General features: G+C 41.6%; 1 protein-coding gene and 1 pseudogene across 11 annotated transcripts; both read right to left on the bottom strand.

The window, feature by feature from the left end:
* Positions 1 to 47,778: 47,778 nt before the first annotated feature.
* LOC137207678 (U4 spliceosomal RNA) lies at positions 47,779 to 47,906 on the bottom strand (annotated as a pseudogene).
* Positions 47,907 to 63,796: 15,890 nt separating this feature from the next.
* On the bottom strand, positions 63,797 to 894,427 carry CELF2 (CUGBP Elav-like family member 2). Of its 11 annotated transcripts, XM_067701074.1 has the most exons (15): positions 894,352 to 894,427; positions 686,050 to 686,087; positions 461,711 to 461,746; positions 230,724 to 230,920; positions 179,860 to 179,942; positions 146,890 to 146,938; positions 138,579 to 138,713; positions 129,895 to 129,974; positions 125,662 to 125,820; positions 121,416 to 121,479; positions 109,763 to 109,897; positions 83,109 to 83,228; positions 77,295 to 77,492; positions 72,313 to 72,456; positions 63,797 to 69,202 (listed from the first exon to the last, which is right to left on the bottom strand). In XM_067701074.1, the coding sequence occupies exons 4-15, from the start codon at positions 230,899 to 230,901 to the stop codon at positions 69,075 to 69,077; spliced, it is 1,473 nt and encodes a 490-aa protein (XP_067557175.1). In that variant the 5' UTR covers positions 230,902 to 230,920; positions 461,711 to 461,746; positions 686,050 to 686,087; positions 894,352 to 894,427; the 3' UTR covers positions 63,797 to 69,074. The 11 variants fall into 11 exon arrangements, with proteins under 11 accessions (XP_067557175.1, XP_067557135.1, XP_067557117.1 ...); XM_067701034.1 differs by lacking the exons at positions 686,050 to 686,087; positions 894,352 to 894,427 and adding an exon at positions 590,482 to 590,688; XM_067701016.1 differs by lacking the exons at positions 461,711 to 461,746; positions 686,050 to 686,087; positions 894,352 to 894,427 and adding an exon at positions 371,957 to 372,379 and having other exon boundaries at positions 63,797 to 67,655; positions 69,031 to 69,202.
* Between the last annotated feature and the right edge of the window lie 132,497 nt (positions 894,428 to 1,026,924).

The raw sequence follows: 1,026,924 nt of genomic DNA, 5'->3' as shown, positions 1-1,026,924 counted from the left end.
AACTAAGGCTACCCTGGTGGCGTAGTGGTTGAGAATCCACCTGCCAATTCAGGGGACACGGGTTCGAGCCCTGGTCCAGGAAGATCCCACATGCTATAGAGCAACTAAGCCCGTGTGCCACAACTACTGAGCCTGCACTCTAGAGCCCGCAAGCCACAACTACTGAGCCCGCGTGCCACAACTACTGAAGCCCGCGTGCCTAGAGCCCACGCTCTGCAACGAGAGAAGCCACCGCAATGAGAAGCCCGCGTTTCACAAGAAAGAGTAGTCCCCGCTCACCGCAACTAGAGAAAGCCCACGCGCAGCAACAGACCCAACGCGGCCAAAAATAAAAAAAATAAATAAATTTATTAAAAAAAAAACACTGTATTCAGTGACTCCTGTTTGTGGTGGTGTTAGGCATTTTTATTCTGGAGCGGTTTTGTGCACGTTGTGGAATAAAGCACAGCAGTTCTTTGGTTGGCATTTTTGAGGACCGGAATATGCGGCATAAAGGAAGAAGTACAGATGTACCATTAATGAGTTAAGTAAAAATCCCATAGTCCTGAATCTGAATTGAAAATTTTAGTATGAACTCATATATCATGAACACGAAATTCAAAGTATTTCATGGTTTTGTCCAATAAAGATGTTTGAAAGCAGTGAACACCCCCAGAACACAAATCAGAGTATCTGAATATCTAAAACCAGTTCCTGCCAAAAGGAACCAGAGCTGATTCCAAGTTTGGGAGGCTTGTTCCAAGATGAGCTCAGACTATCTAATTTACCGGAAAGTAAGGAGGTTATATCAAAGATGCTGACATCATGCCAAAGGAGCTGAAGGCCCCCACTGCTGCAGGTTGGGGATCTGAGGGCTATTTTAGGGAACGAACCATAATAAATTGCCCCAGACTTAGTAAGCTTTCAGTCTATTTGCTTCTGGTTCATTCCATGGACAAAATAATCTACTCAAAAAATCTCTTTGGGATGCAGACCTTAAGCCTGCCCCTAGGTCTTTTTCTGTTTAAGGGTTTACACTGCCAACCTCCTCTTCCTCGTTTTAACAGGGGCTTTCTTGAAGCCACCTGAAATGTTTGAGTGGAAAGCAACATCCCTAATCTGACTGTTGCTTCTAGCCTGGATCCTGTTGTCCGGTTGAAAAGTCTCCACAGGAGGCCTTTGAGAAAGGCTCTGAGCTTGTGCCAGGAGACTCTACTGTTGGTGACAGAAGCAGCTGGCTTTTCCAGCCACTTGGTCAATTTCGATTGCAGGCCACAGGCAGAGTGGCCTTTCTGTCGCAGAGCTGCCTCCCTCCATCTTTGCTTGCAAACACACCTGACTTTATGCCTCTCTTGTGGTCCCTTGTTAAAGGTATCAAGGAACAGCCAGACGATCCATGTTGTGAATGTTCTAAAATTATTTTTGCTAGAGACACAGGCTCTTTATGTACCTGATCTGCTTCCAAGTTACTGAAGGCAACTGATTTGCCAAATATCTTGCCACATAACACGGATCACCTGCTTTCCAGACTGCTGTGTGACTTTCTTACTGTCTGCCACCCCACTGCTAAGACAATGCTGTATAATTTAGTTTTCATTATGGCAGCACCTCCCTTCCAACACCAATTTCAGGACTAATTAGGATACAGGACAGCCACTGTAGCAGAAGATCCCAGAAGACAGGTGCTCAAAGAAGCTGAAATCATATCTCCTTCTCCGTAGAAGCTGGGAAGTGGTCCAGGGATACTGCAGCTCTGCTCTTCAAGGTCACCAGGGATAGCGGGTCCTCACCTGTTTTTGCGCATCTCATCCCTGAGGTTGTTTCCTCTGACTGTGGCGTTGAATTTGAATCATTCCATCGTATCTGCATTTTAGTCCATTCAAGGCAGAATAAGAGGAAATGGAGTGCAAAGAATTTCCTTATAAAAGCAACCTGTAACTTGCACAAATCACTCCTGCCCACAGTTCATTGGCCAAAATTTAGCCATATAGTCACCCCTGAATGCAAAAGAGTCTGGGAAATGTAATTTCTAACTAGGATGCCATGTGCCCGGCTGGAATTCAAGGGGTTCTATGACTACAAGGAAGAAGGGGGAAATAGATACTGGGGTACAATTAACCATCTCTGCCACACCCAGCCTGTCCTTGGGAGTAGAGCTCACCCCAGGGTACTTTTCCTTAAATCTCTGCTGTCTAGGAAATAGCCATTTTCTGTCCCTCAGAATCCCAACACGCAGCTCGTGATTTAGGTCAGACCATTCGTGAGGTGTTGGTTGGAGTGATGACCCTTCTTCTGGGGGGCTGATCTGATGCAGACCCTCAACTGCCCTGACATGAGATAGTAGCAGACAACTACTACTTACTGAACAGCCACTTTGCAATGGTTATTCTTTTAAGTGATTCACATGCATTACCTCATTTCATCTTCACCAAACCCTACGAGACAGGTATTAAAACGCCTGTGTCCTGTGTTAGGAGACTGCGCCCAGGACTGTGATTGCAAGAACTTCTCACCAACCTTCTCACCCCTGCTAGGTGTGCAGCCTGGTCTCCTTCAAGGAGAGGAAGAGCTGGCTGGTCCTGATGCAACAAGGACACCCAGGAGCAGGCTAAGTAACTCTTTATTTTTATTTATATTCATACAAGAATGTTTATTATGGCATTGTTCATAGTGACAAAAAATGAGAAGCAAAGTGAACGTTCATGAATGGTTGTATAAATTACCCCCCCACACACACTACTAAATGTGATATAGCCATTAAATATATAGAACTCATAGAGCAGTATGAATTTGGAGGACTCTTCAAAAGTAGCAAAGGGACTTCCCTAGTAGTCCAGTGGGTAAGATTCCATGCTCCCAACGCAGGGGACCGGGTTTGATCCCTGGTCAGGGAAATAGATCCCGCATGCATGCCGCAACTAAGAGTTTGCATGCCACAACTAAAGATCCCACATGCTGCAACTAAGACCTGGCACAGCCAAAGTAAATAAATAAATAAACAAACAAATATTTTTGTAAAAAGAGTAGCAAAAGCAACATGTAAGAAATATGTAAGAGATGATGTAATCTCATTTTTAAATATGGGAAAATTGGGCTGTTAATGTGGACTGTTGGGATGGGAGGGTCTCATGGGGGAGGAGAAGAAGCAGAAAGCAGAGATCACAGGGGCTTAAGTAACTTTAATTAACTTGGACTTTGCTGTAGGGTCAGCATGTCTTGGAAACTAGAGATCTCCAAAGTGGGGACCATGCATCTCGGGTGGGGTATGGCGTCAGGATGACTCACTGGAATGCAGGAGGACAATTTTAGAACTTTGCTCTGTACTTATTTTTGTCTAATCCCCTAACATTTCTACTGGGTGTATGCTTTATGACGTGCACACTGTGATTGGAACAGTAGTAAATATATTTAATTGATAAATAAATACGCAACATGAAGTGCTTATGAGACATTGGAATATGATGAGGTGCAAAGCTTGGGGACCACTGCTGCTCCCACAGCCCTCACAGCCCGCTACACCCACAGCAGAGGGAGGACTCAAGGGATGTGGACATTCAGTGGAAACAGCACTTTTTTCACAGGAGCAGGGGGAGAGTCTGCCTGACATGCAGCAGTAGCGGGGAGGGCATGCTGCTTGACTCTTCCAGGTGGCCAGGCTGTCTCACAACCAATGATGAACCCACGCAGAGCTCACAGAAGACGGAAACCATTTCTCCGGGCTCTCCTGGGGCCTCCTCTCCTGTGTGCAAAACGTGCCTCCCCAGGATCCTTCTCGATCCTTCCGTCCATCTCCTGGAAGTTCCAGCCCTGGCCTCTTGCTACTTTTGTAGACTAGCCAGTGAGTCCCATGTGCCTGGACCTCGGATTCTCCTGATGAAAACACCAGCAAACTCCTTCGCTGGGCTCATTGTAGTGCCACCCATGGGGCTGTCGTGAAGATTAATGACTTGGTTCTCATGACGGGCTTTTAGTAATGTCACCGTCACTATTCTCTGGCTGCCTGTTCTGGGACCTGGTAGCCCTCTTAGGGCTCCTGGGTAAACGTTTGCCATTTGAGTAAATACATCCTTCACTCCATCCTTTCCTGCTGCCCAACTTCTAATGAAAACACTTCAAAAACAAGGCCTAAAGCACTATCCTCGCCGGATGTTTCCATCTGGGTCTGGTTAGGAGGCAGAAACCACACAATAATTTGAACAAGGGAAGTTAACTCTAAGGGATTATTCCACAGTGATAGGAAAGTGGCTATAAAGATGGAAAGAGAACTCTAAGGGGTGCCCTAGGGCAGGGAGACAGCCAAGAAAGGGCAGACTTGGAAGGGGGTTCACCATGGTCGAAGCAGGTGTGGTTGGGGGTCACTGGCTGGGACAGAAGTCCACTGGTGGCCTTGGCCAGAGCTGGCCCATGTCCCTGGGCAGCAGGAACCTGTGTCTAGAGCACAGGCGAGGGGGGCTTGTAGGTGGGTGCACAGAGGGTTCAAGGCACTGCTGCCCACGTGAGGCTGGGGGAGAACAGCAGTGTCCCCACTGCAGCTGGGTGGTCACCAGCCTGGGCCAAGGCTGCCTGTGTGCTAGGGCAGAGCACCACCGGGCACTCATGCACGTGTGCGTGCATACACACAACTGACAGTGCAATAGAAATGAAAAAGAGCAAACCCCTCACCCTGAAATGTGGGAAGAGAACCTGGCCTTTTCCTGCAATGTCCCTCTCATGCTGTCTTCTGACAAAGTTTTTTTCCTGCAGTGTCTCTCTCATGCTGTCTTCTGACAAAGTTTAGCATTGCTCTTACAGTAAAGTAGAAATGCTGAGAGTACACACAGCCCCTTATCACAGAGCAGGTACTGAAGGGTGAATTTGGATCCAATAGGCAAACAATTGCTATCTGGCACACTGGGTAAAAATCATGGTATTTATCTGCAAGATAGAATTATATGAAGTAATTAAAAATTATGTTTTAGAAGACTATTTAATGCCCTGAGAAAATTCTCATGATATACTAAGTGAAAAAGCAGATTACAAAAGCAATCAATACAGTGTAATCCTAATTTTTAAAAAAAGAGCAAGAAAAAGAGTGAAGATCTTCATTTAAAAAAAGATTCCTGAATGTCTTCTCCTTTTCCCACTGCCTGTCAACCCCCTCCCATCCTTCCCCATGTTTTGGTGAGAGTGAGAAAGTGAGTCAGAGGTCAGGCAGTGTATTAGAGAACCAATGATTTTAATTCCCTTCCGGTCATCTGCCTCACCCCTTGCCCAGGAGGAGCTGGGGAAATGTGCAGGGAAAGTATTATGTTACATAGACTCTCAGCCACTTTCCCTCTTCTTTTTGCTTTCAGAATTCCCCCAGTGATATTGGACTGGCCCCTCCTCAGGTCCAGGAGAACTGGAAAGGATTGGACCCCGGCTTCAGGAAAGGGTGTGAGAAAAGATGGTTCCCTTTATCCCGCAGACCAGCAAGGATCAGTGGTCTCATGAAGAAAGGTGGTCCATGGCTGACGGTGCTGGGTAAACCATGCTTAACGTATTTTGCTACAGGGTTTCTCAGGGTCTGTGTGTGCCCTAGAATCTCTAGCTGGTCAGCAGCAGGTCCCAGCTTTTATTTTAATTCGTGTGTGTGTTTTGTGGAACACAGTTTGGAAAATGCTGCTATAGAAATATATTTAAGATGTCTACAAACATTTTTAAAGCTTTAAATACCAAAATGCCCCTGATCTCACAGCATCTTTTCTTATCCTGGTGATTGATTTTGTTACAAATGAAAGTGTGTCCTCATAAAAATATAACTGCCTACATATACATGCACATATGTACACACATAAATGCACATAATATGTATACATATAATGCACATACGTATATGTACATATACATGCATACAGTATACACTCATATACACACCTACACATACATGTGCACTTACACATAGTATGCACATACACATAATATACACACATAACACATATACATGCACATAATATACATACACATACATATGCATGTACATGTAGACATACACATATAGATACATATATACGCATAATGTGTACACATATATACACATACTATGCATACACATACCCATACATATATGTAGACACATGCATACACATACACAAATAATATACACATATATGTGCATAATATACACACAGTTAACATATATACATGCACACAACACACATTTATAGACACACATACACACGTACATGCATATGCCTACACATATACACTACACACTATATATACATGCATATAATATACACATACATAATGTACGTGCATACATACATATATACACATACATACACATAATGTATGTGCATATACATACACATATACATGCGTACACATGCATACACACACACATATACACATTGACAGAGGTCCAAGGACTCTATGACATAGAGGCAGCAGCTCTCATCTCTTAAGGATGAAATTATGGGCAATTTATTTCATCAGTGTGCTTTTCTGTCATCTCCAAAATTCCTGTGGTTAGTTGTTCCTCTTGTATTAAGGCAGAAACACCCGTGAACAGCCTTCTATTGTGTTTTTACTCTGGTGTTACAACCACTCGGAAGGAGAGCTTGGCACACACCCCATCAAGGTGACTGCACAGAGGGTGTCTCTCCCATCACATTTCCCGATGCAGCAGCGACGTTGCAGATGTCAGTGGGGGCAGGTCCTCTGACCCGCTAATGGGCTGTGTCCGATTCTGCAGGGCTTGCTTGCCTTGCAAGGGTCACTCTGTTGTTTTCTCAGCTGCTGGAGCCTGACCCTCACTGACAATTATTACTTCATGTCAAAAGACTTCCGGGCAAGCTGTCTGGATCTGCCAGGAGAGACGGAGCTGCCCCCATCAAACTCTGGGCTGCGAGGCTCAGGCGGAGGGTGAAAGGTTCTGGAGTTTTCTGTGGAAAGACACCTTGGCCCTGCTCCTGTGCCCCCCCCCACCCCTGCCCTCCCTAGTAACCCCTCACCAGCCTTCAGCTTCCCTCCAAGCTGGAGCAGAGACCTTAGGCAGTGGCACCATCACGAGGCCAGGTCTGTGCTGTGAGAAAGTGACAAGAAAGAAGGCCCTGGGCTGCTGGCTGACCATCTTCAGGATGGATGATCTGAGTCTCCTGGAATTTGTTCCAAGAGAAAGTGGAGAGGGCTTCTCTCTCCCTGTAATAACGACCCACTTCAATCCCCAGGTTTCCTGCAGGCGTAACGCAGGAGGGAGCGAGGCCCGTGTTCACAGCCTCCATCATCTCTCACCGGCTCTTGTTTACAAAGTGCCAACCCAGGCTGCATGCTGCTCTGGGCCTTCCTGGAAGGGGTCATTCATCTGGGAGGAAATTAGGGGTCCCTGAGAATGATGAAGGGCGATGGAGGGCGGCCACCAGGGCCTCCTACCTCTGTGTTTCCCAGAAGAAGGTCACAAGATGGCAGGGACCAGCCTGGGTCCAGGGAGCACCTCCTCAGGCAGAAGCTGGTGGAACTTCGGGTTCTGACTCCCAAGTTCAATGGCACCAGCGACATGTAGCTCTAACTTGTGACTTCTCCTGCCTCTCTCTGTGTGTGCCCATGGGGGTGGCCTGAGGAAATGCCACTGCTTCCTGGCAGTGCTGAGAGCTGCCCTCTGTTTACATGGATGAATCTAGAATGAAGATGGCTAATCACAACAACGGCTAATACTTTTGGAAGGCTTACCGTGTGCCGGAAAGAAGTGCTTGTAATGGATTATTTCACTTAAAGCAGTCTTTCAACATGTATCCTGTGTGCCGGCAAGGTTCTAGGCACTGCAATGCAGCAGTGGATGAAAGAGACAAAATCCCACGGATGAACAACATGTGGTCTGTACACACGACGGGACAGTATTCAGCCTTAGAGGAAGGGAATTCAGCCACGTGCTACAACATAGATGAACCCTGGGACGTTGTGAAGGAAATAAGCCAGATACAAAAGGACAGATACTGCAGGATTCCACTTACATGAGGTACCTGGAGTAGTCAAGTGCATGGGGATAGGAAGCAGAATGGTGGCTGCCAGGGGCTGGTGTGAGTGGGGAGAATGGGGAGTTGTTGTTTAATGGTGTTGACCTGAAACAAATAGACAGCCAGATATTTCTCCAGCAAAGAGGGTTTATTCAGAATCAGCAGAGAACTGCAATTCGGAGTCTGTGACAATGGTGAACACATACAAGTCCCCGCCCGGCAAGGGAAGGAGAACCCTTTTACAGGGGGGATTGCCTGGGGTTTTAAGAATGTGGATGCACAACCCCTCTTCCCTGGGCTTTTAAAAAAAGTTCCTCAGGTAATTGTCTCGGGCAGCTGGGGCTGAGAATCACTAATTCACAGCCTTGAGTGCACATTTAATCAACTGGGAGCTTTAAAAAAATACTGGTGTCTGGGTCCCATCCTGAGGTTCTGATGTCGTTGTTTGAGTGCCTTTGGGCTACAGCGCTTCTGAAAGCTCCCAGGGTGGTCTACTTTACATCCTTGACTGTGAGCCAGACTGGCAGCTCTGAGTCTGGCAACCGTCTGCCATTGCCAAAGCCCCCATGAAGCACTGTGCCTGGGACCCGTGACACTCTCAGGGGCCCGCGACTTTTAGTTTTCATTTCTTTTAAAATCAGAAGCAAAAAGATGAACTTTTAGGTTGAAGAAAATGTTGTCATATATATTATTAATATATTCACCTTTGTACCAACAGAGCCATAAAATGGAATTTTTAAGATTTTTTTGTTGTTGAGGAAGAGCCCACGAGTGTCATGGTGCTGCCCCAATGTCCGCTTTGCTCTTGGCAGCCCCAGGGCCCTGTCCAGAGCTTTGAACCCAGTGGGCGCTGAGTGAATGAGGGAGGAGACTCAAAGGATTAAACAGCTACAAGGAAAATGAAATGCATTACGAGGGGGATGGATGCTCGTGGGACATTCCATGGAACTCATCCCACTAGCAGAGCTTGAAAGATGTGGAGAGATCAGGCTGGAAAAAAAATAAGGAAAGTGAGGTTGAGGAGAAAACTGCCTGAGGATAATGCAAAGGACATCTGGCAGGACCAGGGGCATCTCTCTGTCTCCCTGTCTCTGTAAGTCTCTGTCTATCTCTGTCCCTCCAGTCTCTGTCCCTTTCTTTCTCCACAAGAGCTGCAAGCCTTATTCAATTTGAAGCAGCAGAATTTGAGATGGATGTCTGGGGAGACTTCTAGAACCTACAAATTATCCTACACAAGACAGGATTATTTGCAAGCAGAGCAGCGACCAGGGTGCGGCAGGCTAGGTAGTCACCCAAGCTGCCCACCTGGGGGTTTTGCCCCGTGAGTTGGGCCCCCGGGATGCCTCACTGCCTCATCCCAGTCACTGCGCTTCTTCCAGGGGTCAGTGTGGCCTGTCCTCGTCGGGGGATGTTTGAGGAGGCAGGTGGCTCTTTCTGGGGCTCTCTGAGCCCTCCCCGGGCTGGAAGCAGGGAACGGGTGTGATCATTTGTGAGGTCCATTCCCCAGGATAAGGGCAGCTTTCTCGAGCAGACAGATAAGGGACCTGGCCTTTGGCTCATCTAAAAACAATTGAGGGACTTCCCTGGCGGTCCAGTGGTTAAGACTTTTCCTTCCAGTGCAGGGGGTGCTGGTTCGATCCCTGGTCGGGGAGCTAAGATCCCACATGCCTCGTGGCCAAAAACATAAAACAGAAGCAATGTTGTAACAGATTCAGTAAAAACTTTGAAAATGGTCTTTGGACCAAAAATGGTCCACATCAAAAAAAAAAATCTTAAAAAAAACAATTGAAATAAAAAAGCAAGCTGGCAATAAAGAGTTTCCTGGGACCCCAGCGGGAGTGCCCTGTGCTGACCATTCTGAGCTTGGATTTCCAGCTTCCAGTGGAGAGAGGCGCTCTAAGAATTCTGTGGTCAGAGCCTCCAGGAGGCCTGGCCCGGGGCACCTGCCTCTTGTAGGTAGATCGGGTGCCTGGGTTGAGAAACCCACTTAAGGCAAGCCATGGAAGGAGAGCCTGCACACATGACCTGTTCCAGAAAGATGCACGAGAACACAGTCTATTCATATGTTAGGAATAGAGAGTGGCTCATAGGGTGTTTTGTAAAGGCTCGTGCACCAGTGTCCGTCTCAATCAGGCTGACCCGTGGAGGGTGGGCAGAGGGTGGGCCAGGGCAGACCTCCCTTAATGAATGTCCTGCAGGCCTGGGGCAGAGCCCACGTTGTCACACCCCCAGATGCCGCTTCTGTGGCAGGCCTGCGAAGGAAGTGGGCCTGGAATTTTCAAGCCTCTGCTGGAACACAGCCTGGAGCTTTGTGCAGCGCTATGAAATGTTACTGTGTGATGGCCCTTGGTGGTTACCAAGCTGCTTCACTCTCTGGAAGCCCGCCTTCCTGCTCTCCACGCCCATGAGCACTGGAAGTGGGTTGAGGGCAGGGCAGGGCCACACATCCTCTGGTCCTGAAGAGCCTTTCCCCCAGCGCGGCTGCCTTTAACCAGTGAGCATCTGCAGACCCAGAAGCCTGCCTCTGCTGGGATGTCCCCAAGCGCCCCACCCCTTTCGGGGGAAGTGACACCACACCTTTAACACGCCATTAAACAACCTGAGATTCCATTTTCACTCCCCTGTGGAAAGAGCCCAGCCTCTCCCCGCTCAGTCCAAAGGCCACTTTCCTCTGGAATAATTGGGGATTGTCTCACTTCTGCCCCAGAGATGGCCACATGCCAGCCTGTTTTCTGACAGCCCTGGACACAGAGCTGCCAGCCTGGGGATTCTGCCCACTTCCTTCATCCCCTGGGGAACATCAGCCCAGGCGTCTTCCTGACAGTTCGGGACAGCAGGGGTGGGTTCATGACAGCTGACAGGCGACCACTGAACATGTGGCCCTTTCTGTCCCAAGGGACCCCCCCTCCACAGCCAGGCCTTCCAGGAACCTCCTCACTGGCCACTTTCTTCTTGGGGTGCTGGCCAGCCCCTCCCTTCATCATAGGGCTCCCCCTGCCCCTCCAGCCCTCCAGGGAAATTCTGGTTTTATTGCTTAAATTACTGTTGCTTTTTTATGCTGAGGTTTGAACCCTGCTTTGGCTAAACCCCTTTTATCTGGGCAACACCTTTTGAGGGAAGGGGCAGGCGTTTCTTTTAAACCCAGAAGACCCAGGAAAGCCCATGTAGGGCTTCTGCACCCACCCTGGAGCTCCATTTTGTCTCTCACCTGGAACACGCTTTCTTCTTTCATTCTTCACAGCAGCGACTCCGTCCTAGAACAGACTCTGGGGTCCAGGAAGGGCCTGTAGGTGGATACCGCGTGTCACAGCTACCTCTCCGGGTTTTGTGATGCCTTGGCACGATTGGCCAAGTCGATGGGTGGGGTCATCCTGTCTTGGGGTGAGAGGCCATCTTGCTAAGTGTTCTTACTCGCTGCTTCTCCAGAGGCTGGTTCTTCCACTGAAAAATTCTATGCTGAGTTTATCTTTGGTTTCAGATCTGGCTGCCAGATTTGGACAGGGCAGCTTTCTCTGGTCATTTATGGCTCTTCTCCTTGCTCCGGATGGAGTCATAGCTGGTTTGGAAAAGTGAGACCCCCAAGGAGGCCATTACTGGGTCTCTGTTAAAATCAGGGCCCTCCCATGTTCCAGCTGAAATCTGAGGGCAGACCAGAGCCTCAGGGACTCCCAGTGATTCTGAGTCAGAGAGGACAACAGGGAGCCTGGCTTCCTGCAGGGTGTTGATCACACGCACACGTATACACATGCACACATGTGTGTGCACACATGCACTTACATATGTGCACACACATGAGTGTGCTAACAAATGCATGCAAGCACGCACACGTGCACACCCATGTATTCACGCACAAGCACACCCTTAAATGGTCCTGCACGCTTACGGTCCCACATCTAGTTGGGGTGCCCAGGGACCTGTGTACACACCAGTCCAGCTTCAGAAACAGCTGTTCTTGAAGTGTATTCTGTCCTAACTTGTAGGTGGCAGGTGCAAATGGCTACGGAAGACTGTAGCCTCCCAACTTGCTTTTGTGGGCAGGCAGACAAGCTTTTGTGGGATGAGAAGAGTATGAGGTCTGAAGGGTTTGGGGAAACAGAAGGACCTGAGTTGGGTCTTCACAGACAGGTAGGGTTTGAATAAGCAGAAGCACGTGGGGCATTTAAGACTGGGGAGTCTGTGTAAATAAAGATTGGTGTGGGAGCTAGTAGCTTGGGTGAGAGCACACTGGCGGGACTGGAGTGGAAGTGGGTGGAGAGAACAGGCATCGAGGGTCAGAGGAAAGGGAGCTTGGAAGTCTGCATGATGGAAGGGGCACTAGGAACCACTAACGTTTCTCAAGAAGAACAAGAAGAAAAGGAAGGAATGTTGACCCGTACTTACTCTTCGCAGAATTCTAAACCAGGTGCTTTACACTTATTTAGTCCTTACCATAATCCTGTAAGGTAAGGTATTATTATTCCTATTTTTACAATTGAGGCAGTTGAGGCTCAGAAGATGATGTAACCAACCAGGGCTGCCTATCTTGTAATTGATGTGGCCAACGTTCAAACCCAGTTCTCCCGAATTCCAAAGGTCCTGTTTGTTGCCTGTATCACACTGTCTCCCAAGAAGAGAAACAGGACTAAAATTAATTTGAGGAAAGATTAATCTAGCTGCAGTGAAGACACAGACAGATTGGAGGTGGGGGTCAGGGGACCTGCTATTGAAATAAACAAGAGTGAGATGAATGTACAAGATGAGCCTGGACCATCCTGTCAGCCCGGAAAGCATGGAAACTATCAGAGTGCACGCAGGAGCGAAAGTCCTAGTAGCCAAAGATGAGGCAATTCAGACATCAGTTACAGTGATAACTGCAAGGGATTGATTGCAATGGATTAAAATACATCAGATATGTTGAAATCGAAGCCTTTATAGCAATGCTAAAAATCAAGCGCTCCTTGGTCACTTTTGGAGAAGGTTAGGGAAGCAATTCAATCTTTGGGAAACTGGTATAAGAAGGGAAAAATCAAGCATTCATTTTGTTTTTCCATGAAGTTTCTCCTTTTTCGAAGCATTCTAGCCAATAAATGCAGGAGTTACAGAATTAGAGCATCACCACGTGACCACCTCTAAGTAATGAACGGATCTGGCGTCAGTGTCTGTTAACATCAAGAACGAACTGACCAGATTCTGTGCACCAGCTGATGGAAGGAACACCACTGCCTTTGAAGTTTTTGCCAAAAATAATCACTGAGTCTTTAGGTCTAAATATCCATTTACAGAAAAGTCAAGGGACAGAGGAACATAGCAAATGAAATCTTGGGGATGCAGTCTGAAAAATCCTGACTGTGGGATTGCTGACTGGATATTGGATAATATTCGGAAATTGATATTTTTTAAAGGAACGAGAATGGTCTTGCGGATGTGCTGAGAAAACTCTGATTTTGGGGGGATAATTTCTGTAATAATTACAGATGAAATGGTATGTTGTCTGGGGTGCAGGTTGGGGAAATGGAGCAGGATTATGGATGAAACATGACTGGCCATAAGGTGAAAACTGTTGAATTTAGGTGACAGAGGTGCATTAATTTATCTTCTCTACTTTTATATATGTTTAAAAATGTGCTTCAAGTAGGATGGTAATTTTGGTGCAGTGAGGGTGTAACAGTGGTGCAGGAACAAAGCATTTTTGGAAGGGAAAGATGGGTGAATTGGAGCTGGATTGGGGCAGGAAGGAGTGGGAGGCACGTGTGGAAGCTAAGCCTCTGACACCCCATCAGCGCGCAGCCGGGAACGTGGCCTGGCGTGACCCAGGCTCCCGGGAGCCAGGCCGTGACCGCAGACAAGCTCCTCTGCCTTGGGGAGCTGAGAAGTGTTCCCAGCCCAGCTAGGAGGACTATCTGTCAGTTCTTTTTTTTTTTTGCAGTACGCGGGCCTCTCACTGCTGTGGCCTCTCCCGTTGCAGAGCACAGGCTCCGGACACGCAGGCTCAGCAGCCATGGCTCACGGGCCCAGCCACTCGGCGGCATGTGGGATCTTCCTGGAGCGGGGCACGAACCCGTGTCCCCTGCATCGGCAGGCGGACTCTCAACCACTGCACCACCAGGGAAGTCCTTTTTTTAAACTTTTAATTTTATATTGGAGTACAGTTGATTAACACCATTGTGTTAGTTTCAGGTGTACAGCAAAGTGATTCAGTTATACATAAACATGTATCTATTCTGTTTCAAGTTCTTTTCCCATTTAGGTTGTTACATAATACTGAGCAGAGTTCCCTGTGCTATACAGTAGGTCCTTGTTGGTTATCTGTTTTAAATAGAGCAGTGTATACATGCCAATCCCAAACTCCCTATCCCTCCTCGCTACCCCACCCCCCCCCGTAACCATTAGTTCATTCTCTAAGTCTGTGAGTCTGTTTCTGTTTTGTAAATGAGTTCGTTTGTATCATCTGCCAGTTCTTTTTTTTTTTTTTTTTTTTTTTTTGCGGTACGCGGGCCCCCCACTGCCGCGGCCTCTCCCGTCGCGGAGCACAGGCTCCGGACGCGCAGGCCCAGCGGCCATGGCCCATGGGCCCAGCCGCTCCGCGGCATGTGGGATCCTCCCGGACTGGGGCACGAACCCACGCCCCCCGCACCGGCAGACGGACTCTCAACCACTGCGCCACCAGGGAAGCCCCATCTGCCCGTTCTTAATGAGCTGCTCAGTGTTCCCAGCTCTGAGGTCACCTCCTCTGTGAAGTCTCTGGCATCTTCTGGGGCAGAATCAGTCATGCCCTCCTCGGGTTCCCCTGCTCCTCTACCCTGATGGGCTTCTGCCTTGCATTCCATAGGTTGTGTTCAGTCTGTTGTTCCCAGTGCCCCATGTCCCAGTGGGGCAGAGCCCAGAGCCCTCCCCACAGGAGGCATTCAAAACCTGTGTATTGGTTATGAAACAGACTGCCCCTCGCTCCCTGGCAGGCAAGGACGCAGAAAGTGTGGGAGTGGGTGAGACCAGGGACCAGGAGGAGGAAGGCCTTAGTCGAGTTTTTTCTCAGTGACCATGCCCCCTTTTTCCCTGCCTGGCAAACCTGTAAGAATCTGCTGGGGTTGGCCCAGGAGGAGAGATGGCCGAGTCACAGGGCTCTCCTGGACCCCAGCTGTGGTCCTTCTGGTTGCCATGGTGATGGCTCGCTCTTGCTCCCCCATCGTGTGACGTGCCTGGGCTGGCCAAAGCCATTGGGTTGTGAAACTTTGGTGTCCCCCATCCCTTTCCTCTTCTGCAGTTGTCTGGGACACTCAAAATGGCAGGTTCTTGGGATTCTTGGCAGTCCCTTTGCAGGTTTCATGACGGATGGGAAGCTGAGAGGGGACTCAGGTGGGCCACTGCATTGCTTGGGGTCTTTAACTGGCCCCAAAGCTTCCTCCCAGTTAAGATTGACAGCAAGAAGCACAGATGTGGGACTACAGTGGAATCTGGCTGAGGAATCCCAATTTTCTTTCCTGATGCCATTCGCCTGTGGGAAATGATTCCCAGCCTGGTGGGCTAGGAAGGCCCTGGAGCCGTGATCCCTTTGTTTCCGTTCAGTTTAGCGGGAGTGATTTTAACAGGACCAGGTAGAAACCGTCCGCCTTCCGTGCACCCGGCACTTGACAACACATTTCATTTGTGGTGGTAACCGATCTGCTGTCTTCCTTCAAGGAGCTCTGGTTGGTCCCCACAGAATCAGGGGGCTACTCTTAGCTTTCTTGTGCCTGGAACCCCCAGCTTCAAGTCCTTTTCCTTATTAGGTATCACTTTCTGAAGGTCAGCTGATTTCTAAGCAAGTGAACGTGATTGGAGGCCGGCTGGGGCTCAGGGTCAGACCGCAGGGCGGTAAGGGGCGCTCCCTTTTCTCGTGGCCCCCGGCAGAGGTACCAGTGGAGTCCTGGCCCAGGAAATGCCACACGCTGAATGCTAGGAACATCTTGGTCGATTTCCACTGTATTTCCAGTTGTCCAGTCGCTGTCAAATTCTTCAGTGTCCCTGGAGAGCACGTCCTTGTCCAGACCCTGAGGTTCAAGCGGGACAAGTTAGCGCAAACCAGGCACCTCCTAGAGGTGTCACTTTTCCTGGCATGCGGCCCCTGCAGCTTCTGAAGACCTCTTCTGGCTCCAGGGATCTCTCATGCCTCCTTCCTACCAGTGAGACTAGCCATGGAAACTTCTAGAATGACAAATTCCAGAACGCTGGCCATCGGTCACTAGGATGCACGGATGAATGTCTGTTCTGCTTATAACCACCACAACCTCCCGGTGAATCCATTCTTCATGCTGCAGCTCACTCATGGTAGGAGGTTCTTCCAAAACACTAAGAACTTCGGGGCTACAGTCAATGACCGTTTCCTCCCCATTTCTCTTCAGCGAAGTAGCAGAGGGGCTGGTTTGTCTCCTCCACCTGCTCATGCGCCATTAGCAGGAGGAGCTGTTACATTACCTGAGCTCTGATGAGCCCCGTAACTGGAGAAGATGGGCCTTTGGGGGTGATTCAGTTTGAGATTCAATGGCCTGGTTATTCCAAGGGGCTTTATTCCTGACCTCGGGGCCCGCAGAGCGGGGTGTCCGGTCACAGGCATATCTAGGACCTGCAGGGTTGTGGAGGGGGCCCCAGGCAAGGACGGAGGAGGAAAGACCCAGCTCGCTGGAGGTCTGCCCGTTGTTTTTGCTCAGAACAATGGCCCTTAGAATGATCCGGGCCCAGACGACCGTTCTTGCACACTCTGTGGTTTGCAGCTTTAGGGGATTAATCACACTCTTCCAGCTTTTATAGTTAATTCAAAATATTCTGGAGAAAAAATTTGGCTTGTCTGTGGGTAGCTCGATGGCCTACTTCCAGGGGGTAATGGGATGGTTCCTGTCTGCTAGTCTAGATACCGAACCGCCAAGGGGCACAGGTTGCAATTTGAGGACAAATCTTATTTAAAAAAAGAAAAGAGCAGGCCTGATTCATACAGCTGTCGCCAAATGCGTTGGGTATTCACTCTTCACTCCATTCTTCATTAATGCATCCATTCTGTCTACATGCAGAATCCGCGCAGAGTCCCTCTACTGCGCGTTTCCCCTGCACCCACCTCTTGGCTGGGATGCCATCGCTGTGACTGCAGGCTCTGATTGCTCTTTGTTTCTTGCTCCATTTGCACTGAGGTGGAAGAATCGCCCCTTTTCTTTCCCAGGGCCGGCGTTCCCACCTGCCTCCTCAGGATCTGATGTTCTTCCTCTACTGGCTCTTTTCCAACATCGTTCAAGTGTGTTTCAACCTTTTCCCTCTAAAAATGTTCCTTTGGGATCCCTAACCTCCCGGCTGTGATTTCTTCCCTCTCCTCGCATCCCCAGCCCAAATATTCCAGGGTTGTCCCGCAACCTCCCCTTCCCATGGACCTTTATCAGCCCTCCACACCCCCGAAACTGCCATCACTCGGGGCACCGCTGGCCTCCAGATAAATACATCCAGTGGCCACTCCCCGTCCTCCCTTGTTGGACGGTTCTGCCCTCCGACCCCTCCCTGCTAGGGGCACTCCGGTCCCCGGCTCTGGTGACCACACGTTCTTGTGGTTTCCTGGCACCTTTCTGGTTGCTCTTCACTGCCTTCTCTTCATCCTCAAACATCGGTGCTTCCCGGGGCTCTGTTCAGCATTTGCCTGCATCCCGGCTTATAGTCACATCCCAGCTACTCCCCAGACCTAGGGCTCTCCTCCAGGCCGAGTCCCCTCCACCTGCCACCTGGACTGTTGGCAGCGCCTGTTCTCCGCGTACGCATCTCGTTCCTCCAATTCATGTTCCACAGTGAAACCAGAATGATCTTTCTAACCACATTGTCACGTCCCTCTTCCTTCAAGGATCTCAAGGTCACCTTTAAGATCTAAAGTCGAAAGTATTTAACCTGATTTACTAGACGTTTCATGATCATCCTTGCTCTTCTCCAGCTGTGTTTTCTTTCTAGAAGGCTCTTTCCAAGACTGGGTACCTGGCTAGCAATGATCAGGCAGTTACGGACTGAATTGTGTCCCCCCCGCCCGCCAAACCCCAGGACCTCAGAATGAGACTGCATTTGGCCATAGGATCTTTTTTTAAAAATATTTTAGTTATTTATTTATTTAATTTTGGGCTGCATCGGGTCTTAGCTGCGGTTCACAGGATCTTCATTGTGGCATGTGGGATCTTTCCTGGCCGTGCATGGCCAGGCTCTTCGTTGCAATGCACGGGCTTCTCTCTAGTTGTGGCGTGTGGGTTTTTTTTTTCTCTCTAGTTGTGGCACGTGGGCTCCAGAGCACGTGGGCTCTGTACTTTGTGGCACACAGGCTCTCTAGTTGAGGCACGCATGCTTAGTTGCCCCCGCCCTCCCCAGCATGTGGGATCTTAGCTCCCTGACCAGGGATCGAACCTGTGTCGCCTGCATTGTAAGGCAGATTTTTTTACCACTGGACCACCAGGGAAGTCCTGGCCATAGGATCTTTAAAGAGATAGTTAAGTTAAAATGAGGTGGTTAGGATGGGCCCTAATCCAGTATGACCGTGGCCTTTAAAGAGGAGGTTAGGACACAGGCACAGAAGGAAGACCATGTGGAAGACACAGGGAGAAGATGGGTGCCTGTAAGCCAAAGAGAGAGGCCAATCCCACCAGCACGATAATCTTGAACTTCTGTTCTCCAGAACTGTGAGAAAATAAGTTTTATCGTTTAAGCCACCCATCCTGTGGCACTTTGTTATGGCAGCCTCGGTAAACTAACACATAAGCTGCAAGCCTATATAATTTCACCTAGTCAAGGCGGCGTTCCTTGACTCACCCTCATAAATTCTTCCCATACCCTCGATTTCCCTTTGCAACGCTTCTAATGTGTGGAATTACTCTTCAGTGACTGTGTTCCTGGCAAGTCATTAAGCTTCTATGAGAGCAGAAACTTGTGTTTGTCCTGTATGGCTGTATCCAGTGTTTAGCACATTATCTGGTATCTAGAAGACATACCAGTAAGTATTGGTTGCATGACCAACTGAATAGTGACAAGTGAACAGATTTTAAAGTATTAATAGGATGATCCTCTGAGCTGGAAGACTGCCCACTTCATGGAAGCTACATTGGCCACAGACTTGGAGTGTACCTGTTGGGTGTGAGGAAGGTGATGGGGAATCTTGATTCCTTGGTCTTGTTTACATCCTTTGCATGGCTTCTTGTTTAGGTGTAAAGTGAAATGAAAGCAAATTTTTAAAATATTATTAAATTTTAATTTAAAAATATTATTACAAGAAATGGTGTAGCATTTGGGGAAATAATGAGAGGGCACTAGGGTAAGATGGGAACAGGGAAGATAATTCCGGGAAGGGAGGCAAGGAAGACGGTCTTCACCTTTGACTCATTTTCCACAGGGTCTTCCTGGAATAAGAAGGGATCCAACAGGCTGCTCCTGTTTGGTAGCTATTGAGTGAGGCAAAGACGTAGGGGGAAGGATTCCAGAAGGTTCCATGACACATAACTCAGTGTGCCTGTGTCTAGACTCGGTTTCTTCTTGCCCTGACAACTGAGGAGGGAGGCGTCACGCTTCCTGAGAACAGGAGGATAAACAGGTTTCTCTGTCCCTCCTTTCCCACTTTCTGGAGCCTTCCCTCACCTAACCTTTAGGGTGATCCCTCTATCCTAGGAACCCCCATGCTTCTGCCCCAGGGCTGGGCTCTTGCCCACATTTGCATCATGTGACCCCTCTCTGCAGTATTGAACTGAGGTGGGCCTGTGTGAGCCAATCAAATTCTCACCCCAGGGAGGTTGGACTTGGGATTCAGAGATGGCCAGCTGGCTTCTGCACGCGGCTGGGTGTGGGGGACATACATGTACGATCCTAAGAACTGGCGGGTCTTCGTGTGCAGCTTTGAGGGCTGAGAAGTGGAGGGTGCTGGGCTGGAGAGACGGAATGAGGCAGAGGGAGGAGCAGGGTGGGGAGCTGGAAGAGCCTGGGGGTGACATGGGTGCTTGAAGATTTTCTAGGTCCTTGTTCTAGAACTTTCCCAAGGCCCACTTGAGTGGATTCCCATGAATCACCTCTCTGTCTTTATAGTACATCCCTCTTTTTCTCTTAAGTGGCTTGAGATGGTTTACCTTACTGTGACCAAAGGCACCTTGAAATCGTTCCCTCTGTCTCTTCATCCTTCTTTTCTCTCTCCTGCCCACTTCTCTCTTCCTCTCCTCTTGCTTCTCTCTTTTTTTTCCCTTCCTTTCTAGTCATTGGGGCTAAATGGAGGGGCAGTGTTGGGAGCAGAAGGCTCCAGGCTGCAGCAATCAGGGTCCTTCTCTCGTCTGAGGCTCCGGGGTTCAGTTCCTCCCAGGTTCAGCCATCAGGTGAGAGGCCTCCAGTCTCCTTTTAGTCACATTCCCAAGTCTAGATCTGTTTCTCTGACCTAATAAACGTATTTTTCTCATGTGTTCTCAAGTTAAAACCATACCCTAGTGATGGAAATAAGCACTTTTTTGTATCTTTATATATATAAATATATATGGGGACATTTTCATTTATATTTTTATATGTATGGCTTTTCCCCAACAGATCCTCAAAGAGATATTAGCTCCTACGGAGGGTCCTATTGTCCTCATTTGGTAGAAGTGACACAGCAGGCGTGTGTGTATCTAGTTTATATACAGAATAGAATCACAGTAGTGCAATTTTAATGAACAGGGAGGAAATAAAACCCTTTAAAACACTTTGCTTGATCAAAATTTCAAGGCCCCATACTTCTTATTTGCTAACCCTCCTGGAAGAAAAGTGCTACAGTAATGACCAAAGCGTGCTGAGTTTGGCATCTCTTTATTAAAAATGTTGTTGTCATTTAAAGGAGTTTAATTTGAGCATCTAGCAGCAGCCCGTCTCCCTTTAATTACAGCCTTCCATTTCTGTGGCTAGCTGCACCGCGCTCAGGAGAGCCACAGGGCGATGTGACGGCGGGGCACGAGCAGGGGAAGCCTTTCTGGGAGGGTTTCAATCGCCTTTATCTGGCTTATTTTTGCTTTCTTAGTAAATGTACACTTCGAATACAGGGCGAACAGTTGGATCCCCAGAGCAGTGCTTGGTGTGAAAGCCTATAATTATTTATTTTTCTCCCCTGACAGAACTTCCTTTGAGTCTTTGTCATCTCGGTCTCCTGCCCTCCCCGTGCTCTTGCTTTTTGCCTGCTGAGTTGTGAGAATCAAAGATCATCACACAGATGGAAAAAACAGGGATGCGAGCAGGTGCTGGTGCTGGTGGTTGACCGGTCACAGGGCCAGTGGATTCTATCCCCCGTCCCCTACGGACTCATCCTATCCTCACATCCACCGCCTGCCTCTCTGCAGCCCTGTCTCCTCCTAAAGACTGTCTTCAGGGCACGTCCAGCACAGGTGACTCATGGTCCCTCCACTGGTGCCAGATGTCAGCTGTCCCTCGTCCTCTGGCGCCAGCATTTGTGGGAACAGCCTCTATGTCTATCCTGCATGAACTTGGGAGCAGAACTCAGAAAGCATCCCCTCACGCAAGAGCAGAAGTCTGCGTAGTAGGATTTCCAGAAGCTCTCCCAAGGGAGGCGGTGTGGGCGTTTACATCACAGCAAACTGCTTAAAGATCCATTTCAGGTGTTTCGCTTCTCGAAAAGCTTTTTCTATCTCCCTGTCCCCAGGAAGTGCCCGACCTGGGTGGCAGTCCTCTCCTCTTTCATTACAAGCGGAGCAGCCCTGCCCAGCCTCCACTCTCAAACTTGCAGAAAACTCTGTACAGACCATAGTGAAACAAAGAGTGACGGGGTTAACTAGACCTACTTTCATTTTAAAAGGCCGCTTTATGATCATTTCTGATAATCATGTCATTCACCATAAGTGACTTATCAAAATATTTTTTTCAAAGAGATGTCTCTGCCTAAGAAAAATAATAATTTTTATTTCACTACTGAGTTTTTAATTGGAGGTTGTAAACGTCGTGTCATATTTAACGCTCATTAGACTCCCTCTCTTTGGATTCCAGTAAACATCACACTGTCTGTTAATGTGCTCAGGAGATCCTGTTTGGATGCCAAGCACTGACCTGGAAAGCTGGCTGGGGCAGGAACTGGTATGTAGAGGAAGCGTGGAAGAGGGGCCCTTTGGAGGGAGGAAGAGGTGCTACCAGCACACATCTGGATGCTGATTCCACTTCCCTCCTGCCTCCCTTCAGGGCCTTCCCGTTGCTTCCAAGGAAAAGCCCACACCTCTTAGCTAGGTGTGCAAGGCCCCCGCCCACAGTTGAGCATCAACTGGAATTTCAGACCTCACCTCCTACCATTTCTCTGCACCTTAACCAAGCTGAGTATTCCCGTGTAATGCCATTCATTGGGTGTTCTTAATGTGGTCCCTTACACTACTGAGCGCTCTAGGGTCTTGTAACAACTGAGGGCACGCCCTGCTCCTGCAGCCCCATCCCATCCATGGAGGGCAAACCTTTAAGCTGCGGCAGGCTAGTCTCCTGGGCCTGGATCCCTGAGGCTTCCCCACCAGCACGGTTACCTTGGAAACCGTGCAACCCTGCCCCCCACACCCTCGGAGGTGGGCGTGAGTAGCAGGGTCAGAAGCCATAGTGTCATTGCGTATTGATTCAACCAGGTTGTGGAAATAATGGGTTAACACTGGACTGGATGAGAATTTGTCCCAGTAACCTGGGCCATGTTGCCAGGCCTTTGAGGTGCAGCATGAGTTCTCTTACCCTCAGGCCATCCCCCGAATTCCTGGCCTGTCACCACGTACCTTGCAGTGGTGTCTGTCCTGGACCTGCGTCAGAGGCCGAACTCTGTTGCGTCCTGCAGTGAAGCCTGGGTTAGATGCTGCTGGGGAAGGACCAGAGGAGAATCATCTTGGGACCTAACCTCTGGCACTGCCAGGTATGTCCCCCTCTCTCTGATATGCACCTGTCTCACCTCCAGCCCTGCCAGCCAGGGAGCTGGGAATGGGAGCTGTGGGGAGCTCTAGCCTCCCCGAGGCCTGGTCCAGCTTGTTCTGACCTGTCACTAACATCTCCTCCAACACCAGAGATATTTCAGAGGCTCTAAACAGCTCACCTTTAATACCACCCTATTCATATGGGAACCAGAAGTGGGAGGGTGGAGCCATGAGCGGGGCCTGGCCCCAGGTCCTGGGGGTGGGTTTGGAGCAGCTGCTAACCTCTCTCCCTGTGATGTTTTCTCTTTTAGTCTCTAAGACTTGAGCTGGCAGTGTTATTCTCTTTCTTCAAAATTCCTGTGGCCTCTCCTTCCTCTTCCCCCACCCAGACTAATCATGAAGGTTCTGGAAGGCCCGTGGGCACTTCACGAAGCCTGAGGGTTTTGCTGACACCATGAATCTCTCTAGCAAACGCTTGGCTGAGTCACACAGAGGCTCTGGATGAACGTTCCCAGCTTCTCTGCCCCTTCCACTGCTGTCCATGGAGCTCTGCAAACTCACCTCCCACTTAGGGGTCTTTTCACCCCCTTTCTGCCAGGAGGTAAGAAATTTAGCTTGGATTTTCCCAGAACTCTTTCCTCCAACAGACCTGCCTCCCCTTTCTGGGAAGACATCTTTGCTTGAAAATTTGGGGCCAAGAGAAGAGTGCTCACACCCACCTCCCAAGCTGATTCCAGAACCAAGGTTCCAGCTACCCATTCCAAGTCCCTCTCACTCCGAGAGGCTGTTCCCATTGCCATGACCCCATTGCCACACCCGTGGACACCAGAACAGCTCTGCAGCTTGGCAGCTTCCACCTCTGGCTCTGTGGGACCCTAAATGGGATTGAGGCACAGAGGGACCTTGCAGCAAAGTTTGGAGATCCAAGATGGTAGCCTCTCCCACTTTTCTCCTTATCTTTTCAGCCAGGATATGAAGCAGAGTGGGTAGGAGAGAGCCCAAAGGACCCACCTTGTTATTTTTTCAGCCATTGAAAGTGACTCATGGCCCGTAGTAAAAATGACTCTCTTGCCTGGGTTGACTGCAGCTGGGGGTTGGGACTTACTCTACACCCTTAGCTGTGGCCAACTTGGCCACCATCCCCTTAAAGCGAACACACGTGAGCACAGGAGATACCAAGGATGTTCAGATTCATCTTAAGGTGTTTGTGAGAAATCTAAACTTCAGAGGTGGGACTAGAAGGAAACTCAGGCATCAGATGCTCCCTCCGACCCGCAGTCCTGGGCTAGCAACTGTGCATCCTCGCCTCTACCGGGAGTTGGCGATCTTGGCTCAGACCGTTGGGATGGCGCCAAGTGGACACCCCCTAGGCCAGCGTGCGGCACCCTCTCTGCCTTAGTAGCTACTTCTTGCCTTCCCACACAATTTTTCTGCCCTTTTAACTCCTTCTTTCCTCAAGACCCCTCCCCTTCTTCTCCACCCCCACCCCCAGCCTCCACCAGGATTTGAGAAGTTTCCTCCGGCATCTTGTGAGCTTTCGCTGCCTCTGGATATAGTCGTGAGCCAGCCACACCCGTCCACTCCGCTGCTTGGTGGAATGAAGGGGGGCGGTGGTGATGCTCTGCTCTCGGAGAGACTTGTCTTTTCCTCTTATTTTCTTTAAGTTCCTAAAACCAATCGGAACCATTGCAAATTGCAAGGGGGTGATTTCTCCCCAAAGTCCTCATCAGTATCACATTTGAGATTCAGAGCCCCTGTGCTAGCATAACACTGACCTTATTATGATATAAACAGTTCTCCGTGCCCTCCCCTCCAGCCCCAGAATGCACACACACTTCCTGACTTGCAAAAACCCCTCTCTGGCCACAGGACGGGGGGAGGGTGGGGGCAGGGTGGCACTGCCGCAGTGAAGATTGGAAATGACTTGGAGAGGGTCTTCTCCGAGACCTGTCATTTTACAGACGCGAAGCCTGTGACTCGGAGAGGTTAAGTGATTTGCCAGATCCCACTGTCGACAAATTCGCTGCAGAATTGGGAGTGGAATCCGTCCCTTCTGATCCCTTCCCTGCCCTCCACGGAGTAGACAGGTGCACTCCCTCGGCTGGGGCAGCCCCCGAGACCTCTGGGGCAGGTGGAGTCCAGCCTTGCGACACCCCTGTCTTCGTACCTGGCCTCCTCCCCTCCCCGTCCTCTGGGAACCTGCCTTGTCCAGAGGCAGCCACACACCCTTGTCCCAGGAGATTTGTCTTTCTGTTGCTTCCACCCGGAGGGCCTGGTTCCACCTCTGGGGTCAGTACCGTCATTCTGGTCCTCCTACAGTGACGACAGTCCTCACGGGAACCCAGAGGTCTGTCCTTCTGTTGTCTCTTCTCCAGGTGAAGTAACCCTGCTTCCTGCCTATGATTCTGACACCAATTCCCGTGGGTGTGTTTTTTTTCTCCCACCAAGCAATTTTTTTTTACACCACCAAGCAATTAACTCAGTTCTGACACTACTTGGAGACAGCGTCAGATCCCACAGATGAAGGACTCAGCCCCACAAGACTGCCCCCCCCAACCTTCAGATGCCAATTGCAAGTCCATGTTGTCACCGGTGACCCACCAGCTGTCCAGTGGGCATTCTCACAACCACCTCCTTGGGTTCGATTAATTTGCTAGAGCAGCTCAGAAGTCAGACAAGCATTTTACTTACTAGATCACTGGTTTATTATAAAAGGATTAACTCAGGAGTCAGATGGAAGGGATGCATAGGGCAAGCATGGGGAAAGGGGCACAGAGCTTCCATGCTCTCTCTGGGGGCCGCTCCCCCCATATCTGTATGTGTTCACCAACCCAGAAGCTCCCCAAACCATGTCCTTTGGGGTTTTTCTGGAGGTTTCATTGCGACTGATTAAATCGTTGGCCATTGGTGATTGACTCAAACTCCAGCTCCGCCCCGCTCCCCAGAGGCTGGGGGAGGGACTGGAATTTCCAACCCTCCAGGCACCCTATTCACATAACAGAGACACCTTTATGGCTCTCCTCCAGTAGGTAATCCCAAGGGTTTTGGGAGCTCTGTGCCAGGAGCAGGGACTCAGACCAAATTTATATTTCCTGTTATAAATCACAGCATCACAGTCCTTCATCGTGGGAAGCCTGGCGTCCAGGGGTCCCCTTCCCCGTCCGTGCGGCTGCCCTGTACTTTCCGACCACCCCAGCGCAGCTGAGCAGGAGAGGAGGCCACCGTGCTTGTGGGTCCAGCTCCGGGAGCCGCCACCACCTGCCAGCGCCACTTCCCCAGCTGTTCCTGTGCTCGGCAGTGCGGCCGGAGCCGAGCCAGCCAGGGTGTGAGCCCTGAGCCGGACGGGGATCCAGATCCTGGAAGCAGGAGAGGAGCGGCGGCCAGCGCCTGGCACGGGGGACGGCAACTCCGCCAGCCTGGCTCTGGGAGAAGCGCGAGGACAGCTCTGCTCCTGGAGGTGACAGATAAAGAGGGCGAGCGGGGGCCCCTCTCCTCGGCAATTAACAGGCTGGGGTGGCGAGAGTGGACGCTTCAGTCGTGTGGCCAGGGCACTGGGCCATCCAGGGGGCCAGTGGCACGGTTCCCACAAAAGGTTGAGCAGTTGGCGTTTCTGGTTGAAACGCCAGCTTTGAAGGGTGATTTCTCAGCTTTGCTAATTAACGAGAAGCAGAGATTTCAGTTGCCAAACGGGCTCCCTCTGGCTAGATGCACATTTTTGTGCTCTCTCGCTCCCTTGCTTTTCGTGCCTTTAAGTCTTTGAAAAAGACTGAAAAGAATAATAATAATAAGCCTTTCGGTAGGCCCCAATTTTCAAATTTGATAGGAATGCACAGGGCTGACAAAGAGCTCCGAGAAGCTCCCAGCCCCATCCCTTGCCTTTGGAAAGCGCTGAGCCCACACCCTCTGTCCCCTGGCCTCCCTGATACAGTCAGCCTTCAACAGAGGCTGCATGGTCTCACTGCTCTTAAAAACCCCGAAGAGCCCTGAGTTCCCCTTAGGGTAGACTCCAAATGCCCCAGCCCTGGCATCCAAAGTCCTCCATGGCGGTTCTTCACTCTTCCAGGACAGAGTAAGTCCAGCTTCCAAAGGGACAGACATTTCCCAAGGGGATGTGATGTTCTTGTCCTCAAATCCTTTAGGGGCTGGTGGGGGCACTGGGTGGCAGTCGGATTCCTCATCTATAAAATCAGGAGCCTTTAGAGTAGACGGATGCCCAGGCCCAACCCAGGCCAATCCACTTGCCCCGTTTTCACATTCCTGTGTCTGATTCAAATGTGCACAATGGCTGAGAACCACCGGCCCCATGACCCCCAGGGCCCCATCCAGCTCCAAACGTCTATGTTTTTATAATTTATTGAGTGTCTACTATCATTCCAGGGTCAAGTTAATTTGATATATGATCTGCCCTTGAATTGAATTAAAACCAACACCGAGAGGGGGATCACGGGCGTGGAGGAACCGGCTTGTGGAGGCTGGGGCTTGGGACCAGGGGTTCCTAGTTTTCGTCTTGTCCCGGGGCCTGTCACTCTCTGTAAAAGCAAAGACATCAGTTTCCCTTTCTCAATCCGTTTCCTCATGTGTCAGATAGTGTGTTGCCACCTCAGCAAAATTTTCACGAATGCAAAACCCGGGTAGAACATCCAGCCGTGCATCAGCCTCTGATGAATTCAGCCAGCAGGTTGGGAGCTGTCTCCCTCCACAGAAGTTTCCTGCACTCTCAGTTTCTTTAGCCCCTCATGGTACTGTTATTTGGGGTTGAAATGAATTTAAATGCTGCATGAGATTTTTTAAAAAATCAATTCATGACGCCTCATGAAGAAACTAAAGTCCCTCTGGACTGTCACTAAGCTGGTCCCTTTGTTTCCATCCAAGAAGGCTGGGCCCTTGGTCACATGCCCCCAGTGAGGCCAATATTTCACACGTTGGCAGAAGTGGGACCAGGGCTTTGGGGTCTCACAGACTGCCGCTTCTCAGCCATGTGACTTTGAGGACATTACTTAAACTTTCAAAATCTCCACTTACTCTCTCTAAAATAGGAATAAAATGAAATGGTGGAATTTCCCCGGGTTCTGTGAGAGGATAAAATCATGGAACTCTAGGGACCCCTTTTCCTCCCTCGGAAAATGCAGGAAGTGGTGTCTGGCCACCTCAAGAGATGCTCAGCCCTTTAGAACCATTACTCAAAGAAAGATGCTTCTTGGCAACCGGACCTGGCTTCTGGCGGGGGCTTCCTGCTAGCTGTTCTCCATGCTGCTCAGGCTGCCCTCACACCTTGCAGGCATCCCAGCCACACCCATCCTCACCCATCCTGGAGCTCAGCCATTCACAGAGGTGTTCTCCAGGCTGCAGCACTTTTAATTCTTCCCCCGCAGGAACATCAGACGCAGCCTGCCTGAGTTCCCAAAGTGAACCCCAGGAATGCAGATGAAGAGTAGAATGCTAACATGTGGGCTGATGCCTCCCGCCAGGTACCAGGTTTGTTTTTTTATTCACCAACTCTGCCTATCCCTTTTATCCTTGAGAGCTCATTCATGGGGGAAGGTTTGGGCCCAATTTTATTTTTCTTCTGCATGGTCGCTGTGGGCTGTTCTCCATCCATTTCCTCATTAGCATCCCTGTTCCCCCTTCCCCCATGCCTCTGCGTCGCTGCTTGGAGGGCGGGTCCGTGGCTTCTATAATTCTGTGCTCTCTGCATGGCAACCAGGTGACTGACCCCTCTTTAAAGCTCAAAGGGCCGTTGCTTAAAGCTTTCTCTGAAAAACAGCGCCCTGCCCATAGTCGAGCTCAATGGTTGTTGGAACCAAGGAGAACCTTTGAAGATGCCCTCTCCTCGCCACCGGCCTCTACAAAGAAACAGACCTTTCTGACCACAGCCTCTCCACGGAGTTTGCCCTACTTAGCTAGCCCGAGGACGGCTGACTCTGAGTCAGCTTCTCCACGGTCTCTGCCTCTTGGCTGTCCTGGTTTATATAATATTCTGAGTTTGGGCTGTTAGCTAGCTGTCCCCCTTCAGTCTCAGACCTGGGATTGTGGCCGAGAGAGGTGGGCAGGGCCCAGCCGTTTCCCCAGCTGTGGACACCATCCCAGAGAAGGCCCCCGTTTTAGCTGCAACACAGCAGAGGGGGACAAGCAAGGACACTGGTGGCCACCATTCAATCCATTTCTTCAAGCCTCAGTTTCTTTATTGAATGTGAGGTTGAGAAGCGTGGCCCATGAAGTCGACCGGGTAATGAGGTAAACATCCAGCATGATGTGCGTACGTGGTAGGTGGAATGGGTTGAATAGTGAGCCCCCCAAATTCATGTCCGTCTGGAACCTCAGAATGTGACCTCATTTGGAAATAGGGTCTCTGCAGATGCACTTAAGGTAAGGATGGAGATGAGATCGGCCTGGATTAGGGTGGGTCCTGAGTCCAATGAGAGTGTCCGTATAAGAGACAGAAAAGGACACAGGGACACAGAGAAGGCGGCCGTGTGAGGACTAGAGGCAGAAATGGGAGTGTTGCAGCCACAAGCCAAGGAATGCCAGGAGCTGCCAGAAGGTGAAAGAGGCCACAGAGGGTTCTTCCCTAGAGAGGGTGGCCCTGCTGACACCTTGGCTTTGGGCCTCTGGCCTCCAGACTGTGAGAGAGACATTTCTGTTGTTTTTAAGCCACCAAGTTCGTGGTGACGTGTTACAGCAGCAACAGGAGACTAATACAGGATGTTCTTAAGGGACAGCTATTACCTTCTTTCTTTTTAGGAGAAGACTGGACTGTTTAGAGACTTGCTGGGAAAGGAGGAGGGGAGGGCAGTTGGAGGGAGGATCCAGCTGGGGACAGAGGGGCCCGAGGGGGAAGGCTTTGCAGGGCAGGGCAGGGCAGGGTGTGCGAGGGCGGAGGTGCTGGGAATTAACGCTTTGAGGAGTTGACCTGCCCCTTCCTATGTTTCCTGCTCCCACCCACACCGACACACTCCCCGGGGAGTAGGGGTGGGGACACAGTGCATTCCATAGGTTCAGAAAAGTCAGTGGACACCCCAGAGCCCCTGGCCTCCTGAGCCAAGACTGGACGATGTTCAGAGGTGGCTTAACTGAGTCTGGACCTGCCGTCTCCGCAGGTGAAGGCTGAGCAGCTGGGTGGGGGTGCCCACCTGGCCGTGACCCGCTCGGCTGCCCTGGGGCACAGGTGCCAACGTAGCAGAAGTTGACAGAGGCCCCAGTGCAGTTTGCTAAGTTACAAGGGACCAAACTGCGGGGACCCCTGGTATTTGGGGTGTGTTTAACCTTTGCAAGCTTCTGGCAAGGGACACGCAGCAGCGCTTACCCGGCACGTCTCGGCGGTGCCTGGGAAGCAAAGCCTGCTGTCTCCAGGTTGTTTCACACGGTGTAGCCTGGGCTCCCGAGCTTGACTTGGTTCCATCAGGAGGGGAGGTGTGACCCCCGCTTCCCACACCACGGGGTCAGTTACATGCAGCTCACTTGTGTCGCTTTTACGGGTCTCAGAAGCCAAGGGCAGTCCGTTCTCTCCCTCATCCTTGTTACTGTCTCCATCTTCAAGAGTTTGGTTCTCAAACACTGGACCAGCTTTGAAGAGACGAGGCTGGAAGGACTAAATCTCCAGTGCCGCCAGAGGGCTACGTGCCGCAGCTCCCGCGCCCGCCGGGGAGAGAGACTAGGGTGCAGCCATGAGAGGTTGGACCCGGGCCTTCCCTGTCGGGGGCGGCCTGCTCTGACCTCAGCCTTGCTCCCCGGGAGAGCACCCCCAGCACAGCCTCACACGGGGCTGGAGCCCCGGGGCAGCCAGACCTCCCGGTGGTTCATGCGGGAGCTCTCTCAAAGCCAACGGTGAGGCAGGGAATGCCAGGCAGGAAGGAATGCTATCAGATTCACCTTTTTAAAAAGATCGTCTTGGGACTTCCCTGGTGGTGCAGTGGTTAGGACTCTGCGCTTCCACTGGAGGGGCCCGGGTTCCATCCCTGGTCGGGGAACTAAGATCCTGTAAGCCGAGTGGCATGGCCAAAAAAAAAAAAAAAAAAAGGAACGTCTGTGGGTTTGAGAGAACAGATGAACATGGGGGACAGTGGAGGCAGGGGTGCAGGTGAGGGCGAAGCAGAGAGCAGCCTCGATGAAGACGAAGGTGAGAGCCGGTTCAGAGGTGAACTCGGACCTGAGTCAGCGGACTGCACGTGCGGCAAGGGGGTGAGTTTTCACGCACAGACCCTGCGCGCTCCTGGATAAATCAGACCAAGCACACAGCAGGCATGAGAGAAAAACTTGCTCGGTCCTTCCCCCTAGCGCCCACCCAGAGCCTCACCTGCACCACGTCCTACATTTCCCACCCCTCCCCCTCCACGCCTGGGTCTGCAGCTCCAGTAGCCAGGCTCCCTCCCCGACTTTCTTTTTTTTCCAGTTGAAAATACTGCAGATGTCACCGATGGGCCAACCCAGACTTGTGACTCTCTAACTCTACGGAATGTGTAATTATAGCAACACAAGCGTCAAATTACCAAGGACAAGTAGCTGCAAAGTAATTATATGATTCTTTGTTGCTGGGAGGGTTTGGGGTTTTTTCCCCCTTTTTAAGCTGATTCCTTTTAAAAGCACCCTTTTGGTGGGTGGGCGGGGAAAGCAGGTGGCAGATGGGCCAGAGGGTGAGAGAGAATGGTGAGGGAGTTCTATCCGCTGCTCCCCCAAGGGCCCCTCTCCAATGGCATCACCCCACCCTCCTGGAGAAGGAGAGGGGAGAGCTGAGAGGGGCTGGTGGTGCCAGGGGTAGACAGGTCAGTGAGATGGGGTAGGAGTTGGGGAGGAAGAGGGGGTGGGTGGTTATTCCTGGGGGGCTCTGGAACCATCACGAAGAGGTGCAATGGTCCCCTATGCTTATGTCCTCAACTAGTGCCCCCAGCGCCTCTGTCCCACCCCATAACATGCTCCCCGTGGACCCTTCGGCCTCTGCAAAAGCCAAAGGTTGCCATCAGAGGGGGGACCTTGGTCTTGGTACCAAGCCCCAGCGACAGATGGGAGGATTGCAGTCCTGGCTCTGAGCACCACCCCGGTGGACTGGAAGATGGGGAGGGATGCGTCTGTGTGCAGCCTTCCCCACCCAGCTCACTGTCCGCAGGTGCCCCGTTGTTCGTGCTGTAGTCGTCTCTCCCCTGCTCCCCGGCCCCGGCAGCTGCTTAACCAGTGACAGTCCCACTGTGGCCCCCGCCGGGCTCAGCCCCAAGCTGCCATCTGCATGTGCCCGGCGGATTGGACTGAAGTGGGACTTGGCTCTAGAGGCGGGAACCCTGGTAGGGGAGGACTGTGTGGTCCCCCTTGTTCTCCAGTGAGTGCCAGGCTGCCAGTGGTTACCTGGAGGCAGGCCAGCCTCCGAGGTGCTGTGCAGGGACCCATCCTACGAGTCCTGTGCTTCTCCAGCAGATCCTTGTGCCATTTTTGAGATGACATCGTCTGCCCCCCACCTCTCATCCCCTGTGTGCGCTGTTATTAATTTGCACTCACCTGACCTAATGCCTTGGAACGGTTTGGTCAGCTCCCTGCACGTGTGTGTGCGTGGATCCTTTCTCCCCCACTGGACCCCGCGGTGCTCGCGCCAGCATGGGGCGCCACGTGCCCAGCTGGTGCTCTGTCCACAAGGCGCTGCGTCTTGTGAGCGTCCTCAGACATGCAGCGCAGCCACTGTTGAAAACGCTCTCTCCTTCACACCCATTATGGTTTAGATTACAGAGCAGTTCTCCCGACCAGCAGCTGTGTAATTCACAGGTGGCATCCGTTCACCTTGCTGGTGGCGTTCGGCAGACCCACACTTAGCAGAGCCCAGAAGGCCGAAGTAGGCCAGTGCCCTTGAACCAGGACCCCTGGTGCCATGGGGAAGTGATGGGGTGCTCTTGCTTCAGACCCCAGGTTTATGGAGGGGGGTAGGGCTGGGGTCCCCGGGGAGCATAGGCAGCTGGCTATGTGGGCCAGACCCGCTCAGGCTGTGGAGAGTCCCCCACCTGAAGTGGGCCAAGGGCATTTTGGCAGATTCGGGGTGTCACACAATCGGCTCTTTGGGTGGCCCAGTTGCTTATTTGATTGGGGTACAAGAATTCGATTTCTAGGTCTCCAGGGGGCAGAAGCCCAGCAGTAATGCCACCAACATGGCAGTCCCGGTGGGCCCCCTTCCACACAACCATCTGTCTCTCTCTGTGATGGGAGGTCACACAGGACATTTGGAATTCTAGAGTCAAAGACATCCAGAGGATGGTCTTCCAAGGTGTTTCACTCACCTGTTCATGTTTAGCGAGTCTAGAACTTAATTACCCCAAGGGAAAGGCACAAACTAACACTGTACTTTTCAACTACTTTCCCCACAGTAGCACAGAGTGAAGAGCAAAAGCCCTTTTTCACCCCCGGCCCAACCCTGCTTTCCCACAAGCCCAGGAATAGTCATTGTTAACAGGTGGTGTATGTTCTTCTTTTATCTATACACTTATAGATACATAGGTACATGCACACATATAATTTGTAAAATCACATACATGGGTCAAAACTGCATTTTGTTCTGTTGATTTGTTTGTTTTACTTGGCAATATATTGTAGAGATCTTTCCATGTCTCTCTATATGTGTGTGTTCACGTCATCCTTGTTAACCACTATGTAGTTTTCCATAGTGAGATGGCTCATAATTTATGTCACCGCTCCCACAGCAACGGTTCCCATTTTATGATATTACAAATGATCCTCCAGTGTCTGGGAATGCATTTTCCTGTAAGTTATAGATTATAACTATGAATTAAATATAAATATAATTTTAATAGCTTAAACAAGATTCTTCCCTCCTATCTCACTTCTTCCTTCCTTCCTCTTCTTTTTTTTAAATTAATATTTATTTATTTGGTTGCACTGGGTCTTAGTTGCGGCCGGAGGGCTCCTTAGTTGTGGCATGCATGTGGGATTTAGTTCCCTGACCAGGAGTTGAACCTGGGCCCCCTGCATGGGGCGAGTGGAGTCTTATCCACTGCAGCACCAGGGAAGTCCCCTTCCTTCCTCCTCTTAAATGTAACAGGAAGTCTGGAGGTAGGCATTCCAGGGCTGCTCAAGGATGTTCTTGTCTCTTCCTGTTCTGCCATCCTAGTGTATGGCTTTGGTTCTCCTTGTGAAAAGATGGCTGCTGCAACTCCAGGATCTTCTATATTTCAGCAAGGAAGGAGGAAGAGTGAAGGTGAAGGGCGAAAGCCAAGGGCTTTCTGCTCTTGTGAATTCGAGTGTGTGTGTGTGTGTGTGTGTGTGTGTGTGTGTTGGAGGGGTTATGGAAGGCAACCCTTCTACAGGAACCCATCTCCATGTAAATGGTCAGACTGTGTCACGCAACAGATCCGAGCCTTCAAGGAGGCTGGAAATGGATTTGTTTTATAGGCTCAATTGCAGAGGAAGGCAAAGGAGAAGGTGGTTGGAAAGCATGTGAGCATCCTTGGAGTCCCTCTGCCACACGGTATGTGTGAACAGAGCTGTAGGAGAGGTTCCTAGGATTGGTGTTTTGTTTAGCTTCAAGCTGTTTGACCTGCCACTCAAGGTCTAAGATCTGGAGCCTTGTCTCATTCTTTCCCACACGTCCCTCTGGCTCAGTTTCCCCACTTCTGAGCACTGGGGTACCACATGCTCTGTCACACCCCCGCCTTGGACCCCACCTTCCTGGAAGGCCCTGGGCTGCTGCCTTCCAGATCCCATCCTCTTCTGGGGTTGTTATGTCTGACGTTTCCCCTGAAGTGTTCTCTGGCAGGTGCAGCTGGGCAAAAGCCCCCTTTCCCCCAAATGGAGAGTCTGTTTTTGCTTTCAGTTCCCCTTTCCTCCCGATCTTTCCTAGAATTATTCCCAGGGGTCTTTTGCCCCAGGAACTAAGGAGGAAAAAAATCAGCAAAGAGAGGGCCGTGATCCCAGGCTAGATTCAGAGACGAGGCCTGCCACGGGGACACACGTGGGATCTATATTCAAATAAGGCCGCATGGATTTGGGCCGAAATCCCGAGAATGGGGGCTGCCAGTAGAAAGTGAGGAAGTGATTTCGCCGAGTCTGGGTGGCCGCTGGGGACAAGGTGGGCGCTGCGGCTGGTGAGAGATGGGTTCCAGGAGGAGTCTGTGCTGGAGGACCTGGGAGCTGCGGGCGGGAGAGAAGCAGCACCGAATATCGCCTGCCACAGTCCCTCAGCGCCCGGCACCCGTGGAGTGACAAGTGGGAGTTTGTGAGCAGCAGTGACCTTGACACAAGCGTCGCAACCTTTGGCGGCAGCTGGCGCTGGAGCAGGAGAGGTGGAAAATGGCCGCGGTGGCTGGAAGATGGCGTGTATGAACGCCCAAGAAGGGTCCTGGGGGGCGGTGAGGTGGGGGGTGATTGGGCTTGTGAAGGCCTTAGGGTAGCGGGTGGGGCGGGGCAGAGACGTGGCGCTTTATAACTGGTGGGTTGATGCCTTCCTTCAAGTGCGAAGCCTTGGACGGCACATGCAGAGGTTGTCTTCAGGTCTGGATGGCAAGTCCCACAAGGTCAGGCTCTCTGTCCTGCGCCTGCTCATACCAGCTGCCTGCTCATGCAGTGAGTCGCGTTCTTTCCTGCAGCTACATTTTGCTGCGAGGTGATTTTGGAGAGAACACCAGAAAGCAGCATCGCACAAAGCCAGCCAGTCTGTGGGTGCTGGGTTTTCATAGTATAGAAGCAACTTTTTTTTTTTTTTTTTTTTTTTTTGCGGTACGCGGGCCTCTCACTGTTGTGGCCTCTCCCATTGCGGAGCACAGGCTCCGGACGCGCAGGCTCCACGGCATGTGGGATCTTCCCGGACCGGGGCACGAACCCGCGTCCCCTGCATCGGCAGGCGGACCCTCAACCACTGCGCCACCAGGGAAGCCCCTAGAAGCAACTTTTGAGCAGAGGTGCCTCCAAGTTTCTCCAGGCTAACATTGCTGTATTCCTGCTCTCTCCAGTGGAAGTTTAATGTTTCCGTGTTGTATCAGATTCCATATTATCTTCTCAGGAGAGGGGACCTTTCGTCTTAATTTTTCTTCCTGTTAATTTTTCTTCCTTTCTGCCTTCGGCTGAGCTGTCTTCCCTCCACAGGTATTTATTGAGCTCACAGTCATTGAGGGGGAGGGTCTCAGACTGGAATGAAATCCTGGCTTCACCATTTACTAGGCGGCAACGTTGGATGAATTACTTGCCTTTGCCGTCCCTGGTTGGCTCACCTGTTAAGTGGGAGATAACAGTCGTGTCTATCTTGTTCGGCGTTGGCAGGATTAAGTGGCTTCCTACAGGTGAAGGGCTTAGAATTGGTGACTGGCACGTGGTAGGAGGTAGACAACAGCAAAGTAGCTATTATTACTGAGCCTGGCAGGTGTGGCGGCCAGCGCTAAGTGGACATAATGGGCGCGGTTCCTGTCTTCATGGAGCTCATAGCCTGGTGCCACAAGGCAGGTGCTCAGCCCAGGACCACGGCTGATTGCGATAACACAAAACTCCTGCTTCACCGGGCGCATCAAATAGGTGACTCCTCAGAAAGGTAATGTGATCTGACCATCGCTTAACACATTTCACCTGCGGCTGATTTTAAAATCAACTTTTATTTTCTCTGATGCACATAGTCAAACAAGCTAATGGTGCTAAAGAGTTAAATCCAGCATCCTCTGGTCCCTGCTTCCATCCTGTCCTCTTCCTGAAAGCATACTTTTCATTCTTTTTACTGTTGTTTCTTAGCATTTAATGCCCCGTTCCTAAGTCACATAAGCATCCTGTATCGTGATTCGTCAGCTCTGTGGAAGGTGAGGAATTTACTTTAACACCTGTCTTCTCCTTTCCTCTCTATGGTTAAATTACATTTTTTGTTGTCCTTGTTCTTCCATATTTTGTATTGTGACCCCGAGAGTGTTGTTCAGTGCCGTGTCAACTAACGTACCAGGAGAGTATTTCATTTCTTGTTCAACTTTTATTTTTCCTGGAGTTAAAGACTGCATTATTTTGTCATCTGTTTAGATTTTTCCTTATCCAGCTGAGAATATTATTTATAGGCAGCTTTTTTTCCTTTCTATTGCTTGAAATTGTTTTCTCCAACTTTCGTTTTTCTGTTTGTTTTGGTGTCCCCCCTTCACGTGGAAGACATTCCTCCCAGGCCTGGTGGTCCTTGAAAATTCATTCACGTTAAGAGGTGGATACAAGAAATGGATTGGAGCCCTTTGTGCACAGGTGGGGCCTGTTAATTGTTTTGGGAACTGTACTGGAAGAGGAAGGGGTGGTCCGCAGGCTTTTTCCTATCTTTGGGTCTTACTGTTCTTGGGGGTGTTTCCATTTCTTTAGCGAAGACTCCTCCAGTTTCCTGACCGGAAGTGTAACCCTGTTTGCTGGCGTTCTGGGACTGGGAAGGAGCAGGGAGCTAATTGTCTCAGCGGTCTGTGTGCAAACCTTAAATGAATTCCCCTAAGTCTGGTCGCGGGACCACCCATGGCCACCCTCCTCATGCCTGGCACCTGTGAATTTGTTCAAGCTCTTAGCACTGCTGGGGGATGGGTGAATTGGTTGTGGGACTAGGTGGGGTCAGGAGCCGGGAATCTAAGCTCTCCTCCTCCTGACTTTCAAACGACCTTCCTGCTTCCACTTCTTCCCTTTCCCTGAAACCACGCCCCCTCCACCACCTGTGCCTCCAGATCCAGAGGCTTCCTGGGCTTCACGGCCAATCTGCTTTCTCTGGACCCAACTCACCTCTGTAGGCTCTTAGGTATGACATTCCTGCTCCCAGCTTGGTCATTTCCATCTGCTTTTTGCCTTCACTTTGTTCTAAGTTACAAAGATTCTTTAGTTTTATCAAAAATGCATCCATATTTCTGACTTTTTTCCTTTTACTATTTGGGATGAATTTAAGAAGGAAAAATTGACAGGAATGTCTTTATCTGATATCTAGAAACTCGTTGGAAACAGTATTAAGTGAAGATCACTGGAAGACATGTAGTCCTTCCATACATCTAGATCATCTAAAAAAATTCTTTGAATTTAGCCTGAGCCACAGAGAGCTGTATACCTGAAGGCTGTTGCATTGGCTTCCTGAGTTACTGAGTTGCACATTAATGTGATGCCACCAGCTTGTAAGTCCCAAGGAGCTCATTGCTGTGTGTCCAGTAAGGAAGCTTTGAAGGACATTGATCATTGAAATAAACATTGTTCTCTCAAAAGGATCCTCAAGAGAATTTACTTGTCTTATCTTTGTATACTGTCCAGTTTTTTATTATTATTATTATTTTTAGTTGAGTGATTGGTTTGCTTTTACTCTTTGGTGTGTATGTTTCCCTTTTCCCATTGGCTTCTAGGCAGCTCAGAGCACAATTTTGGGCTTGCTTTTAGCAAGGATATAGAACTTAGTTTTGTGTTCTAGTCTCATTTTTGTTAGCATTTTATCTCCTCCTCTTGTTTACCATTGCCTTTGTTTTTTCTTCCCCCTCACCCACTCCTAATTCTTGTCGTGTTGCTCTGTTTTATATGTGGGTTGCCAATAGCTTTAAATCTTTTTTGTACCATAGAGTTATTGAAATAAGTAAGTAGAAAATTGATAATAGAAATGAATGAATGCAGAAATATTCACAATTTTGTATTGTTTGATGTATGCCCTCTTTAGTTACAGATTTGGTCATTTCTTACTATAGGTCTAATTTAATCTTTTCCTTTTATAGATGAGGCAAGTGTGGTCTAGATAAATTGATGTAGTCAACATCAGGTACCTTCAAATTGTTGTGATACCGTCACAACCCTCCATCCATAGAATTCTTCGCATTTTGCAAAAGCGAAACTCTGTACCTATTAAACAATAACTCTTCATTCCCCACTCTCATGGTAACCACCATTGTACTTTCTGTCTCTATGAACTTGAGTGCTCTAGATACCCCCACATAAGTGGAGTCTACAGTATTTGTCTTTTTTTGTGTCTGGCTTATTTTACTTAGTGTAACGTCTTCATGCTACTTGTAGTAGCGTGTTTCAGAATTTCCTCCCTTCTCAAAGCTAAATAATATTCCATTGTATGCATATACACATTTTATTTCTCCATTCCTCTATCGATGGACTCGGGTGGCTTCCGTTTTTTGCCTGTTGTGAGTAATGCTGCTGTGAACATGTGTGTACAGATACTCTTCCTGTGTTGCCCCTTTAAGCCACACCCACCTCCCTCCCCCACCCCCTCATTAACCACTGGCAACCCCTAATCTGTTATCATTTCAACAGTGTTGTAGAAATGCAGTCATACAATGTATAACGTTTTGGGATTGGCTTTTTCACTTTGAAGAATTCCCTGGAGATTCATCCAATGCTTGTGAGTACTGACTGTTTGTTTTTATTGCTGAGTGAGAGTCATATTTTTCAAGTATACGCACTGGATCACATTGTTCCATGGTTTACATCTCTGCAGTAGCATATGCAGCAACATCTAAGCTTCCTGCCATATCCTCTAAGGCCTGTTGGGATTTGATCTCCAACCTCAGAGCCGTCCACCATCCACCTTCCCTTGCTCACTTTGCTCTGTTCACATGAGTTTCTTGCTCTTATATGAATACTCAACGCTTTTCTGCCCATCCTTTCTCCCCCTCCCCCTGCCTTTGAATTTACTGTTTCTTCTACCTGGAAAAGAAGTAGTTGCACCCCGTCATATAGCTGTTAGCATGTGCCAGGCATTGTTCTGACTTTACACATCAACATATTTAATTCTCACCTCAGCCCTATGGGGTAAGTACTATTATTATTACAGTTTTACATATGAGGAAACTGAGGCACAGAGAGATTATATGACTTGCCCAGGGTCACACAGTGATTAACTGGCAGGCAAAGCAGGATTTGATTCCAGGAAGCCTCTTACACCCCAGGCTATGTAGAACCCTGGGCTCCCACCCCTATCTCAGCACTGGACCCTTTCCTGTCACTCAAGCATATTTCCTCAGAAAACCTTCTCCAACTGTCAAATCTAAATCAGCATGATCTCTCATGTTGCCGTATTTCTTTTTTTACATCACATATTTGTAGATCCATATACTTTCTATGGTATTTTTTTTTACAAGTTTTTAAGCTTTGTGTAAATGATATCATACATACACATTGAAGATATGGTTGTAGGTCATTAGTTTGAAATAACTGAAGAGTTATCCATTTTATGACTACATACCCATAATTTACCTACTCTCTTGTTGGTGGACATTTCAGTTGTTTCTAATTTTTTTCTGCTATAGACAATACTGGAATGACCAGTCTTGGGCATGTGTCCTTGGAGACATGGGCAAAAGCATCTAATATCGAAAGTTCTATACTCAAGAAGGGGCATAGGTCATGAGAATATTCAACTTTACTAGATATTGCCAAGGTTCTATCCAAGGAAGATGCTACCAGTTTATACTCCCACCAGCAATTTATGAGACTTCCTTTTTCTCCACATCAAAGAATCCGATTTTTGTTCTGAGAAGATCACTCTGGCTGCAAAGTTAAAAGTGAGCTGGGTGGGGGTAGGGAGGTGTGCAAGGGGGGTCCCGGCACGTGGAGAGCTAAGAGGCAGGCCAGCCAAGCTTCCTCAGCTCCAGACTGGTGGTGGAGGACTTCCTGAATGACCCTCTGCTGCCTGTTCCCATTTTCCCTTTTATCATCAGGCTGGCAAGAACAGAACTATCTGCTTCTCAATCAAATAGCAAATTATGTGGGCAACCGAACTGCTGTTCTTTGTAGAAAATTATTATTTATTTTTTATTTAACAAAAGTCACGGCTGAGAGGGTGCTCCACGGTGCCCTTCTGTGGTTTTAGTGTTTCCTCTGCTTTGGCTCAGCCCCGGCTTGTTTATCATGCATGTGTTGTATTGCAAATGTGGAACAAATGAAGCTGAGATATCAAATTAATACTGTGATCTGTTTTTCTGTCTTGTTGCCATAACAATCTGTGGCTCTTGAAGCAAAGAGAAAATTAGAATTGTATTAAAGGTGTTTACACCATGTACGCTCCATACTGCATTATTATTTATTGCTATAATAAGTGTATTTAACATTTGCTTAAGGAAGGTTGACTGCTACTGCTTTTTGTCTTGTGGTTTTTCTGCTCATCCTTCCAACCTGGCTTTGCTTTTTTTTTTTTAAAAAAAATAAATTTATTTATTTATTTTTGGCTGTGTTGGGTCTTCGTTTCTGTGCGAGGGCTTTCTCCAGTTGTGGAGAGCAGGGGCCACTCTTCATCGCGGTGTGTGGACTTCTCACTGTCACGGCCTCTCCCGTTGCGGAACACAGGCTCCAGACGCGCAGGCTCAGTAGTTGTGGCGCACGGGCTTAGTTGCTCCGCGGCATGTGGGATCTTCCCGGATCAGGGCTCGAACCCGTGTCCCCTGCATTGGCAGGCGGATTCTCAACCACTGCGCCACCAGGGATGGCTTTGCTTTTGACCTTGACGTTTCCTATAGTTCTGAGCAAGAAGGATGCTCCACCACCTTGGGACTCCTTCTATTCATTCCTCCCCTTCACCGCCCCCCACCCCAATACTTGGGGCTCTTTCAAGTCAAGAGTCCTGTTAGAAACAAAACAAGACTTGAAATAAGTTTTCCTCCTTTGTTTGCCCCATTCCTGCCTTCTAAACCTGAACTGGAAGTTCAGCATCCTCTGGGAGAAATGAAGAGAAGCTCAGGGGTGGAAGAAAGGAGAATTAGAGCAATTTATGCCTCAGAAGAAGTGCAGTGGAAATCAATATGGCACGTGGAGGCTCATGGTGCGGGTCCCCTAAGATCTCCCTCCATTCCACTCTATTCCCAAGGTCAAGTGCTCCACTGCCCAGAGCCCTCTTTGACTGATGACCTTACTGCCCCAGCCATCACAAGCTGCAATCTGCTGGGACACAAGGTGGCTGAAAAGGTGGGGCTGGGGTGGTGGAAGCCCTTCCCCCCACTAACTAGATCAATTTCCGCACGTGGATGCCTGTGTGGGACCGTCCAGTGTTGTAAGCTCCTTGAAGGCAGGCGCTATTCCTGCTACATGTATCAGCCTACAGTTCCTAGAATAAGGCTGGGCACACACGAGAAACTCAAGAAGAGCTTCATTCACGGATTGTTTGGGTCATCGTGGTAACACCACTAAAGAATATTCTGGTAATGAGGGAAGATGTGTAAAGATGTTCATTAGTTATGCCCATTTTAGAGCATCTTTTGCTCCAGAGACAATGGAATGAAAAGGGATATTTCTGACCCTGAAGAGTCCTCCAGGTGACCTGTGTCTATTTTCTTCTTCTGTGGGGAAGAACGTGGGCAGAGGGGGGACATGGGGCACCTTCACCCGGTGACTCTCTATGCCCAAAGAGCCAAAGAGGCCCTAGGTGATGACAGAGTTTTAAAATATACTGTTGTTGTCCTTTACTGCCCAGGGGACCTTAAGTCAGGTCTAAAGCCCAGGGTGGGATGTGAAGGCCATTTCTTGTGCCAGTCTCTTCTGGAGCACGATAGACTCAAACCTAGGATGGTCCCTGGTTACGTCAGCAATACAGGCAAAGAAAGCCCAAGAAAAATCAACCTTTGTCTCAAGGTCAAAGTTTTTTTCTTCCTCAAATTCTTGCACAGGGACTTCCCTGGTGGCACAGTGGTTAAGAATCCACCTGCGAATGCAGGGGACACAGGTTTGATCCCTGGTCCAGGAAGATCCCACATGCCATGGAGCAACTAAGCCCGTGAGCCATAACTACTGAGCCCACGTGCCACAACTACTGAAGCCCACGTGCCTAGAGCCCACGCTCCACAACAAGAGAAGCCACTGCAATGAGAAGCTCACACACCGCAACAAAGAGTAGCCCCCGCTCGACGCAACTAGAGAAAGCCTGTGTGCAGCAACGAAGACCCAACACAGCCAAAAATAAATATATTTTTTAAAAAATTCTTGCACATGGGCGTACACGCGAGTATACACACACACATACACACACACACTTAAAAAGAAAGGAGAAAGAGGGTGAAGATGGCTTTGGAGTCCAGGTTAGCCTGTGAGCCGTCACAGTGTTATCACACAGGAGATAGCTGCTTGTGACTATGGCAACTTGGACCCCGAGGGAGGAGTGTGAAATGGAAGGAATATTAATCACGCTGGTGGGGGGAAGATGCAGGAGTGACAGGAGGGTCTGAGATGGTTGGGTAAGGTTGGCTCTGGGTGCGTCTTTGGAAAAAGCACATCATGTCTTTTAGGTTTCCTGTCTCTTCCTTCAGAGCCCCTCTTTTCTTCCTGGATGCCCATCCTAAGTCCTAGGGCAGAAGCTCCTCTAGAACTAGGGGTGTGGTGGGCAAAAGACAGGAGGCTGAGCCCAGTCATCCTCAAACACCAACTCTTTGTGTTTATGAATGACCTGTTAGAAATGTCCCAACTTAGTCACCTTCTCTCACTCAGACATTTCTGAGAAGGGTGAGTAAGCACAGTAAATTCTTCTCTCAGTGGATTTAAATTGCTTATAAAGTGTCACATCCACTACTTCAGTTCAGTCAGCAATTCTGACCATAAGGGTTAATATTGTAGTGTGTTTATTTTCATGCCACGCCCTTGACTCAGGTGTAGGGAGAAGTAGCTTGTCCAGGTTCACACAAAGAGGAAACACCTGACTTCAGAGCACTGCGATTCTGCTTGCTTCAACAAGCACAGTGTGTATGTGTGTGACCAGGGAGCATTGGAGCTTTGCTGACTTTTATTTGGTTGAATTCCCTTGTGTCTGCATGGTCTGAATGTCAGTGACTGAAACGCATTTACAAGAGAGCAGGTTGCAGTAACTGTACTTGCACTTCCTTACTTATATAGGACATGACGGTTTTGTTTGTTCCAAATAAACTCTTCACAGTATCCTGCAGATAAAACGCGTCCCTATTGTGTGCATTTCTATTTGTGTGGGAAGATGATATTGTGAAATATTAACATAATCTTGCTCCTCACAAAGACACACGTGCACCTGGTACCCCATGGCACTACCCTGATGGAGGGTAACAGAAAACAGGCCTTTCCCAAAATAGGGTTGCCAGACTTAGCAAGTAAATATACAGGATACCCAGTTCAATCTGAATCAGATAAATGACAAATACTTTTTAGTAAAAGTATATTCTATGCAATATTTGGGATATACTTGCACTAAAAATTTATTTGACATTTATCTGAAATTCAGATGTAATAGGTGTTTTGTATTTTCTCTGGCAACCCTATCCCAAATGAGAGTGAAATCAAAGAATGAAAGTAACATGCTTGGCTTTTAAGTTTAAAAACTGTGGTTTAGTATAAAACAGAAACACCAGGAAGATGAAAACTCTGTCCTGGGGAAAGGACAGAGGGCTGGAGCCAGGGAGGAAGGAGACAATAGTGCCTGTAGCTGTTTCCTGCGCCTCCCTGCGTTCCACACAGAGCTACAGCGCCTTCAGATACCCTGGGGTACCCAGGAGGAGCCAGGGCTTGGAAACCGGCACAAAGGCACGGCCTGTGGCGGCCCCGCCCACTCACGCACCCCGCCCCCGTCCCCTCCCAGAGTGCCATGCGCCAGAGACGCGATATCCCAGGGTTCCTCGCGGCCCTGCGGGTCAGCCGGCCTGGTAGGAGGTGAGTGCTGTCTCCAGGGCTGGCCCCAGCCGCGGTGGGACCTACACTACCCGAGCCGGGGTGAAGGTTGAAGGGCTAGGTCAAGGACCGGCTCCTGCGGACACGGGAAGAGGCAGCCTGCGCGGAGTTCACTCCTGGCCTACCACAAGGTAAGCCGACCCGGCCTGTAGAGCCTGAGCAAAGCGGGGCAAACACAACCTAATATACGCGTTTACCTAGAAAACCTGAAACTGATGAGATTCAAGGTGAAAACAAGGGCCAAATGAGAGGTTGGGAGGGGGAAGACCAATAACGGGTATTGCGCAACCGAATTCATGGTCCGGGACGTTTGCCCTGCCTGTTTGGGGTTGCTGTGGGAACCATGCTGGCCTGCGGAGGCCGGGACGCCGGGAGGGTGTCTCCGTCTCCACGTTGTCGCGTGTGGTGTTCGGGGCTGCGGTCTAGTGACCCTTAGGCCTGGGCTGGCAGATACACGAGCGGGCGGGAGCATCTCCTCCCGCCCCCTGCATATAGCAGAGCACTCGACAGTGGCCTGTGCCCCTGTAGCCACCAGGGGATGAAGCGTACTCGCCCTCCTGATCTGTGCTTCTATCACCTGTGCGCCAAGATGGTCATCAGGGAAACCACGGAACCGAACTATTGCGCCGTTTGCTGGCTGTTTGGCCTTAAACGAACACATAACACCTGAAACTGTTTTCTTCCCTCTAAAATGGAAACAGTAATGCCCCCGTCGTTGGGTCGCTCTGAGGATGAGATGAGGTAATGTGTATAGAACCAATATAGTGCAATGCCTGGCACATAGCTGAGGCGCCCAAGGTCCCATTTTGGGCAGAAGCGATTTGTCTTCGGCGCCCCCCGGCCACATCCTCGCTCCTCCTGCGCTCGGGCTCTCCATCCTATTCGATGACATCACCTCACAGAAGGGCCATTCACACTTCCAGGTGGAACCGTGCGTTGTTGTGTAACCGCTTCCAGGATCGTTGCCTTTTCACCTTGTATCGAATTGTGGAATGCAAGGCTTCAGGTTCTAAGTGGAGCTTGTTAGGGAGCAGGTTTTTGGAGCAGGGAGCCCTTCCCCGCCGGGGGGGATCAGAGCAGATGGTAGGTGCAGCCCGAGAGGAGTGTGGTGGCGCTGCGCTGGACGCTGGTCTGGGCCCTGCTCCTGGTACAGGGTGATGCTCTAGTGTCTCCAGCAGTTGGCAGGGAGATGTCTGGGTTCTAGGAGCCTGCGGGCAAAACGACAAGACGTGATCCTGTGGACTTTCAGGGTCACGCTGCCGCAGATGTCTGTTCTTGGCTGGGGTGATTAGCCTCAAAGTGGAAAGTCAGCAGGAAGAGAATGGGTCCTTCACACAGTGAGGGAAGTGATTGATGTGCATTTGGTATAGTTTTCAGCTGCCAGAGAGGGAAGGCAGCTAGTCAGATGAGCTCATCCTACTAGAGATCTCGGCTGGACCAGGTGTGGGTAGAATCATAGCTCCAGGTAGGACATTTTCTTGTGCTGGTTTTGAGGCAGCCATTTTGACATAGGCATGGCAAAAAGGAAAAAATGAAGTTTTTTTCTTTTTTTTTTTATTACCAGGTAATGTGCATATCAGACACTGCTGACCCTTAACCCATCCTGAACTTCTTCCTTACCCCCAAGTGAAGCTCGGGTGTACACTTAAGCCAAGCATGGGATAAGGGTGTTGAAGGGTGTCAGGGGTAAGGTGAGGGTTTTGAGCATGATAGCTGGTAATGAAATAAATGTTGAAAATGTCTAGGCCTATACATTTAGCTATGTCACTATTTTCCTGTGTCAGGTAGCCATTTCAAGCGTAGAGTTCAATGGTTGAGTGTGGAGCTCGACGGTCCCCTGGCCCGCGTGGAACAGGGAGGAGGGAACTGGCTCCACTTGTTAGAAATCCCAGGCTTCTGTCGTCAATTGGGGATTGTTAGAAATCCCAGGCTTCTGTCATCAATTGGGGAGAGGAGGAAGGCGGCCGAGGCAAATGGGCTTTGAATGGAATATAGCCTCAAGACGTTACATCCCAGCTTTCCTGGAGTCCCCACGGTGATCTCCTCTTGGGGACAGGAGAAATAAAACCCCTGCATCTTATTCAGGTGTCAATGAAAAAATGTTGCCTGCTATATTAGTAAACAAAGGATGCTACAGCCATCAAGCCATCACACTGCAGCCACCCGCAGCTGTGCACCCTGAGGAGACTCAGGATGAGAAAGCACAGGACACTGGCCCCGGATAGCTGAGGTGCCTATCAAAGGAATGATTTCAGTGAGCCCAGACTCTTGCGTCTTCCCATACACAGAAAAGCGCTAACTTCCTTAACTTGAGATATCTGGTTTTCTTTAATTAACAGTAATCTTTTGATGTTCCTACACCTGGTCTTTGTTGTGAAAATTCCTGTATACCCTGGGTCCTCCTTTACCTCTTTGGAGCAGTCCCTCAGCTATCTGAGAGGTTGTGTCCCGGGCTTAAGTCCTCAGTTTTGTCTGCCGAATAAAACATAACTCTCAACTTTTAGGTTGTGTATTATTTTTCAGTTGACACAGGACAGGACCCTTTCCCTCCTTTTGATGCTCTTGTAGGGTGAGCCCAACCATCCCCTTAACTAATGACCACCCAGATTCATGTCTCCCACATCTGTCTCTGGCCCTGCCTCCTGAGATCAAGACCAGGAGCGATTTGAGCATGACATGAACCTACTTGATAACCCACAACCCCTCCCAGGGTATGCTTCTACTCCTCCTGTATCCATCTCAGGGATATTGCCACCACCTTTGGCCTTTTCATCCCTCACACCTAATTATTTTCTTTCTTTCTTCTTCTTTTTTTTTTTTTTTTGCCATGTCTAAACTTTCTCTAAATGTCACACCCAGTATTTTGCTATGTTTGAAGTACCTTTAAACCTGTTTTCCTGTCCTCTAGTCTGACTGCTCTTTTCTTCTCTGCATACCTGAACTATTATCTATCCTTGCGCCTAGTCTTTTCCTCTTCAGCTCACTTCCCACACTGATCCTCTGATCCTTCCCTGGTTGATTGGTTGTTTTTAACATTTGTGCTCCTTAATTCCTGTGGAAGAAACCTCAAGGTCCTTAGTTTGGGATACAGGACCATTAACAATCTAATGGCAACCTCATTTCCAGTGCATTCCCCGTCTTCCAACTTAGATTGCACTCTAGTCAAATCAGGCTACTAACTGTTTCCCAACCAGGCCGGGTCTTGGCTGCCATCATTCCCCACGTCTCTGCTTGGTGAAATCCTACACGCATTTTAGGATTTCTGTCCATTTGGCTGTGGATTCTCTCCTGAAACATCCCTCACCATTAGAAATGTTATTCCGTCCCTACTCTCGGTTCCAGAGTCCTCACTTGCTCCTTGTTCAGTACTTAACATACTGTGTCATAATTATATACCCCTGTCTCCAACGACTTGGTAATCTTCCCATGGAGAGACCCGAGCCCCAGAATTCTAAAGGGCTCGATTCTCAATTAGCAATAATTGTGCCTCAGATAAACCTCATTGGCTACGATACTGCCACTGCTCAAAGCTAGGGCTCGATTCTCTACCAGTGTTTCTCAAAGTGTGTCTTAGAACACTCATTCTGCTGGATGTTAATCAACATTATATAGTGCTTATAGTGTTGTCAGTGCTGCTATAAATACTTTGCATGTAGGTAGGTATTATTATTATCCATTTTATAGATGAAGAAACTAATAGCTAGTAAGTGGGAGCGCTAGCTAGGATTCAAATGCAGGCAGTATTGTTCCAAAGGCCATGCGCTTAACCTGACATGATTTGAACCTATGACATCACACTATATTGTCCCTCAGTTTAATAGGTATTATATGATACAGGGGTTTGCTTTGTTTTTTTTTCCGTACACGGATTTCTCACTTTAGTGGCCTCTCCCGTTGCAGAGCACAGGCTCCGGACGCGCAGGCTCAGCGGCCATGGCTCACGGGACCAGCCGCTCCACGTCATGTGGAATCTACCCGGACCGGGGCACGAACCCGAGTCCCCTGCATTGGCAGGTGGACTCTCAACCACTGCGCCACCAGGGAAGCCCCAAGAGTTTTAAGAATGAATGCCCTATTTAATAAACACTGGGTTAAGCAAGTTTAAATAGGTGGATCTTTGCTTCTTGGAGCTTTTCATATGTTAATACACATTGTGAATTTCCAAGAGGAGGCTGTAGTTAACAGCATTTCTCACACCATCTCAGCTACCAAACCCTATTGTTTCCCATAGATTACTTATCTTGCAGGTTAATGTCTGTGCAGTATAATTTGGAAAATATTGCTTTAGATCAGTTTTTCCAAATTCATACCACATTGTAACTTAATAAATTATCCAAATTTTAAACTGAACTATTGTAATAATATATGTGAATATTATATATTTATCACATTCTTTTTTTACCCTCAGTTTTACTGAGATATAATTGATATACATCACTGTATAAGTTTAAGGTGTATAGCATAATTGTTCAACTTCTATACATTGTGAATTGATTACTATAGTAAGATTAGTTAGCATCCATCATGTCATATAGGTACAATAAAAAGAGGCAGCAAAAAAACCCTTTTTTTCTCGTTATTATGGGAACTGTTAGGATTTATTCTCAAGAAATTTATTCCATACAGCTGTGTTAACTATGATGGTCATCATGTGTATGTTACATCCCTCATACTTATTTTTCTTATAACTGGAAGTTTATACCTTTTGACTATCATCTCCCCCTCCCTGCTCCCGCCTCTGGTAACCACAAATCTGATCTCTTTTATGAATGTTGTTTTTTTTTTTTATTCCAAAAGTGAGATCATACAGTATTTGTCTTTCTCTGTCTGACTTATTTCACTTAGCATAATGCCCTCAGGGTCCATCCATGTTATTGTAAATGGGAGGATTTTTTCATTTTTTTATAGCTGAATAATATTCCATGGTATGTGTGTGTGTGTGTGTGTGTGTGTGTGTGTGTGTGTGTGTGTGTGTGTGTATGTATGTATGTGTATGTATATCACAACTTCTTTACCCATTCAGCCATTGATGTTTCCATGTCTTGTTATTGTAAATAATGCTGCTATGAGCATAGGGGTGCAGATATCATTTTTTAAATAAATAAATTTATTTATTTATTTATTTTTGACTGCATTGGGTCTTCGTTGCTGTGCGCAGGCTTTCTCTAGTTGCGGCAAGCAGGGGCTACTCTTCGTTGCGGTGTGCAGGCCTCTCACTGCGTTGGCTTCTCTTGTTGCAGAGCACAGGCCCCAGGTGCACAGGCTTCAGTAGTTGTGGCATGTGGGCTCAGCAGTTGTGGCTTGTGGGCTCTAGAGCGCAGGCTCAGCAGCTGTGGGGCACGGGCTTAGTTGCTCCACGGCATGTGGGATCTTCCCGGACCAGGGCTCGAACCTGTGTCCCCTGCATTGGCAGGCGGATTGTTAACCACTGTGCCACCAGGGAAGTCCCCAGATATCATTTTGAGTTAGTGTTTTCATTTCTTTTGGATATATTCCTTGAAGTGAAATTGCTGCATCATATGGTAGTTCTATTTTTGAGGATCCTCCATACTGTTTTCCACATGTACCAGTTTATAGTGCACAGGGTTTCCCTTTTCTCCACATCCTCATCAAGCATTTATTATTTCTTATCTTTTTATAATTGCCATTCGAACAGGCAGGAGTTGATATTGTGGTTTTGATTTGTGTTTCCCTAATGACTAATGATGTTTTTTCATGTACCTGTTAGCCATTCATATACTGTATTTGGAAAAATGTCTGTTCAGGCCTCTTGCTCATTTTAAAAATTGGATTATTGGTTTTTGTGCATTGAGTTGTATAAGTTGGTTATATATTTTGGATATTAACCCCTTATCAGATGTATGGTTCACAAATGTTTTTCCTCATTCTGTAGATTGTCTTTTAATTTTGTGGATGATTTCTTTCACTGTGCAGAAGCTTTTCAGTTTGATGTAATCCCACTTACTTAGTTTTGATTTTGTTCCTTTTGCTTTATGTGTCATATCTAAAAAATCATGATCCTTGGATCCATGATCCATGTCAAGGAGCTTTTTCTCTGTTTTCTTCTAGGCGTTTCGTCGTTTCACGTCTTACATTTAAGTCTTTAATCCATTTTGAGTTAATTTTGGTGTATGGTATAAGATAGGAGTCTTGTTTCACACTTTTACATGTGACTGTCCAATTTTCCCAGCACCATTTATTGACAAGACTGTGTTTTCTCCATTGAGTATTCTTGGCTCCCTTGTCAAATATTAGTTGACTGTATATGCTTGGGTTTATTTCTGGGCTCTTGATTCTGTTCCATTTATCTATTTGTTTATATGCCAGTACCATACTGCTTTGATTACTGTAGCTTTATAGGATAGCTTGGAATCAGAAAGTGTGATGCCTCCTGTATTGTTTTTCTTTCTTAGGATGGCTTTGGCCATTCAGGGTCTTTTTAGTTCCATATAAATTTTAGGATTGTTTTTTCTACTTCTCTAAAAAATGCCATTGGAACATTGATAGGGATTGCATTGACTCTGTTGATGGCTCTTGGTGGTATTGACACTTTAACAATATTAATTTTTCCAGTCCGTGAACATGGGATCTATATCCATTTATTTGTGTTATCTTTGATGTCTTTCATCAGTGTCTTGTAGTTTTTGGATTTTAGATCTTTCACCTCCTTGGTTAAATTTATTCCTAAGTATTTTGTTGTCTCCAATGCTATTGTAAATGGAATTGTTTTATTTCTTTTTCAGATAATTTGATGTTATAGAAATGCTACATGACTTTTGCATGCTGATTTTGTATCCTGCAACTTTACCACATTTGTTGATTAGATATAACAGGTTTTCTTGGTGGAGTCTTTAGGATTTTCTAGATATAAAATCATGTTGTCTGAAAATAGACACAGTTTTACTTCTTCCTTTCCAATTTTGATGCCTCATATTTCTTTTTCTTGCCTGATTACTCTGGCAAGAACTTCTAGTACTATGTTGAGTAGGAGTGGTGAGAGTGGGAATCCTTGTCTTGTTTCTGTTCTTAGAGGTAAAACTTTCAATCTTTCACCATTGAATATGATTTAGCTGTGGGATTATCATATATGGCCTTTATTATGTTGAGGTACATTCCTTCTATTCCTAATTTGTTAAGAATTTTTATCATTAATGGATGTTGAATTTTGTCAAATGCTTTTTCTACATTTATTGAGATGATCATATGATTTTTTTCTTTCATTCTAGTAATGTGGTATCACATTGATTTATGTGTGTTGAACCATCCTTTCATCTCAGGTATAAAACCCTCTTGATCATGATGAATGATCCTTTTTATGTGCTTTTTGATTTGATATTATTTTATTGAGAAATTTTGCATCTATATTTATGAAGGATATTGGTGTGTTGTTTTCTGGTAGTGTCCTTTCTAGCTTTGGTATGAGGGTAATGCTGCCCTTGTAAAATGAGTTTGGGAGTGTTCCCTCCTCTTTGGTTTTTTGGAAGAGTTTGAGAAGGATTGGCTGAAGCCTTCTTTAAATGTCTGGTAAAATTCACCAGTGAAGCCATCTGGTTCTGGACTTTCTTCACTGGGGTATTTTTGATTACTGATTCAATCTCCTTATTAGCAGTTGGTCTATTCAGACTTTCTATTTCTTCCTGAATCAAACTCATAGTTTGTATGTTTCTAAGAATTTTTCTATTTCTTCTAGGTTGGCCAGTTTGCTAGCATATAGTTGTTCATAGTAACCTCTTATGATCCTTTGTATTTTTGTGGCATCAGTTGTAATGTCTCCTTTTTCATTTCCTTTTTTTTAAAAAAAAATTTATTTTTGTCTGTGTCAGGTCTTAGTTGCGGCATGTGGGATCTTTCGTTGTGGCGCACGGGCTGTTTGTTGCAGCACGCGGGCTTCTCTCGTTGCAGCGTGTGGGCTCTCTAGTTGTGGCAGGTGGGCTCCAGAGTGCATGGGTTCTGTAGTTGTGGCACGTGGGCTTAGTTGCCCCCACAGCATGTGGGATCTTAGTTACCCAACCAGGGATCGAACCCCCATCCCTTGCATTGGAAGGTGGATTTTTAACTGCTGGACCACCAGGGAAGTCTTGTCCTTTCTCATTTCTAATTTTCTTGCGTGGGTCCTCTCTTTTTTCCTTGATTAGTCTAGTTAAAAGTTTGTCAACTTTGTTTATCTTTTCAAAGAACCAATTCTTAGTTTGGTTAATCTTTTTGATTGTTTTCCTGTTATTTCATTTATTTCTGCTCTAGTCTTGAGTATTTCCTTCCTTTTGCTAACTTTTGGCTCAGTTTGTTCTTCTAGTTCCTTAAGGCGTAGAGTTAGGTTGTGTATTTGGGATCCTTCTTGCTTCTTAATATAGACATTTATTGCTATGAAATTCCGTTTTAGAACTGCTTTTGCTGTATCCCATAAGTTTTGATACGTTGTGTCTCCGTTTTTGTTTACCTTGATACTTTTTAATTTCACCTTTAATTTCTTCTTTGATCTATTGGTTGTTTAGAAGAGTGTTATTTAATTTCCACGTTTTTATGAAATTTTCAGTTTTCCTCTTGTTATTGATTTCTAGTTTCATACCATTGTGGTCAGAGAAGATACTTGGTATGATTTCAGTGTTCTTCGATTTGCTAAGGCTTGTTTTGTGGCCTAACATGTAGTTTATCCTAGAATATGTTCCATGTGCACTTGAGAAGAATGTGTATTCTGCTTTGTAGGATGGAATGTTCTATATATGTCTGTTAGGTCCATTTGGTCTATAGTGTTCAAATTCACTGGTTCCTTATTGATTCTCTGTTTGGATAATCTATTCATTTTTAAGAGTAGGGTATTTAAAGTCCCCAACTATTATTGTATTGCCATACATTTTCTTTTAGCTCTTCTACAATTTTTGCTTTATATATTTAAGTGCTCTGGTGTTGGGTGCATAAATATTTAGTTGTTATATCTTCTTGATGTATTGACCCCTTTATCATTATATAATGGCCTTCTTTGTCTCTTTTTACCATTTTCAGTTTAAAGTCTAGTTTGTCTGATATAACTGTAGTTACCCTTTTTTGGTTTGGTTTGGTTATGCTTTGCTTGAAATATCTTTTTCTATCCAATCACTCTCAGTCTCTGTGTGTCTTTAAGGCTAAAGTGAGTCTCTTGTGGCAGCATATCATTGGATCTTGTTTTTTTTAAATCCATTCAGCCATCCTTTGTCTTTTGAGTGGAGAATTTAATCCATTTACATTTAAAATAATTATTGATAAGTAAGGACTCACTATTGCCATTTTATTAATTGTTTTCTGGTTGTTTTGTAAGTCCATTGTTCCTTGTTTCTTATCCTGCTGTCTTTTTTTGCGTTTTGATGTCTTGTGGTATCACTATGCTTTGACTTCTTTGTCACGTTCTTTTGTGTAATTACTACAGGTTTTTTCGCTTATGGTTACCATGATGCTTACATAAAATATCCTAAAATTATAACACCCAAATTTAAACGAGTAACGTAGCTTCAATAGAATTCCTGTGCTTTACACTTTTATTTCTCCCCCTCACATATTAGGTTATTGATGTTACAGTTTACATATATTTTATATTGTGTAACTAAGAACAGATCATTGTAGTTTTGGTTATTTTTACTATTTTTTTTAACTTTTAGAGTTTTAAGTGAATTATGTACCACTATTGCCTTATTACAAAATCTAACTTTGACTATATATTTACTATTACCAGTGAGTTTTACACTGCCTTATGTCTTTATGATGTTAACTAGTGTTCTTTTATTTCCACTCAAATAATTCCATTAGCATTTCTTGTAAGGCAGTTCTAGTGGTGATGAATTCCCTCAGCTTTTGTTTGTTTGGGAAAGTCTTTATCTATCCTTCATTTATGAAGGACAGTATTCTTGGTTGACAGTTTTTTTCTTTCAAAATTTTGAATATGTCATCCCATTCTCTTCTGGCCTGAAAAGTTTCTGCTAAGATAATCTGTTGGTAGTCCTATGGGGTTCTCTTGTATGTAACTTCTTTCTTTTTTCTTACTGCTTTAAAAAATCTTTTTTGTCTTTGACTTTTGACAATTTAATCATAATGTGTATTGGTGTAGCTTTCTTTGGGTTCACCCTGTTTGGGATCATTTGGGCCTGTTGTATCTGGATGTTTAGTTTGGAAGTTTTTAGCCATTATTGCTTTAAATATACTTTCTGTCTCTTTCTCTTCTGGAATTCCCATGATGTGAATATTTTCTTTTCATTGTGTCCCATAAGTCTGTAGGCTTTGTTCACTAGTTTTCATTCTTTTTTCTTTTTGCTCTGACTGGATAATTTAAATGTCTTATCTTCCAGGTCATTGATTCTTTCTTCTGCATGGTTGAGTCTGCTTTTGAAGCTCTCTATTGAATTCCTCAGACACTTTTTGTATTTTTCAGCTCAAGAATTTCTATTTGTTTGTTCTTTTTTGATGGTTTCTCTTTCTTTGTTGAACTTCTCATTTTGTTAACTTCTTGTTTTGTTAATACATTGTTTTCCTAATTTCATTCAGTTGTTTTTATTTTCTTGTATTTCACTAAACTTCTTTAGGGGGATTATTCTGAATTCTTTGTCTGACAGTTCATAGGTCTTTATTTCTTTAAGGTCAGTTATTTGAGCTTTATTAATTTCTTTTGGTGGTGTCATATTTTCCTGATTTTTTAATAATCCTTGATTCCTTACGTTGGTGTCTCCTTTTCCAGACTTTGCAGGTTTGCTTTGGTAGAGATAGTTTTTATCATTAGCTCAGTTTGGGTTTTTACACATGTCTGCTGGTAATGTCCTTGGACAGGTGGGGCCTGCTGTAAGGTCTGATTTTGGTGAGGCAACTGTTTGAACTGTGAGGTTGGGGTGAGGGGTGTGTGCCACTGGCTGAGAACAGCTGGATAGAACTGCTAGCTTGTTCCCTGTCCAAGTGAGGCTGTAGGATGGGCTTTGTGGTTGCCTGGATTCTCTGGTCAGGCTTACTAGATGGCCAGGACTGGGTACTATGCTCAGCAGTAGGTGGGGCTAAGAGTTAGCTTCCCTGCAGTTTGAGGACCTGAATCAGGCAAGAGTGTACACTGAATATTTCTGGTCAGGTGATGCCAAGGCTTTGCTCTGCATAGAGGGAAAGCCATGGGCTGTGCTCTTTGTTCAGGTGTCGCTGTAAGAAGGGCTGTTGGGTGGGCTATGCAGCTTGCTGCGTACTCTGGTAAGACTCTCTGGTCTGGCAGGCTGAAGGCTGTATCCAGTAATGAGTGGGGTTATGAATTCGTTTCTCTGTCTGGGCACAACAGAAGCAGCTCCAAGGCTGCTAAGGTTCTCTGTGGTCTTGGTGCAAGCTAACCCATGCCCCAGGTGGTCCCCTGGCTGAACAGGGCCACTGGTTTTGTTTTTTTGTTTTGTTTTTTAAATTTATTTATTTTTGGCTGCGTTGGGTCTTCGTTGCTGTGCGTGGGCTTTCTCTAGTGGTGAGCAGGGTCTACTCTTTGTTGCGGTGCGTGTGCTTCTCATTACGGTGGCTTCTCTTGTTGCGGAGCAAGGGCTCTAGGTATGCGGGCTTCAGTAGTTGCAGCATGTGGGCTCAGTAGTTGTGGTGCACAGGCTTAGTTGTGCCTTGGCATGTGGGATCTTCCCGCACCAGGCCTTGAACTCGTGTTCCCTGTAATGGCAGGCAGATTCTTAACCACTGTGACACTAGGGAAGTCCCGGGCCACTAGCTTTGCTTTGGGGGTGATCAGCTCTGCCTACCTGCTTCTTGGCTCAAGCATTGCTGGGTTATGCAGCAGGTTCCAGGTGTTCTTGCAGCTCTTTCTTTCACATGGAGCTGGGGGCCGTACTCTGCAGCATGTGAGTTATGACTCAGCTCTTCTGCCTGGGTGGGACTGGGTGGGCCCACTTCAGGCAATTCCCAAATTTTCCCAAACAAGCTTTCCGGTGAGGGGATGCAGGGGGCAGGAGCCATCCTCCACAGCAGGTGGGGCTGACTCAGCTCTTCTGCCTGGGTGTGAGCAGACCAGCCTCCAGGGCCAGCAAAGCTCACATGAGGACCTGAATCAGGCAGACCTGCACCTTGCTGAGTTCTCTGGTCACGCTGCACCACCACCTTGGTTTTGCAGGTGAGCAAAGCCACAGGTAGGGACTACTACTTAGGTTCTGCAGGTAGGAACTTGGTCTGCCAAGGTCCAAGGGTTGGTTGCTGGAACCCCCTCCCCACTTCTTCATCATGATCAGACTCCCCATGATTGAGCCTCACGGATTCCCGTGATTCCTATGGGGTGAAGCTAGAGTTGGGGCTCCCACAAAGTGACCTATTGTGCTAGGGAGGCTGGATGTCACCCCTGGGCTCTTTTTTCTCACTGGACGAACCGGAGGCTCTGGGAAGAGCTCGTGGCATGGTGCTGTGCTGCTCTGGTCTGGGGGAGGGGCATGTGGTCCACATGTGGCTGCTTCTCCTACTCTTCTGTTGCAGTTTGTCTTATCTCTGTGGTGGTGGAGAGTGGGGTGCTGCAGCCTCACTTTGTTCCCAGGATTCTCTCAGTGGTGTCTTGCCCATGATAGTTGTTAGCTGTTCTTCTTGTAAAGGGGAGTGAAGTCAGGAATGACCTATGTCACCTTCTTGGTCACGTCACTCCTATCATATTCTTTAGTGACAGAGTCCTCAGTGTTTCCTTTTTGGTTTGTTCTAGCCAATACATGACTGGGCTGAAGGGGGTACTAGGAGTAGGGGTATGTCTAGCCCTGTAGGGGAAGATGAACCTGGAATGTGGAATACACACTCACAGTGGGATGGGAAGGTGGGAGCTGGGTGAAGAGCAAGCTTCTGGGCTTGGGACCCTGGAGCTCCAGGTGGATGGTGACTGCACCATCAGCTCTGCAGGACATTTTCTCATGCCATAGCCCCATCCTTCATTCCCGCCGAGACACTGTCTCCCCTTACCAGTCCCCTCCCTGCCGCATTGCACTCCTTGATGGGAAGGCTCCCATTTGTTTCAGGTCATAGTTTTTTAAGTGGTGAAGTTATTGGATGGAACACATTCTGTAGACTGCTAAGAATGTGCCATAGACGGTCAGTTGGGAAACACGACTCTTGAGCACATAGGGCACTTTGCTCAGCTCTGCCCTGGGTAGAGACGTTGGTGTTGAGAAGACTTTCCCAGCTCTTCCACCCCCATCACCCAGTGTATTTCATTCTTCTCTAGGACAGACCTTTAAGCTTTAGCCAGGGAGACATTGTGTCTGAGTAGCACTGAGCTCCGTGAAGGACTAGAAAGTCTGAAACAGCTGCCATCTGTTTGTGGCTCTTCAGTACATAATCCTGTGTGGGTGCTGTGGTGATATAGTGTCCACTGTGGGGAGAGAGTGTTTTGTTTGGACCATCTGCTCTTGCTGGTTTGAAGGGTTTCTCCTTACTTGGCAGATATGCTAATCAAGGCAAAGTCCTGGAGGCAGGGCCATGTATTACTTTTCTTTGCACTGCCAGCCCCTACCCGCGTGCCTCGCGTGGAGTGGCTGCTTAGTACATGACTTTTGAACAAATGAATGATTAGTGGATTATGCATTATCCTTGTGGTAGCTGTTGACAAGTTGGGACACATTACTTGTATTCAAGTGCATTTCCTAGATGCCTGGAGCTACATGGCATCCTGGCAGCAGCATGGACGCTTTTGCCTTCAAGGCTGTTCTGATGACTTAGTTGTACTGTATTGCTTGTGGGCTGGCCCGGCTCCCATCCTGCTCCAGGCACTAACTTGGCAGGCTCAACAGTAGCTGCAGCTGAGAGGACGTGAATTGACCTGCTTCTCAGGAGTGCCTTAGCATCCAGTGCCTCTAGTCATAGTTTTCTATTGATTTGTACTCAGGTCAGTGGTCTGGTCTCTTAGATACGAAGAATATATCTAGGGACAGTCCCTAGGTATAAAATACTCCTGAGAGGGTACAAAATTTAGCTTAAGACAAGATGACAGTAGACCTCAAGGTAGTTTGACCTAATTGCAGGAATGTTTTTCCACTCAGGACCCAGTAGCTGATTAGCTCTGTGGCAACAAAGCAGAGCCTTCATATTTGGGGTGCACGAGCAGTTGAGTGTTCTTCCTCACCCCCATCTGTGCCCCAGGCCTCCCATAGTGGCTCCTGACTTCTGCCACCAGTTTCCACCATCCTCATCCCATCCCATAGTCAGACTTCTCTCCACAAATATTTCCTGAGTTGTCCATTTCATAAGGAATGCTTTTCCCTCCCTAGCAAGGTCACCTGCCTCATCCATCCACCCACCCATCCGTCCATCCAACAGTTCTGAACACTGACTATATGGCAGGCACTGTGTTGAGGCACTGGGGATACAGCAATGAATGAGACACAGTCACTTCCTTCAAAGAGCTCACAGTCTAGCTTGGGAGACAGACGTAAGCAACGTGTAAACACACAGCAAATAGTGAATGTCATGATGCGTCGCAGACGGTGAACTACGGGAACACAGAAGTGGTAGAGAGATGAGGAAAGGAGAAGGAAGGAGAGAATGATTCCAAAGACAATAAATGTATGTCACGGGGCTTAGGTAATGGTGGCCCTGTCTGATTTCCCTTCTTCTAAAGCAGTGGTTTTTAACCTTTTGTGCTTTTAGTAACAAAATTGTATTTCTAAATAAAATTCTGCATGGACCACCAATAAATAAAACAAGCTAAAGCAGAGCACCTTCGGTTAAACTGGGCGTGTGGTGACGTGGTCTAGCGAGCTCTCTGCTTGGCTCTGCCTAGGCTTCTGAGCTCTGACCCCTGCTCTTCCCAAGGTGGTCAAAGACCTATAGGTTCTGGTTGCTACTGAGGACACAGCTTTGCCTTGGAAGGGCATAGAACCTACAGGCTTGTTACAGGCGAACCTCCAGGTGATTTTGTCATTCCCACATAGGACCTAAACTGGATGGCTGGGCTTTTCTTTTGGGTAAGAGATACCTAAATATAATACTTAAAGGTAGGGAGGGGTGGATTCGAGTGAGGAATCAGTTTCCTTTTCTGAGGATGGAGTTAGTTGTTCCCCAAGGCTTAGGGCAGCCTAAGGGTGGGTATGCCTCTAGTGTACAGTTTCTCACGAGGGGAAAAGCCTGTCCTGGAGCTTGTTGGTGCAGAGATGTCTGCTGGAGGACCTGCGGTTTCTGGTCAGACCTTGTCCATAGTTGTCCAAGGAACCCAGGGAGAACTGTGGGGCTCTCTGGGGATGGCTGAGTGCATACCTAGCAGGAAAAAGTAATAGACCAGGCCAGTGGAGGGGAGCTTAGCCCACCATGTCGGTAGATACGAACACCGCTACTAACTGGTTGACCTTACTGAATACTTACAATGTGATGGATCCTCATCTCGGCGTTTTTTAAGTATTGGCTTAGTTAATCCTCATAACAACCCCTTGCAGTAGGTATTATTCTTATGCCCGTTTTGCCAACGAGGAAATTAAGGCACTGAGAGGTTACACGGGTGATGAGTGCTAGAGCTGGCATTCCAACTGAGGCGGCGTGGCTCCAGAGAGTATGCCTAAGTATTGAATACTTTCCCTACCTTTAACACCAGCTTCGCGCTTGAGGGGTCATCTAGCGTCTCAAAGCTGGGGACTTGTATTTGGGGCTTTGATCAGTTGCAGAACACATACTATGTCTTCTATATTTTTGTATGCAATATACATATTTATATATTTTTTATTTTTAAAAATATCCTTCAGATGTGGGCAGGCAGAAGTTGGTGCCAGGCAGCTTCACTGCCAGTAGCGAAAGGTTCAAAGAAACGGTGCATTCCCCCTAAAGCAGCTCCCGCCTGACAGACCCTCAGACCCTCAAGCTGTGGCTCTGAGCTGGTCTCCCAGCACGCAGCCCCCGGCTGGTGAGTTCCGGAGTGGGGGACGATGGAATCGGGGCTGCAGACCTGAGAGCGGAGTATGTCAGTGTTCATCCTTTCTTCCCTGAGGCTCAGAGCTCTTCTTCCCATTATTGCCTCAAATGTGTCCTTTTTCATAGAGGATTCTTTCTAGCAATGTGACTGATGCTCAAGGTAAGCCCACCAGCTCTTCAACACCCGAGCCCAGTTCATGTAGACCAGTGGTTTTAACCTTTTTTAAAACAGAACCTCTACTCCAACCTCAAACTGCATGGGCTCCAGTAAGCACGTCTATCTCGACCCTTTCATTTTGCTACCCTTGGCTATTTCTCTGATCTCTCACTAGAAGTTTTTGGTTTGATGACAAATATATGAGTAGGAGGTTTGGGGTGGGAGGAGGCAGAGACTGGACCAAGAATTTTGGATTATCTGGGGATTTTCATTAACTGTATCTCCCTGTCCCTCGCTATCAGGGATGACTAAGATTTGTTTTATAAAGGATTAGGATGCCTGTGCCGTTTTGCAAGTAGAAGTTTACGACTTTTTCTTCAAATCAAACATCAAGCAAGAAAAACTAATCTAACATAAAACCTCAAAGCAAAAAAAATCTAACAGGAAATGCCATTCTGTTCAGACTTATGGCCTGTAGGAAAAATTTCAAAAATATTCCTTCAAAGGACCAAGCAGCAGGCCTCCCATATAAGCTTTGCAGCTGTTATAGGATGTCTCTCACATATAGCTTTGAAATTTTACCCTTCTCATCCTGAGTGATCAAACCCCTTCTCTTGCTTTCGCTCGTTTTGCAGTCCTGAATAGACCCGCCATCGCTCTCCAGCAGGGTATGGTTCTAGTGTCATCTCATTTTGGAAAAACTTTGGTGCAGACCAGCATTATTCTTCGATCTGCCTTTCTTTTTCGTCCCCTTTCTTCTGAGCCTAAAGAGATCGATCGCATTTAGAAAGGCAGTTGGGTTTTCTAGGTTAGGGCAGATTCTGGACGCTTTCCAGGTGTCTTTTGGTGGCGAAGGGACTGCTCTCTTCTGCTGCCCTCAGCGCCTGGGTAGAGATTTGCCAGGGCCACCAGTAAGGGCATGATTTTCCAGATGACTCTCGCTAAAATGCACCAGGAAGAACTTCCCCCCACTCCATTTTGTTTCCAAAGTCAATTTATTGAATATTAAGTCATAAAGCCAGTGATTATAATTTTAATGAAAAATAACCTGTATCACTCAAGACAGAAAAGAACAAAAATGCCCCTTAGAAACACTGCTTTGAAAAATAATCACATTAACTTTACACACAAGAATCCTTTCTTAAGCTTTATTTAAGAAATCGAGTACTATATAGTTCAATATATATAAGACACATCCAGTATTGTGTTCCTGATAGCAAGTGCATAGATTTTGTTAAGATATCATTTTCACTTGATATAAACGTTTCATGGTCACATGAAGATAATATTCCCAGTGATTTTGCCCAAGCATGAGAGGAGAAAACAGAACACAGCAGAAATAGTGAACTACAACAGAGATGAAAAACAAAAACAGCGAATTAGCAGAACAGTCGATTCCTGATAAGTGAATAAGCTGATTGTTTGGTCACAATGTTTTTATTCACTTATCAGGAACGATTCACAGTACATTAATGTTCACTGTGTTTCCTAGCCTGCCAGCTAAGAGTGCCAGCCCGAAATTGCTCGTAACTGCTGTGGGCTGTGCAGATATGTGGCTCCCATCAGCAAGGTAAACGTTGACAGGTCTGTCATTTCCCAAGGTGGTCCATGTATGGCAAGCAGATACACCTTGCTGACACTGCAGTGGTGTTTTAAAGAATCAAAAGGGTAAGTGTGAATTTAGGCAGGGACAAACTTGACAGTCTTAAGTGCTTAAGGGAACTAGCATTTTTGTCCCCTTCTTTGGAGAATTGTTGTTTTTGCAAAACAACAAAAAAATCTGGCTTTGTCTTTCCCTTCTTTTACTCATGCTGAGTATTTTGCCTTGTGCCAAATGGTAGACCTATATACTTATATGACTTAAATATTTAAAAAGTAAACACTTGCATCTTGGAAAGAATCGATCACCCTCTTTACCCCCCTTCTCCCCTCCCTCACACCCTCCACCCCCCCCCCCCCAATAATAACATACAAGAAAGAAAAATCACGCCCATAGCCGTCTTTTCCCACTAATGTAAGCAGTGGGTTTTCAGAGGCAAACTGATGAAGGCTCTGATGAGATTTAAAGCAGAAGTATTGGCAGGAAGTCAGCTCTCATCTGTGCAGGTTTAGAGCTGGTGGAAGTTACTTCACTGAGGTGTTCGGCCTATGGGGGAAAGAGCCTCCTTCCCTCCGCCTCACCCGGCCCCTCTGTTGTTGAGCCGACTGGAAAAGACAGTCTAGGGGTCAGAGGGGCTGCCGAAACCGGAGGGTGGGGAGCCTGAGCACCTGCAGGGAAAATCTCCTTGGCGGCCAGAGGAAGGCTGCCGGTGCTGGGTGGCCTGAGTTGGACAGAGCTTGTGCGTCTGAAGAGTTGGAGGGAGAGATCAGAGCAGACGTCAATAGAATCTTGTAAGAGCACTTGGAGAGCAGTCAGATTCCTGAGCAGAAGAGATGGGCAGAAGAGGGAAGGAGGGCCTGTGGCTTCAGCTTTCGAGGGCATACAAGGAATGGTTTTCTTCTCTAGTTCTCTTTTTGCTAGCTGGGGTTGGGGCGATCGTGGGGGACAAGACTTTTTACAAAATATACACTCATTCCAGAAGGAGTGTGTGGATGCATATGGCCTTCTTGGCTTTCATTTGGAAACGGATGATATAGTATGAAGACTTGGGCATGAGAAACTTTACCTCTTCCCCCTCCCATCCCACCAGACTGAGTAGAGCTTCCATTTGAGCCCTTGCAAGTATTTCTTTTCTCTTCCACTAGTTTTAATAATTAAAGCTGCTCCTGGATTCAGTTAGCTCTAAAAATAAATAATTTAAATTACTTTTCTATACATATCTATTGATTGATGGCAACGCATAGATTTAAATTTAACACCTTTCACATCTATTCACCAGGTAAGTTAAGTTTATTTTTTCTTCCCTTGAGAGCTCACCTCTTTCTTTTAAAAAATGTGACTGGTTTCTGAGAAGAGTTTGATGGTAATGATATGCCTTTGGACTCAGGGGTAGGCAGAAGAAACCCCAGCTCTGCTGCTTCCCTTCTGAAGGTTATGCAGCAAAGCAGAGCCATTTTTAATGAGTGTTAAGAACTGCATACATATACCCAAGGGAAGGGGAGAGAGAAAGTGAAATATACCAGTGTGGTGAGAAGACCAGATAAGGTCTTGGCAAATCCAACTCTGTAGGTGGACCATAGAAATAAGTATAAATCTTGGAAGCAGCGGTTAAAATAGGCTGTTGTACATAAATTAGAGGTGGCTGGTGTGTAGTTTCCCCCTTCCCCAAATCAGATATTCACTTAGGTGGAATCGACTGTATCTTATTACACAACATATAGAAAAAAAAACATACGTGGAACAGTGAGGTGTGTAGATGTATCACCAACATATAATGACTACCAACAATACAACACTCAGAGAGAGAAACAAGTATTAGGAAAATGGTTTAATATTGGAGACAGAAGCAAAAAACTGCATCACACAATAACATACGTTACAAAAATAAGTTTGACTGTTTCAACTACACGGTTATGTTCACAATGAGGACAGAAGAATCAGAAAAAACTTTGATCTAAACAGCAAAAAAGCAAACCCCTAAAGTTTTAACTAATACATTTATCCACTTAAAGTGACTGAGTACTTCTAAATCTAATTACCTTATTGTGTAACTGCACAATACAGAATAAAAAGTGAAACTTACCGCTGTATTTTAAGACAAAATTCTAATGCTAGATATAAGCAAAGGGAAAAAAGAAATCAAGCCAAAGTTTTTAATTCTCAAAAGAAAAGCAACTTTCTTTCTATCAACCAGAAATCAAACTTGAAATCAGTCATTGTCAGGGGGCCCACTAGAGTAAGCCACAAAAATTTCCATTTTTTTTTTAATCTCCAGTATAAAAAGTTCCACTGGTACAAAATGCATAAGTACAATCAGTTGTAGAAATAGGAAAGCCTGCGTATTTTTTTTTGGCTCAAATTCCATCAAACAACAAAATCCAAATGCATCAATAAAACAGAAACAATACTCAAATGGTCTTACAGTTTTCCACTAGGTTGCATTAACTTTGGCTTTTCTCAGACAATATTTAAAAACTATTTTGTAATTCTAAACAAAATGATATTATTAATCTACAAACAACAATTCTCACAGCACAAAAAAACACAAATACATTTTTTTGTATGACATTATTCAAAAAGGTAATGAAACTACAGGTTTTTTTAAAATTTTATTTCTTCTTGTTAATTAGCACTTAAGATAATAAAAACAGAAACAGTAAAATGAGTCCAGAGTAGCACAAGCCAAAGAACTATAACCCCTATGGTGAAAGAAAGATGAACTTGTTACGCCTTTGAGGACTGCCATTTGATCGCAATTCTCTAATTTAGTTTAAAAATGACTATTGTCTACACTTGATTTTTAAAAAAGCAGTTTCCCTGTGTGTTTGTTTTATCTTCTGGCACAGGCCCTTCGCACCCTTGCAGCTTTTTCCTTTTGATATTAAGAGAGAAAGTGAAGAAAAGGACAACTTGTCTTTGAGGAGGGTTATCTTTTTAGCAATGAAACATGCCCCCCCCCCTCCAAAAAAAAGACTCTCCCTGTAACAGACAGTCTGTCTTGGTTGCCTGCAGAATAAACACTCAGCTCTAAGTGCCCACCCTGAGCTTCTTGTCAGTGCACTCAGCTCCCCTGGGGGAGATGCAGGCAGTGGGAGGAGGGCACTGGAGCGCTTCTGGCTTCAGTGAAGAAATGGGAAAAAATGGTTTAAGATTTCTGTATACTTGCTAAGAGGTTCTAAATGAGACAGTCTAGGAAATTCAAATGGTGTTGTCTTGTGTTCTTATGGATGTATCTGTGTACCACCATATTATCATCTACACGAGAGAGACAAGTGCGATAACCTCTGTTATTCAGCTGTTTGCTGCAGGAAGTACAAAATAGCCCTCGAAGGATGAAGGAAGGCCCCAGCAGTAGTAAACACGTGTGAGGATAATACAGATCATTTCATTGTAAGTGCATGTGCTATAAGAAGGAAACTTTTTTTTTTTTTTTTTTTTGCATCATTATTAGAGGCTAGTCCTTTCCATCCCAGGGCTATCACATCCACACACATATTAAACCAAACAGGGTGGTGAGCGGGAAAAGGAGGAAGGAAATGGAGCCAGCAGTTTCTGAACTCCATTAGAGAGACAAAGAAGCTTCCAGAAAGGCAGGAGTGTGTTTTGGGACTGTGGGGATGACTTTGGGGTTTGTCAGGACAGCAAGAGACCTGCTCACATGAAGTGAAAGTCAAAGAAATATGGCGCTTTAGAAAGTGGCAGCAGGAACGGGTGCTAGGTATTTGGTCAGTAACTGTGATGAACTGAGTTTGCCTTTGATGGTCAGTCCCCTTTAGATGCATTCAATTCAAAAGAAACAAAAAGGCAGGGAAAAGGATTGTCAACTTCTAACTCCAGACACCTGGCTTATTCAGAGGTATCCACTGCACAATGGCTGATAAGAAACATTAATTTGGGAATATGTAAGAAAACCAAAAATCCCTCAAAAGACTACCCCATCATCACAAAGCCATTTAACTGGAAGGTATATGAAATTATTCTAAACTGGAACATACCACTAACCTGATCTCAAAAGCATATTGAATTTAAGGTTTATTTAGGTGCTTGACTAGCTACTGTTCCCCTCAGAAGGTTTATCCAGTAACTCTTTTTAAAGTGTTATTTTTTTCCTTTCTTTTGGCTCTCAACCAAAGGATAAAGTAGTAGTAAAGACAGAAACAACTCAAAGATATATGCAGGAAAAAAATCCAAATTAGAAACACCCCAAAACAAATGAAAATGATGACAGCATAAAAAGTTAACATTCCAGATAGCGCTGGGTAGAAAGGGTTAAAAGTTCAAAACTTTCTCACCTTAGAGGTTTCCATATATCATGAAGAAAATACATTGTGAGGTTTCCGTCACAGCATTGATGTTCAGAGTGGTTAAAAAAGTGAGACATGGGCACTTATACAATGTCTTACAAAAAACATCATAGAGAAATAACAAACAATAACAATTTCAGGCAACAAGACCACAGGATAGCAAGTTAACAAACTTTTTAACCTCTTTTTTTTTGTTGTTTTTTGTTTTTTAAATATTAGGGATTTATACAAAACACATAATAAAATACCCATGTTATCAAATTACTTCTCACAAGAAACACACTGAAGCTCTAGGAAGGAAGTACCTTTGGAATTTGGCACTATATATTTTCACTTTTTTTCTTTAAAAGAAAAAAAAAATCACATTTTGCTGAACACAAACACATCTAAATAGTCCACAAAAAAAAAAAAAATGACATCAATGCTTTACAAGCCAACACAAAACTTACTCTGGAATAGGTTTTCTTTTTTCCCTCACATGAAATTTTTTGTAAGCAAACAACTTTTTTTTGAAATTCTTTTTTGTTTTAAGTAAACCAATTCTAAACTTGTCTTATCAACAAAGAACATTAAGACCATAAGACTTATGATGAAACCACAACTTAATTCACAGAAGCACCAACGTTAACACAGTTTACAGTAACCTTTCTCCTGTACATTGAAACAGTATAAAATATAGGTAATTTCATGTGCATTAAACCATGGATTGTCTAACTGTGAGTCAGTTCAGCAAAAGGTGACACAAATAGGTAGCATTTGCCCCAAAACAGGGTAAATATTTTTCTTATACTAATCTACAAAAAGTGGTTCTATATATATATCTTAATGAGAAAGTGAGCCACCTAAAATGGCCTTATCAAAAAACTTTACACTGCCTGAAAAATGTAAAAACTATTACAGACCTCTAGAGACTTAAAATCAGACAGTTTTTTTCTCAAACTGTTTTTGGAAGTAGTCTGTTAGAAACCAACATTCTGTGTCCCTGGACACATATTGCTATTGTTACCAGTGACCGGGAAGAATGCCAATCCCTGTATAATACTTTCAAGTCTGTTTTATGAAAAGAAAAGAAAAAAAAAGAAACATTTTTGCCACAGGTTTTTTCCTATTATTAATTTGTGTAATAATAATAAATTTCAGTCTTGCATGAATGCAGCAATGTTTTTCACATTGACTTCCCAGAATTCATAGCTAGATGAGGTCACATGCAAATTTCAAAGGTCAAACTAGATCAAAGGTCAGTAGGAGAACCAAATATGATGTGAGGTCAGAAAGACATCAGAAACAATGACGGGACGATGAAACTTTTTTTTTGAGACGCCACAGGGACATGCTAGGCAAACGGTGAACTAACGGGCATGAAGATGTCTAGGGAGAAAACAGGGAGAGTAAAAAGTTACACAGAATCTACGCAGCAGCAACAAAATCACTCTTCAGGGTGCAGGAGAAAAACTAATGCAAATTTTAGGTCATTAGGGAGTCTACGAGCCATCCACGTAATTTGCATTTCTTACACTCTTTATCCACAGCACAAAGGAACCCAAGAGAATCCATCCGGAGAGGGAGAGGGGATGGATTCTGGGCGTTTTGGGGTGAGGGGCTGGCAAAGGATGGGGAGAGGGTCCAGTTTCAACGAATGTAACAGATGGGGAAAGTCAGACGACTGAACTGTAAACTAGATAATGGCAGTTACGAACAAAATCATCAGACAGATACAGACACCGAGAGGATAAAGCATGGACTTGAGGCCTAGGGTTCAACGGTGAAAAAAAGCCCATTCCTAGAACGATTCCTCTAGAGACTACTTCAGAAGGATCTGGCTAGCACAGAGAGCTGCTCTTTAGGTACCCAATAAGTTAACAATAGGCAATAAATAACTTCCATTATTTCTGAGGCAGTAAAAATTTTGTACAAAAATAGAAATGCTTTTTTTACAAATAAAATTTACAGGCCTGTGGCTTTCTTTTTATGTAGTATTTATGTATTACTTATTTATTATTAAATTTATCTTTCAAGAAACATCAAGTATTTTCACTCATTTTTAATTTTTAAACCCTGTAGCTTTAAGAAACAGATCTCTAAATCTTTTTTTACATTAATCCTTTCTAAAAACTAAAATAAAACAATAACAAAATAGACAACCAGTGTAATAATCTGACCAATAAATGTCATGTTTCTTTGAACACTAAAATAAAATCCTACTTATTAAAACAAACCAAATGTAGTGGAAAGACATTTTGTATTGTTTTTAAGTGCTTCTCCTGGCTTTTCTCTCGCGCTAGGCCACCGCCTTACCCTCTATGAACAGCTGGCGCCCCTCTGCGGGGTGGGCGCGGGCAGGAGGGGCGAATTCTCCAGGCAGTGCTCTGGGGCACAGGGTGGGGGAGGGGGAGGGGGGTGGGTCTCAGAGTTAGAATTGCACGTTAGCCTTTGTTTGCCTTTTAAGTTGTTAAGATGTCATTTATTGTGTATGTGTTTTTCTTTAAAAAAAGCAAAAAACAAAAAACAAAAAAGGTAAAAGGAGATTCAAATCGCAAAACAAAGGAGAATACAGTGGTACAAGTGGAGGAGGAGTTTACTCGATAGAAACAAGGTAGCCAGAGTTTATGGCGAACTGGATAGGGGGCCCGGGAGGGGGTAATGGAGGCCTTATTGTAAAAATAACCGTCTCTCTTGGTAAAAGTTGGCAATGTGGTCCTCCTCTGCCTTTCCTGTTGAGCCCAGGCTGGCTCGTGGGACTTACCCTAAGAAAGCTAAAATAAGAGCAGGGAGCCTCTGGGGTTAGGATCAGTAAGGTTTGCTGTCGTTTTTGGAGCGCTTCAGCTGGACCTTCAAGCGTTTCATGCCAATCTGAAAGCCATTCATAGCCTGGATAGCAGCTTGCGCAGACACGGGATTGTCGTAGCTAACAAAACCTGGAAGACACAAGCGGAGGGAGGGCGGGAATCAAGATGGAGAGGCAGGGGAGCAAAGGAGGGTGGCTGCAGGTGCTAAGTGACACGTGCCCAGCCTGCGGTCTCGGGTCAGCTCTACTCAATTCACGGACTACAGGTCATGTTTTAGGGGCAACACTGGAAACATCCACTAAGAAGCAGTGGAGAAGCTGGCTGGACCGCTAACTTGCTATCATGAGAACAAAACCCCTCTGCAGAAGGCTAAAATCTCAAACATTGAGTCAATTTAGTCTGTTTACTGATTTCAGTCAAACCTGTTTGGGTTTAAAGTCCCTCAGAATCCCGAACCAGCCTCCAATACATCAGTAAGTGCTGCTCCTAGAAGCAGTGGTACAAATATTCTAGGTCTCCAAGGGCCCCCAGAGGCTCACATGCCCCAACCAGGTGAGGTTTAAAAGCAGGATAATTGAGGGAAGGGCTGCATAACCGGTATGCCGCCCAAGACCCTGACTGTTTCCATTCCAATTCTCCATGTATACAGGACGGGGTCAGTTGGTGAATTAACTTTAGCATAATTTGTACTTCATTTTTACCACTTGGAGCTGTTACTGAGAGGAACCTAGGGGCCCAGGGGAAATGCTGTGCCCGTTCTCCTTATCTCAACCTCCATTTTCAAAGCTCCGGTGAATTCAGCAGAATGGAAATTGCTACCTTGTATCCCCAGCTGTCCTGGAGAATAAACAGTCTAAACAGCTCAGGGCTTCACAGCCATCCTGACATACTTCCCACCACCTTTCTCTGTACCAACACTCAGACGCTTCTGACGACCACCCAGGCTCTGCCAAAACCCAGAAACAGAATTCTGATCACATAGTTTTGTTTCAGCACTGGGGGGCGGGGTTACATGCAAAAGTTTCTTAAGTGTTGTCCCTACTTACTTTTGTTGTTGAAAGGAAGTTACACTGATTGGATTTCAGCTCTGACCATCCACTGTTCAGAAGGTTTTATACCAAGTTCTCCATCTATCTATCTACTATTAAAGTATAAAGCTAAGGAGAACATTCCTTTACAAATTAGAGGAGGAAGAAAGGGACATAAATATACCTTTAGCAGAGTTCTCAGCTGATAAAAATAGGCATACAGTATAAGCAGAATAGCTTCTCATAGGCTGCCTGTATGCAAAATGGTGGTTTAAATTTTTATTAAATTTAAATTCCCAATAAATGTGATCTCGAATCTAAGATTTTTGCTGATTTTCTCCTTTCCTCCTACGTCTTATCCAGAGGTAGCAAGATGATTGAAGAATGGAAATGGGTCAAGGGCAAAGTGGATAACAAAACCTGGCCAAGAGCTTAGGATGAAGAATGGGGTACCACGTTATAACCAGCAAACCTGGGACCCCAAGAAGTTAGGCTGTCTCACCGAGACACCTACATATGGGATGTTACAGCTTTTTAATAAAAACTGAAAACATAGTGCATAACACTAAATACAGCTGTCTGATGCATTATTATGAACACAGTGGTTAAGTAGTTTGGGGGCTGATATAATCTCTTTTCAAGACGGTAAATATTTTCTCAAAATCAAACCATGAACTACAATCCTTTTTCTAATCTCCAAATAAGCTCAGGACATTGTTTAGCGATGAAGACTATAAACGTCTGGCTCGCAAGCCTTGTTCAGGGAAGCTCCCAATGGGGAGCCCTTACTGAGACATGCACACAGCCTATGTAACAACTTACTTTCCATTTCACTCTCTCGTGAACCATTACAAGGGCGTTTATATACCTGTAATGGGTTCAGGCTAACAGCCTTTCCACTTGGATAGAAACAGTGACTTGAAATGGCTGACACGCTAATTCCCCCAACAACAGAGGCTTCAGGCTTTCCTGGGTGACAGCACAGAAATCAGAAGGACGTTACGCGAATGGAGTTTCAGAAGCCAGAGCACTCTCTTCAGACTGGCCGCCCGTCGCCAGTGAGCCGGGCGCCAAGTCTGAGTTTGTGCCTCTGCAGGAGCCGTCCCCACCTTTCCTTTTCACCGTGCCCACTTCTATTCTCCTCTGCCCACATCTGTTCTACTTTATTTTGTTTTGTGCTACTGTTAGCACCTATGACCAATGTGAGTCGTTAAATCGGAGGAGTGATTAAAGCAAATGTTACATCTCAAACTGGGCCAGAACTTGCCAAGTTAGAAGTATATGCTCTGAACATTCTAGCCTCTAAACTACTTTGGGGAACACAAGGGTTCAAAAAATAAAACAAGAACTAGATTTAATGAATGTTCTCCTCCTCTGTAAAACATTAGGGCATGCAGTGAGCCTGCCATACTCTCTCAGGGAGCGAAAACGCCCCAGGGAGCCAGAGTCCAGGCTGCTTGAGGAAGGAGACCGTGACAGCTCGGGCCACCGAGGAGCTGGGATGTCCAGTGTTCTGAGAACACCTGCATCTCCTGCGCTCTCCACCCACTCAGGCAGCCACTGCAGATCCCAGCATCCCAGCACACCGCAGCACTTCATGTCACCATGAGCTAAACCAGCCACCGTCCCTGGGCTCCCGGAACTGCTATGTTGGGCGTGGCCTGAGCACACCCCTACTGTGAAGGTGTGTGCATCAATGAGTGTGTTTTTATGTACATCCAGATGCTGAACAATAAGCCCCCAGTACAATGTGCTGCCTACACCCACAGGGTCTGAGTCCTGGTGGACCTGGAAGGGTTTGTGGCAAAGTGTCTGCAGTGCCATTCTGTATCAGGAGTCTCAACTACACTACAGTCAGTAAACTCCTTCCATCCGGTGAAGCCTGTGGTTCAAACTGGGGGCCCAAAGAGACTGTTGCTGGTCAACTATGGAAGGTGATTAGTTATAGGCAGTAAGGCCCTTGAGTACAGCATAGAGCACTACCTACTATACGGGCATTTAATTTCCCAGATCTTTCCTTTCTCCCAGGTCTTTTCTGCCTTTTTGATGAGATGACTTGACCCAGTCTGCTTACATGGATCCAGACAACCTGGAACCACCACACACACGGAAGGCCCTGTCCCGGCATCTAAATGCTGACCATTACATTTGCCTTCCCATGACCCCTTGCTGGCCGCGCACTGTGCATTCTAGCTGGCTTCTCTCGCATACCAAAGCACTTGCTCAGATTGGTCTGTTTGTCAATGAAGACTTTAGCAGAGATAACATTTCCAAAAGGCATGAACATCTGCAGGATGTCCTGGTCTCCAAACTCCTGTGGAAGGTGGTAAATAAAGAGGTTTGCACCCTCTGGACCTAAAGAGGGGGAAAAAAAAAAACATCAGTGTAAGGTATTCTGCACTTCTCAGTTCCCAAAGCCCCTTCTCAGGAATGCTTTAACAACAGATGGGCTAAGCACGTGGCTTTCCCTCATACAGAGATGGATACAAGTCCAGTGCTGGTATGTCTTTTAGGACAGGAGTCGTCCTGCACATTTTCCTGACTTCCAAAGAGACACCGGTTAAGAATGGCTTCCTTTTCATCTATAAGCTGTGGGTCACATTTGCTTACTGCGCGTGAGCACGTATTTTCAGTCTTCCTGGGCGTGAAGGTGGCAGACGAGGGGTAGAGTCGGGGAGGAGAATAAAGGCGTGGGTTTTTCCCACGTGGCCTTGTTTTATAGTACGTAGTATATATTCTCTCTTGGATACAGTGTCCTGTGTACTCTAAGCAAATTGCAGCAATTTAGAAGTAATGAATATAGCAGTAATGCTGCTTGGATTTCTCAATCATTTACCTAATTATCCATCCAGTTCTGATTTGGCAGATCTCTTAACACACAGTCTAATAATCATCTTTCTTAGAAATGACTGGCAATGAGTCAAGGCAGGAAAAAGTAGGTGCTAGAGTTTCACAACTGTGATCGGAATGACACCACTGGGAATTAGCCTTGCAAACTGAGCACATGAGGTGCACAAGCTGGTCAGAGACTAAGCGAAGCCTGGTTCTTGGCTCTCCACCATAACTTCCAGAAATACAAGGAACGAGGACAGAGTAGGGGCGATCTTAGCTACACCAGACAGGACAGCACTCTTAAGTTCCTTTCCATTTCATTCTCCCATCTCTCTAGCCACCTGCAGAAGAACTAGCTGCAGCTTAAAGGAAGCAGAAAGGAGGGAATCCCAATGATTACAGCAGGTCATCACCTTCTAATATGTCACAGGCGAGAATGCTTTCCAGGTCAGAGGGTGCTTGGGGGAGTTGTAGGTCCTTCCCCAGATGGTTCTGGGGAGGCCCCAGGGCTGGATTCCTCTAGGATGTTCTGGGCATGGTGTCTGGGAGGGAAGGGAGCTCATAAAACTGGTGAAGTAGCCAAGCACCTGGTTCACGGGGCCTTGACTGACTCTCGCAGGAGAGGAACCAGGACTGCCTGCTCCACTGGGAAGCCCCAGGGGCTGGGGGGTGAGTGTCTGTCTGTATGGGCCGAAGAGAAGGAGAACTGGGGTAGAGAGAACTGGGGTATTTGTAAAAATAAAAGGGATAAACATCTTTGCAAAGAAAAGTCAAACCAAGTTTCTTTCCACACACACAAACACACAATCATAAAAGAAAAAAGTATTCTAATGAATGGGACTTTTCACAAGGAAATCTTCTTGAGGCAAATTTCTGAAGCCACAGAGATGAAGCATTTCTTTCTTATTTAAGTGTTAACGTGGCCACTTTAATTTTCCGTATTGCTCACAATTTCCAGGGGCATAGCCATGTTCCAGTGCAAGAGACACAGTTTGTATTTAAAGGGGCACAATTACAGGGTTAGGTCCCCAGATGTTTCTTTGTTTAAAAAAAAAAAAAAGACAACTCTTAAACAGTCAAAGCTTAATATGAATAGATGCAAAACCAAAACGCTGGAGGTGGGTGTTCTGAGGGCCACTATGCGTGTGCGTCCCCTGCAGTTTGTCTATCAGGCAGAGCTGGTACTGCCCATACTGGATATGCCTTCTGAATAGAAGGTCCAAATGCACAAGTGAGGATTAATGGGGCCCAATGGGAATTGTGAAGTCAGCTCACCTCCTGAAGCCTGGGGAGAAAATGCAATTTTAATGCACTGTGACAGATTACTGGCCATGCCTGGGTAGTCCTGGCCTTCTCGAATGCAGTGCATTCTGAACGTACCCAGGCCAGACAGGGGACTAAGAAAACAGGAAGAAGGTAAACCCAAGGAGGCTGTCTTTTTCCTCATCACCAAGAAATACTTGGATTTTGCAAACTGCCGAAGTCATTAACACTAAAATGAGAAAAAGGTGACTTGGTATGGAAAACCTCAATATTCAGTGAAGGAGGCTACTGCCATAGACAACACCAAGGGTAAAGAAACAGTTTTTTGGGGGTTCAACCTAGGTATCTTCCTTTTGTCTCCCTTCAGTAAAAACCTGCTGACTAACCACACATTCCTCAGGCCTCTAGTATACGCGACTAACTTGCTAGAGCTCGTTCAGTTGTATCATTGGTCCCAGCTGGCTGGGTGTTCACGTTCATATTTCTCATGGGGCACCTGATGTAGCAGAAAGCACTGGGGGTGTCTGTATCAGACCGCCAGTTGGGATCTGGAGGCTCTACCTAATGCTGTGTGTGTGACATGCCTCTTGCAAACACAGGGAGATGGGAAGGGTGTGAAAGAGCTCAGAGGATATTTAGGAATGGCAGGAAACGTGGTGAGCTTGCCTGAATTTAGATCTGTAGGGATGCCATAACCCTTCAGATTAGCTGAGGAGAATATTAAAACCATTTCTTTACAAGGCCAGACTGGTTCACTTTCCAGTCGGAAAATATATACCAGGGTACACGACTAAATACATCAAATTAACTCAACTTTCTTGATTAAAGAACAGAACTAAGGAGTAGAAAATCTAAAACTCTGTTTAGTAGTGGAATACATCATGGGGTCGTTCCTTTGCTTCTCAGTATGACCTGCCTTTTAAATTATGTTTTAGTTAAGCTAATGTTAAGATGGTTTAAATTTCTTAGCACAGGTTAACAGGGTGAGAAGAAGGTGATCAGAAGAGACATACGAGAAGATGGAAGATGATTTAAAAAGACCTGAACAACCTAAAACACCATCAAGCACTAACCCATGCTGCTGGTAGCTCACACACCTAAACGTACATGATCTGGAACGGGCAGTATTTATCTTGAACTATTTTACATTAATCCCAGAGGATTAATTATTGCACAAGCAGCGCCTAAAACTTAAAGGATAGAAATTTAGGGCAGTGAGCTGGTGTGAAGCAACTTCCGGGCCCGGACTTTCTCCTTAAGCTACTGACTTTCGAGTCTGCTGGTGACAGATGTTTTCTCAGTGACCCGGGTTATATGGTTTGCTGTGAGGCCCTGCTGGGTGAGGGAGAAGTGACCAACACTCTCTAAGACGCACGTGGGGGAACTGGCTTTTACGGTCTCTCCTGAGGATACGGTTATCTGACAGGATCCCTCCTACCACCCTCATTTGTCACCACGGTAGTCAGACCTCAGACACAGGGACCTCAATACAGGCTTTCCTTTGGGAAGCCGAGGTGCTTATGACATGGGATCTCCACACGCCTGGGGAAAACGCAGTTGTCTGAACAGTTGTGCAAGTTTTAAAAAAATCAACAATAACAGTCACAGCTGAGAGGAAAGAGAAAGTTGAAAGAATGAAACTCAGATTTTCAACTATCTTCCTTTTTTTGTTTTGTGGTACGCGGGCCTCTCACTGTTGTGGCCTCTCCCGTTGCAGAGCACAGGCTCTGGACGCGCAGGCTCAGCGGCCATGGCTCACGGGCCCAGCCGCTCTGTGGCATGTGGGATCCTCCCAGACCGGGGCACGAACCCACGTCCCCTGCATCGGCAGGCGGACTTTCAACCACTACGCCACCAGGGAAGCCCATGTTTTTGTTTTTTTAAAGAAAGATATTTTTCTGTTTATATGTAACAGCATTAAAAATGGAAGATAGGGCTTCCCTGGTGGCACAGTGGTTGGGAGTCCGCCTGCCGATGCAGGGGACACGGGCTCCGGGAAGATCCCACATGCTGCAGAGCGGCTGGGCCCGTGAGCCATGGCCGCTGAGCCTGCGCGTCCGGAGCCTGTGCTCCACAGCGGGAGAGGCCACAACAGTGAGAGGCCCGAGTACCGCAAAACAAAAAAAACCCAAAAAAACCCCAAAACACATGAGTATCTTTAAAGCTGTGTCCCTTTTACTATTTTCCCAACTTAAAAAGAAAAACCCTTCTATTTCTTATAGGACACCATGTTTAAAGTCAAAATATTCAGACAAAAACCAGTCTGGAACTATGGGGTGAGGATATAGGAGAAGGGAAAGAAATTTTAAAAACATCTTCAGCAAGTACTTCCCTTTTCTAACTTCTTTTCTTGTGTTCAAAACAAGTCAGAAAGAGAATAAATATCACAGTGCAGATTCTGCTTTAAAAGCAATTTCAATCAAGGAGGAAGGAGCAAAAAGGAGGAAAGAAAGAGACAAGCCCTCCCTACTGGGGCCAGCTCATTAACTGCTTTATAATTAGCCTTCATTTATTCTTAGCATTCACTTCCTGATGTTTATTTTGCCTTACCGGCAGAGAAGCAAGGCAATCAATCACTTATTTGCTTCTCCAGAAGACCCCTGATTAAACCGAGACTGAGTCAAACCTAAGAGTGGATTTTTTCATTAACCTGGAAACCATCGCGGACTAAGAGGTGAGCTCCACCATCACGGGGGACATGGACTGCGGGAAAGCTGGGCCGAGCCCACAGGGGGCTGCATCGACCCACCCCTTCCTCTAACGAGGAGTTTGTATGGAAGGGGAGAAATGAGAGGTGGCCCTGCTGATTCGGGAGAGGGTGCTCCCCGCAATTTTTTAATGGCAGCAATCACTAGGTAATTGCGTATGGCGCACAGAGGGTGAGGACTCCACCTGAACAGGGAGAGGAACAGTAAAGCTAAGTATGACAGGAAAGAAGACTGAAAGGGCCTGTCAGATTTCTTTACGAAAAACTAAACGAACATGAGTAGGAGAAATAAAACAACTGCTTTCTCTCAGGACAGTGGCTCGGTGGAAGTTCCTTGGAGCTCTGCTCTGGGGGCGAACGCTGCCCTCCGGCCCGGGCCCCAGGCACGTACCTTCCTTCTGGCTGCCGGCCGCGCTCTGCTGCTGCAGCAGGCTCTGGCTGTACAGCGTGGGCAGCGCCGCGGCCGCGTACTGCTGGATCCCTGAGTAGGCCTGGGTGAGGGCGTCCATGGTGCCCGCCGTGCCATTCGTCAAGCCCGTGGCGCCAAGTCCTCCATTCAGAGCCGCCATACCTGAGAGCATTTGAGCAACTTTACAAAAAACCCAACAATAGAGAAGAGAAACAGCACTTTTCATTAGTGCTTTCCAAAGGAAGTTAGAGAATCATTTGACACAAGTACGACAGCAAGTGCATGCAGCGAGCACACCAATTACACCAACAAGAACTTACAGACAAAACTATGAAGTGACAAATTGTAATAACGGCAGACACACAGACGACCACCGCAAGCCCCTGAGCAACGGTTAGCCTCACTCCCTAGGCCAGTGACGGAATTCACCAAGGCACTACAGAGAGCCAGTGCATCTGAGCTCCAGCAGTGCGCTGCTGGCAAGGGCTGGGGTTCTCTTTCTGAAGTAGAAGGCTTCTGCCGCTTAGAGCTTGAGAGCATGTAAAAAACCACTAGTGGCAGAGGCCTGCGACATCTGTACACTTAAGCCACTTACTGGGCTCTCTGAGGAGCCGTGGGATGGCCCCAGGGTTCGAGGGGGAAGGACAGGATTGAAACTGCTCTCCCTTAAGCTATCTGATGAGGAAATGGCAGAGAGCACGAGCTCTGTACTCAATAAACCAGTGAATCACCAGTTCCGCTGACCGGCTTCCTCAACAGCTGAAGGATGCTGTCAGGGACGAGGACCTTAGGGAGAGCCTCTCTGACGATGAAGAATTAAAGGCGCAGGAAAAATGTGGCTCCCTCCCCTCGGTGTAGCTAACTGAAGCTGCTTGTTCAGTATGAAAGGCTAGAAACAGGATGGGGCTGTTCTCAGCAGCAAACAGACGCACACACAGACACACACGCCTGAATATTAATCAGTGCCAGTGGAACTGGGGTTTCTGCCAATGAGAGCACCCCATGCCATGTTTTTCAGTCAACTGAAGTGACCCCATGTCTGAAAAGCTGGATCTTGGCTATTAACCCATGTGAACTGGATGACGGCCAGCACACTTTTTTGACTTTTTTCCTTGTCTCCTGGCTGCCCTTTTGCTCTATTATGATTGTTGACTGTGTCACTTTTTCCCTGAATATGAGTCAAAACAAGTAATACTTTATAGAGTGTGAACTTTTCTATAAACTCAGGAAATGGAAGAGGTGACATCATAATTGCCTTGAGTTCCCTTTATGATGAAGACTTTTTTTTTTAAAGATATGTTTATGGGAAGAACTTAGTGAAAACATTAATGAAAATCTTGAAAGAATTAGGGCTATTGATTAAGGATGTTAAAATAGCAAAGGTGGTTAATTGAAAAAAATTGTAAGTCTAATGAGAATAGAGGACAACTAAGAGAAGGGTGCTTAGAAATTATACAGAGGAATCAAATACCAGAATCACCTCAACACTCCCATCCATGTTTTTGCTTGCCTTCCGCAGGACAGAGGGGAGGGGGCAGTGAGCTACTTACTCCATCATGCTTCTGTTCTTCTGACACCTTCATCTCTTAGATTAAAAGGACTACACGTAACAAGATAGGATAGAGGGATCTCATGGAGCCTCAGGTCTGGTGTTCTCCCTGGGGGGCTTGAGGGGACAGAAATGGGCCTTGGGTGACGTTTGGGGGTGGGGCTGGAGTGTCAAGGAAAACCTGGGGGCCATGAACGTGGAAAAGCCAGCTTCCTGAAAAGGAAAGTGATTTCAAGCAGTTCTAGCCGATACCAACTAAGCTCAAAAGGTGGTGGCCAGCAGAGGTCCTGCTGACGTTGCTTGAAGTTTCTTATTATGAAGGAGTCTATTCTAATTTTTTCTGAGGTGTGTGTTTACCACGGCCAAGGTAGAACAGGTGATTGATTACCAGGTAGAATCTTAAAAACCATCAAAGGAAGTCTTCAACTTTTGAGAGTTATTCTTATCAATGATCTAATGTCATTCTGTATTAAATAGTCATTATACTGAAGATAACATTTGTCAATTCAGCTGCTGGTACTTGATTCCATCTAAACACTTTGGACAGTCGAAACAGAGGTTTGAAGAAGGTTAGTTGAATAAAATGCTTCCCCTTAAAAGAACAGGGCTTTCTTTGAAAAGGCCAAATGGATTGGCAGACCTCAACGAGGGAGGAAAGGTCTTTGCAAATAGTCTAGCAGTGAAGTTAGTGCGCAGCCAGACTACCGCGTGCTTTAACTGAACCGCTCTCCCAGGTCCTCCCTGATGGAGTCCCGGGGAGCTGTGAGACTATCGAGTAAACCTGTGAAAATGACCTAGAAGGACCCACCCGTAAAGATGAGCATGTACATCCGGCGTGGCCAGCATGAAGATGATGCTGAAAAAAAGAGTGGGAGGCGGAGTGCCACGAGCCAACTACAGTTATCTGCACACCCCTCGGCCAGGCTTTATACCCAATAAAGGGCAAAAGTGAGGAATGTATTAATATATTCTCATAGATTTGTATGTATTTGCTGGGATAAATTTTCTTTGGTATAAATGGGATATATTCTTCTAAGCTGCAAGCTGATAATGAGGACTTAGGTCTAAGAAATGTATAAAATCAGGGTAGATGAATATGAATATATACAATTAGTGGCACTTGTGCTCATGCCTGTGTTAATAATATGGTCACAAGTGTATGTGATGTTGTATGTGCTTGTGTATGTACCTAGCTACATGTATCTTTATATATTCCAGTACTACAGATTAAAACTAATTTCACAAGGCATACCAAGGGTGACAAGCCACCGCAACACTATGCCCAAAGCATCGCATCTTTTCTCTCCTTTACATAAAGTATTTCCGTAAACATTACTCACCAGGCATTTGTGGCTGGTGATATGCAGATAATCATAACTTTAAACACTATATGGTAAACCATTTGGAAGAATTAGCTCATTTAAAAAAGGAAAAATAAGGATGTCACTTGACATACATTTAAGCACAAAATCAGATACAGATTCCTGGGTGGATATAACTGCAAAAAATATTTTCTTCGTCTTCGTTCAGCTATTAGTGTATGAAACCTGCCTGGAGAACCCTCAACTAATCCAGAAGGGAAAGCTCTGTTAGTGAATTGCCCACATTCCTTCCTTCTGATCTTGCTGTTTTCCGCTTTTAAGCTTTAGAGCGCTGTCCTTTTTTTAGTCCCTCCTTCTATGAGCGTATAAGGAAGAACAAGGGTATGAAGCTCAAACAGTCTGGTTCAGCTACTTGTCTACCATCCGAAGCTTTACCTTGTGGGGAGCTGAGAGGCCCTCTGGCAGGGAAGGCAGTCAGATTCTCCCAGGATGAGTTTGGGAATTAACTAGATTCCATCTACCTACTTTTCTCCATGGATCCTTCGTCCATGGAAAAGAGGTGGCTTTACTCAGAAAACCAGAAAACTCTCCTTACGGTAGCAAGTAATGGCTCCTGGGTGGAGTGGGGGAGGAAACAGTGATGATATGGAAGCTGTGGCCAACTATTTGTCAAGCTGCCTCTGTCCAGGTAACCGTTTGTTGACTACCTTCTTATCCAGTAGGACAGGTAGCATCATCACGTCTGTTAAGGAAGAACGGTTTGAAAGAGGACACTCTATATTAGAAGGTTTTCTCTTGGTATTTGAGAAAGCAAATCTTAGCTCCAAGCCGGTGCCGATTGTTAAATAGCTCTGATAGTAATTTACCCAATCAGAAGGAATGTATTTTACTTTGTGCATGACTTTTGGTTTGATTAAACATTTTTCTGGTTCATACTGTCTAGTAGGGGTTATTTGAAACTAGAAACAGTCTTAATTTCCCATGACCTATATGTACTTACATTAACCCAATGGCAAAGAATTTAAAAAACAAAACAATTTAAGGCTGTTTTTCTTGCCAGGAGCAAAACTGGAATAACACAGGTCCCACACAGGAACTACTCATGGTCTCTCTGCCATTCAACACAGTCCCTCTCCAGTCGCTCATGATAACGATGGGAAAATCCCCGCAAAGGACAACAGAACAGGATGGAGAGAGGCGGGACCACACAGACAACACACAGCAGTCATGAGCACGTGCTGAGGAGGACAGCCATTCCCACTGGCCTGTTACTGTGCAGACCAAGGACAGGCAGACGATCAAATCAAATTCCTTGTTTTAGGGGAACTAGGTCCTGGGGCAAGAGAAGCAGCATGAAGGGATGTGTGCAAACACACGTCTGCAACCGAGGGGAAGGACAAGTGAGTTGGAGCGTCTGCAGAACAAGGTCAGAAACAGGAGGCAGGGCCATGAGGGCTGCTGGCAGGAGGGCAGCTGGAGGCAGCTTCACTGGAGTAAAACATTCTGCTGTCACGCGGCCACCACTTCATTCAACACGTGCTTGCTAATCAACAGCTATCTGGTCGGGAAGGAAAGAAATCTTTTTCTTGTCTGCTCTTTTTGGCCTTTGGTCAGATAAAACTCAGTCCAAGGTTATGACTGCTTTCCCCAAAACGTAGGAATAAAAGGATTTAATAAAACCTCAACACATTTCCTACCTCTAAATGTACGACTTATCCTCTTATCTGGATTATAAAAGTTAGTCTTCATTTGGATGAGTTCTAGGTGCTTCTTTACCAAACAAATTGCAAGGTATTCTTTTGGGATTTGAAGATATAGAATTATTGGGGTGTTGTTTTTTTGCTTTTAAAAACACTACTGCTTGATCACCCTTTAAAAACTGTACACTTAGTCAATCATGGTTTAAAATAAGGCAACTTGTCAAGGACCCTTTTCTTAATGCTTAAAATGGGCAGAGGCTGGGTTGCCCAGTAGGTAATTAGGTCCCTGAGTCAGGCTGCCATGGTCCTTCTGGACGTGGCTATTCTCAGGCACGGGGTAGGGGTGCGGGCCCAAGCTGAGGGAAAGGCAACTGAGGTGTCCCTTCTGTGGACCGAGGACCTTCCCCAATTGGAGGGGCCAAGGCTAAGCTCGAGCCTCAGATATGACTCGGCCTCTGGCCGGGCACTCTTCTCCCCATAGATCTAGAATGCCGGAAACGGGCAGGCTGTGTAAACGACTTAGAGTGCTTTGGTGGGTCTGTATGTTTCAGAGCTAAGTAATTCTGTAAGCAATTTGCCTCATTCTGCTTCAACCTGCGTTAGCTGGAACGGGGCCCTTAGGAGATGCACTGCTGTAGGGTGACCCCTGACTCCGGGGGCGGCTCCTCGCCACTCAGCCTTGTTCTGCTTCCCAAGGCCTCATTTCTCCTCCTGTATAATCGCCATGAACCTTTGGGTTTTAGAGCTGGAGGGGACCCTTAAGATCATCTGATCCAGAACTTTCAATTTTCAGATGGGACCCTGAAGTCCAGTTGTGGGCAGTGATTGGCCTCAGATTCCTGCAGGTGACTGGGAGCTGGCCCCATGCATCCTGATTTCTAGCCCATTGATTTTTCTTTTATAACACACTTCCTCCCCTCAGATGAAGGGAACCAACCTAGAATCAAACCAAAGCCCTCGAAACCTGCAGATACCTGTCAACCACAGAGACCTATGGCTAAATACACAGTCTACACATTACAAAAGACTTCGGGTGGGGTATTTCTGGAGACAAAACAGGGGTAGGCAGCGTTCGCCTGTCAAAACACGTGCTTCTGCTCCTCCATCCCAAGCTTTAGCTCTCCCCGTGACGTAACCTTTTAGGTCGTCTCTGGCTGAGCACTGTCTGTGGGGAATCTGGGGGGAGGCTGTCCACCAGAGCAGCAGATGCTCACTGCGATGGTACCTGCTAGTGCATTAATGTTGTTCAGTCCGACAGTGGCCCCTGCCAGTCCTTGCAGAGTCCCGAGAGAGGTCAGAGAATTCATGGCCGCCCCAGCAGTGGAGTTGGGGGTTGAAGCAGCCACTGCAAAACAAAAGACAGACAGGGAACCCGGGAGAGAAAGCACAGGATGAGTGAAAGCCAGATGGCCCAGGAAGTAGTCTGTCCCCATCACAGCAGACACAGCCGGGGAGCCTTCAACCACGGGCAGTCTGGGAGTTGCGCTTAGGTTTTGGTGTGAAAGACATGGGGTTGTCCTTGTGGCAACTGTGACAATGAGATCTGGTGAAAAAAAAGCATCACAGATCTGTTGTGCCAGCCAGCGAACATGTGCATTGCTGGTTAGTAGGGGACAGTCCACGATAGGAAGCCCGTCCTCCTGGGTGGTGGGTCTTTCACCAGCTGCACCTTGGAAGCCTCTGAACAAATGACCCGCACAAAAAAAGGGGGAGGGAAGGAGGAGTAAAATGGCGGTTCTTGGCTTTCATATTGCTTATGCTTCAGACTTGGCATTTTCTCAATGAAGCTCAAAAAAAAAAAAAAATTCCTGGGTTTGACAGACGACTTCAGGACCCAGGTAGTGGTGCTTATAGTAGCGGAGAGTGATAGGAGATAAAACCATTTTGGCCCGAACTCTCCTTCCCCTCCCCCCTCCCCCTTTAAATAACCGCTTTATTGGGATATAATTCATGTTATAAAATTGACTCCTTGAAAGTATACAATCTACTGATTTCAGTATAGTCACAGAATTGTACAACCAGCACCACTAAGGTTATAACATTTTTATGACCCTCTAAAGAAACCCATACTCCTTAGCACTCATTCTACCTTCTCTCCTCTCCCTCGACACTGCCAACCACTGACCTACTTTCCGTCTCTGTGGATTTGCTTAGTCTGGATATGTCATATAAATGGAATCATAAAATATGTCATCTTTTGCACCTGGCTTCTTTCACTCAGCAAAATGTGTTCAAGGTTCATCCACGCTGTAGCACGTGTCAGTACTTTATCCCTTCTTATTGCTGAATAATATTCCATTCTGTGGAAACACTCCACTTTGTTTATTCATTCATCAGTTGTGGACATTTTGATTGTTTCCACTTTGGGGCTATTATGGATAATGCTGCTGTGAACATCTGTACACAAGTTTCTGGGCAGACATATGTCTTCAGTTCTCTTGAGGACATACTTAGGAGTGGGACTGCTGGGTCATATGACAAATCTATGTTTACCATTTTGAGGAAATACTAAAATGTTCTCCAAAGTTGCCGTCCTCCCTAATCCCTTTTACACTTACAATGTAAATAACATTTCAGGTTATCTTACATTTGTATAGCTTGATAGTCTGCTGACTTTTTTCACATGTATTATCTCACTTTATCCCAGTGATAGACGTAAAAGCTAAGCGAAACTCTGACCACTGATAAAAGTGGCGCTTGAGCCACTTCTAGCTGTGGAATCATTGTGAGCATGTGAACTTTCTTCCTTCTAGGATGGCCGGGAACTTCAGTCCATCCTGCTGGAATGTTCCTGCCCAGATGGAGCTCATTCCTGCTGTGCCTTCAGAAACCACACAGTATTGCCTGCAATGCACCTTGCTTGGGATTCCTTCTGGGTGAGCCTATAGATCAAATGCCTGAAAAATGAATTCCCCACCTTGCCACATTTCTGCCCATGTATATGGCATTAGCTTCTGACTCCTCATGATGTGTACGTATTTTCTTTCTCTTTTAAAAGTAAAATTATACATAATCAAGTCAATGTTTCTATAGTCCTTTTGTGTTATGAAACTTTTCAAGTACACACAAAAGGAGACGATAGTGACAAATTCCTTCAAACTCATATCCAGATTCTAGAATATTTGAGAACCACTCTACTTCCTACTTCCATCTTATCCCTACATACTTCAGTATGTAACTCTGAAAATTGAGGACATTTTCTTTTAAAACCCCAAACCACTTTTCTCTTTCCTCTTGAATCAGTTTTATTAAGGTTATAGCTTTCTAGGAATTTGTATGTTTCACTGAAGTTTTTGAATTTATATTGGTATAAAATTACTCATAATTTCTTCTTAATAAATTTTAAAAATCAGGAGCATTTACATTTAAGTCCCATTTCTTTGTCTGCTTGATCTGTCCGTTACTGAGGGAAGCACGTGAAAATCCTCCACTATGGTGATGCCAGTTACTCCACGCAAATATGTCAATTTGGGGGAATACCTCTTGAAGCTACTTTACAACTTCCACAGATGTTTGTAGATCATTGTATCTTCTGTTGAAATAAACTTTTTGTGGTGACCTCTTCATTTCTAGTTTTACCTTGACGTCTGTTTTATATGATGTTAAAAAAAAGCACCAGCCCTTCTTTTGTTATTTGCATGGTATATCTTCTGCCATCTTTTTATTTTTGTCTGTTTATATTTTAGCTCTATTTCTTATAATCAGTATATAAACGTTTTCAAAAACAGAATACAGCCTAATAATTTGATAGTCTTTCAGCGGAACTATTTAAATTTTGTGGTATACGTCCTGCCTATATTACATTTTTTCTCTTCTTTCTTGCCTACCTTTTAGGATTACTTGTTGGTTTTTTCCACATTCCATTTTCCCCCTCTACTACTGGAGGTAATATTTAATATTTGGAGGTAATATCTTTTTTTGGAGGTAATATTTAATATTTCTATTCTTTTATGTATTACCATAAAAATTTTAAGTCACACATAACTTAAAAGAATCAAAGTTAACATTATCTTTATTCTTTGCCAGAACATTTTCTAGAATGTTTCTCCATTTGTGTATATGCTTAGGACAATTTCTAGAGACTTTAAGTGGTTGATTTTTTAAATAATTTTCACCAGTTATGGGTCTTTCACTGGCAAAAAGTCCACAGATATTCTCATACTACCATTCTAGAAGTTCTTCCCTGGTGTCACCTAAAATTGTGTGAAAACTCTTCAGGCCTTTATTACTGGCTTAGAATCAGAACATGCCTTAGGGATAGTTTTTACCCCTTATCACATGTAGACTGACGTCAAACAGAAGTGTATTTTTCTGTGGGAAAGCGGGGTGGGGGGACTTCAATTTCTGGCAGTTAGGTGGTCTAGGTTACTAGAGAGACTCTCCCACTGAAAAAAAACTAAAATGCTTAATAAGATGTTTTTAAAAATATTTTTAAATTGCATCAATAACTGACCATTTAGAAAGAAATACTCAGCAATCAATGATGTGAGTGAAAGATGGCACCCAGAGAAGTAAGTGGAGCATTGAAGGTAGCTTTCCCCTTAAGGTGGACCAGATAAATTTGAGCTTCAGTTCTCAAAGCTTCTCAGTACGTAAGAAATATAAGAAAGCCTAGGGCCCGCCTGAGGTAAAGCATCTAAGAAGAGACTTCCCCACCAATAAGTCTGGAACACTATAAAAGGCTAAACAGTCAGTGAACAAGATATACTCTCACTTCAGAAACGGTAAGGAAAACTGCCTGTCTCAAAACTTAGTGTGGAGTATGGCAAGGGGAATTTCCCTCTGATAGTATATAACCAATCAGCCCTCACATCAGTTTTCAAACCAACTTTATCTGACTGGTCAAAACTGCTCAAGCCAGCAATTTAAAGTGGTCCCTAGCTTGTACTGTCTTCCAGCACCCTGCAGAATCAACTATAAGTCAACCTTGAAAAGGCCCATTTTCAGCAAAGAATTCTCAGAAATAAGGTTCCAAGATAGTTAAGCTCACAAGACAAAAAAATCACAAGTACCAAGAGTAAGAAGCAGCAGAGACAGAGTTAGACACCATATTTAGATCCACCAAAACTTCAGATATTGGAATTATTAGCACACAATAGAATGGAGGTACATTTAACATGTCTGCACAATTTAAAAAGGGTGGGGGGCTTCCCTGGTGGCTCAGTGGTTGAAAGTCCACCTGCCGATGCAGGGGACACGGGTTTGTGCCCTGGTCCGGGAAGATCCCACATGCCGCGGAGTGGGTAGGCCCGTGAGCCATGGCCACTGAGCCTGCGCGTCCGGAGCCTGTGCTCCGCAATGGGAGAGGCCACAACAGTGAGAGGCCCGCGTACCGCAAAAAAAAAAAAAGGGTGGAAAATGAAAAAAAAAAAGATTATAAGAAATGACCAAGTATACTGATAAAATTATTAAATAATAAAGTCTTAGAAGTGAAAAAACATAATCAAAATATAAAATTCAATGGATATACAGGTTTAACAGGATATTAGATACGGTCACAGAAAGAATTTGGTGAGCTGGAAGACAGACCTGAGGAGATTATACATAACTGAGAAAGAAATGATAACAGATTAAGGGACATGGACTAGTCTAACATACGTCTAGCTGAAGTTCCTGAAGGAAAAGGGAGAACAGGGAAAAGGCAATATGTAAAGAGTTAATGACTGAGAATTTTCCAGAACTGATACAAGATCCTCTCCCACATCCACATGTTCAAAGGTCCCAGTGAATTTCAATCAGGAAAAATGAAAATAAATATAAATTAGATGCACCACAGCAAAAAATGCAGAACACCAAATAAGATTTAAAAAACAACCAGAGAAGAAAAAAAAAAAACTCAAAAGACCACAATTAGACATCTCAGTACCTGATATCTAAACAGTAATAATGTAAGCAAGTTAGTAAAAGGTGCTGAGATAAACTAACCGTCAAGCTAGAATATCCAGCAAAAATGTATTTCATAAACTAGGACAAAATAAAGAAGTACTTTTCACACAAAAGCTAAGAGACTTTTTCACCATTAGACCCTCACTAACTGAACTGCTACTGGATACTTCAAACTAAAGGAGAAATGATCCCAGATGAAAAGAGGAGGAATAATAAGGATGTGATAAATATATGGGCATACCTAAATAAATGCTATAGAAAATAGCAATGGACAGAAATTCAAACCAAACCAAACCAACTTAGAGCTAAAACACATGACAACATGAATACACCACCCATGGGCTGCAGGGGGGAGCTTTTTTGAGTTAAAGTATCATAAGATCCTTGAAAGAAAAAGAAATTTCTTGCTTTTTATTTGGCTGCGTCAGGTCTTAGTTGCGGCACATGGGATCTTTCACTGCGGCGTGGGCTTCTCTCTCGTTGTGGTGCACGGGCTCCGTAGTTGCCGTGTACGGGCTTAGCTGCCCCGCGCCTGTGGGACCTTAATTCCCCGACCAGGGCTCGAACCCGCATCCCCTGCATTGGAAGGTGGGTTCTTAACCACCGGACCACCAGGGAAGTCCCAAGAAATTTCTTTCTCAAGAAAACTGACTAAATCTCAGTAGGAAGAGCAGGAGTTTGTGACATTTGAGCCACAACCAGCAGGTTGTGCTATCCCCTGTCCTCCTCTCCCCCAAGCTCAGCGTAATGGAAGCTCTACCCCAGGAGGTTGTGGTCAGGAAGATGGGGGCTCTTTTCAGCTCCCAAACTATAGCGATGGTTTCTCCTAGGGAGGGGTAGACCACTGGCCTTTCTAACCATCCTTCTTCCCTGGCCCAGTTTTGCAGAAACTCTACTGCAGGTCAAGAAGTGTTGAGTCCTTTCCTCGAACCAGCCTGTACTCAGAGGGTGGAAGCTCAACCCCAGGCACAGCACTCGGAGAACACTGGGCCCAATTACCCTCATCCCATCTTGCTTCTGGGCGGAGGTTCTATGCCCAGAGAAGCCAGCTGAGACGAGCAGGTGCTACTGCCCTGCTGCATCACCCCTCTTGTAGGCCAGGGGTTGCTTGAAGCAAAGCAGGTTGCTGTCCCTGCCCTTAGCTCCAGGGCAGTGGCAAAGAGGGTCTGCCCACAGAGAGAGAGAGAGAGAGAGAGAGAGAGAGAGAGAGAGAGAGAGAGAGAGAGAGAGAGAGAGAGAGAGAGGTCACAAGAACAGAGAGCTCCATAACTTTCCCTAAGAGGAATGCATTTATTTGGAACACAGTGCGGGGAAGTTCAAGCCTAAGGCACCATGGAAAACAATAGATATTTTGGTGGTGGGCCATTAAGAGGAACAGAATGGTAGGCCATCCAGAAGTTTAACAGAGAAAACCAGAGAAACAGAGAGATAGGAAGAGTGTTCCCGGGGTCACAGCAAGCTTCAAGGAATGGCCTTGAAGACTTTCCCTATGGAGGGGCCTGACTTTTAACAGAATCAGACTGTGGTGGCCGTTCATGCCCAGGGTCAAAAACAACAGATTAAACAACTAGAAATTAATGGAGGCTGGGTGGGATAGCAATAGAAACAGACCAGCCAGAAACTGAACAGGCAATCCGGCAGAAAGGCATTCAAAGAGAGCTATTTGGAAGAATTATGCCATTTAAAAAAGGAAATATAAGAATGTCACTCACAGCCCGAGGCTGTGTTCTCTAAGGAGTGCCATCAGAAGCATCCTGTAGGGAATAAACTCCACTTGCTAAGTCACTAAGCAGATGAGCAAACAAGCAGCAGCTGGGTTTGGTGGGGGAGAGTAGGGAGGATCAGTGTCCAGAATAAAATGTCTAGTTGTTCACAAATTATGAGATGTGCAAAGAAATGAGAAAGTGTGATCCACACAGGGAAGAAAGCAGGCAACAGAAACAGTTTGAGACGGCCCAGACACTGTTCTCAGCAGACAAAGACATCAAAGCAGCCATTATAAATATGTTCAGAGAATGAAAGGAAACCAGATCTGTCTACACTGTCTACAGGAGACACGTTTGAGATTCAAAGCCACAAACAGGTTGAAAGTAAAAGGGTGGAAAAGTATATACCAGGCAAACAGCAACCGTAGAGCTGGACTGGCTAGACTAGAATGAGACAGCAGAGACTTGACAATCATTTTAGAGAGAAAGAAAACTGGGTCAACTGCTTGCACTGCAAAGGACCTTAATACACTTTCATAAAAATCTGTGTCTTTGGTAGCTCATGAAAGAATTCCAGGGCCAGCGTGCGGTGACCGGCAGAAAACCCTTATTTTATTCAGGGCCCTCAGACTCTTCATTCAGATCAAAGAAAAGGGAAAGGAACGGAAAGGACCAGGATGAGGAGATGACATATTCCTCCAACAGCAAGGAAATGAACGTGAAGCAACCTGGGAGGAGGCATGGAGGGGAGTAAACTGAGTACCTGCGTCAGGATGCTCTCTGGCACTCATCTGAGAAACACATACAAGCTACTGTTATCATCAGAAAGGCCCCCAGACCCGGGTGCCATTCGCAGCAACGATGGAGAAGGGTGGGTACCCGCGCCCTCAGGTCGCTAATCTGGAGAAGGTCGCTTATCAGTAGGGACGCCACCACGTCCCTAGAAGCCTCACGTGACCTGTCACCATGCTGATGCGGGGTATTCCTCATAGCTGCTGGAGACCCGACACCTACGACGGGGCCTTATCGCCTCAGTCTCTGTAACGTGAAATTTCAGGCTCGTTTACCGCACAGACCTCATGAGCCTCTAATCCTCTGCACCACCCCTTGGCGGGGGTCGCCCTGTACCTAAATGGAGGTGGCAGGAGAGGGATCACGAAGGTTAGCATGGGCATCCTGAGGAAGAGCAGATAAAGTGTATTAGCTTGGCCCGGCAGGTGCTGAAAAATGAGGCTACGGCTGGAAACAACACACTGTCACAATTTCATTGTTCTCTTTTCAAAACAGAAAACTGGAGGCAAAGTGGGGCTACAGTTAAGACTGAGTGCTTTGCAGCACTGTTTACAACAGCCAAGACATGAAAGCAACCTAAATGTCCATCGACAGATGAACAGGTAAAGAAGAGGCGGTATATAGATGTAACGGAATATTACTCAGCCATAAAAAAGAACAAAATGATGCCATTTGCAGCAACATGGGTGGACCTAGAGATTATCCTACTAAGTGAAGTAAGTTACACAGAGAAAGACAAATATATGATATCACTTATATGTGGAATCTAAAAAAATGATACAAATGAACTTATTTACAAAACAGAAACAGACTCACAGACATAGAAAACAAACTTATGGTTACCAAAGGGGATAGTGAGGCAGGGGAGATAAATTAGGAGTTTGGGATTAACATATACACACTACTATACATAAAATAGATAATCGATAAGGACCTACTACGTAGCACAGGCAACTTTACTCGATATTCTGTAGTAACCTATATGAGAAAAGAATCTGAAAAAGAATGGATATATGTATATGTATAACTGAATCACTTTGCTGTACACCTGAAACTAACAACACTGTAAATCAACTATACTCCCAAAAAAAAAAAAAGAAAAAAGAAACAATATGCAAGTGAGAGATCTCTTTATATCTTGCTTTTCTATTTATTTAAAACCCAGGAAGAGTGGCTAGAGTGCACTGTAGTTTTCTGACCTCTTGTTGTGCTGTTCTTGGATGGTCCCAGTAGACTGATGGGGAGAGGGTGAAAAATAGGAGGGAGAGGAATCGAACATGAGATTAACTGAACTAAGTAACTTGCCTTAAAATGAGAAGACTCCACGTGCTCCAGTGCTTTGGACAATACAAGGAAAATTCAGCCCGGTTTGAGTCTAAATTGGAAAAGATATCTCGACTGTGTATCTAGCTGCCTTTAAGAACCTTCTGAGTTCTAGCAAACAATCTGTTTAAAGCAAAAGGAAAACTCAGATTTGTCATGCAGCCAATCTCAATCAAATGCCTCAAAACCAAATATTCAAGAGACACACGATAGAGAAAAGCCCCTAGACACAAAAGACAGAGACACATTAAATACCAGCAACACGCATATCTTCCTATTTCTGTGCTGGCAGACGGCAGGACGCTGCCTTGGGTAACTGCATTCTGCCCACCCAAAATTCGCTTCCGTCTCCACTGAGAACTGTATCCTTCGCTTTCTCAGTTAAACTGTTTACAAGACGCCAAAGGAACACTGGTAAATAAATGTTGGCTCAGCTTTGCCCACAGCACCTCCTTCAGTCGGAGGCTGCCCCACGCAAAGGAGAAGCCGCACAACAAAGCCGAGAGGAAGGCGGGTGGGGAGCAGAGCCACCTCAGCTCCCGGGCAGCGAGGACAGACGCTGTCACACGCCACGTTTCACGCCTGCTGTACCACCAGCTCAAGACCACCGAGCAGCCCAAAGAGGTTCTGAGCAGCTAGCCAGCCAGGAAGTGAAATGGCCAAGCAACACACCAGAGCCATGTGTCTATGACCTCACATGGAAATGCAGTTCTGTGCCTTTGGATGAAAAAACTGCAGGAGGAGGGGCTTCCCTGGTGGTGCAGTGGTTAAGAATCCGCCTGCCAGTGCAGGGGACACGGGTTCGAGCCCTGGTCCAGGAAGATCCCACATGCTGCGGAGCAACTAAGCCTGCGAGCTACAACTACTGAAGCCCGTGCGCCTAGAGCCCGTGCTCTGCAGCAGGAGAAGCCACTGCACTGAGAAGCCCGCACACCACAATGAAGAGAAGCCCCCGCTCGCCGCAACTAGAGAAAGCCCGTGCACAGCAACAAAGACCCAATGCAGTCATAAACAAACAAACAAACAAACAAACTGCAGGATGGGGAGACTGGGGTGCTGGAGAGGGAGGGGGGCCGGGGCAGGGGGAGACTGGCAGTGAGGAAGTACATCTCTGCCTGTTACGGAATCACTCTGTTCATGTGACCAGGTCAGTTCATTGACGGAAAGACTCCAAGCTCAGGGATCCCCAAATACCCATCCTAATCTAAGTGATAAGATGGGTGCTTTCTTCTCAGAGCCAGGGGGTGCCTTGCTGAATGATGTGTCTAGAAGAGCTGCTTGACTCAGGTCAAAACTGCAGGTCACAGATGGAGGGCCCAGGTCATCTGGTCCCTTGCTATGCTGGGAGATAGAGGGGGCAGAGGGGGAGAGGGGGAGAGAGGGGGAGGGGGGAGGGAGAGGGAGGGGAGGGGGGGAGAGGGAGGGGAGGGGAGAGGGAGAGGAGGGGAGAGGGAGAGGGGGGGAGAGGGAGGAGGGGGAGAGAGAAGGCAGGAAGGAAGGAAGAAGGAAGGAAGGACGGGAAGGAGGAAACAGTGCTAGAAGAGCCCCCAGAAGAACTTCTGTTCAGCACAGAGCTGAGAACTAGACTCACTCATACCCTCAGCCCAAGGATTTGTTTCTCTTACATCAGTAAGTCCTTCACACATACTCTCTCATTTCCGGTTGGTCCGCCCAGGAAACGCACGCACTGGCTGGGGAAGAGGAGGAGGCAGCAGAGGGGTGTGCGTGGTGCACACGGTACGGAGGTACAGGACGGGACCCTCTCCAGCTGTGTGGCCAATCGGGGGGCCAAACAGCAAGACACACACAGCTGTGCGAGAAGGGCTGTTTGGAAAACTTTCTTAAACCAGTATAACAAGCAAGCCTAATCGTACCTGAATTAAAAAAAGACGTTCCATTTGTTTTCTTTTTACGTTTATTTGTGCCAGAGATAAAAGCTTATTCTCAGCTTTGCAGAGAGAAAGGACCTTTGCTTCACTTCCCAGGAAACAGTCCCCTGGTCTCTGCTTCTCGCAGCCCCCAGCGGCCTTGATTTCCCTTCTGGGGACAAGGGTGACTCATCTGCCCGCACAGACTCAGGAGGCCCTGATGTCCTCCGGGCCAGAGTCGGGGCCCCTGAATTGAAATACGAGACACCAACGGGTGCCTGAGAAAGGCCTTCCCGCTCTCTCTTCTCTTTTTGTGCTAACTTCTGCATGACTGGGTAGGTAAACTAAGTTTGTTTAGGTCTCCAGGGCAGTGTTTAGAGCGGGAGGTAAGAATCACTACTCTTGTTCTCTAAGGTAGGCAGAATTTACTGTCGCCCTAAAGAGGTCCATGTCCTAATTTCAGGAACCTGTGAACATGTCAGGTTACATGACCCAGAGGAATTAAAAGTTGTGATTCGGCTGACCTTGAGATGGGGAGATGTTCCTGGATTATCTGCATGGGCCCCATGTAAACACAAGGGTTCTTATCGGGGGCTGGAAGGAGAATCAGAGAGACAGCAGCACAAAGACATAGCAGCTCTGAAGATGGAAGGGGCCGGGAGCCAAGGGGAGTCAGTGGCCTCTAGGAGGATTTTGTTCTCACAAGGAGGGATTACATTCTTTTCACATCAATTTGCAACACCTGAAGATTCAACATCTTCTCCCCTGGGGAGGCGACTGCACAGCTAATGACCGGTTCTCCAGCCTTTATCATCAGGCTGGTCCTCAGGAGACTCCATCTGGGGGTACAGCTTTGAGAGGGTCCAGAAGAGGGTGAGCTGGCCTGAAAGCCAAGCTGAGAGACAAACAGGTGACAGAAAGGTAAAACTTAGCCTAGAGAGGAGAAGGCTAAGGGAAGAAACAGTGTGAGGTCTTGATACAGAGAGGCGTTGTAGCTCCAGAGACCCAAGTGGGGGCCAGTCGGTGGCGGCCAAGAGGGGCAGAGTCAGGGTGGGGAAGAACTGGCCTGCACAGCGGGCCCAGCTTCCCCGTTTGTGGGAACAGGAAAGCAGAGTCTCCGCGTGGTCGCGTATCGGGGGTTTCGGCAGAGCCCGCGGCTAGGCTTGGGGGCCTCCGAGTCCAATAAACCAACGTCTGAAAAGCTCTTACTTTCCCCCTAGGACTGAACACACACCGCAGCATCTCCCGGCGGGGCAAACGAGGACTCCGAGAAGGCAGGACTCGACCCTCAGTGAAGGGGACCAGCCCCTTTTCCCACAGCATCACTGAAGGGCCTGAGACCCCAGGTCTGTTTGGAGGCTGCAGACCAAAGGCACCCACACAAACAGCCCCATCGAGCTGCAGACATCACAGGCTTCTACCTTCTCTTCTGAGCAGAGAGGCAGCAACTCAAATCCCAAATGGCCGGATCGTGGCGGAAACGATCACCAGGGGAAAGGCCAGCCTTGCGTGGTCGATACTCCCTCTGACCTGCGGCCCAGGGCTGCTGGGCTGCTCCGCGGGCCACTGCGTCAGAACCATCCTGTCTCTGGAGGCAGGGACCACGATGCCCTTAGACGGCGCAGGAAGCACACACACCGGATGGGAAGAAGGTATAGCCAAGGGTCTCCTGCATCGCGGTCACCTGGACGTTCCCTGAGACCTGCCGGTTGTGCGGCTCCCGACTGTGAATTAACACACCCTCTTGGTGCGTCTTCTGCTCGGTAAAGACTGGGACCCACTGATCTCAGGGGTGTCTGTGCGTAGCATCACCAGATTCCCTCCAGGCTGGGTGCAGAATTTAGTTTGGGGTGTGAGAAGGTGAGAGGCTAAGAGGAGGTGAGGTTGGGTTTGTGATAAGACAGGGGAACAGATGCTGGGAGGTAGGAACAGGGGTAAAAAACTATGGAAGAGTAAAAAGTTCTGGTTCTATCTTGCATACAAAGAAGGCCCCCTGGTTACAGGGCAGGAGTTCACTGGTCTTATTTCCTAGAACCTACGAGAGGGACTGACACATCGTAGGCGCCACACAGGGACTTGCTGAGTGAAGGAAGGGGTGGAAAGTCCACCGCGGCCGCGGCAGGTGCACCGGACTCCGTGTCTGGCCGCTCCCAGGATGAGGCCCCGCACAGGCCTCCATGAGCTGGAGGGAGGGCATCCACCCGCCGATGCTGTGGCCGCCCAGAGGGCCCCCCACGGCCAGGTGAGCCCGGAGTGGGGTGAAGGGCTCTCATTAACTGTTTCTTTAACACTGGAGGAAGGGTGGGGATGCCATTACAAACAGAAGTGGCCAAGCCAGCTGCTGCCTTGTCACCGGCACAGGAACAGAGATGCCCTTCGTTCCCCTTGCGTGGCTGTCACAGAAGGAACCAGAGGCCCCTCTGAGGTCCGCGAGGCTCCACGCTGGCCTGGCCCCTGGAGAGGCAGAGACCTCATCCTCCCTCTCCTCGAACTGTGATCAGGGACATGGAGGAAATACCGGCTTCCTTCTCATTCTTTGCACGAGGTGGGATGGCCAGCAGTTTGCGGGGAGGCTGACTGCTGAATGTAGGGAACATGGCTCTTCCCCCTTTGTTGTGTAGCCGTGTGCCTTGCGGGATCTTAGCTCTCCGACCAGGGATTGAACCCGCGCCCCCTGCAGGGAGGCGCGGAGTCCTAACTGCTGGACCGCCAGGGAAGTCCTGGCTCTTCCTCTTTTTCCAGATTCCAGATCCACCGAGCAAAGTAGAAAGGTGGTCGTTGGGGACGATCAACCTCTGACACGGACCACGCCTCTGTCATCCTCCCTACGCGAAGGTGATCTTTCCCTCCGTTCTTTTATCGGTGCACTGGCAGGTCCTGTCTCGGATATGTCTGCCCCTGAAAGGACCACGCTTTCTAGGAACCCAGTGCCTCAATTTCCTCCTATTAACCCCCTCCCCACTTTTCCTGGACTGCAAGATTTTTAAAAAGCTACAACGAGACAACATTAATAGAGGACGCCAAGAATCTACCTTTAGTGCATCCACAGAACACTCTCCACAGACCAATGAGACGGTGTAAGCACAGTGGCTTTGTAGTTTAGGAAATAAATACAATACCTGCAAACAGAGAAAACTGCCTGCCTCGACCAGACACATTCAGGACGGCGGAGCCTGCGTCACCGCCCTGCGTCACACAAGCTTGGATGCTTAGAAGGGGGCAGAGTCATGAAGCGGTGACACAGGCACCCGTGGGGATTCGCCAAACAGTGTCTCCTCTTCTAAGGGCTCTAATTATCCCACAATAACCACACCTCTTATTTTAAATTTATTCCCTAAAAGGTTTTCTTTGGGGGGCGAAGAGGGGTGAGGAGAGGAGGGATGACAGGGCGGGAGGTGGCTGTTTGGGTTAGAAAATGGCGTTGAAAGCTTCCAAGGTGTTCTGATCTCACTACCCGACGATCTGTAACGGGCACGTCCCTGACCCCATAAACACCTGCCTCACTTTCTTCCTTCACTAACCTACTTCCAACTCACCAGGAGACCAGTCAGCAATTTGGTGTGCGTGACGCTGGGCCAGACAAATCATTACTGGTTTTCTAGATGGGCCAGAGGAACACTCTGAGTCTGAAGGACCAGAGGAAGAAAGTCCCTTGTTGGGCTCTGAGTCCTTTTTGAGCATTATTCTATGACAGTAAATGTTTTTGGAGGTGAGAAAGTGGTATGGAAACGGATGTGGGCAGCATCAACCTCTTAACATCTACTGCAGTCTCACTGTTTTCTTCACTTCAATTGTCACTTAACAAGTGCTCGTTGGAGCCGTCACTGGGTGATGTTTCTGAGAAAGAATCTACTTCATTAGTTGTCAACAACCTAGGTACCTCCTCACCTGGCCTATTTTCAGTTCCTCCCCAGTCCCATGAAGAGGGACACAAGAATGAAGGTGTAATTTGGGGGCATGAGCTTGAAACAGTCGGTTTATATTGATATCAACTCGGCCTGTATGGATCAAACAGGAATGGAGCAAAGGAAAGGGAAACTTGGTTCTAATGATATTTTGCTTACGAATTACCAAAATAAAAGTACACGCCTCCCCATAGCTGGGCCCTGATATTTGCTTTTTTTTTAAAATAGATGGTCATGGACACAAATTGAAAAATCGTGGTGATTTCCTTATAAGGAGGAAGAAACTAAGAAATACAATTCCAGGTCCTCAGGAGCTCCTGCTTTTGAATATTTCCTGGGGTGGCAGAAGTGGTGGCCCGCTCAGCTGCGGCTAACAACCTGTGGCCCCTTGGGCGCATCACTTAACCCTGCAGGCTTCTGTTTCCTCATCTGGATCATGAGTGAGGCACCTGGATAGATGATCTTGAAGATTCCTTGTGATTACGAAATGGGATGATTTGACCAAGCTCTGGACTCTGGAGAGAAAAAGTGAGGACCACGGATTTCTGTGGAAAGCAAGCACCATGTCACTGGGAGGTTAATGAAGACCTGCTGGATCCTGGTCTGTCCCAGAGAGGGGGCAGATCTTCCTTTCGATAACAGGACCCCAAGGTTGGCAAGAGGTCACCTGGCAGAGTTCAAGGTCTGAGATGCTAATGAGCTGCCCTTCAGCTACTTGGGTGGTTTCCTTTGCAAATGACTGACTGCAGAGGAGCACACACTAAGTATACTGCCTGAAATAAAAACAAACCAGTGGTGACAGCTACAAGGAAACGGGTCCGACCATGGTTATCGTGCTTTATTTAACCCAATAGAGCATTTTGTCTTTGATAAGCAGGTGTGTTGGTTCTATAACATCAAGTCAAATTTGAAGTTCACTGCCATCTTCTGTAGCTAAGCCCCAAAGCAGAAAGAAGTAAGGAAAGGGTCTACTCCCTGCATTTATATTCTAATATTTTTAGGAAGGGTGGGGAGATATTTATTTTCTGAAGGCAAAGGTTCAGAGAAAAAATATCACTGGATCTTATTCTAGTTTAAACCTAGTTTCTTATTGTCCAGAGGAGCAGAATTTAGTGTCACTCCCAAATAATCATCTTTCCCAGATGATACTTTAATGTCTTAAAAAAAAAAAAAAAAAAACCAATAGGGCTTCCCTGGTGGCGCAGTGGTTAAGAATCCGCCTGCCAATGCAGGGGACACGGGTTCAAGCCCTGGTCCTGGGAAGATCCCACATGCCACGGAGCAACTAAGCCCGTGAGGCACAACTACTGAGCCTGTGCTCTAGGGCCCGCGAGCCACAACTACTGAGCCCGTGTGCCACAACTACTGAAGCCCTCACGCCTAGAGCCTGTGCTGTGCAACAAGAGAAGCCACCGCAATGAGAAGCCTGTGCACTGCAACAAAGAGTAGCCCCTGCGTGCTGCAACTAGAGAAAAGCCCGCATACAGCAACGAAGACCCAACACAGCCAAAAATAAAATAAATAAATTTATATATATAAAAGCAATAGCATGCATTATATATACATATTCCCTCAATAGTTCAATAAAGGTAAAAGTGGATAATTCCATTTCACAATGGAGAAAACTAAACAAAGAAAGATGAAATGACTTGCTCTAGATCACAGTCCTTCAGCTCTTGGTCAAGATGTCCACACACTTTAGAAAGAAAATGAAACTGTAATTCCTCTATCACATTCTTTAGATTAACTGGTTTTTAAACCTCTGCCCAGGGCATGAACCTTTTTCGGTTTCTAGCCCTAGACACTTAAATTCTTGACTTATGCATGATGTGAATACCTTTCTGTCTCAAATCCTGTACAGCCTCCCCAGTCCTGACCTCCTCCTGTTCATGTCTCAGCAGCAAAGGCATTCCCTCTTTTAAGGCTACACCATCCACTTACTGAACATTTTTACGGCTTTGTGCCCTGTCCCGTACATTAGTGCATAACCTAATCCTGGGACAGCTGGGAAGGCAGGCATGGGGGCTGCTGCCCTGGGGCTGGGGACACGCAGGACAGATCCTCACACATGCTACTCCAGGCGCCAGATAAGAGGCTTAGAGGAGGGTTTGATTCCATCCGCAACCTCCATCCCCTTCAGTCCATCAGTTTTCACCTCTCGCTGGCCTCTTCCTTTCCTGCCCTGTTCCGCCACCTCCTGAATCTAGAAGTATGTTTACGTTTCTCCATCTTAAAAGTTTTCCTCCTATTGACCCTGCTAGACTTTGTAAAAGAAACCACTACATTTTATGGAAGTGTCATATGTCGATACATAATTCCCGCCTCCAGGCTCACATCCGCCCTCCTCTCACGGCCTCCGGAACCATGACATCCCCGCCACCGCTGCAGTGATTGGCCACTTGGGGGTGAACCGCCTGCCCAGTGGTGAAACTCAAATGCCTCTTCTCTGCACTCACCTTCATCTCCTTCCTGCTTGGTTCCCCGGATACCAGGCTTCCCCGGAGCTCCCTTCCCACCACCTGGCTCCTCCCGACTGTCCCCAAACACGGTCCTCAGCCAAGGCTTCACCCCCCAGGCCCCTGCTCTGCGGTGTTTGCTGATTCTAGCTCAGTGATCCCACCCAGGCCCCACCTGGCTGACATCTGCCCACCTCCCCACCTCTGCAGCTGACCCAGGGCAAGGTCGAGGGTCAGGGAACCCATCTGCTTTGGGGATGTATTTAAATGAAAGGCCAGTTCGCATGTGCCTCAGCTCAACGTGTATAAAACCAAACCACCTTCCACTATAAACTTTTCCTGCTCCCGGCTGCCCTCTCTCTACTAATGAAAGCGCTGTCCTACTGGTCCCCAGGCTCAATACACTTCCGTCTTCAACTCCTTCTCTTTGTCTCGCTCACATCCAATTGGTACCCAAGTGCCACCACTGACACTCTTGCGCTCAAAGTCCTTACATGGCTCTTCACTGCCTGCAAGAGGAAGTTCTAGCTCCTCAGCCACGGCTTTCAGGGCCCTCCCTCCCTGGTTCCTATTTCCCATCCATCTTCTGCTGGTGAAAAGTGAAATGCATTTCCATTTGCGGACTGAATGCTTTTTCTGTGTTTTCTCACGCTTGACACATCTGATAAATCTCCCATTTCTACCTCCCAAAATCCTATCCGTCTTATAATTTTGGCTCCAACGCCAACTCTCCTGTTAAAAGTTACCCTCACTTCCTCAAGACAGAATCTCTGCTGTCACTGACACCTTGTGCCTTATCTGATTCCTGCTCTTCAACCAGAAGAGTCCAGGTTGGGGCATTTTGCTTATTTTTTCTTTTTGCATGTGACCACTGCATGCAGTTTAAGGGATTAAGCCACATACAAATGAAGCATTTATATTTTGCTGCTTTTAAGTCTTAAAGCTTGGACCTTAGATTATAAGCCTCTGGGAAGTTATGACTAGAGTCAAGTTTTGTTGCTTTTTCCATCTAATATAAAACACAATTAAGCACTCCATACATGCTTTTACTAGTGCCAGCAATGATAACATGGTTATATCAGACAGCAACATAGATAATTTGGGAGGTGGGGGAGTCTCACTGAGTGGCTGTGTTGTAGAGAAGACACGCCTCTGAGCTCACACACACTTCACAAGGGGCCATGACGTGGACCTGCACACGATGCAGGAGACTGTGCAGGGCAATGTTTACACTGAATCACGGACACAGCACAGCCTCCAGAGCCACTGAAGCAAACACGTGGAGAACGAGAGCCCCTATCTAAAAATATTGAAAAAGTGCACCCCGAACAAAGCAGGACCAAAGTCCTGAGTGACTGACAGTCCTACGAATGAAGGATGGGATGTGTCCACCCCCGGGGCCAAGCTTGCAGAAATCCAAGCTCTGCGGCAAAGGGGAGGACCATACGTTATCGTCACCCACTTGGTGGGGCAGCTTTAGTTAAGCTTTAAATTAGCTCAGGACTATTAAGAGACTGCGCCAGGGCAGGGGCATCTCATCGACTGCACAGGGCAGCCCGGCCACCATGCGAAGCTGTTCTGATGGCAGGCGCTGAGATGACTCTGGCAGCTCAGGAAACGAATGAATGAGACAATGAGCTGCGGTTCTGCTATCTGGACCAAGAGACTTCTCATTTCCTTGACGGTAAGGGAAATTTAAAGGTAATTCCACATCAAAATGCCCAGCACATGCAGGGGCCGTCAAAACTCCAGCTGGGAGGTTTTGCATGCTTTTTCTTTTTTAAACTCTAGAAGCAGAATGATCAATGCCAAATAAAGAGGCATTTACTGGAAAGATGGACCACTCCCAGTGATTGTTTGCTTTTTTTTTTTTCAGTGATTATGTTTTAAATGCCTAAGGACTTTTTAAATATTTGCTTTTCATGAAATGCCTCTGTTGAGAAGCCAGGGAGCAGAAGTGCCAAGGACACATTCCTCTTTTTTCTGGTTTTGCCACTGACCAAATCTAATCTAATGGTGAATACTATTCTCAGAGCTCTTTGTTGCATTAAGTGTATAGAAAAATGGTACAGGTTACAGAAGAGGGAGAAAGTAGAGAAAGATCTCTCCTTTCCCCACCTTGGTCCAATTCACAAAATTTTAGCATAAGGTATACAAAAAAGTTGGTCATGAAAAGTTTTTTTTTTAAAGGGTGTAGAAGCTATAGTTTGTGGGAATTTAGTCAATATGTCTTTTAAAAAGCTAATGCTAAAATATAAACGACATGAGGGCAGGGGTTTGGTCAGCTTTGTCCACTGGTGTTTCAAATGCCTGCAATCGTCCCAGGTACATAGTAGATGCTCAATACATATTTCTTGACTGAATGAAAAGAATATATCAGGAAATTATAGTCACTCTAGTGACATTTTATTTATGGAACATTTTACATGATGTTCAATCCCATTAGCAATGCTGAAAATAAAGCGAGCCCCATAATGTCGAGAACAAGTTAACATGTGGAAACCTTCTAGAAAAAAAAAAGTACAAAAGGGTGAAACCTACAAAAAACAAGCAAAACCTGGAATGTCCATTCTCTTTCTGTAGCAATGAGGATGTAAGGCTGTTTGACGGATTCAACCCCACAAGTAAAGAGCTGATTTTAAAAACCAACTTGCTTCTGCTTGATGACGACACTTTAACGTGTAGCGAACGAAGGGGGAAACTCGACTGCCTGAGATTCACTTGCTTGATAATAAGCAATGAGGAAAGACAGGCCTAAGGGGAAATGTGGGCAGGTAAGAGACCCAGGTAATTTCCGAATGAAGAATGGATCCCTGAATTAATAACACGCTGAAGAGCAGCATAGGAAAAAAATACCCCCAAAGTTAAATGGGACCCTGCTTCATGGACCCTGTGGAGGCCAACCTGAGGGCGGTTGGCGAAGCACACGGAATTAAGAGCGCGTTTGAGGTTGGTCTTTCAAAAGCCCACATCAGAGGAGATGGTTCTTTTCAAGTGAAATCCCTTTATCTGACCTGAGACTCTTACTTATTCTATATCACGACATCAGAATGTTTTGAAAGCCAATCTTCGTAAAATTATTGGAATAAAACCCCTGCTTTCTATGACCTTGTTCTAATGTGCACTGGTATTGATTCATTCTTCAGAAACCTGTCAGACCTGAACATCCACCTGGAAGGGGCGCGGACCCTGCCACACGTCACCACAACAGACTCAGGGTCCTTAGGGACGCGTGCGCTGAGCTAGACGGAACACGTGGCTTTCAAACCTTTCTCTTTGAGCATTTCTACTTGCTGTTCAGCTGAAGTAACACTTGAAGTATGCGTGACACTGTGCATGACACACTGTTCCAAATGCAAGAGGGGTTACGAGTAAAGAAACTGTTCCTACTTTACAGGACTTACTATCTAGAAGGTAGAGAGACAAGCGCCCCAACAACCAGCCTGCGAAGGAAATAAGTGTTTTAGAAGAAGGAACGTACTTTGACGGTACAGGAGGGCAGACTTGAGGCATTGATGGACCATTGCCTCCCGGCTCAACGGTTCCTCTTTCCCTCCAATCCGCCCTCAGGGAGCTTCTAATACAGCTCCTTACCAAGGAGCCTGCGTGTGACCCAGGTTTAGAATGAGGTACGTATTTATATTAGAAATACATTGTGGAAGCAATTAATTCTTTCCGGAAGGCTTCATGGTGGAGATGACATTTGCACTGATTCTTAAGAGATAAGTATGAGACTACTAAAACCAATTTTTATTAATTACTAGAAACCTTTTTTTTTTTTTTTTACTGCTGCTTAATCTATGGAAAGCAGTATAAACTATACTTTTTATAATGTGCGTTAAAAACACCGATTTTAGACCTACTCATGAATCTTCCCAACCATTGACACTGTAATAAAGGAGTGATGTAGGAGGTTTTCACAGGAGGAAATTGGAGAGAAGATATTCAAGGCAGAGCAGCCAGTAGGTTTAACAAAGGCAAGAAGGCCGACAGTGTGTTTCGGGGAGGAAGAATCCCGATGTTGCTGGAGGGTAGGCTGCTGGGGGCTGGGGGGCCGCGGCAGTTCTGGGGAGAAAGGATGGAGGCAGGTCAGGGAGCTCCCTGAAGGCCATGCTAAGGAGTTTGTCCTGCTCTAGCTGAGACCACAGTGAACCGTGTGAAAGTGTCTGAACCGAGCTGTTGGCTTTGTTAACAGTGTGCAAGATGGAGCTGGTGGCGGCACTAATGGGACAAAAGGAGCTTCACCCGGGGGGGTGTCAATGGGAGAGGATAAAAGATGTTTCAGAGAGAGAACCGACTGGACACGGTGACTGATGGGATGACAGTGAACCAGAGGCTGGCTGCAAAGGTCACTTCACCGGCTTGCGCCTGGGTCAGTGAGAGGCGGAGGGTGTCTCAACGGGGATGAGAGGCGGTGGGAACAACAGGCTTCTGGAAGAAGGTTGGCTTCAGACTCCCCGAGGTCGTGGCATCACTCGGCAGCCTGGGGAGATGGCCTCCCCCAGCGCCCTCTGTCTGTGCCTCTCTCCTGGCCCCATCAGACTCCACCGTGATACTACTGCCCCCGCATGTGACGGCTTGGACAGGGCAGTGCAGGCCCAACTCATTTTCATGGACTTGCCCTGCCTAGCAGAAGGCTCCAGAATGTGGGCTAGGTCTGCCTGTGAATCCATCTCTTCCCACGATGCGAGTTCTAGGGTGACACACGTGCAGAGACACTTAGTGGGGGGACAAAAGCCTCTCGTAACACTGAAGGGCTCTGGGATGACTCGGAGGATAACTTCCGGGTCCCCAAAGCTCAGCCAGCCTGGTGATAGCGGTGGGTGACACTGGAGGGGCCCACTTGCTGGCCCTCCTTCTGTGAGGAGCCCGGGAAAGGTCTGAATCCCACGGAAACACCCCCGGTCTCTGTTCCCCTCAAAGAGTCCACAGGAAGCTTCACAGCCTGCAAGGAGGCGGGCCGTGTCTTGAAGATGGGAAAAAATACTGCCTAGACTTCAGAGTGAAAACTATGTGAAAAGCCAATGGTAGGAAGGGAAAAATGCTCCCTAGCATTTTAAAATGCCTTCCACTGTCGACAGAAATTATCTATTATCCTGAAGTGTTCACTTGACTGAGTGCACTTACAGAAGCATTTGGAGAATTTTAAAACATCCTTTTATAAAAAAAAAAAGAAAAAAGAAAATAGAAGAAGGTCAGTGGAATAATGTGGTACATGAATGCAACATTATGTTTCAGACAGGAAATGCCAGAGAAATGTTCGCGTGTGGTAATGATAACCCTCTTGCGCAAGTTCTCAAAATTACCAGGCAAAGGCAACAAATCTACAAGCTGGGTAGAAGACAGATATTATCTTTCTTTAAGACCTAGCCACATGCCTTACAGACAATTTGCCTCTTTATACCAATATCGAGACTCATGCCTCAAAAACAGGTTGAAAATCGGGTAAGAAGAAATGACCCAAGAATTAATTAACTAAATAGGAGACTGAAGTAAACAAAGGAAAAATTATCATATCAAAATGAAAGACAAGAAACACGATTAAATTAGGCTTCAAAAGACCTCAGAGAAACTCATTAAAGGCATAATATGCCTTTACCTGGTTTTTTTTTTCATGATTTAATTTCTAACTTTATTCCCTACCATCTGATAATTGGAAGAAACACTTATTCTAATCATGGGCAACTGAGATGATTTTTCTTTTTTTATGTTTTAATTTTAACTCTGCTTTCTTTGAGAAATGTTCTCAAAGGTTGAATCATTTCATCACCAAAATAACCGAGATGATTTTAATGTTTATTTCAAGGCCAGGAGACAAAGAAACCTATTTATTGCTGAAGGGGATTTTTTTTTTTAATTAATGCTTAATTTTTTATGTCTTAAAGCACAGACCGTTTAAAATCATTTATAATGATGCTGTAGGGAGCTTGTTCCTGGGTATGCAAAACAGAAATGATAAATTTACAATTATTAAAAAAATTAATAGTTTTGAGGACTGAGTTGTCCCTTTACTTTCTAGATGGATTTGTCTGAAGCATAAGAGACATCTATCTTTAAAAACAGGGTAAAAACAAGGCCTGTGCAGGAGGGTGGGCTGAAGCTTTGATTAACATTACAGTTTGAATGGACTGGTTCACGGTTCAACTGGAAGCCCTGTTTTTCATTATTTAGAAAATAAAAAATCATATTGGCCTTGGGACCAGCTTTCTTTCCCTTTTATTTCCTGGGAAATTGCTCTGATGAAGTGGAGAGTCATGAATTCTTACTAACCACCTTTCCTGTGACTTTGAAAGTCCCTGGTGGAAATTAGACAAATAATTTACTTGCACTTAAACGCCAGATTTTTTTTAGTTACACTTAAGAAAAATAATTGAAACGTAGATTTAAATCGTTTCTGCTGCTACACTTCAGCATTCTAATCAAATACTCTCAGCTCTTATGCAAAGCATTCCTCAACAGAGAAGAGAAAAACCACTCTCCCTGACACCTCCGTTGGCAGAATTTCCAGAAGGGCTGGACACCATGTTAAGGGCAGAGGGAAGGACGCTTGGCCGAGGTGGGAAGAAAGAAAATGCATCTCGGGACACATTTTCCCTTTCATTCAGGTCTCAGGAAGAAGCTGAAAATGGTCAGACATGTTTCAAGTTCCTTAAATATTCTGGCTCTCTTCTTAGGCTTCTGAGCGCCCTGCACTTTAAGAAGGTCACTATGTATTTGTGCTCCTGACCATACTGGATGGAAGGGATCCATGTACATGGACCTTCTCTCTCACCCCTCACCCTTCACCTCTCACCTCTCCCTCCGCCCCCGCTCAGCACCACGCCTTCCACGTGAGGCTGTGATCGTGCCAGGCCTCCTCCTGCCTCACAGCCCGTGCTTGCTCTGTCCTCTGCCTGGACACCCTTTCTCTGGATTATCTACGTGCTTCCTTCACTTTCCTCAGGTTTCTGCTCAAACGCCACCTTTCCAGAGGGGGCAAGGCTTCTTCAACCCTTTGCACTCCCTCCATCTTATTCTGCCCGGTCTCTCTGCTCACAGCGCTTGCCTGGCACACACGACTGTGCATTGTCCGAGTCCCCCTAACAGACGGGGAGACTCCCGGGGGTGGGGAGTGTACATATCCTTTCACTGCTGGGTCCCCAGCACCCAGGCCAGCACCTAAGGCTATCCAGACGCTCAAAGCACTAACTGTCAATTATAATATCGACACTTATCAGCTGGCAGACACTTTTGCACTTGGCTTCTTAAACCCACGTGCCTTCTTAAAGGAGAACAAGACGTTCGAGTTATCAATTCTGATTCTCCGGAATGTCCTGGGCACATATATATGCCCAGATATCACAAAGGAAGAATGTATTTTCGTAAAGTCGAATGAACCTTGCCAAGCAAACAACAGGCCACATACCCTTAACCCAAATGTCCATCACGAGAATGGTCACTTCTGGAACAGCAGAATAATTTCAGTGTTAACTACAATAGTAATCTCTTTAAGGGCTGATGGGCCAAACGGTGGACTCTGGCTCCTCGCCATATAAGGAAAAGTCTTCACAGAAAAAAGAGTTTTCTTTTTTCTCCACCTTGTTACCAACCATGTGGTGAGTTTCTGCTGATTACTCTAAATGCAAGGGAGTCAAGGCTGAAAGCCAAGGTTGGAAACATTACAGTCATTGACTTTTGCCAAAATAAAGTCAATATTGCTTTCTCTTTAAAAAAAAGAAAAAAGCCAACCTTCTTCCTTTTCATATGAACAATTAAGAAAGCATTCAGATTTTGAGGGATGTTTAGTTGTTTCACTCCAAACAAAATATAGTTAAAAATACCAGCTGCTGACTGAAGATCCATGTATAAATGTATAAAATGCATGTACAATGCTCTGTGCTGTTTTTAAATTTTTATTGGAGTAGAGTTGATTTACAATGTTGTGTTAGTTTCAGGTGTACGGAGTCTGTGCTGGTTTAATGTCATCTTTTCACAGTCCTCACAGCGAGAGGATAATTCTCATTTAAAAAACTTTTCAAGCTGATTTCTAAAACAGATACATTAGCGAGATCAAATATTTAATTTGTTTTTAAGAAAAAAAATCACTATTATTTTCATAAGCGGGAATATACCATGTCAAAAATGTGTATGTCTTAAAAAGGATTTAAATAACCAGTTTATGTTTTGCATTAGAGTTATAACTTAATCTCTTGAAAAAAACGACGAAGCTGATGTCTCAGGAATATTATCTGTTGCATGAAATGAGGCCCACATGTAGTCACGGTACGTTTTTGAAGACATTTCAAGAATGAAGGCAACGTCCCATGTGCTGTTGCTTTGAGATGAGGTGGAGGATACAACTTCCAGCCTCTCCTAAACATCTCTTAGGTTCCTCCCTCAAAACTGTACTCAGAAGGAAACGTGTTAGAAACACAGTGTTTTGTAAACACATCAAGGGCTGTGGCAGCTTCACTGCTCCCTGAACTTGGAAGCCAGGTGCTGTAGCCTTCCTTCTCCATTTTTCGGAAAGAAATCTCCACACTATGACATAAGAGCGTGCTGGACAGTCACTATGACATAAGAGCGTGCTGGACAGTTAGCTCATCTCTTGGGAGCAGCCGATAGAGGGCCCTGGGGATTCCAGTTAGGCGGGGGCTTGTACGTTGTTCAGGCCAGCTCCTCCACGTACCAGAGGAGAAGGTGAGATCTCCACCAAGGCCCAGAAAACACAGAGAGGAAGGCAAGCCAGCAAAACGCTTCTCAAAAAACAAATCCCGGTGCCTAAGCAACCACATTAGGTCTGGCTCCTATGAAAAAGAAAACGGCATCTGCCTTTGAATAAGGCAACAGAATTTCTAAGGTGGGGGGGGGAGAAAAAAAACACTTTAAATGACACGGCCCAGAATGGGACCACAAAGGAACAACAAAGATGGTCCCCTCTAGGCCACGGTGTTGAAAATCAAATGTAAAGGATGGAGCTGGTGTGAAATATCATGACGAAGATGATTCGGGATTTTGAGATTTAACAGAGAATTCTTAAATTGCTAAACCAAAACCAAAAACACAACAACAAAAAAAAACAGGAGAAAAGAGCATTCCTGAGAGACTTCCTCATCTTGGGGAAACCTCATGAGGACTGAAGCGACAGCACATTTTTCAAACAAAATGAACGTGCGAGAATCAATACCAGGGTAGACTCCCTCGCAAAACCTTTTTTCTCATTTTATCCTTGGAGGATAAAAACACACAAGCTCAAACTTTGTTTCTTTAAAAGATACATGCACCCCTATGTTCACAGCAGCACTATTTACAATAGCCAAGACATGGAAACAACCTAAATGTCCATCAACAGAGGAATGGATAAAGAAGAGGTGGTGAACACTACTCAGCCATAAAAAAGAACGAAATAATGCCATTTGCAGCAACATGGATGGACCTAGACATTATCTATCATACTAAGTGAAGTAAGTCAGAAAGAGACAAATATGCATGATATCACCTATATGTAGAATCTAAAATATGACACAAATGAACCTATCTATGAAACAGACTCACAGATATAGAGAACAGACTTGTGGTTGCCAATGGAGGAGCTGGGGAGGAATGGACTGGGAGTTTGGGATTAGCAAATGCAAACTATTATATACAGAATGGATAAGCAACAAGGTCCTCCTACTGGACAGCACAGGCAACTACATTCAATAGCCTGGGATAAACCATAATGGCAAAGAATATAAAAAAGAATGTATATATGTGTATAACTGAGTCACTTTGCTGTACAGCAGACATTAACACTGTAAATTAACTATACTTCAACAACAAAAAAATAAATTAAGAACAGGCAAACAAAAAAGGAAATTAAAGAGGTAATTAAGTCTGGTGTCCGGCTCGGTCTGAACGCGTCCACCCTGCACTTGGCACTGACCCCTGTGTCCTGTCTCCCAGAGGCAGGATGACCCCTTACCGGGACTGGTGAGGGCTCCTAGGGCGCTGCTCGTGGTGGAAAGAGGATTTGCATTGGTGGTAGTGGCTGAGGTCTGGGCTGCGGCGGCAGCCGCCGCCAGCGTTGCCAGGTTCTGTAACTGTAAAGCATTCATGCCTGCGGGGTGGGGGAAGAGAGAGGCAAGGTCAGCAATAGGCCCACTTCACCCGTTTCCAAAAAGAGAAGGCAGGGGACATGGGCAGAGAGCTCCGGGATGGCACACTCGCCCCAGCTGCCCTGGGGACTCGTGTGTCACAACGCAGCCTGTGCCAACCCAGCACCCTCTTCCTAACGCCTCCTTCCAGGCTGCACAGGTCATCCTACAAGATAAGCAACAGGTTTCTGCGTGGACCATGGACAGCAGGGCCTTCCACCTCGTGGCTGTCAAGAAACTGTGAGATCCGGGCTTGGACAGCTGGAGTTTCAGGGGAAACTCTCCATCCCTAAACTCGACAGGTACACGTATGAGTTATTACAGAAGAAATGATGTTTTATTGCTCTGAAGCTGCACTGATTCAGTTTCCTGGCTCTATTAGCTGTGTGACTCTGCACAAAGTTCTTAACCTCTCTGTTTCCTGAGTCAGTGGTGACAGTTACTGTACCTTCCCTCACGCGGTGGTTGTGCAGGTTAAATAACTCGATGAATGAAAATTACCCAGCATAATAACTGGCATGATGTAAGCCCCCAATAAATGTTAGCAACTATTGTTGCTGTTACTATTATTATCGACCCTGAACTTCTCTCTCCAGGTTTATTTTGAATGTGAACTTGAAATCGCGTCCATGGCAGGAACTCAAATAATATTTGCTGAATCAAAGAATGAAAAAAGGTGGCGGTGCCGTGATATCTTTATTTGTAAAATGTTTGTGTCTGCATCTTAAACGTGTTTGTATCTGAAAGAGAGCTACTTTTTAGCTAGAATGAATCGAGGGCTAACGAAAATTAAGAAGTGAATGGCAGAGAGAAAGGAAACTCAGCTGAGAGGTCTGGGGCTGATCCGTCATGGGGGTGCTGGCAGGCCCTGGGGGGCTCGGGCCTGGAGCCTGTGCCGTGTACACTTTTAGTACCTTTTCTCCCCCTCCTTCTGTTTCTCAATACACAGGTTCTCTGCACAAAGTCTTCTTCCGTGATTCCCTTTACCCCCACGTACATTCGAGAAGCAGGAAACCATGGTCCTCTCCTCATCCAGAGGAATTTTACACAGAAAGATACGGGAGTGAAGTCATCGGCTTAATTTTACCTTCTTCTTATGTCTCAAATCCGGGTACTCCACGCACGGCTGCTGAGCAAATATAACCTCTATAACCGGAGACAGTGGTCTGACAACAGTGCTGGGTGGGGACGGCGGGGGGGATGGAGGGGCAAGAGAATGTTCTAGCAACACAGCTGCAAAGCCCCCGGCCACCATGTGGAGCCCTGTCTCAGCTTGGCTCAGAGCCCGGCTGCCAGGCTCACTTACCCTGCTCCTCCGTCCTGGCTGCTTCAGTCAGGACTTATTTCTACTCAGAAAAGAGTTCCCCAAGTCCATGCTGCAAAACGGGTCCTCATTTTGCTCAAAATGATACTCTGCCTTCTTGCAGGAGGTACCCAGTCCTGTGGCTTACGGTAAAAGCCAGCATCTGTTTCTCAAACCCACATAGTTCCTGGGGATGCTTGAGAAGCAGGACAAAGCACTGGGGGCATCCTGTGAACGTGACCCCGCTCTATCGAGCAGGGGACGCTGGGAACAAACCTCTCTCCTCCCCTCAGATCAGGGGTCAGACACGGTGGTTCTGATGAGACCTTGGGAGTGGAAAAAGCCCAGGGCCTATTTTTCAGGTTTGCTTGAGGAAAACAGAGCTGGGGGAACAGGGCTTGAGTGCAGACCCCATCAGACACTCCCTCTCCCGCCCCTACCCTGGGGGCGGCCCCTGAAAGCAGCTGAACACACTCATGCTGGCAAGACCAGGGGCCGTGCTTGGGGTGATGCTGCTGGGCGGGGGTGTGGGGGGGCGAGTGTGTGTGTGTGTGTGTGTGTGTGTGTGCGCGCGTGTGTGTGTGTGTGTGCGCGCGTGCGCGCGGTGCACCAGCACGGACCGGCCTGGCTGCCACGGCCCCTCTAATGTGCTAAGGACGTAACGCAGTCGACCAGACACCGTCACCAACAGACGGCTGTGCAGACGAGAGGAGGGTTTAGCACCGACATTGAAGTCTGCACATCTGGCAATGGGTAGATCAGCCGAGCACCCTCCTCGGCCTGGGCCGGAGGGTCCCCCAGGGCACCTGCTCTGGCCTGCCTGGCAGAGCCACGGCCCGATTCTGGGGCTGGAAGGAGCTCAGCCCGCTCATCTGGGTCAGAGCCTCACGGACCCTCCAGAGGCTGAGGCACGTTCCCGCGGAGGGGGACTGAGTGTCTAACGCGCACTTTCTGCATGTTACCTGTAAACTCCCCCATCGCTGTTCCGAACTCCTGCTGCGTTCACCACCTCCTCCTTTCACATCGTTTGTACGTATTGCTGACCTTCACCACTAGATACTAAGTTCCCTGAGGACAAAGATGCCTTATTCGCTTTCAAGTCCACACACACACACACACACACACACACACACACACACACACACACACACACACGGCTACCTTCACTCATAGTAGGTGATGGGTGGATCCATGGAAGATGAATGAACAGGGCAACACACAGCATGAAATGTTCCCACGGTGCTGTAAAGAGCACTGTTGGGGCTTCCCTGGTGGCGCAGTGGTTAAGAATCCGCCTGCCAATGCAGGGGACGTGGGTTTGAGCCCTGGTCTGGGAAGATTCCACATGCTGTGGAGCGACAAAGCCCGTGTGCCACAACTACTGAAGCCTGCATGCCTAGAGCCCGTGCTCCACAACAAGAGAAGCCACCGCACTAAGAAGCCCATGCACCGCAATGAAGAGTAGCCCCTACTACCAGCAACTAGAGAAAGCCTGCACGCAGCAATGAAGACCCAACACAGCCAAAAATAAAATAAATAAATTTATAAAAAAAAAAGAAAAAAAAAAGAGCGCTGTCTACAGACCCAAACAAGGTTTTTCTCTGTTCTTAGTTCTTTAGTATCTACAACAGCTTCAAATATTGACTGTTTCCCTCAACCGTTAATTAATCCCTTCTACAAATACTTATTAGGACCGTGTGTTTTCCTCATCTCACCCACGACACTCAGTGCTGTCCCGGAGTCCCGCCGACCACACTCGGGCTCTCTGTCCCGCCGTCCTCTCCCTGTGTGCCCGCTTCCACCCCTCACCCCTGAGGGGCTGCCCCGCTCAGCCCCTCCCCGCCTCCACTGCCAAGGCCGGGCTCTGGGGTGCCACACCGGGCGGGGCCAACTCTGTCCAACCACCGCACTGCACTGAGGGGGAGAAAACAGACCAAAGGAAGCAGAGATGAAGCTGGGAAGGAGAGGCCGTGGTGACCCCAGCATCTGAAGGAATGGGGGGCACGGGAGGGAGGGGGAGCGTTAGATGGAGAGAAGCAGCAGGAGGACCCACAGGTGCCGCCCGGCCAGCCAACCGTTACCACATGGCCGCGACAGGCCAGAGCCGGGGCCCGCACCCAGAATTAAGTGGGGAAAACAAGACATTCCCCGCCCCAGGAGGCTGCTGGAGATCAGAATGGAGGGGAATCAGGGACTGGGGACAATCCAGTCCGTTTCTGGAAACAGGCCTGGATCCAGAAGCTCATTCTCATGCGTCTTTGGTGTTTGTTTTTTATTTTTAACATCTTATTGGGGTATAATCGCTTTACAATGGTGTGTTAGTTTCTGCCTTATAAGCAAGTGAGTCAGCTGTACATATACATATATCCCCATATCCCCTCCCTCTTGTGTCTCTGGTCTGACAGGGATGAGAAGAGGACAGGGGAGCGCCGGGCGGCTGCAGAGCTGAAGAGGCCGGGCCATCCTCCTAGTCTGTCCCTTCGTGGCCCTCCATGCGGGCTCCGGGAGGCCCCCCTCCTCTCCTCCTCACTTTTCTGGGTGCAGTCCTGTTCCCAGCCCCGACCCTGACATTCCTCCCTTTGACCTGTCCTGTGTTCCTCGGGCCTGGAAGGCACAGCTCCCCCTGCTGGTGACAACAGTGACAAGGACCCCGTTTACTGGAGGCAGCACGGGCTCCGCCTCCAGGACATCTGAGCTCCAGTCGGGCTCGGCCTCCCCTCTGCCAGCCTCCCTGGCCTCGAGCCCATTAACTGTCTGCCTCTTGGATTTCTTGGCTGTGAAGTAGGTGTAAAACCGAACAGACCTCGAGGGTAAAGAGAGTAAATGCTTCGTACACTTGAAGCTAAAGAACAACTCCCAGGGCAGAGCAGACTCTTATCAGCTGGATAATAATCACGACAGTATCACCCCCCAGTAATGAGGATAATGGCACCAAAGACAAAGCACGTGCCAGACACACTAACCGCCCTTAGTTAGCATTTGTAACAACTCTCGCAGTCCCACGTGCCACAGAGAACATGGGAGGTCAGAGCCCTGGGGACAGGAGGCTGGTTCTCGGTCCCGCCCTGCCCCCCGAGCCTCCCCACGCCTGTGCCTCTGTCCCTCTTGGTTCCCACCTGGGAAGTGTGGGGGGGCATGGGGAGGCAGCGAGAGGAGGGAAGGGGTGACACACACAGGGCTTCACAGGAAAGGGGCCGGGACATCAGATGTAAACGTCCACCAGCTCCTGACACCTGCCCATCATGGCCTTGCTCCTTCTGATGAAATCTCAGCAGAGAACGGCTGTGGGTGAGGGATGCTGCCTGGCATGAGCACGCGTGGGTCCTGGTTAGCAGGAGCCCAGGGTGCAAGGATGCGTGTACAATGGTGCCCCTGCTTGGCTTCCGGGCACCTGAGCCGCAGAGGGCCCGGAACTGAACCTGTGATCTGCGTCAGCAGCTAAGAACCCAGCTAACCAGGCACTAGATCTTGTCTTGAACTCAATCAACCCTTCAGTTTCTTACCCTCATTTCCTCTCCCCTCCATGCTCAGAATCGAGACATTACAGACCCCAGCCCACACATCCTCGGGGAATGGTGGGCCGCACCCTCTTCTGAACACTGAGCGGGTCACGTGGCAGCTTCCCTCCTGCTTGTCACGTAGCTCAGGGGCTCTTCCCTGATGAGATATGGGTGTGTGTGTGTGTGTGTGTGTGTGTGTGTGTGTGTGTGTGTGTGTGTGTGTGTGTGTGTGTGTGTGTGTGTGTGTGTGTGTGTGTGTGTGTGTGTGTGTGTGTGTGTGTGTGTGTGTGTGTGTGTGTGTGTGTGTGTGTGTGTGTGTGTGTGTGTGTGTGTGTGTGTGTGTGTGTGTGTGTGTGTGTGTGTGTGTGTGTGTGTGTGTGTGTGTGTGTGTCTCTCTCTCTCTCTCTGAGCTCCCTGAAGTTTTATGAAAAAGCATGTGTATGATGCATGCACTTTTCTGGCAGCAGATCCTAAGAAGCTGGAGGACTTCCAACGCCTCTAGATAGCCTAAAAGTGATGCGTGTGAGTCCTGGTAGAAAACCATCGAACAAAGAGGCCTGGGGTTGGTGGTGGCGACAAGAGGAATGGAGAAGAGATCAGAGCTCGGGAGTGATGGCGCAGAGAATGCAGAAAAAGGATGAAAGAAGATGGCTCTTTCTCCCCCTCAGAACCAAGATGTATACACAGTCAAGCCAACGAAAGAAAACAAAACCAACTAGAGATTCTCCAAGAACATGTCAGCTGGTGGCTGACACCAGGGCAGGACCCATGCCAAGGCTGGAGCTAGGAAACTGGGGGGCAGCACGCACGCGGGGACTCGACAGGTGCGCCTGCCCACCTCCTGTGGGTCTTGCTGCGCCTGGACGTGGGCCATGGGGCCACAGAGGCACCTGTTCCCTGCACGGTGTCCTTCTGTCCGGCCAGGTGGAGGCCCGAAGCCCATTCTCTAGTCCATCCCCCCAGAAAGAAACCGTCCCAGGGAGGACACCCCTGCACCACTCCCGGGCCTTCTAAGCACTGCTAACATCGGCACATCACAGGGGTGCATCTGGGGTTCCGTGAGAGCCTGGGCAATTTTCGTGGAGCTGGACTCTTCACCGACAGCAGCGCACGTCCTCCGTGACGGATGCTTTGTCTCTTCCCACCCCGGATGTTCCCAGAGCCAGAGGCTCCTCACCTGTAGCGTGGACATCTCCCCTCCCCTCCCCTCCCCTCTCATTTAGGGAAGGGGCTTGGGGGCCACGCTGCTGCTGGGAAAGGCGTCTGTCCCACGCTGGGAAAGCAGCTCGGAAGCTTCGTGGGGACACACCCCAAGCTTCATCCGCTACCTCCTCAACTGTACCAGGCTCTCCGGGTACCCACAACACCCTCTCTCCAGACCTCCAGCTGCTGCAGACTCAGCCCCTGGACGGCCAGAGTTACCCACCAGGGCCCGGCCAGTCCTGGGCCCCCCAGGCTGTCTGAAAGGGGGTGTCTGCCTCTGCTGACTTTGAATTCACATTTCTGGTTGTTTCTCCGTCTGTTTCTGTTGTGAGCACACCCTGTCCTGTCATCCTCCTCTGTTCCTTCCACAGCGCCTCTGCTTTTCCAGTGGCCACCAGCCCATCTCATCACGGCTCCTCCCACGCGAGGATCCTGAAAGGGCACCGGACGGGAGGCGTGGGGTGTGTGTGGGTGTGTGATGCTGATTCTGGTTTGGCAAATAGCTCTTCTCTGAGAAGAAAACCACCCCCATTTAACCTCACAAAGCACGCTGCTCGGATGGGCACCCGTCAAACCAGGGGCAACAATCTGGGTGACGAGAAATGCAAAACACTTAAACGAGTTTTAGGAAATCCAACAGTGTGCCGAGATCGAGAGGGCTAAAAAAAAAAAAAAAAAAAAAATTGGGGGAATACAGGGCTTCAACTTTTCACTCATTACTCGGGAAAAGAAAACCCTTCTCCAAACGAAGAAATTATGTACCAAACAGATGCACATTATGCCTACTTGAAACTTAAGATTAAAAAAAAATTATTTATAAGGAGAAGAGCATGAAAATTTAATTTAATGTTCACCTTAGGTAATTCTGTCTTATTGTTCGGAGCAATTACCATAAATCTGCATTTCAATGAGCGAGAACAGATGTCAGTTGTTACAAGCGCTTGCCAATCAGGTCTGTTAAAAAGTGACAGATGGGGGTGGTAATGGCACATTCTCAGAAGGCCTGTTAGCACTTTTCGCAGGAAGTGTGGGTTGAGGAGGCTGCTTGGCTGTGGGAAGAACTCGGGGTCTTCGTGGGTCCAGTTTGCACACCTCCCAAGTGTGTCCCTGACGTGAGGTTCTCAGCCTCCGATGCACAGTTTTTGCTGAAGTCTTCTTCCCTCTTCGCTCGTCACAGACATTCCAAGCCCGCCTTTGCTGGGAGGGGATCTCCAACAGGTAAAGTAGTTGCGATGTTGTTGTTCTGGGAAAATATTTGCCCTCTATGATTTCACTGTGACTTTGGAAACTTAGGCCAGATATTCTGGAAGCGAATTACTACCAGCTTTCCTGAATATCAGAAGTCTAAGGGAAGCAGTTTTCCCTTGTTTATCACAAGATGCTCTTCTTTGGCCATCGCTTCTTAATCTCTGTAATCTCTTACTAACAACCCTCACCCTTGAAAAATACTTCCCCTGACAAAAAACAACCCCCTTAATAAATTTGGAATGTTGTCCAGAGCGAAGGGAGGAGGTGTTCCTGGGGCTGACCCACAACTGCTGCTTTTTGAGCAGTTTGGGGCTTCTCCTGCATTGTTTATCGATGGCTCAGAGTCGTTTGTTATTTGGCCTCTTCAACCCTTTGTGCAGACCAGTCACCCAGGCTCATGCTGACAGAACATACCTGGATCTGTGGAGACGCGGAGCGCTGTGTGACCATCTCGGGGGCCAAAGGGAGCTCGGGGTTTGGATCGGTTTGTAACGTGGATCTGCCATTGATTAGCTTAGTGACTCTGGGCAAGTTTGTTAATTAACTTCTCTCTGCCTCAGTTGTCCCACCTGTAAAACGGGATGCTAACGGTCCCTATCTCATAAAGCGTGATGATATTTGGGAATTCTGTATCCTAACCCATAGAATACCATTTCCTGGTCCTTGGGCTCACAGAACTTATTCGAACTTTTTGTACTTCAGTTTTCCCAACTGTTACGTAGTAACAAGTAGTGGTTTTGTCCTTGGCTGTGCTGTGAGGATAAACCCCATGATTATTTCAAGAAGCTCTGTGAAAAACAAACTTGTGCAATACTGCCCTTGTTTTGCTAACACGATGCTTTTTTGAGATGACAGTTGTCATAAATAAGTGGAAAACCGGAAAGCCACTTTCCCCTTAATTCCTTCTTCTTCAGGAAAAATCCAGACCCTTGGCCTGAACACAGACCCCACGTTTTTGAGATTTCAGAAATTCATGGAATACCACAGTTGAGTGAGAAATGGACACATTTTTATCAGAAGTTATGAGAGGGAAAGTGAAATCAATCGACTTGAAGAATGCACATAAATGCGGTCAGCTTATAAAAATTTTATCCTTACTAATCTATTTTCTGCTTTTTAAATTTCAGATATAGTAAAGGTTCCCTTTTATAAAATCATAAAACATGCCTGAAGTTATTTTCAGTTTGAAAGGAAAATGGTGTTGTTTTTTTTTGAAAAAAGAAGTATAGTTGATGTCTCATTCAATTTTATTGACGTAAGTACTTAGGAACTTGTCTCCTCCTAATTTTTTTTTCTGTTTTTTTCCAGCTTTCTTTTATTTTCTCCTCAAACGGAAAATGTTTACTCATTCAAATGAGACATTTTAGACTCTAGTGAGACACCTCAATTTCCTGAAGGACAGACCATTCTGTTCTGAGAGCTGTTCACAGCACAGTGCTCGTTTTCCGAAATGATATTTCACTCTTTGGTGATGGTGCTCTCAGCTGCAGTACTCGAATTTTCCACATGGAGTTTATTCTCTGGCCCTGGAGGACATGAACGTGGCATCTGCATTGTGGAGGTGCCCGCTCTCTCTGCCACAATCTCACTCAATTTACCAGCATCGTAAACCCAGGGGTGCTTTGGGATGAGCCACCTCTCGGGCTCCTTCATGTTGCTTCCACCGTGTATGTCAATACCACGGGCTGTGTGACACGTATGACGCTGTACCAACTCGCTGATCCCAAGTCGCTGACAACTCGTTCATGAAGATACAGTCGTTAGGTTGTGTAATGGTCTGTGGCTTAGACATCAGGCTAAAGTCAAATTTCTTAATTAAAAAACCAGGTATTTCACTTAAGCTTCATTGGGACTGTATCCAACACTTATAAATTTACTTACTCATCCACGCAAAACAGTCACAAGTGCCACTTAGAGGAGTGAGGGCTGAGGCCACGCCCTCTCGGAGCATCGGTGATTCAGAGGTGAGGGAGGGGGGAAGGAAGAGAGGCTTTTTAGGGGAATGCGGAAGAGGGGCCCTCTGTCCCACAAGTCGGTGCTCTGGGGAAACGTCCTCCAAGAAGGGGCCTCTATGATCCACCCACTTTCTGAGACTGGCTTAGGTGACTAGCGCTGACAAAAGTTAAGCCCTACTCTTGGGAGAAGAGAAAGAGCAGGGGGCCAAGAGCACTTGGTTGAAAAAAATAGCCCAAACCACGATGCTTCCAACACTTGGGAAGATGAGACCTGATTCTCCACAGGAATGAAGGATACTTGTTATAGAAATGGCCAGGCAGACAGAACCCTGACATCCATGTCCTTGGTCCTCACTACTCGAGGTGACAGTGGAAAATGGGCCACTCGGCCTTCGAATGCACAGCTTGGGCAGCCTCGGTGCTGAATTTAATGCCAAAGGTTCGAGAAAGGGGTATTTTGGAGAGCCAAGCGCATTCACAGACCACCTTTAAATTAGCCATCTGCCCCATGCACCTTCGCAGGTGATTCCCAGATACCCTCCATTTTTAAATGAGCACACGGCGTGCAGATGCTACCCTCCTGACCTGACCTGGCGAGCCATGGGCGCCTGTGGCCTAATGAAGAGTGACGAGGCGCACCGTCCACCCGAGAAAACATGCCTGGCAATAGCCTCAGGACCCAGTGACCTTCTTTGCATAATTCAACTGTGGGAACGGGAGAGCCTGAGGCTTCCTCTAAGGAAAGACTCTAATTCTGGATCTGGGTGGGTCCCTTCGATTAGAAGAAAACCAGATCTTGCACTGGCGGAAAATGCAACACATCTCAGCATTTCTTTCAGAGCTTGCAATCTGGAAGGTTTTCTCTTTTTAAAACGTAGAAAACTCTCTGAATATTTTAGTGCTGTCTCTCCAATCCCCTTCACAGAACTAAAAATAAATCAACTGTTCAAGGCAATGCTCAGCTCCAAGGCCAGCTTCCCCAAATGTATTCGTCAACATTCTGCTGAATGGTTTCACTACTTATTATTTTAACATGTATTTTTTTCCCACAATAATCTAAAAGTGTTATTACAATAGAACAAGCTGGGGGTACCAGATTTAAAGCCCCACGGGTAACTGAGCATTGTTTTTGCTGTAGGCGAGTATGTCCCATCAGACAAGTTATATTAACCCTGGAGGCCGCCACAAAAGGCTGGGCTGACAACAACTGGACATACAGGAACAGAAATCTGCGTGTGCTCGTTCCAGTGTCTCCAGATCCATTCAAAATGAAACAAGGAAAAAAAAAAACCCCACAAGGATATGCATGTGGGAGGGGAAAAAAAAAAAGAAAAAAGGAGTTTTCATAGTGACAAATAAGGAAATCAGCCTTTTATTCTGTACATCCTGGGTTCATTTCATTGACTCAGGGTGTCCTTGGTGAAAACAAACTGTGCTCGATTCTAATGCGCCCAAAATCTGTTCTCCTTGCCTGCGCTCCCCTATCTTTTCGGAATCAAGCAAGGAAGAAGCTTCCTCACTGCTCCTCGCGGCAGGTTCCTGGCACCTGTGCCCTGATTCATCGTGCGGGCTGCCTTCCCTGGCCCCGTGGTGTGGGTTAGGACGTGAGCCTGGAAGGTGACACAGCAGGACTGACCTTTCACTAATCACTGCCCCTCAGTTACTACTGACACAGCTCATAATAAAAAGAAATCCTTCATGAGCTGGCTTTCAAATCCAGTCCCACTTTGACTTTGCTCAAGAACGAAGATTCTACTTTCCCATAAAAGATTCTGATGCGCAATTCTGTCAACTGGGGTTCTGAAGTTAAAAAAAAAAAAAAAGGCACCCTGTTAATTGTCTGTGGTTATCAAGGGACTGCAAACGGTATCAGAGATAGGCCTGCAAGCCTGACTTTCATTACGAAGGTCAAAACATTCTTATTGACTGCCTATTATTAAAATTCTAGAGGGATGTCAATCATGGCAGCTGCCCTGGATATAGGAATCTTGTTGGAAATCCCCCAGCCGGCAAACCCATTAAAAAAAAATAATAAACACAACTGTGGAGGGTACTGTGCAGGAATTCTCAGCCCCCCAAATTTTCTCATAACTGTTGGAGATGCCAGAGTTAGAAGATCAACTTCTGAGCAGCTGACTCTAATTTTAACACCTAAGCCAGAAAGCAACTAGGACCGGTAGTTACCCTTTGATCGTCTTTTCCCCAGCTTCTGAACCCATCCCCAATTCAGACAACAGCACAGTCAAAAGGCAAGGCTCGCTTCATGACCTACCAGCCATTTGCTGAATGCCACTGAATGCACCCAGGTTGCTGGAGGAGGTGGCCTGCTGCAGAAGCTGCAAAAGAAGAGAGAAAGGTACTGTCAAAATGAAGTGGAGCTTGGAAATGTACTGTCAAGGGAACTTCCCAAGTCCACTGAGGGCACGCCCCGTTCCCTTTACATTTACATAGTTGGTTGCTGCTGCCTGTTAATGGGCTGAAGGTTCCGAGAGTTGGGGCTATAAATCCATGTCAGTGTCTAATCTTTATTAAAAAACACAGACACTGGGGAAACGCAATAACGTAGCTGCCTTAAAACAATTCATCAATTTACTTTTTAACAACCAGGTGTTAAATCTGTGGGAACCAACATGGCGTGACTAATGCTCTCTCTCTGGAGCCTAGTAGTTCCCGTAACTCATCTCTGTCAATCGCGGTCCATCCCTAGGTCTCTTCCGCTTTCCTTCACAGCTCAGTGTCCTACAACCTTCATTAGAGAGGTATAGATTCACTGACTCTTGGGCTAACAGAGAAGTCACTGTAATACCTACAGACGTAAGTGTACGTATCTGCAGCCAGAGTCACTGTCATGACTTCATGACCAAGACAACGGTCACCCATCTTAAGATGGTCTTCGTTGGCAGAGAGCAACATACTACTTGTCAGAACTCACAAGTATCTGGTGCTATGTATGTTGATGCTATGCATTATAAATACATCAGCATCTTTTAAAAAAGAAATGAAGACAGCTGTGAAAAGGTCTCTGTATTTTGTTGCTAGAGCTTCCAAAAATACATTTAATCCCCCATATAGAAACGGTGGGTACCACAAGGTAAAGGCATGTGGTTACTGTTCGAAAGCACTCCTTTATTCGTCCACATCAATTGAATTATAGGTTAACTTAGGTGCTATACTGTTTGACTGGGCTTATTGATATTCTCCTTTTGGTTGATCAATACAGCCACAGTTTGTACCTGGGGGCAAGTGTGGAGTTATCTCCTATACTCAAAAGTCCATGGATGCTAAAAGCATAGATTCACCAAATTTATTATTAAAAAACTGCTATGGTACTATGAGCTTAGGAGGAACCAGATGAATTCACTATTTAAAAAATAAGCTCTCAGAATTTGTTTGGAGTGCTGCGAAACCTAACGGAGAGCACTGCCACTCCTCCAGGTAATGGTAGGTCTCCTCAGCTTAAGAGGAAGGAAACTCTACAACTGGATGTGACTCAGAAATGGGCATCTAGCAATTGACTTAAAAGCACCAAGGAGAGTGGAATAGCGGTGGCTGATTCAACGTGTCTTAGTTACGATGATTAACGTAATCCCTATGGGGATTAACATGAACAGCTGTGGGCCTTCCCTGGTGGCACAATAGTTAAGAACCCACCTGCCAATGCAGTGGGCACAGGTTTGATCCCTGGTCCAGGAAGATCCCACATGCTGCAGAGCAACTAAGCCCGTGGCCACAACTACTGAGCCCATGTGCCACAACTGCTGAAGGCCATGTGCTGCAACTACTGAAACCCACACGCCTCGAGCCTGTGCTCCACAACAAGCCACCGCAAATGAGAAGCCCGCTCACTGCGACTAGAGAAAACCCGCACGCAGCAACGAGGACCCAATGCAACCAAAAAATAAATAAAATAAAAAAAAAAGACAAAAACAAACATGAACAGTTCCCAGACATACGTCTGCAACTTTCATTCATCCTTCTCGACTCAGGGTAGTATACTACCTAGACATTACACACAGACACACACAGACACACAGAATGAGAAAGAGGAAGAAGCTAGGAATTATCTGTTTTGACAGAGAGAAATCCCTTATCTTGGTTTGATTTCTTGGGTTTCCCATTCTCTTGTGGTTGCAAGCCCTTACTCTCTCCTATATTAGATATTAAAAAAAATTAAAGTTTAGTCAAGGTCAATGAGCTTTGAAGATACTCTGAGGAATTAATAATCTTTACTGATTAGTAAGTGGCAATACCTGGAGTGTCATTAAACTACTTCCGTGGATTCTTCCCACTGACAACCACTCTTTGGTGAGCCACAGTCAGAATCTACCCTCAACACAGAGGCAGGAGATGCCTTAAAGGCCAAGGGTCTTTTCAGAGAAATGGGCTTCCGATCGAAAGGGGTAGAGCAAACTTGGCAGAGAAAGAATGGAAGCCCTCGGTAGGGGAAAACGTAGTTCAGAGCGTGTAAGAACACGTTCTTATCAATGAGGTGGGGATGAATTCTCTTTCAGGATTCAGAAAGAATTTTCAGATGTGATCAAAGAAACATGTGCCAGAGATTTCTGTGAGCCCTGGGGCATGGGAGATGGTCGAGAAGACCAGGGCTAGGCACGTGTGTCTTGGTTTTCAGACATGGTGGAGCAGGAAGCTGGATTCTTAGAAACTACGAAAAGGTGAGCCTGACGTCAATCTCTGATAGAAATTCTTGTACTTAAGGCGATGATCTGTGAACAACTGAGAAACACACGTTTGTGAAAAACAAATGATTGTTCAGCTAGACTCATTTTTTTTTCTCATGAAGTTTCTAGACCGATAGACCAAGAAAAAGATATGGCAAGCACATATAGATTTCAGCAAGACATGTGATGAAATCTCTCATCTCTTATCTCTTTGTGGATAAGATGGAGAAATGGCTAGAAGGTGGCAGCAAACTTGGTCACTGCTTGTATTAATAACTCAGGGGAAGACAGGAGAGGCACGCTTCTCCAGCAAGACATCCAGACATGTCTTGAGTAGCAATTACATGGCAGACACCAACAGGCAGTGGGGTGGGGTGGATAAAAGAGGAATGTGAGTCACATCTGTCCTTGGAGAAGCAGCCCCGCCAGATGGAGAGAACCCATGGAGGGCTGAAATCCTGCTTGACCACCAGTGTCATGACCTTGGGTAAAGTTACATAACCTTTTTAAAATTTTTATTGGAGTACAGTTGATTGACAACGTTGTGTTGGTTTCAGGTGTAAAGTGATTAAGTTATACATATACATATATCCACTCTTTTTTAGATATTTTCCCCATATAGGCCAATACAGTGAGTGTATCGAGTAGAGTTCCCTGTGCTATACAGTAGGTCCTTATTAATTATCTGTTTTATATATAGTAGTGTGTGTACGTCAATCCCAGTCTCCCAGTTTATCCCCTGCCCCTTTCTCCCTTAAGCCTCTCCCTTTCCTCACTTGCAGAAGCACGGTGATCTTACCTTTCAAGGTCACAGGAAGGACTCTTTTACAGAACAGTATTGGTTCTGCTACAAAGTACGGAATGGGTCATACAATCCTGAGAGGGACAGTTCAAATGTCAGGAGAGAATTAGGACGGACGGACGGACGGACAGACACACACACACACACACACACACACACACACACACACACAGGCTAGAATAAAAGGTCCAAAGGCACACTATGAAATTATATTAATAATGTGTAGTCCAGCATTTAGGTTCCAAAGCAGAAAAGGGGGGTAGAGTAGCACGCTTTAGCAGTAGTTCAAGTAAAAATAAATAAAACCTTAGAGGAGTACGAGCTGCCTTCCATTGCTCTCAGCTACATTAAGATATTTTAAAGTCCACAACAGGGGTCACTGCTCATGCTGTGTGGATCTTCCTGGGAGGAACTGTCTCGCATTCTGATTATGGCATTTTAATAAAGACACGGGCAAAGTAAAACAGGCAGCACAACAGAAAAAAACGAGGAGGTGGAAAGTTTAGAAACAATGAAATGTAAGGGCTAAAGAATTGGATCTATTTGGCCTGAAACAGGATCTGAGTTTTGGGTTTCAAATAGATGAAGAAACATCTGAATTTAGTTGACATCGCTCCACGGGGAGGACCCAGTGAAGGAAAGTTCCATCTGAGGTCCTGATGTGGAATGGACCGAGCAGGGAGGTGGTGAGAGAGCCAACCACGGCTGCCTCAGCGCCGTTAAGTCATCACCTATCACGCATGCCGCACCCCTGCCAAGGCTGGAGTTTGTGCGGAAACGCTGGTTAGACACTCAGCCCTGTGGGACCCCGCTCAGCCTCCATGCGGCTAGAAAGAAGAGTCCTGTTCCTATGCTCATCGGCTTCACCTGGAAAAATATTCTTCATCGATGCTGATTTCAGGAATTTCCCGGCATTCATAATGTCGCAGACGAGCTTTTGGTGCACTTAGGGGACAAGGAGCCTGTAAGAGCCCCACTGGGTGTGCTCCTCTCTCCTGGGGACCACATGCTCCCCCCACGCCCCCCCAAGAACTTACCGCCAGGTACTGCGGGGTGAGGCCGCCCAGACCCGTCAGGTTCCCCCAGGTGGCAGTGTTGAGCTGCTGCATCTGCTGCGCCAGCTGCTGCTGGAGACGCCTTTGCTCCTTGTCCTTCTGAGTGTCAGCGAACTTCACCACAATCGGTGAAGAGCAGCCCTGTGGTCAGACACAGCGGAAAGTGGAGAGGGGGTTACAGCCTGGCCCACTCCGCTCAGGACACTCAGTCAGCTCGGGGCCTAGCTTTCTGAACTATTCTGCAGCACAGGGGATGGTCTGGCCTCGTTTTTAAATGGTTTGATGGTCCTTCTTCTTCTCTGAATAGTACCATCAACAGAAAATTCCAGATCCTGTCACTGGTGTCTTTGGGGCTCTGGTGGTCGATGAAGCCATCTGTGCTCGTGCTCTGATTATTACACTGCCTCTCCTTCTCTCTTCATGGGTCTTCCTTCCACCATCCCAGGGCCTCCTCAGAGACAAGAGACCTTATCATTGTCCTTTAATTAAGCTTCACGGTTCGCTTGTCTGAAAGATGGACTTGTCCTGGTGTGTCTGCCTGTTTCCGCGCGTGAGCAGGGGACAAAGGAGGGGAACGAAACGTTGTAATGGGAATGAACATGCCTGTCGCTCATGTCTTTTTTTCCCACTCTTTCCAATGTTAAGTATTTTTGAACTTTGGAACTGTAGGAATCATATCGACCCAGTAATATAATCGGGAGAAGTGGGTTTCATTTTAGGAACATGGATGAAGGAAGGAGATTTTCAGAGGACACGGGCATGGACCAGTGTCACTGTCCCCATGTTTTCAGAAGGGGTTCTCCTCCTTCGGTACCACATCTACTCTAGCTGAATCCCAGGAGCTACAACAAATCAAAAAGAAAATATCAGAAGCAGTCTAGTCCAAGGAGACGCATCTCAAATGGCAGGAGGCGATGTCTACTTAGCTTCTTTTCCTAATCAGTCTCGCTGTTCTAGGAGCTTCTGTGTTCGTTTCCTTTAAAAGGCAGGAGCAGAGGTAGTGAGTGAGAAATGGCCAAGGGTTATATAGAACAGGACCAGTTCATGTCTGATACGGAGAAAATCGTTAGGGAAAGTAAGGGCCTGACACCTCAGGCAGGAGGACTTCCTTTCGAAAGCAGCTTTTCGACATTCGCCACTTGGCAAAGACTCAGCAGAAACCAACTCTCTTCCCTCTCTGTTTAGCTTGCTAAACATCCCATCACAATTAAAGCTGTGAAATTTTGCTGAGATAAAAAGAAGTTAATTCTACCCAAGCGGTTAAAAAAAACCCCACTTTTTATTGAAACTCAGCATGATAACAGACCTCTCTCTTCTCCTCCCAGAAATTTAATATTCCTATTTAAATGAGCTTTTCCCTTCCCTTTGGGTTATTTTTCTTTCTCCTAGAAAACAGAGTTGCATTTTTTTCTTATCACGTTGGGTAGCTACTGGGGATGGAACTATGCATACGTGAAGCTATCATGCCTGCTGTTACCCCCCAACATGTGAGAAAAGTGAGGTGACTGGGTGTTGAACCTCCAGCAGACTGGTCTTCAGCTCTGGGAGTCACAGTCATGGCACAGATGTTAAGAGTATCAGTAAACTGCATAAAAGTAATGTTTCCACCGTTTAAAAAATCTATACTTCATTGTTCTTCATCTGCTCCGTGTTTCAGCGTTTCATCACTTTAAAGACAGCAAAACCACTCTGAAGATGGAAATTACAGACAGCAAGGGTTTTGCCTGGAAAGGGTTGTTATTGTATCAAATTTGTCCCATAACAAATTATAGCATCTCTTCCTAACAGTTCATTTACGGTTGGCTTTTTTCTTCCTTAAATACCAAAAAATGATATAAAAGCAGAAAATCAGGCCAATGATTATAGTTCAAAAATGACTTGTATAAACCATGAAAGGGGAAAACAGGGTGGGGAGAGATTGGAGGAAAGTGGGAAAATCAAGGTACCATATAAAGATTAATGATTTTTAAAATAACATGTTCTTTTAAACTTTAACAGTGACATCGTTTTGAATTCACATCTCTTGGATCATACATCTTGGTGGAAGATGTAAGCCAGAGTCCTGAAAATAATGTAATTAATTCAAAAAAAGAAAACAAACTGCAGTGGTACAAGTGTAATGAGACTGCATAATATGTAATCTTCTGTTTAAATGTCAATATTTTTGAATTAAACAAGAAATTTAAGTGTCTGAGGGCTCCTCTGATTAAGCATGGATGTCCAGATTTAAAAACAAGTGCATCAGATCTGATTTCTGATAATAGCAGTATTAACAAAGGATCAAGGATTTCTGAAGAATAAATATGCCCCATTCTCTACAGCAAATTCTTTTCACTCTGAGAGCCTGTTATTTTCTTGGTTCGGGTTCATACCCAGTTCTGCTGTATTTTCTCGTGCTCTCCTTCCGTAGGGACCCAGGAGAACACAGACCTCCCACTCGGGCGGGGGGCCCTGGGTGAAGGAACTGGGGTGGCAATGTTTCCAACAGAGCTGAAAGAATTGAGGTTACAAAATCATCTAAGGGGAGACCAATTTAGGTACAAATCACTCAATTACAGGAAATTAAAATCTTTAAGAATGAAACACATATATATGGAAGATAATAAATACAGGTCAAGACTTCCTTTTTCTTAACAGTACTTTCATTTCATCTCCAGACTGATATGAAGCTGGAAACCAGGCTGATCCCCGATAAAGGAGCTCCCCAAGGTAAGGGAAAGGGTAGGGGGAGGGGACAAAAACATGATCACGTGTGTGACTGCATGTTGTTCAAGATTGGATTCCTAGACATTTCAAATCCTGCTAATTCTCTCTTATTGTGGCCGATTTTCACCTGAGCTTGCCTTCACGTAGGGGGGTGTGAGTGTCTTAAAAATGCATTGCACTGAAAGGAAAACACAGTGATTATATAAGATATGTTAGGAATATTGAAGTCAAAAGAAAGTTCGAAAAAGACAATAGGCTTTGCAATGCTGATATCAAAACTCAGAAAAGTACAGTAAACACTTAATGACAATGCCATGCACACTCTTTACCCCCCGCTTCCACCCACCCTTTGGCTCCCTAGAGAAAGGTTGCCCACAAAACAAGACCCGTAAAGATCACTAAGCTCCCGGCATGCTTCGGGAGATGCAGCATTGCAAAAAACAAACAAATGAACAAAAAAAAAAATTAAAACCCCCCCAAGAGTGGAGGCAAAAAAGAAGCTCAAACGATCAATAAAGAACTTTTTGGCACATTAAATAAAACTGAAAACAATTTTTTTTTCAAAAGATGAAAAACGTTAACTTCAGGTAACACTACAAAGCCACCTCCAGAAAAGATCACCCATACACAAAGATACAGTTTACATAATACAGCAGAACATGCACTCCCAAAGGATTCTATCAGACAATACAGAATAAGTAACAGCATATCACTCTTGGAGTGTTTTTGTGCAAAATTCTGAAAGGCCATGACCCGAATCACAGACTCAAAGTACAGAGCCATTGTCTACATTTGTGGACCCACGCCAGCCTATTTCTCTTCCCCGAAAGCCACTAACTCTCATTAGGAGATCACATTTGAGCCTTTGAGTTTCTTGGTTATTGTTCATTTTTTAGTAAGGGTGAAAATCTAATTTCTCGGGGGACTCTCATACATGAACATTTGCACTGGTTCAATGAGGTGGGAGAAGTCTTAACTTTCTCCAACATTCTTGATGCAAAAACAATTTGTTTGTCTCGATTAAAGATAACTTGACCCCGCATTAAAAAGAAAATAAAAAAGAAATGAAAGAACCCTGTGATTTTGCACAGGGCCAGCTGCAATTTGGAATGGGGTCTGTTAATGTTCTACCCATCCCACCCCTGGGGCTGGGGAACGTACTCGATTCTTGGGGTATAGAAGGATGCTCGGTTTAAATTGCATCATGAACTTTACACAGCAGGACCTGGGCCACTGCAATAAAAGGCTCAAAAAGGAACGCAGAGCAAGTGGAAGGTTTTACACTAAGTGCATTTCCAGTCATCAGGGGAAAAATTCAGAGAGAGAGGGAGAGAGAGAGAGGGAGGAGGAGAGAGATTAAGGAAGAAGGAATATGAATGAATGGAGAGAGAGAGATGGTGAAAGTTTACATCTGTGATTGTCATGTGAACAATCCACACAGGAGAGAATTGCTTTCCATTCCCCACCATTTGCACAAAGAAAACAAAGAAAGGGCAGATGATACAGTACCTCCATGGTCTGAGACTGATGCATGGCTTTGATTGCATTCTGTGCCATTGCCCTTGTAGAAAATGTGACAAACGCACAGCCTGTGGGAAACAAGGGGACAGGGAGCAGGAAAGACAAAAAACAACAAGACAAAAGGTTTGGACGCTTGTTAAACCAACACAGTCTACGAGAACTGCCACAGGACGACACTGTTCTCAGTAGTACATGAAATCAACAACTTCTCTCTTTGGTTTTTATCTCGTGTTGCTTTTTACTTACAGTGCTGACCTGCTAATCTGACCACAGCAGAAAGATTTACTGATGGATTAGTTTATTTATTTTTAAAATGGAGTCCAGGGGAAGGAGGCTGGGTACTTTCTTTTTTTAAGCCACGGGTGGGGGGGGGGGGGTTTGAAATGCGCAAGACCTAGTTTGCATTTTCTAAAATAAAAAGTTGCGATTTTACATTTTCTCCTTGTCTGTCTTGACTTAGGGCATCTACCCATTCCAGCTCTGTATTTCAAACATGAGCCTTGCTTTCTAAGCAGCAAACAGTAAAATCCTCACACCCAGGGCAAATTAGCAACTAGATTCCAACAGCTCGAAATGTCAGCAAATAAATATACCTCATCTCTTCTGGGTAGTTAAAAAATAGATGTATGTATAAATATACACTCAGGCTATTCAAATGCAAACACATATACCCAAATCCTGTACAAACTACTTAGTAACTGTTAATGATGAACGAAAACAAATGCTCTGTTACTCTGGGAATATTCAACTGTGTGTATGAAGTAAAATTTAAACACTTGCATTGGATTTCTTATTTGTATCAAACCTTGGAGACTTTAAGTTGTGACTTGTGGATTCTTATCAGAGATTCCACCTCAAGTGTAACATACAGAAGACAATGTATATTTCTGTGAATGTCTCCCCTGAGACCCACAGAACTCTCTCCATGGCTATTTTTCTCCCCAGCTGTAAAATAACTAGAAGCTACAGTGCTTGTTCCTGCTTCTTGTAGCAGTGCTGGCTACCATGCAGGTCACTGCTCCAGCTACACGGCTCACTGCCCTTTCCACTAATAAAAGCACTGCCTTCTGAAATTTACATTTTATTCATCATGCACCCTTGGGCTTCTCAGAGAAAAAGACTGTGAAATTAATGCAGATTCAGGCTGATTTTATAATAATACCACCGCACACTAAAAGCTTAGCTAAAGCAACGCTGACTATTTCACTTATGATCTCTAATGACTTTAAAAGTGCATTGATTTTCAGCTTCTTTAGCCTTGCACAGTTTGAACTTAGGTATCAGAGAATAATTTAGTGTTCTACTCAATTGCCTGAAAACATTATTATTATTACTACTTAAAAGATTTCCCAATGAAGCAGATCTAAACACCGAGGGGCCGAAGCTTGTCATCCCAGAGCGAGTGCACAGAAGTGGAATTCTGGCACCAATCACGTGAGATGGTTGCCTCTGTGGCCGGGAAGCCAAACAGAACATTCTACATCCAAACAACCAGCGGGTGGCTTGGTGTATGGGAGTCACTGTGGGAGCCATTAAACACATTTTCTTTGTTTGCTCTGCATGGGTACCTGGTGAGATTATCAAGTCAATACTGTATTAGCACCTTTCAATCAAACAGCAGTAAGAGAAAGCAATGCCTGCCCACTACCCCCAAAGCACAACAACCACCAGTCATGAAAATAAGTCAATGCATTTTTTTTTTTTGGCATCACGCTGTAATTTTTAATACACAAAAACTCTCTGTACACGGGAGGTTCCTCTCATTCATCTCCGTTAAGCTGTCCTCACTGAAGCCCGACGTCTAGCTCACGAAGAATGCCAAGCTATCTCCTATGGTTTTTCTGACGTTACAGCAGCTGGTGAAGCTGACTGTTTCAACATGCTGCCTGTACCTACAGTGGCTGTGGCTTCTGTCATCAACAGAAGCAGCTGGGCAGCCTTCTCTAAGGCATCTAGATGATGTGTGTGAGATCTACAACAGGACCTCTGCTGGCTCCATACTGAAATAGACTCAGCTCTAAAATGACAGAGTCCCCAGTTTACCATCTGATTCAAAGTAGTATCTCTTGAAGATTGTGATGATCAGCGGTACTATTAACAGAGGAAATAACGCTAAGAGATTTTTCTTTTTTTTATTTTAAAAATTAAAAAAAAAAATTGGTGCTGCGTGGCTTGCGGGATCTTGGTTCCCAGACCAGGGATCAATCCTCTGCCCCTGGCAGTGAAAGTGCAGACTCCTAACCACTGGACCGCCGGGGAAGTCCCTTCATTTCCTGTCTGGAGGCTACAGTAGAGGCACAAGCAAATCATCTAATGGAGGCATATTTGAGGCCATAGGAAGCCCAGACTAACTCTGCCTTTTTTTTTTTTTTTTTTGCGGTACACAGGCCCCTCACCACCGCGGCCCCTCCTGCCGCGGAGCACAGGCTCCGGACGCGCAGGCCCAGCGGCCACAGCCTCAGCCGCTCCGCGGCATGTGGGATCCTCCTGGACCAGGGCACAAACCCGCGTCCCCTCCATCGGCAGGCGGACCCTCAACCACTGCGCCACCAGGGAAGCCCCACTAACTCTGCTTTTAGGAGTCAAGAAGCCTGTTTCATTCACTTTGCTTGCTCTTATTATCTGGGAGCATGTGCCAAACCAACACAGCTTCTAAACGGAGGTTAAGAATGCATAAAAAAATGTAAAATGTCAACAAAAATCAATAAGGCAGAGTTTATGCATCTACCACGATTTCAGAGCAGGCAGAGCTTTTGTAAGTAACTTCGGGAGAAAGATCAAGCAATTAACAGGTCTCCAAAGCAAAGTCTTAGCAAGAGAACAATGAAATGATCTCTCTATAAACTCGAACCATTGCCCCTTCCCCTCTGTGAAACCTGCAATTAAAAGGTTGACTGATGCTTCTAATTATACAATCCTCATCCCATCCAAAAAATGATCTGGCAAATCTGATGACTCCTTTAACTTTCTTATTCTACCGGCAGTGGTGCAGTAAGAGAGAACTGGCCTCCTAGGGGCTCTGTCAAGTTCCCTACTGGGTGCTGTGTTCAATTACTTAAGGGAGAAAATGACTGTCATTTATTAAATGGGAGCACGTGCTGAAAGATTCACTCTCTCTGCCGCTCTGGATGAAGCTAAGCAACTTCAGAACCGAATGTTCCATGGGTTGGTAGCCAGTTAACCTTCGTAACATCTCTCAAACAGGAGGTCCTCGCTAGATTTTCATTTTCTTTTCAGCACCACTGAAAACACTGGCTTTGGGGTGGGCCCTCAAATCTGCACTTTTCACTAACGTAGGGTCACACAAGCTCCTACAGTCAAAATGGGCTGCTGGCTTCTTCTACAAACCAGCCAGATGACTTCCCGCTGGACAGAAATGACTTAGGTCAGTTGTCCTCTTCTGTAAGATGAGCTTCTGGGTACAGCAGAGTCTACTGGGTCTTGACGGACAACTGCTCCGACCTTACAGGGTCAGCCCTCAACTGTTCTAGACTGTTGCGCGTGCTGGTGACTGACCAAAATGCTGGAGAACTTAGATTGGGAGGAAAAAAATACAGGTACCAAGACAATAAAGCTATTTTTTGGGGGTGGGGTAAGATAGCCCATATATTACTGTCTCAAAGCTTCCAAATACATAATAGCAAAAAAAAAAAAAAAAGGCAAAAATTCCCTCCGTAAATGTGTCCAACCTGTAATTTAGCCTGCCACTATTTATTGTCTCCACTTTCAGAGTGTCAGAGATTGCTCAGAGAAATGAAAGGAGCTGAACTCCTCCTATTTCAGTGAGGTTGTCTTCTTGCTGCTAAAATAGATAAATGATTGACTGGGGAAAGGTTTCTCAAAGTCATTTCCTCCTACAGACGGGATCTAAGGAAAGCACAGAGCAGATGTTGGAACCCAGCTATTACACCTGTCATTTCAGTTGAAAGGATATCTTAAACTCAGGTGTTCTACCTTTTCTCTAGGCTACATGAGAATTTTGAGAGAACTAGATGAATTCTTGCTCTGCATCAAAAAGAAGGGGAGAGAGAAAGAGAGAGAGAGAGAAAGTAATGAAAAAAGTAGAGGCACTTTTAAAAGCACATACACTGATGCCAGGGTCTCTTGCTTTTCTGCTGCTTCTTTGAAAGAGGAGCAACAGCTGCTATATTTTAACTGAAGGAAGCATAATTTAAAATAACTTGTGTGGCTGAGAAGATTTCAGCCTATGGAAACTTGTTTATAAATTCCTCTTCAGCTGTAGAAAGATCTTAATGCAGCCAATTTTTCCTCTCAGTATCTTCTGAGCAATGGCAGGGTTTAAACATATGCTATGAGTATAACATTGGAGCATCAAAAATAATACTCTAATGTGCGATCCCCAACGCTGGGTTAGTTTATTTAAAATTGGCATGGAGAGATCTTTCATTCACGGCACCTGAGGCTGAGTGCGGACTAGGACTTAATAGTTGGCAAAAATCTCATCCCTGAGATGAGGCTGGAAGATTGTACCCAGAGCAGCGTGACAAGATGCATTTAATAACCCAGGGGGCATCTGATAAAGGTTTCCACATATCTGAACATTTGGGTACCACGTGGGCAAGACTAAAATGTCACGATCAGAACTGAGTCCTCTCCATGTACGTTTTAAAAGTCAAAAGCCCTCTCCCAATATCCTGATCAGATATAACGAAAATAATTGAGGATTTAATGGCTAAATCCAGTCTGTGGTCGCTAACATCCCTGAAGATACCGCCAATTCATTTGTCAAAGGTTTTGGCAGGAGAATGCTGGAACACCATAAACACAGCTGGAATATTCTTAAACCAGCAGAAGGTTACCTTAAATGGCAGTGAAGATCTGACTGCAGTTTATGGGAAAGAAAAATGAAATCAACCCCTTCACTGTCTCTGAGTTACAGATATTTTGTTGCTATGGTGCAGCAAACCTGGCAGACTGTAACCAAATAGTCCAATCGGACTGTGGGACTGTGGATAAGTGAGAACATGTGTATTTTAGGAAATCAACATGCTAAGGTGACACTGTCCAGTAAATATGTTGGCTCAGAAGCCTCAAGCTTAGATTCTGAGAGCAAACATCTCATGTCACTGGCCATGTGTGGGCTTGTGCTACCCTGGCTTGCTTTCTCAATGAAGGCTCACACAGCGGGCCTGAGAGGTAGATCTGCCACTGCAGAAGGATCTGAGTATCATAAGGGGCGTGAAGGCATCTCAAACCAGGTTTTCCAAATCAGAAAAAGACGGCAGAATGGGTTACTGCCCCCAAAGGGGAAAAAATGCACGTTCAGATGTGGGCATACAGCGTAAAGCGAGGCAGAGTCCTAACGTTCGTTGAGTGGTTTCAACAGGCTTGGCAGGTGCTGTCCACGTACAGGCATGACAATTTCCCAGCGGGATGGGGCAGAGAGGTCCCATCTTAAAACATGATACAGATCTGGGTGATGGTGAATAACTACGGGACTTTTAAAAGTCTTTCCTGCCAATGTGTAGATCATGATTTTTTTTTTTTTTTTAAAGACAGTGATTCTAACTGAAAGTATAGCAAGGCTAAATAGGTACAAAGATGTGGGTCCTGGCAGCCCACTACTCTGATCTGGGGCAGGGGTACTGAATCAACAGCCTGGAGGAACCTCAGGTTAACACCTGCCAGGTAGGAATGTCAACTACTGATGTGGCGGAGAATGAACGACACGTGACGCCTGTTGGGGACCCAGGGCTACTAACTGCCTCCTCTGTCTTCCTTCTTGTAGCTGAACTGGGCAAAAGCAAAAACAAGAAACGTGAACCACTCAAGAGCACCTCTCCCTCATTATAATCAAATGGTTCGATTTAAATCCTTTCCTACTGACTAATTTACACCCTGGTTTAGTATTACAAAGTACTTTTCAGAGCAGCCAAGCTTTCATTTCACTTCATTTTTACTTATTTTGTAAACAGCTGAGCCAGCAACAGGCATGGAGACCAGAAATGCTGAGCGCCCCTGATCTGCAGCGCCGCACTTATTAATATTTGATTGAAAACGCCAATTCTTTAATGAAAGCAAAAGGGTAGCATGAAAGAGAACTGTTCTTTCAACAAATCACTGATTTAGGAGCAGTCCCCAGTACCCAGGAGTCCCTGGGTCCTGCTAATTGAAAAATGCAACACTGTCTGTCCTTATATCTCAGAACAAATGAGAATAAATGAGTATTTTCTTTTTTTGCCACAGGGAATTCTCATCCGTCTGCCAGAAAATCAGAAATTAGTTTTCTGTTAAAAAAAAAAAAAGCCGGGGGGCAGGGAGGAGGATTCTACTCTTTACGTTGAACCAGCAGTTCAGAAATAGGCTGCTTCTGGTGTCAAGGGCTGGTTCATCAACCAAATGGCAGATGGAATTGGTCAGGTTCTCCCATCAAGTACAGTGTCTTGACACCCTTTCCTGTGAAAGTTTTGACCATTTAAAAAAAATCTCATCTGCAAAAATAGCTAACATATGCTCAAGGATCTCTAGGCACCAATGCTCTTCATCACTGTCCCCACTGGACAGATGGAGAAATTGAGGCAGAGAGTCAGTTTGTAAATCAGCAGAGGGAAAACAGGAGTCCAGCATTCCTACTTCACAGTCAAGGTCTCTATGAAACACTATGGATGGCCTGGCTCTACAAAAAACCTACCATGGCAGTAGCTAATCACGCCCTATCAGACAAGCAGGGCAGATATCTAGACTGCTGCCATTTTCGAGTGTGGAAACTGAGGACAGAGACAGGAAAATGAATGGACCACGCCCACGATTCATGTCAGGAGAAGTTCTGGGATGGGCCCCAGGGTCACTGACCTCTAAGGCACTATACATTTCCCTATGCCTATCGCTTCTTTCTCCATGCCATACACCTTGGCAAATGCAAAAGTGCAATGATAACACGCAAGTTGTGACTGAGAATAGTCACAGGGAGACAACAGTGGTTCTTATTACTAAACTGGCAGCAGAAGAGGGATCGCAAACATATTCTTTTGTCTTTCTTGCCTACTTAATTCTTCCTCAGCCCCACTGCCTTTTCCCGTGGTATTCACTCTCCTGGTCTGTCTGCCTATCTACCTCTCCTGGATCAGATGTGATGATAAGCTCTCCTGGTGCGTATCTCCAGGATGGCACAGAGGGACCCAGGATCGAAATCCTGGTATCCTTCTGCCTGCGAGGCTGGATGGGAACCAGAGGCGATGCGGGTGCCCAGGACAAGGAACTATTTTGGGTGACACTGGTAAAGGCACACGTGGTTAAGTGACAGATTAGCTTGAGGCACTGGGCCTGCTGTTTAGGGGCCCCACTCAACATCGTGTCTTGCTCAGCTTTTAGACTCCCATCTTTCAGCGAGTGTTAAGTGTCATTTCCAGGCCTCCTCCTCCTTTTTTTTTTTTTAAAACCACCTTCAGAAGAAAATACAGGGATCACAGGCTTGGAGTCATTCCTCCCCCTCCTAGTTTTCCCCGAGATCACCTCTGTTTCAGGGCTTTGGAGGTGGAGGTAGGTGGAAAACTTTTGTTCCCTGTGCCTTCGATTCTAGCAGTTGGCATCACGAAGCTTTATGTCTAAAAGTCAAAAGAACAAATGTTCTTCCTCCCAGGGCGCTGAGTTTACGTAAGACCAGGGAGATGAAAGAAAACTAGTCCCTGGATATTTGAGGCTTAACCTTTTCTTTCAACATGGGGCGCGGGCAGTGCAGTCCCAGAACCAGAGATGGGGAATGTAGAGACATTTCTAATTAGCCCTGTGGAAGTTGCCCTGGAAACCCCATTAATTGAATGAAATCCTCTCTGCGTTGCAAAAAGACGGATTTCTTACGAGAACGGAGAAATGTGTTTTCCGTGTGCGTCTTCCCCTGGGCCTCCTGGGCTGACTCAGGAAACTAGTCAGATGGCTGGGAACACGGTGACAAGCCTTATAAGCGGTTTAAGGAGGGAGGCGTGCGGGTCCGTCAAAGGGGGAGGTAAACGTGGACAGAAGAGAGTCATCTCCAGCTACCTGTGTGGCTGCTCGCGGAAACACTGGTTTTCGTCCGCACTCGGAGCCCCAGCCTTTGCCTCTATCACAGTGACAGAGAAGAACCTACAATCTTCTCCTGGACGCAGTCACTTGTCTGTCACTTAATGGGTCCCTGTGTTTAGGACTCCAGGAGCTCTGCTCTTTGCCATAAAACCCTAACGCCCTGAGACAGGCCTGGTTACCCTGAGTCTGTATCTGCACTATGCGGGGACAGGGGCCTTTTTTTCTTGGTTTATTTCTCAGTCAAGAGGCCCACACGCTCAGCATTCTCCCAGGCACAGGCAGAAAGCCAGACAGAAGGCTAAGATGCGAGCAGCAAACATTCTCTCTCGCTCTCCGCATCTCTCCCTCATACCTCCCAAAGCTCCTTCAATCTGAGATTGAAGAGGGATGTGTAACGGCAGGGCAGCCTGTGGGCCTCCCGTCTGACAGTGATAACCTGGGCTAATATGCTGCCACTAGGACCTTCTCGACTTGAGAAATAAAAGGTGATCATTCCAGCTATGGTGAAAAGTTTGGGTTGGATAACTTCGTCCCGCAGGACGTATCTCAGGGTGACCTCTTGCTGCGTGTGGGAGCTATGTCTACCTTGACTGGGACACAGAGCTCCAATTAGCACTCAAGGGCAGAGACTCTGCAGAGAGCACACTCACCTCGACTCAGCCCGTCAGGTCCCCGGAGGATCCGGCATTCTTCTATCTGGCCAAATGGAGAGAACATCACCCGGATATCGTTCTCATTACATTTCTTCGAAACCATTCCTATGAACAATTTTCTGTCTTCCACGGCTAGGAGAGAGAAATAATGAATGAGCCAAGGCCACTTCACCTTCTTCCTCGTCATCAACGCGTCATCACCACCTCCGACTGGGTCCCGAGGCTAACTCTTCAGACACCCAGGCCACCTTCCTCCCCCACACGTGCCGTCTCTGCTCTCCCCACCCTTGCTCGGCATCTCGGCTCCTATTCCAACACTGGGAGCTCGTTTATTAATAAAACATCTTCAAAGGACACGAAACACTGTTTTTAAGTCCTTTCCCCCCATTTGGAAGCAGTAATATGTTTACTAAAATGTTAAAGTTCTAAGTAACTGCTAAATGCTGCTGTCCCATAGAGATATTCTGGGATACAGACTTTAATGTTTTTTTTTTTTTTTTGGGTAGATGTTCTTTTAACTTGAGTGACAGCGAAAGAGAAAGATCGCGAGAGGAAAAATAACAGAAGCAGATATAGTGGAAAATTGATAAACAAAACTTTTAACAAAGGATTCAGTGGAAGAAAACATTCTCCTTCCCTGATTTCAAATAGCTTTGTCCCCACTGGTCCAGATGAGAACAGGAGACAGGAGAGATGTGAATTTCTCCAGAGAGCTGGTTAAGGGGCCTTCTGTCCATAGCACTGGCTACGCAGCCCTACCCAGGTCAGCACATGTGGTCTGCACCTTACAACTGAAGCTGAAGGCAACTGTGGCCAAGTGAGTGGGGCTGCGGTTATTTGAGAATCACGTCAGGGTGGCCCCAATCTCGGGGTGAAACCTGTCACCAAAAAAAGAACAAGGAAGGAATAATGCTATTCTGCCCACTTGGAGGTAGGATTCTTGATGAACAGAAATGCCTTTTGGGCGTCAGGGCAACAACGTGCAAATTCTAACCTTGGAAGCTGTCAGTGGGTAGAGACTAGGGAAGGTTTACCTCTGATGACCGGGGAGATTTGTTTCCCTAAACTGACGTGCTTGTGCTCAGGATAACTGGCCTACACTCAGCCTCAAAGGCACGATTATTATGGATTTCAAGACAGTGTTTGGAGCTGTTTGTAGGAGACAGAGCAAAAGATCGTCCTAGAAGCCCTCAGGGAGAAGTCTTGCTTATTTCCCATGTTTCCTTTCAATCCATTTCTTAGAATTAAAATTAAAAAAAAAAGAAAGAAAGAAAGATAGCTGGCTACACCAGCACTTCAGAAAGTCCTAGCTTACGGGATCATTTTATATCTGTATTATAATCTTGTCATTGCTATTTAATTGGCTTTTATTTCTGTTTTTCTTACTCTTTTTTCTGGACAGTAAGTGTCTCATTATCATTTAACTGGCAAGAGTGTATTCTACACTTGCCAGGGCCAGTTGCTTCGGGTACGTAAGTCAGAATCTCTGGTCTGTGTCTTCCAGGAGCCGGGACGGAAGATCTATAATGGAACAGAGACTCACTTACTCTGAAGCAGCTCCGTCCAGTAGAACTCGGGGAGAAGGGGAAAGTTTGGTCTGTGACGTCCACCCCAGTAGTGAAAACCATGTGTGGCCACTGGGCACTTGAAAGGTGGCTAGTGTGATCGAGAAAGTGAATTTTTCATGGGATGTAATTTTAACTCATTTAAAATTTAAAAGCTGCACGTGACTACTATATTGGACAAGGGTGGCGCTGAGGGGCTAAGAGCGCCTAGTTGTAGGCTCCCAGGCCGGAAGTAACAGACGTGGAAGACGTTTTGTCTGACTCTAAAGATACGCCAAGGCCCAGCGGGGGAAGGATCTGGCCAAGGATCATTCTACAAGGAGGTGGCCCAACCTGCACCAGGATCTGGTACCTTCTTCAGCCCAGGGTTCTGCTCACTCTTCTGTGTTTCTCACAAGTCCAGAGGAGGCAGATGAGGCTGGGAGGGTAGGGCAGTGCTGTGACTGGGAGACCCTGGTCCTCGTTCCAGTGCTGCCATGAAGGTGATGGGTGACCTTGGAGGACGAGCTGACCTCTGTGGACCTGAGTCTTGTCATCCATAGAATGAAGGTTTCAACTTGATTCTTTTCCCTCTTCTCTTTCCTTTCTCTCTCTCTCAAGTGGTGGAGAGAAGGCAGCCTGGTTACACGCTTTGGCTGAATGAAGCCCTTGAACATGGACTTCAGCATCGCTTTCTACCCAGCCTCTCTCTCCACACTGGTGGCGGCTCCCAAGACAACGCAGAGAAACGAGGGCTCCAAAGAACACAGCTTGAAAACCACAATTACACAATCCTTGTGAACTACGAATCGGGTACCAGAGTTTGAGAAAGGCTTGATGTTAGATGTGGAATTGAAACCAGGCTTTAAGAAGCACGGGCAGGGTCTGGATGGACTGGCAGTGTGCTGGGCGCATCACGTACTAACCGAACAAGGCGCAGAGTCAGGAATGAATAAGGACTGTCTTTGTGGTGGACGGAGGAAGGCAGCCTGACTGAAGCACAATATGGACCATTTTCTATTTCATCTGCAGAGAGGGGCTGGATGCAGAAGGAAGGTCACAGGTGGTCCAGGGCCACCGCCTGTGTTGAGCTTCCTCAGAGAGAAAGGGGGTGTCACTGGCTCTGATTCCTCAGCAGAGGCTGCTGAGTACTCCACTTGCTTTATGTAGATGAAGAGTTTTAAATTTAAGAAGTCCTTCTTTCTCCTGTCAGAGTAAGTGGACTACCAATGATCTACTAGGAACTGGTGAAAGCATAGTAAGTTGAGGGCTGTGTTGGCACTGGGGTCTAAGAATTAGAAGCATCAGATGCCCCAGAAGAGGTGCTTTCTTTCCAACGGGAGCCTTTGACCTCCAGTGCGATGCCAGACTCCTCAGCATGCGAGGACTCCAGTGGCCCTGAGGGCACGTGGCATTCCCCTGAAGCAGAAGGGGAACGGATGGGACTGGCGGAAATGGGGCTGGGGAGGGAGGGAAAACTTGCAGCTGTAGTTCTTGCCCCCCGCCCTGATCCCTTCCTGCCCTCATCTCTGGGACTCCTACCCCGAGGAAGCTATGGCTGATACCTCGACGAGTAGAAAAAAATTTCTGTTGTATTTCTTCTTATCCTGAAGAATCAGGTTTTCAAACAAAAGCAAAGGATAAAGTCCCAGTTGGTCCTTGGTTTCCCTGATAAACCTATAATGACGGTATTTAGCGAAGACCATTTTCAGGGTCTGAGCTTCAGGGTGCGGGATGCTATAGTCAGCTAAACGCGCAGCTCCCGAGAAGCTCAAGTATGACTTTTTTCCTAAGATGGATTTACAAAAAATGGAAACCATTTACGAAGAAATCCTGACTTCCTAGGCACGATGAAGCGGTAAACTCAGGCAGGGAAATGAAAGATAACTGTCACTTTTTTCAGTAACAAGTATTAGCTAAAAAGAAAAGGAAATCTGCACCCTCCATATGCTATTGAAAGCGCTAACTTCCTTTCCTGTGTGTGTGTGTCGGCAGGTGTGTGCATGTATAAAGGAACCTGGATGTTGGCAACCTTCTGCAAGCCGAAGTAGCTCTGTGGTTTTCACAGTTGGGCCTTGTTTGCTTTAATGGCAAAATGGGAATAGCTACAAAGATCTAGCTTTCCTCTCAGTGAGTTTTCCCGCTCTTCCAGTGAAAATTTTTATTCCTAGGATCCCCATTTTAAGATCGCTAAACAGCTTTGTCAACATTTTAAACAAACTTAATTATCTTGAAATCACTGAACTTTTTCATCAATGTTTGATGAATTTCCTGGTGGGCTTTTCCGAAGTATTCATGGGCAGTTAAGTATCTCGCCAGTTTTTTCAATCCACAAGAATGCCAACTGCTTAGATAAACCTACCATGTTCACAGTATTCTGCTAAATGCTTTAGGGGAACTAAAAAAAAAAAAAAAAAAAAGAAAAGAAAAGATAAGGTGTTTGCCCCCTAAAGAAAAAGTATGTTTTCCTTTAGGATAACCAATGAATGAATGAGGGGAAATACTTCATCTACCACGTGCTGCACAGGTGGGGTTGCTGCCGTCAATAACAGTAGCAGAACTGAAAGTGGATTCATACCAGTGACCACTGCCAGCTCCCCTTCCGTGGTATAAATGAGAAGGGGTTAATATTAAATACAAGTGGGGACTTTTTTAGGTTCAGGGACTAGAAACTTCATTTTTTAAAACCCCCCCCAATTGTAAGTCTGTGCTAACACACCGGTGTACAATCTGTCAAAGTCACACCTGGAGTCGGGGCGGCCTGAATTAATTAACAACTTTTCAATGTGTTAGTGCTAACATATGGCATTTAATTACGGCCTCCGAATCCATGGGTCTCTCTACTTTGAATTTCAAAATGGTTTCTTCATCTTCTAGTACATCAGCAAGTGACTGCACAGGAACACCCTGGATTCCTATCTCCACAGGCCTCGCCCTCCCCAGGGTGACAACATCGGGTCATCCTGACTCTTGTGAGCTCGGAACTTGAAGCACAGCCACGGGGGGTTTCAGAGGCCTCGAGGAAAGAGATTGGCGGTGTGTGTGGGGGCGTTTAAATGGCATTTCTGGATTCGAGGCTCTAAGGACCCTGACAAGCTGTGAGGTTGGAGGTTAAAGCTCTGATACTCTGCTTACAGAGTCAAAAATAATCCTTCACGTCAGAAGTGCGACCTCACAGTGAACACTGGCTCCAGCTCCCGAGACTCCAAAAACAGAACCAAAGGCAACCGCCACGACTTCCTTGTCACCCACTGCTGGACCGACTTCAGATCCAGCAACTGCGTTTCACTTTCGATCTCGCACGGCTGGTTGCCTTTTCTGCATAGTGATGGAAGGTTAAAAGCAGGAAAACAGGCCCTCCAATGGGAGAGAGAATGATAAAGAGTGACTACGTGTGTGTGAGTGTGGCTGGTCCCTGAAGTAATCCAGGCCTCCTCCAATGCCCTTCCTGTACCATCCACTCAACTAGGTGTAAGGGAAAAATCACCAAAAAAGGTGGGTGCTGTTGAAATCTGGGTATATACTCAGTGTGTTCTTCTCAAAGTCCCTGACGTCGTATTGCCAATCCAGAGGAGGATCCGTTGTTTGGATACCTGGCGCAGTAGAAGCATAAGAAATGGAAGATGCTAGGAGTTTACATAAATGTGCTGGAGACTGCAGCTGAAATCAGAGCCATTGGAAGGGCAGGTTCTAGGAAGCTGTGGAGATTCCAGAAGCCCGTTCGGTTAAGAGAGTAAAGTGCAGGGCAGATACAGCAGACTAACATTTCTGGGCTTTGTCAGAATCCCTGCATGGACAAAAGCTTAAAAGAGTGATTGCTTTTCCGGAATTCGTTTGTCCATCACTAATGAATCTGTGATGAGCCTTGCTCAGCAAATACGAAGTTCGGGAAATCTGAACACAATGATAATGAAGAGAGTAACTGTTTCACTGTGATGAGCCCTTTGTGTCATCCATAAATGTCAGCAAACTCAAAAAAAAGTGCAATTAGAGCTCGTTATACTTCTTTCACAACCACAGGAGCTATTTCGAGCATCTGAGCCAAAGAAATCTTGGTGCTCTCTGAGCTGCAGAAACTATGCTTACCTGTTAAAAATGTCATGTGAAATCAGAAAAGGCTTGCAGCTTTTATCCCTGGCTTTGGGAAATGATACCTTTCTCCTGATTCTTCCAAGGACAACCCTGAAGTCTGCTCATGGCTATGCAAGGTGGGGGTCCCTCTGAGCCTCTGTGAAGAAGAGCTCTTTCAAAGCAGCTTTTGGTCCATTTACACTATTTGACTTTTTCTTTTTACTGGAAATTCAGAACATGAAGGTAGATCTGCAAGCAAAGGGACAACTGGCCCAGCAAGAAGGTTTGGGGGTTTTCCTTCAGGTGCACAGATCTAAGCTTTGGCAGGAAGAGCCCAAGGCTGGAAGGGCTGGCCTCTGCTCTCAGGATACACCAAAACAACTACCTCAACTGGCTGGAGCTAGGCCACCGATGTAGCAGACTGCACGCGCGCTACGTGCCGGGTGTTACGCCAAGCTCTGTGGGTGTCAACTGCATGATGACTCTGTAAGGCGGGCCTTACAGGAAGAGCACAGACTAGGCTTCCGGAGCCCCTCTTACAGCGGGAGAGATGGAGGCTGGGTGAGGTTAGTAGAGAACTTGCTCAAGGTCACAGCCAATAAGTGCAGGGTCCGGGTCAAGTCCGGGCTCCTCAAAATAGATTTCACCTGCTACCCTGGGGCGCTTCCTGAAAAATGGCATTTTTAGGATTTGCTCATCTTAGTAAAACAGAGCCCAATCCTGCTTGGCTTTTGAGATCGTGCAACATGGGGTGTGCCCACGGCAGTTTGATTCTGTTGCTGTGGTTTTAGATCCAAAGCAAACACTACCCTCAGTGCCCACAGGAGACAGAGGACAGCAAGGGCAGCCACCCTGTGGACAGTCAGGGCTCGCGCCTGCACAGGAGAAAATGCAGAAGAAGAAGCCCTTTCTCGGTTCAACTCTTTGGGTATTTTAAGTCAGACATTTCCAACTCGGTTCTCTCTTCTGTCACGTTCTTATCACTATGGCCTAAGGTTGAGACGAACCCCCTCCAGCAGACTTTGATCCCATGGCCCGTGTCCTGACACGGTTTGGACAATTATGGGGCCAAAGGACAGAGAGCATCTCCTGGTGGCTGGATGTGGCAGGATGACCTTCACTGATGGAATTCATCCCACAAATACTAGATCCATCCCGCCTCTCTCCCAGGAGGAAGAGAACAGATCGTAACACACACTCCTGGAACAAATCGGCACGAGGAGATGGCCTTCCGCCTGGGCAGACACACTCGGCGAAGGCCCCTAAAGGCCAGGGAACACTGACCAACATCTTACAGATGTCACAAACATCTTCTATGAGTCTTAAAAAAAAGCTCATCTATGAGAGGCAATTAGCATTAATCCCATTTTATGAATGAGGAGATTAAAGTCTGGTCTTCAAGTGATTATTAGATACTGAAACCAGTGACAACGAATGTGAGTTCCAGCAGGTAAGGGACAGTGTCTTTTGTGTCCTTTTCTTCTTTTAAAAATTCACCGCTGCAGTCCCAGCCTCTGGCAACATGCCTGGTACATAGTAAGTAATCGATGGATAACTGTCAAGTCAAGGAGTGAGGTGACTGGACCAAGATCCCACAACAAAGCAGGGGTGGATTTTAGACCCTCTGACATTCAACGCCACGCCTGCGATAAAGTACTGGAGGAAAAAGGGAGTTAGACTTGCAGAGAAGTGTGTGGCTGGTGAGGAGACGGTGGGGAAAGCACCAACATCTATTCTCCGACAGACACCACCGTACGATGTGGAATTTCTTTCGAAACTATCTAGTGTATGGGGCCGGAAAATGGGATGCACTACAATTAGCAAAAGAAAATACCTCGTGGAGAGATGCAGAGCCCCGTCATAATTTACATTGGCAGACAATGCAGATCTCTAAGTGTACGGCTTCTGCTCCATGACTAATTAATGAGGTGCAGAGCTGCCCGGAGGAAGGCGGCCATGCTGACCATGTCAGTCTTGTGGGGCAGGAGAGGGCTGAGGTCTAGGAAGGTAGACGATTCCTTTAACATACAATGCAGCCAGTCCAAAGAACAAAACAGGGACAGAAGGTTTGCAGAGGTGGGAGCAAAAACTTCAGAGAGAAATGGGGTTAGCAACCCTTTGGTGTCTTGGAGAGGCAAGTCCCAATTATTTCACCGACCTCATCAAATGCATATTTTTGTTTTGTTTTGTTTTTGCACTGACTGTATGTTTATTTAATCAGCCGACGGAATTCTCAATGAATGTGGATGCAAATGCATGGATACAACCTAGAGAAAAGTGCAGTGAGACAGTCGCAAAGCCAGAGGACCAAAGGGAGGGGGGAAAAAAGACAGCCTCATTCTTGGTGGGCGATGCCCTTCTCACTCACCTTCTCTGCATAGTATAAGGTCACCCCTCCCCATCGGGTGCCCAAGCTGCTGTCAGAGGAGGTAAACAACAGCCACAGGGTGGCCACACAGAGCAAGCCCCAAACAGGGACACAGAAAGTCGTTCCTTGTAGCATCTTCACAGGTCTTTACCCCAGAGACACAGGAGGCAGGAGGGCGAGGTACCCACCGTGATGGAGGTTTCCGGGAGCACATCTCTCTGCCTTCCCCAGAGAAACAGCAACGGGGCCAGCTCTTCCCGCCCCCCACCTCACGTCTTCACTTAAAGGAACAGACATTAAAGGAAGACAGTCAGTCACCACCTACCGTTTGATTTTTCACTATCTGCAGGTTTCATCTGAATGGGATGATGCATCTAAAAATAGAAAAGTGAGAAAGTAAGGCAGATTGAACAAACAGTCTCAGAAATCCCACGCTATTCAACACGACTACTGACATTGTTATAAGGGCACGTAAATAATAACGAGACCTCTCACAGTTAAAACGAGCTACCTTAAAATGCAACCATGTGTTTGATGTTCAGCAACAGGGTACTTTTAAGTCCCGGGGCGCTGTGACATGGTATCTTAACACGTGGGCTTTGCAGTCAGACTCAAGTTCAAAACCTGGTCCTGCCAGTCAATATGGTTTCTGCCTGGATCTTACAGGTAATTCTGGTTCTGCCATTCATTACAACTACGTGACCTCCGGCAAGCGTCTTAACTCCTCTGAGTTTCAGTCTCCTCATCTGCGAGCTGGAGGTGACCCCTGCATAGCAGGGCCGTGAGAATTACCTGAGAAAATGCATGTGACGTGCTTAATGAATGGGGCATAGAAAAAAAAAAAGTTACTGTTATCTTGTATTATTACAAATTTAAACACAGATGATCTGTTTTTCTTCTGGCCGTTCTATGTCTGCTGCATGGCTGTTTTTTGAGTTCTGAGTAATCTGAAGGGCGACCAGTTGATTGATTTGAGGTGCCATTATCCCATTTTTATTAAACACGAAGTGTGAAACAGGAAATGCAGAGGCACCGAAAGAATGGAAGGAAGGAGAAAGGGGGGGAGGAGGAAAAGCGGGAGTGAGGGGCTTATGATCACATTCAGTACATACGTAGGAGGAGGAAGCGCCTGAGACAAAGGGGAACCAAGATCCTGCATCGTGGCAGAACAAGATGCTCTACGGTTCTTTAAACGATGCCAATCACATCACTGTGCGTGATCTGAAGATCTGCAGAGCACAGAAAGCTGCCACCATTTCCAATTAAAATAAATTCCTCAAATGACTTTCATGGGTTCTCTTGCTTCATATTTCATCCTACCCCAAGGAACGTCGCAGCCACAGGGTAGATGGAATCAGTGGCTGTGCAAATGCTTTTATTATAATGGGCCCTATTCTCTCTGAACCTTTAATTTCCCCAGTGGACTTCCCTTACTTGCCAGCCACAGCTCTGGGCTTTATCTAATTGAAATGAAAGGGGACTGGTACTGGGCTCTGGCACTGAAATGATGGGAAATGATTATCAGGCGGTCGAGACCACGTGCACCTAATGGCTGCCAGGGTCTTCAAAACACAAGAGGAAGAGGTAAGAGGGAGCGGTATCAGGGGACAAGAGGCTAAATAATTCAGAGCTGCTTCGTTTATTCTCAACGGCAAGATGCTCTTATGCACAGAACACAGGCCTGGAGTTGTGGGGTCTACTTGTATTCTCACTCCACTCATTAACATGCTCAATTTGTAGAGAAGAGACTAGCATGAGAATGGAATGCTTAGGAGTCAGTAAGTCGACCTGCCTTTTAAGAAAAGGTGCTGTGGGAGCCCAGGGGAGCAGATACCTCATTCTGCCTGGTGAGGGAGGTGGGGGGGATTTTGGCAAAGGGCCTATCTGCTTCGAGTCCTAAAGGCTGGTTGGACTTGCCAGCAGAGGAAGGGGGTGGCCCTTGAAACGAATGGACAACCCCACACAAGGACACCGTGGTGAGAAAGCCCTCAGTCCTCCTGGAGGGAGTCCACAGTGTGAGGGCGGAAGGCACGAGAAGGGGCTGCCAGGGCGGCCAGCATCCAGGCCTTAGAGGATCCCACGTGCTAAGGAGCTGAAATTTCCTCTAAAAGTCAACGATCAGGCATAGAATATTTAAGGAGCAAGGCAACGAGATCCCATCTGCGTCCTTGAAGAGTTATTTTTGGCTGCAGTGTGGAGGATGGATGGTAGAAGAGAGACACAGGAGGCAGGGAGAACAGTTAAGAGGCTACTGCAACAGCCCACGTACAGCAGGGAAGGTCTAAACCTCAGAGGTTACTGGCTGGTTGTAGGGATGAGGGGGCAGCGGGACCCCAGGCCTGGACAACTGAATGTGTAGTGGGATCACTGCCTATTCATTTCACTTTTGTGTCCTATATATAACGTTGTGTCCTGTATATAACTGCCTAAATCGGGAAAACACGAGAGAGCAGTTCGGGGAGGGGGTGTAGAGACTGATGGGCACAGGTCAGGACACGCTGCATTTGGGGTGAAGTTGGAAATGTGGGTTTTGAGCTGTTGCGACAGCTCTGGGAGGTGGCGGAAGCCCCAGGCGTGGCTGAAACTGTCCAGAGAGGGAAATGCAGAGTGAAGAGAGACAAGAGCCAGGGGCAGAACCGTGGAGAACAGCCAGGAAGGGGAGTCTAAGGGGGACAGAGCAAAGGGCCATCCAGAGAGGCAGGAGCAGAAGAGCTGGCCCCACTGGAGCCATGCAGGGAGTTCCAAGAACAAGGCGATGGTCAGAGCAAGTGCTCTTAGACGCTACGATGAAAACGCCCCAGTATCCTTCCGGGTTTGGCAATACAAATTTTTTTTTTTTTTTTTAAGGGAATTTATCAACACAGTTTCTGTTGGCTGGTAGGGGCCAAAATGCCAGCTTGTAGGCAGCGGGAGAGTAACAGGAAAGGGAACAGCTGATATGAGAAATGCAGACAACTATTTCAAGAAGATTAGCTCTAAGTGGGGAAGACAGGAGGCTCGGTGGAGGATGGGGGAGGAGGATGGGGCCGGGGTCTCTCCTTTCCAGATAGGAAAGACCTGTAACAGGTCAATGAGCTGAAAAGACTCCAATGAGATTCACAGGTTCAAGGGATAGGAGACAAGAGATAAGTGTACCAACGTTATGTATAGGACACAAAAATGAAGTGAAGGACTCTTGCCCTTGGGAAGATGCCGACCCAACATGGTCGTTGATAGGCACGTATGTAAAGGGGAAAAGATGGTGACCAGCATCAGAAAAGCAGCACAGAGAGAGTGCCGTGAGCATTCAGATCCATCTGTGACGCGCACGGAGGACTGGAGGAGGAAATCTGGGAGCAGTAAGGACAGAATCATTCGACTCTAAAGCTGCAAAGGGCCCTGGGAATCATTCCATCCAACGCTCTCAATGTACAGGTCTGAAGGGAATAAGTGACTTCACTAAGGACACACAGATGGTTAATGACAGAGTTGGGATCAGAAATCTAAGCTCCCTACTCTTAATCCAGTGCCGATTCCCCCAAACCACACTGCTTCCCCCCAAAATGCCCAACACGGGATTTGGACTTATGAGCCTATGATGAAGAACTGCAGGCTTCACTCACTGCAGGCACCAGACAGACACTCAGTTGAAGGCGCCAGCAGTATCCCCTTGGGTGAAAGTAATCTTCCTCTGCCCTCGCATCACGCTTTATCTCTGGAGCTTTAAGACGGGTATTAAACGGAGGCTTGACTCTGGGTTTTCCTGCTGCTGCTGAGAGAAATAGCTTTGATTCTGACCTAAGACTATCCAGGCTCAGGAATGTAGCAGTGGTAGCTACAGCCACTGCAGACTTGAACTTGGTTTCGGTCTTTCTGGGGCTCTGAAGGGAAAAAAAGTCAACCTCACAGAGATCTGGATTGTCAGACCAAGGTGAATTCTGAATGGTGGTCACCCTACTCCAGCGATGTTCTGAAGACAATTTAGATAACATATGTAAAGCGCCGTGACCTTCTTGGAGAGAGGTATTCAATCAGGACTGTATTAAGAATGGCTCATTACCACGAACAGTTCATCTGAGTTACAAATTCCTGATCAGACACAGGACGTAAATGTCAAGGAAGACAAAAAAAACCCACATGGTTTGGAGGAGTCGTTCTCATAACGTGTGTCACTTCTTCAAAGTCTCATGATTCCAAGAACTCTGGGAGATTTGTTGAGCGGAGTAGGGAAGTTATTGTAAAGGAAGGGGTATTCTAGTTTAAATGTTCAAATTATAATACAGGGATTCTTTCCCTGTAACAGGAAATGATGTCAAAGATTTGACCCAGTAGGATGCTAAGACCACTCCCACATTCGCTTATTTCTGCTTTGACCAGATGATCTGTTACATGGTGGGAATGATGGGCGAAAAAGAGTTCTGGTCATGGTGGAGTATGTAACGCAAGGATGAGACAGACAGACCAGCCGTTTCTCACATGCAGTGTGGGAACTCAGAAGAGACACACCCCACACAGTCAAAGGAACGGCAAGAAGGCATCTCAGCTGAAACCACGGTCAAGTTAGATCTTGAAGGGCGCTAACCAGGACTTGAGTGAAGGGCACTTCAGGGAAGGAACAACAAATTTGAAGGAACAGAGTAAGAGAAACTAAGTCATGTTGTTCCTGAAGAATGATGATGGGACATTCTAACCAACAGAGGAAGCGATCGATGTCGCCAGAGATCACTCACCAAACACAACGTAAATGAAGCGTGACAAGACCAACAGTGAGGGATACATTCCTGGATCGGAGAAGTTCAAGTACAGGAAAATCAATGCACATCTCAGCCCTGAATCAGAACTGCCCTGGATTGGCAGCCAGAGGCTCATGGCCTTCCTCAAGGACTGAAGGTGACCCCCATGGTGTCAAGCATTGAAGCCTGACAACAGTGCTTCTGTCATGACAGGGAACTGGCGCCTCCAATCCCAGAGCTGGAGGGGCCGGAGGTCAGAGGTCTGCACCGTGCTCTGCACTGGAATGGGGGGGGGGCGATGGCAGCAACAGGAGGAAGGGCCCGAGAACTTGGCCATCACCCTTCCAATCTCCTAACGTCCCACCAGATGCAAGGGACCCTCAGAGTTGAGGGTTGGGGCTGGATCCCTCCTCCTTCTGTCTATGGCGAGTGAGCACATCCTCTTCAAGAATTCTCCCAAGGAGTCTCCTAAGAGGCATGTTGTTTTTTAAATTAATTTTTATTGGAGTATAGCTGATTTACAATGTTGTGTTAGTTTCAGGTGTACAGCAAAGTGAATCAGTTATACATATACGTATATCCACTCTTTTTCAGATTATTTTCCCATATAGGTCATTACAGAGTACTGAGTAGAGTTCCCTATACAGTAGGTCCTTATTAGTGATCTATTTTATATATAGTAAGTGTATATATGTCAATCCCAATCTCCCAATTTATCCCTCCACCCGCTTTCCCCCTTGGTAACCGTAAGTTTGTTTTCTACATCTATAACTGTTTTGTAGGTAAGTTAATTTGTACTTTTTTTTTTTAGATTCCACATATAAGTGATATCACATGATATTTGTCTTTCTCTGACTTACTTCACTCAGTATGACAATCTCTAGGCCCATCCATGTCACTGCAAATGGCAGTATTTCATTCTTTTTTATGGCTGAGTAATATTCCGTTGTTTATATGTTAAGAGGCATGTTAATTATACTGAGGCTGCACTATTAATGCAGTTAATTATAATGATGCTGTTCAACTCCAGCCATCACCAATGGATGAGTTAACCACCTTTCACGTGAGACTCCATCATCACACTGGATCAGCTGTGTCTGAAAAAACCTTCACTGGTCTGTATTGTCATGATTTGTCTACTTGGTCAGAGGAGTCTAGGCATTTTATAACCTCTGGCCTGTGACACTGACAGGGTAGCTTCCCTGAGGGCTGGAGAAACAGCAGCAGTGAGTCTAAGACTTGAGTTCAACTCAGCTGCCCTTGGAGCGAACTTTGACCACAACAGGGCTCTGGTTGTCTCACACCAGGCTCCCCTGTGGCAGGGCCTGTCCCAGGGAGGCAAAATCCAGTGTTTTGGAAACAGATCCTGGTTCCTGGCAGTACCTTTGACTTAACAGAGTTCATCAAGTTTACGTTGCAATGAAGAAAGCCTTCCAAACCCATTTCCTTGAAGATTTCTTTGTACGTGAATTTCTTTTGCATTTTATTACAGAACAATGACATCTTGCCTCATGTTCAACAGTAGGGTACTGGGTAACTTGTTGGTTTCTATTTAGCCCTACTTATTTAAAGGCAAGTGAAATCTATAAAATAGATAAACAACAAGGATTTACTGTATAGCACAGGGAACTACATTCAATATTTTGCAATAAATTATAATGGAAAAGAAAAAAGGAATATAAATACATACATATATATGTATAACCAAATCACTTTGCTATACACCTGAAACTAACGTAATATTGTAAATCAACTACACTTCAGTTAAACAAACAAAAAGCAAAGGAAATCTAATGAAAGGGGGGAATTGCAAGAGCTCCCTCCCTCCCTCTGGGGCGGGTACTGGAGTCAAGTAGCTTCCAGAGAAATCGCTGGTTTACTTCCCCTTACAACTGTATTCAGTTTCGATCACATGCTTAGGGCACTGTGACTACAGTCCCCTGAGCTGCTGTTTCTCGGGGGTCTGATTAGGGTCTCACCACATGCAGGCCACTCCTCTCTGGCTTGGGCTGGTTTTCATCCCACACCTCCTCTCTCGTGGGAAGCTGTGAGTGTCAGCCTCCAGCACCAAGCCTCACCCTTTATCCTGCCTCCTAATGATGAGTGAGTGGCCTCTGGTCCTCTTTCTGCTTCTCCGCCACATACACATGGGGTCCCAGAATTGAGTTCCCTTACTGTTGATAGGACCTGCTGCTTCTCACTCCTGAACGCGTTTACCTCGGATGCGTGACCCGGGGGCCCAGCTGTGGCTCAAGGAAATGAAGGTGAGGACACGGCTGTGGGGCAAAGGCATCCCCCAAAGCCTGTGGGGGCGACAGCACGTGGAGGGAGCTGCAGAGGCCCCGTTACGGGTCCCATCACATCCCAGAGACAGAGACGCTGCTGGGCCACAAGCACCAGCATTCACGAATCAAGTTCTCTGGAGTCGCACCGTCTACCAAGTCAGCGAGATTTCTCCAGATCTCTCTGCCTTAATCCTGTGATGGCTACGGGGGCAATTCTGAGTTGAAATAGCCAGTGTTAAGTTAAGCCAGGTGGAGGCCGGAAGATAGAAGACCCGGGTGAAGGTGAGTTGGCCGGTTCCTCACACACAGGAGAACGCATGTTGAAACTTGTTTAACTCCAGCCATCACTGATGGATGAGTTAACCACCTTTAACATGAGAGTCAATAAAACAAGCCATGTTTAACCTGAAATGGGTTTTACAGCGTCACTGTTACGCACATCATTACTAAACCCATCCTGACACCTAGAACGAGCAGCCGTGACAGCACATGCTCTAGGCTTACTGCCCATAAAATATTTCAAGGGAGAAACAGAGGGGGAGGGAAGAAGTGGATGCACGGAAGAGCCACCCGCCAACCAAATGAGAAAATGAACGGACTCAGCCAGGAGAGACGAACTGGGATTTTCCTTTTGCTCCCTGACAATGCAGATGTGACCCATGCAGAAGATACTTGGTATCTTGTTGGAGAGTGGACTGTGAGATACCAAAGGCACCCATGCTTCCTGAATTTTTCTCAAAAAAGTTTTGTAAATGGGCAAAAATAAGTTTCAGAAGAACTGTCACCAACTGGATGCATGCCATCCCCCCAAAGGAAAGTGTGTGTCTTGTCAAGGGGTCTTCTATGACCATAAGGTACTCCCAGAGCTACAGAGGCTCCCCTACCTCTCTAGGTAGGAAATTCTGCCGTTTCCGTCACTGTCTCTTATGCTCTGCGTAAAGGAGACTGGGAAGAAACAAAGGGAGTTTTAGGAATGTTGACTTATCATATTGAATAAGGACTTTTGAATTTCTCTGATTGTTGAAAATGGTGACATCGCTAAACTTGCAAAAGCATCTTTAACAGAGTGACGCCTCTGAACGAATAGAGATGACAAAAGTCATGTGTTGGTTGGGTCTAAACCAGCTTTTATCATCAGGACGAAGCTGGTTTTGGAGCTCACTGCCACACTTGTTAAGTGAAGTGGACAATTTAGGCAATTTTGGTGAAAACTGAGGAAATCTTCCCTGTGCTCTCAATTTTTCTGTGCTAATAGCTAGAGCACTGCTGTAGGCTCTTTATGTATGCTAACTCATTTAATTCTCACAACAGCCCTGACATAGATGTGAATGAGGAACTTAAGTGGTGGGGGAAGGTGGGGGGAGAGGGAAAGAAGGAGGGACACAGAGAGAGATTAAAGAACCTGGCTAAGGCATACAGGAAGTCAGCAGTGGAGCTGGGATTCGTGGGACTGTCTCGGGCTGGAGCATAAACCCCCAGCCACTCCTCCACACCGACCCTATCCCGAGCACATCCTAGCTGTGCTGTGAAATGGTGGTTTCTAAGAACCGAGAGCATTACCAAAATTCCTTTTCCATACTAGGCCATCTCAATCTCTAGGGTACTTTCCAATTAGAAACTTATATATGAATGTGTGTAGCATACATGTGTATGCTATATATATATATATATATATATATATGTTTTTATGTATTTCACTTGCACATATGAAATACATATTTTAAAAGCTTATTTAAATGAAAAAAACAATAAAAAAAACCCAGTTCACCTATTTTTCCCGCCCCTCACCCCCTGCCTCTGGAAACCACCTATCTATTCTCTGTATCTATGACTTTTTTTTTTTTAATCTTTAGATTTCACATATAAGGGAGATCATACAGTATTTGTCTGATTTATTTCACTTAGCATAATATCTTCAGGGTCCATCATGTTGCCCCAAGGCAAGATTTCATTTTTTTAATGGCTGAATAATATTTCATTATATGGTATATATGTGTGTGTGTGTATATATATATATGTGTGTGTGTGTATATATATATACACACACACATATATATATACACATATATATACATACATATTTATATATGAAACAACTTCTTTATCCATTCATTCACCCAACCCTCAGGTTGCTTCCATATCTTGGCTACTGTAACTAATGCTGCAGTGAACATGGGGGTGCAGGTATCTTTTTCGAGTTAATGTTTTTGTTTCTTTCAGATAAATACCTAGAAGTAGAATTGATGTATCATATGGTAGTTCTATTTTTAATTCTTTGAGGAACCTCCACATTATTTTTCACAGTGGCTGCACACAGTGGCTGCATCAATTCACATTCCCACCAACAGTGGACAAAGGTTCCCTTTTTTCCACATCCTCACCAACACTTGTTATTTCTTGTTTTTTTGGTAAGAGCCATTCTAACAGGTGAGGTGATAGCTCACTGTGGTTTTGATTTGCAGTTCCCTGAAGAATAGTGATCCTGGGTATCTTTTCATGTGCCTGTTGGCCATCTGTATGTCTTCTTAGGAAAAATATCTATTCAGATCTTCTGCCCATTTTTTAATCAGACTTTTTTTTTTTGCTACTGAGTTTATGAGTTCTCTGTATATTCTGGATATTAATCCCTGGGATATATGATTTGCAACTATTTTCTCCCATTCAGCAGGTTGCCTTTTTGTTTTGTTGACAGTTTCTTTTGCTGTGCAGGAGCTGATATTCAGCGTGACGTAGGCTCACTCATTTATTTCTGCTTTTCTTGCCTTTGCTTTTGGTGTCAGTATCCAAAAAATCATCATCAAGAGCTATGTCAAGGAGCTTGCTACCTATGTTTTCTTCTAGGAGTTTTATAGTTTCAGGCCTTATGTTAAAATCTTTCATCCATTTTGTTAATCTCTGTGTACGGTGTAAGACGGTGGTCTAGTTTCAGTTTTGGCATGTGGCTGTCCAGTTTTCCCAATACCATTTATTGAAGAGATAGTCCTTTCCCCATTCTACATTCTTGGCTCCTCTGCTGTAAATTAACTGACCATATATGTGTGGGTTTATTTCTGGAGTCTCTATTCTGTTCCACTGATCTATGTGTCTGTCTTTATGCCAATCCCATACTCCTTTGATTACCTTAGCTTTGTTATAGACTTTGAAATAAGGGGCATGTTGCCTCCAGCTTTGTTCTTTCTCAAGATTGCTTTGCCTGTTTGGGGTCTTTTGTGGTTCCATACAGATTTTAAGACTGTTTGTTCTGTTTCTGTGAAAATTATCATTGGAATTTTGATAGGGATTGTACTGAATCTGTACATTGCCTTGGGTAGTATGGACATTTTAACAATATTAATTCTTCCAATCCATGAGCACAGAGTACCTTTCCAATTATTTGTGTCTTCTTCCATTTCTTTAATTGATGTCCTGTAGTTTTCTATATACAGGTCTTTCACCTCCTTGGTTAAATTTATTACTAGGTATTTTATTATTTTTGATGGGACTGTTTTCTTAATTTCTCTTTCTGATATTTCATTACTAGTGAAGAGAAACACCACAGATTATTGTGTATTCATTTTAAATCTTGCAACTTTACTGATTTTGCTCATTAGACCTAACAGTTTTTTGATGGAATCCAGGGTTTTCTCTATATAATATCATACCATCTGCAAATAGTAAGAGTTTTTATGAAAAAAATGAAGATAACTTAAGGGACTTACAGGATAACAAAAGGACTAACATTCACATTCTAGGTGATCCCAGAAGGAGAACAGAGAGACAAAGGGGCAGAATTATTATTTAAAGAAATAATGGCTAAAAGCTTCCCTAACCTGGGGATGGAAATAGACATCCAGATCCAGGAAGCCCGGAGAGTTGCAAATGAGCTTAACTCAAAGAGAGCCACACAAAGGCACACTGTAATTAAAATGTCAAAAGTTAAAGACAAGGAGAGGCTATTAAAAGCAGCAAGAGAAGAACAACTTGCTATGTACAAGGGAGCCCCCGTAAGACTATCAGCAGATTGTTCAGCAGAAACATTGCAGGCCATAAGTGAGTGGCACAATATATTCAAAGTGATGACAGGAAAAACAAAAACAAAAAAACTTCCAACCAAGACTAGTCAACCCAGCAAAGTTATCATTCAGAATTGAAACAGAGATAAAGAATTTTCCAGACAAGCAGAAACCAACTGAATTCAACAATACATTAAAAAGGTCATACACCATGATCAAATGGGATTTATTCCAGGGATGCAAGGATGGTTCGACATCTGCAAATCAGTCAATGTGATACACCGTATTAACAAAATGAAGGGTAGAAATCGTATGATCACCTCAGTAGATGCAGAAAAAGTATCTGACAAAATTCAACATCCACTTATGATTAAAAAACTCTCAATAAAGTGGGTACAGAGGGAAAGCACCTCAATATAATAAAGGACATACATGACAAGCCCACAGGTAACATCATACTGAACAGCGAAAAACAGAAAGCCTTTCCTCTAAGGTCAGGAACAAGACAAGGATGCTCACTCCTGCCACTTCCATTCAACACAGTACTGGAAGTCCTGGCAAGAAAAATGAGGCAGGAAAAAGAAATAAATGACATCCAGATTGGAAAAGAGGAAGTAAAATATTTTAAATTAGCCTCAGAACAAAAAAGATTGTCTAGATTTTCTCTATGAAAAAGGAAGGAAAGAAAACTTACAAGCCTGCCACGATTCAAAGAAAAAAACAGCCGTATAGCTGTATTAGGAAAGTATAGCTCCAATCTATGTGCCATTTGACCACAAGGGAACTATATGAGCTAATCCAGAGAGATTAAATGCTAGTTTTTCTACAATCCCTTTAGGCCACTTAAAATAGACGTGCAAAATGGAATTAGACTCTGAGGTTCGTTTCATGGGCCAAGTTATCCAAAATGTTCTATACCTATGTTGATGAGAAACAAATTGATAACAAGCAAAATTAGCTGTCAGTTATTCTACGAGAGGAGAAGAAGAGTTTTGAATCACTGACATTAACTGATCCTACATTTTGTGGTTTCTTCACAAAAAAAGTGTTAGTGCAAAAAAGTACACTGGAATCTATAAAATCAATCAAAGTGTAGACCACTTATTGGATAAGTCAGCATTTACAACAATAGGCATCGGTATTTGGCTTTATGCTAACTGGATTGTACAATGCCTGTTTATCTGAATACTGCTTTGGAAATTCTGGATGACGCTGAGTACAGTCGCCTTCTGAAGATGCAGATTCCTTGGTGGAAGCAGTGTATGGGATTCCTCTATGCCTTGAGTCACGGTACTATTCCAAATTGCTCCTCTGTGCATCTCTATTAATTAAGTTAACAGAGTACATGCACAGAAAACTTTCAACCAATATTTGCTGACGTATATTTTTATAAAAGTGACCAAAGCAAAGAATAAAAGGGGATTTGAATGTGACAATAACAAAGAAACGTAAGTGATCCTTTATCTTCCCATGGCAAATCACAACCAGGGGGAAAAAGCCTAGAGTGGAAATAAATGACTATTTCTTCCTAATAGCCATTGATACATGTGACGTGCTCAAAGCACTGCCTGCATAGTATGTGCCCAGTGAAGTTATCATTATCATTGTCATTATTATTTTACAAAGCAAAAGGATTTCCCCGAGGGAAAAAGGAAAAGGTCCCATTCAAAAGCTGAGAGAACATACTAGAAGGAACAGCCTTTCTTGGTCACATGGGAAGTATACAGATAATACTGCTGCCGGCTTTCTCCATATATACTAACAACCCAGCGAGGGAAAACAACCTACAGAACCCAGAATTATATGTCTGCTTTGGCTTCTCAGGCTCGAAGGCAGCCTTTTTTTTTTTTTTTTTTTTTGCTGTAATGACACTAGCTATTTACATTTCTGTTACAATCGGGTGGTACACTAGAGGGGAGAAGTCAAGCAGTGAAACCATTTAGTCCTGGCAAAAAAAAAAAAAATAAATAAATAAAATAAAATACTGCAGGAAAATTAGATTACTCTGGGTGGAATTCTATGAGGGGAGTTGGAGTCTGTTATGGTGATTAAGTCATCATTTCTGACAGATTACTCTAATCGGCTGTCAAATAGCATTCCCCAACCCCATCTGTAACTTGGCGTCCTCGCTACTCAGCCTATGTTACCTTCTGTATATAGAACACATACAAACAAGAGGAGGTAGGGCCCGGCATTTACCACGCTCATTAGCTATAATTCGGTTCTGTGTTTTCATACTAAATAATAACACGAGCTTCCATTTTGCTTTATTTATTCTTAAAATGAGAAGAAAAATGAATAGGCTCAAAATAGGAGGCATGGAACGTGCATGAAAAATCGCTGTCATAACAAAAAGCAAGCGGAAGGCTTTTCGAAGCATTGCTGTTTAAGAAGAATGTTAATGCTGTATTAGTTTAATTTTTCTTGGAACTATTCTATTACTCAGAGAGGTAAATCTACGACACTTTTTAAACCTCTTGTCAGAGTTGGTGCCTCATTAGCTGTGATTTCAGTAGAAGGTATTATTACTGTGTTTAGCAGTATTATTGTAAACAGAAAGCAATTTCTTTGATAAGATTTTGGTTCTTCCCTCTGTCACTGCATCTTTGGGATAGAATAAACAAATGATCCAATTAGTTGAGCTCCCAAATAGATATGGTGAAAAGCAAAGCGAAACTAGTTAAAACTGAACGACAGTATTTAGCTTTTCTGGAATCCTCTGTTTAGATCTACCTGTTTTAACGACAGAAGACGGGAGGATCTAGAACTACTTTGAAAATGGAGATAAGTGGAAAGACTTAATGTAAGAAGAGGTGTGTAGGATTACAGCGCTGCTCAGGCAATGCTATGACAATCACGAGCGCAGCAAAGACCACACAAGGATTTTGGGTGACGCTTAGAGTATAACCACTCCCGATTAATAAGCCAAAATTTACAACATACAGATATCCTTTCTAACCGTGATTTCATTCTGATTGTGGAACTGTCTTCCAAAATCAACGATGGATGCTCCAAGTTATTCTTCCAGATGTTACCCAGATGTTACATTAGACACGCTCTCTAATTGAGTCAGGAAAATACACGCTGAAATAACAGTGCCTGACATGGCCACGGAGGAGTGATTTAATGATCTGGTATTTCCCTTACATTTCCCATACAATGGTTCTTCAGGCCACAAACTTAGTACAACCTCGTATTTTAAGACAAATGAGTCTGGTTTAAACATAAACGGTCCTTTTGACAATAGCCTCGACCCATCATGACCACCTTTGGGCTCAGCTCGCACACGGCCTTGGCCTAAACCAGAGCCCAGCCCGCTAGGCTCGTGGTGCCTCCCCCTCCCCAACCCTGGCTGTTTCCAGATGGTCACCATTACCCAGTTCTCAACACCCTGTGAACTGGGGGGAAGCAAGGCCTGCAGACTGGAGAGCGGACGGCATCGCCCCTCCCTCGCTGACCTGCACTCTGGGTGCAGATGCCCGTTTTGTTTAACCGGCCCTTCTGCCTGGGCCCACAGGGCCTGCAGACTCCTAATACCCGGTTCGGAATCTTAGCCAAACTGTTTTAGCCAATCTTAGCCAAGCTGTTTCCTCCCCCGATCTCTCCACCCCCTTCCCAGGACTCAACTCAGTTCCTGACAATTCCTGGTACTGCTTCCTAGGATTATCTCTGCTCAATTCCAGCCACACACACCCCTGCCTCATCCCCATAGGAAATATCCTTTGGACAGTGAAAACTGCCCACATTGCACTTGGGTTTCGGTCATTCACTGGAAACATCGGTGCTGGGCTGAACTTGGTGCTGAAGAAGCATCATCTCAGGGATGGGAGCAGCCTCCGGGTCTGCGTTTCCAGACCCCTCATGGAACCAATACCCTGGCTAAACTGGCTTACTTTTCTGCCTCTTGGAATTCTCACTTTAGATCTGTCTCCACCAAATTTCTTTTTCACTCTGGCTCACTCAGATTCCTGCAGTGGTCTCCATGCACTATGGTCCTTGTCTCCCAGACGATCATACACACTGCTGCCTTATTTATTAATCTGACAAAAAAGCAGGTGTAATCATGTCTCTGTCCTGTTCAAAAACTTTCAATTATCTGCCAAATTAAATTCCAGCTCCTTGGCCTGTCTTTCAAGGAAGTCCATGCTTTGCCCCCAAATTACCTTTTCAGGCTTACTTCTCATCATTGCTCTACATATTTCCCTTCTCTTCCAGTCAAACTGGAGAACTCCCTCTTCCTGGTACTTCTGCCATAGGCTCACCCACAAAAAGGCATCATGACCCTTCCCCTGCATCTACACAGAGTATTTTCCTTGACAATATAACCGCTTTATATCTGTTACACAGAAACACCGATATGTCAAGTTATTAGGTTGATCATGTGAAACTGCCGTTTTTGTAGACTGACAATGGTTGAATGGTGACAGTTTCATACAGCGCAACCTCCTATATTGCATAGCAAGGAACTGTATTATCTTCATTTCAGATGTCTCATAAGAAGCCCTACACATTCAGTTTATGTGGGCTACCTCCTTTGTCAGGCCTGGAGAGCTTTCCAGTAATTCATCTGCAATATTTACCAACTGTATGAGTTCAACTAAACATCAACTTGATGATGTAAAATAACACTACCCTCTAAACCAACCGTGGAGTTGATGGGCAGTTCGTGTGCAACCCAAGACACCGTTTATCTACTCTTAGTAGCTTGTTAAGATCAGCGATGCTTTATCCAGTAATCTCCAGTTTCCTTTCAATTCTAAGGCAAACCAAAACCACCACCACAACGCCCCTCTAACAAGCAAATCTTTAAAACCTCTGGTTCAAAATTAACTCAGAATATTTAAGCCAACTGTATTTTATCTTGAACCTTCTGACAGGGTAGAGGCGTTTCATCCAATCAACAGAAAAGCACCACTGAACTCTGTATTCTAACGCTGCCGCTGCAGCTTAGTTTCCGAGTTCTGAGTTGTCTGGGTTGCTTTACCAGCCACGTTTATTAATTAGTGTCTAACATCTCCATCTCCTGCAAGTTGCAACCTCTCATAAAAAATGCATGATTTGGTTGGCTTAGGAATGACAACTTCATTTACAACAGACAAATGCCATACCTCACTCAGCAGCCTCTTCCCATTTATTTATTTAACTACCTCCATGGCCTTTGGGATTTGTACTAAGTGAAGGAAAGGAGATAACTAGTGTAATTTTCCTTTCTTAATGATGTTTAAGCAAAAATGATTAAATCTCTCTCTCTTTTTTTAAACAAACGAGAACTGGCTAAAAAAAAAATTCCCTACTAAAAATAGATGGCAAGTTTGAAAAAAAACGCCTTAAGGGCTATTTCATATTACCCATGTTTAAAATGCAAATCCATTAAACCTCCGAGCAAGACATTTGCTATTGTTTTCAGCAGCTATATTTATTCATCTCATCTTCTGCCGTGGTAACTAAACTTTGGTTGATATTTTGCCAAATGAAGATCTATCCTCCAGCGCTGCTAATTCTTTATGAGTTTGAGCTTAATATCACTGTCTCGTTTTGCTTTCCATCTTCTATTCTAATGTGCGAGGTCATTTACCAACTTTGGAAGTTACTTGTTGGCAGAGCTTAGGGAAATTATGACAGTTCGATTGTTCTATAAATACCTTATCCTGAAGCTCAGTCTCTAGAGATCAAATTCAAGGCTTGGGCCTTTCAATATACGGCATGTGACCAAAGTTTAAATGGCAAAGGTAAACTTAGAAAGGGGATCCATGAGACAAGAATATGGGAGAAATTTATCCTAAGAGAATAAAATAAGAACCCTTCACTGTCACTCGATCTGAAATGGCAAATCTACTTTGATGGTTTCTTACTTCTCCGGACGTGCTGTACTGAATGAGGGTCTGGGAAACCCAGGCTGCTTTCTGTTTGTTTTCTAGTGGAAAGAACACCTCAGAATCATAAGGTCTGGGTTTGAACCTTGGCTTTGCCAATGCTAAGTACCTACAGTCAAACCGCTTGGCTTCTTCAAGCCCCAGGGAACTCATATTCGAAGCAAGGATCGTATCAGAAAACTCTGCGTGGTTGAGTCCATGTCTCACCCTGTGCTTCTAGTTTGCAGGGCAGGGGTCTACGTGACCCAAAGGATTGCGACAGACAACCAAAGAGCTGAGACTACGTACCCCTGTCCTACTTGCACGCCACTAGTCTTTAAAGAACCCTTGAGATTGTTTGATATTGTGAGTGTCTACGAATAAAAGCTACCTCCTTGGGAATTCATTTATCCAACAAACATTTGTGGAGCTGGCGCCCATGGCACGAGGCATCACAGCGGCCTCTGAGAACATTCCTTCTCCAGGAATCTGGAGCTGTGTGTAGGACAGACTGATACGGAAGCCGTCAGGGGAACAGAATACAGCAGGTGGGAGGGTGAATTTCAGCACAGACCACAGTGGATCACAAGGCAGGAGTATTTACTTCTACCTTCCGGGAAGCCTGAGACTGTGTTCTTACAGTGGGAACACAGTGTGTAAACAGAAGCCCAAGACAGAGGAAGGGACACGGTTCGGAGTTCCCATCTCACCCTCAAGACTCAGCAGTTGTGTGTGTCCATTTTTTTTCTGCCAGAAGACACAACACAACGATGTTCACACACTCCCAGAGCGGCTGAGGGAAACCTGTAGCCCCCAGCGTCCTGAAGGTAATTCCACCCATCCGCTCGCCCTCAGGAAAGCACTTGGAAGACTAACGAGTGTAGTTCTTAGAGGGATAACTTCAAAAATTCCCCTAAGCTCTTCTGTGCTTTTATTAGCTGTGATGACAACGGATAAGGCCCAGTTGATGAAGAGAGCAAAAGTCCAGAGCTGCTTCTCAGGTAGAACATGGATTTCCTCACTAATTAGAAATGGGGTCCAGGGAAGGGGAGGGACAGGAAGGAGAGAACTTGAGAATGACTTCAGCGACTTGTCTTGGTTGGACCGCCCATCCATGCAGGTGACACACGAAGAGGGCCTGGCTTGTGGAGGGGAGAGGATTTCGGTTTCGGAATTTCCCGTGGGTCAGTTGGATGGAACTTTCCAATTACAGACATCGAATGTCCAGGTTTGGGGCCAGGCAGAAAAGTCTTATGTCAAGGTCAAGATTTGGGATCCAGTAGCCTACAGGAGGTAGAGGAAAGCCATGAGAACGTGTGACAGTGGGAGGAAACGACCCTAGGGTGTGGTGATGTCTAAGGCGTACTCCCTTGCTTTCATAAGTGTGTTGTTAATAATTTCTCTTCATTGTGTGATGAGGAACTGGGAAGGCACGCGGCTTGAGATGCCTTTCCATTCTCGCTTACACTCAGCTCTGCTCCGATCCAGCTTCTTCAATGTTCCAAGCTTTAGGCCAGATGCAGCCTCTCCTTTCAGAAATCAGTATTGGGCCTAGCCAGCTGGTGTATTTTTTTTCTTTCATTACTCAGAATTTTGTTAAAGTCGCAGCTCAATCTCCTCGTTCCCAGTAAAGCTTTTAAAAGTTACCTAACTGGAAATACTGAATATCTGCATTTCCATAAAACTCAAAGAGCCTATCATGTTTAGAGGAGAGAGTCAAGATAGAGTCAAGATAAAATGCTGGCGAGTGCGCCCCAAGAATCCAAACTGTAACATCTGTCCCACCAAACGCTGCCAAAGAGACTGAAGGTCACCGTTCATACGAGACCTTGGGATGCTATTCTGGGAGCCGGGCACCTGGCACAGTCGCCTTTGAAAGACCTGCGTCCTACTGGAGCCCTGACTTGCATGCAGTGTGTTCTCTGTTTTCCTTTTCCCATCCGTGACTGTGAGTGGCTTTCACCTGTGATGCAAACGATGAAGAATACAAGGGTGTGTCTTTAAAACCAACACAGAGAACTTCTCCTTGACCTACCTCATGGGGGCACCTCTCAGGAGGTGTGACCAGATTGTCTCAAAGATTGAAACCTCCTCAGCATTGTTTTCCTCTCCTTCCCAAAGGGTAAGAGAAGTTCACGGTTAGTCAACTGGGTTACTGGCTTCTTTCCAAGACCAAGGGTGAGGGGGCTCAACTCATGGGACTCAGGGAGCAGTGAGCACCGGTGAGAAAACAGTAAGGGTTATGAACCTCCAAACTGCCTAACGAAGAGGCAGAAGCTGGGTTTTTTGTTTTTGTTTTTTTTTAGCTCAAATCTATTAATCCAGCTCTAATCAGACTGAAATATAAAGTTGGATAGAGGAAGGTGAGCACGAAAGAGCATGTATCAACAGTATACAAACCCAGCTGATGGGAGTTCTTCTTCAAGAGCTAGTCAGTTGCCTGTGCTAAACACAAACAGCACAAGGTGTGTGTGGCAGGCCCAGAGGAAGCCTGGTAGTTTTCCTCTCGCATCGCATGTTCTCCTTCTGGGTCGCCTTTTCTGTTCGGGTCTAATACACCGTCAGCTGGTGTTGCACCAAACTCTTCTTCCTCTGGGCACCTCCCGTCCTGTCCCACCTGCTTCCCTTCCTGCCTGGCTCCTCTCTCCACTCTCGACTGCTTCTTTGGCCAACTTCGGGAAAGGCTGGCCGTGGGTTTCATTTTATGTGGCCACAAGCGACCCTGTGCGTACAGACTGCTACCTAGGATGTTTGAAGATTAGGAATAAGCCCAAATGTGAAAGATGTCTCCAGATTTGTAAGAAGTATGGGTGGAAAACAAGAACTCACTCAAGAGGAAATCTCACAATGACTCTGTAGGGCAGATGACCTTCCTTTTAAGCCTCCCAGACTGCAGAAACGTACAGGTACACCAAGGTACACACAGCACCTCTTATTAGGAGACAGTCTGCTCTACCCTAGCGTTTGGGCGGTGGTTACACTCTGTCTCTCAGGCTTATCAAGAGAAACAGCAGAGCAAGCACTCTGCTTTCCTGGGAAGGCATTTCAAGTCCACGAATGATGAAGCAGTAGGGATTCTACGAGACTATGGCTCCTGTGAGGTGGGGCCGGGCTGCCGCGTATTACAGATTAACTCTTTGTGGCAGAAATCGCTCCTCTTGCTTCAGAATAGAACTAGGCTTAAGACAGCACCCACTCCGCTCGTCCCCTTCCAGTCTGGGATGCATGAATTCTGTGTAAGTCTCATTCATGGGAGATTTTCCGGCAGGTCTTCGAGTGTTGACGGGATAGAAAAATACAGGTGCCTGGAAACATGGATGCTGGAGAACAAAGGATCCCCTCCTCTGGCCAGTGACCTCTCTATCTCCTTCTTCACCTGTCCTGGACAGTCACGTCATCCTGATGTACCCAGGACTCAGGTGAGCAAACAGATCAATTCAGCACAGACCAGAGGTGTGTGTGCACACACATCCAGAGCATCTTAAAGGGAACTGCGATAGATTCCCAGAGCAGCACGGGTGAGGCTTGCTCCTACCAGTGAGTAAGCATCAAACTTTACATACTATGCAAATGCATCATCCGGGGATCTAGTTTAGATGCAGTTCTGGGGCGGGGCTGGAGCGCATTTCTGACACGTTCCCAGATGATGGCCATGCCACTGGTTGATGGACCACACTTGGAGTAGCAAGGCTACGCTGTACTTGTGGGAGGATAACCAGCCCGTAAGGGTGATCCCAGGCATCCGGATGGACAGTGGAAGGAGGAAACAGTTAATCGCCACCACCCGTCCCTGGGGGCTGAAGATGATTCATTCTCCCAGCTTCGGTTCTCAAATCTGCCCGTCGCTGGGAGAACTTGAAAAACACTGATGCTGGGCTCCCCGCTTTGAGAGATTCTCACTCAATTTGCCTGAGGTGTGGCCTGGGCACGTGTAGTTTCGAAAGCTCCCCGGGAGGATGTGCTGTGCGGCCAGGGCTACAAATCACTGCCCCGGCTGTAGGTGCAAATGGACTTAAACGCTAAGGACTTTCCTTTTTCTTCTTCCATTCTTTATAAGTTCATCTCATTCATCTATCATTTTAGGTAAATGGCCAGGAAGAGTATTATCTAATCTGTCTGGGTCTTTCTCAGAGAATGGAAAGGAGAAAAGGAATTGCCTGTGCAGTCACCTCACATCACAGACTGTAATCCACGGACAGACTGGTAATCTGGGTTCTGAATTTCTGACTCTTTAAAATGTTTTTAGCATCATCTTGGAGAGGAGTTCTGGGGACACGAGGTGCTGAAAAGAACAACGGGGGCAGAGCTGGGAGACATGAGTTGTCCCACGTCCACCGCCAAGCGTCTGTGTGACCTTCCTAACCTCTCTGGGCTTCAGTTTCCTCGACCATAAAGTGAGGGGGTTGGACGGTGTTGTTTCTAAAAACACTTATGATCAGATCTGGTCTATTTTCCTCCACATGCCCTGTGTTCCTCTGCTGACCCAGAGAACAACAGTCAAATAAACAGAAACTGACTGAAATTCGCCATGGATTTCCTAGGTTTGTGGCTCTTACTTTTGTTTTCCTTACTAATGATGGTTTTTGTCAATGACCTCCAGGGGTTTTATGTGGCAACTCTGACTCAGGAGAGATTTAAGTAACTTGGTGATCGAGATTCTCTGCTAAATGACTCAACAGTATCTGTGAGATATTTTTAGGGGCTGTGATTATAGTTAATGCCTCCATGAGCAGAAGAAATGTAAGCTAGAACTCACCGAAATCTGGGCTAACATTCCTCTTCCTCTTTAAATGATAGCTTATAAATATTAGTAAACCATAAACCAGGTATTAGCAATGGATGAAGATGACAAGGAGAAGCTCACCTGAGATTAGCTGCGAGCTGTCTTTCCCACCTAACCTGCTCTAGCTCAGGTGGAAGAGGGAAACTATTAGCCATAAGAGATATTCACTGATTTGTCACAGAGATTTTCTCGAATAGCCACAGCTACTTAAACTTCCTTGGGTTGAGAGTGACGGACTTCGAGTTGAAAAGGCAACCAGAGTGAGAAAACAAAACTCACTGTCTAATTATTTACCTAGTATTGTATCATTAACACGATATCATTAACATGATATCATTAACATATCATTAACATTAGCTCAGCCATATATAAAAGCCCTTGGCACTGTACCCAGGACGGAGTGGTCAATAAATGTTCACTATTACTATGCTTTTTATTAATTGAACATTGATTATTTGGTTAAAATTATCTAAATTCTGAAAGCCAATGAAAAATATCAGGCACATAGACAAAAGGTTTACTCAACCAAAATTTGCTAGAAACCTACTCCTCCTGGGGTTCTAACAACTACGGGTCTGACTTTACACCTAAGATGTAGGATATAGGCAAGGACACCAATGAATTTTCTCTTTCCTAATCCACACAACTTGTTGACCGTTCATCAAATGTACCCTGGACCCCATACGCCGCTTAATGTGAAACATCTGGCAGTTTCCTGGCATGTATTTAAATATCAACATATGCTCTTCTGAAGAAATGACGATACCGTCTATGTATGGGCAAGTGCATAACACGTGGAATTGGACAGCCTGAAACATACCCCATGGACCTTCCAGGGATGGAGGTGAGTTTCCAGGGAACCTGTTCTCTTTGCTCTTACATGGTCCTTCCTGTCCCTGATGGAGGACAGTAACGTAGAAATATCGGTGGCCTAGAGAGCATAGAACTCCTGGTCTCAGAACACCACGTGTCCAGGGTCACAGGCTCCCATGACCAAGACAGCAGCAGAGGTGACAAAAGTCTAAGCCTGTACAGTCATCCACTTAGCCACACTCTTACCAACACAGAAATCACAGCGTGATGACTGGACAGAATTAACCACATCAACTGCCCTAATATCTTCAACGATCCTTCAGCCTTTGATCCTAACTTGCCTCTTGACAAAGGATGAGCACAGAGCAGATGACTGGATGGGGACGGAGAGGGAAGGACATCTGAGCCCCCCGGACCCATGGCAAAGCACCCGCTGACCTAGTCTCCCTGCCCTCAACTTGCCGTGGCCAAGAAGACAGCAGTGATTGTTCGGTGAGGCTGCTCAGGGAGGATGTACAACCCCATCCGCGGCGTTTGCTGCATATTTAAGCGCCCTTGTGTGTGTGTGGGGGAGTCTGGTCCCTCGTTTTCAGAAGCAGAGGATTCAGATGCCTGGACGGTTTTGCAGACTTCACCCTCCACCCCAGACCCTGGCTCCTCATGCATAAAGTAAGAGGGTAAGTCTGATTACTCCATAAAGGCCCCCAGGTCTCCTCGGGGCCGCAGGGTGGGGGGAGGGAGGCTGGGCTGGAACCCCTCCGAGTTGCTTCCCACGGCTACAGCCTGCTGCCTCATGCTTTGGGCGGCACGTAATAGGGTTTATGCTTAATCTTCGGAGATGAGCCCAGGCCCCCACCTTCTCTCCCCGCTTGGACGTGGAGCCCGGAGATGGGGGAGGGCGGAGAGGCCAGCTGGATGGAGACAGGACATTAGAATGCAGATTACGGATTGGGACCAAGAGCCTGGGGATGCAGATAAAGAAGAGAACCCTAATAACCTGAATGTTAATGAGCTGATGTTGGTAAAGCTACACTCCTCTGAAGAAAAGTGTTGCATTTATAATCATTTTGCAAAGTGGTTGCTCTTACCATAACGACTGCCTCTGATCTGCGGCTCCCTCTTAGAGGGCCTGGTGCCAGTCACCTGGTACCCGGGTTACCAGCAAACCCTGCCTCGCCTGCCCACTGTTTCAGGGGACCTTGGAGCCCCAACTCGCGGCAACAGGACCGACTTGCAGATGGGGCGCCCGGCCGGCTGCTGGGGAGGGAAAGCCCGGGCCCAGGCACTCTGGCCCTTATGTGAGATCGCCGTGCGGCACGGCTAGCAGGACAGCTGAGGCTTCAGATCTGTTTCCAGGACGGTGGCACGGGGAGCCACGGTGGTCATCCGGAGCTTATCAGTGAAGCCATGGACGGGAACACACTTCCTGCTGGAGGTCCCCTGAAACGGGGCTTAGGACCTGTACGCCTCTGCCCCGACCAGTGGGGGGCAAAGTCTACAGGTGCCAGAGATGTTGGTCTGAATCTGACTGTCAGCTCCCGGTTACCAGCTGTACAACCCTGGACAAGTCACTCCCTTTCTCTGAGTTTCAGCTTCCTCACCAGCAAAGGGGCTGGATGACACACGCCTCGTGGAGCGGCGGTGACAATGCAAAGTATACATCCCGAGAGTCTCCCTCGGGGGCCTGAGACCTGGGCCGCTGACAAAGAGTCGTCACCTTGTGCTGATTTTCCCTGTTACGCTGTGTTGGCCCCTTGAGTCGCGCACCCTGCTCCCTCCGAGGCGCGGAGCATCAGGCCAAAATCCCCTGTCAGGAGGCCGAGCTTTTGGGGAGGCTGACCGACTGTGACCTCTCATTCTAGTTTTGTCACTGCTGTGCCAGGGGAGGGCAGAGAAGTTAATTTAATCCTCTGGAGCCTCTGTGTCCTCCGTATAACAAGGTGAATGCTATCGATACATCACCCAAAATGCTTTTAGGAGGGAAAACAAATAAACAACAGAAAGCCATCTACAAACACAGGCTCACTTATCCATGTGGACGGGCGACAGTGGCCAAACAGATAAAGGAAATCCACCGGCAATCCTGGAGCCTCGTTAGGCTGAACAACCTTGTGAAACCGAGGCCGGAAGCAAGGAATCAGACCGACTTGATGGCATTCACTGCCTCCCCTTTCCTTTCTCTGTTCCCTGGCGGAAGAATCATGACTGCTGAGCTCCCTGCTGGTTCTCAACCAGAGGGCAGAGGGAAGCAGACGTGCCGAGAATCTCAAAGGGCAGCGTCACACCTTGGACGGTCCAGATGTGTCTGTACCAAGTCCTCTACAGTCACTAAGCCGCACCTGAAGCGAGTCAAGTCAGAGACCTCTATCTACCTCCCGCCTATCTATTTACTTACCTATCCATCTAGATAGGTTTTCTTCAATTCAATAGGCCACCAATGTAGCCAATGCACAGAAGGCCAAGAACGCTTTCTCCAAACTGGAAAGGACTCTAAGAATCATTCCAGTCCAACCACTTCCTTTCTTTGAAGGAAGAAAGGACGGACTCTTGAGTGTTCTCAAGTGCTGGGGGAGGAAGGGGTGGCAGCGCGAATATGCGTTCTGAGTACTGATGGGAGGTATCGCCGGCCAGGAACGATAAAGAGGACAACAGAGAACAGCGGTCACGGTGCCCCTTTCTGCAGCCTCCCACAGGTGCTGACTCTTCACCCTTTCATCTCGGTGACTTGTGGGTAGTGAGAGCAGGAATGATATGGTCCTGAAAGACTGCTTTACTATCAGAACAACTTTAATAGCTTATGTCTGAATCCTAATGATGCTTCCCGAGCACCTGTGTACTGTGACGGTCCACGGCTACAACAAGCAGAGGACACATGAAGCTTCTGGCCCTGCCCCCCTCCCTCCCAGTGGCTGGTCTGCTTCCCTTGCGCCCAACCAGACCGGATCCGGCCCAGCAGTGGAGCTCCAAGGCTCCCTCTTATGCCGGCCTCCCTGGCTCCAGCTCAGCCACTCTCTATTTCTTGGTGGCTGGGGAAGGACCTTGGGGCTCCTGGCCGAACTCTCTGCACACCTCCCCGCGTCATACACTTTTTGGTGGCCCAGAGTTGGAGGCTCTGAACTGGCCAGCCCACTTCCACTGGACAGTCTCCTGAGCTGGGCTCAGCTCACACGTGACAGAGTCAACCTCTGTCTGCACGCTAGTCATATTTTGGGTGATGCATTCTCACGGAGACTGCATACTCTAAAGACAGAATTTGGACCCTTTTCCAACTTTATTTTTAAAAAATTCCCCCTTTCATCTGACTGACATAATCCTTTCCTCTGCGATTCCATCCAGACCTTTAGTCAAATTCATGGCTTTTCCCCACATTCTTCTCTTGAATGAAACCTTATCAACCTGGTGGGAAATGAGATCTGTGTAAGTGAACCAAATACTCCCAACTGAATCTTGACATATCACAGAGGGATGGTAAACTCTGAACTCTAACTATGACTTAATTTTGCCGTTGTGCCATCCATCCCCTCGTGCCTTCACTTGTGACTGTGAGAGACCAACATTCCTTAAGCCATGACACAGGTGACAAGGCACATCTGGCCAGGCGCCCGTGCTAGGTCACACGCGGGCTGGCTCTGATAAGCCCTCAGAACCGTCCTATTAATTAGGTTGGTATTTGAGACTATGTTGCTTGCAAAACAAAACTGGAAGCCCTTCCACTGAGTTCTGTTACCAGAAAGGGGTGCAGCTGCTCCTAGTTTAACCCTGGGCTGCCCTCCTCAGCCATTTTCAACTCACCACCACTAGGGACCCCGCATGAGTCTTCTCCCTTAGGCTTCCTTGTCTTGAGAGGGCCATATTTTAAAAGTAACTGGGTTTTCATTTTATACCTCAAACTGGTTTTTCATTGTATACCTTTTATATCAAAGCCATACATCAGTAAGTGCCAATCAAAGTTACTGAACTGTCTGCCAGTCCAAAGCAGAGGTGCCCACTATTCGGGTGGCATCGTAAAACTTCACGGTGGGTGAAATGGACAGTTTCCAACTGCCTTTTTAAAAAAAAAAATTTTATTGGAGTAAAGTTGATTTACAGTGTTGTGTTAGTTTCTGCGGTACAGCAAAGTGAATCAGTTATACATATACATATATCCACTCTTTGTAAAATTCTTTTCCCATACAGGTCATCCCAGAGTACTGGTTAGAGTTTCCTGTGCTCTACAGTAGGTCCTTATTAGTGATCTATTTTATATATGCCAACGGCCTCTTATGAAGTACTAAAATACACTTTTTCAGATGCCCTGGGATTGGCCAGCAGACTGGGAAGCACCAGGCCACGGATTTCTTCCTCCCTCCAACTTTCTCGGGTCTAAACCAACGAGCTGACCAGCAATCCTGCCACACCTGGCTGAGACCTATTTGGGGCCGGTTCTACACCCTAAGCCCTTCTTCACACTGGCCTGGCTCCGCAGGTGGGTAGGGGCTTCTGCGCCCACCCCTCCCAGGAGCTCCTCCACGGCCGCACGGTGGCGCTCTCCACCACAGGCCTTTAAAAAGTCATCTGAACAGCAAAGTAAGTTTATGTTTGTTTAGCTTGTATTTCTGCAGGACTGAGTATTAGGGTAAAAGAACACAGGCACAGCAGGGAAATAGCTGCTTCGGGGCAGTCCTATGAGGCCAAATATTTCAGCCGTGGCCAAGTTCTGCAAAGGTAAATCTGAAGAATGTACACCCAAATCAAGGTGTCCTGATTTCTCCCCCAGCAAATACACTTTATCTGTTGGGCTGCTACCCAAGAAGACTTCATGCCTACAGAAACTGTCAAGTGGAAACAACGTCTTACAAGCCCATTTTTTTCAGGGGCTCAGAAAGCTTTACATACATTATCTCATTCAGCACCTACTCGTCTCTTAAGGTGGAAAGGCAGGGATTACCACCATTAAATGACAGTTGTCAGGTGTCCTCACACATGCGCCATGAATCAGCCATGATCCTGAATCGAAGCAAAAACCAACCAACCTGCCAACGTGAAGAATATATAGTTCATGAAGTCAAAGGTCAGAAAGGTGACTACACTGCAATGAAGAGTATGTGTGCAGGCCAAAGACAAAATGAGATTTTCTGCTATGTCTTCCTGTATTTATTTGACTGAATTGATATCCACATGTGGACGTGTGTGAATGTTTACCTATCCTGTAGGTATACAGAGATATACGTAATATATAGATCTCTATACGTGAAACAAATGATCATTATATACACATGGAATCACAAATCTACATGTATCTTACATTTTGGAGTGTTCGGGCAAAATGATCATTTTTGGAATAAAACTTGACTCCTCTACAAGTATTTTATTCAACTAACTCACTCAGGCATTAAATAACCAAGAGTTATTTATTAAACATCAAACATCCATAAGCACACTGGCTGGCTTTGTTTTTTGAAGATTTAGTTATAAACATCACGGTAGCTACTGTAGTCCCCAGTACGTAGGATGGTGCCTGGCAAAGCACCAAAATGCAGTAAATATTTGCCTAATGAAAGTATGAATATCTGTATGTCCTACACGGCACGTGAGTTTGAGGACTCAAATCTGTTCGGAATGATGTTTTGACTTTTATTTTTCCTAACGATCTTTAAAAATTTTTTAATGATTTAAAAAAAAAAATTTCGTTTGATTAAAAAAAATTGAAGTATAGTTGATTTACAATGTTAAGGGAGGGAAGGACTGGGAGTTTGGGATTAGCAGAGGTAAACTATTATATACAGGATGGATAAACAACAAGGTCCTACTGTATAGCACAGGGAACTACATTCAATATCCTATGATAAACCATAATGGAAAAGAATATAAAAAGAAGAATGCCGGGCTTCCCTGGTGGCGCAGTGGTTGAGAGTCCGCCTGCCGATGCAGGGGACGTGGGTTCGTGCCCCGGTGTGGGAGGATCCCACATGCCGCAGAGCGGCTGGGCTCGTGAGCCATGGCCGCTGAGCCTGCGCGTCCAGAGCCTGTGCTCTGCGACGGGAAAGGCCACAACAGTGAGAGGCCCGCGTACCGCAAAAAAAAAAAAAATGAAGAATGTCTATATGGGTATAACTGAGTCACTCTGCTGTACAGTAGAGATGGGCACAACACTGTAAATCAACTAACAATTTTAAATAAAAGGAGCCTGAGGAAAAACACTTCTTTTTGATTCAAATGGGATGGTTCGGGGGAAATTTCCATGACATGAAGAGATGGGGTTTGAGAGATTTTTATGACAGAAATAATAATGATGATGATAATGATAAAATAATCATCATGGCTCTGAGAACAAAGGCATTAAATACATATTAATAATCAGAAGAGGTGGTTCAGAGTAAGTGAGTACCTCAAAAAGCATTACAATGGGCAAACTGAATTTGGTCCCAGTGAGAGCCTTTGCTGTTCTGCTGAAAGAAATTAAGCCCTAGCATTCCTCTCTTAGAGGACACAGGGGAACCATTCCATGGAGAGTTGTGTTAAAGGCTGCCGGGGAGGACTGCCGACCCACACAGGGCCAGCCAGGAAGGGGGTCATTCACGTCATGTGGGTGAACACACGTGGCCCAAGAGGCCATTTTATTTACAGCTTCTTCCTGCTGGATCAGGCCCATTTGTCTTTATCTCTCAAGTCTATGTGTCGTTCCCATCTGCCACTGCTAACACGGAGCGCTCTAAACAAATGTGCTCTTAGGGCTGTAACTCCTTAATATAAAGTGCATTTAATAAAACTGGTAGTGACTCTAAAAAGAAAGGAGGAAGGCAGACTCGGAGAAAATGGCTGGAAGAAATTTGCAGTTAATATTTTACAAGACATTTGGATTCTGATTCCTCCTTGCTGTTAAAATTTAAGAGCTTTTTCAAACCTGTATTCCTCTCTCTTACTACATCCTTAATTAAATTAATTTATACGGTGAATGCGCTAACGATACTGCTGGAGATTTTCAATCAAAAAGCCTTATTGCTAGAGACAATGTGTGTGAAGACCTTGAAAAAAAGAATGGCATAAGGCCTAGTGCTGTCACTGGCACAGGGCTATTTGGCCCTGACATCTGATTACTGAGGAGATCGTGGTAGTTTTCCCGTGCCTCTGCTGAGGTCGTTATTTTATTTTTTAATTAAGCTAAATTAGGTCAGTGAGAACAAAATGAATCTTGCAAGTTGCCTTCACAAGGGTTTTCTCTCTCGGAAACACAGTGGCAGACGATGATGTTTCTACTGAATAATTCTACCAGTGAGGTTGTGCCTGCCTGAAACCCTAAACAAAGGAAGCTATCTCTTAGCCTGATTGGCTACGTCGTCAAAGGACGGGCAATCAAGATTTGTCCAAGAACGCAAATGGCTCAGCTGTGGAGCAAGTCTACCCAGTTGGTAGCAAGGCCAATGGTTCATCAGGCTCTGCTTTCTGTGCAGACACGGTCACAGACTCACTAGGGATCTCAAGGGCGCGTGTGTGACCGTATAGCTTTGCCGCCTGGCACACAGCAGGCACCGATTATCATGAGTGATTTGTTAACCTAATGAAATGTCAGTAATAAATTAGGCACCGTGCCTAAGATTTGATCTGTTGCATATGTGTCAAACCACTATCTGTAGAGCAGAGCATGATCAAACCAGGGGAAGGACCTCGCTACCCTCCAAAGCTCATTTCTTGCTCCCTGCGTTGAGCTCCTGAATTTTCTCCCTTAATTTCTAATAGTGTATTTCTAGGATCTATGTTGAGCACTTCAGAGGATGTAAGACCCAGCGTCTTTCTCAGTCACGTGGTAAGAGACAGGCTTGAGAAATGTGTCCTTAATGCCTTTGCACTGCTAAGTAAGGCCCAGATGCTTTGCCCTATACCTCACCACAGAAAGGGTCTCTATAATCCATACATGACATGGGAGGAAGGGTGCCTTTATACAAAAATCTGAGAGCAGAAACATCCAACTGCATAAATGAACATCCCATCAGGTGTTCTTCCTCTCCCATACTAACCAAGTTCTTTGTTTCTCTCAAGAACGATAGTCTCTCAACCTTCACCAAGTTTGGTTGCGGGATGAAAAGTTCCATTATGACAAAACATATCAACTGCGAAAGAAAATTAAATAGGGAAAAAAACCTCCAACCAAACACCCAGCACTATTTGATCTTGTTTTAAACAGAAAGTTGTGGACACTTTAGAAAGAAAGGCAGCAAGTGCATTTTTAATGGATTTTATCCACAGGAGAAATGATTACAACCAGAAAAGCTTTAAAGTGTCAGCTGGTGATGCATTTTTCTTTATCCCTTTTATTTTTATTCAGAAAGAAATTGAAGGCATATGGCAAAGTGCATCATTAATTTCTTATTAATTTCATAATATGAAGGCAACCAGTTAAAATAGTAGTGTTACAACTTTAAATTACTGAACTCACTTGGTATTTAATGAGAGATTTAGCACAGCAGGGATTCTGTTAAATTAAGTTGTTCCTTCACATCACAGTGGGAAAACAGGTGTATATTGGTTTAGAATTACGGAAATGTTGACTAATTCCAAGACTTGTAATCAAACAGAAAGGCACCCTGTAATATTTTTTTCCCCAAGAATATGCATTAATCTTTTATCTGGTCCCTTTTCTTCCTGCCCACCAAAGCTCCCAGCTGATAGGAAACCACTTTCATGTTCTTCCTGGAGCTGTTAAGGGTGATGCTGATCAGATAAAGCAATACGTAAATGCAAGATGTGGAACTCTGTTCCCATGCGCCTAATTTGAAATGGCAGATGTAGCAATACTGTGCGCACTGCGAAGGCTAGGAGCTTACAAATCAGACCTGACTTCTCAAAATTTTCATTTAACCCACCTCAAGTAATTGGGCATAGGAAATTGAACTGGATAAAAAGAAAGCCGAAAACAATCCACAAACCATCTTTTCCAACCCCAGGTTTCTTGTCCTTAATAATGGGTTTCCAAAATCACCAGCCCTGACTTCTGCATGCAGAATTTTTAAGGCGAAAAAGAGACATGGGCAACATTTTTTTTTTTTTTTTAATACAGAAGATGCTATTTGTTTGCCGAGAAAAGGGTCAGAGTAAGATGTCCCAAACGGGAGCAAACTCATCAGTCATTTGTAGGTTTTTCAACACGGCCCATTCATCAGATTACTTCTGGGTTTCTAGCGAGCATCTTCACGTATGAAAATTGCATGTTAAGAGCTATGTCCCTCTCCTAGTGGAGGTGATGAACTCAAATTAACCAAGCTCTGCATTAATTTAAAAATAGGATGTGATGTGCCTCTATACACCCTAAATACTAAGTAACAATTTATCATCAAGTAATATTTGTAAACATACCTAGAAGGGATTTTGTGCACTAATTACTGTAAAGTATTTCTTTCTAAAAGAAGGAATACCAAGTGGGTTTTGGGGTGGATTTGGAGCCTGGGAAATAAAAAAAAATTTTTTCTACCATTGCCAGTAAATATTTAACTTGGTTGCTTCGTTCAATAATGTAACCTAACGCTGCAACCTCCTAGAATTTACGTTGGAAAAGTTCCATTTATACAGAGAATGAAGCTGAAATGATACTTAAAAAATCATTAGGCAAAGCACTTAGACCAGTAAGATCTCCGTTACTAAAAATCACCTTAGAAGTTTCAGGGAGAAGTAGTTAAATTGAATTGGGAGGGAGAATTCTGGAATCACACTTGCTTTTCTGAACCACTGTCTCTCTGATTTGCTCGCACAAAAAGGGGAAAACCAAAGTGGTGTGATTTGAGACCAAGGTTCATAACTTATTACTTTTTGGTTATTACGAAGCTAATGTTTTGAAAACCTTCTACTGACTGCCTTGTCACTAAAACATTATACAATTTTCAATTGCGCTAAGGTGGTGAATTAAACAAATGCTATCTTTTCTGGGGGTGACAGGGTATCAAATGACTTGTGTACATAGGTTAGCACGACAGATGAATGATAAAAAGTTAGAATTATACGCTGAAAACATTAGGGACATCAAGTTATCTTTCTTTTACTATTATCAAACCAGGTTTCAATAAAATCATTAACATAGCACTGATTACCAGAGGTTCTTCACTATCACCTACACAAATCATTACGCTATTAAACTAACTCATCCCTGACATTTGAGTCAACAGGGAAGATATCCCGACAGCACAGAGAAATTTATACCAGCATACACTAGATAAAACTGTCCCAGCCCCCCAGAAATCATGTATTCTGATGAAGTAGCTATAGCCCACATCAGTTCACTTCTAGTGAATGGTACCAAGCATCCAAAAGTACTGGGAAGGAAATGGAAAAAAATTGTAAGCTTTGTATTTTCTATTCTCTATCGACATGAAGCCGCAAATCGGGCATTAAAACATTGACTTTGTTAACCACCATTGACTGTTTAGAAACCATTAGGAGGTTGAATATTACGGCTGTGCAGGGTACATTTTTGTCCTTTCAAAAGAAAAATCTAAGGACTAAATTTGAAAAGAGGCTCCTGGTGAGTAAAAGCTTTTCCTTTTCCATTTGCTCCTCTCGTGCGTGTGTGTGTGTGGAGTTTCCCCCCGTTTTGAAATTGCAGCCCACCCAGTCCTCTTTTCAGCCACTGCGAGCCAGTGGGGTCACTCTGATTTTCTAACCAGGGGACATACGCTCTGAGAGGTCTTTCTGTCAGCGGTAATGCCAGCGTTTCTTGAGGGGCTGGCCAGCTGCTCTGGCTGCTGCAGGGGGGACGTGAGGTGGGGTCAGCACACCCTCCTCAAAAGCCCAAAGTCATTTTTGGCACTAAAAGCCCATCACTAGAACCTTCAGTTGAAAGGACCATTTTCAAGCAATAAAGTGATTTTGGTACAAAAGTAAACCGACTCACCCCAGGTAAAGTTTTAATATTGTGCAGTGCATTCTGGGCCTCAAGTGCAGCTTTTCTTGTATAAAATGTTACGAAACAACAACCTACAGAGAGAAATGAAAAGGTTTTAGAAATTTCTGTGAATGCTTTGCTTCGATATAATGGAGACTGGGGCGAACGAGTCATCTACTTAAAAGGATGCACAATTTAAAAATAAAGTGCACGGGAACAGTAATAACAGCTCAAGCGTTTACACAGCGCCTTTCATCCTAAATCATATTTATTAGCTTCTCCCCACTTTGGGGAGTCAATTCCGAACTGTGCACCAGCTACGGGGAATCCAGCTGCTCAGGAACGAGGGCGGGAGGTGGCGGGTGGGTTGATAGTGGGACTGGCAGTGCACCCACGGCACCCAGCGAAGTGCTTAATCACAAGCACAAGGGCAAAAACTTACATCGACTATCATTTTCTTAAAGAATATCTCTAGAACGTCACCCTTTGAAAACACTTTCTCAACTCCGAGGTTTAGACAGCTGGATGATAAGCTCCCCAGGAGCTGGGATTGTGCTTTATTCTTTTTAACTTCCACCACAGTACATAATGCAAAATTCCATACATGAAACACGCAGTGTTTGTTCGCTGAAATGAAAGACTCTATTTTAACCAGTTGAGAAAGTACGCTATGATGCAGTGGGCATATGCTGAAACACGTTTGCAGACTCTGTCCCGTATACTAAATACGGCTGTGGTATGTCAACTGGTAACCTCTTGACTCCTCGTTTCTCAGAGCTGATGGGAGTCCAGGCTGAAGGCCCCTCCAAGAGAGACCGGCATGTACCCTCTTCCCACCCAACTCCCTCCACCAAAGAAAATGGTCTTGAAAACTGTTTACATTCCTTCTGCATTCTAAAGGATGGCTGACCCCTTCTTCAACCTGTACCTAAATACACTGGTTAACATACGTGGTTAGAGCAGAGGAAGATACCGGTTAATTATCTATTAATTAGCGTATAGTTTCTTAGCACAATCAGGCTTAGAAAAAAGGGGAAAAAACTTTGGAAATTAAAAAAAAATAAAAAAAGATGCTGCCTCTGACCTGGGCTGCCTTGGATGAGTTGGGTTGAAAAAAAAAAGCAGAGAGAGGCAGTCACCCAGATTGTACATATTTCACCCTGGTCCTTATCCTAATGCTTGGAGAGGTGGAGAGAGCCTTGAGAGGTCCTCAAACGCCAAGTACAGCAAGTGGCGTGAGAGAAATTCACAGCACTAAGGCGTCAACATTGGCTCTATTCAGGGGAATGACGTAAGTGAGGCCAAGAACAGAAGAAACGTGGCACAGCTGGAGAGCAGGAAGTTGGCACCACAAACCGTCAAAGGTTCAAAATCATACACGGGCATCTACTTTTGAAAACGAAACTCATTCAAAGGAAGAAAATAAAGTACAATACCATCCATACAACATTCCAAAATGCATACGCTTCCTCCTTATCTGGAAAAAGGAAACTTGGACCCTTGTTGTCAAATACTCGGTTTCACTGGAGTCTACTGAGATTAAATATGTAAGACCTCCACGTCCTGGACAAAGGAGAGTATGATCATAGCTCCTCGGCATTTAAAAAACTCCATGCCTCCAAGGATCAGAAACTCTTCAAGTCTATCATTTGCATGATGGAGGGATACGAAAATTATGAAGTGTCTTTAAGGAATCACAGATAGACAGAGTGTTCCTTTTTATGTGAGCTTCCCACTTCAGCTATTTGAGTTCTTTGACCAGAGTTCATTTGGCCATACTGCCAGGTGGTAGATTTTTTTCCTGAACTGATCAAACTAATGTGTGATTTCCAGCTTCAATGGCATAACCTAGGCCCAGAAAAGCTATAGGAATTGCTTCAAATCAAGGAATGATTTTAAACAGCAGAGTCAAGTCCCAGCTTCCAGTATCCATCGTAATCACTTTAAGGGGAAGAAAAATTATATTCCCCTAGGCTTGATACAGAAAGAACAGGGAAAGAAAACCATGACGCAAAAGAAAATTTAAAAAGAGAATGTCTAACTGAATCACTGCTGTACAGCAGAAATTAATACAACATTGTAAATCAACTCTACTTCAGTAAACTTAAAAAGAAAAGAAAAGAGAAACAGGGAAAGACATCATCTCTGTCTTCCAAAAGCTTCTAACAACCAGACTTTGAGTAAGTTCTCCTTTCTCTCTCCTGGGCTTATGGGGTTGGCTTCTGGGTAAGAAAGCAATGAGGACGCTCCGAACTTCCACTTCAATATCGAAGCTACAAAATCTGATGCTTTCAAGCAGGTAGATTTTGAGGGTGTGATACTTAAAAAATAGAAGATTTCGGATGCAGTAGAAGTCACAAGGCAGTTTGCATGCCTGGAAAGAAGGCAATTAAGGAAGAATGATCTCAGCAGAAGGAAAACAAATGCCAGTCTGGCCACGCTCAGAGCTAAGAAGGAAAAGTTGAGGTCGGCCTAAAAGAACAGTGTAATGACAAGGGGAACGGAAACTGTGAATGACACATGATAAGATAAAAGCAACGAAGAATAAAGATGATGTAAACTGAAGGAATCTTGTTGTTGGGCCACTGTGGACCCAACACATAGCGGTCTCAGGAATAAAGAATCCCTTCCTGCCTTAAACACCCAAACAAAATCCCTACCACTTCCCACGGCCTGAAATTCCACTGGGAAGGTGCAGTTCATTTGCTATTTAAGTATTAAAATGCTACCCTTGAGGAAGGTAATAGGTAACTGTTCCTAGCTATTTACACCTTGAATTTGGCAACTTCAAGTGTTTCCCTCTTGAACAAGGTTCCTAGTGAACAGAAGGTGGTTTCTGTGCTTGTTTTGTTTTGCTTTGAGAAAGGGCAAGTTTGAAGCTGATGTCTGAGCAGCGTGGGATGGGGGTGAAGAGGAGCAAGAATGCAGCGAGGAGTCTTAATGGACAGAAGGGAGATGGAAAGATATTCCAAATCTCCAACTCTTTCCAATTTCATCCAGGGTCCACTCTGCCTATGTAACCGACGAGGTGAAATCAGGGATTTGTCACTACAGATCCTCTTTGAACTGTGCATAGCTTTGAACTCTTTTACTCTAGTCCCATCTAAACAAAGACCTTGGAAGAACATGTCCCTCGAAGCTCCAGTTCTAGTTGTAATACACAGAAGAGCATCCTGGACACCACTGGTGATACGCCTAAGCCCTCACTGCTCACCGACCCCCAACCCAAAAGCTCAGCTCCATGCTTGGCGAGCGAACTTGGGACCTTTGAAGGAGGTATCCCACCTCCAGGTGGGCAGAGACCCAAGGCTCAGTGAGTAGAGCTCGGGCTGAATTTCGGCCCCGACTTGTAGCCTCAGCTGGGCACCCTCATGCAATGAACCACTCGCACCAACATGGGGGATCTGGGGGAATCTCACCCCAAGACTTCTTTTGGTTTCACACATTCGGTTCCTGAATGACTCAGTGGAAACTACCTTACTTCCTCTAGACCTGAGTTACTTTAGCTGCATCACCACTAAAGCAGTGAATAAAAACCAGGTCTGGGGACTTCCCTGGTGGCGCACTGGTTAAGAATCCGCCTGCCAATGCAGGGGACACGGGTTGGAGCCCTGGTCCAGGAAGATCCCACATGCCGTGGAGCAACTAAGCCCATGTGCCACCACTACTGAGCCTGCTCTCTAGAGCCCACGAGCCACAACTACTGAGCCCTCGTGCCACAACTACTGAAGCCCGCGTGCCTAGAGCCCGTGCTCTGCAACAAGAGAAGCCACCACAATGAGAAGCACACGCACTGCAATGAAGAGCAGCCCCCGCTCCTACTTGCCTCAACTAGAGAAAGCCTGTGTGCAGCAACAAAGACGCAATGCAGCCAAAAATAAATAAATAAAATAAATTTATTTAAAAAAACACACACAAAAAATCCCCCAGGTCTGCCTACCACTCCCTCCCCCGGAAAAAAAAAAAAAAACCTACATGGATATATAACCAAAGGGTTTCATTCAAAATAAATTTTTTTTTTAAACAGTCAAAATTATTCCTGGGCTTCCCTGGTGGCACAGTGGTTGAGAGTCCACCTGCCGATGCAGGGGACACGGGTTCATGCCCCGGTCTGGGAAGATCCCACATGCCGCGGAGCATCTGGGCCCATGAGCCATGGCCGCTGGGCCTGTGCATCTGGAGCCTGTGCTCCGCAACGGGCGAGGCCACAACAGTGAGAGGACCGCGTACCACAAAAAAAAAAAAAAAAAAATTCCTTCCCTTTCTTGGCTAAAAATGTCTTGCACTTCATTCAGCATGCATACTAATTGACTTAATAAAAGTAATGTTTCATTAAGTTATCAGAAAATCTGCGGTAGAAATACTCCCAATTTCAACATTCATCTTAGAGTCAGCCATTTGTGTTTTTCCCCCGATGGGACATGAGTCTGGACACTTCCAGAGTAAGAATGTGTTTCACAGACCCTTGCTTCTATGAGTACTCTCCCAGCTAAACAACCACAGGCTTTTTTAGTAGTCAATCACTTGATATACTCACTTAAAATCTTAGACCTCACACCAGAGGGCCCACATCACAAAGGGGATGGGAACCAGGCAGGAGTGAAAAAAAATAAAAATAAAAAATAAATAAAATAAAATCTTAGACTCATTGACTTGCGGAGATCATTTCAACACAGGAAGGGAGAAATATCACTAACGTTTGCCCTGAGATGGTGCTCATCATGGCAAAAGGCCAGGGAGCGACTCTGGATCCTAGAAAACCCGTGGAGGTGCAACAGGAATTTTCTTTCCTGCCTACCCTAACTGGATGGACAGCTGTTAAGGGAACCACCTGGCTTTTAGATTTCCCTGCACCAGCTGTAACTCAGGTCTGAAATTTACCAGATTCGTTTTGCAGGTCAGCTGCAACACCAGATGGCCCAGCAGTCTGATTCGGGGGACAGACCTCCCTCCTCCAACCAGGCTCTGCTTCCAACATCATGGTAAGGTGGGTGGTTAAACGCCGACAACAGCCCCGGGCACTCTTCAATGGTCAGCGGCTGCGCCGTGCACCCGAGGTGACCACCCCTCTGGTGTCAGCATCGCTCCCAGAATCCGCTTTCCCTGCTGCCTGTGGAGTGCAGAGCAAGGCCTGACGCACGTCACAGACGGGAAGCCACCTGCCGGGGGACTCCGGGGATGCGCAGAGCCGAATGCTTCAGCCAGGCTCAGCCCTCCTGCTTTCTGCTCTGTGCGGCTCCACATTTTTCTGCGCTACCCGTCTGACGGAGTCTCATAAGCACTCGCACCTTATAATTCTTGCCACCTTTATCCCCTGGCTCTGGAGTTTCTGCCAACGGCAGCAGCCAGCTTAGGAAAGATAAACATGATGGCCCACGCCCAGGTGACTTCGTGGCATCTCACTTTCCAAGAGTTTCAACAATTCACTGTGTTAATAAGAGCTCTGGATTTCAGAGCCAAAAATAAAAAAATCCATGTGTTGCATGTCTATTTATCAGGCCCATCCCCTTACTCCCCACCACGGCTCTCTAAATTCACAGGCAGAACAGGTTAGGGGGTAGAACTAGAGAGGTGATTCCAGAACCAAGTATCAGTGTTTCGGGCCCATACGGAGCCTAACATGCCCACTAGTGATGACTCCTGTACTGAACCCCAAGAGATGCTGCAGGGGGTATCACGTGAAAGCCACGGGCCATTACCATCTCCCTGTGAATTCACTTTGCGGCTGACCCCTGGGAAGGCCACTTAAGACAGATCTGTTTGGATGGGAAAGAAGGTCTAGGGAGAAAGGTCCTGGGGTGCGGAGTGCCCACTGTGAAGGCCACCGGTGTGAGGCCTCACTATGGGCATCTCTGGATGGTCAGGAGGCACCCAGGGGACGCTGGGCCCCAAGGGAACGAGTCAGGGGGCCTGGCAGCTTTTGACGGCCCCGATTCCCACAAGCTGGCAAGTTCAGCAATCTGGTTGCCCATGTTCAGCTTGTAAAGCAATGTGTCATCAGGATCATGATCATGTGATATGATTAGACCATCTTGTACCGTAAGTTGAGAATGGTAATTCTCAGAGACGCCAAGAGCTACCTACTCCAAACAGGGTAGTTGGTGTCTGACTGTATTTCCTCACAAATATGTTCTGCGGCCATAAAAAGTTCCCTCAGGTATTCTGCTGGCTTCACTGCTGAATCATCTGAAACACTGGGATGAGGCTTCTGCTGTTTCCAAAGATAAAGCCTCAAAGAAGACAGGCCAATGGTCTCTACACACACACACACACACACACACACACACACACACACACACACACACACACACACACACACACACACACACACACACACACACACACACACACGTAGGGTATTTAAAGCCATCAAGAAGACACTCAACTTTACTGAAAGACTTTAATTTTAAATGATCAAGTAGACTTATCCTAAAAGAAACCATCTGGATTATCACCAATCTTTTCAAACCACAGCTGTTTCTCTTGGAAAAGTCTAACTTGGAAACTCTTGGTAATAATACTCACAGGGGAAAAAAATGCACTACTTATGCAGAGACAACCAGTTTATATCATGGCCTGTCCTGAGTCAAACAGCACTTAATTTGCATTCTTCCGTGTGGAGGGTGGTGTAGACACAGCCCGAGAGAATGGTACCGAGATCAGATTTTAAAATTAGTTCTTCCCTGAAGAAAACTGATACCATACTTGTTCAAGAAACTTCTCTGAGGTTACCAAATTGGGGAGGAAGGAAACTAAGGTTTGATGCTCTGAAGACACCATTTTATAAAAAGACACTTTTAAGTCTTTGGCTCTAAAATATGGACAGCATGGTAGTTTTTTACTCTATCTGTGTGTTTGTTTTAAAGAATCCAGGTATGAAGATGGTAGGTCAGTGACTTGAAAGGTTTGCAATTATTGAAATAGTCACTTGTCCGCTGTGGGGTAGAAATTTCAGATCACATGCCAACAATTACACTCTCAATGGCACAGGAAGCCAGGCCTATGTATGGCTGGTCTAGTGGAACATTCCTCACTATTCTCCTGGAGCCACCAGCTCCCTCTCCTTGAAAGGTTGCTCTCATAAATGGGAGAAAGGGCCTTTTGGGGAATGTTCTCGTCCTGACTGTTAATACTTTTTCTGATGAAACTCTTCAGTAATATCTTAATATGGGAAATTGTGGAACGTTTTCTGAAATACAAACAACTAGACAACTTGAGGATAGAGAAGGTGAAAAAATGATTTCCCACAATGCTGTGGCCAAGCTGGTAAAATAAACAGTACTTCAGGTTCGGCGCTTCTGGTGTTGTGTACGTGGACACCTGTCTCCCCAGGTCAACTCTGTCCCTGGGGTATAAAGAGGGGTCCATCCACGTCCTCAAGGTCACTCAACATCTTGTACAAGAAATCTGCATCACTGTCAAAACCGACACAAATAAACATTTGACAACCATCACAGAAAAATCATGTGCTGGTCGAACCCTGTACGTACTTCTTTAAAAAAAAAATAGCCCCGGCAGAGAGATTCAGTTCAAGCTGTATTTGAATTCAAGACAGCAACAGGGTCACCATGGTGTAAACTGAAAATTCCTTTAAAGGCTGCCTTTGAATTCCAAGGGGCCGTCAGATCAAGAGACCGAGGCCCTGCGAGGCTAAATGACTGAACCTGCTACGGTTTTTTCTTCCTGTGAATGAAGCTCTCTTTTGTCTACACATTTGCAAGCAAAGCAAGTGCCCCTTTACACAAGTCCACCTGCAGCTGGGATCTTGGCTTCGTGTCGAGTCGGTGGCACAGTTTAAGTCAAAAGAGGACGGACTTCTCACCGTTGCTTCCCCTTATCATCTGTTTTCTCCCCCAAACTCAGCCACTATGTAGAGAATTTCATGCTTCTTTGAAGGTTGTTGATCTCAGTGGTGCACTCTGTGCTCAAGTGAATCTCCCACATGCTAAGTAAGGTTCTGACTATCAACCACGGGCTCACCCACTGCCAAGACCCTTGACTTTCAGTTTCTACGAGGCAGTTCAAGGTTCAAAAACCCCATGCCAAAATCCCCTGAATTAAATTGTTAAAGTAAACTTAGCACTGACCTTAAAAAAAAAAAAGAAGTAGCCTTCCAGGGGTCTAGAAGATGACCCTCTAGAGTCTTGAGGAAAAGGACAATGGCAAAATGCCATCCAGGAGGCAAACTGGTCCCCTGGAGAAGCACGGATGGATCCCCTTCCTCAGCCTAAAGTCCACCCCCCCCCAAAAGAACTGGTACTGTCGGTTAAAAACCACATCCAATGCACGGTTATTAACTTGGGGCCCCCATAGTCCTAGGTCATTCTTTATTCTTTCTACTTTGTCCTCAAAACATGGCTTGCTTTAGAGGAATGTAAGATGGGACTTAACACGTGATGCTACTGATGTCACAAGCTGCATTTAAAATTCAGTCCCCTGGAACCCTCCTACACTGTTGGTGGGAATGTAGATCGGTGCAGCCACTATGGAAAACAGTGTGGAGGTTCCTTAGAAAACTGAGGTTAGAGCTACCATGTGATCCTGGGCATACATCTGGAAAAGATGGAATCTCTAATTTGAAAAGATACACGCACCCCAATGTTCACAGCAGCACTGGTTACAATAGCCAAGACATGGAAGCAACCTAAGTGCCCATCAAAGATGAAAGGATAAAGAAGATGTGGTACATATATACGCAATGGAATACTATTCAGCCATAAGAAAGAATGAAATTTTGCCATTTGAAGCAACATGGATGGACCTAGAGGTTACCATACTGGGTGAAGTCAGACAGAGAAAGACAAATACTACATGATACCATTTATATGTGAAATCTACAAAATAACAGAAGTGAATTTATTTACAAAACAGACACAGATTCACAGACATAGAAAACAAACTGATGGTTACCAGAGGAGAAAGGTGTGGGGAGATATAAATTAGGAGTATGGGACTAACATATACACACTACTATATATAACACAGATAAACAACAAGGACCTACTGTATAGCACAGGGGACTCTATTCAGTATCTTGTAATAACCCGTAAGGGAAAAGAATCTGAAAAAGAATCAATCTATCTATCTGCCTATGAACTCTGTCTATCTATCCATCCCATCCGTCCATCACTATCTATCTACCTATCTATCTGAATCACTTTGCTGTATACCTGAAACTAATACAATACTGTAAATCAACTATACTTCAATAAAGAAAATAGTAACATTCAGTCCCCTGGCTGCTAAACACATGTATGTGTTCCCTAGTGTGATTTCCTTATCGTGGCCCCTCTGAACCTGGATGCTGCCCCAAGGGGGTTGTAATGATATCAACTGAGATATCAAGGAAAAGAATTTTAAAAGGCAGCGAAGCAGAAATTCCTTAAATGGTAAGAACCTGCAAGAAGATGAAAGGGTTTTGTTTTGCATCCTTTTTTTTTTTTGCTTTAAACTCAAAAGTAAGAAAAATAAAATTAGAGGAAGTTAACGTGTCATCTTTCTCTTGGCTTCTATGCCTATTCCATAGAATCAAAGAATTTTACAATTAATTAACTCGAGTCATCCAACTCTCCATCCCCCTCTCATAGCACGTTAGCCAAAAGCCCACAATCACACAAGTAGCTCAGAGCAAAGGCAAAACCATCCACGTCACTAATGGCTCACAGCCACCTTCAAAGTTATGCCTATCATAAGAGAGTTTGCCATGAACCACCCCTGATAGCTTCTGCTTTCCTCTGAAGGATCCTCAAGAATGCTTCAACCTCCTCTCATGTCACTGAAAATGTCTTTCTACACCCCAAACCTCTCCTGTTTTAAACTTCTACCAGTCTTCTCTAAGACAAAGCACTTTTTCCCCTCTCTATGTAAAAGTGGGACTTCCAGAGCAAGAATAACAGCTACCCAATACAAATGCCACATCCTGTAGAAATCAACTTTTAATGAAACCGTATCCAATTAGCTTATTTTTATAGAGTTTCATATAATGGGCACCCTGATGTAAAAAGTAATACCATCTGGCCATTACCTAGGAAGCAGACGGAGCCGTCGTTCTGCTTTCAGTACCTGAATTATGTGGACACCACTGCTTGGCCCACCAACTGCAATCCCAAGGGAATCCCCAGGGACTTTCACTGACAAAGCAGGAGCTGTGCTTATGACTTCTGGTTGCCTGGGGCGCAGATCCTACGCTCCTCCAAGAACCCCGACTCATGTCCCCAGCAGGAGGACCCCTAGGCAGTAAATCAGTGCCAACTTTTCAACCAGGGAGACAGCGCTGATCTCACGGGGCTCCGTGCAACCCCGCACCGTTTCCTGAGACTCCGCACCTGACATGCTGGGACCACAGTCGGTTAATTGGCCACAAGATCAGTCTGCCCTGGTGACTTTTCTTGAAGGAACCATCTCCTGATACTCCCATGGCCCCGTGAAGTGAGGCACGCTCTCCAAATTCTCTGCCAGGCAAACGGAGTTTCTTTCTTTTTTTGACCTAGATTAAATCTACCGCATTTTTAAGCCTTTCGGGAAAGCAACCAGGAGGGATGTGCACGGATCTGTGTGTACTGCAGTACTTCCTCACCAATTATTATGTAAATCCCAGCAACTGCAGGACACAGATCGAAAAGATATCAAGGGCAAAATTGCTGGGATCTGCTTTTTCCCTTTTCCCTGGGCCTCTGAAATAAGCCACTTAGGTTAAACCATTTCAGTGTAATAGCTGTAAAAGTATCTGAAGAATTTTAAAGTCACCCCTTTCCCCTGATGAGACAATCACTGCACTTGGCTGTTTCTTAAAGGCTCCCACTCTGCTCTAAGCATTGGAAGGTGAGTTTACGGTGCCGTGCGTGTTTGCCAAGGAGTCATGGGGACAGAATGTAGAGGGCAAGCAGTCTCCTTTGTTAAGAAATGCAAGGGAATAAGCAAACTGTGGATTTGATTAATTTGTATTTTTAAAATATTAATTCTAGAGTAGGAGGGAGGGCTATATTTTTTCTTTCAAGGTAAGAAGAAAATAGGTTGAACATGACAAGCCAACAAGAAGGCCATACTGGGTGGTCTCCCTCAAGTCAGTGTGTCTGGCCCCAATTCCTGGGCTGGTCAGTCCCCCCCGAGTCTTGGTGGCAGAGAGGGTTCTAGGGGGCATGGCAGCAAAGGCTTCTTCTCCAAGGGTCCAGAGGATTGAGCAAGGCCTCAGGCTGAGTTAATCAAGATACCTTGACATAGATTAAGGAAGGTGTCCCAGGGTTAAATGTGGTAGAAGACAGTTCCAATTAAAAAGGATTTAGTTTCAAAAGCACCGAGGGACCTTATTAAAAAGAAGTTTCTAATATAAGGTTATTGTGTAGTATGCGTTCTCTTGGGGACAGGATGGCGTTATAATTAGGAGCCTGGTGGCAATGAGAGTCATTTTCCCGTGATTCTCAATTCAGCACACTGGGCCATGAGATGCTTCCTGGCCAGACCACTCTCTGAAGTCTCAACTTCCCTGTCCTGCTTTGATGGTCGGGCAACTTGTATTTGCCAAGTCCACACGTTCAGACCCCTTATGTCGGCTTGAATAAAATACAGCTCAGCACTTTACCACCTACCAGTGGTCTCACTGGTATTCCAACTTCTTATGGGCCCGTTCTAGGTGGGGCTGGACTCTTTTATAAGAGGCTTTCAATCCAGACTAGAGCCAAGGTATTTTTCCTGTTATGGGGCTGAGCAAAGTCATATCTACTTCCTCATTCTGATCTTTACGGGTCAAAATGAAATGGAGGCAAACTCACTGGCTATAGAAACTGTATGTTGGCTCAAGTAAAGATCTGCCCTTATTTTAGACTTTTCCTGTAGCAGATGGCTCCAGAGAGCTGATATTTATGGGCGTTATAACTGCCTCGTCCACTCCCATGAAAACTAAGGCGTCTTTCATGTGCATGTAGATCGGGGACGGAGATATTTTTACAAATTGCCTGGAACAGCAGAAATCTATCAGAAATGCACTTTTGTAGCCAAGTATAAATTGATGTTCTAGTGATAAAAGGCAAGCATCCTTGGTCCCAGAGTTCTCAGGGCAGAGACTATGACAGGTTTCAAAGTGGCCCTGGATACTTCCTCCCTGCTCTGTTCATAGAGCTCTGCTGAGTAAAGCAGTCGTCCTTTACTAGCACTTCAGACGGACTGGGTGTTGGACACATTTCTGAAACTCTCTGAGCTGCTTTTCCTTACTTTTAAAATGGGGTAACAGCAGCTCTATCCCAGGGTTATTAAACAAGGTAATTTATGAAAATGTATATAGACCACAGATCCTGGTGTATACACTGACGCGCTTAATAAATGTTAGAGGTTACTGCCCACCGTAAATCGGTTACGTTCCTCCATAAAGCCCCTGGCCCACACAGACCCTGTGCAGGTTCCCTACAAGGCAGGCGAGAGACAGTCAGCACTATTCTGATGATTTGACACAAAAAAAGCCCCCGAGGTACAGAAAGGCAGCATTCACATGCCAGCCACAACTTCACGCTGCTCCCTGCTGGCCTCTGGATGGAAGGGAGGCAAGCGAGCCTCTTTTGTAAGTGATGACCATACAGCCGGTAACAGGGTTTGGAATTGATTTTGTTGTCTTGCTTTCTGAAGTAATTACTTGGAACTGGCCAAGTCCGCCCATTTGCATGGCCCTTGAGGACCCTGGACATCCATTTACGTGGCCTCTGAACAGTCAATCCATTTTAATGGAATCGTTTTGAGGACTTTCCTTTTCAGAGTACAACAGAATTACCCCCAACTGTACACTTGATGGTACTCCCCCAAGAGGCCAAAATTCCCTAAAACAGTGAGTTATTTGAAATAAACCCTGTGGCTGTCTAATGAGCATACCTGGGTTTCATTACTATAAAACTTTAACCACGGACCTGTCGTTTTCCTGTATTTCACAGCAACCGGGGAGGGGGAAAAGAAAAAAGAGCAGTGATCCTGGGCTCTGCATGAAGAGGTGGGGTTCTAAACGTCAGGATCAGGAGAGGAGAGGAAGGGACATGTGGGGAGGAAGGCTGTGGACAGATTCAGGCAGCCCCTGAAAAAAGGGGTTCCCAGCAGCTGGATTTCATTTTGAGAGTTGCCATCACACAATGACAAGACACAAGAAAAAAAAAAAAATCACTGCCTGATGATGAACTGCTGTCCCCTACAGTGAACCTGCTATAGCGGTTCAGTTGTTACTTCGTTATCATGCCACCTAAGGACCAGCTGTGAAGGCGGGGAGCCGCTTCTGAAGGTTCCTCGGTCCCCTTCACAAGGCACAACATGAAGCAGGGCTTGTAGGTGCTTTTGAAATACTTATGGATTGACTGTCCTCAGGGCCTTTTCCCATCTGCTCGCCTCACAGCAATACGGTTTTCTTCTAGACTTCATGTGTCATGAGTCTTTCTGATTTGGGCTACTAGTGATGAAGACGGTCCGTGCAATACTCTTGAATCCATTTTCTGAGAAATGATCCTGGTAGAGCCAGTCAACTTCTGACCTGAGGTAGCTGTGGTTTGATGGTTAGGTGAAATAGATTTTGATCCATCCATTTAGTAAGTTAATGTATACACAGTACCAAGCTCAGAATTGGGCACACGGAAAACACGAAGGAACGGTCAGCTTGTTTTCTTCCTTCTCTTGTCTGATATCGTTTTGGGGGTACTGTAAAGGTTTCTTCTATATCTAGAGTGATCCAGAATTTGGAGAGTGGGAGGGGGAATATTAGTCATTATTCTGGGACAACAGATGAAAACCGGGCTGTCGCAGGTAAACCCTACGTGCCTCTTCTCCACCGAGATCTCTCCAAGTCCTGACTCTCCTCCTTTGGGCTGCATCCTTATGGCTTGAAGGTCAGATTTATATTAAAACAAAAATTCCTTGGAAAAAACAACACTGTGATCTATTTTCCAGTGATTTATACTAGAGTATAAATCAATCTCTGACTACAGGCTTTGATAAGAGTATACACAGTGTGAATGTCAGGGTTGGGGCATGAGGTAGTGCCATGGAAAATCTCTGGTGGCTGGGGAAAAAGAAACTTCACTCATGGGCTTCCCTGGTGGCGCAGTGGTTAGGAATCCACCTGCCGATACAGAGGACACGAGTTCAAGCACTGGTCCGGGAAGATCCCACATGCCGCGGAGCAACTAAGTCCGTGCGCCACAGCTACTGAGCCTGTGCTCTAGAGCCCCCGAGCCACAACTACTGAGCCCATGTGTCACAACTACTGAAGCCTGCATGCCTAGAGCCCGTGCTCCACAACAAGAGAAGCCACCGCAATGAGAAGCCCTCGCACTGCAAAGACCCAACACAGACAAAAATAAATAAATAAATAAAAAACCAAAAACAAACCAAAAAAAACTTCACTTGCACTGTAATTTCGACAAGGGCTGGTCCAGATCTGACTGTGATCCAATTTAAATCTTGGACTGGAGAGCGGAACGGAAAGGGGCCTTAGTAATCATCTAGTTTAAGTCCCTAGTTCCAGCAAAAGAAACTAAGGCACAGAGAGGAAGTATTTGGATTTGCAAAGCCTGAACCCCAATCTCACTCTTGACAAAGACCTAGAGATGATCATACCAAGTGAAGTAAGACAGACAGAGAAAGACAAATGTCATATATCACTTACACGTGGAATCTAACATATGATACAAATGAACTTATTTACAAAATGGAAACAGGCTCCCAGGCATAGACTCACAAACTTATAGTTACCAAAGGGGAAAGGGGGGGGGGGAGGAGGGATAAATTAGGAGTTTGGGATTAACAGATACACACTACTGCATATATAATAAACAGCAAGTAGCTACTGTATGGCACAGGGAACTATATTCAATATCTTGTAGTAACCTATAATGGAAAAGAATCTGAAAGAGTGTGTGTGTGTGTGTGTGTGTGTGTGTGTGTATAACTGCATCACCTTGCTGTACACCTGAAAATAACACAACAGTGTAAATCAACTATACTTTAAAAAAAAAGGTGTTTTTTTTTTTAAAAAAAGAACACCGTGCTTCCTCATTGCTCTAAATGTCAACCCAGATAAACAGCAAGGGTGGCTTTCCATTTCTCAGGAAATTAAGTAAGTATTAACTGATGACGGATACAAGAAAAATATAACACACGGTCCCTGCACTTGATGTATTTGATATTTAGCAGCAGAGTTAACTGCTCATTCGTTAGCAGGTAGAGAGAAGACTCATCTTCTTCGCCAGACACTCTCTCCCTCGAAAACTTCACAGGGAAAAGGTGAAGTATCTCCTTGCTTTCAAGATTATGGAAAACTCTACACACTGGCTGACCAGCAGCCACTGGGCTTCGCTCAAGAATAACACGCCGTCTACCAGCCTTCCTCACCCTGCACAGACGCTGAAGTAGTATTTGATCTACGAGCTTTCGTTTTCCTCAGTCTCTGCCAGTGACGCTTACTCTTCTGTTAAACCTTTTAGAAGAAAGGAGAAAGGAAATAATACCCCGCAGCTTCCCATTCCATCCTCTGATGACTGGATGAAGATGGATTTCCAAGTCTTTAGCCCCTTTTGAAGGGCTACTGCTCGTCTGGATTTCAGACAAACACACACGATGATTAAGGTAGGGGCAGGAAGAGAGGCATGTTGTAAAACACTCCGCAAGGAGCTAAAAGGCTCTAGGCAACAAAGATCATCGGTATGGGTGAAGCCTCTGCTGTACTCTATCGCTCCCTAATTGTGCAGATAACAAATGATAATAATACTGCTTTGTAGTTACAAGAGATGTTCTCCCACCACTAAGGGTCTCGTAGTTAGTTCTCAATTTTATTCTATCATGAGCAGATCAGTAATTCAAGCAATTAAAATAGTGGCCACTGCAAATATCTTTTCATTGACTGTACTGTCCTGGAATACTTTTTACGTTAGTGAGAGGAAGAGCTCCCTTCCTGGATATAACTGTGTTCGACTAATCCTAAAGTCGGCTTCAATTCCCCGAGCACGTCCACTTTGTTGAAAGGGATGTGGTCCACATCACTGCTGGGTAGCGTGGAGAAGGCAGTGTAGGATTCAAATGCACCCTGGAAAGCACCGATGGAATTCCCCACATCTCGTGTCACCCTTCTGGAACATTTGGAAGGCTGGGTGCAGCAGCCTTCCGGCCTTCATTTTTGGACCTAGGTCACTGATAAATAATTCAACCACTATTCGCCAAATATATTTATGCTTTTAATTTCCATGATGGTAGGTTTCTACAGGATTCAACATTGTGACAGGAGGGGGAAAAAACTCCGATGAGTTCTTTCCTTGTCAGTCTTAGACAGTGAACTATATGCTAAAGAGCTGTCGTAAATGGATATATTCCAATAGCTGATATAAACCATAAAAATAGCCGTGTGTCAAAATGACTGGTGAACGTGATCAACTAAGTGACGCAATCGGCTAATTCGAAGAAACATTCAGGTTTGGACAGGTGTGTAAGTATTACACGCGAGCGTCACTGTACAACCTTGTCTATACAGCGAGGCCTGTAGCTAACTCCAAAGACTAGAGGGTGTCAGGAGTTGGGTCTCCTTACAACAGGGCATTCTCAGCCTAAGACTGCAACACATGCACAAAATACCTTTCCACATCCAATTACATCTTAAAACAGTGTTTCTCAGACTTGCCTGAAGACCATCGTTGCTTGTTTATAAATTCCTTGGAACCCACCCAGGGGCCTCCCATGGGATCAGGATTTTCAGGGCCAAGGCCTGGTCATTTGTACAAGTGTCCCCCACGATTCTTATCCTCTGGGGAGCCTGGGAAATACCACCTGTGGCAAAGCCCACCAGCTGCCCACCCAAATCCATTCCTCCCACGGGGCCAGGAACGCAGCAGAGGGCAGGGTGAGGCCACGTGGGCTGGCTTCTTGCCACGTGACCACATACAGTCTAAGGGGACGTGAGTGGAGTGACACTTGCTGCTTCAGGGCCAGGCCTTTTAACAGAGCAGATCTAAGTCTCCCACATTTTCCTTCCTTTCCTTCCGGATGGATGCACATGGCAAACGACCACAGCAGCGGCAGCAACCAACCCAGGGGAAGGCCGAGCCACAAGGTGAAGAAGGCTGGTTCCCTGTGTTGCAACGTGGAGGAAAGCGGCCACCAACCCAGAACACCCAGGAGGGATTCTTGACATGAGCAAGGAGGAAACTTCTGTGTTGGAGTCCTAACACATTTTTAGGCCTATCTGTTATAGGAGTTGGGCCTCTCCTGATTACTACAACGTCAAACGGTAAAAAAAAAAAATATATATATATATATATATATATAAAAAAATATAGTTGAAACAAGGACAATGTTATGAGTGCTCTTCGACCCACACCTTCAGCACATTGTTGGCGTCCTGCCCAAAGTAGCTGTGCTAAAAACACACCAGAAGGATCGAAGTGAGTGTGCTTTAGAATTTGGTTCCAGAAAATCAGAAGTTGGTGGACAGCTATAGAAAAATCAGGTGGATAAAGTGAGTGGTGCGTTTAAACTGTATTTAATGGTTTTGTGGTGAGAATACTTTTTTTTTTTTTAAACAAACCACTCGGTAAAATTGACTAGGTTCACAGGAGGACGTAATCTTGATAGGAGAGTCTAACGCATTTCAATCCACATCGCTAAATGATTCCTAATTTCATCTGCTTGTTGGTGAGATTTAGTCCACGAACACAAGTTAATTTTTTGTCTCCTCTTTCAATCTTTTCTCTCTTCTTTTTGTTACCACTTCTCAAAGCGCTGATTCAGCAATTCCCCCCCACCCCTTCCCTCTACCGCTTCTCCAACCTATTAGCATCTCAAGTGGGTCTGGGGACCAGGCAGGGCCTGCTGTGCAGGTGGGTACAGAAATCTGACCTGGAGAGGTCTCAAGGGGTTTGGACCAAGTTGGCAGAGGAAGGAGGCCATCTCCTGCACCATTTTCCTGGGTTGAGTTATGGGTGTCTCCAAGTCCTTTTGGTGCCTAGGTAGATCTGCAATTGTTTTAAATCCCTCCAAAAAAATTCACAAAAATAAGCACATGCCCACATGAAACCGAATATATGCGATATCAACGTGTAGCCTACGAAAATCTAGGGAACAGGTATTTTAAAAATTTAATAAATTCACCTCTTTTCTTTATCCCTGCTGGTTGAGAGTTCATGTGAATCTAAAGAAGTATACAGAATACTAAGCATCTTTGCGCTAAGAAGATGCTTTGAGTTTTTTAGCATTGTGATAGAGGGACAAAGAAAAATTAGTACTTCGAACGGAGGTGAAGGTGAGGTTGGACATGAGAGATACCTACACGGAAACACGGTTCCTGAACAGTTTGTAGGCAGCATGGAAATCATATAGGCTAACGGGTTCTTGCAAACTACTTCTAAAGCTTCTAGCGTGGCCCCAAAGAATTCATTTACTCCACCCACCCCCCAAACCTCTCACAGGACCGCCAAGGCAATAGCTGGAAAGTCTGGGTGCGTTTGAACATCATTCACTGTCTCCAACCACAACTAGAAATCTGGAAGGTCCCTCAAAAGCTGTCCCTGGAAGATCTGCCCTAAAATATATTCTCTGGAATGCACCTTCCGTGACCCAGTTTCGCGACATGGATGTCAGGGTGTCTCTGGGCGCTGACTGTGCTGGAAAGCTCCCAGGTGGGAAATGCAGGCCATCCAATCAGGGCACATCTAGGTTATGTGGAGCCTGAAGACTCTGACTGGTTTCATTTCATCAGACTTCATCATACCCCTTGCTCTATGTTAAGCCTTCCTCAGTACTGCTTTAGGGAAGCTATGCAGAGATGGTAGGGAGAGTTAAAAAAAAAAAATTCTAAATTTCCAGCCGTCAAGCCTAACTTCTTGCCTGTCAGCAGCTTTTGAAATATTGATGGCGTTTTTCCCCTCCTAACAGACAAGCTGAGTGGAGTCTGGAGAGCCTGCACTTAACTGTGACTAGAAATAGACTCTGCGTAATTAAATATATTTTTCAAAAGAAGGCGTACTCACACCGGAGGGGAGCCACACCCATCGATCCACCTCTCCAGGCCCGATCTGTCTAGTGCAGACTCTGGACAGTGCAGTAATACACGGGCTTGTGCTACGTGCAAGCCTGACGTCTACTTCTGACGCATCTAGCCGGGTAGCAATACAATGTGGGGCCCATGTTCAAGTAACAACAGAAGAGTGTTTGTCTGGAGGGACAGGAGTCTGTTTGGGAGTGATTTAACTATATATTCAAGAGGGAAAGAAGAAGCCAAGAGGTGATGAGCAACTGAATCAGGAAGAGTAAATCGTCACAGAAGCAAACAGGAAGCATCTTGCACTGTCTTCTTAACCAAATGGCTTCTCACTGTCCCCAGTTCAAGAGGTTGGAGCCAGAGAGACAATATTCTCGGGTTCTAAGAAAACTAACATTTCTTCCTTGATAATCTCTCACCTTTAAAAAAAAACAACAACCATACGACCATACATGATACCTCACCCACCTCTACAAATCCCTATCCATGAGGCACCCCTCCTTACCCAACAGAGAAACTGTTCTTGGGTCACGAGATGAGAAGCGCCCCAAATACAATTAATTCATTGTATTCTTTTTTCTCATGAACTGAAAAACTTACATTCTACTTTCAGTTCAAAGACAGGTTGTGTAATCTCATCGGCAGACAGTTACATAAAAGATTTTATTCCGAGTTTTGAGTCTTCCTCGAAACATCAATAAGTTGTCCATGGATTTTTGCAAACGTCTTTGTAAACAGAGTTATTATCCCTACAGACTACATAGCTTATGAAAAAAAAAATCTATGATGCTTTTCCTTCAGGTGAGCTTTGCAGAAAATGCTAGGTCTGAAGCTGACCAAATAACCTTTCCCTTTCAGGTCTTCTTCAATACATGGTGATGAAAGGAGAATGCTAAAAAGGGGACACCGGTCTGGAATTTTTTTTTTTTTTTTTCAAATCCTCCTGACTTTAGATATCTTTTGACTGCTTTTAGGACAAAAGAAAACTCTAAGAATCAGTATCCTTATTTCCAAGGAGCCTACCTACATCCAGATGAGTGAATGAAAGTCTAGTCTAATCAAGTTTATCTGAAAACAAAAGGTCAAAGGTAGAAAAAGCCACTGACAATAGATTAAGTGTTCTGTCTCCCAGGCCTTGCCCTAAGCTTTCAAGCTCCCAGGAGGTCTGACCATCACAACCCATGTTTTCCCTCTAAGAAGATAACAAAATAGAACCATCCAATTTGGAAAAGGACTTGGTGAATGCAGTTTTTATCAGTGGCTGCATTCGGCTCCCATGTTTTAACTACAGCAGAATAATTATTTTGGAGATTGTACACTGCTGAGCGGAATAAGCTGTAACACTGAGAGATAACTGACTGATTACACAACCATCTTTTAAATGTCTCATCAGTCTTAGAACAGCAGATAAAACTATTTCATGTGTACCAGCGGGCTCCAGATTAACCCTGCAGAGTTCAAAACTGTGGAATCAAATAACAGCTGACTCCAATTTAAAGCGCTAAATCACTGGCGAGTGGTGACATAGTTCTATGGGGTCTGGTTACCAGGTGACAGTTACTGTACATTTTAATCCAGCTTGTGTATAAAAAAAAAAAAAAGGAGTGTTTTGCAACCGCCTCAAAGCTGCCACAACAATACATTTTTAATGGAGTAATAACAACAAAACCTAAAGAAATAGCCTTAATAAAACTGTCAGCATCAAAAAGATACAGAAGATTCCTCGTAAAGGCATGAATTAAAATCCGCAGTAAAATATCTACCCGTAAAGCAGGCAGGAACAGATTTTGTGCACATGCACCTAAGTATCAGACTCCCACTTGGGAATAAAGCTTTAAGAGTTGCCCCTCGCCACCGTGCCACTGACCATGTCAGTCAAACAGAAGCAAGATTCTATTCCGCACATTGAGCATGACAGTCCAAAGGCCAGTCTGTGTTCCTTCCACCTTGCATTGTTTAAAAGAAAAGTGGCTCTTTGAGAGACGGCCGATCAATGCTACTACTGCCTTCCTTGGAGGTATCATGCAACCTGGACGCCAAGCTGGATTCTGGAGAATACAGAGAGTGATTTTTGTTTTCTCTTTTCCCTGTTGACACCTGATAAGGGCCGCTTTGCTACCCCAGTATCTGTTCATTTCATGGGAACCAGGACTTGAGATGACAATGGATGCCTCCGAAACCACAAAGCCTTTTTGACGCAGGAGAAAAGAGGTGTCCCACGTGGCGATGGGAGGCCCCTGGATGAAGCCGTCTGCCTGGTCGAACAGCAGGACCACTGGCCTGAGTCCAAGGCGGTGGCCTTCGTCCCCCGTCTCCCAGCTGGGCAAGTCCCTGACCACCTCCAACCACAGATTCCCGTTTGGTGTACCATCAAGACGCCAGCCCCACCGTGTGTACTCTCAGGGCCGTGATGGGGGGACAAATGCGACGATGATGTGGAAACGGGGCCTCTGCAGATGGAAGTTATTATCAAACAGGGTGTCTAAACTTGCTTGTTTATAAACCTGGATTGGCGGCTGCAGAAGCTGAGCAGCTCTTGGGAAATCGCCCTCCATCCCTTCTTGTCCTCGACAAGGAGGCCAACCACACTCGCGGGCTCTGTAGGGTCGCCATGGGATGACGGGTCCAAATGACACCTTTATGGGTGTATATGATCACACACTGCTAACCAAGAGAAACAGCCCACTTATGGATTCGAACCATATGGAAACGGAAAGGATAAAGCCATTTTCGAGGGGCTAATGCTTTTCCCCAAGGTGCGGGTGCCCCACAGACGTGGACAGAGCAGGTTTACACGAAAACTCTAAACTGTCGCATTGAAGGAAGGGCATTAATAGCCGTGGACAACGTCTGCGAATGAAGACATTCGAGAAGCCATCATGTTTTCAACGCAGGTTAACAATAAGGCTATTTTTCCACCCACTCTTTGGCACAGCTGTACTGTTCTTGGCCTCAAGTCGGAGGCGATGTGAAACACGGATTCAGAAGATAAGTGATATACGGTTACCAGTGCCAGTTCATGTAAAATACCACTGGATTGGAAACATGCTGTTTATCGCCTTAGCACCCCAACTCTGCATTTGCTAAAAAGCGGAGAAAAAAGGAGCCGCGATTGTTAAGGCCTGCCAGCTGAGCTTGGTTTGGAGTACCTAGGTAATGGTGAGTTAACTTGTGTCCTAATTCCAAGCTGACGCCAGCCAAAACTTTAAACAGGCTTCAGCTCCCATCCTGTTTTCCCCGATGACACTGCTTTCCCTGTGCTTTGCTATTGGCCTGGATGGGTGTGGCAGAAGCAGAACCAAGTCTGATGATCACGAAAAAGGAAGGGATAAAAAGAAATGACACTTAAGCATGGCTATCAAGCCTTGTGACCCGATGCAGAAAAAGCACAGAAGCGGGGGTCAGGCAATGCCGGAATTTCACTGGTCGCTGTGCAGAATTGCCTATTTACTGCACACGAAATCTCTCGGTGCCCAGTGTGTTTCTGCTCTCCCCGGTGCAGAAAAAAGGAGGCAAATAGCAGTTAACACTCTTAGCGAGCACTATGGGGATATTCTAGGAAAAGGACAGTCAAAGTGCCAAGTGTGACATTACTCGGTTGTAATAGAGAGAGAGATATTATTACACCTAGAGGTGTGATAGGAGGTGACTTTAAGTTCAGACTGGAACACTGACAATAAATATCATAGATTTCTATGGCTTCCAAAAGGGCACTTCAAAAGCTCCTTCTGAACTGTGCAGGGAAAGGCACTATTGTCCCCCTTATATCCAGATGAGACACATGGCACAGCACGCCTAAAGGTGACCCACTGAAAATGATAACTCAGGGCAGAGGCCACTGAGATCAAAGCTCCCCTCCATTCCTTCTTGAGATTATGACTCATCCAGCAAAGAGCCATCCGTATTTTTGTAACCCGTACGGCACCATAAGAAATGATGGTGTATTGTTTGCTGTGAAACAGACAGCAAATAAAAACTGAGTTGAACTCCTCCATGGTAAATAATACCTATGGGTGTCTGCAACCAATGTCACTTTCTTCGGGGTTCAGAAACTGCTGTCTGACTCAGTGAGTTATCTATTAAGATTCAACAATATATCCCTAGTAAAACAGCATAATATATTACGGTGTCGTTGATCTTTGCTAATAATTACAAAAGGCGGGGGGGGGGGGGGCGGTTAGGAAGAGTTTAATTTCAAGGATCCAGGCAGTTTCTCTGAACACAGCTTGCTTTACTTTCCTTCCTACCTGTCCACGATCAGTTTTTTAGATCCTGAATGTCTCAGGATGCCCTTTGCAGGAAAAGACCTTGACGATTCTCAAGAGCTAGATGAATGCAAAGGTGGAGACGTATTTGGGTTACTGGGCAAAGGAAGGCTGATTTTCTTATTTCAAAATTTTCAATTTTGAGATGCAAGAGGAAAGAGATATGGGAACATATGTATAACTGATTCACTCTGTTATAAAGCAGAAACTAACACACCATTGTAAAGCAATTATACTCCAATAAAGATGCTAAAAAATTTTTTTCAATTTTCTCATGCTTTCACTTCAAAATGAAAACTCCATTTAAAAATCCTTACTTTTTAAAGCTCAGAGTAAAACCACGTGAAAATTTCTAAGACAGGAAAAGCACCAAAATGAGAGTCTTAAGATGAGTCCAGTCCCCGAAGGTCCACATTTCTAGCTATGTGACCGTTATTTCAACAGTAAATCTCAGTTTTCTCATCTGCAAAATGAGGATGACTAGATACCTCACAGCCTCCTTCCCAGGATCATACTGGGAATTAATACTTTATAAATCTGTAACGGTAAAGCCCCACAGAAGCACATGCGTTACAGCATTTTTTTGGAAAAGTGATTCCCTCAACGAAGTAATACAAACACACGTGAAATCAAACAGTGCCTCAAAAGATCATATTCTTTCTGTTAAACCTGCATTTTTTTTCTCACGGCACAAACCGTATTAGACCCTCAGAAGGTGTTATCTTTTCTGCTAAAAATTCACCATTAGGGGGGTTTGATCCACACGCCCACCCCGGTCCTGGAGTGGAACAAACAGGAATGCTTTGCTGAAGGGGGCACCAGGCCCAAGCAGAACCAGTGAGGCACTAGCCCGAACACAGACCCTAACGTTAATTCAATTATACCCCAGTGTCGAAAACCTTCTTTAGTTAATGCAGTTTGTGGTGAAATTTTCTTCTGCACTCATTTAAATATAATTACGGCACTTATCTTGCCACTGTGAAACCTTCCAGTTGTTCTTTTCACATTCACAGAAACCTGTGACTTCCTGCAGACCCTTCCTTGAAAGATTTCGAGGCTGAAGTTAACTGCCATGTCCATCAAAACCATTTTTTCCCTTATCCTTATGTTTGACACCAGTCTCCCTGAAGGAGCCTCAGGGGGTTCCAACTGGGAAGCACGAGTGCTTCCTGGAATCCCAAGCGTGGAGACGCCTTTCCCAGTCCACTGTAAGACCACGGTCTCCCAGGGAAGGGCTATTATGATATTCCACAGAAAAGTCACTGCAAGCGCGGTGAGAGGCTCAAAATTTGGGGGTGTTTGTGTTTAGGGCAGTGAAACACCTAATTCTCACTCAAAAATGGTCTGCACTGGGTGCTGGAAGCAAGGTTAAGAAACACAAAACCAAAGCAGGTCACGAATGATCACAGTATCTTTACATCGGTTGGGTCAAAATTCTTAGTCACCTTTCCAAAATAACAGGGCTCACCTGTCAGGGTATAGAAGACTGTCATGGGGGTGTTTTGACGGGGGTAGAGACGTTCAAGAGCAGAGTGGTTGGTTTCCATGGAATCCCGGCTCCCCCAACATCTAGTCTGTGGGCATCAGCAGGTGACACAGCCGCCCCTCCAACGGTCAGCCCGCCGCAGAAGGTGGCAGGGCCGGGCAGGACCGCGGGGATGGGGACGACACCTTCCGCCCCTGGGCTCCTCAGCGTGGGAGAAGTGGCTCACTGGGAAGCGACACCAGCTGGGGCCCTACATCACTGCTAGAATAACCCAGCCGTGTGGCTGGTCTTCCTAACTACCTGCATCTCACCTCCAAGCCTGCCGGGACTAAGGGGTCCTCATTCGGGGGTGGTTCTTCCTCAGTGCCTGGAGCTGGGCATTTGGGGGTTGTGCTGGAGCCCCACGTAAACCATGATCAACGCCCTACTCAGTGTGAGTGAGTTTCTGACAAGATCACAGCCCAAGGGGGCACAGCTGTACACTCGGGACAGCCGGTCCTTACAGGCGACGGACGAGCTTACACGAAGGCACGTGGGGCCGGAGAGGAGCCGACGACAATCCCTCACTACTAACTGGCTCTTCTGGGCAAACAGTACAACCCGTCAAGTGACGATGACTCTGCTCCCCCCCAGGAAAATTCCCCGGATTGTCGCTTTTGCGAGAGATTGAAGAGACACAGAGCCAGGACATCTGCATGTGAGGGGAGGGCGGGAGAATAACATAAACCAGAGAAATAGAAAGAGAGCCCCCTTCCTCTTTTACTGGAGATTTATTTCTCTATATTCAGACTTTGGATAATTGCTTTGATCAGACGTCTAAACACTAACGAAACATCAGATAACTATTTTTTATTTACAAAAGAAGCCAAGTCTGATGATTTGGGAACGATCTAAGCTTTGAAAATGAGGGTGCTTGGGGGTATATACCCAGGGGAGTCCACACTGAAATGAAAAACAAGGGGAGGCAGAGTGTTACCCCGAGCTCTTACTTCCTCCAGACGTTTGGTGACTTGAGATTGTGAGGTGCTGTCCCTGTTCTGTGCCCCCTGACGGGTCAGACACCGCCAGCTGGGAGCTGTTCCCATGGAGAGTCCTGGTCCAGAGGACTTTGCCTTTTCCAAAGCCACTACCCTTGCCCCCTTCACTCTCCAAGCCTGTACCAGGGCAGGAATTTCAAAGTAAGAAGACATTCATTAGAATGCTGAAAAGGGAAGAACAAGACAAACATTTGTGAGTGCCCATTATGTTACAGGCTGGGCCAGGCACTTTCTAAATACTTTAGGCCCCATTCATAGATAAGAAAACAGGTTCAGAGAGGGCAAGCCGCTTACCTAACCTCACACAGCTAGTAAGTATTCGAACTGGAATTTAAACCCAGATTTACCTATGATCCTTCCATAAACACGACCAGGACCTCCAATGGATATTTTTTTTCTTTTAGATTGTGGCAAAATATATGTAACTGAAACTTTACCATTTTAACCATTTTTAAGTATATGGTTGTGGCATTAAGTACATTCACAATGCTGCGTAAACATCACCACCATCCACCTCCAGAACTTTTCCATCCTTCCAAAATGAGACTCTGCACCCACAAAACAACTCCCCATTCTCCCTTCCCCCAGCTTTTGGCAACTTCCACCCCACTTTCTGTCTCTATGAATCTGACTACTCTTAAGTGCCTCGTAAAAGTAAAATCATTTCAGTGGATTTTTATAAAAAGAGAAAACCCAGGGCGTCAGAATTTAATTTTGTGCTTTCTCTTTCCTTGAATGCTTACAGTATTTCAGACAGATTCTGGAAGACAAAAGCTCTCTGTACCACAGCCAGGGTCCAGTCTACTTTGTGGAATTTTTTTTTAAAAGACTAATTCTCTGGGGAGGACCTCCCATTGGGAGTTACTGCTGTGATTAAACAGCTATTTCTTGAACCAGGTACAGTACTGGCTTGTGGGAAGACAAAGATAGTGATATAAAAATCCCTGGCTTCAGAGTCCTTCTTTCAAAGGGACAAGGGCACCTCTTGTTTGTAGGCCGACACACAGAGAAGGAAGAGGTTATATCAGCTAAGCTAAGAGTGGATTGAAGCATTCGGTAGACATTCAATCTCCCCAGTTATTTTTACCTAAGATATTCTTTATCATTGGGTTAAAATTTCATCAACCTCTGTTCAGTGTTCATTCCCAAGATTCCCCATAAACGTGTGTTTAACGGACATTTACAGATCGCTTTAAAATGCACACATTGTATTATTTCTAAGAGCATCTGTAGGAGACAGGAATCTTTTCCTCAAGGGACTTATAGACAGAGGAGATAAGACATGTATGTAAATGAGCTACTACGTATTAGAAGGTGATAGGTTGAATAAAAGAGGCACAAATAAGTCTTTATAGGAGTCTGGAGAAAGAAGAGATTATTTTCAACCTGGAAATCTGATAAAACTTTGTAGGAAATGGCAGGTCTGGAAGGCAGGTGGGCTGTTGTGAGAAAGACAGGGAGTACAGGGATTCCACCCTATAAAGAACAGATCTGTAGGAATGGAAATTATGAAAGGAAATAGAAAAAACACAGAATGGTTTACATAAGACATGAAAAATATGGCCAAGGAATCTGGGCTTTATTTACTAGGCTACATGGTGCTATTAAATGTTCATGTACCATAATCAGTATCGGGACTTCTCTGGATACAAAGGAAGGCATTTTGAGAAAAGAATCAGGGATAAAAAATATAATCCAGAGGAGGAGACCTCTGCTTCTGGTCTAGATGGTGACTTTCCAGGCTGAAAAGAGCTAACGTCCCTAAAGGGTTTCCAGGCTATGTTACAGGGAGAGGAAAGCCAGGTAGAACGTGGTAGACATCCTGAACTGATTTAAGCTGAGAGTCCGGGGGAGGCAAGTCAGTTAGAACTCACAGGAAGTGTAATGGAGAGGAAGGAGCTACACAGAGAGAACCCCCAATATCTGCAGAGGGTCCCTGGAGTATTCAGTATAGCACTGATCAGTCTACGTGGGAAAAGAAACCAGCAAAGACCAGAAATGGAAAAACCATCCAAAATGATTAAAAGCTAAGAACAGTGCTGTTCCCAACAGCCAGACTAGAAAAACTCCTAATTCATGGCACACTGGGTAGAGAAATCAGGAAAGCCTTACCTTCGAAGTAGGAAATAATTAGCTCTAGGCTGGGTATTGTTTCAGACCTGCCTAATACATCAAAAGAGCAAAACTCAAAAGGATCACATTGCTTTCAACTAACTTAACTGCACTGCAGAACAAAGCTCAAAGATGTTAAAGGAATGCGAAAATATCTAGCATCCAACAAGATGAATTTCATAACGTTTGAGTATCTTGGTACTTAAAGATTTCCAGGCATGCAAAGAATAAGGAAAACACAGTCTGTAGTGAGAAAAATCAACTAATTTAAACCAACCTAGGGACTTCTCTGGTGGTACAGTGGATAAGACTCCATGCTCCCAACGCAGGGAGCCAGGGTTCAATCCCTGGTCAGGGAACTAGATCCCACATGCATGCTGCAACTAAGAGTTCGCATGTTACAACTAAGGGGCCCGCCTGCCACAACTAAGACCCGGTACAACCAAATAAATAAATAAATATATAAAAAAATAATAAGCCAGCCTAGAACTACTACAGATGTTAGGTTTAGCAGACAAGGTCAATAAAAAAGACATGAAAAATAGTTATTATCCCTGTATTTGGTATGTTCCAAAAGGTAAGTAAAGATTTGAAAGGTATAAAGAAGACCCAAAATGGACTTACAGAGATTAAAAAACTATAATGTCCGAGATGAGAGAGACTGGATGGGATTAATGGCTGATTAAACACTGTAGAAGAAAAGATTAGTGAGTGAACTGTGTTTCAAAGTGAAACATGGCAAGAAGCAAGAATTTTAAAAGAAGAAGAAAGGCACATTAGTGTGCTACTGGACAACTTCACGTGGCCGAATACGTGAGTAACTGAAGTCCCCAAAGGAGAGGAGAGAAAAAGGGGACAGAGAAATATCTGAACAAAGGAAGAGCTGGAAAAGTTCCAATTTCAATGAAAACTTATAGTTCACAAATCCAAGAAGCTCAATGAAGCCCAAGTGCAAGACATATGAAGAAAACGAAATCAAGACACTTTATGATCAAGTTGCTCAAAACCAGTAACAAAGAGACGACCTTAAAAGCAGACTGAGGGAAAAAGACTCACATATGGAGAAACAAAGGTAGTAAAGATGATGTCAAATTTCTTATCAGGAAAAATACAAGTTGAGAAGACAGTGGATCTTTAAAATAATGAAAGAAATGAACTCATAGCTACAGAGAACAGATTGGTGGTTGATAGAGACGGGGGCTGGAGGGTGGGTGAAACTGGTGAAGGGGGTCAAAGGTAAACTTCCAGTCATAAGTTCTGGGGACGTAATGTAGAGCATGGTGGCTATACTTAGTCAATACTGTATTGCATACTTGAAAGTTTCTAAAAGTAAATCTTAAAAGCTCTCATTACAAGAAAAAAAACTATAATAACTATACAAAATGATGTGTGTTAATTAAACTTATTGTGGTAATCATTTTGTAATGTATACATATTTCAAATCACCATGTACTACACCTAAAACTAATACAACGTTATATGTCAATTAAATCTCAATAGAGCTGGAAAACATAATTAAAAAAAATACTGAAAGACAAAAAAATCTGTCTACATGGAATTCTATATCCCATGATAATATATTTCAAGAACAAGGGCAAAATAAATGCTTTCAGACATATAACAGATGACCTACCTTGTAAGAAATGTTAATGAAGTCTTTCATCAGAAGGAAAATGTTACCAGAAGAAAACAGGGGTCTACACAAAGGAATGGAAAACACCAGAAACAGTAACTACATGGGTAAATATGTATGATTTTTTTTTATTATTACTTAAATCTCTTTAAAAGAAATTGGACCACCCAAACAAAAATTATAACTATGTATTGTGGGCTTTACCACATATGTAAAACCAAAATTATGACAATGATAGCATAAAGTGTGGGAGGGGAAAAAAATGGATGTATACTACCGTAAGATTCTCAAATTATATGTGAAGTTTTACACTATCATTTGAAGGTAAATTGTAATAAGGTAAAGATATATACTATAAACCCTAAGACAACCCCTAAAATACCAAAACAGGATTTGATAGTTAATAAGCCAATAAAAGAGATAAAACAGAATAATCTTAAGAGGCAGAAAAAGAGAAAAAAGAACAGATGAGAGAAATAAAAAGTAAACAGTGAAATGACAGATTTACACTCAACTTTATCAACAATCATATTAAATATTAATTATGTAAACACTTCTATTAAAAGGTAGAACTTGTCACAGTAATTAAAAGAGAAGTAAGACCCAACTGTCTGCTATCTATAAGAAATGCACTTTAGATTATACAAACACAGATAGGTTAAAAGTGAAAGAATGGAAAAAGATACACTTTATAACACTAGTTAAAAGAAAACTTGACTGGCTTTATTAACATCAGTCAAAATAGATTCAGAGCAAAGGATAATACCAGAAATAAAGATCATTTCAAAATAATAAGTCAATTCATCCAGAGGACATAAAAATTCAAAACATTTATGCACCAAATAACAGAATTGCAAAATTCATGAAGCAAAAACTGACAGAATTGCAAGGAGAAGTAGAAAACTCCACCATAATATTTGGAGATTTCAATAGCCTGACTGACAGTATACACAGAAAATCAGTAAGGGTACTTCTGCACAACACCATCAACCAAACTGACATTTGTAGAACACTCGGTCCAAGAACAACGTTAGACATATTCTTTTCAAGTGCACATGGAATATTCACCAAGATAGGCCATATTATGGGGCAAACAAGTCTCAATAAATTTGTAAGTCTGCAAGCCATTCAAGGTATGTTATGTTCCTTAACCAAAATAAAATTAAATTAGAAATCAATAATAGAATAATCTCTGTAAAATTCTCGGATATTTAGAAACCATATAACACACTTTGAATAACCACGGGTCAAAGAAGAAATCTAAAGAAATCAGAAAGTATTTTGAATGGAATGAAAATGAAACCACAGCATATCAACACTTGTGGGATGTAGGTAAGGCAGTGCTTAGGTTAACTGTACACCAGTAAATATGCTCATTAGAAAAGAAAGATTTCAAATCAATGACCTCAGCTTCCACCTTTAAAAACTAGAAAAATGAGAGCAAATTAAACCCAAAGAAGGTAATAGAAGAAAATAGAAATCAGTGAAAATCAATAAGATAGAGAAAACAAAAGCAACGAAGAAAATCAATAAAACCAAAGCTACTTCTTGGAGCAGACAAATAAAACTGAGACACTTTCAAGGCATATGAAGAAAAAAGAGAGATAAAGCACAAATTATTAATATCAGAAATGAGAGCGATGACATCACTATAGTCTACAGACAGTAAAAGGATAAAGTAATATTATACACAGCTTTGTGCAAATAAATTTGACAACTTAGATGAAACAGACATTCTCTAAAGGAGAGAAACTCAAGAATACACAACCTAAATAGACCTGTAGATACATTTATATGTAATATATATATATATATATTTAGTACATACAGGTTTATACATACTAAGGAAAATGAATTTGTGCTTAAAAACCTTCTTTTTCTCACCAAAAAAACTTGAGCTCCAGATGACTTAGGTGATGGATTCTACCAAACACTTAAGAAAATAATAACACAACTTAACAAACATTTCCAGGAAATTGAAGAGGGGGGAATACTTTCTAACTCACTCATGAGGTCAGGATTACATTAAACCAAAATCAGCTAAAGAAATTAAAAGAAAACTACGAAACAATCTTCCTTCTGAATACAGTTGTACACATTCTGAATAAAATTTGAGCAAACAGAATCCAGTGAACACAAGGATTGTACCTTATGATAAAGTTGAGTTTATCTCCTAGCAATGCAAGGCTGGTTTAACACTGAAAATCAACCAATGTGATTCACAATACTTACAAACTAAAAAAGAAAATCATATGATCACCTCAACAGATGTGGAAAAAGCAACTGACAAAGCCCAACATCCATTCTCCATAATCATTTTCAGCAAAACAGGAAGAGAAGGGAATGTTCTCAACTTGATAAAGGGCATCTATGAAAAACCTACAGCTTACACCATACTTAACGGTAAAAGATAGAATGATTTTCTTCTAAGATCAACAGCACGATGGTGATGTCCACTCTCACTACTTCTATTCAACTCTGACCTGGAGATTTTAGCCAGAGCAAGCAGGCAAGAAAAAAAAAAAGTGCCTACATTAGAAAGGAAGTAAACTATCGCTTTTTTTGTGACTGTGAGTTAGGTTTTCCTTGATACAAAACCAAGAGCACAATCAGTAAAAGAACAAATTAATAACACTTCACCAAAATGAAAAACTTTGGCTCTTAAAAAGATACTACTAAGAGAATGAAAAGACATGACACAGACTGGCAGCAAATATGCACAAAACATTGATCTGATAAAAGGACTTGTAGTCTCAAAACTCAACAGTAAGGAAACAGCCCAATTCAAGATTGGGAAAAGATTCAAACAGTTCAAAGAAGATATACAGGTGTCAAATAAGCTCATAAAAATATGCTTAGCATCTTTAGTTATATGAAAATTAAAACCACAATGACATACATCATTACACCTATTAGAATGGTTAAAATTAGATACAGTGATTATACCAAGTGTTGGCGAGGATGTGGAGGAACTGAAACTCCTACACTGCCGGTGGGATTGTAAAATGGTACAACTGCTGTAGAAAACACTTCGGCAGTTTCTTAAAAAGTTAAATATACTCCTACCATTAGCTTCAGCCACTCCACTCCTAGATGTTTAGCCAGGAGAAACAAAAGCATACAAACACTTGTAACATGCATGTTCGTAACAGCTTCATTTGTTAATCATCAAAAACTGGAAACCACCCAAACGCCCATGAACAGGAGAACTGAAACACTGCAGTATATTCGTTCAAAGGAATGCTACTTAGCAATTAACAGGAGTGCATTACTGATGTAAGTGAACTGCTGATATTAAATCTTGATATCATTATGCAGAGTGAAAGAAGCCAGTCCCGCCCCCCCCCCCAAAAAAAAGGCACACGCTGTATGACTGCAATTACATAAGACTGTAGGAAATGGAAAGTTACAGTGACAGAAGGCAGATCAGTGGTGGAGGGCAGGGCAGGGAGGATGGGATTTCTAAGGAAGATGCGTACATTTTTGGGGTGATGGATATGTTTGTTATTTTGATTGTGGTGATGGTTTCACAGGTGTACACCTACCTTAAAACTGATCAAATGTTACACTTCCGGTATGTGAAATTTATTGTATGTTAATTGTGCCTCAACAAAGCTGTTAAGAAGAAAAGACCATGGAGAGGTTACTTGCGATATCCCAAGAAAGCAGTACAAGTAGCAGTGGTAGTAGGAATGGAGAGGATAGCTCTGCGAACACAAAAGTCTCAAATTCACAAGATTTGGGTGTGAAGGTGAAGATTTGGAGGCCGGTTGAGAGGAAGGAAGATGGCACCATTCATAGGCATCGGATTACCAAAGAAGAGTGGGTGAATTCACATTCTGCACATGCCGTGTGCTGCCAGGTCATCTCATTCCAAGGGGCAGTTTAAAACCCGGGAGTAGAGATGAGGCAAGAGACACAGCCTTTGGACTCTCCACCCTTTCTTCCACTTCGTACTCCTCCCTCATTCCCCCTGGGTGGATACATTTTCTTCTGTGTCATAATCTTGAAGGAAGAAAACCCAAGTCTGGAAGAGTTCCATTCACCTATGCGTGACCTTTGGGGAATTTCTAGGATCACAACCAGAGGTAAAACTTATCAGAGTTCCAAACATGTGCTCAGCTAAGGAGCTTTCATAGCCTCATAAAAAGGTTGTGTGTGTGTTGGCACTAAGTGAATAAAGTGAGGTATGAACACTCAAAGGGAAATGGCAATGCACACCACACGATCTAAGAGACTCAGAACGGAGGAGACCTATGAAGTCATTCCTCTGCTTGCGGCCCCACTCCCTGTTACATCCATCCCTGCCAGAATGGAACCGTTCCTGAGAACTGTGCTGTGGCTCGTCACACCAGAGCCAAAGGAAACATCTGTAAGTCTGGCGGGGTTTCAGGTGAGCACGCTGCCGTGCCTGGAGAGCGTGCCCGAGTCTTTGCTGGCAAGAGACCCCAACTACACAGTGAACTGTTTTTCTCCTTCCTTGTTTTATTTCAAATGGCAAAGCCTTTCACACTACAGTGACACCCTAAAATGATTCTCTTCCTTCCTTTGCTCCAGTTGAAACAATATTTTTTCATGCTCCAAAGAGTGCCCACCAGCTGATTCAAAACTGGGAATGTGATGGGGCACTCTATTTCAATGTGCCATGAAAAGAGAAAGAAGCAAAAAAGGTAGAATCACCTGGTGGGGAAAATATCCCTTTCTCTTGAACGTTTTGCACTCACTCACTCACTCAACCAGGGTTCATTACGGTTTTAAGGCACCGTATTAAGTTCTATGAGGTTCTATGAGGTATACCAGTTGACTTGAATAACTCCCGACTTCCAGAAGCTTCAAGTTCTGTTAAGACCAGTGCAAACCCTACTGCAGCATGACACAGAAAGCAATGCACATGGGGAGAGGGGGCCACAATGCCATACGAATTTCAGTGGAGTGGACATTACTCTTTGATGGGGTGTCCAGAAGGAGCCTTTATGGATGGAATGGTATTTGCACTAGACTTTGAAAGGCCAGAATAGGAACAATCGGAATTGGGAAAAGAAAAAATAATACTTCTAGTTAGAGGAAATGGGAAGGACTCAAGGCATGGGAGCCGATATCCAAGGAGTGTTCAGGAAGTAATTCAATACCATTCAACAAACATTATTAAGCACCCACTGGATACGACACACTTTGCCAAATGGTAGGCATGCAGAGCTGTCAGTCAACTCACACTCCAGAGGGGCACACATTTTGGGGGAAAAAACACAATTTCAATTACAATTTATAATTAGTAATTGTAAGTACCAAGAATAGACGCACATCCAGAGTGCTGGAGGAACCCAGGAAGCGGGGCAGTGTAATGGTTAGGAGCATGGACTCTACAGACAAACTACTTAGGTTTCAATTCCCTGTCTGCCACTTATTTATATGTGTGTGTTTTGTAAGTTTAGGTTTCTTTGCTATAAAATGGGCTCGATAAATAGTACTTGCCTCAAGAGACTGTTGGGGGAAATATATGTTAAAACAAGATACTGTATATTAAGCCCTTAGTGTAGGAGCTGGTACATATCAAGTACTCTGCATAAATACTAGTTGTTGTTGCTATTATGGTCAATACTACTGAGAACTGATCCTGCTTTTACTGAAAGGCCAGTTTGTTTTGAATGTGGGCTGCATGCACAGGTGCTGCTGGGAGACCATGTTGAACTGTGACGCTCACCTAACCTCTCTGTGCTTCAGTTTTCTCATCCAGAGCAGACTGGGAAGAACAACAGCTTACTACGTGCTGGATGTTGTTCTTAGTGTTCTATCTGTATGATCTCATTGCATCTGCCTAACAGCCCTATTCATCTCGCAGACAAGGAAACTGAGGCATGGAGGCATCAGGTGACACAAAGAAAAAAGGTGTGTGGGGGGGTCAGAATGTAGGCACTTAATGGCCAAGGCCTGTTCTTCACCCCTGCACCTCGCTGTCTTTTTGTTCTACCACCATCCAATTCCACAGCGTTTGACTGCAAGGTGGCATTTTATTTTGCAGGCAAAGAGTACACAACAGCTAAACACTCCATGGCGATCAGCCTAAACCAGGAAAAGCACACCTAATACACACACCTAAGCATCACACCTCACGTTCGTGTGGAGTTGGACAATTTATAAAACGCTCTCACTTACTCGATCTACTTTTCTTTCCTTCTGGCCCCAAACGACTGAGGACCATAAATGGACTAATAAACATAGCCTCATCTAAGAAACACCCAAGCCCTGTGAACTTGGGGGTGTGGACAGAGATGACCTGGGGATGAGTGGGGACAGAGTGGATGCTTCTTGTTCTGGAACAGTGCTGAGAGCTGATGGTGGGCACAGCTCTTCCCAACACCTGACAGGCCTTCCTAGCCGAAGGCTTGGTCTTGAGCGCGTACCTGGCAGGATGCCATACGAGTCGGACAACTCAGAAGTCCCTCCCCCTATTTGTACACTGCTGTCAGTCTTAACTTTAATTGGTCAGAGAGCTTTCAGGGGAAAAAAGGAAGAATATTATAGACTCTCTCCCCACTACACACATACACACACAGCCCTTGTGCACCCACCCCACCCCTCTGTAGACTCTGAGTACCCCATGGACATGGGCCATGCCTTTTGTGTTTGTATCCCTGGTACACTGCACACTGCCTAGCACATAAGGCTCTCAAAACATGTTCTAGGGATGGATGAAGAAGACCTCTCTCTGCTTTTCAGCAGTAACTCTGTAAAAATGGGTAAGTCAGCGTGGGGCCCCAAGGAGGTAATACTTCACTTACCCAATCCACAGCTAATTTTGATCGCCTAGTCCATGCCAGGCACTGAGCTAGGCACGGGAATTGCAGAGATACAAAAGATATAGTCTGCTAACAAGCAGTTTCAGCGAGTTGCATGAAAGACACTTATGAAAATAAAGTGTTAGAAATTCTAAAAGGCTTTCAAAGTGTGCCTGGAGCTTTGATTTTTACAAGACAGTATTATGTGCCTATTATTATTTGAATAAATGCCACGAAAGAAAATGGGAGACCGAGTTGTCTTTTGAACTCCACATGCAATATTAAGGCTTAGATTCAAGGTCATATGGAACCCACATGGCGTAGGTAAAAGGAGTAAGAAGCCTTAGAAAAACAACCCCAAAGCGTGTGTTAGATTTTTAAGACGAGATCAGCAGTTTTCCCTGGCATCATCAGCTTTGCTCAAAGTAGCACTTAATCTCTGTCTCTGGCTCCTCTTCTAGAAAATGGGGGTGATTTTCCTGGGGGGTGCAGAGGAAGCGGCCGGAGGGCAAGGGGAGGATGTGATAGGGCTTTAACGGTTTCCTCACTTTGAAGTGTTCTAAAAATATAGCGTTTTCATCGCAAACACGTGATGGGCTATGTGTCGACACAGAATTTTGTGTTGCTAGGGCCGTCTGACCAGTACTTGTACAGGTCCTCGTGCGGCTCTTCAGCTGATGCAGCAGGTGAAGAGAAGGCCACAGAGAGGCGGGTCCCCCTCCTAGCTGCTGAGCCGTCCCGGCAGGGCATCCTGAAGCTACATGCAGGCCCCCCGACTACTCCCGAGTCCAGGTCGGATAATCAAACTCTGCCAGTGGCCAGAGACTCTTCCCTGCCTCTCAAGCTGTCACAATTTTATTTGCCTGGGAGTTTGAATCTGTGGCGTAAAAGCCTGACATGTCCCACTTCAACACCGTGCTCCTAAGTACAGATCAGAGAACAATTAGGAAGAGAGGAAAACCCAGCAAGCTGATTAAAAAAATGTGTCTTTATTCATTACATCTCCTTAAGTCTTTTTCTACCTTCAAGGAGATGAGAGCAAAGCCTTGGCTCTTGGAAGCCTGGCCTTTTGCAAGCACGTGGCCTGGGTGGAGGGAACCATCCGTTGTCTACCTCCAGAGGGGAACGTGACCCACATTGGACTTGCAAAACAGCTAAGGACTGTCACCATCTGGCAGCTGTGTGGCGGCCTCTGTCAAATGAACTGGTGGTCACAATCCAGTTCCCATTAGACAGGTGGTCCCTCCACAAAGAGAGCATCGCACTCAGCAGCCTCTCGGCCAAGAGGAGAGTGGACGGGGCATGGGAATTGCATCTTCCTGTTCTGCTGAACCAGGTTGCTTCCTGGGTGGCACAGGGGACAGGGAGGATGGCAGCGGCTCTGAGAGGTGTATTCGTGTTTATGGCTCCGTCGAGCCCCTCACAACACACCTCGACCCATGCCTCAGATGCCGTCTCATTTACCCTACTGGGAAGCAACGTTTTTCCAAACTGGGTTTTGTCTTATGCAGCCACATGGTGGCTGTCTTCTAAGACCAGCCCCAGGACATGCTGACTTCAGTCAGGGGCTGGCAGAGATGACAGTCCCCGCCATACTCTCTCCTCAGCTTTGGTTACAGTGTGAATTAGGGACTATGTCTGGGGCAGAGGATGCTGAGAACGGTCCTCCTCAACCTTCCTGGGGCTGACTAGCATTCTCGCCCCAAACGAACAAGTTGTGGCTGATGCTAAAAGAAAGGGCGAGATCAATGGTCCTTTACCCTCCAAAGGTCCCGTCTACCTGGACAACGCATGGACGTGTCAGAGGATTAAGGCAACAAAAGCCCTACTTGCAGTTCTGCCGCTCAGGGACTTGATTCTGTCTCAAGAGCGAAACGAAGTTGGTCTGTTTCCTCCCAGCCTAAGGAAAGTGCTTCCCCGGCACAGCAGCAGAGTGAATAAATTAAGCAATGCTTTTTCATAACTCATGCGAACAGTTCTGCTCTCATCCTCTCTTTAATAACCTGGAATTCTTTTCAAAAAATTCATACACACAAACATCAACCGGCAAAAACCAAACACGCAACTAAACAAACATCAACCGACCTGATGTAGAGAACCTTGAAGCAGCAACACAGAAAGTGAAAAATAAGAGCCTAACATCTTGGATTAGGTTGCACGAACTATATAACATGCTAGGAAAACCTGTTCAGCATTGGTACCCATTACTACAATACTTCTCTACTCAACAGAATGTAGGTCCCACATAAGGGATGCCTTAGGAATATAATTTTTTTTTTTCTTTGCCGTACGTGGGCCTCTCACTGTTGTGGCCTCTCCCATTGTGGAGCACAGGCTCCGGACGCGCAGGCTCAGCGGCCATGGCTCACAGGCCTAGCCTCTCCGCGGCATGTGGGATCTTCCTGGACCGGAGCACGAACCCGTGTCTCCTGCATCGGCAGGTGGACTCTAACCACTGCGCAACCAGGGAAGCCCCAGAAACATAATTTTTTTAGGGAGAGGTGTTAATGTGCATGAAAGCTCACATTAGCTAATACACCTATTTCCTTCTCGAAGTGGTGACTCTTCTAATAATCACCTTAATGGTAATTAAGGATCATGTGCAAATGAGCTACCCTATACAGGCTTCCGAAACAAGTGGTGATTCTGGGTAGTGGGTGGGGGTGGGTTAAGAACTAGCCTCTGTGTGAAAATGACCTCCTGGAGGATGGTTAGTCCAGGATGCCTAGAGAGTCCTGCCGTGAAAATCAGGCAACTTTATTCCACTTTTGGTCACAAAATGCCCCTCTACTGCCAATCAACCATCTTCAAAACTGAGTGCAGCTGGAAACAAGACAGGCTGCGTAAAAAAGAGTGAAGGCACTGGGATAAATGTTTGAAAATAACTCAAAAGTAACATCCTATTGATGGTAGTTTAGATGCAACGTCAAATTTGAACCAATCATACGGAAAGGTCTGAGTGCCAAAGCCAAAACCGAACCAAACCTGAAAACCCCCAAACAGAAAGCCTAGTACAATATTAAACACAGTCCAATGTACTGAGCAGTTATGACGTGAGGCCTGCAGTTACTACAGAACGTCTGTGGGAATCGGGGCCAAAGCAAGATAATCACACATGGAATTATTCTGAAAGAGTCTGCTGTCCTCAAGACCGGGCATGTTAGGATCCGGAATTCTGAATAACTACATAGGTTTAGAATCGATAGGAGACCCTCTAAAATCGGATTGAGTTGCAAATATTTGTTTTACAGAATTTTACCCTCTTTTGTCAGAGATCACTGGTTTTTACTGACTACCCATCCCCTGTCTCATGCTGTCATGTCCTTCTTTTCCCCCACATAATGCAGGTGTAAATTGTGTATAATATTTTCTAGCTAACTCACTGAGAAAGAAGCATCAGAAGGTTTAAAACAGCCCTTCCTATTAGACACAGGTTTTACAAAATCAAGAGCCCATTACTGTGCTCTTTTCTCTTCTTCATCTTCTCCCACACCTACTATACCCTACCTACATGCTTCACTCAGTCCCCACCCCACACCAGGCACTGTACAAGGCGATTTACAGCCAATATTTTATAAATAATTTATTCCTCAGAAGTCTACCTCACAGGCAATAACACGTACAGTTGAAGAAATGGTGTTCAAAGAAATAAACAAACTTTGAGTTACCACAAAGTTCAAAATGTACGTGTGTGTGTGTTGTACACAGGACACATGTACACACACACCTCCCATGAGGGGTCAGGCTATCAGTTGCTCATTCGTGTCAACTAGATGGATTGAACAGTTCCACCAGGTAGGGGCCGGCTGTGTCTTCAGGACCTGGCAGCAAACAGTGTGACACTGAGGGGGACAGTAAGGACCAGCGGCTGCATGGCCACTGCCTCAGTTATGCCAACAGGAAGCTGCAAACTGCGTGCCCTTGGATTTAACAGAGAACCCTCAGAAAAGCTGACCGAGTAAAACTTAGGCTAATCTCGCCCTCAACTCCCTATAGGGAGAAAAAGGAAGGAAGACTAAAACTGAAGAGAAAGGGGAAAGGGCCTATTGGGGACGTGCACTGCTGAAAGGAAAACCCTCAGACTCCCACCATCGCATGACCGTGGGGTGCCCCAAAACTCTCACTTCACTTTTTTTTTTTTTTTTTTTTTGCGGTACGCAGGCCTCTCACTGCTGTGGCCTCTCCCTTTGCGGAGCACAGGCTCCGGATGCACAGGCTCAGCGGCCATGGCTCACGGGCCCAGCCGCTCCGCGGCATGTGGGATCCTCCCGGACCGGGGCACGAACCCGCGTCCCCTGCATCGGCAGGCGGACTCCCAACCACTGCGCCACCAGGGAAGCTCTCACTTCATTTTTGTTATACGAACGGCACAGGATCCTCCGCTCACGAGGCCTCCTGGGCGTCTGCTCCGAAAGAGACACCGCGCACGCACACCACGTGGACACCGACGACTCCAGGCCGGCTGGACGTTTCTAAACGACTTGGGCAGTCCTCCCTTTAACGACATTCAATGCTTTCTCTCCTTGTGGTGCCCAGAACATGGCCTGTTCATCTCTATGTTCTCAGCACTAAACACAAGGCCTTGCACACAGTAGGCGCCGATGAACATTTACTGCCATGTAACAGGTCCTTTGGTAAACACGTGAGTAGTTTTCTGGGCCACGTCTTTCATCTTTTCTATTCGAGGTTAAATTCCACTTTAAATGGAACCTGGGGCTTTCAAGGTGACCCTAAGGTCCAAATATCCCCGTTACAAAAGAGGGAGGCATGAAGCCCCAGGGGAGCGCCAGCCTGAGGGCCACTCCTGGGGGGGGGAGTGCTGTACGCAGCTGCCCCCCACCCTCTCCATAACTTCCATCCTTTTCTCTAAGTTCACCACCTCTTCTGTGTAAAAGTTTGGCTCCGACTCTGCACTTGGCCTGCCGTGCCAACATTTTAAGTCTAAGCCCCAGAATCCTGGGGTTTAGCATTAATTGAAAGAGCTTATCTATATATAGCCTCACTCTGCACTTCAGCATCTTCCAAGCTTCAATCATATTCTCTTCGAACTTTTTTTCTTTTGGAGAGCACAATCTCTCTTTTTATGTTTGGCTCCAGCCTTTCTCTCTTTCCATTCTTGTGACTCCGCGCTCTCAGGTCTTTCAAGTTAACCTCCAGGACCTTTCCAGATGGGCGCCCCTTCCAGGACCTTTGTGATTCGTGCTGCTCTGCCTCTGGAAGGCGTCCATCTTCTCGATGGAACTTCAATAACATTTCCTCACATGAGGCACTGTGGCCTACATAGGAGCGAAAAAGTTCTCTGTGAAAAGTGGTGAATTACCTGTTCCTTAACACTTGGTATCTGGCACCTGCGTTTGGAATGTTTAGCATTTGGGGGCCATTTTTTGACCATTACCTTGTCGGAAGCCTTGCTTCTTACACCCCTCCCTCTCCCCACGATCAGGTCTCTCTCTACATCTGTGATGTGGTTTCCATTAAACTAAAGGGAGTTTGGGGGGCATTTTTTTTTTCACCTAAAACTGAAAAGAAGGCAACAAGACCTGGCTGGCAAGAGACCATGAAACAGCACAGAGGATGCTGAAGACGATTTTGAAGACAGGTCTCCATCCACATGTAGGTTGTGAACTTGTCCTACAAACGTCTAACACACCCCACAACGTTTTATAACGATCAGATTCTGGGTCACTTCAAGAGGGTGATGGGTGGCTATTCTTTCACTCTCTTCGATTCCCTTCTCTAATTCCAATTTATGATCCTCTAATAGAAAGGGGGAAATTATATTCCTTTATTCTTCCAACTGATCACTGCCCGAAGTCTATTTCTCCAGTTGGGTTTCTCTAATCTGAATTAACGGCAGGACGTGGACACCATATCGGGGACATCGTTCTCAGTCATTCACACACAGAGTGAAAAAATATTGATCCTAATATCAATTTCTGTGGCTTTTAAATTGCCGTGCCGATTCTCCTGGACCCGTTAGTTTTTACCATTATAACCTGCCCCTGTCCAGCCAAGTAACTCCTTTTTCCATTAACAGCAAACCTGCTTTTTTGCTTGCTACCTATGTGTTTGTCTGTGTGACTCAGTGAAGAGGGAGTTTGTGAAATCCACACGATCGTAATCCATCATTCCACACAGGCCTTTTTTCCCCCGTGTTCCTTTTTCCATCACACGCACTGAGGTCCAAAGGGAGGGAGAGCTGTTCCAATAAGAGGTTTGCGCTAGCCAATATCAGACAGGAAAACATGAGCATGGACTGTTTCAGGACCAGTGAAACTGGACAAGGAATAAAAATCTCATGCCTAAATCTTGGTAGCATTTGGCGCCATAGGTCCAAGGTGAAAATTCAGTCTTTTAAGAATCTACGAACACAAGATTAAAAAAAAGGGAGCTAACTGAGCTAACCGCATGGCACGTTTTACCATGGTTGGAATTATTAAAGATAATGGATCATCTATGAAGCTAATGGCTCATAAGGTATGTCATGATTTTATTTATATTTTTAATGTTAGCGCTTCTGAACACTTCTAAAATATAACATAACTATAGTTCATTGTAAATTTTAATTAGAAGGCAAGGTTGAAGAAGGAAGAAAGTCACCCTTTCAACCTGATGGCCCGACTATCTGGTGTCCTTGGAGCGAAAGTGAGAAGAGAGTCGTGCTAAGGCCACTCCCAGGCAATGCATACGTACTGCAGAGTAAGTAGCAGCATTACCCCAGAGGGAGCACTTCCCTTTCTGGTTAGGAAACGGGACTTCTCATTTCCAAAGACATTTCATAATGACCCACAGTATGGTGACGCAGAACGGTACAACCGCGTAACAGATGGTGGAGCATCTCTAATGTGGAGAAATCTCATTGGGTGCAAATAAAAAGGCACGTAAGACCTCCAGGCAGGCAAACTATCAATGCGTCCGTGGGAAATGTGAGTTGTGTTATCACCTAGACTTGGCTTTTTCAGTCAACCTCTAATATGTGTTGGAGGGATTCAAACAGACAGAAGGCATGAAATCCTGGATTTACTGTTCATGGCAAGTTTCTACCCCAAAAGCCCATTCTCCTTTTGTCCAGACCCTGTTTTTTTCTTTATTCTTTTGCCACTTTAATTCCAGAAATGCAAATCTACTGGGGACAAGAGGATTGGGGACCAGCTGACGTCCCAGACAGAGGAGAAGAAAACAAAATGGCTAGAAGCAACCTTAGGTTAATTTCATTTCTTCTTTGATACCGGCTTGCTCTGTGTCCTCTGGATCACTCTCCTGCCCTTTCTTCTTCTTTTTTCCCTCCAGAGATGTAAGGACCAGAATGTACCCAGGACAGATACCACCTGCTAGGGTAGATGCCGCCCTTTAACAGAAATTCAGGCTGAGCCAGACAAGCACAGCCCGATCTCTCAGCACAGAGTATGGGGTGTTTAAAGGGATTCCTTCTCACTATAACTTAATCAAGGCTCACTTGACATTTCTCTCTCATTCATCTCAATCAGTTCCATGGGTGTGGCCTGCGTAAGCCAAAATAATTTAAAACTCCATTTCAAAAACTTGAATTGTTAATTTTAAAAAATATAGCCCTATGCCATAACTGACGAACCCACCTCTCCCAAGGATGTGACAAGGATCCCTGCTTGCATGAGCATAAAGCCTCTGACGGCATTTTAGGTTTATCCTGCGAGATCTCGGTCAGCCAACAATGAAAGGAGAAAAGGATGTCACAGTACGTTACACAGCGGTTTCTGTTAACATAAAATTAATTCAGGGGCTTCCCCGGTGGTGCAGTGGTTGGGAGTCCGCCTGCCGGTGCGGAGGACACGGGTTTGAGCCCTGGTCTGGGAAGAACCCACATGCCATGGAGCAACTAAGGCTGTGTGCCACCAACTGCTGAGCCTGTGCTCTGGAGCCCGCGAGCCACAACTTCTGAAGCCCACACGCCTGGAGCCCGTGTTCCGCAACAAGAGAAGCCACCGCGACGAGAAGCCCTCGCCACGCACTGAAGAGTGGCCCCCACTCGCCGCAACTAGAGAAAGCCCGCATGCAGCAATGAAGACCCAATGCAGCCAAAAATAAACAAATAAAATAAATAAAAATTAAAAAAAATTAATTCAGGGTGAAAGCATCCTTCCTGTGGGCCCCTGAGGCAGCACGAACATAACTCGGGCTGTCCCAGACAATCTAGGGCAGTCACCCTAGTTTGCAAGAAATTTAGGGCAGAAATCCTATCCCCGACTTGTGTGCGTTAAAAATGTAAAATTGGTTCATCTTCCTGCGTTCTGAACTCTTTCTCAATTACTGATTTCAAGAGGACAGCGCTGAAATAAACTGGCTCCAAGTACATTTCTGCTACTCAAGGGAAGAAAGCAAAGGCAGGAAACACAAAAATGAGATTCTCTCCACACCCACCCCAGCCCCACACCCGCCCCCGATATCCTTCCTTGAATAAAAAGGGTCGAAGGTGCTCTTACAAGCCTTTCACATTATGAAGAATCATCAAGGTTGTAAGATTATCAGCTCTCCTTGGACTCTACCAGCAGCATCCAGCTTTGTCCTTTCACTGAACATGTACAACAGTTCGGAGGTAGGTATTATCGATACTGCAAAGACACAGAGATCGAGGCTGGTTCTCCAGACTCATCTGTGATAATAAACACCAGCTATCGGTCCCCTGACTCCAGGGCCTGCTCTCAGGCTGCCAGAGCCCAGAGGGCTGTCCTGTCAGATTCTGAAATAAGGACAATTAGCTTTGGTGCTTTTTGCCCTTCGTTTCCTCCTCTTTGCCTCCCCTGTTCGTCCCCTGGCCGTCGCATCTCATCCTCCAGGACAACTTTGCCATCGTGCTGAACTGGGAATAGAGGAGGTTGAGCTCAGCTTTCTGTGAATGAATTCCTAAAGACTGAAGTGAGGGCACCGAGAAGGAAAGAAGCGACTCACATTCTGTCATCACCTAAGATCGGTGGAGGGAGGAGGGAAGGATGAAATCACCTGAAGGCAAACCGCTGTCTAGGGCTGTCCCTGGCGTTACCCCACCGGGAGCTGAAAGGGCAAAAGCTGCTCTTTTGAAACTTAAAGGTAATCACCCTTCCCCGAGGAGCTGTGAATGTGATTTTTGTTCCACCCACTCTGGACTCGAGGTGCTGGAAGGGCTGCAGCTGCACGGCAGTTAGGCCACAGCCCCCAAGCACATTTCAAGAAAAAAGGAAGTTCTGTTCTTCAGGCCTGTGGCGCGGAGCGCTGGTCGACGCAAGCCACTTCCCCTTCCTAGTTCTCTTTTGACTGAGAAGTCACCCAAGGGAGACAGTAAAAATGGGGTGGGCAAGGCACTGGTTAGGGTCGAGGGTCTGCTTCTACCTCCCATCTCAAATGTCAAATGACTATGCTGGTCACTCAGCACAGGCTCCGCAGAGTTCCTTCCGGGAAAATCAGAATAATAATACCTGAGTGTTCAAACTCAGAAAAGCATAACTAGCATTCATGAAAGGGTAGGTTTCTTCAGGGTGCTGGGATCCTGAGGTATAATTCTGATTAAAATGGAAACCTCAAGAGTGATGATCCAAGGTACACAATTTATCTACTGCCTAGAGGTTCTGAGTTTGGTGTCACTGGACCCCATCCCCGTCCCCGCCACCCCTTCCACTGTACCTCGTTCACCACCTCCAGCCCCCCAACCCTTCCTTCTCCAGAAGACCCGAGCTACCCTCCGTCTTTACCAGCGTCAGTGAACATTCTGACACACTGAATACCCTTCCTGATCTTCAGCCACATTTCTCTTGCGCATCTCCAGCCCGACATTCCCTGCTCACTCGCTGACGGACAGAGAACCACAACCGCCAGGGCCCGCTGAAAATCGACACAACCTGGGGGTACCTGCAGCCTCCTGTTCAATAATCCCCTTGTTCTCCCCCTACTGGATTTTCCAAAACAGCCATTTTACACCGTTTTTCTTATGTCTTTGATTTCACCCACACTTCTCAGAAACACACTGCCTCCTGAGAAGTCCAAGGGCACCTGTGACCGAGTGTCTACCTCCCTCATTAGACCGAGACTCACTCTGGTGTTACTTCCTGCTAAAGGCCCCACTGTCTCGAATGAAGAATCTTTCCATCCGTTGACATGTGCTCCTCAGCCACCCCTTTCGTCCCTTCAAGGATCCTGAGCTTCACCTTCCTTGCACTTGCACTATCTTTTTTTGCTCCATCTTCTTACCTTTGTCTCAAAAAAAAAGCGCTGCATCTAAGATCTCTTTCCTTTCATGCTGTGACTTCCCAGAAAGGGCAGTATGCACGCATAGCCCCACACAGAAACCTACGCGATCCCTCTCCCGACCTTCCCCATCCTTCTGAAATGCTCCCAGGTCCTCCAGTCATCAAATCTGATGGCTTTTCTTGGCCTGCAGCCCGCTTGACTCTTCTGAGGCACCTCAGACTCAGAGCGATCAAAACTGAACTGACCACCCCTCTCCCTGTCCACTCCCACCTGCTAACTGCTTCCCCAGTCCTCCCGGTTAGGCCCAAAGCTCCCAGTTGTCACTGCCCCAATGGAGTTATTAAGTCCCCTTCCTCTCACCATGGTCATGTCTGTGTCACCTGGTTCCTCCCTCTCCGTTGCCATGACAGCGTCCTGTCCAGGCTCCACAGATTCCCTGACATGTGACACTAGGCTCCTGGCCACCTTCCCTGTTGCTGAAATACCTTCACAGACCCTCTGCTGTCTAAGAAATAAAATTCGAATATTTTAGCCTGAGAAGTAAGTCTTCTAGGAACCGGCCCCAGTCTTCACTTCTAAGCCTCCTAATCTTCCCCACTTCCTTCATTTCCTGTATTTCACATTTCCTCTGAACTCTGGGAGAACTCAGAGCTCCCAGGACCCGCCCTGCATGTTCTCACCTCCACGCCAGAAAACAGGCCAGTGTGTCTACTTGTCTTTACTTACTGAAATCGTATCATTTTTTTTGTTCAAGACTTGGAAAAGATGCCATTTTTTTCCTATCTGCAGAGTTGCAAGTTATTCATTCCTCCCCTGAACCTCCAGAGTTCAAATATGCTCATCTCTTTCTTGCTTACTCTTATCTCATGTTCTTTTATATTACAGTTACCTGTGTATATATTCACCTCATTATCCCTATTAGATTTCAAGTTCCTGGGAGCAGTGATAAAATAACTGTAATAACCACCACCACCATAGCGAGCTCCTACCACAGTCCAGTTCTGTGCAAAGCACATGTTCTCACGATCTCAGCAACCCTATGAGGACTGTCTCCATTTTCAGGGGAGATTAAGTAATGTGCCCAAGGCCAACATGTAGCAAGTGGTACAGCTAGAAATTGAATCAAGGCTTGCTGACTTCAAAAGCCATGCTCTTAACTAGTATATATTCCTATCTAGACTTGACCAATAACCACTAACTAAAACACGCTTTCCCTAGGTCCTCGGAGGTGGGATGGTTTACTGAGCCAGGTTCCCCAGAGCTGCTGAGGCTGCTTGATCAACACATATATTTATGTGAGAGAAGAAACAGATAGCTTAGACTCTAACTCTTAAAGGATACTTTCAAAAACAGAACAAAGTTTTTATGCCTCAAGGTTAAACAGAACATCAAATGCAAAGTGACAGGAAAAACCTAATTCACCTGGATTAGGTAACAGCCTGATTTTGTCTCTTTCCTTGGAACTGCTGATGTCAGTAAGGCAACGAGTCAAGGCCATCCTAAAAGCCTTAGATAATTTAAACCATGTTTAGAGAGAGTCTCCAAATTTCTAATTTCTGAGGCTCTGACATCAGCCCTGGGAAAACAGGATCATTTTACTCTGTTGATAGTCAGAACCAATGTAAACGTGGGGTCGTATCTTATCTATGAACAGGCGAATAACGTATGGTACACATAGGTCTCGGTGTAAAGAAAAGTGGTGGTGTTTGATCTCTACACGTAAGCATCTAAGGGCTGTAATCCTCCGAGAGGAATGTCATTATACAGCTCAAATCCCATGACAACAAACACCGTTACAACAGAGATGTCTGTATAACAAAAACCCTTTCAAGCTTTGGCTGACAGCCCATGTACTTCAAGCAATATTTGATGTGAGACTTGGAGTTCACAGTAATGGGAATTGACCTATATTTCCAAAGGTAAGATTTGAATGATTTCATCTGTAACTTCCATCCCATGATACCATGCGTTGGAGTGATGTACAATCTTGAGCCAGGGGTATAAAAACTAAGGACAAAGACAGAAGCAAAATCAACCCTGTTCTTGAAGGGTGAATTTCCTTCCTTTCACTTGGGGAACCCTTAGGGACAGGAGAAGGCTTCTGACCCAACCCTGAAATAAAGCAGACCAAGGCAGGTTTTGGCCTCATCTCCCTGAGAGGCGAGATGGAGTAGCCCATGAAGACAGATGAACTGGGCTCAAATTTCTACTCTGCTGCTTACTAGCTGGGTGAACTGAGCTATCTGTCTTAACTTTCTGTGATCCTCAGTTTTCTCATCTGCAAAACGATACTAATACCATCTACTTTTAGAATTCCAGCAAGAATTAAATGAGATAACTATGCAATGCTCCTAACATAGAGCCTGGTACACAGCATGGGCTCCAAAAAAGTAAATTCCCTCCCAAGGCCTCCCTTTCCCTCCAAGACTCTGAGCTGATGCAGACTGTTTAAATGAAGTTAGATATAAGACCTAGTGAACGGAGTTAAAATACAGAGTCACAAATACGGCCTGGTAAAGATACTGATCAGAGGGAACACCGGGGGAAAGAGAGCAAATGGTAGAAGAACTAGGCCAGGCATAAGCATTTACTTGACTTAGAGAGAGGTCTTTTTGGCTAAAGTAGGACACGTGTGACCAAAAGCTAAAATGCACGTAACAAGGCATCGGAACAATAAATGAGCTTTGATCATTATGTCGGAAGTCATTTTGAAAAATGCTGAATAAACTGAAATCTGCAGGCACGTTTTCCTAGTCAAGGATGAACTGTGGTTACTGCTCTCAAGCACTGGTTTACTGCCTCCGGCCTAGTGTTCTGCGGGTGCCATTCTAGATGGTGGGAAGGCCCTTCTTTGCTAAGTCCTGAGCTGCAGCCCATTCATTACCCTGCCTTTGGATACGGTGAAAGTATTAAAGCCAATTCTAGTCTTCTCCATCTGGGAAGCACGTAGGTAAAGAGTTAAGGAATAGGATCAATAAAGAGTCCCAGCATTGCCCTAATTTGTGATGTTTTTAATCCTCTTGATTTTTAAATATCTAATTTTCCATTTTTCAAACTATGGGACCATCAAGTATGTGATGACAAAATTCTTAAATATATTCTTTTGAAAACACTCTTGGTGTTACATGATAGGTTTTGAGATAGAAAAGGAGAGTCCTATAAACACAGGCATGTCTGTTCACCTTTACAAAATAGATATGATCTAGGGGTTTTAAAATGTCTTAAAAGGTTCCAAAAAGTCCTATCAGACCTCAGTAACTACAGGGAACAAGAAATGGACCAACGTTTCTCAGAGTCAGAGAACATCAGAGTTTTAACAATGACCTAGTCCTAGCCCTTCACCTTGACAGTAAAGAAGAGGCTCAGAGAGTAGTACGCGCTGACGTTCATATGCTCAACTGAAGTGTGTGTGCAAGCCGAACAATGAGCTTGCAGGAGCTCCTGTGAGAGGCAACAAATAAAATAACAGGCCAGACAGAAATACCAAGGGGCAGAGAAACAGCAACTGTGAGACCCACAAAGAGATGGAGGAGCCCTGGGTATGAAATCCAAGAGATCAAGACCAGAGAAAGAACAAAATTACTAAAGCGAGGTTAAAACATGGACAGAGACCAAATGGTAGCAGCAGAGGAGATATCTTAACTGAAGTCTACAAAGGGCTTACAAAGGGTGACTCCAATACCCAGAAGCTTCAACCTGGACAGAGGTTTCCGGCCTCTATTTTAATAACTGTACCCACCCCTGCAGAATCACTCTCCTCTTAAAATGGAGGCAGTCACAGCCACCAGATTGTACACGTGAATCTCACCACTGCTAAGGGCGTAAACCAGAGGCATTTTTGAAGGTGTGCTAACTATTTCAGGCCACTAGGGTGCTACTTCCCGCCCCCAAAGGCACACTTCACTTAATGATCTCCATTTAGACCCCAAGAATTAATGTCCCTCCTAAAAGTGTACCCTTTATTCCTTACACCAGTGATTATCACTGTTTATAAGGTACTTCAAGACCCCCACAGCCTATGGAAAAGTGAAATGCAGCTGTAATTACATGGGCAGTAACAGAAAGGTAGGGGTAGAAAGAGCTCGGTTCCTCAGAGAGGCAAGCCACTGCCTAGAAAGTGACCTCAGGGAGGAATCACGCGCCCGGACGGAGGCACGGCCGCGCCGCCCCCGCTCCGCTTCTACCTCCCCGCATCCCAGGCCATCTGGTCCACCTGTCCGGGAAGCAGGCGGGCGGGGGGTCGCGGGGAGGGGGCCGGCTGGCCGCGGGGCACAGGGGTAGCGGGCGGCTCTCCCTCGCCCTCCTCCCTCCCGCGATTCCCGGGACGCCCAGGCGCCCTGCGCGCCCCTGACCGCGCGCGCGCGCCCCACTATCTGTACCTTTACTCTGGGGAGGGTTCTGACTCCGGTCCCGGAGGACGTTGATCTGGTAGACAGCTCCGTAAGGCTCAAAAAGTTCTTTCAGCTCCTTTTCCGACCAGGACCGGGGGATCTGTCCGACAAACATCTTAATGGCATCTGGGTCTGGTTGGTCTGAGTGATCCAAAGCGCCGTTCATCTTGTTGGCTGTGCCGTTACTGTCAAAAAGGGAAGCGGGAGCCAGAGTTAGGGCTGCAGGGTGAGGGACAGGAAGACAGAAAATCGGGGGTGGGGGCGGGGAGGCGGAAGAGGAGCACGGGGCAAAGTGCCTAATGAGTCGTGGAAACGTGATGAACTAAAACAAAGCACAGGCACCATTAGGTTGCTCCTCAGCGGCAGCGGCGAGAGCTCTCACTGCAGGCTGCTGTTCAGTATCGCCGCCCGACCCCGGGCGGCGCCCTGCCGGCTGTCACCCGGGGCGTGGACATCTTGAAACCCGGCTCGGGAGGCAGCTGCAAGTTAAGAGCAGGTCTCGCTTGGCTAGGCTGCCATCAAAGCATCCACAGCGTTATCAGCCCCCACACTGGCTCTCGCGTGGAAAGAAAGGCGGGGCTGGATTTCTGCTGGCTTTCCCACCCTTCCACCCCTTTGGGGAGGTTTTTGGAAGAGAGGAGAGAGGTGGTAATAATAAAGTCACATGAAAAGAAAATGAAACACTCGGCAGTCCGTCAGATGACTAATGCAAGATGCTGGTGATGAATTTGCAGAGCGCGCGAGGCATCCATGTGTGCATCAAATTAGTATGTTGTTGCTGCTCGGAAGGGAAAGTGCTCCAGCAATGCGGCTGGGTGCAGCCGATTGGCTGCCCACGCTGGAGAAAAGGGCCCGGGCGGGGAGGGGGGCTCCCATTTAAAAAGCACGTTGTTTATGGGACCCGGGCACAAAGGGTTTAATTCAGAGAGGCAAAGGCGATCTCAGAATTGCCTGCTTTGTGCCGGGAGGAAAAAAGAAAAAAAGCAGTCCCAGAAAGTTGAGTTCCCGCTAAAGGACACTGAATATTTCAAATCTTTCACACTCCGTAAATTGCTCTCTGTATATCTGACATCCAGATGTTGCACTTGAGCTCTAAACAACCATACGTTCGGGAGAGAAAAGAGGAAAGTCTGCCTTTTCTTCTCCTAGCTTCAGTAAATATTTGGGGCCGATACAAAGGGCAAGACCATAAGCTTTTACATATCAATCCTCCTTAATGCTGTTTCCCAAAACCCTTCTTTGAAAGAGACAATGCTTGTTTAGAAGGTGCAATTCCAGTCACCACCATGTAAAAGGATGATGAAAGTGTTTATGTTTTACTTGGATTCCGCCCCCACCCCATTTGAGCTGCAGTATATAGTAAAGCAAAACCACATACCCTCTGTCTCCCCCGCATACCCCCCCCCATGCACCCTAAACCCACCTACTCTGCCCAGCGAAAGGCTGAATGCCCTAAGCAGCATTCGTCTGCAGTACTGTGCTCTTGACTCCCAGCCTGTGAAAATACGGTAAAATGCACTTAAACTCGGCAGACGTAGAACCTACAGAGCCTTGTCCACGACTGTCCCTCAACCCCCAGCCTCCAGCCCAGAAGGCAGAAAGAAAGGGCCACATGGACTAAAACTTCACTGCAAATGGTCACTTCACTGTAGCCTCAGGGTAACAGTAAGAAGGTTTTCAAAGATCTTAAGTAGGCTTCCTTATTTCAATCAAAACCCATCAGAGCACCTTAAATTTGCTGTGAAACTAGGCTAGTCCTGAGCCCTTGGTGGTGGTGGTGGGGGCGGGGGGAAGACACTGATGGCTAACAAACAAACAAACAATAAAACCTATGGAAAGGAGAAATCCTGAATTCAATTTAATCCCGAGGGGAAAATGATGCCAAATACTCTTCACTAGGTCCTGGCTTCAATTCCTACTTCTTATCCCCCAATTTACCACTCTGTTTTTTAATCCTTGAGATAAACAATCAGACTAACTTGAAGCACTTTCAGAGCTTTCTCTAATCAACCTTATTGTCATAAAGGACATTCTGCCGAATACAGTGTTGAGCACAAAATCTTCCTTCAGCAACTCAGGTGTAATGCAATGTCTGCTTAGATTAGAGTGCGGAGCATTTAATCTCGTTCCTGTGCACCTCTACTGCTTTTCAAATCGCCCTCTGGGAATTCAACAAACGCTTTAACCCGTGGAGCCCGGCTCGGGCAGGGCGGAGGTGGCAAAGGCCCACGCAGAACAGAATGTGGCATTCACAGCTCGCTGACACTGTGGCAAGACTTATTTCTGGGACAGGAAAGGCTTGTGGTTACCGCTGTTGACAAGCAGCTAGAACGAAAAGAGGAAGGCGTTGCCACAGGTCCCAGCTAACAGAGAACGGGAGTTCAAGAAATGGGGCTCCTGCATCTCGCCTGCACAAAGCGCGGTTAAGACAACTGAGGGGTCAGGCAGCAGCACACTGGTCCGGATATCTAGAGCAAGCATTCATGGGTCTCCAAATGAGGGGCCGTTTTTACTTTCTCAAAAAATACACACTCACTGAGGTGCATAAAGGAAGGGACGCTGCAAAGAGGGTTTACGCCCTTTGGTCTTTATGTTGGTATGTGTTTATAATCCCTGTCCCCCCCCCGCCAGCCATCCTTCACAGGTGCCTTTAGATCTCTTGTACCCTGAGGCAGAGGAGTGTTGGGGCTCAGGGTCTGAATCCTGGCACTACCACTTCCTAACTGTGCTGCCCTGGGCCTCAGACTCCTCATCTGTAAAATGGTAACAAACTCCACCTCATATAGTCATGTGCTTAGTACAGGACGTGGCCCCGGGTAAGTGTCAAATAAGTGTTAGCTATTTCCGCTGTTCATCTTTTCTGTGCACTTGTGATGCACTAGAAATGAATGAACATCACAAGTCTACTTTTCAATCCAATTTTTTTCATAATATGGACTCAAACACAATTCATATCCTAAGTAATAATAATAATAACAGGCATCTTTCAGCGAGCACTTATATGCCAGGTACCATGCTAGGTGCTTTAAATACATTATCTCTAATCCTTATAACGTCTCTATGAGAAAGTATTATTTTCCAGATGCAGACGTCTAAGAAATAAATTCCTTTTCTAAGATTACCGGCTTATGCATTGTAGAAGTAGAATTCGAACCTGGGCCCAATGGGCTCCAGAGCACGGAACATTTCTAAACCATCATGTGGCCACGTATTGTATCAGGTCTGCTTTGGGCTGAGAGTGAACAGCTTATGGTAAATCTATGAGAAGTCAAGGCCAAGAGCAAGACCTACTGGTTCCCTGGAATCACACTGCCAAGTAACAGGCGGCACTATTAGGAACACATATACGCATCTTTCCTCTTTCTGTGTTGGAATTAGGGTGCAAAGTACTGAACTTAAGAGCCCATGAAGGCTACCTTACAACCCACGTTTTCTCCATAATCGTATAACGTGTCTCCATCTCCACTGACTGCCTCCCTCTCTATTCCCACCGGATCACATCGATGAGCACCTCTCACCCATATCTGCATCCTTTCCCAACTACCTGCCCATTTTGCAAACAAATGTTCCAAAGGTTTGCGTCAAATGCTAAGAGCATGCAGTCCCTTCCCTTAAGTAAATCCAACTATGTCTAGCTGTTACACAAATTCAAAATAACACATCTGGGACTTCCCTGGTGGTCCAATGGTTAAGATTCCATGCTCCCAATGCAGGGGGCCCGGGTTTCATCCCTGGTCAGGGAACTAGATCATCCCACATGCTGCAACTAAAAGAGCCTGCATGGCACAACAGAGAGCCGGTGCAGCCAAATCAACAACAGCAGCAGCACATCTTCCCGATCAAAGCATCAGTGGTCCTACCCCACTGACGACCCCTGTGCTGCTGAATCCCGTGCCCTGGATGCTGACGGTATTGCAGCAGCCTGGGTAACTCTGTTCTCATGTGTGAGAGCTCCTCCTTCTTTGGACGCCCAACTTCCTTCCCAGCTGATACTCATTTCTACCAGAGACTTACTGACTTCTTTTGTCCTCATGGGGCTGCAAGTGCTGACACTTCTAAGGAAGCCAGAAATCATGTGTCTAACAGTTAAACCTTTTGGAGGTGCTTGCCAGAGGCCACAGCAAACCAATTCGATCTACACAGAGGCGTAATTATGGGAACTGATACCCTAACTCTCAGTAAAACTCTCAGTAAGATCTTCTATTTACTGGAATCTGATCTCGGGCTTAGAAAATTAGACTAGCTCCCTTCCCCACACTCCCTAGCCATCCTCAGCCTCCAGGACAGTGCAGGAATTAGGTTCAAATTCAAATATTTATTGAGAGCCTACTCTTTGCCAGAAAACTTTGCCAGATACAGGACACACAGCATCACAACAGCTCCAAGAAGATGGAATTATTATCCCTGTTCTGGAAATGAAGCAATCGAGAGTCACAGAGGTAAAGTGCCTTTTTCAATGTCACACCCCTAAGAAGAGGCGTCTGCAGAATCCGGACACAGTATGAAATAACGGCCAATGGTTACTGCTTAATATCCCATGAACTGGGTTTCTCTAGGGTGATGTTTCCCTTGGACTCAGTGGCCATTGGCAGGCCCGAGACACAAGCCATACCTCTCTGCTGGCGCCCCACCTACAAACTACAATACCATCCTGGACGCCAATTCCGCTTTTGCTCTCGGCCAAGTGCCAGCTATCAGGCTCCTCCAGGACAGATGCCATATGGAATTGGACCACGAGTTAGAGAGCACTAAGCCAGCGGGCACTGGTGGTATTAGTCTCAGAGCCAAGACGAAAATATAATGATGTTGGGGGAGAAAAATGATGGTGCTTACTCTTTGCTTTCAGCACTGGCACTGACCTACTTCCCTACTCTATTTTCGAGTAAAGAGAACTAGACCAACAGAGGATATGCAAAATCTTCTGAGGTTCCTCTAAGCAGCAAAATATTACAGAAATTACAATAATTGATTCAATGTATTCTTATTATTGTTATTATTTCCAGGACACAAGCTTTTATGAGGTCCAGTGAATGCAGGTTTCTTTTTGGAGAATGCAAACAAAAGAAGTGATATTTCTATTCTTTTATCTTGCTCTCATTGGACAGCAACCTTCCACATTACATCTCCATCTCCCTTATCTATACAAAAGGAAGAAAAACAAACTTACAAAATGGGTATGAGAAATGCCAAGTGGCTATAAGTAATTTTATAAAAGTTGAAAAAAAGGACATAAAATGCCACCTTCAGAAGGTATACAAACCTGAAAACATCACAAAAAGATGCCTTGTCTTGGAAAAATTTTTCATAAAAGATAGCTAATCTCCTTGGTAGTTACAAATAATCTTATTACTCCTATAGTTTTTAATCCATCTTACTTTGGTCCTTGGAATATCCTGCATCAGTACTGCCACCTGTGTGCAATGATGGGACTGTTCTATAACCTGCACAATCCAACAAGGGAGCCACAAGTTATATGTGGCTACTACACACTCGAAATGAAGTTAGGGCAACTGAGAAACGGAATTTTAAGTTTTATTTTACTTGAATTAATTTAAACTTAAATAGCTCTAAATGCAAATATAAGTAGTTTTTTTGTTTGTTTGCTTGTTTTAAAGACAAATAGGAGTTGAGATTCACCAAAACATTTCATCAGATAGTTGTGTTGGGAAAATAGAAATGAAGGGCCAGGAAAATGACACCAATGCTTGAGTCACCCGAGAGCTAGTCAGTGGGCAGTGGGCTGGCTGGCCTGGGCTCTCGTCTTGGCTCAGCATTAAATTAACTGTGGGATCCCAGGCTAATCATGTAATCACGCTGTACCTCAGTTTCCTCACTTGTAAAACAGAGACACAACAGTTCCCATCTGGTTGTTAGTTTCTCTAATTCTGCGAGTGGCTGGTCGCTCAGGGCTTCTGCCAGAGAGAATCCTCTCTCTCAGTTTGCGCCAATTCTTCCCAGTTTCTCAACTGCAGTCAGCAGACAGGCCACTCTTTCAAAGGGCTCGGGGACCATTTTTTAATATCCCTTGTACTTAAGTAATAGCCCATGAAGAAACAGGTTTTGTGTGGCGATCGCAGGAAACTCTCCAAGGCTGAGCTGCGTGAGGCACAAGCAGGAAGAACCTGGCGATGGGCCTGGTGGCGGGCAGCGGGATGGTGTGAAATTCAGTAACGTTAACAGCCTTCTACACCGTCCCTGTTGCTTACTATTTAAGAACAGAATTCTCTCCTCGATGGATTGGCAACGTGGTGCGAGGGGTACAGCATCAGCTCTCTGTCACTCCACTACTCGCTGGGGATCAGAGAGGGGCCCTGCTCCAGAGTTGCAACCCTCTACTCTAAACCTAACCCTCTCCATTTAAGAAGAGGCATTGGCTGTCATCCAACCTCGAGCTCTGGGAACTGCAGCTCCCTTTGAAAACACACCACTTCGGGGTCACCGTGAAGAACACCTCTATCTCCTGCGCCTGCCTTTCAACACGGCACCTCTGCACTGCACCGATACAGGTGCATCTCCATCGGCGGGATCCTGGTGTTAGATTCTGGGAGACCTAACGAAACTCTCCGGATATCAGTTTACTCAGCGATCAGATGATGAAACCAAGGCCATTCCTGTATTTACCTGGAAGGTATGGATATAGTTTCTCACATGCAGCCAAAGTTTTGTGAGTCATGTCTCCACCAGTTATAGAATGGTAACAGGACGGGGCCCTCAAACTTGGAGGTGAGACTTCTGCAGATCAGCTGGTGAATTCACAGAAGATTAAATAGATCAAATAATACCCTAAGTCGCTGAAGGAGGCAAAGCCTTTCTCCAAATGGTCAAATTGTAAATAAATTAGTTTGTGCTCCTCTGAAGAAAAGTTCAAGTTTCCTGTAAGTACGCCCACATGTAACATCTTCATCCCTGGGCTTTGACAAAACTTGAAATGAAATAAAATTTATTAAGAATGGACAGCACATCGACTTCATTCGCAGATGACTAGGAAAGCGCGCACTTGTGATGGGCCTTCCACTGGGCGGCTGGAGTTAACGCAGGACTGCATTTGGATGCAGGCCTAAAAGTTATTCATTCGATTACCGGCGTAAATGTAACCCCGATTCGTAGGAAATCATTCCTTCAGAAAAGGCCTCGCAACACGGGTGTCTGGACTCACCAAGGGGAAACATTAGCTTATCTCAACCTGACTGCGAGTAAAGAGCAAAAAGCTAGAAAACCCCCCCAAAGTAGTAAATGTGGAGGCATCCAGGGGGTACCTGAAGGCTGAACACACACAGCCCTGGCTGGGAAGGCAGCGAAGCATCAGCTCCGGACAGCCCCCGCCCAGGGAACTCATTCCCTTCTGTGATTTATCAGAAATAGTTCCGTGGACTGCAGAGCAGAAGGTATTTGTATGGGAGAGCTCTTTAGATGAACTTTTAGAAATGGCAACAGGGAAATAATCATCACGCAGAAGATTTATATCAGGCTTCACCTTTTCCAAGTGCTGCTGGAGCACACGTTAATTAATCCTCCCACTCCAAGGGCCGAGGTCAGCGCTTCTGCCCCCACTGCACAGATGAGCCAGCGGTGGCCGGGGTGGGGGGTGCACTCGCTCGGGGCGCACACCCCTTCTAGGAGCCCCCAGGCTTTTCACCTGCCCACTGCTAAATGCTGCAGAACTCACCTGTTTGCTTGGGCAAGCACTTGCAACTGGCCCTTCTGGATGATGGAGAAGACACTGGCTTGGCCTCCGTTAAGTAACTGAACCCGTGAATCATTATGAAATGAAGACGGGTGTGAGGGACAACTCAATACTGGCCCAAACTTCCCAAACCGAACACTAATTTTTACCTAAACTGTCTCTCCCCTATTCACGTTCCGGCAGCGAGTGATGAAAACGAGGGATGCATATTGAGAGTGACAACACAGCTGCTGGCACCCTGCACCTGGGCTTTAGCAACTGTGCTTTTCAAGGCAGATGACTCCTGCTTCTACCGCTGGCTACAATATTTTGCCTCGAGTTACTTATGCAAGAAAAAGAAAGCAATCAGGGCGGATTCACAACACTCTCCATCCACTGAAGAAATACTGGTAGTGAAAGTGGGTGGTTCACCTTTGTGGGATTTCAACCCTTACTCCTGCCCCCGTCCCGCCCCCAAAGGTTATTTGCACACAAAGCCCTTTTCTTACTCAGGTATTGAGGACCTGTCTTTTGTCAGGCACGGTGCTTTTTTTTTTTTTTAAACATTTTAAAATTTAATTTATTATTATTATTTTTTTGGGGGGGGAGCTGCGTTGTGTCTTCGTTGCTACGCGCGGCTTTCTCTAGCTGCGGCGAGCAGGGGCTACTCTTCATTGCGGTGCGCGGGCTTCTCATCGTGGTGGCTTCTCTTGTTGCGGAGCACGGGCTCTAGGCACGTGGGTTTCAGTAGTTGCAGCACGTGGGCTCAGTAGTTGTGGCTCATGGGCTCTAGAGCGCAGGCTCGGTAGTTGTGACACACGGGCTTAGTTGCTCCGGGGCATGTGGGATCTTCCCGGACCAGGGTTCGAACCCGTGTCCCCTGAATTGGCAGGTGGATTCTTAACCACTGTGCCACCAGGGAAGTCCCATGGTTTTGGGTTTGAAGGAGAGAGAGTTGAAACATATGTAATTTATGCCCTTAAGCCACTAGTAGCCACTGATCAGAGTCAGCCGTATGTACAATATAGAATCAAACCACAGAACGCTAAGGCCCAGAAGAGAGCAGTATACACGGGCCTGCCGTCAGCCAGCCAGAAGGGATACATCTGGCCATGGGGACTGGCATTCAGCATCGTGAACCACGCTACATCCTCGTGGTCCAATTTGCCAATGGAATCTGCAATCATCAGAGCCACAGGATGATAAGCTATCCCTGAGTTGGCAGTGAGACTGAATGAAAACCACTGCAGCAAGGGAGCTGGGCCTGGAGAGAAAGCGGCCACAGGTGTCTCCCATCCCGTGGAGCATACATTCGAGACAGGGGACCTGAGCCACCTGGAGAAGAGTGCCACGCGGACCCATGGCTGGACGGCCGTCACCCGCACTGCTGACCCTTGAGCTCGGGGGACAGCCCAGGGTCCCACCTCTGCTCCCAAGGCCATCAACTGGAAGCCCATTCCGTCCATGAAGCCCTTCCAGGTCCGCTTTTCACCCTGGCCTCTGGACTATCTCCTCTGCTGTCACCCCCCTCCAGCATTCCTGTCACTCACTATTACTCTCCTTGGTCTGGTCTGATCAACCCTCCCACCTGACCCTCTCCAGCGACAGCTGGCAGAAGGCTCTGGCGTCACCTGGATCTCAGCACCTTTACAAATAACCTCTTCCCGTCTCCCTTTCCTCCAGCTGGGTTTCACGTTCAACTTCCCTGTTTTTCTTACTGCCTCAAACTGCCCCCTGCTCCACCCCGGATCCAAGACCAGGAATAATGTCTTACACAGAACACGCACATGACAGAGTGATTGCTGGCCTGCACCCCACCCCTTCTCTGACTGTTGAACCTACGGAAACTGTCATTAACTGAGCCCCCACTTCGGCACATGGTGAGACTGTGAAATTCCTGAGGACAGGGATGTCTTAATCATTCCCTCAATGCGCATTTCGGAGGTGACCCACCATTCAGGCATTATTCAAGGTGCTGGGGATAAAACACTGAATCAAATCAGGTAAAACTGCCTTTACGGAGCTGCTATTCTAGAGCAAGGCATAAAACGAGCAAACTAAGGAAATCTTCTAAGAGACTGGAAAGAGATCATTTCAATGGAGAAAAAATAAAGCAGGAAAGGGAGATGGGAAGGGTTGGATGCCAGGGCACAATTCTAAATAAGGCATTCAGAGAAGGCCAGCACGGTGCCTTGAATTCAGTCTCAGTATAACCTCAATGCATATTTTCTGAAAGAAGAGATTTAATACAGCGAGAAGTCTTAAAAGTTGTCAACATTCAATCACACACTACACAATCCGTCACTACGATCATAAAGAACCACGTTATCCCACCTGGAACTGTTGTATTGAATCTGGGGGTCAATACACCTATAACCAACGAGTTACTGAGTCAGGCCTGTTTTCCCTGAAATGCCCACTGGGTCCACTTGTCCTGGTGCAGGCACTGTCCTAACTCTGACTACTCTGATGATAACATCGTTGCAAAACCGTTCAGGGGGCTCTCCTACTTTGGACCAAAGGACCAAGATTTCACTGACCTTTGTGCTGCCCTCAGATTCACAACTCTATCTATCCTTCCGTTAAATATTGATCATCTGTCCATTCATTATTCATTTCATCATTTATCAATGGCAAAATTTAATCTCAGGCTGCTCTTTCCTCAACCTGCCTCTGGCCTACCTTCCTCAGTCATAAATGATGTGTAATCAAGGAATACAACTTAAACTGAATGCCAGCCTCAGGGATGCAGCCAGCAGTAGAAGGGTGGAAGATAAGTGCAGAGGAGATCAGTAATGCTGCTGTTTCCTTCCACTCACCTGGAAAATCAAAAGCTGACAGTTAATAAGAACTAACTATGTCATATTAATGACCATAGTTTAGATCAGAAAACAGAATCCATTTGTGAACAAAGATGTGTATTTCTGTACACTTGCCATTTATGAGGTTCAGATGTACTTCTTTTTTTCTGATAATGCCTTCAACTCATGATTGTGAAATGCCAAAAACAGAATACCAAAAAAAAGGACATTAGGACTTCCCTGGTGGCCCAGTGGTTAAGACTCCGTGCTTGCAATGCATGGGGCGTGGGTCTAAGATCCTGCATGCTGCACGGTGTGGCCACAAAGAAAAAAAATAATAATAAAAGTGTTTTGTTTTGTTTTGTTTTAAAAAAGGACACCAGAGCAGTCAAAACGTATTTCACAAAGTTTCTGGCCTGATGTTTATGCCCCTTAAGCCCTTTGGGGGAGCTTCCCAATCCTTTGCTCAAAGATTTCTTGTTTTATGTTGGTAGGTAGCTGGGGCTGACTTACATTCTCCAGGAGTTCGCAAGGACAGCCGCCCAGCAGAATAATTAATCTGTGTAACGACTACCAAGTCTCATCTACAGGGTCACATTATGCTCAACAAATTCTGTTTAAGAACGCAAGGAAGTATATCATGTATCGTTAGGAAGAATTCCTTCCAAATAAGAACAAAGGGAATCACTGCCCTTCAGGATAAGCTTTCAACTCTACTACAAACTCAGCTAATCAGACTGACTCCCCTACCTGGGGGGCTCCAGGTAGCTGAGATTTTACTTTCTCATTCTAACACGGCTGTGAGCATCAAAACTCAAAATCTGTGGACCATCTAATTTGCTGTCGTCACATGCAGCAACCGATTTTGCTGAGATGCTTCGACTTTGGTGGGGGGGTATTAATTTTTATTAAGTATTCTGCTCGATTTTTTTTTTTTTTTTTTTTTTTGCGGTTCGCGGGCCTCTCACTGTTGTGGCCTCTCCCGTTGCGGAGCACAGGCTCCGGACGCGCAGGCTCAGCGGCCATGGCTCACGGGCCCAGCCGCTCCACGGCATGTGGGATCTTCCCGGACCGGGGCACGAACCCGTGTCCCCTGCATCGGCAGGCGGACTCTCAACCACTGCGCCACCAGGGAAGCCCTCTGCTCGATTTTTATCTGCCTGTTTTTTGGCTGGGAGAAGTGAGAGAGGTGGGTGAGGACTGGGGCAGAGATGAGTCGTTTCTCTTGTGGGAGTTGGTTTTTCCAAAGTAACTTATGTTTGTTCCCTGATCAAGCAGCCAACTTTAATTCTTTCTCTTCAAGACATCACAAAACATGACGCTTGAGGTTTGAAAATGAGAAATAAAGGGCCCATATAATAGATGATTGTGTTATCATTCACGGGACTAACCATGAATTTTTTAGATCTTTCTGTCCCAACATAAGAAAAGGTGCTGACAGGTTTTAGAGGGATTGCACTAAATTCCTAGATAGCAGTCCAAAACATGTGCCTCTCTGATAGTCTGCTTAAAGCAATGGAAAAAGAACTTTGCCAAGTTTGTGTAATTACTTGAAGATGACCTCCAGAATTGTATGCATGTCAGCTCTTTGTGTGTTTCCCTATGAGCAAACATGCTGGCTTGTCATGCTACAAAACTCCATTTCAAAAGACAAAGTCCAAATGACATTCCACTTTGCTAGTTTTTAAATCTCCAAATCACTTCTTAAGATGAAATCAATACCAAAGATCACATTCTGATTCGGAAATCTATAGGCCTTCTCTCTCTCTCTCTCAGCATGTCATAAATTCCATTTAGCATCTTAAATCACCAATTAAAATAGGCTTTGACATTTAATTTGCTTACTCCCTAAAAAAACACACCATCAGCTCTAACCCCCTAAACAAGTAAGAATAGAAATAGGATTATGTGCAAAATTATAAAGGCTGTTATTCCACAAGGCTGAATATCATCATATCAAAATTCCCCATAGCTGATTTTTTTTAAAAGCCATTTCTGCATTTTTTGACACTACATCTGGCACAATGAATACAGATGATCATTTGTTTATATATCTGTCTAACTGCCTCTCCCAAACACAGCCAGATGGAGTCTTTCAGAATCAAATTAATTTCAGATTAATTCACTCTGGACCCACTCCAGTTCCATGACTCCTTGCTTTGAAGCACCAACCAAACTGATGGGAAGTCATGAACTGAAAAGAGCACAGGTTCCTCGATATCAAGGGGGAAAACATGACACAAAGCTGGCGTTGCCTCCGTGTCCAGAAAGTGATCCATTCGGGCACCACAAGATGCCAGCCTAAGGCCTGGTCAACACTGCACAGTGTCAAAAGCGTCAAGCAAGAATTTCCTCCTGGATCCAAAGAGGATCACGGTTAATACTACATCTAATATTCATAACGCCTTGAGAGGATGACAGTCAAAACGAGCGACCTAATTACTAACACGAGAACCAGGGAGGTCACGGTAAACTTGCCCGTCTCCGCGGAGCCAGGTGGGCCACTGGACTCGGGAGAGTGAATTCTCAACGCCCCAAGTGCAGAATCTCTATCTCGAGCTGTAGCTACTGAAGGAACCATCACAAAACGTAACCAGGCTCTGCTTGCTGTCAATCTCGGCGGATGCCTTTATTATCATACTTGTTTCAATTGCAATTTGGGTTTCCATGGAGACACAACAGTCAGCTCTAGAAAATTATAAATGTCAGGCAGTGATAACAGTGTTAATGAAGCTTCGGTGACAAGCAGCTCCGCGCTTCAAATAATAAGCTTATTTCTATTAGCATATGCATAACCTGTCAAAAAACCTGGGAGAGAATATTAAAAATTAAATATCAATCTATCTACATTTAAGAGAGAGCGGGGAGAGACCCCTCTGGAGTGCCTTAAGTTTGGTGGGTCAACTTGAACAAGAAAAAAGAAAGTAACCACTGCTTTCTTGGGAAAATGAGGCACCAGTCATGGCTCTCAATGATGCTTTAGCTGACGTCCAGAAATGCCTTACTTCATCCAGCAGTGGAGAGAATTTTTTCTTAAAATGTGGTTAAAGTAATCCCTTTTGTTTCTGGAAGCTAAGAGCTCAACTCACTAAGTCTGACGGTGACAGACTGAGCTTCAGAGACATATGCTACAACCAACCTTATGGTAACTGGATGGATGCATTCCCCTCTCCTGCTCCCCTCCCTAGGTTGCTGGATAACTATAATTGGATTGCTAGAATTCAGAATCCAGAACTATCCTTGACTAGTCTACAGCCAAACATGTGCCACTGAAACTTTACCAAGAAGTATCTGTCAGATCACAAAAAAAAAAAAAGGACAACTATGGATTTATGTAAGTTGGATGCATTCTGAGTACACAGATTAATACAGTGAGACGGTGAACAACAGCACAGTTCAAGGTAAGATTCCATAAAAAGAAATGGAAGGAAAAATAAGTTTCCTTTTATTTGGAAAAGATGATTTAAGAATGGAACAAAAGTTGTATGTTTTCTTCATGAACATCCTCAAGGACCTTGAAAAGTTAAAAGGGTAACAATTCTGCAAATCAAAGTCTTTCCAGGAAGACACGAGAAAGACCTGTACATATAAACTTCTCCTTCACAGTTCATGCTCTCTCTGAACAATCCCTGCCATAGTGCCCATTATTATTTGATTCATTCCACCATAGTTTTGTTCATTTATTTAACCGCTGTTCATCGAGTGCCAGGCACTGTGCTCAGAACACAATGATGAGTAAGACACTGTCCCTGCCCTCACATTTCTCATTGTTTAGTAGCTCGTACAACTGAATATCCAAGATCTTGAATAAGGTGTCACAATGTTCTCTTCTGTCCAAAGTTTGGTCCTTATGGAAGTGACTACACAACTATGCTTTTCTGGGGTAAGGCAACACTTTTTGCTACACCTCTGCATTGGGAACAGCTGGCTGCTGAAATCCTGTCTTTTGTCTGGATCACTATAACAAAAATACAACATAGTGGGTGGTTTATAAACACCAGACATTTATTTTTCACGGTTCTGGAGGCTGGTAGTCCAAGATAAAAGTACTGGCAGATTCGGAGTGTGATGAGAGCCTGCTTCCTAGTTCCTAGATGGCCGCTTCTCCCTCTGGCCTCACACAGTGGAAGGGGTGAGGGAGCTCTCTGGGGTCTCTTCTATAAGGGCACTAATTTCATCATGGGGGATCCACCCTCATAACCTCATCACCTCCCAAAGACCCCATCTACTTAATACCACCACCTTGGGCGATAGGTTTCAACGTATGAATTTTGGGGGAGAAACATTCACTCCATATCACGCTCCTTAACCACTCGTAACTCCTCCCTTCTCCCAGCTCCTCTCTTCAGGAGGAAAATTAATGGCGTCAAACCCAAGGTCTAGGATATAACTGGACCATGGTGCTAGGGTAGGAACTTTTGGTGCAGCTTTTGAAGAAGCTACAGGTGCTTGTTTCCCCAGAGAGGGTTGCTTTTTCTCTTTGGAATGCTCCCTTAACTCCACATGGCTGGTGCCGAAGGCCCTAGGGCTGCCCCCCACTCCCAGCTTTGCAAGATCTAGCATGGCAGATCCAGGAATCGCTTAAGCTAGATGCTCTGGTTTTGAGAAGAAAGGCAATCCTGAGTTTCCTAAGAGCTTCCCTACATTCTTTCCTCCCTAACTGAATTCACCATGAAGATGTGAAGACCCAGGGAGTCAAGTCAGGGTTTGGTCCAGAAGAAACAGCCTCCGGCGTCCTTCTAGGTTAAGGCTTAGCTCACAAGGTACTGAGATCTTTCAGCTCTCTTGTGGCCAAGCTGGTTCTCTGAGCATCAGGGGTCCCATACACAGTGTCCCCCGGGCATCCGTCATGGTACATCTGCAGGAGTGATAAAGCTGATAAAGGATTCCAGAGCTCAGAAGCCTCTCTACCTCACTCCACTGCAAGGAATTAATGTGTCCTTACCTCAAGGCAAAATAATGCAAAACAAGCCAAAAACTATCAACCACCACAACAAACCTCTATAATACTGGGACGTACTCTCATACTCCCTGGTTTCTCTTCCTGTTATCCCACCCATGATATGAAAAGATATGAAAGGAGAAACAATTCAAGAGCACACAAAACCCAAAACACTAGCAATATAATTCTTTAATAGGGCCAAAGTGGTCCTCTGAATCCAGGGGATATACAGGAAAAGTCATGAGGTTTAAATTTTATAACTCAACTTGGGACTGTGGGACTTGAGATCGAAAACTTTTCAGTTGTAAATCAAATCCTAATACTATGTTACTAAAAACCGGGTGAGGAAACATCCATGGTCATGGAGACAGAGATTATAAACAGCATGCCTTTGTCTCATTAGTTAAATATCCTTACCCTGTCAGGGTTCATGATTAGGACTCCTCATTTACTTTTCCCCCTGGAAAAACTTTTCACAACTTCACATCACTCTTGTAAGGTCTTGGGGAGTCAAAGAGAGCAGCTGAAAAGTCACCTACAATGATTACTGTGGGTATTTTTAAATTGTTGAAATAATCACTCTTATCTTTAATAACAACGACACAAAGCATATTACAATAGTTCTTCTATTTTAAAATGACAGCTCTAAACTGGGGCAACCAAAACTACAATCATAATTTTCCAGAATTGACAATATTTGCTAACTAGACTCCTTGAGGAGAAGGACGTTATATACGTGGGAAATAAATAGGAGATGATAATTCGAGTGTGGCACGGCTTCAAAAGGGAGTTCAGAACTGAAAGCCGAAAACAAATTGCTACCTAGGTTTTTCTTGTTGTTGTTGAATGTTGCAAGATTTGACTACATACAGGCAGCTCAGCTCTGGCTGATCTGCAAGGCAACCATGATTTGAAAAGTATTAAAAAGTATTAAAAGTATTAAAAGGCAATCAAATCCAATTAAATTGAAGAGGAATTCCTGTATCAATGGAGTCATTAAAATGACCGTGAAAGAAGCCTTTCCAACAATGCAGAATGGACAGTAAGTTCCTCTAGGACCTGGAATGACACGGTTCGTGTTCATATGAAAATGGACACACTTTATTATGCTGGAAACATGCACGGAGTTAGTAACTGTGCCCAACAATAAAGATGGCAACCATGGAAGGTGTGATACCTGGGATCTTGCTTTTAGCTCCATGCTTGCTTTGAAAATCACGATCTGTTGGTTGGTTTGTTTCTATAAGGCAGAATGAGGGAAAGCAAGACTACTTGGAACGATTTATGTCTTATCTTACTGAAACTGACAACAAAATGGAAACACTACCTATACTGAAACCCAAAAATGCATCAAGGGCAGGAAGATACAAAAATATTAAAAACCACCACCCAAATGGCCCTGAAAACAATTTTAGCTCCCCTCCCTGGGTCACATGATACCAATTCTGGAAATCACATTTCTCCTGGGAAACAGAACTGTGTGAGGTTTCGTGTGTGCACAGTATTGTGAATACGCTGAACAGGAGAAAGGCAATTGTTTGGAAATCCGCTGACTAGACAGTATACACCTGAGTGAACGGACACCTTAGGACGGAGGCTATTCACATGGCGGTGGGGGGGGGCAAGATGATGAGGAAACTTCCTAATTACGTACCTACGACCCCACACATGCTGTGACAGCAGCTTGTTTTCGAGGCTTCCACACAGAGGTTTCATTAGCAACCCAAAGCATCGTGACGTCAGTGGACAGCTTGGCAACGTTCCACCCCCTCACATAGGGACTGTGAGTGCAGAGCATGGAAAGATCCAGAAATAATAGGAACGCCAGAGGTGTCCTGAAGCCACACTGAGAAAGTTCAAACCCTTGGTGTTCATTTCAGACACTGCATCTGGAAATCCCACCTCGTCTGGCCACGGGGCTCATCTTCATGTGTACTGTATTTAGAAAGAATTTGTTCTTGGGGTATTTTCATCTAGGTGCCCTTAAAACCTCAAGATCTGTGGGTTCAGCTGTGTGGGAAAGTCAAGCTGCACCGGCTGATGAAGACACAGGCAATCTCCTTAATATGCAGGTTAATAATTTAGCTGTGGGTGGGAGGGACTGGAAATCAGCAGAAGGTTCCCTCTGGTCAATGGGTCACTCGTGATAAATGGGTTCTAGCTAGGAGTCAGTTCACCTGTGAACCTGGAATGGTAAGATTTACTAAGCCAGTTTTTGACTTACTAACTGGTCATTATTGACAGGTTACTAGGGCAGTTTTGAGGGTTGTTTTTAGGACAACAATCGCTAACAGCAAGGGCAACTGGCTTCACTGACTGGAGGGAGATATTGCCTTTTTTTCCCTTTTCTTAATTAACGCCAACATTCAAAACCCTGACAGAGAATAAGGGTGAAATAAATTATGGAATCACTTATGTGTGAAACCATACGTTATTAAAACTACGCTAAATGGGTCCTTAATCTAAATAAAGATGGCCATTTTAGGAAGCCAAGCATCTCAGGAATCAGAAAGGACACAATGTTATTCTGACCCAAGACATCAACAGTGTACCATTTTGCCACCCAGCCAAAGTATCAATTGTCCTAGACTCTTATTAAAATTCATGTATGTCTCTTCTGCTAGATGAGTCTCAGCTTCAATTATTTACAGCCCTATATTTCTGTTGGTTAAAGACAGGAGAAAGAAGCAGATTGGGCAAAATTCTCTTCTAATATTTGTACGTTGCCTATTCTAACCAGTCAGCAAAAGCAACTCCATCTGTTCTATGCTGTGTAAATGAGTTCCAGGACCACCTTTGGCAAAATCTGAATGCAGCACAACGCATCACGGTATAGGGTTCTCTTTGATGCTAAAAATATCGACTTGGGGATGGTGGGAATACCTTTCCCTCTATTAGTTTTAATACAAGGGATCTCAGTGAACATTTAGGAAAAGCACTGGAGTCTCTCAATAAACCAAGTCCTTGCCATACCAGGTCCAGTCTCACTGCTGCTTAACTTATGCAAATAAACAAGAACAGGTGTTTTTTGGCAGCTCCCACGGTGCTAAGCTCTAGTCCTCCTTTAATGTAAAATTTATTTGAACCTAACACCTGTACACTATTTCTGACACTGTCAGGCCAATTGTCCTTCTGATGTGTGGCTCTCGACAGGAAAAGAAGGCACTAGGTTGCCACCGTGACCACTCTCCGGCTGGGAGGAAGGACATCTCCCCACGTGTGACACCGGGCAGGACTCTACATGGCAGTTGTACACACTGTGGTCAGGTGTTCATAAAAATAAATTTTCAAGTGACGCAGTCACTTGAACTCTCCAGCTATGCCATGGAGATAAGGACAATCAGAGCAATTTCCTCCTAATAAAATCAGCAAACAGTGATTATATATGTTTCTGTAACTTAAGAGTCACATTCCACGCAAGAGAAATGCACTTCCTCACGTTTCCTGCCATGTGATTACGAAGCACCGAGCTCGATCGTTCTAACAGGCTTACCCTACTTAATTAACAGGCATCCTGATTTGTATGCACAGGGGCCACGCTCAAAAAAGGCTTATGGGGACAAGCTTTGCATGAGCCTTTTATTTTTTAATGACTACAGAAGCTCTTGGGGCCCATCATATTAAAAGAAACAAAAAAGGAGGGAAGTAGCATTGGTTTTTCATTACTTCTGCCTCTGAAGCTAACAATCTCAAAACGAGAGCTCTTTAAACATTCAGCAGTCAACTAAACTGTGACCTTTCTGACTTGGCCAGCCAACAGTTTTCTGTCGGTACCACTACTGCTGGCATCGTGATGATTCCTCACCAAGAGCAAATGAAAAGTTGCAATTCCTCTCCCCAAGGTATCATTCCTTCACAAAAGCAAAAACCTGAAAGTCTCAAGTACTAGTTTCACTTGAATCCATCACCTCCTGTTCATTCCTATGGTCATCACCCTAGAGCATCTCTGTGATTAAGCAATGAGCCTGGCGCATACAAGGAATCGGCAGTGGATGCATGGATGGAGGGATGGATGGAGGGATGGATGGAGGGATGGATGGAGGGATGGATGGATGGGATGGATGGAAGGATGGATGGAGGGATGGATGGAGGGATGGATGGATGGGATAAACAACTAGAATACAGTAATCTGTCTCTTAGTTCAGGTACTGACCTTAAACTCTAATGACTTCTAGTAACATTTATTAAGGCATTAATAAATCTGAAATACCATTTTGTAAAACTGAATACTAATTGTAAAGCTACATTTACCATTGTGGGTCCACCTTTTTCTTTTAAATAAACACATCCAGTCTAGGTCTGACTTCATTGCCATGGCCCTGGGCTGGCTGTTAACTGCTTTACTTTTTTCACCTAAGCGATGTCAGGGAGATCAGGAAAAGATAATACTATACGGATCAACACACTCTGGGTTGCGGCTGTGGACTGTGAAAGGGAGATGAGTTATCTATTGACATGGAGAATCAGGTGCCTCTGACCTCAGAAGGAAAAGAATCCTAAAAAGACCTAGTCAATGATAGAAAAGATTCCCTCCTTCAGGAACGTGAAGAGCAACCACCCAGAGACAGAGCACATGAATACTTGGCCGGCGAGGACTGACGGAATGTGGTGCACAGAGCCAGACACTCTTCTCCCATCCACTCTGTGTGTCATTTCCCTCGGCCAGCTAAGGATGCATTCGTGGCCTGACGGATGCACAGGCCACACAGGGATAATAATAAATTGGAAAGGGAAAACAAACCAAGTTCCGTGTTTAGATTGTAACAAAAATGTTTCCTCCCTATGAATGCATGTAAAACACTACTTTCTAAGGTACCATTATCTGAATGATTCATTCATTCATAATTGATTGTTTTCCTGAGTGCCTACAAAATACTACAAAACATTTCTAGGAAGTGTAATCAATGGAAAAGAGGGAGGGTTTGATGATAGCCAGACTCAAGTTCAAATCCCAGCTCTGCAGCCTTCTAGCTGGGCAAGTTACCCAAGTCCTTCAGCTAGAGAATGAATGCAACGAGGCCCATGTGCTGTTGTGAGCTGTTTTAAATGTTAAACCACGCGTGGAAAGAGTGTAGGTGCCTTCTCATTGTTCTTTGATTTTTTAAAGTAATATCTGGAAAATGTAAAAATGCATAAATAAAGAATAAGTGTTTCTCATACAAGGTAAATAGCAGTATGTAAGAACCATGACACCGCAAGCACCCAGAACGCTAAGTATAACTTAACTAATATCGACAAAGATGCTAAAGAAAGAAAAATAACAACTTCTTTTTACTATATAGAGGCCTGCCTGGACTTTCTACTTGGCGTAGCTGTGGCTGTTCCACTTTTAGGTTAAAGGGAGATCGCTGTTTACTACCCTCTCTCTGCAGTCACCATGCATCTCTCCATAGCTCACTTCCTCTCTCTACTTCCTGCCTCAGCATCCCCACCCTTCCTCAGTAACCGATTTGAGAATACAGATTTCCCCAAGCAATTCAAGCCTTTAATATCTCCACCCCACCAATTGGTTCTGGGTGAACAATTCTACCTGATTCTCATATTAAATGTAATCACTCACTAGGCAACAGCGTTTGCAAACACGGGAGTCCTACGTACAACTTGCCACTCTTTGCTTGGTCAGCACAAAGTGTGTTGCAGAGCCGCTTATGCATCCTGATGCCCTCGCAAACCTATCTGAAGCACAGCCAGCTCTTTCAATGACACATAAAAGTATCTCTGCCACACAGATGCCGGAGACTCATTTATGGACCAATTACAGGACTGGAGTGGCAACAATGTTTTACATTTGTTCTGTTTCGTATTTTTAGCCTGGGCTTTTTTCCTTTCGTGGATTATGGTAAATACAACATTTGCTTCCAGAATGTGGGACTTGCTGGGATCATAAAGGAAAGTGCCTGACAAGCAGATTACCTTGGGCTACTGCACTGTGGGGATGGGGATGCAGACAGTTACGCTAAGTGGCTGGATTTAGTCAAATTCAAGTTCTATCAAGCTGCCTTGGCTTCAACACAGAAATCAACAAGGGAGCCTTGGTGTGTAGTGTATTTTCAACTCCCCGGCCCGCAATCAGCACATCCCTATGAAGGCCTCACAGTTAGAGAGGGTTGAGAAGATGCTCTAAGAAAAAAAAAAAAGAAAATCAATCAAGGTTTCTGTCAATTTGTTCCTCAAGTTTCTTTCCTTTGTAAATTGCTTGCTCAAGATGAAACTAACAAAGGAGTCTGGAGAACAAAGTAAAACAAGCAGGATGATTCTACCGGAAACTACATACTGCCCATCTGTGGAGCCAGAGAGTAAACACTGCACGCAGCACTCTGCTCTGTCCTGAGCAGATGACATCCCACAGCTAAATCTATTAAAGCAACAACAAACTATAAGTTGGACATTTTGCCTCCTTGCCCAAATACACAAATCACTATGAGCCTGGGGGACAGATGTTTTTTCTTCTTCTCTTACATGCCTGCAGCCTTTCCGACCTTGCCACAGACAAGCAAGGTACTGAGCTGTAAACGCAGAGCTGAGACTGTCTTTTAGAGGCAATTACACTGAAACTTTGTTCCAATGTCAGGAAATGTGGCATTTTCACGAGATAATGCCCATATGAAGCACACCAACCAGACGCCTAGAGAGTGAACCTGAAAATGAAAATGTTACACGTAGCTGGGCATTAACACTGGAAATGCTGTAAGTAGCTCTCCTGGTCCCTACAGGGATGCCACTGGCATATGGCGGTGCCGTGACTATACTGTAGTATTCAAAGAGCTGACTCCTGCATGTCTGTGCATTTTGTTGAATAGTTTCCCTTTTTTGAGGAATAATGTAAAGACTTTCCACCCCCACTCTGATTTTGTTTTTAAGCCAGAGGTAGCCTTCAAAGAGAAATACAGTTGAATAAAAGATGACCATAGAGCCTCCCTGGTGGCGCAGTGGTTGAGAGTCCGCCTGCCGATGCAGGGGACACGGGTTCGTGCCCTGGTCCGGGAAGATCCCACATGCCGCGGAGCGGCTGGGCCCGTGAGCCATGGCCGCTGAGCCTGCGCGTCCGGAGCCTGTGCTCCGCAATGGGAGAGGCCACAACAGTGAGAGGCCCGTGTACCGCAAAAAAAAAAAAAAAAAAAGATGACCACATATGCAAAGCTATTTCTAGAGATTTCCAAATATAAAGAGATGTTCGGCAAAGCACTGAAAAGGTTAAGGGAAGACCTAGACTGGTGTCTTAGATGAGGGTTTTGAACTCGGGAATAAACAGCATGAAATACTGCCGGGTATTCACGGGGCTAAGGTAACCAATGTGAGGGATGCAACGGATGAGAAATAAGGGAAGAAGAGAAAAAAAAGCGGCATGCGTATTAGAAAACTTCCAACTGATTCATCTGGGGTGAAAATCATTCCAAACGCAGATATCCTACATGCTGATGGAGGTAGCAACACAGTAAGGGCAAGAATTACCTGGCTGGAGGGGTAAGTCAGCCAGGCCAACAGGTAACGTGAAGAGAAAGGAAAAAGAATTGAGACCTCAAGCTGCAGTGGTAGGGTCCCCAGGACCTGGAGAGATGTGAATGTGTTTCTTTCCAAGAACCTAGCATTTCAAGGGTTTGAAAATTTCAGGACACAGGCTCACCTCAGAGATAACTGCAGTTGGGTTCCAGACCCCTGCAATAAAGTGAATATTGCAGTAAAGCGAGTGGCACAAATTTTTTGGTTTCCCAGTGCATATAAAAGTTACGTTCACAATACATCTGTTAGTCTATTGAGTGTGCAATTATGTCCTAAAAAACAATGTTCAGGGCTTCCCTGGTGGCGCAGTGGTTAAGAATCTGCCTGCCAATGCAGGAGACACGTGTTCGAGCCCTGGTCCAGGAAGATCCCACATGACGCGGAGCAACTAAGCCCGTGTACCACAACTACTGAGCCTGCACTCTAGAGCCCGCAAGCCACAACTACCGAGCCCAAGTGCCACAAATACTGAAGCCTGCGTGCCTAGAGCCTGTGCTCTGCAACAAGAGAAGCCACGACAATGAGAAGCCCGCACACAGCAGCGAAGAGTTGCCCCCACTCACCGCAACTAGAGAAGGACCGTGCACAGCAACGAAGACCTAACACAGCCATAAATAAATAAATAAATTTATTAAAAAAAACAATGTTCATACCTTAATTAAAAATAATGTACTGCTAAAAAAATGCTAACTGTCGTCTGACAACACAGGGTTGCCACAAATCTTCAATTTCTAAAAAAGAATGCATTATCTGCAAAGTGCAATAAAGTGAAATGCAATAAAATGTAACCCTATACTGGAATCATAATTACTAAAAAGCATCAAAATAGTTTATTGAACTCGATGTTAGGATTACAAAAAAGTGACAGACAGAACCACCTTAGGAATCGGCAGGCTAAGGGAAATATCTTTATCAACTTAAATACGGAAGAAACGTGGAATGCATGTGTGACAATTAGAGGCACATGAGACAGAATAGAAGAAACACGAGACAGAACAGAAGAAATAAAGAAGCAGGTGGAAGGAAGTTCTCCCAGGGGAGGGAGGACATGCCTTGGCTTTACTGTAATGTCTTCCTAAACGACCTGACCTTCCATCTCACCTGCCCATTCATTCCACGCACCACTGCCAAGGTCTTTTTTCCTACTTATGTGTTTATAAGCCCCTGAGGTCACCACTCTCTCAGGGAGAGCCCATATACTTTTAATCTTGACATTCAAATTCTTCACCATTGGATCCAACTGAAAATTCCAGTTCTTTCCCTATTTTCCCTACAAGAACCCTCAGGCACAAACTTTTCTATCCCATCGTCTGCCTCTGCTCCTTTCATCATTCACTTCTGTAGCCCAGAATTAGCTTCCTACTCCATCAAGAAGCAAATTACCATTCAAGACACACAATAGGGCTTCCCTGCTGGCGCAGTGGTTGAGAGTCCGCCTGCCGATGCAGGGGACGTGGGTTCGTGCCCCGATCCGGGAGGATCCCACATGCCGCGGAGCGGCTGGGCCCCTGAGCCATGGCCGCTGAGCCTACACGTCCGGAGCCTGTGCTCCGCAACGAGAGAGGCCACAACAGTGAGAGAACCGCGTACCACAAAAAAAAAAAAAAAAAAAGACACACAATAATTAATTCTTTTCCAAACTCACCACATAGTTTTTGTCTATGTAAGCCATCTGATGAATAATCACAATTTATGTATCCCATATATTTTCATCTTATATAGTTACCTAATTATTGGATATTTATTATTTATACAGTCCAGTATAGTGGCAAGACCACAAGCTATGGGGCCAAAGGTACTGGTTGGAGTTGGAGCTCCACTGCTTCTAAGTAGGCCCACAAGACATGGATGAATCTAGGGTACAGTCTTTCACTAATGAAATGTCTGTAAGCATGTGACAGATCACAGTCGTTTCAAGTCTCAAAAGACATACTGAATGGGACAGTCCTCTGCAAACGATTAAAACACTCTATACCATACATTATGTGATCATCTTTCTGATTTGACTCTAAGTGTCTTGAGGGCAGGATCCAGGTCCAAGAGATCTTTGGATTCTCAACTTCATCTATGGAGGCACATTGGGATCTAAATAAATATGCAATTATTAACTATTTTGCACTTCAAAGGCAACAGCAAAGGGCCTGAGGAACCAAGGCCCATTGCTCTGTACGCCCTCCCACTCCAGGGCTGTCTAGTCTGGACACAGTCATTCATTCACCACTTGGTTCCCAAAGGGATCTTTGAAGGATGTGAATCTGCCTCTGTTGCTCCAGGTCTTTTAGATAATCTCCAAACTTCTGGGGAAGATCAAGGCTTTTCAGGAGCTAGTCTGTGGCTAATTCCAGAGCCTTTCTTTCACCACTCTGCCCCTCAAAGTCTGCTCCAGACGTGCTGGTCCCATACAGACCAAACTCACTCTTCCACTGTCCTCCAGCTCCATTCATTCGGCCAAATCCTATTTGCCTTTGACACACTCCTCAGAGAACACCTCTCTCCTACTCCAGTCCCTAGCTCCTGAACAGGTTAGGAAGCAGTGTTGCAGTGACACACACCACATACATGGCCCCGAGGGTAGGTAGCTGCCTGACAAAGGGATCAGGCCCTCAGATTTGCATTCCCAGAGCTCAGCACAGTGCCTGGCACAGGGCGAGGGCGGACGGTTTTGTACTGAATGAATGACTGTGGATGAATTTAAAAAACATAAAGTTAGTAACTCTGTTTTTAATGGAAATAAGCGATGGGTATTATTCCAGAAAATTATTATAGTTTAACACATGCAAAGACATTAGCTGTCAAAGAGCTACATCTACGTGACAGAAGAACTGAGTATTTTGTATGTTTTTGCAACATGTCAAAATATTGCTTAAGATTAAAAATATGGGACTTCCTTGGTAGTACAGTGGTTGAGAATCTGCCCACCAATGCAGGGGACACGGGTTCAATCCCTGGTCCGGGAAGATCCCACATGCCGCGGAGCAACTAAGCCTGTGTGCCACAACTACCGAGCCTGCGCTCTAGAGCCCGCAAGCCACAGCTACTGAGCCCACGTGCCACAGCTACTGAGCCCACATGCCTAGAGCCCGTGCTCTGCAACAAGAGAAGCCACCGCAATGAGAAGCCCGCACACCGCAACAAAGAGTAACCCCCGCTCACCGCAACTGGAGAAAGCCCACACGCAGCAACGAAGACCCAATGAAGCCAAAAATAATAATAAAAAAGGATTAAAAATATGTTCTCATACAATGAAATGCATCTCGTCAAAGTGAATATAACCACTGAAGAGACCTGTCTGAGGCTAAACGGTAGACAGGGGTAGAAGGGAAGACTATTCCACGTCTGCAGTATTTCATGGAGACGCGTACTTGGTAGCAGAAAGCGGACCCTCATCAGAAGAAGAACTCTAAAACATAAGAATGTGATTCCTGACCTTTCGGGTTCCTACAACTGGGGAAGAGTGAAAACCTACCGACTAGATTTCTTTTAAGCCAAGTTTAGTTACTGTTCAGCATTTTTGATTAATTAAGCTGTGAGGCTGTTTTCCAAAATATCAATATGTTAGGCTCACCGCCCTATAAAAACTGGAAATGTCTGTTTTTATTTCTACTTGAAGTAAAATCCCAAGAAGCCATGTCTGACTTTAACCTCCTAAAAAAGAACACTGATGAGAAATTGAAGGTGGTGAGGAAGCGATGTAATTAGGCAGAATGGAAGGATTCATTGAGTGACTGGTGTGTATGACTTGAAAGGGGGTTTGTTGAATAAAACATAATTGAACCATGAGGCCTAATTTGGGGGGCTGGGGATGGAAAAGGGAGATAAAGGATAGGCACTTGAATGAAATTTCCAGGATAAGGAACTAGATACGGGGGGTGGGAGGAAAGAGAAGAGGAAAGAGGAAAAAGGTAAAGATCTGATAGGTTATATAACCTAGAAGACTCAGGATTCCTCTGAGCTCTCCCATGGAGTCACTGCACCCTAAAGAAGCTACCAGAATAATAACGGGAAAACATACATATGAACTGCAATGAAACAACTTACAAACTTTGGTGATCGGAAGTTCTTCCCTGTAGGCTTCCTTTTTACATAAAAATCACATAATCTGCATGAAAGTTTCACCCTTAAAAAGTAACTGAAATATTTATAAGGAAACATTAATATGGCCCCTTTTAGAACATAATGCCATTAATATTAATGAAAGGTTTTTTAGTCATTTAAAAATATTTCTCAGAAAGTAGATTAACGGTTCAAAAATAATCCTGGATTTCTTGTCTCATGGTTTTAAAACTATTTTAAATTACATTTTGCCAAGACAAGCTTTCTGGAAATGTAATTTCTATAATTTAAAAATTTATAGTTAAAACTAAAAGGTGAAGATTCACAAAACATCTAAAAGGATTTAAAGGTAACAGCAAACTACAAAATTCTGATAATTTTTTTCATTGTTTAAAACTGTGCTGATTTCAGAGTAAACTCAGCATTTATTCATTTCAGTTTCTTTACATGTAATATTCTCAGAAGCATTACTGTTTCTGTAGATACTCTATACGGGGTGGTTGAAAAATTCTCGATGTGATGACGGTAATTCATTTTCATGACTTAAGTAATTGAGCCTATCTTTAGAGTTATTAATTATAATTACATTATACTGTATTTCCAAAGGAAAATAGAATAAATAGACCATAATCACTATAACCATACTGTAAAAAACAGTAATTACACATTAATTCCCATCAGTTCAGTCACATACCATTGCACTTAATGCCTTCAACACGTTCCAGGCTCGAGTTACACGGTAAGCACTACCTTTCACTTAGACTTGATAATTTATGGCCTTTCTTGACCACAGCACCCAAGGTTCCGTCTTAAATCATTATAGACTGTTTAGGAGGGAGAACACAGCTCTGTTTCTCAAGAGATGGTCTGAACACATTTTAGTATCTTGATGCCCCAAAGAAAAACGACAAGGTTTCGATACACATTCACAGGCAGTTGACGACACCTGCCCACACCTTTTTAAAACAGAAATCCGGGAGCATGTCTTCAGGCTACTGCTTTCTGTTAGATTATAAATTCTCTGAGGGTCAGGCTCGTTTTGGTAACCACCACGCACCTGGCACAATCCTGAACATTCTACGCTTTCGGAACATGTGTCTGTGGAGTGAATAAAGTCTCTCTAGGAAGAAACACAGGACAAGCATGTGAGAGTCACGTGGCTTTTAACCGCCCGACTTCTCAGAAGTTCCCTGTGCTTCAGCTCAAAGTTGGGCCTGGTTCGTTGACAGCTCCAGGTGGTCCACCTGGGAAATGTCATCCAGAATGGCCAGGTCCCCTCTGGGTCCTAGGCCTGAGCCTCAGGACAAAGGTGATTCCATCCTGTGTCTCAGTTTATCTTTTAGCAATGTTCTAATATTGCACATGTAAACAGCTCCAAGAAACCCCAGCTGCTGGGAAGTGAAAATCCCAACATCGTTACTGTCGATAATGCCAGGCCTCTTTCATGGGAATTCTTACATTCTGCTTCAGGACAGCTTCACACTCTGCTAACTTTGTTCCAGTTATTTTTATCATCCTAAATTGAGGACGGTTACTGGTGGGTATACGCACTATGCGTTACTAAATAACGCCATTTGGCAAGCCATACCCTCCTTCGGGTACAGATCACAAGGAAACACATTTGAAGCTTGCCTCCACGATTCCAAGATTCTGGATAACTGAAAGAACATGGATAATTTTATTTTAAAAAGTTTTCCCACCTGCTGAAATACATGTAGAACTGGTTGTTGAAAAAGGCCAGTGTGTTATTTTGTAGAACCTAATTTGTCTTACTTTTTTAGAGAAAGGCAAATAAATAAATATACAGTGGATCCTTCTATCAAACAATAAACGATGATGACAATAATCAGAGCTCATATTTCTTGAGAGCTTAATTTTTTGCCAGACCTCTGGGTGAGGGCGTAACGTCTATTAACTTGTTTAATATTTTCTATATCCCTCTTAGATAAGTATAGACGAGAAAACTGAGTCTAAGAATTAAGTCCCATGGCCACCCAGAAAAGGGAGAGAGCCCGGCAAGAACCATCTTGACTCTAAAAGTATTAAACCACTGCATTGATACAGCCTCTGCTCTCTGGGGTTTATAAGCATCCAACTCCCCCAGATGTGCCTTAAATTCAGGGTACTTAAATCACAGCAAGGCCATCCCAGGAGAGCTAATTGGAGAGTAGTACACAGAACATTTCTAACTCACTCTAATCTACTGGCCTTTTCAAAATTCTCAAGAGAGGATATTCCAGTTTCCTCTGCAAAGCCAACCCGTAGCAATCTCTAATATCTCAAATGATCAAAAAGTTCCTATATCATAACTTTCAGTTGAGTTAATGTATTCTGGAATCACACGTTTTCCAAGCCTGTCTTCCGTCTCCTTGGATTTTTCGTATGTGTTTATGTGTAATATATACATAAGTAAATATATACATACTCGTACAAATAGGCCATGCCTATGTATATACACATATATACACATATTCAAACTAGGTAGCATTTTGAGAATCACAAAGTGTCTGTTTTATCTGAGTATACCTCTACATAATTAGGTAATTAACCTCTGCTTTACAGCTGGATAAATCTTAAATCAGCAGGATGATCTGAGCAGAGGTAGTCTGTTTCAAAAATCCCAAACATTCTACAGTGCAGTATGAAATGTTTTTTAGTGACTAATTATACATTAAATTTTTCTAAAAGGAATTCTAGATGTAGGATGGACTCACGATGGAGAAAAATCCAGATGGAAGGAAACTTGGAGGAAAGAAAGAGTGACACTTAAGACATTAATAGTTATTGTCAGTATCACTCACTTAGAGATTAATCACGCATTAGATGATGGTTTCCTTGTAGTAGTGAATTAATCGACTCCTCTCCTATTATTTAACTTTTCAGATGCTATTCTCCCAACCAGACTGGAAGCTCCTGGAAGCCTGGAAACCATGTGACACTCTCCATCACCTGAAGTGCTTAGCACTTCCCTTAGGAACTGGATAAATACTGGCTAATTGGCTGATTGACTGAACATGTCAGCTCCAGGTTTTCAGGCATCTTTCTGAACCTCACCATCCAAGGCCACGTCACATTTCTAAACAAGTATAAAGCAGCACGTTCAGGCTCCGCATCTGTTTTTGAGCGTCTTTCTATTCCCAGGATCTAAGGAGGTGCCTGGTACGTTACAGACCATAATGAATGTTTGCTGAATGGATCTAGTTGTTGTCAAAGGGCTAAGAATCACCCGAGAGCTTGGTAAAACTGCAAAATACCAGGCTCCATGCCCAGAGAGTCTGATTCCACAGACTTGGAGAGAGATCCCGGAATCTACATACCCCCGCCCCAAGGGATGCTGGTACTTAGAAACCTGAGACCAAATTTAGACAAGCACCAACATTATCCAGCTTCTGCCAGGACTTCTGCACAAGGTCTTTGGTCAGGGGAACCCATGCTATTTTACCAAAATTCAGGGGAGCAGTATAATGATGAAGTTTACAAAGGAAAGATAAACGAGAACATTTAGAAGTACACAGCAGCTTAGAGCACCCCTTGCTCTGTGACCTAAGGTTCTATTTTCCCTTGAGATGGAGGAGAAAATGACTGGATGTTTTAACACTTCTTGGAAAGGCCAGGGTTTTTCTTGGGCACTGATAAAATTAATTCTCATTTTAGAAAATCTGTTTGCTAAGTTGTGAGCTATTGTGGAGTCAAATTAGAAGAAATGCCTTTTTACAACATGAGTCCTTGTTTTTTTTTCTTTTTGACAAACCGAAAGAAACATAACGTACAAGCCGTGCACTTGGTCCCAGCTCCTGACCCAAACTACCTCATGTCATGTACCCAAAAAAGACATGTCAGGGAAGGGAGAAATTGCTTTTAAAAAAAAGGTGTACAGGTTAATATAGAAGCTGTATAGAAATTATTTTGAAACAAGCACAGAGACAGCAAGGGCACTGTGGGAAAAAAAATTAGGCAGTATTTCAAGTTAAGAGAATGTTTAAAATAATATTACAGCACATTATACCACAACTGGTTGGTGTAGGAAAGTGCATGGGAGTCAGGACCAGGGATTCCAGTCTTCCCATGGTGTCACCCACCCCTCAGAGCATCAGTCTATATAAACGCCTAACCTATTAGAAGTCTGTGAAGCTGCAAGAATTGGCATTTGAGAATCACGTGAAAATGTGAGATTTCCAACAGCACTGACGCTAGACACTGTGATTTGGGTTCTATCCTCTGGAGTCACTGGCCAAAGTTATTTCAATTATTTAAAGGAAGCGGCCAGATCTCCCCACCTCCTCCCACCAGGGGGACCCTCTCTGCGTGGGTGGAGGCACCGAGGAAGGACACGTTAGCCATGTGTTCCTGATTCTCTCCTCCTGCTCTACTTTTCAGATCCCACTGCCAACAGAAGCACAGAAACTTAGAAACAAGTGTTCACTTGGTCAATCCTCAGCAGGTATCTAGAAAGTCTAAACAAAGCAGACATACAGCCCCTAGCATGGAGGACCGGCTCACCCGTGGGTGACTCTGCGAATGAGAGATGCTGAAAGGGAACTTGGGAGACCCACACTGATGCCCAATCAAACCAATGCCCCACACCTTCGGTCAGGTAAGAACCAGTTCTACTGAAAGCCTTCCCTGTGGTGATCTCCAGTTCCCAAGGGGACACATTTTTTTGAGGCAACACTTGACTACCTGCTCCTTTGGCACTGGTGCTTCCAGAGCGCCCAAGAGCAAACCCACCACACCGTTTTACTATGAATAAGCAGATCTGTGGGGTGTACACACAGCTCTCTGAACAGTACGCGTACACTCACTGGGAAAGGGCAGAGGCAAAGCCCTCCGGCAGGGCAGCACCTTTTCATTTGGTTTCAACGCTGGGCTTGACTGCAACATGCCCTTCATTCAGGCAGGAGAGAGGGGAGGACAGTGGCATTCAGCTCTCTTTAGACGGCTAACTGACATCCTTAGCCAAACATATGCAAGTGTTGCTATGCTAGTAATTCTGTGCACTTCGGAAAATATCCAATAACATACAGCTGTAACCAGAAAATACACAGAGAAACTAATTGTGACAGGCAACTGTGAAAATACAAGATTTGTTGTGCAAATACTGAATTTTTCAGCCTCTGTTCAACACTTGCTAACCTGGGGAGGGGGCGTTCTTTAAAGATTTCAAAGTTCTTTGCAGGTTCAGCCCTAAGGAATTACTCCTCTTCTGTAAGGAGGCTGTGTCTTTTACTGGACCCTTGGGGAAAAGACACTGGGCGTGTGAAGACAAAAGCGAAGTGAGGGGCAGATGTTACACGTGGGGCAGGTGCTACAGGTGAGGAGGTGCTACAGGGTGGGAAATAATCAGCACAGAAGTTGCCTGGCCCTTTTGAGATTCAGATTTCCTCTACAAAGCAGGGCTAATGATACTGGATGGTAGTGATATAAATGTCTCTTAGGGTAGCCTAACACACTCATTTCCCTTTTGTTTTTTAAGGAATATGACGTTTGCTCTTTTGTTCAGACATTTATTACATATTCTATATCTTGTACATATATGAACAAGACTTCCCTTTCACAGTGATCAGTACTGTCACCTTTGATTACAGCATCATTGGACAGGCCTCTAAATTGTGAAACGCGAAGAACCTTGTATTTTTATTGTTCTTCTTAGTCCCAAAGTAGAAGCTGCTGGATCAAAGAATCAGTATTTCAATGATGAGAAAGGTCAACATTTGAATCGTGGGTCAGTATTTGAATGAGGGGATCAATATTTGAATGAAGGGCACTTGATGGCTCTAGCTTTTCAGATTCTGATAGTTAAAAAAAAAAAATCTAAATTCTTGACCTCTGTCAATTCAAGGCTCCAAAAACCTGTTATTTTATCCGGCTGCCCTCTTCTTCCGCGGTTCCTTGTGCACTCAAGGATCTCTTTAGGGGAAATGAGATGTGCTCGCCTTCTTCCTTAGACTTCTACAGTTCCTTCTTTCCTACTTGACGATGAAAAGCTCACTGGAATTCTAGGAGAGAGCACACATGTAGCCCAGCTGTCTTCTTTAAGCTTCTTCCAGTTTTAGACTTTCAAACATAACAGCATTTCTTAATTAACGGTATTTTCATCACTCACATTGAGCCCAACATTTCTGCCACCACCTTCGTTATACTGAGCGTTTGATACAAGGAATCACCAGTACCACCTCTGAGACTATTCAGAATCCTCATCTGTCTTGCTGTGAGGCTGAGAAAGTCTGCTGGTGCCTCAACAAAGCACATGTCACTGTAGAGATGACCAATATTTTGGATGCGTGACTCACAAAGACCTAAAGGTCCCCTTGGTGGCCCTGTTCTCCTGTGTTCTATGACACCCCCTGGACACGGGACTAGCTGAGACCGTGTCACGTTTCCTCCGAGGCACGCAGTTAGCACCGCTTCCTATTTCAGTCTTTTGCCGGTGGAGTGACTTTGCTGCTGTCAGCCTGGATTATGGATATTAGATCTTGAATGAGCTGTAACTTCCTGCAACTGAAAATTTATAACACAAAGCAATTTCATTGGGCCCCATCCCTGTTTTAATACCCACTCCCGGGAGTCTTCCGGATCAGGTGGGTTTCTAAGATACCACCTGGATGGCCCACATTTGCTGAATTATGAAGGTGGTTTGTTTTCCTTCCTTGGCCATGCTCTTGAGCCAATTCAGCCTCACTGCAATGCAAGTATGTCCGGATTTCCTTCTCTTGATAGTCTACCCTCTTGCATAACTCCTTTGCACTCTTAAAAGCTTAACCTGCTTATAAAAACTGGTACAAATAGAGAAGATAACCATAATTAAACTCTACCTAGGAGCTTATTTTAAATATTAGATCTTCAGAAACAATTACCTCTTTTGCAAGAAGTAACGTAGATCATCTTTCCTTTTTCTTCCTTGTTCTTGACTACACAATGATGGACATATTTAACTGGCAGTAAATTCTTTTTTTTTTTTTTTTTTTTGTGGTACGCGGGCCTCTCATTGTTGTGGCCTCTCCCGTTGCGGAGCATAGGCTCCTGACGCGCAGGCTCAGCGGCCATGGCTCACGGGCCCAGCCGCTCCACGGCATGTGGGATCTTTCCGGACCGGGGCACGAACCCGTGTCCCCTGCCATCGGCAGGCGGACTCTCAACCATTGTGCCACCAGGGAAGCCCAACTGGCAGTGAATTCTTAAAAACAAAGCAGGAAGGAGAGAGGCAAGGGACCTGGATAAAACAGGATAACCTGAGGATAACTAAACTGGACACAGATCTGCACATGGACATAAACCGTACCCTCTGTTAAAAAAAAAAGTGTGAAAAACCACAGGTTGTCTACTTTTTTAAAAAATTAGTTTTTTCCACGAATACAAGACATAAAATTCAATATCCATCCAAAATATTACTCAAAATCTGTTCCAAGTTTTATCTATGAATTAACATCAGGCCAGTGCTTTGAGAGTGCCAGCTTTTTCGACTAACCAGCTACAAAACTAGATTGTTGGACCAATCCTTTAAATCATCTTCTTGCTTTCAGCCTGGAGACTCCTTTTTCCCTGAAAGAAAATCACCAAGGCCAACTGACTACTGAGCTACAACTAGCTGCAAAGTGTAGCCCATCTATAACATTTTATGCAACCTCAACATAGCTGAGTATCTCATCCTATGTCCTGAGTCCATATTAACCCAGGACGAAGATGACGCAGGGGAGGGGGCCTGAGCCTCAAGAATGGCGAAAGATTCTTGATCCACAAAATTTGTGCTGGTTGTTATTTGATATTTTTGGACTTTACAAACCAGTTATGAAGACTGGGCATCAAAGTCAGCTTTCAGAACAGGTCTGTTAGGTGCATGATAACCCCTGGCAGCTAAGAGGAACCTCTTTTCAGCTGGGATGATGAATCTGAGAACTTAAAATTGGGCAGAAGTTCCACAAAAATGTCACGACACTCTTTCTTCAGTGACCAAGTATACAATGTCCATAATGAGCCCCAGGGGTTCCCATGCTTCTCGGTACAGCGTATCCTCCATGAAACTCAACAAATGAGAGCTGGCTTCCTTCAGAACATGCTTAAAGGGCACCATGATCTTCAAAATTGTCTTCTTTTCCTTGGGCTTCTAAGGTATCATGTCAACATTATACCCAACTTGATTACTCAGTGACTGTCCCGCCAAGTTTTCAAAGAAGTCAAATATCCAAACTTTCAAGCTGTTTTATTGTTTTCAGTGGAACTGCAATCTGATTGCAAGTTATTTTCATTTATTTTACATTATTTTTTGGTTTAATACCACAACACACAGGTAACGATGGCCGAGTTCATCTTGGGTGTTTGTTGACTATCGCTCTGTTAATAAGCCAATGTGCTAAAATGCAGTTTTATGGGTTTGTCACATTTCTAACATTGGATGGATCACCTTGCTCTGAGTTTCAAGTTCTAGTTTGTGTAAACCAGTAGCGAAAGGGTAGAGCAGAAAAAAAGGAACTCTGACATTTAGTGGATTAAAAACAGACTAGGTTGCAGTAATACTCATTCACCCAGCAACTGTTTGTTCAGCATTTACAAATACAAATGCCCATATGCAAGTACATACACATACACAAATACACATATACAAATGCATACATGTATACAAACACATAGGCAGTGCATATATATATAAACATATAAGATTATTCTAGTAATGCTGTGGGGAATAAAGAATAAAAAATACACTGCACTCTCAAAGTATGTAATCTAGTTAGAAATATGAAAATTATTTACACTTCAGAACTCAAGGCCATTCATACAAATACATATGTTACATATCTTCATATATATATATATATGAAGATATATATGTATATATTGAATACACTTCAGACTCTCAACTTTTAATACAAAGTAGAGATCAGTGCCTTAGAAGAATAAAGTGCAGAGGGGCAGCAGTGTAAGAAAACACACCTTCCAGGTGAGTGAGGAGGGAAGAGGGATGTGACGGTTCCGGGTCCTATCTCGTCCTTACCTCACGAGACGGTTTTGTTCCCCTAATGGTTTAAGCATTAGGAAAACTCTGAGATGTAGCAACGCTGGCATAAAGTATGTGTTTGTGGAAAGATGGCTGAAAGTATGAATGAGCACTGATACTGAAGAGAACGTTCCCTGGGGTATGAAATAAATGGCGGAGGCAAACGCTCAGATGGTTAGAAGGCCGTGGGAAATGCAACATGCTAACTGCCAACAATGGGCACATCACGAAATTCGTCAAACCTCAAAGACACTCTGCGTGCCGAGACAGGACCATTTTCTTCCATTCTCTTACTAACACATTCCATTTTGTGTATCAACATCACCGATTTCCACACAACTCTGTACAAAGAATATGAATTAGCTGGAGCCAAAATTAACCAAGGGAAAGACAATTTTTTAATACACATCCCCAGCGTTTCCTTTTCTTTTCAGAAAACAGATGAAAAGATGATCCCTGTATATAACTACAAATACATATACACGTTTGCATATCTACTTGTGTGTATCAAGTTATCCTGGAAATTTCTGGAGATATGCCAAACTCCTCTTGGACTCCTAGTTTGCTTACTATTATAACCCACTCTGCAAGGGCTGACGATATTTTTCTAAATATACTATTGGTCAACTGCTGAAATCTTGAAACATAAGAGGAGTCATGTGAGAGAGAAAAAGCAGGTGCTTCACAGATGTGAGGAGGCACGGAGCTCTGGAAAGAGTCCTTGGTTATGAGAGAAAAAGCTGTGAAGGATGATGGATATAAACAAAGAATGGAGAACTGGAAATTTAGGTGCAGGTATTCCTTTCTTCTGAGATATGGGTCTCCATCACTGAGTGGACCTTCCGTCCACTGTTTTCTCGACAGAACATTCTGTTTACTCAGAGGCGGTGTAAACTGGCACAAGCCACCAGAGCCCTAGGAGTTCCCATATTCTGTCCAATGGACAGAAAGATCTTATTCTGAGAGATGGAAAGAAAATTTGGGGAAATATAATGAAAATTGTAAGTGGGTGTTGATGGAGGAATGAGATGAACGGTCTGCATTGGTAGAAGCTGCAGGAACCCAGCAAAGGCTGCGATTTTAAAAACGGGAAATTAGAGGTGGCGCCGAGTACGACTCCGTTTGAAAAAGAGCAGACATATAAATTAAGTTGCCAAGGAAGACATCAGAAACAAACCGTACAGATAAGTTTTAGGAAACAAGTCAGCACTTGAATGGGGGCGGCAGGGATTTAAGGCTATAGTGACGAAGTGAGGAGGTGGTGCAGCAAAACCGAGAGGTGACAGGCAGGGTGACAATACGCTGCCGTCGCTATCCGAACAGCATCCACTCTGGACCACTGTGCCATTTTAGAGCAACCCGAAACAAAGGTAGCACATTATTCAATAATAGATTATCGGTTTATTAAAAAAAGGGAGAGTGGGCTTCCCTGGTGGCGCAGTGGTTAAGAATCCGCCTGCCAATGCAGGGGACACGGGTTCGAGCCCTGGTCCGGGAAGATGCCACATGCCGCAGAGCCACTAAGCCCGTGCGCCACAACTACTAAGCCTGCGCTCTAGAGCCCGTGAGCCACAACTACTGAGTCCACGTGCCACAACTACTGAAGCCCGTGTGCCTAGAGCCCGTGCTCTGCAACAAGAGAAGCCACCGCAATGAGAAGCCTGCACACCACAGTGAAGAGGAGCCCCCTATTCCCACAGCTAGAGAAGGCCTGTGCACAGCAACGAAGACCCAGTGCAGCCAAAAATTAATAAATAAATATTTTTAAAAAAAAGGGAGTGAACGGAAGAACTCACTCCCTCACCGGAAGAGTCTTCAAAATTGAGTTGTGAATGCTGAGTTATCCTCTCAGCCATTCGGTTCCTCATGTGAAACTCTCATTTTCTTCACCAAATTATCCATCCTAAACCTGCCTCTCTGTATCCATGTCTCCTACTCAGGGGCTTCCCCCTACGGCCACATTATAAATAACAAAGGTCATTAAATCATCCCAATACCTGGCTTACAGAAGTCCAGATGTATGTCGGAGCAAATTAACTTTACAGCCAACAAGAGACAGGACTCTCCTTCCCCTCCCCAAGCCTCTCTGCTCAGTGGTCGGTTTGCGCAGAACCTGCAGTTTCATGGTCTGCACTCGGCTGGGGCCCGGAGGTCCTCACCCCACGTTTGTGTACGTTCTTGGTCATTTCCACCACTGATCAGGTCAATTTCAAGAGCCAGCCTGTGGAACCTGAAACCATCATCCTTAATGGTCCAGCTAAGTGGTTCCTATTAGAAAGGAAGCCATTTAGATGGAAGTAACTTGTAAAACAATCTCATGCAACACGTGGGGAAATTCCACCCCATGCTTCTCTGGCATCTACCTGTTTTCCCAAGAATGAGAAGTTCCGTCAGCATTTTCCTCCTCCATCCTAGTCTATAAGAAACCACCGCATGCTTTTCCTTAAAATGCACATATGTGAATCCGAAGGAAACATGATGTTGTCCAAAGCTAGAGAAAGCAACTAGAAGAGGAATTTACGAAGATGTATCAAAGGGATTTTCAAGCTGTTGAATATCTTTTGAAACTTCATATACGATGACAGGCTGTAAGCGCCTTGAGAGCAGGGACCGAGAGTATCATAGGAACCTTGATATACACAGAACCTACCACAGTGTCTGGCCCAGAGCAGGCATCCACAAACCTGTGTTGAATAAATGAATGAATAAAGGAGTGACAATACTTTATCACATTTCCTATCCGCCTGACATAAATGATCACTAAATTTTGGAAAACTTTAAACACTGCCTTTTAATGTCACATTTTAAAATGCTGAATCAGTTTCTGTTCTAGATATGAAATACCTGAAGTGAATTACATGCGTATTTGTACTGCAATTTCTTTTCAACGGAGCAACTTTCATTCCAACCCATTTCCACCTTTATTAGGAATAAAGAAGCTAAGTGATACTATCCTTTTCTTAAACAGGCATGAAAACAGTTGGAACCAATCGCATTTCACAGGAAAGTCATCAAGAATAACAAGCATGACCACATGAGGTGTGTGTATACACAGAAATCTTTAATCTTTCAGCATCTGGAGAGAGAGAGGGGGAGGGAAGGAGGGCGGGAAGGGAGAGAAGACACATCTTCAGGTTTCTGTATATATTAGCTTCCAAATTTTTTCCATGTCTTTCAGCTTCATTAGAAGTGCCTCACCAGGTCTGGCAGAAGTACACCCAGATTGAGATCTATCACTGTCCACAGCCTTCTCACTAGAGAAGGGGGGCCGCTGTCTCACACGACAGAAGTAGCTGGTTCTTCTCCACAAAGAGCAAGCACCCCCCACAACATTAAGGAATCGCCCCAATACGGTTTTCAGCACCAGCGACATCACCGAGTGTCAGTGCCGAAGTCTTATCCTTCACCACCAGTCAAAAGCCAGCCTCCCGGGCTGGGCTCCCCAACCTGCCAGGTCTGCCTTGGAGTCACAGCTCTGTTTCCTCTGGACTATTACTCTCAACTCCATGTTTACATCTGATGGAGTATGGATTTTATAGTCGCTGCATGAGGGGAACAGAAACAGTGTCTGGAACGATAACCGTGAAGGGCTGATCGAAAATGCTTGAAGATGGAAAGCACGGTCTACAAAGCTTTGGCAACGTGTATGGAGGTGTGTGGCCTTGAAACTACTCATTTCATGTACCTGAAGGTGGCCTTGTAGAATGTCCTTATGGACAAGGACACTGTGGGGACCGAGGATCTTCCTGGTTGTGGAAGATGCCTCCACCCTTAACATCTGTGACTTTCACTCCACCATCTGGAACCGGACACTCAGGGAGCAGGGGAAAATGGGAAACTCCAGACATCAAATTGATCTGCCCTTGTTTTTCTTCTTTTTCTTGGCCACTCAAGGGATACTGACATTCAAAGTTGTACCTTTCAGCCCCAGAACTTAACAGTAGCACCTAATGCTACTAGGTCTTAGGACAGATGCTCCAATGCCCACCTTCTACTGGCTGAGGAGCACTGCTCCCAGCGCCCATAGATCAGTTATTAACTTCCACGCCAGCAATTTCTGACTCTAAAATATCTTCTTGTATTTGTGTCCAAGACTAAGTTTCCTGGGGACAGAAAATTACATTTTGCGAGCTACTGAGTTTGGCCATCCTCCCTACTTGATATATACAAATAAAGCTTTAACACATCTGCATGAGACAATTTATTCCCCACAACTGCTTGATTTCAACCACTTGAAACCATTCCTCATGGTTTCAAAGGAGCAAATCTAAGAGGAGGGAAAAAGAGGGCTCTGACTTCTCCCACAAGTTGTCAAGTTAGGAAGGTTCTGGAACAGTACTATTTTCTTTTTTTTTTTTTTGCGGTACACGGGCCTCTCACTGTTGTGGCCTCTCCTGTTGCGGAGCACAGGCTCCGGACGTGCAGGCTCAGCGGCCATGGCTCACGGGCGCAGCCACTCAGCGGCATGTGGGATCCTCCTGGACCGGGACACGAACCCGTGTCCCCTGCATCGGCAGGTGGACTCTCAACCACTGTGCCACCAGGGAAGCCCTGGAACAGTACTACTTTCTGAAGACGTCTGGCAACACCACATCTCGGTGGCGTTCGGCAGTCACTGTTTGGAGGGGACCGCTGGTTGCAAACTGGCACAGAGTCAACTGATTCTACCGCTTGGTTTTTTGACTTTGTCTAAGAGGCAATTTCTGAACATCATAAAAGCCTTCTTTATTTGGTTCTGTATTGTGTAAAGCAAGCTGTCCTTGTTTACTAAACTGATTAGTAAGTGGTTTATATTATTCTAATGGTTGCCATCGTTATTGCAAGGAAAAAAAAAAAAAAGATAGTTGAGTGAGTAAAGCTGCAAAACAAGACTGTTACGCCCAGTACTGGGATGACAGGCTGTCGCATTCAGAAAGGAGCCAGGTCTACAAGCCCAGGCCTTGCTGCAGAGATCCATCTTCCAAAGACCCTGCACCAAATGCTGAACAATGCTATGCTTTAAAAAAAAAAAGAACATTCCATTCAGTGGCTTTCTTAAAAAAGATGGTGGAAGGCAGAGTGGAAACCAAAAGCAGTTCCCAGAGATGCTGTAATTGCCTGGACTATCTCGCCTGGATGTGAAATGCACCAGACCTTTTAAACTGGGCCCACATTCTGCCATCATGCTCGGCCATATGGTGATCTGGCAAATTTGGACAAAACACCGCTCACCCCCACCCCCACCCCAATCAGTCTGCACGAGCCCTTCCTTGAGAAGTCAATTTCCTCAGTAAAAGGCATAATAATTGCCATGAAAGGCATGCATCCCTGTCATGAAAGCATTTTTCTTTGCCTGCTGGATTCTACGTACTCAGCCTAAGACCTCCCAAAAGATGGTGTTAGAAAAGTCCTTCCTTCAGAAACAAACAGCACAAGCATTTTTCCCCCAAGTGAAAAGTCAAAGGCAGCAAGGAAAGGTGAACCTCTCAGCGCTGGGCACGTTTTCTTCATCGTGCTCACTGGAATTTGTAATCTATGTGGATTTTTGTGGTTATTTGACTAATGGCTGCCTCAATCTGACCATCAGCTCCTTGAGAGCACAAGCCAGCTTTGTTTTCTTTGATTCTTGCATCCCTGGCAAAATATGGAGTCTGGCACTTAGTAGGGCCTCAAATATTTGTCGAGGGAGGAAGGGAAGAAGGAATAGGAGGGGGAGGCGGAGGAAGGAATGATGGGGGCCCCAAGGGACAAAATGCTGCTTCATGGCTTGCGTTCTACTAGAATTTGCCTGATTCCTTTCACACGAACGGCCCAGACCTACAAATACGCAAACATCTGACATGTGTATATATTCACAAGCCCGCAGAGAGAGGCCAGCATCAGAAAACGCTAAGATAGGTCTTAAAATTTTATTTCAACCATGTAATTGGACCCATCAAGGGAGAAATTGGTTTTCTATGCCTGGGAATTGGTGGGAATTTTATTATTTCTGAATTTGCAAAAACAGCATTGAGTTGAAAAGTCCAACTGTGCCGACTTCACAACTTCTCGTACCAGATCTGGGTCACGTCGGCGATTTCTGTCCCCGACAGCAACACGCCTTGGCAGCTAAGTCACAAGAGCTGTATAGACTCTGAGCTCATTTACAGGCGGCACAGCTACCTGCAAGCTCTTGGTGCCTCTGCAGATGGACATGCTTAAAAGCTGTTGATTCGAGAGGCACTGGTCGGCCAATCTGTGCACCGTTTGAACCACACCTGCCGTAATTTTGCACTTCGAGGACTGCAGGCTTCAGACCGGAGCGCCAGTGAAGGATCTGTAAGAGCCTCGGCGCTCTCTCTAGTGCTGCTGCAGGGCTGGCTATGGCCCTCTTCCTTTCCCAGATAGTCATCCAGAAAATCAAGAGCCCACCCACCAGAGTGGATGGAGGCGTTGGACGGGGTGGGGAGGCTGGAGGATGAATCAAGAGGCTCCAGATGCAGGAAGGGTGAAAGCACAGCCTCTTCCACTCTCCTGGCGGAATGGAGCGTTTCCATTTGCCTTCTGCTTTTCCAAGAGTGGAATCTGGTACTCGGAGGTGGGTCTTTGGAGATGCTTGATATTTACAGGAATGTCAATTTCAAAAACGTGGCAGTGAGAGTGTCTTTAAACCGGATGAAGGACATTTGAAGTCTGATTTTCTCTTGGTAAATTTCCTCTTATTCAAAATGATGAAATCGCGGAAATGAAATCCCGCTAGAGTATGGAGAACCTAGAGCAAAACCCAGCAAAGTTTTTCTTCTTGAAGGGAGAAGCACAGGGAGTGTGGAAAGTCTGGCCCCTTGAGAAATCTTGCTCCCGGGCACTAGTAAGCAGATATCCTTTCCTTCATCAAGGTGTAAATTAACGACTGAATACACACAAGTTCTTTCTGCAATGGCTTACACTTACAGGTACAGAAACTCCATGAACTCAGTATCCCTTGCACCCGGCAAAAGTGCCTGACACACAAGGGCTCAAAGGATGTTTGCTGACCTGAACGAACCTCTCCCTTGGCCTGTAGAATCAGCAGCGTACCTGGCTCCAACCAAATTCTGCATGGTCGGGAAAATTAGCTGCTGGTGAACTGCAGCATAAAAAAGGAATAGAATGGATTGGGGCAGTGTTACATGACTGTATACAATGATCACAATTCATTAAACCGAACTGCATGTAAATAATACCTTAATAAACAAAAAAGAGGAGGAAGAAAAATCCAACAGTCAAGTAAGTAGCTTGGTCAGGATGTGAACCCAGATATACCCATCCTGTTTGATCTTTACGGATGCTGAAGGCAGCTTCATGCATCTATTAGCCATTGGCATTTCTTCTTCTGTGAAAGGCCTATTTGTATCCCTTGCCCATTTCTTTATTGGGGTTTTGGATTTTTAAAATATAATTTATGGAGAAAAATTTTAAATATTAAAATATTTTAACTTTGTCAATAAAAAGAAACTAAAGATTTATAGTGCAAACATGACATTTCTGAACACGACATTTCTCCTAAAATGGGTAAGTTATTAATGGTTAGATTATGTGAGAGGGAACCATACATCTGATTGGTGTTTGAATAGAATTTTTTTTCTCTTAAACAATTTTTTTAAAGTGCTATGAAAGGGTCCATGAAGAAAGTGCTTGGTAGCTGGTTGACAGCAACTGTCCCTCAAGGAAGACAGGTGGAGGTAAAGGAAAACCTGACTTTCAGGAAGCAGGTCCACTGAATTTCCCCAGCTTGATTTATTGCCCTATTTTATCAGACCCTCCTAAATTTACCTGTTCAAGTTTACTCGAGATATCGCAAGTTTCAGGGGAAAAAAACCACACCTCTGGACCATCACACCTTCATTAACTCAGGGAGACGGAAGGTGTCAAGGTTACGACCCTGCTGTTCTGGCACATCTTCTTATTGAAAAATCATGGGTTCCCATCTAGGTTCAGCCTCGTTTATGTATCTGGTCAACCGGAGGGCACCCCAGGCAAGTGCCTTGAGCAGCCTGTTCTGAGCATCTCCACTCACCTTTCCTGATAAAGTCACCCTCGGAGACAGGTAGGGGACCAGAGCTCCTCCATCCTCATTTCACAGAGAGTGACAGAGCAGTTAAGTGACTTGCAAAAGGTCAAACAACCAGGTGCTGGTCAGGACAAAAATAGAATCGGGGTTTGCTGACCTCCTTGTCTCCTGCTCAAGTGATTCAAGGACAAGAGCAGTTGATTCCTGAGCCGTAAAATAACATGACAAGCTTTTGATCTTCTCATCCTCGGACAGGATGAGCTAAGGCATGGAGCTGGTTTAACGTTGCTCTTGGACATACAAATGAGAGGCTGCTGAATTGGTGGGGAAAATCCAAGGCCAAGAATCCAAAAGTGAGTAACTTCAGCTTTCTCACTGGCTAGCTCTAATGTTATGTAAAAATCAGGGGCTACTGTGCCTCAGTTTTTCTCTCTGTGAAATGGGGACACTGCAAACTATTTCTTGAATATACTAATCTTCTAACAGAAGTACCTTATCTTAGGAGTGCTGTGACTCAAAGCTTCGGGAATGGAAGAGATGAATATGGTTTGGGGGGGGGCATGACCCTTGCAGTGAAAACAAGAAAGAAGAGAAGGCAACATTGTGAAAACACTACACTGCACCTTGGATTAAGACTGAGAACAGGAATAAGGAAGAAGCACACATTTAAATGGGGCTCACTTATCATGCAACTGGGCCACAAGCCCTGGGTTTGGACGTTGCTAAAATACATCCCCTTTGCTGGGCACATCGGGCTTGACACAAGACCTTGTTTCATTCACAGACATGCTTATACTTCTGTAAAACTGCAAAAAAAAAATAGCTTTTAATTACTATTTGTAGAGCATCGAAGACAATTAAATGCTTGTGATTACCCTTTTGTTTTTTAAAAACACAGAACCAGAGAATAAACATTTCTGTACAGCCATCAGAGCAAAATGCCTTTTGAGGCAGAATGCTCTGAATACATTCTGCCTTATAAAAAATGTATAAAAGGATAGCACAGAAAAGGGCTGTGAGGCATGACACGGCCCCATCATGCTCTGCATGCCTGAGTTAGCCGGTACAAGATCAGAACCAGAAGCAGAGATGAACGCCACTCAACCAGAGCCCGAGGCTGGGAGGTCCAGCATGGCATCGCCTGGGGTCAGTGGCGGGGCCGCTCCAAGGCACGCTCTCTGGAGAGTCATCCAGTTTAAAAATATTTGGGCCAACGTGTTATCACCTGGAATGGAGACTCTGTCCCCCATTTTAATGTGAACAGGGATCATGTTCATTTCATGATACTATCACATCCGCAGTCATTGTTGTGATCACGACTATCAAAAAGAGTTAAACAGAAACCCCCAATAGGTTGTACAGCATGACCTCAAATGACACCCAGGTCTCCAGGTGGCCTCCAGAGAACTGGCAGGGAGTAACAGGAAAGCTGGAAATCCAGGGAAAGAACGAGACCCCCTTGAGCGCTGCCGTCATCGGAGAACCGCGTGTCTTTGGGAATGACGCCTGGTCCATTTCTACAAGGCTTTGCATGCACAGAACATTTTGACTTTTGTGACATCACTGTACCCATTTGGCAAATGAGAGTCACTCAGGTGACTCTTCCCAAGCCATACGGTTACTAGATGTCAGCATTCAAAGACAGGTCTTCGAAACCAGCACGCTTGGTGTTCAGCAAAATCTCTTAATGGTCTTAAGATGTGAGTAGAGAGAGATGATATAAAGGAGTAAAATATGTTGGGTTAGAGGGACTCTATGGCTGGCTGTCAATGTGATTCACAAGTCGCGCCTCGTATGTCTTGGAGGAAGCATAGCTTAGTGGGTTGAGCCTGGAGTCTTGAGCCAGACCACCCAGATTCAAGCCCAAGTTCTGCCATTACCAGCTGTGTGATGCTGCAGTAGTATTTAATGCTCTGCCCCCCCCCCCCAGCTTCCTTATCTTTAAAATGAAGGTGATAACAGAACCTACCTCACGTAATTATTATGCAGATCAAGTAAGTTAATTTTTGTAAAGCATTCAGAATAACATCTACCATATAATTAATGCTGTATATGTGTCGGTTAAATCAATCAATTATTCTACCAGGATGTTGCAGGTTCTTCTCCAACAGGCATAAAGAACTTTCTGATGCATTTTTAATACAGAGACATCGCCTCCCTATTACCTTGTTAAAAGTTTCCTTGGACTCATCCCGATACCCTTCTTGACCACATGACTGACAGGACACAGAACCTCTCTCCACATCGATTTTCAAAAGCAAAGCCATTACGACTCAGCATCCAATGTGTTCCCCAGACTCACCAGGATCACTCTTCTCCCCACAAAGCTTGGAAAACCACTGACAAATTTTATCAAATAATTACGTGGATTGATCCAAGAAAGACACTTGTTCCGCCAAAGTGGGCACCCCACCACCTGCTGTGCTAGTGCATCTGGCTTGAAACCTGCAACCCTGCTGGTCAGTCTTTGGTTATAGACCCCCAAGCCTTGGAGGCCTTATATATATGGTATGTAGGTGAACAAACATAGACATTGACAAGCCTAACAGACTCATCAGAGGAACTGTTGCATCTTAAAAATCATCAAGCTTCAAAGAGTAATTCAAAGAACAGAGTGCTGAAAAGGATCTGCTTTGGAGGAGACCTGGCCGTTTACTGCCAGTTAATTTGCATACGGCCTGGTCCTTTGATCTTCTGAAGGATGATCTATAAATTTCTGTGGTCTCCAGTTCTTGCAGAGAAGCAATTCAAACACATTACTGTAGAGCCTTCATTAAAAGGATTTTATCTGAGAAATGACTAATGCCATCCCATAGGATTATGGCCATTTAAAAAATTACTTGCTTTTCAATCTTGAGAAAGAAAAACGGAGCTGGAGGAATCAGGCTCCCTGACTTCAGACTATACTATAAAGCTGCAGTAATCAAGACAGTATGGTACTGGCACAAAAACAGAAATATAGATCAATGGAACAGGATAGAAAGCCCAGAGATAAACCCACGCACATATGGTCACCTTATTTTTGATAAAGGAGGCAAGAATATACAATGGAGAAAAGACAGCCTCTTCATTAAGTGGTGCTGGGAAAACTGGACAGCTACATGTAAAAGAATGAAATTAGAACACTCCCTAACACCATACACAAAAATAAACTCAAAATGGATTAAAGACCTAAATGTAAGGCCAGACACTCTAAAACTCTTAGAGGAAAACATAGGCAGAACACCCTATGACATAAATCGCAGCAAGATCCTTTCTGACCCACCTCCTAGAGAGAGACACGGGAATAAAAACAAAAATGAACAAATGGGACCTCATGAAACTGCAAAGCTTTTGCACAGCAAAGGAAACCATAAACAAGACCAAAAGACAACCCTCAGAATGGGAGAAAATATTTGCAAATGAAACAAATGACAAAGGATTAATCTCCAAACTTTACAAGCAGCTCGCTCAGCTCAATATCAAAAAAACAAACAACCTAATCCAAAAATGGGCAGAAGACCTAAATAGACATTTCTCCAAAGAAGATATACAGATTGCCAACAAACACATGAAAGGATGCTCAACATCACTAATCATTAGAGAAATGGAAATCAAAACACAATGAGATATCATCTCACACTGGTCAGAATGGCCATCATCAAAAAATCTACAAACAATAAATGCTGGAGAGGGTGTGGAGAAAAGGGAACCCTCTTGCACTGTTGGTGGGAATGTAATTGATACAGCCACTATGGAGAACAGTATGGAGGTTCCTTAAAAAACTAAAAATAGAACTACTATACGACCCAGCAATCCCACTACTGGGCATATACCCTGAGAAAACCGTAATTCAAAAAGAGTCATGTACCACAATGTTCACTGCAGCACTATTTACAATCGCCAGGACATGGAAGCAAGCTAAGTGTCCATCAACAGATGAATGGATAAAGGAGATGTGGCACATATATAAATGGAATATTAGCCATAAAAAGAAACAAAATTGAGCTATTTGTAGTGAGGTGGATGGACCTAGAATCTGTCATACAGAGTGAAGTTAAGTCAGAAAGAGAAAAGCAAATACCGTATGCTAACACATATATATATGGAATGTAAAAGAAAAAAAAAAGGTTCTGAAGAACCTAGGGGCAGGACAGGAATAAAGACGCAGACATGGAGAATGGACTTGAGGACACGGGTAGGGGGAAAGGTAAGCTGGGATGAAGTGAGAGAGTGGAATGGGCACACATACACTACCAAATGTAAAATAGATAGCTAGTGGGAAGCAGCTGCATAGCACAGGGAGATCAGCTTGGTGCTTTGTGACCACCTGGAGGGGTGGGATAGGGAAGGCGGGAGGGAGACGCAAGAGGGAGGAGATATGGGGATATGTGTATATGTATAGCTGATTCACTTTGTTATAAAGCAGAAACTAACACACCATTGTAAAGCAATTATACTCCAATAAAGATGTTTTTAAAAATTACTTGCTTTTTTCTGTGTTTATCTTTTGGAGACTAGGATATACTAGCACAGCACCGGCTGCTATAGGGGAAAAAGGTCCTTCCTGCTTTGTCTCCACACACTAACTCTCAGAGCACAAATGTCAGGTATATTTCAAAGGAGGGTGGTGTAAGATGTGGAAAATCAACCTGTTTTTCACTCCACGATACGGTGACGAGACACATAACATCACTTCCTATGAAAATTCTATTTTTAATCCCACTGACAGCACCAAACTGGATTAACAGTGGTGAGGAGTTAACTCAAATCTACCTATATTTTCATCACGTATTTTGGGGTTTTGTTTCTTAAGTCGATTGTTTTTCCTCTGGAGCTCAGTTGAGTGTCAGCTCTGACTTTTTGAGTAGCTTTGAGTAATGGGATCAGCTAATGTTCTGTACATGAAGCAATTCCATACCATTTCGCTTCTCTAAAAATACTGCTGCCTGCCACTGGAGCCAATCAACAGTGATGAACAGCTACAGGGACAAGTAGGTCTCTGAATGTACTTCGGATCTGACAGCCCTTCAGCAGATACAGAGAATGGGTCCCTGCGACTCACAAACCCAGCTCCCTCCTAGGGCAAGCAAGTCCTTTCTCTTCCATGTGAGAAAGGGCAAGGATCCTTAATGATCCAATACGGTCCTCCCCCTCCCCCTTTTCAACAACCCAACAAATATCTGTTCAACGCCTGCAGTGTCTGGTTCTCCGCAGCTGCTGGGCTGGATACAAAAAGCTGAGTAAGACACACGTCCTTTTAACCCATTAAAAATCCGTTAGTATGAGGCTTCTGACTTTGTCTGAATTAATGTTACTCATCAAAACAAAGCTGAAAAAACTGCGTTTGTATGCACTAGATACATCTTTCTGCTCCAGTTCACTGACCTCCAGAAAGTCACGTGGTTCATCTGCATATTAGGTAATTGGCAACACGCAGGTCTCCACCCGTTGACGTAGGGCCACTTTTACTCTCTAGGTGTGTAACTGGATTCAACCACTCGAAAATGTTTCTTAAGTCTCTACTACGTGCCAGAAGCTACAGGCTACCTGTTGGGAACCCACTGGTGATACAAAATGGAGAGCAACATATAAAGTCATTTACCCATTGAATTGATGACCTTAAAGAAAAAGCAGATATAATTTTGATGCGTTAGTTATATGTTTTGGCTAATCAGAGCTTAAAAGTATATGCCTTCTGCCAAGATTACGGCATTTTCTGCTGTGGGTGTTCAGACTGGGAAATGGTATTTTGAGAGTATAAACATCTTTGTGAGGTCTAAGACCTTAGGATGCATTTAAATTTCTCAAGCCAAAAGAAGGAAAGGGCCGTTGCCCACCCATGATAACTAGACAGTCACTTATTAAGAACCTCTGCTTTTTCAAAACCCACTGCCACCATCCACTAGCTCAGCTCCACACACAGAGCAGGGCTTGGCTGCAATGACATTCCATCCATGTGTCTTAACTGCAAGTTCTCCTCTGATTATGAGTCAATGAGGGTGTAAGCTAAGTAAGAGTGTCAGCTAGTTTCCAATAGCCACGAAGTGACTTGTGACGAATCCGAATCTGGTATTATCAAAAGATTTGGTACAACATCAGGAACCGTCAAAGTGCCTTCAGCATGCTACAGACTTACTGATGCTGCTGGTTTTTCTCATGAACTTCCCTTCCCATCTGTTTTATCCTGGTATTTTACATAAATATCATTGGCCTACGATTCTTGTGGACACTAAGAGACTAGGATTTTCGTATACATATTTCTTAAAGGTCATTTTGATCATTATTCACTCTCTTTTGATTTATTGTTTTTACTCTCAATATTTTCTGTGCACTGGGCCCCTCACTAAGCGCTAGGACTAGAAAGACAAATGAGAAATGAATGGGGAATCCTTAATTGAGCTCTTACATCACATTTTTAAAAATGAAGCGGGAGAAACAGGGAGGAATGTGATAATCAGAGCATAGATGTGCTTCCCAGAATTGGATTATGCTATGAGCTGTTTTTGCCCAATTACTATTGTAACTGAGCCATCTATAATTCCTTCCACTTCTATTTTTAGTCTAGAGGAAGTCAGACACAAGATGTTACACACAGAGCCTGAAGCCAGCGCGTTTTCTGACAGCAGAGATTCCCTAATGTCCATCCAGATCACTATAAGAAAGAAGAAATCAAGAAGTGATGCTCCTGGAAAACGACGCCTGTCAAATCCATAACCTTAATTTCATTTCTAATGTTCCTGGGATGGCTGCATGGAGGGGACAAACCAGGACCCCGAATTGGGCACAAAGGGACCTGGCTGGGGACCCAGGTCAAGACAGACCATCACGTTTAAAAAGTGATTCTTAAGAATCCAGCTCCACCCTTTCTGTCTCTGGTTTAAAGAATTCGTGCTTCTAACAGTTATATATATAAGATGAATAAACAAGGTCCTATTGTATAGCACATGGAACTATATTCAATATCCTGTGACAAACCACAATGGAAAAGAATATGAAAAAGAAAACATATATGTGTATATATACGTATAACTGACTCACTTTGCTGTACAGGAAAAAAAATCAACATAATAACATTGTAAATCAACTACTTCAATAAAATAAAATTAAAAAATCCCTGCTTCTGGTACAGGACATTTATACCATGTAAACATCACTTCCCTGCTTCAGTATTCCACATCTATTTACAGGCCCGCATATGGAAGGCCATGTCTCCTGCCATGGTTACCTCCACCCCTCTATACCCAGCATAAATTTAATTAATGAGAAAAGTCCATTGGACGTTACCATCCCCTTTCCTCCACTGTCTGATACGTTTCTATATTCCCTTAACAGCCAATTAGTGACAGCATCCAGGAGAACGGATCCCGTCGTGGTCCATGCCCCCAATTCCCCACACACCACCTAGTGGTGATAATTATATTAAAAGTCATGATGATGCCGATGACGCTATTCTCACTGAATTTAAAACACCTGAAAAGGCCATTGTAACACTGAGTGTAACAGAATCTTAGTTTTCCTTTTGGAAACACTTCCCAAGACACATAAAGTGCTCCTATTACCTTGACAAGACTCATCAGGGCCTAAATTTAGGTTAGAATGCAAGTTAAAACCACCTATACTTTGAAATAGGACGGCACTGATTTACTGAGCAACTGAAAATTGCATTTCCCTGTTCACTGGCTTTCCAAATAAGGGGGGTAAGAAAATAAAGTATTTCCGCAGTTGCAGCAGAGGCTTCAGATATGGGCCACACGTGTGGAAATGCAATGCTTTTACTTATTGTGACTCCGTTTCAAAACTACCTTCCATCATGATTTCATTTTCACTAGCCTTATTTTTTGTCTATAAATCACTTCTGTTGCCCAAACTTTGCTTGCCTCCCAGATGCTGACAGAAGAACTGGATATTACTATTGCTTTCCCCCCAATAAATACTGCTGTCTGTAGTTTACTGCCACTTGAATTCCTTCTCCTTAAATGAACAGAAAGGCATCTCTCTGGCTATCCACCACATCTACTTCTTCCTTCGCTTCTTAAAAAATAATAAACTAACAAAAAGCAGTAAATATAGCCCATTTCGAAACCTTCACTTCCATTAACAGTTGGAAAACTGATGAACCAACAGTCGATTCAACTAACAGCTCTAGTCCTTCTAATTCAAATGTGTATGTGGATAAAGTCAGAGTTAGGGATACACACACAATACTTCAAAAGGGATATCATCAATTTGTATTCATCTTTCTTCAACTCCTGTAGTCTCTGATTCTCTTTCTTGTATCAAATAACCCATCAGCTCAACCCATAACCCATTCTGTATGCATCCCTGGTTCATGATTGGACGCTTTCCACTTCCTGCTATACATCTTAAAGAAACGAAAAAGCTTACTATCCCCATGGGTGAGATGAAGAAGAATACGGAAGAGCCTACAAAGTGAGGTTTTCTTGAAAGGACATTAGCATCTAATAAAAATGTGGTTTGGAGAAGAGGGTCAGCTCAGAATCTGCATGGATACGGGACATTTCTAAAATTTTGCCACGGTGTTTCATGTATATTTCAAGGTACAAACATGGAGGAGGCCCCTTTGAAAACCAAAAATGGACACAAGAAATCAACAGGTAAGTAGACTTCTAACAAAGCTACTCTGGGGTATCCCCCCAGTTCTTAGCGTGTTCGCTTTACAAAAGCCAAGCTTACCACACAGGTTGCACTGACTCTTCTTGTCAGAGAACAGGTCTCTCCTACCCCAAATGTTTGATTACTGTAAGTCCACCAAATTCATAAGATGCAAACTCTACTGCTTTATATGAGAGGTGGCTTTCTAAAATGTATTACCGTCTGAGGTATTGACTTGTTCTCAAATTGCCTAAGGAAACACTCTGAATTCCAATGTCTCCACCATAAACTCAGGGCATTTTGACTGTATTACAGACACAGCCCTAAGATTCATTCCTATGATGCTGATCCTTGTTCATCTATAACTTCTATGACATAAGTTCAGTGAAAGAGAGGATGCTTTCACATCAGACAGACGAGCATTTAGAATCCTCTTCAAGCCATAAACCAGGAACAGTTTCCCATTTAAAGAAAAATAAATCGTCTTTATAACTGAAAATGGCTTTCCTTTACAACTCTGTTTGGCTTTGCTGGGAAGAAAAGAAATGTCTTAGTTTATGAGGCAGCTTTCATTGAATGTGGAGCAAAGGAAAACTAAGCGGCTGCTTCTTAGGAATCAGCCTTAACTACACTGATGAACGTTCATCATTTACAAAAGCATCAGAAGAGTCTGTGGCTACTATCTTTTTAGCTATCGCAAGACAACCTAGCTAGCAGATAGGTAAGTTGTGCAACAGTTCTGTTAGGTCATTTTGCCCATCTTTAACACGGACATTTAGGAAGTCAATAAAACACCCAGCAGAAAGATGGAGATTACCCTTAGGAGGCCCAGAAGATTTCTGAGGGGAAAAAATCATTCTGTTAATAAATGCTACATATTATTATTTCATCAAAGGATTGCAAATCACTTCCAGATGACAGCTCTAGGTTCAGAAGCAGACAATATCATGGAAATGATTAGGAGACTGGGGAGAGGCTGGGCACGTTATCTTCCAATCTGCCAGCCCAGCTCCCAACACACCTGGCTGCGCATCCACGGGGCTGTGCTGCATTTCCAAGGGCCTCTCTGCCTTGTTCGCAGGGGTCAAGGTGTCCAAGTGCTCAGGGGTTACATGATCAGGCTTACGGATCCTGGACATGAGTAGAAAGAGCACTCGATGGCGCTCTCCCTTTGGCACATTTGCCTCTGGTATTCTGCAAGACGTGGCCCTTCGTTGGTGCACTGCTGAGAATGGCTGTGACCTCAGAGATCATGGTCAAGATCATACTGGCTGCCTTCCTGCCTCACCCAAGCCTCTCCCCCACCCCCCCGATTCTCTGCCTCAGGATGTTACCTCCCCTTCAAGTGCTTCTGTTTCCATTTCACGAAGTAACATTTTTATACCCCTCCCCCCGTTGAGAGGAGAAACAGGATAACGCAGGAGCCTGAGCAGGGTTTGCCCCAGACTTAGGGAGATGATGGGGAAACACGCAAGAGGCTGAATGGCTTCTGACAATTCTTTCTGTTCCATAGCATTTTTTTTCTGTTCCACTCAATGAGAGAGAGAGAAAGAAAAAGAGTGATTTTCACAGAGAAGCTTATCTTTGTAATGCATCTAAAGACATAGTGCATCTCGGAAGGAATGACGGTCAGATTAATTTTTCTGAGACACATGTTAAAATTGCAAAGCACCAAAATGCCACTCCTGTCATCTTTGCTCTCCAGCCTGCCTTGCCTCCTAGACTGGGAAGGAAGGGAGGAGGGAAGGAAGGGAGGAAGGAAGGGAGGGAGGGAGGGAGGGAGGGAGAAAACAAGAGAAAAATATAAAGTATCTGCACCCAGTAGTTAAGGGCAATAACCAGCCTACATAGCAAAACTGTTGGTCACCTAATGAGGTCACTCGAAACCCACGAAACTGTGACAGGGAGGAGTAGAAAGTGAGGCCGAAAACCAACGTGCTTTGCCCCTGGAGAGGCAGGAGGCAGCCTGGGCTAATTCAGAGAACACTGGGGCAGCGATGGAGGACACCTGGTCACAGCCCCCCGTCTGCCGAAATTTCAGACTCTTCATGTGAAAATGAGAGCATGCAGTAGATTACATGTAAAGGCCCTTTCAGCTTTGTAATTCTAGATGGAAACTCCAAGTCCAACCCCCAGGTGCATGGGGCACTGGGGTTCCTGGTACATAAAGATACCCAAGTCTGTTTGCTGTTCTAGAAACAGAATCAGGGTCCTCAAACAGTTCCCGTGTATATGTGGTAGCTTGTTACATGATACAGGAAGCAACACAAATTAGGGGGAAATAGATGGATTCTTTAGGGGATGGTATTATAGAAACTAATTCACCACAGGGAGAAACTGTTGGATCAATACCTCGTCACCATAAAAACAAAACAAATCCCCCAAACCTCCCCTCCAAATGCTGTCAAGGTCTAGATATAAAGTGCAGCCACGAAGCAAACCGAAATAGCTACTAGAAAATATTCGTGATCGCTCGAGACGAGGAAAGATTTCTTAAATATGATTTTTTAAAAACTCATAAAGGGAAAGGATGGATCTGCCTACTACAAAGGATACCACAGACAAATTGACAGGAGATATCTTCCATCTCTAAAGGTGAACAGAAGATTAATATCCAGACCACACAAGCGATCAACAAGAAAAAATAATAAGAAATACAATAGAAAAATGTGTGTAAAATATGAACAGGAAATTCATAGAAGGAAAAATCCAAACGGCTCAGAGGTACATAAAGAGACGCTTGATCTCACCAGTAATCAGAGAAATGCAAGTTAAAAGGACAATGATACAGCTACCAGATTAGAGCCAGAAAGCAATACAGTGCCACATGGAGATGCAGGGTGACGGCAAGCCTTGTTCACAGCTTTGGGAGAAGCAACTGGATCCGTCCTTCTGGCGAACAATCTCCTGCCTGTGGAGAAATGAAGTGGGCTCCTGCCCCGCAATCCTGAGAAAAATAACCCGCCAGCCACGTGCCCACAAAGCACCATACGAGGACATGTATGTTCATCGGAGCAGGATTTGGAATGTCTGGGAATTGGAGGCAGCTACGGGTGACTAGTACTAGGAGAATGAATAAATAAAACCATGGAAAGTTTACAGGATGGTATATACCACGTGGCAGCCAGAAGCGAGGAATACGATGCATACCCACAACCTAAGCAGCTCTAAAAGCAGCACTGACTGAAAGGAAAAGAGGAACCGCAATCTATACTCCCATGGATGTATGTATTATGAGTCATTCATGCAGGTAAATATTTTTCAAGGACACACATACATCTAAAGAAATGTTGAATGCATTACAGTGGTAACCTCTGAAGGGGATGGGGACGGGGGCGAAGGGGGCAAACAGAATGAAATAAAAGGGTTCTTGAGTGGCCTGATATGACGGTGATGCGCCATGAACGTGGGGAATGACGCTATGAACCACCTCTGGGCACCTGAATGGGAAGGACGGGGCGGGGGGCGGCGGGGGGCAGGAAGCCAGCTGAGGCGGGGAGGGGTCTCTTGCTTCTTGTGAAAAGTGCAAGGTGGACATGATCAAGGGCGAAAAAGCCAAAACACCAGGCTAAAAGACTTTCCAAAGAGGACACATGAAAGGAGTGAGATATCGTAACTTCTAGAAACATGTGTCTGCTTAAAATAGAGTGTGACATTCAATCAGTAAGTATTTAGGAAATGCTTGAGATTGTAGGAAGTTGCAGAAATCAGCTCTTCTCTGGATATGCTGAGGTTCCTACAGCCTCTGACAGGCTGTCTGCCTAGACTCACAAGCTCACACTCAGAACAGTGAGGTGGCTATCGGTGGGTGGGAGAGATGCCTAGAAGCTCAGGGGAGAGAGGGAGAGAGAGACAGAGAGACAGAGAGACAGAGAGACAGAGAGAGAGAGAGAGAGAGAGAGAGAGAGAGAGAGAGTGTGTGTGTGTGTGTGTGTGTGTGTGTCTTTGTTTTTCTTGTCTGGGAGTAGCTTGATGACCTGGAATACTTACCCTGGGAGTAAACCATGGATAAATTGAAAAGTCTGTTTTCGAGAACGAAGGTCACAAGCTGGTGGACCACAAGTCAAATCCAGCGTACACAACGTTACTGAATTAGCTGCCAATGTTTAGGTTTTGCATCCAGTCTGGATTCCTGGTTCTCCTGGGAAACTGGAAAAATATGAGACAGAGGCCCCACACACCACTTTTGCCTGAACCGCCTGGGCCGCCTTCCCACAGCAGCAGCTGCGAGCCCTCAGCTTTGCCGCAGGCCTCACCCAACCCTGCTGTGCACCCAGACTGCTGCTGCTGGTCACTCGCTTCCAGGCAGGATGGTCTGCTGTGCAGCCACATGGGAAACTGGTTATCACAGGACTCATGAAAACAGTGTCAGTCTGAGCTTAAAACAAGCATGAGCCCACTTCAAGGGGCACTTCTGGAGGAGCTGTGTGCCCCATGGAATGGACCAGAACCAGCAGAGGCAATGGGGCAGGGGCAGGGACAGGAAAGGCGCCCAGTCCTTCTGTGTTTGGGAGACATTCAAGCTGATGAGGTTCCAGAACCACGTTTCGGAGAGTCAGCCTGAGTTGAGGAGAAGCCTGCATGCTGGATGGTCACGGTCCCCAAGGGCCAGTGCCCCCTTCAAAGTAGATACAACTGTCCGTGCCAATCCTAGTTCCCTCCCAGGTATCATCTTCTCCCATCGAGGAACCATTTTGCTCCACCTAGCATCCCTTCATTGTGTCGTTTATTCATTTTCTCATCTTTGCTTAAAAGCTTAACTTCAAGTGCTCTGAGGATGCTGGGTTCTTGTCCCCTTCCCACAGTTCCACAGAAATGAAGGTAGTGCTTATGTTTTAGGACTAATATTAAAAGTGCCAGGATGACTAAGCTCTGAGTTTAAACCTTCTTTCTCACTTAACGTCCGTCTACAAAGTGGCCTTCTCAAAATTATCAGGACACATCTGCTAACGTACACATGTGGGACTGACTAGGACCTATGTCAATTCTTTGAAATAGAAAGCCCTGGTACCCAGTAACAATGTTCTATTCAAAGAATTCAGACACTACTTAGATATGCTTTGTTTCGATATATTTTTTTCCCATCAAAAAGGATCTGTACACGAACAACATACTATCAGTCAGGCAATGGTAAGGAAGAAGTCCATAAAAGGGTAGCGGCTAGAGTGTGACTCAGATGTAACAGTGTAAAGAGGAGTCAATAAAGACCTAAACTTGGAGAGGAAATCCAAATCAAGTGAGGGAGCCCCCAGGCGAGATGGTGTCTGGGGAAGAACGCTGCAGGCCAAGGGAAGAGCCTGTGCAAAGGCCCTGGGGCAGAGACATGCTTTTAGGTGTCTGCAGAACAGCAAGGCGGCTAGTGTGCCAGAGCAGGAAGAGCTGAGAGTGACTTACTGATAAAGTCCTATGGGAAGAAGAGAGCATTTAGAGTGGGGAGTGAGAAAATGAATTAGGTTATGGACACACACAGGTAGGCAGAGCCCAAAAGCAAATGAAGAGTCGACCTTCAGCGGGCAGTTGAAAAATACAACTGGATGTCCGAAAAGGCAGGGGCTGAAGATGTCATCAGAGGTCACTGGCGTTTAGAAGTAAACGAAATCCGGGCTGACTCATCCTGAAAGGCAACAGCAACGGCAGCTCCCACTTCTTCCTCTGTGCCAGGAAATGCGCTAGTTTTACAAACACATGATGTCTCTTAATCTCCACAATGGCTCTTTGAGATGGGCACTTAATTATTCCGTTTTACTGATGAAGACACCAAGCCCCAAGCAGTGAGCTAATTCAAGCTCACCAATAAAGGAAGCTGCAAAGCCCGATTCAAACCCAGATGGCACAGCTCCAGATTCTGTGTCCTTAGTCATCACTGTTGACGGTAAAAAGGACTATTTTTATTTTCCACCCACTGGAAATTAGGAGATAACTTGATTCGTCTGGACTTAAAGTTTTTACTCCTCATCACATAACCCATCCGGATGTGGATTTGCATCACTGTTTTAATTTTGCTCATCATGAAATCCTAGGGTTGGAAAGAAAAGGCTTGGTTGGCCCCAACTACATTTCAGCTGAACCTGGGTTTTCATTCTTTGATTGTGGACCCTCAGAGAAGGAGATTACAAAACTGTCACCAGGAATCTGTTGTAGCGTCTCAGGGTCCACAGTCCTAAGTTACCTGTGTCTGCCACACGCCACACAGGCAGTCTAGACACAAAGACGCACACTGATGCTAAGGTTCTGAACATCCTATCGTTTCCCCATGAGACTCGCATACTTATCGATCCCAAAGAGCACTACTGGAAAATGCACTGTCACTTGCGTTTAATGATTTTCTTCCCTTAGTACATTTGGTGAATTTTTGTCTTAGCTCAAGGTAATTTCTTATCGCTCATATTCCTGGTAAATATGTTAAGTTCATGAGGTCAACCTCATCAAAATATGTTGTATGAAGCTTCCTAGAAGCTGAAACGCAGATTTTTAAAAATTTATCCGAAGATTCTAAAATTTCATCATTCAAAGGATTATAGTAGTTTACAGCACGTGGCAAAAGATGAGCAAATAAGCTAGAAATACTAGAATAAACCCTTTAAAAATTTACTTTTCTCCAACTTGACATAATTTATGGAACGTTAAACACGTTATGATGCGAACAGTAGTCAAGATCAGTAATAATTGGACCAATGCTGCAGGCCAGATGCTAAGAGGGAAAGGGTGATATTGTCCATATTTCTCTATCTAAATATTTCTCACGCTTTGCTGAGTAAAAGCATGCTGAACAACTATGAACAGCACAACCCAAATTTCTCACATTTCAGGAGAGGATAAATTCAGGGGTTATTAAATTTCCCTTATCCAAATTTTAAAATACTTGATAATGTGTTAGCCTTCTAATCCCATATCACGTCCTAGAAGAGGTGGTTGTTTTTTTTTAATCTTTGGGACAACCAAACTACACTCATATGTGAATCTACCACTTGTTTTCTATTCACTGACTATTCGTTGGACTTCTGCTAAGGACCAGTTACTGGAGCCCACGATCTGGAAGCACCACCCACCACCACAACACATAAACATATACCAGGGGCAGTTTTTAACGTGCTGAGCGTTTTACATCATTTATCTCGGGTAATTATGATGACTCTTTGAGAAAAGTACCGCTATGATTCCCATTTTACAGATGAGCCAAGTGAAGTTCACAGAGGTCACATAACTCGAGCATCATACTTAGTTCAAGGTGAAATGAGGTTTCAAGCTCAGGTTTATCTGATCCAAAAACCTGTGCTTTTTAAAAAAAAATTTTTTTTTTAACAATCTGAATTATTATTTTCAAACTTTTAAAAAAGTTTTTGAGGCTGGAAAATTTCAAACAGATATGACAAGAAACACACCACTGTTATAAACCTTCATGTACAGTTCCCCAGGTTCAACACTTTCGATTCACCTGCCATGGCAGTATTCTGAAGGACCTCTTAACCATCAATATGTCTTTTATCAATACGTGAGCCTGGATCTCTAAAAAATAAGGGCTTATCATTAAATACATACCCACAGTGTCATTATCTCACCTAAAAATTAATAGTAACTTCTTATCATCATGAAATATTCAGTCACTGTTCAAATTCCCCCAATTGGCTTATAAAAGATTTTAACCGTTTGTTTGAATAAGGTCCAAATAATAAAGTCCATAAACTGCAATTGGTTGATATGTCTCAGAAGTGTGTTTTACTTTCTTTTTTTTTTAACATCTTTATTGGAGTATAATTGCTTTACAATGGTGGGTTAGTTTCTGCTTTATAACAAAGTGAATCAGCTATACATATACATATATCTCCATATCTCTTCACTCTTGCATCTCCCTCCCTCCCACCCTCCCCTATCCCACCCCTCTAGGTGGTCACAAAGCACCAAGCTGATCTCCCTTGTGCTATGCGGCTCCTTCCCACTATCTATCGGTTTTACATTTGGTAGTGTATATATGTCCATGCCACTCTCTCACTTCGTCCTAGCTTACCCTTCCCCCTCCCGTGTCCTCAAGTCCATTCTCTAGGAGGTCTGCGTCTTTATTCCCGTCCTGCCCCTAGGTTCTTCATGACCTTTTTTTTTTTTTAGATTCCATATATATGTGTTAGCATACGGTATTTTTCTCTTTCTGACTCACTTCACTCTGTATGACAGACTCTAGGTCCATCCACCTCACTACAAGCTTGTGCTTTTAAAAAGCACTAGGCTCTAAAGCCTCTTGTAAAGTTTTAATAAAAATAGACCAAAAAAATGTATTCAGTAGAAGCTTATACAATGTCACGGGAACAGAAAAAAGGAAAAATTTAGCTCTGGAAGTACAGGAAGCCATCAGGGGAACATTATATCTGAATTGAATCTTGAATGACAAGCAGAAGCTCAAAGACGGAAGCATGATGTGGGGTTGGCTGCGACAAGATGTGGAGTTTTTCAAATTCTGATAAACGGTTTTGTGTAGCCAGGTGAAGAGTGTATGCAAGTTGCCAACTAAGCCGTTGGAAAAAGGTAGGTTGGAGCTTCATTGTGAAGTGCCCTTCGGACATGCTAAGAAGGTGAAACTTCATCCAGTCGGCAAAGGGAAGGCAATGGAGAATTTTGAGTAGGGAGTGACATGCTGGCGCCGGGTTTTAGTTTAGAGGCAGGGAGGGTGGTTGAAGAGATTTCTGCAGTCGTGCAAGGGAGAGTTGGCCCGTCCACGCATGATAGAGAAGAGGGGACTGACTTTTTAACATGTGTTTATTAGGAAGAAAAAATTGATAGAACTGAGGGTTTTATGAGCTGTGGGGAGTGAGGGAGAAAAAGGTGTTAAGCATGATTCTGATGCATTGCTTGGGTGATTTTCATAAGACCTCTGGGGAGAAATAAATTCAGAGGGGAGTTCTACTTTACGTGGGATTTGGCTGTCTGTGGAACAAATAGGTAGAGATTTCCCATAGAAAATTACTGAAATTCAAGAAAGAAGTGGGGCTTGTGAAAAAGATTGGGCAATACCCACAGTATGGACGATGTCTAAAGCCACAAGCGTGGCTGAAGTCGGGACTGGACGGGGAAGCGGGCCCAGAGTTTCAGAGACAAGTAGCAAACATCCCCCACAGAACTTAAGGGCAACTGCTTCTGATGCTAGAAGGAAAATCTATATATTTCAAAATCTTAAGACTCTTTAGTTAAAAACAAGGCACACGGAAGGAGTAACAAAGTTTAACTTGCCAAAAAAATCAATAGCACGTGCCTCTGTTTTATCTTCCGTGACAGCAAAACTTGTTTATACAGGGAAAGTAAAGTTACTTCAGGAACTGAGGTTTGCTGAGATATTTAAAAATTCTTACTTACCTCATACCCCCCAAAAGAACCAGTTAATGCCTTTTTCTTCCAATCAATGATTTTAAAACTGGCATATTGGGGGAAATATCTTGAAATCTACGAGGGTCTATTTTTGTCATGGACTGGAAAAGCTTTAGTAAACAACCATGGCTATTTTTATGAATTTATTTCTGCTTCTGCAGTGGAGTCACTGGATTATAGTCTGATCTAAGAGCGAGCGTCAAACCTTCAAAGTCAGAAACTTCAGTGCGGTAAATAAAATCGAAGGAGGGCCGGTTCTTTCTACTCCGCCACTCAAAACCAGAGTAGCGCTATCAATAGTCCTACCATTATAATTAGTTCAATGAAGGGCCCCGCTGCTTCTATGTGGAAGCAAGAACACTTTTTCAAAAATACGCTTATTAAATCTGGACTATCACTTTATTAGGAGCGTTTGATGCTTTCTCCCAAGAAAAAGGAGATACATACATACATATATATATATATATGTATGTATATATATGCTATAAAATCAGGACAGCTCAGCAATCATGATTATTTTCCTGTCATTACCCAAATTGTCAACGAAAGGAAAGATCATTATGACCCCATATAAGACAGAAAGAATGGAGCAATAAACTAGATCCATTTCCCACAGGATGATATTAAAGCAAAATTATTCCAGGCCGGGGAGACATGATGCTTGGTACGCAGAGGCTGGAAGTTTTTCTCGTGTGTCACAGTGGTAAAAATGTAACAGTCAGCCAGCCGGAAAGGGTGAATCCTTGCCGTGTAGACAGCACAGCTGATTTTCTACAAAGCAGTTTACGTTAGGATGTTGCCAACATCTGACTAGGCCTGAATTAGCGGAGAAAGCCGCGCATTTCACTCCCGAGGCTGTCACTTTCTCTGACCTGGAAATGCTCTCCTGTTTTGGGGTCTGTGACACACGCTGTCCTGGAACCCCACCCCTTCCCCCGACCTCCTGGGCTCCTCCTTCTCTGTCTCCCGTGCAGGCTCATCTTCCTCTCACCAGTCCTCGGGCAACCTCATCACACGCACGTCTGAAATGATTCCTGTGCACACACAGCCACAATCTGCATCTTCACCCAGGCCTGTCCTGTGACATTCAGGTCTGGACATCCAGTCTTTGATGCGCCATCTCCACTTGGATGTCTCCAAGTACTGCTACTTTCTCCGTGAACCTAAAACCTAACCCTCCTGATCTTTCCCCCGAAGCGACTAGCTCTCCAACCGGCTACCACCATCTTTCATTCAAGTACACAAGACACCCCGGGGCCAACATCATGCCTCCCTCTCTCACCCTCCACCCACAATCCAGCACAGTGCTGTATCGATTTCCCCTTCTAAATATCTCTCAAGTGTCGAATTAAAAGAAATGCAAGATTCAGAAATAAAATAGTGTAGAAACAGTAACAGTCTCACAATCAAACTAGACAGCACCAAAGGTATTCAGTGGCGCAAGCGCCTTCTCTGCCAGGTTTTCCAACGCTTCGCCATCTACGTCCTAATGTGGATTTTGTTCCACGGAACGAAACCTCCCGTTTCCCAGAAGGAAGAGAAGAAAACCAGACAGCTGGTATCTGACGCCTCCCATTTCAACCAACACAGAAAGAAAGTTGGCTTTTTCTGGCCCCTCGAGGGTGCTGGTCACCGGGTCTGAATGGCTCTGCACGCTGCCAACTCTTCTCTGCTCCAAAAGGGTCTCCTGCTCCAAAATGCTACGGAACCTCTTTCTGGGCAGGAAAACCCTGTACATGGTTCCATTTGTGGATGTAGAGTCAATGTTTAACTGATGGTGGCGTGTGAAGAATGGAAGGTAGGGTTGAGTGTCATCTTTCCTTGCCAGTATAAGGATGAATTTCACAGACTTTGGAAAGTCCCCTTCTTCTAGGCAGTATAATCCACCTTGATTTACTAGCAACTCCTATCTAGCCCCGCACAAAGAAAGCCCCACGTCACTTAGGAATAACGTGTCGACGCCCTACGAATGGAGAAGAAGAGAGAAGAATTACTACAATTAGCATCACCCTCATATGCGAGTCCCTAGCACCAACTTTTTGACCCTGGGCCATTTTGCGTTGTAAATATACACTGTGTACTGAAAAAAGTAGGAACACACAGTTCGCAGAACAGGCTGTGTAATATATAATAAACTCAGAATTCTACCACTGAAAATGGTGTCAACCTACCATTTATAAGAAAGACTGTCAGTGAAGAGAAATAAGATATTCCACGAAGAAAAGCCAAATATATAGGGATACTAACACAGGACTGTGTTGAGAAATAATTTTCCCTAATCATGAGTAACAACGACTACAAAATTTCAGTAAAATTTAATTGAATACATGGGTGTTAACTCTCTCACTACTACCCAAAAGCAGAAAGAGAAGGAAATCTGGAATCCCACGCCCATAAGCTAGTCCGCTTTTTAAAATTTGTCTCCAAAATGTATTTGTCTTCGGCAGAAACCTAGTAAAGAGCCAACGAAGAGAAGAAAAAAAAAATTGACCCTAAGATAATTTTAAATGAGTAATAAAATCTGGAGGAAAGGCATGGCAGAATTTATTGAAAAGCAGATTTTTCTCCTTCAAAAATATTATTAAAAATATGAATGTTTTGGGGACTTACTGCCAAGTATGCTGTGTAAGCTCTCTGCTCCTCAGATATACCACACTGTCCAGTGTGATGCATGGGGGCTCTTCATCGTTTCCAATGAACAGCAGAGCTGCCTGGGCTCCATCCTGCTGTTTGGAAAGGTGAGGTATTCATTTCCTCATCAGGGCACACCTCGCATAGCCCTCGGTTTTTCGCACAGTTCCTTCCGACTAACACACACCTGCAGGTCCTATGAGATGGGATGGCTGGCGGTAAAGAGCTGTCACATTGTCGGCAGGAGGACGGTCCGAATTCTCTAGCCAAACTTTCACCTGAAGTCATCCTGGCGTTTCACCTAGCACAACCCTATTTACAATTCTGTCCGTTATCTGCATTTTAAACAGAAACCAACCTCACGTATTCCCTTCCTGGACTGTTCTCTAACCAGGGGGATGAAAACAGGTGTGGGCAACCTGTCTGCTCTCACCCCTGGCCAGGCAGAGTCCAGCCTCAGACAAATGAGCTGCCCATCAGTTCAAAGGAATTAACCACTGATGAGTAGACAGAGGCCCCCAACCACAGAAGAGAAAGATCCAACAGACAGTTCTAAGCAGGGCCTTTCCTATTTTCAGAGAAAACAATATACTCATTATACATATTTGTACCTATAATGAATTGTCTTAAACAGAAAAAAAATGGATGAGAGAGAGCCATTATAACAGTCTCCTTTCTAAAGGGCTAGAGGGGGCTTTCAGTGTTTGTCATCTCCTTATTCACTCTCTTCCTTATCTGTTTTTTTCTCTCTTCTCTCCTGAGTCCACCTCCCACCCTTCCTCTGTAATTCTTTTTTTCAAGGCTTGCTTCTTCATTTCTCTCCAGGACACTGGGGCCTGAGCTTAAGTCCAACTCCTGCTGACCCCGGGGGTGAAGGGGGCAGAGCAGAAGGAATCATCAGACACGTCCCTCTACTTGCTAAGTGGAGCCAGAGGCAAGAGCACCCTGGATCCTGACGCTTCACATTCAGAAAAGGCAATGCTTCCAAGGGCCTGTCTCCGTCCACAGCAAAGGCCGCTTTACTCACCAGCTTCTTTATCACAGTCCTACCTGGTGGTCCATGCAACCTAAAATCTACGCATGTAAAATACTCTTCGCCCTTCCAGAAGACAAAACTCGAAAGCTCCACGTTCACTGTCAAGACCTCATCACCTCTGGAGAGTGTTCATTTGAACAGCTGAAGCCCAATCACTGAAGGACAACACCCAGCTTTACGTGACTTGGTGTGTTCGAATCTCATGGTTGCTGGCAGGAGGGTGATACCCCAGAAGGCCAGAGGCTGGAAGAGAGACCCACTTGTGGTCAATTTGGGAAGGCCCATCACAGGTGATTACGGTAGCAGAGTTTATCAGTTGATCAGAGAGCGACCACGGTGAGGGGGTGGCCCTAGCAGGGGAACATAATATCAGAAACCCCCAAGAAACCCAGGTACCCAGCAGGATCCTCAAAGCAGGAATGGAAGAACAGGACACGCTTCACGTGGGCACCTGGTCACAAAAAAGAGAGGTAGGGACAGATTTCAGAACTGAGGCTGAATGTCCAGACGGTCAGTCAGATGACTTGAGACCTAGCCACTGAATCGGAACGCTGGGCTCTTTCCAACCTCCTGGTCCCAGGGTTCAGAGTTCAGTGGAACTTGTTACAGTGGGAGTCAAGAGTTTCCAGGTAAAGGACAAGAATGAAGTAGGTTGTTCTGTTGGGTATTTTCATTTTCCCAGATTTCCATCTCCTACCTACCACTCTTCTCCTAAACCTTCCCAACTAGAAATTAAAACCTTCTGGCCTTTCTTCATCTCTATCAAGATTAGACAAAGCACTTGAAAAGCAAAAGGAACTTCTTTATGGATATCCAGTCAAAAAGATGACATATAAACATTTTTAAAGGCAAGTTTCCTATGTTAACAGTTCAGTGAAGTAATTCTCTTTATGCTTCTGATTTTTATACAATACCCATAGGCACATCATGAAAATGCATGGAAATACCAGCCCTGCTTTTGTTGGGATATTTATAGGAGATATTCTAAATCACTAAATTGCACTGGATAGAGAAGTACGGAAATTGCCAAGTTCAAACTGGATCAGGAGAACTGTGGGTGGAACAACAAATACTCCTCAGACCACGTGTTCTGGAACCAGTGATTAAAAACTTCATGTCACTGTTGGCTTTAAACTCCAGTAGACTGGCATGCATCTGAAGACACAAGCTACTAGGACTAAAGAAATTCAAGCAGGAGAGGAAGGATTTGGTTAGTAATAAGCTTATTTCAGACCTCTTCAGATTAAGGTCAAGTATAAAATTCTCATTAGTTTCCAGTTTATGTAGAATAGGGCTGCAGTGATTTGAAAGTCACCTCCATCATCCTGGGCTAAGAAGGAAAAGAGGGTGAGTAGGTCCTACAGGACCCAAGGGAAAGGGCTACCTGTGGCTCCCTCATTTCTGACAGATCCTTGGTTAGAATTGCTTGGATCTGAAGTTGCTTCTGAATCATTTTGGCCTAATTCTTTGCAAAGGGGTTCCACGGAGCCTTCAATTAGCCCAGGAACCCTCTTTGATTGTTAACTGCTTTTATTTTCCATTTTATTTAAGATGCTTAATTTGTTTTTAGTGATTTATTCCTCGCTGTAATTAGATGTAGCGATTAAGGAGCATCTTTTCCTTGGCAAGGTAGTGTTCCTTGAACAGAAATGGGCTTAAGTCAACGGCACAGGGGCGGCTCCTAAACACGAGGATTTGCGACAGGGAAAACCACCCACCAGATTCCCTCTCTGGCACTTCAGGGATGCAAATGAGAGGGAGGACAAAGGAAGATGTAATTAGGAGGAGGGAGGCAACAAAATGGATATTTTAAATGCAGCGCCCATTCATAACACAGCGCTTCTCAAGAAAGCTGTTCTATTAAATCACCTTGCTGGAATGCATCATTTAAGCCTTGGCTGTTGAGAGCTAGGAGGAAATGCATCTCCTCCGCATCTGGTGCATTAATGCCTTTCGCATAAATGCAGGTCACCACGAGGCTACTTATGTGTCTGTAAAATCAGATCTGATATCAGCACAAAGGCAAGAGGAGATAAAAGGGGCTGGTAATATCCAAGAGTGTGAGGGAGATGCCCAGACATACTTTCACGACAGTACAGACTAAATATGGCAAACCGTGAAAGCACACTGGGGCTACCGAGGACATTTTTTTTTTTTAAATAGTTTTACTCCGCAGATCAGTTAAAAGGTATGCATCCTTTTTCACCAGGGAATTTCACAAGGGGTTTCGTCACTTTCCTCCGGATTCTAAGTGTTGGTCTCCTGTTTTGTACGAATTTCATTTCAAAGTGTCTCCTGTCGTGATGAGTGATGATGAACGCTGACAGCCCCGCTTCTCCTGCTGGGGAGGATCACGTGTCTGCCTCTCACTCTCCTTTTCTGGTCTCCAAACAAAAATTCCAGCACTACCTCTTTCAAGTTGAAAGGCAGTGAGGCCCTTCCCCCGGCAGGGAGGCTGTTTCCAAGTGACAATGCCTTGTCACAGTTAAAATGTGAGCAAAGGACCGGAGGCTTACGTGCCTCTGGTAAACCCCAGTGGCCCTGACCCTCTCTGCAAGGCATGGATTAAAACGTCCCTAGGCTGCATCCTGGCTGCAGGTAAACCATCACAAGCGAATGGAGAAAACAAGTGGACACTGGGGAGCTGAAATGTGGGCAAGAGCCATCACAGATGGCAACTCTGACGGTGCTGGGAGACCTCAGTCCACATGACATATTCTGGAATCATGCTGCAGACAACCAGACAGTCTGCTGCTTCCCCACCGCCGCCCCCCGCCCCGCCAAAAGCAAGGATTCTCATTTGAATTAAGTCACAAACTCTGGTCAGTAAGTCTGCATGGGTGAGTGTCCCTGTGTGCATGCGTGAGCTTCTCTTAGGGTTGAGATTCTCAAAGCTTCTGGCCCACTGGCACAGGGAGAAACTCCATTTTGCAAATGCCCTGTACCAAGAATGACAGGGCAACGTGTCGGGACCAGTGCCGATCTCGGTGCAGCATTAAGAAGAGAAACAGAAAATGAACGTGAGTACTATTAACAAGGCTAAATGCTTGATAGGAATAAATTACTGCCAAGATCAACAGCAAATCGAATCCAGTGATGACTCTACCCCAAAATATCAAAATGTAATTATACTGTTTTCACACATCATTATTTGCCATTTGGGGAAATGAGAATGGACACATTAATGTCCAAAATGATATTCAATTAAAACAAGTGCAGTGTATCCTTCAAGGTCTGGCACTAGGATGCTTGCCAGTGTCCCTACTCTAGGAGTTTAGACCAGCAAGTCTCACATATGTTTATCTGATGGTTAAGTTTTATCTGCCAGGGACAGAGGCTGCCTAGTGAAGATTCAGAAACCAAATGACCGACACCCTGGCATGAACACACGGTAGGCAGCCCTATCTCACAGTGCTTGAGACGCTCCCTTTTTTACCTTAAAGAATCAATCAGCAGAATGTATTTAATACAAAGACGTGGCTCTTGCTTTCCTGGTGCTTTTTCCCCTTCCAGAGAACATGTTTTCAGGAAAAGCCTGGTTGCTATGGAAGCTTTATTGTCTCCCACTTCAGTATTTAGAAGGTTGGAAAACATTCAGTCACCTGATCTGCTAAACATCCCCAAGTTCATTATAATAAGAATCAGGAGGAGACAGACAAGGTGGTTTCAAAAAACAATGTGGCTCTTTGCCCACAAACGGGCAGCTTAGTAACCAGACTCTCCGTAACCACGCTGACCCTGACACACTTTTCTTCCTAAGCTACTCTTAGAAACGACGGCATTTTAGAAGAATAACACAGAACCGTAGATTTCTAGGATAACAGGCGGTTGTCATTGTTTTGTACTTAGCATAAAGTGAATGCTCTGGAATGCGATTCAGTCCGGCTGCTGGGTCTCCAGCAAGTTAATCTGCCATAAAGACACGTTTGCATAAACAGGAGTACAAATAAAGCACTGGAATGCGCAGAGAGTTCTCCAAACTGACCTGAAAAAAAAGAAATGGCCTCCAATCTACCATTTGGACGTCCAGCCTGAGAACCGTCGGACTAGCGTGTGGTCAGCAGGCTCTCATCCTAATACCATTAGCAGAAATGAACTGTAACCAATTGTAAGTGGCTACTAATTGCCCATGACAGTGATGGAAAATACGGACTCGACCTCAGAAGAGTTCATTTAGTCTGAGCGGTAGAGATGGAGTCTGAGCCTACCACGATTCTATCACAGGATGACCTTATTAATATGCCGTTCTGGGGTTCTAGCTGTAAAACAGCAATCAAGAAATGAGTGGTAAGCTGTGACCACACTGACAGTTTGGGCCAAGCGAACTGAACTGACTGGCTGATTCAGTTGGGGGAAGAAAAAGGGCCCGGATAATGTAAGTAAAAAAGTTGTTCCCTAGTAAATTCAAAACTGCTCAATCGTTTTGTATATGGAGATTATTATTAGCATTAGGTTTGTTTAAAAGTTTGCCTGACACATTAGAACAGTCTCACTGTGATACCCCAATTTGATGACATGAAGGTAGCGATCCGTTAAAATTATAAAGCTGGGATGTGCATTATGGCTGTTGGTTTGATGTTGTAACATCTCTGCTACTGTTCTTCCTCCTCCTCCCCCCACCCCCTCCTTCCTCCACATGCCTGGTTTGTGCAGCATGTGTTTATTTAAATATTGAAATAAGTTACAATCGATTCCCGTGTGAATTTCGCAGTACCTTTTTTGAGGACAGAGGAACCCGGAGGTTCAAACAAATGTTGGTTGTCAGGACTTTTAAGACTAAGCTCCAATCCCGGGAACAGTCCCTTGGAATCTGCACATTGACTAATTCCCAAACACCGAACTCTTGTCATCTGAGAAGCACCCTCTGAAGACGGAACAGGCCAAGTGTCCCACGAAATGACTGACAGCAGCATTAACTCCTCCTTCTGTCAAGGAAATGAACCAACGGACGCAAAAAGAAAAAAAAAAAAAGCTAGGAGACAATTACAAGCGACCGCATCATTTTGCATCCGTTGGCATGCTAATTCCATGACAGAACAGAAAAGTAAGACTGATGCCAATCCGGAAGCATGGCCTCCTGTCACACACACTGAAAGACACACAATCACGCTGGGCAACATCCAAAATGCCAGGAAATGCATCTCCTTTTTTAACGGAGAAGTGCAAAGTGAGGTCGCAAGTTCAGTGATGGTTGCAAAATAAGATCTGTGGGTCCCACACGCATGCGCGTGCATGCGGAGGGACATTCATTCAGCTGTGAGGCTGAAGTATTTATTTATCAATCCAAGACGACATGGCCTGAAATTAGGGTGCAAAAGGCTGAAGCAGTATCCACAAGACCCCCTGGCAAGAGCCTGACTCTGTTTTGGTCATCATGACCACTCTGATGAAGGGAGCTGAAAGCTGTGTTAATTTTTTTTAACTTTTTGAAAAAAGTTGAGGGGAAAAACTTGAAAACTGTATGGTTAAGAAAAATGACCTAAAACTTACAAAGAAGATAAGGTGGGAGGGAGTACAGCATGTCCTTAAATTGTCACAGTGGGGCACTGTTTAACAGGCCAAGGATTAGTCAATTCTCTAGAAAATATGTGTGCCTTTTTTTTTCTATTTAGTATTTGACTGGAAGTTACAGGTTAATTCCTAGATTTACCTCCAGTTGAAAGGAGTAGCCCAAAGCTTGTGGTTGTACTGTTGTCTAGGAAATTAATCAGTTCAATATATAATCAAGACATTTTAATCTAATATTCTTTTCTAAATGCCTTATAAACACAAAGTTCCTCAAATGCTCTTTAAACCTCCATGACCACCTTACAAGTATCCTCACTGATGAGATCAATCTTTGACCCGCATTCATTCGTTGCCTGATGGAGAATTTCATTGAGAAAGTCCTGACAGTGGTAAGCTCACTTTTGGTCATTCAGGAGAATTCTACTGCTTACCCTTACCCTTCTCCATTTTTCTATGAGTTTTTCCTACAGGTTAAATTTTACAAAATGAGTTCAGAAGCTACTAGGCCAGTGCAGTGGGGACAAAACCTTTAGCGGGGGGGGGGGGGGGGGGGGCGGGGGCGGGGGCGGGGAGAGGGGTGTTGCCTCCATGTTTGGTTTAGCCTTTCCTCGAATTGCCCCCAAATCAGCAGAGAATGCGCTCATCTGACTGCAGAGAGCTGCATTTTAACATTTCCCAGCAAGTACGGTTTGCATATTTAAAAAAAAAAAAGCTGGGTGAGGCATTAAGAGGAAAGGCAGCGCACATTCATTTTCTTGGAGGGGCGGTCTCACATGTCGGTGGCCTCGTTTTTTCTAGGCGCTGGGCCTGTGGGTCAGTGTTCTCTCAAGGCCGAAAGGGGATGATGAACTTCTGTAAAGGAGGCCGAGTGTCTCACCAAAGTCTTCATTCCTTTGCGGAAGAGCTCCCCAGGGACAGCGGCCTTACCCACCGTCTCCCAAGAGACAAGTGATTTCACTCAACGCCCTCAGTGCCCTGACCATACAGCACCTTGTTCAAAGCACAACCTGAATTTGAGGTTGTCCTAGAGTCATGTTACTTGGGGAAGCCAGTGGGACAAAATGTAGCACCAAACGCTCATGCTGTGGGCTTACGGCTTGATACCTTTTTCCTTGAAATCATCCTCTTTGAAAGGTTTCAGAAGGTAAGGGAGATCCCTGATACTTACAAGACTACACGTGACCTTGCACACATGCCCTAAGGACTAAAAATGGAAGGATGATGAAGGTGACAATCACATCTTTTTAAAAAACATGATCGAATCATAGGAAATTCAGGGAACAGAAGAAAACATAGGACCTCATTCTAACAAAACAACCACTGGTGTTTTGATCTATTTCCAGCTTGTATTATTTTTTAAGTTTTTTTACATACGCTTGCACATGCATCTGCGTTTTTCACTCAGACTATATCAATTTCTCATCTATAAGTAGATGAATCGGCGAATAAGGCCTAAGGCTCATAAGCTCTGTTGTGAAATCGTACTTGATCACTTACGTCCTCTCCAAGTTCTGGCAAATAGAAAACAGTCAATGAATATGAGCCATTCTCCTGATTATATTCTCACTTTAGATGGCTAGAAAACATTCGATTAAGTCGAGACGCCATAATCCCTTCAGCTATTCTATCACTGCTGGATATCTAGGTGGCTCCTAATTTTTCACTATCATAGAATGTGATCACTTCATTACCTACATGTCTACATTACAAATCCATCTTTTCGGTGTTCTCTCTGATGACCGTCAAAATACCCGAATATGTAACCTACGTATCTCTTCTTTAACTATTAAATACTAGAAGAAACACAGAAATTCTTCTGATTTTTTTAACTGGGAGGAGGAAGACAAATTAAAAAAGAGGAATACTGAGGGTCAGACGTGATCTACTCTGTATTCTCCAAAAGTCACGAATGATAATTTTCTTAATCTGGAAAGAAAACACGATTTATTCTTTCAAATATGTGTGTGTATATATAAATGTTCTCTTTATCTTGCTAAGTCTCTGAACTAAGCGCTCTGCCCCTTTTCTCCCTCCAGCAGAGCTTAATGCTCCACAGGCTACTTCTCCTGCTTCTACCTTCTCACCATCCACTTACAACCCAAGCTTTGGCCACCTGGCTTCTATCTCCACCAGTCACTGAAACTACTCTTTGCAAGATCACAAATTACCGCTTCTTGTTACAACTCTTCATTCAGCTTCCAGAACTATATTCTCCTGAGTCTATGGCGCCCCTGCGTGGCTTCCTTCTCAACTCGGGGTGCCCGATCTTCTCCACACAGACCCTCTTCCTTGACATTTTTCACCTTCTCCAGTCTGGAGTATCATTCCTATACTTTCAATCATTCTGTCCTTTTCTCCTCCAAAGTCCGATGGGCACTTCCCACCCATCAAGTGCAAAACGGACTTAAGTCTCCTTTGCTGCTGTCAACTGCCACCCTCCGCTGCCGCAGACTGCATTTCCCAAAGGTGACTGCAGTCAGCATCCCCGCCCCAGCTGCTCTTCTGAAGTGTGACCTCGCCACCTCCATCCACCGAGACTGGGAGCCCAGTTCTCTCCCCTTGAATCAGGATTCGCCTTAATGACCTTCTTGCAGCCAAGGGAATGTTTGACTTTCGAGGTGAGGCTGGAGAAGACTGTGCAGCTCTGGCCTGGCTGTACTGGAACATTCCCTTTGACAGGAGCTCTCCTTCCCTCTCTGAACACCTGGCAGCCACGTCAACATGCGTGGAGAGGCCAGGTATGTGCTTCGTCTCCAGCTCAGCCTGGTTTCTGAGTAACCGAATCCTACGCGTCAGATGACAAAGAATCTCTCCTTGCCCATACTCGGGCCAGGCTCCTCTGAGCCCTTCCCTCGACTAGGCCTTACCCTGGCCGATAAAGGCTTGAACAAACTCTGTGGAGTGTTTCTAACAGCTCAAGACTGTGTTCCTAGGATGACCCTCCCCTCCCCCTACCACTTAAAGTGCCCATCAGAGAAAGGTCAGCGCGGCCAAAAGAATTTGCTGTTTGTTCCAGCCAGCCAACACCTGAAGATAGGGTCTCTGTGGACACCCAGCCTCTGTGGGAGGGTAGCAGCCTAACTTCCTTAGTGCCACTTAGCAAACCCACATGCGTTTCACATGGACCAAAACCCCCCTTCCTGCTCTCTGTAACTTTCATATCCCTAACTCTCCCGACGCCCCTACCCACCCCCTCTCCATTCCCACACTCTCCGTCACTAACACTCAATGAGCTCTGTACAAATCCAAGTGAAGTTCCGTCCATGCTGAACTCTTTCCTATTGCAACAGTGTAACACTAATTAAATGCTGTACTGACCACTGTAACCAGTGTCCAGAGTTATCTTGACACAGTCACGTGACTGAAGAAACTGGGAATGATTTCCATCCTCGGCCCAGGGTATCACTGCCAGCCATTTGAATCTTTCCAGCTGAGGCCCCAGACACCATGGAACAGAAACAAGCCATCATCACTATACCCTGTCCGAATTCCCACCCCACAGATTCCAGCGTGATGTGGTTGTTTGACGCCACGCAGTTTGGGATGACTTGTTATGCAGCAATAGGTGACTGATATACCCAACAAAACCACCAGTTCTGCCTGGCTCCCCCTGCTGCCCAGGGCGTTTGTCTTCTCAGCTTATCCATCCACACAGCTGAGACACATGATCATTTTGAGTTGAGCTGAGCAGCAATACACACAAGGGCTCCACTCCTATGCTCTTCCTTCTCTAATTGATTCTACTGCTGAATTAATACCAATCTTTTTAACCGCAGGTTTAACCATGTCATTACCCTGCTGCTACACACCCTTTAATAGAGCTCCAACGTGTACGGAGAAAAAGCCAAACTCTTCAGCCCTGCGTTCAAAGTCCTCTCTAATTTGGCCTCAATTGACACCCTGTGGTACCTCCCATTTTTCACTGCCTTCACAGGGAGATGCCCACCACTCTCCCCTGGCTTTGCCCTGCTCATGCGGCTCACTCTGCCTCCGTGTCTCTTCCTCTCATAGGCGTGGGTGTAAGTTGATGCCTCCTTTAAGGCACAGCTCTGCCTCCCTGAATGTCCTCAGCACCTAGTTACCACCTTCACCCTGGCACACCTTTTGTCTTGTACAAATGTCTGTTTTCACATCCTGTCTCCTCTATGGGACCACCTCATTCATCAAGAGCAGAGATCACGTCTGGGACATCTCTCTGTCCCAGTGCCTAACACTTGGCCTTGCACATAAAGGGCATTCAGTTTCTCTGTCATTTCTGTGGCTGTATCAGAAAGACAGACTTTGCTGGCAGGAAAACGTTGAACCACTGGGTCTGGAAATTCTTCTTCCTTAGCATTTAATAAATAAGAATAAAGTACAAGGCCATGGGAATGACCACCTCCAGATCCTCCTTGGCAAGTTCTGGGACAGCAGAACAACTTCCCTTCAGGTAAAAAGAGATGCTGAGAGTGAGAGTGAAATGTTAAGTTTAGGTACCTGGAGAAGAACAGACTTTAGCCAGTGCTATCCAGCATCTGGTTGGGTTAAAAGGCTATAAGGCCCTGTTTCTGTGGGCATGTGTTGTTGTGATAGGTCAATTATTCCTAGTGACCAAATAATGTGGAGTCAAATTCCATCATAAACGTGATGAGTCTCGTTCCGGGCCCTGCTGAAATGCACCTGCACTTTGATAACAAAATGATGGACAGGTGCAGCTTGTCATTACAGGCTAATAAAGTCATTTCCCATGTCAACAGAAACGCATCATTTATGAGGGGGAGCTGGTTGCTAATGTCCTTCACCTGGGTGACTTTAGTGAGCCCTCTTTCCAGCACAATTAGATACATGTTTTTGTCCCTTGCCAAAGACCCGGGAGTTTTTAGGTTTAAGATAACCTAGGGTCACGTGTTCAAAACACTTTACCATCTGTACACTCTCCCAACATGTAGGAAACCCATCTCTCATCACACATACACCCTTCTATTATACTATTCATTCTGCTTGGTAGCTGGCATCTGAGGAGCGTTCCTGTGGTGATAAACGCAGTCTGGGAATGTAAAGCAATTCACCCAACTCAGCAAAAATCCTGAAATCCCAATGTGAACTTCACAGATACAAGATATCATCCCCGTGCTTTCTATTTTTTCCTGGGTATTCTCCTCCAGCTCCTTCTAGAGGCTGGAACTGCACAACTCTCTCTTCTCCTGTGGCCCAATGTCTCTCAAACCCACCTCCCAGTGATACAGTGACACACAAGCCAGCCAGCGTCTCCAAGAAAATCAAACACACCTAATTCTTTTTAAAAATCCAGCCCGCGACAGTTTCTCTTTCAGTGGCTGCTCCCCCATCTCCTGCTGCCCCTTTAAGAAGGCGGAAAACACCTTCCCCTGGAATGTGCAGAAACACATTTGTAGATGAAATTCTATTTTGGTCTCGCCATGCAGGAAGCTATTACCCGTCAGTTGTTATCTTTACGTGCATGATTAGGAATAATAGCTGATTTGTGAAGTTATCTATTATGGGAAATAATCAAGATTAATGAGCCCTGTGGCACCTGCTGAATGCCTAGAAAGATTTATTGCTCAAACTGGGCGATTCTCCTGTTGTGCTGTTGGTGCTGTCAGGAGTTCTTCTCACACGTGCAAAGGGAGACATGGATTAATTGTGGAAGAGGAGAAAAGCTCTTTCAATGTTACCAAATACTGTGGACAGCTCAGCCCCGCCTCTTCCAATGATCCCCTTTTGTTATACATAATGATGCTGCAGTCTAGTTCCCATCCTGCTTTAGACCCAAGTAGGGAGTGTTTAGCTCATACCCTCCAGGGTGCATGGACTGTCCACTAAGAGTCCTGTCCCAAAGTCAAGATTTAGCCTAGGTGGAGGGAAAGATACGGGTGCTACGGCTGCAAATGCTCAGGGAGTTTCAATCACTTGCTCAAGAGGAGAGATGCTATTTCAATACTTTCTCCTCCGTGGACCTGCCCTACAAGCTACGGGGCTGCTGCAGATGGCAAAACCATGGCTGTGGTGTTCTGAATGTCTGGACTGATGCAGGGCAGTTCTGGGCCCTATGCCTCTCTGGAAATGGAACAGTGATCCGGGATCCAAATGAAACTCCGGCGGTATAGCTTCTGTATGGTCCCAACTTCATAGTTAATAAGAAATTACGAAGACTACTTCCTGACACAAAGCAGATGGGAGGCAGGGACAAAAGGCTCCCAATGACCAGATCCCATTTAGGGGCAGCAGACTGACCTGCTAAGGGCAAAGGAGCCTTTGCCTGCCAGCATCAGACTCCTTCTCTGCGATGCGCACCCCTGCCCACATGTATACTCTCTGTGCCTCAACGGCCCATCTGTAAACTGGGGAAAATAACAGTCCCAATATCACGGAGCGGTTTTGATGGATTAAATGAATTAATACACATACCAGTGCTTAGGAGAACTTCATAAATGTTAGCTGTTGTTACTATTTTTAAATAACAATTTGTCAGTCGAAATGTACTTGAGATCTCCTGGGCTAGAGATTCATGGCGTTCTGATACACTGCTTCAAAACTGTACATTCCCAGATTTTTTTCCAACGGGCAGAATGAGGGTGTAAGGGGTGAGCCCCAATTCAGGAGTTAAAAAGCCTAGCTTCCAGACCTAGGTCAGTCACTAACCAACAGTATGATATTGGTCTGGGCACTTTATATCTTTGGGTCTAGTTTTCCTATCGATAAAATATAGAATTGGAAAATGACCTCAAATGTCTTCAGTGATGGTATCACATAAGCCTTTAGGTCCCACACTTGGTCTTTTTGTTACTCAGGGGGAGAAACACCCCCAGGAGTAAATGTAAAATTCAATGCAATATACCTGAAATTTTATACGAATAGAAGGAAACCCTAACAAAGGTACCTTTGAATATTTCCACAGGGTATATATTTGTAGAAATTTTAAGAAGTCAAAGCCTCTAAAAACACACTTTGCAAAATACAGGAATAGCAAAGCATCCCAATAGAATACTTTTAATGTGCTGGAGCTTGCATTTCCATAATGATATTAAGAGGATCATTGGGTTTATTTAAAAGCATATGTACTGATGACCTTCGCAGGCAGACGATAATGACCGTTCGTTGAAGGGGTTTACACTCTCTAGACCGTAATTTCCATATTCTCTTGGCAGAACTTAGAAAATATTTTTTTTCCTTATATCCTTTTCCTGGAGACCTGTTAATTGATTATCAGGTAGGGTCAGAGATTTCTACACCAACAGAGAATTGGCTAGTTTTTTAAGCAATATATTGACTTTCAGTTTAAAAGCCGAAATTACTGCTTGTGAACTGTACCACTTATAAATTCAAGAGGATGATTTCTTCATTTCTCTCTCCCAACCCTACCCTTGATTCTGCCCTACAATAAGCATCTTAGAGTCAGTAGGTTTACTGTATCATGGGTGAGACATCCAAGTCTCAAACCATGGAACTTTTCATAGGCCGCCACGTGCTTCAGGCCAAGAGTGGAAAGAATTTCGTTTTCAGCTTAAACTTGGAAATGTGAATAACTGGCTTGAGAGACTTGTAATCAGAAAATCATAGCAGTTCTAGAACTGAAAGGGATTTCAGAGCTCACTGAAGTAACCCCTTCATTTTACAGATGACAGGAGAGACAGCCAGGCAGGAAGGGTGATTTACACAGTTACTCAGCCACTCATAGCAAAGAGAAACCTGGAACTCACGTTTTGTGACTCCTAGGCTGCCACGTTTTCTACTCTGCAGGGAAACCTAGCACATCGCCTTACCCACAGCAGCCAGCAATACCCTCTGTAGTTGAATAAACAGCTGAATGACCTGGAAATCTAGAAAAACTGGAGGGAAGAGAGTTTGGAGAGGAATGTCACCATCTGGGCCAGGTCATGAGTTCATCTCTCCCTTTATTTCAACAAAAGATAGGCCATAGGCCCACTGGTTGCAACAGGACAGCTTTTCTTTAGGGTCCTCTGTTGGGAGGAGCTAAAGGCTGGATATCATTTTGGGGTGTGCCTTTTGGGGAGTAATTAGAGTTCTGAACTCTGAGAAAGCAATGGGCGTTAAGTGAGGGAAGGGTGGGTAAAGGGGTGGACAGGACTGGAGTCTGAAATTTGTGTTCCCCTCCTTATTCCTTTCCTCCACAGAACCCCGGCTCCAACCAGAAACAAGGAATCCAGAGTCCCAGGCCCCAGTTCACTGGAATATTGACCATTCTGTGATAAACTGGCCGAAGTTACAGGCAAATTTGAAAGTCCCTCAGGGAAGGAAAAGTAGGGCAGGGTGGTATGCTACTGGCCCCAGAATAAAGCTTGTTTTTTCTTTTCCATGAGTTAAAAATGTACGGAAGAAAGCACGAATATTATGGGGAAATTAGAATCTAGAGAAAATATGTCAGTAAATGACCAACGTGCCCTGAAAGCCTTTCTTTCCTAAGAGATGCACACGGGAAACCCTTTAGCAATACAGTGATCAGGCTGGGCAACATAGTCCGTCAAGCACTTTAGAGAGAGAGAAAAAATCAATCAATCAAAATACCCTTGTTCAAATTTTCATCTATTTCTAAATGAATCCTCCATGAGTACCTTTTTAGAGGTTCCAACGTGTCAGTTTAATGAATTCTCTTATTTATTTTTTTCTACCTCAGCCTTTCCAGGTTCTGGCTAGTATTTGAACCAGTGGTGCCAAAATAGTGAAGTGGGGTCCTGATGTAGAATTTCCATCGTTCCTGGGAACAAATTCTATTGGGAATGGAAATGCTCTTATCCTAACATTTTTTTAGCCAGGTGTTTAAACTCGAATTGTCCCAGGTGTGACCTAGACTGATATAAATCCAGACAGTGAAACTGGATGCTAGTTCAACTTGAGTTTTCAAGTGGTACTCTTTCAATTATGATACTGAGATTGAGATATCTTGACCAGCAAGCTTTCTTCTCCCTTTCCCCCTTGGGTCTTTCTGCCAACCTAGCAAATCACTCAGTAAAAGTTATCTTCTTCAAAGCATCTTACTGTCTAGCTGATGCTGTTAACATGAGACCAGGCCCCTCTATATGGAAACTCACATCTATAAGAACAAGAAGTAAATTAGTAATTCTTCACTGTGCTAAAGAACTTATTACAAGATTGGGCTTGCCCCTCCTCTAAAATCAGCCCCCTTAAATTTAAAGAATAATTTTCTTTTTTAAAAGTTTGATTCCTATGAAATGGATTCTCAAGCAACATGTGAGAAGTTCAACAAACACACACCTATCTTTTTTTTTTCAAATAAATACCACACTAACTCATCTAACAAAGCCAACTTAGAAACTGAAAACAGGAGAATGCCGAAATAGACAGCTATAGCCGCCTGCCTCCAGAACTGACAGCTGGCTAGACTTAATTCTAATGACAACAGATATGGATCAAATCACAGTGCAAACAATCTTCTTTTCATAAGTGAATATTAGGACTCTGATTCCAATGAAAGGCTATCCCAGCAAAGGCTGGTCACCATTCTCCTCCACCTCTGGAGCACTGCCTTCTCCTTATCGCGTGATTTAAATTAAGCACATAGATGAGGTTCCCTCTGTAAGACACAATGAAGAGGTCCTCCGATATCAGACTCAGTGCCATGCACAAATTATATTTTCACAAAATGAGTGTTTGATGGAGAAGAAGGTAATGGTTAATACATACAGGAACGTTCAAGTCTAATACTGGCTTTGCCTGAAATTTACAAGGGCTGTACATTTCTAGATGCCCGTGTAGGCAGTGAATCCATTTTCTGGGTAATCTTGGGGAAACTGCAAATTCCATGTTTCTTGTCTAATAGAGGAAGTAATAATGGCCACACCTCACTAAATATATACATCATCATCCACTCACTTGTTCCATGAACATTTACTGAGCAATCATTATGGGTCAGAAACTGGGCACTGATTAGGAAATAATCCATTAATGATGTTAGTAGAAAGACTTGTAAATATACAGATTTATTTAAACAAAGACAGAAAAAGCAAAGGGAACTAACATGAATTGGGTCCCTACTGGGACCGTTTATACATTACCCCACTTAATTCTCATAATGAGCCTATGTTATTTCTATTTGTTTAGATGGTTAAATAACTTCAGTGGTTAAAGAACTTGTTAAGATGACGCTTAGTAGCAAAGCCAGCATCTGAAGTCGTGTCTGACAAGTGCAAACCCTTTTCATTCTACCTTACCAGCTCTCACAAATACAGCCAAGACATTTACAAACTGGGAGCAATTAACAGTGGTTTATACTCTTGATTATTCAGCCAGATTCATTTTTCTTCATGTTATAAGGTGTACAAATGATGAGCAACTAATTGATCCCACAGTGATCTAGTTTTTCTTACTAAATGCTGTTGCTGTTTGTACTGTATCATGATAATTCTGACCACACACAATGACGCAGCCAGGTGACAGCAAAAGCTGACCACTTCTCATTCTATTTTGAATAGCTGAACTCCATGGATCTGCAGTCTCCCCACATTTTTGAGGGGATAGCTATATACATCAACCCTCAAAGCGGGGAATATGCTAAAATCAAAGTCTGCAGACAGAATATAAAGAAATTATGGAATAAGAGATCACTTAGGTGATAGGACTTTAAGATGACCCTAAAACATTAATAAAATTTACATCTTTTTTCCAGATGCCTCCTTCTCCACCCATTCTGAACAAGTTTAGGAATGTTTTTGTTTTTACTTCTAGGCCAATAAGTACAAAGAGTATCCTGAAAACCACAGAGAGGGCAGGAAGGTAAAATACGGGAGGAAGAGTAGTTTTATACATTCAGTTCATGAAGGACTGCAAGGCTCTTGCATCTCAGCTGTACACACGGTATGCAAATTAACAGCCGAAAGGGGGTGGCGATCTGCTCAAGTGAATTAATCAATTGTAAAACAACTCTCTTCTGGTCCAAAAGTGTTTGCTTATTTAATTCTTTAATCACATCACATTTACACCAAAGATGGGAGGAGTATGATTCTGAAAGACGTGGACATGCCCAAGAGCACCATCACCCCCAGATCCTATCTACTGAGCATCCCACGGTCTACAGTCTTTCCCACGGAGGTCAAGAACACATAATACAGAAGAGAACACAGAATGGTCTGCGTTATTTTTGTAGGCAGTGCATGAAGAGACAGGACCACCCAACTTTGGTGATCTGGTATCATTATGCGTTCAGCAAGCTTCTGATGGGTACATAACACTGTCCTGTTACATTTCTACAGAGCCTTTCTGAGGAGTAGATGTGTAGGGGGTATGGATTGACTTTGGAAGATGGAGATTTCAGGGAGGAAGAAGGTTCCAGATCAAATGAAGCTGGCAGCTCTAGAAATAGGGCCAAGCACTCAAGTGAGGCCAGCGAAAAAATATATCCAGGCAACCTCTGTCATCCAGGACTCAGGCTCAAGCTGGTCTCTATGGGTACCTTTATTATGGGTAGAACTTGTTCAGCCCTGGCAAAGCAGTAATAAAGTCATTCTCTTTGTAGTCATTCTCTCTGAGCAAAGCATAAGGTTATGAAAGGTGAAATTTGTAGCACCCGAGACGAAAACGCTGAACTCTTGTTTCCCACTGCACGCACTCCCCGCAAACTCCTTTTAGGATAATACAAGAAAGAGCGATTACAGAGACACTGGAAGAGGAAATTCAAAGAAAATTTAGGCAGACTGTCTTAGAGAAGCTTTCAAATACCTCGAGCTATTAGACTGTGGAAGTGCCCTCCAAGGGAAAGCGTTCAAAACTCACACGGATGAGACATCAAGGCCTGTAAGAGGGAATGACCTTGAACTAGCAGAAAACGGCCTGCTCTAGTCAACCTAAGCAGGTCATTTCCCAAACCAACTTGTATTTTCCATTCCCTTTGGTACATTATTCTCAAGGACTATTTTGGGCTTTGGTTGCAAAACTCCTCACATGCTTTTATAAGTATGATTTATGTCTCAATCCTGATGTAGCAGTTTGCAAATCAGACTACTGCCTTCCAAATTTTTCTTCTACTCACACAGTAACTTCTAGAGCTATGGGACTGGAGTCCATAAAAGTGAAATCAGTTTTACGTTTGTGTACTGGATGGTAAAGATTATGGGGGAATAGTTCATAATTCATCTGTCCAGAGGCCCACCTGGTCTTTCAATTCTGAGAGCATCAGAATGTTTAACACACTCAGCAATAAATAGCTCACTTTGAAACTAACGATTTTCCAGTTTCCACTTTAAATTTTGCTAATAGAATAATACATATTTTTATAGGGCAGAGAGGACTTGCATCATTTTCCAGGAGGCAGAAGAACACACACTAACGACTGCATATTTGGAAGACAGAAGCTTCTAATGCTGACAGGTTGACCTAATTACTTTTGATATTTTGTTCTCATTTATGGTGTCAAGTCTCTAGTTATAAAAGCCTTAAAGAACACCTTAAAAACTGGACTAATCAGAACTGACCCACTTGGGATGATTTAGGATTTTTTTTCCCAGTGTAGTATTTGTTCACTTAACCTGAATTTGGCTTTCAAAAGAAAGGAGAAAATACTAACAATCGTCATCATGATTAAAAACTTCGATTAAAACAAAACTAGCCAAGGAGAAGCCTTTTGCTGTTCTATGTTCACATATCACGCCCATCTTTTCACGGACTGTTTCTACAACCAATCTGGTATTTCTAATGCTAACCCTAGCCATTTTGTCTGAACCGCCTTCACCCAGGAGACATTAACTTGTCTCAGAGTTAATGGTTTTTTAAAACTGCAAAGGACTTGGGAAATTACCATTTTATAGGTGAGAAAACTGAGGCCCAGAAAAAATACAGCCACTCACGTAAGGTCACAGAGCCACGAATGACAGAGCAAGAACTCCAAGGCGGGTCTGATCTCCAAGCCCAAGACCTCTTGCCCAGACTCTCTCGTTTACTACAACCTGCTTTCTGGAAAGCTCCATGCTACCGATAACCAAGTCAGATTTGCAAGACAAGCTCTCCTCCGGTCAATCCCCTGGAAGCCTGACATTCTACTACTGACACCCAATGCCCTGATTTGTGGGGCTCAAACCAGGTAATTAAAAATGTCCTCAGGCTTAAGGAAGCTGAAAACAGATAATGCCTACATCCAAGCAATGCTTCCTGTCTCATCTGCTCTTACTTAATGAATCCACGTCATTTTAGCAAACACTGAGAGAGAGGCTGAAACACAGTTTCAGCTAGAGCAGGGTTCCCTTGAGAGAGAATGCTAGGTGCTACGTGTTACATCGTTAACTCAAGCTTTCCGGGTTATCAATCACTACTTAATGCTGGGTTGTAAAACATTGTTATAAGGCTCTCACCTGAGAAAACACCCAAGCACTGAAAAGTAGCCGGGGATCCAGATGTGTCCGCAGATATGAAACCAGCACAACACACTTATAACCCCCAGGCCACATTTATCCAGCTCCAGCTGTATATCAAGGCTACCTCCCTGCAGGGCAAATGGACTCTCACAGCATCTGCCTTTTCTCTTTACCGTCCCAACATAAAATTCCGGCCCTTTCTGCTTGTTGCTACATCTGCACTCTTTGACTATTCTCTTCAGATTCTACGATAAAGGCCCCATACGGCATTCTCTGTATGCTCGAATATTCTACCTCAAGCAGGAGTCAGCCTGCTTTAGTTCAGCTCAGCCCATACTGTTAACAAGCTTGCTCCATCTATGACAATAAATATTCCATCTACTCAAGAAAATAAACTTGTTTTTTTTATGTCTATCAGCAATCTAACTAGCCTTTTTTTAAAAAAAAAAAACAAGGGATCATGACTTTTCTTACTGAATAACTCAAGAGTTTTTTAAAAAACCTATGTTCTGAAATAATCAGGGTTGCCCCACACTAAAAAAATATGCTGGTGCATCATTTTAAAGAAAGCTTTTAACAAAAATAGGGAGAAAAAAGAAAAGATTTTTTTGCTTTGCTCCTTCTGAGATGTTAATGTTAGCAGTAAATTAAAGATTTCGGTCAATTGAGATTTTGCTCTCATGCTAGTACTTTTTTCTTGCCTAGAAAGTTTCTAGCCATCATTTCGTAGTATCTGCTTGCCTGGTTTCTTTATCAATATCACTCTTTACTCCTAAGAATTCTTACGGCTTCTTACTCCATTTCATCCTTGCCGTTGGTGTCACCTGCTTTGCTGCAAATATTTTATCCCCCAAAGACAGGTCTCTTAAATGTAAACCAAACGGAAACAAAGGAGAGAATATATTCACTTTTTAGAGTCTGGACATTTGAATCAATACCTAGACTCACAGCAATAACCCCCTTTATTTACACAACAGCCTTCTTCTGAGCTTCTTAAAGGTCTTGACACATAGAATTAAACATTCCAACAGACTGCTCCTGAGGCTCAAATTACCATCTCCCTCCAACTTTCCTGACCACGTATTTCTTATACACGGGGACTCCACACCTAGTCAATGGTTACTCCTTAATGAGGTGCTGTATCATAGAGCATAATCTTGGGAGAGAGGGAGAGAGGGAGAGAGGGAGAGAGGGAGAGAGGGAGGGAGGGAGGGAGGGAGGGAGGGAGGGAGGGAGGGAGGGAGATGAGCTGAACGCTGAAGGAATACGGTGGAGTGGCATTATGCTTTCTTTCACTATTCCGTACAGGAATAAAAGCATGTCTTCAGATGACTTATGAGCACCCCTTACAAACGCAGTACACCTTGGGGGCTCCCCCAACACCTCTGCCACTCCGATGTACTTGCCAAAGAAGGAGGGGACAACCACGTGGCAAGGGGAAAGGTGGTTCACTTCTCAGGCCAAGGGATCAGGACAGAGGAACATCTTCCCACAGTAACAGCAGCAAACTAGAATATTATCAAAAACAGCTTTCAGTTGGTTCCCTTCTGAGTCCAAGAGGGTTTTTTTTTTTTTTTTTGTAGCCCAATGGGGACCCTACTTGTAAACCATTTTCTAGGAGAAAATAAGCTCCAAAATTCAAATATGGGACTTAAAATGAACTACTTGGCTAATGCCACTTAGAGACCATCAGATTGCTTTGCTTTAGATATGTGAACATAAGGATGACCCGCAGTACCTATGGCTGGGCAAGGTCACCAGTGAGTCTTTACTAAAGAAATGGGTGTCTTCCTACACAGAGGTTCAAACAAAGCGGTGATCACCCTGATTTGTGATGCATGATTCATGCCTTCTGGGGGCACAGAACGGCCACTTCTCTCTCAGTTGCATTGGATATATTTTGGTACTGCATGCTTTGTCTCTTACACTCGTGTTGCCATAACATCCGGTCACAGAGTGACTGCAGAAAATGGAGGGCATCTTTTCGCCTGTTTCAAAGAATAGCAAGTCATATTTCCACGCCAAATATTAGTTACGGAAATTAAACAACACCAACCAGAATTCGGCTGGAAATCTTTCCCTTTAATTCCATGTTGCTCCTAAGGCAGTGCCAATATATTTTGAGAATGGAGGTGTTCCTTTCAATGATGACATTTGACTTCAGAATGGAGCTGACATACTTTCCAAGAACGGAGAACCAGGCTAGCAGCCAAAGTCACTAAGTAATTTCCGATCTTTGGCTGTTTTTTTCATACTCCCTTGCACAGTACTTCCTACCCTTTTTGAACATATTTTAAAAAGTTTTTTGCTCCCTCATGTGATAATAGTTGAATCTTTTGGTACCTGATGACTGAGAATATACAGAAGGATGTATTTTCAATTTAGTAATATGTTTCAAAATTATTTTACTGCTCAAAGTAGCAACAAAATGGATCGGACAAATGTTATAACACACACATACATATACCTCTATAGATAATGCTCGGTGTGCTCAAGGATTTTAGGACTTCTGCTAATTACTCTGCAGTGCCCTCAGGGGCTTGGGGCACAGAGGCTGGAAATTATTCCTCTAAAACAGTCTTTCAAATTACAAGCTTCCAAGTTCTATGACTCAAATATATAAAAATATTCTCACTTTGTCTACATTTGTTTTGTACAAGCCCCCCGCTGGGACATGCACTGATTCTTGTCATCAAGCTGTGAAGGGCATGATGTTTTGTTGGACCAGGGGCCCAACATGCTCTACCTCAATTTTATTCCTCAACACAGCCCTATGAGGTTGGTCTATTCCCTCCATGTTACAGATGACAAAACTGAGGTTCAGAGAAGGCCACGGTCAAATATCTGGGAAGAGGAAGAGCGGGATTCAAACCTTCCAGCCCAGCTGCCTCACACTTCACATTCCCTGATTTGCCTTCTATGCTGAGTATCATCTCAGTTAAAATAATCTGCCTTTCCATCTGGCTCAGTCCCAGTGTGCCACTGATGGGTCTGATTAGTATGAGTATTTAATCAATGTCTGCTCGCCCACAAAACTGTGAAGATTAGGAGGGCAGAGCCTATGTCTGATTTCGATCTCCAGCACCTGGAATCAAGCAGGGCACACAGTAGGTTCTCAAGAGGGATATTAGGGAAATAGATCCCAACTCAGTTCTGTTTTTCTCCCCACACTCTGTGAAATAACTGTAATTGCCCATAATTTCTGAACTGCTTCATAATTTTTCCCTTTAAGATTATTATGTATTTTCATTCTCCCCTTCGCCCCACACCCCTGACTGCATGATCCTTGACAACAGTGAAGGGCAAGATTTACTAAGTACCTACTGGGGGCAGGTGGTTTACATGTATTGCTCTGTTGGTTTTGAAATTCTCAACATCTTGCAAAGTGAGTATGAGTGTTCTCATTTTATAGACAGGAAACTGGGATTCAGAAGGTGAACTAGCTTGCCCAAGATCACAGAACCAATAAACAGGAAAAAAGAGATTCAAATTCATGCCTGATCTGACTCTAAACCCGTGATCTATTTTACCCCCTGAAACATACACTAGGGAACCATGTTCTCTTTCCTTTACAACCACAGAGAACATCAAGTTTCTTGCCTTAGAAACAATACTTACTAGGTGGTATAGTCCGAAGAGCAATGACTCAATTTAAATCAATAGATTAAAAAAAATTTTTTTCTGTAAAGCTGGTACTCTCCCTACCTTGTGTGTAGAATCTTATTTAAAAATGGAATATATGCCACATATGACTAAGCAGCACTTTCGTTTTTGTTAAAAAACAAAAAGTCAGCTCCAATATATTAACACCAGCAATGGGCTATGGATTTCACACATCTCACATCCCCAGAAAATTCAGAAAGCTAGCTCCCCAATGAGAGATTTGCCTTTTACCAGCACCTGGAAAGTATATTTCCACTGGCTATCATAAATGCTTGTTCCCATAAAATCTAATGGCTTCAAGTAGGTCCCGTGTTTTTAAATCTGTCAAGTGTGCACACATGTACGTGCTCTTGAAAAGAGGTTACAATGGCTTCCTCCTTAGAACTTTCTTGGTCTCATACATTTCTATTAGATGCTTGGGCTCTGCCTTGCAAAATGCAAAACAGAATTCATGAGACGACATCGTTAACAGCCATAAAAAGGTCAGCATGACATTAAGTGACTAACAGCAGGATGTAGGAGGGAAATAGGAGTGAACGTCACAAATTCAACTCCCGAGTTGTAATTTCCACCTATTGGCAAAAGTAGCTATCAAGAGCGTCACCGTAATTGTGCTTACAGCTCAGCAACATCTACACCAGTGGTCTCGTGTGTGTGTGTGTGTGTGTGTGTGTGTGTGTGTGTTTTATGGGTCCCATGTCCACTATACACAGACGGGTCTCTGTCCCCCCCCCCCCACCTCCCACCACCTGGCACATGGGAAACGATACTATATTGGGAGATTGTAATTTGATGACTCTGACAAAAGCAACTGTGTCTCCTCTCACAACCTCCAGCAGAGACACATGTAGTGCTACCCAGGTGTGTACCAAGGGTGCCTTGGATGGTCCCTCAGCCAACCAGGTCTGGGGAGCAGAAGGGTGAGGGGGCCTGAGGGTGATGACTAGGTGGGCTGTGGAACAGCTGGTCTGGGCATGAGGTAGGAAGCGGGGGGCATGGGTGTTCACCACTGTGGTTAAGAGCCAGGAGAAAACTACCCAGGCTTGAATACTGACTCTGTCACTTGTGTGTCCCAGGGTCCTTGGGCAAGTCCCTTATGCTCTGAGTCTCAGTTCCCTTACCTAGAAAAGGGAGATGAAACCATCTACTGTTTCATCTTGTGAGGGTCACAGGGATTAATCCACATACAGTCACTGGCAGCTTAGCCAACACGGTAAATGGTAGCTGTCGTCATTATAATTTTCAGAAATGAAGGAAGGAACTTGTGGTTCCAGAAAAGATATGAAATTTGAGGGAAAAAAGAAGTCATTGCCAAACCTCAGATGGGTGCTAACACATATAGTGAAGCTGGACCAATCACTCCTCAGCTCAAACACCTCCAAAGGCTTTCCATGGAACTCAAATCAACCCTGGTCCGTACAGACCCGCCAGGCCCTATGTGGTCTAGACCTGCGACCACCCTTACCCCCTCGGCTCCAGCCATACCAGCCTGTGGGTCTTCCTCTAACCCACCAGGCACACTCCTGTCACTTCCTTTGGATGTACCTTCTGTCCAGATGGTTCACCGCATGTGACCACCTGGGTGAACCCCTCATACCTCCCTCCTATTTTCGTTCCAGTTAACTCCACCTTGATGAAACCCACTCTGACATCTGATTTAAAACTACGAGCCCTGGGCTTCCCTCGTAGCACAGTGGTTAGGAATCCACCTGCCGGTGCAGGAAACACGGGTACGAGCCCTGGTCCGGGAAGATCCTATATGCCGCGGAGCAACTAAGCCTGTGTGTCACAACTACTGAGCCTGTGCTCTAGAGCCCGCGAGCCACAACTACTGAAGCCCGCGTGCCACAACTGCTGAAGCCTGCACACCTAGAGCCCGTGATTCGCAACAAGAGAAGCTACCGCAATGAGAAGCCCGCACACGGCAACGAAGAGTAGCCCCTGCTCGCCGCAACTAGAGAAAGCCCAGGCGTAGCAACGAAGACCCAACTCGGCCAAAAACAAACAAATAAATAAATTTAAAACTAGGAGCCTTCCCCCACCCGATCTGTCGCTCCCAAGTCTCCCTGCTCTGCTTTATTTTCCCTCCATGGCACTTAAGACCTTCTCATGTAAGTTACTTGTTACATTTAGCATCTATTTTCTCTTTCTGTCACTGGACTGTATGCTCTGACAGGGTGGGGAGATTTGTCTGTCCTGTTCACTGCTGCTCCATAAACATTTACTGAGTGAATAAGTCCTGACCTTAATATTTTAGATTTCCTCTAAGTCTTTCCCTAAGGTTTGAAGAGGAAAAGCTCATCCTTGCCCTTCTTCCACTGTGACATGAATTTATCAAAAACAACTACCGAAGAAGTCCCTTATAAATCAAATGATCCCAGAAACCATCACGACTTGTTTACCAGGTAGTAAACTAACCGGTATACTGAATTTATTTCTTCCCATCTCTTTCCAAAAAGCATCGGAAATAGCTTCAGTGGTAAGGAATGCCACTTCAGCAATGTAGGAACTTACTGTCAAATCTACTAGAAGAAAGCTGAAGGGAAAAAAAAGATAATCTCACGTTTTTACAAAAGGAATCACTGTGATTAAGAAATGTACCCTTGGATACACCATGCAGAGTATTACTTTCCAGGAGAGGCATAGATGTGCTGGAGACGGCAATGGCTTGTCCCACGTGTGACTACCCCAAAATCCCAGCATGCATCGACTGTCTCCAAAGGGGAAACCTTCTTCTTTTTTTAAATAGATTTAATTAATTAATTAATTGGCTGTGTTGGGTCTTTGTTGCTGTGCGTGGGCCTTCTCTAGTTGCGGAGGGTGGGTGCTACTCTTCGTTGCGATGCACAGGTTTCTCATTGTGGTGGCTTCTCTTGTTGTGGAGCAGGGCTCTAGGTGCGCGGGCTTCAGTAGTTGTGGTACGTGGGCTTCAGCAGCTGTGGCTCACAGGCTCTAGAGCGCAGGCTCAGTAGTTGTGGCGCACGGGTTTAGTTGCTCTGCAGCATGTGGGGTCTTCCCGGACCAGGGCTTGAACTTGTGTCTCCTGCATCGGCAGGCGGATTCTTAACCACTGCGCCACCAGGGAAGCCCCGGGAAACCTTCTTTAACGGAAACTGTGATTCCCAAATTGTGAACAGAAACCAACCTTAAAATATGTAAATCGCTTAAATGCTCAAGTCCTTTGATACCAAGGCACTTCACGCTAATAAATGCTGAGCTTTGGGCTTCCATGGTGGCGCAGTGGTTGAGAGTCCGCCTGCCGATGCAGGGGACACGGGTTCGTGCCCCGGTCCGGGAAGATCCCACATGCCGTGGGGCGGCTGGGCCCGTGAGCCATGGCCGCTGAGCCTGCGCGTCCAGAGCCTGCGCTCCGCGATGGGGGAGGCCGTGACAGTGAGAGACCCGCATACCGCAAAAAAAAAAAAAAAAAAAAAAGAAGAGCTTTAAAGCATTACCAGGAATGGCCCAGGCGACAAATGATACACACGCCTCGAGAAAGGAATACTCCTGGACTTGAGACCAGTTCTGCATAGCTTTTGCCATATTTTTCTGCCTGGGCTAATTTCTGTTGATTCTCTGATCACTGGAGAGTCTGTACTATGCCAGGCTTACCCTGGCTAAAGCAACACACTTCCATCTCCATGGCTGCAGGTCACATTACCTCATGAATGAACTGCTATTTGGGTCAGTTAGGAGTCTCTGCCTAATTGAATGTGCATTTTATCTCTGGTGCTCATGCTCTATATATCAAGATTTTAGATAGTTATTGGGGGGTGGGGAAGAGATAAAATATTGGTATCAGGATACACAAGGGACTGTGTTCATTATACTCGGTTTGAAGCAGAACAATTCAAAATCCTGAATAATTCAAACTCTTTCACTCTTGAATGATGGGTTTACTTTTAAACTGAATCATTATCATTTAATTGATATCACTTGCTTACCTACTACTTCTTCCACAGTATTAAACGCTTATTTATTTTTTAACCAAAAAATGTTGTTTGATTTTAACGTTAAAGCTTAGGGTTCTTGAAAAATAAAAGCAATGTACTCTTTGTCTTTTTATACCAGGCAAGCAAATGCCATTCCTTGGTTACATGGCCAGTCCTGAGGGGAGTGCAGGTAGAGAGTAACTTGCTGAAAATGGTGAATTAATCCAAAATACTGCATATGGGGGAGAAGAAACAAAATCCACAAGTCAGAAAAAGAGTCAAGCCCTATGAACTGCTTCTGACCACCCAGCCCAGACCCAAGAATTCGGTTAAACTGATCAATGACATCAAAGGACCCTGTTAGTGGTATGTTCAGACAGTGACAAGACTGAATAAATCACCTTTGGCAAGAACCAAGAAATATAAACTCCAGGAGGAAGGGAGTAAGACCCTCTCCAGCAGGTGCTGGAATAGAGCCTGGTACAGAGGAGACCCTCAAAGGATGTGCTGAACACACTCAGTGGATGGTTCCCTGTACTTCAACTCAGTGAATACAACTCCATGGGATGGACACCTCCTTGGGAGCTGTAGTAGATTACCTACACAGAATGCAAAAGTCACAAATCCCACCCCCCCAACGTGCACGCGCGCGCGCGCGCACACACACACACACACACACACACACACTTAAAAAAACCCAAATATTCAGGCTCTTCCTTTCAGAAAGGATGACTTAACTGGTCGGAGTGGGACCCTAGTATCAGTGTTTTTTACTTTGTTAATTGGGGTATAGTTGTTTTACAATGTTGTGTTAGTTTCCACTGTGCAGCAAAGTGGAGTTCCCTGTGCTGTACAGCAGGTTCTCATTAGTTATCTATTTTATACATACTAGTGTATATATGTCAACCCCAATCTCCCAGTTCATCCCACCCCACCTTTCCCCCCTTCATGTCCATACCACTATAAAACTCTTAGAGGAAAACATAGGCAGAACACTCTTTGACATAAATCACAGCAAGATCTTTTTTGACCCACCTCCTAGAGTAACGGAAATAAAAACAAAAATCAACAAATGGGACCTAATGAAACTTAAAAGCTTTTGCACAGCAAAGGAAACAAGAAACAAGATGAACAGACCACCCTCAGAATGGGAGAAAATATTTGCAGACGAATCAACGGACAAAGGATTAATCTCCAAAATATACAAACAGCTCGCACTGCTCAGTATCAGAAAAACAAACAACCCAATCAAAAAATGGGCGGAAGACCTAAATAGACATCTCTCCAAAGAAGACATACAGATGGTCTAGTATCACTGTTTTTAAAGCATGACCCAGGTGATTCTAATGTGTAGCCAAAAATGAAAACCACTTACCTACACAACACTGAATTCTTAAATCTAAACCTTTTTATATAATAATGTTTTATCTATATTGACAAGCAAAAAAGAAAAAAGTAGTGGCCCTTTTAAAGGACATCTGCCATACTTGTGTAACACACCAAAAGAACTGGAATATTCAAATTTAAAATCGCTAAGTATATTCTAAAACATTTTATTTACTATCAAGTCAAAAAGTAAACCTTAGGGCTTCCCTGGTGGCACAGTAGTTAGGAATCCGCCTGCCAATGCAGGGGACACGGGTTTGAGCCCTGGTCCGGGAAGATCCCACATGTCACGGAGCAACTAAGCCCGTGCGCCACAACTACTGAGCCTGCGCTCTAGAGCCCGAGAGCCACAACTACTGAGCCCGCGTACCACAACTACTGAAGCCCGCGCACCTAGAGCCCGTGCTCCACAACGAGAAGCCACTGCAATGAGAAGCACCGCAATGAAGAGTAGCCCCTGCTCGCCACAACTAGAGAAAGCCCGTGCGCAGCAAAGACCCAATGCAGCCAAAGGAAAAAGAAAAAAAGTAAACCTTAGGTCTATGAGGCTTTAACTTAAAGTGTGATCCCAAGTGACTTCCAAATAGAAATGTTCAGCACAGTGCCTGGCACACAGTGATGCTTTCAAATGAAAACTCATAAATAAAAACGGATAAATAAAATCCTACAGTTTAAATATTGAGGTTTACATGTTTCTGTGCCTAGATTTTATAGATAAGCCACAAGTGTTATGGTGGCTGCCAGGCCATCTCAAATCAGCATTTCTCACTGAACGATTTCCAATCACTTCACAGATATCAAACGGGAGTAAACATGGAAAAGGCAGCGCCTCCCGCCGCCCCTTACATGGAGCACGTCCCTAATTATTCTATGTCCAGGTACATCCAAGAAGGACACTCCAACTCCAGGCAAAGGAGAGAGTTCAAAGCAGCAGATCCGAGGCTATGAAACCAGAGAACATTAGGATGTGAAGAAACCCCACCGTATAAAATACATCCAAATTATGCTTTTCCTGAAATGATCCAATTGTAATGACCACATCTGGCACTGGGGCGGTGGTGCAAAACGCCCTTTCGATCACGAAGGCATCACTTGTCCACGGGTCCCTGGGTCCGGTGGGCCGTCTATCCTGGGGGCCTTGTGAGGGAGGTTCCCTCTGGACCCGGGGGGGGGGGGCGGAATTCAGTTACCAGGTGGATTCCATCTTACCTAAAGTATCAGAAGAAAGGAAAACCACCACGATTGTTGTTCAGAGACTTAAGACAAAGTGAAACGTGAGTCTTCCAATTCCTGCGCTCGTCCCCTTCACAGGGAGTCAACAGCCCTCTCCTGAAATGGTCTAGATCTCTCTTCTCTTCCTCTTCCATTTTGAGCACAAACATCTCATGTCAAAGGCGAGCATTTCAGATAAGCTGTTAAAGGAAGAGAATCTGAGAGAGAGACCCACGGCCATGTCCACTGGTTTTGAGTACCTGTACCGAGCCTCTGAAGGCTGAAACTTGCACTTGATCAGATAAACGCAAATGGTTTATTTGCAGGTAACGCAAAGGTTCTCTGCCCTGCTTTAGGCAAGCTGTCAGGAGACAGAAAGGTCGCACGTTGGAGGGACATCACACATTCAATAAAATGGGCTGGGGAGGCCTTGAGGAGTTCAGCTTCCTTAAGTGCAAGTACCACTCGGAGGCTCTTGCGGTGCCCGGGGCCATGCTTCCCTGGGCCGGTGGAATTCACTGAGCTTCCCTTCCTCTGTCCCGACAGCTTACCTATAAGGCCATGTGCTTACTGCCGTGGCTCAGATCTTTTCTCTGGGCTTCTTGTCTTTTTTTCAAGGTTGCAAATCCTTGATGCAGAGAAATGAAAGCGGTCACCTGGGATGTTCTCACCCTCTCACCCCAGCTCTCCCTCCAACAGGCTCAGCCACAGAAGCAAAACACTTGCCCTCGTGGTGGGGAAAGGCCCCACTTTCCCGAGCACCAGCTTAGTGTGGGCTCTTAACAATTTGCTTTCACTTTAGTAAAATGGGTCCAAACCCGCCCCATCCTTAGGAGGCAGGCCCCATTATTAAGCCCACTGGAAAGACTAAGAAATTCAAGCACAGGATGGCCATCCTGAAATAGACATTAGATTCAAATCAAATCATCACGGATTAAGGATCAGAATACATAATTATTTTAGCTGATTCATTAAAACAGCATTATTGTGTGGCAAAGCCCTGTAATAGAAAGGAAAAAGCAGTGGATGAGGGTCAGAACACCTAGACAGGCGGACCTGACCTTACTGTGCTTCGCAGATACTGTGTTTTGGTTTTTAACACATTGAAGGTTTATGGCAACCCTGCATCGAGGAAGTCTTTCGCTGCCATTTTTCCAAGAGCATTTGCTCACGTCATGTCTCCGTGTCACATTTTTCTAATTTTGCAATATTTCAAACTTTTTCATTATTATTCTATCTGTTCTGGTGATCTGTGATCAGTGATTTTTGATGTCACCATTGCAAAAAGATCGACTCGCTGAAGGCTGAGAAGACGGTCAGCATTTTTTTAGCAAGAAAGTATTTTTAAATTAAGGTATGTACATTGCTTTTTTAGACCTATTGCACACTTATCAGACTTTTATATACACTGGGAAACCAAAAAGTCACGTGACTTGCTTTATTGCGGGGGTCTGGAACTGAACCTGCGATATCTCTGAGGTGTGCCTGTATTCTAGGGGCCGTTCTATTCCTTGGTGTCGGGCTCTGAGGCATCATTTCACCTGCCCGTAGCTTTATTTTCTCACATGTGAAATACAGGAAGCAATGCCTCACCCACTGGCTTACATGGATGGTTGAAAAATAATGCTCTATCCTTTAATACAACGCATTAAAACAGAGCTCTTAAAACCAACAGGAGTACGATGGGAAGCAAACATGATGTAACTCACTGCAATGAGGCCTTTAAAACTTTCCATCAAACAAACACACAGGAGATCTGGGTAGATTCCACCTGTAGGACAATTTGCAGACAGTACTTAAAATGCTGCTGAACGGCTGAGCTCAGGCTAACCTGGTCTTGTGTTTTATTTATGCTCTTTTGCACGGCGCTGAAATACTAAGATCTAACCAGGGCATGCTGAATTCTCCGGGGGTTCCAGGTTGAGAGGGTTTTAACATTAGATCTATATATTTTTTTTTCCTTCAAATAATATATTCCCATTTGGTTGAGAATAAAGGATTTTCCTTTTGTGCAGTCTCCTTTTGATTCCCAGGCAATCTAAGACCAACACCCAAGAAAGAGAGAAGGAAAGAAAAATTCCATTTAATTTAACTTGCCTCTTGCTAACAGTCAAAAGCAGAATTAGTCTTGCTAAATGTAATTGTTTCTTGTGATGGAGTGCTAGCAAATGACAGGATCTCACTGGATGCCGTATTTTAAAATGCATCTTTTTGATAACAGGGGTTAGAGGAATGAGGCTGGGCCTTGGAGAAATAGGCAAGAATACAGGTTCCTGTAACAGTATGGAGGTTCCTTAAAAAACTAAAAACAGAGCTACCATATGACCCAGCAATCCCACTCCTGGGCATATATCTGGAGAATAAACATGGTTCGAAAGGATACCTGCACCCCAATGTTCACTGCAGCACCGTTTACAATAGCCAAGACATGGAAGCAACCTAAATGTCCATCGACAGATGAATGGATAAAGAAGATGTGGTACATATATACAATGGAATACTACTCAGCCATAAAAAAGAATGAAATAATGCCATTTGCAGCAACATGGATGGACTTAGAGATTATCATACTAAGTGAAGTAAGTCAGGGAAAGACAAATATCATATGATATCACTTATATGTGGAATCTAAAAAAATGATACAAATGAACTCATTTATAAAACAAAAACAAACTCACAGACTTAGAGAATGAACTTATGGTTACCAGGGGGAAAGGATCAGGGGGAGGGATAGTTAGGGAGTTTGGGATTGACATGTACACACTGCTATATTTAAAATGGATAACCAACAAGGACCTACTGAATAGCACAGAGAGCTCTGCTCAATATTCTGTAATAACCTAAATGGGAAAAGAATTTGAAAAAGAATAGATACATGTATATGTATAACTGAATCGCTTTGCTGTACACCTGAAATAACACAACATTGTTAGTCAACTGTACTCCAATATTAAAAAAAAAAGAATACAGGCTCCTGTGTCCCCAAGTAACACCCTGACAATCATCATCCTAGTTAGGGCCTCACGCTTGTAAGCAAGCTTCAAGAACTTTATTAGGGAAAAAAAAAAAAAAGGAATAATATTTCAATGGCTTTGAGCACAAAACTAGCGTTTGTATCCATAAAGGCCAAGCGCTGGCCTTTAATGATTAACACATTTCAATGAAATCCTCCCCCACAAGGCCCTGCCCAGGGAATTCCTTCTAGGAGTGGCCATGGTGAGTAGTTGTTTATCATGCCATGAACTTGTTTCTCCTTTTTCTCCTGTTCTCTCTAGATTAACATGCAGCAAAGTGAAAATTTCCTCCAGGAGATACCTGGCTGTATTTTAAGGCATTCACAGAAACCACTGCTCCCCCTGGCGCAGAATTCCACTCCCAGAGCACCAGAACTGGGGCAGTGGGGAGAGCTCACCCTGCATCCCCTTCCTGGGCAGGCAGCCCGCTCCCGGCGCCTCTCAGAGCCCAGCCTCACTGGCCCTGCTGGCATCTCCCTGAAAGTCAGTTCTGGGACCTCTTGTTCTTTCCAGGGCTGGATCTGCTGCCTCTGCAGATCAATGTTTCACCAGGGCAGCCCGCTTCCCTGTTACACAGCTGGCACCAGGATCTGCTGGTGCGGCTGCGTGCTAACCGTCCTAGTATGGCCTACCCACGGCCCACCTTTGGGATTCAGCTGACAGCAGGAGACTGATACCTCGCCCAGCTGGTGAGGACCCCCTCTCCTCCTCCCAGGGGAGGCCCCCTCCAGAAGGGTGTGGTTAGGAGCCGGATTTACTCCGAAGGGCCCCCACCCTTCCATGTATGTAAAATTCCCCTAGTCTTAGGACTTCTGGGTTTCTTCTTTGTTTCGGCCTACAATCATTTGTCATGTCTGTGGCCTTTCAGACCCCTCATCCTCCTTCTTTGATTGGAGTGTCCTGCTCGCATGATTTTCTTCTAGTACTGGCTCTTAGAGTCTTCATCACCTCTTCGGAGATTAGTGGTCTACGATGTTAATGAAACTGAATCCTCCAACCCCGGTTCCTCTTAGACATTTTGTGATGCCTCTATCAAGAAATCAATCAGCACACTTGGCAAACATTTCATTCTTACTCATACCACGTATAACCCTTGACTCCCCTCCTGTACGATTCAAATACCTTCCCTCCCTGCATGAAGGTGCCTCAGAGATCCAACTGCATCCCCTCTCTCCCCTTCTCGCTCTCATTTTGCATCATGAGTTCATTTTATGGAATTTTTGCTTTAATCTCACCTTACACTTCTCTTTTTCTCGTACAGGGACTGTCACAGTATTGAGAAGTCTGAACAAGTGTAATAAAGCATTATAACCTGATGGATTACAAACTACAGAGCATGATACTAGCCACCCATCCCCAGCTCTGCATTTTAGAAAAGGAAGAAGATCTAACCATTAATTCTAACCATTCATATCCTATAGGAACAAGAAGGCCCCATTTATAGAATAACCATAAAATAATATGGAGTGTGAAAGGACATACTCTATATGCACAATAATTTGTTCCTGTGATTATAAAATATGTTTTAAATAGTTTTATAGAACTGTGGAATATCAAGTACTATGGTGCACATATATTTCTACCTATAACAAAAATCTCCAGTTTCCTACAGAGATTTTTTTAAATCTATACAGGAGTTCAGCATTCTCCATTTTCATTGGACAAACAAAACCAATTCTGCCTAAAACAAACAAAAACTCCTTCTAAACGCATTTCTTGGATTTAGGCCATTGTCACAAAAATCACTACCCTTTCGTGTGACTCCCCTGGCTGCCTTTAAAGCTTCGCTTTCAAATACAGAAGCAGATTTCAGCCTTGCTTGTAGTGAGTGCGGAAGATGGGATTTAAATAATACAGCAGTTGGGACTGAAAAAGAACCTTTAGAAGTGGCTGGACAGGCGATACACCAGATGCGGAAAAGGAACAAAAGCAAAAATTCACAGGCCAGAGCTTTCAAGAGGGCAGCTGGCATCTGCCTGGATTTGTGGAGTCTGCCATGCTTTCTAGTGCTATCGAGAGTTTGGGGAAGCAACCGGGATCAAAACTAGGTCAGGTTTATCAAAAACGCTTTGTTTTTCCTCTCCAGAACCCATTACACAGAGTGTCAGGGTTAGGCCAAATCTTAACGACCTTCTAAGACCAGTACATCTATCCCGCTCGCCTACTCAGGGCTCACGGAGGACAAGGAACAGTTTGAAAGGACAAACGCACTGGAGCGAACTGGCCGTATCTGCATCTCTGCTAAAACTATGCTGTATAAAATGATTATGTTTTGTTAGCCAAGTCACTCCCTTTATTGTTCTTTCTTTCAGTTATTCCAATTCAGAAACTTGGTAGAAACAGGAATTTGTCCTATTTATAACGTGCTCTGATTATGATGAAATTGTAGTACTAAGTACAGGATAATAACAGACCAACTTGGACTTTTAAAGGCATTCTACACATGTAGAGTCGACCTACTTCTTTTGTGTGAATGTGTATCTTTCAGCTATATTCACTCTGTGCTAATACAGTATCCAGGGAGAAAAGGCAGATGAAACAAGACTTAACACCTTTCCTATCAATACTTTTTTCAGTTAACCTGGGCAACTGGAAATTTGCATAAATGATATATGAACACATGGAATACAGGTTATGACCATTACGGTAATAGCAACAATTCAATCAATTTTACTATCTACTACAGCTAGACCATGGATTTAGATCTCATAGATTACACTAGAAAAGGGAGCTTACAATCCTCCCTTAACAGCATCTTTACTCTCTTATCCTGACCTTCATTTGACTTTCATGGTTCACCCAGGCAGTGTTAGCTCACAGAATTCCCTCCAGTCCACGGTGAAATGAGAGCAATTAGGACACTGTACAGATTTTTCATAAATTGAAAATACTTTAAAAGCTAGTCTTATTAATACCCACTGAGACTGTCTACTTCTTTTAAAAATTATGATGAAAGGCAACGATATTTTTTAAATAAAATCTTAGCAACCTTATGCGTGTCCCTCCCCGTCTAAGAACCACAGCCCTAAGTATCAACCTCTTCCTCACGATATCTCAGTAACTATGGGACGGCAAAATAAGAAAAGGAAAGACAAAACATCAAAGCTTTGGTGAAGAAAGGCATAATGGAAGGAAAGGCATGGCTGTGCGCCCTGGGACCACAGCTGTATAAACATGAACCAGCTTTACAAGAATCACCCTAAGAAGCATCTTTTGTACAAGGTCTGTGTACCAGGCTCTGCATTAACAGTTGTACGTACATTATCTCATCACGCCTCACAAGTGGAGGAGTCAAGTCCAAGAATTTGCTGCTTTCTAAAGATATCAGCATCAAAATTGGCATTATGCATCAAAATTCATAGCGGCTATGTTTAGGCTATATCAAAATGGGTGTTTGCTTGTCTTTATTTTCCAAATTATCCAATAGTTCCATTATTTATAATACTATCACTATCAAAAACTATAAACACAATTGCCAAAAGTAAATTCAAGATGAGCTGATAGAGCAGAGTCTGGATGTGCAAAGAAACTGGTTCAGTCTTTTACAAACATGTGTTTCTTGGAACAAAAATGATGGAAATTTGTTGATGCCAAAGAAAAACAATTATGTTAGCCTAGGGACAAGAAAAAGATAACACCATGAGATACTTCCTCCTAATCCAGCCACCACACGTAGTTGAGATGGATTTTGAATGTGTTTAAATGTATGTTATCTCCTTGGATGTGTCTCAGGTGAAAGAAAAGACCAGCAGTGATTGTAGGGAAAGGATCTGAACAAGACCAGAGAAGCCATCTACGTAACTGAAGAGATGGTCTAGCGAGGAAAAACTAATTGACAGGTGATCCAAGGAACAAAAGAATTGCTCTTGTGTGACATTTTGTTGGGAAAGTGACTGTAATAGTAATAATAATACAAATTTCCAGAGAATGTGTCACATAATTACAGGGTTTGTGGCTGATAATTTAAAGGCACAGATGAAGTGGACTCTTCTGAAGGACTCCTCCAACCTGTGAGAATACAACTTACTGTGCTATGTGACCTTGGTTTTCCATAAAATAAAAATCTCTGAAGCAATAAACCCAATACTACAAGATTATATTGAAGAAGGAGGAAACATTTTTCTTGGCCACACCACGCGGCATGCAGGATCTTAGTTCCTTGACCAGGGACCGAACCCACGCTCCCCCTGCAGTGGGAGCACAGAGTCTTAACCACTGGACCACCAGGGAAGTCCCAAAGAAGAAAATATTTTAAAAAATAATAATAATAACTCAGGCTCCAGTCAGGAGAGAAGTGAAATAAGATCATGTGGGATTTCACTCTAAGGACAGTAACCAGCTCTAAAGAGTTAGTATGGAGTGGCTGTGTGTCCCCATGCGGAAAATACTAGATTTTGACATTAGAAGACTTCAGCTCTGTGACTTTACTAGCCGGACCACCTGGATCCACTTACTGCATCTTCCTGGGCTACAAGTTCTCCCTGTAACTCTCACTATATTAACAGGACTATCTAATGCATGGAGGTGTTGCTTGGATCAAGCAAGATACTGGTTGTGAAAGAGCTTTCTTTTTAAAAGACCCTACGAGGTTAACCGCCAGAGACACTTACAAGGATCCACAGAAACACCAACCATCAACAAGACCAGTCAGTTACGGTAAGTGAATTATACTCTATCTGCTGTTAGCTTTTCACTTTTTATTATGGCACTACTTGGTCCTGGACAGGGTAAAAGTCCCATTCAATAAAGCCACGGGGCAGAACCCAAGACCCCTGCAACAACGATCAGCTCCTGAGGAAGGTGCCTCAGTACTTGGCAATCTGGCGATTTCTCAGGTCAAACAACGTAGAGTTTGCTAACAGTATAAAGAAAAGTCTCTCTTAGGTGTCTGGATCAAGAAAGGTGGGATCACAGTAACTAAAAACTAGATTATCTGAACTAGTTTTGCAATGCCTTTGAAAAAAGGTAATGATCTCTTGGGCTTCCCTGGTGGCACAGTGGTTGAGAGTCTGCCTGCCGATGCAGGGGACACGGGTTTGTGCCCTGGTCCGGGAAGATCCCACATGCCGTGGGGCGGCTGGGCCCGTGAGCCGTGGCCGCTGAGCCTGCGCGTCCGGAGCCTGTGCTCCGCAACGGGAGAGGCCGCAACAGTGAGAGGCCCGCGTACCGCAAAAAAAAAAAAAAAAAAAAAAGGTAATGATCTCTACTGCTACATCTTCTCCGACTTCCCCTAAATGGTCTACAGGCCCAATCTGGCAAAGCAAAAAGTATTGACAGCAACAACAAATACATAGACGCAACACACGAGAAAAGAAATCTTCAAAGTCTAGGAAGCAATTAAGGTCATGAAACCGTAGGGTAATCCTGTACAGAAGACAACATGAAGATCTTTTATCTGAAGCTTAAACATTTCATCCAAGTGAAACCTGGACCAGCTCCACCCACAATTCAGCTGGGTCCCTTGTCTGTCCACCTTAAACTAGCTTGGAATTATATATTTGTGTAATTATTTGATTAATATCTGCCTTCCTCTCAAGTGTAAGCTCCAGAAAAGCAGTCACCATAGCTATCCTGAACCCCTAGCCCACAGGGTGGTGCCTGTCACTTAGCAGGTACTTAATATACACTAAATAAATAATTCAAATGCAGTATCTGATTGGGAAGGCACCATCTGATTTTTTTTTAAGTTTATTTATTATCTTCAGATAAATTCCAAGAAATAGAACTGCTGGGTCCAGAGGCACGTATATTCTTTTTTTTTTTAATTAATTAACTAATTTTATTTTTGGCTGCATCGGGTCTTCATTGCTGCGTGTAGGCTTTCTCTAGTTGTGACGAGCGGGGGCTACTCTTTGTTGCGGTGCGTGGGCTTCTCATTGCAGTGGCTTCTCTTGTTGCAGAGCACGGGCTCTAGGTGCACAGGCTTCAGTAGTTGTGGCACGCGGGCTCTAGAGCGCAGGCTCAGTAGTTGTGACACACGGGCTTAGTTGCTCCGGGGCATGTGGGATCTTCCCGGACCAGGGCTCGAACCCGTGTCCCCTGCATTGGCAGGCAGATTCTTAACTACTGCGCCACCAGGGAAGTCCCGACTGACTTTCATAAACATGTACTGCTAAGGTTATTATTATGTTTTATCTCAGCCAGATGAATTGAAGAGGCAACCCGAAAAGAATACAAGCTAGGACCCTGCTGGATTTAAGTATTTTCCATAAATAATATATAAATGGATAATTGAAAGAACTGAATACGTATCAGTTGTTTGCAATGTTCAAAATGTACGTAGTCATTTTGTGTGAAATGAAGCAGAAAGGATGTTTTCAAGACAGCATCCCCATCATCACGTGGCCCCTATGCCACCCATCACAAGTTTTCTTTTCAGAAGGCTCTAAAAGGCTAACCTTTTCAAGAGCAGTTCCTTTTTATAGTTTTTTTTTTTTTTTTAATAAATTTATTTATTTATTTTTGGCTGTGTTGGGTCTTCGTTTCTGTGCGAGGGCTTCCTCTAGTTGTAGCAAGCAGGGGCCACTCTTCATCGTGGTGCACGGGCCTCTCACTGTCGCGGCCTCTCGTTGCAGAGCACAGGCTCCAAACGCGCAGGCTCAGTAGTTGTGGCTCACGGGCCTAGCTGCTCCGCGGCATGTGGGATCTTCCCAGATCAGGGCTCGAACCTGTGTCCCCTGCCTCGGCAGGTGGATTCTAAACCACTACGCCACCAGGGAAGCCCTCAAGAGCAGTTCACTTAAGAAAAACCAGAAACCAAAGCCTATGGACATTTTAGCTCTGATTCCTTACCACTCCCAGACACCCCATCTCTTGCATTTAAGAGGGTCCCTGTGCTTTAAAGAAGGGGACAGCGGATCACAGCGTATTTATCCTGCTTTCACGTGTCCAGGTCTCGCTCCTGAAAGCAGACACAGTCCTGGGAAGTAGGTGAGGCTCTGTGAGTGTGTGAGTGTGTGTGTGTGTGGGGGGGGGGGCAGTTTGTTGGGCTGTCCTGCCCACGCTATTAGGAGCTTTCCGCAGAAGGAGTCAGGACAGGGCAGGGAGGCTGGCAAGTGGTTTAGTGGGTGCAGAGGGGTGATGGATAAGAGAAAGACAGCAGTCTGCAGAGCTGAGCGCCGCGGGAGAGCTGAGGGCAAGCACGGGGGTGCTGGGAAGAAGCAGACGGCCTTAAGATGACTGATCTGGCCACGCTGGGAGGAAAGCACCCTGCAAAAGGGTCCAGGGACAGAGAGATGAGGACTGATGGGACATGCGCTCTAAAGAACAACATGCTCAACCCAATACGAAAGAGAAAACCAACAGTGGACTACGATGTAGACGAAGCATCTGCAAACAGCTGTGAGGCAGTGAGAGCGCCCCCAGCAGCCGATCCAGCCCAGCAGAACCAAACTAGACCCAGCATCCTGGGCTCCAGAAAGGCCAGGTTCTGATAACACAAAAAGTCTCCTACTCGCCAGTTTCTTCCTCTTTGTCCTGTCAACCATCTCGTGTATGTCCCAGAAGTGCCTGAACCCCAAGACCCACGTGATATCCAAACAATGGATCATGGTGGTCTCTAAATGTTGCATTTTAGGGAACCCTCCTACACTGTTGGTGGGAATGTAAATTGGTGCAACCGCTACGGAGAACAGTATGGCGGTTTCTCAAAAAACTAAAAATAGAGTTGCCATGTGATCCTGCAATCCCACTCCTGGGCATATACCCAGACAAAACTCTAATTCACAAAGATATATGCACCCTGCTGTTCACTGCTGCACTATTCACAATAACCAAGACATGGGAGCAACCTAAGTGGTCCACTGACAGATGAATGGACAAGATGTGGCACCCATATACAATGGAATACTACTCAGCTATAAAAAAGAATGAAATAATGCCATTTGCAGCTACATGGATGGACCTAGGGATGATCCTACTAAGTCAGACAGAGAAAGACAAACATATATCACTTATATGTGGAACCTATAATAGGATATAAATGAATTTATCTACAAAACAGAAACAAACTCACATAGAGAACAGACCTGTGGTTGTCAAGGGCGGGGGGGCGGGATGTGGGGAACAGGGGAGGGATGGACTGGGAGGTTGGGGCTAGCAGGTGTAAGCTATTATCTACAGAATGGGGAACAACAAGGTCCTACTGTACAGCAGAGGGAACTATAGTCAGTATCCTATGATAAACCAGAATGAAAAAGAAAAAAATAAAACGTTGTGTTTTCTTTCACCATTCCGATGAGATCAACGCAGGCAGGATGTTTTTAAGCCCATTCCACTGGATTTCTCTCTGAAAACTGCAGGGACAAGGAGTTCGAGACACAGACAACATTCTGTTCTCAGAGAAATACATCATCTGTGGCTCATGAACTTCTCCCATTCGGCTCCCTGCCCTTAGCAGGAGGCCCATTAGTCGGGAATCCCGGGGGAGCCGCAGGTGCAGAAGCCTGGCTGAGCCCCAGGTCCTGAGGCCGCCGCTGAAGTACCAGCTGCCTCTGTAGGCCCTCCGGGCTCCTGAGCCACTGGCGGCAGGGGGTCCGGCCAAGGTCATCACACCTCTGTGGGGAGGCAGGGCTGCAGACATCCGAGAGGGCATCTCACATCCTTCCCAAGTTCCATTTACCATATCCTCTTCTCCTCCAAACTGCGGGGAGACAGTCTGTGAAGGCTGTCACATTGATCACCTCCCTCCCCCCGACACCCAAGTGCACACAAAAAACAAAGCAAAACAAACAAACAAAAACCCACCACCTGAAGGAGGCAGGCAAGACCTCATAATGAACCAGTTCCCTAAGGACCTTTTTCTATGCTAAATTCTGAGTCCAAGGATGTACTGGAAGCATGGCATGGTACGAGGAAAGGAGAGATGCAGAAACAAGATGATCCAGCAAGTTTTATTGTTTTGGAAACGAAAAAGGAGGAGATGGGAACGAAAGCAAAGGACAGCAGAGACCCGAAAAATATCCAGTTGGAAGAGAAAAAGGAAAGGAAATAATGAGAAGCACCAAATAAAGGCGGATTATTGAGTGACCCAGGCTGGGGAAAACCAGAGGTCCAGGCTCATAGCTGCGTCCTTAACCTCTCCCCATCCTGTTTGCCATAAAATGATTAGATACAAGCAAGGCATGCAGCCGAGCACAACCCCGTTGACATCAGAACTTGGTAGTGAAGAGGTGATGGGATCCAGCACACTGGAGCACACTGTCATCTTCCAAAGAATTAAAACACCGCTGAAAGTCAAGCTGCTGGCACTTGCCGGCCAGGCTCACATCTGCAACCCAACATTTGGGAAGCTGGGGGCTGGGGGAGGGAGCACGCACAGATGCAGTCTCAAAAACAATTAAAAAGGCACACAAACAAGTACAGCTCTCAAAAATAAGGCTGAAGTTTGATTTTTTTTTCCTAACAAGGGAAAAGTAAAGACTTTTTAACAGAACAGTGTGTTCAAGGTTACATAAGCACACGCAGAAAACAAGAAGTGATTTCCTCCCTGCCAATTTTTCATGGTAATAGGTTACACCCAAGATCCCACTCAATCCTGTCCATATTTTGTAGCTCCTCTGGCTTCCAATACAGGAACAGCAGCAGAGACAAAAGAAAGGGCTGTAAAATAGCTAATTTCTGGTTTCCTGACAATTCCACAACGTTGTGCTCCCTGTCATTCATTTAAATTAGGCATCCTGTACTTAGAACATTTACATCAACACGTTTATGTGCGTTTGGGGGTTTTTAACCAACAAATTCATAACACCTACACTCGTAATTACACTCGGTGAATAAGAACCAGATTGGCCGCAACAGAAAATGCCAGAGCTCTGTGGTAGATCACGTTAAAAAGTTTGGGTGGCCCCTGCAGAAGAGAGGAAGAAGACAACGTTTTAAAATTCTACCTTCCATGTTTTACGCATGTGTTTTCACAGCTCGGTGGATGTTAACAAGCATAATATTGCCGTCAAATGGGAGTGATCTAACTCTTCCCAGATGCCAATATCCCTCACATGTGTGGGTTGTCGGAGGCGGGGATAAGACAGCAACTAGGATGGGTGGCACTAGAACACTCACTCACCAGCGGCCACCCTGAAATGAAAAGCTGAATGGCACAAAATAACTGAGACTGCCCTACCTTCAGAAAGCCAGCCATCTCTTTATCAAGTCTATGTGTGGTTTCATCTCTCACCACTTGTCTATATGGGATCTTGCAACAACTAAAAATGCACATCCTGTTCATTGCCAATTTTTAAACAGTGGCAACAGCCCAAATGCAAAGGAAACAAAAAGGCAACTTTTCTCTTGTGGGTCCTCCAGCTATAAAACTTCCCTTTGACGGTGTCTCAGAGATTAATAGCCTCTGAAGCGCAAAATATACTTCCTTGGCATTTCCTAGTGACTGAGAAAATGGGGTGACACACAGCATATTGCTAACTGCAATACAGCCTTGGGGGTGTTGGGGGGAGGGATACAGGGAGAACAATTAACTTGGAAGTGTATAAACCAGCAAGAAACAATTCTTACACATGAACTTACGGCTTTGTGGGCTTGTTTAAATTATGAATGACTGAGTTTCAAATGACTATTAACTTGATTTTTCCATGATTTTGAAAGCTGACATCTGGGAGGGGAGGAAAAAACCATGACCTTTCTGCATGATTTCACCCTAGCATTACACTTAGCAATAGAATGCCGGATGTACTGGGCAGTGGGATTTTGTCTAAATATCAACAATGTGAAATGAAAATTTCTACATTCTAGGAAAATTTAACCAGAAATCAGCATTCAGTGTAGCCACTGTGGCAGTCAGTAGTGACAGAATTACTGACAAACAGGATCTCTAGTACTGTACATTTTCTAAAAAAGAATTAAATTTTTTTTCTGCTTCCAAAAGGAACCAAAATTGTGTCACTGGTATCTGCACAGAAGACCAGCTTTCTATATCTTATACCTCTGAGGCTTCTTTAGGAATCCAAGATGATGATAGTACACAGAATGTTCACACAGTACTCCCCAAAGTCTGTTGTGAATAACACTAATACCATAAGACGCTCTACCAGAAGACTCCCATGTCGAAGAGTCTAGAAACACCCCTCTCCCATATCTACAAGGCCTAAAACCCATATTAAAGATTAGTCTTGAATAAAGAATTAAAGATACTTGTTTACCTTTATTTAAACCTGTGATCGCTAAGCTTTACTTCTGCCACTGAACACTTTTCATCCATATAACATCCTTCTAGTGTTCCACGGAACCTACTTTGCAAAACACTAATCTAAAACCCGAACTCATGTGTTGGCTGAAAGCAAAGAATGAAAATTATACTCAGAAACTCAGTGGAAAAGATATTCAAAGGTCTTTAATATCTTTGCGTAGGACACTCCCTTGTAAGTGGTAATGGGTCTGTGGAAACTGAAACAGATTTTTTTTTCTATTTTATCGAAGGAAAACATCACTTTCCTCTAAAATTTGTTGATGTTCAAATAGAACTTTAAAGGATGTGAAAAACCACCCCCTAAAATTCTTTTCTGGTGAAGGAATACCCAAGTGCTCGCACTCAGAAAAATGAGATAGAAATAAACAATGAATTTGGCAATATAATTCCAAACTATCCTTCTTCTACAAGTCCAGTTGGTTTTACACCACTTCCCTATAAATCATTTTCCTCTCCCCAGGGACTCCAACAAATGTTAGCTTAGTGAAGGCACTTTCAATCAAATTTAAAATCTTAGAAAATGAAGTTACAAGCCCAGGGCTCTGGCTTTCGATTAAGGGGGTGGAGGGACCAGTGAAATGAGATGGATGACAAGGGACTTAGAGAAGCTCTCTGGGAGGTAAAAGAATTCTCATGCACGTACTGGTTCTGAGGATTCCTTCCGATGTCTATGATTACTGTTCTGTCTAGAGAGACTCGAGAAAGGAAATGAGGAGAAGCTTGGACTAGTTGAAAATAACAGCACATCAGGGATCCAGAAGCCATGAAAATGAGCACTGAGCCCACACGCCCAGGACATAAAAGAAATCAGGACAGTCTTAATGAGAATCAGGCAGGGCACCTAATGAGAACCTTAATATACTTTATCTTCCTTTTATATTTCACCTCAGTGGCCTCAGACGAAGCAAACCAACAAGTATATTTACTGAGTTTATACCCTGTACCCAGCTCCAGGCCGGCAGCCTGGGGAGATCTCCAACTGCCTGCAGCAGGGCTTCACATCTGACCTCCTGACCAGAAGCAACAGCAACACCTGGGAGCTCGTTAGAAATGCAAATTCTCAGCCCCACCCTGGACCACTGAATCAGAAAGTCTGGGGCTGGGCTGGGCTTTCGGGGGTTTCCATCAAGCCCTGCGGCGCTGCTGGGGCACGGTTCTGTCTGAGAACCTCGGCAGACAGTCTAGCTGAGGAGGCATGAAATCATTAAGCAGCAGCTGTACATCAGAACCGAGTGGAAAGTCTGGAAAGCTCGGGCAGGCTCCCTGCACGTGCAGACTCTTCGTGACCAGGTCGTTGCCTTTAAAAACAAACCCGGGGCATTTTCAATTCTGGGTTTGCTCTCTCACTGCCACCCCCAGAGGCTTGGATTAAGAAGAGGGAGAAAATGTGAACTCCCATTATAACAGCTAAATGAGCACAGAAGCTAATGGTTATTCTGAGTGTCCTGGCCAGAGTCGCTGCTACAGAAAGATCCATTTTTGTTTCCTAAATAGGCTATAAGCATATATGTTACCTTAAGGGGGTCTCTTTCTGTATTATTTTGTTACATTGTGTTCAGCAGCAGCCCAGCTCTCTTTTTCCAGGAGCTGAATGAGATACAGTTGGTGCGGGGGAGGGGGGAAGCAAAGGGAATATATCTGCATTTTATTGCCCTATTTAAAGCCCTTTTTACTACTCTACCTGATATCCTTCAGCAAAGCGATGCTAGAATGACTATTTCTTCAGCCAGAGTGCGCAAATGTTTTAAGATAGTAATAGTACTAATAAGTGCAGTTAACATTTATTGCCCATCTTATTACCAGCCGGGTACTTGAAATGAATCATCTCTCTTAACCCTCACACAACCTCAGCAAGTGGCTACTGCTACTCATTCCATTCCTACAGATGAGGAAATGGCAGATTAGAAAGAGACGGTCTCATCAGTACATAGTGCGTTCAGGACTAAAGTCGAGACTCAAACTTAGGTAAACCTGACTGTAAAAGCAAGTTCTTCCCCGCTGCATCATATTCTCTTGAATTATTTAGTCTACTGGAAGGCACTGGAACATTATCTTCACCAAAGTTAATATCAGCCTCACTTATTCTTGGCAATTACATGACATGGAATAAACAGACGAAAGGAAGGTTGGAAGGCACCTGAACAATGTGGAATTTTAAGGAATGATGTGCAACACAGCAAGATGAATGAATTAAACTCTGCATGTTCAGCTTACATACATGGATATATTTTGTCGATATCCTGTTTGGTATCTTATGTTTTACACAAGATTCTCAACAGCAGATTCTCACCCCTGGATGTTTATTAAAAAACTACTAGAACTCGGGCTTCCCTGGTGGCGCAGTGGTTGAGAGTCCGCCTGCCGATGCAGGGGACACGGGTTCGTGCCCCGGTCTGGGAAGATCCCACATGCCGCGGAGCGGCTAGGCCCGTGAGCCATGGCCGCTGAGCCTGCGCGTCCGGAGCCTGTGCTCCGCAACGGGAGAGGCCACAACAGTGAGAGGCCCGCGTACAGCAAAAAAAAAAAAAAAAAAAAAAAAAAACTACTAGAACTCTATGCGTATATTAGTGAGATCTTTATCGGCAGGAGCACTGTAATAAGATATTATTACATTACAATATTATATCCTAGGGTATTATAATGCAAGGAGATTATCACATACTTGGCTAATAGGGTCCATACTGTTTATTAAAACCAGCCTGACTAATAAAAATGACAACATAATCTTTGGTACTTGGGGCGGAAAACATTTTTCAGATAAGGTCTCAAAGCACCTGCCTAGCATGCTTGCAAATTTATATACGAAGGAACTGTGCTATGGAAAGGCTTGCACAAATTTATACACGACTATAGGGAAGTCTTTTTGCAAAATGTAGGAAAGATTAAAAGCTCACCCAATAGAGGCTGACAGCAAAACGATTCTGAATGATGCCAGGAAGAATAAAATAACCTGCTCATTCAGAAGTGATTTATTGAGTTCCCAGCACGTGCTAAGTCCGATCTCAGGCTATGAGGGTAGAGCAGTAAACAAACCCAAGATACGAAGTGTCTGCTATCTCAGAGCTTACATCCCAATAGGTAGACAGAAAATAAACAAATAAGCAAATAAACATATATTGGCATCTTCGGAGGACAGCTAAGAGCTAGAAGCTGGATGGCTAGAGTAGACCAAGGAGAAAACAGCAGGAACTGAGAGGTGTGGGGCAGTCAAGGGCTACAGGACAGCGTAAGGATGTTCGATTTCTTTCTAGGTTGGAAAAGAAGCCATGGGTGGGGGGGGGGGGTTGACCAGGGGATCTGCAAGATCTTTAGTCCAGTGAGAGAGGGTGTCTGGGTGAGATGACAGTGGTTTGGTCAAGGGAGTGACAACGAAGGGGCCTGAACAGAAGTGACGATGGGATGAACCGGCAGGATTTGGTGATGGGCTGGACGTGGAGGATGAGAGGATGAGAAGTTCAGAAGCATTTCAGGGTTTGGCCCTGAGCAGCTGGGTACCATTCAGTGAGATGGGGAACGGAATGGGGAGGGGAGCAAGAGTTTGGTTTGGGCCGAGTTTGAGATGCCAAGTACACACCCAGGTGGAGACAGGCAAGGAAGCAACTGGCTATTCAAGGTTAGTGTTCAGAGAAAAGGTCGAGGTTGGAGACACACGACTGGATAATGAAGAAACAAAACGCTCTGTTCCTGTGGTGGGGATATAAAAATAGATTGATCCCAGAATCATTATTTTTCCACATCTGGTTTTCCTAAAACACGGTGTGGTAGAAAAATAGTGACTATGATCAGGAAACACAAATCCCATCCCTGGCCCTACCTATGACCCTCTGAGGGTTTGACTCTTACCTTCTATATCCTACACTTCTCATCTACAAAATAAACATAACTAAGAACAATACTGCAATAGACAGTAACAAAAGTCGGTGAGAATGTAGAGAAATTAGAACCTCATACGCTACTGGTGGCAAGGCAAAATGGTGCATTCACTCCGGAAAACTGTCTGGCAATTCCTCAAAAAGTTAAACACAGAATTACCCTATGACCCAGCAATTCCACTCCTATTCGTATCTCCAAGAGAACTAAAAATATATGTTCACACAAACACCTGTACAGAATGTTCATAGCAGCCTTATTCATACCAACCAAAACAACTTAAATGTCCATCAACTGATGAACAAATAAACTGTGGTCTATCCATACAATGGAATACTACCCAGCCATAAAAGGAATAAAATACCGATAAAGGCTATAACATGGTGAACCCTGAAAACATTATGCTAAGAAGCCAGACACAGGAGTCCACATATTGCATGACTGCATTTATGTGAAATGTACAGAACAGGCAAAGCCACAGACACAGAAAGCAGATGAACGGTTGCACAGGCTCACAGACTGGGAGCGGGTGCTGGAAGGTGATCACGACGGGTAAGGTAGGGTTTCTTTTTGGAGGTGATGAAAATTCTGAAAATAGACAGTGATGATGGTTGCACAACTTTGTGAACATACTAAGAACCACTGAATTACACACTTCAGAAGGGTGACTATCTCAGTAAAACCAAACCAAACAAACGATACTGAGGGATGCCAGGTGGGGCGGGGGTGACAGCCAATCACAGTTTCTCATATAAAAAGAAAACCAGGTTGAAATCTATTGTTAGGAGAAACTCAGTGTGACTCTTTGAAGTCCAAGGGGACTGTCAGATCATTTGTACACTGGGATGGCCACGATGCCTGCCAACTGTGTCCTCATTTCCACCTTGACTATGACCCTGGCTTCCAAAGAACCTGGACCTTTGATTTCCCAGTTAAAAGTTATTCAACTTACAGCAATGTTTTCATGCTCTCAAAAGCTCTGAATTAAATATAGTGTCTGTGGAATAATAACAGAAATATGAAAGGTCAGGTCATAAATATAAAATTTCCCTTTTTCCCCCAACAGAAAACCAACCTCTTGGTAATTTCCTGAAATATCAACCCCACGCTAAGCCCCCAGCTTTCCTTTTCATTTCATTTTACTAATGAGATTCTGATCATACTTCTGATGAAAACAGTTCACCACAAACGTTCTAGTCTATGCTGCTAACCATGTACCCATAACTGTGTCCCCAAGGAGATCATAACATAATTTTAGTGAAAACCAGATAGAGGATAATGGAACTAATCTCAGAAAGGTATAGCTAGGTATGCACCAAATATATGAAAGTCCAAAAAACCCTGACAGAATTCTTTTTATATATAGTAATAGGGCTGTGAACATCCAAATATATCAGCTTACATACTGCAAAATCTCTGGGATGCATTCACTTTTAAAGGGATTACTGTTATGTCCTGGATTACAGAGATCACACTCGGTAAACATCATGGAAAAGGGTCCAGAGAGATCTCTTTACATAAGATAATTTTGTCAAGAAAATGATCTGGAAAACTGGATGAGAAAAGTTCCTGTAACTTGACTGAACAGAAATTAAACACGTGTTAAGAAAACTAAGAAGTACGAGTCATATTTTTAACACGAGGCCTTACAATTTCAGTACCATCGACACCTGCAATGTTCATGTTATTTTCTCAGCCTTGTGAAACAAGAGGGTTTAGGAACTTCCTCTGATATGGCTTTCCAAGTGCTCTGGCTCCAAGTGTGAAAGGGAAATCCCCAAAAATGTGTGCTAATAGTGAACCACTATTCATAGCTAATGAGCCTTGGTATTATACTATCACCTTCCTAACTCTATCCCACTTATTAGCAGTATAGACTGTGGTCGCTCCACCTCTTTTCAGGTCTGCTTCTATGTCTTGGTAGTATCACTATCTGTTATGGATGGAATGTTTGTATCCCCCACCAAATACATATGTTGAAGGCCTAACACCCAAAGTATTTGGAGGTGGAGCTTTAGGGGGCTAATTAAGTTTAGATAAGATTAGAGGATGGGTCCCCATGATAGAATTAGTGCCCTTACAAGAAGAGGAAGAGACATCAGAACTTCTCTCTGCCATGTAAGGATGCAGCAAAAAGGCAGTTATGTGCAAACCAGGAAGAGAGCCCTCATCAAGAACCAAATCTTGCCAGTGCCTTGATCTTGGACTTCCCAGTTCCCAGAATTGTGGGAAATAATGTCTGTTGTTTACACACCCAGTATGCGGTATTTTGCTATAGCAGCCAGAACGAAGACACTACTAAGGGCAGGAGGCTAGAAGAGCAACTAAAATAACCTATCGCAGAGATGGAGGTAAACAGCAGGTGCAACACAGCTGGATCATGGAAAACTCTACACAGTAGAAGGTGAAATGGATGGAAGAAGGGAACTCACAAAATAGGAGGCAAGTAAAAAAGCATTGTTTCTATGAATGAGGCTACAACTTGAGGATGCAGGGTTCTCCCAGCACCTAAAGCGGTCACTGGCACATAGCAAATATTTATTAAATGCCTGCCTGAGCCAAGAAACAACAATTAAAATCATCGTATAGGGAAAAGGGAGTGACCAACCAGACCAGAACGACAAAAAGCTGCAACACAATAAGCTACTACACGGGAAATACAGCATAAAATAGGTTTTTCCTGGTGGCTCACTGTTCTGTTGCTCCGTAATTAAAATTCCATACAAATTATACCTTAAAGTTCCTATAAACTACTGTTACTTCGATTATATGATGCGATTTATCAGATGTGAAAATGTTATTATAGCAGATTAAGATCTTATCGAGCACTAACCATCAGTTGGTGTGTTTATAGAACAGAACCTATTTTATTTCTTCTCCAAAACACTGTGTCTGAGTCTTGTGAATGCTTGTTTCGAATTATCTCCATATTGTTGGAGACAATTTGCACAGAGAACATCATGAAGATGCGGTTAAACACAGGAATGCCACTCTTTCCTTCTGCTTTGCACTGGCACAGGATTTCTTTCACTTCCTCCTGCCCATTTCCCTTAGAATCACCTGGTCCCCTTGCCAATGACATTGAAATGATACATTTTTTCAAAATTTACATTTTCCTAAGAGACACTGAACTCCCAGAAAATGGGAAATCTTCAATTAAAAACTGGTTTCTAATAGCCCAGATCAACACATTTTGTTCTTCTCGATCCCTAGAATGTCTTTGAGATTCCTCTTCTGTAGAGGTGACATCATAATATTAGCTTCATAAAATCATAATAGAGAAAAAAATACCACTGTCTTCCCTGCCCCAGCCCCTCAATGTATATTACGTTCTGAAGTCATAAGCGATTTAAAAAATTCTCTATCTGCATATTTGAATTGCTTGGGCCTGTGGTCTCCTCCAGGGCACTGGCATAAAAGTATAAAACGTAGGAAATATATAAAAGTGTAAAACGTAGGAAATATATAAAAGTGTAAAATGTAGGAAATATATAATTATCCCTTATTCTGTAATGAAACTAGCCTGAAAAACTGGTATGCAAGTTCCTACTTCAATGACCAGAGTTATGAAGGACACTTAACACCTGTTTTCCACTGAGTGGCTTTCAATAAAGCTTTAAAAACAAACTTGTGATTCTTAATTTTTTTTCTTCAATAACGTGCATTTAGACGTTCATAACACTTACGTAAGGACTCAAACGTACACCTGGACAAATACGGCAAAGTGGTGCCTCTAGAGGCCAATGACTAAGTCCACAGCCAATGAGCCCTGAAGTCCAGTTTTAGGGCACTCAGCTTGGTGCCCTAAGAGTCTGAACTCAAGGATTTCAGGAAGTGCCTATGTCAGCTCCGATGACATGCTTTTGCCTGTGTGTCCCACACCCTGGCCTCTGGCAGGAGCTCCAGGAGAATTTGCTCAGTTCATTTCAATCCTAGCAATGTTAGTTCTCGACTCTTCTTCCTTTTTCACGTAATGTGATGCGCCCTCACCTCTGAGGTGTATGAAGTTCTAGGTGCTGGGGGCATCAGCTCACTGAGTCTTGGTTTCTGATTTCAGGGTACCATAGTCTAATGGGAGAGATGGGACAGGACTCAGGATGCTGCTGCGGGCACACAGGTACAGAAGGCCAAGGGAGTATGGGGTGCTCGGCTGTGGGGGGCAGCGGTGGGGGGGGGGATGGAACGAGAGGACAAGGCAGTCGGCTTCCCACCGAAGGTGCTACCCCCCCCTCCATTTCCAAGATTCTGTAAAGCTTCCCAGTTTTAATTCCAAAATCACGTTTAATAATGGAGTTTCATCCCTGCCAGAAATGCTTTAATAAAAATGAACCCAACCTGTATAATTTAGCCTAATTATCTGATTTCAAGCCCATACCTGGGGGTTCCAAATATTAAAAGAGTTTTATGTGGGACATTTATACAAAAGGTTATATAGCACATTTTAAAACCATAATCCTTGGGAGTCTGGGATGAGCAGATGCAAACTATTATATATAAAATGGATAAACAGCAAGGTCCTACTGTATAGCACAGGGAACTATATTCAATATCCTGTGATAAACCATAATGGAAAAGAATATGAAAAAGAATATATATACGTATAACTGAATTACTTTGCTGTACAGCAGAAATTAACACATTATAAATAAACTCCACTTCAATTTAAAAAAAATCCTTAAGAAAGAGCATTGAACCCCACCTCCATTTGTAATTTATGTCTGATCTCTACATGGATGGGTATATTACGTACGAAATCAGTGCTGCAATGGATATTCTAAGTTTCACTCCAGAATTCATTTTGATGGCTGTGTACCGCATAATATTGAATTGATCCCATAAATTGTCAGGATCCCTTCTGTCCCAGCACCATAACTCTTTTAATGCATTTCCGGTAGGAGAGTAATCACTTTCTAATAGGATTATCTTCACACCTTGCCTAAGTCGACAACCCTCCTGTATCAATAACTTAATAAGCCCCACAGTTTCACACACCACATACCTCCACCAGCACAACCTGGCAACTAACACAGTGCAAATCACCTTCCACACATTCTTTCTAAGAATTAGAAGCTTTTTTTTTTTTCCCTTAAGAATATAGGCCAGATGCAAGAGGATGTCAAAAACAGAAGCCGGAATGCAGGTGGGGTAGAGGGAAGTCATTTCTCCAATGAGGCTGAACTGGGTCGTTCCCCGCCCATGCCCCAATCTGAGCCGGGCTCCTCCTTGCCCAGTGTGGCTTGGTCCCTCCAGAGGCAGCCACCTCTAGCAGCTGAGGGACAGACAGCACTGCGCATGCCTGCCTTTGGCATCTCTTGCGATCAGAGATGGTAGATTTCTAACTTTGCACGGCTATCTACTGGAGGTCTAGGCACTGTCAAGCATTTTTTTTTTTAAACATCTTTATTGGGGTATAATTGCTTTACAATGGAACGGTGTGTTAGTTTCTGCTTTATAACAAAGTGAATCAGTTATAGATATACATGTATCTCCGTATCTCCTCCCTCTTGCATCTCCCTCCTACCCTCCCTATCCCACCCCACTAGGTGGTCACAAAGCACTGAGCTGAACTCCCTGTGCTATGTGGCTGCTTCCCACTAGCTATTTTATATTTGGTAGTGTATATATCACCATGCCCCTCTCTCACTTCGTCCCAGTTTACCCTTCGCCCTCCCCACTGTCAAGCATTTTGACAAAATCCACTAAAAACCATGAACTAACATCACTTTGGTTTTCCTATAAACCTAAACTCAGTAACGAAGGATTTAATGCTTTTCACTTTGCCCTGTTCATTAATTCAACCTATAGCTTGGTTCTTTCTTGCTTCTACCTTTATGATTTTTAAAAAAACTTTTGGGGCTATGGAACAGAAGCACATCATGACACGAAAACCAACTATTACGGGAGATCCATTTCAAAGAGGAGATGGAAATGTCAGCAAAAAATGAAACAGCCCAGCCTGGGCTGGGAGGTAACCTCATCTTGTGAAATATCATGTCTAATAAATAAATGAACAAACAACTCTCACTGTTTTTTCAGTAAATTACCAAACCCTTCCTGAGATTCATAATGCTCTTAATAAATTCTTGAAATGGAACTACGGCCAACTCAAGGGTTCTCACTCAGGAAGTAGTCAACACCGAGCAGACGGACTCCATCCACCAGCTCCCACGATTGACTCGAAGCCCAGCCACTGAGGCAGAAACACAGCTCACCAAAGGACACCCAGATAGAAACCCAGATCAAACGCTGAGATAGTTTCCCCCCACCCCAGTCAGGCTGGACAGGTCAGTTGAGGATATAAGCCGTCTAGAAAAGGAAGGTTGAGAACGACAAGCTGAGAATCAAAGACTGAGTAATGCAAGATGCCTAATATCTAGAAGACATGCAATGCGTACTTAATGACACAAAAGACACTGAACCATACTGATGCTTCCCTCGGCCACCAGTGGGGAATGAGGCTAATTTTAAATCCCCAGAGAGGCTGTGGGGTAAAACTAAGAAAGGAACAGACCCTGGGGTACCATCTTCTCATCAGAAACTGGTCTAAGAAGGCTAAAAAAGATCAAGACACCACCAGGTGGCAACACAGAGCCAAGTATGATTCCCATGTATTTCTCTGGGATACACAGCAACACTGGATCATAGGAATGGCCGATATATCACTGGAATGTCTACTTTTATGTTTAATAAAAGATAAGATTAGAGAAATAAAAATCGGTCCCCAGAGAAACATAAATATTGAGGCTGAAGAAGTCGCTTCTCACTGTACAGAACAGACCCTCAATTAGTAACTGCACCTTTGCTGTGTAAATGCCAGGGGAATGTAATTAACAATTAATAGAAGCTGCCCTCAATTTAAAGCCTCCGAGGGAAGTAATTAAATTTGGTAGAAGCTGTAGCCTCTAAACAAAGATACATCATACAAATACAAAAGGAAACACAGATTTGAATAAATGCAAATTAGAAACAAGGTCTGACTACAGACGGCAGAGAAATGATCCTAAAATGATTTTTCCTAAGAAATGTTCTCTTCAAGAGACTAGTTTGTGAACCTATTTTAATCTGGGCCAAGGTTTGATATGAATCCTGGCTGATGTTTCTTGAGAGCAACCTTACTTGCAGAGTATTTATGCATGCAGATCAGACAGCTTCCTGCCGCCTGAATTAGCGGTACAAGTACCTTTCGTATCAGTGTGGATGTACTTGATATATACAGTGTCAACATTACTACCAGGGGTGGAGCTTGCAAACACTGCTCTGCTTGTTGGTCGTGATATACAATTGCCAGGCAGAATGTGTGTAGCTCCAGAGGGTAAATTAATGCCGGCAACCTGGTTATCAGCAGTCTTTAGCCTGCCTCTCTAAGCTTCTAATGGAAACATTTAGGGAGCAGAAGCATTACATCTGACTACAGCTGCACATTACATGGTCCATTGAGACTCGGATGCTGATGGCTGCACTGAATAACAAACAGCTGGGTATAAATGTTAAAAATCAGGAAATCGATTTTAAACACAGATTGCACAAATCCTCTGAAGTTCCAGCACCAAAGGAGAAAGACCAATTAGTGTGGAAGAGGACAAAAAAGCATACCAGAGATTAAAACTCAAAAATATAGGTGGGCACCCTGGGGTCATCATTAATACCTTGGCTGGGCTCCGGCTGCTACTGTCTCACCACGGGCAGTGTGAGGACAAACAAAGCCTGCGCCATCAGATCATTTTCTGGCCCTCGTCACGCTCTAGCTGAATCTTAACAGAACTGAGCCACCTAGTTGAGCTTTACAGAATGGGGCAAAGTTATTTCATGAATTTAACGGAACTGAAGGGAAACGCAGCTTTGTAAATCTGGTCTCAGGGTCCTCAAACACTGAACCCATGTGCTGGGGGAAGGGTGATCGGACAATGCCGTCCACGGGAATTTCCCAGGACAAGAGATTCTGGTTAGAAAGAAACATAAGTTAATGAGCTAGCCTGTCCCAAAGGTGCCCAGCAGGGTACTAACACATTAAAAATAGCGAGGAAACTTCTGTTCAATTTTGAATAACTTTAGGTAAGGGAATGGGTCAGAGAAAGAGAGGCTAGAAATTGCTTTTTCTGAACGTTTCAAAGCATGGATAATCCTTTTTGTGCAAAGGTTGGGGTTAGTCCTATGTATAGACTTTTAAAAGCTGGCAAACATGTTTATATTTAAGAAAGCTAGTGATACAGGATCAGACATGAGAAGGGGGGCCACGTAATTTATCATCCAAACTGGGACACTTTTTAGAGTGAAAGGCGGATGCTATTAGTGATGACGCCAGGATGATAGGTACAAACTGGGAGTATCCCAGCAAACCAGGACACATACGCACTGTGTTTTGAGTTCCAACCTGGGGCTCATAACTGGAGCACCAGTTAAGTGGCTGCTACGCCATCAGCTTATTTTCACTCTCCACGCCTACTTGCTCTCGAGATTCTAGATCTAGAGTAAAATCAAGAGTTTGTCTAAAGGAAGTTGAGGGAGCAAAAGGTTCGACAGGATAAAAAGCCAGATTTCTTTGCTTGCACAGTTATTTCTGTGGATCATACCTGATCCAGTCAGACCTAATGGAGTAGGTAAGGCACTATCAGTCTTGCAGCTTTTTTAGATGAGAAAGAACTGCAATATTACAGATTTTGGTTAATGTTGTTTTCCCCCATCTCTCAGGCTGCCTGGATTCTACAATCCAAATGGCCAAGATCATAAAGGTACATGCACATCACCACCAAGAGACCGTGTTTCTTCCACTTAGTGTTCTTAGTAATATTTGTAAGGTTTCTAGGAAGGATCTAGGTATAGCAAAAAAAAAAAAAAAAAAAAAAACTGATGAGGCAATATCATATTTCCCTCATCTGATCTACAGGATGCTGAACGAAGGTCTTTTTTGTTTTTCCCACATCTTTATTGGAGTAGAAATGCTTCACAGTGTTAGTTTCTGCTGTACAATAAAGTGAATCAGCTACGTGTATACATATATCCCCATATCCCCTACCTCTTGAGCCTCTCTCCCTCCCTCCCTCCCTATCCCACCCCTCTAGGTCATCACAAAGCATCGAGTTGATCTCCTTGTGCTAGGCAGCAGCTTCCCACTCACCATGAAACTTAAAAGCTTTTGCACAGCAAAGGAAACCATAAGCAAGATGAAAAGACAACCCTCAGAATGGAAGAAAATATTTGCAAATGAAACAACGGACAAAGGATTAATCTCCAAAATATACAAAGGTCTTCAGAAAGATGTAACAGTTAAATTTTTATTTCCCAACAAGAAAATCCTTTACTAATTTAACAGAACCCAAAGCAAATAGTGCAAAGCCTTCTTCATCTTAAACCAGTATATCCCAGAAAAAGAAACAGTGATAGACAAAAGCTCAGAGTAACCAAATGTTTAACTTAAAATATGAACCGCTGTTAACACTCTAGAAGATTTTTGTAACACCAAGAACAGGCAGTAACCATTCAGTACATTATGAGACTTCAAATGTTTGTGTTGAGGTTGACAATACACGCTGCGACTCTTGTTCACTAGCAGGAATTTCAGAGTTATAAAAAGAAAAAAAAGAAACAGATTTCAGTACAGAAAATGTTTAGGTGGTTTCCACAGAACAACAGATCGATTCAGCCAAATAATAGGTCAGCTGTGACTCATAAATCCTCAACTCCTCAGCTGTCCAACTTGATTTTAACTATTCAAACTGCAGGACAAACTGTAACAGGACTACACACTTCCTGGCTCCCGCTCTATCTACTACACCACAGTGGAATCAATTTGCTATTGTAGCAGCAAACAAGAAACCCCGAGAAGCAGACAACTTTAAAAGCTAATTAACTTTGGTTCTAGGCTAATTACATTTCTTAAAGTAAGTTGTGCTGATTGGTTAAGAACCCAAGCTATTGGAAGCCCAGGCACTTACAGACATAAACACATAACCTGTCAAAAAAAAGTGTGCTGCTGAACATGAAGGGGTGCTTGTAATCCACAGAGAGAACTGATGAAATACACAAATTAAGCTGCCCTCATTTGTACCTCACAATCGGGCAATTATATTATGGAGACTGGCTAGGTCTCACAGTTTCCGCTGCAAAAGTAGGGTCAACAGCTAAAACAATCCCTTTACATTTTTAAAAATGAAACATACACACACAACCCTTGTTGATGCATTGTATTACATAGAAAGCCCTTTACTTGGACCTCCAAATTATCTCATTTCAGCTCCATGAATGTTAAAAATACTGAACGTAACTTTATTATTACAGTATAAAGTGGTCTGTCCAAAATCCAACTGTACACGTTTAAGTGTATAATTTATGTTAGAAAAGGTAACATACATATATATGTGTGTATATGTACACACACACACACACACACACACACACACACACACACACGGGAGCATCCAATTCACCAGGTATACACCAGAACTAAATGGATTTCAACTGTCCACACTTTAATTATGACCTGATAAACATTTCTTTGATGACATGGGGGTCCCACCTGAAAGGGCAGCACTCGACAGAATCAGGAAAGGCTGGTGGGTTTTCTGAGCGGCCTGACTGTGCTCCTTTTCTGGATTAAAGCATCACAATGATTTTTTTCTTTAGTTTTGCTAAGAGTTTGAACTCTACTAGGGCCTAGAGAGTGAGTTGTGATTTTATGAACCATCATGAAAATGACAAGTTTAATATCTTATAAACAAATTAACAGTAACAACGTCACCGTAATTTCTTCCTCCCTTTTGCTTTCCACCCCAAAACCAGGGAACGTTTTCTATTTCATGGGTTCCCTGGATTTTCAGATGCTAATCAACGATGAGCAAAATACTAAGGTCAGACACGTCAGATTCTCCTTTTTTAAATTCCACGTGGCTTAAGCTCTCACTGAAATTAGACATGGGGTCTTATCCTGTGTCTAGAAGAGCAAGGTTGGCCAGAATGTTTTCTTCATCCCATGGCCAGGCTCTAAGACCAAGGTAAGAGTTTACCTTGCAGTAGGTCCCCATGGAGACAATCTTTTTTTTTTTTTTTCTTTAATTGCACCCTAGGTGGGAGGTGAGGCTGCTTGAAGACAATACAATGTTGTACAGATATAACAGTATCTGTCCCAGGAAGGCAACAACGTCTTCACCTCAACCAACTCCCTCAACTTGGCCCACCATGCCTGGATCTAAATCAAATCGTGGTTTCTGGTTTTATATCCTGGAAAGAGAGGATTTGGGAGAGGCGCTGTCACTGTGACAGCGTTGACAATGGAGCCAGCAAAGTACTAAAAGAGTAACAACATTTTCCTCCAATTTTATGATCATCATTGGGAACCCAGAATTTTGACGAAGTGTTCAAACATCAGAGAATGGAGTTGGTATCATGTTGTTGAGAGCCACGGCATTGGGCCTTATAGTTTGATTTCTGAACGCCTTATAATGAGGGTGGAGTGGATATACATTCCATTCTTTGGCTGTATTTTTGTTCAACAAAGCCTGCAATTTTCAGTCACTTGAAAATGTAATTACAGATAATGTTTGCATCAGTAGCAAGAATACAATAAGCACATGGGGCACGAAAACTCCACTCCAATCACATCCTCTTAGGTTACAACGCACGGCGCCTGCTAAGAGTAAAGGCATTTCGACAGGCTAATATCGGTATGAAATGGTGGTGTGGGTTAGACCAACCCAGGCATGAATTCTACGCTAACTTTTCTATATTGTCCATTCCTTTACTCTGGATAGCTACGCAGGAAACACACATCTCTGATTTGCTGAAAACCCAGAGTCCCATCAAATGTTTATGCACTTGAGCAAAATGCTATGGAAAGGTCAAAGGTGTACTGACACTTGAAAGGGACCAGGGGCCACAGCTGAGTTGGTCACCACTGTCAATCATCTAAAATCCATGTGTTATCATGTTCAGAGACACTTATTCTACTGCCGACCCCTCTGGCTCATTTATGAAGGAGGACGTAAAACTCCAAGTAACTGCAGAAAGGACACAGCAGCAAGTCACCACATGAGGGGGACAATGGGGACCGAATGCCACCCAAGAGCTTTATTCTAATTCACAAGAAGGCACACTATGGGCTGGAGGCACCCTGAGAAAGGTGTTCCTCTAAATCAATGCAAAAATCAGGAAGTTGGAAGTAAATGCAGGGTGGGATGCCAGGTGTCTAATGAAATCCCCCAAAGAAACTTCTTCCTGGAAGAGGCAGTTCATTCTCTCTTTTTAAAGTTTATTTATTTATTTTTAACATCTTTATTGGAGTATAATTGCTCTACAATGGTGTGTTAGTTACTGCTGTATATCGAAGTGAATCAGCTATACGTATACATATGTCCCCACATCTCCTCGCTCTTGCATCTCCCTCCCACCCTCCCTAACCCACCCCTCTGGGTGGTCACAAAGCACAAAGCTGATCTCCCTGTGCTATGTGGCTGCTTCCCACTAGCTATCTATATTACATTAGATACTGTATATATGTCCATGCCACTCTCTCACTTCGTCCCAACTTACCCTTCTCCCTCCCCATGCCCTCAAGTCCATCCTCTACATCTGTGTCTTTACTCCTGTCCTGCCCCTAGGTTCTTCAGAACCTTTTTTTTTAGATTCCATATACACATGTTAGCATAGATATTTGTTTTTCTCTTTCAGGCAGTGATCTTTTTAAATGAAGAATAAGGAGCCACCTTAACATTCAATGTTAATTGCTTCCTTATCTCAGCTGTAAGACCCTGCCTCTAGCATTAAGATATCTTGGCTTTGCTACGGTGCCCCTTTCTTCTGACAACTTTTACAACACTCTTGTCTTCTAAACTCAGAAACTGGTCTGGCTATGAAACAAAACCAAGAAATTCATGTGAAAGAGCATATAAAAAGCAGGTTATTATTATTAGGTCATAGCTAAGAAACTATTTCATACTCAGGATCCACAAACTCAGCTGCAAATTCGCCAACACATCTAGAAGTTCAACCTGTTTATGGTCATACAAGGTTCTAAGGATCCCTCGAAAGACAAAGCAACCTTCTGGGCCAGAATGGAAGGTGGCGCAGTTGAAAGAGCTCAGGCTTTGGAAATGGATACAGATACGTGCCTTTACCTTCTAGAACCTCCCTTTTCTCATTTGCAAAATTGGAACAATACAACTTGTCTTACAAAAGTTTTCTGAAGATTACTGATAATTTATACAAATCTCTTAGCTTAATGGCTAACCCACAGTATATCCTAAATCAAGAACAGCAAATGTCATAAAACATTTCAGAAAGCGTACCCACAGGAAGGCAACATCCTTTAAAGCGTTAGGAATCAGAATTAGGAGAAACATACTAAAAGGAAGTATTTCACTGTCAAAGAATTACAGTTTTGTTGACACCAGAAAACATATTTTGGCTTCTAGGTAGACATCATTATTTTATTGAACAGACAACTCAATCAATTTGGATCAGAAGTATCACATTCTGAGTAGACCTGAAAAAAACAACAGTCAGAGGCGAGATCAAGGCCATCCCGTGGCTTCTGAGGCTGACAAGAGTCTAATATTGGTCACTTTTTATGATAGCTGGGCACAAAATCTTGGCCCAATTCAAAGGCTGCCTATAAAGTCAATTAGACGTCCTTGACGCTAAGATAAAATGTGCCAATTACAAAGAACTCATCAATTTGTAGAGAAACATTGTAGTATCTGCAAGGCAGACCCTTCTTGAAAGATTCTACCACATTTCATCCACAGACCTCATGTTCCTCTCCCAACAATGTCAGAAACAGCCGTCATCTGGGATAGTGCCCGAGTTCAGCCTAGCGCAAAGTGGTTTGCTACGGGGACAAGGGATTCTTGGTTCGGGAGGTCACGTTCATGGCCTGGGGGGGCGGGGCGGGGCGGGGGCGGTGTCTCACAGGCAACATCACTCTCTTGGCCAGAGTGGGTGCTGCGTGGCCTCTGGCCCACCATGGAGGACATTCCTCAGCTAAATGGACTCAGAGGAGGCTCTGAGCTTCCCAACTGAATCTGATCATGTCTGATCTTAATCAAGTGACTTAAAATGTTAGGAGCAAACCTTCACACTAGCTGTAGCAGCTCTGGCTTCTCAGGACTTCAAGGACCTTACCGGCTATGTCAGGAGAAGGGCCTGCATAGTACAGCAGGAAAACAATAACTATGATGAATCCTGTGGCGGGATGCACACCTCCACCCATCGTGCCAACTCCTAAAATCACCGATTCCTTTTCCAAGTCCTTTCCTCCTTCAGAGACTCTCCTAGCATGTTGTGGCCTGAGCACCGAATGAGGCCAGCAGGTGGCAGGGTCTACAATACTCGCCACCACGTTCACATCATTGAAATTGTTTTCTTAAGAGTTGGGTTTCTGCGGGGGTTAGGAGTCCCGTCACGTGAGAAGCAGCCTTCCTACGGTGCAGCTGAGACTCCTCCCATAAGAAAATCAAGATCTATTTCAGCTGATGTAGAGATGGGCTTTTCCAAATGCATTTACGGAGATACCGGGATGGGGATATTGCTTTTTGCTTCACCCCATCCCAGAATGCAAGGTCTGACCACGAGTTCACAGTTGGAACACAAACTGTATTTTATTTCTCAATCATCAAGCAGAAAGAGGAGAGAGAGGAAAAAAAAAAAAAATCAGTCTTCTTAATGTGGTCCTGGGGACGGAGCATTTTCTGCACGTCTCTATGGAAGCCATACTGCTTTATGGGTCTTTGGCCGAGACTTTAAAGCATGAATGTTCTGAGGGAGAAAACATTAACTGGTCAGCTGTAATGAAGTTTCCCTGAGTTTCTTTCTCCCAGGAAAGGCAGGTGAACTTGCAGTCGATCTTAAGTATATTATTAAGTATATTATTATTATTATAACTCCTCTCCCGACATCAGCTTCACAATAATTCTGGGGCACAGGTAAGAAGCGTATCTTATTATCCTTATTTTCTAGATGAGGAATCTTGACAAGTCACCTGAGACTTGAAAGGGGCATGGAACAAGTCAGAAGACAAGCCAGGAGAAGGCAGGAGACTCCTGTTGAGTAAAGGACCCTTAGCCTTCAAGGATGACCTTCTAACGCATTGCTGGAGAGACCATAAAGCCATGTCGCTGGTGATGCCATTCTGCTACACACAGCAGATCTCGACGCAGGGCAAGCGTCCCCCGACAAGCAGAAATGACCCACGAGGAAATTCTAACTCAAGGTTAAAACTCACGCATAGCCAACAGAATTTAAATGGTTTCTATACAAAGAAAAATCTTTCCTAAAATCTTCCTGAGAGAAAAGAAGATTCTGTGGCAGGGGCTCAACTAACAGGAAAAAAAAAAAAAAAAAGCTCCGTCTTTAAGTCTCTTCTTCAACACGGTGCTCTGTGAGGGACCTGGAAACACCGGAAGTAAGTAGAAACCTGCTCGGAAGTGCTCTAGTAATACAGAAACGGAAGAAATATTATTGCCCGTCAGGAGATGCTGGCGGCAACTTTTTGCCGTCGAAGAGGAAGACAGAAGTAGGAAAAAAGAGGAAAATATGGGCTTTTTGTGCAAAGAAAGAAGTACCTGACACGTCGCATTAGAATGTAAAATGTAGGTGACTTAATATTATTGTCTCGAGATGGAGCTGCCAGTCGTGTTAACCAGCCATCAGGGCTTGCGTGTTGCCTTTGAATCCTGATGCCCAGGCAAGATGGCGGGGTGGACCACGGGAGTCACAAGGAAGGATGCTACAAGCACGAACTGAAGGGAATAATTGCAGTTGGAGGCCTCCTGGTGACAATTTTGAGAAGGCAAACACAGCTGCAGCACAGCCAAATATAGCGGGCCAAGACAATGACATCCATAAAGTTAATCATTCGAAATATGCTGCCCTTCTGCCCAACCAGAAAACTCAACACCCCTTCTATAGCCTAGGAAGTCAAAATGTAGTTCTATGCACAGAAACACACAGCTGTGCCAGTGGAATTTACTGCAAGTGATGACCGAGGTGTTTGGACGCTGTCTTCCCTCTCAAGGCTGTGGTTCTGAGAGCTGTGCTGTAGACGGATGTGGCCCCTTCTCTTGAAATTTAGGAAACTGCTCAGAAGAGGGATAATTAATGGGGCTTAGAGAAGCCCACTGAATCTTAGAGAAGATTCAAATAAAAGAACAGAAAAGATATACATCAGGAAAACCTAGGAAAGGCAGAAAGAAAACTTCAGGAAGAGCTGTTCTGTTGATGACCTAAAGAAGCCTGAGTTAGGGTACAAAGAATCAGGAGCGCTGAGTCAAAGCATAACAAAATGAATACCGTTAGTCCGCTACCAAAAGCTTTCCTTCCTTACGCTTTTTCCTATTATCTTTCACTTTTGTTATTCCCCAAAGATTTTTTTTCCAAGGAGAAAATGAAATGTCAGATTTCAGCCTGCATTTGCTTCACCTGTGTGACACCCAAGGTCTACTCTGGAGATGCACAGAGAAAACAACTGGGTGAGAGGTGTGCATGCACGTTGAAGAAGGTTTACACCAATTTACCTCCTTACAGCTGCACAGATCTCCCATAGCTTTAGCCTTTTTAAGATGTTCAGTTGATGTGTTGGAGTCCCACTAGACACAATCAAAATTTTGAGTTCTCCTTTCAACAGCGATAGGAAGCTATGGGATAATGGCATGGACCATGCAAGATGGCGGCAGCAGGCAAGAAGCACACGGTGAGGAATTGGGTCTGGTGGGCACCAGCGTGTCTACACGAAAAAATATCGGTGGAGGGTCTACCGTCAGGCTTCTGTGAAGTCTTTCTTTCTTCCTACTTGAAGCCTATAAGGTCTTGACAGTAGCAACAACTCAGCTGCAACTGAGAAACGCCCCCAAGTCTGGGGACTTTGTGGCAAGGAGAGAAAAGCCACTCAACTGGGTGGGAAGAGTCTCAGCTTTTCACCCAGAAATTATGACAGGACCATCACAGTGACCCTCTTTTCTGTCCTTTAACAAAAGCTACTCTGAGGTTCTGGGCCAAAGAGTCAAAACAAAGACCTAAGAACTACTTCTAGCAGTGTCACTAATATGAGGTATATCTTTGGTCAAGATGTTAAACCTTCTTGACTCTTAAACGTTTCAGTTATGAACGTAAGAATCCATTAAACACATGTTACGTTGTACACGTATTTCCTAACTTTTAGAGCCAAAGGCCATTAAATGGAAGATATTTTAAGAAAGTGAGGAATTGTGCCCAAGCTAGTTTTCCATATATATATTTCACCTATATTTACATACATATGTATATATACATGTGTGTGCACACAGTTCATATACACGTTTACAGCCAGGTGAATAACAAATTATTCTCTTTTAGCCTAAAGGACCAACTGATTTTGTGTCACATAAATGTGATACAACTTTCCTGTTATTGGGGGAGACCAGGAGATAGGAAGACATCATTCAAGGAAAAGGATCTAAAACACCACCGTAAAATTTAATGAGCCCGGGACTTCCCTGGTGGCGCATTGGTTAAGAATCCGTCTGCCAATGCAGGGGTCACGGGTTCGAGCCCGGGTCCAGGAAGATCCCACATGCACGGAGCAACTAAGCCCGTGTGCCACAACTACTGAGCCCATGTGCCACAACTACTGAAGCCCGCGCGCCTAGAGCCCATGCTCCGCAACAAGAGAAGCCACCGCAATGAGAAGCCCACGTACCACAACGAAGAGTAGCCCTCCCTCGCCGCAACTAGAGAAAGCCCGCACGCAGCGATGAAGACCCAATGCAGCCAAAAATAAACAAATTTAAATTAAAAAAAAATTTAATGAGCCCAAGTCCAGCTATGAACTCCCTTCTGAAAAGACATGAAAATTACGCCTTCCGGCATAAAAACATAGAATTTTCGATCCTAGTATGGAAGCTGAAGAACTATTCACTCCCATGACACTCAAGAAAAAAAATTTTTAAAGCTGTGCAAAAATGATGTCAAATGTCAAAGAAATCAGCTGAAATTAATTGCCTTCTCTCTGAGGAGTGAGTCAGCACCATCATCTGTGAACCTCGGAAATCTTCAGTCCTGTTTGAGCCTATAAATGTCAGACAAAGCAGCTGCTGGGTTGGGGGAACTTGATTTCCATGGTCATGACAGAGCCATAAACAATCTCCCCGAGAAAGCAAACCTCTGACTTTTCATTATTAAGGCTTAAAATCCAAACACTTCACGTACCCCATTTTTGAAGCACTATCCCTATTAAAGGAATCCTGTATCTATCCATCTGTCTCTTACCCTTCTGCTGCTGGAAAGGGAGCACAGATCATTTAAACTGAGGTCTCTTTCAAACAGGTTTCTTTATTTAAAATCTGACCTTAAGTAAATGGCCATACAAGTCCGGCAGAAAAGCTGAGAATAATAAACCAAAATGGTATTTTAGTCTAAATGCAGCCTAAACTTAATTTACATACATATTTAGGAGGGAAAACTGGAAAAAAAAAAATGGGTCTAGTAATTTGCCAGCAAGTTGGCTCTGAGGCATTCATTCAAATGGAGTAATTAAAATTTAACCAAAAACCGAATTTGTACTCATCTGTCATTTTGAGAGCCATGTGATTACATATTTATTAGCATTCCATTTTAAATCATCAGCTGATTTTAAAGCGTCACTCTCAGTATCTGAACATAATACACAATCTGCAGTTCATAAAACCGACTGTTCATAAAACTCCGGGGGTAGCACTGTGAAAGCGTAAATCTCAAACATGCTCACAAGGCATTTCAACCACATAAGTGGAATTGTATTTCTATAAAACCAGTTGGAGTAATCACTTTCTGTCGTGATTTAGAACAAATGGGCAGAGTGAAACTGCTGAAAATCCCCTGTATGTTTCCCCCTTTCTTTTTCAAGTCCTTCCGGAAGAGTCTGAAGCTCACAGTAAATGAAAAAGACAGTCCCAGGAGGAGATTGGGGGGGGGGGGTCCATCCCTTCACATCTAGATTCAGAGCATGAGAATACTGGATGGCACAATTAAACAGTGATGATGCTAAAGGGGGATAATTATTTTACAATTACCTGCGAGCATCACATTTACTGCGCTAAAGAGTTTTTGTTTCCCACCAAGGTTTTTCCAGGAATGTGCAGCTCCGTTTCCCTTGAAGGTCAGCAAGAGCTTTTTCTTAAGGAAAAATAAAAATGCATTTTCTGCACTGCTACACAAGTGGCACAGCACCGTCGCTGGCTTCCTCATACTCCCCACCAGCTCCCTGATAGTGGAAACACACACAAGGGCACGAGAACGGGGAGGTGCTGAAGAACAGGAAATCATTCGTACTTTCCAAAGCCTCCCCCTTCTGCAGTTTTGTAGAACAAATATGACACTGAGAAATAGCTAACTCTTCGTGATGGCCTAATCCACCAACACAAAGCGAAAATCCAAGCTTCCCCTGAATAAATAAAACCCTCCAGTACTAACACTCTAAATTGGAAATAAAGACTTTTTAAGTTTGGGTGAGGTTCAGCATAGGAAGTGAAAGACATCAATGACTTTACTGATTTATCATTGGGCTCCTTGTAATGTGTTGAAAATACCCAGGTTTTCCACCGAAATGCAAATAAGAGATACTGGTAGTATAAACAGCTGTGGGGTTGGTTGCTACAGTGACATCAGACCCCCCCCCCCCAATCATCCACGTCTACATATAAGCTTCAACCATGATCACGTTTATCAGATTATTACCAGTCTTTTCATGAGAAGGGAATGAGTGTTGAACCTGTAAGAAAACCACAAGGTAAGAGTAAGGAGAAATGAAAAGTCTGGGGATATAAGTAAAAAAAGGAAGGAAACTGCAGCCTTTTATCAGAGGCCAAATATACTATTATTATAGTGGTGAGAGCAGGGGTGGGGCGAGTACGTAACCGCTCGGAGATGGAAAACGTTCTTAATGATCCCATGAACCACTAGGTTCATACCTGAAAATTTTATCTTCTTTTCATCTCGTCTCGCAAGGTTCTTATTCCTCCCAGCTCACCGCATCTCATCAAAAGATGCCAGAGTCATCTCAATCCAGCAAATTACAATTAAATAGCAATACTCAACAATTACAATAATATCTCTAACCCAGATCAAAGATAACATCAGTGTTCTAAAATGCCACTGTGGGAGGAGTTTTCGGTTTCAGGAAGCAGCTGATACTGAAATAGGCACTGAGAAATCCCACCTGAAAATACTTCTTTAAAAATTTCCTTAAAGAACCATACACACAGCTCTTCTTTTAGAGTCTTTGCATTTTAATTTCCTCTCATGTCTATCAAGGAATCGGGTGACGAATCTCAGTGCTCTATTTTATTATTGGTAATGGCATTTCCTAAATATACTTTAAATGCCATATGGAAAAAAAAGGGAACTCAATGTCTTTGACCTTCATCTTGCTGGTACTCAGTAAACAAAAAAAAGTTTTTAATTAAAGTATATTCTCTTTAGCTCATTAGCATATGGAATAAGTGTGAATTTGAATCAAACAAGAGAGTGATCAATTCACTAATTTGAATCAAATTAGAGAGTCAATCCTGAATCGGTGATATGTATTTCCTATAATGCTCCATCATTCTCAAGTGACAATTATGGTTTCCCAACAAAAACAGTCCTCTCTTCTCTCGTCAACACATAAACATGCATTTATGTAACACACGTGCGCGCACACACACAAGCAAACCACAGCTTTGCCATTTACTGCCTACGTGGCATGTGCAAGAATGTAATCTCAAGTATCACCTGTAAAATGGGTGCAATACCCAGCTTGCATATCTACTATGACAGCGTATGTAAAGTGTCCTGGTACATAGCAGGCATTCAATGAATGACTCATGTTCTTCTCATTTTAGTGAGGAGAGGGAAACAGTAATTACACTGCCTTCTTGGACTGGTCCCATTGCCCCTCTACTAGCTTCTTCATCCATAAAACAAGGAGGTCTGGTGAGATGGTCTCCAAAGCCTCTTCCAACGTTAACAATTATGTCCCTAGAACTGCCGTCCAGTTTAATTAGCCCCTGATAGACATCTTTCCGGTTATCCCAACTTGGGAGGACTCAACAAAAAGGTTAATGCACCAAGTTGACTCAGGATAACTTTTTCTCCTTGTCAGTAAGGTTACTCACCGAATGTGAAAAAAAATAAGATTTCGTATTAATTTACTGGTAGCTTCTCCTCAGCATCTCATTCTAACATCACAAATCTAAACTAACATGTTTAAAGGTGCATTCATAGATTTTTCCACCTGTAATTTCTCAATTCCAAGATAGCATGTCTTAGATTTTGTTTAAAATTTCTGTAAAAATTCAAAAACATGAAAAAAAAAGGAAGCCCAATGCATACATACGATCATTCAAAAGGTGAAACAAAGAAAGACACTCATCCCCGACTCCGATACAAAACCAAGTGCCCCAGTTTAGAACAGAATTTTTTAAATATCAGTTGTTTTTATTTTCATTATGCTTTTTTGCAAATGACATTCTATTTCATTACGTTTTGCAAATGACATTCTAAACACAAAGACAACAAAACTCTGATAGTTAAGATTATTTAAAAGGTCCATTTCCATGTACAGTTTTGATGTTGAACATTTAAAACCCCAAGACTTTGAAGTCTATGTCATAACAATTCTATACCCACTACAGAGCCTTAAACGATCTGGGCTCTTTAAACACTTGATGGCTCATGGGGCCATGAAGCGTAATCATTTATCTCAAAAGCTATTTGTTCATCTGCCTTGAGGACTCAAACATATTACATCTTGCAAACTTATCTAATATATTCTTGGGGGAAAACGTCATTGAAAATATGTTCTACTGCTTTAGAAAATCAACACCAGAAAAGCCCTGTGCTTTATATAAGTTCCTTTTAGGAACAGGCCAACAATCTAGCTGACGGCAATTTAGTCCGAATGGCAATATACCATAAACAACCACCGGTCCAGAAAACAAACCCACAAAGCTATCTTGGTGATAAGATATACTTGGAGTGGGTTTCAAGCATTTTCAACTTATCACATTCCTTCTCACGCACCCCCATTCCCCAAAGACAGTCTCTAACGTGAGTTAATTACAAACTCTTTTGGAAAACACGCTACAGTATTCTCAGGGCTAAGGAAACATAAAATCATTATCTTGGAAACAAATAATAAAGTTATCATTTACAAATCCTGTTTTTCTTTTTTTCTAGGTTCAATTAAGCAAGAGCTGACAAACACTGAAAACAATTTGAGTTTGATTCCAAAATAACTAGCACATGGAAGAGAAGTAGGTAGAAGTTATATTAGGATTTGTCTAGCCGACTCCATCACTAAGACAAAAAGGCTCTATTCAGAGCAAACAGTTTGAATGAGCCACATTCATCCACCAAATGAAAAGGACAAATTAAACTTCCATAATTAATAATTTAACTGACAAGAGATAGCATCTTTCAGAGGCCATTAACACTTTACATTCAGAGAGTATTCTTAGCAGGTGACCATCATTTAAAACCACGATCAAGCCAATTCTTTGGTTCGGCCCCAACTCTCTTACAGAGGAGAAAACACAGAACTTTCAAACCAGCTAATGTGCAAACATGTAATAAACGCCTATACAGATAGCCCTTTTAAGAGGGGGAAGAGGACAGAGATCTCTCAAAACAAATATCATGGGAACAGTACTAATCAAGATTACTTTCACAGAGAAAACTGCCAAAGGGAAATTCAATATTTTAATTTACATTATCTGATTATCTTAGTTGGGACAATGAACCTGATCATGTGTAAAAGCAAGTTAACATTCTTAATATCGACTAGAAGGACAATTCGCATTTAACAGACTTTCATCCCTCTCCCCAGCTTTTTTTTTTTCTCTCCCAAATCCTAGGAGCTCAAATAATTGGCCACTGCGGAGTTTCTCAAGAATCTCTCAGCTCGTAACATTTAACATCCTAGAAAAAGAATCTTGCACCGTAGGGGAAAGTTAGTTGCCAGGGAAATGGATCATAAAGCTCAGAATGGCCTGAAAATTGCACAGGATAGAGCGAAGTGCAAGAATATGCATGTTTCTCTCAGGGTGTGTACAATAGGAAACATTTTATACCTACTCTTACCAAGGATAGCGGTCCCTTTTTCACTCGATTTATTGTAGCCTAGATTCACTATCACATTTCTTGCCTGACAAGAAACAACTGTATATAGTCCAAGTCTGAAATTGACACAGACCTTTCAGACCCACTCCTGACAACCTTCTAGGTCGTCTTTTCAAACACTCCTGAAATACAAGCAGATCCCATTGCCTTCAGAGTGACCCAGCTGATAAGAGAAACTTTCCTATCAAGACTAACGAGCCCAAGAAAAATTAGGCATATTTTCCCTTCCTCAGGAATCCCAGCTCTTGACTTCTCCCAATAAACTCTCTACTCTAGTTTGCCGACGTGTAAAACAACCAGAATCACATTAATTATTAAATTATAGACTGCATATCAGACAAATCACCGTGATTACCTAAAAATTACCTCTAATTTCTGCAACAGAGTACACCTGGCTATTTTCATGCTTTATAATTATCTCCCCCCACCCTTTTTTTTTTTCCTCCCCTCCTTCTACTCTCCCATCCTAAAAAAGCAATTTTTGCAAAGGGTAAGTCAGAAAAGCGAGCAATTTGGTAAGAAGGGATATTTAAATGGGCCACGAGAGCTCCAGCAGCCCCGAATTTCAAATGACACGAGCGTGCACGCGCGCACCCCACCCTGGGACGCCGCGCCACGCTCTCCTGTCCTCGCGGGCCGGACCCCAAGCCCAGACCCCGGGAACCCGCGTCCGGCTCGCCGGTCCACGCTCTCCACCCCACCCCGGGCACCGCGCCCCGCTCGCTGGTCCCCGCCGCTCCTCCAGACACGCTCCCACCACCCCGCGTCCAGCGCCGGCTCCGAACCACAGGGCGCGGCCGAACCGGAGCCACCCCCCGCGTCCCCGGGGCGCAGAAGCGCCACAGCCCGCCCTCTCCCTCCGCGGGGCTCCGGGCCGGTGACCCGGAGGCGGCCGGGCGGCCAAACTCACATTCGGTCGGGAACTAGCAGGCGGCCCTCAACCATCATGTCCGGGAGGAAATCCAGCTTGAAGGCAGAAGTCATGTTCGCGGCGCGCGCTCTGCGCTCGGGTGCGGGGGGCGGCGGTGCGCGCGGCCGAGTGGCGGCGGGCGGCGCAGACGGGCAGGGACAGGTGCGCGCGGCCTCCCCGCGGCGGCCGCCCGAGCCGGCACTTGTCACATTCTCTCTCCGCGGCTCTCCGCCAATCCCCGCCGACAGCCAGCGCCCGGGCCGCAGGCTGCCCAGCGCCAGGTGCGGCGACCGGGGGCGGAGCTCCGTGCCCGCCGCGCCGCCGCTTAACCCCTGCGGGCCCGCACGCCCGGCCCCCGGGGGGAGGAGGAGGCGGAGGGACCGCCCCCTGGACAAATCGCCCCCCCGCCCCCGCCCCCGGCCTAGGTTCCCCGGCAGCCAGACACGCACACTCGTCCCCAGCGGTGACTCTGTCCGGTCCCCTATTTCCAGGAGCCTGGCATGAGGCCCGACTCACCCACCGCTTGTCCTGGGTTTAGTACCACCGTATTGCCCAAGGCCGGTGCACTCCACGAGCGCACCCAAACTCCCCAACTGAAGCCACGAGAGACAATCATCACGGGGGTTTGTTTAAATGCTCCTCGGTGGGCTGTGCTCGCCAGTGTATGAACTCAACTGAAATAGCATTCGTGGTTGAGCCAAAGTAAATATCAGATAAACGGCCCAAGTGACATTTGCGGACTTTTCCGTGCTTTACAAGGAGAAAGATTCATCAGTCTCTGCACGATTATATTTCCTTTTGTATCATCTTGAAAACATTAAGAAGTACACGGGACTAAAATGGTGATAAATCACGTTTTCTTTTAAAACAATACATCACAAGTTGGTCATCTCGAAGTATTTAAATACAATGATTAAAAACCAACAGTGTGGCTTCATGAAAAGAGTGTTAGGTCTGTAATGGCCATGAAGCTTAAATACTCATTTAAGATCTGTGACCGATTTACTAATAGGAATTGAGAAATAGGGCAGAATTCTCACAAAGAAGGGAGTTTAATTTTCCCAAGTGACTTGTGAAAATTCTTAAAAGTATTTTTATGTGGTGATGTTCTAATCTGGCGCTCTCATCATTGTTTTGTTGCTCAGTTATTTAGATGAAACTGAAATTTTCACAATGTCACCAGTCTGTAAAACTTCTCTGTGGCCTATTTCACATTCTAAAGAAACCTCATAAATTGCAAACCAGAAGTCTTACAGTTTGCCTCTTTTATTAACCATCACTTTAAATTTTATTTTGAAATGACATCACACTTGGGGGTGTATTCACAGTAGTCAGAGGGTTAAACAACTAAGTCACGTGGAGTTAACTGTATCACGTGGTGTTAAATGTATCAGACAACATGGAGAAAAAATTGTTTTCATCTTTTCTCACCAGTTTCTTGTGTTATAATGAGAACGGATCATCTTTAGAGATTATGAAGAAAAACGGATATTTATATACCAATATTAAATCCACGTATCAACCGTAGATCTAGACTTGCTGCATTGAGCAATTTGGAATAACAGGCCTGGTGTATTCAATTAAGTCCATACTTAATTGACTTGATTTCCTTCTTCAGCTGAACAACATATCTGGCTTTTGACCAAGATGGTTCTAATTCCAAGACATAGGGCTAGGACTAACCTTCAGTTGAAAATCTTGCCTTTCTGAGGAATCAGGGCTAGGTTCATAAAGAACTGAAAAACAGATGGGGTAAAATCAATTCTTATACCCCAAATGCCCCAACTCTTCCTAATAATACTAAGCTACATTTTTTCCCGACCCTAGCTTCTGCAGGCTGCCTTTGAAATTATAAGAATTTTGTTGGTCTTTCAATAACCTTAATAAAGTAATTAGCCAGATAAATGAGACAAACCTTGACAGTTCCTGATTTTCTAGACATTATTTACATAACTCCCAAATGTATATAAGCAGCTGACTCTATAATAAAACTATTTGAAGAACGAACTAACAGAACCGGCCTCCAGAACAGAAGCAAAACACAACTGCGTTAATCAGAAAGGAAAATATTTTCAAATCCGCTATGGACTGAAGCTCCATGTACATCTACCTTCTATAAGGTAGAAAAAGCATCATTAACACATAGACTTCGGAAATATTTATTCTCTCTTTAATTGCATGTGAATTATTTGGGAGACACTGTAGGGAAGGCCTCTTACTGACTTAAGCCTTCTCAGCAGTTTGTTAAATTCTAGGCTCAAATCCCTTGAGGCAATAGTGGATTCAAAGCAGCTTTTAATCATACTATAAGGAGGGTGAAGAAGTATGTAAGTAGGTCATAGAGAAAGAATTACTAGTGCATGGGTTACTGCCTTATTTAACAACTACAGTGAGTCCCAGAGTTTTCAAAGCACATTTGCTTTTGCCATTTAAAGTTAGAAGCAAAACCAGGGTCAAATATAAAAGAAAACTCTAACATGAAATACAGTGACGAGGGGAACCAAGGAAAGCTTCTGGATGTAGCTGAGCTGAAATAGTTTGGCTGCCAAATACATAAATAATAGAGTGATTGCATAGGCACTTAATTTAGGTGCCAGAGAGAAACAAAATATACAAACACACACACACACTCTATAGGGTTTTGTTTCCATGATCGCAGCACCTACACAAGAGCTGTTTTTAAAAATACAAATTTTAAAAGCTCTTGAGCTTAAAAACAAAAACACCCAACCAAATACCACCTGATGAAAAGCTTCAATTTCTCATCTGACTGCTTTGCCAGAAGGAAAAAAAAAATCTCAAACAACTCCACAGGGCCCCCTTTTTTAATTTTCACGCCGTAACGAGCCATCAGGTATCATGTTTTGGCAGTTGGAATTATTTTGCAGACAGCTCGTCTGGGCCGCTGCTAAACACGTGGGGTTCAGTGAGGCTATTTTATAGCCAAGGATCTTATCAACAGCAGTGAAAGGGGGTGAGGCCATGAGCGAGCCCCCCTCCTAGACCTGACTTGGTAGGTGACACCTCTGTGTGCTGACATCCCTAGGGACGGGGCTGTTGGGAACAATGCAGTTTCCTCACCATTTTAGCTTCACTGTAGAAAAACCTTAAGCTCTTCCCGAAGCCCATCCCCCTACCATCCCTAATTGTCTATTTTTTTTTCTTTTTAATCAACTTGCTATTCATTTCCCAAACAAAAGGCAATTCAAGAATTGGAAGCACTTCAAGGGAAACTTTCTGAATGACCTCATTTTATATGAGGCCTTCCAAGGCAATTGGGTGCACTGTGCTGTTTCAGCACACCGCCCCCTCCCCATGCCTCATCTCAAACTGAGGTTTCTCCAGTGGTCATTGTTTGAGCACTGAATTATCACTGGCATTTAAAAAAGAAAAAAACCAAAAACCTCTCCATAGAAACAGAATGCTAATAAATGTGTTTGTAAATGGAGTCACACTGCTCGAATGGAAGGTATCCGACTCCTATCACCCATCTTCATCAGTGAACCAGGATAGAGCCCCCTGACTACAGATCTTTCAACATTTTTGCACAAAGTTTATACCATAACTTAGAGACTGGAGTCTGATAGATAGTGATGCACGTTTATAACCCAACAGTTAATTTTCTTCTCCTGCAGACAGCCCTGTATATTTTGTGACAAATTTCCATTTTTTAATTATTCCTATGCATAACGTCACGGGTTGCAATCTCTTTAAAAGCAGTAGACAGTCGGCCATGCAACTACAGATGTACCAATACTGTTCCATCTCCTCAAACAGCCACCTTCACAAAAGGGTTTTTCTCCCCTCACTCCTGGCTCTCTATTAAAAACTAGAATCCAAAACATCTTTCCCCATCACATTTTTAAATTCAAATTTTATTAAATAGCTGTTCCATTTTTTTTTTTTTTTTAAGCCAAGTGTACTGAGAGCTGTTTGGAGCAAGAAAGACAGGCCCTAGAAGGGCGGGGGGGGGGGGTTCCCATCACTGGGCGTTTTCCAGCCAATAAGTTTGAAATCCACATGAATTTGAAGTACCTGGGAAAGTATCTGACTTTGCGGTCATGTGTTTGTTCTTGGCTTACCCCAGTTTCATCAGCAACTTGTAAAAATAAACAAGTGTCTTTATGCGCTTAAAAAATCCCCAAATAGATCCCTAAGTGATACATTATAAATCTATATTTTCTTAGCTCCATAAAGGTATCCCTTAAAAAATACTTGTATCACCAATCAAGTTTAAAATGATCTTATTACCCCCCCATTTTGAAAGCTTCTGGAATGGCGACTTTATCACATTCCCAAAACGACTTCAGTAAAATCACACGCCAATAAAGATGACATCGTTATTAAACTCTGATTTTACATTTGTACGGGAATTTTAAGCCGTCGCTCTCCCTTGAGAACAGCTGCTACTGGCTTTTTGCAATCTTGTGTTTTTCTGAATCTGTTTTCAATAGAGCCAAAAGACATAATGGTGAATCTCTCTCCCTTCTGAAGAGACCCTCCAACGGAAGATGGGTTCTTTGTATACATACCTTCGCGCTCGGAAATGAGATGCCCCTTTAGGGTTTCCAGAAGTTTCCATTCCAAGGGGATGAAAAGCTAATACTGTGGACCTGTCAGACCCTGAGCCCAACCAGCCTATCACTTCCCTCTCGGACTTGCCTTTCCCTTTTCCTCCTTTCTCCATTATTCCCCCTGCTGCCTTATTTCCCTCCCCCTTCAGCTTTCTCTTTCTTTCTCCCTCTTTCTCTCTCAAACGGAAGCCAGACAATGCCAGACGGTCTCCTCCACAGCTGTGGGTCTGAGGAGGCAGGTGACCACAAAAGTGAAAAGTCTTGGTGGCTCATCTGTCAGGGAAATCAAGTTTGCCTCGACCAAGGCTGAGTTCTCAACTCGGAACAGCTGTCTCTGGGGTGCTTCCTTTCCAGACATCATCACAGGGTGGAGGGGGAGGATGGAAGATCACGTCCCATGAAGTGAGTAAATATATGAAAATTGGGAAAGAGAAGACTGGAGAAAGGGCGGGGAGGAGAAAAAGGCTGGCCTGGTGATATGTACACAAAGGCACTCAGAAAAAACAACCTCTGAAGGAATGTCCCAGCAGCCGCTTGAAGATGCTGAGATTTTTCAAACTGTATCAGGTAGCTTTATCTGGTGCCAGCCTGGCGGTGGGAACAAAATTTATACCTATCAGAGTGGGGTTTTGAGTTCCCTGGCAATCTGCCCTTGAACACCCACCACCCCCAAGAAATGTTTTCCCCAAATGGTCAGAAGTTCTCATCTTACTGTCACATGCTGTAAATTTCAAAAAGAGAAACTACTGTTTGATGAAACACAGCAGCTGAGTGGGGACAGCTGGGTGGATAAAGCAGTAGGCATAACATTAGGTCTAGAGAGAAAGCAGCAACAGGTGGGGGCGGAAAGGAAGTTTTAAGACTTAGTGGGTGGGGGGAGGGTGTTTTCTGAGACTGATCTTGGCGAGAAGCAATATCAGGACTTGAGAGGGACTCTCCAGAGGCATGAAAGCCCCACTGGCCTCAATGTCCCTCCTTCTTCTAAACAAATACATCTTGAAGAAGAGGAAGGATTAAAGAGACCAAATGCTTGGATTGTGTGTAAAAGAGAACACACGAATCTGCTTTACCCACAATGATGATGGATCCCCATCAAAGAGCTTTTCCTTCCAAGGATCGGAAGTCATCTGACACAGTGGATGCAGATCAGACGCTTTAAGACAAATGCTACTTGCGGAGTGAAAAAGATGATAAGATTTAAGGATCAAACCTGTTCGATTCTGCACCTGATTCTGTCAGAGTGGACTGACACTGGGAACACGTCATTTAATTTTCTGATTCATCATCTAGACCTTTGCATGTGCGTGGCCATCATTTCCTTGTAGGGATGGATGGCTGAAAAATCAAAATCTACCACGATCCTCTGATGAGAGGTACGAGGTGTTAACCTAATTATTACTACAGCAATTACATAACCAAGCTATTAAAGTGACATGTAGGTTGAAAATACATTAAGGTTTTGAGCACAGGAAATTTTTTTTCCCTATAATATGGTTCAAATCTCTAACTATTTTTAGCTTATGATAGAGGTTTTTGAGAATCCCAAATGACTTTTTCTTTAAATTTGCTTTTGATGCTCATTCCCATAAAGTCCGTTAGGGGAAAAAAATTCTTTTTTTCTTTCTCTTAAAAGAACTACCCAAAAATCTTCATGGAAAAGTGATGTAGCAATCTACCCAAGCTAAGTGGAAATGTGTTATCTTATCTTATCACTATGGTTGAGTGTAAGCCTTTATGCTGCCCAATCTCTTAGTCTCTCATACTCTCTGGTGGCGGCTAACAGCTACATTTGTACTATTTCATAGGAATATGGCAATGTGAGAGAGGAGGAGAGATGTGAATGACTTTGAGGTCTGAGGAAGAAAGGTGATGAAATTAAGGATTTTATTTGGCTTTGTTTTAATAACAAAGACGAATCTGGGGTGTTCTAAGGATAACTTCCCTTTCCTGCTCCCTCTTCCATCCTTCAAGACCCCCTCCCCTCATTGTACACCACTTGATACCTTCTTACCCACTGTTCCCTCTCTGTTTCATGACTGTCTTGAGCTTCTTAATGAGAAAAGATCACGTCACATAGTATATCTGCTGCTTGGTTGGTCCTGATTACAATATGATACGTTTTGGCCCCTTATGCAGATTAGAAGTCACATTTCAATTTCATCATGCTTCAGATTTCTCTATTATTCCCTCCAACATGTGTTCCCATTATACAGATTAAAGCCTGAGAAAAGTGAGCCACGGGTGCTTTAATTCAAAGACCTCGTGAGCTATCAGGGGAACCAGTGAGCATACGCAGGGGAGCCGTAAAAACTCAGAAGCAAAAACGACTGTGATTTTCCCTTTCTTACTGTACAGCTTACTCCGTACAAAACTAGACGGCAGGCATAAATCAGTGCACCGTGGAAATGTGGCACTGGAGGAAAATATGACTTTCAAATATCCAATATTTGTACTCTTAAGTTGGCCAGGGAAGGAGTTGGCCTGAGTCGTGACTTGGAATCCCTTCCACCATGAGCTGTGTGTCCAGTTTCCCTCTTTTGGTCTGTTTTTCTCATCTTTGAAATGGGAATAACATAACTACCACTAACTCTAGGGTATCTGTGAGGATTAAATTATACAAGATGAAAAGAGATCACCTAGTGCCCGGTAGAGAGTAGACTGTCAATAAATTTTGGATTTATTCCTTACTTTAATCATAATACTCCCACTCCCTGATCTTTGTTTAAATCTGGAACTGGCAGATGGGAAGGAAAAGAGGAAGCCAGTCCTAATCCTATTGTTCTTGTAGCATTAAAGTTTTCACTGATTCTAAGGCCAGCAGCCTAACCCACAGGGGAGAGGAAGGGTACAGTTTATGCAAGGCAGGCACTGAGCGTCCTGGGGCTGCGGGTGAGGGCTCCATCCCTTTTGATCAAGTCAGTTTCCAAAGCGAAAGTCAAAATGAACCCTAACTGCCACCACCAGGAACTCACGCCACCCATCACCAACTCAGTGCATTTTCATTCACAGAGACGCTTCCTAAATCATTTCTGAATGAACGGGGAAGCCATCTCACAGAACCCAAAAGACAGCTGGGGTCCCAAACCAAGATGTTCAAAAAGCAAGGCATGACAAAGACGACAACACCACAGGAGGACCTGCAGCCCCTGAATCACTGAGATGGGCAGCTTTACAGGAGCCATGACGAGAGTCTGATTCATTCCTGCACCAGGTACCACAGTGCCCCTTCGCGCCAGTTCACACACCAGCTGGAAGCCAGCAATGCCATCCTTAAGTTTCAACACAGAATTTTTACCGATTGCAGCTGCAACCTTTCTCAACCCAGGGATTCAAAAAGCCATGGATACTGAAGGGGTATCAACCTGATAACTTCAAACCTCACGCTCTTCTTGTCCATGACAACAAAGTTTGTTGAACTGAATGATTATGCAGGAAAATTCTGGTTTTTGTTTTTCTCCTAGGGCGCGCTGGCACGTCCTGCTTCCTGAACTGCAGTGATTCATCACAACCCTAGGCAGCCAATCACAGGCGGGTCAACGTGGAAAGAGGTGAGGGAACAGCTGAGCTGCCCTGGGAACACATGTCACCCTCTCCCCACAGATGCCATTCCCCGTTAACTGTGACGGTCTTGACATAAAAGAGAATGTGCTGGGATCTGTCAGTCAGAAGAAAGCTATGGATCAGATAAACATACCTGCACGGAACAACCCCTAATGATATCACATGAAGCAGAAGGCTGCGTCTGGGAACAAAGGGTGCCTCATCCCAGATCAGGGTTAACCAGCACATTTCTGAGTTGAGTAGAGGTTCTCTCTCTCTCTCTCTTACATGTACATCTAGCTTCCATCTCAGTCCGACCTCTGGAGATGGATACCATGGGATCAGAAAGGTGCTTCAGCTCTAGGACACTTCATTTCAATTCTTAATGGGCTACAACATTGAAACCTCACATAAAGCTTTCCTTCCTCTGACACCCTCTTCCCCATGTCAGTTAAGTGAAATGCCACAGATCTTAATCTTCTCCCAAAAACACTACCTCTTCTTTCCTACAGAATGAAAGTCACTGCGAGTTCAGAAAAATTCCCAAAGCCAGTAATAACCAAGAGAGAAGCAATAGTAGTTTGATGAAAGGAGAACCCGCCCCCCCCCATCCCCGCCAACAAATTCCCCAGGAATTACTGAATGTAGAAAGAAATTCAAGGAAGGCTAATCAAGATGATCTAAGGCGTTATTGCAACTGGGTGAAATATACTTGTTACCGCTGGAGGAAGGGCAGATAAAGGCTGTGGAGCCACAGGAGATGCTTCTTAACAAACTGCATTCTGTTAATGACTTTTACTGAAATCTCTACACCAGAAACTAAGTTGGATATTTCTAGTTTCCTCACTGCCACAATTATACCAAATCAAGCTATGTTTTTCATCGACAGATTCTGACCCCTTAAATACAGAACGATCATTCCCACCTAACACTCTTGCTTTTGTATATTACCTTCTTGTCATCAACCTAGGTGTTTCCAGGGCTGCGAGCAATGAAATTTCCATCAGCCACATTTTCACCTAATTAACCGCCCTGATTACAATAATTAGTATTGATTCACTCTTCGAATGACTTCCTGGGTGTCCCAGCACACTCTGCACTTGCTCTAAAGTTCTAGATATGAATATTAATCAAACGCCTTTCTTTGTTTTTCAGCCCCAAAGGGATATTTTGCAACTGTACACACTCATATTTTGAAAAAGAAAAACTGTGAGGTTTCATTTTCACAAATAAAGGACTATTGATATGTCGAGGTTACAGCCTGTGGTCTCAGCCTGTGGTCTGCTGAACACAGCTATGTATTCCTGAGTCTCCTGTGTGAAGGGACTCCTCGGGGTGCAACGGCAACTCTACTGAAAGAAGCCATTTTCCCAGTTTGACTCTTTTGCTATTCCTTTTCTGCAAGTCTAGGCTTAGAATTAAAATTCACTTTGACATTTGTTTAGGTCACCCTGGAAGGGAATCATCCCACATAGAGGCTGATGGCAGGATACAGATTACATATCTTGTTACTGTTGTGGAAATAGATGTAGACAAGTTTGCCAACTTCGGCCATCTCCTACTTCCCCATCAGGCTAAAGGAAAAGATAGCTGCGTGTCAGACACTTGAACGGGGGTCTTGGAATTCTGGAAGCTGGTAATGGGTTAAAGCACAAGTAGGAAGGGAGTTCCCTTGTTCTTGGACCTAATATGATCACCCAGGAATTAAAGTGAATAGATCACAGGTAAATGATTATAATTTAGTCAAAAATTTAACGTGTAGGTTTCCAAGATATTTCTTTATTTCAGCGTGCTTCTGACAGGCAGCTGGGGAACACAGGACACTGCTTTTTTCCCCAAACCACAAAAAAATTGCTTTGTGACCTTTGTTTTGGAATAAAAATTTCCCATGAATGCAGAATCTAGGTGTGCTGGTAACAGTGGGCCAGTTTCAGATATAAAGCTTCACCAATTACCTTCTATGAGCTCATCCTAAAAGCAATTACTGGCATACCCAATGGAATGAGCAGTTCAGATCCCTTTGGAAGCAGGAGAACATAATCATAAAATCCACTTTACTCACAATGGATGACTTTAAAAATATTATTATCCTACTGATATGTTTTGGGTCCAGCCAGACTCTGAAAATATTGTCAATAGAAAATCTATGTTCCAGAAGGCAAATTACTGAGCTTTTGCAACATTAATTTTCATAATTCTGAATTAAATACAACATTTCAACTTAAGTTTAAAAAATTGAAATGCATGTCCAAACTCTAAAAAATAGTTAATGTTTCATAACTGTTTTTATAAGGAATACATTTTGTTCCTTGTTTACTGAGAACATCACTAATTTGAACACGATATACTCCAAGAAGAAATATTTGTAACTAAATACGTCTATTTTTTAAAATTTACCCTTTAAAATGATTTCCCTTCTGTTTTTAAAAATTAGGTCCTTAATCTCTATAAATTTACTAATATTTTTCAATGTACTGCTCTGGCACAAACAGCTAAAGCAAAACACTGATATGTTAGAAAAGGTATATTCTTTATGGAAACGAACCTTAGTGACATGATTTTCATGTAGATCAATTACCATTTAATATTCTAGGATCAGTTCTCTTATATCTAATGTGAGAATAAAAATGTTTTTAATATTTGAGAAGTTTGCAACAGATTTTTCCATTTTCTCTTCTTGAAGTCTCACTGTTTTCACATGAGAAACCAATGCTTATGTTATAAAAGGAAGGATTCTTGAAGATGTGAGAAATGTTTACCTTGCATAGAAATGCATTTTATGAGCACATAATCATATATCAAAAATTGATACATTCCATAGACACCTTTAACTTAACAATTTAACAGGCTAGATAATGACAGTTTGTGACCAAAATTAGAAGGGCGGCAGTTCTCACTTGTCCTTGAATTTCTAAACTGTTTATCTACCTTGGGGCCAAAAGAGGAGGCAGACACTGGAAATTATAATTTACTTAAACATTAGAAATATACCTCTTAACTTCTCTTGTGTGCTATGTTCCGTAAGTCCACTAAATAGGCAAATTTTAAATCCCCAAGCATTAAATACTGTAGAGGCATGTCTGATAACAAGGTATCTGCCAGAATGATAATAGTGTTACAAGCAGTCTCAATCAGTGAGTTTCTTTCTGTAGTTAACAGAGAGGTAAGCAATAAATCTCTAACTTAATCCAACCAACATAGCTGCAAAAAGCCCTATGAACGGCAGATATTAAATCTTTTAAAAGCACAAAACCACAAACAAGCAGTCCTAAAAGCTCTTCAATCTGTATAGTCTATACAAACAAGATTAAAGCAGATAAAAGGGTGTTGAGAAAGAAAAAAAAAAAAGAGCCCCAGACATGCATTAAGCTAGTTTGACAGCTCCATTGTTCAATGGGTCCCATTGTCAGACCCATAGATGTATTCAGTGCTACAATGTCTGCTAGGAAATAAACAAAAGACTACATTTTTCAAAGCAGGATGCCAATTGTATCATAATTCCTTCTCTGCTTCCCAAAAGGTGGCTCATTCTTGGTAAGCGGTAGGACCCTAACACAGATGCAGGAAACAAATATTTGCTTTCAATACAGAGGGACCCAGGACGCCATGCATGAATAGAAGTCTTTAAACAGGTACACATTTTGGCAAACAGGATAAAGTGATCCAAACCTGGTAATACAGAAGGACTATTTAGGTAGGCTAAGTCCAGATTAGAGCGGTATCTGGAACGCAAGTCTAATATGGAGTCTCCTTAGCTCCTTTCTCGCTGAGTATTCCATGCAGAGTGCATAATAATGAAAGAGGCTTAGACATTGCAAAGGAAAAGACAAACCCAGAGCTAGATTCGGAGCCTTTAAAATTATCCACTGGCCGTGCACAAATAGCAGAGAGCAAATACATGATATGCTTGCAAAAGGCAACTCCTGCAAATATAACTCGTCCACAGGAGTCCTTTTCCTTTCTCTTGCTTGCTCTCTCTTTCTCCCAATCTCTTGGTCTCGATATCGTTTCCCTCTCCTCTCTCTCTCTCTCTCTCTAGCTTCTTTTTTTCTTTCCTTCTAAGACAAGGAAGCTACTTGATTCAGGGCATGGTGGTTGTCTCAGTCACCTCTGGAAACTAGCACGGCATACGTTAAAACAAAGAACACAGTAACATACCTTAAAAGCAGCTCTTCATTTCTCATAGTAACAGCGGATTTGGGACAGCGCATGCTTTCTGCACAGATACACTGATAGTCTCAACAAAAGCCAGTTCAGAAGTGCGCTCCAACATCAATGCCACAGTAGCTGTTCACTAATGTGCGCTCCCCGTCTCTCTCCCTCCCTCTCTCTCCCTTTCCTTCTCTCCCCACTCTCTTCTCTAGTCAAATTCTGAATGGGAGAGCAAAGGGGCTCCTGCAGATCCACTAAGTAGAAATAATCCTCTCTGACAAGTTATGTTGTCTAAGCATATTTTTACATTAATACACTGCACTGCCTATAGGGGTCTTGCTTCCATTCACTTGAGCCTGGCTGGTGTGAGTTCTCCTAATTACCATCTTTAGAAATTGGAAAGAAAAATAAGTAACTCATTTCCCTCTTTGTCTTACACATTTCCTAGCAAAACCAAGTTCACGTTTTCTCTTTGCCATCCACTGTCAGCAAGCAACGCAGATGACTCACAGAAGATGTGGGTATGTCAGGGTGCTAAAAAGGATTTCTGCTTCTCTTTTCTGGGACACTGAATTCACAGTTGGATTCATCTCTTCCTCTCCCCTTGTCCTCAGGCAGAGTGACAAGGTCAAGACCCTTAGCCCCACTGAGGGGGTTAAGGATGCAGAGGATAGAGAATGGGGGACTTGGAAAGATTTTAACTCTGTGAGCCCCAGAGTTCTTGGAGGTTCAGGGCATAATCCACCTGAAGCAGGACTTCTAAAGGAGGTGGGCGATGCAAAGGTTGTTTGGTCATATTGAAATCGTAATGAACACTGGAGCATCAGCCTCAAAAGACCAATTAGATGCTCTTTTCCAAAATAAGAAAAAAATCTGCTTCCCTAACTTCATTATTCACACCGGGCATAGCATATATAGTTAGCCAAGGAAATACATACTGTCCTTCTGCTTATTGGAATTAGAAGAATTCCATGCAGATTAGCCAAGTAAAAGAGCAAGTTAAACACACAAAGATGAGATGCTATGGACGGAATAGTCAGTTGTCCAAAACTGCAAATTAAGGCATTGCTCCTGGAGGTGTGTGCTGACCGGAAAGCCAAGAGTGCGCTCAGCTTGGATGGGAACAATGCAGAACACAGCCCGAAACAGATCTGGATCACTGAACACTGGTTTTCTCACTCCCAGGTTCAAAACATTTCACCTGGGGGCTTCCCTGGTGGCGCAGTGGTTGAGAGTCCGCCTGCCGATGCAGGGGACACGGGTTCGTGCCCCGGTCCGGGAGGATCCCACATGCCGCGGAGCGGCTGTGCCCGAGAGCTATGGCCGCTGAGCCTGCGTGTCCGGAGCCTGTGCTCCGCAACGGGAGAGGCCACAACAGTGAGAGGCCCGTGTACCGCAAAAAAAAAAAAAAAAAAAAAAAAAAAAACACACACAAAAAAACACTTCACCTGTCCTCATCAGCACTACCGTGCAACTCAGTAATAATCTGGAGTTAAAATACTTGTGGGAATAATAGTGGGGCAGGGAAGATAATGGCATGCCCCATTACCCTCCCATTTGGAGATCTTGAATATACCCCAATATCTTGCTAGATCTCTGACCTATGACCTCTGAACTTAGCCTTGGCCCACAGCTAAGGAAATGGAGATGTTCTGGAGGGCGAAGAAGGTGCTTTCAAGGTTACTGCACAGTAATCACACTTAGTTTATGACAACAACCAAAGGTGACTGAAAGCAGTCCCCATCCCCATTTCTAGATGGAAAGAAGACCACATGATGAATAACTTGACTGGGGTACAATAATGAAGCAAGAGCTCTGTCCTTAAAACAAGCACATTCTTACATTGCCTTCCTTCATGATAGCAACTAAAAGAGAGTGAATATATAAAAATGAATGACCTTGCCAGGGAAAGATACTATATACAATCTAAGGTGTTCTTTTATTTTTTAAAAGTATCCGTTTATTTCTCTTTTCATCTTGTTTTTGGCCACGAGGCCTGTGGGATCTTAGTTTCCTGACCAGGGATCGAACCCACATCCCCTGCACTGGAAGCGCAGGGTCTTAACCACTGGACCATCAGGGAAGTCCCTAAGGTGTTCTTGTAAATGAGTTTGGAACCCCAGACACTGCAGAGAGAGAAAGAGTTGGAGCCATTTCCCTAGCGACTTGTGCTGAGGCAGGAGTCACCTTACCTCTCAGGAGCTCTCTTTGCCAAGTAGTTACATGGGGGCGACAAATGCTCATATATTTTAAAGCACCAGAAGCACGTGTGATGAAACTGTGTGTGTTCCACCAGTGCAAATATTAATAAAAAGTGGAATGAGTGGCCTGACACAGGCCACGGTTTTGTCCATCAGAGAAAAGTAAAAATACACTGTTCCAACACAAAGCCCTTTTTTAATACTTCCATCCAATTTCTAACAGGGCTAAACTATGAGGCAAGTACTAACACGTAGCTCTAATGCATTTGCTAATCCATAAATAGATTCTTAACCCTGGAAGCCAGGGCTGCAGTATATGGGGCTGTTCCTCTAGTGAAATGAATTATGGATCCCTAGCAGTAAGGACCGGGATGGAATCAAACCATTAAATATTTTATATTCCTTCTACTTCCTTTTGAGTCTAGGGACCTAAGTAATGAGAAAGCTGTTGAGGTTAAGAGTTCAGTACTTGTCCAAACGCCAGTAGGATGACAGAACGGGGGTCTTACATCCACCAGTTGCCTGTGCTGAATGTGGGGATAGAAAGATGAGCTAATATAAGGCAGGCGTGTCACACTGTATAGGAATTCTCTGACTCCAAATCCACATTGGATCAATCTTTCTTTTTTTTTTTTTGCGGTACGCGGGCCTCTCACTGTTGTGGCCTCTCCCGTTGTGGAGCACAGGCTCCGGACACGCAGGCCCAGCGGCCATGGCTCACGGGCCCAGCCGCTCCGCAGCATGTGGGATCTTCCCGGACTGGGGCACGAACCCGTGTCCCCTGCATCGGCAGGCGGACTCTCAACCACTGCGCCACCAAGGAAGCCCCAATCTTTGTATTCTTAATCCACTCAATCGAATAACCTTCCCTTAGCTGATCCTTAATAACTATTTGTTAAATAGAGGAATGAATTTGTTTTTAACTCTTGGGACTTTGGGGAGAGGACTTTTATTTTCAATATTCCTTTATGTAGCTTCCTTAACAAATATCGGGGGTGGGGAACACTTCTTACTCTAATTCAGGCATTCCACTGGCACAGCTCACAACACTGGGAAGTCCTTCCCTGCCATAGTGTTTCACATTTCAAGACCTTTTCACGTTTTCGCTGATGAATCCCTACAACACTCTGGGGTGGGCACAGCTGGTTCTGTTACCTGCTCACCTTTAAAAGTTCAAGTGCAGAAACATTGAGCAACTTGTCCACAGAAGGTAGATAATGACAGAGCTTGGGAACTCAGTCTACCAACCCTGGGCCCATGTTCTTTCCACTGCATGGTGATGCAACCCAGCGACCCCACTGTGCCTAGGGGTGACACACACACACCGGGGAAGGCATGGCTTTGAAGTAGTGTTTATCGTACACCTTCCTAAAGTGATGTTAATTACCTTAGAGGATAGATAGTAAATGATTAAAAAATTGATGGAAAGGTTATGTCTGGGCTACTAGCATTTATCAATTCCTTTCAAAACTTTATTTCAAATACAGTTTGAGTTGAAACTAGACAGGCTAAGCATTTTTGGAGACCAATTTCTTTTTGAGGTCATCTAGAGTAGGAATTAATTTTTAATAATCCTGATTATTATTAAATTTGTTTTGTAGGGGAAAGTTTTTTAAGAGGATGAGGATTATAGTAGTAATTAGCAAAGAAGAACGATGAAAACTTAGTTTATTTCAATGCCCTCTATATCCAAAGAGATTTTTTTTAACTGTAGAAATTAAATGTTTAGCTAATAATGCAAATTTGGTGAGGGAAAAAGTGGAGAGGTACAGCAATGTGGAAGTATGGGGGTGAGCTGAAAATCAGCAGATCTCATGACCTTCCTAGATATGAGATTCCTAAAAAAATTTTTAAAGGTATATGATATGTGCATTTCTTTATGTTGTAGATAATTTCTCGAATAAAAAGCTAAATTTCCAAATGCAACCATAACTGCTCCAACTTTTTTCTGCCTTCGATGCCTGGTCTTTGCCTTGGGATATTTACATTGCAAAAGTAGTGGAAAATGCCATTTCAGTGGAAGTGTATGATATGAAGGATGTTAGAGATTAGGGCCTGGCAGTACAGAATCCTTTGATAAAAAGGATGGGGCACTCAAAAAATCTAGTCTGCCTTTCAGATTCCCATCGTAAAAGAACCACCTTGAAACGTGGAGGCACCGAGGATATTAAATTTCTTTAATTGCTGGTTTCACATACTGCCTGAGTGCACTCAGGGTGCTAAAGCAAAATACCACAGAGGTGGGGGCCTTATAAGCAACAAACATTTATTTCTCACAGTTCTGCAGGCTGGGAAGTCCTAGATCAAGGCACCAGCCCAGTCAAGTTCTGGGGAGGGCCCTCATCCTGGTCCATAGCTGGCACCTTGCTGTGTTCTCACATGGTAGAAGGGACAAGGCATCTCTGGGAGTCTTTTTTTTTTTTTTTTTCCGGTACGCGGACCTCTCACTGCTGTGGCCTCTCCCGTTGCGGAGCACAGGCTCCGGACGCGCAGGCTCAGCGGCCATGGCTCACGGGCTCAGCCTCTCCGTAGCATGGGGGATCCTCCCGGACCGGGGCACGAACCCGTGTCCCCTGCATTGGCAGGCGGACTCTCAACCACTGCGCCACCAGGGAAGCCCCTGGGAGTCTCTTTTTTAAGACCACTAATCCCATGCATGACACCCACATGACCTAATCCAGAGACCCCACCGCCTACTACCATAGCATTGGTCATTAGGATTTCAACATATGAATTTGGTTGGGGGGTCACAAACATTCAGACCATAGCAGATACCAAGAGTTGCCAGGTTTAACTAAGAAACATACCACATTGTTATGAAAGGTGGAAAGAACACACAGAGTCTGTGAAGTGAATATGAAGAAATGACCAAGGTCTACAAGAAATGGGTTTGCAGCAAACTCAGCACATGACATGCAGGAGGTGCACAGTAAAGTGGTAAGTCTGTGTGTGAGGGGGTGGATTTCCATCCAGGGCTGATGTCAAGCAGAAGACACAAAGTTCCGCTGACCAGCTTTGTCAGCCTTGGAGGACGGGTCTCTACAGGCAGAATTAGGCAAAGCAGTGAAATCTGCACACAGGAGCCAGAATGAATAGAACATGGAACAATCCTGTGCTTCCAGACCCTGTGCTCCCTCCTACCTTGAGGGGAAAGACCTCCAAAGCCCCAAGGATATAAGTATCACAAATCACTACCTGAAACATAAAACTGACGGTTGGTTTAACGTAAAACCGTAGCAGCCTTAGCAAAGAAAGGATGTGATGGTAATCTGAGGGTCTATGTAACTGGAGTTCCTCTCACTTGAGGGCTCACAAAGTTACCACCAAGTCAAGCAGAAGGCAGCTATCCCTGTAACCAACCCAAGGGTCCCACGTTCCACATGGACATTCCTTCTCCAAGCCATGGAATGATGCACTTGTTTGCAAAATGGAGATGTTTTTCTAGAACTGGGGCATGGGGATGAGTAATCAGCAAGAGTAATTGTAAAGCCCCTTAAAATGATCAAGCAACATATTTACCAATAAGTAGGTGTAAATAATAAACCATAAAGTACTTAGAGCTCCAAGAAGCCACTTGAAAATAGGCCCTAGATAAATCTAAGAGGTTTTACTATTATAAAGAGTAATAATAACTTGCCTACTATAGACACGAGGGGCTATGAAAACAGACACCACAAAGTGGGTTTGGAGATCTACTTCCGTGTAGGTAGGCTTGAAAGGTCTGTTGAAGACAAAGAGAAGAAAGTCAAGGATCTCCCATGAAAATGGACTACTATAAGTAGTCCCGTTGATAAAATAACTAACTTTGGCTTGTGAACTCATATGACTTCATAAACAACATGTACACAACAGAGTGGTCATTTTTGGCCTAATGTTTTGCCGAGGGCCACCCCTGGGCATATGGGAAATCTTGAGAAGGCTACAGGTGAATACATGTAAGTTAGGCGTTAACATTTGTATGGGAAATGGGCCACATTTATTATTTCTATTTTTAAAGACAGACACGTGCACGCAACTGCCTGTCTGCTCAGGCTGCCACATCCCAAAGATTCTGTAACTTGACTATTATCCATGAGTCTTCTCGATGGCCTTGTAGAATTTGGTGCACTTGGGGATCCGTCTTTCTTAGTGGTTTTGATCCTAGGGAATCATAAGGAGTGAACAGCACAAGCGTAATGAAGACCGGGGTAGAGCAGGCAGCCTTCCTGATGGGAGGGTGAGACCAAGATGAAGTGAAACAGAAATGAAACAGAAACCCAGATGGTCTGGGAAAGATGGTTTTGAAACTACCACGACAGCTCTCATACAATATGCAGATGCTTTAAATGTTACATTTCTTTATATATCACTCTCTGAAATGAAATTATCTACTTATTTACCTGTTTATTATCTCTTTCCTCCATCTGAACCCAAGTTGCATTAAAGCAAGAACTCCATTTTTATCACCACTTTAGGCCAATGTGTGGCATATGGCAGACACTTTATAAACTTTTGTTCAACAGCTGAATTTCTTTGTGAAGCATTCTTCTTATTGAGTGACCCAATCTCAGTGTCACTACATGACATGACTTATGAAATACTGATACCACAGTCAACCGTGACAGTCACTGGGCTAGACCCTGAGAGGGACAGAAAGATGCAGAAGGCTGTGTTTCTGACTTTAAGAAGTTGATAGATTCGTTGAGATGGAATGATCAGCTTGTTGTCTTAATATTTTTTTAACCTTTAAGGCATCATTTATATGGGTACACAGAAAATAAAATTAAAAGTGATACATTTCGCTCATTACTTTCATCAACGCTGAAGTTTGGGAGTTGACAAATTGCAGGCAGGTAGGACCAGGCACTGAGGAACAGATGAGTAGACAAAACTTTCAGAATTAAGAGCAGTGGGAGCTGGAGGGTGATTTGCGGGGTATCTTGGAAAATACAAGTGTCTTTATGGGCAGGAAGCAAGCATCAGAAATCAGTCTAATTTTTGCTTCATTCATTTTCAGTCGACCTATTTGCTGTATTTAACTCTTTATATATGTTGGTAAGTTATCCCCTTTGCCCAGTGTAGTCCTGCCCTACTTCCTTCTCAGCTAATTGAGATTCCCCAGGGATTTACAGCAAGTGATCCCCTTGTTAAGTTTCCTCCTCCGCCTGCTATTAAAAACAAAACAGTAAATGCTATTAAAGGCCACCCACACATTCTCAAGGCAGTTCATAATGAGACGCCTCCTCAATTTCAAAAATGTATTAATTCGATTTTGTTTTACATTGCAGAGATCGACACGAAACGCGACGTTGACCTCTCTATTCCTGTTACGTCAGTTAAATATCGTTATGGTGGGTATCAGAAATGCACGAAGAACATGACTAAGTCACGATCGTCAAGGGAAAGTTCCTAGAGGCCAAAGAGGACTGGGGATGAGGCACAGAGTGGCCCCAAGCTGAGGGAGGAAGGACACTGCATCCCAGACTAAAACCTGGCCGTCGAAAGCTATGAAAGATTTTAAACGGCTCTGGATCTAGAAAGATGACTCTGGTTTCAGTGTGGAGCGTGACCCGAAAACAAAGAAGAGCATGGAGTCAGGGGGACAGCAGGAGAGCTGCTGTGCAGCTAAGGGGCCATGTGGCCTGTGAGACGGGTCTTCTATTCGTGACCACTGCCTATTAGTTGGGCTTGAGATCCTCCACATAAGATGAAATCACTCAATTACCAGAGCAATTCAGTAAATTGCTATTATCATCCACATCACGCAAATGAGGACACTGGGGCCTGGGAGGTCAAGAGAGGCCCAAGCCAACAAGGGCAGTGATACTGGCAGAGATGGGGGCAAGCTCAGCTCTTTTCGCTGTCCTACGTGGTCCAGGCAGTACGTATCTAGAGAGAAGGGGTAAAAAGATATTTTAGTGGTAGAATCACTATAGGGACAACTGAATGGGTGGAATGGAGAAAACAGCCGAGTTAAAGATAATTCTGATGTTCTCTAACCTGGACATTTCGGCAAATGATGACATTGCTAAGCGAATGGAAACCCAAAAAAGCAAACAGGGTAGATGGGGAAGATAACCGATTCCACTGGGGATAATCTGAGCTGGAGACACCTGCAGGCAGGTCTTCCCAGCAGAGGAGTTAGAACCACTGCAGTGGATGAGGTTGGCCGGGAGGAGTATTGAGGGCTTCTGACCAAGACCAGAACCCCTGGCAAACCAAAATTTGAGGAGGAGGCAAAGAAAGATGCTCCAGTGAAAGAGAGGACTGAACACATCACCAAGGAGCTTAAACCCAGCTGGAGAGAGAAAACATATGCATTTGAGGATTTAAGTTACCTTGCCATATATGAGATCATGAATTACTTGTTTAGATTCCAAATGAAAAAGCAGGGCGGTGCAAATCAGAGGCAGGAACATTCAAAAAGTTTCAGGAATCAGTTGGGAACTGGGGCAATAACGTTAAAAGGCAGCCTGATTTTAAATTAAGGAAGCAGGCTACTTCCACACCTGCATACTCGCTAGGGCGGAATGGGGAGGGGGAGATCCAAGAGGTCCTGGAGCAAATTCTGCTTGCTCCAGGCTGACTCGAGCTGAACATTCATCTACTTGCCCTGACTTTGAGATGGCCGTGAAAAGTGTCCTGCTGTTCGTCACCATCTCCTCGAAGGCATAACTAAAAAAACAGGAAGGGAGGGGAGGGGGTAGAGGGGCTGCATCCAGCTTGCAGAATAGGAAAGCAACCATGCAGAACAAACTTGTATGCTTCCACAGGCTGGCTGGATCCACCAGCTCAAAAAGGCAACAGCAGAAGTCGTTTATGAACTGTGCATTTGGCCAGATTAGGATTCCAAAAGTTATAAGGAACTATAAGCTCTAGACCTGGAGAGCATATTCCGGGGTCAATGGTTTTAAACTTTTGAGTGAAGTATCACACACTTAGAGGAGAGGACCCACAAGTGCTCCCTGAATATTCACAGAGCGAACAGATCCAATGCAATTAAACCCAGTTTCAACTAAACCTTGTGTCCGTTTTTAATTGCATAACCAAAGCATGACTGGATGAATATAAATATACAGGAATTAGAGTGCTTGTGAGTAAAAGTTGCCAGGGAGACAGTGAGTCAATTGAACAAGACTTTCTCTAGAACCCACCTACTTGTCACCACGTATGCTCTAATTCAGGCTCTCCCAGTTCTTAAGGAATCTCTGACCCACGCTATACATTTCAGCAGTCTCTGATACCAAAAGATGCTCCTTAGTTGCCCCCAGCTTAGAACCCATCAGAGCTTTCCCCCTGCCCCATGATGAAGTCGAAGTCGCATAATACGGTTCACAAGGCACCTGCACATCTCCAACTTCCTCTCGCGGGTTGTCTCAGCCAACACACAACATTCTTCGCACCATTAACTTTTTTCAAGTCCTCATATATATGATTTCTCCTGCCTCTGTGCTATTTTTCATGCTGTTTCCTACATGTGCAAAACTCTCCCGGTTTATCCATCCTCTCACCAGGTTTATTTCTGCATCTCCTTCAGGACTCGGCTTTATGAAGTGCTCAGCAGAAAAACAGGGACTCAAAAAATACGTGTTGCCTGCTTGGTTGAACCCACGAATAAGGAAAGAACATCATCTCAGCAGCAAAGGAGATACCCAGATGTCATAATATGGTCCCAGTTATTTTTAAAATTTTTTTAGGGACTGACATGTTAGCTATCTAAAGCTGAATTCGAAAGGGGTACCAGTCATGGCCCCTGTACTCAGCGAATGTATAATCATGTTAGAAGGCAGAACTTACATGATACAGAGAACAATATCAGGTCTAGTGCTGTGATGTTCCGTGAGCCATAAGAGTTCCAAGGAAGGGAGGTAAGAGTTGGCTGGAGTGATATGAGAGGAATAAGACCTGAGGGCATCTTGAAGAATACGCTTGCATTTGGGGAGGACGTGGAGACAAAGGGTGATGATGCTCGCCCCAAGCAGAGGGAATCAGCATGAGAAGAGATTACGTAGGAGACAGTGGAGAGAAAGTCTGACTATAAGTGCATGAATATTGACAAATGTGGGGAAATAAAAGAAACAAGGAAGAGGGAGGCCAGCCTGTGAATCTTGTCAATGGAGCAAAAGAATCTGGATTCCACATCCTAAGAAATGAAGATTCAATGTAACTTCTGGGTCAGTAAATGAGCGTCCTTTTTCGAATATGCCAATGAGAAAGTCAAAAACAACTCCGGCAGCTGGTAGCTGACAGGTATGCCATGATGCTTCCAAATAAACATAAACAACTCTTACAGAATATAAAAATAATCAAACTTTGAGATCATGGTGGAACAAGAGAAAGACAAAGACATTGCAGGTACAAAACTAACAAAATATCCCCATCTTCCGACTGCTTACGTACCAGTGACGACTGAGCTCTGCTTTAATCCTCCTGCTCTCTAGATGAGATGCCAAGATGCCTGTATCAGTCTGCTTGGGCTGCCACAACAATACCACAGACTGGGGGGCTTAAATAACAGAAATCAATTTTCTCACAGTCCTGGAGGCTGGCTATCCAAGATCAAAGTGTGAGCAGGTTTGGCCTCTCCTGAGGGCTCTTTGCTTGGCTTGCAGACAGCCGCCTTCTCACTGTGTCCTCACACAGCCTTTCCTCTGTGCACCCCTGGTGTCTCCTCCTCTTCTTATAAAGACACCAGTGCTATTGGATCCGACCCTTAAGACCTCATGAATGGGGGTTAAGACTTCAATACATGAATGTGGCGGGGGGGGGGGGCACACAAGTCAGTCCATAACAATACCCAATAACTCCTGAAAACACCCAATCCGGAACTGGCTTCCACTGCCTTTATACCTCCTCAGTATGTGCATAAGCCCTATTTCTATAATAAACCCCTTCCGACCTCCTCTTCCTAAGATGCTCCATCATACCCTTGGTGTGTGTTCTCCTTTGTTGTTGCAAGTTAAATAAACCCAATCTGGACTGTGGGTGTGTTCCTGGTGGCTCTGGCTTCCACACCAGGACCTTCCATATTCTGGAGTGTTACCTCTCTCATACTTTGTGTCTGCCTCAATTGCCGTTCCTCCTTCCTGGGTAACTCCTGTTCATCCTTTAAGATTGAGTTCAAACATCACCTACCCTGAAAGCATTTCCTAATTCACTGTGTCCAGCAGTGGAATTAGATTTCCCTTGTGATGGCTCTACAATGTGTTGACTCGGCTAAGCTGAACTACATTTCCCAGAATTCACTTCTTTCTTTTTTTAATAAAATGTTTCTAGTTGGAGTGAGCCACAAGGAAGCGTCTTGGGAGATGTGAAGGCCAGAAGGGAAGCGGCAGTCATTTTGTGGCTTGCACACACGGCTGCTGATGTACTGACTCGCCTCCTTGGTGAGAAGCAGCAGCTCTGCCTTCCCGATCCTCCTGAGTGTCCCTGACCTCTGCGCCAGGTGTGTGTGTTTACCTCTGTCCCCAAGGTCCCCAAGGCAGAGGCAACAAGAACTGATGTGTTTTAGTCCATCCTTGAATACAAACATGTACTATGTAGTGTTTGTGCATTCTAGCCTGCCCTTGGTCGCTCCAACTTTACACCCATTTTTCCTTCTTGACTCTTTGGCTGTGGATGTCAAGTTCCAGCACCCGATGCAGAAAAGCCTTATAGAGACTGCTTACCCTACTGCCACAACTACTAAAGTCAAATCTCTGTAACAACTATGTATCTATCTGCCGTCTATGTATCGTCTATTTATGTACTTATCGATCAATCTATCCATCTTTCTTTTTCCTTTCTTTCCTTTTCTTGCTTCCCTTCCTTCCATCCACCCATCCATCCATCCTTCCATCATTTATCATCTATCTATCCATCCATTTATTATCCACCTTCTATCTATCATGTGTCTTCTATCATCTAAACTCTATCTATAGTCTATTTATCTATCTCCTATCTAACTATCTATCTTTCCACCCATCACCTATCTATCCATCCATCTTTCCATCCATCCATCCATCATCCACCTACCTGTCTGTCTATCTATCTATCTTCTAACTATCCATCCGTCTTTCCATCCATCCATCCATCATCCACCTACCTGTCTGTCTATCTATCTATCTTCTAACTATCCATCCGTCTTTCCATCCATCCATCCATCATCCACCTACCTGTCTGTCTATCTATCTATCTTCTAACTATCCATCCTACTGGCTCTCCTTCTCTGGTTGAACCCTGACTGACGTGCTCCTCCTCTGAGATACTTCTCTGTACTTCCTCTACACCTTGTACTATTTAAGACATTACTTTAATGTCACAGTCTGTGCGGTAGATAAGATTATCTTGCAAATTCTTCACGCCCTCCCTCTATCATGTGACCTTGTAGTGCACTACAGTGGGTAAAATATATTTCCCTACTCCACTGACATTCGGCTTGACAATGTGACTTGCCTCAGCTATTGGAACGTTAGCCAGCATTATATTAAATGTGCTTGTGTGGTGTAGTTTGGGTGTTGACGCTCTGTGGCCTGCCATGAGAAAAGCATGCCCCAGGGAATCTGCTGCCCTTTCCATCTGGGCCTCAGAACGAATATACATGGAGAAGATCTGAACCAAACCCACAGTCTGGAGCCAAGCACAGCTGAATCACAGCCTGAAAGAGAGCCACCCAACCGACATCTGCCAAGCTCCAGTTGACCTGCAGACTCATAGTGTGAGAGTAAATGTGGATTGTTGCAAACCACTGTACTGCAGAATCATCTGTATGCAGCCTTATTGCAGCAACAGACTAGTAAATTACTTTTAATTGGTTCCTTGAGACTAGGGACCATTATGATAATTTCCATTTCTCCGGTGCCGACTAAGACGCCTGATAGATAGTAGGTGTTCAATAAATGTTCTTTGCATCCTAGAATAAATAAATGACCAAATGATCAAAGAACCAGAATGGGGAGACGCATGGCACAAGGGGTGTGCCGTGGAAGGAGAAACTAACAGAGGTGGACAGGATGGAAAGGAGGGAGTAAGTGTGGAAGCAAGTGTCAGCCTAATGTGGTCCATGCACAATCATGCGATACAAAGTTAGCTGCCTTTAATTTTCAGATGATCAAAGGTTCCATGTGACTCCAGTATCTTTAAGGAGCATCTTTTCCTACTCTGAACTCTCATGACTCTCTGGGGGCAGCTGGCAATAAAAGCCACAGTGTCTGTCTGTAGCCATGTATAGTAGGGAAATTGACAAACGATGAAAGCCTGAACCACCTCCAAAAAAAAAAAAAAAAAATCAAGAAAACAAAATTACTGGGAAGTAAAACTTTCTTATTCTTCCTTCAGGTAAACTTGTCTCTGTGTAATCATGTAACCTGATGCGGTCAGTTTACAGACCCCTGGCCCATTGATCAGTTTTGGTTTTTGTTATTGTTGAAAGGCTGGTGTGATACCATATCTGAAGCTCTCAGGCTGGTCACCAGAGGTCTATGCAGCCTGGGCCAGCACACCTGGGAGATGTAAGCAGGTCTGCACAGCAGCAGTCCTCCCAACAGAGACCACTGTCACATTCCCTTGGCGTGTGTGGCATGGGCCTGCCATCAGAATTGCTCCTTGCAAGACACAGTCTGAAGGATGCCAAATGCATTAGTCTGCAGTTGCACTTTTCAAATCTTTTTCTTCCTTTGAACAAACCACACCCACAGATGTGCACACACATATACACATGTGCATGTGTGCACACGTGTGCACTCATGCACATCCAACACAGACACACATGCATACATTCCACTGTGTTTTGGAGAACAAAGAGCTAGTCTGCATTTTGTTTGGTGTCAATCAGAACGTGAGATTAAAGCTGCTATTTTATGCATTCGAAAGTTACACCTGCTAAACTCATGCTTCTCTGCCTAAGCTCTGAACTTCAAAAGGAATATTTCATAGGAAAACATGCACACACACCAAAATAACATACACGCACAACCAGACAACACATATGAACCTCAAAAAGATGCCGTAAGCACCTGAATGCACTTCACCCCCGTTTCTATAAATGAAGGCTCAATGCCAGAACATCTGCAAGCCCATTAGGGTTGTACAAAGCCACTGGTAACACAAGCTGCCCCAAATAATACCCAAACCACGTTGACATACAGAGAAAAGCCTGTCAGTCGTGTCATTTGTGAGCAACTTATTGAATCCTACTTCCAGGCTATTTCAGGCTGAAACCAAACTTGTTTTATAACAATTATTTATCTAACTATCTCTGGGAAATAATTGCCTTTTTTTGAGCCTATATTTAGCAAGTTGCTACAAATGATACTTATCAACATACTGAATTCCCACTGAGCGTGTAACATTATACCATTAAAACTGTACTATTAAAATGTTCTTAATTTAGATGCCATTAACTCAGATTTAGGGATAACTTGGACATCGAACGTGATTCTTCTAAAAATAATGTTTATTATTTTTAATGATTATAAAAGCAATTCATGTTCACAATATTGCCCAGAAATATAGAAAAGTATAAAGAAGAAAAATTGTCACCTAAATCTTACTAGAAAAAATAATTGTTTAACTTTTGGTACATTTCCTTTTAGTTATTTTCAATACATATACCTCATCTCTTTATGTACAAATGGGGGTGTATTGATCATATAATTTTTTTTTTTTTTTTTTTGCGGTACGCGGGCCTCTCACTGTTGTGGCCTCTCCCGTTGCGGAGCACAGGCTCCGGACGCGCAGGCCCAGCAGCCATGGCTCACGGGCCCAGCCGCTCCGCGGCATGTGGGATCCTCCCGGACCGGGTCACGAACCCGTGTCCCCCACATCGGCAGGCGGACTCTCAACCACTGCGCCACCAGGGAAGCCCTGATCATAAAATTTTTAATCCTTTTTTAAAACATGAGCTATTTTCTCCCATAAGTAATTTTTTTTTTTTTTTTTTTTTTTGGTACGCCATGTGGCCTGTGGGATCCTAGTTCCCCGACCAGCGATCGAACCTGGGTCCCTGGCAGTGAGAGCACTGAGTCCTAACCACTGGACTGCCAGGGAATTCCCCAACAATATCTGAAAAAATGTTTTCCAAGGATTGCATGTTATTTCATTTTACTGATGTCTCACAACTTATTTAACCACTTCCGTAAGATTAGATATTAGCAGTGTTTCTAAGTTTTCACTTTTATACATAACATTGAGATGAAAATTCTGAAACATGAAATGTTTGTGGGCACTTCTGATCTTCTTCCGAGAGACGAAAACTAAGTTAAGTCTTAACACAAATTACCAAATTGTTTTGCAGAAGATTTGCAACAGTTGATACTTGCCCACAAGACCAGAGTTCTTGGTTTGCCAATCTCAAACACACTGACTCTCATTTAAGTCGGTAAACATGATGAGTGAAGCAGATTATGTCACTGTTTGTGTTTCTTTCTAATGAAGATAAATATTTTCCCCAAAGTTTATTGTCATTTGTCTTCTTTTCTAAAAGATCAGTTTCTGTGCCTCAGTCATAAACTGGTGATTTCTGAACAGAGCTGTAGCACTTCTCTCTCTTTTTCTCTATTTTAATTCTTTTAAAAAAGGATTTATAAAATTTGTCCCAGATCATCATTTACCTTGCTTTCAATTAAAAAAAATTGGGGGTACTGAATTAAAATATTTTACATAATTATTTCAATAATTTCCCTTACACTTTTACTTTTTACATAAAAAAAGTCTTCCTTGCCCTGAAAGTAGGTTAAGCTTTTTACCTTTGTATTCTGTTGGTTTTAATTTTTACTCTTTTATTCATCCAGAATTATTTTGAAGAATAAACTTCAACCTGAGTTTTCCCTCTTTTACAAATAGGCAGTTTTACCTCTATCATTTATTATGTGATTCATTTTTTTCCTAGTGGTTTTTGGGGTATAATGCATGTGTTGATGTATTAGATTAAGTGCTACTGAATCTCTCATTTCTTACATTGGTACCTCATTGTTTTAAGTTGGAACACTCGGTAGATGTGTTTTATAACAGCCGGAATGCCAATTACCCTAATTAGTACTCTTTTCTTGCAAAGGGAAATTCAAGTTGAACTTTAGAATAATCTTGTCCATTCAAAAAATTTTTTTACTGAGATTTTGATGGGTATGTCAATTGAAACCTTAGATTTCTTGGGAAAACTGAACATCTTTACAGAACTTGCTCCTTCCACTTGGAAACACGGGTAAACTCTAAATTTACTAAAATCTTAATTTCTTTGTCTCTCAGGGAGAATTAATGTTTTCTTCAAATAGTTTCCACATGTGTTACTACTGAATTTTGATAAAGTTATTGAGTTAAAACATTTGTTACTACGTTCCCTTAAATTCTCAGAGATTTTTAGTTGATTATCTTGTTGTTTCATGATCAGAGTCGTAAACATGCATTTCATGAGCAAATGACATATTTTTTATCTTTGTGTTCCTAACTGGAATTGGCATATCAGTATTTCAGTTCCATGTCTTATTGCTATGATCCAACCTTCCAAAACATTATTTAAAGAGTGATGATACTTTGCCCCCTTGCTCATCTCTCATTCAAGGGCTGCTTTAAGATAGTTGTCTTTTATTAAGTTTTAAAAGTTCCTCTGCGTTCCTGGTTTTCTCAGACTACCCCCCCACCCCACCCCCACCCCCACCTCAGGAATAAAGGTTTAATTTTACTGACTATCTTCTGAGGTCATTTTTTTCTTACTGACCTACTGAGATCTTGCATTATATTAACAGATTTTTCTCAAATGAAAACATCTTTTTATTCTTGGCATAAAACCATAATTGCTTGTGGAGGATGAATTTTTGTTTTTCGTGTACTCTATCTTTGAATTACGTCAAGGGCCGTTAAGTCAAAACGCCATCTTAACTAGAAATCCCAAAGAATACGTAATTCTTTTGTATACCATTTAAAAAAGTAAATGACGTAACTTGATATTTTAAAGTTTAGAAGATACATGTACTCTAGCCCTGTTGTGACATTATTTGTTTTCTTTTAACATACTTAATTCAACTAAGTAGTATATGTATGCCTTAGTTTAAGTATAATATTTACAAATATAGTTTATTTGGGAAATCCTCCAATTTTAGGAAAGACTGTTTTGAATTAGTGAGGTTTCAGCACACTACCAGAAATGGAAAAAAGTATCTCTGAAGATCGGTTACGTTTTCACTACTGACTGACCACACATGTTAAAGTTATCAGCCATTTTGCTGCCTGCTTTCTGCAATCAGGAGTCTATGGCTTTGCCAATCTTAATTCTTTCATTAATACCTTGAAACATGTTTCAAATAGCAGAATCAAATTGAGGTGGCGGGACCTGAAAATTAAAGATCACCGCTGCCAAGAAGGCTGTCCATGGCTGACCTTCAGAAAATCTCTCCGTGACTTTTAGCTTCTTCCCGTAACATAAACAATTTATACACTTCTACAGCATTCTCTTAACATCTTCATCAATTACACTTTGGGTTTGTGCCTTCCTACTACTGCGGAGAGTCCGCAGGGAAGGGGGCCTTGTCTGAGTGCAATGTTCCCTCTTCAATACACTCATATAGACCCATTATATTTGGCAATAGGAGAGCACAACCATTGTGATTCTGATGCTGACACTTCCCACATTCCTCGCAGAGAGTCTGCAGGGAAGTTGGAGAGATTGGTTGACTTACAGTTGTGCCATGGTCACTTCAGCTGTGGTTTGAACTCCTCTAATTCATTAATTCAATTTAATTTTTAAAAAACACTGAGTATCTGTTGTGTGCATGGAGCTATTCTATAGTGTAAAGATACTCAATCTGATTATACAAGACAGTTTTCTCCTTCCTAGTTAAATTAAAATTTTAATTTCTACCATTTGGGTACCAATATCTAACTAATTTCAATAATTTTAAAATTACTTTAAAAGCACCCATCGTTCTCTTTCACTTCTAATGTGATGCACTTATCTCACATGAAATCCTACAGTATTTATGAATTAATAGTAGGAAGCAGATAAATCTTTATGAGATTAATCAGACTCACATAAAACTTGACTACATCCATATTATAAGATACCTTTCTTAGACATTACAGGGAAAAAACCCTATTGGTATTTTTTTTCATCTTTATTGGAGTATAATTGCTTTACAATGGTGTGTTAGTTTCTGCTTTATAACAAAGTGAATCAGTTATACATATACATATGTTCCCATATCTCTTCCCTCCTGCGTCTCCCTCCCTCCCTCCCTCCCTATCCCAACCCTCCAGGCGGTCACAAAGCACCGAGCTGATCTCCCTGTGCTATGCAGCTGCTTCCCACTAGCTATCTACCTTACGTTTGGTAGTGTATATATGTCCATGCCTCTCTCTCGCTTTGTCACAGCTTACCCTTCCTCCTCCCCATATCCTCAAGTCCATTCTCTAGTAGGTCTGTGTCTTTATTCCTGTCTTACCCCTAGGTTTTTCATGACATTTTTTTTTTCTTCCTATTGGTATTTTGACCTATCTCAGAATCTAGCAAATTATATAGAGAGGAATCTTTTGATTGTTTACTTCTCTCATAGTTTAAAATATAGAGAACGCGCTCTGTTTTTTAAGGTTTACACTAAATGGATAAATTTCATTGTTATTGTATGGTATAAGGCAATAAAGAAAAGCGGGAATTAATCAATTATCTATGAAATTTTTATAAGTTCCATCTGAGGAAAAAAAATCAATTATTAGAATTCCCTCTCAAATGTAGTTATGTTTCTGTATTTTAATCTAAACATAGAAACTCGTTTAACTGGAATTTCTGGATGGTCCACAAATTTCCTAGGAATAAGTCCACAAATTTCCTGGGGGGGGGGGAAGGGGAGAAGAGTCCAAATTCTACACACAAACATAGCCCACATGCTTCCTCTATGGTTTGACAGGATAAGGTCAATGCCCATTGGCTGCCCAGGAACGGGGGTCCCCCCCAACATTTTGTGGCCATCGTCATGGTAACATTGAGATCCAGCCTCATGAGACATTCATTCATCTGTCTTTCGGGAGATGAAGGAAAAGGAGAAGGAAAGAGAAAATGAGGAATTTGGACTTTCCAAGTGGAAAGCTCTAACTCTTTTATCTTACTTACTATGACAATGGCAAAGAGAAAGGTTTAAAGGTCACTGCTAATTCCAAATTTCACCAAGGACAATGCCTCTAGCATGAACCAAACTCCCACACACAGCCTCCAAATCCTCACAAAAAGATGATTACCAAGCACATATATGGAGACAATGTGTTCTTTGTGATCAATTAAAACGCAAGAATAGTCTGTAATGGGATGTCTTACAAAGGAGCCCTTTCTTCTTAGTACATTAAAAAAGGCAGATCTATCAAACTTATGATAATGCATTGCCATGCTGATTTAATTGTCAATTACAAATTACTTGTACTTTAATGATCTATATAAAGCCTTATTTTTTTATCTCTAATAGCTATTAATGGTTGTTAAAGAAAATGAAACCACTTTACTGAAATGCAATGTGAGGGTCTATTAAGAATAAGTTTTCAAAATGATAAAATATTATCACGAAAGTGTGAACCTCTGTACATTTTAATGTTCCTGAGTAGGTCAGTCTTCTTGCCACTGAAAGAATATTTCTTTCTAATTGCACACAATTGCAGTTTAAACATCTTCACTTATATGGAGAATAAATTTTACCTAATTCCCAGTCAAAATGCTTCTTCAGAAGTTGGGAAAGGAGTGGGGGCAACATATTATCATATTTCCTCCAGAAGTGATAGAAGATTTGAAACATCAACCATTAGGATAAACCTCGGTGAACTTACACCCGTATTTTTCTTCATCTCTGTACTGTTCCCTACTTGCCTTTTTTTTTTTTAAGCTATTAATTTATTTATTTAGGCTGCGTTGGGTTTTCGTTGCTGCGCGCGGGCTTTCTCTAGTTGCGGCGAGCAGGGTCTACTCTTCCTTGCAGTGAGTGGGCTTCTCACTGCGGGGGCGTCTCTTGCTGCGGAGCATGGGCTCTAAGGCACGTGGGCTTCAGTAGCTGCAGTGCGTGGGCTCAGTAGTTGTGGCTCGCGGGCTCTAGAGCGCAGGCTCAGTAGTTATGGGCTTAGTTGCGCCACAGTATGGGGGATCCTCCTGGACCAGGGATCGAACCCGTGTCCCCTGCATTGGCAGGCGGATTCTTAACCATTGCGCCACCAGGGGAGTCCCCCATTTGCTTTTAAAATTATTAAAAGGATACACAAGATCACATAAGAGAAGTGTCTTGTGCTTTATGGAAGGATAAACATTCGATCAATTCAAGATACAGATGTGCCTCCCTTAGGAGAAAAGATACATTTCCAAAAAGAAGTGCAATTCACACTCATATATTAAAGTAATATTTTTTAGATTTTTAAAAATTGAAGTATAGTTGATTTACAATGTTGTGTTAGTTTCTGCTTGTACAGCAAAGTGATTCAGTTTTATATTTATATATATACACACATATACACATACATTCTTTTTTGTATTCTTTTCCATTACTGTTTATCACAGGATATTGAATATAGTTCCCTGTGCTATACAGTAGCACCTTTTTGTTTATAATATTTTAAATATACTTACTAATTAGATGAAATTTATGGTTAATATCTTTGAGAAGAGTTGTTTTATAAGCAAATAATTACTTCCCAGTGTACTTGTTCGTAAGCCTGACTTTTCTGAACAAAATTTCTTTAAAGGGTGACACACCTGTCCTGCTCTAAGGACTACTAAATACACACAACCTAAGACATCCTCAAAATGTACTTTTCCCTCTCCTCCAGGATACCCATCAGACAGGAGCTATCAGAGATATGAAATTAAATATAATTAGAGTCAGAATAAAACTATGTCAGGCTTATGTCCAAATAACCTAAAGTAAGTTAGAGATTTTACAATGATCCACTTAACTTGTAACTGTAGACAATTAAAGAAGCCAAATAGTCAATGCAAAATAGCTATTTTAGACTCTTAATTATTCTATTTGGCTGCCTGCATTGATCATATTAAAAAGCTATCAAAACTTTATCTAATTTGATATTTTATGATTGGATACGAAATGTACCAGTAAGAAGACAGGTTTTATTTTATTTTTTATAATTAATTATTAAATTTTTGGCTGCGTTGGGTCTTCATTGCTGCATGCGGGCTTTCTGTAGTTGCGCAACTGGGGGCTACTCTTCGTTGCGGTGCGTGGGCTTCTCTGCAGTGGCTTCTCTTGTTGCCGAGCACGGGCTTTAGGTGTGCAGGCTTCAGTAGTTGTGGCGTGCAGGCTCAGTAGTTGTGGCATGTGGGCTCAGTGGTTGTAGCTTGTGGGCTCTAGAGTGCAGGCTCAGTAGTTGTGGCACACGGGCTTAGTTGCTCCGCGCCATGTGGGATCTTCCCGGACCTGGGCTCGAACCTGTGTCCCCTGCACTGGCAGGCGGATTCTTAACCACTGCGCCACCAGGGAAGCCCTGAAGACAGGTTTTAGAGTAAGACACCGCTTGGAGTCAAATTCTTTCTCAATGACCATCTGTTTCCTTGAACAAATTTCTTATCTGAACCTATTTCCTCATCTGTAAATTGGGGATAAAGAACGTTTGCAAAGATAAAATAATTGTTCTTAACAATTACGTTAAGAACCTATCACATAATATACTCTGTAAGTGTTATTGTTCCTTATCATGATCTCTTCCACCCTGAGGTCTCAAAAAAGAATCAAACTCCCATAAGCGAGTATTCCATTTTCCGCCTGAGTTCAGTAATTGAGCTCAGCGGTTACATGCAAACTGAAATGCTGGTTTTTAAATCATTGAGGGCAAGATTCAAAACCTGCATTAAAACATGTGTGTCTTCAATAATACCTACCACAGCACAAGGCTTCCACAGAAACTCAGCAAAAATTGGAGACCGAATTGTTGAGTCCAGTAGAAGAACCATGTGTTTGTCCTTTGGTTCTCAAGGCTAACTTCATTTTTTCATAGTCCCTAATCAAGTCAACCACGTAAACCATTAGGTTAGGGAGGGTGTGTCAACTTAGGTACAGGTTAAGTACCTACTGAATACCACACCCATAGTTTATTAATAAACCACACCATAGTTTATTTTGCTATGATGTGTATACATAATGCTATGTGGGAATGCATGATAGTTAAGTAAAAAGAACATTATTCAAAGGTATCACTAATTTTATTTAATAAATTCATCTTGTACAAGCCGCCCATGTGTCTGAATATGCCTTCTGAAAAACCGGAAAAAAGTAATTTAAAAAAGGGCTTAACTCACTTCAAAAATTAATCCCTGAGCTAACCTGCAGGGTTATGATGCAGCCCTCAAGTCAGTAAAGGGTTAATAACCCCATCAATACAGCCAAACTGCTGGGGTAAGGGACTTCTTCAGCATATGACAACATACTTTTCTGACAGTTTAAATGAATAAATCTAGAAGCACAGTATTCCCATAAATTTCAAATATGAAAAAAATTGAGGAAAGCTCTAGTGGACCAAGAGAAATGAAAGTCACTTCAAAACCAAAAGCATTTTAGAAATTGAAGCTTTGGGGTAGTTCCCAACAAGAATGGGAAAAGTGGCAAGGGCTTGATGAATTAATTAGCTTTCAAATAGCTGTGGGAAAATGTAATCCTCAAGTTGCCTGGACAAATATGCCTGAAGTCATAAAATGAATCTGGTCGGGACACAAAACTGACTTCTTCCCTTCCGATCAAAGCTGAAAGCACAGGGCAGTAAAAAAAGTGTTAGATAAGCTTTACTTATCTGCTGATTTGATGAGAAGCTCTTGCCTGGCCTTCATTCCTTCTTGCTCTGGCCTCACCCCCCTCCTCTTGGGCCTCTAACCTGGCAGGGTTGGGTTCTGTCTGCCCACCTCTTCTCCAGGGGACCCACATGTGCCTGATTAACCTCAGCTGTGCCCCCAAGATGGCCAGGTTCATACATTTCTGTAGCAGCTAATGACTCATTTCCCAAGTGAGCTTGGACGCTGGTTTTCCTTTGTCAGTCTAGAAATGTAACATCGGCACATGCATGAGAAGGGGGGGATTTGGGTCACTGTAAGACCTCCTACACCTTTACCTATGATTTCTATGTGACCCCAGGTGCCAGAGAATTTTGGGTGGCCAGGGTACCAGGAAGTAGAGGAGGTCACCTATAAAGCAGTTAGGAGCAGAGGCTTGGAGGTGTGACAGACCACAGTTTAAATCCTGAGTGGTCCCTCTAGATCTCAGTTTTCTCATTTCTAAAATGAGAAGAATATCATTTTACCTGCCTAACAGAGAGCGTTAAATGAGGAAATTCATGCAAAAGGCCTTGGCACTGCCTGGCGCAGAGAACATGCACAAAAACGTCAGCTATTCTTATTATTTCTATAATATCTCAGTGGGAAAGGGTTAGTGTAAAATCTAATAAAATCAGCGATGACTTAGAAAGGGGAGCAGCTATGGCCAGCACTGTTCAAAATACCTACTTTTTCTAAAAGTCTCTGTGACAATAATGCAGGCATGAACAATCGACCACTATGCATATATCTTTGTTATTTATAAAATAGGTAGAGAAACTTGGTATTTAAAAAATACAGATGCCAACCTCTGAAGTACTCATGAACTTGTGCAAATTACTGTAGGTGCCAATTCTCCAACCCCGAATATATTAGACTATATGCATCCTACTTCCTCCAGCTATTACTTTTCAGTGCTCTCAAAATGCAGCATCAATAGAGGATTGCTAAGGGTCTGGTAAAAGCCAGTAAATATTTTGACGGGTGAAGTTTAGGGAGCTCATTCTCTGTTCAGCCTTCCAACATACTCCACTGTTCCAACAGCTACACCGACTACAGAGGAAAGACCATTGATGAGAGGTATTTTATAGAAGTCTATATCATAAAGTTGGAAACCCCATGAGAAGAAGGAAATAAAACACGTGGGAAGCATTCATTCGTTCAACAATACTTACTGGACACCTGATATATATCAGCTCTGGGAATTCCGTTGACGTGTCATGAGGGCCCTGGTGTGCCACTAACCCACAGTCCCCATGCACTAGTAAGTAGTTCAGGGTTTTGTGACCATCTTTGTTGTAAAAACAGAGGGAGGGAGAGAGAGAATATGAGCCATTAGAAGAGCAAATGCAGGTTCCTGAGTCTAGTTGGTGGCTTTTGAGAACCATCCAGATGGCCAGTGCAGCTGAGCAGAGGAAGCTAAGTAATAAGTAAGAGGGTGAGGCCACAGAGAACGTGGACTTCATAGGACAGAGTCCACATAGAGGCACGCCAGAGTCAAAGATCCAAGAAGGTCTTTGAAGATAACATTCCTTGTAAAACAAGATGGATACTGTCTTGGGAGCAAAAGAAAAAAAAAAAACACAGCTTCTTTTAAATAAACAGGCACACTTGTAAAGATAAAACTCAATGATTTGGGAAGAGAAACTGGAAAGTGCAACACAATAGGGCCACCAGCAGAGACACTGGAAAAAGTAGAAAATAAAATGGAAACCAGGCTTGATGTAGTCCCCTGTGTCTATTTTTGCTTTCGTTGCCTGTGCTTTTGCCTGTGTCATGTCCATGAAATCATCGCCAAGACCAATGTCATGAAGTGTTTCCCCTATGTTTACTTCCAGGAGTTTTACAATTTCAGGCCCCATGTTTAAGTCTGCAAGCCATTCTGAGTTGGCTTTTGTGTGTGGTGTAAGATAAAAGCCCCCGAGCTTCTGCACGGCCAAGGACACAGTCAACAGAATGAAAAAGCAACCTACACAATGGGAGAAAATATTTGCAAACCATATATCTGATAAGGAGTTAGTTTCCAAAATACAGAAGGAAGTCCTATAACTCAATAGCAAACCAAAAACGAATAACTGGATTAAAACATGGGCTAAAGAGCTGAATAGCCGTTTCTCCAAAGAAGACATAGAACAAATGGTCAACAGGCACATAAAAAGTGCTCAGCGTCAGGGCTTCCCTGGTGGCGCAGTGGTTGGGAGTCCGCCTGCCGAGGCGGTGGACACAGGTTCGTGCCCCGGTCCGGGAAGATCCCGCATGCTGCGGAGCGGCTGGGCCCGTGAGCCATGGCTGCTGGGCCTGCGTGTCCGGAGCCTGTGCTCCACGGTGGGAGGGGCCGCAGCGGTGAGAGGCCCGCGTACCGGGGGCGGGGTGGGGGGGGGAGCGGGAAGCGCTCAGCGTCACTAATCATCAGGACAATGCAAATCAAAAAATGAGGTATCACCTCACACCTTTTAGGAGGCTATTATCAAGAAACAAAAGACAGGGAATGGTAAGGATGTGGAGAAACTGGGATCCTTGTACACTAGAGCTGGGAATGGAAAAAGGCACAGCAGCTATGAAAAACAGGAGTTCCTAAAGAAATTAGAAATAGAACTACTATATGATCCAACAAGCCCACTTCCGGGTATGTATCCAAAAGAACTGAAATCAGGACTTCAATGAAATACCTACACTCCCAGGTTCACTGCAGCGTTATTCACAACAGCCAAGATGCGGAAACACCCTAAATGTCCATGGATAGATGAATGGGTAAAGAAAATGTGTGAGTATACACACACACACAATTCAGCCTAAAAAGAATCCTGCAATATGTGACAACACAGATGAATCTTGAGGACATTACACTAAGTGAAAGAAGTCAGTCACAGAAGGGCAAATACTGTGTGATTCCACTCACAGGCAGAGGTGGCTAAGATTCAAACTCATGGAAGGAGACAGCAGAATGGTGGTTGCCAGGGACTCAGGGGAGGAGGGTTGCCCAAAGGATGTAGTTTCAGTCGTGCAAGATGAATAACTTCTAAAACTCTGCTGTCCATCATGTTGCCTGGAGTTATCAATACTGTATGCACACCTAAAAATCTGTGAAGTGCAATCTGGATTGCTCCACTACTTTACTGTTCTTTGACATTTGAAGCTATAACAATTTCCCTCTCTCTCTCTCTCTCTCTCTCTCTCCTTGTAGTCTTCTGTCTTTCCTCTGTTTTTAGCAACTTATCAGAAAAAAAAGTCAGATGGCTTTTTGGTGAATTATGGAACCAGGGTCCTGGTTTGCCAAGTGCTTCCTTATTTATCACCTTTTGCTTTGCCTCTACAAATGCTTTCAATGTTCTCCCTAAAGACAATGCTCTTTCACTTTCTTAAAACAACCATGCCACCAAAAAATAATCTCTTTTTATCAAAAAGGGATCAAAACATAGTTACTAAAATCTTTGCATTTGCACACTTTTCCTCTTTCTGTTTATTATTATCAATCCTCCATTTTGCCCCATTTCAGCGGCTTTACCAAATACATTCTGATGTACTTGTGCATTTCCAGGCATCACAACGTTTCACTTGCTCTTTAGCTGACAACTTGGCAAACTGTAAAGTTACAATCCAACATGACTTTTATGATCATTGTTATTATCATCAACGATTAGTTAAGCAATTCCAATGGTTCTCCCCTAAAGTGCCTTCTTGGATTTACAATTTGCAGTTTGCTGATCAGTGACTCTCTGGGCCTCATCTTATCTGGACAGTTGGAAGGTGCCTGCCTGGAGCCAAGAGAAGAGAAACGATCACTGTAGCAAAACATGGGTGTGGAAGCGGGACCCCAAATATGCTCCATCCCGGTCTCTCCTTGCTCTCAGGCTGCTGTGTTTCAGCCACTTTTTCTCCTGGAAAATGGTGGCCAAACCTGGGGCCAGAAAGTGAACAGAAAAGCTTCAAAGGCAGAGAACTGGCTACAACTTGCACAATGAAGGACAGTTTCCAGGTTTGGAAAACAAGAAGCCTGGACTCCTGGATGCAGGCTACACGGTTATCAGGAACTGCATCCTGCCAAGGAGCCGGAACTGTTTGGTTCCTGACTTCTCGAAAGGCATGAAATATGCTTACATGAGGCTCTCTTTGCTCATGAATATCTTTGTCAATTTTCCTCGTATGCATCAGCAAGAATGACACTGTTTGGACACTGGGCTTTTCAAACAGTCCCTTTCTCTTTTCATTGCTCTTTTTCTCCTCTCTTCATATTCAGCTTCCAGGCTTAGGGTAACAGTCTCCAACATCACTGGCAGCTGTTGAGTCTTGCCAATTTCTTCCTGTCCCCCTCTTCTTAGACAATTGCTAGATATGCCTCTGGTATTCCATTCACAAGCTGCTATAATAGTCCCAATTGTTTTGACTGCATTCTGGGCATGCAGGGTACAACTTTTGAGCTCGAATTCAGTCATTCATTCTGGACGCTGATTAACTTGTAGTTGCCAATCACCTATCACCTTTATGTCTTGAAAATACACAAACTATCTCAGAGACCTATGAGAAAAGCTACCAAGAATGCTTCAGTGCTTGCCTTCCTAATTTGCCACTAATCGAGGTCATCAAAAAAAAGCATACATATAAACAAAAAAATCCTGAGCTAGTCTACTTTTTAAACACAGCTTTTTGAAAAGAAGCAAATCATGTCTGATTAGCATTTGACCATTTCCCCCCCCCAAGACTTACATTATCAGAACTGCAAGAAGGAGGTGAAATGGTTACAGTATGACACAGATGGATTTTTGCAAAGCATTAGGTTCCAACTGGATATTCGTTTTCTGAATAACTGAACAGTGGTGTAAAACCGGTATCTTAGGAAGCTTGGAAATATTTCGAGAGCTGTTCTTCTGTTTTGATTTTTGAGTCACATAATTTCAATAGGAGTCAAGTACGGTGATTTCATAGAAACATTTTTGTAAATCTACTATCAACTTCAGAAAAGACTCATTTGATGTTAACCACCTTTCTCTGGAAAAAACCCCCCACAAAAAACACTTATACCTTCTTTTGGTACATCTACTTCCATGTAATAACAAAATAGCAGAGAACATTTATCAAGCATTTACTGCACAGGCACTGGTTTTAACTCTTTATAGGCAAGACATTTATTCCTACAAAAATCCTAGCAGATGAGGAACTACTGATACCTCCATTTTACAGAGGAGGACTGTGAGCCCTGAGAAGTCAGATACCATGTTCAAGGTCATACAGCTATGAAGCAGAGGGGACAGAATTTGAACCCAATCTAATTCCAGGGCGCATGACAATGAACTGTCAAGTAGGCAACGAGGTACTCAAATAAGCTCAGCAAAGAGAGTGGACAAAATTCTTACATTTCCTTGAAAAAAAATTGCAAAGTTTCCCCCCAGTAATTTCGGAAGGGGATGACATTCAGTATAAGGCGTTCTTTCCATTTTGGGGCTTCAGAATATCCAAATCGACTCCTAATCTTTAAAATTTGTACATTTTCACACTAGGAAAGATAGTTAGAGAAGGAAACATTCTTTTCCCAAGTGACATTCAGGGTTTAAATATCCTTTGCAACAGTTTTGTTTTGAAAGATTTCAGTGGTTACATATGAACCAGCCAGATGTCAGCGATGAGTCTACCACATACAATATTCCCTGGAGACTAAAAGTAGTCCTTGCTGATAGAGCATTTGGAAATACCACACAAACACCATCGGACCTGTCGCATCCCTAAGTATCTGTGTCAATGCATCTGAAACAACAGATGTCCTAGGCTCTTGCTGTCCCTGTTGAATAACAAAATCACTTGTGGGGAGCTGCGGTTCCCCTCACTTTTTCACAACAGTTTCCGGAAGGATCGATGAGTTTTCCTCCTTACTTCAACTTCCAAAAGGAGCATTAGACACTGTGAGGGTTCTGGAATCCATCTCTGGCTCCCGGCAGGTTTCCGCAGGTGTTTGCCCTCGGAAGCTGTCAAGAGTTGGTCCAAATCAGGGCAATGCTCAGACAGAAGGCAATTAACTGGCATACCTTTCTGGGACACAGATATGTAGGTGGGATCTGCACTCAAAAATCACTCAATGATGGGGACCGCAGAAAAGACTATGTCTGAGCAGAGCAGGCAGAAGAACAGTTTTCTAGAAAATGCACAGCAAATGATAAGAATTGACACATACACGATGGGGGTCCAGAGAGAGACCCAGGGTTGCATTTTGAATTCCCTCAAGGGAAGAGAGGAGACATTTCCAGAAGCCAGATCCTACAAGGCAAGGGAAAATGACATTCCATATAAATGAACATGGAACTGTGGCTTGAATTGCAAGCTTAGTCATCGTGCTAATGACATTCAATACCTTATGTCTACAAGCGCTTTGCAATTTCCACAGCTTCACTAAAGGCATTATGTCATGTGACCGATTAGGAACTTGGGACTAGAAAGTGGAACCAGGTCTTGAACCCAGAAAAGAGAAAAGAAGGAAAAGGGAACAAAATGAAAGGTGATTTCAAGTCCTCCTCCCTGAAACTAAAGGCGTGGGAAAGGAGAAGGGTAAAACAGCTTAAAGTAAAAAGAACCCCCAAGCCTGACGTGAGATAAGACACCATGAAGACAAATGCAGACACAAACTCCATCTTCCACAACACCTTGCAATGTTCAGAAGAAGCATTAGACGGTAGGCAGAAGACCCACATTCTAGACTTGGCTCAATCAGTAGGCAACTGGGTACCTTTGGGCATGTCATTTACCACCAGGAGCCCATGTTTCCTTATCTGCAAAACAGAGTATATGGGATCTGCCTTCTGCCATATACTCAAATGCATGTATGGTATTGCTTGGCATTTAGGAAGCATGCAAAAATGTTAGCTTAAAATGACATCAGATTCCTCTTAGTCAATCACCTATGAATGTTTCTCCTCACAACACATTCATGTCTAAGACCTCCAGGAGTTAGATACTTGTTCCCACTCTACAGGTAAGGAAAACTAAAACTGATTGCTCAGTTTGTGGACCTGCCATTAGAGAATAGGTCTTTGAACTTCTGATCCCTGAATCTTTTCCTTGGGGAAAATAAAAAACAATGTGTCCCACGTCACACAGCTAGAAAGGAGGTGAGAGACACCATCGTGCTTTCAGCACCCATTTAAACTAAACACGGCTGGCTTTCTTCTTCACCCTCTATCCACTGTTGATGACAAGTGACTATTATTCATTTTCAAATAAATATCTAAACAGAGTTCTGCCAATAGGGGAAGATACATTTTTCAGTCAGAGCACTGTAAAATCACTACCCACTCTGCCTTTCGGGTAAAAACAGAAGTTCGATTACACTGTGATCTGGAAATCCATTTCAGTCTCGGTTCATGAGCATTTGACTAGGCAGGGCCCACTGTTCCTTTAAGACGGTATAACTAACTCAACTTAGTGACCATAGTTGAGAGGTGGGACCAGGGAAAACAGCAATTCAGAAAGCATTTCTTCTCCTTTCACTGATAGAAAATTGCTACATATAATCACATAGCCAGAGGGCAGAGCTTAGTAAACTAAGCCTCAGGTTTGCTACGCCTAGGCTACTTGAAGCATGAGGTTCAAATCCCAGGGGAGTCTATATGACTCTTCATCTCCTTGAGTTTGATCAATTACATTTCATAGATTTTTATTATCTGAGAGACTCCAATAAGGCTTTATAACCCGAATCTGGCTTATCTTAGGGAGACTCTAAATACCTTGTACTTTTTATTTATCTAAGTATTGAATTTCAGGCTTACTCTCTCTTAACACCTTCCCAGCACTTAGGAAATTATGTGAAAACTTTTAATGAAGATGAGAAATATTTTAGTGGAGTCATGAGCTATGTTATTTATATAAGTGATCTGCCAATACTGGTGAAGGAATGCATGCAGAAGAAATCCAGTCGGAAAAACAAAGGCAAATTCAACCTATGAAGTGAGAGTGACCACCATTTAGTGAATGACCGCCATGTGATTGGCACTTAACGTGAATTATCTCATTCAGTCCTCATGGCTCCCCTACAAGGTAGGTTATTTTATTTTATTTTTTTTTAAGGTAGGTTATTTTGATACACAGTTGACAGAGAATTCTCAGTGCCCTATCCAAAGTCTCATGAGCTGAAATAGGAGAGCTGGGATTTAAACACAGGTGTGTCTGATCCCAAGTCCGTGAAGTTGCATTTATCTAGCCTGCCCTATAATCCCTGTATGCCGCATTAGAAAATAAGAATGACATGTGTGGAAGGCACTAAAAATGGAGTTGAAAAGTGAAAGCCCACATCGGGAAGGCAGCAGGACCCAGGGGCTCAAGAAGAAAACTTGGGTCAAATTGTCCTAATTTTATATCAAGATTGTCCTTAAAGAGCTGGCGATGGATCTTCCCACTCATGCTGGGCCTCTTCCACATGGTGAGTAGGCAGGCTTATAGGCACGGTCTCCAGAAGAGCCCAGCGTGAGTGGGTGCCAGGATTTAATACCCTTTAAAAATGTCACAGGCAAAGTTCTTCCACTTCGTGGAAGGACACCATGCTGAGATGCATGGCCTGGGGTGCTGGGACCCAGAAGTCATATCCCCATCTGCTGGTTGGCAGAAGTCTGTTGTCTTCTTCTTTGTCCAACCACCTCCCTAGGTTCCTATATTCTTTGCCATTAAAGGAACTCTCCATCCTCTGTTCACAGCTTTCCATCACATGATCATCCTGCTGGGATGTAGCGCAGACTGAATTGGGAGAAAGCCACAGACCAAATCAGCTCTGCTCCCATGTTTTCCAGTGAGGGGGACTCTACTGGTGCCATTCACTGATACCATATATTTGGGGACAGAAACAGGTCAAAAATCAGGAGTAGGAGTGGGAATAATCATATCAGTTGGAGACATGTTGAGTTTGAATTGCCTGAGTAGCATGAAGGTGAAGGAAGTATCTAGGAACACCCAGCAGGAAATGCAGGGATATGTGGGTCTGAAGTACATGGGAAGTTCAGAACTGGAGGCCTAGACCAGGACTCCTCCATATGTAGGAGATACTTAAAACCACAGAGAGGACGAGCTCACCAAGGAGAGAACATTTAGAAAGAAGAGGAGAGGGTCCAAGTAGAATGCTAGGAAATGCAAAAAAGAGAGAGAGACAGAGAGAGAGAGAACTAAGAGGATAGTCCTAGAGACTCAGATAACCAGGAAAGAACAGTAATGGGGGGAGTCAAGGTTGAGGGGCAGCATTTCCCAAAGGGTATTCCTGGTATTATACCAAGATGAGTTTTTCAGATTAACACTGGCTTGCTAATTTTCAGTGGGAGTCTTTAAAGAAGATAATAGTATGTAGAGCTTCCTAAAATTATTTGACCATGGAACTCTTCATTTTACATAAAACCTATTCATATTCCCCAAAACTAATGTTCCTTGGGGCATACTTTGAGGAAACCTGGAGTAAGTTTCCCCAAACAAGAAATTGCCTGTGATATCAGTACCACAGAGAGATCCAATATATGAGGACTCAATAAAGGCTACATTTTAGCAAGTAGCAAGTCACTGATTACCTTTATCAGAGCAATTTTAGTGGAGCAGTAAGGACAGGGGCAGGGCAAGGATTAACTAATAAATAAGATGTGAGGATGTAAAAACAGTGCATGTTGATGACTCTTTCAAGAGACTTGGGTTTGAAAGGAAAGACACATAGAATAGCAATGTAGCATCAATAGGACATTTCAGGATGAGAGAGCTTTGTACAAATTTATAGGCTGAAAGGAAACAAAACCAGAGAGAAAGAGAAGCCAAAAATACATGGGATGTGAGAATGAGGTAAAAGGGATGAGCTGGAGCATGGGACTGAAGATCTGGAAAGGAACCAGACGTAAGATGGAATATGGGAAGGGTTCACATAAAGTAACCATCTCAGGGAAGACTGAGGAGGAAGGGCTCAGTACTAACTGGGAGAGCAAAGATTGGGCAAGACTCCTTACAAGAGGTAGCCTTTGACTTGGGGCTGGAAGGAGCAGGCGAGGAGCAGAGAAGAGAGGCAGCAGGAAATGAAAGCCATTCCAAGGAGCCAGAATAAAAGGTGTGGAGGTGCTAAAGGACAGAGTGTGCCCAAGGAAGGTCATTTGGGATTGGAATTCTAGCACTCCTCGTTTTCAGCTAATTCTCTTCTCATTGGATGTCAGTGGTTCCATGTAATGGGATGTCTAATTGACTACAGGATCCTTAATGACTACCTGCTCCGTCCATCTGTTCACCTGTAATTTGGGGCCCATTTTATTATTTGATTCCAGAGCTCTAAAGTCACATACCTCAAATGTTCTATTAAAAAGAAAAGGAGAGTGAAGAAACACACAGTTGACTTTCGGTGGACTGAAGAGTGTAAGTAGACAAAACCAACCAAAATCTCGTGAGTGGAAAAACTGCATGTGGTTCATTTTGCTAATCTGGAACTAAGAGTTGAGTCAAATGACTGATGCAAAAACAGAATCTGGGGGACTTCCCTGGTGGCACAGTGGTTAAGAATCTGCCTGCCAATGCGGGGGATGCGGGTTCTAGCCCTGGTCTGGAAAGATCCCACCTGCCGCGGAGCAACTAAGCCCGTGCGCCACAACTACTGAGCCTGCGCTCTGGAGCCTGCGAACCACAACTACTGAGCACATGTGCCACAACTACTGAAGCCTGCACTCCTAGAGCCCGTGCTCCACAAAAAGAGAAGCTACCACAATGAGAAGCCCCCACACCACAACGAAGAGTAGCCCCCACTTGTCGCAACTAGAGAAAGCCCGCACATAGCAATGAAGATGCAACGCAGCCATAAATAAATAAATTTATTGGGGAAAAAAAAACAGAATCTGGAATGAGAAGTGTGTCATAGACCTGAACAAGATTATAGTTTCCATCTTCTTGGAATGACATCTTTTTCTAGATAAGAAAGTGGGCGTGTTCTTGGTGATTACTCTCTACCATGTAAAAGTATGAAATAATCAGCATTTGGGGTCATAGTCTGAAAAACAATTACGTATTTTAAGAGGTTTTCTTTTCTGTGCAGTTCGAACCAAGAACTCGCTAGCTATCTCCTGTTTTTAGAGAAGGCATGGATACCAGGGTTTGGATGTATTCAGAAGACATTTCAGCAAAACATTTTTGTTCTAAGCAGATGGCATAAACAGAAACTTCTCAGCTCTTTTCCTCTAAACATTACATTTCAATTCTTTAGCTAAAGTCATATTAAAAATAATAACAGAAATAGAAATTATTCTGTTCTAGAGATGTTGCTTTAATCAGAAGGTTGCCCCACTCAGTTGCCTGATGAAATCTCATTGTTAGTCTGTGTCAGCAGCTGAGGAAAGTTGTTCCCGGCCCCAAACATGTATTTAAATATCTAGCTATTTATTTATTTATTTTTGGCTGCATTGGGTCTTAGTTGCAGCACACGGGATCTTTCATTGCGGCGCGTGGGCTCTTTGTTGCAGTGTGTGGGCTCCTCTCTAGTTGTGGCGCACAGGCTCATCAGTTGCAGCACAAGGGCTCTCTATTGTGGTGTGGACTTAGTTGCCCCGCAGCACGTGGGATCTTAGTTCCCAGATGGAGTATCGAACCTGCGTCCCCTGCATTGCAAGATGGATTCTTAACCACTGGACCACCAGGGAAGTCCCCAAACAAGTATTTAAATGACAATTATTAGGCGACAAATTGGTAACCCATGACACGAACATTAGCCAACACCCTATTGAAAACAGGACCATTAAATGTATATATCTTTCATTGCCACAATTAAGCTCATCTAAGGATAAATGTCTCCATTTATGTGGGAAAAGCTTATATAAACAGACCTCAAGTAACTACACATTACTTCAGATGTATAACTGTAGGAAATGCATCTCTGTTTGATATGTATTCTGAAGCACAGAACTAGAGCCCATTCCTTCCTTTTTGTACAAAGTGAAGGAAAGAACGTGCCTATAAGCATGTGTGTGCACTTGTGTATACGTGTGTGAGAGAGACAGACACAGCATGAAATACTGCATGTGTTTTTGTGTGTGTAGCAAAATAGGAATGTTTGTAGTTTGTTCATTATTATTACGTAAACCAAGAGTATAGACTGGTTGATCTACAGGCCATCATTTGCTCATCTTAACGGCTAAATCTCCATTTCACATAAAATAATGCACCTTCCTGAAATACCGGAAGCCCCTCCGAGTCACAGTTCTTAGAAACACCTCACTGCTTCTGTTCCCTTGAATGCCCACCCCTAGCCTACAACTTACTGGAATTCACTTCATGCCTTTTGGGGTTCACCCGAGTCCCACATTTTGAAGCTGTCCCTGAATCCATCTGTCATCATAATCATAATCTTAGCTGTTCTTCCTCTCAGAGAAACCAAGCTTTTTGTCCATCTCCTTTGCGTATTACTAGAGCTGGCTAATGTGTTTTCACTCTGAACAAGGAAAAAAAAGGTCTTTTACTCTTAGAATCATTATCTTGCTATTAATTCGAACTCCAGTCATTAGAACTGTATCTCCTTAACCATACAATTAGCAACTTCATCAGTAACCACAAGGGTCTGACTTTTAGTCTATGTATTCTTTACCAAGAAAAGTAATATTGAACAGTAAGCAACTGCCCCACCCTGATGCCGGAATGGTTTTTAATCACTTTTTAAGCAAAATCCATGGATAGGTTGTCATTTTGTGACACATTATTTTCAGCCTAAAAGAACAGGGAGCGAAGTGCGCTACAGTTAGAATACAATGCGGCTGCACCACCACGGGAAGCTTTGCCTTAGTTAAGCTTTGCAAAAGTCATCTAAAAAGAAATCATGCTCTCTCTGCACCCACACCTCTCACAAACAGCATCAAAAATACAATACCCATGGGGATATACGTATGCATATAGCTGACTCACTTTGTTATACGGCAGAAACTAACACAACATTGTAAAGCAGTTATACTTCAATAAAGATGTTTTAAAAATAAATAAATAATAAATAAAAGACAAAAAAAATACGATACCCGTCGGGTTTTAAAAATAGTGGCTCCTTATTTCTCCAATTCGACATCAGAGGACACAGAAAGCAAACTATTTACATAATTTTAAATACAGCATGATACGTGTATATTTAACGTTGGGAACATTGCTAGGTGGCAGCTGGTATTCTAAACATCATCATGCATTCCACCCAGTGGAATGGAACACAGATTATTTATAAAATGAAAAATTAGGTGCTCCAAATTTAAAGGCCAAGATTTTTTTTCTAGGTCAAAAGAATGAAAATTTTAGCAATCAAAAAAAGAATGCATTGCAATTCTTAACTATGAAGCAGCAATTATTCAGTTGGTGCTTTTTCCAGCCCTCCCCGCCCCACCCCCCGCCGCCACCCCTCCAGCTGCCAGCTCTATGGCATTTTGTTGCCCTTTCATTAAGCACTGAGAGAAAAATGAGGCCAAGGAAGATCATTTTGCTCCTGTTACCAGCTCTTAAGACCAGTCCAGAGGGACAGACAGGCTGAAGCTGTAGGCTTCAAGTAAAAGTTTCAGACCATGGCAGATTTTAATGGTCTCTACTCTCTACTTTCGAAGTACTGAAGATAATGAAGCATTTTTCTTTTCTTTCCTTTCCTTTTTTTTTGGGAGGGGGGCTTAAATAACCAATATAACACCATTTCCATCGCAAAGCACCATTTTCATTGACCCTGGACGCTCTATTGGTTTATGTGGAGGAAACCCACCTGGCAGAACGCCCAGGACAGGGGCCACACGTGACCATGGGTCTCCAGCCGCCAGGCTCTGAAATCCATCAGCACGTGTGCTCCAGATCACGTGTCCCACTGACTGCTCCCAGCCACGGACTGAGCACAGGAGGGATGTTAAGGCAGGTCTGTTCCTGGGAGACACGGGACGGCTCTGGAGGTCAGGTTCACTTAAGGACTCCCCAGCGTTTCCACTTAGGTCTGGGACGCTTCCACCAACCTTGCCTCCCCTCCGGGTCAGACATGCATTGCAGTTTAGCCACTCTCTCAGCCTTTTCTGGCTCCGTCCCATTTTCTCCTAGTGAAATCCTGGCACGTTTATTTCCCTCTTGGTGCCTCCTTCTCAAAGTAGCCCGACTCTCCTACAGTCTATACTTCTATGCAAAATCAGGTGTAAGAAAGTATGAATTGGTCATCAATGAAATCCATTCAGACATTACACTGTGTGTGTGTGTGTGTGTGTGTGTGTTTACTCGGGAATTCCCTGGTTCACAAATGGCCAATTGGAATATCTGTTCCGCTTCACCCCAAACAATGCCAGTCAGGTGGCTAGAGGAAATACGCTTTCTTTCTGATTTGCCAGTAATGATGACTTTCTTCTGCTCCTTTCCATTACCTCCCAGATAACAGAGAACCCGCTGTCCCCTGGGGTCCCACGCAGGTTTTGAGGCGATTCACGCAGTGATACGGGGCTACATGACTGATGGTAACTCACGGACGCACTATCTGGGCCTCTGGTTACCTGGTCCTGTCTTCTGCCCACTTCCTCAATTCCCTAATCCCAGACTTTTTGCTTTCTTTACGTAGAACACCTGCCCAGTTCCAGGTGATGTGGGTTTTCCCCTGCAATGTCCGTGAATAGGTGTCCCCCCAAACATCTTTATCAGCTGTACATCCTTTGTAAATCTGAATAAGAAAAGGGAAAGGGAAGCATTGGGGGTAGAGCAGGAAGCCTACAGGAGAAGGGGAGAGAGGGGGCAGAGCTATAGAGGAAGGTGCTGAAATATCTAAGCAGACCTGTCCACTGCTGAACCTCCAGAAGCAAAGATAGGGATTATGAAAAAAAGGCCGGGAAGTATCCTCAGTGGTTTATACCACAGATGGACGTGGAGCTCTCCCTGGACTCTTCAGCCCCACTGTGCTGTGCTCATTGACCCAGCTGGGGAAGAAAGGCACCATCAGTCCCCCGTGTTCCTGCAACAATCACTGTCTGGCTGACAAAAGGAGGAGGGCAAATGGAATCTGTGAGTGCCTGCAGTAGAGGTGGGGATATACCCATAATGCTGTGCATAGTGGCCATCACCTGGATGGGCCAAAGAAAACTCAACATGTCCAACATGGAATGTCCACCTCCTTCCTCGCTCTTCTATCCGGGTACCCTATTCAGTTGGTGGCAATAGAAAGCTGTACATCCTAAACTTGTCCCTTTAGAAACCCAGGATTAGGACCCGTGGTACTCTTACAACTATCTTTGGGTGAATTATGAGTTAGACGTTTGTTACCATTGCTTCTCACAATTCTTCTATGGCAGAACACATCCTGAGTTCCAAACAACAGACTCCAAATAAACTGTGGAATATGATCCACTCATAAGTTGGGTAATAGCTGTGCTAATGATGTGGGATAATCCTCATTTAGAAAATTATCATTATCATTAATCAGTTAGAGTTATTCATTCATAGCCTGATATATTGGGAGCTCAGCTTGATTTCTTTTAGGTCTTTTAACTTATGGGTTTAGCAGTGAGTTCCTTGACTACATTTGTTTCTATGAATAATGTTGCTCTGTGCTCTTAAATCCCAATTAGACATTGGTAGAGATCTTAAATATCATCAAATACAATTTGGAGGAGACTAAACATGAATCTAGTGCAACGATCCTCAAAGTGTGGTCTCAGGACCTGTAGCATCAGCATCATCTAGGAATGATTAGAAATGCAAATTATCAGCCTGACTCCATGCCTCCTAAATCAGAATCTCCGGGAGGGGGCCCAGAATTGTGTTTTAACAAGCCCTCCAGGTGATTCTGATCCATGTTCAAGTTTGGAAACCACTGATCTTCTCTATCTACTATCTTTAGGCTGGGATTATATCAATCATGGGTCAATTATACAGTTTTAAGTGTCCTGTAGGTAACAATCCCCGTGGAGAGTACAAAAATAGCTCCAAGAATGAGTCTTGTCTTTTAAGAGTTTTCAGTCAGGTAGGGGAAATTTACAAACATGAAATTAACAGAAAACTAATAGTACAATAAATAATTAAATGTGTGCAAATCAAATGGTACAAAAGGCTATCAAGACAGGGGGACCGGAAATTAACACAACATTGTAAATAAACTATACTTCAATAAAATAAATTAAAAAACAAACAGACTTGTGGTTGCCAAGGGGGAGGTGGGGTGGGAGAGGGACTGACTGGGAGTTTGGGATTAGCAGATGCAAACTAGTGTATACAGAATGGATAAACAACGAGGTCCTACTGTATATAGCACAGGGAACTATATTCAATATCCTGTAATAAACCGTAATGGAAAAGAATATGAAAAAGAGTGTGTATATATTATACGTATAACTGAATCACTGCTGTACAGCAGAAATTAACACAACATTGTAAATCAACTATACTTCAATAAAATAAATCTAAACAAAGAGAGGGGGACCATATTTATTGTACTTTATTTTGGATATGATTCAATATTTGCCTTATGAATATATAATTAATATTGATGGAAAGGTGGACTGTTCTTTGAGTAAAGAGAAAAAAGCAGTGAACGCCTTTTTTCCTCGACCCCAAGAATTGGGTTAGAGGCAAATTTAATCATGTCTCTAAACGTGCTTTGCTTTCATCATCAGAGATAATGATGACTCCACAGCCTTTCTCAGTAAACCATGCCAGCATCCTACCTCTGTGAAAGCTGAGAGTTTTTTCGTGCCCAGCTAAAAATCTTTCCTTATTGACCAGAAAGATAAAAAAGCTCTTCATAGCTAATTCACAATTGACACCGCGAGATAGTGGGATGGCAAAGTATTCTGTAAAGTCTGAAATGTTATACGAAAGGCAGACATCTGTTATTATTGTAATTATTGTTATTGTTTGATGTAAAGAGCTGCATCAGCTTCTGCATGAGAGGCTTAATGGTTTTGTTGATTCTCAAATGACAATATGAGAAGGGAAGGTTCACATTCAGTTTAAAATTTAAAAAAATCTATTTTCTTATTCCTTCTGTAGACGTGTCTGAAAATGTACAACAGACAAATCAAAAGCCCCAGGCTTTCTTTTGCTCTTCAGATATTTTTTTTAAGTCACTGAAATGACATAAAATCAAATCCCTTTGAAAGGTGGATGGCCTCACATATAATGCTAGAGACCTGATCCTAAAACTGAAAAAGGAATAATTTTCTCACTTTTGTTGATCATTAATTCTTGTAAGTTACAAAAGTACCATTTAGTAAATTACCTTTTCCAGGGCACCAAATGACATCATAAAGGTCTGAAATGTTAAATCACCTTCAAAAAGTGGTCACTTTGCCCCCAATCACTGATAACATCAGTCCAAATAGCTTCAATTTCTTTAGTGCTAGAGTCTGATAAACATAAATTACTTTTACAGACATTATTAAATTCACCCTTATATCCATAGTTAGGGTGGGGGAAGAGAAGCCCCAAAGAAAGATTTTAGAATTTCCCTAGTAAGGTAAAGGAATGTTCCAGTTTTCAAACTTTTTAATTATATACTTGTCCAATAACTGCCAAGTCATATTATCCAAATGTTGCTATTTCTTTTTTATTGACTGCGCTTTAGGACGCTAAGGAAGATGTCTAGTCTAATATCCCCTTGATTCTAATTTATGCTTTCAGGCTGAGTGGGAGCATATGGTATTAGAGTTTAGATTTTGGTCTAGGAGAGAATCTTGCTGAATTTTTTTTGACAACTGTCAACATGGTGGGAAGTCAACAGCCTTGTTCATGAGGAGTCTGCAGGGGGTGGGTGTGCGTACTAGAACGGGAAAGGTTGAGAATTCGCTGCTGCATTGAGGTTGCGCTCACCGTGGTCAGGGTGACAACATCAGGAGGATAAACCCCTTTCTTCACCTTCAATGGGCACCTTTACCTCTTCATGCAAACTTCACTCTGACTTCAATTTAGCACTCTTACCCAAAAGTCATAACTTAAGCCCAGGTCACGAGCTACCTTATCATTTTGCAAAAAAACAGTGACTAAACGCTTTCCCAAGAGTAATTAATTCATCACTAAAAACACACATAGGACATAATGGACTTGTAATTAGGGATCCATACCTAGAGGAAACTATGCGGAGACCTCACTCACACTGTCAGGCAAAAGCTCGCCAGGGTGGGCCCTTCTCCAATCCTTCACATCAGTTTCTCCAGTTTTCAGCTTCGTGGACTGCTTGTACGTACACGTCTGACAAATTTCAAGGAAAAGCTTTAACCCTCAATGGCAAGAAAATGTTAAAGACCCCATAAAGGGGACAGAGTAAAAGATGACAACTTCAAGTGTGGAAAAGAAAGGACACTGTTTTTCAGTGCAGACTAAAACAGAATTTACCTATTGGGAAGTTTCATCCACTTGACTGACAAAGATGGTGTTTCACGTTTGATTTAGACGTGACACTTGGAACGCAGGGATCAGAAGGCCAGGCAACAGCGTGGAGCTGCCCTTGGCACGAGCCCAGGCTTTGCATGACCTCTGGAGGGCTTGGAAGAAGTAGTAAATGTTGTCTCCTCCTCTTCCCCTATCATCTCCCTCCTCCCTCCACCTCCTCATTTTCTAGTTGTTGAAAAAGAGACTTCCTGTCAAGGTATATTTTCTCTGCTACTTCAAGCACGGCAGCCTCTTTGGGCAGAATGATGGGCCTATCCTACAGCAATCAGTGGTTCTGAGAGCTCTTCAAAGCCTTGTGTGTGACAATAGAAAGAAGAGGCAGAGCGGGCCGGTGGGAGTGGTACCCAGCACCCCATCTTGTTTCTTCTGAAACCTCCATCATGTGGTTCCATGGGGCTTGTGGGTTAAGAATGGGGGAGAAGAAAGAGCCTTTTCTAATTTTAGATTAAATTTTTGTTTTTCATCCATATCTGTTTGAAAAACAAACGATCTGAGGGAGAAAAAAGAGAAAAAAGTATACGCAGGAAGGCAGTGAAACATTAACTTAAAAGACCTAAGTTGAATAATGTGGAAAAAACTTCAAACATCTTTAAAAAAAACAAACAAAACCCCAAACTAAAACTAAATCTTTGGTGTTACTGGCACCATTGTTTAATTAGCCACATGAAGAAACTTACCTGGATGGGAATGTCACACATTCCTTCTTCAATACAGTAACATCCCCCAATATATTTTTAGTTTTTCTCTTCGAGAAGTCAATATCACAAACTATAAATATACAGTGTAATCTTCTGCCAATAAAATGAGGTCAGCTTTCCTTTGGGTCTCCTTTAAACCTGGAGATCATTATCTCCCTACTCCAAATCCCCTCACCTACTTAAAGAACTTACCTCTTCTCTCTCTCTCTCTCTTTTTTTTTAGGGAAAAGAACAGAGCCCTTTCAATTCCAAATTAACTCTCTGGCCTTCCTCAGGCCTTAAAAAATTGCTTGTAAGAAGGATCATTTTGGAATTCAAATTCCATTGAGCAGCTGCTCAAGAAATAGGTCGAGATGTTAGAGCAATGAGAGATTCCTTTAATCCCATTAGCCAAAGAGGATGCCAAACTTTCAGAAATTAGGAGCAGCTAGTTGTCTGGCCGAGGGCACAACTAGTTACAATACCTCCCTCTAAAACGTGCCTACTGTGCTTAAATCTATAAAGCTAATGCCCAATTAAAAAGAAAAAGGAGGCAGCTTCTAACTCATGCCTATTAGGTTCCCTATAAAAAATAACAATCACCTAACTCTGCCTTGAGCAAAACAACCAGCCACATGTAACAAGAAGTCTCTGCTAGGAAATGGGATTGTGTCAAGCACTCAGTTTAATAGAGTATTACCAAAAATACTAGGTATGCATTACCAATTTGCAAGATACAGAACACAATAAAATACACTTAACACTAAAACAACACTGTTCAAGGTGTTTCAGAATATTTCATTGCCTCTAGGTCACCATTCTGAACCTCAATTTCCACTATGCCCAGTGAAGCATGGTTATATCAATTAATAGAGGTTTCCACCTGACAGGATGTTCTAACAACTAGCTTTAACAATACAGGCATATCTCGGAGATATTGAGGGTTCGGTTCCAGACCACTGCAATAAAGCAAATACTGCAATAATGCGAGTCCCACGAATTTTTTGGTTTCCCAGGGCATGTAAAAGTTATGTTTACACTACAGTGGTCTATTAAGTGTATAATGGCATTATGTCTAAAAAAATGCACATACCTTAATTTTAAAATACTTTATTGCTAAAAAACACTAACCATCACCTGACAAGTTGCCACAAACCTTCGTTCTATAAAAGACTGCAGAATAAAGCGACGTGCAAAAAACAAGGTCTGACTATATATTGTTTCTACTGGGTAGGTACTAAGCAAAACATGAATTCCAATCAGCTGGATTTTTTGCATTGCATGGTGGTCCATTGGTTCAATGCCTCAAGAGGTACTGGCTTCCACTGGTTTGAATGATAAAGGTTTGGGGAAAGAAGACTCAGACGTTACACATGGGGAGAAATGGAGAGAGAAGGACAAGTTCGTTCTTCCACCACTGTTCTTGCAGCCCTCTTACCAGAAAGCTTTCCAGTTGTAAAATTCTCATGTTTCCAGAGCCCCAGGATCCTCAAGGAGGAGCACGCCACCAGCTGAAAAGTCTGCTAAGAAGTTCAGTATCTGGCTATGAAATCCAACTGCAGTTTAAAGCCATCCTGAGTGGCTGGAGAGTTTTGGAGCCTGTAGCCGGAATCCTGACCAGCTTCATGAGCACACTGATGACCACTGCGTTGGAATAAAAGTGTGTTGATGCTAATCCTTTTTCAGTTTGGGTCACACAAGGTGACAGCTCCTGGTGCTAACTGAAAAGGAAAACGGTAATTCAGCGCTACAACAGTTTGCCCCTACCTCATGCTTTTTCATCCAGGAAACATTTTTTTACAGAGGAAAATAATCTAAGGTAACTTCCCCTGGGGTTTGGGGTCCTTCTATGTCTCTGAAAAGGCCAGACAATACCTATGTGATGACAGCACTTTCTGCAGATGGACCAGAAATACCCAAGGAGGAAAAATGTAATATTCGATCTTAGGAAGATGGTAGAACTGCCCTGAAATAACACATGCTGGAAATTCAAGGAGATTCCTATAATCCCAGCTTGGTTCTCCATGTTGGACAAACTACCTGCTTGGGCCTCATCTGTCTCCCTTTGTAAAATGCATGTAATAATTTTTTTTTTAACATCTGTTTTCTTCTGAGCAGAATTCAAAGTATTTTAAATGCCTGGTAAATATTTTTGGAAGGTGAACACAGACTCCCAACTCCGATGAAAAGTACCATGTCGTATAGAAACTAGTGGGCCATGATGAAATGGATGACTTGGATGACTGATATACAAAAGGTCATAGTTGTGAAGTCCATCTGTCTTAGGCAGCTTGGGCTGCTATTACAAAGATACCATAGACTGAGTGGCTTAAGCAAGCATTTATTTCTCACAGTTCTGGAGGCTGGGAGTCTGAGATCAGGGTGCCCATGGGGCCCGGTTCATGGTGAGGGCCCTCTTCCTGGTTTGCAGAGGGCTGTCTTCCTACAGTGTCCTCACACGGCTGAGAGGGATCCTCTCTCTCCGGTCTCTTCTTATAAGGGCACTAATCTCATTCATGAGGGCTCCACCCTCATGACTTAATCTCTTCCCAAAGGCCCTACCTCCATGTACTATCACATTGGGGGTTAGGGCTTCAACATACAAATTTTGGAGGGGAACACAAGCATTCAGTCCAGGGCAATATTAAACTGGACTTGGGACTTCTTGGTACTGGAAAGATGTGTTGGCTTAGTCTTTGGTAGGCCAACCAAGCACAGTACATACATACACAGTGGTGATACCGTGGCCCTCTTCTTTGTTTGTCTTCTAACAGATTTGAAAGGCAGCGCAGTGAAATGACTCTTCAAAATGGCGGGCAGGGCAGTTCCGAAACAGAGGCTCTCTCACCCAGTTTTGCCAGGATGGTCCACGTTCCACGTGCTTGCTCCAGAGAGCCTCGGGTTAGGGTGTAAAATATCTCAGGCAGATGGCGGGGTTTCTCACTTCTGTCACCCTGCCTCCACTGTCTGTTCTATTTTCCCCCTTTAAAATGTGGTTCCTTCTAGAAGCAGATGAACTGGTACGCACGGCACTTCTGAGGATAAATCCCTGAGAATTCAGCTGCAAAGCCCAAGAGAAGCACTATCTCTGGGAAGAAGCCAAGCACAGATTTCAGTGAAACATTTCCCTCATGCTTGAACAAGTTTTCCTTTCTTGCTGAACTGGTTCAATTCCCTCTATACACCCTCTTCTCTAGACAGATGGACAAAGAGACAGACACATGCTTCTTTTGGTCTATACATTTCTTTGATGAAGGAGAGCTTTCAGCCAGGCTCAATTACTGACTCCTAAAGAATCATTCACATTTCATCTGTCTACTTCATTCCAGCCTACCGAACACTTCATAAACATTCCTGAAGTCCTAACACTCCTCTGAAACAGAAAACCAAAACAGCAACACTAACAATACAGTGGGCCCTCCAACTGTATCCTCTGTATTCTCAGGTTCCTCATCGGCAGATCTGACCAAACATGGATGGAAAATACTAGGAAAAAGAAATTTCCAGAACATTCCATAAAATAAAACTTGAATTTGTCACACGCTAGCAATTATTTACATAGCATTTACATTGTATTAGGTATTATACGCAACCTAGAGATGATCTAAAGTATACAGGAGGGTTGCACAGGTTATACGCAAATACGTTTTCTATAAGGAACTTGAGCATCTGTGGATTTTGGTACCCGCAAGGGGTGGGCGGCAGTCCTGGAACCAGTCCCCCAAGGACACTGAGGGAGGACTGTGATGAAATGATTTTCTTCTGAACAATCTGAAGTGATTCTAGTGTTTATTAGCTTCATGTAACATCACCCCAGCGTGGTGTGACGAACATGATTCCATTGAGAAACATGTGGAAGGCTAAAGGATAATGCAGTCCATTTGTGAGTAAAGGGCTTATTTTTGTCTGCTCTGGACCTCCAAACCAGTTTCTATTCACCAGCTCTTTTGCTGAATCATATTTAGAATAGTGAAAAGCTGGACAACTCAGGCAATCATCAGTCATTCTACTGAGGCAGGGAGAGCAGAAATCATCACGTAAAGTATTCCTCAGGTAAGAGGTCACTCACTGACTTTGACCTGTGATCTGTCTCGTTCCTTTCTGGTAAGAGACACACACAACAAGGACTATTCTACAATCCACTAGTCCTGAGCAGTTGTTGAAAGCACGACCTGGTTAATTCCAGTGGGTTTCTTCTGGCTTTAGCTCACATCGCTGCACAGGTGAAGAATCCATCCTTTTACATTCAAACAAAAGGCATTCTGGGATATTTCAGTGAGTGAGTGAGTCCCTGAGGATACATACACGCAAAAAGAATGCTAATTCTATCCCAGCGCTAATGTACCATCACTAGTAGTACCCTTCTTTCAATAAATTAACCAGGACCTTAGATCATAGCAAATACATAATAAACCAGTTTGAGTGAATGGGTGGAAAAATTGGTTAAATGATAAAGAGACCAAGAATTATCATATGGGGAGAAGTCAAAACTCCAGAGTACTGAAGCAAGAGGAGGATTCGGGGGGGAAGGTAGCTGCTTTTAAATGTTTTGGGAGCTGCCCTGTGGAGGGCTCTGCACTTGATGCTGAGTACTCAGAGAACAGAGCTGGGGCTGGTCGTCGAGATATAAGGAAGCAGTTTGTCTCATTATAAGAGGATCTGAGGTGTAAGAGGCATCTAGTACGTGTGGGCCACTCTGGTGAGCGCGTTCACAATGGTGGTTCACTGAACCACCTGCCTCGCAGTCCTGTCCAGTAGGTATTATTTATCACTGTGGTACAGAAGTTTAACAACCAAGGTTCAGAGAGATTAAGACACTGGCTTCCAGTCACACTGCGTAGAAGAGGCAGAAGTAGGATATGATCCAAGTGTGGGCTACTCCCAAGGTTGTGTCCATTTGACGGCCACCATCCGGGGTTGGGGGGGAACTGCTAAAAAGGGAGAGAAATACAAGTAAAAAGAGCACCGGAACCATTTTCTGCTCATGACAGGAAACCATTTTCTCCAGAAAGAATTTTAAACCCTAAAACTTTGATGGCAGGCTTCTCTTGAAGAAATAGAGTGGAAAGACCATAAGCTTTCATTCTTCTTTCTTTCACTTTTTATTAAGGGCAGTTTTGTGGCAGCAATAAAGTAAAATAACTCAGTATTGATGTTTGGTAAGCTCCCCATCAAACACAGAGGGGAAAAAAAAAAGAAGAAGGATGTTGCTATAAAAATATCTGTAAACTGATTCATCCACAGAAGACAACTTTAAAAGCCAGGGCAAACGGATTATCAGTTGCCCTTTCTTCCCCATCTCTTTCTAACAAGTGTAATCTTTCCTAACTTAGGTCTGGGCAATTCCAAATGATGACGTGATTTGCTGTGATGGACACAGAAGGAAGCAAGGACTTTTGTTGAGCCTTTAAACTATCATGATTCTTTGCCTCTCTGACTTCCGGTTTCCTGAGGAGTAACAGGAAGGAAGCCCCGTGGCCCGGTTCACCTCAGCCCACACATACACCAGCACGGCCCATAACAATATCCCAATGTCTTGTCTTATGATGGCAATTACCGGATACGAGCACGGTGTGTGGCTGAGAATGGAGTGTAATGAATCAGAGTCCAGGAGCCAGACTTGTTGGCCTTAAATCTCAGCCCCCACCCCATCACTAGCCCTGTGACCAGGGCAGGTTATTTAACCTCTTGCTCTAAGCCTGAGCTTCCGTATCTGTGAAATGGGGAAACTGACAGTACCTACTTCCTACGGTCATCTGGGGATGAAATGAGTGAATGTGGGCAGTGGTTCTGAAGCTCCGTGTTATCAGGCTCATCCGAGGAGCTGTGAAAAGCCCACGTATAAAGGCTCCATTCCAGAGGGTTGGATCAATAGATTTAGGATGGGGCCTAGGAAGCTGCAGAGTCCGTGGGGGACCCTCACACACAGCCAGAATTCCATCATTTCACGTGAAATGCAAAAGGCAAGGCATGCTTGCTCAGCCGGGCTGAGCGAGAAGCACACAAGCTGTAGGCCCAGACAGACTTAGGTTCAAACCCTGGCTCTGCAATTTCCTAGCCACGTGACCTTGAGCGAGTTACTGACCTTTACTGAGTCTCAGTTTTCTCATCTGTAAAATAGAGACAATACCATCTTTCTGAAACTGTTGCTCTGAGGTTTAAAGAGAATCTATGGAAGCTCCAGCAGATGATTGATAAATGATGCTTTAAAAAATGTAGACTTACCCTTACGGAGACTGCTCAAACCAGAAGGAAATATAATAGAAATGGGAGAAGGGGGAGAAGAATATTTGGAGCCTTTGGAACAGCAGTTAATCTTCTAAGAACTGAGAATGATGATTTATCTTTTTAAAACAATGAATACATCTGTTTTTTTCCCTTTTGAACAAAACATATTTATGTATTTTTGCTACATATTACTGCTTTTTTTTTTTAAAAAAAAAAAACAACTTAACAATATAACTTGGGGATTTTTCCAAATCAGCACATAAAGAATATCCTCATTTGTATTCTACAGAAACACAGTGTTCCACTGGATTGATGTCTCATAATTCAACCTGTTCCCCACTGAGGGGCGTTTAGGTTGTTTTCTTGCATTTTCTTTTACAAACAATGCAGGAATGAGTAACTTAAATAAATCTCCTCACGCAAATGTAGCTGTAGGATAAATTCCTAGCAGTGGAACTGCTGGATCAGAAGGTTTGTACATTTGTCATTTTGTTAGAAATTGCCAGTACCAATTTATACTCTCACTGGCAATGGGAGAGAGCCTGTTTCTCATGCCCTCATCAACAAAACCTCCTGTCAAAACTTTCTGATCTTGCCAACCTGATAATCAAAAAGTATTATCTCATTGTAGTTTAACTGGCATTTACCTTATGAGTAGAGTTGGACGTATTTTCATACATTTTAGGAAAATGTGAATACCCTTTTCTGGGAAATGATTATTCATATCCTTGCCTATTTCTCCATTGGTTTGTTGGACTTTGTCATTTTGATTTATAGCAGCTCTTTACATATTTGAGATAGCAGGCCTTGGTCTGTGATATGAATTGCAAATTTTTATTTTTCTAGTTTGTCATTTATTTTTTGACTTTGCTTATTGCTGCTTTGGTCTGTTTTTGTCAGTTTGCCATGCAGAATTTTTTTTTTCAGAGTTGAATTTATCTAACATTTCTTTGATAGTTTCTGGGTTTTGTATCATGGTTTTAAAAAGGCTTCCCCACACTGATGTTATCAAAGAATTCCCCCATGATTTCTTATGATATATTTATTATTTTATATTTTGCATTTAAATCTTGGATCCCTTTGAAATGTATCCCGGTATAAGGTATGGATCTAACTCTTTTTTTTTTTTTTTTTGGCGGTACACAGGCCTCTCACTGTTGTGGCCTCTCCCGCTGCGGAGCACAGGCTCCGGACGCGCAGGCTCAGTGGCCATGGCTCACGGGCCCAGCCACTCCGCGGCATGTGGGATCTTCCCGGACCGGGGCACAAACCCGCGTCCCCTGCATCGGCAGGCGGACCGGCAACCACTGCGCCAACAGGGAAGCCCCTAACTCTTTTTTTAATTGGCTGAATTCTATTTCTAACATTGAGAGAACAATTTATAAGACATGATATGTAGGGTAAGAAAAAAACAGCCTTGAAGATTTCAAGCAAAGAGAAAATGAACAATTATTCTTGTTCGATAACTTCAACAGCTGACTTTCTTCCAGTTTTCCTGGTGTGAAAGTTCAATATTCTTCTCCTTCTTTCCAACAGTTGTCACTCACTCACTAAAAATATTAATCTTCACAGTGAATTGAGTTAAAAATTATGGATGGTAACAGTGGGTGAAAATCTCTGAAGATGCACGAGCCATGGGGTCATATTTTCCCCTCCTTTCAGAGGATTCTTCTTTTGGGGCATCACATCTCCTTTATCGCCAATGCTTTAAATGCCTCCATGCAATAACAGTATAATCATACAGGCTAATTAGTAAAGATTTTGTGTCTTGTTAATGATGTGTAATTGATTATGGCTGGAGGACAGAATGAGGCTAACCACTCATCTGTGATGAGCATTGCGTTTATCTTCCCACAATATGTAGGTGATGGCATTTTTATTACTGTTTTTCTATTACGCAGACAATCTAAACCCACTCGCCCAGCTGTTTTTCTCCAGCATCTTTTTTTACGACCACCAAACCTGAGCCCTTTAAAAATCTAAAGATCATTCTGATGCCTGATTACAGGAAGAATGAGCAAACTTAATTACACGTGGACCAAATGGGGAACAAGCATCAGAGCATCCCTTCTCCACTCTATCTTGGCTTAATTTTTTAAACTATACTTTTCTCCCATAAAGCCATGGGCCATAATTACGTTATATAATTGTCTGATTAAAACTAACTTTAAAGTAGCCACTTAAATAACTGTACTCCTTTTTTTTCTGGACCACCTCATACTCATTAATTCTTTATAAACAGAGGTAGCTAGATATAGATATATAGATAAGTGTTCAAATATTTATGTAGAAAAAGGAACAGTATGCAGAGACTCCGGGACTCCTCTGTGAAGGCCTCTTCCCAGGGGCTCATGCCCTGCCACCTTTATCCCCCTGAGTCCAACTCCTATCTTTTCCTTCCCTCTGTCTTCTTTCTCTGTTAATGATTTCCTTCTCCACAAAGCTGTGTGCGATGGTAGCTCCTTCTTGGAGAGTGTACGGAAGCAAAATATGCCACACCTAAATGTCTCTTTGGCGTGTGGATTATTTCAAGCTGAAAACAGTCAAGGCTCAAAAGACTCAGGAAGAGCCTTCAACCTCCCCTCTAACCACCTAAAACCATGTAGACAGAGGACCTGGTCCAGGCATGGAGCATCACCATAGATCACTATAGTATGAACCAGGTGTGCAGACAGGGAAGGATCTAGCAAAGTCCGCTAAAATTCCACTCTGTGTCCCATGGTCTCTGCAGGGCCCAGCAAACATTTGTTTACCAAGCATTTGCTTTTCCATCTCTGTGTGATTTGCCTTCCTCCTGTTTGAAGTCCCAAGCCCCTACCCCCAACATCCTCTTTTGTCTTTAGCTGAAGATGATATTTAAGGTGAGGGTTTCAGCCATTTTGGTGACTCACTCAGTTTCCCTGGGTCTCTCCCATGTATACATGTTATTAAACTTTTGTTTGACTTTCTCCTGTTAATTTGTCTCATGTCAGTTTAATTTTCAGACCAGCCGGAAGAACCTAGAAGGGCAGAGGAAAATTTTTTCCTTCCCAACAGGGGTATTGGTCCAACACCTAATTTTTCAAAGGGACGGGAGTTTGACTCTTTTCCAAGTTGGTCCCGCGCACACAACTGTGATGGGAAAAGTACCTAATAGCTGCAGAACTTCAACGGGTGAGGATTAAAAGTTTGTTACGACACGGCTCTTCCCTCAGAACGTACAACCAAGACAGTAATTCTGGCATGGTAATTCCCTGTTGCTATCTCCTGACATTTGAATAGGTCCGCAGACATTCTCCTTAGATGCCCGCAGAGCAGCTCTGGGGCCTCCACTCCCATGGCTGAGGGCAGCCACACTCCCTGCGTGACCACGATACCGCTCTGGCTTGGGGCCACCTGGCTCTATTTGCCCTCCGCTTTTGCTCCTTTCCTTGGACGGTAGGGCTGAAGGTCTCCTGTGGCCGGTGGGACAACTCCAGAAGCCCAAAGCGCGGAACAGCAAGGGGAAGACTGTCACTGGAAGAAGCCCGCGGCATTTTGGAGATTGGCCCTAGATACCTCTTCATGCAGAATACCCTTCCTCTCTGGTGCTAGTCTGCTGGCTTGGCCATAGCTTTATCACATCTGGGCTGCGGGGAAAAGGTACGGGATTTTGGGGGGGGGGTGATAGAATGGGAGATGATCTCTTCATCCACCCCCCCCTTCTCTTTAGGTGACTGGAGTGTGATTGAAATGGAAACGCGGGAGCTGCCTTCATTCCTCTTTGTCCAGGAGGTAAAATGATAGGGCTGGTGTTGAGCAGGGGACATTAGCTGAGCTAGAAACACTGAACAGAAGGCATGGGACTGGAGAGGGCTGTGGTCTTCAGCCCTCAAAGCTAGTGTCCTCGGAGGAATAAAATAGCGTGGAGCTGTGCTCACCCACCCAATCACCCTTCTCTTTAGCGGATGGCTATTCACTGAACAGAAACTTATTAACGTCAGGCTTGACTATTTCGAACTATGAGACAGGAGGCTGGTACTGAAGATGAGTTCCAGCCGGCTTGTGCTGATGGCTTGGGTAACTGGCTTTTATAGACACCAAGTATCTCACTAAACGGTAGATCAGGAAACAGAGGGTTGCCAATGGGACAAGACCTATGTTCACGAGTTACCATGATACTACTGCAAAAGTAACCACTGCAACGTACACACCCCACCAAGCTAAAACCTAACTACTCTCAAATTGGACTCACAAGGTGTTTTTCAAGGAAAGTCTGCTTTTGTTTGGGACAGGCCTGGATGGTAGGACGCCACGTGTGACCTACCATCATACGACACATTCAACAGTAGATATTTTAATACGTGCTGATAGCTGCTGCTGTTCTGTCTTACGGACTTTAACAGAACTTTTATGTTTTGTACTTGTGCCCTGAGGCAATGTAATCACAAGAATTACGATTTTATACGCAACAACGATAAATAAATAAATGGTCTCCGATTTCCAAAAGAGGGGGGCAGCAGTAGAAAAATCACAGAAATAGTCACTCTTCATATCTCCCTGTGAGACCCCTGTAATTCTTCCATTCTTCCCCGAGCAGGGCAGCCCCTGGTAGCATCCTATTATTAAAGGAATCATACATCTACCCCTCCCCGCCCCCATAAAATGAAGAGAATATTAAAGACCATCCCCATCTCCTCTTGCAGCCGCTGCTGTTAAAGGGAACATCGCACGGTTCCTTTGGCCCTTTGTCCAGGCCGCTATCTGAAACCCTGACTAGTTTAAGGCACTCACCCCACTGGCTCAGATCCAGTGTTTACTGGGACCCCAGACAGAACAGCCGGTCCTAAAGGGCTAAAGTCACCATTCTCCCACTCGTGACCTGTTCCCGCCTAGTAACATGCAAATCATGGCCCTTCCCAGCTCAAGCTTCCCTCCCTGCTCAAGAACACAAAAGCCAGGCAGAGGCACACAGCCTGCAAACCAATTAAGTGGCACAAGTGTGGCCAGAGACCCAACCCCCTCCTACAGCCGTGGGATGAACTCAGGGGTGAGGGCAGGGAGGCAATCAGAGAAGACCCTCAAGCAAGCCAGGGTCAGAAAGGGGACAAATGCTCTTTGGGCATTAAAAATAACTCAAAGATCTGTCAACCTAAAGAATGTGTTTCTCTTCTACAGACTAGGCAAGGGTTTTCAGCTAGAAACGGATCCTTGTAGCATGAACTGAGTCTGAATTTCTATATGGGACTTAAACACACACACACACACACACACACACACACACACACACAACTGTCTGCAACTCTGAGGGAGGGCCCTCCTGCCATCCCCCCAATCACACTGTCCTGTCCTCCACTTTGCCCCCCAGCATCCCGCCTCTGTCCACACGGTGAAACAAGGCTTGGGAGAGACCCTGTGGAGTCGCAGCCTGCTTGGGAAGCTGTGTAGTCAACGTGACACAGGCAGGGTTTGGGGACTGGTAGACTGTTGAAGAAAATGCAGGGGCTTTGGGAGTGGGACAGAGCTTAACGGAGAGGGAGCGAAAACATGGGAGGAGGTGAAGCTGGAGAAGGCTGGACAGGGCAGGCTTCTAGAAGGAGGGGACACCCTGGGAGGACCCTCAAGTTCTGGGGGGGAGCTTCTCATGCTGTCTTAGTCTGCTTGGGCTGTTGTAACCAAAAGCCACAGACGGGGTGGCTCACAAGCAATAGGAACTTGTATCTCACAGTTCCGGAGGCTGTAAGTCCAAGATCACGTTCTCATGAAGGGCCTCTCCCTGGCTCATAGCTGGCACCTTGTCCCTCTGTCCTCACGTGTTGGAGGGGGCCGGGTGCTCTCTGGAGCCTCTTTTATAAGAGCACTAACTAATCCTTCACGACTCAAGCAGCTCCCAAAGGCCCCACCTCCAAATACCGTCACCTTTGGGGGTTATGATTTCAATATATAAAATTTGGGGGGGCTTCCCTGGTGGCACAGTGGTTGAGAGTCCGCCTGCCGATGCAGGGGACACGGGTTCATGCCCCGGTCCGGGAAGATCCCACATGCCGTGGAGCGGCTGGGCCCGTGGGCCATGGCCGCTGAGCCTGCGCGTCCGGAGCCTGTGCTCCGCAACGGGAGAGGCCACAACAGTGAGAGGCCCGCGTACTGAAAAAAAAAAAAAAAAAAAAAAAAAAAAAAAAAATTGGGGGGACACAGGCATTCAGACCATACAGCACATGCCAAATACTTTTCAGCCTGGATTTCCTTCTCCTCCCCCAAGATTGCCCCCCCTCCCCCTCATTCTCTGAATAAATACCAGCTCCACCTACTACGTGTGCGCGTGTTCATTCTGGGGCACTCAGGTCAATGTAGTACCTGGGACACACAAAGGACGTGCTCCTTCTTTGCTCCCTCCATAAGCAGGCCCTGCATCTTTAAGATGAGTATAGAGGCAACTAAGGATATTTGCTGGAAGCCAGAGCCAGCCAGTGCCGGAGGCGGAAGTGAGTTTGAACAGGGACTTGACCTCAGTAAGAAGGACCACGGAGAGTTTGCAAGAGTCCATGATTTAGAAGGGAAAACACGGATGGCCTCTGTGCAAGGGAGTTTGCTTGTCTTAGGGATGGTTGCAGGAAGAGATTGAAGGGCAGAAAGGAAGCTGTGGAGTCTGGTACAGAGAATGAGGTTCTCCCACTGAAGACTTAGTAGCCGCACTTAGCCTTGGTTTCCCGAACATCCTCAAGGTCCTCTGAAAACAGCTATTTCAGTGGGAGGAAGAAAAGATCGGAGCCCACAATGTATAAGAAATTTGATAAAACAGAACATCAAGTTCTGTGCCAGCACAAGACAGCGTGAGGTCCTGGCAGCAGCCCCAAAGTCTAGGGACCTTCAAACCTTCCCTTCAAGGGCAAGGAGCTCCGGGCCCACTTCACAGAGCATCCTCCCTGAGGCTACTCCATTTCCTGCTTCTGCTCTGGACACATTTAAGGGCCAGATGTAAACGCCCAGAAGCTCACTTCCTGGTGGTGGAGAAGCTGAGAGCACACAGCCTTAGCTGGGGGGAAGGTCTGTTGCAGGCCTGCTCTAGAGCGTGGAATTATAGGACCAGGGGACCAAAGAGGGCACAGACAGACTATGCTCTGGAACTGGTTCCCAAAAGTGCTTCTGTGTGTGTTAACTGGCCCATTTTCTCTTTACACGGTCTGATGGGTCTAGGTTTCTGGTAAAAAGCAGAGATCCAACCCCAGGTAGACTTGAGAGAAGTGGGCACTGCAGCAGCCAGAATCCTGGCTCCATACTGACTCTCGTCCCTCCTGAGCATCAGCCTGGTGCGAGCAGAATCAAGTCAGAGTCACGCATCTGGCTAATTTCCACTGCGTATCCCATGCGCCTTCACCTACAGCCCGGCGGAGGCCGGCCACAACGGGCCTCGTGCACCAGGCACTTAAGACTGTGCAGTCAGTGGTCTTCTGTGCTGTGTTAAGGGGTGGGGAGGGCAGAGAAGAATAAGGAAAAGAGATGAGCTCTCTTCATGTGAAGTTTCTCCAGTTGGAGAGGAGGACTCCATGGACCCCATGTCCCATCACACATCAGCATCTAACGAAGAAGGCAGTCGGGAAAATGAACTATTGGGAGGCACCAGCGTCTCTGGCAAAGCGTTGTGTTTAGAAGGATTTTAGCGGAGCGTGAACCATTATCATCAGTTCCTTAACCAGGTACTGAACTGCCCCCTCGGGGGTATGTTTGATGCTGCCTTTTGATGCGTGTCACTTTTGTGGCCCTTAGTGAATGACGCAGGACACAGTGTATACTCACGAAGGGAATCATGGATCCAAAATCTACTTCTGCCCTGAATACGGGCCCATCCCACTGACCCTGGGGAACTGACCGAGCTCTGAGGGCTCCGTGGGTGTTGTCCAAGACGATCCCTAAGCACTCAGCAGCCTGTGCGGCCCCAGGAATGGACAAGTGAACGGACAGGTCCACTGCTTCCCTGAGCCACTGGGAAGCACTGGGAACGGAGACATGGCGTTTGGGAAATTCATGAACCAGAAAGTCAAAGGGCCAGAACTTAAGCCAAAGGGCCTTTTGCATCACACACAGAATCCTGTTCTGAGAAATGGGAGGCGGTCCAGTGACTAGAAGACCCCAGAGACGGAGCTGCATTGAGGCAGAGCTTCCTGGCAGAGGGCTGGAGATGCTCAGAAGGGCTGTGGCTTTTAGTCTGGCGAGTCTGAGGGGTGGAGTGGCATGATATGCATTTTATATTTAAAACGTCATTCTTGTTGCTGTGTTGGAAAGAGGCTAAGGAGTTCTGGGCTGGAAGCAGGGAAACCAGCTAGAGGATCGTTAAATTCCAACAACTCCAAAACTGACTCTACTGGTACTGAGCAGTGGGGGTCGGCAGGCGTCACTGTCCCACCAGAAGTCATTCTGAAGCCTGCCTGGACATGGCCCCCGGGCTGCAGGGGCTGGAGAGGGTGGGGATCAATCCTGGTCACCAATGAGGAAATACGAGTTTCCGTTCTTGGCCATCTTGTGCTCACAAAACATTAATGACTGACGCTCTTGCTGACCTGACTGTGTCCAAGCCATCCCCGAATACCTCATCTCACTCACTTTCCCTCAGGGTTCTGTTTCATTGTCGTTTCTTCCACCGTCACTTCCATGGAGGCGACCCTGAGCTCGGTCCCTCCCGCCCACACCTCCCCAACTCCCAAGCGTGCAACTTACAATCCCCCATGTCCTATCCCAGAAGACTCAACTGGGCAGCTCCCCTCCCACACCCACTCTTCCTCCTGATCCCCAGTTCTCCTGGTTCAGATTTTTAGTTGTAACTCAGTCTTCCTTTGTTTTTTGCTCTCCTCCACATAATTCTGATTCCTCTAAATTACGCCCCTGAGACATCTTTTCTTTGTAGTCCCACTGCCGCCACCTTTGTTCAGCTCCCTTCCTCTGGACAATTCTGGACAACAGCTCACTCTGTTCCCAGGTTCGCCCCTCGCTACGGACTCTTAGAGCTCAACCCTGCCAAAGGCAAGGTGTGAGCTCTGCTTCAAAATCTTCAACCGTCCCTCACTGCCTGGTGTACCGGACACAAACGCTGCAGCTTGGCAGTCACACGCCCCACTGCATGTCATACCTATCTTAGCTTTATTAAGCTAAGGTGTATACAGGTGTATAACCTGTATACACCTGTATAACCTGTATACACCTAACGCTCGAAGGCAGGGGACTTGTGAGCTTTCTACCAGATCCTGCTCACCCCTGCCTCCTGCCCTTAGAGCCCCACCAAGCCCCTCCCAGCTTTCTCCAATACCCTCTTCACAAAGATGTTCTTATTCCCCCAATCATTTTCCCTCTCCTCTAAATGCCATATTTCTCTTATGCATCTGTGCTACAGATGCGTATATTTGTCCCATTTTATTACTTATGACCTTGAAAGCAGAAAGTTGAAGACGTTCTTGAATGGCTTCAGGTATCTAAAGGGAGTATTCTAAGTGCTAAGTGTTAGGTACCTAGGTGCTAACTGCTCATTCATTCATTACTTTCTTTATTCCTTAAGCACTGAAAGCCAGGCACTGTTCTAAGAAAGGCACCAAGGACACAAAGGCAATAAGATACCTAACAATATGCTTGTTAGGTATGCCACGCAACATGAAATAACTTACAAATTACAGGTGTGGTAATCTGCCTATCCTCACTTAACAATTATGTTTCCCGCTTCCTTCTACTCCTGCCCTCATAAATCAAGGTAATTGCCTGGCAATCTGGCTAAGCCTTGTAAGGCAAAAGAGCTGTTCATGTCTTGTGTCAAACGGTGGACAGGGAGGGGGGAGGAAAAGGGTGAATTACCCTGCCTCCCATCTGTGCCCAATCAGCTCTAAATCTCCAGGAAGGATGTGCCTCAGGATCTCCAAAGAAAGATCCTTCCAACTGTGCCTCCGAAAGTAGGGTTTTAAGCCGTACATAAGGGGCTGGCTATGATAAGTGTGGATGCATATCTGAAACCCTGTGCTGATCTTTTGTTTTTGAGAAAGAGCTTTTGCACTTCTCGTGGATTTCAATGGGTACCTTACCTGTCCTGACTGGACACAGCTAGCAGAGCAGGGCTCTGACGGTCTGCCTGGGACACGTACTGCACAATTTAAAGATGCCTCGTGAAATGGAAAACACCACTGTCTGCTCAAGTTCGAGTGCCATTCTGATATCTTTCCCACCGTCAATGTAGCTATGTTAGACCATCAATGTCTAACACACTGAGATTCTAAAATGTATTCTTACCCAGAAAGATGGGACACACGAGTAGTTTAAATGCCCCTTGAAACTGAAAATGAACAAAAAATGTGTGAAGGGTAGTCAGGTACAGCAGTGGTCAGGAGCCTTTGGAGCAAGTCTGCTCGGGCAGGAACCCCAACTCCACCACTTGCTAATTGTGTGACCTTGGATGAGTCACTTAGCCTCCTCATGCTTCACCTCTCAATGGAGATAATAACACTCCTTAAAAGTGTTACTATGAATATTAAAGGAGTGAATATTTATAAGATGCTTAGGACAGTACCAGGCAATAATCAGCACCATGTAAGTGTTTATTACATTAAAACAATTTTTTAGACTTCATCATTTAAAAAAAAAAACAAACTTCATCTTTTTAAGAAGAAAATAGGACTCGTGGGTCCATCAGTAACCTCACACAGCACCCCTGTATGGCCTCATCATTACTCTGGATTTCCCACTGTCTACCGGGCAGCCAACGTTATTTGTCAGAAAAGGAAAGGGGTACATTTTGTCGTATACAGTACATTTTTATACTCACTACTCTCTTAAATGAAGAAAAACATCCAAAGAGAAAAAAAAAAATCTTTCCCAAATGAAACTTGAATAAGCCCAAAGAAATGAAAGCGCTGTAGGTAATACAACCCTCTGGATAGAGCGACAGAAATGCTACACCATTAATGAGAATCACGTGCTGTCTTGTGGGGTGAGAAATTCCCCCAGTCGGCCCTCTTTTTGCCCTTTCCCTCCTTTATGTGCAATTTCATCTTTCTGGGGCCGGTATAAATCTTTCTCCCCCTGTATTATCTTCCCACTAGGAGCATGAGGCCATAATGACAGCCACCTGTTCTGATGACACCCAGGATGCCATCATTTTCAGCCCAGTGTTGTTAATCTGAGTCACCTTCCCCTCCAGGAAGGCCGTGCCCACCCTCATGCAGTTAGGAGCCATTTCCAGAGCACCTGTTCCCCCTCTAGTTTTAAAAGGTAAATTCCTCCCAAGGGGGGCTCCCTGCTCACGCCCCAACCCCCTGCTATGCTCTCTGGATAAATCTTGTACTTTCTGTTGCTATGATTTTTCTCAATCAAACCAGCAGGGGGAAAAAGTGGTGCTGGAAATACATTGTTGGAGAAGCACATTAACATACTGTAACAGCCCCGTCAGAAATGTGTCGGCAGAGCTAACTGCCACCTTCCTGGGCTCGCATCCTGGAGCAGCTGCTGAGGCTGCTGACAGGTCCTTGCGTCGCCTCCTCGCGGATGTCAGGTGTGTGGTGCCCACGGCCCTGTGGGGTTGAGTGCCAGTGACCACCACCAACACTGTTTGCCACTCAGATGCACAGATCAGCAGCTTCCCAGGCTCACCAGCGGTGCTTTGTCACCCGGGCTGGGATTTCTCCAGCGTCAGAGCTGCTCTGGCCAGCCCGGCCACGCTCTCTCCTTGCCCACACAACCCTTGGGACGCAGCGTGTGGTATAAACCAGAGACACACATCCTCAAGTCAGGGCCTGGCTGCTCCTCCAGCCCGAAGACCTCGGGAAAGTCCTGGCACTTCTCTGACAGAAGGTTGCGGGAACACAGGTGACAGGTGACAGCATCAGACAGGGAGCAGGTTCTCAGCACACGTGGCTACCTGCCTTCCTCCCTCCCCTGAACACCCGAGTCCTGACCATCCTCCAAGGGGCAGGCTCCGAGTCCCACCTCCTCCAGGAAGCCCTCCCTGACTTGCCCGCCTGCACTGCTCCCTTCCTGGCCACCCGAGGAACTCCTTCCCCTCGTCCCCTCCCTCTTCTCTTGTCTGTACGGCCACACACAACTCCTCCTCCCTCTGCCGAAGTACAGGTGGCAGGGCGGGTGGAGGGAAATGCCGTCAGCTGTCTCCGTCCACCACCCTCCAACCTTATTCTTCCTGCTCCTTGGCAGGCTCATTAACAGCATCGCCTGCTCCTGGGCCACTGGCCATGTCCCTACTGCTCCTGTCTGCTCTTGGGTTGAATGTCTAGGAGACCCAGTGATGCCACCAGTCCCACAGGTTGATCTGAATCCACACACACATTTTCTTCCTTCCATCCTGTTTAAATGGAGGCGTTGGCTGTCTTCTCTTAGGCTAACCCTCCACCTGTGCTTTGGGTCCCATGCCCTCTTACTTCCCCAGGGACTGCACCCCTTTCCCCCACCCTCTCTACTGACGCCTTCTATGCGTTTAAACATGTGTAAGTCTCTTCTACCTTTAAGAAACATCCTACCTCAAGTTCATTATTTCCCACCAGCTACCACCACCTCTCTCTGGTCCCCTCTGAAGCTGAGCTTCTTGAATGAATCTTCTGGACTTGTCATTTGCAACTCACTGCTAAATCCACTCCAATCTGGCCACCTTCTTACCTCTTAGGTCAGTACTTCTGCTGGATACACCTTCTTCACCTGTTCGCTGGTGCATGTAATTACTGAGGTGCTAATGCAGCCCTCCACTCTCTGCTTGCAACACGCCTCCCCATGCTTCAAAGATAAACTGTTTGGTAATGACTTCCGAAATTATATCTACACCGAGGGAAGGAGTTTTTCAAGAAGAAGGAAGTGGTCAGTGGTATCAAATACTGCGGAGAGACTAAGCGCTGCGTGCATGGGAGTGTCTTCACGTGGAACTGGATTGAGCTACTCATGGGTCTCTGGCAGCCCACTTAAGGTCCGGTAGGTCAGGGCGGGGTGGGGGAGGGCAAATCTCTACCTGATTCTGCAGATCAGCTTCCCAAACCCAAAGAGGCAAAGTGACTAAAGACACCCAAAATCACACGCCTAGATGGATCCAGTAACACCTGGACCGACCCAGGAACACCCAGACAGATCCACTAACACCTACACGATCCATTAACACCTAGACAGATCCAGTAACACCGATATAGATCCAATACTAGAGCAGGGACACCTGACATCCAGTTCCATGTGTGCCCAAGACATGCTGATGTGTTATTCTATGGTGAGTAGAGACCAAGCTCCCCTTCTTCTGTGTGGACAGAACGCTACCCTTCAGGCCACGGCCAACTCACCCTCAGGTGGTCGGGCTGCAGAGTCAACCCATTCAGGAGCCATCCTGGGTAGGTGACAGACTAGTGTTTTGAGAACTGTTTTTCCAGGTCTCTAAAGTCCTTCCAGAGCACCCCAATCTTTCCACATCCAGTCCTAAATGAGTGACACTGTCTCCCTATCACAATCTGCTTATTCCAGTAGGAAGTCACATTTAGGGTTCTGCTCCCACCATCTCTCTAGGTCTCAGATCCAAGGGCCCTTCTCCTATCAGAGCTCAAACAACTTCTCCTTCAGCCCATGTGGGAGTTCTGCCCTCACAGGTAGTCATTCGACAGTGATACCTGTCTCAAAATGCACTAGAGCAGACATAGGGTCCTACCCTGAGTTCACCCTGGGCTTGAACTCTGGTTCCTTCTTAGCCATAGTGGGACAATTTTCAGTTACCAAAGAAATAACTATCACATTTTTCTTAGCCCTATGATTTCTTTCTTCTTTACCCTGAAGGCATCAATCCACACCACCACAAATAACTGAGTCTGTCAACAGCATGTAACTGCAGCAAACGTAACTCCCCATCAAACGTAACTCTCCATCAAACTGCAATTTGGACTCATATCTGTGTAAGCAGCTTCTATCACGGCCCCCGATGATCCCCACCTCTTGCTATTTCTGCCCCTGTAAAATCCCTCTTTTGAGCACAGGCTGGGTCTTACGGCTCATTTACAATGAAGAGAACACAGTAACAGTGATAGGAGGTCACTTATGATACTAGGTTATAAAAAGACTGCAACTTCCATCTTGCTGGCCGTATCTTACTCTCGCTCTTGTTCACTGCCATGGAAGTCAGCTCCCCTACGAAGAGACCCACATGGCAAGAAAGCAGGGGGAGGCCCTGTCAACAGCAAACCAGGCACTAAGCCCTCAGTCCAAAGGGCTGGAAGAACTGAATCCTTCCAACAACCACGTAAGAAAGCTAGAAAGTGGGTCCTTCCCCAGTTGGGTTTTTGTATGAGATTGCAGCCCCAGTCAAAACCTTGATTACAGCTTTGTGAAAAAATCTTGAAATGTGAGCCCTCGGCTAAGCCAGGCCCAGATTCCCGCCCCGAGAAATTGACATAATAAATGTCTGTTGCTTTAAGCTGCTAAATTGTAGGGAAATTTGTTACATCAAAACAGGCTCGGGCTTCCCTGGTGGCGCAGTGGTTGAGAGTCCGCCTGCCGATGCAGGGGACACGGGTTCGTGCCCCGGTTCGGGAAGATCCCACATGCCGAGGAGCGGCTGGGCCCGTGAGCCATGGCCGCTGAGCCTGCGCGTCCGGATCCTGTGCTCCGCAACGGGAGAGGCCACAAGAGTGAGAAGCCTGCGTACTGCAAAAAAACCCAAAAAACCAAAAAACAGGCTCAAGAGTAGGAAAGAAACACATCCAAGACAATTTCTTTTTCTGATTCCTAAATCAAAATGAAGATAGAGAAATACATTGCTGAAATTCAAACACAATGACACATGTCGTGTTAGTGATGGTCACTTGACTTTTGACTTCTGAGGTTAACTGTAAGAGGAAAACAACCTTCAGTATCCTTCAGTTCCCACCATCCCAGCAGAATAATTGGAGGAGATAATTAGTTGTCATTTGCTTGGTGTCACTTCCTTGTTTTATTTGGCTGTTTTGGGCAGATGGAAAGTGAATGTAGCATCCAAGTGCAGTGTTAGCATTAATGAATTCCCAAAATACCCTTTTATTCTGGGGTGAATTTACTTTGTAACTACCACCATTGCCAACCAAAAATTAAATCAATTAATCAGTAGGAGGAAAATTGTCAGGAGGAGCGAGGCGTCCTGCTAGAAGAAAGCGAGTGTTTATGGGTTGAATTCCCGCACCACTCGGTAACTGGCCTGCCACCCAGTTCCAGGGCCATGGGAGGCCCGGAGAGAGAGGCAGCATCGAGCTCCCGGGGGCAGGAAAACGCTTCAGTACTCTGGGTCCACGCTGGCCCCAGTGTCTCTGTAGCCCGTTTTTCCATGACTCCAGGAAAAAAAGAAAGGAATCATTGCCAAGCGCTTTCTGCTCATGTTTCTGGCAAGGAATTAAGTATTTCTAACTTATTAACCCTTTGCTGCCAGTGAAGCTCTGCATGCTTGATGCCACTCCCCCATGGGTCCCTTTTTCCTCTAACGTGATTTATCTAGAACAACATCACCCAGGGCCCAGAAAAAGGGACGAAAGAGCACTCTGACTCTAAGTTATCAAGTTCACACACTTGTCATAGTTAGAGAGGGCTGTTTGGTAGAGAATATGGCCTTTCGAGGTTTTTACACTCACCGAATCAAGGAACAATCCTGAGTGTTACAAAAGTTACAGATGATCCAAACCACCAAATAAGCTAAAACAAACAAACAAACAAAAAAAAAAACAAACAAGAAAACCCCCAAAACCGCTCCACTTATTTTTGGGAGGAGTCCCTCCCTCTAACTTTCCTCCCAACGTGTACACACTACATTCACATATAAACACATTCAGGTCCATGCTTAGCTCAAGAGAAACACTCTCAGGTGATAACTATCTATTTGCATAATGAAAATGATTAGAATAATACATGCAAGTAATCACATGCTATTTCTAGATATTCCTGTGCTCAGTGCCATGTATTTGAAATATCTGTGTGATTGACTGAATGCTGTACTCTTCGTTCAAATATGTTAGCAGAATGTAAACAAAGCCACTGGCTATCTGCAAACATCCAGGTGACTGAGTTAAGTTTTCCATTTTTGTTTGGATGTTGGGCATATGCTGTCCTACCTCAAAACTGGGGTCCCCCGGTCACCCCACAACCAAGAAGTAAGTCATTTCCCCTGTTTATTCATCTAGGACGTAGCCCTTATAATCCACGCAGCTCTTCAATGATTCACCCATAACTAGGAATGCATATATACCGAACAATCAAAGATAAACACACTGTTAATCTTTTAAAAAGTTAAGTGGATATAACATAACCATTGATGTCAAAAGTCGAAGTCCCCAAGTGCCAGCCTTTGGAATTGAGGTAGTTGATACACAGAGCTGTCTGCTCTCTCATGCTTACCTTTTCTTATCCCACCTCCTCGTGCACGATAAATCTGGCAAGGATAAAGTTTCCTTGGGGACCTAAGTCAGAAGGGAGATACTTCCCATTCTATCTGAGTCAAGCATTTTCCTCCCTATCTTCCTTCCTTCCTTCATTGAATAAATATTTAGTAAGCATCTGCTAGGTACCTCACACTGGAAAAGGTGCTGGGAATACAACAGCGACCACACTGATAAGATAGATACTGTCAATGCCCTGCTTTTAATTTGCCCTGAGGGTCACCTGCAGATCCTGTGTAGAAGCCTATGGGTTCCTCCTATTTCTGCCTTTCAGAGTGTGTCTTCTCTGGCCTTAGGAGTGCTTGGCCTGAGAGGGGGGAAGAGAGAAGTGCCCACGAATAAATTCTCCCTGAGGGGCATCAACCATTGAAGGACAAGCAATGAAGGACAAGGCATTATGGAACATACAGCAGGCTGCTTGCCCCTCAGTGGGATACTGCTCCACAGGGCCCCAGTGGGCCTGAGTCCCCGCTGCCCAGGCAGCAACACACGCCTGAACATATGTCCACTGGCTGTCCTCCCCTCCTGTCTCCCCTCCCTCCTCCCCTCCTTACTCCCTCTTGTCCTTGGACTCCAATCCATGTCTCAAGGGTCTGCTTTGTACAAACTCATAGGGGAGACACAGAAAGGTAACTCCAAATTGTCACGACACTCCTATCTTTTTCCAAATAGGAAAACAGCAGCATGCTATAATAATTCAAATCGAGAATTATCTAAGCCTAAGTTGCCTGGTACGTTTGCAGTAGTATTTTAACATGTCCCCAAGCGTCACAGAAATCCATAAAGCATTCATTCAAATGAAATTTGAAGGACATAGAAAACATAGGCATATTCTCTGAATGAATTACCGTGTGCTGCCGTACATATAACGCACTAGCATTTTTCATTCTCTAAAGATAATCCTTTGGTATTTGGGTCTTTTGGACTGGCTGGACTGTTCAGCTTTTTGCTCAACCTAAATAACATTTCCTATTCTGCAAAATCATATAATACCCTGCCTGAATCAAACCAATCCTACTTGGTAAACTTTACGTGAATGCATCAACATCACATGCGTATTAGGAAAGAAAGAACAGCTGGCTTTTCACTAAAGGGATTATTTTTCATTATTGAATTCTGAATATTCAATGTTACCTATCTCTCTCTCTGTATCTCTCTTGAGTCATCCCACATTAGATTGCTATATCCAGACACCTCAGTTTACTTTAGTAAAGGGGATAGGATGAATGGGGATAGAGGGGAAAGAAGAGAAGTAATATTGCTTCTAGAATACTTCACAGTTTCACGTGGAATAAATAAAACAAAGACAATTTTAACACTGGCACAGTCAATAAATGTCAGTTTCCAGGAATAAGCTTGATAACCTGTGAATTGACTGTAGTTCTGAGGCTGACGCCTGAATATGAATATGTATATATTCATTCTCTCATATTACCTAGGCTGACACTCTGTACAGTCACTAATACGGAATGAGAACATCTGGGAACTCAATTACTTGACATAAATAAGATTTCATGTTTGTAAAATAAAAACTTTCTAATAGTCAAACTTCTGGTTTCTCCTTCAACGAGAGCTGCTTGTCGTAAACCCAGAACTGAAAGTCAAATCTTGATTGATATTGTATCCTAAACTCACGTGGGCTCGATAACATAAGATTACCTTTATATAGTTCAATCCACAGGCTTCTACAGTGGTTTTATAGTATCTCAGAGTTTGAAAAGAAATTACTCCTGCAGTGGCAGTTTGCAAAATGCTCTGCGGCATCTTCTCAAAAAGGAAACAAACCAACCAGAGATAAGGGAGAATAATATAAATAAAAGCATCATATTCCTAAAGATACGGATGTAGAACTTGAAAAGTGACCCGAGTACCATCTTTCAAACAAGATGTGGCCAGTGGGTCTGTAGTCCCTTGCTACTCACAGGGTGGTCTGAAGACCAGAATTAGCAGATCTCCTATGAGAGCTTATTTGAAATGCAGAATTTCAGGTCTTATCTCAGGCTAACTAAATCAGAATATGCATTTAAATAAAAATCCCCTGGGCTTCCCTGGTGGCGCAGTGGTTGAGAGTCCGCCTGCCGATGCAGGGGACACGGGTTCGTGCCCCGGTCCGGGAAGATCCCACATGCCGCGGAGCGGCTGGGCCCGTGAGCCATGGCCGCTGAGCCTGCGCGTCCGGATCCTGTGCTCCGCAACGTGAGAGGCCACAACAGTGAGAGGCCCGCGTACCAAAAAAAAAAAAAAAAAAATCCCCTGGTAATTTACATGCACATTAAAATCTGAGAAGCACTATTGTTCACCCTATATAACCAGCATCAACCAGGACTCAGCACTTGGCTTTCACTTAGTTAGAACTATGATGAAGATACTGGAAATGAAGATTTTGTCCCCAGGGGCAGACAGTGGAGGCAGAGAGTACTTACTAGAGAAGTGAGAGGAAAAAGGTCTCAGAAAGTAGTTAGAGGGGTTCCAGGTCTATGGTCCCAAGAACAGACCCTGAAATGAACATGGACTCTGTCCATACCAAGCGAATATCGACTTGTCCAGCAAGCCCAGACAGCGTGGTCATGGGAGCTAGCTTCCAACTTTCTGATGCTCAAGTCTATTCATCTGTAAAGCCAGGAGGTGACACAAGATAAGTTCCATCTACTCAAAAGTCCTCCCGTTGGATGTACGAAAACTAACAGGGGGCTCCCCTGGTGGCGCAGTGGTTGAGAGTCCGCCTGCCGATGCAGGGGACACGGGTTCGTGCCCCGGTCCGGGAAGATCCCACATGCTGCGGAGCGGCTGGGCCCGTGAGCCACGGCCGCTGAGCCTGCGCGTCCGGAGCCTGTGCTCCGCAACGGGAGAGGCCACAACAGTGAGAGGCCCGCGTACCACAAAAACAAAAACAAAAACTAACAGGGCTGGTGGGGGGGGGGAGAACATTCACATAGGAGTATCTGCACAATTCTTATGCAGATATTACTTTGGGACCTTGGACAATTTTTATGTTAAAATGTGATTATTGCTCCACTGAGAGTAATTTCTTCTTCTTCTTCTTTTTTAGGAAAGACATTTATTTATTTTAAAAAGGTTTTTGGAAAACTAATTGTTTTTGCTTGAGTGAGAGCAATGATTTCTTTACCTTTGTTCCTTCTAAAGGTCTTATTGCTGCCTTCTACTTCACCAAAGTCAACTACAATGCACACATACGTCAGAGAAGGGAAAGGATCCACTGAGAGCTTGGAAGAGGAAGAGAGAAGCATAAAATACATAAATCTTTGCAGTCACTGGGTTGAAAATTCACAACAACTACTCTGACTTTATCTTGCTCTCCCATCCTTAGTTCCTTTCAGGGTTTCACTTCCCAATTTTCTAAAGTACTACTGTCCTTTACTCTAGTTCGAAACAGAAACAACTTTTTCACCTTCACAAGCTTCTCTGTAGGATGCTTGAATGGCCACACACATTCACAGAAAAAATTTAAAATCTACAAGATTCAACAACCCCTGGGCTGATCTGCTGTACCAGCTCCCAGGTTGCCTTTATGACCTATTTTCCCTTAACAGTTTTCCCTAAAGTTGTCCCAAAGCATCCCTAAACGAATCCCCCGTCACGGAAGTTGAACTTGGATAGGACTTTCTCAACTGAACACGGTCAACTGCCAGGGCTTCAGGCAAGACCCCAGAGAAGATCAAACTCCAGACACCATGGAATTAGTCCAGAAACACCAGGCCAAGATGAGAAAGGCCAAATGGGAGCGGGCAGCATATAGGATTCTGCCGCCAACACAACCCCTCCAGGAGTGCCAGGTACCAAATTTTCATAGTGAGTGTCAGGACCAAGATGGCAATTGAGGTAGGCATTTAAAGGGAAAGCAAGTCTATATGTAAGTCACCCCCCCCCAGAGAAATTCCTTTTTTCATTCTCTTGAGAAATTTCCAGAATGAATTAGAAACAATTTGAGTATTACACTCATCTCTGCTTCAACATCATTTGCCCTCAAGGACTCCGAATCACATTTGCATCTTGCCTAATATGGCAAAGGATGTCACTGTGACAGACAACCACAAAACCCGTGTGTGCACAAAATGACTTCAACTAAACTTCTATGCAAGCAACTCCCTAGACGCTTTATTACTCAATGCTCCAACCTGCAGTTCCACATCCACAAGTGTCCCTCACCCTCTACCAGAAATGCTCATCTAAATATGTGGCTTTTATCTCAAACTCAATGGTGAGGCAACCCTTTTTCTAGCCCTGCATTTCCCAACAAGCCTTCTCCAGACCTCTCTCGCTGGGTTTGATGGGTGACACCAATGACATTCCCAAACCGGAAGCAAGACAAACCGGAAACTTCTCCTTCACTGCCTGAGTTTCAGCAAGTAATACTGATTTGTTTTTCCCAATATTTTCTGTAATCAATCACTGCTTTTTTTCTTTCTACAAAGACCAATCTAGTTCATGTATTTATTGTCCTCATTTGAACTACCTGGAAAAATCCTCATCTCCCATTTACCATTAATTCGTTTGGCAGATATCTGAGCACCTGTAGGCACTGTTCTAGGTGCTGAGGATAAAAGAGAGGAACAAAATGGACTTGGTCCTAGTCGTCACGGAGTTTATGTGTTGGTGTTGCTCTTTCCAGAATAATACATTTTGCAGGACACCATCAGAGTCACCTCGCTCACATACTCTTCGAATCATATATTCATGCTCAAACATCTGCTCATTCCTGCTCAAACACCTCCAATGGCTCACTGAAAACAAAACAAAGCAAAAGGAAAACTCTTCTATCCCTTTAAAGTGTGCAAGCTGGCTTCTACCTACTTGTCTCACATTTCATTACTCTCTCAACAAACCACCCAGGTGAAACCAGCTGGCTGAATCCCTATTTCAAAACTCCATATTCCTCGCTCTTCGCTTTGTTACTGCTGTGTCTTTACTCAGATCTTCCTCCTTCATGGTGAGATTTTTCTAATTGCCTTACCAAAAAACGTTCTCGCTCTCCTCCAAACTTAAATATTTGGTCAATTGATATGACACTTAATGCATTCAATAGAAACTTTTTCATCTTATCACGTGACAGACTTTGTCCTAGGCATGCAGAGCTAGTGAAGAACATACTTGCTCCTACTATAAATCAAATTTCCACTTTTAGAATTTTTTGGTTCTTAAAAGCAGGGGTCATTGTACGACCCCTTAAAAGCAGGATGCGTCGTACCTTGCATCCTCCATCGGACTCCGTTCCTTGTTCATATGGGCGCTCGGTGATGCAACTAGTAATAACGATATTGTTAAATATCGGCAGATTTTAAAGTTTCCTAATTTATTATGTCCATAAGCATCTTCATTGTTCATTACATATATTTTTAAAATTGTGAACTATTCACAGAAACCTATTTCACTGAAAGCCTATTTTGGGAATGATTTCCCTCTGCTTTGGAAAGGGAACTTGATGCATTATAGTGAGTTACAGGCCACCAGGTGTTACTCCTGGAGATGCTCACCTGATTTTCATAGGTCTGAACCTGACTGAGAGAGGGTCTCAAATGTTGTACTGTGTTGGTAAAGCAGAATTTCCACTTATTCACTGGATAATCATGCTCCTGATAAGGATTTCTCTTTAGCATCCTCTATGTAGCTCAGCGTTATTCCTTGACGTTCCATCCTTCCTCCCCCACCAAAAGCATGAGAAGCAGAGGGTTAAGGATGGCTTGTGTCACTGCCTCAGTTTGGTTTTATATAGCGGTATGTGAGTTTAATGTTGCTTATTTGAAAAATGAAACCAACATCAGATGCTTGAGTAGTTTGGGCCCAAAAGGAAATCTGTATATTTGTCAGAAAGAAGGCAAAGGGAAATACATAATAGAAACATTTACAAAACCTAATCTGAAAAGAAAGGTTTACAAGGTTTAAAGATATGTATGTATAGGGGCTTCCCTGGTGGCGCAGTGGTTGAGAGTCCGCCTGCCGATGCAGGGGACACGGGTTCGTGCCCCGGTCCGGGAAGATCCCACATACCACGGAGCGGCTGGGCCCGTGAGCCATGGCCACTGAGCCTGCGCGTCCGGAGCCTGTGCTCCACAACGGGAGAGGCCACAACAGTGAGAGGCCCACGTACAGAAAAAGAAAAAAAAAAATGTATGTATAAATGAGAATAAATTTTATTAATTTACGTGACCTTAGGAGCTTGAACATTCCAAACACTGATGGAGGCAAATGTTTAAGAAGGTATAATAAAAACCTTATACCTTCTTCAGGTGGGAAGAGAAAAGCTCGCACCTGGTGTTTGGTCAAAGCTCAGTGGACAGCAAAATCTGAAATCCTTTAGGGAAGACAGAGAAGCATTTCTCCTAACATGCTGTATACGACAAAGCAGTATTAAGTAAATATGAGAAAAATTTATTTAACATATAATTTTATCTTGGCAGCATCCCTTCTAATACAAAAGAAAATGAACGATGGAAGGTTATGAAACAAAATTCTTTACCCAAGAGGCTCCAATAGCTCTTAGGATGCTCAACCCAGGAATTCTCCTTTACTCCACATTAGCCCTTCTTCCAACAGGCTGTGTGTGTGTGTGTGTGTGTGTGTGTGTGTGTGTGTGTGTGTGTGTGTGTGTGTGTGTGTGTGTGTGTGTGTGTGTGTGTGTGTGTGTGTGTGTGTGTTCCCTTCAACCCTCTCAAGAAGTGCAACTTCTACATAGCAAATAAGGAGTTCTAATTGCAAAATTATATCTTCCACAGAATCCATTTTGTACCCCTTTGCTCTGGAAGCTCTGAAGATGTGAATGCTTCCACAAACAGTATGAATAAAGCCCCAATTCTCTATGGTGACACATTCGGGAAATGGCAGGTTTTATCTTCAAGGAGTTCAATGGCTACACAAAAGCTCTCATGCACAAATAATGGAATTCTCAAATTGGGATAAATGTGCTTTAAAGAATTTTTATTTTCATCATTTATTCCAGGTAACACTTGTGGATAATATAACACAGCTTTGGATTCCTGAGCAGATCAAGAAAATCTAAAAGGGAAAAAAATTAGGGCAGGCCTTTATTAAATTTTAAAGTATGCCTTTGCTATACTCTTATAAAGAGCCAAATAGGGTATCGAAGTCTCTGGAGATCACCAGTATAACTTCTTTATCATGTTCCATTTAAAATTTAATTATGCAGTCTACAACAAGAAGAATCTGAGCCATTTAAATAGGTCATGCAGTGAGTAACTTCACAATATTCTAAAGTTTTCCTTGTAAAGATCGTTCCTCCGATAGTCTGTTACACGTCAGAACACTGTATTATAAAACAAGTGTAATTTAATTCACTCACTACAGACCCTTATTTACATCCATAAAGAAGGAACTGTTTTGATTTAGGTTATTTGGAGAATTAATGGAAACCATGTTCCTGATAGAGCCGCCCAAGACACATGGACAATATCTGCATATATACTTCGTTGGGTAAGTGTTATTTTCATACATTATAGCAAGGTCAAGGGAACTTTATATTTAATTTAATTAATTTATATTTAATACTTGGGACATTTTGCTTTAAATCAATAATCATCCACAGCATAGCAAAAATCTAGCCACTGAATAATTAATATCTGAATTAGAGGTTTCTATGGCCTACGGCTTAATATTCCTTCATATTCCCCATCACAGATTTCGACTAGCATGCCACTCTAATTTCCTTACAATAAAATAAAATAAGCATTGTTTTGAGCACTTTACACCTATCACTTCAGTTCCTTCTCAGAACAGCTGGTCCTATTATGACTCCCAATTTACAGATAAAGAAAATGAGGCACAGAGAGGTGCAGAAATTTACCCAAGATCGCAGACCTAGTAAGGAGCTGAACAGAGACTTGAATACGCTCTGGAGTTTGTCTCCAGAGCACACGTGCTGAACCACTTCACTAGGCCGATTCTTATAGTGCAAGAAGGCATCTTGTCTTGACAGGGGCACTACCCAAATACCGGGCACAAAGCTACCTTTGAACACACCACTCTAAGAGCTACCATGTATTGATGACTCCCTGGGTGTCAGGCTAAATACTTTATATAGATTATCTTTTCACAGTGACACTATGATGGGTATCGTAATTTTTCCAAATTTTCAAGTGAAAAACTGAGACAGAGATATTAATTCACTCACTCAAGGTCACACGATTAAGAAATGGCAGACAGGGCTTCCCTGGTGGCGCAGTGGTTGAGAGTCTGCCTGCCGATGCAGGGGACACGGGTTCATGCCCCGGTCCGGGAAGATCCCACATGCCGCGGAGCGGCTGGGCCCGTGAACCATGGCCGCTGAGCCTGCGCGTCCAGAGCCTGCGCTCCGCAACGGGAGAGGTCACAACAGTGAGAGGCCCGCGTACCGCAAAAACAAACAAACAAACAAACAAAAAGAAATGGCAGACAAAAGATGGAAGGATGTCTGAGCCCAAAGCCCCATCTCTTAACCTTTGTGCTAACAGAGACTCAACAGCAACAGCTCTGAACAGCTTGGTAACAGTCAAACTTAGGTTAATAACTTTCCAGCCAGTAAGATGCATTTTTCTGAGTGCCAAGCGTATAATGCAGTGAGCAGAGTGAGAAGGGTGATGGAAAGCCGAAATCATATATCTGGTATAAGACTGTTACTTTGGGAGGTTTCTTCAATGCTTCCTTCCTTCCTTTCCTCTTAGGGACTGAATGTGTCCCCCCAAAATTCATATGTTGAAGCCCTAATGCCCAGTGTGATGGAATCAGGAGGTGAAGCCTTTAGGAGGTGATTAGGTTTGGATGAGGTCATTAGGGTCCTTGTGATGGGGACCCCTTATGAGTCCATACAAGAAGAGACCAGCGAGCTGGCTCTCTCTCCCCTTCTCCCCTCCTCCCACCCCCAACCCGGTGAAGATACAGAAGGAAGGCAGCAGACAGTAAAGCAGGAAGCTGGACCTCACCCAGACACTGAATCTGCCAGCACCTTAATCTTGGACATCCCAGTTTTCAAAACTGTGAGAAATAAATGTTTAAGTCACCCAGTCTACGGTATTTTGTTATAGCAGCCCCAGCAGACTAGGGCACTTCCCAATTCAAACGTTTATTCACGCATCCAAACATCCATTCACTCAAAGACTTACGTAAATATTTACTAAGGGCTTACTATGTTCCAGGCACTGCTAGACATTGAGGGAAAACTGTGAATACTGGTAAGATCTCAATGCATGTCCTACTTAGTGGAGAAGGTCTAAAAGTCCTCCACTGAACTCTGTTATCAACGATACAGATACTAGGATAGGAGTTAGCACTGGAGACTTTGGACACTAATAGAAGAGTCATGAAGCCCTTCAGGACAGAGAAGCCTTCAGAGGAGAAATGGCATCTAAGATGTGTCCAGATAGTAAATAATGAATAGTTTTGGCTTGCCGGGTCATACAGTCTTTGCCATAACTACTCAACTCTGCCTTTGTAGCACAAAACCAGACACTGGCAATGTGTAAATAGAGGGGTTTGGCTGTGTTCCAATAAAAACATTTATAAGAACAGGTCACAGGCTGGATGTGGTCTGTGGGCTATAATTTGCCAACCCTGGTCTAGAAGAATGAGTGAGAGATAGTTTGGGGAGGGAGAAAAGGAACTGGGAGATGACAAGAGACTTCCAAGTAGACAGAGGAAGAAATCAAAGACTGAGAGACTGGTCCTCAAGTTTCTTCTAAAATGGGGGCTCACACAGTCATTCAAACATCTATTGGCTGCCAGCTCTGTTGGGAGTCCTGTGAATGGAGGAATAAACAAGAAAGCCAAAGGAGACTCTGTTCTGGGGATGAAGGGAGGGGAACAGAAAACAGATAAATGGACAAATAAATGAACACACAACGACAAGTGCTGTGTGAACAATACAATATGGTGATGTGACCGTGAGTAACTGTGCTGTGGAGAGGACTACATAGAACAGGGTGGTCAGAGGCGGGAGCTCTGAGCAAGTAAGAGGAAAGAAAGGCCAGTATGTCAAGAACAAAGTAAAGGAGAGGGTGGGCAGGAGGCAATGAGGTTGCAGAGGTAGACAGAGGCAGCCTGCGGAGGCCCCTGGAAGCCGAAGTATGCTGTTTTGACTTTATTCCCAGCAAGAGGAAACTACTACCCAGTTTGAAGCCAAAAACAATGTGGTTTGATTGATTTTTCAAAGATCTCTTGGGCTACCATGTGGAGCATGGTTTGCGAAAGAGGAAGGGGGAGACCAGTCAGGGGCCATTTTAATAGTGCAGGTGGGTGTCTATGATGGCTTAGGAAGAGATGGAGAAAGTGGCCAAATTAAAGATGAATTTCGGAGGTTGAGCCAATAGGCTTTACTGATGGATGGTCTGCTAGGTATGCGAAAAAGAGGCAATATAAATGACTGAGGAGTTCTTGTCTGGACAGTTGGGTGCATGGTGGTAAGGTGGGTGGGGGTAGGATTCAAGAGTTCTCTTTGGTCACATCAAATTGAAGATTATATATCCAAGAAGAGATATTGAACTGACAGCTGGGTATTCAGATTTGAAGCTCAAGGGAGCAGCTAAGGCTGGAGAGGTGAAAATGGGAACTATCCTCATAAAGATGAACTTGATGACATCTCTCTCCACACCCTCTCTACAAGTGAAGAGAGAAATGGCCAAAGGAAGCCCTGGGAAGCTCAGCACGTGGAGTCCAGCAGAGGAGGAAGAACAGGCAGGCAGACTGGGAAAGGCTGGCCAGTGGGAGAGGGAGAAAACTGGAAGAATTTGGCGTCAGAGACTAGGAAGGTGTTTCATGGAGAAGGAAGAAGTCCCTACTTTGAGTGCAGCTGAGAGACCAAATAAGAAAACAGACAACCGGCCAATGGATTTTGTTAGGTGGAGGTTGCTGTTGACCTTGACCAGGACTGTATGAAAGGGTCAGAAGCCCAGCTGGAATAGGCTGAGGGTTAAGTGAGAGAAGAGTTCTTGTGGCAGATACCACTCCTTACATACATAAAGCCATCTTCCCCCTACCCTGACTCCTTCCTTTCTTCTTGATGGCAGAACACGACTCCCATTATAAAGGCTGCCAACACCAGAAACCCAATTTCCCCTCCATACGAGCTTAGGCATAGGCAAGAAATTCTTTCCTAAAATAGAAATACATGATAAAAAAACATGCCCTTCTTCACTAGATGTGGTCATGTCTCCATGTGATGGCTGGAGCTGTGTCTCCATGTGATGGCTGGAGCTGTGGCAGTCATATTGTGAGCGTGAGGCACATCATACCCAAGATGCTGAGGATGGCAGAGGAGGAAGAGAATACACCAGGGCACCACATTAACCTTGGGTCTTCTCAGACCTCTTGAACTATAGCTACAAACTCAATATGCAGTTTCCACCCTGATACTGCTACAGTGCCTTTTATGAAATGGATTCAACCTGGGAAAAATAATAAAGACACTGTAAGAGAAAGATTCATGCAGGAAAGAATTTAGTCATAGACTATGAGTGGGGGATACACTGTAAAAGATTAGGAGGTGCGGGTTGGAGCAGGGAAGAATACTTCTTACCAACTGCAAGTGTGGCCTCAGAGTCGCCGTGCAGTATGATGGTGGGTGCTGGAAGCAGGAAACTGGACAGTGTAAGGTTTGGAAAACAATCACTTAAACCAGAAGGCTTGTCTTCTACTGTTAGCCAAATAGTGAATCTGAGACAGGGGAGCTCTAGGAATGATAAGGTCTGGGAGTACCATGGGGTCCCATGTGGAGGATGTCAACTGTTTTTTCTTTCCCCAAATCCATTCCATCAATTTGCCCAGATGACTCTTTGTAAGCAACAGCTTAGAACACTCCCTGGATGAACAGTATCAAAGAGAATAACAGCTCCTCAAACTGGTGTCCAAACCCTTCACATCAACTAGTGATCCTCCAAGCAGCTCTTCATGCCTCTGCATTCCATCCAACAAGATGGTACCACTTCCTGTTCCCTGCGCACAGTCCCTGCACACCTCCCCTGGGTGATGATGTTCTCTCTGTGTGGAGCGCACAGTCCCCTCCACTGCCACGTGCTCAAACCTGACCTGCCTGTCCAAGTCCTGCTCAGGAGGTTGACTCACGATGCTGTCCTCGCTTCCTCCGATCAGCGGTATCCCATCTTGCTGCTGAAATCCCTTGGCGCCTTTTGTTTATTTATATGACTTTCAACCTCTCTTATGGCATTAAACACTGTTCACCTAGCACTGTGAGTATCTGTACCTGCTACACTAGACTACACTACTTAAGAGATGATGCTCAGTTTGTTTTCCACCACAGAGCCTATAACCATTTTTGGCAGACAGCTAGCGTTCGATGCACCTTTGTTGAATTAATGAATAAATGACAGATGTTGTAAATATCAAACTGCACCAGACCTGGGTCCCGGGAATTTGAGAAAATTGTTCTTTCTTAGGGATTATAAAGAAGATAGGAAATGCTCATCAGTTCTAGATTACTTAGTAAAAGGTTGGCCTGGATATACCAACATTCTTTTTTCCTATTTCCTCCAGCCCCAGGCCCTGGCAACCACTTTTCCACTCTCTACTTCTATGAGTCTGACTTTTTTTTAGATTCTGCACATAAGTGATACCATGCGGTATTTGTCTTTCTCTGTCTGACTTATTTCAGTTAGCACAATGCCCTCAAGCTCTCTCCATGGTGTCACAAATGGCAGAATTCCTTCTTTCCCACGGTCGAATAATATTCCAGTGTACGTATACACCACAACTTCTTTATCCATTCATCCACTGACAGACACTTAGGTTGTTTCCATGTCTTGACTATTGTGAATACTGTTTCAATGAACACGGGAGTGCAGACATTTTTTGAGATCCTGTTTTCACTTCCTTTGGATACTCAGAAGTGGTAACACTGGATTATATGGTAGTTCTATTTTTAATTTTTTGAGGAACCTCCATCCTGTTCTCCATAGTGGCTGCACCAATTCACATTCCCACCAACAGGGCATGAGGATTCCCCTTCTCCACACCCTCATCAACACTCGTTATCTCTTGTCTTTCTGATGAGAGCCATTCTAAGAGATATGAGGTGATAGCTCATTGTGGTCTTGGTTTACATTTCCCCAGTGATTTGTGAAGCTGAGCATCTTTTCATGTACCTGTTGGCCATCTGTATGTCTTCTTTAGAAAAATGTCTATTCAGGTCCTCTGTCCATTTAAAAAATCACATTGTTGGATTTTTTTGCTATTGAGTTGTGTGAGTTCTTTACATATTTTTGGATATTAGGCCCTTATTAGACATATAATTTGCAAATATTTTCTCCCATTCCATAGGTTGCCTTTTCATTTTGTTGATGGTTTCCTTTGCTGTGCAGAAGCTCTTTAGTTTGATGTAGTCCCACTTGTTCATTTTTGCTTTTGTTGCCTTTGCTTTTGGTGTCACCAACATTCTCATCTTCTAATTTTTCAAGTTCTTTCAGAAGATAGCACCTTAATTGAGGACAATGAGAAATACGAGATTCTGTCACCTACGAAAGCCCCCCACAGCGGAGTGAACACCTAACTGAGCCCACAGAGCACAAGTGGAAAGCTGAGCTGGCCGATTGCTTTGACTCTCTTCGTCTCCACGTTTGCCCCTTGCTGCTACCTGACCAGTGATAACCATGACTGAGAAATCTGGTCAATCAGAGAGTTCAGTCTTGCCCTCCCACTGCATGGACTCTGTGGAGTTCAAATTTCAGATAACAAAGACCCATAACTGAAGACCAAAACTCCATAAGTGAAACTGCCACGTCATGACTTTTCTGAGAGTCACACCAACCAAGTAGCTCTAACTTCTTGGTAGAGAAGCGCAAATAATAATCTGATGGTGTACAGTGATTTCTAGTCGTTGGGTATTCCACTGCTTCCAATGAGTACTTGTTTCCTAACCCCCTCTGAGGAGGCATAGAAAAAAGATCAAGTTATTGGATTAAAATAGAAGAAAAAGGGTTAAGTGTTTCTTTTATAACGTTAATCTCTGGCCCCTGCCTCCACTGGTTTCTGCTAAAATCCAGTAAAAAATCACATCTTATTTACATATTTAATTATTGTAAGCTTCATTTACCAATACTTAATGTTTTTCAAAGAGCATCCAGACTTCTGGGTGTTGAGCTTTAAAAACTGCTCATGGGGCTTCCTTGGTGGCACAGTGGTTGAGAGTCCCCCTGCCGATGCAGGGGACGCGGGTTCGTGCCCCGGTCCGGGAGGATCCCACATGCCGCGGAGCGGCTGGGCCCGTGAGCCACGGCCGGACGCCTGCGCGTCCGGAGCCTGTGCTCCGCAAAAGGAGAGGCCACAACAGTGAGAGGCCCACGTACCGTGGGAAAAAAATAAATAAAATAAAAACTGCTCATGAATCTCCACTGTAGTCTGTAAGATGCTCCTATAGTTTCTGTTAAATAACTGTATTTTCTATATTGTTTCGTTTATGCTGAGAAACAGGAGACTATGTTTAAGGAATTAAAATGCTCTTTTTCAAAAACAGCCACTCATATTGCAGGATAACAGTAAAACCTCTGTTAATATACACCTTGTTTACACCTTTACTCTGCTATCCAAAATAAAGTTCTCCTCTGTACAGTCATCCTTTATATTAAAACCCCAGCTTATCATAACTATTTTAGCGCCTCCATTCCATTTGAACAACTGGGATTTTACCATGATTTAATTAAAACACATCTACCTAAACTAAAAACTTTGCACCATTGAAAAAGGTCTTGAGAGGCATGCTTGCAATGGAGAAAAACAATTGTCCTTTGCTACAGCAAAATAAAGCACGGAGTCATGTGTAAGATTAAAAATGATCCTCGTCACAGCTCAAGAAAATGGACCCATACATCCCTTTGCCAGAACACTTCAAGATTAAGAGGACAGCATGAGCGGAACATGTAGTCAGCTTAAATATTTGTTTTAATCCCGACAAGATCATCGGTTTTAATATTTATAATATAATTACAATGCTTTACACATTGCTCATCTAATCTAATTTTTTTCTGGTGACATATTATTACCAGACTTTAATTTCAGCAATGGCAAGAATTCATAGACACATTTAGGTTACCAGTCGTAATGAAAGACAAACCAGGTGCCTGTTCAGGTACCTTGTACACATATCTCATCTCAACCTCGATGCATTTTTAACAACCAATACATAATCCACTGCTGTATGATTTGTACATATTCACAGAATAGTATCAACCGGTGGCCAGTTATGGAAAGCAACTAAAGTTGAAATACCCCGTCTTGTGCAATATTTATAAATGGCCTTTCAGAAAATTTCAAGCCAGTCAAAGCCAAGGAAAACCAAAGCATAAACTTGCTATAAAACACCACTGTCTTCCTTTGCAGCCACATATCACAAGTCGGCAGTTGCCTGAATTGCAATTTTCCACTTTTCCTAGATGTCACCGCGTAAGCACACTTTTATGACTAAAAGGATAAAAACCCCAACGTGTCACGTTCCACTAATCATTAGCCAACAAACAAACTGAGTTAACGACAGGTGCCTTGTTCTAAACGCACCAAGGTTTTCCAGGGTTCATTTACACTTTCCCAGTGACAGGCTGAAGAAATGAGGAAAAAAAAAAAAAAAGGCTGAAAGTTGAACAACTGATTGAATTCTACAAGACTGTAAAACAAACAAACGCTAACAGAAGAAACAGTCTGGACGGCAAGAGAAGTTTTCATCATCAGATAATCACATTCATGGTAATGTGAAGAAGGGAAAGAACTGTCATGGATAATGTCCCAAACTGCCCCCAGAGAAAGTCAAAAGAATACCTGAAGCTACATTAGAAGAATAATTGAGAAGTAACTGACATATTCACACCCTTACCACCATATATTTCAATGAATGCACACCGAAGTTAGAATGGGATTGGTGTCGTGTTTATTCTCAACACAATGCGATATTAGAGTAACAAAAATTCATGGAAAAAAACAGTAAGTAAGCTCATTACTAAAATACCTCCCACAAAACTCAAGAAGAGAGCAGACTCCTTCCAGTAATAAACCAGCTACAACAGATCATTCGAGGCGAATGTGGGAATTGCCACTTGGTATTCACAACAGAACAGTACTTAATAGAATGCAGGGTGCACACCAGATTTCCCAGACATCTCAGTAATTCTTAATCTGCATGATTACAGCTCCGTGTGGGTCTCATCTGACAACACGCGGGTGGCCCACTCCTTAGCCGTTCTAGAAAAGTTTAAAAGTCATCCTTCATTCCATTATTTGGGGATTAACTTCTTCACCACCAACATGGGCAGATACACAACTCTCTCTCTTCCAGAAAATGACAAGGTGCCTCGGTCTTCACACTGGACTCTCTCCAGAGTGAAAGCACCACGACAAACAAACTCAGCTGGGACACCAGAACACAGGCACACTTTTAACCCTGTAAACTAGCACGCGGTTGAAATGCTTCTTTGGGATGTTATCCAAAGAATTAAGACATACAGTAATTTAAACATTTGGGTCACAGTAAACAGTTTTTTAGCCATGTTAATCATGATCCTATAAGCAAAGATTTTCTTTACATTAAAAAAAAAAAAAAGCAACCAAATGTGCTTATCTCCTGGAACAGATGGTGACAATATGTACCCTCTCCCGATTCCCTAGTGCTGTTCATCATCACATTCTGTAAACTCTTCTTTTCCTGGTTCTTGAGATTCTCTTGACTTCTGTTTCCAACACTTCCCAGGCAAAACCCTATGCCCTATTAATTCATTCACAGACAGTTACCAAGCACCTTCAAGGACTCAGGCGCAATACTAGGTGCCGTATGTGATGCCCAGGAAAATATCTCTTAAAACATTTCCACTCCCTTTCTTACTTTTTTTCCTTTCTTCTAATAAATAGTGGTAATCATTTCTGATGGCTAGTTGTCTATAATTGGCATCCTGCAATCATCTCTTATTTCATATAGTGACATAAGATATCCAAAATATGTTAAAGACATCGATCAATTTATATATTGATTTCTTTCCCTGGTGAGACAGTAACTAGGTATTTAAATGATGATATGAATTACAAATGCATTTATATATCATCAAAACTATGATGTAAGTTCTCTAGAGGAAGCTCAAAATTTTCACAAATCTATAAACACTTGAACGCAATACTACTAATGAATATACTGAAGAAAAAAACAATGCGCCTTTAGATTACCAATAACCATGAATATAATAAAGGAAGTGGCATGTTTATGAGCTCTGCGGAGAAAATAGCTCCAATATACTTATGGGTACATGTGATATAGCTTCCAAGGGATGAGAATGATTTCTAAGTCATATATGGACATCACCCTCATGACCTCTTGGTTACATCACTTATATGCGACTCATACACCGTTTCTGGCATTTACATGGTGAAGCATGAGGTCTTAAAATCTAACATGAGGAAGAGAAAGTGAAGAAGACCTCTCCGAGGCGACACAGGTCTTCTGTCAGGGGGTGCATCAGAGCTCACGCACAGAATAAGCAAAGTGTGCTGCTTACCTTGGTAGACTTCCAGCTAATTCTGTGGTTGTCTCTCTGGAAGAAAAAGAAGATAAGCATGATTAGCTTATTTTGGTAAATTATAAAAATGTGTTTAATAAAACCATAATCCAATGCGCCAGGGCATTCTGGAAGCATACGGGTGCAGAGGATACTGCATATGCAGCTGTTTAGAAATCTAAAATCGACTCATCACATTTCTGATTAATTCCCATAAATGTTTCAATGGTTACTTCCCAAGGACATTTCATACACATGCAAAATATCTGCCTCTGCTTTCTGGTGGTAGAGCTCAACTGAGTTTAAAACATTCAAATTTTAAAATGTATGACATACAGAAGGAAAATAGGAGGGAAGAGAGTCCCAAACTGCATCTGGATGTTTTCCACTGAAACAAAGCACACTGCACTCTCTTTCCAAGAATCACTTAGGAACAAATTCATTGGAGGGTGTGTCTTCGTGTTGATCTCTGTCACCTGAGGTTTATGAAGGAACACGTACAACACAAAATCCAATTATTTTTGTAGCAAATTGCTGTTTTTCATTTCTTTGTTGTAATGTCAGACCAGTTGGGATGGTTGAAGGCAGATGCTATGACAATTCAAACGGCACAAATGATATGTCACTGAGGGAAGCTCTGCAGCACGTGAGTAAGAGCGACCAGAGATACACTGCAGAGCTTACTTTTTCCTAATTGCAGTATCTTATCTTTCGATTACAGATGTGTTCTTGGAAGGAATGGGAAGCAAGGAGGAGGAGATGCAGCCTTACTGCTGAGATATCCTAAAAGTGGAGGAGGGCTTAACTTGAGACTGAGGGACGCAAGGTATAATTCTTAGGAACAGTGGTGCATAATATTCTTCATGTCATGTAATCGCTTTAAGAATCTCATAAGAAGAGGTGATATATACATATACAAAGGAATACTACTCAGCTGTAAAAAAGAATGAAATAATGCCATTTGCAGCAACATGGATGGACCTAGAGATTGTCATACTGAGTAAGTCAGACAAAGACAAATACCATATGATATCACTTATATGTGGAATCTAAAATATGACACAAATGAACTTATTTACAAAACAGAAACAGACTCACAGACATAGAAAACAAACTTATGATTACCAAAGGGGAAAGGGGTGGGGAGAGATAAATTAGGAGCTTGGGATTAGCAGATACACACTACTATATATAAAATAGATATACAACAAGGTCCCACGTATAGCACAGGGAGCTATATTCAAAATCTTGTAATAAACTATAATAGAAAAGAAAAACAAGAATCTCATAAAATACAAACATCTTACATAGAAAAAAATGATACACACATACAATATACACAAAATGTGGTGTACAATTATAATCGTCGTGGACCTCTGAAAGCTCATATGTCAACCCTGGGTTAAGAATCTCACCTTGAAACTCACGTTGTCTTTACATACTCATCTTGTCGATCCAAATAGAGGACTTCCTCCCGGTTTCTAGAACTCCCCCCCTCACCTATTGTCTGTGACAGCACCTGGGCACTTTAGGGACATGCTGGTTCCCCTGGAGCCATGCTGTCTTAAAAATATGAGTGATTGGGCTTCCCTGGTGGCGCAGTGGTTGAGAGTCCGCCTGCCGCTGCAGGGGACACGGGTTCGTGCCCCGGTCTGGGAAGATCCCACATGCCGCGGAGCGGCTGGGCCCGTGAGCCATGGCCGCTGAGCCTGCGCGTCTGGAGCCTGTGCTCCGCAACGGGAGAGGCCACAACAGTGACAGGCCCGCGTACCGCAAAAAAAAAAAAAAAAAAAAAAAAATATGAGTGATTATAATTTCAGCTCCCATAGAAATGTTCTTTCCTAAATAACCACATGGTATTAAACCTTCAGCCTTCATTGCTATTGACTTTCGAGAGAATGTTTCCATGCCTTCAACAAAACCGTAGTTGAAAGCACTGTCCACTACACAGCTGAAGGCCCCACATGTATTCAACTCTTCTAAGAATTTAGTACCTGCCTAAGAAATTTCTCTTTAAAACAGAATATGGAATTGTGGGTACCCCCCAGATAAGAAGCACCCCTCCCTCTAGTCTTCCTTTATAACATGGATCACAACAGAAATACCTTTTGAATTCTATATTATTATTTATCACTCCATCACTTGAGACCAACACACATGAGGACTCAATCAGTATTTGTTCAGTTTGTAAGGAATGAATTAATGAACTTTTCTGACCTTCTCGTTGACCTTGAGGGTTAGATCTATATTTAGAGCTTGATCACAGTAACAGGAGCATCCCAGAGTTAAAGCACAATGACCTTTTCTTCTTTCTAATCTTCTAACTCTTGATTTTTGTCCCCAGACTGTACATATTTAAATATTATGGGTCCCCCGGTATCTTTTAAAACTACGTTGGACTTATAAATAAATCCAATGAAACCACAGTAGGGCAGTACTTCTCAATCTGGGCACTATCACGACATTTTAGGCCAAATAATCCTTTCTAGTGAGGAACTGTCCTGCGCTTTGCAGATGTTTAGCAGCATCCCTGGCCTCTACCCACTAGATGCCAGTGGTATCCCCCCTCCCAGACTGTGACAATCAAAATATCTCCAGACATTGCCAAATGTCCTCTGGGGGCTAACCTGCCCTCGGTGGGGAACCACTGCACCAGAGCAACAGAGTCCAAGGGTCTGCAACTGACCTCCGTTTTAAAACCTTCCTGGATTAACCAACAATCTCCATTCTCTTGGAAAAACACAGTGGCTGAGCCCCCTCCAGAGCGCCTGTTTCACTTTGCTCCCATCACCTAAGTTTGCACACTCACCAGGAGTATGTTGTGTTTGTTCCCCCACCCGTTTACGTTAGGACTCATTCAAAGTTCTTGTTTCTATGAAAACTAAGTTGGGTTCTTTGGAAAAACTAAAAAGGACAAGTAGCTTATCAATGAAAAAATGTTGCCTGCCTTATCAGTGAACAAAGGATGTTGCAGCCACCAAGCCATCACGTTACAGCCGCCCTCACGGAACTCAGGATAGAAACAGAATGTCCACCATCCAGCAGTCAGCCAGCTGCAGCCACCCCTGGTGATATACCCAGAGGAGACTCAGGATGAGAAAGCACAGGACACTGGCCCCGGATAGCTGAGGTGCCTATCAAAGGAATTCAGTGAGTCCAGACTCTTGCGTCTTCCCACACATAGTAAAACGCTAAATTTCTTAACTTGAGATATCTGGTTTTCTTTAATTAACAGGAATCTTTCGATGTTCCGACACCTGGTCTTTGTTGTAAAAACTCCTATATACCCTGGCTCCTCCTTTACCCCTCTTTGGAGCAGTCCCTCAGAGCTATTTGAGAGGTTGTGTCCCGGGCTTAAGTCCTCAGTTTTGTCCACCAAATAAAACATAATTCTCAACTTTTAGGTTGTGCTTTTTTTTTTCAGTCGACAAGCTTAAGAAAAACTGATGGTAGATTAGGTCTAGGGACAAGACAACTATAAATATTGGGGAGAAAAAGGACGTGGTTGTTACAAGTTTCTCCAAGTTCTTGTTCCTCTTAAAAAGTAAACTAGAGGGACTTCCCTGGTGGCACAGTGATTAAGAATCCACCTGCCAATGCAGGGGACACAGGTTTGATCCCTGGTCCGGGAAGATCCCACATGCCGTGGAGCTTAACTAAGCCCGTGCGCCACAACTACTGAAGCCCGCGCACCTAGAGCCCATGCTCCACAACAAGAGAAGCCACCGCAATGAGAAGCCCGCGCACCGCAATAAAGAGTAGCCCCTGCTCGCTGCAACTGGAGAAAGCCCGCGTGCAGTAACGAAGATCCAATGCAGCCAAAAATAAATAAGTTTATTCAAAAAAAAAGTAAACTAGAAATTACTAGATGGTGAATTACAGGTGTGATTTATACACAAAAGACAATGCAGAATTCCTCTCATCCATAGACTCAAGGCATCAATCAGCCTTGCCTTTACGGTAAAAGACAAATGCTAGAAAAAAAGTTATGCTCTCCACATATTTAGTACCAGCAAGGGAAAATTTATATTTTATACAACCAGGTTCTGAAAAATTTACATTATAATGACAGATATTACTTCATAGGAAAAGTAATTTTTGGTGAACGTGAATAATGAGTGAATACAGTTTAAATTACAAGATGTTACCAAAAAACCCTGATGATTCCATTAGAACACGTAGCTGCACGATTTAAAAAAAATACAAAGAGAGAACCACTGTATTCGGCAGCAGCAATGTGGCAAGGACTCACCAACCAATTGCCATTTGTGAGATCATCAGAACACAGAGCTTTTAAAATAATAACTTGATCACTTTTACCTCTTTATTACTGCTAACAAATCATCTGAATTATTCACATCTTCATGAATTTATACCTTTTGTAAAGAAACCCTTGAGGCAAATAAACATAGCATAATATGCTATGCTTCATCCAGATAATGTTCCTTCATAACCCCATTGAGAGGACTTAAAGATACCGTACGAAAAACTTTTAGGGCAGTAAAACTACTCCTATGATACCATACTGGTAGACACACGTTATTAAACATTTATCCAAGCCCAAAGAATGTACAGCACCAACAGGGAACCCTAATGTAAACTATGGACTCTGGGTGATGAGAACATGTCAGTGTAGGTTCATCAGTCGTAACAAATGCACCATCTGGTGGGCGTGTTGATAATGTAGGGGGCCATGCGTGGGGTGGGGGGCAGGGGGCATATGGGAAATTGCTCTACCTTCCCCTCAATTTTGCTACAAACCTAAAACTGCTCTAAAAAATAAAGTGCACTGAAAAAAAGATGCTATGAAGACCATGTTTTTTCCAATGAACTTATATAGATTGCAATGTCCATTAATAACATTACTTTCTAAGCATAAATCATCTGCATCACTAATATTTATTTATCCAACATATTCACTGAACACTTACAATACATTCAACACGCACTGTGCCGGGTTCTTTCAGAGGCACCAAGAAAAATTAAATCCTGATCCTTCTTTCCAAGCGTTTACACCTCAATAAATGATATCATGTAAAGTATAAAGTGCTGAATACTTTCGAATTTTCCACTGGTGAAAGCTCCTCTAAGTCAAAGGTCACGTCTTACTAAAAATTTTGAATACTCAGTGCCTGGCACATACGAGACGCTCAATAAATACAAGTGCAACAGAACCATAAAACATTGTCTCATGGAAGCAACCTAAGTGTCCATTGCCAGATGAATGGATAAAGAAGATGTGGCACAAAGATATACACAATGGAATATTACTCAGCCATAAAAAGAAATGAAATTGAGTTATTTGTAGTGAGGTGGATGGACCTAGCAAATACTGTATGCTAACACATATATATGGAATCTAAAAAAAAAAAAAAAAAGGTTCTGAAGAACCTAGAGGCAGGACAGGAATAAAGACACAGACATAGAGAATGGACTTGAGGACACAGGGAGGGGGAAGGGTAAGCTGGGATGAAGTGAGCGAGTGGCATGGACATATATACACTACCAAACGTAAAATAGATAGCTAGTGGGAAGCAGCCACATAGCACAGGGAGATCAGCTCCGTGCTTTGTGACCACCTAGAGGGGTGGGATAGGGAGGGTGGGAAGGAGACGCAAGAGGGAGGAGATATGGGAACATATGTATATGTATAGCTGATTCACTTTGCTATAAAGCAGAAACTAACACACCACTGTAAAGCAATTATACTCCAATAAAGATGTTTAAAAATAAATAAATAAATAGAAAGTGAAAAAACCCAAAACATTGTCTACTGGCAGGTAATTCCAGTCTCTTAATTTTCTAAAATGCCTGTTTTCTTATAGCAATATTTGGAGTTTAATTGCACTAATTTTCTTTCCTTAGTTGTCATTACCAAGATAATCTGATTTCAAGAAGAGAGCGGAATGCTAAAAACTGAATGAAAACAATGATGAAAAAGATGACAAAGCAAAGTCATATGTTTCGAGAAACAGAATTGACCTAGGGGCTAAGAAATAGACCAAAATGATGGAGGGCGTGAGTTTCTGATAGGTTGCATATCCTTGGGCAATTCCTTCTGCCTCCTGGGGTCTCTAAGTCCCAGAATGGAATAATAATGCTTCCCTTTGACCTAGAGTTGCTGGATCAATCATCGATGTGAACAAACAGGAAAGCTTTCTGCAAAATTGAAGCTGGGCTATACAGACCATTTTATCAAAGGAAGAAACAAACACCAGAAGAGACAAGTACTTTTCAAAAGCAGACAAGTGTCCCGCGTGTATTACACAGTTTTCCTAGATTATTTAGCATTCCTTAAAAAGTTTAATTTTGAATGTGTAGAACATTTGCCAGGGCACACAGAATGATGCCAACTTTTCTTAGCTGTCTGAAAGCGCTCTTCCTCATGCTCTCCTATCCCATCCCACTCCTGAGCTATGCAAATAGTTCTTTTTTTAGGATGTGTTGAAGCAAGAGCTATCTATTTCTGTGCAGCTTGCCAGTTTCCAAAATTAGCTGACAACTATAAAACAGGACATGAGAGCCCCCCTGTTAATTGTGTGTCAGCATGATAAATATTTTTAAGACCTGGAATGTCTGTCTCCAATGGTACCTCCAATTCTTCTAAAAGTATAGACTTTTAAAAAAAATGTTAAAATACCTTTTTTTTTATTGCCTGTCCTACAAATAAATGATTTAATGTTCTGACTGTAGGAGGAGTGAGGTTTTCTTTACTTCAATTAAGGGTGAAAGTATCACAATCAAGCAAGTTTTGTTCTTTTTCTTCTCTTTTCATTTTTTTCTTTTTTCTTTTTTTTTTTTTTTTTTTTGGTCACCCGGTGCTTGGGCCAAATTGTGGGTCTTTAAAGTTGCATCTATTTCCAAATAATACATAGATAAAAAGATTAGCTTCAAGACATCATTAAATATTCATATATCATTTTAGAACAGTTAACTTTTTTCCTATATGGTAAACCTTAGGTCTGGGAAATTTAAAACACCTTAGAGATTAACGTTACTTCTCTCGTTTCTTTGGGTAAAGAAAGTCCAAAGACACTGCTCCTTCCCCCTGCCCCAGCTTCTTTCTTTCCAATCCTTTCTCTGAATTTCTCTTTTGTTTGGTCCTTCGTTTCTTCTCTTCCATTTTTATCCTTCCTCAATTTTCACTCCCATGATTAAAAATCTCTGTGTGTGTGTGTGTGTGTGTGTGTAAACCCAAGCAATTACTCTCACATGGTGAAATCTACACACACACACACACACACACACACACACACCCCACAGCTCACATTAATTGGTCACTTATTTAATACCAGCCCCTATTCTAGGCCATTTACATGCATTCACTCACTTAACCCTTCTAAAAGCCTAATGAAGTCATTACTATGATTCAACTACAACAGAGATGAGGAAAATGAGACAGAAAAATGTTAAACAGCTTCCCAAGGCCACACAGCTAGTGACAGACAGAGCCAGGATTTGAACCAGGCATTCTGGCCCCAAAGCCCATGCTTGTGGTCCCTACGCTACACGGCTGCTCAGTATCTGCCAGATCTGATATATCTATATTCTGCATCCATTCATTTGTTCTGGATTCTGCACTGGAACAGAGAACAGCCACAGAAAATGGCCCCACTGTTGGAAACTTTACAATCTGGAAGGGGGAGACAGACAAAAAACAAATGAGCAAATGAATATTTATCACTGTCTTACATAGCATATGTCACGAAGAAGAATGAGTCAAGGTAGGAGGTGGTACCTAATGAGTCAAGGTAGGAGGTGGTACCTAACAAGGTAGGAGTTGTAGGGGGGCTATTATTTCTATAGTGGGGGCTATTTCTATAGAGAGGGCTCTCTGAGGAATATGTGAAGGCATGAAACACAACCACTTCTATCCCCGCCTTCCCTTCTTAAGTCCCTTTCCTTCCTTTGCACTACTGCATTTCATTCTTCTTTTCGACGAATATTCACTGGTACCCAGTGCATGGAGCAGGCAATACAAGATGATGCTGTGTTTTTTTTTTTTGTTTTTTTGATTGTTTTTTGCGGTACGCGGGCCTCTCACTGTTGTGGCCTCTCCCGGCTCAGCGGCCATGGCTCAAGGGTCCAGCTGCTCCGCAGCATGTGGGATCTTCCCGGACCAGGGCACAAACCCGTGTCCCCTGCATCGGCAGGCGGACTCTCAACCACTGCGCCACCAGGGAAGCCCGATGCTGTGGTTTTAAAAAAATGATAGACAGTATGGACCTGTACATTCCAAATACTGAGAAACTAAAAGGGGAGACGAGACCCTTACGGAAACTCAGCCAGTCACTTAGAAAACTGCAGGTTTCGACAAGAGACACTTCACATCACTAGAGAGGCCGGCCAGCCTCTCAAATCCACTCCGGCGTGGAAATGAATGAAATGTCAGCCGGCAGCATCCACAGAAGTGGTCCCGCCTGCAGACCGACTTCATGAGAGGTACCACTCCAAGCTCCTTCTGCCGAGCCTGCGCTCCCAGGGGTTAAACCTCCCATGCCTGAGTTTTAAAAAATTAAGTCCACCAAGTAGAGTTTCTCTTTATATCACTTTGGTATTTAGCTCGGGCTGAGGGCAGGCACTATGGGGAGATGGGACTTCTGTCCACCGAATCCTTAGGAAACAGGGTCATACGGGGGGGGGGGGGGTTATGGGGAACTAGCACCTGGCAGCAGGCACGCATGCCATGTGGGTTGTCAGAAGACTTGCCGCACGAAGATTGACTTCATCTAATCACCGATACATCCAGCCTCTTTCTGAATAGGCCAGTCCTATGCAGAGTCCTTGCTAAGATTGGATTTGGCTCCAGATTTCCTCAGATTATCTTAGTACTCTTCATATAAAACAGCCACAAATGTGTGCCTCTGGCTGTGTTCTTGTGCTCACGGGGCCTAGAGAACGCAATCACCCAATGTTTCTCTTAATCAAATCTGCCACAGATACTGTGGCGCTCCAACTGTCACCCGTGAGTCGGGCCACTGTTCAAACAGCACCGCCACCCCTTCTGTCATTGGGAGATGGTGTAAAGCGCTTTTGTCTTCTCTTCTTTCAAAAATGTCATCTTGACACTTAGCTCGGGAATGCACCTGAGAAGAAGAGGCCTGTCCTGGACTTTGCTGGTGGAATTAGGAAAAGGAGAATTATGTCTCCACACTCACAGGTTTACCTCTTAATCATCAGACTCTTTCTGCTCTGTGAATCCACCACGGTTAAATGTTATGATCCAGTGAGAACCTGAATCAGCCATACTTCAAACATTCAGCTTCTACCAGGGGAAGAGGGTGTCAGGTTACCACAAGACCTCTGCATTTAATATTGCTTCATCATTGGGCCCGAAGCTGTACTGGAGTTCGTAAGTGAGCTTCTTAAGGGAAAATATGCCCCCCACATTATTAATTGAAAATAAGTTTTTTCCTTTGATAAATCAGTTTAAGAGGAGGCCCATTGTGCACAAAATGCCTAATTTTTCTCTCTTAGCTCCCAGAGACATAATATCACCAATAAGTCCTATTAATGAGAGAAAATCATCCCCACTCCTGATAATTTCTGGATCAAAGAGGGATTTGCAAATACCAGCCTGCACTGTAATGTTTGACTAATGGCCTAATCCATCCATTGACATGCATGGGCATTGAGTTCATTAGCATTTATCATTAGCATTTATTTATTAATTTGTTCAACAAATACTTCCACAGTTCCTACTATGTGCCAGTTTCTATGTGCTGGGGATGAAGTGTGAAATGAATAAACATGGACCCCTCCCTCACAAGGCTGACCATCCAGTGAGGAAGCTATCGCAACGAACTCTCACAAACAGGTGTGCCTACGTGTCAAGAGCAGGATGAGATTGTATCCGCCCCTATTCCACGATGATTCCCTTCTGTGGAGGTTTTTGGGAAAACGAATCCAGAGCGACTTCATCGGTATAATGACACCAAAGTCCTGCCTGATGAAACAGACCTTAGCAAGAGGAAGGATATTTTGTCTCACAGATGCTGTCCTTTCCAAGAATCTAAAATACAAAAGCCACTGCCCAGTCAGAGGCAGATGTGAGAGATTGCAGGAGGATACTGTGGGCTTGCCCGGAATGGGTTCTGGGCTGGGGGAGGGCAGCAGAGGACCAAAGACACAGGAAGGATGGGGGGAGGGAGGGAGGGAGAAGGAGGAGAAGGAAGGCGCCATAGTCAAACTCCATGGCGGATGGAGCAACGTACTGAAAACAGGTGGAGAGATGGGTTACACCAGCTCTTGGACCCCTGGCTGGACACTGGCGAGGAGTCCAATTACTTCCTCCTCCCCCTTACAGACAGGCCCCGCAAGCCCTGCCAGGCACTGGGGGCTATCGGGCTTTGAGGAACACAGGCTGGAGCTCAGGCCTCTTGGCCTTGTTTGTTTCCACCCAACAGCCCGAGTAAGGACCAGATAGATACGCTTCTGTTTGGGGTTCAGAGTGTCCAAAAGGCCAGCACCTCAGAGGGTGCTTCTATGTGGACCTGGCCTCCAACCTGCTGTCAGGAATGGGTCTAAGGCCAAGGCATTAAAAAAATTTTTTAATTAGTAATTTTAAAGTTTTTAATTAAATTAGAATAAGTAATTTTTTCATTAAAAAAATATACCAGAAATTCTGTCAGAGCTTACTCTGGTTATAGGGTGGAAAGCTCGCAGCAGCCATCCATGGACACTGAAAAGTACTAAGGGTTGTTTTGATGTGATTTGGGGGAATCTTGGCTTTTCGTTGGTTTTCTATTTTTTTACTTTTCAGAACAGTGGCCATAGTAAGTACATAATAAAATGCCTCTCTCTCCTGAAGCTAAAGAACTCACTTTTCTCTCCAGTAGTGTCCAAGGGTGTATTCATTTTGTTTTTCAACCTGCCCTGATACAGTCTTGGATGAGGAACAGGTTGGTGCTACTACTCCTCATTTTGCAGACAAGTAAAGTGAGGCTCTAAGAGGTTCAAGAGTTTGTGATCAAACAGTCAACTCAGGGACTCCTGCCCGGCCCTTCTGACTATAAAGGCAAGCAGGGAGGTCTGGGCAGAATCACAGAACTCCATCTGAGTTCTGAGCACAAAGGGAGGAGTGAGAGGAAAATTCTCCCATTCACAGGACGTGTTCACCCTTCTTAAATGTACCCGTTTGAAATAACACGACTCTGAGAGCTATCCACAGAGGGGTGTAGTTAAGGCTGTTTCAGATCCCTCACATCTTCCAGGTCGCTTCGAGGACCCTGCTGGGTCAATTAAATGTGGTATTCATCACTACCTCTGGAAATTCAAATCTGTGTATTCAATCATGGTGGGTCATGTCCAAATCTCTCCTTTAACAATTGCCAATATGCTTTTTGTGGCGATGGGGATTTTGAAATCTCCAACCTTCAACACATTCACAGATGACAATTATATCTCTACAATCACTAATAAAATAAAATAAAACCAACAGAAAAGGAATCAACAGTAAAAGAGCTAAATTATAGATAAGAGAATATTCATAAATCTATACCTCATCTCATGAATGTGGGTGCACTGTCTGTATGCCAGGATTTCTTTAGCCATTGGTGATATTCAGCATATTGCAATCGAGTGCAATTACAGTTAGCTATAATTAAGAACAATTACAGCTTTTATTTCTCTACTTGTTCTTTAAAAGTACATGTGTAATAAAACTTTTTTTTACAAGGTGAAGAATATAATTATACATCCTTATAACGTCTCAAATAATTAGTCTGACTAAAGTTTCTTCTGGAACAATTTTCATTTTAACTGTCAGAGCTGCCATTTATAGTCAATGGAACATACTTTTTAAAAAATTCCATCATTAACCTTTTTCACCCCATATAGCTGTATATGTATTATTGGTATAAATGGAAGGTTTTAGGATTTAAAGCTCTAGGGCCTGCTCCAAGCTAGAAAACAATTTTCCCTTCTAGTTGTGTGTGTGTGTGTGTGTGTGTCCTTTAATTAAAAAAAAAAAAAAAAGAAATGCTAGCTTAGTAGAGTCTGTTTTCTTGCTCAGGATTTTTGGAAAAAAAAAGTTGCTTATGTTAGAAAGATACGTTCACTAGTTCTATATGACAGAACACTGTCTCTTTATTTATGGCATATTTACACAGTGCCTCAACTATGCAGTGCCAAAACTAAGAAGTCCCTGGATTGTGACAAATGTGTCTCTTGGTTTAGTAAATCATGAGGCACAAGGTCAATATTAGCCAAACAGAATCAGTGACTAATTACTATCAGTGAAATGCTACCTTTTCATAAATCTAGACTCCAACTCAAACACACTTTATCACTGCCTCCCCCGCTAGACTGTCAAGTCTGACAGGCTCCTGTCCATCTCTATCACTAGCACCCAGAATGGAGAGCAGCTCTTATAAAGTGCTCAATAAACTGAATACGTTGAATCAATGAGGATGCAGTTCCTTCCCATTTATGTAGGGAATAATGGAAAATTAATCACCTGAATGACTTTGACGCTAGAAGAAAATCAGGTAATACCATGCTGGAAATTAAGGATATTTTCACCACTTATCTGGTTGAATTAGCTGTCCTGGGAAATAAACTGTTAGACAAAGTCTGTGTCCCTGGGAATCAGGAGCGGAGAGTTGGAACAGATCTTTTAAGGTCCTTTACAACCTTGAGATTATCTTAACAGCTTACCAAACTTAGACCAACTTAAAGGCAATTAACATAAGCCTAAATAGGGCATGTGTAGTTGTGTGGAGGTAAATAGATAGCAATCACATCCCTGAGACACACTATTAGTATCAAAGATGCTAATACACTGAGACATGGCTCTTGTTAAAAATCCCCTCAGTATTCAAAATACTGAGATAGATTTAGATGCAACTAACACTTCAGAGTTTATCATTTATTCCACAACAGCCAGCAATGACCGCGTTTTTACTATAGTTTGAACACTTAGCACTTTACATAAATTCCCCCTTCTATTCTCCACAACTGTTAGTTATCATTATATCCATTTTTCAGAAGGAAACTGAGGCTCAGAGAAGTCAAGTAAATTTGAACCCAGGCCTGTCCAACCCTATAATAAATGACTTAAGACAAGAACACAAAACAACACATGGCTAATCATGGTCAAAAGACACCAAAAATAGGATGATAATCTGGGTGGATCTCTATAGGAATCTAATGGCCAAAGTGAGAGAAACGGGGATCTAGGAAAAAAAGTTTCACTCCCCAACTTTACTAATAGATCAACTTTTATCTTACTGGTTCTAGACACAGATACTTTCTGTGGAAAAGATCTGAATGCACTGGAGGTTTCGAGAGTAAATAAGAGGGTCAAGCGGTACTTCTCAGGGTCAGGTCTAGGGCTGAAGGTTAAACTACTTCTGGGCATCCACCGCCCCCCGCCCAATGCACAATAAGGCCTTGGAAATTCATCATAGCGCTGTGTGCTACCCAAATAATGCAAACGTCCACAAATAAGGCAATGGAATAACTGCTATATCCACACTGTGGACCGACTATGGAGCCTTTAGAAAGAACCAGGAAGCCGTGTAAGTTCTAAAATGCACAGAATTCCAATGTATATTGAAGGATAAAAAGAATAAGCTGCAGAAAAATACGTTGGGTTTTAACGCTGCTGATTTTAAAAACAAACAGAACAAGATGTTCCATGGGTCCGTTTGAGAACGGAAAGGCCTAGAAATAGGCCTGGGAGGACGCACAGGAGGCGGAAAAGTGGCGACCTATGCAGAAAAAGGAGAGGTGGGCATAGAACTTCTACACACAGAACTTTTTTCTTTTTTCTTTTTAAGGGCCGTGCAGCCAACCCGAGGGTCTCGAGGGTGGAGGGTCCTTTCCTGGGCAGCAGCTCTCGTGCGAGCGAGGGTGCAGGGTGGGTCTGAGATGGGAGAGCGGGCGCGCACCAGGCTCTGCACGTGATCCCACTCGCGACGCCCGCCCGCCGGGCCAACAGGGAACACTTACCCGCTTGCCTCTGGGCCAGGTCCTGCCTCAGCGCCAGCGGGTCGCTCATGGCGTCGGGCGTGCACGGGCCTGGCGATCTACCCGCCCGGAGAAGGGAGACAAGGAGCCCAGGTCGCCTACCAACTGCGGGACTCCGGTCCGCTAGGGGCACCAGGAAGGTCCCCAAGGGCCCCATGCGCGCGGCTCGGCAGCACGCAGGCGCGATTCGGCGCCTCGGGTCCAGGTCGCCCTCATCACCGGCCGCCAGGGGGTGCCTGGGGTGATGCGGTGGGGACACGTAGGACCAGAGGGGCACATCCACAGAAAAGGCTGCTTATGCAAAAACTACTTTCACTCGGTCAGGCTGGCTTAAGAGCATGTAGAGAGATTTGTGAAATGCACGCAAAGCCAATTTTGCATGTATTAAATCAATTTTATAAGTCCTCCGAAAGCTTTCCAATTTAAAGGAGCCCTTTGGGGACGCTGGGTAAAGAATATGATCCGTCTCTCGCTTGCCTTATAACTTGGCATCTTCCTAAATCGGGCTTGCTTATTGGAAAGTTCTGTAATGAACAGAATGCTCTGCGGTAAGGGTTAAGTAGAAAGTCAGGAGATATTTCTGTTAATAGAAAAAATAAGTCCGAGATGACAGCTGTGGCCTGGGTTCTACGTGGAGTCCTTCACTTTTTCATCTAACATCTGGGAGAAGAAAATTTTTAGCTATTTCTAAGAGGCTGGACAGGTGCGACCCTGATGTTCCACAGATATCACAGACAAGTTGCAGAAAGTAAATGTTATTGGAACCATCTGAACAAACATCCCAGTGGAACATGTCTGGTAGCTCATGTGCCAAATCAGGGCCAGTCTTACTCAGACTGGGAAACACTGGGGAGCTTCAAGGAAATTCTTTCCTCTCAGTAACCTGGCCTCCCAGACTGCTTCCCTGAGAGCTGAAATTTCCCTCCTTCCCTCTCTCCTTCCTTCCTTCCTTCCTCCCTCCCTCCCCACCTTCCTTCCCTTTCCTTTCCTTTCTTTAGGAAGAGTTCATCTCTGCTTTACTAACGTATAATTATGCACAATAAATTGAGTATACTTAAAGTGTGGGATTTGGTTAACAGTAGACATAGGTACATACCCATGAAACTGTTCCCACAATCAAGACAGTGAGCATACCCATCCACCCCAGGAGTTTCCTTCTGCCCCACTGTAATTCCTTCCTCCTGTCCCTCCCTCCATCTCCAAGTAAACGCTGATCTGCTCTCTATCACTCCACATTAGTTTGCATTTCCTAGAAGTTTCTATAAATAGAATCATACAGTATTACTTTTTTTAGTCTGGCTTCTTTTACTCAGCGTGATCATTTTGCGATTCAGACGTGTTGTAGCCTGTATCAATAACTCCTTCTTTATTGCTGAGCACAATACCCTGAATGTGCCACGGTTTGTTTATCCATTCTTTTCTTGATGGACACGTGGGTTGTTTCCATCTTTTGACTATCACAGATAAAGCTGCTAAAAACATTCATGTACACATCTTAATATGGACATTGTATGATTTCCTTTCTCCGGGTAAACATCTAGCAGTGGAATGGCTGTATCATATGGTAGGTGTATATCTAATTTTTTTAGGAAACTGACATACGGTCTTCTAGGGTGACTTGTCTCATTTTAAATACCCAACCAGGAGCATAGGAGAGTATATGACAGTCCCAGAAGTTCCCTCTACCATGATTTGGTATGATTAGTCTTTTTAATTTTAGCCTAGAAATTCTAATAGGTGTATAGTGGTAGTTCATTGTAGGTTTAATCTGGCTTTCCCTAAAAACTAATGCTGCTGATCATCTTTTCTTGTACTTATTTGACATCTTTGTACCTTCTTGGGAGAAGTACCTGTTCAAAGCTTCTGTCCAATTTTTTTTAAATGTAGTTATTTGTTTTCCTGTTGCATTTTCAGGGTGCTTTATCAGATCCATAATTTACAAATGTCTTTTCCTAGTCTGTGACTTATCTTTTCTTTCTCTTCATGGTTTCTCTCAAAGAGAAGGATTTTTTTAAAGTCCAATCACTAAATTTTTTTTAACATCTTTATTGGACTTTTACAATGGTGTGTTAGTTTCTGCTTTATAGCAAAGTGAATCAGCTATACATATACATATATCCCCATATCTCTTCCCTCTTGCATCTCCCTCCCACCCTCCCTATCCCACCCCTCTAGGTGGTCACAAAGCACCGAGCTGATCTCCCTGTGCTATGCAGCTGCTTCCCACTAGCTAGCTATTTTACGTTTGGTAGTGTATATATGTCCATGCCACTCTCTCACTTCGTCCCAGCTTCCCCTTCCCCTTCCCCGTGTCCTCAAGTCCATTCTCTATGTCTGTGTTTTTATTCCTGTCCTGCCCCTAGGTTCATAGAACATTTTTTTTTTTTTTGATTCCATGTATATGTGTTAGCACACGGTACTTGTTTTTCTCTTTCTGACTTACTTCACTCTGTATGACAGTCTCTAGGTCCATCCACCTCACTACAAACAACTCAATTTCATTTCTTTTTATGGATGAGTAATATTCCATTGTATATATGCAATCACTAACTTTTAGATCACTCTTTTTAGAGTGGTATTTAAGAAATCTTTGCCTATCCAAAGTCACAAAGATTTTTCTCTAATGTTTTCTTCTAGAAGACTTATAGTTTTAAATTTTGTATTTAGTCCTATGATAATTTTGAGTTAATTCTTTTTGTGCGACGCAAGGATTACAGTTTATTTATTAATGTTTTGCATGTGGGTATCTAATTGATCCAGTATCATGTATTGAGAAACCTATCATTTTCTTACTGAATTGTCTTTGCATCTTTGTTGAAAACCAGTTGTCCATATATGTATAGATCTCCTTCTGGGCTGTGTATTTTGTTGCCTTTATCTGTCTATCTTTTTGTCAACATCACACTGTTTTGATTACTGCAGCTTGATAATAAGTCTTGAAACCATGCAGTATTAGCCTTCCAACTTTGTTCTTTATTTTTTCAGTTATTTTGGTTATTGTAGGCCCTTCACATTTCCACATGAATTTTAGTCAATTTCTATTTTTAAAAGCCTGCTGGCATTTTGACTGGTATTGCATTAAAACCATAGATCCATTTGGAGAGAACTGACATCTTAACAATATTGAGTCTTCTGACACATGAATTGGTATTACTTCTCTCCACTTACTTAGGTTTTCTCCAATTTCTCTCTGCATGTCTGGTGGTTTTCACTGTATAGATTTTCACCTCTTCTGTCAGATTTACTCCAAAGCACTTGATATTTTTGATGGTATCATAAATGGTAGTATATACAAACAGCTCATGAAACTCAATCAAAAAATGTGCAGAAGACCTAAGTAGACATTTCTCTAAAGGCATACAGATGGCCAACAGGCACATGAAAAAAATGCTCAATGTCACCAATTATTAGAGAAATGCAAATCAAAACTACAATGAGGTATCACCTCACACCAGTCAGAATGGCCATCATTAAAAAGTCTACAGGGCTTCCCTGGTGGCACAGTGGTTGAGAGTCTGCCTGCCGATACAGAGGACACGGGTTCATGCCCCGGTCCAGGAGGATCCCACATACCGTGGAGTGGCCGGGCCCGTGAGCCATGGCCGCTGAGCCTGCGCGTCCAGAGCCTGTGCTCCACAGGCTCCGTGGAGAGGCCACAACAGTAAGAGGCCCGCGTACCGCAAAAAAAAAAAAAAAAAAAAAAAGTCTACAAATAACAAATGCTGGAGAGGGTGTGGAGAAAAGGGAACCCTCCTACAGTGTTGGTGGGAATGTAAATTGGTGCAGCCACTATGGAAAACAGTATGGAGGTTCTTTACAAAACTAAAAATAGAGTTACCATATGATCCAGCAATCCCACTCCTGGGAACATATCCAGAAAAGACAAAAACTCTAATTTGAAAAGATATATGCACTCCAACGTTCATAACAGCACTATTTACAGTAGCCAAGACATGGAAGCAACATAAGTGTCCATCAAAGATGAATGAATACAGAAGATGTGGTATACATACACAATAGAATATTACTCAGCCATTAAAAAGAATGAAATATTGCTATTTGCAGCAATAGGATGGATCTAGAGAATATCATACTAAGTGAAGAAAGTCCAACAGAAAAAGACAAATATTATATGACATTACTTATATGTGGAATCTGAAAAATAATACAAATGGATCTATTTATAAAACAGAAATAGATTCACAGACATAGAAAACAAACTGATGGTTACCAAGGGAGACAGCAGTGGAGGGGGGGATAAATTAGAAGTATGGGATTAACAATACACACTACTATATATAAAACAGATAAGCAACAAAGATTTACTATATAACACAGGGAACAATACTCAATATCTTATAATAACCTATAATGGAAAATAATCTGGAAAAAATACATATATATATATAACTGAATCACTTTGCTGTACATCTGAAACACAGTATTGTAAATCAACTATACTTCAATAAAAAATAAATGGTAGTATACAGAAATATGACTTACTTTCATATACAGATCTTATTTTTTATTTATTTATTTGGCTGCCTCGGGTCTTAGTTGAGGCATGCGGGCTCAGTAGTTGCAGCACGGGGACTTAGTTGCGCTGCAGCATGTAGGATCTTAGTTCCCCAACCAGGGATTGAACCCATGTCCCCTGCATTGGAAGGCAGACTCTTAACCACTGGGCCACCAAGGAAGTCCCATATACAGATCTTATATCCTGTCAATTTGCTAAGCTTATTCATTAGTTCTAATAGGTTTATGTAAATGCCATAGAATTTTCTACATAGACAACCATATCATTTCTAAATAGACAGCTTTACTTCTTCCTTTTCAATACAGATGTCCTTTATATTGCACTTTTATATCAGTTTTGATGGCACTGGCTAGAATCTCCAGTATAATGTTGAATAAAAGTGGAGAGGCAGACATCATTGTCTTGATCCTGAGCTTAGACGAAAATCATTAAGTCTTTCCCCATGAAGTATGATAATAGCAGTTAATTTTTCATATCAGATTAAGGCAGTTCCTGTGTAGTCCTAGTTTGCTGAGACGTTTTTACCCAGGAATAGATGTTGAATTCTGTCAAATCCTTTTATGCATTAGATGGTTTCAGTTTAATACAGAAAATTACATCAATTGATTTTCAAATGATGCAACAAGTTTGCATTCCCGACATAAAAGCCACGTGGTTATCATGAATTTTCCTTTTTATACATGGTTGGATTCAATATGCTACTAGTTTGTTTAGAATGTATACATCTATGTTCACAATGGGTACTGATCTGTAATTTTCTTGTAGTGTCTTTGTCTGTTTTTGGCAATAGGGTGATGCTAGTCTGTAGAATGTGTTGGGAAGTATTCCCTCCTTTATAATTTTCTAGGAGAGTTTGGGTAGGATTTTACTATTTCTTCCTTAAATATTTGGTAGAATTTACCAGTAAGCCCTTCTGGATTTGGAGTTTTCTTTGTGAGAAAGTTTTTAACTACAAATTCAATTTCTTATTAGATACAGGGCTATTCGGGCTATAGTCGTCCCTCGGTATCCATGAGGCATTGGTTCCAGGACCCCCCACTTCAGATGCCAAAATGTGTGGGTGCTCAAGTTCCTTATATAAAATGGCACAGAACAGCTGGCTCTCCATATCCACAGGTTCCACATCTCTGGAGATGGGGGGCCCACTGTATTTATTTCTCCTCGAGTAAGATTTAATAATTTGTGTGTTTCAAGGAATATGTCTATTTCACCTAAGTCAGCAGTTGGCCCATAGCCTGCAAGCTAATTTTTTTTTTCACATTTTTAAAGATTGAAAAAAATGTAACCGAGACCATATGAGGTCCTCAAAGCCTAAAGTTTTTACTCATTGGCACTTTCCAGAGAAAGTTTGTAGATCCCTAATCTAAGTTTTGAATTTATTGGCATCATTTTGCGCATAGTATTCATTATTCTTCCTTTAAATATTTGTAGAATCTCAAATCATGTCACATCTTTCATTTTTGGTATTAGTAAATTGTTTCCTTTTTTCCCCTAATCCATCTGTCTAAAGGCTTAGCAATTTTATTAACTTCTGAAAGAACCAGCATTTGGTTTCATTAATTTTTTCTGTTGTTTTTCTATTTTCTATTCCATTCTCATCTTTATTATTTCTTTTATCCTACATAGTTTGTGCTTAATTAGCTCTTCTTTTTGTAGTTTCTTAATGTGGAAATTGAATTCATGGATTTGAGGCTTTGTTTCTAATATAAGAATTTAGTGCTGAAAAGTCTTCATAATACCACTTTAATGGCATTCCACAAATATTGATAGGCTGTGTTTCTATTTTTATCCAGTTCAAAATACTTTCTGATTTTCCATTTGATTTACTTGACCAATGGATTATTTATAAGTATGTTATTTTCATTTCAAATATTTAGAGATTTTCTGTTATTGATTTCTAATTCAATTCTATTTTGTCAAAGTGTGTACTTTGTACCACTTGAATGCTTTTAAACTCATTGAGACTTGTTTTCTGGCCCAGAGTGTGGTCTATTTTATAAATGTTCCATATGCACTTGAAAAGAATATGAATGTTGTTGTTGGGTGTAATGTTCTATAAATGTCAATTAAGCCAAGTTGGTTCAAGTGTTGTTCAAATCTTTTAAACTCTTGCTGATTTCTTGTTTACTTGTTTTTATCATTTCTTAAGAGAGGATTGCTGAAATCTCTGACTATTGTGGACTTGTCTATTTCTTCTATGTTTTTGCTTCATGTATTTTGAATCTCTGTTATTAGATGCATAAAAGTTTAGGATTTCTATATCCTCTTGAAAAACTGATAATTGACCCCTTTATCATCAAATGACCCTATTTTTCTCTGGTAATATCCTCATTATTAATAGAGCCACTCCAACTTTCTTTTGATTAGTGTTACCATGGTGTATTCGTTTCTTAGGGGTGTTGTAACAAAATACCAGAAAATGGGGGGCTTAAAAAACCAGAAATTTATTCTCTCACAATTCTGGAAGCTGGAAGTCCACAATAAAGATGTCAGCAGGGCCATGCAGTCTCTGAACTCTCTAGCAAAGAACCCTCCTTGCCTCTTCCTAGCTTCTAGTAGTTGCCAACAATCCTTGGTGACCCTGGCTTATAGCTGCATCCCTCCAGTCTCTGCCTCTACTGTCACATGTCCATCTTTCCCATTTGTGTCTGTGTCTGTGTCTCCTCTCTTCTTACAAGGACACCAGTCATATTGGATTTAGGGTCTACCTTAATCCAGTATGCTCTCAGCTCAACTACTTACACCTGCAAAGAGCCTATTTCCAAATAAGTCACATTCTGAGGTTCTGGGTAGACATGCTTTCGGCGGGGGGACACTATTCAACCCATCACAGTTTGCTCTCTGGACCCCCCCAATTCACATCCATACACTTCCATGAATGCAAAATACGTTCGTCTCATCTCAACATACCCCAAATTCTTAACCCATGCCAACATTAACTTTAAATCCAAAATCCCATCTAAATATCATCGTTTCAAAAAAGTTCCAAATATCATATAAATCATCTAAATTAGGTATGGGTGAGATTCTGTGCGTGATCCATCCTGGGAAAATTCCTATCTATGTGTAGGCCTATGATACTAGAAAATAAGTTATCTGCTTTCAAAGTACAATTGTGGGTCAGGCGTAAGATAGACATTTCCATTTAAAAAAACAAAAAGGAATAAAGGGTCATTATTGGTCTAAACAAGTTTGGATTCCAGCAGGGCAAGTTCCATTAGGTTTCAGGGCCTGAAAATAATCTACCTTCTGGGCCCATGAAGACTGAGCCAGCTCCTGCCTCTGAGCTGGCAGAGGTCTCATCAACCACTGTCTCTGAGCCCATGGAGGCCCCACTGGCCCCTCCTCTGGGTCTGCCTCTCTGACCTCTGTGTCTGCAGTTCCATCCTCGGAGTCTGAGGAATTCGTCCATACTTTTGAGGAGCAGAGCACGTTTCTAGTTGAGTAGCTCTATCAGCCTGTTTTCTATTATAGAATCCAAGACATCTGACAGCCTTCTTCCATTTCATTCTGTCTTTGTTCCTTTCAGTCCAAGCTGTCAGTGTTTCTGCTAATATAACATTCTTTAAAACCTTGTTGGTCTCCTAAGTATGCCATGGGGATCTAAACCATTACACAAGAGGATTCTCTACAGGTCCTTCCTAGATAACCCCATCTCTATTCCTGGCTTCTGCTGGGATGGTTGGTTGGATCCATGAGTCACACACTTAGCATAGTCAGTGAAGGTGCGTCCAACCACAGCCTTAGCCTTGTTTCCAGAGCACACTCTAGACAAGCTGAGAACTTTCTAATCATCAAATGCTGGTTCTTTTTTGCTTAACAGTTCCTTCTTCAATGTATCTTTTTCCTCTCTCATTTTACCATAAGCAACAGAAGAAATCAGGCCGCACTTTCCACACTTTGGTTGGAAGTCTCTTCAGCTAAATGACCAACTTCATTGCTTACAAATTCCACTTTCTACCAAACACTAGAGTACAATTCAGCTAAGTTTTCTGCCACTTCATAACAAGGACTGTCTCTCGTCCAGTGTCCAATAACATGTTTATTCTGAGACTTCACCAGAAGCACCTGAGTTTTTGTATTTCTACCCATATCTGTTCATGATGATATATGGATTATCTAAGATGACAGAAGCTTTCTCTACATGCCTTCACTTCCTTCTGAGCCTTTACCAAAATCACCTTTAATGTCCATATTCCTACTAACAATCTCTTCAAGACAGTCTAGGCCTTTTCTGTCATGCACCTCAAAATTCTTCCACCCTCTACTCATGACCCAGTTCCAAAGCTACTTCCAGATTATTAGGTATTTGTTACAATAATACCCCATTTTCCCAGTACCCAAATCTGTACTCATTTCCTAGGGCTTCCATAACTAATTACCAGAAACTAGATGACTTAAAACAATAGAATTTTATCCTCTCACAGTTCTGGAGGCCAGAAGTCTGAGATCAAGGGGTTGGCAGGACTGTGTTCTCTCTGCAGTCTCTAGGGAAGAACCTCTTGCCTCTTCCCAGCTTCTGGTGGCTGTGGACAATGTTTGGTACTCTGCGGCTTGCACCGACATCATCCCAGTCTCTGTCTCTGCTGTCACATGTCCTTCTTCCCTGTGTGTGTGTCTGTGTTTCTGTGTCTCCTTCCCTCTTCTTATTAGGCCCACCCTAATCCAGGATGCTCTCATCTTACTAATTTTATCTGCAAAGATCCTCTTTCCAAGTAAGATCGCATTGTGAGATTCTGGGTGGATATGAATTTGGGGAGGGAAGGACACTATTCAACCCAGTACACATAGTGTACCTTTTTTCACCCTTTCACTTTTAACCTATTTATATCTTTATAGAGGCAGTGCATGTCTTGCAGGCAGCATATAGTTGGGTCTTGCTCAATCTACAGTTTATTTTTTATTTTATTTTTTCTTGAAGCATAGTTTATTTAAAATATTAATTAATGTCAGGTGTACAACATAGTGATTCCATATTTTTATAGATTATGTTCCATTTAATGTTATTGTAGAATATTGGCCATATTCCCTGTGCTTACAGCTTATTTTTCCCATTAAGACCTTTTTAGGTACTGTACCCATTGCCCTGTGAATCTTGAGGGTTTCTGCCTGGCTGATGGGAAAAGGCACTATTTTCAGCCAAGAGTGAATGCCAGGCACTATTATTTCTAAACCACTTAGGTGGTTCTTTCCCCAGCCTCCAGTAGTTTTCTCATATACATAAGCTGATCAGTACTCAGCTGATACTCAAGAGCGACCTTCTGGTGATGTCTGTACTTTTTTCTCTACATGGCTCTCTGCTTTCCAGTACTCATGTGAATTCTAGCCACCTGGGTTTGCCTAGGCTCTCAGCTTTGTCTCCTCAACACAGAGAGTCCACCAGGCTCCTCCTAGCCCCATACCCTGAGCCATGGCTTGAAAAATCTCTCCACATAGTAAGCCAGGACAATTCAGAGTTTACCTTATTTGCTTCCCATTTCTTAAGGATCACTGTCTTTCATTGTCTGGTGTCCAGTGCTTTGCAGACAGATGTTTTCCCCCCAAATACAATTAATTTTTTACTCTGTTTATAAAAATGTTTTGCCTTTTAAAAAATAGTTTCATCAGAGAGGAAGGTAAACCCACCCTATTACTCCATCTTAGTCAGAAGCTGAAATCCTCCAGCTGACTTTTCTTGAATTGGAAACTAAACTTTCAATTTCACAATTACAGTTAAGACTAAAATCTGTAGGGTGGGTAATATTGTCAAATTCACAGCGAAATGACTAGTATCTCTTTCTTAAGAAAACAGCTTTACAGAGGAAGTCTATGAAAGATGTTAGGAGGCAGCACAAGAATGTGGGTCAACACGTAACTCAATAACAACAAAAAAAACAACCCAATCAAAAAATGCGCAGAAGATCTAAGTAGACATTTCTCTAAAGGCATACAGATGGCCAACAGGCACATGAAAAAAATGCTCAATGTCACCAATTATTAGAGAAATGCAAATCAACGAGGTATCACCTCACACGAGTCAGAATGGCCATCATTAAAAAGTCTACAAGGCTTCCCTGGTGGCGCAGTGGTTGAGAGTCCACCTGCCAATGCAGAGGACACGGGTTCGTGCCCCGGTCCCAGAGGATCCCACATGCCGCAGAGTGGCTGGGCCCGTGAGCCATGGCCGCTGAGCCTGCGCGTCCAGAGCCTGTGCTCCACAACGGGAGAGGCCACAACAGCGAGAGGCCTGCGTACCGCCAAAAAAAAAAAAAAAAAAAAAGTCTACAAATAACAAATGCTGGAGAGGGTGTGGAGGAAAGGGAACCCTCTACACTGTTGGTGGGAATGTAAATTGGTGCAGCCACTATGGAAAACAGTATGAAGGTTCCTTAAAAAACTAAAAATAGAGTTGCCTGCAATCCCACTCCTGGGAATATATCCGGACAAAGCTATAATTTGAAAAGATAAATGCACCCCAATGTTCACTGCAGCACTATTTACAACATCCAAGACACGGAAACAACCTAAATGTCCACAGATGAATGGATAAAGAAAATATGGTTCATATATACAATGGAATTCTACTCAGCCATAAAAAAAGAATGAAGGGCTTCCCTGGTGGCGCAGTGGTTGAGAGTCCACCTGCCGATGCAGGGGACACGGGTTCGTGTCCCGGTCTGGGAAGATCCCACATGCCGCGGAGCGGCTGGGCCCGTGAGCCATGGCCGCTGAGCCTGCGCGTCCGGAGCCTGTGCTCCGCAGCGGGAGAGGCCACAACAGTGAGAGGCCCGCGTACCGCAAAAAATAAAAAAAACAAAAGAATGCAATAATGCCAATTGCAGCAACATGGATGGACCTAGAGATTATCATACTAAGTGAAGTAAGTCAGAAAGAGGAAGACAAATATTATACGGTATCATTTATATGTGGAATCTAAAATATGACACAAATGAAGTTATCTACAAAACAGAAACAGACTCACAGACATAGAGAACAGACTTGCAGTTGCCAAAGTGGGGGGTGGCAGAGGGATGGATTGGGAGTTTGGGGTTAGTAGATGCCAACTATTACATATAGGGACTTCCCTGGTGGCGCAGTGGTTAAGAATCCGCCTGTCAATGCAGGGGACACGGGTTCGTGCCCCAGTCTGGGAGGATCCCACATGCCACAGAGCAACTAAGCCCGTGCACCACGACTACTGAGCCTGTGCTCTAGAGCTGGCGAGCCACAACTACTGAAGCCTGCGTACCTAAAGCCCGTGCTCCGCAACAAGAGAAGCCACCGCAACGAGAAGCCCGCGCACTGAAACGAAGAGTAGCCCCCACTGACCGCAACTAGAGAAAGCCCACGTGCAGCAACGAAGACCCAATGCAGCCAAAAGTAAAAATAATTCATTAATAAAACCCTATTATATATAAAATGGATAAACAACAAGGTCCTACTGTATAGCACAGGGAACTATATTCAATATCCTGTGATAAACCATAATGGAAAAGAATATGAAAAGAATGTATATATATGTATAACTAAATCACTTCGCTGTACAGTAGAAATGGACACAACATTGTAAATCAACTATACTTCAATAAATAAATTTTAAAAAAAGAATGTGGGTCAAAAGTTAGACCACCTGGGTTCAAATCTTGGTTCTGTCCCCATCCGCATGTGACCTTGGCAAGTTACCTCACCTTGTCACCTCAGTGTCCTCATCTGAAACATGTAGATAAACCTGGACTCTTGTGAGGATTCAATTCGGTATCAGATGTCAGTACATTCAGCACAGTGCCAGGCACACAGCAACTAGCATTCACTTCTCAATAAATGTTAGCTAGTGTTTTTACTTCTATTTCACGATATTGCCTGGGGACTATAAGGGTGAGCAATGTAGGAGACATTCTTTAAAAATGGAGCTTTGTGTTTCTCAATGGACAGACATTTTCCAGCTTCTAACTTGAGAGAGTATGAAATCATAGTCTATTTCCAGTGGATTCATCCTCCGAGTGGATTCACCACATGGTAGGATAAGGGGACTCACTGTAGGGTAGCATGTAGAATAAGTTTGGGAATTGACTTAGTGTCATTTAAAAACATTAAGCCTGACAGACTGCCTGCTTTTAACACAGATTTTTTTTTTTCAGGTGGTGCATTTTATAGGTGATCACAGTAGATTACGCTTTCTAGTTAATCATCTGTTGCTTAAGTTCAGACAAGCTTTTATAACCAACTGCTTATAACCAGACCTATTGGAATGATTGAAAGTTGATGATATAAAGCAGTAACTGCAAAGCGGAATTTTCACATCATCTTTGAAACTGCCCCATGTATCTGTGACTTTGATAAAGAGGATCCACTTTAGAACGATAGCAGCAAAACCAAGTTACTCTTAGCATCTCACTACGTGGTCGGGCTACTTACAATATCAAAGCTTAGCAATTTTAGACGTTACATTAAAACCGTCCTGTTGGTGCTATTGAACTGGGCAGATGACTCATCTCAGGAAATCCAGTAACATGTTATCAACTCTTCTACTCAGACCCCAATTGTATTCTATTTGGCTCTTTATAATCCATTTTAAAGCTCACATTATACCTCTTCTTTGAGCTCTTTGGCCTCCGGGCCCAAAGAGGTATACTTCTGAGATTGCCTCCAATTCTTCCTGGCCCCAAATGAAAAATCTATCACTTGGACTTTCTCTGCCCTGTGTGAATCAGGTTAAAAACATTTTTTTGTTCGAATTATCTTGAAGGTTCTGACCCACATTCATGACTGTTACAGTTAACACAGCCATTCTGGTCCAAGAACTTTGGTTCTAGAAATCATGAAGCACGTCTGGTGCTTACCTTCGCAGACTCGGTTTGCTCTGGGAACCCTGCGTAGTAGACCCAGGCCACCATTTTAGAACCTGCAGCCGTTTACAGGAAGGTAGACACGGCTCTGCACTCATAAATCTTACATTCTGCTCCTGCCTAACTCCAGGCTTTAAGCTGGTTGCTACCCACCTCATGGCAACCCGTCGGACTGCAGAGGAACTGCTGGATGCCTCAGATATCATGACACTTCTATCATCTTAGGTCTCCAATAATTAAGATTTTTCTCTGTGTGTAACTGCTTCCAAGCCACTCAGTAACTTGCTGTGTGGCCTTGACCAAGTAATTTACCCTCTCTTGTGTCTCTGTGTGAAATGCCCCACATCTGGGAAGTAAGAAGAATTTGACTGACCCCTCTCATCGGGATTTGGGCTGGATTAATTTGTTGCTGTATTTAAAGGGCAGTTCATTCTAATCCTCGCTTCAAAGGAGGACTTTAGAATGTTCTGTTCTCGTGTATCCACGATGCCCCCAAAGGAGCCACTGCTAGAAAGGAAACAATCAAGAGGAAACAATCCTAAGAAAAGAAAGACCACGAAAAGTGATATCTCCATCTTACTTCCTGGCACGCCCTCTGTTCCCCTTCCAAGTACGATTACCTCCTCCTGAGAATAAGGAACTAGGTTAGGATCAGTCCTAACCCTCCACAAACACAACATTCTCCTGTGTTTGCCTTCGACGGTAACTATAAAAGTCCCCTTTCTGTGCTTTCGATCTTCCATGTTGCTGCACAACGGCTCCCTCCCTGGCGGGCAGACAAAACTTAGCAGTGAGATTGGCAGTTTTCGGGCGGATTGGGGCAATCTGCAGAGCCTGAAGGTGGCTCAAGGGAATGGCTAATTCAAGTTCACTATGTGTCCTAGATGGTTCAGGTCTCCCTGTGAACTTACGTTGCCGTTACGCGAGAAGGCAAATAACAACAGTTAAAAAAAAGAAAGAAAGAAAGAAAGAAAAACCCATGAATGAGGTTGTTTGGGGAACATTTTGAAACAACCTGAAATTTCTATTTCCAGCCTTTGTGGCTGGAAGCCTTTTATTTATTTAATTTATTTTTTAAATTAATTAATTAATTGATTGATTTTTAGCTGTGTTGGGTCTCTGTTGCTGTGCGGGCCTTTCTCCAGCTGCAGCGAGCGGGGGCTACTCTTCGTTGCGGTGCACGGGCTTCTCATTGCGGTGGCTTCTCTTGTTGTGGAGCACCGGCTCTAGGCACGTGGGCTTCAGTAGTTGTGGCACGTGGGCTCTGTAGTTGTGGCTTGTGGGCTCTAGAGTGCAGGCTCAGTACTTGTGGCACACAGGCTTAGTGGCTCCACGGCACATGAGATCCTCCCAGACCAGGGCTCGAACCCATGTCTCCTGCACTGGCAGGCGGACTCTCAACCACTGTGCCACCAGGGAAGTCCAATGGCTGGAAGTCTTTTAAAAATGAATCCATTTACTGTAAGTAAACACCATCCAGAGGAACAAAGAAGTGAGCCTTTCCGTGTGGATGGAGGTGTGAAGAGCTCTTACTCTGAAAGCCAGCGTGCACTCAACATGACATCAAGGAGATGATAAGGTCTACACAGAAACATGGGGGGACGCGACAGAAAGGGCTGAGCTCCAGGAACCTGGGTTCAAGGCTTCTCATAGGGGAAGCGACCTGACGTCTGTGGTCCCCAGGGAGACTTTCTGCTCTAACAGCCTCTGATTGCCACCCTAGAAATACCTTAGAAGCTGTTTGGATTTTTAGCAAATCCCAGCTATTCACTTACTTTCTCACTGATGTGTCTTGCTCTCACAAGTGGAGTTCAAGAAAACAGTAAAAAGCAATGTAGATCACAGAGTTTATAAGTACTTGGGCTCTAATTAAATAAAGCTTTTATTGCCTGTCATGGCTTGGACCACTTGATAAATGTCCATGTCTTCGAATAATATAAAACCTTCAACAAAAACACATCTTTAAGAACAAGCCTTGCAAACGATAGCACTCAACAGTCAAGAGCCGTAAGAAGCCCAGATATCTGTGTGGCACTCAGAATGCATGATGTCATTTGGTCTCCCCAACGATCCTATGAGGATTGAAGGCCCAATATTAACAATACTTTACAGATGAAACAACAGGCTTAGTATGATTAACAGACTCTTCTACGAGCTCTGGAGTAATAAGTGACGGAGTTGAGACATGAAGCCAGAGGTTATTTGACCTTGAGGCCTGGAGCTCTGTAAATCCATCCATCCGGCTCATCTAGCTAATAAATAGCGAAGCAGCACACAGAGGAGTGGAGGGAACTAAGGCCTGAAGTCGGCTCTGGGTTGGAGTCCCAGCTCTGTCTCTTAAAAGCTGTCCAAGTTATGTCAACGATCTGAGCTGATGCTGATTCATTTGAAAAATGGGAAGTATGATAGATACCTTTCAGGGTTGTTGTAAGAGTGAAATTACATGAGCTGATACACGTGAGTACCTAGTACTGCACCTGGCATGTAGAAGAAATTCAAAAAAAGTTGCCTATTATTATTATGACTGATGATGAATTTTTGGATTTCCAGTTTTCAATTTCCAACACTACCAGCTACTCTTTTCTTTTTCTTTCTTCTTTTTTTGCAACCAAAACAGATTTATTAAGAACAAAAGTTTAACTCTACTTTAAACTCATCACTATCAGCTATTCTTGCAATCCTCTTTTAGAGGAAGGAATAGAAATTCTTCCATGGAGTCTGACACTCAGGGTTAGTTAAGGGCTGTTGGCTTCTCACCCCAGTGACCTGCTTTGGCCAAGGATTTATATCAGAAGAGGGCTAAGAACAAAATTAACTCCCAGCTGTTCACACTAATGTGTAGGAAAAGCAGTATGAATAATTCCAAACAGATCATCCCCCAATTATTTACATTTCTTCGGACTTAAAGCATGTAGGTCTAATCTTCTGGAAATAACTTTAAACAAAAGAGAAAATCACTCTGAGCCTTGAGCTTCCCCACAACGCTCTTTCCTTGTGTCGCTTTCCTCTCTCATTTCCATTGTGGAAACAGAACATACCACCTTGCACACTGACAGGCAAAGCAACCAAAACCAAAGTGCACTGATCTCCGTAAACATCCTACCTTCCCAGGCAGAGAGGTACTTAGGGCTTCAGAAGGCATTTTCTTTCCACCAACGGACAGAGAGTAAACAAAATAGCATCTGTGGGAATCAGCGTGGGTGGAAACGTCCATAAATTATAAAGCAACATTTTCAAGGATTAGTTGTGATAACGAGCAACTGAATGTCATACTATTGTGTTCAGTTTTCAAAGCACTTTCTCCGTGCCATGCCACGGAGCTCCACCAGTCTTGTGAGTTGACCTCGTAGAACGCGGCTGATGAGCGGCAGAGGGGTGGGCAGTTCCATGGCCTCAGACTCTGAATCTGTAATCCTTCCTCCCTACCTCACACTCTGTGATGGGGACAATGCATCCTTCAGCACTCCAGACCTAGCAATAAAGCTCCCGGAAATACCACTGATTTCCAGAAATTTGGACAATAGTGGATTGGATCCTCTTCCATCTTGGTATGTCATTCTCATTCTCTTTGGCTATTAATTTTACTCTCATCTTGAAACAGGAGAAAAAAAAGTCATGCGAATTAAGCACATCCGTAAGTCACTAAAATTCTCTAAGCTGAGATTTAGAAAAAAAATAAACCCTCCTTTTCATTACTTTGACCCTATTCTTCACATCTCACTAATCTGCATACTTTTGAGTTCAGGCTAGAAGATGAAGTTCAAGGTTGATCAACATTTATGTAGGACTCTCCTAGCTGTCACTGTCCCAAATTTATCACACACAAGAAAGACTCTAGTCTCTTCAAGCCATTATTGAGGATGGGCTATTTCTCTCAGAATCAGAACCAGTCGCTTTGGAAATCTGTTATTCTATTGCGCTGCAAATCCAGGGGGTGCTTTATGCTTTCTTGCCCAGCAGTTAGATGGTTGCAGGTGGCAAAACTGAGTTCCTAATATCAGGGCTCAAGTGCAGACTAGATCTGGACATCTGCCCATTACTTTTATTAGAAAGCCGAGGTCAGATGGACACGGGCCAGAGACCACTGGAGGTCTTTTGAAATAAAACTTATCACCTGGATCTTGCATGTGTCTGGTTTCCAGAGATTCTCCAGTTATGTCAGAGTATGTTCTAAACCTGATTTTAATGAAGAAACCACTCACAACAACGCACCCTTGCTTTGGGGATGGCCAGAAAGTAAAGAAAAAGAAGGAAGGAAGGAAGGGAGTGAGAGAGGGAGGGAGGGAAAAGTAAGGAAAGGAAAAAAGAAAGAATTACCTACAGTGATAAGCATTAACTTATTTATCACTGTTTTGTACCATGCTGCCTAGAAAAGGAAGACCCCAGGGCCCTGTAAGGAGAGTATAGTATATGATTTCTCTGAGACTTCATTACGTGTAGATTAACCCTTGCAAAGCGCCGCCATCACATGGAATTACTGGGGAGAGGCGAGAACAACAAAAAAGCAAATCCATGGATTTCACAGTGAAAATCCCCTAGGTTTAGTTTCTTCTCTGTTGGATCTTCCCACAGGAACATTTTATATTAGAGGATTTTAAGTTCCACAACCTTCTTCTGCTTTCTTCATCAGAGAGACTTTACTTCAAGAGTTTTACATTCTTGGAGTAGATAAGAAGTAGAGGAGGGTGATGGGTTGTCCCCTTGCCTAGCTAGTGTTTCTTCCCTGGGCACAAATACATTCAATCACAGAATCAGCACTCACTGAGAGGCTCTGATCTGCTTGGACAGGGCAGGAATACAAAGGTCAATGTCACATGGTCACAGTTCACAATCTGTGGGGGTGCTGGGAGACCGACCATGTGGTAGATAAATAACAATGAATTGGTTATAAAAGAAGTATGTGCAACGTGCTCGTGGACTTCAGAAAAGAGGTACCAATTTTGACGGGAGGTGGTGATGACTCTTTGTTCTAGGTCTTAACGTTTAGGTAAGAGAGTATTTCAGGTCCCAGCTCAAGCAAAGACATGGAAGCATGAAAAAGGTCAAGTGTGAGGGTTGTAGGCTTTGCAGTGTGGTTTAAGTCACGCATTCAAGGAACACAGATAAAAGCTGCTGAAGGAGGGCGGTCAAGGTGAGCTTTGTTTCCCTCTTTACCTGGAAAAAAATTTTCTTTAAAATAAAAGGCTCTGCTCTTCACTTGTTACCCTCATAAACATCAGAATTCATTTATCTAACTGGTCCTTAAGATTGCATGCTGCTCTATAAACAAAAGATAATTTTTAGCTTTGCTGGAAGTTATGCTTTGAATTGAAACTGCTCCCCCTCAATTTTTCCCCAACAGACTTCAATTCAAAGGAAAGCCTTCTCCATGCCCCTTAATACCCTGTGTGCACAATTAAATTTCCTTTGGAATGTTTCCAGTAAGCAACTCATGCCTTGAAGGAATGTTGTTTAGGCTCCCATCAGACCCAAGGTGTTTTTTCGTTTTTTACCACTTAACTCTCTTGCCATTTAGAAATTGAGTAACCCAAATTATTTGCCATTTCATCCATAAGTCTCACGCACATATACAACTTGACAACAGTCTCCCATGTACATACTGGGGCATCACAAGTTGCAACAGAAGTACTGCACTTTTGTCTTTGCTCCAAGACTGTTCCTAGACAATTTTTAATTTTTCAACTTCACGTTCCACCAGAAACTTAGATGTATTAATTTCTAAGAAAAAAAAATAAGTCACCTAGAAAAACCTTTTCAAAGTGCGTATAATACTCTGGAAGTTGCTCCAAATATATATGAGCAGCCAAACAGTTTAATCTCTATCGTGTGCACATGGCTTTCAGTCCCATAAGTATTTGTTTTGCTCACTCTACAGAAGCCTAGCAAAATCAATGGGACAAGAGGCCTCATCAATTCAATTAAACTTTGCAAACTACCAGGCCATCATAATAATATGCAGTGAACTGCCTGCCTTACATAACACAGCTCTTATCACATGAGGTTTATCAGCAGCCACAATTTTCCTGGAGCCCAGGGAAGTCAACGGTGAGAGAGCCCTATTAATCACAGCTGAACCTAGCGTGCTATCTGCGATACCTTGTAAAAAGGAGGGTGATAAAAAAGATGCGGTAACACTGGCTGTCAGAAATGCTTACAGGATGATGTGCTCATATCAGATGGCTTTGCAAGTTGGATTGGCATTAAACATTCCACAAGTGGAGTTTAGAAAAAATAACAATGCTACAAATCTGGAAAGGAATAGCTCTAGGCTTCTGCCAGTCCCTGGTTATTTTAGACCTGGCGAGAGGGAGCTTGAAGGCTTAAGAGAGGTTGCTGAGGCATCCGTTCTCAACTGAAAATTCAGGAAGCTGTGACACCCAGACAAAAATCTGTGCCCTCCCCACCCCACCCCCCAAATCCCACCCTGTCTAGAAATGCAACTCCTATGACAGCTCCTTGCTTGGCATGCCACAAACAACTTATAAATAATGTCAACACATTACTCATTCCTTTTTTTAATGCACAGAAATGTTCCACACTAGTTTGGTTGTCAGACCCTAACTTGAGCATCTCTTTGCAACAGTCTCATCTGCCAGAAAGTGTAAGTGTCAGGAGGGCAGCCCCTCTGTGAGCACGATGCCAGATTCGGGATTCTGAAATGTTCAGTAAGTGTTCTATCATAACGATGCTCCAACTTGTTGATGGAAGGCTCGTCCACGGAATACCAAGTGGGGTGACGACCACATTCTAACACTTCTGTCTTGAAGGACCAGTCAAAGGGGAGATGGATGGTTGCCTGATTTCCCTTGGTATCACTAACCTGGGCTAAAACGGCTGCCTGACACTTAGCAGGGACTCAGTAAACACCTAAAGAAAGAAGGGAAGGCAGGTAAATGATCCTGGACAGAATGCTGATTTAAAAATATAAGAGGGGCTTCCCTGGTGGCGCAGTGGTTGAGAGTCCGCCTGCCGGTGCAGGGGACACGGGTTCGTGCCCTGGTCCGGGAAGATCCCACATGCCATGGAGCGGCTGGGCCCGTGAGCCATGGCCGCTGAGCCTGCGCGTCCGGAGCCTGTGCTCCGCAACGGGAGAGGCCACAACAGTGAGAGGCCCGCGTACCGGAAAAAAAAAAAAAAAAAAAAAAAAATATATATATATATATATATATATATATATATATATATGAGACCATCTGTCCAGATCATTAGAATATCTGGGAAGACTGAGTTCTTTCTGGTATCATAAGATAGGGTAGGTAGAATGATAACCCTCCAAAGATCTCCATGCCCTGATCCCTGTGAACATGTTACTTTATATGGCAAAAGGGACCTTGCCAGTTAAAACCTTAATTAAGAGTTTTTAGGTGGGAGAATATCCTGGATTATCCAGGTGGGTCCAGTGTCATCACAAGGGTCATTATAAGAGAAAGAGGGAGACAGGAGATTCAGAGTCAGAGAAGGTGGCGTTAGCAATGGGCAGGGGTTACGTACAGAACTGGGGTGGAAAACTTCGCTCATCACCTTCTGGGTGGCCACATTCCCTTCCGCCCATGGCAGGCATGCACGGGTCCCACCCAAAGCCAGCCGCTGGGAAATACACAGCTCCAGCTCTCAGTAAAATCCAACTTAGTTACAGTTATTCTCTGTGGAGTCACTGTTACAGAGTTTTAAACTTTGGAGAGGACCTTTAAGATGATTGTTTAGGCCGTTTTTTCCAGGCTTGTTTGTTTGTTTAAAAATATATAATGGAAAGAAAAAGGAGAGAAAGATTGGAGTTCCTTGCCAATTCCTAAATCACAATCCCAAATGACTCCGGACAGGAAGGAAAGGAGGAAGAGGAGGGGGAGGGGGAGGGGGAGGGAAATCATGAAAGCGCCTAGCCCCTGTCATCTCTTTAACACCAGCAGCAGGAGCGGAATGTATTAGGTTAAACCATATGAAATAGCCATTTTCATAGGTAAAAAATGGTCAAATATAAACAATTTGATACGGTTTAACCTATCCATCTCCTCCACTCCCTCTAGCCCCCATGCGTCTTCTCTAGATGCCTCTGGGCTCATGTCACCTCGACCACAGCGGCCGGGGCCAGAAATGGTACCGGCCCCGTGGAGGCAGGCGCTGCATGGCCTCCAGTCACAGCGTCGCTAGCCTACCAGGGACCCCTGTGAATGATGCAAGACAAGGGGCATACAGTTCATCTCAGCGGCACCTCAAAATGCTACTCTTGGCAGCAGCGTCCATGGTGACTAATGGCTACAGAGAGGAAAGAACAAAGAAGGCCACTTTGTATACAGAACACACATTTAAAACAGAAATCCCCTCAGAGATGCCAGGGACTCTCAACATTACCGCTTGAAGAAACATTTTTTCTTTTTCTTAGAATGGAGGACATGAAATTTTGGATCATGAAAAATGCTGTACTTCTCAAATTTTATTTCTTAAATGCCCAATTTCTAGGGGAAATTTTAAAGCCAGAAAGAAACAGAATGAAGTTCAGTTAACATAGTCTCATTTATTGTTAGTAGTTTTTTGTTTGTTTGTTTGTTTTTAATATACCTTTGCTCCTCTAGTCAGTATTTAGGTTTGCAAAGCTTTCTGAAGGCATTCCTCCGGAAAGTGACAGACATGCCTGCTATCCCTGGAAGGCTGAATGTGTCTGTTACTAGGTTAGCAAAATGACAGCATATTGGTGGGTATCTTACAATGGCCTATTAAAATATCATAAAAATGAAAGTAAACTATCTTTTACTCCCAGTGCTATCTTATCTTAATTAAAAAGTGTAAAACTAACAATTCAAGAGTCAGGGAGAATGACAATAGGCACTTTTGCCATCCTCCAATAACCAGAGCTTATAAACTAGGGGGGAAATGAGCTTTATACTAAAGTCATGACAAGATCAGGTATCAGAGTATACTTAGCCTGTGCTTGCATTGAAGGGGCAAGCAAAGGGTCCAAAGCTTAATCTTACATCCAGAACATGATGGGTATTATTCACTGTTTCAAATTTTGGAATAATAAATAGTAACAGCAGCATAATAAAATGCATTTTATTTATTCATCAAGAGCCCAAATCACAAGAAAATCTTTGGGGAGAGAATTCACATGGGGCATCCTCGTCATTAAGTATTATTTTTTTCCCCTTTTAGTAATACAGTTTCTCTCATCAATGAATGAATTGCTTTTTAGAGCAATAAAACCCAATGGAATAATTCAATTTGTTCATGTCAGCAGTGGGATTTTCCAATAATGAATTGAATTTCATGAGAAAGAGAGGCCACATTTTCCTAGCGATAAATGAGGATTAAGCCAATGTAAACTTTCTTCCTTCTTCAGGCAAGTAATTGAGTGACAACAAAACACTTTCCCTTTGTGGTCAAGTAATGAGAGTGGGGATGGATTTAAGAAAACAAACTCTGAAGGAAACCACATTTCAACTCTGCTCTTCTACAGCAATTTAAGCAGCAGTGGGGTCACTTCACAGATTCTGTGCTTTCTTTCCTCCTTCTCTCTCTTCTCTTCATTGAGGTTTTCAACTCTCCTTCACTTGCTAATGGTTTCGTTTTAAGAGACAAGACTGAAGGTGTGAATTAGAAGATGCAAGCCGATCTACAGATAGTCCTCTACTGACTATCCTCTAAGGGCTATAGATAGTCCTCCATATTGATGAACATTCTGGAGGAAATGGGAAATCCAGCCAAATGAATGGATACGGTAACAGTGATTGTATTCTTCAGAGGTACGATGGTGATCTGCCAGCTGTGCCTGATTCACTTTACATGTTTCTTCTGCAACGTTCTTCAAGACACATTGAAAGAGGCAAAAGTGCAGCAGGACTAGCAGAGAAAGCTACCAATTGAAACATCACTAAGCTTTGGGAGAAACTGGCCCCAACTGCAAAACAGGCGGGTCATATTGAAGAAGGAATAATATCCAGTCATGCCTAGACTTCTGAAACTCAATAAAGTAGAATCATGCTGGATAAATGACTGTTAGGCAGCAGAAATGTTACAAGGCATATACCTAACAACTCACTTCCAAGCTTCTGATATGAGAAGGGAACTGTAGCAGCACCAGGTGGACTCTGAGAGATGAATCTGTCAGCAGGCAAGCACTGGGTGTAGAAAATATTTTCTTTGTTCGAAAATTAGTACAATAAACCAAAACAAATATGTAATGGGGGTGGGGGGGGTCTGTGGAAAGAAGCGCTAGCATAGAAGAAAGGATCCATTGTCCTGTAGATGCAATGGACGTATACCTTAATACAGCATGTGCCCATGGGACCATTTCATGGCTAAGAGTAGGGGTTTGGAAGCCAAATTTCTGGCCTAAAATCCTAGCTTTCCCATCTATTAGTATTTAGTCTCTTGGGACTCAGATTCCTCAACTATGAAATGAGGATAACAGCACCAAGTGGTATGAAGATTAGATGAATTTACACACATGACGCCCTTGACGAAGTAGATGTCCATCGTTTGCTGTCACTGTCATCATCATCACCACCAGCATTATCACTCTGTAAAACTAGAGACTATGGACCTCTGTGTTTTCTTAAAATATCAAGGAAGCCTGGATTTTATGTAATAAGAGATTAAAATATTAGAGGGGAGGGGATCTGGGCAACATGTGACAAGGCAACTGACAGAGAAGACATTCATGTAAGAAACACAATGCCAGAATAAATGAAAATGTGTATTCAAGGCAATGAACAAAGAGAATTGACAGTATGTAGAAAAGCACACTGATGTTGAGAAAAGAATACCAGATCATATATAGGAAAATGATCCTATATATGATAAGTAAAAAAGATCAAATAAGTAAAAAAGATCAAATAAAAAAACCTGATAATGCTGTATACAGCAAATTCACATTCCCAAGAAATAAACCTGAAAGGAAAAAAAAAAAGATACATAATGCCACATCTCCAAGAAGCCAAGACAGTTTCCCCTCTTCCACATAGACTTTTTAATAGTTGTGAAAGGAGGTTATCATCTTATTGATGTGTAATATTTATACAAACATATGTATGTAAACATAAATGTATATATGGGTATACACATACGTGTATATACATTTACATATAATTAAATCAACAATGTATATTACAATTGGTAGCATCTAAAAATAGACCAAAAATTCACTAAATACTTTCTTGAACTAAGAAAAATGAGTCAATAGGAAAAAATCACCTGTGTTCCAGAAAAGAATATTAAATGTAAAGAGACACATACCTATACATATACCAAGACTTTTAAAATGTAAAGACTAAAGAAAAATATTCTAATCAAAAATTAGATTGGGAATTTAGCTAACTTAACATTTTTTTCTTTAACAAAAGGAAATAGATCTGAAGTATATATGAAAAAATATTTCATTATATTAAATCTGGATGGCGGATTTACCTTTGTCTAATTTACTAATCTTTGGACAGTGGTTTAAAATATTTGATATTTTAATAAAAGAGGGCCTCCCTTGCTCAAACTTCTCTTTCTAAACTGCAAATTCTAGGAAAAAAAATTAAGTCGAACTTCTTTTCTGAAGGAAATAAGTGATTACTCATGAGTTCTGTACACAGCCAGATGGTTTTCAGATTTTAAGGCAACAGTAAGTCTTGCTTGGATATGCAATGTCTCTGAAAATATATAATCCATGTACCAGTTCTAAAAATTTATGCAAATCTATTCCAGTTATAAGTGAGAGGAATCAAAGGCAAGAACTTAAGCATGAGAAAGTCAAGGTGTAAAAGGACTGTGGTGAGCAATTAAAAAAGTGAAACCCACAGAATTACACTCAAATGACAGTTATAAATAAAGCTGCAGAATTAAACATGAATGTTGAAAATAATTTTTGAAAGAAAAATCTATTTACGGTAACAATTAACAATTGAGTAATGAAAATTATAAAGTAGTAATAATCAGGATCTGGAATCCTGTATCATATAAAATTAGCCAGAAGGCGATGGGGAGAAGTAAAATCACTCTAAATTTCTCACTATACATAAGGAGGAATTAAAATAATGGTTCTTGAATCAGTAAGTAAAGCTTTTCTACCTTTCAGAAATGGGCCTTTCTCACCACTAGAAAAAAAAATAAAAGCAAAAAAGAAATATAATTATGGAAACGGTAAGGTATATAAACATGGAGTGTTTAAAATAATATGACAGAAGTTTGTTTAAACATTTTGGTTAAGACAGAAAATCAATGTTTAAACAAAGTTTAAAATCCCCTGTAAGAATGTGTTAAAAGCAAAATCCAACTATAAGCTGTTTGAAAGGGAAACAAAACGACATGTAAATGCTAACAAGAAAAAAAAAAAGAGCTGATACATATCAGGAAACCACAAATCAAAAGAAAGCAGTGGTGGCAGTAATAATTGAAGGTAAATCTGAATTCAGTACAAAAAACTTCAAATGAAAAAGAGCATCATTTTCATTACTAAAAGTTAAAGTCCTTAAAGAAATTATCAAACACGTAGGTGACAATTCATACAGCATTTCAATAAATCAAAAACTTAGAAATAAGAGAAATGGACAAAACAAAATTCTGTGAAAATTATATCTCTCTCAGTCTTTTAAAGGTAAAAAAATTTAAAATCAAGAAGATAAAAGATTTCAATATCATAAAATTGAATAAATATATCTCTTTCCAGCTTTATATTGCACAAAGCAGCCATCAGGAAATGTTGCAAAAATCATGATCCAATAAAGGGCTATCAAAACGTTTAAAAAATTCCTTAAAAAAAAAAAGGAACTGTAAATGCCCTAGATTCTGACCATAATGCAATAAAATCAGAAATAAGAAAATTTAAGCAAACATACCAGATCGCTTGGAAATCTAAAACAAAATAAAACAAAACAAAAAAGTCTGCTAAGTAACATTAGATTAAAGAGAAAATTTTTTTAAACTTTACAAACTATTAGAGAATAAAAATGTTAAAATACAAGATATAAAATTTTACAAATGGGGTAGATTTATTAAACAATGAATGAAAATAAATGAGAGTAAGAAAAAGATGAGAAAACAGGAGAAGGATAGAAAAGAGAGTAGCAGAAATTATAGCAAAGCAGAAACAAAAACAAATTCAGAAATCAATTAATGAACTGACTGTTTGGGGGAGGAAAGTAAATGGAGGAAATGAAAACCACAAAGGCAACGAAAGCAAAAATAAACAAGTGGGGCTGTATCTAACTAAAAAGCACCTGCAGAGCAAAAGAAACCATCAACAGTCCCATGTAGGGGAATGAAACTGGACTCCTATCTTATACCATACACAAAAATTAACTCAAAAATAGATTAATACTTAAACTGAAGACCTGATACCATAAAACTCCCAGAGGGAAACACAGGGGTAAGATCCTTGAACTTGGTCTTGGCAGTGATATTTTGGATTTGACACCAAAAGCAAATGCAGCAAAAGCAAAAATAAAGAAGTGGGACCACATCAAACTAAAAAGCTTCTTGCACAGTAACGGAAACAATCAACAAAATAAAAAGGGAATCTACTGAATGAGAGAAAGTATATTTGCAAACCACATATCTGATAAGGGTTAATATCCAAAATATATAAGGAATATATACAATTCAATTATCAACAAACAAATAACCCAATTTTTAAAAATGGGCAAAGTACCTAAATAGACAATTTCCCAAAGAAGACATACAAATGGCCAAAAGGTATATGAAAAGTTGCTCAACAGCACTGTTCATCAGAGAAATGCAAATCAAAACCACAATGAGATACCACCTCATACCTGTCAGGTTGTCTATTATCAAAAAGACAAGAGATGACAAATGCTGGTGAGGTTGTGGAGAAAAGGGAACCCTAGCACACTGTTGGTGGGACGTAAATTCATGTAGCCACTATGAGAAACACTACGGAAGTTCCTCAAAAAACTAAAAATAGACGTAGCATATGATCCAGGAATTCTACTTCTGGGTATTTATCTGAAGAAAATGAAAACGCTAATTTGAAAAGGTATATGTACCACTATGTTCACTGCCGCATATTTACAATAGCCAAGATTTATAAGCAACCTAAGTAGTGTCCCTTGACGGACGAATGGATAATGATGATATTACACACACGCGCGCACACACAGGAGTATTATTCAGCCTTTAAAAAGAGGGATAAAGATGTAAAAAAAATTTTTTTAATAAAGCAAAAAGAGGGAAATGTGATCATTTGCAACAATATAGTTGAAACTTGAGAGCATTATGCAAAGTGAAATAAGTCAGACAGAGAAAGACAAATACTGCAGGGTATCACTTATATGAGGAATCTAAAAAAAGAAGTTAGGGACTTCCCTGGTGGCACAGCGGTTAAGAATCTGCCTGCCAATGCAGGGGACATGGGTTCGAGCCCTGGTCCAGTAAGGTCCCACATGCCGGGGAGCAACTAAGCCTGTGCGCCACAACTACTGAGCCTGCGCTCTAGAGCCCACGAACCACAACTACTGAGCCTGCGTGCCACAACTACTGAAGCCCATGCGCCCGTGCTCCACAACGAGCAGCCACCACGATGAGAAGCCCGCGCACCACAGCGAAGAGTAGCCCCCACTCACCACAACTAGAGAAAGCCCGCGTGCAGCAACGAAGACTCAACACAACCAAAAAAATAATAATAAATAAATAAAATACTCCCTTTATAAAAAAAAAAGAAAAAAGAAAAGAAGTTGAACTCTTAGAAACAGAAAGTAGAAAAGTAGTTGCCAGGGGCTGGGGTGGGTGGGGAGAATAGGGAGAGATTGGTAAAACGGTATAAACTTTCAATTATAAGATGAATAAGGTCTAAGGCTCTAATATATAACATGGGGACTATAGTTGATAACACTGTACTGTATAACAGAAATTTGCTAAGAGAGTAGAACTTAAATGTCCTCACCAAAAAACAAGCAAAAGGTAAATATGTGAGGTGATGAATGTGTTAATTAACTCAGTGTGGGGAATCCTTTCACAATGTAGACATGTATCAAATCATCAGGCTGTGCACTTTAAATATCTTACAATTTTATTTATTAATTATACCTCAATAAAGCTGAAAAAAAAAAAAGGGAATGAAAACTAAAAACAAGTAGGAAAAAACGACCTTGGGCTCTCATATCAGTTTTACTGGTAAGGTTTTTGTTGTTTTTCTTTTCCTTGTACCCTCCTCCTTAAAAAAAAAAAAAAAAAAAAAAAAACGCTTTTAGTAACAGATCAGATTCTATTTATGATTTGTTCCACAATACAGAAAAATGCAAAATATAACTAGTATACTTGGTGAAAGTAGCAAAACTCTACTATCAGAATCTGAAAGAGAAGGACAAAAATTTAAAGACATTTCCCTTATGAGGAGAGACATGAAAATATTCTAAGTAAAATCCCAGGAAATCACAATGACTATACATGAAAAGAAACCTAAGTCAAGAATTCACAGGGTTTGCCACCAAGAGGTAAGGATGCTTATATACTTCATAATCTATTAATTCATAGATTATATAAACAGGTGTAAAAAAATGCTTTAGGTAACATGAGATCAAAGTAATGATGAAAAATACCTAGCTGTATATCTTAAACCAACGATCATCACCCGGTTGATCTAATACTGGATAAACTAGGTTAAAAACACCAGAAGTACTGTGATTGAAATTAGTATTGTGTGAGAATTCTCTCTCAGTCCTGAAAAGCCACACAACCCTCTCGGGCCCCAAAGACACATTGTTTTGCTCCAGTTTATTCCCTGACCGGTCACCCTTTGGACAGGAGGTGTTATTCAGGTCTGTGTGAGGCAGGTAGGGAGCAAATGTCACTTCATCCTTTTCCAAGGCATCTGTTACCTCACCACCTTCATGAAACAGAGACTTATTTCTACTTCTGTCGGCTTCAGCCTGCTTGCAGCTTCTCTGAATGATAACGTCACTGTATAACATTATAGGTCTTCCTTTATTTCTCCCTCTGTCTGCTCTTTACGCTTCAGAAATTGCACCCCTCTATATCCAGATGCCCCACATATTTCAGTAGTAGAGAGTTACAACCAGTGCCTTTATAACCCCAAATCCCATTTGAAGGACCTCTCAGGTTAGTGCCATAGTTTCCTAAAAGGATGTGGACAGATGTGCTCCCCAGCATCCTTCTTTATTTGACCATCCGAAGCAATGAAGCCAGAGAATTTCTAGACTACATTTCTTACCCCTACTGTCTCTCTGCTCTAAATATTCAGGCCTAGAATCTAAGTGCATTTATCTTTCCAGCTGCTTGTAAAGATAGCACAAACCACAACGTATGCCCCATTAACAGGAGCTATGGAAGAAAATCTGACTTTTTCCAAACCTAAATTCCATGTTGATCCTCCCTGATCTGCCCAGCCCCTGACAGTTTCCACAGAACATGTAGGAACCAATCCAAGGAACTGCCTTGCCTTGGGCCACCCCTTCACTCATCGCTATGTTCTTTTAGTTGGCTGTTCACAGGCTTCAGATTTATGGTCCTTGAAGATAGGAACCTTATCTTACCCTTCCTGACTCCCATTAGATCGAGCACATTTTTTTTTCTACTTAGCAGGCTGAATAAATATTTGCTAAATGGATTTAAAAAGGAAGATTGAACTGCTCACGTTCACCCTGTGTCAGATTTCTCAGGAGGTTAGATGTCAGGTTTTCTAATTAGGGAGATGGTCATCTCTGTGGTACCATTGCTGTCAGACTAGACAAGAAAGTCCACAAAATGCGACTGTGGCGAGGTGGCAGGCAGGGGCCAGGGGGAGCACAACTATCTGAAAACATCAGAACTATTCTTCTGGTGAAGAGGAGGCTTAGGAACAGGATTACGATTATGAAGGAGAATTGGACAGAGACAGCATTTACTCCCACGTAGAAGGCAGTAAGGACACAAAGTAATGGGATAAACATTTGATTGCGAAGAGTTCAGATCAGGCAGAAGGAGAGATTCCTGAACTCCGTATCAAGATTTAGACAGTCACCCTGTAGACTTTTCCTAGAAAGCGTTTCAAATAGAACTGCCACCTACCCATTCAGAACACTTTAAATGCAGGACTTCCTTGGAGGGTACTGGTCAATTAAGCACCATATTTTATTTACAATCCTGAGAATCTACAATACCGAACAAGGTCAAGAATGAATTTTGTGACAACCCAGATCTAAACAATTAAACTTCCTTTTTAAATGCATGGGCCAAAGTGAAGTTCTAAATCCAGTTCCTAGTCTGGTTTTAAGCAGGTTGCATTTAAAAACATTAGCCAGAGTGTGGCACAGCTCCTTCTACACACTGGAGAAGTGTTTAAGGGTGGGTGCTTGGAGAGAAACAGGAGCTACCAGCATCATCTTTCTCTCCTTGCTAGATGCATGGACTTGGATTCCCCAGGCCTCTTCTTCAGATGTTCAGCTGTTTAGAAAAGTGACACACTGTTTACTTTCCATGATGAGGAAGTCCATTGCTGCACAGGCTTGGAATTAACCCTTTCCATTTGATTACCTAAAGGATAACTACCTGTGGGTACAATCTTCCCAGTTATTCCCCTAGATATAAAGAGAGAAATAATTAACAGCCCTGTGTGCATCCTCGCCAAAACAAAAAGGAATGTGGGAAAGCCCTGAGAGTTAGGCATGTGAAAAGTAAAGGTAAAATCTTCATTGGTTTTTCTAGGCCATGCATTCAAGGGTGGTCAGAGCTCTTCACCTCCCTCAACCTTGACCTTCACCCAGAGCATGACAGAGACCAGGAGATGCTAGGATAAAGCTGTAGTCAGTACAATGCCTTTCATCTGTGTATTTATGGAAAAGAAAATCGTGTTTCTATCATAAACAATTGTGCGATCTCAATCCTAATTGGAAACAAACGCTCTCTTCTCCAGGAGCAGTTACATACTGTTACTCAGGAAGCCCGCCGCTCTCCCGAGATGCGGAGGGTCTGGCAGCACGCGACACTGTCTTGAGAGAATTCAGGCAGAGCTGAGGGCATCCGCACACTGTGGGAGGTGCTTTCAAGGGCAGAGCTGCCTGTCTAGGTCTGTCTGTTGGACATCTGACTACAAGATCTTTAAGTACCATTTTACTCAAAGAGGGCACAAAAGCCCCAAATCTCAGCCTTGCAGAAGTGAGCAGACAGACCTGTAGCACAAAAGTACAGGTTAGATGTGACGTTTCAGTAAAGGGAACTGGTTCACACAGGGCGTGTTGGTCCACGTCTTCCCCTTTCAGGACAGTGACTCTCAGGGCTCAGAGACCCACAGAAAGCTCTGTGGTTTATATCCCATCTCTGGCTGGCCACCAAATTAGCCCAGGAGAATGAACCCTCAAAGTCAGAGGAAAGGGCGACACTTGGGTCCACGATGATTGAAGTTAACATCGGAATTAATATTCTTCCCTCTAGTTTAGGGATAAAGGATCCCAGTATAGTCACCCTGGGTGTGGGGGGAGGCTTCTGGGCTCCTCCCATGGGAAGGTGGAGGGGGTGGTAGTCATTTCTGTGTACAGTGGGGAAACTCCCACTGGCATGGCAGCCATCACAAGCTTCTGGATGGCCTCAGCTTCCTGTGAAGGGAGGGCAGCCCAGTGACCCGCTGTTGGTCTTATTTCTCCATAGCCATCCCCTCTGGTCTATGAATTTTCTATCTTGGAAGAGCGCTTCTTCATTGGCATGTTTTGGCTCAGCCTGCAAGAAAATTAGGTCTTTTCTAGTTGAAGGAATAAAAGAGATGCGTGCTGTCAACTACAAGAGGCCAGAGGTTATGCCAGGCCTGTTGAATGTAATAGGCAGAATTGGTAAATGAATGAATGAAGCAGAATTGGTGAATGAATGAATGAGTGAATGAATGAAGGACCTATCCAACTGCCACTAAGGATAGAAGTAAGCTGGCTCCCTCCTATCTAACCCTTCCATTTCCCTCATTATCTCCCAGCCTTACCAACCCTCCTTCCCCAAATTCCTGGTAGCTGAGAGTTTCTTCCATCCATTCAAAAAATTTTTAGTCACTGTCTTGAAGATTGGGATGAAGGCATGTTGAATTACCGCCTGCCCAGATCACCCAAGTGGCCTCTTCTTCACCTATCCATAGTCTACATTTAGTTGCTCACCTTCACGGAGCCATATCTGAGACTTTTTAGACACATACTAGATTAGGACTCTTCTAAAAGGAATGTAAAACTGCTCTAGATAAGAGTAGTGGAAAGAAACGTTCCAGATGCCATTCAGCAGAGGAAATGTGGGTTCAGGAATTTTAGGTAAGGACTACTACACAGGCACACACAAACACACACACGTACGCACAGTGACCAAACATTGCTATGCTTTACAAAGTGTCTCTTAATTTACATCTGAAATTTCATCTTCGTATAAAGAACTGTAGGATGGTGATTCTTTCCTGGCAGCAAGTTTCAGCAGGAGGAAGGAAACAGAGGAGCATGTAAGAGAATGAATCCTTTGAGTGGAGGTGCATTCCATAGAGCAGGAACCCAACACACACATGGAGGGTGGGGGTCCGTGAAGAGCCATATGCGTATTTCACAAGTTCGTCTTGCCACCATCAGAAAATCAGAGTGGTCAAACTGCGTTAAAACTGATCAGCCTTGGGACTTCCCTGGTGGTGCAGTGGTAAGGAATCTGCCTTACAATGCAGAGGACGCAGGTTCAATCCCTGGTCAGGGAACTAAGATCTCACATGCTGTGGGGCAGCTACACCCACGTGCCACAACTTCTGAGCTCACGCGCCTCAACTGGAGAGCCCTCGAGCTACAAACTACAGAGCCCATGTGCTCTGGAGCCCATGCCACAAGTAAAGAGAGAAAACTTGCACACCAAAACAAGACAGGAGCCTGAGCACCGCCACAACTAGAAAGAAGCCCGCGCTGCAACAAAGAGCCCATGTGCTACAACTAAGACCCGATGCAGCCAAAAATAAATAATAAAAATAAATAAATAAAAAATCTTAAAAAAAAAAAAAAACTGATCAGCCTCAACAGATGCAGCACCTTTCGCCACACCTCATTAGTGGTGGGCGTACTTGTCCACGCACGTGAGAGTCTGCTCTATGCGAGAGGAAAGAGTCAGCCTCTTACTATGCACCTACGTTCTGATCAGTAGCAGGACTCTTTCGGGTCAGTTGGGGACCCTGTCTCCAAGCATTTAACTGTAAGGTTGGATAAAATCTCACCAGACTGGCCCATTGTGAGGGTTCTCTTCCAAAGCATCACCCTGCTTCTTACCACTTGGCATTTCCCCTGCCGCAATTTAGGAGAAGGCGTTTCTCCAGTTGGTAATCAAATGGAAACTGACATTTGTTCTCTTCTAAGAGATTGATGTAAGTGAGGCTTTTTTGTACGGCCCTTTGCTCCATCCTAGAGATTAAAACGAGCCTCAACATAAACAATAGGGAAGAGGCATAAAAATGATTCTAAACCTCACTGATGGCCAGCTGATACTGTGAAGCACAACTGTGTTTTAATGATAACACTTTGAAATGGCTCAGGTAAATATAATGCTGTATGCAAAGCCTTCAGATCCTCACAAATGCCACCAGTACTTATGATTCCTGTGGGTAGGTTTGCTCTTGCTGTGTTCAAGTATGGATGGAATATAAATGCACCATTAAATCTGCCCCAGAAGTACAGAGAGCGGCTATTGCATAGTTAAGTGAAAAAGGCAGCATTTTATGTCGGATAGAGCAGTCATCTTGTAAAGAGCAAATTGGTAGAGAGAGGCAGGGGGAAGAGATATATGGAGAGTGGCTTCAACAGGAGAGGCAGATGGAAGTCTGAATTCTTTTATAAATTCCTTTTAAGTCACATATTTTATTGAGCTTTTAGGAAAAAAAAATGCTGATTCTTTCCCAGGCTTAGAAATACGGTGCCTGTCCCCAAACTCCCATTCAGCATACACATCAGAGCCACTCTGATCACCACCACCATTGTTAGTACGAAGGGGAAAAAAACAGAAAGAAGAATAAAAGTCATCTTTCACTACAGTAAACAAAGTGAGTTTAGCTTGTCACAGGGAATGATGAATGTCTCCCCATCGCTTTCCCAAGGAGAGAGAAACCAGATTGTGTATCAATTTTTATAATTTTAAGGCTGAAAGATAATAACTCTGCAGAAATGGAGCAGACTATATAAAAATCCCCTCTGAAAATGTGATTACACATAAAAATCCATAAAAATGTACAAAGTGACAGATGACCCAAAAGTAAGCAAATGCAGTTTTTTATCCTTTTGGAACCGAGCAGAAATAGCATATGTAGAAAGAATGATTTTATTTTGTGTTTTTAAGAGAAATATTTGGAGCTTAATTGAATTATACTTGTGGCAGGAATTGAAATTTTCAGATGAAATATCGGGTTTTATTTTAAATTGAATTCTCTATTGAAGAAATAAAGAATCAACCATCAGTGAAATATTAGCAATAAAGTTGACAACTTCAATAAACAACTAAAAAAGTTGAGCATAATATAAGCTAGCACACTTTCTTTCCATACTTTCCTTATCCCCCAAAGGGTCTATATCAACTTTTCTTGATAATTCTAATAAGGAAATCATCTTAGATCTATTCTAATTAAACCCAGTTTATATCTGATATTTACTTCTCAACATTCTTAAAACAAATCAAAATTAAATCCTTTTCCTGTGGCTGCCTTGCTAAATCTACTGTGTCCCTCGTACCTTCAATTTATTATTATTAATGAATCTGAACATATATCAAGATGCATATCTCATTTGGCTTATTCCTTAGAAGTTACTAAATTAATCTCAAATTCTATACACTAAAGCTTACCAATATATACTACTTTTTATTCATTTTCAGTTATTTTATTTATTTCAGGGATTTTATGATGTCCCTATCAGGCAAATTTAACCAATAATAATGAGTAATAATATGTACTTAATTTTCTTTTGCATTTAGAAATTACACCAATAATTTGTATTTATTTAATGATTATGGTAAGTGGAAAAAAATGCCCCTTTCTGCTCTAAACTGCAAAAAGCTGGTGTCACAAGTCCTCAGAGGTCGGTGTATTTTTCAACTCATGGTTAACAAGTAAGGACACAGTTGTACAATACAGGCAACGTATTTTCTCTGTAGTTTGGGTAAAAGGTATTGTAAACACAGCAGATAGTTTTTAATATGCAATTTCAATGTGTTATTGATGCCAACTAGGTGTAGGGGATTTACAGAGGCTAGGTTAACATCATGCCAACCAAGCTGTACTTTGAATGGCCATAAGGAAAAACAGCATAGCACGTGCATGGAACTTGGCTTCTAGCAAACTGTTTCTTCTACACCCTCAGAGGAAGGCTGGACAAAGGAGGGAGGTTCTGACAATCAACAATGAGGGCTCAGGGAAAGGAGACCAGGACAGAGATGACAGATTAGAAGAATAAATAATCCAGAGCAAGGCGGAGGAGGCCGGATTCCCAAGCCTTTGGTTTACTGCTAATTTCTTTAACATCTGATGACTCTTCAAACCTTGGTTAAAAACCCACTCAGGTTGTGTACACTTCCACCCCTCAGCTGACCCAATTCCTAATAAAAGAGACCTAGTGAGAACAGACAATAGGCTAGAAGCAGGCAGGTACCTGCTGTAAACACTCTGAACCGCAATTCATCTTCCGAAACATCTTGGACAGCATCCAGCTTGAGGCTCATAAAACACAGTGGAATACAAGATTCTGTCCCCAAAGAAACCCTGTTTGCTTATCAAAGAAAAGGCAATCAATTAATAGTTTTATTACTAATACCATTGCCTCCGAGGGCTCAAATGAAGTTTATTTATTTACTTTAAGTTCAACCTGCTAAATTCCATGCTAATACCCAACAAGGTACAGGTTGTATTACAGATGAATAACTTAATTAAAAAACATTGATTTTGCTCATTGACTGCTGCAAATTTTATTAAATATTCATAACATTTTGTATTTTGTATACGAGTCATGAAAGTTTTATTTGCTCTCTCCCCTACAGCAGCCTTAGGTTTTATGACAAAATCTTAGGCAGCTCAAAGTACAAACATAAATATTACATTGGCCAGCTTGGTACAATCTGTGTGTACATAAGCCAACGAGTCAATGTGAGCACATTTACCCAAATACCCACTGAGTTAGGAGAGCTGACTTAACATGGGCAAGGGAGAAACCTGAAAGGTTTAAGTGTGTGTTTTATCTTAACCACCAAGAAGGGTCACCCAGAAACTCGTGGAACAGGCACTCTGTGAGATGGGACCTCAGAATCCTTATAACTGAGGGTGCTGTCTCCCCAAATTCTGTGTGTGTAATACCAAGCACAAAACATCACTCCAGAAATGACATAATTTTACATGTTACAAATCCGCCATAGCAAGCAAGAGGTTTCACCAAAAGGACGAAATTCTCCTTTTCTCATCCCATGTGCGTCTAAAGCCAAAAAAGTCCACCAGGCTAAGGAAAAGCCTTTAAAACGTTGTTAGCATTTTTTTGCTGTTGTTTCTGTGGGTTTATTTCTCATGTTTATGGCAGAGTCAGTACAGCCTCAGGCCTTTATCAGTCTAGATGGACCAGAAGTAACCCTTATCTTGTTCCTCTAAGCTCTTAATGGGAACCGTACATGTTTGGAGTCAGCTGACAGCTGTGGGAAGTAAATCAGATGACACATTATTTGGAATGTTTTTTTCAGTATTTGGAAATTTTTACTTAAAATTTTGCAAAGCGTTTAGCAGAACTTCACTATGACTTTGAACTTCTGCAGTGACTGTCTTCTCGCAGTGTTTCAGACATTCAGAAACAAGTAAGAAGTTAAGTTACTTCCTCAAATCACCTCAGAAGTCAGAGGGACAGGCCAGGACTCTGAATTATACAGTCTTAGCAAAACTTCACAAACTTCCTCAGGAATACAATCACAGCAACCCAGGTTTGAGAAACAAAGCTTGAATATTACTAAGCACCTGTCAAAAAAGTTCCAGCCATACTCTGCATAGTTTGCAAATACCCTGATCCTGAAAGGTGAGGGAGGGAGGAAGAGCAGAAAAATGCTTCCCAAAAGGAAATACTTCACACGAAAAACATGAAGCATTTTCTAAAATGTGGGATTAAAAGGCAGGCCAAAAGATCTTTAAAATATACACTATCATATGATATCACTCATATGTGGAAACTGATTTAAAAAAATGTTACAAATGAACTTATTTACAAAACAGAAACAGACTTACAGATATAGAAAACAAACTTATGGTTACCAAAGGGGAAGTGGGGGAAGAGGGGATATGCCAGGAGCTTGGGATTAACATATACACACTACTATATACGAGATAGATATCCAACAAGGACCTACTGTATAGCACAGTGAACTCTACTCAATATTCTGGGATAACCTATATGAGAAAAGAATCTGAAAAAGAATGGACATATGTATATGTATAACTGAATCACTTTGCTGTACACCTGAAACTAACACAGCGTTGGAAATCAACTATATGTCAATAAAATTTAAAATTTTATTTATATATCTATTAAATATTATATATATTTTATATATTCAATTTTGTGGTTACTAGTGACCCCAGTATGTTTCAGCTGTGTATGTCCCTCTTCTCCATCCCCCCAACCCAAATGTCTCTCTGGGCTCTGGGAGGTTGAATTCCAAGACTGCACCCCACCCAGGGGCCCCTGGCAGCTGCTCCCTGTTGGGCTGGGCCAATGAGACAGCAGATCTAAGGATGGAAGGAGAGAGAGATGGAGGGATTGCCTCCTGCTGCTCCCAGCTTTCGGCCGTTATCAACTTTCTGGCGTGTTTGCCTCTCTGGAACCTCTTTCCTCTCCTTGCTCCTGGCGCCTCCTTCTGCTTCTGGTCTTTGGGTTTCTCCACATCCCTTGCTGGCTGCACACCCAAAAGTCCTTCATGAGAAATCCTTTGAACCATCTGAGTTTGGATTTCTTTCTTTCTGTCTGTCTGTCTTTTCCTGCTAGGATTAAGACTAATAAAAGCCAAAAAGTTGTAGCTCCTACTAGGTGTCCTTCACAGGTTGTGTAATGTAAAACAACAACTCCAGAAGTCAGGTCACAGGTAGGTTTCCAAAAAGAAACCTTCTAAAGAAAGTCTGAAGACGAAACAATCACCAATCAACAACATTAGAATCTGTGCCTACATTTTCCTGTGAACTGAGAGATCTGCAGAATGCCATGCATTTCCATCAGTATTATTTCCCTTTCTGTTGTGGAATGAAGTTTCTTTCTTTAGTGGTGAGTACCCAGGGAAGACAAAACAAAGCAAAAAAAAAAAAAAAAGAAATCAACCAAACAACACAACCATTCTTTGCAAGGAGTCCAGTGCGAGACCCAAGGACATGTGCTCTGTAAGTGTGACACATCTTGAAAGGAACTAGTGTCCCCAACTCAGCTTGACTGTGAACTAGGTTTATAGAGCTGCTTTTAGTCCTCCCAGGGAATAAATTAAATCTGCATCTTGACTGTGTTGCCTGGAAGAGATTTTTAAATTATTTATGGCACAATAGCAGGGAGTTGCTCTTCCCTGCAAGTTGGGGGTGGGGTAGAGTGTACGCTGCCTTTTGTCGACTGCAGGCCACTGTGCTCCTAGGTTCAGTAATGTCTACAGAAAAATAACGGGGCTGGAGAAAACCAAGATATATTAACATAAAAGAGGCAGTAAATCACTTTTCAGTTTGGAGACTGCTTTCGGGCTGGCATGGCTGCCACTTCACTATGGTTCTTACCTGGGATACGGCCGATGTCTGCTGATGCCTGGCTGGGGAAGGCTGGGTAGGTAATGGGCTAAGGGACCCCATGGAGTCAGGGTTGAAGTTTTCAAAATGGAAATAAGAAGAAACTCAAGAATTTGTAAAAGGGATTTTGCTAATTTGACTTTGGCCTCCGAGCTTTGATATATGTATGGTATATATCTATACACACTCACTGTTGAAGTGGGTTTACCTTGAGAATCAGTACACCTGACCAGTTCCTATAAGGATGGTTCGGATGAGTTCCTTAAAGCTTCTCAGTGATTTACTGGCAGTTTGGAAGTCACAGAAGCAGAGTCACACGGAGGGCTTCAGTGGTGTTTCCATTAGATGAGCCTTTCCTGTGGACCCTTATTCCTTGTGCCCTGATGTTCTAACTTCTTTAACATGAATTTTAAAAACCTACCTTATAATTATAGAGAAAATTTAAATTCACATATCCTGGGACAACTAATACATTTAGGCATCAAGGTAAAATCACCTCGATAACTAAGAGCTGATTTTTTAAGGGATACATCATGTAATAAGGCATGGTGAAAGAATGCAGTGTGGAGGAGGGGTCAGAGAGAATGAACACCACACAGAAGGAAAGATGGAGGGTGCCAAGGACTGCATGGTCTGTCATTTTCCTAAAACCAGGGCTTAGAAAGTGATTTTTCCTACTCGTCTGGCCAAAGAGAAATTCTATCCTAAAATGTATATTCAGGACCACCTTTATGTCAACTTGTAAGGGATATTATTTTAGCTAACTTCATTGGAAGTAAAATAGAAATTGAATATCTTACATTTACACGGACTTTCTCTCTTCGTAGACCATAAAACCTTTTCTATACCTTATCTAATCTCTCCACATCCAAGCTAAGAGACCACTTTATTATCTCATTTTACTCTTAAAGAAAGTTAAGGCATGGAAAAATGGAACATTTTTGCCTTCCTTGCTAGGTAGATGGGTTAAAGATATAGAGATACAGGTAGAGATATATGTGGTAGTTTTATTTATTCTGATATTAACATGTGTTATTATTCCATTCTGACTTTGGTATGTGTGGTAAACATTAATTAGTTCTCTAGTCTAGAAAGAAAGGTGCTAAGCTTGGGGCAATACCAAGCACTGGATGTAGTACTCAAAATACATATAATGAATTTAGTACCAAAAATGCCTATGATGTCTTTGCCAGCAGTGAGCCACAAATTCTTACCATTTTCTAAATGTTTTATTGAAGCATAATGTACACAAAGTACACATATCGTAAGTGATGAATTCATTGATCTGTATACTTTTTTTTTTTTTTACAATATAGAGATATGAGATTGCTATAGGTCAAGGCAGTAGAGGCGCTAGCGGGAAGGAAGAAAATGAAAACTAGGAGCTTTAGTATTATGGCAGATTGTAGGTTCCAAAGATGGCCGCAGTAATACCTCCCATCCCTTAAGCTCTCCTGCAATGTGACCCTTCTACTCCTCCATCAAGACGTAGAGCTTGGGCTTCCCTGGTGGCGCAGTGGTTGAGAGTCCGCCTGCCAATGCAGGGGACACGGGTTCGTGCCCCGGTCCGGGAGGATCCCACATGCCGCGGAGCGGCTGGGCCCGTGAGCCATGGCCACTGGGCCTGCGCGTCCGGAGCCTGTGCTCCGCAACGGGAGAGGCCACTTGCATCTGGTCGACTCTGTGACTGCTCTGACCCACAGAACACAGCAGACAGGACACTGTGTCATTTCTGGGCACGACCTTTAACTGCTCTGGTAGATCTAACTTCGTGCCTTCCGGAATACCTGCCCCTGGTATGTTCTCTCTCAGAACCCAAGGTTGGGCTGTAAGAAGCCCAAGCCCCATGGAGTGGCCACACGTGGGTGCCTTAGTCACACCCCAGCTGAGCTCCCAGACACACAAGTGTGCCGTCTTGGATACCTCACACCATCAGGACCTCAGATGACGGTCACTCCAGCCAACACCTGACTTCAGTTACATGAGACGGTCCAGTGAGAAATGCCCAGCTGAGCCCAGTCAACCCACAGAACCACGAGAAATAACAATGCATGGTCTTAAAGTCACTACTTTTGGGGGTGGTATGCTAACTAGGAACAGATAACTGGAACAGGTACCAAAACACAGATACAGGAATTTGGCTTTGACAGGAAGAAGGCAGAAAAGAGACCAAAAAATAAGCGAGATGATAGATACGTTTCCAGATTGAATGGGTAAGAAATGAGAGGTGAGAGTTTGGAAGCAATATCATTTGATAAGAAAGAGAAAAAGATGAGGTAGCAGGTTTAAGAAAGGGATACATACTTGGAATATCAGATACGTGTAACTGGAGACAGAATCCAACGAAAGTTCACGGACATGTCTGAAGGCCATGCGGATGTTGTAAGCTATAAATTTGAAGAATACCATTTGCCAGGGGCTGGGATTTTCCCCATCTGTACTCAGCTGTCCAGTTAAGAGAAGAAAAATCCTCTGACCGGATTGATCTTGGATTGCAATTTTAAACAGCAAGTGAGGAAGGAAGACAGAGCAAGATAGCTGTGCGTTTTGGTAGGTATTATTTGAACCAATGGACCATGAATTTTAGCCTGTGTAGGGAAAAGACGTGAAATGGGGAGAGAGCTGATAATAGGAGTGAAAGAAGATGCAGACATTTGAGGTCTAAAAGATTACTATGAAAGAGAAGGGATTAAGGAAGCTGGAGAGGTAAGTTCTGATCCAAAAATAGAATATTATTGGATTCTTTGCTGTGCTTGTACTTTTTTTATAACCTCACTAGTATTGAAAGCTTTTATTCATGAAATATTTAAAGACTAATACATTTAAAAATCCAAACCAATTAATATTTCCAGTTGTCAGTAATTTGTAAGTATCCCTGGATGGGAAGCTGATTCACAGGGGAGGGTTAGACTGAGGTTTATTTGCCCATATCCAGGTGTGGGGAGCGTACTTACACCCACTCATGAGAGCTGACCGTGCACATCTTCCTATATTTCTGCTCAGTGACATCACATTGTATCTTGACATTGGCCATGGTGGAATATTTACAGTATAGAAACTTGCAGACTTTGTTCCCCAGAAAGTGGGTATTAAATATTTACCAGCACATAACTACCCACCCATGCTGTCCCTACACACAGTTTCCACGACAAAGAGAACTTAATTTTGTGCATTTCTTGTAAATGTCTCCTAAGTTATGCCTTATCCTGCAAAGGACATGAGTGGAAGATTATTTCATCCTACTTTTATTATATGCACGAAGCACAACTGTTGGAGTCAAGATAAGTAATTTATTACATGTGAAGACACACGTCTCCCTCTTTCCGATGCCAGAACATTCCAAGACTGAAGGGAAAAGGCAACAAAACGAGCTGAAGTAAGCAAAGTTCAGCCATGTGAAGATGTAGGTCCTATAACAGCTATGGAATTGGAAAAAGGATTAACTGTGAAAAGATTATTTTCAGAAGGGGAAAACTGGCATAGTTTAATCTTCCTTCTCAGTGAGCTTGTGGTGAAGAGGGATTGAAGTCAGGATAAGAATTCCCCATTGTCCCTGAAAATATGCCCAGCTACCCATGCTACTCGCCAGAAATCCACCCCCAAATGTACATGTTCCTTCTGCCCTCAGTTTGCAAACACTATAATCGTGGCACTGAAAGGAATGCTAAATAAACTAATCACTCAAAAAAAAGTTATTAACCACCCCAATTTGCCCAATGATAAAGCTGATATATTACAATCTAGGGCCAAAATAGGGTTAGCCTCCTACTTTATCTGTGATTTTTTTCAGTTCAGTTTTCAAATACTGCCTGCACTTTTCTTTCTCGCTCATTTTGCTTTATAGTAACAAAATTAATAAATTAGCACAATAAGAAAGAAAAGGTTACTGGGAATATGAATGAAGACACAATCCTCAAAGGATTTCAGCCTAGTAAGTTTGGAATAAGACACAAAAATCTGCTAGGCAAAGCAAACCTGGAAATTTCGAGCTGTTACTTAGTATGCTAAACTAGATAAATATTTTTTTCCATTCATGCAATAAAAACTTATTGAGAATGACTAAGATGTGACTGTAAGGGTAATAAAGCTCTTCGTGACTTGCTTTCAGAATTGCTATATAGACTTGAAAGGTTTCATTAAAATTAGAAGCATGTTAGATTATTCTGTTTCTATTAAACGTATTTTAGTTGGGGGAGAATTAGAAGAGATGAATATGTAATAACTAGTGTTAAAATGCAGAGTGATATTTTTGAGACAGAAGAAGAGCACTAACAAAACCTCCATTCTACTTGAACTCTGGTTGGTGACATTCTTTATCCGGGTGGCTTCAATGATAATCCCATCAGGCATTTGCAGGTGTTATGTTAGTCACTAGACAGCTTCCTTCCATACTTTCCCTTGAATACAGTAGGAAACAGACCATATTTCAGTAGGAAACAGACCAGATGAAAAGTGAGGCACGTGGTGAATTCTGTTTAACAGTTACTCTGTTGAGTGAATGAGAATTATCTAACAGGGAAAAATAATTTTCCTCATTTTTCCCTCCAAGGGCACTTATTAAAATGGATTTTAAAAATGAATATTCCATGACACAGCAATTGAAGCTTGCTATATCAAAACAACAACACACTATGAGATTTTGAAAATATGCAAGTTTTAAAATTTTTATATAAGGGGAAACTATTGTGGATACGTATTTTTTTCCATTACTTCTAGATGATAGAATTTGCAGAGAAAAAGAGGCTTTAAAATTTCAACAAGCATTCCCCAAGGGAAAAATGACATGTGGAGTACTGTGGACGTGGAGATGAAAGCTAGTCTGTGATGAACTGAATGCTTGTTTCTTCCCCAAATCCATATGTTGAAGTTCTAGTCCCCAAAGTGATGGTATTTTGCAATGGGGCCTTTGAGGGGGGTGATTAGGTTTAGATGAGGTCATGAGGATGGGACCCTCATGATGGGATTAGCGTCCTTATAAGAAGAGACAGCAGAGAGTTTGCTCACTGTCTTTCTCTCCACCATGCAAGGACACAGTGAGAAGACAGCCATCTGCAAATCAGGAGGAAAGCTCTTACCAGGAACTGAATTGGCCAGAACCTTGATCTTGTACTTCCCAGCTTCCAAGACTATGAGAAAATGAATTTCTGTTAAGCCCCTCAGTCTATGGTATTTTGTTATGGCAGCTTGAGCTAACTAATATATAGTCTGTGCTCCCAAAGAACTCAGTCTAGAGGAGACAAGAAGTACAAAAATGATTGTAATAAGTACTGTGGCAGCAGTATGCATTATGTGCTGAGGCACTACACTGAGAAATGACTTAGTTCTCCTCTGAGATCTAATAGGTGACAAGGTAAAGAAATTGCCCAGATTTAAGGTGACTTGCCCAGGGTCAAAAAATGGTTGGTGGCAGAGCCAGAATACTGAGATTTTGTGTGTGTGTGTGTGTGTGTGTGTGTGTGCACGCGTGCACATGCACGTATATTTAGATTAATAAATACATTTTTTTACCCGTTCACTCAGTGAATTTTTATTGTGTGCTAACTACCATAATACATGTTTACGCAAATATCTAATTCTCACTCACAAGCCCCATTTGACAGATGAGAAAACTGAGGTTGAGAGAGATTTTAGTCAAGTACTTGCCTTTAGTAAAGTTAGTACTTGCCCAAGGTCACATAGCTAATAACATCAGAGCTGGGCTTTGAACCAGGACACTTGAAACATCAAGGGTTTTGGAAGGTAAGAAATGTAAAATGACTTGGAAGAAATTAAATCGTAAACTGATGCCGATTAGTAGATGCCTAGCACTTTCTCACATGCTATTAACATACATGAAAGTAACACAAATTATATCACCTTCTCATCAGTAAAATTGGCATAAAGCCTTCCTCGGAAGGCTAATGTGAGTGTTAATGCGACTCTAATGAAAATGTTTCTCTCTCCCTAGCTGGGAGGGGGTATGGAGTCCTCCTTGCTCACCCATGCTCTCTCCAGACCATTGCAAAACCACTGCCATTTTGAGGCTCAGGGCATCTGGCTACACCAGCCTCTCACCATAGCTGGTGCCAACACTCCTTATTGCCCTAACTGTTGCCATCATCATAAGGACCTCTAAAGTCTATGCAGATGACACATCCAGCACTCTGGCTCTCAGGCCTGTTCTGACCATCTCCTTTAGTGACCCGCACTCACCCTGCCATCACATCCTTGACTTTGCCATCACATCTGAAATCACAAGTTCATGCACCGTACTCTCTTATCACAGCCTCCTCTCCCTCCAGCTTGCTTGCTTCAAAAAGCCCCATTGAAATTGCCCTTCAAGTGGATGAAGAACTAATTCCCAACACATGGGACGCATTCTCTTTCAGCTAGTCTTCACTTCCCTGTTTACTCTGCTTAGATTCCATGGTCCCCCACCGGTGTCATTTTTTTTGTCTTTCCCTCCTTCCTTCTCATCTCCATGGCACAAAGGGAAAATTTTCTACTTACAGAAGCCCTTGCCTAAGAGGTATCAAAATGGAATGCTGTGTTTTATCACAACTGGTTCTAACATCAGAGGCTGATAACAAACTTTGAGTGGCCTGGAATACCAGAGTTTTACTGGACCTACTTGAAATCTCTTTCCTGACTAATAACGCAATGAAAGTTTAAAAAATTAACCCTGTACAGACCTATGGGCTTATTCCATGCTATCTAGAGTGCTAGTTTTTAATCCTTTAATTAGCATAATAACTACGAATCATCCCACTACCAATATTTAATGACCTCTTTTTTTCTAGATAACTACTCAGTATTCTCCACTGGTGTATGTTTTCTTGCCTGGAAGAAATAAAGTTGGCCTTGTATCTTTTTAAAGCCTTGGTGTTATATGTTTTGTTCTTTGACAAGAAAATCCCAACTTTAGATTGGTTTAGTCTCTCTCCTTTAGGTCTTGATAGGAATAGCTGAATAACACCTGAGAAAAATAACACTAACTCAGATATTATTACCATTATAATACGTATAACGAACATCCCAACTGGGTGGTCTCAGTAACTGGCTCTACCGAAATGATCTCAAACTCCATGGATAACTTTCCAGTTGCTCATCTACCAAGTCAATGTCCTATTCTTCGTCTTCCCCAGTTTAAGCAGAGAAAAACTTGACACTGTTGCCCAGTCACTACTATTTCTTAGAATTTTATATTTCTTTGACTGCCATGATTCTCTCATTTCTTCAGATCTCTTCATATATTATTTCTTTCTTTTCTACTGACCCCTTAAACCAGAGCTCCTCCTCAAGGTTCTATCTTTATAAATTTTTCTCTTCTAATGATGCCCTCTCTCCATGGATCTCTACTTTTATGAAACCAGTTCTCACAACTTCCATGTCTGGATCTCCGTACGAGAACTCTCTTTTGATTTCTAGACCTAAGTGTTCAACCGTCTGTCGGACAAACTTGTTATGGCATTCTCTGAAGGAAGGGAGGGAAAAAGTGTCCCAGGAGGACTTTGCAGGGAGGGGCTGAGCAGGTGGGTGAACATGTCAAGGAGGCAGGTGGTGGGAGGGGCGGCAGAACACGTGGACTTTTTACAGCCTCAGAGGTCATCATAAGGCCTTTGCTTTCTACCTGGAAATTTTTGAGACTGATTTAGGCTTTAAAAGAATAGTTTTGCCACCAAGGATAAAGGCATGGAGAGTAGACAGGAGGTGACAGCCCTAACCCAGGCAAAAGGTAAAAGGGGACTTTTAATCTAAAGTTCATATAGGGTTTTGTTTTCTAGCTTTTCCTTATGACATAAAATTTTTGCATCTACAATAAAAGAGAAGTATCATATTGTCTCTATAAATTACTATGAATTTCAACTTAATTTAACTTTGTTCTAATTCTCAGTCTTAAATTAGAATGTTCCATTTTAACTCACCCTAAATTCTGTCTCAGCAGTTAAACTGCCCTGAATCTGGTTCAACTCTTGCTGTTAGGCCAAACCAGTGTCCAAAGTCCTTACAGGATGGACGTTTTTAGTTTTGGGAACCAGGTTTCTGTTAAGCCCCTCAGTCTATGGTATTTTGTTATGGCAGCTTGAGCTAACTAATATATAGTCTGTGCTCCCAAAGAACTCAGTCTAGAGGAGACAAGAAGTACAAAAATGATTGTAATAAGTACTGTGGCAGCAGTATGCATTATGGGCTGATGCACTACACTGAGAAATGACTTAGTTCTCCTCTGAGATCTAATAGGTGACAAGGTAAAGAAATTGCCCAGATTTAAGGTGACTTGCCCAGGGTCAAAAAATGGTTGGTGGCAGAGCCAGAATACTGAGATTTTGTGTGTGTGTGTGTGTGTGTGTGTGTGTGTGTGTGTGTGTGTGTGTGTACGCATGCACATGCACGTATATTTAGATTAATAAATACATTTTTTTACCCGTTCACTCAGTGAATTTTTATTGTGTGCTAACCACCATAATACATATTTATGCAAATATCTAATTCTCACTCACAAGCCCCATTTGACAGATGAGAAAACTGAGGTTGAGAGAGATTTTAGTCAAGTACTTGCCTTTAGTAAAGTTAGTACTTGCCCAAGGTCACATAGCTAATAACATCAGAGCTGGGCTTTGCCCACTACTGAAATGCTTGTGATTTCTGTATAGATTTCTTTTTAGTTTTCTTCTCTGGCCCTTTTTACTTTCATATAGAAAGTGCAGTTCTATTTGTCAATGCTTTGTTGAGAATATACAAATCTTTCCTTTATGTTCACATTTTCACCAATCAAAAGAGTGAAACCATCCCTCTCTCAATAGTTTCCAGACTCAGAGCTTATCTGAACAATTTTTAATACAACAATATTTAATTTAACGGTAACTCTATCAACAGCTTAGCAATCTGCAGCTTTTAACAAATTAACTTTGGAATAAAAGAATTACTTAGAATTTGTTTTCTGAAAAAGGCTGCTTCCTTTACACAGGCTACAGCAATTTTAACAGAGTTAAAATAAGAATTCTGAACATAAGTTGTTTTCATGTGATCATGAATATTTTAAATTACAGTAAAGATATAATGAATTTTACCAATATTACATAGTCTCCATGGGAAATATTTTTCTTCATTCGAAAATATTAAAGCAGGCACTCTCAACCTTACATGGTGTGTTGATTTTTAAAGCATGTCTGTAAACTGTTGACCACATCGCCCATTGAAAGGTAGGGTCCACATGCCCTTCTCTTGAATCTGGGTTGACCATAATGACTCTCTTGTAACCATCAGACTACAATGGAAGTGATGCTGAGTGACTTCTTGGGCTGTGTCAGTAAAGGCTGAGTGAGAAGCTTCAGCCTAATTCTCTTAAGATGCTTGTTCTGGGGTAAACCAGCCAGGTGCCACATGAGAAGTTTGAAACTGTCATGGTAGAAAGTCCATGTACAGGCATTCTGATTGACAGCCCAGCTGAGTTCCAGTTAACCACCTGCAACAAGTCCCAGGCAAATGAGGGAACCAAATTGGAAATACAACCCAGTCGAGCCTTCAGATCATCTTACAGCCCAGCCAACACAAGAGACCCTAAGTGAAAACTGCAATGACAAGTCCTTCTTGAATTCCTGACCTACAAAACTGTGAGAAAAATAAAATGACTGTTTTAAGCTGCTAAGCTTGGTGATAATCTGTTCACAGCTAGTAACCAGAACACACAGATATTAGAGCCATTACATGCTTAAATGTCCCCTATTCACTGCCATCTGGTCTTACAGCCTTGCAAGCTATATATTAATATTTCCAAAGTAGTATACTTTCACAGATAGAAGTCATATGTTAATACTAAGGGCTAGTTTTATTTTTATTAACAGGTCTCAAGAACTCTGACTGTAATCATTTTGGAGAGCTCGCCACAATGAGGATAAAAAAGAAAATAGGTTCAAGCTGCTAATTCCTTTTATTAGGCCTCTTGTGTTTCAAATCTTATTTCTAATTATTCAATGGTTACGGAGTCAAGGGCCTTTGTCTACCTTTGAGCATGTTAATTATCTTCCGTCTTAGTTTCACAAACTCAAGGATGTAAGTAATTTTTATCTGCCCTGATCATGTCTTCCAGTGAACATTTTTCACTTTAAAATATTTTAGAAAATAATTTTGAAAGCAAACTGTTCCAATTCTTGCAAGATATCAGGATTATAGGTAAGAAGAGAGACTGGGAGAGCAGAGTTGTTGGTTGTTGGTTAAAGCGGCTATAGCGGCTAACTCTTTTGATGGATTTACATACAGCACCTTTCGAACCTGAGAAACATTCTAGGGATCATTTATTTTTACAAGACCATGCAAATATATTTTTCTTTTACAAAATGTAAAAGTCTCATCATATAAAATTTATCAACTGAATTAAAATCAAGTTTTGCCAAAGGAATGGTTGCCAAAGATACCAAAGGAATAAAATTTACTTCTTTCTCTTATACTTTTGATAACTTTTCATTTCTTTTTTATGAGTCATACAGTTGCCATCAGGAGACTCTGGTCAGAGACAGAAGTTCTTTGAACTGGTTAGGACACACATTCTCAAAGTATGGCCTGGGGATGGCTGTGGGTCCCAGAGACCTTATGAGGAGGTCTGTGAAATCAAACTGTTTTCATAATGATGTTGAGACTTCATTTGCTATTTTTCATCTAATTCTCCCATGAGTACACTGTGGCATTTTCTGGAGGCTGCATGGTGTGTGATATTGCAACAGACTGAATGCAGGGCTATACATGAGAACTCAGTTGTTTTATTATATAAGATATTAAAGAGATTTGCAAAAACGTAAAATAATGCCATTTTATAACTTCTTTGAAAGTAAAATTATTTTACAAAATTAACAAAGAATAATACATTTTCCTTTAAAAGTATTAATATGTAATGGATTTATTATATTGAATGAATTAATAATTTAAAATTTTCTCAGTTTTAATCTCTAATGTAAATATTGATAGACACAACACATATAAAAAAATACTCTCTGAGATCATCAAATATTTTTAAAAAGGTATAAAAGGATGGAAACCGAAATGTTTGAGAACTACTGAGGAATTTATCTGAGGAAACAAACATTATTTTACTGACAACAGAAATAACATTTATACTTCTAGGTAAATCGAAACCTTAAACCTCTACGTTATGCCGAAAATCTCAAGAATTCTTATAAGAATCAGAAATATCAGAGTGTAATATATGGTCTACCTACTAGACCTAGGTAGGCCAGGCAGGTATTTAGAGCTCTCTGAATCAAAGATTCTGGCTAGTACAAAAAGGTGTATGTGTGTGATTATTTGACAGAATGGTGGATTAACCAGAAAAAATGTTCTGTGTGAAATACTATAAATTGAAGAATTGGGTTATCTTCTCTCTAAATCTCTCTCCTCTTCTCTTGTCAGACCAGATCACAGGTCATACCATGGAGGCTACTCATCATTCCCGTGTTTGCTTAGCAAAGTAGGTAATATGAGAAATGGTCAGATCCTTCTGTTCTGAAGGATTCTTAACACTCCCTCCAATTTAGCCTCTTGACCAACAGAATAAGAATATTGAATCACTTTCAATAAATCCGAAAATTAGATTCTAATTAGGGTAATAAAAATCAACCACCCTGACCAACCTGAGCCTTCAACCAAGCCTTGGTCTGAGGATTACGTTTTAAGGGAATGTGCAATTTGTTTTTTATTGTTTAATGACTTGCTTTCAGGTCTTTATAGTCACATTTGCAGTCAAAACCAAGTGAACAGGGCTTCCCTGGTGGCACACTGGTTGAGAATCTGCCTGCTAATGCAGGGGACACGGGTTCGAGCCCTAGTCTGGGAGGATCCCACATGCTGCGGAGCAACTAGGCCTGTGAGCCACAACTACTGACCCTGCGCGTCTGGAGCCTGTGCTCCGCAACAAGAGACGCCACGATAATGAGAGGCTTGTGCACCGCGATTAAGAGTGGCCCCCGCTTGCCACAACTAGAGAAAGCCCTCGCACAGAAACTAAGACCCAACACAGCAAAAATAAATTAATAAACTCCTACCCACAACATCTTAAAAAAACAAAACAAAACCAAGTGAATAAATGAATTGCTGTGTCCCTCCCTAATAAAAAAGGAAAAAAAGAAAAAAAGCCACATAATTTTCACAACTCCTTGGAAAGTCCAGTTCTTACAGTATCTGCTCATGATTTTGAATTTGCTCTGTGAAAGTCAGTCCTTCAAAGAAAAATAAATATTTACTTATTATCTGTTAGTTATTGAGCACCTTTCAGGTATATAAAAATTGTGCAAAAGATAAAGAAAGCTGTTTTCCAAACCTAATATTAAATTATACCTATACACATAGTGCTTTATCAAGAGTTGTGAGACAAAAGTACATTCCTTCTTAGTTTATAAACTCTCTGGCTTTCTGAATCTTTTAATTGAATTGAAAAGATAATGTTATTTAAATGACTTACTGAAAAGCAGAGATGGTATATCCTATGTACTTTTCAGAAAATACATATATTCCTGCATTTTCGCATTAATTCAACAACTATTTATTGACCAAGTACTATGCACTGGAAAAGAAAAATGTCAGAGTACTCCATTATAGTGGAATGGATAAATTAATATTTAATATAATTTTGATTACTTATAAGTGCTAGGCAGAAAAATAAAACAAGAATATAGAGTGTGATAGGATATGGAAGGAAACATATTTAAACAGGAGGGTCAGGAAGGCTTCTCTGATGGAGTGATGGGTAGATTGCAAATGGCCATACATTCTTTCCATCTCACTATGCCTGTCTGTTTGAAATGACTCTATTGAAAAATAGGGTATATTTCTCTAGCCTTTGAATCTGGTCCAGGTCATGTGACTTGATGTGCCAATGGGCCATTAGAAAATGGGACATAAGTAGAATCTTGAGAAGTAGTTGCACATTGGTGTTTTCCTTCTCTTGTAAATCCTTCTATCATTTAAACAAGCCAGGGCTACCCTACTGGATGATGAGAGACCTCACACATCCCTCCCAACCCTGCTTAGTGTTTGTGATTTTCTTGAATCTGTGGGTTTGCAGTTTTCATCATGTTTGGAACAATTTCAGTCATTATTTCACCAATTACTTATTCTGCCCTCATTCCCTTCTGGAACTCCAAATTACATTTAAGGCCACTTGAAATCTGTCCATGGCTCAATGGGGCTCTGTTCATTTTTTTTCAGCATTTATTCTGAGTTCCTTTCTGATTGGATAATTTCTGTTGCTATGTCTTTAAGTTCATTAATATTTCTTTTATTGTTTCTAATCTGTTGATAAGCCCATCTGGTGATTTTTTTAAAAAATTTAGAAAGAGTATTTTTCAATTCTAGAAATTCCCTTTTGTTGTATTTTATATATTCTATTTCTCTGCTCATTACATTCATGTTTCCCTTTAAATCCCTGAGAATATTTACAATAGCTGTTTTAAAGTCCTTCCCTGATAATTTCATCATCACTGTTATTTCTGAGTCTTTTTTTATTGACTGATTTTTCTTTTGGCTACATTTTTCTGCCTCTTAGTACACCTAGTAATTTTTGATGGGATGTTGGACATTTTTAATATTACACTGTTGTCTTCCATTAAGTGTGTTTTGGCAGGCAGCTAAGTTACTTGTGAGGCAGCTTAATCCTTCTGAGATTTGTTTTTTAGCTTTAATAGGGGGAATGTATAGTAGCTTTTTACTTCAGGGCCAGTTTAGACCTGCTACTAAGAAATAACCCTTTTGGGATCTCTTTCAAATGGTTTGGGTGTTTTACAAAGTCTCTCCGTTCTATCTGGTTAGAGTTCAAATATCTCCCACCCTCTGAGAACTCTGTAAATTTTTTAGTTTGTGGAATCCCTGGTTGTTCTTATTCCAGCCTTGTGGAGATTCACCCAGCGCATGAGAAGCTCAGAATTCAGCCAAAGACTCAAGGCAACTTCATGGATTTCTGGAGCTCAATTCCGGCTTCCTAAGCCTCTTCAAACTCAAATCTTTTTGTGCTCCATTCATTGATACTGCTCTTCTCTGCTTGGGTATCCCTTCCTGTGTTGTAGTTCAGAAAGTGCCACCAGGTAGAAATCTGGGGTAATCATGGGACTTACCTCACTTGTTTTCCTTCTCTAAGGGATTAGAATCCTGTGATGCCTGTTGTCCAATATCCATACAAATTTTATTTATAGATTTTCCCCCAATATTCTAATTGTTTATGATGGGAGGGCAAGTCCAATACTAATTTCCCAATCATGTGTGAAAATAGAAGTCCAGAAGACTGTTATTTATTTGTTCATTTGTATGAAGATGGAAGATAGTATAGCAATGTTATATGCCAACAGGAATGATCCAGTTAAGAAGGGGAATCTGGGGATGCTTCAGAGAATGGTATTTCAGAGGCAAATTCTTTGAGAAAGTGAGAATAGATGTAAACTCATACTCAGTGCATAAGTAGAGGGGTTAGCCTTAATAAGGAGAAGGGGAATTTTATCTATTAATTCAGAGTTAAAGAATGCTAATAAAGTCAGAATAATAAAGTAAAAATTAGTATGTAGTGGAATGACTATTTTCATTATTTATTGTCTGATCAAATGCTTTGAATGAGCAGAACAGTAAATATGATAAAGCATTTGTTCTTTATCTTTGGTCAAAAGGGAGTCATTTTTTTCCTCCTAAATTACAAGCCTTTAAACATTTAAACTCTCTGTTCCGCTAAGCAGATACTTTATTCTGAGGATCTCTGTATCCAGAGGAACCAAAGAAAAGATTTTTTAAAAATACGTGTGCATGACTTGTGGATGAATTCTGGGTTTTGGTGCCGGTCAGATGGTTGCTTTTAAAAAGAAAACATTACTATTCTGTCTCTTTTTTTTTTCTAGTTAGAAAATCCAATGCAATTTTTGTATATAAAATGGGATTAATACCCACATAATAGAGCTGATAGGGTTAATGTGAGGATTAAAATAAAATATAATTAATACGTTAACCTTAGTTGTCACTGAAATACTAAATTTATCCTTTTCTCCTTCTAGGTAGTGGGAATCCTGGCTCATATAGCTCTGTCTTGAACTTACAAATTTTAAGTTCTCTGGAAAAGATTAACTAACTAGGAAGACAACATTAGATACCACCCACCAAAGAAGTCTAATAATTTAGTTCCTTTTTCCTCCGAATTCTCTTACTAGAATTACTCTTAGATTTAGGGTTCCCAAACTGAGATCTCCTTACCACTTTTCCTGATTTTTGTCTCTCTTGTTCATTAATGGATCTCCTAGGCTAGAATCATGCCTAGCACATAGTAGGAACTCAGTAAATATAAAGTTGGAATTCATGCTGAATATTAGTGCCTGTGAATACCTCCAGTGATCCCAGTATTCTGTGGAACAAATTTTGGGAACTGCTGTCATGGAGAATAATTCAGTCTAAGTTAATCACCCTGATTCGTTTCTGCTGAGACCTTCTGGAGCACAATGAATGGGAAGCTTGCTTTCTTTGTATGTGTCAGAAACTTAGGCTGTAACCTAAGTCTGGCAGCTAAACCTTTTAAAGTCACAATCTGTGTAGGATTTATGTGCCAGGGATATTGAAAGGATTAAATCTCTCTATGCTCTGCTAGTCTTTGGCGACAGGGCACTGTATTCGCTGTTACCAGAGCCCTTAGCCTCTGCTCTTCCCCCAAGTGCCAATGGACTTAGATGAGCAGGCTGTGCATTGCTGTTGTGTGTACTCATGTCAGCTGCAGGAAGTCCATCCTAGGTGACAGCAGTGTCACTTTGGTATCACATCCTCTTTTACACCTGATCACACTTGCAGATGGGGATGCCAAAGCACCTTGGAGTTACAAGGCTGGAGGAAGTGACTGGGAGACTAGATGCCTAATGGACATTTTGATGTGCAGAGGGGGCCCAAAGACCCTCCCTGTGAGTGCTGGGGAAAGACAGAAAGCTTGCACGTCACGCACAGACTCTCACTGGGACTGGAATCCAGGGGCACAAAGTGGGAACAATTCAGAAACCAGAGAGAGGCAGGTGGACCTACACTTAGGACCCAAAGGTGAAGTTTCCAGGCAGGTGAAGATGGACTTTTGTCTTCTTGGCCGAGTTAAATGCTCGTTGTGTTGGGGACATGAACTTACTCACCAATGCTTAACAGTTGGACTTTGTCTATAATTCTTCACCTGGAATCCACTTCCTGCCCACTCATGTGTGATTAAATCCTTCTGTAACAGGACTAAACATTATTATGGGTGAAAAAGCACTTTATTCTTCTTGTCCTCCAAGTACCTTCAACAGATCAAGGCAATGAGGTAGGAGATTAGGGTGGGCGTGAGGAGAGGGGTGGTGATATATGACTTGCATTCAGATGTTTTTATATTTATATATAAAAGCGTGAGAGTGGGTTTTTGATTGAGAGTTGAAAGAGGAAGACAGTGTCCTCAGGTTTGGTGTGTAGTAAAGAATGAAAGGACAGAGCAACGTGGAAAGAGGTTTTGGGAGATGTGGGTTATGAACCAAACACATTTCATTTAATGTTTTTGAGGGAAATGCAAATAGAACTAGAATTCTTTTTGCCAGCAAATATCTTTGGTTCCTGGACTGTTTTTCTGAATGAGCTATTGTGCTAGAAACAGGCCACATGGACCCTGGGGTTTATTTGGGTTATGTTTGAACTGAATCCATTTACCTGGGGCCTTTTAGCTGACTGGTCCCTGTACACTATTTCTAGAGAAAGTGGTCATGCAGGTGGAGCCCTTTGCAGGTTTGCCTGAACATTTTGTTAGTAGTCATAGCATGTACATAACTTGACTCCTGATTCTGCCTTGCTTTGTAGTTTTTCACATCCTGGGTCTGACAACACCTAAAACGGGTACGCTGCCCCTATATCATTCCTTAGGTGGGGACAGCTCTGGACAAAATCAGAGCAGACATAAGCTTCTTTTTTAACTTCCCCATTCCAGGTTCTCCCCTTTTGTTGACACAGAGCGCTTCTAAGTGCCCCCAGACAAACCTGATGCTAATATTTCAGTGATTTGGCATTTTGGCTCTACCAGGAGAAAGCACATTTTAAAAGAGCTATCAAATAAGGGTTAATGATTAACATGAACATATTCCCAAATGATGGGATTTTAGAAACTACACAAAGAAGGAATTGCGAAGGTAGAAAAGCTGCCTTCCCAGGCCTTCTGAAACACCACTCCCCCTTGACTTCTGCACATGTGTAAGTCTTGTTCTCCCTTGTAACATCCTTGTTGAGACTGATGTTTATCACCATCTGGTCACCCATCATTCATTGCTCCTCCCCAATGGCTTCCTGATTTCCTCTAGGGGAGCTGCCCCTCCTACACTGTGGGAAATTGACTGTAATGTTAAAGGTGTCTGCCCCTCACTGAGGAGACCAAGAAGGCCAGATCCTTGCTCTCATTGTCTCTGTATGGCCAGGAGGAAGCGATGTAAGTCCTTCAGTGAGAGACCTTGTAGGCTGGACTTTGGCCCATAAGCAAGTGATCTTACGACTGAAAAATGCTTGGCGTGGGCTTTCCTTGTGGTGCAGTGGTTGGGAATCCACCTGCCAGTGCGGGGGGACACGGGTTCGAGCCCTGTTCTGGGAGGATCCCACATGCCGCGGAGCAACTAAGTCCGTGCTCCACAGCTGCTGAGCCTGCACTCTAGAGCCCGCATGCTACAACTACTGAGCCCACGTGCTTGGAACCCAGGCTCCACAACGGGAAAGGCCTCCCGCAATGGGATGCCTGCGCAGCTCGGCGAAGACCCAATGCAGCCAAAAATAAATAAACAAATAGATGTAATCTCTCATCATTTCTTATTAAAAAAAAGGTTGGCGTGCATTCTTCCCAGACACCAGGCCTCCAACCACCTGTTCCTACCATGAGACCACTCTATTTATGTGGTTCCCTTTCCTAGACCTCCAGAGCTGCTTCTGTTTCTGCTCATTTCCAAAACTAGCTCTGTAGCCTTCTAGCAGATTCTCTGAGCTCCCCAGATCCTTTCACTAAATATCTTTCTTTTTCTTTCTTTTTTTTTTGCTTACAATAGCCTGATAATTTAAGTCTGCTCTTATTATTGCGACTAAGAATCCAGGACTGATAAACAGAGAAAAGACAAAGTTAAAATAATGATGAACAGTTGTAACATATGTGCACAAGCCCTCCTGTGCCCAAGTAGAATGGAAATGTTAATCCCGTGTCCTAAAAAAGGATCCATAAAAATAAATTATACGTCTCCTGTCCTGCCTCCAATGTCAGCTTTTGGAAACTGAAGACCTGAATAAGGTGATTTCATCTTGTGTTGTTGTCTTGAGATACATGAGTATGTTTTAATTTAATTAAACTTTTCATTTTGAAATAATTGTAGATATATTTAGTTATAAGAACTAATACAGAGGGACTTCCCTGGTGGCGCAGTGGTTAAGAATCCACCTGCCAATCCAAGGGACACGGGTTCGATCCCTGGCCCAGGAAGATCCCGCATGCCGCGGAGCAGCTGAGCCCGTGTGCCACAACTACTAAGTCTGCACTCTAGAGCTCACGAGCCACAGCTACTGAGCCCACGCGCCACTACTACTGAAGCCCGCACACTCTAGGGCCCGTGTGCCACAACTACTGAAGCCTGAGTGCCTAGAGCCCCTGCTCCGCAACAAGAAAAGGCACCGCAATGAGAAGCCCACACACTGCAACAAAGAGTAGCCCCCGCTCGCTGCAACTAGATAAAGCCTGCATGCAGCAACGAAGACCCAATGCAGCCAAAAATAAAAATAAGTAAATAAATAAAGAACTAATACAGAGATCCTTTACCCTTTAACTATTTTCCCCCAACATTAACATCTTGCAAAACTTATAGTATGATATCACAATCATGATATAGATCCTGATACAATCCATGGATCTTATTCAGATTTCACCAACTTTTTATGCACTTGTTATATATGTATATTTAGTTTTATGCAATTTTATCACATGTGTCCAGGGTTGTGTGTCCATCACCACAGTCAAGATACCAAGAGTTCCATCGCTACAAGGGTTCATCGTGGTGTCCTTTTATAATCACAAATCTCTCTTGTTCCCCCTTCTGGTCCCTAGCTCTGGCAACCAATAATCTGTTCTCCATTTCTATAATTTTGTCAACTCAAGAATTTTATATTCATGGAATCATATAGCTTGTAACTTCTTGGAACTGATTTTTTTCACTCAGCATAATTTCCTTGAGATCCATCCAAGTTGTGTAAATCAACAGTTAGTTTCTTTTTGTTACTGAGGAGTATTCCATGGTATGGATGTACCTCAGCTGGTTTAAACATTCACCTGTTGAAAGACAACCAGGTTGTTTCCAGTTTGGGGTATTACAGATAAAGCTGCCATGAACATTAATGTACACATTTTTGCACAGAAATGCGAATTCCCTTCTTTTGAGTAAACACCTGGGAGTAGAACTGTTGCATCAGATGGTAGCTATACATTTAATTTTTTAAGAGACTACCAAACTGTTTTCTAAAATGACTGTATTATTTTGCATTCCCACTGGTGGTATATGAGCATACCAGTTCCTCCACATCCTCACCCACACTTGATATTGTCAGTTGTCTAACTGTAGCTATTCTAATCTATGTACAGGGGTAGCTCATTCTGGTTTTAATTTCTCTAATGACTAATGATGTTGAGCATCATTTCTGTGCTTCTTAGTCATCCACATATCTTCCTTGGGGATGTGCCTGTTCAAATCTTTTGCTTATTTTCAAAAATTGGGTTGTTTTCTTATTGTTGAATTTTGAGAGTTCTTTACATATTCTGGATATAATTCATTTACCAAAGATATGATTTGTAAGTATTTTCTCCCAGTTTGTGGCTTGTCTTTTCTTTCTCTTAATGATATCTTTCAAAGAGAAGAATTTTGTTTTGTTTTGTTATGTTTTGTTTTAGTGAAGTCCAATTTATCAACTTTTGGATCAGTGTTTGAGAGTCATACCTAAGACACCTTTGCCGGGCTTCCCTGGTGGCGCAGGGGTTGAAAGTCCGCCTGCCAATGCAGGGGACACGGGTTCGTGCCCTGGTCCGGGAAGATCCCACATGCCACGGAGCAGCTGGGCCCGTGAACCATGGCCGCTGAGCCTGCGCGTGCGGAGCCTGTGCTCCGCAACGGGAGAGGCCACAACAGTGAGAGGCCCGCGTACCACAAAAAAAAAAAAAAAGAAAAAGAAAAGACACCTTCGCCTACACAGGGCCACAAAGACTTATTCTGATGCCTTCTCTGGAAGTTTTGTAGTTTTAAGTTTTATATTTAGACCTGTGATATTTTGAGTTAATTTTTAAAAATATAGCATGAGGATCAAAGTGCATTTTTTGCATACACACATCTAATTGTTCCATCATCATTTGTTGTTTATGGTGGGAGGGAAAGTCTGGTACCCAAAAGCTGCTCTGAACATGTGTTGTGTGAACTTAAGTTTTCATTTCTCTGGGATAGATGCCCAAGAATGCGATTGCTGAATTTTATTAAAATCTGCCAAACTATTTTCCAGTATGTACTTGAAAAAGGAAGACATAAAGGTTAAGAATGGAATGAATTTGGCTCCTGCTTCTTCCCTGTTAGTAATCCTGCGCAACTTACTAAATATCTCCGTGCCTTAGTTTCCCTATTTATAAGCTAGGGACAATACTACTGCCCTCCTCACTGGGTTGCTGTGAGGATTCAGTGCATTAAAAAGCAAAGTATTTAAAAGAATGCCTAAAAGGCTTTGCCACATTTTTTACATTTGTATGTTTTCTCACAAGTATAAATTCTATGGTGTCGAGTAAACCTTTTGTGCCATTTAAAAGCTTTGCCACATTCTGCACATTTGTAAGGTTTCTGTGTAGTATGAATTATCTGACGCTGCTTAAGACGTGAACATGGAGTAAAGGCTTTGCCACATTCTGCGTATTTGTATGTTTTCTCCGCAGTGTGAATTCTCTGATGCTAAGGTATGCATGCCACATTCTTTACAAAAAACTTAAAAAATTAAAGAATGCCTAGCACATAAAGCATGATCAGTAATGTTAACTGTTACTGTTTGTAAGTGGTGTCGCTACTATCACCTTTTGTGGCTGTCCAACACCCTCGAATACCCTGCCTACATTTCGATAATTTTCCACATTATGAAATCCCCAGGAAGAGCCAGAAAACTTGTATTCCCATCCTTCCTTGTAGCTGGGGTAAAGGCATGTGACTCAGATTCTACCAATCAGACAAGGCTCTGAAGGTCTCGGTTTCAGAGGTGAACAATCAAAGCAGATGGTCATGTATCAGCAATTCACTTTTCAAAGAACTACTATGGGCAGCCACAGCAGCATTCTAGAACTCAGCCCCAAGTAGTACAGGTACTGAGCAGTGCTGCACTGTTGGCTTCTCTTTTGGCCCTGTGTTTTGCTTGGGCTTTTTTTCCTAGTTATGTAGCTTCAGAGTGTGACTGTCTAGCCTTTTTTGGAGATGATCATACTACCTAATATTATTTAATAATTTCCCTTGCTACTTAAGTTATCCAATTTTTAAAAGCCATATATCCATAGAAAACCATAATTTGAAAAGATACATGCACCCCAATGTTCACTGTAGCACTATTTATAATAGCCAGGATATGGAAGCAACCTAAATGTCCATCAACAGAGGAATGGATAAAGAAGATGTGGTACATATATACAATGAAATATTACTCAGCTATGAAAAAGAACAAAATAATGCCATTTGCAGCAACATGGATGAACCTAGAGATTGTCTTACTGAGTGAGGTAACTCAGACAGAGAAAGACAAATATCATATGATATCACTTACATGAGGAATCTACAAAAAGGCCACAAATGAACTTATGTACAAAACAGAAATAGAGTAACAGATGTAGAAAATAAACTTATGGTTACCAGGGGGTAATGGGGTAGGGGATGAGAGAGAAATTAGGAGATTGGGATTGATACACACACATTACTGTATATAAAGTAGAAAACTAATAAGGACCTACTATATAGCACAGGGAACTCTATTCAATACTCTGTAATAGCCTATATGGGAAAAGAATCTAAAAAAGAGTGGATACATGTATATGTATAACAGATTCACTTTGCTGTACACCTGAAACTAACACAACATTGTAAATAAACTATACGCCAATAAAAACTTTTTTTTAAAAAAAGGCATTCTAAGAGGGAAGTTTATAGCAAGAAAATCCTACCTGAAGAAACAAGAGAAATGTCAAATAAACAACCTAACCTTACAGCTAAAGCAATTAGAGAAAGAAGAACCAAAAAACCCCACAAAGTTAGCAGAAGGAAAGAAATCATGAAGATCAGATGAGAAATAAATGAAAAAGAAATGAAGGAAACAATAGCAAAGATCAATAAAACTAAAAGCTGGTTCGTTGAGAAGATAAACCAAATTGATAAACCATTAGCCAGACTCATCAGGAAAAGAAGGGAGAAGACTCAAATCAACAAAATTACAAACGAAAAAGAAGTAACAACTGACACCGCACAAATGCAAAGGATCATGACAGACTACTATAAGCAACTATATGCCAATAAAACGGACAAACTGGAAGAAATGGACAAATTCTTCAAAAAGTACAACCTTCCAAGACTGAATCAGGAAGAAGAGAAAACATGAGCAGACCAATGACAAGAACTGAAATTGAAACTGTGATTAAAAATCTTCCAACAAACAAAAGCCCAGGGCCAGGTGGCTTCCCAGGCAAATTCTATCAAACATTGAGAGAAGAGCTAACACCTATCCCTTTCAAACTCTTCCAAAATATAGGAGAGAGAGAAACCCTCCAAACTCATTCTATGAGGCCACCATCACCCTGATACCAAAACCAGACAAAGATGTCACCAAAAAAAAGAAATTTACAGGCAAATATCACTGATGAACATAGATGCAAAAATCCTCAACAAAATACTACCAAACAGAATCTAAGAGCACATTAAAAGAATCATACATCATGATCAAGTGGGGTTTATCCCAGAAATACAAGGATTCTTCAATATATGCAACTCAATCAATCTGATACACCATATTAACAAACTGAAGGATAACAACCATATGATAATTTCAATAGATGCAGAAAAAGCTTTTGACAAAATTCAATACACATTTATGATAAAAACTCTCCAGAAAGTGGGCCTAGAGGGAACCAACCTCAACAATAATAAAAGCCATATATGACAAACCCACAGCCAACATCATTCTCAATGGTGAAAACTTGAAAGCATTTCCTCTAAGATCAGTAACAAGACAAGATTGCCCACTCTCACCACTATTGTTCAACATAGTTTTGGAAGTTTTAGCCATGGCAATCAGAGAAGAAAAGGAATCCAGATTGAAAAGAAGAAGTAAAACTGTCACTGTTTGCAAATGACATGATACTATACATAGACAATCCTAAAGATGGCACCAGAAAACTACACAACTAATCAATGAATTTGGTAAAGTAGCAGGATACAAAATTAATGCACAGAAATCTCTTGCATTCCTATACACTAATGATGAAAAATCTTTAAAAGAAATCAAGGAAACACTCCCATTTACCACTGAGACAAAAAGAATAAAATGCCTAGGAATAACCTACCTAAGGAGGCAAAATATCTGTATGCAAAAAACTATAAGACACTGATGACAGCAATCAAAGATGATACAAACAGATGGAAAGATATACCATGTTCTTGGATTGGAAGAATCAACATTTCAATCAACATTGAAAATAACTATACTACCCAAAGCAATCTACAGATTCAGTGCAATCCCTATCAAATTACCAATGGCATTTTTCACAGAATTAGGACAAAATATTTTACAAATTATATGGAAACACAAATGACCCCGAATGACCAATGTAATCTTGAGAAAGAAAAACGGAGCTGGAGGAATCAGGTTCCCTGACTTCAGACTATACTACAAAGCTACAGTAATCATGACAGTATGGTACTGGCACAAAAACAGACATATAGATCAATGGAACAGGATAGAAAGCCAAGAGATAAACCCACGCACATATGGTCACCTTATTTTTGACAAAGGAGGCAAGAATATACAATGGAGAAAAGACAACCTCTTCAATCAGTGGTGCTGGGAAAACTGGACAGCTACATGTAAAAGAATGAAATTAGAACACTCCCTAACACCATACACAAAAATAAACTCAAAATGGATTAAAGTCCTAAATGTAAGGCAAGACACTATAAAACTCTTAGAGGAAAACATAGGCAGAACACTCTTTGACATAAATCACAGCAAGATCTTTTTTGATCCACTTCCTAGAGTAATGGAAATAAAATGAAAAATAAACAAATGGTATTGAATGAAACTTAAATGCTTTTGCAGAGCAAAGGAAACCATGAACAAGATGAAAAGACAACCCTCAGAATGGGAGAAAATATTTGCAAATGAAGCAACTGACAAAGGATTAGTCTCCAAATGATACAAGCAGCTCATGCAGCTCGATATCAAAAAAACAAAAAACCCAATCCAAAAATAAGCAGAAGACCTAAACAGACATTTCTCCAAAGAAGACATACAGATTGCCAACAAACACACGGAAAGATGGTCAACATCACTAATCATTAGAGAAATGCAAATCAAAACCACAATGAGGCATCACCGCACACTGGTCAGAATGGCTATCATCAAAAAACTCTACAAACAATAAATGCCTGAGAGGGTGTGGAGAAAAAGGAACCCTCCCGCACTGTTGGTGGGAATGTAATTGATATAGCCACTATGCAGAACAGTATGGAGGTTCCTTAAAAAACTAAAAATAGAACTAACATATGACCCAGCAATCCCACTGCTGGGCATATACCCCGAGAAAACCATAATTCAAATATATACATGTATCACAATGTTCACTGCAGCACTGTTTACAATTGTCATGCTGTGGAAGCAACCTAAATGTCCAACAGATGAGTGGATAAAGAAGATGTGGCACATATATAAAATGGGCTATTACTCGGCCATAAAAAGGAACAAAATTGAGTTATTTGTAGCGAGGTGGATAGACCTCCAGTCTGTCATACAGAGTGAAGTAAGTCAGAAAGACAAAAACAAATACTGTATGCTAACGCACATATATGAAATCTAAAAAAACGGTACTGATAAACCTAGTGGCAGGGCAGGAATAAAGACACAGATGTAGAGAATGGACTTGAGGACACAGAGGGGGAAGGGGAAGCTGGGATGAAGTGAGAGAGTAGCACTGACATATATACACTACCAAATGTAAAACGGATGGCTAGTGGGAAGCTGCTGCATAGCACAGGAAGATCAGCTTGATGCTTTGTAATGACCTAGAGGGGTGGATACAGAGGGTGGGAGGGAGGCTCAAGAGAGAGGGGATATGGGGATATATGTATACTTATAGCTGATTCACTTTGTTGTACAACAGAAAATAACAACACTGTAAAGCAGTTATACTCCAATAAAGATATAAAAAAATAAAATAAAAACTGCAAATAATTTTAAAAAGAATCATGGTTCAAGATGGTGGAGTAGAAGGACATGTGCACACTCCCTCTTGCGAGAGCACCAGAATCACAACTAACTGCTGAACAGTCAGTGACAGGAAGACATTGGAACTCACCAAAAAAGATACCCCACATCCAAAGACAAAGGAGAAGCCACAGTGAGATGGTAGGATGGACGCAATCACAATAAAATCAAATCCCATAACTGCTGGGTGGGTGACTCACAAACTGGAGAACACTTATACCACAGAAATTCACCCGCTGGAGTGAAGGTTCTGAGGCCCACATCAGGCTTCCCAACCTGGGGTTCCGGCAACAGGAGTACCTAGAGAATCAGGTAGGCTAGCAGGATTTGATTGCAGGACTTCAACAGGACTGGGGGAAACAGAGACTCCACTCTTGGCGGGCACACACAAAGTAGTACATGCACTGGGACCCAGAGGAAGGAGCTGTGACCCCATAGGAGACTGAGCCAGACCTACCTGTTAGTGTAGGAGGGTCTCCTGCAGAGGTGGGGGGCAGCTGTGGCTCACCAAGGGACAAGGACACTGGCAGCAGAAGTTCTGGGAAGTACTCCTTGGTGTGAGCCCTCCTAGAGTCCACCATTAGCCCCACCAAAGAGCTGGGTAGGTTCCAGTGTTGGTTCACCACAGGCCAAACAACCAGCAGGGAGGGAATCTAGCGGGACCCATCAGCAGACAATCGGATTAAAGTTTTACTGAGCTCTGCCCACCAGAACAACACCCAGCTATACGTATCACCAGTTTGTCCCATCAGGAAACTTGCACAAGCCTCTTAGACAGCATCATCCACCAGAGGGCAGACAGCAGAAGCAAGAACTACAATCCTGCAGCCTGTGGAACAAAAACCACATTCAGAGAAAGACAGACAAGATGAAAAGGCAGAGGGCCATGTACCAGGTGAAGGAACAAAATAAAACCCCAGAAAAACAACTAAATGAAGTGCAGATAGGCAACCTTCCAGAAAAAGAATGCAGAATAATGATAGTGAAGATGATCCAGGACCTTGGAAAAAGAATGGAGGCAAAGATCGAGAAGATGCAAGGAATGTTTAACAAAGACCTAGAAGAATTAAAGAACAAACACCTAGAAGAATTAAAGAACAAACAAACAGAGATGAACAATACAATAACTGAAATGAAAAATACACTAGAAGGAATCAATAGCAGAATAACTGAGGTAGAAGAACGGATAAGTGACCAGGAAGACAGAATGGGGGAATCCACTGCCACAAACAGAATAAAGAAAAAGAATGAAGAGAAATGAAGCCAGCCTAAGAGACCTCTGGGACAACATTAAACGCAACAACATTCACATTATTGGGGTCCCACAAGAAGAAGAGAGGGAGAAAGGACCCAAGAAAATATCTGAAAAGATTATAGTTGAAAACTTCCCTAACATGGGAAAGGAAACAGCCACTCAAGTCCAGGAAGTGCAGAGAGTCCCGGGCAGGATAAACCCAAGGAGAAACACGCTGAGACACACAGTAATCAAACTGACAAAAATTAAAGACAAAGAAAAATTACTGAAAGCAACAAGGTAAAAACAACAAATAACATACAAGGGAACTCCCATAAGGTTAACAGCTGATTTCTCTGCAGAAACTCTACAAGCCAGAAGGGAGTGACATGACATATTTAAAGTGATGAAAGGGAAGAACCCACAACCAATATTACTCTACCCACCAAGGATCTCATTCAGATTTGATGGAGAAATCAAAAGCTTTACAGACAAGCAAAAGCTAAGAGAATTCAGCACCACCAAACCAGCTCTACAACAAATGCTAAAGGAACTTCTCTAAGTGGGAAACACAAGAGAAGAAAAGAACCTACAAATACAAATGAATAACAATTAAGAAAATGGTAGCAGGAACATAAATATTGATAATTACCTTAAACGTGAATGGATTAAATGCTCCAACCAAAAGACACAGGCTTGCTGAATGGATACAAAAACAGGACCCATATATATGCTGTCTACAAGAGACCCACTTCAGACCTAGGGACACATACAGACTGAAAAGTGAGGGGATGGAAAAAGATATTCCATGCAAATGGAAATCAAAAGAAAGCTGGAGTAGCAATACTCATATCAGATAAAATAGACTTTAAAATAAATGATGTTACAAGAGACAAGGTAGGACACTACATAATGATCAAGGGATCAATCCAAGAAGAAGATATAACAATTATAAATATATGTGCACCCAACATAGGAGCACCTCAATACATAAGTCAACTGCTAACAGCTATAAAAGAGGAAATTGACAGTAGCACAATCATAGTGGGAGACTTTAACACCTCAGTTACACCAATGGACAGATCATCCAAACAGAAAATTAATAAGGAAACACAAATTTTAAATGACACAATAGACCAGATAGATTTAATTGATATTTATAGGACATTCCATCCAAAAAACAGCAGATTACACTTTCTTCTCAAGTGCGCACAGAACATTCTCCAGGAGAGATCACATTTTGGGTCACAAATCAAGCCTTGGTATATTTAAGAAAACTGAAATCATATCAAGCATCTTTTCTGACCACAATGCTATGAGATTAGAAAACAATTACAGAGAAAAAAAATGTAAAAATCACAGACACATGGAGGCTAAACAATACATTACTAAATAACCAAGAGATCACTGAAGAAATCAAAAAATATCTAGAGAAAAATTACAATGAAAACACGACTATCAAAAACGTGTGGGATGCAGCAAAAGCAGTTCTAGGAGGGAAGTTTTTAGCAATACAAGCCTACCTCAAGAAACAAGAAAAATCTCAATAAACAATCTAACCTTACACCTAAAGGAACTAGAGAAAGAAGAACAAACAAAACCCAAAGTTAGTACAAGGAAAGAAATCATAAAGATAGAGCAGAAATAAATGAAATAGAAACAAAGAAGGCAATAGCAAAGATCAATAAAACTAAAAGCTGGTTCTTTGAGACGATAAACAAAGTTGATAAACAATTAGCCAGACTTATCAAGAAAAAGAGGGAGGGCTTCCCTGGTGGTGCAGTGGTTGAGAGTCTGCCTGCCAATGCAGGGGACATGGGCTCGTGCCCGGGTCCGGGAAGATCCCACATGCCGCCGAGTGGCTGGGCCCGTGAGCCATGGCCACTGAGCCTGCGCGTCTGGAGCCTGTGCTCCACAACGGGAGAGGCCACAACAGTGAGAGGCCGGTGTACCGCAAAAAAAAAAAAAAAAAAAAAAAAAAAGAAAAGAAAAAGAGAGAGAGGACTCAAATCAATAAAATTAGAAATGAAAAAGAAGAAGTTACAACAGACACCGCACAAATACAAACCATCCTAAGAGACTACTACAAGCAACTCTATGGCAATAAAATGGACAACCTGGAAGAAATGGAGAAACTCTTAGAAAGGTATAACCTTCCAAGACTGAACCAGGAAGAAACAGAAAATATGAACAGACCAATCACAAGTAAGGAAATTGAAACTGTGACTAAAAATCTTCCAACAAATAGAAGTCCAGGACCAGATGGCTTCACAGGTGAATTCTATCAAACATTTAGAGAAGAGGGACCAGATGGCTTCACAGGTGAATTCTACTAAACATTTAGAGAAGAGATAACACCCATTCTTCTCAAACTCTTCCAAAAAATTGCAGAGGAAGGAACACTCCCAAACTCATTCTATGAGGCCACCATCACCCTGATACCAAAACCAGACAAAGATACAACAAAAAAAGAAAATTACAGACCAATATCACTGATGAAAATAGATGCAAAAATCCTCAACAAAATACTAGCAAACAGAATCCAACAACACATTAAAAGGATCATACACCATGATCAAGTGGGGTTTATCCCAGCGACGCAAGGATTCTTCAATATAAGCAAATCCATCAATATGATACACCATATTAACAAACTGAAGAATAAAAACCATATGATCATCTCAATAGATGCAGAAAAGCTTTTGACAAAATTCAACACCCATTTATGATAAAAACTCTCCAGAAAGTGGGCCTAGAGGGAACTTACCTCAACATAATAAAGGCCATATATGACAAACCCACAGCAGACATCATTCTCAGTGGTAAAAAACTGAAAGCATTTTCTCTAAGATCAGAAACAAGACAAGGATGTCCACTCTTGCCACTATTACTCAACATAGGTTTGGAAGTCCTAGCCACAGCAATCAGAGAAGAAAAAGAAACAAAAGGAATCCAAACTGGAAAAGGAGAAGTAAAACTGTCACTGTTTGCAGATGACATGATACTATACGTAGACAATCCTAAAGATGCCACCAGAAAATTAGTAGAGCTAATCGATAAATTTGGTAAAGTTGCAGGATACAAAGTTAATGCACAGAAATCTCTTGCATTCCTATACACAAATGATGAAAAATCTGAAAGAGAAATTAAGGATACATTCCCATTTACCACTGTAACAAAAAGAATAAAATACCTAGGAATAAACGTACCTAGGGAGACAAAAGACCTGTATGCAGAAAACTATAAGACACTGCTGAAAGAAATTAAAGGTGATACAAACAGATAAAGAGATATACAATGTTCTTGTCTTGAATTGAAAGAATCAATATTGTGAAAATGACTATACTACCCAAAGCAATCTAAAGATTCAATGCAATTCCTATCAACTTAGCAATGACATTTTTTACAGAACTAGAAAAAAAAATTAAAATTTGTATGAAGACACAAAAGGCCCCGAATAGCCAAAGCAGTCTTGAGGGAAAAAAAAAACAGAGCTGGAGGAATCAGGCTCCCTGACTTCAGAATATACTATAAAGCTACAGTAATGAAGACAGTATGGTACTGATACAAAAACAGACATAGATCAATGGAACAGGATAGAAAACCCAGAGATAAACCCATGAACCTATGCTCACCTTACCTTTGACAAAGGAGATAAAAATATACAATGGAGAAAAGACAACCTGTTCAATAAGTGGAGCTGGGAAAACTGGACAGCTACATGTAAAAGAATGAAACCAGAACACTCCCTAACACCATACACAAAAATAAACTCAAAATGGATCAGAGACCTAAATGTAAGGCCAGATGCTATAAAACTCTTAGAGAAAAACATAGGCAGAACACTCTTTGACATAAATCACAGCAAGATCTTTTATGATTCACCTCCTAGAGTAATGGAACTAAAAACAAAAATAAACAAATGGGATCTAATGAAACTGAAAAGCTTTTGCACAGCAAAGGAATCCATAAACAAGACGAAAAGACAACCCTCAGAATGGGAGAAAATATTTGCAAAAGAATCAGTGGACAAAGGATTAATCTCCAAAATATATAAACAGCTCTTGCAGCTCAATATTAAAAAAACAAACAACCCAATCTGAAAATGGGCAGAAGACCTAAGTAGACATTTCTCCAAAGAAGAGATACAGATGGCCAAGAAGCACATGAAAAGTTGCTCAGCATCACTAATTATTAGAGAAATGCAAATCAAAACTACACTGAGGTATCACCTCACACCAGTTAGAATGGGCATCATCAGAAAATCTACAAACAACAAATGCTGGAGAGGGTGTGGAGAAAAGGGAACCCTCTTGCACTGTTGATGGGAATGTAAATTGATACAGCCACTATGGAGAACAGGATGGAGCTTCCTTAAAAAACTAAAAATAGAATTATCATATGATCCAGCAATCCCACTACTGGGCATATACCCAGAGAAAACCATAATTCAAAAAGACACATGCACCCCAATGTTCATTGCAGCACTACTTACAATAGCCAGGCCATGGAAGCATCCTAAATGCCCATCGACAGACGAATGGATAAAGAAGATGTGGTACATATATACAATGGAATATTACTCAGCCTTAAAAAGGAAGGAAATTGGATTATTTGTAGAGACGTGGATGGATCTAGAGACTGTCATACAGAGTGAAGTAAGTCAGAACGAGAAAAACAAATATCGTATACTAACGCATATATGTGGAACCTAGAAAAATGGTACAGATGAACCGGTTTGCAGGGCAGAAATAGCGACACAGATGTAGAGAACAAACGTATGGACACCAAGGGGGGAAAGTGGCGGGTTGGGGTGGGGGTGGGATGAATTGGGAGATTGGGATTGACATATATACACTAATATGTATAAAATGGATAACTAATAAGAACCTGGTGTATAAAAAAATTAAGTAAAATAAAATACAAAAGAAATTTTTAAAAGACAATAAATAAAAATTAAAAAGCCGTGTGTGTGTGCGTGCACGCACGTGTGTGTGTATAGCTTAAATAGATCAATTTCTTTAGACGTGTATATAAACATGTATAAATATAAATTTAATAATATATATATATAATATATATATTTATATTAGAGTGGACAATTTGAGGAATTAGACAACCTTGGATGGGGCGGACTGTATTACAGTACTGTTTCACAATAATTTCCTGATTTTTTTTTTTTTTTTTTTGCGGTACGCGTGGGCCTCTCACTGTTGTGGTCTCTCCCGTTGCGGAGCACAGGCTCCGGATGCACAGGCTCAGCGGCCATGGCTCACGGGCCCAGCCGCTCCGCGGCATGTGGGATCTTCCCGGACCAGGGCACGAACCCGTGTCCCCTGCATCGGCAGTCGGACTCTCAACCCCTGCGCCACCAGGGAAGCCCTAATTTCCTGATTTTGATAACTGTACTATGATTAAGTAACAGAATATTCTTGGATTTGTTTTGTATCAGAATATTCTTATCTTTAGGAAATATATACTGAAGAACTCAGGAGTAAAGGACATCAGATTTGTAATTTATTCTCAGATGATTCAGGAAAGAAATATGTATGGAAAGAAGAATAAAACAAATATGGCAAAATATTAAGAGAGAGGAAATCTGGCAGAAGGATATATGATATTATTTGAACTAGTCTTAGGATTTTTCTGCAAGTTTGAAATTATTAAAAAAAAAATACAGGGTAAAAAAAATTAGCCAAAGCAGATTTTGTTGTTTGTAATAAAGGACTGTAGTAATACAGAAGAATAATGGGGAGTCGAGGATAGAGACTGTCTCAGGCAGCTCAGGCTGCTGTAAAGAGACTGGGTGGCTTACAAACAACAGCAATTTACTTCTCACGGTTCTGGAGGCTGGAAGTCCAAGATCGAGGCACCAGCAGATTCAGGGTCTGGTGAGAGCCTCTCATAGCTCCTTTCTTGCTGTGCCCTCACTTAGTGGAAAGAGAGCAAGCTCTGGTCTCTTCCCTTTCTTATAAAGGCACTAACCCCATCATGGGGGTCCACCCTCATGACCACACTGAAGCCTACTCACCTCCCAAAGGCCCTGCCTCTAAATATCATCACACTGGAGATTAGAGCTTCAACATATGACTTGGGTGGGGGACACAAACATTCAGTCTATAGCAGACAGATAGGTTATTTACATGATTTTTCCCCTTCCCCCCAATCCCTGGGCAATCACTCTTTGAGACTACAGGAGAGCAGGCCACAGGCATGGACTTGCAGAAGGGGGGTACTCCTTAGACATGGGACTCAGACACCACCGAAAACATGGCAACATCCCCTTTCCAGCTCACCCTCAAACTCGGGCTATAATCACCATTTTCTAGATGAAGAAACTGGACAGAGACAAACGAAGTGGCTTTTTCAGTTTACTTGGTTGATAGTGGCAAGAATAGGAATAGGGAATATTTTGACGTCCCTTCTCGGTCTCCCCAGCTGGCTTGGGAGGATGACCCAGAGCACACGAAAGCCAAAACAAACACTTCCCCTTCTACTCTACAGGGAAAAGACCAGCAAAATCCTGCAACACCATGGGAGCCTCCCCGGGAGCAGAAAAAACAGAACTCCTGCCACAGCCTGCCTTCTGTTATGTGTGGCTCTGAACTGCTTTAATTAAAGACTTCTGTCTTAATCCCATTCATAAACTGAAGCCAAACTTTAATTTTCCATGAAGCATCTTCTGGTGAAAAGCAACATTCTTAATCTTTAGCAGTTTTTCAGTTTCACATGTCATGCTTTTAAAGAGAGTGCTACAAAAACAATCCCGCCTCAATATTCAAGGCATTGTTGCTAATTTTAAAGCTTGCGGTATAGAAAGGGGAAAGGCGTATCAGCACGAACATGAGATGCACAAAATTGTTTCACTCCCTATACCTCAGGAGCATTCAAACGTATTCAGGACCACGCTAGTTTTATTGCAATAAAGAGGTACTGAACAGATCAAATAGAAAAGCTTTTACCTAAAACGCACTTGTTTAAAAGGGCAATTTCATATAGGAAAGGGAAATGAAATTTCTTCCAAAGGATTTAATCTGAACTGATATGCACAATATAGCAGGAAATTGTAACCTCCAGTTATCTGATGGACTCATATACCTTGAGGGTAAGAGAAATGAGAGAGAGCGAGAGAGATAAAGGAGGTGGGAGGGAAAGAGACTGTCCTATATATGTTCTATGATAGTTACCTTCTGGTTAAAATTCAATGCTTATAACATTTACTTGACTGTATTCATTTTAATGGAGTCACTTTTTCCTGCATGTATGTTAAATATTGTATCTTCAAATTCAGAAGTCACGCTATAACATCTGGCTGCCCATTAGAATTCCAAAGATGTATAAAACTACACCATACCTGGGTCTCAGCTGAGACCCAGTAAGTCAGAATCTCCGGGGGTGGGGTCCAGGTGATTCTGCTGCACAATGAGGGGGCGGGGCCACTGCTTTAAACTACACACTCAGCTTTCTACAGTCAACACGCTCCTGAAAATGGAAACCTTTCTGCATTCACTTGAATGTGATATTGAAAGTCATTCTATAATGATGCTTTCCAACATGAAAGCCATCCTCCCTTTTAGAAATGTGAATCGATTTTTTTTTTTTTTTTTTTTACATTCTATTTGCTTCGAATCATGTGAATGTTTACAGAGAAAGGTGCTTGTAGTAGAACAAAGGTGCATTTCTTCACACACATGCATCACAGGGACACACCCGGACTGCACATTTGTATCTTTTTCCGAGAACAGTTTCTCATTTGAGCTTAAAAAGTAAGTAGGTCAGGTGGTATCATTGCTATTTTACAGACTGATGAGAAATCAGGGAGAATTGAAATGACATTTTAAAATTATCCTTGTGACAGGACTGGCATACAGTTTTCTTTGCATATCATGCAATGCTTTGCTTCTTCCACTTTTATATCCTTATCTATATATAAATATAGATATAGGTAATAGAAGATACATTATAGATGAATTTATCTCTATGTAGAAGATATATGTAATAAAATGCTATATATAAATATAATTATGTATTATTATATAGGAGTATATGCCATATAAATTTACTTATATACACATTTATTTAAATAAGTTATGCATATCTATATGCATTACATATGTATTTATATATCTATATATAGGTATATTTATACATAGATATATAAATTTATATGTAAGTAAATTTATACAATATATACTTCTATATAACTATATTTTTATATGTAACAGATTATTACATATTACTATATCTTCCACTTTTGTTTATATATATATTTGTTTATATATAATATATATACCTCTCATGCAAATAAAAATATTAAGGTACTGCTTAGTTTTTTTAGACCACCTTCTTCAAGGTTAATAATGGACTTAGCTATCAAAATTGTACATCCAATACGTAGGTAATAAAAGAAATCACATCAGATATATCTTTCTTAACCTTAGGCGAGCAGGTATGGGAAATTGCAAGAGGGAATTACAAAGAGAAAAACAAAACCTGCAATCACTTGGAAGTGCTCAAATCTCATTTAAACAGCATGTACAACAGTTTGGTGCCCAAACTCAATTTTTATTTTAGGAAAACATAACTTTTCTTTAGATTGTTTTCAAAACTCATTTCAGCAAAACAGAGCTTGATCTTGAGATTCGTAAGATACTGCACTCTGCTTGCAGGCATACCTACAAGGGGGTCTCTCTGCTTTGCGTTAAGTGTAAACTCAAGGTCTAAAGCATCCATTACAGATCTGGACCATTCAGGGTTTCACACTGGCTTCACATATTACACTCAACTCAGTAGGCAATTACTGCTTTCTCTTGCAATTTACGGATCCCTTCTAAATCTTTATCCCCAGTGATAAAAACATCAAAGGGAAGACAAGTACTTGAAAAGAAGGTGACAGGGAAACTATCACATACACAAATTCTTCTGGGATTTTTTTGGAAAGTTATTTGCTTATCTGAACGGTATTTGCCAAGATTTTGAAAAGACACCAGCAAATTCCTTAGACTCTCACTGACCAGGCATCAGCTGCTGCTCTGTTGATACAGGGAACATCTGTGAAAGAGTCTGGGCAGCGAATGGAAAAATCTCACTGTCAGCAAAAAAGCTCCAGGAACAACCAGGTCCTGGAAAGCATGAAGAAGCTGGCAAACAACACTGAAACATTGGGAAAGGAAAGGGCCATGCTCCATATAATTAATCATGAAAATGCCAGGTCTGCACAGACGAGGAGGAGGGACGAAGTCCTTGCTGTAAATGGTCCCGAATATTGTCAGAGGAAATGTCTGCTCTTGTTTGAACTCAGGAATCACGGAAGGATAGTTCAAATCACAAATGTCTACAATAAAAGGGGACTCACAGGTCAATGAACCATTTTACAGATGGGGAAATTGAGACACATGGATGCACTGACATCTCGACTTGCTCTGTTGAAATAATGAGTTGCTCATCTCTGAACCAAATGCATAGATGGTATCCAGTTTTATCTTCTGCTCTTAGAATCCCTCTTTGATACCTCTTCCCAAGGCACTGCCTTTCTTTTGGAAGAAATAGCTCAGAGATGCACGGCCGACTTTTAGCTACAACTCTGTGTGTGTGTGTTGTGTTTTGTTATTTTATTTTATTTAAAAATTTCAGGGAGTTTTCACAGATATTATCACAATAACATAGGGTTATTTACAAAAATAGCTCCCATTTTCTTTGGAGCAATGAGCTGAAGGCTAATGGACAGGAAACGGGGGGCTGTGTTTTCCTTCTTTCTCCTTTTACGGAAGAAGCTCATTTACACTTGGAAACATGTTTAAAACAGATTTCTCATTTGAGGCCCTCTAAGAATAAGCCTACCCTCTCAGAGACTCCAGTTAGTCAGGCAAGAAAGTGGCCAAAGCTGTTTCCCATCTATGATGGCAAAAGCCACTCATCATTAAATAAAACATTTAAGCAGTAATTTAAATATTACAGGCTATGAAACTGCATAGGCAGTGAAAAGGAACTGGAATTAGAAGACCCAATCCTGTCCTTGAGCAAATAATTAAAACCTTGCTGTTTCTCACTCTTGTCTACAAAAATGGAATGAAAATTCTGGTCATTCATCCATCTAACAGGAAGCTCTGAGAACTAATGAATAGTTACAAGGCTCTTTCTCAAAGGGAAGTCCTTGTGGGAGAGGTGAGCAATAAATAGCAGCTGTACTTTCCTGAGTTTCCAAGACAATTCTGATTGCAAATTTTCTGTCCCTTTGTCCGGACACAGATCAGGCTCTGTGCCAGATTTTTCCACTAAACGTAATAAAACTCCCCTTCCTCGTGGACCTAAAACATACTTAAAATTTCCTAAAGTCAGAGAATCCCAAGAAAAGCCAACAAAGAGTACCTAGAGAGGAGAAGCTTGGGAAACTTCTCTAATATTAGGTATAAGATGCATGCTAATTTGCACAACTGATTTACAAACATCATAGAAGAGTCATTTGTCAAAGTTTCCTCAGGCTTATCGTTTTTCTGGGGATAAAAGTGCAAATAGCAGTAGATCAAGTCCTTCCTGCACTACTTTTTTGCCCACTTAGCAAAATCTTCTTTACTATCCAATTTCAGGTGTCTCCAAGTTCAGGTGTCTCCAAGTTCAGGTGTTGTAGAGAGTTCTATTTTTTTTTTTTAATGATTTTATATCAGGGGAAGGCAGCAAGAGGATCACTGTTTTGGCTAGAAGCATTGATAAAGACTCCTTATTTTTCTTCAGCTTTTTCAGACTTATCACTTTATCTGGTTCACAGGGTAGTATAGACTGTTTTACCCTTGGTTTGAATGTTTTAAGACAAACACTTCTTATTAAAGAATGATCTCAGGGAAAAAATTAGAAAGATATTTGACCCACTAGGTCCCTCAATGAATATACTTTTATATATTGGTCAGAAGTCACAGATGAGGTTTCATTTAACAGAGAACTTCCATTACTGAGGACAAAAAATACCAGGACTGTGAGGCAGGTATAAGAATGGGAACAAAGAGGTAGAAAACTCAAGTAAAAATATCACTAAGAGAATCCAGAATCCCAGAGTAGGAAGGATCTTAGAAATCTTCTAATTCAATTTTGTCCTGATTCATGATTCCCTTCTACAATATCCTCCACAAGTTGTTATTAGCCTATTTTTCTCATAAATCTAATGCCAAGGATACTCATTTTCATAATTCATGGAAAGACGACTGGGGTAGACCAGAGAGAACTTGGATCTTCAGTGTTGGGGAGTGATTTTGTTTCAAAGTGTTGGGGAGTGATTTTGTTTCAAAGATCAAAGAGTGATTTTGTTTCAAAGATCATGGTCAATGCCTCATACCCCTCTGTCAATAACTGATAGATGAAGAAGACAGAAAACCAGTAAGGATAGAGATGATTTGAACAGCACTATCAATCAACTTGACCTAATTGACATTTATGGACTACTTCATCCAACAAGAGCAGAAGACAATTTCTTGCCAAGTTCGAATGGAACAGTCATCAAAATAGACCATATTCTGGGCCATAAAATACACCATCACAAATTTAGATGAACAGAATTCATACAAAGTATGTTCTCAGACCACAACAGAATTAAACTAAATCAGTAATCAAAAGATAGCCATAAAATCCTCAAATATTTGGAAATTAAACAACATACTTCTAAACAAGCCATGGGCTGAATAGAAGTCTCAAGAGTACTTTAAAATAATCTGATCTCAGATTTCCCTGGTGGTGCAGTGGTTAAGAATCCACCTGACAATGCAGGGGACACAGGTTTGAGCCCTGGTCTGGGAAGATCCCAAATGCTGTGGAGCAGTTAGGCTTCTGCACCACAACTACTGAGCTTGCACTCTAGAGCTCACAAGCCACAACTACTGAGCCTGCACTCTAGAAACAGCGAGCCACAACTACTGAGCTTGTGTGGAACAACTACTGAAGCCTGCGTGCCTAGAGCCCGTGCTCCACAACAAGAGAAGCCACCGCAATGAGAAGCCCACGCACTACAATGAAGCATAGCCCCCACTGGCCACAACTAGAGAAAACCCATGCGCAGCAATGAAGACCCAATGCAGCCAAAAAGAAATAAATATATAAACTTAAAAAACATATGTATAAAAATATAAAATAATCTGATCTAAATGAAAATAAACATACAATTTAACAAAATTTGTGGTATGCAGCAAAAGCAGTGCTGAGAGGGAGAGTTATAGCAGTAAATGCATATAATAGGAAAGAGGAAAGACTTAAAAATCAATAACTGGTTTATACCTTATGATACTAAATAAAGAACAATTTAAGCAAGGAGAAGAAAAGAAATAATAAAAAAAATGGGCAGAAATCAATGATTGAAAATAGGAAAAACAATTACGAAAATCAATGAAACCAAAGCTGGTTCTTTGAAAAGATCAATAAAATTCATAAACCTCTAGTCAGGTAAGAATTAAAAGAGAGGACACAAATTGCCAATATCAGAAGTTAAAGGTGGGTCATCATTTGTGAAATTTAATCAATAATTTAAAATCTTTAAAAAAAAATTAGGTCCAGGCAACTCCATAGGTGAATTCTACCCAGTATTTATGAAAGAAATAATGCCAATTCTTCAATTATCTTCCAGAGAATAGAAACAGAGGAAACACTTCCTAACTCATTCCAGGAGGTCAGCAGTATCCTAATATCTAAGCCAGATAAACACAGTATAAGAAAGGAATACTGCAGATCAGTATTTCTCATGAATAAAAAGGCAAAAATCCTTAACAAAATTATGAGTAAACTGTATCCAACAATGTATAAAAGTACTATACAGCATGACTAAGTGGACTCATTCCAGTCATGCAAGGCTGGTTCGACATTTTAAAAATAAATAAATAATCAATATATTCCACCATTTCAACAAGCTAAAGCAGGAAAATCATATGATCATATCAACTGATGCAGAAAAAGCATTTCAAAATTCTAACACCCATTCATGATTAAAAAAAAAACTCTCAAAAAATATGAATGCAGGAAGACTTCCTCAACTCGATAAAGAACATCTACCAAAAAAACCCCCTACAGTTAACATTACTCTTAATTGTGAAATGCTGGACATCTTTCCCCTAAGATTAGAAACAAGGCAAGGATACCGTCTCTCACCATTCCAATTCAACATAATACTACAAGTATCAGCCAATGGAAAAAGACAATAAAAAGAAATAAAAGGTATACAGAATAGAAGGGAAGAAATAAAACCATCCCTATTCACAGATGACATGATTGTCCATGTAGAAAGATCAAAAAGCATCTACAAAAATTTCCTGGAGCCAATCAAAAAGTATGGAAGATTGCAGGACACAAGATCAGTACACAAAAGTCATTTTCCCCTCTATACCAGCAATGAATGATGAACATTTGAAATTAAAGAAAAATTATTTGCAATAACACCAAACAAAATGAAATACTTCAGTATAGACTTAACAAAACAAACATAGGCCTGTATACAAAACACTGATGAAAGAAATCAAAGTTTTAAATCAATAGACAGTCTGTATCCATGGTCTGAAAGTCTCAATATTGTTATGACATAAATTGCTACCAAACTGATCTACAGATTTAATGCAATTTCAGTCAGAATCCCAGCAAGTATTTTGTGAATATCAACAAACTGATTCCAAAATTAATAATGAAAGGCAAAAGTTCTTTAATAGCCAAAATAATATTGAAGAAAAACAAAGTTGGAAGATTCATACTACCCAATGTCAAGACTTTTAATTAAGCTACAATAATCAAGATAGTACAGCACTGGTGAAAAAACAGACATACAGATCAATGAAACAGAATAGAAAGCCCAGACACAGATCCATGCAAATATAGTTAACAGACTGTTTTTTTTTTTTAAGATGCAAAGGCAATTCAATGGAGAAAGAATAGCTTTTTCAACAAATGGTGCTGGAAAATTTGGATATTCATATACACAAAAATGAATCTAGACACAAACCTATACCTTCCATTAAAAATTAACTCAAATACAAAACTATGAAATTCTAAAAGAAAACAGAAGAAAATCTATACAACTTTAGGTTTGTTGATGAGGATTTTTTTTTGATACAACATGAAAATCACAATCTGAGATAAAAAGTGGATAATTTTGACTTCATTAGAATTAAAAAACTTCTGGTTTGAGAAAGATATTATTAAGAGAATGAACAGGCAAGCCACTGGTTGGGAAAAAATATTGCAGAACATATATCTGATAAAGAGCTTGTAAGCAAAATACACAAAGAACTCTTACAATTCAGCAACAAAACAAGCAACACTATTAGAAAACAGGCAAAAGATCTGAATAGACACCTTATCGAAGGAGACATACATATGGCAAATAAGTATATGAAAAGATGCCCAATAACATCTGTCATTTGGGAAATACCAATTGAAAAAATATGAGATACCACCACACATATTTTAGAATGACTAAAATCTAAAGAACTGACGATTCCGATTCCTGGTGGGATGTGAAGCAACAGAAACTCTCATTCATTGCTGATGGGAATACAAAATGCTGCAGTAACTTTGAAAGATTGTTTGGCAGTTCCTTACAAAGCTAATTAGCTTATGACCTAACAATCACGCTCCTAGGTATTTATACAACTGACATGAAAATTTACACCCACACAAAAACCTGCACATGAATGTTTACAGCAGCTTTATTTGTAATTGCCTCAAACTGGAAGCAACCTAGATGTCCTTCAGTAGGTGAATGGATAGACTAACTGTGGTGCATCTATATACTGGAATACTATTCAGTGATAGGGAGGAATGAGCTATCAAGTTGGTAATAGAAATACATGGATGAATCTTAACTGCCTATTTGGAAGTGAAAGAAGCCATTCTAGAAAGGCTACATACATACATATGATTCTATGTATATGAAATTCTGGAAAAGCCAAAACTAGAGATATTAAACATATCAGTAGTTGCCCAGGGATTGGAGTGGATAGGTTGAATAGATGAAGCACAGGGAAATGTTAGGGTGGTGAAACTATTCTGTACGATACGGTGATTGTGGATACATGATGCTGGATTTGTCACAACCCTTAGAACTTTACAGCACAAAGAGTGAACCAAAATTTATGCAAAGTTCAAAAAAGCTCATTTAGGATCCCAGGATGGAGTTCAGAGTTCAAACATACGAAACAGCTTCACCAAAGGGGACGGGGGGAAAAGATTTTGATCCAAGTAACTCTGGAAATGAGTGGAGTCTGTAAGACTAGAGACAAAAGGAAGTATCCATAAGCACTGTACTCTAGTTGATAGAGTTGTTTCCCAATGGGATATGAGTATGGGTTAACATTCTGAAATCACTATACATGTGAAATTGAACACCTTAGTAAATGGATGGCATAAGCTGAGAGCCAGGTATCTCACTGTTTAGAGTGAGAATTTGCAGATAAACAAGGGGAGGAGGTAATGGATTAGAGGTGGAGATATCAGTATGAATTTATGCTTAGCTCACTATTGATATCAATAGTTTGTACATAAATATTAGAGATTAATATATATGCACATACTTCCTTGCTCTGTCACCTGAGAGGGTCTAAATGCAATGACAACACAACAGTATTGAGCATACCTACTACACTGATCTTGGTTTCTAATACCGTTCTCCAACAAATGGAACTGGGGCTCCTTAGAGAAAAGGGTGTTTCTAGGACTCGGGCAGAAAATATACAAGATGCACATGGAGCATCTTGTTTTTGAGCAAGAAAGTACTCAAAAGATAACAAACAAACCAAAAAGCCTGCAAGGATGGGGTATGTCAAAGAGATACAGGAGATAACTGAAAGCGCTCCCAATGGTGAAAGTGGAAACGATTTGAGCAACAAAATAAAGAAGTTAGTATTGGATTATAATCTAAAGTATAAAAGAAATATCCATGAGTCCATCCTGATAGAAAAAAATGGTTTAAGAGCTAATTAAATGGGAAAAAGAGACAAATCTGCTATTTCAGATAATTTTTGTAGCTACTCCGCCCTCAAGTAGGTGGAGCAGAGATCTCCTCCACTCCTTAAGTGTGGGCTGCACATTGTGACTTCTTTTCAAAGAGCACAAGTATGGAAATGGGGGGAAATAAACAACTTTTCAGTGGAGAAACATGACAGACACCAAGAGATCAAGGTCAGCATCAACAGTGACAAGCCATGTGGACAGTATGCACCCTTGATATGATATGATGAGAATGTTGACACTTTATCTCTCTGTTCGTCCTCCCAAAACCCACAAGCCCAGTCATGAGAAAAATATCAGACAAATCCAAATTGAGGGACATTCTATAGAATACCTGACCAGTACCCCCAACACTATCAAGGTCAACAAAAACAAGAACATCTGAGAAACTTTCAGAGCCAAGAAAAGACTCCTTAGTCTCCTTAGACATGATGATTGAATGTAATATGACATCCTGGATTGGGCCCTGGACCAGAAAAAAGACATTAGGTAAAAACTAAGGAAATCTGAATTAAGTATGAACATTAGGCAATAATAATAATAATAATAATAATAATAATATGTATCAATATTGGTTCATGAATTGTAACAAATGTGCCTTACTAATAAAAAATGTTAATAATAGTGGAAACTAGATGTGGGGTATACGGAAACTCTGTCCTGTACTATCTTTGCAATTTTTCTATAAATCTAAAACTATTCTAAAGTAAAAAAAAAAAAAGTTATTAACAGCAAAACAAAACGTAGTCACTGGATCAGGGTCTTGTCATTACACTTCAGTGTAGGAAAACTACACTGTCAGTAATTTTCCTCCAGAAGGCATCTAGGGAGGTGTGTGGGTAAGTCTGTTCTCCTTGATGCCAACTCCAAAGTTAGGAAGAAGTGAGTGGAAAATGTCACCACCACTCAGACAATTAATACCGTGTACCAGTACATGTAAGATTTTGTGTTGGGAAAATGCTAAAAGCAACGTCCATTGCAGTCCCGACCCTTCGGTAAGAGAAGACATGAAAGATAAAATGAATAAAAGCAGTATTTGATAAATGTCACACCAGGGGTTACAGACAGAATGTGCTATGAGAATTCAGAGGATGGAAAGATCAGGGCAATCGTGAAAACCTCCATGTAGGAGCTGGGACACAAAGAAGTGAGCAGGGAATTCCTGGCGAAGGAATTCTTGTGGGCAGAGGTGGAGAGGAAAGAAAGTAATAGGATTAGTTCAGTTTGACCAGAATGGAGTATTCAGATGGAAGACAAGTTGGCAATGAGGCTAGAAAATTTGGGGTTTATGTTACAGGCAGTACGTAGGGAGCCATGCAAAGTTTCTCACTAAAGAAGTAACAGAATGAAATAAGGATTTTAAGCAGCGCTTTGCCTGCACACATTGTGTTTCTGTCCTCTCCCCGCATTTCAGTCCACTCCCGAACGGCTTCTCCCAGCCACCATTCCCCAGGGCGTTATCTGCCTCAGTGCTGTCACATCTAATGGTCACACTGCTAGTTTCAGCTCTAGTTTCTCAGCAGCATTTAACTCTGGTATTGATTACTCCCCCTTGAAACAATGTTTTCTATCAGTTTCTGGAACTCCATCCTTTCCTGATTTTCTCCTTGTCTCTCTGGCTACTTTCCTCTGCTGGTTCTTCGTTCTCTATCCCACCTCTAAGTGATGGGGCTCTTCCAGTTACCTCTCTCTCCCTTTTCTTCTTTCTCTGTAGGCTCACCTTACTTGACCCCATGCATTCCCATGGCTTGGTTTATTCCCTTCTGCTTGATTTTTCTTTCACAATCTATATCTCTAGCCCAGAATTCTTCTTTGAGTTCCACTCTTATGGATACCGCTGTATAGATGACACGTCTGTGTGGATGCCTGAGTTATGCGAGAGCTACCTCAGATTTAACATGTCCAAAGTTGTTCTCTTGATCTTCCGTGCATCCTCCTCAAATCATGCCCCGATTTTTCACATCTTCATAAACAGCACTACCCTCTTCCTAATTCTGTACAGAAACCTAGAGGTCATCCTTGATTCTACCCTTTGCCTCACCTCCTCCACTCCCTGCCCCATCCAACCTATTAGCTGGTTCTGTCCGTTTTACTTTTTAAAATGACCTTAAAGAAAATGTGGTATATGCATACAATGGAATATTATTAAGCCTTAAAAAAGAAGGAAGTCCTAAGAGACATTTCTTCAAAGAAGAGATACAGATGGCCAACAGGCACATTAAAAGATGCTCAACATCACTAACTGAGAAAGGCAAATCAAAATGATGATGAGGTACTACCTCACACTGGTCAGAAGTCTACAATAATAAATGCTGGAGAGGGTGTGGAGAAAAGGGACCCCTCCCACACTGCTGGTGGGAATGTAAATTGATACAGCCACTGTGAAGCACAGTACAGCGCTTCCTGAAAAAATTAAAAATAGAGTTGCCTTTTTTTTTTTTTTTTTTTGCGGTACGCGCGGGCCTCTCACTGTTGTGGCCTCTCCCGTTGCGGAGCACAGGCTCCGGACGCGCAGGCTCAGCGGCCATGACTCACGGGCCCAGCCACTCCGCGGCATGTGGGATCTTCCCGGACCGGGGCACGAACCCGTGTCCCCTGCATTGGCAGGCGGACTCTCAACCACTGCGCCACCAGGGAAGCCCTAGAGTTGCCATTTTATCCAGCAATCCCACTCCTGGACATATAACCAGAAAAGGCAAAAAAATTAATTTGAAAAGATACAAGCACCCAAATGTTCACAGCAGCACTATTTACAATAGCCATAACAGGGAAGCAACTTAAATGTCCATCGACAGATGAATGGAAGCAACTTAAATGTCCATCGACAGATGAATGGATACAGAAGGTGTAGTACTGCTCAGCCATGGAAAAGAATGCAATAATGCCATTTGCAGCAACATTGATGGACCTAGATATTATCCTACTAAGTGAAGTAAGTCAGACAGAGAAAGACAAATATCATATGATATCACTTATACGTGGAATCTAAAAGAATGATACAAGTGAACTTATTTACAAAACAGAAATAGACTCACAGACATAGAAAACAAACTTATGGTTACCAAAGGGGAAAGGTGGGGAGGGATAAATTAGGAGTTTGGGATTAACACATACACACTACTGTATATATAGAAAAATAGATAAACAACAAGGTCCTGCTATATAGCACAGGGAACTATATTCAATATCTCATAATAATCTATAACGGAAAAAAAATCTGAAAAAAAAAAGAACCTAATCACTTTGCTGTACACCTGAAACTGACACAACATTGTAAATCAACTATACTTCAATTTTAAAAGTAAGGAGGGCTTCCCTGGTGGCGCAGTGGTTGAGAGTCCGCCTGCTGATGCAGGGGACACGGGTTCGTGCCCCAGTCCGGGAAGATCCCACATGGCGTGGAGCGGCTGGGCCCGTGAGCCATGGCCGCTGAGCCTGCGCGTCCAGAGCCTGTGCTCCGCAACGGGAGAGGCCACAGCAGTGAGAGGCCCGTGTACCGCCAAAAAAAAAAAAAAAATAGTAAGGAAATCCTGCCATTTGTTGCACAATCGTAAGGGACCCAGAAGGTATTATGTTAAGTGAAATAAACCAGATACAGAAAGACAAATGCTGCATGATCCCACTGACATGTGGAATCTAAAATAGTTAAAATAATAGAAAAGGAGAGTATAATGATGGTTACCAGGGGCTGGGGGTGGGGAGGTATCAGTCAAAAGGTACAAAGTTTCAGTTATGCAAGATGACGGAGATTAACGGCACAATACAGAGCCCATAGTTAACAATACTATCTGGTTATAAGATGAGTAAGTTCTGGGGATCTAATGTACAGCACGGTGATTACAATTAATAATATTGTATTATATGCTTGAAAGTTGCTATGAGAGTAGATCTTAAATGTTCTCACCACAAAAACGAAATGGTAATTATGTGACATGATGCAGGTGTTAGCTAGCTACAGTGGTAATCATTTTGTAGTATAAAACTGTATCAAATTAACACATGGTACACCTTAAACTTATACTATATTATATGACAATTAAATCTCAATAAAGTTGGAAAAATTTTGCTAAGAGGGTAGATATTACTTTAAGTTCTCTGATTACAAAAGAAAAAAATATTAAAAATAAATACAAATTTTAAAGTTTAATTGCCTTAAATCTGTCCCCTTTTCTCCACTGCCTTAGTCTAAGCCATTGTTATCTCTTGCACGAACCCCCGAAGCAGCCTCCTAACTGGTCTGTCTATACTTCCTCTCTTGTCTACCTCTATCCTTTTTCTCTGTCATAGCAAATCTTTTCAAGTCACCTTCTATTTAAAATACTTCTGTGGCTTCCTGTGGCTCTGAGGATAAAAGTCCAACAATTTAATGCACCCTGCACGGTCTTGCCCCATCTCCACCTCTGGCCTCACCTTGCTTCACATTTTTCCTTGCTCTTTACACTTCAATCACACCTGATTTTCTTTCAGAACCTAAAATATAAATCTCATCATACAACCACCTTTATTGGCAATGGCCTCCATCTCACATGGAAGAAAAACACAAACTCTCTGACATGAACTAGAAGGCCTTGCAGGACTGGATGCATGCTCACTTTTTCTACCTCATGTCATTCTGCAGCCAGACAAGTTCATTTACATCTTGGGACTTTTCACCTGTTGCTGACTTTCCTGGCAACCTCACCATTGACCTTTTACAAGATCAGCTCCATCTCAGCTTAAATATCACCTCTTAAGAGAGGTCTTCCCAGGCCACCTTATTTAAGTAGGTTCCTCACTGTTCTCTATCTCAGCATCCTATTTATATCCTTTAAAGCTCTATGGTCTTATAATTATGAATTTGTTTGCATGTCTTTGTCTATCTCCCCCACTAGATCATAAGTTCCAAAAGGATGGGGTTACACCTGTTTTGCCTACCCTGGCATACAATCTCAGGGTCTGATGCCTGGTAAGGACTCAAGCATTTAAAAATGAACCTTGTCACAAGGTATATGTAGTTTCAAGATACAAAGCAAAGTCAGGAGGATGATGCCATAGACCAGGCATCTCATCATTGACTTATACTCCAGCCTCCTATATAAGGGAAACAAAGGGTGGGGAAATGCAAATGTGAGAGACATTAAGAAGGTAAGAGAGACACTATTTTGTTACTGATTTGATGTAGTTGGAGACGAGAGAGGAGAAGGAACAAAGGTGATTCTAAGGCGTCAAGTCTGGGCAGACACATTGGCTCATCATGGAGACAAGGACTCTGGAGAGGAAGCAGGATAAAAAGCATCCTGGACAGTCTGCCTATGAGGAATCTGCACCATAAATATATTAGGTTTCCTTTTGTGCTGCTAATGAATGCTATAATTTTATTTGAATCCACATAAAACTAAATCTTTGTCTTCCATGTGATGTTTAAGATGTCCAGTGAGCTTCTTGGTTCCTATGGAAAGAGGAAAGGCTTGGGGGGTCAAGTAAAAAACTGGGTATAACTCCTAGCCCTGCCACTCCCTAGGTGTGTGTGCTTGGCATGTTGATCAACCTCTCCAGTTCTTAGAATCCTCTGTAAAATGAGGATAATAACTTCATGTTGTTGTAAGAATTAAAATCAGGTAACACATGTTGCATGGCCTGGGCATGGCACCTGCCAGGTGGTCCTGTACATCCCAACCTACCCCTCAGCCTTTCTAATACAGCTCTGTTCCTACGTGTCCCTTGATCTTCATGATTCTAAATCCTTGATTATATTCCTACCTAGTTTCAAGGGACAGTATGAAAATAAATGAGATAATGCTTCCTGCTTCTAATTACCTACTTCGTAGCTTATTTACAGAGAGTTCCTTCTCTTGGTTTGGCCTCATCCTGGCCTAGGAGATATCCTGGCAGTCTCTTTATACTGTCGGTTGCTGTGTGCTCTGGAAAAGGAGTTCAAATTGAACGTCAGTCAAATGAACACAACTGGTAAGGGAAAATACCATGTACATTCCAAAATCAAGCACAAATGCCCTTTGAAATTATTAGTGGTTTTGAATCATGTCTGCTTTTGCTTCATTTACATTAACGGGTTGATTAGAATAGGCTACATGCCATAATTCTGAAAAGACATAATGCTCTTTGGAGAAAAGACAAACCGTAAACACAAAGCATCACACAAAAGTTTTATGCATGAGGACAGACCCTCAAAGCACGAAGGGGCTCCATTTTTTTCTGTCTGCTAAAACTTTTGCCTCATAGAACTCACATTTTAAAATATCTATTTATACCCTTCTGTGTGTGTATTAGGCTCAAAAACTTCAAAAATTCCCAGTTGATACACCTGACATGCAGAACTGCAGAATGGTGTCCTGGGGTGATTCCTAGAGAGTTGAGAAACCTAGTTTTTATAACCGAGGCACCTCAGTTTTTACTGTTTTTAGTGACAGGCTAAATTTGAATTGCGTCTTCTTTTCCCTCCAATCCTGGGGCATTGAATGCAGGTTTTCAGAGATTGTTTATTTATGGTATTTCCACTTTAGAAACAAGGCATTGGGGAGGAGAGAAGTAACGTTAAGACTATAATCAAGGAAACTAGGGAGAAGATACTGAAATCAGGTGGGGTCCTTGATCCTGAATCATACTATGTTTAGTCAACTCATTGGTCATAAATGTTTTATTGAACTGATTCACCCACACGCCCATCACAAAGCTATAATTACTCCTAGAAAGGGTTACCCTCTGCTTTGTTCTACTCTTAAAATGGCATTCATCAAGAAGTTGAGGTCCAGGACTTCCATGGTGGTCCAGCGGTTAAGACTCCACCTTCCAATGCAGGGGACGCGGGTTTGATCCCTGGTCAGGGAAGTAAGATCCCACATGCCGCAAGGCAACTAAGCCCGCACGCTCTGGAGCCTGTGAGCCACAACTAGAGAGAAGCCCGCACGCTGCAAGGAAGAGTCTGCGCGCCGCAAGATCCCACGTGCCGCAACTAAGACCCAATGCAGCCAAATGAATAAATATTTTTTAAAAAATAAATAAAAGGAAGAAGAAGTAGTTGAGGTCCAAGGAGAAACTGCAAAAGAAGAACCTTGACTATTTCCTCGTTTCTGCAAAGATTCTTGTGCTAGGGGTGATCCCCCTGTCTGGGGATCTTACAAGAGGCCCCAAGCACATTCGCATCTATGTGCCAGTAGCTCTAGAATCCCTGTGCTGAACCCATTTGTACAAATCACCCCCAAGTGCTGCTCGCTCAGCAAATATTCATTAAATACCCACCATGTGCCAGGCACTGTGCTAACTTTTCTTGGGGTGACTGATACAGGACAGGTTGCCCAGATAGATGTCAGACTTCAAGTGCAACATCAGGGGTGCCCTTATACATGGTGGAATGAAGAGCTTCTCCATATCCCTATCCTGTGGACAGGAAACGTCCAAGAAAACTAAGTTTATCACATTCTCATTCTCTTTCAACACCTCCCTTTAGGATGTACAGCATCACCTCTTTGGGCTGAGGGCCTTTGCAGAGAGCTGTGCACATCGGCCTGTGCCAACCACATGGCACAGGAAGACAGAAGTGGCTCTGTGAACCCCATTCCAGAAGTGCCTTTGATACCCTTTGTGTTAGCCATGACCCTTAGCCAACCCTGAGGATGTAAACACCAGGGAATCTGGGATCATATTCAAGTATCTCAGAATACTCATTATACCATCAGAAGTCAACACTGGAGCAGTTTGTTCTAGAATAATGCTAACATACTTAAAATTTGCAATTGGGAATTTAATTAATCTCTGCATAGAACAACATTTCTTTCTTTGTTCTATTGGCTTCTGGAAGAACTTGTTTCTTTTTTCCTGTATATCACCACTGCCCATTTCTAGTACTTTTAGTTTATTTTAGGCCATTTTCTCTCATGCAGCCTCAGACAAGCCCAACATTGAAGCTAGATAGGGGATCAAACGTAGAGTTAAACAAGGTTGGAGTCCTCAGAAATTTGCAATTCGATATGGTGACGTCTATTGTTTTTAACACATTGAGAAACAAATTAAGGGAGTAGATTCCCTGACAGATGTGGATGATAGCGATGAAAATACAGTTTTGCAATATATTTGTGTTTTGCAGCTAGGCAACCCCAAATGACTAACACACAGGAAATATGTACTTGTGTGCTTCTTCTAGCCAAATTATGGGAATTGTAAATCTCTTCTTTTCTTTATGTGAATATTCTCTATGTAAAAGAAAAAAAAAATGAAAAGAAAGCCTCTTGGGTTTAGAGGGCTTGTTTTCCACTGATTTTCTCCCACAGTCCTTTTATTTTCTTTCCTTAGTTTTTCCCACAGGGCGTCAGGAGTGGGAAGTTCTGTAAAAAGGAAAGGAGGGAGTGGATTGTAAGCTATTAAACTGAAAAAGTCCTTCAAGGACCCAAGGAAGAATACCTTAAAACGAGGAGTCAATCTTGGCTTCATTATGGAATGACATATTACATGAACTATGTTATATATATCTTTTAAGCTTTCAGGAAACAGACTGGCATTGAAGTAAAGACTATTGCTATAACATAGCTATGATAACACTGTAACGCAGATTCCAACAATCTGCTATACATACTGTTTGTATTATTACTGTAATTCTACAATAACTTCCTGTTGATTTTTTTTTTTTAATCCATGGCTTTAATAGTCCACAATTTGTATTGCCCTTTGGAAATCTTTTCACAGCCTAGGCTAAACAATTGCTTTTATGTATCCAAGTGCAGAGACTTTCATTATTGTACATCACCCATGCATTGTTAAGAAAGGGGTCTTACAAAACTTCTCAACAGAAATTTCTGTATTTTGACCCTCAACTGACTTTAGTTCAATAAACTTTCTACACTGAAGCGAGGCAGACAAAGAAGTAAATATGATAGAACACCACACAAGTGTTGCTGGAGAGAAACAAATAGAACTTGGCCAATGGATACAGGTGGTTCCTGTTGGATTTTAGAAAATGCAGTTGTATGTTAAAAATGCTATTACATCAGTTCCAATGATTAACCAACTACTGAAAATGTTGGGGGACTCCACGAGAACAGATGTATCACACACACAGAAATCAACCTCTGCAGGGCCAAGAGTCAACCAGCTCAGCTCTGCCAGGGTCACCGTGGGCCCTTCACCTGTGTCCCAGTCCCCTTGGTGTCTCCCTTTTGCTTCTTATCTCTGGGGATGCTGGCTGGTGAAGGCTGAGATGCAGAAGTACATTTTGAAAGCTTTCCTTGGAAAGGTACCTGGCCAAGTCCTCATACTTTACACCCCAAAGCCTGCTGTACCTACAAGTCTGACAAAACAATTCCCTTGGATTAACTTCTGGTAAATTAATCTGGAAGATATTTAAATCCAGATTCTATAAAATGATTAAGGATTAAAAATTATATCTATCTATCTATCTACTTACCTACCTATCTATCCATCCTTCTAGTACACAAGTTGATTACAATCACTCAAAATTTCAAAATCATTAACTCATAGAAAGTCATCTCTGGAAAGAACCTTCTCTAGAAGTCTAAGGATGTTATAGATCTTAAAATGAGTCTCAGAGAGAATGTGATATATCCAATCAATGTCTATGGCTTGTCAATGATTAGGTAGGAACAAAGATGCAGGTTTCCTGGAAGAGAGACTGACTTGCAATTAAAAGTACTTTTAAACAATTTTGTTTTAATAAGTAAATAATTACTGTAATTACATGAATAACTTCCATGCCTAAAGGAAGGCCTAGCATATCCACATCTATTCTAGATCATCCTTGGTACTAGGGTCAAGGACACGATAAATTAGTAAAATAATGGATAAACCCTGTTAAGCTATTTCTTCAAACATTTTTTATTCTGTACTGCTTTTCCAAAGTGGTCTGTTGTCAGATTGCAAAGATAAATGATTTACATTCTATTTATTTTTTTCTTTTTTCCCTGTCTGCAGAAAAAGGCATTAATGAGAGATTAGAGTGTTAGTTATGAAATAATTCTTAGCAGGTTAGTAAAATGAGGGAAGAAGGGCAAAAATCCCTGGATAAGCCATCATTTAGGTATTTAGCTTCTGAACACTCATGGGTGGACAGTAGCACCTGTTCATGAGAATATAAAAATGTTTGTAAAATAGAGAAGAAAATGCCACATGGTGGTCCAGGGATATGGGTCAGGATAGTAGGATTCCCTACTTAATTATCTACAAAAATAGTTTGATCACACTAAAATTTCTGGGAAGCCAGAGGATTATTTAGTCCTGTCTGATTAGTTCTATGTCACCTGGAATGTTCCTTCACTCGCCATTCCCTGGAAGGTCCTCGGGAAGGGTGTTAGGTCATTTTATTTTAGTCCACACTAGCTGTGACTGTGCAGAGTTTGTCCTCACCCATAAAACAAGAGATCTGAATCTATGGATTCTAAAGCCATCCACTTCCCAAGACTGAAATTCTGTAATTCTGCTTCTCTTGATCACACAAATTGCCCTTGTGCCAACAGCAGGGCAAATTCTAGATCTCAAAGCTAAAAACCCAAAAGGAGAAACACGAGAGTCCTTTATCTCCTAAGGCTACTCGGGTGCCCTTGTGGATTTTCACTCTATTTCTTTTATCAGTTTCATCATCTGGATTTCAAACTTCTCAGCAATGGGGTCTTCTGCTCATCCCCAGTACATCTACCAAAGCACAGAGACCCAGATTCTGTCACGGAATTCTGTCCTTAGGCAGGGCTGCCTAATCAAAATACAGGACACCCAGTTAAAATGGAAATTCAGATAAATGACTAATAATTTTTTCTGTATATGTGTGTCCCATGCAACATTTGTGACATACTAATACTAAAAAATTATTTGATGCTCTCTGGAATTCAAATGTAACTGGATGTCCTATATTCTTATTTGCTAAATTTCACAACACTGAGAACATGAGTCCTTTCAGTGTGAAGTCCACCTTGGCCCCAGGTGGATGAATAACTGAGCAGGTTACACAGCCTCCAGGCTCTTTGGTTTCCTTACCTGTTGAGTGTCAATAATAATCATCTTCCTCAAAGGAGGACCAGCTCAAGATAAATGGGTACCCTGGAAAGACTACTGATTTTTTTCCCCATCCAATTAGTATTAGTGAAACATTTGCATGAAATTTATTCAGTGAAAACAGGAGTAAGCTGTTTTATTTTAATAATAAATGAGTGTTCAAATGAGAGGTTTTAATTTATTAGAAACCAAACCTTTTATGGTGTGATGACCCTGGCATCTGTTTGCCTATACAGCCCCTTAGTCTGAATCTGTAAGGATTAATATTAGAGGCTGTACCTCAAGTTCTGAGTGTGGCTCCTGGTGCCGAGTATGGCTCATTTGAGGTAGATAATATTATCGTTACTAAAATATCTTTGTATGAATAACCTACTCCATAACCTGAAGATGGGCTTACAAGCATCATATAATCAGAGCTTCAGATATCAGAGATGGTCTGGTCTAAGTTGACCATTTTACAGATAAGGAAACTGGAGCTTAGATAGATTGAGTGTCTTACATGAAATCTCTAGCTAGGTAGATGTCCTCTGTGCTCTTTGTTGTTATGACAACTGACTTAGTGGAGAGGTACACAAATGCTCTCGATATCTAAATAGGTGACATAATTCATAAAGGATTTACTGCCACAGAGCAAAAATACCAGGCATATTTAAACACATGTGCAAATATTAACTGTACCACTATGAAACTTTGTAGGAACACAGAAATCTTCCTATCACTGTTGGAAGCTTCAAACATTGGCATCTTTCCTGAAAGAGACCCACTGAAATCATACAGGGGGAACCCCAGGGAGGTTGAAGCAAATGATCCTATTAGAGCCATCTCCAAATAAATGCCCATTTCCAATTGTAAAACAGCTCAAATGAGTATCTGAGTCTCTTTGGAAACTATTAAGATGCTTGTGCAGATTAAAATTACAAACGCTTATTAAAACAGTATGCCCAAGAAAGCGGAGAGGACAAACAATGACACATGCAAAGGTCACCGCCTGATGAAATGTTTCCATTAGGTGGCCCAGCCCAGGCCCTTCCCCTGATTCTTCCCTCGTAATCAGAGGCTAAAAGAGGTGTGGGTGAGTGCTGGAGACAACTTTCCATGACCTTAAAACTTTCAACTTACAATTCATTGTTCTCAACATTTTCTTACGGATTTTGGCAGCCTGACCATACAGGCACAGATCTGAGCTGACCTCCTATGGCTGAGGTTCCCTCCCTGTCTGCTGGGCAACAGAGACTAAATATTTCTGACAGGGCTTAAAAAAGCAGTTATTTTAAGTGGGTTTACACTGGCATTGTTATTAAAAGTAAGGCTTAACATTAAGAGCGTTAATGCTCCAAATAGCGACTGTGCGTAATTATGATCCCAAAGGCACGTGGGGTTAAGGAAATGGGAATATCTGGGGTGTGTGCTCAAGCTGGTTTGACGGGGATTTCAAATACTCCTCCAGTTCAGTTCACTTTTATTCTTTTTCAGAGTTTTGGGGGAGTATCTCAGGTTCCAGATATGCGTTTGAACTTCGAGGGAGGGGGCTGTGGATATGACTGAGAGGTCACAAATACTGTGAGATGAGGCAGATGGAAAATTCTAGAAAACTCTGTCTTGTCTGACCAAATACATACATAAATAAATAATAACCATTGCATGCTATTAATAGCATTCCCAAGTGTGCTTGACCTGTATAACACAGCTCGTTATTTAGGTGGTAAGAGTGTTTTCATAAAGTTTTTACATGGGTTTTAATATGCTAGCTTTCTACTTTTAAACTTTAATAACTGAGATTATTTGTATAAGAGGAACAAATTCAAAATAGTATTTGAAGGGAAAATTAACTTTTATCTCTTAGCTGTGGTGAACCTCAATGCTATCCGCCTCTCTCTGTATAATACCTAATATATCTATATCTAGATCCCTTTAGTAATACTCTGTATCTATATCTATCTAGCTATCTAATTATATATAATTATATGTAATTTAATACATAAAGTATATATAAATATATATAATTTAATTTATACCAAAATATGGTTTTTTTTAATGTAATTATCGTCATTTGTCAAAAGATCTGAAATAAGGGTGCATGCTAATGGTATAAGCTTGGGGAAGTTTTGTGCCTTGTTTTTCTCATTAATAAAATGGGGATGGTAATGATATCTGCTTCCTAGGATTCATAGGGTTGTTGCAAGGATGAAACGAGAGAACAAATGTGAAATGTTTAGGATAGGGCTTGGTATACGATTATTCGAATGGCAGCTGACACTATACTTAGAAAAAGATTTCTTATTAATTCTATGATCTCCACCACATTTAATTCAGTATTTTCAAATGAATAAAACTGTTTGATGGTTTTCACATACATTTAACATAACTCAGCCACTCCACTCTTTTGTTTGTAGGAAAACACACACACACGCATGCATGCACGCACACATACATATATATACACAGCTCAGTTAACTAAGTCCCTCACTTTATTTCTTTTGCTTATAGACTAAACAGCATTAGGCGCAGAGAAGAGAGATCTAAATCTGAACAGTCAAAGCATAAGATAGATCACGACTCCCCATTCCTATTACCCAGGTGGGATTATAGTCCTATAACCAATTTCCATCCCTGCAATAGCTCTGATCCTTACTCTTCCCCACTCATCCCATAAGACTGTGCTGGGAAAGTCTGTAAATGCAGAATTAGCACAACTAAAATGCTTGGAGACAGGGCTCAGATATTGGATTTTGACTTAATAATATGTAATTTAAACTACAGGCTCATTCTACATTTATTTTTAACTAGAACTCTAGAGGGTACAGGTCATACCTATATGTTTTTTTCTCTATGTTTCTATGCCAAAAAAAAAAAAAGCTTTTAAAAGTGCTTTCTGGATTGTGGTATTTTTTTTCCCCAAGGAAACAACAGAAGAATAGAATTACATATGTTATTTTTAATGACCTTTTTGCTCATCTCAAGAAAACATCCTATTTTAAAGAGCCCAGTGTATCTAGGCTCTTATCAGAATAAGTAAATAATTACTAAAAATTTCATTTTGGATTTATCTGCATCCATCATTGCCTTGCAAGTGAAAATCTTTGAAATGTACAGAAATTTTCATTAGAAGTAGATTCTTTGGAATGCATCAATCCTAGGCAGGCTGTTAGGGTCAGCCAGTTGCTTTCCAATCAAGATGAAAAATAAAAATCTGTAATAAATAAATATCTAATTTTCTTAACTCCAGATGACTAGGTTTCCAAACTTATTTCAAAAACATGTTCTCTCTCTCTCTTTCCCTCTCTCTCTCTCTCATATGAAAAGGGAGTAGGAAAAGAACCTGCATTGCAGAAAAACAGTATAATAGTAAATCAGGTCTACATACAAGTATAAGTAGTTAATTCCTTAAAGAGACATTTTTTCCCCTGAGGTTCTTCAAATGGACGTTTGAACTTTTGCTCACTGAACACACATAACTAATCTATGGAATGTAATCCAATGGGGTTTTGAGAGCATTTTATTTTGAGTAAAAATAATGTCATGCCTAAACCAGTAAAGCAACTTTGCCTATTGACTTCAAAACACATGATTGCATATGTGTTCCTAGCACTCCTTTTATTTAAAATTTTTTTAACATCTTCATTGGAGTATAATTGCTTTACAATGGTGTGTTAGTTTCTGCTTTATAACAAAGTGAATCAGTTATACATATACATATATCCCCATATCTCTTCCCTCTTGCGTCTCCCTCCCTCCCACCCTCCCTATCCTAATACCATATGCTAACACATATATATGGAACCTAGCACTTCTTTTAAGCATTGTTTATATAACTCCTCTCCTTAAAGTGAGGGGGTTCCTTCCCTTGTAGAAAAACGTGCCTCCGAGGCAGGTAAGCGGCAAAGAGCTGTATCTACATTTGTACAGAAGGAAATGAAGGTCTGATGGCAGCAGGGTTCACATCACTGCACACTTCCTAGATGCCAAATGCCTTCCCAGGCTTTGGAGATAAAAATGTGGGTGAAGTCTGGTCCCCTCTACCAGAAAGTCTATTGCATCCCAGCCAGCAAGGAAACAGATTTTGGAATAAGTAGTGACAATACAATGTGATTCTTGCTCAGCAGACATAAAAACAGGGCGCTGGGAGAGAACTGGAAGCCCCTGAGGCTTCTGAGTAGGGGAGAAACAGGATCACACTTGTCTAAGAAGATAACCGCAGTAGCTCCATGAGAAGCTCCACAGTCAGGAAGGAAAGTGGCAGTGAGCCCTGCTAGAATCTAAAGCATTAGAAAGGAAGATTGAAGACCTCACTTATGGCCAAAGCACTAAGGAAGTTGAGAAGGACCTTAACTCAGGAGGTGCTTCCGAGGAGAAAGTGAAATAATTTAATGACAATTAAAGATGTGTGGTAGGGTCAGGAGCTAAGCCATTGACGACTGGCATTTTTCAAGCCTCAGTCCTAGGTCCTCTTTCCTTCCATGCCAATGTCACATACAGGCATTCAACCATCACAGATGTATCCAATTACCCCCTCTACACAAATGAACTAAATATAGATCTCTCCACTAGTCTCCTTGGAATTCCAGATGCATAGGGTCAACTCACTGCTTGAGTTGCTTGAGATATCTTAGAGGCAATGTTGGACCAAAGCTGTCCAAAACCAACCCCAAATCTGGTTCTCTTGCAAGATTCAACTTCAGTAACACACCCCCACCATGCCACAAATCTACAAGTCATCCTTGGTATTTTTCTTCCCTCACCCACATATGCAAGATCACTCCAAATCCTTAGATTTTACTTCCTAAATCTCATTTGAATCTGCCCACTCATCTCCATTCCCACTGCTATTGTCTTAGCTCTAGCTACTGTCATCTCTGCCCTGAGCATCTCCAACAGCCTCCAAAATGCTCTTCCCACATCCATACTTGTCCTCCTTTTGAACTTTTGGAAATGTAAATCTCTTCCTGGCACTGTCTCTGTTGAAAAATCTCAGTGGTTTCCACTGCTCTGAGGTTGAAAGAACAAAACCCTCAACGTGGCCTAGAATGTATCTTAGCACCTTTTCCTGCTAGTTAAGTCCTACAGCATGTTCTGATCTCACCTTAAGTACTCCATGGGAGTGCCTTTCCTGATATCCCTAACCAGATCAGAGACCCATATATAATTCTCATAGCTCTCCATATCTCTGTACCACACAAGCGCCATTTTGTGTTTATTTTCATGTTATCTCATTCATGTTTTCCTCTCCGACTAGACACTAAACTCCATGAGGCAGGGGCCAGATCTGTTTCTTCTCACCACTGAATTCTCTTCCTCCAGCAGAAAACCTGATGTGTTAGGTAATAAACATTTGAATAACAACAGACTAAGTGAATAAAAAATAAGCCCGTCGTTCCTAATGTGAAAGAACAGTGAGACGGATAAAGTCGTTGATTAAAGTTGAGACTAGAGTTGGACAAATGAATCCAGTTAGGGACAAGGTATAGACTTTCCTTTTTTAGATTTCCATAGCATACCCCGGTGGGTTGTGGAATATACAAAATACTTTCAAGAGAGAAGTTGACACTGGGAGTCACCACGCATAGGTACTTGGAAATTTGCAGTGTTAAGGGGGTGGGTATAAAGAAGAAGTGCAAGTTCAAATATGTCCAGGAATGACCCAGAAAAGGTGGTGTCAACTGGTCAAGTAAGAGACCAAGGACAGTGGGTGTGAACTGGAGAATGCATGCTCTGCACCAAATCAGATCAAAACAAAAGGTTCTCTTTTGCTAAACTTAAGTATCTCACATTCTCCTTTTAAAGTAATTTTTTAAATCCAAATAAAATTTAAAATAGAACCAAAAGTAAGTCAAAGCAGGAGTAATTCTGAATATACTTTGTACTATTATAAAGTGAATACCCAACAGCCTGAAGAGGTATATAGGAGGGGTCTTATCTCCATTTCATAGATGAGAATACAGAAGTTTAGGGAGGTCAAAGATTTAGCAGGGATTAACAACCCAATCACAAGCACCCCAAATCTGGGCTCCTCCCATGTGACTGTGCTGGATGCTTCCTGTTTTGTCTGTCTGGTGATACGCTATTAACGGTATCAGCCAAGCACACCTCTACCACAGGAAACAGTTACCCAGCAGGCCAAGCTGACCCTGGTTCAGAAGAAGTTCAACTCTCCACATGGAAGAAGCCTTCCATGAAGGCTGGGACCTTCTGCAGACCCCAGGAAATAGGCTACCTCTGTAAATAAGTATCTTCTATGATCATGTCTTCAATGGAAGCTGAACCTCATCTCTATGAAATGGAGCAGGACCCTGTGGGGCCCTCCTGGCACAAAAGCCTTTCTTCCTGTGTCCCCTGCTTCTTGTTTGTAGGAAATAGGTTTCATTCGGCCTCCTTGACCTTCCCTGAGTTCCAAAGGGCAGATTCAAACAGTTGCTAATCAGGGAAGGGAGGGAATGCAGAAACAAGAGAGGAGCAGTCAAGAAACAATAGTGCAGCCTTGGGGCAGGGTCTTGGTTCCTCCTCAAGGAATATATATAACAATATCTTTGAGTTCTTCTGCAGAACTAAAACCTCCACCCAGGTGGAGGATGGCAACTTCCAGCTGAGCACAAGATTCCTGGAGCACCACCCTGCTACCTCACCACCAACCAATCAGAAGAAAGTCACATACCCTGTAGCCCTCACCCCAAATTTTGTGTATAAAAACTATTCCCACAACACCATTGGGGAGTTCGGGGTGTTTGAACATGAGCCACCTGTTTGCCTTGCTTGGCCCTGCAATAAACATTTCTCTGCCCCAAACTCTGACATTTCGGTTTCTTTGGACTCACTGTGCGTGGGGCACATGAACTTTGCTTGGGTAATACTACCTCAGAGAGTCAGTACCTACCTAAGTTCACACAGCTATTAAGTGGCAGACTGGATCTGAACTCGGGTCTATTTTGCTTTGAAGCCCTCTCTCCCCCTACATGTTAGGCCCCAGGAACAAATTAGAACAAGAAATGCTGAGGAATGGAGGAAGCTCAGCAACCTCATTATCTTACTCCGTAACAGTGTTCATGCCCATAATTCAGGACAAAGAAAACCTAATATAGACAGATGTGTCTATTCCTTCTCTTCAGCTCTGACTCACGACAAGCATCCGTTCACTTCATGCAACCTCTCCTCCCCGACCACCTGCCATGTTTGTTGTGTACCATCCGGAAACTTCGGGAACCAGTTTCCAAGTTGCCTGTTTGATTTCCTGATGCCACATAACTCTGACCTACAGACTTCCAATTTCCTTTTCCAACTCCCAATTTTCTTTCTTAAGGAAGGGGCAGAAGAGTGCCAATTATCATAGTTTATCTTTCCTCTACTAGACGTTTTCACATTGAAGACTCTAGTACAGACTTTGGTTACATGCTGTCTTTTTAAAAGAATATCTGCTTAACTTTAATTCATTACCTGAATCTGGAATCTACTAAACCCAATTGTTATATGGAGTCACCTGGGGAGAGTTTAATGGAAAAGCAAGGCAGCAAATTAGTACCATATGATTAGCGTAATACTAAGTTTGTTTATCCAAGGTTCTTCAGAAGAATGCACCGTATTTTTAAGATATGACTTGTTTTCCATATCTGCATGGAGGCTTGTTGCTACTTAACTGGACATTTAATTTTCCACTTATTCATTTTCCCCCTTACAGACAGCTCGATGGCTATTCAGTATGTGCATAACGCAGAGAAAAATAATTATAGGAAAGGGACACAGAGAATGTCATAATTAAACTGTCCATTTGCAAAATACACTCCATATACCCGAAACATCTTGATTCCTATAATCAGGTAGATTAGGTTTTCAGTAAATACTTTTTAAAACAGAGGTTTATCTAAAGTCAGAAACAGAGAGGCAGCTCTCAGAATCACCTTGTAACACAAAATTAACTACCATTTGCCTCCAATCATGTTTTAAAAAAAATCAGATATAAAGAGAAATCAAAATGTAAATCAATGGATTTGTGAAACATGAGGGCATTTTCCGTGACCTTCTAGAACGGGTTTATTTATTCCTCATCTGAACTCTCATTAACAAAAGCCACTGTGCCTACCAATGGCAAATGCATAAATTTATCGCCTCAAGATTTGGTTCAAACTTTTATTTTACAGTTTGGAGATTAAAGTTCAGAGCAAATTCAGTTGCAGGGGTCAATGCAAGTAAAAGATCTACGTGGGAGAAGGGTGTTAGGACAAGTTAAAAAAACATTCACAATCTTTATAAAGAAAGAAACATTGCCAAAAAATTAGAAATGATGATCAAAAGGGACTTCAACTAATTACCAGGACGAAATACCCATGCTATGAAATTTGGAGTCAAAGACTCCAAATCTTCTTATTCTCTTTCTCTACTTGATGGTGTTTGAAGTTTATATGCAAAATATTTCTCCCTGATCCCCATCTAACTAATGGGCTCGTTGAGAGGACTGGCGATTCTGCTGATTTACTGAACAGTGACCTGCAGAGAAAAAGCAAAAGACAAGGAAACCAATTTTATGGAAACCAACAAAAAAATTAACTAGAGATTTAAAGCTTAATATAGCTTTATCCTCCAGAGAGCTTTGCCTGATTGCAGACAGAGCTTAAGAACAGGATTCAAAAGCACAAACACGCTAGTTCTGTTTTGAGAGCTCTGCTCAAGATATGTTCAATAAATGGAAAACCACCTTTACCACCTGCCTTTTGTCACGAGAGAAGACAGAAAGGCAAAAACTAGTTTGGGAAGCAGGGAAAAGGGCTTTACTCTCCAACTCAGTTACTGGTTTTTAAATGTTAGATAAAAATCCAAGTTCTCAGGCACTGTTTTCCTCAAACATACTCTCCCCTCTTTCAAAAATGAAAATAACGACCCTCCCTTCCTTTCCTTCGGAAATATTAATTGAGCAAATGATGCCTTGCGTAGCGCTTGTTCCTTCCTGCCACTTTCTGTCTGTCATCACCAATGCCAGGTGCCCACAGGTGAAATCTGCCTCCTGCTCCAGGAGGGGACAGCTGGGAGGTGGGGAGGAGGAAGACAAAGCCAACGTGCTGGGAGGGAGCCTGATTCCATCCCGGGCAGGGCCGGCACTCAAGAGAGGGTTTCCTGCCTATTGAGGTGAAGTTATAAATGTAATTAAAGTCTTTAAGAAAGAAATTCTGCCTCAAACCATGTCCCTCTCCAGTGGTCTTCTCTTGTGTAATTCTAGCTCTTTGCCCAGAGGAACTGACACTTTCGATCTAGTCACGTAAGGGCAATTTATTGTGAAGTGGTAATTTATTAAGTGAGATTCAAGAGTGGAGAGAGCTCTCAGAACCAGGAAGGGACTCAATTCACCCTCAAGTGCTCCCGACTCAGGTCTTCTAGACAGAACCTCTGGGGCACAGAAATCCTCACCAAACTTCTAATTCCTGAATACTTCTGTCCCCACTCCCACCCCACTCCCCCATGCTGCGTAACTGGAAGTAAGTCTTAAAACATAAATTCCTGGATGTCATATCATGTTAATCTAAATTCAGAGTAGGCTATAACTGATTGATCTCTCTGAAGAGCCTTCCCACGCTAGAGGAAGCTAGGAAAGCTGCGGTACTTCATTTGGCCTGGGGCCAGTTCTTAATCCTAAATCTCTTGAAAAATGCTATTTGTGTTCTGTAGTGATTGTGCTGAATGGCCCATCATGGTGGGGGCAAAGAGGTACCCATCATAAGCAGGAAACGTGGGCTTCTATGAGATGCTAAATCTCTCTGCTTGCTATGATCACGCATGTATTCAACCTGCCTTCAGTCCGTAAGAGAGTTTTACTTTTGTTTAATAATCAAATGCATAGCCACATCCTAAAGAAGAGGGCAATTCTGTGGTGATGAAGACAGCAACAGTGGATAGAGACCAAAGGCACCGGGAGTCATGTTAGATTTCTCCAGAAGTCACTTTCTGACTGACTCTCTTGGGCTTTGGGCGATCAATTATCCCAGCTGCCTTCTTTCCCCAGATTCCTGTAATCCGTGTAGGGCAGGTTTCTCAAGATCCTCTGTTCTTTTCTTCTCTTCCTTGGTGTCATTTCATCATCTGGCCCCCTTTCCCAAAGGGATGAGTTCCTGCTACGGATGATGAGATTCCGGGTCATCATAAAGGACAGGTGGGTAAGAGTGCTGGACCTTCCTTTAAAGGTAAAGGATGCTTTGCTTCTTGCCTCAATGTAGCAAAAGTAAAAGGTGACCCCGGGTCTGAGACAGTTCAGCCACCCTTCCCTCACTCCTCATATACTTTCTGTTCTTCCCAGGGATGAAAGACAAGCACAGCTTAAGCCAGCTCAGCACATAGCATTTGGGGAAACATAGTCTCTCTTGCTGCTTTCTCTGGTTTAATTTCCCTACTGTTGTGCAGGCTGCCTTGGCTCTGAGAGGTCCAAAACTCAGTGTAGCATACATGGGCCACTGGCAAACTATGGCCTGTGGGCCAAATCCAACCCACCGCCCGTTTCTGTAAATAGGGTTTTATCAGAATACTGCCATGCCCATTCAATTCTATATTGTCTCTGGCTGTTTTTGTGCTAACATGGTAAAGCTGAATAGTTGTAACAGATACCATATGGTTTGTCGGCAAAGCCGAAAGTATTTACTAACTGACCCTTTGCAAAAGAAGTTTGCCAACCCTTGGTTTAGACCCCTGTAAAATGGAGACGAAATATTCAGTGTTTGGTTAACCTGCAGCAGAAACATTCCTAACTAAAGCTGCGGTTTCAATGAGAAACAGAGTAGAAGTTACTTGGAAGAAGCTAGATTACATCAGGGAAAAAAAATGGGTGTTCTACATAGTCCAACCCAACTCATTAGATTTATGTAAATATATACATAGGGGTTTTGAGCCAATGTTACATTTAATTATAAACTATTGCTTTTGCTTCAGTTTGTCATTGTTTCTCTCAGGCCATGAGGGTTTGGGTTTGGCAGAACTGGCAGTAGGGGAGGCTCTCTAAGTATCATAGAACGTTCCAGCTCCCCTCTCTCAACCCCAGGATTCCCAAACAAATGGTTTTTTAAATCCTTGGTTGAGAAACTGATGGGCCCCATCTTGGTCCCTCTATACTCAGGCCCTCTGGAAACTTGTACATGAGAGGTGGCTGTCATCTACATCAGGATCCAAATATTCTTGGGTTCCCTGGGCATACTTCCATTTAATAGTACCCAATCTCACTTTCCATCTTTGTGTAAAAGAACTATACTTGTTATGTCATTCAAATGTGTAGATTTCACAAATACCTAAATACCCACCATAGTGGGCCTCAGGAAGTTCAGCTAATTTAAAAGTGGGCAGAGACTCTGAAAAGACGGTTTTCCAAAGAAGACATACAGATGGCCAGCAGGTACATAAAAAGATGCTCAACATCACTAATCATCAGGGAAATGCCAATCAAACCCACAATGCAGTATCATCCCACACCTGTTAGAATGGCTATTTTCAAAAAGGCAAGAAATAACAAGTGTTGGCGAGGGTGTGCAGAAAAGGGAATCGTTGTGCACTGTGGGTGGGAATGTAAATTGGTGCAGCCACTATGGAGAACAGTATGGAGGTTCTTCAAAAACTAAAAAGTAGAACTACCACATGATCCAGCAATTCCACTCCTGGGTATTTATCTGAAGAAAATGAAAACACTAACTGGAAAAGATATATGCACCCCCATGTCATGACAGCCTTATTTACAACAGCCAAGACATGGTAACTACCTAAGCATCCATCAGTAGATGAATGGATAAGAAGATGTGGTATATAAACACAATGGAATATTCTCAGCTAGAAAGAATAAAATCCTGCCATTTGCAACAGCATGGATGGACCCTGAGGGCATTATGCTCAGTGGAATGAGACAGAGAAAGACAAATACTCTATTATCTCATATGTAGAATCTTAAAAGAACAAATACCTCAGCCCTCAACTCAAACTGCTTATAGATGCAGAGAACAGATTGGTGGTTGCCAGAGGTGGGGGGTTGGTGGCCAAATAGATGAAGTGAGTCAAAAGGTACAAACTTCCAGCTATAAAATGTATAAGTCACGAGGATGAAATTACAGCATGGTGACTATAGCTAATAATACTGTATTGCATATTTGAAAACTGCTAAGAGAGGAGATCTTAAAAATTCTCATCATAAGAAAACAATTGGGGGACTTCCCTGGTGGCACAGTGGTTGAGAGTCCGCCTGCCGATGCAGAGGACACGGCTTCGTGCCCCGGTCTGGGAAGATCCCACATGCCGCGGAGCGGCTGGGCCCGTGAGCCATGGCTGCTGGGCCTGCGCGTCCAAAGCCTGTGCTCCACAATGGGAGAGGACACAGCAGTGAGGGCCCGCATACCGCAAAAAAAAAAAAAAAAAAAAGAAAAAGAAAAAGAAAAAAATTTTGTAACTATGTTTGGTGATCGATGTTAACTAGATTTATTGTGGTGATCATTTTGCAATCTATGCAAACAGGGAATCATTATGTTGTACACCAGAAACTAATATAATGTTATATGTCAGTGATACCTGACCAAAAAACCCACATTCCAAATAGTCATTTAAACTACATCTCTGTATAGTGATAACTAAATGTTAAGGAAGTTCTAATGAAGTAAGTGGTCGGTCGATGTGAATAGGGTTATCGGGCAAAGTTACCTTCAGGAGCTTAGGTTAACAAACGTTTGAAGCACATGTGTTTTCACGGAGAAGGAAAGAACAGTCCAGCTTTTGGGTACTCAGTAATGGTTGTTAGGGTCGATCACGATCATGATAATGATGGTGGGAAAAAATATCACGGTGCCAAGCCTCAGAAGAAGCATTAAGTTCCATCTGTAAATACCAAACTTAAATGAGGGCAACATTTTTCCAGTTTACAAAATCTTTCACTTACTCACCAGGAAACATGACAAAATAGAGAAAACTGCTGTTTCCAGGGGCCTCTTACAATTCTTTCTGGCTTAGACATTTGTGTCTCTATAAGAATGAAAAACTAGTGCAATGAAAAACAAAGGGCGTGCCAAAGCCATGGGTAACTGAAACACCTGCAACCCAGATTAATTGCAATACTCAGCCCCACAGGACTGGTCCTATGATTGCTAATGTCAGTACATGTCAGCAAAACTCATCCCGGGAACAGCTGATTTACATTATTGCCCTAGTTCGAGACAGAACATCTGAAAGCAGGTTTGTACTTTAGTCCATCAACTCTACAGAAGGACTGGGAGTAAAAGAGCCTTGAAAGAATATGTGGATCAATAGAAAGAGAATTGTTTTGCTGGGAGAAAAACTCAACAATATAGGGAAAGGATGCACGGTATGGCTCAGAGGTGGGACTCAGGGTCCTGGGGGAGAGTGCTTCTTTGTTCTATCTCACATCGATCACATAATTTTATAGAAGGGGATCCTTAGATATAATCTGGTTCAATCTCTCATCTTACAAATGAGGAATGTGTGGATGTCTGTTCAAATCCTGGCTGGGCAAAGTGCAGTGTTGGGTAATACTAAGGATGCAAGTGGATGCAAAGATGAATGGGGCACGGACTTTATCTTTTGAGAGTTCACAGTCTAGGAATGGAACTAAGATATACATAAATATTACAAAGTAGGACATCTGCACTTGCACTGGAGCATCTAAGGTTTAGATTCAGGGCTATGAGCATTTAGGGGAAGAAAACCTTCCTTCCTGGTGGGAGAGAGGGTTAGTGAGACATCCTTGCAGGAAATAAGTATCAAACCTGCATCAGGGCTGGGCACTGCTGGAGACACAGTGGTAACCAAGAGAGACAAACCATGTCCTCGTGAATAATATAGTGTTTGGGGAGTGGAGATTTTTTAACACAGAGATGCAGAAAGGAGAGTGATTAGTTGATCTGTTGAGGTGCCTTCTCCTGTTGCACTAAAACAGAAAGGGGAGGTAAACACAGGGACTCCATGTGGGAACAGACGTGAAACCTACACACTGAGTCCGCTCCTTATACTATAATCTATAGCATATGATGCTGGTATTCGGGAACTCTGAGTCTGAACACATACTTGGGGAGTGTAGAGAGGTAAGTTGTCAGATTCTCTTCCCAAAGAGTGGAATAAAAGTGCCAGGTGATTCTCCTCTATTTTGGGAAAATAACTTCCCCGTGGTCTCTGACCCCTGGGAGACGTTCCCCAATTACAGGGATTTCCTCTTGTGTTTCTCCTAACAGAGATTTCACAGGATCTGGATGTGCTGGGTTTGTCCTTGCTGGTCCAGCCCACTAGGGAAACAGACCCGTTCAGGAGGGGGAACAAAGTAATTGTCAAGTGAATATTTTTCTGCTGATTATTGGAGTCAGTGGAGTGGAAACAAGTCCTGAGGGTGTTTTAGTGTTTTGGCTTTTCTGGAGTGCTGGAAGGAGATGTAAAAGCCGTGGCAGTAGCATTCCAACCTACAGATAACAGGATTTCTCTACTTTAAATTTTTATGTGATCTTATAATACTCTGTTATTATTAGTTATGTAATGTGCTACATTAGTCATGCTTTGTGAAAAATAGTAGATTATTCTGATATAATACATTATTTAAAAGGCCCAGATCTTGTTTTCATTTTTATAAACATATAATTCTCTACCTAAAGAATTATTACTGGATATAACTCTGTTTTCATAGCCTACTTCCCCCCTGCTCTGCAAAGATTTTCTAAAGAACCCAGTAGTAACTGGGTCATGATTCTTCAAACTTTCCAGTGGGGGAAAAAAATGATACGGAGCAAATTTTTCCCAACTGAGGCATAGTTAAGGCAAGATGCTTCATTAAGTTACCAACATACTAAGGAAAGGTGCCATGACCAGACAGTACCTACCTCATAAGGTTGTCACAAAGATTAAATGAGATATTAAATACAGAGCTCTTAGCATAATGCCTGGCACACAGAAAGCATTAATAATTCTTCTATCATCCTCTAAGAAGACTAATCTCTGATCTTCAGATGGCCAGCCTGCTCTCACTGGACACCAAGAGAGTTCCACGTAAACTCTCCTCACTCCAAGCGCCTCCAAGATGTCATGTAACGTGAGCTGAAGAGTATCTATACATGGCATTCATTCAAAATCACACAGCATGCTTTCCTCCGTGAGTTTGGAATTCATCTTGGGAGATGTATCAGGCATGTGAAAGGGAAACATCTCCTAAATGAGCTGGAGAAAGCAACGAAACAGAAAGAAACGAGGCCAAGCACTGACTTAAAACATGTCAGGATTTGGTCTATTTTTTTCCATCAACATGTGCTGTTCTCATTAATGGGAGTTTCTCACACACTCAGTAAGGGAACAGGCAAAAGTGTATTTTGTTATAGCCTGAAGGCTCACCCAAACATTTAAAGAATTTGGGGAGCCATAAATTTCCTCCAGACTATAATCATCTTTGTGAGATCAAGTGCTCATGACCGAAAACATCTCTGATCTGTGAAATATGATCAAGGCTCTTTAAAATATTTTTTCCCAATAAGTAGGTAAGTTCATGATATGTACTTTGTCATGAGATTTGAAAACATCCTTCCAGCTATCTGCCAAAACTACTTCCATTTTCTTGTTGGTCAAATCATTAGCCTAGATAACAGATGAAAGGTAGGCTATGGCCCTTGGGCCAAATCCCACCCACTTCCTGTTTTTGTAAATAAAGTTTTATTGGTTCACACTCAACCTTAGCCATTTACATATTACCTGTGGCTACTTTCATGCTAGGATGGCAGACCTAAGTAGCTGCAACAGAGACTGTGTGGGCAGCAAAAACTGACCTATGTACTATCTGGCCCTTTATAGAAGTTTGCCAGCCCCTGATCTAGATCACTGTCTTGGGTAGAAAGAATTCTGGTTGAATAACAGTCATCTATCAGATTCCCAGAGAATTTAAAAATTTCCCATGTTATCAAATCCAGACACTTTGCTGACTGGAACAGAAAGGAGGAAGTGAACAGAGAATTACTAAACTGGGAGTTAGAAGTCATTCATCATTCATCCATTTATTCATTCCACATAAGACACCACCACCATTCCTGTGGTAAATACTGGCATTAGAGTATGAACAATCGGGCCTCATAGAGTATAAAGTCAATGAGGGAGACAAACAGTGACCACGTCATTCATTCATCCTTCATTCATTCATTCTCTGTAATGTGCCAGGAAATATTTTAGGCACCATTTAACCATACCAGTTAACCACACCAATTATACATTCTAATGGTGAAGAGAAATAATAAGCACATATGAAAATAGCAGGTACTGATAAGTGCTATAATGAGAATATTAGTTCAACCATATGAAACTGAAATTTTTATAGGTCTACAGTAGTTGAATATTGACAATTTTATATGATTCAACCTATCAGTGAGAAATGCTTAAGAGTGATTTTTGGATGGCCTTAAATTAAGGGATCTGGGAGGGAGAGATGAATTAGGAGGTTGGGATTAACATATACACACTACTGTATATAAAATAGATAAACAATAGATAAACTATATAGCACAAGGAACTATACTCAATATCTTGTAAAAACCTATAATGGAGAAGAATCTGAAAAAGAATATATATGTATAACTGAATCACTTCTGTACCCTTGAAACACTAATTGTAAATTAAATATACATCAACAAAAAAAATTTTTTTTAATAAATTGAAGGATCAAGGAAGGCTTCACTGAGGAGGTGACATCTGAGCTAAGACTTGAATGACAGCAGCATCTTGCCCTGCAAACATCAAGGGAGATTTCCAGGCAGGGAGAGGGAGAGCCCCTTGCAAATACTCTATGGCCAAAGTAAGCTTGGATCGTTTGAGGAAGAGAAAGAAGACCAGAGGGTCTGAAGCAATGTGGACTCTGGGGAAAGAGGGAGGAAATAAGGTTGAAGAGGTAGTCAAGGGCAAGGTCAGATGGGGTCTTGTGGGTTAGGATAAGGATCTTGGCTTATACTTGAAGAGTAATGGGAGGGCTTTTAAAAAGGAACATCGCATGATCCAATTTATGGCTTTTAAGCGTTTTCATTCCTCTTCTGTGAGAAGTAGACTATGATAGCAAGAACTGAAGCAGGGAGATTGAGGAGGTAGGACGGAGTTCTGAGCAAAACAAGACTACACAGCAAGGAAAGGTGGAGAAAAGTGGGGAGGAAGGAGATGTTTAGGAGTTGAAATCATCAGGAGCTGTTGATAGTTTAGATGTAATTAGGAGGGAAAATGAGGGATGAGGGAGGATGCCAACTTTCCAATTTGAGTACCTGGCCGGATACCTACGTGGTGTGATTCATAAGCCTGTGAACACCAGAAAAGAAGCAGGTCTTAGGGGAGATAATAGGTACCATTTTCAACCTGTTGAACTTGAGTCATCTTTATGACTTGCTTTCCCTCAAGTGGTATCGATGAACATGAAATCTTATCTGAATCAGACTGGCAGGTTTGTTTTATTCTTTTAATCATACATCTACTACCTTGTCATTTCCTTTTTCGTCTTCTATGTACTATTTTTTCTTGATTTAGCTGATTTTGATTCTCTTGAGTGAAGCTTTTGTGTTTGTGCTTTCCCAGTGGTCAAGAGGGGAGTCTTACAGTTGCAAAGTTGTTGGCATGTCTTTTGGTGGAAGTTGTTTCTTTTATGCCCCTTGAGGTAGACAGGAATTAAAACAGCCAACAGCAGGATTCCCAACCTGGATTTTTTTTCCATTTGACAAAGTGGACCTAGGAGGGAGTGATGCTAAATATACAGTGCCCGACAAAGGTTTAGGACCGGAACTTGTATCCCACCCTCAGATCATATCTTAAAACACTAAATTAGGGTGTAAGCAGATTCAAAAAATGTGCCTTGCAATCACTTTTCAAGAGCAGCAGATTTGGCAGAACTCCAGGCTGCATAACTGGAGCAAACATCTGAAAATATCCCAGGGTGGGCAGGTTTGAAAGCCTTTCCGTGTCATATACCAAGCATTCTGCTCACCTGTTATCAGACAAAGGCAGTAGCAGTATCATAATAGGATCTCCCACCTCTGGATTTGAAAAGCATTTTATTGACGTAAATCATATCACGTACAACCCTGTATGCCATCAGCATACACATCTTCAGTCTCCTGCTAGATTATCCCACTTAGAAGGTCATGTTATATCTTTCCTTCTCCCACATACACAGGCTCACCTCAGAGATATTACGGCTTTGATTCCAGACCGCTGCAATAAAGTGAAAATCGCAATAGAGTCACATTTTTTGGTTTCCCAGTGCATATAAGTTATGTTTACACTATACTGTCGTCTATTAAGTGTGCAATAGCATTATGTCTTAAAAAAAAAAAATGTACAGGGACTTCCCTGGTGGCACAGTGGTTAAGAATCCGCCTGCCAATTCAGGGGACACAGGTTCGATCCCTGGTCCGGAAGGATCCCACATGCCGTGGAGCAACTGGCCCCGTGCGCCACAACTAATGAGCCTGCGCTCTAGAGCCTGCAAGCCACAGCTGCTGGGCCTGCGTGCCACAACTACTGAAGCCCGTGTGCCTGGAGCCTGTGCTCTGCAACGGGAGAGACCACCACGATGGGAGAGGCCACTGTGATGAGAGGCCCGCGCACCGCAACAAAGAGTAGCTCCCGCTCGCCGCAGCTAGAGAAAGCCGCGCACAGCAACTAAGACCAAACGCAGCCAAAAATAAAAAAATAAATTTATAAAAAAAAAATACAAGGTACATACCTAATTAAAAATATTTTATTGCTACTAGTGGGAAGCAGCCACATAGCACAAGGAGATCAGCTCGGTGCTCTGTGACCACCTAGAGGGGTGGGATAGGGAGAGTGGGAGGGAGAGCCAAGGGGGAAGAGATATGGAGACATATGTATATGTATAGCTGATTCACTTTGTTATAAGACAGAAACACACCATTGTAAAGCAATTATACTCCAATGAAGATGTTAAAAATATATATATATTTAATTGCTAAAAAATGCTAACCATTGGGCTTCCCTGGTGGCGCAGTGGTTAAGAGTCCACCTGCCGATGCAGGGGACACGGGTTCGTGCCCCGGTCCGGGAAGATCCCACATGCTGCGGAGCGGCTGGGCCCATGAGCCATGGCCGCTGAGCCTGTGCGTCCAGAGCCTGTGCTCCGCAACAGGAGAGGCCACAACAGTGAGAGGTCCGCGTACCGCAAAAAAAAAAAAAATGCTAACCATCATCTGAGCCTTCAGCCAGTCATCATCTTTATGCAATGGTAGCATCAAAGATCACTGATCACAGATCACCAGAATAAGTATAATAATGATGAAAAAATTAAGATATTCTAAGAATTACCAAAATGGGACACAGAGACACGAAGTGAGCAAATGCTGTTGGAAAAATGGCACCAAAAGGCTTGCTCAACACGGGGTTGCCCCAAACCTTCAGTCTGTTTAAGAAAAAAAAAAAAGGCAATATCTTCCAAGCACAATAAAGCAAAGCATTAAAACAAGGTGTGTCTGTAACGGACAGAGCGTTAGTGTTGGTGAGTGAATGGTTCCATGAATCAGAATTAGCCAAGCTGATGCCCGAATATAAACAATTAAGGAATTTAAAATGCGACACCTAAACACTACACACTTCATAACTGCTTATCGCAGGAAAGAATTACACACAGTTAAAATGATGATGGAATAACACTTGCCAAGAAGAGGTGTGGACCGAACGAACTTAGTGTACCCAGAGGTCAATGGGAAGATGTTCTCTTTTCCCAGGTCTTCCCAGTCCAAGTTTGTGAAGCTTTATTTACTCCAGACATAAAATAACCTTCACTTATGTTAGAGACACATTTAGGGGAAAGGCAACATTACCACTGGCTTCTAAGTGTGTTAAGACTAGGGGTCATTATCTGAAAAGGCCTTTGAAGGGCAACATTTTTAAAGATTTGTCATCTTACACATGTTCTTAGAGCTGGGGCCCACCTTATCCACTTGTGCAATAATAAGTTAATCACCCAAAACAATTTTTTAAAAAGCACCCTTAAGAAATATTTCAATTTTAGAAATAGGTTAGTAATCCAGTTAAAGAATGAAATTTATTATAATAGCTGCATCATAAGGACATGTACAGAAGTACTTTAGCATCTCTCAATTAAAAATAAAGTTTAAACCTACAAATAGAAGAAAGTATCACTGACAGGCCCATAAAACATTCGTGCCTTTTCATCTAGAAATCCTGGGAATTATTTAATGAGAGCAGGAAGGTATAGCTCTCTGAGTCGTCGTTCATATAAATCAAGGACTGGAAACAATCTAAATTTTCAACCAACAGGGTAATTTAGTAAAACAATGTACATCAACATCATGATGCTGTTTTAGTCATTAAAATTACGGTTATGAAGGGGAGGCAGAAACATGGAAATGTGTTTGATATTTAACTGGAAAAAGAGATTATAAAATGACACATACTATACGACATGTACACACATGAGGTTCTAGAAAGCAAGATGCAAGAATTTTTAAAAAGAAAATAAGATGGATAGTGGCCAATTTTTCTTTTATTTGCTCTTTTGTATCATGTGGTTGCTTTTAAAAATAATCAAATTAGTTCACTGCAGCACTATTTTCAATAGCCAAGACATGGAAACAACCTAAATGCCCATCAACAGATAAATGGATAAAAAAGATAAAGTACATATACACAATGAAATACTACTCAGCCCTAAAAAGGAATAAAATAATGCCATTTGCAGCAACATGGATGGGCCTAGAGATTATCTTACTGTGAAGTCAGAAAGAGAAAGACAAATACCATATGATATCACTTATATGTGGAATCTAAAATATGACACAAATGAACTGATCTACAAAACAGAAACAGACTCACAGACATAGAGAATAGACTTGTGGTTGCCGAGGGGGAGTGGGAGAGGGAGGGATTGGGAGTTTGGGATTAGTAGATGCAAACTACTATATATAGGTTGGATAAACTACAAGGTCCTATTGTCTAGCACAGGGAACTATATTCAGTATCTGTGTTAAACCATAATGGAAAAGAATATGAAAAAGAATGTGAATATATATGTATATATAGGTATGTATAACTGAATCACTTTGCTGTACCATAGAAATTAACACATTGTAAATCAACTATATTTCAATAAAATAAATTTAAAAAATACAATTTGAAAAAAAACTAAGGCAGAGCTCAGGGAAATAAGTAATAGCCAATTAATACAAGATGTCAGGAAAACGAGGTGACGTTCTGGGTCTTGGTTTAGTTCCAATGGAATCATGTTTGGGAGTAGGTATTCGGGACAACATGCCATTGTGTTAAACCACTTTTCATAAAAACTCCTCCATTTAACATTTTTGTATTTTAAAAATTGCCCAAAGTGCTTTTGGCTGGGAAATACCCTTCAGTGTTAACTTAGACCTAGGAAGGCATTGTGAACTCGGAAGGAGTCAGCTTAGACCCAAGTGGAGGAAATGCATGAACTTTCGCCACTGTGAGGTCCTTGGGTTCTCATTTTTCTGGGTCTCTGAATCATGAAGAGGTCTGAGTTCACCTTTTCAAGAGCATTCAGAGAACGACCTTGTTTCAGAAACTCTACTCTACTCATTCCATTCCGAGGTCAGCTGAGTTTTTATACGACCCGCTTTTCCAAATTAGGCCTGGGGGTGGGGAGGAGAGGTCACAGGAGGAAACGGCATTTCCACAGACCCTCTTAAAAGAGGGGAAGGAATAGTCTTCTGGAAAGTTCGCTCTTTTATCTGAAGTCCCAGAAAGTTTCCCACATCCCCTCTGACGGATTCAGCGCCCCCATGGAACGCAATAATAAGTATAACTGGCTCCCTGAGTCAGCCAATGTCAGGAATCATTCCAGTAAGACAAACTCTCATTAAAATGCACCGCCTCCCCCTGAGGGAGTGAAACTGAGGACTTCTCCCGCCCCTCTTTCCACATCCGCTGGAAGTTGTTTCCGCGTCACCACGGAGCATCCCGCTAAGCAGACCCGGCGGTCCCTGCCACCCACCCCTGGCACTGCACGCAGCATCCCACGCGCCGTAATCGGGGTGCGGGCGGGGGAAGCACTTGGCCGTGAACGGTAACAGCGACGAGAGAGAAAGAAAAGCACAGGCCTACCTTAAAACTTTCCAGTCTTTGAGTGGATCCAAGTCAGAGATTAAAGAGACCATTGTCTAAAGGGCGGCCGAAGGCAGATCCAGTCCCGAGAGGAGGGGGCGCGGGGAGGGGATGCGGGGGAAGGAAGCGGCCGCCGGCTGCTCGGCTCAGGCCCGGAGCGACCGGGCGCCTGCACGCGCGCGCGGCTCTTCCTCCTTCTAGGATTGATAAGCACTTGTCCTGGCTTTTCTCCACGCCCACGGCCTGATCAATCTTGCGCTAGATTACTCCCCAGCCCCGGCTCATTTCTCCACACCACCTTTTAAAGCCCTTGTAATCTGCGCCAACTGATCACATTTGACCTTTTTGTAGCCCACTTTATTCCAAGCACAGCTCTCAGTTAAATCTCTCTTTATTAACACCGTCCTCCTTGGCTTGCTTTTGGAACAAACAGATCAAGCCTGAAGCTTCCAGACTTTAACAGCAATCATTTACAGATTACTGCAAGCTGCAGCTCTCTCCTCCTCTGGGGCATCCTCGTGAGATTTTGCTTTCATATTCCTGTCAGAAGACCGGTTAGGTTTCTTTTTTCCCTTTTTTTTTTTTTTTTTTTTTTTTTTGGTGGCTTGGGTCTGGGACACCAGCGTCGGGCTTACAGCTTCCCTCAGAGGCTGTAACTACATGACTGTTAGGATTTGTTTTTTAGAAATCATCTGGAACCGGCCTGCTAACAAGCTAGAATTTACTGTGTGCTTTCTGGCAGGGAATTTGTTACACTGCTTTTCTCCCCCCCTTTCTTTCTTTCTCGTGTTTTAAAAGAACGTGAAGGCGGGGGGGGGGGGGGGGGGGGGGGGGGAATGTAGAATCTCTCCAGGCATTAAGAGAAAAGGGCGTGGGCTTTTCTCCCTCAACTTGTGTATCTTTTGTCCTTTATTTAAAACTGAACATCCTTTCAACAATCGTCTGAAACCGTGCACGGCAGATATTGAAAACAATATCCAGGGCAGAATTGTTTTCCTCTAGACTGGTCTGTGTGCTGATGTAGGTTTTTTGTGACTGTACGGGTTTATTTTTGTAAGCACTGCCTCATAGCATATGCTTTCCTGCTTTCCGAGGTTCTAGGTAAGACTCCACTACTGAGGCCCCTCCCCACCCTGTCCTCCCAGGATCCTGGCATTAGAAGACCTTGAAATCACCTGGCATAGGGGTCTCCATGACCTCCCAGGTCATTCAGATTTTCCTGACACCTGCATGCCACATGAGCTTTACATGACAGGACCTTTACTCGATAGGACTTTTACTCGCTTTATACGCAATTCCTCTTTTTCCTACACTTACTTTAGAAGGTAATTTTAAGACCATCACCATAAATGGAAGATCAGCCTCCCTGGCCTAACAAAACATGATTGTTGTGCCTGGACACATGGCTGTTTCTAGATCTTTTTGTCTCGTTTGAAAAGAGTGTAGAGAGTGAGTGTTAGGGGATGTTAAGGACACACCGGCACCAACCAAGACATTCCCCACAAGCCGAGTCCAGATTTAAAGAGAACATAGTGCCATTCAATGTTCTGCAGTGACCTTACTACCTAAAATGGTCAGCCAGGAGGATGGGTTCCAATTTCTTGCCTTTAGGCTGAGCTTACCAAGAAAAAGAAGCTCTTCTTTCCTGAGAGTCTCCAGAGGGAAAGATGTGGTGACAGCTGTTGGAAGCATGCTGCTTTTACTGTCAGGAAGTTCTTCCAGTCAACTCGAAATGCCCCTCACAGCATTTTAAATCCTTTCCCTGTTACCCTTTTCTTGAAGGACCCCCTTCTATCTGAAAATACGCAGCAAACCCTCAGCTGTCTTTTTTACAGGCATACATACTTTCCCTAATGGCTGTAAATGACTCCGCAGAAGTACAACTCTCCTTATGCTAAACAAAGAGAAGAATTTCATACCTTTTACAAAAGACATTGCCTCTCTGAGGCTTTATGCTCCTTCCTGGGCTGTCTTTGCTGTCCCACTGTGGATCCTGGGCCACAGTATAATAATGTGTAAACATTTACATGACACTTGTAATCCCCAAGTACTTCACCAAATGTGGGTGATAATAATAGCATTTGTGGGACGTGTACCTGCAAAGGGTTCCAAATGCTTAGATAATTAATAAGCTGTTTCTCCCTTTAGAAAGTTAGCAGGAAAAAACAAAAGATGATAATGAAATAGTTTCTGTGACCACAATGACATCATTTTTATATATTAACCCACCGCTCTGCTGCTGAGATTCAGATCTGGAGAAGAAGGGGGAATGGATCCTTAACCCTTGGAGTTCAGGGTTAATGGGTGAAAGGGGGGAGGGACTTGGCTTTTGGCCAAAGGACGAAAGCAAGCTCCTCAATTATTAAATCATGTTTTAAAGCAGTAGTCCTTCCAAAAACTTTTTAAAGGCAGTGGAAACTTTCCTTTGGATGAAACCTTGTCCAAGTGCAGAAACAGATACTAGTGAAAGTTTATTACTGGGACTAATTTCTTTAGGCGTTAGCTTGTTCAGCCCTTGTGACTAAGTTGTTTACAAAGTAAGTTACCAGAAGCACCACTGTTTTGTTAATGCAGGTGAGGACATTTGGGCATGCAAATTTGGGTTCACAGGGCTAGTCCTCAGCAGGGGGAGGTGTGGTACCCAGAAGCCACGCCCACTGGACCCCACGTGATCAACCACACAGGGCACTCCTTTCCTCCAGCAGAGAGGAATACACAAGTAGGGTGCATCTGTATTGGGGTGGGACTAGGGTTGGGATCAGGTTAGGGGTGGATAAGACTGTTTGCATGAGGCTCCTGCTTCCTCTTCTAAGGCACCCCTAGGAAACCCTAGCGTTCAGGAGGACACGCTTTGAAATACACTTCCTGAAAGTATTTGGTGATAGATAATCTTTGAAAGGCTGTGTTGAGTCCAATACAGGCTGAAGATTTTGCTCTTATCTTTCTTAATTGTGAGGAACAAGTGTTTCCTTACATACACTGGAGATTAATTCCATGCTGTATATAGTGCAAATGTTCTTTTCCTCTCTCCCCTAAGCATTCTGTTCCTGATTCTGAACAGCTTCACATCAAATGGATCCATTGCCTACTAAGAAAAAGGCCATCAGAAAAATTCATTCACCTTCAGCTATGAGGGAGACCAGTAAAAACGAACAAACAAGATACTGTCCTGTTCAAAACTTGGGCAACTATTCATCTTTAGCTCAGGAAAAGCAGCAATACACTTTCTATATGTAAAACTCAAAGGTTAAATTTAGTATTGAGAAGCTTTGCCCCCAAATATAATTTTCCTCCATGTCACTGTATGAATTACAAGATTTAATTTTGGGTTCTTTTCCTCATATTTTGATAAACTGATGCCTTTAAAAAATGAAATTATTTTATTATTGCTTATAATGACTCTTCAATGGTTGGCTCTTCTGAATGGTCCCTGTGTGTTAAAACAGAATGTCGTCCATATAAAGCAACATTCTTAAATGGTCCCACTATTACCAGGGACAAGACTCGTAGTTTTCCTTTTCATATAACTAAAATTTCTGCAATATCCTTCCCTCTTCCCAGATACAGAAACTAAAACCAAAATCCAAATCCAAACAAAAAGCAACCCCCCCTTTGGACCTCTTCCATCCAAACAAATAAAACCTCCAGCCCCAAACCTTATGAGACTGTGGTTTCCACGAGTATGGTGATTAGAGTCACCTGCGAAGAAACTGCACCACAGAATCCCAGTGAACAGACAAGAGCAGGAGACAAAGAATCTGCATTTCACACCAGACCTAGGCAGGAAATGCTGACAGTCAGCAAGTGTAAAATTTACCCCAGTCATATAGCATCCCAGGTGACTTTTCATGGGTTGAGGGACATGACCTTGAAGCCAAAGGTGAAGATCTTATGTTATAGAGAAACAAGAAGCACCTGGGTGTGAAGTAGCCAAAGAATGAAAACAAGCATTCTCCATCAGTCAGAAGTTAGACCAACTACTGAACAGAGCTTCAGAAAGACACATATGATGTCTCAGGAAATTCATCTCCCAAGAAAATGTCTAACTTCCTGATAGTCAGGAATTAAAAAAAAAAACAAAAAAACAAACAAACAGAAATAACACAACCTTGCTAAGGAAAAAAATAACATTTTATGTCCTTTTTTCATTCTATGTTTGTCTCTAGTTTCTGATTCCTAGGAATCCAATTATCCTGTTTTTTTTATTTTTTATTTTAGAAAATCTTGTTTCAAGCTTACTCAGTCCTAATTCTGTTACTTCCTGATAAAGATTCTTTCCCCTTCTGCTTGTTCCAGATTTTTCTTTTTCTTATTTGCCAGCTCTTTCCTTCTCAAGCAGGTAAGGTCTCTCTCTCCCCTTTTTTTTTTTTTTTTTAACATCTTTATTGGAGTATAATTGCTTTACAAAGGTGGGTTAGTTTCTGCTTTATAACAAAGTGAATCAGCTATACATATATCCCCATATCTCTTCCCTCTTGCATCTCCCTCCCTCCCTCCCACCCTCCCTATCCCACCCTTCTAGGTGGTCACAAAGCACCGAGCTGATCTCCCTGTGCTATGAGGCTGCTTCCCACTAGCTATCGATTTTACGTTTAGTAGTGTATATATGTGCACACCACTCTCTCACTTTGTCCCAGCTTACCGTTCCCCCTCCCCATGTCCTCAAGTCCATTCTCTAGTAGGTCTGCACCTTTATTCCCGTCCTGCCCCTAGGTTCTTCAGAACCATTTTTTTGGTGTTTATTTTTAGATTCCATATATATGTGTTAGCATACGGTATTTGTTTTTCACTTTCTGACTTACTTCACTCTATGACAGACTCTAGGTCCATCCACCTCACTACAAATAATGCAATTTCGTTTCTTTTTATGGCTAAGTAATATTCCATTGTATATACGTGCCACATCTTCTTTATCCATTCATTTGTCGATGAACACTTAGTTTGCTTCCATGTCCTGGCTATTGTAAATAGAGCTGCAATGAACACTGTGGTACATGACTCTTTTTGAATTATGGTTTTCTCAGGGTATATGCCCAGGAGTGGGATTGCTGGGTCCTATGGTAGTTCTATTTTTAGTTTTTTAAGGAACCTCCATACTGTTCTCCATAGTGGCTGTATCAATTTAAATTCCCACCAACAGTGCAAGAGGGTTCCCTTTTCTCCACACCCTCTCCAGTATTTATTGTTTGTAGATTTTTTGATGATGGCCATTCTGACTGGTGTGAGATGATAATCTCATTGTAGTACTGATTTGCATTTCTCTAATGATTAGTGATGTTGAGCACCCTTTCATGTGTTTGTTGGCAACCTGTATATCTTCTTTGGAGAAATGTTTATTTAGGTCTTCTGCCCATTTTTGGATTGGGTTGTTTGTTTTTTTGTTATTGAGCTGCATGAGCTGCTTGTAAATTTTGGAGATTAATCCTTTGTCAGTTGTTTCATTTGCAAATATTTTCTCCCATTCTGAGGGTTGTCTTGTTCTTGTTTATGGTTTCCTTTGCTGTGCAAAAGCTTTGAAGTTTCATTAGGTCCCATTTGTTTATTTTTGTTTTTATTTCCATTTCTCTAGGAGGTGGGTCAAAAAGGATCTTGCTGTGATTTATATCATAGAGTGTTCTGCCTATGTTTTCTTCTAAGAGTTTTATAGTGTCTGGCCTTACATTTAGGTCTTTAATCCATTTTGAGTTTATTTTTGTGTATGGTGTTAGGGAGTGTTCTAACTTCATTCTTTTACATGTACCTGTCCAGTTTTCCCAGCACCACTTATTGAAGAGGCTGTCTTTTCTCCATTGTATATTCTTGCCTCCTTTATCAAAAATAAGCTGACCATATGTGCGTGGGTTTATCTCTTGGCTTTCTATCCTGTTCCATTGATCTATCTTTCTGTTTTTGTGCCAGTACCATACTGTCTTGATTACTGTAGCTTTGTAGTATAGTCTGAAGTCAGGGAGCCTGATTCCTCCAGCTCCGTTTTTCGTTCTCAAGATTGCTTTGGCTATTCGGGGTCTTTTGTGTTTCCAAACAAATTGTGAAATTTTTTGTTCTAGTTCTGTGAAAAATGCCAGTGGTAGTTTGATAGGGATTGCATTGAATCTGTAGATTGCTTTGGGTAGTACAGTCATTTTCACAATGTTGATTCTTCCAATCCAAGAACATGGTATATCTCTCCATCTATTTGTATCATCTTTAATTTCTTTCATCAGTGTCTTATAACTTTCTGCAAACAGGTCTTTTGTCTCCTTAGGTAGGTTTATTCCTAGATATTTTATTCTTTTTGTTGCAATGGTAAATGGGAGTGTTTTCTTGATTTCACTTTCAGATTTTTCATCATTAGTGTATAGGAATGCCAGAGATTTCTGTGCATTAATTTTGTATACTGCAACTTTACCAAATTCATTGATTAGCTCTAGTAGTTTTCTGGTAGCATCTTTAGGATTCTCTATGTATAGTATCATGTCATCTGCAAACAATGACAGCTTTACTTCTTCTTTTCCGATTTGGATTCCTTTTATTTCCTTTTCTTCTCTGATTGCTGTGGCTAAAACTTCCAAAACTATGTTGAATAAGAGAGGTGAGAGTGGGCAACCTTGTCTTGTTCCTGATCTTAGTGGAAATGCTTTCAGTTTTTCACCATTGAGGATGATGTGGGCTATGGGATTGACATATGTGGCCTTTATTATGTTGAGAAAAGTTCCCTCTGTGCCTACTTTCTGTAGGGTTTTTATCATAAATAGGTGTTGAATTTTGTCAAAAGCTTTTTCTGCATCTATTGAGATGATCAAGTGGTTTTTATTCTTCAGTTTGTTAATAGGGTGTATTACATTCATTTACTTGCATATATTGAAGAATCCTTGCATTTCTAGGATAAAATCCACTTGCTCGTGGTGTTTGATCCTTTTAATGTGCTGCTTGATTCTGTTTGCTAGTATTTTGTTGAGGATTTTTGCATCTATGTTCATCAGTGATATTGGCCTGTAGTTCTCCTTTGTGACATCTTTGTCTGGTTTTGGTATCAGGGTGATGGTGGCCTCGTAGAATGAGTTTGGGAGTGTTCCTCCCTCTGCTATATTTCGGAAGAGTTTGAGAAGGATAGGTGTTAACTCTTCTCTAAATATTTGATAGAATTTGCCTGTGAAGCCATCTGTGCCTGGACTTTTGTTTGTTGGAAGATTTTTAATCACAGTTTCAATTTCAGTGCTTGTGATTGGTCAGTTTATATTTTTTATTTTTTCCTGGTTCAGTCTCAGAAGGTTGTGCTTTCCTAAGAATTTGTCCGTTTCTTCCAGGTTGTCCATTTTATTGTCATATAGCTGTTTGTAGTAATTTCTCACGATCCTTTGTACTTCTTCAGTGTCAGTTGTTACTTCTCCTTTTTCATTTCTAATTCTATTGATTTGAGTCTTCTCCCTTTTTTTTCTTGATGAGTCTGGCTAGTGGTTTATCAATTTTGTTTATCTTCTCAAAGAACCAGCTTTGGGCTTCCCTTGTTGTGCAGTGGTTGACAGTCTGCCTGCCGATGCAGGGGACGCGGGTTCGTGCCCCGGTCTGGGAAGATCCCACATGCCGTGGAGTGGCTGGGCCCGTGAGCCATGGTCTCTGAGCCTGCACATCCAGAGCCTTTGCTCCACAACGGGAGAGACCACAACAGTGAGAGGCCTGTGTACCACAAAAAAAAAAAAAAAAAAAAAAAAGAACCAGCTTTTAGTTTTATTGATCTTTGCTATTGTTTTCTTCATTTCTTTTTCATTTATTTCTGAGCTGATCTTTATGATTTCTTTCCTTCTGCTAACTTTGGGGTTTTTTTGTTCTTCTTTCTCTGATTGCTTTAGGTGTACGGTTGGGTTGTTTATTTGAGATGTTTCTTGTTTCTTGAGGTAGGATTGTATTGCTATAAACTTCCCTCTTAGAACTGCTTTTGCTGCATCCCATAGGTTTTGGGTCGTCGTGTTTTCATTGTCATTTGTTTCTAGGTATTTTTAATTTCCTCTTTGACTTCTTCAGTGATCTCTTGGTTATTAAGTAGTGTATTGTTTAGCCTCCGTGTGTTTGTTGTTTGTACAGATTTTTTTCCTGTAATTGATATCTAGTCTCATAGCGTTGTGGTCGGACAAAGTACTTAATACGATTTCAATTTTCTTAAATTTACCAAGGCTTGATTTGTGACCCAAGATATGGTCTATCCTGGAGAATGTTCCATGAGCACTTGAGAAGAAAGTTTATTCTGTTGTTTTTGGATGGAATGTCCTATAAATATCAATTAAGTCCATCTTGTTTAATGTATCATTTAAAGCTTGTGTTTCCTTATTTATTTTCATTTTGGATGATCTGTCCATTGGTGAAAGTGGGGTGTTAAAGTCCCCTACTATGATTGTGTTACTGTCGATTTCCCCTTTTATAGCTGTTAGCATTTGCCTTATGTATTGAGGTGCTCCTATGTTGGGTGCATATATATTTATAATTTTTATATTTTCTTCTTGGATTTATCCCTTGATCATTATGTAGTGTCCTTCTTTGTCTCTCGTAATAGTCTTTATTTTAAAGTCTATTTTGTCTGTTATGAGAATTGCTACTCCAGCTTTCTTTTGATTTCCATTTGCATGGAATATCTTTTTCCATCCCCTCACTTTCAGTCTGTATGTGTCCCTAGGTCTGAAGTGGGTCTCTTGTAGACAGCATATGTACGGATCTTGTTTTTGTATCCATTCAGCCAGTCTACGTCTTTTGGTGGGAGCATTTAATCCATTTACATTTAAGGTAATTATTGATATGTATGTCCCTATTACCATTTTCGTAATTGTTTTGGGTTTGTTATTGTAGGTCTTTTCCTTCTCTTGTGTTTCCTGCCTAGAGAAGATCCTTTAGCATTTTTTCTAAAGCTGGTTTGGTGGTGGTGAATTCTCTTAGCTTTTGCTCATCTGTAAAGTTTTTAATTTTCCCTGAAATCTGAATGAGATCTGAATGAGATCCTTGGTGGGTAATCTTGGTTGTACGTTTTTCCCTTTCATCACTTTAAATATGTCCTGCCAGTCCCTTCTGGCTTGCAGAGTTTCTGCTGAAAGATCAGCTGTTAACCTTATGGGGATTCCCTTGTATGTTATTTGTTGTTTTTCCCTTGCTGCTTTTAATATTGTTTCTTTGTATTTAATTTTTGATAGTTTGATTAATATGTTTCTCCTTTGATTTATCCTGTATGGGACTCTCTGTGCTTCCTGGACTTGATTAACTATCTCCTTTCCCGTATTAGGGAAGTTTTCAACTATAATCTCTTCAAATATTTTCTCAGTCCCTTTCTTTTTCTCTTCTTCTTCTGGGACCCCTATAATTCGGATGTTGGTGCTCTCTCTCCCTTTAGGAAACTGAAGTGACTGATTGGAAATACATTCTACTTCTGCAGAAGAAGCTTCCATGGTCTTGGTGATGTGCCAGAGTTTTCAAGTTGGCGGATGGAATGAACTCAGAGACTCTATCTCTTGTTCTTGACCCTGGAAACTGGATCCAGCTTTGCACTGTTTTCATAGCAATGATGATAGACAGGGGTCACCAGATAAATGCCGTACTCTTTGTTAAATTTGGATTTGAGACACAAGGATGAAATTTTTAGTATAAGTATGCCCCCTCCTAATACTGCATGGGACATACATATACTAAAAAAATTATTTGCTTTTAATCTGAGCTGACATTTTAAGTCCTGTGTCAGTTCATGACTTATTTAGCAAATAAGTCCTTTTTACTTGCTATATCTGGCAACCGTATGCTAGATTGAGTTTCTTTTTTAACATCTTTATTGGAGTATAATTGCTTTACAGTGGTGTTAGTTTCTGCTTTATAACAAAGTGAATCAGGTATACACATACATATATCCCCATATCTTTTCCCTCTTGTGCCTCCCTCCCTCCCATCCTCCCTATCCCACCCCTCTAGGTGGTCACAAAGCACTGAGCTGATCTCCCTGTGCTATGCAGCTGCTTCCCACTAGCTATTGATTTGACTTTTAAATAAAAAGAGCAACATCACTGTGATGATTATTTTTCATTTATGGAGGTCTGTAAAGGCACCCTGATGTCATTGACTATGTCGGGGTTCAGAACAGGCCCCCCTAGGATGTGGATTATTTTGAGTTAAAGGCAATCAAGACCCCACAAGCTAAGGAGACACTACTGCCCATCCTTCAACTACCTAGAAGAATGTAAATTGGGGATTTTTCCTAGAAGAATAATTATTACCAGAGATACATTTTATCTAAGTGGCCTCATCTGTATGGCAGGGCAAACATCTAATTACCAGACATGTGCTCTTCTTATCATCCTGTGAATGGCCCTCCTGTCCTTGGAGGCCCCAGGCCCCATCCCATTCCCTGGCTCAGGATGGCATATAAGCCTCATTTTACCTTTCTGTCTCTGACCCTCTCATGTACATGTAATTCCCATACATGCAGAATTAAATTCTATTTTCTCCTGTTAATCTATTTCACGTTAATTTAATTCTTGGACCAGCCAGAAAAACCTAGAAGAGTAGAGGAAAGTTTTCTTCCTCCCTGACAACCAGGCATCAAAATGCATTTACTGAAATGTTCTTAAAGCATCTTTACTGTCTTATGTGTAATAAGTCAAACATAAAAAGCCCCATTTGAGGTTGCTTTCTCAACAAAGCAGTGATATGATGCGAGAATGCCTGTATCTTCCACTGTTGGAAATTAGAAAGTGCCAGGCACCCTTCTTGTCTCACGACTGGCAAGTTGACTGCATTTTTAAGTGTTGGTAACATTGATATGTTCAGAAGCACCAAAGCTGACATTTTGTAAAATTTGGGAGCATCTCTATATTATATTTATTTCATACAGAGTGACTTGGCAGATAACACAGTTGCTGTGTCCTCTTGTTTTTGCACCCAGCAAGCCTCAGCTCCTACTGTACAAAATGTGCACCTGAAACAGTTAACCATTAATCTTCAGTTATGTAACATGTGTTTTGTACATATCCTTACATTAGCAAGGTCTACAGAGACCAACTTCCAAAGATGGTGGGGTTTTCTCTTTTTTTAAGAAATGAATGTAACTTTAAAGGAATTTCAAGTGCTTTTGCGTTTAGCTCCCAACACCTGATACGATGAAAAGTCTATGAACAAAGATATGTGTTTTGGTGCCTCATCAATGATTGGAGAATTGCTATTATGGGACACTAAAAAATTTCTAAAGGGTCTCTGAAGAGAGAGCTACAAAACCTGCTAAGTAGAGGGAAAGACCAAATGTGTTATTCAGGGTCTACATATGTACTGAATATTTTCTAGTGGTGTAAAAGCCCTCTTAACAATTGGGAAGTAATGCTTTTTCTCATTTGGAGTCTTTCTTAGTCAGCTGAACAGGAGGGCAAAATGGATTAAAGCAGGGGGAGGGGAGGGCTGACTCTCTGCCAGGCATATTTTAAAAGTGAGAAAGGAAGAGAGGGGAGAAGACTCACACCCAGCCAGCAGCTTTTCATGCCATTCAAAGGCATCACAGGCCAAATTTGTCCATACAGTGGGAAAAAAAAATTCAAGCTTTAACTCCTGTACTGCCACAGAAGATGTGATTTTTAAAGCTGTGTAATGTTCTTCTTTTAATTTACAGTCTGCTTTGTTAGCACTCACGGCTCCCAGCAAGCGAGACAAAGGGATTCCCAGAAAAAAGATGTATTGTTCAGACAGTCCCTGTAGCTCAGGCCAGGAAATAAAACCTGCAACGTTGATCCTATTATCTATTTTTCGGTTTTGTTTTTTCTTTCAATGGCAATTTCAGATTACTCTGGTGTTTGTGTTCTTCAGGACAGGACTCCTCACTGCTTTTTAAGAGGGAAAACTGAGTTTTAGAGGAAAGTCAAACACAAGTGGCAAGTTTCCAGTCAATGAAACAATGTCAATTTCTGCTTATGAAGGACTGCCTAACCAGGAATTCTGCCTAGGGATCAGAGAAAAAGATAAGCTGCCCGGTATTATCCCAACTTAAAAACAGCAGACCTAAGTGGAATTAAGTGTGCAACAAATTTACTTGAAGACACAGGTCTAAATACTTAATAACTTGTTAATTTAATTCAAAGTAGTAACTACAAAAAATACTGATTGATAATTGATTGATTGTATAAAGTGTTTATTTGGCAATCAAATGATCCATTAGCATGCCAAAGCATTTTCCCATTTGTCTACTAGGTAAGGCTTTTCACCATGCTGAAGCACCATGTTTCTTTCTTTTTCTTTTTTAATTTCCAATATGTTGTAGACCAGTATTTTTGTAAAATACAATAAAATTGAACTACTAGAAAAAATAAAGCAAAATCATACAAAGTATAAACCCCAATTTTAAAAATTATTGGATTGATAGATATAAAATTACTCTGTAAAATTGCTATGCATATCCAAACTCTTACTCCTAATTGTTAAAAAACAAACAAGCCACAGACCTGCGTTGGTCTGCTTTTCACAGTCTGAGGAATACTGGTGAAAAGTATTCAACAACAATAAAAAACAAATTCTACAGACTTTCAAAGAATAGTTTTAGGACCTGTATTGAACCAAGCCATATATGATCTAAGGCAAATAGAAATTATGTCCATTTATACTGTTGATGAAAAGATACAAAATAAGCTATTCGGGGTTTCCCTGGTGGCACAGTGGTTAAGAGTCCACCTGCCAATGCAGGGGATACAGGTTCGAGCCCTGGTCCAGGAAGATCCCACATGCCGCGGAGCAACTAAGCCCACGAGCCACAACTACTGAGCCTGCGTGCCACTACTGCTGGAGCCCACATGCCTAGAGCCCGTGCTCCACAACAAGAGAAGCCACTGCAACGACAAGCCTGTGCACCGCAACAAAGAGTAGCCCCTGCTCGCCACAACTAGAGAAAGTCCGCGCACAGCAACGAAGACCCAATACAGCCAAAAATTAATTAATTAATTAATTAAAAAAATAAGCTATTCTAGTAAAACATAAAAAATTAAAATCAGTTAACTTAGCCACCGGATGCCAAACATTCTTAGAGTCACCATTTAATGAGAAATTTAAAAAATCGTTTATAATTACACTCATGCTTTAAAAAGTGGGACCTGAGTTCATTGAAAATAATTCTTTGTTGACTGGCAAGTTTGGAAATTAGTCCTTGCCTGTGACACCTCTCTAATTGCTTCCTCTAGTTCCTATTTTATTCTACAATAGCCAAAGGAAAACAAAACACCACTGTCAATCTGCTACAATTTAAGATATCTCAATATATGAAAATCCAAATGTATTCCCCAAAAGATCATTTAGATTATAAAATATTTTGAAGGGTTCCTAATGTAGTTAATTTCCCCTAGTGTGCTTGAGCAGTGTTTTAAATCACTAAACAGTTGGCATAGCTATAAGTAGAAGAGCCTAGAAGTGAAAATGGAAAAGAATATTGATTTAATAAACCCATAGCACTTACTATGTCCCAGCCACTGTTCTAAAGGATGTACAAAAATTAAGTCACTCAATCCTCATAACAACCTATGAGGCAAACTCTATTTTTATCTTCGTTTTACAGATGAGGAAGCTAACGCTCAGAGAGGGTAAATGATGACTGTAGTGAGTAGCCCGCAGAGGCAAGATTTGAAACCAAGTGGTCTGGTTTTCCAGTCACCCTCTCATTCCAAACCTAAGGGGCATCTTCTAATGGACCATCAGAAAGAAGGGCAAAGCATTTTTCAAATCATAAATGTAATTCAACTGGACAATTAATGAGCATTGTGATTTAAATAAAACTTTCCCATGAACATATTTAATTTATAGATCAAGGCAGAAGGCGGAAACCATCATTTCATTCTTAGATCACTGAAGATTCACTGAATATCCGTTCACCTCCCTTTAGAAACCACTCCTTTCAGTGTCCTTTCTAAATAACTCTATAGTAATATAACTAATGACCACTCAGTTGCCTTTGTACTTTCCTTTGTAAACATCCACCCTGAATTGCTCCTTTACAGGAGAAGACAACACAGCTCTAACCCTCCTCCATGGATCATTTATACATACTCTACAAGAGCTTACAAGATCAAAAGTCTCTGAGTGTGTAGGCAACAAAAACAATACAAGCTTTTCCAGAGTCCAGAGGGGAATTACTGTTTGCCGTGTATAAATCAAAACCTACACGCATGTAAGTATTATTATGAAGGAGATATTCCCAAAGGGGAAAATGTAGGAAGGAAAGAAAACACATCTAGACAACAACAATGATAGAATGGCACAAACAATGGCGCAAAATTTAACAAAGGCATCACTGGAACAGAATTTGGCCCTCAGTATTATATTATTCCTTGAACAGAAAAACTAATAGATGATGGTGAAAACGTAACAGAGAGACTGGAATAATTACTGAACTAATGTCTTTTGAAAAAACTGTGGGACCTCTATGGAGGTAAAAATATTAGACCCTCAATTTGTATCATAAACCAAAATAAATACCAGACAGATTGAAGAACTAGATATAAAAAGTGAAACCATAGAAAATTAGAGGAAAATACAGGGGAGACAAATCTTTGTCTTGATAATTTCTCTGTTTTTAAGTAATTATAAAGGAAAATTTTTAAGTAAAAGCAGTTATAAAAAAATATGAAGAAAAGTTTTACATTTGAGTCCATAAAAATCCGTTTATCAAAAACATCATATGTAACATTAGAATATGAAAGACAAATTAACACATTATTGACTGGGGGTTTCTGCAGAAACTAATGCCTGTGGCTGTAATATATCTCCAGTCAAAAATGTGTTAAGAAACATATATGCATTTATAACAGAGCAAAACTCTGTAGATACAATGACAGAAAAAAATGTGGGCAAATGCCCAAACAGAAAATGTACCAAAGAAGAATTTCAACTGAAAATATGCATATAAAATTTCTGAAAGAATCAAAGAAATGTAAGTTAAAATAAAATACAGTGCTTTACCCATCAAACCGGTAAATATCTTTAAATGACTACATGTAATGGCCAAATGAGGTACAATTAAAAGGGCCCACTTATATATAGCTATATGGCTGGTGAATGTTTAAATTGTTGTCTAGAAGGCAATTTGGAATTATGTGTCCAAAATTTTAAAAATATTCCTACTATTTGACTCAGAAATTTTACTTCTAAAAGTTTTTGTTTTTAAGATTTACATAGAAGGATATTCATTGCAGTACTATTTATATTAATAAACTATTAGAGGCAACCTAAATGTCCAGCAATTTAAGGGACATTAAAATATATATGCATACAATGTTATAACTATAAGATGGTATATTATGAAGCCATTAAAATCATGTTTTGGTGGAATAACTTTGAAAGACTTTCAATATAAAATAAGAGAAAAAGGCAGGGCATAACATGTTGTCTATCATGTATTATCAATATTTTGTTTTGCTACCAGGGATTGTAAACTTAATTGCCAAAAGTTCACAGAGGTATCACAGTGAGTAAAGCTAGCAAAGAAGACCCCTACGAAAATGCAACAATCTTTCTTTCTCCAGATTTTCCAAAAACATTCAGCCTACTTGGTCTAGCTTTTTCTTTTGCAATTATCTTTCCTTCCTCCATTGCCCATCTTTCTTTTTTCCCACTCTTATTGAAGACCAGACACAGAAAAATATATCTCTACTGTAAGGATGTGTAATTACTGGTGATGGAAATTCAGCATCACATTAAGGAAGAGCACTCAGAGTGGGGAGTGTGGCTAGCAAGAGAGAGGAGCCCTCTGAGGGCAGGAGTCCCACCCAATCTATTCTTGCCATGGCAGAGTGGAGCCCAAACGTCAGTTCTTGTACTTCATTTGACTTAAGATTATACACACACACAGTGTGTAAGTTTCATGTATGTTTCATAACACACTGTGAGGACCAGACAAAACACATTGAGAAGCTTCAGGTTTGTGACTACCAACAATCACACTTATGTACAGGAATGCAAAAGCTGGAAAGAAATACACAAACATACAGTTATTAGCATAATTTCAATCATTTTATTTTCTTCATACCTTTTCTATTTTCTAAGTTCTCTCCATGTATTTTTGTTTTTTTATATAATCAGTAAACTATGAGCTCCTCATATTATTTTATCCCTTTAGTAATCTTTTTAGGAGATATAGTTAAAAAAAACAAATGAAAGGTCCTATTTTGAAGTTTGTCTCTGATCTTGTATGTCTAAATATGTCCACCTACATACACGGTTATAGATAATGCCCTTATTTATGAAATCATTATTTCTTTCCTTTCTTTTTTTTTTTAAATCATTATTTGTAAGCTGCTGGAAACGTCTTTCAAAAACAGGGGTCTAAAAATTTGCCTCATTTTTCACTCTCTTGCAGCTTACCCTAATCATTTTTGGCATAATTTCAACTGCGTTCTTCTTTTCTCCTTTAAATCATATCCATCCTTTTCAATTACAGTTAGGCAATGTTAAGCAATCTAGTGGTAGAGACCATTGATGGTCCAATTTTGGCAGTTCACTGGCCAAAGTGTCTTATTATTTCAAATATTAGGACAGTCCATAACTGTTTGGAAAGGCATGGCTTTTAAAACAGAAAAGAAGCTCTAAGGTTTGTTAGCACTGCGGAGCCATCTCTTAGCACATGCTTCTCTGGGTAGTCACCTTACAAAAGAGGGTTAAAAAAAGCAAAAAGAATGCAGCACTAAGTACAGTACTCAATCTAGGAAAAAAAAATATAACAGGCTCAGCCAATTGAGGGTTATGATAAAATAACTGGCAACAACTACAAAGCTCTCTCTTTATACGGACAAAGAATGCTTTTCACAAAGCCCAAAACAAATTAATTACAGAATCACTGCCGCACACACACAGTAATCTTTATACACCTCCCTGTCTGGGTATCTTATGTTTAAAGGGTGAGGCTTCTTGGAAACAAGCTTGTTTGACCATTTGTCTTGTTTATAAAGCTTGAATTTTATGAAAATTGGGAAAACAGAAAGATCTGGATTTCATTTTTAACCAGCTATTGTTTTTTTCTAATTCCTCTATTTTATTGGAAGCATGTTGTGTTTTGTAAAGTATTAAATAAAAAGAGAACATGAAAATTGTTCAAATTAGTATAGCATAAAAACAAGTGTATCCTAGCTATTAGGCTGACATTATTGGACCAGGAAATAGTGTAATAGTGTAATTCATTTTCAAAGAAAGGCTTGCTATAACCTTTAAAATGAGAATTTTTTTTTAAATGTGTGATATCAAACCTTAAGGGCTTTCTTCCCACTGAAGCATTAAAAAGTGAGAATTCTGACTTCTTGTTGACAGTGTTTAAATGAATATGTCAGTTTATAATTACAAATGCAAGGGGGAACTTTTTATAACTGAATATTTAACACATGTTAAAGTTATAACACAATCCACATAATGTATTTCTTGCCCCGTTTTGTCCGTGCTTTCTCTCTACAAAATAGGTGTCACAAATCACTCACTTGAAAACTCGAAAATAGTTTTCTGAGATGACGAGTTTGCTATGAAAATGGGGGTAGATTACTCTACAGCCTTTCTTTTAACGTGTGTGTGTGTGTGTGTGTGTGTGTGTTTTAATAACATAATCCTTATAGGCAAATAAAGACCAAAAGTAGTAGAAAATATTTCCTGTAGGGGCAGAGGGTGTAGATGGGTTAAATTCACTATGTTTATGATTTCACTTTGCTTAATTGTAGAATGCTTCTTATTCCTGTAGCACCTTTCAAGTGAGCTGGCAGACTCCCTGATCAGTACGGAAATGTATTTCCCCAATCCTCTCCTTACTTCCCTGTGACCTCTTGAAAATAAGGTTAGGCCATTTGTTTTCTGCTAACTTGATTTCCATTCTTGAGCTGAATCACAGAGTGTAGAAAACTTGTCATAGCAGACTGAAAAATGCAGAAATATTTCAAGGGTTTCTGCTCTATAACTTCTTTTTAGAAGAAGCAACACTTTATAGGGATTTTTTTTTCCCTCCCAGATGAGTCACAAGGTGTGACTGAACACTTCTCATCGTAAAGACCTAAGTTTTATATTGGCCAACTGTGTGCTTTTGTCATGTGATAGCTTAGGGTCCTTTATATTGCCCCTTCTAAACACCCAACATAACCAGAAATCCCTAAGTAGACAGTCTGAAGGGAATTTTTTTTAATTGAAGTATAGTTTATTTATAATGTTGTGTTAGTTTCAGGTGTACAGCAAAGTTATTCAGTTTTATGTATATATATAAATATATATATACACACACACATATACATGTGTATATATGTTTGTATATATATATACTTTTTCAGATTATTTTCCATTATAGGTTATTACAAGATATTGAATATAGTTCCCTGTGCTATACAGTAGATCCCTGTTCAAAGGACATTTTTATTCTTGATAACAACATGGTACAAACATTTTACATGCATTTATCTCTTTTAATGTTCACAGAAAACACTATGAAGTACGTAGTATTATTGATCTTGTTTTACAAATGAGGAAATAAACTCAAGCCCAAAGTAGCACGACCATTAAATGGTGGAACAGTGGTTTCAGCTCACTTATGGCTGACTTCAGAACCTACACTTTCCCAATGGTTCTCAAGCTTAGCTGGGAGCTTTCAAACCCCAGAAACATTGATCCAAAGGCAGCAAGTTTGAGATCATGACCTCCAGTTCTCATTTTGCTTGAGATACAACCCCTGCCAGAGACTGAAAAGATTCTCGCTTAGAACTTCAGCTGCAGGGCACTTCAAGTCTTCCGGAAATAATAACGTATTAGCTTCCTGGGGCTGCTGTAACAAAATACCACAAACAGAGCAGCTTAAACAACAGAAATTTATTGTCTCGCAGTTCTGGAGGCTGGAAGTCTGAGATCTAAGTGTCGGCGAGGTTGGTTTCTCCTGAGGACTGAGAGGGAACACCTGGTGTCCCCCCAGCTTCTGGTGGCCTCAGGCATTTCTTGGCTTGTAGGCGACTGTCATCTCCCTGTGTCTTCATGTTGTCTTCTCTCTTTATGTCGTGTCTCTGTGTTTAAGTTTCCCTCTTTTATAAGAACACAGTCCTTTTGGATGAGGGTTCACCCTAATGTCCTCCTCTTAACGTGAACACCTACAAAAACCCTCTTTCCACAGACATGGTGGGTTACCACTTCAATATCTTTTAGAGGGACACAATTTAGCCCATAACATGTACTTTTTGCTAACTGAAAGAAGTTCTTACTAATCAGAAATTGTGAAAACTCCTCATAAAAGGAGATTTCTTAGTTTTTCTGAAAAAAGATAAGAACTGTACCTTAAACATGTGTAGGATATTAAAGTTGATAAAACATATCCAGAGACTCTCACTCACGATCCTCACAGTGGCCCTTCAGATTTACTAAATAAATTTAAAATCAGAGTGTTTAATGACACACTTTGGGGCCACACAACTTAGGCGGAGTCGTGGTTGGAGTTCTGTCATCCATCTCCACCCATGACTGCTGCTCTCTCCCCAAATAAATTAGGGGTCCGGCCCGATTCATCACAGATGATGAGGCGTGATGACTGGGAAACCTCAGATTTACTGAGCTGACGTCATGAAGAACCTGAATGCTGTGGCCACAAGAAGGCAAAGGAAGGTGAATACATTCTCCCCCAGAAAGTAGAGCATTCAAGATGAGATGCTGAGTAAAACATAACACTACCACTATGTGGGCTTCCCGTTTATTTGCCAATAATTGGTACTGTTTATTGGCAAAGGGAGAAGAACACAGAAGACTGGCTTTTTTGGTAAGTGGGTAAATTTTTCAAAATTCTTTCTTCGATGGATTCACTTGATTTCTTAGTGTTTCTGCTTTGACTCAAGAAGAGTAGATTTGGATTAAGAAGACGTGTTGCTTCTTGAGAACTGCAAAGCCCCACGTGGAATAGTTACTCGGAGTTTGTGATAACCCCAACTTGTGTTGATGTGTAGGTTCTATATAAGGGTGTCAGGCACAGAAACCCTTGCAAATAGTGGAGGCCACAGATGTTTGAGCTCCTTGGCTTTTGAAGTGTTTCCCTCCGTTTTCAAAAAAACACGCACTTAGGTCAGGAAGGGAATAGATCTGCACAGTCAGCGAGCTGTACTGCTGATCTGGCAACATCGAGAAGCACTGCGGCTTCATCCTCTTATTAAAAATGTCCAGAATAAGTGCCTTCAAGAATCTTCTATCTTATCCTTGCCAGATACTCACATGCACAGAATTGGGGTGGGATCAGGAAGCGCTATAGAATGGCTGTTTGGTTCTAGACTATATTAAGACAAAAAAAACAATAAGCGAAAGGTCCAGAGTATTTGTCATATCAGATGTCCCAATATATGACTTAAAAGGCACTTTCATCGAAGGAAGTGTGGGTTATCCTTCTTGAGAAAAACAAAATAAAACAAAAGCACAGGGAACTCTACTCAACAGTCTGTAATAACCTATATGGGAAAAGAATCTGAAAAAGAATAGATATATGTATATGTATAATTAAATCACTTTGCTGTACATCTGAAACTAACACATTGTAAATCAACTATACTCCAATATAAAATAAAAATTAAACAAATAAAATGCATATGTTGGAACCATTAAAAAAAAAAAAAACAACCCAGAAGACAAAGCAGAACAGAAACACAAAATTCTCTGCTATCAGAAATATCAGGCCTAAAGGTGGATGGAAAAGTTGTCAGAATCCACCCCTCCCTCCCTTCCCATCTTACTGGCAACCAGCTTCACCCTCTCGTCCTCTGTAACTCACAGTCCTGACCAGATCTTCCCCCAGGGATCCACCAATATGGGCCTTTGGAAGGGATGTCATACACTGGGAAGTTGACAGTTTTCTTAAATATCATTCAGACCAATGACTGCATTTTACAGAAGGAATTAAGGTATGAAGACAAAGTTCAGATCAGTGATTCTCAGCTTGATTGTACTTTAGAATCTCTTAGGGAAGCATTTAAAAATACCAATGCCTGGGTCCCACCCCCGAGTATTTGAATTCAATGAAGCCTTGAGACGAAGCCATGAGTATCTACTTTAAAAAACAAAAAATCTCAGATGAATGTGATGAACACTGAAGCATGAGAACCACTGGGCTGGGTGGTCCTGATCACTCTCTTTGGACCAGCAGAGCTGGGAGTCACGCTTGCTAGTAGAAAGCTTCATGGTGCCACACAAAGCAAGGGGGACAGAGGCAGGAGGAAGGACACGAAAGAGAGAAAGGAAAGAGCGAAACCAAAGGACAGACAGACAGACCCTGAGTAGAGTAAGAATTTTTATTCTTCACTCCACACTAATCATATGCAGTAGTTGCTTAATTGACTATGTAGGAAAAGACAATGGCAGAGAAAATAGGACAAAACTAGTCTAAATACTTCTGGTAACTGAATATCTAACCTACTCCTTTAACTTTACAACGTTTTATGACATGGGAGGGTCACAGGAACACAGTTTGTGAACTGTCACCCAGATACAAATGTAGGTTTTAAAGAGATGACCCAGTGGAGGTAGTGATAAAAAGGTGAACGAAGACAGAACAACTCATACTCAGTCAAATGCACACTATCTTGTAAGGCAGTTTCCAAATGCCTCTTCCTGGGATCCACACTCAATGCCCTCCTCCATCCATCTTTGTTTTTTTTCTCGTTGACCCTCAGCAGAGATGGTGTCTATCCAAATTACAATTGGGCGATTTCATCAACTAAGCCAGGTGTGAGATCCTATTGGTTGTCAAGACCTGTTTTCTACCTTCACATCTAAGCTCAAATGTCACCTCCTCCATTAAGCCTTCCTGGATTCCTAGCAAGAATTTTACTTGTTCCCTCTGGTGTTCCCATTGCACTGCTCCATAGTGACTTGTATCCTTGTCTCTCTCCCCAGCTGACTGAAATTCTCAGGATTCTTAATGATGACTCATTTTTGGTTCAGAAACATGTATTCATTTATTTATTCCTTTCCCATAAATTTATCAATCACTCATTATTAGCCAAATCCTACGCTCTAGTCAAGGCACTTATAATCTAGTTAGACAGAGAAGGAAATAGGTGATTAATATTCAGAGGAATAAGTGGGACAATATAAATATCAGTTCATAACTCAAGTGTGCAAGAAATATGTCTTTATTGTTCTTTAACTTGTTTTTTTTTAAGCTCCCATTTTGCCAGCGCAGCTCTCATTTAAATCTCAATTAACTCATAATTTCTCTCCCTTTTCTAAGGCTTGGTTTAAGTTCTGGAAGCTTACAATTGACTAAGGTTTTGGAAGCAGGACAGTCCCCTGATGGTTGAGCTGTCTGTCCATGCATGTGTGTACTTGGACATCGTGCAGAGAGGCACTGAGACACCTCTCATTCTCACGTCCCTGGCCCTTCCAGGTGGGATGGTTTCCTCTCTCAGGTCAGTGTATTTACTTAAGATTTCTTTCAAATCTTCCCTGTGAATTTGACCCCAACTATCACTGTGCCCAAGCAAGTGGGGTACATCCTCCATGCCCCAAACTTCTTGACCCTTCCCTAGTTTTGCTGCTACTGTGCTGGGCTCTTTCCCAAAAATAGGGTACAACGGAAAAGAATCGGAAAAAGAGCATATATATATATCTGAATCACTGTGCTGTACACCTGAAACTAACACAATATTGTAAATCAGCTATACTTCAACAAAAAAAAAATTTTTAAATATAGAGTAACTTAAAAATAAAAAAGAAAAGTTACAGGAGAATTTCTCACTTTCAGGTTTTATGCCTTTACTTGCATACGTATTAATGCCTCAAGTGACCTGCTTAGAGACATTTGCTTAGGCATACGCCACAAAATAAGGCTTGATTGAGAATAGTCTTAAAAGGTGGGTGACTATAAGAAAATGGGGGGTTATTTTTCTCTCCTTTGTTTCATATTCCTTTGAAATCTACATCATATTTGTGCTTAAAGAGATGTTCTATATACATTTTGCAGCCAGTAGTCGATCCTGTTTACTGAATAAATGCTAAATCAGCATGTCTCAGACAGTTTAAACTACCTTCTGTTATCTCCCCCATTCAAATTTGATAATATAAATCTTTAAAGGTATACCTTTTAATGAAATGTGATTCATGCGCTCAAATTTCTTCTACTGTATGGAAATTAAAAGCTACATGTCTCTGGCCTAGAGCTAACTTTTCATGACTCCCTTGGCACTCTCTTTTTTATCTTGATTTTTTAAGAGGTTCAAATATGCGAGTTTTCTTTTTTACTTGACACATTTTCACATATGTTGCCTTGATCTTTCACATCTTTTACCCATATGGGAGACTTCCTAGGAAATAAAGGATCTGTGTTTAATTATCTCACAGGGACAATTTAAAGGGAAATCCAGAGCGGCCCCTCTATAGCTCTGCCCTAAGGAAGAATAAGAAGCAATGGTGAGTTTACAGCTTTTGGCCGTTGATAGAGATTTCTCCCAGTTCCCCCTGTGACAGTGCTAATCCCACCTGTTCACTTGGGTCCATCCCAAGCTCACTGATTCAGACCCTAATTTGTGAACATTCAGACTGGAACCAGGCTGAAGTGTATGGCATGTGTATCACAAAGGTTTGCTTAGCAAATTAAAAAAATATAAAAAGATAAAAGAGATAGCATTCGCATGGGGACCAAACTATTATGCAACTTTAAACATTTAAAAATTATTTAATGTTTATATAATTTATATTTAACAATTTAAAGCTGATTTAAAAAAAATTACTATGGATTGACGTCACTTACTGAATAAACGCCTGTTCCCTTGTTATGATGTGAAAGCTCTCCCACGATCTACTACCCACCAGCCAGTCACTGCATCACATTTCATGGGAAAGTGAGACAGAACAGATTGCAGTTCGTTTCACACTCTGTGCCTTGATCAGTCGATTCTCTCTCCTATTGTTCTTTGCTGAACTGACCTCCTACCCATCCTTTACAACCCAGCTCAGGAGTCACCTTTTCCAGGAAACTTTGGTTGGTCCTCCAGGTTAGGAGAAGTGTCCCACTTTTGTGTATTGTCTCTGCTGATAGAAGGTAAGCTTATCAGGACCAGCGCCACATCTTTAGTCCCTATATTCTTATTCCATAGCACAGTGCCAAACTCTTAAGCTTAAAATAAATATCTGTTTTACTGAACTGAATGATACCTTGGGGAGACAATCTCAAAAGGAAAAGGGAAAATACAGAAAAATCGGGAAGTGAGAAGAAGGCCAAAATTCCCTCTGCTGGGACTTCCCTGGTGGTCCAGTGGTTAAGAATCCACCTTCCAGGGCTTCCCTGGTGGCTCAGTGGTTGAGAGTCCGCCTGACGATGCAGGGGACACGGGTTCGTGCCCCGGTCCGGGAAGATCCCACATGCCATGGAGCAGCTGGGCCCGTGAGCCATGGCCGCTGAGCCTGCACGTCTGGAGCCTGTGCTCCGCAACGGGAGAGGCCACGACAGTGAGAGGCCCGCGTACTGCAAAAAGAAAAAAAAAACAGGGATCCACCTTCCAATGCAGGGGATGCGGGTTTGAGCCCTGGTTGGGGAGCTGGGATCCCACATGCCGCGGGGCAACTAAGCCTGCACACTCTGGAGCCTGCGCATCACAGCTAGAGGGCCCGCACACCGCAACGAAGAGCCCGTGTGCCGCAATTAAGACCCGACACAGCCAACAACAACAAAAAAATTCCCTTTGTTTATTTTATATTTTGTCTATGGTAGAGCATATATTTGGTGGGTGGAAGGAAGGATGGAGGAAAGAGTGCTTTGCTATCACTACAGATGATGGCTATTGGTAAGAATATAGACTCTAGTAGAAAACAAAAACCAGGAAAGAAAAAGCAAGATCTGGAGAAGGGAAATGACAGGTGGAAAGAGGCCCCTTCTTGGGATCCTCTTGACCTCGCTGGTGTCCAGGGTCTTTGGTCACCTGTTGCTCCCCAGCAGGTGCTTCAACAAACAACTCTCCATGAGCTCCAACCAAATTCATGGAGCTTCAACCCCATGTCCCTACCACATCACCTTTTATCCCCCATCCTGGGGCTTTGATTTTGATGCTGAGGTGAGAGATGCCCACGACATCCATTCAAGGATCAGCACGTGCAACCCCAGAAGACTGGGAGAAACTGCCTTATGGGGAAAATCCTTGATCAACTGGGTATGGGAGCTGGCAGATAAATTCTTACCCCCTACTCCAAACGGATGGATTGTCCAAAGATGAAACTATTCATGCAGCCCTTTGAAAAACACTCCCAGGAGACTGAGTAATCAATCATGCTGAATACCGAACAGTGGTCTGCTTGCTAACACATTCTGGAGAGGTGCTCTCTTTTTCTCTGCTTCCCCCCTCTTTCCCTCATCTTGCTTCCCTTTCACTGTACTCCCAAATACAGTAGTAACATATATGTTTTTATTTATTTTATTATTACTGTTTCAATTCGAGGTTCTGCTTTCTGGAGGACCCAGGATGAGACAGTTGGTAGCGACCCTTGAAAACACACCCTCATGATGGCATTTTGGAAGCCTCTTCACTTGGAATCAGGCCTAAGCGGATCCAGAAGACATGAATAAATTACATGAACAGGTGGCCCCGTCTACCTTGTCATCTGCTTCTGAAGGACTGATGCCTGTCCTTCAGTGTACACCTATAACATCAGGTATCATCATGGTGGGTGGGGAGGGGATTGCTTGTGATCCGCTGAATGTGTTGGGACTTGTTTATAGTTCATTGACAGGTGAGTACTATATATTGGTGCTGGCCAAAATTGGGCTAGTGCTACGTTTCAGCCCCAATCAAGCGTAACCCCAAAAGACAGAACTTCCGGCAGTACACATAGCTGTTCCTGTTGTACTGGTGAAGAAGTGGCCTGAGATACAGATATCTATGGACTCTTGGTAGTGACAAGTGAATTAGTTGGCTGGTCTGGGGTTTAGAAGGAAAAAGACTGGAAGAAAGGACAAGACGGTCTGGTGAAGACACATGTGGACGGGCACATGAATGGGCACAAAGCATGAAGATCTTTGAAGCGGAGGCTCTCAAACACCAGACGGGCAGGAGGAACAGACTGATCCATGGCGACTGCTGAATACCCAGCCCCCAGCAGCAGAGACCGAGGCTGAGCCCTCACATGCACTGCTCCCCAAGGAGCCCCATCAGACACTTGTGCAGGTCACTTACACCAGACCCTGTCCATCCTGATGGAGACTGCAGGTTGTCCTCCTCGGAGCCCAGACGTTCTCCATCTATGGTCCACCTTCCCTCTTCTCAAGGCCTCAACCTGTCGATCTATCCCATACAATCATCTCAGACACATTTTACAACAAAGGAAGTGCAGTAATGGGCCCATGGCAAGAGAGCCCTCTCATTTTTCCACGCGACTCATCACCCTGAAAGAGCTGGTCCTATGGAGCAACAGATAGGCCTGGTAGAGGCTCAGCTAAGGCACCAGCTCATGGAGGACATCCTACGAGTCAGTGTGTGACCCTATATGTTAGTATACGTGCCTTTCACACTAAGAGTCTGATACATTCTCAATAGGTAAAATACATGAGCCTGGGAACCAAAGGGACGAAATGGGATTGGCCCCTCGCACCATCACTCAATGACCAAGTTATGGAATTTGTGTTTCCTGTCCCTGCACTCTTAGTTTCTACCAGATTAGAAGTTCCGGTTTCCAGGACTGGGGGGTGGGACACCTCTGCAGGGGCACTTGGTCTCTCAGGTCCATGGGCCAGAGGCCAATAAAGCAGTTATTGTCAACTGGCAGCTCGATCCTGTCATCAGGAGGTGGAGGCTGCTGCCTGAAGAGGCAGGGAGAACGTGTCTGGGATCCAGGGCATTTTCTGGAGTCTCTTGGTGCTTTGGTGTTGAGTGATGACAATGAGAAATGGACAACAAGGAGAAGACAACCAGCCCCTCGGGGATGCAGGTCTGGTCAGCCCTTCCGGTAAGCAACACAGGTGAGCCCCAGGGCTGGCCAAGCAGAAGGGCCATCTAGAAGGGGTGGTGGAAGATGAGTAGCAGCCATGGCTTCCAAACCAACTGCAGGAGAGGGGATGGTACTATGTTTTACCCACCTTTTTAACTTTAAGTCCTCAGTGATTGAGTCTGGCAACTACCTTGAAGGGAACTCTTAGACTGATTGGTTTTATATCCCCTCTCAGGGCATCCTGTTTTACAGCAATGAAGCCCCAGTTGTAATGCAGAATTCAACACAATACAAGGGCATGAGTGATGAGTCTGACAGTCACTGTTTCTGGGAACTGGGCCACTGGCTCTGACCTACCCACTGCTGTGTAACCAGCCCTGCCTGGGTTCTGGCCATTTTCACACAGGCACAACCCAGCTTCACCTTCTGCCACTGCACTGGCACTCTCGCCTGGTGCCCTTGGCCTTCTATTTTTCTAAGAATGGAATCAAGAGAGGCCTTGAGACCTTCCCAGTGCCATGTTTGTGCAGCTCAGAAGTGTAGGGCAGTTATCCCATAAAGGGAGTTTTCACCAATGGGAAGTGGGAGCTGGTAGATAAATTCTACCTCCCTCCTTCCCCAGACACATGGTCTGAGGTTCGTATAAGCTCCTTGGATGTCAGTCCCAGGAGATCAAGCCATCAGTGACACTGGATCCCCAGGAGTGGCCAGCTTGGTAATGATAAGCTTCCCTTGGATGGGGTCTCACTTCTCTCCCTTGTCACTCCTTTTTTCCCCTTAATCCTGCTTTCCTGGAATCGTACTCCCTAATAAAATATTACACAGAAGTTTTTGCCTCAGGCCTTGTTTTCTTGGAAGCCTAGCCAGGGCAGAATTTAAGTAAGAATGCAGAGATCTGAGGTAGGGTTAGTTTGTACAAAGATCTGGAAACAGATGTTTAGGATGCAGTGGGGTTGGGGTAGATGTGCCCAGAGACACTCTTTCTTCTTGACTGTGTTATCCAACTCAAGAAATTTTCAAGCAAAGTATTGGCATGATGATTTATAATATTATTAAAAAGAAATTAGAAGGATTGGAAAAGTAAGGTTTTGAGACATGTAGAAAAGGGGGCCCTTTGTTATGTGTTTTTTTCTGACATCAACTCCTGGTCTGGTGCCTTCCCCTTCAGAGACTGATCTCCAGGCTCATTCCTCTTGCTGGAGAACTTGGCTTTGCCTCTTCTAGGAGGATACATCGTGCAGCATACAGTGACCTTCTGTTCTTCGATTAGGTTTTCATGAACAATTGTGTTGGAGCTTTGAAATGTTTTGCCATGAGCGTGTTGGTTTATACCTCTTATGTATGTGGGACCCCGGGTCAGGCGGGCAGATGTGACCAAGTATGAAGGTACCTGATGAGATCCCCGTCAATTTGCCAAACAGAGTTTCTGTGGAAACTATGGCTTTAAAAAAATTCCATTCAAAGCAGCTTTGATTTGAAATTTTTAAAGGACACATGATTTCCCTTTCAGATGTGAACTAGCGGGGTTGTATTGTCAATGTGCACAAAAAAAGTATATCACAAACCGTCTTACAGCAAAACACATTCATCTTCCCGAGGTGTCCCACTGACACCCACTTTCCTTTTCTTCCTTTCTGAATTTTTATATGACCCCAGAGTTGCTGCGTTACTAATAGGAAAGAATGGCTGAATGAACTCTAAAAGCATGGGGTGCTGCTCGTCTGTGGTTTACCATTTAGAACTCTTTCAGGCGGCCTCACAGCGTGAAATACTACTTCATTACATCCACAATACCAGATCGATCAGTGCCTCTCATGCTGGAATTTAAATAGTCCAAAGCTCAGAGAGGCACTAAAGAGAGTGATTAACACAATAGCACAATTCTCCATGGTTCAGGTGATATGAAAGACTGAGTTACCTGTCACAAATAAATATTATACGAGACAGTCTCCTGTTTGGCATTTTTAATCATCCTCCTCCTTCTCCCTTCCAGCTGGGTCTTATATTTTTGTCTAGTGAAGACACACTGACCCTCTGTTGGGAGGCTCATGCCTATTTCTATTTAAAATAGTTACACAGGGCTTCCCTGGTGGCGCAGTGGTTGAGAGTCCGCCTGCCGATGCAGGTGACACGGGTTCGTGCCCCCGTCCGGGAAGATCCCACATGCCGCAGAGCGGCTGGGCCCGTGAGCCATGGCCGCTGAGCCTGCGCGTCCGGCGCCTGTGCTCCGCAATGGGAGAGGCCACAACAGTGAGAGGCCCGCATACCGCAAAAAAAAAAAAAATATATATATATATATATATATATATATATAGTTACACAGTTTGACTAACCATACAATTGCAGAAACCATGCGCAGAAGGGAAATGGTTTCTACGTGTCACTTTCTCCTGCTATTAGCTGCCTTTCTTTGAAGGGGAGCAGAATTCATCACCCTAGAAAATGCCTTTTTTGGCATAAGGATTATTTTAGGGTGATTATTTTAAGAAACAGCAGAAACAGGGAAGGCTTTGAAAAGTGAGTAGAAGTTATTCTTTTGTGGGAAACATCTACACTGATAAGGGAAATCTCAGTTTGTAAGCGTGTCTTCCTCTCTGTGGTGGGAAGAGAAAGATGAACAAATCTCTAGAAACTTGTTGCTGTGCTTTTCCCGGTCACCACCCATTAATAGGCCTCCTCCACCCCACAACATCTTTCCTTTGTCGTTACCTAAAGATAGTATTTAAGATGATGGCTTGGACTATCTTGGGGAGTTACTCAGTTTTCCTGGGCCTCTCCCAGGCATACAGGAGGTATACATGTCACTAAATTTGATTTCCTCCTGTTAATCTGTCTTTTGGTTACAAAGGTCCCAAGAACCTAGAAGGGTAGAGGGGAAATTATTTTTCCTCCTCTACCGTCCTCTTCCTCTTTTTTCAAATTCTTCTCTCTCTTACACCAAATTCTCAGATGAATTTCCTGCTCAATGTCTCTCCTTCGTCACCCCTAAGCCATGCCTTGAACTTCCATTTGGCCACTGCTAGCACAACTCGTGAGTAGATACCATTACAAGCACTGACTTTCAGAGTACTCAACCCAGGGAGTATTGCCCAGTCACCTCTTTAAATTCACTGAATACACCTGTTCACCCCTTTCTTGCAGCATCCTCCTACTTTCCATGATGCCCTAGTCTCCAAGTTTGCCTCCTACCTCTCTAGTCATTCCTTCTCTGTCTCCTTTGTTGGACCATTTTTCACTACCCAACCTCTAAGTTTGGATCTCAGAGCTCAGTTTCACAATCTCTTTTCTCTCTCCCAATTTTAGATCATCTCATCAGTTTCAACGGCTTCATTTTTTACTTACATACCCAGACTTTTCAAATTCACATCACCAATCAGATATTTTTTGTATTAGGGTTCTCCAGAGAAATACAGCCATCTATATCTATATCTATATTTACATTGAAGACAGAGATTTTTTTAAAATAAGGAATTGGCTCATGCAATTATAGAGTCTGAGGAGTCCCACAATCTGCAGCTGATACTGGAGACCCAGGAGAACTGATGAGATGGTTCTCCTGTTCTTTCTGTTCCAGTCCAAGTCTGAAGGCCTAAGAACCAGAAGAGCCAATGGTCTAGTTTGAAAGCCAACAGTTTCCAGACCCAAGAAGATCTGATGTTTTAGTTTGAGTCTAAAGGCAGGAAAAGACCCATTTCCAGCTCAACAGTCAGGAGGAGTTCCCTCTTACTTGTGGGAGAGTCAGCCTTTTTGTTCTATTCAGACTTTCAACTGATTGGATGAGGCCCATTCACATTCAAGAGGGGAATCTGCTTTGCTCAGTTTACCAATTCAAGTGTTAACCTCATCCAAAAACATCCTCACAGACACACCCAGAATAACGTTTGACCAAATATCTGGGCATCCCATGGCCCAGAGAAATGGACACGTAAAATTAACCATTGCAACACATACCTCTGACTACCTAGTTGTCAAGTCCACTTTGAATTCACTTAAGTCCTTCAAATTTATCCTATCAAAAAATTAATGTATAATCTTTTTCTTCAGATTCATTCCTTCTCATGTATTCCTGAAACTAGAAAATGACACCACCACCCCTTCAACTGCTTATGTCAGAACCTGAGAGCCATCTTTTACACCTCCCCGCCCATATCCCCAAATCATCAATTTCAGCCAATCAATTCCAATTCCTGTAGATATTTGTGGAAGCTCTCTACTTCTTTTCATTTCTATTGTCATTTAATTCAGGTCATCACAATACTAACACTACTGACAGAACTGGTCTGCAGCCTTCTAATTCCCACCACCCCAACTCATACTCCATAAAGCACTGAGCAACCTTTTACAATGCTCATTATATAGTGTTACACCCAGCTTAAAATTCCTCTATGACTTCCCATGGCTGTCACGATAAATCCAAACTCCTTAACAAGCCCTACAAAGTCATGCATGATGTGACCTTTGCCAACATCATTAGCCTTATCTTGTCGATCTTTCTTATTCAAGATGCCTTGCCGGAATTTTTTTTTCTGTTCCTCCCACACATAGAGCCCTTTCCCTCCTCAACCCTGTTACAGACACTGTTCTTTCTGCTACAAACACTCTTGGCCTTTTACTGCCTTTGCCTGGACAAGCTCTATAGAGCCTCAGGACTCAGCTTACACATCAGTTCCCCTGGGAAATCTTCCTGAGTCCTGCGATGAGGTGGCTGTGTGCTCACAGCACGCTGTGCTTCTCCACTGCAGCTCGAATCATAGGCATCATTAATTCTCTGCTTTTGTAATTATATTTAATGACCATCTCCCATATCAGACTGCAAATTTTATCCATCTGAACTCCTTGCATCTTGTAAGTTAAGCATGGCTCATACAAGGTATGGGCTATTTAGTGAATACATAAATAATGATCTATCAAACAAATGAATGGATGCAATGAAGGAACAAATGAAATGGCTGGCTCTTCCTACACAATCAGATACAAAACCAAGTGAGAGTAGCAGAATTTCTTCCCCAAGTGTCAGTCTGTACCCTGTGGAGAATCCGAAGGACAGTAGCAGGTGACTCCTAGAATCCCATGTTTGCAGGGATAAAGAGGAGGTCTGGATGTGCCAGGGCAAAAAGGCTAAGAATTAGGAGAGCAACGGTTACGATGATACAAACCTGGCTATTCCTAATAAAAAGAGTACTTTCTTTTCAAGAATATAATCTGTCCTCTCTGTGTGGTTGTCCAATGGACATTTATAGCTAGGAAAACACCTGGCATCTGGTACTGATAATCTTATTTGTGGTGAGGAGGGGAAGATAAACATGGAGATTTATGCAACCACTGGAAGTAACTTCTATGACAATGGCAGTTCTCCTGTATGTTGGTGGGCCCTGTGGCTGAGCTGGGGGTGAGGCCCAGGGTGAGCCGTGGTTGGCTGCCCAGTAAGGTCCCTGAGTTCAGCCAACACTCACTGATACCTGCTTTATTGTAGGCTGGGTGTGCTGGGCGTGGCATCATCATCTATATGCTCTTATTTCACCTGGTTTCATGGAGTATTATGCCTTTGGGATTTGGTTTCAGTGATGAATTTGTATGTTATGCTCAGACTGAGACAAAGGATGGCAGGAACCGTGTTACAAAGCAATCAGAAATTAGCTAGCTCATATCACTGTGAAGCAAAGATCCGTGCCAACCAAAGAGAACTTCAGCTTTTAGGAAGTTTATAAACATTCAGAGGACTGTCTGCCAATCAGGAGACAGAGAACGATATCTGAGTAGCTTTGTTCAACGAAGTCAGTTTTAATCAAAAGACAAAGTTAGAAGACACATTGTACTGATCTTAGGGAAACTGAGTGAGGCAAATGTCAGGGGAACAAGAAATGTATGAAATAAAGGAAGAAAAAGAGGAGCACTTGTTCTGAATGGGGTGGCTTATTTCATTCCACACTATTTAGATGTACCAAAGTTTGTCAGTTACACAATGGACACCATGTTATAATTGTTTACAGACATGCAGTATATGAGTTCTGTTTTCTCATTAAGGCACCAATGATACAGATAATTAACCAATTGATTTAGTGCATTAATTTTCCTGGAAGTTCTAGCCAGAGTCTTACGATCCAGCTATGAGATTCCTACTCCATGTAGACGTTGGGACAAAGGCTGGCTTCCTATGGGACACTGATGTAATCCATGGCTGAGGCTTTGTCTAGCAGCATCGTGTGTCTACTTAAATGATGATGAATGCTATCTTTGGTCCAGGCAGGAAGATGTCACTGTAATCGCTGGCTCAGAATGCCGACCTCCCAGGGTTTCCCAGTAAGAGCTGCCAAAGGGCTGTGCTGCTGACAATTCCTCCTAGAGCTCTGAAGAGAATAAAGCAGAAAGGCAAACCTGATGAAAAGCAGATAAAGAGCCTAAGGTGAATTGAAGCTTAATCACCAAAAAGGCATAGAGCACGGCTGGTTTCTCTTCCCTCCTCTTGTTTTTCCCTTCCACAATTGCAGGCAGCGGTCCACTGGTTATTTCTGCCCTCTCAAATCATCCTTCAGTCACTCATCTCTAGTCCTGTACTTCACCTATCAATAAAAGGAATTTGAAATCTTTCAACACAGAGATATTATTGCTGCTTCAACTTATTTCAGGATGCCACAGTTCAAAATGAAAATCTTCAGATTGCTGATGGCTCTGTCAATATCATTCAGCGGCTAATGACAGTTTATTGGAGGTGCTTACAGGTAGAGTGTAGGCACCTGAATCCATCAATAAATGGAGAGAAAGTCCTGGGGCTCCAACAATTCCACTCTAAAAGGGGCCAAGTTTACAAACTTCGCTTCTTCATTATGGAGGAATTATTTACAAGTTTTCAACTATATAAAATGTAACCATCTTGTAACAGATTCAATGGCGGGAAAATCAGGACAAGAACCCTACCTTCTATTTCGCTCTGTATTGCTTTCATTTTATGCTTAAAAAAGGAGGAGTATTAATCCTTTATCCGTTGTTTCATTTGCAAATATTTTCTCCCACTCTGAGGGTTGTCTTTTCATCTTGTTTATGGTTTCCTTTGCTGTACAAAAGCTTTTATGTTTAATTAAGTCCCATTTGTTTATTTTTATTTCCATTACTCTAGGAGGTGGGTCAAAAAAGATCTTGCTGTGGTTTATGTCAAAGAGTGTTTTTCCTATGTTTTCCTCTAAGAGCTTTATAGTATCTGGTCTTATATTTAGGTCTCTAATCCATTTGGAGTTTAGTTTTGTGTATGGTGTATGTTAACGCAAACATGGAATCTAAAAAAAAAAAAAAGGTACTGAAGAACATAGTTGCAGGGCAGGAATAAAGATGTAGACATAGAGAATGGACTTGAGGCCATGGGGTGGGAGGGGAAAGCTAGGGTGAACGGAGAGTAGCATCAACATATATACACTACCGAATGTGAAACAGATAGCTAGTGGGAAGCGGCAGCATAGCACAGGGACATCAGCTCAGTGCTTTGCAACAACCAAGAGGGGTGGGATAGGGAGGATGGAAGAGATGCTCAAGAGGGAGGGGACATGGAGACATATGCATGCATATGACTGATTGACTTTGGTGTACAACAGAAACTAACACAGTACTGTGAAGCAATTATACTCCAATAAAGACATATTAAAATAAATAAATAAATAAATAAATAAATAAAATTTTAAAAAAGGAGGAGTATTTGCCATAGTGTATTACTGTTTCATATCACTGGTGTAGAGTCAATCTCTTCAAACTATATGTTTAAGGACAGATTATTCTTACACTTTTAGAAAATAGCTCATAGTTGATTTCATTGCTATTACTTTTTATTGTTAGGCTGTTTAATATCTTTTCATATGTTTCTTAATCATTCCTTTCTCTTTTCCATACATTTGTCTATTTGGTTTACATATACACACACATGCATGTTTGCATGTATGTATGTGTATTTGTTATTGCCATTGTTGAATTCAGTGAATTCATAGAAGTTTTTTTTTTTTGTTTTTTTGCCGTATGCGGGCCTCTCACTGTTGTGACGTCTCCTGTTGCGGAGCACAGGCTCCGGACGCGCAGGCTCAGCGGCCATGGCTCACAGGCCCAGCCGCTCCGCGGCATGTGGGACCTTCGCGGACCGGGGCACGAACCCGTGTCCCCTGCATCGGCAGGCGGACTCCCAACCACTGCGCCACCAGGGAAGCCCTCATAGAAGTTTTTTTTTTTTAAATTATGTGTATTGACTTTTTGTCTAGTGATTAACAAAAACTACTGATTCTTTAAGTCAATCTGATTTATGGGGTCTTGATATTCACACTATTCTAGGACAATGATTCTTAGAAAATTACTGATCACAAATGAATTTTAATAAAGTGGTAATTCAAGAAAAGAAAAATGAAGGAATCAATAGAAATATCATTATTGTCACCAGTTAATTTAATTGAATCAATATAACTAAGCCATTAAAAGTCAACATATCAGAGAGAATATTCAATAGGAATCTACTTCCTTTGAGGTGCCTCTGATGTTCAGGGAAAAATTACTAAACAAATATGGAATAAATCTATGTGACATAGGATAGACTTTATAAATCAAGATTTAATATACTGTAGTATTATTTTAGGAGAAGTGAAGATAAATCTCTAGCTGAAAACTATGAGAGTGCTTTTATTACCAGGAGAAAAAAATAAACTCTACCCCAAACATAATAATTCTAACTCAAATATCTAATAATGGGAATATTAGATATTTTAAGCCAATGCTTACAAGCAGAGATATTTTCTTATTGTATTCCTTATGAATAAAATGATAAAAATGAAATTTCCTTACTACCAAAAGCCATCATGGCAATAGTGAGAGATAACATCACCATTAGTAATCATGAGCTAAATTTTCTTTAACACTTTTAAATATAGAGTACCTTTGAAAGGTCTTCTGCATCAGAATATTAAATGACCTGCAAAGTATAGCCTTTTTCTAAAAGAAAATATATAGAAATGGAGAGAAGCAGCATCAGTATTCTTGGTGAATCACCATGTTCCTGGAACTATTTCAGGTTTGCAGAATACAGAGGAAAAATTATTTTTGATGTCATATGAAATGGATTCTTCCAAAATCATTAACTATTTACTAGTTAGTTTCCCCCATTAATATACCTATGAACTTGTGGGAAACATAGACTCTGCCCAGGGAGAAATTTATATTTAACAAAGTCAATATATATTCATACTAAACAACAGAGTTGGTCATTAGAAAGGTGTGCTTTAGATCTACTTGGGAAGAAGAGATTTACTTTTTTGAAAGTTGGAGTGAAGGTTGTTGATTGTCTATTTAGCATCTTTTCTCTCATTTCTTCTTCCCAAGAGAACTCCAGTTTTGCTGAGGTCCCTTCTTATTTCCCACTCAGCTCAGGTGTCTCAGGTGAATTTGAACACACCCACAGCTCCAAGAGTGATTGGTTCAGTTGTGTTTGCAGGAAGGGTCACCTAACCTAACTTGGCAAAATGGTGCATAGACATCACTGCAGAATCATCTTAGGAGAGGGCTTTCTTGATGTTTTGGGAAAGGTTGTGAAAATGCCCCTTTCTCTTTTCCCTTTGGACAATCTGTCCTGTGCAAACATTGGTCATGAAGCTATTGTTGCTCTATCAAGACTAATCCAGGGAGGAAGCCAGCACACACGAGAGGGCAGAGCCAAATGAATTACAGGCAAATGGAGCAGAGCCAGCACAGTAAGGAAAATATAAAACCTGTCCAACCCCTAGATTTCCAATGTTTTAAGCCAATAAATGCCCTTATCATTGATGCCAATTTCAGCTGGGTTTTCTGTTACTTGCAGCCAGAGTCATCCTAAAAAATACCTAAATAATTGGAATACTGGTATACTATGTAGAAGAGGAAATAGAAGACAAATATGAGAAGGGAAAAAAAAACCCTCATGTTCTAACTCCAAATATCTGGTGTAAAATGATAAAATGCTATATTAATTAATTATGTTAATCAGTCATAGATCTTAATATGAGGATTTTTAAGATATTTTGAGATTATAAGCCTATAGTTTATCACTCATTTTTTCCTTGTTCTCTTTTAAGTTTTCATCTCATTACTGGTCTTTTGTAGACATAACTTTGGAATATATTTAAAGTTATTGATTAGTAACATCTCTGAACCCAGTGAAGATGGTCTCTGCTCACAGGAAGCAAATAATCTATTTTTAAAAGCCTCTAAATTTTAAAAAGCAATAGTAACTAACAATACACGAAGTATATCCTTATTGTCAGTTGATTGAAGCAGATAGCTTGTGGCTTAGGAATTCAAGAGGGTGTTATTTAAGGCTTTGGTAACCGGGAGAGGCTTTGGAGTCACAGGGAGACTGGTTTGGGCCTTCAAAGAACCAGTAGGACTCAGATCTGCAAAGAGAGCTAGGGCTGCAAAGTAGTAAGAGATTAAGTTTGGCAAAAATAGTTGAAGCCTAAGAAAAGAGATCTAAAGAATCTGGATGTAAACCCATGAACAATGAAAACAGACCTGGGGCTAAGCACTCTTAAATCATCAAATTCTAAGACAGCAGAGTTTGTTCTACAGCCATTTTTTTAATGATCATGCTTACTTGTATTTATCACTTGAATCCGGTCTAGTGGCTTCATTTCTCCTCTAGTATCTTAAAGAACAGAAAAAGAGTGCTTCTGCCTCATCACTGAAATAGGTAACTTCTTATGCTTTTCTAGTTAAATGTTAAAAAAGGCATATATCTCCAAACAAGCTTTATTTACATTTACTTTTAATAAGAGCTATAAAACAAATCTCAACAAGCAGAAATTTAATTACATCCATGCATCTGATCTGATGAACATACTGTTCACAATAAAGCTTTACCTATAAATATATGTTGAAAGTACGAATTAAGCATCCATGTTAAGCAATGTGGCCTGTTTTCTAGATATCGTAAATTTTGTTCTGGAATTATCTGTATAGCCTCAGGAAGGGCCTATGTTCTTTTTGTAAACTCTAGTTTTAATTTGGAAAGTCAGAGACATGTGACTATATCCCCTAGGTAAGGACAACACAAGGAATTTTATAGTTTCAAAAGTCAGCTGTTCATCCTAGGAGTTCTACCAAGAGACTTGTGAATTTCTTTATATAAGAAACAGAAACACTACTCTTGTTTAGTTGCCCAGGAATAAAAACTATAATCAATCAATAAACACGGTCCTTTTTTTCTCAATCCTTGACTACATTTCTTTTCTGGGAGTGAGTTCACTTTTCATAACACACTGTTCATTAACAAATTTCCATAATGTTACCACTGGGCAAGAGAAGAGAATGTTCTACTGCTTCTAAGTGGATAAGATTGGAAGTCATGGTGAGGACTATTGGAACTCTGTGGTAAAATATTAATTTTTTAATCAATTATTGTTCCTGTTGTGGAATCACACACAAACACACATACACACAAGTAAAAGCCCACACAATCTCTTGTTTTGCACATGTGCGTGCATGCACCCACACAGAGCTTTGGAGATTAGAATTCATATTTAGAGAGGAATTTTAAAAAGCATGACCCTTTATTATCAAGAGGACATAAACTTCCTATGATATTGGCTTTAAATTTTATTTCACATTGTGACATAATATACAACCGACCAAATACACACAAACTGAAACAAACGTATCACTAAGCCATACTTGCCTTTTAATAAGACAGGCTAAGAGAAATTTTATCCTATGGTATCTTTCATTTAAAAATAAAAGAGGGCTTCCCTGGTGGCGCAGTGGTTGAGAGTCCACCTGCCGATTTAGGGGACACGGGTTCGTGTCCCGGACCCGGAGGATCCCACATGCCGCGGAGCGGCTGGGCCCGTGAGCCATGGCTGCTGAGCCTGCGCGTCCGGAGCCTGTGCTCCGCAACGGGAGAGGCCACAGCAGTGAGAGGCCTGCGTACCGCAAAAAAATAAATAAATAAATAAAAATAAAAGAGAAAGTTGCAACCCACAGCATTGATTTCACAACTCACTAATGGGTCACATCAGTTGAAAAACACTGTCTTTAAGTAAGTTAGGTTAGGTAATATTTGTAGACAACTATAATATGTATACATACATATGTAAATATGCACATATTTACATATTTATTTGTGAGTATGTGAACTAGGGTTCTCTTGAACCAGGGATTGCCAATAGAATAATCCTGAGACTCAGTATTTCATTTTTAATGTCTATTACAGTGGAAATATTTTTAATATCAGCTCTTTCCCTCAGGTAATATCAGTAAATTAATTTAACCTGAGTTCTTTCAGATCTGCAGAAATATCTCGAGGCATAAAGAAACACCAAAGCAGCTCACTCCTTCCATGTCATATTTCTAGAACCAACTTTATTTAAAAGCTTCAGCTATCTACGTGCTCTTAGTCGCATCTTTGAGCATGAGGAGGATATCCACAACGTGATGGATAGATTAGCAAACGTTGATAGTGACAGAAAACATCCCGGAAGTATCCCTGGCCTGGATTACAGGCCAGCTTCTCTTCCAGGAGGAGCACAAGTCAAGGAGAAACAGGATTTGGATTTGGCACAGGCTCTGTTGCTGTAAATGCTGAGCAGCAACACTTCTCAGCATCCCCTTGAATGTTTTCAGTTACAACATCAGGGGATGAGGTAAAACCGCACATCTGTCAATTCAATGGCCCATTTCTCAGCAACGATATTGATCTATTTTATTTGGAAATGTGTGCATTTTAAACTTTAATCAAAGAAGATGAGGTCGGGAGAGCTGGGCAACAAAAGAATATATTAGTACCAGAAACCACACATGAGTATTTAATTTCTCACCCAATTTAAAAAAAACTTTCCACTTCCAAACTGGAAATATATTTTACAAATATACCTAAACTCATTAAAACATAATGTTAAGCTTATTTGTCCAAAACCAGCACAAGATTTGTGCAAATCTCTGTTTTCGCCTTACTCCTTTGTGAAGAGGAGGGTAATAATTAATAAAGCTTAGTAGTCACAAAATTTACAGTCCTAAAATGGAGGTCGTTTGACAGGTCACTATAGAGACTGAATGCTTTGTCAGCATGAAGAACTATTTCAGGGAAGTAGAGAATAAGGCAAAAGGCACCCTCAGGATGGAGTTACAAAGTAGCTGACACAGATAATGGCTCTTCTGTGGTGTCTACTTTGCCCCACTTGCCCCTAAAGAGTTGTCTTATAATTCTGTTCCTCTCAGATGCAGACTGGATTCTATCTCATGGATATATCTGAATTGGAATTATGTTCTTTTATCGATACATTCTAGAACATTCACTCCTCCACCTCCAGACTAGAGTCAGCTGACCTTGCTTTAAAGCAAACATCCTCATACAACACAGTGGATGAACGGTCTCTCTCCATTTGGTGCAATTGCTTGTAGGGCAGTGACACTAATTTTTAAGTAAAAGGATGGAGTGGGGGGCGGTGCTACCAGAAAATGTGATTTATCGATGTAGCCCCCCAACCATAAGCTCAATACTCCAATATTTCTCAGAGAAGGAGATTTGGTTAGCACAAAGAGATCTTAAGGCTGCTGAATTCTAATAAAGAGCACAAAGAATATTCAAGAATTTCTAGATAGCTCTGAAATGTCTTTGAAATCCTGAAACAATTATTTTGAGGAGTGATATTTGTTACTTCTGTAGGTCTTTCTATCTGCTTTAACAAAGGGATTTGGATTGTATAGCTGTTAGTATATAGGTTGGAATAAGAATGGAATGGATTTAGTGACTCTAGGGATCTTACTCTCTGCACCCATGGCAACTGCAGTCTCACCACTTCAGCTTCAAGGACGCCTTGCCAGCTGGGCTTTAATTAATGATAAATCAACAGACAGACAGGTGACAGCCATTATATTCTTCCACCTTATCACTGGGGCTAGAATTAGTGACAAAAGTTTTAATTATATTTTAACTTTATCTCAATTAACTTTATATGAAGATGGAACACACATACACTTATATTTGCATGTATGTATTTGTTTGTTTAGTAATTAAATTTTTCTAATTTCTTATTTTACATCAGAACATTTAAAGAGAAAGGGATAGTGTTTAATCCAAATTAATCCAGCATACATTTAACATTCTCCAATTGTCTTTCTTTAGAACGTAAAATACTTAAAAGAGTGCCTGACACACACTTAGTGCGCCATAGATGTTAATTAACAGTGACAATTTCTCATGTTCTCTTATTTGTCTTCCCTTGTTGAGAATATCCCAGATCTCTGGCTCGTTTTCCCCATGAATTCTCTCCGTATGAAACACTGGTTATAAATAACGGAAGCACTGATCCTTTCAGTGACTTAAGGGGAAGTAACAAGCCTGTTTTTCATATACCTATTCCATACATTTAACTTAAGGGTAGGGGTCGTATCTACTTATTCCACCTATTTCCCCAAAGTGCCTCCCATCATGGTCCTCTTTCTTACCAATAATTGAGGGTAGGTTCATTATAAAAACCTTTAAAAAATACTTAAAAGCATAGAGAAAACATGAAAGCTGCTTTAAATCTTACCATATATTGATAAGTCTAATTGACATTTTGACTCATTTCCTTTATACTTCTTCTATGCATATATTACTTTCAATCTTCAAAGAAAACTGAGATATGCTCTAAGTGTGTTCCAGTAGCCTACTTTTCACTTATACATTTGAAATATTATTTCATGCCATTTAATATGTTTCAAAACTATTATTTACAATGGCTGCTTAACATTCCTTTTTACAAATGTATGCTATTTAATCTCTCCTTCTGTGTTAGTCATTTAGATTGTATCAATATTTCGCTATTATAAATATGGTAATATTCTTTGCACATTGATTATTAAAATAAAAAAAAGTCAACTGATTCCAGTCACTCAGGTGCCATTTAATCCACAATTTGTTGGATGGTATATAAAGTTCCTTCTTTAGGAGCACTTGGTAACTCTCAGCTTATCCTGATGTGTCTCAGGAGATGGTCTATTAGGGAGGCAGAGAAGGGAAGGCATGTTCTGGCTTCATTACAGAACATGCCTTCTGTAATGAAGCCAGTGCTCATAGCAGCTCTAAGTTGATTTTATACCCAGCCCAAACTTCCTCTAGATCCAGAATCACTTATCTTCTATCAAAATAGAATACTGTATGACACATAGTAGGTATTAAATAAAAATTTGCTAACGGAATATCCAAGTATCTACTTAACATTTCACTCAACTGTCTTACGGGCATTTCAAACTTAACACGCCGGCATGCTGAACTCTTAATAACTGTCATGAATCTCTCATAGAACAGATAAAAAAATCCCCTGTTTCTCTCCCTCCTTCCCATCTCAGCAAATTGGGCCATAATTCACATGTTCTGTCAAACCAGAAAGCTGGGAATCGCCCTTGACACTCATCTCCCTCACCCTACTAAGCAAGTCCTGATGCTTCCTTCACAGAACCACTTCCAATCCATCCACTTCCCTCCATCGCCACAGCCACCGTGGTCCAACCCTCCGTCAGCTCACCTTGAGTCCTTCTTTCTGGTCTTCTTACCTCTACTATCGACTGCTTTCAGACAGACTTTTAAAATGCATTTAAGGATCCTGCTACTTCTCTTTTGAAAACAACATTGCCTTTTGCACTTAGCACTTTTAATATTGTAAATACAAACTCAGACTTCGTATTGTGGCTTACAAGGCACTACTTGATTTGTCTCCTGCCAATATTGACTATATCAATATTTCTTGTTCTCCAAGCACCCACCTAGGCTTTCTTTTTTTGTTCTGTATCCCTCCCCCCTTCTCTGTTGCCCTTCGCAAGGCTGGATCTCTCTCGGACTTCAGGTCTAATCATCTGCTACCTTTTATGACACCCATCACTCTCTCCCAATGTGCCTTTTTCATTTTCTTCACTGCACTTACCATGATTTGCAAATACATTTATTAATTGGCTTATTTGTTTATTCTTTGTCTCCCTCACTAGACAGAAAACTATAAGAAAGCAAGGACCACCCTATCTATTTTACTTACAGTGTTTTACTCAATGCCCAGTACAGTGCATGGCACATAGTGAACGCTTCAGGAATATTTGTTGAAAGAGACACGACCTACAGGGTGGTGTAGGGATAACTTAGAATAGTCTCCATCTATAGGTCCACCAGCTTATGGACTCTCAAAGGATGGATCTCTTCCTAGTTGGGCAACATCAGGAACTGTTTCAGTATTTTTTTTTCAAAGCTTCCTGAAATAATTCTACTTCTGAAAAAATCTTGATTACTGTTTGATAAATTCAAATGGTTTCTAAGCAGGTCTACTTCGAGGTAACCATAGCCTCTGGAGGTGCGACACTCTGATGCTACCCAGCTCTCACTTGGAAATTAACACAAGCATTTACTTCTCTCGCACTTCTGTTTCACACATGGCGATGCTTTGTAAGACCGCTAAGAATTATGATTCAGTGGTGATATAGCAGTTATCCATTTTGGGTACGTCTGAGATATTTAAATAATTATTTGAATAATTTCATAAAATAATAATTTTATTTTATTAATTCTTATTAAGAATAGCAACTCTAAAACCAATATCATCCACATTTTCAATTCTGAGGTCTAAAAGATTTAGTAACAGGTTTAAAAACATCAAGAAACTGCTTCACCGTGATTGTTGGCTTCTGTTCAGTTTTAGGGAGAGAGATAGCTGAAGGATAATGAGAATTCCCTCTTTAACAACACGCATTGGAACTTATTTTTTGGGTTTGGCCTCATTCAGAAGTTAAAGTTAAAGTGATCCACTTAAACTTCTCAAATTTTGAATTAGAACTCTGTATCCTGTAGCTAATCGATCCCCAATCTAGGTTAGGTCTCGTTTTTGGCTTATTTGACACAGCATGTTTCCAAGAGGCTGCCAGCATTAGTCAAATTCTTATATTCTCCATCCACCAAAAGAATGATGAGAGCACATTTTGCTAAATAAATGCATAATTTAATAATAAGCATCTGATTTTTAAAGTCTGGATACACAGTGCTCAATACTGTTATCTATTATCTAAGTTTTCTGCAGATTTGCCCGTTGCCCTCAAAGAACACAGAATATTAAGTTTTCCTAATAACAAATCCTGCTGCAAGATTTAAAAGTAAGGGAGTGAAAGAAAGCATGAAAGGTAAGGCAGCTGATTTGCCTTAGATGAATGGGTAAGATTTAGGTGAAGCAGGATTCATGCCCTGGACGGGCCATCAAGTTAAAATGAGAAATGGCACAGGCAAAAGTTAAGCAGTTGGGGGAATTAATAATCAGGCACAGATGCAAAATAAGGACACTATTTTTTAGAGTGTTCACTTCCATCTCTATGTCATCCAATCCAAACAACAGGCAGGAAATAATATCAACACGATGCAGACAACATTAAAAAAATGTTTTGCCCTCCGATAGCACAAAATAGGTGGGCAGACCAGGCGATCATCCCTGTTTGAGTACAGAAGCAGCGAGAAATTACCAAGGGTTACACGACTCACCTAAAGATCCCTATGTCAATGTCAAAGACAGGGAATATTGACAGCTGGCTAGTTCCATGGTCCTTTTAGAGGGATCATCCTCCATCAGACAGAGGCCAGCAGAAAATAAACCATAAATAGTGAAGCAGAACAAAGATGGGTAGCCTTTGTGGAGATAAATATACCCACTGGAGGGAAATGGAACTGGTATAAAATTATACTATTGGCAGACAGGCCAGTTAGGAGGAGGTTAAACACAACACACATCTCCAACCCCAGGAGGAAGCATGCTGCTTTGGTAGCAAGGACCTGCCAAGTTCTCCACTTCAAAGAGAGCTCTGTAGGGGTGCAGGCGAAGGGAAAAATTTGGATGAACATGTAAAAATGTTTACATGGATATGTAATGTTTCTCCTATGTAAAATGGTTACGTAGGAGAAAAGATTGAACAAATTCACATGGACTAGAAAATTGCCTTGAATACTATAAAAAGAGATGTGAGTCAAAAACAGGAAAATAATTTAGTAAGAAATTTAGGTGATGACGGAGCAGCTTTGACCACTAGAGTGTTATCTGGCACCAGTTCTAACCCCCATTCTGTAAATTTTCTGTGCTTGCTGAGTGATGATGGGGAAAAAAAAAAATCACAAGTAGGCCATGCCTGTAAAACAGGTCTCTTTGCAAATGTCTCTTCAGTTTTCACCAGAGTTTTTTTTTTTTTCTATAGTTTTACGTGTCATGGTTTTGACGGATTTGACAGCAAGCACATTCTGCCTATCTTTTATGGAAGAAGCTTTTCCCACAGGCATAAACTCATAAACTCATTCATGTCTCTGAGTTGGCTTTTCTGAGCTTGCTGCTCTGTTTATCTTCCTGGAAGTCTGGCTATTAGTGGGCTGTTTTGGGAGCCGCAATGTATGAACCCTGTATACCAGGAAAGGTTGGTAAAATGGAACTAGGAAAGGCCGCTAATTGGCTTCCAATTTAGGTAGAGAATTCACTCAGGTAGGAAAAGATCCCTCCTCTTGGTAGAAAGCCTGTGACTTACAAATCTTGATCTTATAGTCAGAGTACAAGGGAAGAAGAAAATCAATGGCAGTGTTGGCCAATTAAATGTCAAACTAGAAAGGGTACACCTCCACTCAACAAATGATTGCTAAATAAAAATAGTGGAATCATTTTTACTAGCATAATAGATATAAACGCATATTTTGAAGTAAAAAAATGCAATGTCTTCTCATTACATAGGCTTTTGGGAATTAACATGGAGCATAGGACATACGTGGTTGGATGGGACAGGGTATGTGTGCCACCCACAGAGGTGGTCCATGGCTAGAGATGGCTATTGTACCACAGGGTCAATATAATCACTTATGCCAAATTTTCCTTAATTGGGAACAAGTATATATCCTAGGGAAATGCTTTGAAAAATACTCTTTAAACACTTTGGAAATGCACTAGTATAAATAAGTACTAAATTGCATGTACTATTATTGCTAATTTATAACCAAAAGATGTCTTCTTGTTTCTTGCAAATGTGAATAATTACACCTAACATCTCTAGGCACTGAAATTACATGCATTTGAATGATTTCAGATGCAAAATAGCATTGATATTTTTTAAACTCAAAGAGAAGAAAACTATGGGCCTTCTTTTACACATAGTGTAAAAACTACGTGTTTACAAGAGATTGTGGCTTCTAATGCCACTCCCAGTATATAGTTGGTGGAGAGAGCTGATACTCTGTACTTATTTATCTGCGCTTGAGATTTTAGCGTTTCTTTGAGCAGCGTTGGCTCAGTTTTGTTCTTTCAGATATTTGTGATATAGTCTTATCTGAATAATCTGGAGAAAAGATCCACTGACAAACAAATACATTAAAAAACTGTGTCGAAAACAATTAATGTGAAGAAGGAAAATGGGTAACTAAGAAAAACTTCCCCTCGATATTCCACGTTCTGGAATTACTAGAGAGGACCAAGTTTGCTGAACTGGAATCACTTTACTTGTATCGCTAGGTTTATGCTTCCAGAAATCTATTTTCTCCCAAATTTCTCGCTGGAACATTTGCCTTAAATAATGTCTTTAAGAGTTTATATGGTCTGGATAGTACCCAACCAAAGGTAATAATCCTTTAGTGTGTGACATTCTAATCATTTCCATAGCAACCATTTATGGTTTAAGATGTCACAAAGAAGATTATGACTTCAGGTGTGGAATAAACAACAGGAATGAAACATCACTAAGACAAAGATACTGCTTGGGCACTAAATAAATGAGTGGGAAATAGACAAAATAGAACAGCAGTATTTTCCAATTAAAAATTCATTGCACTTCTAAGTTGCCTGTCAGAGGGAATCCTCAAATGTGAGTTTGGGCAGATGGTGTCTTCTCATCAGGGGAGAAAATGGCCCAATGCTATGTAGCCGTTTAGAGATTAGAGCTATTCTCAGTTTCTCAAAGGGCAGTCCTTGAGCTGGCTGCAGAACATGAAACACTTTGCAGAAAAACTATATTATTGTGTGTACCTGTAACTTGTCTTTTTTGATTTTCATCAAAAATGCTCCCATTTCTTCCAATCAAAGGAAGCTTGCTTTGCCTCTAAAGGCCATCTCTCATTCCAATGGAGACTTCTAGCTGCATTCACACACTAAATCACAGGGGTATCCTTAGGAACTCTCTAGGTTTGGAGGGACTTTTTTTTTGGTAAAGACTGTCAACACTACTTTGGGATCAGAAGAACCTGTGAACTGTGGAAATATCTTCTAAACAAGGAGGTAAAATTCCTGGGAGGCAAGATCAATTTCTTCACCATTTACCCAGAAATGGAAACAGTTTCGGGCACAAAAAATTATTTGTGAAGTCGAACGTAGCAATGGATACCACGAGAGCAAAGGCAGAAACGCGTATTATGTAACTCAGAATGTTTCACCCCAAAGTTAGGATTCCAACCTCAAAGACTACAAACTTGAATCCCTCCTTTGATGGAAGTGGCCACTCTTAGTTTTTGCTAATAGAGATCATAGATCTTGCCTTTATGTACATTTCCAGGGAGGAACAAGAGCTTGGCTGCGGTGGAAGACATTGTCCCAGTCGTGGAGAGATGAAGCTAGGGAGGCAGGTAGAGACCGAGCCATCCTGTGAGCCACAACAAGCACTGGCTTTGGCTCTAACCATTTCAAGTTAAAGCTTTGCTCTTTCTCCACAACTAACTTAATGCTACACCCTTCTGTTAACTTGATTTCTTCCAATTTGATTTCACCCGAGCGAACATATTCTTGTAAAGAGATGATGGGGAAAGGGGTGTGTGGCCATACACAGGAATAAACCTTAACTTGATTAGGGTTATAAATCTCAGAATGAAATCGTACAAGCATTGGAAGAAAATATGGGTGAATTCCTCCTTAACCTTGGGGTAGGAAAAGGCTATTTAACTGTCTTAAAATCCAGACGTAAGAAAAGATTGATAAATTTGATGATGTAATTAAAATATTTCACATGGCAAAAACATTTCATAAACAATATCAAAAGACAACGAATGAACTGGGAGACAATATTTAAACATATATCACAGACAAAGGGCGAATATCCCTACTATACATGGAACTCTCAAAAAGTTAGAGACGCCAATAAAGATGTTAAAAAACCCCCAAAACTTAGAGACAAAGGATCAAAAACACAATAGAAAAATGGGAAAAGATTCAAAAAGAACATTTGTAAAATATATATAAAAAGGCTCTTAAACATATGAGAAAACATTAATGTGTTTAGAGTTTAATTCAGTTATTAAATTTGTTACAGGGGTATGCGTTAGCAATTCTGAAACTGCTTTATGTGTATATCAGGACTGAATAAATAAGTACGTGCATTGTAGATAATGAGGACTAGGTTTTACATTGTTAGAGAAAAGTTATAAACAAGGAAGGCAAAAATGAATCTGTGGTGTTGGATTGGAATCTATCTCTCTATCTACCTACCTATCTATGCAGATAGATGGCTATATTAATAGAAAAGTAGGTGTTTGTGTATATGTGTGGGTTGGTATACACACATGTATTTCCCAGCTCTGTCTGCTCAGAGGTCCTAGAAGCAATGGTTTTCCAGTATTAATAGGATACCTTGGGTCTAGATTTTTTTCTAAACATCATTTTCCAACAAAAGGGACCAGGGCTCCTTGGAGACATGGTTGATCCCAGAGTTGGCACAGAGAAATACAAGAGGAGCCTGGAACATCTTGTGATGCCATAAAGTAGCAATGGCTCCAAAAGAGAGGAGGGCATATTTAAAGGACAGACAAGTCAACCCAAAGAAGTTCCTAATGGCAAAGTTTCAAACAATTTGATATGTTTATATTTTTTATATTTTATTTTAAAATAAATAATGATAGTATTGGATAATAACCCAAAGAATGGCATGAGTTCATACTGATATAAATACTTATATAAAGAAGAAGAAATGTCTTTTCCTTAAGAATTCCAATTAATAAATATAGAAAGAATGAAAGAAAAATCACCATCAGATGACACAGTAATAGTTGTTGCAGACAAGAGACACAAAAGGGATGTTAAAATTATGGGGCAAAAGCTTAAGGAGGAATCTGGATATTTGAATAGTATCAAAGTGTCTTCCCTAAGATAAGGAATTTCAAGAGGAAAACAGTAACTTTACAAGTGGAAATATCTAGCAGACACACCTTAACCAAGTGGTCAAAGTTAACCTCCCCAGTAATAAGGCATATCAGCCTCATGGACACTCTGACATGAAGCACTGAGAAGGGCAAGGTCATTTCTGTGATGTTCTTGCCAAAGTGCATAACCTCCAAAGCGCATCAGACAAACCCCAAATGAGGGACATACTACAAAATAACTAGAGTTCTCTTCAAAAATGTCAACTTCAGAGGCGACAAGGAAAGATTAAGAAACGTTTACAGACTGGAGTGAACTAAGGAGATTTAACAGCGAAATGCAGTCTGAGGTCCCAGATTGATTCCCAGAAAAGAAAAAGGGAAATAGTGAAAAAATTGGTGAAATTTGAATATGTTCTACAGTTTTGTTAACAGTACTGTATCAATGTTAATTTCCCAGTTTTGATCATTTTACTATGATTATGAAACATGTCAACTTTAGGGGAAGCTGAATAATGGGTATATGGGAATTCTATTTTTGCAACTTTTCTGTAAGTCTACAATTATTTAAAATTAAAAAGATTTTTAAAAAGCAATACAAGTTACAACAAAATTTATTCCTTTTCCACGTCCCCAATATGGTGCAATTTTCAGGAAGTTGCATTGATCATTGGCTAACACTGGCATATCTAAACATTCAGAAGATTCGAATAAAGCAATAAACAAAAACCAACCTAAAAAAATTTTAATACTTAATACTTTAATACTTAAGTATTCATTGTCAAAAATTTTAATACTTAATACTTTAATACTTAAGTATTCATTGTCAAAAATTGGAAAATAAGCAAAAAAGAAGAAAAACCACCTGTCACCCCACTGTTAATGTGTTAATGTTCATTTGTTCAGATTTTTCTATAGATATATAAACTATGGATACATGTGCATGTATATATAATTTTGTTATAATCACTAGATTCTGTTTGATGATCTACTTTTTTCACTTAAAATTAAATTAGTAACACACTTTGTGTAACTACATATACACCTACAGCCTCATTTTTCTTCCCCTTTTAAATAGACTTTAATTTTTGGAAGGGTTTTAGATTTATGGAAAACTGAGAAAAGAATACAGAGAATTTCTCATATACTCTACACCCAGTTTCTCTCACTATTAACATCTCCTACTATTAACATTAGTACGATACCTGTGCCAAAATTAATGAACCAATATTGATACATTATTATTAAAGTCCATACTTTATTCAGATTTTTAAAGATTTTACCCAATTTCCTTTTTCTGTTCCAAGATGCCATTCAGGACACATTATGTTTACTTGTCATGTCTCAGGCTCCTCTACACTGACAGCTTCTCAGACTTTCCTTATTTTGGATGACCTTGACAATTTGGAGAAGTACTATTCAGGTACGTTGTAGGATGCCCCTCAATTGGAATTTGATATTGTTCTCAAGATAAGATTGGGGTAATGGACTTTTGGGAGGAAGGTTGTAGTGGTAAAGAGCCATCCTCATACCATCATGTCAAGGGTATATATATATGTGTGTGTGTATATATATATATACACACACACACACACCCCAACAACAACAACAACATGATTAAATCAACATGTTGATACCGACATTTATCACCTAGCTAGGGTGTTGTTTATCAGGATTCTCCACTGTAAAAGTATTCTTTTCCCCATTTTTCCATACTATACTCTTTAGAAGGAAGTCACAATGCACATTCCACATTTAAGGAGACAAATTTTAATGGGTTCAGAAATATGAATGAATTTCTGTATATTTAACCAACTTCTTTTCTGGTAGACATAGAGAGGGTTTTCAACTTTTAATCACTGTGAAGAACCTTGCAATGCATTCTAACCTAGAACACTGATCTGTTCATGTGTACTGATTGTTTCTTTAGGATAAAAAGCAAGAAGTGAAATTGCTGGGTCAAAGAATATGTAGAGCAAGGCTTTTGACACATAGTGCAAAATAGATCTCCAGAATATCTGTGGCAACTCCTAGTGCCACCAGCCTGTATCAGCGAGAGCGTGCCGTTTCTTCATACCACTTGTGCGTAGCCGGGGTGAGGGAGTGCGGTCTAAGAGGATGCTGGTGGGGTGGGCAGAGGACCAACTGTGCAGGGTGTGAAGAGCTCACTTTTTCTTCCCAGTGTCATGGGAGGCCCTGGAAACTGGTTTGCAGGGGAGAGGCCTGATCTGCTTCATGTGATGGGTGCCATATTTCATTTCTGAAAATGGTCCATTAGATTATAGCTGACTCTCTATTGACCTTGGCTTGAGGTCATCCACATAAAAAGGTGATTTGACAGATGATCTACCATTCTTTCTTATGCTAATCTGACTTGCTGTCAGGTGGGGAAATGCAGAATTGGGGACTGGAGGGAGAAGAGGGAGTGCCAGGATGATTTATTTGGGGGGTGGGGAGGTGGGTGCTTGGTGGCAGATGGAAGGGGCAGAGGACGGGAAGAACCTCCCCGCTGCTGAAGGCTTTCTGAATGACTCTGCTAATGAACCCAGACTTGTCTGCTGTACACAATGGACTGCATTGAAATGAAGGACAGTGGGGAGATGAAAGTAACAGCTCCCAGACAGCTGACAGCTTTCTGCTGGTTTTGAATCCTGGCAGCAAATACGTTACCCAGGATAAGGAGAAAATAAGGGAACATCGGATAGAGCTGTTCAGAGATCACTCTCTGGGAGAGACTAGATCTATCTTTTGGTGTGTGACTTAGTAATTCTTCATACAAAGATGTTTATCACACTTGGGATGACAAAGGGCTGATATAAAGTAGTAGAATCTCTTAAATCTTCATAGCTTTTCAAAAATGAGCATTAAAAAGAATTATAGGAACAGTATATAAGCCATTAAACAGACCCATCAGAAAACTTTTTAAACGTTTAGGGAGTAGTTAGATGGGACCAATAAATAAGTATATCAAAGGACAAGCCCTGAGGTTTCTTGCATTTTTTCTCTCTACAAGGTCTTATCATTGATTGGGACATATGAGCACCAATGCTTTTTAAGCATCTCAGGAATAACCAGATGGCCCATCCATCTTAGGGCCTACTGAGATTTAGAATTAATCTTTAATTACTTATTTATAATTTATAATTACACAGATAGGGGTCGCTCATCCCACTTGAGTCATTTTCTCTGCGGGATTAAGTTGTGCCATTTGGAAGGCACAGTGATTGTTTCAATTCCTAAGCGTATTAGAAACTGGTATGTCAGGGTACCACATCATCATGATTGAAATTATCAGTCAACACTCACATGAAACTACTGAACAGATTGGTCTTGGTGATCCTCTATTGAAAAATGATTAAATCACCTTACTAACTGAATCCTGCAAAATTGATGGTCAGCATACTTTGGCCACTAAGAGGGCTGACAAGACTGGGCCTGAAGGTTTTCTTTTTCTTTTCTTCTACGCCCCCCCCCCGCCCCCAGCATCTCCCGCGGCTGCCAACTCCATCATCTCACCATATAGGTATGGCTTTGTGAACCAAAACAAACAAGCAAGCAAGCAAACAAAACCCCCAATATATTTCTCTTAAGTTGCATTATCTGGAACTGTTATCAGGGACTGATCTACAGATATTCAAATGTTGCCAATTTGACATTCTTAATACATCTCTGTAACCAGGTATGCAAAAAACAGGAGATGGGTAAAAATGAATAGAAATGATCTCAGCAGCAAATAATTCTGAGCTCCGGTGGACTACATTCCTAGCACTTTTATTTCAAAAGCAAGCAGGTCTGTTGAACATTTACAGGAAAATAACAAAAGAGGCAAGGATAAAGCCTTGCCGGTATATTGGGCCAGATCCTATTTTATACAAATATACAAACCGTATCTTGTTTTGGCTGCTCAGAAAGAATCCAGGATGAAGAATAAAAAATAGATTCTAAGATGGCAGAATTTCAGGGCTGGACTGAGTGCTCAAGACAATCTAATTTCCTTATTTTCAAGAGGAGAATGATGAAGTCCATTGAAGTTGGTGACCTCTTTAATTCACACATTGAGCTATTGGCGTATTCATTTAGAAGGTGTTTATTGGCTATCGGTTGAGCATGTATTGAGTATTATTGAATATTAGGCACAGAAAAGATAGTGTCAAGTAAGCTATTCTGCAGCTGACATACTGCTTCTCTCTCATAAATGCTGTAAAGACACAATGTTGTTTAACGTTGACTAGGAAAGGCTAAGGGACAATAATTGTCCACAACGATGTGAAATATTCTGAGGAAAATGATGACCTTTTTATTTTTATCACCACAAGGATGCAAATAAGACAAGTGGGTCCATGTTAGGGCAGAATAGAGTTCAGTTAAAAATAAGAAAAAACTTATTGGATGCCATGGTGATTAAACACTGAAATTATCAAGGGAATATGCTGATAGTGTAAAATGAAATAGATATTCTTCTGTCTTCAACTCTAGTTTTCTTCCAGATAATTCTTTCTGTTTCTCATGAGGTCCCATTTCAAACTACTAATTCCATAGGTTTTACTTGCAAAGTTGTTTTTGGTATAATGCATATCACTGTTCCTCTCTCTGAGTTGCTAATTCATAGAAAATTAATTGTGACTTTTTTTTCATAACATACGGCTGCATAGAAATAGTTCATAAAATATGACATGGATGAGATTCTGAAAAGTTGGCTTAAAGTTAAATTCAGAATTTAACTTTTAATTTTTCATCACTGATTTTACATTAAAATATTGAAGACAAGTAACCATGGAAATCATCTGGGTCCCGATGTTAAAAATAGTCTGTAACAATAATTCCCAAGGGTTGATTTCCCACTTTGTGCAGGACGCTTATAATTTCATACAATCCTCTCAAGCAACCGTAATTTACAACTGTTAAAAGAGAAAGAAACTCAGAAGATAATGAACGGCCGAATGTCACACCCTAATAACTCCCAGGATAAGGTCTAGAACTAGAGTTAGATTGACCACGAGGCTGGTGGACCACGAGGCTGAGCTCCACGGCCCTCCCTCACACGGCCCCTCCAAGGCCCTGGTAGGTGCCCCAGAAATGTGTTTATAAGATAGGGTGACAGACTGCTCTGGTTGCCCTGAGACTAATGAGTTTATTGGGATGCAGGACTTTCAGTGCTAAAACTGGGACTGTCCTGGGCAAGCTGGGATGGTTGGTCACCCTATTATAAAGTGTCCTAAATTTGTAAAAAACTTAAAAAGTGAGATGTTATGATCCCAATGGATTAAGATAGCTGGATTTCCCCCACTCATATTCCCTTCTCATTTGTTATACCTCCCCTCCTGATAATGGTATTCCATTATATTTCCCCACAGATTTTTGGGTTCTAGCTAAGGGAATGTTACGTTGTGGTTTATATATTTATGTGGATGGTTACTTCCGTTTTGGGTTAAAAGTTTGCCAGCTCTGGATTAGGAGTGGCTTCCGGGGCTGCTCCTATGCCCACCTGGCCAACCCAGCTAGCACTGTGACATGATGATGCTGGCGCAGAGGTCCAGTTGTGACATAAATATGTCCTGATAGCACCCTGCACCGCAATTGTGTGGGAGGTGGGGAGAAAAACAAAATGTGACATGTACAGTTGTGAAGCTCTGCTATAGAAAATTCTTCCAAATCTCACAGTTCATATAGGAAAGAAGCTTGAAGAGTTTCTCCCAAATTTAACAACAATCCTAAACGTGTGTATGCTATTACCAATGACAAGTTGTGAAGTTGGAAGATCTCACAGTAATAATAACAATCACCATCAGTGTCTGGTCAGTCATTCTGGAAGACGGAATTACCCTTCCATTTTTTTCATTAAAAAGAACACAAGATTATTTATCATATCAAAGGTGATTAAAGCCTATGCAGCCAAAAAACATACAGGAGAAAGGGTATCACTGAGATATGTTAAACAGCTGTTAATAAATATATGCATGTTATTTTTCTGGATTTTTAAGGTTTTATAAAATTTCTAATTTCCTGTGATTTCTTGTTCTCAAGAGAGACTTACTTTTGTTTTTTGTATCATTCTTAAAAAGTGTCTACCAATTTAAATTTTAGGTCCCATAAAATCTGGGGCCATCCCTGGATGGACTTCAGGTCTCAGGTGTGAAGGATTCCACAGGCTGTCCCCTTTCTGCTGCCTCTTCTGGGCACACTCTCTTTACGTGTTTAAAGTTTGTTTCTTTGATGACTGCAGACGGAAGATTTATCTCTGTTGACAGGTAGAAGGAGGGAAAGTTTGAAGAAAAAAATATAAATTATGAATGTGATTATGGCCGTGCTATAGGCAGATCTAAACAAGAATAGTAAATCTCTTAAGAGAAATTGGCAGGTGGAATAAGCCTAGGCTTGGACTGTACTTGTGAGCGAGTAGAATGCAGGTTCTGAAGCATCCTTTAGGCCCACTCCTTCTCCCTGAAGAGTGTGGTCTTCATCGCTTGATGAACTGTTAGTGGATTGTATTCTAATGCTACTTTTACAAAATTTTGGCCCGTCCCACGGCTTGCGGGATCTCAGTTCCCCGATCAGGGATTGAACCCGGGTGAAAGCACCGAATCCTAACCATTAGACCACCAGGGAACTCCCACTACTCTTTAAAATAAAGAAAACGGTCCTAGAGTTAACTTCCAGGAGACAGCTACTCTATGCAACATCACATTTCTTATTGCTTGATGTCTCCTTCTTAATTTCCATTGCCAGCTAATTGATCCCCATCATAACTTCTTTCTCTCTATGGTGAGTTTAGGGGTGGGCTCCCCAATACCAAACTGCCTGCAGAAATATGCCTCCTTTCACTCAGTCTGAAGGTTACCTATTTGTATTGGTACATTTCTTCTTCTTTTCCTCTTGGGGTTGTAGGTTGGTAGGGTTGAATGTTGTATGGATATACTAAATACACCAGTTATTGAAAGTAGCACTGTTGGTGGCCGTATTCCGAGGGGTAACCTTTCTAAATGATTTTCTTTTTGGAAGTGTTATTTTGACAAGCATGGATCCTCAAATATGGACTCACCACATTTTATCTCTTATTTTACATTTCACACTGCATTTAAAAATATCAGTTTCCATATTTCCATAACAGATGCTGGGGAAGTTTTCTATCCACAACTTTCAGAAGGGAATGTCATTTATGTTAGATCCTCATTTCTTCCTACTTTATATAACTGCCATTTTTTCTATTAATTATATTGTGTGCAATATAATGGAACCATCCATTCAATAACATTAGACATGAAAATTCCAGAAAATAATATCTACCTGAATGACCATGGTAATCCAGCTACGTATATCATCTTACTTTTCTATTTTGGCTAAGAAGATAGTGAACGAAGTTGCTTAGATGTGTGTGCGTGCGTGCGTGCGTGTGTGTGTGTGTGTGTGTGTGTGTGTGTGTGTATAATTTTCTGTGGAGTCATCCTTGTCTCCTTAGTAGTAGCCCACTCTGAAAAGAGTTTTTCCTCTGGAGGAAAATCTTCAGGTATGGACTACTGCAATACTTAAAGTTTAATCAAACTTGTCCCTTTGGGAACAAGTTTGGGAATGTGATGGAGATTGGGAGTGAAGTTGAGATGATTGCAAAGATGTATACCATGTGGCATTTTAATAGGAGCAGCAACATTTCCTGGGAAATATTAGTAGCCTAATATTATATCTTTACCTGTTGTACCAACCAGGATCATCTCAGGGACTTGGAATAAGAAAAGCTTGTTTCTCACTCATGTGTTATGTCTGCAGGTTAGCTGGGGACTCTGCTTATTATAATTAACTTGGGATTCAGGCTGATAGAGCTGCTGAGAGAGCGAAAGAACGCTCTGCTGTGTCTCACAATAGCAACCAGTTGGGCCAGCCTGGTAGTGACGAAGGCCACGTCCCCTTACAACTGATTGGTGGAATTACCATCCAAGTGGCCCCTCTCAATTGTATGCGGGCCAGGATTACAACCTTCACACATGCAGAGGCAGAATTATTTTATGGACAGGATGAATGGCTTTCACGTGGGAAGTATTTAAACTTTCTTCTTTCATTTCTGCATCTAACTATCTGTACATTGTTTCAACGTGTATTTATTTAATTACTACTATGTGCAGAGTACTGTGCTAAACACTAGGAGACAGAATAATGAACCCATTCTTGATTCCTAAGACTGGGGACATAGAGGAGGGAAAAAGTAGAGGATTCACAGGAGATTGGAGAAGTCCCTTAGTAAATTTCACTGATGTTGCAATTTTTAAATATTTCTATACTCTTGGTATATGTCATGTTTCCTGTCTTAATCTATACAGGATGCTGAAGATTTGTAAAGCCCATCATCCAGTGTTTTCTACTGTTTATATGCCATTACTCTGTCCGAGGTTTCAATGTTGAGAAAGTTTGGGTCTATCTACTTTTCCAGCTACAGACATTGAAAGTCTGAGACCCACTAGGAATAACCAATGTATAAAAGATGATTAACTGGAGTACAAAAGATGATTAATTTTCACTTATTTTACTATTATTACTACTGTAATAGTAATAACATAGTAATAACAATAAGCTTATCATCAATAATTGTGTTGATTATTTTTCATACTTATCTTTAAGACTCATATAATTCCATGATGCTGTTATTGTTAGGAATAATTAACCACAACTAGAAATACATTGGAACCTGTGGGGGTTTTTTGACATGCTGCTTTCTAAGGAATGAAACATAAGACAAATTCCACTTGAAGAAGCCCTGGTTTGGAGAACATGGCTTCACCAATCTAACCTAATCTACTATATCTTTCAAATCAGAGACATGAATTAATTATTTGATTAGCTTTGTTTCTTTTATCACTACTAACCTACCTTATTTGAATTTGGAAAAGTTAGGAATTTGTCTGTAGACTCATCTGTTAAATAAAGGGCACAGCTAAGGTCTTAGAACATCTGATCAAAAGACTGAATTTTCCTCTCCCGTGAAGACTGGTATTTTTATCTGGTACCCTCAGTTTGTCTGCACAATTTTTTCCCCACAAATTGGTATTTAAACCTCAAAACCTTTAGCTAACTACATCTGTCATTGATATTTTATTGTTTAATTTTCTTTTTATGGAGCCAAATTACATCTCTCCCACATACAGCCGGCACTTTACATGTCTAATTTGTCGACATGTTCTATAATGATAATTTCATTGATTTAGAAAGTGACATTATGAACAACATATGTTCATTTTAGCAGTAGACCTTGTTATGGCAATCAATTATTTTTCCCCTCCAGAACTCAACTAGATTCCACATTTAGAGGCGGCAAAGTAATTTAACCAGTTCGTGTTCTTATGATTATTTTGTTTAAAAAGAGAAAGAAGCCTACTGATGGGATGCTTTCCTAAAACAGTCAATTCTCACATTGTGGAGTTTGCAATGTGCATATATTATCACTGCATACCAGAGGCAGGCGAAAAGAAATCAAACAGCAAAGGCACTTAATAAAATAGAAAATGACATAGAAGAAATGTTTCACAAAAGTCCTTTAACTTTCTCCTATCTCTCCTATTCACCGTGCAAACTTAAATCAAACGCTCTGTGAGTATCTGCTGGGAGTCCCCAGCACAGCAGCCACTGTGCCAAGCACTGGGCTTCTCTGGGTGTTTTCAAGCCCCTGTGCTCCTGCTTGTATTTTCTTCTCTCTCCCTTTACTGAAACAAAAACATTCTTCTCATACTTCAGAATCCAACTCAAAGGTCACCTCTAGTCAGCGGCTCTCCCCATCCCCCTTCTCCCAGCCCATCAGCGTGACTCACGCCATCGCTACCTGTCCTTACTGGGTGGGACCGCCTCCTCCTCCCTCTGCTATAAGCAACCTGGGGAGGGAGGATCTGATTCATCTTTGTGTCCCTAGCAGCTCAGTGCCTGGCTTATTATAGTGCTCGACAAAAATGAATTGGATTAAACAGAAAATGCTTTCTATTTGACCAGGTTATTGTACACCATAAAGGAAACTTTAAGATGCCACCGTGTTTTTCTTTATTAAGCCATCAAGGGCAGGTGTTCTCTGTTGTTGATGGTGAGGATTTATAAAGCCAGCTAGGACTTTAGTTCAATATCAATACAAGGCGGAGTGGTTTGGAAACCATGTGGGGAATATTGGGAAGGAGGTACAAAAGTCTAATAATGTTAGGATAGGTGGCTGCATTAAAACAGTAGCTTAGGACAATGGAAGCAACTGAGTTAACTATTACAGGGACCTTATTTTGATCTGAAAGCAACTTTTAGGATTTATCTTATAGTGGGGGGAGAATCCCCTACAGCATCTACGTGTACGATACTATGCAGTTATGATAGTCAACATAGCATTATTCTTAATGATAAAAGATTCAATTATGTTTTATACAGGATGCTTATAAAGGTAGGAAGCTAGGGAAATACTTTAGAGATGTATTTTCAAAAATAAACATTGGTGACTTCCCTGGCGGTCCAGTGGTTGAGACTTCGCCTTCCAATGCAGGGGGTGCGGGTTCAATCCCTGGTCAGGGAGCTAAGATCCCACATGCCTCGCGGCCAAAAAACCAAGAATATAAAACGGAATCGATATTGTAACAAATTCAATAAACACTTTAAAAGTGGTCCACATCAACAAAATCTTTTTAAAAAGACATTAATTCAGAAAATCTGTGTTCCACGTTCATGACCAAGATGGTGTAGACACATTTCTCTCCATTTCTCCTGCTAAGTACAGCCAAACACTAGGCCATTACGTTTATGAAACAGACATAAGAAGAGTGACAGGTGGAGAAAGCCCAGCTAGGCACCTTGGAACCTGATCAACACCATGGCAGCAAGTCCCCTGGGTTTTCTTCATGCCTCAAATATCCCCAACTGGGAACTGTAGAAAGTGACAACCCCAAAACTACAATGGGAGTAGACAAAAATTGCCAGAAGAAAAGTCTCTTCTCTAACTAAGAGACCAAGAAAGGCACCAACTAGTAAAACAGAAAATATATAGACAATGACCAGCCAAACAAAGTGGAAAAAAACTCCACAGTCCCACTCTCAGTCTTGGATGCCAATTCTGTACTTTCCTCTCTGAGGAATTATCATGTGTGGAGTACTGAAGTATACACTAGGCAACCGGAATATTGTATATCATTTAATGGTTATAACTTCCGCCAAGAGAGTCATCATCACATCCTGCGTTTACCACATGGGGATGGTAAATGCTGCTCACAGAAGTTGTGTGATTGGCCCAAGTTGGGAAGCTCGTAAGTGGAAAAAATGGAATCAGAGAACAGGTCTACCTGGCTCTACTCCCACGCTTGTCCCATTTCAACACTCTGTCTTAATAGTGTATCCAAGGTGGGAACACAAATGACTGGAAATGAAATTTATTACAGGCAAGTTGGGATTTTCTCTGGCAGTCTAACATGGACTACTAACAGCGGAGATACATTCCATAAGACGATAAAGAAGGAAATCTTTTTTTGTGTTTCACCCTTCAATCCTGTACTGCTGTAGACTATTAAATAGCTACTACATTTCACCCCAGGTGATGGAATCGATCACTTTGATTCAGTTTGTTTATCACCCCATCAAACAAGACAAGTACTCTATCCTCCTTTGATAGAAAGAATGCCCTATATAATGTAAGCACTTACCAATGTAGTTATTATTATCATTCTTGCTAGTGGCAGCTAATTAGAGTCACTTTTCAATTCATATCCAGAAGCAAAAAATTGATTTTTCAGTAATACAGAAAGAAATCCACCCTTAGGGAAATTACAGTCAATAACTGAGCTAAGAATTGAAATTCTGGTAAAAGCAAAAAGAAACCCAAGCATAATCCACAGAAGTTAGTGCTGAAATTGAACATGCTTCCAAAGCAGCAGAAAACAGGAGTTGAAAACTAGCTGTACTAATCAGGATTATATGTTTTAAGTAGAACTGCCGTCTTGTACATTTTAGGATCAAATTAAAAATCATACTCCCGGGGCTTCCCTGGTGGCGCAGTGGTTGAGAGTCTGCCTGCCGATGCGGGGGACGCGGGTTCGTGCCCCGGTCCGGGGGGATCCCACATGCCGCGGAGCGGCTGGGGCCGTGGGCCATGGCCGCTGGGCCTGCGTGTCCGGAGCCTGTGCTCCGCAATGGGAGAGGTCACGGCAGTGAGAGGCCCGCGTACCACAAAGAAAAAAAAAAAATCATACTCCCTTCAGAGCTTTCTGAATTTATATCAAAATCATTGTCACTTATAAATATCCCGACAGAATCAACCATTAAATCAACTCCATAGGGCCATTTGGAGCCATTTATACAGAAACTTATGGGCTAGAAACATCTACAGGAGGGAAGGATTTGAGAGAAAGATATGAACAATTAATACCTTTCCAGTATGAACATCACACTGAAGAGTGTAAATCCGCATAATTAAGGTTGCAGTGTAACCTTGCACTTTTAAAGTACAAAGGAGTTAAACAATCCATGATTAAACGATAAATCCAACATTTAGTTGAGGCAGTTGAGGCCTCTGGAGAGGTGAAATGACTCCTGCAAATTTGTACATCCTAGAAGAGATGGCCCTGGGGTTAAAAGCATGTCACCATTACTATCCAGACATTTTTATCTTTGTTTTTCATTTGTTTTCACTCAAAATAAAAGGGATAGAACTTATAGTGAAAATACACAGAGACGAGGTGATTTACCATGGTTGTAAAGTTCAAGGATGGGGCCTTGATTTTTCTGCAGTGCTAAGTCAGCCATCCTGGCGCTGAGCTTGGGACACAAATGGAAGGAATGCAGATTTTCATTTACTGAATATATCAATGTATTGATTCTACATTGCTTTAACAGATCGACAGGTGATGTTACTGGTCCTCTAAAAATCAAATATCGTGTTTGCTTTAAAAAGAAAAAAACAACCCTTAGTCTTCTCACTACCCTTCCAATGGTATTTAGAGCAACTATCCGACCAAGATGTGAAGAATACTGCCAATGAGATGTGAGTTTAAGTAATTACAATAAATCATTTTCAAATGTATTGGCTGTTGGTGGAACATGTGTTACTGCTTTTAATTTTCTCCTCCTTTAGAATTCTCTCTCTCTTCCTCCCAGAAAGACACACTGGTGGTGCTTCCCTGAGTTCTCTAAGCTCGATTCTGGTATCCTCCCTAATGTCATTAATTTTCTTTCCCAGGTTAGAAGTCAGGTTTTTTGCTTTTAAAAAAACGAGGGACTACATAAGATGTAGCAGTACTTTAGATGGCTTAAGTAAGCTTCAGAGAAGCGGCTCACATTTCAAGGTAAGTGCTAATTGGTGAGTTGTTTGGAATTTCTGGAAGAATTTCCAGCAGCTCAAACATTATTCAAATAATAATTAACTAAGAGCTGAAGACACACTTGCACAAACGCTGTCTTTACCAGTCTCAGACCAATCCTCTCTCTTTTACTGGAGCTGTTTGAGTAGCCACTGAGAATTTCCTTTCCAGGATGCTGGGGACATTGCTTAGAAAATCTTTTAGACCAAAATCTCTCTTATTTCAGCTTACCAAAAGTCAAGAAATATTTGACCTGTTTTTCAGACAGCGATACTCATTTTTATATACTCATCGTGGAATGCTTTCCATTGTAACAACTCTAAGAACAGCCATCCTGAGGAAAGCACAGACACAGGCCCATGGTTGCATAAAAAAAAAAAAAAAATTCAGGGAATGTTTAGTGCTTTCAGTTGACGACAACTGGATCTAAGGTCCTGTTCCTCATAGATACCATTGGATTAAAATTCAGAGAAAAGACAAAACCCATGAATATCATAGTGCATAAAGATTTATGAGGAAGGAATCAATTTTGCAGTTAACACTATAGCATTTCCTTTTAGAAGAATCGAAATCAGATTAATATCAGGACCCACCATCGAGGAAGAGAATGATCATTTCCCGGTCAGAACAGGAAGTGCCTTGCTTCATTATCCCTTAGCTTGTCCAGTCCCAAAATCTCACTGCTGCCTTCACCTTGCCCAAGTCAAGATAATCAAGATAGTTATTATAAAAAGCTATGCTAAAGCTTGCTTCTGGAAATAGAGTGAGCACTTTCGATTCACTCATACAAGTTATTCTTAATTTTTCTGGTCATCATTGGATGGCTGCTTGTCGTAAATCAGGTGTCATTCATGGTTCATACATAGCAGAATTTTTCCCCTTTGAAACTCGTTACACTGATGCCTTTTAAGCAATAGGCTACAAAATGCTATTCTTGAAAAAATAACATTTAATTAGAAAAAACATTTCTGTTAAGAGAGCTGGGCTCTGAGTCAGAGTTGAGAGGAGAAAATAAAGGGCATTTCTTTGTTTTCAGTTTGTCAATTCAGGCTTTGAGAAAACCATGCCAATGTTTAATTTATTTTACGGAACAAGGTTATTGAAGCTATGCAAAATTTTATGAGCCTACAGGTATTTCCTACCCTTCAACTTCTTTCAAATATTTCTTACTATGCACCACTATTCAAAGGCTGGCAATAGTAATAAGAATATATGTTTATATGTCATTTTACTATTTTAAATGTTTCCCTAGGCTATGACTTGTTTAATCATTGAAACAGCCTGTTTAATGGGTGGGGTGGATTCCATTATCCTCACTATACATACGAGGATGCTCATTATTTCATTCATCAAACTCTGAACCTACAGCACGTGTTAAGAATAGAAGGAATGCTGCTCTTGGCTAAAACTGATGATGGTTAGTGACTCTGTAGAGAAAGCAAATATGTAGTGAGAAGTGGATATACTATTAGTTTATCTAGAGTGAATTTTGAGAAGGATACATCTGCCACTGCGGGGAAATGCAAATTCTTTACAGAAATTAAGATTTAATTCAAGAAAATATTCATTGTGTTCCACTTTCAAAGGACTATGCAAAGAAGGATCAGAAGGAGATACGGTATTGATAAACGGAGGAAGGTATGGAATGCTGATGTATTATTTTGTTCCAAAACTTCCACTTGGTAAACATTAATCAAACAGAACAAATAGTAGCTTTGAGTTCTACTGATTACTTTTCCTAAACAGACACTAAATATTTGATGGTTGGGTATAGACTGCTGTTAAATTCCAAGTGAGATTTCTGTGTAGATGAACAGCAGTAAAATGCATTAAGTATGGGTAAAGAGATGATTAATATTTCAAGCTCGATCTACTTGGCTACTTTGAAAGATTGACCTCGCCCTACTTCCAAACCTCTGCCAAAACCCAGTGTTAGGCTTCTCTTTGCAAACGGTGCAGAAATAACTTTTCATCAAATGCAGTTGTATGTGACACTAAGGTCTTGAATTTAAAACAAGATATGCTTTTAAAAACTCATAAAAGGCAAATGTTTATAGTCTCTGAGCAGAAGTTGCAATCCGTGCAGGAGTGCTTTACCCACACTAAACTGACTAAAACATTACGTGTCTAACACGGCTTAATTATTATATTAATCTGTGTTACCAGGCAGAATATTTTTGTTTTACATCCGGCAGGGTTTTAAATGATAGTTTTAGAATTTGCATTCTTTTTTTTTTCTCCAACTGGCTTTCCTAGGTAGATTTCGGCTTACCTTACCGCGCATTTGATGCTGAATTCAGTTGCGGGAGGGGGTCACAAACTGATCTCAGGCAGGAACCCAATCAGGTTACCCGCAATGGTTGCCCACCAAGACTATTTGGGTCCAACAACAGCTAGCAGTCCATCAGTGGAGGCGCTGTGGCAAGGGGGAAGAGCTTGGGTTTCTGTGCCCCAGGTTCGAACCCAGACTCTGCTACCCACCACCTGTGTGAGCTTGGGCGGCTGTTGACCCCCTCCAAGGCCCTTCCCTCATCTCTATGCCAAGGACCATAGGTAACCCCAAGTGCAAGTGTGAGGATGAGAAATAGCATATACAGAGTGTCTTGTATGGTGCCTGGCTCATGGGAGGCTCTCAATAAATTATAACCAGTAAAAAAAGAAGGAAGACCACTTGAGTCCCGATCACATGACTGGACTCATGATTAACAAAGGTTACGTTAGATAAAGAAGTTTAGATAAACAGACCCCAGTGGTACTCTTAAGCTTCTTATGGTATCTCTGAATTCTCTATTTTTTGAACCAAGAACATCCACTCAACATTGACTACAGCTAGGATGATCTAATCCTTGGCATTGCCCCTTTCTTCTCAAAATCCTTGCACTCCAGATTCTGTGCCATTCCTTCTCCCTACATAGGGGAACAGGTGTAGGTGGAGACAAGAATTAGGGAAGGGATCTAGTAGCTAAGGAAGCTGTCCTATTGTTTATTAACAGCTTTATACCTGCGCTCTCATGTAATCATTTCTGGTATCATTTTGTGGGGTTTCCGAGAGATGGTGCTGGCAATGGGGACTGTCTCAAGACACTGGGTGTTGACGGCAGCTTCAAAAAAGCAAGGGGGAAGCAGACGAATTACTTGTGGGCAAGGAACATGCTATTGAAGATGGTAACAGTCCCTTGTATTTGCCTGGTATTCTATAGTTAATGTAATTATGTTTAAAAATTTGTTTATTACACTAAGTCTATGAGCTTCATAGAATTTTGATGATTCCTATTTATTAATGCGTTTTTGCCACATGTCCTACTCAGCGGTAAACCCGAGTCCCAAGGGCCTCTGACTAGAAACCAGTACTTCCCATCTGACATTTCCTCCCCCCATTCATGAAAGGCAGCCTGACTGAATCCACTTGACTGTGTTAAATTGTATCCTTTTAGGACTGAACAAGATATCAAGAAATGATGAAATTCAGGCAGGTGAAAGGGCCAATAATAAGTCTGTAACCGGTGAGTAATTTGATGTCTATAGTGGGACTGAAAACAACCACTTTTGTCCTTTTCAAATTAGGTTATGGATTGCTATAATCCCCACCATCCAAGCAGAATCAACAGCTAACATTTATTGAGCACTTACTACGTGCTGGGAGCTATGGTAACTATTTTACCTCTAACAATCCTTCAAATCGCCCTATGGGATAGGTACTGCTATAATTCCTCCTTTACAGATCAGATGAGGAACGGAGAGGGTAGGTCACATAGCCAGATAATAAGGTCAGGAAAGAAGCCCAGATAATTTGGATCTAGTGCTACCACGTAGTTCACAGCGTTGAAGGAAGCCCTTGACCACTGTCATACAACATACAAAAGCAATATCAAGTTTCCAGTAACTAATTATTCTGGAACAAAGTTGGGCTTCCTCAGAATCAATGAGAATGTTTAAATAATTATTTATCTTTGCTTCTTAAAATGTTTGGGCTGAAGAAGTCTACGGAGTTGGTGCAGAAGGTGCTCAGGTTCACTGCCACGGGGTGACAAGTTCACTGCCATGTGCTTCCGGGAAGCCTGCTGGCCTGGCTCTTTCCCCAAGTGCGGGGAGGACACAGCAATAGGTACACAGGGCCTGGTGTTTGGTGGCCTAACCTCGGTTGGCTTCCTGGAAGAGACCCTCCTGTGACAGCTAGGTTTCAGCCCAACTTTTCAGCAGGAGTATGGCAAGCCCCCCATAAAGCAGTTTTTCCACTCAATGAATTGAAGCAGGGAAAACGAACCAAGGGTTTCCCTTGAGCAAGAACCGGTGAGTTCTGGCCTGACAACGTTAGCAGCCAGCAGCACCGGGCCTGCACTCTGGTGCTGTTTGCACATTTAACGCTATGTGTATCGTGCAGATGCAGTAAGGCAGGGCTGCCCCCGCTCCACTTCTGAGGGCCCTGCAAACACCACCAGCTGCACTGCAGGGCTTTTGATCTTGTTCCTATGCCCTTGGCCGGGCTGGATCTGAGTGGCGAACCTCACTCTGAGACCAGCCCAGCGAAAGAAGAGGGGGAATTGCCAACAGGAAAGAAGAAGAGCTGAGCAAACAGCTTAACGGGAATGTGACACTGACCAGCCCCACAGAAGGCAATGCGGTTTGATAGGGGTACGCCAAGCTTTTCCATCTCATGAGAATGATGGGTGAGCCATCCTAGACTCATGGGAAGTCACCAAAAGGGCAAGAGAGAAGACAGAATAGATGTGTCTCGGGTTCAAATTTCCTAGTGTTCTTTTGCTTCCTGTTAAGAACAACATAGAACCTACTTTCTCAAATATGGCTCTCAGGAGTGTTTATTTAAAACCTGAGAAATTTAAAGAAAATTGGATTGGTTTTGTTAGGCAAGAAATCATTTATAAGTGGCTTCTTTTCCCTTTGAGGGTTCATTTCCCATATTCTTGAGATAATAAAGATCTTATCTCCCTGTCTTTAATACCAACTATGAAGTCATATAATTTAAACAAACCCACCTTGTCACTGGGGGAGAATAATCGTAATTCACGAATTTGACAGTATAGCTTCACTAGGAAACAGGATTCTGCCATTATTTTCATTATTTATAATAATTTAGGAACCCTGAGGAGAGGTGCGGGTGAGGAAAGTTTTCCAAGCCAATTAATATCCACAAAGACACTAACAGAACCATATAAAATAGCATAGAATTCCCTTTGGAGACGATTGGGGATGAATCTTGTGGATAGAACATACTTTGATGGATCAAATAGAGTATCATATCATTTCTGCCCTCGTCCCTCAAATGACCCTGGTTCCTTTTTCTCTGCTTTTCTTTTTTTTCCCCACTTAAATTATCACATAAAATGGTGATTCGCTCTTTTTGCATTTTGCTTCCTGTAGGTCAACACATGACTTAACAAGTAGTGAAAGCTCTTAATTTGGGAGGCATGAGCTTAACTATTTTATATATAAAATGGTTCATTCCCATGTGCATGAGAAGAGAGAACTAAATATAAATTTATTTTTCACATAATGGCCTGAAATTTTCTTTCATGAATAAAAGTAATGGCCTATAAAGTGGTGTAAAAAGGCATTCAAGAGGCTGTTTTGATTAGGTGCCTGCATTTGACTAAGATACATTATTTTCTTAATAAGTTTCATTGCCTTTGGTGACTCCTCTCTCAAAGGGAAGAAAAAAAACAGTAAATAAAGGTATATCCTGGCACACTAAAAAGAGTTCCAATGGCAGGACACAAATTATTTTATTACCACACCAACTGAGCCACTGATACTTCACAATTCATGAACAAATTTTCCATTACTACAGAGTCATGCTTTTATTGACGGTTATAAAATGACCATTTGTATCTTTTTTTTATCCTGCTGTGTTTCTATTTTATTGGAAGAGTCCTGTAACAGGTATAGCATCAGCCCAGATTACCAAGAAATCTATAAAATAGCTTCCTGCTACTACCTTTGGTGCAGATTGAAAGAATACATTATGATCCCACTGAGTCTCTGATAAAAACTGTGATTCACATGCCCGCATGATTTATCCTTATCTGTCAGACGTCCAGGCTTTATCTGCTCTATTAAATTGTGGGAGCATTTTGCTGGTATTGATTAGTTATGTTCAGCGTAATTAAAGCATCTGGGTCATGAGATTTAGGTACAAACTTTGGGTGTGGTAATAAAAACAAAAAAAGTAAAAAACGTTGCCGTGGATAGGACTACTCCAGCAACAGGTCATCTTTGCCCGTGCTTTGGTCGGCACTGACCACTTTGCTCTCTGATACTCAGATATGGTGCCCACCTGGCGTTCAAATGAAGACAGGGACAAGAGCATGGCAATAAACTGAAAGTAACACTAACTGACCCAATTAGTTAGTGTTACTAACACAACAGTAACCATAACAAGAAGGAATTGGTTTTTAAGTGATCAGTCTCAAAACTTTTACAAAGCGTAAGCGTAGATACTATGATGGAACTTTCACGAACCACTTGACCTTTTGAATAGTAGTAGAACATCATTGATCAAAATTGCTCTCGAGTGCCGCGGGTGATAGAATTTTTATCCATGATGATATCTGTGGGTCAGCTAGGAAAATCAGCTTGGTATATTCTTGTTTCCTTCCACATGATTTCTGTTGATGTTCAAGTAGAATTTTTCTAACTAATGGGGAAAAGTTTGTTTTTTAAAGTACAGAGCAAACTATATCTGAACTGTATCAACTCTTGCTGGTATCAAAAGAACAGGTCACATGGAAGAGAAGTAAGTAACCCTTTACCTCAGATGGAGACATTTCAGAAGGTCCTGCCAGAGGTTTAATCTTTCAGGGACACCATGGGGTAACTTTCTAATCATCTGTGGCTGATAAATGCAAATGACATACTAGTGTTATATCATTATTTCTATTGGCTGTGTGTACAGCTATTTATACTTCTCAGAGAGTTTTCAGACAACTCAGCTTGTCTTATCCTTATAGCAACTCCTTAAGACAAGCAGATGGATGAATTATTTCACTGCTAAGGAAAATGATGGTTTTGTAATGGAACCAAAATATAGTCCCAGGCCCCAAGTTTTCTACCAGAGTTTTCTGGCTAATGTGTTAGTTATGTTTGGTTTCAGAGAACAACATGACGGTGATTTATACCCGCTATCTGAACCCACAGTGTTACGTAACATAGATTAATAAAGGGAATGATGATTTAAGCCTTTTTGTTATAAATGTAGTAAGCAGTAGACATTGAAAAAGCTGCTTTCATAAAAGAATAGAAAATCACCTTTGTCTAAGAACATAATTTAGCAATTTGAAAGTAAAAGGAGGTTACTGAATACTGACCAAAGAGTTTTGATATATGTAAACTTATTTCTTATATGCAATTTGATCATCTAGCTTATGGGTTGGAGGCTAGAGGGTTGAAAATTCTATGGAGATGGTGTTTAACAAGGATTATTTTGTTCCAGTTACTGAAAAAGCAAAGGGCCTATTTTCTTTCCTTCATGGCTTTTGGTTAACTACCAATGTCCCGTTTTATATCATGTTTTTGTTCTTTAAAATGATTCATAAAATTCTTAAAATGTTAACTTACTTTCCTATCAACATCTTTAATGATTTTAGAGAGGCTTTATTTTTATTTCTGATAGCTCTTCAATTGGTTATGGCTTCTGGAATGTGAACTTTAAATTTCCTTCTTTTTATTATCTAGGTCTAATAATAATCTCTAAGCAAACAATTAAAAACACAGAAGAGCTATTTATAAAGTCACCCAGTGATGAATCTTTTATATGGTGGAAATAAAACCCCTTTGTAATATAAGCTATATTTTCAATAAGATAGAGTTTCTTATGTTTTATATGACTTTTTATATGTTTATGTTTGTATGGTGTGGGAATGAGAAAAGGATGAGCACATTGTAGGGCTAAGCCAACATAATTATTTGTCAATTAAAATATAAGCATGGCGATGCAAAAAAAAAAAAAAGCATTTTAACATGCACTCTTTTATATTTTGGAGAAGTCATTTTCCCTATGATTAAAAGATATCGCTTATAAGAACTCATCAAAAATTCCCTGTCCTTCTAGCAGTGAAATGATTGTAATTCTGTCAGCATGTCGTAGGGGCACATATAACCTTCTTTTATTGTGTCAGCCTACAGGCATCCTTGATCTCAATTGTTGTGAATTTCATTTAATCGCGGAACTGCGGAACGATGCAAGGTAGATTCTGAGATTTTTTTCCCTCTTAGTTCACACCTTTTTTTTCCTTTTGAAGCTGAATATGTCTAACTAGCAGGGCTCCCTAATTCTGATGGCTTGTCTCTAATTAGTTATCATTCAGCTACCATCTTATTTTATATTTCAGGTCAATATTGGTCACTGTATTGCGTGCTTGCTTTGTTTTTCCAGATGGAAATTTCTCTTACCAGTGATAATTCTGATGATGTGGGTAATAACAAAGTAATTATAGACAAAATAATAGTGGTGTAAATGCAAAAAAAAAAAAATGAGCTTCAGAGAGTTGCTTCAATTTTAAAGGTTACTCTTGAAGGAAATTTCATATTTTCTAGTGGCCAAAAGATGTTTAATATTTTGGGAGGGGTTACATTTTTAATCACCATCTAAACACTGCCTGGAAGAAGAGTCCTGTATTGATCCCATTGCTCTGAAAGCATCTATGCCCTTATTTCCTTTTGGTGCTAGTTCGATTCATTCACAATGACTCATTCTGTTCTTGATTAAGTTGCTTAGGAATTCTGGCATCCCAAACTCCCAATCCCTATACACACTGCTATATTTAAAACAGATAACCAACAAGGACCTACTGTTAAAAAAAAAAAAAAGAATTCTGGCATCATTGGGTCTAAGAGGTAACCAAAAATGTGAAAGCAGAATTGCATGACATACCAGAATTTGAAGCAAGCTACCCAGAAACAGAAGTTCACCTGAATAGTTCATAAATGGGCTTTAAAATCATTGAAGGGCAATTTGGGATTCTCTGCAGATCTCAAGATGGATAAAGATACTCTGTTGGCCGGCAGGCACACGACAGAGCCAAGTAGATGGCTTATTAGAAAGCATTTAACTTTTCATGGGTTTTCCCTTCTGTTTGGATTAGCCAGCCCACAAGTGTTTATTTAGCTTTTCTCTGTGTCAGGTACGTTTCTAGGTTCCAGGGATACAGTGATGAACAAAACAGAGTCATTGCCTGCAAGGGGCATATATTCTAGCCATTAAGAACAGATGATAGGCATGTAACAAACAAGTTAATTTCAGGAATAGACAGTATGAATAAGATAAAAAAGGTAAATGTATTATTTGGTTGACAGGAGGTGGGGCTGTTTGAGCAGGTTATGAAGGCCTTTTGAGGAGGGATCACTGGAGTTGGGACCGTAATGATAACTGGGGGGCACCATACAAAGATTTGGGGAACGAGTGTCATGAACACAAAGGAAAACAGGCAAAAAGACCTTTTCATCAAAACACACCGGAAGTGTTGTGTGGCAGAAGTGAGGTCGGTGTGACAATTGTGCTGTAGGTGAGGCAAGGGGTGGTGGAAGGTGATGGCCAGGATTTGGAGGTCTTGTGGGTTTCAATAAGGGTTGTATATCACCCCAAGTATAATGGGAAGCAAAGAATTGAAAGCTTTAGAAATACTTTGTTGACAGAGCGACAATTCAAAGATGATTGCATTGATCCAGGTGAGAGATGCCGGTGGTTTGCACTAGGGTATAAGAGTGGAGAATGTGAGCAGTGGTTGGATTGGAGAATATTTTGGAGAGGATTGGGGGTTTGAGGGAGAGAAAATAGAAGCCAGTGGTTGTCCCTTGGCCATGTTAATTTTGATATGCTCATTTGTATCGAGAAGAAGTTGCTAAGTACAAGTTGGATGAAAGAAGACAGAACTCAGTGGAGTGATCTCGGCTGTGGAGGTACATCATTGATACATGAATTGCATTTGAAACTGTGCAACTGGATGAGATCACACAGGAGGAGTGGGCAGAACGAGAGGAGGGCTGAGGACAGGGTCTGGTAAACCCTGATCTATGTATAGGTTTTGTAGAAAGAAGGATCCAGTAAAGGAGCTTAGAAAAAAAGGGCCTATGATATAGTAGGAAAATTAGGCAAATATATATTATGGAAGTCAAGACAATAAATAGTTAGAGAAAAATAATTTAGTCCATCATGGCAAGTGCTACCGAAACATTAGGGAAGAATGATTCACTCTGAAAATTCCTGTATCTTGTGAGGATGCAAATCTTTCCTGATGGATTCACTTGGGTGATGACCTACAACGTAAGCCTGAGCTGACCTGCTATTGAAGGTGACGGATGCGCTTTTTCTGTTCTGACAAATTCCAGTTCTTCATGTTAATATCCTACCAATCTCCAAGGAACTCCATCAAACTACAGAGACATGCTCAAATCTTTTGAGACAAGAGAAGTCCAAGGGAAAAAGATGCCCAAACTTTTTATGAATAGGGAAATAAAGGTCTTGAAGAGCTGAGGATTGCTTGGGCTCCATACTCCCTTTGTGGCCTCTTCCTTGAAAATCCAGAGGTAAACATCCTCCCAGAAGGTAAACCAGTGGTAGAATATACACATTCGTCTTTCCCTCTATTCTCACGGTGCACACGGTTTGTCATTATAACTAACCCCCAGGAGTACAAGTTGGAGCAAAAGCTCCAGGTGGTCTCTGCTCAGAGAAGTTTAGGTGTGAAGTCAGGATACAGGTGGCAGAGGCTACACTGTGACTCAGAAAGGCAACCCTGGGACCAGGATATCACAACACCATGCATCTTTTTTTTAAGAAAAGAAACTCATGAGTCACACAATAAAAATATACATTCTAGCGGGGAGGGGCAGAATAGGGGTAGGAGATTAAGAAATACAAACTACTCCGTATAAAATAAATAAGCTACAAGGATATATTATACAGCACAGGGAATTTGGCCAATCTTTTATAATAACTATAAATGGAGTATAACCTTTAAAAATTGCAAATCACTGTTGTACACCTGAAACTTGCATAATATTGGACATCATCTAGGCTGCAACAAAAATATATATAAATTCTATAATGTTATAGTTCCTGGACTATGTCATTTCTTGGTTTAACTTAGAGCAACTGTGTTGCAATGAATCCAAAATTTGCTCTCATGGCCAGTAGCAACTCACACAACTTGCTGTTTCTTAGGTGTCAATGCAAAGCAGAGGTTCTCAATGAGGAGGTTTCAATATAAAGCAGGGGGCCTTTGGCAACATCTGGAGACAGAGGGAGTTTGGGTTGTCACACTGAGGGCTACTGCTGCAGTTAGTGGGTAGAGGCCTACAGGACGGTCCCCCGCAGCAAAGAATTATCTGACCCAAAATGTCAATACTGTCGAGGTTGAGAAACTCTCATATAAAGAAAACTCTAAAAAACCATAGTTAATTCCAGCCTTAGACTTAATTTTCAAATGAATTGAGTATACCATCTTGTGAGTTCATTTTCCTGACTGTCCTACCATTATATAACAACATCAATGTCTCGGTTTTATGCCATTTGTCTCACTTTTGTGAAAAGAAAATGAGAAAGGTATTCCATTAGAAGAAGTACATAAAATGCCCATAGCTTTCTACTGATTCCATTAATGCATTTTAGCATTTCTTGTGAAGTGTTCATGGTGCTGATATTGCAAATGAAACCCCTACTGCTCCTAAGACAAAATTTGACAAAAACGAAAAAAAAAAAAAAAAATTCAGATTTTAGGCTCACTGGCTAGTAGGTAGCCAGTGTAATTGATTTTCAACCAGACAATTATTTCCTTAATCATATTATCAGATCAATACCATACTTCTGCTGGACTCTGTGATGCTTATAAGACAGTGGTACCCGTGCAGTATAAACTCAGTGTATGCATCTTGAATCAGAGATGCTCAATGGTTAGGCTGTGCTTCCTGCTTCCCTGTAATTATTCCTACTTAGTGATATGAAATCCTGGCCTCAGCAAATTTTTGCCTGGGACACTAATTATCCCCAGACGATGAAGTCTCTTGCTTCAAATCCATTTCTTTACCCCACTTTATGATTGTAACAACGTCAACCTGCCTGAAGATTTTACTTTGAGAAATGCATTTTTCTTCCCACTGTTCTGTTTCAAAAATACTGTTCCTATGTTCCATATCCTAGAGAGGAAGACTGGTTTCGGTTTGCTATTTAAAGCATTCTTTTAGTGCCACAGGAGTTTGAGTCCTTGCAAAGTGGCAGGCGGGGTTCTATGAGTTTTCCTAAGTGTATTATGGAATCCTGAGTCCAAACATCGTTATGGGGTTGAGGAATCCAACACAAAGTGAGGAGCCATAGGGGAGGGAACGGACAAAGCAAATATTCTGAGCTGTGTTACCCAAGTACCAAGCCATCAGCTTCCCTTGGAAAGGCTGATCTGCCTTTTAGACCCCTGAGATTTGTAGGGAAAATGGAGGACATTCTAAGACATATCAAGCAATCACATTCCAAGGAGTACGAGATCACTAATTGATCTCAACTGATAGGAATTAAAAAAAAAACAAAAAACCTTGAGTGCTTGATTTTTAAAATTTATTATAATAGCTATTGTTTGATTCTTGATGGATGTAACTGAGACAATTGGTTTTCTTTGGACATAAGATGTTTGGCCATATTCTTGCCCTTTCCCTATAAAATGATGATCAGATAGGACAAAAGGAAACAGCTCACCTCCCCTTCGATCAGGGGAGCTTGGATAATAAGCATTATTTTTAAAATTGAGTATCTCAGAGGCCTTTCCACGTTCTCCTCATCAAGACCCCCCATTATTGTTGGTGAGGCAGTTACTTCTTATTCCCTAACTTTTCATGGAAAAGAAGTAGCAGTCTTTAAACATAGGAATTTTTCTAGCTTCAAAACTGGAGACAAGAGTTAAAAGCGAGGAGGGATCAAAAATAACAAAAACAGAATTGAGGGAAAAGAATGCTAAGAAATTAGGAGGAGATTTGGAAGAGGAGCAGAGGAAACTAGAGATTTCTTTTCAAAAGAGTCCCCACACTCCGGGCCTATATTCCTTCTGAATGTTAATTACAGTCTTTACCTTGGCATTTTGCTCTCATATCAGGGAAGCAATTACTGGCCTAATTCAAATTCATAGCAGCCATTAACAATGAACAAACAGATACATTATTTTAATTCCATTTGCTGCTTCCTTTCTGCTGATGTATTGACCCATGAAGCTTTGACTGGATGTCCTGTAATTGGCATTCGGCAAAGGTTGTTATCATCATCATCCTTTTCACATACGAGTATTTATTAAGCATATATTGCACATATAATACCTTGCAAGGGCAGGCAGCTTAAAGACCACAGGCCAGAAATAGCCTTTGCCTTTATAGAGTTTATGTAATGATGACTTCATTTTTTAGAGAAAAATTTAGCCTGTGTGTGTGTGTGTGTGTGTGTGTGTGTGTGTGTGTAAGGGTCAAGGTGAGTACCAATAAGCTAATAGGACTATTATTTCTTAGCTTAAATATAATGTTCAACCATTCTCAGTATATTATTTCAATCATATATGTTTGACATTATTCTTGGCTCAATAATGCCATTTATATCAGACTCCAAGGCAAGATCTCACAATGAGATAGAGTTAATAAAAAGAGAGGAAAAAAACAAGAGAAATAGCTCTAAAATGGAATAATCTATAGCCCTTTTCCTATGATTTCCTTTTCTTTCTTGAGTCAATGACTTTTCTTATCACGAGGCTCTACAGTAAATATTCTTGTCTCTCCAAGAATATTGGAGAGACACACACTGACATAGATTTTGTTCTTTTCATTTGGAGGTATTTTATATGTGCCAAGTCATTTGTTTGCATTTCCTTCTACAGGTTCATTTAATGTCATTGTCTTGTGTCCCAAGACATCAACCCTTACATACATGAATTAGTTTGGATAGAAACAGTGCCCAAATCCCTCAGCACCATGATCATCCCATGAGCTGTGGGCAAGTCCTTTACCTTCCTGGGCCTCAATCTCCTCATCTGTAAAACAAGATGATGGGATTCTAGACTGACTTCTAGTTCTGAGATTTTATTCATATAGTTATTTAAAAAATGCACATTATGCCAACCACAAATTGGCACTTGCCATCGGCCTCTACAAGGATGAGGTCACAAGCCACTGCAGTCGCTGACCTTCAACACACCCTAAAAGGAGTTCAGGGCGGAAATCAGGAATCAGGCCCTCTGTGCTCTGGGAAAACTGGCAGAACAAGCCTTCAGGTATTTTCAGGAGAAGATTTTAGGAGCTCAAATTCTTGTATTTTCTTATATCTAGAAAAGCACCAAGATCATTAACGGAGACATCTGCTCTTTGTGACTGGCAACAACCTTCCTGTGACTAGCAGTAACCTTCTGCCACAATGTGTGCTTGACTGCTTGTACCCCCTCCATAAAATCACATATAGACTGACTTCCCCCTCACCTCTTCGGAGCAATTCCTCAGAGCTGTCTGAGAAGCTGTCTCCCGGGCTATAGTCCTCATTTTGCCCCAGATACAACTTAACTCACAACTCTCACGTTGTGCATTTTTTTGTTTCAGTCTACAATTATAGTACCTAAACATGATCCTGTGTTTCTCAGCTTGTGGACTGAAGCAGTGCTATGGAATATTGTGCAATAGGAAAATTTTTATTTAACAATTGATGTTTCCTCTTTTATGCCTTTTGATTTTGCTTCCTGCCTCAAATACTCAGTGTTGTCATGACTTCTTTCCCACAAATCAGCTCCAAAAGCATAAAATGTGGAATCCTACCTATTTCCCTGTTTGTGTGTGTGTATTTAAGTTCATAAGATCCCTGTTCCTGAAGTTCTCTCTGTAAAGGGTCTAGCAAAATACATATTTAGAGGCTTAGTAATAGTTGATTTAAACTAATAATCTAAAACTTACTAAAATCAATCTATAAAGTCTGAATTGTACCATGCCTGCTAATAGAAGGAAATTATTGTAAAGGAGGTCACTTGTTCAACTCTCTACACAATGCAGGAATCTCACGTACACTACCACTGACAGACGGTTAACTGGTCTGCTTCTGTTTCAACAGTGACCAATCGCTCACAGATTCTTATAGTTGGTCATTTATACTGTTGACCAGCTCTGATGGGGATTGTTTTCTTTATATGAACCAAAACTCTGTCTTCCTGTACTTTACCCAATTTTTCTAATTTTTCCTCTAGATTAACAAGGAATGCATCTAACATTATCACCATTGAAGTATTTAATGATAACTATCATTTCTCCATTATCTGATATTAACTTCATTTGACTGACCAATACTTCCTACCTTAAATAAAGGAAAGAAATCTATTTTCACCCCGCCTGATGGAATCAAAAGCCCCGAATACTATCAGATGGCTAGGCGTTTGCTGACATTTAATAAAGTGTCTGGAGATTGAGGTTACACACTCCATTGGAGAATTTCTAGACCAAATTGTTCACTGATTATAGAGTCTGAGTTCTGTAATTAGCACCCTTAACATTGAGTTATTATTTGTATTTCCACTAGAGAATTGTACTCAAAGAGCCAGCATTTCAAGTGAATTTGAATATTTAACCCAGATTGACAAACTGGGGGAAAGCCAACCACCCCAAAAGTCAGAGCTCATGATTTTAGTGTTTATTTCAAGGATTGAGTTCTATTGAAACACTGGCTTGTTTTCAGAAGATAAAAGTCTGAGTTGTAGGCCAGTCTCGGTGGAATAGTTGCTCTCCCACTTTTAATATTAAAGACTTTCTGAGCTTTGGTGTTTTCCTCTGCTTTATCTTCTCTCCTTCAAATCAGTAGGAGACATATAGAGAAGGAATCTTTGGGTGATTGGCAAATCTACGTGCCTAAAGTTTTGCTAAGACACAGTTTAAAGTTATAAAATCTAGATAAAGAAGGATCACAGGACTATATATCTGGAAACTTGAGTATTATTCTTGACTCCGCCATTAAGTACTGTGACCATTCACTTGAGTTTTGTGGATCTTAGTTTCCTAATACCTAACCCGACAGGATCTAATTGAGTATCTTTAAGATCTTTTCATGCTCAACAGTAATCTTCCTAAGAAAAGATTTTGAACTACTTGAGAATTTTAACACATGTGCCCTGTTGGTTCCTATTGTCAGAAGTCACTAAAGGTTGGTTGCATTTGGTTGAGAACCTGCTAATATGACTTAGGCACCTTCTTTCCACTTTTGGGTCCAAACTGAGGCCCAGGACTTTTATTACTGTCAAAGTAGAAGCTGAGAAATAGGGCAGTGTTCCAAAGCCTGTGAGTCCAGTCCTGTGAGATAGATGGGCTGAGGTTGATGATAGGTTGATAATTTCTTTGACATCTTGGTTATGTGATTGGCCCTAGCTAAGTTTGGGCTCGGTTTTCCTAAAAGATCTAGTTGGAGAAGGAGACTTGAGAAAAGAGTTTTCTCTCTGCTATTTCCACGATTGGTTACATGGAAGGTACTCATTCAGTTTTGGTTGAACTGAATTCAGATGAATTAAAGGTAAATCCTGAGAGACAAGTTTGGCTGGTTGTTACTATTACTTTATACCTCAAGGGGTAATCCAGTTAGATAAGGCCAATTTCAGTTATTTAAAACATTTAATGACGTATAGAATTTGACATATGCATAGATAGTCACAGAGCTCTCCCAAGAATTTTAAAGTTGTGAGTTGACCAAGCTAAACACACAGATAATTAAAGAAGAAAAAACTGTACGTGTTGGGTTTGTCATTCTAACAAGAGAAGACTGACCATAAGGATAAACACCGACTTGTACCTTTTGATAAATAAAATTATGCTCGTCCTGCATCATGTTTAGGCAAAATTTATAAGCAATTTATATAGATCAATGCGATTTGTGTTACATCCACATAGCCAATCCAAGTTTTTAATATATAATTTTTTCATTGGCTCAGTTTTCCTATATCTCTAATCAGTGCCAATGTCACTAGTTTCTCTTGATTCCCTAATTCCATGGGCTAGTTCCCCTTCTTTTCCTTTCCCCTTCCCCTCCCCCAACATCATTATTACCATTTGACACTCGCATCTGGCTCTTTGGAAACCCTCAGGTCTTGCTTTCCCTTTTACAATATGAGGGCCCATGCATCCTACCAGATTCTCCTATTTGGCAAATCGTTTTTATTTCTACACACCCTTTTCCTTCTCATCCTCAAGTGTTCTGAAGGCTGGAGGCCTTCCTTCATACAGCAGACATTCTGAGTTAAGATACTGTGAAAGGTGGACATTGATGGATGGATCCAAGGATGGTGAGATGGGCTGGAGAGATGTCTGGACCAGGGGTAGTGATATGAACAGGGAGAGAAAATGATGCAAACATACCCTGCATCACTGACATCCATCCGCTCATTCATTCACCCACTCTTTCATTAAACAAACGTTCTGTGCCAGGTACTATGCTAGGTACTAGGAACAAAGGTGAATAAGCAAACATCGTTCCTGCTCTCATTGAGTGTATGGTCTACATGGAGGATTCCATCAAAGCAACATGATTTGTTAAGTACTACTGGGAAAAGTGCACATAGAAGGGACTCCAACCCAGGCTTGGCTTCCTGGAGGAAGAGTCACCTGCCCTGAAACCTGAAAGATGAGGCTGAAAGAGTCAGGGATGCTGTGGGGAGGGACAGAGGAGAGAAGACAGCTCCAGACTGAGAGAACACCTAGAATGATTAGCAAATGAAGGAAATTTCGAATAGTTAAAAGTAGTTCATCCTTCATGCTAGGTGAAATAAGTCAGACAGAGAAAGATAAATACTGTGTGATATTGCTCATATGTGGCATTTAAAAAATACAACAGGGCTTCCCTGGTGGCGCAGTGGTTGAGAGTCCGCCTGCTGATGCAGGGGACACGGGTTCGTGCCCCGGTCCGGGAAGATCCACATGCCGTGGAGCAGCTGGGCCCGTGAGCCATGGACGCTGAGCCTGCGCGTCCGGAGCCTGTGCTCCACAATGGGAGAGGCCACAACAGTGAGAGGCCCACGTACCGCAACAAAACAAAACAAAACAAAACAAAACAAAAAAACCCCAACAAATCAGTGAATATAACATAAAAGAAGCAGACTCACAGATATAGGGAACAAACTAGGGCAAGACAGGGGTGGGGAGTGGGAGGTACAAACTACTGGGCGTAAGACAGGCTACAGGGATGTATTGTACAGCACGGGGAATATAGCCAATATTTTGTAATAACTGTAAATGGCAAGTAACTTTTAAAAATTGTACAAAAATTAAAAAAAAAAAAATTTAAAAAGCTCTAAGGGAGGGCAAACTTTTTCTATAAAGGACCAGAGAGTAAATATTTTTGGTGTTGTGAACCATATGGTCTCTGACCCATTAATTAACTCTACTACATCAGTCCAAAAGCAGCCATAGGTAATATATAAGTGAATGGGTATGACTCTGTTCCAACAAAATGTTACTAAAAAAAAGTAGTTCGGGATTTCCCTGGTGGTGCAGTGGTTAAGAATCTGCTTGCTAATGCGGGGGACATGGGTTCGAGCCCTGGTCCGGGAAGACCCCACATGCCCCAGAGCAACTAAGCCCATGTGCCACAACTACTGAGCCTGCACTCTAGAGCCCGCAAGCCACAATTACTGAGCCTGCACGCCGGAACTACTGAAGACCACGCTCCTAGAGCCCGTGCTCCACAAGATAAGCCACTGCAATGAGAAGCCCGCGCACCGCAACGAAGAGTAGTCCCTGCTTGCCGCAACTAGAGAAAGCCCACATGCAGCAACAAAGACCTAACACAGCCAAAAATAAAAATAAATAGATTTATTTAAAAAAAAAAAAGTAGTTCATCCTGATTTCCACGGGGAGGGAGGTGACAAGAGAAATCCAAGAAGCTTTTGGGGGAAAGAAATGAGCCCAAACTCATATTCTTTTCTGACCTCCTAAGTGCTAAGTGAGTGAGATTTTGAGGCTCCACTTTACGTTTTGGTGTGTAGTTTCAGGTGGTGTTTCTTTACCCAGCAGGACGCTTACTCCCCTGGTCTCACCTTAAAGTTCAAACACAGCCTTTCATTCCAAAATAGGAATCAAATGTTTTAAATACAAATGCTTCCGAGAGTCATCCCGTTGGTAAAGAAATGTCTCACCCTGATCTCTTCCAGCTTCCTACGAGAGGGAGCCAGACTTCTGCACTGTAGTGAGTTCAGGGATGCTGAGCCAGAGAAGGGAGAGGAAAATGGGTCTCACACATTCAGACAGTTCGAGAGCTTCACAAATGTATCTTGTGACTTTATGTTCATTTGTGGAAGCGTCTAAAGGGAAGTGGGTTGGATGCATAGGAGGAGAAAGAGAGGAGAAAAAAAATTCTTATACAAGTTTCTTCATGTCTGCTGGGATCGTCAGTGGGGATGGGATATTTTAACGGGAATGCTGGCACTCTCTCACCCTTAAATACTATTAAATACTAAGAACATCATTAAAACTTCTACTTCTATGGTTAAGAGCATACACTGGGACCCAATAGACATGATACGGCAGGACATCAATGCAGATGGCAAGATGAAGGAGAAAACAGTGTGCCTCCCTGGGAGTAAACTCAGCCCAAACTTTCCAGCAAAAATGGTCTCAGAGAGACCAGACACTATCCTCCACTGCCACAGAGGCTGATGGTTAGTCTTTTAAGTTTCTACTTTGAAATAAAGTACCCCTTGATGTATGTTTGGTTATTAATTATTATATTATTGTTCATTATTTCTGAAAAGTAATACATGTTTAATAAAAATATGAGTTACAATAATGAAAATCATTTTATTCAAGCATTTCACCTCCTGAGGACTTCAACTTGGTTTCTAAAACACAGTAGAAACTTCCTAATTCAGACTAATGATAGAGAGCCCCATTGTGAATTACCAGGTTTTTCAGATGAGTGGGTATGCAAACAGACAGACAAGAGTCAAGGAAAATAAAATCACACAATATGCTTCATCCCTTTGTTTTGACAGTGGTAGTTCAGACTGAACAGTCTATGATAAAACTTTCCAGTACCTCGGTATAAATGTATCGTCGCTTGTTTCACAAAAATAATGAAGTCTTGGTAATCAGAAATCTTACTATAGAACACAGACATTACATCTTTGCTCAGAGATAGCTTTGGGACTGCAGGGGGTTGCAAATAATTATCTGGCTTACAGAGTACTGAAGTGAGAACGATGGAAGGTCTACTGTACATGCAAAATGAGGAACAGAGGTAAAAAGACATTTTAAGGTTGCCATTTAGCGCTACTCTCACGTTCTTCTCTGCAATCACAGATCTTTCAAGGTAGAAAAGAGCTCATATATGTTCTCTTACCCAACCTCCTCATTCACCCTACTGCTGTATTGATTAGGATTTTACGATCTTCCCTTCAAGAAAGAAGGAGGCCAACTTAATTACATGCAAGTCTCCCTTGTCTGAGAAAAGGCTACACATTTTTATGTGTGGAATGGTACGCAGGCCCAGGGGTAATGTTGGGATTCAGAATCTAACGCACCTAGATTTTTATTACCCATCATTTCCCCATCATCTCCTCCTCCTCTTCCATTAATCCTGATGAATGGTTCTCAACCTTGGCTGTCCACCGAGCCACCTGGGGAGCTATTTGAACACACCAAACCCCATGTGCAGACATTCTGTCTTAATTGATGATGGAGAGCCATTGGGAGACCACTGAGAGTTGAAAGGACCCACGTACAGCTGTGTTTTTGTGTTGACTTGTAAGTATTATACTGTGTCCTTAGTAGAGCCACAGCAGTTAGGATAAGTGTAGATTCCAGGATAGGGGACCGTCTCACTGTTAGATGGAGGTGTGGAGTAGAAACATGGGTCTTGGAATCAGCCTGCTGGGTTTGAATTCTCACTCTACCACTTACTAGGTAAAATGTGCTTAATAAAGGTATCCATCCATAGACGTGTAATTAAATGAGTTAACATACATGAAAGGTTAAGAACAGTTTTCAAAACATGTCAAGAAATGTAAATTTTGAGTTGCTATTCATAAGGGATCTGGAGGGCAAAGAGTGAGGTAGCAAAAGACATTGCTTTACAATATGCCTGTAGGTTCCGAGGAGATTAGGCTGGGGCCCACCAGGGACAGAAGAGTTGCTGAGAGCTATCAGAAAGGATAGAATGGCCTGTTTGGGGAAACACCATAAATGGTTTGCAGCAGAGTCGGTTTTACAGGAGGTTTTATTTTGTACCTATTTCAGGGAAGAAAACTTATGCTAGAAAAGGGCCAGGGGAATAAAATTGCTTACATTTAAAGAAAGGTCTACCTGAGCTCTAAGAAATTCTGTCTGTCACCAAAAATAGACCTGAGGCTTCCCTGGTGGTGCAGTGGTTAGGAATCCACCTGCCAATGCAGGGAATATGGGTTCGAGCCCTGGTCTGGGAAGATCCCACGTGCCGTGGAGCAACTAAGCCCGTGCGTCACAACTACTGAGCCTGTGCTCTAGAGCCCGCGAGCCACAACTACTGAAGCCCGAGTGCCTAGAGCCTGTGCTCTGCAACAAAAGAAGCCACCGCAATGAGAAGCCCATGCGCCACAACGAAGAGTAGCCTCCCGCTCGCCACAACTAGAGAAAGCCCGCACTCAGCAACAAAGACCCAACGCAGCCAAAAAAAAAAGATCTGGACCAGTCTTTAGAGGGTGGGCTAGTTCCTAAAATGCTCGCTTATCTGTGGAAAGAACTACTGCAGAGATGTAATACGCTTGGTTAAGATGTCCCAAACATGAACATAATTACAGGGGTGCATTTGGGTTGGTGGGGGGGGGTGTGGAGGCTCCTCAGCCAGGTTAAATTTTAAAGACTCAAGAGCTGAGAGACACATAAAGGGGTGAGTCAAGTGAAAAGGAAATTTCTGGCAAGCATAAAAAGTTAAGCATACCACTACCCCTCTCTGTAGAGATAAACCTAGACTTAACTAAGAATTTGCAAATTGTTCATTTTGTGGCTATGTCCTCTTTTTTTTTTTAATATTTGCTTTTTAATTGAGTTATTTGTAGTGAGGTGGATAGACCTAGAGTCTGTCATACAGAGTGAAGTCAGAAGGAGAAAAACAAATACCGTATGCTAATACATATATATGGAATCTAAGAAAAAAAAAATGTCATGAAGAACCTAGGGGTAAGACGGGAATAAAGACACAGACCTACTAGAGCACGGACTTGAGGATATGGGGAGGGGGAAGGGTAAGCTGTGACAAAGTGAGAGAGTGGCATGGACATATGTCCTCTTTCAATGGCAAAATTTACATTTTGGTCTTTTCCTTTTTGTTCTGTATACTTTTGTGTTAAGCCAGGCAGGGCTGATGGAAGAGAATCAAGTTGGATACCTGCTCAAGCGAAAACTAATTAGGGAAGCAAATCCACTGCTCCCCTCAAAAATCAAACACTGCCTACCAGAATCAAGTGAAAATGACTTTTAGACTGTCTATTGCTTGGGCAGATCTGTACCACGGCTCCTTCAATTACCAAGTCTAATTTGGAGTTGACTGCAAATTTAAGCACTTTTAGCAGAAGTTCATGAGTCATTCAGACTAAATCTAATTCATTTGTACAGTGTTTCTTGGGCAAAGGTGGGTAGCGAGGGATTTGCCTAAGTATGGAGACGAGGAAAGCTGCAGTGTGAGGGACTTTCTAAAGCTCCCTAAGTGAGGTGGCAGCAGAAAAGGAAGATCAGATGTGGCTGTCCTCACCTCCATCCAGCCCTAACTCCTGGTTTGCCTAAATTGCCTGCCGGCAACATGAGACTGCTCCCCGCCCCTTCTCTCTCTCTTTCTCTCTCTCTCTGCACACCAAGAGGCTATTCGGGGGGAGGGGGGGAACCTGGGTATAGCAGTGTTTACACTTATTATGTGTATGTGCATCCCCATATCATGCACGTCCTGTGAAAACCTGGAAACCGTGGTATTTGAATATAATTGAAAGGGCGCATGCTAATTTAGACCCTGTGACAGTACTGTAACCAAGATTTACAGTTGCAAACGGTTGACAACTCAGCTATTGGGTGAAAAGAGGGTGATGGGAATCTGATTTGATGGGATGACCCTTTCTGACATGTGAACAAAGAAACCTGCATATCTATTTTTAACCAGGCTCTGGAGACTTCCAGTAATTGCTATTTGGAGCTGAGGCTCCGAGCTATCCCAGTTCTTGGGGATATTTGCATCTCTTTCTGTGTTTGGGTTTTGTCTGTCTAATCCCTCTGAGCGGGCTGGGATGCAGCATCTGTCTCTGCGTTGGCAGGAGGCTCACAGACGCCCTCCTCCTTACATGCTTGCTGCAGCCCGCCTTCTTCCTCTCTGGCTGGGGCTTCCAACTGGAAGCCTGGTGTTTTCTATTCCAGGAAAAATGCAAATACTACTTTGAGCTTTTATGAGTTGCTATACCTGAGTGCCACTGATAAATCCAAGTTTAGGCCTCACAATTGCTATTCATCATAGTAGCAAAAAGGGAGACATCAGGATTGGATCCTCAAGCTGAGGTACAACAGAAGCCATGATGAAGCTGGAACTTGGGATCTGGGGTTTCATGCAAACTTTTCTCACACAAGGGAGTGATTAGATTAAATTGTAAAGTCTGTGAATGTGGTTTTTGGGGTTCTCTTTGTCTCCCTGGTGTTACTCATTTCATCCCACCCATCTTCCTATATTTGGGTTTTATTCTATCTCTTCCTAAACAAAACCTCTTCCCTTGAAAAGATTCAATGACTGATTCATACTTTCATACAGATGGGGTTTATGTGCTACTTCTTAGGCTGTTTTTTCTTTTTCTTTCTCTCTTTTTCTTTTTTTAGCATTTTAATAGGGATAAAGACTTTAAGCCAAAGGAGTAAACCTCTTGTCAGGGAATTTCAGATCTCTTGTGGGGACCATATTTCCAGCTTAAGGTAAAGACTGGAGTTTTTTTTCTGGAATTATTAAAATGCCAACATTTGACTCACAGACATAGAAAATAAACTTATGGTTACCAAAGGGGAAAGGAGGGAGAGGAGGAATAAATTAGGAGTTTGGAATTAAAATATACACACTACTATATATAAAATAGATAATCAACAAGGACCTACTGTGTAGCACAGGGAACTCTTCTCAATATCTTGTAATAACTTATAATGGAAGAGAATGTACAAAAGATGTATATGTATGACTGAATCACTTTGCTGTACGTCTAAAACTAACACAGCATTGTGAATCAATTATATTTCCACAAAATTTTTTTAAAAAGGAAAAAGTCAACATTTAAGTATAGAGATGCCATTTCTCTCTGTATAAGACCAGTTTCCCCTAAGATGAAGGTAGGGGTATGAAGCCTGGAAGATATTCTGAAGACCCCATTCTCTTCACAATTGGTCACCAGAGCAGTCACTCCAATTGAAAGCCAGAAGCAGTGTATCATGGCTCTTAGAATAAAGACCAACATCCCTGACAGAGTCAGCAAGGCCCCAGGAGATCCCAGGCTTGTCTGGCAGCCCTGGCCCCTCCTGCTTCCTGAGCGCCCCTCACACAGGCCTTCTCACAGTCCCTCAGCCAGGCAAGCCCTCCTGCCTTGAGCAGAATGCTCCGTCCTCTCGGCCAGGACATCGGAGACGCCCTCTCCTGGAAAAGGCAGCCCCACCTCTCCCTTTCTCTCCATCCTCCACCCCATGCTGTCTGTCTAGATAACCGCAAATCACCCTTCAGATACTGGAGACATGTCTGCTCCTCAGGGAATACTTTGATGATTAGGTCCCATGCCCGTGTTATTTGTGCTATCCTTATCCATTAGTGCACTGAGCCAATTTGCAATTATACATCTATTGGTGCCATTATTTACTAAACGTTTAACTGTCCATCTCCACAAGGACAGGGCTGCATGTGAGTCACTCACCCTTGCTTCCATGCCATCCCTAGCACACTGCCTGGCTCACAGGCCTCGGTCAGAACGAAGTATGCTATCACTGAGCTTGTCTACGGGACTGACAAATTGTACTGAAACTCTGAAGTTTTATAGAAATTCTCTTTTATCCTGATTGAATAATTATGATCATGTTAGTTCATTTAGTGATTAGAAACTTAAATGGAGTTTTCATCAAAACATGTATTATTTTCTTTGGTAAGTTTGATGTGTATGTGTACATGTTTATACATAAGTAAATGTGCAGCGTAATTGGGATAATTAATTGGGATATTAATTTTTCAAAGGACCTTTTGCATCTTCTAGCATATTTGCTCATCAAAAAATCTCTGTGAGGAAAGTGAGGCATTGTACTGTGAAGAAAATAAGATATATATATATATATACTATATATATATTACATATATACATATATACTATATATATTATATAATATATATCATGTAATAGTAAATATCTACTATAGTATATAGTGGATATATAATACAGTATAGCAGATATCTACTATAATATATAGTAGATATATAATATACTAGTGTATATAATACCCTAATACATAATGTATATACTATATCTTATATACTACATGGTAGATGTACAATATATGTAACATATATACTAATTTACTAGTATGCAATTGTATATTATATATACATAATAGTTATTACATATGTTATATAAACCAATTAACCAGCATATTAACCTAAAGCCACCCTGCAAGCTAGTTGCAAAGACAGAATTCATTACTGAATTTTATAATACAGAGTGATGATTAAGATGATGATTACTCTGTGTCAGTATTGTTGAAAAGAATGACTCCAGACAACCCTTCCTTCCGTGTTGGTATGTGTGCAAATGGCTCTTTAATTTTTGTATCGTCCTTTGCTGCTTGCTCATGATAATCAATAGATGGATGCTATGAGAAGTCTTTCATTGCAGACTTTTCTGTTAAGTGAGAGAGAATAAAACAGAAGTTGGGAAGCAGTCGTGCCCAAAATGGTTTTGTTGACAAGCATGTTCTTGGACCAGAGCCCCAGACCTGCAGTTTACTGAGAAGACTGCTTCATATTTTGCATGGGTTATCCTGAAAACTAACGGATATATAATTTGGCGAAAATGTAGTATTTCTGCTTTATAAAGTAGAAGGAATTAGGAAGCACAAAAAATGGAAAGTTACATGTGTGTATCATTTACTTTGCAACAAAGACTTTGCTCAGCAATTTCAAATGTTTTGTCTTTCTTATTTAATCCTCCCCACACCCTGAGAGACGGAGGTATTATTATTGACATGTTATAGCAGAGAAGTCAGTTAAATGCATCACGTCACGGGAGCATCCTGATTCGGAGATCTGTTCTACCACTCTGAGCTCCACGAATCAATTCCATGGGCTTAAGATCGTCTCCTGGAGCCATTTTCCAGTTAAATTGAATATTCCACCATAAGTTGACTGTCCTATTAGTTGAGTTTCTAGGATCTATGAAATGAAATGACTGATCTGCAAGGGCTTGGGGTTGCCATGTCAACCCTCTGTGGATGCCTACAGAGCCGGTCTGTATATAACTCCTTATTCTCACACCTTGCCCTAAGCAGTGCTTGGGAGCACTTTTAATAAGATGGGTTTGCCATGGTCCTCCTTATTTGTAGTGGACAGCTGTCATCCAAGAGCTGCTTTGGTAATTTATCACCGATTCTCCACACCTCTGTCCCATCAGAAATATCCTTCAAAAAGTCACTACCATGTTGGCAATTCCCAGGCCTTGTCCTTGGTGTTCCCGTCCTGTTATTTAGGACGCTTTACAAACATGTGTCATACTCAGCTTCCCCCCAACTTCAGCTTGGATGCTTGCTCCAGGTGGACAATTACTTCTTTCACCTTGTTCTGTCAGGATGTCATGATAACATGTCCCAGTCATGATATCAGGCATCTTAAATATATTTTATTATCTAATTCATAAAATCACACTGAAAGATAGGAAATATTGTGATTCTCCATGTTTCTGAAAAGGAAACTGAAACAAAAGAAAAGTTTTCCAAAGATACAGAGCTTGAAGGAGGTTGAGCTGGGATATTGCATCCAGGTGTTCTCTCTTTAAGGCCTGCACGATTGCCAACCAGAATGTACAGATGGGATGCTTGATGGGAACAGGTGGGCATTCTTGACTTATTTTTCTACCTTTATTTTGGCAACTCAGTACATCATATGTAGTGTACTGCTTTAGCATAGATATGGATAACTCAATAAATAAGATATATCAATAATTTTAGTCATACAGAATTAATAGGCAGGAAACATACTGGCTTTGTATAATTTAAACCTCAATCCTGTAAGGGGATTTACAGACATAAGGGTACATGATACCCTAGAAGGTGACACCTGCAACTCAGACTCTGTAATGAACCAGTCAAAAGAGGGAAAGTTGCAAAGTTCTGGAAACCTCACGTGAGGTCAGAGAATCTTTTGGCATGGAGGAAATCCCTGTGGTCTTGGAGGAAATCCCTGTGGTCTTAGAGGAAGTCCCTGTACTCTCTTCTTATTGGAAGAAGAAGAGAGAGTTTAGAAAGTGGAGAGATGATATGACCATGGTTCCTATGTGTGCGCATCACACCTACCGCTCCACAGAACTGGTCACTCTTTAACTCTCATTCTCAATCTTGTCTTCTCAGACTCCTCCCACTAGAATCTGTTTTCAACTTATACTTGTTGAGTGAATTGACCTGGGAACTATTTTCTGTGGGATTTCATATTTGATTTCATTCATATTTGATTTGATTTGAAATTCAGCAGAAAAAGGTTACAAATATATATAGAATTTTGTTAGAATACATGTATTTCAATGACTGTAGCATAATGTGGAAGCAACTTTCACTTCTGTTTAAAATATGTGGCCGAACATAAGGTTTTCTTTGTAGAGGTTAGGGTACACGCTCAATTACTTGCTAATCTGGGTTCTTCGGCAAGTCCGTCCTGTGTCGTGGTGATTCGCATGTCTTCTTGGGTGTTGGCTCAGGAGCAAATTCACTGGCATAAAACCATCCTTGAGTAACTTTTGTTAATATCTTTAGCCTCTATGTTTAAAAACATTTCACAGTAATGTGAAGTTAATTCAAGTACTCTTTTTAATTTTTCATGTTATGATTTTGTTAAAAACACTTTTTTGACTGGATATATTGCAAAGGTGATATAAAATTATGGCACTCAGAAGGGTACCAATTGTATCATCATCAATTAGTCTTATGGTGTTGGTTCAATTCTGGGGGAAGCTAAATGCTATAAATCTTACAGGGGTGCCGTGATCACTTAGTGGTCAGGAGCAATGCACTGAATTCCCCGTGTTGCACTCAGGATGTTCTCTGTATTGCCATGCAGCAAATATCCTATTGGCTTAGTGGTAGGAAATCACCTGTATATTTGGGAATGTATTTAGGCACAAACAGGAGGAGTCTGGGCAGGATCTGGACAGGGCAGGAAAACAATTATTATAATCTATTTGCATCTTTCTTTCTGAGTATGGTCATGGGAGTGGCATCTTTGAAACCTCTTGGCATTGCTGTGCTGCTCCACATGTGGCAGAACAGTTCAGGTTGGTTTATAAGCAAGCATTTCATTTTCTATGTTAAAGGGCTCTGCAGAATGAAGTATTTCAACAATTCCACAGTAGGACTTGTTGGGAATGTGTGGCTTAGAAATAACAACTATAAAGATTTTAGATGCTTGGATCACAAGTTAGAATGGGAGAAATGATTTTAGTATCCGGTCCTTTGAGAAGGTCCACTGGTCTTCTTAGCAGAAATTCCCAGATATTCGGGCTGTTCTGACCATTTTTTCCCTCCTGCTTCAGGTAGCAAATTGACAGTGGGTTGGGGAGTGTAAATGTTGGGGCAATAGAAATTATGTAAATGGTGCATTCCAGCAAGACAAATTTCAAGTCCTTGAGGTCTTTTAGAGAGCATTAATTCTAGAAATTAGACACAAAATTTAACTTTTTCATTCTAATGATTTCATAAAGAAAAACTCGTTAGTAAAGGTGACAAATAGGAAGTTCTATTGAACACTTAAATTCAAGAATCTCAGTGAATGCCTCAGGGAGATATTTACCCAGCCAATGACTCTCTGATGTTATTAAGAAGCAATTTACTCAAGAAAGTCTCTATTCATGAGTTTACATAAGAACAATATCTACTTTACAAAGGCTTGTGTTCCCAGTATGGCACATACGTAATTTACAATGACTTTTGGTTAAAATTTTCATTAGGTTGGTTCAATAGTATTTGATAATTTGAATTCAGTTTTATGAGATCTCAGGTTCCCATTTATAGGAAAAGAAAATGAATGCAGAGGAAATAAATTTTTAAAGAGCAAATTTATCTCTCAAATGAGCTCTAGCTAATTTCAGTAGCAAAACTGAGGTGGAGGAAAGTTAACCTTTAGTATTTCTATGGCAGCCCTTTTGGGCATAGACTATGGTACCCATTAAAAAAAAACCTCTCAGATCCACAGCATCAGTGCTTTGCAATTATGCCAATCTGTGCAGTGACTTTACAATAGGCTCTTTTGAAATACTGATATGGAAGAGGTGCCACGGAGTTTAAGCACAGGGTGTTTTCATGGGTTGAGGATAGGAAGGGAGCAGTGGTCCTCAGACACATATCAGATCTAGGAAAATAAAACCAAAATAGATGAGGGGTGAGTGTTTTGAAATAAGGATTAAGGAGTATATGATTATGACAGGTCAAGAATTTAGGCAGGAAAACCATTACTTAAGCTTTAATGAAGAATGTGAAATGAGGGCGGACTCAGAGCCGCAGATACAGGAAGATGAGAAAGTCACATCACAGGACCAGTCATCAGAGGATAGACCAGCCCTGATGATACGATGAGGAGCTGGCCCTGCTTGACTGGAGAAGGGATGAGTTAACAAGAGGTTACAAAACACATATACACACCCCCAGAAAGTTAAGAGTTTTTCAGCAATTAAGTTTCCTTTTTAAGTTATCTGACTTACACTTCCATGGTGATAACTTCAAACTCCTTGCCAGCTAATCTGCAAACAGTGTAGGACCATGCAAAGTAAAACACTCCCCCAATCTTGTCAACAGATTGAAAGAATCAAATACTATTTGTCAACAATGAAGTCCAACTTCTCACAATATGGTCACCATGTTGACGGAGGAAATGCGAATAAAATTCCCCGGTCACGTCAGGGTCCTGATGACTCAGCTGCGGTTTACAATGAATCCTGTGACAATTATGGGTGACAAAGACCATAGAAGGCAATTCACTCCTTGCCCTGACATTGCCATTCTGAAGTGGTCTCTTTCCTCTGACTCTTTAAGTAAAGAAAGAGGTCTACTAAGCAATTGTTCAGTGAATTTGATCAATGTAGAAAACCAAACTAGATTATTCACCCTCTGAAAGTCAGTTTTTATTTACTAAAGTCTTATTTGTGTTTATTCTCTTTATCTAGCTCTTGCAAGTGCCCTTGGTCTATTAGGAAACAGACTGTTTCTAAAAGTCTGCTTTATCAATAGGGGTCCTGAGTTACAAAGTCAGCCTCATATTAAGTCAGGATTTAAACGACCATCTGATTTTTTAGGTTTGGCCCCTGAGACAAAAGCCCTATTTGTTAGTTATATATGGGTTATACAGTCTGTCAGAAATGCATTCTGCTAGTGTTAGAAGTGAATCTACAGAATATATGGTGTATGACTGTCATTGTCATCATGAATTACAGCTTTGTATTTTATAGTATAATGAAATGAGATGATAAAAATGACATCAAGCTTTGGATTTCAGTGTCTAAATCACCCATTTTATTCATCATTTGGCAGCTAAATGTCTTTTAAATACTGTGCAAGGTTTTATGATTTAATGTTTGCCCAAAGCACCGAAAGAAATATGTTAAGCTGCATTACGAAGTAGAGGCAGACTACGCTTCATGAAACCATCAGAAGGCAGATGTTTGACACAGTATCCTGTGGCCTCTGAGAAGAGGAGGCCAGGGCCAAAGTTTGAGCTGATCTATCTACCTCTGGACTCCCCATTTCCAGAGGCTCTTCAAATCCACACGACACATGGAGCAAATGAAGAGTTTACTATTTTCGCACCACTACGTTTAACTTGCTCTGACAGCCCTTTCAAGCTCTTCTTTTCTTCGAAAAATTGATATTTTGGTCTCTGGTGGCCATTTGTATTCAGTCTCCTGCCTTTACGAGCTTTGCTTTGACTAAAGAGAATTCATTACTATGGAGGAATCTTAACTTGTAGTGGTTAAATTCTCAGTGAAGTAGCTTCCAGTGCTGTGATTGTTATGTGCCTGCCGGTTTTCTTGAACACTCTGTAGCCTATAAATCTTGTTTCTCCGATTTAGGAGCTCCAAAACAGGATGCTCTCTTCTTGTGATGGAAGGCGGCTTAACATGACAAAGTACTCATTAGCTGTGATTTTTAAACTTTATTCTACTGAACCCCCTGCCAATGCAAAGGGCTTACTATCCCCGCCCCTCACACCATCACTCAGATGCCTGGCAAGAATAGGGCCAGAAAACAGTGACGTCTAGTTTCCAAACTCACTTTGTCTTGCTTCTGCTTTGAATAGGTAATAATCATGGTCAGCCTTCACACTGATGGAGGATCAAGCCACTTTGTAGTGTGACCCCCACTTTTTAGGGGCTTTGTGATGGTCCAATGACTCCCTTTGTTTGCCCAACTTGTCTCATATTAAAACAAACATAATTCTCCATCATCAGTGGTGCCTCTTTTGATCCCCAGACATGACAGCCTGTTACAGCGTGAAGGTTGTAACAGATAACTCCCAAGATGTTATTAATCATACTTCAAGGCGCAGGAAATTCGTGAGATTATTTTGTGGGAGTAGAAGGCCATGAAGGTAGAAGTTCTAAAAAAAAAAAAGGGTGGAGAAAGGGAACCAAGAAAGGAGGAGAAGGATAAGAAATCAAAAATCCAGAAATCCTGGAAATGCTCTTGCCTAAGGGCATATGCTTTTGGCCCCATTGACAAAACTCAAGGGCTTTACAGGATCTAAATTGCTTTTTGTCACCCTCTCAATTAGAGAAGCTAATCTAATGTTATTGAACACTCCTGAGCAATAAAGTGTGCGAAAAAACTTCCCCCTCATAACCAAGCAGATCATATGTGACCCAGATCACAACCACATCCATGCAATGCATATGTACTCTAGGATGAAGTAAGTTTTCCCTTTTCCATCTGTGCTCTAACTCTGTGCCATATGTCTCCTAACAAGGTATCATCCATTATTCTTTTATTCAGTTCACTGCATTTTGTTCCTCTTGTCCCTTGAAAATTAGCCTGTCTTTAATCAGAAATCACTTCCACTCACAGTTCAGTGCACCTACTGGAGATGCAGCAAATGCTTGTTTACAGGCTGGTAATTGGATTAAAACTTCGAAAAGAAACAGAAAAATGGAATGTATTAAAAAAATGAAAGACACAAGCGTGAAAACCAACAAAGCCAAAACAAATTAAAAAGCTCTAATGAATGAAATTGCTATTAATAGAAATCATTTATCAGTAACAATGCTCCAGAGTTTATCAATATTCAATTGCAATGATATTTAAAAACCTAAGAGAAGAAGGAAAAGGATGCTGAATAGGCTTTCTATGAGGATGACTTGAGAATGATTAGTTTCATTCAGTGCATCTCCCGGGCTGTCTTGAAAAATGGGCAGTGCATAAATCTTCACGAGGTCTGGATATAGAAACGCTACAGTGGGGACAGCGCCCCTGTGTTCAATTATTTAAGAAGGAGAATTAATTACCCTTTTAAATTTGAGTATTGTTATTTTGATCCTTAAAATCACAGATAAGAAAAAGATGATTATGATCTCTTTCCACAAATTCTTGCCGAGTGGTATGAACAGGTGTAATGTGACACTGAGAGTCATTGGGTGTGGTATGCCATTTTGACAATTCAGGAGTGATGGCGTTGGCATATTGTTGGTTGCTTCCAACCTCAAAACTATCATCATAGCCCTAATTTTCTATATATTCTTCCAGTAACCTTGTTCAAAATAATTTTTTTCAAAAGAAGCTGATGTTTTGGATAAACAAAATAAAACACATTGCAAACAACCAAAAGTAATAGCGGTATAGGAATCTGAAATCAAATAGTCATACAGGGATGTCAATATTCAACAACAACTAAGCTTTGATATAAATGTGCTCCAAAGAGGTGATGGAGCACACTCAATAGTAAACACAATCCAGAAGAGAAAAATCCAAAGAGAAACAACAGAAATGTTCACACACCAAAAAGCATAAAAAGCAGAAAACCTGAAAATCAAATTCACGTGAGTTAACCACCAACGCTACCTTTTTAGCAGGTATCTTGAAGCTGTCCATCTTAAGTCTGCAAAAGAGGCAAGCTCTTACCTGTGTGGCTGGATCACTCCTTCTCAAGCTCTGCAGATCTAAAGATGAAAAAAACACAGGTAACTAGGTTCAGTCCTTTAATTTGAGAAAGATACTCTATGCAAACATTATTTTAAAAACTTGCTCTTTTTCTGTGAAAAAAAAGATGGAATGAAAACAATGCATAACAATTAAACACGTGAGATGAATTTTCTGTTATTTGCTCATTGAGCTAAAGTGAAGGCAGGAGTACAATTCAGTTGTGGGGGACTTGTGCAGTCCTCATCAGAATAAAGTGATGGTGCTGAATAACTGATTTCTGATTTCTGCCACATCTGTGCTGATACGATTTTTATTAGGGTTTGTTTACATTATCTTGGGGACTTTGGTACCTGATGGCTACCTTCTATTTTATCCATATCGATTGAACTGTGGGGAAGGAAGAGAATTAATACCCTTCCTTTGCCACAGAAATTCTATCTAGGGACTTAATGTCACAGAATTATTACGGGAATCTGTTTGGTCTGTCTTATTTAGGTTGTAAAATCTAGAACATTAGCCAGTCGTTCTGGTCCAATGCTTACTGAAATCCATGTACTACGTGTAACATTTTCATTTATTGACCAAGCAATAAAATCTGGGTTCTAAAATGTTTTAGATGAGTTACAATTCATTTTCATGCTCGTCAGTGGTATAAGACTGATGAATTAGGAGCCGTGAGGAATATTCTATTATAAATGGAAAACCTGAACCCAATTCTAGAACCTCTGAATCCACTAGCCTACCCAGGAGTTGGCAAACTATGGCTCAAGGGCCGAATCCAGCCTGCTACCTATTTTTATATGAGCTAAGAATGATTTTTCCCTTTATAAGGGATTCGGAAAAAATCAAAAGTTCCACAGTTTGTGAAAATAATAAAAACTCAAATCTTGGTGTCCATAAATAGAGTTTTATTGGAACACAGCCACACACATTTGTTTACATGTCCGTGGCTGCTTTCACGCTACAACGGCATTGTAGAGGTAAGTAGGTAAATAGTTACAAGAGGTAGGTAGTTGGAACAGAGAGAATATGGCCTGCAAACCTTATGATATTTACTACCTGGCCCTTTAAGAAAAAATGTATTGACCCCTTAGCCTGTGGTTGATTTCATCTTTGTTGGGGACATGGGAGGATGATATGATAAGATCCTAATAACTTAGGCTCATCATTACAGGTAGGCAAGTGATAGCTTATCAGACCATTAAAATAAAAGTAACTGTATTTCGTTCTGGGGTCCTCTAGGACACAGACTATGTGGGGGAAATTCACGAACAAATGGAGTCAGCTGTCTGTGCAGCAAGTTCTAGGCTGGCTTCATTGCTGGATTCTAGTTACCTATCAAATCCACATTTTATTTTACAGTAAGATTTCAAGACTCTCCTTAATATTTGATAAGAATATCTAGAACATTAACTCAATATGGAATAAATCAAAAAGAAATGTTGAAAGAAATGAAACACAACATATAAGTATATACATATAATGATATATATGAAGCATTTCTATGAGGTTCAAAAACAGACATAACCAAACTATATTTTTAATGAAAAGATATATACACATAACATATATATTCACATATGTACAGTAAAGGATTAACCTTGCCCAAAGAGAGGTCTGGCCTTTGCCCTCAGCCCTTGAGATATCCTGCCTGAAAAGAGTGTCATTGTTTACCTGGGGGCCTTGGTTTCCTCCAGATAATCTATGCTGCCAATGTGATTTCTAGCCCATGGGGAGCTTGGACCATGTAGTAGAAACTCAACCTCTGGAGGGGCTGGAGACAAAGGTTAGCGCAGCAGGTGACCAACTTTGCTTATGTGACTGAGCCCCGGTTAAACCTCTGGACTCCAAGGCTTGGGTGGGCTTTCACAGTTGTTTACTGTGTACGTTTTGCTGCACACTATTTCTGGGAGAAGTAAGCACTGTCCACACAGCTCCACTGGGAGAGCACGGCTGAAAGCTCTGCACTTGGAACCGTCCTGGATCCTGCCCCATGTGCCTCTTCCCTAAGCTGAGCTTAATCTCTGTCCTTTCACTGTAATAAACTATAATTGTGAGTGTAACAGCTTTCACAAGTTCTGTGACTCCTTCCAGCAAATTACAGAACCATCCTCAGGTCCAGCTTAACCCGTAAAGCATTCAGCTAAAGAAAAGATTGCTATTTTGTCCTTAGTGTTGTTACTCAAGGACTATTATTTATTTTTCATGAAGAAATAAGTCACTTAGTTGTTCAAGAATCACACTTCTCGTGGTCATGTGATAGAATACGGATCTTAATTTGTTTTAGTTGCCATTTTCTGGAGTCTTAAAAATTCTGTCCCACTGCTTACATGTGTATCTTGGAATGGAGTATGTAATTTATCTTGTTTGTTCTACTTAGTTGTACTAGAACAAACTCCATCTGCATAGGTTAGATCAAAGGACTAAAATCTCAGCTACTCAGTAGAGCCACATATGATCGTAACAGTGAATTGTAACTTCCTTTAAAGACGAGAACTGGAATTTTTCTCCCCTTTTCAGCACCTCTCCAGTTCTGGGATTCATGTGTGCCTAGGTAAAAAATTCTAAACTCTGGGCTTCCCTGGTGGCGCAGTGGTTGGGAGTCCGCCTGCCGATGCAAGGGACACGGGTTCGTGCCCCAGTCCAGGAGGATCCCACATGCCGCGGAGCGGCTGGGCCCGTGAGCCATGGCCGCTGAGCCTGCGTGTCTGGAGCCTGTGCTCCGCAACGGGAGAGGCCACAACAGTGAGAGGCCCGCGTACCACCAAAAAAAAAAAAAAACAAAAAACAAAAAAACTAAACTCTTTGATAACAAGGCGGATTCAAAGCCATCAACAGTCAGTCCCCTGCACCCGTCAAGATCCATTCAGCCCCAGTTTCTGTCCTTTTTGCAGTCATTGCCTGCCGACACAATAGATGCAACATTGTCAGGTAGAAGGATCACCGCCACACAGAAAGACCAAACAAAGCTCGTGCCCCCTTAGAGCCAGATCACTGAACTCCTTTAGCAGTCGTCACTGCCTAGTGTCTGACAACGCTGATTATAGCTTGAAAATAGACATATGATGTGGCCACAGCAAGGTAAAACGATTTTAAATATTCACTTAACTTCTTAAGGTATCAGATATAATTTACTGACCTTTGAAAATAACCTAAAAATCAACACAGTTTGGAAAAAATTTTGCTAGCTCTTGGGAACATGGCTATCTCTCCCAAAATAATATAGTTATAGATCACAAAGAGAAAACAATTATAAAGCTGGCTGGCCACTAGCTCAGTAGAATAGTCAAAGTACACCAAAGCAGCAGAATCTTGCTATTGACACATTCCTCCATCAGTGGTCTGCTCAGACAGAGGGATATGTAGAGACTGAAGACAGGAACTTACTGGGTCGACTTCTAAAGGAGCTGCCTTTTAAAAGTCACCCAGATCGACTGTCACAAGTCAATTCCTGGTAATTGCATTACTTGGCTTCATCTGATTCCATTGTTCATATGGCCCTAAATAATCAGGCCAGTCTCATCGATTAGTGGCTTGTTCTGGCCAACTGAACAACTCAATCAAATTGACCTCGTGGCAACCAGTTTCATTGTTTAGCAGATAGCAGTTAGGGTTCCCCCAAAGCCGGAGGAGTGAGCCTTATTCGGGCCATTTAAATAAAGCACTAAATGCCAGGTAGCTTCCAAGCAAAGATCGTGATTGAAGGGAAGAAACCACTGTGGGGGGGGGGGGGCGCTGTCATCACCTCCTGTTACATCCATTGGACGCACTATTGGCAGCTCTCAAATTTCATCATGTGTAACAACCATTCAGTGGAACTTGTCTAGAAACTCTGATTCCTAGGCAGGTCCCTCTCCAGGGATACTGATTCAGTATTCTGTGTTGGGGACCCAGGGATATGCATTTTCAAGAACTACCCAAGTCATTCTGATTGATGGTCTCGGAGAATCTTCGAGAAACGTTAATTTTCTCTTTGTCCTGTAGCCCAGTCCTAATCAGTCAGAACTGCTTCTAAGCTTCCAAAAGGGGCAGGTGGTTTCCACTGTCTCCATGTAATTCATGTGCTTAATGCCAGGACCCTTGAGCAGCACACATTCTATGACCCAGTAGAAAAGATTGCACCCAGTGACCTTGTCCACAAGCCATAGGACCTATTTGGCCATCGTATAAATGGTACTTACTTGGCTCCTATTTAATTTTGAGGATGTAAATGATGTGACCCGTCAAAGCACTTGATTAACATCGTGTAAATGTATATTCTAATATCCCCAGAGAATAATTTTGGCAGATTTTTTCCCCCAGACCATACACTGTCATAGTCATCATTACCTTACAGCTGTCAAATAAAACCATGAACAGCTGAGCTAGTCTGCTTTTTCTTTTCTTTTTGGACTATATTAAAATCCTTTATATTGTTAATAAATGAAGGCAATTAAAGGTTAAATATTTAGCTCATCTAGCCCTTAGAATAATGACAGATTATAAAGGCAGGTTCAATTTTATTCCTCAAGTTTAAATTTGGCATTTGTAGTTATTAAAAGTCTAAGGGCTGAATTATAAACAACTTATTTTAATGTTTATCAATTTTTAATCAGAATTTTGGTTTCGGGTAAGTGACCTGTTTTGTCTAATAGTCACAGCTGGGCTGACCAACCAGTTCGGGCATTATTACTTTAACTTCAAACTCTTGAAGGTTTAATTTAGCTTCACAAATATATGTTGAGTATATGCTATGTTTAAGGCATGTAGATGACTCAGTCCTTGCCTGCAAGAGGCATGCAATCTTAAGTAGCAATAATACTGTGAAAAATTTGTAGAATCTCTAAGAGGAGTTTAGGTGAAATTGTCTAGGGTGGAGAGGGAAAGAAAATTATATCTGTGAGGATGAGTGAAGATGTCTTGGAAGCGTTGGCGTTAGCAATGGTAGTTAGGTGGGGCTTTTTGAGAAAATACATCATCCAGCAGATTGCATTTTGAGAGTGATAGCATGTGATAGGCTGTAGGCTATTATCCTTCTATGTCTTGGGGTCCTGGCTCCAGTGAGGCATCGCTAATTTCAAATCCAGGATCCACTGCAGTGGTAGGAGCCAAGAATATGATGTTCCGTTCCCTAGCTTTGTAAGTCATTTGCTCTCTCTGTGTCTCAATTTCTCTAGCTGTGCAATATATTACTTAGGATTTCTTCTTATCTCAAAGAAACATCAGAATAATAATAACTTTTTTTTTTTTTTTTTTTTTTTGGTGGTACGCGGGCCCCTCACTGTCATGGCCTCTCCCGTTGCGAAGCACAGGCTCTGGACGCGCAGGCTCAGCAGCCATGGCTCACGGGCCCAGCCGCTCCGCGGCATGTGGGATCTTCCCGGACCGGGGCACGAACCCGTGCCCCCTGCATCGGCAGGCGGACTCTCAACCACTGCGCCACCAGGGAAGCCCAATAATAACTTTTATTTGATTAGAACTCTGTTCTTCACAGAACATCAACCCATATCTTATCTCTTTTAGTTAATATAATGTACCTTTCATGTATTTGGTGCTGACATTTTCATCTCTATTTTGCAGGTGAGGAAACTGAAGCTCAGAGAAAGAAAAAAAAAAAGCAAATTGTCTAAGGCCACACTGCTTTCAATGAGAGAGCCACGATTCAAATCCACACCTCTTGCTGCCAAATCACTAAGCTGCCTCTCTTCACAGTGAGGAGTGAATAAGGGTGGATATAAACATATTTTGTAACAGAGGCAACATTAAAACTCCCTTAACTATAACTCAACTAAGATTCATCTTAAACCTAACCTAAATTTTCTTAAATGTAACTTCTAAGGAAGAAAATATATCATTAAAAGCAAAGCAAAAAATAACAAAACAACAACAAATAAGAGTTGGTATCAGGAGAGTAAAATAGAAATATTTGGGTCAATCAGATATTAAGTGCCTTTGATGTGATGCCTCATGAAATACATATGTTATTTTTAGCCAAAAATGCTTAACAGGCATCCATGAAGCCTCTATATACACCTTCCACTTTATAGGAAACATGAGAGAGAGAGGAATAAGCTAAACGATACCAGGAAGAAGAAACCAATCAAAACCATCCTGATAGGACAACTGGCTTGGCTTCCTTAACAGATCAAGGTTATAAGTTGTAGGATGGGGTTGAGGAATGCAGGGAGGGGTCAGAGGGAAGGACTAAAAAGCGAGCCAAGGAGAATCTGGGGTTCTTCTTCGATTGAGGGGATGATCTCAGAGATGATTACACATGATGAAACTTACCAGATTGTACAGTTTATGGGATGTCAGCTATACTACAATAAAACTGGTAAAAATGTTAATGGTGGAAACTATCCACAGAACTCTAGAAATGCTCCTTCTAAATCTCTGGGTATCTCAGCCTCTCCCTCTAAGCTGGTGCTTTGCCTGAATTGTCCATTCATCCTTTCATATGGTAGAGAAAAGTAAAGAACTGGCATGGATGCCATTTTGATCTGTGTCTCTTTGGGGCACATTATTTGAGCAGTTAATGTCTGTTCAGGGGTGAGGGTGTGCAGAGAATCACGGGGTTGGTTTAAGAGTAAAAAGCTAAAATGAACTGCCATTCTGAGATGCCGGGAATAGTTCCGACTGGAAAATGGTAAGAGCTATGCCCCTAGAGGGCAGAAAGGCTCAATTTTATTTCAGTCTGACCTGAGCCCACCTTGCGCCCTGATCCCAGGTGTTCCAGCAGATGGGGGCCTAATGCGTGTGCACCTAACAGACGCACCTTTGAAAAAATCGAATTTGCATAAACCCACACACAGCAGAGTGTTTAAAACATCCATCCATAAGTATAATATGCCTCCTGCAGGCAAAACCAAAAACGCGCCTGGAAATTTGGAGAACGCATTCAATAACTCAGCTTATCTGCTCTTTAAGTTATAGGAAATATTTCAACACCCATTTAGAGTTGTGACCAGGTTGGCAACTATTCCTGTGGCCTTTGGTGCTGAAAAACATCTCCATTTCAATATGTCAACACCTGAGCACACTAGCCTACAGCCACTCACACATACGCTTTTATTTATTTGGAAGGAACTAAATGCAGGAACGTATGTTGAATGTTATTATTTTTTTCTAAAACAAATGCTTGGTCTATTTTCACAACATGCCCTGATACAGGCTGTCACTAAAATAGGGAGCTGACTCCCAGACATTTTTCCTGATTCTATTGCATTACTTTAAAAAAAAGTCAAAATCCCTGTTTGAGGAATGATAACCGTAACTACCATAGCCATAATGCCTGTGGACCAATTCATTTATTCAAATAGCCTGGCGCCTTTCAACCTGACATCTTAAAACATTTTCAAAGGAACAGGGACCTTTTTGATTGCTCAGAATGGGTATTCATTTTCCCTCCTGCTATGCACCCCTCCATCAGATTTAGTTTGGAGGGTGGCTGGCTTATAAATGTACACTGTGGTGTAATGTGCACACGTGTACACACAAAAAACCACCCCAAAAACCCCGAAAATAGGCTACAGAGTGAATTAGACTCTCTCCTGCTGGCACATAACCCTCCCCCCTCAAGGGGGAATTTTGGCTGTTTCTGAAGTAAGTCATTTCGAGGCTTTCCTTTCCTCCTCATCCGTATTCCCATCACGACCCGAGACCCATCTTGGTTTCTTCTATGATGCTCAAGGGGCAGACGTGGTGAAGATGGCCAGAGGTCACGTACAGGTTGCAGGCAGAGCTGCCACCAGTGTTTGGCTGCCTGGAGCTGTGCTGGGCACTGACCACTGAACGGTCCTCCCCTGACTCATTCCCCGCCGGGGAGACACTGAGCCAATGTAGGCCCTTCAACCCAGAACTGACTTGACTGTTGGAATCTACAGATAGCACCCAGTCCTTGGTGCCTGGCTGGTACTTTTCACCTGGAACAGGGAAAGGTAAATGCTCTGAGGGCCCCATTGGAGAGAATGGGTTTGTACTGTCAGGTTGACGAGTAGATTTGGAAATGCAGGTAATGACTATGGAAGAAACGAAAGCTAAGATGCCCGAAAGCCCAGCCAGGGAGGCAACAGAGCCAATGGAAGGATTTTCTCCCCTGTGCAAGCAGGGAGAAGGAGGGAGCCTGCTGAGAAAACCGCCCCACCATTAATATAATGCGGGCCTGACAGGATGGGCAAAACCCTATTCTAGGTTTCACAGACAATGGCTGCATTCGTGGACCACTGATTACTGGTGAATTGTGTGAGACAAACCTGCACAAGCAGTTTTTGTAGAACCTTTTTTTTTTCCTCTTTTCTTAGAACTTTATGACCTTTTTCTATCAAATGAGCTATTTGTGGACCTTAATATTTAGGAATAGTTTGCGAGATGTTGATGTATCCTACCCTATCTCTCGAACTATCCTAAATCCTAGTGTTCAATGATAAATGATGTGTGAAATTATAGCATCACCCCTCTTTTAAAACCAATTTGTGATGCATTGAAGTTGGGATTAAACAAATAAATAGAATCATATATATATTTTTTGTATCAGTATTACATTTATTTTCCACTACAAAATGGGTGCTGATTTGATATCAGAATTTTAGTGTCTTCTAGTAGGTTTATATATATATGTATATACTTATATATATACTTATATATATACACACACACACACGTACATACACATAGATATAAACCATTCATCCGTAAGGATAATATGGCTCCTGCAGATAAAAATAAAAAGGCTCCTGGAAATTTGGGGAATGCATTCAGTAACTCAGCTTACATGCGCGCGCTCTCTCTCTCTCTCCTTTTCTCTCTCTCTCTCTCTCTCCTTCTCTCTCTCTCTCTCTCTCTCTCTATATATATATATATATATATATACTTACCAGGAGGCATTTATATGTATCCAGGGTTGACATGGGCCTTCTGAGAGGGACTGCTGTTGCCTCCTTCAGGCCAGACAATTAGATAGTTCAAGTATTTGGATTACAAGAACAAAATAAAAATTTATCTCCTGCTTATACATATGTTTACATATGGCCATAATATATTCTTATGCATATTCTGTGTTTGTAATGCAGAGCCATTGGAAAGCCAATTTGCAGCAATTTTGCTAATTCCACAAATTTATGGGCATAAGCTCTTTATTTAATTTTGATTTCCATGGTCTTTTCCACTGGCAGGCATATTCCTTGGCCCTAGGAACAAGTTTTGACCTTTTCAGTTCCTTTATTCACTTTGACATTAATTTTTATTCTTTGCCCTTAACAGGTTTTCATTGTACTTAGCACAAAGAAATGTACAGGGGCCCTGGGGCCCAAAATAAACCCATAAAGTGCCCATGAATTTTCACCAAAGACTGCAGCCCTACATGATTAAAAGCTTTACGTTCTCAAAGAGCAACATGATTAATCCAGTGCCACAGTGCTGAGTGGCTTCACACTGGCTTCATTTGTTGGTATTGTTATTTCCCTTGGTTATATCAGATTTGTTGGAATGATGATGACTTTAGTTTGTGCAGTTAACGTGGGCCCTTCTCTGCAATTGCAAAGATGTCTTAACTATTTCAATCATTTTTAAAACTATTCACATCCAACTTTGGAAGGAAAAGAATGCAAGTGTAAGATATGCATATGGAGATAGATTCCCCTAAACAACACACATGTGGCGGCTACCATGAAGGCGAGGCAAGAATTGCGTTCCTTAAAAAACTAAAAATAGAGCTACCATATAATCCTGAAATCCCACTCCTGGGCATACATCCGGAGAAAAACATGGTCCAAAAGGATACATGCAGCACTGTTTACAATAGCAAAGACATGGAAGTGACCTAAATGTCCATCGATGAAGGAATGGATAAAGAAGATGTGGTACATGTATATAATGGAATATTACTCAGCCATTAAAAAGAATGAAATAATGCCATTTGCAGCAACATGGATGGACCTAGAGATTGTCATACTGAGTGAAGTAAGTCAGACAGAGAAAGAGAAATATATGATATCGTTATATGAGTAATCTAAAAAAAATGATACAAATGAACTTATTTACAAAACAAATAGACTCACAGACTTAGAAAATGAACTTATGGTTACCAGAGGGGAAGTGTGGGAAGGAGGGATAGTTAGGGAGTTTGGGATTGACATGTACATACTGCTATATTTAAAATGGATAACCAACAAGGGCCTATTGTATAGCACAGGGAACTCTACTCAGTATTATATAACAACCTAAATGGGAAAAGAATTTGAAAAAGAATAGGTACATGTATATGTATAACTGAATCACTGCTGTACACCTGAAACTAACACAACATTGTTAGTCAACTATACTCTGATATAAAATAAAAAGTTAAAAGAAAAGAACTGTCATCATTTTCTTGTGTTTACCGGAATTGAAGGCAGATGGTTCAGATGATTTTCTATCCTGGTTTGTTTTCTCTCTAGCTCTTCTCAAAGATGTCTAAGATTTCAAGCTTTTCCTTGATAGCCCATCCCAGTGCTAAAGTAAAAAGGACCCGCAGCAATTTCTAGCCAGACTCTACTTCTGCACATTCACTTTGCTAGATCTTTTGCAAACATAGAGAAAATCTCCTTTGTGTCTTCTTTGTACTATTGCTTCAGACACCCAAGCATTGCTCTGAGGGTAGTTTTTTAGCTTCACTTCCCCAGGGTAAATCACCTCTATTATCTTTCCCCTTTCATCACAGAACTTGTTTCATATCATATTGTGTTTACATTTCTGCACTCAATTTTTTAAAACTTGAGCCCCAAACTGGTTGTAATAAAATGTGTTACGATGAATATTGAAACTGAGTCATCGTTTCACTTCTGGCCTCAACTCATTCTCAAGAGGTAACTGTTGTTGTTACCCTCATTATATCGTGTGTACCCCTTTGAGTTGCTGAAAATTTATCTTCAGCTTGCGGTTGGCTAGGACCACCAAACCTGTTTTCGTGCTTTTGCCTACCTCTCTTTTACCCAGATTTTGAGTGAATTCATAAACTTCAAGGATGTTAATAGGCATCTATCTTCAATGGCTTTTTATCCTTAACCTAATTTGTTTTAAGCGTTCAACGTTCTTTGACATCAGCTCCAGAAGGCTCAATAAATGTAAGTTTTCGAAGTCAATATTGCTTTCAAAATGTCACTTCTAACAAAATGGATTTCTTTTGTTCCAATAGGTTAACTAGTGGTAGTCAACTGAAGACGACATGTTGAAGAATCTTTTTGTGCTCTAATTCCATAACAGGTCGCTACTGTAGAGTTGGAAATGTAATCATATTTCTGCCGCATGTTGGGGATTCATCTCTGAGGGAAAGGATAGATACCCAGGGCCAGGCACATGAGTCCCTGATAGCAGTAATAAGTAATTTCAAACATAAAGTCAGCTTTTCAATGGGCTAGCCAACGCACACTTTTCTTATCATCTTACCATGTAATTTCCTGTATCCACAAACTGTAGTACTCTCTTTTCTGAAAACTGCGCATCACATGAGAAATCATGAACTTTAGGTATTTTTCCTGTCTGTTTTCCCCTTGGGTCAGCTGCTGACATAGATATTCTTTGGGCCACAGTTATCAAATGAAGTGAATGGCTTTAGTAGCCAAAATCGGCATCATAGGACTCCAAGAAGGACCAACATTTAAGGAGTTGTGGGTGGGTTCTTGAAGATGGCTTTTTCTTCATCACCATACGAATCCTCTAGATTTTTCTTGTGTTTTTATTTTTGTAGAACCTTTTTTTTTTCCCCTCTTTTCTTAGAATTTTATGACCTTTTAGCTGGGGAGGAGTTGTAACCTACAAGACTCTTCCCTTAAATATGAACTTATGGCTGCTTGCTATCAAACAAACAGAGGGAAATAACCAAAGATTAATAAACATTGCTCAATTTCATGGTGGTTGTTTTTGGGGAAGTTCTTCCTCGCTGGACTTTCAGTGCACACAGCAGCTGCAAGCTTAAAATGAAAGGTTTTTCAAGTTCACCTCTTAGCCCCTGTAATATTTCAGCTAAGCCTGCCTGAGGACTTCCTTGCTTTCTCTCTTTGATGGAAATAATAAACTACAATGAGTTTGCAATAACAGCTCTTGTTCCCACCACCATCTTATTTCCAAAAAGTGGAACAATAGCTCCTTACATTGCTGAGAATGAGCCCCTCCAGAACAGCATTGTTGCAGACTGAGAAGCTGAATTGGGGCTTTCTTCACACAAAGTGCCACGAGGGTCACGGAAAGACATCTTGACATCAAGTTGCCATGGATGCATTCTGATGTTGTAGTGATGCTCCTCTCTGTCAGCAAGTGGTTGATACGCTGACCAGTGGTTAATACTCCAATTAACACATCGGAAAGCAAGGCTACTCTGTCAAAAGATCACCTGTGGTTCTGTGGTTCCTGAGTCCCCTTTACCCATCAATTCCCCCACCATTGCTGGTTTGGCCAGAAAGAAGAGAAATTATTTTTTTGGCCATTTTGTGACCTATTCTGTTTCATTTTTTTAAAACTTTTTATTTTATATTGGAGTGTAGTTGGTTAACAATGTTGTGTTAGTTTCAGGTGTACAGCAAAGTGATTCAGTTATACATATACATGTATCTATTCTTTTTCAAATTCTTTTCCCATTTAGGTTGTTACATAATATTGAGCAGAGTTCCCTGTGCTATACAGTAGGTCCTTCATTTTTATACTCATTCTGTCAACTTAGGATTAAAATATCCCTCAAAAAGAGATACCACTTGTTCAAAAGACCAGGTGTATGGAGGAGGGGTCAGTTTTTAGTGTGAAATGAGACTTCTTAGTCACAGAAATTTCCTTCAGGTCACAGAGGACCCTGTCTTTCCTCATACTCCTGCCCAGCCTGCCGAGTCTACAAATCTATGATATCAAGTGGTGACCGAAGCACCAGGATGCAGGGTGGGCAGCTACCACTAAGAGCGAGGTCAGGGCTGGAAGACCTCAGAGAGCAGCCGCACCACCCCTGAAGTGCAAGGTTACAAGGTTAACAGTGGCAGCCACTGCTGGCATTTTACCCCTTGAGGAGTCACGCAAGTCTTCTAAGCCTGGGCCGGTAGCCCTCATCTAGAATCATCTGATCTGGGCCACAGAGGTGAGTCTTTTGGAGTAATGTCCGAATGCATTTCTTTGTATGGATTGCCCCATCCTAAACAAGTGGCGAGTAAGTTGTGGGATGGAGAGAATTCATGTATTCTAGTGGCTGGCCTGGGAGAAAGGAGGCTTGGAGCCCCGACCAGGTCCCCTTCACCGGGCTGGTGCTCCCATCCACCCAGCTGCTGTGAGTGCTGGCCTTTCATGGCTCCTCCACTGAATTGCTTTTGGCCCCCACAGGAGCCACTATAGCTAAGAGATGCCTGGCAGATAAACTCTGCCCCCTGGAAGAGGGCTGACTTCAGCTGAAGACTGAAGTGTGGATACAAGAGCCCAGCTCTCCTACCTTAACATGAGATGCTCCAGAGCTTTCTGTGGGATAAAGATGACGCTGGGCTTCACTGAAACCACCTCTTTGTTTACCGTCTTCCCTGTGACACCCTGCTTCCCTCACTCCCTAACATGCTTCTCCCACAAGCATTATCTCAACAGATCACATCCACAAGAATCTCTGTCTCGGCCTCTACTGCCAGAGAATGTGACCCAAGACACATGGTAACTAAGTCTGCTATTGCAACACACTAACATTCACAGGACAATTACAACAATTTATACATATCTTGAACACTGTAACATTTATATATATATAATCCATCAGGTAAAACACAGATATGCATTTACAGTGTGAACCCGCTATTCCACTTCTAGGTATTTATCCAAAAGAAATGAAAACATATGCCCACAAAAAGCCTTGGACAAGAACATTCATAGCAAAGTTATTCATAAAAGCCCAAACCTGGAAACAACCCAGATGTCCATCAAGAGAAGAGTAGAAACATAAACTGGGGTGTGTTCCTAAAATGAAATCCAACCCGGCAATAAAGAGTATAAACTACTGCTACATGCAACAACACAGGTGAATCTCAAAAATACTACTAAGCTGAGTGAAAGATTCCGGGTTCAGAAAGTATACACTATATGATTCAATTTAAGTGAAAGTCTAGAGTAGACAAAACTAATCCAGAAGGATAGAAATCAGAGCAGTGCTTACTTCGGAGGAGAACAGGAGAGTGACTGACAAGGAGCAGGAAGGAATTGCTTTTCTACAGTGTTGCATTTGGGTTCAATGTACTTTAGGTGTATTTGGGATTGGGGTGGGGTGGGGGAGAATTGACTCACTAGGTTGCTTTTTAAAAATGAATGTAAATGGGTCATACTTCGATGATATTTTATTTGCAAATCTATAAGAAGTTCCATCGTTCATTCATTTTATTCTATCAAACATTTGTAGTTTGCAGCATTGCAGGCACTGAATTAGATGCTAGGAATATAAAGAAAAATAAGGCATTTTCTCAGCCTCGAGAAATATGTTAAAGGAATTGATTGTAGCTATTGCAGTGATAGATGGATGGACAGTGATAGAACTAAGTACTGTACCAGGCACAGGGGATGCTGAATGGAGGGGATGGGGAAATCCATTTGGGGTACTAAGAACAGCTTCCCAAAAGAGGTGATGCCTGAAATAAGACATCAAGTCTTTAGAAAACCACAAGAGACAGTGTGGTCCTGCAGGATGAGGACAAGAGACAGTATGAGGACTCTGGGTTTATGCAAACCTCAGACACGTTCTATCACTTTGGGCAATTTGCTCATCTTTCTGGAGCCTCCACGTCATTATTTCTAATTTGGGATAACAATACTTACTTTGCAGTGTTCCTATAACATCATACTTTGCTACTGTTATTATTATCTGGGAAAGGTGATACATTTAAGTCAGGATCATCCATTACCACTTTGCTTTATCAGATTAGCAACCCAGTATAATAGGATACAACAATTACCAGTGAAATCTGATTTTGTGAGTCAAAGATCAAATTCATTTCCTTGTCTTTTCCAGCTTCTAGAGGCCGCCTATGTTCCTTGACTCATAGCCCCTTCCTCCATTTTCAAAACCAGCAGGGTAGCATCTTCAAATCTCTCAGTCTCTGACCTCAGCTTCCGTTGTCACATCTCCTAGTTTCTCTCTGCTTTTGTCATCACACCGCCTTCTCTCCCTCTGGCCTTCCTGACTCCCTCTTATAAGGATTCTAGTGATAACATTGAGTACACTCAGATAATCCAGGAAAATCTCCCCATCTCAAGATCCTTAACTTCATTATTCCTGCAAATTGCCCTTTAACACGTCAAGTAATATATTCCAGGTTCTGAGGAGTTGCCTGTGGATTTCTTTGGGGAGGGGGCAGTATTCAGCCTACCTCAGATGATATGTGAGCTACCTAGAGACCATTCTGGTGAATCTGAGTGTAGTTGAAAGGCCAGGCTGCTGGGACTGAGCTGATGAGAGGCTGGTTGTGAGGAGGGAAAAGTCTTGCACTGAGAGAGATCTGGAGCTGAAGGCACAAGAAGCCTCACACTGACAGGCTTAGGTCTGAGCTTCAGGGAACGAGCTCTGGTTAGTGGGGAGGATGGCTGGAAGGACTGAGAACTGGAGGTGAGGCCATAACCTTGAAGTCATTGCAAGGGTCCCAGCGAGGTCTGAACTAGGAAGTTCACCAGTTTCTTAATCTTGCCCAAGATGGATTCTATCCTTAATCACCATAACAAGAGAGGGGATTTGGAGAGAAGATAAAGAAGGGAAGGAGACAGGGAGGGAGAGCATGGATTTCTTATTTTCAGAGTTTTGACAGAATAGGTAATCGCTAAAGGAAAATTACTTTCATGGGACTTATTTGTAATTACTCACTTTGAAATTCCTTTAAATATTGCAACACTGAGGGCAGTTTAGACTTGGAAACATAAATATTTTATTAAAGAGCAAACAATTCACTGACTAACCTGGCTGGGAGAAAGGTTCCCTCATTATGAAAACAGTGACAGATTATTTGTAAACAGGCTACGATCTCCTTAATATGCTCCTGTTTTCTTCATGAATTGAGGGATTAGACGGGTCAAGAAGATCTTAAAGAACAAAAACCCTTATTATCAAGCACTTGAGGTCATTTTATATTCAATAAAAATAATTTGAACAGCATTTTGCAACAAGAGACAAGGTAGCTTATGCTTGGTTTTCCTAATAATCAGAAGACAAACTTCATTTTCAAGCATGATTCTGGTGAACTTTCATTACTTTGAGCACCTCAAACAGTAATGCAGATTGATATATGAGTCCAACATCTCCCCTAGGGAAGATGCTAGGGGTGATGCTCCTCAAACCTCAGAAAGTGCTCCCTCATCTCCCTTGAAGATCCCACCATTCTCAAAAAGACCTTGGCCTTTTCTCTGTATTATCTTGGCAAGATGTACAAAGTCCTAGAACATGACACAATCTGGATAATAACTATCTAGACTTTGTGAAGAGCAAATTCTATCAGGCCAGTTAAAAGGTTAAATACTTGAAAAAGAAGCAAAAAGATCTGTACGTAATATACTCATATATTCAGAAGCTGTAACAATAGAGAATATCTTTTAGAAGGTCAAACTCTCTGAATTTGTCTTTCTCTATGCAGAATATTTGAGAAAATGCAGAAAATAGGTCAAAAATACTTGGATGAAAAAACATTTATAAAAATTGGCCAGCAGGCCAAGACTTTGGTTTTCTATTGGATGGATGCACAAAGTTGCTTAGATAGTCTACAGGAGATCTGGTCCTAGATCTAGAATGTCCATATTTATACTGATTTTCTTAATAAAAAGAAAGCATGTTCGTTAAATAGCTTAATGGATGACAGTACTTATAAAAATGTCAATGTTATCTTTGATTCCAGATTTGAAACGTAAGATAATCTCAGAGTGAAGGTATGGTCAAAAGATAAAAGATTAGGCGATTGTTTGACAAACTATAATGGAACATATATTTCAACACTCCTAAGGCTCTAAGCAGCAGAAGATTGGGATAAATAAATGAGCAAGAAAGAGGCCACAATGATCCCAGTGGCCCACAAACTAACCATGTATTAGGGTTTTTTTAAAGACCCAATATTTGGAATTTAGAAAAGACATCATCAGATAGCAATTGTTAAGTAACCTTTCTCAACAGGGGAATATTGCTAATAATTTGAAGTCTGGACATCTTATGGGGCAAGTGTGGGAATACATTGCTAATTTCCTCCCAAAGTGGGATGTCAAGGTTGCAACCAAAAAATCATGGGAGATTTAACTTTTCTATGATTTTACAACTCAATGTAAACCTGATGGGAGCAGAAGGTTATAATAGGGCAAAGCATAGCCTAAAACAATTTAGCTGACGCTTGTGGATGAATGTGCTCATTGCTAATTATCAATATCTTTGTTACAAAATTGCACAAAAAAATTAAAAAGACAAAAGGATATTATAATGAATATCTTGTATCATACTCTACTTTCCTTCTCCTGCCCTTCCTTTATTACTTATGTAGATCTGTCCTTAATATTAACGTAGGATTGTTTGGCCTATATTTAAACCTTATGTAATTAGAATCATATTACATGCATCTTTTTGTTTTTCTTACTCAACATTATGCTGTGGGAATTAATTATGGTGATAACTTCACCTCTATTTCATATTTTCCTTTGTAATTAAAAATAGCTTTATTGAGATATAATTAACATACCATACAATTCACCCATTTAAAGTATACAATTAGTTTTTTTTTTTTTTTTTTGCGGTACACGGGCCTCTCACTGTTGTGGCCTCTCCCGTTGCGGAGCACAGGCTCCGGACGCGCAGGCTCAGCGGCCATGGCTCACGGGCCCAGCCGCTCCGCGGCATGTGGGATCCTCCCGGACCGGGGCACAAACCCATGTCCCCTGCATCGGCAGGCGGACTCTCAACCACTGCGCCACCAGGGAAGCCCCAGTTCCATTTTTTAATACTATATTCACAGTGTTGTACAGCCACAGTCTAAATTTAGAACTCTTTCATTCCTCCCGGAAGGAAACCCCGTACCCATTAGCAATCAGTCTTCCTCATCACCAAGCCATAGGCAACCACAAACCTAACTTTTGTCTGTATAGATTTGCCTATTCAGGACAAATAAATGGACTTACATATTAATTGGCCTTTCGTGTCTGACTTCTTTCATTTAACATTTTCAAGTTTCACCCATGTTGTAGCATGTATCAATATCAATTATTTTATTCCTTGTCTGTCTGAATAATAATTCTGTTGTATGGATATACCACATTTTATTCATCCATTCATCAGTTGATGGACATTTGGATGGTTTCCACTTTTGGGCTATTACAAATAATGCTATGAACCTTCATGTATAAGCTATTTGTGTGGACATATGTTTTTATTTCTCTTGGGTATTTACCTAGGAGTGGAATTTCTGGGTCAGATGGTAATTCTATGTTAAACATTTCGAGAAACTCCCAGACTGTTTTCCAAAGTGCCTGTACCTTTTTACATTCCTATCAACAATGTATAAGGATTCCCATTTTTCTACATCTTTGCCAACATTAATTATTTTCTGTCTTTTTGATTACAGCAATCCTAGAGAGTGTGAGGGGCTATTTCATTTTTAAATGTTGTATCATATTCCATTTTGTTAAAAAATTCATTCTCCTGTTAGTGGATACTGATGTTCTTTTTTTCTCTTATCAGTAATGCTGCATGTATACTTTTACATGGGCTGCTGTGTGTACTTTTAGGACTATATCCAGGATTGGAATTTCTGGGGCATAGGATGTGCATATATCCAACATTATGAAAAATTATGGTAATTATTTTTTAACTATGAGTTTGAGCAAAATGAGTAGATTTACTAATCTGGAAGTAAGGTGGATAGCAAAAGTGTGAAAGTGCTCAATGAAAATAATTTTGATTCTCTTACTGAGATGCCTTGCTCTTTGCATGCTCTTTCTAAACAAGGGAATGCTTTGAACACTCACAATGCTTTCAATGGGGGGCTTTTGTTTTGCTTTGTTTGTTATATTTTTGTTTTCAGTTTCTTTTTATTGCCTCAAATTGAGGCTTTAATAAGATGCTATGAAGGGAGAAGGCTGTACTTTGCATTGTTCTTTATTATTCCTTGGATTCGGGAACAGCATTTGCTGAGCATTAAACAGCCTGAAAGTTTTCGGCAGCTTGCAATGCAATTGGAGTTCTTGGAGCTAAGCCCAAGTCTTTCCGTACAGAATGAGCAGATTATGGCTGGGCGGATATCTTTGTTGGGCTGTCTGAGGCATTGATCTAAATGGCCCCTTAAAATCATTCCCCTGCAGAGATCGATGTGGAGGTGGCAGAAGTGAGCTGATGGACTGCCACAGTGCGGGGGAATTTGAAGGCACATTCTCAGGTGTCAGAGGATCTCTGAAAGGAAGTGTGCACGATCTCAGATTTTGGGTTTATCTACACTATATGCTGGGGCTTTTACAGTGCTGGGAGGTGTACAGTCAGGACCCAGTGTTTTGGGAACACCAGAGATACCTGAGGTTATGGGAATCTGCTCACGTCTTTTGGAAGCGTGACTCATTACCCCTGTAGATTAAATTTAGGATCTGCTTTGCAAGTCTGTTATTACACAGAGGTGATCCTTGAGAATGTAAACTGTTGTCTAAGACAAGCTGTGTGGTATCTGGTGATATATCCCTCTCTATAGGATACATCTGTATATGAAACATATAAACATGTAAAAACAATCTTGGGGATGGTCCAGCTAATTTTTTTTTTCCAGAGAAAATAGTTGGTAATATTGACTTGAGTCAATATAAAAGAGAAGACACACCTTGCCATCTAAGAGCAGTTTCCAACCTTTCCAATAGAAAAATGGACCTGCTTTTTTATTCTAAGATTGTGAAGGTGAGTGTATTCAGAATATGTAGTTACCTTTTATTTATTAGGTCATTTAGAAAACGAAACACATGGCGATGAAGAGTGTGTAAGTATGTGTGGGACTATCTACAATGATCCATGGTTTCACCAGAGTGAAAATGTCAGAGGATAATGGTTTCTTTAGACACAGTACCTCTTTCAAAGAGGAATAGATGGGAAATCAGTCTTAGCTTACCAGCAGAAAATCCAGGATTGAAATCTCAAGGCTTGAGAAGTCTCCATATATCATAAGACAATGAGAGGAACACATAACAACATTTCAATTCCAGGGCTCTTGGGGGAGAAAAGAGGAGTAATACGAAAGAGAATAGCCTGTAAGCAGTTCGATTCCCTCCCCTTGTTTCACTCAGTGAATCAAAATGGAAAGCAGTTATAGTAATATGTTTGAGAACATCAAATTTCAAATACTATTGTTCAAGTATTTCGGGATAAATAATCATGACATTTAAGAATGTTTTCCTTCAGGCTGCTGGGTAGCATGGTCAATCATCTTGGATATTAAGAAACAAATTACAAAAGCATAAAATAATTTTCAGTAAGCAGTAAATCAAAATACACACCTGACCCATTTAAGCTACAGAACGCTACTCCCAGAACGCGATCTACCACTACATACAGGAGAGAGGGAAGGCTGTAGACTGGCATCTTGTCACAGTTATTCTTGGGCTTTGGCTTTTGGGGAAATGGTACATTTTTTACCCACTCCAACTCTCCCCATCCAGCTTCAGGAAACTAGGAAGCTAGTCCATTCATTTGGTAAATACGGACAGAAGAGAGCTTACGAGAGGATGGACACTGAGCAGAGTGAGGAAATGCACCAAGATGCAGAAAAGGAGTCCCCTATGTCCAAGGACTTTATAGTTTAGTAAAAAAAAAAGGGCAGATGCATGATAATAAGGAGGACAATAAAGTGCTCCAGGGAGCTATGAGCTTCCCCTGGGTTTCTACATTGGATGCTGGATGTGGCTGCAGAAGAGTCAGAGCTGGGTGCAAGGTTTCCAGCAGAGAAAATCGACATGGGCCTGGGGGAGCAGTGCCTGGGAAGTGGGTGGTTTCCTTCATTGCTTCTAGGTAGCTGGGGATGGATAAATCACACTTTCATATATCATTAGGGCAGTGAAACTGCAAGCTTTTTCAGGGGCAAAGACATTTTTACATGAGGTTTGGGGTTAATACATCTGGACTTAAATCCTTGTCTGTCACTAATTTGTGACCCAGGGAAGTGAATCAAGCTGAGGATCAATTTTCTCTCCTCTAACAATGAATTAATAACAAATGTGTCACCTCTTTACAGAATAACGACGGGGATCGAGTTCAATGGCATTCTAGTTTTTTTCAAACTGGTATTGCAGACCCATGGCACCTTTACTAAATGGTGAGTGATTTAAAACGTTTTAAAATAGAAAACAAACTCCTAATTTAGAGTTTTGGATTAACAGATACACGTTACCATATATAAAATAAATAAAAAACAAGGACCTCCAGTATAGAACAGGGAAGCATATTCAATAACTAAATCACTTTGTTGTACACCTGAAACTAATACAACATTGTAAATTAACTATTCTTCAATTAAAAAAATGGTTAAAAAATAAAATAGAAAACAAGAAGCTTTACCATGGAAGATAAAAAATTCACATGAAGTCTTAAAGCAAAGCAAGAGACTTAAAATACTTTATGCTTGCCTCCCTTTTGTGGATGTACTCCCATGCCCTTGAGACAGCCATCCGTCTTGTCGGAGAAGTGTGAGAACCGTTATTGAGGGAGGCACTGAGTGAATGCAGAGCACTGTCCAAATGCTGGTCGTAATGATGTATTATTTTTGTTTATTGATAGGTCATCTAACTTCTCATAAGCAAGAGCTCACGCCAGCTATAGAAATAAGGCTTTGGAATGTGGTGGCTAAATCCTACCCACATTCATTCATTCATTCACTTAACATCTTTATTGGAGTATAATTGCTTTACAATGGTGTGTTAGTTTCTGCTTTATAACAGAGTGAATCAGCTACAAGTATACATATATCCCCATATCCCCTCCCTCTTGTGTCTCCCTTCCACTCACCCTATCCCACCCCTCTAGGTGGACACAAAGCACTGAGCTGATCTCCCTGTGCTATGCAGGTGCTTCCCACTAGCTATCTACCTTACATTTGGTAGTGTATATATGTCCATGCCACTCTGTCACTTCGTCCCAGCGTACCTTTCCCACTCCCTGTGTCCTCAAGTCCATTCTCTACGTCTGTGTCTTTATTCCTGTCCTGCCCCTAGGGTCTTCAGAACCATTGTTTTTTTTTTAGATTCCATATTTATGTGTTAGCATATGGTATTTGTTTTTCTCTTTCTGACTTACTTCACTCTGTATGACAGACTCTAGGTCCATCTACCTCACTACAAATAATTCAATTTCATTTCTTTTCATGGCTGAGTAATATTCCATTGTATATATGTGCCCCATCTTCTTTATCCATTCATCTGTCAATGGACACTTAGGTTGCTTCCATGTCTGGGCTATTGTAAATAGAGCTGCAATGAACATTTTGGTACATGACTCTTTTTGAATTATGGTTTTCTCAGGATATATGCTCAGTAGTGGGATTGCTGGGTCCTATGGTAGTTCTATTTTTAGTATTAAGGAACCTCCATACTGTTCTCCATAGTGGCTGTATCAATTTACATTTCATCCAACAGTGCAAGAGGGTTCCCTTTTCTCCCCACCCTCTCCAGCATTTATCATTTGCAGATTTTTTGATGATGGCCATTCTGACTGGTGTGGGTGATACCTCATTGTAGTTTTGATGTGCAAATCTCTAATGATTACTGATGTTGAGCATCCTTTCATGTGTTTGTTGACAATCTGTAAATCTTCTTTGGAGAAATGTTTATTTAGGTCTTCTGCCCATTTTTGGAGTGGGCTGTTTGTTTTTTTGATATTGAGCTGAATGAGCTGCTTGTAAATTTTGGAGATTAATCCTTTGTCAGTTGTTTCATTTGCAAATATTGTCTCCCATTCTGAGGGTTATATTTTTCATCTTGTTTATGTTTTCCTTTGCTGTGCAAAAGCTTTTAAGTTTCATTAGGTCCCATTTGTTTATTTTTTATTTTATTTCCATTACTCTAGGAGGTGGGTCAAAAAGGATCTTTCTGTGATTTATGTCATAGAGTGTTCTGCCTATGTTTTCCTCTAAGATTGTCTGGTCTTACATTTAGGTCGTTAATTCATTTTGAGTTTTTTTTTGTGTGTATGGTGTTAGGGAGTGTTCTAATTTCATTCTGTTACATGTAGCTGTCCAGTTTTCCCAGCACCACTTATTGAAGAGGCTGTCTTTTCTCCATTGTATATTCTCGCCTCCTTTATCAAAGATAAGGTGACCATAGGTGCGTGGGTTTATCTCTGGGCTTTCTATCCTGTTCCATTGATCTGTATTTCTGTTTTTGTGCCAGTACCATACTGTCTTGATTACTGTAGCTTTGCAGTATAGTTTGAATTCAGGAAGCCTGATTCCTCCACCTCCATTTATCTTTCTCAAGATTGCTTTGGCTATTTGGGGTCTTTCGTGTTTCCATACAAATTGTGCAAGTTTTTGTTCTAGTTCTGTGAAAAATGCCAGTGGTAGTTTGATAGGGAGTGCATTGAATCTGTAGATTGCTCTGGGTAGTATAGTCATTTTCACAATGTTGATTCTTCCAATCCAAGAACATGGTATATCTCTCCATCTTTTTGTATCATCTTTAATTTCTTTCATCGGTGTCTTATAGTTTTCTGCATATAGGTCTTTTGCCTCCTTAGGTAGGTTTATTCCTAGGTATTTTATTCTTTTTGTTGCAGCAGTAAATGGGTGTGTTTCCTTAATTTCTCTTTCAGATTTTTCATCATTAGCATATAGGAATGCAAGAGACTTCTGGGCATTAATTTTGTACCCTGCTACTTTACCAAATTCATTGATTAGCTCTAGTAGTTTTCTGGTAGCATCTTTAGGATTCTCTATGTATAGTACCATGTCACCTGCAAACAGTGACAGTTTTACTTCTTCTTTTCTGATTTGGATTCCTTTTATTTCTTTTTCTTCTCTGATTGCTGTGGCTAAAACTTCCAAAACTATGTTGAATAACAGTGGTGAGAGTGGGCAACCGTGTCTTGTTCCTGATCTTAGTGGAAATGGTTTCAGTTTTTCACCATTGAGGACGATGTTGGCTGTGGGTCTGTCATATATGGCCTTTATTATGTTGAGGTAAGTTACGTCTATGCCTACTTTCTGTTTTTTTTTTTTTTTTTTTATAATAAATGGGTATTGAATTTTGTCGAAAGCTTTTTCTGCATCTATTGAGATGATCATATGATTTTTCTCCTTCAGTTTGTTAATATGGTTTATCACATTGATTGATTTGCATATATTGAAGAATCCTTGTATTCCTGGGATAAATCCCACTTGATCATGGTGTATGATCCTTTTAATGTGCTGTCGGATTCTGTTTGTTAGTATTTTTTTGAGGATTTTTGCATGTACGTTCATCAGTGATATTGGCCTATAGTTTTATTTTTTTGTTACATTTTTGTCTGGTTTTGGTATCACGGGGATGGTGGCCTCATAGAATGAGTTTGGGAGTGTTCCTCCTTCTGCTATACTTTGGAAGAGTTTGAGATGGATAGGTGTTAGCTCTTCTTTAAATCCTTGATAGAATTTGCCTGTGAAGCCATCTGGTCCTGGGCTTTTGTTTGTCAGAAGATTTTAAATTACAGTTTTAATTTCAGTGCTTGTGATTGGTCTGTTTATATTTTCTATTTCTTCCTGGTTCAGTCTCAGAAAGTTGTGCTTTTCTAAGAATTTGCCCTTTTCTTCCAGGTTGTCCATTTTATTGGCATATAGTTGCTTTTAGTAATCTCTCATGATCATTTGTATTTTGCAGTGTCAGTTTTTACTTCTCCTTTTTCATTTTTAATTCTATTGATTTGAGTCTTCTCCCTTCTTTTCTTTTCTTTTCTTTTTTTTTTTTGCGGTACACGGGCCTCTCGCTGTTGTGGCCTCTCCCGTTGCGGAGCACAGGCTCCGGACGCACAGGCTCAGTGGCCATGGCTCACGGGCCCAGCCCCTCCGTGGCATGTGGGATGCTCCTGGACTGGGGCACGAACCTGTGTCCCCTGCATTGGCAGGCAGATTCTCAACCACTGCGCCACCAGGGAAGCCCTCCCTTCTTTTCTTGATGAGTCTGGCTAATGGTTTATCAATTTTGTTTATTTTCTCAAAGAACCAGCTTTTAGTTTTATTGATCTTTGCTATCGTTTCCTTCATTTCTTTTTCATTTATTTCTGATCTGATCTGTATGATTTCTTTCCTTCTGCTAACTTCGGGGGTTGTTTGTTGTTCTTCTTCTTCTTTCTCTAATTGCTTTAGGTGTAAGGTTAGGTTGCTTATTTGAGTTGTTTCTTGTTTCTTGAGGTAGGATTGTATTGCTATAATCTTCCCTCTTAGAACTTCTTTTGCTGCATCCCATAGGTTTTGGTTCATTGTGTTTTCATTGTCATTTGTTTCTATGTTTTTTTTTCGGTACACGGGTCTCTCACTTTTGTGGCCTCTCCCGTTGCAGAGCACAGGCTCCAGACGCGCAGGCTCAGTGGCCATGGCTCATGGGCTCAGCCGCCCCACGGCATGTGGGATCTTCCCGGACCGGGGCACAAACCCATGTCCCCTGCATAGGCAGGCAGACTCTCAACCACTGAGCCACCAGGGAAGCCCTGTTGCTACGTATTTTTTAATTTCCTCTTTGATTTCTTCAGTGATCTCTTGGTTATTTAGTAGTGTATTGTTTAGCCTCCATATGTTTGTATTTTTTACAGCTTTTTCCCTGTAATTTATATCTAGTCTCATAGCACTGTTGTCAGAAAAGATACTTGATATGATTTCAATTTTCTTAAATTTACCAAGGCTTGATGTGTGACCCAAAGTATGATCTATCCTGGAGAATGTTCCATGAGCACTTGAGAAGAACGTGTATTCTGTTGTTTTTGGATGGAATGTCCTATAAATATCAATTAAGTCCATCTTGTTTAATGTATCATTTAAAGCTTGTGTTTCCTTATTTATTTTCATTTTGGATGATCTGTCCATTGGTGAAAGTGGGGTGTTAAAGTCCCCTACTATGATTGTGTTACTGTCGATTTCCCCTTTTATGGCTGTTAGCCTTTGCCTTAGTATTGAGGTGCTCCTATGTTGCGTGTATAAATATTTACAATTCTTATATCTTCTTCTTGGATTGATCCTTTGATCATTATGTAGTGTCCTTCTTTGTCTCTTGTAATAGTCTTTATTTTAAAGTCTATTTTGCCTGATATGAGAATTGCTACTCTAGCTTTCTTATGATGTCCATTTGCATGGAATATCTTTTTCCATCCCCTCACTTTCAGTCTCTATTTGTCCCTAGGTCTAAAGTGGGTCTCTTGTAGACAGCATATGTACGCCTACCCACATTTATGTTTGCATTTACAAATAGTTCTCAACTTGTTAAAAATATACAGAAGCATTCCAATCAAAAGGCAGCCTTTAGGTAAAGGCAGTGATAACGTGCTTACCCACACATGGGGTGGGGTCAAGAGTGGGTTCAAAGGACAGGGACCCTCAGAGACCAGCGTTAGTTAGCAAGAAAGTTGTCACAGCGGCTGAAGCTTGAGCCATGCCCTGAAGGAAGTTTAGGGTTTAGATTGAAGGGGAAATGGGGCCAGAGGAGTTGGCCATGACAGGTGGGAAGGGGTAGGGGCTGAGCTGTGAGATACAGAAGGAGCAGCCAGGTCATCAAACTCAGAAATGACAGTTGAATCCAGGAGGGAGAGGAGAATCAGTCATATCCCCATGGACCTATTTGTAAAGTCCCAGAGATATTAAACGGCAGGAAACTTGATAGGTTCTTCAGTTCATCATTGCTCCCACCAACGTGGAGTTTTAAGTGGACTGGCCAGGATGGATGCGTGTAGCTCCCTGAAGGACAGGGAGAAATCATTGACGTGGGGCACATAGCTCACCTTTCTGGGCTCTGCGTCTTCGCTCTTAGCACTCAAAGAGCAGAGCTGCCAAAACAAATGCAAAGCAAATCTAAAGTATTAGAGACAGGCTCTTGGCAAACACATGCTAGCCAAGTCCCACATAATGATGTGGCCCCTCCATGGCACCTGTTTCTAGTCAGAACATCCTGGTTCAATATTTTATCACAGCTTGTCATAAATATTCCATGAAAAAAACTCAGGAAGTAATACTGGATTTGGATAATTTTTTTTTCTAGCCTCGGAAGTCGTAGCAGTGATTTTCATTTTCAAAGCATCTAATCCATGTCTTAATTATGCATGAAGATGGATGTGACTGCTATAATATTTAACACTATCAAGTGTTGTAGCAATCGAAAGAGACTTGGTTAAATAGTGTAGGAGTAAGGTAAGGGGCCCAGTGTCGATGTGCAGGAGACCCAGTACTCTTCAGGAGGGGTGACAAGTGAGAGACCTATGTTTTATGGGAAAATTGTGGAATTTGCATCAATTTCATGTGGCTTTCCTTTGGGTTTGTGGTTTTCATTGTTCCCAGGAACGTACTTTGCCTTTACATGTGGGTGTTTACTGATTGGCCATTGGGCTAATGAAGTAGGTGAATTTTGGTTTCAGTGGTTTTCTACTTCCCCTTCTGTCTTCACTCAAGACTCCCACTTTTTGTGGTCCTTTATCTGTGGGTGCTCAGAACACTTAGGTGGCCTCAGATGCCCTATCTAGCAGGGAAAAATGGACCAACACAAGCCTAATAAATTGTTAGCAATGGCATGTATTAGCTCTTATCTTAGAATTTGCACACTGAGAGGGGAGTAACAGGTCACACTCTTAGGATCCTTAACCAGGGGACTAGGATGGGAGCATCTCATAGGGAGATTTTGGTTCACACCTTTCATCACAGGAGAATGAACTAAGGCCCCGCCAGCGTCCCACCACCCGTCCCAGCCAGCAGGGCACAAAGCTAGGACCAGGACTTTGTAACCTACATGGCACACTCCTGGAATCTCAGACTGGAGTTGCCTCAATCAGGGAAAGAAAGTGTCCATTCAGTAGTCACTCATCCATTCAAAAAGAAACGTACGGAGTGCCTGTTCTTTGTCAGGAGATCCACAGTGAACAGGCTACTCCAGAAACTTATCCACCATCAAGCAAATCATTTCTTTTTTTTTTTTTTAATTTTCAGAGGACTTTAATATCATTAATTTTATTAATATTATTAATTTCTCTTCCAGGCTATCACTTAATATTCTGTCCTTCCCCAGCTTAAACAAATCAGAAAATTAAACATGTACTAATATGCATCTGAGTAATTGACAGTAATTTCTTAATATGGTTCTGTTTTAATTGAAGTAGAGTTGACTTACAATATTGTGTTAGTTTCAGGTGTACAGCAAAGTGATTCAGTTATACATATATATATCCAAATTCTTTTTTAAAAATTATTTTCCATTATAGTTTATTACAAGATATTGAATATAGTTCCCTGTGCTACACGATAAATCCTTGTTGTTTATCTGTTTTATATAGGGGAGTGTACATCTGTTAATCCTATACTCCCAATTTATCCCTTCCCCCCCTTCCCCTTTGGTAATCATAAATTTGTTTTCTCTGTCTGTGAGTCTGTTTCTGTTTTGTAAATAAGTTCATTTGTACTATTTTTTAGATTCCACATAGAAGTGATATTATATAAGCAAATCATTTCTTTGTCACAATTGTGACGAGCCTAAATCATGCATGGTGACCGTCTATTCCAAGGCAGGTGAATGGACCTTCTCCCCGAAACATCAATTCAACAAGAGGGGATTCAACAGCACTCGACCAGGGGGGTGGGATTCAATCTTGCCAGCCAATAGCTTTCCATATGCACATAACAAGTGAGCTACATGGCATCCTACTGTCCCAAAAGGATCACTGTGCTTTCAAAAGAGGCCAATATCCCCAGGAAACTGTTCACAACCCTGCCGGGATTTTTCATTTTCGGTTTGTTTTCACAGCTGCTGGTGGGGAGGAGTGCTCTATTAGTCTGTCAGCTAAATTTACCCAACAGTGCCCTGATGTCCAGTTGTCCCACTTCATCTGCCTGTCACTAGGATTTTTGAAATGATGTGAAAAAGTTGAATTCCATGTGACATATTCGAAATCATGGCTGATTTGTTGACATTCTCCCAGTTGTCCGGGTGGTAACTGTGAGACTTTCCAAAATGCACTTGTCAGAAGAGGCTGCGGTGTGAGAGGGGCCGGAACAACCAAGGTGAACCCTTTGGAAGCTTACGGAGCTGAAAAAGGTCTTTTGTTTGATTTTTGAAACAAATCATCTCAGAACAGAAATCCACGAGCATCCCTCCATAACCAGATGGCTTCTCTGTTCCCCGTACCTAGCTCAGATGGATCCTGTCTCATGCAAAACTGTGGGACCAGATGAAGATAAGTTGATCAGCCTGCCTTTGTGGAGGTGGGCCTGGAGTTTCAGTGCATGGTTCACTGTGCCAGGCTGCTGGCTTCAAGCGTGCTGTGTCTCAAAGCAGAAGCTCTAAAGTGCACACACGCACACACGCGCGCACACACACACACACACATTGCAGTTTCCTAATTGAATCTAAAATGTAAGTGCTTTGCAGTTTAAAAGGACCTTGCTATCTTGATAAGAAAAACTAATGAGATGCCCTTTCCAGGGCTGGTCACACAATAGCCCTAGTAACAAGGACCCCTATCAAGAAATAAAGCAGAAGATAAATGAGATTTTTCTAATATCCATTTCACCCATTGTTCACAAGTGTCAGGCAGTACAGATTCTATTTATCATGGGGTGGTAGAGAGGAGACATGATTTTGTAAAGAAAGCCTAAATTGCAGCATCGTGTTTTCAGCCATAGGTAAACATCTTCTGTCACCTGGTAGAAAACAAAGCAAGGCCTGGGCTTGGGGGGCAGTGAGGGGAGGATGTCCATAATCGTAAATTTTTACCTCCAGGCTAAGACAATGTCCATGCAATGATCTTTTGGAAGACAGGGGAGAGAGATTATTTCTGACTATGGACTACATGAGTTTACCCATTAAATTGTAACTGTGTCAAATGTTCAAAATGCAAATGGAAAAATTGCCACTTAAGACTGATGTAATTTAGTTTTCAGAGACAACATAAAGTCATAAAGTAAAATAGTGATATTCAATTTCAGGTCCAGGAGAAGTTTGGGTAGGTTTACAGGAAACTCCCAGTGTTCACTTTTCTAAAAGAAGGGACTCCACAGGGATCAATACTTACATGTAATTCCTTAAGATCCAGGATTAATAAAAGAGAGCATTAGACAGAGGGGTCAGGTATAAACCATGAAAATATTTTTAAAACTCTGTGGTCCAATTTTCCAAAAATTTACATTTACAGGATTATGTAAGTGTCAGAAATCTGACTGGGCAAAGAGCTCCAGTGGGATGTTGAAACGCACGTATGTCCTCTGCTCGCCCTCTTCAGCACTGCAGTGGATGTAGCCTTGTGACGGTTAAAACATTTTCTGATAGTTTACATTTCAAGAGAACTTTCTTATCTGCAGAACTCAAAGGGCTGTGCCGGCTCCACTTCTCACAACTGCTGTTTACCAGGGATGCAGATGAGGAATGTCCTTGTTCTTTAAGAAGGCCAGCAGCCGCCAGGCTGGCTGAGAGGCAATCCATGTGGAGTGACAGCAGCAGGGTCAGATGGCCTGCCACGCCTGGGGACCATATCTTGCAACCCTGCCACTGGCTTCCTGTGGAATCCAGGACAGGGCAGGGCTCCACCTGCACCCCTGCCGTCCACGGACCCATTGGGAAAAAGACTGATTTTTGAGCCAATCTTAATTTACTCTTCTGGGCCCTTTTACTGTTCCATTTGCTATTTTTAAAGAAAGTATGCATTTTCAAGATAAGTATTTCCTCTCCAAAATTCTTACATATTTTCATAGTATTTGTGCCCTATAACATTGTAGAGATAAGCAAGTGGGGGATGAGGGGAGGCAATACTGCTATCTTCTAACAGATTTTCTTTTTCAAAAGAGCTAAAGTACAGGCACAAAGGATTCATTTGCATTTCAATAAACAGTTTCTCTCCCTTGTTTCATTTTTCCTATTGCTCCTTGCTAGAAAGACATCCTCAGTCTGGTTGTGACATCATGATCTAATGCAGGCGACCACAGAACACTGTCTGTTGGGTAATGTGAATTGTAAGGTCATCTGAGTTTGGCTTTGGACCTTTGTGGGAGAAATGAGTCTGAGTAGGATGGTTGGTGTGACCTGTCCGAAGCCCTTTTCACTCTACCGCTATAGTGACAAGAGACGGGGCAATAATTGTGTGAAAGGGAGAAAAACTTGGCTTAGGTAATAAATAGAAAGACCAATGATCCTGGGACTCTCACCAATATCCCTGCCATGGCAAAGGGAGTCACCCCTTTCTGCTTCTCAGTCTGTGTGCAGCTGACTTCCTGTTTCCTTTTTTATTCCAGGATGGTCTTGATTGACTGTTGAATAAAGGAAGGACTCAATCATTTACTGACCATATCCTGTCAAAATCAGAAACAAAAGCAGGGTCCTTCCTCTCAAGGGGTTTATGATCTAGTTTGAAAGCTTAAACAGTGTGAAAAATGACATGACAGCAAAAAACACAGGATGCTTTGGGAGAACAAGGAGAGAGACCTACCTAATACAGCCTGAGGGTTACCAAGCTGAACTTTGATATATTTTTGCCCACTTTTATCTAAAAATGATAACAGGGGGTTGAGGTGAGGGATGTGAGAGAGAAAACTTAGATAATGAGAAATATGTTTTAAAAATTCTTTAGCACTCTACCAACAGGGAGAAGGAAAAGAATACTTAGTATAATCTAGACACTGTGCCAAGTATAGACATATATTTTGAAGTTTACTTCTTAGGAACAATGTGACCAAGTAGTATATTATTTCCATTTTACAGATGAAGAAACTGAGGCTAAGTAACTTGCCTAAGGCCATACCAGGAAATGGAGTTATACAATCTAAACCTTGGTCTGTCTGTTTACAAAACATATGCTTGTTCCCACTACTCCAAGCTTCTTTCTCAATAAAAATATTATTAGTGTTGTTGATGAGCTCAGACTATGGGAAGCTGGTGAAATTTTATATTTATCCAGAATATCCAGTAAGATATGACTATGACTAATGTATCACAAGTTCTCCACAGTATAGTTTACATTCTATTTAGAGATTTTTAAACTTTTCTTTCTCCTTAAAGAAGGTATATCATATTCATGCAGTTGACTTCTAGCCAGTTGGAATCTCTTTGCTCCTCAAAGCCAAGTAGATGGACTGGATGGCAGGCAAAGTGTGGAAGAAAACAAAGATGACTCCTAGGTGGGCTGTCTATTGCCATAACTGAGTCAATATACTTATGTAATGAATAGCAGCGGTAGAAGGAAAACAAAGGATTTTGTAGTATGCCTAAGTCAATTAAATATATTTTTTTCTTTCTTCCTTCCTTCCTTCCTTCCTTTCTTTTTCTTTCTTTTCCTCTCTCTCCCTCCCTCCCTCCATTCCTTCCTTCCTTCCTTTCATTTTTAGAAAATAACACAAGAATGACAGTAAGATGCTTTGATTTATCTGCCAAATTCATTCTGCAAATATTTACTGAGTGCCTACTAAGCTGATCTTGGAAATTCAGAGATACAAGAAATGATTCCTGTCCTCAAGAAACTTACAAGACTACTGAGTAAGACCATCCTATAAACAAGTCATTACAGAATCACGCAACCCCTGCCATGACTGAGGAAATAGAGATTCCTACAGAAGTGCAGAGGAGAGACCCAGATCTCTCTTGATTGTTGGTACAGGGGAGGGTGATGATAATCCGAGAAAGCTTACTACAGGGACCTGACAACTGGAGAAGGCTTGATGCTTGAGTAAGAGATTTGGGTCGAGAAGGAGGTAGGACTTGGGAGAAGGTATCCCAGGCAGAGGGAACAGCAATATGGACAAAGGCAGATAGATGAGAAAGAGAAAAATATCTTCACAGAATTGCAAAAACAATTGAAGCCAAGCATTGACTGAACACCTGATACGGTCAAAACATTGTTAGGGGCACAGAGATACAAAGATATGACAAGGTCTTCCTTCTCAGTATGTTTTGTATCTCACTGGAGAGAAAGATATACAAATAATGGCATAAATAAAATAAATAAAGGCATAATGAAAACAGTGTGAAATTGGGGTGGAAATGGCACACAGAGTCCAGAAGAAGGGGCAATTAATTAAGGGATTGGGAAAGGCTTTTTGGATGAGGTGACATTTAAATTGGGGCTTCAACAACGAGCAAGCTTTGGCCAATGGACAAAAAGGAGGCAGAAGGCATCACAGGTAGCAAGAAGAAGGTGAGCAAAGACAGGTGTGTCCTATTCCAGGGATGGAAGCTGTTCCTGTGGGAGTGTGGCATCCACAGGAGGAGTAATAAGAGATGAGTTTGATCACGTTAACCTCATCTCCTCCCACAGTCTTACTTTCAATAACTGCCTGTAGTGAATCTTACTGGCTTGGTCTAGGCAACAGGAATGTCCTCATATTTGGAAGTTAACTCCTGGAAAATTAGTTGCCCCAACAAAATAGATTTATTTTAAACTTTGGTCACTATCTGCCCCAACAAGTAACTATACTAACAGAAAACATTGTGACATGTAGGCTGGAGACTGCCCAGAGCTCTTTCATCACTTTAATAATGTTTCCGAAGGATTTTAAAGGTTATGTATCACAGCAATTAAAATTCATCTATGCTAAAGACTTTTGTAACATACAGTTTGAACAAGGCCCAAGTGGAAATGGTAAAGATAAAAAAGAGTGAACTTATGATTTGCATCAATGCTTTGTGAAAATAGATGTCTCCTCCGACATTTATAAAAGCCCTTGTATGTTTTACATTTTATATTTAATTTTTTAAAAAATAGGAATGTTTGCAAAAAGGCACAAGCCCTGTAAATTGCAACCACTATTTCAGTACCCAAAGAGGGAAATCACAAGAGGTATAGCGCAATTTGTGGTACAGTCCAGATTGGAAAATATTTTTGTCATAATTAACAGGACCACATGCCATAAGCTGACGGTAATATTAGCTATTAAAAATACTCAAGAGACTTAGGGTATTCAATTACTTAGAAAGAATTTCATAATGTCCACGCTAATCACACAATCCAGAACCACCGCACAGTTTTCTAGGATATGTCTTAGTTTGTTTTCTTATGATCATAAAGTTGTAGCTACAGTTGGATATTAAAAGCTTTCTTTTGGATTTTTTTTCAAAAGAAAGAACAAAACCAAGAAACAAATAGAATCCTGGAGGAAGAAATGTCAATTAAATGTATGCAATAATTCAAACTCTGAGGTGAGGAAACAGGGTCTGGACAGTTCAGGGCCTCCCTGATTGTGGGACTAGCAAAGCTCTGTTTTCACTGAGTGTCATGATGGGATTTCTGCTTTGCTAGTCAGGGTGAGGTTGAAAAGTTCGAGAAGAAATTCAGTCGGCAGAGGAATCAACTCTTCATGGTCTTGAGGTAAGTTCTGCGTTTGGAGAAACAATTTGGTCCAGAAAGAGTGGAGAATTTGCTCCTTTGCCAGTAGGTCTTGACTTGCTCTGGGGCAGATGCTATAATTAGGCACCTGTGCTCTTCATCATACACTTCTACTACAACTTCTTTAGTGAGTACCTACTTCCAGAACACTATGTGTCATAATAGCAATGGATGCCCTCCCAAATAAGGTGAATGCAATGACCATTCATGCCCAAACAGGCATTTCCATAAAATGTTTTTCCAATAATGACTCAGAGAATCTAGAACTAATCTTACTCATGATATGCATGAACTTCCAGTAGATATTGTACAGATTATTTCACAGTTCCAAGCTCTTATTACACCACAATATTACCATTTCCCCTCATGTATAAATGAATAGACAGATGGATGAGTGAATGAATGGGTTCATGTAGGAACCTGCTAATGAATGAAGCCTTTGGTGGTCAGATTAACTATAGGTGTGGAGCAGAGGATACTAACAGCAGAACTTCAGATACAGAAACCAAGAGGATCCATGGATTTATAGAAGCCTGGGCCCTTTCGTAATCAGGTGTCAATGATATTCATCTGCTTCCATTAATTTATATCAATAAAAGAAACAGCATGATGGTGGTGTTTTATTCTGGGTACCAGAAAGTCACTGGCAACATTGCTTACAATATTTAAAGATACTCCAGTCTATCCATATCAGTGCCCTTAATTAAACTGAATATTTCTCAAGATTCTGTGTATGATGAACTGTTCATCAATTGGACTAAAGGGGAAACCATACATAATAATCGTATGAGTTTTCTTTTCTTTTTAAAGAAGTATGATTTTTAAGTATTATTAAACCTTATAAATATGATGCTTATTTTCAGGACCTCAGAAATTCTACTTACCCCTATTCAGGCTGTGGAATTTAATGCAGCTGCAACAAAGAAGCTTCTGATGCAAAAGACTAAGAAAGACAAGGAATGTTCTACTCGGGTTAATATGAGGAGAGCAGAGATCCCACGACAAGTTCAAATCATTTGAGACTCAGCGTTCAGTTGAAAGGTGAATTCGGAAAGTTTCAGATAACCATTGTGATCACATGCCCACTGAGGAATAGGATAGTTTTACCAGTTATATTTGCTGGGCGTTTGGCGCATTGAAGTGATGATGTATCAGGGTTCTGAAAGTAATATGTTCTTTGATTTGGGGGGTAATGGCTACCAGGTTCTTCTCTGCCACCTGTTACCACAGCCAGTGTTTCCTCCTGCTCTGAGAAACACTGCTGCAATGGGAGGCGGAATTCCCAGAGAATGACTTTGAAGGCTAGTGGGATTTGACTGCAGGACTTTGACAGGACTGAGGGAAACAGAGACTCCACTCTTGGGGGGCACACACAAGGTAGTGTGCACATCAGGACCCAGGGGGAAGAAGCCACAACCCCGTAATGTCACTCATCCCCCCATAAGGTCACTTATCCCCACGAAGGGGGACAGTACAGTCCTGGGGAAACTGCACTGTTCTAGGATCTAGAAAAGCCCGGATGGGGTTCCAGTCCCAGTCCTCACTGGACAGATACGTGACCTTCACCTGAATGTCTCTGTGCCTGGGATTCTGGGAAACTATATTTTGAGAGAACACAGTAAATCCCTATAGGATGCAGACTTTACTTCAACAGTCATAGCTTTCCCTTAGTAATTTACCAGGGGTGGGGATCTAGGTGGGCCAGGACACTGGGGTCTAATGCAAGTGCAATTGCCTATGAGCTGTGTGACTATTGGACCTCTCTGAGCCCCAGAAGGGCTCATCTATGCAATTATCATATCTGACATACTTCCTACCTTGAAAAATGTTTTGATTTGTATATTTTATTTATGCATTCCACCTATATAATCCCTAGGAAAAGATATATTTTCAAACTTATATACTAATATGAAAATAGCCCTTATTTCTCTTTATTCTAATGATTTCATTGCCACACATGCAAATGTATCATTAGTCTAGGTTTTCAGGATTTGGCGAACCACTCACCCTCATAACCTCTCTTACAGACTGTCTTCACCTGGGAGGTCTTTTTAACCATAGACTTGCTTAAATTATTCACCCCATGATGTCAGGGTTAAGACTCAAGCAATGGCGACTTCCATTTTCTCAAAAATCAGAAAGAAACTGACTGTTGGGCATGCATCTAATGGATCATGGCTAGTGGGCTTGGATATGACTTCTATGTTGATGCTTAGTGATGGTAGGGGAGACTGAGGATGCCATGTTTCCATAGCACTTTTTTCTATTTAAATTGCCCCATGTGGTAAACACAATTATTGTAACATAACTCACTGACTTCCTCTGAACTGATATATTCTGCACTAGCATGAAGCTATTAACATAATAGAAATGTAATCTGATTTTATTGCTGAACTCAAGACTACTTTAAAAAGTAGAAAGAAAGATGTTAATATATGCAGCAGGAGGTATTTTAAATAAATATCTGTCATATATAGTTAAATGTGTGCTTCCCTGGTGTTAATTATGGCACAACCAGAAGAGAAGAGAGAGGAAGGTATTTATTGCAGGTTGAAAAGCCAAATATTAGCTCTATTACAATGTAAGTCAAGTGAAGTAGCAATTACATGTTGTTTTGATCATGCACGGAATTTTTAAAAACAGATATTTTCTTGTGTATATATTCTTGATCAGAGGGAATAACTCGAATAAAAACTCTGACTAATTGGCCATTAAGATGATATGTTGGGAAATTGGTTCAAGATGGCGGAGTAGATGGATGTGTGCTCACTCCCTCTTGTGAGAGCACCAGAATCACAACTAACTGCTGAACAATCATCGACAGGAAGACACTGGAACTCACCAAAAAAGATACCTCACATCCAAAGACAAAGGAGAAGCTGCAATGAGATGGTAGGAGGGGTGCAATCACAATAAAATCAAATCCCATAACAGCTGGGTGGGTGACTCACAGACTGGAGAACATTTATACTACGGAAGTCCATGCACTGGAGTGAAGGTTCTGAGCCCCACGTCAGGCTTCCCAGTCTGGGGGTCAGGCAACAGGAGGAGGAATTCTCAGAGAATCAGACTTTGAAGGCTAGCAGGATTTGATTGCAGGACTTTGACAGGACTGGGGGAAACAGAGACTCCACTCTTAGAGGGCACATACAAAGTAGTGTGTGCATCACGACCCAAGAGAAGGAGCAGTGACCCCATAGGAGACTGAACCAGACATCAAGTAGTGTTTCAGGGTCTGCTGCAGAGGTGGGGGTGGCTGTGGCTCACTGCGGGGACAAGGACACTGGCAGCAGAAGCTCTGGGAAGTACTCCTTCGCATGAGCCCTCCTGGAGTCCACCATTCGCCCCACCAAAGAGCCTGTAGCTTCTAGTGCTGGGTTGCCTCAGGCCAAATAACCAACAGGGAGGGAACTCAGCCTCACCCATCAGCAGACAAAAGGATTAAAGTTTTACTGAGCTCTGCCCACCAGAACAACACCCAGCTCTACCCATGACCAGTCCCTCCCATCAGGAAGCTGCACAAGCCTCTTAGATAGCCTCACCCACCAGAGGGCAGAGGGCAGAAGCAAGAAGAACTACAATCCTGCAGCCTGTGGAAGCAAAACTACATTCACAGAAAGACAGACAAAATGAAAAGGCAGAGGACTATGTACCAGATGAAGGAAAAGACGAAACCCCAGAAAAACAACTAAATGAAGTGGAGATAGGCAACCTTCCAGAGAAAGAATTCAGAATAATGATAGTGTAGAGGATCCAGGACCTTGGAAAAAGAATGGAGGCAAAGATCGAGAAGATGCAAGAAATGTTTAACAAAGACCTAGAAGAACTAAAGAACAAAGACCTAGAAGAATTAAAGAACAAACAAACAGAGATGAACAATACAATAACTGAAATGAAAAATACACTAGAAGGAATCAATAGCAGAATAACTGAGGCAGAAGAATGGATAAGTGACCTGGAAGACAGAATAGGGAATTCACTGCCTCAGAACACACAAAGAAAAAAGAATGAAAAGAAATGAAGACAGTCTAAGAGACCTCTGGGACAACATTAAATGCACCAACATTCACATTATAGGGGTCTCAGAAGGAGAAGAGAGAGAGAAAGGACCCAAGAAAATATTTGAAGAGATTATAGTTGAAAACTGCCCTAATATGGGAAAGGAAATAGCCACCCAAGTCCACGAAGCACAGAGAGTCCCAGGCAGGATAAACCCAAGGAGAAACATGTCAAGACACATAGTAATCAAACTGACAAAAATTAAAGACAAAGAAAAATTATTAAAAGCAACAAGGGAAAAATGACAAATAACATACAAGAGAACTCCCATAAGGTTAACAGCTGATTTCTCAGCAGAAACTCTACAAGCCAGAAGGGAGTGGCATGATATATTTAAAGTGATGAAGGGGAAGAACCTACAACCAAGATTACTCTACCTGGCAAGGATTTCATTCAGATTCAATGGAGAAATCAAAAGCTTTACAGATAAGCAAAAGCTAAGAAAATTCAGCACCACCAAACCAGCTCTACAACAAATGCTAAAGGAACTTCTCTAACTGGGAAACACAAGAGTAGAAAAGGACCTACAAAAACAAACCCAAAACAATTAAGAAAATGGTCATAGGAACATACATATCGATAATTACCTTAAATGTGAATGGATTAAATGCTCCAACCAAAAGACACAGGCTCGCTGAATAGACACAAAAACAAGAGCCATATATATGCTGTCTACAAGAGACCCACACATTCATAACACATTCAGTATGTATGTGTTAGTAGGGACACATACATACTGAAAGTGAGGGGATGGAAAAATATATTCCATGCAAATGGAAATCAAAAGAAAGCTGGAGTAGCAATACTCATATCAGATAAAATAGACTTTAAAATAAAGAATGTTACAAGAGACAGAGAAGGACACTACATAATGATCAAGGGATCAATCCAAGAAGAAGATAAAACAATTATAAATATATATGCACCCAACACAGAAGCACCTCAATACATAAGACAAAAGCTAACAGCCATAAAAGAGGAAATCGACAGTAACACAATAATAGTGGGAACTTTAACACCCTACTTTCACCAATGGACAGATCATCCAGACAGAAAATTAATAAGGAAACACAAGCTTTAAATGACACCATAGACCTGATAGATTCAATTGATATTTATAGGATATTCTATCCAAAAACAGCAGATTACACTTTCTTCTCAAGTGCACATGGAACATTCTCCAGGATAGATCACATCCTGGGTCACAAATCAAGCCCCAGTAAATTTAAGAAAACTGAAATCATATCAAGCATCTTTTCTAACCTATGAGATTAGAAATAAATTAAAGGGGAAAAAACATAAAAAACACAAACACATGGAGGCTAAAAAACACATTGCTAAATAACCAAGAGATCACTGAAGAAATCAAAGAGGAAATCAAAAAATACCTAGAGACAAATGACAATGAAAACACAATGATCCAAAACCTATGGGATGTAGCAAAAGCAATTCTAAGAGGGAAGTTTATAGCTGTACAAGCCTACCTCAAGAAGCAAAAAAAAAAAATCTAAAATAAACAATCTAACCTTACACCTAAAGGAACTAGAGAAAGAACAAACAAAACCCAAGTTAGTAGAAGTAAAGAAATCATAACGATCAGAGCAGAAATAAATGAAATCAAAATGAAGAAAACAATAGCAAAGATCAATAAAACTAAAAGCTGGTTAAGAAAATAAACAAAATTGATAGAACTTCAGCCAGACTCATCAAGAAAAAGAGGGAGAGGCCACAAATCAATAAAATCAGAAATGAAAAAGGAGAAGTTACAATGGACACCACAGAAATACAAAGCAGCATAAGAGACTACTACAAGCAACTCTATGCCAATAAAATGGACAACCTGGAAGAAATGCACAAATTCTTAGAAAGGCACAACCTTCTGAGACTGAACCAGGAAGAAATAGAAAATATGAACAGACCAATCTCAAGTAATGAAATTGAAACTGTGATTATCTTCCAACAAACAAAAGCCCAGGACCAGATGGCTTCATGTTTGGCTCCAATGTTTGGTGAATTCTATCAAACATTTAGAGAAGAGCTAGCACCCATCCTTCTCAAACTCTTCCAGAAAATTGTAGAGGAAGGAACATTCCTAAACTCATTCTACAAGGGCACCATCACCCTGATACCAAAACCAACAAAGATACTACAAAAAAAGAAAATTACAGACCAATATCTCTGATAAATATAGATGCAAAATTCCTCAACAAAATACTATCAAACAGAATCTAACAGCACATTAAAAGGATCAGACACCATGATCAAGTGGGATTCATCCCAGGGACGCAAGGATTCTTCAAGATACGCAAATCAATGTGATACACCATATTAACAAATTGAAGAATAAAAACCATATGATCATCCCAATAGGTGCAGAAAAAGCTTTTGACAAAATTCAACACCCATTCATGATAAAAACTCTCCAGAAAGTGGGAATAGAGAGAACCTAACTCAACATAATAAAGGCCATGTACGACAAACCCACAGCCAACATCATTCTCAATGGTGAAAAACTGAAAGCATTTCCTCTAAGATCAAGAACAAGATAAGGATGTCCACTCTTGCCATTATTATTCAGCATGGTTCTTGAAGTGCTAGCCATGGCAATCAGATAAGAAAAAGAAATAAAAGGAATACAAATTGGAAAAGAGGAAGTAAAACTGTCATTGTTTGCAGATGACATGACACTATACACAGATAATACTAAAGATGCCACCAGAAAACTACTAGAGCTAATCAATGTATTTGGTAAAGTTGCAGGATACAAAATTAATGCACAGAAATCTCTTGCATTTCTATACACTAACAATGAAAGATCAGAAAGAGTAATTAAGGACACAGTACCATTCACCATTGCAACAAAAAAATACCTAGGAATAAACCTATCTAAGGAGGTAAAAGACCTGTACTCAGAAAACTATAAGACACTGTTGAAAGAAATCAAAGATGATATAAACAGATGGAGGTATAAACCATGTTCTTGTATCAGAAGAACAAATATTGTGAAAATGACTATACTACCCAAAGCAATCGACAGATTTAATGCCATCCCTATCAAATTACCAATGGCATTTTTTACAGAACTAGAACAAAAAAATCTTAAAATTTGTATGGAGACAAAAAAGACCCCGAATAACCAAAGCAAACTTGAGGGGAAAAATGGAGCTGGAGGAATCAGGCTCCCTGACTTCAGACTATATTACAAAGCTATAGTAATCAAGACAATATGGTACTGGCACAGAAACAGAAATATAGATCAATGGAACAGGATAGAAAACCCAGAGATCAAGCCAAGTACCTATGGTCAATAATCTATGACAAAGGAGGCAAGGATATACAATGGAGAAAAGACAGTCTCTTCAATAAGTGGTGCTAGGAAAACTGGACAGCCACATATAAAAGAATGAAATTAGAACACTCCCTAATACCATACACAAAAATAAACTCAAAATGGATTAAGCACCTAAATGTAAGACTGGACACTATAAAACTCTTAGAGGAAAACATAGGCAGAACACTCTTTGACATAAATCACAGCAACATCTTTTTTGACTCCCCTCCTAGACTAATGGAAATAAAACTGAAAATAAACAAATGAGACCTAATGAAACTTAAAAGCTTTTGCACAGCAAAGGAAACTATAAACAAGACAAAAAGACAACCCTCAGAATGTGAGAAAATATTTCCCAATGAATCAATGGACAAAGGATTAATCTCCAAAATATACAAACAGCTCATGCAGCTCAATATGAAAAAAATTTAAAACAACCCAATCAAAAAATTGACAGAAGACCTAAATAGACATTTCTCTGAAGAAGACATACATATGGCCAAGAGGCATATAAAAAGCTGCTCAACATCACTATTATTAGAGAAATGCAAATCAAAACCACAGTGAGGTATCACCTCACACCAGTTAGAATGGGCATCATCAGAAAATCTACAAACCACAAATGCTGGAGAGGGTGTGGAGAAAAGGGAACCCTCTTGCACTGTTGGTGGGAATGTAAATTGATATAGCCACTACGGAGAACAGTATGGAGGGTCCTTAAAAAGCTAAAAATAGAATTACCATATGACCCAACAATCCCACTACTGAGCATATTCCCAGAGAAAACTATAATTCAAAAAGACACATGCACCCAAATGTCCATTGCAGCACTATTTACAATAGCCAGGTCATGGAGGCAACCTAAATGCCCATCGACAGACAAATGGATAAAGGAGATGTGGTAAATATATACAATGGAATATTATTCAGCCTTAAAAAGGAATGAAACTGGATCATTTGTAGAGATGTGGATGGACCTAGAGACTGTCATACAGAGTGAAGTAAGTCAGAAAGAGAAAAACAAATACCGAATATTAACGCCTATATATGGAACGTAGAAAAATGGTACAGATGAACCGGCTTGCAAGGCAGAAATGAAGAGACAGTTGTAGAGAACAAACGTATGGACACCAAGGGGGGAAAGCGGGGGAGCGGTGGTCATGGTGGCAGTGGGATGAATTGGGAGATTGGGATTGACAAATATACACTAATATGTATAAAATAGATAACTAATAAGAACCTGCTGTATAAAAAATAATAAAACTAATAAGAACCTGCTGTATAAAAAATAATAAAATTAAAAAAAATGATACTTTGGAAGTGTTAAAAATTCATTCCTTTAGGTTCTTTGATATATTTCTTATGTGAAGAAGATTTCTGCCCAATAATCTTTTCTTCAGGAAATTTGTCACAATATCTATCTGTTTAGGTGGACCCAAATGGGTCTGGGGAAGATGGAAAGCTTTTTCCAAAAAGATAATAGGCTTTTTAAGAAAACATGAGTTATTAGAAATTATATTATCTTAGTCACCACTCCAACCAGTAGGAAGGATTTGCAAGTCACAGGGATGGTATTCTTCTTTACCAATCAAGTAATTACCTAGTTTTGGGATAGACTTTGAAGAAAAAAATGGCTAAAAATCTTTTCATAGGCATGCAGTATCGCTACTCTCCTATGCCAACATTTTTTATTTTGCTGATTAGAGACAACTTGAATATGTTTACTTTTGATGTTGTGGCTTTTGAGGCCAGCAGATGGAGAAGGTAAAGATACATATATTTATACACATACATTTATTCCCCTTCTACACACATCTTTTACAAACAAAGATTTTATATAACACATGGTACTTAAAGGAAGGAAGTCTCTCTCCTCCTCCCAGAGGTACAGAATTAATCTAGAATTAAAGGGATAAACCATGGAAGGAACGTTCAAGGACATAAACCCTACAGTGGATAAGATTAGAATGTGTCATAACCTCCTGGAAGAAACACTGATAAACTGATACAGGGGACCTTGCACAGAAAAAGGGAATATGTTCTCAAACATATTTGGGATCTTTCCTCAAATATGTTTGAGAACTCCTCTTCAATAATGATTCTTTTAGTAAGACTTAAAATGATTTTTTGAATCATTCACATGTAATTTGTTTAACATTCAGGGTGATAAATAAATGAAGAGCTAATTCTGCTGGGGGCAACTGGAAAAACAATTTGCTAACTCAGCCAAGGGAATTAAGGGAGAAGGCACATTGCATTGTATTCGAATCGCCTCTACTTCCTGGGGTGCAACAGGATTAACCTTCCCTGCCCCTTGGATTTGAACTTGCTTTGAACAATGAAATGTAAGCAGAAGTGATACATGTGCCTACTGGGTTTAACTGCCAATACCCCACTCTTTGTCTCTCTCTTCTGCTGCATGATCTCCATGGAAACATGTGCTAATGTCAAAGTGCTATAAGGGTCATACCACCTGGAATGCCGAGCTACACATGGAGGACTGCTGTCCTGTAGAATGACCTGGATCCACAGCAGACTTTGGCTGGGCCAGAAATATAGTTTGATTGTGCTAAACCTCTAAGAATTTGAGGATGTTCAGTATTGCAGCAAAAGCTATCTTATCGTGACTAATAGGAGCTAACATTAAGAAGGAATATTTGCAGTTGGTACGTTATTTACTTGTAAAACGCAGGGAATCAGCTGACAAAGTACTACAAACAGTATGATAATTCAATAAGATGTCTGCTGGACAATTAATATACAAAATGAATAACCAAATATACAATGAACAATAAATACAAATGTATGGTAGAAGAACACTTGTTATTTACAGTCACATCCCAAAATTCAGAACATACTTAGGAATGAAATTAATGAGACATGTATAATATATATAAAGAAAATTTTAAGACATTACTAAAGAACTCAGAAGAAAACTTGAATGAATATAAAAGCATGTCATGGTCTTAGATAAGAAGAGATGGTATCAAAGAGATTTAAGAATCTGATGTTAATTTGTAAATTCCATGTGATCTAATTAAATATCAAGACAAGCTTATTACAGAGTACTTACAGTAGAGTAAATATAAGAATGCCAAGAAAGTTCTAGAAAAGCAGGGAAATGGGGAGTACGTTAGACTTAGCACTTACTAATGTATTATAAAGCTATAATAATTAAAAACTGTTGTTTCTGGCAGACAGTTAAATAGGCAGACAGATAATTGGAACAGAGTAGAAATAAGCCCAAATGATGTAAGGACTTAATATATGATAAAATGGTATTTTAAGTCAGTGGGAAATTAAATAACAGTGTTCATTAAATAACAAGTGGATAGGTATCACGAAAATATCACATCTCTATCTCACTCCTTGCACAAATATACACAGTACAACAGTCAAATTTTTGAAGGTTAAAAAAACTAAAATTAGGGGCTTCCCTGGTGGCGCAGTGGTTGAGAGTCCGCCTGACAATGCAGGCGACACGGGTTCATGCCCCGGTCCGGGAAGATCCCACACGCCATGGAGCGGCTGGGCCCGTGAGCCATGGCCACTGAGCCTGCGCGTCCGGACCCTGTGCCCCGCAACGGGAGAGGCCACAACAGTGCGAGGCCCGCGTACCGCAAAAAAAAACCAAAACAAAAAACAAAAAAACTAAAATTAAAATACTAGAAAAAACAATAACCTCAGGGTAGGGAAGGTTTTTATAATGTGACACAAACCTCAGAAGATATAAGAGATGAAAATGAAAAATTTAGTTACATTAAAAATAAAAAGATTTTCTATGTGACTAAAAAATCAAATACAAAAAGTAAATGACAAACATTAAAAAATTTGCAACCCATATGATGAAGAATTATTACTCTTAATATAAAAAGACATAAATCATCATAAACACCAACAATCCAAGAGAAACATGAGCAATAGATATGAAATAAAGTACATACAAAGGATTAGAAACATACAAAAAGATACCAAGCCAGAGAAATGCAAGCAAACACTATACTGAGACATTATTTTCATAGATTGGCAAATACCAAAACAGCCTACAGACAGTGTTGACAAGGATGTAGGGAAATAGGAACTCACCTGCATTTCTGATGGTGTAACTGATAAACCCTCTATAGGATTAACTTGGTAATGTCTATCTACCCTTCAAGAAGAATTTCCCATAGTCTTTGAACCATTAGTTTAACTTTTGTAAATTTATCTTACAGATATACTCACACTAGTGTGAAATGAGTTAGGCCCAAGTATAGTCTCCCAAACAGTACCTATAGTAAAGAATAATAATAATGATGATGATAATAAAGATTGAAGAATGACTTCAATGCTCATAGAGAGAAATAGTTTAGGGGAAAGCATGGTATATTCATACAATGGAATATTTATTATGCAGCCTTTATAAAGAATGAGGCATCTCTGTATGGCTAATACGGAGTAAGCTACAAGGTATATTGTTAAGTGAGAAATGCAAGGTTCAGGTGCAGAATGGTGTGTATCTTGTGCTCTTATTGGTGTATGTATTTGTACCTTTGTGTGCACAGAGCATAATTCTGGAAAAATATCCTAGAGCTTTGGCAATAATGGTTGTCTGTAGAAGCCAGTCTTGGTACACTAGGTTCAGAGGCAGGAAGAAGACCTCCTTTCCACCTTGTGAATTTCAAACTACATACCTTTTTCATTTTAACTGAAATAATTTTTAAAAGAAAGATCAAAAAAAATCCCACATGCCGCAACAAAGATCTCATGTGCCGCAACTAAGACCCAGCGCGGCCATATAAATAAATAAATAATAAAGAAAGATCAACAAACAAAGGTAAACAAAAAGGTTTAGAGATTTTATGGCAAGTGCAGCCTCATTAAGTGTTACCAATTCTAACAGAACTATTGATAGAAAAGACAAATTGCACTCGAGGCTTCGTTGTTCACAATGATCTAATTGCCCGATGGCAGATCACCTCCCCTTTACTCTCACCTTTCCTAGCACGTCTAGATTATCTATTCTTCCATGTAGTAGGAAACTTACACTTAAAAAAAAAATTGGAATATTTGGAAATGGAGTTCTGTTTGCAGAATGTACAATGTGAGCCTCCTAAGAATTAGTTGTGACTATCAAAGAAATCACAGGATGAGCCAGGTGATGACTTACAAGGTCAGACGATGAAAATAAAACCCATTTCATCCCCCGCTGTAACCGCACCCTGTGTATCTACATCTCCCAGAAGGAAGAGTGTGCCATCTGCCCTGTTCCAGCACGTGGAAGGCATGGATCAGATTTCTGTCTTGAAATAAATTCAGAAATAATAACTGCTCTTGCTTTGTTTTTAGTTAGGAGAATATAGCCTAAAACATTTGGCTTTGGAAAATACAGCAGAAGGGGAGAAGAGAACAAGTATGGGTTGGTACGTGGGAACAAACAGAACTAATAGGAACACCTGCTGGGTGGTGGGCATCGTGGTAAGTGTTTCACACAGGTATTTCATTTATGCCTCACAAGAACACGGAGAGGTATGTATCATTAATATCATTTTGTGCATTTTGCAGCTGATAAGAGGCAAACCAGGTTCCCTACCCACTTCCCACAACTTGCACTGCACCAGAGCGTTGGCCATTATTGAGTATCTTTGTTCGGTACTTTCCCAGTTCCTTATCTCACATTTTGTAGAACATCATTTTTCCTTCACTAATAGAATTTCACCTATGTGAGGGAAAATTTTGATCCTAAGAACTTAGAAGAGGAGCTGAATGGCAAATGTGGTTGTTCTTCCAAGAAAGAAGAAGTCTGGTGATTCACTAAAATCTCAACTCATTCACATTCTGGGAATTTACAGCTTCCCTCATCTTTGCCTCAAAGAAAGTATGATTTTATGTTTTTCATTTTGAAGCAAATTAACTAAGTTTGTTGTTAAGTTGTAAGCCATTTCTCAATGGAATGGTTGGTGCTGGGATGACTGTTTGGTATCCTCGGTTTTTGAGAGCTTCTGGAACTTTCTAAAGCTAACATTCTTCAGACTGCCATGACCTCTAGAGACAGATATGAAATATATTTGTGGTAGGTTTGTCCCGAGCACTTCCGGTCACTTCTGTGCACAAACAGAAGAGTATCAGGTCCAAATGACAATTTCCAAATATGCGTACGTGCTTCTGAAATTATTTTTTTCTTTAGCCTAGTTTAGTTTGTTCAGACTTCGCCATGAGTTTGGCTTTGCTTCTAATGAGGAAAGGTACCTTTTTAAATTCTGTCTTCCATTTAGAAACAGAGTTCCAAATGTCGGGCTGGATCTGGAAGTCACTACTTGTAGGAATAAAACATGATAAGTACGTATTTGAATGAATGCTCACAGCTGTGTTTTTTATTAAAGAAATTCAGTGAGAAGAGTTTTAATGCTGCGTTATAGTTGAGAATTTTAAGGTGTATAACACTGGCAATTCCAAATTAGAGCTCCCCGGCAACTGTCACTCTGTGACAACACAGTTTATCTAATGAGGCATAAAAATGTACACTTTGTGTAGTCCAGAGCAAATCCACGTGCAGGGGAATAAGGGTTAAGGGGAGAGTGAGAGCCGCCTCTTTGAAACCTTAGCTACAATGCTTCATCTCTGCAGTTTCTTTATTTGCAGCTATATTTCCTGCATTTCTTACAATTCAGTAATTCTAACGCATTGCATATGCTTTAAGTGTTATATTCGGTCAATTCCTTTTCCAGTTCCATTTATCCCACTCTCATTAATTTCCCTTCTAATCCACACGATCTTCTGGAGCAATTAACAGATTCTACATTTACGCTTGTCCAAATCTCACTCATTTTATGAGCTGTTAGTTTAATGGCTACAAAATGTTTTATAGCATCTCATGACGTCTCTACCGAGTGGATCTGATTTCAACTAGTCGCTAGAGTCCTGTCACATTCACTCATGATCTTGGCTTCTGTCTTTCTACAGCTAGGGGACCAGTCAGTGTAGAACAGAGATCCGAGTGACCTCTGATCCAGACACTGGGTGCATGGATTCACTTTCTTCCCAGATGATACACAATTGCTTGCTTAGTATTTAGCATAACCCCTACTGATCAAAAAAAAAAAAAAAAAAAAAGTTGGTGAGAATTGCGGACTGTTGATCTTTACAATTGCTGGCTCTGAGTTCCAGAAGGTGACTGTGTGCTTGCGACTGTCCTTACATTCAAAATGTGAACTGAACGTGAACGTTAAATCCTCAATCCCTTCCCCCAGATGGAGCCACACAGATGGGCTGATTAAAATCACAGGTCTGTGTTAAAGGAAAATTATTGCATTAGAGGAAGCATTTGGGGAAAGTGGGCAATGGGTTGGGAAAAAAAAAATAACAAACAAAAGCAGATGGAGTATCTTTCTTGGCAAGATATTATTTCATTATTCTTTTATTATCTAACTTTTGAAACGGGAGAACACAGAATAATAGCCGGTACAGATTTGTCAGTAATAAAACATCAGGTAAAACTCCTTCAGTGCCAAGACAACACTAACAGGCTATTGTTTAATAGCTTTACAAAAGCGTGATTCTTTTGTCTTCATTTGTGCTTTGCAATGATTCACTTATGCAAAGAGCTACTGCATACGTGACATTGTTCACAGTGCATCCAAGTTCTTAGAACAAATGCCTCCAATTAGTATTTCGAAATGGAGTAAGCTGGGCACTCCAACATTCCCTCTAGAAAACATTTCACTGGAAGAGTTCTTCTATCTTTAAAAACACTAGTTCTTTTGTTGGAGAGATTTTTATTCCCAAAGTATCTTGGTCTATGTCATCCAAAAAGAATGCAGCTCAAGTAATAATGATTTTGAAGTTTATATTGAAGAAAGCATGCTAGTGAGACATTTATCTAGGATGATATGAAGGGAGTCTTAATTAAACTTAAGGAAATCAAATTTTTAAAAGGAGGGTAAACAACAGTTTGCAGATTTTCTAGGGGATATGAGGACTTCAACGTTGAAAAGCAAATGCACCCATTAGCCCAATACATTGTAAACTGAGGAATAAGAGTGCCTTTTGTGAGCACAGTTTCCTTCTAAAACCATGGGGAAGGGGTGGGGAATTAATGACTTGAGGCTACTTTCAGCGGATGGGAAGATGAACCAGGGTAAGAGGACAAGAAAGGTCGTCAACAGGGAATGTTTGGGGTAGAGGTCTAAGGTAGTGAAGTAGTTTGGGGCAATAGTTTGGGGCAATTACCTACCAGGATCCAGGAATTGGGAGATTCAGCATTAACCAACTCTCTTGGGAAAAAGGGATATCCTATCTTCATATCACAACCTATTAATGCCATTGGATTAAAAATGTGGGTCTTCTCTACTCTCTTGAAGCTTTAAAATTAGAAGGTGATTCTCTTATTTATAGTCATAATCCTTTTCTGGGGATCTTCTTCTCTACAGCCCCAAATTTATGGGAAGGCTGCCTGGTAAAGGGGAAAGTTTCATAGTCAGACACATAAGTATGAGTATCTGCCGTTTTTAGCCCAGTGACTTGGATAAGCTACCTAACATCTCCAAGACTTGACTTATTCATCTCCACAATGGAGATTATGCGCCCTGCTTCATACATTTTTTTGGAAGGATGGTGAAACACACAGAAAGGACCCAGCAGAGCGGTTGGCATATGGTAGGTGCTCCGTAAATGAGATTCTCTCTCTGCCTTCCTTCTGTTTCCTTTTCTGGAATGGGAACAGCTCAGTCTACATGATAATAAAATATTTGGTTCTGTAGACACAAGAATCGTGATAAAAGTTTCTGACTGTGCCAAGTTGCACTTGCTGATTTTAAGAGGGTTAGACAAAGAATTAGGCCTCCACGATGTCCCACATAATATGTTAGACACTGGGAATATAGTGATAAAGAAATTCCATGCCCGAGGTTCTATCATTCTGGAGCTTATATTCTTGTAGAAAGTAGAAAAGAATCCCATTTTGAGGAGGTTATGAGGCAAGGTTCCTTCAAAGGGTAGAAGCTAAAGGGTTCCAAGACCTCAAAAGACCCAAGGAGGCAGGGAGAGGACTGAGTCTGCTGGGTTCAGGGCAGATCTGAGTTGCATTATACACGCTCTTCTCATGCTACCCAGTCTACTTGCACATGTGGCACCTAACCCAGTGTCACTGTCCACTGAAATCACTGATTGCCTGGAGGTAGGTGGTGAAGCCCAAATGAGAAGGCATCTGTGAAAGGGTTTGAGGCTCTGTGAGGTGCCAGACCGAAACGGGCTCTTTAGTTGTCTGCTCTCTGCAGGCCTGTACCCTAGGGACCTCCTGCAGTCTCTCCCCCTGCTCTGCTCTTGGATGTAAAGTCCCTGGGCATAGTGAGGCTCCAAGAGGCCATTCTGAGACCACTCACTTACGGAATATTAGCCGAACAGCAGCAGCTAAAAACATCAGTGAGGTTGAAACATAGCTACCTTCTCTAACCATCCTTAAAGAGCCCTTCAAAATCTGCACTCTACCCTTTCCCTTCAAAGGTATATGCATTTATTCCTAGGTTTTATTGGAAAGTGTTAAGGTCCAGAGATGTGAAGTCCTATAGACCTAACTCTACCAATTTTCCTATGAAAGCAAATTTGTTTACCTCCTTTTAGACATAAAATAAGGCTCTTTTGGGGGGCTGTACAGGAAAGCTACACAGTTTTACTGGGCCCTTGTATTCCTCTGATCAGTTCTTCGTTAAGTTATAACAGCCACTTAGCAGTAGTTTCTGAAATGCCAGAGACCTAGAGTTTGGACTTAGAGGGATTCTAATAAACTCATGCTTATTTCAGAGTCCCATGCTACGGTTTGGGGAATGCTAAAAAACAAAAAATCAAAAACCCCCAGGGCTTCCCTGGTGGCACAGTGGTTGAGAGTCCGCCTGCTGATGCAGGGGACACAGGTTCGTGCCCCAGTCCGGGAAGATCCCACATGTCGCGGAGCGGCTAGGCCGTGAGCCATGGCCACTGAGCCTGCGCGTCCGGAGCCTGTGCTCCGCAACGGCAGAGGCCACAACGGTGAGAGGCCCGCATACTGCAAAAAACAAAACAAAAACCCAACCCCCTGAGCCCTGTAACACTTGATATGGCATCAGTGTATCAGTGATGTTGATGGAGGAAAATACTCAACAATTCTATTGTAAACATGTGATGAAGGATTGATTTTTCAGGATTTGAGGACTCCAAAATTAATATACAAGAGACAGCACATTTTAATAAGCTGTCAATGAAGTAAACCAGATAGAAAATATACTGCCGTCTGCTATCAGAGCTAGCCAGCTGAAGAATTATTCTGCTTCAACTCAATAATATAGGAATCCTTAACAGCATTAAATATCAAGTTCTAAAATAAGGGGGAAAAAGTAAAAAGAATAAAAATCTATAGCAAAAAGACAAAACCCTAGAGGGAGAATTCGAGAAAATCTGTTTATATGTGATCTTATTTTTTCATTCCCTTATGAAAGCTTTGTCAGTAGCTGATGGGTCTTACATGCATGAAGTTGTTAATAACATTTAGGAAATTTACATGCTGTTAACTGCATATGAAACTCACTTAAATCCGGGAGATTTACTACCCCAGATCAGTCTTATTTCATTTACTCTATACTCATCACTAATACAAATTCAACCTAACATGAATATGTGAGGCTAGACTTGACAATAACCCTTTCCTTTCGTGTGAATGACAGCCCAGATGCAATTCCCGAGCTGTTAGGAGAAGGTGTGATTCTGCAGCTCCAACCTAGGAATATGCAGTAAATCAATAAAGCAACTAACACGCTTCACAATTGGGTGCAGGCACGCAAGACGATCAGCTTAAGGAAAAGAAGTTCAAGGTGAGAAAAAGTCTACATTAGCTTTTTATTGTGGTTCAAGTTGGGAGCAAGGACCAAAATGTTCTCCTCTTTCTAGGTGAAAGCATTTCTCCAGTGGCAGGTGAAACCACATGTAACTGCACCGTCCCAGGCTTGAATCATGTTAGCAGACAACTTGATATTTTTAGAGAAAAGAAAAAATCACATAAAATCGATGCCACGGCTAGAAACTTCAAACAAATGAATGAAGCGAATGAAGAAAATCGTGCTGGGTCAGTGACACCCATACACTTGGATCCACCCTCCCGTCCCCTTTGGGGCTTAGGATGGTGCTGTGTGTGCCTTGTGCCCTTTGCACTTCTTCAATACAGAGTGGATAAGAAGTTCAAACAGAGAGCTCGGTCTAAGGACTGAAGGGAAGGATGCAGTGAAGAAAGGGAAGCTCAAGGATTCTGGCCCTACAAGGATGCTCTCTAAACCCAGCCTGAGTCATACACGATGAAGTAAGGTGTTTCCCTGAGGCTATTTCATTATGGAGAAAACCTTGCTTTTCAGAGCTTCAAGATTTGAAGTTTTGAAACTTCTCTACCTTCCCAGCTGATCCAGCAAAGCATGATGCGCTTTGTTCTACGAAGTTATAGGACATTATTACTGTGCTTCTAACATATGCAATGTTGCCTCATGTGTAAAATGGGATTAATATTAGTACCCACTAAAGTACCTTATGAAAGGTTGCCATGAGCATTAAATGAGTTAATTCATAATGGCAGCCTCACATAGGACAAGGTCAATGAACTTTAGCGGCTGTTAATTGCTATTCTTGTGGATACTATGACCATATTTCCATAGTAAGAATTGCCCTCAGCCATGATACATAGAAGGCAGGCAAATAATAACACAGCAAGTGGATGAAAGACCAAATGGAGGAAATTTTTAATTTGTCACTTCTATTAATACTGTGCCTACAGGGTTAGGGAAAACCTTCCACCTTCCTTACATTTTTATTCAGTGGCTATCTGATTAAACTGAAAACCAATCATGGAAAACTTTAAGGGGGGAAAAAGTAACAAAAGGGCAGTTCAAAGACTTTTAAAAAAATTATTTTGTTTGTTTTATTTTTTTGATAAACTTGGAGAAATACTGTCACCCACTTAGACTTGGCAATGGGGCTACTTGTGACGTCTTATTTTATTATTAACAACAAAAGTAGCAGAACCAGGACCTTTTCTCCTGCCATCTGCCTCCTTGTGTCCCTGAATTAGCTCTTTCTCCCCTCATTCCCTGGAGGGAAACGATCATCCACTAGTGATTTCAGTGGTGCGGAGTTTCTCTCAAAAGTCTCCCGGCCCAGAATGATTGTCTTAATTTGTCAAATTCCAGGAAAATATCTGAGTGCAGCAAGTTATTCACAGATTTCTAGACCTATTGGGATTTGAGACTATCCCCCAGGGTTTTCTGCAATCAACATATATAATAGCATCAGGACTAGGTTTATATGCTGAAAACATGATGCAGCACTAATTTGGGTCATTTTTACAAGCCATTATGCATCGATTGACCAAATTAGCTGAATGTGATGTGAATTGATTAAGGTAGCCAGATTTACTAATTGACTGTTCTGAAACAAAAACTGTTTTGACCGTGTAGATGCAGACCCAAGCTTTAGGTGACTGGAAAAATGCAATGCATTACAGAGCTATTAAGTACCTGCGGTGACTTTCTGTGGCTCACACGTACTAGAACAAAGGTGAAAGATTAAAGGTGCTGAAAGGCCTTTCTGATTTAGAAAGTGATAGGGAGCAGATTTCTGGTATGGATTGTAGAAATCTGTGCACAAGCTCGGCTGTGATCCATGTCCGTTGTCTCTAAAGCAGAAGAGCTGGTAAAAATGAAGCAAAGGCCACGAAGAAGGGCCCTGTGTGTCGCCCGTGGGATATTCTTCCAGTGCTGCTGCCTAGTACATACTGCTCATTCTCATTCCAAGTCACAGAGTTAAGTTAAAAAAAACAACAACAACACAAAGCACTGGATAAAGAGTCAGTGGAAATGCAGAGATAAGAGTACAACCCAGAAAGGCTTGCTGAGTCCAGTTTTATCAGAGTCTTATCAGATGGGCACTCCACCTTCTCCGCTGTGGGGTTAAGTACATCACCCTGCGGTCAACCTCCCTGGATTCTGGGCCAAGCTCGTCAATTTCACTCCTTGGCTGACATAGGGCAGTTAGTTCCCTGAACTTCTCTGCATGTCAACTTCCTGATCAGTAAATTGGGTAGAACAGACCCTATCCCATAGAGTTGTGTTAAGCGTTCGATGAGATAAAATTATGTAAAGCACTTAGTACAGTGTCTGACACATTATAAATCCTTATAGTTAAGCTCTATTTTATCCTCCTCATCATTCTTTTTCCAAGATGTCTTTCCCCTTCACCATATCTGGTTGGTCTTGACTCCCCCAGCTTCTTAATACCTAGGCTCAGGTAAGCTTCTTCCCAGATCCAGAAGCCACTGGGGCTGGTGTGCTGTTTCCAAGGGGAACTTCCTGTTGCAGTGGTTTTAGGTTAAGTTGTGGCCAGGGAAAGTGGAGTGAGAGCCAACTCTGCCTAAGGGAAAGAGGCTCGATGCCATCGAAATACTGCCAGCATGACATAATTCCCCACTGCTAAGATTAGCCTCTTTGCAGAATCAGAATACAGTATTAGTAGGAATAACTCAGAGTAAATTAGATGATTACTCTGTAACAACTTGCAAACTGCCCTTTTACTTTTAGCAAAATATGGAGCTCTTTTCTGATGTGTGTTTACGGCAGAGATTGCCACATTTGCTGCCTTCTGGAGAATAAGAAGGGGCTTCTCTGGATGCTCTCTGCAGATGGGTTTTGAATTCCGGCGCATAGAGACAACTGTGCTATAATTCACAGGGATTCCACAGGCTACATTGCCCGTGTGAGTGAAGGAAGGCATTTCATCACACTGTCGTACTGTTTAGACCAAGGTTGCTTATGGCCATACGGAGGGCTCCAACCACCTACTTCGAAACCAGGTACACAAACACACATCCTGCCAGGAGTCCACTCCTTTGCCCTATTACCAATCTTTATGTCAACTTGAAAATGCTCAATTCTTTTCCCAATCCATGGCCATAACCTTGGCGTCTTTCAAGAATCACTCCACCTTTCAGGCGCTTAATCCTTCACTGAGTTACACTAAAAGGTTAGTATGGTAAGTCTCAAAACCAAAAATACATTCATTTGAAATCTGCTGTAAGAGTGACCTAAATCAGAGAATGCACTGGCCTGCGGTGATTTTATGGGGACCCTCGGGCCTCAGTCCCAGAGACTGTCAATAGTGGGGGCAAGGCCTAAGAATGGGCACTTCTGGAAACCAGCACAGGGCTTACAACATGCAGTCAGTCTGGGAAGCACTCTGCTTTTCACTTTGCCGCTCCGAGTACCCTCCAGGTCTAATGTGAGAAATGCCTTTTAGAATTTAGGGCTGAGAAAATGTGTTTTTTGCTTTGTTTTGGTTTTTTGTAATAATGACTCAATTTTCTTTCTTCTCCTACATAGAGAGACTTGTATAATACACTTTATTTCTTATTATACCTGATGTCAGGAAGCTTAGAGTAAATTTAAGATTCAATGACAAAAGTCATCTTAGCTCTCATGGCAAGGATATTTGATCTCCTCTTTTTTGATTCAGTTTTTCTATCCTCTCATAAATATATTTGTTATCTATTTCATTGCGAGTTTCTTCAGATTCTTAGAGGAGTTGCTCTTTGTTTCTGTTCTTCATTTTTTTTCAACTACAAAGTGAAGGGTGAAAATGGGTTAAATCATCATCATAATAATAGTAATTATTATATTGATGGGGATCGGTTGGGGACTTTGCATTTATATGGTAGGGTCATTGAACTGAATCATATGTGCGGGTGGCTCCCTGGGTGAGCAATAGCTCACTTGATATGCAAAGGCAAGTGGGATCTCATGAGGCAAATTTCCTATTGAGCCAGAAGGCCAAGGGTCCAGCAAATGCAAAGGCCCCGAGGTGCAAAGGAGTCTCTTTCCAGGAAAAACATGGGACACTGAACCAAAGCTGTAGGTGAAGAGGGTGGGTGGAAAGACAGGCCCAGATTGTCCTGCATCTTGAAATGGGTTTACGCCTAGGGACACTGGAGAGTCATCAAAAGGTTGTAAGTACCAAATTTACATTTTGAAAAGACTCCTCAAGCTGGATTACAGATAATGGGTTGGAAAGATGCAAGCCTGGAAGCCAGCATGGGCTGTGGCAGAAACCCAAGCATGAGATGGTGGGGGGTTAAATGAAGGTGGGAGTGTTGAGAGGGCTGGTCAGAATCAAGAAATATTAAGACAGTAAGTTGGTCAGAGTTCAAGATTGCTTTGATTTATAGAAGGAGTCAGGGAATGGAAGTCAAGAGTAATGACCAGGGTCCTTTCTACACCTCATGCTTTCTGGTTCCAACACAAAAATTCTTTCTGCTTCACCTGCCTCACTTTAAAATAGCATTAACAGAAACCATAAATAAAATGAAAAGTCAACCCACAGAATGGGAGAAAATATTTGCAAATGAAGCAACCAACAAGGGATTCATCTACAAAATATACAAATAGCTCATGCAGCTCAATATGAAAAAAACAAGTAACCCAATCAAAAAATGGGTGGAAGATCTAAATAGACATTTCTCCAAAGAAGACATATAGATGGCCAAAAAGCACATGAAAAGATACCCAACATCACTAATTATTAAAGAAATGCAAATCAAAACAACAATGAGGTGTCACCTCACACCAGTCAGAATGACCATCATTAAAAAGTCTACCAAAAAAAAAAAAAAAATGCTGGAGAGGATGTGGAGAAAAGGGAACCCTTCTACACTGTTCTTGGGAATGTAAATTGGTACAGCCACTATGGAGAACAGTATGGAGGTTCCTTAAAAAATGAAATATAGAACCGCCATATAATCCAACAATCCCACTCCTGGGCATACATCCAGAGAAAACTGTAATTCGAAAAGATACATGCACCCCAATGCTCACTGCAGCACTTATTTACAATAGCCAAAACATGGAAGCAAACTAAATGTCCACTGTTGGAGGAATGGTTAAAGAAGATGTGGTACATATATACAATGGAATATTACTCAGCCATAAAAAAGAATGAAATAATACCATTTGCAGTAACATGGATGGACCTAGAGATTATCATACTAAATAATGTAAGTCAGAGAAAGACAAATATATGGTATCACTTATATGTGGAATCTAATAAAAAATAACACAAATGACTTATTTACAAAACAGAAGCAGACTCACAGATCTCAAAATCACACTTATGGTTACCAAAGGGGAAATGCTGGGGGAAGTGATAAATTAGGAGACTGGGATATACATGTACACACTACTATATATAAAACAGATAACTAACAAGGACGTACTGTACAGCACAGGGAACTACTCAACATTCTGTAATAACCTATATGAGAAAAGAATCTGAAAAAGAATGGAGATATATAGCTGAGTCACTTTGCTGTGCACCTGAAACTAACACATTGTAAATCAACTATACTCCAAAAATGTTAAAAAAAAAAAAAAAAAAAAAGAAACACTGTGGGGTGGGAATAAGATAGGGCCCAGAACTAAGCCCAAAGCACACCAATATGGTAATTGCTGATATGATAATAATTTTCTAAAATACTTAAAAATTATCCTTTATTAACAGGTAATTAAAGTCAAGGGCTTAAGAAAAATAAATAAATAAAATAGCATTAACAATAGTTTTGTAACCGAGCAGGAGCCTATGGGGCTTTCCTGGGACAGACTCCTCCCCCCATATCCTCTGCTTTAGCTCCTCTCTGAAGCTCCTAGATAACAGTATCTGATGCACATTTCCTGAGTTGTTTTACAGATGCTAAAATCCTCACCAAGTGGAAGAAATTAACTACTTGGTGATCATGAGCCCCAAGATATACTGGAGCCTGAGGATTGATTATGTTAACCCCTGTGACACCACCCTGTTACCTCACCATCAACCAATCAGAGAATTGTGCACTGATCACATACCCTGGGACTCTACTCCCTCACCTTGCCTTTAAAATGCTTTCCTGAAATCCATCCGGGAGCTTGGGCTTTTTGAGCACTAGTTGTCCTGGACCCCTCGTCTGGTGCCTTACAATAAGTGCTGCACTTTCCTTCACCACAACCTGGTGTCAGTAGATTGGCTTTACTGCACACAGGCAAGCAGACTCAAGACCCAAGTTTTGGCTGGGTAACAGTTTCTCCCATATAGTATTGTTGGGAGTATTCAGTGAGTTAAAACCTGCACGGGTGCCTGGTACAGAGTGAGTGACCAATATATGTTAGCTATTACTTTGGCATTCTGTGTAAGCATAACTTTCTCTCCTCCACATTTTTGTAAACCCATACTCCCAAAGTTATGATTTCATCCTATCATCTCCAAACCTCATTCTTTTAGCAGATATAGCTGCCAGAGATCTGAGAAACTATTTGATGGATATGAATTGATATTGGCCCATCCAGGATTCTTCCAATTTAAAAGAGAAGTTTGGAGAAGAAGCAGTATTTTTTCTCTCATTCTCTTGGAGGGCATTGGGTAGATAAGAGCCTCTTTCTGCCGAAAGAGAGTGTGACTTGGCTGCATTATGACACTACCAACATAGAATAATTTCCCATGTTAGGATTACTATAGAATCCCATTCATTCATTCAACAAACATTTATTAAGCCTTTCTGCAGAACCTGACACTTGGAAGCAACCTTTATGTAACCCCTTTATTTTATATACCAAGCTGAGCCCAGAAAGATTGAGAGACTTTCTAAAGATCAACACTATTTAATGGCAGAGTCATTTCTAGGACAGGTGGCCTTAGAATCCTCCCATTTCCTCTGAGTAATAGGTTCTGAATTTGCTCTCCAAAACTTACAGGTAATGAAAAAAAATGCTTTGAATCTACCTAGTACTTTTTACTTTTCAAAATACAGTTGATGCTTATTTGTGGTAGTTATGTTCTATAAAAGTCACTGCAAACATTGAATTAGCAAACACCAAGCCACAGTTCCTAAGGGAAATACAAGGTTAGGTTCTCGGGAGACTCTTGGCAGAACATTTCCATCAACCAGTCAATACATAACCTTGTGTTACGTGTTTAAAGTTTAAAGACACCTTCTATAATATACAGTAAGTTCCCTGCATATGAACGAGTTCAATTCCGAGAGCACCTTCCTAAGTCCAATTTGTTTGTAAGTCCAACAAAGTTAGCCTAGGTACCCAACGAACACAGTCTGTTTAGTACTGTACTGTGATAGGTTTATAATACTTTTCACACAAATAATACATAAAAAACAAACAGACACAAAAAATAAAGAAAACATTTTTAATCTTACGTACAGTACCTTGAGAAGTACAGTAAAACTCGCTACATTGCTGCTGCTTTTATGCTTGCTTCTGGACATCCTGGGCTTGAAATAAAGATACTGTACTACAGTACTCTATACAGTACTGTACAGTAAAGTACACAAAAGCGCAACCACTTGTAGAGGATGCACGCACATGACAATGTACGCCAGACACGTGAACTAACTTAAGTGAACGGACATGTGAACACACGTTTGCATCTTTTTTTTTTTTTTTTTTTTTTTTTGCGGTTCGCGGGCCTCTCACTGTTGTAGCCTCTCCCGTTGCGGAGCACAGGCTCCGGATGCGCAAGCTCAGCGGCCATGGCTCACGGGCACAGCCGCTCCGCGGCACGTGGGATCTTCCCGGACCGGGGCACGAATCCGCGTCCCCTGCATCGGCAGGCGGACTCTCAACCACTGCGCCACCAGGGAAGCCCATGTTTGCATCTTTGAAACTACGCAACTTGAAGGTTCGAATGTAGGGGACTTACTGTATACCGTTGATTCATTAACGTTGCACTCATGGCCAAGAACACCATAACTCATTCTTAAATGATGTTTATCTAACACATGCATAGACATATTACAGCCTTCTTGCCCTTAGGAACCCTAGATAGCACTTCAGCACTGTGCTTGAAGGCCATTTTAGACACATTTTAAATGAAAAGCATAAAAATGTGGCACAAAACAGACTGGGAGGAGGACACTTGTTTATGGCATGGGACTTGTTCAACCTCAGCTGGGAACACATGCATCTGATGATTCAAGTTTTTTTGCTGCTCTATGCATGTCCACAAATGATTGCAAAAGTGCTGCATTGATTTTGGAGTTACAAGGACATTTTAGCGATCAGGCCAATTGGCAAATATGGAATCGATGGTTAATGAGATCAGCGGTACTTTGATCCATATCTTATGTCTCCAATAACTGCATTAAATACTTTTATATCTCTACTTCATTGGTTTTAAAACTTACAACAGAGAATAGTGAATAGGCCACACTCATATAACAGGGACTAGAACTTAGTAGACCTCATTTATTGATGGGAAGATGGCTCCCAGGGGTTGAGCCAGGATGATCAAGTTGAACCCTTATCTAATTGAGCCTATAGATACCTTCAAGCTCTCAGAGCTTCCCTCTTCATCTGTTCCCATCACTTGATGGCTACCCACTACTTTACAGTAAAAGATCTGTCTGGCTATGTAAGTGCTGTGATTTGTGACTTACGTCTGTTTCCTAGAGAGTGGGTTTTTCATTTACCAATTCACCTTTGTCTGGGCTCTGGCCAACACTTGCAGAGTGAAAAAATCCTGAATTCACTATCCAACTTCCAGTCAGTGGCTTATAAACCTGGGTCACCTGCTTTATCTTAATAGTGTGATAGCAACTGGCACATGAAGATAAGGCTGGATTCATATCTCTCCCTGTCAACAGGCCTGGCACCCTGTTCATTTTTATTCTTGAATAAGTGACTCAATCAATTCTCCCTTGCTGAGTCCCTTGTGGCAGCCTCTGTGAAGTTGTGGGGAATGTTAATCGCTCACTATCAGTTCTGGAGAGAGTGGGATTTTATAACTTTTGTTTCCTTTTGTTTAAATGGAGCAATTTCCCATAAGATAAATCTGCCTTTAAAATCAGAAAAACAACTTCTGGGGAGATGGCCTTATGGAAGTTGCTGCTGGGGGACAGACATATTTCACATTGGCTTCACTGTGGGGTCCTGTGTCCCAAGAATGGGGAAACAGCTTATTTGGAGGAAAATGGTGAGTTGGGGGGTGGTCGTTCTACAGCAGAGCAGGAATGCTAACAGACATCTAACTGGTGTTAAATCCAAAGGCATAATAAGAATTGTTAAAATTGCCTAAGGGACAATGGAGGAGAAAGGAGACATCTGGTCAACCTCATCAACCCTAGAGCTCAGTTAACTCACATCCTCAAATCCAAATTACTCTAGAAACAAACTCAGTCTCCTTTCTACAAATATTACTCTGGGTTATAGCTCATGCTCATGAATTCTATATTAGCTGGGGAGAGGGCCAAGACATTTGTTTATTCCCTCATTCTGACTTACCCTTTATTACACATTTGCTGGTGGAAATAATGACATTTAAAAATTATGCACATCGAGTGTAATAAAAAAAAAAAATCCAGTCCTCATTTCCAAAAGAGCTGATCACCTTACAGGAAGGAGCAATAAATCTAAGGGACAGCAGCAAGATGAGTAATCATTTTGGGCAGGTTATTGTACTCCAAAGGATCATTTCTATTTTGCATTGTGATTATCTCACCATAATCATACCCCTGTGTTACATTATTGCTCATAATAAAAGTCCACATAATGGAGAGGAAAAGGTTTTTTTTAAAAGCATTTTCAGGGAGGATTAGAAATTATATGAAATCCAAGCAATAGGAAACCTAACAGTAGACCAGCTTATATACCACATTCAACAGTTTGAAAGCAGGCTAATAGTAATTAAGGGGGGAAAGTCAGGAATCTGCTACATTCTGCCATCTCCATAATTAAACAATAAACTACTATATCATTTCACACAGACATTGTAAATACTAAATGAAGAAGCTCCGATGAAATGTCAGAAGTATTTTCTTATGAGTTTATATCAGTCATGTGATTATCACATTGATCCTGCATGCCAAAGAGATAGCATTCCACTGTGCTTATTTTTCTCCCAATTGCCTTCCAGAAAGTAATAAAATTAAATCCAATATGATATTAAATGTAAATATGCACGGATATTATGTGTAAATACCCACTTTAAACTCTTTGCTTTTTGATATTTTCTGAGCATAATGTTGTCAAGGAACAGTAATATTCTTCACCCCCACGCAGCCCACCCTTACTTCCAGTACTGAGAGAGGGGACACCATTTGTAATTCCACTTGACATTTGTTTCATGATTTGTGGGAAAGAAAATACCCCCCCGCCAATATCTGCTTTTAAAATTTACAGAGCTAAGAGTTTAACAGCTAAGAAAGTTTGATTTCTGATGTTGATGCCTTGAATGGCTATCTGCCATAGGTTTCATTACACTGCTTTACTTCTCCTCATTTTAATGTTATTTTCCCCTAAATGTGTCACTTCATGTTAATGAGATAATTAAAACAATTGCACTCATCTGACTGAAATGTCCAGCTAGGACTCTGTCCTTGAAACTCAGACATCAACAAGACCTTTCTATTTGCAGAAAACAAGGCTTTTCATCAGGATGAAGTGCTAAGTCAAGAGGACCCAATACAAGAATCTGGCTCTGAAAGTACATGGAAACTGGTCAGATGTAGTGGCCCCAGATGAGAGCAACCAAGGGTATCATAGGGTTCATGGAAGAAGGGCATCCGATACAAATCAATTACTTTGAAGATGTTGTAATTGAGGTCTGAGGAATTGAGATGTTGGCTCATCATAACTCAAGCTCCTTCTATCCCCCTGCTAGTATCTTCTGTTGCAGAACTTCTATATCTTTCCACACGTTGTCCCCTCCATCCAGGAATAATAAGTCACTTGCTTCTATCAGAGATTTGTCTCTGTTAATCAGAATGATTTATTTGCCCTTTTCTCTCTCTGGCTTGTATGTCCTATTATCTAACAGAGTTCTTGGTACATAAAATTCTTAATAATTGTTTGGAGATAGGATGCTTAAGGTCACACAGCTAATTAGTGACAGATCTGAGATTAGAACTCACATTTATTTATGAGTGTGTTTTTTCCCTATTACTTTGTGCTTTCTTCTCTGCACACAATCTATAGAAAAGCTTACCATTTCACTGTTTTCTGGGGGATGTACAAGAAGTGAAAGATGAAATGTATGGTTGGATTTGATTTACCCATAAAGCAAATTGGGGCTTTTTTTTTTAGCCAATGGGGCCTTAAAAAAAGACTCTATTTTTAGAGCAGTTTTAGGTTTACAGCAAAATTGAGCAGAAGGTACAGAGGTTTCCCATTTACCCCCTGTCCCCCACTCCCCCAGACAGCTTCCCCCACCAGAGTGGTACAATTACTGAACCTATGTTGACATATCATAATCACCCAGAGTCCATAATTTATATCAGAGTTCACTCTTGGTGGTGTACATTCTATGGGTTCGGACAAACGCATAATGACATGTATCCATCATTATAGTATCATACAGGGTAGCTTCACTGCCCTAAAAATCCTCTGTGTTCCACCTATTCATCAGTCCCTTCCCCTTAACCCCTGGCAACCACTGATGGTTTTTTTTTTACTGTCTCCACAGTTTTGCCTTTTTTTTTTTTTTTTTTTGCGGTACGCGGGCCTCTCACTGTTGTGGCCTATCCCGTTGCGGAGCACAGGCTCCGGACGCGCAGGCTCAGCAGCCATGGCTCACGGGCCCAGCTGCTCTGCGGCATGTGGGATCTTCCCGGACTGGGGCACGAACCCGTGTCCCCTGCATCGGCAGGCGGACTCTCAACCACTGCCCCACCAGGGAAGCCCAGTTTTGCCTTTTTTAGAATGTCATATCATTGGAATAATACAGTATGTATAATGGGTCGTTCTTGCAGATATTTCTTTTGTGGAAACACCACTGATGGTGCTTTGGGTAAAAGACACGGCCACATTTTTATGGGTGGGTTTACCTAATATGGCAATAACTAGGCTTGAAGGGAAAGTTTCATTTTTCCAACAGATTGTTCCTGCTACACAATATCATAACAAGTAAATAGGGTGATTCTTTTTTCCTCAAATTAACTTCACTTTAGACTGAAATAACAGATCTCCTTGGAGTCATGTTTAGATGATGCTACAGATGAATACAGAGCCCCTACTTCTTCCCTCCCTCCAGTTATGATGGGTTGCACTAAATTTGTGCCTGGTCTGCCTTCTGACAAATAGCTTGCCTTTACAAAATGGTCAGCTAATCATAAAATAGAAATATAAAGATATGTTATTGTATTATATATGTATATATGCATATAATATGTTATATTGAGATTATATTAATATGTATATTATTATACTATATATGTATATATTATAATATATATGCATATACATATACACACATATATATACATACACACATAAATGGAAAGAGGTGTATGTGTGTGCGTGCTTGAGTGTTTCTATATAATTTAAGGGCCTCATGTGTCTCCGGCCCTATTGTCATTAATCTCTAACCAAGCCAGGAAATCAAATTAGATGTGGACAGAGATGATGCTGATTTTCAGTATCCTTCTTTCAGGCAAAGGGCCTTACAGTCATGTTGGATTCTTAGGGGCAGTCATTTGAGGTGATCTCAGTGACATTTTGTTACAAATTTCGTTTATGACATCTGCGCCGTCATTTCAGGTGTCTGTGACTTATGGATTCTAGAAGGCATTACTAATGCAATCATGGCACACGTTTTTCAAGCGTTTTGCCAAGGTAAGTTTATTGGAGGTGGCATCCTCGCAGTTCAAATAGGCAATGTCAAATGAGATGACACAGCGTTTCCTTGAAGTCCCTCAGTGCAGGAAGTTAGGATAAGTCAATGTGCTCGGGACTCTCAAAGGACGTCCATTGCCAACTATAGGATCAGCCCCTAGAAGGACTCCTGCTGCACTGGAAATCGTGCGGTAGGGTAGGGAGCACTTCTTGGCTCTGACCATGTCAACACGAGGCCAGTGCAGTGCCCCCCTGTTGCACACCGTAACTTGGGGGGGTACAGAGAGACACACCTGGACTCAGCCCCACCACAGGGTACTTCCAAACTCTCCCTTCTAACTCCCATCATAGTTGGATCATAGTCGAACATGGCGGAGCATTCAGAGTGCCTCTTCCGAACCCATCACCCTCACTGCCACTCTCCCATTCCTGAGAGATAGAAAGTAATGCAGTCCTGGAAATTCCCTGGTGGTCCAGTGGTTAGGACTCTGCGCTTTCACAGCTGGGCCTAGGTTCAATCCTTGGTTGGGGAACTAATATCTCTCAAGCCACGAGTGCAGCAAAAAAAAAAACAAAACATTAAAATTAAAAAAAAAAAGAAAGCAATACAGTCCTAAGGTGCTGGGTGGTCAGTTTACTTCCAGCTTGCCTTATTTGGACCAAGAGTGACTTGCAAAAATCTCTATGTTGGCTTTGTTGTCAATTTCATCTCTCTTTTCTCAACCCAGAATTCTACAATTTATTTCTCTCAAGCACTATAACTGGTCTAAAAGTAAGCCAGTTAACTTGTTCTCTTTGTACCTACTAAATTATGACTTTGACTATTTTTTTTGTTTGTTGTTTTTACGGTACGTGGGCCTCTCACTGTTGTGGCCTCTCCCGTTGCAGAGCACAGGCTCCGGACGCGCAGGCTCAGTGGCCATGGCTCACGGGCCCAGCCGCTCCGCGGCACGTGGGATCTTCCCGGACCGGGGCACGAACCTGTGTCCCCTGCATCGGCAGGCGGACTCTCAACCACTGCGCCACCAGGGAAGCCCAACTTTGACTATTTTTTATGGACCTTTCTGAATCCATTGTTGGCTCTTTTGGCATCATATAGACAAAAGTCTTTATTGCCAGGAAAGAGCAGTTTCTTAAAAGTTAAGTGGAGTTGAATCAAAGAAAAATTCCTTTCTTCAAACTTCTAACTTCCATCTCAAAGAATGTGTAAGTCGGTCTAAAGATAAATTTAAGATTTTAAAGTTATTTCACATTAGTGAAAACAACTTGGAGCAATAATCATTTGAAATGAACTGTCAAAAGATGTCAACTCTGAAAAAAAAATTACCAGCCACTCACATAATAGAATCATATCCACACACGTTCTGAAAGTTAGAGAGATTTTGTTTGGCACCACTTTAAGGAAGCACTGAGCGAGAGGAAATGTGAAGATGTATCTTTGCTTGTTTGGGAAGAATATTTTCATTTTTTTAAACCATGAATATCTTAAAGATACAGCTCTGATTAGTAGTGCTGGGTGTTGTGGCATACTCAGTCAAGTGCATAGCACATTCATTTTGATAGATCTTATCTAACTGCCCGAAGAAAAGCAAGGTTTCTGCCTTTTGGTTTTGATCGAAATATCAAAGGGTATTTCAGCCTGAAATAGTTATCTTAATTGATACGATGCACAGCAAAATGTACTGATCCACAGGAATTGGTCCCAGATCAATTGTACTTTTGAAAGCAATATTTACATTTAGAAAGGACCTCAGAAACTTAATGAATACAAAGGTTAAAATGAATTTCCCCTTAACAGTAGCAATTAGTTGGGTTCCTTGTACCTTGAGTTGTTATGAATTAATCTGAAATCTCTGACTTTGTAATGTTGTTCCTCAAAGCGTATCTGTGAGGCAAGTAGGTGCAGAAGATGGTGTGGCCCATTATTTTAGCACATTAGCAGATGGAGAGAACTGAGTCACAAGCCAGTTGGGTGATTTGGCTAAAACCATAGCATCTACAGTGATTACTGCCATCCTAGAATAGAGTTCTCGACTCCCACTTCCCATCTGTTCTTTAAAGAGACTTTGGGAGCCAACTATCTGTCCTTTTGTAAGAAGAATCTACTGATTCTGTCAGTAGGGATAGAGCTGGCCCTGGCAGAGTTTGCCTAGACTTCCCCACTGCTGCACGTCTTCTTCTTCTGTGTCCCCACCCCTCTTGGCTGCCCTCTTGGCTTCCAACCACAGACTTCTCATCAGCTCTTCAGAGCCTTCTGCTGTGATGCTCCTGGAGAGGGCCTCTGTACACAGGTGGCAAACGGTGGTCTTTGATAAAGGAAACGTTTATGAATCATTTTCTATGTCCCAAACACAGCTCTGGGAATTGGCACCATTTTCTCAGTCCAGCCTCACCAGAACTTATTGGAGAGGGACTGTATTTCATAATGCATATGATAGATGCTACAGAAACACGCTGATGATGGTACTGGTGGTGGCAAAGTAGAATGTTTACTGAATCAGAACTAAATACCTGGATTCTGGCTTTAGCTGTTGCCACATAACCTGTGTGACTTTGGTTAATACATATTTTCCCTCTCTGGACTTCATTCTTTCGCCAGGGATATAGGCAGGGCACAGTGGACTAGACGAACACTCAGTCTGCGCCAATTCTAAAATTATAGGGGAATGTGATTGAAATGGTTCAATTAAGGTGAGAAAGATCAATGGTTCTCTCAGGGGAGATCACATTTGCAAGAATGATGCCTTTCAATCCTGGTTCATTTCAGATAGTGTTCTCCATATTGGCCATAAATCATAGCCATCCCTCATCCCCAGAGCATTTGAAATTTCTAATACTGAGCTTGTTGATTCAGGAGGCCCCCTGGGTACCTGTACCTAAGTTTTTAAAAAGACACTGAGTTGTTTCTGATAGGCACTTATACATACACAGTTCTAGTTAGGAATCACTGCTAGATTCTGAGGAATTCCAGAAAATAGGGGAAGATATTTGGAAGAGAATCAAGGCTTTCCCAAGACTCCTTAACTCATACTATCTCTTTGGTTTAGGTGTGAGTCTAGACCTACCCACTAGGCAAGTGGTTGGGCTAGGGAGAGTTTGGAAGAGCTGGAAAAACACCGTAGGACATAAGTTAGCTTTGTCTGTGAGACTGGGCCTCATTTTCTCTCCTTTCACCCAGATCTTTTTCTCTTGCCTCCAATTCAACCTGGATAGAGATTTAAATCTTTCCTTCACAGACACCCATTAAAGATGAGGAAGTAGTCTGGCTTCCAGATCCATTCAACCCCTCCAGCTTGGAGATGAAATAACAGAGGCATCCACAGTGTCTAATTTTATCTTTGGGGCTAATGAAGTATCCTGTGGGAGACACTGGGTCCAGGATGTTATTTTGCCTGAAGTAATGGACAATCACTAAGGATGAATGATTTTAGGTTCCCAGGCCAGTATTAATCTGGTTGTCTTAGGGTAAACACATCTGGTGTTCAAAAAATGCTCTCTTTCTTCTAAATCAAACAGCTACTTTAACTTGGAAATCCCCCAACTAAATATCTTTTGTGGAATTCCTCGGATTTCCAGGATGTAACCAGAGTTATAAGAAATCCTTTTCCTTATCTGACTGACATCTAGAACTTTCCCTTGTTGGTATCCAAGAAAACGGAATCTTATGTCACTTTAAAATGCCTGCACTCTCATTTTCAATGATCTTGGGCAAGTAGTTGAACCTGATTGAAAATGAGTCACTCACTACGTTTAAAGTATCCTACCTTTGATACTTCTGCCCTAATGTCTTGCAGACATCAGGAAGAAAATTTACCTGATGGTCTTGTTCTAAAATTAACAGAGAAACAGTCACTAAGGCATCCCCCCTGCCTTTCTTTACGATGGTTTTCTTTCCACACCTTTGTGTTTTGGGGGCTCCAAACCGGGATGAATGAAAAACACCTGCTGCCTTTCAGAACGGGGCTTCTTCCCATGCTTGGCTTTGAGATCTATCAAAGAATAAACCTGTAATTTCAATACTTGTAGTTTGAACCTACAAGTTACAAATGGAAGTCACAATTCCTGTGGCAGGCATTTTTTTAGGCTGTCAGGTAGCTCATTTTGCTGCCATTTCCTGTTTTTAACATTTTCTTTACATAAATAAAATGTAACACTGTGAAAAATGAAACACCTGAACAAAAACGCATGATGAGGTGCCCCCAAGAGCACATACATTACTCATCTCAAGCAGTGGGTTCATGTGTGATCTTCACTGCATATTTCAGTGTTAGGAGTATTACTAGGGTTATAAACTGAGTAAGGAAATAAAATTGCTCTTGGTCAAGGAACATCTTCCAGCATTAAATCGCTTCTGAATATTTATGGGGAGCATGTAATACCAGAGTGGTGTTTAAAGACGTTCTCAGTAATATTTTTCCTTGGTTTCTCCTCTGATGAAAATAACTATGGAATTTCAGGTCTAGAAAGAACTTCAAAATCAAGTGGAGATAACCCTTTCCCTAGTTTACACAGTTGATCCTTAACAGACCTAGTCTAAACCCCTAATCGGTTATCTTCCAGTCTGAACATCCTTCCACAAAGGCACGCATCTGTAGGTAAATGAAGAACCAGACTTTTCCAGTCTTTGTTGTTGTTGGCCCAACCTCATTTTATCAAATAAATGATAAAAGGCTCAAAAGGGACTCATGGAATTTATTGTACAAGATTCTCAAGAATTTATGTTACAAGTTGGTTAGAACATGTTACAAGGAACCCAGCTTGTTGATTGGAACCCCATACGATGCTGGTTACTATTTCATGGCCATACAGATACTGCATCTTGTGAAAGTTCATGCACATGGCTGAAAAGTGGTCGTGGTGTTTGCTTCTACTCAATTTATCATTAGTAAATCAGTCCAATTCAAAGCTCATTCTCAACTAACCACGTGTCAGTATCACTGTGTTGATTTACAAAGGGTATTCATGCTCAAAAACTTAATGCAGTTGCCTTTAGTTTCAGGACGGGGACTTAAACTCAGGTCTTTTATTCTCTGTCCAGTGGATTTTCCATCACAGTCTGAATCCTCCCAAGGTCTCCTAGACTAGTGAAACTGGCCAAGCCTCCCTAGTCATATTTTTCTGACTGAAACACAGATATCTCAGTACAGCTGAGAGTCCATTAAATGTGTCTTAACTTGCGGACCGAATGCAGGCAGTGAATCCTAGTAGCCCCTTTGTTTACTTGTGAAAACCAAGGCCATGTCTACTTCCTTTAAAGGGAAGAGAAGGGTTGGGACAGAAAGAGACGGGAGGGGAACGGGGAAGGAGCCATGAGCAAAACAAAACACCCGCGCTTTCCAGTTCTGAGTCACATGCAGCATTGTAAAATGACTTATAGCCCTGAAAACGTTGGCAGAACACTCAGCATAGATCATGCATTTCAAGCATATGATGTAAATGCCTTTTGGCTCTCGATTACAGGCAATTCCTGAGTTCACTTCCAAATAATTCATTGTATTTGCTTTCTGCACTAAGCCCTTTAGACTGATTGAAGGAAACCTTCCCAAAGCTTATCTTCCACTTGCTGTATGGCTTTGTTGTTTCTCCTGTGGCTGATGTGACCCTGTGTTCTTGCACAGAGTTTTACAGAACATTTGTGCGAACACACATGACCTCCATTTCCTGGACACTTCTCAGAGTAAACATGCTTGTACAATGCGCTCAAATTGGCCGGGGTGTGGTCCAGTCAATGCTTTAAGCTGATTTCGTGTTTGATGATGTGGTAAACCACAGGGTCAACCATGCACTCAGATTTGATCAATAAGCCAGCCAAAAGAGTAATCATATTAGGGGTGATTCAGCTGTTAAGACAGCTGTTTTCTTGATCATATGGAAAATCCAAAACTTCGTTCTATAGTTGGAATTATGTGTTTTTATTTGTGACAATATTTTTAGGAAGATAGTAATGGAATGGTGGTATAAACTATACATATTCAAAGGATAGACACCAAGGGTATTTTCTTTTTTTTAATACAAGGGTAAAGGTATCCTCTTCAGTAGTTATTAAGTTGAACAAAACATTTGTATTAATAATGAAGTTAGATGTACTTAATTGACCTTTTTTTCTATTATCTGATCAAGACTTCTGTGCTGCTGATCGGACGCTCACTGTAACAAGTAATTCTAGCCAAATTGACTAGAGTAGCTCTTTGTAGAAAGAACAGTTGAATAAATTCCATAAGTCTTATGTTTGCTCCTCAGTTTACTCACCATAACTTCTATAATGATTCATTGAATTTTTATTATTACTATTATAAAATTCTTAAAGGTCATTTTACTCTGTCTATAGGAGGTAAATCCACTGAATCTAATATTTTCAGCAGTTTTTATCCTTTTGGTCAAGGCTTCATAACCATTAAACTTCTTTTGACCAGAACATTTGACTCATCATTTCCTAGCAAAAGTACTAAATCTATAGAAACTTAAGCTAAGTTGTTTTACCATCTGAGAGTTAGCTAGTATTTGTGAATCTTCTAAACAACATTCTAATTTTATCCCTCTCTGAAGCATTCCAAACTTCATCATTTATATCATGAAAAAAATTAATTTTATAAGTTTTTTTCATGATTTTTTTTGGGGGGAGTGGCGTGAAAATACCCCAGACATGGCTATCTTACTTTGTGTATCTTTAGGCAATAAGAGATCTGACCACTTTCTGTAGTAACACTAAAGACTTAGAGATTTATTAGCAGACTATTAGAAAAAAGCCATTTACGCTTATTTTATTCAGAGAATGGATTTTTTTTTTTTACAGTAACATATTCCAAGTTTTTTTTGAAGTTAGTGGTTCATTCCTGGTAATAAGATTAGCGATGAGGTCTGCTTTTGTGATAACTGGCCTTCTTTCCTCCCCTTTCTCCCAAAATACAAAGAGTTTAGATTGAAATGCATCCCAAGAGACAGATGACAGTAGCCCCAAGGGAAAAGCCATTTGCACCTTCATCTGAGTCTTACTCCTTTAGCTGTTCAGTCATTTTGTGGCTTGAATGAAGAATGCATTACCTAGATTTGCAAAATACATGGAAAATAATTCTACCTCCCGTTCATTGTCCTCTTGGCTATTTTTCTCATTTAGAAGATGCATGGAACTATTTTGGGCCTTCCCAGTACACTTAACATTGCTTTAAAGCAGATTTAAGTCCCCCTACAAGACAATCTCCACCTCTCCATCCAACGAGCAGTGCACTATTAAAGATCTACCAGGTGTTTCAATATGCACACATTTGTCTCATGCTCCTTTTGGTTAGAAATAATAGAAAATGAAATTGAAGATTCATGGTTACAGTGTGATTTGATGAAACCACTGATCTAAGAGCAGCATGATGACTACTTGGCAAAGACACAAATGAGATCCAAACTATTTTCAAATATAAATGTACATGTCTTCTTTGTGAACCTCTTTGATGTGTACAGTCTGGTGGTTTAGAGACAATTCCAAATCCCCCAAACAATATTCGTCACAAAAAGAAAGGAAAACTTATCTGTGAATTATCTGTCTATGGGTTATCTACTTTGTGGCACATTTGTGACAAGCTGTTGAAAACAGAAGACCAGCTCCTTATTGCCATCATGGATACTTTTGTGATGCCTGCCTATTTTTTCCTTAAATGGATGTGTTCACCAAGTGTCAACCCATCAAAAAATAGCTGAAAATCAGGTTAGGAAATAAAGTTCTCTTATCTCTCTCCAGCTTTGGTAGGGGACTCATTGCCCAAATTATAATATCTTTATTAATTTTTGAAATCTCATCACCAAATCTCAAATTTGGTACACAGTAGACACTCAGTAAATATTTGTGAAACGGAAATAAATTGACCTAAATATAAAGGATTTTCAAGTCATAGCACCTGCTGCTTTTGGTTAACTGGGGTCATAACACTCCTCAAAGCAATTCAGTCCTATTCTGTTTTTAGAATGATTGAAAACCACCTGGGTGCATAAATGTATTATCTTTTTTGGAGGGGGGCGGGGGTAAACAGACCTGAGTAAGAGTGAATGCCTGTATTTAAGGAGTCCAGACTTGAAGCCAGGGGCCAGGGGCTTTGTGAAATTGTACAAGGTGAGCCATGCCTTGAGAAGTTCAGAGAAAATCCATGTCCACAGCCTCTCACAGTGGGTGGAGCCGCCCCTCTCAAGAATCAAGAAACCCAAGGCTTAAGCCAAATTGCTATTAAGAGAAAGCAAATATAGGAGCTCAGTTTGTTTTTTGTTTGTAAGAGGGAAAAGAGCACAGATGGGCCATTCCTTAGATTTACAATGCAACACATTAGACATCGAGAAGCTTGTAGACAAAATGGTTTGAAGAGGAATGAACTGCAGTTTAAATGTGCCTCATTTCAGTATGGGCTTTCCTGGCCCAAAGTTTAAGGAGTAGTGTCTGTTTTCCACTTAAATATATACATTTTGTGCAGCAGAGTCTTGGGCTATCAAAAGTTCTTTATGCTTCCTGATTAAATCCTATCACCCCAACTGGAAATGCACTACAATGTTTACAGCATCATTAAAGTCTTTCTCTCATCTCCTTTGCTGTCACTCTCCATCCCTACACCCTCTGCCAAGGCAGCAATAACTTGAAGTGACTTCCTCTTCATTTCCCTCTGTTCCCCCTTGGAACTTTTTTTTTTTGAAATTTGGGTCAAAGCACTATGAAAAGGGTGGGATTATTTTTCATAGGATTTCAGCAGGGAAATTAAAACTCCATTTAGTTGTGAAGAATGAAGAGGAAAGGGAGTTCTAAAAACTAGGATGTTGGCTGAACTTTTTGGAGCTGGGAGATCACTTTCTGTACTGTTCCTTTCTCATTTCTCTTAGTCTAGCTGCTACTCTGTCCCCTTTAAGGCCCATTACTCCTCCTTCATGAGAACTTTCTAACCCTGAAGTCATTCTTTCTGGATCCAAATGCTGGATCTACCCCTTAATGGCTGTGTGACCTTGGGCAGGTTGCTTAACCTCTCTGTGCTTCAGTTTGCTTATCTGTAAAATAAGCAAATATAAGGGAGTAATCATAGTACCTATTTTCTAGGCTTGTATAAGATTTAAATGAGTGACTTTGAGTACTTACAAATGCCACATAGTAAGTCCTTCCAGTTTGCTCTTGTTAGTTTATTTATTGAACTTGAAGTAGAATCCTTTGAGAATAAGGACCTGGGTCTAAAAAGAGTTTGAAAACTCCTGCTCAAATTTTGCCCCATCCCTTGCATAATGTGTCAAATAAATATACTGGTTCTTCTCCCTCTCAGACTATTTGTTTTGTCTCCTCTTTCTCTATCCATAATCTGAATGAAGGCTTTGTCTCCTCTTTCTCTATCCGTCATCTGAATGAAGGCTTTTCCCAAAGGTCTGCACCCAGATTTCACGCTTCCTCTTCCACTTTGGGATTTTATTTGTTTCCATGGCTACAAATATCATCACCATGCAGGCAACTTCCACATTTCTGCTTTTATCCAAATATTTCTTTTAAAAATACTACAAGCAAAAATCCTTTCAATGCTCCCAATTAAAAGAATATAATCTCAATAGATGCAGAGAAAGCTTTTGACAAAATTCAACACCCATTTATGATAAAAACCCTGCAGAAAGTAGGCATAGAGGGAAATTTCCTCAACATAATAAAGGCCATATATGACAAACCCACAGCCAACATCGTCCTCAATGGTGAAAAACTGAAAGCATTTCCACTAAGATCAGGAACAAGACAAGGTTGCCCACTCTCACCACTCTTATTCAACATAGTTTTGGAAGTTTTAGCCACAGCAATCAGAGAAGAAAAGGAAATAAAAGGAATCCAAATCGGAAAAGAAGAAGTAAAGCTGTCACTGTTTGCAGATGACATGATACTATACATACAGAACCCTAAAGATGCTACCAGAAAACTACTAGAGCTAATCAATGAATTTGGTAAAGTAGCAGGATACAAAATTAATGCACAGAAATCTCTGGCATTCCTATACACTAAGGATGAAAAATCTGAAAGTGAAATCAAGAAAACACTCCCATTTACCATTGCAACAAAAAGAATAAAATACCTAGGAATAAACCTACCTAAGGAGACAAAAGACCTGTATGCAGAAAATTATAAGACACTGATGAAAGAAATTAAAAATGATACAAATAGATGGAGAGATATACCATGTTCTTGGATTGGAAGAATCAACATTGTGAAAATGACTCTACTACCCAAAGCATTCTACAGATTCAATGCAATCCCTATGAAACTACCACTGGCATTTTTCACAGAACTAGAACAAAAAATCTCACAATTTGTATGGAAACACAAAAGACCCCGAATAGCCAAAGCAATTTTGAGAACGAAAAATGGAGCTGGAGGAATCAGGCTTCCTGACTTCAGACTATACTACAAAGCTACAGTAATCAAGACAGTATGGTACTGGCACAAAAACAGAAATATAGATCAATGGAACAGGATAGAAAGCCCAGAGATAAACCCACGCACATATGGTCACCTTATCTTTGACAAAGGAGGCAGAAATGTACAGTGGAGAAAGGACAGCCTATTCAATAAGTGGTGCTGGGAAAACTGGACAGGTACATGTAAAAGTATGAGATTAGATCACTCCCTAACACCATACACAAAGATAAGCTCAAAATGGATTAAAGACCTAAATGTAAGGCCAGAAACTATCAAACTCTTAGAGGAAAACATAGGCAGAACACTCTATGACATAAATCACAGCAAGATCCTTTTTGACCCACCTCCTAGAGAAATGGAAATAAAAACAAAAGTAAACAAATGGGACCTAATGAAACTTAAAAGCTTTTGCGCAGCAAAGGAAACCATAAAGAAGACCAAAAGACAACCCTCAGAATGGGAGAAAATATTTGCAAATGAAGCAACTGACAAAGGATTAATCTCCAAAATTTATAAGCAGCTCATGCAGCTTAATAACAAAAGAACAAACAACCCAATCCAAAAATGGGCAGAAGACCTAAATAGACATTTCTCCAAAGAAGATATACAGAGTGCCAACAAACACATGAAAGAATGCTCAACATCACTAATCATTAGAGAAATGCAAATCAAAACTACAATGAGATATCATCTCACACCAGTCAGAATGGCCATCATCAAAAAATCTAGAAACAATAAATGCTGGAGAGGGTGTGGAGAAAAGGGAACCCTCTTACACTGTTGGTGGGAATGTAAATTGATACAGCCACTGTGGAGAACAGTATGGAGGTTCCTTAAAAAGCTACAAATAGAACTACCATATGACCCAGCAATCCCACTACTGGGCATATACCCTGAGAAAACCATAATTCAAAAAGAGTCATGTACCAAAATGTTCATTGCAGCTCTATTTACAATAGCCCAGAGATGGAAACAACCTAAGTGTCCATCATCGGATGAATGGATAAAGAAGATGTGGCACATATATACAATGGAGTATTACTCAGCCATAAAAAGAGACAAAATTGAGCTATTTGTAATGAGGTGGATAGACCTAGAGTCTGTCATACAGAGTGAAGTAAGTCAGAAAGAGAGAGACAAATACCGTATGCTAACACATATATATGGAATTTAAGAAAAAAAAAATGTCATGAAAAACCTAGGGGTGAAACAGGAATAAAGACACAGACTTACTAGAGAATGGACTTGAGGCTATGGGGAGGGGGAAGGGTAAACGGTGACAAAGCAATAAAGAGGCATGGACATGTATACACTACCAAACGTAAGGTAGATAGCTAGTGGGAAGCAGCCGCATAGCACAGGGAGACCAGCTCGGTGCTGTGTGACTGCCTGGAGGGGTGGGATAGGGAGGGTGGGAGGGAGGGTGACGCAAGCGGGAAGAGATATGGGAACATATGTATATATATAACTGATTCATTTTGTTGTGAAGCTGAAACTAACATACCATTGTAAAGCAACTATGCTCCAATAAAGATGTTTAAAAAATAAATAAATAAATAAAGAGGAAAAAAAAAAAGAATATAAAGCAGAATGGCAACTGTATACATTGTGAACAACACTGTGGTCTTCAAAATGACTTTGGAGATAGACGAGGCTCCTATGAAGAAGTTTCAAAAATAGATTTTGGAGGGCTTCCCTGGTGGTGCAGTGGTTTAGAGTCTGCCTGCCGATGCAGAGGACACGGGTTCGTGCCCCGGTCCGGGAGGATCCCACATGCCGCGGAGCGGCTAGGCCCGTGAGCCATGGCCACTGAGCCTGCGCGTCTGGAGCCTGTGCTCCACAACGGGAGAGGCCACAACAGTGAGAGGCCCGCGTACCGCAAAAAAAAAAAAAAATAGGTTTCGGTAATTGACTCTCTGTGAATGCCGACTGAGAAAATAACTTTTAAATGAACACTTACTATTCAAAATCCTGTATCTTCAAACCATGAAACACCTTCCTCTTTCCTCACATCCCCCTCCTGGTAGGCATGAATTACTCTACATTTTCCTTATGACAAAGTTTCCAGTGTCCACTAGCCCACATCACATTAGCCGGTCGTAACTGTTAAGGATTTAATAGTACATTTTATGCAGGAGGTCAGCATTAAGGCATACAAAGAAAACGGGCAGAGACTCTACAATAAAGACAACAGAAAAAAATAATAAGACATGTCACAGATGGTTTGGCAGCCAAGAGGATAGTGACAATCTTTTCACCCTTTTAAGGCATGGCTTTTATTTGCTCCTTTGCATGCCTACCAGCTTCAAAGCTCATGTTTCTCCTACTGTCTCCTCCCCATGGTTTTACATTCTTGATGGACACACTTAAGGATGTCAACTGGAATTTAGAAACAGAATAAATTCTTTGTGATATGACACTGTCTACTGCTAGTAAACATAAAAACTGCTAATCTGTATTGAGTTCATATTCTGAGCTAAGTGCTTTCACTTTATTTCATTTAGTCTTCTCAATAACTCTAGAGGGGTATTCTACTCTTATCTCCATTTTACAGGTAAGGAACTTGAATCTCAGAGAAGTTAAGAGCCTATGACATGTTACAGTGAACAAGAGGTGAAGCCAAGATTTCAATTCAAATCTCATCAAAAGCCATTGTTCTTCATGACTTCTCTGGGCTGTTGTCTTATTCATTGGGGCCACTATGACAAAATACCACAGAGACTGGGTGTCTCATAAACAGAAGGAATTTATCACTCGCATTTCGGGAGGCTGGAAGCCAGATTAGGATATCAACATGATCGGACCCTGGTGAGAGCTCTCTTCTGTACTGCAGACTGTCAACTTCTCATTGCAGCCTCAATTTGCAATGGAAGGGATGGAAGGAGTGAGGGAGCTCTCTGGGGTCTCCTTTATAAGGGCACAAATCCCATTCATGAAGTCTCCACCTTCATGACCTAAAGACCTAATCTCCCAAAGGCCCCACCTCCAAAAACCATCACCTTCGTGGTTAGGATTTCAACATATGAACTCTGGGGGTGGGGGAGGGGTGGGTACACAAATATTCAGATCACAGCAACTGTTCTTCCAAATTATATTAGTTAATGATTTTCATCAACACATCCATCAGCTTAAAAATCCATGCCAAACGTGGACACAGGGAAGGAAGAGAAGCAAAATGCTGAATGATGCACAATTTAGAAAATCAGCCATTGATTTTCAAAAGTTGTCAAAAACTGACAAAATCCCACAAATTATTCAGCATGCCTAAATTCTTTAGTTTCAGTTGAGTTCATCTAAATAGTGTGCTCTGAATATCGATAGACATTCATGATCATTGACACAGATATGGATACCCTCATAACCATATGCATTATGACTCCGTAACTGGAACCAGGTGGCCCCTGACCAACGTGCTGTCAGGTCAGGGACTTGGGCTGCTCACCACACCCCAACTGCATGCGGCAAGGCATTAGCTGCCGTGTCACAGTTTTGTGTTTCAATATTGATTATTACAACTGTCCAACATGAGTCACGGCCATTGTACAGAACCCATTGCCATGTCCCTGAAGAATTGTGGCAAAAATCTCCTCTGAAAGAATGATGACTGACATAAATCTATAAAGGACCTTTCCTAAGAAGGAACTGAGACGCCATGTAATAAATATGTTCATATTTCATTCGTGCCTATCTGAGGTTGCAGAACACAATCTGGCCATATCAGGGTCTCATACTAAGTATAAGATTTGAAGTGAGATGCTCTAGGAGAGCTCCATTTGTTCGGACCCCTACTCTCTCTGGACACAAAGTTTTCATCAGTTTAGGAGAAAGTATTATTTGAAATGCTTTTCCGCCCATGCACACGGGGGTTCCTTTTTAACTAGAAAGCACTCTATTGGTAAATGATATTCACCTTGCACAAAAAGGTAGTCTCCTTAGACTAGATTCATTAAAATAAAAACTCATCCCTGGGTTTTATTAAAAAAGAATATTTGTGTTAATCCTGGACACCATTTTCTTTTGAGTGCACTGGGGAATATTTAAGAGAAAATATTTAATTGGGCAAAACTGGTTGCTTTATCTACAGTCAAGTGTCAGGGTCATTAGAACAGGCACTTGAGAAAGATTGGAAAACACTGAGCATTGTGGTAGAAGAGGCCCAGGGATCAGGCCACTTGAAGTGTCATTTCCGTTAATGTTGCTGCACCTCACTGCATCCATTTGTCCAATCTTACCATTAACTTGGAATCAACTACGAGGATTCTTTAGAGGACTGTGTATCACACACTAGTCCTTTAAAGTTAATTATAATCACCATGTAATATCAAAAGGTTATTAGACAAAATGTTCGCTTGGCTCTTAGTGTTGATTTTGTCTCTGTCACGTTTATGCCTGCCTGGAAAGGATATGGAAGCGTACTTTATCATTATTACTCAATAAACCCAAAGTTCTGGGTACTCTTGCCATAGTATGCTAAAGTGTGATGTTTGAGTTTACTTTCTAGGAGCTTTTGGTATTGAAGACAAAAAGAAATTCTATTCTCACGGCTTATTTAAACATATTCCCGTTGTTCAGAATGGAATTGCCAAAGATACCATCATTCAGAGTTCAGTGTGAATGATTACAGTTCACTGAATTTCTGCATGCAAATTCTCTGTCATTGGGCCCCTCATTCCCTTAGATGAAATCATCTATCTCCAACATTTAAGATACTGGAGACATGTATCTTTCTATACTTAATTAACACATTCAAGACACTCAGATATGATTTAAGCTTTATACTCTCCTGATCTGAATAGAAGACGTTCTGGGGTAACAAAACAGGTGACTGAAACACTAGAAGGGTTGGGGCACAGCTTTGGTGTTTAGTAATAATTGATGTTTGAAAAGAGTTGGTCTCTTGCATGAACGTCAAGGAACCACTGCGTTTCAGTGGGCTGAGGAGGAAGAAATACTAGTGGAAGGGATTTTAGAGAAGTTAGGAAGCACAGGAAGAAGAAATCTATACTCACAAGAGAGGCTGAAACCCTCATCCCCGAATCCTTTGCCATTACCACACCTTTTAATGTTCTACTTCAACCAGAAGAGAGAAAAGATGGGAAATGCACAAGAGGAAGAAGTCACACAACTTCTTCTACGACTACGGCTTTCCTCTCCTCTGAGAACTGGGTAAACGATAAGCTGACAAATGTACATATGTGGAGAGGCTGACCAGGAGCCCACACCACAGAACTTCAAGCTCTTTCAAACAGGAAGCGGTGATGCGGCTGGAGAGGACATAAGCTCCATCCTCTCTGCTCCTATTTGTTTTGTAACACAGAACTGTCTGATATTCTGGGACACCCACGCTTTTTGCAGTAGCAACTGGGGCTCCTCATGCACAGATTGCTGTCCACCCACGACAGCAAAGCAGGCCCAAGACCCAGGCATGCTGTGTTCCCTGAAAGGACACCAAGCCATGTGTGCAAATCTGAGACAAAGGCAGAGTGGGCGGATGGCCCTGGAACAATAATCTACCCCCACCAAAAAAAAGTGAAAATTAAGTTTCTTAAATGCCTCTTTCAAAGCAAACATTATAATGAATATGTGAATCTGGCATTGCTAGTTTTTTTTTGTTTGTTTTCTTTTTTTATAGGTAGAAGTTATGATCCTTTCTCAAGTTCCAAAACTCCTTGCTTTATCACCAAGCTCAGTCCTTTTAGCCTCAGCACCCAGGACACCAGAATGGAGCAGGAATGATGGTTTCCAGGAACTACGTTCAACATGCCATTATCAAATCTCTCAGTCATTCCCGCTAACATCTTGGTGAAACTGTGCATTCCTTGCCCGTCCTTGCCCTGACGCAGTCCCTGAACAACTCTTCCAAAAGAGTCAGGTTGTTAGCTTTGGGTCCTCAGATCTTCGCTTTTCCATGGATAACCTTTGAGAGGCTTGAACAAGTCCTCAAATCCTATGAATAACTGTGTGTGAATGTGAATTTTTATGGTAAGATGTCCATGGTTTTCATCAGTTTAAGAGCTAATGACCTAGTAGGTCAATATTTCCAGATCCTTTGCCGTGTACACTAGCATGCTTAGAAACTGGTTTCTCTCTGTTCTAAGTCCAATGGAAGAAGTACATGCTGTCTGGGGACAGCCCTCCAGATATCATAGAAGCACAACCAGCTCACCCTCTGAAATCTCTTCCGCCTTGGAAGACTTTATAGCCTCCTTCAGGGGAAGAGATAGAGTTTTTCTAGTTGTACCAGAGTTCTAAGGATAAAGGGCTGAGAGAATTCCTAAGAGAATTGACTTGGCCCAATACTCTTCCAGTAAAAGTTCTATGGTTCTTAAACGAAGCTGCACCTTTCTTTTCTTCCCACCTAGTGACACTTGATGTTCATCATTTGATTGGGAATTTGCAGTGCCCTTGTTTGGATCAGTCTTGAACTGCTCTTTCCTCTTAGAGGAGGAAAATTCTCTCCCTTTCTCCCCAGATTCCTGCTTCCCTTCCCTGTTTTTCTTTTATTTTTAATTAAAAAAATTTTTTTTGCTGCATTGGGTCTTCATTGCTGCGCACAGGCTACCCTCGTTGCAGTGGCTTCTCTTTTTGTGAAGCATGGGCTCTAGGCACGTGGGCTTCAGCAGTTTGGGCACGTGGGCTCAGTAGCTGTGGCTCGCAGGCTCTAGAGCGCAGGCTCAGTAGCTGTAGCTCACAGACTTAGTTGCTCTGTGGCATGTGGGATCTTCCTGGACCAGGTATCGAACCCGTGTCCCCTGCATTGGCAGGCAGATTCTTAACCACTGTGCCACCAGGGAAGTTCCCCTTCCCTTGTTTTGGTCTTCTCTGCTTCTGGGCATTTTCCCTAGCTTAGCCCCTCCCTCCCAATGGAGACTCCTGATGGGATGACAAAGTAAGCACTGCATTACCTTTCAGGGAAGCTGCAGTCATAACAGTGAACAACAGTGAACAAGACAAGGAATTCCAGCCACTTACATTTGCTTGTTTGGGCTTGGATTTTATGCAGGAATAAGGCTCTTTTCACTTCTAAAAATAAGACCCTTTGCCTGCAAACATAATTAGAGTATACAGGTAGTTTCTTTTCACATTATGAAATCTCAAGGCTGGCTATAAATAGGCTTGAAACTAAACTCAACATATCTGCCCAATGGGTGCCCATCAGCCTAACTCCCACAGGTGTCTCAAATTCGCCTCACATACAATTCATTAATTTTCCTTCTAAATGAGCTTTTCCTCCTATATTAGCTGTACCAGTTAGAAGCAGTCTACTGCTAATATTAACAGTCATAGCTAATATTGTATTCAGTGGTGAAAAGCTGAAAGCTTTTCCTCTAAGATCAGGAACAAGAGGAGGATGCCTACTCTTGACACTCTCATTCAACATAGTATTGGAAGTCCTAGCCAGAGCAATCAGACAAGAAAAAGAAATAAAGGGCATCCAAATCAGAAAGGAGTAAGTAAAACTGTCACTATATTCAGATAACATGATATTATTTATAGAAAACCCTAAAGACTGTTAGAACTAATAAATGAATTAAGTTAAGTTGCAGGATACAAAATCAATATGCAAAAATCTGTTGCATTTCTATACTAATAGTGAACTATCAGAATCGCATTTACAATTGCATTACAAATAATAAAATATCTAGGAAAAAATTAACCAAGGAGGTGAAATGCCTATACACTGAAAACTATAAGACATGGATGAAAGTAACTGTAGAAGACACAAATAAATGGAAAGATATTCTCTGCCCATGGATTCCAAGAATCAATATTGTTCAAATGTCCATACTATCCAAAGCAATATACAGATTCAATGCAGTCCTATCAAGATACCAATGGCATTTTTCACAGAAATTGAACAAAGAATCCTAAGAATCATGAAAGACCCTGAATTGCCAAAGCAATCTTGAGAAAGAACAAAGCTAGAGGCATGGTTCTCCCTGATTTCAAGCTATATTACAAAGCTACAGTAATCAAAACAGTCTGGTACTACAATAAAAACTGACATTTAGATCAATGGAACAGAATAGAGAATCCAGAAATAAGCCCAAGTATATATGGTCAATTAATTTATAATAAAGGAGGCAAGGCTAAACAATGGGAGAAAAGACAGTATTTTCAATAAATGGTGCTGGGAAAACTGGACAGCCACATGCAAAATAGTGAAGCTGGACCACTATCTCACACCATACACAAAAACTAACTCAAAATGGATTAAATACTTCAACATAAGGCCTGAAACTGTAAAACTCCTAGAAGAAAACATAGGCAGTAAACTCCTTGACATTGGTCTCAGTGATGATTTTTGGATTTGACACCAAAAGCAAAGGCAACAAAAGCAAAAATTAACAAGTGGGATTATGTCAAACAAAAAAGCTCTGCACAGTGAAGGAAAACGTCAACAAAAATGAAAAAGCAACCTACAGAGTGGGAGAAAATATTTGTAACTCATATATCTGATGAGGAGTCAATATCCAAAATATATAAAGAACTCATTTAACTCAACATCAGGAAACAAAAACAAACAATGAAATTAAAAAATAGGCAGAGGATCTGAATAGACATTTTTTCAAAGAAGACATACAGATGGCCAACAGGCATATGAAAAGATACTCAACATCTCTAATCATCAGGGAAATGCAAATCAAAACCACAATGAAATTCCACCTCACACCTGTCAGAATGGCTATTATCAAAAAAACAAGAAATAGCAATATTGGTGAGGATATGCAGAAAAGGGAACCCTTGTGCACTGTTGGTGGAAATATAAATTGATGCAGTCACTATGGAAAACAGTATGGAGTTTCCTCAAAAAGTTAAAAATGGAACTACCAAGTACCAAGCAGATCCAGCAATTCCACTTCTGGGTATTTATCCAAAAAAGGATGAAAATATTAACTTAGAAATATTTATGCACCCCTATGATCATTGCAGCATTATTTATCGCAAAAGTCAAGATACGGAAACAACCTCATTGTTCATTGAAGGATGAATGAATAAAGAAAATGTGGTATATCTACACAATGGAATATTATTCAGCCATAAAAAAAGAAAGAAATCTTGCCATTTGTGACAACATGGATGGAACATGAGGGCATTATGCTAAGTGAAATAAGTCAGACAGAGAAAGACAAATATCGTGTGCTCTCACTTATGTGTGGAACGTAAAAACATTAATAAATAATAAACTGAGCTCATCAATAACAGAGAATTTTCCAGAGGTAGGGCAGTGGGGGATGGGCAAAATGGGTGAAGAGATTCAAAAGGTACAAACCTTCAGATATAAGATAAGTAAGTCATGAGGATGAAATGTATGGCATGGTGACTATAGTTAATAATACTGTATAGTATACTTGAAAGTTTCTGAGAGAAGAGGTCTTAAAAGCTCTCATTACAGGAAAAAACTATAACTATATTTGGTGACATATGTTAACTAGACTTATTGTGGTGATCATTTCACAATATTTACAAATATCAAATCATTATGTAGTACTCTTGAAACAAAATAATCTCACAAATATAATCTCATATGTCAATTATACCTCAATAAATATAATTAATATAAATTTTATAAGCATATATATATATACACATATATATATAAATTTTCTCTGTTGCAAAGCCTTAAATGGTCTTCTAATTCTTTAGCATGTCATATCACTCAAGACCCATTATCGTCCTCCTTTTTGTGGGAGATTGTTAACATATCAGCCTGCAATATATCACACCTCTCATGCCCTTGATGGTCCTCTCCCACATTGACTGTGGGCTTGGCCAGCTGGATTTTAGCAAGTGCATTCCAAGTGAAGGCTTGAAAAATGCTTGCACACTGGGGCTTGCACTCTTGTGGCCCTCTGGGAACACCTTGGCATTACATGAAGAATACAAAGTGAACTCCCTTCAGGAAGAGAGGCAACATCCCAAGCAGCCTAGCGGACATCTCAGATGTGAGAGTCAGGTCATCCTAGACCATCCATCCCTAGCTGAGCTGACCCAGACCCAAAGAACTGCCCAGGTGATCCACAGAGTCATGAGTAAATATAATGGTGGTTATTTTAAGCCATCAAGTTTGCTGGCCTGGGATTCTTGCCTCTCTGCCTTCACTCGTGCTCAGCCTTCTGCTGGGAATGTGCTTCTTCTCAGCCTGGTTAACTTTGACTCACTCTTTCCTACTTAGTTTGGATTTTATCTTCTTATTCTTTCCTTGACAAGTCTATCCTAATTTCCTACGGCCCTTCAGGCTAGGTTAGGTAGGCATCTCTTCTAAACTTTCTCAAAAATCCCTATCACCACGCTTCCAAATGCTTTTACGATGGCCTGCTTATGAGTCTACTTCCCTGCTAGCTGTTGGGATTTATGAAGACACAGTCTGTGTTTTATTCTTTCTTTTTTCCTGCCAATATCTAGCAGAGGGGCTGACACTTAGTAGTAGCCAATAAAACTTGTGGAGCCAATGAAGGAATGAAGGAGGGTGGGAAATCCAGAAGGCAGTCTTAAGCTAGCTGGGGAAAGGCCTCCAAATCAGTAGATATTGGTTTGTGTTGACACTGTTTAATTCAACTTTTATATATCTTTGTCTTACCTCAATAAGATAGGAACTTAGCAGAAAAACAAAAACAAAACAAAACAAAGAGATAAACTTTAGACAAAGAACGTATGAGTAGCCAGTAGAGCAGAGACTTCAGAAACTTTAATCATTTGGTTTGGGTGATGGTACAGAAGGGTGGAAAGTAGCTAAATTAAACCCACCGAAAGTAGGTCTGAGGTAGATTATTTAACCTGTTCAAGGGTTCAAAATAGAAATCTGAATCCAGTTTCTAACAGGTTTCCTATCACTGGGTAGAAAAGAGAAAAGAGCTTTTTTCTTTCCTTTCTCCATGCCAAACCTCCCAGTGCCATGGTAAAACTCACCCCAGACAAGTTGATAAACTGACAGATAGTATCAAATGTCAGGCAGGGTTTGTTTCCATCCCCAGGCTCTTGGGAACAGCACACGAACAGATTGTTCCTGCCAGAGTATCTCATTATTTTAAGCAAATTGAATTTCTCATCGACTATGTTGAAAGGTTGTAGGCTAGTTATAATTACCGGTTTTACTTAATTTCCTTTTATAAATAGGTCGGTAGTCTATACTTCAAAGTAGTCTGTTGATTACTGACTTTCTTTTTTTTCTCTTGGCCTCAGGGACTGTTTAGAGCAGAAACTGCTGACGGAGTGAATTTAATGAAACAAATACATGTCCAATTACCAGAGAGAGAGAGAGAGTGTGTGTGTGTGTGTGTGTGTGTGTGTGTGTGCAAGCGTGAGGACACACACAGGACCACAGGTAGCAAACACACAATAAGTCAGAATCCTATGTCTGACAGTGAGTGCAGAAGAGACTTTTGTTGTGATGCTGGGTTAGGCATGTTGGAGCTGCTGGCGAAAGCAGCCACTCCTGGCCGTGGGAGTCCAGAGGCTGGGAAATTTTCCCTCTGAACAGAGGGATTTCTACTCATGGAAACCCTCTGTCCTAATGAAAGGCAGCTTCCTGAGAAAGTGCAAATATGTTATCTGGGAAAGGCAAGAGATCAAACTGCCAATTCCATAGCAATATTTCATAAAATATGCATTTTTTGCTTTTCTGGTTATCATAGTAATGAATTTTTTTTTTTTTTTTTTGGTCAGAACATTTAGAAAATGAAGAATGCAAGGGAGAAGAATCATGAAAATTATCTATAATTCCACCACCCAGAAATAACCACTAAACATTTCATATATTTAAAAAAATCTCCATATATGTGTATTTATGTATATATATATATGCTCATATGCACCTCTATCTTGTTTCTTTATTCCTGTTTATAGCAAAAGCATATCCCCATGTTATGCACCTTTAAAGTAATGAATATAACTTTTAATGATTAGCTATTATTCCATAGCATGGGTAGATTGTGGTATCTTTAGAACCAACCCGTTATTATTATTTCATGTCTCATTTCATTTATTTATCATTTCTGATATTATAAATAACACAATATTGAACATTCCCATAATTAATCATTTCTGCAGTTTTCACTAGTCCCTTTGGGTAAATTCAAAGAAATAAAATATATGGGTCAAGAGGTTTGAACTCTTGTAGGTCTTAATACAGATGATGAAACTGAATTTTTAGAAACACACCAGCTTATACCCACTTAAAGGTACATGAGACTGCTTGTTTTACCGTATACCTGTGAACAGTAGGAATTAAAATATTCTAAGATATCATCCCTGTGATAAATGAAAAGGTTTATCTACCTCATTGTTTTAATTTGCATTTCTTTTGCTCCTAGTAGGGCTAAACAATTTTATTTGTCTATGATAACAATTTAACTTATGCATTTTGCCCTAGAAGGGAGTGGGGTATGAAAGAATGGGTTGCAGATGAATGTTTCGACAGAAAAAGGCAAGAAAAAACAGAAATGTGCAGAGCTTAGATATAGCTGCATTAAAGAACTACCTGAGGAATTTATGAAGATTTTGAATTAACTGATTATGGAGAGGCCATGCCTTGGTGTTTTCTAAAAGCTGTGAGCACACAGTGGAATTAGGGGTGGGCTGGATCTTTGCAAGAAGAGTCTAGGCTGCTACGCTGGGATTCCAAGAAAGGGTGAAAGTGGAGCAGGATGAAGGCAGTAGGGTCCTGCAGGGCTGGTGGTGGTAACAGTGCAAGGAAGTTATCAAGACAGAATCAGAGATGAGATAGCTCAGCACAACTCTGCCTTGCATTATACCACTCATCAGCTCCACTTGGGGCTGATAATTTTGCCTTTTATTACGTAGCTTACTCTCCAACTGGGGTTGATAATCCAGCTTGTAAATTGTTCTGCTTCCTGGTTTTTCTTGCTCCTGGGTGGGTTTTAGGCACTGCCTCGCTCCTAAGCCCCTCTGTGAAATGTTAACAAATAATGGCTAAAAGGGAGAGTTGGCGATTATCTGTTGATTCCAAATAGCCAATCTTTTCTTGACCCTTGTTGCCACACACACAAAAAAAAGCAAATTAACCTTCAGAAGCTTTTTCTCCCTGTTCCTTCACCCCAGATAGAGTTTCTAGAAGGGTATGTGTGTATGTGATGTGTGTGTGTGTGTGTGTATGTGTGTGTGTGTTTGCATGTCTCCCTTGTGTGTCACACTTTGGGTCCAAGAGCATTTTTATAGCCCTGGAGGTAACCAAACACCCGGTACAGTGGCCTCACACAAGCTCATCTCCACAGGGGTGTGGAAGGGTTCCTGAACTGCCCACGAAGGCTTGCACTCAGCTGCCTATAATTTCCTGCCACACTGAAAAGCCACCTAGCCAGAGGCGGGGCATCTCGAACCCACTACTCTTAGGGTCTTAAGGACATTTTCCCTAGTGTCTGAGGGAGGTCTAAGACTTCAGCCAATGTTATAGAAGCAGTAAGATGTGGAGAAAACAATATAAAACTCTGAGTCAGGAAACCTGGATTGCAGTCCTGCTGCTCTCTGCCATCGAAGGCTAAGTGACTTGATAACTCACCTAATTTCTCTGGGTCTTAACTTTCCTTATGTGAACAGTGAGGACAGTGACTCATGTCCTCTGGTGTGGTGGAAAGGACACTTTCCCTTCCCCAGCTGGGCCAGGCCCTGGAGTCCTCACTAAGCATTCATGAGCCTTAGTTTCATGTCCCATCAAGTGGGGGTGAAAGGCACCAGCCACAGCTACCTAACACGAGTGGTGGAACGGTGTAGTGATCTAGTAAGTTACTGTGGATGAAAGCACTAGGGGCAGTGTAAATTGATGAACTTGAAAGCATCAGGGAGAGTTTAAACTGGCATTTCAAGGTAAGGAGGAGCGCATCCACACCAGAATGGGGCGGGCGGTCTGTATCGGAATCATGTGATAAAGCCTGGAGTACCCTAAGAACAGCCAGAGGGTTCCTGGTTCCATTAATGGTTTACAGGTGATACTGCTCTGCCTTTACAATCCATGACTTCTTTTGATTAAAATGTGTCTGAGGTACTTCTTTAATGCTGCTTGAAATGTCAAAATTAATTATCAAGACCAAACTTAAGTCATCTACAACCCCTCAAAGAGCTTCCCCTTGCTTGTCCCCCTCACCCCACCACTGTACTGGCCCTCACTGCTCCTGGGGAAATCCTAAGATGACAGGCCCCGGTTCCCCCAGATGCTTTTGGGTATCCCAGGACGGAGCAGTGGTGCCTCTGGACCAACCTCGCAATCACAGAACTGCAGAGCTGCGAGGTTCCTCTGAGGTTTGGGGGAGTGAATGACGGGGCTGGAGTCCCTATGCCTGCCACAGCAGTCAGGTACAATACAAGATCAGACCAAGGTCATTTGTCTCACTGACGGGCTTTTTCCTTTTAGTGAAAAGCTTTCAAGGTTGAAGCAAATTTCCTCCAGTGGCTCCAAGTTCCAGTAGCAATACTCAGAGGACCCAGGGTGAAGGGGTGGGTTTCAAGCCTCCCCTGAGATTTGGGGGGATGAATGGGTCACAGGGCCACCAGCCCATGAAGAGACTGCCAGCTGCAAAACATGTACAATTGCAGACCTGCTGGTTCAGCTGGTGGAAATACTGTGTGCTTCTTTAACATGTAATCTGTTAGAAGGGGGTCACAGCTTTATCTTCAACAGTTAAAATTTTATGTTGGGTCAAAACAAAAAATGAAATCTGTATCTTTCTTGCCAGTTCCTCCTCCTCAGGGTGAGTGGGGGCCAGTTAACATGAGCTTGGGCTGCAATGTCTTGTAAACTTTCTCTGGGCTGAGAATGTCTCTTCCTAACATGCCCTGGGATCTTCCCCACAAAGCACAGAGAGGCAGAAGCTACTTTTCCTTATCAGCCGAGCCCTCATTTCTCCTCTTGAATTTAGCTAAGTCAGGCTCTTCAGCAGGAAAATAATGAAGGGGAAAACCACTACCACCAACAAAAAGAACAAGAAAAGAATTGAGCTCGAAATCTCAGGATGCAACAGTGGGACTCAAATGATACATGGGTAGTTCGAGCTCCTAGAAACTTAACCTGAAACAAGACAAGGAAATAAATCCCTAGCATTTGCTTTCTTTGTTTGTTTTTATTTTATCTTGAAATTTTAAGAAGAGGATCACAAGTAACAGGAGTCAAAATAATTTGGAAGGTTTTTGAACCCTTGGGTTGAGTAACAGGAACTCCCCCCTACCGTCTACAGGCACTTGTTAGGCAAGGGTTCCATGGGCCCTGCCTACTTGCATTAAGAGTGGTCTGGAGCTCAGACACTTTTGGGATCAGGGAGGGACATGTATGAATGAAATGGGCAGAGCTGGTTGGTTACAAAAGAAGAGAGTGGGGAGATTAAAGCAACTGGTGTGTGCATGTCCTACCTACAGCTGTCACCGTGAATTTTTACTAAATCCCACGCAGGCCACATAAAATGTGCATTTTGCCCACGGTGGGGTCTGTGGCCTTCTCATTCTACTCGCTGGTGCTGATGTGAACTCCCTCTCCTTCCTCTTTCCCTCCCCCACTCCGTTCCAACAGTAGCTTTTCGGTAAAGTGTTTAAGAGCATGGATGTTCGAACACCAATTATTGACCGTGTCACTCTGGGTCAGGTATTTCACCTCTTTGTGCCCTAGGTTGATTCATCTATAAAAGGGCAAATGTGAATAAATGAGTTTTTCAAGGGCTTACATCAGTGCCAGGGACACACAAAGCATTATGTGTGTGTTTTCTTTTATTCTTCACTCATTATCCATTTGTAACTATTTAGCACCTCTCATCTTCCAGGTATGGCACTGGCTTAATTGGAAACTCTGTCGATAGATCAGATATGAATCCTTTGCTCCAGGGAAGTAGGGGAATAAAGAACTAATATTTTTTCCCTTTTAAGTTATGAGCTTTTCAAACATCATTGATTTAGTCTTCGGACTCCTTTAGGAGATAAGTTTTATTATCCCTGTTTTTTAATGAATGTGGAGACAGAGGTGGAGGCCATCTCAGGGTGACATAGCTGTGAATCCAGGTCTCTGAAGTTGGCAGGTGTCAGACTTCTTACAGGGTCTAAGGGCAGAGCAGGGGTTGATTATGCATCAACCATTCATCCTGGCACTCTTTCTTAGCTGGCCCTGGACTTGACCTTGCTGTCCTTCACAACAGAGGGATCCAGGCTCCACCACCAATTAATTATGGCTGGCATGAGAGAGGGAAATTATTTCCTATCCTGGGAATATTCCAGGCTGCCTCAGGAGAAAATTCTGACCGGTCTTATAGCCATTTTCATTGCACAGTGAAGAATTAGGCTTGAGTGAATAGGAAAGATCACAGCCCACCTCTGGTTCTGCTCACATTTTTGTATTTTGTTTGCATGATCCAGACAAGCAACCCCTTTCTTCCAGAGATCCCCTTCCTGTCCCCTGAATGAATCCATGGGAACATTTCAATCACAGACATTGAGAAAATGAAGGAATAGGAAAGACCACTGAATTCACCAGCTGCCATAGAAAATTCACTTGGTTCCTTTGGGTATATGAGAATCACTAGAGGAGCTTGTTTAAAACAAATAGATGCATGGGCCCTACACCTTGGAAATTCTGACATAATATTGCTGGAGAGAGGCCCAGGAATCTTCATTTTAACAGACTCTAATATATAGACAGATGAAGAATCCACTGATCCAGCTGAACTCTTAATTTCAAAGAAAAAGAAATTATGTGACTTGCCCAAGTTTACACAGCTAGTTAATATCAACTAGACTAGGACTTACAACTGCTGACTTACAATGGAATAGTTTCCCTGCAACACTGCATAGCTCCTAGAAGAGGGCATCGTCCAAGTCTTCCAGACCAAAGTTTCCCTAATTTGCGACTGACATTAAATGGTAGTGATTTAACTCTTAGATTTAAGGACTAGAGCATTGCTTCAAATCAATACATGCAGACAAGCACGCAAACATAAACATGTTGGTTTCACCTGGGCAACATGCTTATGTAGATTTCTGTTGGCCTGAATTGGAACCATCTCCAAGGGGGTGAAGCATGGCTTTCTTGTCATCCCCGGGTATTTTAGAGAAAAAAAGAAAAAAAAAGTTTTTAAAGTAGGTGGTAACTAGATTTTAAGAATAGAAACCTATTTTCCCTGTTGCAAGGCTATGGTCCCAAGGGGGAAGATGGAATAAGTGTAAAGCATGTCTATTTCAGGAAAAGATTAAACAAAGACTGACCTGACTCAGAGCTGTTAGAGTGAAAACACTTGCAGTGGAGACGCTTAAAAGCATGCCTTACTTTTATTAGCATCCACTTCTTTTATGGAAGGCTAACTGTAAAATTTATGGAGCGAATTATCTCTCTAGATTAATATTTATGAACATACAATAGCAGATGTGAGTTCTAAGTGTTGTATTAAGCATTGGCTTTTCTCCCCTTGCACATACAAGCAAACAACAGACAGCTCAAGATGATGTTAATATTCTCTCCACAACGTATGTAAACAGTCTTGCGAAATTTTTCGTTCCAATTGCGGCAAATTGGTATTTACCCAGTAACCAAAAACTATTTTTAACAGTTCATACTCCTGAAATGTATGGGGACCTTTCTGCTATATGACTAAGAGCTTGGAAAATCAATTGCAAAAACGCTCTCTTAATCAAACACCGAGGAACAAGACATCTCTTTATTGATGCATTTTAACCACATTTTATTCTTATAAGAGAAAGGAAAAATAATCAAATGCACCTTGTTCTTCCTGCATTTCGAATATCGAACTAATGGTTCCTTCATTTCCCCAAACAGGAGAACATGTTTAAGTGCTGCAAAAAACACTGCACTTCCAACTAAATCCACGTGGGCTTACTCCAACTCCTGACTTTTGTGTATAAATCTTAGCTAGTTCTACTATACATATAAAACACAAGTTTACGTGACTCCGGGTAAAGAAAGATGTACAGGGGACCAGACAGGGAGACAATAGAAGCCAAGTTTGATGATAAATGAATGGCTTTGAGCCAGTCCTGAGGCTCTGTGTTTTAGTTTTCTTGTCTATAGATGGAGGGGTGTTTTACTATATCAGGAATTCCCAAACAGGGATTTGTGGTTTGGAAAGGGGACAATGGATGAGCTTTAGGGATTACTAACTCTCTTGCCCTGAAAACTCATATAAATTTATCTATGAATTAATATGTGTATATTATTGACTCTGGATATCCATTGGTTTCAGCAATTCTCTAAGGGTTCCCGAACCTCAGAAAGGTTATGAGCTATTGCACTAGAGGATCTGTTAGGTCGCTTCCTGTTATAATTCTCTTTAACTTTTGCTGCATCCTGGCTCTGACCTCACGTTTTTGCTTCAATTGCCCACCGTTACTCCTTTGCAACTCAAACTTACTTTTCTCTAAGTTTCCTTCTTCTAAGGCTTCAGAACTGTGCTGTTCCACAGGACAGCCTCCAGCCATGCATGGCTATTTAAATTGATTAAAATTAACTAAACTTAAAATTTCAGTTCCTTAGTCACACCAGCCACATTTGAAATACTCCATAGGCTCATGTGGCTTGTGGTTACTGTGCCGGACAGCACAGATAACAGAACATTGCCATCACTGCAGAAAGTTCTATTGCAGAGCATTGCTTTCCAAAAGAAAGAGTGGTTTCTAAGCTCTCATCCCCCAAATCTAAAATTTTAATATGCTCCCCAGGTGATTCTAATGCAGAGTATATACACATTACACTTGGAGAAACAGCACTAAGAGGACCTACAGACATCCTGACCCCTTGTTTTCCACTTTTTTTAAAGGGTAATGCCTGTGTTACTTTTTTTTTAAATAAATAAATTTATTTTTGGCTGCTTTTGGTTCTTCGTTGCTGCTTGTGGGCTTTCTCTAGTTGTGGCGAGTGGGGGCTACTCTTCGTTGTGGTGCGCGGGCTTCTCATTGAGGTGGCTTCTTTTGCTGTGGAGCACTGGCTCTAGACACACAGGTTTCAGTAGTTGTGGCATGTGGTCTCAGTAGTTGTGGCTCACGGGCTTAGTTGCTCTGCAGCAGGTGGAATCTTCCCAGACCAGGGCTTGAACCCGTGTCCCCTGCATTGGCAGAAGGATTCTTAACCACTGCACCACCAGGGAAGCCCCTGTATTACTTTTTTTAAAATTTATTTTATTGACGTATACTTGATTTACAATGTTGTGCTAATTTCTGCTGTACAGCAAAGAGACTCAGTTATATATACATATATTCTTTTTCATATTCTTTTCCATTATGGTTTATTACAGTATGCTGAATATAGTTCCCTGTGCTATACAGTAGGACCTTGTTGTCTATCCATTCTATATACAATAGTTTGCATCCGCTAATCCCAAACTCCCAATCCAACCGCTCTCCTCTGCCCCTGGCAACCACAAGTCTATTGTCTATGTCTGTGAGTCTGTTTCTGTTTCATAGATAAGTTCACTTGTGTCATATTTTAGATTCCACATATAAGCGATATCCTATGGTATTTGTTGTAATGCCCGTGTTGTTACTGCCCTGTTGCTCAGTCTCCATCACCAACATCCCAGTTCACTGTCCAAGGTGAGTAGATAAGGTTAGACTCCTACAGCTTGGACTTGGAAGGAATCTTTAAGGTTATCTAGTCCAAACACTCATTTGCTGCTTGTATCTTCTCCAGGCCTCTTTCCAACAAATGCTCACAAAATATACTCTTGAACAGGAACAGTTACAGGGGAACAATTCTGCAGGTAGCACATCTGAGCTGATGAAAGCCCTAATTATTAACTAGTCTTCCCTTATATTGAAGCATCAGAAGCCTCCTTCATCTGTCCCAGCTTGCTCTGGTCAGAGTGCAATCCTGACTCTGAGTGTGTGAAAGTGATGTTGGCCTCAGCCCCTCTGATCCAGGTGTTAGGCTCTAGGAATATTTGTTTTATGGATGGAAAGGGCTTTTGGAAAAGAGAAATTTGGGGTGAGCTGCCTTGGGTGTGATGGAAAGGAATCGGGTCTCCAGTTTTACCCCAGTAACCAGGTCTTGGGCTTTACTGGGAGAGGAGATGGTCTCCTCACTGAAAATAACACAGAACCAACATCAGTTAAGCCTAAAGGACACATAGATGTTTGCATTTCAATGGTTTTGAAGCTTTGGGGCACGGAGAGACCACAAGCTTCGCAGAGAAATAGGGTTTCCACCAGCAGCATTGGTAGACGTGAAGTCCTTCCCTCATGGGGCTTGTGGGCAATGGAGGTAACAGCAGAAACAAAAAGGAGGGGAGTACTAAGAAAGTACTCTGAGGACACACAGACATAAACAGGGTGGAACCAAACCCTGAAGTTATCCAAGTAGGGAGGGGAAGTGAAATAAAATCCAGGCATTGATGGGACCTCCTTTATACCCTCAGGTTGCTGCTTTTAGAGACACTGAGGTTTTATATATTTCTATAGGAGCATGATCCTCTTTCACACAATTGCACTGCAAGACCTTCCAATATTTGAGGACAGCTTTCACTATCCCCCTATATCTCTTCTTCTTTAAAGTCTATATTATTCTTCAGTCTGTCTTTATGTTACAAGGTCTTGGATATTTTCATTATCCTCTGAGCACACAGCTTGCCTAACTCCTCTTAAACTGAAGAGTCCAGGAGGGAACCTTTTATTCCAGATGTGATTTGATCACCCTTAAACAGAAACCATCACTTTTCTTCTTTCCAAATTCTATACTTCTATGTTGAAGGCAAAGACTGGCTGAATACAGCTCAGGATCAGCTGGTCCCCGTTCTTTCATTTACTTTACATTGTTTTCTGTTTTTAATGATTTTTAGGAAATACCATGATATAAATCGTTCTACTCCATCTCCTAGGTCAGCTAGTATAGATCAGAGAGGATGAGGAGTACTCAACAAAATGCTTACTGATTACGGGCTTCCCTGGTGGCGCAGTGGTTGAGAGTCCGCCTGCCGATGCAGGGACACGGGTTCATACCCCGGTCCGGGAAAATCCCACATGCTGTGGAGCGGCTGGGCCCATGAGCCATGGCCGCTGAGCCTGCGCGTCCGGAGCCTGTGCTCCGCAAAGGGAGAGGCCACAACAGTGAGAGGCCCGCGTACCGCAAAACAAAAACAAAAACAAAACAAAACAAATGCTTACTGATTGCTTGAAAGTCTAAGAGAAAATATGCATACTGATGAAATTACAAAATAAATACAATAACATGGTTGTTACTTGAAATTGGAAAGGATTAGGAGAGCTGATTGGGAAAAAAATTCTAGGTAATGAAGTTTAATCATCTACAGAATGAGAAGCCTGAACTCCATAATCACTAAGTTTCCTGTCTATTGTCAGTTTACGTATTTCTTTTAAAAAAAATTTGAAGCCCAAGAAGATCTCAAAGGCATTAGCAAAAATACCCCCAGTTGGGCTTCCCTGGTGGGGCAGTGGTTGAGAGTCCGCCTGCCGATGCAGGGGACACAGGTTCGTGCCCCGGTCCGGGAAGATCCCACATGCAGCGGAGCGGCTGGGCCCATGAACCATGGCCGCTGAGCCTGCGCGTCCGGAGCCTGTGCTCCGCAAAGGGAGAAGCCACAACAGTGAGAGGCCCGCGTACCGCAAAAAAAAAAAAAAAAAATACCCCAAGTTTTTCTAATACCTAGGTTATCCAAGAATGACTAAGAGCCTCACTAAAGACACATAACCAAATGGTATCTAACAATGGATTTCATCCATATACTTATATTTTGATAAAACATTTAAAGTCTTACCGGGAATTTGCTGTAGAAACAGTTACCCCAACTAGTTAAAATATCTTTAGTACCTGAGCTGGGATTCACAAGCACAGGGTAGTGTGCAAAAAAAACTGGGTCAAGTAGAAATGAAATTTGATTGGTAAAGGACCTTCATGGGGTTCTATAGAGAATTAAGGAAATGTTCACAGGGATAAGTGGATCTCTGTTGATTGGAATACATGACTCTTTCCTCCTTCATGAAAAGATGTGAGGGTATCTTATAATTACCAAACCTTCAGGCTAGAGAGTTTCTTGATTTTCAAAAGAATTTGGACATGGCTTTGCAGCGTTAGTCTCTGAAATGCTCATGGCTGATATTGCCAACTTTCTGTCTCCATTGCAATGCTTTTTTTTTTTAACATCTTTATTGGAGTATAATTACTTTACAATGGTGTTAGTTTCTGCTTTATAACAAAGTGAATCAGCTATACATATCCCCATATCTCCTCCCTCTTGCATCTCCCTCCCACCCTCCCTATCCCACCCCTCTAGGTGGTCACAAAGCACTGAGCTGATCTCCCTGTGCTACGAGGCTGCTTCCCACTAGCTATCTGTTTTACATTTGGTAGTGCATATAAGTCCATGCCACGCTCTCACTTCATCCCAGCTTACCCTTCCCCCTCCCCGTGTCCTCAAGACCATTCTCTCTGTCTGCGTCTTTATTCCTGTCCTGCCCCTAGGTTCTTGTTGAAACCTTGCGTGACTAAAGACTGGTTTGCCTAAGTGTGGGAGGGAGACAGAGTGGTCTCTTTCTGTTCTTTGTGTCAGTGTGTCAGCTTTTCTGAGTACTACTGACGCAATTTTCACCCCTGCCAAAGTCTTCTCATCACCTCTCATCTTGACTGTCATCTCCTATTTACAACGGTCAATCCAAGTTCCAGTGCTTCAGGCTTTTCCTTCAAGGTACCCTCTTGACAGTAAATGGATCAAAATTGGCACTCTCTCCAACTCAGCTTTCATAGATTGCTTCTTGATTCAAACAACTGGCTACTTCTAAAACTATTTTAAATATACAAATTACAGCTAAAGATTATACTTTAATATCTGGGGAGCAAGGATTAGCAAATTGAATGAATACATCCACATCCTTGGTTCTGTTTGTGAAGATTACCCATTTGTTAGCTTGTAAATATCACCTATCTTCCACGGCAATCATTATGTGCAAGTACTGACATCTTTGTCAGGAAATTCAAAATATGTGTAATTCACCAACATTTAAACAATAAAAACACACTACTTCTGACATAGAGGCAGGAATGACCACACCAGGCTGAGAGGCCGAACACAGAGCTGTAACTGTGGAAGTGTAATTGCGACCTGAAAAAAATCCATTTCTCTAGAATTAGAACCTTTCCATGAATGTTAGCACAAGGAAGAGAAATTGATAAATGGAAATCATTCCCTACTAATTGCAATATATTTTCAGATAATTCTATTGACTTCTATAGCATTTATGTAGTCACTATGAGATCAATTCACTGTTGAGTCAACCATACAGTAAATATTTACAGTAAATGGAATACAGTCTGTTAAGCCATCTCCACTGCCTTGTCTCTGACCCTCAGGAGACAGAATTGTGAACAGGAGAAAGCTTGAAACTGGGAAAGACAAGGGTCTAGATTCTATTTTCTTACGTGTATTATGATCTATGCCACATATTAATCCATTAACATCAGAGTTGCAGAATGGCCAGGGACTCTGAAAATTGTTAGGTTCAATCACTCTATTTTAAATATTTAGAAACTGAAGCCCAGAGAAGTTAAGAAGCTTGCCCAAGGTCACACAGTTTGTTAGTGATGGGGCCAGAATGCTCAGCCTAGTGGTCTTCTTGGTAAAGCGGACAAAATGCAAATTGTTTTCACTGGAGAGCAGGTTATGAGCTCTGAAGATTAGAAAAAGGATTTCCTAGAGTCTTTCCTGAGTGAATCCATGGAACGAATAGGACCTGGAGTCTTCTTTTCAATAAGTAGCTCCAGATACCAACATGATTAAGAGATTAACAGCAAAACTAAATAAACCAACCTTTGCAAAGTACAAGGATGAATCTGGGAAAGGAATAGACCCCTCCTCTCTCTTTTCATCCGCATAAGGTTGTCCGCATATTGATGAACCCAAGAATGATTATAAGCTTCTCAAATGGCTCAAACTTGCCAACTCATTCTCTCATTTTAAAGTTCATATGAAAACATATTTTGTGATGCAGTGTTTTAAGGGAAAATTCTAGTTTAAATACACTTTTCTTGTGTGGCAACTATTATTGCTGTGTAGCAGGAAAACATAATTTATGGTAACCTTTTCCAACACATTCTTGAATCCCCAGATGTCAATCCGTATCTCACATTCTTTGTTATCTGTTCCTGTAATTCAAATCTCTCTTTTTTTTTTCTTCCACCAGCATTCTATTTATAAGCCATTCCATCAATACCTCATTGTGTTTTGGGCATATCTTTTTTACTCTGAAGCTCCCACTCAAAAACAATTTTGTTTCTTCCTCAGATATTTGGAACTTTTAAGTATTCTGTAGTATCAGCTAGTTAATGTTTCCCAGAGGAGATAAAAAATAGTACTGGAGGGAATAATATGGCACCAAAAGATGAATATTCTTATTATTCTGGGGTAGCACTGCCTCTGTTAAGAGACTACTTACGTTTACCCTCTCTTAAAGATGCTGCCTCTTCAAGGTGGGGGGAAAAGATTATTCTAGGTTATAGGTTTTCTTTTTATCCTAATCCCAAAGCTATGCAACAGCCAGAGGTTCTAAGGCCATTAACAAATGTGACACAATGAAACATTTATTTTAAGTAACCATTTAACAACCTATATTGATCTCTGAGCCTCTATGCAGACCAAGCCAAAATGAGGCTTCCATTCCCTCTTTACCACAGAGCCTCCATCCCATGGAGAAAAGCAATGATATGAAGAGCATTGAAAGACAATAAGTAAAACAGCTCTTACATGTATGTTTCTTCACAAATTTAGATTACATATTTTCAGCCTTCTTGAACCCCAAACCCAAAATCCATGACACTCTCCTGAAGCACTTTGTTGGGATTTGAATTCTGCTAGTTGCCCAGTTTGAAATTCCAAGAACCTTCCAGTTTGAAATTCCAAGAACCTAATTCCCCTTACAACACTCGTTTGTTCTTTCATATATTTGTTTCTTCAGTCGTTTAGTAAACTAAAACGTATATCCTACGATGTACAGAGAACCAGCAGGCATTTTGAAGTTTTCCAAAGGAGGAAAAATAATTCCTATATCCTAGACCTGGAGATTATAAAGTAGCTGAAGAAGCAAGACATATATAAGATAAATAGCTAATGAATATAAAAGTTACCAACCTTAACTACATATAAACTACCGAGTATTGGAATGATCAGTGTAGAATGAAATTATTCTCAGTTTTGATAGGAAGAATTAATATAAAGATTTGAATGCCTAAAGAGTGTCTGGACACATGGAAGGACCAAATATATGCACAAATCATGAGTCACCTAAGTTATTCTAGTGAAAAGCGCAAAGGCAATGAAAGAACATCCAGAGAGAAATATCTGGTTAAGACAATTGTATTCTGTGGTTAGAGTATGCTCGATGGTACTTTGCCCAATTTGTAAATCAATATTCCACTGGAAATAGTCTTGTAGAGCAAACCCCAGATACACGCTCACATTGGATTATTTCTCTCATGTATGAAAGTCGAAGACCTCATGAAAGTTGATAAATTGATTTGTTGAGAACAGCTGAACACAAATTTCATGATAAGAACAACATACAGATTTTTATTCCTACTGGAAACACCTGAAGAGTTGACCAAGTGATTTTTCCACCTCCAGTTCCTTTCAACTAAGAAAAAAATAACCCACAGCCATGGAGGCTCAGTAAATAGATCTAGTTCAGTCTAGATATTCTTCTGTGTGTCCTATGATACTGTCATCATTCACTTTTGGCCCAAGGCAGTTTTCTTCTTGTTTCAGGGCCCCTGTTTTAGTCTTTGCTTATGCACTTGCTCCAAGTACAGTATTCTGCCTCTGAGTTTCTCTCTGCTGTGATTGGAGACCTTTGCTTTGATGGTTGCCTTCTCCTGGTGTGATTAGTGTTTTCCTTGTTGCTACGGTAATGGGAGTGGGTTTGTAAACCCCTCTGGGGATAGAATAGCCTCTTCCTGTTTGGTTTCTAAAATGAAAACATATCTCTCATCCAGATATGCTTAAGCAACACTATGTTTTCTGTACAACACAAACATTCCACCAGCAAGAGTAACTCCAGTGTTGGTTTATTTACATTATGTAGGTTATTCAGGATAATGCAGTACATGTCGCATAAGAAACTGTTAGGAGGAAGAGGAATGAGAGAAACGATCAGAGTGGATAGAATTGGGTGAGACAGAGAAAGCGTCCTGAATTTTGTGTCAAGTTTTATAGTTCAGTGGAGGGAGGGTCAATGGTTAATCCACATAAGGGAAATAGTGTGGTAAGGGCACAATGGTGGAATATACAAGGCATCCCAGGAAAATTAGGCAATTTAACAAAAGGAGAGTATTACCGTGGCGCTATCAAGTTTTCATCGTGAGTCAAAGTAGGCTCTCCAAGCAACCACATCCCAATAGTTGACGCCTATGGAGCACCAAGTAGGAGGGAACCACTGGGCTAAATGCTTTATATGTATTAGCTCATTTCACTTTCAGAACCCTGAGGAGTAGGCCCTTTTCTTATTTACATTGTACAGATGAGGAACCCAGACCTATGGTGTTCAAACAATTTGCTCAAGGTCACATGTTCATAAGTAGCAGACCCAGGATGCAAACTCAGAGAGTTTGACTCAGGGGAGACCACATGCTTGTTGTGAAGATGCACAGCCTCCCTTACCTATCCACGTGAATTCATAGTTAATAAGACATTGACTAGTTAATTAAGAGCATCGAAGCCTTTTCTGGGGTTGATTTCTTCTTTCACGAGTGTATACAATGTCAAAAAACGGCCTGAAAAAGCAAATACTTGTGTTTATCACACATCTTGCTAAAGAAAAGAACCTAAAAATCAATCTGGGTAGTCTCTCCCGCCATGTTAACCACAAACTTTAAAGAAAGGGGCGATGGGCAGGAAATTTTCAGTTAGCTATATGTAGTCATCTGACCCTTCCAAGTCCTTTAACTTCTCTTACAGCTTGAAGCCCCTGATTTGGTCTCTATCTCCCTATAGGAATGAGACAGGGCTTTACTTTTTAAGCATGTGAAATCTAAAATACCTTATTAATCAGGATATTCTATTCCTTGTTTAATCTGAGCCTTATTTAGAGATTTATCTGTATACTGCAGGATGTTTGCATACTTATTTACAATCAATACATTTTATCTGTATACTGCAGGTATAGATTTTGTATAGATTTTATCTGTATACTGCAGGTATAGATTTTGTATAGATTTTATCTGTATACTGCAGGATGTTTGCATACTTATTTACAATCAATATATAATCAATATAAGCAATGAAAAATGCAAGTGTATGTACTCATAATGATCTATTTCCTGCTATTATTTCACTGGAGTGTAGATTCCTTGATAAAGAGAATCCCAAATCTCTTTGGTACAGATTACTTCCTTAAAGAATAATATATAGTTACATAAAACCCTTGGACATTCATGGAATTGTAAGGCAATGCAGATAAGGCATAAAATCCCTTCCAAGAATCCCAAAATTTAGTCATAAGATTTAATCTAGTGACATCCAGAAAAACAAAAAAAAAAAACAAAAAAAAACAAGGGACCTCAATAAACACTAAACTGCCCTTAATAATAAAAAATAAATTTCTGGATTCCCTTTATATATAACTTAAGCCTTACAAGTAGGAACTCTTAAAAGACTCATTCAGTAGTGTGGTTCACTGGCTCAGACGCTTTTCTCAGCAACACTCTGTACATGTTGTCACTATTTAGGTGTAAAATAGAACATATTATTTTTAGGAGCTGCTCCTCATGGCCACACCCAAGTTCTTTCAAGACACCCCACTCCATCAGGCTACTCCACCTCCTTCTCCCCCTTATTCCTCTCATTTACAGATCACATTGTCACTCTCTTCATTCACTGAAGATGGATTCTTGACCCTCTGGGTTTTCCTGCATTCTCGCTCCCATCTCATTCTGAGGAATGGTAGAATTCTCTCACTTCCTACATCTTGCTTCTAATCTATTTTCCTCCGCCTCACCTCATGACGCATACCCATGATCACCTCATCAGAACAATGCCTCTGAAATCTATTGCAAGGACGCACTCTTTGACACAACCTAATATCCTACCATACCAGCATCCTGACCGCAACATTTCCTTGACCTCGTTGAGACCTCCTAATGATCCCACCATTTTTACACTATTTACCATTGTTCAGATGTCTTCATTTTTAAAACTAACTCTTTATAACTCCACTCATGATCTATTATTATTATTACTCGTTGGTATATGCTCTTACCAACCTTGCCTGCTCTTGAATTCATGTGGTAAAAGCCCAGCTACTTGCATTTTTTTATGCCAACACTTGAGGTGCTTAATATGCCTAGGTTTTGGAGAAAACAGACATTATTTGGGTGATTGGATTTAATTTATTATTATTTTATTACTGTCAACACTAAATGATATTTACCAAGATTTTCATCAATGTGTTACTTGAATTTTTTTTTGTCCCACGCCAACTGAATATCTTCACTTTTTATTCTTGCTGAAGTACATCCTTTAATAATAGTTTGGGTATAGGTCTGTGGGTGGTAGACACTCTATGTGTATGTGTCTGAATATTCTGTTTTGCTGTTACTTTTAAAAAACTCTAGTCAATCTAGGCATATAATTCTTGATGCCATTTATTTTTTCCAATCCTCTGAAACTAGCGTGACATTTACTTCTGAAAACATTATATTATTCCTACATTATATTATTGCTATTGAGAATTCTGATGGTAGTGTACTTGTCTGTTTCTTTCTTTTTTTTTTTTTTTTTTGCGGTATGCAGGCCTCTCACTGTTGTGGCCTCTCCCGTTGCGGAGCACAGGCTCCGGATGTGCAGGCTCAGCGGCCATGGCTCACGGGCCTAGCCGCTCCGCGGCATGTGGGATCCTCCCGGACCAGGGCACGAACCCGCGTCCCCTGCGTCGGCAGGTGGACTCTCAACCACTGCGCCACCAGGGAAGCCCTGTCTGTTTCTTTTAAGTCATCTTTCTTTTCTCTCTAGAACCTCTTAAGATTTTAACATTATCCTTGATGTGCTTTAATTACTACTCATCTCAGTGTGAGTTTATTTTTTATTTGAGCTATTTAATACTCACAGTGCACTTCCAATCTGTGAAAAACTACTTATCTGTTTTCCTCTTGCAAAAATCTCAGAAGTCTCCAAATATTAATTTTCCATTATTTCTTGCCTTCTATTTTTCTGGAACTCCTTTTAGATATATGTATATCCAAGCAACTCAAGCTATCTTCTTCATTTCCTAATTTCTTGTTTACATTTTAAAAATCTCTATCAGTGTTCCAGGTGAATTTCTCAGTACTATCTTCCAATCTACCAATTCTCTCCTTAACTAGTGCTAACTTTGAATTTAGGGCATTAATTTAAAAATTAGTTACCATATTTTTATATTCTAGATTTTAAGTGGATCTCTTTCACATCTACCTATTTTTGGCCAGTTTTTCCTTCACAAGTTATTATTCTTTTAAAATTGATATAATTCTTTTATTCATCTCTTTGAATATTTTAAATACTTATTAAAAATTAATTTACCTGGAGTGAATTTGCATTCTAATTGATAATTTTGTTGCTAACTTTCTTAGAAGAAATTTAAGTTCATTTTGAGTTGAGGTTTTCTGTTTTCTCTTTTTCTTCTTTTTCACTTTTTCTTCACTAGTCCAAGCTAACAGTTCCCTCTACCCTGCTCCCTGGATGCAAAATTTAGAACCAAGTCTTACAATGGTGTTTCAGATCTCACCAGGTCATTCACGGACCCAGAAAGTGATCTGACTCAGTTTCTGGCCCTGAGGATTTTGTCCTCCCCCTGGTTACCTCAACAGATTCATAATTCTCTATAATGCAAGACCCCAGGCCTCAGGTCAGCAACCCTTCATGTTATGATACCTCACTGTGGTTACTACTAGATTGGTTTCTCACCTGCCATGCCTTTGTCCTTTTATCTGGAGAGGTTGGAAAGCTATAAACTCTTTTTCAGATTGATTTAGATTCTGCCAATTAAGTACACCCATGCTAGATTTGGAAAGTGCAAGTGAGGTAGAAGCAATCTTCCTGAAGCTTCTGTTTGTCTCTGCTGGGTAGCAAGGGCAGTGTTTTCCTGAAGCAGTTTCTGGTTAACATTCTCCTGATGTCCAGGGTTTGGTGCAGGTGCTGACCTAGGACATCTCCCCAAATTGCTGAAGTTGTAGCCCTCTAGTGGCTGGTTCCATGGTGTTTTGGAAGTCATTCCAAGATATCCAGCCTACGAACCTTGTTTCTTCAACCTACCCAATGATTTTGTATTTTCTTTGTATTAAATTCCTCTATGCTTCAAATTTCTAGAGTGCTTTTTGTTTCTTCTGCTAAACCTGACTGATGCACACACCCAGACCTCAGCTTTAAGAGAGGCTGAAATGAAACATATTTTATCCCCTAACCTGAGAAATACACATTCATAACCATCAATGCCTGATTCTAGACCAGTTACCAGTAGCCTCATAGCTTCAACTGCACTTACTGTCTTACATTTCTGCTCTGTTTTGAGTACATAGAGAGGATTATTTTCTTTCTAAGCTCAACCAAGTCTTTTCTCTTTTCAAATTTTATTTATCACTGCTATGGGTTGGAAGAGAGGAAGTGATGTCAAAGCATAAACTTATAACATCTTAACTGGTTGTCCCTTCTTTAAATTGGGTTTACTTAAAATTTATGGCCAGGGGCTTCCCTGGTGGCGCAGTAGTTAAGAATCCACCTGCCACTGCAGGGGACACAGGTTTGAGTCCTGGACTGGGAAGATCTCACATGCCACGGAGCAATTAAGCCCATGCGCCACAACTACTGGGCCTGCGCTCTGGAGCCCGCGAGCCACAACTACTGAGCCTGAGTGTCGCAACTACTGAAGCCTGTGTGCCTAGAGCCTGTGATCTGCAATAAGAGAAGCCACTGCAATGAGAAGGCCGTGCACCGCAATGAAGAGTAGCCCCCGCTCGCCGCAACTAGAGAAAGCCTGCAGGCAGCAACGAAGACCCAACGCAGCCAAAAATAAATTAAAAATTCATTAATTAAATTTATTTAAAAAATAAATAAAATAAAATTTATGGCCAGAAAATCCAGTGGGCAATCAACACTATCTCTTTTAATTCTACTACACTTCTGTAGTAAATTAGCTTTTTCATTCACCAAATCAAGAACTTCAAAACCTCTCTTTTCTTTACAAATACTCCCAACTTCTCAGATTCTTATTTAATCTGTCACTGAGAAAACAGGGGCCATCAAAATGCAACTCCTTTCTCTTCTCCATCACTGAACCCACAACCTAACCTCCTGTGTGTGGATTTTCTTTGTGTTTCCTCCCAACACATCCCAAGAAAGGCACCTGCTCTACCCAAAGGCGAGCCTCTTCAGATCTGCACTGGATCCCCTTCTGTCTTGCTTCCTCTAAACCAGAAGTCAGCAGACTTTTTTGGTAAAGATCCAGAGAGCAAAAATTCTAGACTGTGTGGGCCATGAGTTCCTTGTCACAGCTTCTCAAGGTTGATGTTGTAGCATGAAAGCAGTGGTAAACAGGAAGTAGCCAAGTGGGTATGGCTTGTAAAACTTTATTTACAGAAAGATGCCGGTTTGGATTTCAGGCCCTAGTTCACTAATTCCTGCTCTGGGACCTTGCTTCTTCAGTTATCTTTTCTCTCCTGACCCATTTTTTCCTTCCTCTCTACTCATTGGCCTTTCAAACATCTCAAGAAAATATCAGTGACTTTTTTTGACACCATGTCCTGCAGCTATGGTTCCATTTCTCTCCCTTACCTCATGGTCAATAGTTTCAAATGAACTGCTTGCTCTCATTGTCTCTACTCCCTTATCTTCTATGTATTCTTCAATCTTTTCTTTTTGAAGGGGCTCTATTTAAAGTGGTCTCATCTCTCATTAATCCCTAATGTATCACTCTATTTTCTTTATAGTACTAACACTCTGTAATTATTTCATTTGTTTGTTTTCTTTTTGTAAAACCCTTTCCGCGCCCTCTACAGTGAAAGTTCCATGAGGGTAGGAACCTGGTCTGGTTTGTTTGGCAGTTAATCACAGGGCACCCTAATTCCAGATTGTAGAAGGTCCATAGCTATCTGTTGGATAAATGAATGAATGGATACAGTGCATTGTTTCAGACACTGTGATGTGCTGTCCAGGTCCCCTTTCCCACAATTTACTTCCCCAGGTGCTGAAAGTGCTTCTGGCTGGTGGATCACTGCTAGTGCCTCTGCTGAAAGGAATCCCACTGCCCAAAGTCATGGCCCCCTTCTGGGGAGGCCCCATCCAATGAATAATCAATGATAATCAATGTGGGAATGACAAGGGCCTGGTCCCCTCACCTAAACTCAGGACCATTGTGAACGGTCATCCCAGATTCAGCGCTCCTTGGAGATCCAGCTGAAGCCCCTGCTGAGATTGCAGAAAATCTCAACTTCTCTCTCTGCCGCCCAATCCTGCTTCTGTCTCTTCCCTTCCCTTCCTTTCCGTGGGTGTACATCCCAAGTGCATCCCCAGATAAATCTGTATGCCAATCTCTATTTTAGAGTCGGCGTCCCCAGCGAACCCAAACAGCGACATTTGCCAAAGTTTAATTGATCTGTAAATGGCCAACTCGGGATTCAAACAATTTTATCGAATTTTAAAGTCAATGCACTTTTCTTCATCTGTTTGTTGGAAGTATTACATGATTCTCTAGTTTTAAAATAAATTCCCTTCCCCCGCTTTTTTTTTTCTTGAGTTGTCTTTCCCATTAAAACTGCCTTAGAGCAGTAGAGGGAATGTTTATTTTACTCATCAAATCTATTTGCATCTATTATTTAGTTTAGAATAAATCTATCTAGAGATTGTACTCCTTCATATATCATTCAGATTATCTTCTCTTAAATGACCACTGTCCTTCTCTTTGTAGTCCTTCTCTCCTGTCTCTCTTCACTGTCCTTCTCTCCTTACTTTAGTAGTAGATGTGACCAATATTTAAACATGTATATTTAAATAGATATGTCTCTGAAAGCCAAAATACCATATATGTTCTTCAGTTATAGCTTGTATAATCTGAGAAAAACTAAAGATTGAAGTAGGGATATGTGGAAGAGATACATTCTAGAAGAGTTATTTATTTCCAAGAAGTTAAATCAATTTTCAGGAGCATTTTTAAAAATATCCCAAAATAACAGCCCTGGAAAATCTAAAGTCTTTTGGAGACAACATAGAGTTCAGCTATAATCCATTTATGTAAGTTAGGGACAAAAATGATCAACCTGAAAGTTTACAAATGTGGTTGCTTAATCTTCTTTTTTCTGAAGGCTAAAATTCCCAAGTGCCTGTATTTTATACGGTCACAGAAGGTCCTTAGAAGAGTTTGGCACAGTCATTGGAAACTGAGAAACATTTTTCCTTCCTATTTTCTGTATAAATGAATGGGACGCCCTGAAAAATCCCCCAGTCCTTGGGTCTCAGCTTGATCACATCTCTATAGATTACAGCTCACATTTTCCCGGGGCCCTTCTTGTAAATGATGTCTGTTGAAGTCTTACATGGTTATGCCTAGACTCTGAGCTCCTTGAGGGCAGCAACCATGCAGGGTTCTGTTTTATATCCTTAGTACTGAATAAGTGCTTTTCAGATAAATACATGGGTGAGTACGTGCGGGGACACAGTTCTGTATCATTTCCAAAGTTCTCTTTTAGATAGCTTCTAAAGTGTAGGAAAAGGAGAAGATGAAGCAAAGGTACAACCATGTTTAATTTCTGCTAACTAAACATAAAGTCAAGCATAGTAACCTCAACTGCCTCATTAATTTCCGACTCTTAATGAAAGGTATCATCCATCATTAAGGACTTAGCCTAAGTAAAGTAAATGCAAAATTAGATAAGCATATCTATTACCTTAATATGAAGCTAATGTGCCTCCTGATTTAATGATTACACAAATGGGCTCCCAAGCTGAAGATACTGATATTTGCATCACTACCATGCTTGTTAAAAGGAAACCTCAACGTCTGCAATTCTTCCTTGCAGTGAAATGAACACACATGCATAAAATCTTCCAGGGTCTTATATATTCCCAGACTAGAAACAGCCAGGAATGACCTACATAGTCTCTTCTAGAGCCAGGTCTTGCAGAAGCTAGACTCAGGAGCTGCATTTCTCATTTATTTTAAAGCATTCTTGTTATGTATGTTTCCCCTCTGTCTTCCCCTTGCATAAGTCTCTCCCTGTGGGTTTATGATCACCATCACTACCACTTAGCATTTCAAAACTCTCACTTATTGTTTATTTCACAGCCTCTTGTTACATAACCCAGGGAGGCAGGTCAACATTGCTATTAACATTTCCCAAGAAAATGAGGGAATAAGGCTGCAGAGACAAGCTTAGAATTGTCCCAGCCAGTGTACAGGGACCTGTGCCCGAACTCAGATAATAGCCTGGACCTCTTGATTGTCCTCCTCTCCCCACTCTATCTTCTCTCAAACCTGAGAAAATAAGTCTCTTTATCAATTAATTCAAGATCGTGAGCTCTGGAGCCAGGCCAATTTGGATTAAATATCCCAATTCTGACTCATCTGGCTGCATGATCTCAAGCAAATTTCTTTCTCTCTCTGAGCATGCATTTCTGAATTGGTACAGACGTGAAAATACTGATCTCATAGGATCGTGATGGAATGATTAATGCAAAGCTCTTACCATGGTACCTGCACATCACCTGTGCTCAACAAAAGGGACCCTCACTGATTTGTATATTCATTTGACTAGTTATTTCTTTTTTTTAATTAGCAGGACCAAGGTTTTTTCTGTTTTGTTTTTTTTTTTTTTTAGAAGATGTTGGGGGTAGGAGTTTATTAATTAATTCATTTATTTTTGCTGTGTTGTGCCTTCGTTTCTGTGCGAGGGCTTTCTCTAGTTGTGGCAAGCGGGGACCACTCTTCATCGCGGTGTGTGGGCCTCTCACTATCGCAGCCTCTCTTGTTGCAGAGCACAGGCTCCAGACGCGCAGGGTCAGTAGTTGTGGCTCACGGGCCTAGTTGCTCCGTGGCATGTGGGATCCTCCCAGACCAGGGCTCGAACCCGTGTCCCCTGCATTAGCAGGCAGACTCTCAACCACTGCGCCACCAGGGAAGCCCTGACTAGTTATTTCTTGAGTGTATTTTAAGTGCACCTTCTGCTTGCTTCCTTGGTGGAAGGTAGGAAGGACAGATTGTGTAGAGGGTGATTCTCTGCTCCGTCTGGGTTTCTACTTTGGCACTCTACTTATTCTTTCAGAATTTATGTCTCCCTTAGAAGGGGAAAGGGCTAGGGGAAATGACAAAAGAGTCAGAAACAGATGAAAAGGGTAATGGGGTGATGGAAATTATGGTCAGTACTTTGTCTTCACCCCTGGCCACTTTCAAATAAATGCACTTCAAATGATTTGCTACAAGAAATTATGTGTTCACAGGTGTGATGGGTTGAAATAAAAGGAGGAGAAGATCAGTATTGCACAAAGAAATCAAAATGCTCGATTGCCTTTATTATTAATTCCTTAAGGCCAGCATTGGTGAGAAGAAAATCCGCCTAGTCTAGCTTTTCCTGAGGACTGTGTTGATGTGTAGCCATTTCTGCTGGTGCATTTTAAGCAGAGCTGCAGGGAATGTCATGTGTTGCAGTAATTGCCATGGAAACCATTGTTGTCAAATGAATAGAGAGGTTTTAAATCCTTGGTAATGAGCCTGAGAAACTAAGTAGGCCTTCAAGTTTAACTTGTTTGGAAGTTGTTCACATCTCACACTGAGATACTGGAGGCCAAATGTAGCGGACAAAGGATGGCAGAGAGAAAGTTTCTTTTTTAAAACAAAAATTCAGATAAACTGGCCTTATATCACATTACACTTCTACTGGCACTTTTTTTGGTAAATTTATTTATTTTTTATTTTATTTATTTTTGGCTGCATTGGGTCTTCGTTACTGCGTGTGGGCTTTCCCTAGTTGCGGCGAAGGGGTGCTAGTCTTCTTTGCGGTGTGCGGGCTTCTCATTGCGGTGGCTTCTCTTGTTGCGGAGCACTGGCTCTAGGTGCGTGGGTTTCAGTAGTTGTGGTGCGTAGGCTCAGCAGTTGTGGCTCACAGACTCCAGAGTGCAGGCTCAGTAGTTGTGGCACACAGGCTTAGCTGCTCCGCAGCACGTGGGATCTTCACAGACCAGGGCTCAAACCCGTGTCCCCTGCACTAGCAGGTGGATTCTTAACCACTGCACCACCAGGGAAGGCCTCTACTAGCACTTTTTAATGTAAAAACACCAAAGATGTATAGCATCGAGCCCCGAGCCTTGAGCAACTCTTGTCTAGAGAAAAAAGTGTAATTGTGATACGTTTCCGCTGAAATCAACAATTTCAGTTCACCTCTCACAAACCTCAATAAGTGAGAAGGGTAAATATTTTCAAGGCAATTGATTAGGTTTATCTGGATTGTGAGATCCTTGAAGGAGAGGGCTGAGAATGTACCTTTACAGAAGGTACCTACAGATCTAGGAAGGACCAGTAACTGAGGGAGCGCACCCGGCCATCAGCAATTTACTAGCATCTCTTTTCTCTTTCCTTTTACAAATCCTGACACCTCATCTCTCAACCAAGACCTTTACAGGCTGGGTGCCCTCCAGGCAGGATTGGTGGACAGTAGCCTCTGAGGAGACAAAAAATGAGAGATAAAAGGCCAGTAGGTAAGCCTTTCTCTCTCCCGGTGGCCGAGGGACTCCCCACCAGCACTCTCCCTCATCCAGTGACACTGCGGCACACACCTGGGTTATTGGATAGAAGCTTCTTCATGAATATTTACATGGTGAAGGGGATCAGGACTTGTCACCCCAAAATACGCCATTTGGCATAAAAATGATTTTTGAGCCGAAGGCATTTGAGTTCCTGAAATCCCTTATCTGCCTAAAAGCAGAGCACCACCCCCGCCCCCGCACCCCCAAAGAACACAACTCTCCTAAATCCCCTCCTGCGGCAACTCTATAACCTCCTCTTCTGGCACCCCACCAGACCCCGTCACAGACGATCATGTCTCCCACCTGCTCTCTTAAGGCCCATTTATTTTCCAGAAAGTCATCTGCTTTTCCATAAATGCCCTTTCTCCCCCTTACCACCCTCACCCTGCCTTGACTAAGTTGGATGGAGAGACCCCAAGCTAACTCTCCCTTTGAGTGACTGATCACCAGATACCACGTGAATGCAGGATGCACGTGTTAAAATTTCTCTGGTTGTTTTTCTCTTGTTAACATGTCTGTTGTCAGTCCAATTTCCAGGGCCTCACCTGGAGAACCTAGGAAGGTAGAAGGAAAAATAATTTTCCATCCCTCCCCTACACCTATCTATAGGGGTAACTTTTTCTCAGCAGGATTTAAGAGAGAAAAGAGAAACTGATGAGGAGGAAGGGCCCTAGGAAGAGGTCTCTATGTTCTGTCTCTTTATCTTTGTTACTAGTGTTTAGAAATAGCATGAGAAAGACTTCCCAAAGGTTCCATGCTGCTTAGAGAAGTAGCTATTGTTCTCTGGAGGGTCTGAGAAGGAGAGGGTCCTGGGCTGGAAGGAACATGGCAGCAGAGGGCAAGGATGTGAAGTCAACATCTGACCCAGAAATGAAGGGAAAAGAGATAAGTGGGAAGGGAAGGGAAGAGAAAGAAGGGAAAGGAACAATGCCACGGGAACTTTGAGGGATCAAGGCTTGTGTGGGTAACTTAACCAATGAGAACCTTTCCTTTTAAGTCACCACTTTCCAGTATTCCAGGCAAAATACTGCCTGGTGTGGGTCTTAGATCTGCCATGACCAGCTGCAAGTTACTTCACTTCTTTATGCTTCCTTCCTCAAAAGGAAGAAGTAGACAATTATGCAGAGACCCAACAAAAGTATTGTAAAGATTAAATAAGATGATCTATGTAGATTTTCAGAAAAGCGCTAAAGCATAGCACTTTCAGTAAAAAATTAGTGATCAATAAAAGTAAGTGATTATTATTATTGTTCATCTCTAATTGCACAGAACTGCTCCTTTTTATGCTGTACTGAATTAGAAACCCAGGGCCGGCTGCAGAAGTCACAATTCACAGTTCTATATTAGGAATCTGCTCTCCCTCCCTACCTCCAAAGGGGTTTAGGGGAGATGGTGAGAAAAGTGATGCCGGAGGGTGAGAGTGTTGTTTTCATGCTATTTTAGAACTATTAGAGCTGGAAATCCAGCAATTCTCAAATCCTGCCCTGCTAATAACCTCTACATTGGGGAAATTCCCAAGGGAATTGTAGGCAATGAGTAGCAGAACTGAATTTGTCATGTTGGTAGGTTTGGAACCCTCTGGTAAATGCTGGAACTGGAGCATGCAGCTTAGATGTTTCAAATAATAATATGCATGTATATTTTTATGCCTATATTTGATTCATGCCTACCTATCATTCTTTTTGGAGGGGAGGAAGGTAGGGAGGAAGAGTAGAGTCTCACACCTGAGAAAGAATGGATTCAGAATAAAATTCCCTTTTGGATAGGCTGTAGGCTGCTATGAAGGGGAAGCTATTCTTGGTAAGTTAACCTGAATTTTGGGAAGCCTGTCCAGGGTCATTAGAGGTATAAATCAGATTTAGGATTTCATGACATTGAGCCTTCGTTCAAGATTTCCTCTTTCACTTGATTAGTTAGTTGGTAAGTCAACCTTAAGCAGTGTGAAGTTGGCTTTGTAGTATACTTTTTACAAGTACAGCGCTCTATCAGAGACTTCTAATGCTTCATCAAATGGCAAATTTGCATTCAATAACTACTTCAGTGCACTTTTTTTTTTTTTTTTTTTTTGCGGTACGCGGGCCTCTCACTGCTGTGGCCTCTCCCGTTGCGGAGCACAGGCTCCGGACGCGCAGGCGCAGCGGCCATGGCTCACGGGCCCAGCCGCTCCGCAGCATGTGGGATCCTCCCGGACCAGGGCACAAACCCGTGTCCCCTGCATCGGCAGGCGGACTCTCAACCACTGCGCCACCAGGGAAGCCCTCAGTGCACATTTTTATACTCCTAGAACTGCTTACCAAAGATCATGGCTAAGGTTGCGGAAGCCTTGGTCACATGGGGAGAATGTGGCAGGCAGTAGACAGCAAAGGGACTCATGCCTTTCTCATCTCTCTTATGCCATTGGCATACCTGCTACCTTGGAATTCCCAGGTAGACCATTTAAATGGGTTGGAGATTTATATGGTGTGTAATCAAGGAAGGGTAAAGAGAGTCCTTAGCAAAAAAAACTTTGCTGGTGTGAGCCTTCCTTTAATCTACATCAGTGTACTATTTCCACTGCTTATTATCACCACCGATGCCACCTGAGTTGACAGTGGTGATACCGATACAAAGTCAGTCCTGTGCTACCCACCTGTTCCCAAGCATACTTGATGAAATACACACACACACACGAAATAATTGGGATTATATTCGAGCAGTTAGTATATATCAAATTCTGAGCTAGGTACTCATTCATTCCTTATCTTTAATCCTTCTAACATCCTGGGGGGGTGTAACTGATGAGGAAATCAAGACTCAGAGAATTTAAAAATTTGTCCACATGACAAGTGAGTACTAGATTTAAAGCCAGATTTCTCTGGCTAGCAATTTCATTTTATTTCGCTATACTTCATAGCTCCTGGAGGAGACACTGACTTCCCCAAATCACCAATGACAGGGGTTGGACGTGCTTAATGAGGTCGGTGGAAGGGGATTTGAATTTCATGGTACTTATTACAATTTGCCATTAGATGGGTGATTATTTAAACATCAGCACCACGTGTATTTTTAACTTTTCTAGTTGCCACATTAAAAGAGTAAAAGGAAACAGTTAAGATTAATTTTAGAAGTCTATGTAATTGAATTTATCTAAAATAGTATTGCTTCAACATCAATTCAACACAAAAATTATTAATGAGATCTTTTATATTATTTTTGTCCCAAGTCTTGGAAATCCAGGGTGTATTTTACACATACAGCACATCTCAATTTGGACTATTCACATTTAAAGTGCTCAGTAACCACATGTGGCCTGTGATACCACCTGACAGCACAGATGCAGACTGTAAATGACACAAAGGTGAGGACCAGCTCCAAGTGCAGCCATCCAGTAGGTATCCAATCCATACTGGGCATGTGAATACTTTATGAATGAATGAATCAATAAATGAAAATAAAAACTGACATAAAATGAACATATGGAAATTTACATTATTAATGACGTGACCCATGAAAAATCTGCATAGTTTGAAGATTATTTATTCAGGTCTTTTACTTGGCACATTTAAGTACAGACTACTACTGAACTGTAGTCAACTACTATATATGTATGTGTGTATATATGTACATATATACACATATTTACAACATGTATGTACATGTAGTAAAATGCTTATATACATGTAGTAAAAAATATACATATGTAGTAAAATGCTTATATGTATATCTCCACGGCTCTACCTCCAGCCGTCTGCTAACTTCTATCGCTCTATCTCTACCGAGACAGAAGAAACTGTACACAATCACGTAAATCTCGGAAGGTCTGGAAATGCAAAAACTAGGGTCTGAGCAACGATGGAGAGCCAGGTGAGGCTCTCATTTCGCTGTGTAAGATACTGTTGTAGTTTCCTGAACTTTACTTGCAAATCTTCATTTAAGAGCATTTCAAGATGGATTTAAGAACGTGTGTGTGTGTGTGTGTGTGTGCGTGCGTGCGTGAGTGCGCGCGCGCACATGTGTGTACCCACATGGGGAGGTGGAAAGGTTGCAGAATTCAATTTGTTCAATGTACTAAACGGTGCAGGGTATACTCTATATCAAACAGTAAGGGCTATTTATAAAAGCCACAATCAGGGTCATTCGCAGCACAGATTGCTAACATGTAGGTTATATTTACAACCGAGCAAATCCAATTTTGTATTACGTTAGAATTACCCTCATGAGTTTAAAAACTTCATGCTTTTGCTTCCTGCCCCAGTACATTAGGCATGTCCTTAGCAGTGATATGTAGGCTATAAAATGCAATTTTTTTTTTTTTTTTTTTTTTTTGTAAATGGCATTCAGTACAGAATGGAGACGGGATGGCTATCATAGCTTGCTGCAGACTTCAGGTGGAAAATATTTTAATTTCCCCATAGATAAAGCAAAAAGCAGGGCAGACTATTTGGTCTCCCAGGCTTCTCTTTGCTAATGCAGATTTATAATTGTTCCTCTTGAGATTCTACTTTTAGTTGTCTAATTGTTACAACCCTTTGATATAGCTTACCTAACCTTTGGGCCATATTGCTTCATACATCTGTACAACAGTGGTGTCACCCTACAGTCTGCCGTTGACACATTTTGAAGCAAGTCAATCTTTAGTATGTCTCACTTTCTTTTTCTGACCCCTTCATTCCTTGACCTTTTCCTTGTGATTCTTTTCAGTGCTCCTCTGCCCCCACTCTACCGCATCTTGTTTTATTCTTGTGCCATATACCTACATTCTGTTCTCTTGGGGAGCTGGGGGGCATGTCATATGTATAATTTAATTTGTAAGGTCTCCTTGTATGACTTGCATTTAAGCCTTCTATTTCACGTTGGAGGGTAACAAATGAGTTTCAGACATTGATATGTGGTTGGCAGGGATGCATTTCTGGACTCAGTGACTTTGAGGATGCCATGAGTCAAGGTCAAACCAGGTAATCAGAGGGAACTTAATTCAGGGCAATACTTATACAGACAATGGAAGGGCTAAGAAGCCAAATAGGGGATGGTGAGATAACCCAGAGATTGGAAGCTGTTAGATAACCACTACCACACTTAGTCTGGAAGGACAGTAGAGAGAAGTAATTTTCTTGGAGCCAAGGGTTGGGGCCATCAGAGGGCAGCTGGAAGCAAGGCAGATGTGTTCTGCAGAAACTGGAACCCCAGAGCACACTGTCTGAGATGAAGAGAAGCACCCTGGCTTCCCTCTTCTTCCTGCCCTCACTCTTTAGCAGTGCCTCCCGATGGCCAAACAGAGGGAAGCAGGCCTGGAAAACACTGCAGGGATTAACCTCTGTGTAATTAGAGCAGCGCAGGAGAAGGCAAGGAGGAGGTGGGAGAGCAAACAGGCTGAGGACCAGCCAAGTTCATGGGAAGTGTGTGCTCTCTGTGAAGATTGGCGACAGATCCTGGGTGCTCCAGGTGAAGACTGAGGGGCATGAGATCTGAAATGAGCTGGGCACACACATCTGGGCCACAGTCTTCTGTCAGCTGTCAAGGATAATGAGATTCATGAATTTCCTCTCCTTTCTGCCCAGGAGCTAATCTATTGCCAAATCCTGTTGCCTTTACCTCCTCGATATTTGCTGAGTCAGTTCACACATTCTTTTCCCACCATTATCATTCTAGTCCAAGCTTTCGCCATCCCCTGCTTCGATTACTGCCATTACTCCCACCCACCTACCAGCATCTGTTCAGATTCAGCCCACTGTCGTGTCTATTCTTTGCACAGGAGGCAGGACAATCTTCTTAAACTGTAAATACGATCATGCTGCCACCCTGTGTAAATTCCTTCAGAGGTTTCACTTTGTGTTGGGTGTAAGGACAGCTTCTTAACAGGATTAGCAAAGCCGGGACTGGTCTGGCCCCCATCAGTTTCTTCAAACTCACCCTGCTCATTATGCTTCCCTGAGCTCTTTCTCCTCCAGCTACAATGGCCTTCAGGCTTTGAATTTGTCATGTTTGCCTCCTGCTGTAGGGCATCTGCGAACACTGCCTGACTGCCTCAAATGCTCTTTTTAGTTGACCTCTGTTCATCTCTCAGATCCTGGCTCAGTCATCATTTCTTTGGGGAAGTCCTCTTTGACTTCCCTAAATAGGTTATCTCTCAGCCATTCTGATCTTTGAAAGCAGGGATCATATCTCCCCCACTGCTTCTTTCTATGGCATAGAAGGTACTATGGATAAAGTGTGTCCCCCACCAAATTCATACACTGAAGCTGTAACCATCCCCCATCCCATGTGATGGTATTTGGAGCTGGGGGGGAGGTGATTAGGTTTAGATGAGATCATGAGGATGGTGCCCTCATGATGTGATTTGTGCCCTTAGGAGAAGAGACAGCAAAGACCTTTCTTCTTCTACTTCTCTCCATCATGAACGGACACAATGAGGAGGTGGCCATCTGAGAGCCAGGAAGAATGGCTGAAATGTGGAAATGAATCTTCTGACAGCTTGATTTTGGACTTCCCAGCCTCCAGAACTGTGAGAAATAAATGTCTGCTTAAGCCCCCTAGTGTCTGGTATTTTGTTATAGCAGCCTGAGCTGACTAAGACAGATTTTGGTACCAAGAAGTAGGGTGGTGCTGTAATAAATGACAACACATGGAAGGTTCTCTGAAACTGGGAACTGGGTAGAGACTGGGAAAGTTTTGAGGTGCTTGCTACAAATATGGACATTGAGGCTGATTATGGAGTAACCTCAGATGGAAATGAGAAACATGTTATCAGGAACTGGGGGAAAGGAGATCCTTATTATAACATGACAAAGAACTTGGCTGTGTTCTCAGTGTTTTGTGAAAGGTAGAACTTGTGACTGATGAAACTGGATATTTAATTGAAGAGATTTCTTAAGGAAAGCATTGATGGAGTGGCTTGGTTCCTCCTGTCCTTATAGTAAAAAGTGAAAGGAAAGAGATGAATTGAAGAAGGAATTGTTAAGCAAAGAAGAATCAGAACTTGAAGATTTGGAATATTCTCCTTCTGTCCATACAGCAAGAGATAAGAAAGCATGTTCAGAAGTGACCCAGACCATCACTCAATAAAGAGAAGATGCGACTATACCAGCAAAGACACTGCCAGTGTGAACTTAAAGGGCAAAGAAAGCAGGATGTCATGAAGGAGAGCTGTGGAACTTCTTGGATTCTGTAAGATGGGACTGTAAAGTATAGCACGTGTTGTGTTCTTCAGGAAAAGGTAAGAAGGATTCAGAGATCATCAGAATTACTACTCCCACCACAGCCCCTGGGAGCAGCGCTAGTTCCTCCTCAATTTCAAAGGGTAAGGCTGTCTTTCTGGTTTGGGTGGGTCAAGATGCCCCTGCCCAGGACTTCAGGATGGGGCTGCCCTCACAGAGAGCTTCAAGGGTGGTGCTGAAGGGGCAGGGTCTCCCCTCATAGCTGTGGTGGTGATGCTGCCACTCCAGTGGACCTGGAAGGTGGGATACTGAACCAAAGAGGATTTTTCTGGGGCTTTAAGGTACGATGGAATTTGCCTTGCTGGGTTTTGACTTATTTGGGACCCATCACCCCTTCTTTCTTTCCTATTTCTCCCATTTGGAAAGGGGATGTCTATGCTATGCCTGTCCCACCAATACGTTTGGGAAGCACATAACTTGTTGAGTTTCACAAGGTCTTAGCTTGAGAGGAATTTTGCCTCAGGATGAGTTGTACCTCAAGTCTCACCCATAACTGATTTTAGGTGATATCTAGATGACACTCTGGGCTTTAGAGTTGATGCTAGAATGACTTAAGACTTTTGGGGTTGTCTGAGCGGAATGGATGTATTTTGCATGTGAGAAGAACTTGAATTTTGGAGGGCAAGGGGTGTGATGCTATGAACTGGATTATGTTCCCTCAAAATTCGTATGTTGAAGCCCTCAGCCCCACTGTGATGGTATTAGGAGGTGGGGCCTTTCGGAAGTAATGAGGTTTAGAGGAGGTCATGAGGATGGAGCCCTCAGGATGGGATCAGTGCCCTTAGAAGAAGAGACACAGGGGACCTTGCTTTCTCTCTCTCTACCATGTGCGGAGAAGGTGGCCGTCTGTCAGCCAGGAATAGAAGCTGCACCAGGGACTCGAATCTGCTGGTACCTTGATCTTGAACTCCCAGCCTCTGAAACTGTTTTTTAAGCCATTCAGTCTGTGGTATTTTGTTATCGCTGCCTGAGCTGACTAAAAACGGGAGGTACAGAGTAAATGAAGAATGAATGAATGAAGACTGTCAGACAGGAAATGGCAGCTCAATAAGCCAAATGCTCCCGTTGGGATCCGTCTCTGGTCCCGCTTAAGGTGACCTTTTATCCTCTCCAGCCATTACGTAGGGTGTGACTCTGTTTTGCGCCCACCACACTCCAAAGGCTCATTTCAGGTCAGAAGGAACTGTTTCATTTCACGGCCTGAAGCATTTTGTGACTCTATCCTTCCTTCCATGATGTGTGTGAGTTTACACCTGGAAATAGCATCCACCTCCGGACGCTATGGAAGGGCAGGCCACAGGAGGTTTCGTCCTTGGGAGAAAAACTATATTTGGGCAAACCCCCATTTATTTTCTCCTGGTCTCCATTAGGAAAAGCTGCAGACCAGAAGGATACTGTGTATTTCTTTTGCTTCCACACTGTGGCCTTTCTTTACTTAAAATTCTTTATTTCTTCCCATCCATTCATTTCTAGGTTACATTTTCTGTAACAATGGGCTGCCATTTAGTTTCTCTCCCTAAGCCTAACTGGTCCTCAAGCCAAGGACTCACTGCCATGAAGTATTATTTTACAGTGTGGAGAGGCACATGGCTCTCCCCAATGGCCTTTCATTTGCACTGATCAACCAATAAGAAAAGCCTGCTGTCAGAGATACAAGACAACCTCTTTGTCTGAAACCACCCACTCCTCCTTTGTTTTCCTCCAGTGCTCACTGTGTATTATGTCCTCCACGCTCTTCTCTGTGGCTCTGCAGATGTGAAACTTTAAATGCAGGGTATTTAAAAATAATAAAGAAAAAAGAAAAACTCAGTAGAGTTGTGTGGGAGGCCAGGACCCCCCCACCCCCACTGCTTCAGGATCTAGTTGTTAAGGAAGGGCATGTGGACATGCATAGACTGAGGCCATGGGAGGGAATGAAAACCAACAGAGCTCCTCTTACATCCCAGGGACTAAGTATTAGTGCATATCTCATCCCAGTCAGTCCTTATCAAAATCCTGTAAGATGGTGAAATTGGCATTTACTTCTCCAGTGAGAGCTGGGGGCAGCACCCTAGCTACCTACCTGCCTTTCAGGACCAAGGCATTCAACCCCTAGCTGCCAAGCTGAAGGCTCATGGTTCAAGAAACACCTCCTTCCCTTCCCTGGGGTACCTGGTCAGTATCAGAGTACAAAGAACCAGCCCCCTTGCCTCAAGTTGGGGCACCTCTGAAGGGCACCCTAACTCCAGGGCTCTCTGTAGGTCAGTAGAGGTCTCTGTTATGACCCTGTCATGGTTTAGTTTCTCCCATCCCCCAATCCTGCTTCCTCACTTCTTTATGGGTTTGTCCCTGAGACCTTCCCTTTCCCCCATTGTAAATGTACTGCATGCAGAGAGCCATCTCAGAATCTGTTTCCTACCTGTTACGAGTTGTGCTCCCCCCAAATTCATATGTTGAAGTCCTCACCCCCAAAATGTGACTGTATTTGGAGATAAGAGATGATGAAGTTAAAATGAGGTCTTTGGGGTGACCTAATCCAATATGAATTGTGTCTTTAGAGATACCAGACACATATGTGCACACAGGGGGATGACCATGAAGACACAGAGAGAAGGAAACCTTCTGCAAGCCAAGAAGAGAGGCCTCAGAGAAAATCAACTCTGCCCACACCTTGATCTTGGACTTCCAGCCTCCTTGAGAGGCTTGAGAACCTTGAGAAAATAAATCTCTGTTGTTTAAGCCACCCAGTCTGTGGTATTTTGTTACGGCAGCCCTAGGCAATCAATATACAACCTAAGACATCTTCTCACATATACGCACTACTATATATAAAATGGATAACTAATAAGGACCTACTGTGTAGCACAGGGAACACTACTCAATTCTCTGTAATGGCCTATATGGGAAAAGAGTCTAAAAAAGAGTGGATATATGTATATGTATAACTGATTCACTTTGCTTTACATCTGAAACTAACACAACATTGTAAATAAACTATACTCCAATAAAAATTAAACAACAAAAAAACAAGAGAGGACCCACAGGCATGGGAAAAACAAACAAATAGAAAACAACAAAAAAAGACATCTTCTCTAACTGTCTCTAGCTCTCCATTTTAGAAATGAGAACCTGAGGGTCAGAGAGGTTATAGAATTAGCCTAAAGTCACAGAGCCAGAAAGCAGGAGCCCTCATGCAGTCCATGTCTTTCTACTACATGAGATGAAATCTAAGCTTGCTACTGCTACCTGCTTATCCCTTTGTAAACACTATTAACCCTTACTACAAATACTAAAGATTAATATACAATGGCATTTCACCCCTGTCCAGAATGGTGGCACCTTCTAATGAGGTTAATCAAGAGGTACAAGCTACAAATTTCTGTTTATTTGCTTTACTAATCATCACAAATCACATGTTCCCTCCCACCCCAAACATACTTATAAAATTCAAGGCAATATACGGCATGAGCAATACTTATGGAATATATAATTTACTTATGAAAACTATACTAACTTCAAACCAATCTCAAAAGTGAGATTAAGAAAACTTTCTAGGTTTCTAAACTTCTATGACTTTTCTAAGAAGTGAGAAAACATAACCTAATTTTAGCTAAGGGAAAATTATTGATCTACCCGGGAAGGTAAAAACTATTTATATTTAATTTTGTAAAATATTGTGATTCCCATAACCATAAAATAATAATAACTGCAGTTTGAGTCTTTAAAGTTTAATATGTCAAACATACCAGATTATTTCTACTATCAGAGTTTTATTAGACTATATATTCATAATTTAAAATAAAACCTTATTAGAGTGGCTGAAAAGTTCATCTCTACAACTAGCATTACTCTCTGTACTGGGAAGAACTGAATGGTTATCTTGGGGTTTAGGAAGAGGAAAGCTGAAATATAAAGATGAAGTTATGACAAATCCTCTTCAGGAAGAAACAACAGCAAATGCATGCTTGCATTTGGAATTATAAACAAGGAGGTGGACAGTGAATTGATTTGGGGTTGTATGTTAGGCTGGGAGGGATCTTAGAGATGCTGTAGTCCGTTTAACAGATGAGGGAACTGGGAACAGAAAGATTAAATGATGTGTCCACAGTCATAGGCTCATTATTGCTGGAGCCAGGCCTGAAACCAATGGCCCCCAGCTACTGGTCAGGGGTTCTTTGCCCTATGACTTGCTGCCTTTCTTTCTACAGAAGCTGAACTTCAAATACAAATGTAATCAAGTTAAATGAAATCCAAAAGTAATATTTAAAATAGAGCCACACCTTTTGTGAATGGTTTTCATCACCATATGTTGCAAATGGGATTAATCTAAGCACTATGCTTGTATTCTATGCCACATAATATAATATTATCTCTTGGAGGGCGGGATGACAGATGCTTTACAGAGGACAGAACAAAACTTATTCAACAATAAAGGTTAGAGAACCACAGGCCTGATAATTTCACCACTTTGGTGAATCAGGTATTCAGAAAAATGGACATGGCAAGAACTTTCTGCTGGGGTTAAAAAAAAAAAATCATTGCATTAGAAGCTTACTTGCACTCTTTGGTGTTTTAAGAACAAAGACAGTGATATTTCCTGGGAGAAATCTCAACAGTGGTGAGATTTCCGCAGAGAAATATGACTCACACGTGGGTAAGTGACTCCTGGTGACAAGAGAGGCAACTGCTCTATACACTTAAAGAATAAAATGCGTAATAAAAAGACACTGAGATACAAGGCGTAGCACCTCCTATTTCTGTGCTTTGCTTCTGTGTATCCTGTGGAATCTATTTGTGAGAAATCTACAAAGCCAGCATTTATCTCCTGTTAACTTTCTGCTGGGAAAGTCGGTAGAAATAAAATCCCCTGCTGTCCCAAACATATTTCTGACAGTTGTCGAACCAATTAAGGTAATTACTGTGTGCTGTGGTTGCCCTGTGCACGGCTCACCTGGTCACACAGCCTCAGGTGGGGCTGCGCCTTTGGTAAAACAGTGGCAAGCTTGTAATGGATACTTCTTGATAGGCAAGTGTTTGAGTCGAGTCACGATTCAAAAACCTTGCGTCTCCGAGATTCTCTCTCCCCGCCCCGACCCGTGTACATGCAAAATCATTTTTATTCATAAGTGCCTCCTTGAAAATCAAGTCTTAAGAAACCATTAAGGAAAAAAAATGTCTATCAGGTACTTGTTTCTTATTTCTTACTTTTGTGGGGAGGATTGTGTCAAGTGTTCTTTTATGACAGAAGTCAGGAAAATAATCTACTTACAACATATAAATCCACGCTAATGTACAGTGTTTTTGACTAGAGAGTAATCATGGTGTGTAACTGCCCAGATGAGCTGGTTCATTACCCTGTAGGATGGAGCCAGGTGGGGTAGAGGGGCAGGCACTCTGACTTGTGCAAACACTGACAGCCAGTTTATTTATAATGTGGTCAGTTTGCCATTAAAAAATACAGGGCTCATTAGGAATAAATTAGGAGTTTGGGATGAACAGATACAACCTACTATATATAAAATAGTTAAACAACAAGGACCTACTATATAGCATAGGGAACTATATTCAATATCTTGTAATAACTTATAATGGAAAAGAATCTGACAAAGAACTATATATAATATATACATAGCTGAATCACTTTGTTATACACCTGAAACTAATATAACATTAGAAATCAACTATACTGCAATTTAAAATTTTTTTAAAAATACAGGGTTCATCTACCTAAGTGTCCTAGACTTAAACTCACCAATGACCATGAAAACTCCCTCCCTGAAACCTGCACCAACCAGTCCGTATGTACTAAAATCAGAATGAACTCTTGAAAAAGATATTTACCTGAACTCTGCCAACAAAAGCATCACTTACGCTATTTGTATTTTGTCAAATTTCGGTGGGTATAATTAGCAGTATAGAGATTATTTGGGGATGACTGCCACATTATCCTGTAATGTACGAATTTGCATAACACCCATGCATGACAATCTGTAGGGATGGTTTTAGTGTTTAGTGGCAATTTCATAGATAACCACCATTGGATACAGAACCCCAGTGCTTCTAAAGCTATTTTGAATGGATTATTGGTGTCAGGTACTTTAGACAGGAATAAGTTTTTAAAAGTGCTTGTCAAATTTCTTTCCCTGATTGTTATCAGTGTTGTCCTATATCCTGAGGGGTTTTCAGCACAAGGTCGGTTCTCTGAACCTCTCACGGGATTGTTACTTTCCTCCAGGAACCGAGCCAAAATTACACACCTCCTCCTCGGATGTATTCCCACTTGGCTCCATGCTTTTAACCATAGACATGGCCTTATTTTGATATGCGCTTCACTGAAAGGCTGCTTCTGCCAGAACTCAGGCATCTGCTGCTAATATTGCTCAGTGCACTGCAAGACATCTCTTCAAGCGGCTTTGTTACTTTTCTCATCCTAAAAGTACTGAACTTCATTTTTTTTCTTTTTTAAAAACACTGTCTTCTATTTCAAGGTTTACCTTTCCTTAACATAAAAAGATATATATAGGGCTTCCCTGGTGGCGCAGTGGTTGAGAGTCCGCCTGCCGATGCAGGGACACGGGTTCATGCCCCGGTCCGGGAAGATCCCACATGCCGCGGAGCGGCTGGGCCCGTGAGCCATGGCTGCTGAGCCTGCGCGTCCGGAGCCTGTGCTCCGCAACGGGAGAGGCCACAACAGTGAGAGGCCCGCGTACCGCAAAACACACACACACACACACACACACACACACACACACACACACACATACATACATATTTTTTTTTCTATTCTGAGGATAATAGGAACCCAATAAAAAATTATGATAGAAAATTAGAAGTTAAGAAATGTAACAAAAGCATCATTTTATTTGTGGCCTTTTGTGTGTGTGCGTGTGTGTGTGTGTATGTGTGTTTCCTGGCTCACTGTTGAGAAGAATGCAGGGGGTGATCGCCTAATTTTTAATATGATAGGACATCTTTTTCATTAATTAAAACATCCTTTTTCTTGTTGAGAGAAGAGTACTTGGTGTCATTTCTTTGAAGTGAGCCTTGTTTGGGTTTCTTTGGATTGTAGGCAGAAATCCACTTAATCCAGTTATAGGATTACTAGCCATACTAGATTAAGTGGAATGTTTATATCTAAGAATAATCGCTGTAACCTGAGTGGGGATGTGTAATTGCATTTCTTTATACACACACACACACATGTACACACACGTGCACGACTTGCCTATACGCATCTCCAGAGATCATGTCTGGTTTTCAAAAGAAATCACAAAGGAATAGTTTAAGGTAGAAATGGGCATCCTTACGTTAAAAATAGAAAGCATAATCTTACAGGTTTTCTTGCGGTCTCTCATTCTCTTCATCAAGTATTGGAGAAGAGCTGAGGAATTGCGTGGGCTGATTGCTTAGTTCCAGTGTGTGTATCAAAGAGAAACTGAAAACCCACAGAAGTGCGTGTATTACAGTGATTAGGAATCCAGGCACTTCAGGCTTAAGAATCTTAAAGATGACTTGGAACAAAATATTTTCCTTCAGATGTAGAAGGCTAGACACTCATTAAAGGGTCCTGGAAAGACTACTAAGTTCATTGTGCCACTTTTTTGCCAATAGAATTTCAAATTAGAGAATTATTTTACATATGCTATTGGAAGGGATATTCAGATTAGGTCAGTCCTGGTTGGTGGGCAATCTCCTACACTTCCTTTTCTGTTCCGTGTGCATCTTCCTAAAGGAAAATGCTCTTTTATCTCTATCTCCATAGTTAATGGTGAGAAGGGTTTGCAAAATTTTAGGCTTTTTTTCTTTTCTTATTTGTTTAATAATCTGCTCATATTTCTGCTATGTAGCTATCATTTTAGTGTATGCTAGTCATGTTATGCTGATAGTTTTTTACATGAAATATTTTTAATTTATTTTAAAACAATTTTTATGTCTATACACAAATCTATACAAAAATATCACAGCTGTATTACCGATGTAGCTCTGACAGGTTCAAGGTCCATTGAAGCCCAGAGAGGGAAGTAATTGCCCAGCCACTCCTCTAAGTAGTAACTGAATCAGGTTAGAACCAGGTTCATCAAACTGACTCTGTCCTTGCTGTGCCCTCTGTAACAGAAGAGTCCTCACATCTGCTCTCCTGTGACCTTTTCCATGGTCCCAAATTGCTCCCTGCTGGGAGGAGAAGTAAGATCACAGTTTTGGCCAAACACTCCATGCCTTCATCAGCATTTCACTTACGTTGCTAGTGGCCAATGTGCTTCTGGGTTTGTGCTCACTCGGTGGCTAGGAGGAGCCTGTGTTTTATTCTGTGTTAGGATTCCAGTTTTAACACTGCTTACTGGCATTCGTTACATCGGAACTTTCCCAGGTGGAATGCTGGCAGCCCTTTCATCCAGTGTGGGTACATAATCGATTCAGGTCCCCCAGTGCAAACACTTTCATATTCACTTCATGTTAGAAAGGGGCAATAAAATCACAGCTAGAGTCATACCTCGTTAGGGGCTTGTGTATTTCTCAAGGCAAAACTCACTGAATGCTTGGTGTTGAACTTGTTTGTCATCTGCTCTAGTCAATGGAAAATGGCATCTCACACAAAAGACTGGAGGACCTTCTGAAGGCAGGATCATTCTGTTCTACTTCCTTTATCACCATGAACAGAGACTTGTTTCTTAAGAAATATTTACTGGCTGGCTGTGCTGTTTATACTTGTGCTGTTTACACTTGAGTTTCTCTGGGACATGCCTGGTCCTCTTGAAAACAGAGCCATCTATCAACATCGTGAAAGGCTGTAGGCTGCTGTGCAGGTGACCAGCGATTGACAAGGGCCTCAGTCCTCCAAGCAAGTTGACCAGGTTGGTATACCTCCGGTTTCCTTGTGTGGTACTTTTAAGATCTGTGTCTTAACTTAGAGGAAGTGGAAAGGGAATATTGTCCCCTCCTTCTTCACCAGCTATGACCTTGAACCTCTGAAGTTTATTAGGGATGAGACCAACAGTTTCTCTGACCCTTGGCTCCTCACCACCAGGCAAATACTAAGTAGTAGAGGGAAGACCAGCACCAGGGAACTCAACAGACATCTTGTTGCCAGAAATCAAGACTTCAACCTAATTCACAAATTTGCCTTGGTGAAAGAATCTGCTGTCAGCCGGAGGGCTCCTTTCCAGAAGGAGGCCTCCTTCCATGCTGGGGACAAAAGAATGATTCCAGAACATTCTTCCGCCTGAGAGACTGAATATATAAACTGACAATGGCCAGACCATGTGAAAAACAGAACTCTGACCCCCTATCTGCAGCAACCGGTCCAGGAATCCAACTCACTCTCTTGAGTGACCAGCTATTCATGTCAGTCTTGTTAAAAAAAAAAAGACCACTATTTCTAGTAAATGGTCCAGGAAACAAATAAACAAAAAGCCCTGATAACACTTAGCCTAAAATGACCAGGACTTGATCAACAGTTGACAGCTTTTCTAACTTTTGTCTCTGCTTCCAACTTGGGACCAACCAGGGAAAGCCAAGTATGAACCTCTAAACAATCACATAGGATGACTTCCAGTTACCTACAGCTTCTCCTTGACAGCAGCTCCCACGCAGCCTCCATCCCTGAAGCCCTTTTTTTTTTTGGTCCTCTATAAAGCTTTTCCACTCCTCTCCCTGCCCTTGAGTTTCAGCAAAACCATGAGAAATGATGGCTGACTCTTTTACTATAGAAAACTCTGAATATATAGCCTTTATTCTCATTTGCCTGATCTTCATTTGTTGCCACATGCCCCTCAATTTCTTTTTCCATCGTGTTGCAGAGCAGTTAAGCATGGGGCCCTGGAACCATGCTTACCTGTGTTTAGTTATTTTGGTTTTTATTTCCATCACTCTAGGAGTTGGATCCAAAGAACGTTGCTGTTATTTACATCAAAGTGTGTTCTGCCTATGTTTTCCCCTAGGCATTTGATAGTATCCAGTCTTACATTTAGGTCTTTAATCCATTTGGAGTTTACTTTTGTGTATGGTGTTAGAGAATGTTCTAATTTCATTCTTCTATATGTAGCTGTCCAGTTTTCCCAGCACCACTTGTTGAAGAGACTGTCTTTTCTCCATTGTATATTCTTGCCTCCTTTGTCATAGGTTAATTGACCATAAGTGCCTGGATTTATTTCTGGGCTTTCTATCCTGTTCCATTGATCTCTGTGTCTGTTTTTGTGTCATAGGGGTCCCCAACACCTGGGCCGTGGCCTGTTAGGAACTGGGCCGCACAGCAGGAGGTGAGTGGTGGGTGAGTGAGTGAAGCTTCATCTGCAGCTCCCCATCGCTTCCCATCACTTGCATTACCGCCTGAACCATCACTTGCATTACCACCTGACCTATCACTCGCGTTACCGCCCGAACCATCGAACCATGCCCCCCCACCCGCCGTGGAAAAGTTGTCTTCCATGAAACCCGTCCCTGGTGCCAAAAAGGTTGGGGACTGCTGCCATACTGTTTTGATGACTGTAGCTTTGTAGTGAACTCAGGTGTCAACACTTGCTGGCTGTATGGTTTTTGGTAAGCCACTTAACACTCTGCTTCAGTTTCCTCATCTGTAAGATGGGAATGATAACTGGATTTGCCTCATAGGGTAGATGTGAGTTTGATGACTTGATACACATTAAAGCACCCAGAGTATTATCTATTCAAAGTGCTAGTGGTGGCTACTTTTAACATCCCTGTTCCAGTGAAGTTCATTGTCCCATTACTCCTTCCTTTAACCTGTATCAGCAGGTATACATCCTAGTAAGATGTAAATCCGGTCTGCAGAGACAGCACTTGAAACCACTGACATTTATTCACAAATTAACCCAAATTAGCATGTAAGATTTATGAACCTGGGAAGAGTCTTGGAAATAAATCTGGCATCAGCAAGCCCTGAGAAAGGCCTCACATGTGTGGGTCTTTTGGGGTAGTGAAGTGGACAGGTAATTAAGTGGGCAACAGGGAACTTCAGCGGGCATTGGATAAACACAAAGGGGCTAGAACAGTCAGACACTGAATTCCTCAGGATGTGTATATGATTGTTGGGGGAGGATTCATGAAAATGGACATCAGTACCACGAATTTCCATCCACTTAACTGAGGCCAGGATTCTCACAGTGGCCGCAGTCTTGGTAGTCTCATCTGTTTTAATTATGGGTGGAAGTAGACAGACACTTTCCTCCTTCCCTAGAAGGAACCCAGCACTCGCCATGCAGACTTTCTTCTTCTGTTCATCAGGAAGTTATCTGAAGAGTTTATCACTTGTAACATTCACCAATTTGGATGGAGAGGATCAACCTTTCCTTCCCTGCTGCTCCACAACGTCCTCTTTAGTCATGAATCACTGTGCGGGGAGGCAGATCTCCTAGATTTTAGGAATGTTAAAAAGCCCTTTTTCTCTGTCAAAAGGCAAACCTGGTTTAGATGTTTTGCTGGAAAATAGGCAAGCCGTGAGATTTCTCTTGATGGCTATTGTGAACATCCCCCGAAGCAAGCAGTTCCTGAGAGGATCTCAGTTTCTGAGCCCTGAGCCTGGAACTGCGTGCAGGGGATAAGGATAATGTGGGTGTTGAGAGCCAGAAGCCTGCAATCCTTGTCTCACATTAGATTGAACCCATTCCCTGGGTTTTCAGTTTGGGGGGCAATGTATCATGCTGTGTGTGCTGACACGCACGCTCCCAGACTTTCCAAGGAAACAATTTAGGCTGTGACATAGAATTAAAACCTCACCTCGAAGTCTTTCTTCACCCTTCAGCAAGAGAAGTTGCAGGGTTCTTAAACCAACTCTGTTAAAAATTGAGACACTGGAGCAAGAGGAATGATTGCTGTTTCAATGATTTTTGGAAAGAGATGGAGTATCAATATTACTTAAAAACCAAACCAAACCAAACCAAAAAAAAAAAAAAAAACCCAAAACACAAGGGAGCCAGACAAGTTCTCCCTTTACCTCTTGAAATAATCTGTTTCCTAAAATTTGCTAGAACTACACCTGGCAGTCTTCCCTGAGTACCTCAGGGAAAAGAAAGAAAAATCTAGAAAAGATTCCCTTATTTAGCCAGGCTTATTTTCTTACTTTCTGCTTCAAGTAGCCAAGTCATTTACTTTGAATGCTCTGTAACTGAACATGTGTATTTGCTGAGCTATTTCAAATGTGTTCTATTATGCCTCAGCTTTTTTCAGTGATGGACTTTGCACAGAGTTCTAATGCCTGGTGGTACAATTTCTAACTAGGAGGCATTCTCAATGCAAGCTGAGTAAAAGCAGTGGCACAATGCAATAATAAAAAATCTCTCAAGACTTGCAGTTCCAGAGTTTTCTGTATAGCTATAGTAGCCAAGCATCACACAGCCCTGGATTAGGCAGTGTGCCCTTCCATGCCTTGCCTTTGCCATCTGCAGAGTGGGGCTGAAATGCCTGTCCCAACTTTTTTTGTTGCAATTATGGTGAGCGAAACCCTAATGGGTGAGTCAATTCCCAAATTAGCACAGTATGGGAGGATCCTATGTTTTTGAAACCTCTCAATGAAAAAAATGTTGCCTGCCGTATCAGTAAGCAAAGGATGCTGCAGCCATTGAGCCATTACATTACAGCCACCCCTGATGGTTCACCCTGAGAAGACTCAGGATGAGAAAGCACAGGACACTGGCCCCAGATAGCTGAGGTGCATATCAAAGGAATGATTTCAGTGGGCCCAGAATCTTGTGTCTTCCCACACATAGAAAGGCGCTAAAGTCCTTAACTTGAGATATCTTGTTTCCCTTAACTGTAATCTTTTGATGTTCAGACACCTGGTCTTTGTTGTAAAATCTCCTGTATACCCTGGCTCCTCCCTTCCCTCTTTGGAGCAGTCCCTCAGCTATCTGAGATGCTGTGTCCTGGACTTAAGTCCTCAGTTTTGTCTGCCAAATAAAACATAATACTCAACTTTTAGGTTGTGCATTTATTTTTTCAGTTGACAGAGCCATTGAGATTCCCTCTATATTTAGTCAAGCAAAGGGCTACCTTCCACAGCGGCCAACTCCACAGAAATCCAGGGCAAAGACTAAACCCCGGTCCCTAATGGTGATAGATGAAGACGGTACTAAGGCCCTTTACATGTACTATCTCTTTTGATGTTTACTGAAACCCTACAGAAGAGCTGCTGTTATTTTTTCTTTTTCTAAATAAGAAAATAAGGCTCATAGAGGTAAAGAAACCTTCCCTAGATCTCATAGCTACTCTATAACCCTGGGATCTCTACTCTTAACCACGTCATCAGTGAGTTTTGAGAATCAACTTTGGGCCAAATCCCAGAAACCTGGAATTTGCACCAGAAATCCACATCTTTGTATAAGGATGATTCTGCTATGAATCGGTGGCCATGAGACCTCTGAGAAGCACTGCACAAAATTACCATTCACTGTCCTGCTACTATTTATTATATACATGTAAATGCTACTTCTGTTTTTAAAAGATTTGGGAAAGCTTGAAAAAAGGATGTCACATAAACAAAAAGGTTAAAACAAAATACAAGTGGAAATCAGAACTAATAAGGAGATGAAGAGACCAAGAGAAAAATGTGCTTTTTTTCTAGTTAGTAGGACAAAGGGCAGTCGTATATTGTCATCATGATCAACTTCCTTCCCTGGACATTTTTTATTTCCTTGAGTAATTCCCCTGTGCTCAGCACGCATCGCTCTTTCAGGGTTATCTGGTCTCAAAACCAAACGGTTACTCATCTCTCTTCTTTTCTTCAGAATGTTCAGGGCTAGAAATCTGACCCCTGACTACATCATGACTAGGCTGGGCTCTTTGGGGGGCACACAAGATTGACATCAGGAGACTCTGGTGACAGATGATGGATGAAAGCCAGGAGGGCAGAGAGAGAGGGAGATGTAGGGGGTTCAACCATACACAGTTGGGACTGGGCATAGGAAGAAACTAATATTGGAGAGACTGGTGCACCAGATGTACTGCATCACCTCCGCCAGCCCCTCCAGATCCACTCTCTGCCTTTCTCCATCTCCCTTTTTTCCCAGGACGTTGAGCTCTGTGAGCTGCGTTGTCTGGACTCTTGCCCTTTGGCTTCCAGTTGGGTTCAGCCAATAGGAGATGATGGCGGGAGAGCAGAGGGAAGGAGGAGGTGAAGATGGGGGTATTTATATTCTGCTTACCTCCCTATTAGGCAAAGGGTTGGTTGGCCCTGGCAGCGGTCCTCTCTGAAGGCCACAGCCTCTGTCAGATGACCCCTTCCTGCGATGACTCTCTTATTTTCTGGTGACCACTCTCTTTCCTTGCCCCTTCTTGCCTACTGATGATAAGGCTTCCTGTTGTGTCATTAGGGCTTGTGGGCATTGTCATTAGCGTTTAGAGGGTGTTGCTTTGCCCCTCTTGGTCATAACCCTCCTCATCCCCTCTCCTTGTGTCTTAGGGACAAGGCGCCATGCCACCTGGAGTGCATGCACTGCTCCCTTCTCAATCAAGGTCCGAGTACGAGGGACTCCAATTACTTCTGCACAAATGGCTCCAAGCCTAGCTGCAGGTTCTGCTGGCCTCATTTCTGGGTCGATCATGCACTCAATGTTTTCACCCATAGGTTCAAGGAGTAATTAAGGCTCAGTTGCTTATGGGGGAGTGAAGTGAGCTAGGTTATGTGGGTGGGGTTGCCCAGACTCATGCATGTGGGACCCCTTCATGAGTCAGTACAGAGCTGGGGGTGGGAAGAAAAGTGAGGGGACAGGCTGATGGCTGAGGGGCAAGGATTGCTGGCTCTCCCTATGCCACAAATTTCCAACAGAACTCCAAGATTATAAATTCAAAGCCAGCTTCCAGGTTATCATGAAATGATATTTTTAAGAGGATATATTTTATTTCACAGTTTGTTTGCTTAATGTATAACTTTGAAATATGTATAGACATATGGTAGGTGGGTCTCCATGAGCCTCTCAAATGTTGGGATTGGCCTGATGACTCCCCCAATTGTTGCCATCCCTGAGATTCTTCAAACACCACATTAGTTTCCCTTAATGCTGTCCAACCTTTCTGAATACTCCCGTGCTGCTTGTAAGGCTCTTGACTCTCAGTGTCAAAACTCACCCCCACCCCCACCCCCCATCCTGCTTTGTGACACAGGGCCTGATTTGCATCCCTGAGAGAGCCACAGCTCTTTGTTAGGTTCTTCTGTGCTGAGGGAGACGTGAGCCTGGAGGAAGAAGAAGGAATTTTCTCTCTTGTTTTTGCCTCTTGCTCCTATCAGCATCATGGCACCTTCACTCTTTCACTATGGCAGCGGCATTTTGTTTCAGTAGCAGCAAAAATAGAATCCAGTTTGTTTTTCAGAACTTCCAGATCCATCATCATCACACCCCCTCAAGAGCCATCAGCACCAACCAGGGAAGCCCCCTCCTCGGAGGTCTGGTTCCTGCCCCATGAGGTCCCTTCTCTAATTTTCTATGTTCTAATAATTTCAATTGCTTCCCATAGTCCCTCTGCCCAAGCTGCTTCATGCAGCTGATTTGTCCTCTGTGATTATTTGTGTTCCCCTTTTACTCTTTTAGCTATCCAGTAAACACATCCTTATATTAAATTCTTTCTGTAAAATAACTGGCGCGGTTTCTGTCTCTGATGGCAGCCACCATCAAACACTTCTCAATGGTCCTGTGGACTGTGGCATGTGTTGCCTGCTGGGACCCTGAATGATACTCTTAGCCATGAGTTAAACCAGGAATCCTGTTTCTGGAGACACAATTAGAGCAAATAATGAGTGTTACCAGCCACAAAACCGACTTGATATCTAATCAGTGGCTTGAGATTCATTAAATTCTCCTCAGCAAGGAAGACTTCATTTAGAGAAAAAAGATATGCTTACAGAGAAGATGCCGTTTCAAAATAGACCAAAAGCATTAGTAGGTATTTATATGGCCAGTTCTCTTTGGAGGTTCTCTCAAATCGTGTATGTCAAAAGTACATGAAGTATCATTCATAGGAATCACTCCAGTAAGACTCCAAAAGCATCCCTGATGTCCCCCCACCTCCCTCCTCCAGCATAACGATTAAGCTACCACAAATTCCAACAAAATCCCATTATAACATGACTATTCCATGGATTTGCTTATGTTGTAGGTGTGGCATAAGGCATAAAAGTAAGGCTCAAAATTATGTGCTGCCTTGACATTTGGTAAAATCAGGAGGGCCTCAAATGGCCTAGCCACAAGTTCCCCTCCCAACCCTGCTTCTATGGATGGGGTCCCCTAGCCAAACAACCCTCCTTATCAAAGGGACCAGGGGCAATTCCTGCTCATCCTTGAGTACTAGTGCATTTCAGTTCCCTGCCAGTCCACAGAATTATTCAAACAAGCCAATCAGGTCCTCCCATGGGAACCAGGGGCACCTCATCCTTTTGATACTACAAAGCCTGGCTCCCACAGCCCCTAATTGTTCTCTTCCCAAATGTAACTGCCATGTGGCCCTGTGTGGCATGCAGTGTCTTCTTCCTCCAGCCTGTGAGTATATGTGACTAACAAACTGCAGGTGATTTCCTCTGTCCAGTATTAGGCATCCTGTGTTCAGAGCCACCATTGTAACCCTAGGGCAGAAGTCCTTAGCTCACCAATGAAGTGAACAGGAAGTGATTAAAAAATGGGTAAATTGGGGGAATTCCCTGGTGGTCCAGTGGTTAGGACTTGGTGCTTTCACTGCTGTGGCCTGGGTTCAATCCCCAATTGGGGAACTAAAATCCTGCAAGCTGTGAGGTGTGGCCAAAAAAAAAAAAAAAAGTGGGTAAAATGGACCTCTCCAAACATACGCTAGGGCTGATATCACAGATTTGGTTTACAGAAAATAGACTTTTTTTCCCCTTCTCCTAAAACTTTTCTTAGTAAGGAGCTCTGTGGTATTAAACTAATTCATTTATAACATGTGCATATATAGTTATAGATTTGTTTAACACTGCACTGTTTATAAAGAAGACCTTTAAAGGTCCTTTCAAGTGTTAAGTATTCTATATGATGCCTAATCCTACTACGGGAAGAATAAAGTTGCCCCTATTTCTGAGTGCATCAGCTCTTTCAGACCATCATTATGTATCAGGATAACCTCTGGATTCTTTCTAAGAGACACGTCAGTGTCCTGAAGTTAACCATTTCTTTAAAAATGAACACATTTTTTTTTCCAAAGATAGAATTTTACTTGATATCTGGTAAGTGTGTGTGTGTGGGGGTGGGGGTGGGGGGGTGGGAGACAGGCACAGAACAACAGATATGTGAGGAAAGAGAAATTGAGTTGAAGCATAAGGTCCATATTTTCAATTTAGTGAATGTCATAAAATTTATCTGTATTTCTCTTTATCCTTTCTCCTTCTGGCTCAGATGAAGATTCTCTCCTTTCCAAGGTTAACCTAACTCTGTATCCCTCACCTTATTTCCTACTGAGTTTGTTAGAAACTCTCTCAATCAATTTCTTTTTACTCACTGAGCTCTTTGCCCCATCAACAAACATATTCTGGTTTCCCAACTTTAAAAGAAGTTCTCTAGATTGCCTCAAATCACTGTGCTATTTTTTTACCTCTCCTTTTCCCCTAAACTTCTTAGAAGTGTGTCTATACTTAGTGTCTGCTTTTTCTTATTACGTTTACTCCTAACCTCTTACCTTTTATTTTTCCCGTCCTGATCTTTTTTGATCACTCTAAAGCATTTGATCTTCTGGTCTACTTTCTCCTATTCAAACACTCTGTGAAATGGTAGTATCTTGATTTTCCTTCTATTTTCAGATTGTCTTTTCTTGGTTTCTTTCATTGTCACTGATCTTTCAACTCTCCAATGATATCCTTAGAGTTATTCTGTTTCTTTATACTTGAAAGAAGGGGAATGAAATTTGATGATCTCATTCACTTTCAAAAATCCAAGTATTATATGTCAGTAACATCCAAGTATGTATCTATATACTCTAGTTCTTTCCTGGACCTCAATTTCCCACCACCTGCCATACATCTTTTACTGGATGGCCCACCAGCATCTCAGATTCAAAACACCTAAACCCTAACCAATTATTTATTTCCTCCAAGAGCTATCCCTCTCTGGGCATAGTCTGTGTCCCATTATTTCTGATTCTATTTCTCCCTCATTTGTGGATCCGACCTCTGTATCAGAGTGGTTAAGCCATTTTCCCAAGGTCACACAGCTAGTCAGCTGTGAATTTAGGATTCAAGCTGACTCCACAAGACTCTGCTTTTCTTTATAAGTTACTCTGAGGTGAAGAGTTAACAAAACCTAGCCTCAGCTCTTGAAGGACCTATAATAAAGTTCAGAGAGTATTATTGTAAATAAAATAATGATCCTTAGAAGGCACTTAACAATTATTAGTGTACTTTCCTATCTCCCCATAATAATCAGTAAAGGCTTATATAATGATTTTAAGAAAAATTTTCTGGTTCTTCAAAAATTTATATGCTCTAAATACTGGACAGTCTGCCCTTTCCACTGCCCCTTAAAATAGTCTTCATCAAAAGATAAAACAAAGTGTATCTGATCAACATTTATAGCTAAAAATAATAAATGACAACCTAAAATCAAAACATGTCTTTGTATTTAAGCCCATACTGTAAATCATACTCTCCACATTCAAATGTAACCTCTCTAATTAATTTCAGGTGTTTAAAGCTATGTTATGGTAAGTTGTCATGGTTTCAAACAAGTAAGGATAATTTAGCCATCTGCACTATTTCTTCTCAGTTACAAATCCAGCATTCTGAAATGAGATGGATTTAAATCTGCAGAGACAGCATTCAGAGAAAGAACAAAGCCAGAAATGCTAAGTTCATGAAAATTCCCATCAGCCCGAATCTCCCGTCAATATTTGGAGGGTGTCTACTTGAGGGTGGCTGCTCTAAATTTATGTTTTATTTTGACTGATTTCTTTCTTTCTTCAAGAAAATGAAACCTCCATTTTACCTTTTGTATTATTGTAGCATCTAATCTCGCAGTGATGTACCAAGATAGCTCAGAAAGCTCCCAGATCTCTAGCAAGTAAATGATCTCCTTCTGAAATACAAACATGTGATACCTAAAGGAGATACGAAATTTACTAACAGACAAGGATCAACATCTAACAAGTGATAGCTAAGACTGACCTTATTTAGTTATTAAGCATCTATTTAGATATTAAGACTGCAGCAACTGGAACAACAGAGTTAAATTGTTTAAACCCTGTTGTGCTGCTTATAATATCAAGTTGTATAATCACAGAAAATTTTATCACAGGAGAGTATGCCTCTCTCCCTTAACTTGTGATTTCCCCTTAAACTGTTAGGATTCCAACTGTGTAAATAAAAGTGCTGTTTGGTAACAGCTTGTTGAGAGAACTCCATGTTTCCCCAGAATGTACTTGAAGAAGATTAATGAGTTCTACATATATGCCAAATCAATCTGTTCCTCCCTGTCAATCACCATCCCAAGAACAAGGCTCTCTATCTTTGCTGATGTGTTTACTTTTCTTTTGTGTTTAATTGAGTTATAATTAACATACAATATTATATTAGTTTCAGGTGTACAATATAGTGATTTGATACTTTTATACATTATGAAATGATCACTGAAATAAGACCAACTACCATCCATCACCATATAACGTTGTTATAATAGTATTGACTATATTTCCTATGTCTACTTTACATCCTCATGACTTATTATCTTACAGCTGGAAGTTTGTACTTCTTAATCCTGTTCACTTATTTCATTTTTCCCTCCACTCCCTTCCCTTTGGCAACTGCCAGTTAGTTCTCTGTATCTATGAGTCTATTTCTGTTTTTTGTTTGTTTATTTTTTAGATTCCACACATAAGTGAAATCATACGGTATTTTTTTCTCTGTTTGACTTATTTCCCTTAGTATAATATTGATCCAAGTTGCCAGAAATGGCAAGATTTCATTCTTTTTTATGGCTGAGTAATAGTCCATTGTATATATAAGTATATACCACATCTTCTTTATCCATTCATCTATTGATGTACACTTAAGTTGCTTCCATATCTTGGCTACTGTAAATAGTGCTGCAATGAACACAGGGGTACATATATCTTTCCAGAATAGTGTTTTCATTTTCTTTGGATAAATATCCAGAAGTGGAATTGCTGGATAGTATGGTGGTTCTATTTTTAGTTTTTTGAGCAACTTTCATACTATTTTCCATAGTGGCGGCACCAATTTATAGTCCCATCAAGAGTGCACAATGGTTCCCTTTACTTCACATCCTTGCTAACTCTCGCTGTTTCTTGTCTTTTGGATAACAGCCAGTCTGACAGGTGTGAGGTGATATCTCATTGTAGTATTGACTTGCATTCCTTTAATTATTAGTGATGTTGAGCACCCTTTCATGTGCCTTTTGGCCATCTGTGTGTCTTCTTTGGAAAAATGTCTATTCAGGGCCTCTGCTCATTTTTTAATTTCATTGTTTTTTTTTTGATATTGAGTTGTATGAGTTCTTTTTATTTTGGATATCAACTCCTTACTGAATATACCAATGCAAATATCTTCTCCCATTCAGTAGGCTGCATTTTAGTTTTGTTAGTGCTTTCCTTCACTGTGCAAAAGCTTTCTGTAGTCCCATTTGTTTATTTTTGGTTTTGTTGTCTTTGCCTCAGGTATGGAGGAACATACCTCCACATAATAAAGGCCATATATGATAAATACAGAGCTGACATCATTCTCAATGGTGAAAAGCTGAAAGCTTTTCCTCTAAGATCAGAAACAAGACAAGGATGCCCACTCTCACTACTTTTATTCAACATTGTATTTGAAGTCCTAGCCATAGCAGTTAGGCAAGAAAAAGAAACAAAAGGTATCCAAGCTGGAAAGGAACAAGTAAAACTGTTTGCAGATGACATGCTACTATATATAGAAAACCCCCCAAATTCCATAAAAGTACTATTAGAACTTAAAAATGAATTCAGTAAAGTTGTAGGATACAAAATTAATACACAGAAACCTGTTGCATTTCTCTACACTAATAATGAACTATCATAAAGAGAAAAGAAGAAAACAATCCCACTTATAACTGCATCAAAAAGGATAAAATACCTAGGAAAAAATTTAACTAAGGAGGTGAAAGATCTGTACTCTGAAAACTATAATGCATTGAGCAAAGAAACTGAAGATGATACAAATAAATGGAAAGATATACCATACTCATGAATGGGAAGAATTAATACTGTTAAAATGTCCAGATTACCCAGAGCAATCTACAGGTTAAGTGCAATCCCTATCAGAATACTAATGGCATTTTTCACAGAAATAGAACAAATAATCCTAAAATTTGTATGGAAGTGCAAAAGACCCCAAATAGCCAAAGCTATCTTGAGAAAGAAGAACAAAGCTGGAGGTATGGTCCCATACTTAAAACTATACTATAAAGCTATATTAATCAAAACAGTATGGTACTGGAACAAAAACAGATATATGCATCAATGGAACAGAATAGAGAATCAAGAAATAAACCCATGCTCATATGGTCAATTAATCTATGATAAGGAGGCAAGATTATGCAATGGGGAAAAGACAGTCTCTTCAATAAATGATTTTGGGAAAACTGAATAGATACATGCAAAAGAATGAAACTGGACACTTTTCTTATACCATACCCCAAAATAAACTTGAAATGGATTAAAGACTTAATTGTATGGCCTGAAACCATAGAACTCCTAGAAGAAAAGATAGGGAGTAACTTTTTTGACATCTGTCTATATTTTTTTCAAACAGATACGTGGCTTAATTTTAATTAAATGATTGGAACAAATGATTTCTAAAAAACTTTCCAAATGTACGGCCAGAGAGTTACAGAGTAGCATCAACTGGACTTTATTGAGAAGACCTTACCCATTCCAGTACTTCTCAATCATGGTTGTGACAGTGAGGGTTGAAAAGATGCTGCCTGTCTTTTAAGGAACTTGAGTACCCTTTACTGCATTGGGTATTAGGCAAATTCAGAATACTTAAGACTTAGAATGTTGTGCCCTTTCTACACTCTTAGCCATCTTTATGCATGGATCTCCAAACAGTCAACTCTCTGCTTGCCTGCTTTCCTCCAGAGGAAGGGCAGGTGGAGCCATCCATGCAACTGCAATGCCATGAGAGGGGTTGGGGCATCGTGACATGCTGGGGGCCTCCTGTGACCACCAGTTGTTTCTGGCTTGCTATGGGACCAAAGGGTGCTAACTATTTTCACAGTTGATACCTTATTTTCTTTCTAAAAATGATTAATTTCCAATTAAACAATGTGTAACAGGAAACCTCAGTATAGGTGATTAAAATTCTTTGATTCAAAATTTATTACAAAAACTGAGAAAGAAATTGAACTCAAGGAACATAATTCTTGCAGAATTCACAGATAAGGATACTTCAACCCTACGTGAGGAGCCAGCCCTGCCTAGTGCCCTATGGACTGGGAAGAGCTGGCCAAGTGTGGGAGATTCAGGAGTGGCTCATGTCAGAGTCCAGAGCTGCCTAAAGAGGTGCCAGAAAGAGTGGTTCAGAACAGGATCTGAGGTCAGATATCAGAGCCTGGTAAACAGCATGTTGCTTTCATAGGACTATTTGTGTTGGTTATTTTTTTAAAATTTAATTTAATTTTTTTAGATTTTTTTCTTCCAATTTTATTGAGATATAATTGACACAGCACTGTATATGTTTAAGGTGTACAGCATAATGATCTGACTTACATGCATCATGAAATGGTTACCATGCGTTTAGTGAACAGCCATTATCTCATATAGATACAAAATTTTTTTCTTTTTTTTAAATTAATTTTTATTGGAGTATAGTTGCTTTACAATGTTGTGTGTGTTGGTTATTTCATCATCATAAAAACATTAAAAGACTTTGGTCAATTGCTCCATTTTGTTTTAGAGAGTGATTCTTAATCGCAGTGTTGATCAAAAATCACCTGGGGATCATTGGTAAAATGCAGATTCCTGGAATTAAGCCCAGTAGGTCCAGGGTAATGTCAAGGAATCTGTATATTAAAAAGGTGTCCCCAGTTGATTTTTTTTTTTTTTTTTTTTTGCGGTACGCGGGCCTCTCACTCTTGTGGCCTCTCCCGTTGAGGTGCACAGGCTCTGGACGCGCAGGCTCAGCGGCCATGGCTCACAGGCCCAGCCGCTCCGCGGCATGTGGGATCTTCCTAGACTGAGGCACGAACCCGTGGCCCCTGCATTGGCAGGCGGACTCTCAACCACTGTGCCACCAGGGGAGCCTCCCCAGTTGATTTTGATGTATATAATCCTGATGTTCTACTTTGAGAGACTGTGGCTTAAAGGAGTACCAGTTTACGAGATGACTTATGATTGTAGGTGATGTCAAGTCAAATGCATTTTCTGTTTGCTTTTGATAAAACATTTTTAATAGCTTTATTGAGATATAATTCACATATCATATAATTTACTAACTTAAAGTGTACAATTCAATGATTTGTAGTATATTTGCAGTATTGTAGAACCATCATCGCAGTTTAACCATCATCCACTAAGAGAAACCCCATATTCATTAGCTGTCACTTATTGTTCCCTCCACTCCCCTACCCTCAATCCCACTCCCATCCCAAAGCAACTACTAATTTTTTTTCTGTCCCTGTAGATTTATAGATTTGTTTTTTTAGAAGATAAGGCTAGCTTATTTTTGAAAGACCTGGTGTTGAAATTGACCATTAGTTTTTAGCTTGATGATACTGTACAGGGTAAAAGCACATAGAGACACAACCATGATTTTCTGTGCTAATATCAGCAGAAAACTACCACTTGACCATCATCTTAATTAGCTATTTTGCATTATAAATACCAAGAGCAGTCATCAGCTGCAGGTGTAGGTCCACCCTCTGGTTCACTCCTATGTAATTTGAAGACATTACGTTAAAGAGACCATTCTAGTCTGCATCTGGGATAAAAGAACAGTACCAATTCAACACTGAAAATAGCTTTTAATAAGAATTAGTGAATAGTATGCTGTATTTGCTGTTTCAGAAAAATTTCCTCATCCAATACACCTAGCCCATCTCAGCACTCACTGTTTCCAAACAACTTTGTAAGTAACCAGGTATCAAAATGTGACGGTTGTACAGTAACTGAGAATGGTCCCCTCCCCATCTGTTTTAACCTTCCCTGCATTCTCAACCTACTTGGCAGAGAGGGCCCCTCGACACTCAAAGAAAGAGTTGCCCTGGATTATATGCCTTTGTGCGTGTGTGTGTGTGTATGGAGGGGAGGGTGGTGAGTAGGGAAAGAAAAGAAACATCCCTCTCTTCACCCATCAAGGCAGATAAGCAGCTCTAGAAATTGTTCAGCTTCTACAGGCCTTCGACATTGTGTTGAGAATGGAAATTAGTCCTGAGATATGAGCTATGCCACAGCTTGGAGATGTTGGCATAGCCTTGGTGTCTGGTTCAGAGCCAGTGAGGACGACTCTGGGATAAAGAGCCTTTATTATCCTTGCATTGCAATTCTTTAGTGTTCCAGCAGGGACAGGGGTAGATTTCATTCACATTAGCTGTCCACCGAGGAACCAGATGAGAACGGTGGTTGGAAGACAGGTTCTTCAAAATATAGGGCCTCCAAAATATGGCTAGCAAATAGTTTACTAATCTTCAAGACTGATCTACAAAATAAGCATGACAGCTGCTTAAAATTTTATGAAACAAGCCCTGATGTGAAAGACTGACAGAATCTCCACTCACTAGAAAGAACACAACACCAGGCATACTCTATACGCACCTCTGAATGTTACAATGTACTAATGAACGACATGTCTACTAAATATCACTCATTACCAGTGTCAGGCTCTGTCCAGGAAGGTGAAATGAACTAAATTTGCTATAATGCTAATTTACATGCCATTAACGAGCACACAAGTTTAACTCATAGATGAGGATGTGTTATTGTACATCTTAGCTTCTTTCTATCCCACTCAGGCTGATAAGACAGTCCCGAGATAATTGTAATTATAGGCAATTTGTAATGATAATGACTTGCTTTTTATTAGCTGCAATAAAAATCAATTCTTCATTCAATTACCGTTCTTGGCTGAACTATGACAGACACTCCTGGGTAAATACTTGTATCAAAATAAAACTAATAATAATTATGATAAAGTTTTTGAGGATAAAATCTTCCTTTTAAGATCAAAATATACTCCTCTCATTAAGTACCCCCCATGCCAATGAGTCAAAAGTGAAGTACTGTGTTTGGTGCTTCCCTTGTTTGGTGATAAAGGATCTTAAACAAATGCTGCCAAGTGCAATAGCACAAAAGTCTTTTCAGGAGTGTGATGACACAGTAATGATCATCACTCAGTACATAAAGGGAATGAATCACAACCAGCGTGCCCTGAACATCAATTCAGCACTGACACAGGCCAGCACTGAAGCCTCCTGCACGGGGTGTGTGCTATGGAACTCCTCATCCCCAAGGTCTCCTGCTATTTAAGAGGGGTAGATTAGCATATTAATTTCTTCAGCTCAAGAGTCAGTTCTCTAAGCTTGAGACTTCGCTCTTGTTATGTAAATACTGTTTGCTTCACAGGAAACCTTGCATGTTAAGATTAGATATCAATGTCCACTAGCTGCCCACACAATAGCAAGGAAGGCTAAGGTGTCTACTATCCCAGGAGCACCTTATGAAGTCTTCACTCCGGCCTTCTTTTTGCCCTCCAGACAATGTGAGCCTTTTATTTTTACATCTTCCGTCTTATCATCATCTACTCCCAGAGACCCTGAATTTACTTACCCCTTCCTGGTGTATTTGCTTTGTGACCATGAAAAAAAGGGGAAATGTCTCAAATTGTGAAAATTCAAGCACCTGTGAGTTGAAATCAAACCCAGTGAAGTGTAAAAGAATGAAATTAGAACACTCCCTAACACCATACACAAAAATAAACTCAAAATGGATTAAAGACCTAAATGTAAGGCCAGACACTATGAAAACCTTAGAGGAAAACACAGGCAGAACACTCTATGAAATAAATCACAGCAAGATCCTTTTTGACCCATCTCCTAGAGAAATGGAAATAAAAACAAAAATAAACAAATGGGACCTAATGAAACTTAAAAGCATTTGCACAGCAAAGGAAACCATAAGCAAGACGAAAAGACAGCCCTCAGAATGGGAGAAAATATTTGCAAATGAAGCAACTGACAAAGGGTTAACCTCCAAAATTTACAAGCAGCTCATGCAGCTCAATATCAAAGAATCAAACAACCCCATCCAAAAATGGGCAGAAGACCTAAACAGACATTTCTCCAAAGAAGATAAACAGATTGCCAACAAACATATGAAAGGATGCACAACATCACTAATCATTAGAGAAATGCAAATCAAAACTACAGTGAGGTATCACCTCACACCAGTCAGAATGGGCATCACCAAAAAATCTACAAACAATAAATGCTGGTGAGGGTGTGGAGAAAAGGGAATCCTCTTGCACTGTTGGTGGGAATGTAAATTGATACAGCCATTCTGGAGAACAGTATGGAGGTTCCTTAAAAAACTAAAAATAGAACTACCATAGGACCCAGCAATCCCACTACTGGGCATATACCCTGAGAAAATCATAATTCAAAAAGTCATGTACCACAGTGTTCACTGCAGCTCTATTTACAATAGCCAGGACAGGGAAGCAACACAAGTATCCATCGACAGATGAACGGGTAAAGAAGATGTGGCACATATATACAATGGAATGTTACTCAGCTATAAAAAGAAACAAAATTGAGTTATTTGTAGTGAGGTGGATGGACCTAGAGACTATCATACAGAGTGAAGTAAGTCAGAAAGAGAAAAACAAATACCGTTTGCTAACACATATATATGGAATCTTAAAAAAAAAAAGGATATGAAGAACCTAGGGGCAGGACAGGAATAAAGACACAGTTGTAGAGAATGGACTTGAGGACACAGGGAGGGGGAAGGGTAAGCTGGGACGAAGTTAGAGAGCGGCATGGATTTATATATACTACCAAATGTAAAATAGCTAGTGGGAAGCAGCCGCATAGCACAGGGAGATCAGCTCAGTGCTCTGTGACCACCTAGAGGGGTGGGATAGGGAGGGTGGGAGGGAGACGCAAGAGGGAGGAGATATGGCGATATATGTATATGTATAGCTGGTTCACTTTGTTATAAAGCAGAAACTAACACACCATTGTAAAGCAATTATACTCCAATAAAGATGTTAAAAAAAAAAAAAAGTGAATAGCGTACGTGGGGAAAAAAAAAAAAAACAAAACCCAATGTGGTGGTTTGTTTAGGGAGGTTGCACAATGAAATAGATGTGTGAAGGCCTAGGCTCTAATTGGAGAGCATCCACTAACTAACTGTGTGATCTTGGGCAAGTCATTTAACTTCTCTGGAGACTGAATAACATAAGGCATGAAAAATCCCATCAAAACTTAGTGGAAAAGCTCCGCATACCTGTCATGGATTCAATTTGCTACTTTCCCTGATATGAAAGCTTTTCCTGAGTGAAGATTACAGAGACAAGTCACAGAAGGGTCAGCCATTTAGGACTCTTCCTAGTGACTCCTTCATGAGAGTTTCACCCATGTACTTACTCCCAAGGGTGTCTAAACCCCTGAGAAGGACAGCTATGTAAGCAACAGTATTTTTCTGTCTGTAAAGAACTGTTGTCATGCATTGGAAGCAATAATTGGGCCCTCAATCACTTGCTCGAGATTCCCCGGATGTTCACCAGAATACCCTCTGTGGCCCCAGCCATGTAAGAAGTTCAAGACTCATAAAAAAAAAATACAAGCATCATTTTAGAAGAACTCAAATATTGGACTCACTTGGAAAAATCAAGTAAATTCCACATACTCTATGGTGTATATTCTCTTTAAAAGAAGCATCATGCATTAACACATTATTCTACCCTGTAGCTTGGTTAATTAAGAGTAGGCCAGAGTCACAGCCTCAAACATCATTGGACTGTGACATCACTGAGTATCACAGTGGTAGAAGATGGTCAGCCAAATATTAACCAATTTGTTTTCCTTTGATGTAAGTGTGTGTGCAAAGAAACACATCTGGATCTCTTTTAGTTTGTGATGAAACCATAACATTTTGCTTGGAGGGTTCAAAACAAAATGCCACAGATGATTTATAAACTGTGGTGCAAGTTTAACACAGCCTCCTCTGGTCCTAGCTTAGGACTTGCTTCTTTGCCTGGGGGACCAGAATTCTGGCTCCCAAGTGCTTGTCTAGCCTGTGATTTCCAGAAAGAGTAGAAGAACCAACTCTATTTAGAAAGGATCTATCCTCTTTATGTCATTATATGTAGAAATAAGTACTTCTCTTCTATACGACATTCATTTAGCAATTAATGAAGATCATCCATTCAATTATTCAGCAAACATTTATTGAGTAAAAAGAAAAATAGCAAGTGGCAAAGAGTAGGGCTGTTGGGTGATGAGCTCTGAATGCACCTGTGGTGTGAGAGGTGTGTTGCTCGTCCAAATGGACGTGTCCAGCAGGCATCTGGACATACATGTTTGGATCCAAGGGCTGGCTTAGAAGCCATCAGTATCTGCTTTGTATGAAGTCACCCCAAAAGATTATGTGGGGAGAGACAAATAAAGATGACAGAGAGGAGCCTATCAAACAGCAATAATTAGAGGTGTACAGAGGAGCTTACCAAGGAATCATCAGAAAGGTAAGAGGACCAGTCCCACTTGCTCTTTTGTAACATTGCTTGTGGTGTTTCTCCATATAACTCTATCTGAAGTTTTAATTCCAGAAAAGAGAACTTTAGGGAAATTTTTGTATATTGAATCACAGTGATGTTTGATTAGAATATTGTTTTGCATGCGACAGCCTATTATTTTTGAGTCTATAATGTCTTTGCAGTGATAGTTGGAGGAGAAAGGGGTGTATACTTGGTTAATAACAAGATTAAAAACCTAGTAAGTCCATTAAGCAAATCTAAAAGCTTTTGTAAAAAAAATTGTTTTAAAGAGACGAGCAACAAAGAAATACAGTACCATTTCCTAACGCATCATTATTAGGGGCAGGACAATGACATTACAGAGACAATACACACATATTCACACAAATATACAAACACACACAAGGACTGAACATTTGTTGTCCATATGAGACTTCTAGGCCTCTAGGCACTAAATAAGTGGTAGGCATTGCCCCTCTCCTTGAGAAATACACAGCCTATACTTCTAAACAAAAACTCTGAAGTTTCATCCAAAGTTTCAAAACTATCCTAGTAATTTATTAGCTCCAAGGAATATGCTCACATTCTCAGAGTGTGAGGCATCATTTGAAAACTGCTGTGGTAGAAAATAGAAAGGAGTGTTTGAAGTCTCTTTAAAAAGCCACTTACCCATTCCTGAAGCTTTCAGGGAGAGAAATCCTACCACTTCTAAAGACTGTCTCCTAAATCGTTATTTCTGAACGCAAAAATCTTCTGTGAAGCAACTTAAAATTAAGGTCATGGATTGCCTTCAATGCACTTGGCAGTTTTGTGTGGTCAAAGTATAGCAATGGCCACAGTCCCCGTATCTCAATCCTGTGTTAATAATAATTGCGCATCTGTTCAAGAGTCTGTCCACCCTGTGCTCATACTAATCAGGGACTGATGGCAGCCTCAAGATCTCTGAATCTCCTAGGAGAAGATTATTTTTCTTTTAGATTTATGTACACACACACACACACACACACAGGCACATATACACGCACATACACCCAGAAGGAACATACTCTTTCAAACGTCTATGATGAACTTTGCCCTCTGAAAAACCTATTTAGCTCAAAAGCAAAATGTCTCTCAAGAGTCCCCATGTTCTTTGGCACTCTAGTTCTTTCTTATTCCTTCCATTTTATTTTACTTTGATCTTTCCACATTTCTTATTATTTTAAGTACTAGCTGTCTGTAGACAACTTCATTCTTTGAAAGCCTTTTGGGACTAAATAGGAACACAGAGATTACCTACCTTTGTGCACAACTTCTATTTGTCTGTGCAAAACTGAAACTAACTCTGCCTTAGTCATTATCACATACGGTTTATCTACAGAATTCTGGGGCTGTAGCAGCTTTTCTGGCTGAAGGACGTGCACTGGATGCTGCATGGTGCCATTCATAGGTGTAAGACGCTCTTGTTGTTTTGAGTGTCCAACCAGATTGAAATATTAAGTCTTTCACTTGCTAAATGGAAACTACGGGTCATTCCTGAGCTGCTGTGTTGGAGGCTTTGACCTCATGTCTGCATCACTCCACCAATCCAGATTGCACCTGGACCACCAGCAGTGGAAGGCAGAGGGTGTGCTATGTCTCCTTTGATTGCATCCCTAGTGTCAATGAAGAACTGTGTTCAAGAAATACTTGTGACGTGAATAAGTGCTGGATGGAGGTCAAGGCGGATGCATGATGTCCCCAGCCCCACCACAAGGAACAACTTCTTATTTTGCCTCTGGGAAATGGCAGCTTTGCTGGTAGAGGCTGAGGGGGTCTCCTATGCTGGTTTTATGCTAAGTTAACAATATTTCACCAGCTCCCTGGCAATATACAGTTAACTGTATACAGCACTATAGTAAGATGCCTCCAAATTCTGGGGACAAGCCAGCTTCTGACTATTAAATCGATAAAAGCTGAAGTACCATGGATATAAGCGGCCATCTGCAAACAAACCCACTCTTGGATATAGTTTAAATGCAGTAAAGTATCAAAAATGTTCCCAGATATCCACTGAAAAATGTATCGTCAAGCCTTGAGTGTTACTAAAGAATGTTGTAACCTACTAAACTGCATTACAACTCAGTGGCCTAAAATAACTGGTACATGGATGGTACATATAAAAAGGGGAATTGGACAGTAGGGATCTATCAGGGTTTATCTCCCAGATCATTGTTGACTGCCAGCTCCTCCCTGACTCATCTCCCAGGGGTGGACTTGTTTGACCTTCCATGAGCCTAGAATCCATTCTTATTCTCAGCAGGGGAAACTGAAAGAATTTCAACCCTTTAGTCTGGACCTCAATATTCAGCATCTTTTCTGTTTGCCTGACTCTGTCCTAAATTTAATGTAGTTCTGTCCATTGTGCTAATGTCATCCAAGGAAGAAACATATTACTTCTGGTTCCCCAACAGGAATATGCTATTGACCTTCCAAAAATATGGACCGTGCAGTGCCCTACTGGATGTTCCATGTTTTGTGGGAAGATGGTTCCAATCCTGGTTCCAATGATTCCTAAGTTTGGGAGATGCTACGTACCATATCCAATTTATATAGGCTTATAATTCAAATCAGCATGTCAAAGATTAAAAAGTGATACAGCAAAGAAATCTATTTTTCCTGTTTGAGTACAACATTTCCAATATTTCTTGAATGAATGAATGAATGAATGAATGAATTTTAAAAAAAAACAAGCCAGGAAGTGCTACTTCCTGGGTCCGTGTTCACCAAGTATCCTACTGACAGTTAATGTGATGTCCCAGACACATGATACCAAGAATGACTCCATAGAGTATTTGTAAGTATTCTGGCAAACAGAATCTTGCATTGTGTGTGGAGAAGAATTCTTAGGGTCCAAGATAGGCCTGAGAAGAGAGATTGCTGAGACGATTTAGCAGTATTTGCCAATGGTGCAGCAATTGTGAGCGGCTTGCTCATTTCTGTCATCCTTGTTTCAGATAAAAGTGACCTCACTAAGATGCTGCCACCTTGTGAGACCCTGGCTGGGCTGTGGCCATTCTCTTCCATTAACCGCTGCCAAGGGTGAACCATCACTGCCCAGTTACCCTGTTCATTTCTTCTTCGTTAGTTAGAGAAGGATGTGGTAAGTATGGAGAGGCTCAAATTTTTTTATTTATTAAAGTAACAAATCTGCTTATGGCTTAAAAAAAAAAAAGTAGCATAGACATCCTGACGGAACACTGTGAGTTACAGATAGATAACACAATCATCTAATAAACTAAATTTCACGTACTTTGCTTTAGCTAACGAATCAAAGAGGTTGTATAGATTATGCAGTTTAGGGTGAGCAAATAAACAGATAAACGGGGCCACTTCCCTTCCTCACACCATCCTAGCTCCACCTCTTTAGGTCATTTACATGAAGGATCTGAGACCCAGGGAAGTTAAGAGTTTATAAAACACAGATCATTAGAGTACCTATCCCATCAGGTTATTGACAATATTAAATTTTTAAAAACGCATACACACTACGTAGCACAGTGCATAGTACAGGATAGGGATGACACCTCTTTTACCTATTATGAGTTCAAAAATTAAAGGCACTGAACCTTAACTTGGCTTCCCAGGCCTTTGCTTTCCATGTTATACTCTCTGTCTGCAGCTTCCCAGGTCCATCCTAGGCTTCAACTTTTGCTTTCTTTGATCAAGTGCCTGCCATCTTCTGCAGACATGGAAGGTCTGTTTTGGAACATGAACTTCCAGGGTCTCATCCCAAGCTCCCTTGCTGGTTGAGTTTCCTTTCCCTCTGCGCTTGATCTGGGAGGATGACGCTATCTCTTTAACTCACCTTGACCGTCACACAGTGGGGATACCTGTGTTCCTCTCCTCATTTCCAGCCACTTCTTACTTCCTCTTGTTCAATGCTGACCCTGCATTTGCCTCAGACTCAGCCACCTGAAATCTCCTCACTTCTTCGATAGAATTTTTTCATATGAACTTGCATTTCAGAAGCTAGTTTTGTTACCCTAGCACTGTGGCTCTTGTCAGGGTCTGATTTGAAACCATCCAGCTTGACTAAGTAGTTACTGATCTGTTTGGTTTCCATTTAAACTTCCCTTTCCCTGCCACGTGCTCATTACTGTGGTTTATATTCAGCTTCTGGTGAGAACTAACCATTTTTGTGAAGCGTAGTAGAGCATAATAGGTATTAAAAGCTCAGGCCTTCTGATGCATCTGCTATTTGTTTTCCCTCCCAACTAATTAGCGGGTCTACATTCTCCTTTGTCTTGCTCCTAATGTATTTGTGAAATATTGTCTGGCTGCCCTTTGTTTCTCTTGCTGGTTGCATCTCATCTCATGCTCTGGCTTTCCGGCTGCTGTTCCCATATTACACACACCCTGTTCCCTTCCCCTTGCCTTCAGCAGAGTGCCTTCATTTTCCCCTGCATGTCATTTTATCCCGGTAGCTTAAAACCCAGCGTGGGTTTTGCCTTCCATACAATCACTGGCTGAGTGAAAGCTTCAGGACAAGCTCTTAAGCCCTGGAAAATAGGAATATTTGGCTCTATGGTAGCTAGCGCTCAACACCAAATCTAAAATATCCCAGTATGTTCTGGAAAGTCGACCTACCCCTACCCAGCAGGCTGGAAAGCTTGCCATGAGGTTACATCATGGTCTGGGGATTCTACGATAGTCAGTGGTAGCCTTGGTTGACTTCAGTGAAAGTTGGACCAGGCGTCGGGCATGAAAGGGGCTTAGATACTGGTTCTTCTTGCCACTTCCTGCTCCTATGAAAATTGGCAGAAATTTCAGGTTTCTCTCTAGGTCTTTAAACAAATGCTTACCAAGTCGGGGACAGTTCAATGTTATCATGCTGTTTTAAAAATGTGAAGTGGGCTCAAAACTTTGGTGGCCCGTTGCCTGGCCTGGTCCACTAAACCGTTTAGATGACCCAATTATAAAGTGGAAAACAGTAACTGGGGTGCAGACTTCCTCAGCTGGTGATAAGAAGGGGCCTCTCCTGCTTTACCTTCTTACCTGTATTAAGGAGCCAGAGGTTCTGGGCTTATCTGCACTGAAGGATGCCTTATATCCCTTGCTCTGTAGAGACCATCTCTAACCCTCTGGAGTCACCAGGGCAGGAGAGCCTCACCCCCTCACCTACCTCATGTGCATCTCTTGAACTGAGTATTTGCTGGCTTAATTGTAAGCAGAAGTGAAAGTAACCCAACTGGGTCCAACTCACTATTCTCACTTATCTTTCAAGCCGGGACTGGCCTTGTGGTCTGGCCTAGCTCAGAATCTGGGAAGTGGTTTTCACCAATGGAAAAATCTGAAATTGTTCACCTATGAAAAGGCTTTCCTGAGGAGAATGGGACCTGACAGGAACATTGCAGGCATTCTTTAATTTTCAGCACTTGGCTTTCATGGGATACGTCTGTCAGGATTATTTTTCTTTTCTTCTTCTACGACTAAGAACTTAAATTAGGTGTTGACTTGTGAAGTTTCAAAGCTTCTACAGTTATCCTAAATGGTAATAATGCAGACACATCTTACATACCAGAACAAAGACTGTCAAAAGTAATGGTGTGGGCCATTTCATTTATTAAAATTCCAACTTATTCACTCATGGTCTGAATTCTTTTTTTTAAAAAAAAAAATTAGCCTAATACTAGGCTATCTTAATTTTATAGAATATTTATTCAAAGTATTCATTTGTCCCTATTTGAATGGGACTTCCTGAGCCTGACCCTTTAAAAGGCAATTGTCTTCAGAGATCAGTAGAGGCCCTGCTTCATGAACACATAAAACCTGCACCAAAAGAGCCAAATAACTTTCCCAACTCCTTTCCTGACACTTTAGCAAATCCCATTTTGCTGAATTCCGTTCCTTGTTTGCTGCTTGTCCCGACTCCCCCAGATCCACGCCAGGCTGCCCTCAGATGGGTATTCATATGGAGCCTCAGATCACCCTATTTTATGTTATTTTATTTCTTGATGGGTTTCCTGGAATCACGGGCCCAGCACTCCGTGGCATGTGGGATCCTCCCGGACCGGGGCACGAACCCATGTCCCCTGCATCGGCAGGCGGACTCTAAACCACTGCGACACCAGGGAAGCCCCCTGGAATTCTGCTTATTTTTTCTAAAACTTGGCTATTAGTCATCCCTTTCCTGACTCTTTTTGATTTGAACTCCTGACAAATTTTTGTTTACTTGGAAAGCTCTGATGGGCTTATCTCTGGTGCCCGGCTGCCAGCAAGGTGCTTCTCCACCCACGTGGAGAAATTGATTTTCTTTGATGGTAGCCTCTCAGCCAAACTGTCCTCTTCTGCACCTTTGGAGTTTGGGTCACTAATAGGATGGTCCTTAAAAGTGGCTTCTTCTCTTTTGAGTACAGCACTGTTTGTCGCTTACCTTTTTGTGGCGTGCTCTATCTACTCTGAGGTCCACCAGATAAACATCCATGAAACACCAGGTGCAAGCATTCAGCTTCTTTTAGATTCTGTGCATCACCACTTAGTATTTAATTAATAGTTTTACTGAGTCTCAGTTAATACTTTGTAGCTCAAGATAATAAGAGAGAATTCCTACTCTTGTAATGTTTGGAGTTATAGAATCATTATACTAAAAGAGCCCATAAACATTCTCCAGTACGATTCTCTCTCAATATTCAGGAGGAGACCAGAACCCAGAGAGGTTAAGTAACTTCTCTGAGGTCACACAGTGGCAGACCCCAAAAATGGAAATGTACCATTCTGCCTTCTATTGTATTTTCCTTTTATCATAGTAAAGTCACACACAAATAATGTGCACACATGTCCATGTGAAACCTGGGCTGGAGAAAGCCCAATATTTGTTTTAGGACCATTTCTAGCTATAGAGCTGGGCCTAGGGGAAAGAGTCACATTCTCACAACTGCTCACAACAGTTTCAATTAGATTAGAGAGAAAGATAAAGAAGCTACAACAAGGTGAAGCATCATTTTTGGGCAGAAGGTAGCAGTTGGTCTGGGTGCTGTCGCTGAGAGCCTACCTAGTCTATTAGTGACATGAAAGAGATGCTAGGTGTGATGAGGTGTCTGGATTGCTGGGTGGGTTTCAAGGAGATAGTGGGTGGTTATGACAACAGTTTGTTACCTTTTCAATGGAAATGAAATACAATAGTGCCAGGGAGGTCGTTGCATTTACACAAGAAACGGGCGCACCCCAGGTGTGGGCGGCTGGGAAGCTGGTAAAGGAAATGCTGTTTCATAAAGGATTTTCTAGCACATTAACTGCATAATCAGCAGGATCGCGAGCTCCGGGCACAGTGCAGACCTCTCCCCCATAATTGCCATAGTGGGGTCGCTTTTGGAAAAGCCTCAAAGCTCTTGTTGAGCGTTTCAGCACCCAGCGAGACCACGCCCTCAACACTTCTCTTTCCACCTATTTTCTTTTTAATGCTGCCAATCCAAATTGCTTCCTAAAACTGGGCTAATTTCATGAGACCAAGCTGACATGAACACTTGCTGACGCCTTCAATGCAGCTGAGGAAGGGACCCAGGTTTCAGACGTAAAATACAGAAGCAGAGTGTCAGCCTGAACTCCAGGAGCGTGTCACATATCACAATCTCATATTTCTTAGTATACAAGCTGAGCTGACCGAGGTCAGGATGGAGAAGCCTTGACAGCCTTCCTGTTTTTCTTACGAGACTCTCCTTCCCTCCTCCATGCCCAGAATTCTTATACCAGGAATGCAAAAATGAGTCAATTGGCTAAAAGCGTGGGCTCAAGGATCAGTCAGCCTGCGTTTGGATAAAACTGGCTCCGTGTCCTACTCCTCCAGGCTAGTTACTTACCACTCAGCCTGGGATGCCTGAATCTAAGTGCGATTCTCCCCAAGCTGTACCAAAATTCAGTCACTGAATTAAGAATACTCCCAGTAACGCCTACCTGTGACCCAGTGATCGTGAGGCTTGGAGGAGATCAAGGGCAGAGCGGCAACTCTCAATAAATGTTAGATATTATGTTGTTGGTCTTTGTTTCATGGGAAGATATTAATTAATTCACACTTTAATTAATTCATGAATGTGTCCATGCATTTCTCCCAGTAGTTTTAGCATTAAACCGTGAGCGAGAGTGGTGTATAAGATCAAGAGTTCTGTCAAAGGGTGGAAACATTGACAGCCTGGTAGATTAATGGAGAGGTAAACACTGCCTTCCAAGCCCAGGCTTACTTGGTCTTGGTGAATGAAGATTCTAGGCTAAGAGAGATGGTTCTGAGATGAGTAGGGTGTGGCAGAACTAATGATTCATCTGGGACTGGGAGGGGATTGTCTCCTTCCAAACTTCAGAGGACTCAGGGGAGAGAACGCATACTCAGCAGAGGTGAATTTTTCTCTCCCTCTCTCTCTCTCTCTCTTTTATGCAGCTGAATATTTATTTTCTGCCATCTTCTCTCTCCAGATCTATGGACATAATTTACATGGGACCCCCGAGGGTAATTAAGCCAGCAATTCCTTTGCCAGTAAAATGAGAAAAGCCAGCTCTCAGTAAATGCTGAATTCCACTATGGGTATTGCAGAAACAGAACCAAAAACAGCTGCAGTTTATCTGTGCTGCCGAATTGACTATAATTTGCTGCTACCCTCACCCTTACCACATAGCAATCAGTGTACAGAAGTACAGAATTTTAAGATGATGAATGTTTTATTTCTTAAAATAAACAGTAGCAATTTAGATACACAGTTGTGTATCTTACATTTCTTTTTTTTTTTTATAACGTAAAAGTATATTGGAAACTTCCTTGGGGTCAAAATCCTTACGTGCACTTGTCAAAAATACCAAGATGACAAGCTAATATGGAAATCAGATTTAAATAATCGACTATTCAGAAATATTCCATGAACTTTCTGATGGTTTTGTTTGCACTGACGGAGCAATGGTTATTCCTTACTCGTGGCCGGGTATCTGAAGGGTGTCAGATTTAATAGTTCCAAAAGTTAGTACTAGACCAAGATGTGAGGATTTTTTTTTAAGTTACCTTACATTTCACCTAGCAAATTCCGGTCACCAAATGTGTTTCCTTGGTTGCCATGACTTTCCTAGTCTACTAATCCACAGGCATGCACATGCCATATTACTAGCCCCCTCACAGATTCTCATCAGAGTTGGTTATTATGACTGTCTTGTATCAAATCTAAGCTCCAGGGATGTTAAAGCACACTGATATTTCATTTACCACTAAGTAAGAAAAAGCATTGCCCCCTCAACTGTACCAGACCATAGATTGGTAAGATGCTTCCCCATTTCAGAGATGTTCAATGAGAAAAGACTGTTATCTCAGAATCAATAAAATATGACATCTCCACTTTTCAGAGGAGAAACTGGCCAAGTGACCAATCAGAGTTCACACAGCTACGAAGTGGCAAAGCCAGGAAACTCTAGTCTCTGGTTTCTGACTTCAGAAGTCTTTCCAACCTTGCTTGTTCAGCATTGTGACCTTGAGTAGTCATGAATTCTCTCTGTGCTACCCTTTTTTCCTTCTTTGTTTCAGGTGAAGTGAACAGTGGTAATAATAGTGTATTAGGGAGGCACAGTGGGATACTGGGCTGAAAAGAATTCTTTGAACTCAAACGCTCCTCTTTTCTCCCTTCAAGGTCACTTGATTTCTATTTTTTTCCCAGTTTGAATGATGTTCATTTTCTCCTAATTATTAAATATAAATGTTCAACTGCTATTGATTATTGTTTGAAAACAAGAGTAGTAGGAGATTACAGCTCAAATGAGTGACCTTTAGTCAAAGAAATTAGACAATAAATTATGTGACTCCAGTTGAAGCATTTTCAAGATGTCATTGTATGTAAATGACTAGTTTTAGTATGTATCATAACGGGTGATTTCATGAGTCGGCACAGATAGTGTATGTCAGCTTCCTTACATATATGGAATCGAATTGTAAGACCTCAGCTCAAGGTTTAGAAAAGGTGACCAGATGCTGTTGTAGAGTTCATCATCCCCGAGCAGAGCTCAGAGGGGGTTTCACGTGTTCAGTATCTGCTGTCCTCTGTAGCTCTTACTATTCCTGGTGGGCTTTGTTTTATTTTTTTGTATTTTCAGATCTCCTTTCAAGTCAAAATGCCGCAGGCAAAGCATTTTGGTCCTTGCTGCTATTACACATTCGCATAACCTCTTCTGTAAGTCTTTGTAAATAAATGTGAATTAGCTGTGTCTGGCCAGGCATCCAAAGGTTATCCTGATTTGGCTGATGAGGAAATGGAGTGTCAAATTTACTGGGGAGCAATAATTTGAATCATACCAAATGGTGACCCAATGGAAGTTTCAGAATTAGCACTTATGTTTTTGATTTGCTAGTTTTCTGTTTAAGCCACACAGCCTCTCTGGCTATTTGCTCTCTTTGGAAAGGGAGCCAAAAGGCACCTCTGTTGCTAGTGCAGCTCCACTGGCCCCCCCCACAATGACTCCCATCCACACCGGCTACTCTCCTTACCATGCAGTGAATCCACAAGTTCATCCCATTCTCTCCTGGGGCTCATCTTAGGCTTGTCCTCTCAGCTGAGGCTCAAGGCACTGTCCTCAGGAAGTTTTCTGGGCCATGAAATTTCCAGCACTTGACCATCCTCTCTTCCTGTGCTTGTTTCTTCATGGGTTGATGTTCTTTACGTAAGTTCCGGAGGAGCGGGGACCCTATCTGTCATTTTTCTGGATCCTCTACCTCACTTAAGTGATGCTGTACGTCCAGATGCTCCTCAACAACTACTAATTCATAACAAAAAGCATGTTTGATTCAGTTGCTCATCACCCATCAGTAGGTCAGTTGTGTCCCTGACCAACTGATTGAAAACCAATTCCATGGATGGATCAGGCTACAGCTCCACCCAGGGTCACTTCTCTCTGGAACTGTCCCCGTTCCCACTCTTGCAAACTGAGTTCTACCACCTCACATTCCGGAATACCTGCAGTCAAGAACTTTATCTTTGTGTGCATCCCCGGAGGATCTAGGGATAACATCTTCTAAAACCCTCAGGGGTTCTGTGTACTTGGCAAAGAATAAGAATGAGGCTGTCAGGACGGCAGCCAGCAGGAGTGGATGGCTTTAGGGTGTTTGAGTAGGTGATGGAAAGAAAGTAGGAGCCCTGCTGGCAAGAGAAAGAATCTAGGCTTTGTTTAGGGAAGGATTCTAGGTTCTGCTTACATATGTTACTTTTGCCCCTTGTTCGGAGTTAATTTAGAAGGTGGCAGGGTCTGTCCCAAAGTACAATCGGAGTGTTTGTATTTTTAAAAATGAAAAATCTTCAAAGAAGGTAAATACTTTATGATTTAGATTTACGACACATCTTTTGACACTATCATCTTGACTATTTCACTGTAATTTGAACTTTCTAAATATTACACGTGAGTAGCTCTGCTCAAACCATCTTGAAACCACAGGATAAACTGAGGTTTCCGTGTTACTTTTATTTTTGGTGTTTCAGTTTTTTTTTTTTTTCCTCTCTCCTACTTTATATTAAGTGAAAAAGGAGGATTCACTTAATCAGACAAAAGTATTTGCTCTTACGGACTTCATCTTTCTCTTAAGAAAGCTTTGAAACAGAAAGTGGAAGAGGGAAATCTCTGGGCCTAATAAGTTGATCCTATCAGGATACAGGAAATGTTGCTCTTTCAACAGAGCAGGACTAGTAGGACTAGCTGTGGGGGTGATCTGGCTGTGACATCCATTGCCTTTGGATTACTAGGGTCCATAGGGTGCTATCATTTCTTAGGTATGTGATTGCAATTCATGAGGAAAAAAAGTGACAAAGTTCTCCAGTGCCCTGTGAACCGTTAAGGTAACAGAGAATTTGGTCCATTATGAATGCTTAACTTGAATCGTTTAATGGCCATTGATTATTATCATTGTGCCATACACAGAAAGAACAGTAAATGAAAGAGTGGGTGTTGTGGATGACCTGATGTATCTTCAAAAATCAACCACCTTCACGCTCTTTTTATTGTGTCAGATCAATCGTTGAACTCTTGGATTTCAACTTTAGACAACAGGCAACATCATATAAAGGAGTAGGCTAAAACCATCAGAAGATTATTTCTTTTAAACCTGAGATGGAGGCCAGAGTGTTGATGTGACCACCCAGGAAGACTGAGAGCTGAACTTTCCATCTCCTGGTGCCAAAGGAAATTCAAAAAGCAACTAGAGAGACAGCTGTGGTTTAAAGGAGGGTAGGAACCACCAAACAGCAGAAATCAAACTGTCTTTAACTGATCCTGTTAAGAGTTCCCAGAGGTGTCTACACTGGGCTTTTCTGAAGAAGCAAGCTCTCACGTTAGGTGTACATTGGCAGTAGAGAAATTGTTTTCTATTTCCCGGTATGGGACTATGACACTTGAAGCCATGCATTCCAAATCCTGTCACTATAGATGTTGCCATCAGAAGCGCAAAGATTTACCAAGGGAATAGACAGTGAAGAGGAGGCGTGCTCTTTGATCACAGAAACTTCCTAAATTGCTTGTTTTATTTATACCCTGAAGCAAGGACCTTGTTAGTTTATAAAAAATTAGATAACCAAAAAGAAAAATGAGGGTAACTTTGCCAGATTCCCATGGTCCTCAGGAATATACCCATTTCAATATCCCTGTTTTGAGGTTCCGGTAATTCAACTCAACAGATAGCTACGTATTGAAGGCCTAACCCTTGCAATCTCTTGCTGGCTCTATAAAAAATAGTCAGAGGAAAAGACATGGTTCTTGCTTTCCAAAGTCTTTCAGTCAATCTGAAAAGAGTAACTATTAGTGCAAAGCATTAGCCTCAATAAATAGAGTTAATAACAGCAAGCTTTCTATGGTTCTTTCTGTGTGCTGTAGTCTGTTCTCAGTGGTTTACTTATATTTACTCACAGGTTCTTATAAAAACCTAAGAAGTAGGTGATATTATTATTCATTTTTCATAGATAAGGGAACTGAGGCGCAGATAGGTTGAAACACCTTACTCAAGGTCTCCTGGCAGAACAAGCATCCCAGCTCAGGAGAAAAGCTCCACGTCTGTATTGACTGCCACTCCACGTACCACTCCCTAGACAAAAAGCCCTACGCTACAGGGGTTTTAAATGCTGAGTTTATTTACGTAATTATCAGACTCTGTTCTTGTTTTTACTTTTCTCCTTTACAGTCTATTCTCCAAACAGCAGAGTGATATTTTCTTTAAAACATAAAACAGATCATTCAATGTGCTGGTTCAAACCCTTGCTTGGCTTCTCACCTCAGGCAGAATCCAGTCCAAACTCCCCTGCAGGCGTAGGTTTGTCCCCATGTTCTGCTGCTGCCCCCTCTCAGGGATCCTCTCTCCTCTCCTGCCCCTTTTCCACCAAGTGCTGCTGGCCTTTCTATTCTGGGAACGTCTCATGCTCCTTCTCTCTTCAAGTCTTGTGCATGTGCCACTCCCTCTCTCTAGAAGGTTTGTACCCCCCAGCTCTGTGCATGGCTCCCTCCTATTTTATTCAGATCTCTGCTCAGATACCACCTCCCTGGACAGAACCTACAATGGTCATCCCACCGCTTAGCCCTCTCTACTCCCCCATTGCTGTATTTTCTTATGAAACTTACCATTGTCTGACAATTTATTATTTATGTATTTATTTCCTGTGTGTCACTGCTATTAGAATATAATCCCCATGGGGGAGGGATTACATCCTTTTTGTTCACTGCTGCAACCCCAGTGACAAGAACACGGCCAGCATATTATCAGTGCTGATAAGTATTTGGTAAATGAATGAATGAATGAAAAAATGGATGAAATATCACCTCAGGGAAGATAAACTTTCTGTCAAGGGAAAAGTAAATGCAAAAAGATTTTGATATTTTACTTCTCTCTCCCCTCACTCTCCTGTTGTTCCGAACCACATTTCTAAACAACACAACCTAAAAGAAACACTGCTAAGAGCTCCTTTTCCTAGATGGACAGTTGCATGAGGGACTAGAAGCCACTGCCTTCCTGAATCAAGTAATAAAGGATGACTTGGCATCCATGAAAATGTCTAAGTTTCATTCATGATAACAGTACTTAGTGGTGTGTGAATAGAAAGTAAATATCATGATGAAATATACATCCAAAGGGACCATCATTAAATCAAGCCTCAACCAAGAAAGAGTAAATAAACTAATATTAAAGGCAATTATGGTTTAGATAAGTATAATTACTTTTCCAGAAAAGGGGAAAAACATCTAGGAGTATAATGCATGGGCAAGGGCAGATGGGTTCAGAAGCCACTTTCTCCCTTGGTCAGCAGAAATGCCTATGCAGATGCTAGACCTCGTCTGTAGAAACAGCACAAATCAAGTTCATTGGCAAGATCCATGCAGGGTCGCTGGTGTCCCTTCCATCTCCTAACTTGTCAGTGTGCATGCTGATGGGGAAATGGAGAAAGATACCTAATTCTTTGAGTCCTCTAGGAATTTGTTTTTAAGGAATCATGGAGATTTTCTGCAGTGGGACTGCAGTGGTCACTGTCCCACTTTCCCAAGATTGCACCAAAGCTGAAATAGTGGCTTGGCAGGACATGTGGTTAATCTTAAATGAACTCTGCCTAAGAAAGGCAGGGGAGTCTCAGAGATTATTCTCTGGAGCAGGCTGGGGATTATTCTGTAGTAGACTATCACAAGCAGGCATGATGGAAATAGAACAGTTTACTCAAAAAAGACGGAGTGATATCTGATCCTTTCCACCTCAGTATAACCACCTCCTGATTCTTCCAGTACCTGAAGTTATCTACGAGAGGGAAATCAAACACAAAGACAAAACTGTAGAAAATATAGTTAAACAGATCCTCTAATTCTTGAGTGTCTCAGTTGAAGGAATGTTCTAGGCTTACCCAACCATATAGCTACTTTAGGATTCAAGACATTTGATCATTATTATTTCATTAATTGAAAATTTTCTTCCTTTCCTTTTAAGACATCCGGGTGAAGGAAGTGTTGAATATATAAGTAGTTAGACCCCAACACAACCAATAACCCTAACTGACATTCCTCCCTATGAAATACTGGAGCCATGGTTCAGATAAATCCAACAGTACATTAAAGCTGGCTTGGGCAGTGCAAGAACACGCTGAGGCTTTCTGCTCTAGGTTGTTTGGCTTAAGGATTTGAGGAAGCAAATGGAAGCAGCTGCACTAAGGATTTTCTGCAATTAGGTTCATGCAGATTCTGGAAGTTGCTCATTAGGGCCGTCAGTTTCAATCCATCTGGTATTTTCACGTTCAAGTAGTGTTGTGCATTGCTTGGTGGAGTCAGTGGTTTTCCTTTTACCTGCACTGCACAACCATCAAGGCTTATCTGCTGGAGACATGCACAATTTGGCTGCCTCTTGCAAAGTACATGAATTTTTGATTTGTCTGTGTGAGACAGCACAGACGCCTCCTAGGAGTTCCAGTTTGGACCAGTTCAAGACTTAAGGATGTATTTCCAAGTTGTTCAGGGCTTATTTATATATATATTTTTGGCAAGTGTTCTTTCCCCTGGAGCCTTATATAACACATAAAACCAAAGGTAACTGCTATGGAAAGCTAGTTATTTCCATTTTATTTCCTTGCCTGTCTAATATTGATTCAGAAAGCTATAGACTATATTAAGTAATATCCTTGGAAGAGGGCTTGACTCCTTCAAACTTCTGCTAAATTTGAGGGCTCTTAATATTAAAGATCATATCTGATCTCTTAGAATGTGCTAATTTTTAGTGCTATTCTCTATCTTTCTCCCCAGAGTGCTATTTCATACTGTCAGCCTTCATTTGGATGGAGGAAAATTCAATTCAAAGACGTTGACATGAGCCATGGCCACTGAGTCTGCGAGTCCGGAGCCTGTGCTCCGCAACGGGAGAGGCCACAGCAGTGAGAGGCCCGCGTACCGCGAGAAAAAAAAAAAAAGATGTTCAGAAGAATTCCACATTAATATTGTACATCTTTTCCTTCCCACAACTTCCTCTCTTTTTCACCCTACTCCCTCGGTTTGCCATAAGTTTTCAATGCAGGGTTTGCGATGCACTCATTTGGAAATTTTCGATCTCCCCTTCCTCCGTAACTGCTCCCTATCTGCTACGTGGGATTATGTTAAGGCATACCATACCTTCTGGATTATGCAGTTCTGAGAACGTTCAACTCCCAGGCCTAATCCCTAACATTTTGTGGACATTTTTACATTTGCATCTGATCTTTTAAAACTCTGAGAGCAATCTACTCCCATTAGGCAAAGAGGGATCCTGGACCAGAATTTATGGGCTTTTCCCAGCTTGTTTTATTTATGTTATCTCATTTAGACTCAGGGTCTAAATTTGCCAAAAGATGATAACCAGGAACGCCCTGTGTTTCTTATAACATATACGGAAATGGGTTATAGCAGAGACAGGGATTGATTTAAGAAGATGAAGTAGCTGCTTATTCTCTTTCATCTTGGCAATTGTGAAGCAGGTCCTGCAAAACATACAATGCTTGGCCTGTGCATCTGGTCAAATGGTTTCCATGTTCTCCTTCCCAGTAGGGGTGGGGATGCTGGAAGGATGGGAGGGCAGGGAAAGTGACTCCTCTACTTAGCACAGTGCTACTTGGAAGAAAAACACAAAACGAAACAAATAAGCCTGTGAAACTGGTGGTGGTGTCAGAGAAAAGCTGGTGGATATTTTGCTTCTCAAAATTGTGGTTTCCCTGACACAGTTATGGATGTTAGTATGAGATAGGCTTAGATGCTGCCTTTCGTGTTTCTGACTTAGAGAGCTCTAGAATCAGGATATAGCTACAGCTAGGTTATTGAAACAAGAAAAAGAAAGAAAAGAAAAGGGCTCATTTTAGTGTAATGTTGAGGTCCTTGAAACTTAAGGCAGGAGCAGCTGAAGTTAGGAAGTGAATTCCTTCTGGTTCAAAGTGAATTCCTTTAGTTCAACTCTATGAACTAAAAACCAAACATCCAAAAACCTCCATCGTCCAGTCTACAAAGCACATCCCTTGTCTGTGCATCACGGGACATGACTTTAATCCATACAAGATGTGGAGTATAGTGGGGAATGATAGTGTGCTCTGCATGCATTTTTCCAGAGCCCAGGGTTAGAACTTGTCCTTCCCAGGGCTAAATTCCTTCAAGTTCTAGAGCCTCTTCTCTTCCTCAATGGAAACTAGGATGGGGTAGGGAATGAGTGTGTGAATATGATGACTGCCTCTGGAATTCAAGCTCCACCAAGTGATTTCTGGTAGCATTTTTGGTATTATTTGAAGAGCATCAAATATTAGGCTATTAAGGACCCCCACTCTTTGCAAAATAAGTTGGTGGTAGAGATTCAGGATGGGTTTGAGTTATTTATTATCACACACACAAAGACACACACACACACACACACACACACACACACACACACACACACACACACACACACACTCCTACCCAGCATTAACATCCTGAGGATTTGGTAAGAGATGGGTGAAAAGCAAAAAACCCCACAGAACTCAAGAGTAAAGAACTGATGATTTCCTACCAGAATGGACAACCTGAGGAAGCTTTTCTTCTGGATTTTACTGTGGCAAGAGGTATAACAATTGACTCACACATTAAATATTTAAAAAAGATATAAGCCAATACTGACTTCTGCTTCTAGGTAGATGGAGCAGGTGTACCTTTTTTTTCCTCCTGCTAGAATCCCTGGACATTATATATAAAGTAAACATAAGAAGACTCTGATAGAATAACTAGACAGAAAAACAGCAAGGGTATAGAAGAACTCAACAACACCATCCATCAACAGGACCTAACTGACATTTATAGAACATTCCACTCAACACAGCAAAATACAAATTCATTTCAAGTATCCATGGAACACATACCAAGATGTCCATATCATGTGGATAATACAAATCTCAATAAATATAAATGAACTAAAATTATACAGTGTGTGTTCTCCAATCACAATGCAATCAAACTACAATCAACTTCAAAAAGATAATAAGAAAATACCTAAACACATTGAAGTTAAATAGCCCACTTCTAAATAATCCATAGGTCATAAGGAACTCTCGAGAGAAATAAGAAAGATTTTTAATTGAATGATAATTAATATACAACATATCACAATTTGTGGGACACAGTTAAAGGAATGCTAAAAGGAAAATTTATAACACTAAATGCATGTATCAGAAAAGAAGAAAAGCCTGAAATCAACAATCTAAATTTTCATCTTAAGAACCTAAAAATAACAGAGCAAAATAAACCAAAATCAAGCAAAAGGAAGGGAATAATAAGGATAAGAGCAGAAAATACTGAAATTAGAAATAAAAATAATATTTTTTTATAAAAAAATCTAAATAAATGGAGAGACATATTATGATCAAGGATGGGATGACTCAGCAGAGTAAAAATGTCAGCTCTCCCCAAGTTGGTATATAGGCTTAATGGAATTCCTACCAAAACTACAGGTTTTTTTTCAAAATTTTATATGTATAGATAATATTATTATAAAATTTATGTGGAAAGGTAAAGGAACTTTAATACCTAAAACCATTCTGAAAAGGAATTCAGTGGGAAGAATAAGTCTAACTGATTATAAGGCTTATTACACAGCTATGGTAATCAGGACTATGTGACATTGGTGGAAGAATAGACACATTGATCAATGGAACAGAATAGTGAACCCCAAAATAGACCCACACAAATCTGCACGATTGATTTTTGACAGAGATGCAACACTATTCAATGGAGGAAAAATATATCTTTTTCAACAAATTGTGTTAGAGTAACTGACATTCATAGGCAAAGAAAAAGAAAGGATCTTGACCTAAGTGTCCCACCCTGTACAAATATTAACTCAAAATAGATCACAGGCTTAAATGTAACACATAAAACTTTAAAACTTCCATAGAAAAGTATAGTAGAAAATATTCAGGATCTAGGGCTAGGCAAAGAACTTGTAGATTTGACACCAAAAGCATGATCCATAAAAGGGAAAACTCATTACTGGACTTTATCAAAATTAACAACTTTTGTTCTGTAGGAGATCCTATTAAGAGGATGAGAAGAGAAGCTATACAGTGTGGGAGAAAACCTTTGCAAACCACATAGCCAACAAAAAACAAGTATCTAGAATATGTAAAGAACTCTCACAACTCAGCAATAAAAAAAAAAGTCAACTCAAAAATCGAAAAATTTTAAAGTGGGCAAAAAATGTGAAGAGACATTTCATGGAAGAGGATAGACAGATGTCAAGTAAGCGCATGAAAAGATGTTCATCATTAGCCAGTAGGAAAATACAAATTACAACCACAGGGGATATCATTTCACGCCTATCAGAGCGATTGAAATAAACAGATAACAACAAAGCCAAATTTTGGTAAGGATGCAGAGAAACTGGATCACTCTTTCTGCTGGTGGGAATGTAAAATAGTATAGCCAATCTGGAAAAGTTAGGCTGTTTCTTAAAAAAACTAAACACGTAAATACCATACAATCCTGAAGTTGCATTCCCAGGCATTTATCATAGAGAAAAATTATCACTCAAAAACCTGTATAGAAATGTTTACAGCACCTTCATTCATAATAGCCCCAAACTGGAAGCTATCCAGATGTTCTTCCGTGGGTGAATGATTCAACAAACTGGGATACAGTTAGTTAGGTACGAGGCATGGAATACTACACGGCAATAAAAAAAGGGATGAACTATTGATAGGTGCAACAACCTGAAAGAATCTTCAGAGAATTAGGCTAGTGAAAAAAATCAATCCCCAAAGGTTATGTACTACGTGATGTCATTTATCTAAGTTTATTTGAAATGACAAAATTATTGACATGGAGAAGAGATTAACAATTGGGGTTAAGGAGGGGACAGAGGGAAGCGGGTGTGGCTAAAAGGGCATTGTGAGAGACGCTGGTGGTGATGAAATGTCAGCATCCTGGCTGGGATATTATACTGTAGTTTTGCATGATGTTACCATTGGGGGAGACTGAGTAACGGATACATGGAATCTCTCTGTATTATTTCTTACAACTGTATGTAAATCCACAACAATCTCAATGAAAAGTTTAATTAAATTATAAAAAAACTAAGTGAATACAGTACATAATACTTCAGACAACAAAGTAAAATGCATCCTACCCCAGAATGACACATCACTACTATGTAGTGCCCAGAGAAGACTTGAGACAGTCAGAAGCTTCAATTTACAGGGTTTAGTTTCCATGACTCAAGTAAATATTACTGAAACACTATTTCCTTTTCTAGTTTACACCTTTCATTCTCATGTTTTATGGAGCTGACACTTAGAGCAAAAGTGAAAAGATAACTGACTTACCTTATCTCCATGTATATCTCTTGCCCTAGGTCCTGGTTTCTGGTGCCTGGTATGACCGTATCAAGAATCTCCATTTCTGCAAAGCATCACCCCAGTCCTTTTGCCTTAGAAGACCTACATTACCGTCCTTTCCTTCTGTTCCCACTTTTGCCCCAAACTAACCTGCCTATCCAAGCTACTAAGCAAATTCATCTTAGCCATATACAATCAGGTATGAATTACCAGCAAATTTTAACCCTCCTTCCTGATGTCTTCTATTTCAAAAGAAGTAAAACTAATTTAAATTATTCTCCTATTGGTAAAATACTTGGGGAAGAGCCAGCTGTTCATATGGGGGTGGTGGTTATAAAGGAGCTGGGAAGGGACACACAGCCTCTGTTTGAATTCTCCCACCTGGATTTTAGTGAAGGGAAATGAGGCAGGGCTAGAAAAATACCGAAGTGTATGCTTGTCCTGCCCTTTCTTCTGTCTCCAACTCTCCCCCACTTCCCTGCAGTCCTTCTCTAATTTGTGAGTAAATATTTTAATGAGACCATTAACTATGTTACATAATTGTGTGTGTAAATGTCCTTTTTAATAAAATCAGTTAATCAACTTTTAGTTGCAAATCCCTACCTCCTTATTTTTCATGGATGGAATGCTCTCACTTGCATGGCTTGTTGTTACATGGTGTTTTCCAGCAGCGTGCCTCTGCATTAGCCATTAGCTCTGTGATGAGCCAGAGGGGATCGGAGAGGGAAGCTTGGCAACATGCTGCAAAATAACACTGGCCACAAAGGTCTTGACTCATGAATTGGAAGGCATCACACACTATGTCTATCTAGTCCCTTTCATCCAACTACAGTCTTCTTAGGCTGTGCTTTCTTCCCCCATTCTTCCTCTTTTCTCAACCCCTGGCAGCCAGAGTTCTGCCCTCAGTAACTGAGCTCACATCGTTCTCTCATAATCAAAACCAAAAGACCTGGCCCAGTTTCACCCTTGTTAGCCAATCTGCAGCTTTTGGCCCTGGCCACCCACCTCCTCACTTATGACATTCTCCATCCCCAATCTCGGCAATGCTGCCCTCCCCTGGCTCTCCTAAATATAGGGCTGCAAACGGTACAGTTGGAATGTGCCTTTGGATAGGTCATTGGCATTTCAAACTTACCATGTCCATAAATGAGCTGCTGATAATATCACAAACTTGCTCCTTGTCCCCTCTCTATCCCCCCTCCTTACATCTGGTACGTAAAAAATCTTGCTTGTTTTTCCTCAGTATACATCTAGAACTGGAGCACTTCTTATCACCCCCATCATCACCACCCTCATGCGTGCCTTCACCTCTTGCCTGATTTATTGCAATAGTCATCATAGTCGCTGGAATTACAATAGTAATTGTAAGGCAGGGCAAACCCCTCTGCTCAAACCCCTCCATCAGCTTCCTGTCTTGTTTGGAGTAAAAGAAAGTCCTTCTGATGGCTTGTACCATTGGCTCCTCCCGTCTTTATCCCGTCATCCTTCACTCTGATCCATCCACACCACACTGGCCTCCTTGCTCTTCTAGAACATGCCAAGGTAACTCCTGCTTCAGCATCTCCTACCTGCCGATGGCTCCCTCTATCTGAAATGCTCTTTCACAGAGAGTGCCATGGCTGACTTCATCCTGCCAGGCTTCAGCGGTTACCTGAGGTCTTCCCCTGACACCTGTATAGAAGCTGAGAACCCTCATCCCTGACACTTCACCTCTCCCATTCCTGGTTTATTTTCCATCTGTAGCACTTCGCACTATTTCACATAGTACATATTGGACTCAACAATCTTGTGCAGTGTCTCTTCCCTCCATTAGGCTGTAAGTTCCATGGGCAGATGTTTTTGTTTTTGTTTCTTCATTGCTCTATTTTCAGCACCTAGACTAGTGCCAGACACCTAGGAGACGTGCAGTAAATATTTTTGTACAAACTGAATGAAAGATGATTTTCTCCAACCTTGTGTCTTCCCATTTTTGTCTCTCTGTCCCTTTGTTGTATCCTTTCTGTTCATGACTTTGCTTCATAAATGTAGGTATGTCCCAAGAGTTTCTCCTTGGTGCTCTCATCTGTTCTTTATCACTTTCCTTCCCCTGTTCCTTTCTTCTTCTGTCTCCCTTCCCTTCACCATTGACCTCTGCCTCCAATGAACAATCACCCCCTCTCCCCTCTTGCTCTTATCACAGCCCTCTGACTGTGGTTAGGGGTGTTATACACTCCAGACCCTGCAGGGCAAGCAGAGAAAGGGAACGGATGGCATTCACGTGAGACAATTTCAGTATTTCTCATAAAGACCTTTCATTTCTACCTTGGGCTATAGGAATAAGTGTATGTGTTCTCTTTCCTTTTGTCTGGTAACCTTCTTAGAGGCAAGAACCATACATTATTTTTGCTTGTGTTTACCCACCCTTCCTTCCATCTATCATCCATGCATGCATTCACCAACAGATATTTGCCAGGGCCCATGCTATGGCCCTGGGAATGTGAAGCCTTGGTGAAAACACAGATGGCATTAATTGCAGCCAGAACAACTTGCAGGTTTCAAGTTATGAAAACCAGGCATGCAGCTAAGAAGAGACCAATGAGGAAACTGCTATTGTAGTACAGGCAGGAACTTAGGTAGCATCTAAAGGAAGGTGCTGTGGATGGAAATAAGTAGGCTGATGTGGGAGATAGCCAATGAAAGGCTGACACAGAATAGCCTTTCAATAGCATTTACTAAATAGATGAAGCAACTTCATTTGTCACAGAAGAAAGGAGTGGCTTATAAGTTTGCAGGATTTGGAATTGTACCGATTTGAGTTTGAATCCCTGTAACGCTTCTGTTTACTAGCTGCATGGCTTTAGGCAAATTACTCAAACTCTCCTAGCCTCATTTTCCTTAGCTGTAAATTGGAGATCTGGGCAAAATTCACCTCATAGGGCTTTTTCCAAAGAGTGAATGAGACAATGCATGAAAAGAGATTAGTACGAGGTGGGTACAAACTAAGTGATCAATGTTACTATTAAGTATTGTTATTGTTACTAAGTGATCAATACATTACTATTTACATTATAATAAATGTTAAATGTTATTATTTAAGGAGTGACAAATGAATATTTCCAACAGGTTGAAATATCACTCTATTAAGATACAGAAATGAAAAAAAAAAATCCCTTGTATTTCAATTAAATCACATCCACTGTTTCTTGGTACATGTGGATATGAGGAGAAAATGCCTACAGTCGTCAGAAAATGGATCAAGTATAATAACTGGTGAGCTTCTCTGCTGGGACAGAAGAAATCACTGCAGAACACAGCAAACAGAAACACTGAACTAACTCTCCCCTGCCGCCCACCCCTCCCCCCACCACTGGGACCCTGTTGCTTTAAACATTGGGCAATTAAAGGTCATTTGTAGTGTCCTTTAATTGCTGTCAGACAGCAGCAGATAACTATTTCCTCTGCCAGAAGTTTTGATCTTTTTTATCGTTTGTTATTTTAAAGGAAGGGAACAAAGCAAAAGGCGTTCAGTGGAGAAATTCTGTCTGTCCATGGACTATGCTGCCTGCTCAAGTACAGGGAACGTGCATTAAATATGGATGATTTTCAAGTCACCCTTGAGGTCCTCAACAGATATCTACTTTAGTAACCTTAAGTTCTATCTATACCAGTTCTTAGTTAAGGGGCTATTTTGAGATACAGAGTGGAAAGGGTAATTTTCCTTTCATTATGCAATATATTAAAGCCAAACAACTGTTTACTAACATGGCCCATAGTTATCTAATGTTCCAGACATAATGTGAATTTTATTTTTTTTCTTATTTACAAAGGGATATATCATTTAATGGGGCAAAGTAGACTTTACACATAATCCTTCACTGCTTGTAGACTAATATTAACTTAAAATAATTCAAGCAGATGGTATTCTAACCCACACTAGCTTGATTTTCTCTGTTGTTCAGTTTACTTACATATTGTGTTGTATGTATAGATTCATGTTAATGTTTGTCTGGGATATCAAAAGCCCAGAGATTATACATAGATGCTTCTCATGGATGTCTTTGATAGTGGTTGTGACATTTAGATGATAAATCTTTGAGAACGTGGACTCATATTGAGAACTTTTACATATTTTATGTACCCCTCCCTCCTTTCCCCAGGGTCAAGTGCAGAGCTGACCACGTAATAGGTACTCAACAAACCGATTGGCTGAGTGTCTATGAGAACAACTTTACTATAGGATATCACGGTGAGAAGTTTGACATGTGTACAAAGTAACGGGCTGAAGAAAGAAATGTCAAATCTCCCAATCATATACCTATTGCCTTCTTTTGATGTTAATTAAAACAAATCTATCAGATTTTCTATGTATCAATCTGCCCATTTGTAAGATGAGTTATTGGAAAGTGGCCCCAACATTAAGAGAACTTGGAATATTCTGTGGTATCTCAGAAAGCTCATTTCCTTAACAATGGTCAAGACACTGGGTTACTCACTCTCAATATTTTACTGATCAGTAACAAAATCTACCAAAAGAAAAAGTCCATATATTGTTAGGAATGGAAGTGCTCACATCAACCCAATTCAACTTTAAAGGAAAACATTTTAAATCCCAGTATTTCAAAATCCTGTTCCACTTCTCTTGTGACAGCTACTTTTTAAAAACCCTTTCCTTTGAAGGCAAAATGGTAAACTGGACATATAGTGATTCGTACAGAATGGTCTACATGGCACAGGTTCGAAATTCACTCATTAGTTCAATGTATATGAGGCATCCACTCTATGCCAGGTAGGCTGCTCTGCTTCTGAGACATTCATTCTCTCTTGCGGGAGATACCAGCATGGACCCCTCAGAGGTTTTACTGTAGCAATGCTGTAGGGCCTGAGAGAACAAAGAACATTGGGTCCCCAAGGGGACAGCAATCTTTTCTGCTTTGGCTTGTCAGGGAAAGGTCAGAGGTAGGTTGGCAAAGTGGCGCTTTCTAGACAGAAGGAACATCACGACCAAGGCTTGGAGGAATGGGGGCACAGAGTAGCCGATGGACGTTAAGGAATTTGGGCTTTATGCTAAAGGCAGTGAGGTTTGATTTATTTTACTGTGGTCAAATATACATAAAATTTACCATTTTAAGCATTTTTAAGTATTAGTTTGACGATATTAAACACATTACATTTTTGTGCAACCATCACCACCATCCATCTCCAAAACTTTTTTCATCATGCAAAACTGAGACTCTGTACCCATTACACAGTAACTCTCCGTTCCCCCTTTCCCCAGCCCCTGACAACCACCATTGCATTTTCTTGTCTCCATGATTCTGACTACTCTAGTTTCCTCGTATACATGGAATCGTACAATATTTGTCCTTTTGTGACTGGCTTATTTCACTTAGCACAATGTCTTCAAGATTCATCCATGCTGTAGCATGTGTCATAATTTCCTTTCTTTTAAAGGGTAACTAATATCCCATTGTGTGCATATACCCCATTTTGTTTATCCACTCTTCTGTTGATGGACACTCGGGTTGCTTTCATCTTTTGGCCATTGTGGATAACGCAGCAATGAACACGGGAGTACAGATATCTCTTCAAGATAGTGATTCCAGTTCCTTTGGATAGATAATCCCAGAAGTGGAACTGCTGGATGATATGGCAATTCTATGCTTAATTTTTTGAGGAACTGCCATCCTGTTTTCCACAGCAGCTGCACCCTTTTACATTCCCAAATGAGGTTTGATTTTTAAAGGATTTTAAGCTAGTGAGGGCTTGATCGGTTTGGTTGAGAGAGCTCCCTGCCTCCCTGCTGTGTGGAGAATGGATGAGAAGAAGCTGTTAGGCTGTCATGTAAACAGCTTAGAGATGAGGAAGAGGTGAACTAAGGCTGACCCTGTGGGGGTGATGACGGATGATAAGTTGTAGAGCTTTTTAGAGACAGGCAATCAAGTGCTTAATGAAGTTCTGGCATGATGGCATCACCGATAATCAGTCCCTGCCATGGGGGAAAATTAAATCCTCAGTTATTCAATGAATAACCAGGGAAGGGGTGGAGAATGGAATAGCACAAGAAGTGAGAGGAAGGAAGAGAGGAGATAAGAAAAGGATGAAAGAGTGGGATGGGGGAATACAAGGAAAAAGGAAAAGAGACTTGAAGAAAATGACCCTCTGAATATGTTTATGAAAAGATGCTCATACGGGTTTATACGCAACTGAGAAAAAGTTTTAAATTATTAAGATGTACTTGAGAAGTGGTGGGCAAAGCAACAGACAAAAAAAGGTATGTTGTTTTCAAATATGAATGAGACAATTCTAGTTCAATCACTTTTATCACTGTGGCTTCACTGGATTGCCTACGTAATAACCAACAAAACGATCACACCAGTCTTGTGTACGACTATGAAACACACTTTGGTTTTAGAGATTAGAGACAGGAATTCACATTCCAAAAGAATTCACAAATACCCCATCAGGAAAGTAAGAAAATCACTATAAGCAGTTTGGGGCAATGAACTTCTTACAGTTCAGCTGAGAAAATCCTAAGAGTAGAAATAAGGTCCAGCAGCCTTCCATACTCAGGGAAACACATGACCATGAGGTTATGTTTTTAAGAGTGATTAGAATGAAGATTATCTTCCTGAAAGTATTGAAGACTAAGAGCTAAAGAGCACCAAATGAATTCAAAACTATTTCCAGTGCAGACGCTGCTCAAAACCTCATTTAGTCATATTTTAGAACGGATATGCTACGCAAACAAGTATAATTTCTGTGCAAGACAATTCTGCATTTATTGAATGTGTCTGGATGAAATTTTTGAAATACACTGAATAAAATATATTGAATAGATTTTAATGTGAGTGAAAGGGGCTGGATTGAAGGACCTAGATGCATTTGTTTGTTCCACTGGGGAAGCCTCATTGCCAAGCAAGTTTCTCTGACCTAGACCTTAGGAGATAAACTGCCTCAGAGAAGGAGGAATCAAGTGGTTTTCTAGCTGTGATGAGATTTAAGTTTTCTTTAACCTGTCCCCCTACAGACATTTAAATAGTATTGATTTTCTTACAATAGTCACCAGGGAGCAAAGAATGACTAATTTTGTGAAAATTTCAAACCATCTGCCCAACTAATGCTGTATTTTTATGTGACCTTCTCATTTTCAGTTTGGGAGGTCATCTTTTGGAGGTGAAATATCTTGGGCTCTAAGATTCTTTCCTTTAAATTGAAATTTATCTTTACTCTCAAGTAGCCTTTTTTAAAATGAATTCCCTTGGGTGAATTGTGCCAATTTTTGCTTTTCAGTTTCCACATGATGACAAACCTATTTACTTGACAGGATTCAGATGGGAAAGGGATGACCATTCTCAGCCCAGAGCCTTGCACTGGGCTAACTCATAACCTGCCCACCTATTCCTACATCGTTCCCTTCCTCCTCTTCCACTTTATTCCATGCAATATGCTTTTTCTTACATTAATGTGTGTATGAATAATTCCCAAGTTACTGTGTGCATGCTCCCTCCCTCGGTAGATGGAACACAGATAATAATCTCTGGATTGACAGGGAAGGTGCTTTCATTTCTTTAAAAATACTTCTTTTCCAAAATCATCAGACAGGTTTGACTCCATGGTGAATATCCACTAGTGTGTTTGGCTGAATGAAGTCCAAAACAGTAAACATAATTAAATTTTCCAGTGTAGACAAGGTCATTTTCCAGAGAACAGTCCTATTAGAGTAACTGGCAGATGTCATGTGATAAAGGATTAAAATGATTTCTGCTTGTGATAATTTTGCAAGTCTTAAAATCCAACTTTCCAACTATAGACTCCCACCCCCCCATATCTTTGAATGATAGGATAGGATTGCTTCCAATTTAGGCAAAATTGACCTACTCTAATATGTGGTAATTAGGCAAGACAAAAGGCTCATCTTACCCACATCTTCATATCAAATGGACTTCAGCCTAAGAAATGGTGAACGATTTATTTAAAGTCAAGTGTTTTCATAGTTTTTGTTTTTTGATAATATGTCAGGAGTGATTTTCGCCTTGACATGCCAGAGAATTTTATTCGAAGAATCATCAAATGTGATTTTTCAGATAACCAATAAAGGTTTATAAGACATTAATCATGTCATAAAACAACTCTGTACTCCTCGCAGGCATATGAATCTTGGTACCAAATATTGACAGAAATGAGTGTTTCTTCTAAATAATGGCATGTCCTATATAAATATATATATAGCCACACTTCCCCTCCAAGTCTATGATATACTCATGTAGATTAATTTTTTTAAGTAAGAAAAATGGATGGAAGAGAGTTATTTTGCTAAAATTATAGAGCTCATGAGGTTATTTTACTGAAATTGTTAGCTTTGCCCCTAAAATCTTGCCATTTTGCTGACTTTCCCCACATTTTGTTTTTAAGGGCAAGCCATAGAAAACACATTAATGCAAATCATTCTCAAATAGTTCATGGGCTATTTTATGACAAAATTTCTTTGGGATATTGAAAATTCCAAGCACTACCAAAAACTTAGTAGAAAGTTTGGTCTCTCATGCTGAGGTGATAATCTTTAACTACAATTGTTATTTTTACTTGACTGGCTTATATAAAACTCAACATTTAATGAAACTGAGGGCACTTCTAATATATACTATATACTCACTGAACTATGTATTTGGGGGGTTGTCACTGAAATGATTAAATAATGTGAATTAACAAATGAGTAACTAAACAAAAAATACAATATGATAGGATGCTATCAACACAATAAATCCTAGACTGAGAAGACACTGGAAAATGTGTCTAAGTTTTAAATTATCAGTGGAGAGGATGCTTATTACACTATAAAGTATACCTAGACTGTTCTAATTAAAATTCTGAAATCCTAGGGCTGTTCATCACTCTGGATAAAGAATATGATCTAGACTCTTTGTAAGAAAGGAACTTTGTAGAGCTGTGTCATTCTTACTAGGTTGAATTATTATTATCCTTTAGTAGTCACATTCTGCAGATTGTGGGTTATGTGAAGGGGGTTTCTGGTGAAAAAGCTGGTTTGAAAATAAGTTACACATCACTGAGATGTTATGGAGTTCCTAGAAGGCATTTTACACAACTGGGTGTTTGGGATGCATCTGAACTGTATTCCCTGATGATTAAATAAAGATTTGACAGAAGATTTTTCCCAGAGCTTTGCTTGGAAGTTAAGTCGGTTACCATCCCCATTCCTTACTCTCAATTTTGCCACTTGCAGGAGGGGAGGAGTTTAGATGCATCATCTCTGTGTCTTTGTTGGGGATTTTGACCCCAAACCTCTTTTCTCTCTATTATGTAGCTTTTCCAAGCCTTGAAGGAGAAGAATTGAAAGATTAGGAATTAAATGCAATCCTTTCTTTAACATCTACTTTAATTTGCTAGTTCAAATTAATATTACCTATTTCTAAAATATATCTGTTTAGTTTCTTTATACTGTACCCCCATAGAAATAAATCTCTATGTTGAGGCCGTGGAAAAAAAATTGGAAACATGTAAAAATATAGGAATACTAATAAACCTGTCACTTAAGGAGCAATTAATCTCTTTGTGTTTCAATTTCTTAATTATAAAATGAGGATATTAATAACTATATGATGATTAAATGAGAAAATACATGTAAATGCATAATAACATGGCCAAGGAAATCAATAAAGTTTCAATAAATCTAGATACCAGGCACCAGGCTAAACAGTCTTCACAGATCATCATATTTTCTTCTGAATCCAAGTCTACGGGGCAAGTATTTTTCTTTCAGATGAGAAAACTGAGGCACTGGGAAGTTACATAACCCGACCAGGTCACACTGAGAATGAATTACTCTCCTAGAATCTGAAGCAAAGTTTGTCTGAGACTAGACCCACATTTTTCAACTATTAACTAGGTTAGTCATTTATTTTGGTTGTTGTATGATTCCTTCAGGATGAGGACTTTATTGTATTGATAGGCAATATAATAAGAAAATACTCCTATCAAATGCTTTTAAAAACAAATAAATCAAGTTGGCTTACCAAAAGGGATGTTTCATTACAGTAGAATGTAACAGGTTTATTTCCACTTTGGGGATTTCTGTCTCCCCACAAACTATTTATTGGAATTTTCTTATTTTCTTAATAGTACTCTGATTTTCATTGTTACATACAATTATTCATGCATTGAAAAATTGTTAAACAGAAATAGAATCCTAAAAAGATCATAAATAAAAGTTTGTGGTATCCAGATTGGAAGGGAAGCGGTAAAACTGTCATTATATGCAGATGACATGACACTACACATAGAAAACCCTAAAGACCCCACACAAAACGTACTAGAACTGATAAACAAATTCAGCAAGATAGCAGGATACAAGATTAACATAGAGAAATCTGTTGCATTTCTTTACACTAACAATGAAATAAGAGAAGGAAAGTAAAAAAAAAATAATCCTTTTAAAAATCTCATCCAAAAAATGAAATACCTAGGAATAAACCTGACCAAGGAGGTGAAAGACTTATACGCTGAGGACTATAAAACATTGATAAAGGAAACTGAAGATGACTTAAAGAAATGGAAAGATATCCCATGCTTTTGGATTGGAAGAATTAATATTGTAAAAATGGCCATACTACCCAAAATAATCTACAGAGTTAATGCAATCTTTATCAAATTACCTATGACATTTTTCACAGCACTAGAACAAATAATCCTAAAATTTATATGGAACTATAAAAGACCCAGAATTTCCAAAGCAATCCTAAGGAAAAAGAACAAAGCTGGAGGCATAACCCTTCCAGATTTCAGACAATACTACAAAGCTACAAAAGTAATACTACAAAGTAATCAAAACAGTGTGGTATTGGCACAAAAACAGACATATGGATCAATGGAACAGAATAGAGAGCTCAGAAATAAACCCACACACCTGCAGTTAATTAATCTCTGACAAAGGAGGCAAGAATATACCATGGAGAAAAGATAGTCTCTTCGGCAAGTGGTGTTGGGAAAGTTGTACAGCCGCATGTAAATCAATGAAGTTAGAACACTCCTTCACACCATACACAAAAATAAGCTCAAAATGGCTTAAAAACTTAAATATAAGACATGACACCATAAAATTCCTAGAAGAGAACATAGGCAAAACAGCCTCTGACATAAATTGTAGCAATGTTTTCTTAGGTCAGTCTCTCATGGCAACAGAAATAAAAGCAAAAATAGACAAATGGGACCTAATCAAACTTATGAACTTTTGCAAAGCAAAGGAAACAATAAACAAAATGAAAAGACAGCCTACAGAATGGGAGAAAATACAGAATGAGAGAAAATATTTCCAAAGGATGCGACTGACAAGGGATTAATTTCCAAAATACATAAACAGTTCACACAACTCAATAAAAAAAACCCCAAATAACCCAATCAAAAAATGGGCAGAAGACTTAAATAGACATTTCTCCAAAGAAGACATACAGATGGCCAACAGGCACATCAAAAGATACTCAGTGTTGCTAATTATTAGAGAAATGCAAATCAAAACTAAAATGAGGTATCACCTCATATTGGTCAGAATGGCCATCATTAAAAAGTCTAAAAAAAAAAATGCTGGAGAGGGTATGGAGAAAAGGGAACCCTCCTACACTGTTAGTGGGAATGTAAATTGGTGCAGCCGCTATGGAAAACAGTATGGATGTTCCTCAAAAATCTAAAAATAGAGTTGCCATATGATCCAGCAACCCCATACCTGGGCACATATCCAGAGAAAACTCTAATTTGAAAAGATACATACACCCCAATGTTCACAGTTGCACTACGTACAGCAGCCAAGACATGGAAGCAACCTAAGTGTCTACTGGCAGATGAATGGATAAAGAAGATGTGCTCTCTCTATATATATATATATATATATATATATATATATATATATATATATACACACACACACAATGAAATACTAGTAAGTCATAAAAATGAATGAAATAATGCCATTTTCAGCAACATAGATGAACCTAGAGATTATCATACTAAGTGAAAAGTCAGAAAGAAAAAGACGAAGAATATCATATATCATTTATATGTGGAATATAAAATATGATATAAATGAACTTATTTATGAAACAGAAATAGACTCACAGACATAGAAAACAAACTTACGGTTACCAAAGGGGGGAGGGATAAATTAGGAGTTTGGGATTAGCAGATGCAAACTACTATACATAAAATAGATAAACAACAAGGTCCTACTTTATAGGACAGGGAACTATATTAAGTATCCTGTAATAAACCATAATGGAAAAGAATATGAAAAAGAATATATATATATATATGTGTGTGTGTGTGTATGTGTGTGTATCTGAATCACTTTGCCGTACACCAGAAATGAACACAACATGGTAAATCAACTATACTTCAATGAAAAAAAATTTAAAAATTTTGCAATCTTTGTATTACAAATACAACTTAATTTCAATTTCTCATTCTTATGTTGGACTATTTGCTAAAAAATATACTTTTGTATAATTTAAAGGGTTATGCATAAAGACCATCATTACTAATTCATTTGGTATTCATTATAAGACCTTTAATCATGATGTAAAAATTTGGTATAAATGTGGATATAATATATAATTTCTAAATGATTCCATTATAATTTACTAGTTAAAGAGTCTATTGTTATTTCAATATCTTCTCAAATATGTATCAAAGTATAATGTTTTATTTTTTTATGAAACAGCCAACTTTAAGGGAAGAACCAAAGCATTTTCATTTCTTCAAGGATAGTAGCATAATATCCAATAGAAGGATGGGATCATAGAAATCATGAAAAAAACAGTCAAAAACTACCCACAGATAGTAACCCAAACAAACGTACTCTGCTGTGTTTGATTTGAAATTTCTGGGGGATAACGTACAAACCTTCAGAGCCAATCCAATCCATGGGAGATCAAACCAATCAGGCTGAAGTTTGGGTTTTTAAAGCTGAGACATCAGAGAGGAAGTTTTGACTATAAATAACCACTGAGCTTTTATGAGGCTCTGATTTCTGACATGGCCACTTGGCCCTTCTAAAATTTAGATTTTACATCTGTGCTATGCGTGAGACACTGACAACATATGCATAATAATGATAAAGAAACTAAAAATTCAAACCAGGAAGAGGTGTCTTGAGTGGACAAAATAAGACATTGTAGCACCCCACGTGTCCCTCTGAGAACCATTCCAGAAATCACAAGAGAAATCATCTCTGCTTCTGAAGTAGTACCACCATGATGGCTCTAACTGTAAAATGCTTACACATTCTCTAGCCAAATGAAGAACAGCCTGGACATATACCATGGAAAGGGGAATTTCACTTTATATTGGGGGGAATAGGAGAGGATGGGGCAGAAAAGCATAGTCAATCTAGTTATCAACTCGTTGCCTTGAGTTCTTTGTAATAATTCCTCTCTGCTCCCTTTTTCCAATTTAACTGACCTTCAGCTGACTAATTCTTCCCCATCATTGTTCAATCCTTTTGTTTTTTAACCTCCTGGCAACTCCTTCCTAAATTAATGTACTAACTCCAGGACAACAAACCTGGGAGTGTTTACCTAGATTATTAAAAAGAATACAATAGTATAAAGAGAGTAAACAATAAATAAAATAGTATTGTGATGGTGTGAAATGTGTAAGTTATTTTTGTACAGAAGACAGAAAATACAATTTATTATGAAAGACTTAAGTTCTGATGTTTAGTGGCTGTGGTCTCTAAATCACAAATAACTAAATTATTGTAATAAAAGATCATTTTAGGGGCCAGTACTAAGCTTTTCTGTTTATGTATGTCTGTGTTTATTTGCGTTTAATTAATCAGTGGGAAAATGATAAGGCCTGGGTTCTTTGCTTCTGTGTTCATAGTTACTGTTCTTTGTTTTTCTTATTGCTTTGTCTAGTCCAAATTTAGCTGCCAAAGGATTAGGACCCTCAATTCCCCACTACCAGCTCTTAGAGTCTCTCTGACCTTTCCAGGAGAATAAAGAGGATAATCCCACAGAAGCTAGAAGGTTTCTTCAATTTCCAGATGCTGTTATTCTACATTTCTATGATTCAATTTTATTCCATGCTCTAATGGATGCAATTAACTCATTTTAAAACGGTGCCCTTCTTCACATGACTGCCAAGTATAGAATCTAAAAGTTTCTGATCTTATAAACACTGATGATGATGTGGGTGATTTCACTTACTCTCCTGTATTTCTCTACATTGGAATCTTCAGACTTTTTTTTTCTTTTTTTTTTTGGCACAAATAAGCTTCCTATTCATCTTGATTATACTGAAGTTCTGAAATTTGGCTTTGTACTTTTATGCGTCTTTTGGGGATGGACAGGACCTAGACAGTTAAGTTCAGTGACAATTACCTCACCACTCCTATTCTGGGAAGAGGTGCTAGAGAAACACAAAGCCCTCTGCAAAGACGGTCACATTCATCCTCATAACATCTCAAGGTGGATGCACTGTGAACATTGTTAATACAAAGCTGCCAGTGCCACACGTACAACAGACATGATTTTCTCTCACTGCATGAGGGATGACAATTTTTCTTCTCATTTCTTAAGGGGAATTATCCATTGGATTGCTTTGTGAATGCCAGCATACATGTGTGTATCTGATCGCTCACAAATGTGACCTAAAAGACTCGTTAGGTAGAAAAGCAAAATCCCAAGCTTAAAAGTCTATACATATGCAGGTGCTTCTCAGTTCAAGCCAGATTGGAAGAGGTTAACATGGTATACTGAAATAAAAATGTGTAGAACTGTTTATAGGGAAGAGCATCTGCTGAATGAGGAAATGAATACATGTTACCTTTGTAAATTCATGCCTTATAAATGCAGGTCCTTGGTGTTACTCATCATTGCTTTTAACATTTTAATAAAGATTATGCTGTAACAGCATGAATTTTATCTTGGCAATAAGGCTCAGAAATGGCAGTCAATGTAATTAAACCTATTATCAATGGCTGAGTAAGAAGTTGACTCTTAGTGAGGCCAGTCCCCTTAGCAGAGACGTAAAAATTATTACTCGAATGCTCCAGTGAAATGTCATAGTGTCCCTAGAGGGCAATTCCTGGTAGCATCAGAAAGTACATAAAGAGATCTAAAGTACAGGCTGCCCATAAAGCATCATCAAGCGACTATCTAAAAAGAAAAAATCAACAAAAGGGATCGTATTTCCATTGGAAAATACCCTCTTCCTCATAACTAATTTGGAATTCATGATTTAAAAATAAAACCCATATCCAGAAAAGCAGATATACTGTCCGCCTAATTATTAGGTGTACTACTTAAGAATGGCATTGTATGATTTATGACAATATTTTATTTGGTATGTTTAATTTTTAGATTATTCACCTGTTGGAAGTTGACTGAATTTTTGATCATTAAGATGTACAAACGTGGTTAGTTGCATATAGACAGAATGGCTTGTATTCCTGACCCACCCAGAGGTCACAAGTATATTAGTTGAAAGCTATCTTGATAGGAATATAACCTCACAACTTGTAGAGTTCAAGAGAAACTTTTTTTTTTAAATAGAATACTTTGAATCACTTAATTTGCTGTGTTTTTGTAGTCTTCCTTTCATTCTTTTGTTGGGCAAACCCAAGTCCAGAGACTAGCCTAGTAGGTGGAATGTATAAAAAATGAAATTGATATTAGGAAGATTTGACTTCTGTTTCATTTCACTACCAAAGTAAGGTGAAGCAAGAACAAAGACAGACAGCAATCTTAAAACTGTCTTAACTGGTTGATTTTATTTACAGGCAAATAAATATGACTTCACACCTTTAGGATAATAACTGGCTGATATAAAACTTTACCCACTCTTAGGTATGGGCATTCCTCTATTTATAGACTGAATGTATATACATACATAGACACTGAACACTCTGGTACTGGGAACTGGGTTTTACATATCCTATCTTACTAAACCTTCAAAGAACTTTCTGAGAGATTATTACTATTGTCTCCATTTTATGGATGAGGAAATAGACGCTTGGAGAAGTTGTCCCCTGTTATTTTAGGTAGTAAGAAACAGAGCTGGCTTTGATCCCAAGTTTGACTCCAAAGTTTATGCTCATTTCTACTCTACCAGTGTTGACCCAACTGTTTACTAAACTGTTTATCTGGATTGTACCTGTGGGATTTTAAGATCGCTATCTTAATCTGTGGATACAAAATCCATGGATATGAGAGCCCACTATAGGACTTAAGCATCTGAGGATTTTGGTATCCATGGTGGGTCCTGTAGCCAATCCTTCACGGATACCCAGGGATGACTCTATGTTGAAATCATAACCCCCAGTATTATGGAATTAGAAGGAAAGGCCTTTGGGAGATGCTTGGGCATCTGCCCATAAAGGGTGGAGCCTTCATGAATGGAATTAGTGTGCTTACAAAAGAGACCGCAGAGAGCTCCCTCACCTGTTCCCAGACTTAAGGACACAAGGAGAAATTGCCAGCCATGAACAAGGAAGAGGGCCCTTACCAGAATGGGACCAGGCTGGTGCCTTGCATTTGGACTTCCCAGCCTCCAGGGCTGTGAGAAATAAATTTCTGTTGTTTATAAACCACCTGGTTTGTGGTATTTTATTATAGCAGCTGAATGAATTAATTCAGGGGGAACATTTACCGTCTTTAGGAATTAGCTAGCCCTCGGAGGGGTAGTCTGTCAAGGATTAGCAAGGCCCTCAAGGTGGCAAAGTATCATAATATAGAAAAAAAAGACACTGTTGTTTGAAGAAGGAAATTTTCTTTGGTGTAAATGTGGTAAATAACGCAAACTTTTTACTTGGCACGCATATTCACAATGCCTCTTACCATATTTAAGTTTGCATGAAGTCCTGCCGTAGAGTAACCTTTTTAACACTGTTTAACCCAGAGTTCCTTAAATTGATTTGACCCTTTGCAGCCAACACTTATTAACATCTGGCAGAACATTAATGTTACAAAACCATGGGTTTTTAACCAACTTTTTTCATATTTTAAATTGAGTGGTTTTCATCAATCTGCTGTTGAACACTAATCACAACATACATTTCACACACTTTGTGTATTGGCAGTAATTTATAAGGTTCCCCAGAATTACCATACGCATTGGGATACTGAGGGACAATTATCCTTCTAAATAGAATTTTTACCCATGCAATGAAAGGTATTAATACAACCAAAAATTTCCAAAATGGAATCATCTCCTCAAAAACTTACCCACTATGCAAACCATTTACAGTGCTTTTTCACAGACACTAAGTATATGTGCAAATCTGTATCATTCACCCACTTATAGCAATTCCTATAATGCGAACTCCTATATCTGCTTAAAAAAGATAGGAAAATGATTCCTTAACATTAATAAGTTTAAGGACATCTAAAACATGGCCATTGATGATTCAGAATCAAGCATGGCTAGAAATAACTTTTGCCTAAATTGGACCTTCTACATATGCAATGAGGCCTGATTCTGTATTATTTCATGTACTGCTAAGCCCATGTTTCTGCCAGTGAATAATTATTTTGAGTTATTAGAAGGAAAATGAAGCATAACATTTGCATGATTTCCTCCATACTAGAGATCTGAGTCGACAATTTACAATTAAAAGGGGGAAAAATCATCACATACAATCGTGAGCTCTGAAAACAAAGGAATTATATTGTTTCCCTTCTTCATCTTCCTATGTCTTGCTCACCCAATGATAAATTTTCCAATAATACCATATTAACCCAAATGGCAAAGGTACTGGTCAAAACTTTTAGCCTTTTCAGAATAACTGTGACTGGGACGGTAACCTCAAGTCTAAAACAACCAACTCAAAAGAAGGGAAAAAGAAATTGGAAAAGTTAATAACCTCAGCTCTGGAGTAAATTGTTGCTGAAAGAATTTTTCCTTTCTTATCCCAAATAATTCTCTGTATGGTAGAAAGAAAGATTAAGAAATCATTCCAGTTTTACCAAACCATGCCAAACAAAAGCAATCACTTTAACCTATTCTTTGCACTTTTACCCTCCTATTGCTCCCAAACCAGATAAAATATTCAGTTGCTGCCAGTAATTTCCACTTTACTGTGAATGCTTTTAAAGCTGAAATCGTCCCAGCCAGAAATGATGGAGGTCTGTTTCGAGAAATGTCTGGGGCTAAGGAGAGGCATGGCCAATGGTGTTCATGAGTTACTGACTTCTTAGGGCCCCAGTCCTTGCCTGGCAGTCACTTCTGTCATTTGGATTTAATAATTTATTTAGAATTCTCTCTCATGCACTATATCCATGGTAAATCCAAATAAAACTGAAAAATATTTTCCTCTAATGACTGTAACTCAATTTTTATATTTGGGCAAATTTAGAGAGGGCTTTGTCTCCTAGAACAATTCTTTTTTCTAATCTAAAATTAGATAGTAACAATGTCCCAACTGCCCTGGGTGCTATAAGAGAAATGTGTACATTAGGCCCTTCCTTCTGAATTAAGAATTTTCTGGTAAATGTTTGAGTCTCAGTAGGTACAAATCAAATGTACAAAATGTGTAACATACATTAGGAGGAGAAAGTATAACTGGGGTTGTAAGCTTCAATAAATAAGAGCCTAACACTGGCCTGATTTCAGTTTTTGGTGGGTGAAAACCCGTTATGTAACTGAGGACTAAGCAGCATTGGGTCTACAGTTTTTCTCATCCAAGTCTTGCTTACCAAAAGTAATTTATATGCCAGGAAACATAACCTTCTATCAGATAAAAGGGAGAAAAGTGGATGACTCTCTTTTATTCTTGAAGGATAGGTAAGAAAACTACCTATAATTTTAATTGTCCATTATCTTCAACAACCTTATTTTTCCATAAACTTAACTTTTTTAAGAGTAGTTTTAGGTTCACAGCAAAATAGAAAGGAAGGAACAATGATTTCCTATATAACCCCTGCTGCCCTGCCACACATACATGCATAGCCTCCTGCATTATCGACCTCCCCATCAGGGTGGTAGATGCATACAATCGATGAACCTACTCTGACACGTCATCATCACCCAAGGTCCACTCTTGGTGTTGCACATTCTATGAGTTTGGACAAGTGTATAATGACATGTATCCATCATTATAGCATCATACAGAGTAGTTTCACTGTCCTAAATAACATTCTGTGATCTGCCTAATCATCCCTTCTCCAACCCTTAGCAACCACTGGTGTTTTTGCTCTCTCTGTAGTTTTGCCTTTTTCAGAATATCATATATTGGGGTGGCCAAAAAGTGCCTTTGGTCTTTAAGTAAAAATAAGACACGTTTTCCATTACCACCAAGAACTTTATTAAACAACGTATTCACCTTTTTGTTCCACTACCTTCTGCCATTTTTCAGGCAACTTCATAATTCCATCTTCCCAAAACTTTTTATCTTTTTGAGTAAAGAACTGTTCCAGGTGCCTTTTGCAGTCTTCCAGGGAATTGAAATATTTTCCATGAAGGGAATTTTGTAAAGACCGGAATAAATGGAAATCCGAAGGTGCAATGTCTGGTGAATACTGTGGATGAATCAGAACTTCCCGGCCAAGCTGTAACAGTCTTTGCCTGGTCATCAAAGAAACTTGTGGTCTTGCGTTACCCTGATGGAAGACTATGCGTTTTCTGCTGACTAATTCTGGATGCTTTTTGTCAAGTGCTGCTTTCCGTTGGTCTAACTGGGAGCAGTACTTGCTGGTATTAATCGTTTGGTTTTCCAGAAGGAGCTCATAATAGAGGACTCCCTTTCAATCCCACCATATACACATCACCTTCTTTGGATGAAGACTGGCCTTTGGTGTGGCTGGTGGTGGTTCATTTCACTTGCCCCACGATCTCTTCTGTTTCACATTACTGTACAGTATCTACTTTTCATCGCCCGTCACAATTTGTTTTAAAAATGGAACGTTTCATTACGTTTAAGTAGAGCATGGCATGCAGAAATGCGGTCAAGAAGGTTTCTTTCGCTTAACTTATGTGGAACCCAAACATCAAAGCGATGAACATAACCAAGCTGGAGCAAATGATTTTCAATGCTTGATTCGGATATTTTGCGTATGTCAGCTATCTCCCACGTGGTATACGTTGATTGTTCTCAATTAATGTCTCGATTTGCTTGCTATCAACTTCAACTGGTCTACCTGACTGTGGAGCATCGTCCAGCGAGAAAGCTCCAGCACAAAACTTTGCAAACCACTTTTGACACGTTTGATCAGTCACAGCACCTTCTCCATACACTGCACAAATCTTTTTTTGTGTTTCAGTGCGTTTTTACCTTTCTTGAAATAATAAAGCATAATATGCCAAAAATGTTGCTTTTTTTCTTTAATCTTCAATATTAAAGTGGCTACACAAAAATTCACCAATTTTGATGTCTTTTAAATGCACGCTGGTATGACAGCTGTCACATACAATCTAACAAAATTGTTTCGAATTAAGTTAAAGACAACTAAGTGCTACTAGAGCCATCTTACGGAAAAAAACGAACGAAATTTTGGCTGACCCGATAGTTGGAATCATACCGTATGTAGCCTTTTCAGCTTGGCTTCTTTCACTTAATAATATGCATTGAAGGTTGCTCCATGTCTTTTCATGTCTTGATAGCTCAATTCTTTTGAATGCTGAATACTATTCCATTGTCTAGATCTACCACTCTTTATTTATCCATTCGCCTACTGAGGAACATCTTGATTACTTCCAAGTTTTTTCAATTATGAATAAAGCTGCTATAAACACCTATGTGCAGATTTTTGTGTGGACATAAGTTTTCAACTCCTTTGGGTAAATACCAAGGAGAACTATTGCTGAATCAACAATCTTATTTTTAAATTTGTTAAATTTATGCTTTTATTTTTCAATGTTATGGGATACGCTATAGCAATGTCCAATCAGGGGGCTGCCCTAAGACTGTGGTCACTGTTCTCAGAACCATGGTTTAATTCACAGTGTAGTTCACCATTTTAAGTATAACATGAATGTAATTCTTTTAAATTATTTATTTCTCTAAACTCCTGCATTTGTGCAGATATTTGAGTTGGCTGTTATGGAAATTAAAAAATATTTTTGTTTAAATTACCTAAATTTCTGGAGTTTTTTCTTTTTTTTGATAATAATTTCAACTACATTATTTTATCCTCACAATATTCTGATTTACTAAAGGAATATATAATAAAAAAAAATATATTGGTCTCCCGATGGGGTCAAAAAGCAAGAACAGCTAAGATCCTTACTTAGAACAGAGGTAGGGGTGGATATTGGGCTTTTAACATGGTCTAAGAGAACCTGAACATTAAAGGTCAAAATGGGGGCAACCACAGTTTACTAACCTTATGAAAAAGAAAATGAGAATGTATGAAATCATAGCTCTTAAAAGAAAAAAAAAAACACAGCAAAAATAGTGTGATTGAAGAAAATCCAAAGATTCTCATTAAAAACAATATTTTATAATCTGTTAACACTCTGATAAGAAATAAATACTTTCCTACCATGAAGTTGGTTATGTATTAGGGCATTTAATGCTTTTATTTTTCAAAACTTGCATGCCAGCAAATATATTTAGTGCAGATTTTTACTTGCTATAAAAAGTTTTAGGTTAAAGATATTTGACAGTAGGATGAAAGCATAGATACCCATTCAAACACTGATGTCAGGCCACCAGCAAGATAGGATTACTTTTATACCCCCTCTTCCTGGATTCTGGAGCTAATGGCCTTTTCCCAGAGGAGATGTTTATTGATATCATAACACTATGAATGTTCTCAACTTGGTAATAAAAGACAATCTTCACATACGATTAGTCCTTGGCTTCAGCAGCAAACTTACTTCCCAAATACCTTTTTTTTTTTTTTTTAAGCAAATGGGCATGATTGTTTTCCTATAAAACTTTACTTATCAAAATAGGCTGCGGGTTGAATTTGTCCCACAGGCTAGAATTTTCCAATTCCTATTTTATTTTTTATTTTTTTAAACATCTTTACTGGAGTATAATTGCTTTACAATGATGTGTTAGTTTCTGCTTTATAACAAAGTGAATCAGCTGCACATATACAAATATCCCCATTTCTCCTCCCTCTTGTGTTTTCCTCCCACCCTCCCCATCCTACCCCTCTAGGTGGTCACAAAGCACCAAGCTGCTCTCTCTGTGCTATGTGGCTGTTTCCCACTAGCTATCTGTTTTACATTTGGTACTGTATATATGGCCATGCCACTCTCTCACTTCATCACAGCTTACATCATTTCCCCCGCCCTGTGTCCTCAAGTCCATTCTGTATGTCTGTGTCTTTATTGCTGTCCTGCCCCTAGGTTCTTCAGAACCTTTTTTTTTTTTTTAGATTCCATATATCTGTGTTAGCATATGGTATTTGTTTTTCTCTTTCTGACTTACTTCACTCTGTATGACAGACTCACTACAAATAACTCAGTTTCGTTTCTTTTTATGGCTGAGTAATATTCCATTGCATATATGTACCACATCTTCTTTACCCATTCATCTGTCAGTGGACCCTTAGGTTGCTTCCATGTCCTGGCTATTGTAAATAGAGCTGCAATGAACATTGGGGTACATGACTCTTTTTGAATTATGATTTTCTCAGGGTATATGCCCAGTAGTGGGATTGCTGTGTCATATGGTAGTTTTATTTTTAGTTTTTTAAGGAACCTCCATACTGTTCTCCATAGTGGCTGTATCAATTTACATTCCCACAACAGTGCAAGAGGGTTTCCTTTTCTCCACACCCTCTCCAGCATTTATTGATTGTAGAATTTTTGATGAGGGCCATTCTGACTGGTGTGAGGCGATACCTCATTGTAGTTTTTTTTTTTTTTTTTTTTTTTTGCCATACACGGGCCTCTCACTGTTGTGGCCTCTCCCGTTGCGGAGCACAGGCTCCAGACGTGCAGGCCCAGCAGCCATGGCTCACGGGCCCAGCCACTCCGCGGCATGTGGGATCTTCCCAGACCAGGGCACGAACCCGTGTCCCCTGCATTGGCAGGTGGACTCTCAACCACTGCGCCACCAGGGAAGCCCCTCATTGTAGTTTTGATTGCATTTCTCTAATGATTAGTGATGTTGAGCATCCTTTCATGTGCTTGTTAGCAATCTGTATATCTTCTTTGGAGAAATGTCTATTTAGGTCTTCTGCCCATTTTTGGATGGGGTTGTTTGTTTTTTTGATATTGAGGCTGCATGAGCTGCTTGTAAATTTTGGAGATTAATCCTTTGTCAGTTGCTTCATTTGCAAATATTTTCTCCCATTCTGAGGGTTGCCTTTTCGTCTTGTTTATGGGTTCCTTTGCTGTGCAAAAGCTTTTAAGTTTCATTAGGTCCCATTCGTTTATTTTTGTTTTTATTTCCATTTCTCTAGGAGGTGGATCAAAAAAGATCTTGCTGTGATTTATGTCATAGAGTGTTCTGTCTGTTTTCCTCTAAGAGTTTTATAGTGTCTGGCCTTACATTTAGGTCTTTAATCCATTTTAAGTTTATTTTTGTGTATGGTGTTAGGGAGTGTTCTAATTTCATTGTTTTACATGTGGCTGTCCAGTTTTCCCAGCACCACTTATTGAAGAGGCTGTCTTTCTTCCATTGTATATTATTGCCTCCTTTATCAAAAATAAGGTGACCATATGTGCATGGGTTTACCTCTGGGTTTTCTATCCTGTTCCATTGATCTATATTTCTGTTTTTGTGCCAGTACCATATTGTCTTGATTACTGTAGCTTTGAGGGTATAGTCTGAAGTCCAGGAGCCTGATTCCTCCAGCTCCATTTTTCTTTCTCAAGTCAAATACCTTCTTGGCAGTAAACAAGAAGGTATTTGAATAATTGAATAATTCCTACCATGTGAGTGGACCTACATGGGGTGAGGCAGAGTGGAAGGGATGGATGATGAGTTACGTCACAAAGGAGAGATGTAGAGTGATAAAAAAAAAAACTTTTCTTGCAAACATGAATGGCATGAAATTGAATCAAGTTGAAATCATGGGACTTTGCCAAGGGCATTCTTGTGTTTGCAGAAATTTACCAAGTTATTTTTTCAATTGCTTCTTGCTAATCTCTGCTAACTAACTCTCTGCCTTGGAATAGGTATTCAAGCGAGCACAAAACCCCAGCAGTCTTGGTATTGGAAAGCAGCAATCCACAGATAACTTTAGTAGAACAGGTGCCAACGTGACTCAGAAGCTACAGTATACACAATGAGAGGGAATTGTCAACAACCACTACAAAGCAAAGAGCTAAACAGTTTAAAAGTGGAACATACAAAAGAAGAAAAGGAAGAAAATGTCTGCCCACTCACAGAAAAATGCACTCCCTGATCTTAATTGCTCAAAATTGGAAGTTTAAGGGTTCATTACTTAAAAGTTAAGCCTTCTTCTCCATGAAATTACAGACAGGATCTGAACAAAGTGTTATCAAGTAAGCAGGAGGATTTTTTGCTAGCCTTAAATTACCTGTGAGAACAATGTACACTGAGCATATGAGTTAGGGGGCAAAATGTTTTCTTTATGGGACATTGGGTTTTTGGTTCTTGTTCTACCGATGGACTTAATTACACTTGTTCCCCAGAAAGGGGTCCTCAAATCGTATAATTGCATTTTTGTTTCTTCCTAGATAATGCTGCCACCCTGAAAAGTTGATCTGGAAGCAGAAAGAGAAATTACTTTTCAACTCTTTTTTCTCGGACTGGCCAAGCACAAGAACTTGAATAATTCTGCCAGTAATTGACTTGCAACATTGGTAACTCAGTATGTTGCCTTTTTTGATACATCTACATCCATATGAGTGAGGCAGAGGGAAATTGGTATGGGTCCTGGTCAAGGTGTCAGAGAACATGAGACTGGAGGGCTGGAGAATGAGACCGTCCAGAAGGAGCCCACTGAGTGCTTCTGCATGAGTTCTGTACTCCCTTTCTGCCCACCTGCTTCATTTTTACAGTGAACATAACAATAACTGTCCTAGCCAAATCAGAGAGAGGCAGAGGGAAGTCATTACATGTGTTCACAGAAAAGTGCTCTAGAAATGTAACTGTGGGGGAGTTGTTCAAAATATAGCCCATTGCTATCCTTTCCAACATGAAAGCTCCTGAATTATATTTTGGAACGCTACTTTGGAAACTCTGACCCTGAAATCTTGTCAATCCTCCTCTCCGTCTTTCCTGTTGACCTCTGTGTTAGGGACAGCATTCCCAGTTCATCAGAGAACCTGTCAGATCTTCTTTTGAATTCTGTCCTAAGGCTGCCTCCTTCTTATCACTTCCACAGCTAACATCCTAGTCCTGGTCTCATCACCTCTTACAGGACTAGCCCAACTATTCTCCTGCTGCCATGAGTTTTCTGCCAACAGTCTATTATCCATAGAGTAGCCACAGTGATCCTTTAAAAATAAAAATCAAATCTTGTCACTGCTCAGTTCAAAGCCCTCCTGAAGACTTCCTCTCATGCAGAGAATTTTATCTCAAGTTCTCACCATGTCTTACAACGCCCCAGAGTAGGGGGTGGCAAACTATTGTTTTTGTTCAACCTGTGAGCTAAGAATGGCTTTTATATTTTTAAATGGTTGCCACATGAATATTATATATAGTTCAAATTTCAGTATTCATGAATAAAGTTTTATTGGGACACAGTCATGTTGATTTATTTACATACTGTCTATGGTTGCTTTCATTCATTCTACAGCACAGAGTTGAGTTGTTACATAGGCGTTATGGGCTGCAAAGCATAAAATGTTCACTATCTAGCAATTTATAGAAAAAAGTTTGCCAACCTCTGCTCACAGGGTATGACCTCTCTTCCCTCCTACCATTCTTCTCATTGCTATTCTGCTCCAGTCATGCTGATAGCTTACTCTTTTACACTTGTTCTTGCTACAGCGCTATTTTATATGCTGTTTCCTTTTGCCCTTGGATACTATTACCCTCAATATCTTATGCTTTCCTCTCTCACATCACTCTAGAATCTGTTACCTTCTCAAAGAGGTCTTCCTCGATAATCTTACAGAACATAGCACTGTTATAAAATTAAAAACAGCACACAAGGAATTTGTTTTTAAGTTATAATCCCTGGTTTTTCTGAGTTCAAACTCTTTCCCTTTTAGATGTTCACTTTTTTAATGATTAAAAGTTGGTATTAAATAATAGATATTTAATACTGAATGGCTCAGATATAGTTTAGAGGACAAACTGGGAGTGGAAAATGCCATGCTTCTCTTATTTTTCTGCTCTTCCAGAGCTTAGTATGTGACTCTGGACAAATAATTTAGCATAAGGAATCTCAGTTTTCCCTTCAATGACTTAATGATTATTCTCCTTGAGCTGTATAACAAATATGATGAATAAACACAGACATATAACTATTACGTCCAAAAAAAGCCTCAAGGGCACCAGGAACAACCAAACATCTCTTCAACATACAATGTCATATACCTTCCTCACCAGGATTTCCTTCTTAAGATTTTTCCTTAGAAAATTGACTATCTTTACTAAAACTTGCAAAGTACACATCTAGCAATGGAACCTTTATTAGTATCCTAGGGCTGTCATTAAAAAGTACCACAAACTGCGTGGCTTAAAACAGCAGAAATTTATTGTCTCACAGTTCTGGAGCCTAAAAGTTCAAAATCAAGGTGTTGGCAGGGCCACGTTCCTTCTGAAATGTATAATGGAATTCCTTCTTGCCTCCTTCCAGCTTCTGGTAGTTTGCCAGCATCTTTGAAGTTTCTTGGGTTGCAGCTACATAAATCTAATCTCTGATTTCACTGTCGCAAGGTGTTCTACCCATGTGTCTCTGTTGTCACATGGCTATATTCTTACAGACATCAGTCATACTGGACTGGGGGCCCACTTTATGCCAGGATGATCTCATCTTAACTTTACCAATTCCATCTGCAATGACTCTATTTCCAATAAGATCACATTGTGAGGTACTAAGGATTAAGACTTCAATATAACTTTTTTGGGGGGACACAATACAAGACACAACAGTACCCCAAAGTGCAATGGCAAGGATCTCCACCTTAATACATACCTTCATAGACACAAGTGAACTGTTTGCTCTCCCCAATGCATGTTCTTTTATGTGTATTTGTTAATTATCATTGTAAACAGCATCTATCTTGGGGAGAATATTAACAAATTGATACTGAGATTGCCCAGTTTCTTTCAGTGGTATTGGCTTTATTCTGATAGGCGGTGTTTAAGGTCCAGATTGAAGCCTGAGAATAAACAACTGATAACTTAATTGTCTACCTTCCATATGAAGCTAATATAATTACGACTCTCACTGGAAGCCCCATAGTCAACTACAATAAGACCTTGAAGTCATTACATTAGTGTGCTGGAATCTTGTCAGTTTGTTCTAAAGTAGAAAAAAAAAATCTCATTAAATGCTGTTCATTTATAGACCTTTTTATAAGATTCAATGTTTCCAACTCTTAAAATGAGTGAAATGTGAATGTATTAGCCATTTAATAAGAGAGTGTAATGACTGTAGGGCGGGTTTAAAATTAACATACATGAGAAAGCCAAACAGTTTACTCTTTGGATTAGTTTCTCACCTTTTAAATACTGTAGTCCCTGTGACATCAGACAAAGAAAATACGTTAATATGCCTACAAAAAGAATTTACAGTCATGGTGGGGGGAGTAAGGGGTTGTGCAAACCCTTCCCAGATAAAATTATAAAAGCTGGATAAACACAAAAAGACTCTAATAGTTTAATGATACTGGGATGTGTCTACAAGTATACAAAAGCTGGAGATTGTTTATTCCCGGAAACAAAACCCCATAATTATAAAAGGTAAGAACTGTAAGGTAGTTCCCTAATCCCTGTGGCTACTGCAGAAGAAAACAGTGGTGGAAAAACACAGACTTGTCGGCAAATATTTCCAGAGATCATAGTTTAACACTGGAAAAGCACCTGGAAATGTAAAGATGAAGTCCTGAAAGCAAGATAATTGCAGAGAAATGAAACCAAAAACCCGTAGTGTCTGGCTGACAAACTATGCATGGTGAGGAGAAATTCTGTAGGGCCTGCCAACAAAGCAGGAAGAGGTCAGAGAGGAATCTACTACTGAAAGATGAAAGATGCATGGTGCAAAGTATATATTTTTGCTGCTCTTCAAGCTTAATACATTTTCCAGTTACAACATAGCCAGGAGAAAGCTGAAGCCTCAGGGATTTAAAGTGTCAGAAAAGTGATCCTAAGGATATAGAAGCTAGATTTAGAAGGAAATTCCTAGAAGCAAAGAAACCACTGAAAGGGTAAGCCCCCAAATATGAGTAAAATCTTTGCCAAAATCCCTAGCTACCAAATTACACAGGCACAGGGGAGACTTCCAGGAGGTCAAACTAATAAAAGTAGCATTTGGAAGCCATAAGAACTGATCAGAGATACCAGCAGCTAAATACTATAGTAAAAGCAAATATTGCAGTTCATGTCCAGGTGGATTAACTGAATATTGGAATAAAAAAGCACAATTTTCAGAACACTATAGAATGCACTGTCACAATAATGTATCATCTTAAATGTTCAGTTTACAACCAAAAATTACTAGACATGCAAAGACACAGGAAAGTGTGACTCATAAACAGGAACAAAGACAGTCAATAGAAACTGACTCCCAGTGGTCCCAGGTGTTGAATTTAGCAAATCAAAACTTCAAATCAGTGATTACAAATATGTTCAAAGAATTAAAGAAAGTATAATATCAATGAGTGAAAAGATAAGAAAATCTCAAAAGAGAAATAGATCCATAGAAAAACAGAAATCTGACAACTAAAACATTTGATAAACTTCAAAAATTAACTAGATGGGCTCAACAGCAGATTGGAGATGGCAGAATAAAGTATCAGTAAATGTGAAGATTGAAAAATACAAATTACCCAATTTGAAGATCAGAGAGAAAAACAATTTAAGAAAAATCAAACTATAATATATGTAACTGGAGTTCCCAAAAGAAGAGAGAAATAAACAGAAAAAAAATTGGATAAATAATGGCAGAATCTCCCCCAAATTTGGTAGAAAACATTAATTTCAGGTACAACAAACTTAATAAACTTCAAACAGGATTAAAACAAAGAAAATAATTTTAAAACATATTGTAGTTAAACTGCTGAAATCCAAAGATAGCAAACAAAATTTTGAACTCGGCCAGAGAAAACATACACAGTAATAATAGGTGAAGAATGCTATGGTTTACTGGCTTCCACTAAGAAACTACAGAAGCCAAAGATATTGCAATGATACAATAAAAGTGCTGAAAGAAAAATAAAACTGTCAATAATAAATTCTATGTTTAGTGAAGCTATCTTAAAAAATAAAGATAAAGTTAAAATATTTTTAGATAAATAGAACGTGAGAAAATCTGTTACCAGGACTGCTCTACAAATAATATAAAGGAAGGTGTTCAGACTATATAAACTTATTTCATTCTTAATATCTTTAAAAGAGAAATGACTGTTTAAAGCAAAAAAAAAAATGCAACTTATTGATGAGTTTATAATGTATGTAAATATAATATATAGGACAACAATAACTCAAAAGAAGGAAGGTAAATAAAAATGTACTATGGGAGTATTAACAATATTAACTTTAAAATGTACATTGTAATTAAGCAACCATGGGAAAATAATTCAGAGAGATATAGCTAGAAAACCAATAAACAGAACTTAAAATTTTTCTTAATTTTCAAAAACATCTGATTAATACAAAAGAAGAGAAGAAAGAAAAAAGTTAACCAAAATAGAGTAAGGACTTCTAGAGAAAAGGGGGCACTTAATAATGAAAAAAGTTACTATTTACAACAGTAGTATATAACAATTATAAATATATATACACCTAATAATAAAGCTTCAAAATACGTGGAACAAAATCTAAGAGACACTAAAGGGGAGAAATAGACAAATCTATAGTCATGGAGGGAGACTTTACAGTACTCTCAGTAACTGATAGAACAAATAGACAAAAAATTAATTAAGAAAATAAAAGATGAGAAAGATACTACCAACCGAAATGGCAATTAGAGAACACTATACCCAATAACTGCATAATATACATTCTTTTTATGAACACTTGGAATTTTCACCAAAGTAAGCCATATGCTGCCACAAAAATTTAGAAAATATGATATTATTTAGTTCTCTGATGAGAATGGAATTAAATTAGAAATCAGCAACAAGAATACATGTAGAAAAAGTCCAAGTATCTGGAAATTAAATAACACACTTCTAAAAAACCATGGGAAAAAGAAGCAATTACCGAAACAACTAAAATTATTTTGAATAAATAATGAAAACAAATAAGTTAAAATTTGTGGGATACAGTTACTGTATGACTTAGTTAAGGGGAGTTTATAGCTTTAAAAGTGTATATTAGAAAAAGAAAAAAAAAGGCTAAAATCAATACATAAGCTTCTGGCATAGAAGGTAGAAAAATGTCTATGCTGTAATCCCTGGAACATGTAAATATGTGTTAGACGGCAAGAGAAGCTTTGCAAATGTGATTAATGGGATGGATCTTGAGATGGGGAGATTGTCCTGGAATATCTGGGTGGGTCTAGGATCATCACATGGGTCCCTAAAAGTGGAGAACCTTTCCCAGTTGGGTTAAAGAGATGAGATGGAAGAAGAAAGGGAGATTTGAAGTGTGACAGGGACTTGACACACTGTTGCTGGCTTTGAAGATTGAAGATGTAGTCCACAAGCCAAGGAATGTGCATGACTTTTAGAAGCTGAAAATGACCCTCAGCTGGTCATCAGCAAAGAAATGGAGATGTCAGTCCTATAACCACAAGGAATTGAATTTTGTCAACAATCCAAATGAGTGAGAAAATGGATCTTCCTTTAGAGCCTCCTGAAAGGAATGCGGCTCCTACTGACACTTTGATTTTAGCCTGGTGAGATTTGTGTCAGACTTCTGATATACAGAACTAAAAAGTGGTAAACTTGTATTGTGTAAGTCATTAAGTTTGTGGCAATTTGCTATAGCAGAAGTAAAAACTAGTAGATTGATTTTTGAAAAGGAGAAAACATAAACTACTATTAAGAACGATAGAGGAGGTACTATTACAGATCCTACAACATTCAGAGGATGAGGGAATACAAAGAACATTTCATGGCAATAATTGTGATAGGATAGATGAAATATATATATTCATAAATAACATAAATGACCAAAGTTAACCTAAGAGGAAATGGAAAATTTAAATAACTCTGTATCTATGAACGAAATTGAATTTTTAACTGAAAGTCTTCCCACAAAGAAAACTCCAGGCCCATGTAGCTTACTGATAAAGTCTATCAAACATTTAGGGAAGAAAAATAATACTAATCCTACACAAGATGTTTCAGAAAATAAAGGAGGAAAGAATACTCCCCAACCTACTTTATGAGATCAGTGTCCTTCTAAGAGCACACTAGACAAAGACGTTACAAGAAAAGAAAGACGCCAAGTATTTCTATGAATAGAGACCAAAAAATCTGTAATAAAATTTTAGCAAATCAAATTCCCAGTATATAAAAGGAATAGAATGTGACTTCCTTATATGATAAAGGGTATGCATGAATAAACCTCAATTAAAATCATACTTTGTGGTGAAAGATTGAATGTTTCCCCTCCTAAGATTGGGAACAAATGAAGGGTGTTCACTCTCACTATTTCTAGTCAACACTTCACTGGAAATCCTAGCTACTTCAATTAAGAAAAGGGATAAAGGAAATACAAATTGGAAAGGATGAAGTGTTTTGATCAAAAGTTGATAGTGTATTTAGAAAATCCTAAGAAATATATATGCAAAAAATATCCACTAAAACTAAAAGTGAACTTGTGAAGATAGCAGTATAGGAGGCCAGCATACAAACATCAATAGTATTTATATATAAGAGCAACAGAAGTTTAAAAATGAAATACAATATCACTTCAATAATATTCAAAAATATTATATAATCAGGGATAAATTTAACAACTGGAGAAATACCTGTATGCTCAAAACTATAATCCTTGCTGAAACTAAAGAATAACTAAATACATGGAAAACAACTAAATAAATGTTTATAGATATAAGACTCAATGTAGTTGAAATGTCGTTTCTACAAATTGAGCTTACATATTCAATGCAACTCCAATAAAAATTTCAGCAGGCGTTTTATTTGAGGAAAATCTTTATAAGTTACATCTAAAATTTATATGAAAATGTTAACAACTTAGAAAAATCAAAACAATTTTGAAAAAGAAAAACAAAGCTGGAGAAATTACATTACCTGTTTTCAATGCATACATGGTTAAATGATTTTTGGCAATGGTCCAAGGTAATTAAATGGTGGAAAGAGTAAGTTTTTCCGTAATGGTGCTGGAACAACTGGATATCTATATAAAAATATTGAACCTTGATTTTTACCTTATGTCAAACATAAAAATAAAGATGGATCATAGGTCTATATGTAAAAGCTAAAATTCTAAAACATACAGAGGAAAGCATAGAAGAAAAATCTTTGTCATCTTCTAACAGGCAAGGATTTCTTAGAGAAACCACAAAAAGTATGAACCATAAAAGAAAAAAAATGGTACGTTGGTTAAATTTGGATTAATCCAAATTTTAAAATGTTGCTTCTTGAAAGATACCATTAAAAAATGTAGAAAGAAAAGTCACATACTGGGAGAAAATATTTTCCATGTAGATATTTTGCTCAAAATATGAAAAGAATTCCTACAACTCAGTATTAAGGGAACACACAGCACAATAAAAAACAAATAAAAGATTTGAACAGACATTTTACAATAAGCCAATGAGCATATGAGAAGATGCTCAACACTATTACTCTTCAGCGGAATGCTGATTAAAACCACAGTGAGATACCACCAAACACCATTAAAATGACTAAAATTGAAAAGACTGGCAATACCAGAAGTTGGCAGAGATGTCCAGCAATATTCTGTCATATATTCCTGACAGAAGCATAAAATTTTTTCGCCACTTTGTTTTTTCCTTATAAAGTTAAACATACACCTATCCTAAGACCCAGCATTTTCACTTTTAACTATTTACCTGAGAGAAGTGAACATAAAGACTTGTATATGAATGTTCAAGCAGCTTTGTTTATAAGAGCTTCCAAATGTTAACTACCCAAATGTCCATCAACAGGTAAATGGATAAACAAAATGTGGTATATTCGTACAATGAAATACCACTCACCAATTAAAAATCTACTGATGTACATAACAATATGTATGGCTCTCAAAGGCATGATGCTGAAAGAAGCCAGACACAAGAGTACATGTTATATGATTCCACTTACATAAAACTTAATATAATGTAGATTACTCTATAGTGACAGAAAGCAGATCAGTGGCCTAAAGGCTAGGTGTGGAGGATAGGACTGATGCAAAGGGACTCAGGAAACTTTTATATAGATGGAATTTTGGGGATTCACCCCCCAACCCCTCAATTACATAGGTCCTCTAGATAACAGGCATAGCATAATAAAAATACTCAGAAAATCGTATATCGGCCAATTATCTCCTTGCCAGAAAAGCATGCTATCACATTTTAATTTTTTTTATAACAACCTTTAAAAAGATGAGCATTCAGAGAGCATTATATCCCTATAACATCACCTGCAGAACATAGGACTGTTTAATATACAAATATGGTAGCTTCAAACAAAATTGAACAAAAGAACTTGTTTTGTGCATTTCTCTGTGACCTGCTTACATCATCCTATAACTGGTAGATTCTCAGGTACGCTATTCATACTGCTCAAGGGCTACTTAAAAAGTACACAGAAAATGTCAGACTGAATGATGCGGTTATAAAAACAACTTCAGTAAAATGTTTCCCACTTCCTTCAAACTTGGCTTTCTTTTAGATGCCTATCACTTACCAGATCAGTTCATTACTATTCAAGTCAACGACAGATGTTCCTTAAGAAAGTCCTCCGAATATCCAAGCAAAGCCATAGGTACAGTGTGAGAAATATCTAACTTATTCCAGATGATCTAGTCCATATTCTAGTAAATTCTGCACATATATAGAATACCAGAAACCTATTACTGCCCCCACCTGCCACCTGTCTTATGAAACCTACTTGTTGCCTCTTGTCACCTCTGATTATGTCTTATGTCTCCACCTGTCTTTGTATCTTCATCTGCACCCTTGGATTTGATACTTATTTGGCTCTTCTATTTTAGTTTTTGACCTTCTCTGTTTCTGAATCTGTCTTTCTGAGCCTCCCTGACTCCATTCCCCACATCTCTGAACCAGTCTCCTGCTCTTCTGCACTCAGACACAGCTTCTGGAACTCAGCCTGGAACATAGCCCTAAGTCTACTGATTAGGATGATATGGACAGTTTTGATAACATCCAACATTCATTAAACAAATATTTACTGAGTGCCTGTTATATGCCAGGTATATCTAGATGCTAGAGATTCAGCAGTAAACAAAACAGAACAAAATGTCTGCCTTTATAAAACATCTATTTTAATGGAGAGAGTCCAATAATAAATTGCAAAATATATGATATACTATAGTAGTTGGTGATACATTCTATGGAGAGAAATAAAGCAGTGAAGGAGAATAGGGAAGGTGAGGGTGAGTTGTACTTATAAATAGGGTGATCAGAGAGGGTGATATTTGGGCAAAACATGAAGTGAGCAGACAATTGATATGGACATCTAGAAGAAGAATGATCAGGACTAGAGAAGAGCAAGTGCAAAGGTCCTGAGATCAGAGCATACCTGGTGTGTTCTGTGTTTAAGTCCATAAATGTGCCTGGAGTACACAGGGCAAGAGAAGAACGTGAGAGAGTCATGGAGATGTGTAGGGTTAGGTTTACCCTTGTTGGCCCTGGACAGCTCTATTTTATGCTTGTTGTCCCATGGTAATTATGAATATTATCACCTTTTACTCACAAAAATGTCCAGGTTCAAATGAAAAATCATATACTCATCCTAGTATAGGCCCTTGTAAGGAATCGACTTTTACTGAATGACATGGAGAGCATGGAGAGATTTTTTTAAAATGGCAATTAAATTAAAATGATTTAATCAGACTGGTAAGACATGGATATGACATGAAAACTCATAAGGTGCAAAAGGGTACACAGTAAAAGTAAGCCTTCCTTTCATCCCTGTGCCCTTTCTTCCACCCTTATGTTTCCCTCTTGGATACAACCATTGTTATCAGTTTCCAAGGTATCTTTATTGCAGTGTTTTGAACAGAGGAGTAATACAATACGAATCACATCTCTAATGGGCCACTCAGGCTGCTGTGTTAAAAATGACCGGGGACCAGTCAGGGAGTAATTGCAAAATTCCAGGTAAGCGAAGAACTTGCTTAATTCCACTACCCAAAGACACGAGGAAACAGAAATAAGTATTTTTTTTTTCACTTTAGAAAGAGTATCTCTGTCTTTGGGTTAGAACAGTTTTCCATGAGCCCGCCAATCTTACTTGCCTCCTGCATAGTTTCTGTCAGAGCACTTGAAATTTTCTTTCATAGCACTTTTGTAATGATGTATTTTATGTTCATTTGTTTTAAAATGTCTTATATTTTAAGTTTCTTGAGGACAGGAACTGTATTTCTTTCTTTAACCAGGGTCTATCAATGCCTTTAAGAACAAATTTTGAATGAATGAAGAAATCACAAGCCCTTTTGTCTTGCTACTCCTCCGACAGAAATAATCTAAGAACAACTCGTCTTCTCTTTACCTCTTTCCAAACCTGAGTTTCTTAAAGATTAATTCATAGTTCGATGGTAATAAAGAAAAAAAATAAACTAGTTTCTAATATGTATATATATCATGTATTTCTTCATCTTCTTTTTGTAAAAACAATAGGAAACCAGGGAGGCAGGAAGAAAACAAGAGGATTATGGTATCTAGTATACCTAAGCATTTATGTATTTACTCAGGAAATATAAGATGGATATTTTAGAAATAGGCTTTAGAAAATATTCTAATTTTACCCCTATAATATGTTTTCTATTATTAATGTATAGGTTGTAAACTATGACTTTTTCAAAAATTATTTCATTACTCTAAAGTGTTAGGGATGGATACTAATGTACATATAATAATTTTTTTAATGTGTTTAAGAGAAGCATTGCTCTGTATTTTACTTTTAAGGAGAGAGATATTCTCTTTATTTTCTTGGGTCCCATGTAGGAAGCATTTCAGTAGGGGCTGGAACAGTGTTTTTTATATACCCTTGCTGTTCTGTTGCAGTGTTTCTCTCTAGTCCTGTAGGCATTACCATGTCAGTGAAGAGAGCAGACAGTATGAAATCAAGGGGTTGGAATAACCGCACATCAACTCAGCCCAAATGCAGAGGCTAGGACTTGTGGTTTACTCATTGATAATTCTCTTGTACTTTGTTTAAACCACTGGACCACAATGCCTTCCATAACTGGCATTCCTCTTTCTCTTCCTTAGAAGTTACCCATCTTTATCTTGGTAGAATTGAAAAATGTTTACTGTTGGATGTGGCCACTTCCTCTCTGGAAAGATGAGGAGACAGAGGCCTAAGAAGATTCAGTAACAAAGTCAGTGGGTAATTAGGGATTAGGATGGCTATCTCCTGATATCCAGTTTAGTGCTTCGTGCTTCTTCTTATACAGTGGAAAAAATACAGATATTGACTATACGTATACTAATAATGATCTTTTAAAAACACAAGAAACAGAAAACATACGTAACTATAGAAGAAGAACTGAAGCAAAAGTGGGAAGTGAAGAATATGCTGGTTCTAAAAGGTCAGAAACAGTAAGTTATAATTTTCCTTGATCCCGAGAAACTAACACAATGTCAAGTTCGTTGTAGGCTAATTAATCAAATTACATTTTCTGTTTTTTTTTAATACCAGTTTAATTTTACTATACTGTAATTCCCTGGATGACCAAGATATGGCTTTGTCATTGTTCAACTTCCCATATATTCTAACATTGTTGATACTTAGTAAACATTTATAGTGAATTGAGCAAATGTCAAATGTCATATTTTCAGAAAGCATTACTTATGCTTTCATATTGCCTGGATATTTTCATTCTAGCGTCATATGTAATTTTGTCTGTATGTCTGTGTGTAAAATGACAGTGTTTACCCTCTCCCTAAGGTATTTTCTATTTAAACACCTGCACAATTAGAAGGTGAAAACTATTCCCAATCGCCACAAGAGCTAAATGGGAAATGCAGAAGCGTTGCTGAAGAATTTTGCTCTTGAAATTATAATGTCATAGCACTTCAACCAGGGAAGAAGAAAAGACATTCTGATATTATGTATACTCAGATATCAGAATTTGGGATTATTACTCGTTCTGTTTCTCTTGGAAAAAAATGGAACGGGTAAAACTCTAAAGTAATTTCAGTGTTATTCAATATTTTTTTTAATGCGGGGAAGCATCGTTTTAACTGCAGCAATCTGTAGAATTATGGACTGATTACTAGTTCAAATGACAGAGTCCTACAGTGAAACCCATAATTTTACATTACGTTCTGCAAGAGATGATAGCAGTTCTTCACATATAATGGTATTGCTAGCCCAGAATCTTGTTAACACTCATAGTCTGAGAGGTTGTGCTTATCCTTCCTTATTTTGAATCAGAAAGAAAAATTTTTTCAAAGGTCTACTGGCCTTTACTTTTCATATCAGGGATTTTGGTCAATTAGAAATTTTCTTAGAAGAGGCACCTTGATTAAAAAAATTCAAGAATTTAAGTAGAATAGTAAAACTACTCAGAAATGAATATTTTCTTAAAAAACTAAGAAATGCAAGTGCTGCGGTTTGACTTGCATTTAGCTCTTTGTAGCTATTTCCAGTCACTGATTTCTATGGAAAGTAGCTTCAGAGTTAGTTGCTTGTTACCGGGCAACAATTTATTCCAATTATAACTGAAATGTTCCTAGTAGACAGTTACTGGTGGGTAAAATCAGATTTTAAAAATGAACTATTAAATCCATAGTATTTTCTTTTGTTGTAAGAGGCAGAAATTATTCTAATACTTGGCATTTTCTAACGTTCTAAGGTCTTTTTAGACATTTCAAGTGATCTGGGGGGCATCGGTGAGGACCCACGGGGCGGCACGGTTCAGAGCTGTTAAATGTGGAAATGACACAATTAGATAGGATAGCTATAGAGACTAGGGACCAAATGTTACCAGTGTATGGAATGCCACATTCCTTACCGGATGCAAACGGCATACAATCTTCCAACTTTCACAGGATAGTTTTTCTTTAGAAAAAGGTCTTAATGGACATTTGGAAACTACATTCTCTTTTTTGACGATCTCCCCACTACATGTTTACTTATCTATTAAAAACCGAAAACAACAGCACAAAAACAAAAACTACCACAGTTCACAAACAACCATGGAGAACAGACAAAAATATCCCTCGATATTTTACATGTGTTTTTAAAGGCAATAAAAGAAAATTTCTTCCTAAGTTTCTTGACCCAAATCCAAGCACACTCACTAACCAACCTCAATCTTTCCTGTGTCTTCCAGCTTCTGAGGCTAGCATCTGGGTAAGCTCAAAGTTTGCCACATGGATATATGCTCAAAGGACATATTTGGTTTGCAAGACAGGTAAGATTTCTATGTTTTCTTCTTTCTTTATAATATGCAAATGCAGTCTAAAACGTACTGACCATCGTTGCAAACTGACATAAACAAAATTTACATGCACAGGAGGAATTGATTGTAGGAGACTGAACCTTGGGAACTTTATCTCAGAGTCAACAGTCATGCATTTTGAAATGTGGCTTAAGTGATCTGATCAGTCCTAACAGTAGAATGAAGAGCTGATTGCTGAAAAGTCACACCATCTAGGTTCAGTCTCTCCCCATAACAGAGTAACAGGCAAGAACATTCTCAGTACCAGTCCCAGGCAGCATATAAAGAAGTACTTGTTGAATATAATTGGACTGAAGGAAAATTTGTCCTTTTAGAGAATAAAGTTGGCATCTCAAGTTCAAGGTCCCCTGATGATCTAGGCTGTCCACAGTTAACTGTCTAATGAACTCCTGACAAGTTGTAGATGAAAGGGATTAAAATAACGCTACTCAGAGCTCACTTTAGGCTGTTTCATTATCTGGACTAAGGAAGTATAGGATAATTACAGTGTTACTTAAAAAAAAGTATCATTATTGTACTTCCTGTTTCGCGAGTAAATAACAAAACAGTTACGGTCTGTAAGGGACCTATTAAAACCCATGACACCCCTGCAAACCAGTAACTTGGAGAACTGGAGAATTCTCCCTGACAGGACACTGAAACACCAACCTTAAACAATCAACAACTAATTGCCATAGTGCGACAGTCTTAGTCCTGTTGCAACTGGGCGACTCATCAATTTGCAGAGAGAAGCATCATCAGGGTACATAGGGATGCTGTCATTACCCATTATAAGTATGACGCGAAGGTCACATATCAGGCAATTTCACCTTTTCATTACATGCTAACCCTTCACGGCAGGGAAGCCACGCTTATGACTGCATTAGACAGACAAAGCCTTCAGCTCTTTTTTTTTTTAAAAAAAGGAAAAGCAAAAAAAAAAAGATAAAAAAAAATTAAATGTGTTTTCTTACCAGCACGTTGCAGCACCAACTCGGTCACAGGAATGTTGCCTTTACAGGTTTCTCTTTTAATTATCCTGGAAGCAGGGAGACAAAAAAAAAAAAAAAAAAAAAAAAAAAAAGGCAAAGAAGAAGCAGGGTGGTTAAATTAGCGTGCTGGAATCTTTTCAGTTTGTCGCAGAGTAGAAAAATAAAAAAGGAAAAAAAAGGCTCAGTAATTTAAATTTGCTCTCAGTTCAGGCTTCGTGGTTGGGTCCCGCCCCTGCCTCCCGCTGGGTTCCACTACCTGCAAGGCTGAAATTGACAGCTACTGTGCAAACAAAAAAAGGCAACAAGCATGCTGGGACCATTCTGTCTGCTGTTTGGGTCTCACTTGTCCTGACAACTAAAAATCATCAGTGGAAAGGTATTCTGCATTTTCTATTTGAAGCATTTGCATGTAATTCCCTTCCATTTTAATTGATACACCATGATGGGGTTTGATTATTGTTTGGGTTTTTTTCGTTTCCTTCTTTCTTTTTCTAAATCTGTAAAACAATAAGAGTTATTATTATTATTTATATTTTTACTGTATCTGCATCTCCTACAGTCCTGTCCTCCTCTCTGAGACAGACTCCTGTCTTTTCCTTTAACTCATCAACACTGAAATTTCTAGGAATGATAGCAATACCAAGATTACCGGGGCTTCCACTTTTCCTTTGATACCTTTTTTGGGGGGGATGTAGTGTTGAGAATAATTCAAGGGACAGAAGGGCCCAGGAAGAAGATTCCACAAACACCAGAAACTTCTAAGAAGGATGAAATATTAATGTAAAAAGTCTCTGCAGCCAAATCCAAAAAGTTCCTTTTCATGTTCATGAACTGCGCAAAGAGCTAAAAATCGTAGGGATAAATTTGGTCTCCACTGCAAACTTCACCTAAGGTATCTCCTATAGCAAACCACTTTAATTTTAGCAACAAAAATAAAATGGTTACTTAAAGCACAGCAGATCCTCAGTCAGTAGCAGAGGAGTTATGAAAGATAATTAAGCCCATCCTTCTTCTGTCAGGATGTAAATGGCTTACCCAGAATTTACAACAAGCTTCTTTGTTCTTGTTTTCTAAATGCTCTTTTCACATGAGGCCTTTATGGGCTACTTTGGTATGCAGATATTACAAGTCTGCATGGAGTATGGATGACCTGCAGGTTTGCTTCTTGATGTGAAGCATTGCTTCTGTCATGGAAGAGAGCATTATTTCTCCTGTTAAAGTATGGATTTTCCTTACATCATCCTACTGCTCTAACATAAGAGTACCACGCTGATGAATGTGTCATGTCACATAGTCAGGGCGGGGTGATTAAGGAGTAAAAGATAAAATGTACATGGATTTTCGCCAGTGGCTCAAAACACAAAAGAAAATTACTCTTACCAATGCAATAGCATTTAATCTACCCTTGCTTGTCTGTTTTTGTATTTGTCAAAACATTTCCTCCTTATCCCTACCTCAAGCCGTTTCAATGGATTTCACTATTTCTGCATAACTTGTAGAATCCCCGAAAGCCAACTACGAGCTTAATTTCACAGACTTTAATGCACTTCACTTTTTAAGGTCAGATTTTCAAAACCAAAATGAGTAACAATATAAATTAAATGAACATGATTTAGCTTTCCAAACTCATAAGAATTTAGCTGAATGCCAGGAATCCATGCTGTCATTTAAGGTCTCATCATAAATCCAAACCAATTAAAAATGGAAACGGCTGAGGAGGCACAAAGCAAAACGACATCATTTTCTTGTATGAAAACCTTTACCAGAATTTTTTTCCCATCAGTAATGAATGCTTTTTGCTCCATTCCCACAAACAGCTGTACTGGAGAAAAATAAGGCAGGTCAAGTATTCAAGAAGCCATGTTAACTTCCCAGGTAGTTAGGCAATCAGCTTTAATGAAAGAGTGGTAAATTACACCAATGTGCTAATTAGGGTACTTTGTTACAGCATCAAATGCAATAAAACCAACCCATGCTTTGGCTTGAAAAGTGTCATGCATGGATTTTTCAAAAGATTTAATTGAAGAGAGATTTTATTTTCCTGAATCATTCTTTAAATTCAAGAGGTTTTTCTCAATCCTTTCCTTTTAAAGAAGAGTTCAAGAAAGCTGTGTAGAGCTGAAGATACACATGGGAGGGACAAACATGTAGAACTGGGAAAAAAGGAATGATATATATATTTTTAATTTGTATCTTATTTTAAAGTTACACATTTTTATGACTAATACGCCAACATGAAATACTTTGGTATCACTGTGGATAACAGAACACTGAGAACATGTGAGGTAAAATACAAATATGCACAGATTAGCACATGTTGGTTTGTATTCTAAACACCTCTGCTTCAAATGAAGAAGGGAGACTATTTTTATGGTTGCCAGTGCAGCCTGAGTACAATTAGCAGAGTATCAGCCTTAAATTAAAAATCCTGACATTCAACTTTAGAGCAGGAACAGGCTTCAGGAAATGTTTGAGCCCCATGTTTCCACTAGACCTTTAGCCTGTTACTTTAGAAGTTTCTACTTGGTGCTGGGGGACTAAGTACTAGCTTACTGCGTATCTTGCAGCCATCCTGGAAAAAAAGCACTTCATAAATTTCATAAATATCCTAAAGAATTGGAAGGAGTTTATTAATTTACTTGTTTATTTTTGCTGTGTTGGGTCTTCCTTTCTGGGCAAGGGCTGTCTCTAGCTGTGGCAAGCTGGGGTCACTCTTCATCGCGGTGCGCGGGCCTCTCACTATCGCGGCCTCACTTGTTACGGAGCACAGGCTCCAGACGCGCAGGCTCAGTAGTTGTGGCTCACGGGTCTAGGTGCTCCGCGGCATGTAGGATCTTCCCAGACCAGAGCTTGAACCCGTGTCCCCTGCATTAGCAGGCAGATTCTCTGCGCCACCAGAGAAGCCCGGAAATGTGTCTTAAAGAAATATGCTGAGGACTTCCCTGGTGGTGCAGTGGTTGGGAATCCGCCTGCCAATGCAGGGGACGCGGGTTCGTGCCCCGGTCCAGGAAGATCCCACATGCCGCGGAGTGGCGGGGCCTGTGAGCCATGGCCGCTGAGCCTGCGCGTCTGGAGCCTGTGCTCCGCAACGGGAGAGGCCACAACAGTGAGAGCCCCGTGTACCTCAAAAAAAAAAAAAAAAAAGAAAGAAAGAAATATGCTGAACGGTTTACTGGAAATGTGTTTTAAAGAAATTCTTCGAATAGGTTTAATGTTATATGCTATTTGAATGTTCATGTCCGTAGATACTTAACATCAGGAGGGGAAATGCTAGTTTAGTTTTTTAATGTGCATCAAATTAATATGTTTTTATCTTCTCACTTACAAATGACAATAAAATATTTTTCGAACTTACTGCATATTTTAAAATTACTGGGACCTCCCTGGTGGCGCAGTGGTTGGGAATCCACCTGCCATTGCAGGGGACATGGGTTCGATCCCTGGTCTGGGAAGGTCCCACATGCCACAGAACAACTAAGCCCGTGCACCACAACTACTAAGCCTGTGCTCTAGAGTCAGCAAGCCACAACTACTAAGCCTGCATGCCACAACTAGTGAAGCCCACGTGCCTAGAGCCCGTGCTCCACAACAAGAGAAGCCACCTCAATGAGAAGCCCACGCACCGCAATGAAGAGTAGCCTCCGCTCACCACGACTAGAGAAAAGCCCGCACGCAGCAACGAAGACCCAATGCAGCCAAAACTAAATAAATAAAATAAATAAATTTTTTAAAAATCACTAAAATCCCTCATTCTGAATCTGGGACAGCAAAAGACTCCCTAATGAATGATATTCAGTGTGATTTTACTGTTTTGTCTTTGGGGTAGCAAAACACTCCCTAATGAATGATATATCATGACCCTGATGCATTAATGACTACAATAGCCAATAATGTTTTTTTAAAAATTTCAATAGAATTATGAGAAATTTCTCACATTTACTGTAACACTTAACTATCATAATTAACCCCTTTACACCTGAATAACCAGAAAATGTCTCTCCACTGTCATAAAAATGGTCTACTGTCCTTGGGTTGTCTTTTGAACCAGGTTCCTACTGTTAAATCAAGTTTATCGAATTTATGAAGTTTAACTTGAGTTTCTAAATGTACACACACACAGAAACACAGAATTCCTGGCTTTAAGGGGATTTCCATAATCATTTCTTTGGGACCAACTATACACAGAGTTGTGGACAGTTTAGTCTGGGTATTTAGATTACAAGGGGATCTACTCAGAAACTGATATTTGGCCTAGGATAGAAAAAAGTCTATTAGGATGCCTTAAACTTCCATAGGCCATTTCTATCTTGCTGCCATATTCTTACCTAGATGGGCAAAGATGCTAAAAATGAACTATGCTTTTAGACTGAATTCAGTTCTGAAGTGTAAGGTAGCCCAGAAGAGAGTGGGTTCAAATGACTAAACACAATGTCCTTGTACTAGTGGTGCCGGGAACAGGTGATACCTCAAGGATCATGGCACTTTATAATGGGAGACAATATTAATTTCTATTTCTAAATGGAAAATATACATGGCTCCTCTGATAGGCACAGTAAACATACAAAATACAAGCAGAAAACACTGTAAGCCACAGAAAATACAGAGAACACCCAAGTTAGAGAGACATGTACAAAAACAATGTGCATTTTTCAGAAATGCACATCACCTGGTTAAACTGGCAGCTAAATTTTGCAGAGCACATTGGAAAGGAGTAAATCTTCCTTACAAATCAGTGGATAAGAGTTGGTATTTTGAGAAAGTTTGAGCAAAGATGAAAGCCCAAGGAAATTCTAATCCATACACTCACCAAGGAGAGAAAAGAATGACACAGAGCTTAGAGAATGGGATCAGTAGAAAACATTCTGTGCTTGAAAGGAGGGGTGACTTCTTGCTTTGGTACCGGAGTGGAGAGTAGCACAACTCATCCTGTCGGGGATGCAGGGAGGTACAAGTTTTGCACAGTGAGTGATGGTGTGGTTGGTTTGGGACATGTTTATTTGAGAACTCAGTTGGACAAAGTAGAGGAGAGGGCCAGGACCTGGTCTAGCTCTCAGGAAAGTGATCAGTGGAGAGATGATAATGATGAGAGTCAGAAGCAGGTAACAGAAACCACAGAATGATGAGCTCTTCAAGAAAAAGTCAAGAAATAAGAAGAATTCCAGGGATGGCAAAAGAAGGGGAGCTCAAGTGACAGACTGAGAAGTGGCATGAGAGATGAGAAGGAATACGGGACAAGAGGGGATAAAACAATTCAAGCAAGACGATTTGGACTACTCCGGGGCATCAGATTCTGCAAAGATTCCAAATATTTATTATCTGGACTGGAAGAGACTAGAAATTATTAATTTGACATAGCAAGTTGAAGGCTATTGGCAAAGCGATTTCATTGCAGTGGTGGAGTCCGTTGCTAGATAGCACTGGTGAAGAAAGGGAATTGCCAAAGGCAAAATCTCATGGTGTTAACCACAACACAATTAAATTTAATTACAACTTATTAGCCATCTTACTGAGGTGCTATCTGGCAATGTAGTTTAATTTAGGTTTTAGATAGTAGTAAGGGATACAAAGGAACTAGACTTCAAGGTTCCTATTCTCAATCTGTTTGTAATATATGACAATGTATTTGGAAAATATACAATTGCGTTTTAAGCTTTACTAGAAAACTGTCTCATATAGAGAAACTTGTACGAGAAGACAAGAAATGTAAATGCATAAAATATGTAACTATGCTACCAATACATGGTGTTCAATTATGGCAGGGACTATATATATATATATATATATATATATATATATATATATATATATAAAATTTCAAAAGAGATGACTTTATGGCACGTTTCATAGGTCGAGGAAATATTTGTTGGATAACTAAGTATGTAAATATGAAGTACAGTATAATGTACCTTATAATTAAACATCCTGGAATTCACATAAGTGTAAATGTACAATGTTGCTTCAAATGGTGAGCTTAAGCAATTGTTCATACCAGTCTGAACTGGGATAACTCCACCCCTGTTTCAGGCTACTAGTTTTAGTTGTTGCTTATGAGTTTTCTCAAATCATAATCTTTATCAATCGATTTATAAGGAAGTTTAGCCCTACCATCTATTTTGCTCTGCAGAATCCTCTTCAATACATTTCTGTTTTCTGATATCATTACAAAGGCAGAATTAAATAACTTGTTCTTTTTGCACTTTAGCAAAGGAATATAGCATTTCACTACAAAACTCATAATTTCTTCTCAAGCACTGGTGAGAAAGTCTTTTTTAGGGCAGAGTTATTTTTCCCAAATCATGATTTTCTGCATTTATCAGAATTGACCGTATTCTTCTGTTTCAGAGGTAGGAAGAAAAACAAAGGGGATGATACAGTGGGGAAATAGTTTGAATCCTGAAAATATTCTTTAGTTTTTTTTTTTTCTGAAATAATCTACCACTTTCATTTAATTTAAAGCCACTTCAAACTTGGTGATTGCAGGTACAAGTTTTCCTGAACTATAGTTAATTTATATATAGCAGTTTGTTCCATAGGGTGTAGAATGTTAAAGTTTTATTATTTATTTAGACAACAGTTGAACAATAGATACTTATGCTCTCTCTTGCTGCTTCTTCATTTTCTGCAATATCACATACACTTTCTAGAATTTCCATTTCTTGCCAAGTATAGTCCAATACATATCATTGGGGAAAAAACAAAAACAAAATAAAATAAACAAGAATAAAACTAACTATCCCCATGCTCACTACTCTGAAAATAAAATGTTTTACTCTATAATTTTGATGAAAAAATTAGCCTGTGTATTGTCATAGACATTTATTCATCTATTCTATTTTCAAAATGGTTCTGTCAAATACAGACATGATGCGCTTAAATGCTCATATGTCAAGACTGCACTGAGAAAAGGTGGCATGAAGATCCATGTGCAACTTTCTAAGAATTTTGTCTCATCTTAGAAGCAATGGGAAGTCACTGAAAGTATTTTACACAGGAGCAATACATACTGATATACTTATTGCTGAAAGACAAACCTACTAGCAGCACTTAAAACAGGTTAAAGTGGTGAGAATGCCTTCAATAATATATTATTGATAATGTTTTACATTGCTTGGTTGACAAAGGATGTAAGATAGTTTACAGGGAAACATATATATCGACCACGTAAAATACAATTTAATGACATCCAGGTGAGGGAAAAATAAGGGTACAAATACAAAAGAAAAACCAGAAATTAAATGAAAAAGAAGATACTACAATGTTCTATACCCTCGGTAGAAGTAAGTTGCAATTTGTTTCTAAGTTTTCCAAAGAATGTGCAATAGAAAACACAGTCAGCTTCATGTGTCATCCTGTCTGTGAGATAAAAACAAACCAGTTGTTTAGGAGAAATACAGATCTTCGTGATGAGAAACTAGAGAGGCATTTCTCTCATAGGTTCTCGCAGAGAGGTCCCAGCGTGGTGTATTAAACAACTTTCTCAATGCAAATATTTATATTTTATATACAATGGGCCTGATTTTGTGCATAAATAAGCCAAACTTCTTATACCAAACCTCAAAATGATTATAATTTTAGGCTAAAAAATAATCCAATGCTCCACCTCAGCCCTTAAAAAACCCAGGAAAATATAGTAAGGAATTAACTAATCAATTCAGCAAATATTAAGCACCTAATTTATGCCAGGTACTGACCTAGTCATTAAGGATACAACTGGGAACAAGACTCAGTGTTTACGTGCAGACTGTTGGGGATGAAGACAAGTTAACAGGCAACTGCAGTCCTGAGTGATGAGTGTAAGGATGGGGAAAGTATAGCACAATATGGGAAAGACAAAGAAAGGAGAGTTCCAACTGAGACTTGAGGGATCAGACCTGACTTCCAACGCGAAGTGGCATCTATGTAGCATCCTGAGGAGGAAGGAGAAACTGACTAAGAAGGGACTAGGGAAATGGGAATAGATGAAATTGCCACACTCAAAAGGAAAAAAAACTTTCTTCAAATGAGTTAGCAATTGTATCCCAAGTATTTAAAAGATTTTAGCCAATATAATGAGACAAGAGGAAAAAACTTAGGCAATGTATATTTTGAGAAGGAAGAGACAAATTCAGTAATTTTTTTCTTTTTTCAGATGATATACTTATCTATATAGAAAACTCAAGAGATTCTTCATATAAATGGCTATAATTAATAGATCATTAAGGATACTGATACAAAACAAATACACAAAAGTCAAGAATATCTCTATACTTACGCAATAAAAATCTAGTGGAAAACACAACCCTCTATATACTAGGAACAAAACTGTGAAGCCTTGAGGAATAGAGTTAACAAAAGATGTGCAAGATCTTCTTGGACAAAATTGTAAAATTTATTGAATATTACTGAATTATATACTATAGAAGATGACTATCTGAATGACATAATGTTATAGAGAGCAAATTTTCCTCAAATTAATCTATAAATGAGAAGCAATTTCAATCAAAATGTGATATATTAGAACCCAGGGAAGACCCAAAATCCTTTGCTTCAGCTGTATACTAAATCTCCTCTAGAAAGTAGAGATTTCAATTTCAGAATCTTGAAATCATTTTATCACATTTAAATTAATTACGGGGGAAAATTATGCATGTTAAATAGATGAAGTAATATTATCAACTGACAGTTTCAAAACTGTCAAAATTTATTTAAACAGAGAGAACTACAATCAATATAGTAAACATTTAAACAAATATATTCAAAACTATAGAGTAGTAAAAGAAAGTATGAGGACAACCCTCAAATAACCAAAATCTACATATTTCCCCTTTCCCAGGAGTAGTGCTCTGTCTGGACCAAGACCAGATTCTTAGTATTTACATGCTCAGGATGGAAAACTACCTCCACGGAAAGCTCAGCTTCTCATTTCACCCCCAAAGTTTGTCTCCTCTTTAGAATTTGACCCTCTTTAGTCCTTACTGCTTCTACAGCTCTACGGTGTGTTTAAATATTTTATTTTTGTAATGTATCTGGCTCTTCACATTCTTCTTAATGGGAGGTTGGTGTGCTATGAACATTTCCATCCTGTCCTTCTTGAATATAATGTTATTTCTGCTTATTTTTGAGTTTTATATAAATGATATGCTGTACTTGGTCTTCTGAAATTTGTTGTTTAACTTGCTATTAGATTTTTATTACGTAGATGTTGTAGCTGTAGGTAACGCAGAGTCACTCATGTGCAATATTCCATTGTTAATACAACATAAATTATTTTTCCACTCTTCTGTTGGTAGGTATTTGGGTTGTTTCTAGATTTTTGTTTGTTTGGTTACTATAAAAAGTGTATATATCATATACCACCTGTTGCACATTTCTGGTTATTTTGCTTTTATGAAAGTAACATACTCTCTGTTACATATTTCTCTTAGTTTATAAACATTATATACCAAGGATTATATTGTTGGATACAAGTCTCATAAGTATATACTTCCATGCCTACAAGAGAGTAAAGAGATCATTTCAGCAACCACAGCAAGACAAGGGCAGGGAAACAAAAGCCCCAGATCCCTCAGGAATGAAAGTATTGGTATTCCCTCACCTAGCAAGCAACCAAGATCAGCTGAAATATTGGATGAGAGTAGGGAATTTTAATAAATGTATCAGAAGAGTTCCAGAAGGTAAGAATAAACAGAATCAGTATTTAGAGGGGCAATATTTAAATGAAAATTCACCATTAATTCACGATGAAAAACATGAGACCACAGCTTCAGGAAGTATCCAAAAAATGAATAAAAAGAAATCTACAATGATACATAAGGAAGACAAAAAGAGAAAACATTGTTAAAAAAGGCTTCAATTTCTAGCCACAATGCAAGAACTAACCGTTGGACTTACCTTCCTGCCATGAGTAACTATAAAACTGGGTAAAATATATGAAACAACCATGCACAGATTTTAAACCATAGGCAGCTCAGGACTGTAAATCTGAGAAAACAGAAACACATGAGGAGAGCATCATATTCACCCCAGCTCTCCACCTAGGGAGAGACTCCCAAATGCCGCAGAGAAAAATAGAGCTAAAGCAGAATATCTTGGTCTCACTGATAGAAGAAGGCTGAGAACAGAGTTCAAGGCTATGGAAGCAGCTCAGATTTGCATGACAGTTTGCCAAAAAGGAGGAAGCAATGGAGAGAGGGACTCCCGAGTATGTGTTCCTTGTTTAAGGTGAGGGAGAAACTCCATATTGCCTAGCAGAGAGTGGCTGCTGCAAGGTTGACAGTGGAACCGAGAGACTGCACAGTTCTAGGAAAGGCTGGTGTTCTGACCTAATCATAATGGAAGAACCTGGTTAACACCGTGGGAATTCAGCTGACACACTAGCATGGTTACACCTCAGAGGTAACACCATGTCCAAAAATTACTGTAATGTTCCTTAACAAAACCCCAAACTGAGCTTCAACAAAATCAAGTTAGAGATAACAGTAAATTAACTTCATGTTGTAACAAAATTTAACACTTTAAAAAAAAATACATAAATCCAGACTTATTACAACTGATCATCCATACTAACCAGCATTCTTGCATATTCTCTAGACATTAGAATAGGCCACATGTATATACATATATATGTATTATATATACATATTATGTATATGTGTATATATATATTTTACCCAAAAGAAGGCATGAAAAGAGAAAACAATAGCACAACCATAAATGAAACAAGTAGAAATCAAGTAGAAAGGTGGTAGAATTAACCCAAATATATTAATAACTACATTAACTGTAAATGAATCAAACATTCCAATTAAAAAGCAGAGATTATCAGGCTGTATAAAAAAGTAGGAACCAACAAAATGCAATCTATGAGATTCACTTTAAAATATAAGACACGACTAGGTTTGAAGTAAAATGATGACAGAGGTATATGATATAAACATTAAGCATATGAAAACCATGAAACATATGGAAGCATATAACAGGCTAAATTTATATAAAACTAAGTAGATTTTCAGATAGGAAGTACTAGCAAAGATAGAAGGGGGAATTTTATACTGATAAAAGGGTTATCTCAACAGGACAACATATAATCTTAAATGTGTATGTGCCTAATAAGAGAACTTCCAAATAATGAACCAAAACTGACAGAGCTAAAGAAAGAAAGAGACCAAATTCAAGGATAAGGTTGGAGATTCTGACTCTTCTTACAGAAATGGTTTGAACAAGTAGACAAGAAATCAATAAGGATATAGAAGATCTGTCCTCAGAACATTATACCCAGTAACTGAAGAATATACTTTTTTTTTCAAGTGCACATGAAGCAGTCACAGATATATAGTATATTGGGCCATAAAACAAGCATTAATAAATTTCAAAAGGTAGGAAAAAAATAGAAACAAATAACCAATATCAGGAACAGAAGAGGAGGTACTACTATATACTCCCCAGACCTTATAAGAATAAGGAAATATTGTCTAAAACTCAATGTCAGTAACAAATCAGGTAAAAATTTACACATTTCTTGAAAAATTCTATTTATCTGACATCAGAAGAAATAGAACACCTGAAAACTATTTATTTATTAAAACATCTAGATTTGAAAATGGAGGAGGATAAAACACTCCCCCAATTAATTTTACTAGGCTATAATAAATGTAATAAAAAGTCTGACATGGACATTACAAGAAAAGAAATGTACAGTCCAAATTCTACTATGACTTAGAGATATATTAATATGTACCCAATTGCTCTGCAGTTGAATTCCCAGGAATTTAACCAAAAGAAATAAAAACACATGTCCCCAAAATAATTGTACCTGATGTTAATAACTGATTTATTCACAATAGCCAGAAACTAGAAATAAGAACATGTTTAACACCTGCTGGATAATCAAATTTTGGTGATTCATACAATGGAACACTACTTAGCAGTAAAAAAAAAAAAAAAAAAAAAACAAAAAACCAGCAAACTGAAGATACACTCAAGAGCACAGATGCTTCTTATAGGTATTATATTTAGTGAAAGGAGTCCAAAATAAAATAATACAGAGTTTAATTCTGTAAATATAAAGTTGTATAACAGCCCAAACTAACTGATGCTGATAGAAATCAGATCAGTGCTTACACAGGGTGGGGTTGGAATGACAGAATCCACAGTTGTGAAGGAAACTTTCTGGGGAGAAGAAAATTTGGGGAGTGATTGTTACATGGGCATATTTACTTATCAACATTCGTTGAGCTGTACATTTAATCTATGCACATTATCCTATGTTTTGTATGTAAAGTTTATTTATAATAAAAGTTGTGGAAAACAGAATAGATAGAATTGTTACAAAAGAAAGACAATTAACTATATATTTTAAATAAAACAATGTTAAGTCAGAAGAAAATGGAATATTAACTTTAAAACACAGAAAGAAAAGAATATTCTAAACAAATATGTAAATTTAAATCCTGTCTGTATAAAATATTATTAATGTCTAATAACTGAAATTTTTATAAAGAGTGAAAATTTAAATGTTAGACAAAAATAGTAATGTATGTCTGAGGAAAGGTAATTAAAGTCAAATCTTCTTAGAATCTTGTTCTCTAGAAACAAATCTTGTTTTCTAGAAAGGCTTTATTTTGACTTTTACCTCTATAAGTTAAATATTCATGGAAAAATTTCAATAATAGTCACTAAACAAAAGGAAATAGGTAGCTTAAATTTCAAATAAGTAGAGGGAAAATATGAAAATAAAACAGGCAAATAAACAAAATGAAAAGGCTGTAAAATAGAAATAATTGTAATTTTTTTTACTTTTATTTTTTATAAATTTATTTATTTATTTATTTATTTTTGGCTGTGTTGGGTCTTCATTTCTGTGCGAGGGCTTTCTCTACTTGCAGCGAGCGGGGGCCACTCTTCATCGCAGTGCGCAGGCCTCTCACTATCGCGGCCTCTCTTGTTGCAGCACACAGGCTCCAGACACGCAGGCTCAGTAGTTGTGGCTCATGGGCCCAGCTGCTCTGCGGCATGTGGGATCTTCCCAGACCAGGGCTCGAACCCGTGTCCCCTGCATTGGCAGGCAGATTGTCAACCACTGCGCCACCGGGGAAGACCTAATACTAGGTATTCTAAATAAACTTTTAAAATTTGGATACAAATTTAGAAAGTTTTAGGATCAGAGTTTATAAAATAATCAGAGTTCTTTGGATGATTTATAATCTTTTCAATTTGTATCATTACTTAATGTTGTTTTAAAATTCTTTTTCATTGGTCTCTCATCTTGTTATTTAAAGTTAAGAGCATTATTTCCATACATGTAAACCTGAAGGGTGATTTTTGTGATGGGACCATGAGTGGGGGTTATTATTTAAACCACTTTTTAGTCTATTTAAGAATCACTACACATAATCATACTTATACACACAAAGAGCTGCATGTGTTTTTGGTGTAATGTGATTTTATCGACCCTAAACTATATGTCTAGGGGGTTTTCTCTTGGGTTATTTGGCTTCCACAATAGGTCATGTGAATTAATTATTTTTTGCCTCAATATGATCTTCATTTCTTTATTTGTATAGAGGAAGAAGACCTGATTATGTCTTCTGTGACTCCCGTTACTGAGAGTTTCTTTTCTCTCTTCAGTTTCTCTCCTCTTTCACAATTTCTCTTGGCACAGAATGATACTCCTATCATTTTAGTGATCAATAACTGAGATTATAAATCTTCATTCTTTTCCAGCATTTTGCCAATGGAGTAATTTATTTCTGCCATGCATGTGGTCATGCCCTAAGGGGTGTCACACAGTGTCTACACAATAAAATTATTGGGCATAAAATTCACTGCAGATTTTTTTCCCCTGAGAGACAAAAATCCTCCAGATTTTAATGCATTAGCACTGCAGTCATCTTTGCTTAATCTTTAAAAAAAAAATGATTAGGGGCTTTCCTCGTAGCGCAGTGGTTGAGAGTCCGCCTGCCGATGCAGGGGACACGGGTTCACGCCCCGGTCCGGGAGGATCCCACATGCCGCGGAGCGGCTGGGCCCGTGAGCCATGGCCGCTGAGCCTGCGCGTCCGGAGCCTGTGCTCCGCAACGGGAGAGGCCACAGCAGTGAGAGGCCCACGTACCGCAAAAAAAAAAAAAAAAAAAAAAAAAAGATTAGAAAAGCAATCAAGAGGAAGAAAGCACAACTCTGATTTCTCTTACTTCTCCATGGGATCATGTTAACTTGTTATCTTTCACTTGAGAAGTTAAACAAAACTGAATATTTTTTCCACTACAACTAATTTTGAGCCTTCAATGCAAAAAGTGATACTATCAATTCTCAAACCCATTCTATTTAACAAAAAACTTATTGAATGATATGGTTAGATCTCAAGTAGCTAGTGTTCTTTCTAACTTAAGAAACTAAGTATAGGATATGGAATCAAGAATTTTGGATGCCAGTGCCAACTGCCCCACTGGAAAATTCTTTTGCACAAGTCACCCCATTTCTCATAGAGTGTGTATTAGAAGAAACTGGCAGAAGTTTCTCCCACATTCTTGTTACCATTACATTTTTTCTTGGTTATGATGTGATGTGGATACTAAAGTCATGCTTTTACATTATTCACAGGAATACTTAGTGGAAAGGAAAGTTATACTTCCCAGTAACGGCTTCGAAGACTCTAAGAGGTAAACATTGCTATGCAAAGCTTATATCCTTAGAAAAGATGTCAATGTTGGGTGAGTTTAAGTGTCTTGCATACATAGATCAGCAGAAGAAAAGAGTTTGAGATGCAAAGGAGGTAAGAGATAACTAAAAGAAAATACGGATTTGTGATAAATTCATATTGCATATAATGCTTCTCAGTGGAAGCTACAGTTTTCTAGAAAAAGTCAAAGCTCTCAGAATTCTTAAATCATTTGTTAGCTGAGCGATATTAAAAAGTAGAGCCAGTTTTCTCCTATGTAAAATGAAGAAATCTGTCCAGATGATTGTTAGAGTTCTGTCCTGTTATGATATTCTGTGTGCCTTTTACTATATTAATACTCCTTGAGGCTGTGTTCTATTCGTTGGGATATTTAAGTTCCCTGGTCATCTTCTTTGAGATTTTCTTGTTGGCACGAATAAATTAGGCTGTTTTGGCCCTAATGGTGATAGCTTAGAGAAGTATGTTAGAAATTGCAGCTTATGTAATGCCCAATAGTTCTTTGGAAATTTCACTCGAATAATTTTCTTTGAATCAAGCCATGGCATCAAATTATAAGTCATTATCTTAGCATAAAACGTTATCTTCTATTACACAAAGAGAACGATCATCTCTGAAGCTCTATAAAGAAATGCTGGTGGAGCTAAAAGGTGCTCAGACTGGAAACTCCTGTACGTTATGCATTTCTAATAGACCTACTTCATTCAAATATATTTCTTTAGGAACATGACCTAATATCACACATTTTCAGACATATCCAACATGGCATCTACATAAGGAAACAGTCTACTGTATTAACTGGGGTAATTTTAGCTGCTTTAATGAATAACAACTTTTCACTAGTTCAGTCCTATTGAGGTTTATTTCTTGCTCAAGTAAGAGTAGAATGTGGATGTTTCTGGACTATGGAAAACTTTCCTCCATGCTGTGAAGTAGGGACCTACATGCTTTCCCACTTGTAGTTCCATCAGTCTTCAGAGTTGTAGAGCTCTCTGCTTCCAGCCAACAGGCAGGGGGAAAGAGTATGGAGAAAGCACATCGTTTCTTGGGCTGCAGGCACACACATCACTTCTGTTCTCATTCTGGTCATAATGAAGGGGAAATGCAGTCCCTGGCTGGGCAGTTACTTTCCAGAGTGACTTTACTATGGAGGAAAAGCATGGATGTTCACAGCTATCTCTGCCCCACCCAATATATCAATTAATCTTAGGAGGCTTGTGTTAGGTCTGTCCTTTAAAGCTCAGGTCACTGTGTGTCTTTATTAAGTGACCACCCCACATGAACTTTTACCAACTTCATTAAACCATAAACTGAATTTTTGGCTGTGTCCTGTCCCAAGCTTGACAGTTGTATTCCTCCATTTATGACTTGTATGACTCTCATTACTAAACTAGGAAGGCATGCCAGAAGCAAAGTGGTTATCAGACAAAGTAGTCCTGGGTGAACTTATACGAAAACAGTCTTTCGCAGCAGATTTTTTCCGGTTTTGATTACAGACTCAAAGTTCCCGTTTAATACTGGAAAGAAGAGCACTCTCCTTGTCATTAAGAGAGCTAGCCCTGAATGCTTCCCTTTTTTGACTTGAGTTTCCTCATTGCAAAGTGGAGAGTTTAGACCGAATGATCTCCAAGTTTCCTTTATGCTCTAAAATCGCTGAAGAGTTTGATGGAAACCTATTGTATTGCTTGCACACCTTAGGCCTTAGAAATTCTGCTCTCCTGTCTTGTGGTCATTCACGCTGATTTTTTTTTTTTCACACTGACTCTGCTCATGTCTAACTCTGTTGGCCAGTGTGAACTATCAAGCACTTCCTAGCCCCAAGCAACTCTGTTGTAGAGTTTCAGATCATGAAACATCCCTCCCCACCACCATTTTAATATCTGGAATCTGGCCGGTATCCTCAAATTCACAGTCAGTTTCCTGAAGCTTTATGTCCAAGCTTACGATAACTGAGCTACTTAACCCTTTAAACATATTCCCCGGGCAGATATCACTTTTTTTCTCTCTGAATCTAATTTAATGCCCATGAACGTGATCCATTTGACGGGACCATCTGTTTTTTTCTTCTGCCAAAGACACGGCACATTTTGGCAGCCTCCCTAAGTGTACTCAGTAACTCCTGCCAAGTACAGTTGGAATGCTTCATGAGTCCAAACTCTGAAAACAACTGAACCGAGCGGTGTTCACCTTAAACTGATGGTTAATTTGTGGTGAGTCAAGAAGTGCTGGACTATACATCTTAAGGTCTGGAAGAGCGGAAGGATGAGTTAATGTGATAACGATCCCTGATTAATAATGAAGAGGTTATTGAAGCCTATAGAATAGTGACATTTATGAGACTTCATTCTCAGAGGTCTATGCCTCAATTTTGGGATTTATAACCTCTATCCATGTAAGTACCACTATGATACCTTTTGTACACATAACCCTGTGCACAGAGACACAGCTGACTGGTTCTGAAGAGAGTATCTGACTCATGCTGGCTCAAGCTCAGCCTTTCCATGAGGTAGGTGGGTGAAGAACCCAGATGGTGTCTATAGGAAAAACAGCTTGGGTGTTACAGGTCATCATGAGTTTGTCATAGGGACTAGAAAATGAAAGGTAGCATTCTGATTAGTGGAGGGAGGGCGGGAAAGAGGGAGAGAGAAAGATGGATGGGGAAGGAGGGAGGGGGAAAGAGCAATGGAGAGAAAGGGATAGAAGGAAAAATAGACAGGAGCAGAAATGGTAAGATAAAAACAGACTTCTCATATCCTTTGTGATTCTACTTGTTCCTGAGTTCAACCACATTTCTCTTCTCAAATTCCATGAGCTATCAAACTATTTCAAAAATAAACCACTCCCTTTCTTTGCATAAGCAAGTCATATCATTTGTAAACTAAATATTAATGTATATAAACCGGGAAAAAATTTAGTATTTTTCCAGTCAGTATGAGGGAAGCTTGACTCATATATTAATTATGGCGAAAGAATCCAGATTAAACAATAAAATTTGAATCATCTGGAGGTTTGTTCTTTTTTTAGGATCAGTTATTCATGTGCCATTTTCATAATTTACCTGTTGTCTAAACAGTACATATTTTCCATATATCTAGATTCTGGAGACTGAATCATGGAAAATATTTGTGTCTTTAAACTGGACTTTTAACATTTTATTGGATAAGATTGGTAGCAATTGATTCTTTCCTGCTTTAATATAAACTAATGTTAAACTTTCTTAAAAGAATCTTACAAGTCTTATGGGTTACTTTTACTCAAAAGACTCATTATAGCTATCATTTTGTGTAACAGAAAAAAACACCACAAAATTCAGCATGAACTGCAAAGAATGTTTTGAGAACTAAGTTTAAAATAAGCTTAGTGATTTTTAATGCCTTTATTCAAATTTTCTTCTGTTTTTCATTTCATTAAATTTGCCTTATTTTAAATTGTAGAGCCCTTTCAGGGAACATGGTCTTTCCCAGATGAGTTAACCCAGGATCTCATTCACTGAGGAGGCAGTATGATGCAATGAAGGGTTTCCATCTTTTGAGATAAAGCTTTGTTTTGGAATTCAGACTTAAGAAATTATTGTTTGTTTATCTTTGGGTGTATCATTTAACCTCTTCAAATCTTATTTTGCTCATCTCGAACATGATGAGAGTAAAATTTGACTTGAAAGGTGGGTGTGGAATTAAAGGCAAAGGCGCAAAACACTGTTTACGCAGTAGGCAATAAATAAACAGTTGCAATTATTATTCAGTGGTACCCTCAACAAGAATAGGTATTTCTCCTTGGCCCTCACAGAAGTTTTCATAAATGAATTGGTTCATACCATTCTTAATAGCCAAGAGCGCTGCTCCTTCAGTGAAAACGGAAGAAATTTTTTCTCCTTTCCCAGCTATTTCCATTGAATCAGTGATTTGCATTATGAGTGACTGTCTTTTCATGCTTATCATTCACTCTGAGAGCAGAGGATGTAGAGAGATGGAGCCTTTCCTTTTTAAAGTTGTGCCAGTAAAGAAGGCTTCGTTAAAAAGGGTCCCATCTTCTGGCTTCCTGTAGATTTGCTGGAAATCACCCAAACACTTGGTGTTCTTTTAATAATGTACTCTGTCAGCAGGGTTGAATTCTTCAATTTATTATCTGTCTTGACTTTCTCCCTCTCTCTCTCTCTCTCTCTCTCTCTCTCTCTCTCTCTACATATATATATATATATATATATATAAATGGAAGTATCTTAGTCCATTCAGGCTGCCATAATAGAATACCATAGACGGGGTGGCTTATAAACAACAGACATTTATTTCTCACAGTTCTGAAGGCTGGAAACCCAAGATCAAAGCCCCAGCAAATTTGGTCTCTCCTGGTTCAGAGACAGTGTCCTTTCCCTGTGTCATCACATGATGGAAGGGGAGGGGAACTCTGTGGGGTCTCTTACATAAGGGCACTAATCCCATTCCCATGAGAGCTTCACCCTCAAGACCTAATCACCTCCTAAAGGCCCAACTCCCAGTACCATCACCTTAGGAGGTGGGTAGCATTTCAACATATGAATTTTGACGGGACATAACAGTCAGTCTATAGTAGGAGAGAAACAAGAGAGAAGGAGTTACCTTTTTTTCCCTTTTCAAAGAATAAAAGATATAAAAAAATATGTTTTCATTTCAATGCATATGCAATTTTAAAGAAGACTTTTCTATTCTTTTTCCTTACCAAAAAAAAAAAAAAGTGATGTTAAAAAAGAAAGTACATTTCAAACTGATACATGAGAATAGCCTTTGAATGATGGATTATAAAATGTATTGCATTTGTTCCATAAAAAAAGTCTCACGGTAGAAAATAAAATTGCTCAATACCAAGGTCTTCAATTATTATCAAATAAAACATGTGAGTCATGTCTTTCACTATTAAAGTCAAGGAAGGCATTCGTGTCCCGTTGTGATTCATAGCAAGTTTAGCAGATTCATGATGGCTGGCTTTATTCAAATTTATCATTGAGCATTCAAAAACAATTTTGAAAACAAATTTTCTATTTCTTTTTATAAATCAGTACAAACAAACCATCATGATTTTTAAAGGCTCAAACATTCGTTTTGAATATCCATTCTGCACATTTTAATTTTACTATTCACTGGCAAGTTAACCCTTATTTTGCTCACTAAGAGCATACCGGTTTAGAACAGTGACAAGGAACAGAGCAAGCGTAAAAAACCATTTACTGAGTTAATTTTTATCTTAGAAATATATATTTTGACCTTCAGTATTTGAAAACAAGTTTTATCTCCACAGAATGTATCAGTTGGTTTAGTTATGATTATTTACTTGCCTGCTTCACTAAGTTCTAACCAAGAGGGCAGTGCACAAAAGTTAGATGCAACCAAGAGAAGGAGAGAATAAATAGGTTTGCATATTATTTCTCAAATAATATATACCAGTGATAAAACACCATAAAATTTTACTTTTTTCTATTCATTTAATGTATAAAATTTTATATCAGGTGAATTTTTTATTGGACTTCTTTAAAATTAATCTCAACCAAGTTGATGATTGTAGAGTATTTATGCCACTCATTTTTTCCTCATGTCCCCTACCAAGCTACATTCCTACTTTATTGCACTTTCCCTTTCTTTATTTCTTTTTGTTTTCTTTACTTATACAACATGACACCATGTTTCATTTCGTTGTTTTTTTTTTTTTTTTACATCTTTATTGGAGTATAATTGCTTTACAATGGTGTGTTAGTTTCTCCTTTATAACAAACTGAATCAGTTATACATATACATATGTTCCCATATCTCTTCCCTCTTGCGTCTCCCTCCCTCCCACCCTCCCTATCCCACCCCGCCAGGCGGTCACAAAGCACCGAGCTGATCTCTCTGTGCTATGGAGCTGCTTCCCACTAGCTATCTATTTTACATTTGGTAGTGTATCTATGTCCATGCCACTCTCTTGCTTTCTCACAGCTTACCCTTCCCCCTCCCCATATCCTCAAGTCCATTCTCTAGTAGGTCTTTATTCCTGTCTTACCCCTAGGTTCCTCATGACATTTTTTTCCCCCTCAGATTCCATATGTATGTGTTAGCGTACGGAATTTGTCTTTCTCTTTCTGACTTACTTCACTCTGTATGACAGACTCTAGGTCCATCCACCTCACTACGAATAACTCAATTTCGTTTCTTTTTATGGCTGAGTAATATTCCTTTGTATATATGTGCCACACCTTCTTTATCTATTCATCCGATGATGGGCACTTAGGTTGCTTCCATGTCCTGGCTATTGTAAATAGAGCTGCAATGAACATTTTGGTACATGACTCTTTTTGAATTATGGTTTTCTCAGGGTATATGCCCAGTAGTAGGACTGCTGGGTCATATGGTAGTTCTATTTGTAGATTTTTAAGCAACCTCCATACTGTTCTCCATAGTGGCTGTACCAATTCACATTCCCACCAGCAGTGCAAGAGGGTTCCATTTCTCCAAACCCTCTCAGCATTTATTGTTTCTAGATTTTTTGATGATGGCCATTCTGACTGGTATGAGATGATATCTCATTGTAGTTTTGATTTGCATTTCTCTAATGATTAATGATGTTGAGCATTCTCATGTGTTTGTTAGCAGTCTGTATATCTTCTTTGGGGAAATATCTCTTTAGGTCTTCTGCCCATTTTTGGATTGGGTTGTTTGGTTTTTGGTATTGAGCTGCATGAGCTGCTTGTAAATTTTGGAGACTAATCCTTTGTCAGCTGCTTCATTTGCAAATATTTTCTGCCATTCTGACGGTTGTCCTTTGGTCTTGTTTATGGTTTCCTTTGCTGTGCAAAAGCTTTGAAGTTTCATTAGGTCCCATTTATTTTTGTTTTTATTTACATTTCTCTAGGAGGTGGGACAAAAAGGATCTTGCTGTGATTTATGTCATAGAGTGTTCTGCCTATGTTTTCCTCTAAGAGTTTGACAGTTTCTGGCCTTACATTTAGGTCTTTAATCCATTTTGAGCTTATTTTTGTGTATGGTGTTAGGGAGTGATCTAATCTCATACTTTTACATGTACCTATCAGGTTCTCCCAGCACCACTTATTGAAGAGGCTGTCCTTTCTCCACTGTACATTCCTGCCTCCTTTATCAAAGATAAGGTGACCATATGTGTGTGGCTTTATCTCTGGGCTTTCTATCCTGTTCCATTGATCTATGTTTCTGTTTTTGTGCCGTACCGTACTGTCTTGATTACTGTAGCTTTGTAGTATAGTCTGAAGTCAGGGAGCCTGATTCCTCCAGCTCCGTTGTTCGTTCTCAAGATTGCTTTGGCTATTCGGGATCTTTTGTGTTTCCATACAAATAGTGAAATTTTTTGTTCTAGTTCTGTGAAAAATGCCAGTGGTAGTTTGATAGGGATTGCATTGAATATGTAGATTGCTTTGGGTAGTAGAGTCATTTTCACAATGTTGATTCTTCCAATCCAAGAACATGGTATATCTCTCCATCTATTTGTATCATTTTTAATTTCTTTCATGAAGGTCTGATAGCTTTCTGCATACAGGTCTTTTGTCTCCTTAGGTAGGTTTATTCCTAGATATTTTATTCTTTTTGTTGCAATGGTAAATGGGAGTGTTTTCTTGATTTCACTTTCAGATTTTTCATCATTAGTGTATAGGAATGCCAGAGATTTCTGTGCATTAATTTTGTATCCTGCTACTTTACCAAATTCATTGATTAGCTCTAGCAGTTTTCTGGTAGAGTCTTTAGGATTCTCTATGTATAGTATCATGTCATCTGCAAACAGTGACAGATTTACTTCTTCTTTTCCGATTTGGATTCCTTTTATTTCTTTTTCTTCTCTGATTTCTGGGGCTAAAACTTCCAAAACTATGTTGAATAAGAGTGGTGAGAGTGGGCAACCTTGTCTTGTTCCTGATCTTAGTGGAAATGCTTTCAGTTTTTCACCATTGAGGAGGATGTTGGCTGTGGGTTTGTCATATATGGCCTTTATTATGTTGAGGAAAGTTTCTTCTATGTCTACTTTCTGAAGGGTTTTTATCACAAGTGGGTGTTGAATTTTGTCAAAAGCTTTCTCTGCATCTATTGAGATGATCATAAGGTTTTTCTCCTTCAATTTGTTAATATGGTGTATCACGTTGATTGATTTGCGTATATTGAAGAATCCTTGCATCCCTGGAATAAACCCCACTTGATCATGGTGTATGATCCTTTTAATGTGCTGTTGGATTCTGTTTGCTAGTATTTTGTTGAGAATTTTTTCATCTATGTTCATCAGTGATATTGGCCTGTAGTTTTCTTTCTTTGTGACATCCTTGTCTGTTTTTGGTATCAGGGTGATTGGTGGCCTCGTAGAATGAGTTTGGGAGTGTTCCTCCCTCTGCTATATTTTGGAAGAGTCTGAGATGGATAGATGTTAGCTCTTCTCTAAATGTTTGATAGAATTCGCCTGTGAAGCCATCTGGTCCTGGGCTTTTGTTTGTTGGAAGATTTTTAATCACAGTTTCAATTTCAGTGCTTGTGATTGGTCTGTTCATACTTTCTTTTTCTTCCTGATTCAGTCTTGGCAGGTTGTGCTTTACTAAGAATTTGTCCATTTCTTCCAAGTTGTCTATTTTATTGGCATAGAGTTGCTTGTATTAATCTCTCATGATCTTTTGTATTTCTGCAGTGTCAGTTGTTACTTCTCCTTTTTCATTTCTAATTCTATTGATTTGAGTTTTCTCCCTCTTTTTCTTGATGAGTCTGGCTAATGGTTTATCAATTTTGTTTATCTTCTCAAAGAACCAACTTTTAGTTTTACTGATCTTGGTTATCATTTCCTTCATTTCTTTCTGATCTGATCTTTATGATTTCTTTCCTTTTGCTAACTTTGGGGATTTTTTGTTCTTCTTTCTCTAATTGCTTTAGGTGCAAGATCAGGTTGTTTATTTGAGATGTTTCTTGTTTCTTTAGGTATGATTGTATTGCTATAAACTTCCCTCTTAGAACTGCTTTTGCTGCATCCCATAGGTTTTGGGTCGTCGTGTCTCCATTGTCATTTGTTTCTAGGTATTTTTTGATTTCCTCTTTGATTTCTTCAGTGATCACTTCGTTATTAAGTAGTGTATTGTTTAGCCTCCATGTGTTTGCATTTTTTACAGATCTTTTCCTGTAATTGATATCTAGTCTCATAGCGTTGTGGTCGGAAAAGATACTTGATACGATTTCAATTTTCTTAAATTTACCAAGGCTTGATTTGTGACCCAAGATATGATCTATCCTGGAGAATGTTCCATGAGCACTTGAGAAAAATGTGTATTCTGTTGTTTTTGGATGGAATGTCCTATAAATATCAGTTAAGTCCATCTTGTTTAATGTATCATTTAAAGCTTGTGTTTGCTTATTTATTTTCATTTTGGATGATCTGTCCATTGGTGAAAGTGGGGTGTTAACATCCCCTACTATGAATGTGTTACTGTTGATTTCCCCTTTTATGGCTCTTAGTATTTGGCTTATGTATTGAGGTGCTCCTATGTTGGGTACATAAATATTTACAATTGTTATATCTTCTTCTTGGATCGATCCCTTGATCATTATGTAGTGTCCTTCTTTGTCTCTTCTAATAGTCTTTATTTTAAAGTCTATTTTGTCTGATACGAGAATTGATACTCCAGCTTTCTTTTGGTTTCCATTTGCATGGAATATCTTTTTCCATCACCTCACTTTCCGTCTCTATGTGTCCCTAGGTCTGAAGTGGGTCTCTTGTAGACAGCAAATATATGGGTCTTGTTTTTGTATCCATTCAGCCAGTCTGTGTCTTTTGGTGGGAGCATTTACTCCATTTACATTTAAGGTAATTATCAATATGTATGTTCCTATTCCCATTTTCTTAATTGTTTTGGGTTTGTTATTGTAGGTCTTTTCCTTCTCTTGTGTTTCTTGCCTAGAGAAGTTCTTGTAGCATTTGCTGTAAAGCCTGTTTGGTGGTGCTGAACTCTCTCAGCTTTTGCTTGTCTGTAAAGGTTTTAATTTCTCCATCAAATCTGAATGAGACCCTTGCTGGGTAGAGTAATCTTGGTTGTAGGTTTTTCTCCTTCATCACTTTAAATATGTCCTGCCAGTCCCTTCTGGCTTGCAGAGTTTCTACTGAAAGATCAGCTGTTAACCTTATGGGGATTCCCTTGTGTGTTATTTGTTGTTTTTCCCTTGCTGCTTTTAATATGTTTTCTTTGTACTTAATTTTTGACAGTTTGATTAATATGTGTCTTGGCGTGTTTCTCCTTGGATTTATCCTGTATGGGACTGTCTGTGCTTCCTGGACTTGATTAACTATCTCCTTTCCCATATTAGGGAAGTTTTCAACTATAATCTCTTCAAATATTTTCTCAGTCCCTTTCTTTTTCTCTTCTTCTGGAACCCCTATAATTCGAATGTTGGTGCATTTAATGTTGTCCCAGAGGTCTCTGAGACTGTCCTCAGTTCTTTTCATTCTTTTTTCTTTATTCTGCTCTGCAGTAGTTATTTCCACTATTTTATCTTCCAGGTCACTTACCCGTTCTTCTGCCTCAGTTATTCTGCTATTGATCCCATCTAGAGTATTTTTCATTTCATTCATCATGTTGTTCATTGTTGCTTGTTTCATCTTTAGTTCTTCTAGGTCCTTGTTAAATGTTTCTTGCATTTTCTCTATTCTATTTCCAAGATTTTGGATCATCTCTACTATCATTATTCTGAATTCTTTTTCAGGCAGACTGCCTATTTCCTCTTCATTTGTTAGGTCTGGTGGGTTTTTATCTTGCTCCTTCATCTGCTGTGTGTTTTTCTGTCTTCTCATTTTGCTTATCTTACTGTGTTTGGGGTCTCCTTTTTGCAGGCTACAGGTTCGTAGTTTCCGTTGTTTTTGGTGTCTGTCCCCAGTGGCTAAAGTTGTTTCAGTGGGTTGTGTAGGCTTCCTGGTGGAGGGGACTAATGCCTGTGTTCTGGTGGATGAGGCTGGATCTGTCTTTCTGGTGGGCAGGTCCACGTCTGGTGGTGTGTTTTTGGGTGTCTGTGGACTTATTATGGTTTTAGGCGGCCTCTCTGCTAATGGGTGGGGCTGTGTTCCTGTCTTGCTAGTTGTTTGGCATAGGATGTCCAGCACTGTAGCTTGCTGGTCGTTGAGTGAAGCTGGGTGCTGGTGTTGAGATGGAGATCTCTGGGAGATTTTCGCCATTTGATATTATATGGAGCGGGGAGGTCTCTTGTGGACCAGTGTCCTGAAGTTGGCTCTCCCACCTCAGAGGCAGAGCCCTGACTCCTGTCTGGAGCACCAAGAGCCTTTCATCCGCATCGCTCAGAATAAAAGGGAGTAAAAGAAGGAAGGAAGGAAGGAAGCAAGGAAGGAAGAAAGAAAGAAAGAAGAAAGAGGATAAAATAAAATAAAGTTATTAAAATAAAAATTATTAAGAAAAAAAAAATTTAAAGAAAAAAAACGGACAGATAGAACCCTAGGACAAATGGTGACAGCAAAGCTATACAGACAAAATCTCACACAGAAGCATACACATACACACTCACAATATGAGGAAAAGGGGAAAAAATAATAAATCTTGCTCTCCAAGTCCACCCCCCAGATTTGGGATGATTCATTGTCTATTCGTGTATTCCACAGATGCAGGTACATCAAGTTGATTGTGGAGCTTTAATCCGCTGCTTCTCAGGCTGCTGGGAGAGATTTCCCTTTCTCTTCTTTGTTCGCACAGCTCCCGGGGTTCACCTTTGGATTTGGCCCTACCTCTGCGTGTAGGTCGCCGGAGGGCGTCTGTTCTTCCCTCAGACAGGACGGGGTTAAAGGAGCCGCTGATTCGGGGGATCTGGCTCACTCAGGCCGGGGGGGAGGGAGGGGTGCGGATGCGGGGCGAGCCTGCGGCAGCAGAGACCAGAGCGACGTTGTACCAGCCTGAGGCGCACCGTGTGTTCTCCCGGGGAAGTTGTCCCTGGATCCCTGGACCCTGGCAGTGGCGGGCTGCACAGGCTCCGCGGAAGAGGGGTGTGGATAGTGACCTGTGCTCGCACACAGGCTTCTTGGTGGCGGCAGCAGCAGCCTTAGCGTCTCATGCCCGTCTCTGGGGTCCACGCTGTTAGCCGCGGCTCGCATCCGTCTCTGGAGCTCCTTTAAGCAGTGCTCTGAATCCCCTCTCCTTGCGCACCAGGAAACAAAGAGGGAAGAAAAAGTCTCTTGCCTCTTCGGCAGGTCCAGACTTTTTCCCGGACTCCCTCCCGGCTAGCCGTGGTGCACTAACCCCTTCAGGCTGTGTTCCCGCCGCCAGTCCTCTCCCTGCGATCCAACCGAAGCCCGAGCCTCAGATCCCAGCCCCCGCCCGCCCCGGCGGGTGAGCAGACAAGCCTCTCGGGCTGGTGAGTGCTGGTCGGCACCGACCCTCTGTGCGTGAATCTCTCCGCTTTGCCCTCCGCACCCCTGTTGCTGTGCTCTCCTCCGCGGCTCCCCCGCTCGGCCACCCGCAGTCTCCGCCCGCGGAGGGGCTTCCTAGTGTGTGGAAACCTTTCCTCCTTCACAGCTCCCTCCCACTGGTGCAGGTCCCATCCCTATCCTTTTGTTTCTGTTTATTCTTTTTTCTTTTGCCCTACCCAGGTACGTGGGGACTTTTTTGCCTTTTGGGAGGTCTGAGGTCTTCTGCCAGCGTTCAGTAGGTGTTCTGTAGGAGCTGTTCCACGTGTAGATGTATTTCTGGTGTATCTGTGGGGAGGAAGGTGATCTCTGCGTCTTACTCTTCCGCCATCTTCCCGATTCTCCTCATTTCGTTTTTTAAAAACCCTCTCTCACCAATAATTTAAAGATCTTGGGGATATCAGCATGCTACATTAAACATGACCAATAGTTGACTTATTTGCCGTTGGTAATTCAACTGTGTGTTATTATAACAACACAGAGGCATGAAAAACATAAAGTATTTAAAACGCAGTTTTTTGTTATTATGAGAGCTATGGCCATTTTACCCTTTGCCCCACTGCATGGAGGTTTGGGGCATTAAAAAAAGCAAAAAGCATCAGAGGTAAATGTATGTGGTTTCCAGGGGAGAGACACTTCATAGAGGCACTGTCCTTGGAAGTTATTCATTTTTATCAAAAACACAAGGACAGGGTAAATTGTTCCTCCTAGTATATGACAGCAAAAGTACAATGGAAATGGAGGATGTGATGGTCTAGGTAAGGGAGGTGGATGGGTCTAGAGAAACCACATTGCTCAGTGACCAGAGCTGTGGTTCTTAACTTTTATAGGTCATATATCGACAAATAACTATATCAAAGAATCTCAGTCCCACCACGACAGGAACCTATGTTTTTGCTTTTTAAAAAATTATTAGTATAATTGTATATTTATGATATTTTTTGTTAATGCCTCAATAATGGCTAAGTAAATTCTGTCATACTTTTGTGTACTATTACCAGTTCATGCCCCATAACTGGAGAATCACTCTCAAGAGATATATTGGGTCCTCAGGGCTGAATATCCTAAACTCCACTTTGGCTAGGCCAACTGATCAAACAAGCGAAGCCTTGAGAAAGGAGATTTCAAAATCATGGGATCACATGAAGCATTAATTCCATGTGGGGAAATGGGCACCATCACAGATGGATGCAGTGCACCAAAAGCAAAGTGTGAAAGATTAAAAGAATAACTTAGGTTTTCCTAACTAGAGGCAAATATAAAGAGACAGATAGATAAAGCAGGCACATTAATAGTAATAACATAGCAGTAACTGTAACAGCAGTAACTGTTCCAGCGGGAAGCCCTAGGCATTAGGAATCTGAAACTTATAAGGGCACAGAGGATCTGGGAACATTCTATAGTCATGATCTTTTCAGAAACCCTACGGGAAGAAGACACCTGACAGGATGAGGAAAGGAGGACACCAGGATAAGGACAAAGCCTATCTCTCCCACCCAGAGGGACAGATTTTATGAACCTTCAGAATGTGTAACAGGCAGTTCCATTAGAGTGATGTCCACACATTTCTTCTGAGGCTGAATTTAGTTTACTAAGGCTATATATGCCTCCATAGTGTTGATTCTTCTCTCATCTATGTCTTTGTCAAATGATACTTTAAAAATCTGCATTTATGAGTAAGAAGATAAACAATTGAACTCAGATGGATTCGACTGGTTACATGCTGATGATCTAGGGACTTGGGCAGGTAACACTTTAGTTCAATCTTCAGAAGCCATTATGGGCACCTGTTATAGCTGCAATAGGGAGTTTGGGGGCACAGGCCTTAACATGCTGCCTGTCTTATGCTGCTAGAGATACATGCACAGAGAGAAGCTTTGTTAGTCTATTTTTTCCCGCACAGTTTTGTGTTATTTCAGGGGAGAACCACAGTACACACAAACACACCCACCCACACCCACACCCACACACACACATGAATTTGTCTACATCCCTACTCATTTAAAGTATCTCTTCTCCCTCTTCCTTTGCAGTCCTCTTCACCAGGGAAGAAAATCATGCAGGATAAAGTAACATTGTTTGTCAATCTCTTCCTACATTTGGAATCCGTCCAGAAAACCCAGGAGGAAGTTCAAGTCGGCCACAGTGAATCTGCAGCAAATCCACCCCACGTGACTTTCCTCCCACCCCCATCACTGCTGATCTTTTCATGTATTCTTTATAAAGAATCCATTGAACTTTAATTAATATGAAAAATTCAGGTTTTCATCTGATTTAAATGTGACTGACATCGTGCTGCTACCAAGAGCGAAACGAAGTACAAGCAGGGTAAAAATAAAATGTGAACCCTGACGCCTGCCACAGCTTTAGACTCTCACTGCCAAATCGTCCCTCCCATTTCCAGGAGGCATGAGAGAGGCACGTCAACAGCAACTTCCAGGAACCTTGAGTCCACATCTATAAAGAGGGACGCACTTGAAAAATGTCTAGACTAAACAAAGAACATAATTCAGTATCTGTCAACTGAATCAGCCGTCTTTAGTTCCAGAAGTCCAAGTTAAAAATGACCCAGTTCTAGATATACAATTCCAAAAGGGCCAACGGGTAAAAGAAGGAAAAAGTCTTCTGAAGTGAAAACACACATGTACCTACATCAGTCTGTCATTTGCACACATACACCTTTCCTCTCATATTCAGTGAATTGCTCAGAAAGGCACAAATGTATTCTTGGGAGGGAGCGGTATAGCACAGGGCATCTTGCTTTCAGCTCTTAGCCATCAGCATTCTGCTTGCCATGACCAGGCTGCCCTCATGTTTATGCATTCTGCTTTACACATGTGTATAGCATACGTGCCCTGATGTCAATCACACAGTGCCTTTAAAAAGACTGACTGTGATCCTACATCCTGCTTCCCCCACAGAACCTGCACTACTGAAGTAGCAATATATGAAGGCCTAAAAAGTGACTGCAAGAGCAAAATTAACACATTTTTCACTTCAATAAAATATCTTGGGCATTGCACTTCAAAAATTTACAGTTGTCTGTTAAAAAATGATTGAAACTCTCTCCCTTCATCTGCCATCATGGAGTGTGTGGTTGGCCCCCTTCCTTGCCATCTCTTCTCACAAGACTTTCGGGATTAAGCAACTCCTGGCCAAGAAACAAAAAAAGAATCATCCCATTTCTGCATTGATTTGAGTTAAAACTGGTAATAAAATCAAGCACAACACCAAAGGAGACACTGGAGAAGAACCAAGGTGGGTTTACAAGGAATAGCACATCTGATGGCTCATAATCATGCTATACCAAGGTCACTAGCATCTCACCATATCAAACTGAAAAAGCCACCACTACCTGGACAGTTGGACATGTTTCACTGGAAAAATAATTATCTTGTTCTTTGTTTTTATGCCTCTTTGCTAGTAGGTTAGTTCAGCAATAAATACGTGAGATTTTTTTTGAAAACAGAAGATTTAAAATTTGGGATTTGTTCCAGTTCTGACTATTGGTATAGGCCAAATAGTTTTATCTACAGTAAGCTCTATTTCCAAATACTGCAGATTGAGAATAGCATAGGTCATCTCTTATAATTAATATGATTATATCATTAACCTGTGACAAAGGAGGCAAGAATATACAATGGGAAAAAGAGAGCCTCTTCAATAAATGGTGCTGAAAAAACTGTACAGCTACATGCAAAAGAATCAAACTGGACTACTTTCTCACATGATATACAAATATAAACTTAAAATGGATTAAAGATTTGAATGGAACACCTGGAACCCTAAAGCTACTACAAGAAAACATCGCAGTACAGTCTGACACTGGTCTGAGAAATATGTTTTCGGATATGTCTCCTCAGGCAAGGGAGACTAAAGGAAGAATAAACACATGGAACCTAATCAAGCTAAAAAGCTTCTGCACAGCAAAGGAAACTATCAACAAAATGAAAAGGCCAACTACTAAATGGGAGAAGGTATTTGCAAACAATATATCTGAATCAGGGTTAATATCCAAAATACACAAAGAACTCATACAACTCAATATCAAAAAAAATGAACAACCTGATTTAAAAATGAGCAAAGGATCTAAATAGACATTTTTCCAAAGAACACATATATATGGCCAGCAGACACATGAAAAGATGCTCAACATCACTCATCATCAAAGAAATGCAAATAAAAACCACAATGAGATACCACCTCACACCTGTCAGAATGGTTATCATCAAAAAGACAACAAATAACAAGTGTTAGAGAGGATATGGTGAAAACGGAACCCTTGTGCACTGTTGGTGGGAATGTAAATTGCTGCAGCAACTATGCAAAACAGTAAGAAGGATCCTCAAAAAATTAAAAATAGAACTACCAAATGATTCAGTAGTTCCATTTTGGGGTATTTTTCCAAAGAAAACAAAAACACTAATTCAAAAAGATATATGCGCCCCTATGTTCACTGAAGCATTATTCACAATAGCCAAGATATGGAAGCAACCTAAGTGCCCATGGATAGATGAATGGATAAAGAAGATGTGGTATATGTATATACAATGGAATATAACTCAGCCATAAAGAAGGATGAACTCATGCCATTTGCAAAAACATGGATGGACCTGGAGGATATTATGCTAAGTGAAACAAGTCAGACAAAGAAAGACATACTGTATGATTTTACATGTGGAATCTAAGAAACAAAACAAATGAATAAACATAACAAAACAGAAACAGAGTCATAGATGCAGAGAACAAACAGATGGTTGCCAGAGGGGAGGTGGGTGAGGGATGAGTAAAATAGTTGAGGGAGATCAAGAGTTATAAACTTCCATTTACAAAGTCAATGAGTCACAGTGATGAAATATACAGAGTGTGGAATACAGTCAAGAGTAATGGAAAAAAAATAAATGTGATTCAAGATCACTTGAATTCTTAGAGACTCCAAATTTTAAAACTCTGAAAAGGTGACTCTCTTAAAAATATCTGAAATTTTGGTCAGTTTATTTAAAACTTGAAGCCTCTCAACTATTTTCAGGTCAATATCAATCTTTTTCCCTTTTCCTTGTAACCTTTGATAAGCAAACAAAAGCCACTTTTCTATACATGTGCACACATATACGAACATGTATACACATGTGTAAAACTTTTAAAAACCGTAGGATAAATAAGCGGCATTGAAGTAGTTTGGTATTCACATAATCTTGTTTAAAGGAATATGGTTCCAGAGATGGGACTGAATGAGGGCTGATGTTCATCTCTGTTGATTAGTTGGGGTCTCAAATTAAAAAGGTATGGAGTGCTTCTGCCCATTTCCTAGATTCTTTCCATACTTGTTTTGGTAAATTCTGCAAGTGTATCTTAAGTGTATTTGTTTTAACCCTGCATTTCTCTCAACGCATTCCAGAGCAGCAAGAACATGAGGATGGTTTGGGAGGCTGGGGTTGGGAGACAGTTCTTGAGTCTCTGGCATTTCCACACATCTTACAGGCAGAAGCACTATCTGCTTTTGTTCTGCATTATCTATTCATGATGTTTGTATGGTGAACAGCCTTAGGAAATAGAGATGGTGTCTCTTTCCAGAGCAATGGGCAGGCATACTTACTGTCTAGTATAATAAGAGTGATTGTTTCTCACAGTGGCAAATGTCAGGCAGGTTTATTGCCTGTTATAAAAGATTCGTGTTCTCTAAACTCAGGACTTTTTCCCTATAATACAATGCACTACATGTGCAGTTATTACCTAACTCTTCTTGCATTGCTTTGTGGGAATTAGGGCTTGGGGAGCCAGCACAAGAAATGCTGATGCTCTGACTCTGCTGTTATCGTGAGTAATACATTTTCCTTTGTTTCTGATCCAGGTATCTTGTGTCTTATGCTAGCATCCTTGAAACAGTGTCAGGCTAACTTATCACTTGCAAGTAGAGTAAAATCCCCAGACCCTTTACTGCTCTTGACAGCTGGCTACGTAGCCTAGTAGGAATGCTGATTCCCTACCTGTTATGGTACCATTCCTATGAACATCAGGTAACAGAAATATTTTCTTTGGACTAATATATCAGTAAGTTTATGCTGTGGACCAGATACTGGCATATTGCCGCCCACCCATAGGCCAACTCTTGACGCCTGTTTTTGTAAACAGAGTTTTATTTGAACACAGCCATGCACACCATTTACATGTTGTCTGTGGTTACTTTCATGTGCTATATCACTTTGCTGTACACCTGAAACTAACACAACATTGTAAATCAACTATACTCCAAGAAAAGGTCACACAGCTAGTAGGTGACAACAAGTGAAGTTTGATTCAAGTTCAAACCATCTCACTCCAGAGCACTAACTTTTTTAGCAATCATATTCCACTGCCTTCAGATTGGCCAAGCTGCTTCTGGTAGGCCTCACTGCCCCTATGAAGGAAAGCCTTCACCATCCACACCTCTACTGGAAAAACCTCATTAAGATGGGTGGTTGAAGTCCAGGGGTTGATCTACACAGCTTCAGGAATGATTGACTTCTGAAGCTCATTGAGTCCCCTGAGACATGTCCCTCGATTCTCAGTTCAGCTCCCAGGGACTGGTTGTTTCCACTCCCCAAACAACTCCACTTGCTGGTAACAGCACTTGCATGTATTCACAGTTCAGATGCTCTTACTTCCAGCCATCTATTTCTGGGCCATTCACACTAGCAGGAAGAGTATTCTATTTTTATGGCAGGCCACACCATTCACATATTTAACACTTTAGAATAAGGAGAGGCAAACCTTGAACTAAATCTTTAAGATGTGCTAATAATAATTTTTCTGGAAAATCTCATTATTTCTCAATGCTTGCAGAATAGTCCAACTCTAAAGTAATTATGACACATGCCAGCTGCTGGTTCAGAACTCTAGGGTTTCAAACAAAGGCTTGGACCTCTTCAGAGAAACCTGCAGCCTGCAGGAGGACCAAAGGCAGGGTGGGAGGAGAGCACTCAGTAACTGGCATGCGTCCTGGCTTTATCTTTTCATTGTGAATCATTTTGTTTCATCCTGACCTTAACAAAAGTCTAACTGCAAGAAAAGTACAACCTGTATAGCCAACAGGACAGGAAGGTGAAAAAGTTTGAGAGAAGAGACAGAGAGATGAACTAAAGTAGAAATTCAAGAAAACTGAAGAAGTGTGCCTTTCACATAGAACAGAAATTAGAGAGTTTCAGGTGGAGAGAACATGTCAAGACTTCTGTGTTTGCACAGATGGAGACCTACAATAATCAGATGCTAGAACAATCCATATTGGATTACTGTCGAAACTCAGAAGATATTCCCAGAAGCTGAAACTTGATTTTTGACTCTGGCAGCCAAAAGCTACCATCAAGTTTATGAAGGTGAGGGTTCAAGTTCGCAGGTGTTCCTTCCTAATCTATAGTGACAAGGTTTGTTTTTTGCCTTTTTAGCTGATCCTTACCAGCCTCCAAATTCTACCAGAGTAAAACCATTCTCAAGGAAAGGACAAAAGGGATATGCATATTTTACAAGTCTTCTAGCACTTTAGGTTTAGATAAACAATGTGTCGATGGGAAACCAGTGCTTGTACTTACTTCTAACAATCCTAACCAAACTACCAGTTACTTAAGTTTCAGGACAACGTTTTACTTTTTTTGCAACCCCCCAACACCTTTAAAAGTACCTCTAACAGGGTCTTCCCTGGTGGCACAGTGGTTGAGACTCCGCCTGCCAATGCAGAGGACACGAGTTCATGCCCCGGTCCGGGAAGATCCCACATGCCGCGGAGCCGCTAGGCCCGTGAGCCATGGCCGCTGAGCCTGCGCGTCCAGAGCCTGTGCTCCGCAACGGGAGAGGCCACAACAGTGAGAGGCCTGGTACTGTAAAAAAAAAAAAAAAAAATTACCTATAACAGCCACTAGTATATATCATTCCTATGTATATCATTAAATACTTATTAAATTGAGTCAGTAACATGATTATTTTAAGCTATAGGGATTGATGCAACTATGGTAATAAATATTCATAAACCAATGGTCAAGATAAAAAGTATTCTGATATTTTCCAACACTTACTATTCTATGTAATGGCCACAAAACAGACTCAATTAACTGTATTTTTATTACTTTCACATGATGTGTATACCCTAGTAGGAAGTCAATACCAGTCCAATAAATGGATGTCAGCTCTTACCATGAAATTGTCGTTAAGCTAATGCCAATTGTCTTTTGAACACTAACTGCAAAACCATAAATTTTGTTAGGAAATGGGCATAAATTATTTTGCTAATCAAACCATTCATTTTCTAAACCAAATATCACCTGCCTCCTAAAACTTGCTCTCCCTGTGTGTTACATATTTCAGCAGCATCTCCCAGTTCATAAGAGCAAATTCTGAGTCAGACTGGATGTCTACCTCTCTTAACTCTTAAATGACGTTAATGACTAAATGACAGTAATGTCCCTCATGTCCTGATCTGCAGACCACCTCTCCCCTTGGACACGGATATATCCCACCTTACAGACTCTCTATTTTGAGCTCTTCTAAAGTAGCTTGTCCATATGTCCATGACTCTGGGAATGCAACATACTATACTGGGTAGGAGTCTTAGCTAAAACTCCCAGTCCCACATGGCTTTTTAACAAGGTGAAAATGGTATTCATTACATGACTCATGCATGCAATCTCAAATATAGTCACTCCCTGTGTATATTCTTTAGACACAGTCATAGAAATGTTTAATAATGTATTTCCATACTAAATTAATGTGGTGGAATAATCTAGACACTCCCCTTTAATTGGAGATGGATGGAAATGCAGGTGAGTCATATATGGAATGGAAATAATCTCATCAGAGCCCATACCTCCAATCCCGATGTCAACGGAAAAGCTACTGACAGCTACGTGGTGGTTCTTTCAAGTTAGGCAGGTCCAGAAAAGAATCAATGCTCCTTAGAATTAAACTGTTGTTCTTTTTGTTTTGAAGAAGCTGGGGTCATGCTAAAGGGGGGATAGACTTGTCTCAAGTGAGACCAGACTGTGCTGTCTCTGGAGAAATATATCCCTGGCTTTGCTGAGGTGCACTGACTCCCTAGGTTAGCTAAGGAGTTAATTAGCACCAGGCTTGCTTCAGCGAGACCTGGAGAGCACAAAGGAGAACTCAGCTCTGTAAGGCAGAAGTCTGAGGGGTAGAGGGAGAAAGGGTCTGGGTGGAAAGGAGGAGCATTTATGCCCATCCTTCCATGGATCTAATAACGGGACAGCTTTCTTAGAAAGCCTACCTCTGTATGAGTGCCTTCTGATGCTTGGTAGAAAAAAATAAATAAGCTGAATACAGCTTTTTGAGCTAAAAAATATAAATAACTATTGTTGTGGACTGATTGTATTCCCCCCAAATTTATATGTTGAAATCCTAACTCCAAAGGTGATGGTATTAGGAGGTGGGGCCATTGGGAGGTGCTTCAGTCATGAAGGTGGAGCCCTCATGAATGGAATTAGTGTCCTCATGAAAGAGGCCCCAGATAGCTCTTTCACCCTCTTTCTGCTCTGAGAGGACACAACGAGAAGACAACTATCTGAAACTCAGAAGTATGTCCTTAGCAGACCTGACTGTGCTGGCTCCCAGATCCCAGACTTCCAGCTTCCAGGAGTGTGAGAAATACATTTCCATTGTTTATAAGCTACCCAGTCTATGGTACTTTGTTAAAGCAGCCTGAACTAAGAGGACTGTATATGTATATAGAATAATACACATGTGCATTAATTTTATATAAGTTATTCATACGGGGTGGGCCAAAAGGTTCGTTCGTTTTTTTCCATAAGATGGCTCTAGTAGCACTTAGTTGTCTTTAACTTCATTCGAAACAATTTTGTTAGATTGCATGTGACAGCTGTCATTTCAGCGTGCATTTAAAAAAAGACATCAAAATTGGTGAATTTTTGTGTAGCCATTTTAATATTGAAGATGAAAGAAAAAAAGCGAAATTTTTGGCATATTATGCTTTATTAATTTAAGAAAGGTAAAAACGCAACTGAAACGCACAAAAAGATTTGTGCAGTGTATGGAGAAGATCCTGTGACTGACTGAACATGTCAAAAGTGGGTGGTGGGGCTTCCCTGGTGGCGCAGTGGTTGAGAGTCCGCCTGCCGATGCAGGGGACATGGGTTCGTGCCCCAGTCTGGGAAGTTGCCACATGCCGCGGAGCGGCTGGGCCCGTGAGCCATGGCCGCTAAGCCTGCGCGTCCAGAGCCTGTGCTCTGCAATGGGAGAGGCCACAACAGTGAGAGGCCGGCGTACCGCAAAAAAAAAAAAAAAAAAGTGGGTGGTGAAGTTTCGTGTTGGAGATTTCTCGCTGGACGATGCTCCACAGTCGGGTAGACGAGCTGAAGTTGATAGCTATCAAATCTAAACAATAATTGAGAACAATCAATGCTATACCATGCGGGAGATAGCTGACGTACTCAAAATATCCAAATCAAGCACTGAAAATCATTTGCACCAGCTTGGTTATGTTCATCGCTTTGATGTTTGGGTTCCACATAATTTAAGCGAAAGAAACCTTCTTGACCATATTTCCGCATGCCATTCTCTCCTCAAACGTAATGAAAACGTTCTGTTTTTAAAACAGTTGTGACAGATGATGAAAAGTGGACACTGTACAAAAATGTGGTATGGAAGAGATCATGGGGCAAGCAAAATGAACCACCACCAACCACACCAAAGGCCAGTCTTCATCCAAACAAGGTGATGTTGTGTATTTGGTGGGATTGGAAGGGAGTCCTCTATTATGAGCTCCTTCCGGAAAACTAAATGATTAATTCCAACAAGTACTGCTCCCAGTTAGACCAACGGAAAGCAGCACTCAATGAAAAGCATCCAGAATCAGTCAACAGAAAACGCATAATCTTCCATCAGGGTAACGCAAGACCACATGCTTCACTGATGACCAGACAAAAACTGTTACAGCTTGGCTGGGAAGTTCTGATTCATTCATTGTATTCACCAGACATTGCATCTTTGGATTTCCATTTATTTCGGTCTTTACAAAATTCTTTTCATGGAAAAAATTTCAATTCCCTGGAAGACTGTAAAAGGTACCTGGAACCATTCTTTAATCAAAAAGATAAAAAGATTTGGGAAGATGGAATTATGAAGTTGCCTGAAAAATGGCAGAAGGTAGTGGAACAAAAGGGTGAATATGTTGTTCAATGAAGTTCTTGGTGAAAATGAAAAATGTGTCTTTAATTTTTACTTACAAAACTGAAGGCACTTTTTGGCCCACCCAATATCTTACCCTGTATTACTCTTTAGAGCTCTACTTGACTGCTGACTAGGAAACTCTATGTCCTTCCATGGAGTTTGTGTTTATTCTGAGCAAGACTGTGTTCCATGGTGGGGATGGAGCACTGCTTATTACAACAGAAGAGAAATTATTGTGAGGAGAATATCTAGTTTTCCACCTTTCTTTCTCACTAGAAGCATACACGGACATCTCTACTGTTTGACTTTCCATGTGCTTTAAGGAACACATTATGCACCAGAAGCATGGCTGATACTATCCCAGCATTTCTGAATCAGCCCCTTCCACATTTACTGCCATCTCTGTGAAGACTAAAATGAACATATGTGCCCATGAAATACAACACCGATATTATCAAATGCTTTGCCTCATCCAAGTCTCCCCAGTCTGGAATAATCACTCTTCTGAGCAGCTCTCAGCCCTCATCTGGCACTTTGCATTTGAATCTTTTTATTTGTACACACTCCCTTAGCATCTAGATTGTAATTCAATCCCATTCGGTTTAAAATATTTTTTCTGTACCTATTACCTGTCAGGGACTGTGTGAGGTGCTAGTGATAAATATCCAAGTAAACAGTTTAGAATATAGATGAGGAGGCTGGCACATGACCTAAGTAGAGTGGGTAAAGTGCAAGCACAGAGGTGTGGAAAATAACAGGTAGACGGGCAGGAAGGTACAGGGACGAAGCAGAGGTATCAGGAAATGGTCCTCAGAGACGTGGTCTGTGATAGGTTCAGAGATGAGCTGATGATTCTCAAGCAAAGGTGAGGGAAGGAAGAATGTATTTCAGGCAGAAGGGAAGCATGTGCAAAGGACTGGAACATGTAACATTTGGGGAAATGAAAGTAGTTCAGCACCAAAAGAGCATAACTTTTAAATCAGTGGAGATCAGCAGGAGATGATACTTGGACTCAGATGATTAAAGGTTTAATATACTATGCTAAAGATTTGCACAGCAAAGGAAACCATAAACAAAACAAAAAGAAAACCGACAGAATGGGAGAAAATATTTGCAAATGATGTGACCAACAAGGGATTAGTCTCCAAAATTTACAAACAGCTCATGTTGCTTAGTATCATCAAAACAAACAAGCCGGGCTTCCCCGGTGGCGCAGTGGTTGAGAGTCTGCCTGCCGATGCAGGGGACACGGGTTTGTGCCCCGGTCCGGGAGGATCCCACATGCCGTGGAGCGGCTGGGCCTGTGAGCCATGGCTGCTGAGCCTGCGCGTCCAGAGCCTGTGCTCCACAATGGGAGAGCCCACAACAGTGAGGCCCGCGTACCGCAAAAAAACACAAAAACAAACAAACAAAAAAACCCAATCAAAAATGGGAAGAAGACCTAAATAGATATTTCTCCAAAGAAGACATACAGATGGCCAAGAAGCACATGAAAAGATGCTCAGCATCGCTAATTATTAGAGAAATGCAAATCAAAACTACAATGAGATATCACCTCACACCAGTCAGGATTGCTATCATCAAAAAATCCACAAACAGCAAATGCTGGAGAGAGCGTGGAGAGAAGGGAACCCTCCTACTCTGTTGGTGGGAATGCAAATTGGTACAGCCACTATAGAGAACAGTATGAAGGTCCCTTAAGAAACTAAAAATAGAGCTACCACACGATCCTGCAGTCCCACTCCTGGGCATATACCCAGAGAAAAACATGGTCTGAAAGGATACGTGCACCCCAATGTTCATTGCAGTGCTGTTTACAATAGCCAAGACATGGAAGTAACCTAAATGTCCATCAACAGAGGAACAGATAAAGACGATGTGGTACAGATATACAATAGAATATTACTCAGCCATTAAAAAGAATGAAGTAATGCCATTTGCAGCAACATGGATGGACTCAGAGACTGTCCTTCTGAGTGAAGTAAGTCTGACAGAGAAAGAGAAATATCGTATGATATAACTTATATGTGGGAACTAAAAAAAAAATGAACTTATTTACAAAACAGAAACAGACTCAGAGACTTAGAGAATGAATTATGGTTGCCAGGGGGGAAGCATGGGCAGGAGGGATAGCTAGGGAGTTTGGGATTGACATGTACACACTGCTATATTTAAAATGGATAACCAACCAGGACCTACTGTATAGCACAGGGAACTCTGCTCAATATTCTGTAACAACCTAACTGGGAAAAGAATTTGAAAAAGAATAGATACATGTATATGTATAACTGAATCATTTTGTTGTACAACTGAAACTAACACAACATTGTTAATCAACTACACTACGATATAAAACAAAAGTTAAAAACAAAAAAAAAGAGCTTGGATGTTATCCTAAGGCCAAAGGAATTTACGCAATGGTTTATACAGGTTAGCAACAGAAATTATTATTTTTTGGTAAAGTGTGGATTGGAGGAGGATGAGGATGAAGGTGTATGTTGTAGAATGAAGGTTTGTGTCCCCACAAATTTATATGTTGAAATCCTAACCCCCAACGTGGTTCTGTTAGGAGATGAGGCCTTTGGGAGGTGATTAGGTCATGAGTGTGGAGTCCTCATAAATAAGATTAGTGAAAAAAGAGACCGGAGGGTGCACTCTCACCTCTTCTGCCAGGTGAGGACAAAGCAAGAAGATGTCTATGAACCAGGAAGGGGGTCCTCATCAGACACAGAATCTGCTGGCACCTTGGTCTTAGACTTCTCAGCTCAAGAACTGTGGGAAATAATGTTTGCTATTTAAGCCACTCGGCCTATGGGACTTATGTTACAGCAGCCTGAATGGGTTAAGACAGTATATATTTGCATGAAATGATAAGAAATGATGGAGGCACCAACTGGACATAAAGAAGAACTATTTCGGTGACATAACCTGAAGAACGTGATGAATGAGAGTGGTGGGGATGGGGAGGCATCTAGAATCATTTCTACCTGGGGTATCTTGGTAAATGCTGGTATTGCTCACAAGGAAAACAATGAAATAGGAGGTAGAGAAGCTTTATGGAAAGGAAAACAAGAAGTTTGTTTGGGACCTTTTAAGTTAAAATTTTGTGCATTTCTACTCCTGGGATAACCTGAGGCAGCCGCACAAAAGGCAATCAGAAGCGTAGATTCTGGAGCTCCAGAAGAAGGCTAGTGTGTGTCTCTTCCTCTGTGTGTCCCCCGAGCTTACCACCTGGCCCTGGCACTACATCTATTCATTCCAGGTCTTTGATGATGGGAGTAATTATGGTGCTAATGATGATGAATCTTTAATAAGATGTGTATTTTAACAGTGTATGACACAGTTTTTAGGTAAGGCTGAATTTTTCTGAGGTTGGGCTTGAAACAATTTGGATGACTCCATTAAATTATTCTCTCTCTCTATTGTGTTGTTTCCTTTGATGTGTCCTTTGTTTGTAGCCAGAGACTCTGACTAGTGTCTTCTGGGAAACCCAGGGTCCATGGAGTGGTCTGATGCTGCCCATGGGGTACCATTGTTCCAGCTGTTGCCATGAAAAAAACAGCTGTCTCCAGAGCGTTGGGCTATTGTATTTTCTCAAGATTGAGAGGAAAGAAAAACATTGCTTTAAACATCATCATCCACTAACATTAATCATCCTCTGCTTCAGGCACTCTACCAGGTGCTGTGTTATGTATTTTTTTCTCTATTCCAGCAGACCAGTGACCCATCCAGTTCAAAATGTAACACTTCCAAGAATGTTTATTGCTATGTGCTGAACATAAAAGTATTAATCTATTGGGATAAACATAAGAAAATTGATTCAAATTGCTCTGAATGCCCAACAGTGTTTCAGGCAGACTATTCTTACTGGTAAACAATCAACTGACTTCACCAAATTAGACAGCTTCATCAGGTGGTAATATGGCACCTAGAATTGTTTTTCAGGCAACTGGCTATCAAAATTTAAAAAGAACATCTCACTGAAGGTAGCCAGGAAATGTTTTGTCTCACGGCACAATGGTTGGGCACACGAGGAGCTAACATGGCTGTAAACTTTATGGCTGGGGAGAATGATGAAAACATAGAGATTCAGAGGTCTGGCCATGGCCACAGTCAGGCATCAGCCTAAACCAGGTGGGCGGTGAGGAGTGGGGAAAGCAGAACTCACTAGTCAAAGGCAGAGTGAAAACTGGAAGCCAAACAGGGAAACCAGAAACATAGGAGAGATGGTAAGAAGTGGACATAGAAGAAAAAGGTGTAATAAAAAGGAATTTCCTGTGTTTGTTGGCACTCTGTATATCTTCTTTGGAGAAATGTCTATTTAGGTCTTCTGCCCATTTTTGGATTGGGTTGTTTGTTCTTTTGTTATTAAGCTGCATGAGCTGCTTATAAATTTTGGAGATTAATCCTTTGTCAGTTGCTTCATTTGCAAATATTTTCTCCCATTCTGAGGGTTGTCTTTTGGTCTTCTTTATGGTTTCCTTTGCTGTGCAAAAGCTTTTAAGTTTCATTAGGTCCCATTTGTTTACTTTTGTTTTTATTTCCATTTCTCTAGGAGGTGGGTCAAAATCCCAACAGCAACAGAAAATAAGCAGAACAAAGTTGACAAAAGCAGTTAAGGACAATGTGGGACCCGGTAAAGGAAATTCCTTTTTTTTTTTTTTTTTGTGCTTTTTTTATATTTTATTTCTTTTTTTTTTTTTTTTTTTAAACATCTTTATTGGAGCATAATTGCTTTACAATGGTATGTTAGTTTCAGCTTCACAACAAAATGAATCAGTTATATATATACATATGTTCCCATATCTCTTCCCGCTTGCGTCACCCTCCCTCCCACCCTCCCTATCCCACCCCTCCAGGCGGTCACACAGCACCGAGCTGATCTCCCTGTGCTATGCGGCTGCTTCCCACTAGCTATCTACCTTACGTTTGGTAGTGTATACATGTCCATGCCTCTTTATTGCTTTGTCACCAGAAAGAATGCTCAACATCACTAATCATTAGAGAAATGCAAATCAAAACTACAATGAGATATCATCTCACACCAGTCAGAATGGCCATCATCAAAAAATCTAGAAACAATAAATGCTGGAGAGGGTGTGGAGAAAAGGGAACCCTCTTACACTGTTGGTGGGAATGTAAATTGATACAGCCACTGTGGAGAACAGTATGGAGGTTCCTTAAAAAGCTACAAATAGAACTACCATATGACCCAGCAATCCCACTACTGGGCATATACCCTGAGAAAACCATAATTCAAAAAGAGTCATGTACCAAAATGTTCATTGCAGCTCTATTTACAATAGCCCAGAGATGGAAACAACCTAAGTGTCCATCATCGGATGAATGGATAAAGAAGATGTGGCACATATATACAATGGAGTATTACTCAGCCATAAAAAGAGACGAAATTGAGCTATTTGTAATGAGGTGGATAGACCTAGAGTCTGTCATACAGAGTGAAGTAAGTCAGAAAGAGAGAGACAAATACCGTATGCTAACACATATATATGGAATTTAAGAAAAAAAAAATGTCATGAAAAACCTAGGGGTGAAACAGGAATAAAGACACAGACTTACTAGAGAATGGACTTGAGGCTATGGGGAGGGGGAAGGGTAAACGGTGATAAAGCAAACGGTGACAAAGCAATAAAGAGGCATGGACATGTATACACTACCAAACGTAAGGTAGATAGCTAGTGGGAAGCAGCCGCATAGCACAGGGAGATCAGCTCGGTGCTGTGTGACCGCCTGGAGGGGTGGGATAGGGAGGGTGGGAGGGAGGGTGACGCAAGCGGGAAGAGATATGGGAACATATGTATATATATAACTGATTCATTTTGTTGTGAAGCTGAAACTAACATACCATTGTAAAGCAATTATGCTCCAATAAAGATGTTTAAAAAAAAAAAAAAAAAGAAATAAAATATAAAAAAAGCACAAAAAAAAAAAAAAAAAAAAAAAAAAAAAAAGGAATTTCCTTTACCGGGTCCCACATTGTCCTTAACTGCTTTTGTCAACTTTGTTCTGCTTATTTTCTGTTGCTGTTGGGATTTTTGTTTGTTTGCTTTTGTCCTACTTATTCCCTACCTCCTTTACCTTATTTTTCATTCCCTAGAAAATGATGATTAAAACTTATTTTATGGAGTAAGTACATTTTCTTTAAGTTGTTAAACATTTATTGAACACATCTCAAGTTTTTCAGTTGCTGTATGAGATCAGGGCTATGTGGATTCAAACAGGCAATGTGCATTGTCTCTACCCTGGGTGGAATTTATAATCTAGTGTGGAAGACAGAATATAGACGTACATAACCACATTACCAAGCAGACTGGAAAGAGCTAAATGTCTGAAAAAGTACAATGGAAACTCAGAAGCAGAAGGAATTACTCCTAGAGCTAGAGGAGAAACCAGAAAGAAACGTCAAAGGAGTGAGAACATTTTTAGCTGGGCAGTGAATTATGGTTATTATTGCAATAGGCAGAGCCATACAAGGAAATGCATAAGCAAAGACCCATTAGTAGCAAAGCAAAGCAGATTTAAAGAAATCCTGACAAAATTGTCTGAGTAGAATTTGCTCTTAAAATCTTCCAGTTCTTTTCTTTCTTTCTTTTTTTTTTGCACAAGAATTTAACTTTATCATTCCCATTATTTTCTGAGAAAATACTGAGACACTCAACTAAACCCCTATATATTTAGTTATTATATAAATTTTAAGCTTTGCAAATCAAGTGATATTTGATTGACTTTAGATAATTATAGTTATATGCTTATTCTTTTGCTATATTTGTTGAGACTTTATTAGACATGGACTTCTACTGTTTATAAAGGAAACTACTGTGATGACAACACAGTATGTTTGCATTAGGAGTCCACCAAATTACAATCACATTATTTAAAACTGTAGATTATTATCACTGTGGGTGAAATTGAGAGACAGAGAGCAGAGATAAGGCATACATATCCCAGTCTACCAGTCCATAAGTTTATTGATCTTAGGATACCCCTCTTCATGAAGTCCCTGTTCTTCATTATCATAGTTCTTTGCCTATGTTTATATTGGGTTGCCTGTCATTTTCTTATGGTTTTATAAAACTTCTTTATATATTCTGTACTTGAGTCCTATTTAAAGCATATGTATTACAAGTACTGTCAATTCTTATTATTTGTAATAATTATGTTCTGTAAAGTCACTGTGAGCACTGGATTAGTGAACACTGAACCACTGCTCCTGGGAGAAATATGGGCTTAGGTTCCTGCAGGCCTCTGGTAACAAAATTTTTGTCAACTGATTAGTACATCACCTTATTTTATGTGTTTTCTATTTAAAGACACATCATTTGATGGATAAAGAAGATATGGCATACATACACACACACACACACACACACACACGAATATTACTCGGCCACATAAAGGAATGAAATTTTGCCATTTGCAACAACATAGATGGGCCTGGAGGGTATTATGCTTAGTAAAATAAGTTAAACAGAGAAAGACAAATACCATACATTTTCATTTACATGTTGAATCTAAAAAATAAAACAACTGAATGTAACAAAACAGAAACAGACTCACAGATACAGAGAACAAACAAATGGTTACCAATGGGGACAGGGGTAAAGGTAAGGACAAGATAGGGAAAGGGGATTAAGAGGTACAAACTACCTCTTATACTACTAGGTATAAAATAAATAAGATACAAACACATAATGTACAACACAGGGAATGCAGCCAATATTTTATGATAATGTTAAAACGAGTATAATCTAAAAAATATGGAATCACTATGCTGCACACCTGAAAGTAATATAACATGGTAACTCAACTATATTTCAATAAAAAAAAAGACCCTCATTTGATATATACTGTTTTTTCATTAACATTAAACTCACAGCTGTCAGTACTGTAACTCATGCCTGTGAAGCTTCTCTAACACACATTTTCTCTATAAGGTACAAAACAGCCTTCTCATGCTCAGGTACACTTAATAGCACTTCAACACTAGGCTTGGGCACCATGGGAAACAGTGAAATAACCCAAAAAAGCTCAAAAATGCAAAAAAACTGGTACTAAATATGCTGCAAAAAGGACACTCATTTCAGTATGAGAGCTGAAACAAGAAGGCCAGTGACAGTTTGTTTGACCTCAACTGGGAACATCCCCACGTCGGGTGACTTAAGCTTTCTGCCATCCTGCACATGTCTGTAAATGAAAGCACAGGGTGTACTGATTTGGGGAATTACAAATAATTCCTAGCGTTAAGCAAATTCACGAATGTGAAATCTATGAACAGCAAGTATAGACTGTACCTTACTCATTCTGGAGTTTGCTGTTTTACTCTTATCTGTCTTTTGAACAGAAACTATTAATTTTTTTAAATATCTGTATTGGAGTATAATTGCTTTACAATGGAGTATTAGTTTCTGCTGTATAACAAAGTGAATCAGCTATACATATGCATATATCCCCATATCACCTCTCTTTTGTGTCTCCCTCCCACACTCCCTATCCCACCCCTCAAGGTGGACACAAAGCACTGAGCTGATCTCCGTGTGCTATGTGGCTACTTCCCACCAGCTATTTATTTTACATTTGGCAGTGTATATATGTCCATGCCAATCTCTCACTTCATCCCAGCTTACCCTTCCCCCTCCCCGAGTCCTCAAGTCCATTTCCTACATTTGGGTCTTTATTCCTGTCCTGCTTCTAGGTACTTCAGAACCATTTTTTAAAAAAAATTTCATATATATGTGTTAGCATACAGTATTTGTTTTTCTCTTTCTGACTAACTTCACTCTGTATGACACTCTAAGTCCATCCACCTCACTACAAATAACTCAATTTCATTTCTTTTTATGGCTGAGTAATATTCCATTGTATATATGTGCCACATCCTCTTTATCTATTCATCTGTCAATGGACACTTAGGTTGCTTTCATGCCCTGGTTACTGGAAATAGTGCTGCAATGAACATTATGATACACAAATCTTTTTGAATTATGGTTTTCTCAGGGTATATGCCCAGTAGTGGGATTGCTGGGTCATATGGTAGTTCTACATTTAGTTTTCTAAGGAACCTCCATACTGTTCTCCATAGTGGCTGCATCAATTTACATTCCCACCAACAGACCAAGAGGGTTCTCTTTTCTCCACACCCTCTACAGCATTTATTGTTCGTAGATTTTTTGATGATGGCCATTCTGACTGGTGTGAGGTGATACCTCATTGTAGTTTTGATTTGCATTTCTCTAATGATGAGTGATGTTGAACATGCTTTCATGTGTTTGTTGGCAATCTGTATATCTTCTTTGGAGAAATGTCTATTTAGGTCTTTGGCGATTTTTGGATTCAGTTGTTTGTTTTTTGGATACTGAGCTGCATGAGCTGCTTGTACATTTTGAAGATTAATCCTTTGACAGTTGCTTCATTGCAAATATTTTCTCCCATTCTTACGGTTCTCTTTTCGTCTTTTTTATGGCTTCCTTTGCTGTGCAAAAGCTTTTAAGCTTCATTAGGTCCCATTTATTTATTTTTGGTTTTATTTCCATTTCTCTAGGAGGTGGGTTAAAAAGGATCTTGCTGTGATTTATGTCATACAGTGTTCTGCCTATGTTTTCCTCTAAGAGTTTTATACTGTCTGACCTTACATTTAGGTCTTTAATCCATTTTGAGTTTATTTTTGTGTACGGTGTTAGGAAGTGTTATAATTTCATTCTTTTACATGTAGCTGTCCAGTTTTCCCAGCTCCACTTATTGAAGAGGCTGATTTTCTCCATTATATATTCTTACCTCCTTTATCAAAGATAAGGTGACCATATGTGTGTGGGTTTATCTCTGGGATTTCTATCCTGTTCCATTGATCTATCTTTCTGTTTTTGTGCCAGTACCATACTGTCTTGATTACTGTAACTTTTTAGTATAGTCTGAAGCCAGGGAGTCTGATTCCTCCAGCTCCATTTTATTTTCTCAAGATTGCATCAGCTACTCAGGGCCTTTTTTGTTTCCATACGAATAGTGCAATTTCTTGTTCTAGTTCTGTGAAAAATGCTATTGGTAGTTTGATAGGGATTGCACTGAATCTGTAGATTGCTTTGGGTAGCATAGTCATTTTCACAATATTGATTCTTCCAATCCAAGAACATGGTATCTCTCTCCATCTGTTTGCATCATCTTTAATTTAATCCATCAGTGTCTTACAGTTTTCTGCACACAGATCTTTTGCCTCCTTAGGTAGGTTTATTCCTACGTATTTTTTTCTCTTTGTTGCAACGGTAAATGGGAGTGTTTCCTTAATGTCTCTTTCAGATTTTTCATCATTAGTGTATAGGAATGCAAGAGATTTCTGTGCATTAATTTTGTATCCTGCAATTTTACCAGATTCATTGATTAGCTCTAGTAGTTTTCAGGCAGCATCTTTAAGATTCTCTATGTATAGTATCATGTCATCTGCAAAGAGTGGCAGTTTTACTTCTTCTTTTCCGATTTGGATTCCTTTTATTTCTTTTTCTTCTCTGATTTCTGTGGCTAAAACTTCCAAAACTATGTTGATTAATACCGGTGAGAGCGGGAAACCTTGTCTTGTTCCTGATCTTAGAGGAAATGGTTTCAGATTTTCACCACTGCGAATGATGTTGGCTGTGGGTTTGTCATATATGGCCTTTATTATGTGAGGTAGGTTCCCTCTATACTTTCTGGAGAGTTTTTAACATAAATGGTGTTGAATTTTGTCGAAAGAGTTTTCTGCATCCTTTGAGATGATCATATGGTTTTTATCCTTCAATTTGTTAATATGGTGTATCACATTGATTGATTTGCGTATACTGAAGAATCCTTGCATTCCTAAGATAAACCTCACCTGATCATGGTCTATAATCCTTTTAATTTGCTGTTGGATTCTGTTTGCTACTATTTTGTTGAGGATTTTTGCATCTATGTTCATCAGTGATATTGGTCTGTAGTTTTCTTTTTTTGTGACATCTTTGTCTGGTTTTGGTAACAGGGTGATGGTGGTCTTGTAGAATGAGTTTGGGAGTGCTCTACCCTCTGTTATATTTTGGAAGAGTTTGAGAAGGATAGGTGTTAGCTTTTCTGTAAATATTTGTTAGAATTCCCCTGTGAAGCCATCTGGTCCCGGGCTTTTGTTTGTTGGAAGATTTTTAATCACAGTTTCAATTTCAGTGCTTATAATCAGTCTGTTTATATTTTCTATTTCTTCCTGATTCAGTCTCAGAAGGTTGTGCTTTTCTAAGAAATTGTCCATTTCTACCAGGTTGTACATTTTATTGGCATAGAGTTGCTTGTAGTAATCTCTCATGACCTTTTGTATTTCTGCAGTGTCAGCTGTTACTTCTCCTTCTTCATTTCTAATTTTATTGATTTGAGTCTTCTCTCTTTTTCTTGATGAGTCTGGCTAATGTCTGGCTTATCAATCTTGTTTATCTTCTCAAAGAACCAGCTTTTAGTTTTATTGATCTTGGCTATTGTTTTCTTCATTTATTTTTCATTTATTTTTGATCTGATCTTTATGATTTATTTCCTTTGCTAACTTTGGCTTTCTTTTTTTCTTCTTTCTCTAGTTGCTTTAGGTGTAAGGTTAGGTTGTTTATCTGAGATGTTTGTTTCTTGAGGTAGGATTGTATTGCTATAAACTTCCCTCTTAGTACTGCTTTTGCTGCATCCCATAGGTTTGGGGTCATCATGTTTACACTGTCATTTGTTTCTAGGTATTTTTTGATTTCATCTTTGATTTCTTCACTGATCTCTTGCTTATTTAGTAGCATATTGTCTAGCCTTCATGTGTTTGTGTATTTTTTACAGTTTTTTCCCTGTAATTGATATATAGTCTCATAGCGTTGTAGTTGGAAAAGATACTTGATAGGATTTCAATTTTCTTAAATTTAACAAGGCTTGATTTGTGACCCAAGATACGATCTATCCTGAAGAATGTTCCATGAGCACTTGAGAAGAAAGTGTATTTGTTGTTTTTGGATGGAATGTCTTATAAATATCAATTAAGTCCATCGTGTTTAATGTGTCATTTAAAGCTTGTGTTTCCTTAATTATTTTAAATTTGCATGATCTGTCCATTGGCAAAGTGGGGTGTTAAAGTCCCCTACTATTATTGTGCTACTGTCAATTTCCCCTTTTATGACTGTTAGCATTTGCCTTATGTATTGAGGTACTCCTATGTTGGGTGCATAAATATTTACAACTGTTACATATTCTTCTTGGATTGATCATTTGATCATTATGTAGTGTCCTTCTTTGTCTCTAGTAATAGTCTTTATTTTAAAGTCTATTTTGTCTGATATGAGAATTGCTACTCCAGCTTTCTTTTGATGTCCATTTGCATGGAATATCTATTTCCATCTCCTCACTTCCAGCCTGTACGTGTCCCTGGGTCTGAAGTAGGTCTCCTGTAGACATCATATATACGGGTCTTGTTTTTGTATCCATTCAGCCAGTCTACGTCTTTTGGTTGGAGCATTTGAACCATTTACATTTAAGGGAAGGATCGATATGGTTCCTTTAGCATTTTTTCAATTGTTTTGGGTTTGTTATCGATATGGTTCCTTTAGCATTTTTTCAATTGTTTTGGGTTTGTTATTGTTAGGTCTTTTCCTTCTCTTGTGTTTCCTGCCTAGAGAAGTTCCTTTAGCATTTGTTGTAAAGCTGACTTGGTGGTGCTGAATTCTCTTAGTTTTTGCTTGTCTGTAAAGGTTTTAATTTCTCCGTTGAATCTGAATGAGATCCTTGCTGTGTAGAGTCATCTTGGTTGTGGCTTTTTCCCTTTCATCACTTTAAATATGTCCTGCCACTCCCTTCTGGCTTGCAGAGTTTCTGCTGAAAGATCAGCTGTTAATCTTATGGGGATTCCCTTATATGTTATGTGTTGCTTTCCCTTGCTGCTTTTAATATTTTTTCTTTGTATTTAATTTTTGAATGTTTGATTAATATGTGTCTTGGCATGTTGCTCCTTGGATTTATCCTGTACGGGACTCTCTGTGCTTCCTGGACATGATTGAATATTTCCTTTCCCATATTAGGGAAGTTTTCAACTATAATCTCTTCAAATATTTTCTCAGTCCCTTTCTTTACCTTTTCTTCTTCTGGGACCCTTATAATTCAAATGTTGGTAAGTTTAATTTTGTCCCAGTGGTCTCTGAGACTGTCCTCAATTCTTTTCATTCTTTTTTCTTTATTCTGCTCTGTGGTAATTATTTCCACTATTTTAACTTCCAGGTCACTTATCTGTTCTAATGCCTCAATTATTCTGCTGTTGATTCCTTCTAGAGAATTTTTAATTTTATTTATTGTGCTGTTAATCATTGTTTGTTTGCTCTTTAGTTCTTCTAGGTTCTTGTTAAACGTTTCCTGTATTTTCTCCATTCTATTTCCAAGATTTTGGATCATCTTTACTATCATTACTCTGAATTCTTTTTCAGGTAGACTGCCTGTTTCCTCTTCATTGGTTTGGTCTGGTGGGTTTTTACCTTGCTCCTTCATCTGCTGTGTATTTCTCTGTCTTCTCATTTTGCTTAGTTTACTGTGTTTGGGGTCTCCTTTTCACGGGCTGCGGGTTCATAGTTCCTGTTCACTTTGGTGTCTGCCCCCAGTGGGTAAGGTTTCAGTGGGTTGTGTAGGCTTCTTGGTGGAGGGGACTGGTGCCAGTGTTCTGGTGGATGAAGCTGGATCTTGTTTTTCTGGCGGGCAGGTCCACATCTGGTGATGTGCCTTGGGGTATCTGTGAAGTTATTATGATTGTAGGCATCCTCTCTGCTAATGGGTTGGGGTTTTTTCCTTTCTTGCTAGTTGTTTGGCATGGGGTGTCCAGTACTGGACATTGCTGGTCGTTGAGTGGAGCTGGGTCTTAGCGTACAGAAAGAGATCTCTGGGAGAGCTCTCGCCAATTGATATTATGAGGGGCCGGGAGGTCTCTGGTGCACCAATGTCCTGAACTTGGCTCTCCTACCTCAGAGGCTCAGGCCTGACACGTGGTCGGAGCAACAAAACCCTGTCAGCCACACAGCTCAAAAGGGAGAAAAGAAAAAAGAAAAGGAAAGAAAAGAAAGGAAAGAAGGAAGGAACGAAGGAAGGAAGGAAGGATGGAAGGAAGATGAAACAGTTATCAAAATAAATAATAAAAAGTTGTTAAAATAAATAAATAATTAAAAAAAAAATTAAGAGAGCACCCAAACCAATAAATCCACCAATGATAAGTAGCACTAAAAAAAAAAAAGACAGAACGCTGGGACAAATTGTAAATGCAAACCTATACAGACAAAATCACACAAAGAAGCATATACATACACACTCACAAAAAGAGAAAAGGGAAAAAATATATATATATGAAAAAACGAAGAGAGCAACCAAATCAATAAACAAATCTACCAGTGATAATAAGCTCTAAATACTAAACTAAGATAAACATAAAACTGGGGACAAGTTAGACTCAGAAAGCAAACTCCAAGTCTACAGTTACTCCAAAAGTCCACTGCCTCAGTGTGGGGATGATGCGTTGTCTATTCAGGTATTCCACAGATGCAGGGTGCATCAAGTTGATAGTGGGGATTTAATCCACTGCTCCTGAGGCTGCTGGGAGAGATTTCCCTTTCTCTTCTTTGTTCGCACAGCTCCCGGGGTTCAGCTTTGGATTTGGCCCTGCCTCTGCGTGTAGGTCGCCGGAGGGCGTCTGTTCTTCACCCAGACGGGGGGGGATTAAAGGAGCGGTAGATCTGGGGGCTCCGGCTCACTCAGGCTGTGGGGAGGGAGGGGTATGGAATGCGGGGCGAGCCTGCGGTGGCAGAGGCTGGCGTGACATTGCACCAGCCTGAGGCGCACTCTGTGTTCTCCTGGGGAAGTTGCCCCTGGATCACGGGACCCTGGCAGTGGCAGGCTGCACAGGCTCCCGGGAGGGGAACTGTGGATAGTGACCTGTGCTTGCACACAGGATTCTTGGTGGCTGCAGCAGCAGCCTTAGAGTTTCATGCCCGTCTCTGGTGTCTGCGCTGATAGCCGCGGGTTGTGCCCAACTCTGGATCTCGTTGAAGCAGCACTCTGAATCTCCTCTCCTCATGCACCCCGAAACAATGGTCTCTTGACTCTTAGGCAGTTCCAGACTTTTTCCTGGACTCCCTGCTGGTTTGCTGTGGCACACTACTCCCCTTCAGGCTGTGTTCACGCAGCCAACCCCTGTCCTCTCCCTGGGATCTGACCTCTGAAGCCCAAGCCTCAGCTCCCAGCCCCCACCTGCCCTGGTGGGTGAGCAGACAAGCCTCTCAGGCTGGTGAGTGCTGGTCAGCACTCATCCTCTGTGCAGGAATCTCTCAGCTTTGCCCTCTGCATCCCTGTTGCTGTGCTCTCCTCCGTGGCTCCAAACCTTCCCCCACCACCCACCCCCTGTCTCCACCAATGAAGGGGCTTTCTAGTGTGTGGAAACTTTTCCTCCTTTAGAGCTCTCTCCCAGAGGTGCAGGTCCCATCCCTATTCTTTTGTCTCTGTTTTTCTTTTTTGCTTTTGCCCTACCCAGGTATGTGGGAAGTTTCTTGCCTTTGGGGGCGTCTGAGGTCTTCTGCTAGCGTTCAGTAGGTGTTCTCTAGGAGTTGTTCCACATGTAGATGTATTTTTGATATATTTGTGGGGAGGAAGGCGATCTCCACGTCTTCCTCCTCTGCCATCTTGAGAAACTATTAATTTTAATACAATCCGTTTTTATCAATCTTTTCCCCTCATGATTCATGTTTATGCATCCTGTTTAAGAAATCTTTGCCAACCTCAGGATCATGAAGAGAATCTCCCATATTTTCTTCTAGAATGGTAATATTTTCTCTTTCATATTTAGATGTATAATCTATCTGGAACTGATTTTTTGTTTACGATAGGAGGTAGGGCTCGTAATATTTTTCCCAGATGGGAAACATCCAATTGACCCATACACTTATTGTAAAGATCATCCTTCCCCTACCACACTACAGTGACAATCTGCCATAAATTAATTGACTATATATATGCCTCAGCTTGTGAACTCTGTTCTGTTTCATGTGTCTAGGTAGTGTCCTTGCCCGAGTAGTACACTGTAATTTAAATACTGTAGTTAAAAATAAGTATTGGCAGCTGTTAGCATAACACTTTTCTATTTGTCTTTCTTCTTCAAGATTGTCTTAGAAATTCTTGGCTGTTTGCACTTCCACATAAATTTTAGAATATGCTTATCAATTTCCATATGAAAAAAGAAAGATGAAAGAAATACGGAGTTCCTGGGATTGCATTAAATCTATAGATAAATTTGGTAAGAATTTGAAATGTTTAGTCTGCCAATTCACAAAGATGGTACAGAAGGTACTTATTTAGATTTTCTTTAATTGTTTTCAGCAATGCTTTCCAATTTTAGTGGAGAATTCTTGCACATGTTTATTTAATGTTTTTGTAGTTGTTATAAATTGAATCTTTAAAAAATTGTTTTGTTTTGCCTCTATATAAAAATACAATTAATTTTTGTATACAGTCCTCAAATCTGATAAACTTGCCAATTTCACTTATTAATCCTAACACATCATCTCTAGATTTTTGTATTTTTTTATATATACAATTTTATGATGTGCAAGAAATGATATTATATTACCTTTTTTCCCCTGTTCTTATATTTTTAATTTCTCTTTCTTGTCTTATTACACTTGCTAGGGCCCAGACTATAATGATGGATGAAACTGGTTATAAAAGCTGTCTTTGTCTCATTCCCAACCATAATTAATATTTCACAATTAATCATATTTTTGCTATAGGAATTTTCTAGGTTCTACCCATCAGATTAAGGAACTCTGCTTCTATTACTGGTTTGCTAAGAGGAGTTTGGTCTAAATAAATGCTGAATTTCGTCAAAGGCTTTTTCTTTATTTATTGTTCTTCATTTATTGAAACAATCATATAATTTTTCTCGTGTCAAGGTAGTGAATTACATCAATTATTTTCAAATATTAAACACCTAACTGTGAATTTCTGAAGCTCAACTTTGTCAAGGTGTATTATCTCCATTACATGTTGTTGGAATCTATTTTCTAATATTTTATTTAGGATTTTTACATTCACACTTATGAGAGATAATGGCTTGTGATTCCTTTCTTATACTGTCATTTTAAGGTTTTGATATTGAAATTATTATTTTAGATTGGATTCCCCAGGAAAAGGGTTCTGAAACAGAGATTTGCATGCAGACAAACAACTCCTATGGGAGAGTGAGGAAACAGGAGTGGGGAAAAGGAAGATTTTACTGTGTTACAGAGTACACTATGACAGAGGCCTCAGGCAGCCTGGAGGGGTTCATGGGCCAGGATGGCCCGTCAGCATTATTCTTCCTTAAGGTCTGGGGCCTGGGCACCTATACCCCTCAATAACCCAGTCTTTGCATGAAGTTGCCTGGAGGGGTGAGCCCTTGGGGAATGTAGCTCTCTTTGGCCGCTAGGAATTCCTATAGAGGGACTCAACTAAGAACTATTAGCTGCCGACACTCAAATCAACAAGGCAATCAGCGACAGTCAGGAATTCAGTGTGCCAGAGAATCCAGTAGGGCTCTACTGGCCTCATAAAATGAAATCAAGATGGTACTTTCTCTTTACCGTCTCTGGAAGACTTTAGCATAACTTCTCCCTTCAGTGTTTGAAAGAATTCACTGGTTAAAAAATCTGAATTTGTGAAGGATTTTAATTACAGATTTACTATCTTTAATACAGATACACGTCTCCTCAGATTTTCTATTTTTGTGTGCCAATTTTGTGCATTGGGTTTTCTAGAAGTTTGAACAGTTCATTTACATTTCTATTAATTGGGTAAATAAAATGTTTTAAAAATCATTTAAATTTCCCCACTCTTTGCTTGTTTATTTTACATTTGTTTACAATTCTTTTAGTAGCTAAACAGTAATGGGACTGTTAGGCAGCCTGGCTTGGCATGAATGTGTTACGTCAGGGAATGGCAGGTGGTCTCTAGGAGCTGAGTGCTCAGTCCTGCATCCACAAGAACTGAATTCTTCCAAAGACAGTGAGCTTGAAAGAGGACCCTGAGCCTCACATCTTGCAGCCCTGGCCAAAACTTAGATTTCAGCCTGAGAAGAGGACCCAGTTAACACCTGCTGGACTCCTGACCTATGGAAACTGTGAAATAATTAATTTGTCTTTGTTTTAAGGTCCTAAGTTCCTGCTAATTTGTTATGCAGGGAAAAAACACCAATACATTTAGTGATTACCTTAAAAAGTTTAATGCACATTTATTTTTTTTCTATTTTAAGATTAATATATTTACCCTCAATGAGATAATGCAACTTTAATGCCTTGTAAACTTTTAAAAAAATTTAAGTCTGTTTTGTTACATTTCTAGTGTGCCATGAGATGTGGTTTTCATGGTTTATACCACCAATGCTTATTGAGAGTTACTTGCAAACTTATCATTTTCTTTGTTCTTTATTCCTTTTTACACCTCATACTAGTCACCTGGAACATATCACTTCTGATCTGTATTTATACTGTAGAATTTTTTTCATGACTTCATTTAGTGAAAAACTTACTTTTTGCTTGCCTGGAAAATCTCTTTTCTTTATCACTTTCTCATTCTTGAAAGGTACTTTTGTCTAGTATAGAATTCTAAATGGACTTTTTTCCAGCACATTGAAGACATGAATCCAATAAACTGATTTTCATTGTTGCTGTTGTGAGGTCAGCCAGTAATCTGCCTTTTAAATCCTTTTCCTATTAACACGTTTTTCTTTGTTGCTGCTTCTTTTCTCTTTTAAGAGCTCAACTCATTACATCAGCACCTCCCTCCCCTCCAAGATAATCTCCCTTTTGAGCAACTCAAAGTCAGATGATTAGGGACCCTCATGACATCTGCAAAATCTCTATTGCCATATGAAGTACCATAATCACGGGAATGATGCCACATCATATTCACAAATCCCGTTCACCCTGAAGGGGAGAGGGTTACACAAAGGCATAAGTCATTGGGGTCATCTTAGAACTCTGCCTATAACACTAAATGAACTGAAAAAGTTAGTTCTTTAAAAAGAAAGTGTAAAATTCCAACGTAGTAGATACTAAAAACAGAAAAAAGAGAAAAAAGTGCTCAATAGATTATAAAGAAGGTAGAAAAAAGAGGAAACATTGAACAGGTGGGGGAAAGAAAAACAAGCACAAATAAATCCAAATATGTCAGTAATTATATTAAATGGAATTGAATTGAGCACTGAAAGAATTGAAATGAATTCTTCAGGCTGAAAAACAAAGTGAATATAAATAAAATCTGACTCCATGCTCCTTACCAGAGACATATGTAAAATATACAGAAAGGCTGAATTAAAAGGATGGAGAAAGACATAATAGATTAATTTTTTCCAAAAGAAACTAGTTGTAGGCAAAGGCATTATTAGGCATAAAAGGATTAGTTCATAGCGATAAAAAGTTTGATTTACCAGAAAACTATAACATTTGTAGGCATCTAATATACAGACTCGAAATATGTAAAATGAAAATTGACAAGACAACAAAGATAAAAAGAGAAATTCACAGTCACAAGTGGAAACTTCAATACAACTCTCTTAGTAATTGACAGAACAGTAGACAAAAATAAGCAAGAATATAGAAAATTTGAACATCATAATTATCAAACTTGATCTGGTGACTAAATGGAGTTCTGTACATAAAAACTGCAGAATACACATTCCTTTCAAGTTCACATAAATAATGTAAGGAATTTGATCATATGCTGGGTTATAAAGCACGTCTCAATAAATTTTAAAGGAATTAAGTAAGATAGAGCATATCTTCTGACCTCAATGCTAAAACTAAGTAGAGCTCTAAAGGATAACAAAAAAATTATGTTTGGAAATTGAGAGACACACATGTCTAAGTAACTCATGAGTTGTAGGAAAAAAATCACACTGAAAATTAGAATATATTTTGAAGCTAACAGTAATAAAATGTCCCACGTACAACTTTTAGAAATAGAAATATTTTCATTAGAAAAAAGAAAGATTAAAAATGCCCAATCTAAGTCTCACACTCAAAAAGGTAGAAAAAGAATAGCAAAGTGAGTCCAGAGAAAGCAAAACAAACAAACAAAAATATTGAAGGACAGAAACTGATAAAAGAAATCAACAACAAAATACTAATTCTTTGAAAAAAAAGGAAAAATAAAAGAAGAGTGGAAATAAAAGACTAAACCACTCTCTACAGATGTTGGGAACATTAAAAAGATTATACTATCATGTAATAAATAATTATTTGCCAATACATTTGAAAATCAGGTGAATTGGACTGTTTTCCTTGAAAAACAGAACTCCAACCGGATGGAGCTTTGTGGAGGTCATTGTATTATACTGACAAGATCAGTTTTAGCGGGTTGGTAAGAAATCTTGATTCAAAGGAGTTTAAGGGAGATTAGAAGGAGAGGAATTGGGATAAAAATGCTTTTGAATAATTTTGTGGCATAGGGAAAATGGGTAGGCAGAGGGAGAAATGAGGTCAAGAGAAGGTACTTTTTAAGATGCCAGAAATAGCATCATATTTGTACACTGGAGGGAATAATCTGGTAGAGATGTAAGAGAAAAGGACTGAATTACTAGAGATGTGTTTGATGAAGCAAAAGAGAGTGAAAAAACAGCAGGATTGGCTTTAGATGGAAACATGGATTGCTTATCAACAGTAGCACAAAGAGTGCACTGATGCAGACATCGGTAGCAGAGGAGATGTGCTGTTTGGAACCTATGAAAAGTCTCTCTGATTTTATATTAATAGGTAGGAAAACTAAATAGTGTGTAGATGTAAACTCATTCCAAATTATTCTATAATTTAAATGTAATCTAAGGTAAAATCCTTAAAGAGTTTTAGTAGAATTCAACCATCTGATCCTAAATTTACTTGACAAAATACCAGCCAATTTTGAAGAAGAGACAGGGGTGTGTGTGTGTGTGTGTGTGTGTGTGTGTGAGAGAGAGAGAGAGAGAGAGAGAGAGAGAGAGAGAGTTTTACTACCATGTATCAACATTTATTTTAATGCTATAAAAATTAAGATAGTTTGGTATTTGCATAGGAGTGGACAAACAGACAAATGACACTTGGTGGACAAATGGACCCAAGCTCATATGGTAATTGAATATGATATAAGTACTACTGTGCATTACTGGGAAAAGGAAATTATTTCATAAATGATTTGGGATAAAAGGTCACCTATATAAAAATACTTAAAAATAGATTCCCATGCCACAGCATATATAAGAATAAATACCACATGGATAAAAAACCTAAAAGTAAAAAACTCAAAACTTAAGACCTACAGAAGAAATAAAGATATACCTATTTTCCAAAGTCTTCATATGAATACATTTTTCCCAGAGGAATCTCCCTCTTTCTGAGCTTTCATTACCCAGGCTCTAAATTGACTTGAATAAAATAGTATCTCTCGCTATGGTCTCTCTGATGAAAAACAGTAATCAATGATTAATTGGTAAGAAAGAAAAAAACCGAACGAGGATTTATGGTGGCATTCTCTAGTAACCTTACTGCCCCTATCCAAGTTTCTCTCAGGTTAACTTTTTTCTGAATAAAGAACATATGTATCTTATCTATTCTGTATGTGTTACATAATCATGTGTACCTGAATTTGTATATGATATAGTTTCTGTTAGAAACATGTTTTATAAATACATGATGGATGCTTATATCACCTGTATGAGCATTCATGTGGGTCAGAAGAAGGGGGTACTCTTTTGTACTAAAATTCATCCACAGAACTTTCCTTTTCCCCTGTTCAGCCTTTCTTTCTTCCTATCTCTGGCCCATTCCTCGCCTGGGTCCAGGCCCCACAGAGCTGATCCAAGCCTGACGTGTCTTTGAAATCAATGAGAGCTCTGCAGGGGAGCAAGGGGAGCTGAGAAATGGGATCTTTGTAATTCTTGCCTCTGCACCTTGCAGCATTTGTCAAAATTTTTCAAATAGAGATCCAAACACTTTGCTTTGAATTTTGTGAGCTCCTTAGATCTCTGCCACAGACATTCTACTTCAAGTACTTACAGCCAGATAATGATATCCTGAGACATCCACCTGCTCCAGGGCCACCCATGCCTCAGTGGGACTTGTTGGAAGGTGCTGTGTGCTTGATCTTTATTTCTGAGACAGAAGTTCCAGCTAAGAAAGATTAAGGGCATCGAATTACCATGAGAAACACATATCACCTTCCACTTCTTTCTTTTACATAATTCCAATCTAAAATTGGCTCATTTAAAGAGAAAAGAGGCAAATTTAAATGAAAACAGTGAGATTGGCTCTCTCTCACCACGCATAATCCATGGTACTTGTCAGCTGATGTACCCTTTCTATCCTTTTCCTTTGTTGCCTTCAATATGCTTGCTGGATATTTCTTGAATTTTTTTCTCTGTTTGTAAAGTCATTAATAGGCTACCTACAAGGGTGGTCAGAAAAACGCCTAAGTCTCTCATGCAGAACCAGGAGCTCGGTCGATTAAAACCAGAATATATTATAATGTCGAGAATGGTAAATTCAAATCCTGAAATAAGAACAATCCAAAAGAGGTTATGTCACCAAACTGGGGACACAGATTTTGGGGTGAGGCAAGGAGCTAAAGGCTGGAAGTACTGAGATTTAAGCACAGGACACTGAAATAGGGTAGAGAAGGCAGTGCCTGTTGGTTTTAATATTTGGGGCAATTACCAGGGCCTTTTCCTTCTGAATGAGACAAACAGGGTAACCTTTGTTTATACAGCTTATGTTCTCTCTTATAAAATTCACTCTACATGTAAAGGGAATTAAGTTAATATAAATCATTGTCATTTTAATACTATCAATTATTTTATCTCTGCCATAAGAGTTAATGGCCAAGAAATTTGCCAAACTGAATATTTAAATGCTGCAGGACTGTCCAGAACATGGAGCTGTCAAACCATAAAATCTACGACCTCATCAGATAGTGAAGTCCCCATCACTGAGGTTAGGTGAAAGCTGAATGGCCAACTGCCAATGAATTTTTGCATTGGGTGGAAAGTTGAGCCAGATACTATCAGTTGTCATTTCTATGAGCCAATCATGTAGGAAATATTATTATAGTTGTTAAAACTATCAAAATGGAATTGCTTTGCAATTCTACTAGTTCAACTAGTTGCTAATTAAGCAGCTGCACTGATCTGAAATTACATATAGAATGAACTTAATGCCTCTGAATGCTAGAGGGAAACACTCTAACACAGAATATACTTGTAGTTAATATCCTATAAACTGAATTGCTAAACAGATATAGTATTTCATTCAGAATATATAATAACTTTGCATTTGAACTTCTAATGCTCCTACTGTCTGAAACAAAGCAATGCAGAGGTTAATGCTAAGTTACAGTCTAAATTATATATACACTAAAAAAATAATCAGCCAGCATTGGAATATGAATAAACTTGGGCTACCTTGAAGAGAATATGCAACATGAACAACATTAAAACCCTAATTTTCTGCTACTAGTGTCTTTATATATTATTCACTGGGCTCTGACAACATGAATATTTTTTACTCAGGCTCTAAGTTCATTTACATAAAATGATTTAATATTGTAGGATCATTGATAGTGAATTGACCCCATACTTTGGACAACCATTTACTCTAGAATTACTGGAATAGGCTTCAATTCAAATATCCTATTTTACTAATTTATTAAAAATTGGAATGTCACAAAACTCCAATATGTTAGCATACTCACTGCTTTTTCTAGACTATCAATAGGCATTTTAAATGGAACAAAATACTGTTATCAGGTCATGTGTTCTAACAAAGGGTTTAGAAAACACGATCTTACAATAGTCATTTATGATAAAAAAAACTCTCAATAAAGAGGATATAGAGGGTATAGAGGGAACATGCCTCAACATAGTAAAGGCCATATATGACAAGCCCATAGCTAACATCATATTCAATAGTGAAAGCTGAAAGCTTTTCCTCTAAGATCAGTAACAGGTTAAAGGTGCCCACTCTTGCCACTTTTATTCAGTATTGGAAGTCCTAGCCAAAGCAATCAGGCAAGAAAAAGAAATAAAAGACATCCAAATTGGGAAGAAAGAAGTAAAACTGTCTTTATTGGCAGACGACATGCTATTATGTATATAAAATCTAAAGGCTCTACCAGAAAATGTTAGACTAGGGCTTCCCTGGTGGCACAGTGGTTAAGAATCTGCCTGCCAATGCAGGGGACACGGGTTTGAGCCCTGGCCCGGGAAGATCCCATATGCCATGGAGCAACTAAGCCTGTGTGCCACAACTACTGAGGCTGCACTCTAGAGCCTGCGAGCCACAACTACTGAGTCCACGTGCCACAACTACTGAAGCCTGAATGCCTAGAGTCCGTGCTCCGCAACGAGAAGCCACTGCAGTGAGAAGCCCACACCCCACAATGAAGAGTAGGCCCCACTTGCTGCAACTAGAGAAAAAGCCCGTGCACAGCAACGCAGACCAAAAATAAACAAAATAAATAAATTTAAAAAAATGTTAGACTAATAATTCAGTAAAGTTTCAGGATACAAGATAAACAAAAATCGGTTGTAGTACTATACACTAATAACAAACTATTAGAAAGAGAAATTAAGAAAACTATCCCATTTACAACTGCATCAAAATAATAAAATATCTAGGAATAAATTTAACCAAAGAAGTAAAAGATCTGTACACTGAAACTATAAAACATTAATTAAAGAAATTGATTAAAGACTCAAGTAAATGAAAAAATATTTCATGCTCATGGACTGGAAGAATCAATATTGTTAAAGTGTCCAAACTACCCAAAGCAATGTGCAGATTCAATGCAATTCCCATCAAAATACCAACAATATTTTTCACAGAAACAGAACAAGCAATCCTAATATTTGTATGGAACCACAAAAAACCCCAAAGAGTTAAAGCAATTTTGAGAAAGAAGAACAAAGCTGGAGGCATAAAGTTTCCTGAATTCAAACTATATTACCAAGCTATAGTTATCAAAACAATATGGTATTGGCATGAAGACAGAGACTTAGATCAATGGAACAGAATAGAGAGCCCAGAAATAAACCCAAGCATTTATGGTCAATTAATTTATGACAAAGAAACCAAGAATATACCATGGGGAAAGGACAAGTCTCCTCAACACATTGTTTTGGGAAAACTGAACCACTATTTTACACTAATTAACAAAAGTTAATTCAGTATGGATTAAAGACTTGAATATAAGACCTGAAACCATAAAAATCCTTGGAGAAAACCAAGGCAGTGACCACCTTGACATCAGAATAGCAATGATATTTTGGACTTGACACCAAAAGCAAAGACAACAAAAGGAAAAGTAAATAAATGTGACTACACCAAACTAAAAAGCTTCTATACAGCAAAGGAAACCATCAACAAAATGAAAAATCAACCTACCAAATGGGAGAAGATATTTGCAAATCATGTATTTGATAAGGGATTAATATCCAAAATATATAAAGGACTCATACAACTCAGCAGCAAAAAAGCCAACAATCCAATTTAAACATGGGCAGAGGAGAGGGAAGAGATATGGGAACATATGTATATGTATAACTGATGCACTTTGTTATTAAAGCAGGAACTAACACACCACTGTAAAGCAATTATACTCCAATAAAGATGTTAAAAAAAAAATGGGCAGAGGATCTGAATAGACATATTTACAAAGAAGACATACAGATGGCGAACAGGTACATGAAAAAGTGCTCAATATCACTAATCTTCAGGAAAATGCATATCAAAATCACAATAAGCTGTCACATCTGTCAGAATGGTTATTATCAAAAAGACAACTAATGACAAGTGTTGAGGGGGATATGGAGAAAAGGGAGCCCTTGTGCACTGTTGGTAGGAATATAAATTTGTGTAGCCACTATGGAAAACGATATGGAGGTTCCTAAAAAAATTAAAACAGAAGCACCATATGATCCAGCAATTCTACTTCTGGATACTTATCCAAAGGAAACAAAAACAATAACTTAAAAAGATACTTCCTCCCCCATATTCATTGTAGCATTATTTACAATAGCCAAGATATGGAAGTAACCTAAGTGTCTATTGATGGATGAATAAAGAAAGTGTTATCTGTCTGTCTATCTATAATGAAATATTATTCAGCCATAAAAAATCCTGGCATTTACAACATGGACAGAACTTGACGGTACTATGCTAAGAGAAATGTCAAACAGATAAAGACAAATACCATGTGGTCTCACTTAAATATGGAATCTAAAAAACAAAATATGAACTCATGGACATGAAGAAAAGATTGGTGGTTATCAGAGCTGGGTGCAGGTAATCAAAAGGTCCAAACTTCCACTCATAAGATAAATAACTTCTGGGGATGTAATGTACAGGATGGTGACTATAGTTAATAATACTCTACTGCATAATGAAAGTTGCTGAGAGAGTAAATCTTAAAAGTTCTTATTAGAAGGAAAAAATTGTAACTATGTGTGGTGATGGATTGACAATATATACATATATTGAATCATTATACTGTACACCCAAAACTAATATAATGTTATATGTCAATTATATCTAAATTTAAAAACACAGATATAATCTTGATAGCATCAGTGATTAGACTGGATTTTTAAGAGAGGGACAAAGAGGCAAATGCACAAGCCTTCTTGGCATTCAAATTATGATCCCTAATACAGGACCAAGAAGGAAAATTAAGACCTTATAATTGGTGGTGATTTGCAAAAATACTCATAGGTACAGTTTAGTTAATTAACTGAGACAGAAATAAAAACTTATAGGTAAAAATGGTGTTTGAGCTGATAGTGACTCACTCATTATTTCTATAAGAATGTCACCACTAATCTTTTTGAAAAGTATAACTTTTTAGTTCCTTTGAAGCCTAAGATTACTGATGGAGTGCATGACCTTAACATTTCTAGGGTGTTTGTTTGGGAGGGCGCAGATGGGTTCTCTGACAATAACGTTTTTAGGCAGAGGTGGGGAGATTTAGCACCTTGGACCATTTCTTGCTATGAATTCTAGAAAACCAGAAGAGGATATGGCAGAGACTGGCTTGGAAATGAACCGGGTAAGACTTTGACTTTAACAAGTCAGTTCTTGTTATTTAGGGTATTGTGTCCACAGAATTCAGAAATACTTACCTTTCTTTTCACTCATACCTCATTAACTGTCTTAACAAGTGTATATTACATGTGAACTATATAAATTACCATGCTAGCACTATGGGAGCTTAGACAAGCTATTTTAAGGGCTTATCATCTGTTTTCTCATTCAATCTTCTTAGTTATGAAGTTAGTACTATTTTGATCCTATTTTACAATTAAAAAGAGTCATGAAAATATTAACCCTAATTCATACAATCAATGAGTAGAAAATCCTGTGTGCTAACTACTACATAATTCTCTCTTTTGTAGAAGTCACATATTTCCGTGTGTGTATGTGTGATACAATTACAAATTTTCATCACAACTACTCAAATTAATGGTAGAATTGTACAACTACTGCATTCTAGAGTTGTATCTTCATTAATCAATAAGTGTTGGCAAACAAAATCCTATGACTACAAGATATGCATCCTTAATGCAGACAGACAGACTTAGGAGCTCTTTTCTGAGCTCTAAGCTTATATAATTACTTATGTGGCCAAACTATTGCATGTCCCAAAGCAATCTCAATTTCACCATCTCTAAACCCTACCACATCCAGACCTGCTTATCTTCCTGTAACCATGTTTCAGTGAACTAAAGTGCCATTCAAGCAAAGATCCTGAGTTTGTCTTTGAATCATCCTTCTGACTTATTTTATGACCAATCAATGAAAGTTTCTGTCAATTCTATCTTCTAGTTATTTCTCAAATACCCCGTGGCAACTGCATTTTTCTAGAAGTAGATGCTGAGCTGGAGACCTGAGTGTAAGCAGTTTATTCAGGGGCAACACCTAGGAAAGATAAAGAGGGAAGGAAGCAGAATTGGACGGGAAGAGCCATTGGATCGTGCTGCAGATTGGACATCACAAAAGGAAAGGGCAGGGGAAACAGGATTGGGCAGGAAGTTTCAGACAACATGGCAGATCTTACAAAATTAAAGTCAACCCAGCAGGGAACTCAGCACTAGGGACTGACCATTAGAAGAGTCTCATGATGGGCAGAAATGGCCAAATCCTAGTGCTGTGGCCATGCTGGTCACTGGCTGGGGCTACTCAGGATGGTCTCCATTCAAATCCTGCAGCAGATCTCAGAGACACTGCAACTAGAGGAAGTTGGCTAATTGCACATCTTACAGCTGATGTGCAATCAAGTTCTCTCTTAAAGGCAAACACAAGTGGCACCTCCATGGCTGCCATATACCTCCTCTTCTTTCTGTGCCTGCTGTTACTGATTTGATTCAGAGCTCCATGATTTTCACTCAGATGATACAATGGTTTCCTAACCTGACTCTGTTTTTGCTCACCTCAAATCCATACTCTATAATAGCACCACGGTCCTCTTTTTAAAGAGCGAATGTGAAAAAGTAATTCCCTCCTGAAACATGACCAATGGTTATAACTTCACAGCATAATGTGCAAAATCCTTCATGATAGCTTACCCACTGGGCTTTAACCACTACTGCTCCCCTCCACACACACACGTGGTCATTCCAACATCATCTCTTCCCAAGAAATGTTCCCTGACTCCTTCAGGCTGTGAGCTCTGTCTTTTGCTTCTTTGTTTTCCTCATTAGACTGCAGGGTCCTCCAAGGCAGGAACCACATCATACATCTCTGTAACTCTTATGCTGAGCTCATTGCCTGGAACTTGCACTTCAATATACGTTTATTGAATGAATTAAACAATATGCATGAAAATATATTTAATTGAAGTCTCAAGAGACTGACAGTCTATCATTTATTACTGAATCTACCTCATAATCAATAACTGCAATTAAAAAAAATCAGCACTGTGCGATTAAATGTAAGCAAACGTGTTTTATATCTTTAAGGTGTGCAATATATTTGGGAATTTAAAACTCCTATGCTTAATTATCCATGTTGTTGAGAATGCATGACAATTTATTTAGACTTGATTCTTTAAGTGCCATTGAATTTTATTTTAGCGATCTAAACTGCAGGAATTGTGTCAGAGGGAAAATCAACAGTATCAGACTTCTAAAGAGGTGACATATGTCATATGATGCAATGAAAATTCTGTTTAATTAACGTATTTACAAATCTGTGGTCAGTAAGCAGAGAACAAGCTGAAGATTCTCTTTTCCTACATTATTCTATGTATAAACTTGTATGTGTTCTCACTATGAGATATAAAAAATTCTTTACATTTCGAGTTTTTTCCAAACTGTCATTTAATAGGAAGAAAATAAACATATTTATTTTCTTTATCTCTCTTCTCTTTCCTCCATCCTTCTCTCCCTCCCTCTTTTCTTTCCTTCCTCCAAAGTTCTTTGACTTTGACCTTGTACGTCTATCAGATTTTTCAGTTTTCTACTAAATAGCTTTAGCATTGAGGCTCAAGTTCAGACTCACTGCAATCCTGCTCACTCAACAAACATTAATGAATATCTATTAAATGTCTAGATTTGCTTGGATACAAAGGGAAATAGGATGTATTCCTGCCCTCAAAAACTCACAACCTAGGGTCAAAAATGAAAACCCTGCTTTATAAGAACAAATTCAAATAATGGGCACATTATAAAAGAACAATTACCAAGAGTACGTTTTAGATAATATTAAACTTCCTCAAGACTCTCTCATACCACATTCAACTACAAGTAGAGAAAATTAGATCCACACAGGCACAAGTATATTTTTACTCCTAGGACACATAGTTTGTAAGTCCACAATATGCTCCTCTTGGCATAAAGAGCCAAAGAGAGGTGGAGAGGTGTTAAAAAGAATGTGCATTAAACATCTGCTTTATATAAACATATAAGAAAAGACTCAATAGAGTCTCTCCCCTGTGTACGCATTAGAAATAAACTTTTATTTTGATGATGTTTGACTACACTGTAGCGATTTTGATATCCATCCAAGCTTGGTAAAATAGGAATATTACCTGAAATGGATTTCAAACAAATATGCCTATTATGCCATGTCTAATATACTGTGCTCTTCTATTATATGAAATACAATAAGACAGGATTATTTTCACAGAAGTCAGGAAGTATGCTTATATTCTGTAATAGTCTTTGTGATTACAGAAATGTGCACACCCATCTTAAGGACTACTAATTTATTTTTATATAAAATTCGTGCTATCTCAATGACATAAGATAAGCATGGTTGAAATTATGATATGGAAAAACAGGAATTTGGGTTGAAATATAAGCGATGGCCTACTTTAATATAGTACAGAATTGTTCTAAGTTTCTTATGCTCTCTGACATCAGAGGTATTGTTATCATTTATGTCACAGAGACATAGTTATACATAATAGTAAAGGCAATAGAAATGACATATGTTGCTAATCTTTGGTTTTATAATGTTTTAATATGATGAATGGCAGCACGCCTGGGGTTGCCATTCACATCACTGACACTTCAATGTATCACCAAAGCTGGACAGACAGCAGCTTTGCAGCGTCCACAGCTGGTCTGTATGTATGATTTAACTGCTCTATCTGTAAATTAAAGGCCAGTGTTATTAAATAACAATGTGTATTGAGCAGTACAAGTAAAATGAAGATAACAATAACATTTCCTTGGCTTCTAGAATCGTGTAAAGAATGGGTAGAGACAAATTATATTTCTGTTTTCAAAAGCTACAGATTTCTCTTTTTCTAGGGTCTTGTTTTTGGTTATCTGATGGCTTGGGTTGCCTTTGTTTTGTGATGATTTCTGTTTTAACAGAAGGCATATTATAAGTGCTTTCCTAAGTGAGAAACTTGTCTACATTTTGAGGTCACCCCGTGGACTCCTGGATGCCAATGCTTACATGAATTTAACCTCCTCCTGCCATGCCTTCCTTCTTCTGATTTGCTCTGGCATCTGATAACTCTGAATATCTTAAAACCTTGCATCCATCAAGGTTTCTAACAGACTTTCTAGTCATAATTTCTGATAATGAAGTTGTCCTTATCCTTGCTGGTTGATGTGGCAATAATAATTCACCAAATAGTTCTAGAATTCCTCTCAGATTGAGAACCATTTATAGGTTAAAAAATACCTTGATCAGCTACTTTAGATATGAAATGCTGAGGCTTGTGGGGCATGATTTCAAAGGTGACTGGGTGAAGAGTGCAAATAAATATACTCTGTACAACAAATTAATAGGATTTTTTCCTATTGTTGGAATAAACAGAAGAAGAAAGAGGGAAGTGGCCTGTGAATGAGGAAGAAAGTCAAAGTCTGTGGAGGTAGGTACAGAAAAATTCCAAGGGTCAGGGTAACCACATAACTTTTAAGAATAAAGATAGTCTAATATTCAATTTTTAGTTGTGTAAAGTATTTTAACATAAAAAAGCCCCATCATTCCAAAATATCCATAAACACCTATTACAAAGCACTGCATCAATCATATTTTAGAGAAGAAAGAATTAAAGTTATGTTCAGAATGGACATTGAGTGAGGTTACAAAAGGACAGCAGGCGTGGGGCGGTAAATGAATCCGAAATCTTAAGTAACCGGGCAGAAGTAAAAATTAAAAGGCAGAGATGATCAGGAAACACATCCTACCCCCAGTGGGTGTGTAACTGAGAAAGACCCTATGGGGTCTTCCTGGGACAGAACCCCCCATGTCCTCCACCTGCCTCTTGTTTGTAGAGAAACTTTAGGCCTTCCCTAAGTTCCAAAGAATAATTTTAATCAGAGTAGTGAGAAAATGCAGAAGCAAAGAAAAACAGTCAAGCAAGACAAAATAATAATAGTTTAGCCATTAAACGGAGTCAAGGACATTTAGTTCTTCCACAAAGGCTATAATTAATATTCTGAGCCATATCCTGTGAGCTGTCTTATAGATACTGAAAACCCCACCAGGTGGAAGAAGTTAACTACATGATGACCAGACTGTAGCCATGACATAAGCTGCTCTCTCTTGCACAATTCCAAAAACTGGCTTCAAGGAAGTGGAAACAAACCAACCCTGGAACTGAAGACTAACTGTCCTTAAAACAATCAAGATGACGCTTCACACCACTACATGACCAATTTCATGCACCCCTGAAATTCCCCTTTAAAAGTTCTTGCCCCCTGATGAGTCCACCTTATTATCCCCAGCATTGCCAGTTTCGTCAATAAAGCTATCTTTCCTTTTACCCAACGCTTGTCTCTCAGTATTGATTCCTGAGTGACGAGCAGCCAAGCCTGAGTTTAGTAATAGGCTCCGGAGCCACCTTTTATTGGGCATGAGAGTCAATTGCTAAATTTTCAGGAATTTTTTGAGCTTCCTATTAAACACAGGCACTATTAAAATTTAAATTACATAAGCAAGGTTAAAAAAATTATATTTAAAACAGAAGTCATAACTATTGAAACCATCATTTCTGAATGATTTTATTACCTTTTAATATTATCTCTGTGCTTGAAATGATTTATGTCTACTGTATCTGGATGATGGAAATACAACATAGTGGTGTGTGATTGTGTATCCCTTTCCTACTCCAGATCCAGTAACGGCATTTTGGTAGCTTGAAACTGTCCATGGTGGGAGTACTTACACCATGGACACTGACAAATGCTATAAATCAGACATTTTTGTGGAAAGCCTGGTTGTTAAGTATTTACCAGGAACCACTGTCACTCCCCAGCTCGCATGTAAGAATTTCAAGAGATTAGGAGTTAAGTTAGGTGGCCCAGGACCTGTTGGAGAAGAAATTAGAGGAAGAATAAAAATCTCAAGGGTCCGGGTAACCCCCTGATAAGAACTAAGTTACATGTGAATTTCATGACTTCACTCTGTACTTCAGTTCATGACTCCTGAATGCTGGATACACAGTTGAAGTTTGTGTTCTCAATGCCTCATAAACCCAAGCCCAAGTTCTACTGAAACATCTTATTTCTAATCTTGACTTCTATTTTGGAAATGAAATAACATAGATTATTTTCATCCCTTCCTGAGTTGATTCAGTAATGTTCAGACATGCTGTATTTTTGACAAAGGAAATGATAAATCTCTATAACTACATTATATTTATGGTATTTAGAAAACTTTCTAATAGATTCATATTTTTAAAATCATTTTCTGGCTTTATATTTACATTCCTAAAATCATGCTTACTGGCGTCATCTTTGTGGAGTATGTTAGCCAGACAGGATAATGTAAGAGCTTCTAACAACAGATGTTTAATTATTGGAGCGGTCGTGTGCACTCCTACAGCATTTCCTCATCTCCTATCACCCTAGTACACCACAGCTAAAGTCACTGATAAGTCACAAGTTCTAGCCTGCACTATTTTCTGAGCTTTCCGGAGAGCAGCTCCAGCCTCCTGATATATTATAATCATATACTGAGTAATTGAATCGATGATGATGTGTAGGGGTGAAGGTGTGAGCTATGAAGCCAGATGGTTTGGATTCCAATCCTTGCCCTGCCACCAATAACAAGGCAACCCCTTGGGGCTCTCTCTCAGCCTTTCTGAGGCTTAGCTTACTCATCTGTAGAATGTGAATAATCATGGCACCTACTTCATGGGTGTATTAGTTTCCTATGGCTGCCACGAGAAATCACCACAAACGTGGTGACTTCAAACAACAGAAATTTAATTTCTCACAGTTCTGAAAGCCAGAAGTCCAAAATTCAGATGTCAGAAGAGACGCTTCCTCCACACTCTAAGGGAAATTCTGTTCCTTGACACTTGCAGCTTCTGGGGGTTACTGGCATTCCTTGGTTGGTGGCTGCATCACTCCAGTCTGCTTCCATTGTTACAATGCCTCCTCTGTATGTCTCTAAAAAGGACATTTGTCATTGGATTGAGGGGCCACTGGACAATCCAGGATGATCTCATCTCAGGAACGGTCATCTGCAAAGACCGTTTTTCCAAATAGGGTAACGTTCACAGGTTCTGGGGATTAGGACATGATATATCTTTTGGGGGGCCACCACTCAATCCACTAGAATGGGGCTGTAAGGATTCAACGAGTGAATACAGGTAAAATGCCAACAACTGTTCCTTGCACAGAATTAAGGATTATTAAACATTTCTCCTTCTGTTTCTGTTTCTCTCCTCCAAATCTGTCCTCTTCCTTCTCTTCTCCTTTCTACTTTTCCCTTCTTTTTCTTGTTTTTAAATCCACTAATACCTATATTTATTTCTATGTCTCATGATTCAGTTTCCATATAGGTCCTTCACTGCTTCCCAGCCAAAGTTAAACTCAATTGTGATGTTGGAGTTTCAGGAGCAGAATTCTTCAACTTGAACCACTTGAGTTCGAATGAGGATCTGTCCTTGTCCTTGTTACAGAGTATCAGTCTGAGAGCCTGCCTAAGAACTCCTATCTCCTATGCCTTGGCAATTTTGTTCTTTCCAGTCTACTTTTCAGGCCCTGGAAAACTACCCCAGCCCTCAAACACATGAACCAGAAACCTGAATGCTTCCAGCAATGATCATGATTCGAAATAAGTGCACATTTTGTATTATGCACACTTACTCTTCTGGTTTTCTCTGCTATAACTCAGCTTCCATATGTTTCTGCTTGCCTGACTTAAAAGACACCAATGATGACCATGTCCTGAGGCAACTGTCCACCATGCATTATGTATTTTACCCTCCTGGCTTCTCTGCTGCCAGTTCCAAAATGAGGAACAGCTAATTTAGTTCCTGACTCATCCTAGTAGGTGAGTCTAGGGAACCCTGGCTTCTGTGCCCCACCTCATATCCAGGGACATAATGTGGAGTAGCCTGGCACAAACGAGATACACTGGACTACTAGCAGCTTGGCTAATTTGCAAAAAAAAAGTTGAGCATTTTAAATAGAGTAATTCAAAACTTTAATATTTTGGAAGGGGATTGTGTTGATAATATGGGAAGCAAGAAGAAAATGGTTTGGAATGAGAATATTTGAATGTCCAGTTATTCCAATAGTCATCCATGAGTTAAATGGAGAACAGGCTGATTTTAGAAGCCAGTTAAATTTGACAACTCCCAAATTCACAGAATAAAAAGAACCCTTCCCCCCAAATTTAAGAGCAGACCGCTTTTTTTTTTCAAAGAAATGGGAAATATACACATTGCTATACTTCAGAATTGCACTAGCATTGTGTAAACTGTTCGTTAATCTGAAAAGAACCCTATTCTATTTATTGTTTTATGCTTTCACTAATTCTTGATTTTACACACTGAGAATTTACTGTGGATGAGTTCTGAATTTTCAGGGGTTATCTAGAAACTTTACCTGACATTCATTTTGCTTTAAAAAAAAGGACTTGAGATCAAGTTTCCTCAAGGGACCACTCCCCACTGTACAGAAATGACTTAACTTTAAAATAAAAGGTACATTATCTGAGGACTACAATGCATTAAAAGGGATTGTAGTAACAAGAAAAAAATCTGGTAGGATTAGCTCACAATAATGCCATATTGCACAATATTTTCAAGTTTAGTCATATTACACTACACTGAAACTTTACAGTTTATTGATTTTCTGTACATTCTTGTTAAGATGGTGTAATGGCAGTTCAGAAAAGCTCTAAATTAAAAAACTAAAGCTAGTTAACTTTTAAACTTCTACTAATTAAATGTCTTTCCACTGGGAGGTAGTTTCCTCCATTCTGTATTAATTTTCTGGTCTCTTAGGAAGTTACTACAACTTGTTTAATGAAGAGAGAGGTGTGATTCAGTTCCTGCATCTAGAAGACAGCTTCAAAAGAAGTCTTTCCAACTTACCCTGTCATGGTATCAGCAGGAATTTTCTTTCCTATAGGTAATAATAAAATCCTCAAAGTCCTGCCAGGACTTCAGAAATTACCACAGAATGTCTATTTTCTCCTCCTGAAGCCATACCTTAGTTGTGATAACTTTATATATTATGTTCACACCATCAACATCTCCTAGAAACCAAGATTTGAAACATAGACCTTCTTCCTCATCAACTTAATATTTAGGATACGGCTCAGTTCTGAGTGATGTAGAACCTGAAGAAAAATAGCAGCTAAAAGCAAATAAGGTTTATTTTCCTTTCATGTTCTAGAAGTCTGGATTCAGGAAATGCAGGGCTAGAACACCCCATGATACTGGAAACAAACTTCTTTCTGTCTTTTATATTTCCACTATCATCTCTATGGCTTTTGTTTCATGGTCTCAGTTAGCTACTCATGCTCCAGGCACCATATCTGCATTCTTGGAAGAAGGAAGGAGCAAAAAAAGACATGCCTCAGTTACCAATTTCCAGTTCCACACGTAAGGAACTTGAAAGTCACCATTCTGTCCTACTAACAAGTAAAAAGCTGAACTGACTGAAAAATCAACATCTCTTCTTGAATCCATTAGACAGGGAAGAACACAGGCAAACCACTGCCCCCCGTACTGGAGAGACAGACAGGCAACTGTGGCTTACCAAGAAGAGACTAATAAGCAAAAACTACTGTGGGGACCAGTGTCAGGGTAGGAAAACCTGAGCTGTAATTGAAAAATTACTGGAGGCTTAGTGTGGACCAGTCTAAGAGTTAAAAAAATCCAGGAGGGCCCAGTCATGGGTCACCCCCAAAATATTGTGAGATTTACCTCTAGGAGCTTAACCAGGTTCTCACAGTAAATAGTGGAGAAAAATCCCCTCATTCTTCCATGGGAGTCGGGGAGGGAAAGGAACTACTTTGGAATAAAGAATCTGTTCTCCTTAATAAGGCCTGCCCTCAGGGGAAACTAGTTAACCAGAGCCTAACCTGCTGGGTTATTATCAGGGCCTAATGGACCTGGGGGAAGGGAAGCACCCAAATCCAGCCCCCTCTACCCTTTTATGGGGGAGAAAGGAAATGCCAACTCTAGTCCACTCTAGTCATCCTGTTCCACCTAAGAGGGGAGAGAAAACACTGAGAAACCCTTGTGAAGTTCACAGTCCAGAGGCCTAAGCTCACTAAAAGACTGAGACCTAATCATAAGCTATAAAACACTTCCCCTCCACCCACACTTCACCACAACATTACGGAAGGTCTATTTACAACAGTTCCTTTTACCTGGTGCACTACATCCAACTACCAAGAAAAAATTACAAGACATACCAAAGGCAAAAAACACAAACTGAAGAGACAGAGCAAGCATCAGAACTAGACATGGCAGGGAGACTGGAATGATCAGACTATGAATTTAAAACAACTCTGATTAATATACTAAAGGCCCTAATGGATAAAGTAGACAGTATGCAAGAACAGATGGGCAATGTGAGTGGAGAGTCAGAAATCCTAAGAAAGAACCAAACACAGAGATAAAACAGCATTGTAGTAAACGAAGAATGCCTTTGATGGGCTCATTAGTGGACTGGACACATCTGAGAACAGAATGTCTGAGTTAGCAAATATGTCAGTAGGATCCTCCAAATGAAAAAGCAAAGAGAACAAAGATTGAAAAGGACAGATTATCTGAGGATTGTGGGACACCTACATAAAATGTAACATACAGATAATGGGAATACCAGAAGGAGAAGAGAGAAATGAACAGAAGAAATCTTTGAAACAATAATGACTGAGAATTTCCCCAAATTAATGTCAGGAGTCAAACAACGGATCCAGGAAGTTCCGAGAACGCTAAGCAGGATAACTGCCAACAACTACACCAAGGTGTATCATATTCAAACTACAGAAAATCAAAGATAAGGAAAAAGGACTGAAAGAAGCCAGAGGATAAAAGCACCTTACGTATAGAGGAACAAAGATAAGAATTACATTCAACTTGTCCTTGGAACCCATGCGAGCAAGATGGGAGTGGAGTAAAATACTTCAAGCATTGCAAGAAAAAAACCCCAACTTAGAATTCTTAGCCTGTAAAATTATCCTTCAAAAGTGAAGTAGAAATAAAGACTTTCACATGCGAAAATTTGTTGCCAGTAGACCTGCTTTGAAAGAAATGTTAAAAGACGTTCTTTAGAGACAGGAAAAACAATATAGGTCAGAGATTTGGATTTACATAAAGTAAGGAAAAATATCAAAGAAGGAATAAGTGAAAGTAAAAAAAAAAAAAAAACACTTTTATATTTTGTTTATTCTTAATTGACATAACAGATAACAGCTTGTTCAAAATAATACCAAAAATGTATGCTTGTGTATATGTATATTTTATATATATACATATATTTCTATATACATATAAATATGTAATGTATATTTCATAGTTGTAAAATGAGTGACAGTAATGATACAAAGGACAAGAGTGAGGAATTTGATTATGTTATTATAAGGTACCCATGCTACCCATGACATGGTATAGAGTTATCTGAAAGTAGACTTGGATTGGCTGTAAATGTATATTGCAGACTCTTATGCAACCACTGAAAAAAGTAAAAAGAAAAAAACAAAGTGCTTATATGCTAAGAAAGGAGAGAAAGTAAAATCATATGAAATGTTCAATTAAACACAAAAAAGGCAGAAAAAAGTGGAAGACAAAAATAGAAACAAAAGACAAGGGCAATCAAAAAAAAAGACAAGGGCAATCAATAGAAAACAGTAACAATATCATATATATTAATCTAATTATATCAATATATAGTCACTTTAAATGTTAATGGTCCAAATGTATGAATGAAAAGACAGAGACTGTCAGAGTGGATCAATGAACAAGATCCAAATACATGTTGTTTTCAAAAAACCCACTTTAAATATAAAAACACATATAGATTAAAAATAAGTGGATGAAGAAAAATTACCACGATAATACTAATTTTAAAAGCAGGAGTAGTAGCTATATTAATTAGAGAGAGAGCAAACTTCAAGGCAAGAAAAGTTATCAAGGATTAAGAGGGGCATTACATCATGATAAAGAGGTCAATACTCAAGGAAGACATAACAATCCTTAATGTCTATGTGCCTGGCAACAAAGTGCACACGAGACAAAAACTGATAGACATGCAAAGAGAAATAGATAAATCTGCTATTATTTTGGAGACTTCACCACACCTCTCTCAGAAATGGACAGATCCAGCAGGCACAGAATCAGTAAGGACAAAGTTGAACTCAACAACACCACCAATCAAATGGATATAACTGACATCGATAGAGCACATCATCCAAAAACAGCAGAACATGTAGGCATACTTTGTTTTATTGTGCTTCACCTTACTGCACTTTGCATTTATTACAAATTAAAGGTTTGTGGCAACCCTGCATTGAACAGTTTGGAAAAATGATGCCATATTTCCAACAGCATTTGCTTGCTTCATGTCTCTGTGTCACATTTTGGTAATTCTCACAACACTTCAAACTTTTTCTTTATTATTACATTTATTATGGTGATCTGTGATCAGTGATCTTTGATGTCACTATGGTAAAAAGATTATGACTTTCTGAAGGCTCAGATGATGGTTAGCATATTTTAGCAATGAAGTATTTTTTAAATTAAGATATGTACCTTTTTTTAGACATAATGCTATGGCATACTCAATAGACTACAGTATAGTGTAAATATAAATTTATATGTGCTGGGAAGCCAAAAATTTATGTGGCTTGCTTTATTGATATTGCATTTTTTGCTTTATTGTGGTGGCCTGGAACCAAACTTGCAGTATCTCTAAGGTATGCCTGCACATTCTTCTCAAGTTCACATGAAACATTCCCCAAGATAGACCACATTCTGAGCCACAAAATACACCTTAAAAAAATTGAAAAGATCAGAAATCATACAATGTCTGTTCTCAGAGCACCCTAGATTCAAACTAGAAATCTATAGTGGAAAGATAACTAGAAAACCCCCAAATACATGGAGAATAACATCACACTTCTAAATAACACATAATTCAAAGAAAAATTTCAATAAAAGCTCAAAAATATTTTGAAGTAAATGAAAACAAAAACACAACTTGTCAAAATTTGTGAGAAGCAGTAAAAGCAGTGCCAAAGGGGAAATTTATAGCATTGAATGTATATATTAGAACAGATTATCTAAAATCAATAATCTAAATTTCTGCCTTAGGAAACTAGAAAAAGAGCAAATTAAATCCAAAGTAAGAAAATGAAAAAAAAGAAACAATAAGAAATAGAGTAGGAATCAATGAAATTGAAAGCAGGAAATTGATAGAGAAAAATCAATAAAACCATCATTGTTTGTTGAAAGATCAATAAAATCGATAAGCTTCTAGACAGGCTACTTAAGAGAAAAAAGAGAGGACACAAATTACTAATATCAGAAATAAAACAGGGTACATCATTACAGAAACTGTGGACATTAAAAGGATAATAAAGGAATACTATGAACAATTCTATACCCACAAATTTGATAACCTAGATGAAATGAATCAATTCCTTGAAAGACACAATCTATCAAAACTCACACAAGCAGAATATCTGAATAGTCCAAGATCAATGACAGAAGATGAATCAATAAGCAATAACCTTCTGAAAGAGAGATCACCAGTTTCAGATCAGTTCACTGTTGAATTTTACCAACCATTTGAGAAAGAAATTATACCAATTTTCTACAATCTCTTTCAGAAGAGAGAAGCAGAGGGAATATTCCTTAACTCGTTCTATGAGGTCAGCATCACTCTAATACCAAAACCAGGCAAAGACATTACAATAAAAGAAAACTACAAATCTCTCTCATGAACACAGATGAAAAAAATCCTTTAAAAAATATTAGCAAATGGAATCTAACAACATGTACAAAGAATCGTATATTATGACCAAGTGAGACCTAGTCCAGGTATGCGAGGCTGGTTAAACATTAATGTACCCCATCACATCAATGGGATAAAGAAGAAAAATCACAACATCATATCAAGAGATTCAGGAAAAGCAACTGACAAAATCCTAAAACCTATCCATAGTAAAAACTCCCAGTAAACTGGAATAGAGGGAACTTACTCAACTTGATAAAGAATATCTTTAAAAAAACAACAGGTAACATTATGTAACAGGGAAGAACATTTTGTATTCTATTACAAGTTAATCACAAAAGGGATGTTGCCTATAAGCTTAAATCATACATAATGGCCCACCTCTGGGAACCCTGCCTCCCAGGTAATGAGCATTAAGCTAAAATACCTTTGTTATGCTCACAGGAAACATCCAGGCCCACCTGTGAAGGACTACAGGGAGGAAGAAATTAACACAACCCCTCCAGAGGCTGATGGGAACCAGGAAGTGTTTGACTTTAGTCCCTCCTCTTTTAGTTGAAGAATTTTCAGGTAAGGCCCTAGGGACCACTTGTCCTGAGGGGCTGCCCTTCAGAGTTCCTCGAAGTGGCACTGGCTGCCCCAGAGCTTGGCAGTTGGAGCAAGGAATCGGCATTTGGGAGTCGACAGGCTCCATACGGTAAGGTAAGTCACTCTGGTGTGTACAGCCAGAAACTTTATTTCCTCTCTGTTTGGGGCTTTTTCTCTGGAATATGCCAAGTTGTTTGTATTTGAGTGGGGTACCCTGTTAGAGAGAGGAAAGAGTTGTTGGACTTTTACCTGATTTGTGAACCAGTTCATTTATTTCTTTGGATGCTAGCATTTGTTTGTGCTGTTTGTGTTTTGTATAGCGATCAATTAGAAAATCCTGTGTTAGTTTCTGGGGCACAGGGACTTGGTCTGGTATCGCCATCTAAGATCCGACAGGGCACCCAGTTCGGGCCAGGAGCCACTTCTGGGACAGGGCTATTTCCCTTACGACATTATCTCGTGGGGGCCTAAATGCAAACGACCGGCCTGCGGGGTTTCTCATACTTGTTTAGTTGGAAAGATCTCAACCCTCCTTATAGGGAGGATCCTCTACACCGGAAGCCCACTTGGCAGCACCCACAGCTGAACCAAATGGGGACCCTGGGAGGGAAGAAGGCCCTTATTAAAGCACTACTCATTAGTGCATCTTGGCAGGGCCTTGAAAAGGGAAACCAAGGCAAAAGAGATTGAACAAAATTCAAGAAATTCAGCAAAACAAATGAAGACCTCTCTGAATTTTTGGAAAGGATTTATCAGGCTTACAGACATCATACTAATGCAGATCCGGAGGCCCATGAAAATATTAGAATGGTAAATTTGACCTTTTTGGGCAAAGTGCCTCAGACATCAGGAGAACATTGCAAAAAGTAGATGGCACATTTGGAATGCACCCTTAACAACTGGTAGATGTTGCTTTTAAAGTGTTTAATAAGAACAACAACAGAAGAAGATGCAAAAGGAAATGGCACTTTTTTGGCAGCGGCACTGGCTTCCCGGAATGTGAGTAACGGGAATAGGGGTAAGCCCCCATTGGGGAAGGAACAATGCACTTACTGTAAGGAGAAGAAACATTGGAAAACAGATTGCCCTTGGCTGAAACAGAAGAACAATAAAAGACGAGAGCCTCTCATATGGTAGAAAGAGGAACACTCTGAAGAGGCCCAGGGGCTCCCTTGGACTTGAGGTGCCCAATTCCCCATAGGAGCCCCGGGTGAAATTGATCGTGGGGAATGAGCTGATTAACTTTCCCAAAGACCTCACCCTGAAATTTTACACCAGAATATCTTGACATCAGAGTCCCACCAGAACATGCTCTAAGCCTACAGATGGCACTTGTAAAAAAACCCAGAAAAGGAGACAGAGCTCTTTCCCACAAGGTCTTATAATCCAAAGACCACTATCAGACCTCCCCAGATGGGGACTCAACACAGAGGAACCTGCCCAACCAAGGATTGAAAAACAGACTTTACTCAAATGCCTCAAACTGCAAGAAATTTCAGATAACCTACTAGTGTTTGTGTGGTTACTTTCTCAGGATGGGTGGAAAGAGATCCCACGTGGCGAGAAACTCTCTGACGGGGTTAAAGCCCTCCTTAGGAAAATTATCCCCTGATTTAGATTAAGGCATTAAAACTACATTCATCCTGGAGACCACAATTAACAGGAAAACCCCAGAAAATGAATCATACATTAAAAGGGAATGTCACTAAAATATGTCAAGAGACTAATTTAACTTGGGATAAGGGCTTGCAGGAGAATCTATAAATGCTGAAAGACCTAGCGGTTGCCAATTACATTAAAACTCTGGGCTCTATACTAACCTTGTTCATGACTTTGCCTCCAACAGGCCTGCCCATCCAACTGAAGTAGATGGGAATTCCACTGTAGCTGCAGAAGGGTCAAACAGTTTGTGTAATTTAGTCCAAATAAATAGTACAGGAATTTAGTATATATATTGGGAACTGGAACCAAAACCCCAAGTTCAATTATGAGTTAGACAACAAAGTGCTAAGAGGTTTCATCGGATTCAGACAGTTGTAGATAAAAAAGGACTGACTAAAGATTCTAAGGAATATTCGTCACCTCCTTTCAGCAGGAAAGGAAGGAAGTAGCCAGCCAGAGTGGTTTTCATCCCCTTTCCCACAAGACTGTGGAATGATCATTGACAGTGGGGAAGTGTAATAGGGAGGAACGTTTTGTATTCTATCACAAGTTAATCACTAAAGGGATATGGCCTATAAGCTTAAATTATACATAATGGCCCATCTCTGGGAACCCTGCCTCCCAGGTAATAAGCAATAAGCTAAAATACCTTTGCTAAGCTCACAGGAAACATCCTGACCAGGTCCACCTGTGAATGACTGCAGGGAGGAAGAAATTAACACATTCCCTCTGGAGGCTAACCGAAACCAGGAAGTGATTGACTTTTAGTCTCTCCCCTTTTAGTATAAAAGAAGCCTGAATTCTAACTCAGGCAAGATGGTTCTTTGGGGCAGAAGTCCACCATCTTCTAGGTTTGCTGGCTGAAGTCCCTATTCTTTGCCCTCAACAACTTGTCTCTCCATTTATTGGCCTGTTGTACGGCAAGCAGTTTGAGCTTGGACTCTAAAATTTAGAGTAAATCATTGGTTGTCAGAGGGTGAGGTTGGGCAGAGGGATAAAAAAAGCAGAACACAGCAGATTTTTAGGGCAGTGAAAATACTCTATATGGTACTATAATGTTGGATATATGTTATTATACATGTGTTCAAACCAGTAGAATGTACAGCACCAAAAATAAACTGCAATGTAAACTATGGACTTTGGGTGATTATGATATGTCAACATAGGTTCATCAGTTCTTACAAATATACCACTCTGATTGGGGATGTTGATAGTTGGGGAGGGTATGCATGTGCAAGGGCAGAGGGTATATGGGAAATCTCTATACTCTCAATTTTGCTGTGAACTTAAAACTGCTCTAAAAATATAAAGTCAATTAAAAAAGGAAGGAAAGAAAGAGGGAGGGAGGGAGGAATGAGGGAAAAAAAGTGAGGAAGACATGCCCTGGTCCCTTTAAATATTCTCATGTGTCATGTGTAAGGACATGACACGTGCTTGTATTTCCTCAGCATCTATGCACATGATTATAATTCCTTTCAAAAGGGGCTAGGAAATGGAGTTTGTTTTGGCAACTGTGTTCTTAGTTTATCCTTATCCTCCATTTAGATCAATTTTCAAAATATATTCTTGAAAGTTTTTTTTTAATTTTTGCAATGTAAAGTATTATTAGTAAATAAGCTAAAAATTGAAAAATGGAAAAAAATAGAAACTGATGTTCTCCTAAAATTCTTCCTCACAAAGGAACATAGGTAAATATTTAGGGTATATGCTTTCAATTTCATATCTATGTAGTATACAAGGTTGTATACAACTTACTTGTTAACAAAATATCTTGGACTCTTTTCTATGTCAGTATATACACCATACTGATAATGTTATGTAATCTTGGTATCATCTCAGGGCAGGAGAAGAAATTGAAACAGACCTTCTTCTGTTTGAGCCTTAGTTATACTTCAAGAAATATTTCAAATTTGTAGAACATGAAACCATGAACAGTCAAAGACATCATGTGACATATACTCCAAAATCAATACAAATTTATAACCATCATCATTAGTCATATTTTCTAGTTTGTTCTGTTCCCTTAATGCTGATAATAAAAGTCACCTGTAAAATAACTTATTCTTGAGTTCTCCGAACTAATGAAGATTTAAATCTAGTAGATATTTCTCCCTTCCTTATTTGGCCTAAATATTTCAAATCACAAACATATTCCTCTCTCCTCCCCAGCCCCACACTCATATTTAAGTTCTCATGCTAGTTGAATTTTTCCTTCTATAGAACTTCAGGTCTCTAAAATAGGGCCTTTATTTATTTAGAATAGTTAATCCTACTCCTACAGAACTCACATGTAGTGGGGGGTCCTCCCCTGCCCCCACACAGAAGTACTTAGACGTAACTTTTATTGTCTTTCTATGACCATATCATTGGTAATCTCACAGGATTTACGTCTTATCTGAGACTCACTGGGGTCTTCCTAGTTGTGGTTCTCAAAGTGTGGTCCCCAGACTAACAGAAAGACCATCAACTGGGAACTTGTTGGAAATGCAAATTCTAGACCTACTGTTTGAGAAACTGTCGAGGTGTGGTCCAGTAATCTGAGTATTAACAAGTCTTCTAGGTGATTCGAACCATGTCAACCTTTGAGAACCACTCTCTAAATCAGAGGATCTTGGGCTTACTCACAGGCTGAGATTATCTGGGAAGCTTTAAAAAAATATTGATGCCTAGGTCTTAACTGCAGAAATACTGAATTAATTAGCCTGAGGTGAAACCAGAGAATTGGGAATTTTACTAGCTCCCCTGGTAATTCTAAAGTGAAACCAAGGTTGAGAACTGCTCCTCTAAATCATTTATAACTTCACATTATATTTGCCAACTCCAAGTTCTCAGAGCTTTTTTCTTTCCGTAAGGAGCTGTGCCATATGTAGTGAGGCTACAGTGAACTAGATACTACCTTGTTTTGAGTGGATTTAGATATTAAATGAAATGTGACATTGCATCTCATCATTTCCTTTGGTTTTGTTTTTCATACATGATGAGCCTTTGAACCTGAAGCCGAATTAATTTAATGCAATGTTTCCTTTTGAATCTATTGGATTTTGTGCACATCAGGGTGACACGCAAAATGAACATCTAAATGCTCTTCCTGTGATCTTTGGGAAAAGCACCAGAGGTGAAAGAGTGTCCACAGTACACTAACCATGTAAAGTGAGTTTAATCAGATGTAATTGATTTAAGATACACTTATATGTGCAAAAAGAAATGTTCTGGACTAAATAAATTCAGTATTAAAATTGCCTTCACACTCCATACCTAACCAATTTTATCACCATATATGCTACCAGTTAGATGCTACTTGGGAAAGAAAATGTGATACTTCAGCTAGCAAATGAAGAGAGATAGTAAGAAGTAACTTCCTCACAGTTTCAGTGGGGAGGCATATATTAAGAGCCTTTCTCTTCATTATGCCAGACATGGATTAGAAGCGCTCCCAACTCATTTTGTAATGGACAATGAATCACTTTCTTCACAGGCAATCACGTGTTTTAATCTTGTCTTTGTAAAACAAACATCAGCTGGTGACATACCTCTTCTGGTTTTCAATCTCATTTTACATGTGGAAAAAGTATAATAGTGACTATCATCTGTAAGTCAGTCTTGACAGGGGAAGAAGCTGCTTTGAAACTGGGCTTCCTAGTGTCTTTGAGATAAGAGGATTCTAGAATATTCAAGCCCAAATGACAGCATTTAATCATCGGAAGTGAGACAGATATAATCACTGTAACGTACAGCAAAACCAGAATGACAACCGGTGGGTCTTGACTTGCAGAGATCTGTGGTGTGAGATAGATGGGCCAGCAGCAAGGGTACAGCTTGATTTTATAATAATGACAAGAAATCAAGAGCAAGGAAACAGAAGGCAGATGTCAAATGTTGCAATGGAAAATCATGATACCTTCCTCCCACTGCAGACCTGAGCAAATTCTCAGACCCAGAGCGCATCTATTGAAAGTGAACCTGTGACCCCAACAGAAGGGCCCTGAAATATCACACAAAGTATACACAGTACAAGTGCTCATCCCTCAGTTCTCCAAGTCCATTTAACAGTGTATACTCAGGAAAGGGGAATACCAAGATCTTTTGAGTCCTGTTGGATAGATGATCTGAACTGACACTGATACCAAAGGAAACAAAATGTCATCATGGTCCTCCTCTTAGAGTGAGACTCTACAGAGGTCAGGTAATAATACATAGAGTGATGACCCAAGTTCATCTCATATGGGTCTAATGCAGAAATCAGCAAACTATGACCCACAGCCAAATTCTTCCCATCATCAATTTATGAAGCGAAGATTTACTGGAACACAGACACGTTCATTTTTTAATGTCTACGTCTGCTTTTGTGTTCTCACAGCACCTTTGAGTAGTTGCGATAGATACCACACAATCTGCAAAACCTAAAATATTTACTCTGGCTCTTTAGAGAAACCATTTTTCTGACTTCCAGTTTAATAGCTCCCCAGACCTACCCTGTAGTTGTTGCCCCAGTCTCTGATTGAATAATTAGTAAGAATTCACCTAACTACAGGCAGATTCTGGACACAGATTACTTGCCCGGCCATTATGGTTGGCAAGTCAAGTAGAAGCTCTTGAACATCCCACTTCCCACCAGCCAAGAAAGTAAATCACAAGCCATAGCACAAATCAGGTGGGATGGTACTGATTAGTATTGCCCTTATAGTCAAAGTATGTGGGAGTGTTGGTCCCCATCATAAAAAAATAATTCACTGGTATTGCCCCTTTATAAACCCTTGGGTTACAATAGATCACATAAAATTAACCAGTTATGCTTAACCAATCAAAGCTGCCATGTCAAATGTTGTATTTTTACTAGGATGGATAAATATAGCCTTTGGAACTTGGTGTGTGGCTATTTATTCATCCTGAAAATGCATTATTTTCCATCCTTGTGATGAGGAGGATCAAGAGCATTTCACATTCAACTAGGATGAATAATAGTACAGGTTTACAATCCTGACCAGGGCCAAATTATGTCTCCTACTCTTTGGTACAATATAGTTCAAAGGGAACTTGATCTACTTGACATTCCTTTGTTACACTGGTCTACAATACTGATGATACCCTACCAATCAATCCTAGGCAGGAGAACTTGGCAAGTACTCTGGATGCCCTGGTGATACACATGGGCACCAGAGAGTGGGAGAAAAAAACAAAATTATTAAGAACCCTTGCTCATGGGGTTGAGTTTTTAGGAACCCATTGGTCTGCAAAATAACATCCTCCAAGGTGAATGACATGCTATTCTACCTTTTAGCCTCTATCACTAAGAAACAGGCACAACATTTGACGAGTCCCTTATGATTTTGGAGGCAGCACCTACCATACTTAGTATTTCTTTTCTGATTCATTCATTGAGTAACTCAGAAGTCCATCCATTTTGAGAAGAACTGAGAGCAAGAGAGAATACTGAAGCAATCTGAGGCTGTGATACCAGATACAAGCAGTTCTCCTGCTTAGTCTGTGTAACCTGGTAGATGTAAAGATGGTGTAGGTATATAGAACAGATGTGATGGTTAATTGTGTATGTCAACATGGCTAGGCTATAGTGCCCTTTTTTTTGGTTAAATGCTAGCACAGACCTGGCTATAAAGGTATTTTCAGATTAAATCAATAATTAAAAATCTAAGTAAAGCAGATTACTCTTCATAATATGGGTGGACCTCATCCAATCAGTTGATGGCATTAAGAGCAAAGACAGATTTCCTGAAGTAGAAGAAATGCTGCCTCAGGACTGAAACATAGATATTCTTCTTGAATTCCTAGCCTGCTGGCTGGCCTACCCCACAAATTTTGGACTTGTCAGCCTCCACAATTGTGTGCATGAGCCAATTCCTTAAAATTATCTATCTTTCTATCTATCTATCCATCCATCCATCCATCCATCTATCTATCAGTTCATCCTATTGTCTGTTTCTCTGGATAATTTTGGCTAATTAAAATGTAATTATGAAACCAATTTCAATGTGTTTAGGGCAGGGGGTAGGTTTTCCTCACCACCAACAAGCAGTTCTTAGACAATAGCAGGGTGTCTGAGAATTCAACTCAATTCTGACACTACTTTCTATCCAGAGATAGTATCAGATTCCACAGATTAAGGGTTCAATTCCACAGAACTGCCTTTCCCTCTTCCCTTCAGACGTTAATAGCAATCCCAGGTCATCGCCTATATTCTTGACAGACTGGGTACAGATTAGAGGTTCCCATGATCCCCTCCTTAGGTTTGATTAATTTGATAGAGTGGTTCACAGAACTGAGAGAAACTATTTGACTTACTAGATCACTAGTTTATAATAAAGGGATATAAATAAGGAACAGACAGATGGAAGAGAGGCACAGGGCAGGGTATGTAGAAAGGTACGGAGTTTACATGTCCTTTCCTGGTATGCAATTCTCCCCAAATCTCTATAGGTTCACCAACCCAAAAGCTCTCTGAACCTTGTCCTTCTGGGTTTGTATAGAAGCTGCATTAGATAGATATGGTTGATTAAACCACTGGCCAATGGTGATTGACTCACCTCTTGCACCTCTTCCCGCCCCAGAAATCAGGGGGTGGGACTGAAAATCCAACTCTCTATTCATGGTTGGTTTCTTGGGAAACCAGCCCCCATCCATAGGTACTTTCAAAAATACAATTTATTACTCAAACCCAGTTGTGGTGGAAAGAGGCTTATTATGAATAACAAGGCACTCAATTCACCATTATGGCTCTGAAGAACTGAGACCAAATATTATGACAAAAGATGTTCCCATTGCTCTTATGCTCCAGAAATTCCAAAGATGTTGGGAGCTGTGTCCCAGGAACCATAGACAAAGATCAAACACATATAAGAAACACATTTTGGTCATCTGAATGACCAAGTATATATTTCTTATAAATTACAATATTGCACTAATGGAGTAGGTAAAGATGTGGATAGGAGAGTGGCCATGTAGAACTAAAGGATTCTGAAGTCAGGTCATGCCATTTGAAAGGAAACTATCAGCATACTATTGGTTTAGATAAAGAACTCTTAACCAAGCAGTATTACCTGATTATGTGACTGGAGGTATCCATCATGAGCTGGTATTTTCATAACCACTAAGTCATAAGGTCAAATGGACACAGCAGTGATTTGCTGTACAACAAAAATGGTTTATTCAGAATTGGTTCCAAGCAGGTTTTGAGATAATAAATAAGTTACAGGAACAAGGGGTTCAGACTCCATTCATCTACCTGTGTCAAACCAATATCTCATCTCAGTTCACACCATGCCCAGCTGATGGGTAGATCAACTTGTTTGTTAATGCAAGCCTATAAAGAATTCCTATTCCACTAGAGAACAATGCAAGGGTTTCCCTGAAGAACCGTGATTAGGGGAAATCTTCTCAGTAGTAGCACTCTGAGAAGTGCATTTGATCATGCATTTGAAAGCTATTATCAAAAAGACAAGAAATAACAAGTGTTGGCAAGGATGTGGAGAAAAGGGAACCCTCATGCACTGCTGGTGGGAATGTAAATTGGTACAGTCACTGTGGAAAACTATATAGAGGCTCCTCAAAAAAATTAAAACTAGCACTACCATGTGATCCAGCAATTCCTCTTCTGGGTACTGATCTGAAGAAGACAAAAACACTAACTTGAAAAGATATTTGCACCCACATATTTGTTCAGCATTATTTACAATAGCCAAGACAGAAACAACCTAAGTAAGTGAATGGATAAAGAACATGTGGTATATGTAATCAATGGAATATTACTCAGCCATAGGAAAGAATGAAATCTTGCCTTTTGCGTCAATATGGATGGACCTTAAGGGCATTAGCTAAGTGAAATAAGTTAGACAGAGAAAGACAAATACCATATGGTCTCACTTATATGTGGAATCTAAAAAAAAAAACAAAAAACAAACAAAAAAAAACAAGCACATAAATAAAGAGAACAGATTGACAGATTGGTGGTTGCCAGAGGCAGGAGGTGGGTAGTGGGTGTGAAATGGGCGAAGGTGGTCAAAAGGTACAAACTTCCAGTTATAAAATAACTCAGGGATGTAATGTATAGCATAGTGACTATAGTTAATACTGTATTTTTAACGTGGAAGTTGCTAAGAGAATAGATCTGAAAAGTTCTCATCACACCAAAAAAATTGTTTTGTAATTATCTATGGTGACGGATGTTAACTAGATTTATTGTGATGATCACTGCTCAATATATACAACTATTGAGTCATAAGCTGTACACCTGAAACTAATATAATGTTACATGTTTATAAGAGAATGAGTTTGTGACCACAAGAATAGCTCATACTATAGTGGGAGACTTAAATAGCTAGGAGGTAAGAAGATCCAACATGAGTTCATTAACTGGATGGCATAAAGATGCAATGAGACCATGGTGGGAATGGGAAATTGAAAAAGGGTATGCAGAAATGTACTGCTGTAAGAGGAATTCTTGTCATTCTTTATCTACTCCTTTCATGTAAGAATGTGCAAGATCTCACCCCAGGGGTGGGGAAAGACAAAAAAAGGAGCAATGGGAGAAGGGAGGAAGGATGTGTCTCTGAGGTGCCTGAGGCCACTCCAGCTGGACCAAATCACATTTTCAAAGGCAAGAATGTTCAACAAAATCCTCTAAAAGATCCTCAAAAATCAATAAGCACTCTGGCAAAGGTAGTAATGAGGTTATTTTTGGATTTTGGTGTATTAGATGAAAATGCACCTGATACTTTTAACCAGTTTGTATGACCATTGATTTTGATTTTTGTTAAGAGAGAAAAATGCTGAGAGTATCAGCTGTTCTTTGGCTAAAGACGCTGCAGGGTCCCAAGCGCTGTAGTAAATGACCAACATTCCTGGATGGGTTTAGTCACCTGCAGCCTGCTATGTCAGCACAGTTGACCATTTATGAACCAGTGGGGGGTTCTTAAAAGTCTGTTTATCTTTCAATAGAACCACCTGCCTGGAGCTGAACTGTCTGGGCTATAAATAGAGAAACAGTACACAGGGTAGTTTCAACCTTAAAGAGGAGAAGAGCATTAGCTGGGGGCGGGGGGAGGTAAGAGAGCACAAATTCCCATTTCACTGCTTTATAGGAACCTGAGTAGGGTCTTGGGAATTTGTATCCTGTCAGCTGTGTGACTGGAAAAGAAAATGACATTAACAGTACCAGCATATTTAAACGTGTGAAATCTGCTGAATGCCATTTTATAATCTCTCAAGGTCAGGGAAAGAACCCATGGTGGGATATTAGCCTTGTCAACACTAATGACACATAAGTAGTAAAGCAAACCACTGTAGTAACCTCCTGAGGTGACTAGCAGGTGGAACATACCCAGTTCTGCAAAAAACTATCTGGATACAGGTCACAGCATTCATAAATTCTTTAAAACTATGCATTATATTATTGGTAGGGACAAAAATGTCTCAATCAGTGCACATTTCTCTAACAATGACCAAACTCTTGGTGTATTTGTTCTTGAAATATGCAGGAGACTACCCTCATAATTTCATGATATAACAGATGTGAAAGATCAGGAATTTTTAATTTAATTTTAACCTGTAGTACCAGTGACATGTATCCAAATCACTGGGCTAAAGCAGTTTAACTTTGTTTCCTACTACACTGAGTAAAGATAAATTCATACGTTTATTTTTATTTTTTAAATATTTTGAGATTTTAACATTTTATTATTAGTGTCTTGGAATATTGTTTTTAATTTTTTATTGTGGTAAAATACAAATAACATAAAACTTACCATCTTAACTATTTTTAAATATACAGTTCTGTGGTATGATATGCATTCATAATGTTGTAAAACCATTACTACCATCCATCTCTATAACTCATGTCATTATATAAAACTGAAACTCTGTACCTATTAAACAATAAGTCCCCATTCTTCCCATCCTTTAGGTCTCACACAGATTTATTTTTAGGGAAATTTTGCAGTCAAATATTTTTCCTATCAATTTATCTACATCTTTATATATTTTATTTACTCTGATCAGATTTAAACATTGACGAATTATGATGCTCTGAGTGATACTGACCTCTGCTGACTTACTATTGTGTGTATGTGGGAATGTTTTTATTTTGCTAGGGTAAATTTTGAGGAGTAGGATCACTGAATCATAGAGTAAATGTATGTTTAGCTTTATGAGAAATTGTCAAGCCGTTTTCTAAAGCTGCTGTACCATTTTGCAGTTCCACCAGCACTGTATGAGAGTTCCCCTTGCTCCAAATCTCTGTCAGCATTTGGTATTGTCAGTGTTTCTCGATAAAAGCCATTCTAACATGTTTATAATGGTATCTCACTGTGGTTTTAATGTGCATTTCCCAAATGACTAATGATTTCGAGCATCTGTTTATGAGCTCATTTGCCATCTGTATATCTTTGTTGGTGAAGTGTCTGTTCAAATATTTTACCCATTTTTTTAAACTGGTATTTTTATTTGATGTTTTCTTGTTGAATTTTGAGAGTTCCTCATGTATTCTGGAGACAAGTTCTCTGTCAGAAATTGTTTTCACTATTTTAATTCCTTTGCCTTTCTACATAAATTTTAGAATTAGCTGGAGATATTCACACACACACACAAAAACCCTAATGGGATTTTGACTGGTGTTGAGTTAAACCTAGTCCTCAGTGTGGTAAGAACTGACATTTTAACAGTATTGAGTCTTCTATTCCTTCAACAAGGTATGTCTCTCCGATTATTTAGATCTTCTTTGATGTCTTTAATTGGTGTTTTGTACTCTTCAGCATATAGATCGTACACGTACATTTTAGATTTATACCTAAGTATTGCTTTGTTTTGGTGCTATTGTAAATGTTACTTTAAAATTATTGAATTCCAATTTTTCAATACTAGTGTACAGAAATACTGTTTATTTTTGTATACTGACCTTGTGTCCTGCGACTTTTCTAAAATAACTTATTAGTTCTGAGTGTTTTGTACATTCTTTTAGAAGTTTTTAGTATGCCTTATTATACTGTCTAGGACTCCCAGTTTGATGTATAATAGGAGTGTTATAAGGAGTTTTTGTCCTGTTCCTGATCTTAGGGGAAATTGTTCAGTATTTCCCCATTAAACATATGTTAGCTATAGATTTTTAAAAAATTAGATGCCCTTTATCAGGTGAAGGAAATTCCCTTCTATTTCTGGTTTTCTGAGAGATTTTTGGAAGTTATTGAGATGATTGTTTTTTTTTTTCCCCTTAAGTCTGTTGTTATGGTAAATCACATTGAATTTTAAATGGCGAATTAGCTTTATAATTCTGACAGTTTTTGTAAGTTAAATTATCCTATCTTTTATCTTCACTAATTGTTTTCTTTTATAAAATTGGGAGTATATATATAATCTAGGATCTACAAAGGGCTCAGGGCTCACAACCAATATATTTAATTTAATTTTTGCATACATAAGGCTAATCTTTCATCTACCCAATCCACCTTGCCTGTGTTTGATCCCACAAGTGCTTGTTATTCATTTGTACACTAATTAATCCTTTCAATGTGCATTCGCTGAACACATATTATGTATTAGAAATGTGGGAAAGACCCAAATAATAAAGATGCAACTTCATCCTTAATGAATTTGCCCAGCATTGAGGTAGAAACAAGATGCTCTAGAAGTGCAGAGAAAAGGCATCTAAATCAGACTGCATAGTAAGCGAAGGCTTTTTAGAAGAGGAAAGGTGTCTCCCTCTCTATAAATATGTAGCATACGCATTACCATTTTCTCCCCTTACTTATCATTGTCCACCTAAAGTAAGGCCCTAGTAAGTATGAAGTAGGCTACATAACTCACCCACCACAGTACGGTTGATTGGATCAGGGGCATACACCTTTGCCAATGTAATTAATCACCTGGCTGAGGTGAAGAATCTCATTCTCTCCCCAGTAATCTGAAAGAGGAGGGTTGCAGGACCTGTCCAGTTCTGGTGCAGGGTGTGTGTGTGTGTGTGTGTGTGCGCGCTCGCACACAGGATTTTAAGGTGGAGAGGTTATGATGGAGATAATGAGTTGGCTGTCACCTTAATCCATGTGAATGTTAGAGATTAAGCAGGGAAAGACAGTCTTCAGTGAGAGAAGGAAGAGAAGGAAGACAGAAACCCTAAGGGAAATGGATGGAGAAAGTGGGACCCTAAGAATCCAGTGGTTTTCTAGTTCCTGTATGATCCAGTTAAACTTCACTTCCTTAAGCTCACTGTATGACGTTCTAAAAAGTTTGACTTCTCATTAGAACTAGTTAGGGACAACTTCTGATTCCTAAAACCCAAAGACACTTGATTATATTAGAGTTTTATGGAGGGGTGGAGCCAACAGACCCTTGAGACAAGGTGGGATTATTTGTGGCATCAGGTGCTGGGGAGGCGCTAACTGGTGATCAGGCTGGGTGTGAACCAAGATTCCAATCTTCTGTATCTTCTAAACCAGCGGTCCCCAACATTTTGGGCACCAGGGGCCGGTTTCATAGAAGACAGTTTTTCCACGGACGGGGTTGGGGGGGATGTTTCAGGCAGTAATGTGAGCGATAGGGAGCAATGGGGAGCAGCAGATGAAGCTTTGCTCACTTGCCTGCCACTCACCTCCTGCTGTGTGTCCCGGTTCCTAACAGGCCGCGGATCAGTAGCAGTCCTCGGTCCAGGGGTTGGGGACCCCTGTTCTAAACTATGAATAACAATGATTTAGTGTTCCAGAATCTCCTTTACTCTTGACTTCAAGCAAGCAATCCTCGTGTAATTTCCTTCCTAAATACTTGCCTGTTCATTCATGTCTCCTTTAGTCTTTAGATCAGAGGTCAGAAAACTCTCTGCAGGGAGCCAGAAGTCAAAATTTTAAGTCTTATGGTCCATATGCTATGAGTACTCAACTCTGCTTTGTGGTGTGAAAGCATCCGTGGCAATACATAAACAAATGAGCATGGCAGTGTCCCCACAAAACTTTATTTATTGACACTGAAATCTGAATCTCATGTTTTCATGTTATATGAAGAAATAAAATTCTTTTGATATTTTTCAGTCTTTAAAAATTATTTGCTCATTGGTTGTACAAAAAAAAAGATAGGTCATAGTTTGCTCACCCCTATGTCAGAGGCTCAGCAAGTACCCATTTTCAATTCTTCAAAAAGTCTGTTTCCTCTCTGCCCAAGAACCCATCTTTGTTCTTCTGATTAGCTTTTCTATCTCATGACTGCCTTTCCAATCCGGAAGTCACAGATTCATAATGAATGTGTTATTCTCCTTGGTCTCTTTTTTGCCTACTCGTGCCATGTTTTTTTAGACCACGTGCAAATTTATTCTAATTCTTTAGGTGCAACTTATTACTGACTCCAGCCTCTGATGCCTGTTCTGTAACAGTCTCTTCCAAGCTGAATTCTCCTCTTCTAAGACACTCTTGACCCATTGCTAAATCTTTCTTTTCCAGCATGCCACATGTTCAAATCCTTTCCTTTCTCTTTTTCACCCTGTCTTTGGACTCTATATTTCAATTCAGTTTTATATGCAAAATGCATTTAAAAAAGCAAAATGCCATATAGGCAATGTCAATGATAGTTATCTTAGAGGAGCAGATAATTTAGGTAATTCAAAAATACAGGAACATTATACTTCTTGGGCTTGGTGAGTTCACTAAAACTTTTTGATGAAAATATTTCCATGATAATATTATTAATATTTAAATAACTATATAATAAATAAAATATTATACCATAATGACAAATACACATATACTATAATTTTAAAAATCATTCATGTGTTTCACACATTTTGGTTAATGGTGTTTTTTCACCTTTACTAATAGTGCTTTGTTGAAAACCTTAGTGACTACATCTTTGTATACATCTATGATTACTTACTTATTTAATTAGAATATGTTCCTAGAACTTGAACTGCTACATCAACATTTTTTCATATTTTAAAGACCGTCCATTCATAATCAAAAATTAGTCTAAAAAAGTTTTTTACAAACTTTTACTTCCTGGAGTAATCTATTCAATGGTCATTTTTTTCATGGGCAAATCAATGCTGGGCATTAGTAAGTTTTATAATTGCTAAATTAATAGGTGAGAAAGTAGTATGCATTTAAAAATGATTAAGGGCTTTAAACCTTTTCCTAACATACATTTCCAATTATTTTCTCAGTTTGTGGAATCCTTTTCAATTTTATGACTTCTAATGTTACAGAAGTTTTTAAAATTTTCATGGACTCAAGTATTTCATCTGTCAATTTTTTTCATTTGTTTTCATCTTAGATGTCATTTTAGAATGTCTTTTTTCTTTCATATTATGTTTTTGCCTGTTGTTTTCCTGGAATTTGTTGTTTTCATATTTTATATTTAAATGTTTAATTACAGTAAGTGTTTAGCTGGTTGGTTCAAAATATTTTTTATATAATATTCCAGTTTTTATTGATTTGAAATGCTAACTTTTGCTTACAATAAAAACACCATTTTGGTATGCAAATCAAAACTACAATGAGGTATCACCTTACACCAGTTAGAATGGCCATCATCACAAAATCTACAAACAACAAATGCTAGAGAGGGTGTGGAGAAAAGGCAACCCTCTTGCACTGTTGGTGGGAATGTAAATTGATACAGCCACTATGGAGAACAGTATGGAGGTTCCTTAAAAAACTAAAAATAGAGTTACCATATGACCCAGCAATCTCACTACTGGGCATATACCCAGAGAAAAGCATAATTCAAAAAGACACATGCACCTCAATGTTCACTGCAGCACTATTTACAATAGCCAGGTCGTGGAAGCAACCTAAATGCCCACTGACAGACAAATGGATAAAGAAGATGTGGTACAATATATACAATGGAATATTACTCAGCCATAAAAAGGAACGAAATTGGGTCATTTGTAGAGAGGTGGATGGCTCTAGAGGCTGTCATACACAGTGAAGTAAGTCAGAAAGGGAAAAACAAATATCACATATTAACGCATATATGTGGAACCTAGAAAAAAGACACAGATGAACCAGTTTGCAGGGCAGAAATAGAGACACAGATGTAGAGAACAAACGTATGGACACCAAGGGGGGAAAGCAGCAGTGGGTGGGGGTGGTTTGATGAATTGGGAGATAGGGATTGACATGTATACACTGATGTGTATAAAATGGATGACTAATAAGAACCTGCTGTATAAAAAAATAAATTAAATAAAATTCAAAAAAACCCCCACCATTTTGGGAATATTTTGTACTTTCAACTTTTTTCTATTGGTGTTTCTGTGTATTTCCATCATACCCTTTTAAATATTATAAATATATATTTCAACAGGTAAGGGTAACTTTCCATATTATTCTACTTCTTTTGGTTTGATTTTTGGCTTTGCGTATGAGTCTAGAATGAATGCATGGGTCCTAGGTCAAATTATCCTATTGCCTATATAGCCTTATCTGGTGACTGGAAGTGGAGTTGTAGAAACCATAGGCTGAGCTCCCTTTCTATGTTCCACAGCAACCTCACTGCCCTACTGAATCTTTCTGGTATCTCAACACTAGGATTAAGTGTCTCAGGTCAGGTACTGCATCTTACCCATCCCTGATTCCTCTGTGCCTTGCTTAGTGCTGGTACCTTGTCTAAGCCCCTGATGTTATGAAGCTAGGGCACTGCCGAAAACCACACTGCAAGTGAATAAGCAGGGAAACGATTGGTTCCAAGGTCTCCTGACTTCCAGTTCAGTGGTTTTTGTTTTTATTTTGTGTTTTAGTTCACTTGTATTTCTTGTTTACCTCTGTAGCTGCCATGTTTCTATTGAGTCTTCAATACCGAAAGGAAAAAAAAAAGGAGAGAAATATTTATTTCCTCACACTAATTATCACTGTAAAAGCTATGATGTCTGATTTTGCTTACCCATCACATGGTTGCTTGTTTTCAAGGAATAAACTAATATAATTTAACTAATCTGGGAATTTAAATCTATTTACTCTAAAATAAGTTTTTAGTGAAATTATACTTTAAGATATAGATATATTTTTCAAAGTCTTATTGTAGTTCAAGATTATCACACCTTTTTAAGGTTAAGTTTCATAAAATTGAACCCCTTGGAGTCAAATCTGAATCTAGTGAGCACCTGATATATAAGTTCAGTAATTATAGCTTAGATGAACTCTCATTATCTAATAATGCTACTGCTTTGAATATTTTTTCTTCACACACAGATCTGTAAGTACATAATGGATATTATTTGCTGTATTTGTTAAATGTTAGCTCAGTTGTCTATATAGGCATTAATTTTTCAGATTAAAATGTCCTATAGTGTAAGACTCATTCTTTAAGATTTAATTCAGGCATTTTCTCTCTCTCCTACTTCCTCCCATCCCTCTGTCCTTCAAATATTGCTTGATTCCTTCAGCCTAAATTAGTTGATTCTTCTCTGTTCCTATGATACTTTTTTTATATTTCCCTCCTGACAGGTATCATTTTGCTTATTTTGTATAATTATCTGGTATGTGACTGTTACCATCTCTACATTATTAATCTAGCATAGATTCTAAATTTAGAAAGTTATCATAAATATTTGTTGATGAATGAATGTATACGCAACACAATTTATAGCCAACATGGGACACAGGCAGATGGGTGGATTATCAATGATTTTCAGATTTGAAGTCTATTAAAAGCAACTGAGATATTTATAGAATTTAATAATCAGTTGAAATATAGATACCCTGTTAGGAATGTTTTCCAATCTTCTTGCACCATGTGTACAGTTCATGGCCACCAAACTAAATGCCAAGACCCAGGTCTGATGGCATCTTTTTCTCTGTGGGGATGACAATACAGAATAGCTACAAGAGGGCATGTCCTAGAATCTCCTGGACTTGAAGTCATCCAAGGTATATGGTCTTATATATACAGAGACATATATCAGAAAGACAAAAATGCATTTAGAAATGTTCACGTTCTTTCTCAATATATAAAATGTTAGTTACCATAGCAACAATGGATACAGAATCACTTATTCTTTCCATTGTAAGAAAAATAAGCAGAAGCTGAAATATTTTACAATAAACTTTTCCACAGATGTCTCAGAATATTTTTGCAATCATCTAAGATATCTGAAAGAATGTTAAAATAGGAATGGAAGATTCTTTCTTAATAAAAAGTCATTGAACTATTCACAAAAACCATCAAGCGACATACACTTCCAAATAATATGAAACCTTACAGCGTAGGATGAATAATATTTTGGTTTTGTTATTTGGATCTGAAAGGGAGTCGGGTTTATTTTAAGGGAACCGTATAGGAAAATTAGGAAGATGAATATTACCTTTTGAAGTGCTGAATGCTTTCCCTTTCTATATAACGTCTAGTCACAAATAAGCATGTTTCACATTTTTAAGTAAATAAATAGTCAATGGCTAAAAATTACATCATTGCAAAAAAATATTAACCATTGAAGAAAAAAAATATTAACCTCAAAACACACAAGAATTACAGCTCCTGAAATAACCATACCACTATTATATTGGTTAGGATGGAGAGTTTAGGTTGGTTCTTAAAATATTGAATTGAAACATGCACGCAATAAATTAGGAGAGTCACCAAGCAATAATGTGTTAAAATATGTCCTAAAATTACAGTCTATGCTTTTCTCTTGAGCTTTAGACAAAAACCTTCTCCTAAATGTCCAACTCCATTCAGATGTTTCACAGCCTTCACAGGTGAAGTTATGATCTCCAACCACCCCCAACTATTTTTCTTCCTGGCCTCCTTGTTCCCATAAATGGCAAAACCACCTATTTAAGGACTTGAGCCTGAAACATCATGACCATTTTATACCCTCTCCTTCAGGACTCTCTTCTCAGTTCTTTAAAAACATTCAACAAACTTCCAACTCATGATGATTCTGCCTCCTGATTATTTCCTGAACCTGCTGCTACATCTTCTTTCTGACCACAACCTTCCTAGATAAACCTCTCATTCCCTCTTATCGGGACGACTGGGTAGTTTCCTCACTGGTTTCCCCCATCCCCTCAGCTCTCTCTTGCTCTGCTTCTGGTCCTGGTTCCTCACCCTCATCCTCTTCAGAGTGGTGGCAGAGCAGAGCTGATTTTAACACCCAACCCCTTCAAGAGTGCCCAGTGACTAAAGATAAAGCTGAAACTCCTGCCCATGAAATCTACCTGGCTGCTGCTCTGCCCTCCACCCACCCTCTCCTCCATTCTCCAAAGTGCTGCTGTCCTCTAGTAATTACAAGCTGCTTGGCATACACTGTACATGGACGTTCTCCACACCTCTGGACCCCTGCTTGCGAAATTCCTCTTTCCTGGAATTTCCTCTCCCACCTGCTTCATCTGATGTATTCCTACTCATCCTTTTCATATGCAGGCAACCTCTCATCTAGGAAGCCTCCTTGGAACCCCAGGCTTCTGCAGTGATTGTTACTACCCTTTACAAATGTGCTCATACCCTAGTGAATCCACCCTTTGTCTTCACGCTATTATGATCACCCTAGTTCAGGAACCGGTCTTTCCCACCCTTAACTCCTCAGCGCCTGGCATCAAACTACTCTGAGGCAAGAAGGCCAAGCTCTTAACAGGCTTAAATATTAGGCACTGCAATTTGAGGTTATTATGACGATATTATTACTTCTGGTGTAATTGTCTGCCAACTGTTTTTAAATGAAGGGGATATGTTTTTCCAAAACTCTTATTAGACATCTCATTTTGAACTGAACTTAAAACACACACACACACACACACACACACACACACACACACACACACACACACACAAAACAGAGCCTTGGAATGAAAAGGAGTGGAAAATTTGAAAAAGGGAGGCCAAAGGCCGTCAGAAGATGTTATCCCCCTGTTTCTTGCAGAACAGATAAGAGCAGTTTCAGGATGTTATTTCTGTGCACACATGCATTCCTGGGTGGAAGAATCCCATGCTGGGTGGGCACACTGAGCCCCAGAACCCCAGAAGCACGTGGCGTTAATTAGAAAACAATGTCTTCAGTTTTAACGGAAGAAGCAAAAAACAACCTCTACGTTTCATTATCTCCAGGGATGAACTCACCGTTTGCTAGCCTGTTCTCAGTTCAGGGAAATGCATTCCATCACTCCTTCATTTCATGGGTAACCATTCAGTGTTGGGAGCAGACACGGTCGGATGGGCTGGTTCCATTCTACTCCAGAAGTAGGAAGGCACTACATTGAATCCTAATGGCTCAGGCCAGTAAATATGTCCCACCCAACACCTCACTTACCATGAGGAAATCACACAGGCACTGGGGGGGGGGAGTCCCTCTGTTCATCAACAAATATGGATTAAATGATTGTATGGGTTCTTGGGGGTTGAAATGTTCAGTAGCTATTCAGACAATGGCCTCCCAAATGACACACATCTTATTTAATCTTTGGAAACAAAGGGGCAACCAGATTCTGCATGTGAGGAGGAGTTAAGGCTATCTCTTACAGCCCTCCGTACGCCTGCTTGAAAAATATATTGCTGTGTGTGCAGGGCAAGACTGCAGGACTGCATGACTGGCTATCTAAGGTGAAAACCATTCAAGGGCTACTTGAAAAGAGGCATTTAAGAGAGTTGGCGGTCTCTAGGACAGTCTTATAAATATCAAGGATGACATTTCCATTAGCAATGGTCCAAATACTATCATTGCATTTTTAAGTAGCTCAGACTACAGAAAGAGAACTAGGATGTCTCCCTGTCTGCTCCAAGTGCAGCAGTCACTGTCAAAGGCAAATATCCAAGTGGCTACAAGATGTGATCTGATTCTATAGACTCCAAGTGGTGATTATAGAAATGTCATACTCATTATACCAAAAACTTTTTTCTGCCTCAGAATTAATATATACATATATATTCTCCTGTGTATTAGTAAATTGTTGATTTTGGGGGAACCTTAGTACTGTGAGTTATCCTTGCTAGTAATAGTAATGAAAATAATTTATATTTGTAAAGCATTTTATGCTCCTGAAAGCACTTGGTCACTTTCTAATTTGATCTTTACCAAGAGTCTGTGAACCAGAGCAGTGACTACTACCTCTTATTATTCTATACAATGCGAAATGGGAGAAAAGAGTGATTAAGTGGAAAAGTTAAGCATTTGCACTGAATCTTCTGATACTTAATGATGGTCTAGTTTTTAGACTCATGGGCCTCAGAGGCAAAAATTTGGGACAGAAGTTTGGGTAAGAAAAACATATGATTTATTAAAAACGCTCCTATATATTCTGCTCAGAGTTAGCTAAGAACGTCACAGTTTGACATCTAGGATATATGACAAGAGAAACATCATATGTTCCATCAAGAGGGCTGAGTGAACTATTTTGAAACTTACAAACATTTCAGTCCAGGTACTGGTTCTGGATGATAAACACAACCAGCTGCTGAAAGTGAGAATGGATGTAAAACTGCAAAAAAGGAGCTCGGGCCAGTTGGCCAAGGACATACGGCCACTGCTCACCTGCTGCTAAAGGCATGGAGGGTTTGGGAGTTGTGTGAGGTTTCGGTTACCATGAGAATATGCAAAAGCTGTGGTCAGTCATGATCATACAAAAGAGGTGCCTAATCAACTGTACAGACAGCAAACTAGGATCTGGGCTTGATTTTGCAAAGCACTGCTTCTCCCACATTCTTGTACATGTGAAGCACATGCAGATCTTGTTAAAATATTATATGATATTGCTTATATGCAGAATCTAAAGAAATGATACAAATGAACTTATTTACAAAACAGAAACAGACTCACAGACTTAGAGAACAAACTTATGGTTACCAGGGGGAAGGGTGGAGGGGAGGGATAGATTGGGAGTTTCGGATTGACAGGTACACACTCCTATACTTAAAACAGATAACCAACAAGGACCTAGTATATAGAAGAGGGAACTCTGCTCAATATTCTGTAATAACTTAAATGGGAAAAGAACTTGAAAAAGAATAGATACATGTATATGTATAACAGAATCAATTTGCTGTACATCTGAAACCAACCCACCATTCTTTTTTTTTGTTTTTTGTTTTCTACCGTTTGGTCCATTGCTTATTTTTAAGATCTGTCTGCCACTTCACACTGGTTCTGTGGCAGATTTAAATTTTTTTTTAATTTAATTTTATTATTTTATACAGCAGGTACTTATTAGTCATCCATTTTATACAAATAAGTGTATACATGTCAATCCCAATCGCCCAATTCATCACACCACCAAACCCACCCCCCGCCGCTTCCCCCCCTTAGTGTCCATACATTTGTTCTCTACATCTGTGTCTCAGTTTCTGTCCTGCAAATCAGTTCATCTATACCATTTTTCTACGCTCCCCATATATGCGTTAATATACGACATTTGCATTTCTCTAATAATTAGTGATGTTGATCAGCTTTTCATGTGCTTCTTGGCCATCTGTATGTCTTCTTTAGAGAAGTGTCTATTTAGGTCTTCTGCCCATTTTTGGATTGGGTTGTTTGTTTCTTTAATATTGAGCTGCATGAGCTGTTTATATATTTTGGAGATTAATCCTTTGTTGATTTGTTTGCAAATATTTTCTCTCATTTTGAGGGTTGTCTTTTTGTCTTGCTTATGGTTTCCTTTGCTGTGCAAAAGCTTTTAAGTTTCATTAGGTCCCACTTGTTTATTTTTGTTTTTATTTCCATTACTCTAGGAGGTGGATCAAAAAAGATCTTGCTGTGATTATTATCAGAGTGTTCTTCTTATGTTTTCCTCTAAGAGTTTTATAGTGTCCGGTCTTACATTTAGGTCTCGAATCCATTTTGAGTTTATTTTTGTGTACGGTGTTAGGGAGTGTTCTAATTTCATTCTTTTACATGCACCTGTCCAGTTTTCCCAGCACCACTTATTGAAGAGACTGTTCTCCGTTGTATATCTTTCCCTCCTTTGTCATAGATTAGTTGACCATAGGTGTGTGGGTTTATCTCTGGGCTTTCTATCTTGTTCCATTGATCAACGTTTCTGTTTTCGTGCCAGTACCATATTGTCTTGATTACTGTAGCTTTGTAGTATACTGTGAAGTCAGGGAGTCTGATTCCTCCAGCTCCGTTTTTTTCCCTCAAGACTGCTTTGGCTATTCGGGGTCTTTTGTGTCTCCATACAAATTTTAAGATGATTTGTTCTAGTTCCGTAAAAAATGCCACTGGTAATTTGATAGGGATTGCATTGAATCTGTAGATTGCTTTGGGTAGTATAGTCATTTTCACAACATTGATTCTTCCAATCCAAGAACATGATATATCTCTCCATCTGTTGGTATCATCTTTAATTTCTTTCATCAGTGTCTTATAGTTTTCTGCATACAGGTCTTTTGTTTCCCTAGGTAGGTTTATTCCTAGGTATTTTATTCTTTTTGAAGCAGTGGAAAATGGGAGAGTTTCCTTAATTTCTCTTTCAGATTTTTCATCACTAGTGTATAGGAATGCAAGAGATTTCTGTGCATTAATTTTGTATCCTGCAACTTTACCAAATTCATTGATTAGCTCTAGTAGTTTTCTGGTGGCATCTTTAGGATTCTCTATGTATAGTATCATGTCATCTGCAAACAGTGACAGTTTTACTTCTTCTTTTCCAATTTGTATTCCTTTTATTTCTTTTTCTTCTCTGATTGCCGTGGCTAGGACTTCCAAAACTATGTTGAATAATAGTGGTGAGAGTGGACATCCTTGTCTCGTTCCTGATCTTAGAGGAAATGCTTTCAGTTTATCACCATTGAGAATGATGTTTGCTGTGGGTTTGTAGTATATGGCCTTTATTATGTGGAGGTAGGTTCCCTCTATGCCCACTTTCTGGAGAGTGTCTATCATAAATGGGTGTTGAATTTTGTCAAAAGCTTTTCTGCATCTATTGAGATGATCATATGGTTTTATTCTTCAATTTGTTAAAACGGAGTATCAAATTGATTGATTTGTATATATTGAAGAATCCTTTCATCCCTGGGATAAATCCCACTTGATCATGGTGTATGATCCCTTTAATGTGTTGTTGGTTCTGTTTGCTAGTATTTTGTTGAGGATTTCTGCATCTATACTCATCAGTGATATTGGTCTGTAATTTTCTTTTTTCGTAATATCTTTGTCTGGTTTTGCTATCAGGGTGATGGTGGCGTCGTAGAATGAGTTTGGGAGTGTTCCTTCCTCTGCAAATTTCTGGAAGAGTTTGAGAAGGATGGGTGTTAGCTCTTCTGTAAATGTTTGATAAAATTCACCTATGAAGTCATCTGGTCCTGGACTTTTGTTTGTTTGAAGATTTTTAATCACAGTTTCAATTTCATTACTTGTGATTGGTCTGTTCATACTTTCTATTTCTTCCTGGTTCAGTCTTGGGAGGGTACACCTTTCTAAGAATTTGTCCATTTCTTTCAGGTTGTCCATTTTATTTGCATAGAGTTGCTTGTCGTAGTCTCTTAGGATGCTTTGTATTTCTGCCGTGTCTGTTGTAACTTCTCCTTTTTCATTTCTAATTTTATAGATTTGAGTCCTCTCCCTCTTTTTCTTGATGAGTCTGGCTAATGTTTTATCAATTTTGTTTATCTTCTCAAAGAACCATCTTTTAGTTTTATTGATCTTTGCTATTGTTTTCTTTGTTTCTATTTCATTTATTTCTGCTCTGATATTTATGATTTCTTTTCTTCTGCTAACTTTGGGTTTTGTTTGTTCTTCTTTCTCTAGTTCCTTTAGGTGTAAGGTTAGATTGTTTATTTGAGATTTTTCTTGTTTCTTGAGGTAGGCTTGTACAGCTATAAACGTCCCTCTTAGAACTGCTTTTGCTGCATCTCATAGGGTTTGGATCATCATGGTTTCATTGTCATTTGTCTCTAGGTATTTTTTGATTTCCTCTTTGATTTCTTCAGTGATCTCTTGGTTATTTAGTAACGTATTGTTTAGCCTCCATGTGTTTGTGTTTCTTACGTTTTTTCCCCCGTAACTGATTTCTAATCTCATAGCGTTGTGGTCAGAAAAGATGCTTGATATGATTTCAATTTTCTTAAATTCACTGAGGCTTGATTTGTGACCTGAGATGTGACCTATCCTAGAGAATATTCCGTGTGCACTTGAGAAGGAAGTGTAATCTGCTGTTTTTCGATGGAATGTCCTATAAATATCAATTAAATCTATCTGGTCTATTGTGTCATTTAAGGCTTCTGTTTATTAACTTTCTGTTTGCAGGATCTGTCCATTGGTGTTAAGTGAAGTGTTAAAGTCCCCCAGTATTATTGTGTCACTGTCAATTTCCTCTTTTATAGCTGTTAGCAGTTGCCTTATGTATTGAGGTGCTCCTATGTTGGGTGCATGTATATTTATAATTGTTATATCTTCTTCTTGGATTGATCCCTTGATCATTATGTACTGTCCTTCCTTGTCTCTTGTAACATTCTTTATTTTAAAGTCTATTTTATCTGATATGAGTATTGCTACTCCAGCTTTCTTTTGATTTCCATTTGCATGGAATGTCTTCTTCCATCCCCTCACTTTCAGTCGCTATGTGTCCCTAGGTCTGAAGTGGGTCTCTTGTAGACAGCATATATATGGGTCTTGTTTTTGTATCCATTCAGCAAGCCAGCGTCTTTTGGTTGGAGCATTTAATCCATTCACGTTTAAGGTAATTATCGATATGTATTTTCATATTACCATTTTCTTAATCGTTTTGGGTTTGTATTTGTAGGTCCTTTTCTTCTCTTGTGTTTCCCACTTAGAGAAGTTCCTTTAGCATTTGTTGTAGAGCTGGTTTGGTGGTGCTGGATTCTCTTAGCTTTTGCTTGTCTCTAATGCTTTTGATTTCTCTATGGAATCTGAATGAGATCCTTGCTGGGTAGAGTAATCTTGGTTGTAGGTTTTTCCCTTTCATCACTTTAAGTATATCATGCCACTCCCTTCTGGCTTGTAGAGTTTCTGCTGAGAAATCAGCTCTTAACCTTATGGGAGTTCCCTTGTATGTTATTTTTCGTTTTTCCCTTGCTGCTTTCAATAATTTTTCTTTGTCTTAATTTTTTGCCGATTTGATTACGATGTGTCTCGGTGTGTTTCTCCTTGGATTTATCCTGTATGGGAGTCGCTGCGCTTCCTGGACTTTGGTGGCTATTTCCTTTCCCATGTTAGGGAAGTTTTCGACTATAATCTCTTCAAATATTTTCTCGGGTCCTTTCTCTCTCTCTTTTCCTTCTGGGACCCCTATAATGTGAGTGTTGTGTTTAATGTTGTCCCAGAGGTCTCTTAGGCTGTCTTCATTTCTTTTCATTCTTTTTTCTTTATTCTGTTCCATGGCAGTGATTTCCACCATTCTGTCTTCCAGGTCAGTTATCCATTCTTCTGCTCAGTTATTCTGCTATTGATTACTTCTAGTGTATTTTTCATTTCAATTACTGTATTGTTCGTCTCTGTTTGTTTGTTCTTTAATTCTTCTAGATCTTTTTTAAACATTTCTTGCATCTTCTCAACCTTTGCCTCCATTCTTTTTCCAAGGTCCTGGATCATCTTCACTATCATTATTCTGAATTCTTTTTCTGGAAGGTTGCCTATCTCCACTTCATTTAGTTGTTTTTCTGGGGTTTTATCTTGTTCCTTCATCTGGTACATAGCCCTCTGCCTTTTAATCTTGTCTGTCTTTCTATGAATGTGGTTTTTGTTCCACAGGCTGCAGGATTGTAGTTCTTCTTGCTTCTGCTGTCTGGTGGATGAGGCTATCTGAGAGGCTTGTGCAAGTTTCCTGATCTAACCCAATATTGTTCATCAATATAAAATATTGTTAATCCAATATAAAATAAAAATTTTCAAAATGCAGTAGATCTTGCGGGGAGGCTAAGCTTCTTCATTTTTAACAAGCTCCCAGGTAGTGCCAATGCTGCTGGTCCACATAGCATTGTGAAGTAGCAAAATGATAAAGAACCACACCAGAAAACCAGTTTTGTTCCCCCAGCTCATCCATCTCTACTTCTCAGTTTTATAAATCAGCTTACATTTACTGTTTGAGCAGACATGGCCAGATATGGTTATAATATACTCCAGAGAGATGCACACCCAGAGGTGGGGTGTAGGACAGGTATGAAGTAATATCCACTATTTCACCCCACCAATTACTTATCTTCTCTGCAAAAAAAAAACCATATTTTAATATCTACTGCTCAGATGCCATTATAATCCATTGCAGAATGAGGAATTGTAATTTGTAGGTACAGAGGTTAGGTATCTATCAATCAAAACATCTTCCTGAAATCCAAAGGAAGGAGCCAAGATCTACAGAAATATCAAGTCAAGATATAGAGAGATAAAGCCTCATTCAACACACAGTTGGCCAGAATATTTCATTTTTGTTCTTTGATTTGGGGAGACAGGTAGAGACATAGCCTGTGTTGGTAGTGGAATAGTCCCAAGCCTTTGCATGCAAGTGCCCCTGTCTGGACTGGACTGGACTCTTCTCAACCCCACCTGGTAGTCCACTCTTGTTTGGAGATCTGAGATTTTTCTCCCCCAATTATTGTATACAGTCAATCTTCATCATTGTATATTCTGTATTGCGAATTGACCTACCCACTAAAATTCACTCAACTCAAATCAGTAACTCAGAGAGCTTTCACAGTCACCTGGCAACATGCGCAGAACAGTGAAAAAACTTGGGTCACCTGATGTGCACGTTCCCAGCTGAGCTTGAACAAGGCAACATGCTGCCTTCTTGTTTCCACTCTCATGATGTAAATAAGTGTGCTTTTTGTGGTCTATTTAATGCCACATTTTTCTTGCAATTTTGTGCTTTTATGGGTGATTTTGCTGTTTAAAATGGCCCCCAAGTAGTACTGAAATGCTGACTAGTTCCTAAGCATAAGAAGACTGTGCTGTGGTGCCTTACAGAGAAAACAGGTGTGTGAGATAAGCTTGTTCGGGCATGAGCCAATGTTGTTGGCTGTGAGTTCAATGTTAATGACTCAACAATATATATAAAGTGAGGTGTCTTTAAACAGAAACCCACATAAACCAAGGTTATGCACTGATGGATGAAAATGTTGTGAGCAGGGGCTCGCAGGAACTCAACCCTGTATTTCTCCTGGGAGCAGTGGCTAGGTATTTGCTAATTCAGTGCTCATGGTGACTTTATAGGACAGAACTACTGCAGATAATGAGACAGGACTGTAGTTGTATGTATTACAAACAAGTAACTTGTGGTTAAGTATGTGGGCTCTAGAGCAGGACAGTATGAGTTCAAATCCCAGATCTACCACGTATCAGCAGGGAGAGTTTGGGCTTCAGTTTCCTCTCTTGCAAAAGGACCTCATTCATAAGATTGTGGTGACGTTTAAAAAAGTCAGTGCACCCACCTATACTCACACGAAAAACACTTAGAATAATATCTGGCAGACAGCAAGTACTCAGCAATATTAGCTGTCACGATTGTTTATTATTTTGTAGGGCACAAAACACCTGAAAGCTCCGGAAAGTGTATAATATCACACAATGGGGGGCCAAGCTGAGACAGGAACATCGTTCTTCTGAGTCTAACATCTAACTCACAGGGGAAGCTATCCAAGTGTAGTGAGAAGTGTTTGGAGCCAGCATGGATGTCTGGTCATTGCCCTAAATATAGAGTTGTGGGCTGTGTATTGAAAGGCACAATGGGATGGGGTCAATCAGCAAGAGATAGGAAAAGGGGTGCCTTTGAGTGACTGCAGCCATTTCAGGTGTCAGATCTCAGACCCCGAGGTTTTGCAGCTTTTTATAGAATGCCTGTGGAAACATAATGGCAGACAAGGGTGACTGCAGTTCAGCGTTTCAGACATATCATCTTCTCTCTATCGTGCTGCAGGGGTTATGCTACAAATTGAAAGATCCAGCTACATGAAAAGGAACTGACACATTGAGCCAGGAAGTCTTTTCTTGTGCAGAAAGCTCTGATCTTCAAGTTAGCCAATCTGGAAGGGGCATATTTGACAAGAATAATTTCAAAAAATTTTGCACTTGCAGAGATGGCAAGTATAACAAGGGAATTAGGACCACAACTGGGCTTGATGGAATAAAAAAAAATCCAAATGTGAAACTGGGATAAGGATGTTAAAAACTGAACACAGAACACCCCTACTGCTTCACAGCCATATCGGGTAGGATAACTTCATGCTTGGAATGAGGAGTCGGCTCCTTAGGGTTTGGGGTACTCAGAAGGCATCCTTCTTCATCTCCACTCCCCACACCAAGGTAAAACATGCTCTCTTCACCACTTGCCATCCTACCCCAGTGAATAGAGATGCTTTTTTTCTTTTGGAAGCAGCCTCTTAAAAACATTCATCTCACACTGTGAGGGGGATGGAGCTGGAGGGTAGAGGGCTTGCCTTCTTTTATTCTAAGATTTGTGGCTTTGAGGAAACAGATTTCCCTAAGAATGAGAGAAGAAAGAGAGATGATTTTTAAGAAAGGAGATAGTATGATGGAGGGACATTATTTATATCATGTTTTTTTAGATTCTGCATATAAGCAATATCATATAATATTTGTCTTTCTCTGTCTGACTTACTTCACTTAGTATGATGACCTCTAGGTCCATCCATATTGCTGCAAATGGCATTATTTCATTCTTTTTAATGGCTGAGTAATATTCTGATGGAGGGAGATGATGAGTTAGTGTTTTTGGCATACAATGGGGAGTTAAGATAAAAAGAATAATTAATAAAATTTTAGAAAATCAACATGCTGAAGGAGAAGGAGAGGATACTATTTGTTGTTATTATTATTGTCAGGTGGGCATTGCACTGGATGCCACAAGTCCCTCACTCAGTTAACACCCCTAACGGTTTTGGGAGGCAGTGACGATTTTCCTCATTTTACCAGAAGGGAAATAGGTTCAGTGAAGTTTTCACATCTACTCAAGGTCACGTAGGCAGTAAATGGCAGAGATGAGATTCAAACACCTATCTGTAGGATTATACACACTACCAAATGTAAAATAGATAGCTAGTGGGAAGCAGCCACATAGTACAGGGAGATCAGCTTGGTGCTTTGTGACCACCTAGAGGGGTGGGATAGGGAGGGTGGGAGGGAGATGCAAGAGGGAGGAGATGTGGGGATATATGCATATGTTTAGCTTATTCACTTTGTTATACAGCAGAAACTAACACACCATTGTAAAGCAATTATACTACAAAAAAGATGTTAAAAAAAATAAAAAATAAAGCTTGAGCTCCTTGCAACCAAAACATTACCCACAAGAACAGTAATAAAAGAGAGTATTTCTGGAGCACTTTCTACAGACTGTACATGCATGAACTAATTTAATCTTCACAGCAACCTTATGATTTATGTACAATTGTACCCATTTCAGAGATGCTGAAACCAAGGCTGAGAGAAGTTAAACAACTGGCCTAAGATCTCGTAGCTAATCATTTTCGGAGCTCTGAAAGGAGGTACATCTGTGGGAAGCTTGCTAGGACTAAGGAGAGACTCTTACTAGCATTTGCACTGGTATTTAAGCAAAGCCTCAGCAGTTGTGGGTGGAGCGGGAGCACTGAAGAAGGCGGTGACCCGTGACACAGAGAATGGGCACTAGACCAGGGTCTGGCGCTAGGACTCCTGTGCCTGCCATGACATCACAGAGACAGTGAGGAAGGAGCAGGCCCAGAGCAGAAGGACTGAGGGGACAGCCCTAAATAAAGGAAGGAAGCAAGATACAGAGCAGAAGGATGATGGGGATGAGGAGAGACAAGGAGGAGGCAGAAGTTATCTGAGCCCATTGCCTGGCTTGGCTCAGCACTACGGGGCAGGACACTAACCGTCAGCCAGAGAAAACCCAGAAGTTAAGAGGCAGGGAGGTCGTGCCAGGGATGCTGTTTCACTGTGAAGCCACAGTGGATCTGAGGTCTAGAATGAGACAGTTCTGGCTGGCCTGGAGGCTGTCGGACATTCAGTAGGAGCCCTGGCCTCCAGGGCTGGGCAGAGGGACTTTGAAGTCCGGGACAGCAAGCAGGGCCTGGAAGGGCCCCTCTGCTGAACTGAATCTGTGCCCAGCCAAGGAGGAGCGTGAGATGGACCAGGGCCCCCCTCGATGGTTTGAACTTCCCCCTGTGAGTGGGCGCCCAGCCTGGCCGAGAGCTGGACCACAGGGTCTGGTTTCTTTCACCTGCCAGGAAGGAGGAGGAGGAGGTGAAGGAAAGCTCTGCTCCCACGTATCAATACAAACACCAGCAGAAGAGACAGCTTTGCTCTTTCCCCTGGAAAAGTGACAGCCAAAATTTAATCTTTGCCACTCCCCTCAAAGGAAGATGCGCTCACTTCTTTATTTTACCCAGAATGGCTCTCCAGCTCTCTAAATCCCGAGAAACGTTTAGAACCTCACTTTTCTCTGTCTCTCGGCTCCTGGGAAGAGGTGCACCTTCTTCTGACAGAGCCCTGCGACTCCAAGTATGATTTCTTTTAGGAGAAAACTGCCCACCATTTAGAGTAAATAAAGTTGAGAGCAGGGCTGACTGATTTCATTTCCACTTCCTAGTATAGCAACTGAAGAGGGAGCTTCTTTCATCTCCAGTTGCTCTTCTCAGAAAGTTTTTATTTAGCTTAATAGAAGAAAGCACAGTTTCTAGACCAAAAAAGGAAGAAAATAAGACAAGGCAAGTAAGTAAAAGACGTTTCAGCTCAGACATTTAAAAAAAAAAGAAAACTCTTTTTCCTCTTTCTCTCTGTTTGACTTGTATTTTTCACCAATAATCCACTGTAGTATAGAATATCAATAAAATTCTATACTACATACTATGTAAATTATCAATAAAATAGTTGAAGGCGTGGGGTAAAAATACAAAAAAGAAGAGGGATGGGACAAAACGAACTGAAATATGCATCCAAAGCCATTGTGGTAAACAATATATCTTATAAGAAATGTCCACAGAGGAGCTGGTATATAAATAGAATCTCAGTGTGAAATAAGGACTGTGCCTTATTTCCTGTAGAAGCTGCTGTCTCTGTGCCAGCTAGCAAAGATGCTAACAAAAGAACACGCTAAGTGACGTCCCATAGATGTCTGTCCTTCCCGTGGCATATCCTGTGTGTTATGTAAGGAGCAATGGCAGGTGTGCTCACTTTGCCCACCTACATGCTTGATTTTTTTTTTAAAGATTAAAGGACACCGTCCTACATGGAGCTGTCAGACATCACTCAGCGTGGGTTGATATGAACCACAGTGAGCAACACCCAAGTGGGTTTAATCTGAAGGGAAAATGAAGATACCGTACTCCCGGGAAGTTTAAATAATGGCATATAAATTATTTATTTCCCAGGCTGTAATTTGAATAACCAACAGGACAAGAAAAAAGAATAAATGTTTGCGTATTGTACTTTGTGCGGTATAGGTGTCTCCACCTAATGAGTCTCCTGGATACTAGTTTGTGTCTGAATATCACCAGGGGTGATTATAGCTTGCAAAAGTACACCAGAAAAAGGCATGCCTTCCTATGTCTTAGGCTGTAATTAAAGCCACAAGCCATCAGATAGTGAAGAGGCCAGCTGCAGTCCTTGAAACCTTTAGCACCCTGGCATTAAAAATAGATTACAGCACAAAATATGTACCAAAAATAATCCCAATAAAAAAAATTGGCACATTTGATTACTATAATTGATTTTTCCTTCTAGATATGAATAAATGACCCAGGCTAAATGCCAGTTCCTTGTAAAGAATTTCATTTAAGCTTCACTGAATTGAAAAGGCTCAACCAGACTCAACATTTCCAACTTCCTAGCAAGTAGCAGAAAATCTACCTGACAGTTGCTATGGAAACACGACCAGGAAGAGTGAACCACCAGCCTATAAATCCACAGAGAAACCTTTCTTAATTGGAAGGCCTTTAACCCACACATTTTTCTCATAGCTGCAGAGCTTATTTCTAAAGAGATTATTAAATTCCTCAATTGACTTATGAAGGATGCTTCCCACTATATTACTGTGCTTTGGATTGCTCGTTCTTTATATCTGTTTCCAAAATTACAAAGCAGACCAGGGATAATAAAAGTTAACACAGATGTTTCAATGAAAAATCCATATGATGTTCCAAAAATAACTTCAGCAACGCTGAAGAAAAAGGATTCCAATACAAGATCCAAGATGGTGTAGACAGGTTTGTTTCAAAGCCACACTGAAGTCACCAAACTTCACCGCCCGCCTTCTCTGAATTCAACATATTAATGTGAATGGGAAATCCTGACAGCATTTCCCAATGTTAAGGAGTGGTGACCAAAGCAGAAAAAAAAAGAACAAATGAAGTGGTGGAATATGTTAATTTTATGCTCACTCTTGATTTTTAAAAACTCTCTTTACAACCAAAAGTAAATACCACCTAGTATGTGACTGACTAAACAAGAGGCAAATAAACACAATTCAGTGTGTCTGGGAATCTCAATTGGACTGGGGTAATTTGGGGTGACTAGTTCATTACTTGGTTTAATTGTGTAATATGGTGGAGAATGTAGCATATATAAACCCACCCACATCCTGAGGCAACCTTCTCTCCTTCCTTCCTGCTGTGTGGAAGAAACATCCCTCCTCCCAGCCCAAGATAATCCTGCATGGATTCAGCACCCGCCCTCCTCAGAGTCTCTAGGTGCCTTTTTATAGGCATCATGTCTACAAACGTACAAAATCCCCAAGCCCAAGTTCCACTTTGGAGTGCTTTCTCTCTCTCCTCTCCTTTCAGCCTGGTGTTTGAATGAATTTTAGTCTCCCCATTGCCCTACTTCCTTACTTCCTGTTCTCTCTTCAGTTCCCTGCAAGATGGCGCCCCCTCCCTGTCCCCACACTCAGTACTTATAGCCCCTGACTTCTCCTCTGGAAGGGAGGACCACTCCTGCCTTCCTTAGGTGAACTTTCTCCGTGTTTCCATGATATGGTGCTCTCCTGGCTTTTCATCCATCTTTTCAGTTGTTTATTCTCTGCCCACTTTGTGATATTCCTCAGGATATTTCATGAACTCTCTTTCTTCCTCCACCTTCCACCTCTCTTTGGCAACCTCAAACCCTCCCATGGCTTCAATGACCATCAACACAGTAATGACTCAGAAATATTTATTTTAACCTTCTTGTAAAAAAGAAGATTAAAAAGAAAAAAATCTACCTCCTCAGGCTGTTGAGAACACTTGAGACAACATTTAAAACTTGTCTGACACGTTATCAGCACTCCGTGGAAACGTTAGCTACCATTACCATGTATCTGAGACGCCTTAAAGATCACGTGTACAAAGCTGAGCTCACTGTCTTCTCCTCATAGTGTTTCTTCCCCTTGCCTCCTCCTCAGTAAATCCCTTACTCATCCTTTAAGTCCATTTTCACCAGCTCCACCCAAAGCCCCCCTTATCCTTCTTGAATTAGATGCCCCTATTATGGGCTATCAGAGCATGCTGTATTATTAATGGTTGTATCCTGATGCATTGTAATTGCATGAGAGGGCAAAACTCATAGTTTTATTCACTGTTTTATCCCCAGAAAATATTTATTTGAGCTATGAATGAATGAAACTGGATCACTACATAAAACAAACCATTAACTATCAGTACTGATTCCTTCATGGTTATTTCATAAGGTCACTGACAATTTCCTTAGTTTCACCCACTCTAACCTCCTTTGATGAAAATCTAGTTACTGCCAATTAACCATATAGAGGTGTCCAGTGTTACTTTGGTTTCGAAATCACACATGATGATGTGAAATTTTCAAGAAATATATGGGAAATGGGGTCACAAAGAATGGGGAGGAAAACCTGCTGAAAGGCTAAGGACATGATGCAGGCAGAATACATTCATTTACACAGACACAGACAGTATTTCCCCAGCATTCAGACTGCAATTCCTCTTCCCTCTGAAAAACTTACCTGGTGTCTATTATGACCATTAATTGCCTAGAGAAAAGTCATCTTTGAAATCATTTGTTTAACGATGTGGACAAAACCCTTCTGTGGTTAGTGTGCTCAAGAGACACTCATAGACCACAAACTTTGAGGACCCTCACACTACTGACACTGCGGAGCTCTCAGAGATTCAGGGTTTTAGTCAACCTGTTCAGGTGGCATTTAGGGAAAAGAAATGGGGCAGCAGGGGAGTCTGTGTGCAGAAACAAACACACCTGAGGTTAGTACATACACACAATTATCTCACAAACAATGAGCAGGGCCAAAGCACCATAGCTGGAAGCTGTCCTGATGTACCCAGGTGACCACACATGTACACAGTCACTCACGCACTCAGGAGGCTGTCACTTTGTGGCTTACTTTCTCAACCAATGACTCTGTGTTCTGTTTCACATACTTCCAACTTACAAAATTTTGAAAGGGTCAGGGTGGGACAGTTGGACCAAACACAGTGTGTATTACTCTGATCTCCTTACCCAAGAGAAACGATTGAGATTTCTGTGATCATCCACTTGGGGAGGATGAATGCAACAGTGGAGCTTTGATGAGCAAGAGGTTTGATTCTGAATCCACCTCTATCTCTTGCTGGTCCTATGACTTTGGGAAAACTTACTGAATCTCAGCTGCCTCACTTATGAAGAAGAGAAAATAGTACCATCCGTAGAGGATTGCTGCCAATTATATAAGATAATGTGGATAAGGTCAATAAATGTTCAGTAAAATGTAGCTAAAGAAAAGGTGACCCATGTGGCTACATGAGGTCATCTCAAGTGAACATTACTGCTAACCCTTCCGGTGCTTTGATCAAAGGGATGGGTGGATGAATTAGCTCATGTATTGTTTTACCACCTGGAATATCATTTAGGATTTGAACACTAATAGCAGTAGCTATCTCTTTAGCTCTGACCCTTTTTGGAACACACGACTTCAAAAATATCTTTTGCAACAGTAGGTTTTCAACCTGCTCTTTAAAATTTAGAAATAGAAATTTGAACTTGTTTATTGAAAAACATAAAATGCTGAAATAACTTTAGTGATATATCTGTACTGTGCAGGATAATTACATATTGGCCACAAAAGCAATTCTTTTATATAGACAGTGGAGTCAAAAATATTTTGGGGGGTTATGGGGTGGTCTGCTTTTCTTTAAAAAGAAAAAAAAAAGTACCGAGAGGACATGTCTAAACAAAAGTGAATTTGGAAGTTTGGCCCACTGATTTGACCCACTCATCTGTACTCTACCCACTAAGATTTCACCATGTGATATTGTGGCACGTGTTTTCACATCGTTAACTAATTTAACCCTAATGATAACTTTGAAATATATTAGGCTTTTGGATATGATTTCCATTTTTATAGATGAAAAGACTAAAACTCGGAAATAATTTCCATAATTACATCAAGAATGAGGCAGAATCAGGATTCACACCCAGCTGTCTGATAACAAAGACTATTGTTTTTCTCTGACATAACCTTGTCTCATGATATAATGACATGTCACCTTCTTGGTGTCAGAGTAGTTGTATCATCCCAGGGTTCTCTATTCTTTATTCTTTCCCTTCCTCCCTATTTGTTCCATATGCATATTTCTTCTGCCTGATGTACCTTCCTTTCTACACAATATTTTGTAATTTATTTAGGATAGTCATTTATCTGGAAAGATTTTTGAGAAGCACTATTGCTATTTTCTTTCTTTAATTAATAAAAGGAGGAAAAAATCCTCCTGTAGTGCAGGAGTGTCATCACTCCAGGACTCCCTGACATGGTCCTCTTACCTCTTCCTGCCCAAACTTAAGCATAAATCCTAAATATAAGGATGGAAACTTACACGCTTTGTTTCCACTATTTTTCAATTTTATTTTCAGGTCTACTTTGTTTAAAGGTAAAAATAAATAAATAAATAAAATAATGGGCTGGAAGGCCTCAATTTTAGGAATGTGAATTTGATCACAAACCCAAATTCTGGTTTATAAGCTTTACTATCCAACGTTTCACAAGTAGACTTTTCTCCTAGCAGTAAATATGATTAACGTATATGAAAGGCTGTTAAAACTATTTTCTAATAGTTAACTAGATGGCTAATTCAAGGGAACAAGTGAAGAGGATTAACAAAATACCATAATACACGGGTTGGAAAATACTTTTTGATCAAAAGAGGAGTCACGTGGCATAATTATTTGCTTTACTCAATCAATCATTCATGATATACCCAAACAGAAAAATAATTCTCCCTTTTATTAAACTTCTCACTGTCATAATTTTCTTTGTGGCTTATGCTTTCCTGAAAAACCACCAATTTATATCTCTCTAACTTATTTCTCAAAGAGGACTTAATGAAAATGAGAGCAGATATACAGGCAGTATCATCTTTATCTGCTGTTAAAAATTATTGTGGGAAAAAAATAATCAGGGAAGGCAACTTTTATCTTGATCTCTCCCCTCCCCCTTCCCATGAAGGAGGTAAGGTCAAAACCAAGAAATAAGAAATACGGCTATGCAGTGTTACTTCTAGAACTTAACGAATCAGACTCTTAGAGTACACATGCCTCTCTCAGTTTCTTTAGACAACCTAGGGATCTGTACTAATTCTTAGGGCTCTCTTCTCCCCAGTAGTGTTCACATTAAATTCAGTCTTCTTCATTTGAGGGATGAGCTAAGGAACTAATGTTTTTTGAGAATCACAGCATTCCAAGGAAAAGGGCCATTTTTAGGGAGGAGGAACATGAAGCTTACAGATGAAGCAACTCACCTGCCGTCACAGATGTCATCCAAGTTTGAACAGTGATTCAGAGCCAGATCTTTCCACTGTACCATTCAACTTCTGTTACTTACAAATAGAATTTTTTTTTTAGATAAAAATAAATTCATGTTTTAAAATATATCTTTGGGTTCTGACTTTCAGTAATCACAGTGGCTTGTATTGGATTAGTTCTCCTGCTGATAACAATCATCTTTAAAAAGATGTCTGAAGGTACTGGAGAGTGACCAAATCAGGTGGAAACTCGAGGGGGCTCAACTCATTACAGAAGGAAACCACAGTGGGTGAGACCAAGGTAATACAGCTTTTCCTCTGAAGGAAACCCCTAGTTCTCCCAGCCATGGATGGATAAGATCAGGTAAAAAGAAACAGTGTAATTAGTCGGATGTACAAGAAGATTTATTTAGTTCTACATATTGTATTTCTACTTTGCTTTTGCCTAAGTAATAGCAGAATTCAGGCAAATGACACGTCCTTTTATGAAGCTCCCATGGGAAAGTGCTTCTCTCCTGCACTGCGGTGTGGTGGTGAAGAATGCAAACTCAGGAGCCAAACTGTCGCCAGCTGTGGGACTCTGGGCAGGTTACTTAGCCTCTCTGTGTCCCAGTACCAACCTCGCAGTGGTATGTCAGTATTAAATGATTTCATAGTGAAAATTTCTTAGAATAGTGCCTAGCACATAATAAGCACTGTCATGATTTTTATTCCTCTGTGATACATCTGGAATGCCATCTGGTAGAAGATTCTACAGAATGTACTAGTCATCACTCAGTGTGTCACTGGAAGTCATATATTTAGGCAAGCCTTGGTCTCACAACATAGACCTTCACTTCTTAATGAGATCACGCTTGGTAAATATAAATGTTATAATTACTTGTCTTCATGTCTGTTTTTACTACTAACTTAGGAGCTTCTTGAAGTCAGGGACGAGTTCCTACCTTAACTAGAATAGAACTGAAATATGCTCAGTAAGACCTTGGATAAACACTTTTTGAAGTTAGAGGCAGGCACTATTCATTTAATTTAAGGATAAAGTAACAATACAAGTTGTATAAGAACGTAGGCTTTCATTTTATTAAATATAAAAGCCTGGAATCTATATATCAAGACTATTATAAAGAGATGCCAACACTGAATCAGAAATTTAAAAACTATTCCTTTTCATTCCTAAGATTCTATTGTTTTACCTTCTATTCCTTGAGCATATGCTGACTGAGCATTTACAATTAACCAAGCATTGTACTCGGCAGTGGGGAAACGGCTAATAATCACAAGGAACTTTCTAGACTGAAGATAAACAAAAGATGAACAATTAAAGTAAACAGTTCAAACTTTAATAGAGGTAATTATCGTCTGTCCTACAGGAGCAGTTCAGGTGGGAGATCACCTGAAGGAGTAAGGACCAAAACAAGCATGAGGAGCAGGCTGGTGAAATGGCCAGACTGGAGAAGGGCTTACAGGCAGGAAGGTTAGAAAATTCACTCTAATATTAGGTAATGGAAGCTATGGCTATAACCTTCTTTCTCAGAAGAAAAACTAAGATTAATGGAAAATGGAATGTCTTGTTCTAAGGTTATTATTAATGATAGAATCAGGAATAATATTCAAACTTTTAAAGTTTCATCTCTATTCTAAATAGTTGTGTATTTCCATAAGCACATGATAATTCTAGAGCTGATTTTGTGCCCTTTCTATGATTTAACTCTTCTGTATTCATTAGTCATCATAATAACAGTAACATAAATTACAATTAATGTTCTTAATAAAAAACAACAATCTGAGGAATCCCTTCAATAGGAACTTTTTAAAGTTCTCTATTTAACCCCCATTCACTTCATAGCATTTGCTCGTTTTTCCAAAGGGAAGTAGTTGGAATGCCTAGACACTTGAATATTATAGCGTTTTCTTTTATTTCTTCTTCTGGACTAGCTCAGTGATATGAATCTTAGGGTTCCTAAGAACTCCACTCTAGGTCTGCATACAAATATGCCACACACTATTTTATAGGTGATTTTGAAATTCAAGGTTTAACTTGACTACACAATTTTTACCTTATGAGCTGGCCTTAGAATGAAACCTTCACATTTCTCTACTGCTTTATTGTTTTAAATATTAGTTCTTCTTATTATAATTACAAACTTATTTGATGCTCTTTAGCTATCTGTTTCTATTATAACATTGATTAGTTTCATTTAATACTAAAATGGGTAGAAACAGTCACAGGGTTAGAGTGCTTATCCTCAGTGCCTCCCGCTGCCCCCTCCTTCCTGTGCTTAACCACGCTTTCCTGAAAATACCTCTGAAAGAACCCCTTATAAAGACCACTTTCTCGATTCTGGCACACTAAGAAAGCCGCTATTGGTAGGGATGACAGTTAAATTCATCTTTCTCAGCTATAACAATCACTCCAAAAAAGAAAACACACCACCACAAAATCGGTAATAGGACAAACTCAGAGAGAAGCAGACGTTGCAAAACAAAAAGGATGATTTCTGTACTCCTCTACATGTCCACATGTGGAGAGAGACCTTCCCCTCAGATGTTCATGGGCCTATTTCATCCCAACACCATTTCCTCCCCTCAAGAGATGTGAGTTTCACTACCTTACTTGTTTCTTGGAATCGACTCTGTACGATCAGGACCATCTGGGATTTTCAACGGCAGTTTGGCAGAGACTATGCACTTGCTCATTCATTCAGTACACACTGTGATGGCCTCCTAGTATACAGAACTTGAGAAGTTAAAATCTCCATTTCTAGCACTCTCCTTGCAGCTTGGGATCCCAGGCGTGCTTTAGGTCCTGCCAATCAGACTCCCTCCTTTGAGTCCTGACGTGGAGTCAGATGAGGACAGAGGTAGGACTTGGTCATACATTTAGAGTGTACTGTGGCCGAGGCAGTGTCATCCTGGACTGAGAAGTTGTTCTGAACGTTTTCCTGATTTTACAACTGTCTCACTGTGGTAGAAGCAGTAGGATTCTGGTGACCCAGTTCCTCAGTGTGGCCTTGGGACCATTCCTGGAAAGAGCCTAGAGTTTGTTTCTTTCTCCTCTGAACTAGTTTTAAGTGACTTAACACCATTTCTGCTCAAACTTCATTCAATAATAAATGTCTTTCTACTTGAACTATCTAAAATGGACTTTTTTCCCTTAGAAATTGAAACCTTCCTGATAAACTCTGAAAAGGGCATTAAAGTAGATCCCCAAACTGAGAATTCCTGAAGGGGCAGGGTTCTGAAAAATCTTTTTTTTTTTTTTAATTATAAATTTAGCAATTCTCCTCATGCTTTTTTGACAACTGAATACTTTCATTTAGGTCTGAAGTCCCATGTGGGGTGTGGCTCATAGGTTTGGTGAAGAGTTATATGGTCCGCGAAGAGTCAAAGCTTCTAGCAGTTCTCATCCCTGTTCCGTACAGTGAAATCATTTCACTGACATCTCTAGTCACCAACTTTGTAGGTTTAGGGGTAGAAAGGGCCTCCCTTGCCCTCAAGACTGGTGCTGACAAAATCCCTCTTCTAACAAAGACCACCCCCTAGCTTAATATTTGAAGGGTTTCGTGCTCACACACATAGTTCAGATGTGTTACACATTAGCAGGTGAACCCATTTTTAAAAATGATTGAAGGTGTGATACATTATTTTAAAAATCTCTCCATAGTTTTCCCATACAATGTATCTCATTATTCTTTCAGTTCGGCAGTTATTCCTAAATACCCTTGATGCAGTTTTATGTCCATTCTGTCTTATCTAGAACTCATTAGTATAACCTAAGGTGATTTGGGTTGTGTATAAGTCATTTAAATTTGCATAATGAGGCCCAGTGCCTCTCTGGCATGAACGAAGAACTAAGGAAAATTTTGACAGTTTTAAGAGAGACATACAATTCATTTTTGGGGGGAGGGGGATCCCTTTATAATCTTAAGGTTTGAAGACAATATTTATTTATTCAGAGTGTCAAGAAAGACCAAGTCAATGACCCTTGATTAGTATTGCACAAAAGCTCACTCCAGCAGGGACAAGATGTCAGCTTTGCAGTGAAAGCAAGTCTTCCTTTAATACATGATCTTTGAGAAGCCAATAAGTTACACTCCATATCGAGCTCTAAGGGAGAGCTATTCCTAGGACAGTGTCCAGGAAAACAGAAAGCTGATCCAAACCTGAGGGCATAAGCCCGAAGAAGAGGACATCCCCGATCAGGTAAATTTCTACTGAAGTTTAGGGCTTTAATGGAATAGCTGTAACACTATGTGCTTCCCCTCACCCCCATAGCTAACATACAATGACCATACTGCCCTGCATAAATTACATTCATCACTCTATACGACCTTGAACAATCCTATGAAGTCAACGTTATTATTGCCATCACCCTACAGATTATGAAACTGAGGCTTAGAAATATTTAGTAATTATTCGGTGTAAAACAATGTGGTAGCAGAACCAGGATTACAACTTAGGCACAGTAATTCCACTTTTCTGACTAGTCCTTCATACATGATACTTAAGTCCTGTGACCTAGGGTGCTCACAGAACTCTATACGGATAATCTGGATCATTGAACGTATACTCATTAGAAATTAGACCAACACACCAACGTGAAAGCATGGCAAACCAAGTCAGAAGTGACAACAGCAAAGAAGCTGTACAAGAAAGTATCCTAGGTGGGCCATTCCATCAAAAGGCAATGGCGGGGGGACCTTCAAGATGGCAGAGTAGTAGTAAGACGTGGAGATAATCTTCCTCTCCACAAATACATCAAAAATATATCTACATGTGGAACAACTCCTACAGAACACCTACTGAATGCTGGCAGAAGACCTCAGACTTGCCAAAAGGCAAGAAACTCCCCATGTACCTGGGTAGGGCAAAACAAAAAAGAAAAAAACGACACAAAAGAACAGGGACAGGACCTGCATCTCAGGGAGGGAGCTGTGAAGGAGGAAAAGTTTCCACACACTGGGAAGCCCCTTCACTGGGGGAGACGGGGTGATGGGGGGAGTTTTGGAGCCATAGAGGAGAGTGCAGCAACAGGGGTGGGGAGGGCAAAGTGAAGAGATTCCCACACAGAGGATTGGTGCTGACCAACACTCACCAGCCCAAGAGACTTGTTGACTCACCTGCCGGGGCGAGTGCGGGCTGGGAGCTGAGGCTCCGGCTTCTTCAGAGGTCAGATCCCAGGGTGAAGACTGGGGTTGGCTGCGTGAACACATCCTGAAGGGGGCTAGTGTGCCACAGCTAGCCAGGAGGGAGTCCGGGAAAAAGTCTGGAACTGCTTAAGAGGCAAGAGACCATTGTTTTGGGGTGTGGGCATGAAACACTAAGGCTGCTGCTGCTGCAGCCACCAAGAATCCTGTGTGCAAACACAGGTCACTATCCACACCTCCCCTCCCAGGACTCTGTGCAGCCCTCCACTGCCAGGGTCCCGTGATCCAGGGACAACTTCCCCAGGGGAACACACGGCACGCCTCACTGTTGCAATGTCATGCTGGCATCTGCCACCACAGGCTCACCCCGCATTCCGTGCCCCTCCCTCCCTCCAGCCTGAGTGAGCCAGAGCCCCCTAATCAGCTGCTCCTTTAAACCCGTCCTGTCTGGGTGAAGAACAGATGCCCTCAGGCGACCTACATGCAGAGGCAAGGCCAAATCTAAAGCTGAACCCCAAGAGCTGAGCGAACAAAGAAGAGAAAGGGAGATCTCTCCCAGCAGCCTCAGGAGCAGCGGATTAAATCTCCACAATCAACTTGATGTACCTGCATCTGTGGAATACCTGATATTCAGGTATTCCTGAAGGAATACAGCCCACAATTGAGGTGGTGGCATTTGGGAGCAACTGTAGACTTGGGGTTTGCTTTCTGCATCTAATTTGTTTCTGGTTTTACGTTTATCTTGGTTTAGTATTTAGAGCTTATTATCACTGGTAGATTTATTTATTGATTTAGTTGCTCTTTTTTTTATATATATACATATTTTTTCATTTTTCTCTTTTTGTGAGTGTGTATGTGTATGCTTCTTTGTATGATGTTGTCAGTATAGCTTTGATTTTACCATTTACCTAGGGTTCTATTTTTTTTTTTTTTTTAGTATACTTTTTAACACTTGTTATCATTGGAAAATTTGTTTATTGGTTTGGTTGCTCTCTTCTTTCTTCCTTTTTAAAATTTTTTTATTGTTAAATTTTTTTTTATTTTAATAACTTTATTATTTTTTCTTTCTTTCTTTTTTTTCCTCCCTTTTCTTCTGAGCTGTGTGGCCAACAGGGTCTTGGTGCTCCAGCCGGGTGTCAGGCCTGAGCCTCTTAGGTGGGAGAGCTGAGTTCTGTACATTGGTCCACCAGAGATCTCCTGGCCCCACATAATATCAAATGGCGAAAGCTCTCCCAGAGATCTCCATCTCAACACTAAGATGGGGCTCCATTCAACGACCAGCAAGCTACAGTGATGGACACCCCATGCCAAACAACTGGCAAGACAGGAACACAAACCCACCCCATTAGCAGAGAGGCTGCCTAAAATCATAAGTTCACAGACACCACAAAACAAACCGCCAGATGTGGTCCTGCCCACCAGAAAGATAAGAGCCAGCCTCATTCGCCAAAACACAGGCACCAGTCCCATCCACCAGGAATCCTACACAACCCACTTAACCAACCTTACCCACTGGGGGCAGACACCAAAAACAATGGGAATTACAAACCTGCAGCCTGCGAAAAGGAGACCCCAAATGCAGAACATTAAGCAAAATGAGAAGACAGAGAAATACACACCAGATAAAGGAGCAACGTTAAAAACCCACCAGACCAAACAAATGAAGAGGAAATAGGCAGTCTACCTGAAAAAGAATTCAGAGTAATGATAGTAAAGATGATCCAAAATCTTGGAAATAGAATAGAGAAAATACAAGAAACATTTAACAAGGACCTAGAAGACCAAAGAGCAAACAAACAATGATGAACAACACATTAATAAAATTAAAAATTCCCTAGAAGGAATCAATAGCATAATAACTGAGGCAGAAGAACAGATAAGTGACCTGGAAGATAAAATAGTGAAAATAACTACCATAGAGCAAAATAAAGACAAAAGAATGAAAAGAATTGACAGCAGTCTCAGAGAGCTCAGGGACAACATTAAATGCAACAACATTCGAATTATAGGAGTCCCAGAAGGACAAGAGAAAAATAAAGGGACTGAAAAATATTTGAAGAGGTTACAGTTAGAAACTTCCATAATATGGGAAAGAAAATAGTCAATCAAGTCTAGGAAGCACAGAGAGTACCATACAGGATAAAGCCAAAGAGAAACACACCAAGACACATCAATCAAACAATCAACAATTAAATACAAAGAAAAAATATTAAAAGCAGCAAAGGAAAAGCAACAAATAACATACAAGGGAATCCCCATAAGGTTAACAGCTGAGATTTCTCAGCAGAAACTCTGCAAGCCAGAAGGGTGTGGCAGGACATATTTAAAGTGATGAAAAGGAAAACACTACAACCAAGATTACTCTACCCAGCAAGGATATTTTTAAGATTCGACGGAGAAATTAAAACCTTTACAGACAAGCAAAAGCTAAGAGAATTCAGCACCACCAAACCAGCATTACAGCAAATCCTAAAGGAACTTCTGTATCAAGGAAACACAAAAGAAGGAAAAGACCTACAATAACAAACCTAAAACAATTAAGAAAATGGTAATAGGAACATACATATCAATAATTACCTTAAATGTAAATGGAGTAAATGCTCCAATCAAAAGACAAAGACTGTCTGAATGGATAGAAAAACAAGACCCGTATATATGCTGTCTTCAAGAGACCCACTTCAGACCTAGGGACACATACAGACTGAAAGTGAGGGGATGAAAAAAGATACTCCATGCAAATGGAAATCAAAACAAAGCTGGAGTAGCAATTCGCATATCAGACAAAATAGACTTTAAAATAAAGACTATTACAAAAGACAAAGAAGGACACTACATAATGATCAAGGGATCAATCCAAGAGGAAGATATAACAATTGTAAATATTTATGCACCCATCACAGGAGTACCTCAATACGTAAGACAAATGCTAACAGCCATAGAAGGGGAAATCAACAATAACACAATAATAGTAGGGGACTATAACACCCCACTTTCAACAATGGATGGATCATCCAAATTGAAAGTAACTAAGGAAACACAAGCTTTAAATGACACATTAAACAAGATGGACTTAAATGATATTTATAGGACATTCCATCCAAAAACAACAGAATACACTTTCTTCTCAAGTGCTCATGGAACATTCTCCAAGATAGACCATATCTTGGGTCACAAATCAAGCCTTGGTAAATTTAAGAAAACTGAAATCATATCAAGTGTCTTTTCTGACCACAATGCTAAGAGATTAGATATCAATTACAGGAAAAGAACTGTAAAAAATACAAACACATGGAGGCTAAACAATACACTACTAAATAATCAAGAGATCACTGAAGAAATCCAAGAGGAAATCAAAAACTACCTAGAAAAAAATGACAATGAAAACACGATGATCCAAAACCTATGGGATGCAGCAAAAGCAGTTCTAAGAGGGAAGCTTATGGCAATACAATTCTACCAAAAGAAACAAGAAAAATCTCAAATAAACAACCTAACCTTACACCTAAAGCAATTAGAGAAAGAAGAACAAAAAACCCCCAAAGTTAGCAGAAGGAAAGAAATCATAAAGATCAGATCAGAAATAAATGAAAAAGAAATGAAGGAAATGATAGCAAAGATCAATAAAACTTAAAGCTGGTTGTTTGAGAAGATAAACAAAATGGATAAACAACTAGCCAGACTCATCAAGAAAGAAAGAGAGAAGATTCTAACCAACAGAATTAGAAATGAAAAAGGAGAAGTACAAAGACATTGCAGAAATACGAAGGATCATGAGAGATTACTACAAGCAACTATATGCCAATAAACTGGACAACCTGGAAGAAATGGACAAATTCTTAGAAAAGCACAACCATCTGAGACTGAACCAGGAAGAAACAGAAAATATAAACAGACTGATAACAAGCACTGAAATTGAAACTGTGATTAAAAATCTTTCAACGAACAAAAAGTCAACCAGATGGCTTCACAGGCGAATTCTATCAAACATTTAGAGGAGAGCTAACACCTATTCTTCTCAAACTCTTCCAAAATATAGCAGAGGGAGGAACACTCCAAAACTCATTCTATGAGGCCACCATCACCCTGATACCAAAAGAAGACAAAGATGTCACAAAGAAAGAAAACTACAGGACAATATCACTGATGAACATAGATGCAAAAATCCTCAACAAAATACTAGCAAACAGAATCCAGCAGCACATTGAAAGGATCATACAACATGATCAAGTGGGGTTTATCCCAGCAATGCAAGGATTCTTCAATGTATGCAAATCAAACAATGTGATAAACCATACTAACAAATTGAAGAATAAAAACCATATGATCATCTCAACAGAAACAGAAAAAGCTTTCAACAAAATTCAACATCAATTTATGATAAAAACCCGCCAGAAAGTGGGCATAGAGGGAATTTACCTCAACATAATAAAGACCATATATGACAAACCCACAGCCAACATTGTTCTCAATGATGAAAAACTGAAACCATTTCCTCTAAGATCAGGAACAAGACAAGGTTTCCCACTCTCACTGCTATTATTCAACATAGTTTTGGAAGTTTTAGCCACAGTAATCAGAGAAGAAAAAGAAGTAAAAGGAATCCAAATTGGAAAAGAAGAAGTAAAACTGTCACTGTTTGCAGATGACATGATACTATACATAGAGAATCCTAAAGACTCTACCAGAAAACTACTAGAGCTAATCAATGAATCTGGTAAAGTAGCAGGAGACAAAATTAATGCACAGAATTCTATTGCATTCCTATACACTAATGATGCACAATTTGAAAGAGAAATTAAGCAAACACTCCCATTTACCACTGCAACAAAAAGAATAATACCTAGGAATAAACCTACCTAAGGAGACAAAAGACCTGTATGCAGAAAAGTGTAAGACACTGATGAAAGAAATTAAAGATGATCCAAATTAAAGATGATACAAACAGATAGAGAGATATACCATGTTCTTGGATTGGAATAATCAACATCATGAAAATAACTATACTACCCAAAGCAATCTACAGATTCACTGCAATCCCCATCAAACAACCAATGGCATTTTCCACAGAAATAGAACAAAAAATTGCACTGTTTGTATGGAAACACAAAAGACACCTAATAGCCAAAGCAATCTTGAGAAAGAAAAACGGAGCTGGAGGAATCAGGCTCCCTGACTTCAGACTATACTACAAAGCTACAGTAATCAAGACAGTATGGCACTGGCACAAAAACAGAAATATAGGCCATTGGAACATGATAGAAAGCCCAGAGAATAACCCACACATATATGGTCACCTTATCTTTTTAAAGGAGGCAAGAATATACAATGGAGAAAAGACAGCCTCTTCAATAGTGGTGCTGGGAAAACTGGACAGCTACATGTAAAAGAATGAAAGTAGGACACTCCCTAATGCCATACACAAAAATAAACTCAAAATGGATTAAATGTAAGGCCAGACACTCTAAAACTCTTAGAGGAAAACATAGGCAGAACACTCTATGACATAAATCACAGCAAGATCCTTTTTAACCCACCTGCTAGAGAAATGGAAATAAAAACAAAAATAAACAAATGGTACCTAATGAAACTTAAAAGCTTTTGCACAGCAAAGGAAACCATAAACAAGATGAAAAGACAACCCTTAGAATGGGAGAAAATATTTGCAATGAAGCAACTGACAAAGGATTAATCTCCAAAATATACAAGCAGCTCATGCAGCTCAATATCAGAAAGCAAACAACCCAATCCAAAAATGGGCCAAAGACCTAAATAGACATTTCTCCAAAGAAGATATACAGATTCCCAACAAGCACATGAAAGGACGTTCAACATCACTCATCATTAGAGAAATGCAAGTCAAAACTACAATGAGGTATCACCTCACACAGGTTAGAATGGCCATCACCAAAAAGTCTACAAACAATAAATGCTGTAGAGGGTGTTGAGAAAAGGGAACCCTCCTGCACTGTTGGTGGGAATGTAAATTGATACAGCCACTATGGAGAACAGTATGGAGGTTCCTTAAAAAACTAAAAATAGAACTACCATAGGACCCAGCAATCCCACTACTGGGCATATACCCTGTGAAAACCATAATTCAAAGAGCGTCATGTACCACAATGTCCACTGCAGCTCTATTCACAATAGCGAGGACATGGCAGCAACCTATGTTTCCATCAACAGATGAATGCATAAAGAAGATGTGGCACATATATACAATGCAATATTACTCAGCCATAAAAAGAAATGAAATTGAGTTATTTGTAGTGAGGTGGATGGACCTAGAGACTATCATACAGAGTGAAGTAAGTCCGAAAGAGAAAAACAAATACCGTATACTAACACATATACATGGAATCTAAAAAAAGAAAAAAAAAATGGTTCTGAAGAACATAGGAGCAGGATCGAAATAAAGACGCAGACATAGAGAACGGACTTGAGGACACGGTGGGGGAAGGGTAAGCTGGGACAAAGTGAGAGAGTGGCATGGACATATATACACTACCAAATGTAAAACAGATAGCTAGTGGGAAGCAGCTGCATAGCACAGGGAGATCAGCTCGGTGCTTTTGTGTCCCACTAGAGGGGTGGGATAGGGAGGGTGGGAGGGAGACTCAACAGGGAGGGGATACTTGGATATATGTATACATATAGCTGATTCACTTTGTTATACAGCAGAAACTAACACACCATTGTAAAGCAATTATACTCCAATAAAGGTGTTAAAAAAAAAAAAGGCAATGGCATACACGTGTGATCTGGTCTGATAGATTCTCTATTCATGAATAATCTAACGACTCCTTAGGAGATGTTGAAAAACTATTTTAGAACAAATTAATTATTTGTTATTTAGTTTTTTTTTTTCCTTTTGATTACACTTCCCTCTAATATATATGGTCACACTTCAAGTGAAGTCTGCTAAAACTAGTGAGGGTATATTTCCAAGCTTCTGACTGTTTCATTCAAAAGTAATGTAAAAGGCTCTCACCTGAGGTAATAACTTTCTGCTACTGATACGTGTTCATTAAATGTTACATTAAAAGGATGATGGATGTCATGATTCCCTAATTGGAATATAGCATGATGCAGTAGAAAGACTACAGTTTTTAAAATTAGGCAATCCTATGTTTAAATGTTTTCTCCATCATATACCAGCTTTTTGAACTCTGGTAAATCACTAAAAGTCTCTGAACTTCAATTTCCTCAACTTTAAAATATTGAGAAAAAAATACTACCAAGGAGTTTGATAAGATGATTAGAGATAATGTATTAAGGTCTATTTTTCTGCCAGTAAAGCAACACCCTAAAGACGTGCTCAGGAAAGGGTCAGCTAACATTGGGAGATAATTTTTGCATTATCTCCTTGCTTAAAAGGTCAGTAGGAAAGGCTGGAGATGGGAGGTAATTTCTCTCTTCCACCCCCAAAATGTAGCTATGTTTTGTTTTTTGAGTGATGCGAACTTTGCCTTCAAAGAATTAATACGAACTTGTTGCTGGTTGGCCCAAAACAGACTGGAAGTTACTCAAAAGGCAGTCTCCATCCAGACTTCTGTTTTGGGGGAAAAGTCTAAATTGTAAGATGCAGATGTGGGCCAACCTTAGGAAGAGAGAATTTGGAGAACATCCCCTGCATGGCACGATTTTGTCAGTCCTGGCATAGCAGGGACTGTAAGCGCCCCCAGGAGATGGCAAGACTTAGACATGGATGAAGCACAGAGGCTCCAAGAGCCGTGAGTTTCTGCAGTACAGCCTGAGGGGTGGGGCTTACTCAGAGCCCGAGTCTGGCAGACAATTGGAGCAGGTGCCTTGTGTAGTAACAGTGGGGATGGGGAACACTGTAGATGCAGAACCTGGCTCTGCCCTGGCCATATAAGCCCAGAATTCTTGTTTCATAAAAAGGAAGGAATGCAGGCAACTTGATAATGACAGAGATTGCATTTTTTTCTTAGCTGGGAGAGTGGAGTCTCCAAGCAGATTAAATTTGGTAGAGGGGAAAACAAAACAAAAAGAAAAAGAAAAGGAATATTACATTCTTCAACTTGTGTATTGTAAAATAACTTTTGTAATTATTACACTACCCTCTGCATAGTATCTATGATTTTTAAAAGACATAGGCTATTAAAAAAATTCTTAACCTTGAGTACTCATTCTCTTTTAGTATTGAAATATACCATGCCCTCCCCACCCATAAAAGGAATGAGTAAAGAATTTATTAAAAAAGATTAAGAGGGAGAGAAGAGATAAAGAACTGAATATGAATATTTTAGATAAGCTTTCAGTCAATAGGAATGAAGGCTTCAACTCCTAGGTATTAGGGCGGGGAGAGCAGTAGGAAAGAAGAAAGAAATAACAGTCAAGTACCTACTATGTGCCTGGTAGTCTGCTATATGTTAAGGGTCATAGATATTATGACCTTCACTTTTATAGCCGTGGTGAGTCTCATAGGATTTAAAAATTTTTTCTATATTCATACACTTCATAAGCAGCAAAGATGAGATTTATGGCAGCACCTTCTCCTACAAACTATTGTTCTTTCTGTCATTCCTAGTTGTCTCTGTAAATTGTCTAGTGCTCCCGGGGTGGTGGTGAGGGGAAATTATGAGACAAGCCTGAGATACTTCAAGTGAGCTTATCAAAATTGTATGTCACCTCCCTTTTAGCAGGGAAACTCTAATTTTAAATGGGCTGAGGGAATTTTTCAAAACTTACACATTTTTAGCTATGAGATGAAATTTTTAGGGACAAGAAACATGAGTGACTGGAGCCAGGGATCACCCTAAAAAAGCATCTGCAGGCTTGACAGCAGCCCTATGCCCTGGGGCAGGTTGTCTTGGGAAACAGTCATGCCGAGGTTTGGATTTTCCATCTCTCAGCTCACCTGCTCATGCTGTTCACACTTGTGACTGAGGGAAGCCCCCTCCTACCCTAGAAAAAGGCTTTAATTTGTTGGGGCAAGGATAAATTACAAGAGGACAATCCAGCTGTTGTAAATTACACATATTCCCTCTATGTTGTCTCTCACTGAGTAGATGTGGGAACAGGACGTCCTATTATCTTTCTCGATCAGAGTTTCTTTTATTTTCTTGGAAATAGAATCTGTGCCAAATCAACCACCAGACATGCCCTTCTCAGCGAGGAAATTCAACCAAAGAGCACCTGGAAACTGGGCATCTCACCAGTGCAGCAGGAAACAGAGGCCACATTTGTCATAAAGATTTCTTTTTTTTGATAACATTTCACACATTAAGAAAAAAGCAGAACAAATGCAAATTTGAAAAATGCTGGCAAAATAATTATAGTCATTCTTGAAATACCCAGAGAGGCTGGGTGAGAATTCAGAATGCTTACGTGTGAGGAAGCAAAGTGGCATGGCTAATTTTAGGGCAGAAAGTCTCTTTTCCTTGTCCTATCCCCTAACCTCAGTAAGCAATATTTTCAGCAAGTCAAGTGCAAACAATACATAAGCAGATGAAATAAATAAAATGAGATGAAGTGGATGGTTTGGATTTTGGCGGGCAGCAATATACCCATTCTACATTTTAAACAATTTTGTGCTAAGGCCAGGGTGTAAACCAAAGAATAGCAAGATACTTCAAGCATGAGAATTGGTACTTCTGTAA

This window comes from Pseudorca crassidens, chromosome 1, assembly GCF_039906515.1.
Source record: "Pseudorca crassidens isolate mPseCra1 chromosome 1, mPseCra1.hap1, whole genome shotgun sequence".
Classification (NCBI taxonomy): Eukaryota; Metazoa; Chordata; class Mammalia; order Artiodactyla; family Delphinidae; genus Pseudorca; species Pseudorca crassidens.
The sequence above is the reverse complement of the archived record's forward strand: the minus strand, read 5'-3'. Positions and strand labels throughout refer to the sequence as shown.

Excerpts from the sequence above, each read along its gene's own strand:
- CELF2 (XM_067701008.1), bottom strand. The coding sequence starts at position 372,111 with ATGGAGAAAGGAGGAAAAGGGAAAGGCAAGTCCGAGAGGGAAGTGATA. Across the intron at positions 129,975-138,578 it reads ACCTGACGGGCTGAGTCGAG|GCTGTGCGTTTGTCACATTT; the intron begins GTGAGTGTGCTC and ends TGTTTCCCACAG. Across the intron at positions 72,457-77,294 it reads GGCCGGCAGCCAGAAGGAAG|GTCCAGAGGGTGCAAACCTC; the intron begins GTACGTGCCTGG and ends CCCCCTCTTTAG.